This window comes from Emys orbicularis, chromosome 9 (genome assembly GCF_028017835.1).
Source record: "Emys orbicularis isolate rEmyOrb1 chromosome 9, rEmyOrb1.hap1, whole genome shotgun sequence".
Classification (NCBI taxonomy): Eukaryota; Metazoa; Chordata; order Testudines; family Emydidae; genus Emys; species Emys orbicularis.
In genome coordinates, this window is record NC_088691.1 from 93,643,559 (window position 1) to 94,796,991 (window position 1,153,433).

Here is a 1,153,433-nt window from a genome sequence, read left to right on the forward strand (position 1 = left end):
GGCCCTGCACACACATACAGTTAAATGATGCAGATTTTGTCTGCAATTTTGTCAAAATTGACTGGGAACAGAACTGACGCATTTTGTGGTGGGAGTCATCTGCTTGGGGCTTGTGAATGTTGGAAGTGTAAATTAAAGAGAGGTGGGTTTGTGGCGTGTGGCTTTTGGGAAGAATGGTGGCACAGATGTTATGTGCTCAGGGAAAGTTTTCAAGCTACAGATGAATCTATTTCAAAGCTAGGACAGACCACCATGAAGCAGTCAAGGAAGTTTTTGAAGTCTTAGATGAATAGATTGTAAAGCCTGAAGGGAATACAATACTGGGCTCATCTAATCTGATGCCTGTGCATCTGCACTCTAAAATGTGTATTGTGAAAGCAGTCAGTACAGGTGATTTGGGATCATTGTGAATTCTTATCTTTAATGCACAGGTCAATATAATGTTGTTGGTTTTTTCCCCCATGTTCCTTGCCATTGAAGTTTGAAATTGCCTTTAGTTTGACTGCTTTTTTTTCTGAAAATTTTTGTTTTAAGTAAAAAAACAAACAAACAAACAAAAACCCTAGTTATATTATGAAAGCAAATAAACCCTATTTTAAGGATTCAGCAATGTTAACACAATACCACTTTTATCCCTTTTCTCAAGTTAGGAGCTTTTTACTTGCATTTGAGCTGCTACGGCTCCCCTTTGTTTAAAGCAAGTAAAAAACCATCAAGATCATTGTTAGGTGCTTGATTTAGATTGTTAAGAGGTTAAATTTTGTCTCCATGCGGCAAATTAAATGGGAAATGTCCACTTAGGGAGTAATGAAATAAATAGAACACATACTTATATAATCAAGACTATAACATTCTTAACTGTAATTACAAGATTTGAGATTAGCATATGCCTGCTTTTAATTGTATAAGTTACAATTGAAACAAATTGTTTTGAGAATGACATTAATTGACAGATAGATAAATTATAAACAGAATCAATGACCTATTTAGAAAAGTGAGGCTGAAACCAGTTCGATCATTTTCCTAAATCATTTCAGGCTGTGTGTCATGCTGGAACATTGCCATTTCTTGAGACACTGAAGGTTTTTTGTCACTTGTAGCATCTCAGTAGTCAGAATGCAGCATAAAATTATCCTAGCATGATATTTGGCCTGGAGTTTCCAGCTGGAAATGGAGCAGGCTTGCTTTGCTAACTGTATGCATGAAATGGTTTGGCAGAAGATTTCTGTATACAAGAACTGTGCTCCTCACCTTTGATTGAAAAGCAGGCCCTTTGAGGGGGAGAATATTTTACTTCCAAAACAAAAGCTTCTTCAGGCAGTGCAATTTGCCTTTGTTACGATGATGTTCTTGGGTTCTTTTATTTTTTTACTTTTCAGAATGATCTCATTCACTACTTTCAGATGTTGGGGTGGTACGTGTTGATTTGGGAGAGATCCATTTTGACTTAGGACTGAGTCATCAAGCCTGGGGAACTGAGAATATCTAAGAAGAAATACAAAATGCTTCATCAAAAAGCTCTCCTTCAATCTTATCTTAGGCTTTTTCCCAGGCTCCTTTAAAGGATCAGTAAGATTTCCCTTCCTTCCCCTGTAAGATTTTGGGATAGCCCCTTCCTTTATTAAAATACTCCACAGTTGCAAATGCTAGAGTTAAGGTTGAGATGCACTTTGCATTCTTACCCTTTTTCAGATGCTTCTAACTTTCTCAAACTCCTTTGAGGATTGAAATTGTCCATGCTTGGTGTCAGCCCAAAGACTAATTATGGTACTTTAATGGAAATTTTCAAGAAAACATGTTTAGTTAGCTGTGAGTTTCAGTTTTTACTGTTTCCCCATATGTTCCAGTTGGAATTTTGAGCCCATAGAACTCAAAGATGAAGATAGAAACTTGATACTTGTCATCATAGGCCCCAGTAAAGAAAGAGACACTGTTCCAGGATCAGTGTGTGGCTAGCCACTGTGCGGATGTGCCAGTCACAATTCCAGTCATGTGATTTTACTATTGTCAACTTAAAAAAATGTCCTGTCACAATGCTGAGAAGAAGCCATGGCTCTTAAGCAGCTTGGCGGTGAGGGCAGCAGGGCACGTCCTGGGCAATTTAATGCAATTTCAATGTTAATAACTGATCCCTTGGTGTTTGTAAAAGTTAGGGGTTCAGCTAAACAGCTAAAATGCAGGGAGTCTCAATACTCTCCCAAACAACATCCCTTCAACAGTCCCCAATAGGCACCCTGCCTCCATGACCTGCAATTCTTTTCTTGCTAGGAAAGCCCACTGGTCCCCCATTTCTCCATACACCCCAGTAAATTTTGAGGAGGAACAATAGGCTATATCTGTCCTCTTTTATCTGCAAGGTATATCTCCTGCACACACTGTCCACTGGATGACCTAGAAGAGAGATTTAAAAGGGATTTGGGTGCCTAACTCCCCTAGAAATCCCATATGGGGTTCATGCTCCTAAATCCATTAGGCACTTTTGATACTCTGCCCCATGAATTTTAAAGCTGCAGATGGATTGTTAACATTACAGCACAACTAGTTAAAAATGACAACTCTTTAACGATACAGTTTTTCAAAAGGGGAACTTGCAAGTGTTTTTCTCCCTAACATTTAATGATTCACCTGAGCACATAAATATTTCAACTTTGCACTATACACAGCATCATCACATGTTGAGATTATTGATGCTTTTCTCTAATTTTGACCCAGAAGAATCAATAAACTGGTGCTGAGAGAATTAAAGATGCTCATGCACACACAGTGGGAAGTCCAATTACTGTATCAAAGTAGTAATAGCTTTCTTATTTGGTACCACTATATCTTCTACACACAGAGGCTAATGAAAGATGAGATTAACAACAAACAGGGTTAGGGAAGAACTAAAACAGGAAGCCACTCCCACATAATGAAGAGTAACTGATCATACAACCTGGAAAAAAATCAAGCAGGAACAAATACATTTAATTAGTGTTAAGGTTGTAATATAAATCTAGACAAAGTAAGAACAGTCAGTTCAGGATTAAAACTCCAATACCTAAACAAAATCATATGGGGATTGAACAAGCATTAGATCTCATCCTTTCGGTGGTGAGCAAACCTCCAAAGTTTGAAAGGCTCATTCAGATTAAATAAGAATTAAAAAGTTGTAATGTGTTTCTTGAACTACTGTGGCCAATTCTAAACTTATTTACTCTGGTGTCAATGCAGAATAAGTCTTTTGAGGTCCATGGAGTTACTCCAGAGTTACAGTGATGTTATAGAGAGGAATCTGACACCTAATTTGCAAAACTGGGCATGAAATCTGTTGAGAATAATGCTTGCTATGAATACTAAGAAAAATGACCTAATTTACAGTTCTGTGGATACCTTGGACAGAATACTCTCGGCCAAAATCAATAGAGTTACTCTAGATTTTTGTCAGTGTAAATGAGTAGAATTTTGACCTCCTGCCTTCTAACTTGGCCTTTCTCATTCATTATAACAATCTATTATTTCTGCAACCTTCCCCAAACAGCATAACAAGGTATATACAACTGTACCATTTTTGTTTTAATAAGATATACTTTTGTTATATGTAGGTTAATAAAAATCAAAACAGTGCTGATCTAGTTGGCCATGATGCCTACTGACTAGAAATAAACTTAGGATTGTGGGGTTAGTTCATCAACTTCTGATTTTGTAGACAGTTCTTTGACCACTTGTGACTGATGAAATGAGAATTTCTAGAGAAACCACTCCCTTGGTATCTGCATATTAAGTTGGTATGCCTTCCCATAATCCTGGTTTAGAAGCAAAATGGGACTGAAGCATGGTGGAGGATGGAACGCAAGAGAAGCATTGACCAAAATGTATTCTAATTTTAAAAATGCATAAAACATCATTTAAAATGTGCAAGATTCTCTTTTAGGGAATGTCTGCTGAGCTGTGATTGGGCTTTCAGAGGATGAAGAGGAGTTTGAAACAAAGACTCATCCTCATCTTGCTCTCTATATTCAGAAGTAGAGAAACAAGATAAAAGGAATGCTGCCAAAACACTTCAGGTGTTACTACTTGGGGCACTGTGCATATGGAGGTCTGAGTCAAGGAATAAACTTATTCATCTTTAAATCAGACAGAGGGAAGTACTCAAGAAGTATTAACAGAATTGATAACTACTGCAAGATCCATTTGCAAGGGCAAATTCTGTCTTCAGTTTCACCTGTGTGAGCCCTTTTAAGGCAATTAAGTGTACAGGAATAGTTTGTCCTGCAGAATTTTTATTACTGGTTGATATACAGGAAAGAAATAACCAAACTTAACATTCAGATCCTAGGCTGAGTTGGCATGGATGGAAGTTAGAAGAAACTTCTTCTTATTTGTAAACTGAGCTGGTTTGATCTGGAATTCACAGAAACACAATAATCGTGGAAACTCACTTTGTTACTGAGTCACCTTTTAGAATGGGACTTCACTGGAAGATAGTATTTGCTCTGTCAAAATTGGTTGGTTAAAATTTACAAATAAAATCTCAGGAGGCAAACTGGCAGAAATTTAATGACCATGTGGAATGATTATCAACACCACTCCTGTCAAAACTACAGAACCTAGTGGCCAGACTTCACCTAGTCTTCGTGCAGAGATCATTCTGCCCACGTTGGGCCCATAAGAGCCTCCCTCACCTTTCAGTTTTTATTCAGCTTTTGCATATGAAAATTAACTAAAAAAGTCAACACCCAGAATTGAGGAAATGCCAGCATTAAGTTGCCTATTCAACTTAAATATAGCCACTTTGCAGGTATGTATTTTAACCGCCTCACCCAATGTCACTTAGGTAGTGTGATGCTCAATTCAGCACCTTTAGGGAGAGTAAAAGAGGGTGGCAGAAGGAGTCTCTAAAAACTTCATATCCAACCAGAGAAGGAGACCACCAATGCATTAACTGTGGAAAACAGCCATAAGGTGGGCCTTGATGGGGCCCTTTGCAAGCCCCAGCACAGGGGCATGCTGTGGACAAGACTGGGAATGGGAGGAGCATGCCAGGTGTAGAGATTCTGGGCAGCCCGGGGCTGCTGCTATAACTTACATAGACCCTTGGAGCTGTCTAAAGTACTCCAGGGCCTCTGCAGCCCCCAGAGCAGCCTAGGAGTAGGAGGACCTAAAGATAGCTTAAAGGTATTGTAGCGAACGCACAGCACAGAATGTCAGTCAGGAAGTGTGTGGCTGAGCCAGAAATAGAACGTAGTCCAAAACAAGAGAATGCCCTTTCTTTTCTTATGACCTTCTGCTTCACTCATCATCTATCCTGTGCACTGAATGTGGCAGGGTTACTGGAGAACAAGTAATATGTCATCATGTAATTAAAGACTTTAACATATTGTATGCACATAAGAGGGAGGGTCCCTACATGGACCCGACATAGGCGGAACGCAAAGGTAGCTTAAAGCCATCTTAATGCTCCACGGTTTGCTCCTACACAAGTGCAGGAATGGAGGCCCAGATTCACAAAGGTACTTAGGTATCTAAACCCCACATTTCGGCATCACTGTGATCCCAGCTCAGCTGCCACCTAATCCTGTAGGTGCCTAAACTCACTGGGTGCCTAAATTTCTGCTGAAAAAGTTCCTTAGGTGCCTAATTTTTTGCCTCTGGGCATGTATGAGCACCTGTCTCAGGCCTAAGCCCTAGCACAATCCACAAAGCAGAGGTAGATAGGTGTTCCCCCACCCATGTTGCCTGTGGGACCTGAGATGGTGGGCGTGCCTGTTCACAATCAAGAAGGAGGAGGAGGTGGTGGTAGTGCAGCCTCCTTGATATCTGTTTGCCCAGTGGTTACAGAACTCACCTAGGATGTGGAAAAACTGAGTTCAGTTCCTCCTCTGCCTGATAGAAAGGATTTGAATAGGGTTCCCCAGAGGTGAAAGTAAGCCGGTACGGTGTACCGGACTGGACCAGCTTCCGCGGCGGTGATTTAAAGGGCCCAGGGCTCCAGCAGCTGGGCTTGGGAGGGGATTTAAACGGCCTGGTGCTCTGTGGCAGCCGGAGCCCCTGGCCCTTTAATTTGCCCCCGGGCTCCCAGCCGCCTCTGCAGCTGGAAGCTCCGGGGTGATTTAAAGGCCCTGGGGCTCCCAGCCACAGCCGGTGCCACAGGGCCTTTAAATCTCAAAAGGCCACGCCTCTTCCAGTTGAGGCCACGCCCCCACTCAGGACTCTGGCATACCAGCAAGTCCTTTAAGTTACTTTCACCCCTGGGGTTCCCCCACCACTTAGGACAGTTTCCTAACCACTGGGTTATGGGATATTCTGATGGGGGAGGGGTATAAATATTTAAATAGTTATTGTGCCAGAGAGAGTGAGTATGACTCTGTAGGCTGGTAGTTAGGACACCCACATGGGAGAAAGGAGACCCACAGTCCCATTCCCTAATGACTCTTTAATTATTGATCCAAAGCAGAACAGATTCAACAGCACAGAGGCTCGCGCACTCTCCTGAGACATGACACACTCCTGTTCAAATCCTTTTTCCCCCTCCGTCTGATAGAGGGGAATTCCACATCCCAGGTAAGTGTGCTAACCACAGGGATAAAAGTTATAATGGCAGCACCTCCTCCTCCTCTGTTTCTTGAAAGAAATGACTTAGGCCCTAAGCTACCTTAACTCTAGGAGAGGGGTTCCCTGCTGTGTGTTGCAAGCAGAGATAGGTGCCTTCCTGCAGTGGGATTTAGGTGCCTAACCGAGAGAGAGCTTAGGACACTCTTCTCTTATCAGTATCTCCCACTAGCTAGCTTAGGTGGCTCCCCTTCTTAGGCACCTATCTCTCCCCCATTCATTGTGTAGGGAGCCTGGACAACAGACTCAGGCTCTATGAAGCCCACTGTTGCTCTAGTCATTAAGTGTTGCATCACCTTGTGGATCCTGGCCAAATAACTGAGAATCAGGCTCTGAAGGGTTACCAAAAAAAAAAAAAAAAAAGAGTCCAACCTCCACATTCCTTCCTCTGTTATGCTTATTGACAGGATTTAGGGACAAGGCAGGAAAGAGTTAAGGGTGTGGGAGGTGGGTCAGCTGCATTATTTACCAAGCAGGAAATGAGGCCCAGCTGCATTATTTACCAAGCAGGAAGCAGAAATTAGAGAATGGTGTGGAAGATGACTGGTTTGGCCTGATTGTGTGTGAAGAAGTAGAAACAGCTGCAGTTCCTCCTCTTTCTCTAAATGAGAATTTGGTGTGTGTTTATAGCTGAGAGTTGCAGGATAATGTTAGTTTGTAGGAGGAGAGCCTGGGATAGATCCACCTTCTGAAAGGTGGGTGGAAATTACTTATTTGGATGTGCCTTAAAAAAAGAATTAACTTGGTCTTTTGTGTTCTGAACTATGGTGTCATGCTTCTTTGTATGAAAACTGGCTGGCTGATATGTTTACTGTTACCATCATCTGCCTTGTCTTCTTCTCTGTTAATCAAATAGATGGTAGAACCTCCAATGCTATTTTCTGATGTGCGGATAACATCACTGTGTGAAGAGCTGAGAGCTAGGTAATAAGTCTCTGCAAAAAAGTAATGGTTTTACTCAGTCCTTCCTTAAGGGTGTTCATGCTAGTAATTTATATATAATCTGAGGGACCACAAATACTTCCAGAGAGAGAGAGTTGGATCATTAACTTCTGATCACACAGGATATTGTTGGTAAGAACCGGATGCTTCAATGTGCTATGTATCTTCATCTCTTATTGAAATCAATTGGAGGTGAGGGTGCTCAGCTCTTTACAAGATCAGGTACCATTAGAGTTAATATCAGGACATGCAGTTGTCTAAACAAAAACACATTGGCATACTTTTCCTCCATAGAAAAATCCCGGAGTGTAGTATTCTTAATTCCCCCAAAAGAATATTCCTCCTGAGTGCAGAGGAAAGGCCATTAAGGAGATATACTCTGTATAATGAGCCCAGCTAAAAACTAATAACAAAAATATTGATTGGAAAGGACAATGTGAACCACCCAAATCAAATTTTGCCCACCAAAATCAACCAAGAATTTCTGTAACCAAGTGGTAAGTGTCTTTCACAGATAATGGAACAGTAGATTGATTATCAAAGCAGAGGGAAAGTAAGTGTGGTAGCTGTTGTTTTACTCCTGAGAAAAGAACAGGCATCCCAGGGTTATTCCAGCAGTTTAGATGGAGAATGGACAAATTACAAGTGATCCAAATGAGATCAACTGAGACTTAAAAACTACACTGAGAAATTACACTTCTCCGGGACCTCATTTAACTTGGAAGTAATTAAAACCGTCTTGCAGAATATTTCTTAACCTGAAATCTGCAGATCATGGATGTTTGAAGCAGGGAGAATACAACAAAAAGAAAGACAAACCACTGTTGCCTCATTACAGACAGGCAAAGCTGCTAGGCCAAATGGTTTTCAGATAGCTACATACACATGACATGCTGAAGATATAACCCCCACCCTACCCCCCCACAGAATCGACTTTAAAAAATCGAAGGTTTACTGCTTCCTGCCTCCTCGAATTTAGCTTCCATTCTCTGTGGGTCAGGAAATATGGACCAGTGGCTGGCACTAGTCTGGGACTTGAGAGGCTTCTGGTCAATTCCTTGTTCTTACACAGGAAATTGTGTGTGACCATGCACAAGTCACTTTGGTGTTGTGTTTCTGTTCCCCATCATTAAAATGGGCATAATAGTATTTCCCTTCTTCTCAGGGGTGCTGTGAAGATAAATTCTTTAAAGATTCAGGTGCTCATATATTGCCTCCAGTACCATAATATCGGTCCATAGAATTGCACCTGTGAACTCTGATGAGAAAATTCTAGCCAAAATTATTCCCACCCATACAGAAGCAAGCAACATAATTGGGCACTTACGTTATCTATTAGCAAAACATGAATGATACTTTTTTACAGTGACATGTCGTCTAGTAAGCATTAATTTAATACTGTTTTACCTTTTTTTTTTTCTGGATGTATATCCATTTCTGCCTGATATTGATATGCAGCTTTTGTGAAACCAAATAGTGTATATCAAAGAATGCTCTGGGTTGTTTTGGGGGTGATTTTTTTTTAAATAAGGTTTTCAGAAGTGTAGAAAATCCATTGCTCCAATTGAAGTCAATAGAAACTGCAGGTGCCTAGTACCTCTGATAAGTGGTGGTTGTTGTGAGGACTAGTAGGATGATTGTTGAAGAACTGTAGCAACTGAGCGGTAGTACTGTGGGCTTTCTGCCTGAGAAGGGGAGATGCAAGCAGAATGCCTCAAAGGATGTGAGGGGGGAAAGGTTGGGCATGACTGGACAGCTTTGAACATGATGCAGAAAGCTGTAGCATGCACTCTGGCTACACCAAACGCTGGGCAGTTAGCAGGTGATCAGCAGGCACAGGGCTATGGCAAAATCTTGATCCAGCTGGCAGTGTCAAGTTTACGTGGCCATGTTAACCACCCTTGTGGGTATGGAACACAAGTGGTTGCATTCAGACTCAGCCCTAGCTATAATATAGTCTTTAACTCAAATAGATAGCTACAGAGACATTGTGCCCAGTAGGTACCAACTGAATAGCATCACTCATTTAAAAACAAAATCTACATAGTCCATGCTTCCTTTTCATTTTAGAGTAGTAAAATGATCTTGGCACAGGGCATTTCCTTGGGATTAATGACAGCCTGGGGTTAATGGCCCTTGGCTGCGCTGTGAGCCATCGACTCCTCCCAGCTGGTCATTAATCCGCAGGAAATGCCCCGTGCCAAGATCATTATTGCTTTATTTGGGTTCTTTCAGAGCTGAATTCAGGAACCCACAGTGCTCTAATGTGTGAAAGCCTGCTGCTTTTGTAATATTTAGAGCCTTCTGTAGTTCATTTTTTCCTGAACTCATCTTAAGTTTCCAAATGTTTCACATAATGGAAAGGGCCTGTGGTGCTCTGGGTCCTTTTGAAATATTGTTTTTTGTCAAACAACCACTAAAAAGAATGCTAACATATTTTATGCAACACAAATAAAACCCCTCGAAACCAAGTTTTTTTTCTTTTTGTTTGAAGAGACCTCGGGGGTACGTAAACTGTACCACTCCAGGAGTAGCCTTGCATGGCGGAGTGACTCAGAGGACCACACCCCGAATCACAGTTCATCCTCAGCTTCCTCCCAGGAGGTAGTATTAGGTATTGAAGGCTTATACCTGCCCTATACTATCCCCTGCTCTGTCCAGTGGGTGGAGTTGGAGCAAAGACTACACTTATTCCCTGTCCTACTCCTGACCACCTGTCCTGAAGAGGGAACAAATGGATGACTAGCTTCGTATATTCCCATGTGCACAGACAGCACCTGCAGGGATGTAAAAGGGGGTTCTTAGTCCTCTTTACTCCCTTGTGTGTAATTCTCGGATAAGTTGTTGCTGCTGTTGTGCTTGTGTGGGTGTAGTCACGGTCTAGCCCTATTTGACTTTGTATCCAAATGAGACCCTGATCTTGCAATGAGCTTCCCTCATTGGAATGGCTTCAGCTTTAAATCATTGTGTGAAATATCTTTCAGGGCAGAATGTGAGGGGCTGTTATTTCTACACAAGATTTTGTAATCTAGAAACTACAGGATAGTGATGCAGGTCAGGTATGTGAGAGAACCTAACTTAATCTGGATGCTTTGCCACCATTTTAGTTGCAAATGTTATAGAATGTGCAAGGACAGCATGATTCTAGCCAGCTCTTGTGTGATTTCTGAGAGTGCGTTGTCTGAGACGTTTTTGGGGGAGAGTTCTAAGGTGGTTGGTGTTTGTTTGTTTGTTTTTTAATGCAAAAAAGAGGTGGTGGGGGGGATTTATATATGAATTAGCACCAAATTTTTCAGAAGCGCTCTGCTCTCACAACTGAGCCAGATTTTCTAAATAGCTCAGCTTGCATTTAGGTACCAAAATAGGTAGCCAGACTTGCAGAAGGGCTCAGTGTGCTGGCTGCCCATTGGGTGCCAAGCTCTTTTGCAAATCAGGCTATGAGCATCACACCAGGTGCTAAACGTACTGGAAAATCTGTTCTGTATTTTGGTGGCTAGGTAGCTGAACTATCAGCTCCCTCTGTACAATGTATCCTGGTGATAGAGTTCATTTCTTCCAAGTTATGCATTCTAAAGGTTCTAGAAAATATCAGTTAATAGTTTGTAGTGTGTGTATGTAAAGTTGTGAATTTTCTCCTTCATTTGTTCTTTTGTATCCTGCAGGCTGTTGACATTTTATTATATATATATATATATATATATGAGAGAGCTTTGAATTGATAATTCCTTAGGAAGAAAGAGCTAGCATAATTTATATATCCGTTAAAGTCAAAAGACTATTTGTGAGGTAATATCAATTCACTAATGGACTGGACAAGAAGATATAGAACCTTAAAGCAGAAGGCCTTAGACAAAAATAAAGCCATAGTATTAATTACTTTGTCTAGGTGCCTGACTTCACCAGCTTCATATTCCTACCTTTAAAAGAGGGAAATATTTACAGCATATTTCAACAAAAGAAATTCTGCCACGCTTTAGCTGGCTGCAAATATCTCCTTTAATTTGGAGCAACAAAATGGGAATGACTTAGAGGGAGCAGGTTTGGAAACTTCTGTTTATATTTTCACAGATGGTTTAGGGGACATCTTGCATCCTTTGAAGAAGAAATGCAATGGGGTTTTTGAGAATTGGAGAAAACCCCAGTTTTAAGAGCATTTTTCGTTCTCTCCTTTATGGATTCTTCTCTGTCTACATGTATGCCATGTTAATTATATGCCCACAGACCCCTGCTTTTTCTTTTTGTGTATATCTAACCTCCTTTTTTCACATTCTCTCTGGGGCCCCCACTGTTCTCTCGCTATATTTCCTTCTCTCACCAGTACCCAAACTGTATGTTCTTTCTCTCATGCACCCTCCCTCTTTCTACTCCTGAGTCCTAAAGTTATTCTTGTCTTCCTCCCTCATTTTGAAGCTCCATCTTTGTTTGGTTTATAAGGCCAGACTCTTATTTCTCCCTGTCCCAACCTTCCCTCACTTCTATCTATCGTACATCTCATCGTCTGACACTATAGTAGTTGTGCTTTACTCTGCTCAACCAATCTGGACAATGCTGTCTTTTACTCTTCCCACCTGTCACAGAGCTCCGCCTACCCACTACAATTTGACAGGCTGGTTTGGGTTGGAGGAAGGAAGAAATGAGTGAGTGAACTATCACTAAAACTTCTTCCCTGGCAGCCATGAATAGGGAAATATAAATGGAACATCAGTTTGGACAGGTCTGTTTCTCCTGGGTAGTCTCAAATTCACAATGTTCCGTTTGTTTCCAAATCCTCCAGCACATTTTTGTGTAGCTTTGTTGTGTACCGACGGTACATAATAAACAGCGTAAAACAGGTTTGTGACTTCCTCCTCTTTTTAAACTTTGGATGGGCCTGTTTACCTTCCCGGCCTGCACGTGGCAAGACTTGAATTGTGTCACACTTGGCTTCTTTGTTAGGACCATCTTAATTTTATCTTAATTTGAATTTGCCTTTTTACAATAGTGACAACCCTAATATAATAAAATATGGAGATATACCTATCTCATAGAACTGGAAGGGGCCCTGAAAGGTCATTGAGTCCAGCCCCATGCCTTCACTAGCAGGACCAAGTACTGATTTTGCCGCAGATCCCTAAGTGGCCCCCTCAAGGATTGAGCTCACAACCCTGGGTTTAGCAGGCCAAAGCTCAAACCACTGAGCTATCCTTCCCCTCCCCCCCCCCCCCCCCCTTGGTAGTTTCATTGGGACTACCTGTAGCATAAAGTACTACACAACCTGTCTAAGGGTGGTATAATCCGGCTTTATGTAAGGAAACACTTGATGTGAGGTAAGGAGGCATAGATTATTTTGCCTAATTCAAAGTCTGATCTAAAACTTCTTGTAATCAATGGAAACGACTTGTATTTGACTTCAGTGGCCTTTGGATCAGGCCCTGAGATTTTAAAGTTGAGGTATCCTGGTTTACAGGGCTACCCACAGAAATGGGAGTTGAGAACTCCATGGTATGAATCCCATCTCCCATACTGAAAAGCAGTGTGGCCTTATGCAAGTCACTAGAATTCTGTGTTTGTCTCTCTGTAAGAAATGTAGATGATGATGCCTGCTGCAGTATGGGATGTGAGGAGAGGGACCAGCATGTTTTCTTGTTCCGTTTTGAAGGGGGGAAATTGTCGGTCATGGCAAGTAGCAACTTTTCAATGTTGAGATACTCCAATGTTACTGTAGTTATCGCACATGTATTTAATGATTCTGAATTTTTTTTTTTTATTTTTTTTTTTTTTTTGATGAATATGACTTGGTGAAATGTTCACTTTTTTGGTGCTGCATGGTTTTTTTTTTTTTTATTTTATTTTATTTTTTTTTATGTTTTCTTTCTCTCTCTCTCTCTCTCGCTGATCCGGTCTTAGGTCTCTAATGTGCCCTGGTCTTTCCTTTGCTTTTACTCTGCTCTGTATAGATGGCAGTCTCTGCAGTATTGGCTTCTGTTTTCAAATCTGTCCTCTTGTGAGGCTTCTTTGGATCAATGAGAACCACACATAGCATGCACCTCTGCTCCTGGAAACGCTACAGAGAGTGTAAGATTTGAAGACCGCAGCCAGCTCAGCAGAGATTGTCAGGTTTGCAGAGTCCTCATGATGGAAATCCATAGCAGGATTTCAGCAAAAGACAGGGAAGACTTTTTTTAATGGGCGGAAGAGATCTTGGATCAGGTATGGATACAAATTGACCCAGATCTTTGGATCCAATGTGATTGTTTGACTGAAGCTGGGGATGATGATGATATTTTTACAAATCAATCCTCAAATCCCAGTGTTGGGGCCTATTCCTGTCATCCTTACTTAGACAAAACCTTCTTTTGAAGCCATTCTCTGGATCCAGTGAATAAAAGCTGCTAGACTGTCCCCCTAGAAATCTGTTCAGGAGAGGCCATCTCTTCAGCATGAGAATTACTAAGTTGATCTAAAAAATAAATACTGATATAACAGGCAAATTGAAGCTTATTGACACTTCTTAGATAAATAACAGCATTGTCACTACTAGGTTCAATTTCCTTCCTGAAAGAATGATAGCCTCTCCTAATAGCCTATAGCTGTGGGAAGAGAGGATGCTCCAAACTGCTCTATCTCCTGTCCTGCTGGTGACTTTCCATACCTATTTTTTTAAAATAATTCTGTCATTTACCAAAGATCCTCATTACAGAACTGATATTGAAGTCAGACATTAATTCAGAAGGGTTGAGGTTGGTTTTGATGCATTAGAGTATCCATCTGCTACAGTGTAAAAATAATGCTGTGGAGTGCAAGATAGTAGGAGGGATGACTGTGCTGACTTTCTACATATCTAAGGAGATACCAGTGGGGAAAAAAGCATCTTCCATTTGTAAAGAAACGGTGTCCTAATTAGCAGCAGGGTGAGAAGAGATCAAGTATTTATTCTTTCAGTTTAGTAAAGTAAAGTCATCCATTTGTAGACGTGTACTAAAGTAATGGAGTGCACACAACCACCTTTTGGGTAAGGAGCATCATTTTCCTTTGGAACTATTGTCCCTCCTCCTGCCCCCTGAAAGGCTGCTCTTTGGAGTTGGGGGTGACAAAAGATATTTTGGGGGGAGGAAGAGTGTAAGAACATCAGAAATAGGGTCTGAACATGCTTCGATTGAAGCCCGATTTGGAACTTGCCAAAACATTTGTGAATAATGTTGAAAGTACTTGGCTCTGCTCCTGACCTGCCTAGTGCTACCCAGTTAAAAGCATTCTTTACATTCCTAGGACCCCAATGCTACAGAATGTAGAGTCCACCTTAAGCCCACTCTGGACTTCAGTAAGAGTAGAGGACACTTAGATACTTGCTGCCACTTACTGAGCTTCACCTGCATTGCAACCTCCCTTTATGCAGTGGGTAAAATTCACTGCAGTGTGAAGGCCACGTGAGTTTAGGGCACATTTACATTGACTGGCAATTTGGAGTAAGGGGGTTTGAATAGCAGTGTGCACTAAAGTTCTGGACCATAACTCCCCCATGTGGACATTACAGGTGTGAACTTAGAGGTCTTGAGTTCACAGGTGGTGTATAATAATAGCAAACTTGGAAAAGTCTAAAATGTAACCTAAGGTTTAAAAAAATAAAACTGTAATTTTCTGTTCCTTAGATTTTATTTGTGTGTGGTCAGCCATTCTCCTCAAATATTTGCTTTGGCTTCACTGTTTTAGACATCAGACTTGGGTTCCAAGGCTATTTAATTATCTATCTCTTGCTGCTCCTAGGATCTTGGTCATTTTATTAAATCTGATTATTTTTTCACCTTTTTTGTCACCTATAAAAGATAACACAGCTGTTTTCATAAGTGTGGCTTGCAGCAGTATTGCATTTGAGGGGCGGTTTGTTGCTGTGCTTAATATGTTGTCAAAAAAGTTGACAGAAAATGTTGGCAGCCTTATTAAAGGTAGCTAGCAATAATTTCCTTTCGGCTGCAAATCATATATTTTTTTATTCAAATTTTACTTTAAACAAAGGGTTTGAAGTGTTCATTTTAGAGTTAGTGTTATTAAGGTCATATTCAAAATTGAGTTAGCTTGGGTTTTGTGATGGATATAATTCAAATATTATTTGTGATCACCTTGTATTGGATTCTAGCTGAAACACAGTGGCTATATCTTTTTTAGAGAAATGATGTGTTTCACTTAAGCATACACCACTTCCAACTCTTTTGATCTATATGGACCACTGTAGGCCCTTTAACTAAGAATATAGAGACTGAGGCCTGGTCCACACTAACCCCCCACTTCGAACTAAGGTACGCAAATTCAGCTACGTTAATAACGTAGCTGAATTCGAAGTACCTTAGTCCGAACTTACCGTGGGTCCAGACGCGGCAGGCAGGCTCCCCCGTCGATGCCACGTACTCCTCTCGCCGAGCTGGAGTACCGGCGTCGACGGCGAGCACTTCCGGGATCGATCCCAGAAGATCGATTGCCTGCCGCCGAACCAGGAAGTAAGTGTAGACCTGCCCTGACTCTATCACCATTGAAGTCAATGATGGGGACGGGACTCTCATTGAGTTAAGAGAGCAGGATCGTGTACTGATTTTTATATAATTTTCTACAATGATAGTACATTCAAAAGGAAGAAGGCTTTTTAGAAGAATGTAGCAGAATATTACTAAGCGTTTATTTAAGGATTTTAAAAAAATCTTAGATAATAAAGATATTTTTAAATTCTGCTCAATATTTGTCTTGGTTGTCAGTCACAACTACACCTTTTAACTTGTGATGTCAATAAAAAGATTGAGGCTACAACACTGATTTGAGTGGGGGTTCCAAGTAAATTAATGATGTTTTGACAGGCTTGTTAATCAGATACTGCCATGGGGTGTGTGTGTGTATATACGTGTATCTGTTGCTCAGTTTCATTGATTTCAGCAGAAAATGTATCATTCTCTTTGAACTGTGCAATATCGTAGGAAAAAAGAGACTCTTAGGATTTGCAGGCCCATGATACCTGGAGAACTCAGTTTGCAATCATAAAAAGAAGCAGCCATGCCCAGGAGACATCACTCCTGGACAAAGAAAAATGTTTGCCAGTAGGCAATATATAATGAAAAATATTTGTCCTCTTCCTGAAAGTGGGGCATTGGGATGCAAATAGGACAGCTGTATTCTTTAATTGCAGCTGGATTAATAAAACGTAATTTTTTTACAACCCATTTGCAATATACCACCGGGGAATACATTTTATTACCACTTTGGGTGTCTTTTAGTTAATCAATTCATGCATTTTGAGCATAAGTGTTTGGCTTCAAATCCCAGATACAAGTTTATTAAAAATTGTAATAGTTCTTGGAGACTATAAAATGAAATGAAGTGCACAAAATGTGCATATCTAGTGCTTGAGTTTAAAACCATTTTTACATGACTAATTTCAATATTTCTAACTTAAGTGTTGTATTGAAATAATTATTAAATATTTAACCAACCAGAGATCTAATATATTGTACATGAATTCAGAGGTGTTTTGGTAAAAAACCCTGTTTATATTTGTTAAAATAGGACCAAAATGACACTATAAAGAGAGTCCTATAATAATTATAAAAGCTTGAACAATGTTTATGCAAAGCTATGACATTACCAGAGAGTAAAACAAATTTAATTGATGTTAGAAGCAGAGATCCAAATTAGCCTGATAGGATTTGAGTGCAAAAATCACCCATCCCTGGTGAAAAATTGCTGAGAGACCCTCTAGGGAAAACTCAAATGTAGCCCACGAAAGCTTATGCTCAAATAAATTTGTTAGTCTCTAAGGGCTGGTCTACACTGGGGGGGGGGGGGGGGGGGGAAATCGATCCAAGATACGCAACTTCAGCTACGTGAATAGCGTAGCTGAAGTCGAAGTATCTTGGATCGAATTACCTGGGGTCCAGATGGCGCGGGATCGATGGCCGTGGCTCCCCCGTCAACTGCGCTACCACCGCTCGCTCTGGTGGAGTTCCGGAGTCGACGGTAAGCGCGTTCGGGGATCGATATACCGCGTCTTAACGAGACGCGATATATCGATCCCAGATAAATCGATTGCTACCCGCCGATATGGCAGGTAGTGAAGACGTACCATAAGGTGCCACAAGTACTCCTGTTCTTTTTGCGGATACAGATTGTCAGATGTTGCTGATGATTCAGAGGTAGACTCTTTCGTCAGAGCCAGAATTGAACCAACACCTTATTCTATTGGGAAGAGATGCCATTTTCCTTTCTGTGAGCAAGCTTATTGAGAAACAAAGAGAGAACCCTTTCAAAACATATCTGTCCACAGCCAGTATCAGGGGCAGTCAGGTTTCAGGGCAGGATACGGACAGAAACAACAATGATGGTGCTGATCCATGGCAAACATCCATGCTCATACTCTTGGATCTCTCCTCAACTATGGCATTGTGAAGTGGCTTGAATCCTTCCTTGAGTTCTGTGCTCTGATCCTAAAGATGGGCAACTGCAGTTCGTTCTTCCCTCGTTGCTCTCACCTATGCAATACCACTGGGTTTTATTCTTTCCCTTGTACTTCTGCAGTAGTTGTGTGCAATTGGTATGAGAAATGGAGACACTAAATTGTCTCCGATGCCACCAATATGTAGACAGGATGCTACTCTCTGTTCTTCAACATCTTGGCTAATGCTGCTTTCACCTAGCTACCCCAATGTCTGAGATCCTCATATAGATGAGGAAGATATGGCTGAAGTTAAAACTTGCAAGAGAGCTTTTGTTGCTAGGCAGAGAGAAACACTTAGCGCTTGTGTCCATAGTACTGTCTTTGTTAGAGATTAATTATCCACAAATCATATATGTATGCAGTTTAGTGGCTTCACTTTCTTCAGTTAACACTGGATTCTCAATTAACAGCTTTCTCAGGAAACACGTTCTCCCTCTTCTGATCCCATTTACTGAACACTATAAACTAGGCCATGATGAGCTTCTCTCTCCTTGGAAAGAATTCTGCTATTGGTCTATTCGGTCACTTCCTGATTAATTGTTGAAAGGCAAATTTACTGGGTTCTGCGAACTGGCCTTTTGGTGCCCTTTTTCTGGGTGCAGGGTATGTACGTACTTTTTCTTGTAGCAGAATCCCTACTTTGTGAAGAAAGATCTAGTTTAACTGCTGTAGCAATAATAAATCCAGAAAAGGTAACATCTCATTAGCTGTAGAGTCTATAAATGAAGTCCTAGTGACTATTATGTGGAAGAATGGGAACTTTTATTGAAATTTTCCTTGAGCCTCTTTAATCTTTCAGCTTGCAAGTCTGTTCTTCCCAGCTGAGTAAGAAGAAGCAGAGTTTAAACAAGAGTTGGCAGAAGAATTGATAGTTCTTATTCCGGTCACAGCTACAGACCAGCCATAAAAATATGGACATCTATGAGCAGATTGCACAGGGGATACAGGAGAAGGGGATCAGCAGCAGTGCCATGTGACAGTGAAGGAACTGCAGCAGGCATGTCAGAAGGCCAATGAGGTCAACAGGATCTGATGCTGAGCTGCAGACCTTTTACAAAGACCTGCATCTCATGCTTGGCAGAGACCCCACCAGTACCCTGCACACCACTGTGGATACCTCTGAGGAACCCAAGTCAAAGGCCTCTGGCAGGAACAGCAAGGGTGAGGAAGTGGAGGAGGATCTAAGGAGGGAGGCGGTCTAGTTATGCTGTGAGCCAATACCTGTTTGAGAAACCACAACAGTCTGCTCAGTCCTGGCAGTCGAGCAAATGTGAGCCCGATGCAGGGGAAGGAACCTTGGGTAAGCCTATAAATTTATTTCCCATTACAGTGCTGATGCCTCCAACTTAACAGGACTTAGCTATAGACTTATTGATTACTAAAAGAGGTAGTGGAACTACAAAGAGAGGTAGCATTATGTGCTGTTCATTCCCCTATAGAGTTAGGCAAGGAGGGGAGGGGAACATGTGGTGCAGTTTATGTACTCAGGGTTGTCCCTGGAATCCTCCTAAGAGATCTCTATGAAACTTTTATGGAGGTACTCTGCAATCCTCTCTCAAAGGTTTCTAGGGATGGCAGCCTTGTTTTTGTCTCTGTGGTAGGACGCTTTCCCATGCTAGTTGGCGATAACTTAGGCAGGCACCACTATAGGAAACAGGCTAGCAGCCTATGGGCCCAGATGGCTTTGGGACACCAATAGCAGCTGTGCTCTCGGTGCCTTTGTCACTATCAGGAGTGAGAGATCAGCTAAAATCACCACCACCTGTGGAAAATGGTCCCAGTGTTCAGTGCCATTTCCCTATATTCCTAGTTTCATGCAACTGAACAATTCCCTCCTCGTTTCCTTCACCCCCGGTGGGCCATAGTCACCTTGGCCAGTTGCTATGAGTGGCGCCGTGCACAAGCGCTCCAAAGTAGAAGTGTCAATGAGCATGTCTTGCTTAAAATTTTAGATGAGGAAGGGAATTCTGAATCTTAACTTCGACTCTCCATTGTGACTATACTGGCAATGGTACCTCTGTGTATTTATCTGCAGCTACTACTGTTGTGGCCTTTAGGGGAGGTTCTCTCTCAACACCCATAGAGCTCCTGAGCCAGATAAGGAGGAGAAAGGAGAGGACTTGGGATGACATGTACAATGAGATCTGGCCACCCAGTGAGGCATCAGACACTGGACAGAGTCTGGAGGATGAGTATTGTGGACTATATGGAGAAGGAAAGAGTGGATAGGAGACAGTCCCAGCAGGAAAAGGAAAAGGGGATGGAGCAGGGCATAATGGGGCTTTTCCAGCAACAAACGCTGGTGCTGTAAACTCTGGCCTAAATCGTCAACTGTCCTGGGCTTGCCTCATTTTGTGGTTCATGGAGAACTCCATTATAGTTCTTCCATACACTCCCCTCTCCCCCTCCAACATTCCTCGTAACATGTCTACCTTCCACACTGGGAGACATTAAGGACAACCACAGCTTCACAGACACTGAGAAGAGAGTCACATTTGATGTTTGTATAGCTAAAATTGACATTAATGTTTTTTCCTTTTTTAAGCCCTGTTTCATAAATTTATTAAGATTTTAATGTATTTGCTTTTAACTTGCATTGCATTTTTAATGTGTTTTTCATTACTCAATAAAACCCTGTTCTTTAGAAAATGATTCATCTTTATTCGTTCCCAACGTATGCTGCCAAATGCCTGGCGTTAGTGAAAGCACCGAGTTAGGTGTTGCTGTACACTGACACAACTCATAGGATCAGTGACAAACACAGTGTAATAATCGTAAGTATACAGCACTCACCACAAAATCAAAAGACATATTGTCAGTGTTGCATTCATAGATGTTCACCACATAATCCCTAACAGGCCCCTAAACTGCAAGGCCAGATAGAGCACAGTGCACCCGAATGGATTACTGTGGCTCTCTGTTGAACTGCTCTTTCAAAGCTTCTCTGAGTGTTGTATAGCATTGCGTTGAGCTCTTCTGATAACCCTCGTGTCTGGCTGGTCAAACTCAGCAGACAGTCACTCCACCTTCATCCCAGTGGCAACTTTCTCCTCTTTGTTTCACAGATATCATGCAGGACACAGAGGGCAGCTATAACAATGGGGATTTCTTTTTCACTGAGATCCAATCTTGTGAGGAAACAACACCAGTGTCCCTTCAGTCTACCAAAAGCACATTCAGCTGTCATTCTGCACCTGCTGAGCCGGTAGTTAAATCATTCCTTGGAGCTGTCAATGTGGCAGGTGCACAGCTTTGTGAGCCAGGGAGGTGAGGGGTAGGCTAGGACTCCCAGAATCACTATTGGCATTTCAACATTTCCAATGGTAATTTGCCAATTGGGAAAGCAAGTCCCTGCTTGTAGTTTTCTGAATAGTTCTATGTTCTTAAAGATGCGAGCGTCCTACACCTTCCCTGACTAGTGAACACTGAAGTCTATGAAGTGTCTCAGGTGAGTCATCAGCACTTGCATAACCATAGAAAAGTAGCTCTCTGTTGATGTACTCTGCCAACGTGGTCTGGTGCCAAAATAGGGATATGTGTGCCATCTATTGCTCTGCCGCAGTTTGGGAACCCTATTGCTGTAGGTCCATCCACTATGTCCTGTAAGTTGCCAAGAGTCAGTCCTGTGTAGCAGGAGATAATTAATGGCACTGCACGCTTGCATGACAGCTCTCCCCCCTTCCCCCAGTGGATTTTCCAACTCCAAAATGACTTCCCACTGACTGGTAGCAATTCAGCGTTGCAAGTTTTCAGTGTGATTGACACTCAGGTCTCTACTGTCAGTGTAGCTCTCAATCTGGTGTCCTCGGGCTGAAGGGCTGGGGTGAGATTGGCACACAGATCCAGGATGTGGCCTTGTGTATCTGAAAGTTCTGCAACCGTTGGCCATCATCCCAAGCTTGCATTCTGATGCAATCCCGTCAGTCAGTACTCATTTCTTAGGCCCAGAAGCAGTGCTCTACCCTTTGCAGCTGCTCTGTGAACTCCACCAACAATCTTGAATTGGTTCTCGCTATGTCCCAGTGTCGTCTGCCCTCCACAAAATTGTCTTATTCCTCCAGCTCTTTGTATGGTGCTGCAAATACTGGAGGATCGTGCGTCCTGTGCTTGCAATGTTCATGACAGTAGTGCAAAGCTGTACAGGCTCCATGCTTTTGTCACAGATGGTGGACAGCAACACATCCTAGGTGGGTGTGAGGTATTTTCAAAATAGGTGTGAAAATTATGGTATAAAGATGGCATTGTGGGATGGCGAAATTTATATGATAGGAACTTGACCCCGCAGTCTCAGTCACTCCGGCACGACTCGTTTCTGACCCACCATGCATTTCCAAAACTTCTGAAAAGACAGTGTGCTGAACAGTAGTGTGTTGCATACTTGGATACCTAACCATGGGGCACCAAAACTGTGCATCGAAACAAGCATTCCTGGTGAGTATGCACAGCACTGACGCAAGTAGCCAAGAATGCATGAGCACAAGCGCTATATTAACAGTGGCAGCTTTATACCAATGTAACTTGCGTTGGAAAATAGAGATGCCGTCTCTGCCTCATGCTATTCCCTGGGTGGGCTGATTGAATCAGGCTTTTCACTCTGTGGGTTCCCAAGGGAAGTCTTCTTTCATGCTCATCTGCTGGAAAAGAATGAAACGGGGAGGGAGTGACTGGCACTGATAACACACTTGTCACTTAGGATGATCACCATTTGAGCTTTTCCGTGACTTGGGAGGTTATTAATTAAGCATCTCCATAAGGGCTTTCTCAGCATAAATGTCAATAGGCTGTGACTTTTTCCAAATTGGTAGAAACTCTCCTAGGGTTGGGCTTAACTGCAATATAGGGGCATTTAAGCATAGCAGCTGACAACTTCTGGGAGATTGTCTTTTTTGGTTTATTCCACTTTTTTTCCAGTTAAGAAACTATGGGAAGTCAAAGGATAACAGCAAAAGAATGTCAGTTTAACTGATTAGAGTTAAGGCTGAGCAAATAATGAAAAACAAACAAACTCTGTGATTTTGTGTTCAAAACATTCAGTGAATTTGCTGTGACTCTGTCCACACTCCTTGTGTTCACGTTCTATGAATATTTTAGCAAATGAGTTTAATTATGGGTATGTTTCCTGAGGACCTGATCAAGACTCCATTGTTTTCATTGGGAGTCTTTCCATTGACTTAAAAGAGCTTTGGCTGGGGCCTTGAACTGGCAAATTTTAAACAAACATTGTGGAATAGTCACAGAAAGGGAACTTTAATTTCATATTTGCACTAGACACCTGATTCTAAATATCACACTCCTCCCATCGGGGGACAGAAAGTGTGTGTGTGAGGGAGGTACTCTACAAGCCCCAGAGCATGAAAAGTTAACCCAGCTCCCTGCCCCTCTCATGGGAGATGGGGAAGTGGCTGTGACAATCCCATATCTAGAGGGTAAAATGTGACTATCCCCCTCCCGGACGGCTGAGAAGCTGTGTAGTTTTCTGGCAATAGGGACCCACTGTTCTGAGGGCTATTCTGACTCTTTTGCTTATTTTCTGACTCTTTTTTGTTTATGAAGCAGTAAGGAAAAAAGAATGAAACTCAGCCACTGGCAAGAGCTTTTTTTCATAGTCCCCGGCTGGTAGTTCTACCCACCGGCCTACGCTATCCAGTCAAAACAGCATTAATTTTAAACTGTGCATATCAAAACAATGCAGTCTGCTGCTGATGATTAAGTCCCATAAGAAAAATTATTCGCAGCCATTATTTAACAGACCACTTTAAATTAGAAATTTGAGAATCTCTCTCTCTGAGGGCACTCAGCACCTCACCTGTGAAGAGTGCCCTTTGATGTCAGGCTGAGTTAGCATCAGGCAGGATTTAGGCCCATGTTGTGTAAGCATTCATGACAGAATATTGTCTGTTACCTGTGTTTCCCAAGTGTATCATAGCTGAGCTCCCCTTCAGGAAAAATAAAACCAATCATGCTCCCCCTGCAATCCCACCAAGTAGTGTTAAAGGCCTAATTAATACACATCTTAATTTATACATCAGCTGTGTCCAGCCACTCCCACTAGTTCTTTGCACCCCGCACTTCTGTAAGTGCTGCATTAACAATTAGCTGTAGCTGATTCCATTGCTTGCTATTTTAGATGAGGTTATACTTTAATATATTTCCTTTGTTAATTAATAGGATTGCTTCATTGAGGTGGTCACCTCATTTACAAGCATGTCCTGTGAGAATTGCAGGCAAAATTGCACAGTATCCATATAAGCTCATTAATATGTGATGTTGATGCAGAAGAAAACATTCTATAACTCCCAGATGGACAGTTTAATGCAGCAGCTCACTTCGTCAAAATATTGTGGAAAGGATTAATTTTTGCTTTAATGGTCTGAAGTCAGCTTTCTATTTTTTAATTGTAAATGAGTTAAAAGCTTATGAAATGGATGCACTAAACATTGGGATGAGCCAAACCTAGCTAGCTCACTATTCATCCAGTGCACCTCAGTCCTGACCTTCCTATTTCATCTTGTCTAGAGCAGAGACTTCCAGTAGTATAGAGATGTGGTTAGGCATACTGTAAATGTTAAGTGTTTAGAAGTAGTCTATTTTGGTATTATAAAGTTATTTCATCAGCTGGATTTCTGTAAATAAAGGTAACTACCAACCAGACTCATTAAGCTATATTTTGTGATAATTTAGGCAAAGCTTAGACAGCCAGGTTTGACACTGGGGATCCTCAGAACACAGTGTAGACCTCTTGGTCACAAATTGGAGTATCTGCCATGTGTTCCTGTGTTACTACAACTTTGCAGTGCAAGTCATGCATTGCATTGCTCAAAGTAATAAAAGGGATTGTAGAGAGACCAGGTGGGTGAGGTAATATCTTTTAATATCAGACCAACTTCTGTTGGTGAGAGAGACGAGCTCTGTGTAAGCTCAAAAGTTTGTCTCTCTAACCAACAGAAGATGGTCCAATGAAAGATATTGCCTCACCCATCTTGTCTCTTCAGTTGCCTTGGATCAACATGTCTACAACAGTACTACGTACATGCGATAGTGTCCTACTGAGAATATATTGCTTTATAATGACCATTAATTTGGTCAGTTGCTGCATGGACTAACCTGATAGCATTGTAGGAGAAGTTTTGAATGGGTTATAGAAACTATATATTGTACTAGGTTTATAATTCAAGTTTATTCCACTTATTCTTTTATATGAGAAGGCTGCAAGGGATTCTGGTTTGTCTGTATAGATAGCTAGGCAGAAACCATGAAGCTTTGTAGTGTTTCATGGGAATATGAGTGTGTTGTCTGTATCCTGTATGCAGTTTATCCAAGTTAAAGTTTATAGCATAGTTAGTATAGATCTTTCTTTCTTCATGATTGGGGAACTTCTCTCTGGCTCCAGGACTGTGCCCAGAGTCTTGGGATTGAAGAATTGCGTTTCCTGTTGGAGAAAGCTATGAGGCCCCTCTCTGATCTGGGCCAAAGAGACCCCCATTGTACATTGACCTCAGCTAACCAGCAGTGCCCCCTCCAAGCACGTGCCTTGGGATGGAGCCCCCAACACCTAAGCCAAAGGACACTTCTTCTAGGGCTCCACATGAGGGTAGAGAGCACTTTAATGGGCATAAGGACAGATCCCCGTCAAGGACTGTTCATAAGAGACTTGTTTTATCCCCAAGCCTGTGCGGGTGGGGTGGGTGAAATGTCATGCACAAAACCTAAGGAACCAGCACTGCTAAAGACCCCCAAACTGGCGGATAAAGCAAGTTTAAAAAAAAAAAAAAAAAAGAAAGAAAGAAAGAAAAGAAAGAAAGCTCTGCTGGTTCCACTGGTCACCTTGGTACTGAACTGTAAGGACAGATGTTCACCAGTTCCATCTACGGTAGACCCATTGTTTGTACCACCTCATTCATCTAAGGATTGTCTGGCTGATGCAGATGCACCAGGTCCTTCAGACTTGACTGCCGGAACCCCTTGGACACCAAGGTGTATGCAGACTTACGTAATACTGCTGGGTATATTCCTCCCTTGTCCACAGTCTCCATTTTTCTCTGCCCTGGCCCTCCTGAGGGATGTCCTGAGTCCAGAGGAGGAGTCTACATCCATGTCCCAGGAGCATCCCACTGCCAAGCATCTGGCAGGAGTGCCCTGGTATCAACAGCATTGCTTCTACCAAAAGAGGAATTCTTGGACTTGGATGAGTCAGAGGAGATAGCCATACTCTGCGGAGAGAGTTGAGGCCCTGTTGCCTGGAAATTTATGCTCCAATCCCCAGGAGGAAACACCAGAGACAGTCCTGTAGATTATGGCCACCTCTTGCTCATGCACCTTACTACCAGAGCCCATCCAAGCATCTGCACAACTGACAGAGGATTCAGAAGTCTGGTTTCTCAGCCCCCTCTACTGCCACAACCTCTACTCACTCTCAATCACTGGCCAAGGGCCATTTTTGACCTATTGGTCGAGATCCATGTACCACCGCTGATGCCACCTAACTCTTCACCTGCCACCTTGGGGGGGGGGCGGGGAAAGGGGGTGTGTGTGCATCTCACACTCTTTGCCCACAACTGGAGGAATATCTCTATGGACAGTTGGGTTCCAAAAATTGGCCATCCGGATATTCACAACTCCTTTGCAGAGAAACTATGCAGAAGCTTCTTGACAGACCACGAGTGGGAGTTTCACGACACAGTCCTAAGCCATATATTTACACAAAGGGATACTCTTCTGTGGGACCTATTTCCATCCCAAACGAACAAAAAGCTCCCCCTATATTGTTCCAGAAGAGCCATGGGTCACAACTTCCAGGGTGATGCCCTTCTTATGTCCTGGACAAACAACCTCAGACACGCCTTTCCTTCTGTTTCCCTAGTTCCACAGGTTATAGGGAAGAGCCAATATCCTAGACTTTCTCCTGTCCATGAAGACGTCAGGTCTCTCCATTAGCTTGTTGCGAGTACACCTCGCAGTGGTTAGTGCCTTCCTCCCTCTGGTGGAAGGACATTCATTCTTTACTCACCCAGCTATAGTACGGTTTATGATGGGCCTGATCAGGACTTTCCCATCAGTGCTCACCTACACCTACACCTCAGTGGGATCTTAATGTCGTTCTCTACACTTACAGGTCTGACTTTAGAACCTATGGCAACATATGCCATGATCCACCTGTCTGTTAACGTGGTGTTCTTAGTAGCTATCACTTACTATACCCCAAGTTTCTCCCGAGTTCAACATCAATCAAACTATACACTTACCTCTCTTTTTCCCTAAATCCCATACTTCTGCTGAAGACAAGAGACTCCACTTCCTTGATGTGTGGCATGTAAAAACATACATTAAAGTTCATCGGATGTCACAATAGCCTATGATAACCAATGTTGATTTGGAAAAAATATGAAAGGAAGACAGACTGAATGACTCCAAACAAAAATGCCTACTGATATAACTCATGGACTGTGTTAAGGTCATACTTGGTAAACAAGAAGAGTGTAGAACTAGAAATCAGTGAACCAAAACTGGTGTGTCAGAAACTAGGCTTAATTGGTGGACAAAATAATGAAAGGATGAGCTGTTCCTCCCACCACTCCCTTTCTGAGTTCTTAAAGAAAGACTTTGGGGAGAAAAATTAGCTACTGGAATGAGATACACCATCACGACTGCCACCTCCACCATCTCCTGGGACACCAGGCCTTCGTCATCCTGATATTGAGAGATGTCAGGACCAGACCAGACTAGAGAGAGGGACCCAGATCACATCACGACCTCCACTGGCTCCAGCTAAATCCCAATCACTGTCTGAAATGGAACGGGATGGGTCTTTAACAATAGCAAGAACAAAACAGCTCTGCTCATCTCTGCTAACTTTCTTCTCTTTTCCCCAAGAGAACTGTTATTACCCTCTTTGATACATCTCAGATACTGTTAGACAAGGGTTTCCCCCCCCCCCTTCTAAAAACTCTACAGCTGAAGGGAAAGGAACAAGGGATGTTGTTAAAATGAAATCCTTATTAAATATTTCACGTTCCAAATGCTTTAACTGTTCTTTTTTTCTTATTTTCTTCATCTTTAATAAAGGTTAAAAGGCTTTGGTATGCCATGGTTCTAAGCAGACTGAGATCATCTGTATACTAAACCCTGAACCATGCTTAACAGTGTTTAATGCTGGACAGTGATGGGGTTATATTAACACCTTTGGCTGATTTTATTCCATCCAAATTAATATAACAGTGGACACTGCAGTTACGTTCATCTGAATTAGGCATCTAGCACTCACGTACAATTAGTTATAACCTCTCATTAACATGGTATAGTTTCTAGTATAATACGAGCAGCACTACCTAGCATGATTTTGCAAGGTGGTGTAGCCATACCCTCTTAGCCATTATCTTGGGCATAAACACCCCTGCTTCCATCTGGGAATTTTTTTGCATTGATTTGAAAACTGTAATGGAGAGAGACTCCTCAGTAGATGCTATATATATATATATATATATATATATATATAATCTCAGACTACAACTAACAGCTTTCCTTTCACTTACTTCAAACAGACTTGTCCCAGGTAATGAGTCGTAGTTACTGCTACTGAAATACCTATAGCTATCAAGATGTAGGAAACATAACATCCCGACTGATGAAGGTCTCAGGGTTCAGTCTTTCTTGTGATGTGCAAACAGCCCGTGCATTTATTTGTACAGAAGGTTGTATTGATTTGTCACTTGGGTCTTTACAAAAGTCTACATGGATTGAATCACCATCTACCAGTTTCAATATGAGTGTGTCCTGCAATGTAAAAAGTGTGCCCAAACTTCTGATTATGAAGAGCAACTACTATCCCACTGCATTTTAAGTGAGCTGTGTGATCTCACTACATTAAATTCTAGTGTGAGATGTATGAAGACGGGCATTCACATTTTAAAGAACGCCCTCTCAGCAACTCTGTGAGAACAGTTGCCTTTTAGATTTGTTATAGCTGCTGTGTGTTGCCTAGTAACTGGAACCCATATGAAAAGGCAGGTAACAATGTAAATCTACATTATTATGAGTTAATGATTTCTTGCATCAGTTGCTAGGTACATATTCACTGTGACTGAAATTGGGCAGGTAGACTATGTACAATACATTTTAGAACAATAATGTTGTCTAAGTCACTCTTGAGGACTTACTTCTGTTGTGCTTCCTAAGAAGACTCTAGTTAACTTAAACTGACAGGGATTTTTCCTATGCTTCTCAGTCTTTCTTCTCTCTGCTGTCCTCTCAGCAGTCTACACCTCTGTGTGTTCCCTCTCCCGCACCCATATTCAATGGCTACAATTAATTTGCAGCAAGCGATAGAACAGTTGTGATAGAGAGAGAGATGTCTGTATCAAATCATGAACTCCATTTTGTGTGGTGGTGAACACATGTCTAACCTTGCCTGAGAACAGCGTACCGTACTGCATTCTAGATAGCTATCCTCCCTGGGAAAATTTCTGGACACCTCGCTGAAGGACTATCACAGGGAAGCCATCAAAATGGTAATCTGGGACCACTGACTGTCTCTGAACTACTGGCCCATCCCCCCAGAACAGTGAACTATCTACTGAAGGATGTACATGGAGGATGGAGCATGTCTGGTAGGAGGGAGGTTGGAACTTCCCAGTAGAGCACATGGTAAGAGACAGAGCTTCTATTTAAGAGCAGGGTGCTGCTCTGTTAATGGGGAAAGGGGCAACCATTGACATGCACAAGGACTTGCAGGAGAGAGGTGTAGGATGGACTCTGCCCAGCCTGAAATGCTGAAAAACCTCAGATGCACAGGAAGGGTGATGTTAGGCCAAGTGAGGACACTTGTTTGTTTTCCAACTCTTGAGTGCTTTAAGAGTAGTCTCTATGGTTAAGAAATTCCTTGGCTACGCCTGTGTTGTTTTCCTGCCACGTTGTCCCCAAAGGGCTAGCCTAGGCGGAGCCCTGGGAGACCATGTGTAAGAACATAAGAATGGTCATTCTGGGTCAGACCAATGGTCCGTCATAGCCCAGCATCCTGTCTTCCAACAGTGGCTGGTACCAGATCCTTCAGAAGGAATAAACAGAACAGGGCAATTTATTGAGTGATCCATCCCCTGTTGTCTAGCCCCACATTCTGGCAGTCAGAGGCTTACGGGCACCCAGAACATGGAGTTGCATCCCTGAACACCTTGGCTAATAGCTATTGATGCACCTATTCTCTACTTTTTTTTTTAACCCAGTTATACTTTTGGCCTTAACATCCCTTGGCAACGAGTTCCACAGATTAACTGTGCATTGTGTGAATAAATACTAACTTTTGTTTGTTTTCAGTCTGCTGCCATTTTAATTTCATTGAGTGACCCCTGATTCTTGTGTTATTTGAAGGGATAAATAGCACTTCCGTATTCAATTTCTCCACACTATTCATGATTTTATAGACCTCTATCATAGCCCCTTCTTAGTCATCTCTTTTCTAAGCTGAACAGTCTGTCTCCTCATATGGAAGCTGTTCCATACCTCTAATCATTTTTTTGCCCTTCTCTATAGCTTTTTCAATTCTAATATGTGTTTTTTGAGATACGGTGACCAGAACTGTACACAGCATTCATGGTGTGGGCATACTAGGTATTTATACAGTGACATTATAATATTTTTCTGTCTTATTTATTCCTTTCCTAATGGTCCCTAACATTCTGTTAGCTTTTTTGACTTTCGCTGCACATTGAGTGGATATTTTCAGAGAACTGTCCACGATGACTCCAAGATCTTTCCTGAGTGAACAGCTAATCTAGACCCCATCATTTTGTAAGTATAGTTGCGATTGTTTTCCAATGTGCATTACTTTTTATTTATGAGCATTGAATTTCATCTGCCATTTTGTTGCCCAGTCACCCAGTTTTGTGAGAGTCCTTTGTAACTCTCTGCGGTCAGCTTTGGACTTAAATATCTTGAGTAATTTTGCCAAACTTTGCCACCTTACTGTTTACCTCTTTTTTCCAGATCATTTATGAATATATTGAACAGCACTGGCCCAATAATATCCTTGGGGGACCCTTCTATTTTACCTTTCTCCACTGTGAAAACTGACCATTTATTCCTATCCCTTGTTTCCTATCTTTTAACCAGTTTCTGACCCAGGAGAGGACCTTCTCTCTTATCCCATGACTGCCTACTCTACTTAAGATCCTTTTGGTGAGGGTCAAAGGCTTTCTGAAAGTTCAAGTACACTATATCCACTGGATCACTCTTGTGCACGTTTGTTGATTCCCCACAAAAAATTCTAATAGATTTGTAAAGGGAAATCATACCTCAGCAAAGCTGTGTTGGCTCTTCCCCAACATACCATGTTCATCAATGTGTCTGATAATTCTAGTCCTTAGCATAGTTTTAACCAATTTGCCTGTTACTGAAGTTAGGCTTTACAGGCCAGTAATTGCCAGGATCACTTCTGGAGCCTTTTTTTAAATATGGGCATTTCTCTAACTATCTGCCAGTCACCTGGAGCAGAGGCTGATTGAAATGCTTGGTTACATAGCACAGTTAGTAGTTCTGCAGCTATGTATTTGCGTTCCTTCAGAACTCTTGGGTGAATACCATCTGGTGCTTGTGACTTCTTATGGTTTAATTTACCAATTTATTTCAAAACCTCCTCTATTGACACCTCGGTCTGGGATAGTTCCTCAGATTTGTCACCTAACAAGAATGGCTCCAGTGTTGGAATCTCCCTCCCATCCTCTGCAGTGAAGACCGACTCAAAGAATTCATTTAGCTTCTCCATAACAGTCTTATGGCCATATAAGTGATTTGGGGGCTCAGGAGGTCTCAGTGATTTGGGGGGTCTAGAGCAGCTGAGAAGTGGCCCCTCACATTCTGAGAAAGGACATCAGACAAGAAATATGGGCCTGAAAGTGTGCCCTGTACACCTTGATCTAGAAATGGTGAGTAGACTCTACCTGGATCTGGTTGGCTTAGAAACATATGGGACCCACTAGCAACAGACTGTTGACTGAACAGATTGGTACGGGGTAAATTGTAATACCAATTACTAAGGCAATTTATGTGTGCTGGAGCTTGATCTAAAGTCCGTTGAAGTTCATGGGTATTCGATCAGATTTTTGGAGGGAAATTGTTCAGAGGAATATTTATATTTTCGTGTAAAATATTTCTCCAATTTACCCCAGCCCCTCCTGATAATTTTATCTATGTCCATATCTGCATAGTTTATATTTGGTATAAGAATGTGTGCTTTATAAATAAAGCCTCCCTTGGCTGCATTCAAATGTTTTCTTGACTTTGAAAAATATTCCAACTTTATGAAAAAGTATTCTGCATTTTTGTTTGTATGGGAAGGATTGCTACTCCCTCCCCTATAATTCAACCACATTATAATGAGACTGTTATCCCTGCTTTTCACTAGAAAAGAATACCCCTTTGGTGAAAATTACAGCTACATCATGTCATACAAAATGTATGAATTATTATGGTAATCATAATTTTAGTTATGAACACAGCAAATCTAGTAGGAACAGTCAATAAAATGTATCTGGTGGGTTCTCACTGCTCATCATATGCTGTGGGCATATTGGATATTTTGGTACTGTTCAATATTTACAGAGCTAAAGGCAGATAAACATAACAAGTGAATTCTTACTGATGAAAGTAAAGAGAGCTAGTTACGAATTTCTTCAAGATAAGTCAAATAGTTTCCTCTTCATTCATTGACACTTTTTTGTTCTATAACCTTCACCCACAGGCTAGTAGCTTCAGTTGATTACAGCATTTCTGTGTTTATATGTTTTCCCTTATACACTTGCCAATGGTTCAACATTAAAAGTTATTGTTACAGCAATTTATTATGCGTGTGTTCGCTGCCAATTCTTGTTTTTCACATTAGTCCCCCTCTTTGTGAATCCTGGTGAGTGTCTTCGATCAGTACTATATCCACATTCTTTTGCAGGTTTTTCCTTCTGCATATACTATTTCGTGTGTGCAGTGGAGGTGAGGATGGAGGAGTGTGTATATTCAAACTGATCCCTGCCTGTGGGAAACCTGTTCTTTGCTTCAGAAGATGCCTAGTTTGATTCCCTGCTGGAACTATTGATATACAATGGAATTTATAAAAGCTGCAATGTGTCTACTATATATTACTCTGGTACTTCAGTCCTATTTCCTGTATATGTTATAGTGTAAGTCTTTTGCATAAGCAGCTGAGTTGTACAGGAATTGCTAAGGCGAGTGATTCTGCCACATTTGTGTCCACTCTGAACAAACTAAAATGTCACCCCAGAGCTGGCTGTGTTTCAGGGGTGAAATTAGCCCTATCCTGCTGCTTGTCTGAGTGGGGAACTCCCACTGAAGTGAACAAAAATCTATGCATGTGGTTTGAAAAAATCAGCCTGAAATGTTTGTAAAGTGTTTTGAATCCAACTGAACAAACTTTACTAGCGTAGGTTACGTTGCATTAGATTCTGAGCACGTTATACTACGTAGTAGAAAAATAATGAATTTGAACTTTGTCATCATGAAGGTACGAGGTCAGTTAAAAACAAGTCAAAACCACATGGGGAAATAGCCATTGTGATGGTCCTATCCCCAGCTTAAAACAAATAGGTTCAGGATTTCATAGCAAAGCTGGGGATTTAGCCACATATTTTAATGAGAGTTGTGCCCCTCAGTTAATAAACATACCACTTGATACAGGGATGTGGGTTCAGGCGGGGGGGGGGGGGGTATGAAGGGGTGGGGCAAACCACACAACAAAGGCAGAGAAATCATAAACAAACAGAGTCTTAATGATGTCTCGTGACAAATCCCATAACCCCTGTGCACTGCATGGATGGGAAGGATAAAGAATTAATCTAAACCTTGGTTAAAGAGGAAAGTCAGTGATCAAAAAGCCAAGAAAGGAGCAGTATAAATGACTATGATAAATATGACCAGTTACAGCAGTGTGTCAGGTATCTGAAGACTCACAGATTGCACATGCGTCTGACAAAGTGGGTATTCACCCACGAAAGCTTATGCTCCAATACATCTGTTAGTCTTAAAGGTGCCACAGGACTCTCTGTTGAAGATTGCACATAAGTTCTGTGGAAGAATATGCTGGATATATCTATTTATTTATTTATTTATTTATTTTTATTTTTAAGGGAGGCTTCTGCCCTAAACTCCATGTGAGCTTGAATTTGGTTGTCGGGGGTCAGTACTTTTCAGCTTAGTGGGTGCATCCCATTTTTCTTAGTTCATTAGATGTGAACCTCTTGACTGGGTTGCTTTATGCTAGGCTGTTCCACTGTAGACTGTGCACTTGTACAGCATGATTGACATTACCAGATATTTATAAAGCAAATTGTATTTTTCCCCCGTAAAGTCCATGGATCTGAGCTTGTAGACTCAAACTGAACAGGAAATAATGAATGTTCTGTTCCTTTGCTTTATAAAATGTTTGCTTTGAATTTAAACTCAGCAGAGTTATGGAAGTTGTATATTACCCCCCGCCATGCGAAAGGGGAAGTAACCTAACATTTTGTAACCCTGACCCATGTCACGTGAGATTAGCCTTTTACCAGCTACCCGTGTGCTACACCTTTTCAATGGCTAAAACAAGGTCTTCTGCCAAACATGTTGGCATATGACTACTTGATTTTTAATCAAGTGCAGTAGTACAGACATTTGTATGCTGTTTGTATCAAGTAAGATGTTAGTGGAGGAGCCCCTGTGGCTTAATATTTCCTGGTGGTTAATAGTTTGTGTGTGTGTGTGTGTGTGTGTGTGTAGTTTGTCACATTGATTCTACCACCTTGGGGGAGATTTTGAAAGATAGGCTCTTAACTTCCATTTGTGCCTTTTGAAAATATTCCCCCTTGTCTCCTACGGGAAAGAGCTGTTTTATACACACTCATATTAAGAATGTGTATATTGATTTAACTCAAATAGTTACCAAAATTTATTTCGTGTTTGGAGCCAGAATATTTTATAGCCTTTTCTACAAATTGGCTATGAGCATTACCTGACATATCACCTCTCTCTATGCATTTTTGCATGTTTCGAACATTCATTGCGATATAATGTTAACCTATTGTAAATACAAAGATGTCTACTGACCTTTTAATGCAGACTGCCAAATTTCATGTGGAGAAAGATTCCAAGATTGGGTTTAGATGAACCATTGTGAGTTAACCTCACCATTTTGGACATCTCCATAAGGTGCCGTTTTGTGACTTAAGTGTTTTTCTGGATTTAAGAAAAAATTGAAAAGTGAGTGCTTCTACAGACACTGGAGTGGGAGCTTTCCAAGCAGCTCAGTTGTGGGGCTGCTCTTTGACTCCTGCTAACCTGAGGTATGGCAAGAAAGGGAGGTGTGGCTGCATAATCCTTGCTGGTGAAACTTCCCATCTAATCAGGGCGAACACTTGATTTTTTTCCCCTCCCCCCACACCTGACTTCTAACAAATGGTCCAATTAGAGGGAAGGGTATAAAACTGAAGGTGCAAAACAAAGACTATACCATTTGTGTGAGCTGTTTCCATACGTGCTGGAACTCGGGGTGCTGCTGCACCTCCTGGCTTGAAGTTGTTTCTATCATATACCGGGTTTACAGTTTGGTTCAATGGCTCTCAGCGCCCGCACTATACAGATTGTTCCAGCACCCCTGGCTGTTTCATCGCAGCTTCTGTCTGAAAAGTCTGCAGCCCCATTCCATGCAGTGGGTGTCCATGGTAAGAGAACTGGAGGGATCAGAGGCGTTCGGGTAGTGTGAGGTGATAATCTGAGCAGGGCACAACAGAACTAGCAGTTTGGCAGCGTGTTCCAGATGACTAGGTCCCTAAGTGGGCCTAAAAGTTTCCTTCCACAAGGCACCATTAGCCCATTATCTAGAATTATCAGCGGGGAAGGGATTCAGTTTGAAGTGGAATCACTAAATTACTCCCTTATTGTGAAGGAAACCCTGGCCTGGTGGATGCCACAAAAGCAGCCATTATGTAAGTGGAGAAATGAGGAGTGAACTGGCGAAAAGTTGACTGTGAGGTTCTGTTTATTCCTCGTGTGATGAAATCTTCAAAGACACTATTTCTCTGCCTATATTTTCTTGCCACCTCTCACCACCTCGCCTTTTGCAGGAGAACTGGGTTCTCTTCCTGTCTGTCATTTCACACTCTAGTCATATCACCTTGCTGTGCCTCAGTTTCCTCATCTGCAAAATGTGGATAAATATAGGGCCCCCTCCCTGAAAATTGCTTTGAGATCTATGAATGAACAGTGCCTCTTTTTTTTTAATTAAGAGAATGAGGAATCCCTACAGAAGTTTTGTGTGTGTGTGTGTGTGTGTGTGTGTGAGAGAGAGAGAGAGAGAGAGCTTCTGCTAGAGTGGATGGGCTGTTTTACCCCTACTCCAGGTTCATGGAGTCATGGAATGTTGCAAGACTTTCTTTCTCAAAATGAAGTGACACTGTGCCCAGTCCTGATGATGATGCATAATCTTTATATTTTATTAGTAATGACAGTGGTCACCAACAGACATTAATTTCCAGTTCAAGGGAACTATGTTAAATCTTCCAGTGCAGAGGAGGAAGTTTGGGTTGATATTCTTGTTGTTTCCGAAGAGGTCTCTGGAACAGTTTCTTACAAGGAAAGGCACTTAAAAATGGGGTTTGATAGGTGTAACTGAGAGTAGAATTTAGCCCTAGAATGAGCACTGGGCTAAGTTCTGCTCTCCTTTATAAATCCAGTGTAAATTTGTAGCATATACTGGTATGACTTGGGAGCAGAATTTATCTGTTACTATACTTATACTATAAGTCTGATATTCTTTTGGAGTTGGGAATAAATCTTTTTCCTGGGATTGAAACATGTGGAGCTGCTGCTGATAATCACAGCTTCATGGTGTTTCACCTCAAGCAGCCCAGTGTGAAAGGGGAGAGGCTTCAGGGGATGGGCAGAACTAGTGGATTCATGATTACAGGGAACCACCAGCCTTTCTCTTCCCCCCTCCTTTCTACAGGGTGGGCTTATACCAACTGCAGAGGCTGCGTTACCTGCCAGAGTGAAGTCTGGAGACAGGTCTCAGAGCAACTCCCCCAGTATATGGCTCATTTACTCAGACTTTGACTTGTGCATATTTAGCCCATTGTAAATTATTTTGCAGCAATAACCATCAGACCCTGCCATCTCAGTAGGAGTGATTCTCTAAACACACAAGGGGCCATATGGGGATGTGTAGGCTCAGACTAGAGTAAATTTACTCTGTAATCATGAATGCTCCTCTACCAAGTTTGCCATATGCAGGTAGATAACAGAATTCTACATTTTCCTCATCAATATATTCATGTGTTTTTGTGTGTGTAGCTAATTGCTGGTTGTGGTCATGACTACTGCTGATAACTAAGTTTTTTGTTCAGCACTGGATCGTGTGCTACACGTTATCTTGGGCAGCTTATTTTTGAGGAAAATTTCAATCGATCTTAACAGTTTCATGCATTTTTTTTTTTAAATTATAAAGGGAAACCAAGGACCCAATGTTCTTTGGGGTAGGGAATTGAAATGTATATTTACATATAAATTTTTATTGATGAATGTCAATGTTAACACCATTTCCTGTATCTCAGTCTTACACAGTATGGGAACAAAAGTCCCATAACCTCCATCTAATGTTAATGATGTATTTTGCAGTAAGCATTAAATTCAGAGCAGGGAAATAAAATTCAGGAAACAATTTGGTTATAACGACATTAAGAGAAAAATATAATTCTGAGTATTAAATTTAATCTGACTCTTGTTTAAAGCACAAGTTGAAAGGAAATGGCAAACTACAGGAAGCATGAAATGCTGCTCAGCAGCAGCAGCAGCATTTAGCGACTCGCTAATACTGTATGTTATTTCTAATTACTCCTGTACTTTGTCATTGTTTAACACAATCAAATCTAATTGGCCAGAATTTTTTTTTGTTAGATTATAGTAGGCTATGGCTACATTCTTACTGATACTGTTCCACTTTCATTGTGAACATCCCAAACTTTTTTGCATCATTAAATCTTAAATTAGACTCTGATAATAAGCATATTTTATTAGAATTATCGAAAGATTTGATGGAATACACCCAGCAGAATGCATTGAATGGGAGTCTCCAGCATCTCTTTCTATTTCATGTTTAGCAATCCCTTGTGGGTCATCAGATAGAGTGAAGCTTTGCTTTTAATTAAATACTCCTTGTTTAAAAGGTATGACTAATAAATGTCAAGTGGGCATCTTTGTGTCTATTTTAGGATGAAAAATATGTAGGCTATTAGTGTTACAACTGTTGCAGAGCAGCTTTCAGTTCAAAATCCTAAAGCTGAAAAATTATTAGAACATTTGGTGGCCTCTTCTGTCACAAAGTGAAGTTAATGACATTTATTGTAATTAAGATGCCTACGAAACATTTCTTTTACTTAAATGCTAAGCCGACGTTCTGTCACTCTAAACCTCTTGTACATCTTGTTTCATGCTAAGTGAGGGCGGGTGTTAATTTATCCCATGAAGTGGGTGGGGATTTGGTGAAAAATGGTCTTTTTCAAATAGGCAAGTTACTAGAAGTTAGTCAGTAACAACCACCCCATGTGCACTTGACAAATTGATGTGCACAGATTGTTAATATTTAACCCTAGATTAGACACATCTGTTGCATATAATCACAAGTCAGTTAAAAAATTAACTGCATTATAGGATTGAAAAAAATCAGCAATCCACCAATATGCTAACTTTTTAACACATTGCAGATTCCACTGTAAATCAGGTAAGTGATTTTTGCATCTTACCTGATCAAAAATAATGCACATCAGACTTGCCAACATATATAATTTCAAAAGTATATTAATGAGGGTAACTCAAATAGTAACATTTAGGAGACTATCAAACCAGAATTGCATTTAGGTCTAAATCTTGAAATCCTTTGTTGACGTTTGGGCAAAAATCACCATTGTAGGTCATGAGTTGTGTGTGATTAGGGATTTAGTGAGGGCTGCAGGATTTGGCCCTTAATGATCATATGGTAAGTGATCGTTACTGTTCATATAACTTAAATGCAGTTGTACTGGTGTAAATATATAATGCAGAATGAGTAAGGAAGGACACACCAACAAACAAGTCTTCTGTATGATACTGTCTAAATGCTTATTCCATCCCCGTGGCAGTGGAGCCCCTTCCAATGATGCATTAAATGAAGTGACTAACATCTGTCACGTGTGACTCATTCTTCATTCCTCTCCTCAGGAGGAAAATCATGTGAGGCTTTTTATTTATGTACAATGTGCTTTTATTAGAAAAGGCCAAGTTGAAAATTGCACCACGTACTTGAAACTGAAAGTGACATGCGTGATACAATTATCATTTGACATAGTTACATCATGGTAATTGAAAACACATTTCTCATGATAGATGAAACTCTCAGCTATGAAGTACTGAACTCCGGATTGTATTCTGTTAATGCATGGGAAAACTTTTCTATCACACCATCCATTGAATGCAATGAACGTGACCTGGGTAAATGACTCTGGTTGATCAAAGAAGCCCCTGAATTTTTTGTGTATGATGGGTTTTTTAAAATACAGTATTTTAAATTGTGTTTAGGATAATTTAGCATAGGATTTTATGGAGTTTATATGTTTTGTTACATTTCAGTAAGGGCCTTCATATAGAATTTGAGTTTACCTATGTGAGGAGGATAATTTTACAGTGTTTTGGGCATATAAGAACTGTGACAGAATCTTGTAACCATCATGTGTCCCCTCCCTGCACAATGGATTGTGTGTGGGGATTGAACCTGCAAATTTTCACTTGAACTAAAAGGGTAACCAGGACTCCGTATTGCAGACAAAACTAAAGAGTCTCCCAGAATCTCATTCTGAGTAATAGTTCTTAGTGATAGGACTCTTATTACTCCCACTGTAAGATGAGAGGAGAAATTATCTACTGGCACAATTCCGCAGACTTCAACTCCATTGCACCCATCAGAGAATTTAGGCCTCAGAACCCCGTTTTGTCTTCAGCTGGGAAGGTTTAGAGCTACTGCTTTGGGTACAGCCTCCCGTGCCCCCACTAGGCACATATTACTCCAGGGGGAATTCTGCACCAGAATATAAAAAGTTCTGCACATAATATTTTAAAATTCTGCAAGTTTTATTTGTCAAAATAACACTATATAATCATGCCAGTTTCAATTATTTTGGTAATTTATTTCAAAATACCTGTCCGCAAGTATGTTGGGAACAATACGGACACACACACACACAAATTCCCTTAGGATTAGAGAGTTAAATAAACCCTATGACAACCCAGTTCCTGTTTCTCTGCCCTCTTCCCTCCCAGAGCCCAGACAGGGGGCCAGACACTCACAATTCCTCCCCCCCCCCAGCCCAGCTGCAGGGGCCCTCCTAGCCAATACACCCGAACTCCCTCCATCCCAGAGCCCAACCGTGGGCCTCCCCAGCCCGGATACCCACACCCCCCAAGAGCCCAGCCATGGGGCACCTCCCAGCCAATACACCTGTACCCCTCCCCACCCCGCAGAGCCCAGCCGCAGGAGGGCCGCCCGTTACCAGATACCTGCACGCACTCCTTCCCTCCCTCCCTCGGCTGGGCCCCCTCCCTCAGCCCAGACACTCGCCTCCTACCGCTCAGAGCCCAGGGATCGCGAGGGAGAAACAGCCTGATGCTCCAGGCTTGAGTGGAGTTTCCTGCATGCCGCCGTCTCCTTCACTCAGGGCGTGCTGGGAACTGCAGCTGTCAGGAACCCTCTAGCTCCCTGCCCCGGCAGTGTCTTCTATGTGTGAGCTGGTCTCTTCCGGGTCCAGCAGCCCCTAGTGGTGGCTGGCAGCACTGGAGCCCATTTCTGTGGGGGAAAGGAAATTCTGTGCAAAAAACATTAATTTCTGCAAAATTTTGCATTGCGCAGTGGCACAGAATTCTCCCAGGAGTAATAGATCCTGTCTTTTGTCCTTGAAGGATCTTCAGCAAAAAAGATTATTAGTACCAGATTTTTTCAAACATGAAGAACAAGCAGAAAAAAATTGAGGCTTTCCTATAAACCATAAAGTGTGTAAACCAATCAGTTATGTTTATACAATGTAGCTCACTTTTAAGTGTGAGGCCAAGGAGCTAAAATCAGGTATGGAAAATGAGAGCAAGCCAATAAAGGAGTTAGGAGGGGAGTATGAGTGGGTCAAAAGAAGAGGAAGAATCATATTTTGAAAGTATATACCAGTGCTGGTCCGGATCCTCAACTGAATAGCTCCATGAAGTTAATTTGCACCAACTAAGGTTCTGGCCCACTGCTTAATGCAGGGTGAAGGCATGTGGAAGGAGATATTACGAGGTGAAAGCTAATAATCTGACTGGCAGATGACCTCCCTTACTATTATTAGGTCTTCTATACCTGAGGTGAAGAATCTAGACCAGAGTTTTGGGTTTTTTTGTGATTGGATACCACTTGTGGAACTCTGTACTTTTAAAAAATGCTATATCTCTTGTGCTTGCAGACAGATTTAGAAGTGAAGAATCTGTCACTGCACTCACCTCATTTTGAACTGGATAATGGGCTGCCAATGTGCGTTAAGTGAGCTGCACCAATCCACATGATGACTGTGCAGTTTTGGACAGGTCATAGTGGATGCGTTGAATCCTTTCAATCAACTGAGCTCTCTGTTGTTCTTACACATTTTGTAGTCCTGTCTTCCAAGAGAGGGTTTTCTCTCAACAGGTGATTGGTACTGCATTTCTGCTTCTAGCTTCTCTTGCAGAGAATCCAGGACTGAAGGGCAGGAGTGAGACGTGAACTGTTTAAAAATCACCTTTTCTGATGTGACTTCTTATGATTGAGCGAAGACTAAAAGTACAGTGGCTGCCTTTTTAAAATGGAGGCTTATCATACCTCAGTATTTACCTTTACCATGGTGTATGGTACCCTCTTTTGGGGAGTGTAACAGGGTTGGCCATCAAGTGAGCACTCCCTTGTGGCCAGAGATCACTTTGTGGCACCCAGCCTCTGTTTCCCCTCTTGGTTCCTCAGTAAACATAAAAACACAACCCAAAACACTCCCTTTCTAGGGGTACATTTTATTCAGTCCTCTGGGCGCATGCTGGCCCTCCAGTTTAGTGTGTGTTTCTCTGTCTCACCCTTAGGTAGGGAATCCCTAGCCTTCCTTCCTGGAGCTAGGTCTTGTTTCAACTCTCAGTCCCAGGCTTTACCTGGCTGAAGTTCAGCCTCCAGTTTCTGACGTCTCAACTCCCTTGGTGTCAGGATCTTCCCTGAAGAAGCTCCCCCTGCCCCCCGCGCGCTTTCTCTCACTTCTTGAATTTTCTATCACAGCTTCCCCCAGCCCTTCACTGACGCTTCCTGCTGCTCTTTATAGGGGAATCGGCTGTCCTCCATCAGGCCCCATCAAGGCTATTAATGCGAACAGGTGTTTTGGAGCAGTTCCATCAGTAATCAGGGTTGGCTGGCCCCAGGCCTCCAGTCCTTAAGGATCAACCCACCCTGTTACAGGGAGTCTTCTCTTGGTCCAGTGTGGTGCTTACCCCAGATAGCTTACATTTTACTCCCTAGCACATGGATGCTACCAGTTACGTGTTCCGTAATACCCATTTCTTTATTCTACAGGAAGAAGACACAATGGTCAGATTAATTCTAGGTGTACCTGCACTAATGTTTATCTGGCCCAGTCACTTTGGAATTATGGTATGTTTAGGAGGAGTGGGCAGTACTAAAATTTATAGGACAACTCTATCTTGTAGGATATAGAAGCCACATCATTGAAGTAATTATCTGTGTGTCAATATGTTTAATTGTCTTCAACATTGCAAGGTGTCATGCGAACAGCTGGCATTAACCCTCAACTCCACTAAGAAGGTGGATGGTCAGCGTTACAGTAATACCATGCCCTTTATGTCTTGCTCAGAAGAAGCAGATGTCTGTGTTTTCAGAAGCAGAACTGATTCTCAGATCAGTCTCTCAGGATATCTTGTTGACAGCGCATTCTTGATTCTTGGTTTGTCTGGGATATAGAAGCATAATTTAAAAAAAAGAAACCCAAACTATATATAACACCGGCAACCCTATATCTAGAGTTGCAACTGGTTTTCCCCCCTTCCCCTCCCGCCCAGTTCCCAACTACTAGGTGATCAGTGTTAAAACAGAGTGAGAGAGTGTCTTCCTGGTGACCAGCACGCAACTACATGTTTTCAAGCAGAAACCAAAACTTTCCATTGAAGTTCAGATTGTTTTATTTTGTTCAGATTGGAATAATTTTGTATTAAAGGATTTCCAAAAATTATTTTAGGAGGATATAAAATACTGGAATCTACTGAGGTCTCACCTGCTCAATTCAACTTACATTGAGGTCAGTGGGAGTTTTGCCTGCTTAAGGACAGAAAGATCAGGTTTGTGTGGTCACAAGGATGACTTGAAGTATGACGCGTGAACTTTTAATGTAAAAATAATATTAATTATTCAGCAGATGTGGGACATAGTAGAAGTTAAATAATCATTATAGGAGGAGGATGGCATAAGAACAGATCACTCTGAAGTAACATTCTGCATTTATGTTAACACGGCTACTACTCTGAATTCTGCATTTAGTTAGCAGCTTTAGTGGAGAAGGCCAATAGACTCTGTCTCTCATCTTTTAAAATTGTTTCTTGCTGCATTCCTATTTCCTAGGCCATCCTTTAATTGCACTTATGTTTTCATGAATGACTCTTGACTAGTAAGACCATTTCTTCCAGTTATCTCCCACTTTACACCTAAAAGGAGAGACTGATTTTTAAAAGATTGAGTGGGTGATTAGCTGATTCAGGTCCTAAAGTAGATTGTAAGACAATGACCTGATAATTGCATTAGAAGGCGAATACCAATATTTTTTACAGAAATTGAGTGATATCTTTACAAAATATAAGCTGAAGTGTGTGTTTACTGCAAGATTTCTCTTTTTATATAAACAAAAATAAATTGATATGAAATAACAATTCAGTATGAAAATAGCTTAACTAGACTTATGTCTAGTTTTGCTAAAGTCAAGCTGCATTACACTGCTTTTACTTTTGGTCTTCCTATTGCCATCATGGCTTTTGGTATGTTTTTACACGTCGTTTTTTTACAGAGAATCTGGTTTATCCAGGAAAGGTGACTGGGTATTCCCAGTTGAAGGCCTTTGCTTTTGGAACAGTCCCAGAAAGCATGAAGGTGATTATCAAATCTCTCTTTCTGTGCTTCTGAACTTATTTGATACTTGTTCGTCCCCCCACCACACCTTTTGATATTTCAATGCAACTTTATTTACTTTGATTACACACAAATTACATTGAAAGATAGATTTGCAAAAGTCAAGCACTCAGAAGTTAGAAAATGCCAGAATTAAGATTGCTGCTGCAATCTTATAATTTGGCTCCTTTGTGTGCATGCATGACAATTTCGTCTTTAATCACATACTAATTTTGCCATATGACACCTAGCTCTCTCAATGGACAGTGTGAACAGTGCTCACTGATTGAGCAATGCTCAGTGTTTTGTTATCCTCACTGGTCAATGTATGATCTCATGCTGTATGAACTGCAAACCATTCAAATCTGGTTCTGAAGACAGAATTATTAATTTCCTCTTGGGTTCTATATCCCTCATCACTATGTCATCTGAGTGCTTCACAAAATTTAATTTATTTTCACAAGGCTCCTGGGAGATGAAGTGGTAATATTATCCACATTTTACAGATGGGGGAACTGTGGCATCATAATTTTGGATACCCAAAATTAAATGCATAGGACATGATTTTTCAGAGTACTTAGCATTATAGGACATTTTTTATGCCAAGAGGAGCTGTACTCTGAACTTCAGTTGCAGCTTTGAGAGCTCAGACCCCAGAATCTCAGATAGAAATCAGACCCCAGGTTGTCAAATTAGGCACCCAGAAAAAGTAACCATAGTTAAGCCAATTTTTCACAGGTAGTTATTAAGTCACTTGCCTAGTACCTCTGTGGTCGAGGCAGGTACCTCAGTTTTCCAGGGCAGCATTCAAATGCCTTAACCATGAGATCATTCTTTCTCCTTCTGCAATTGCCTGGTTAATTCACTACATACTTTGCAGCTTCCTCAACAAATGAGGCTGGAGTTCTTCTGACAGCATCTTTTTTCAGTAGACAACTCTGATTTATCTTCAGAGCATTGTCATACCCAGCACTGAATGAGCAAGGGATCCTTTGGGGAAAAAAATGCATATGATTGTGTAATTAGACAGGATCATAAATGCATGTGCACAAGGGGGCTGTATTAAGGTGGCATGTGCAACCTTAATTCTGGCATTTCCTAACTTTTGAGTATTTCACTTTGCAATCTTAATTATGTTCTTTTAACATAATTTTTGGTGTGTAGTTCCCTAGGCTTTTAAAGAAGCAAACTCAAACCCCAGAAATTCTATTATGTGGAATCATATTAACACCCACATAGTTCATCAATAGGGTTGGAATCTTTAGATTCACCACATTAGGCCTCTGCCACTTGATCTGACGGACTAATTGATAGCAATAGTAGGTTGCCATCCTTTACATGGGCCAGCACAACTGCGGGATGAGAGAGACACATTTTACTATTGGGTTCCACAGATATTTGCAAAGGAATGTTGAGAGTTTAGAATCTTGGAATCTACTCCAGGTTGTGGAGGGAAGTGTTGTCTAGTGGTCTGAAACTCCTCTGCCCATTTTTCACCAAGCTTGACCCATTTTCTCCTGTCTTCTCTAGCTGGTGCCTGTCTTGCCTCTTTCCTCCTCCCTGCCCCCCGCCATCTTCTTGTACCAGTCTCCATATGCTCCCTTTTTGGTGTCTTTGCCCCATCCCATCTTCATCACCTCCTTGACCAGCTAGACCCAGTCTCCTCCATATTTTCCCCAGGCTCCTTGTCCCATTCTGTTCCTGCTGCTGTTGGCTCTCCACCCAGAGATCTGGTTTTTGTCCCCTTTGCATTTGAGTCAACTGTTTCTTCCTCCACACTGCCTGGGTACCAGCAGAAGAGGATTTGAGAAGACAGGAAAGAGTCTTCCTGTTCTCAGTTCCTATGCCCAGCACCACAGTGGCATGCAGCAAGTGCAGGGAAAGTTCTGCTTAAGCCCTGCAGCCCTGGGCTGGAGCATGCTCATTGCAAATGATCTTTGGAGAATTTAGCTGCCAAGCTCTAATGTCTCTACTGAGCATGTGCAAGTTGAGATTTTTCAAAGGCATTATAACATGGATAAATTTGGACAGTCTTTCACAGGGATACAAAAGGTCTTTCCCTAACATAAAGGTGACTGCCTTGCTAACCTTGAAGCCCATGCTTCAAAACATGGAGATGCTAGAACTTCTCAAAGAAATTGTTGTAAGCATTTAACAATGGCAAAATAACATATTTCCCCTCATCTCATTTTCAGAAACAGCTGAACCATATTTGCTGAAACTTAAACAAACAAAACAAAAAACAAACAAATCAAAAGCTGGAGGCAGACACCCAGAATGGAAGAATCAAAATTTCAGCCTGAACAGTTAAAATTTGGCAAAATTATAAGCAACTGAAAAGGGGTCTCAAAATGGGAGATTCTGGGCAACCTTAAATATAGGTAGAGGTGGTAGCACCGCCTATTGAACTATAGGAAAACCAGTGACTCCTTTTTGCGTGTTAATATACTGTATGAACAATTCAATTACTTACCATGCTCAAAATTAGCATTGGTAGATGACCTTACTATTTTTGAGGGTTTGATGCTGAGCTTACGTTATTAATATTTAAATAAACACCTGCTTTAACCCCCCCCCCCCCCAAAAAATCTACTAGGCATTTCCTTCTGTACTGAATTAGTATGATAGATCATTTAACTTTACCTGAAAAAAAAATACAGGAATTATCTTTTTACGTATGACAATCAAAAAACTTTTAAGACCTGAAGAATTTGTTTAAATGTGTTGTTTTTAATATTTTTTTCTACATATTTTTTCCTTTTGTTCTTTAAAAAGAAGACAGAAACAGTTATCAGGTTCTCCTCTTCTCCTAAAGAATAAAAAGCAACCTCCCTATCAGAAATAAATAACCAATCACCAAAGCTGGAAACATGTCTTTTCCCAAATGGATGATTCTCAAATAATTAATTGGTTCAGTCATATGCAATGTAATCTAATTTTTAGATGTGTCCTGATTTTTGCCAGTGAGGTTTTTTTGCACATGATCCTTTAATCAAATTTCAAATATATAAATTTTTTGCAGCCACATTAATCAGTTTGGCATCAGTTCATTCTATGCTTGATGCTGAAAATGATCACTAGAAGCTGTTTGCCTGCCTAACATAAATAACACCATTCTGCAACATTTCTCTTACAAATCTGGCAAGAGATGCTTTTGTTAACCTGCACAATAAGGTGTCTATACATGCATGTCTGCTCATTTGCAAGAACCAGCTTCATTGTCGTATTTACAAGAAAAATCCCCACAAAAATGACTTGCCTTTAACAGTATTCTTGATTTTTAAAGTGTGTCAGGCATCTGGGTTTGTAATCTTGCGTTGCTTCTTTCTGAAGTAGACCGATACTGTTCTATGAATTTATTGTTTCACTAGCAGCCTAAAATCAATTAATCTGCTGCAGTTTTCATAAATAATAATAATTTACTCTTTGCACTGTGGTGGTGCCTTGCAGTCCCAATTTGGGGATCAGGGCTCCAGTGTGCTAGGCATTGTACATGTCGTCCTCTCCCCTCCCTCCAAAAAGACAGTCTGTGCCCCCCAAAGAGCTTACAATCTAAGTGTATGACAAGAGACAACAGATATAATAAACACAAAGGGGGAACGGAAGCTAACAGTGAGACAATTATGATTAGCATAATAAGCAGTAGACACAGCACACTGGCTCTCTTGCATTGTCAAGTGCTTTGTAGGCATTGTAGCAGAGGTTAATAGAGGCTAATGTGGCAGCTTTGCAGACTTGATGGGGAGCTCCTCCCCAGCAGAAGAGGCAGTATGGGAGAAGTCACAAGTTGAGGCTTAGAAGCATGTACCGTGTGTTTGGTGACCCTCTGAGATTAGCAAGTTTACACTCTTTTTTCAGTTTATAAGATGCTTGAGGCAGAATGTGATGAAAAGATGCTATTTGTGCCCTTCTCAAAAGGAAAAGGATAGTCCACCACCACTCTCCATCTCCTATCACTTCCTCAAGCAAATGCTTTGGCATTTCCTCCACGTTGTGAAAAGAGTTTTTGTTGTGTTTTGTTTTTAAGATATTCTGCAGGCTCAACTGATTCTGGGCCCCCCTTATGCCCACTGTGGGGTAGAGTTTGTCATCAAAGCTCAGAAAAGACATTATTAACAGCATTCAGCCTTACCACCATTTCCAACAGCTTATGAATAAGGCCTGGTCTACACTACGAGTTTAGGTCGACTTTAGCAGCGTTAAATCGAATTAAGCCTGGACACGTTCACACGACGAAGCCCTTTCTTTCGACTTAAAGGGCCCTTTAAACCGGTTTCTTTACTCCACCTCCGACGAGGGGATTAGCGATAAAATCGGCCTTAGCGGGTCGGAATTGGGGTAGCGTGGACGGAATTCGACGTTATTGGCCTCCGGGAGCTATCCCACAGTGCTTCATTGTGACCGCTCTGGACAGCACTCTCAACTCAGATGCACTGGCCAGGTAGACAGGAAAAGCCCCGCGAATGTTTGAATTTCATTTCCTGTTTGCTGAGCGTGGAGAGCACAGGTGACCATGCAGAGCTCATCAGCACAGGTAACCGTGATGGAGTCCCAGGATCGCAAAAGAGCTCCAGCATGGACAGAACGGGAGGTACGGGATCTGCTCGCCATATGGGGAGATGAATCAGTGCTAGCTGAACTCCGAAGCAGTAAACGAAATGGCAAAATATTAGAAAAGGTCTCCAAGGCCATGAAGGACAGAGGCCATAACAGGGACGCACAGCAGTGCCGCGTGAAAATTAAGGAGCTAAGGCAAGCCTACCACAATGCCAGACAAGCAAACGGAAGGTCCGGGGCAGAGCCGCAAACATGCCGCTTCTACGCGGAGCTGCATGCCATTCTAGGGGGTGCAGCCACAACTACCCCAACCGTGTGCTATGACTCCCTCACTGGAGAAACACACAGGGAAGCGGGTTCGGGGTACGAGGAAGATGAGGATGGAGATAATGTAGATAGCTCACAGCAGCAAGGTAGCGGAGAAACTGGTTTCCCCAACAGCCAGGATATGTTTATCACCCTGGACCTGGAACCAGTAACCCCCGAACTCACCCAAGGCGTGCTCCCAAACCCTGAGGGCACACAGGGGACCTCTGGTGAGTGTACCTTTGTAAATATTACACATGGTTTAAAAGCAAGCGTGTTTAATGATTAATGATTAATTTGCCCTGGCAATCGTGGCCAGTACAACTACTGTAAAAGTCTGTTAACGTGTATGGGGATGGAGCGGAAATCCTCCAGGGACATCTCCAGAAAGCTCTCCTTCATGTACTCCCAAAGCCTTTGCAAAAGGTTTCTGGGGAGGGCTGCCTTATCCCGTCCGCCATGGTAGGACACTTTACCACGCCAGGCCAGTAGCACGTAGTCTGGAATCATTGCATAACAAAGCATGGCAGCGTATGGTCCCGGTGTTTGCTGGCATGCAGACAACAGCCATTCCTTATCGCTCTTTGTTATCCTCAGGAGAGTGATATCATTCACGGTCACCTGGTTGAAATGGGGTGATTTTATTAAGGGGACATTCAGAGGTGCCCGTTCCTGCTCTGCTGAACAGAAATGTTCCCCGCTGTTAGCCACACGGTGGGGGGAGGGGTGAAGTGATCATCCCAGAGAATTGGGTGTGGGGGGGAGGGGGGTTAGTTGGGTTTGTGCTGCATGTTAACCCGGAAACCGCAGCCCCTCCTTTTACATTGCAAACCCATTTTAAATGGCCAACCCAATGGGTGCTTGATCTGGGAAATGAGGGCGCTGCTGTTTGAAACCATTCCCACATGTTATGAGGGTTAAAAAAGCCAAAAGACTGTGGCTTACCATGGCTGCCTGCAAGCCGAAATCTGTTGCCTGGCACTGCGTGAGTGATCTCTCACACCAAACCGGCAGGCCCTCAATATAAGAGGAAAAATGCGACCTTGTAACGAAAGCACATGTGCTGTGTAATGTGAACAGCAAAATGTAACGTGAAAGAGTGTACCCATTGTTCTCTAAAATATGTCTTTTTTTAACCACCTCTCCCTTCTCCTCCACCAGCTGCAAATGTTTCTCCTTCACAGAGGCTAGTGAAGATTAGAAAGAGAAAACGTAGGACGCGGGACGATATGTTCACGGAACTCCAGATGTCCTCCCACGCTGACAGAGCACAGCAGAATGCGTGGAGGCAGTCAATGTCAGACTACAGAAAAGCACAATATGAACGAGAGGAGAGGTGGCGGGCTGAATCGCGGGATGAACAGAGCAAGTTGCGGGCTGAAGATGATAGGTAGCGTCAGCTTGCAGACAGAAGGCAAGAGTCGATGCTCCGGCTGCTGGAGCATCAAACTGATATGCTCCAGCGTATGGTTGAGCTGCAGGAAAGGCAGCAGGAGCAGAGACCGCCGCTACAGCCCCTGTGTAACCAACAGCCCTCCTCCCCAAGTTCCATAGCCTCCTCACCCAGATGCCCAAGAACACGGTGGGGGGGCCTCCGGCCACCCAGTCACTCCACCCCAGATGATTGCCCGAGCATCAGAAGGCTGGCCTTCAATAAGAGTTAAAGTTTTAAACTGCAGTGTGTCCTTTTCCTTCCCTCCTCCCCCACCCATCCCGGGCTACCTTGGCAATTATCCCCCTAGTTGTGTGATGAATTAATAAAGAATGCATGAATGTGAAGTAACAATGACTTTATTGCCTCTGCAAGCGGTGCTCGAAGGGGGGAGGGGATGGTGGGGTGTTTGGTGTACAGGGAAGTAGAGTGAACCGGGTGGGGGGGGGCGGAGGGTTCATCAAGGAGAAACAAACAGAAGTTTCACACCGTAGCCTGGCCAGTCACCAAACTGGTTTTCAAAGCTTCTCTGATGCGCTCCGCGCCCTGCTGTGCTCCTCTAACCGCCCTGGTGTCTGGCTGCGCGTAATCAGCGGCCAGGCGATTTGCCTCAACCTCCCACCCCGCCATAAATGTCTCCCCCTTACTCTCACAGATATTGTGGAGCGCACAGCAAGCAGCAATAACAATGGGGATATTCTTTTCGCTGAGGTCTGAGCGAGTCAGTAAGCTGCGCCAGCGCGTTTTTAAACGTCCAAATGCACATTCCACCACCATTCGGCACTTGCTCAGCCTGTAGTTGAACAGGTCCTTACTCCTGTCCAGGCTGCCTGTGTACGGCTTCATGAGCCATGGCATTAAGGGGTAGGCTGGGTCCCCAAGGATCACGATAGGCATTTCAACATCCCCAATGGTTATTTTCTGGTCCGGGAAGAAAGTCCCTTCCTCCAGCTTTCGAAACAGAGCAGAGTGCCTGAAGACGTGAGCATCATGTACCTTTCCCAGCCATCCCACGTTGATGTTGGTGAAACGTCCCTTGTGATCCACCAGGGCTTGCAGCAGCATTGAAAAGTACCCCTTGCGGTTTATGTACTCGGTGGCTTGGTGCTCCGGTGCCAAGATAGGGATATGGGTTCCGTCTATGGCCCCACCACAGTTTGGGAATCCCATTGCAGCAAAGCCATCCAATATGGCCTGCACGTTTCCCAGAGTCACTACCCTTGATATCACCAGGTCTTTCATTGCCCTGGCAACTTGGATCACAGCAGCCCCCACAGTAGATTTGCCCACTCCAAATTGATTCCTGACTGACCGGTAGCTGTCTGGTGTTGCAAGCTTCCACAGGGCTATCACCACTCGCTTCTCAACTGTGAGGGCTGCTCTCATCCTGGTATTCTGGCGCTTCAGGGCAGGGGAAAGCAAGTCACCAAGTTCCATGAAAGTGCCCTTACGCATGCGAAAGTTTCGCAGCCACTGGGAGTCGTCCCACACCTGCAGCACGATGCGGTCCCACCAGTCTGTGCTTGTTTCCTGGGCCCAGAATAAGCGTTCCACGGCATGAACCTGCCCCAGTAACACCATGATTTCCACATTGCTGGGGCCTGTGCCTTGTGAGAGGTCTATGTCTATGTCCATTTCCTCATCACTCACATCGCCGCGCTGCAATCGCCTCCTCGGCTGGTCCTGGTTTTGCTTTGGCATGTTCTGGCTCTGCATATACTCCAGGACAATGCGCGTGGTGTTCATAGTGCTCATAATTGCCACGGTGATCTGAGCGGGCTCCATGATCCCAGTGCTAGCTATGGCGTCTGGTCTGAAAAAAGGCGCAAAACTAGTATCTGACGGACCAGGGGAAGGAGGGAGGGAGGGAGGGGCGAGTGACGACATGGCGTACAGGTACAGGGAATTAAAATCAACAAAGGTGGCTGTGCATCAGGGAGAATCACAAACAACTGTCACACAGAATGGCCCCCCCCAAAGATTGAACTCAAAAGCCTGGGTTTAGCAGGCCGTTGATTTGACGGCGGGAGGGGGAAGCAAATGAATACAGAACAAATCTATTTTTTACATCTTAAGACGACGGTGCAGCATGACTGATAGCCCTCGGCATCTTCTGGGTGCTTGGCAGCAAATACTGGGCGCTTGGCAGAAAATAGCATACTACGACTGATAGCCATCATTGTCAAGACAGTTCGATAGGACTGAGCATGTCTGCCCAGGTGCCCATGATTGACAGCCACTGCAGAACGATGACGACGGATACCAGTCGTAATAAACCATCTACTGCCAAAAGGCAAAAGGCAAGGGCTGGTGCAATGCAGCCCTACGGCTGCCAGCCCCACGGCTGCCAGCACCCAGATCGCCGATGAAGGCTACCAGTCATGCTGCACCGTCTACTGCCAAAAGGCAGTTAGCTGCTGCTGCTGTGTAGCAATGCAGTCCCACGTCTGCCGGCACCCGGATGACATATGGTGACGGTGAGCTGAGCTGAGCGGGCTCCATGCTTGCCGTGGTATGTTGTCTGCACAGGTAACCCAGGTAAAAAGGCGCGAATCTATTGTCTGCCATTGCTCTGACGGAGGGGGAGGGGCCTGACGACATGTACCCAGAACCCCCCGCGACACTGTTTTGCATCATTCGGGCATTGGGATCTCAACCCAGAATTCCAATGGGTGGCGGAGACTGCGGGAACTGTGGGATAGCTACCCATAGTGCAATGCTCTGGAAGTCGATGCTAGCCTCGGTACTGTGGACGCGGTCCGCCGACTAGAGCACTTAGAGCATTTTATGTGGGGACACACACAATCGGCTGTATACAACCGATTTCTATAAAACCGGCTTCTATTAATTCGACCTAATTTCGTAGTGTAGACATACCCTTAGTAGGGTGGTTATGTGTAATAGGGTTATTATTGAGTACTGTTAGAACACTGTATGTTCTTAGTAAAATCGTGTGCTAGAGCTATGTAAAACATAGGCTACAGCGGAGACCCACTTTTCTAGTAAGTGATAATTGCTCAAGATACATTTTTTATTGTTTTGGAAGGAAGATACATTAATTGGAAGCCTATACTAATCTTAAATCCACCCACTCCTTTACACCTTCCATTTTAGCCCTCATATAACTTTTCCAAATAGACTTTCCAAGCCCTCGTTCTCCCAAAATGTCGGAGTTCCCCTTCCTTAAAGTGGACCAGTTGTTCTGCTGGTGCATTCTAACACTGGGGATCCTCTTCAAGGGAAGCCTGCCTTCCTCTTTTGTCCTCTGGTATCTTTAGAGGGTCGGTCAGGAGTCCCCCTCCACAGCTGTAAATGGGGACAACAGCAGTGACCCACTGCCTCTACCCGCATTCAGTGGGAATTAGAAAGCTGAACGCTGGCTGCTGCTGAGCTGTGCCTTTATAACATCAAATTCTTTGTGGAGTTGATGCCTGAAAGTGCATTGCAAAAACATCTACATTTTGTAATATAAGCTCACTCCTCCCTCTACTGTTGTGAGATTAGAGTTTCTTGACTGCTCTGTGGGGCATACATTTCAGTGGCTTTTAAACCTTTAAGGGGAGATTCTCTGGAAAAATCAGCCAAGAAGCTAGTTCATCTCGTGCATTTTCAGCACGATGGGTCCTGAACACAGTGGAGAGTTGAATGTAATAAATCCTAATGGAACCGTAGAATTGGGAACATGTGTACAACATTGTCTGACTGCGCCTTTGGAATACACTATGTGAAGCAGCATATCGTGTGGGTTATATAGCTGGATTTATTATTCTTCAAATGGTGAAAAGTAGGTCTTTCTTCTTGGTCATATATGTAAAATAAAAATTAAATTGTAAAATGTATGTACAGTCAAATCCCAACACCATGATTTCCAGTGTTATATGAATATTGTGCCTCAGTTAAATATACTTTGAGCCACATGGAATGTGGATTAGAAGAGACCCCATTGTGGTTACATCTTCTGGTCCTTGACTTAAAGCAGATCTTCTCTGTTTAGAGGTACACCTCTACCTTGATATAACGCTGTTCTCGGGAGCCAAAAAATCTTACCATGTTATAGGTGAAACCGCATTATATCGAATTTGCTTTGATCCACCGGAGTGCGCAGCCCTGCCCCCCCGGAGCACTGCTTTACCGCGTTCTATCCAAATTGGTGTTATATCGAGGTAGTGGTGTATATACTAAATTGGTAAGCAGGTAGTTCAAAAAGTGCAGAAATCAAACCACTTAGAACCCCTTTAATCTGCCAGGTTGCTTTCTGACTTTGCAATTAAACTTTTGGTAACAAGTGAATTTTTGCAGTGGTAAGAGAGTAAAAAGCATTTTGTAACTTGCTTAAAGGTTACAGCTTCTTATGGCCTAACAAAATTTCCTGAAATTAACAGTTTTTGATTTTAGTCAGACTTGACATATCATGAGGTTTAAGGGATTTGAGAGAGATTTAAATGTCTGAATTTGCAGTCAGACTGTAATAGTCACAGATTTTTACTATTAGCTCTTTTATCTTTACCATATGTATTTCCAAGTGTTGGATTTGTTTAGTTCACGCTGGCCTGGTTTTTATAGTACAAGCTTGGAGCTGGTGAATGGGCTGTGAATAGTTGACACTGTTTCTTAATATGGCCATACAAATTTGCAAATGTTACACTACATATTCAGGGCACATTGCAGACACCAATGCTCTGTCCTGATCTGTTTCTTACTAAATGCATATTCAGCAATCAGAGGTTGTGAAAAGATAAGAATATACATTGCCAGCAGGAGCCCAGAGATGGCATACTGATAATGGCTGTGCCTGATTTTGATCCCAATTACACCAGCATAATTCTGTTATCAGTGTAGTTACTCTTGATTTGCACTAATGTAACTGAGGGTATGTCTATACTACAGTGACTCAGCTACAGCTCTTTTGCTGTACTCATAGAACCATAGAATATTAGGGTTAGAAGGGACCTCAGGAGGTCATCTAGTTCAACCCCCTGCTCAAAGCAGGACCAATCCCCAGACAGATTTTTACCCCAGTTTCCTAAAGGATTGAACTCACAACCCTGGGTTTAGCAGGCCAATGCTCAAACCACTGAGCTGTCCCCCCCCCCCCCCCAGTGTAGATGCTCTACAGCTTCTACTAATCCTCCTCGTCGAGAGGCAGAAGAATTTGTCCGTCGACCTTGGTGCTTCTACACCTTGGGTAGGTTGACCTAACTAGAGTGCTCAGGGCATGGAATTTTTTATAACCCTGAGTGACTTTGGGTACGTCTATACTTACCTCCGGGTCCGGCGGTAAGCAATCGATCTTCTGGGATCGATTTATCACGTCTTGTCTAGACGCGATAAAACGATCCCGGAAGTGCTCGCCGTCGACACCGGTACTCCTGCTCCGCGAGAGGAGTACGCGGAGTCAACGGGGGAGCCTGCCTGCTGCGTCTGGACCCGCGGTAAGTTCGAACTAAGATAGTTCGACTTCAGCTACGTATCTTAGTTCGAAGTGGGGGGTTAGTGTGGACCAGGCCTTAGCTAGGTTGATCTAATTCTTAAGTGTAGACCAGGCTGAAGAAGAGAATCCGACCCTTTGTTTCTCCTTCACTCTACAGAATGATTATGAGTCATTGCTCCATGACCTTTGAATAAGTCAAATTACATTCTTTGTCTTGTCAAATATGAATATTACTTTATACATTAATATGCACATAAGATTGTGTTCCAGCATGAATGTAGATGTCAGTCGTAGGTTGAGTAATGCTTGTTTCTTGCTCTCATGTATATTTCTGTTTTGTGGAACTGCCCTGGTACTGGTCCTTCTGTTTTATATACCGGGCCAAGCAGGTCTCTGTTATTCTGATGTCATCTTTGCTCCACCTACGAGAATATTGATTTTTACAGTGTACATGCTTAAAAATCAATGATTTATAATGGCACTTGCTAGTGAGCGTATAGTTAAGAGTGTCAGTAACTAATTACAAACATACATTGCTAAGGGGTTGACCAACACCCAGGCAAACAAGGTAATTCAGAGCAAAACAGCATACAAAATGTATACCTTGCTGCTGAATGCTTAGCTACTTTATGGGATGTAAGATCACCCATAATGTGGAGACCATTGCAATTCATACTCACTGGAGCAATGAAACCATTGTATCATACCTTTTGGAGTGCCTATTATTGGTGGATTAGCTGGATTTGGATTAGCCAAACCAATCATTAATAGTATCATGTATAAAAAGTAACTATTGTGGAAATCAATTAGTGGTTATAAGATTTCTGCATTAATGTTGGTGCTTATGAAAATCAGGGATTAATAGCACTAGCGAAAGCAAGGCAGCCACATAGACAGTGTGACCTTCCTCATACAGCTCTACTAATGCCCTTTAGGGCTGCCTGAATCAGCCCTTTGCTATTCCTGGTTGTTTTTTGTTTTTGTACCCTCTGTTGAGCAGAGTGTGTTAGCTATGCTGTCCTTGTATGCTACTTTTGTTTAATGTGGATAAATGACCATTACGGCAGGAAACCTTTTTTACACTTGTGCTATGGATGGAAGAATCACTGAATAAACTCTTAGATTTCCTTAACAAAATGGCTAGCATTTGACTCTATAGAAACTGTGGAGAAGTCGTTGCTGAAGCAGGGCAGACAAGGCATGTAAAGTCAATAGTCTCTCTTTTTTTTTTTTTTTTTTTAAACTCTAAGTTAAAAGCAACCTTTCACCTTGTATGTTAAGGTTCAGACTGGAATACATTTTTATTGATTTTATAAACCCCACAGAAAGAAGGAATTTAATCAAAATGCTGACACACCATTATCTATAGTTATGCCATTATAAACTCCATTTTGGAGATCTTTATAACTTAGCAATTACAAAATGCAACAAATTATTAGGAAAAATAGGTGAAAGCTGGAAATTGACTTTTTGGTAGGATTTTTATTTTTATATTATATTATATTATATATATATATACACACACACACACACGCGTGCGCATTCCATTAGAAAATAGATATGCAGAATGAATCTTGATGAGAATACAAGTTTTGAAAAATAAGTCATTTTAATTTTTAAGGGGACAGCACAATTTGAAAACAAATTAATTTTCATAGTCCTATGACTGAGAAACACAGTTTTGCACTCATACCCTTCTTTCCCATGTCTGGAGATATTTTGAGCATATGAGCCTTGGCTTTCCTCAAAGGAGTGAAACTTGAATGCAAAATGTGCCATACGTGCCGACTAAACCAAGGTAACTAAAAGATCGTTCTTGATATAATTTCACAGGAGATAAAGAACCTATTTCAAAGCCTGTTGAAGTCAATAGAAGTCCCATCAACTTCAAAGGGTTTTGGATCAGGCCCAAAGTGAACTTTATCATTGAGTATAACATCAACAAGTTATTTTCTGTTTTCTTTCAGAATATTACCTTATCTGTCTCCTTCGTAGTCCTATCCATACTAACCCTTATGCTACTCTTGCCTCTTTGAAATACTGAAATGTGCCTTATTCTCAGTTTGTGCTGCTCTATACCAGCAAATGCTGCTTTTATCTTGGTATCAAAGACTAGACTGTGGCTTTAAAATTGACAAGAAGCACTCTGAGACAGTGACTGGCCTTTTGAAATTGACAAGAAAGAAACCTTATGGGATTCCATTAGGAATAGAAAAGATAGGTAATACTTTCCCCTCCCCCCTGAGATACAATATTATTCCACTTCTTGATGTTAGACTTCTTTGTAACTAATAACAAGATTTTTCTTGACCTTCTGCTATCAAGTCAAGGCAGAGATATTTATCCTCTGATATAAGTGCTAGATATTACTTTTCTTTAGCTTTTTCCTGAACGTTTTTGAGCTAAATTGTTGGAGATCTTATCCTGAAGACAATATATATACTATAAGCATAGGGTACAACTTATCTCCCTGCTTAATATCTTATCCTGGGTCTTTCTTCCTGCAGTTCTTTGTTTGCGGGCTTTGAGATACACACAGTTGCTGAAACAATCAGCATTGCAAGAGTGAGCAGTGGCATTGCAATAGTTGGTTGATTCCAGTGTGCTACCTGGCAGTTGCTAGAACAGTACATCTATTCTATCACATTGCATGTTCTGCTGGGAGTTGAATTGCACTGCTTGATTCCAGCTATTGGGGTGTGTGTGTGTGTGTGTGTGTGTGTGTGTGTGTGTGTGCCTGCACACCTCTGCTAGTAATGGAACAAGTAGTATGATTCTTTCTTCTTGAAGATTTAGATTGAAAAAGATAGGGGATTTTTTTTTAGGGGTGATTCTCCTTCAATATCCTCGTCCTTCACCAAGCTCTTGTATTGTAGTACCCCTATCTCAGTCCAAGAAAGCCTTGAATCACAAGAGGCTGCATCCAGCTTGATTCACTTTCAATTTGCAAGATTTATTGAATCCTTACAATGCTGCTCTGAGCACTGGGAAGAAAGGAGGAGTCCCTTGAGGCACTCCCTCCCCCCGTCACTGAGTTACCTTTACTCAGTGATATGTTGAAGAAGACTTTTGGGGCATGGGCGAGCTCATTATTAAAATGCTGTCAGGAAGTTGAAGGGAAGTTCCAATGATTGCTCCTTCTCTGGTAGAGTTCATTCCCTTACTGGATATTGCCAAATTATGAATTTTCCCTGGGTATTGTAAAAATATATCTGAAAGGCAAATTGTATGCTTTTGAAATGAAGCTGAGTACATCAAATTGGCAGGTATTTACAAAAAAAAAAAAAATAATTCCCCAGTGGAAGGTGTCGCTAAGCTCCTGTACAAGGTTTTCCACCCAGGCCCCCTCGCATAGTACAAGTGGACCGCCAACCTACACCTTCAATGTGCACAGGTTATGGTTTTGCTAATAGAGCCTAAACAACTTCAGTTATGGGTAACTTCATACAACCAAATTTACCATTCAGTGTTGTTTCCTTTCTTGGTTATGAGAGTCATTTTGTATTAATATGAAAATAAACAGATTATCTGTGCCCTCATTCGCTCTCCCGGGAAGCACAGGCACGCTTGGTACATGGAATTTATCACCGACTAAGAGAAACACTTTGTGAAAGCCTCCAATTAAAATATTAGCAGCATTTTCTCGCCTATGCTGTGCTCTTTGTCCTCTTGTGTCTGTGTGGGTGAACCAAACTCACTTCCAGTCATTAACCCCACAATTTATAGAGATTATTTTTCAGGACATATTTCTTGTTTAGGAACACATCTTGTCATTATTTAGCATTTTATGTTGGTGGCTTTGTTAGTTTGCTGTACTCAGCACTGATATTTTTCATTCAACTCTCGTGCTTGGGAGGTGCTAATATTTGTTTTCTTGATTGGCCTTCTATTCTGTGAAACTTTTGGCATGTTCTGCCTTGGGGTTCATGTTTGGGTCTGTGACTGAAGCATTGACCTGTTGTCCATTTCCTGTTCCAAAGCAGTTTTTCCAACAGTTACTTCCATTAATCAAACCACCTGGATTAAATTTCATGCTACTTAATGGAGAAAATCAGCTGATTTAGACTGTCTGTTTTCATGGTTGGAGAGTGACTTTTGGGAGGGTTCAAACACTACTTTTTTTTAAATTGAGCTATGGCCAGTGACACACGCTGACGATGTGGAAATAGTTCCTGTCACAATCTGCATTATGGATTCATATTTTGCTTGGTTTTTGAGGGCCAACGGGGAAGAACCAGGTTCACTGCAGGTGGAGTGTTTCAATGCCTCTGTCAAGGGACATGCCCTCACTCTCTGGTGGAGAGGAGACTAATGAGCTCTTCTGGGCCTGTTCAGCACTAATAAGCTTCATCTGCCAGGTTTGTTCTGCCTGGAGGGAGGAGGAGCTTTAAAAAGGGAAATCTGCCACAGGAAACATGGGGCGAAGAGGAGGAGGAGCGTTGCTCCAACTCAGAAACTGCTGACACCAGAGACAGGTCAGCTGAGAAAGGGACAGTGACAAGCTGCACCGCTTCCAAAGCCACATGAACCAGTGGCAAAGCAGTTTGCCCCAAGAAGAGGGGCTAAACCTAGGCCCCAGTATGGGGCAGTAGACTCGGGTGGACCAAGCTCATAGACCTGGATCCTGAGAGACAGACCACTTCTGCATTTCTTTGTTTTCACTCAGGTTCCCATCTCTCATAAAGGAAAGAGAGGGGAGGTGACCTTTCTTTTGCCTGTTTGTTTGACTCAGAGAGCCCCTTCTGTGCCAAGAACTAGAGGGAGGAAAGACAGCATAAATGTTGGACAGCTGGGTCTGTAGGGGGGTTTAGAGAGCCCCTGTCCCCCACAGCCTCCCTTAGGGAGAGCAGGTTACTGGCTTCAGTGAAGGAAACCTCGGTGTGGACAAAATGAGTTCAGCTACTGCAGCTGTGAACAGATCACTTTCATTTTTTTTCGGTTGAGAAAAACCTCACAAATCTTAATATGCAGAGCAGATAGCAATTGTTAGGGAAAGCTGTGATGCATTTTTCTTCTTGTTCAGCAAGTTGGAAGCTCTATCTGTGGTTATATATTCTCTTCTGCTCACAACTTCTGGTTTTAGAGTTAACCCAAATGTCACAAGTGTGGTTATTGGCTTGGCCTCAATTTTTTTGATCAAAGGATTAGCTATTTGGATTCAAAAGTCAATGTTACACATTCAATCCTTCCCTTGAACCCCACATTTCTATGCAATAATACAATATTAATAAAATTAGTATAGATAATCACATAATATCTCTCTGCCACTGAGACAGACTTTAAAATAACTAAAAAGGAAGAAGTAGGTTTCATTGTTACATAGCATTTAGGTTGCATTTAATCATTCAGATTATTGTCCACGGATCTACAATAGAAGCAAAATATTAAGAGTAAATAAAAATACTTATGAAAAGTATTAAAAGGACTGTTAGGGTAAAGATATATCTTTAAATAAAAATCAAATTTCCTCAACTGTGTTAGACTTCACATTATTAAAGTGAAGGAATTTTATAAACCTGATTTACTTGTCACTGTGTTTACTTTCTTTCATTACTCAGCTTGAACAATGAAAATCACTTGAGCTTTGTTTAGAATCACCTTCACTCTCAGGCTCTCATTAACCAGCAGAAGGCTGCAGTGTTTAGATTGCGAACACTGATTTGCAAAGGTTGAACTGGGGGTTAGGGAAGCAGTGGTATTCTTCTAAGGGTATGTCTACACTACGAGAGTAGTTCGATTTTACTTAAATCGAATATGTGGAATCGATATTACAAAGTCGAACGTGTGTCCACACTAAGGACAGTAATTCGACTTTGTGAGTCCACACTAACGGGGCAAGCATCGACATTGGAAGTGGTGCACTGTGGGCAATTATCCCACAGTTCCCGCAGTCCCCGCTGCCCATTGGAATTCTGGGTCGAGCCCCCAATGCCTTCTGGGGAAAAAAATGTGTCAAGGGTGGTTTTGGGTAACTGTCGTCATCCAACCGTCACTCCCGCCCTCCCTCCCTGAAAGCGCCGGCGGGAAATCAGTTCGTGCACTTTTCTGGTCAGTGACAGCGCGGATGCCACAGCACTGCGAGCATGGAGCCCGCTGCGACCATCGCTGCAGTTATGGCCGTTGTCAACACCTCGCACCTTATCATCCACCTTTCCCAGAGGCAGATGCTGAGAAATCGGGCGAGGAGGCTACGGCAGCGCGGTGAGGACCTGAAGTCTGAGAGTGGCACAGACCTGTCACAAAGCACGGGACCCCGTGCCGAGGACATCATGGTGGCAATGGGTCATGTTGATGTTGTGGAACATAGTCTTTCTCTGTGAACAAGACCATGCACAGCACCTATCACATGCGCACTCAGGACAAGGTCGAATTTTCGGCCTTCGCATTCAGTGCCTGGGGTCTTGCAGTGCAGATCAGACAAGCGGGACAGGACAGCGGACTTTGGGTAACAGGCTGACATGGTAAGCCGTAGACTTGTGGCTGCTTAAAACTTTAATAATAGCACTGGCCTCCTTTCACTTTCACGTTCAAAGCAATGCCAGTCCCTGCTGCCAGCAATCCGGCAAGCATGAACTCTGCCCCTGTCCCACCCCCTCGCGGCTGTCCCAGGGAAAGATCCCTGTATGCTGCTCCTCTCCCACCTCCACCGCGTGGCTGTAAACCGCCGGTTACAGTTCTGTAAAGGAACAGGCAAGCAGTCCCAATACGAACATTCCCTTACCTAATTCAAAGCAGGTCACCATGAGCGACATCACTCTGATGAGGATTTCAGAGACGGAGAAAGAAAGGATGCTTCGGGAAAGCCTGCAAAGACCAGGGCCGTATGCCGCCATGCTCTGCAAGGCAATGATACCCGAGTACTTGATTGTCTCCTGGCGCGGAAACGTTTCCTACCACGGAGGACCCAATAAGGCCGCTCTCCCCAGGAACCTGATGCAAAGACTTTCCAATTACCTCCGGGAGAGCTTCGTGGAGATGTCCCAGGAGGATTTCTGCTCTATCCCCGGACATATAGACCGGATTTTACTGTAGCTGCACTGGCAGGGACTAAACAGTAGAGCGCCTAGGGCAAAACAATCATGCTAAACCGGACATTGTTAGATTTTTTTTCAGTAGTTGCACTGCCAAGGACTGAAACGTTAAGTGCCTAGGGCAAACTAATCATGAAAAACCCATTGTTAATATTGTTAATATTCCTGTTCTGTTAAAAATAAATGTTTACATGTTTAAAACACTTACTGACTGATCCTTCCCCTGATTCTGTGTCCGGGTTAATGCCTGGGGACGGTTGGTAGGGGATCTCTGTAAGGGTGATGAAGAGATCCTGGCTGTCGGGGAAATCAGCATTGTAAGCGCTGTCGACTGCCTCGTCCTCCTCATCTTCCCCGTCCGCTAACATGTCCGAGGAACCGGCCGTCGACAATATCCCATCCTCAGAGTCCACGGTCAGTGGTGGGGTAGTGGTGGCGGCCGCACCTAGGATGGAATGCAGTGCCTCGTAGAAACGGGATGTCTGGGGCTGGGGAGCGTCCGTTTGCCTCTTTGGTCTTCTGGTAGCCTTGTCTCAGCTCCTTGATTTTCACGCGGCACTGCGTTGCATCCCGGCTGTATCCTCTCTCTGCCATGGCTTTAGAGATCTTCTCGTAGATCTTTGCATTCCGTCTTTTCGATCGCAGCTCGGAAAGCACGGACTCATCGCCCCACACAGCGATCAGATCCAAGACTTCCCGATCAGTCCATGCTGGGGCCCTCTTTCTATTCTGAGATGGCATGGCCATCTCTGCTGGAGAGCTCTGCATCGTTGCCAGTGCTGCTGAGCTCGCCACGATGTCCAAACAGGAAATGAGATTCAAACTGCCCAGACAGGAAAAGGAATTAAAATTTTCCCGGGGCTTTTCCTGTGTGGCTGGTCAGAGCATCCGAGCTCGGACTGCTGTCCAGAGTGTCAACAGAGTGGTGCACTGTGGGATAGCTCCCGGAGCTATTACCGTCGATTTCCATCCACACCTAGCCTAATTCGACATGGCCATGTCGAATTCAGTGCTACTCCCCTCGTTGGGGAGGAGTCCAGAAGTCGAATTTAAGAGACCTCTATGTCGAACTAAATAGCTTCGTGGTGTGGACGGGTGCAGAGTTAATTCGATGTAACGGTGCTAAATTCGACATAAACTCTTAGTGTAGACCAGGCCTAAGCTGTGCCCAAAAACCAAGCACCACCCTCTTGAGATGCCAAAATGAAACACTATTCTCAGAGGGCTGAAGAGATTCCCTGACATGGCTCCCCTTTAGTGAGAGAGAGCACAGGGCCGGCTCCAGGGTTTTTGCCGCCCCAAGCAGCCCAACCAAAAAAAAAAAAAAAGCTGCGATCGCGATCGGCGGCAATTCGGCGGGAGGTCCTTCACTCCGAGCGGAAGTGAGGGACCCTCCGCCGAATTGACGCTGAATAGCTGGACGTACCGCCCCTCTCCGGACTGGCTGCCTCAAGCACCTGCTTGCTAAGCTGGTGCCTGGAGCCGGCCCTGAGAAAGCAAAATGTGCACTAAACATTACTTGGCCTATTCAAGTTTTACGCTATTCATGTTCCTACATTTCATTGCATTTCAAATTCGGAAAAGTGGGTGAAAGGAGGCAAGAGACACTGTCATCTTAAAAATATATTAAACCCATACTTCCTACATGTTTTTACTCATAACAACTTAGGCTATTAAAACAAAGGCTTCAAATGGAATTTAGATTTTTCTTTTGCTGTTTAACTCCTATTTCTCTTACCTTGGATATTGAAAATACTTATTAGTGTCACTTTGGTTTCTAGTCTGTTTTAGCTCCTGATTTTCAGGCACTACAAGGCTCAAAGCCCAACGATGTTTGAGTTGTACACCTCTACCTCGATATAACGCTGTCCTCGGGAGCCAAAAAATCTTACCGCATTATAGGTGAAACCGCGTTATATTGAACTTGCTTTGATCCACCGGAATGCGCAGCCCCGCCCCCCCGGAGCACTGCTTTACCACGTTCTATCTGAATTTGTGTTATATCGGGTGGCGTTATATCGAGGTAGTGGTGTATATGTTGTGTCTTTGGTTTTGTAAAGTTTGTTTCCATAAAAACTAAATTTTAGGCCAAATTTGATCTGCCAGTGTCCCATAAGAGGATAGTTTTGTTTCAAACTGTTGAAAATCCATTGTTGGCCAGTTGTGGTTCCGTTTGTTATTTTAGCCCACATTAAGTCCTGCATTAGGTCATATCAGTGGGAGAGTAGACAACTTTGATAATCAGCAAAGCCGTCCAATCCATTCAAATAACAGAATATTTTTGCTGTCTATCTCAGTCTTGCACCCTCACAGATTAGTCTGGTTTCAACAAGTCTCACTTGCAAACAGCAGAAAAGCCAAAGCAGGATTTGGTTTTAGCTTTTATAGTGTTAAATAAGATGGCTATCTTTTTTTGTGCCTGCAAGCAATTTGTTGGATACAGTTTAATGCAGTTTGCAAAAGATACTTTGAACAGATAATCATTGTCCTAAATAATGGTAACATAAGGGGTGGAGAAGAAGAAACATTGAAGCTTTCTCATTGTCAATCAATGTACTTCTATGATACATGATCGTTTTAATTTGGAAATGCTTTTATGCAAGGATTTCGGACAGCTGCACAGCTGGCTTGGGTTTATATTTTAGACGGTAAAAGGTGTTTTCTTGTTGAGGATGAAACTGCCAGAAATCATCTCTTTTATTTTATTCCCACCATGACACAACACCTGCCTATCCAAATGAACATGACTGCATAGTGCAGTCTGACTGGGCAAAGAGCAAAACTGAGGAGAGAGGCAAAGATCCCCACCAATGTTGTGTATGAACTATATGAGGAAAATTGCAATCACCACCATAAGAACATAAGAACATAAGAAAGGCCGTACTGGGTCAGACCAAAGGTCCATCTAGCCCAGTATCTGTCTACCGACAGTGGCCAATGCCAGGTGCCCCAGAGGGAGTGAACCTAACAGGCAATGATCAAGTGATCTCTCTCCTGCCATCCATCTCTATCCTCTGACGAACAGAGGCTAGGGACACCATTCTTACCCATCCTGGCTAATAGCCATTTATGGACTTAGCCACCATGAATTTATCCAGTCCCCTTTTAAACATTGTTATAGTCCTAGCCTTCACAACCTCCTCAGGTAAGGAGTTCCACAAGTTGACCGTGCGCTGCGTGAAGAAGAACTTCCTTTTATTTGTTTTAAACCTGCTGCCTATTAATTTCTTTTGGTGACCCCTAGTTCTTGTATTATGGGAATAAGTAAATAACTTTTCCTTATCCACTTTCTCAACATCACTCATGATTTTATATACCTCTATCATGTCCCCCCTTAGTCTTCTCTTTTCCAAACTGAAGAGTCCTAGCCTCTTTAATCTTTCCTCATATGGGACCCTCTCTAAACCCTTAATCATTTTAGTTGCTCTTTTCTGAACCTTTTCTAGTGCTAGAATATCTTTTTTGAGGTGAGGAGACCACATCTGTACACAGTATTCGAGATGTGGGCGAACCATGGATTTATATAAGGGCAATAATATATTCTCAGTCTTATTCTCTATCCCCTTTTTAATGATTCCTAACATCCTGTTTGCTTTTTTGACCGCCTCTGCACACTGCGTGGACATCTTTAGAGAACTATCCACGATGACGCCAAGATCTTTTTCCTGACTCGTTGTAGCTAAATTAGCCCCCATCATGTTGTATGTATAGTTGGGGTTATTTTTTCCAATGTGCATTACTTTACATTTATCCACATTAAATTTCATTTGCCATTTTGTTGCCCAATCACTTAGTTTTGTGAGATCTTTTTGAAGTTCTTCACAATCTGCTTTGGTCTTAACTATCTTGAGTAGTTTAGTATCATCTGCAAACTTTGCCACCTCACTGTTTACCCCTTTCTCCAGATCATTTATGAATAAATTGAATAGGATAGGTCCTAGGACTGACCCTTGGGGAACACCACTAGTTACCCCTCTCCATTCTGAGAATTTACCATTAATTCCTACCCTTTGTTCCCTGTCCTTTAACCAGTTCTCAATCCATGAAAGGACCTTCCCTTTTATCCCATGACAGCTTAATTTACGTAAGAGCCTTTGGTGAGGGACCTTGTCAAAGGCTTTCTGGAAATCTAAGTACACTATGTCCACCGGATCCCCCTTGTCCACATGTTTGTTGACCCCTTCAAAGAACTCTAATAGATTAGTAAGACACGATTTCCCTTTACAGAAACCATGTTGACTATTGCTCAAGAGTTTATGTTTTTCTATGTGTCTGACAATTTTGTTCTTTACTATTGTTTCAACTAATTTGCCCGGTACCGACGTTAGACTTACCGGTCTGTAATTGCCGGGATCACCCCTAGAGCCCTTTTTAAATATTGGCGTTACATTAGCTAACTTCCAGTCATTGGGTACCGAAGCCGATTTAAAGGACAGGTTACAAACCTTAGTTAATAGTTCCGCAACTTCACATTTGAGTTCTTTCAGAACTCTTGGGTGAATGCCATCTGGTCCCGGTGACTTGTTAATGTTGAGTTTATCAATTAATTCCAAAACCTCCTCTAGTGATACTTCAATCTGTGACAGTTCCTCAGATTTGTCACCTACAAAAGCCAGCTCAGGTTTGGGAATCTCCCTAACATCCTCAGCCGTGAAGACTGAAGCAAAGAATCCATTTAGTTTCTCCGCAATGACTTTATCATCTTTAAGCGCTCCTTTTGTATTTTCATCGTCAAGGGGCCCCACTGGTTGTTTAGCAGGCTTCCTGCTTCTGATGTACTTAAAAAACATTTTGTTATTACCTTTGGAGTTTTTGGCTAGCCGTTCTTCAAACTCCTCTTTGGCTTTTCTTATTACACTCTTGCACTTAAGTTGGCAGTGTTTGTGCTCCTTTCTATTTGCCTCACTAGGATTTGACTTCCACTTTTTAAAGGAAGTCTTTTTATCTCTCACTGCTTCTTTTACATGGTTGTTAAGCCACGGTGGCTCTTTTTTAGTTCTTTTACTGTTTTTCTTAATTTGGGGTATACATTGAAGTTGAGCCTCTATTATGGTGTCTTTAAAAAGGGCCCACGCAACTTGCAGGGATTTCACTTTAGTCACTGAACCTTTTAACTTTTGTCTAACTAACCCCCTCATTTTTGTATAGTTCCCCCTTTTGAAATTAAAGGCCACAGTGTTGGGCAGTTGAGGTGTTCTTCCCACCACAGGGATGTTGAATGCTATTGTATTATGGTCACTATTTCCAAGCGGTCCCGCTATAGTTACCTCTTGGACCAGCTCCTGCGCTCCACTCAGGATTAAATCTAGAGTCGCCTCTCCCCTTGTGGGTTCCCGTACTAGCTGCTACATGAAGCAGTCATTTAAAGTATCGAGAAATTTTATCTCTGCATTTCGTCCTGAAGTGAAATGTTCCCAGTCAATATGGGGATAATTGAAATCCCCCACTATTATTGGGTTCTTAATTTTGATAGCCTCTCTAATTTCCCTTAGCATTTCATCATCACTATTACTGTCCTGGTCAGGTGGTCGATAATAGATCCCTAATGTTATATTTTTACTAGAGCATGAAATTTCTATCCATAGAGACTCTATGGAACCTGTGGATTCGCTTAAGATTTTTACTTCATTTGAATCTACACTTTCTTTAACATATAGTGCCACTCCTCCCCCTGCACGGCCTGTTCTGTCCTTCCGATATATTTTGTACCCCGGAATGATTGTGTCCCATTGATTGCTCTCAGTCCACCAGGTTTCTGTGATGCCTATTATATCTATATCCTCCTTTATCACAAGGCACTCTAGTTCACCCATCTTATTATTTAGACTTCTGGCATTTGTGTACAAGCACTTTAAAAACTTGTCCCTGTTTATTAGCCTGTCTTTTTCTGATGTGCCAGATTCTTTTTTATGTGGCTGTTTATCATCTGATCCGGCCCTTACATTATACTTTTCAGTCCTCTGCTCCTGACTATAACCTGGAGATTCTCTATCATCAGACTCTCCCCTAAGGGAAGTCTGTGTCCGATCCACACGCTCCTCTGCAGCAGTCGGCTTTCCCCCATCTCCTAGTTTAAAAACTGCTCTACAACCTTTTTAATGTTTAGTGCCAGCAGTCTGGTTCCACTTTGGTTTAGGTGGAGCCCATCTCTCCTGTATAGGCTCCTCCCATCCCAGAAGTTTCCCCAGTTCCTAATGAACGTGAACCCCTCCTCTCTACACCATCGTCTCATCCACGCATTGAGACTCTGAAGCTCTGCCTGCCTACCTGGCCCTGCGCGTGGAACTGGGAGCATTTCTGAAAATGCCACCATAGAGGTCCTGGATTTCAGTCTCTTCCCTAGCAGCCTAAATTTGGCTTCCAGGACATCTCTCCTACCCTTCCCTATGTCATTGGTACCTACATGTACCACGACCACCGGCTCCTCCCCAGCACTACACATAAGTGTAGTGCACCAGCTTGAGCACCTCTCATACTCAAAACAAAGATCTGCAGGGGAACCGCTGTTGTAGGTGCACAGTATCCACCTGCATAATTGTGCAGATAGTGGCTGCCTTAAAACAGTGTCCTAACTACATTCTCCCTTAAAAATGTGGAGGAGCTGACAGTTGGAGCATATTAGAGAAGAAAGCCTTAAAGCCCATGGATAGACTACAGGAGAAACCCTTTGTTCCTGTCAGAAATGCATTCTGCCTAGGTCCTGGGCCAGTGAAATCTGTCTGCTGGACCTTGGGTCTGTGACATCTGTTTACAGGACATAGGGCCATATAACAAAGAGGGTGAGCGGCTCTGTACTTGTTCTGCTTTAGATTTGTGCGATTGCTGGTGTAACCAAAGGTGTGTGTTTGCAAGTTCATCTCTCCACAGGGTCAGAAATAAAAGGATTTTTAATACCTACAACTGTGTTGCTCAACTCCAGTGAACCTGGCCTCAGACATCTATGGACCCCTTGCCCATTGCACAGACCACAAAGGTTTCCAGAAGAATAGAGGTCTTCACCTATTTGTGCCTGGCAACCTCAGGTTCTTTTGTGGTTGGGCAAATGATGTCTTCCTGCGGACAATCTCCATCACTCCCAGCTAATGGTGAGATGTCTGTTCCACGGGAGGATATGTCTCCCATTTCTCTGCTGCAGTGCTGTTAAAAGATCATATAAACCCCTCATGCTCCAAGTACAGCCCTCAGAGGTGGCTATCTAGATCACCTACTGCCAGACCCACATGTGAGAGATTGTCTGAGGCCCTAAGCTTTGTTGGCATTCTCATTCTTTTAGCTACCAACCACTCTTCCAGCCATGACTGGAGATTTGAAGTTGAAGATACAAGAACCAGCATTTGAGAGATTGATGTCACTGGGACAAAACAGGACAGGAAGAGGTTGCTTCCGAAGATCTGTTCCCTGGTGGAATTATGTGAAACCTCCCAACAAAGCCTTGTCTAAAGACTCTATATGTAGATATAGATCCTCCTTCCTGACACTCAGACTATCCTGTGCTCACACTTGATAGTGTGATAATCTGCTTTTTGACATGGATGAAGAGGATGATGTCAAAGTACCGGGGGGAAAGAAAAAGTAGGGGTAAACATGGGGAGCAAGTGAATGGACTCCCTGTGAAACAATCATCTCTGCGATATTGGCTGTCTAAATTAGTCACATGACCACCAAGTTTTTGAGTCTAGTTTAAAATTCATAATGGTAAATCTGCTTGGGTTCAGTGCACCCTTCCACTTCCAGGGGCAGAACTGGGTTGAAATGTACCTGTTGTCTTGCCCCCCCACTAATTCCTTGCTTTCAGTAACCTCACTGTAGTTGGCAAACCATGCAGTGTGAGCTTCACTGGGATTTGGGGCCTATCCAGGACAGAAACCAGGGAACAGCTGCTTCATATTCCTCTTGAGAACTAGTGGTTTTTAAGGCTGCCCCCAAACAATAGTAATTCTCCTCTGGCATCCTCAGTTTTCCTCAGAGGAGTTAGCTTAGGCCCCACAGAAGCAGCCCCTTCACCCCCATGTTGATGTCTTGGGTTGTTTCTTCAACGCCCGCAGCGGAGGAGAGGATGGGAAGGGAGTTCTGTGAGGTGAACCTCAAAGTTTCCAAGAGGACAATTAGGCTTTTCGTTGTTAATTAATCTCCTGATATTGTGTGTGTGTGTGTGTGTGTGTGTGTACGCACATGAGTGTGTGTAATCACTCTCCTCCAATTAGTGTCTTTTGATTTCTGCTACCAGAAGTAGTGTACAGACAAGCTGCCATTTCAGCCAGGTTGATCTTTTTCAGATGTCATCGTAACTGAATGAAGCCACTCTCTCACACTGTTTTTTGCCATTTGTTCCTTGAGCTCAAAGCACCTAAATAGTTTTCATACAGCAACACTTTGCCTGTTCTCACTCACATGATTTCCAGGTGCATAGGCCCATGCCCAATTTCCTGTCATGCAGAAATAAGTCAGTTGATTACATTTCTGTTGCTTTTCTGAAACCTGTAATCTTCAGGCTTCAGTGATGTTTAATGAATAACAGGATAGGTTGCTTCTGTGTCTCTAAATGATTTAGATTGAAAATAAGTGTGCAATATTTGTCAAGAATAATTTACTACTTGTTAAGAGGGAAGAATACAATAGTAAACTATTACTATTGGAATTTTCATTGAAATTTCCTTTTGAATAGACTTTAAATTCAAACTGAGTAGAGAGGATGTCAATTAGTGTGCAGATGTTTAATTGTCTATAATAAAAAGCTAATTGGTATTTTGCTTAACGAGTGAATTTAAAAAAAAAAGTTGCTATAGAAACTTTGCATGTGAATCATAGAAATATAGGGCTGGGAAAGGCCTTGAGAGGTCATCAAGTCTGGTATACTGTGCTGAGGACTAAGTAAACCTAGACCATCCTTGCAAGTGTTTGTCCAACCTGTTCTTAAAAACCTCCAATGATGGGGATTCCACAACCTCCCTTGGAAGCCTGTTGCTGAATTTAATTACCCTTGCAGTTAGAAAGTTTTTCCTAATATCTAACCCAAATCTAAAACTGCAGATTAAGCCCGTTACTTTCTAGTCTACCTTCAGTAGCCATGGGAAACAGTTGATATTGCTGCTATAAGTAGCAGTGAATAAAGATTTAATCTAATAATCTTTCTGGTCTCCTATCAGCATAGTAGAGGGGAACAAAGTGTTTAAGATCAGTAAAACAAAAACGAAAGGCAGTGACTGGTTTGCTAATGTGATCTTTCAGGTGCTTATAACTTTGCCCATTTCATGGCATTAAACCCTCTGTAGGAATTTCTTGCGGATTATGTTCTATTTCTATTGATTATTAACAAGCTGTATGTTCAGCCAGTCCTCAAAAGGCCTAAACCTTCACAAATTCTGAATGCCTCCATTTTGAAACTGTAATCTGTCAGCCATGAAACATACTACTCTGAAAACTACAAATTCATAATTTGAGAAACTCTAATGGCGGATCATAAGTGACAGGGGATCTAATTGGTTATCTGCTCACATATTATCAGCCTCTGCATACTTCTCATGAAACATCTGGATTGTTAAAATGGTAACGTGCTTTTGGGATGTTTGTTCTCATTCATAACATTCCCTCTCCCACCAAAGTACCCAGCTCTTCAAGCATCAGGCTCTTCTGTAAGCCCACGCATATTACATGAGAGACTGGGCAATAGAAGTTTCTCTTTGTGCCAAAACCTGCGTGCTTTAATCGTTTCAGAGGAGTGATCCATATTCCTGGCAGACACAATGGAAAGCTAGGTGTGGGTGTGCCATGAATTCAATCTCCAAACTTAGGTAGCTTCTGAGTGCTCTTAAAGTCTAATGAAGAACTGTTTTACAAATATTTGAAATTTTGTGATCATAAAAAGGGACACCTATTTTTCATCAGTAAAATTTACCATTTTTCAGCCAGCTCTAATAACCAACTTCCCAGTTTTTGATCTCATTTACATCACTACAAATGAGGAAGGAGTAACTCCATTGAATTCAATGAAATTCTGCCAATATAACATTGCTGTGTAGTCAGAATGGGGCCCAGTAGTGTTTTAAAAATAAAATAGAGGGGTCAGAGTTTGACACAGTAAATATTTTGAATAGATATAGTGCCAAGCAAAGCCACTGCTTTTCCTGTGGCTTGTCAAACAGCCATCCTTTTGGGAGTATCCTGAGGGGCTGCTTATTATTATTATTTCTTGAACTAGTTGTCTCCTCTCTAGTCCTGACAAATCCTGCTGATTGGGGGAGTTAATGCCATTAAACTCTGTTAAACCCTGGGCACTTAAAAATAACCAAGTAGATTTAAAAAACACATTTATAATAGTTATTTGGAGACTTTGTTACCCAAGATTTACCTCATGGCATTTTTGTTTAACACACAATCAAAAACACTAAAAGTTTGGATGTGTAATAGTGAAGCTGCCATCTTTCTATAGTGGCTCCAACAACTTCACTGCAAGAAAACATTGCCCTGCAAAAATAGCAATCACAATGGCCTGATTTCTTTACCTACAGTGAAAATGCAGAAAGAGGAGTGGCATTAGCCTTCTCATGGGATCCAAATATGCAAGACACTGAATATAATATAGTTACTGGACTGGGTCCTTGCATCAATTGTATTGAGATTAGAGGATTCCAGGACAGGCTCTGTTCTGCTTGTCTTGAAGATGCATTGGGCCAGTATTAGAACAAATACCTGATTTTGTTGGGCTCCCTTTATGCTCACACTCTCCTCTGGCAGATTCCCCTCAGCACTGAGAGGATAGTCCAGTGGTTAGGGCACTAGCCTAGGCCTTGGGAGAACTAGAATCAAGTGCCTGCTCTGTCCCAGGCCTCTGTGTGATCTTGGACAAGTTACTAAGCCTCGCTGTGCCTCATTTCCCCATCTGTAAAACAGGAATAATAGTAATTCCCTACCTTACTGGGGTGTTGAGGATAAATACAGATACTATGGTAATAGGGGCCATATAACTATTGAAGATACAGTGACACAGGATGGGCGTACACCCCTTTACCAGTCCCTTAGGATAGTGCATATAGCCTGCTCTTCTGGGTGTTATGGGGGAGTGCATGGGATGGCAAACAGGGCCATACATTCAGGAGTGAAAGTAACATTAAGCACTTACCGGTACGGGGTCAGCCTCCACAAGCCAGCCCATCCGAGCTGCCTGGCCCGCGCCACCCGGGGCTCCAGTGGCAATTTAAAGGGCCCGGGGCTCCGGCCACTGCTGCCTCTTTTGCTGCCATGATAGCACTTTAATGTAGGCTGCGTATGGGCCGGTACCAGCAGCCACTTCTTACCAGTACGCCGTACCAGCTTACTTTCACCCCTGCATACGTTGTACCAGGAAGAGCAGTGCCTGTAGTTTCTCTAGGACCAAGGTTGTGATTATTCCTGAGCCTTGCTCTGGGAGCCTACTGGGAGGTGAATACCCTATCCATACACAAGGGTCAGGCACAGTCTAGACCCAAATATTAAACTCACGAGGAAGACAGAACTCATGCCAGGGCAGGCAAAGCTGTACCTGACATAGTTCTCTTTGAAGATTTGCTTACATTGTAGACGGAATTGATGAATCCTGCCCCAGTGAAGCCAACGGGAACTTGGCCATGGACTTCACTGAGTACAGGCTCAATCCCTACATTAGATGTATCAATATAATGTTCTCTTGTTCCTGGGTAAAAAGCTCGGAAGCCACATGGAAGGTGTTTTGGTTGGTATAACATGTCTCTCAGAACACCACTGAGAAGGCTGTTTACTGTGTTCACGCTGGTAAAGTACTAGACTAAAAACAGAGTTTTAGTGGCAAGTAAGTGATACAGAGAATAATGCATGCCCCTGACCGAGTTCAAGCTTATACTTCAGTGAAAGGTGTTTACCCCAGAAGAACTCAATTCAAGTGGTTAAGAAAGAACATTCTCTTTGACTGAAGTGCAATTTGATATTAAATATCAATATGTATAATACAGTTTTATTATGTAAGTGGATAAAATACATGTCTTTGAATTCCGTATGTATATCATACATAGTTTCATGAGTATGGGATTATTGAGTGTATATGTTATTGGATATATTACAAGATCAAGATATGCTCTTTATATTTGAAAAATATTACTTTTGTGTGTGACTGAATGCAGAATTCTACCAGGAGCCAATGGGATCAGATTAGAATTTGGTCCTTCAGAAATATCGAGGCATTAAAAGGCAAGAGGAGAGCAAAGTTGCAGTGAGCAAAGAATGAAATGCCATCCAGCTTCACCTTAACTGAAACAGAAATAATGTATTGATGTGTGCATATATAAAAAAGCACACTCAAAGGGGGATCCAGCCCTTAATTGCTTTTCTGAAGCTTAAAAAAGCCTAGGGCTAACTCCGAACATCAGCAAAACAGAAGTTCTCTACCAACCAGTCCCCGGTCAATCATCAGACCCAGCATGGAAGATCTACGTCGACAAAGAAGAACTAGGCAAAGTATTCTACATTTTCTATCTTGGCAGCCATCTCTCACAGAGGGTAGACATAGATGTCGAGATTCAACACACAATTTGCTGTGGCAGTCTTGACTTTGGCAGACTGTCTCGCCGGGTGTTCAACAGTCACAACATCAGAACACATACTAGACTTTTAGTTTATAAAGCAGTGGTAATACCAACTCTCCTCTATGGCTGTGAGACCTATAGAAAACACCTGAAAAACCTGGAATGCCAGCACGAGCACTCTCTTTGGAAGACCCTCAACATAAAATGGGAGGATCATCACACTAATGTCAGTGTCCAGCACCAGCTGAAGTGGAGTGGGCATTGTGTGCGCATGCCTGATGTACGCTTACCAAAACAACTGCTGTATGCCCAGCTCACCAAAGGAGAAAGGAAACGGGGAGGCCAAAAAGAAACGCTTTAAAGGCACCTTCAAGATAAACATCAAGAGATGTGGCATCAACACCACAAACTGGGAGACAGCAGCCCAGGATCGAGATAACCAGCGAAGACTTGTCAGAGAAGGAACGTCCACTTTTGAGGAAAATCGCCTTGCCCTGGTCGCAGAAAAACGCCAGAAAAGAAAGGAAAGACAATGGTTACACAGCAATCATGGCGCAACCTTGTCTTCCAGCACCACCTGCAGTGTCTGCCAATGAGCCTGTGGCTCAAGGATTGGACTCCTCAGCCACCCATGAAAAATAAAAGCTGTGAAAGAGATCATCCTCGATCTCAAGGGATCTCCAATGATGATATAAAAAAGTCAAATGCAACTCACATGTTTTTTTTAATGTTTAATGTTGTGGTTCCAAGTAATAGCTCTTTATAAACCACTTCTTAAAAAAGACTCCTTTAAAAGAAAACAGTTGATCTGACTGTGCAGTATACATAGAGCTAAATGAGAGAAGCTCCGTTCATCTGCACAGTCTCTTGTGAGCTCATAGACTTTAAGGGCGGTTAATATTGTTCCATACAGAATAAACCCTCCACCACATTAAAAGGAAATTATGCAGCATCGAGTTACTAGTTCCTTGCATCTCATAAACACCCCACAAATTTCTACAGTGCCCAGTTACATGGTGTTTGTGTGCAATGGTGTGTGCTAGTTAAGGAAAATGTGTGGTAAAGCCTCCGCTGTTTCATTTTACAAAGTGTGAAACTGAATGCAGTTTAAGTGGAACAAGTAAAACTTTATTAAACCCTATGGATTGTCTTCTGACTCCAGTTCTCCTGATCATGATGCAACCATTCCCCCATATACCTGTTGTCATCAATCAGTTTTTGTGCAGTCTTGCTTTCCTGTGTGCTGCACAGTAAAAGAGAACACGGGGAGTCCTTATTTAGCGAGATTTTAGATCTATATTGGATCCAGTAAAAATCCATAAGAACATGGATAACTGTAGTGTCTAACTAGTGGTTGGAGAATACTTGAAAAAGCTTTCATGACTATATACAGAAATCACTTGGGTTGTATGTGCTCTTCCTTTTTATTTGCTTTCCGTAAGAATTCTGGCAAATAAGTTTAAATGACAGGCATGATTGTGGCATAAGTGAATTTTAAGTAGAACTGGTTGAAAAGAAGGGGGGAATCAACAAAAAACTCGAGTAAGTTTTCATCCTACAGATTTTAAAAAGAAATGAGTTTTCATTGATTCAAAAATCTTTACAAATAATTTTATTGAAAATATTTCTTCTAATTTTTGTTCATTTTTTGTTTTCTTTCCCTAACACTTTCCCCCCCACACTTTTCCTTTCTCATTTCCTACAAAAACAAAAGAAAAATTCAATTTCCCTTTTGATGTAACAATAGAAATTTTTTTAAAAGTCTGAAAATTGAATTGAAAATGTTCAGATTTAAAAAAAAAAGTCAATTTTCACCACAATCTCTTTTGTTTCAAAAATTTTAACCAGCTCTAGTTTTTAGCCAATATTGCAAATTATTTAGTTGAAAGTATTTGCACTGGAAATATGATCCTAAAAGGCATGCTTATCCAATCAGGGGACAGATACATACCATGTGACCTATGTGCCTAGTCAAAACTGAAATCATTACAAATATTGATGAACTACTTGCTACTGACAAGATTATTCACGTGATAATTATATTTTGAATAATGGAAACATTTCAGAAAATTATGATCTGTTCATGGGAAATGCATAGATACATAAAGAGGTACTTAACTCATTGTGTATGAGTTACCCTTCTCCCTACTCCACATTTTAGAGTGGGCAGAGGAAGGAGCTGTTTCAAAGATTTTTGTTAAGCATCACTAGCGTTAGAGTGCAAAAATATTAATTTAAAAATATTTTAACACTCAAATGCACTAATTTTTGACCAAGTGCCAAATGACTTCTCTTCACCTATTTCCCTTTGGGTAAAGTGACAGGAGGTGCATACACATGTGGGTCATATTCCCTTGTAGATGTGTATATACATTTTTTTTTAAAGGACTCAGATACTTTTTGGGAAGCCTCAGGCTAGGATTAAGGACTGGAGTATCTTCTTTCAAATACATTCTTCTTTGAAGCACATTTGAACAGTCAAGGTGACTTTTTTTTTTCTATTTGGAATGCATTCGCTGTCTGCCATATTTTGGGAACTATTTGGTCACATGGTGTTGAGTGGAGATTCTTGGTATCTAAATGTTTTTGGGATTTTCACAGGAAAATTCAGTGAGTTTAAAAAGTGACCTTTACATGGCTAGAGAGCACAATCAGTGCTGACTTCGCAATGGTAGGACCATTGCCCTGGAGAGGGCAGAGCAGCTAACTATTGCCAAGGGGGTGAGGAGAGACGGCATAGATTTAAAGAGGCAGCCCCACTGCTGACATCCTGATGATAGGTTGTTTCTGAGACCTGGCCCGTTTATTTGGGGAAAGGCTCCTAGTGGTGACATATCAGACTCACTGTTTTGCGTGGAGTCAATCAGCTCATTTCGGCAGTATTTTGGCTGTTCATTAGGGATTTCCATATTGCCTATAAGAAGCTTCTTCAAGTGGCATTTTTCTGTGTCCTGTTGATAACTTGGCTATGTTTAAACAACAAACTGGCCTGCTTAGTGTGTTTAACTGCAGTTCATTGTCTCTTGAAGAACACGAGTAAGGGCAAGGTGTGAGGTTAACTGGACTCTTTCCAGATCTGTTGAGATCAGTGGAACAGGAGGAGGAGAGCAAATCTCAAAGATATTACTGGGTCCATGTTTCAGAGGTACTTGAATGAAATTCTAAGGCCTGTGTCATGTAGGAGTAGGGTTGGGCACTTGACTGGCCTGAAAATAATTGGTCAAATATTGTCAAAGTGTTTAAAAAAAAAAGTCAAATATTTTAAAGCAGTAATTTATTAGAACAGTAACAAAAAAGTGTCAGACTTTTTATGGTCTCTAAAAGGCTGAGCTTACTTACGCCTACTTACAAAATCCAAGTTTTTCTTAATCAAGTTATTTTAACTCAGAAAAACGTGAAACACAATGAAATGAAGTTTAAAAAAAATAATTACTACTTTTTTTAACAATGCTAGGTTAGCATTTAAATGTGAATGCTATTCGAGACCGAACAGTTACCAGAGGAAAGAAAAATGAAATTAAACAGAAATAAAACAAACACATTGCAACTATAAAGGGAAAAAAGTCATTTTTAAAGGCACTTATGTTGGGTAGGCAGCAGGCCAAATTTTTCAAGCATGTTGCTTTTCAGTATCATCTTTTTCTTTATCAGCTTTAAGTGCTTTACCTATGTCTTTGTTGCCATCATGAAATTCATCGGTATCTCCTTTTTCCTCTTCATCTGATGAAATACAGGCATATGCGGACAGGAACGATTTTAAGCAGTTTTATGAAGCCCTTAACACAGTGTATGGTCCACAGTCTTCTGGGAGCTTTCCCCTCCTGAACTCTGATGGTACTGTGCTCCTTACAGAGAAGACGCAGATTCTCCAGAGATGGGCTGAACACTTTGAAGCAATTCTCAATCGCCCCTCAGTCATCAATGATGAGACCATTGACAAGATGCCCCAAGTTGCAGTCAATGACTCCATGGATGCTTCACCAGAAGAGGATGAAGTGAAGAAAGCTATCAATCAGCTGTCAAGTGGCAAAGCCCCAGCGTCAGATGCCATACCAGCAGAGGTGTACAAAGTCGGTGGACCCGTACTACTACGGAAACTCACTGAGCTGTTTCAGTCCTTCTGGAGGCAGGGAACCATTCCACAGGAATTTAGAGACGCGTCCATCTTGCACCTCTATAAGAGGAAGGGCAATCGCCAGGTATGCGACAATCACCGTGGAATCTCGCTGCTTTCTACAGCGGGGAAAGTTCTTGCATGGGTTCTGTTGAACCGATTGATTACTCACCTGGAGAAGGGCTTACTGCCAGAATCACAGTGTGGCTTCCGCAAAGGTCGTGGGACTATTGACATGATCTTCGCTGTGCGTCAGCTACAGGAGAAATGTCAAGAGCAGAATCGTGAACTCTACACAACTTTTGTGGACCTCACGAAAGCATTTGACTCTGTCAGTCGCCAGGGCCTGTGGAGGATCATGTCGAAATTTGGCTGTCCAGACAGATTTATACGAATGATACGTCAATTTCATCACGGTATGATGGCTCGTGTCCTGGATGACGGTGAAACGTCTGAGGCCTTCCCAGTCACCAACGGCGTCAAGCAAGGGTGTGTTTTAGCACCCACTTAGTTCAGCATGATATTCTCTGCCACTCTGACTGATGCCTTTCAACACTGCACTGAAGGAGTAGGCCTGAAGTATAGAACTGATGGGAAATTATTCAATCTGAGGCGACTGCGTGCCATCACCAAGGTGAAGGAAACTGTACTTCGAGACTTTCTCTTTGCCGATGATTGTGCTCTGAATGCTAGTACTGAGCCAGAAATGCAAGCCAGTATGGACAAGTTTTCAACTGCATGCAATAACTTCGGTCTCACTATTAACATCAAGAAGACTGAGGTCATGCACCAGCCAGCTCCCCACGCTCCGTACTCAAAACCGTCCATCACTGTAAATGGACAGAGACTTCAGACAGTGGACCACTTCACGTACCTGGGCAGTACTCTTTCCCGAGCAGTGTCAATCGATGATGAAGTAAACTGCAGAATTGCTAAAGCCAGCTCTGCATTTGGCCGATTGCGTTTCAATGTTTGGGAACGTCGAGGGATCAGCCTATCAATGAAGCTGAAGGTCTACCGAGCAGTGGTGCTTCCAACTCTGCTGTACGCCTGCGAGACGTGGACTGTCTATCGGAGTCATGCACGAAGGCTCAATCACTTCCACATTTCCTGTCTGCGAAAGCTTCTAAAAATCAGATGGCAGGATAAAGTGCCCGATACTGATGTCCTTACTAGAGCCAGTCTGCCATCAGTTCACACATTGCTGATGAGAGCCCAGACCAGGTGGGCCGGACATGTTGTGAGAATGTCAGATGAACGCATTCCTAAACAGCTCTTCTACGGAGAACTCACTCAGGGAAAGCGCTCCCATGGAGGACAAAAGAAACGATTCAAGGACACGCTGAAGACCTCTTTGAAGTCCTTCGAGATCAACACCGCCACATGGGAAACCTTCGCACTGAACTGTTCAGCATGGCACAGCCTCATTCACACAGGCAGTAATACCTCTGAGGCGAGGCGTATTGCTGAGGCTGAAAAAAAGCGTGAGCTGCGCAAGTCCAGAGCTGCTTGTACATCATCGACAGTGCCATTACATGTTTGCCCGACGTGTGAAAGGATGTTCCACGCCCGAATCGGACTGATCAGTCATCTTGGGATGCACAAAGCCCGGTCATCGAAAGAATGAGTTGTTGAGGTCGATAACGATGGACGAACATCATCATCATGATGAATATTGAGTCCATTCTTCATCTGCCACTTTCTCATTTAATCTTAAATTGTGATACATGGTCACCAGTTTCCGAGCAGTGGAGTTAGAGGTCTTCAGTCTACTTCTGGTTTCTGAATGGATGATTCCCCAAACCGACCAGTTTTGTTCCATGCATGCAGTAGTACACAGAAGTGTTAAAAGAATTTCTGCCACTGTACCTGGAGTGCAAGGAGAACACAACCCTTTCCACCTTGACAAAGGAGCAAACTGATTTGATTCAACTGCTGGGATTGCATTCCACATTGTTTTACTACTGAATGGGCTGCTTCTTGCTTTATTTTATGTGTCATCTGTCAGAATTGTTTTTCTATATCCTTTAAAATTTGCAAGAGCCACTATAAGGTAACAAACTAATTTAATTCGTCATCAGAAATGTCTTGGCTTGGAAGCATGGATCAAGAAGGCAGGCAACAATATGTGCAGGAGTGATCTCTTGATTTCCTCCTCCCCCACTTCCCCCAATATTATTTTGTCAATTATCTTTTTCTCTTCAGCTTTTGTAAGTGGACTGCGTTCAGTAGACCCACAAATATGTTTTCCTTTACGTTGAGGAACTTGTTCTTGGCATCAGACCAGACAATACAGAACTATCATTTCCATATTCTGAAGGAACTGAGGTATGGGCTCAACAGTGAGACGAATTTTGACTTTTGAATCCAAAAGACATTGTCATCAAGAATATCCTTTTGGATCACTCAGGGGCAACATCTGGTCATCTCCTCTTCAACAGTAGCTGACTGATGAGCCTTCTTGCATATTTGAAGATCTTTGAGACATTTAATAGAAGAAGATGCACATTGACTACAACAAAGCTTACCCATTGTGGGTGAAATTAACTGCTGTACTAAAAGATGTTGAAAAATGATTGCTGGTACTTTCTTTGTTTGTTTGTTTGAAAAACTTGACAATGCTTTTCTCCTTTGACACATGTGAAGAGAAAGTTGTTTGACTTTCAACATCACCACAGAAAAACTGTTGTGGGCCTGCAACAGTTTGCTGCCTGAGCAAACCCATTATGTTTTTGTGCACTTCCTGCTGCTCCTCCTGGTCCTTTTCCCACTATGCAGAAGGTCAGGATAAGCTCAGCTCACAGACCAAGAAATGTGACATTGCACATCTAAAAGTTCTGCTATCCTTGCTTGTTGTCCCAAAGCTGCATTATGATGCAATCCCAACAGTCCATGCTCGTTTCTTGCATAGTGCGGTGCTGCTCCATGAATGCCAGCAGCAATCTGGCATTGTTTTTTCACTGTGCAGTTAGTGTGCTCAACAATCTCCACATCATCCTCATCACAATCTAACCATGTATAAGAGAGAGAGTGGTTCTGCAAGTTACTGCAAACCAGAGGTGAAAGTAAGCCGGTATGGTGCCGTATACCGGCAAGAGCCGGTGTGCCGGACTGGACCGGCTTCTCCGGTGGTGATTTAAAGGGCCCAGGGCTCCAGCCACTGCGGGGAGCCCGGGCCCTTTAAATCACCGCCGGAGATCCGGCAGCCGGGCTCGGGCGGGAATTTAAAGGGCCCGGAGCTCCAGCCACTGCAGGGAGCCCCGGGCCCTTTAAATCTTGAAATGCCCCACCTCTTCCAGTTGAGGCCACGCCCCTATTCAGGACTCGGGCATACCGGTAAGTCCTTTAAGTTACTTTCACCCCTGCTGCAAACAAGCCACTCACAGCCAGATCTGCACATTGCAAATATTTGTTTTGCAACAGAAGTACCTTAGTAGAGGCTTTGCATCTCTGATCGCACGTAGGGGCCTGCAGGAAATTGCCCGCTCCAACTGTTTGGTAATCAGTAATCTCACTGTGTGAAACAGCATGCAGAGATGCAAGAGAGAGCTGCCAGGGTGATAGGTGGGCAAGGCAGAGTTGCGTGCTTCTTGTGCATTGTGGCACATTATCTTTAGTACTTAAGCTTTACAAAACCAGTGAATATCAGAGACAGCTTTAGGGAATCCTTGGGGAATACAGTTCACAGCATCAGAACACATTCTGGCTCTGAATGCAACAGATTGCGTATATTAAAATAAAGCTTAATACTGGAGGATTCCCAAGGTCCTGCTACTAGACCCCTAGAGTGTTGTAAAATGTTATGCTTGCCAGAAGTCTTAACTTATCATCCTTCACCTTGCCGTTTATACTATGCTCATCACAGTACTTCTGGGTGAAGGATAAGGATCTCCAAGACCAAAAAAAAATTGCTCTAATAAGCTTAATGATTTTTATTAGTAGTTAAATTATCTTAATCGGAGGCAAAGCAGCCATTAGCTACCTGTGAAATCAGATGAAAAGGCAAACCCAGAGCGAATATTGTTGAATCACATTTGCACTGTTTAGAACTCTCAGGTCTGACATTTTCCCAAGTACAAAATTATATTATTATTTGTAGAACAGTAGCTTTGTATTGGTCCCAACCAACACTGGGGCCTCATGGTATTAGACATTGTTCCAACACACAGTAAGACAGCATCCCTGCCAAAAAAAGCAGATTTATTTTTCTCTGGCAAGATATTTTGAATTAAAAATCAGTTTCCTTGTAAATTGGTTTTCCAAGTGGCGGTTGGGAACCAAATATTCTTGTTTCAAAACTTCCTGCAGCAAACCTAAGGGTTTTTGTCAGAAAGGACATTTTCCTGTGACACATTTTGGTTTTGACAAAGCTATAGCTGTCATCAGGAAAACCTTAGGAATTAAAATTTTGATTCAGCTCTACTGTAGCGTGAATAGACAAGATAGAGAAAGGAGGGAAAACAGAAGCACAGAGATGAACTTGTCTCAGCCCAGTGCCCTATCCATTAGACCACGCAGCCTCAAACTACCTCCTCAATCTGTGAGGAGATTTAGTTTTATATTAATAACACATTAGCATCTTTCATTAAGGATCCCTTAAACTTCCATAAGATAGATTAAATATGTCTGAGGGACTTCTGAGGTTATGTAGAGCTGTCCACATTTTAAAAATGGAGAAACTTAAACAGATCAAGTGACTTACCCAAGTACAGAATGAGTCCATGGCACAACTGAAGTGAGAATAGAACCTTACCCTGTTTGCAGTCAAAGAGATTGTGGACTTTACAATTCACCTTCCATCCTGTTAATTCTTTTAGTTCAAATGTAAATCTTAGCTCCCTGGCACTTCAGGCACTTAAGCATATGAATATATTTACTGATACGACTATTTCTATTGACCTAAACAAGACTATTCACACAAGCAAAGTTACGCACATGGTTAAACCTTTGCAAAATGGGGGTTTAGTTTATTTTGATGTCTTTGTCGTAGGCTGCTTGGACCTAATTGTTTTTTATTTCTTCTAAGTGGATGTATTCAGGAAAATTATTTAGAACAGCAATTCTCAAACTGTGGGTTGGGACCCCAAAGTGGGTTGCAACCCTGCAGGGCTGGCTCCAGGGTTTTTGCCGCCCCAAGCAGCGAAAGGGGGAAAAAAAAAAAAAAAAAAAGCTGTGATCGCAATAGGCGGCAGCTCCACCGTGCCGCTTTCTTCTTCGGCGGCAATTTAGCGGCAGGTCCTTCTCTCCGAGAGGTACAGGGACCCTCCGCCGAATTGCGCTTTGGTTCTCCTTCCCCCTCCCCCCGCCCCAGTGGCGCGACTTGGGCGGGTTCAGGCTTCAGTCCTCCTTCCCAGGGTCATGAAGTGATTTTTGCTGTCAGAAGATAGTCGTGGTATAATGAAGTTTGAGAACCCTTGATTTAGAGCATACTCCTATTTAATAGTTGGTTAGTATTGGTTTTCTTACAAAAATATGTATCGTGACTGACTAGCCCCATAACTTAGTGGCTGTTCTCCTTTGATGCGTGTGTGTAAGCCCCATTACCATTAATACCTTTTTGGAATGCCTGTCTCAGATTTCTAATATCGACTATTAATGTCCAAACCTCTAACCTCTTATGAGATATTTATAATGTGGCTCTCTCTAGGGCTTAGCAGTAAGGTGGATTTAATCTTATAATTCATCTTTTAAGCAATAAAACTGTAAAACAGATAAACTGCTTTGCTAAAGTGAAGCTTTTATCTGAGCAAACATACCTATTGATGGCCCAGGGAAAGGGCCGTTTTTGTATCCGGCCCAATAAGTAATGAGTGTAATATGCACCACTACAGACATTATCATTTCAAAGTCTCTTATTTTTTAAGAAAAAAAAGTACAATATGTATCTGTGGCTGTCAAGGAATTATTTTCCCCCCAAATGAAATATCATTTGCTTCATCGTTTTAAACTTCTGCGGCTTTGATATTCATTGTCACCTTAATTATCTTTCTGTCTTACTTTGAAGGGCAAAATATGGCTTAACTATGGAGCTAATGCTGTTTCTTTCTCTTCTTTGAAGGCAGCAATGTTTTGTTTTATTGTCTGGCTTGCCAGGCTGAGTCCCTTGTAGTGAAGATGCACTGTGACTGATGGGCTGCTTGGCTTTCTGCTGCTGCACTTGACTACTTCATCTTCGGCTTTTTCAGTGCAAAGCAAATGATACACTAGCTAAGGGGAAAGGATGGATTATTGGTTAGGGGCCTGGGCTAGGACTCTAGCCCTGGGTTCAATTCCATGTTCCACTACAGACTTCCTGTGTGGTTTGGTTAAGTCGCTTAATTTCTCTGTGCCTCAGTTCTCCAGCTGTAAAATGCCCTACCTCACAAAGGGCTGTCCAGGGGGCTGCTAAACGTGGCACTAGGTGCTCCTATGAACCTTACAGCTTTGGTTCTTTTATTTAAAACCAGGTTCCCCTTTGACTTTTTGAATACAGTCCTAGCATATCTAGAGAGCCTCATCCTTTTCTGTTCTTTTTTTTTTTTTCTCCAATGGGCAGAATATTTGATTCTAGTGTGACTGCTAAACATAGTCATTATGTTCTATCAATACAGTTGTACAAATGGTACAATTTTCATGGGCCCACACTGCAGTCGTCCCGTTTTATTGCATTATTTATTTCTTTTGCTTGGTGATGTTTGAAGCCTTTGCAATTAAAATTGAGCATTTCTGATGGTTTTATGGATTCCCAATGTGAATTTCAATGGCAGACCTTGGAAGGAGGTGATACTGCCCTTCTTTCTAATACAGCCTTTTCATTACCAGCATGCTACTGTGTTTTCAGTGGATTATAATAAGCACCTCTCAGTTACTATTGATCCTTCTTTCTAATTTAATGCATATTACACTGCCAGTGATTGTGTAGCAGCAGCGGGATTACTTTATTATCTGTAGTATCTTTGTATTAGTTTACAGTTAGTACATAAGTACCAAGATCCTGCAGGACAAGTAGCAGCTCTGTTAAAGTTTGCACCAACCTGCCTTCTCGTTACTGAGTGAGACATTTTGCTTTTGTGTGTGATGTTTTTGAGAAACAATCAAATAAATGCTCTTATATTTCATACGGGGTGGAGAGGTTGTTTTTTTATTTCAATGCACTGGTTGTGACAAGGTTGGCCAACGGAGGAGTATGGAATCCCACATTCCAGAGAACTGGAATGTGGGGGGAGATTGGTGAGCTACAGATGACACTTTGCATTTATAATTAATTTTAAGTTTGAATGTGTGAAATATTAGTTAGAGAATAAATGTTTAGTACTCAGAGCTGGCTGTGGAATTGGAGTGAGAGTTGTATTGCTGACGTGCTAGATTATATAAGAAATGCTCTTTTTAGCAAAACACCACTTAATAATAAAGAAGTCATCCACCAAAAACAATTGCAAAGTTTTATACCCTGATAAATGGTCTGTGAAATAAATATAGACAGTTTGATCTGACGTGAGAACACCTGGATGTCCATACAGCTATTTTCCCTCTCTCATGTATTAAACAAGTCTCATCCTGCTTGTAGGGGAAAATGGGTTCTAAATTAGATTTTAGTGAACAAAATGTGGGTTGTTTGGTTTTTGGTGGGCAGGGAGGTCTTGATCCTACAAGTCCATATGTGATATGCAGCAGGGAATGCGAAGTTGTTGTGGTCCAGCACAAATGAAAGGGAATGCTATTAACCATGTCAGATTAAGTGCCAGGCATGACCTCTGCCGGGTGTGATAGGAAGTCTCAAGTGCCCAGTGCCCAAGTGCCCAGTGTAGGAAAATAAGTAGTTTTATCTTTATTTCATTGATGGCGTAAACAAGGCACCGAAAGATTGCCCAGCTTTCTTTAGCAGGTTAATAACAGAGCTAGGAGTGGAACCTACCTCTTTGCCTCTTAACCCAGGGTCCTATTTATTAGATCATGTGGATAGAAGGTTTTTGTTTGTTTGTTTTTGAATAAAAATTAGCTCTAAATTCTTCAGGTAGAGTGAAAACTCTTTGTTTAAATGCAAATCATTTGGAAAGTAGTAACAAAGCCTTCATAAATATATCTTGTGTGGGGTTTTGGATATCAAGGAAACAGCATCTTTTGTTTGTTTGTTTTTCTAAATACTACTGTATAATGGTAACTAGATTCATGGATTCCAAGACCATAGAACTTCCCTAAAATAATTCCTAGAGTAGATCTTTTTTAAAAAAATCCAAGCTTGATTTAAAAATTTCCATCTTGGAGAATCCACCACAACCCTTTGTAAAGTGTTTGAGTGGTGAATCCTCTTCAGTGTTAAAAATGTATGCCTTGTTTCGAGTCTGAATCTGTCTTGCTTCAACTTCCAGCCATGGGATCTTGTAATACCTTTTCTCTGATAGGTATAAGAGCCCATTATCAAATATTTGTTCTCCATATAGTTACTAATAGACTGTTATCAAGTCACCTCATAACCTTCTCTTTGTTAAGCTAAATACATTGAGCATGTTGTCATCAATATAAAGCAGGTTTTCTAATCCTTTTATCATTCCCAGGGGTGTTACCTGAACTGTCTCCAATTTCTTGGATTTCCTTATGAAATTTGTTGTGAAATGTAATAGAATGATTTCTTCCTTTTGCAGCGGATTAATCTAGAGATCTGCACTCAAGACTAGAAATATGCCTTCATGAAAAGGTGTCTTGCGGTGACCCTTGCTGTCTTGGCTTTAAGGTATGTGAAACAACTTGTTATACTGCATGTCGCTTCTAACTTTTTGTTTTATGGTAACTATTTACTTTCACTTTTTGGAGAGAGTTTTGCCATTGTGCTAAGGAGAAAAATGTATTTGAAAGACAGATCACTAGAACTGAATGAGAAGTTTGCATTATTAAGGCAGCAGAAGATAAATAATTTAAAACCATGTTGCAATTGCAATTCTCCCAAGCTTCTGAAATATAGAATAATAGAAATGTAGGACAGGAAGGGACCCTGATAAGTCATCTGGTCCATATCCTCTACAATGAGGCAGGACTAAGTATTATCTAGATCATCCCTGACAGGTGTTTGTCTAACCTGTTCTTAAAAACCTCCAGTGACAGGAATTCCACAACCTCGCTAGGGAATTTCTTCCAGTGCTTAACCACCCTGACAGTTAGGAAGTTTTTCCCTAATATCTAATCTAAATCTTCCTTGCTGCAATTTAAGCCTGTTACTACTTGACCTGTCATCAGTGGTTAGGGGAAAAAAAATATCACCCTCCTCTTTATAATGACCTTTTACGTACTTGAAGATTTTCATGGCCCCCCGCCCCCAGTCTTCTCTTCCTCCGACTAAAGAAACCCAATGTTTTCAATTTTTCCTTGTAAGTCGTTTTCTATATTCTTAATAATTTAGATTAAGGATTAGCCCTCCACTGGGCTTCTCCTATTTGTCCACATCTTTCCCAAAGCGAGGTGTCTAGAACTGGACACAATACTCCAGTTGAGGCCTTATCAGAGCTCAGTAGAATGGAAGAATTACTTTCCGTGTCCTGCTTACAACACTGAAACAGTGTTGCTATGTTCTTAAAAACGAAACAAACAAAACCACAACCACCCCAAACTGCTTTATCTTTTAAGAGTGGTAGCCGTGTTCATCTGTATCAGCAAAAACAACGAGGAGTCCTTGTGGCACCTTAGAGACTAACAGATTTATTTGGGCATAAGCTTTCGTGGGCTAAAACCCACTTCATCAGATGCATGGAGTGAAAAATACAGTAAGCAGTATATATATGAAAAGATGGGCTGTATTTCATATATATACTGCTTACTGTATTTTTCACTCCAGGCATCTGATGAAGTGGGTTTTAACCCACGAAAGCTTATGCCCAAATAAATTTGTTAGTCTCTAAGGTGCCACAAGGACTCCTCGTTGTTTTATCTTTTAAGTGTGTTTAAAACAAAGGAAGCTTTGTGTTTGTTTGTTTTTTATGGTGCAAAAAAGAGCAAAGTGTTAACAATAAGGGTAACAATTAAATATCTTAAGGGAATGCAGGCTCTATCATGTTGTACGTTTTATTGTTCATTTTTTCTGCCATTATTCACTCTCATTTCTCACATCTAGTACACTAGTCCTAAAACACTATACATTGAGTCAGCATCTTTGTATTCTGCCCCAATCCTCATAATTATTGCTTAGTTTACTATATGTTTTATGGCAAAGTGTGACAGGCCTATGCCAGTGGCCTATGTTAGTGCACAAGGGAAATCATCATGAAAATGTATCACGTAATAACTTTGCAAGCTCTTTCTTACTTAGCTATATTCTATAGGTAACTATTCTCAATGTTACATATACTGAGCACTGACCTTAAGCATAATTTAATTTGCTCTCTCGCGCTCTCTCTCTCTCTCTCTCTCTCTCTCTCTCTCTCTCTCTCTCTTTCAAATCATGCAAAATGAGTATTCTTCAATTAGTAAAGCCTTTGGATCTCAGTAGCGTGGCATGCATGGGAACTGAAGATTAGGGGAAGCAAGAATCCAGTTCTAATTTGCAAGTAAAATTTATTTAACCTTTCCCCAAACTTTAAACAGCTGAATATTAATATGTGGGCTGTTCTCCCTAATTCTCATTTACCTGTGGGCCCTATTCATCCCCTATTATTAACAGATATTGGATCGTGCCTCAGAACTGTGATCCAGATGACAGTTTGAATTTTGAACATCCCAGAAATTCAAAAGTGTTCAGCTGCCTGGTTTTGGTTCAGACCTGTCTCTTGATATTTAGAGCCAGATAGTTACTTAGAGCCTGATCAAGTCTAATAGAAGTTTTGGGTGAGTATGGAGACCCTGATCAGGTTTTTAATAATACTTCAAAATTAGTGAATTCTCCTCTTGCTGAGCGTACAAGGCTAACCTCAGCTCTTTAGGGTGGTACTGCAAAACAAATATCCTATCACCTGCCTTCTTCTATTGTAACTGATTTGTTCTTCCTCATGGTCATACCACTACGTAATGGGCTGACCTGTCCTTCCTTCAGCATTAATGGGAGTTGAGCACTCATCAAATGGGGACTATCCCTCAGAGACCATTACAAGAGTTTAAAAATTTACAGTTAATATGCAGAGGTTGGTACTTTAAAACACTGCAGTTAATGACAAATATAGTATCTGAGCTCTCTGGGACATACCACAGTTATTCATACATTACAGGTAGGTAACTGCTGGGGAAGTTGTTGTGAGCACTGTATTTACCTAAATTGCGGTCATTGGACAAAGGTGTATAAAAAGATAATTTTTAAAAAGCTTTAATAAATTGCTGATAAAGGGAGTTGGAAGGAACTTATAATGGTGAAATCATGTGACATTGGAACTTTCACTAAAATATATTAAGGGAATTATTGTGGTTGCCATTTAAATATTCATCATTTTCCAGCGGTTACCACATAGTAATAGCTGAGGGCTGGCCTACACTAGGTGTGTGTGTGTGGGGGGGGGGGATCGATCTAAGTTACGCAACTTCAGCTACGTAAATAACATAGCTGAAGTTGACGTACTTAGATCTACTTACTGCGGTAAGTGGACGGCCAACGCTCTCCTGTCGACTCCGCTAGGGTTACCATACGTCCGGATTTTCCCGGACATGTCTGGCTTTTTGGTGCTCAAATCCCCGTCCGGGGGGAATTGCCAAAAAGCCGAACATGTCCGGGAAAATGCCGGCATCCCTGCCCCCGTCCCCTGCTTACCTGAGCGGCTCCGGCAGGCTGCGAGCTGCAGGCAGATTCCCCGCTGCGGCGGCGGCTGCTGCTGCTCCCCCCAGACACCTAAGCTCTGTGTAGCTGAAGAGCGGAGCTGCCCGAGCGCTACCGGCTTCACTGTTTGCCGGGCAGCCTCCAGACCCTGCGCCCCGGGCCAGGCGCTTCCCCAGTGCAGCCGGAGCCCGGGAGGGGAAGCGCCTGGCTGGGGGCGCAGGGTCTGGAGGTCTGGTGGCTGCCCGGCAAACCGTGAAGCCGGTAGCACTCGGGCAGCCCTTTTCGCGTGGCTGGGAGGGAGGAGGAAGGGGAATGCGGGGCGCTCAGGGGAGGGGGCGGAGTTGGGGCGGGGACTTTTGGGGTTGGGGCGGGGCCGGGGCAGGGCTGGGGCGGAGTTGGGGTGGGGACTTTGGGGGCGGAGTTGGGACGGGGAAGGGGCGGGGCCAGGGCCCCGTGGAGTGTCCTCTTTTTAAAAACCTTTAATATGGTAACCCTAGACTCCGCCTGCACCTCTCGTCCTGGTGGAGTATCGGAGTCAACAGGAGAGCACTCGGCGGTCAATTTATCGTGTCTAGACTAGACGTGATAAATCAACCCCTGCTGGATCGATCGCTACCTGTCAATCCAGCGGGTAATGTAGACAAGTCCTGAGATGCAGCAGTTTCCCCTATGTACTTTAATGGGAAACAGCTGCAGTATCTCAGATTTAAGAGTATAGAAATTGTGACTAGTCATCCACTGTATGTGCCTCCGATTGTCTGATGTAACAAAATAAATGTAGATAAAATTGTACACATGAAATCCCTATTTCCATGCTGTAGGTTCTTAGTGGAAAAAATAACAAAAGTCCTATAACTGGATTCTGGAAATGACAAGAGAATCTCTACTTTGGCTTTTAAGTTCTCAGGGTTGGAATAGCAGGCAGGAACAGCCTTCCTGTTTCTTTTCCTTGGAATGTGGGCTCTTGGACCATCCACCCTTTGATGTTGACCCTGGTGTCACACACACTACACTCTGTAGCTTGTAAAGATGTTACTGTTGTTGCATGCACAGGCGTGAGCAGAAGCCAGTTTTATGACAAGGATAGCCATGTGCATGCCCACATCTGAAAGCAATAGGGTGACCAGACAGCAAATGTGAAAAATTGGGACAGGGGATGGGGGACAATAGGAGCCTATATAAGAAAAAGACCCTAAAATTCAGACTGTCCCTATAAAATAGGGACATCTGGTCACCCTAGAAAGCAAGCTGGAGTTGTGCATTGGCTAAGGTATATACAGTGATAAAATCGGATGTTTTTCATAGAAGTGGAGAAGTTCTCTTTTCATCTAGTTCCTCTTTCCAGTGTAGGGTTGTTTCCCTGCAATATATGTATCTTGCATCACCTGTTTTCTCCCCGTCCAGGACATCTTAAATTTTATGAAAGATATTGTAAAATACCCAGGAGCCCTATTTAAAGAAGCACAGTAAACTTCAAGCATGATGTGCCTGTACTGTGTTTTTTCCTAGCAATTCTTTACATAAAATGGAAGGGTTGTGTACACGTTTCTTTCTCCTGCAGCTGCTCTGTACAGAACTTGGAATAATTCAAATAATTGAATCTAATAACACATGCTTTAGAGATATTCTAAAGGATTGCTATTAACATTGACTTTTAACAGAGCCCCCTCTACAGCAATTATATGAATTGTGTGGTTTGACTGAGGAACTTTAGACATTAATATTCAAAATGATGATACTTTTGATCATAAAGAAAATAATCTTATTTTACATAATTGTTATCTTTGTTCTTTTTTTTAATTATTATTTTTTAAAGTAGGCATTATGGCTGTTACCATAAACCTAACCATATTATCACAGTTGCCTGGCAACTGGGGAAGATCTGTTGAAGGCCCCAAAGAATAAACAGAAGATTCAGCAACAGTTTGGGTCATCTCTAGAGCTGTTGAAGACTGACTTGTGCACTGGGATTTTAATATTTTAATGTGTAATGATAGATGAGTTAGATTCATATGTTGCCCATCTTTCTTTGCATGCTCTTCTGTAAAAGCAAGGGGAATGACAGAAAATCCAGTATTTATTTAAAGAAAGAGGCAGCATGTTGTGAACTCCCACTCTGTATTCCTTAAGGGTGTTTTGCTTTAAGGCTGATAAGCACATTCAGTAAGAGATGACATTGCTAGACCTGACATGGATTATCATTGGATTTTTGAGAATTCTGTGTATTTGGTGATGGGATGGTAAGGATCAGTATTACATAGCAAACTCAGGAAACATCTGGTTTTAGAAGTTAGTGAAGCATAGGGGTAAGCTTACTTTGAACTGTGATCTCTGTAGTAGCCTCTTCAAGGTGGAGTCATTACTGGCTTAGTCCAAGACCACTCTGGGAATTACCACCAATTAGCTAAATGCCTAATAGCGATAAATTGAGACTTCTGGATCTTAAATAGAATGAATTCTCTGGGACTCAAAACATGGTGCTGTAGGTAAAATATAATTTTTTAATCTACTTTTATTTCCCATGTTTTAGTCACACCATCTCAGGCTGTGAATTCATCCAGTCCCTGATCTTGTGGAACAAGGAATACAAGAGACTTGACTGGCGTAAGCTATCAGAGTTGCTCTTTCAGTGAGAATTGTTTTGAACCATGGGGGTTAGTATTAGCCCAAGAAGTGGCTTTCCCCTCTAGTTTTTTAATTGTGTGTGTTCTTTGGTTCATTAGGGAGATGTAATATGGTCTGTGGCTGTTGATGGCTGTTCTCTGGAAGATCTTTGTAGATAGAAGATACATTGGTGGCTAGCACTAGATTTGGCTCAGAGTGCCAAGCATGGGAGTTCAAGGGTGATTTCCAGGGATGGCCATAGACCAGATGGCACCCCAGGAGAGGAGTGTCTCTCCCCGGCGGCCGGAGCCGGAGCACCGCGCCGCCCCTCTCCAGATGCCGCCCCAAGCACAAGCTTGGTGGGCTGGTGCCTGGAGCCGGTCCTGCATCAGGAGACCAGTCCCAGGTGAAAAGATGGGCAGCTTGTGGGGAAATGTTTAAATGAAAATTATTAAAAAAGCAGTTAATGTTTCCAAGGTATCACTAAGTAATGACAGATTGCTGGATATTCTGGAAAAGACAGTTCTAACTTCATTTTATCTATGTTTAACAATACTTTCCCATTCATGTACAGTTATCACATATAAGAGCTAAAATACAAGGTCCAACATTTCCAGAAGTGTTTCCCAATTTTGCGTTGTCTATAAGCTGAAACTACTCTGAAAATTGGGTGCAAGGTGCATCTGTTTGGGCACATAAAATTAGTATACAGCCGGATTTTTCAGACATGTTTACTTTGTTAACATTAACATGACTGGTAGTGTTTAACTGTCTGAATTGCAATGCATACTTCATTAATATTGGTGATGTTTAGACATTTTGGTTTTGCTTGCTATATAAATGGCAGGAAGAGGTTCAGTGTTTGGATCCGAATTTAGGACCAAGACACTTGGATTGTATTTTTATAGTGCTTGTCCCAGCAGCGGATTCTACTGCAATACAAATAATAAATAGTAGTAATAAAGGTTGAATATTCTAAGGGATTTGGACATATTGGGTAAAATTTTCAAAAGTGCCTCAAGGTAGGTGCCCAACTCCCATTAACTTCAATGGGAGTTAGGCACCTCAGATTTCTTTGAGGATCAGGGTCTTAAGTATCAAGATCACTTTTGAAAATGGGACTTAGGCATCTAATCTCTTAAAGACTTTTGAAAATTTTACCCATCTTCCACTAAAAATCCAGTTAGATTATTGTTAGATAATCTCATCTTCTATTTATTTGTACTACTGTAGCACCCAGGGACCCAGTGCTAGACATTGTACCTGTACTAATAGATATGAATACAGTCTGTATCCCAAAGAGTTTACATTTTCATTTAAGACAAGATGCAGCAAGTATCCTCACAAGCAATAGGAGGCTGGTTAGAGAATGAGGCTAACCGTAATAAGATAAATTACATAGTCTAGCTGTGTGCATAATTAATCATCTGAATTAAAGAAAAAAAAACCAACATCTCCCTGACTGCCCCTCAGTCTAGTCATTATTATTTGGATGTACGGTTTGTGTTTGTGATGGGTCTCGAGGAGAGATTTGAAGGAGATGAAGGTAGCACCTTCATGAATCAATAGTAGTAATAAGAGAAATAAACTTACTCAATGTTCATGGGCATTTGGGCCCAAATTTTTGGTTTGAACCCACATTAGTAATTAGGATGCTTTATACCAACTGAATGCATTATACAGCACTACTTTTATCTGTATTGTAGCGAGACTCCCTGCAGTGCTAAACAATGTAAGATTTTCCTCACTGCATCACAAAGCATATTCTGTTCAAAAGCACTAAAAACCAGAGCGAGACTGTTTCCAAAGGAACATCAGTACAATTGTCCAGAGGATAACAACCTCCTGTGCAGAAATTCAGTTACTAATTATGTTTTTATACCTTGTAGCAAACTAGAAAGTTTGTCTGTTAGGTAACTGAAAACTATATAGCATTTTTAATGGGACTCTATGGTAATTGAACAAGAAACTGGCTGTTGTCAGCATTTCTTAATTCTAATTTTGTTGCTCAGGAATATAATAGAATGGTATTTCTCTAATGTATACAACCTAGTGGTTTCCTGTTATCAAAAATATTTGTGGAACTGGCATTGTATCCTCGGAAACTGCTATAACGCTTTCATTGGCTGTTCTTTTATGAAACTGAATGCGGCTATTTTGACTCAGTATTGTGTGAATGAGAGTCCTATCTTCATGACATATAAACACAGAAGGTGGAATTTTCAGAAGTGTTTAAGGGATTTAGGAGCATGGGACTTGTCCTCCTAAATCCTTTAGGCAATTTTGAAAATCTCCCTCAAGCATGTAGTAGAACTGGCTTGCGAGGTGCAATGCAGGAAACCCACATGATCCCAGAGTAACAGGTGTTTATGTGGGTATTTTCCATTGAGTTTGGGGGAGAAGCTCTGGGGAAGCAGCACTATTATGGTGCTGCTCCATCCCAGTGGGCTGGAATTGCCAACTGCTGTCTCTGTGCTAGGGATTCCCATTCACCAGGATTTGTGAAGCATCAACCCAGAGGCTCCGTTCCACTCTATATGCTTTTCTTACAACATCAGCATTTTGGGAGCCAACATGTTCATCATGCAGGAGTACAAAGGAGTGGCCCCTTCCAAAATGGTGTTACATTTCACCCATGTGGAACTCAGTTATGGGAGAGTGGAAAGTTAGGTTCTGGTGATTTTAAAAAATCCACTTTTATCCAGCAGTGGCTACAGGCTTCAGTGGGAGTTTAGACTGAGCAAGGAGGGCAGGATTTGACACATAGTGAAATTGACTGAGTAGTAGGGGCATGAAGATACAACTTTATGGTTAATGAGGCATATTTTACCTGTCCTGTTTTGGTATTTATTTGTATATCTTTTATGCTCTGTTGTAACATGTATAGGACATTAAGCCAGGCCACTCAAATGGATTTTTGGTGTTCTGAGGGTTGGGGTGGTGTTTGTTTGTTTGTTTTTGTGACTCAGGAATAAAATCTTTGAGCTCAGCAATTGGCAGTCTCAGGGCTGCTCTACCTTAAAACTGGGGTGACCAGATGTCCCAATTTTATAGGGACAGTCCCGATTTTGGGGTCTTTTTCTTATATAGGCTCCTATTACTCCCCCCACCCACACCCACACACACACACACACACCGCCTGTCCCAATTTTTCACATTTGCTGTCTGGTCACCCTACTTAAAACAACTACAAGTGATGGAAACAATGTCGGAGTTTGGTGTCAGCATGATGTAGCATATCCTGGCCATGCTGCTTTTCTCTAGCTATGCTGGCAGCTGGGAAAAAGGGTGGTGAGAGAGCTGATATGGTATCTCTACGCTATGGGAAGATCATACTTGTGTTGGGTGATCCTCCCTAGGATGGTTACAGCTGAGGTGTGGAACAAAGTAGCCATGCCACACCTGAGAATCTGACCCAGAGCAGTCAAAGGGTGTATCTGAGACTGCACAATGCAGCAGGAGCAAAACTAAAGGGGTTCCTAGCATCATGCTCAGTTCTAGGGTGACCAGATGTCCTGATTTTATAGGGACAGTCCCGATTTTGGGGGCTTTTTCTTATATGTACCTATTAGCCCCCCACCCCCATCACGATTTTTCACACTTGCTATCTGGTCACCCTACTCAGTTCACTAGATTGTGCTACTTCTCTATTATAGCACTACAGTACTACATTATGCTATAACAGCTATACAGAGAGACAGGAGTGAAAAATACACATACGAGACAAAGCCTTTTCTTTGGCATGTCTGGTAACTATCCAACTGATGTGGCAATTTCCTCGAGAAGTGTCTGCATATAACTAGTATGTTTTATTTGCAAGTCACAGCTGGCATGAAGTGGAATAACTATTCTTACTGCTAAATGCATATTTAAATTAGTTTCTTCATTCTGTAACATTCAGATATTCCTTTGCTGGGCTTTTACTTTTCCCCTGGGACTTTACAACATAGAGCACGTGCAAAGAGTGACCTAGGATGGCAAAACTTTGTATGTGCCTTAAGCAACATTTGGCGGCCTGGGAAGGATTCTGATTCCCTACCTTAATTATGAACACACAGCTAATGTCTCAGTGAAAAATGTTTTGTTTTGCATTTGGCCTCTGTGCTGTTTGCTTTGCCTTAGCTTCCACCTTATCAGATATATTAAGACAGTTTATTGATTAAGGCACATCAGACAAATGCATGGAGTATGAATGGCAGAAAGGGGCATGTGTGATGAATTTTAGATCTCCTTTCCAGTGTTGGTTTTGAATTAAAACATCTATAGAAATATGTTTAAACGCAGTAGTTATGTATTAAGTAAATACAGAGCAAATAGTTGTGAGATTCTAAAATACAGCATAGTGACTGGAAGTGAGCAAAGTAATGCCTTATTGCAAATTTCAGCAGCATGGGAGAGCTATACTAATCTAAAAGTCAGCTTTTCTCCAGTTGGAGATGATATGGGTTTGTGTCTTTACTTCCTCTAGAACATATATATTGATTAGTTTTAGGAATAATGCATGGATATAGTCTTTAATCCTAAAAGAGATGCATGAAAGGATAGTGTGAAATGATACTCCATAGCAGAAATGCTCTATGTAAGACATTCTAGTTGAGCTTTATATAGTGATTAAGAACACACACATTGTAGGAATAAGCTATATGGGATATGTTTGTTTTAAAAATGGGCATCCTATCCCTACCTTCAGGACTGCACATTTTAAATCCTTATAAATGTTTCTTAGCCAGGCTAAAAGGATTGAGTTCTGAAGATCTTTGTAATCTAACAGTTTTGCAATGGTAATTATTCTTTCAGCCAGGGGCTGCATTCATTTTTTAAAAAATCCCTTATGCAGTTGGGTCACATTAATTTAATAATGTATGCAGAAGTCAAGGCACAGATTCAGAAAAATCATGCCCTATATATAAGATTTTGCGCCAGTGAATCACAGGGGCCTAATTAAGTGTGGCACTCTGGTGACAGAATTAACATCTGTAGTTTACATAGGACATCAATTAGCCAGTGTGGTCTGACTCACAATTTTGTTGCTTTCCTTCAAAATGGCAGTAACGTGATAGATCAAAATAATGCTCTTCAGCCTCTCTCCCTTGCAGCTCAAATTCCTATCTCCGTCACATTTAACCTTTTGTTCCCCAAAATGTGGCATTTCTTTTAATCATAAGTGATGGGTAACCTGAATTGAAAAGCAATTGGGAAGGGGGAGATGATGAGTTACAAATGTAATGAAATGTGGCCTGGTATATAAATCAGTTATCAGCAGGGGTCAAACCTAGGACCTTCAGCAACAAAACCACAAACTTGTAACACTTGGGTTAAAGGAGACAATTCCTTCTGTTGTAAATAGCTGGCTATTATGGTTACAGGGGGTCTGCTGTTTATGGGCTTTCTCTTCCTCATCTTGTTCCATTTAATTCAATGGCAAAACTGATTGACTTCCACGTGTGCAAGTTCAGGGCCTATGGCAGTGCACTGTATAAACAATTGAATTAACCTCCTCGGATTCATTTGAGTTTGAGTGTGGCTCTCTTCTGACCTCCTCTCTGAGATCGTAGCAGTAGGCTCTTCCTTCTAGGGGAGGGATTTCCCCAACTTCTTTTGGGAAGGCTTAAGCTATGAAGTGGAGAAGATTGTTTAATGCAGAGTAGGAGTTGCCCGACACAAGGGTACTCTTGAGTATGGATGGTGATAAAGGAGCTAGTATAAACACTTGCTAACATTGCCCTCTAAAGGCTGAAAAAATAACTTCATGGTAGCACCATGGGTGAATCTGGCCCATTCTGTTTAAACTGTCACACTCCATGTGCATTCTAGTCAGGCTTACCAGGAACTCAGCAGGAACTCTCAGCTCCTACAATCCTGGAATCTGTGGGAGATGCAACACATCAAACAGTTTTGTTCCCGTGGCAACCTGATGTTTGTGTTTCCTTAATAAACTGGTTGGTGGGTGAGAGATGAGGCATAAGTATTACACGAAATGTTATTTATAAAAGTTCTCATTGCTGCCAACCCACAGTAACTTATACACTGTATACATTTTCAATTGCTTGTTTATAGCCTACCCCATTGGTAGGCACCACTACACCCTGCGGAATACACCACCTTGTTTTTCGATAAATCTGAACCTGCTACCTACAGTGAGCAAAAAAGAAATCGCAAATAACTTTGTGTTCGTTATGATCCTCCAAGTTCTGCAAAATTCACGTTTTTAACGTGATTTTTTCCCCACCATCATTGGGAAACTTGGACTCCAACAGTGGGCTATTTGGGAAAGGAAATAAGTGGAGACAGACCAAGGATGCTTTATATTGTATTTTAGATCGTAAACGTAGGGTATAACTCAAAATGTAGAGCTTTATAAATACGGATCCGTATATATATACCCGCCAGCTGGGTCTGCAACTGCTCCAGGACACAGTAGTGCAATCCCTGTCAGCATGCTGGGGCCAAAATATTCAGAACTGTCAACTAATTTTGGGTACCCTGAGTTTTGGGTGCCCAACCTGAGCTGCCAGAGGCCTGATTTATGCCAATGGAGATGCATAACATATGTGTAAATCAGTCCCTTGGAAAAGATTTACTTTTCACTTGCACTGGTGTAATTTCATCGACTGTACGCCATCGTAAGTGAGGGGAGGATGAGGCCCCGGGTGTGTCAGGCCGGGAACTCAAATTTAGTGCACACATGAAAATGTTGGCCTGAATCTTTAGTGCTCAGTTAAGATTCCTAGTGTCAGAACTATACTGTTTTGGGGAAAGGAAGTGCCTAAAGATTAGGTGCCCTGCAAGAGTACTTGGGAGAGCACACTCACCAGTGACCCTTCCTAAACCTTTAGAGAAGGTTTAGCTTGCAATTGACCGAGCACAGGCCACTGATGCATGCCATTGTGCTGGGATGGTAGTCCTACAGGCGTGACTCCAATCTGTCTACGCATACCCCTTTCCAGATTGTTCAGTGCTCCTGGCAGCACCTCCTCCCCTGCACTTGGAGAGTGCTTGCCTGTCTTCTCTTTGGGAAGATAAGGAGCCAGAAGGTGATCCCTGTGTCTATACCCCTTCTAGGGCATCTGCAGTGAAGTGGCCCCAATTTCATTCCTTAAGTTAACACTGTTAATCAAAACTGATCTCTGTGTGGGGACCAGGTGTCAGTCAAAACCATCTCCTAGGCTGGCACTGAAGTATCCTTCTTAGCCTGGGAACCATTTGCCAGCTTTTGTTGCTCCACAGGATACAGTCTGACTTGGTATGTTCAGAGAAACAGCTGCTGGTAGAAGTGCCCTGCTACCATCAAGAGAAATAATGTGTTGTGGAAGTAGAGCAAGACCTGACAAGGATTGGAAGGGGATTTCAATGCAAACCGTCTCTTCTGTGAGCAAGAGTCAGGCTAACTGTAACCCTAATAACGCGAGACTTGTAGAAGCGAGGATTGTGTGAGGCGAGTGGGAAAGAACTGTGTGAGAAGTTGTTGCGACCTTGTGTAGATAATATGGAATGTAGACTAGAGTCTAAATAAGTGAGAAAAATAAGATAGCAGGATGACCTATGTATAAACAAAATGCAGCTGTTGCTTATTATTGTATGTAACAAAAAGTATAAATGCTTGCTGTAATTGTTTACCTGTAGAGAGACCTGTATAGTTCTCTCCCTCCATGCAATTGCTAGAGATAATAAAATATCTGACTTTGCTGCACCCAACCAAAGAGTGAGAACTGTGTTTTTCTCTGACAGTGTTAATACAGTATCAATTGTCTAAATTCCTCATTTGCTACTACAGGGAAGGGTGGTCTGTAGTAGTTGTTAACTCTTTCCAATGGAAGGATTCTATCCACCTCATATATACTTTATGGGGTAGATTTCCAAAAGTTTCTAAAGGAATTAGGAGCACAAGTCCCATTGACTTGAAAAATCTCCCCTTATAATACACTTTCTGTGTTTTATACTCTGTATTTGCCACCGCAGCCTGGGCTCTTGCTAGGTCATAATTCCAGTGGTTGCACATTCTAGTGTTTTTAAGAAGCACACTCTGTAAGAGAGAAAAAGGGTATAGGGAATAAAGTGATAAAAATAGATTTTAAAAAGAGGAAAAGCCTTTGATTTCATTTCACCGAGGTTTTTACACTTCAACCTTCTCAATGTGGTTTTCAGAGTGGTAAGCTTTTCTTCTTAGTTGTGCAAGATAAAGTTCAGCATTAGTTGGCATTTATAAGCATTTTAGTTCTCTTGCCAACAAATATTAGAAAAGCACTTTTCAGTCCCTTGGGGTTTTTTTAAGCCTGCTTGCTTTCATCAGTCAGTTTATCCTTTGATTTCAAGCTTTTGAATATGACTACATGTTCACCAAGATGAGGGTTGGTGGAAATTAGTGGTGCAAAGATTTTAGAGTAAAAATATAATCTTGCAAAAAAATTAAATTCTTGCAATTCATCACCATTATAAATGATGGGGTGTATTGAAAGGCAGCAAAATCCCTTTTTTCATTTCCCGTTATACTAGATCTAAAGGGGTGTTTTCTGAGCCTTCAACTAAGAAAGTATCATCTCGCATACATTGGTCATTTAAACTTGTTGTACACAGATTTAATTTGTTTAATCCTCATACTTTGACTCAAGGCCAAATTAAAGTGGGGGAGTAAATATTTCTGTTTTCTCTCTTGTTATGGACTGAAAATGAGTTTGTTACTGCTCTGTTCATCACTTCACCTTCAATGCCAATGTCTTTGTTCAGCAACATAACTAAACTTGTGTTACTGAAGCTAGTATTATTATCCCTGTTTTCTGGACCAGGGAACTGGAATGTGGAGAGCAGAAAAAAGTAGGCACCGCTGGCTGGCTGGGGGCACAACATAAAAACATCAGAATGGCCGTACTGGGTCAGACCAAGGGTCCATCTAGCCCAGTATCCTGTCTACCGACAGTGGCCAATGCCAGGTGCCCCAGAGGGAGTGAACCTAACAGATAATGATCAAGTGATCTCTCTCCTGCCATCCAACTCCACCCTCTGACAAACAGAGGCTAGGGCCACTTCACCTTGAACTGTCCCTTAGAATATGTGCTAACTACTTATGCTAAAGTATCTGTTTGATCTTATATTTAGCTGTGACACTCTGTACCTTTCCCAGACTTGAAGAACTCTGTGTAGCTCGAAAGCATTTACAGTGACATTCAAACAATAGGGTTTATTAGCCAACTGGAACACAACATAGAAAGCACTGAGATTAGCATAGGGAACTGAAGGTTAAAGCATAGGCCATTCTGGTTAGCACAGAGTCCAGCCAGGCTGTAGTGAACCCCATTGTTCAAACTCTCTCTGTCTGATCTCCATGGTTAGACTCCTGGTGATAGAGCGCCAACTCATTCCAACTCTTATCCCCTCACCTCACAGATTCCCAGTCTCTTGTTCTTGAGCTGGAGGATGTTGCTTAGCTTCTCTGCTGAGAGATGGGGAACTCTATGTCCCTGTGGATCATTGGTCCCTACGTGTCAGTGTCCTGCTGACTGACTTGGCCATTGGCTTCACAAATTCTCTGTTGATACAGAGTCAGCTTCAACCAGTCTTTTTCCAATGACCTATTTAGTCTCAGACATGTAGGTGACATTCATTCCTATGCCTCCTAGCCTGCCCTGAGAGCAAACAGTCCTTTTCCACTCACTGGTAATAATGTGTCATATAAGGGAAATCAACGCACACATATAGGATTCATAAAAATATGACAGAATATTCCCACTTTGTCATACTACCACAATATAAATAGTGAATAAAAATATTGCTAATAACTACACACCATATTGCTAAAAATAACAACACTCGTACAGTATCTTTTATCCATATATTTCAACACGCTTCACAAAAAAATAGGTGAGCATTACAGTTAATCAGGAAATAGTTATTTTTCCCATGAAAAACATTGATAATATATATATATATTTTACAGAATTTTCAAGGTTTTGATAACCATCCTCCCCTTCTTTTGTTTTTGGCACCTGAAAGCTTAAAAAATTTAGCCAGTAGGGCCAAAAAAACCCCAAAACAACAACAAAAAATCCACCAGCTGAACTTTTTCAGTGTTTAGTTGCCAAAAAACAAAACATTTTCAAAAAGTTTTGGTTGCTGAAAACTGAAGTGTGTTTTTTTTTTTTTTTGTTTTTTTGAGGAAAAATGAAGTCATAGAAAATGGACATCTCCCGGGGAAACTTCCATTCAGATGAAAGGTTTGTTTTTCCATAGAAAATATCAAACCCCCCAAAATGATAATGAAACTGAGGTGGAGAGAAGGAGGTTAAAGGACTTGCTCATAGTCACAAATCCATTGGTGGCAGCTGTGTCAGAAGCAGAACCTTGGGCATAGACTCCCAATCCCCTACATCACAATTGCCTCTGGTGTGTCACGGCTCCTGGGCCACTTAATTCATTTTTCGGATACAATGAGTACCTATCTTCATAATCTTTATGTAACGAATTAGGCATAACAAGATGTAACACAGATTTTACAAGTGGATTACCAAAGACTCTTTTGAAAAAATCATGGAAGTTTTGAACTCCCCTTTTCTGCTCCAAACTGGTACACTCCATTGCGCATCCATTCCTCCCCCCAGCGGGGCCTTGAGAATCAGAATCAACTACATGTGGTAGATGTAGTAAATCACTTCATGCACTAATGGATGGTGCCCAGATACTACAGTGATGACAGTGGCATAAGAAACTATAGAGAACAGAATGGTTTGTATAAAATTGTACCTTAATTCCATTAAGAAAAGGTGTCCCATATTGCTACTCCCTACCAGCTACTTTTATACAGTGAGGAGGAATCCTAATTAAATGTGCTTTTGAGTTTACGCATTTGTTTAAAGAAAATTTTAAATCACTTGACACCTACATGGAGGAGAGGGGGAATGACAGTCGGAAGGCTGTTACTTTACAAAAGCACTGTAGAAATCTTTGACCCTTATTTCTTCTTTTCCACAAGTATCTAATGATTTTTTAAAAAATCATTTCCCTTTATTTTCTTCCTTGTACGTCTTTGCAGTTTGTTTTCATTGGTGGACCTAATTAAAATGTTCCATTTGAGAGATTTTCTTACTGACCTTAAGTCTTGTTAAGTGTCTGCCTCATCTCCACTTGTGAGTTCTCACATCGGTCAAAAGTGACAATGTTCCTGGAGGGGAAACATTTATATTGCTCAGAATATGAAAAAAACTATACAGTATTAGCTGTCTCTGAAATGAAGTTTTACGGAAATTTTTAGTGTACGTAGATAATTGTGTGGAAAATGTATTGCAAATGTCAGTTTGTATGCGAATGTATGAAACGTTAATGCTTTTCAGCACAGCATGTGCTGTTTTTCTCTGCATCAGAAAGAAGAAAATAAGGGAGCTTTTCTCAAGAACAGGCACGTTTTTCTTCCTTACAAATGTGAAGTGCTTTTCTGTACATTTAGAGAAACCATTTCAAAAATCCAAGCATCTGGTGTCCTTTTCATCAAGGATGAATTGAACACCAGAAGTAGTGTTTTATTTAAAAGAAATACTATATTAGTTCACTTATTTTTCTTTTATACCTAAAAGGTTTATAGTAAGATGTCCTACCTATGATGGTGTTTTGGTTTCTAAGCTAGACCTTGTGTGTCTTTCTTGGCCCTTTAATAGCCAAAGCAAGTGAGTTACTAATATTGCATTGGTTCAGAAACATGCTACTTTTAGGGGTGTATATTTCATGCAGTGCAATCCAAGTTCCCATGAATTAGTTGTGTGTGTACCGTAGGAAACAAATATACATGCTGAGCTCCATGTCTCCTGGAGTAGAAGGGTGGGGAAACAGAACCAAAGATCATATAGAATAAGTTAGTAATTTTGGGCAGGATCAGAGAGTTGATTATCAGGGCAGCTTTACATATAGTGGCATGATACTGGGTGCACAGAAACTGTGTAAGAGAAATAGTTTTGCAAACCCATCACAAAATGTCGGAGATGGCCCTGCTGATTGTTTTCTTTACTGCAAATGTGAGCCAAGTTCTGAGGGCACTATAGAGATGCTACTTAGAGAGGGCCTGATGAAAATGGAAACTATGTTTATGAAGGCAAGAGTGCACAACTCAGCCATAAACATAAGCATCAGGTGTAGAAAGAAACCAGGTTATAATTTTGAATTTAGATCCCACAATCAAGCTATAAACTATGTTTAGTTCTGTATAACATTTACAGGGGAGGAGTCTTGTCTAATGGTTGGAGTTGGGGGAAGTGGGGCTGGGACTGGGAATCAGTAATTGTGTTTATTTCCCACCACAGCTCTGTCAGGAACTCCGTGCAAATTCCCCTACCCTCTCCTTCATGGCAGGAGCTCTGTCCTCCTCCTCCCCACTCCCCCACTCCTTTCCCCTCTCCACTATAGCAGGGACCCTGTGCTCCCCTCTGTGTCTCTGCCCACGGCCTTCCTCTGCCTCTGATATGTTTGGGCAGCAGCAGGAGGTGACAGAGAGGTTCCTTTGCCTTCCCAGCTGGAAGTCTGGGGCCCCTGATTTTCCTCTGAATCAGACTTTTCTGATGATCATATTTGCTCCCAAATCAATAGGGTTCTGCCCCTGGATGCCCAGAATAGTCCCTGAAAATTTGGAGTTGATCATATGCAGCATTCCAAAGTCACCACGTTACAGATAGAGTAATGAGTTGAGTGTAGGACTTTGCTTTGGCCAGCTAGCATCAGATATGCTCGTTAACATCTGGTCTCAGCTAAGTACCAAACAAATGAGCCTCCACGCAGCTGGGATTAATTGGCACAACTGTCCTCAAATGCAGTTTTGAGGCTAAGGACTGGATGGGTATAGAGACTGAATTATTCTCTTGCCTTCAACAGCTGGTGCTTCCGCGACAGGTGTAAGCATACTGACAGTGCAGTATGGGGATGCTTGTAATGGTGCTGGCCCATCTTCTGCCTGGGTTGTGGATAAAAAGACTTCACTGTGTTATATTTAGCAGACACCGAGATAATCCTCATACATAAAGAGCTCATATTGTTCCCTGTCAGGTACAGTTTAGATGCTTCTTAGTTCTTGTACATATACAGAGAGAGACAGTTCTTGCCCCCCAAAGAATTAAAAAAAAAAAAATAGAAAACATTCTACGCTTCTATTTCTGGATTGTTTGATAACAGGAATTTGCAGACACCAACATGAAGCAGTTCGCTCTTTATTCTTGCTATTTCTCACCTACCCCTGTCCCTTTCAGAGTGAGCATGGATGGAAAGCTTAGGTTAAAGAGTGGAAAATAAATTTCTTTTGTGGGCAAAAAGAGCAGTTCTGCTTTACTGGCTTGAACTGAATCGCTTGCAGTTGATGATGCAGATTGTGCCAATGGAGAAGATTACTTTCAGAATTCTGGGAGGTGAGCCTAAATTTCACTTGCCATAAGATCTCTTCAAAGATGACACTTCATGTCTCATGCAGAAAGTTTACATAATATTATTTGAGGGCTAGCTACAAAATCCAGCCCTCTTTTCCCTCGTCCTAAATTTGGGTTCTATCACCAGATAACATGCTTTCTCTTTTTACACTGCTTGTGGTGTCAAACTTCTCTCTTTTTTCCATTTTTTGCAAAAGATCTGCTGTTTTATTATGTTTCTGGTGATCATGTTGTTCTAATTACCTTCCTTCAATCTCAAAGTTCCATCCATACCCTAAATAATCAAGCCTGAGGTAGCTAAATAGTTTTATGTGCAAGACAGTGATTGGGTGTTACTGTAGTACAAATAATAACAAAGGCTCCTGCTGAGATCAGGCCCCATTGTATTAGCTGTTGTACATAGATCTCAAGACCGTTATTGCTCAAAAGAGTTACAATCTAAATAGACAGGCCAGACAAAGGGTAGGGAAAAGAGGGAAATGTTTTCTTTTTACAGATGGGAAAACTGAGGCACTGTCAAACATCATGTCAGCAAAGAAGATGGAAATATGGGGAACATATGTTAAGAATGAAGCAAGAGCTTCTGCCATGATGGGCATGCCATTGGACTGTTGGGGGAACATGTAAAAGGGGCCACCATCACCAAAAAGGAAAATTTATGGGACTTAACAACACAGAGAACGTGCAAAGGGTGGCCCAGTATAGACAGGGTTGGTAGAGTCTTGTTCATGCCCTGAGCAACATCTGATGGCACAGGAAGAATTCAGATGTCAGTAGCAGATTTCTGATTCCCAGCTTCAACCAGTAACCCCATTACCTTCCTCCTTTTATAGTATTTCCATGGCACATGGATAACAGACTAGTCACTACTGTTGGGTAAATCTGGCCTAATGTTGTAGCCATTTAATTGGTGGTATTGGTTTCCTTACATTTCTTTGTGCTATAAAATAGTATCAATAAAGACAGCAATGAAAGCATATAAATTGCTTGCTATTGCTGATTAGTGTTAGCCAGTCATTGCTTCATTTGGGAGAATTTCTGTCTTTCTCTCACATATGTAGACAGCCCTAATTAATGGGTGTTGTGCAAGTGAATCATTCATGGACTGGATGGGAAGGAGGGTTGGAATTAAGTCAGAGAGGATGGGTTCGGGGTTAATGCATAGGAATAGGACTTGGAAAATCTGAGGCCCATTTCTGGCTCTACTTCAGGCTCTCTGAGACCTGAAACAAGTCACTTAATCCCGCTGTGCCTGTTTCCTTGTTTCTCAAATGAGGATAAAATGCTTAAGAACAATATGATGCTTAGTGCATTTGCGCAGTGCTCAGACGCTGAGGTGGTGATGAGTGCTATAATAAATAGGGCTGGCTGAAAAACAAAAATTATGTTTCATGAAAAATGTCAGGCTTTCAATTATCAGAGGTGTAGCCGTGTTAGTCTGTAGCCACAAAAACAATGAGGAGTCCGGTGGCACCTTAAAGAGTGACAGATTTATTTGGGCATAAGCTTTCGTGGGTAAAAAACCCACTTCTTCAGAGGCACTTTTTTCCGGCTTTCAATATTTTTCATTCCACATTGGAACGAAACCTACATCTTTTGAATTTTTTCTTGAAAAATGAGAGAGAACCACCTATCCCCAAATGGACTATTGGCTATTCTGGATCTCTCTTTCTGTCTCTCTCGAACCAGAAGTTCCATCCTAGACAGGAGAAACCTTCCCAACAAAAGTTTAGTCAAAACTATGTTTTTGCTAAAAGTTTTGACGTCTATAAATCCACACTTTGTGATTAAAAAAAATTGTGAAAAATCCCCCACTAGCTCTAATAATAATAATATACTTCAAAATAAAAGAAAATGATCTCTGTGGTCCAGAGACAGGATGCTGCTCAAACTCCGGAGCTGTGACTCGTGTGCATGCCTATCATGGTCAGTGGCTCCACCAAACTGCAGGCAAGCTGGCCAGTGATATATAGGGTGTTGGCCTGGGATGTGGAAGACTCATGATAAAGTGACTAGTCTCCCTGATTTCAAGTGATCTGGGATGAAACACTCAGCTGTGACTCATGCTTGCCTTCCCATGAGTTTTCATCCCAAAACAGACATTTTGAAAATTACATTTTCACAAAAACATTCCAAAGGTCTTGGGTGTTTTTTTCCCCAATGCAGAATTAAAACAAAATTTTAAACCTCAGAAGTTGCGCCAAACAAAATTGTCGCCTCCTGGCCACACTCTGGTGCCAGCCCACCCCCACCTGCCCCCTCCTTGTGCAGAAGTGAGATCTGCTAAAGGCAGGTAGGACAGCCATGGCTCTGCCACCTCCCCCCATCTCCCCTTGTGTGCTCTGCAGCTGTCAGCTGTGTCTGGCTCCTACTGCAGCACCTGTGTTGCTAGGTGAATTTCACTCGGAGAGGCTATTTTCTAGCTCTGCTGTTGAGCAAAGGGAGATTGATATTTGCTCAGGTCCCTTTCAGAATTAAATTAATTAAAACTGTCCTCTAATTTTGATGAAGGAAGGTAATTTCATGTCTAGATTCTATAAACTCCACTTCGCGGTAGCTCAGACTCACTTCCACAGACTCTCAGCCAGTGTGTGCTAATGTTCAGTCACCTCTTTGTTGATCTATCATTTGTACAGACATTGAAAGTATATCTTCCTGGGTTTCAAGACTATTTTTTCTTGCTTTATGCTTAGACAATTTTCACTGTAAAAACAGGTGTACACAAGGACAAACCTATTTTTCTCCTCTCCAGCTTTAATAGAGGTGGTAGGCTGAATGAGCTACTGGCTGTAATTTAGGAGACTAAAGAAAGGGGCTGTAATTCTATCCATAACACTCCTATGTTATGCATGAAATAAGATCTTCGTGTCCCTCTTTTCCTCTCCATCAAACAAACAAACAAACCTGCCATCACCATGTCTTCCCCTGTCTCCATGGGCATTTTTACCACTGCTGAAAGCTAGGTATTAATTATCTTAATGGATGTAATCCCTTAGCGGTGTCTTGACTGGCAGTTCAGTCACTACCAGCAGGCTTTGTGCAAGGGCTCTCCCTCTCACAGTACCTTTACTGTTAATCTAGTAGCATGTTTATAGGGTGACTGGCTCAGGAAGTGAATAGAGTTCATTGCATAAAAGACCTTCCTGTACTTCTGAATTTTCTGTTCCAAATCCTGGGAAGAAAATCAATTATATCACTGAAATTTCACATGTACTTAATACCCTCACTATTTACTTTTTATAATACTGAGATTGTGAGCTTGATGGGACAGGGACCTACTCTGTTGTATGTTTCTATAGTGCCTAGCACATTTGGGCTGTGATTAGTAGGTGTTACTGCATTACAAATTGTCATAACTATAAAGGGAAGGGTAACAGCCCTCCTGTGTACAGTACTATAAAATCCCTCCTGGCCAGAGACTCCAAAATCCTTTTACCTGTAAAGGGTTAAGAAGCTCAGGTAACCTGGCTGACACCTGACCCAAAGGACCAATAAGGGGACAAGATACTTTCAAATCTTGGTGGGGGGAAGGCTTTTGTTTGTGCTCTTTGTTTTGGGGGTTGTTCGCTCTTGGGACTGAGAGGGACCAGACATCAATCCAGGCTCTCCAAATCTTTCTGAACAAGTCTCTCATATTTCAAACTTGTAAGTAAACAGCCAGGCAAGGCGTGTTAGTTTTTATCTTTGTTTTCTCAACTTGTAAATGTACCTTTTTGCTAGAGTGTTTATCTCTGTTTGCTGTAACTTTGAACCTAAGGCTAGAGGGGATTCCTCTGGGCTCTTTAAGTTTGATTACCCTGTAAAGTTATTTTCCATCCTGATTTTACAGAGATGATTTTTACCTTTTTCTTTAATTAAAAGCCTTCTTTTTAAGAACCTGATTGATTTTTCCTTGTTTTTAGATCCAAGGGGGTTGGATCTTGATCCACCAGGAGTTGGTGGGAGAAAGGAGGGGGATGGTTAATTTCTCCTTGTTTTAAGATCCAAGGGGTTTGGATCTGTATTCACCAGGGAGTTGCTGAAGAGTCTCTCAAGGCTACCCAGGGAAGGGAATTAGCACTTTGGGAGTGGTGGCAGCGGACCAGATCTAAGCTGGTAGTTAAGCTTAGAAGTTTTCATGCAGGCCCCCACATTTGTACCCTAAAGTTCAGAGTGGGGAAGCAGCCTTGACATGGTGGCAGAGTGGTGGGATCATTTTAAACCAAAAGCCAGTAAGATATTTTTTTTCTCCTTTCTAGCTGCTTGGAAAGCAGAGCTGAAGGTAGATGCATATCTTATCTCTCCTTGCCTGAAGGCAGAGGTGTTAAGTTTTTTTCACAAGGGTCTTTGTTAAGAGACGGGTTCAAGCAATGAGCAAACAGCTGGCAAAAGGAATTTACAAGCTGAATTGTTTTTTTTTTCTTTCTACCTCTCGGGGATAGCTAGTTAGAAAGTCTCTGTTACCTGAGCAGCCTGAGCTGAGTGCATCCCAGTTTCAGTGAACTGCAGAGGGGGTGTGACCCAGCACAAGAAAACAGGAAAATGAGTACCAGTGACGTAGCTAACAAACTAGAACTGGCCAGACTAGAAGCAGAAGAAAATGAAAGGAAACATCAGAGACTGCTTCAATTAAAAAACTATGTTTATGAAGGCAAGAGTGCACAACTCAGCCATAAACATAAGCATCAAGTGTAGAAAGATCCAAGGGGTTTGGATCTGTATTCACCAGGGAATTGGTGAAGAGTCTCTTGACACAAATAATAAATAATAGTGACATGCCAGATTTTTATGGCACTTGGCCTATCACCGTGATCTGTCTATTCTTACCTATCCATCTACCTAGATTCTAATATGATCCCAATCAGCGTGTTATCTGAATACCTCTTCAAATTATCAAGTTTTCACATAAAGATGTTGGCCAGGATTTTCAGAAGTGACTAGTGATTTTTTTCGTGCTTCAAGTTTTGGTGCCCAACTTGAGGCACCTTTAGAGAGGCCTGGTTTTTCAGAGGCTCAGTACTTTCTCAAAATCAGACTCCTTTAAAGTGTCTAAAGTTGGGCACCCAAAATCGCTAATCATTTGCCCAATTCTCTGTCTCCCCTCCAACTGGAAGACCTGGGCTATTGTCTATTATTTTGAATTGGCATTAATATGGGCTGGCTATGTCAAAGAAGTGGGTTTTGCATTTTGTCCTCAAGTTTGTGTCATTTGTTAGCCTTATTTCTGGGAACAAGTTCCAGGTTGGAGGGCCTATTGCCAAGAAAGCTGTTATCTGCCCAGGTTTATTTCACTATTGAAAATGACCATTCCATTGTTCTAACGGTCAGTGGAAGTCATGAGCATATAGAGTGTAGTAGTCCCTAAGCAACTGGGAGCTGTTGTTTGGAGGTGTTGAAAGAGGAGGACTGAAATGTTGAACCTGACTCTGCAATCCCTACAAAACTAGCAAAGAGAGACAGAGCACTGGGGTGATGTATGCTTGGCGGTCTGTGTTGCTTAGTGAGTGGCTTGCTGTGTCTTGAATGAGCTACATGATGCCTTTTCAGGGTGCAATTCCATAGTGTATAATTAATTACAGTAATCAAGGGGTAAATGGAATTTGATTTGGGTCCATGAGCTTCCAGGATGGACCTTCAGAAACTCATTCATTTTATATGGATAGCAGGGGAAGGTTCTGATCTCAGCCTGAAAGAGGCGGAGGCCAGTCCAGGGATAAGTAGGGTGTTTCTTGTCTTCCCTTTAGCTCCATCCAGTCCTAAAATCAGGTTCAAAATATGACTATGCAGAAATTAATAAGTAGGGCCATTGCATCAGAGGTGTTCTCAGATGTTGGAAGTCTCCAAGGAAAACAAGACTTGAGAGCTTTATCACCATGTCAGACAGCATCTCAGGCAGCTCCTGTAGGAAACCTTTGCTTTTGGGATTAGTAGGCTGTTCATTTGGACTACTCTCTGGATCTGCAAAGCTTCTGGATACCCTCAAAGGATTTTGTGTCAAGGTGACCCCTCTTCCATAGACGGTTATACTGGAATACGATGGCTACTCCCCCTCTGTCCTTGCCTTGTAATGACCCTAGGTCTGTAGTGTATTTTGAGTAGGCTGGGTGACTTGATGTGCTAATACTGGGCCTGCAGTATCATCCAGCTAGGTTTGCGTAACACGAGCCAGATTGTGGGCTCCTTCTTATGTAAAGATTGTAGATGGTGAAAGGCCTCCTGATCAGTAGGGTGACCATACATCCTTGGTGGGACAGTCCCTTTTTTAAGCCGTGTCCTGGCCGTCCCGACTTTTTTGGCAAAAGAGGGCATTAGTCCTGTTTGCTCTTGCTCTTGATTAAGTTGGCAAAGTGGGGTGAGGAGGAACATGCGTGGAGGCAAACGGCAATGCCAGCCCCATACAGGGGAGGGGAGGAAGGCAGGGCTCGGGAGCGGGGCAGGCAGGGTTCGAGCGAGCAGCGATGCCAGCCCCAGTCTTGTGCAGGGGGTAGGCAGGGCTCCTGCGAGCAGCAACACCAGCCCTGCGCAGGGAGGGGGCCTCGGGTGAGCGGCCTTGGGCCAGCCCTGTGCAGAGAAGTGGAGGGAAGGCTCGGGCTTGCCCCACACAATGTCCCGTTTTCCCTTTGGGAAATATGGTCACCCTACAGATCAGTGACCTTGTGCAGATTATTAGAAGCTTGGGATCTTAGTGTATTAGGATCTTAGGAGTTTGGAACCTTGTATGCTTATGTGAACTGACTAGCCTACAGTTGTTTGACTGGTAAGTATCTAGTGATCAGCTTTCTGGGTGCTGGTTTTTGATTTCGTGGGGAGTGTTTCATCCAGATAAGACCTGGATATGCAGCAAGTGTTAACTATGGTGGCTGGGGAAGATATGTGGAGGTGTCAGATGCTCAGAGTCCAGCAAGTCTGCTTGACACACCTGTGTTATAAAAACTTCCCCAGGGTACTTGGGCACGTGCCAGTTTTCACATGTCATAGTAAGCTTAATTTCTATAGGTGGGGAGTACTCAACTTTCAGGAGCACCTGCTATATCTCTGATTTGTTGTTTTCATTGTTACACACGCATATTTTATCATGTATCTGCATACGGGTCAACATTTACCTTTTCTCCTTAATCAGAAGTATAATTGAAAACTAGTTTTACACCTTAGCAAACCATATTTCCCTTCATTCTTCATCAATTACCTCCTAAGACCCAAAAAACAACTAAAATTGCCTCGGTTGGCTTGTATTTTTCTATGCTTACAACAAAGGCAATTTTAGTGCTTTTTTGGGGGGTGGAAACGCCTATATTTTACGTTTGGGTCATGCTACAGATAAATTAGGTGAACTAGGATTGATTCTTTGGGAAACAGCCCATTTAAATTGCTACACATAATTGAGCACAATGAATAGTTTTAGGAGAACATAAAATGGAACTAACCACCTCTCCCACTAGAAGCAGTTGTTGAAAAGGGAGTGTGAAAACGATTGTATTCCAGTCCTTTTTGCACTGTTTCTAACTGTTGGTTTCTTTTAAAATAGAAGAAACCTTTTCAAAACTGTCATTCCCTTAACTCTCAGAAGCTTAAATATATTTTAAAAAATCAACAGAAGGTGATGTGATAAAACTTCGGAACCTGAAAAGCCACAGAACACTTTAGTAGGCGCTAAAAGCTTAAAATCAGAAAGAATCATGCTGCCAAATGCAGAATGTCAGCACTCAGCACCTGGAACGAACATTTCTCTTTGTTGCTTCAGACTTCTTTTTTCATTGCTGGAAAAAACTGAGTGCATAGTCTTCAATGGAAAAATACAACCTCTGCACAGTTGTAAAAGAACATACAAATCATTATAATTTCCTCTTTGTTTAGAAATGGTAATAGAATGGGACAGTTAGGTGCTTCCTTGCTCTCAGGGTGTGTGTGTGTGACAGAGAGAGAGAGAGAGACCAGTGTAGACATAATAATAACAAAATACTGCATACTTTGCAATAGAGAACCTAATTGGGATTCAGGAGTTACATTTTTTTTTTGCACTGACACTGTCTTTAATATTGAGCAAATCATGCTCCCCATGCATGGGAGTGGAGAGCCCTGAAGTAGTGAGGGCCTTCTCCACAAGGGGGCAGCATACGAATGAGGGGAGGTTTGTACCCTCTGTGTGCCATGGAGCAATCCAGTGCACAGGGGTTTTCAGGTTGCATAGAGGGTGGAGGGGTGCACAAAAACCACAGAGCAGCTCCACTAGCCCTCTGTCAATAGGGTGGGCTGGCCAGTCAGATGATTCTGCCGCATCCCAGCTAGGTTCGTTAACTGGCCTCAGGGCTGAGCCAGCTAGCCCCATAGTCAGCTGAGGGAACTCAGGCCCATTGTTCATGACAGGAGAATGCCATCCCTCCTACCTTGACAGTCCCAGTACAGGGTCTGGTAACCTGGGTGAAAGTAAGATTTAACCATAGATGCTTTTTGCATTGGACTTGACCCATTTTCCAGCCAAGGAGAGCTGGATACAGCTCTTCTTGTAGCCTATGTATACCACTCTTGAAGTACATTGGCTAGAGGGTTTACTCAGATAGACGTAAACCATTCCCTCCAGCTAAGAAATGAGCAAGCTCTAGCCCAGCCCGTTGGGCTGAACAAACAGAGGATTAAGCTCTAATTTGGACTCCGATTCCCCCACAGGGCATCAAAGAGTTTAATGTTTGTAAATGTGCAGTGCAGTTGGAAGTACTTGGCAGAGAAACATGGTATGAGAAGCAGGAATGGTGTATCCTCAGTAAAGCATCTTCCCGAAGCTAGGAGGCATAGTAGTTTCGCCTATGATGGAGACAAATCCTGGTATAGGTAATACGTTCAGGAAAGTGTGTGTAATGGGTTCATTTGGGCCTCGTTTCAGCTACATCATAAAACCACCACACCCTATACTTGAACTTAATGATATACTCTGCTCAAGGAAGGACCATGGCTTGGAATATTGTGCGTGTTGAAGATGAGGAATGAAGATTTTTTGTCACAGTTGTGCGGTGAAAGCGTATATGACTCCTGCTTCCTCTCTCTGCCTGCCTCAAGCTTTATGTATGAATGCTCCATGTTCTGGAGACTAAATATCCTTCTCCATTCATATTTTTTAAAGTATAGCACATTTCCTACACACTGTGCTTGTTTATCCCTCTATGAAAGAAGATCTCATTCCCTTACTTAATAAATGTGCAAATGAAAAATATTGCATTTATATCTGCCTTTAATCCAGAGGCAACACATGGGAGCAGCATATGGGTCATATCCCCCCCCAATTTTTTGGTTGCACGCCAAACCCAGACAGGCTGAGTGGCCTACTGAGGTGAGTGGGGGTGGAGGTGGCGTTCCCTCCCTGACCCCCACCGTCCGAGGGCTGGCCCAACCGAGCCCTGCCTGGCATCGCTGGCCCAAGCCGCCTGGCGTCACCACTCGTCCCTCCCCTCCCTCCCAACAATCTTCTGGGGGGGTGTGCCCCACAGTTTGAAAACCTCTGTGTGGCAGTCACATTCCCCCCAGAACCTTTAAATTGTGCCTCCGCTATCAACAGTTATGTGTCGCCTCTGCTTTAATCAAAGGTCTTGGTGCAGTTTCTAAACGACAATCCATTCAGCTTCTTTGCATTTGTGTAAGGTAGGTAGGTACGAGCCTTGCCCTTTTACATATTGTAAACCAAGGCACAGAGAGGTGAGTTCCCAAGATGTCACAGCGAGTTAGTGATAGAATCTGCAGTAGAACACAGCAGTCTTGGCATGCAGTCTGTGCTCTTTTTGCTAGGCTAGGCTGTGTCTCTTAAAATAGGGGGGTGGTTCATTGAGGATGGTTTAAAAAATACTTGTGTGTATAGATAAGAGAAATTGTCTAGTGTGTACGTAATAAAATGCCATTACGTTACTAGTGTATCAGAGGAAGCTGCTAGATAACACTGAAATCTTCATACTGCATGTTAAGCTCAGTTATTTCTTTATGCTTTTGTTCACACCCTGAAACCATTCTTCTCGTGCTCTGCTACAGCTAGAGGAAGAAAAACATTAAAAATCAACGTTAAAAAAAAAATGTTTTTTGTTTGTTTGTTTGGTTGGTTGGTTTTTGGGGGGGTAAGGAAAGGGATCCTGTCTCGCGTTACTGATCGGATTGTACTCATCGTGTATGTCTGCACTGCAATCATTGGGGGTGGTTGCAGCTTGTGTAGACATACCCAAGCTAGCTCTAATCTAGCTAGCGCAGGTGGCAGAGCAGTGAAGCGGCAGCCTGGGCCGCAGTGCAGGCCAGCCCAACGAGCAATTTCCCAACGCTCTGGGCAGCCTTGTACGGCCCGTGCTGAAACCCATGTTGTAACAGGTTCACTCTCCAGTACCTATGCTAGCTAGATTAAAGTTAGCTCGCGTATGTCCATACGCGCTACAATCACATCCCGTGATTGCAGCACAGACATACCCATAAGTGATGTAAACCCAGCTGAATATTGCTGTTGCTCCTTAATAGTATTTAATTCAGTTTCTTTCGTAGTTGTTCCCTCAGAGTAATGTTGTAGCGCCAGTTTATCAGCACTGTTTTATATTTTATAGATATGCATGTAAATGGCAAAATAAAATAAAATAAAATAAAATAAAGTAGTTAAAAAGCCAATGATGCTTGTTTGGTAAATTGGGCGTGAATATATGAAAATGCTGCTTGTTCGCCTCATGTAGGAGAACAGAGTAAATATTTCCTCAGACCACAAACTTGCCGCTTGGGTAGTATTATCTTAGCATTTGTGTCCTTGGGCTAGAGCGGGAAGGGTAGAGAAAGAAAATACTCTTTTGTTTTGTTTGTACTCCCCTTCCTTCTTCAATGATACAGTCAAAACAGTCTTGAAATTGCAGTGTTGAGGTAAATCATTTTTCTGGGAGATAATTTTTGTGAAAACACACAAAATTTGTCTGATGAGGATTTTGCCAATGCCACCCTATCTCAAATTTTCATCTTTCTCTGTGCTTAACAGTTGTGCCTGTAAAGTTCCTCTCCCACATAGACTAGCATGACAGTCAACATTTTATTTTTAGCTTCCCCTATGAAATGCAAATTCAGAGAATCTTTAAAATCAATTACTAACTTTCTAAAAGCTTCAGCGTTTTGACTATGACACTATCTGCTAATGATAAAAGTTGTTCAAACAGCTTTTTGCCTAAAGAAGTGAAAGTAAAAAATTAGTTGGGGGAAATGAACAGAAGAGTCCCAAGTGAGACAAAGCAATGTTTTCTGAAGCACATGTTAATACAGCATGAGAGATCAAAGGGTGTGATGTCACTTCATAGAGAAACAGGTCAGGCAAGCCCAGGTAACTCAGGAAGCAGGATACTAATTATTCACAGAAGAAAGTCAGGTATACGGTTACAGTGCTACAGTAGAAAGTTTGGAGGTCAAAACCTGCACAGTAACTGGCTCAACTTGAGACTGCTTGGCCGCTTGATAAAGAATTTTTAAAAAAAATATGGGAGAGAATGCAACAAGTTTAACTAATACATCCCTGCAAGGTAAGTACACACAATGTATGAAACAGTTTCGTTGCCTGAAAGAAAGGGTATTAGGTTAGTCACAGTGGATGTATGTTTCTGTTTTGCTTTAAGCAACAGCAACATGTGCTGCTTGACATACAGACGGTGACTTGTTTCTGCATGTGCAAGCATTTTGGGAGAAAGAAGGAAAGCCACATTTCGGGGCTTGCAGCCTGTTCTTTTTTGTGAAATGCTGCATTAATCCAGAGGAGTGTGGGAGTGTATGCCACAGTTGTGGTAGCATTTAGCAGTGTGTGTGGAAGTCTTCCATTGTTGACAGAAGCTCAGTGTTTAACCATAAGGTTACCTGTGGATTTTGTGGGTTGCTGTTTCTAATGAAGTTTAGTTATTTCCCAACCTTTTTAGTTAGGAAATCGGCATTGTAGTTTTTGTCTTGATACTACAGACGCATGCAACAGGTGTTCAGAGCTGGGCACAGCCAGGAATGAAAAATATACATAATTTTTTCCTTTTCAGTTCCCATTTTATTCATATTTTCTTTGTCATTTTGTGCTAACATAACATTGACTTGTGAATGCTAAGACTGCTCTTGTAAGCAGTATCAACACAAAGGGTAGCTGGTAGAAAAGAACTCTGTGATCTTTTCTGAGAACGCTGATCTTTTAGTAGAAGTCTGAGCGGGGCAGTTGGGAAGCTTGCATTGTCCTTGTTTATTGTGTCGTTAACATGAGGATTTCATTTTTTTTTTTTTTATTTAATGGAGATATCCTATCTCCTAGAACTGGAAGGGACCTTGAAAGGTCGAGTCCAGCCCCCTGCCTTCACTAGCAGGACCAAGTACTGATTTTGCCCCAGATCCCTAAGTGGCCCCCTCAAGGATTGCGCTCACAACCCTGGGTTTAGCAGGCCAATGCTCAAACCACTGAGCTATCCCTCCCCCCAGTCCAGCTTTGAATTCTCTGTACAGTGACACTTTCTTGACAGGCTATTCCATGACTTTCTAGATCTTTCCAGTTAGGATGTTTTCCCTGACATTCAGCCTAAATTTTCCCTTTGCTCAATTCATTCTTTCTTTAACCTTCCCCCAGTGTGTAACTGAGAAGTCCCCATTAATTCTGCATAGTGCCGATGGGTAAAACTCATGGAATTGGAGTCTCCAACTACTCTTTGGGTTGGCAAGGATCACAAAGCTACTTTCAGTTCACACATGTTTGTCCTACAACTGAAATCAGCAGGTGGCTTTCTAGCCAAAGGGAAGCCTATTCTATTGCTTTCCTCAAAAGGTAGGCTGGCACCAGTACTCCCACATATGGTGTGTGTGCGTGTAAACTTACCGTGCTTAGGGTCTGATTTTCCTCTCATTAATATAAATCAGGACTAATTCCATTATGATCAATGGAGTTAACTGCAGTGTAAAACTGTTGAGAGAGAGAGAGAAGAATCAGGCTTTTATTTTTTATTAGAATATTTTTTTCTCTCTCTGCTCCTTTTGTGTCAGTCTTTCTCTCTCTCTGGGCCTGATTCTGCAGCCACTTACTAACACAAACTGCACCATTGACTTGAGTATTATCCAGGGTTTTTGCTTCTGGGAGCAAAAAAAAGGTAACATGACCCTTTACTTCTAGCTTGTGAGTCTGAAACTCCTTTGCATGTCACAATGATGAGAGGAGGGTTTTATTTTATTTTATTTTATTTTATTTTCATTTTGAATTGTGGAAAAACATATGGCTGCATACTCTTCAGACATATCGGCTTTGATTCTGATTTCAGTTATGCTGGTGTAAATGAGGAATAACTTCATTGATACCTGTGGAATTATATCAGTGCAAAACTGGTGTAAAATGAGGGCTGGGTAATCCCGTTGTGTCTTATGTAACTCAATCAATGTACATGGCCCTGAACCTGACCTGATTTGTACCATTTTTATACCGGCTTATTTCCACTGACTTTAATGGCGTCACTCCTGACTTACACCAGTGTAACTGAGGTTGGAATTAGGACCATGGGGTGAAAGGGCTCTTTTCAGAAAAATAAGAAGTGTTCTATGATCCTTTGTATCTTACAAAACATCCTGTTCTTCTGCATTTCTGTCCTGAAAGTTAGTGTCTTTCTGGGTTTGTTTTGTTTTAGAAATGCTCCAAAATAATTAGAGATTTGATGTTGAAAATCAATAACGAAAGAGTTTGCACCAAAGACCTCTCAAAGTTATTGATGGCAAGGTGGCTGTATTTCTTCTTTATTTATGTATATATTTGTAGTGGATGTAGTGCTTGTGTGAATTGCTGAAGGTGCCAGACTGACCGTCCTGGAGGCTGGCCTCATTTATTAACAGAACAGGTACAGCATGAGCAGCAGGTGCACAAACGTCCTCGCTCTGTCCCTCAATATTCTGTTGTGGAGGAACCACTTGTAGAGTCCCAGGAGTCCAGTCCTGTTCATTCATTAACCTCTCAGCAACATCTGCTTGTAAGCGTGAAAATTAATGCCATTGATGGTCTTGAGATGAGGATACTTGTACACTAGTGACTGGTTGGGGGCTGCCACCTCATTTCACTGAATAGCATCAGATGATAAAGAAAGGTGTATTTCTGCTTCAGGCTTACATAAATCAGCCAGTTCCAGCCATCTGGTCAATCAGAAATACAAGGTCACTCTGCCACTGCAATTTTCTATTTCACTCCAACTAAAGTAACTTGAGAAATCTGTCCCTTAACTCTGTTGCTGCTATTATCACTTGATCTGCTCTGTAAATATTTTCAGACACTGATGTTGAAATGTTGTACACTTTCGTTTTCACTTGAATGTGCATTCAGAGGGCCGGGGTGCGGCTCTGGAATGGGTAAACATAGAACAATAGGCCTTTTGACTGTTGATTTTAAATTGATTCCTGATTCAGAATGATTCAACTGAGAGTATTTTAGAAAGGACTTGTCCATGGACACTTACTATGCTTTTACACTTGTAGAGAAGACTCTGTAATATTTTTTTACCATGCTTGTGCGTTTTGTTACAGTTTGAATCAAGACACATCCCTGCATGCAGTGCACTTTGCATGGCTTTCTTTAATCTTAATGTGCGATTTGGAGAATTTGGAAACAGTATGGGGGGGGCTAATAATGTTAGTAACTGTTTGCTTTCGAGAGGACATTGTTTTGTGTTGTAATTTATTGCATCCCATATTGCAATGAAAGATGACCAAAGAGAGTCCATTCTATCTGGTGAGAATGTATAATATGGTTCTCTCCGCAGCCCCTCCCCCACCTTCCCCGAATCTTATTCACAGCTTCGGACAAAGAGGTTTAGTGCTTTAGCTCAAGCTGTAGCAGCTCAAGCTTTTGGTGGTGAAGGCCTGGGAGGTCACTGTCACATATGAGGATTATTAAAATGTCAGCTAGAAATATTTTATTTTGCTCTTCGGACTTGTCTGTAGGATAAAAATTGCATTGGTATAATTAAATCACTTTTAAAATTGAATGTGGACATACGTTTAGATTAGTTTAGCTTAATAGTTAAGTAAGGTTTAAGTGGGTTGAGAAGCAGCAACTGGTTAAAGTCCTAATACAATACCCAATGAGGTCAGTAGGATTCTTTCATTGATGTAAACAGGTTTCAGATTGAGCCCAAAGTGTGTCTTCTTTAGGGCTTTGCGCTGGGACAACTTTATAGATTTTTACACTGATGTAGTTACCCTTGTGCAACTTTTTCTAATTCAGGCCAGGTCTGACTGAGAATCCTTTTTCCTCCTACACAAAGGGGTAAGAAGATGATTTCAGGAGCCCACATGAGGAATGTGCACCCACTGCATGGTACAGAGTAAAACTGGGGTAGGGAAGAGAGTGGTCCAGAAGATGTCTCTCCATGGATCCTCTAGATTCTCCCCCCTACCAGCCCTCCAGGATTGTCCTGGCATCTCCAGGAATTAAAGATTAATCTTTAATTAAAGATTATGTCATCTAATGAAATCTCCAGGAATTCGTCCAACCAAAGTTGGTAACCCTACCCTACACAGAGAACCCCAGGGCCCTGCTCCAGCCAGCTGCACTGTCGGGATGAGTAAGCCCCCCTGTGAGTTAACAAAGTGTAGTTGAGAAGTTAGGAGCACTCTGAATAATGCTCATTAGCAGTGCAATCAGTTGTACGTATTAATGGCGGATTTGTAGCAGGAGGTACGAATTCTGAAGGCCTATTGTAAAATGCTATTTTTTTTGCACATAATGACCCTAGTCCTTGGACATTTTAATGCCTGTTTGGTCTGTGGAAAAGTACTAGTGGAACATCACTGGACCCCTTTTGGCGCTTTGAATGATAATAGCGAGGTATTCTGTGGTCACATGTCTGACATAGATTGGCTCTATTCACCAACGAGGAACAATCACAATGGGTAGTTTAAAATAATTCATTTTATTGCTGCCTCCTGTAGATTCCCAACTTCCATTTCAAAGTGGCAAATGTAGAGAACTGAAGAAGTACGTACTGATCACTGTCCAGGTGCTATCAAAAGTATGCGATTCAAACAGTCCCACAGAGCCAGCAACACCTGGATCAGTGCAGAGCACTTTGCTTGACTTCAGCATAAACCATTATAACACTAGCCAAATGTTTTAACTCTTTCATCACAGATGTGATATTTATTGCTTTGCTTCCTCGCTTCTATTGCGGTTGAGAACAGCTGTTTGGATTTTAGTTTTGGCTTGACAGAAACAACCCCGCTCACTAAACAAGTAAAAATAATAATAATAAAACCTTACAATACTGATTTTTAAGGATGGATAAATTGAAGCACAATGGGGTTAGTTGTCTTACCCAAGGTGATCAACTGAGTCAGTTGCAGAGCTCGAAATAGAACCCTGGACTTCTGATGTTCAGTCCCTGCTCTCACCTACTCATTGCTTGTAAATTAGGATCCTTTCCCAATTTTCACAGGTGTGCTTGCATGCTTTGCTTCTTAATATAGCATGCCTGTTATTGAAACAGGAGCCCATTGCTAGGGAGATAGCAACATGTCGATGCAATAAGTGGGGCAGAGATTGAAGGAGTTAGTGGATTTTTGGTAGAAGGGGGGAAGATCTTTAGGAATAGTCAGAAAACTGTCATTTCTCTTGTTTTGATCATGAAGTTGAAGGAAGTCAAATCCTAAAATGCACTAGAACATGCTAGCAACCTTTTCGCAGCTGGGGAGTGTAGCAGACAGTAGATCCTGACTTACTACATGGAAAATTATTTTAGGATTTTTTTTCTTCCATATCATTTTTCTTACTGGATGACCTATATAAACCTCAAATGCTGATGAGCCCCATTTGTTTTTTTTCCCCAACATCCTTTAGCATCCTTCACCCATTTGAGAAATATATTCTGGAGAGCTGAAATCAACTAAGCTCAGGCCATGGCTACACTGCTGCTGTACAGCGCTGCAACTTGCTGCGCTCAGGGGTGTGAAAACGCCCCCCCCCCCCCCCGAGCACAGCGAGTACAGCGCTGTAAAGCGCCAGTGTAATCAGAGCCTGCAGCGCTGCATGCTCGCTCGCAGCGCTGCAAGCTATTCCCCTCGGAGAGGTGGAGTACATACAGCGCTGCAAGAGCTCTCTCGCAGTGCTGGCGGCGCAACTATACTCGCGCATCACAGCGCTGCCGTGGCAGCGCTGGGAAGTCCCGAGTGTAGCCAAGGCCTCAGTCAGTAGTCATCCCCATTTTCAAAGGTTCAGGCCATTTTCAATGACAGTGTGACTCCAGTGGGAGCTGCATGCACACCTGAGAATTTGACCCTGGAGTGTTTTACAAGCATGTATTTGGTGAGTTTTGTTTTGTTTTAGTTTCCCACTTCAAAGGGCAAAGAACATTTTGAAAGTTTTTTGACTGGCATATTTTTTTTTCTTTCAATCCCAATAGTCTAACAGCTGGAGTCTGCTGACCTTCCCCTATGCAAACTGGACATACTAGGATAAGTTACATAACGTAAGAACGGCCATACTGGGTCAGACCAATGGTCCATCTAGCCAGTATCCTGTCTTCTGACAGTGGCCAATGCCAGGTGCCCCAGAGAGAATGAACAGAACAGGCAATCATCAAGCGATCCATCCCGTCACCCATTCCCAGCTTCTGGCAAACAGGGCTAGGGACACAATTCCTGCCCATCCTGGCTAATAGGCATTGATGGACCTATTCTCCATGAATTTATCTAGTTCTTTTTTGAACCCTGTTATAGACTTGGCCTTCACAACATCCTCTGGCAAAGAGTTCCACAGGTTCACTGTGCGTTGTGTGAAGAAATACTTCCTTTTGTTTGTTTTAAACCCGCTGCCTATTAATTTCATTTGGTGACCCCTAGTTCCTGTGTTGTGAGAAGGAGTAAATAACACTTCCTTATTTACTTTCTTTACACCAGTCATGATTTTATAGACCTCTACCATATCTCCCCTTAGTCGTCTCTTTTCTAAGTTGAAAAGTCCCAGTCCTATTAATCTCTCCTCATATGTTCCTCATTTGTTCCAAACCCCTGATAATTTTTGTTGCCCTTTTCTGTACCTTTTCCAGTATCAATACATCTTTATTGAGATGGGGCGACCACATCTGCACTCAGTATTCAAGATGTGCGTGTACCAGGGATTTATATAGAAGCAATATGATATTGTCTGTCTTATTATCTAGCCCTTTCTTAATCATTCCCAACATTCTGTTCACTTTTTTGACTGCTGCTGCACATTGAGTGGATGTTTTCAGAGAACTATCCACAAAGTTTCTGACTCAACCATGCTTTTGAATTCTGATTTCCATATAAAAGTTATTTGTATTTTATGAGCTCTCTGTTCACATTTGGCTTCTGCCTCTGCAGGTCCAAGTGAATGTGTAAACTGATCGTATTTAGATAAAAGTGCAAACGATACAGATCCAATTTCACAAGCTAAAAAGACACAACGAAGGGCTCCTAAATATTTGGACTATGCATTCTCATTTTGCAGCAACTAGAATAAACCCATATATATTTTTATTTTTGCCTATGATTTCATGGGCTGCTGCCACTCAGATACTGTGAGAAGTTCAGATCTTACCCAAGATGTCTGCCATATACAGGTTAAACTTTAAAAAAAACCAACACAAACTCTTGAAATTTAAATATAAATCCTAGACCCTATGTATATCACCACAAAATATGTCTACCTAGGATGCAGAAACTGCCAGGAGGCCCTATATGCGTATTCCGTTTCTAAGCTACACATAATGCATATTTCTTATCAGCCTTACTACTAGAGTGTTGCAAATCTCTAGCAATGAAATTGAAACCAGGTGACACGTGCCTTGTTCAAACTTTGCTTTGAACCTGTAACTGCATCAGTTCCTCTAAGGCAGTGGTTCCCAAACTTGTTCTGCCGCTTGTGCAGGGAAAGCCCCTGGCGGGCCGGGCCGGTTTGTTTACCGGCCGCGTCCGCAGGTTTGGCCGATCGCGGCTCCCAGTGGCCGCGGTTGGCTGCTCCAGGCCAATGGGAGCTGCTGGAAGCGGCGGCCAGCGCATCCCTCGGCCCACAAGCGGCGGAACAAGTTTGGGAACCACTCCTCTAAGTGGAAACTACATAACTCTGGTGGCTCTGCACAGTTTACACCGCAGATCAGGGGTCAGCAACGTGTCCGTACACGGACACAAGTGTCCACAGTAAACATTTTGAGGTCCGTGGGGGGCACTCACGAGCGGCTCCCCGCAAGCGGCTCCCGGTCCCTGCTGTTGCTGGCGGAGGTGCGGCCATGCGGCTTTGACGCTGCCTCCATCCCCCCTCCCCGAGCGCTGACTCCGCGGCTCCCAGCCCATTGGCCAGGAATTGTGGCCAATGGGAGCTGCAGGGGGCGGCGCCTGCGGACGGGACAGTGCATAGAGTCTCCTGGTTGCGCCTCCGCGTAGGAGCCGGAGGGGGAAGTGGGACATGCCGCTGCTTCCGGGAGCAGCTTGAGGTAAGCACTGCACGAAGCCTGCCTCAGCCCTGATCCCCCTCCTGCCCTCCGAACCCCTTGGTACCAGCCTGGAGCACCCTCCTATACACCAAACCCCTCATCTCCAGCCCCACCCCAGAGCCTGCACCCCCAGCTGGAGCCTCCACGCCCCCAAACCTCCAGCCCGGAGCCCCCTCCCGCACTCTGAACCCTTCAGCCTCAGCCTAGAGCCCCCTCCTGCACCCCAGAGCCTGCACCCCCAGCTGAAGCCCTCACCCCCCCCCCCGCATCCCAACCCCATGCTCCAGCCCAGAGCCCCCTCCTGCACCCTGAACCCCTCATTTCTGGCCCCACCCTGGAACCTGCACCCCCAGCCCAGAGCCCATACCCCCTCCCACACCCCAGCCTCCTGCATCAGCCCGGAGCCCCTTCTGGATAATTTATGAGATCTTCCACTTTTGAGTTGCGCATGTGAATTTTTCTTGTACATTTTCCGTCTTTCCTGATCCCAGCAGTGGCTGTAGGGAGGAGGAACAAAATGGGGGCCAGGCAGAGGAGGCAGTTCTACCCCATCTCCTTTACTGTGTCCACAAGAAAGGAGCAGCTGGGTTCTCTCTTACCTCTCTGTGGCAGTTCCAGCAGGGGTTGGGGCCAGCTTTGGCAGTGGAAAGCATTTGAAGAGGGAGGGGAGAAATAGAGCCTTCAGGGAAGTAATGCTTTCCAATAAAAGGACTGAGTTGTCCAGGTAGAGGGGCCTGGTCAGCATTTCCTGACAGTGGCACCCCTGTTATCAGCCCTGTTTGTCAGCTAAATCAGGAGGATAATTTAGGAGTGGGGAGGAAGCAGCAACTGTGCTGAACAAGCAAAGAACATAAATTTGTGCATGTGTGGAAGGGGAAGAATATTTGGAATAATTGGGTGCAGATGCTCATGCTGCCTCTGGGCAGCTTTAGTTAAATGTGATGAGCATGTAGCAGTTGATGCCTGAAGGCACTGATACTGGAGGTATTACAGAGCTTGTGTTTTCCTGGATTGTGCAAATGTTTTGTGGCAGATCCCCAAAACCAGGCTCAGCTTTTTTGGAGTTGACTTCAAAACAGAATCCTCTGAGGTTTGTGTAAACATCTCACCCAAAGTTGAATTAACCAAGTGTGAGGCCCCTCCCCACCCCTTCTGCCTGTAGTCCAGCCCCCGTTCCATCCCTTCCGTCTGCAGCCCTGTCCACAGCCGCACCCCGTTCTGCCCCTTCCCCACCCCCGCAGCCCCACCCCATTCCACCCACGGTCTGCCCCATTCTGCCCCCCCCCCACTCTGGCCCCGCAAACTGTTTGTTCCTTTCTGCCCCCCCCACTGCGGCCCCAAGACCGAAGAAGCTCTGTTCCCCCTCCCGTCATGGCCCCAGGGCTGCGGCGAGGAGTGAGAGCTCCCCCAGCCCTGAGGCCGAGGCAGGAAGCTAGAGCTCCTCCAGTCCTGGGGCTGCATCCGGGGTCTGGGTGCTGGGGCGTCCCCCACCTAGCACTCCTGCCAGGGGTGGGGTTGTGATTGTTTGTTTCATCACAGTTATACAGTGCTGCATTATGATAGCACAACTTAGTAATTAAAACAAAATGCACAGAGTGGTGGGAGAACATCTGCTTTTCAGAAGTTGGATGTGGGTACTTACCAGAATTCATGGAGAATCCAACCAGGCTCTTCAATTTTCCCTCTATAATCATCACTTACTAAGCAATGCCTGGTGATCCCACCCACCTGTTATGTTCTTGGTGGCCTGCTACCCTCATCTATTGTGACTAGGGGTGAAAGGTCGGTCAATTCCTTTCTCTGGCATTGTCATGAGTCATATCTGGAGTGATTGGCTGGCATCCCTACAGCACACTCAGCAAATAGTACCTGAAGTTCCTTTGAGTTGTTGCCTGTACAAGTGTTTGCCGGGGCTCGACCCTCTCCGGGGCAGCGGGGAGCCACACCGACTCACTACCCACTGGGCTAGGGTACTCTGTCTGGCTGCAGGGTCTCCCCCGGCAGCCCTTGAAATCCTGAAAAGATACAGTCAGCCCGACCCTGGCTCAGGGCGGGCACCAACGTTCGGTCAGGGCTCAGACCCTCAGTCAGGGTTGAGCGACGGTAAACACAGTATCTATGCCCAGGCCCTAGGTCAGGGCGGGGCAACAAACGCTGGGGCAGGCACTCAGGCCCTCAGGCAGGGCTGAGTAACAATATAAAGTAAGCCTCAACAGGCCTGGGAGAGGGGGAGACTGCCACCCACGGGTTGGGTGGCAGGGGGGACGCAGGCCCTCCCACTCCACTGCGTCCCAGCCCGGGGCCCTAGCAGCGGCAGAAGGCCTGCTGCTTAGTCAGTGGGGATCCTGGCCGCAACACACTGACATAGGCTCTGGCAATGCTGCAGCCAGACTGGGGTCGGCTGCTCCCGGGCTACTTCCACACTCCCCCTCTGGGCCTACCTGAGGGCCGGCGTCGGCCTCGGGGGGATCCTGGACCATGGGTTCGTCCGGCCAGGCGTCGTTCAGTAGGTCTGGCAACTCCTCTGGGTAGTGGGCGCAGGGCAGGCCCGGCGGCTCCTCTGGGTAGCGGGCGCAGGGCAGGCCCGGCGGCTCCCGGCGGCTGCCCCGGGCTGCAGAGGTTTCCCAGCCCCGAGCTAGGCTGGAGACGTCTGGTCTCTTCGGCGGCTGGGGCCTCACTGGCTTTTGAGGGCCAGCCTTTATGCTTCCGGGTCGCCGCCTGACCCCGGGAGGGGCGGGCTCAGAGCTCCCTGGCCCCGCCCACTGCGGCCTCCGGAGGGGCTCTTCCCCCTCTGGGGCGCCGGGAGCCACACCGACTCACTACATTGCCAATGCACAAAGACTGAAACAAACGAAAATAGCCCGATTCGTATTTGTCATCTTTATGTGCAGTTTGGTCACTTTCTTTCAGTGATTTTGTTTCTTTTATGCAACTGAAGGAGTGGGTTCTAAGATTCCCTTTCATCTGTTTTGAAACAAAAGCCACACACTCCCTCTGGCCCCAATCCTGCAAAGACTTCACCCATGCTCTAAGTATAAGAGCACCACTGAAATTAATGCAAATACTCATGTGTAAGTTAGTTCTCTTAAATTCACATGCTTCCAGGTTAAAGTTTAGGTGATCATGAATGAAAGGAAAGTGGAATAAATCTACCTCCACACACCTACCTAAAATGACTTTTACAATTGATGTTTTGCCCATGCAGAGGAATTTTCCTCTTCACTGTTTCTATACTTACCAAATTACATATAAAAGCCATAAACTCCTTTATATTATCCATAAACATAATAAAAACGTTACACCACATAACTTTGACTTAGTCAGTAATTCTTGACTTAGCCTGAGGGGTTGAAAAGAAAATTATTCCTGTTACACATTTTAATTATGCCATAAACTTTGTGAAATAGCTATTGATCTTCAGCATCTGGCATCAGAAAAGTTGCTTGTTTGTTTATTACTTAGCCTGAGTAGTATTGCCTATAGGATAAAAATAAAAAATGTCTCAGGACTTGAAGATGCCCCATATGTAAAATAGTAATACTAAAAATAATTGTGGGGGGGTTCTATGCTAAAAATATTTTATTGCTGAAGAGTATTTTTACCAGATTTTTTTTTCCAGCCACTTCTGGAGAAATTTACATTCCAGACTCTGGAAATGCAAATTCGGATGCAAGAAAATATTAACTGCTATTCCAGAACAATTCAAGAATGGAAGCCTTGGGCCTCTTTGTTTATTTTTATATTTTAAACATCAGTAATGAGACAAATCTGCATTATAGGACTGTTTCCCTGAGGAAATGAGAACATCTCAGCTGAGAGCTCCACTCATATTGCCAATTCTAACATGTTGAAATTCACATAAGATTTGCTTCTTGCCATATGCAAACTGCATTTGAAACAACAGTTACTATTAAATTGGTATTTCAGTACTGTGGAAAAGTGACAATTCTAAGGGCCAAATGCCAGCAACTAGAAACCAGCTTCCATCCTTCCTGCTTTAAAACTGGGCTGACGGATCAAACACTCATGTCACCGTGTAAACATCAAGCATCTCGTTTAAATACAAAAGGTGAAATTTTGACCTCCTTGAAGGCAGTAACAAAACTCCCATTGAATTCAAGAGGGCTTGAATTTCATGACCACTAAAAAATGAAATCCGTATACTGTAGCGTTTCAGTTTGCTAAGCCGGTAGTAAAGTGTAATAGAAAGTGGGTTATGGAAATTTAGGTCCTCGTATTTTTTTCAGTGTCACAAGTTGTTACCATTTTAGGTGGACAGAGCAGGCTCAAAAACAAGGAGCTGAATTACAATTTTCACTTTCAGATACAGTTGTCAGACTACACGTGGAGAGAGGTGCTGCTTCCCTCATTGAGTTCAGTATTGTACTGAGCATACAGGGTGGAGCATTCTTTTAAAGGTGTTATCCAGCCAGCGGCGTTAAGTACTGCAAGTGACAGACTGGAGTGTGACCTGGGAGCTAAATGCTGACTTCCCTTCTGTGCCGGAGGAAGCCAGAATACTTCTGGTGATCGCTCACTGAGTGCAAGGTGCTGGGAATTCTTCTGCTGCCATTCAACCCCCCCTCCCATCTTTTCCACATGTGTTAAAGTAGCATGTGTTGCACCCTTTTTAAAAAGTGTCGTCGTGGGCTCGGGGTGCACTCCGCCCAGCAACCCTCAGGGCAAAGTGCCTGCCGACATCCTCCTCTTGAAACTGCTGCTGATGTGGCGCCCCGGATATGCTTAGGTTTTGTCTACACTGGCACTTTCGTCGCTACAACGTTTGTCGCTCAGGGGTGTGAAAAACACCCCTCACCCCCGAACAACTAAAGTTTTAAACGACAAAAAGCACGGGTGTGGACAGCGCTTCGTCTGCAGGAGCCGCGCTCCCAGTGATGAAGCTACCGCCCCTCATTGGAGGTGGTTTTATTTTGTCGCTGGGAGAGCTCTTCTGTCAATAAAGAGCGGCTACACAACGCACCTTACAACGGCGCGGCTGTAGCGGCGCCGTTGTAAAGTGCGCAGCATAGATGTAGCCTTAGGCCCCGTCTCCCTGCTTTAATTTATCTGATGCACTTAAACCCTGCCCCCTGTTCATGCAGATTTGGCTTCAAAAGCCACAGTACAGCTCACTGCATTTAAAAGTAGTATGAAATCATTCCCAGAGGAAACCCAAGGGAAATGGAGGTTAAATTGTAAGTCCTCTTCTCCCTGGTGGAATGGTGTCTCTGGTTCACCTGGCGTGCACACTTTCATCATGTAACTCCTACCCAGGAACTGCTTTAGCGTGGGTTCATGAGCTCAATTGAAGCCACAGAGATCACTGTGTCACAGCACCACTCAGGTTTGGCCCAGCCACCCCTCTATCATGACAAAGCCAAACCAAGCCTGAATAGTGCTGCAATCCCATGCAACAGGTCTCAATGCTTGGAGCAAAGAGCCTGGCCCAGCCCTGCAGGACTGGTGTCAGCATTGCAGGGTGGGTATGGAGCGGGCTTGCTCGCCACTCATCAAACAGCAGATTATCTGAACTAGGACATAGGTGATGACCAAAGTTGATTTCAGATGAGCCGCTTGTGATGGTAACTGCTAGCTCTTCTACAGGAAGTCCCTCCTCCCTAAGTGCAAGTACCTGATGCATCATCCCTTTCACTGACATATCTGTGCCTAACTAAAGTACCCGAGCAAAGGATGAGAGAACACCATGGTGCTTGCAGGTATCTGAGGTTGCCAAACTGACAGATTGCATTCCAGCAGGTACATGGTAAACCGATTAAGAACACACTGGGTGACAAAACATGTCATATCATATGAGGCATTTTGTTTGGCTGGCATGCTATGAAGAACAGCCCTGGGAGACCATCCTTAGCAGTCAGAGTGACAGTGGGTATATGGGACAGTAGGTTGTGTCTAGGCCTTTGCAAAGAGGGTCAACATTTGAAGGTAAATAGGCCAGACTGGCTGTTTCTCCTTTGCAAGTTAATTCCAGTTCAAGAATGGCAAAAGAAAATATATCTAACACATGTTGTTGGGTTTCTTTGGGTTTCTTTGCAAGAAATCTTTTCATATTCCCTGATTGGGTGGGATATAATGCACAGAGTGAGGAAGGTTTGTTCTTTACACTCAAGCAAGGATTTTTTATTTTTATTTTTTTAAAGCATATAATGAGAATCATGATATAGAACCAGGATCACAGAATACCAAACCCTTAACTCACAATTGGGGCCAGATCACCACAAGAACTCAGTTGTCCTTTAGGCACCTTAATAAGGGCCAAAGGAGGGGGTCACTGGAGAAGGTCAAGTAGAGCTCTCACTGAGAGCTCAGTGGAGGTGGCCCAAGGCTGGTAGGGTCTGGGCTGGAGGCTGAGGGATCCAGGCTACAGTCAGGCTGGGTTGGACAGAAAGAGTTAGAAAGCTACAAGCAGGAGATCTATTAGTTGAATGTAGAAGCAAGGGACAAGTGGGGAAACTATTAAAAATTAAATGCTAGTAAAACCAAGTAAGCTGCCAAGTGCCAAGTATCTGATGGGATGCCGATCTAAATGACTAAAGGTGAGGCATAGGGGATAAGGTACTATATGCTAAGCAGCTGTGGTAGATGCATTTAAAGATGTCAACAGCTGTGGTAGATGCATTTAAAGGAGAAACCCTTCCAGATAGGGTAACAACCGGATATCAGATTTTTTGATCAGAACCATATATTCCACCCCCGGTGAGGTACAACAGGTGCCAAAGGTTTGGACATGTGGCAAATGTATGTAAAGGGTAAATTAGATGCAGTAAATGTGGAAGGGACAGAATTCAAGTGTAGAGGAAAGCACTTGCAGCATATGGAGGTTGTATATCACCAAAACAAGCTAAAGAGATACAAAAAACAAAAGTTAAAAATAGGTGGAAGCTACTAGGAGACATCTAAGACCAAAAGAGGAAGAGGAAAGGAAACTTAGTAAGGATAAAGAGAGAAACACACAACAGAATAAATCAAAGGATACGATGGATGTTACATATGCATAGACAAATAGACATTAATAGCTTTTATGACTGAAGTAATGAACTGCATATCACAGAGAAAATGAAAATTCTAATTAAAGCAGCAGCAAAGTACCTATGTGTTAGCAACTTATTGGTAGAACAACGCCATGCTTTTTTTTTTTTAATGAACGAAATACTGAAGGATAAATAGAATAGTACTATTTACTGTTGGACTGCACATAGCCGAATAGCACATGGACAGGAGCAAATGTCTAATATCCTTGATAAGGCAACTAAACCTGATATCATTTGCATACAAGAAACATGGTGAATAGGAAAACTAGATTTCAGAATCCCAGGATATGGCATCTATGGCAAAATAAAGAAGTAGGAAGGAGTTTTTACATTCATTGAGGAAAACAAATTATATTTATTGTAGTTTCTTCACCTCAATTACAAGATAGAGTATAACGCTATGGTGAGTTCAATGAAAATTAATTCTCCATTTTTGAAAATATATAATGTTTACAACCCCTGTGAAAAACTGGAAATTCAGGATATAACAGAAATAATTGAAGTTGCAATAGACCCATATAATATATGAGGAGACCCAAGAATCCATAACTGAATATGGGGAAGTGGAAAAAAGGATAAGAATGGCAACTGTCTAGAGCCATTAATTGGTGAAAATAATCTAGTAATATTGAATGATGTTACACCCACAAGGTTTAATACAGCCAATAGAAATCTCTCCTGTCTAGACCTCAGAATTGCCAAGTAGTATAACAAACACATGTAGCTGGGAAGCCCATAAACAAGAGGGAATGAGAAGTGATCATTACTTACAGGATGCCAAGGTAATAGTGCTGTTGAGGATGGATGAAGGCCCATTACTTGGAATATTTAAAAAAAGCAAACTGAGAAGTATTTGAAGCAAATTCAATGAAAATATTAATGAACTGTGTATAAGTGATGACACTGAGGATGTTAGTAGCAGTATAACTAAGGGAATCATGATGGCAGCAAAGTTGGCTATACCTAAGATATCAAGTCACCCTAAGGTAGCAACTGTATACCATGGTGGACTGAGGAATGGAAAAAAAGAATTAAGGAAAGGAACAAGGCATATAAGAAAGCAAAAAATACAGTGAATAGTGAGGGAGGACTTACCGAAATGTAAAAGAAACAAGGCAATTGTGCAGAGGGCTATTAAAAAGTCAAAAAAAGAAAGCTGGAGATAGTATGGTGGCGAACATAAATAAATACTAAAACCTCAGACATATATGGGCAGATTAAGATAATAAATGGAATATGGAGAAGCAGTTCTGTACCAAGGCTAACTGTAGAAAGCCAAGGGATAAAAAGCTATAATAAAGAAAAAAAATAGAAACCCTAGAGAAATATTCCACACATTAGTAATGGTAAAAATCAGATTATAGTAATCCATATGAGGGGAAAAAATAATTAAAGAGACACATGAGAACGGGAAGAGGTGGGGGGAGGAAAAGAATACAATACTAAATGAAAACTTCTGTATGAAGGAACTTCAAAAAGCTATAAATAATAGCAAAAACTCTGCATCAGGGAATGATGGCATAGGTAACAAATTGCTAAAACACCTGGATGAAGGGAGTTAAAAACTGTACCACAGTATATGGGGAAAAGGTGAGCTACCAGTGGAGTGAAAGATGCTGTTGTAGCCCCAGTGTGGAAACCAAGTAAGCTGTGATACAAGATGTGTACAGGCCAATTGCCCTTATATCGTGTATGGGCAAAGCCATGAAAAGAATGGTGACTGAAATATTAACAACATATCTGGAGAGAAATGGACTGACAGACAACAGGCAAAGTGGGTTCAGAAGGGGAAGGAGTAAAGTTGATCATATAGTCAGAGTACAGATGGAAGCACAGAAGTATGAGAAACAATGAATATAGGATAGTAGTTTCCCTAGATACTCAAAAAGCATATGATGTGTTATGGAGACGGGGCTTATTGCATAAAATAGCCTCCATGGGCATAAAAGGAAAAGCATATAGATAAAGGATTTCTTAAGTAAAGGAACTATGCAGGTCCGATTAGGGAAATCCTATTCTAGTATATCTATAATCACAAATTGTACTCCACAGGTGAGTGTCATCAGCCCTACCGTATTCGATGTAATGATAAATAATCACCAAAAAAAGGATGAATTCAGGAATAGGCATTTCCTCGTTTGCAGATGACTGTGCCATATGGACTAAAAACAGAAAACAGGAAATAGCTGAGAAGCAAATACTGTAAATGAAACACTTAGGAGAAGTAAAGAATGGGGAAATATGGGGCTTTAAATTTTCAATTCTCAAAACTAAAGGAATAATGTGCACTAAAAGAAAATGAGAAAATGAGAAAAGACTGTAAACTGTCTGTATATGAACAACATACAGGTACAGTTAAAAGCTACGAATTCCTGGGTGTGACATTTGATAGCAAGCTAACATGGAAGGATCACATTACATTTATCTACATTATTTTCAAAGGTAAAATCAATCTACTTAAAAGTATGTTAAGAACCACCTGAAGCATGAGTAAGAAAGCAATGGTAATGCTTTATAAAGAATTAATAAGACTAATTATTGAAGGATGGATGCCAAGCATTTAGTTCAGCATCAAAAATTAATCTGAGGAAGCTAGACTCAATCCAAGTCCATTATGCATTGCATGTGGTGTGTTCATCATGACCCCTTTGCATGTAATGCTAATAGTTGCAGGTGAAATGCCTGTAGCATTGAGAATGAAATTTTTGGACTTAACCTTCTGGGCAGAAGTCATAAGAGACAGGGAAGCTGGCAACACTAAATAAATATATGAAGAATGCTGGGATTTCAGTGGACAAAATGGGCAGGACCAAAAATGCCTTTGTTAATAGGACTGAAGTACGGACAAAGCAACTAAGAGAAAAGAAAGACCTAAAAGATATTAGCATATACAGTCATGGGAAAATGCATTATGGGTGGAGAATCACTCCTCTCCCTGATATAAATGTGGAACTATATAAGGAAATTAAAATTGGAAAGGAGAACTAAATGTATTAAATATAGCAACTCAATATATATGTGATAAACAGGGCAAACATTGCCAAATATTTGCGGATGGATCTAAAGATGAGAAAATAGGGAGAGTGGAGGCAGCATTCTGTATCCCAACACTTGGAATAAAGAAATACAGTAGTCTATCAAATTTTGTTGCCATCATGATAGACAAACTAGCAGAGATAATGGTGGTGGTGTACTAGATCAGAGGTGGGCAAACTATGTGGCCCGCGGGACCGTCCTGCCCAGTCCCTGAGCTCCCGGCCAGGCAGGCTAGCCCCTGGTCCCTCCCCCACTGTTCCCCCTCCCCTGCAGCGCGCAGCGCCGCCAATGCTCTGGCCCGCCTCTCCTACCTGGCAGCGTGGATGGCTGGGCTGTGAGCTCCTGCTGCTCCAAGCAGCATGGTAAGGGTTCGGGGGAAGAGGGGGGTTGGATAAGGGGCAGGGGGTCCCGGGGGACAATCAGGGGACGGAGCAGGGGGCGGTTGGATGGGGCAGAGGTTCTGGGGGGGCCGGTCAGGGGATGGGGAATGGGAGGTCTGGATAGGTGTGGGAATCCTGGGGGGGGGGGCTGTCAGGGGGCGGGGGTGTGGATAGGGTAGGGTGATCAGAGGGCAAGTGTGAAAAATCAGGATGGGGCTGGGAGGTAATAGGTGTCTATATAAGAAAAAGCCCCCATAATCAGGACTGTCCCTATAAAATTGGGACATCTGGTCACCCTAGGATAGGGGTCGGGGAAGTCAGGGAACAGGGAGTGGGGGGGTTGGATGGGGGTGTGGTCCCGGGGGACAGTTAGGGGCAGGGGTGTGGATAGGGGGTCAGGGCAGTCAGGAGGCGGGGAGCAGGGGGGGGTTGGATGGGTCGGGGGTTCTGAGGGGGGCAGTCGGGGACGGGAGGTGGGAGGGGGCGGATAGGGGAGAGGGTCAGGCTGTTTGGGGAGGCACAGCCTTCCCTACCCAGCCCCCCATACAGTTTCACAACTCCTATGTGGCCCTCGGGCCAAAAAGTTTGCCCACCCCTGTACTAGATACTGGATGTAAGACCTACCTCCGTTGTCATCTTGTCAGATTCACTGTCAGGACTTCTGGCAATCAAAAATAGGAATTCAGATAGCAGAAATGATATAATTAATGTGAAATATTGTTACTAACAACAGAATTGGTGCAGATGGGAGTAAACAATTGAAATAGCATGGATCCCACAGCATGTTGGGACAGCAAAAAATGAGGGTGGCAGACAAAGTAGCAAAAAATGCTGTAAAAATTACAAAATGGCAGATTCCTTTAAATAGGAATTTAAAATTAAACTAATGAACTAAGAGGGGAGGATTTCATGACGATGCCCTAATCGGAAATGCTGACATACAGCAAGAACCTGAGCAAAAGAGTGAGGTAGCTTTATCTCAAATACTTATCAGATACTGTGGCTTAAACAGTAACTTGGTCTCAATAAACACATAGAAAAGGCAGTGTGAAATGTGCAAGGGGGATTCTAAGTGACAAAAGTTACCCTTAAATACCTAGTAAAAGCATCAGGAAAATTGGGAATCATTAAGAAAGCAATATTACAATTTTTTTAAATAGTGGGAAAAGAGAGAGATTTAACTATATATCCCGAAATCCAGCACCTAGCGGTTATAGACTCGGAGTGTGACTCTGTTGCACCTTAAAATACAAGAAGGAGGGTTGCAGGAAGAGAAAAGACAAATTTTGCACTGGTTGCTAGAGAGTAGAGGAAAGGCCTAGAGAGAGGTGGACATACAGCAAGCCCAGGGAGAGGCCCACACAGTCTTATTGTTTACAAGTTTTATCTGTTTTTAAAAAATGTAAAATATCACATGTACCTCTTGTGGATCAGTTACCTGTCCCTTATTTGTTTGCAAAGTCCTTGCACACCAACGACACATGTAAAATTATACATTCTAAAAATTCAGCATTCCATTCTAGGTCTGTAATGTCTGAAATTCTTTAATACATGAAGACTCTTTGACTGCATGCAGTGGTGTTGGAGGTCTCCTTGCAGGTCTAAGCAAACATCTTAAAATCAGCAACGTATCTTGGTATATTGCCTTGCATTGTATGGACGTAGAATGTAAACCATTTTCTTGTGTCTAAATGCAGTCCCCCTCCTTCCCCCCACCATCACATCAAGGCTGAGACAATTTGGCAGGGCAGTGTGAGGGAAGCTTATATTATTGCTAACCTTTCTGTACCTGTTCTGTGGCTAAACACAGCATCTCAGTTTTCAGGCCTTTCAATCTGGCATCTTTTGCTAGTACTACATTCAAATTAAAATAAACCCCACCACCCCTGCTGCTCTCCCCACCTTTTTATAACAACTGCTTGTGATTATACTTGAAACCCATGGAGCTGGCAGCATGTTCACCGAGAATAATCGGATTAGCCCTTCTGTTGTCCGCTTCCTTAACTGGGCATGGCATGGGGTGGAAGAGGCATGTCCTGTAGATTTAGCCAAAAGCAAGATGCAGAACAAGGGGGGGAAATTGTTTAAATCTAAAATCTGGAGCAGGCTCCATGACAGCACAAGTGTAGCCCAAGGTTACTTTTGTTTATTTTATTTATGTAATGAGAAGAGGTCATTTTAACTTTGTTCCTGTTTATTGCCTTCTCTGGAATGTAGACAGCAAAAGACATTATTACGCTCAACAAAATTGTTTATGTCCTAATTTTGCAGCTTGTACTATCATTACTTCCTAGAGTAAGGTCCAGCAGAGCCTGTCTTTGACTAAAGTGTGCTATTGAGCCAAGGAGAATTAGATCATTCATTCTGCAGCTTGATGTCAGCTCCAGATGATGTGAATTGATACCTTTTAATTTAAATTAAACAAAAAAAAACTTCATAATTCTAAAACGATTCTTTAATGAAATAAAATGTCCTTTTGCTGTGGTTACAGAAACAGATGTTTGTTTAAAGACATTTGATGAACTTGGGCTCAGACTTAATTCTTCACTTAATTTTGTACCAGTCTTCTGTAATTGAAACTGCCTCAGGACCAAGCTAATAAGAGTCTTCAGCGTGCCGTGGTCTGTGAACGGGCCTTCTTTTTTTTTTTTTTCAGGGAATTAAGTGTCCCAGGAAAAGCAACACAGTTGCTAGTGAAGCAAGCCCACGAATATTGATTATTTGCCATGCATTTCAATTATGCAGGAACTTAAATCTGAACTGGATACCTGCAGTTAATGATGGGCAATCCAGTTTGGACCAAATAGGGTCCGAAACTTTAAAATTTGTAGAGTTTCAAAAAATTTGGCCTGCCTCTTTTGTATCCCCTGCCATCCAATATTTTTCATGTTCACTGGTCTTCATTCTTTCTTGTTCAGATACAATGTATAGGTAAGTCCAAAGCTGACTGCAAAGAATTACAAACAGCTCTCACAAGGATCTGACCAGGCAACCAAATGGCAGATGAAATTCAATTATGATAAATGCAAACTAATGCACATAGGAAAACATAATCCCAATTATGCATACAAAATACACATAAAACAACGTAAGTAAAACTACGTAAAAACCCTACCCAATGCTTCCAATCTCCCTAAACCTCCGACTGCCTGAAGCTGAGACTAGATGACAGGGGATGGCTCACTCAAAATTGCCTTGTTCTGTTAATTCACTCTGAAGCATCTGGCAGTGGCCACTGTCAGAAGACAGGATACTGGGCTAGATGGACCATAGGTTTTGATCCAAGATGGCCTTTTTTTTTTTTTAATGTAGCTGGAAAGGTGGTTTTCTGTTGTATTTTTGACATGCTGATAAGTAGACAGATACATACAATCTTATGACAGAGTTTCTTTGCAGGAGATTTCCAATCCAATACACAAATGCCAGTGTTTGGATAAAATTTGGAACCAAAGCCAACTTCTTAAACTTTTACCTCACTGCAATCATACACATCGTAACAGGACCTTTTTACTGAGTCCATTTTTCCATTAGATTCAATCTGTTCTACCCGTCGTGGTTCCTTTCTATTATAAGAGTAAGTTCCATTACCCAGAGGATTTGGCTGAATTTCTCTTTTTGTCAAAGGGTATGGAGAAGGTTAAGTATGTTTTCCCCCCTTGCTGTTCAGTAAAACCATTTCATCTTGTGTGTGTATGTCAAACTCATTATTACTGTGCCTCTAAGGGCACCCAAGCGTGCGTGCACACACAAAAATGTTATTCAGACAAAAAGGACAAAATCTGTGTTTAAGAAAAAGAAGTATGACGAAGGGTACATAAAGCAAGGAGCCAGTAGCAAAAGTGCCACTGAAAGAGCTTTCCCAAATGAAATCCCTATTCGCTCTTAGATGTTTGCACAGGATCATGTGCACGGTTTTCTCTTCTTGGCTGCCATGAGTCAAAATCAACTAGTGAAAATGATACCGTGCGGTCTGCACAAGCTGCCTTTTGCTTTTAAGAAAAATTCCAGGTGAGAATGAAAAACATTAAAATTTGTGTATGGTCCCTGGAAAATATGTCTCTGCCTCAGCCCTAGGTTGCTCTAGCAGTGAGCTTTTTGTGTGTATGGTAGCAATCATTGTCCTTGCAATTATTTGTGCTGACTTCTGATCAGTCTTTGGGGCACCTGCTTCACTCCATGCTGAAAACATACTGTTTCCTTCTGTTCTTTTTCTACCCCTTAACTAGTTTTCAGTCCATTAAATAACATTACCTCTCAGTCCACGACTGTTTTCCGTAGCAGTTTAAATAATAAGTGAAGAGTATCCATGAAATATGTTGCTGTCAATGCTGTGATTTTTAGTTAGATGGGTCCAGAAAATTCTGTGATCCTTAAACAGCCATTGAGTTGCATGTAGATTTTGGGAGCTTCAAGCACACATGAAGTAGAGTAAGGTCATGATCCTTTACCACTGAAATCAATGGGAGCTTAGTCTTGACTTCAGTGGATGCAAAATTGGGCCATATATAGCCATATTGACTTGTCCTTGCAACAATATCTGTACATGGGAAATAATGTTTTGTGCTTTTTACATAGTAGAAGCATCTCCTATGTATCTGTGTGGAGCTGTCTTGAGTTATACTTTCAGTTATTGTTTGCCTGGAGTTATGTTCAGAGGCGTTTGTCTAAAGGAATCTATCCAGCAATTGAAGTTTAAGAAGAATTGTCAAATCTTGTTCAGGAAATCACATTTTAGTTAAGAATTCTCAATAGATCTTCATTAACATTCCTTAAAGAATAATAAATCTATACAGTTGTATTCCCTTTTTGCTTGATGAGCACTGCTTTTAGCCTATATTTTTTTCCTAGTGCAATTTCCTGACTTGTGCCGTTCATATTTTCTAGTGGCTAAAAGGTCAGCATTGGCTATGCTTCTCATTCTATATTAGTTTTTATTTTCCTTTCAATATCTGTTTTGGAAAGTTAGCATTTGATTCTTTGAATATGCACATCTGTTGTAAAGATACAAATCTGAGGGAGGAATACTGTAATAGGAGTGTTAAAACTGCATATCACAGTGCTAAGATATGTTTGAAAAGCATGGTGTTTAAAATGTTACTTTATCGTGCAGTCATTGTTTGTAAACCCTGCAGCTATTTCAACTATTCTAAATTACTAGTGTATAAATGTTTAAATTATGCCAAGTATAAAGATAAACATTTACATTATGCTGCAGAATTTGAAGATGATCAGTAACTTCCTATTCTTCATAAAGTTCAATTTCATGCAAGAGAAATTGATGTTTTCAGATGCACTCAGTGATGCTGTGGCTTCAGCAAAGCTCAGGTGGTAAGAGAGTATATCAAAGATGAATCGTTTTGAACAGTGTTTGGCTGATTTATTGAGTCAGTTGGGACAATGAATCTGTATACTGTGTTATTAAACTCAAGTGTTATCATATTATCCATTTTATATATCATCATAATTGTAAAATATGACTTACCTCTTGTATTTCACATACCAAGTTTGTGTCCCCAAAGCTTCTATCTTTTAATTTTTAGGTAGATTTTTAAATCCAAAGCAAAGAGGAACATGTGTCCATCTTCATGTAGACAGCACTTCTAAGTTTTGACTCAGGAGGTCTTAGTTTTCAGAAATCAAAACTAATTTAGGATTCTAGGTGGTTATAAAATTAACCAAGTAAGAGAACCAAACGGAAAATGTGATATAAACTGGTTTATCATTCCAAATTGAAGTCCACCTTAAAAAAATGAATGAACCATATTTTATAGCAAGCCTTACTTCTGGGTCTCTTACTGTGTTGTTTGGTTCCTGTATACGAACAGTTCACCTCTTGCTGATTAAATTTCCTTCTACAATTCCACTAAAGTGCCTGTCAGGAGCATCTATATTGCACTGTCACTGCTGACATGATATGGAAATTCACTGAAAATGACAGGCTCATTCAACATGAGACTTCATCTTTTGTCAGAGACACAATGACCGGTATCTTAAAATCTTAAAAAGTAAGACACAGTTACCCTACTATAATACAGGGCATTGCTCTTATCTGGCTAACCACCTGTGCTCTATTTGCATTAGTATGCTGTTCCTATGTTCCATTGTCTAGCAGTAACTAGCATAAATATGTAATTATATGGTTTGTTTTGCTAGTAATAGACTTTTTAAAAAGTCTATTATTACGTTGGTGTTGAATTGTGTTTACTGTATCAACCGAAAGATATAAATTGAGTCAAATTACTTGTGTGGTTAACTGCAAAATACAAGTTATTTCAGCAGTGGTTAGTTTTCAGAACGATTTATGGTAATCTAGTTCTTTGCTTGGTTTTGTTAAGAACTTGCTACTTATAAAACCTTGCCATTATTAGGCATAGTCACTGGGCAAAACTAATGTCCTCAGTGAAATCCTGTTCTCTGCATGTCTTTGTCACGCAGAGGTTCCCAAAGGGTTGTAAGTGTTTAAACAATGGCTTATACATAATAGAAAATTGAAGATGATAGCAAGGTTTAATGTTGGGATTCCTTTCATTGGAGGTTTAGGGCCCAGTCCTGCATTGTGGCCACAGTAATTCATTGTGGGGGGTGACACTTGGTGTTTCAAGTACATTTGGGAACAAATAATTTAAAAAAATTAAAACAAAACCAAAAAACCTTGCTCATCAGTCGAAGGGGATGTCTACGCAGCCCATGGCAGTGCATCTCCGAGCCCGGGTTGACAGGCTCAGGCTCGAGTGGTTCAGGGTTTTTTGTTAAAAATAGCAGGTAGATGTGGCTCTGAAGCCTGGGGACAGGGGTGAGCTGCTTCAGAATCCGAGGTCCAGCAAGAGCCACAAAGTCTACACAGCTATTTTTAGCATGGTAGCCCAAGCCCCGCAAGCCTGTGTCTGTTGACCCAGGTTCGGAGACTTGCTGCTACTTGTACCCTTAGGGTACATCTACACTGCAGTTAGACATCCAGAGCTGGTCTGGGTCAGCTGACTTGAGCTCGCGGGATCAGGCTAAGAGGCTGTTGAATTGCGGTGTAGATGTTAGGCTAGAACCTGAGCTCTGGGACCCTCAGGGGTCCAGCTTGAGCCCGAGTGTCTATACCACAATTAAACAGCCCCTTAGCCCAAGAACCCGAGTCAATTGACCCGGTCCAGGCATCGGTATCTAATTGCAGTGTAGACATACCCTGAATTGTAGAGTGCGAAAGAACTGAAGCTACTGTATTTTAGGGAAGGATTCTTGTTTAGCGGTTAGAACAAGGGACATGGGAGTCAAGACTCCTGGGTTCATTCTTGTTTCTGCCACTGACTCACTCTGTGGCCCCTGGGCATGTCACTTAACCTCTCTGTGCCTCAATTTATCTGTCTGTAAATCTGATGTTATATGTCAGAAGTATTTCTAAAGCCATATGTGACTGGGTGCCACTCACCACCGTGGTGCCTCCTGCTGGCTGTCCCGGGGATTAGCTTTGCTTGCCAGTGCCCTCTCTTCTGGTGATTCTTGCCATTGTCACTTCTGCTCCAGGATCCACATCACTCCAAGGCATGTGGCATCCTCTTCAGGACACAGCCCTCTGGCTGTGCCATACTCTGTGCTTCCCCCTTCTGGGGAACCTGCAGTCTGCTGTCCAGCCACTTCCTTCAGTGGCAACTGGAGCCCACTGTCTGGCCCACTTCCTCAGTGGCGAGGTGGGGGTGAGGGGAACTCAGGCCCAGCCACTACTCCAGGTCCCGGCCCAGGGACCCTGTAGAAGGCTGCTGCTTGCGGTGCTTGCTCCGACTCTTCAGTAGGTTTCCCTGGTGACTTCCTCCTGGCCCCCGCACCCTCTTTGCTCTTGAGAACCCAATGTGGGGCAGGGCGCCCCATCACACCTATAATAGTCTCAGGTACCATATAAATGCAAAAATAATTAATGATGTTAATCATATTATGGTACTTTTTGCAATTCTATTTAAATTGTTTAATTCAAAAAGATTTTTAGTTTGAAAATTGAACAGGAAGGAATTAGAAAATAAGAATTCAGAAATAACATTTGATTCCAGAGCTTAACAACCTTTATTTTCTTTTACCTTGCTTATCCATCTCAGCACTGGTTGGTGACCTAGCGAAGCAACATTGAATTGAGTTAGGGCTGCATTGGTACAGGGGCTGGATTATTATTTCACCGTTTCAGCAGCTCCCTGCAAGCAGATTGGCAGAGGCTTCCATTGGTGTTTCCACTCTACATTTTTCATGAATAAACAGCGCTCTGTCTTCAGCTTGTCATCATTTCACCAACATTAATTTCACTGGGAGATGGGGTGGGAGAGTAACAGAGAGGAAGGGAAATTCAGCCTGATCCATGAACATTTCTTTCCCTGTATTGGTTCATGGCAGATACCTGACATTTGAAGGTTCATTTAATTTACGATGTGGTGATGGTTTGTCTGTTTTAACTATACATTTGTGAAACTTCTCTACCGTGGCTTACTTTGCCATAAGTGGGTCAGAAATTAGGAAGTGGATTGCCATGGGCAGGCTTTGTTGTCTTTTAAGGAAGAGCCACAAACTTCATAAACTGATTACAATCAAAATCAGTTTATATGGTCCTTATGCATTAAGAAAACCATAAAGATAAAATGCTTGTCATTATGAACCTGGTTCCACTTGGGATACAACTCTTATCTTGCCCATGGTGCTTTGATGTAACAATGTAAGTGTAAGATTGTGGGTAGGTGCACACACACACAAAACCCAAGAACTGTTCTGTAGCCCTTATTTAAAAAAAAAAAAAAAAACGTTGCCTGTCTTGTCTGTGTAGGTTATAAGCTATCCTTGGCAAGGATTGTCTCTTACTATGTGTTTGTATAGTGACTAGCACAATAGGGGCTCAGTCTTTGGTTGGTGTCTTGTCTAGATGCTATTGTGGTACCAGTAATAATGTTGTGGAGCTACACTCAATGCCAGGTCTGCGCAGAGCTTTCTGAAGAGGGGCAAATACATGATGGAACACAAACTTTATTTACATTTTCTAAAACTTGGTCCTGAAGTAACATGATGTTGTCCTAATAGTGGTGAATGTAGCTATGAAATTGTGATGTCTATCTACTGCACATTTTAAATGTCATAGAACACTCCCTGTATACTAGGGTGCCCAGATAGTGTCGGGCGTAATAGGTGCCTATATAAGAAAAAGCCCCGAATATTGGAATGTCCCTATAAAATCGAGACATCTGGTCACCCTACTGTATAAAGTCCATTAACAAAACGGCTGCAAGCCTGTAACTCCCTCTCTCTAGGCCTGATCCAAAGCCCACTGAAGTCAATGGAAAGACTCCCATTGACTGTACTAGACTTTGTGTTAGACCCTCTGAAGGGGACTTCACTTTTGTTCTTTCTCGTTGGAGATTTCCTTAAATTGAAATGAAATGGAATTCCAGACTGAAAGGGCATGTTTTGTTCTTTGTGTATCTACTGTTGCAAATATCAGTGTCACTTGAACAATACAGTGATACATGAGGGCCATCATTTATGGTTAATTGAGTCTTCTGCTTGCTGATGTAAGAGGATAGCTGAAATTTCAACACCTCCACTCCCCCCGTGCAGAACTGCAGCAGTGACGGTTGTAAGTGCACTCTGGGAGTCTTTCTGCTTGTGAATCATGTCACTTCTGGGTACATGATATTGCACCAAGTCCTATCAGTATTGCCTGAATAACAAACCTGACATGTCATAATTGGGAGCAATTTGCTGGATGCTAGATATTATTTCCTGCTTTGCAGGTTATTCATTCTTAGGTGTAGAACTCAGTATTTTTTTTAATTTAAATGTTAATGATCCCTTTTTAGATGTAAAGAAACATGAATAACACACTTTCACAAAATGATGATTTATTTCATTCTCCCGGAAATTATATTAGTAATAACTTTTATGTTTTAAGAATTCTCATTGAATAATCTGTCCCACAATTTGGCAGTAAACTGTTTACTTAGAAGGTATATGGACAAGTTTTAAGGTGCTTGATCACACTTAAGACCAGATTTTCAGACAATCCAAGGTGTTTGGAAGGTGCCACTTACTTAGAGCTGTTTAGAACAACAACTACAACAACCAAAAAAAAAAAAAAAACAAACACACACACAAAACCCAACAGGATTTCTTTGAGTCTTCCACCTCATTTTCTTAAAAATTTTGATTTGTTAAAAATTTTTGACCAGTTCTACAGTGAGCTGAAAAACGCGAATATATATATATATGTGTGTGTGTGTGTGTGTGTGTATATATATATATATTTATTTATTCACGATATATATTTTCCCCCCCACCATCATTCCCTTGTCGTCAGGTCCTTGTAAGGGATAACAGAGGGGAAATGAAACATTTGTAATTTTAAAAATAACACTGAAAATACAGGTAGATCGATGCAAGAACTATGCTGCAAAACTCCTATCCCCAATATACATCCCAACCCCAACCACATACACTGATGATGGGGGGGGGAAATCCCATCCTACCCTTCCATGACTTTCCAGGTGACATTTGTGTCCTGCAAACCTACAGACAACACCAGAATAGCTCTGCCACAAGTCATACTCTGTTTGTGTTTGTCCCTCAGATGATAGTGCTATGTCTAACTGTGGTTTTTAAGATCATGTGATTTTTGACTCTCCTAATTCTAAATTAAACAAGAACATACTAATAAGCTAATGTTTAGTGTCATAAAGCAGAATACTACAAGAAATGTGTAAATGCTTATGTTGTGAAAAAAATGCCAAAATCCTGTCTTTAACACTGCAAAACTTTTGAAGCAGTGGTGGGCAACCTGCGACCCATCAGGGTAATCCACTGGCCGGCCACCAGACAGTTTGTTTACATTTGCACGGCCACTCACAGCTCCCAGTGGCCATGGTTCGCCGTTCCTGGCCAATGGGAGCTGCGGGAAGTGGCGCGGGCTGCAGGGAACTGTCTGGTGGCCTGCCAGCGGATTACCCTGATGGTCTACATGCAGGCCGCAGGGTGCCCACCACTGTTTTTGAAGTGTTCAAAACACAGACTGGGATTTGAATTTTGGGGCTTCTTCAGATCATCTCTAGTTAGAACCAATTTGAAAAGCCATTGTCAGATTAATTACTGGTACAACTATAGGAACACTAGGTTGATCTGCCAACATCTTAATTGCAATAAAACTTCAAAAGTTTGAATTGCACTTAGTACTGACGAATACCTAAAAAATTGTATTGCCTTTATGTGCTTCTGTGCTGACCAACTGTTTGTTTGAAAATTTAACTTCCTGTTCAATAAAAAGCAAAACTAAAAGATCCTTGCCCCAGTTATGTTTTCATTTATCCTGTTGTTTATGGCAAGATCAAGCTTTGGAAGGGTCTGTGATTTACAGAAAACCATGCTATATTCAAACAGGCACAGATACACCATATAGAGCAGTATGTGAAATTCAAGCATACTGTTTTTTACTGTTATGGACAAGTCACACAGTTGACAATATACAAGACATTTTCCAAATGAAACTTATTCACTAAGGCTCTGGTTCAGGAAAACACTTCAGCATATGCTTAACTTTAAACATACTTAAGCATATTTAAATCAAGGTTAAGCACATGCTCAAGTGCATCCCTACATAGGATAGTACTTAAGCATGTGGTTCAGTGCTTTCCTTAACCAGGGTCCTATGTTTGATCAACAGTCAATTGAAGTCTCCTCCCAGTGTTTTCAGTAGGCTTTGGATCAGTCCCTAGGGACAAATCTTCCTCCAACAGATATCAATGGGTGTTCCCCCTTCTACTGACTTAAGTAGAATCAGGATTTGACCCCAAATGCACTTTTAATCTAAAATAAATAAATAAAAAGGCAAACCAAAGAACATTCCTACTAGGACATCAAGGCAATGCAGTGATTAACATCCCATTGCTCTGTACAGTATATTGTATCTGAGGGAAAGGCATTAGACTCAACCATCTTCATTGTCCCAGGTAAACCAGAGTGGTCTCCGTTCTCAAGGGTGAAGATGTCATTCAGTGTAGAAGAGCCTTTGCGCCTTACCAATCAATTCCATTTAAAAACAGTTGTTTATGCTTTCAGATGTCATTAGTTGGGTCCAGAAATCAACTTTTTGGGCCAGAAGCCTTTAAGGTATTCGTTCCATCTTTTAGTAACTTCAGTCCCCTCCCCACCCCCCAATTCTCACTCTCTTCTGAGTAACAAAGCAGTTCATTAATCATCACGCAAACTCCAGTTACCTCCTTATATCAAAACACATGCGCACATGCACGCCTTACTGAAAGAATGCCAACATACAGTAGGTTCAGGTAAAATAAATTAAACCTACAAAGGAAAAGCTGTTGATAAATAAATGACTTTCAAACAGCCATTACAAAAAAAAAAAAAAAAAAGTCCAGGAGGTTGTATTTGTTACACTTGTCTTATTTGCATGTCTTCCCTGAAATGACTAGAACTAATACCAAAAATTACATGTGATATCAGTGCATTTGTGGGGTTTGTTTTTTAGAAAAGAGAGAGCTCTGCAGCTTAGAGATAAAATGCAGTGTGGCAGTTACTGAAATACTGCATCTTTTTGTGAATAGTGGAACAAATTAGGTGAGGAAAACATCTGTAAATTGTCAATACAGGAGTTAATGCTGCCCTGAGGCTACAGAAATTAACCACTTCAGAGCTGCTAGACAAGCCAGGAATGTGGGGAGAACTGGCTTCTAGTGCTGATCTGTTTGTCCAGTATATTATGTATGAAATACTGATATTCCAATATGATGTTAGCGCTTCAAAAAATGCTGCCATGTTAAAATCTGAGAACTGTTTCACCCTTGGACCAGTTGCCTTAAATAGTTTCTAGTCTGTGAAGAAAACAAAATAAAACGTCACCCACCTGGATCAATCGGTGAGGGAAATTGATGGGGCCAGTGGTGAAAGGGGGACAGTCCCCAGGAGCGCCGCCAGCTTTTTTGCCACCCTAGGTGGCGGAAGGTCCCGCCCTCGAAATGCCGCCCTCGACAGAGGCGGCGGAAGGTCCCGCCCCCGAAATGCCATCCCGGACAGAGGCGGCAGAAGTTCCCGCCCCCGACATACCGCCGACGACTGGGGCAGCCGAAGATCCGGCTGCCGCGGTTGCCGCCCCCCAAATGTTAGCGCCTTAGGCGACTGCCTAGGTCGCCTAATGGGTTGTGCCTGACAGTCCCAGTAACCAGGGAGTGAGACACTCGCCAGGCAACAATAGGTAGCTCCTTCCCTGGGAGGGTCTGACACCCATTGGCCAGCTGGGGGGAAAGGGTTGCTGATTGGCCAGCATTCCTCAGCTCCCAGAATTTAGACCCACCCAGGAGGCTCTTTCCACTCTGTTCCAGCAGCTCACCCTACCCACCAGAACAAAGAATTGGAACCCGGCCTCACAGATGCTGTGGGACTAGTTGATCACCTCTTTAGGGGGCAGGAAGGCATATTTTATTCTCCCATGGGCCAGTTGGCTGAGGACTAGGGCGATTTTTGCCTTCCTCGCAGCACCTGCAGGCCACAGTGGCTTAAGTAGGAATACGCATGGTACCTTACTGAGAGGATGGTGTTTACTTGTCACAAGTTGTAGCAGGTTTCCAGTGCGGTTAAGAGAATAAAATGAATGGTTCTGAGAGGTAAAAGACCTGGGATTTTGGTGTTGGGCTCATGTGACAGGGTGAGACCTTGTGGCCTTTGTGGGCTGAGGTCCCCATCCTGCTGCACACTCTACCCCCACCCCCAATGAGGGGGAGGGTGCTATTGTAACACTGACAGACCCTGGTTGTCGGTGGGTGGGATCGAACCTGGGGCCTCTGGAGCTTAGTGCATGAGCCTCTACCGCAAGGGTCGGCAACCTTTCAGAAATGGTGTGCTGAGTCTTCATTTATTCACTCTAATTTAAGGTTTCGCGTGCCAGTAATACATTTTAACGTTTTTAGAAGGTCTCTTTCTATAAGTCTATAATATATAACTAAACTATTGTTGTATGTAATGTAAATAAGGTTTTTAAAATGTTTAAGAAGCTTCATTTAAAATTAAATTAAAATGCAGAGCCCCCCAGACCGGTGGCCAGGACCCGGGCAGTGTGAGTGCCATTGAAAATCAGCTCGCATGCCGCCTTCGGCACGTGTGCCACAGGTTGCCTACCCCTGCTCTACCGGATGAGCTAAAAGCCAACTTTCTGTTAGCTAAGGCTATAGAGTAGACTCATTTTGTCTCTCTCTAAGTGGTCTTGGTGCCACTAGATGGGACAGAACACCACACCCAGGAGGTGTGTGGGTTACACTATGACTCAAAGAGAGGAGAGCCTACCATGGTTTGTGGGTTCTATGGTAAGGAGCCAAGTAATCCTGGCACCAGTTATGGGTTATATGGTAACGACCCCTGGAATCCCCACACTGGAACCAATTAAATGCCTAGTATAGGTGATGGGTGGATAGTGCCCCTCCTTTGTGTTGAAGTTTAATAAAAGTTGCGGCCTGCCACTCAATTCCATGCATGTGTCTGTCCTCATTTTGCTGCTGTGCCCACATCAATAAGCATCATTTTATTGGGTAACAACCCCTTGTAAATGCATTCAGCCATATACTTTGTTTGTGGGACTTGAGCCGAAAAGAAAGAGAGAGAGCTCTGAAAAATGATAGGAGATAAATTACATTAACAAATCTTAACTGGATTTTAAAGTTTTCTTTATTTTATATTTTCTAGTTAAGGTGCTATTATGATGTGTCTTTTGGGTTTTTGTGAGAGGCTGTTATCACAGCAGCAAAGGATTCTGCATCCCACCATGTAGTTTAAATATCCTTGTTGGATATACAAAGAATGGCCTACCCCTTTTAAGAGCCAAATACATCAGTGCTTCCCTCAACAGAACTTATAATTAAAGGTGTACAGGCTGAATCCTCAGCTAACATAAAGGGACGTAGCTCTAAGGATTTAGATGGAACTATGCTGATTAACACCAGTTGGGGGATCTGGCTCATTAAATGCAGATTGTGTTGGCTATGAGTGGAGGCAAGCGTCCAAAGTGTGGCTCATGCCAAGCAAGCTCCATCAAGGAAGAGTAAATCCCCCTTTAGGTCTTAGCATCAGGTTCATCCCCAACTTGCCACAGCGTGTCCTCTTCTTACAGTGCCAATCAGTTAATTCAATGTGCTAATTGACTGCCTCCTCACTGCTGCCCTAGCCCAGAAGCCTTCCAAATCTCTGCATTTAGAGCAAGCAAATGAGTGCAGGGAACGTCTGTCTAGCCTCCTTTTTTCCATTCAAATCTGTGGACACAGTCAGTGGGCCACAATATAAATATTAGATTATACACACACGGATACATTAAATGAACATTATTAAGCTTGCAGAGTCAACCATTGGAACGTTAGGTCTGTGCAACCTTAATTCGCCCCCCTTGCGTGTATGCATGATGATAAAGTTTTTGATTACATGATCATGTACTATTTTTTCCACAGGACCCTGTCTTATAATGGAAATGTTGAGACACCTTCATAATAAACAGTGCTACCAGCCCTGCCTATAGTAATAATAATGCACTCCATGACAATTTATGGTACCACGTGATATTATTAATTCTGCTTTTATGTTAGTTGGGCAGCAGCTAATTTCTGCTCTGGGTGGCTTTTGTAAAACAGAAATCCCAAATGAAGTTCTTTCTAAATGTTATATTTTAGAACCTGACTTAAGTAAAACCCCATGCTATATACTGTGCATAATAATGCATTGAGGTTGATAGTGCAGTTGTTTTTCATACAGTGTCCAGAAAAGGTTTTCTGTTCTATATCCTGAGACACATCAGGGAGTAAAAGAATATTATAGATTCTTGCTGGTAGCTGTATTTGTGCAGTATGAAGCATTCACACAAGTACCTCTTCAATTTGTTCTACTAGCAAATCTATGACTCTATTAATCAAATTCAGTTGACTAAAATAAGCCTAATTGATTTTTTTTTAAAAAGTGCAGCATCTTCAGTCTTGTTAGTTTGTGATTTCCAAGAGCTGTATTTGGAGGAAATATTTTTATTATTCTGATAGAGCTTTATTGTTGTGTTTGGAGCTTTACTCACATATAAAAAGCTGAGTTTCCTGCCACAAATCTAAACAGGTATAATACAGACAAAGGAGTGGGTAAGGGATGCAATGTAGAAAAGCAAAGTGATTTTCTTTGGTACCAGTCTTATTAGTGCCAAAGTCATTTAAAAAAAATCCCCCCGACATGTTTTTGCTACAATATGGGCTAATTACAATGTGTATGAAGCAAGAGGAAAGGCTGGTCTTGTGGTCAAGGAACTGACCTAGGACTTAAGAGGGATGGGTTAAACACCTTTGTGAATTTGAGCCAATCAGTCTATCTGCCTGTTCTCTCAATTCCCCATCTGTAAAATTGAATTAATACTTCCTTTCTCCCATGGTCCTCCACCTTATCTACTAGACAGTAATCTCTTCAGAGCAGAGTGTCTCTTACTATATGCTTGTACAGCACCTGGTATAATGGAGTTCTGAACTTGAGTGTGACCTTAGGACCTAATGTGCCACAAATAATAAGAACATGTAGCCGGACAATATGGTTGGAAGCCTACTTGAAAGAAATGAGTTTGTAGGAAAAACTTATAGAAGCTGAATGAGGCTGCTTAGACCCCTGGAATAGGGGATTGGCTCTAGGCATAGTGGTATGAAAAATGGCACAGAGCTATGAACTGAAGGAAATGAAGAAACTAGTAGGAGGAGCAGGTTCACCAGTGCAATTATCACTTTCTCTCTCCTAAAGGCATTATACACTATATTTATTTAATACTTATTGATTGAACTATGACTTATTGCAGTCTATTAAAGATGACTTCTTCTTTTGTAGTCTGTGCTTTCTTATTTGCAAAACTTTAATGAAAATTAAAAAGAGAAGCTAAAAATCAAAGATGGGGAAAAGCAATTAACAGTAACTTTTGCTCCTTAGAAGATATATTTTTCCTGTTTGTATTTAGATGCATCTAAAGGAAGACAAACAGACAAACAAAAAAATCTGGTAAAATCTACTTATCTAGCAAATAATACATATAGAAAATATAAACTTATATTCCCAGTTAATGATTCATCTTGTTAAATTAGCCTTTCCTCATAAAATTATCCTTCAATCCCAGGACTGAGATAGTAACAACTAGAAGATTTACTGCAGAAAATAACATTGTGGTGTTATTTTCTTAGAGTTGGTTGGAAAGTAGTATTGAAATTAGATATTTTTCCCCATTAGGCCTGTGTGTGCTTTGACATTGGGCAATAGTGCTACAGTGATCCACACAGGAAAGATGGAATTATAGATCAACCACGTATCTAAACATCGAAGTAGTCTGCTGCATAAGCGTCTCATAGAATTTATTTGCTGTGTGCTTTGAAATTAAATTTGAGACATGGCATTGAAAAGCATACATTTATCACCATTTGTGTCATCAGAGCATACAGTATACAACTGCGGAATAGAATTTCGGTGCAATTGAATTTCCGCAAAAGAGTCAAACCAAATCAAAGAAACTCAAATGTTTAGGTTTTAAAAACAAAATAATCTTTTGAACTCCTACCATATTAATACTACTGGGACAAATCTTGAAGTGAGTACTCAGAGAAAACTCTCATCAATCGACTTTTTCTCTGTGTGAAGAACGAGTCAGGATAATTATCCCAATAACAGTCATGATACCGACAATATCACTTACTTTTTGCCTTAAATCAAGGGATCCTCTTTTGGATGTGTGTAGTACTTTTGCCAACATAAATATGGTTCTCAATTTTTTTCATAGCATGGACGGCTTCTTAGTAGAAAGATTGCCCTGTGACCACTTCTCCTCCAATTCCTAATTACATGCACCACTCATCCTCCATTCACAGGTGCATAATATCCCTCTGTATGTGCAAAATTAATGTTAGCTGTCCTCATGAAGTTTTAATAGCTGGAAATAAGGAGGAGCCTGGGCCTTGTGACCAGAACATTCTCTATTCACCCCTCGCAAATGCTCTGCATGCTACTGGTGGTTCATGATACGCAGTTTGAAAGCCTCTTCAATATACGGTTTACAGTGTAAGAGTCTGATCTTCTTTTGGCAATGGTCTGAATATACTGTGATTTGTTATACTAGCACCTAATGGCCCCAGCAACCTCAGGGCTGTATTGTACTAGGTACAGTAAAAACACGCAGGTAGATCTGGTTCCAGTTTGGCAGAGCTTATGAATTAGAGACCAGATGCAGTAAAATGATATGATAAAACCAAAGTAAAGAAGGCGGAGGAAGAACGTAAGAACGGCCATACTGGAGTCAGACCAAAGGTCCATCTAGCCCAGTATACTATCTTCTGATAGTGGCCAGTGCCAGGTGTTTCAGAGGGAATAAACAGAACAGGTAATCATCAAGTGATCCATCCCCTGTTGCCCATTCCCAACTTCTGGGAATAGCTACTAAGGTTAGCTAGGGACAGCTTGATGATTCAAAATAATTTTATTGCCTTTTAAAATAAATAAAATCAATTATCTCTAATTCCACACAAGAAAAACATTACTTTCCTGTAATGTCCATCAAAGTTCTGGGTTGTTTGGCTGTACGGTTTTGGGTCAAGTTCTTTTCTGCTTGAAATATTTGTCTCTTATTTAAAAAGAAAATAAACTGAAGCGAACAATTTGTGCTCGTTGAAGCAGCAGTGTGAGTCTGTAGATACTATAGAATCACAAAGCTCTAGGGCAAGATTTTCACAAGTGACTAGTGATTTTGGGTGCCTCAGTTTCTTGGGGCCCAACTTGAGACTGTTTTCTTTTCCCAGAAGTACCAAAAGTCAGGCCTCTTTTGGGCAGCTGCATTTGAGGAACATTGAGTTTGTAAGAGGTTGGTATCGATGGAGTTACATCTGTTTAATGCATGGCTGAATTTGGCTCAGTTTGAATACTTACTGTTGGCTTGGAAGATAACGTAGGCTCAAATGACACATTAGCTAGTAGAATTTTATTATTCAACACAGCAGATAGTTGACATCTAATGGGCCACATTCTGCTTTTGGTAAGAGAGGAATGAATCTGGAGTAATCCCACTGAAGTTAGTGGAATTGCTTCACAGTTTCTCTGGCATAACTGAAAGCAGTATCTGGCCCACTGAGAACATCTCCGAGGGTAGCAGTTGTCTGTCAGGTGCAAAGATAAATGCAGAGGAAAAACTTTACATTTGGTAACATTTCAAAATAATTTACATTTCAGGAATCTCACAACTACTTCTTTGAGTTACTTCCTACATGTGGGGCATTTTAATAGCTGATCCCTTGAGTATTTAAAAAACCTGGATTATAATCTTGAAAAGTGCCCTTTGTTAATAAAATATGCCTTTTTCTGGATTACAAGCTATATAACTGATTATGTAGCTCAGTTTTAACAGCAGCTTGTTGAGTGTGCCATACTTTATCCAAGTATAATAAATAAATAAAAATTAATGGGAGAGAGCCAAACAGTGCAGAAACACACTTGATTTTGCAAACAAGGGAATGATGCACAGGTATAGCTAGAGAGTTTTCAGGAATGCTGTTTCCAAATGTAAGAACATCTTAAATTATTCTGTCATATCCTTTCCCAGAGGAAGAAATGGCTACTAAAATTAGGCAGGCAGTATCGTATGCAGGATTACTTGGTCTTTAAATATAAATTTTCCAGGATGAAAGAAAGTTCTCATGGATTCTGTATGTCAAGTGGTATTCATTGACCTTGTAGTCTCAAGAGCTGTCACATTTTGTGTTTTACTGTCTCTCCACCACTCTCATTCATTTCTTACTTATCCTCCAACATTGCTCTGCATTGGTTTTTGCAAGTGACTTGTGGTAACCATACAAATAGCTGAACAACTTCTGTTATACCCTTAGGCACAGGGATGGCAGTACAGTAAATGTAGGCTTTCTCATAGCTCTTGATGATAACCACTGCGGTTATTTTTGCTTAGTATAACAGGAGTACACTATAAAAACTGTTTTAAATTACTTTTTGCTAGTTATCCAAGTTCAGAAATCTCCTTCATCCCTCTCCTTTTAGCATGATGATTACTAGAATCACATGCTTCAGTGGCATTTCAAATCCAACTAATATATGGAGATTTATCTGTCTTGTAGAATTGGAAGGGACCCTGAAAGGTCATCATGTCCAGCCCCCCTTCCTTCACTAGCAGGACCAAGTACTGATTTTGCCCCAGATCCCTAAGTGGCCCCCTCAAGGATTGAGCTCACAACGCTGGGTTTAGCGGGCCAATGCTCAAACCACTGAGCTATCCGTCCCACCCCCCTTTGTGCTTGGATTGAAGTATGGGGCAGGATCCTTGAGGGCTGTATAAAAGTGAAAATTGTGTTCATCCAGGGATTGCTTGCTTCCCCTGCATCCACCTACAGGTTCTACTTCATCTGATTCACTACCTCGCTTACCCCGAAGCAAGTTAGCGATCAGAATTGCTTTTCAGACTGAGATTCAAGGTCATTTAAAAATAACAATGGTGTGTTATTTGTATGGGGCGTCATGCATCCCCATCAATTCTCATCCTCACCTCTTTATAAGTGAAAGGAGATGTTGACAACTATGTCACGGTTAAGAACAATTGGGCATTGTAGGGCATTGCATTCTAAATATGACTAAGGAAGAGACTCCAAATAATTTTTTTATAATCGTTTCAGCATCACCACATGCAATACACAAAACATTATAGTAAACTATTTTAAAGTATTCAATACAACAGGGAATGCACTGATCACACTTTGGTCAATGTCTCTCTCTTTTGTAAGTTTTCTCTGTGATTTAGAGAATGAATTTTTTCTCCAAGACCTCTGTGTTGCCCTCTCTTGAAAAACAAATTTGTAAGGACTTTATGATGGCCTTGTTGTGGACAGATTTGTGCTTTTTAGACCTCTGATTAAAAGGTTCTGTATTTTCAACCTTCCTTTTCCTGAGGTTTTTATTGCAAAGGGTTCCTTAGGTTCCTTCTGGAGAGTGCTTAATTATAATCCTATGGAACCTAAATCATTATACATTTCCAACAAGGTCTCTTGAGGAGATAAATCTGTCAGTTCATGGCAAATGTTGACAACCGCATAATTTCCATAGTCTTTCAGAAGAATAATGATTATTTTTCAAAAGAATTATTTCAAAGCCTTCTTGGAAAAGTGTCCATGTTATTGGACTCTAACAGGAAGATCCAGACTACTAATACCTGTCAATCTTAAATAAGTACCTTTGGAGCCTATCCAGCTAGATACAGTTTTGACTTATTAAACAGAAAGAATGATTTCATTATAGAAGGCTCTCCCACCATAGAGTGTAAAGCAGGGGTCGGCAACCTTTGGGAAGTGGTGTGCCAAGTTTTCATTAATTTATGGTTTCGCGTGCCAGTAAAAGGTTTCGTATGCCAGACCAGCAGCGCAGGCAGCAGACGGATCCCCAGACCGGCAGCGGGCTGAGCAGGTCAGCCCACTGCTGGTCTGGGGTTCTGTCTGCCGGCCCCTGCCAGCCAGGGTCCCAGCCGCCGGCCCCGCTCAACCCGCTGCCGGCCCAGGTTCCATCCATCCAGGCCGGGACCCCGGCTGGCAAGGGGCCGGCAGCTGGGACCCCAGCTGGCAAGGGGCCGGTGGCCAGAACCCCAGACCGGCAGCGGGCTAAGCGGCTCATCCCATTGCTGGTCTGCGGTTCCGTAATCCAGGCCGGCAGTGGGCTGATCAGGGCCGGCGGCCGGGACCCCGGCTGGCAGCAGCGTGCCACTAAAAATCAGCTCATGTGCCCGCCGGTTGCTGACCCCTGGTGTAAAGTTTGTCAGGAGAAACTAGTGGCAAAATTTCATCAAAAATAGGCCTCCAGATCCATGGTTCTATCTTACAAATAAGTGATTCAGTTGATCCTGCTTTGAGCAGGGGGTTGGACTAGATGACCTCCTGCAGTCACTTCCAACCCTAATCTTCTATAATTCTATGACTCGGTCAATGAGATACCAGTGGAAGAACTGCAGTTGTTGGTCAACCAATAATAAATGTTCTTAGGCATAGAAGACCTAAAAGAATCCTTCTAGAGAAAACCGTGCTACATCTACTAAGATGATGCTTCCTCTCTCTTTGGCATTGTGCAACTATTTATTGAATTGCAGAAATTATGGAAGGGTGACGAGTATCTTGCTTCTGCTCCCATTGAGCTTAATGGCAAAACTCCTATTTGACTTCAGTGATGCACTAACTCTCCTGTTCTCATTTTTTATTTAAACAGGCTCCCTTTTCTTTATCTTTCATCTGACAGGCCTTTCACTCTTTCCCATTGTCAGATAATATGTCCTCCAGGGGAGTGTGAAATTTTCAGGAACAAGTCTCACCCCCTAAAATATCCAAATCCCAGCCCCTCTTGAGGAAAGACTAAACTACTTTGCATTAGAATAGATAAACTGGTTCTAGCTATGCTTTAAAATGAGCTTTTTGTCCCCTTTCTGAGGTTTCTTCCTATCCAGAACGCCACTAAATTAACATGAACTAGGTACCTTTTAGTTTGGGCCTGCAGCATCTGCACTGGGAGTTACAGCAGAGCATGCTCTGTATTGCAATTCACATCCCCGTAGTCCGAACTGTGGAGCTGCATAGACAAGCACTACAACACTTCCAATGGCAGAAATGTACACATTTCAACAGAGGCCTCGAGAACCAGAGTTATCTGGGATCTCTTAAAAAAATTCCCTCCTTTCTTCCCAAAAGTGAAAGGAAGATACTGTATTGTACACATAAAACAATTAACAATATATCCCTGATAAATCCCCTTGTGCATTTTCACTCATCAATGATTCAAATTTTTAAATTTTCTACAACAATGAAACTCACTTCTGAACCTCAGAAAGCCTATTTATAAATTCTCATTTGGGAGAGAATGTAGTAGGGGTCATATATCATTCATATTATCAATTTATTTTAATTTGTGTAATCTAGTGATCTTGATCTATCCCTGTCTGTTCTTCTACCCTAATTTATTCCAAACTATTTATCTTTATCTTATCTATTTCCCTTTTTATACTGCCCACAACACCATGATATCTAAGCTGAATGCTATATCTTGGGTAGTGGGTATATGTAGAAGAAAACAGTGGCCCAAAATCTGTTGCAGGGAGGTAAACTGATCCAACATGGCAGGTGTCCTGCCCTCATCCCAATTTATGAAAACCTTTTTGTGTCCATGCTGGAAAGTCATGCCATTGTGGAAAACCCAGGGTAATTAACACTTCCAGTGCAAATTTCTGTGTGTTTCTTCCTTATGCTGTAAAAAACCTTTGGCAATCTGGACATAAGGCAGTCTGATCCCCTGTTGATGGGTGCCATATAAGAAGATGGGTGGATTGATAGAAATAAGGAGGAATTCAAGTCCTGAAGGAACTGTGCTGCCTTAAAGATAAGGTCAAGAATAAGGAGCAACAATGAGCAGGTGTCCTGTTATGTTGGTGAGCTATTCCTCCTGTCCATTTCTCAGGGAAGTACCCCCGCCCCACCAGGGCCGGCTCCAGCATTTCTGCCACCCCAAGCAAAAAAAAAAAAAAAAAAGCTGCGATCGCAATCGCGACCGGCGGCGGCAATTGGGGGGAAAAAAAAAAAAGCCGCGATCGGCGGCGGCAGTTCAGTGGCAGGTCCTTCGCTCCTAGAGGGAATGAGGGACCTGCCGCCCCCGAATTGCCGCAGGTGACGCCCCTCTCCCTTGGCCGCCCCATGCACCTGCTTGTTAAGCTGGTGCCTGGAGCCGGCCCTGCGCCCCACACACACACTACCACATAATACTTAGTGAGCCTGAGAACAGCTTTCACCTCCTGTGTATTTTTTCCATGATTGGCAGAACATAGCCCTTGAAAGTCCTCAAATTTACTTAGATTGGGCAGATTTTTTTTTTTTTTTTTTTTAGTGCAAGGTTTAAAAAAAATGTCAGAAGATGTATCAAATGCATGAAAAGTGTGGCAGCAAATGGGAACGGTATTAATTATAGGAGAATATCTAGGGTTAGCTAAGAATTTTGCTTAAGGACTTCAGTTAGAGTGAGTATGCTATCTATTTTTGGCATACTGGAGAAAGAGAGATGCATTCATTCATAAACTCTATGGCAAGAAAGGACTATTGTGATGACTTAGTCCGAGCTCCTGTATAACCCAGGCCATAGTGACAGTTTTTGTTGATTAAAAAATAGAACATAGCATTTGAATTTTGAGAAACAAATGCTGAAGAAAGCAATTTGTCTTTTTTGAAATTCCATAGCCCTAATTACATTTCTTACAGTTTCTACTGAGGTACAGAAGTATACCAGGGCTCTTATGAGTTTGACCAGTTTATTCATTTGATTGATAATGAGGATGGTTTAGAAGTAATGACTTAGTGTGTACCTCGTTATAGTGCTTGTTACTTTCCATTTGTTATATTACTGTCCTATAAGGATAATGTGGAAATAGATTTATTCTTGCTGTAAAAACAATGTCTAGAAATGCAATGTTGCATAACTGGCAGTTGTCATAATTAACTAACTGAAATCGGGGTGGGAGGGGAAAGTGATTTACAAAACAAGAGACTATTTGGGACCTAGATAGCTTAGCAGTTTTCCATTTTCACCAAGTGTTTGGTGTTTTTTTTTTTTACCCCTTTTGATAATAAGAAATTACATTTTCAAAATCAGGTTAAGCAACAGTGTACGGTTTGAGAGAAGTAGGGTTTGTTTTTGCTGAATATGAAGTATTGAGAAGGTGATGCACATGGGTTGAGTGCCTTGTAGTCTGTTAACAGCATATCAATATTAGCAGGCACATCTCCTTGGGTTTTCCCATCAAGGTGGAGTTCATGATTAGGCAATAAAGGGCATGAAGTGCTCAATTACTGCAGTAATGGGAGCAATAGATGAACCTAAATAGACAAAATAAAACAACATCGGAGCAAAATGTTGTCCAAGAATAAAGGGGCAAAGGAGGAAAATACAAAAGATTTAGCAGTCCTGACACACTGACTTGGCCAGTCTCACTTTACATCAGTGTGATTAGCAGAGGGAAAGAAAAATAGCCTCTTGAGATTTTTTTTCTGAATAACCAGACAGCTGATTAGCATAATTGGAATGGTTTGTCCTGTAGATTTCTAAGGGTTTGGAAACTGATAGAAGCCATTTTACATATTATATCCTGCAAACTTGGAAGCTAGGATTTAGACAGGACTCAACTGATCTGTGCTGTATAGGGCTGCAAGTCTGTTATACTATGACCATGTATCTGAGAGTTGTGATGCGGACATGAGATGTGGGAGGTTGAGATTAGAATTCAACTGATTTATTCTGCAGACCAAAAGGCTAACAGCTGAGATAATATAGATTGAAGGGCCATGAGTCTAGTGTATAATGGAACTTATACTGATTATAGTGTGGTCCTGAGCGTTTGTTTAAAATAACTCTCACCTCTGAGTCACTGGGCAGACAGACGCTAAATATAGAACAGAGTTGGGAGGTACAGTTTTTAAAATGATGGCGAACCAACTGTTTCATTTACAAGGGCCATAACTATCATACAATGACATTGGTGCCTTTTGTAGGAGGCAAGTACCAAGTTCAGAGAGCTTTCTGATTAGTAACAGGTACAAGTAGAGACATTACCAAAAAACTTGAGAAAATAGCTTCACGGTATATTTTAGGACAGTTACATGACTAATTAGAAAATATCATTTTCACTGTGGCTATATTCAATAAATACAACAGCAAATAAAAAAGCGCAGTGTGACGTTCTGTACCTCGAGGGAACACCCAACACCCCCATGTTCATCCTTATAATATGATTGTGTGGTATCTAATGCAAAGTTTGTTGTGTCAGGTGTGTTCGGAAGGCTCGTGATGCTCTGAGAATTGTTGTTATAGTGATGTTATAGTAATTGTAACAGACTAACACGGCTACCCCCTGATACTTGACATAGTAATTGTTGTTACAGTAATGTTGTAGGTTATAATTTCATGTATATAGTTATGCGGGTGAAAATGTATCCTTGTGGCTTAAAGCAAGCCCAGGCAAAAACTCAAAGCAGAGGGGCAGTTCACACTTCATCAGGGCATGTATGGGACAAACCCAGCCCAGCCTCACAGGAACAAAGGACGCTGGCCTAGGCAACAACAAAGGATCTGTTGAACTCTCAAGTGAGTCACCCCCTTTCCTTTGGTCAGTTAGGGACTGCGATGAGGTAATGCTCACCTGACTCTGAAGGGGAGTGGGGGCAAAGCCAAGAGGGAAGAAAGGACATGATAAAAGGGAGAGAGGTTTGCCATTCTCTTCTTCTCTCTTCCACCTCCATCTACAGACATCAAGCGACTGAAGCGCTGATCAAAGGGGAGAGCTGGCTGAAGAGCAGCCAGTCTGCCTGTGGTGAGAAGCATCTAAGTTTGTAAGGGCATTGAAAGCGTTAAGAGCAGCTTAGAATGCGTTTTGCTTTTATTTCATTTGACCAAATTTGACTTGTTATGCTTTGACTTATAATCACTTAAAATCTATCTTTATAGTTAATAAATTTGTTTCTTTGTTCTACCTGAAGCAGTGCGTTTGGTTTGAAGCATGTCAGAGACTCCCCTTGGGATACCAAGCCTGGTACATATCAGTGTCTTTGTTAAATTGATGAACTCATATAAGCTTGCAGCATCCAGTGGGCATAACTGGACACTGCAAGAGGGAGGTTCCTAGGGTTGTCTCTGGGACCGGAGATATTGGCTAGTATCATTCGATTGCACAATTCAAGGAGCAGCTTACAGGCTAGAGGCTGTGTGTGAACAGCCCAGGAGTGGGGGTTCTCACAGCAGAGCATGGATTGGAGTGACCTAGCAGATCACCGGTCCAGATCACACCAGAGGGGAACGTCACACACAGCTTTGCTGGAAGCTTAATATCATGACCAGTGTTAATATTTAAAAAAAAGTGGGGGGGACACCAACATCAGGATGTCTCTCACTGTAGAGAGTATGAAAATGCAGTATTAGGTCCACATTTTGATCTTGTTTACACTGATGTAAATCCCAAGAAATTCCATTGACTCTCAGTTATTTACAATTTACACCTGTGAAACTGAGGTCAGAGTCTGAGCCCTATGTTAATCTGCACTTTTGTTGTTGTTGTTGCTTGCATTACAGCACTCTTTTAGGATACTTTTTAGCAGCCTACAGCATACAGACACACAGCTCATTTCTAATCAAGCATACTCAGATGACAGGTGACTTACTGAAATGATTAATGAAATGCAGACGTTATTAGCCACAATGGAACACATAATTTGGCTATTGAAGGTAGAGCCATTGCTCACCTAAATCCTCACCTCTGGCCACAGTCCTGTAATCTGCTTGATCTATGAGAGTGCTTAAAGGGGATAATTGGCTGAAGCACAGAATGGTAACATCATGACTTACATGGTGGTGCATGTATCACAAAGAAGGTCAAGAGCATATTTTCTTTGTCACAGAGATTTCATATATTTTATGCTCTTTATATTGCAGTTATTTTGATCAGCTTACAGGCTAAAGCTAGCATCAAACAGCATTAGCATCCTGTGCTCTTGTGTGGAATAGCTTCGTGTTCAGAAAGCATCCTTCTTGCTGCACACAATTAAATATTAGTCAGGTTGAACCCAGCCACAGCAGAAGCGAATTTACAGGGCCTAGTGGAAAAGCAAAGTCTAAGATTGCTGTTTTATGCCTTTTCTTCTACAAAATTTATAGGAGTAATCTGAATATAACCTTTCTCTAAGAATAGCAATTCCTTCTTTAAATACTGATCAAGGTAAGGAATGTCTGTATTATACTATAACTTTCCCTTTTATTCCCTTGACAGTGCTAATGTCTTTCAAGGACAGATATAAGACAGAATGTGGCAATCATTGTTCATTATTCTCTTTAAACTTCTATTTTATTAATGAAAATAGACTTCACTAATAAACCTGGATGCGGTTTCCTTGAATTTTTTCCTGAATTTTGTGGTTTTTACTTCTAAATAATACATATTTCTTGGGTAGGGCACCTTATATTTACACATCTTTGTATAAGATAAGTAGGCAGGGTTTATCACAAACTTTCTGAACAAACCTCTATTCCTTCAATATTAATACTAGCAAGCCCAGCTGGCCACAGACTCTCCCACTTTTGGCACAAAGAAAAGGGGTCAGCTGTAGATTGAGTATTGAACTTTTTGTGTCACGCTATTTTAAAATGACTTACTAAAAAAGCAAATGTAATTTCTTCACTCCCTTCCTCAAGTGGTGTAGATCAGTTTTTAAGCATGTCTGTCTGTCTTTTATATATATATATATATATAAATGCTGGGCTCTATATTCAGAAGTTTTATTGGATTTGTTTGGTTACAGTAAAGTTGCCAGCTCTTGTAAAACTAGGGTGATGGTGGGGAACCAAACTTCCAGCAGCTGTTGATTACTAACATATACATACACCTCTACCCCGATATAATGCGACCCGATATAACACAAATTTGGATATAACGCGGTAAAGCAGTGCTCCGGGGCGGGAGGGCTGCGCACTCCGGCGGATCAAAGCAAGTTCGATATAACGCAGTTTCACCTATAACGCGGTAAGATTTTTTTGGCTCCCGAGGACAGTGTTATATAGGGGTAGAGATGTACTAGCATTCAAGGGAATAAAATAAATACTTCTTCCAGGGTTTGATATATAGGGAACTTGCTTTCCAGTTTCCTCTGGAACACTGAGTCAGGGATCATCTGTTAGGATCAAGTGGGTGTTCCCCAGACAATCAATTTCCTGTGACTGCAGGAGGGTGGGCATTGATGGACCTCTGTGGTCAGATACTCACTACTCCCGCTGCTGCCACTGTCGTCTGTCTGTCTGTCTTTTTTAGAAAGTTCATTTCAACCTCATTTATGTTACTACTTGTGCCGTTCCTTCTCCTGCTCAGGCTGACTTGGAACAATATGTTTTCATAGCAAAAGATCACCAGCTCAACTGCCATGTTCTCTTTATCAAATACGTAGCAATGTTAAATGTTTCCAGCAAAGTATATAATCTGGTGATTAATTAGTAAATCTAGGGAGAGGATGTTAAACAGAACATAGGCAAACTGGGTGATGGTATTATTTTAGAAAGCTCAGTCTCTAATATTACCAAGGGGTGATAATAGAGTAAATTAAAAATGAGCTAACAGTGCGGTATTCTTGCTAATAAAGGTATCAGTGTCTCTCTCCCCCCCCCCCCCCCCCGTGTGTGTGTAAGTAAAAAAATCACATCTAACACTATTAAGGTAATTGCCATATTGCATATCACAGCCCTAGTGTGACCATGCTTTAAATATTGTGTGCATCTCAGGTCTCTCTAGTTTAGGAAGGATGTAGAAAATATAACAAGGAGGACAAGAAATAGCTGACAGAACTATTACAGAACTTCAATGAATATAGTAAATGTGAAATCGGTTTATTAGATTGGGTTTTCTTTTGCAGAGAATTCATAATTATTTTGCAGATCAATATCATATGCTATCGGCAGTATGCATGTTCATGCTTCGTACTCTTCCTAGATTGGTATTATATGTAATAGTCTGTATAGTTGGTATTTGAAGGCTTTCATTACTTATTGGTTAACCATATCAGTAGATGAGGCTTTCTTCCAGGAAATCTGGGTTTGATTTTAGGGGATTACCTCTCTCCTTTACTTCTGCCAAATACATTAGTCTCCTGAATTTTTCACTGTGGTGTATACACTATACTGTTGTGCTACTGAAGATTTCCTAATATAAAAGCCAAGTCAGTGGTAGGTCATTTAAACTCTCAAATATTCCTGCTCAGAACTTCAGAGACTCAGCTAGCTTGGTATTCTTCTTAAACTGTTTGGTAGGCTGGAATGTATTTTCCTGCTTGTTGGTAGCAGGGATCAAACTTCATTCTTGTAAGAGCAGCTTGTTCTACAAAGTAACTTCTCAACATGATAGCTGTGAGTGTGCTAAAAAAAAGTAATATTCATCCATTTATGGGCCTGTTAACTGCAATGTATTACTGGTGTGGAGAAAGTGAATAAAGAAGTGTTATTCCCTCCTTAACATAACACAAGAACTAGAGGTCACCAAATGAAATTAATAAGCAGCAGGTTTAAAACAAATAAAAGGAAGTATTTCTTCACACAACACACAGTCAACCTATGGAACTCTTCGGCAGAGGATGTTGTGAAGGCCAAGACTATAACCGGGTTCAAAAAAGAACTGGATAAGTTCATGGAGGATAGGTCCATCAATGGCTATTAGCCAGGATGGGCAGGGATGATGTCCCTAGCCTCTATTTGCCAGAAGCTGGGAATGGGCGACAGGGGATGGATCACTTCATGATTACCTGTTCTGTTCATTCCCTCTGGTGCACCTGGCATTGGTCACTATCAGAAAACAGGTAAACTTCAGTGACTATACAGCCAAAGGTAATATTTTCAAGAAGAAGAAGGTTAATTGAATAAAATATTTAAACACTCTACTTGACCTCCTGATGTTGCTAGTTTAGATTTTCACAATGTGCTCTGTTTGTTGGTGATAGGCTGCATCCTTGCTACCAGAGTAGGTAGATCTGAGAGTTGGGAACTGTTAGAGAGTTAATTAAGAACTTAATGCTTGCAAATGAGAAGTGTTTCCCATATGAACTGGATATAGGCAAGTAATTCAAACATTATTTAACTATTTGACTAAGGTGGAGCTGAATCTTTTTAGCTACCTTTTCATTTAAACAGAAATATTCCTTTGTAACTAGAAGTTTAGGAAATAATCTTTGATATCCATTTTTTGGCAAGGATAAAAAATTTTTTATAAAGTATATTATATCAGCTATAACAAAGCCTCTCTGGAACTTCAGCCAGATCAATTGCTTTGTTAGCTGAATATTATTTTGCCATTCACCAATAATAATGAATCTTGCCATTATAACTCTTTTGGAGGAAAAAATATTTATTTATTTAAGAAATTGTAAGACATCATAGTATTACGCTGACTTGGTCCAAAGTGATTCGATGAGAATAAATGTCTTACAGAACATTTATAAGGAAAAATCACATGCTCTATAAAAATAATTCTACATTTATTTCCAAAGAATGCACAACAGGGCCACAGATACATGCCAGTAGTCCAGCGGAGGGTTCACAAAGTTGCATGTGATGTGCGGAGGTCCACTTGGGTGGAAAAAAATGGCTACATTCATCTAACGACACACAAGGGAAAACCTCCATCTTCATTCAGTTTGCTAACTTATCTCCCTATATAAGCAGCCCCTCTGTGTGCTGTTTTTATGATGCCCTAAGGTGCCTCGGGACCTGGTTTACTTTTCATTTTACTCTATCACATTCACCTGCTGTTTTTTCCATAATTGGGTTTCTCAAGAAAGTATTGTGTTCTTGAGGGAAGCCTTTGAAAGATGAAGGTCTATGAAAAGCAGATGTGCAGTATTCAGCAAAATAGTGCGCCTCTATATAGAAAAGACTCATCTCCAGTCTTTTAATGTGCAGATCACAGGAATTGGCAGGAACACATTACGTATACCACACCCTTTCTTTTTAGATTTCCTGGAGGCTAGATTTCTTGGTTACACTGGTCTACAATTTTTGAGAAGTCGACTGCTTCAGAGATAAAATGTGCTATTTATTATGTATTTTGATGTGCTGAATTCAAATATGACAATTAAAACAACTGACTGGCTACTGTTTCTAAGTTATTTAAGATTTTACATGTTATGTCTACGTATATTGTGTAGATAGTAGAGTTTTAATCATAAATTGTAAACCTAGGTCTTTTCATGTGTTTATGGTTGCTTTACATGATAATATTTCACCTGTCCTGTTTATGTAACACTTTAAAAATCAGCAAAAGGATTATATAAATAAAATTTATTATGAAACAAAAGGAAAAAAACTATTATGTACATAGTTTAGTCTTATTCAGTGTCTACTTGGCGCTTCTTGGCTTGTCTCTTGTATTCATTAAATGGAGCATCTCTTGTCACTGTCCAGCAATAATCTGCAAGCATTGATGGGCTCCATTTGCCCTGATAGCGTTTCTCCATTGTTGCAATGTCCTGGTGAAATCGCTCGCCGTGCTCGTCGCTCACTGCTCCGCAGTTCGGTGGAAAAAAATCTAGATGAGAGTGCAAAAAATGTATCTTTAGTGACATGTTGCAACCAAGGCTTTTGTATGCCTTGAGGAGGTTTTCCACCAACAACCTGTAGTTGTCTGCCTTGTTGTTTCCAAGAAAATTTATTGCCACTAACTGGAAGGCTTTCCATGACGTCTTTTCCTTGCCACGCAGTGCATGGTCAAATGCATCATCTCGAAGAAGTTCACGAATCTGAGGACCAACAAAGACACCTTCCTTTATCTTAGCTTCACTTAACCTTGGAAATTTTCCACGGAGGTACTTGAAAGCTGCTTATGTTTTGTCAATGGCCTTGACAAAGTTCTTCATCAGACCCAGCTTGATGTGTAAGGGTGGTAACAAAATCTTCCTTGATTCAACAAGTGGTGGATGCTGAACACTTTTCCTCCCAGGCTCCAATGACTGTCGGAGTGGCCAATCTTTCTTGATGTACTGGGAATCTCTTGCACGACTATCCCATTCACAGAGAAAACAGCAGTACTTTGTGTATCCAGTCTGCAGACCAAGCAAGAGAGCAACAACCTTCAAATCGCCACAAAGCTGCCACTGATGTTGGTCATAGTTTATGCACCTCAAAAGTTGTTTCATGTTGTCCTAGGTTTCCTTCATATGGACTGCATGACCAACTGGAATTGATGGCAAAACATTGCCATTATGCAGTAAAACAGCTTTAAGACTCGTCTTCGATGAATCAATGAACAGTCTCCACTCATCTGGATCGTGAACGATGTTGAGGGCTGCCATCACACCATCGATGTTGTTGCAGGCTACAAGATCACCTTCCATGAAAAAGAATGGGACAAGATCCTTTTGACGGTCACGGAACATGGAAACCCTAACATCACCTGCCAGGAGATTCCACTGCTGTAGTCTGGAGCCCAACAGCTCTGCCTTACTCTTGGGTAGTTCCAAATCCCTGACAAGGTCATTCAGTTCACCTTGTGTTATGAGATGTGGTTCAGAGGAGGAGGATGGGAGAAAATGTGGGTCCTGTGACATTGATGGTTCAGGACCAGAAGTTTCATCCTCTTCCTCTTCCTCGTCTGACTCAAGTGAGAATGATTCTGGTGCATCAGGAACCGGCAGTCCTTCTCCGTGGGGTACTGGGCGTATAGCTGATGGAATGTTTGGATAATGCACAGTCCACTTTTTCTTCTTTGACACACCTTTCCCAACTGGAGGCACCATGCAGAAGTAACAATTGCTGGTATGATCTGTTTGCTCTCTCCAAATCATTGGCACTGCAAAAGGCATAGATTTCCTTTTCCTGTTCAACCACTGGTGAAGATTTGTTGCACAAGTGTTGCAGCATATGTGTGGGGCCCACCTCTTGTCCTGATCTCCAATTTTGCAGCCAAAATAAAGGTGATAGGCTTTCTTAACCATAGTGGTTATACTGCGCTTTTGTGATGCAAAAGTCACTTCAACACAAACATAGCAGAAGTTATCTGCACTGTTCACACAAGTACGAGGCATCTCTGCTCACTTTGGCTAAACAGAAATGTGTCCCTTTGCAAAATCAAACACTGACAAATAAGAGAGCACGACACTGTATGATTTTTAGAGCTGATATAGGGCAATTTGTTCAGCAGAGTGATGTAAGCTTCGTTATGACTGCATCATCCATGACTTCTAGGAATAACATGATGCAATTCCTATCATGTATGACGCAATACCAGCTTCAGATTGCATCATTCATTGTTTTGCCTAAAAAGCAAGTACTGTCCAAACCCAGTCATAGATTTATTCATAGATCCAGTCAAAGATGTATTTTAGTCATTTTTGGTTTAAATTGAGATCCCTTCCCTTTATAACTCACTTATCCTCCACCATTCCCAAGGCAAGGGTCGTATATACTGACCCAATAGCATATCTTGAAAACTAGAGCCAATCAACAATTTTAAGCATCATTTTCGTTCTCAGTGACCCAGAATTAGTAAAGTTTGACTACATTTATTTCAGAAGCATTTTGGCTGTAGAGCAGTGTTATTCTTCCCTAGGACTCTTGTGAGCCCACTTATCTGTCTTCCTATCTAATACTACTTCCCGCATTAATGATAATAGTTTGCATGGTGACATCTCTGCTTTGTGGATTATGGATCTATTGTGTCTGTAGGACTGTAGAACACTCTCTGTGTTTATATATTTCAAATTGTTCGTTCCTTCCCCTCCCAATTCATGTTACCTGTATAACAGTGGTATTGCTGTAAAAGAAAAGGATTGAATTTAAATGTTGAAGAAAGGCAGCACTATATTAAGGCTAAGATTTTCAAAAATTGGTGACTAAAAGATGTACTCTTAAATCCATATTTAGGCACCTAAATAAAGTGACCAGATTTTTAAAACTGTTGACCGCCTAGCAGTTTCCATTGCTCAATGCTTTTGAAAATCAGGTCACTTTCTTTAGATACCTAAATATGGATTTAGGAGTATATCCTTTAGTCACCTGTTTTTGAAATCCTTGGGTTAACTATTTCAAGTGCAAAGATACCACAAACTCTTCAGGGTTTGCCTTGGTCCTAGACTTTGTGAGCAGCAGCGATCGGTGTCTTGAATGTGCCATAATTGGCTTCTGGATGTGAAAGCAAACTTTTTTTTTTTCATAGTGCTCTGTACAAACCACAGATATTTGGAGTTCTGTTGTTGGAGTTTACCAGTAGAGAACCCCATGCATTATCTCTCCTTTGTGTCAAAAAAGCTGTGGAGCAATCAGTGGGAATTTCCTAGGGATAGTTTCAAAAATACAAGGTAGGTGCCTCTTTTCTATTCACACACAGAAATAAGACCCAGTATGAACTTATTTCATGTCTCCTTGCAGCAAACTGTATTTTTCCCGAATTCCCTGTAATTATAGACAGAGGAGTAAAACAGAAAAGTGACCCAACTAACAGAGAAGGGCTTTACAATATTTTCTTGTTTGTACATAGCACTTCTTGCTGTGCAAGGTTCCAAATATATCAGAATTAGGACTCTCTTACATGTGCATTTTTTTTAAAGGAGCAAACACCAAGGGGATGCTGGTATCACAGAGACTCTCATCAAAGGACACTCATCTAAACTAGTTTCTCATATTTTGTCTTTATCTTTCATTACCACATTCCCCTGAGTATTGGCTAAGCTTGTGAAGGCCTTATGCTCAACAGCATTTCTCTGTTTGTCTGTCTGTAATGTGATAACTTCTGAACTCTGTGTTCAGAATCAGTCAATTCTAATATGTCAGGGATTGTTCTAGACAGCGATGGACGGAACCCTGTGCATTTTGGGGACGATTGGAAAACTGAAAGTGGGAAAACAGGGAACATATGATGCCTCGGCCAGTTCTTTAGCACAGTCACAGCTTCAAGCCCTTTTGCAATTGTCTATAGATCAAACTCTTTGATAGCACCCCTTAATTCCTTCCAGCATAATAGCAGCCCATCTCATCTCTGCTCATCCTCCCAATAGAGTTTAACTTGTTGACACCCTGAATGACTTATCACCCAGCCAGAAAGAAGAATGATGGTGGGGAAGGGAATGGGGGGGGAAGGAGGGAATATGACAAACAGAAGCCCTGGCCAGGGGAGATTGGGAAAACCTGGGGTGGGGAAGGGGGGGGGGACACAGAGCTCCTAGCAAGGAGGGAAAGCTAGTAATGTGGGCCAGACGGAGCATCTGATGTGGGTGAGGGCGGGAATGAGGGTTCACACAGAGCAGGCGGTCATGGGGAATGGGGTAGCCTGCCCCTTTAAGGGCCAAGAGGCCTATCTTGTTTAATTAGCACTGCCCTGCCACACCTATGCTGGAGTAGGATTTACAAAAGGAGAAAGCCCAGCATTTAGGAGCTGCTTGAGGAGGAGAGCAGTTGAGCTGGGTTGTAGCTGTAAAGTCAAGCCAAAGGAGGGGGAATGGAGGGAACACAGAACCCTGGCAGGGAGGCCGTGAGGAATTGCAGGAAGTTCCTGAAAAAGAGAGGGATGGGAGAGTGACACACAAGGAGCTTGTGTGGGGAATGGATGGATGCAAAGAGCCCCTGGTGTATGTAATAAGCTTGGCCTACTGAAACAAAGTATGCGCCCCCTAGTTATTCTGATCCTTCATACACTCTTTTTAGTAACCATCAGTGGAAATAGTGTAACTCCAAAGGTGGTGCATAATCCTCCTTCCTTTCCAGTGTCATTAGTGCAATGGTTTTCAACCTTTTTGCATTTACAGACCCCTACAAAATTTCAAATGGAGGTGCAGACCACTTTGGAAAGATTAGACATAGTCCGTGGACCCTCTGGGGTTCGTGGACCACAGGTTGAAAACCACTGTATTAGTGCAATGGTCTTAATTAATGGAGCAGATGTATTGATGTTACTCCTAAATCTAGACCACACTCACCCAATCTACTATTAGCAGAGCTATACCTATATTTAAAACACTTTCCACTCTTTGATGAAAATCCATGATAACAGCAGTAAGGTAAGCAGGTAGATGAAAGGATGTTGTGTAATATACTATCCGGCATAAACATGTTTTGTAAGATTAGAGTAATCTTACACACATGGATGCTTTCACAAATGTTTATCTTATATATGTAATAGTAGCAAATTATGTTTTCAGTCCCCTCAGCATCTGAGAGTGGGACCTTCCTTGCCTGCTCAATCAAGGCTAAAGGTACAAAGCAAAGGGGCTCTAGGTTCTGCAAGGCCATCTTAAGTGTGCATGGCTGTGTGAAAATTTCCCAGTGAGACTGAAACCAGATGAAATTTATATGGTTTCAGACCATCAGCAGAAGAACTTGAATGTATTAGCTCGAGGCGCTCTCGGTACCTTATTCCCAGAGTGAAAGAACCAATAGAAGTGGCAGAAACATGACTAAAGAAATCTTTCCAAGTCCTGCTACTGGAGAAAGGGGAAGGATAAGCCCTCACTGAAGATTTAGAAGTTGATAACAGGATTAAACATGTTTGGGTAGAGGCCATGAGGCCTCTTTCTTGTCTCCAGAGGATAACTTAAAGTAAGAGGTTTTAGGGATATACTCTGCAGCACAGCAAACTCCTCCAGCATTGAAACGGTTAATTATCTGTGTCTGTTACACATGAGTTAATTACAACACCACATGTGTGATACATTTCAACTAGCTGTAAGTGCCTGGGAACAGGAAAAATTTGGTATATTGTAATTACTAAAGTCCAAGTTTGCACCTGTCTAATTCCAGAGATGATGTGCTTCTGTTTTCACTTTTATTGCTTCTTGGAAGTCAGTTTCACTCTTAGTAAAGGTAAAATTATTTAACAAAAGGCTTTAAATGGCTGCTTTGTAATGCATCAGTTTACAACAGAGGTGGGGGCCTAAGCCTTTTGCAAACGTAATTCACCAGAGATTTGCTGAACCTCCTGCAAACCAAAACAGGTGAGGTTTGCACAACTTTGCTAGTGAGCTTGAAGAGTGTTCATACACCCCTTTGTATTGGAATGCGCTCATGCCTAACTGTCCCAGATGTACGGGTTACCCCAGGGGTCTGTTCTAGCCCCAACCTTGTTCAATCTATACATCAATGGCCTGCCACCAACCCAGTCATGGAAGTTTATCTATGCAGATGACATCTGCTGCGGGCTACAGGCTCCGACTTTCTCTGAGCTGGAGAAGACCCTGAGTGATGACGTTGCAAAGATGGCTGACTACTGCAAGACCTGGTGCCTTCGCGCTAGCCACCTGCAAGGCAGTCTTTAGCATATTCCACCCCCACCATGCCAAAGTTAAGAGGAAATTAAACATCATAATGAATAGCCAGAGGCTGAAGCATGAAGCATACCCAGTTTACTTAGGCAGGACCCTCAACCGAACACAGATGTACAAAAGCCATCTGAGCAAGACAGTAACAAACTGGCAGGTTCTTCATAGGGAGTGGATGCTCCAGCCCTAAGGACCTCAGCCCTTGCCACCTCATACTCAATAGCAGAGTACTGTACAACCAGTATGGAGCTAGTCAGCATACACCAAACTTGTTGATGTTAAACTCAACTCAACAATGCGCATCATCACGGAATTCTCTGACCGTCTCATTTTCCATGGCTTCCAATTCTGAGCCACATTGCTCCTCCTTACATCAGGAGGGAGATTGCAGCTGGCAAGTTGCTTGAGAAGGTACATGCCAACCCAAGCTTGCCCTTGTTCAACACCCTTTTTAGCTCACCAGCTACACCTCTTTCAAGGCTTTCACGCCAGGACATGTCAGCAGAGTCCCTGTGGCAGGAAGACTGGTAATTAAGCTCAACCACCAGTCAGTTCCTTGTCAGAGATCCTACTGCCCACCTGCCTGAATTTGACCTGCCACATCATCAGCAGGCCCTTCTTAACTGATTCCAGACTGGGCAAGGCCTCTATGCAGCCAACCAGCACCATTGGGGTCTTCAAGACACTCCAAGCTGCAGTGATGGTGCAGATCAAACAATGATACACATTGTTGAGGAGTGACCGCTAACCAAATTCAGCGGTGGGCTCAGAGAGCTTCACTTGACCACTAAGAACACTATTGCTTGGCTCTGAGAATATGCAAATGCTAAATAAAGAACTGCCCCCTAGATCAGTGACAGGGCCTTAAAGGCTAAGGCAGTCATGTGCAGGACCCTCCCTGACTGATGTGAGAATTCTGAGGCTGGTTCTTCCACTTCAAGAAAAGTTTCCCACTGATGACTTGTAAGGCTCCCCACCCTGCTGTTTAGCTACCAACTTTCTCTTTTAATCTACGCTGTCTCTGTGAATCACACATCCGAAAGAATGAATGTTCTTACCTCAAATGTGAGAGAAGTACAGAACTCAAACTTGTTTAAACCTGGTATATAATTTACAGCTTATAAATGAAACTTTCAAGTAGAAGCAAGTTTTTTCTCAGTCAGTAGTTTTCAGTTATTGCTGGCTGTTCCTGGACTTTTGATCCATATTTTAAAATAGAACCTTCATGGCTATTCATTTTAATACTGTGTCAGAAAAGTCTTATTTGACATATTAAAAATCAATATAGAACATATTAAATGGATTACCACTGGCTGCGTGATAGATCTCAAAAGGTAGTTGCTAATGGGAACTCTTCAACAAGGTGGGATCAGTAAAGTGCTGAAGGGATCAGTACTCAGCCCAATGCAGTTCAATATTTTTAGCAATGGTTTTGAGGAAAATTAAGTAATTACTGATAACATTGGCGATGATACACAGACTGGTGGACTGTAAATAGTAATGAGGACAGATCCGTTTTATATAGAGCCCTCTGTATCACTTTGTAAACTGGTCCTTTACACCAAATATTCCTAATATTTCTTAAAGAACTCTTGGTTAATTTCAAGAGATGGGTGACTTTATTTGAGGGAGGTAAGGAGAAGGGAAATTCATATTTTAACTAGTGATGTGTCCTAATCGAAATGCTGAATCCTCTTTGGATGGATGTCTGCCTCTGGATCCAAACTTGGCAGCTGTCTTCCTACTGCTATAATCCCAGATCTGAACACTGTTGAGCTTCTTGAAAATTTGGGTCTAATTTTGGAGTTGAACTTGTTGGCTCAGACATGTCCGTAAACTTAATAAAAATTCTTCATCTCAAGTTAAAGGGACCATTAACTTAAAAAGCACGTCATCTGGAAATTTTGTACCTACTGTTCTAAGTAGACCTGGGTGGCAAATGGATTTTTCACCCCAAAAAAAGTTTTGTACAAATTTTTTTGCCCGGCTGTAGTTATAAGTAAAGCCTAAGATTACTATAACTGAAAGGGATTTGATAAAATAATAAACCTGTTTCTGTTTCCAGTTTCCTTTGTGCTTTTGACAGCACTTTGTGTACACTTTCACTTCTCCCCTCGTTTGTTTCCCCGTTTGTGTTTCTCCCCTGCCTTTTCCCACAGAAATGGGAGAAAAACATTATATAAAAAATGTGATTGTCAAACTGTCACTGGTATACCATTCACTGGTGCGCTAGTGCCTCCTCCTGGGGTCACCCTGGGGATTATCTCTAGAGGCTGCCACCCCGGTCCATGGTTTGAATGCCCTCACTCCGACTCTCTCTCTTTCTCTGGTCTGCAGCGTCTCTAGCTCCAGGCCCTGCAATGTCCTCTTTGTGACTCAGCCCTCCATGTGGCCATACAGTGTTCCCCCCCCTTCTGGGGGGTAGCAAAGTCCCTTCTCCCTAGAAGTCCTAGGCAGTCTTCCCTCTCACTGCCCCATGGTGCTACTCCCTCAGTGGCTGATAGCGGAATCCGGGCCTACCCTCTACTCCAGGTTCCAGTCCAGGAACCCTCAGCTTAGCAATTCTGGGCTTTCCTTTCTCAGACCTCTACTCCTTCCCTGGATTGCTTCCTACCACACCTGGTTCCCCTTCTCACTCTGGGTGTACCAGCTCCAAAACCCTCCTCCCTCTTCATAGGGACTGACTGCTGCCTGCCTTCCTGCAGCCTTTCCCATCAATCTCTTTACTGCTCACTTCTCCTGGACTTTATACAAGCCCCTCCTGTTCCTGCACAGCTGAACCTGCTTCCAGTTAGCTCCCTGCTCCCTGGCTCTTGCTCCAGGTGCAGCCTGTGGAGTTAACTGACCTACCTGGTCACCTTAGCCCCTGTCAGTCCTGTGTTGGGTGGACATCCCATCACACAAACCACAGATCAGGTATAGTCCCTGAAACTATTTAAAGTGATTTAAAAACAGATGTGGGGGAAGGGGAGGAAACTCCCACAAACTACATTTGAAGTTGACCTTGTCCTTTTAAAATGTGTGGAAGTAGATTTTTATTATTTGTATTATTGTAGTGCCTACAAGCCCCAGTCATGGACCAGGACCCTATTGTGCTAGGCCCTGTACAAACACAGACTAAAAAAGACGGTCCATGCCTCAAGGAGCTTACAAAGTAAATTTAAGACAAAAGACAGATGGTGCAGACTGATAGATGGGGAAATACAAGGAAGTGATGAGACAATATTGGTCAGTGTGATAGGCGGTGGTTTCAGCATGCCAGCAACTACATATCAACTTGAGAAGATTTTCTTTAAAATGGGTGGCAGTGAATACCAATGTATCTAACTGGGAGTAATACTTCTAGATAATTGCACCACGCACATGTTCAGGAGCTAAGTGGTGTAAAAGCAGCAGAGCTACAGTTATTATCCAACTACAAAATGGAACATTACTACAGTATTAAGCTAATCATAGGGCTAAGTTTTAATGCAATTTTGAAGTAAATTAATTTCAGGTAACTATGTAGGTGGAGGAGACATAATCTATGCAGATATATGTAAATGGATGATTATAGTGAATTAGGAGGTAATATTGCTGAGTGGACTGCTTAGATTTTCATTAAATAAAAAAGACTGAAGAGCCGATTTACCAAGCAACAGCTCTTTTACTCAGTTTCAATTGTTCTAGGTTGTTAAGCTGGTCCAAGATGATCAACTTCTCATTAATCATAATAATTAGAGGTAGATTTACTGAGCATTAGTGCAATTTTCAATCATGCTAATAGTCGTGCAGTCCACTATTCATTAATATAAATGAGGTAAATTAAAACCTTGACATTATAAAGGAGGCAGAAGCTGCAGGAACTTTCCTGGATCCTCTCAAAATCCCGTTAATTTAATTGTGATAGTGTTTCTCAGGAGCATTTTTTTCTCACTTTCTCCATTTTCCAGCACTGGTGGTTCTGCAAGTTGTCTAGTAACCTTTAATTTAGGAACCTGCCCAGCTAACCAGGGACATACTGGCTTCTAACCGTTTGCAACCCTATTTAATTTGCATGGAGGCTGATAGTCATATTTTTGACCAAAATTCAAGCAAAGGAAAATACAAATTTATCCAAGGTATATTTTCACTCCTGAGACCATCTTCTTGATCTGATCTAATGCTCTTATCCTGTAATTGGCAGCACGTGATTGGACTGCTGCACCTGCATGGAGACCCATTAATATTGGTGAGCTTCTATATAGGTGTCCACTTGTGAGGATCCCAGCAGAGGATGGGGACCTAATAGGATAGTCCCATGTTGTAGTCCCCTCTGCTTTGTGAGTGGAAGAGAGTGATCTCCTGTGGATCTGCAGAGTTTACTGTATGAAATCCTACAGAGTCCCTTCTGTAGTTTCTGTAAAAGAGGAAAGGGAATGAATGGAGCGGAGGAGTCAGTCTTCCCTGCATACTTCCTTTGTGTCTGCTAAAGAACCACAGACACTGGGAGACCACAAACCACTTCTGCTCTCCACTCCAGATAAACACTCTTACCTAATGAACAATCAGACAGTGTGATCCTCACGGAATGTTCCACTCTGCTTCTCTCTCCCTTGAGTTTCTTGGGAATGAATAGTCTGGAATGTGATCTAAAGCCCGTTGAAGTCCGAGGGAGTCTTTTTCCATTGATTTCTCTGAACTTTGGATTAGGACGTTGGTTCTTTTGGGGAGTAGTACTTGGCTCTCTGTGACCTGAGGGGTGAAAACATTATCTACTTTGGTGAAAACTTCAGACTTCATTAGGATTCACACCAACTCTTGGTCCTAGTGTGTCAAAGTCTTCAGATTCCCTTAATGGCCTAGCTGGGCCTTGAAGTCCCAGGACTGAGCCTTTCTCCTCAAAATGGTGTTTCTGAAATTTGGAATAAAATAATGTACGCTAACATTTAACAATATTAACACATGGATGAAAACTTCAGGAAAGCAGAGATTTTGAATTTAAAGCTTCCTAAGCTAAAATTCTGCATGCCAAATGATAACATATTGCTATCTTTCAGAAAGACAAAGTAGAAAATCACGGTCTCTACCTGCTTTCAGATGTCACCAGTCAGATCTGCTAGGGTCTCACACACATCTCATTTCCTTCTGCATCAGAGCAAGAAGTTTGGCAAAGTTTTCCCAAAAAACTTTTGTGGCTCGAGTTTTTGACCAATTTAAATGTAAAGTGCTCTAGCCATCCAACGATGGACTAAAGCAAGGACAGAAGTGGTTTGTCTGTTGCACACACATTTTAAAGGGTTTGATTATTTTTTTTCTGTCTCAGACTGGTATGAAAAGTCAGAATTGCAAAAATATTAATGAACCAAAAATATTATTTTTTCATTTCAGATAAATCCAAGTGCTTCATTTTGAGTATGACCTTGTTTCTTTTAAATCTTTTTTTTTCAGTCTAATTAACTTTATGTAGACAGAAAAAGGAATTTCGAACCAGAAAACTGGAATTTTTCATTTTGTTTAATTATGACAATTTCAGAAAAAATTCCGACATTTTATTGAGACAGAATTTCGATCCTGACTGCATTTCATAAACAGCTTTGGTTTTGACAAATCTGCATTTTTTGTCCAAAAATAGTTGTTAAAAAGTTCATGACCAGCTCTCTCATGGACTTCATCATTCAATAATATTAAATATAAAAAGTCATATCCTAACATTTTTGTCAATTGCTATTTAAGTGTTGTACTCTGCCTTTTGGTACCCACAAGAGGAAGCCAACAGCCTTATGTATGCATTTACCCAGTATGTAAATTCTAGGCACCTCCAGATGCCAGGATGGCAGAAGAGCATGCTACTGGAAAGCAGTATTCCTCGGTGGATAATGCTCTAGAATGGGAGTCAGGAGACCTGGGTTCTGTTCTAGCCTCTGCCGCTCACCTGCTCTGTGTCCTTGGGCAAATCACCTTATACTTCTGTGCTTTGGTTTCCCTGCTTGTAAAATGGGGGTAATAATACCTACCTGTAAAGTGCTTTGAGATCTATGAACTATGAATTATTAAACTACAGGTCAAGGTTGCAATCAGGAGTGAGGGCCTCTTCTGGAAGATTCCTTTCCCCCTCCCCCCACCATCCGTTTCTTGAGTAGAGGCCTGCAATGGCTATTTTTTTTAAATTGACTGAAATCCTTCCTACTAATGGTCTTGGAGTTTAGTGATATTGCATTCACTGCAGCGATAAGTCCCAAGAACCTGGTGTGTCCTTCAGTTAACAGGTCAGATGGGGGGAGGGGGCAGAGATGGACAAAACACCAACATTCAGTTTATTATTAAGTTGCATTTTTTTCTGTGTAGTTTTTCACCTGAGCCATACACCGTTTTACATTTAACATGTATAGTATTCAGGTTTGCTTTGTGCAGCATTCAGGGGTTCCTGGGAAGCTTGGAAAGTTTGGGAATTAGTGACAATCATCTTTGGACTGTCAAATACATTGCCCAGGCCCTGTAGAGCTTCCCACTACGACAAGCAAAAATTGTTACTACAGACAATTAAACATCAATGCGATGCAGCAAATGCATGACGTTCGTACAGTGTATTGTATGTTCAAGTTGGTCAGTCCTCAAGCTATGAATGTTTTTAGGGAGAACTTTGCCAACCTGCTTGCTCTCCTGCAGAAGGAAGATAGCAGAGGCTAATGGCAGTTAAAAATGGGTAGGGAGAAACAGTGATTTCCTATTCTGCTGTCCTGGGAGACAGTAACAGAATTTCCCTTAACATGCATATATGCAAAATCTGAAACATCTGTTCAGGGCCGGCTCTAACTTTTTTGCTGCCCCAAGCAGCAAAAAAAAAGCACCGCCCCCCGAGCCCTCCCCATGCCGAGCGCCGCGCCACCTCCCCCCCTGAGCGCCGCGCCGCCGGAGCCCTTCCCCTCCGCCGAGCGCCGCCGGAAACCCCCCCCCCGAGCACCGCGCCCCGCGCCACCCCCCCCGCCGAGCGCCCCGCGCCACCCCCCCGCCGAGCGCCGCCGGAGCCCGCCCCCCCCCCCCCAGCCGAGCGCCGCCGGAACACCCCCCCCGAGCGCCGCGCCCCGCGCCGCCCCCCCCGCCGAGCGCCGCCGGAACCCCCCCCCAGCGCCGAGCCCCGCGCCGCCCCCGCGCTGAGCGCCGCCAGAACTCCCCCCCAGCGCCACGCCTGCGCCGCCCCCCCCGCCGAGCGCCGCGCCGCCGGAGCCCGTCCCCCCTGCCGAGCGCCGCGCCGCGCTCCCCCCGCTGCCCCTTACCAGGTGCCGCCCCAAGCATGTGCTTGGTTGCCTGGTGCCTGGAGCCGGCCCTGCATCTGTTTCTCAGAATTACCACTGATGATATTACGTTAAATATGAGGGCCAGATTTCATGATGTACAATAGGGTCTGTGATGTGAGGCTCCACTACAGCTCTATTTGGAAGGTCCCCAGTGAGCAGCTGACATGCCCCTTGGGTCAGTGACGTGTTTGGGGCAAGGCTTCCTTCCTTCCCTGCCTCCTTTGGGGATTTTCTTTCCAAGGGGCATAAGAAGGAACAAGGCTTATACTCACCTGAACTCGGAAGTTGCTGTTGTGCCTGGCTCTTGCACAGACCTCTCTTTGTCCCTCCTTCTCAGCAAACCCACATCACAGGTATACACACTCTGGCCCTTGGTGTACATATCTCAGATTCCAAGCACATATCCTATCAGAAGACCTCACAGCTTATTGTATGTTGGAATCTCAGAAATCATCATTTTGATTAGCAGATCTTCCTAAATGCAAAAGACTGGCTGTTACGAAGGAGACCATGTTGCCCTTATGTTACCTCAGGTTTTTAGAACCCCCAACAGGGGCAACGTAACTATTTCACTCCAGGTGGTGTCAGGAATAAATCAATAGGAACACAGCACTTCCGTCTGATAGAGCACGCTTACTTGCATGAATCTTATCTAAAACAGCAGTTTATTAGATTTAAGCACACAAATATAAGCAATAGGTTTAGAACATCCCAGATATTTACATGCGTCTGACGAAGTGGGCATTCACCCACAAAAACTTATGCTCCAATACATCTGTTAGTCTTTAAGTTGCCACAGGACTCTTTGTTGCTTTTTACAGATATTTACCGAACATCTAGAATGGTATTGAGTAATTAACAGCAGGTTTGCAGTGGCCAGTTGCTCACCCACCGAGGAAAAACATCTCTCATGATGTCTTCAGAGGACGGCTCCAAAGTACACTCTGTTAGCTAATCTTTTATAACTAACTTCTACAAAACACATAGGTCATAATGACCCCTACTAGATCATCACTTTTCTAACTTTCAATAAACTTTGTAATATCAGCGGCATCTAGACTCAAGATTTTCCAACTGCCAAGATGTTTAGTCTCAATTATTTACTTGTCTGTCCCTTTCTCCCATACTGATTAACAGAAACTGCCAGCTAGATATGACCTTGCTTCTAAAAGCCTGTCTCCAAATTAACCCTTAACTATGCGGTGTTCTATTTAATTAATTCTGGGTGGCTGAATACAGATAATATGGTTGTAATTAGCTTGGTCACGTTCTGGGGTATACACACCCCTCAAATCCAGAGCAACACTTAATCCATACTCCAAGTTATAAATCATCATGTGATAAAAATATCATTAAGAGAAAGCTAAGGTGTGACACATTCATCAGCCACTGTGCTTCTCCCACAGCAGCAGGCTGTGAAATAAGATCTACCTTCCATTGGAAGCTCCTCAAGAGAGACGGCATAGGCTTTGCCTTCCTTATTTTGGATAAGAAGCAGTCTGATCTTCACTCACTGCTGTACATTCTTTCAGACTGTGCCTTTACATGTAATCGTTGTGTACTTTTTCAACTGTCTTACGAAAAATGTAACTGGAGCAATTATTCAGCTGTGCTAGATTCAGAACATCTTGCTTTGATTTTCTGAGACTTTTCTTTCCCCCCGCTAGCTTTACACTCATTTATTACCTGTTTGATGTACCATCCGGTAGGCAAGGGTTTGGGTTTTTTTTTTTTTTTTTTTTTTTTTTAAGTATATTGGTATGATTGCAATTACTGGCTAGATTGGTGGGTCCAGAAATCAAACTGCAGTCTTGCAAGTTCAGTAGGTTACCTAAGCTCATCCAGTGCTTATTCAGAAACCCTGCCAGGCTTCAGATATTATTTAATCAATGGCAAACACCTTACAATCAATGAAGCAAATAGAGTCTTGCGGTAAGTGGGCACAACTCCAATGACAGTTTGTTTTAATGAGCAGGGTGCCTGTCTCTAACAAACAGAACCAACACTGCACCTTCCTCTCTCCCCCAACCCTTCTGAAAAATCATAGAACTAATGAGTCGTATGCATAGAAATAACAATTCATCACTTGCACCACTTCTGGGATGCCCCCATTCACTTTTTCTTTTTTGGCTGTAAAGTATCCATCACACTTTTGTTATTGTGCAAAGACACAATACTAAGTATCCTTTAAAGCCACAGAGGGTGGGAGTTTTGATCAGATCTGATGTACTTGAATCAGTTTGAAACTAAATAGCTTATATATATATATATATATATGTGGTTCAATCCTGCACTGTGCTGGGAACACTGGCTGTGATCCAGCAAAGCGCTTAATCACGTACTAAACCTTAAGCATGCAAGTGGTTATGTTTAAGTCAATGGGGCCACTTGCATGCATATGTACTTCGCTGGATGATCAGAATGATCAGCACAATGCAGGATGGATCTCATACACAGTACAGACGCTCCTAGTTTAAAACACACACATACTTGGTACTATTTCAGTCATCAGGTGCCAGACATGCACAGATTAATCAGCCCAGAATTGACCTATATCTATTTGTTTTAATGAACGTATATCAAGTGCAGGATACGTTTTTATTAGTATCTCTGCTGAAGGTTCCTTCTTTACATTATAGTTGAGATGCTTAAACAGAGTGTGAAAGAACTACATTGTACTTACTTGGCACTAAGTATATGAAGGGCTTATTTTTCAGGACTATACACTTTTATACAACTTTGAAAACAGAGTATTTCACAGTTAAAATTAAAATCTAGTTGTAAAATTCTGTATTTTTAACCCAGAGACATAAGTAAATTCTCCATCGTATTAACATTTACATGGAGAAGAATGATTTATATCAGACTACAGCTGTTAACTTGTAAAATATCCAAATGAATATATAAAGCCTAATTTATGTTGTGATTTGCTTTTATAACACTTTTGCCCAGGACTGTTTTATGGTAAATGTTGCTTTTGTATAGTTTCTCTAATCTACACTTGGCTCTATTTTAAAAGGTATTTCTTAGCCCCTTGGCTATCGTAGGGAAATAGCTGTGATTTAAGATGTCAACTTTGCCATTAACATCAAGTGGCTGCATAACAACGATTAATCTTTTTTTTTTTTTTTTTTATGGATGTGCTCTAACTAAGATCACAGTATTATTGGATGTGGATGGATGGGTAGAAATTTGAGAAAGTGACATAGGTAACAGATGGGCTTCAGGGACAGCTGAACAAAGTTATCACCTTCACCTCTTTCTCGCATTGGAAGTGGAAATGGATAAGCCCTAACAAAAATATTTGGAGTTGTTCAAGGTGGGTTGTAAAATGACGTGCAGCATCCTTTTCTAAAAGTACATGCAAATGAATGCTGCTTGCTGCCGCCAGAATCTTTAATGGTACAGAAGTGAGGGTGCACACTCAATGCCTAATGTACATAAGTAAATCAAGAATTTGAGTATGTGCATGTGTGTGCGTGCTATTTACTGACTTCACTGGGTGTGTGCATGTAAATAGTACCTCCTTTGCACACCACTATTGCAAATTTGGTCCTGCACGTGTTAGCTATATAAACATTTTTAATGGTATACATTTAACAAGTAAAACCAAAAACAAGTATACACGTTTAATCTTTCTATCACTTAAAATCCAGTTGTGCTTGAAAGAGTTGATTATATCAGAGTGACTTCACCACATGCTAAGTGGTGGGGGGCATTGTCTGGCTTGTGGGAAAAGGTGTGTGGCCCCTAAAAGGGCAAGAGAGCCAGACTGTGACTTACTATGGCTGCTTCATACCAGATCAGCATGGGGTCGCTAATCCATCTGCCCCCCACATGACCAGAAGGGCAATGGTGACTGTTTATGTTCACGCCAGTGCAGGAAAAGCCCATTTTCACCTGGACCAGGTGCAGCAGCACTCATCCTCCCACCCATGGAAGTAGTTAAATAACCAGGTTTTGTCATGAGCCGCTGTGGGCATTATGCTAGTTGCTCCTTTCTCAGGGGGCTGGGAAGGAATATTTCCCCTCACCACTGGATTGGCCAAGGCAAGGTGTGTGGGAGGGTTCACCTTCCTCAGAATGGGTTGGGGGCTTAGTTTGGGCAAAAAATGAAATGGGGGTTAGGTTATGAAGTTGCAATGCATTATGGGGCCAATGTGCAGTGCAGGTATCCTGTAGGGAAGGAATATGGTGATCAGATAACATGGATTGGTAAAGGATTTAAAGGATGTATTCTTTAAAGGAGCAGAAATGGGGGATTGGGGCTCCTATGACTATACGGAAGGGACTCAACCCCCCCCCCCCTTATAGCCCCCCTTTAACACTCGTTTGAGGGGTAGGGGACGTCCCAGCAGCAGGTTGGCTGCAGACCAGGGTGGGTAAAGGGGAAGGGCTGACAGCGGTCCCCCTCGGGTGTATTTAAATGATTATGAAATTACTAGCACTGTACAGTGTTATCTCCTGGTATTACCAGGCATTTAGAAATAAAGTTGCGGCCTAATTAAACAACATCCAGTGTCTTCTGTCCTCCTTCCAGCATAGCCAGACAGTGATTCTGAGGTGAATCTTATCTTATTCTCAGCTAGAACTTGCTTATCAAATTTGTGCTGTTTAACAATACCAGACAAGATTTTTCTAATTTGGAAGCTCAGCCTGATATCTGAAAATCATGCTGTGCTGGTAGTGTTCTCATGGATAAAAAGCATGGGATTCTGTTGTAATGAATTCAAAACTTTTAGGTAACGTGCTGGAAATAGGCAGGCAACTTACAATCGCTCTGGCTTTCTAACTCCCACGGATGACTAACATGGACAGCAATGTGTGTCAGCACATGAGATCTTCCTAAAGCCTGTGCTAAATTCTGCAGTCACGGAGTGATTTACTCACTGGGCTGCAGTGATCTGTTTTCAGATTTCTTTGTGATCTATCTTGGTTCTGCAGTAAGAACGTCTCCAATTTTCTCCCAGTTTTCTCTTTCTTGCAACATTGGCTCTGCAGCACTGATGGAAATAACAGCTTCTTGTTGCACAGTATAAATAAACTGAGCAGAATAGAAAAGATGCAAGAGTAACATGAATATGGAGAAAGGAGGACCTATTTGGATAGACACTTTAGATCAAATTTACCCATGTGGAGAGCCAGAAAAAAGTCTGTTCACCACTTTAAGTCCCACTTAACCCACTCAAAATAGAGCTTAAGTAGTGTATAGTCCTTGCATTGGCCCTTTACGCTGGGGTGAATTCCACCCTTTCTGACCAAAATTGCTGTCATTCAATTGTTCTTGTAAAGGAGCACGTTTCTTCTAGGGATTAAGTTCACGTTTTCTGCAGAGGAGCCCAGGGATAGAAGCAAATTCCCTCTTGGTGGAATCAGATCTATTATTAACCCAACAAGTGCAGTATAATACTCCCCCAAAATGAAGCTGGGTTTATAACTGCTTTTCCACATATTTTTTCACCATAATCAGTGTTTTAGGGTGACAGTTTACATCTTATCCTCCTCAGAGAATAAGACTTTTCTTTTAATGCCAATCTGAGCATTCATTGCCTCTAAGATTCCATTTTATTTGAAACACCTACATGTGTTAACTGCGTTGCTCAATTACAATAATAAATATTTGCCTTGTGGTAGTGCCTAGGGGGCCCAGTCATGCATTAGTGCCCCATTTATAGTCCAGTGTTTAAGATATTAGCTTAGAACTTGGGAGATCCAGGTTCAATTCCTTGCTTTGCCATGGACTTCCTGTATGATCCTGGGCAAATCACTTAGCCCTCTCTGTGCCTCAATTCCCAACCTGTAAAATGGATATTATAATAGTTCCTTACCTCACAGGAGAGTTGTGAGGATCAAACCCTTAGACTGGGAAGTGCCATGAGATCTACTGCTGAAAAGTACTAAATAAGAGCTAGTTATCATTTTGTTCAGTTCCTAGCACAATACACATAACAAACATACAGTCCCTGCCTGGATGAGATTACACCACCAAAATAAGAGAAGAGTTGATGATAGTTTGACATTAAATCCTAAACTGAAAAATAGCTATTTTGATCATCACCAACCATACTCAACTCCAGTATTAAACTTATACACAAACAAGCAAAACATCTCATCAAGACAATAAAACATTGCAAATAAATCATTTGAGGCTGAATACTGGAACACTGTCATGCAAGAGCACTGCAAGCTTTGCCCCCCAATCTTTAGTGAGTATTTAATAAAAAAAATGAGATAGTTAAGGATACAAAATGTAACTGTAGCAATATACATAGTGCTAGTGATTAGCGAGAAACACAAATGCCTATTTGAAGGGTGCAGTGGGGTTTATACCAAGCTACTGCTTTAGCATTCAAGCCTGTGTCAGTGAGCTTGTTTAACAGGATATTATGATATATGAAGTTGAAGGCTTTTGAGTAGTAAAAATTACTCCTGTCAATTCATCTTTGTATATGGCACTTGATAGATCATTCACAACTTTTAATTATATTGTCATGGTTGAGGGACTCAAGCAAAAGCCAGGCTAATAGTCACGGAATCTCTCATTAAGTAAAATATCTCAATTGCTGATGCTGGTCGGGAGGGAAAAAAACTGCAAGATTTGTATAAAATTCCATTCAAATGTATTGTTTCATACAAAGGAACAAGGTTAGCTCCCTTTCACAATACAGTCACACATCCGCAGATAAGAGATATTCATAAGGCATTTGCTAGCTGGGAACGCAGACTGCTCGTCTCAGACATATAAAGGCCTTCTCTACTGTCATCCAGTTAAAAAGAGAAAGAGGCGTGTCTCCTCTGTATAAATCCTAAAGAGTAAATTTTGGGGTGTTTTCTTAGTGCCAAAGACAAATGGACTCTTTTAAAACTGACTCCACCCCTAAAGGATATAAATCAGCTGCAAAATATTAGATTCTTACATTTTGCAAGAACACTGAACAAAGAAATACATTTATAATTAGGGCCATCATTTGTTATTTGGACAGCTGGTTCAGTGCCCACATCCAGAACAAGATGTGGCAGCAGTGGAGTGAGAGTTTCTAGTTTCCATCTCTACAGCAGTGAGAGAGAGTGGGTAGCTGGCCATCCTCCAGAAGACTTTTACTGTATTGAAGGAGCATGCTGTCCATCAGAGATGTAAGACGGGAGCCTGCAGAGCCTTAAAACACAGCCTGGTGCCCATTGATGTCAATAGACTCCCATTGACTTCAGTGGACATTGGGTTGGTCCCAGTGGTAAAGTGGTGAAGAGGTTAACTCAAGTATTATGCATTGGAGCAGGGCCAAATTAACACAGGTTTCTTAGGGGCTGCCGTCAGGAGCCTTGGATTTTTAAGGGTCCCCAAAATATGTAATTTACTGCACTCTTCTTCAATGGGTGGCTAAGGGCCAGATCTGTCCACAAGGCCCCCTGGAGTCAGCTATTCCCTCATGGCTCCTGGGAAGCTGCAACCAATCAGAGTTGCTCAGGAAACAGCAGCTCTCTCTCTCCCTTTAGCAGTCCAGCCTGTTGTTACAGGAGGGGAAGGGGAAAGAGTGGAGGAGCTGCCCCTGCTCACAGGAAGGGAAGAGGGAGCAAAAAAGCCCTGCAGCTCAAGGAGGCTCCCTTTACCCTCCCCCGCCGTAACACCCATCCTGTGAAGGGCATGGAGGGTGAAGAACCCCTGTACCTCCCCCCCAGGGAGAACCCTACTGCAGCTCTCCTCCCCCTCCCAGCCTGGGAGAGGGGGCTAAAGATCTACAGTAGGAGCATAGATGAGGCTGGGGGAGGGCACAGCTGATGGGGTGGGGAGGCTGGGTAGACGTGAGAGCTAGAGAAATGGGGGGCTAGAGGGCAGAACTGACAGGGACTGGAAGGGTTAAATTAACCAGGCAGATGCACTTGTTGTATTTCCCATTTTTTATCATCAGGCCATGTGTTTAATTCAGAAAGTTTTCATTTACATTTAAACACATTGGAGCTAGTCTGTGTTGATACACTTCAACTTAACAGTAGTACACTTTTAATCAGGCGCTTAATCAGATACTTATGCAACATAAAGCGATAAGTAATTAGTTAACTTGATTGAGTACTGCAAAGTACTTTTTTGGGGGTGGAGGAGGGAAGACGGCACAAGCGGAGTGTCAAAATTTCAGGCAATAAAAAAAGGGAAATAAGATGTCCGATCATTTCTCGTAAGTTTAGCTTCTAATTTTAATTTCATAGTTTTAGTACAATTAATATTAATATGCTGGTTTAATAGCGTTACAGTGTATTTGGATAACTGCAGAATTCTGTTGGACTGTTGCCTATTGGCATACTTAACCTTTTATTACAAGATTAATAAATACAATCTCGAAAGGCTGAGACCTCTGGCTGGTAACAGTCTCACAAAGAGCAAACACCGGAAGAATTCTTTGGCCCTAGAGCATGTCCTTTGGCCCTCCAAGATGAACAATTTTTCAAGGTATAGTAGTTGGAACTGAGCACTTAGTACATGTGATGATAATAAATGAAATGCTTATAATGGGCAAAAAGACTATTGAAAATACCAGATGCATTCATCTTATCTAAAATATAGCTTGTTGATACATGCCACTGTCCTCATTTATTGCAGGCCTTTCATATCCATTTCCCTCAGTTGACTGACCAGTGCATGGGTTTTCGTTTAAACTATATATTTTCACTAGGGCTGTGATTTCGGTACATAGATTGATGGGCCTATTGCATGGTGTCCTGGAGGTCAATGATTGAGGGCAGCGGAGGGGAAGACAACCTTATATGGTACACATACTGAATTTCAGGGTAGAGATACAAATATGTAAGGGGCAGTGATGGAGCCAAATGTTGTGTTTGTTGCTCTCCAGTTGTGTGAATTGGGGTGTATTTCTTGACAAGTTTCCCATCCCCCAAGCACCTGATGCACTGTACAAGTGGTTCTTCAGATGTCTGAGGAAGTGCACTTACCTATTGGTTTTGTGAACACTGGGCTAAATACTTGTTGGAACAGTGCCTGCACGTGTAAAAATGGCCATCTGCAGAAATTTGGGGTAGACTTTGGGGACTCTAACAGTGGTGACTTACAAATCATTATGGGGCTGCTGTGGGAGCTTGGGTGAGTGCAAGTATAGTAGAAGGTGGAGCTGCTTTGAGCCCTCTTCCTTCTGTTCACATACATTGGGTAAGGTAAATCTGATCCCGCACTTTAGTTATCTGCAACTTTAGTTTAGTACCAAACTTGACTCATGCATGCAGACTAGTGGGCCTTGAGCAAAAGCCTTGTAACAATTTTTTCTACACAGAATATTAAACTCTGTGGCATATGGGAATTCTGACCACCTGCCCGTAAGGTTTATACAAAATGGCCAGTTAAAATTAAAACCCCAACTCTGTAGATTCGTACCTTTAAGCAAGGCCACAATGCTCAATTATCCTTACATCAGAAAGATGAGCATAAGAATGTACTTCTCATTGCAAATTACCAGTATATAAATGGTACTTCAAATACTGATAAACATTTACAGTGTATACCAGCATGAATTGTGAGTGTTGCCATAAATCTTGGGAAGAGATATCTCCATATATTAAAATACACGATAAATCATCTTTAGAAGCGATGCTTGAGGAAAAACTTCACCATTCCTATCTTTTCTTAATACGAAATGATAAATTCTTCTTCAAATGAGGGTCCCTATTGTATTCCAATGAGGGTATACACATGCACACCGTGCATCCGGAGCTGGAGATTTTGAAAGGAGTAGTGTCCATTGGCCTGTGGATGCGCCCTTGGCTTGCCTTGCCTTGTGGTTTCATATAAGGTGATAAAGGGCAGGGTGGACTGACCATGTCTCCTGTTCCTTCTCATCACCCCATGGTCCAGGTTGGAACTATTAGTGTCCTCTTGTGTGTGACACACTTTAAAATATTCAATTGTATATAGTTAGTTTTTACAGTTTTTATTGTTTATATTGTAGTTTATAGTAGTTTGTTAGTTTTAGGAATAAGATTGGGGGTCTTTTTCTTGGGAATTTGGTTCCCTGTGATCCCTTCTCCCCCGCCCCCTCCACGGTTGGTACTGGACTATGCCAAAAACCCCAGGCTTTAAGATCTGTACCTCCTGCCCACGTTCCTTCTCAGTCAGCGACAAACATCCACTCTGCATCTACCGCTTGGGAGAAGCCCACATTTCAGAGGTGGACTCTTTAGTACAAAGAAGGGCAATATAGCAGGTCCCTCTGGACTATCAAGGCACTGGGTTCTATTCAGCCTACTTCCTGATACCCAAAAGGAAGGGTGGGTGGAAACCAATCCTGGATCTCTGGCGTTTTAATTGCTATATTCGCAAACCCAAGTTTTGTACTTAGCAGCCACTATCCTGTCATTGGAAGAAGACGTGGTTTACGGCTCTCAATACGCAGGACACTTATTTTCACACAGACATACATCTGGCTCATAGCCAGTCCCTGAGGTTTACAGTAGGTCCTCAGCATTTTCAACGCAGGGTCCTGCCATTCAGACTCACCACAGCTCCCTGGGTCTTCACCAAAGTTTTCTCCAATGTGACGGCCTACCTCAGGCTTTAGGGTGTCCTAGCAGTGTGATTCAGAGACAAAGCCTGGATGTCAACCTCCGTGTTGCTCAGACTCCTTTCTTCCCTTGGAGTCAGCATCAATGTTGAAAAATCAACTTTGGATCCCACACAGTCTCTACACTTCACAGTAGCCTCTATCAATTCAGTCACAGCACGAGGTTACCTACCAAGGGACAGATTACAGACTCTGAAAAAACTCCAAGCCACAGTAGTCAACAGTCCATCTGTCCCAGCCAGGACTTGCCTATCTCTCTTGGACCACAGGACCTCATGCACATACATTGCCACCTTTGCTCGTCTCCACCTTCACTGCCTCCAGATATGGCTCCAGAGAGTTTACTCACTCACGCACCATCCCATGGATCTTATGCTGAGAGTTCCCCCTGAGAACTCTCCTCCCTCCAGTGGTGGATGGATCTGCAACAGGTCTGTGTGGGGGTACCCTTTCTCCCATCATCCCCAGACAGGACAGACATCACCGACGCATCCCTTGTAGGATGGGAGCACGCATGGGACATCACATGACACAGGGAACATGAACCCCTCAGGAATCCAGGATGCACATCAACATTCTGGAACTCTAGGCTGTACAGAAGGCATGCCAAGCATTTCTCCTATCCCATCTCCACTCCCATAATGTTCTTATTATATTGGACAATACCACCATTGTTTACTACATCAGCAAACAGGGGGACACAAAGTCAATTGCCTTATGTGCGAAGGTGGTCAATCTCTGGAATTAGTGGATTGTCCACCAGATTCTGTTGTCTGCAACCTATGTTCTGGGGACTCAGAACGTGATTGAAGACTCCCTCAGCAGAAGACTCATCACTGATCACAAATGGAAACTTCATGATACTGTAGTGAATGATATCTTCAACCAATAGGGGACTCTGACCAGGTACCTCTTCGCCTCCCCTGCTAACAACAAACGCAGCACGTACTGCTCCAGGAGGGGGGGGTTATGGTCCCTACTGTCAAGGAAATGCTCTCATACTCCACTGGTTGGACCAGATAAACTACGCCTTCCCCACTCTGCCACTCCTGACACAAGTACGTCACAAGATCAAGTGGGAGAGAGCAACGGTCATCCTGATTGCCCCATCCCAGATCGTTCTGGTTCCCCAATCTTCTCTGCATGTCAGCCCGTCCCCAACTTCTCATCCCCACTTTTTCTGAGCTACTAATGCAACAGAATGACAGGATCAGACATCCCGATCTGCAGACACGTCACCTCATAGTGTGGTATTTGGATGGGCATCTTCTCTAGAATGAGCATGGTCATCAGAAGTTCAAAATATCCTCTTGAGCAGCAGGAAAGAGTCCACCGGGCACTCCTACCAGGCCAAGTGGAAATGCTTCTCCTCCTGGGCCCAACAGAAAGGACTTTCTCCAGAAGAGATGGAGATTCCCCTTCTTTTAGATGACCTCCTGCCCTTGAAAGCATCGGGTCTCACTCTCAATTCTTTCAAGGTCCTGCAGACAACAGTTAGCACCTTCCCCCCTTCTCCTCCCCCCACCCCCGTGGAAGGACACTCTGTATTTACACACCTGTTGACTTCTAGTTTTTGGAAAGGCCTCATCAGAACCTTCCCACCCATACAACCTATCATTCCCCAGTGGGATCTCAACCTAGTTCTAATTACACTAATGAAGCACCCTTTTGAGCCACAGGCTTTGTGTTCTATGCCCCTCCTTTCCATGAAAGCCACCATCGTTGTGGCTTACACTTTGGCAAGAAGGGTAGGTGAACTCGGGGCCATGATGGGGACGCTCCATTCACCACTTTCCATAAGGATAAAGTCTCCCTGTGCCTACATCCCATGTTTTTGCCAGAGGTCATATCCCAGTTTCACCTCAACCAACCCATCCACTTACCCGCTTTCTTCCTGAAGCCCTACGCCTCGGAAGATGAACGATGATTTCACTCCCTCAATGTCTGCTGGGCCTTGGTCTTCTACCTACAGAGGTTGAGGCTGACCAGGAAATCCCCTAGATGGTTTACTGCAATAGCTGAGAGGGTTAAGGGAATCTTCAAGTGGATTTCAGGGTGCATTACACTGTGGTATCAGTTGTCGGGCCTGCCTCCATCCCCTGGTGTGAAGGCCCATTCCACAAGAGCCCAGGCATCAACCAGGGCCACCCTCCACAATATGCTGCTTCAGGACATATAGAGAGCAGTCACGTGGAGTTCAGTACATACCTTCGCTATGCATTATGCCTTGGTGCAGGACTCTGTGATGGATGCCTCATTCGGTGCGGCTGTCCTCCGCTAAACCATTCCATCCTTATCCTCACACCCTCCTGTGACTTAGGTACTGCTTATTAGTCACCCTCAGTGGAATACAATAGGGACCATCACTCAAAGAAGAGGAAGTTACTTACCAGTAACTGGAGGTTCTTTGAGATGTGTTGTTCCTATCTGTATTCCACTTCTTGCCATCCTTCCCCTCTGCTGCGGATCTCTTGAATTCGTGGTGGAGAAGGAACGGGAGATGGATCAGTCTGTCCTGTCCTTTAACACCTCGGATGAAACCATGAGGCAAGCCAAGGGCACATGCGCAGACCAACATCCACTACTGCTTTCAAAATCTCTGATTCCCTCAGTGGAATACAGATAGGGACCACACATCTCGAAGAACCTCCAGTTACAGGTAAGTAACCTTCTCTTCCGTGTGCCCCAAGCTAGCAAAGCCATTTGTGGACATGGCACGGGCAGTCCCCACAGACCATCTTATGCCTGCAAACTGCATAAATCCCATGCAGCAGTGACCTAAGGAGGCTGATAACATGGGGAATCTAATGTATTCCTTATATAAACTTACTAGTAATTGACTGAATTATTTGGTACTTCTCAGAGATGGGAGATTTGTATAATGGCATTAGGAACCAAACTAGAACTATTAAAAAAGGAGCCAACCTTGCTATTCAAGGACAAGCAAGCTTTGTACATTTAGATGCACTGGTTGCATGTGAATATGTATGAAACCAGTAGATTAAGCAACAGGAATAAGTTGTTCTATCTGGATCTGGGTGAAAATTTTTGGACAAATAGTTTATTTACCAAAAAAATGCAGTTTCAGTGTACGCAAAACTATTTGTGAATTTGGCATGACAACGGTGGTGGTTGTGCTGCACACTTACTTTATAACGCTCAGCCCAGTGGTTATGTCACTCACCTGGAATATGAGGGTTGAATTTGCCCCCTGCCTGATGTGGAGAAGGGATTTGAAATGGTTCTCCCTCATTGTAGGTGATGGCCAGCACCCCTGGGCTACAGGGTAGACTGGGGTGAGTTTCTTCTGCTGAATGGTCAGGGACAGAACCTCATGCTCTAGGTGTCTCTAAATCTCTGACTGCCAGATGCTGGGACTGGATGATAGGGGATGGATCACTGGATAATTGTCCTGTTCTGTTCTTTCCCTCTGAAGCATCTGGAGCCTCCCACTGTCAGAAGACAGGATACTGGGCTAGATGGAACATATGTTAGACCCAGTATGGCCATTCTTATGTTCTTATGTTATAAACCTGTTCCACATTGTATAAAATACTTGAATAGTCATTGGGCCTGAGATAGTGAGAATGACAATAGCTTGGTGACTAGGGCTCTCACCTGGGGAGTGGGACACCCAGTTCAAGTCTCTGCTCCAGTGACTGTTCTGTTTTTTTGTAAATAGTAGAGCAGTTTCAACAGGAGACGCTGCAAAAGACTTAAACCAAAATATCCAATAACCCATTGGGTAGGGTGCACTCTTGCAATGTGAGTGCCCCAAGTTCAAATCCCTTTTCTACATCAGGCAAAGTGGAAATTGAACCTCGGTCTTCCACATCCCATGTGAATGCCATAACCACTGCATCAACACTTCCTCCTGTTCCTGTTTTGTGAATCTAGTTGTGTGTGTGTGTGTGTGTGTGTGTGTGTGTTTTGCTTTCATATTAAAAAGTGCCTGGAAAAAAGTGGAATGGTTCGTTTTGGGCCAAACAAACAAATAAATAGAGATATCCTATCTCCTAGAACTGGAAGGGACCTTGAAAGGTCATTGAGTCCAGCCCCCTGCCTTCACTAGCAGGACCAAGTACTGATTTTGCCCCAGATCCCTAGGTGGCCCCCTCAAGGACTGAACTCACATCCGTGGGTTTAGCAGGCCAATGCTCAAACCACTGAGCTATCCCTCCCCCCCATTTCATTCAATCTGAAACACATTTTTTGCTGACTTTTTCAATTTGCCAAAGTTTTGTGGAATTTTTCCAGCTCAGTTCAGGTCTAATCCATTCCCCCCACCCCTCCCAACACTTTCCCCCTCTCCCCCAACCTGACAGTGAACTGGAAATTTAGTTGTTTCCCCCTTCTCCAACCATCCACACACTAAACCCAACAACTGGAATTAGACCAAAGTATTACAGCCCTCAAGCACCTAACTATTGTGTGCCACAGGAAGAGATCAGGAGGGACCAAGGTGCACCAATTCTCAAGGTCCTGCAGTGACAGGGAAATGAGAGAGACCCAGATGATGCCATTCTTTTCCTTATAGACAAAGCTAAAGCACTAAATCAAATCAGTCTAGACTCTATATCAGGCCACACCAATTAAGTATCCAGGTCCTAGCTGAATCAAGTTGTTCTGCTTCTTCCACCAAATTAAAAATATATGAACGTAGCTGAGCAGGATAAAACTGTAGTTTTGACTCTAATTATCCAAAATAGATTTGTAGAAATGTGGAAAGAGTTTGTTTTAGCTAAGTAAAGCAAGTGCACCTCTACCTCGATATAACGCTGTCCTCGGGAGCCAAAAAATCTTACCACGTTATAGGTGAAACTGCGTTATATCGAACTTGCTTTGATCCACCGGAGTGCGCAGCCCCCCCCCCCCCCCAGAGCACTGCTTTACCGCGTTATATCCGAATTTGTGTTATATCGGATCGCGTTATATCGGGGTAGAGGTGTATATAATCTAGGTAAATACATACCTTACCATTCTGGAAGATCACTTGCTATGCTGCTATATTTCCAATCCATATAATAAAATGACAAGTTGCTACAAATTGCTACTACAGTATGCAGCACAGATATAGATGAGAGAATTTTCCTCCTCTTACAGAGTCTTCTGTCTGAGAGCACTTGTGAAAGCCCTCCACATGAGACCAATGTAATTACAGCCATTTCCTGGGGCGAGGGAGAGGGGAACCAAAGAAGGATTGGAAGACTCCATCACTCCAAGGGTACCAGAGAGACTTCAGTGTTTGATTTGGGGCTTATTCTCCATCACAGCCTCCTAGGAAAACAAAGTCTTATTGTCCTGTATCAAGCCACAGTTGAAATTAGTGTGGATATGCAAGTGGGTATATCCTTGGTATATAAGAAAAGGAGCTGAGGTTGAAATAGTATTTCTGTAAGTGCTCTGTGATTTTAGAATTCCCTTCTTACCTTGCTTGGAAATAAGTCAAATCTGTTGATCCTTACAGGGGCGGCTCTAGGCACCAGCAAAGCAAGCACGTGCTTGGGGCAGCCCATTTGCAGGGGCGGCAGGGATCCAGCATGGGAGCTGAGAACCAAGAGGGGGCCCTGGGAGCTGTAGTTCCTTGGTTAGCTCCCTGCCTATAGAGCCAGCCTTGGAGCAGGGAAAGAACTACATTTCCCAGCATTCCCTTGGCCACTACTAACAGGAAAGAGGGGGAGGGAGTGAGGTAGCTGAGACCTCATGCTGCAGCCTGCTTTGAATGTAGAGCTGCACTGTGAGTAGGGATTCCATATTTTAACATTCAAAAAATAGGACACTCCATGGGGAGGGAGGGTAGCCCCACCCTGCCACCATCCACTCCCTCCGACTTCCCCCCACGGAAACCCCAACCCATCCAACCCCCCTGCTCCCTGTCCCCTGATCATCCCCTCCCGGGACCCCTGCCCCTAACTGCCCCCCAGGACCCCACCCCCATCTAAGCCTCCCTTCTCCTTGTTCCCAACTGCCCCCTCCTGAGACCCCCCCCAACTTCCCCCCTAGGACCCCACCCCCTACCTGTCCCCTGACAAACCCCTGGGACTCCCATGCCTATCCAACTGCTGCCTGTCCCCTGACTGCCCCCCCAAACCCCTGACCCATCTAACCCCCCTTTCTCCTTGTCCCTTGACTGCCCCCCCAGAACCCCCTACCCCTTCTCCAACCCCCCAGCCCCCTTACCATGCCACTCAGACCAGCGTGTCTGGCTTCGCACAGCGCCAGACACGCTGCTGCATACATGCTGCCGTGCTCCCCTGCGGAGCCACAGCCCCCCCCCCCCCCCCCCCCGCACCTGCCTTCCAGATTTGAACACCTCAAAATTCAGGAGTGCTCAAGCTCAGTTTGGGCAGCTGTTACTTCATTTCTCCCAAATCAAATATACTGATCCACTGTAACTTGCTGTAGAAAAAGTAGGATAAAATTGAGCAAGAAATGCTTCCCAGTGGTTATTAGGACTGGAATTGCTATTTTCAACAGCCATTGCCTTTTGTTTGTTTGTTTGTTTGTTTCTTGCATTGGCAAATTCCCCATAAAAAGAAAGAGTGGAACAAAAGCATAATAAAGGCACCTCAACTTTTCCTCATTTATGTAGGACAGTCTTATAATATGCATCCAGATATCCTCCAATTACACAAGCTGAAAATTGTTCCACTTTACTGCAGTTCTGTAACCATATGGGAACCAATCCTGTCGGTGTTCTGTGCACATCCAAAATTCCTGCTGAATGACCGGCCCTGGGAGCGAGTTACCAGTGACCCAGGGCTGCGGCAGAAGGAGGGTGCAGGGCTGGGGGGGAGAGCCCAGGGCTGGGGTGGCAGGAGGTGTGGGGGGGATAGGGGGGAGCTCAGAGCTGGGGCGGCAGGGTGTGTGTGTGGGGGAGAGTCCAGGGCTGGGGCGGCAGGGGGGTGCGGGTGGGGGGGTGAGAGCCCAGGGCTGGGGCGGCAGGGGGGTGCGGGTCGGGGGGGGGGGAGAGCCCAGGGCGGGGGGTGCGAGTGGTGGGGGAGAGCCCAGGGTTGGGGCAGCAGGGGGGTGCAACGAGGAGCCCAGGACTGGGTCAGGGGGCAGCCAAAAATTGTTTTGCTTGGGGCGGCAAAAAACAGAGCCGGCCCTGGATCCTTAGGGCTAAGCCCACCATTTGGGTAAGTCTGAGTAGGAGTGGGTTTTGGAGTTTGCGATGGGGAATAGCTAGTTTTGTACAGAAAAAGGATGCTGGAGTTTTTATTGCTGTTTCTGTCTTTGGTTGATTACATTTTTCATGATCTGACAGTGTGTCTGTAGCCTGGGATAGATGTACTTTAGATGTCTGAAATTTTAAAAAATAAAATAAGACACTACTGGATATTGTTGACGTGGAATTGTCTAGTTTGGACTCAGAAAACAGCTCTGTAGATGGTGGGTGAGTTTTTCTGTGTTTGATTGAAACATAATAGCAGCAGTAAATGATGCTTTTTGCAAAAGAAGGAGGTGGACTCCAACCATGTGTACTAATGGTTGGCATAGTAATATGACTGTTCAAATAGAAAAAACATTTACTGGGCATGAAACCAGAAGCAACAGTTCACCTAACAGTTCATCTCTCCATGGAATTTTTAATCTGCCATTTTTGAAGGGATTTTCTAATAAAGTGCTTTGCCTGACTAACCTGCACTATTCTTCTGAAAAGGAAAGTAATCTGACTTGTTTATTTGACTGTAATAGGAGGCTGAGATATTTTCTTTTGTCTTGCTGTACATTTATTGCATTTTGCATATAATCAGACCTAGTTATGAGACACCTGATTATGATTTTATATTAGAAGATTAATTTCACTTTAACTTCTTTTTTCCAGGATATATTATTCCAGATGCTTCTTGACCAGTCTTTGATTAAGGTGTCTGGTGGCATACAGCACCGAGTAATACTCAATTCCACAGGTTTTGGTGTGAAAACCTGTGTTATCCAAAGCACAGTACATCCAATATGGCCCATTTTAACAAGATAAAGTCATGTTAATAGTGGCAAAAGCAAATCAGCTGTTTTCTTACAATAGGATGAGCTAATGACCATATTTATATAATGGATTATTTGTCCATTTTGGCAAGGACCTTACACCAAATTAAAGATGACAGAAAGAGGATTGAATAATGGGATTCACGGACTTCCATTTGGGTTTGAAATGTAGTCAGCAGAAAACATTTATTTGCCAGAACACAACAGTAGGGCAGAACATTCTATGGGAAATAGTTATTTTATGCCAACGTGAGACTGTACTGCCTGTGTGCAATGTGCCACTCTGAATTAGTAACTTCTCTCTGACACTGCGTGATTTCAGATAAATAACTTGCTGCTCAGCTAGTCGATAACATCCTTTGCAACAGGTTAACATCAAATCCATTAAGTGATGAGCTACATTTTATCAAATAGCTTGTCTGGGGCAAGTGTAAGCTTCCAAAAGCAAATGGCTGTGTAGTTGACTTATGCTCCTTTAACAACATCTCCAGCTGTTCTGTTTGTACACCTGTAATGTGTTCTGACATTTGCATTGTATGTGATACCACCATTTGCTGGCCCATAAAGACCCTACAGAAGCTCGTGTAGTATCATGTACAAGAAAATAAATTAAATGTCTCATTAGAAGGAATACATCTCTGCTTAGTCCTTTGCCGGGTTCCAGTCATTCTTTTGGTCTGAATCATTCTCTGTGAAGTGGCACAGCATGATATTGGTCTGAGAAAGGATAAGCCACGTTTTGCCCTTTTGGTCTAAGTTTCTAGTTGGAAGGTTGAAGTCTGAGCCCACCATGGGAAAATGGAGAAACTGTTTTGATTTCTTGCACAAATGGAGGCCATGATATCTGGAATTTGAAATGAAGGACAATCATAAGCCCTACCTTATATAATGTTTGGCCTAGGCTTCTAATTTCAAAGTATTTCATGGACATGTATTGCTGCAGTTCTTCTGTCTGAATGTGATGAGCTGGGAGCCATAGCAAATACTAGTCATATCACTGTACTGTCAAACATTTCAATGATATTTTGAGGAAAAAATTACTTGATAATCCATGTCAAGGTCAATGGTTTCCGACCTTTCTTAGATGGAGCCATGCCCATTTAATTGATTGGCGTACATCTCCATCTCATCTTTTTCCTATGTCTCTGCCTTCACTCTCCTTTTTCTCTCTTGCCTTTTTCTTTTTGGTAATTTCTATACTTTCTCCTCTTCATTTTTTTTATTTAACTTTCAACATTTTAAAATCTCCTTTCCTTTTCCTCCTCCCTTCTGGGTTCCCACTATCCACTAAACCACATGCTCCTTGAGATGGATAGGGGTCATTTATTGCAAGCATTTATATGGGAAAGAGAGAATTTGACCTTTAGAGATTAGATGCCTACGAGAGCTTCAAAAGTAGAATAATGTGGTGATTTGTCTAATCTTTGTGCCAGTTTTGTTCAATCAGATAATGAAAAACTATGCAGACATATGTCTTCTGGTTTGTTTCCTCTGCCCTGACCTAGTAGAATTAGCTTATGCTTTCAGATATTTCTACCAGTATTTGCCATTGTCTTATCTAATCAATAGGAAGAGAAACAGCTTTATGATTTGTTATGGACCAACTCATACATTAGGAATTTGGGTTATGCTCAACACATGACATGATAGTTTCCAATCAAGGCGTATAAGGGTCCGGTGCTTTGAAATTTAAACAAAATAAGGCTTTAATCAGCTATGTTAGGCTAGGTCTACACTACAGCGGGGGGTCGACCTAAGATACGCAACTTCAGCTACGTGAATAGCGTAGCTGAAGTGGCGTATTTTAAGTCGACTTACCTGGCGTTGAGGACGGCGGCAAGTCGACCGCTGCCGCGCCGCCGTCGACTCCGCTACCGCCTCTTGCCGCGGTGGATTTCCGGAGTTGACGGCAGAGCCATCAGGGATCGATTTTATCGCGTCTTCACTAGACGCAATAAGTCGATCCCCGATAGACCGATTGCTACCCGCCTATCCGGCGGGTAGTGAAGATGTGCCCTTAGACAGTGATTTTTTTTCAAATAAGAATTTGTAGGCGTTCATCTGAAGTCTTCCTAGTCCATACTCCGCCTTTTTTGCCATGAAGTGGGTCTTGCTAATTGGCAGGCACACCCAGCTATTGTGTTTGAATTCCAAGTAAATACAATGGTCACACTTCAGAAGTCTCTTCTATTTTGAGAGAGAGTATCAATTCCAGCATATTCCCATTCTAAGCAGTATGGGCAAAATGAAACTTTCCAACAAGAGCCATTGTAGGCATCTTTGACTTAATGCTCCCAAGACATCCTATGGCAGATTGTCCTATAGTCCTATAAAAAGGAAGAGAGGTTTTTCCCCAGTATCCACAGGACCCTGAATTTTTTCTTATGCAGCTTCCATGAAAGATCACCCAATCTTTATGAAAACAGATGATGTTCTCTCCTCTCCAGGTATTTATACCTCACTAACTACTATAATAATAACAATGCCTATCTCTTATAGCACTTTTCCTCAGTAGATCTCAAAGTGAGCTTACAAAGGAGGTTGATATTTTACAGATGGGGAAACTGTAGTGTCTGCTCACCTTCCAGTATTGCGGTAAGTGGTCTGTCTAACATCTGTCACGTGTTGTTTGTTCTCTCATCCTCTCCCCAGAGGGGAGAAGTGTGTGCAGTGGAATGTCTTGTTTGTTTTTTTGTTTTTAATATATATGCTGCTGTGTATATATGTTAGAGAAGGCAAAATCAAAGAAATGTATCTTATATTTGGAATGGTAGATGGTGAGGTTGTGGGAGAGTTCATTCTGCAGTCTTGTACTTGCTCCTGAGAAAGTTCTGTCTCCTGTACAGACAAACTTTATCCTTAATTTAAAGAGTTGCATTGTGCCAGAGGAGCAAAGTTGTCGAGCAAAGGCTTCATCCCAGAGCTTTAGGTGGTCATAACCTAGATTGCTTTATGAACCTTATGTACTAGTGCAGTGGTTCTCAAACTTTTTTTTCCCCGCAGACCACTTGAAAATTGCTGAGGGTCTCGGCGGACCACTCAATGATCTTTCCAAATGTTGTTTGTACCATTAGCTAACTATTGTAAAGCGCTTTGGATAAAAGCGCTATATTTAAAAAAAAAAACCCTTAATAATAATTGTCTTTTGTTCTACAAATAAAAGCACACAACTCATATTTTAATATCAGTAGTCTTACCTTTCCAATGTGACGGATGTGCCCTCTTTCCCCCGCCGCGGCAGCCCCCAAGCTGGGGCTCAGAAGGAGGGGGGTCTCTCCCCTGCCACATCAGCCACAGAGCTGAGGCTGGGAAGGAGGGCCGTCTTTCCCCGGCAGCCGCAGCCCTGGAGCTGGGGAAAGTCACCTCTTTCTCTGGCTGCCGCAGTCCTGCATGTCCCAAATTCCCCCCACCCCCTCTTCTCACCCCCCGCCCCCTCCCACCTACCTCTTATTCCCCCCAAGGCCACCAGCTCACCTTACATGTGCATCTTCTCCAGCGTCCAGGCACCTAATTAGTAGAGCCACGCCTGTGCGGCTTCACTAATTAGGTGGGTGGCCCTTCATTCTCTTGTGTGTGGCCGCCCAGGCGTGCACCTTAGAGGGAACTATCCACGGACCACCAGAATGAAGCTCGCGGACCACAGTTTGAGAAACACTGTCCTAGAGCAACATATTGAAACTATTAGTTGTGTGATCAGGAGTATTTTGGGATTGTTTTAGATGCTCATCTTATTATACTGATAATGTTGCAGCACATATTGCTTTGAGGTCTGTTCTGCATAGAAATTATAAGTTCAAGGTGAGTTAAGACCTCACAATGGCAAACTGAATTCTGAATGTTATTGTAAACCCTAATGTTCTGATGCAATTATTTTTTCATTGGCCATTGGAATATCATTAAGCAGCGGACTAGAACCAAAGAAAATGTTGCTCTTACCGTTCTCCTCCCATAAGTAGCCCTATCTTCCTGTTTGCTCCTGGGACTTCCATCTCCTCCCCTCTTCAGTTAGAACTCTCTCATCCCTCTAGTTCTTTCCCTTGCGTATCCTGATGAATGCTAGAAGAGATACTCTAACTTTGCCAACATCTCACCCTCTGCACAGAACTGCTTTGGGCACCATGGAAGATTCTGTCTAATCATCCACTCTCTCTCTCTTTTTGAGTGTCTACTGCCCCTGCTGCTTCCTAGCATGAGTGATGAAGGGACCCAGCAACTTGGGTTGGGGAAGCATATTTAGGATAGAGGCCTGCTTAAGGGGGTAAGTCGTGGCCAGGGGACGTCAGGACTTGCTCATCTCACGGGTCTTGATCTGCCCATTTTCTTAGTGTGTTAGTCCCTTCCTGCCTCAGTACACTACCATATCGTCTTCCATGTCCATAGAAAAGTAGCTAGTCTCAAGATGTAAATCACCTTTAGGAGGACACTAAATTTTGTTTTAATTTGCAAAAAAAAGTTAGATAGGACTGTTTCTCTAAAATGTCCTTCTAGTAGTAAAGATAATTAAGATTTTGTTTGATTTCACAGGCTGCCAGGGTAGGATTTTTAAAAAATTTCATTGGTTGACTGTGCTTTGTAAGTGATCAAGTTTGTTTACATGTTAATTTTATATGCTCTTTATATCTTGCTACAAATCCCTAAGATTAATGCAAGTAATCTACTTTGATGTCAGGAGTTTCTTGCTTCATTGCCATATACCAAAGGACTGAAAACTAGAAACTTTACAATAGATGAAACAAAATAGACGATTGAGTGCTTCAGGCAATTAAGAAATTCCAGGAATGGAGTCCAGAAACAAGGCTGGTGATGCTACCTACTTCATCTTCTTTACCTACAAATATTTAAGTGATATTTTTGGTTTAAAAGAATAATCAAGGTTTCTAATAACCTATGAAAATGCAAAGTATAAATAATCTGACCACAATTACACTGTCCAAATGCATGGGGGAGAAGAGAAACAAACAAACAAACAAAAACTAATGAAAATGCAACTTCTGTTGCTTGGTACCTTGAACAAGGTGTACTTTTTTCTTTAAAAATTCAGTTGCATAAATTATTGATGCAGGGAACAGACATAGCTGTGGGAGCTTTCATATGTATCAGTAATTTAACTTTGTACTTCAAGCATCTATCATGAACGTAATTGTTCTATAGGTAACAGTTATCAGTAACCACTGATACAACCTGTCTCAGTGGAGCAAAAGGTAGATAAAATGGAATATTTCTAGTTTATAAATGAGTTCAGGAATTAAAATGTACTAGTACATTAATACATATTGAATGCCTGGTTCTTGAATAAGTGACTCAGAATTGAATTAAGTAGATTGAAACATTATTGCATTTTATAGTTAAAGTGGATATTTGATTATTTTGATGATAAATTGTTTGTGTACTATAGTAAATGACTCAGTAGGAGTTCTTTTCTCAGTAAGGACTGAACTTCAGTCTGAAGCCCTAAATGTCAAAGAGGACATGAAAGATTTCTGTGGAAATATTAAGGGATCATGATCTATTGGCTTAAAGCACTGGGAATCTTGAGTGTTATTCCTGGATTTGCTGCTGTGTGTTATGTAGCATTATGCAAAGTCTGTTAAATATTTTCCTCACTTTGACTATCTGTTAAAGTGAGGTAATAATACTAATCTCTCAGGGGACTTGTGAGACTTACTTAATGTTTGTAACGTTTTTTCAGTTCCTTGAAAAAGAGAGAGTTGTGTGAGAGGTGGGTCACTTGTAAGTTACTCCACAGTAGTTTTGGAAGGTGTTTATATACATGCCTCACTTAAAGGGTAGTGTAACAATAATCACATGTATTTGAAAGGTTTTAGATTTTGTGTACTTAGTGTACTGAATAACATCATATCTTTAGCAATGATTACTAATAAATCCAGCAATTATTTAAAGAATAACCCCTTTATTAGTGGCATTGACTCTATTATCCTCTGTTATTACAACAGTATGGAAGCATTTTCATAATAACTAAGGATTTAATTGCTATGAAGATTTATTTGCAGAATAATAAACACGTTTGTAAGCAAGGCACTTGAATTGTATCTTACAAGCACCCAGAGTATTATCCACTAATTAGATATTGAAAGTGCATATGTAATGTTAGCTGAGGCTGTTCAACCTTGTGACACAGACATTTTTCAATATTTAAATTATTACAGCAACCATTATAAATTTGATGTAGCTTGTCTCTGGCGACACTTTATGTGAACAATTTCCAAAAATAACTTTCATGCAACTTATAGAAAGTAACATTTTCTTTTTAAAAAAATTTGGTTATATTTTATTAATGCCATTCTAACATTAAGCAATAGGTGAATTGCAAAGAAATTTCTTATATACTTCCAAAAACTCTGCTCACTTCTTCATAAGAAGTGAAAACCATGCATACATAGCAGAAAGCAAATGTGTCCCAACTATTACCAAGCAAAGGTTTTAGGTGATCAAGTATAGACAAGGATACATAGTCTGTTTTGGTCAGGTAAAGGAGGAGATAGGTTAGTGTGAGTTTACGTGTTTTGGGGGAGCTCCAGATAACTGACCTGCCATTGTGCTACACTCGTATAATGTTATTATCCTAAATCCATGACCATCAGCTTTGTTCTATCCTCTGCAGACTGAGATCGCCAAACTTTTGGGAAAATTCCTAAATCCCACTTACTGAGTGCTCAATTTTAAGTTATGTCTAGTGATCAACTGTAGTCTTTCTGAGAAAGTTGAAGAATCATCAATCTAAAAAATAAATAAATGGTAAGATGAAGCAGGGTCACATTCTTTGGTGAGTCATATCTCTAGAGTCCTTTTACTTCAATTCCTTATAACACTTTAGCCAGCTTCCCTCTAGCCCAAGACTTTTATTTCATTTCATGAGAGAAATGCCAGCCCAAACACTCATACAACCTTTAACAGCCTCTAACAGACCAAATAGTGCCAAAAAATAAAATAAAAATAAAGACATTTGATAGGTCAGTATGTTGCTATGGTTTCCCTTCTGGAGGGAAAGTTTATATTCTTAGTAAATTGACCATTTTATCACATAAATATGGTATTGAAATACATTCTTTTGTTAATGGTGCAGGAAAACCTTCACTAAGCAAAGAAGGGGGTAGTAATAGTTTCAGCACCAGTAGCCTTCATCTTTCTGATCTAGACCTTTCTGGCATGGCCTATTGTGTGGGGCTGCATTGAACCATATCACCAAGTTGTGCTGAAAGGTGAATTATTGGACTGGAGGGGAGGTTATTAGTGGAGTTCCTCAAGGATCAGTCTTGGGACCACTTGTATTCAATAATCACAACATTCTCCATTTCCCTAGCCATCACATCTTATAAGAGGAGACTGAAAGAGCTTGGCTTTTTAGTCTAGCAAAAGGAAGGCTGAGAGGGGATATGATTGTTCTCTATAAATATATCTGGGGCAGGGGGTGTGGTTTAAAACCAGGGAGGATGAAGAGCTATTTAAGCTAAACGACAATGTTGGAACAAGAACAAATGGCTATAAACTTATCATGAACAAATTCAGATTAGAAATTAGAAGAAGGTTTCTAACCATCAGAGGGTGAGGTTCTGGAACATCTTCCCAATAGGAGTTGTGGGGGAAAACATCTTAATTAGTTTTAAGAACTGGACAAATTATATGACTGTGATTGTGTGACAGGATTGCCTGTGATGGTAGGGGTCAGGGCTTAGCAGCCCTGGGACTCACTTCCTGTTTGTCTTATGTTTATAAAAGCTCATGATTCAGGGTTTCAGCCAGCCCCTGCAGGAGTCAGGAAGAGATTCCCTCCCTCCCACCAATGTATTCTTTTTTTTTTTTTAATCTTCATCTCAAGCATCAAGGACGGCCACGACAGGAGATGGGACCCTGGATCCAGTGGGCTATGGCTCTGAGTTGGCACCAAGCATTCTCTTTCTCAGGTGCTTGGCTGGTTGGTTCTTGCTTACGCACTGAGAGTGTAACTGATTGCCATATGTGGGGTCGGGAAGTAATTTTCTCCCAGGTCAGATTGGCAGTGACCTCAGGAGGGTTTTCCCTTTCCTCTGCAGCATGTGGGTTACTTGTCAGGATTATCTGGGTATATCTAATTATCTGGGTATATCTAATTTCATCATTTCCCTGCCTTTGTGTGGGCCTTGGGCACTGATACACCTCTGGCCCTCCAATTCTCCGCCTGTGGCACATTGTAGTCTAGTCTCCTGTGGGCTGTAATACTTTGATCTAATTTTGGTCGTCAGGTTAGTGTGCAGGTGGTGTTGGTTGCATGGGATAGATCAGACTAGATGTTCTCATGCTCCGTTCTGACCTTAAGTTCTGTGACAATAAGTAGGCATAGAAAAACCCCTGCATGACAGCAATTCTGCATTATCCTGACAACCATGTAAGCATGTGGGGGTGAAGGAAAAGGCTCCTGGCATCCTCTCTCACTCTGCTGATAGGTATATGGACTGAACAAAATCAAGCCCTGTGGAAGTTTAGGGTGATCGGCCCCTTGCAGAGCTGGTCTCATAATAGGAGGGTCATCTTTGTTCAATGCATCTGTGTCAGAAGTACCGGTACTTTCAATTCTGCACCTTCCAGTGGAAGGAAACAAGAGGCAGCATGAGTAAACTGGTTACTTTGGCTATTTATCTGCAAGACCGATTCATTTGTCAGAAAGAGTCAATTATCCTAGAAGGAAAGAGTCTTGGGATAATATATTTGCATGCATGGGTAATGAGGAGCACTAAGAGGGAGTATAATGCAGTATGTGGAGTGGCCTCCCTGTTAGGTGCTTCTTTTATGTACCACTTAATTAGTCTGTATATATTCCTAAAACTGCTCTAGGATTGTGAAGTGGAGCTGAGTGTTTCGAACTTTGAGTGCGCGTAGGAGACGCAGCTCAGGGGGGCTCAATTCTCATCTGGCTGCGGCTCTGGAAGCCAATTTCATTATGACCTTGCAAAGAGTGAAAGAAGCTAGAGAGCCTTTTTTTTTTTTTAACTGTGTTGTTCACTGAGGCAGAAATCCTTCCTGAACTGCATGTAGCACAAGTACCTGGGACTAGTGCAGGGTGCTTCTGGTGAGAGAGGAATCCTTTCCCATAGACTGCAAAATGCCAGGAGAGGGGCTGTGCTGCTCCCCTCTACACCCTGGGGATCAGTGGCTGGTGCAGAGATGTGCCGGGGATTTGCTCCCACTGTCACTCTGGCTGGGCTCGAGTGACAGACATGTCTCAATGCTAGTGCTAGTTCTTGAAACTCATTTTCTTATTCAAAACCTAAAAGCTAACTGTGCCCTCCGACGAATGCACTTCTTGAGTTAGAATTCTAGACCGGTTGTGTTCCTCAATACACTATTTTACCAATTTAAAAACATAATTCCTGATCTTGCTTACTGGTGTCAGTAGCTCTCACTTCTATAGGTTCCAATGCTGCAGAGGACATAGGGTTGCCAACTTTCTAATCACACAAAACTGAACACCCATGCCCCTCCCACTGCTCCGCCCATTCCCCGAGACCCTTCCCCTGCCCTGCCCCTTCTCTGAGGCCCCGCCCCCCACTTGTTCCATCCCCCCTCCCTCACTGTCCCCCACCCTCACTCACTTTCACCGGGCTGGGGCAGGAGGTCAGGGTGCGGGGTCTGGGGTGGGGCTGGGGATGAGGGGTTTGGGGCAGTGGCGTAGCCAGGTGGAGGGAACAGAGGGAGCGATTTAAAAAAAAAAAAGGCGCTACCCGCTGCGGAGCTTTTACTCACCCGGCGGCGCTCCAGGTCTTCAGCAGCGGGCCCGTCACTCGCTCCGGGTGTCTTCGGCGGCACTGAAGGACCCACCGCCGAAGTGCCGCCGAAGACCCGGAGCGCCGCCGGGTGAGTAAAATAAAAGCACCGCAGCGGGTGGCGCCTTTTTATTTATTGCTCCCCCGGGTGAGTACAAAGGTGCCAGGAAATTGACAAGGCGCCACTTGTGCTCAGTGGGGGAGCGGCCGCTGCCCCGCTCCCCCCTAGCTACGCTACTGGTTTGGGGTGCAGAAGCAGGATCTGGGCTGGGGCAGGGGGTTGGGGTGCGGGGGGTGTGAGGGCTCCTGCTAGGGGTGGGGGCTCTGGGGTGGGGTCGGGGATGAGGGGTTTGGGGTGCAGGAGCGGGCTCTGGGCTGGGGATGGGGTGGGGGTGCAGACTTTGGGAGAGAGTTTGGGTGGGAGAGGGGGTTCAGGGTGCAGGGTCCCAGCGGTGATTGCCGTGACTCCCAGGAAGCAACCGCCGGGTCCCTGCAGCCTCTAGACATATGGGCAGCCAGGGAAGCTCTGCTTGCTGCCCTTGTGCCCGCAGGCGCCACCCCCGTAGTTCTGATTGGTCGCAGTTCCCGGCCAACGGGAGCTGCGGAACTGGCACTCAGGGCGGGGGCAGCACGTGGAGCCTCCTTGGCCGCCTATGTGCCTAGGGGCCAAAGGGACCTGGCGGCTGCTTCCAGGAGCTGCACGGAGCCAGGGCAGGCAGGGAGCCTGCCTTAGCCCCAGGCCCCCGCTGTGCTGCTGACCGGACTTTTAATGGCCCGGTCGGCAGTGTTGACAGGAGCTGCCAGGGTCCCTTTTCGACCAGGCGTTCCAGTCGAAAACAGGACGCCTGGCAACCCTAAGCAGACACAGGGGTCAGCCTGTGCATAGCTTAATGCAAAATTGGGGCCATTGGCCTCAATGGAATACTTGCAAGAGTAAGGATTGCAGTTTGTCCTTAAAACATATCGTTGGTTGAAATCCTGCCTTTATTCAATTCAGTGGGAGTTTTGCCATTGACTTCAGTGGGGTGAGGATTTCACCCTTCCTGCATCAGATGGTGTCTGTTTTTACCTTGTGGCTAGATAAAGGATTTTTTTCCCTCCTCATACTGCACCTCCTGTTAGTCAGGATGAGTTTTGTGCATCAGGTGCCTATATGGTGGCTCTTTTAACAAGTACGCTGAAGGTAAATGATTGACAACGTGCCTTAACCAATATTGCTTGAAGGCTTCATTAAGGCTAGATCATTTAAGTATAACATTTCTCCTCTCTCCCCCCGCACATACTCTTCCACCAATTGGTGTGTCAACCTTTCAGGGGGTCGTGATGCAACTTGCATATCTAATGGGTACAATGAATATATCCAAGCATGGCATTCTTTCAAAGATGAAAGATGTTGAGTTGCAAAAGAGAAATGTTGACTGTTTTCTATAATATTTCTACAGCCAGATATCATCTTGTGAAATAATAGGTCTTTATTATAGATCTGTTTTGGTGATTTAAACCCATGCAGAGCATACCATCTAAAGAGTATTTGTTCCTCTTACTGTCCTCTAACTTCTTATACAAATTGATGGTTTTGTTTTATATAGAATGTTCAGGGAAAAAATAGCCGCTGCAATAAAGTGTATTTCTATGACACAGCCACTGCACTTGTTCATTTGAGGATTACACTAATTTTAGTAGCTCATTTCAAGGAAAACAAGATGGTAAAGCCTTTTACTGTTCTTGCTCACGAAACACTTATTCAATAATTAGAGTGTGCCCGACTAATTCAACTTATAAATGCAATGACCAAATAACATGCATTTCCTGCCATGGAAACATATAGTACTTCTAAAGGTCACCATTTAGTACAAAACCTTGGTTGTAAACATCTCGTTATTAGACTCTCTTGAATAAGGTTTTTAGAACAGAGAGCTCTGCAATACTTGATCAACTTAACCTTTGTTATTAGCTTGGCACCTGGTGATTTGTTTAGCAACTGAGAGTGCACACTGTTTTACAGGCATTCATGCCAGCTTTTAGTTAACCACTTTGTTTTTGTTTGTTGCATGTACAAGATAAGTGGTATCTATTCAAAATATCCTAAGAACTATGAAAGGCATTGTGACAGGCTGTATCAATCCCACACTGGCCCAGCTAGGGTTAACCACACTCTGTGGGCTGAAGAGGCCATGCCCCCTTGCCCTTGCTGGGTATGCTCGGACTAGAGGCAAGGCATAAAAGGGAGCAGCTCAGCTCAGGCTGGGCTGACTGAGGAGGAGAGCAGATATGTGTTGCAGGCTTCTGCCAGGAAGCTGCAGGAGCCCCAGGCTACAGGGGCCAACTGCGCTGAGGCCCCTGTATACACCTAGTCAACTGCCGAGGATGACAGAGAAGAGTTGACACTGGGAGACTACTGATGCTGGAAGTGAGGGTAGGATGTGACCCACGGAGGGGAACTGTTGCAGAGAGACCGAGCCTGAATGCAGGAGTATCAGTCCCTCAGGGCCCCAGGTCAGGACCTAGTGGAATAGGGTGGGCCTGAGTCCCTCTATCCTACTCCGCATCCACCACTGGGTGCAGTCACCGCCCCGAAGAGCACACTCTACTGCTCAAAGGCAGCCACATAGACTTTGGCCACTGGGGCCATGCTGCTTTGAATGCAAGGGCAGCTACACAGACTGTGGCCACTAGGCCGCACTGCTCGGAAGACGGGCAATTGTATTGAACCTGGAGACCCGGCCCTGTTACCCTAGGGACAAGAGACAGCCCAAGGAACTCTTGCCACTTGAGTCGTAACCCCTGTTCTTTGTCTTTCTCGATCCAACATCCTGCAGTGGGGTATATCCACCCCACAACAAGCATGTAGAGATTAAAGCAATAGGCCAGGAATAAAAGTTTCTCATATGCTAGCACAGGGGACGCATGTTGACTTCAGTATGGTTCCTGCATGAGTGGTCATCATGTTACTGTAATATTAATTTTTTTACACCCATGATATGAGATCAAATAGAAACATAACTCATAAAATATCTTTATCCATGGAAGGAATTAGCATTTGGATAAAAGTATCAAATTTGAGACGACACAAGAAGAAAAACTGATTCTTTTTCTGCCTTATTGCTTACGGCCATATTAGAAGGCCCGATTAAAAACAATGACCTTGAAAGGGAAGGGAAAGCTTACAAAAAATAAATACTTCGTACAGGAATATTTTCAAAAAACATCAAACTTAGAGCTTTTGATTTCATACCATACCAGGCATCTTTTATTATGCATTGTAAAGAGATGAGTATCTACTCTTAAATGGACCATAATTCTGCATGTATGATATGCTAAGGTACTTCAGAAGTTTTTTTTTTTCATCTTACTGGGTCCAGAACGAGTGTCTGGGGAAATGTATTGGTCCTGTAAGCATTTCTGGTGGTCCATTAAGGTCCTGGTAGCATTGACAGATTGTGGAATGTTAGACTTCAACATTGTGATTCTCATATTTGATTTATTAAAATAATGTTGCTATTTGATGATTGAATGTTAAATTTGCCAACGTTCTTAGTAGTTTCAGCAAGCTGAAATAAAAGGTAATGTGCAAGATCAGTAGTAATAATACTTATCTCTTATAGAGGCCTTTTCATAAGTAAAGTTCAAAGAGTGGTACAATCTTTATTGATCCTCAAAACTCCTCTGTGAGGTATTATCCCCTATAACAGATGGGGAGCTGAGGCACAGAGAGATTGAAGGACTTGCCCAGGGTCACACAAGAAGTCCTAGTTGTTGTAAATTTGGAGCCAATTTACAGTAACTGAGGATCTGGCTCAAAACTTATGGCTTGGCTGTGGTTCTTTCCCCCCACAAAGTCTGAGAGGTTGTTTGAGTCCATTAGTGCTTCTTGTGTATTAATTAAGTTCTTGTCTCCAAATTCAAGGAGTACAATGATCCAATGGTGTTAAGCACAGAAAATACCAGGGTAGGCTATTTTTTCTTCCAAGTTCATTACATTGCTACTCTTGGATGTGAAAACAGCAACTGTTTAATACAAATACACAGCAATCACAAGCCATCAGCCCCCTGTAGCCAAAGGGGTAAGTCTAAGGCTTTGTCTACATTTGGAGCTTGAGGTGCAATTCCCAGCTTAAGGAAACATATGCTAGCAATAATCAAGCTACTGCACTAAAATTAAAGTGTGTCTGAGGTGATGCAAGCGACAGGGGCTAGCCGTCCCGAGATGGTGTCTGTAGTCTTAGATGGATAAGTATGTGTACACGAGCTGGGATTCACACCCCCAGATCCAAGTGTAGACAGTTGATCCTTGCAGCTATTGCTCGTGAGCTCAAGCCACAAGCAAAGTTCTGCTTATCTAGCCAGGAGGATAAAAGGAGAAGCAAATGTTATAGTTGCATGTGTTTATTTCTGACTTTAAACAAGAATAATGTACATTTAATTTGCTTGTAAATTAGCTGCAACCTTTGGGCTCATGGCAATTTGCTCATATTGGTGCTTGGTACCACAATTATTGGTACCGCTCTTCCATTGGTGTTCTTCCTTCCTTCTTTTTAAAAACCTGTTTTATAATCTAAACTCATCTTTGAAAAAGAGTAGATAAATAAGCTCATCCAATTTGCCTGCCAGGGAGAAGGCAATTAAGATTAACGGACACCTATGAAACACAGACAAAAAATGAGGACAACAAAAAACAACAAATGGCATATAAGGTTAGTTGAAAAGGGTCCATCAGGAAAGACATAATTAAGGCATTAATCCAGCAAAGCATTTAAACGTGCATGATTTTAAGTATCTGACTAATCTCATTGAAGTATCTGGAAATACTGAAAGTTGTGAATGTCTTTGAATGCTTCGTTGGGCTGAGGTCTAAAATATCGTGACTGCAAATGGTCAAGAATTGATAATAAAGTATGTATGTGGGTATTCTCTTAAATCTGTATCAGGTATTCTGAATCTGATCCCAGTGAAGACACTATAAACTTCAATGTTCATAATATACATTGACAGATTTTTAATAAGCACATTTTCCCTTTAGTCTACCCCAAAACTGGTGAAATATTTCAGTTCCTAAAAGAGTGACAGATAAAAACAACAACTGACTAAACAACAAAATGAAGAAAACATTCAAGAAAGGAGATGACTTCATTCCCTTTTGTAACTTTCATGTCTCTACAACACATTGGCCAATTTTCCAGACAAATTCTTTCTTGACATAAGCAGAAGCCTATGAAATGTTCTGTGTGCTGGTTTCATTTTGATGAACATATGAGTCTGATGTCAGGCTTGCTTCAGCTTTCAGAATGGAGAGAGAATGGCTTTTTTCGTTAATAAGATTAAAGATCTGGGAACAAGTTTGGCTCTTAGGAGATGCTGGACTTTTAACAATCACTGTTATTCCAGAGAAGCAACTGGGGCATCAAGGTAACTGTTCTAGTGTTTTCTTGTTGAGAAAAGAAGAAAAAGTGTGGCCAAGAAGGAGGAGAAAAACACTAGTGTTGGTCCAATTAATGGAAATCCAGGTACAAGTAGGACGCTCAACTCATCTGTTTTTTCTCCTTTCTCCTCTTTTCCTTTTGCCGGTTGCTATTCCCTAGCTGTCGACCCCTGTTGGGTCTCTGTGCCACTTCCCCTTGGTCATCTCCTCCCCCCCCCCCATTTTACAGTTCCATTCACACTAGTAGAAGCAGTGTAACATCTGAGTCCATGAAACTTTCTGCGTGGGCATTTCGGGGATCATAATATTCATAGTTTTCACTTGGCTGCTACCAGAAAAGAAAGCAGGGAAGCATGGGAACCACACAGAAAATGGAGCAGGTTGAGGGGAGAGTCTTAAAGATTGTTGTCCTTCTCTGAACACAATGTAGTGGCACAGTCGTCATAACAAGCATCAAAAGCTATATCCGTATCTGTAGCAGTCGCACCATCGCATAGATGAAAAGCCTCCACGTTTATATTCAGGGATGTCAATCATTCTTAATATACTGACTTGCTTGTCAGCTAGTAGCAACATTCCCAGTTGTAGTGAAGAAGTACTGAAAGGGCTATTTCATGCTGGAAACTCTTGTCATTGTCAAATGTGGTACATAAAACATCCATCAACGTCACTAGTAGGGGGAAGTAGTACTGTTTGTTTCAAAGTCCTGTTCTTGGGGTTAGTGTTTTTTGTTTTTCCCTGAAAACTGATGACAAGGATTGGCTGTCTGATACTGCACTGGTTTCCACTGGCAAAACATGTAGCATCCTCCAAAGGTGGTGAAATCTGACTCTCACTTTCCATTAACTGTAACTGATTGGAAGTCAGAAAATCCACGCCTTTCCCTGAAAATCTCACATAGAACTTTTTGTCACTCTACAAGGCTTTATGAAGTAAAAAAAAAGTGAGTTGGCTCTGAGTTGCCAATTGCTATTTTAATTTTTTTATGGATATCTTATTCATCTATAGGAAACATACTAATCTTTGAGGAATGGCTAACTCAGGTACAGGTGTAGCAAATTCTCCACCAGAACCCAGTTTTGTTGTTCCTAAGCCAGTCACATCCCAGGAGCTCTGTCAGTGTACTAAGCATGGCACATGTATGAACATATGTTGAACTGTCCTGACAAAAAATGTTTCTGTTGTAATTGGTAAAAAACAAACTCGTGGAAAGTCTCTGGGTAAAAGCTGCCATATGTATTTGATCTTTTCTAGCATTTTAAAGACAAAGCGGTCTTTTTACTAAAGCCAGAGTTAAAGGGTTCTTTTTAAAAATCTTCTCCAGTAGCTAAAATCAGATGTCTTTGCACTCTCTTAGCTGCACACAACAGTTGAAAATATTTGCAGTTGCAAAATAATTAGAAAGTTGCAAAATGTTAATAATCGAAATCTGCTTTTACTCCGAGCATGTCCAATCTTTTACTTAGCACTCATAGAAAAGAGGCCTATTTCTGAGGGCAAAATTCTGCAAAACATTGCTTAGTGAAATTGGTTTATTTTTTGACTTTATAAAGAAATGTGAAACAGTTAACATTTCAGATAGCTTCATCTTCTGTTGCAAATACTTCACACATCTCTAGCTGTTAACGTGTCAACAGTATTTGTCTACTTCTTGGTTTTTATCTGAATAATCTGCTAATATTCTCTTCCTTCTATGAGGTTTAATTTTATGCAATTTTAGATTCAGTACTTCATTGGTGCTGCATTGTGTGCTTGAAAATATTTTGGAGACAGCAGTCAGATAACTTCTTGCACCATGTTCGAAACAAACAGCTGTCTTCATTTAGTTTTACTTGTGGTATAAAATTATTTAAGTTTTTTTCACAGATTGGTTCCTAGAAAGCTGGGGAAAAAATTCTCATCCTTCCCAATGATATTAAGAAAAAATCATCATCTGGAGGTTTAAAATCTGATCCTGGGTGGTGTTGAACTTCAGTGGGAATTACTGGTGCACAGCAGTGCTCAGGAATTGTCGCTTGCCATTATTTGGCAAAAGAATAATACCTCTTGCTATGGTTCTGGCCTTCTAAGGTTCTTAGAAGTCCCAATCGGGCTCTACACAAGCACAGGGTCCACCTGCTTCATTCTGTTTATAGACTGAGGCTTTTGTACTTAACCTAGTATGTATTGCTAGTCTCCAGCCTTTGGTCTGATTTTGTGCAAATTTTAACATCAAGAGGCCTCTTTAATACGGGGGAGGGGTTAAAGTCCTTTTTATAACAATATAAACTTTTTTAAAAGTTCTACACATTAACATTCTGACACGTTATAGGGGATCTGAGACATTTGCATCAGATAGTAAAAATCAGGCCAATGAATTTGCTGAGAAACATCTTGTGAGCAACATAGTAACCATGTTATGGTCTTTTTACCAATACTCAATATATTATAATTATTTACAGGAAAAATGTTGCTATAAAAGGTTGTAGCCCTGTAGCTACTTTTATAGGCCTCACAGTTTCCCAACTATTTGAAATTATTTTTTAAAAAGTACCAATAACTACTGCAGAATTTTCATTTTAATTGTTGTAACTTCTTGCTCGATGAGGTTTTCTTTAACATGCCTTTAACATCTGTTTTATTTTTGTATTTTGCTCCTCTAACTTAAAAATAAATCAGTTCATTACAAATGTCAGGGCTGAATTTGTCCTTTCCTGGACTATAACCTGGAAATCTAACAGTCTTGTCTGAGAAACAGTACTTTCTAGATACGAGGATATACAACTGGGAATCAGCACTGTGGGCAAGCCACCTTCCCTCTGTGCCTCAGTTTCTCCATTTGTAAAATGTAGAATCATAGAATATCAGGGTTGGAAGGGACCTCAGGAGCTCATCTAGTCCAACCCCCTGCTCAAAGCAGGACCAATCCCCCATTAGTGCCTCGTACATTGTTTTTGTCTGGCCCTGCATGGATATATAAGCATTCTGCTTCTACTGACTTCCTGCCACTCCCCCACAAGGGATCAGTAATAATCTCTGGAGTATAGGATGTGTAAAGGAGAGGATGGACATTGGGAGAGCACGTGCTGCATTTTGCAAAAAGATGGTGCTGTGTTCTAAGAGAATTCCAAGGCATTGTTCCTCTCGGGTATGGAAACTCTTAGGAACCGCTGTCAGCATGCAGCCTTTCATCACCCTCCAGTGAAAGCAGTGAGGTCCCTTCTGTCTTTTTGCATGCTCAAGGCAGCTTTCTTGGATCATGGGCAAGGCACAAATAGCACCTAAATAAAAGTTAGTGTGTGGGGCGGGGGGGACGGGGGTTGTTCTTTTTAGGAACCTCATTTCACACCATAACTCTTCCCTGTTGCCAAAGTATTCTACAGTGAGAATAAGGCATGTCTCCCCTGTACTATATCTGCAATATGGCATACGGAAGAACTGCAACAGATCCAAAGTAGTTTTGTTTTCATAGCTCATAAGGTTAAACAAGAAAAGGTTTAGGCAGATACTTATCAGTAATATGTCTCAGAACACTGGGCAGGCACTTATCTATGTTCCTGAGAAACTAATTGAATAGAATAATTTGGTTAGAAAACTGACCAAATAGGGACCTCAGTTATGAGTTTGCTGGTAATTTAATTTCAGTTTATTTATCATTTTGGGGTGGATGGTATTTTAATTGTATAAAGCAATTGTAGGAGATAACAGGGTCAGCCTCTGTATCTCAGATTCACTGGGTTTCAAATTCTGAGCCACATTCCACAAGACATAGCATTATACCAGTGGAAGTTTTGCATGAGTAACACTGGTTTTGGCTTTTATGATTTTAAAATATTTTGCTTTGTATATGAAAATAACTGATGAATGCTGAGAGTTTCTGAGGGATTTTGATGGATGTTTGTCTCTTTCTGATTTGTTTTCCTTTTCCATGGATTAAATGCTAATAATGACACTTTTTAAAAAATACTGCCAGTATCCAGTACAAGTGGGAGACGCTCAGAAATTTTGGTTCACCAGGGTTTGTGTAAACCGATTTGCTGTGTTTGCATCCCCTGAGATTGGTTTGGAGATTAGGATTTGACTGAATTTGAAAATTAAATTCAGATTAAAAAAAAACATCTGAAAGCACTGAGTTTTGCCAAGATCAAGTTCAAAATACCAGATGAAACTGGATTTTCTATCTTGTTTCCAATGAAAATCATAAGCTAGTGAGGTCTGTGCACAATTTATCTCAATTTTCCTGATAGGTGGCAAACATCAGAGAATCTGGCCAAAATTTCACACTAGATGGGTTTTGCACAGTTTAGAATTGAAGTAACCAAATAAGACTGCTAAAATGTTTGTAATTTGTAATTCTTTAATTAACTATGGCTTACTGCTACTACCAACAGAAAATAAATCCAAGCTTCACTTTCTAAATGGCTAACTAGGATTACACCAATGTTTGAAAATTAAAAGTGTAACCAGAGAAGAGCCAAAAAGTTAGGATGTAATAAAAAAAATCCCAAATTTGGGGCTTTTGTTCCTGGATTTTGGTTTTATCAGTGTTAGGGGTCAACTGCAAATAATAGATCCAGCTTCCCTTCCAAAAGTTGCGGGTAGATTAGATTGGGGCATTCAGGTATTTCTTTGTCTCCAAGTAACTGCTTTTAATAAAGCTGCTGAAAATGCTTTTGTTAGGTTTAGATTTTTTTAAAGTGAAAATATAAGAAAATTCACATAAATATTTGCAAATCCCCATCCCCGCCCCCCCCAGCTGGAAAAAAATGATGGTGATACTTTTGGGAAGTTCCAAGTGATATAGACCAGTTATCTCTACAAGAGACCAGGCCCTCCACAGATTGTGTCCTAATGCTTTAACCAGAAGTCTTGGTGATCAAAGCTGAAATGTCCTTCGTGGTGCACATACTCTTTTTGCAGCTTTTTCTTTTTCTTAACTTGGGAAACATAGTGTTTTATCTGTCATATTGAGGTGCGTATAAGCTCTGTTCATAATGAATGACTGCAGAGTATAACTCTGAACATCTGACCTTAAAAACTGTCAGACTCGAGTTCTGATGTTTCATTGTTCAGACACTAAGATTGCTCTATTACATCTTCATTAGAATATAAGCAGTTCCCTGTTGGGATTCCATACTTGTCACTTCGTGGAACTGTCCAAATATATGTCTTCCTGCACTCCGTGCCACGGTATTCATCCATTAAAATAACAGCAAATTTGCTATGACATTGTTTTTAAAGAATAGTGGCCTGATTTTCAAAAGCACTGCGCATCCACAAATCCAATGGGGGATTTCTGAGGCTCAGCACCTTTGAAAATCAGGCTTGGAATTCCTTGCAAGCAAATCAAAATGCAGACTGGGGCAGGAAGGGCCTTTAGCTAAGCCTGTTAATTTATCAGGACTGTAGGCAAGCTGCATAGAAAGTGGACTTGGAAGAGGAAAACATTAGAATTGAAACAGTTTTTGGAAATGTTACTATCCAGGAACACTAAAGCAGCCTCATAAAATTCTACTTGCCCACGGTGATCAATTCTTTTTGGCTCAGAGAATAAAATATCTTTATCGTCACCATTATCATCTTCATGACAATGGTGGGTGAGATTTTGTGCCTGGTCTGATATATTTTCATGAGCAAACTACATTCAACCAAGCTGGCTCCAGGTGGTGTAAACTGCACTCTGCTGCTTGCCCTCCCTCATGGTTTCTTCTGAGGGGAGGACAGCCTTAAATTGCAGCCAGCGCTCCATAGAAAGCATCACAAAGGTCATTTAGTGGGGTACAGGTCAAAGGATGAAGGTTCACCTTTGGACCCATCTCTAGTGTATATCACTAAGGTTCACATTTGAGGTACAACGTTTACATCTAATGAGAAAATGTTAAGTGATTAAGTGGACTGTTGGAAACTGCAAAACAGAAAAACAATGGTAACAGTAAAGCAGCGTTTAAAGCCTGCTCATTTAGGAGCTATCAAGGGCATTAAGAAAGAGCATACATACATTGTGTAATATATTAAACTGCATAGAGTGGATTATAGTTGGGGGGGGGGAGGAAGGTTCAAATATTCCATTTAATTTTAAAGACTTCACTGTTGTAGGATAAAGGATATTACTGTGCATGAAAAAGGGGTGAGACCTTGCTTATTCTCTGCGGTTTTGCTTTGTAATAAGCTGCCAACAGGTTGACTTGGCTGACAAAATTATATACACTACAGTGGCAAGTACCGGCTTTTGGTTGTCAGAGCAACCTGTGTATTCTGGAGCAGTGAGTAGTGGGATGGATCCTCTGAGATTTCTAAGTGATATACAACAATAAGAGAGATGAGAATCTCACTTGTATTGCCACCCACACTTGACATACAAATGAGATTTTATGTAAAATGTTTATTAAGCAGGAAGAAAGGTGAGGAAAATGAGGGTGTCTAAAATAATATGTTATCTTTTGCGATGATTTAAGTTAGAGAGCTTTAAAAGCGGCATTTCAAAAATTGCTTCAGGGCTTTCTTTAGATTTTTTTTCTTCAGCTGGTAATAAAGACTGTGTATAATTCCTTGTGTTTGAAGCCTTTTTTCTTATTTTTAAAAATTATTTGGAATACTTCTGGTAGTTAACTTTAGTCTCATGTGACAGGCTGTCTTTATTTTAAAACTGTTCTCTAAAAATGGCTTGTTTTTTTTTTTTTTTAAATTACCTGTGAATTTGGTGAACTTGAAAGTCCAGCGCCAATAGAGTTGAAAAGATCTTATGCTATGGAAATGTTCTGTTCCCCTCAAACACAAATTAAATTAACCACCCCCTCATTCCATTCCTGGGCTTCTCGTGAGTGGAGACTTCCAGTTTTGCAGGAATGGGATAAATTCTGAGCTGTGGTCTTATGATGGGGGGAAAAAAAACTTCCACTATGGACATTATTTTCATTTATGATATTTGAAGCTGAGACTCCAGAGGTGAAAGGTGAGTGTATTTAAGCTAGTGACCTGTCAGGGTTGATAGATCTTGTGGTTATGATATTGGATTATGACTCATGACATCTGGGTTCAGTTCCTTGCTCTGCCACATATTTCCAATGTGACCTTACACTAGTTAGATCCTGCAAGGTGCTGAGTAATCTGGCTCTGATCAGCAGAGTCCTTAAACACATGCTTAGCTTTGAGCATGTGAGAAGTATTGTTGCAGTTAATAGGATTTATTGTGCACTTTAAACACTTTCCTAGATTGAGGCCAGCATGTTCAACACCTTGCAGAATCAGGCCCGTAGCAGTATTAATTATCTGGGCATGGGTGATGATACCCCCAAACTAAAGAATTAAGGGGAAATAATTGCCTTTTTCCAGATAGGCAGAGTACAACTCACCATTACTGTTGTCCATCTCTGTTTAAGTGAATATCCATTCATATGGAATCAGTGAATGAGAATATTATCTTCATGCCAAAATGGCAGCTCTAGAAGGTGAAAAAATGTTTGAACATGTACAAGAATACCTGCTTTTGCAGCAAACGTTTAGAAATGAGACTACTCAACACAACTTAATGAAAGGCATAGGGAAGAAGCATTAATATATTGATTCTGGGAATATGACCAAATAAAGGAAAAATAGTATAACTAAGTTCATGGGGAATATGAACCTTGCCCTGCATAATAACTAATATGTCCCAACATAAATCCAGTCGCAAAAAACAAGAAACCACAGAGCAGGGAGCACCATAAGTGCAACCCTCTTTGACAATCCATAACAGAGGGAATTGACAGATGCTAGGAAAAATGATCTCGCTGAAAAAAGAAAAAATACAAATTCTCCAGCCCCTGAGTTTGGCAAGTGACCTGTACGTGTGGTCAGAAATTCATCCACAAGAGATGAAAATGTGAAAGCTGCAATTACATATCCCTGCCATGTGTTGGGTGATGCCAAAGGGACAGACTGATATTCTGAGATATTCTGCCTACTATTTGTTTGCTTAAAAAGGAAATCAGAGCTGAAAGCACAGCTGTAGATCACAAGATTTAGACATGGATGCTTGGAAAGGCTAACAAGATGATGAAAACTGTGAATTATATATAAATGTGATATTCAACACCAGATCATAATAGATGATTTTTAAAAGTAACATAACATAATTCATGAGGTTTAGTGCAACACTCTGCAGCAGGAACTAAATAGAAAACTGGTGGTGCATTTTGATGCTCAGATAAAGGAGCAAATAGTCTAGATCTGCTATGATATTTGCCATGAGAGCAGGGGACTGGACTAGATGACCTCTCAAGGTCCCTTTCAGTCCTATAATTCTATAAGGGCAGGTGTAGAGATTTAAATAAATTCCAATGAGCACTGACTTTTAAAGTTGGAATTGTTGGTAGAAAACCCACTATAACTTTTTATTACAGGTCCAGCTGTTTGCTCGAAAAGGACTGAGTAGCCACACACTAAATTATCTCAAATAAGCCCTCAGGAGCCTGTGTTAATATTGAAATACAGCTTTGCAAGCATGCAGTGTCCTGATACAGTCCTAGAGCCTTAAATTTCCACCTGCAGAAAGAAGAGACTTTTTACAAGCACTTAATGGTATTTAATGGACTTTGCCTATCAGGGCAGGATAAATTTAAGGCTCTAAGTCTGTATAGACATAAGGCCAGATTCTGCTACCCTTATTTCCTTATTAGACTTCTTGAAGAAGATGAATGACATGTTGAGTAGTACCTTACTCCCCTAATAGTCCTAGTGAAGAAAGTCATGGCTGCTCCTGGAACAAGTTATTACTCAACACAAAATGAGTGATGGGTTCTGTCCCATAAATGCCATATAAAGACATTTGTATGTATTTCCTTCCCTTTCTTTCACTCTCTCCTTACCCCATCCAGGAAATAGAGGACTGACATAAACAGCTTTATTATGGCTTTAATATAACATGTTTTGTTTGTACAGTTCAAAATTAACAAGGCACATAGGCATATGTATATAAATTATATCAAAAATTTCCAGCCAGGCAATCGATTGGTGTGAAGCCCCATTGGACGTCTTCAAAGTTTTAAAAATGTACAGTTGTGTTACAGAAGTCCTGTGTATTTTTATATCTACAGTTCTTTCACTCACACACCCTCGTAAATATTCTTATTGTACATTTATATTTAACCAAATACAGGTTTTTTTGGAAAATGCAGACCTAATCCAGTTTCTAAACCCAAACATTTCCTGTATGACTAGTGCTATTGTGTAAAATATAATGAATATTTTTCCCCCTATTTTTTTAAGTCCCAGAAAATTTCCTTCATGTTTTCCCTGTAATGTCTTCCAACTTGATTGATTCATTATTTTAGCTTTCCCACCACTCCCACTGACAATTTCACTGTGACATCCACTGCCTCCTTCTACCCCATGGAAAAATGTCTTGATTGCTCCTGCTCCTGACCCAGACTCAATGCTAGATTGGAAAACCAGTGGGAAGTAGGTGCCTAACTCCTTTGTGCCTTTGAAAATACCTCCCATAATTCTTAACTCTCAAGATGTGGGAAGTATAGCACTGGTAGCAACACAAGAGACTCCACAAGTGCTGGGCAAGACCATTGTCGCAGTGCTCTTGAGTCTCCACTCTGCAGTGTATCTATTTATTGCAAACATATGTGCTATCTAAATCACACACACACACCTGTGGAGCTCATGCTTGTCCAAAAACACAGGCTTTATTCTGCTTAACCCCAAGAATTTCCTGATAGAGGTCAGCCTCACTCATTCATACACACACAACCCTTACATCACCTAGAGCCCTTTTGGTCTTCTGCATAGCCGAGCAGAGCTGGGTCAACATGGGGTGGTATATATTGGCTTCTGTTAAACGGTATGAGAGAGTGACTGAGTGTGAGTGATCCCCCTGAGATCTAGGAGGCATTGTATTTGCCTCAGGCACAATTCTTCCTCTATCTGCCACTGACACATAGACCTTTCCTACCCCTCAGTGCGGGCAGTGCCTAAAACCCAGAATGTATCACTTGATGTGTTTCAGAATGTAGAAGAGAAAAGGAAGTTGCTGGGCCAATATTTAATGTGATTTTTGTGCTTTAAAAAAAGAAAAGGAATTGGTATTAAATTCTGGTGCTTTCCTTTCCAAAGGGTGATGGATTAGTGTAATCTATTTATCAAATGTAGATCATGAAGAATAAAATACATAGTGTACATAGAATTAGAACTATATAAGGGCCCATAATAAGAAATAAATGGAATTTCAGCATAGAGTTGGATGTTTTTCAGGTAAAGTGCCACTTTCATTTACCCAAGTCTACTTTAAAAAAAGGCAAATTGCCTGTATTTTTCTGCAAAGTGGAATCTTTCAGCATTTTTCTTCAGTTTGCCTCAGACAAACAATATTTGCCTCTTCATTTAAATAAGTGTAATGTATGCAGATTTATGTAGAATGTTAGTACTGGAGATACGTCTCATTGTTCCTACATAAAAATATAGCCCAGGTTCCCATCTGGAACGTGGGCAAAATTTCATTCAAAAACATAAAAATGCATGTCATTACCTTGTATTCATAGTCACTGTTACAAATGAATTTAAATAGGCCATTGTAATACAATAATGACAAAGATTTTAAAAAAGTCCTATGACAGTATTATAGCAATTATACTATATGATATTCTTATCACACTTGCTTCTGTTTTCATTTTCATGTGTGTACCATTTCAGTATAATGCAACCATAACCGGATACAGAAATATAGTGATAGTTTATTGAACTAATCTAATATAGCAGAATGTAACTTTTTTTTGCAGAAGGTTAAAAAAAAAAAAATCCAATCAGCAGCTTGAAAACAAATAAACAACCCCTCCCCCCAAACCCTGCTGCTTTGCCTGGTGTCTAAAGAATGGGACTGGGAGATAGAACTCTTACATTCTAACTTGCTGGGTAGCTTTCCGAAAGTCACATATAGTAATGTCTCTGTGTGAACTACCCCTCTAACAGCTTGGGGGAATTAAAGTGGTTCTTAAACCATCGGCGGGCCTTCCTGATCCTGGGCTGCACCAGAAGCTGGAATGCCCCTGTGTAACTTGGGCATCACTGAGGACCTATGGCCACCTCCCCAGGCTACCCTGAGCCATAGCGCTGCCCAGAATGCCACACATCCACCTTAGCAGATGGAAAACTTGATGGGACTGGCAGGGATTGGGACAGCCCAGTAGAAAGGGGCAGGAGAGCACTAGCTGGCGGGGACAGAAGGGTGATCACTCCCTCTCCAGAGGCTCTATCCACCCATTGGCCAGCCAGGGGAGGAAGGGTGATGATTCGTTCCTTGCTCTGTCCTTTCATTATTTTAAACCCTAATTCTGGCCATAAGGAGCCATAAGGAGCCTCTCTGCTCTATTTCAGTAGCTTCACCCCCTCTCTGTAACTGTAGTTTTGGAAACTGTGGGTCTTACCGATCGCCTGTTTTGGGGTGAGGAAGGAATTTTTTCTTCCTGCTGTGGCCAAATTGAATAGGTCTGGAGGGTTTTTTCTCCTTCCTCCTTGCATCCTGGTGGCATAGTTACAATAAATAGGAATAAGATTTAGCACCTACACTGCAATTAAACAGCCCCTTAGCCTGAGCCCCATGATCCTGAGTCAGCTGGTACAGGCCAGTTGTGGGTATCTAATTGCAGTGTAGACATACCCTAAATTGCTTAGGGCAGGTCTACACAAGAAATCTTTCCTGAACCTCCACTTCTGCCTTCAAACACCCCCCACCCCCCTTGCCTCTCCAATTTCATCATCAGAAGGAAGCTCCTCACAGACCAGGACACATGAAGTCAAAGTGGCACCAGCCCCTAACAGAACAGATGCAAAACCTGCAGACATATCTCCACTGCTACAATGATCAACACAACCCACAACACCCCTTTCACGATCCATGGGTCCTACACATCCCCCAATAACTATGGGGGTGAAACCCGATAACCGCTATGCTCTCGAGTGAACTCACAGGAAAATGATAAAAACACCCTATCTGGGTGAACACTTTTCACAAAGTGATTGCTCTGTCTGACCTATCAGTCCTCGTCCTCAAAGGAAACCTGCACAACACTTTCAAAAGATGAGCCTGGGAGCTTAAATTCATAACTCTGCTAGACACTCAAAATCATGGACTGAACAGAGACACCAGATTTATGACTTATCACAACAATCTGTAACCCACTAACCCCCTCTTTTTGTCCTATGACTACAGCGGAGTTAATGGGCCACTCTACCTTGAATGGTCCCTTAGAATATGTGTTAACTACTTATGCTAAACAATCTGTTCCACCTTGAATTTAGCTGTGGCACTTGGAGTACCTTTCCCAGAGCAGAAGAAGAGCTCTGTGTGGCTCGAAAGTGTGCCTCTCTCCCCAACAGAAGTTGGTCCAATAAACGATATTACCTTAACCACCTCGTCTCTCTAAATACAAAGTAAACAGACTGAAAAAACAGAAGGACAAATTATTTTTCCTCTAATCCCTTGCAGTTCTAGGAATCGTAGGTATTACCTGTAACAATAGCAGATAACAAAGGTTCCAACAGAACTACAATATTTAAATAGACCATGTCCCAGTGTGCTATGTTAATACTTAGGGCTTGTCTTCACATACCGTGCTGCAGCTGCACAGTTGTGCGACTGTAGTGCTTCAGTGAAGACACCACTATGCCAATGGGAAAGCTTCTCCCACTGGCGTACTTAATTCACCTCCCTGAGAGGCAGTAGCTATGTCGACAGGAGAAAGTCTCCCATCTACATAGCGCTGTCTATACCGGGGGACTAGGTCCCCTGAGCGATATAGTTCTACTGATATAAGTTTGTAGTGTAGACCTGGCTTTAGAGTTTTATGCCTGCTTTGGACATGTCTCATCTGGCTGTACCTTCTCTGATCATTAATGCAAATGCGGGGCAACCGGGAGTTAGTTTGGATTTAAACTGGTGTTACTCAAAGTGCCTCCAATTCACATTAACAATTGAAAGTGGGATAGTTAGGTGAGGTGCATCCAGAGCAGATAGAAAGCTTTAATGAGACAATATTCTTTTACCTGTGGCCATATCTGTGTCAGCTAATTTCTTTACTATAAAATTAAATGTCATCAATTCAGTAGTTAGTATGTTTGGATAAATTCTGAAAAGAGCGGATTTGCTAATAAATGGGAAAGCATATTTGCATGTCTATTTAAATTCAGTTCTTATTTTTTCTTTATAATTGCACTAAACTGTTCCAGGGCATGCATGATTACACTTTTTGCATAGTGGAAGGCATTCTGTCTTTTTAGTTTTGCCTCCTGGTGCACCTGAGGCATTACAATAAAAGACACCCCTTGTGCCTTTTTTGTTCAGAGGAAGTTCAAATAAATGCCAAGAGAATATTTTCCCCATCTATACGGCATTTGAAGGCAAAGAAAGATTTCCATGAGAAGGCACTCTCTGTCAGCAAAGTAAATATTTTTATATGCTACACTAAGTTAAGGCAATATTTATTTCATCAGTTGAGAGCTTGCAAAGAGGACATTATTCCCATTGTGAGTGTCAAAAAGCTTTCCTTAGCATCTTGCAACAGATACCCCAAACTCCTCCCTTTGATAAAGTACTTTTTGTCAGGAAATATATATGTTGGATATTAGCAGTTCCTTCACTAGTAAAACCTTGACATTGAATATAATTGAGGAGGTTAGTGTCGGCGTGTTCATAAGTATTACCTGTCATTTGAAATATGACGGTGCTGTAACTGCAAGACCTTGGGGACGTTAGTGCATTGGCATTGCCATCTGACTGCCTTAGAATCTGTGAGACAGCCTTCTTACTGACTTCAACCCTGAGATAATTAACAAGGCCCTGGAGGCTTCTGCCTTTTGCTTTTGCGCACTTGTTGTTTAATAAGATGTTTGTTGCTATGCTTGTTTCTGATTCAGCAATGTGTCTTTAGGGACAAAGGGTCCTTCAAGCTCCATCACTGTTAGCTGGTCTAGAAAATGCCTTCTGTGCATCCATTTCTTTAGTTTTCTAGCAAATTAAAATATTACAGTCCATTAGCTAGCTATCTTTTCTAGCTCATTTTATTTCAGTGAAGTCACACTTACTTACATTTTGCAGGAGAGCCGGGGAGGGGGAACATTTAAACTCTCACCCAATGTTGTGACACTTGAGTCACATAGTAATGTAGAGCAGTAAATGACATAATAGGAGCCAAAATAAAGTCAAGCTTAAAAAGCTTCAGGGCAGATTTGGATGGGATTTTTAGTTGCTCCTCTCCCAGAGGCATAGCCTAGAGTTAAAACATATCCGTTAGACTTGGTCTGAGATAAGTGCGTGCATTTATCATTTGTACTGGTTGGGGTCACAGTGGTTTAATTTACAGAATTCTTTTGTGGAGTGATGGTGAATTACTGACTGCAAATCAGCTTTTAGCAAGAAAGGAAAGAAATCATTGCTGAGAGGAGTGAGGTGTCTATATAATGATTAGCTGAGCACAGAAGCTCTATAGTGTTAGTTTATTTATTCCTTATGTAAATTGTTATGTACATTACAAAGGGTTGTGAGAAGCTTGGTTGTTTTGTTGCAAGAGTTTATGTTAATGTTTCTTTCCTTCCTTTTAAACCCACATGGATTCATGCTGGCCAATTTAACCCTGGAATAACTCAGGAACTTAAAGCAACAGTCCATGTAAACCCCCAACAACCACTTGGCTTCTCACAGAAACATAAATATATCAGCACATTCACACTCCCTGTACATCTTCCCCTTTTCTGCCGAATTCTAATTACAATCTCGGCGCTGCGGAGGTGGTGGAAGGAATTGAGGCAGCCGTGCCATGCCCCATTTTCCTAATCTTGCATTCAGAATGTTCAAGACCAGTGAGCTCAGGGCAACTGGGACTGCAAGAGCACCCCAAGTGGACAGTGTCACAAAATATTCCACCACCAAGATTGCTCCGTGAATGTGCAGAGTCCATCTCAAAGAACTCTGGTCCCTGCTGAGTAACCTATAGAGGATAAAAGGAAAGCAGAAAGACAAATCAATGGAGCTTGATATACCCATATGGCAGGAAACCCTCTAGTCCTATGCCTGCCCTTCAAGTTGGGGGTGTGATTCTCAGCTCGAGGAGACATACTCTCATTAGATCTGATCGAGCTAGTGTACTAAAAATAGAGCGTAGCCAAGCTGGCGTGAGTGGGTAGGCATCCTGAGTACGTATTCATCCAGGACCAGAGGCACATACTAGGGACAGTTAGCCTGTCCGACGGATCGCGCCACCATGTGTACTCTATTTTTAGCACACTAGCTTGACGAGAACTAGTGCAAATAGGTCATCTTGAGCTGGGAATCACACCCCCAGCTCAAAGGACAGACATACTTTAAATCTGTACTGCTTGCTGAGAACATTATGGCAATGGAAAATAACATTGAATGGTCATTTTGGTCATTTTAGAGATGATGTCTTAGCATAGCACCTTTGAAAATAATACAGAACAAAGCTGCAAACAAGACAGGCTAAGGTGCAAAACACAGTATGCCCACAGCATAAGGGAATAGGCTGACATGGTAATGTAGTGATATGATATTGCAGGTTACTAAACATATTGATTATTTCTACCATATTTGAATGATACTTAATGACCAAGAGAAATGCAATTATTCTGTTCTAAAATCCCACACTAGATTAAGCTGGAGTTGAAACCAAGATGAAAGAAATTTCCAACATACTGAAGGTTCAAAGCCCAGTTTGTTCCCCTTTTAACATAAAAATGATCTTATCCCACTCCTTCCAATAACACATTCCACCATTAGATGTAAAATTCTTGAATAGACTATTTATTGTACTCTTGCCATCTTAGATCATATTGATTGATAAATCTTGTATATCACCATTCGGCACCTTATCAAAACTAGCTCAGAAATGTGTTTGGAACAGTATCTAAGAAAATATTTAGCTCATGAAAGCATTTGGTTGGCAGTCAAGCTTGCTAAACTGTTGGCATGATTTTTTGAAAAAGTGGTCTACCAACAGATGTGCCCTCATCTTAAGATACTTGTAGCCTGCCTTGCTAAAAGTATGGAAAGGATTTTTCATTCCCAAGAAGTCCTTATCTGGATTTTTTTTTTAATAACTGTAAGGTATTGGTGTAACTTCCCTGAGATATTAAATTTGAAATAAAGTTTGTTTCTTTTCTTTTCTTTTTACTTGGCACCAAATAATGGTAAGACAAGCTCCATACCACTTCAAATTCATACAGTAAAATCATAAAGGAAGAAGCTGAAACTTCGACATTCTTCTCTCAGCATATTGCTCAGAGTCCCTCATATAATTGCTATAATTCAATTTTGCTTTAGGTAAACGATGACCATTGTAAAAGGTAACAGGAAGCGTGATTGCATATACAGGAAGTTCAGAAACAACAGCGAAAGATTTGTGAAAAATTACATTTGCAAAAGTTCCAAGTATGCCCCCCTCAATATCCATTGGTGGCGAGATGGAGCAGATATTATTTGGGTTAGACTTTGATACCAGTTTGTCATATAACACTGTTATATAGAAACATTATGTTCTCTGTGTAAAATGCAGGTTAGTCTGTGGTGCACTGAATCTGGCTCATGGGTAACCGATTCAGATCCTGTAAACGTTTACATGAGTAACTTTACTTACATGAATAGTCTCATTGATTTAATTTTGAATGCATGACTTTCAGAAAAACAAGATTGTATTGTGATAGATTATTTTTCTGCTAGGCGACAGCCCATGTTATCGGTACAGGTGTAATTTGTAAAATGTAAAAAAAGGCAAAAATGGCTGAGAACTTAAAAACTGGGCAGTGACAGACCACGAATCCCAGTGTGATTCCACCTGATGGTATTTTCAACAAAAAGAGCTCTCTGCCATTCTTGTAACTGTTTCCATCATTTCACTGACTAAACAGATATTCTAGGATTCGAACTGACAACCGTGGAATCTTCTTATATAGATGATGTTTGCATTGCTCGTTGAGGATGAAATCGTAGTTTGGTTATGAAGCTGACAAGCATCCCTGATGCTTGGGAGAAGAGTGATATAATGGCCAAGAACCCAAGTTGAAGAGAATCCATGTTCACTTCTCAGTGTTATACTGAAAATAAATTATCCATTGCCGTGAGTAGAGGTGGTTGAAAATCAGGAAAATAATTGTGCAAAAAATTCAAAGTTGTCTTCCTTTTGCAGGGTTCAAAATGAACCCATTTGGGGGTTATTTTGCATACTTTTCTATAACTCTTACAATTTTTATCAAAATATTTTTGATTGTTTTTATTTGCCAAAAATAATATTTTCTTAAAATTTCAAAAATGACTTTTCATTAAAATGTTGGTAAGAAATAGCTCAGAAATTTTTTGAAAAGTAGATTTCTATGAATAAGAATTTTTCACAAAAAAATTGAAAAAAGAACATTTTTCAATTGGAAAAAAAATTTATATGAGAAATTTTGAGCAGCTGTAACTATAACCAAATTATCACTTAATTTGGACTTCAGTCAGCACTGACTGAAGACTTACATGTTCAAAACCACATACCAACTCAACACTTACAGGGCCTGATCCAAAACCCATTGAAGTCAATTGGAGTCTTTCCTTTTATTTTGATTGTAGTTGTTAAAGTCTACTGTGGTTTCTGCTGCAGTCGTCACAGATTTTGACAGGACTTGATGAAATATACTTAGGATACCATGGGATCTCAGAAGACTTCTAGTGGTGGAAATAAATAAGCACACTGGGAAAATATATATACTTTATGTGTTAATTAAAATGGTCTGAAAACCATGATTTTCTTCCAGTTTTCACAATACACAATAGAAAAATGTTAGAAATTAGATAGAATTAAATGAGTAAAATTAACAGCAGAAAAGTTAAGGAAGCATGAAATTAAAATGTGATTGCAGTAATAAGGTACAGAAGTGTACTTCCAAAAAAGCACTACCCTGTTAATTTGGCAAAAACTATATCAGGCATAATTTGTTTATTAAAAAAAAGTATTTATATTACTAATAGCTGATCTGTAAGGTCTAAATCCCTTTACAGGAATTGTATATAATTTTTTCTAATTCTATAGTCCCTTCTTCCTGAGGATGTCAAAGCATTTTACAAATATTTATTAATTTAGCTTTATAACACCCTGGGTCAGTAGGTATCACTAGCTCCATTTTACAGGATGGTGACACAGAGCCACAGAGAAGAAATAGCCACAAGTGCCAAAGATGGCCCCTAGTTTTGGGTGCCCAACTTTAGACACCCTGCATTTTCAGAAGTGCTGAAGGCCCATAGCTTACGCTGAAGACCATAAAGTTAATGAAAGCTGAGGGTGCTCAGACAGCAATCCTGAAAATGAGACTGTAGATATAGAAAGTTGGGCACCCAAAATTAGAGACCATTTTTGAAAATAGAGGCCATTGATTTGCCCGTGGTCATAGTACAGTCTGTGGCAGAGATAGGAGTAGAACCAAAGTTTGTCCCAGGCCTGCTCTGCTCACAAGACCATCTTTCCTCCCCTCGGGAGTTTTCCTTTCACCTCCCTTAATTTCAGTTCCTGTGGGGAGGAGGAGTTTATGCCTATTGCCCTGATGTACATGAGATAGGGTGACCAGACGTCCCGATTTTATCGGGACTGTCCCAATATTTGCTTGTTTGTCCTGCGTCCCGACCAATGTTAGGTCGGGACACTGGACAAACAAGCAAGGCTCCCGCGCACAGGCGGAGCCCGGAAAGGCTCGTGCCCCCCCCCCCCGCCCCGACTCCGCCCCCTCACTGCCCCATTGGCTCCCTCCCCAAATCCCCGCCTCTTCCCAAGCATGCCATGCCCGGGAGACGCAGGGGAGCGTGGAGCCGGAGTGAGTGTGAGTCTGGCCTGGCCCCAAGCAGGCAGGACTCGGGCGCGGTACCTGGAGGGAGAGTATGGGAGCGGCCCGCAGGGCCAGGCGGCGGCTGTTCTCCCCACCTGGGCTGCGGGACTCGGGAGCAGCCGCTGCTGCAGCTCCCACTGCCGCGGGAGGAGGAAGCGGCCAAGCACGTGGTGCTCGGCAGCTGCGGCTCTGGTGCCCGGGCCCGAACCCCCCGAGCCCGGGCCTGCTGTGGGGACCCAGCAGCGCGCACGCTGCGCCCAGCCCCTGGCCAGTCACGTCTGGGCTGGCTGCCCAGCTGGTGCAATCCCGTGGGCGGCCCCAGGGCGGAGGCATCGGCAGCCCCGTTCGTTCCCCTGCAGGACCCGAGTGGGATGGGGGGGCTGGGTCCTGCTGCACCCACTCCGGGGCTGCCCATGGGATTGCACTAGCTGGGCAGCCAGCCCAGACGCAACTGGCCAGGGGCTGGGCGCGCGCAGCGTCCCCGCAGCAGGCCCGGGCCCGGGCTCGGGGGGTTCGCGGGCGTCAGAGCTGCAGCTGCTGAGCGCCACGTGCTTGGCCAGCGGCCGCTTCCTCCCCCCGCGGCAGTGGGAGCTGCAGCAGCGGCTGCTCCTGAGTCCCGCTGCCCAGGTGGAGAGAACAGCCACCGCCTGGCCCCGCGGGCCACCCCCCTACTCTCCCTCTAGGTACCGCGCCCGAGTCCTGCCTGCTCGGGGCCAGGCCGGACTCACACTCACCCCAGCCCCGTGCTCCCCTGCGTCTCCCGGGCCTCCCTCCAGCGCTTGCGGAGGGAGGAGGAATAGTGGGGGAGGGGTTGTTGTTGTTGTTGTTTTTGCTCTGCCACTGTTTTTTTCCCCTCTGCCCCCCTCCCCCCCCCCCGCGTCCCGATATTTGACCTGGGTGATCTGGTCACCCTAACATGAGAGGCTCTCACCACACTTGTGTGGAAATGGGGGTTCAGTCACCTCTGTGGCACTGTGGCAACCTCCTCCAAACCTTGCAGTGAGTGGTCTGAAGCAATGGGGGAGCTGCATGTGCAGGATGAGTGAGGACTGGGTGGGCCAAGAGATGACTGGGCATACCAGAGGAAAAGCACATCATCCTCCAACTACATAGATCCCCCAACATATGTAATCTAGCCTGGGGTTACCTTATCTTTTCCACAGAACCCACACTGTGGTAGGGACTGTCATTTAAGGGAGCGCATGAGGAAGCCATGGCCACTGGGTGTACATCTACACAGCAATTAAACACCTCTGGCTGACCCAGATCAGCTAACTCAGGCTCGGGCTGCAGGGCTGTAAAGTTGCTGTGTAGATGTTTGGGCTCAGTCTGGAGCTTGAGCTCTGGGACCTTGCAAGAGGGGAGGGGTCTACACAGCAGTTTTGAGCCCCGGACACCCAAAGCATCTGACCTGGACCAGCTGCGGCCAAACCACAGGTCTTTTATTCTAGCATAGATGTACCCTAGGAGTCTCTGGTAGCATTGTTCCCTGTGCTATCAGGGATAGGAAGGGTGGTTTGCTTGGAACACAGGACTGTCTCCACACAAATGGCCCTGGCTTCCCATGCGTCTCTGCAAGGTTTCTGAGTGGACCCCATGGTCTGTGTAGGGGTGGAGGGCAACCTATCTGGGACAGGATGATGAGAAGGGAGTCTGCAAGTGGATTCTGTCAAGAATTTCCTCCCTCTTTTTCCCCTCCGTGTGGGTTTCACCATGGGAATGGGTATTCCGACCCAGTGGGATTTTGGCCTCAGTAAGGACTTCAGGATACCAGAAAGGCCCTACGGGTGTGTCTATACTGCAATTAGATACCTCTCGCCCATTCTAGCTGACTAGGCTTGTGGGTCTTGAGCTTAAGGATCTGTTTAGTTGTGGTGTCTGTAGACATTCAGGCTTGGGCTCTCGCATCTCGCAGGGTTCTAGAGTCCCAGAGCTCAGGCTGCAGCCTGAGCCCAAATATCTACACTGCAATTAAACAGACCCTTAGCCTGAGCCCCATGATCCTGAGTCAGCTGATACAGGCCAGCTGTGGGTATCTAATTGCAGTGTAGACATACCCTAAATTGCTTAGGGCAGGTCTACACAAGAAATGTACATTGGCACAGCTAGCTGCACTGTAGTAGCGCGGCTGGTGAAGATGCTTTAAGCTGATGGGAGAGAGCTCTCCCATTGGCTTAATAACTCCACCTCCGCGAGAGACAATAGCTATTTCAGCGGGAGAAGCTCTACGCCAGCGCTTAGGCCAGAATAAGTACATCGCTCAGGGGTGTGACTATTCCACACGTAGTTATACTGAAGTAATTTTGTAGTGTAGTACAGGGCCCTGGTTCAGTTGATTTTGATATAAATCTACATATCTTCTGGCGGAGGTGAAGTGTCTTCTGTATACATACGTGACTAATAATATTTCACCACGCTAATATTTCTGCAAAACTGTTAAGATTATTTTCCCCAAATATCTTAATTAAAATGCAAATAGAAACAACCTACTAAGGTTAGATAAAGAAGGGAAACAAGGGAGTATCATTTTAATAAACTATTTACATGAAAACAGTGTTTTCAGGCTAAATTATAATTTGTGTTCCTTTGAGAATCTGCTTTCATAACACTCAAGCTTGTTTGATTTTTTGCTGTTTAAATTACTGTAACAAATATGAAAAGCTTGGTAAGTTAAGATTAAAATAATGAATGAGCTTTTAAATACATTTCCTAAGCCCTGATCCTGCACTGACCTCTGTGTGGGTGGAGCTTATTGCAAGGTCGGCATCCTTGTTTGCGTTGTTATTCATCGTGTTTGCTTCATGTCAGAACTTCATGTTTCATATCCAAAAATGTCAGTGCATTAAAACAGGGAGCTTTTCAGAACTGATCATTATTGTTTTCTTGGGTTTTGCCCTTTTAATAACCTTTAAATAGGATCCCATTCCCAGTTGGCATACTAGCTACTGTGCCATGAGGGTTTTAAAAGGGATAGAGAAAATATTGTTCCAGGCAGTAATGTATTTCTCATGTGTTGTTATCTGAGTCATAACAGCTCAGTGGCACATTAATGTGCTGTCATATTCTTTTGTTATGGAACAGTTCCCAGGAACTCACTTTAGTGATTTCTTATGTAACATTGCTAACTTTAGACTAATGTGCAGACTTTCACATTCAGAGCAAAGCAGGAAGGTACTTGGTGTTACATTTTACCAGTGTGTCCACTTCTTCATACACAAAACATTGGCAACACTTAAGAAGTGAATGTCGTGTTGCTTTTCCTGCATGCTGAAAGGAGGCAGTGACTCTAGAGCGAAAAGCTTTATGAAAACAAATTGATGGAAAAGGGTTCTGCCTATAACACAGAATTATAGAAGCCTAATGTTGAAGTTCAAGTCTGTCTGAAAGTTGCAAGCCAAATTCAGTGATCCCAGACACACATCAGGGGCAGAATTTTGGACTATGATGCCCACAGCGCGCGCGCAAAAAAAAAAAAAAAAAAAAAAAAAAAAGTGTGGTCTAGAGAGAAGGGTTTCTTTTGTTTGTTTTTGACAAATCTTATTCCACATGAGGAGGAAAAAGACCATGGCATTTTAAAAGAACAATCTTAAACTTCTATGTCTGATGTTCCCTATTCATATATTCACCATTGGGAAAGGCCTGGTTTTAAATAACACATTGTGTGTGTGACCTTTTAAGAAAATTACTAATGTCTCTGTTTAGAGTGCAGAGGGCATGGATCTCGTAGAGCATTTTTCGTTAAATGGAGTATATTGCTCTAATACCATTGCCATGTTGTCAAATAGTGGCACTTCATTAAGATAATGTGACCTTTAGAGTAATATTCTTCCAGCCTTTTACTGTGTCTTTGGTATTGTGAATTTGTCCTTTAATACTTGCTCTTTTCTGATAAACAGGAAATAAAAAGTAATTGAAAGTCTGTTTATTATTTCCCTTCAGCTATGTATATTGTGAATTGGAGAAAGCATTTGCAAATTTAAGGGCTGGGGGAGGGGGAGGGACCATGACATAACAATGGGCAATAACTATTTTTCAATTAGGTGAATTTTATGATGCATTCATCAGAAAACTAAACAGGCTGATAAAAATCCTATAGAAATTGTATTTGTGGAGGGCTGTCTGTCACAGTAACAAAAAGTCACTCTATTTTAAAAATAAACAGCGAAAATGGGCATGGGAGACTGGATCATTGCATCCCTTGGTAAAACTCACAGGATGGGGATAAGAGTAAGGACATTCAGCAAAGTCAGTGGGCAGTATTGACTTTTGTATGGAATCCCCTGGGACTGGCGAATGGACACCATACATCACTTTCCCATGCAAAGAGACCCCCAGGTCAATGAAGGAGTTTCTTTGGAGTCAGGAAGGACATTGCAAGGAGGTATTCCGCTCTTCATGGAGGAGGGGTGGCATTGGAGTTTTCACCCCCGTTGTGTAAGAGATGATTTGGGCCAATGTTTACCATAGCTCATATAAATCATTGGTTGCTTTCCTCAACCATTTAGACTGACTGGTCATTCAAAGATCCTTTCAAAGTTCTGTCAGATCCCACTTGGAACCTCTGCCATTATAGCAGAGTAAATCCTTAACCGGGTATCATATAGAAATATGAGTGGTAGCTGCACAGTATACCATTGCTTCTCTTAGCAGCACCTGTCACACTGTCACTACTATAATTAAGGGATTGCCAGGGTTTTCATAATAAACCCATTTTTCAAGAGGTTGAAAATTTAGCCATAGCAAATTTTTTCTGGGCTACAGATTGGCACATGCCTTATGCTCTGAAGAAATGTATTTATTCCTATATTTTTAATTTAAAATAATTTAAAATAAAACACACTCCAAACAAATCTTCTTAAGCTCAACCCCCCAAATTTCCAGTTTGGGGATGCTTTAGCTTTGAAGAACCTAAAGCACATAAAAAAAGAACTGACTACTAGAAATAGGAATCATAGACATAGTAGTGCTGCATTAATGCCTTTGTATTTCACTGTCCATCCTGATATATAATTCCAAATTGGGTAGAATGTAATGTAAATATAATAGCTAAGCACATCTGCTTAGCTATATTAATGAACACACTTCATTTGAGAGTAAATTACCTAAGGCATCACCAATCCTGTTGTGTTGTTAATTCTTTTGCACACTGATATAACTGACAAATGGGAAGTCTTTCCTGCTGTAGATTGTTGAAGTAGAATTGGAAGCGTGTTAGTATCTCTGAGTGTATGTCTACACTGCAGCATGCACAATTGCAGCACATGTAGACATACCTGAGCTAGCTTTGATTTAGCTAGTGCAACTACAAATAGCCGTGAAGCAATGGCAGCATGGGCTGTAAGAGCCCACCTGGGACTCTGCATATATACTCAGGTAGCTAGCTCACTCCGACATCCATACTGCCACCGCTTCATTGCTGCTATTATTCAAACTAGCTAGATCAAAGCTAACTCCAGTATGTTTACGCATGCTACAAGTGCACTTCTGACTGCAGTACAGACATAAGTCAGACGCAGAATTAACACCCACAAAACATATTGTTACAATAGAGCAGAAGCGTGCTGTTTTGGTCATTTTTAATTGCTATAATATTATAGCAGGCTTCCATCTAAATGCTATCCTAAATTGATATGGAGTTCCCATGTGAAGTCTCATCCCTGTTACTGCATTTCAGCAATTGTCATTCAATACTAGAACTACAATAGGAAACCGATAACAAACATGTTACTTCAGTTGAAAACTTTAACTGAAGCTGAATTTCATTTAAATTTCACTGAGGCTTACTGGGTTCTCAAGGTTTGGGAATGGGTTTTTTATGTGTATATGTTTTAATGGGGTCTGTAACAGTACCTGCTGGAGTCTTATGTTCAGAAGGTCAACATCTGTTAAGGTTCCTGAGCGAAAGGCTCTTAACTATAAAGTAGCCTGGAGACAAAAACAGAAGAAATATTACATGAAAGCTGTGCAGTTACCTGTAATGTGTCTGCTGTAATGTGTTCCTGACAAAGGAAAAACACCAGGCATGGCAAATGCAGGCTATAGAAGGCGACTCTACCTCAACAGGTCACTGTAGAAGCAAATGTTTGAAGAACAAAAGGTGGCCATGTGATCAGAAAGCTATTAAGATTCAGAGATATTGGAAATCTGTCATCTACTATCAAGACAGACTCCAGCCTGATGTCCATCCTAGGTGTTTTGCCTTCGACATCAATGGGATCAGAATATATTCTTGAACATATTGCATTAGGTTTCTGTTTGCTTTTCTTTGGGCTAACGGGCCAAGTCAAGTCAGTTGGAAGATTTTCATTGATCTCACTGGGTTTTGGATCAGGGCCAAAGACCACAAATACAGAGGCATTACATGATTTGATTTCAAATTGAGCAGCTCTCATATGCAACCTCAGGTTAAAATGTGACTGTGCTAGTGACAAACTTTTAGACTCTCTCATATCTGTATTAAAATCCATTGTATATAAATATTTGTCTGATGTATATTTTGCATGTCTTAAAAAAAAGTGGAGGATGGACATCAAAGCTTATTGTTAAATATATATGTATATGTAACCCCCCTTTCCTTCCTGGCAACATTCGCCGGGGCACCTGATGTTGTTGACGTTAAAGGAGATCCTAGGTATCCCAGTGGTGATGTTGGACCCCTCTGCTGCAGTCCCTTTACTCCTAAAGGAATTTACAATTGGCAGTGCCTCCATTTGGCTGGCCCCTGTACACACTCAATGGCGTGCCTTGGGAACCTCCAGGAATAAACCTATTGTAATAATAATTAATAATAATCTGTGGCATGGGTCTAACTCAAAAATCCCAATTATAAATAATATATGTCCAGTATAATTAAATTAGAGTTAACACACCTTTAATTAACAATTTAAAGAAACAGGGTATAACAGACTAATTTAACACTACTAATTTAAATCCACAGGGGGCAGTTGAATAAAATCACATTTCATTTATTACTGTGTAATATATTTAATTATTTAACTGGCATTTGCACTGCCACCATTCACCCCACCCCACAGTGTACATTCCTCTGGACGCACTGGAAGATCTGCAGCTGGAGACAGCACTCTGTTGGTTCTGTGTATCAGTCCAGCCAAGGCAAAAGGCTACACAACCCCGCTGACGATTGGAGCTGGCCCCACCAAAGGTCAGCAGCTCTGGGTCCTGCTTCGGTGGGAAGATCACTCTGCCTCTCCTCAGACTCAGTCTCTCTGCTGTGCCCCTTCCCTTGCAAGTACTTTCCCAAACCAGAGTGGGGGTTACTCACAGTTCCTTCATTGCAGGCCCACCTCAGTCAGCTCTAGGCACAGCAACAGTCTCTGCTCTGACTCCAGGGAAGCCACCAATAGCCTCTGAGGTTCCCTGCTCGATCAAAGCCCCTGCAGGCTCTCAGCAGCAGCTTCTGGCTTCCTAGCAGCAGCTCCTGCTATGGACAGAGCTCCACACCAGCAATCTGGCTCCTCTCCCCAAAATGGAGTTGTCCAGCTGCTCTGCCTGCACTGCCTCCAAGAGAAAGTCTCTCACTCTTTCCCCAAGTCATCATGGGAGTTATGGTCTCTAAGGCTTGATTGCCGCACACAGGATCTTCCCAACTGGAACACTCCCAATAAAGTTCAGAGGCCCCTCGAGCAAAGGGTGCCTACAGATATCTATATCTATATCTGATCATAGCTTCAGCTGTCTTCATAAAACATTTTCATATATATCTCTACAAATAATTTAAATGAAACATTATTAGACCATTGTAGGTACCAGGAATTTGTTAAAACTAGTATTTTAATTTAGTCAGTGAGCCCATTCAGTCCTTAAAGAGTCTCCCAGATTATAACGGAATCATTACAAATTCATTTTATAACCACTGGACCTGGCTTTGAAGTCTGTTGAACTGCAAAGGCTTTCTAATCATATAATATTTCTCTGAAGCGAGTCCAATGGCTTTTTCAGCATGTGGCCTACTTCTACCCATGAATGTACAATTTAATTGTTTTAACATATAGACTGTAAAACTAATCCTCTTGTAGAAACATTATGCTCTTCTGCATGTTTGTCTCATACCTCTTTGTGCAATGATAAAACAGTAAATCTCAGGAGATATACTGGTCAAGTAGGCCTCTTTTAAAATCCCAGTAAGCTTTAGGATTGTAGTCGCCATTTATGTCAGTTATTCGGCCATATTCATGCCTGGTATAGCTCCATTGAAGTAAAGGGAGTTATATCAGGAATGAATTTGGCCAGCTATGTTTTATACAATTCTGGATCTCTAGCCCGGGAAAGTGTGAGAAAGGAAGGGAAGACCGTGTTATAACTTTTTCTCTTTATATATACATTTTTGAGAGTCCCAAGTAATTTTTCCCCCAAAACCGTGTATTTTTATTACACATAAAGCAATGTTGTCAATCCCAAAGGTTCAAAAATCACAAGTCAGGCCTCCTGAAATTCATGAAATTGGCTTAAAAAATTTAAATGTTTAAAAAATACATTTTGGGTTCTTATTTTCTTTCTGGTTTATGAATCTTAAGGATTCATATTCTTAATATATTATCTACAACCAGCAGGGATAGTAACTTACTTTAAAAGACAAGATTCTCACATAATTAGATGAATCCAGGAGCTGAGGATTTAAGACAAAAACAATTATTGCAAGACTTGAGATAAAATCACAGGAGTTGGTAACTCTACAAAGTGACTTGATTAGGAAATGAGCAGATTGGGAAATTTATTTATTTTCTGCACACAAAAATTTAACTGAAAACATTTTTTTTTATTTTTCATTTTCATGAAAATTTGGGGAAAGGGAGGTTGTCAAAAAAATAAAAACCCACAAAAAAATTTTTCCAGATTTCAGCCAATTTAAGCCAAACATTTTTGAAGATAAGTGACATTTTCCATAGAAAAACACTTATTGGCCAACTGTACCTTTGAGGCTGAATCTCAGGACATGTACCTTTACTTACCAGGTTGTAACACAATCGCGGTATTTTTATTGTTTTACCATTAAAAGTATATATGCAAATATCAAAAGGAGAGACGTAGTCATGGCTGTTCAGTATTCTAATGAGATGGCTTTCTCAGGCTTAACAATGCTGTTCCATTATGCATGTATACATTCTGATGGTTACTGGAGAATCTGTTCAAAAAAGTTAGTCCAATGCTGCATGAATGTACTTGGGTTACTTTAGTTTAAACACAGCTTGGTTTCACTTGTAATGTTTGCGCAGAGTATCATAAAAACCTTGAAAGAGAGAGAAATTATTATAGTTCTGTAGTATTATCCACTCCATCAACTTACTGGTCACTGCCATCTTTTTTTCACACGGAGTGATTGACACTAGAATGATACACTCAATGTGGATATGTCCAATATTCCATTTGACAAAAGAATGTATTGCCAGATTATTGCAGGTAAGGAGAAGGTTGTGCAATAACTGAGCAGTTCTAAAAGCCTGAATGAGAGGGGGAGAGAGGAAATAGGAAATATGAATAGTATTTGACATCTCTTAAAGCTATGTGGGTGTATCACTATGGATTTAGTAATGGGATTTAGTTAGAATTTTAGGGCATGGGTTTCTTTCTTTAGAGCTAACATTACTATTTATCAGTCAGTAGACTGATGTAGGTTTAACATTGAATATTCATGTTTCTACTTACCACTACTCTGTACCATAATATAAAAACCTTTTGAACAATGAATTCCATCTGAAAAATGTCAATGGATAAACTGTTAGGGCACAAATTTTCATTTGCATTAGAGCTCTTCCCATCACAGCTGTGAGTAGGAGAGGAACAAAGTTGGCTCTAAGTGATACTTTGCCCTCTGCTGATCCTTGGGGTAGACAGGGTCAGTTTGGCCTCAGCCTAAGTTAGAGCGGCCTCAGGGATACTCTAACCTGCACTGGCTTGTAATAGATTCCCTAGATGCCATTACACCAGCATACATAGCTAGAGTTCAATGAACTCTGGCCACGCTCGTGTTGATAACTAAGATGACAAAGCCTTTGTGCAGTGCTTAGTAATAGCTTTATTCAGCCTACCAACTTGTGAACACTGTTACTTAGTCTTATGTGCTAGTAGCTGGCAGTATATACATTAACTGTCTACATATTCATATATATACAGATACCTCATTGATTTATCGCTCTTGTAACACCCCTATGTTGGGAGGGCCAGGAACAGGTGGATTTGAGCTGGCTGTATTGGCGCTGTGATAGCTGGGTGTTCCTTGATGCCAAGGGAGTCCTCGGATACCTGGTTAGAACAGAGGTAAGACTGGTTTGCAGCATTCTGATCACAAGGCATCTTCATCAGAGGTCAGGTTCTGGTCCAAGACAGAGAAACTTGGCACTTATTTAAAACAAATGTTTGCTCAAATAATGTATCCAGCATTACACAAATACTTGTATTTAAATATATTGCAGTAAATAAATAGTAGTATTGTCTCACAGTAGCACGACCATAATTAAGGTGGCATGAAAATGTTCTTTTTCACAGTCTGTACCTCAGTGGCACACCTTATTTTACAGACCCCTTTCTTGTAAACATGCCATTTGGAACTTGAACCAATTTTCAGCCACTAATGAATGTGTGTGGAGTGATCTCCAATGTGTACTTTGTGTTTGCGTATTATTGAATTTTTTAGGAAAGTTGGGAAACCAGAACACTGCTTTCTCCCTTTTCTCCCTCACCCCAAATATTTGCTGCCCCCTGCTGCTGCCTGAGCGGTAACATTGTGACTAGGGCTGTCAATTAATCGTAGTTAACTCACGTGATGAATTTAAAAAAATTAATCACGATTAAAAAAATTAATCGCAATTAATTGCAGTTTTAGTCACACTGTTAAACAATAGAATTCCAACTGAAATGTATTAAATATTTTTGGATGTTTTTCTACATTTTCAAATATATTGACTTTAATTACAACACAGAATAGAAAGTGTGGAGATGGTGTCCCTAGCCTCTGTTTCCAGAAGCTGGGAATGAGCGACAGGGAATGGATCATTTGATGATTGCCTGTTCTGTTCATTCCCTCTGGGGCACCTGGCATTGGCCACTGTTGGAAGACAGGATACTGGGCTAAATGGACCTTTGGTCTGACCCAGTATGGCCGTTCTTATGTTCTTAAGTACTGTAGTGCAATCTCTTGATTGTGAAAGTGCAATTTACAAATGTAGATTTTTTTTGTTACATAACTGCAGTCAAAACGGTAAAACTTTAGCACCTACAGATCAACTCAGTCCTACTTCTTGTTCAGCCAACTGCTAAGACAAACAAGTTTGTTTGCATTTACGGGAGATAATGCTGCACCTGAAAGTGAGAACACACGTTTGCATGGCACTTTTGTAGCTGGCATTGCAAGGTATTTACGTGCCAGATATGCTAAACATTCGTATGCTCCTTCATGCTTCGGCCACCATTCCAGAGGACGTTTCCATGCTGATGACGCTCGTTAAAAAAATAATGCGTTAATTAAATTAGTGACTGAACTCCTATGCCTCCTCCACTGTTTTACCTGCATTTTGCCATATATTTCACATTATAGCAGTCTCGGATGACTGAGCACATGTTCATTTTAAGAGCACTTTCACTGCAGATTTGACAAAACATAAAGAAGGTACCAATGTGAGATTTCTATGGATAGATACAGCACTCGACCCTAGGTTTATGAATTTGAAGTGCCTTCCACAATCTGAGAGGGACAGGGTGTGGAGCATGCTTTCAGATGTCTTAAAAGAGCAACAGTCCAATGCGGAAACTACAGAACCTGAACCACCAAAAAAGAAAATCAGTCTTCTGCTGGTGGCATCTGACTCAGATGATGAAAATAAACATGCATCGGTCTGCACTGTTATGGATTGTTATAGATTAAAACCTATCATCAGCCTGGACACGTTCTCTGGAATGGTGGTTGAAGCATGAAGGGACATATGACTCTTTAAAAAGCAACAAAGAGTCCTGTGGCACCTTAAAGACTAACAGATGTATTGGAGCATAAGCTTTTGTGGGTGAATGCCCACTTCGTCAGATGCATGGTCTGACGAAGTGGGCATTCACCCACGAAAGCTTATGTTCCAATACATCTGTTAGTCTTTAAGGTGCCACAGGACTCTTTGTTGCTTTTTACAGATCCAGACTAACACGGCTACCCCTCTGATATATGACTCTTTAGCGCATCTGGCATGTAAATATCGTGCAACACCAGCTATGACAGTGTCATGCGAATGCTTGTTCTCACTTTCAGGTCACATTGTAAATAAGAAGTGAGCAGCATTATCTCCTGCAAATGTAAACAAACTTGTTTGGGTGATTGGCTGAACAAGAAGTAGGACTGAGTTTACTTTTGGGCGCTATTGTTTTATTTTTGAATGTGGGGGGGTTGTAACTAATTCTATATATGTAAGTTCAACTTTCATGATAAAGAGATTGCACTACATTACTTGTAATGGGGGAATTGACAAATACAATTTCTTTTGCTTTTTTACAATGCAAATATTTGTAATCAAAAATAAATATAAGGTGAGCACTGTACATTTTGTATTCTGTGTTGTAGTTGAAATCAATATATTTGAAAATGTAGAAAACATCCAAAAATATTTAAATAAATTGTATTTTATTATTGTTTAACAGCGTGATTAATCGTGTGATTAATCGCGATTAATTTTTTTTTAATCGCTTGACAGCCCTAATTGTGACATCCGAGATAATCAGCCGCTCATCGCTCCCTCCCTCCAGTCATTTGCATGCTTAAGGAGAGTCACTAGGGCTCTGGTTGTCATGGCAGCAGCTGTCTTTGACAACTGAGTTACCTCAGACTCCCATAACATTATTACAAAGCAGAGTCCTCGGAGGAATTGTAATGAAAGCAGACTGGGATTGAATACGTTTCTGCCATGCTCCTTTTGGTTTGCATTGTGGTAAGTTACACTGTTACTTTTCAAAGGGTAATTATGTGTTGTTGCTGTTCTTCTTATGTGGCATCTCCATTACTGGAGGTTTGCAACCATGGTAGCTTATTCTGTATAGGCCTCTGCTAGACTCTTGTGGTTGGATAGTCCTTTGGATCCTCTCAGGATACAATATCATCCCTCCAAGATCTTTTTTTTTTTTCTGGCTCACATTCTTCTGCCATCGGCTTTTCCTTCCAGTGTCCATAAAGATGCATCACCCACTGAACCTCTTAAAATATGCATTGCAAATCAAATCTTTCTTTTCATAAGATCTCTGACTAGTGTTTGCTGAGTTCCAATCATCTCAAAATACTTCTTCATTGGTTACGTGGACTATCCATTATAGTTTTATAGTTCTTCTATAACGCCATAGCTTGAAGGATTCTAATTTCTTTATCGATTGGTCAAATGTCCATGTTTCACAGTTATAATTTAACACACACCAAATGTAAGGTTTTAAGAGTGGAATTTAGTCTTCAGATTTATGTCCTTTCTCAGCGGATATTTATTCTTCTAGAATGCCTGTTTTGCTCTTGCTATTCTGGTGCTAAGTTCAGTTTCTTACTTTCCTCAAAAAGGGGTACATGAAAATGAGTTACAGTATTCCAGCTCCTTTCCTTTTGGAAAAAAAAACCAGGAGATTATCATTATAAGTCCCTAGTAATTTAAAAGTTGCAGTAAAACTTAAGTTTCATTTTAAAAAAGTTGTTTTGTTTGAATACAGTTTCATTTAATTACTTTCAATATATTGGTCAACATGGCATTGAGTGGTGAAATATGGATCCTTGCAAAGATAGGAATGGCAATAAAATATACATTGAAGACAAAAAATGTGTAAGGGCTTTATTTAAATATCACATATATAGATGATTTTCTATTTAAAAAATGGAAATTCACAAACAAAAAACTTGGTTTAATATTAGTTAAGGTTCCTTTCATCAATACCTAAACTATACAAATTAGGAAATACAAAGTAAAGGATTTCAAAGTATAAAGGGTTACAAAGTCAAGCTCTCTCAAGTTAGGAAATGCCACTATTAATATTGCCCATGCAAACTTAACTTGACCCTTGTGCATATGCATTATGAAACAGGCTTTAATTACATGATCCCATATTTTTACTCAGAATCCCTGGTTCATTCTGTGCATAGGATAGATCTGCACTGAGGATGAATTGGGGTGGTGTATAGGGTTGCCAACCCTCCCGATTTTGCCAAGAGTCTCCTGGAATCAGACCGTATCTCCCGGAGGCTACTGATGCCAAACTGGGAGATTTTAGGTGCTAAAAGTCCGGTGGCGCAGCAGGGCTAAGGCAGGCCCCCTGCCTGCTCTGGCCCCACGCTGCTCCCAGAAGCATTTACCTACGGCCCCTGGAGGGGGGCAGGGGGTCTCCGTGCCCTGCCCCAGCCTCAAGCGCTGACTCCGCAGCTCCCGTTGGCCAGGAACTACAGCCAATGGGAGCTGGGGGGGAGGTGCCTGCAGGCAGGGGCATCGCACGGAGACCCCTGGCCCCCCCACTTAGGAGCCGCTGCTAGAGGGATGTGCCAGTCGCTTTCTCTCACCCAAACTCCCTCCCAGAGCCTGCACCCCCTCCTGCACCCCAATCCCCTGCCCCAGGCTCAGCCCAGAGCCCCCTCCCACATTCTGAATCCCTCAGCCCAACCCCCCAACCCAGAGTCTGCACCCCCTCCAGCAGCCCAACCCCCTGCCTCAGCCCAGAGCCTGCACACAAATTCTCTCCCGCTGCCTGACTCCTCACCACCTCCCGCACCCAAACTCCCTCCCAGAGCCTGACCCTATACCCTCTCTGGCACCCAAACTCCCTCCCAGAGCCTGCACCCCCTCCTACACCCAGCCCCCTCCAACACTGCAAACCCCTTGGCCCCACCCCCCAAACCCAGAGCCTGCACCGCCTCCCACACCCCAACCCCCCTGCCCCAGCCCAGTGAAAGTGAGTGAGGGTGGGGGGAGAGTGAGTGATGGAGGGAGGGGAGCTGGAGTGAGCGGGGGGGCGGGGCTCGGAGAAGGGCGTGGCCTTGGGGAAGGGGCAGGGCAGGCAGCGGGGCAATGGTGTTTGGGTTTGTGTGATTAGACAGTTGGCCACCGTGGTGGTGTAGTCAAGGAGGCTTTTGTCTGTAGGAACCCTGGTGACTTGTTGCAGAAGTTGGAAGGTTGCAGTGAATGAAGAGGTCTCATGGTTAAGGAAGTTGAATTCACCCTGGACATGTGGATACTATTCCTGCCTCTTCCATTGAGGGCGTGTCTACATTACTGCCTAAGTCAATATAACGTCACTCGGGTGTGAAAAAGCCCTGAGTGACATAAGCTATATCGACTTAGGGTATGTCTATACTACCCGCCGGATCAGCGGGTAGCAATCGATCCAGCAGGGGTCGATTTATCGCGTCTAGACTAGGCGCGATAAATTGACCCCCGAGCACTCTCCTGTCGACTCCGGTACTCCACCGCCGCAAGAGGCGCTGTCAAGGCTCCTTCCCCACTCTGAACTTTAGGGTACAGATGTGGGGTCCTGCATGAAAACTTCTAAGCTTAACTACCAGCTTAGATCTGGTCCGCTGCCACCACTCCCAATGGGCTAACTCTCTTCCCTGGGTAGCCTTGAGAGACTCTTCCACCAACTCCCTGGTGAACACTGATCCAAAACCCCTTGGATCTTAAAACAAGGAGGAATTAATCATTCCCCCCCCTTCCCATTTCCCCCCACCAATTCCTGGTGAGTCCAAATCAATCCCCTTGGATTTTAGAACAAGGAAAAATCAATCAGGTTTTTAAAAAGAAGGCTTTTAATTAAAGAAAAAGGTAAAAATCATCTCTGTAAAATCAAGATGGAAAATAACTTTACAGGGTAATCTAACTTAAAGAGCCCAGAGGAACCCCCTCTAGCCTTAGGTTCAAAGTTACAGCAAACAGAGGTAAACACCCTAGCAAAAGGTACATTTACAAGTTGAGAAAACAAAGATAAAACTAACACGCCTTGCCTGACTGTACTAACAAGTTTGAAATATGAGAGACTTGTTCAGAAAGATTTGGAGAGCATGGATTGATGTCTGGTCCCTCTTAGTCCCAAGAGCGAACTCACCCCAAAACAAAGAGCACAAACAAAAGCCTTCCCCCCACCAAGATTTGAAAGTATCTTTTCCCCTTATTGGTCCTTTGGGTCAGGTGTCAGCCAGGTTACCTGAGCTTCTTAACCCTTTACAGGTAAAAGGATTTTGGAGTCTCTGGCCAGGAGGGATTTTATAGTATTGTACACAGGAGCGCTGTTACCCTTCCCTTTATAGTTATGACAGGCACAGACAGAGTCGATGAGGGAGCGGCAGTAGTGGACTCACTGCAGTGAAGACACTGCCGTGAGTAGATCTAAGTACATAGACTTCAGCTACAGCTATGTTATTCACATAGCTGAAGTTGTGTAACTTACATGGACCTCCCCCTAGTGTAGACCAGGCCTTAGAGCAGTGTCTACACCATGCTATGTCGGCGTGAGACACTCTCCCCCCCAACATAACTTCCACCTCTTGTTGAGGTGGAGTAACTATGCCAACGGGAGAGCACTCAGTGCAGCTGTGCCAATGTAGCATGGTAATGTAGACTTGCCTTTCATTCCTGTGTGATGCTGGGCAAGTCACTGACACCAGACTTTTCAGTTAGTCACTTCTGCATGTAATTAAAGATTATATCATAATACACCTCTACCCCGATATAACGCGACCCGATATAACACGAATTCAGATATAACGTGGTAAAGCAGCGCTCTGGGGGGGACGGGGCTGTGCGCTCCAGCAGATCAAAGCAAGTTCGATATAACGCTGTTTCACCTATAACTCAGTAAGATTTTTTGGGCTCCCGAGGACAGCGTTATATCGGGGTAGAGGTGTACATGCTCACAAAGGGGACGAATTAAGGTTGCATGGGCAGTGTTCATTCTGGCATTTCTAACGTGAGAGTCCTTGATTTTGCAACCTTTTAATCCTATTTAATTCTTAACTTTCTATTTCCTATTTTTTTGTGATTTAATTTATTGATGAGAGCAACCTTCACTAACAGTAAGCAAAATTTTTTGTCTGTGAATAGTATTGACAACATGCAAGCATTTTATGTATGGTTCAATATTGTCATGCATTCCTATAAAAATCAGCATATGATGTTATATAATAGTACATTATGACCAATATGATGACTTTAACTAGATGTTGTGATTTCATATTTTGTCTTTTACCATTCAGGGTCGGCAGAATGGAAGGTAAATTGAAGATTCATCAACCTGCATTTAATGTAAAAACAAAAATCTGCTTATTTTGGAATGAAAAATGAACCAGTAGTCAGCAAACTAGTACATAATGTTTATTAATATCTGATCTGTCCTGCCTCTTCCAGTAATGAGCACAGCACAAAATATTTGTGGAAGTGTTTTTCTTAAGAGAATTCTTTTAATACATTTTCACTGTTTATTTAACATTTCAAGCTACAAATGCATAAACCAGTTTGGAAAAAGACTGGGGATTTTGATGTTTCTATGTCAAAGTGACCTTTTGTGATGCTTCTATTTAATGTTTTGCTAATACAAATACAACAAACTGTGAGAACACACACAATGAAATGAGAACAAAACTGTTGCAAATATTCCTCCCCTCCACTTTTTTTACCCTTTTATGTCTTTAGTATATTACTTGTTCTAACACTTCACTGTACAGTACTCAGAAAAAACCAAAAAACAAAACTAGAAAAATAGCTGTATTGCTAAGACAAAATGGCACTTTAATAAACTCTGCTGCTTTATTCTTCTCCTCTGTATCCCACATGGGAGTCATACACCCATCTGGAGCTTAAAGGACACATCACTAGAATTAACATGATGAATTTGGTTTATCTATAAAACAGAACATTATGAAAATACATTAATATGGTAAATTCTGCCCTCATCACAAAATCCATGGCAGAACTGTTAACATCCTAGGCACTCTTGGAGCCGGCTAGGAAATGGATGCATTCTAATTAGAGTGGGTCAAATAATATGAATTGAACACTTTATTCAATGAATGTTTGCATTTTAGTTGCTTAAGTCATGAGGCAAATACATTTTCACCTCAGTCAACCAGCTCTGTAAACTGTGGACAGTATTAGTCAAGTGATTTATTAGACAGTGATTTTGAACCAATTGTTCATAATATATAACCTATTACTAGGTGGAAGCCCATGTTGTCGTATGCATATAATCAGTAAAGTGTAAAAAACAAAACAAAAAACAAAAATGGCTGAGAACTTATGAATCTCAGTCATGATTCAACGTGGTGATATTTTAAACAAAAAGAGCTGTCAACCATGCTTGTAATTGTTTCCATTGTTTCACACTGACATACAGAGTGACAGTCCTTTAATCTTATTATATAGATGGTATATAATTTTTGATCAGCAATAAATTAAATGTAAAGAATCCCCATTAAATCCCTGTATCCATCTTCTCATTTAACAGGAAGACAAGGTTCTCTGGCAAACACAAGTCACCTCCCATCCCATATTTTACAGTGGAATTCCATCATTTAACATATTGCTGGGGCACAGAATGAGTCTTGTAACAACACCACTGTAACACACCTTTCGTTGCTTCTTAAAACAAGACATCTGTGTTGCTTTACCTCTCTATGATTTTGCTTTATCTTTCTTACCCATTTATTCTCATACTCATGGGATGCCCAGGATACATCTCTATGGGCCTGATCTGAAGCTCCTTGAAGTTAATGGAAAGATCTCCCACTGACTTTGATGGGCTGTTAATTAAACCCTATATGTTTTGGACTCCCCTCATTAGTTTCTTGAATCTCATGTTTCTACTCCATGTATCCAAAATAACACTTCCTTTTCTTATGCAGGGAGTACTACTTGCCAGTCACCAAAAGCTTCTCCAAATAGTCTTGATTTCTTCCCTTGAATTTTTGGTTGGGCATGTACTGTTTTAATGAGCTCAATTCAATTTAGAAATAATAATCATAAAAAAAAATCTTCCTTGTAATCATTTATATTGCTTGCTTTCCTTTCTCGTCCTCTTCACTTTGATCATTATGTCTGTCCAAAAAAACCAAAAAAAAGTATTAAGCCTAACACTTCCTTGATGCTTTCACATTTTACAGGGAAGATGATCTGTTTTGACTTAAGAGAGTCTATCATGTATACATCCTTCTGACCTCTTTGTGTCTGCAAAATATCTAATGCATCTTGTTCGGTTACTGAGTAAATATAGTTATTTTCCTGTCTTAAAGAAGATGTTGATATGCAATGGTTTTTTTAGTTTTGCATTTTTCCCTTTTATGTTTTTGCATAATTTTTTTTGCTAGAATGAAATATGATGGAAAATGCATTTGCTGTTAATTTACTGCTTTTAAGTATGTGAGAGGAGAGTGGGAAATCATTGCTCAATTCAAAAAAACCTAGGGATTTTCACTGCAATTAAAAAATCAAACTTGAAATGATTTTTTTTTGAAGGATAAATATTGTTTACTTATCTTTGGAACAATTTATTCATGCTGTAGGAGTTATTTAATTAAATTATTACCTGCTGTATCACCATCTGTGTACATGTTTTAGAAATATTTGTAACCTTCTTTTATGTGGGTTTTATGAATTGAAGAAAGTGTCAAAAAGGCAGTAAATATACTCAGCAGATGTACTGGGCAACTTCACCCTCCAGGCAGTGAGCCTTGATTGCTTTGGGTATAGTTAAGCATTTTTTCTAGATTTAATTATTGTTTCTCAAAAGATGGCAGTAAAGTATTTGTAATAACAAATTATTACTTCTGGAATGAAGATGTAAAGAAATGCATTATGTTTGTAGATAAATGGTACATATTTTCTACATATGCCTTAGGAGGTCATTATTATATAGTTTATTCTTTCAAAACAGTTGAATCATTGTTCTTAAGAACAAGACATTTCAGTTCTTTAGCTCTTCCCTACCCTGTGCAATAAACAAAGTTAAGAAGCTGAGCATTTAGTGTGGGAGTATATAGTGGGTCTACTAAACAGTAGACATTTAAGCTTTTGAGCCAGCAAAGCATTTAATGTGTGCTTAGCTTTAAGCATGAGAGTATCCCTCTGAGATCTGTGGGTGTTTTTGTGTCCTTAAAGTTAAGCACATGCCTGGGTCGCGGAAAGCCTGGCTCTATCAGTCGTCATATCCCCATAAAATGCAACTTCTCTGCAGAGCTGGTGGCAGACTCTCAGACAGAAACTCAAAATGTAATTTTATCCTATATAATTTTGACTTCAGATTGAGGGGAAAAAAACAAAATACACATATATCTCTGTGTAAGACAGAACACAGTGGGTGAAATCCTGGCTCCACTGAAGGTAATGGAAAAATTCCCACTTGCTTCGCTCGGGCCAGGATTTCATTCAGTGACTCCTTCTGTCACATTCTGTATCCTAAAAGAAGCAAAATGTCAGCTACCTTACAACTTCTTCTGCAGAAAGCAGGGGGAAGAGTCCTCTATATTATAAGACACAGTATACAGAAAACAAAATGACCCCCTTTCCTTTTGCTTCTGTGGGTCGATAACCCACAAACTATATGCCCATTTAGAACTTTGAAGACAAGATCCAGGATCTTGTTAACAGACCTGGTATTGGATTTCCAGGATGAGGTGTGGATTATTGGGATGACATGTTCAGATCAGCCTATAATACCTAGGAGATGGGCAACCATGAATTGAACAAATTGTAACTTTTACTGTCTCCCAAACACAGAACGTATTGTAATAGCCCAGTCTTGGGTTAAAAGTTCCACAACATATTATATTTGTCACCATTCCTATTCTTTAGATTGCATGTTAGATACAATAAATGGTAAAAGGTCTTAGTGATAATTACCAAAGTCTGAATTTATAGTGCCAAACCTAAACAATAGCAGCTTAATTGGTAAGATATTGAATTCTGATGTATGGTGGGAAATTATTGTTGGTTTGATCCTGCAAGAAGCTACTGAGTACCCCTATCTCCCATTGATGCTGATGAGAGTTAAGGAATCCTAGCACTTCACTGGAGATGCTCAGTCTTTTGTATGGTCAGACCTTATTTGAACAGAAAACGTGGGAAATCTGTCTCAAATACATATGGGGACTGTGTTTCATAGATATAACAATATGTTGCATAAACCTCTGGTTATAATACTGTTTGACCTTAGATCTAAAACCACAGGATTAAATCAAGATCTATCAATACATGTGAGTATATATAAAAAAAAAAGATGACAGATATTGCTTTTCATTCCAGTCTGATTTGGCTCCAAGGGCAGTGTGCACATATTGTAAAGGTCAGATGCTAAGATGTTTTTGCTCTGTATACTACCAATAATAGATAATATGGTCCTGATTCTCCTGTTCCTTGCACATCTTGTAATCATTTACACCTGGGCAAAATAAGTGTCAACTGCCCCCAAGTCCTTTTAGCTTCTTGTCCTCATTGCTTTTTTCAACATATCCCAGCTTAATACCCTTTGCATATTTCTTGCACTAAAATATTTGTCTTTTGACTGAATTACAGATTTTAGTCCTCTCACAGAATGCGTATTATGGAGGCCAAATTTTTCAAAGTTGATGCCTAAAGTTGGACATCTCAATTCATAGGGAGTCATCTAAATAAAAGTGACTTAGTGATTTTGCACAGAGATTGAGATCCCACAACTGTCACTGAAGTCAATAGGAGTTCCAGATGTTCTACATCTCTGAAAATCAGGTCACTTTTATATCATATGTAAGGGTTCGGTGGTATTATAATTAACCCTTCAGATTCATAGATCTCAAAGTGCTTTGCAAAGGAGGGTAAGTATCATTATCCCTAATGTACAGAAATGAAGTGATGTGCCCAAGATCAGCCAGCAGGCCAGTGAGCAGAAGGGCAGTCGAACCCAGTTCTCTTGAATCCCTCCAGTGCTATCCCCACTATGCCACACGCATCCTGTGGAACTTTACCCACTCATGGTTGAAGCTTTTGGTCAAAATGTCTACCTGTTTGACATTAGTGAATAAGAATATGCAGTGGAGATAAGTTTAATATGTGACTCCAGTAGTGGTGACATTCTAGGTCTAATAAATACCTTAATTATTCAAGCTATAATTTATTTACTTTCATGTCCCTTATGCTGGTTGCAATAGATAATTCAATCTATTGTGATTATTTTGGTTTAAATTTTAATAAAGGAGTAAAATAGAAAATTCCAGCTCAGATCTATAACGATGTACCGTATTTAATCAGGCAAACTATAATCTTTAACTATTCTCAAAGCCTATAAGTAAAGGTAAGGGTGAGTGGATTTTCAAGATAGCTAGATTTACAATCATAATGTATATCTTCTAACACAGCCCCATGATGGAATAGTCTCTTTTAACCTATTGCAGCTGTTTCTGCTTTTGAGGGAGTATTCTTTTGGCACGTCTTTTACTGCATTATATTAGCCTTCTTGGCAAGTATATGAAGACAAGTAATTAAGCTGTTTTCTTTGCCATGTACACTTTATGCTATCATACGCTATACAATATTTATTGTGCAGCTAAATCTGTACTAAAAGTGCTGTATACAAGCGTGTATAGTGCAGTTTTGAATCTGTACTAAGGACAGATCTTAGGTACAAATAGAAATAGGTTTGAAAAAATACTGTATTTATTTAATGGAACAATTACACTTGAAATTAGAGGCATATTTAGTCATTGTATTTACCTTATTGTAATAAACATGGTTGTTTCAGGCTGCATGTTGACAGTATAAAGATCCTGTGATAATGTTGTCTATATTTTATGACTTAATGAATATTACATTTTCATGCCAGTTGCCTGACATTTAATCTCATAACAGTGTTACTTTTATGTGCCATTGGAGATCTTTTATTTTTAATAATATCCCTATTCATAAATAAAATATATAAGCTGTGAGGAGTACTTAAAATAGTTCATGGTAGGCTTTGTAATAGTTTTAATTCATCTAAAAACTATAAATATACCCGAGTATGTAAAATACAGTGTATACTGTTGTTAAGCATGCTGTACAAAAGCAACAAATAAAATTTGTAATTCTTGAAACTACAGTAACCAAATGTACAAAATGCTCCCTAATATCACTTTCTTGATTCTACTTAATTATAAATTTAGTCATTTTGTTTTTAATATTTAACCAGCTCAGATAACTTTTTCACTCGAGACTTTGGGCCTGATTTTCCTCTCACTTACACTGTTGCAAATAAGGAGTCAACTGTCTCCACTGAAATAAAGGAGTCACTCCATTGTAAATCTGGTGTAGGTGAAGAAGTGGGTCTTATTTTAAATACTCAGGGCCTGTTCCTGTTCTCATTGAAGCCTATGGAAGCAGGATTGGGTCCCTTATGTCTTCAACAACTCCTGTTCATAAAAAAAGTTAAGTTTAGAAACACAACAAGTTAGCCATTCCAGCAAAGAGTGTGTTATACAGCAATTGCTGAGCCTTTTTCATGCCCTAAGTTACAGGTGACATGGCAAGAAGGATTTGGATTCAGAGTCAGAAGGTTTACATGTGGCAATCCTGAAATGATAGTCAAGATCTTGTGAATCTCCTGGAGAGAAAAGATGAACGCTTATGTTAGAAATATTAATAGAGCGATGCAGACCTTGATGTTGAAAATCAACAGACACAAACTTGTCTGTGCACAGCACATATAGAGATGTAAATGACCTAGAGAAAGTTATCATGGAAGGAATAGTGGAGGGTCATCATTGTAGGGGATGACTAGCGAGGAGCTGGATAGAGGGTGTGTGGCATATCACTGGACAGTCAGTCAGCTGTCGAGTGCTCGAAGTTAGCAAGGGATCGCCAAAGCTTTGGAAAATTCTGCAATGATATCCCCTGTATTCAGACATGAATAAATGGATTTACTTAATAATCCAGAAATGAAAGAAGATGGAGAGGGATACCTCTATTTAATATTGACTATCTATGGAGGTTTTATCACAGGAAATCATGAGAATTGTGTTTATAAACAGGGTTCTTTTTCCTGCAGATAAGCTTGTTTTAATATTGCATAGGAGGGAAATAACTGTTTTGGGAGACCTGTTTTGCTCAAACCTGGGCTTCCTTGTTTTATAGGCTGGCATAGGTTTGGTGAGTTTGAGGTAGAAGATCTCTGCAGACTGCAGTGAAGGACAGAACATTGCTATGGAAGATCTTTGAAATGACTGAGGAAATCAGATTAACTTTGACACCAAATATAGTGCTAGCTGATTGATTGTTTTCCTTTGCACTGAGATTAGCTGTTGCAACTGGTTTGATAACAAATACAAACTAAGACTTGAAAAGGGTAAGAAATAAAATTGCCTTTCTTTCGCAAATGTTTGCATTGCTAAATTCACAGGCTTCCTGTGACCTTGGGCATTATTTTAAGATGCTCATGGGTTTCTTGAAAAGGAGCTGTGAGTACAGAGTAGCCAGTGGACAAAAAAGATACAAAATGAACAATTGGGAATATATCTGAGTTAATTGGGAGTGGCCTCTTGTGATAGGTTGGAAAAGGGGGACAAGCTCAAAGTTCTAGGAGTCGGAGCGGATTGGTAGAGTAATGGGCTGCAATCCTGCAGTCCTTACTCAGGCAAAACTCCCATTGATTTCACTGATAGTGCGTAAATCAATGACAGTTTTGCCTGAGTAAATATCACAGTTATACTTATGCTGAGTTGTTGGAATTGATGATTGCTGGAGTTGCGGTTGGTATAAAGTACCCAATTAAAACTTGATCCTTTGAGCCTGTAATTTTAGGCCCATTTGGGTGGGTTAATGCCAGTATACAGTAATATTTAATGCTTTAAATGTTCAAATGATTGATCAATCATCAATCCTCACAACACCCCTAGGACGTTATTGGATACGTTTTTTATTATCCCCACTTTACAGATTGGGAGACTGAGACAATAAGGTAAAATGACTTGTCCAAGGTCACATAGTGAGTCAGTGACAGAGCCAGGATTAGACTTCAGGATCTTCTGGATCTTGATTCATTAGTTATTCTTCCATGTAACACTGCCCTCTATATAGTATATCTAGCATTCCTGGAAAATAAATACAAACTATGTTAGATCTCCATAAAGCCGTGTAATTTATAGTACTATTACTAAATCTTCCTAATGTAGTAAAAGTAATAAAGAACATGCAATTACATTAGATTGTCTAACAAAATAGAACATAGCCTTCCTTTGTTGAATATGGTATGTACTCTTTGTTGACAGAGGTCAGAGATGTCCAATGCATACCACTAAAGCACTTGCATTAGAAAAAGCAAACACAGTTCTGATTCCCAGTACTATTATGGAGAAACTCAACCAAGAACATTCTGACAATGTACAAACTTCACATTGATGCTACTAGCTTTCAATTGCCAATTTCAGAGAGGTATCCAGGCAAAGTTTAATGATCTATGTGAAATATTACAATTGTCAAATATTTTTCTGCGGTCCAAAATTATCTTGTTTGAATTACATTTCATTTGTATGTGTTTTACTGATTTAGTACAAACCATCAGCCTTCTTGTCTATATCTCAATGCATTACGCTTTTTCAAATGGCTATTGCTGAAATACCTCACAAAATCTAGGTTAACTATATATTAGAGGGTACAACAATTGATGGTCTGCTTTAACTCAGCTTACTAAGTACCCTGGTATAAATTCCTTTTTGCTCTCCTAGTTTTACTGCACAATTTCCCTCATCTTCAATTATGTACACAAATGTGTGCTTTAAAACAAAAGGAGGTACTCTCTAAAGCAGTGGTTCTCAACGAGGGGTACGTGTACCTTGTGGGTATGCAGAGGTCTTCCAGGGGGTACTCAACTCATGTAGATCAGTTACTCGCAACCTGGGGGTTGCAGCCCCCAGAGTTGCCATGGGATGGGTTTAGGGGGATCGCAAGTGCAAGGCTGGCATTAAGGGGTGGCAAACAGGGCAATTGCTTAGAGCCCCATGCCACAGAGGGCCCCGCGAAGCTAAGTTACATGCGTCAGTCCCACCACCTGGGGCTCAGGTTTCAGACAAGGCTCACAAGTGAAAAACAAGCTTAAGTATCACACTGAAATGTAAGTACAATATTTATATTCCAATCTATTTATTTTATAATTATACAGTAAAAATGAGAAAGTCAGCAATTTTTCAGTAATAGTGGGCTGTGACACTTTTATATTTTTATGTCTGATTTTGTAAGCAAGCAGTTTTAAAGTGAGGTGAAACTTGGGGTATGCAAGACAAACCAGATTCTTGAAAGGGGTACAATAGTTCAGAAGGGTTGAGAACGACTGATCTAAACAATAAGCAGTTTAAGCTTAAACAACTAACTTATTCACTTTAATTTTTTTTTAAATGTTGCCTAGTCTAAAAGGTAAAGAAGACCAATTGAAAAGTCTTGCTGTTAAAGGAGCTGAACTGTAAAATGCACGTGTAACTGATTGTTCAGTTTGTTGTGCCCCTTCTAGGGGCAGTTCTACATAGGATATTAGTCTACTAGAGCTAACAGTTAAGACGATAATCCTTTAACTCAATAGATACAGGCCAATGTTCTTAATGCTGGATGTTTGAGGTTCAATCTGGTAATAATCCAGGATAGTGGTGGCTATACATTCAGAAAATGAAACACACGCAGTGCTACATTGAAGTTGTTTTACTTGAAAGTCCATTAACAGCATTAGCGTTAACTTCCAATGAGTAAAAACATGGATTACTACAGAATGGAACAGTGGCATGATGGATAAATGATGGAGATGACCTTTTAGTGGTAGCTTTTCATATTCTATTTAGTATAATACCCCATCCTCATTCATCTCAGCAGATACATAGAAGAATGGCTGTGGATGTTTTATAAAGTGAGAATAAACAAACAGGGTCTATCAAATGAATTAGCAGTGCATCTTCACCTCCAGCCACATGCCCAAGGACAGAACATTTATCTGCTGTCCCAAGGTCAAGGTCACAATTGGATGGGTTGGATGAGCGTCAGTTCTAGCTACAACAATTTTTGTTTATGTGATGTAATACTAAGGATTGACTTCAAAATAAAGAGGAAAAACTCACTAAGAAATTATCAAAAGCAGATATGCAGCTGAGATATATAGCTTTAAATGTAGATTTACTCCATCATACGGGACCTAAGTGTGTTTGGAAAGTGAGTGCTGTTTTATGAATACAAACACTAGATTTTAGGTAAGATGCTTACAGAGAGACTGAACAGATTAGTATCTAGTATGGGGGCTGTGTATCCAGGGCACTGCAGTTCTATCAAGAAATGAGAAACAGAAAAGAGGGATACATTTATATTATACGTATAAATTCACTGACTATTTGAGTTGAGTTAATGTGTGTGAGCTTTTGTTTTTAAAGTGAAGCAATAAAGCTCAGTTCAGCATTTGTACATTAGGACATTCAGTTTCATTCAGGAGTCTGAATGTCACACAACGTTGGGTTTGTGTGAAATAACACATTGTGATGAATTCACAGGAATTGTACACCATGCAAAATTACACCTCTAGGCAGACCCAAATGATCAAACCTGGGCATTTCTGAGATTTGACAGCTTATTTCAGAAGAGACTCAGAAAAGAAGGTCAAAGGTTACTAGACAGATTACTACTACACTATTAGCCCATAGCTGTAGTAGCCCAAACTCTGCAATATGATATCTTATAGTGATTTTGGCCTTTGTATTGAGTTCCAAGAAGAAGTGGTTGTAGCTTGAAGGCTTTACTGACTGGTATTTGGAAACCATCTTGTTCTGTATATCATACATACAATGATTCTGCTTTCCCTCTGGTTTTTCTATGGGTTGGAATAGCCCAGTTGACTTAAATTAGCATATTCTTTGATTTTCTGAGAGCAGAATTTTGTCCAATATATGTGACAGGATAGATTAATTAGCAATAATTATGGTGTGTCAGTGCGTCTGTTCATGTGTATATATATGTCTCAGTAAATGTATGTTCATACACATACTGTATGCTTTGCTGCAGCAGTTGTCATGGCAACTTACTATACTTGAGCTTTAACATTTTGGAATTCACCCAGAAAATACACTTTGTACAAGGGTGAAATATACTTGCTTGTTCTCTGAATTCTTCAGATACAAATATTTAAAAAAAGCAGAAAATAATGTTAGTCTATTTTCTGTTATAAGCCATGCATAAAATGATTAAGGCAATCTATCAAAATATAGCAAAACACCAATATAGCCCAATTGTAAATCTTGCCTTCTTCAGCTCTATAATCTATTATTTCTAGAGGTCCCACATCAGGGTTGAAATTGATAAAACTCAATTAAATCCCACTCAGCAAACAATTGAGAATGAGATTTTATAGAACGTACATTATAAAAAAAACTCTGTAATTTTTCATTTTTTTAGTGTTGACTTATTTTTGCACAGGGACTCAGTAGACCCTGCAATGATAATAACATCTTATGTCTAAATATCTGAAAGCACTTTACAAATATTAGACAGTTTAAAAGTTTCGACTATAAAACATGGCTTTGTAAAAGAGCATTGTGGGGCTCCATATTCATTGTGCTTCACATTGATTTCCATATCAAATTTGCTCTATTTAGAAATAAATAGATTTTCCCCCCTAAGTACCAGCCCTGTTATCTCATCCGAAGCTCTGAGAATCAAGTCATTCTTCTCATCTTGTGCATCACTACCAGTTATAAAGGGTCTTTTGGCCAAATTTTGCCCTTAGCCGCACCTATGCAAATCCCACTGTCTTCAGAGTAGGTCCGAAGGGCCAGATTTTCAAAAGAACTCAGCACCCGCAAATGGGATTTGCCTCCCATTTTAGGCATGAAAATAAAAAGTGGCCAGATTGGGTGTCGAGCTGTTCTAGAACGTATAGCCATAGGTGTCACAATGGGAACTCTTGGGTGCTGGTTATGTTTGAAAATCTGGCCCTTTATAAAGATACGTATGTAGGAGTTGAGCTCTTAAATATCTGGCCTCAGTTGTGGGTGCTGAGGAATAGAAAATCTGGCCCTGAGCTTTTGGAATTTGAAGAAGGCCTAATTTTCTATTGCCTTATGCCCAGAGACGACCTATGCCTGCTGATAGTGGGAGGCACAACCGTGGAACAACTCAAATCACGCTCCCCCAGCTAAATCCCTCCTCCTGGAAAGCAGCACACACACCCCTTCCTGCAGCTCCCAACTGTTCTTCCTGCCTCTGGCTCTCTCTGCCTGATACTGCTTGTACCTTGCCAGCTCACCATGTGACTGAGCAATCTGGGGGGGGGATAGGACCCCGCATGCCTTCCCCCCCCACCCCCGGTGCATTACCTCTGCTTGTGCCTACCATTCTGATTTGAGGTAAAAATTTCAGCAATACCTAATTGATTTAAGAGATTAAGTCCCACTTTCAAAAGTGATTTAGGCACTTTGACTTTCTGTGAGACTTAGGCTATCTTAGGATCCTGTCATGGGACAGAGAGATTGCTGCACCCCCAGAAGAAGTAAAGGCATGAGGCTGAAGGGTTCCATTCAGAGAACTCAAGGACAGAGCTGCAGCTATCACACAATTCTCCCACCCTTAGCTTAGGCCCTGTGGATCCACCATGCTTACTAAACAAGTCCAGCTGGGTTCAACCCCTTGATACTTTCCTATGGGAGTTTGTGACCAGTGGTGAATATAGATAGTGACCAGCCAACCTTTTTAACCCACATTTTATTTATTTTCACAGTAGAACAAAGTATTTAAAGAGAGAGGATTTTAAAACAGACAAGCTTCATGGATGTCTGTCTTACGTAAAGGCTTACCATCCCCTGAAGGGCACCTAAGCAGGCCTAGTTTCCCCAGACACCCTAGTGGGAGCCTGTATCTGTCTGCTTTCCCCAAAAACCTCCCCAGTAACTACCACCCCTCTGGAAATAGTCTCTTTTTATTTAACTGGAGTTTTTGTTCTTGTCAGTTCTTGGGGGTTGGCTCTGTTTATTAAAAAGCAGTTCAGTAGGTTGGGCAGGACTCCTCAGAGCCAATAGCTCTGCCATTGTCCTGTAACAACCCTGAAGTGTTTGGTGAGGGTGGCTTATTTTGAGCTATTCTTCCTTCCTGCTTTTTTCCTTATTAGCCCACTGTTCAATTGAACCAATATATTCATATGGTAAAAATTCCAATAGCTAGGTCAACACACAGTATTCAAAAATTACCAGAGAGCAGCTCTGCTTCTATCACTGTGTCTACGTTACTTTTGAAAATGGCACCTAGGATCCTATGTCACTTAGGCACTTCTGAAAATTTTACCCTTGGCTTATTCCTGCTCCTGTTGAAATCATTAGCCGGCATCGCAAGATATTTACATGCCAGATGCGCTAAAGATTCATATGTCCCTTCATGCTTCAACCACCATTCGAGAGGACATGCGTCCATGCTGATGATGGGTTCTGCTCGATAAGAATCCGAAGCAGTGCAGACCGACACATGTTCATTTTCATCATCTCAGTCAGATGCCACCAGCAGACAGTTGATTTTCATTTTTGCTGGTTCAGGTTTTGTAGTTTCCGCATCAGAGTGTTCGTCTTTTTAGACTTCTGAAAGCATGCTCCATACCTTGTCCCTCACAGATTTTTGGAATTTGGAAGATTCTGATTCTTAAAACTTGGGTTCAGTGCTGTATCTTTAGAAATTTCACATTGGTAACTTCTTTGCGTTTTGTCAAATCTGCAGTGAAAGTGTTCTTGAAACAAACAACATGTGCTGGGTCATCTGAGTCTGCTATAACATGAAATATATGGCAGAATGTGGGTAAAACAGAGCAGGAGACATACAATTCTCCCCCAGGGAGTTCAGTCACAAATTTAATTAACACGTTAATTTTTTAATGGGCATCATCAACATAGAAGCATGTCCTCTGGAATGGTGGTCGATGCATGAAGGGGCATACCAATGTTCAGCATATCTGGCATGTAAGTATCTTGCGATGCCAGCTACAAAGGTTGCATGAGAACACCTGTTCTCACTTTCTGGTGACATTGTAAATAAGAAGGTGGCAGCATTATCTCATGTAAATATAAACACACTTGTTTTTGTAGTGATTGGCTGAACAAAAAGTAGGACAGAGAGGACTTGTAGGCACTGAAGTTTTACATTGTTTTGTTTTTGAGTGCAGTTATGTAACAAATACATTTGTAAGTTGCACTTTCATGATAAAGAGATTGCACTACAGTACTTGTATGAGGTGAATTGAAAAAAAACTATTTCTTTTATCATTTTTACAGTGCCAACATTTGTAATAAAAATAGTAATATGAAGTGAGCACTGTACACTTTGTATTCTTTGTTGTAACTGAAATCAATATATTTGAAAATGTAGAAAAAAATCCAAAAATATTTAATAAATTTCAATTGGTATTCTAGTTTTTACAGTGCAATTAAAGCTCTGAGAAATAGTGATTAATTTTAAGTTAATCACATGAGTTAACTGCGATTAATTGACAGCCCATATATATATGGTATATATATATAATAGTATATAATAGTGTGTGTGTCATATATCTATATCATATATCTATATCTATATCTATCTATAGGTAAGGACATAAGAATGGTCAGACCAGCGGTCCATCTAGCCCAGTATCCTGTCTTCTGACAGTGACTGGTGCCCAAATGCTTCAGAGGGAACAGAACAGGGCAATTATTGAGTGATCCATCTCAAGTCATCTAGCCCCTGCATCTCTAAACTGAACAGTCCCAGTCTTTTAAATCTCTCCTTATATGGAAATTGTTCCATGCCACTAATCATTTTTGTTGTTCTTCTCTACCTTTTCCAGTTCTAATGTATCTTTTTTTTGAGATGGGGTGACCAGAACTGCACACCATATTCAAGATGTGGGCAAACCATGGATTTATATAGTGTCGTCATGATATTTTCTGTCTTATTATCTATCCCTTTCCTAATGGTTCCAAACATTCTGTTAGTTTTTTTTTTGACTGTCACTGCACATTGAGCACATGTTTTCAGAGAACTGAGAGACTCCAAGATCTCTTTCCTGAGTGGTAACATCTAATTTAGAACCCGTCATTTTGTATGTAGTTGGGATTATGTTTTCCAATCTGAATTACTTTGCCTTTATCAGCCTTGAATTTCATCTGTTATTTTGTTGTCCAGTCACTCAGCATTATGAACCCTTTGTAACTCTTCACAGTCAGCTTTGGATTTAACTATCTTGAATAGCTTTGTGTCATCTGCAAACTTGCCATCTTGCTGCTTACCCCTTTTCCAGATCGTTTATGAATATGTTGAACAGCACAGGTCCCAGTACAGATGCTGGGGTGGACCGCACTATTTACCTCTCTCCACTGTGAAAACGGACCATTTATTCCTACCCTTTGTTTCCTGTCTTTTAACCAGATACCGATTCATAAGAGGACCTTCCCTCTTATCTCATGACTGTGTTCTTTGCTTAGAAGCCTTTGGTGTGGGATCTTGTCAAAGGCTTTCTGAAATATCTGTCTCAGGGATGTGAAACTGGTTGCACAGGGGGTGCATCAGGCTGGCCCATCCCATCTAATATTAGGCAATCCAGCGGTGCCAGGAACTGGGTGGAGTACCATGGGAGGAGGTCCATGCCTATGTGTGGATTTGTGTGTCATGTGACACTATGGCAAGTGCTAATAGGTTGGAATGAGGAGCCAGGCCTGGACCCAAGTGACAGGAGCTGCCGTGAGTGAGTGAGGGGTGGGCTCTATTTCTAATCCTGCCTCCCCCCAAAGGTCTCCCCTCCCCCTGCCCACATAACCCCGGCATGGCATCACCCAACCCTCCCAACCCTCCTGCATCACCCAACCCTCCTGCATCACCCAACACTGGTCCACCAAAGGGTTTTAGTGTATTTTGTGATCCTCTACTACCTTAAAGTTCCCATTCCTTGTGTGTGTGTGTGTGTAGTATTTTGATTTCAGGAATGAGGGCAGCTGTTTTCCCTTTAAACAGCTGACATTGTATTAGCTTTGTGGGGAGGCACTTTAACTTTCCATAACTGCGGCAATATTGAGCTAAAATCCCGTAAGGAGACTCGATATTATCTTCTCACCTATGATACAGTAGTCATAGGTACAAAATCATTATAAGGGCTTAAAACAAAAAACAATCTGGATAAAGAACAATGAGACAAACCACCAATGACATGCCAAAAACCAGGATGAAAAAACACTATTAAAAGTCATCTTTTCCACCCACCCACACTATTTCTTATGGTGAGTATAGAGGGAAACAGTGATGTGTGGTAATAGTTAGCAAAAGCTGATTTGTCAGTAGTGAACACTCTACATGACTTGTATCCTGACCATGCCTACACCATGGAGTAAATGCTAGACCTCACAACCCTTTCCTGCTGTGAGTGATCTGGCTATTGGTCTCAAAGCTATTCCTGTTGAGCAAATAGTAGGACTAAAAAGAAGTGTGGCATCCCATAAAGACAGTTAGTAGCATCAATCACAGTCTAGGAGATTTTGTCATATGTCTCACTGATGCAGAGACGAAAATGGCCAGTGATGAAGATGAAAAGAGGGGTTGTGGAAAGATCGGGGAATGTTTTGCAAATTATTCATAGGCCATGGTCAAAACTTAAGGATCTGATAAAGCAATCATGTGAGCGGGTTGTTGGTGTACCTAAAATAGGTGAGAGTCAAGTATGATATTTTCCTTGTAATCCTTATTGCATGTTTTTCTAGGGCTTCTTTCACAGGTATTAAAGCTGTAAATAGATCACACAGAACAGATCAGCACAAACATCTAACAGGACATGGGCCACAAACAAGAAATGCCACATTTTTAAGATTAAAGGACAGGTCAGTATCCTGAGAGAGGCACTTAAGGGCGCTGATGTCCTTAATTCTAGAGATGCCTTTGTTTTTATTCCCACAGTTAACTGGAGAGGCAAATAGTAGTAGCTATATGTCCATCTAATAGTCCTCTCCCTTCCTCATAATGAATTGGAGGTGCACAATTTTATACAAAGTTTAAGGTAGCCCCGGTTTCCCCAATTTAAGGAAATCCTCAGCTGTCCCTTTAGGGCACATTTAAAGTTCACTTTGTGCAGCTTCAGCCTTTTTGTCCTTGAGTCCTTCTGTATAAGGAGGCATATTTTCATCAGTGAAGGTAATTAACCATTGGAACCATTTACCTAGGACTGTGGTGGATTCTCCTTCTCTTGAAGAATTCAAATCAAGACTGGATGTATTTTATCAACTAGGTAGATGATCATAATGATCCTTTTTGGTCTTAAAGTTTATTAATCTCCCTACTGCCTAATTTTTACTATACCGATACATTTGTTCGATTTTCTTTTCTTTTTCTTTATTTGATCTTTGGTCTCATTCATAACCTCTGAAATCAATTTGTCTCCCCAAACCAGTTAGGAAATATGCTAATTGGTAATCTTACACTATTCACCTCATACTATATAGTATATCTTTGAAATTGAGAAAGGCCAGTTGTTGGTATCACTGTTGCTATAGGTGGACCTGCAATGGGGCCCTGATCTGAGCTGGGGGCTTTAGGCACTTCTGGAATACAGCTGGAATTGTTCCCATTTACTCTAACAGTGAATTTGGCATCAGGATCCTAGGGTGCGGGTTATTCTCTGTGTTTTCTTTAACAAAGTTACATGTATTGTCATGAAAACATTCTAAAATATGGTTCAATTTCAAATCTAAAACTGATTTGAACTTTGGATTGTAGTTAATCTAGTACAGGGATCGGCAACCTTTGGCACGCGGCCAGTCAGGGAAATCCGCTGGCGGGCCAGGACGGTTTGTTTACCTGTAGCGTCCGCAGGTTCAGCCGATCGCAGCTCCCACTGGCCGTGGTTCGCCGTTCCCAGGAGCTGCGGGAAGCGGCGTGGGCTGAGGGATGTGCTGGCAGCCGCTTCCCGCAGCCCCCATTGGCCTGCAAAGATCTTGTGGTTTGGCAGCTGTCCATAAGGGCTGACTGTTTTTAATTGCGACCATTGTATATTGATGATATGCAACCCAGTCCCATCCCTAACAAAAGAGCATGAGACTCAGTTAGGCTACTCATATGCATAAAATTAAATGTGCGTGTGAGTTTTTGCAGGATCAGGGCCTTCTTGGGATTCTGGATGTTGTTTTGCAAAGCACTGAAGCACATGCATAATTTTAAGCACATGCCTGCAAGTTTTGCTAGATGGAGGGTTCCGTGCTCAACACCTTGCAGAATCAAGCCCTTGTTTATCTAAGACCAATGGCAAGATTTTCAAGAACATCACTCCAGGTCATTGTTAAAATAAAACATCACAATGTTCCATCCCAGCAAAATCGAATGAGTTAAGACAGGCATGTTTATTTGAGCTCTGAATTGTGTCAATTTCTTTTAAAAAGTTAATTAAATGTAAGTTTTTTGTTTATATTCCTTTAAAATCAAACCAGACTTTCAAAGACTTATTTTTTCTGATCTAAAGTTGTTCCAGTCATTTAAGAAGTTCAGTGGGACTACATGCAAATGTAAAGCTAAGTCTATGAGTAAACCATGGTCCAAATGTTTGCAGTTAGATAACCCCTATATTTGCAATATTAAAGTTATTCCCTTGTAGTAACTAACTGAGTAGTACACTGGTAACTGAGAAATACAAGTGAATGATGCAGATACTGCAGTAGCATTAGGTAAAACTGGCAATGGACTTTCAGCCTTGAAAGTTGGGAAGACTGCTGATCCCTTTCAAGGATGGTCTTAAGCTGCTCTAAATGGCCGCTAATCTGACTGTAACATTGACCATCTAAAATGTTGTTTTGGGTCATATCTTAGCATCTGTATCTATTTCCCCTGAAGTCAGTGGGAGTTTTGTCTGAGTAGGGATGGAAGAATCGGGTGCAAAATGTATGTGGGAGCAGTGGTATAAAATATTGTAGTGTGTAGTATACCTTAAGTGGGTATCCTGTTAGCTGTTGTAAGCCTGTCTGCTGTGTCTGTTTTCAGGAAAGGGACATTGAAATGGCAGATGTTCTGTAGGGAAACAGGATTTGTAAATTAGGTACTGTATAGAGCAAGACAGTTTCTTTTTTTTAAAGTATGATAGGCTGTTTCAGTAGATCATTGTGTTTTGTAATCTTTTATTCTTTTCAAAGATTATTGCTAAACTCTTTTTCTATTTTGTCATATAAAGTGGGTTCATCCAGTATGCGACCTAGAAAATGCCATCTGGAAGCGAGGTCTAAGATCAAGAAAATGTATTAATGTGCAACAAGGAAGGTAGCAGTGTGGATGTCACTCAGATATCCATCATTGTGAGGAGTTAATATGTGTATCTGCATTTCATTCTAACTGATGAGTCTGTCTGAAGTTTGAAAAGCATTAAATTGCTGATGCTCATGTGATGGAATGTCTATTGTCAAAGTATGGATGAAAACTGAGCCTCATCACTGCAGTCAGTTTAAAAATGATTTGTAGAGAATTGACTTTGAATGTTTGTATTAGAGGTCAGAGTTCCACTTAGAAGGCTCACACAGCTGTAGAAATGTCTAGAATTGCTAGAGTTATGTTTTACTATTAAGTAAATGCTTTAGGTAAGAATCCCAACCTGGCAGTAATTTTGATTCATTAAAATGGAAAAACTAACTGGAGCAAAGCAGCTGGGACAATTTCTAAGTAAATTCATCAGTCATTCAGAAACTATGCATTTTAATACCTGTAAATAATAGAACAGTCTATCCAAATGGAAGCCTTTTATTGATGTGTAAGTAAAGTTGAGTATCACCCTCAAATTTCAAACTTTAATCCCACATTCCCTTGCCTTTGCAGTCAGATGAATAAAGCTATTTTATTTATATTTTCTTTAACTTTATTTTTATTTATTTGTTGTATTACCCATAAGGCCTACAAGTCCTAGACATGTTCCAGGACCCCATTGTGCTAGACACTGTATTTTACTTCAGCAGCATGATTGATTTATATGTCAAGCGAAATGAAATCTGTGTACAAAAATTGACATGAGCCATGTGCAATAGCTCCAAAAAGATGTTGAAGTGTATTGATAAATACTTGTTTTGGACATTTTGAAAATATAACATTTGTACTCACTGGATTAATGCTATATTAGAGAACTATAGAAATTAAAGATGCAGAAAAAACTACTAGGACAACTTGTATGTTCCCTTGTTAGTACTGGAATATTCCCTACATTCTCAATCTTTTCTTTAATACCAAATGGAGATGCTAATAGAAATACTGACAGTATAATGGCACTGAGAAGAAAATTAAAGAAGGTTATGCTTAGGAAGAATGCAACATTGTGGACTCAATTTTTTCCTTTAAATATAGACACACACATCCCTCTAAGTGTAGTGAGAGTCACACACTATTGCATATGATGACAGAACTGACACACGTGAATATTTAAATGCTTTCTATAGACAATAAAGCAAACACTGCTTTCTGTCATTTTTTAATAGGTAAAAAGATGGCTTATCGCAAAGTGAACGCAGACCAGAGAACACAGGGGCACTCTCAATACCTTGACAACGATGACCTCCAGGCCACCACATTGGAACTAGAATGGGACATGGAAAAAGAGCTGGAGGAGCCTGGTTTTGACCATTTCCAACTGGATGGCACAGTTGATCACCATTCGGGAAATTCACAAAACACCGACATTGATCTCGAGCCTATTCAGCCCTCGGCATCCCCTAAAGGAAGATTTCAGCGACTTCAGGAGGACCCGGACTATGTGTCACATTATACAAGACCAGCACCAAAGAGCAACCACTGCAACTTTTGTCGGATATTTAAACTATTTTGCACTGTTTTGACTTTATTTATTTTTGGAATTTTAATAGGATATTATGCACACAAAAAATGTCCTCCTTCCCCCACTCCTTCAGAACCAAGTGACCCTCATTTCTACCACGATATTCTCAAGGAAATCAAAGCTGAAAATATTCAGAAGATTTTCAGGTATGTACCTTTAAGATTTATTGTTAGCACTGGTAGTTAATGTTTCTGATAGTAACAGTTTGTTGTTTGCAAACATTAATTCTGCTGTTTGTGTTCAACTTTCTCATGATGTTTGTGACACTTGCATCAGATATACTTGTAAGGGACTTAGAATGATGTGAAAAAATGTGTAAGATTAATGCAGAACCTTGTTTAAAAAAAATACTTCCATAATGACCCAAATCTGGGCAGTGTTCCTATTGTAAAATGGGGGATTATTTTTATAGGGAACATTATTTTGTTAAACATTGAAATGATTTTGGATGTGCACAGATTGACAAATTCAGACCATTCAAAGAAAGTACTGAAGCTGGCAGTCTTTTTATAGGTTTATTATGTAAAAAAGGTCTTGGGCGGTAGCCATATTTATCAAACAGATCTCTAGATTCTGATGTAAAGGTTGTAATTATTTAAAAGCAAACAAGTGTGTATATGTACACAGACACCGTACAGATATTTGTGTTGATTCATGCAGGACTGTAGATAGGTTTACCATATTTTGAGTGTCCAAAAAGAGGACACTCCACGGGGCCCCGGCCCCGCCCCCAGCCCCGCCCATGCCCCCGCCCCAACTCCACCCTTCCCCAAAGTCCCCGCCCCAACTCCGCCCCCTCCCCTGCTTCCCGCGAACATTTGATTCGCGGGAAGCCTGAAGCAGGAAGCAGGCAGCAGGTAAGCTGGAGGGGTGGGGTGAGGAGGCGCGGCCCAGTCTGGTCCCCTCCGGCGGCCGGCCCCAGCCCCGGCGTCTCCAGCCTGGTTCGGCTCGGGCCCTGGGGTGCCGGCCCCGGGGTGGAATGGCATTAATTTAATTTTCCTAACTTACTTCTTGGCCCAGACTCAACAATGACAAAAGATTGTATTTACAATCCTGAATAAGATTTAGAAGGAAAACTGATATAGTTCATGATGGTTTAAATCTAATCATTAACAACATTTATATCACCTTCATGCATGGTGAGGGCCAGAGTAAGAACTTGCTGCACCCACCTAAAGCTTGAATCTTTGGACCTTATGGTGTCTAATAAAACATCTGTGGCTGGCCTGAGTCAGCTGACTCGGGGTTGCAAGGCTTGGGACATGGGGCTATAAAATTACAGTGTAGACTTCCGGGCTTGGGGCTGGAGCCCAGCTCTGGGACCCTTCCCCCCTTGTGGAGTCCAGAGCCTGAGCTCCAGCTCGAGCTCGGACATCTACACTGAATTTTATGGCCCCACAGCCCGAGTCCTGCAAGCCCAAGTCAGCTGACACGGGCCAGCTGCGGTTGTTTTGTTGCAGTGTAGATATACCTTGTGGACCTTTCCAGCACTCATTAAAGTTAATGGACAGACTTCTATTGATTTCATTGAGCTTTGGCTCAGATTCTATATGGGTGCAGTAAAACTCACCTGCCAAACACTGGGTTCGGGAGTAGGCCTCATGTGAGACAGAAGCTGTACTCTCTCTGCACAGGTTGTATGGGGTATAAGGCAACTAGATCCACTTAAGTATGAAATAGTGGTCCTGCTCTGACTGAGTCTGTCCTCACTAGACTGTACAGGACCAGTAAGGAGATCTTTTCTGAGGTGAAAGTGGGGTGCACAGACATCCCTGTGCAATGGCTCCATCTGTGATCTGTGAGATCAGCCACTATGCAGGGCTTCTGTGAATCTAATGTTGGCCTTCTGCCTCCTGGGTGGATACTACCCTAACCCACCAGACAGAATGCTAGAGATCTTCAGACAATAAAATACTGTTTTGGCTTTTATCCTCTGTGCTTTAGACCTTTTTTCCCATGGAACATACTCATTGTAAAATTTCAGTGCGATTTAGCACAGTTGTAATTATTGGCTTTGGTTAAATGTTCTAATTAGTGACACAGCCTAGGTAAGGATTATCTTCCTAAAGTATTTAAACCCCCCAGTAGGGAAATACTGAAAAACGTGCACAAGAATAAAAATCAGTCTAGTCCCTGTAAATGGTCCAATTTTTTAGCAGGACTAAGATCATCACAGATTCTGAAAGGCAAAAATGCTCACTGTAAAATAAACTGTTTTGTTCCACCTTCTCACTGCATTGTTCAGTGCCACAGAAACCATGACAAATTATACCGGTAGAACCTTCTAAGTTGTCTAAATATTAAATTGCTTAAATACATTTATATAAAAGAAACATATTATTAAATGCAGCCCTGATATAAACAGGCACAACTCCATTGACAACAATCAAATATTGTGACCCTAATGGAACTACACTGGATAATGGCTTAACTTGTCTTCATAATTTTCTTTGCGAGAGAGATCGAATAAAGTTATAGGGACAGACCGTACTGTATATAGCTGGAGAAGGCTGATCCAGTGGTTAGGGCAGCTGCAGATAGGCATCTAGTGGGATTTTCAAAAAAGCCACAGTAGGTACCTAACTTCCACTGAAATCTGTCCCGAAGGGAGGCAGTATTGCCTAGTGGATAGAGCACTGGAACTATGGAAACCTGTGTTCCTTTTTGACTCGGACACTGGCCTGCTGTGTGATCTGGGACAAGTGACCTCACCTCTGTGCCTTGGTTTCCCTATCTGTAAAATGGGGATAATGGTCCTTAGTAAAGCAATTTGAGATCTACTGATGAAACATGCTATATAAAGCTAGATGATATTATTAAATCACTTTTGAAAAGGGAACTTTGAAAAGTGTCCTAAATCACTTAAGCACTCTTGAAAATGTAACCCCTTAAATTTTCTCCACACTGTGCCTCTGTGGAGGTGAAATGGGGAAAAAAAACTTCCTCCATTCAGTGTGCACATGTCAGATGCAGTCTGGCCCAGCATCCCTCATTATACTCTGAGAATACTTTTAATTACCTGGTCATTATACCTTTTTGCAGAATGGTGTTTATAATGAGTAAACTGAACTTGCCAAACTAAGGAACAGCAGTATATCATTTGTACTGTACTGTAAAATGTCAGTTCTCTTTCCCTACATCTTCAGTATATTTTCCCCTTGCCCTATAATATTTTACAGGAAAACATAATGTAAGATACAACACAATGGGTGACTTTCTGGCTCCATTGACGTCAATGGGACTTTGGCATTGACTTCAATGGTGCAAGAATTTCACTCAATGTGTTTATTGTTAACATTGTGTATTGAGGAACCACAAAACATCAGCTTGGTTTCCTAACAAGTGATTTCAGTGGGAATATTTTTGAGTAAAGACTAAAGCAGGGGTCGGCAACCTTTCAGAAGTGGTGTGCCGAGTCTTCATTTATTCACTCTAATTTAAGGTTTCGTGTGCCAGTAATACATTTTAATGTTTTTAGAAGGTTTCTTTCTATAAGTCTATAATATATAACTAAACTATTGTTGTATGTAAAGTAAATAAGGTTTTTAAAATGTTTAAGAAGCTTCATTTAAAATGAAATTAAAATGCAGAGCTCTCCGGACCGGTGGCCAGGACCCGAGCAGTGCGAGTGCCACTGAAAATCAGCTCGCGTGCTGCCTTCAGCACGCATGCCATAGGTTGCCTATCCCTGGACTAAAGGATAGGGTTCAAAATGCTGATGTTTAATAATCAAAAAGAGAGAAAGAAAGAACAGTATTTCAAGGAATCATAGATCTTCAAGGCCATTCTTCTCAGCTTCCTGAAGGTGCTCTCCCTTTGTAGAGACAAGACTCCATAATTAATTAGACAGAGGTGCAATCCTAAACAGGAGTTGCAACAGCATATTGTCTCAATGTTCCCAAGCATCTCTAGCCAATAGGAATACAATACCATTCACTGGACTCCAATTTAACACATCTAAATAGATTTTAAATGTCATTTACCTTTTAGATGCTAGATTAATTCAGTCCAGATGCAAGTGCAGTCCTGAACTCTCGTAATCACCTCCTCCCTCTATAATTTCTTGTGAACAATAAATAATGAGACTAATAAAAGTTCATATGAATGTTTGTGGGAAAACAAATATATAAGGGTTGCAATTGTAAATACCATCAAAGTGAATTTGAGGTTTCTGTGCAAATGAACACTTACGAATATATTTTGCAGTATTTTATTCTCTGCAGTCATCTAAAAATACAGCCGGAGTGGCTGCACTTAAACCAAATTCCTGCCTAAATATAATGTATGCATTTATCCTTTAAATACTGAACTGATCCCTAAAGGCAGGAATTTTCCATAAACATAAATATGTAATGCTGACTCTTCTAATCAGGCATGTCATGAAGATTCATTTTTATGAGGTAGGATAGAGATAATTGAATTTCATGTGCATTTTAGACAGACGTGTGGGGGGAGGGGAAGGGCAGTAATGGAAAAAGATTTCCAGTTAGCAAATAACCTTTAGATTCGTTGGTTCAGTTTCACCATAGAAATGTGATAGTACAAGAATGAAAACAACTTGACAGTATAATTATAAACACAACTTTTGATACATAAGAAACATACACAGCCAAAATATCTGGAATAGTCTTAAACTTCAAAGAGTCTGAGTTTGATTGCTTGAGTTGAATGGTTCTACCTTTCTGTGCATTCTGCTATATACGTTACAGGAGCTTTTGCAATAATGTCAACGAGAATTAATTTTGAGTGTATTGCAAGATATTATTTTTAGTATATCATAAAGCATTTTATCCCTCGCCATCACTGTTGTTATTAACTTATTGTTTTAGTAAAGTAGTGCCTAGAGGCTCGTACCAAGATTGGTGCCCCATTGTGCTAGGCATAGAACATGCAGTTAGACAAGACAGTCAAAGGATGAAAGGAAACAAAAATATGTCTCTCTTCTTCAAAGTCCTTAATATATTTGAGTGAATGCTGGTGTACAATTGAATATAATTTCTGAAATTGAATAGTTTTCCTTTCTGTTGCATTATATTTTTGACAAACCAAATGCATTTGGATAGGAGAAATATAATATAGTAATTATATTGTTTGCTGTGACTAGTAGATGGGAATTTCAGCGTTAACGGATAGAAATGACTCAAGTACCAGAACGTTATTATGGAATATTACAGCAGTTTTAAAACTTGTATTTCTTTCCAGATCAGTTCATAAGACAACTGATTTTTTTTTGCAGATTGTGTTCTAGTGACAGAATTTGGCACATTTGTCTGTTTATTCTGCCAAGGAAAGCAAAAATAAGTTTCACAAACCAAATGAGTTATTTTCAGCGGTGATGGTTGAGAGATGCAGTTTTTTAACCTGAAGTCTGCGACTTCCTTGTCTTCCAAAGTTCTTGATAGGAGCAGAAACTATCAAGTTTGTCCTTAGCCTGAAATCCTGTTTCTGACAGTGGCGGGTAATTCATGCTTCAGAAACAAATGATTACATGTTCCATAGAAATCAGCTGTTCCATGTTCCATGCAAAATAGGCTTCATGGTAGAGTAAAACTGGGTATCTTTTCCTGCAACAGCAAAGGTTACCACCATCTCTTGAGCTAAAGGCAACTAGAGTAGTATTGAGGCTGAGCCTATGTCTACACGACAGCTTATGATGGCATAATTTATGTCGCTCATGGGTGTGAATAAGCCGTCCCTCTGAGCGACGTACGTTATACAGACATAAGTGCCGGTGTGGACAGCACTATGTCCGCAGGAGAGCTTCTCCCACCAACGTAGCTACTGCCACTCGTGGGGGCTGGAGTAGCTAAGATGACAGGAGAGCTCTCTCCTGTTGGCTGAGAGCGGCTACATGGAGAGCTTACAGCGGCGCAGCTCCATCGGAGCAGCGGTGCCACTGTAAACTCTCTAGTGTTGCTGTGCCCTTAGCTTAGCTGATTAGTTTATATTTAAATTTTCCTTTAAATATTTCCTTACCTGTCCTTTATCAGTGGTTAATTTGACTGTTCTCCTTTCTGTAACTCATTATGTCAACCTCTGTATTTTTCATGTTGAAGACAGATTTGACAAGGGAGTTTTAGCTCAGCTATCTCCGCTTTAATTTCATCCCCCACATAATTTATTATTGGTTCTACTTTCTCCCTAGTACTTTTTCACTTGATACACCTATGGAATCCCCTGGACTGCTTTGGCTAGCATTAACTTGTGTTTGCTGCCCTTCTGTTTCCCTGCAAGCTGTGCCTAGCTGAATATTTCTGCTTCCTCATTTTCCCTTTCCAATACAGGTTTTCATTTACCCTCATATATTTTTGCTTCCCCTCAGGGAGCTACACTGGACTTAGCCTATTTGCTGCTTTCTTCTTTTATCACAGAAACTGTAGTCTGTTATGCCTTAATTAGACTGCCTCTTAGGAATCCTTAACATTTTCCCACTCCGAAGGATGTTACTACTTCCTTCTGTTGTACCTTACTCATCAGATTTCTAAATTCTCCAAATTATGATTTCTTGAAATCCGATACCCTTGTACTTCTGCACTCTGTCATCCCATTCCATACTATATTGAATTCAAGTAGATCATGACTACAGGATCTCACTTACTCTATTAATATCACATTCAGCGAGTCTCACAATCAACTATTTTCCATCAACTTAAATACAGTTGCCACTGGCTTAGAGAACAGGAGTACTTGTGGCACCTTAGAGACTAACAAATTTATTTGAGCATAAGCTTTTGTGGGCTACAGCCCACTTCGTCAGATGTATAGAATGGAACATATAGTAAGTACCTTGGGAGATGGATTTTTTTTTCCTCTTGCTCTTCTCCCATTCTGTTTGGTGATAGCAGATTCCTACTAGCAATTATCCTTTGTTTCTCATTCCATATAGCCTTCATACCCAAAGAGTTACTTCACTACACTCTTCACTGTGAAACTATCGTTCCCTATAGCAACAGCTAGGGCTTTACAAGAGAAAGGTGTAGATCCCGTCATAATATGCATAGTTGTAACTCACTGTACTATAGGGGGCATTTCAGGGTCCTGCTCCCAGATGGTGATCTTCCCTGCAGAATCTCACAAATCCATCTCTGTTAAGATTTGATTTGTCACTGGTGTACAATGCAATCCGTAACTTAAGCTTAATGACTTAAAATGCTACAAGAAAAAAGAAACCAACAATTCTTCTGCTCCCACTTCTATCCAGTGCCCAACCCCCGCTCCCCAAACCAAGCCTGCTGTATAGTGAAAGATAATTGTGTGATCAGATACAGTCTTTCTGAAAAAGAAAACTTTCACCTTTTATGAGGAAAGCTTTAGTTCCCCATACAGAAGTCTCCTATTTCCTAGCCATTGACATAGTAAAAAAATCTTCAAACCCTTAAACCATTTCTTACACAAAGGCCTGTAAGAATATGTCTTGCAGCCTTCAATTAAAGGACAGTAAACTCTGGCTCAGTCATACCAATGGGGGTGAGTGTATATGGTGATATTGGTGGGTGTGTATGGTGGAATGCAGAGTCTGAAATAAGGATCACTTCCCCATTACTGTATTGCACCCTCCTCCTAGAATGCAAGTTTAAGTGTTCCTCCATAAGAAAAGTTCATGGCTTAAATACATTTAGACTGAAGTCTTCTTTATTAGCTGTTTGGAAACTGAAGTCAGCACCCTCCTTGGTAGCCACTAGCCAAGTGAATCTACAGATTTCCATTCCACAAACTATACGGTCAGTTGGGGGGTCATAGTATCTATTTATATGTTAATTAATAATATGCCTATCAAATATAGGTGCAAGTACAAAGACTTCTTTAAAAAAAAAAAGCCAAAATAATTGCATGAGGTATATTGCTCTCCACCGTATCCCAGTGCTCTCCATACCCATGCATAATAACATAGGAGAACATAGGAATATGTTTTTAAAAACTGGTAGTGAAGATATGGCCTATGGATCTCTCGGAAACCTCTGGAAATCCAGGACCCAGAAGGTTGCAAGAAAATCTACACTGAATTTTATGGATTATTAATATTCAAAGGAGGGATGTCTCTGGGTCTCTTGTGGATTTTTGTGTAAAGGAATCATCTACATTCTGATTCTCTTTGTATTAATATCTTATGGAGATCAGTGTGGCCCTTTTGTTTGTTTTCCTAATGTTGGGCGGGATTAATGTGAGACCTCCTTTTGACAGAGAAAGAGGAATGGATCACAGAACTAAAAATTAATGGTAGCTTAAATATCAGTGATCATATTTATAGTATGCAAACAGAACAAAGTCAGAACCAGTAAAATATATATATATATATATATATATATATATATATATATATATATATATATATATATATATATATATATATATATATATATATATATATATATATATATATTCAATACTTGGTGATTGAAAAGTGCCAGTCTCGCAAAGCTGTAAACCACTGTAGGTCAAATGAGCTAGGAGGAAGAATTTAATCAGAAAAATGTGAATGTTAATTGGGAATTGTTTAAGAACACTTTACTAGATGTTCAAAAAGCCACAATTTCACTATCAAGTCAGAAGGTCATACAGATTAAAAAAAAATGGCCTGGTTTAGAAAGGAAGTGAAGGTAGCTCTCACTCTCTAGGGCTACGTCTACACTACGGGGGGGATCGATTTCAGATACGCAAATTCAGCTATGGGAATAGCGTAGCTGAATTCGACGTATCTGATCCGACTTACCCCGCTGTGAGGATGGCGGCAAATTGACCGCCGCGGCTCACCCGTCGACGGTGCTTACTCCTACCTACGCGCGTCGATTCGGGGATCGATTATCGCGTCCCGACGAGACGCGATAAATCGATCCCCGAGAGATCGATTTCTACCCGCCGATCTGGGCGGGTAGTGAAGACAAGCCCTAGGTGTGTGGGTGTATGTGGGTGAGAGAGAGAAAGAAAAAGGAAATTGATAGTAATGAATATAAATCAAAAGCTAGGTATTATATAAAACTGATAAAGGAATCAAAGGGACACTATGGGAAACTTGTGGCCAGCAGAGTTAAGAACAATATGGAGCTTTTAAGTATATTAGGAATAAAAAGAATCCTAACAATGGTATTGGTCCATTACTACATAGAAATGGTAGAATTATCAATAATAATGCCGAAAATCTTCTTTTCATGAGATCAAAATTTTGATTGATAAAAGTAATAGTGTTGATGTAATATACTTAAAAGTCTGTAAGGTATTTGACTTGGTACTGCACAATATTTTGATTAAAAACTAGAAAGTATGTAAATTCAACATGGCATACATTAAATGGAGTAAAAGCTGGCTAACTGATAGGTCTCAAAATGTAACTGTAAACAGGGAATCACCATTCAGCAGGTGTACTTCTAGTGGGATCCCTCAGGGATTGGTTCTTGGGCTAATGCTATTTATCATTTTTATCAATGACCTGGAAGAAAAGATAAAATCCTTACTGATAAAGTTTGCAGATGACACAAACAATGGGGGGATGGTAAATAATGAAGGGACCAGGTCACTGATTCAGAGTGATCTGGATAGTTTGGTAAGCTCAGTGCAAGCAAACGACATGCATTCTAATATGGCTAAATGTAATTGTATGCAGCTAAGAACAAATAATGTAGGCCGTAGTTACAGGAAGGGAGACTCTGATAAATATTTGGGGGTCATGGTGGATAATCAGCTGAACATGGGCTCCCAGTGTGACACTGTGGCCAAAAGGGCTGATGTGATGGTTGGATGCATAAACAGGGGAATCTCAAGTAGAAGTAAAGAGGTTATTTTACCTCTGTATTTGGCACTGGTGTGACCATGCTGGAATACTGTGTCCAGTTCTGTTGCTCACAATTGAAGGATGTTGATAAATTGGAGAGGGTTCAGAGAAGAACCACAAGAAAATGATAAAAAGATTAAAAAACATGCCTTATAGTGATAGACTCAAGGAGCTCAATCTATTTATCTTAACAAAGAGAAGGTTAAGAGATGGCTTAATTTCAATCTGTAAGTATCTACATGGGGAACAAATATTTAATAATGGGCTCTTCAATCTAGCAGAGAAAGGAATAACATGATCCAATGGCCAGAAGTTCAAGCTAGACAAATTCAGACTAGAAATAAGGCATGCATGTTTTAATGGTGAGAGTAATTAACCCTTGGAACCATTTCCCAAGGGTTGTGGTGGATTCTCTGTCACTGACAATTTTAAAATCAAGATTGGATTGTTTTTCTAAACAATATGCTTTAGAAATTATTTTGGGGAAGTTCTATGGGCTGAGTTATACAGGTGTTCAGATTAAATGATCACAGCGATCCCTTCTGTTCTTGGAATCTATAAACTATTTTTGATTATAGTGAAATCTGAATATAAAGCAGGGAGTATACCCAGAGTCACAGACTTATCCTTAGGTGAAGGATAAATGAATAGTATTGGGAAAAATCAGTTCTGAGCATTGTTTTTGTTGCAACATGACAAACGGGTACACTACTAATACTTCTAATGCTAGTTATAGTCTATGATCAGGAAACTCCCACTGACTTTCAAAAAGGTCAGAATTTCATCCAAAATTTGTAGATTCAAGACTGTATTCAACATCACAAGCACACACATTTTGTATCTCAGGTCTGCAGTGTGGTTCTCAGAAGACATTTTTTCCCCACAGTTGATTATTTTTTTAATGATAACCTTTAAAAAAAATGAAGCTTAGATATTTGATTTGGGAAATCATTTTGTGTTCTAGATATGTCCTATATAAGTGAAGTGCATTCTATTGCTTAAAAATCATTTCCCTAAGCACTACACCAGTGTGATATAGTAATGAATTAAACCCAAATGAGTCTTGCATTCACATTGGCATAATAAGTAACTAGTCCCTTGTGAAATTTCCTTATTATCTAAGACAGCCCAGCCTAATGACTTTCTTCTTATAGCTTGCCTCTCGCTAATATTATGTAGTATTGTGCTAGAGAAAATAGAAAGAAAATCACAAATTCAGGACAAATTACCAGTTTATAAACTCTTTAAATCACTAAAAATGTCTTAACTGGTCTCTGAAATGTGCTGATCAAACGGTGATGGAATTGAAGACACAGGAGGCATTTCCCAGCCTTCTGAGTCCTTTGTTTCCAGTGAAGAAGAAAAGCATGCCTAACTTTGATATGCAGGAAGTGTTCTATATGAACACTACCGTTATGGTGCGTCAATAAAATTGATGATAATAAAACCAATCCAAAGGGACTAATTCTTAAAATCAGTGTGTAGAAGTCCTGTAGATACAGTATAAACTTAAGTGTGATCATTCAGAACACCATATTTGTTTTCTTGCTTAATTTAGAACGCTGCATGTAATCATCCCCCAGGAACAATATCTCCACACAACGTACATTTTCTCTGGTGACCTATGTTTTTTGGGTTGCACAGCTGTCATTTATTTTAAGTACAGTACAAGTAAAGCATAGGCACTGAGATCACCCTGCTGGTGTGCCTCAGCCTTGTTGTGTTAGAACTATTGTTAGGGCTTAGATGGCAGTCCAGTGTCCATGCCCATTGAGTACCTGCCCTGCTCTCATAGACAGCTAAAGCAGTGCAAGTTAGTCCCAAGTGGAATGGGGGCTTTTGTGACATACTACATTTCCCAGTAGGCACTAGAATGAGCTGAACGAGCATAAGAAGAGAAATAAACTGCTTGGTAAATGGCTGGCATAGATTAATTCCTCCCCTTTCCTGAATCAATAGGGGAGCCAGGGAGGGAATTGTGACTTTCTGAATCATATTTCCCTCCCTAGGCTGTTCTTGGGGCAGCACATCTAAGCACTGATCCTTACGCAGTCTGAGGCAGAGTCACCGACTTATTCTTAGGTGAAGGATAAATGAATAGTATTGGGAAAAATCAGTTCTGAGCATCGTTTTTGTTGCAACATGACAAATGGGTACAGGCTGTAGCCATCTATGAATCACAAAATATTAAGAACATAAGAATGGCCGTACTGGGTCAGAACAATGGTCCATCTAACCCAGTATCCTCTCTTCTGACAGTGGCTGGTGCCAGATGCTTCAGAGGGAATGAACAGAACAGGGCAACTGTTGAGTGATCAATCCCCTCTCATCCAGTCCCAACTTCTAGCAGTCAGAGGTGTAGGGACACCCAGAGATGGGGTTGCATCCCTGACCATCTTAGCTAATAGCCACTGATGGACCTATTCTCCATGAATTTATCTAATTCTTTTTTGAACCCAGTTATACTTTTGGCCTTCACAACATATCCTGGCATCTCTACAAGATGACTGTGTATTGTGGAAAGAAGTATTTCTTTAGGTTTGTTATAAACCTGTTTGCTATAAATTTCATTGGGTAGCTCCTGGTTCTTGTGTTACGTGACGGGGTAAATAACACTTCCCTGTTCACTTTCACATTGTATTAGCAGGAGTGTTATATAAGCAAGACACAAAAAGTAATTCTTCCACTCTACTCAAAGCTGATTAGGCCTTAACTGGAGTATTGTGTCCAGTTCTGGGTGCCACATTTCAGGAAAATAATGGACAAATTGGAGAAAGTCCAGAGAAGAACAACAATAATGATTAAAGGTCTAGAAAACACGAGGTATGAGGGAAGATTGAAAAAAATGTATTTGTTTAGTCTGGAGAAGCTAATATTGAGTGGGGTCATAACATATTTCAAGTACATAAAAAGTTATTACAAGGAGCAGGGAGGAAAAATTGTTCTTTTTAACCTCTGAAGATAGGACAAGAAGCAATGGGCTTATATTTGCAGCAAGGGCAGTTTAGTTTGGGCATTAGGAGAAAATTCCTAACTGTCATGGTAGTTAAGCACTGGAATAAATTGCCTAGGGAGGTTGTGAAATCTCTGTAATTAGAGATTTTTAAGAGCTGATTAGACAAACACCTGCCAGGGATGGTCTAGATAATACTTAATCCTGCTTTGAGTGCTGGGGACTGGACTAGAAAGCCTCTCAAGAGCCCTTCCAGTCTTACAATTCAATTAAGTTCTGTGATTCCATACATCTCATGGTTGTATAGTCCTCTAACATATTTCCCCACTTAGTCATCTCTTTTCTAACCTGAACAGTCCCAGTCTTTTTAATCTCCTCTCATGTGGAATCTGTTCCATACCCCTAATCATTTTTGTTGCCCTATACTTTTTCAGTACTAGTTTTTCATGGTTGTTTTATGTACTCTTCTCTTTCTTTTGGTCTCCCACTCTTTTAGGACTCTACATTAGACTATAACTAAAAATACTTTGCCAGGCATGTTTGAATATTCTGTTGTCTGCAGGAAAACCTCTCTGTAACTCTCTCACAAATTGACTAAGTGGCAGCATTTTGGGCCATGGGCCTATTTGCCATCTGTCTTCATAAACAGTGCCACCCCTGCCAGTCTCACAGCTGCAGCCACCTATTAGCTTCTTGAAGGAACCGAATCTGACAAAATCACACACACACTATACTCAGCAGGCAAGTTATTTACATTTTAGGCCATTTGCTTTCAGTAACAAAATGCAAAGGTATCCTGAAACCAGACAAGGCTGCTCTTTGCTATCCAATGTTAGTAACCTAAAACGAGGAGGAGAGTCAGCAATTTTGGTCGTAGGGGCATAGCTGGAGAGAGATTGAGAAGCAAACCTTTCAGAACAAAATCCCTTAGCAATTTAATTAGTTTTACTGAATCCACTGAATGTCAGCTAATTGCTTGAACAACTAGAAGGGTTTCGCTCCTACTGAGTTAACTCTATTAGCTCTCAGCATCTTTATCATACAATGCAATTAGGGTTTGACATTCATTTTCCCAAAAGTGAGGGATCCTGGTAGTGAGCATTGGGAAGGGGTTTCTTTTGAAAATGTCCCAAGGCCTTCCCTGGCACAGAATCTTCAAAGTGATCAAACTTCCTGGAAGTTAGGATGCACTTCCTGGAAAACATAAATCCATTGTGCTCTCCAGGTACAACGTTTAAGTGTAGTGTTTCAATTCCACAGCATACACTGAAACAATTAGCAGTTAGTACAGTATCCTGACCTGTGTACATAATCTCATGCCCCTGATGGCTTTTATTTGATTTTTTTCAGCCCTATTTGGTGTGGCTGGGATATCCAGGTTTCTGTAGTCAGCATCTATGACAGCCATTTACTTGAGGCCTGCTAATAAGGCAGACTGCCTCCAATCTCGCTGAGACCAGCAGGACTGCAATTTGTTGTGCAGTATTAAGCTATTGTTCATGGAGCACTCATAACTGAAGCGACAAGAATGAAGGCTGTTAAGGAGCATTGCTGGGAATCAATCAGGGATAATGAAATTGATATCGTCTGAATAGTAATCAATTTTAATAATTGTATGTTACAATAGCCTTTCAGTAAGAGGCTGCTATTCTCAGTTCAGTTCAGTTGGAAAGCTCATGTGCTTCCAAGGTACAGTAGTTGCCATACAGAAGCAAATATAAAATATATTAAAAGGAAGGGCTTTTTCCAGTAAAATTGTGACTTTACAGTATGACACGTCTCAAAACAGACCTAGTTCTTTTGATGAAATCACTTTTCTGTATATTTCTATAGGGTCCAAATCCCTGGACCCTGCAGCATATTCAAAAGCCTGCAGCATATTCAAGTGCACCTATTTGCCCGAGTAAAAGCCTACATCAGTGCATAAAAATGGACATTTGCACATAAGAAATGGGTAACAACATATGTGGACTGTAGTGTTTGCATACATTACTAGCAATAATTAAGAGATGATAGAAAATATTGCCCTACATTTTTCAGTTTAGATAGGACAGAATACCAAAGGCATAGGGTGCTGGGTTGTGACCTATTCACAGTCTTAGATGTGGAACTGTAAGAATTAAAGTCCGTTTGTAATGTAGATCACAGACTGAAAATTGTGTCATGGGGACAGGGATGAGGTAGTTGGGTGTGAGAAACGGTGCTCCCTCTTACCTAGTTAACCAACTCCCCTGGCCCACAATAAAGCATCCTTGTGACATTCTTCTTTCAGAATAAGATAAAACTGGAGAATATTACAGAAGAAAGCAGAGCAAGATAAAATAACTGAAAACAGTATTTATCCTTCTGTTGCCCCAGAATGTTTCTCTCAGTCTCACTCTTTATTTTTATTGTATTGCCTGCCCTGTCCACACATGCCAGCTCATTTTAAAAAGAAATATCATACCATTAGTGATTGTCATGCCGCATTTTGTGTTTCTTTTCCATTTCTTTAGTGTTCACTCCATCCATTTTTTTTTTTTTTTTTTTTTTTTTTACCAAGCTGATCAGTATGGTATTTGAGCATATCTTCTTCCCAGGTTGTGTTCTGAATTTTCTATGCTCTTGCCTTCTCTGACCCTCCTCTCCCACCCTTTTTATCATGTTGCTGGTGCCACTCCCCCTACTTAAGCATAGACTCCCCCCCCATCACTTCCTCTAGAGCTCCCTCCACCACTTGTCATCCTCCCCAGCCTCCAGCTTTCTATCCCTCCCCATTTCTCTCTCCATTCTCCCTTGTCCAGTCATCTTTTTTGCTTCCCTACAAGTTACCCAAAAAGGCAAGAATGACTCTCAGTATAGGAGTCAGGGTTCATGAGTGCTTTCGAGCTGCCTAGGTACTAAATCAGGGGTCGGCAACCTTTCAGAAGTGGTGTGCCGAGTCTTCATTTATTCACTCCAATTTAAGGTTTCGTGTGCCAGTCATACATTTTAATGTTTTTAGAAGGTCTCTTTCTATAAGTCTATAATATATAACTAAACTATTGTTGTAAGTGAAGTAAATAAGGTTTTTAAAATGTTTAAGAAGCTTCATTTAAGATTAAATTAAAACGCAGAGCCCCCCGGACCGATGGCCAGGACCTAGGCAGCATGGGTGCCACTGAAAATCAGCTCGCATGCCGCCTTCGGCATGTGTGCCATAGGTTGCCTACCCCTGTACTAAATAAAGCCCTGCCTAGACGGGTGGAAACACTTTTCACAACACCTCTTGGATGTTTTGAGCTACACCTGAATGTGGAAGCCACAACTTGGATGTGGCTAGTTAGAGAATTGCTGATGTGGGAGACTTGTTGTGGCATGGGTGGCATGTGAATGTTTCTCACTCTGCATGCCATATTAGGTGGCAGGGCTTTTCCTCTCAGCTGAATTGCAGGCAGCCAGTACTTCCTTAACCTTATTCGGAAAGTAAAACCCATGTTATGTTGAACAGTATTAGGAGAGATACTAATATACACAGAGGTACATATTTTTTTCTTTTCCACTCCAAAGCAATGTTACCAGCACCTTGAGTGCTGCTAGATTTTCACAGGAATTAAGAGGTTAGAATTTGCTGTGAAGGTGTCATCACATGAATCATTAGAAGCAGTAACTTGGGTTTGTGCAGTGAACACTTTTGCCTGTGGTAAGCCAGTCACAAAGATAATTCCAAGTACAGCTCCGGGGAAAGAGTTCAGGGAACACTGCTAGGCTGGGACACAAGGGGTCTGATTCTCCTCTTGCATCAGTGTCAACAAGAGTAATTCTTCCTAGACTGATGGAGTTAGAATGACATAAAACTGGTGTATGTGAGATTAGAATCCAGCCCTGTGACCATATTGAAAAAACAGCAGCCTCAAGAAAATGGAATTGTGCTGGTGATATAAACCCTCTGAAGTACTAAGTCTGCCACTTCCATGGGAACCTGCCCATTTCTCTGATGGCAGATTTTGTTCCTGTGTTTGGATAAAGATTGAATGTAAAGCCCTGGTCTGTCTATCCTTAGGCCTGGTCCACACTACCCCCCCACTTCGGACTAAGGTACGCAAATTCAGCTACGTTAATAACGTAGCTGAATTCGAAGTACCTTAGTCCGAACTTACCGCGGGTCCAGACGCTGCAGGCAGGCTCCCCCGTCGATGCCGCGTACTCCTCTCGCCGAGCTGGAGTACCGGCGTCGACGGCGAGCACTTCCGGGATCGATCCGGGATCGATTTATCGCGTCTAGACAAGACGCGATAAATCGATCCCAGAACATCAATTGCCTGCTGTCGGACCCGGAGGTAAGTGTAGACATACCCTAATATACACACACTCCTGTTTATGTCAATGGACTCAGTTATGTCAATTGACAGCCCTGTGTTGTGTGGTACAGAGGTGCCTCACTCCAGCAGAATCACTGGAATTATTTATCTCAAAGATGCACAGTGCTTATCAGAAGTCTTTCACACATGTCCTCTTTTAGGATGCTTGTATTCAAGGGCTGCTAACAGGAAGCAGTATCTGTCCTCAGGAGAGCTCAGGGACTGTCACTATAGCTGGCTAGTCTACTGGGACTGCAAGATGGTGACAGCTTCTTGCAGAATCCCACTGGGATCATCCAACCAGCCCCAATCTGGTCCAGTGAGACTGTTTGCAGGATTGAAGATTACAAGATTGGACTTTGTATATTTTTGCCTTTAGCATAACACAAGTCAACTTCCACCTACATGTTATAGGCCTTGATCCTGCATTGAGAACCATGTGGAGTCAAGGTTGCACCTTTGCATTTTTGAATGCAGGATCAAGGCTGTGTATGGTCTAAATCAGCGTTTCCCAAACTTGGGACACCGCTTGTGAAGGGAAAGCCCCTGGTGGGCCGGGCCAGTTTGTAAACAACCGGCCCAGCTCGCCAGGGCCTTTCCCTACACAAGCGGCGTCCCAAGTTTGGGAAACATTGTTCTAAATCAATGAAATCAAAATTGAATAGACTCCGTTATGTGATACCAATACATGGCTATGTGGATATTTTTCATAGGCACTTGTTTAAATTCAAGCCAGCTAAACTTCTGAAAAATGTGCAAGTCTGTTTATTGATTTTGAATGAAACGACTCTGAATAATCTTCTTTCAGGAAAGAATGTCACTACATATGTGATGCATCTAAAAAAGAATCCTTTAATTAAATTATAGGCATAATTTATTTTATTAAATATTCCAAGAAAATATATCTTTTTATTATTTTGCATGTTTGGTGTATAATCCGCCAGACTCTTACTCGGAGAACAACTTTATGTACATACACAGTTAATTCCCTGCATTAACATTCACAGTATCATGACCTTTATGCTTAACACTATTTCATACACAAAACCAACAAGCATTTTTGTGCATTTTTGTGATAAAATTTAAAAAGTCTCTTCCAAATAATCAAGATTATTTAAGGGGCATTTGAAAGCATTACATTTCCTTGTTATACATAAACATATCTCAGTGAATGTCCTTTCATTTTGCAGCCAGCAAGCTAAAATTTCAGAAAGTTTGTGTATATGTAATTTGCATAATTTATCTGAGTTCTCCTTCTTTTCTTCAGTTCCAGTAGATAATCAAAATATCAGATGTCCAATTTGTATGTCAATGCTTTCCTTTGAAAACATTTAATACAGATCTGATTTATATTAGTAGTCTGTTGGACTAGGAGAACAGTAAATATAGCTTATGGAGTATTATGGTGAAAACTTTGTATCAGTTTCACAGATCTGGTGAAAAAATATTTGCTGAAACATTTTTCCATCTAGATTGAAATGTGTCGTGGGAATGTGTCTATTTTGATGACATTTTTAAATTAGAAGCAGTTGAAACACTTAATTTGCAGTATGTTGCTTTAATTAATTCAATTTCAACTTTTATATTAAACTATGTATGCATATAACATAATAAAATTTGAAATGTCAGAATTTTCTACAAAACAAAATTCCCTTTCTTGATCAGCTCCTGTATCTTAATTTGTCTTTGTATATTAATTTAAATCATTTAAACACAGGGTTTTTCATCCATCTGCCTGCTGTGACAAGTTAGTCTTTTTTCCTCATACTCCCATAGAGACATTGTTGTAACCATGCAATTACAGTAGTATTATGAAAGTCTATTAGAAGTAAGAATCAGTGGGTCTTTTGTTTTCACTAACCAAAGTGTCAACCTTTGGTAGGGATTATTCTAACCTCTTAAAATAAGGTCTGACCATAAATTATTATTTATTATTTGTATTGCAGAAGCACATAGGAGCCCTCCTCATTGACCCTAATGCCAAATACTTAACAAAAAGATGGTTCCTGCCCCCAAAAGCCTAGATAGATTATTTACATATAGAACTTTTTTCCCCTCCCTATTTTTCTATTTACATCTAATTTATTTTAATTCTAGATTCCCAAATAAAATTGTTAACAAAAGCTTTACGGTTTAAAGTGTGTTTCGGTGTAATGTAGGTAACCCTCACCTCTGACCACTCAATAACAAATTATGCTTTCCTGACAAAAGTTCTACACAACTTTTAAAACACAAACACATTAAAATCCTAGAAAGGAGCAGCTAAGGGATCCAGCCAATTCCCTGTTACCATATAATCTTTTATCACTCACTATTATCTTTGCAAAAAAAAGTGTAATTTGTTTTTTAATGTTGACTGGACTCTACTGAAACACACCTTTCATCTGATGAAGTGGGTTTTAGCCCACGAAAGTTTATGCCCAAATAAATGTGTTAGCCTCTAAGGTGCCACAAGGACTCCTCGTTGTTTTTACACCTTTCATAGTAATTCTTTTGTCTTTTCTTTTTGTGTGTGTGGGAACTTTCTGTGGTTGGTGTTTGGATTTTTTTTATGAAGGCTAAAAGTTTACGTTAGGTTGGTAGAGAAGGCTCAAGTAAGGAGAGCTTTGCTTCTCCAGATTTTGAGGCCCACCAACACATGGCTACTCCAGCAAAGTTTAGCAAGTCCATAGGAAAGAGGTGTGCATGAATACAAGCATGTGAGAGTTATACTTCAGTGGGATATGGTGATAGAAGTCTATGGGTGAGACTAGAGAGGGCGGGGGGGTTTTTTCCCTTGGAAATTGTGGCTACCTTTTTAAAGACTTCTCAGGAGCTTCGTGTTGTTTTTAAAAGATGATAGTTTCACTTGAACACCCAGCATTTGGACTTTGCTATACAAGACCTCCCAGTTTAGTTCTGAGCACAATTCCAGAAGGTGGTGGTTGTGTAAAAATCCTTAAATGACAAAATTCAAGGAATTCCTCCCCTCTGCTCTGTCGTGACAGCTGGGAATAGTCAGAATGCTCTTGTATTGATAACCCTTACTGTTGAAATCCTAGTACAGGGGTCGGCAACGTTCGGCACGCGGCTCGCCAGGGTAAGCACCCTGGCGGGCCGGGCCAGTTTTATTTACCTGCTGACGCGGCAGGTTCGGCCGATCGCGGCCCCCACTGGCCGCGGTTCGCCGTCCCGGGCCAATGGGGGCGGCGAGAAGCGGCGCGGGCGAGCGATGTGCTGGCCGCTGCTTCTCGCCGCCCCCATTGGCCCGGGACGGCGAACCGCGGCCAGTGGGGGCCGCGATCGGCCGAACCTGCCGCGTCAGCAGGTAAATAAAACTGGCCCGGCCCGCCAGGGTGCTTACCCTGGCGAGCCGCGTGCCAAACGTTGCCGACCCCTGTCCTAGTAGAATAGGAAGAGATTTCTTAATAGTTTTGGAATTTGCTTCCAGCTGAAGTCCCCCCCTCCCCAAGGTCAAGTCTGATGTAGTTCAAGTCTCAAAATAATTCAATTTTTTGTCAATCTATAAATATTATGAATATTGTTCAGGAGCAAAAGGTGCCAATGCTGGGAAATGATTTGTGTTATGACCATTTGTTGGCAATAGTTATTGAATGCTTTCATTTTTAATAAATGCACCCCAGCGTTGGCACGATGGGGACAGTGACGTACACAATTAAATATACACAAGCTTAGGAAAAAAAGGCATACTGTTATGAATAAAGTTTCCATTTCCTATCACCGATGTAGGGATCGAGGCAAGAAACTGAATTATTCATGGTGTTCTCAGTGTAAGGCAAATGGAAGCTGCCACTGTGCTGCTAGCAATGCAAATAACTTACATAGTACAAATAATATTCTTCAGGATCACTAAGCTTATTTTTCAATGTTAACATTTCTGGAGACTATTTGTTTTATGAACACTTTATTCTATGAGAAGGAAAGAGTTAATTTTGTATGGTGGCTCAGAATCTCAGCCCTGTTCCTAAATTATTCAGCATACGTGCTAAGAAGATTGATAAGACATTGTGTTTGGGAAGGTAATATGGGTATGTCTTTTCTCCTAATGGAAAACCTAATCACCTTAGTTTTTTCACTTGAAATGAGTTCCATAAAGGCCATTTCCTATGATGTGACAGAAATAGTTAGATATGCCCATCTTTTAATTTATATTGGTGTTGTGTGTATGTACACCAGGGCCGGCTCTAACTTTTTTGCTGCCCCAAGGGAAAAAAAAGTGTCGCCCCACCGTAACAACCCCCCCGCGAGCGCCGCGCCGCCCGAAGTCCCGGCCCCCCAGGCGCCTCACAAGCCCCCGCCCCCCGAGCGCTGCTGAAGCCCCCCCAGCACCGCGCTGCCCGAAGTCCCGCCCCCCGAGCGCCGCGCCGCCCAAAGCCCCCGCCCTCCCGAGCACCGCGACGCCCAAGCCCCCCCCGAGCCCCGCGACGCCCAAGCCCCTGCCCCCCCGAGCGCCGCGCCGCCCAAAGCCCCCGCCCCCGCGAGCGCTGCACCGCGCCGCCCAAAGCCCCACCCCCCCGAGCACCGCACCGCCCAAGCCCCCGCCCCCCCCCCGAACACCGTGCCGCCCAAGCCCCCCCCTCCGAGCGCCGCCCGGCGGAAACAAAAACAAACAAAAAAAACACTCCAGCACTGCCCCGCCGAACCAAAACAAAAACAAAAACAAAAAAAACCCGAGTGCCGCCCCGCCCCAAGGTGCCGCCCCAAGCACGTGCTTGGTCGGCTGGTGCCTGGAGCCGGCCCTGATGTACACACACACATCTATTTTTTGGCTATGGCTGCACTTGCAGTGGCATGTAGAGTAGACACACTGCATGCTTCTACTGCCTGCCTCACCCGAGCACAAGTATGAATAGTGATGTTAGACAGTGAGGCACTGTTTAGGCGTGTAGAGTAAAGCCATGCCAGAATTCTAGGGTATGTGCCCTATTTGGCTCTCTACACATCCAAGCAGTGCCTCCCACATCTATACTGCTATTTTTAAGGCCAGAGCCTTTCCTAGATGCAGGAAAAGGCTCTGGCAGGGGGGAGGCAGTGGGAAAAGACTCCTGCAGTGTGGATGCAGCCTGCTTTTCACTGTGGTGTGTAGCTATGTCGACCGTACACGTCACTGCCAGTGTAGACAAGGCCATATATATTAGCTATAGATATACTGCCTATATTATATACCCTGTGTGTTCACTATTACTGCTCACCATGGTTAAGGTTCAAGCCTGATTTCTAATCTAATCTTACCTGCCTCTCCCTTTCTGTTACCCATACCTCCTGTCGACTTACTGGAGCTCAGACACCATGAAGATGATGAATGTGGTATAAATGCCTAGATAGATACTAAAGGCTTGATCCTACCAGTGCCCTCAATTCTCAGTGAAGTCAGATAGAGTAGAGGTCTCTCAGCACCTCACAAGGGGTATATGTTTAACGCATTTTGTCAAATGGTTCTGCATTTTGTCATAGGGGCACTTTTTATCACCACCTTATACAATGTGTATAAATGTGCATACAAGTCCTGTGCACATAACATTCATAGTGCCTTGTCTCGTTCTTGCTGAGATCACAGAATCATAGAAATGTAGGATAGGTGATCTAGTCCTGTCCCCTGGACTGAGGCAGGACTAAATGTTATCTTTCTAGACCATCCCTGAGAGGTGTTTGTCTAACCTGTCCTTAAAAACCTCCACTGATGGAGATTCCACAACCTCCCTAGGGAATTTGTTCCAGGGCTTAACTACAGTACTCTTGCAGTTAGGAACTTTTTCCTAATGCCTAACCTAAATCTCCCTTGCTGCAATTTAAGCCCATTACTTTTTTGTCCTGTCCTCAGTGGTTAAGGAGAACAATTTATCACCCTCGCTTTATAAAAACCTTTTACATACTTGAAGCCTTATTATGCCTCCTCAGTCTTCGTTTCCCCACATTAGACAAACCCGTTTTTTCAATCTTTCCTTGTAGGTCATGTTTTCTAGACCTTTAATCGTTATTGTTGCTCTCCTCATGACTTTCTCCAATTTGTCCATAGCTTTCCCAAAGTGTGGAGCCCAGAATTGGATGCAATATTCCAGCTAAGGCTTTATCATTGTTGAGTAGAGTGGAAGAATTGCTTCTCCTGTTTTACTTACAACTCTCCTGCTAATATATCCTAGAACGATGTTCACTTTTTTGCAACAGTATTGCAGGTATTTAGTTTGTGATCCACAATGACCCCCAGATCCTTTTCTGCAGTACTCCTTCCTAGGCACTCATTTCTTGTGCACTTGATTATTCATTCCTAAGTGTAATATTTGCATTTTTTAAAATTAATTTCATCCTATTTACTTCAGACCATTTCTCCAGTTTGTCAAGATCATTTTGAATTCTAATCCTGACCTCCAAAGCTCTTGCATAACTCATTGACTTCAATGGGAGCAATAATAGGCAGAGTCCTGGTCTGAATGCAAGATCTAAAATGCTTATGTTGTACTTATTTCAGCTACAGATCAGCACTTTATTTCCTGTGACATAATCTCCTGTTGTTCTGTGTTTGTTTTATAGTAGTAAATATTTCGGTAAGCCTAGTGTATAGGTGAAAGGGGTTTACTTTCTTGCCATTTTTCAAATGAAACAAAACATGGAGAAAATTATGTACGGTGAGAGACTAAGGCCTGGTCCCCACTAAGCCCCCACTTCGGACTAAGGTACGCAAATTCAGCTACGTTAATAACGTAGCTGAATTCGAAGTACCTTAGTCCGAACTTACCGCGGGTCCAGACGCGGCAGGCAGGCTCCCCCGTCGATGCCGCGTACTCCTCTCGCCGAGCTGGAGTACCGGCGTCGACGGCGAGCACTTCCGGGATCGATCCCAGAACATCGATTGCCTGCCGCCAGACCCTCCGGTAAGTGTAGACGTACCCTAAAAAGAGATCAATCTGTTTAGCTTATCAAAAAGAGGACTGAGAGGTGACTTGATTACAGTGTATAAGTACCTTCATGGGGAAAAATACTGGGCTCTATTGAGGTCTTTAATCTAGCAGATAAAAGTATAAAAAGAACCAGACAAGCTCAAATTAGAAATAGGGCACTTTTTTTTCTTTTTTAAACAGGGTAGTTAACCATTGAAACAAACTACCAAGGGAAGCAGTGGATTCTCCATGTCTTGATATCTCCCTGAAGGGTATACCCAATCTTGATTTGAAGATATAATTTAACCATACACAAAACAGGAGGCTCAACACAGGAGTAGCTGGGTGAAATTTAATGACTTGTGATTCACCCATCATCTTCTGAAGGATTTCACACACACATACACACACACACACACTCAAAAGTCTTGAGATCAAATCATTTGTATAAAAAAAGTGAATTTGATTTAAAAATGGCACTTCATGGGTATAGCAATTTATTATAAGCAGTTCTTATAAAATATTGTTCATGAGGAGAGAAATCAAAATCCATCACATACATTTACTTCTCTTGCACAGAAATTTCAGTGGTTCTGAAGCACAGTAATGAAAGCTGTTCTTCAGAAATACCCCAATGCTTTGAAATCTCTGATATCAATTTAGAAAAAAATGTTATGTGCAGGACAACCAATTTTAGCAGATTTCTGATTTCTAAAGATTCTGGACTGAATCCCAGCTTCTAGAGTAATGGGTTACAATGACCCTATGTTTGTGGATGTGAAAAGAAGTCATGACATTATGGTTTATCTAATTGTTTGTGAAAATAATGGAATTAATCAGCTCACTTTTTGAATGACTCTCCACAAGTCAGTATTCAAGGCTCAAATAAACATTGGGGAGGGCCCAACCTTCTGTAAACTAAACAGCAAAGCACCCCCACCCATACATACCACATCCCACCCTACACAGACCCCCCCAAATGCTCTTCCCACCCCACATATACGCTAGCAACCCTCCAACAGCTTTCACTTATTCTGATAGCCCCCACGCACCTCCCAACAGCCCTGACATACATCCCACTGACCTCAGCCTCCAAAATCCCAGCCCCCAACCCCACTGCCCCCAGCATCCCTCATTCCCTCCACAGCCCCCAAAACTCACACCCCCAACCAACATCCCCCATTTACCTCAACCACTAACCCGCAGCCCCCCAATTCTCCCCACTCCAGTAGCCCACCAGTCACTGCCAGTCCCTCACCCACCTCCCCCAGGACCTTCCTGACCATTCATCTGTGTCCAGGGACGGTGCAAGGATGTTTCGCGCCCTAGGTGAAACTTCCACCTTGCACCCTCTCCCCTCCCCGAGCCCTGAGGCGCCCCCCCCCGCCCTGAGGTGCCCCCCCCCCGCGGCAGCTCCCCACCCCACCTGCCCTGAGGCACCCCCCCTCGGCAGCTCCCCACCCCACCTGCCCTGAGGCACCCCCCCCCCCGCAGCAGCTCCCTACCCCCCCGTGCGGCAGCTCCCCACCCCAGCTCACCTCTGCTCCGCCCCCTCCCCGAGCCCTGGGGCAGCTCCCCACCCCTCCCCCCACCCTGAGGCACACACCCCCGGTTGCCGCCGAAGAAAATGCCGTCCCCCAAATGCTAGCGCCCTAGGCGACCACCTAGGTCGCCTAATAGGTTGCACCAGCCCTGTCTGTGTCCCCTCTTCCCCCAGCTGAGAGCTTCACTCCCATCCCAGGCTAGGTTGTCTCCTCCCAATCCCAGCTGTCCAGCTCCACTTGCTCCCATTGCCTGCCTCACACTCACATGGCCCCGCTGCTCATGTTTGGCATAGCCGCTCCTCCTTCGTCATGGAGGGGTGCCTGGGCCAGACTGAAGCGAGTGGCATTGTGATCTGGCACACAGGGTCTCAACACTGCTCAGTTTTTCCCCCCCCTAGTCAACAGGACCTCTTGAGTTGGGGGTTCTTGTAGAAGAGCAACAAGAGTACATTGATAAATCTGGTCCTCTAGAAATGGTTCTAAGAGTGAAAAACTTCTCCCATTACTTTCTATTTTCAAGGGAATCAGAAAGCCTATATTCAATCTTATTTTTAATTTGAGACTATTGAACCTGATAAGGAAGAGAGACAAATGCAGATAACTGACCTATCCATCTGTTTTTCTTCTGTAAATTGAGGAGATTTGAAGTCTGCCCATGATTTTAAGATGTTTTAAGAGAGTCTACTTTTGCATGCTGATTTATTCCTCTCACAGAAGACCTCTCTAGTTTCTAGTGTGGACTACCTGTTTACAAGGTAAGATTCTTTCTTTCACAGCCCAAGAAACCAGAATAAAATAAGCTTACTGTGTCCAGTACTGGTAGCTGTTGACTGGTACAAGTTGGGATTGAATATATTTACTAGCGCTGGTTGAAACACAAAATTTCCATTTCACAGGAAATTTTGATGTTTTGGAATTTTTTGTTCTGAATCAGACAGGAATATATTTTCAAAATTTCCCACATAACAATTTTCAATAAGAAAAAAGAAGTGTTGGAAATCTTTTTTCATTATTATTCCATAATGTGTCAGTAGTAATAGTGTATTTTATGTCATGAAGTAATGTAAAAATAATATTAAAAATGAAAAACATACAATTTGAAATGAAATTTCAGAATTCCCCCAAATGAATATTTTTCCAAATCAAAAAATTCCATTTAGATATATATTTTTTGTGGGGATTTTAATCAAAATCAACACATTTTTCTAAACATTTTGATTTTGATGTAAACAGTGTTTTTAACTGACAAAACATTTTGATGAAAAATTTCTGACTACCACAAATATTCACTGTATATATTAGGTGAAGTGTTGGCTTATTCATGTAGGAAGTTTGAGTTTTTTCAAACAGTGTGGTTGAATTCTACAACTGTTTTGAACTCACCCAGAAATGTCTTCCTTGATCCCTTCTCAGAGCTGTGTGTCACAAAGGTGGTCAGCCATAGCTAAGTAATGTGAATCTGATAACTCTTTTGCCTGACGTTCTTTGACTAATGCTTCATCTGACAGCACTATTTCCTGCCAAAAAAGGACATCTGACTTTTCATATACTGTGCATAATTTTCATAATGGCGCTACAGGATTTCCTTCCCTTCTAGCACTGTTTGGATCTGAATCTTATGTTTCAGTCATTTACTAGATCTTTCCCTTGAGCTTTGGCAGGATTTGATTTGCAATACTTATGGTTGCACAATCAGCAAGTTTCTTTTTGTTCCTCATTTTCTTCCCAATGTTGTGGCCTATTTCTGCCTAATCAGTCTGTTAACGTTATTAGTTTTGTTCTCTTTAAAGGCAGATTTTCTAAGGCAAAAAGGGCAGTTAAGCCCCAACTCTCATTTGTGCTTTTGAAAATCTCCCCCCTTATTATTTAGACTGCATAAACTCCATGTTTATATGTTGTTATAAATAGAATGTGGGTTATCTGCAAGCATTCTCATCATTTTGTAGCTACAGTTATGGAACAGGTGATGTCCAAACTAGGCCTCTCATAGGGCCAATCTTTCAAAGGTTTTGCCTCATATTTAGGCACCAAAATAAGGGCCAGTTTTTCAAGAGCTGTCAACAGCCAGCAGCTCCTATTGTGACACTGAAAACCAGATTTTAAAAAGAGCCCAGTACCCAATGTGCACTTATTTTGACTCCTATGTGGGAGATGAGCACTTTTGAAAATCTGTCCCCAATTATGAACACACTACTCTTTTGAAAAGATGTTACTAAATAGACAGTGAATTGCATTTCCCTAACTTAGCCTTGCTCTAGGACTTCCATCAAGAAGGAATGGTCTCTTTGATTTTAACTATAATATTCCTATTCATAAAACATGCCCTGCTTCTACCTTGCAGATCTCAATGTATATTCTTCAAACTATTATGGCTTAAGCTTGATGTCAGTGCTGACATTGACTTTGTGACATGGTGTTGTTAAATTTGTTTCAAAATCCACTATTATTATTATTCATGTACTCTATCTAGGTATACATTTATCATAGCCACAAACAACATAATTCAAATATTAGGGTAAAGCAAAACTATTCAATAGAAAGTGTTTTTGTGAGAAGAAATCTTAGGAACATTATTAAGATTAACATTATATTATCAATATTATAACCATAGGCCTTATCTACACTGGCGGCGGTGTGTAAGGTATGTGTAGCTGCATGCTGGAGTGAAAAGCAGGTTGTGTCCACAATGCGAAATGTAGCTCTACACAGCAGAGGAAGTCTCTGGTAAAGGGAAGGCACTGCCAGGGCCTTTCCCTGCTAGAACATTTCCTTGCTGCCAGAGCCTTTCCCCTTTGTCTCCCCTCCGCCAGAGCCTTTCACCACCATGTGAACCATGTGAAGCCACACAGAGCCATGTGTAGGTACATGCTTCAGTGTATATGCAGCCAGCTTTTCACTGTAGCGTGTAGCCACACATACCCTACACACCGTAGCCTGTGTAGACTAGTACTATGGTTATAGTTGGTTAAATATAGTTATAATTATATTTAATTATATATAGTTAAAATTTAGCACTACAGTGCTAAAAATAGCAGTGTAGATGTGGGAAGCAGTAGAGAGCTGTGTAGGGCAGTGGTTCTCAAACTAGGGCTACCACTTGTTCAGGGAAAGCCCCTGGTGGGCCAGGCCGGTTTGTTTACCTGCCGCGTCCGCAGGTTCGGCCAATCGCTCCAGGCCAATGGGGGCTGCAGGAAGGTGGTCTGTCTTCATATCCAAAATAATTGGAAATAACTCAACATTTTGAAAATAGAGAATATTATATTACCTATTGGTGCATGGCTTGAAATGTTGTGGCTGAGACATCTGATACAATTGCCTTAGACCAGGGGTTCTCAAACTTCATCGCGCCGTGACCCCCTTCTGACAACAAAGTTACTACATGACCTCGGGAAGGGGGGCAGAGACCAGACCCCACCACCTTGCGGGGGGGGGGAGGGCCACTGCCTGAGCCCCGCCACCCCGGGTGAGGGTGGAGCTCAGGCGTCAGCTTCAGCCCTGGATCCCAGCAAGTCTAATGCTGGCCCCACTTTGGGGTCCTGTCCCACAGTGTGAGAACCACTGCCCTAGACTTTTACAGAGATCATATAGTTTCCACATAACCATCACAATTTCAGTGAAATAATTATTTCCTTTGAAATTGCATTAGGTCCAGAGAAGACTGGGATCTTGTATGATTTCAGCGGGAGATATATACCTTTATTAAAAATAAAAATAAATCAATAAATCACACACAAAAATGAACAGCTGAGCCTGTGTTGTTGTAAGCTAAGCAGTGTTGGACTTGGTAATTACTTTGATGGAAAATAATTGAGCAAACCTGAAATGTATTTTGGTTTGTCGGTGAGTGGTATTCTTTTTCTTTCTGAGTCAGCACTCGACTAATATCCTAGAGAAATTAGTGTTGCTGAAGTGCTGGCTTTTAGATGAGACATAAAATCAGAACCTTGGCAACATTCTGTTTGTTGTTTGTTTGTGGGATTTTTTTGTTTGTTTTTGTTTTGTTTTTTGTCATCAAAGGTGCTACAGCATTCCTACCCTCTCCTCCTCCTTCCAAAGTAGGAATATTAGCTCTGCTTTCTTGATGAGATTTTAATATAGGTAATTGCATTATGCCTACCTAAACTCCACCTGCAGTTTAAATTGGATAGGATGTTCTTGCTAATTTCTTATCTTAAGCTTGATATACACATCTAATCTGTTGCCGTTGTCCAATCAGGAAATGACAATTTCAGTGATGGTGGAAATGAATTCCTTTTATCGTACAGTGTAGTTCAGGGGTCGGCAACCTTTCAGAAGTGGTGTGCCGAGCCTTCATTTATTCACTCTAATTTAAGGTTTCGCGTGCCAATAATACATTTGAATGTTTTTAGAAGGTCTCTTTCCAGAAGTCTATAATATATAACTAAACTATTGTTGTATGTAAAGTAAATAAGGTTTTAAAAATGTTTAAGAAGCTTCATTTAAAATTAAATTAAAATGCAGAGCCTCCCGGACCAGTGGCCAGGACCCAGGCAGTGTGAGTGCCACTGAAAATCAGCTCGCGTGCCGCCTTTGGCACGCGTGCCATAGGTTGCCTACCCCTGGTGTACTTTATAAAAGCCCTTTGGGGTGAAAGGCCAAATATGAATGTAAAATACTGTGATTTCTAGTAATTTAACATCCGACCAAACTACCAAAACAAAGAACAGCAGAGTACGTTAAAGATATAAAGGGCTAGATTCTGCCTCTTTTACTCACATTGGGTAGTACCTTCCTCTGTAAGTAGTCCCACTAATGTCAATTGGATTACTCCTGGAGAAAGGTGCTGCTCTAAGGAAGTGTCATAAGTCCGGGTCCAAACTGATTTGCTTTAGCTGCACATCTCCTAGTTTGTCTTTATCTCCTTTTAAAAGGTTTGTCCATATTTTGTCATTTGTGGTCAGATGTGGTCAAATTCTGCAGACCTTCATTGAGCAAAGCTCCTAAAGAAGTCAAAGAGAGTTTTGCCTGATTAAAGACTGTAGCATTTGACCTTTACAGCTTTAGTACTGTTGCATTTTGGAGTTTGTGTCTTCATTTTTCTTCATTATAACTAAGGTTAAGATTTTGTCACAGTTGTTTTTAGTAAAAGTCATGGACAGGTCGCGGTCAATAAACAAAAATTCACGGAAGCCCATGACCTGTCTGTGATTTTACTAAAAATAATGAAGGGGAGGCTGACGGGGGGATGACTGAAGCCCGAGCACATAGGGGGCATGAGAGCCCAAGCCCCTCTACGGCACCCACCACCCACAGAGGCTGATGGCTCCGGGGGGCCTGCCACCACGGAGGGGGCCGCTGCTGGCTGATAGCTCTGGCAGGGATGCTGGAACAATTTATATACTGGGGGTGCTGAGAGCCATTGAACCAAATTGTAAACTCTGTATATGATGGAAACCATGGTGTCTGATGGAGTTGATATTGATATTCAATTTTGTTTACTAATCCAAAATAAAACTGAGTATTTGATTCTTGGCAGTAATGAATGTCTAAGGCAAACCTAACTCGGTAATATTTTCTCTGGAATGTTCTCACATGCCCATTCCCACCAATAGGAGGAATTTAGGGCATTATCTTGGATTTGCAGCTCTGTAATGGCAAACATTTTTTTAAAGAGACTATTAAAAGAGACTGATTTTTTTAATATCATTTCAGAAATATAAAAATTCAATCCTGCCTGACTGCTATGGATTTGGAAATTGTTTTTCCATGCTTTCGTCACATCCCAACCGGATTAATCTAATTCCCTCTTTGCAGCTTTGCCAGTATCGCTATTGCAGAAATTGCAACATGGTCAGATTGTGGCAGCAACAATGATCTGTGGTTCCCTTAGGAAGAGCAAACTTCATAAATTTTATTTTCTCCTGATTTTGCAATGACTTGAAGCTCACAAAAAGAAAAAAAAGAAAAAAAACCCCACCTATGTTCTGAAAACACTGAAGATCTGACCGGATCGCATCCCTACAGCCAATAGAGTTAAGGCTGAAATTTAAGGCCATGTTGTCCCCTCCCATTGCAGCTGGCTCAGTTTTAGGAAATATCCATGAGGATCCTCTTTGAACTATTCCCCTCTATTATTCTATTCATGATGGAATGGTGTTTTGCCCTCCTGCTACATGGTTGGGTGATCAGATGTCCCGATTTTATAGGGACAGTCCTGATTTTTGGGGCTTTTTCTTATATAGGCTCCTATTACCCCCCACCCTCTGTCCCGATTTTTCACACTTGTTGTCTGGTCACTCTACTACATGGAAGAGATCATTTGGCTCACGTAGAAAAACTGTGGATCCTTTTTGATCCAATGGAGGCCAGCGCCATCTTCACAGAGGCCCCCATCTCTCCTCCTGTCTACTACAGCTGCTGCACCATGAGGGACTCTCAGTGGTTCCGTTAATTAGCAATTATTGTGCCTCCTGCTCTTAACACAACAATAATAGTATGAAAAAATCACGTGGGCATAGTGGGCAGGGTCCCAATATCCACATCTCCGAAGCCCAGTAACATATGCGCACTTGCTCCGGTTAGTTTCTGAAACCCAGAACACAGTAGCAGGTACCAGTAGAGGGCTCACAAAGTATTGAAAGAGATACTTACCCTATTCCTATACAGTACAGTAACTCTCACTATGTTGTGTCTAAGTGAACTGTTTAAGAAAAGTAGACTCAGAGACAAGCACCTACAAGATCTCTATCAAGCATTCTTAAAACTACAGTACCCACCTGCTCAAGTGAAAAAACAGATTGACAGAGCCAGAAGAGTACCCAGAAGTCACCTACTACAAGACAGGCCCAACAAAGAAAATAACAGAACACCACTAGCTGTCACCTTCAGCCCCCAACTAAAACCTCTCCAGCACATCATCAAAGATCTACAACCTATCCTGAAAGATGATCCCTCACTCTCACAGATCTTGGGAGACAGACCTGTCCTCGCTTACAGACAGCCCCCCAACCTGAAGGAAATACTCACCAGCAACCACACACCACTGAACAAAAACACTGACCCAGGAACCTATCCTTGTAACAAAGTCCGATGCCGATTCTGTCCACATATCTATTCAAGTGACATCATAGGACCTAATCACATCAGCCACGCCATCAGGGGCTCATTCACCTGCACATCTACCAATGTGATATATGCCATCATGTGCCAGCAATGCCCCTCTGCCATGTACATTGGCCAAACCGGACAGTCTCTAGACAAAAGAATAAATGGACACAAATCTGACATCAGGAATCATAACATTCAAAAACCAGTAGGAGAACACTTCAACATCTCTGGCCACTCAATAACAGACCTAAAGGTGGCAATTTTGAAACAGAAAAGCTTCAAAAACAGACTCCAACGAGAAACTGCTGAACTTGAATTAATATGCAAATTAGACACTATCAGCTTAGGCTTGAATAGAGACTGGGAATGGCTGAGCCATTACAAACATTGAATCTATTTCCCCATGTTAAGTATTCTCACACCTCTTGTCAAACTGTCTGTAATGGGCTATCTTGATTATCACTACAAAAGTTTTTTCTCTTAATTAATTAGCCTCTTAGAGTTGGTAGGACAACTCCCACCTTTTCATGTTGTCTGTATGTGTATATATATCTCCTCACTATATGTTCCATTCTATGCATCCGAAGAAGTGGGCTGTAGCCCACGAAAGCTTATGCTCAAATAAATTTGTTAGTCTCTAAGGTGCCACAAGTACTCCTGTTCTTTTTGTAGACTCAGAATGTGTGTGTTTTGTGTGGTTTCTCCTAATGCTCCTGTCATACGGTACAGGAATGTTTGGTCTTCTATGGCAGAGGTGAAAGTATTTTTTTTATAAAGGATTTAAGTTTAAATCTTTTGTTTTAACATTTGAAGTGCTAGATGGATAGAAGCCTAATCCATTAGGTCACTCACCCTACCACACTTCTCAATCTATGTACCGCCTCTCCTGCTTAGTTCTGAACCTATGACACTTTTGGCTCTGATTGCTTTTAAGGGATGAAACAGGAATTGCCTGTATTTTTGCTGCATTAGCCCTAACCCTTTGGAATACCATATTTTGTTACTAAAGAAGTGCTCTAAATTTAGCCCATTTTGAAAGTGGTCAAAAATTTTGCTCTGGATTCTGATGTCAATTAATTCTCCTGGAGTCATTGGAGTTTATCTGTATTCACAACAGTGTAACTGAGTTCAGAATCTACCCTTTATATATTTCTAAAGCGTATGGCACTATGATGTGATCTTGAATTATTCTAATATTTTCTGTTTGGTTGGTGAAGTGCCTTGAAAGCGTTGGCAGATCTGTGCTATATGAAATAACATGCTGGAGGGTATTTTTAGACCAAAAGAGAAAAAAATGCCATAAATGTATAGTTTTGAGACCAGCACTATATAGAGTAAATCATACAACTTGAGAGATACCACATTGTTATGCACCTGTTTGCTACAATAATTCAGAAGAAACTTTACTGTGCACCCCGACTGAAGTAACAAAGTCAACAATTTAATGGGTTGATTTTTAAAATCTGGCAACTCGTTTATATAGATTGTAAAATCTTTGAGGCAGGGAATGTATTTCATTTTATGCCTATACTGTACCCAGCACTTTGGGGTCCTTACCTCAGCTGGAGCTTCTAGGAGCTATTGAATTATTATTATTAAATAATAATGTTATTTTGCAAGAACAAGTGATTGCAGGTGTAGCTTATGTTGTTCAAATGCCAAACTGCCTGATATGCACACTCAGTGATAATTATATAAAATGACATCAATTGTAAGGACAAAGCCCAAGGCTGGGTGCAAGTGGAGCTGATAATCAAGTTCTACATACTTTAATTTTTCTCTCTACTTCAAGAGCCAGCTTTAATCCACAGAGTTTTGTTCGAGTTTGCAAAGTGCTTTTTGTTTTAAAATATCCCCAAATCTATTATTTCAGATGACAAGACACATCTAAAATCCAGTAAACCTCACCATTTTAATTATTATTATTATTTAGTTTTTCTATCATTTAAACTAGGGCTGTCAAGCGATGAAAAAGTAATCACAATTAATCGTGTTGTTAAACAATAATGGAATACTATTTATTTAAATATTTTGGAATATTTTCTACATTTTCAAATATATTGATTTCGATTACAACACAGAATACAAAGTGTATAGTGCTCACTTTATATTTATTTTTTATTACAAATATTTGCACTGTAAAAAACAAAAGAAATAGTATTTTTCAATTCACCTAATACAAGTACTGTAGTGCAGTCTCTTTATCATGAAAGTTGAACTTACAAATGTAGAATTATGTGCAAAAAATAAACTGCATTCAAAAATAAAACAATGTAAAACTTTAGAGCCTACAAGTCCACTCAGTCCTATTCCTTGTTCAGCCAATTGCTCAGACAAACAAACTTGGTTATAATTTGCAGGAGATATGCTGCCCGCTTCTTGTTTACAATGTCACCTGAAAGTGAGAACAGGTGTTTGCATGGCACTGTTGTAGCCGGCGTCACACGATATTTACATGCCAGATGCACTAAAGATTCATATGTCTCTTCATCTTCAACCACCATTCCATAGGACATGCGTCCATGCTGATGGTGGGTTCTGCTCGGTAACGATCCAAGGCAGAGCGGACCGATGCATGTTCAATTTCATCATCTGAGTCAGATGCCACCAGCAGAAGATTGATTTTCTCTTTTGGTGGTTTGGGTGCTGTAGTTTCCGCATCTGAGTGTTGCTCTTTTAAGACTTCTGAATGCATGCTCCATACCTTGTCCCTCTCAGATTTTGGAAGGCACTTCAGATTCTTAAACCTTAGGGCGAGTGCTGTAGCTATTTTTAGAAATCTCACATTGGTAACTTCTTTGCATTTTGTCAAATTTGCTGTGAAAGTGTTCTTAAAACAAACATGTGCTGGGTCATCATCCGAGTCTGCTATAACATGAAATATATGGCAGAATGCAGGTAAAACAGAGCCGAAGACATACAGTTCTCCCCCAAGGAGTTCACTCACAAATTTAATTAACGAATAATTTTTTAATGAGCATCATCAGCATGGAAGCATACGAATGTTTAGCATATCTGGCACATAAATACCTTGCATCGCCGGCTACAAAAGTGCCATGCGAACTCCTGTTCTCACTTTCAGGTGACATTGTAAATAAGAAGCATGCAGCAGCATCTCCTGTAAATGTAAACAAACTTGTTTGTCTTAGCGATTGGCTGAACAAGAAGGAGGACTGATTGTACTTGTAGGCTCTAAAGTTTTACATTGTTTTGTTTTTGAATGCAGTTATGTAACAAACAAAAACCTACATTTGTAAGTTGCACTTTCATGATAAAGAGATTGCACTACAGTACTTGTATGAGTGAATTGAAAAATAGTATTTATCATTTTTACAGTGCAAATATTTGTAATAAAAATAATAATATAAAGTGAGTACTGTACACTTTGTATTCTGTGTTGTAATAGAAATCAATATATTTGAAAATGTAGAAAAACATCCACAAATATTTAATAAATTTCAATTGGTATTCTGTTGTTTAACAGTGTGATTAATCACAATTAATTTTTTTAATTGCGATTAATTTTTTTAGTTAATCGCATGAGTTAGCTGTGATTAATTGACAGCCCTAATTTAAACATGTTTGGACACATTTTATTTAATTTGCTGGAACACCAAGACCTTGTAAACTATGTTTCTGCGTGGAGTAAATTCTTACAGCCAAGTTATACATCTATGAAAAAGTAGTGTATAATGGAAACATTGACAGATTTTACTATTGGAATGCTTGAGGGTGCTTCTAAAACAAGGCCGTTAGTGATTTGTTCCTTGATTATTTATCTGGAGTGCTAGGTTGATATAGACCCAGTATCCCTTTGAGATCAGTCACTAAATAATGGATGCAATCTTTGGCTAACAGACTTTCTGTAGTTTTGTGCTCTGGCTGCACAACACTCTGCCAGAATATATTAAATTTACTCTCCACTTGCCAGTTTTTCACATCTAGGTTATAAACAGGCTTTATTTTTTTCCTTTTTCATTTACAAACAAATTGTTACACAAAGACATGTTTATGTGAATTTTTCTAACCTCAGTTTGAAGGTTTGAGCTCTCTTTTATGAAATGTTTTGAGATGCTTACTATGAAAAGCCCTATATAAATAAAGTGATTGATGGATTAGTTCATTTGCTTTTTATTTCTTATACTAATGCCAGATAACTTCATTATTAAATATTACAGCTCAGTAATCTTGTATGTCTAAAATGCTAAAGGGCAAATGTTTGTAATCATGGCTCTCTTTAGCTACAATTAATTTGGCCCTCTATATATGCATACTCTTAAACCTGGATCACAAATTTTAGCTAAGATTTGGACTCCTTCCTTATTGAAGATAATTTGATTTCAAATTGCAACACTTTAGTAGTATATGTCAAGTCATATTCTCTATGAAATCTCTGCTACATGAAAACCTTTGCTATCATCTGCACGCAATGAGCTTGGTGTCAAGTTACAAGTATCTGTCTTAAGTCTGAATGGTTTATACATTTGATTATAATGTTTCAAAACTCTACTTCACATACCTGTTTTTTAAATAGCTAATGTGTCATTCAACTGTCAAATATTATGCCTCAATATTAAAGCATTTTCCTCCAAACCTTCATTAAGATGTGGTTAGTTGCCTTAACTTCAACATGCAGTTTATCAGAAATTTATAGTGACATTCATTTTTGTTCCTGCCAGTTTGCTATTAGTTAATTAATTAATTTATTTATATTCTGGTCTGAGATCAGTTAGCATTGCCCTGACATCAGCTTGCAGTATGATGGGAGAAATGTCAGTCTCAGTCAAACTCAAGTGGTTATGTTGAACCCCTGTGGACACAATGCATCATTTGCTGATGCTCTTTCCCTGTTCATGTAACTGGATTTGCATGGTATGGTGTTTCAAATTTTGGACTCCTGAAAACCACCTGCATCTGCTGAGGTATTCAGACAAAGAAGTATGGATGCTGGCCAGACTTGTGCTGTGCTCGTGCCCATTGCTTACGTGTTTGACAGGAACATCTGGTAACACAGATGCTGAATTCTGGAGAGCCATAATTATTTTGAGAGGAGGGAGAAGTTGTCACACACAGTTATTATCCTGCTACTATCGCAGGTATTAGAATCAAGGAGATCATTTTGTTCTTTGCTGACAGCATATGTTTCCTCAACTTTGGAGATGAGCTATCTGGATGTCATGTAATATGCAGATTAAAATTTATCTTATGTTTTTATGCAGTTTGAAAAAAGCACAGAGGATGTGAATGGAAAATATTTTGTTTTCTCGGAATACCAGCTTCAAGAGCTATTGTGGTTGCTGCCAAAATATGTAGGATAGTCTATTACATGTGAAAGCTGATGACAAGAGCCTCTGCTGGTTTTGCACTATGTCCTGGAGCCACTCATAAATAAGATTGTCGTATTTTATACCAACGAATGGAAAGTGCCTCAGCTCTGCTTATCTCAGCTGTAAAGTCCTCTTCTCGCCTTCCTGCTCACATCTTTCTTTCAGAGTGTTATTAGAAAAAATATGACAGGTGTGATTTTGTGTACTTGTGTGTTTACAGAGGTATTCTAAAACCAACATTTAGACTGCACTAAAACAATAATGTTGGGAATTTTAATTCAAGTAACAAGAATCTGCAACTAATTTATAAGGGAAGCCTTTCACTGAAAAATGAAATCTGACATTATTAGCTGCAGGATTCATTTCTAATACATATTGGATTTTTTTAAAAGCAAGCTCTATTTTTGGACATCTGCGGGAGTGGGAATAAATGTCCTAGTGTGAAATTCCTTGAGTCCAGTATGATGCCCAGTAATACACTAATGTTTTGCATTTTTATAGGGCAGTCATGTACAGCGGTATTAATAATTGAAATTTCTAAGATAACATAACAAGTCTCTAGCAGAGCCAGGAATGGAACGCAGATCCCCTAGTTACCTGAACTTGGCTTCACCGATTAGCTAAATCCCTCTCATCTCTAGACCTTTAAGGACCCAATCCTGCATTACTTTATTCATATGAGTAGTTTCTTTGCACTAGCCAGGGTAAATTTTGTTTTTCTGTGGGAATAAAAACAGTATTTGGCCCAATGAGATGGCTTAAATGACTAAAGGTTGCAAGAGCAGGCCCTAAAATATATAAGAATTCAGTGTCTTCTCTAGCTGATTCTAAATCTGAAGTCAGATTCATAACACTTCAGATTGTTCTGATTTATTTTAGCTTTCAGAGAGTAGGGTTTTTCTTGTTTTCATTCACCTACAAATTCAATTATGAATTACTGACAGAAGTTTCTATAGGATGCTCTGTTTTTTAACCATTTGTGTGGTTTCAAATTGTTTTATTTTATTCAGGTTCTTCTACTGCATCCATAACCATGGCATCCAGTTGTTGTGTCCCCACTTACTGGGTGCTGGGTGACTTAACTGATAACACTGATACCGGGTACTGAATAATTCTTGCAGTGTAGATTATTCGCAAACATTTTATTGAGAGTATTCCATATCTGAGCTACCTTGCTTGGTTTGTATTTGGGCAAAGGTCACATGTCATTGTTTCTGTTCTCTGATTGGCAGAACATGCCTCTGAGACTCAGACATCTGGGCAAATGCTCACATTTATCCACTAATATTGTCCAATATTCAGTATGCACTGACTGCAGACATTTCTGCCGTCAAAGTTCCTCACTAGAATATTCAAGAAATGCAAGTGCAACAGGCGCATTCATTTTTAAAAATGGGATGAATTTGTACAGCTCAGCCAAAGCAGCACAGATGTCAGGGCAGTTGAAAGGACATGGGAAACAAAAATCATTTATTTCAAAATAGATAACATACATACAGCTACCCCATCCATATGATTTTGTATACACTTGAAATAATGATCCAGCTATTGTGCCACTCCACTTAGATTTAGATGTTATTGAAAAAAAAAAAAGGGGGGGGGGGAAGCATTATGTACATGAATAATTGTATAACATGTAGGGTTGCCAACTTTCTGATTGCAGAAAACCGAACACCCTTGCTCCGCCCCCAGCTCACTCCATCCTCCCTCCCTCTGTTGCTCGCTCTCCCCCTCCATTCGCTCGTTTTCACCAGGCTGGGGCATGGGTTGGGGTGTGGGAGGGGGTGAGGGCTGTGGCTGGGGGTGCAGGCCCTGGAGTGGGGCCATGGATGAGGGGTTTGGGGTGTGGGTGCGGGCCCTGTGGTGGGGCCATGGATGAGTGGTTTTGGGTGCGGGAGGGGGCTTAGGGCTGGGGCAGGGGGTTGAGGGGCAGGGAGGTCAGGGCTCTGGCTGCGGGTTTGGGCTCTGGTGTGGGAACGGGGATGAGGGGTTTGGGGTGCAATAGGGGGCTCCAGGCTAGGGGATGGGATAGGGGGTTTGGAGTGTGGGAAGGGGCTCCGGGCTGGGGCAGGGGTGTTGGGAGGGGGTGAAGGCTCTGGCTGGGGGTGCGGGCTCTAGTGTGAGGCTGGGGATGAGGTGTTTGGGGTACAGGAGGGGGCTCTGAGCTGGGGCTGAGGAGCTCAGAATGCGGGGGGATGTGGGGTGTGGGTTCCGGGAGGGAGTTTGGGGGTGAAGCCTCAGGGCTCGGGCAGGGAGTTGGGTGTGCGAGGGCGTGTGGGATCTGGGAGGGAGTTTGGGTGCGGGAGGAGGCTCAGGGATGGGGCAGAGTTCGGGTGTGGGCTCTGGGAGGAGTTTGGATGCGGGAGGGGGCTCAGGGCTGGGGCAGGAGGTTGGGATGCAGGAGGGGGTTTGGGGTGTGGGCTTTGGCCAGCTGGCGCTTATCTCAGGTGGCTCCCGGAAGCGGCTGGCATGTCCGGCTCGTAGGTGGAGGGGCAGGGGGTTCTGCGTGGTGCCCATGCCTGCAGGTGCCACCCCTGCAGCTCCCATTGGCCACGTTTCCAGCCAATGGGAGCTGCGGAGCTGACGCTCAGGGCGGGGACAGCACGCGGAGCCTCCCTGGCTGCCCTTGTGCCTAGGGGCCACAAGGAAATGCTGCTGCTTCCGGGAGCCGCGCAGAGCCAGGGCAGGCATGGAGCCTGCCTTGGCCCTGCTGCACCACCGACTGGACTTTTAGCAGCTTGGTCAGCTATGTTGAATGGAGCTGCCACAGTCCCTTTTCTACAGGGCGTTTCAGTCGAAAACTGGATGTCTGGCAACCCTAATAACATGTAGAATAAAATGTTGGAAAGGAAAAAAAGAGGAAAAGTTGCATTTAATCCCCAGCTCTAGTGAACATGTCATGAGTAGGAGTTTGATTTGGAAAGAAGTTACCCTTCCACAATTCCTGTGCAGTGTGCCATGCGAGTGGGTTGCTGTTCACTCCAGGTATGGCTGCCTTTCATTAGTTCAGTAATATATACAATATATAAAGCTCTTTGAAATCTTTCATAGTGAAAAGTGCCATGTAAATATAAAATAGTATTGGATCTGCTTCTTTTCTTACACTGCTGTAATTTGGGATTAACTGATTGATTTATATTAGCAAAATGAGTTACTACAGTATAAACTTCCATTAACTTAGAGGAGAATATTTATATTGTTTGCTAAACTGTTGTCTTCCTATCTGTAACATTTATGCCTGGTTTTGTCACATGTATAAATTAATATTTGAGATTTAGTCCTTGTATAGGGGTGCATCCCACATAAACCCAGTCACATGGCTTTCAGAGAATGAGTGGACTTCAATATTATTTCAATAACCTCATCTACTTATTTTAACAGCAAACTGTAAAGTGGCATGGATTTGAAATCAGATTGTAATCCCTGCAGGATGCCCAGTTTCACAGGTTTTGTCTAGCAGAACTGTCTATATAAATATCTGCACTAGTTAGAAGACAAGGATAATGTGAATATGCTTGTGTGGGTGAACTCCATTATAAGTGGACAACATGTATTATTAGTATATATTGAATTATGTGTAATGTGATCAGTAATTAATTTTACTTATTATTCTCTATATTTGTTTTTTATTTGAACATTGAAATTCTACTTGTCACTGGTTTTGAAGGCTGTGAAAAAAGGAAGTCTAGCGTTGTAATGATAAAGGAATCCTAATTGTGAGAAGCCTGCAGACTTGTCTTTTTCTTTTTAGTTTGGTATTAACTTTTGTAGCAATAATGGTGGCAAAAAATTAGACTATTATGTAGTTTTGCTTAAAGAAATACAGCTAAATTGTAGGAAATTAACCGCCCCCCCCCCCCCCAACAGTAGAAAAACCTAAGACAACTGTTTAAAAGATAGCACATGCATAAAAATATTGCTCAAGTATTACTGCTTCGGATATTGTATTTAATCCGTGTGTTCTTCATTCTTTCTCTTGATGTTACTAAGATATGCATGGTTGTTTGCACAAAACTCGTTTAGTAAAGTGATGGTTATGTAGCAGCACTAGCTCATAGGGAACCCCTGGCCATCTAAACCTACCCAACTCAATTTTGTTAAGGGCTGTTATAAAGAGAATGGTGATCAATTTTTCTACTCATCCACTGAAGGTAGGACAAGAAGTAATGGGCTTTATCTGCAGCAAAGGAGATTTAGGAAAAACTTTCTAACTATAAGGCTAGTTAAGCTCTGGAATAGGCTTCCAAGGAAGGTTGTAGAATCCCTGTCACTGAAGGTTTTTAAAAACAGATTGGACAAACATCTGTCTGGGATGGTCTGTGTTTACTTGGTCCTACCTTAGAGCAGGGGGCTGGACTTAATGACTTCTAATGGTCCCTTCCAGCCCTACATTTCTATGATTCTATTATTTTTCTTCCTGAAAGCAGAAGGGGACTCCCAAGAAATATATATTGCAAACAATGGCCATGGTCTTCTGACTCTGTCTGATTGTGGGCTCGAATGGGTGACAGTGTTTCTTGTTGGAAGAGTAAGGGACTAGCATACTGTGCTGAACAAATATATGATATGGTCCTGTTGCTGCAGGGCAGAAGCAAGTTCAAAGTACACCTTGGGTAACGTCAGACTAGATATCGAATTATTGAAGGAGCAGGACAGCTTTCAGATGCAGGACAGGATGACCTCTTGCTAGCAAAAAGATGTGAGATGCAAGGAAAGAAGGCCTTTTGTCACAGGATTACTACTCATGCATAAACTCCTATCCACCCTCTTTAAAAAGCGACCAGTCCCTTATTCAAGAATTTAAACGTCAGATTCATTCGAGTTTTTCTTCCTTAAGTCTATGGAGAGTAATGTTTATGCTAAGAGAGACAATAGTCTCCTGGTGCTTTTTCTCTACATTGTATCAATTACTCTATACAGTGCCTTCTACTTTCTTTTCTGTAAAATAAAAATAACACAGTGGGCTAAATCTTGATCTTAGTTATCCTTGTGTAAATCTGGAGTACCCACACTGGTGATACTCTGAATTTACTCCAGTGTCACTGTGGAACAGAATTTAGTCCAGCATGTTTCTTTATCTGATTTGGGCTATGAATACTTATCACTGAACGGTATGTAATATACATTGTAAAAATGAGACCAATATAACTTAATATCTTTTATTTTCCCTTCAATATCCAGGCAACTGGATTTTCAAAAATTACTGTATGTACATTTTGAGTAGAGGGGTGCCGTTGTGTTTGCTTTGCTGCCTTTTTAACACAGTCTTGGGTGAATAACTAAGAGGCAGCTAATTTCACACAGGGGAAGGGAAATGTAATGAATCATGAATGTGCATACAATATTTTAGCTGGAAATGGTGAGGATTGCGTTTGTGCTTGAGAATTGTACAAAATACCAATACAAATGATGCAGACACTTTCTGTACCCTACTCTTTGCCGGAAAAGTAAAGTTTTGTTGAAGAACATAAGCAAACAAAAAGATAGCAGGATACCCATTCACTAAAAATAAGTGGGGAGTTAAAGCCATCTGTAGAGCTTGCCACATAAAGTGACATTTTGTACTTTGATGAGTGTAAATATATTGAATGCAGTTTGTCTGATTTAAAATAGGGATGGGTTTTTTTTGCTTTGTTTTTATTTTGTTTTGGTACGCTGTTTTACTTTAGCTTTTTGTGTGAATAAAGCAAAAGAAATTTTTCCATTTTTAAAGAAGAAAATGAGACTTTTTTTCAATTGAAAGTAATAAATTGCACTATAACTCCATGTGTTATGCGATTAATCCACATACACATTTGAAGATTCAGTGCAATTTATCCATTGTGTTGTGAAATTACTTCACTGAAGCCCTCTTTGAGTTGTACAAATATAATGGTGGTCTGAATCATGCAAATATTGGTTTGGTGCAGAAGATTTTTGCACTCCAGCACAAGTGTGAGTGGGGGCAAATAAAGTTAAGCTCTTGCTGGAGTCCTCTAGATTACACTGTCATGGGTCTTGTTGTCCTTGTGCATCTGGGGTCTGATCCTGAACTATTGAGGTGAATGGGAGTTTCTCTATTGATTTAATGGCACCAGGATCAGGTCTTTCATTGCTTTCTTGCAGGTTTGCAGTATAAAATAGGGGCCAGAGTGGAGAATGGGCATGTCTGCCCTCCACTGCCACCACGTGCCTCACAACAACCTCCAAACTTGCCGTCCACACACATACATCCACAACTGCTCTTAGGGCTGGTCTATACTGGGGGGGGGGGGGGGGGGGATCGATCTAAGATATGCAACTTCAGCTACGTGAATAGCGTAGCTGAAGTCGAAGTATCTTAGATCGATTTATCTGGGGTCCACACAGCGCGGGATCGACGGCCGCGGCTCCCCCGTCGACTCCGCTACCGCCGCTCGCTCCAGTGCAGTTCCGGAGTCGACGGGGAGTGCGTTCGGGGATCGATATATCGCGTCTTAATGAGACGCGATATATCGATCCCCGATAAATCCATCGCTACCCGCCGATACGGTGGGTAGTCTGGACGTACCCTTAGAGACAAGCAGCAGCAACTTCATAGATTCTAGGACTGGAAGGGACCTCGAGAGGTCATCGAGTCCAGTCCCCTGCCCTCATGGCAGGACCAAATACTGTCTAGACCATCCCTGATAGACATTTATCTAACCTACTCTTAAATATCTCCAGAGATGGAGATTCCACAACCTCCCTAGGCAGTTTATTCCAGTGTTTAACCACCCTGACAGTTAGGAACTTTTTCCTAATGTCCAACCTAAACCTCCCTTGCTGCAGTTTAAGCCCATTGCTTCTTGTTCTATCCTTAGAGGCTAAGGTGAACAAGTTTTCTCCCTCCTCCTTATGACACCCTTTTAGATACCTGAAAACTGCTATCATGTCCCCTCTCAGTCTTTTCTTTTCCAAACTAAACAAACCCAATTCTTTCAACCTTCCTTCATAGGTCATGTTCTCAAGACCTTTAATCATTCTTGTTGCTCTTCTCTGGACCCTCTCCAATTTCTCCACATCTTTCTTGAAATGCGGTGCCCAGAACTGGACACAATACTCCAGTTGAGGCCTAACCAGAGCAGAGTAGAGCGGAAGAATGACTTCTTGTCTCTTGCTCACAACACACCTGTTAATACATCCCAGAATCATGTTTGCTTTTTTTGCAACAGCATCACACTGTTGACTCATATTTAGCTTGTGGTCAACTATAACCCCTAGATCCCTTTCTGCCGTACTCCTTCCTAGACAGTCTCTTCCCATTCTGTATGTGTGAAACTGATTGATCCTTCCTAAGTGGAGCACTTTGCATTTGTCTTTGTTAAACTTCATCCTGTTTACCTCAGACCATTTCTCCAATTTGTCCAGATCATTTTGAATTATGACCCTGTCCTCCAAAGCAGTTGTAATCCCTCCCAGTTTGGTATCATCCGCAAACTTAATAAGCGTACTTTCTATGCCAATATCTAAGTCGTTAATGAAGATATTGAATGGGGCCGGTCCCAAAACAGACCCCTGCGGAACCCCACTTGTTATGCCTTTCCAGCAGGATTGGGAACCATTAATAACAACTCTCTGAGTATGGTTATCCAGCCAGTTATGCACCCACCTTATAGTAGCCCCATCTAAATTGTATTTGCCTAGTTTATCGATAAGAATATCATGCGAGACCGTATCAAATGCCTTACTAAAGTCTAGGTATACCACATCCACAGCTTCTCCCTTATCCACAAGACTCGTTATCCTATCAAAGAAAGCTATCAGATTGGTTTGACACGATTTGTTCTTTACAAATCCATGCTGGCTATTCCCTATAACCTTACCACCTTCCAAGTGTTTGCAGATGATTTCCTTAATTACTTGCTCCATTATCTTCCCTGGCACAGAAGTTAAACTAACTGGTCTGTAATTTCCTGGGTTGTTTTTATTTCCCTTTTTATAGATGGGCACTATATTTGCCCTTTTCCAGTCTTCTGGAATCTCTCCCGTCTCCCATGATTTTCCAAAGATAATAGCTAGAGGCTCAGATACCTCCTCTATTAGCTCCTTGAGTATTCTAGGATGCATTTCATCAGGCCCTGGTGACTTGCAGGCATCTAACTTTTCTAAGTGATTTTTAACTTGTTCTTTTTTTATTTTATCTGCTAAACCTACCCCTTTCCCATTAGCATTCACTATGTTAGGCATTCCTTCAGACTTCTCGTTGAAGACCGAAACAAAGAAGTCATTAAGCATCTCTGCCATTTCCAAGTTTCCTTTTACTGTTTCTCCCTCTTCACTGAGCAATGGCCCTACCCTGTCTTTGGTCTTCCTCTTGCTTCCAATGTATTGATAAAAAGTCTTCTTGTTTCCCTTTATTCCCGTAGCTAATTTGAGCTCATTTTGTGCCTTTGCCTTTCTCATATTGCCCCTGCATTCCTGTGTTGTTTGCCTATATTCATCCTTTGTAATCTGTCCTAGTTTCCATTTTTTATATGACTCCTTTTTATTTTTTAGATCATGCAAGATCTCGTGGTTAAGCCAAGATGGTCTTTTGCCACATTTTCTATCTTTCCTAACCAGCGGAATAGCTTGCTTTTGGGCCCTTAATAGTGTCCCTTGGAAAAACTGCCAACTCTCCTCAGTTGTTTTTCCCCTCAGTCTTGATTCCCATGGGACCTTACCTATCAGCTCTCTGAGCTTACCAAAATCCGCCTTCCTGAAATCCATTGTCTCTATTTTGAAGGTACTCCCTTCTACCCTTCCTTAGAATTTCAAACTCTATGATTTCATGATCACTTTCACCCAAGCTGCCTTCTACTTTCAAATTCTCAATGAGTTCCTCCCTATTTGTTAAAATCAAGTCTAGAACAGCTTCCCCCCAGTAGCTTTTTCAACCTTCTGAAATAAAACGTTGTCTGCAATGCAGTCCAAGAATTTGTTGGATAGTCTGTGCCCCGCTGTGTTATTTTCCCAACATATATTTGGATAGTTGAAGTCCCCCATCACTACCAAATCTTGGGCTTTGGATGATTTTGTTAGTTGTTTAAAAAAAGCCTCATCCACCTCTTCCACCCGGTTAGGTGGCCTGTAGTAGACTCCTAGCATGACATCACCCTTTTTTTTTTTTTAACCCCTTTTAGCCTAACCCAGAAACTCTCAACACTTCCGTCTCCTATGTCCATCTCCACCTCAGTCCAAGTGTGTACATTTTTAATATATAAGGCAACACCTCCTCCCTTTTTCCCCTGTCTATCCTTCCTGAGCAAGCTGTACCCATCCACACCAACATTCCAATCATGTGTATTATCCCACCAAGTTTCAGTGATGCCAACAATGTCATAGTTGTACTTATTTATTAGCACTTCCAGTTCTTCCTGCTTATTACCCATACTTCTCGCATTTGTATATAGGCATCTAAGATACTGGTTCGATCTTGCCTCCCAGTTTTGCCCTGACCCTCCTTTCTCTCTGCCATTATAGCCCACACTCCCTCTTGTTTCTCCCAGGTCTCCATGTTCCCCACTTACCTGTGGGCTTTGCTCACCTGTCCCCGTCGAACCTAGTTTAAAGCCCTCCTCACTAGGTTAGCCAGTCTGTGTCCAAATAGGGTCTTTCCCCTCCTCGAAAGGTGAACGCCATCTCTGCCTAGCAGTCCTTCCTCGAATAGCATCCCGTGGTCAAGGAAGCCAAAGCCCTCCTGGTGACACCATCTTCGCAGCCAGGCATTCACCTCCATGATGCATTTGTCTCTGCCCGGGCCCCTACCTTTGACAGGAAGAATCGAAGAGAATACCACCTGCACTCCAAACTCCTTCACTCGTACTCCCAGAGCCCTGTAGTCACTCTTGATCCGCTCAGTGTCACACCTCGCAGTATCATTTGTGCCCACATGGATGAGTAGCATGGGGTAGTGGTCAGAGGGCTGGATAATCCTCGACAATGCCTCCGTAACATTTCGGATACGGGCCCCCGGCAGGCAGCATACCTCCCGAGATGAAATGTCAGGGCGACAGATGGGCGCCTCCGTCCCCCTCAGCAGAGAGTCTCCGACCACCACTACCCTACGTTTCCTATTAGTTGAAGTCCCCCATCACTACCAAATCTTGGGCTTTGGATGATTTTGTTAGTTGTTTAAAAAAAGCCTCATCCACCTCTTCCACCCGGTTAGGTGGCCTGTAGTAGACTCCTAGCATGACATCACCCTTTTTTTTTTTTAACCCCTTTTAGCCTAACCCAGAAACTCTCAACACTTCCGTCTCCTATGTCCATCTCCACCTCAGTCCAAGTGTGTACATTTTTAATATATAAGGCAACACCTCCTCCCTTTTTCCCCTGTCTATCCTTCCTGAGCAAGCTGTACCCATCCACACCAACATTCCAATCATGTGTATTATCCCACCAAGTTTCAGTGATGCCAACAATGTCATAGTTGTATTTATTTATTAGCACTTCCAGTTCTTCCTGCTTATTACCCATACTTCTCGCATTTGTATATAGGCATCTAAGATACTGGTTCGATCTTGCCTCCCAGTTTTGCCCTGACCCTCCTTTCTCTCTGCCATTATAGCCCACACTCCCTCTTGTTTCTCCCAGGTCTCCATGTTCCCCACTTACCTGTGGGCTTTGCTCACCTGTCCCCGTCGAACCTAGTTTAAAGCCCTCCTCACTAGGTTAGCCAGTCTGTGTCCAAATAGGGTCTTTCCCCTCCTCGAAAGGTGAACGCCATCTCTGCCTAGCAGTCCTTCCTCGAATAGCATCCCGTGGTCAAGGAAGCCAAAGCCCTCCTGGTGACACCATCTTCGCAGCCAGGCATTCACCTCCATGATGCATTTGTCTCTGCCCGGGCCCCTACCTTTGACAGGAAGAATCGAAGAGAATACCACCTGCACTCCAAACTCCTTCACTCGTACTCCCAGAGCCCTGTAGTCACTCTTGATCCGCTCAGTGTCACACCTCGCAGTATCATTTGTGCCCACATGGATGAGTAGCATGGGGTAGTGGTCAGAGGGCTGGATAATCCTCGACAATGCCTCCGTAACATTTCGGATACGGGCCCCCGGCAGGCAGCATACCTCCCGAGATGAAATGTCAGGGCGACAGATGGGCGCCTCCGTCCCCCTCAGCAGAGAGTCTCCGACCACCACTACCCTACGTTTCCTATTCGCAGTGGTGGCAGCAGACCTCCTAGCCTTAGGGGTACGAAGCTTTTCCTCCTTTACTGTAGGGGGTGATTCCTTCTCTCCTGTATCAAGAAGAGCATAACGGTTACCTATTACCACGGCGGGAGGGATCGGAGCAGGGGTGGAGCACTGCCTGCTGCCAGAAGTAACCAGCAGGGTACCTTTGGCATCCTCCAGGATGAGTCCCCTATTCAGCTAGGGCCAGCCATCACTGGCTTTGCTGGCTCCTGTGCCTGAACTATACTGTTAAAAGGGCCCTTTATGCCTTCTCATTTTTCCAGCGTGGTGTCCCTACATTTTTACATTCTAGCTTTCTGCATTTCTCATATTATCATTCACTAGTTGTTTCATAAACTGCCAATGTAGAAGTTTCCCAAAGTGAGTCATTATGTAGGTTCGACTTGACTTTGATGTTTGCTGTTTTGTTGTTTTGTTATATGTTGAGTAGGAATGGATGCCATGAGACACATTTTGTAACTTTCTGTTATGGCTTGTTGATGCAGCAAGCTTAAGCAATTTAGCATTGTTTTCAGCTCTCTAGCTTTACAGGTGCTGAATGAAGACCATCAATTCAATTTTATTTCCTTACGTGTAGTGGTTTAGCACCTTGTTCGTGCTATGCTACTTACAGTAACACATTGGGCCAAATCCTAGCTTCAGATGCACCTGTGTAATTCTGGAGTGGTTAAATCAGTTTAACCAAGGACAGAATTTGGTTCACTGTTACTGTCAAACTGTCTGGAGTGGCTCACGAGTGTGAATACCAGCCTTTAGGGCAGACTGTGAAGAAGGGGTAAATATCAACAGAGGGAAAGTTACTTTTTGTAAGTGCTAACGAGGGTGGATTTGGCCCATTCTCACACCTTCTTGTCAACTGTTGGGTATAGGCTACATCCACCCTGTTTGAATTGGCCTCGTTAGCACTGACCCCACCCCCACCCCTTGGTATGGTAACTCCCATCTTTTCATGTGCTGTATATTTATACCTGCCTGCTGTATTTTTCACTCCATACATCTAATGAAGTGGGTTTTAGCCCACAAAAGCTTATGCCCAAATAAATTTGTTAGTCTCTAAGGTGCTACGAGGACTCCTTGTTGTTTTTATAGAGATAACAATTTATCTTGACAGGGATTTTCATTCCCTTTCCTCAGAGCTCAAGCTAATGGGATGAGCCTTTGTGCATGTCTCCTCTTCGTGGGGGGGGGGGGGGGGGGGGGGGAGGGAAAGGAGGGAGGAGGAGAGCCATCAACAAAGTCTTTTGTTCTCTGATGTCCCACAATGGTCTGTTTGATGTCTATAGGCCTTCTTTTGTTGGGCAGGAGACAAAACCTCTTGTAATAACTAGTATTTCACACTTGGTAATGCTTTTCTCCTGACTGGGGGATTTTCCAGTTTTGTAGCAACCACTTTTATAGTTACAGAGCAAATATGTAAAAATTACCTTATAACATAGGATATAGATATTATAAGTGAGATTAAGGCATGAAGCAATTTAAAAGCATATCATAAAGTCCAAACAAAAATATCGAAAACCTGGTCCAGATAATACTTAGTCCTACCATGAGTTCAGGGGACTGGACTAGATGACCTCTCAAGGTCCCTTGCAGTCCTGTGATTCTATTTTAACAATACTAGCACACAGGTGAGCCAGCCTGGTCTCTAGCTATGCATTTGTCAGTGTCCAGTGAGGCCTAGGGGCCTTGGCATGAGGTGGTAACTGCTCTGCCAGTGTCACAGTTGCATCTACTGTCTTGCATTTAGTTGACACATTCTGAGTTGATCACCTTACAACTGGATTTTAAACTGCATTCTTATGGCACATCCAACACACTGTCACTAGTCAGCCTGTGTTAGCGCTTCCATGATGCAATTCACTTGAGATGGCTCCCCAGTTCCTTCCTAGCATTCTCTTAGAACTTTTCCTGTCTGATACAGCAGTGTCTCCCCTATCACCCTCTTCCGCTCTCCCGCCCCCCCCATCAACATTTACTGAGTTTCCAAATGGAAATACAGCCATTATTTCTTGTTCCAAGTTTAGAGAAATATTGCAACATTTCAGACATACCACTGTGTAGTAACTGTGGGTAAATATACACTTTTAAAATCAATGAATACAGTCACAGTTGCAGTAATTTTGTGATGGTCACCTTTTAGGACGCTAAACTATTGTCAGTGACATGTGACTCCTTTAGCTATGGTTCCTTTTTATTCTATTGCAAATGTGCTTGCAATGGTAGGCTACAAATATGTCTTCCGGTGGTTCTTTTATCATGTACTCGTATGCTTTGGTCTTAATTTCTTAATGTGTATTTTGAAATGTTCTCTGTAGAACAGGCAGAGCGTTAGAACGAACCAATACAAATGACATCTTCCTAGTAAACTGAATGGACTCTGTTCATTGGACGTTCATCAGTCCTTTTTAATTTGACTGCAGTATTGACTATCTATTTCCCTGGTGTGTCAACAGGCCAACTACTATGAGCAGTCGCTCTGTGAAGCTGTTCTTCAGTTTGTTTAGAATGGAGTCTTTATTACATTGCTTTGATCTCTGCTTGTTTACTATAGCCAACAAATTATAGGCTTGGAATACTGTCAAGCATACTTTTTGTATTTGGGAGCCTCATGTGTTACTTATTTTTCCATCATTGGTGATCCTTGCTTTCCTGACCAACATCTGCACACCCACTTTAGGGTCTGGGCAACCTGGACCAGTTTTTTATTTTCAGGGTTAATTGGTTTTAAGATGGTACCTAATGTCTTACAAACATTTGTCAAATAAACATGAGTTGCCTGTTCATGATTTTTTTCCACGTTATCTGCATGCCAGATACTATTTGAGGGTTATTTTTAAAAGATTGGATTTTGCCAGCCCTACCACAGTGGAGGAGTTACTATTTTATCAGTTGGTCTTTCTCAGGGGCATAATTGTCAGATGCTTCCCAATGCTAATTAAACTGAAATCAACACCATTTCAAAGCCTAGGAAGATGGATCTTAGTGACACTACTTCAAACGTAGAAATTTCTATAGTGAGCTTAAAGAAATGTGATGGATGTAATATACTAAGCAGAGATCTTGAGTGCATCTTTTCCCTGTGAAATATGCAAAGACTAATATAGAAATTTCCATATGTTAAAAATATTTGGCAATTTATGTCACTTACATTGAGGCTGCATGCAAGATATTGTCCTTGCTGAAATTTGATTTTTAGATGTTCACTTGTACACATACATCAGCTACCTTTGTCATAAATACACCCACATAGGTGAAGTTTTGTATTAAAGAATGACGAGGTTCCCACCTAAATATGTTTAACTAATGTGTAGCTTCTAGTTACATACAGAAAATAGGTTCTGGGAGCAAGATATCAAAACAGACCATATTCCAGAAGCCAATCGCCTTCTCACGAGCAGTTTTCAAGCTGTTTTTATATTCAGTGCTCTGTCTCCAGGCAAAGAATTTGATTAGAATCCCAGGCAAAAAAAGAACACTATAAGATGTAGTTAAAGTTGAGAGTATGTCTGTAATTTTAAGGTTTTAAAAAAATAAAACCTTTTCCAAAAATGTTGTAGTAATCAAACAATAGAAATCGAGGACATTCAAAGCTGAGATTAAACTTAAAACCAAACATTTCAAAGTGTTGAAACATACTGGTAACGTACTATATGATTATCTTTTAAGATTTCAATGGGAGTTAGGCATCTAGGTGCTTTTGTCAAAAATCCTATTAAGTGCTTATCTGCATTTTTAGGATCCTAAATACCTAGAATCTAGCCCTTAGGGCCTTAAGTGCTGTTTATTTTCGATGAGAGTTAGGATACCAAGTCACTTTTGAAAATAGAACAGGAGTACTTGTGGCACCTTAGAGACTAACAAATTTTTTTGAGCATAAGCTTTCGTGGGCTACAGCCCACTTCATCGGATGCATAGAATGGAACATATAGTAAGGAGATATATATACACATACAGAGAACATGAAAAGGTGGGAGTTGTCCTACCAACTCTAAGAGGCTAATTAATTATGAGAAAAAAACCTTTTGTAGTGATAATCAAGAAAGCCCATTACATACACTTTGACAAGAGGTGTGAGAATACTTAACATGGGAAAATAGATTCAATGTGTGTAATGGTTCAGCCATTCCCAGTCTCTATTTAAGCGTAAATTGATGGTGTCTAATTTGCATATTAATTCAAGTTCAGCAGTTTCTCCTTGGAGTCTGTTTTTGAAGCTTTTCTGTTGCAAAATTGCCACCTTTAAATCTGTTAGTGAAACTTTTGAAAATGTGATTCTTGCTCCAAAGTCATGTAGGCACTTCTGAGCATTCTGCCCCATCTCTAAAAAAATAGTGCAGAAAAAGGAGTTTTGGGTAACAAAAAATGTTAAATGTACAGAAAGGCTTCCATATGAGAAGAGAGAGAAAAGATTGTGAATGTTTACTTTAGAGAGGATATGAGGGAACATGGTAAATGTATACCAATCTAATAAGAAATGCTATCAAAGAAGGTAATTTGGATTCTCATATGGCCCCTCTGTTCAAGTAGAAGAAAAGGGAGGCATTTAATGAAATTGAAAGGTGACCACTTTAAAAGTGGTTAAGTGCAGTGCATTTTTATACAATACCTAATTAATCTGTGGAACTTTCTGCCATAGAATATAAAGGGAGAGGTTGCAAGTGCTGTGCTGCACAGGTAGGGTCGGAGGGTAGAATTCAAAATGATCTTGAAATAAATTGGAGGAAATTCAATAAGGACAAATGCTACTACACTTAGGGTACGTCTACACTTACCGGAGGGTCCGGCGGCAGGCAATCGATGTTCTGGGATCGATTTATCGCGTCTGGTTTAGACGCGATAAATCGATCCCGGATCGATCCCGGAAGTGCTCGCCGTCGACGCCGGTACTCCAGCTCGGCGAGAGGAGTACGCGGCATCGACGGGGGAGCCTGCCTGCCGCGTCTGGACCTGCGGTAAATTCGGACTAAGGTACTTCGAATTCAGCTACGTTATTAATGTAGCTGAATTTGCGTACCTTAGTCTGAAGTGGGGGCTTAGTGGGGACCAGGCCTTAGGAAGTACTACTCTTAATAAGGAATAATCCATTAAACAAATACAAACTAGAAAATGACTGCATAGGAAGGAGTACTTCAAAAAAAAAATTGGGGGGGGTTATAGTGGATTACAAACTAAATATGAGTCAACAATGTAATATTTCTGCAAAAAAGTGAATATCATTCTGGGATTTATTAGCAGGACACGAGAAGAAATTATTCCACTCAGCACTGATAAAGCCTGAGCTGTAATACTGTGTCTAGTTCTGGGCACCATACTTTGGGAAAGGTGTGAACAAATTGGATAAAGTCTAGAGAAGCGCAACAAAAATTATTAAAAGTCTAGAAAACGTGACCTATGAGGAAAGATTGAAAAAAATGGATTTATTTTGTCTGGATAAGAGAAGACTGATAACAGTCTTCAGGTATGCAAAAGGTTGTTATAAAGAGGAGGGTGATAAATTGTTCGCCTTATCCACTGAGGACAATGGACTTGAATTGCGGCAAGGGAGATTTAGGTTAGACATCAGGAAAAACTTCTTAACTGTGAGGGTAGTTAAACACTGGAACAAATTACCTAGGGAGGTTATGGAATCTCTGTTATTGATGGTCTTTAAGAAAAGTTTAGACAAACACCTGTCAGGGATTGTCTAGATAAAATTTAGTCCTGCTTCAGTGCAGGTAATTGGACTAGATGACCTGTCAAGGTCCTATCCAGTCCTACATTTCTGTGATTTCTATAATGAAAGCCAAAAGCTGAGTAAGATTCAGAAGGGGTTAGACATTTTTATGGATGATTCCAATGGGAGTTAAGTGTCTAAGTACTTTGAAAAAATCTCAGTAGGTGCCTATATGCATCTGTAAGCATCCAAATACCTTAAAGTTTGGCTCTAAGTGCCTATTTCTTTTTGAAAATAAGCTCACTGAGTCACTTTGTGAAACTTTTGCCCAAGGTGACCAGAACTGAGCACAGTATTCTTGGTGAACATTTATTTGTATAATGGCTTTGTAATATATTCAGTATTATGCTCTATCCCATTTTGAATTCTCTGTAACACTTCGCTTGCTTTTTTCATTGCTTTGTCTATTGAGCAGAAGCTTTCATTGAGATGTCCACAGTGATACCAACCTTTTCCTTCCCCAACTGCAGAGTCCCAGAAAATAGGTTTCTTTCCCCTGATTTTTTCCCCTATTTTGTATGGCACCCACTGAACAAAGATCCCGAAGTCATTTCCCCTAGGAGATACCGTTCATGTGTAGGAAATACCATGTGTATAATAGGGACCTATGGCAGGGCGCTCCTGGGGAAGTCTTAATCAGCTCCTGCTACTCTGGCCCCAGTCAGGGGAAATGAATTGGGGCTGGGTAAATAGCCTAGGTTTGCATAATCACTGACTGACTGAGCACCTTCCAGCCTCATTAGGTAGGAGCTATAAGGCTGGGAGGAAGTGAGTGAAGAGGGGGGCAGAAACCAGGAGGGAAGAGAGGCTCAGGGAGAGGTAGGAGCCTGTTACTCTGTTGCTGACCAGGCCTGTGTTAGGCCAAGCCATTGTAAATAGCCTGTATATAGTAGGAAACTGGTGGTGGGAAACGGCCACAAATAAAGAGCACGGGTGTTGCACCAGCTTGGAGTGCCCCTGAGTCTGTGAGGATTGGGGCCAAGGGGCCGAGTATGCAGGGGCGCAACGGGCACCCCATTACAGGACGGTACACTACACTATGTATTGGGCCAATACCATGTGCTCAAGAAATGACTCTGTGAAATGTATTCTGAACCTTGCTAGAAATTAGACCAGAAAATCATGAGATGCTTGGAGTGGGGAAGAGGAATTAAAATCAAAGTAGCACCTAAACATCTTTAATCCAGCACTTTCCAGATTCTCAGAACTAATTCTTCTCATGTCCTGTTGTAAGCGTATCGATTTGCAAACAACTTGGTTACTCCACCCAAATGGCAGAGAGGGTAGAAAATAAGGATTTAGAATGGAAGTCTAGACTCACTTAACTATGGAGTTACACAACCGATGTGCCCATAATGCAGATGCAAATGGAAATAAACAAGTTTGCCCGTCCAATGACCCCAGGCATTGCTAGCCATTAGGAAGAAAAAAGACCCACTATGGTAATTAAGCCTTTTGAAACACTGCTGCAGAACTCATTTAACACTTTAGACATTGGCTTAACCCACTTGCAAAGCATATTTAGTACCTAGCCATTGATAAAGTGATTGATCACTCTGAGGAAAAGACTTGAATATAAACTGTTGTACTGGGCTTGCAAGGCCGTTCTTTGTGTTTGGGTGTCTCCAGAGGCTCCTTCTTTTGCTTGCTAGAACAAAGTGATAAGAGGTGAGTTCCTTCTGGAATTCTTCACCTTTAAATAACTTAATGCTACTGACAGATTTCTGGAAGATCTGATCCAGGCAACTCTCTCAAGTATTTCCCATTCTGAGCTAAGTTATTTTAGGCTTTGGGGCTTAATTAATACCATTATAGTATTTCCCTCACCTACTGTATGTAAATCTTGAAATACAGATCATGTATAATTACCTACATTAATCAAGCAAGCTTCTTTATCATTGCGCTGTACTCAGCTAAATTTCCTATTCCTTTAAACAGGTAGCTGTTTCCTTTTTCCTTTTTCATTACTGAATATTCTTTATTTAGTCTGATTTTAAAAAACAACATTTCTAATCATCTCATTTTTATTTCTGAAATGCAGTTTAAATTCAAATAGGTTTGTTAAAAGAACAGTGTAAATATTGGGTTTAAAAAAAAAAAAAGAATTCAGTCTCTCACACTATTCATTTGATTCTCTAACACAGGGGTGGCCAACCTTAGCCCGAGAAGGAGCCAGAATTTACCAATGTACATTGCCAAAGAGCCACAGTAATACGTCAGCAGCCCCGCATCAGCTTCCTCCCCCACTCCCAGCGCCTCCCACCCACCGGCAGCCCTGCCAGTCAGCGCCTTCCCCCTACCTCCCTGCACCTCCCGATCAGCTCTTTTGTGGCGTGCAGGAGGCTCTGAGGGGAGAGGAGGAGGAGCGAGGGCATGGCAGGATCAGGGGAGGGGGCAGGAAGGGGTGCAGTGGGGGCAGGGCCTGTGGCAGAGCCAGGGGTTGAGCAGTGAGCACCCCCCGGCACATTGGAAAGTTGGCGCCTATAGCTCCAGCCCCGGAGTCGGTGCCTAGACAAGGAGCCGCATATTAACTTCTGAAGAGCCACATGTGGCTACGGAGCCACAGGTTGGCCACCCCTGCTCTAACACTAGGCCAGGTCAGTGCTTAACATGGGTGTGTGTGGGGTGAGGGGAGGGGAGGGGGATGCAGATCTGCCCCTTCCCCCTCAAAAAAATCCAGCTCGGTCACTGAGGGGCATGCTTTACACACTGTTTTGCCAAAGTTGCTTCTCCCAGATTATGATAGGCTCTCCAGCTTTTTCAGACCACTTTAAAGACTGCCCCAGCTAACCACAAGTTCAAACCAAAGGTATGGAATAATGGAACTATATTTGTCCTTGACACCCAACAGTCCTTGTTTGTTTTCCATAGTTTGTTTTAAGATATGAGGACAACATGCAATCAATCAGCAGCTTCTAAAAGCTTGTCTGCACTGCCCCCCCAGTTTGGACTACCCAGCTGTGAATATCCGTACGCACCAACGTTCTGCGCTGTAATGTCTCCCGTGTGGTGCTGTGGGCTCAAACTAAAAGGTTCCTCGTTTGTATAAAATCCCCTTTAAATAGGATTACATTAATGTGAACTAGGAACTTTTTCGCTTGTGACAATAGCATCCGCATGGGGGAGTTACAGTGCGGCACTTTGGTGCGCACTGCTATTCAGCCTCTCCTAGTCTGAAATGTGGGGCATTGTAGACAGGCCCTTAGAATCAAGCTTGCTTCTGACTTACAGTCCAGTCCATCTCCTTGTCATGTGGAAATCCAAAATTAAAATTCCATTGACAAAAAAACCCATTAAGGTTATAGTATAGCATTATTTTAATAGTAGTCAGAACCTAATCTCTATGTATACACTCTCAGTAACCCAGATTTTGGGTATATTTCAATTGTTTTGATTGTGTTTATTGTAACACATTAAGCAGGCCATAGGTATTTATTTACAATCACTGATGTGAAACCACCAAAATGTAGTTGCTGTAACCACTAATCTGAAAAGGTATAGTTAACAGGCAATAAATTAATTAAAATATGTGTATTGATTTGAGTTAACCATAATTTTGCTGAAACACAAGTATACCTGATTTTAGTTCCAAAATGTATTGAATTTGGATTAGCTTTTACTGAACTCTTTTTGATTTAATACAACAAATACACAACAGTCAAGGTATTCTATTTTATAGAAAACTATGGTGAGGTTTCCCTGTAACAGGGTTACAAGATAGAATGTGTGTACCTGGTCACAGTAAATGTTTGATTTTTTATTCTTATTATTATTTAATTTAAAAATCAAACATGCAACAACTGGGTGGTAGATTCACTTTTTAAATGAAAATCTGACTCTCACTCTCCTGACCATTTTGTTTTATTACACTGGTCTACAATTTTTGAGAAGTCGTCTGCTTCAGAGATAAAATGTGCTATTTATTATGTATTTTGATGTCCTGAATTCAAATATGACAATTAAAACAACTGATTGGCTACTGTTTCTAAGATATTTAAGTTTTTACATTTTATGTCTATGTATATTGTGTAGATAGTAGAGTTTTAAGCATAAATTGTAAACCTAGGTCTTTTCATGTGTTTATGGTTGCTTTACATGATAATATTTCACCTGTCCTGTTTATGTAACACTTTAAAAATCAGCAAAAGGGTTATATAAATAAAATTTATTATGAAACAAAAGGCAAAAAACTATTATGTACATAGTTTAGTCCTATTCAGTGTCTACTCGGCGCTTCTTGGCTTGTCTCTTGTATTCATTAAATGGAGCATCTCTTGTCACTGTCCAGCAATAGTCTGCAAGCATTGATGGGCTCCATTTGCCCTGATAGCGTTTCTCTATTGTTGCAATGTCCTGGTGAAATTGCTCGCCGTGCTCATTGCTCACTGCTCCGCAGTTCGGTGGGAAAAAAATCTAGATGAGAGTGCAAAAAATGTATCTTTAGTGACATGTTGCAACCAAGGCTTTTGTATGCCTTGAGGAGGTTTTCCACCAACAACCTGTAGTTGTCTGCCTTGTTGTTTCTGAGAAAATTTATTGCCACTAACTGGGAGGCTTTCCATGCCATCTTTTCCTTGCCACGCAGTGCATGGTCAAATGCATCATCTCGAAGAAGTTCACGAATCTGAGGACCAACAAAGACACCTTCCTTTATCTTAGCTTCCCGGCTTGACAAAGCCCTGGCTGGGATGATTTAGTTGGGAATTGGTCCTGCTTTGAGCAGGGGGTTGGACTAGATGACCTCCTGAGGTCCCTTCCAACCCTGATATTCTATGATTCTATGATTCTATGATTCACTTAACCTTGGAAATTTTCCACGGAGGTACTTGAAAGCTGCTTGTGTTTTGTCAATGGCCTTGACAAAGTTCTTTATCAGACCCAGCTTGATGTGTAAGGGTGGTAACAAAAATCTTCCTTGATTCAACAAGTGGTGGATGCTGAACACTTTTTCTCCCAGGCTCCAATGACTGTCGGAGTGGCCAATCTTTCTTGATGTAGTGGGAATCTCTTGCATGACTATCCCATTCGCAGAGAAAACAGCAGTACTTTGTGTATCCAGTCTGCAGACCAAGCAAGAGAGCAGCAACCTTCAAATCGCCACAAAGCTGCCACTGATGTTGGGCATAGTTTATGCACCTCAAAAGTTGTTTCATGTTGTCATAGGTTTCCTTCATATGGACTGCATGACCAACTGGAATTGATGGCAAAACATTGCCATTATGCAGTAAAACAGCTTTAAGACTCGTCTTTGATGAATCAATGAACAGTCTCCACTCATCTGGATCGTGAACGATGTTGAAGGCTGCCATCACACCATCGATGTTGTTGCAGGCTACAAGATCACCTTCCATGAAGAAGAATGGGACAAGATCCTTTTGACGGTCACGGAACATGGAAACCCTAACATCACCTGCCAGGAGATTCCACTGCTGTAGTCTGGAGCCCAACAGCTCTGCCTTACTCTTGGGTAGTTCCAAATCCCTGACAAGGTCATTCAGTTCACCTTGTGTTATGAGGTGTGATTCAGAGGAGGAGGATGGGAGAAAATGTGGGTCCTGTGACATTGATGGTTCAGGACCAGAAGTTTCATCCTCTTCCCCTTCCTCGTCTGACTCAAGTGAGAATGATTCTGGTGCATCAGGAACCGGCAGTCCTTCTCTGTGGGGTACTGGGCGTATAGCTGATGGAATGTTTGGATAATGCACAGTCCACTTTTTCTTCTTTGACACACCTTTCCCAACTGGAGGCACCATGCAGAAGTAACAATTGCTGGTATGATCTGTTGGCTCTCTCCAAATCATTGGCACTGCAAAAGGCATAGATTTCCTTTCCTTGTTCAACCACTGGTGAAGATTTGTTGCACAAGTGTTGCAGCATATGTGTGGGGCCCACCTCTTGTCCTGATCTCCAATTTTGCAGCCAAAATAAAGGTGATAGGCTTTCTTAACCATAGTGGTTATACTGCGCTTTTGTGATGCAAAAGTCACTTCACCACAAACATAGCAGAAGTTATCTGCACTGTTCACACAAGTACGAGGCATCTCTGCTCACTTTGGCTAAACAGAAATGTGTCCCTTTGCAAAATCAAACACTGATAAATAAGAGTGCACGACACTGTCTGATTTGTAGAGCTGATATAGGGCAATTTGTTCAGCAGAGTGATGTAAGCTTCGTTATGATTGCATCATCCATGACTTCTAGGAATAACATGATGCAATTCATATCATGTATGACGCAATACCAGCTTCAGATTGCATCATTCATTGTTTTGCCTAAAAAGCAAGTACTGTCCAAACCCACTCATAGATTTATTCATAGATCCAGTCAAAGATGTATTTTAGTCATTTCTGGTTTAAATTGAGATCCCTTCCCTTTATAACTCACTTATCCTCCGCCATTCCCAAGTCAAGGGTCGTATATACTGACCCAATAGCATATCTTGAAAACTAGAGCCAATCAACAATTTTAAGCATCATTTTCGTTCTCAGTGACCCAGAATTAGTAAAGTTTGACTACATTTATTTCAGAAGCATTTTGGCTGTAGAGCAGTGTTATGGGCCAAATCCTCAGGTTCTTATTCATGTTTTGTTCAGTCCCCATTCATAGAGGATAGGTCCATCAACATGGTGGATAGGTCCATCAATGGCTATTAGACAGGATGGACAGGGATGGTGTCCCTATCATCTGTTTGCCAGAAGCTGGGAATGGGTGACAGGGGATGGAACACTTGATGATTACCTGTTCTGTTCATTCCCTCTGGGGCACCTGGCGTTGGCCACTGTTGGAAGACAGGATACTGGGCTAGATGGACCTTTGGTCTGACCCAGTATGGCTGATCTTATGTTCTGTAGAAAACTCTGATGGAGTCAATAAGGAGATGTAACTGGATTAGGTTTAGAGATTCATAGATTCTAAGGTGAGAAGGGACCATTTCTGATAATGTAGTCTGACCTCATGTTTAACAAAGGCCATAGAATTTCATCCAGTTTCTTCTATATTGAGCAGAACAGATCACATCAGAAATACGTCTAGCCTTGATCTGAAGACATCAAGAAATGGAGAATCCACCATTTCCCTTAGTAGTTTGTTCCAGTAGTTAATCACCTTCACTGCCGAAAATGTGTTTGCTCTATGTAAACAACTGAGTAAGGACTTTAGTATTTGTCCTTGCAGTGCAGAACTGATTAAAAACACTCCTCTTATTACTATCTTATTCCTCCCTCAGCTTCTAACCTATGAAGTTTAGGGGGTACAGTATATTAACTGCATTTAATTTGTCCTTATTCCCATAGGCAGCTCTTTGTTTGCATCATAAATCAAGAAATAAACTGTTTTCTTAGTTAATATTAGCTTGTGATCTATTGTAGAGCATCTCAAGGTCTTTGAACCCATATCATGCCCCCAATTACTAGATATCTAGAGTTCTTAATCTAGCACACTGTACAGCATAATTTAGCAGTGCATAATTTTAAATATTTGATTATTGCTGGGTGATATTTTTATGTTTGCATGACTGCAGATGTTGTTAATATAGGACTTACAGCACTAGTATATTAAAGTCATAATCATTATTGCCAGTATTCATTGTGATTTTGAAGTGTGACTTTATTCATGATACATTCTGCTGTTGTATTGCAGGCAATAGTTTCAGAAAGCTATGCAGCACAGTATGCAGGTCTCTGTTATAAAAAAGTGTGTCTGCAATAGACATAATAATATTTAGTTTTTTTATATCATGCTTTCTATCCATAGATCTCTGTGATAGGGTCTCCTGTGGTCGGGTGGCCTAGTGGCTAGATCACCGGTCTCAAGTGGCTTCGGTGGCTGGCAGGTTGCTGATCTGGCCCTTCGGGCAGGCAGACAGAGAGCTCCTGCCTCCTTGTCAGTTAGCCCCTAACTGAGCCAGGCTCCCTTCTTTTCTCTCCCCTCCAGGCCTGGCACTGGCTGCAGGTATAGCAAGGCGGGGCTAGCTGAACCCAAAAGTTTTCTTTAACTCCCCTTGTGCCGGATAGCTGTTTCTCTGCACCCTCACAGTCTCAAATATTATAAATTAGTGTAACTCCGTGCCCAAGGACTGGGAATACTCAGTGTAAAACAGGGACGTATTGGAAATGAATGAGTTTTACTAACTGGGCTGAATTCATTCCCCCATTTGTAAGCCCATTGATTTGAATGAACAATTAATTTAGCCCATTGTCTTTATCCGTGCAGATTTAAATTCTAGCAGTATACATATCTTTGGCCGTAGAAGTACCAGTATGAGGATCATTAACACTTCAGGGTGTTATAGGTCAAAGTGGAAACCTTATTACAAATCTAGGAAAACTGTCTCCAGTGACAGATTTTCTAATAGCCTAAAGAACATTGGAGGCATGGCTGCGTGCTGAGTATATACCCACCGAGGCAGGTTTGTACTCGGCAAGTCTCAGCCGTACGTCTACTGCCGATATGTGCGCTACTGTGGCTACGCAGCTCTTCATTTGAACTAGTGTGAGTGTATGTACGCAGGCAGGGAAATTACACCCCTAGCTCGTCGTGTAGATGTAACCTAAGGGCATGGCTACACTTGCGGGTGTAGAGCGCTGAGTTAAACCTGCCTTCGGAGAGCGCAGTAGGGAAAGCGCTGCAGTCTGTCCACACTGTCAGCTGCTTTCGCACTGGCGTGGCCACATTTGCGGCACGTGCAGCGGCATTGGGAGCGGTGCATTATGGGCAACTATCCCAGCATGCAAGTGACTGCAACGTGCTTTTCAAATGCGGGGTGGGGTGGGGTGGAGTGTGACAGGGAGTGTGTTGTGTGTATGTGAGGGGAGAGAGAGTGGTGTTTTGGGGGGCTGAGAGCATGTCAGCATGCTATCTTGTAAGTTCAGACAGCCTCAGACCTCCCTCTCCCCCGCCGCCTCTCTCTCACACATAGCATTCCCGGCTGTCAGAAACAGAGCTTTCAAACGGCATATCCGCATTCCCACAGTGATTCAAAACAATGACAAGAGTGGCCACTTGACTTAAGGGGATTATGAGACGTTTCTGGAGGCTGATCAGAGCACAGTAATGCAACACCTCATCGACACTGCCGCTGCGGCGCTCCAAGGGGCGCAGCAAACGTTATTCCACTCGCCGAGGTGGAGTACCAGCAGCGCTGTAGCCGCGGAGTCAGAGTGCTCTTCGTGCCTTGCCAGTGTGGACGGGGAGTGAGCTAGAGCGCCCGGGGCTCCTTTATTGCGCTGTAACTTGCAAGTGTAGCCAAGCCCTAAGATGACAGAGGAGAAGTGAAGTTACCAAGGAAACATAGTCTTGGGGGGGAAGATAGGTTTGTATTGTTAGCATTATTAAATAACAATCCACATGTCATTGCAAAATACACAGACAGTAAGACTATAATTACATCCTGAGCACCTGGCAATTCTAACAAAACCCTCCAACTTTGAGCTTACAGTTTGTGTCATCGCTGACATCCCCTGGGATGAATTATGTCTGGGTTGTCAAAGGGATGGGGTTAGGAGCCATCCAAGCCATAGTGTGCATGTAATATTATGTAAAAAACGTATATACCACTTCAAATTAAAAGGTGAATCTAATTAATGATGTATTCCCTGTTTGAAATATAATGCAATCTGGCTGGCTGTGGTTTTTGACGAGGTTACTATCTTTTGAAAAGGAATGTACTTTATAATAGCCATATCCATGAGAAATGGTTGTGCTCCTCTCAGCAGACAGAGATGAAAACTCTCTTGGGCCACAGCTGCTGTTTGAACATCCAGGAATCGTCCAAACTCTTGTAAGATTCCCCAAAATGTTAACCTATATGCCAAATCTTCATTTTTTCCCCCCTTAGCCTACCCAACGTGACCTCTGTTTTATCTCAGTTGGGCCTCAGAATTCCCTAGCCCTCATCGATTCCCCAAAATCTTGTTGTCATTGGTTCATTCATTCATTCAGCTGGGTCAAATGAGATGAAGACAAAGATGCTAGGTGCTGTTCCCAGACTGACGACTAGAGCTCTTCAAAATTTTGCAGGCAACTTTTTTTCACTTAAATGAAGATTTGGGTTGACTGAAATATTTTGTGAATCATGTAGTATTAATTAAATTCTGGAAAAGTTGAACCATTTGATTACATTTTTGAGATACAGGTCTGTTGCCTCTTACGCGCATTTAACATTTTTTGGCTTAGCGATGTTAAGGAAGGTCAGCGAATTAAGATTTTAAAAGTTTGTTCAAGCATGGGTGGAAATGCATTTTAGATTAATTTGAACACAAACACTGTTTTTATTGCTCTGTGCTGTTATATATGGCAGTGAGAGCTACTGTAACGGCAGAGTACTTGGCTTGGTTGCTATATTGGAATGGTATGCTGGTAGCATTAACCTTAGTAGGTTACAGTACAATTTCAAATTATAATGCATGGCATCACATCATACCTTTTTAAAAAACACATTAGTCAATTCCTATAGAGGAGGACAGTAATGACATTTATGGGGCTACTCGGGTGCCTTTTCTCAGGACTTATGTTCTCGTTTGAAAGTGGACCAAGGTGGTTACCATTATGGAAGTCATGAATTATGGGAAGGCTTGAATTTACTTAATCTGTCACAAAACAGCAATAGATAAGAAACAGAACTATGACCAATGTTTGAAGACAAGCTTAACATGGGATAAACAGAGTTTTGGCTCAATCCTGTATTCCTATGGCATTCAAACTCCCACTGAAATCAACAGGATTTCTGTCTGCATCAGAACTGCAGGACTGAGCCTTAAATTAGCCATCTCTTTATAGTGGACAATTAAGAAATATGCTTAGCCCAGTGGATCTCAGTTAATTTCCTCTTTCTACAGTAAGTTTATTCACAGCATTCAGAACACTTCTGTGTGAAAGTTCTGGGCCCCTCTCTACCCCCTCCCATTTCTTAAAGAACATTTCAATCCTGCACTAACAAGCACAGTTTAAAAGAATGAACCTTTTACCAATAACTCTCTGTTTGTAATCGTGAGAGGAGGTGGGGTAATTGCGTAACTGACTAACCCACCTTTTTATCCCAAGAACGATCTCAAATGAACCCTTTCGTTCCTCTTAAAAATAATAAGTCGGTGTCTAGTTCACTAGTAATCGTTTGTGAGGAACAGCCAACTAATTAGTTAAATGGTATGCCAAACAATTACTTCCGTTTAGCATGTGCAGTAACTTTAAACCATACCTTTTCCTTTGGAATTATCTAAAACCTATAAAACGGAACTGTGGTGTTCATTGTTCTTTTCCCAGAAAGTGTTGCAAGATGTGTACTCCATCTGGTGGCAAGATTACAAAAGAAGATGAAAGCATTAATAATATACTTACAGGAAAAAGTAAAAGCCTCTCTCTAGCTGTTGATTTAACAACGTAATGCCTCTGTAGTCAAAAATTCAATTGTTAGCCTTGGGTTTTTCCAGAGTAGGAGCTTTGTTTAGAATAGTTTTCTTTATTCTACAGCAAATGAGTGTTACTTAAACATATCAGTTTAAGTCCTTTCCCCTTCATCAGTAGAAATCAAAGTGGATTTTGTCTCAGCACTTCTATTATTCCTCCATCATTTTACAGAAACATAAACCCTGTAGTTTAGTTTATAACTTAGGCCAGGTCTACACTACCGCGGTAGTTCGATGGCTGGCAATCGAAGTTCCGGGTTCGATTTATCGCGTCTGGTCTGGACGCGATAAATCGATCCCGGAAGCGCTCACCGTCGACTGCGGTACTCCAGCTCGGCGAGAGGAGTACCGCGGAGTCAACGGGGAGCCTGCCTGCCGCGTGTGGACCGCGTCTGAACCGCGGTAAGTTCGAACTAAGGTATGTCGACTTCAGCTACGTTATTCACGTAGCTGAAGTTGCGTACCTTAGTTCGAATTTGGGGGTTAGTGTAGACCAGGCCTTAGTGATGATAGGACCAAGGGTTTTCTAGTTGCTAGGGCAAAGGACTCCTGTGTGCTGTTCCTGGCTTTGCTACTGACTCACTGTAGGACTGTGCAAGTCACTTAACCTTTCTGTGCCTCAGTTTTGCCACCTGTATAATTTTGTTTTATATGTAGGCAGTATTCCATCCCCCCCAAAATCAAGTGATTGGCTTAAAATAATGAGATTTCTAAAATGGGGGGATTTTATTTGCTTTCTTATTTTTGAGCCTTTAGGGTACATTTGGGTCACATTTTCAGCCTTTTCTTTGCAACTGTGAGTGATAGAGACTGACTTTTTTAAAGCTGAGATTCTCACACTATTCCACCATTCCAGGAGCTGAGACTTTTTAAAATCCCTCCACAAAATATTGCGAAACTCTTGATAAAATTGCAATATTGGTAACACTGCCAAAAATATTCATATATTGCTTCAGGCCCTTTTACAATTATTAAAACACATCACATCAAGAAAAAAAATGAGCATCATTAATGAACTGCATATGTAACTTCAAATCGACCACAATGATGATCACAATCATAATACAGATATACACGGTAGGCCAGATGTTCACAAAACTCCATTTCCCAGGTGGGCACCTAAATGAAGTGGCCAGAAGTAGTATGTGATCTTTTTGTCATCTCCATTCTTCCTCTCCCCTTTCACCCCATTTTGTCTATTTATGATCCTTGTTTACAATTTAGATTGTACATTTTTGGAACAATCACTGGGTCTACTTGTTTTTGTAAAGTGCCTCACATAGTTTTGGGCAGAATAATATTAATAATAATAATCATAACTACAAATTAATGAGAGAAGCTGGGTGAGATAATATCTTTTATTGGGGCAGCTTCTCTTGGTGAGTGAGACAAGCTTTTGAGCTTACACAGAGCTCTTCTTCCGGTCATTTTCTGATTTTTCTCCCCCAGCAAATATTTCCAAACTGATTTGAGAATGTAAAAAAGTAAACTCAATTTTTTATAGCCCAGATTGCCAAATAATTCTAGTCATAGTAGCATTGGAATCACTGTTAAAATTAAAGACTACGGTTGTCAACTGATGAATGTATAATAAATATGACATAAATCATAAAATGACCTGAAGAAGTGCTCTGTGTAAGTTTGAAAGCTGGTCTCTCTGACCTACAGAAGTTGGTCCAATAAAAAGATATTACTTCGCCCACCTTGTCTCTCTAATATCCTGGGATTGACACAACTACAACAACACTGCATATCATAATAACAACATATGTTTGTTCAGCATAGTCAACAAGGGTTCTACAATAAGCCTCTTAGATTCATAGATTTCAAGGCCAGAAGATACCACAGTGATCATCTCCTCTGGCTTCCCATAAAACACAGGTGGTAAAACTTCCCCAAACACAAACAGCAGAACTTTGGGGTTCAAAACAATGGTCATTCTTTCCTAGCTCTGACTGTCAAGAGATTGAAAAGATAATCACATTAAAATTCATGTGTTGCTCAGTCTACCACTGTCAAAAATAACTAATCACACATTTCCTTCTTATGACCATATGCAGTATGTCATATTCATTATACAGCCATCAGCTGACAACTGTAGTCTTTAGTTGTAATAGTAGTTCCAATGCTATGCTGACGAGGAATTATTTGGCAATCTGAGCTATAATAATTGCAGTTTACTTTTTTACATTCTCAATCAATTTGGAAATATTTGATGGGGAAAAAATCAGATCACAGTTCATCTCATATGTTGTTTTTATGTGTTTATAAGCTACCTGTCAACTTGCTATTTAAGTGCCTATTAAGCTTTCAGATTCATCACTTCCATATTTTTTTCAGTTACATGGGCAACTTATGTAGCACAATAGAATATTGGTACAATGAAAAGCTAAAGTAGTTCATTGCTATAGAAGGCTGTTACTAAAATAGAATACCTAATTGATTGTTGGTCTTAGTATAGTTCATATTAGACAAGGGCAGGGCCGGTGCAACCACTAGGCAAACTAGGCAGCCGCCTAGGGCGCCAAGATTTGGGGGCGCCGCTGCCGATCAAGACGCTGGCTGCAGATCGCAGGCTGTAGGGAGGGAGGACGTATATGATAAGAACCACGCTCCCAGTGAATTGCTCTCCTGCCATTTAGAAAGCCAGCAAAGACCTTGGATTGTGAATCGATACAGATAGGTACATTTACACGGTAATAGCTCCTTTGTCTTGTAGATTGCACAGCAGCCAGAATGAGAGTGGAGCAGCTTGCGGCGGGAAGTGTAAGACCCCTGCTGGGGCTGAGCTGTGCTGTCAGTGTGGTGCAGCAGCTGGGGCCAGCTTGCATGGCATGCTTGGAGAGCAGGCTGCAGGATTTGCAGGCAGAGGAGGCTCTGCTCCCTGGGGAGAGAAGGGAGGGATGCCGCGGCTGGCAGCTCTGAGGGTTCTCTCGCGTGGAGGGGCGGCTAAGCCGCTTTAACCCACCTCTCTGCGCCCCAGCTTTCTACCCTCCTGACCCTGCTTTGGCGTGAGGGCCGCGCACTCTCTGCCTCACAGTCCTGCCTGCCCCACGCCCCCCTGCTGGAGCGAGAGCCCAGCATTCAACTCCCCAGTCCGGGCGCAGGATGGACTCGTGAAGGCAAAGCAGGCGACATGCTCCCATTGCCCTGTTGCAATTGCACTTGGCCCGCTGCTGCATGCCAGGGACTGGAAAGGAGTGCGCCCATTTCACCTTGCGGCTCTTTGAATCCTACACCGCCCGCCGCCCCCTGGCCAAACCCAGATTGCGCCCTCTCCCCCCTCCACACCCAAACCCAGTCGACTTCCCTTCCCCTCCCCAGCCAAACCTGATCCTCCCAGTGACCGAACCTGGTCTGCTCCCCTTGCACTCCCCAGCCAAACCCGATCCTCCCAGACAGTGACCGAACCCTGTCTGCATCGTCTGCTCCCCTTGCACTCCCGAGCCAAACCTGAACCCCCACTGACTGAACCCGGTCTGCTTCCCTTCCCCTTCCCAGCCAAACCCAATCCTCCCTGTCTGCATCGTCTGCTCCCCTTGCACTCCCGAGCCAAACCTGAACCCCCACTGACTGAACCCAGTCTACTTCCTTCTCCTCCCGGCCAAACTCAAACCGTCACTGTCACTGACAGCATCCGGTCTGCTTCCCTTCCCCTCCCCAGCCAAACCCGATCCTCCCAAAAAGAACAGGAGTACTTGTGGCACCTTAGAGACTAACAAATTTATTAGAGCATAAGCTTTCGTGGGCTACATCCGAAGAAGTGGGTTGTAGCCCACGAAAGCTTATGCTCTAATAAATTTGTTAGTCTCTAAGGTGCCACAAGTACTCCTGTTCTTTTTGCGGATACAGACTAACACGGCTGCTACTCTGAAACCGATCCTCCCAGTGACCGAACCCTGTCTGCATCGTCTGCTCCCCTTGCACTCCCCAGTCAAACCCGATTCCCTCTCTGACCAAACTCAGTCTGCTTCCCTTCCCCACCTAACCCGATACCCCACTGACTCAACCTGGTCTGCTTCCCTTCCCCACCAAACCTGATCCCCCAGTATGACAGAGTATCCGCCATTCTAATTTTATAAAAACAACAAGGAGTCCGGTGGCACCTTAAAGACTAACAGATTTATTTGGGCATAAGCTTTTGTGGTAAAAAACCCACTTCTTCAGATGCATGGAGTGAAAGTTATAGATGCAGGCATTATATAATGACACATGAAGAGAAGAGAGTTACCTCACAAGTGGCAAAGCTGTTTCTGTAATGAGCCAGCCACTCTCAGTCCCTATTCAAGCCCAAATTAATGGTGTTAAATTTGCAAATGAATTTTAGTTCTGCTGTTTCTCTTGGAAGTCTGTTTTGGAAGTTTTTTTTGTTCAAGAACAGTGACTTTTAAATCTGTTATAGAATGTCCAGGGAGATTGAAGTGTTCACCTACTGGCTTTTGCATGTTACCATTCCTGATGTCCGATTTGTGTCCATTTATTCTTTTACGTAGGGACTGTCCGGTTTGGCCAATGTACATGGCAGAGAGGCATGGCTGGCACATGATGGCTTATATAACATTAGTAGACCTGCAGGTGAATGAGTCCTTGATGATGTGGCTGATGTGGTTGGGTCCTCTGATGGTGTCGCCAGAGTAGATATGGGGACAGAGAGAAGGCAACGAGGTTTGCTACAGGGATTGGTTCCTGGGTTAGTGTTTCTGTGGTGTGGTGTGTAGTTGCTGGCGGACTCCTTGTTGTTTTTGTGGCTACAGACTAACACGGCTACCCCCTGATACTTGACACCATGCAAGGCTCTAATTTTATAAATTTTATTAATAACAATAATTGGATATTATAAAGGTAGAATAAAATGTAGTAGACTTTGATATGAAAGAATGAAGGAAGGAAGTGACAGTGTATTGTGTATAATGTATGTGATTTATTTTAAGATTCATGCTATTTTGTGCAAAGTGAAAACAATAACAATGTCAACACTGTCAGGTTATTCATTTATTTTTATTAAATATGTAGACTAAATAATGAAATTAATAAATTTTCAAGCCGAACGTGTATTAATTCTAATGAACAATGCCACATTATGCAGTATTCATTTTTGAAAGTTTATAATAAGCGATGCTCCCGGGGGAGGGGACGGGGGAGTGGGGCGCAAGGTGGAAGATTCGCCTAGGGCGCAAAATATCCTTGCACCAGCCCTGGACAAGGGCCTCTATCACAGGACCATCACCATAATTGGGACGCAACATCTTTGTCAGTGTCGACAGAAAAGCCAAGGGTAGGCGAATGGAAAACAAACTACTCTCTCCTTGTTTGTTGTATGTTGTGGGGCAATGGAGGGAAATTTGCACTACTGCTTCCTGTGTTGCTTGCACCTATTCTGTGGATAGATGGAGGTGGAAGTCCTCTGGGGCTGTTAAGGCTGAACCTTTCACAAGCACTAACTCACAATTTTAATTAATACGTTTTATATTTAGTAAATGATAGACCTCGGTGCAGACTGCTTGAGAGCTCCACCCATTATTCTTAAAGATGTCAGTATTAAAAGACAAGAAGTATTATTGCTAAGACTGTCTGACTTTAATAACTAGTTTATATTAGCTCTAAAATTAACAGGTTGAATGAGATTGGTCTCACGGTGTCAGTTGCTATTTTTAGTAGATTTGTCATTTTCTTTCTTTTAGAAAGATGCTGACAAAAGCTTCAGACAAAAAGGAATCACAGTTTGAAGTTGTTGCCCATTCCATCCCCACCAAAAAGAGAAGCTCAGAATTGCTACCTCTAAGGCTAAGAACCACATTCTAAAAATGCCTGAAGGGGTTTGACAGAGGCATTTAGCTGCTGAAAATTACAGCAATCTGTCACATCCACATTTAATGGAAGGTGCATCTTTAAAAAAAAAAAAAAAAAAAAAAAAAAAGTGAGATGCCATAGCAACAAAGAGAAGTTACAAAGAAGCATCTACTTTTCTTTTCTTTTTTGCATATTTATTTTTAGATAATAAATCACAATTTCTAAGTAATTTTCAAGTCATAAAATCATAAAAATGATTGAAAATACTTTAAATCAAGTAGCGCCTTGGGGGTGATGAAAAGATTGCAGATTGCTAAGTTTATAAAATTAACGTTGTAAGAAAACGACCATGAACATGTACCTTGCCTCTGTGTTTTTACAAGAGATCTTCTGTCTGGAAAAATATCCCTTGATCGGTAGAATTATCTTGATTTGATCAGTTCATATGTGTGACTCAAGAGGCTCTTATTTTCTGCATTCGAAAACTCTTGAAGTGATGCTGTAAATAATGCTTTCCGTAAGTGCTGACCTCTGACATGTTTCTATAATTTATAACACAACTGCCTTTCAACTTGTCACATACTGATGGCGCTGAGTATTCTGAAAGAAGGAGGCGAGGAAAGCTACTACTTTTTAAAGATGTTCAGCAATGTGCATTAATTGTTGTTGATGCTGAATGTGTGGCACTGTGACCAATTTAGAGTTGCCAGGCATCCAGTTTTCAACTGGAATGTGGCCAATGGAAATTGTGGGGGCGATGCCTGCAGATATGCCGGCTGCTACCAGAAGCCACCTGAGATCAGTGCCGCCTGTCCAGATCCTACACCCCAAACCTCCACCCCTCACCCCAACCCTCTGCCCCAGCCCTGAGTCCCCTCCAGCACCCCATACACCCTCCTGGACCCTGCACCCAACCCCCCTGTCCCAGCCCTAAGCCCCCTCCCGTACCCTAACACTCTGCCCCAGCCCTGAGCCCCCTCCTGGACCCCAAACCCCTCGTCCCTGGCCCCACCCCAGAGCCCGCACCCATTCCTGCACCCCAACTCCCTGCCCCAGCCTGGAGCCCCCTGCTGCACTCCAGAGCCCACATCCCCCAGCTGGAGCCCGCACCCCATTCCACACCCTGAACCCCTCATTTCTGGCCCCACCCCAGAGTCCACAATGCCTCCTGCACTCCAACCCCCAGCCCCAGTTCGGTGAAAGTGAGTGAGGGGGAGATGGAGTGAGCGGGGGATGGGATCTCGGAGAAGGGGCGGGATAGGAGGTGGCAGGGCCTCAGGGAAGGGGCGGGGCAGGCACTAGGGCAAGTGTGTTCAGGTTTGTGAAATTAGAAATTTAGCATCCCTAGACCAATTAAGCCTGGTGTTTTACTCTTTGTGTGGTACCAAAACTTTCTGGGTTTGAGTGCAACAGCTTGGACTTGCTCTGAAATTAACCTAATTAGAAAGCCATAGTGCCATATGTATAGTACTGTTGTGATCTAGGGACTGATTTTCAAAGGTACTGTTCACGTGGGACTTCCTTTGACATCACTGGATTGTGAGTGTTCAATTGCCTGATTTTTCAAAGCTGCTGGACAGCCACAAATCTGAATTCAGTCAATGGGAATGGTAGTTGATCAGTACCTTGGAAAAATTAGCTCCTTCACGTCACTCAGGGGAAGAAACAAAGCATTAGAGCCCCAAGCCCTAACCCACTTTCATACTCACACACGCACTACCCCAAAGCTGGCCAGGCTTGGGTGTAACGTAAGAAGAAGAGGTGGGGGAAGGATGGATGGGAGTGCTGTCCTGGGCCCAGGGCGTCCGAGAATCTGCTCCAGCTCTCAGGAGGGTTTTAAGTCCTGGGCTCCTTTGGGGGTGTTCCATTCCGTGACCTCTGTTCCTGGTGCTTTTTGTGACAGTTCAAACCGGCTTTCTGTGGTCTCCTCGACTTTCCCCAAAACACACCTGCTAGACTCTGTTGTTCTCTTTGTTTTCCTCTGTGCTGGCCTTCGCTTGCCTCGCTTGTTATGGGCTAGCTCTGCCGGTCTTTGTCTGTTCTATTCCGGGCCCCCCTCGTTCTTGGCCGGCAGCCGAGAGTCAGATGTGTGCTGTGGCCTTGAGCGTTTTATCTTCGGGCCTAGCAGGAGCGTGTAGTTATCCCATTCTCTGCTTTTCTTCTTTCTCTCCCCACCTCTCTTGGCCTCTCATACCCTGTAAAGGAATCTTCCATTCCCCACTCACACACCTTTGACCCTCCCCAAAATGCTTTGTGATGCTTGCAACAGCGTTAGCCACATACAATGCAGATCTGCCTTCCCCGGGGAATCCCTGAGGGAGGGGGCTATTGGAGTGTGACATTAACATTCAAATTCCCAAGGAAAAATAATCCTCATTTCCTAGTTTGTAACAAAGTGTCCATTTTTCTCCCTTTCAGTGTTCATTCAGAGTTAAAGGGACTTTTTACAAAGAAACCCAGAGAAATAAGTGAATGTGTCCACCCAGCAGGACAGCCTAATGCATTTTTCCCCTCCTTCTTTAAACAGGAGCTAACAGAGGCTGAAAACTATTGCAAAGCTTTCTCCAAGGCTTTGTTGAATGACACTGAGTGCAGAATGCTTCCTAGATCAAGGAGCAACACCAATGTAGCTATGTCTCATAGGGTTCATGCTTCATCTAGCAGGAGACAAGTTGAACTGTAGCTAGACGTGTCCAAGGTAGAAAAAGCAGGTTGTGTTCCAAACATCTTGTTTGTTCGCCATCATCAGGAGTTGCACTGAGCTCTTGCAGTGTTTTCCTGTAATCAGACTTAGATTTGAAAATAACTGATGCAGATTATGCAGTTGTCGAGGCTCTTCTAGTCACTGATTATTCAATGTAGCAAATTCGTAACATATTTTTGGATTGACTTTTGAGCAGCGAAAATGCAGTTTGGAAAATTTGCTATAAAATTATGTGATTTTGAACTACATAGGAGGTCGTCTTCTGTCTATTTTTAAAGAGTGGAGCAGTATTAGTTAATTTAGCTATTTCTGTTTTTGTTGGTAATCATATATTATTAAAATCCAAACGAACAAAACAACCACCCCCCCAAAAAGAACCCCATAGCCCCAAACTACCACATTAACAAGCAGTATTTTGTGTGTCTAGGTTCTGGAAGGATGTAGTGTTAGAAACAATAAGAGGGAGATTTGCAAAGGCACAAAGGACAATTAGGCGTCCAACTCCCTATGAAGCTTAGTGGGAGATGGGAACCTAATTCCCATGTGTCCCTTTGAAAATTTCTACCTGAATGCAACTTTATATCATACAGTTAGATATAGTTGATTGTAGGGCTGTTGATTAATCTCAGTTAATTCACATGATTAACTCAAAAAATTAATTGTGATTAATCACACTGTTAAACAATAGAATACCAATTGAAATTTCTTAAATATTTTTGGACGTTTTTCTACATTTTCAAATATATTGATTTCAATTGCAATACAGAATACAAAGTGTACAGTGCTCACTTTATATTATTATTTTTGATTACATATATTTGCACTGTAAAAATGATAAACAAAATAAATAGTATTTTTCAATTTACTTCATACAAGTACTGTAGTGCAATTTCTTTATCGTGACACTGTAACTTACAAATGTAGATTTTTTTTTTGTTATATAACTGCACTCAAAAACAAAACAATGTAAAACTTTAGAGCCCACAAGTCCACTCAGTCCTACTTCTTAGTCAGCCAGTCACTAAAACAAGTTTGTGTACATTTATGGGAGATAATGCTGCCTGCTTCTTATTTACAATGTCACCTGAAAGTCAGAACAGGTGTTCGCATGGCACTTCTGTAGCTGGTGTTGCAAGGTATTTACATGCCAGATATGCTAAACATTTGTATGCCCCTTCATGCTTCGGCCACCATTCCAGAGGACATGCTTCCATGCTGATGATGCTTGTTAAAAAAATAATGCATTAATTAAATTTGTGACTGAACTCCTTGGGGGAGAATTGTGTGTCTCCTGTTCTGTTTTACCCACATTCTGCCATATATTTCATGTTATAGCAGTCTTGGATGATGACCCAGCACATGTTCATTTTAAGAATACTTTCACAGCAGATTTGACAAAACGCAAAGCAAGTACAAATGTGAGATTTCTAACAATAGCTACAGCACTCAACCCGAAGTTTAAGAAGTGCCGACCAAAATCTGACAGGGACGAGGTGTGGAGCATGCTTTCAGAAGTCTTAAAAGAGCAACACTCCGATGCGGAAACTACAGAACCCGAACCAACAAAAAAGAAAATCAACCTTCTGCTGGTGGCATCTGACTCAGATGATGAAAAGGAACGTGCGTCGGTCCGCTCTGCTTTGGATCATTATCGAGCAGAATCCGTCATCAGCATGGACGCATGTCCTCTGGAATGGTGGTTGAAGCATGAAGGGACATATGAATCCTTAGTGCATCTGGCATGTAAGTATCTTGCGATGTTGGCTACAACAGTGCCATGCAAACTCCTATTCTCACTTTCAGGTGACATAGTAAACAAGAAGCGGGCAGCATTATCTCCTGCAAATTGTAACCAAACCTGTTTGTTGAGCAATTGGCTGAACAAGAAGTAGGACTGAGTGGACTTGTAGGCTCTAAGGCTTTACATTGTTTTATTTTTGAATGCAGTTATTTCTTGTACATAATTCTACATTTGTCAGTTCAACTTTCATGATAAAGAGATTGTGCTACAGTACTTGTATTAGGTGAACTGAAAAATACTATTTATTTTGTTTTTTACAGTGCAAATATTTGTAATAAAAATAAATAAAAGTGAGGACTTTGTATTCTGTGTTGTAATTGAAATCAATATATTTGAAAATATAGAAAACAGCCAAAAATATTTTAAATGGTATTCTATTATTGTTTAGCACCACAATTAATTGTGCGATTAATCGTGATTAATTTTTTTAATTGTGCAATTAATCACGACTAATTTGTTTAATCGCGTGACAGCCCTAGTTGATTGCTGAGTGTGTTTTCTTTTTAATGTCAGGATTGTGCATATTTCATTCTTTCTAGACATTTTGGCTCATTTCAACACATTCTCTGTATAAGTACTGAATTACTTGGGGGTAGCAGGGGCTGATTGGTTATATCTGGTTAGTAATACACCTTTAAAGGTCCTTCTGATTATTACTGTTCTATGAAGTATTTTACTTTCAGAGATCAGAACAGTTGAGAATAGCCCACTTCCACATCAATTGAATTGGCTCGTTAGCACTGACCCCCCGCACTTGGTAAGGCAACTCCCATCTTTTCATATGCTGTGTATTAATACCTCCCAACTGGATTTTCCACTCCATGCAGCTGATGAAGTGGATTTTAGCCCACAAAAGCTTATGCCCAAATAAATTTGTTAGTCTCTAAGGTGCCAGAAGGATTCCTCATTGTTTATACTAAAAGAGTATTAGGAAGCTCATACTGTTAATGCAACTCTATGCACATCCTATGAAAGAAATATCCTCTCTCTGACCCCTCAACTTCCCTTGCTGAGTAAATAGAAGCCCCTTTGCTGTGTCCCATGAGACCTAGGAAGAAGGTGGGGGAGGGTGATTGGTCAATTACTTCTGAAAAGCCCTTTCCCCCTAGGAGATTGTCAGTCAGTTACTCATTACTTAGGCTTCTAAATAAGTGACCTGAGTTTCAACAGAGCATCCAGCAACTCCTGTTAAAGTCAGGTGACTTATTTACGTGCCTAAATATGGATTTAGGATCCTAACTTTAGGCACCCAGGCTTTTTTTTTTTTTTTAATTTGACCTTGGTCCAGGTTCAGTGTGAGGTTTTCTGATCATTTACATGTATAGCTAAGGTGGATAATTCTGACAGTTAAAAAACATAATTGGGCCACATAGTATATTAAATTACACAGCCATTATTTGTTGCAGACAGATGACAAATTAGGTGCCCCTATTATTATTAGCCAAAGTGAACGGATAATATGATAGAGGAAGTACAGCAAGATCATTTTAATTTCCTAATTCTCAAATCTCTCAAGGTTCATATCTGGATAATGACTTGTTATATGCAATCTTCTAATAATTAAATAAAAAATTCTTCAAAAGATGCTCTTTTGTTCAGAAAACATGGAGGTGGTGCATTAGTCATGCAGTACACAAGTACACTTTTTAATAAATCCTAGAAATTAAACTGTTCGGATGATCAAATATTTCACCTGCTTTAGAAGAAAGAGCTTGTCCCTGGAACAGAGCGTGAATGTGTGTCCAGTCTAATTCTACAGTATACAGAACCCTATGCCCCGTGCCATAATTCTGGGAAGTGACATCCACAATAGCTAAAATTCTTAAACCTTGGTGCCTAACTTTAGGCACCCAAGTTTGAAAACTTTAGTCTGTATATTCATTGTAGCTAATCTTTCATGTTTCTGTTGCTAGTGTTGATTTCTATGGTCTAATTAAGCATTGTGTTCATTCCTATAAAATGAAGAGAATATAAGCTAGATTCAAAAGAGATTTAGGTGCCTAACTGCCTCTTTAGACAGCTACATCCAACATGTAGGCACCACTGACATTCACAATGCTGCTACTGCTTCTTCACGTGCCTAAATCCCCATAGGTACCTAAGCTTATGCAGCTGGGCATGCGCAAAGTCAACCAAGTCCTGATGCCACCCCATAGCTAACAAACTGCTCAGACCTCTAGTTTGTGCCTAAGCCCCAGTGGGACTCTCAAAGTAGGCGTTCCCCCTTATCTTACCGGCAGGACCTGATCCAGTAGGCATTCTCAAAGCACACCTAACCCGACACAAAGCACAGCGGGGGGCAAGCAGATTGGGAATTTTGGGGGCAAGTTGGTTGGCTCTCTGTGTGTGTATGCACCGCCATCTGGTCTGTCAGTCAGATGCCTAAAACTCAGATTAATGATTCCCTTTTTTTGGTGCCAAACACTCCCCATATAATTCATGGGAAACATAGGTACCTAACTGAGAGGCTATGTATTCCAATGTGTGGCAGGGTGCCTAGGAGTTAGGTGTTGCAAAAGCCTAAGTCCACTTTTGGACTCTAACCCTATGGTCCCAATCCAGCAATGCACTTAAGCAAGTCCTTGCACTAGTAACCTTATAGAAGTCAGCACTTTGCAGATCAGTCCCCAAAGAGAGGTATGCTGGTCTTGTTTTGTAATATTACTAGTAGTTTGGACTAAGACTTTTAATCTGAATTTCTGAATGCTTTTCAAACCTTAAGATTCAAAACACTCCTGCAAGATAGGTATTGTAATACTGATGTTATCCATTTTAGAAACAAGGGAATTAAGGCACAAAGACTTGTCTCATCACACAGAATTGAACCCAGCATTGGATCCCTTCCTCCCTGTCCCATACTCTAATCCTACATTTAGTCTGAAAAGATTGGCTAGAGTGCACACTTACCTAGCTAGTCCTCATGTTACAAATAATAGGCTGTCCAACATATGTTTATTGCCATTATGAACTATTAAGAGAAAATAGTGGTTTCCTTGTGGAGTTTCCAGTGTTTAGTTTTAATTGTCCTGAATCCTAGATGGAGAAAGTAATGCTACTGGATTTCATGAAGAGCAAAATGGTAGGGGTTAACTGTCTTGGTTTAAAAAAAAAAAAGTGTTGAACTGCACTGTCAGTCATTCGTGTAGGAAATAGATAAACTTTTAAAGGGAACAACAGGTCTGCTACATTTAGATGCTAGTCCAATGTAGAATAGCACTCAATGCTTTTCAGATAACGTAACTGATATCCCCATATTCAATGTAGGCAGTGTTGTAGACGTGTTGGTCCCAGGATGTTAGCGAGACAAGGTGGGTGAGGTAATATCTTTTATTGGATCAACTTCTGTTGGTGAGAGAGACAAGTTTTCGAGCTACGCAGAGCTCTTTTTCTGGTCTGGGAAAGATACTTTGAGCATCACAGTTAAATACAAGGTGGAACATATTGTTTAGCATAAGTAGTTAGCACATATTCTAATGGCCATTCAAAATGTCCCGTTGACACTTCTTCAGTCATAGGACAAACAACTGGTGGGAGGGGGGAGAAATTGTAGGTTATAGATTGTTGTAATAAGCAATAAATCCAGAGTCTGGTCAGTCCATGATTTTTAGTGTTTAGCAAGGTTAGAAATTTAAGCTCCCATACTTGTCTCTTGAAAGTGTTGTGCAGGTTTCCTTTGAGGATGAGGACTGATAGGTCAGATATAGAGTGATCATCCACAGATGATATAGGGTGTTTTTGTCTTTTATTATTTTACTGTGTGAATTCATTCGAGAGCATAGTGATTGTCTGGTTTCACCCACATAGTTGTTATTGGGGCATTTAATACACTGGATGAGGTATACTACATGTTGTGATAGACATGTGTAGGACCCAGGCAACTTGAAATGCATGTTGTGGAGGGTGTTGATCATTGCAGCAGTGGAGATATGTCTGCAGATTTTGCATCTGTTTCTGGCATGGGCTGCTGCCACTTGCAGTCGGTGTGTCCTGGTCTGTGGGAGCTTGCTTCTGATGATCCGGGAACTCAAGAACGGAAAGGCTACAGGTATTAGCAACTTCCCAGCCGAATTGATGAATTTCGGAGGAGAAATAGTAATAGATGTACTCACCAAGATCTGCAACAAGATCTGGCAGAGTGGCCCTCCACGTGGCCACAGTCACTAATCATCACTCTACCAAAGAAAGGCAACCTGCAATTGTGTCAAAATTACCAGACCAAAAGCTTAATTAGCCATCCCAGCAAAGTGATGTTGAAAGTCATATTGAACAGATTGAAGCCACAAGCAGAGAATATCATCACTGAAGAACTGGCTGTCTTTTGTGCTGGAAAAAGTACCACAACAGATTTTCAACCTTCATGTTCTATGTGAGAAGTACTTACAACACCAGCAGGACATCTACCATGTCTTTGTTGACTTTAAGAGGGCGTTTGACAGAGTATGGCACGAAGCTCTCTTGGCAACCATGAAGAAGTACAATGTTGGTCGTAAGCTTATTCTTACCATTAAACAACTAAACCATTAAACAACTAAACAATTAAACAACCATTAAAGAGCCAAGGCCAGCAGTGCAGTTCTCGTCAATGGCACAATAGGAGAGTGGTTTTGCACTGCTGTTGGAGTCTGGCAAGGCTGCCTTCTTTCACCCACACTGTTCAACATCTACTTGGAGCGCATAATGACTGACGCCCTAGAAGATCACATATGCACAGTCAGCATTGGGGGGTGAACAATCTCAAATATTCGGTTCGCTGATGACATTGATGGTCTGGCAGGCAGCGAAGATGAACTTGCCAACCTTGTGAAATGATTGGATGAAACCTCCGCAAAATATGGCATGGAAATCAGTGCAGAGAAAACCAAACTGATGACAAACAAACGTGATGGCATCAGCTCACATATCACTGTCAGTGGACAAGAGCTGGAGACAGTGAAACAGTTCCAAGTATTTGGGGGCAATCATCACTGATGAAGGATCCAAGGCAGAAATTTGGGCAAGAACTGTGCAAACAACAGCAGCAGTGGCAAAGCTAAAGCCAATTTGGAGGAATAAGAACATCTCCCTGGAATCTAAACTGAAACTTCTGCACGCATTGGTCATCTCCATTTTTCTGTATGCGTGTGAGACACAGAACCTTATGGCAGAACTTGAATGGAAAATACAGGTGGTAGAGATGAGATACTTCTGTAAAATCCTGGGCATCTCCTACTTTGATCACATCACTAATGAAGAGGTCCGCAACATCATCACCCAATGCACTGGGTCATATGAAGACCTCCTGAAGACCGTGAAGAAGGGCAAGCTGAAGTGGTACGGCCATGTAACAAGGTCATCTGGCCTATCCAAGATCATCCTCCAAGGAACAGAACAGGGGAAGAGAAGAAGAGGTAGACGGAAGAAGAGATGGATTGACAACATAAAAGAGTAGACAGGAATGGACTTCGCAGAGACTCAAGCACTGACAAACAATCGTCGGGGTGGAAACAATTGGTTGATTGCTCATCAATGATGGTGCCCCAATGACCAATGCGGTTATGGGAGTGGTGGTGATGATGTGAGTTCTGATATGGGGCTGTAGGTGACAACTAGCAGTGTGCAGTAGGAGGGGATTATTTTCTGTATTGAAGCACATTCTTTTGGAGTATTTAGGTGGTCCATTCAATTATACGATCTATTTCTCTGGTGGAGTGTCCTTGTTTGGTGAAGGCAGTTTTGAGTGAGTTAAGGTGTATATCCTGGACTTTCTCCTCAGAGCATATTCTGTTGTATCTGAGTGTCTGGCTGTAGGTAACAGATTTCTTGGTGTGTTTGGGGTGGCTATGGGATCTGTGAAGGTAGGTGTAGTGGTCCAGGGGGTTCTTGTATATGGCTGTCTGTAGGGTTCCATTGTTGAAGCTGATCGTGGTGTCCAGAAAGTTGATGCTAGTGTGGGAATGTTCCAGAGAGAGTTTAAGGGCTGTTTTGTGGTTATTGAAGTTATGGTGCAAATCTGTGATGCAGTTTAAGTCTGGAACACTCCCACTCTAGCATCAACTTCCTGGACAACCACAATCAGCTTCCACAATGAAACCCTACAGACAACCATTCTCTCTCTGTTAGTCCAATAAAAATATTTCCTCACCCACCTTGTCTCTGGAATCCCCATATTCAAGACTGTTTTTTTTACTTCTAATTTTGTCACTCTAATGTTAATTTTCCTTGCTATAACTATGAATTCTAGACATTTGCTGAAAGTTTTAAACATATGGAGCCTTGGGTGTTTATTTTTTTTGCCACTGTGCTATAAAGGCCTGATTCAAAACTGATGTAAGGCAATGGGAGTCTTTCCTATTGGCTTCACTGGGTTTCTAATCAGGCCTTAAATGTTCAAATGTAACAGACTCAGATTGACTGGATCCAGGTGCAGTACAGATAACCTGCAATGTTGTTGTCAGAAGACAGGTCCAAATGGCAAAGGCAGAAGTTGCATTTCTTCAGCCAGAATGTAATAAGACGAAATGTTTTCTAGCAGCTAAAGGCTCCCTGTATTCTGCAGTAGGTCTACTCCCCTGGTCTGGACAAACACTGTGAGTAAATTACTGTCATAAGCACATTCTTTTTGGAATGTCTCCTGAAGCAGCATCTGTTCCAGTTTTGCCCAGGAGCATTCCCACCCTGAGTTGCCCGACAGTCGCTATGGGGAGACAGCTGTTGTCAGTTTCCATGCTCAAGTAGCTGGTATTAATGGTCTCCTCTCGGTTTGTAAGGCAGGTTAATTATTTGGGATTTTGTTTGTTTTTAATCCAGTGGTTTAATGGCATTATTTTATTATTGATTTATAGAGGCTCACCAGTGAGCTTATAAAATAAGCCGCTGAGTGCTCAGTGTTGAGTTTGAGTTGCCGCATGGACATGCATGAGGAGATGTGAGGTGAGATAAGGTGAGGTGGATTTGAGTTGATGGGGTCACCCAGGCAGCCCATATAAGGGGGAGCCATGAGGGACTTTGACAAACTAGGAAAAGGGAAGATGAACTGCTTCTGGGGTGTAAGGGAACCCAAGATAGCACAAAGTTACAAAAGACAGAGAGAGGAGTAAGGGGCGGGGTAGATAGAGTCAAAAGCAGCTAGTAGCCTCAGAAGGATGACAAAGCAAAGAGGAAAGCTCCCTTTTAAAAATTTAGTTTTCTATTATTTTATTTCTGGATTCAGATTGACTGACACAGAGATTTGTGTGCCTGAAGCTTTTTCTGTTCTGTCGATACAATGTACAGTACTGGCACCCTGGATTTTTGTGACATTAGTTATGATAGCTATGAAAATCCTGATATGTGAAACAATATATAGGGAGATTTTTTTCTAATACCTAAGGAATTTATGGGCACATGTCCTATTGACTTTCAGTGAGACTACTTTTCCTAAATTCCTTAGGCACTTTGGAAAGCTTCCGCCATAAAACTCACAGCTAAATCTAAGCATAAGCTTCAGCTAAACATGAATTGCAACAGTGCTACATTTTGGGAAGAACAGCAGGGCTTTATGCACAACTTGAATATATTGGATATTCTTCTTTTACATTAATGGACAAAGTACAAGTTTGATGCTAAAAGCAATTATTTATCAAAACCATTTATGTTCCAATAATCTCACATTAATTAGGTTATAATTTGAAATGTTGTTATGCAGCCCATTAACTATTTCTTATTGGTTGTAGTGCTAGTTTCTGGTTACTAGAGCAAGCTATTTGGCAAATATGATATATTTTACAGGCACAGTAGAAAAGTATATACCCTACTTGAAGATTGTGTTAGCACAGGGGATTACAGGTACCTTGAACTTTTGGGGATTGAATTTACCTACACAGCATACTTATTTTATTAGTTGATTGAACTGAATGAAAGCCACACACTTGTTTTTACTTAATACTTCAGGATCTTTAGGGGGAAAATTGTTGATGGGACCATGACTTTCTCCAACAGCAGGGCTCTTGGAGAAGCACTGGTTAAGGTATAATTACATTCATGTTTCAGACAACCTTTATAGACTTCTCCACTTGTGGCTAGGTTGGTAAAGTTCTGTTTTAAAAGATGCAAATTTGCCATAGATTGTCTTCCTCCATAAAATATATCAAGGACCACCCCCCAATCTTTTATTAGTTATGCCATTTTGATATTTATCCTTAGAATGCTAGTAAATGTGTCATAGAGTCTTGAGAACATGGGGATGACATGTTGTGATTATCTAGCCTTGTTCACACAGTTTACAGAATATAAATGGTATTAATGCTAATAACTGTTGGCACACTGTCTTCCAGAATCCCTCCACCCAATAAATAGCTACTAGATGACTTTTCAGCCTAAGGGTAGACATAAGAAGCAATAAAAGATGACCATGCCAATATTTTGTGCCTTCTGAAATTTAAAAATATGACTCTATTTTGAACCTATATTCTCACTGGAAATATGCATCACTCCAGTGCAGTTCTGAATGCTCTTGTTTGTTGTTTTGTTTTGTTTGTTTTTGTATGTGTGGTTTATTTAATATCACTGTAAGAACAAGCTGAGACTCAGAACCTCAATTTCTTTGTGGAGAGGAAGGTAAGAAAATAAACCTTTGACACGTAATGATTCTGCTTTAGTTTTCCAAAGATTTAATTGATATTGCAGTTTCTGCGTAGCTTACTTTCTTCTTTACTGCCTAGTAACAGCTACCTCCATCTGGCTTTCAGTATTAACATTCACATTCTACAATGGCCCATTTGTACTTTTGGTAAGCAATTCAGGTGATTGCACATTAAAGCACAGTTAATACTAGGGGGCATCTTGAAATCTTGATTCTAATTCCCAAACATCTGTACGTTGCAGTTGCTTAATTTCTCTTACTTGTATTTTAGTTGTTCAAATGTTGCCTTGAAGTTTTAGTTTTATGAACACAGGAAACACTGTAGATGACTTAGACCATTTTAATATTGTCATATGAACTGTGTTTTGGGATAAGAAGTGCATCCTTTTGGATCGGATTTTGGGGGTGGGGCAGACTGTCCATGCAATACGGGAGGGGAAGTTCCATTTTATTTAGTGCTCATTTTTGTTCTATGGCTGGATGGCTGTCAGACAGAAAAGTGCTAAAACTCTGGGAGAAAAAATAGAATGGACAAGCAAGCTTTTGTCTTAAATTTAGAGAACAGGCTCCTTATGTGGAGTCAGCTACACCATAGGAACTACGGTGAAAGGAATTCCTAATATTCTCACCAAGAAAAACTAGAAAAACTGACAACAAAGAAAGGAAAGATAAGAATCCTGACCTATAAGGAGAAGAGATTTTAGAAGAAGAATATACACCACTGCAGTTCTATGCACTTATTCTGCTACATTTTAATTCTTCTTTTGGGAAAGTAAATTGTTGAAGACATGGGCTATGGCACAGGGGAAATTAATTGGTTGGTTTATAGCATGTCTGCTTAGCTCAGTGCATCCAAAAAAATGAACAGCATCTCATTTCAGGTACTCAAGGAGCGGACACTGCATTATTGGGGTTCATCTTGCCAGTGTTTATGATTGTAGAAGGCTGTTGTAGAGCAACCTGCTGCTGGACCTGCCATCACACAAATGAACTTATTATAATCTCAAAGGGAATGGGCTTCTCTTTGTTGATTCACTAGTTGCTGGAAGGACTGTTATCAGTGCATGAAATCAGCGATGCTCTTAGGCCATGTCTACACTACCGGCTAAATCGGCACCACTGCAATCGATGCAGCAATGTCGATTTAGCAGGTCTGGTGAAGACACGCTAAGTCAATGGGAGAGCGCTCTCCTGTCAGCGTCTGTACTCCACCTCCCCGAGAGGCAGAAGCTATGTCGATGGGACAGCGTCTCCCATTTACATAGTGCGGTGTAGACACCGCTGTAAGTCGACCTGAGTTACGTCGACTTCAGTTACATAACTTACGTAACTGAACTAGTGTAACTTAGATGGACTTACAGTATTAGTGTAGACCAGCCCTTAGAAGTAGGCAAGTGAATTCTGGTATCAAGAGGAAAATGAAAAGGAATTTTCAGGAGGTAGGAAGTGAGTCTGCATACACTAAAATGGGCAGTATCATGGTGTCTCTCACCCTCCTTTTACATTCCATTGCAAAACAGGTTGAAGGGGAATAATGATTGTCTCAGAGGAAGTGTAACGGTGTTGCACAAATATCATTAGGAAGGTATAACTGGAAGAATATGGGGTTGCAAAAATGTAAGTACGAAAATAATTTGGCCTGCAGATTGCTTATTATTGGTGATAATGTTCAGGGAAGAAAGAACCCATCTTGACTCTTAGTTCCCAAGGTAAGTTTGTGGAGTTGTCAGTGACAACAAAATCTTTTTACTTGTAAAATTGGCAAAATTGAATCACTGAAATGCAATAAACATGGCACCTTAACATTCCATTTTATGGAGTTACTAGTTACAGTAGAACCACACTTTAAACTGACCTACTTTGTCTCTCGGACCCCCAACATGCTTCTGATAATCATTCAACTGTTGAGTTTATCTTGAACCTCAGTGTTGTGTATGTTTTATCTTTTTGGAGAGATTGGTCATGTTCATGAGAAACTTGTCTTGAAGGGGAATTGGGATTACTTCCTCCTACACCAGGATTTTTGTTGGTGGTCAGGAGTGGTATCTTCAGTCCCATGTCAGAGTTGGAAGGTCAACCTAAATAAAGATATTAGAGCTTTTTACTATGTGAAGGCATGGTGTGCATGCATGTGTGCATATAATATATGAAATTTTAAGTGAGATACAATTCCTAGAGAGTAGCTGGTGAGGTGAAATTTATTTGGTATATGCCTGTGTGATTAAATTCACATGAGGATTTTTGGCTATATAATTTTGTGTAAATGATGATGTGCCTTTTTCCTTTCTGTATTTGTTTGTATGTTTGTTACTGCAGTTTATGTAATGTCTGACAAAATGCTCTAAGCTCAAGCTCAATTTACAATAAAACATTTAACAAATTTTACACAATGTCAGCTGGAAATCTGCAATCCCAATTGCATTACACTGATAAATTAATGTACAGTGATAAGAAACATACAGTTGGCTTAAGAGAAAATGTGGAGACGTACCATTATTAATTTCATAATCGGACACAAGTGTGTCCTGTATATGGTTACTTGTTTCTAACCTTTTGAGCTAGAAACTTAGTTTATCTACCATGTTTATTTTATTTTCAAAGATGAAATGTTTATTTGGGGAATCATCTATCCTGTAAATCACTGTGATTTACATGAGTGGCATGGACCCTTTAACTAATAGGTAGTTTCCCTAATTATTACTCTATTTCTCTAGGACTTCAATTACCAGACCTTACTTATTAATTCCTTAGTGTTCATCAGGAACTAGACTCCTATTTAAAAGGAACTAAATCATACAGTTTAAACAAAAATGCCCATTAGCTATGACATACCGACTCGGTTATGCAATCTAATCACTTTCCAAGTTCACAGAGAAGACTAATGATTAATTTGAAAGGGACAAAACACCACCAGCTGGGCTAAAAGGTTCAAGATTTTATGATCAGTGGATTTTCTGTATAAAAAGCATTGGAAAAAGCTTCCACTGCTATTCAGATACATAGTCCTTTCTTGAGCTAAGCTAACGGAACTGCGTTGGGAAGTAAAAGAGGCCACTTGGACTTGATTATGTGGCTGGTCACATTTTACTGAGACATTGACATGTTCCCTATAGTTTGTGAAGAAAAGAAAATTATATCCTTGTCAAGTCTTGCTGGGTCAGTGTTTTAACTACAAAAAAGGGGTTATATGTGAGCACTTCCCTCCTGGGGCATTTTCCCCCCTTCTTCACTGCAGTGAGTCATTGGCACTGGTGTTTTAACCCATCTAAACCTTCATACTAGTGCTATCTGGAATTTAGAGGGCTTGATTCTTCACTCATAGTTGTATAAATGAGGAGTAACTCCACTTAAGTAGGGAGGTTTTACACCTGTATAAAACCAGTGTAAGAAAGAGACTAATCAGGCCCATAATTTTGAAAGAGGTGTCTATATCTGCAATGTGGCATCTAAAAGGGAGGCTAAGCAACTTTTTGTGAAAATGCTGCTGTCAGGGTTTCCCCCCACTCTGAACTCTGGGGTAGAGATGTGGGGACCCGCATGAAAGACCCCCTAAGCTTATACTCTACCAGCTTAGGTTAAAACTTTCCCAAGGCACAAATTCCTTTCCTTGTCCTTGGACAGTATTGCTGCCATTACAAAGTAATTTACACAAAAATTCAGGGAAGGGTCACTTGGAATCCCTATCCCCCCAAAATATCCCCCAAGCCTCTTCACCCCCTTTCCTGGGGAGGCTTGAGAATAAACTACCAACCAATTGCCTTAGCAATGTGAGCACAGACCAGACCCTTTGTTTTCAGGACACTGAAATCAATCAGGTTCTTAAAAGAAGAACTTTATTTATAAAGAAAAAAGTAAAAGAATCACATCTGCAAAATCAGGATGGAAGATAACTTTACAGGGTAATAAAAAGATTTAAAACACAGAGGATTCCCCTCTAGGCTCAGCTTCACAGTTACAAAAACAGGAATAAAACTACCTCAGTAGCATAGGAAAATTCACAAGCCAAAACAAAAGATAACCTAACACATTTCCTTGCCCTACTCACACTTTCTGTTGTTTTAGATGGATTATTCCAGGTATATTTTCAGGAGATGTTGTACCTGCTTGGCTTCTCCCTCCATCCGGAGAAGGAACCACACACAGAAAAAAAACCCAAATCCTTCCCCCCCAGATTTGAACGTATCTTCTTTCCTCATTGGTCCTTCTGGTCAGGTGCCAACTAGGTTATTTGAACTGTTTAACCCTGTACAGGTAAGGCAATCCAGTACAGCTGCCAAGGAGGGATTTTATGCTACTGCATACATAAAGGTTGCTACCCTTCTCCCTATATTCATGACAGCTGCTATCATAACTGCAAGAGCAATTATGTATAGGATGCCTGATTCTTCAGTCTGAGTGCACAGAATGGGTTTATTACACATGGAGTAGCCAGGATTGGGGCCTAACCATGTAATGTGATATTGTGTGCTTGGGATTGTATCATCATATGTAATATGCAGTGAAATTTGGCCTATGCTAAACTTTAGCAACTAAGGCAACTGATAAAAAAATGGGTGGTATTCTAGTGATGATTGATCAAACAAATTACTTGAGATTTATGGGAACACTTTGGGGTATCATTTTAAGATGGGAGGTTTCCTATTTAAAATGGCTTCTGTTGTATACAAAAGTTTTTAATAGTAGTAAATTCCTCTATTGACTACAATTTACTGTGTTTGAGAAAGGAACTGCATGTAGGATTAGTCCTTTTCTTTTAAGCATTTAAAGACTGAAAACTCTTTATCAGAAAGAGAGAGGTCTGTCTTGCTTTGCCAGCAAAAATGCAGCCTTTCGCCCAAATCTTTCATATGCAAAAACTGACAAAAGGTCTGTGACTTTAAGCTTTTCTTGTTTCCATGTGGATAATAAGAGGGATATCGCTTATCTCTTCCTTTGATAGCTTGGGTAAAAAGATCATTGGGCTACTGAAAAATAGAAGTAGACAATATTGGGGGTCTGGAACTGTTGTTATTATCTTCCGTAATAAGATTGTTGCAGTTCAGTAGCTATCCTGAATGTGGATAAATAGCAAAATATTTTTTTGACTATGTCTCCGGTCACCATGGGGGAGAAATACCAACTGACAGTCATTGTTGCATTGCACCACACCTGAGAATTAAGTAATCTGTGTGTCACTGAGAGGGTAAGTTAGATTGTAATTAGAATCATTTAAAAAAAAAGAAAAGACCCAGGGCTAAGGAGAATTTAAATGAGTGAGATGGTCTGATGACTAGCATGCACACTATAAATCAGGCAATCTGAGTTCTATTCCTAACTCTGCCATAGCCTGCCTGTTGGACCTCACACAAATTATTATGGTCCAATGTTTTCAAGTGTCCACTAATTTTGAGATTCCCAACTGTTGGGTGCTCAACTTCAGACAACCTGGGCCTGATGTTCAGAAATGTTTAAAATCACAGTATTCTGTCAGGAAAATTGGATTGTTTTAGGTAATTATTAAAGGTCTGTACCACTGTTATGCTATACAAAGCACACAGGATTTTTTATAGAGGAGAAGGCAAAAACACCGCATTTATTGAGAATACAGTAGTTAGCATATGCTTTTCAGTCATACACATACACACAGAGTCCTGCCAATTGATGTTTATAGTTACCAGTCCAGAGTCTTGATCAATCTAGTGGCCAGACAGATTGGTCGCAGAGGGGAGCTGGGCTCTGTCGGTCACGATCCGATGCTCCTGGAGTGTGGCAAGACGAACCCAAAGTCCCATGGCAAAGCACCCTGTTCTTATAGTCTTTTTTCTCTGTTGAAGTCTATGGATTTTGCTGTGTCAGTCTCTGTTATCTTCTGATGTAAACATTCCAATACACCTCCGAGAGGATCATTGTGTCCTGGTTTAGATTTAATCAATTGTCCTGTCCTTAGGAGTGCTAGCCTTCACTTCAGGGTCGTCAATCTGCCCTTCCTTCATTATGGATGCGCATTGATGGTTCTTCACTCCTTCCTCCTTGACCATCTGGCTATAACAATGGCCTTCACACCTTATCTTTTCCTGATGCATACATTCCTCATTCACACAAACAGTCTTTTACAGTTAAAGGTATACAGCAGTTTTTATGTTGAGCAAGAAAAGGCATTGTAAATTAAGCCTTCCTAAATCTTATAATCAAAACATTTACATTGGGGCCCAGGCCTTCAACGTTCCTCTAATCTCCTTAACATAGACACAATACAAGATCCTGTCTCTTACTTTCTAAACCTTAAAACAAAGAAACGTATATTTAACTAGAGTGCCTAATTTGTAATACATATAGGAAACCATAGTAGACATTGTAACTTATCCTAAAACAAAAGGGTGACCGTAATCAGTCATAAGGATTGTTCTGGTCTGTCATTCCTTTCTGCTATTCAAAAAGGGTGGCTGGCAGGATGAAATCAAACCATACATTAATTCTCATAGTACAATTATAAAATCCTGAAATAAAAATAAAAACTTAGTGGTGGTCTGTGGCAAGCTTGGCTTCTCATATTGTGCTAACTCTTTTTACTGGGCCACATCCCCAAGCAGGGCAAATTGGCATAGCTCCAGTGAAATGGAGGGTCTGGCTCTCTGCTTTCATGTGCTGAATGACATTACAAGGCAGTGGAAAATTTATTAAATGCTTTTCTTAATATTATGTTTTCATATAAGCAATTGCTGTTATTGCCACTATGTGATCACAAATGGGGTGGGAGAGGTGTTTTGCACTATCGTACGTGGGAGAGGAAAGCTGGGTATGTGAGACAACATCTCTGTTCAGGTATAGCCCGAAGTATGGAAAGGTCTGAGAACCTCTGTGGTAATAAATAGGAAAATTTGTTAATTTCATGTGGCATCAATGGGGGGTTTTGCTTAGCTGCCTTACAATAATTTTCTGTTGTCATTAGTTACTGCAAATGGCGAGAAATTATTATGTTAAACTGTAAGGGTTGAATTTCTGTTTCTCTCTCCAAGTACTATTGTGACCACCATCACCATATTATCTGAGCACCTCACAACCACTAATGAATTAATGTTCACAATACCCCCATATGATGAAGAAATATTACTAGCTCCATTACATAGCTAAGGAAATAACGGTATATCTACACTGCGAAGAAAACCCTGCAGCAGCAAGTCTCATAGACAGAACAAGGAGTAATGGTTTGACAGAACAAGGAGTAATGGTCTCAAGTTGCAGTGGGGGAGGTTTAGGTTGGGTATTAGGAAAAACTATTTCACTAGGAGGGTGGTGAAACACTGGAATGGGTTACCGAAGGAGGTGGTGGAATCTCCTTCCTTAGAGGTTTTTAAGGTCAGGCTTGTCAAAGCCCTGGCTGGGATGATTTAGTTGGGGATTGGTCCTGCTTTGAGCAGGGGGTTGGATTAGATGACCTCCTGAGGTCCCTTCCAACCCTGATATTCTCTGATTCTATGATAGCCAGGGTCAACTGACTCGGCCTTGCACTGTGTGGCTAAAAATAGCAGTGTAGACATTCGGGCTCAGACTGGAGTGCTGAGATCCTTGCCCCTCACCAGGTTTCAGAGCCTGAGCTCCAGCCTGAGCCTGAACATCCACACTGTCGTTTTTAGCTCCGGGGCACAAGGCTAAATCAGTTGGCCCGGGCTCTGAGACTCACTGCTGCAGGATTTTTCTCCACTGTTGCACAAAGAGGCACAAAGAGATTAAATTATTTAATCAGAATCAAACAATCTTGCCTGTGGCAGAGTCATGAACTGAACCTAGATTTTCTGAGTCACCGTGCATTTCCTTAGCCACAAGATCATTTGTGGGTGTATTTTCAAAAGAGTTTAAAATCCTCCCTTTCCCATCGGCAGTTGACACCTGAAACATTTATACTCACATTTTTGTATCTGTGAAATGAATTATTGGTGCATAATAGAGTATTTGTACCTCTAACTGCTGGATTTCCACCTGCAGTTGAGCAGTTAGATTTCCACATGAAATATAACTTCAAGGTGCAGAAATGTGGCACATAATTTTGCAGGTAAAAATTGCACCAGCAAAAGGAAGTTGTTGAAAATATGGCTCCTCTCAGATGATTCTTGTCAAATGTATAAGCCAAATTTCTAACTGTTCCAATACAGATGTCCCAGCAAATGATGCATATATAACTTACTGTTCCGTATGTTATATGCCCCGCTTCTAGTGGCTGGTCCACAAAGGATTTTTCTCTATTATAGATACCAGATAGAGGGTCGTACTCTTAGATCTGCAGTTCCTGGATTCAGCCCACAGTGAAATATCAGGACCAGGGGCGGCTTTATGTTTTTTGCCACCCCAAGTACGGCAGTCAGGCGGCCTTTGGCTGGTCACGCATATTCGGCGGCGTTTCTGTGAGTGATCTGCCGGTCCCGTGCCTTCAGGGTACCCGCCGCCGAATTGCCGCCAAAGCCGCGGGACCAGCGGACCTCCCGCAGGCTTGCCGCTGAAGGCTGCCTGACTCCCGCTCTCACGGTGACCGGCACGCTGCCCCCCGCGGCTTGCCGCCCCAGGCACGCGCTTGCTGCACTGGTGCCTGGAGCCGCCCCTGATCAGGACATACATGTCATAAAAGCAGGATTTACATGCACAGAATTTGCGGATGCAACTGAATCCTGAAATTCTACAGTTTAATTATATCGCCCATTATGCTAGATTGTCTTTTAAATTTGAAGAATGAAATATGTGCTTTGGAAATGATTTATATTTTTGGTCAGTATTGAAAATAAGAGTTTTCAGATTAAAAGGAGACATGAACAGGCATCATTTAAACAAGGCTAGAGTGTACTACACCCCTTGCAAATATAAAATGCATTTGTGCAGGATTGCTTGTTGATAGATATTTATCTTTTAAAACTGAAGCTGTGGATTAATTGAGGTGTTTTGTACAAACATCAGTTGCTGATTTTTTTGATGGATCTAGCCATGTACTGTTTGTGTTATAAGAGTTAAGATATTGCTTATCATCTGTCTTCTGTATCTGTCCCCTGAAAAAATGTAAGAGCCAGATTTTGTGAAAAGTCATGTTTTCTGCCACCACAGGGTCTTGACAAGATGGGAATGAATACAGAGTGTATTTACAATTTCACCCCATTTCTACATCTGTCATGGATGTCAACAAATATCTGCACAGCTCAGTTATCTTAAAATATACGTGAGTCCTTCTTAATTCTCATAGAACTAAACTTACAGGCTTGGTAACTGAAAATGTAACATAAATCTTGAATCTCACAGATATTAAAGAGAATGAATTTAAAACAACCACCAAACTGCAGAACTATTTCTCTCCTGTATGGTAGTTTTGTATAACATTTCAGCTCATAAGGCTTTTTTAGGCTAACAGTACCGTGGTGGGTTAAAAATGTTTTGAGCTATATTCTTTTTCTTCTTTAGTTGGGCTATAATTCATATGGATAAATGACCTATAATAACATGGAGGGGGGTCCTCTGAACCTTTAAAATATGTGCATAGGAGTTGAGTGGAATTAATAGTCTAAAAGAAAGATAACTTCTTCTAATCTCATTCATCAGGTAGATATCTCATTGATGTGGTTTTAAAAAATTTAGTTTTATATTAACACAGAAGGGAGAGATCATGTCAGTTTAAAACAATGTGAATTTGTATGGAGTTATTAAACATTTAAAACTAATATTGATTTAATCTGCAGAACAGATTTTTTTAATGTTGTTTAAATAGGTGATGTATTACAAGAGAATGTTCCAAATAAAATTGCTCTTTTTCACACATTAATATAGTTAAAAGGCCACTACATGGACTCTTGAAGTATATACAGTACTGCCACACACAAAATGCATGTTACCATCAGGAGTGGCGCCAGGGTTTTTGCCGCCCTAGGCGGCAGCGCTCCTCCACAGTAATCGGCGGCAGCTCCTCCTCTGAAGCTGCATTCTCGGCGGCGGGGTTCCTTCCGCTCCGGGTCTTTGGGGCACTTCGGCGGCGGGTCCCGGAGCAAGTGAAGGACCTGCTGTTGAATTTCCGCCAAAGACCCAGAGTGGAAGAAGCCCCTCGCTGCCAAAATTCCGCAGAGGGCGCCCCCCACATCCTGCCGCCCTAGGCGACCGCCGGCCCTGGTTACCATATTGTGTTTCTGTTCCTTATGCTGCTTCAAGTGGATATTCCATTGAAATCAGTAAAGCACTAGACTAGACAACTGCCATTTTACAGAAAAAGATGTGCACGGATGCCAAGTGTACCAGGAAAAGTTGTCACCTGAATCAACAAAACCAAAGCAATTCATATTTAAGACCAGGACTCTTTTTCAGATCATCTTACAGATGCCAACTTATTGCAGGAAAATATGGGGAGTGATCTCTAGGATTACAGTTAAATTGAGTTTTTCAAAGCTGCCTAAGGGATCTGGATGCCCTATTTCCATTTGAAGTCAAAACTCATTAGGCATCCAGATCTCTTAGGCACCTTAGGAAATCTTGGCCATAGTGTGTTTACTGACTTCTTAATATTTAGTGTACCTGAACACTAAATAGTCTGTTTTCCCATTGTTACAGAGGAGATTTACCTGTGCAAATTTCAGGAACACAAATGGTAATAAAGTAGAACCTCAGAGTTACAAACACCAGAATTACAAACTCATAGTAGGCAATCAGGCAGCAGCAGAGCCAAAAAAAAAAAAAAAAAAAAAAAGGCAAATACAGTACAGTTCTGTGTTAAATGTAAACTACTAAAAACTAACGAGAAAGTTAAATAACAATTTGACAAGATAAGGAAACTGCTTCTGTGCTTGTTTCATTTAAATTAAGGTGGTTAGAAGCAGTATTTTTCTTCTGCATAGTAAAGTTGCAAAGCTGTATTAAGTCAATGTTCAGCTGTAAACTTTGGAGTTACGAACATTTCAGATTTACAAACAACCTCCATTCCCGAGGTGTTCGTAACTCAAGTTCTACTGTATGACAGATTGTCCATTCCTAACACCCTGCACTGAGATGCAGAGCTTGCCTTCTGACTCACCTTGGCAGTCAGTTCAGGAGTGTCCTTTTAGTTCCAACCAAAAAGTATGAAAAAATGTGAATATCTGTTTGATGCTGTGGGAAACAGAAGTAAGCTTAGAGAGGCTTGCAGAGAAAAATATCTACAGCCAGCCTCAAAAGGAAGCTTAGGCAGAGGTTTATGACTGTTCTTTAATCCATCAACAAAGGAATTCCCAGGAAGATGGAAAATTTAGTCTGTGTCTATTGTGTATTATATCATGTTAATACTACCAGTTTACAGGCACTTGGTTCTGTCTCTGTTTAGTGTACAAATGAATGAATCAGCCACTGTGATGGTGCAAAAAAAATTGACATTCTCACTGAAAAAAATATTACCAGGCATGCACAATACATCCTTTTCTAAATGGAAGAGTCCAGTCTCTTGCAATATTTTCCTCAAAATTACCCAGCGGCACTTGTCCACACAATATACTGAAATCCTGGAAATAAATCGAAACCATTTTTCTGTTATAGGACTGTAAAAATGTCTGAAACCACAACATTCTATTTTTTTTTTCAATTTTATAAATCAAATTTATACGATACATATGGGAAATAAAACCCACCATAAATCATACTGTTTTATGTTAATAGCATCATCACTATACTGTAGGTACCACATTACAACATTCAGAGAGCAGATATATATATCAAGATTTGCAAATGCTCGTATAATATGTTACAATAGAGTGGAATATGCTTCTAATTTTCCCTTCTATTAGGACAAACAATACGTTCATCATTGTGATGAGCTACGCATGAATTGTTGTGGCGACAAGAGAAGAAAGGAAACAGAATGCCTGGTCTGTGGTAGCCAGAAAGCCAAAAAGCCCCCCAGGGACTTTTCCCTGAGGTTTTTATTCTTTCTACTTCCCTGCTTACAACACTTCTAACTGGTTAAATTCTTGTGCATAAAAGAAGCATACAGTGTACAACAACATAAGATAACAAACCCATATCTTGTGCACGTGAAAGCCAGCTGCGAGGGTGATGATCAAGTCAGCCAGTAAGTTTCCTAATCACAGACGCTGGGGTGAAGGCCACTCCTGCCTCGTAGCCACAGACACAGTGTGCCGCACCTGTGAGCTGACGATTCGGGAGCTATGCGTCCCTACAAATTGTTCCATCAGCCATGTCAGCCAGGACTGGATTGCAAGGGATACGGCTTGGAGAGTGAGCCACAGCGCTGAGATGGCACTTGCTAACCTTTGTCAGGAAAGTTACTCTTGGCTATTCCCAGGTGTTGGGACTGGCTTGCAGGTGGAACGGCACTGCCCATAAAGATGGTGCATGGCGGAAGCAGACCTCTCATAATAATCATCTGCACCATATTTAATTGCTGTACCATACTGAGTATCGGAAAATAATGTTTTGCGATTGTGATTTGCACTGTAGGCAGGCATTGTTTCACTTGTTTATGATTTCGGAAGCGTATCTAAATCTGATGAGACAAGTCACCATTATACTCAAATCTTTCTGTAAGGGAAGAGTATGCAGTACCATTAATGTAACGCCGACAGACCCCAGTCGTCAGCGGGCAGGATCGAACCTGTATGAGCCTGTGCCGCATGAACTCAAAGCCAGCTGGCTGTTAGCTCAGGTTGTAGAGCAAACTCACTAATTTCTCTCTCTGTGGTCTCGGTGCCACTAGATGGGACAGAGCACCGCACCCAGCAGGTGTGTGGGTTAACACATCCCATGCTGAATTCCTCTAATTTCCTGTAGCCCACAGCCATCACAAAATTAGCATGTGTCAATGCTGCCATCTTGCCTGTCCAATTTCCAGAATAAAGAAGCACTGGGCACAATACCATTTGCATTGACATATTTTAAATACAAAATTGGAAACAAATGTACAAAATTAGGGGGACTAGATGGGGGTTGGACTAGATGACCTCCTGAGGTCCCTTCCAACCCTGATATTCTATGATTGATTCTATGGCTGCATTGATAAAGGGGATCTGCAGGATTATCTTATTCCAGGCTCAGACCAAAAGATCAAGAGTCATAATCATAAAACAGCTCTTTGGTGCTCATAGTGAAATGGACTATTGGTGTTAGTCTACTTCTAAGTAGACCAATATCCACATCTCACACCAGGGCCGGCTCCAGGGTTTTTGCCGCCCCAAGCAGCAAAAAGATAAAGAAAAAAAGCCGCAATCGCGATCTGCTCTACCGACGCCACTTCAGTCTTCGGCGGCAATTCGGCGGCTGGTCCTTCGCTCCAAGAGGGAGCGAGGGACCCGCCGCGGAAGACCCAGACCTGCCGCCTGTCTCGGTTGGCCGCCCCAAGCACCTGCTTGCTGGGCTGGTGCCTGGAGCCGGCCCTGTCTCACACACAAACCCACATACACACACCCTGCATGATAATTTTCATCCTTGTTGACATACTCAGCAGAGACGCTAAAGATTGCATAATATTTCAGAGCACTTTGGTTCTAGACACACTAAAAAACAATATGTAGACAAGTATGTGGGTAGATAGAAATGTAGATCCTGCTTTCTGTGCTAGTGAGGAAGCAGAAAGAAAAATAATCTTATAAATAATGTGATGACCATCTTTTCTGCTTGATTGCTCCTAGGTTATTTTGGTCATGGATCTGAGTTTCTAAATTATTATGTGTACTGTAGCATGGTCTTTCCAAACAATCTCCATTTTGAATATATTACAGTATTTTATGGTAATAGTTTTAATCAGATGGACTGTGGGAATATTTACGCAGATTCTAACTTCTGATGCATGATGTGCATCACTCCTTGCCTTGAGCAAATTCATTGTGTACAAGTACAGGGGTGAGTGTTTGTTTGAGATATCTTTCATTACATCATTTTGGGACTGGGAACTCAAACAGTACAAAGTATCATTTTAAGGAGAGCAGAATTTGGTTTTGTCACAGGTTGGCATTGGTCCTTTAAGAGGGCGCAGGGCCAGTGTCAACTGTGACTCACCAATTGGGCTAAAAGAGGGCACCTGAGGCCTATAAAGAGAGAGATATGGTGAGCCTTAGAGCACAGAGTCAGTCTGGAAAAGGGGAAGCTATCTGGGTCAGTGAGGGAAAGGGCAGGTGCAAACTGCCTGGGAATTCACACTGGAGGAAGTCTCTGGGCCGTGCTGCAGAGAGCAGAAAGCCTTCCACTGACCTTCCCTGGAAACGGGGGATTATCAGGAAGCTGGAGGAACTAGCCTGCTGACCTTCCTGAGTCAGTGAGTCCTGGCCAAAGAAGACAGGAGAGAGCTGAAGGCTGAGAGCAGCAGAATGAGATGAATGCTGGTTCTGAGCCAGAGTCCTGAGGTCAGAGGGCCAGTAAGGCATGATGAGGGATGCTGGGGCATGGGGAAAGACGCCAGAGCTGTTCTGTTGCATGTATTGTTTAGACTATGTTGGGTAATTTTGGACTGTGGTTATGGGATTTTATGATGTGTGTGCAAGATCCTTGAAAAGCCTTTAAGGACTATTTCTGGGAACTAAGGGAAACTGAGGCAGACACACCTGGCACAGTGCTGCCTACCTCATGAGAGCACTCCAGCCAGGGCCATACTATGACATGTATCTTGTTAGTAATAAATCACAGTTGCTGTATATTGCTAAAGAACTGTTTATGCTTCATACAAAATACAGATATATTATACTTAGAAACAATCAGTTCTGATGGTTTTCTACGTTTATACCTCAGAATACTTTATCTTGTGCTTTAAATATTGTGCTACTTCTTTCCATTTAAAAAACAACTCTTTACATATATTTTCCATGTCACTTCTTCCATAATTTGAATGAGAGACATTTGCTTTGCAGAGGAGATTATATGAAGATGTCTTTTCTGCAAGTGGTGATGGTCTGGGCCAAAGTTCTTATGCTGTCTTGGAACTCAATTCCATATTAGAATCTGCTACTGTAGAAAGTCTGTGCAAAGTCCCATAAAAACCTGCAAGAAGGGACATGAGAATAAAATGCCTGTCTGCATGGAGAGATAACTCACAGCATCCAAGGACATGTGTCTCATTTCATGGCCTTGTATAAAAATTATGGCAGCCTGTGAAGTTAATACAGTCACAGATTTTTGGTCCCCAGGAACTACTGCAGCTGAGGGTGATTGCCTGGTAGCACAGCTGCATTGCTATGAGGGAGCGGGAGAAGGAAAATGTTGAGGTTGCTATTGTACAAAGTCTTTGAAAAAATGGCCCTGGCATCCCATGAATCCCCAGTGATCTGTCAGGTATGGAAGCAGCTTTTCTTTTGTGGTGGGGGCAAACTAGGGCAGATCAGCATTATCGGAGTACAGGTTTTCTTGGTCAAAACTGGCCTCCCCCCACCCTTACTTTTTTTGGAGAGAAACTGATTTTTAATTTTTTTTAAATGTGACATCATTCTTGAAATTCTTATCAAAATCACAGTTGGAGCAAATTCTTAGCAAAGGGGTGTTTGAAAGTTTTTTGTTAGTGAGTTTTCAAGAAGCAAAAAATTGTTGGTGGCTATTTTATTAACAGTTTTGGTGACTGTGATGACAAAATAATTTTTGATTAAAACGTTTTTGAAAAAAAAAAATAGGTCAGTTCCTAAACCCTGTAAAACGGAAACAACTTTGACAGTTGTATTTTTTAAAAACTGGTTCTTCAACCAGTTTTAGGGCAACCCCCTACTCCCAGGGAGACCGTGGATAGAGAATCTCAATTTGAAAATCCTTGCAGATATTTCCTCAAAGTCCCCATTAAAGATTTTTCACACATGAAGGGGAAAAAAATCTGTCTCTATAGTTTTGCTCTCAAAACTATAGAATTCTATCAGTCGTTTATTAAGAACCTTACTGTTTGTATCTATATCAAATAGGAATTTCTGATAAAGGGCTCTATATCTTAGTGATTATCATTATTATATCCATTAGACAAGGGCAATGTGGTGTTAATGGGGGAATTATTCCAAATTTAACTTCTGATTTAGGGGGCAAGAAATCTCAGTTTTTCAGCAATCACTTCATGTATTTCCAAGTCTTCTGATGTGCACATCTGGCCTATTATCTGATATGACTCGTTATCTCTTTTAGCAAGCAATGGTGAAAGAAGTGCTGCTAGAGCAAAGAAGTCTCCATTGCACTGCTTCAGCCGTACTCTCCCCACGGTCATCCGTTTTAAAATGAAATTCCTGTGTTGCGCATGTGTTCATTTCTCTTTATAGTCACCTGGTACAGCTTTGTGTTTTGATGTTGTCACTCTGCTGTGTTGGGATGGAAAGCCTAACATTATGACTGCTGCCTGTGCAGCCCATCATCTTGTAAACTATTTTATCATCTTTAGCACTTCCAGCCTTAAGCAATACTGGCCAACTTGTAATCTCTTGCAGTTAGACTCTGGGCCATTCTGCAAGTCAGGGACTATAAACTGTCTCCTGTCTTCGAGAAAAAGCCCAAGAATATGTCTTCCTCAAATTTTTCCTGATCTTTTCATCATTTCAAAGAAGGAAAACCAGTTAAGATTTGCATCTTGGCCTTAATGAAACATTGTGTCCTCTTTGCCTGTCTTGGTTCCTAGTTTGTTATTAAATGTTTGGGTCTAGTGCTGCCCTCACATTCAGCCTGTAAAACCTATTATCTCCATTATGGCTGCACAAGGTATACAGGAGTGAATTAAGTATTTAGGAACAGAGAACTGGGATGGAACTCCTGGGCTATCGAATCCAGTCCCCTGCTATCACAAGCACCTAGTCATAATCTCATTCATAAATTTATCAATCTCCATTTTAAAACTAGTTAGGTTTTGTTTTCCCCCCTGCTCCCTCACTGCTGTTAGACAGCTGTTCCAGCACCTTACCCCATCTCTGATGTTAGAAACCTCCTTCTCATTTCCATCCTAAATGTGTTCATAGCTAGTTTATACCCATTTGTTCTTGTGCCAAGTGTAACTGAATTCCAGTTTACATCCAAATGCAGCTTGACAGAAATCCCGGATAACAAAACACAATCTAGTAAATAAGAAATGTAGCCTCATTCACCACTTTCTAACATAAAAAGGGGAAAGTTAATAATGTGCATAAATATATGTTAAACTATATAATTTTGTATAAATAAATGTGTGTTGATATAGTGTACCCTCCTGCTTAGCAAGAAATACTACCAATTTTAGGTTGCAAATAAACATGTTTTAATGGTTATACCAACCAATGAGAGTAAACCTTTCTTTGGGAAAATAATTAAATAGTACACTTATTAGTAAAAAGTAAATCATTTTAAATCAAGGTTTTCTGCTTGTTAATGTAAACTCTGATTAAAATTAGTGGTTTTAATCAATCCACATTGCATAGGAGGACCAATACTGGTTACACAGACCAAGGAATGCAGATTTAATGACACCAGTATCAGATTTCTTTGCTCCTACTGGCTGTCTCAATGCTTCAGTTCAGCAGGTTTTCTAAATTTGATTATGTAATAGGTAACATTATACACTGCACCCAAGGTGCAATGGTAGCACCCAAAAGTGTACCAGGTGCGTAACAGACACAAGTAAAGGCATCCTCCCTGCCCTAATGAGTTTATCATTGAAATTCAGTCATGAAACCAGCAAGACATGGTCTGTACCAGAATGTTGTACCTGCAAAGCTTTCCTTATGGGGAAATGAAAGGCAAGTCAAGCATTATGGTAACAAGATCATGTGCTTATGCTGATAGTTAACCTTTTGTTTACTTTTTATTATTTACTTCTTATAGTCATCACAGAGAAATAGCCATGTGCTGTTTTTAGGACACGTGCAGCCAGTGGTTTATTTCGGTATTGCTTTGAAACTGTTGTGGCCACTGCCAGAGGCCAGTAAAGGAAAGGAGGAGGAAGGTAGGTCTGCTGCTAACTAGGAGGGGAAGAAAGAAGAATGAGGAGATTAGTTGTCTATAGACCCCATTAGCTTCAAGGACAGTGATGGGGGGAGGGGAGGACTGGCTCCCTCCTGAGCAGGCTGGTGGAGGAGAAAGTGGGGGTAGAGTTGGCCACTTTCAAACAACTCAGTTGGGGAAGCAGGGAGAAGCCCAAAGAGGCTGCTGACACAAGGAAAGGTCAACTGATTCCCCAGCTTCCTTCCACAGACAGAGAGGAGGGTGAGGAGCCAGATGCCCCCACAGAGGAAAGGAGGCGGCAGCCCCCACACCCCACATGGTCACTGCCTGGGGAGGGTAGAGATCAGATGGTCGCTGCGTGTAGGGAGATAGAGACAGGTAGGACAAGTGGCCATTGGCTCAGAGAGGTGGCGGCAAATAGGTGGTCGGCACACCCGTTCTGGGGGCTAGTCCTGCTGAGTTGAAGAAGCGTGCTTGTTGCCTTACTTCTTCTGCCTCCTATATCCCAGTGAGGCCCCATAGTGACATTCTGATGACTTTCTTCTACCTGAAGTACGAGGAGGATTAGGTCTTTTGTGTCTGCCTATTTCTGAGGGTGTTCTAAAGCTTAATTTGGGAAAAGCTTCTTGAAATCCTCAGATGAAAGCCACTATATTATTCTGCCTGTTGTTGTTATTCATGTAATGTACTTGTGCCAGATTCTAATACCCTTATGTACATGAAAATCATTAGCCAATGAAAGTCCACTGACTTCAATAGAGCTATGCAGAATTAGAGTAGCTGAAGATGTGGCCCCTAGAATAGTACCTTACTTGGCAGTATCACTATTGATTTCCACGGAACAACTTGCTGAATAGAGTATTACAAATTATAAAGCGAATAAGGGTATCAGAAACTGGCTCACCATTAAAGGCGGTAGTGTAAATGAAAATTGCCATAGAATTTCTATTGAAGCTTTAGATACTGAAAACATTCTCAGTAGCAGTTGCATGATGATGCAGACACTCTGTTCCTTTCTACAGCTCACACATGCTATCTTGTTACCAGCCTTAATATTCTGTAAATTTAAAAAAAAATAAGTAAATTAACTCACGTTAGTAGGATGCAGAAAGTGACTCTGCAATGTGTGAGGTATAATGTTGGTTTTTCTCATTAACTGATAAGGAAAAAAACCTTCTAGTACTTTCTGGGTTTCTGAATTTGGAGTACTGTTGGAAATACTATTCTTGTGGCATTGTTTCTGTTATCTAACCAGCTTGTCACAAACAATAATGGTCCAAATTAATCCCTGGTGTAAATCAATGAAATTAGTGGATTTACATCAGGGAGAAATTTGGCTCAATCTTTTTAATTAAACTGCCAAAAAGTGTTTGTGTTATTTTGTTCTCCATGAGACTTATCAAAGACACCTAATATCTGCTGAGTTGTTTAACACATGCGCCATGATTTGCAATTTGATTTTAATAGGCTGTAAAGAAATTTATGAAGTAAATAGTAAGTGTATTCATTTCTGTAATTCAGTCAAGTATATTGTCACAAAAGTTTCAAAGGCATGCTTCATTTAATTATAGAGTAAAAAGCATCTTTAGTTATTATTGAGGGAACAATTTGATAATTGTGTCCTTTTAAAAAATAATAATAATAAACTGCCTTTTATTGCAACAGAGTGCTGGCTGTTGAAATGTGCCATAACCTTATTTGTATGGGATGGGTTTCTTCCAATTATTTATTCTATTACTGTTTCTAACACCTGTGGGAAATGTGGATCTTGAAGTAGTGACTGTTAATAAAATGACTTTGTATGTTTCTGTACTGTCCAAGTTTGTCATTGCATTAAAGGGCATAGCAGATGAAATTGGAGACTTGTAATGTACTGCTGATTGGATTAACTTGTCCATTTTGTGCAGCCTGCTTGAAGACTTATTTTATATAAATTAAGAAGATTAAATCTGGAGAGTAACCTTTGACAATTATTCCTCCTGACTGGATCTCTGAAGTCTTTAACATAAGCCCAGCGTTCTTGTAAAGAAGTTGAACTCTGTACAGCAGGAACTCTGACTGTTGTACAGATTACATTCAGATATAATATATCTAGTCTCTTTCAGTAGAGGTTTTTCAAATATTTTGATCTGCATGTGCAATCAATAACATATGCTGCAACCTCTAATGTCCTGTAGGTGGCATTAGCCATTGAAGTGTACTATACCGTGGGGTGAAGTTGTAACATGTTCTCACTCAAGGTTGTTAATGCATCACCAATATGATATGGTATTTCCTTTTCACTTTTATAAGGTTGTGAGTGACATTGTGTGTATAGTAAATGTTCCTTAACTAATGGAGTTTTAAATTATAAGATAGTATTATTAAAAGGAGAGGTTTAAATACCCTTTTCCTGTTATGTTTTCCTGTTCCAAAGTCCACTGAAGTCAATGTAAGTCTTTCTATTGATTTCAATGGACTTTGGATGAGGCTCTTTGGGCCAAATTTTTAAAGGTATTTAGATGCAGATAGGCAACTAGTGAGATTTTCAAAGTTGTCCGGGTCCTTACTCCAATGGATTTCTGCCAGTGTTTTAACAATTGTTTATTGTTTTGTTCATCCACTGATTACCCTAGGAGTTAGGCCCCTGGTCACTTCTGAAAATCCCAATAGGTGCCTATCTTCATCTTTAGATGCCTAAATACCTTTAAAAATGTGGCCCTTTGAGCACAGAAAATCGAATGTCACAAGCTATTCTAAGGAGTACAAGTGAGGTCTAAGCTGAGGTGTCACTAACTGGTGGTTTGGGGTTATATCACTGAGTCTCAGTTGTATAATCATGTACTCTTCAGGCCTAACTGAAATGTTAATTCGGTTCACTATAAAATTCGTTAAGCCTGTTACTTTGTTTATAGATTCCTAGATTCCAAGGGCAGAAGGGACCACTGTCATCATCTAGTCTAACCTCCTATATAACACAGGCCACAGAACTTCCCCAAAATAATTCCTAGAGCAGATCTTTTTTATTAAAAAGTATCCAATCTTGATTTAAAAATTGTCAGTGATTGAGAATCCACCACAACCCGTGGTAAATTGTTCCAATAGCTAATTACTCTCACCTTTAAAAATGTATGCCTTATTTCTATTCAGAATTTATCTAGCTTCAACTTCCAGCCAAACTTTCTCTACTAAACTGAAGAGACCATTATTAAATATTTGTTCCCCGTGTAGATAGATATAGACTGTAATCAAGTCACCCCTTCTCTTCAGTAAGGTAAATAGATTGAGCTCTTTGAGTCTATCACTATAAGGTATTTTCTAATCCTTTAATTCATCCTTGTGGCTCTTCTCTAACCCTCTCCAATTCATAAACCTCCTTCTTGAATTGTGGGCACCAGAACTGGACACAGTTTTCCAGCAGTGGTCGCACCAGTGACAAATATAAAGGTAAAATAACCACCATACTCCTACTTGAGATTCTTCGGGGTGCCTCCCCGGATTGCTCTTTTGGTCACAGTGTCACACTGGGAGCTCATGTTCAGCTGATTATCCACCACAACCCATTTTTCAGAGTCACTGCTTCCCAGAATAGAGTCCCCCATCTTCTAAGTGTAGCCTACAGTCTTTGTTCCCGGATGTATACATTTACATTTAGCCATATTAAAATGCATCTTTTTTGCTTGGTAAGCTTGTGTCCAGCTTACCAAGCTATCCATAAGAACAGCCATACTGGGTCAGACCAAAGGTCCATCTAGCCCAGTATCCTGTCTTCCGACAGTGGCCAATGCCAGGTGCTTCAGATGGAATGAACAGAACAGGTAATTATCAAGTGATCCATCGCTTGTCACCCATTCCAAGCTTTTGGCAAATAGAGGCTACGGACACCATCTCTGCTCCTCCTGGCTCATAGCTAGGCTAACATCCTGGCTAATATCCAGATCACTCTGTATCAGTGACCTGTCCTCTTAATTATTTACCACTCCTGCAATGTTTGTGTCATCTGCAAACTTTATCAATGAGGATTTTGTTTTCTTCCATGTCATTGATAATAATGTTCAATAGCATATGGTCAGAAACTGATTCTCAGGGGATCCCACTGGAAACACACCCACTCAATGATGATTTCCCATTTAACATTACATTTTGCGACATTTTGTACAGCAGGCAGTTTACATATCCAAGCAAAGACCTCCTAGTACCCTTTCAGCATGCCAATGAGGCTACTACTCTTCAGAGCTCCCCGCAGTATGGTGAATGATTCTGAGTTTGGGGCTGGTGGGGTATGTTACACTGATTGATGTATTTTATCTCCCTTTCATTTTAGGCTTCCATTTTTCCACTAAAATTATCATTAAACGTCTCTCTGAAGCTGGTCAGACTAGATTCATTGTTTCCTTCAGTTCTTTCATCAATGCCACTCTGTGGATCATCCAGTACCAGGTGTTCAGCAGTGATATAAACTGTATTTGGCCCAGAAAAGCGAAAATCAACCTATTTGTGGTCTGTCAGCCTATTGAGCAGTATTGACAAAATCATTTCTAGGCTCAGGTTCTTTTGCATGACACTTCACAATGCTGCCCGGACAACCCTTTATTGTGGATATCAAGGCTGAGGAAAACTTTCTGTCAAATAATATATTATGATACTTAGTGAAGCTGCTCTTTTCAGCTTTGCAAATTGTTTTGCTCGGTGAATGTAGGCTAAATGTTTAATTGTAGCTAGTTTCCAGCATCATCCCCTCCCTCCAGCCCCCTACAAAATTACATCAAATGAACTCTCCTGTGTTGAATAGATTTGATTCAAACCAATCATTTTGTAAAGCTGAGACTTTTGGAAAAACAAAACAAAAAAACCTAGTGGGTGTCCAGTGAATATTAGGTATTTTTTCATTAAGTAAGGAGTTTTAAAAAAAATTGGGCTATTTCTTAAAAATCTAGTTGTGCCACTGAGTTCTGAGCTTCTTGGAAGTGGAGTTTCTGCTCTTTTGTTACACTGCGGATGGTCTTGTATTTCAACTAAACTGTAAACTCTTTGACTTTGTTGCCATTGTAAAGTACCGTACTATGGCACTGCTGGATGCTATAAAATAATAGTTATTATTATGGCAGTTGTTAGCAATGGTTAAAAATCATGTTAAAGATGCAGTTTTACAGCAAAGTACACCTCTACCCCGATATAACACGACCCGATATAACACGAATTCGAATATAACGCGGTAAAGCAGTGCTCCGAGGGGGCAGGCCTGCGCACTCCGGCAGATCAAAGCAAGTTCAATATAACGCAGTTTCACCTATAACGTGGTAAGATTTTTTTGGCTGCCGAGGACAGCGTTATATTGGGGGTAGAGGTGTATAACCCCTGTAACCATGCCTTAATTTTGTATGTCTTTGGCTGTCTTAAAATTCAACATAGATTATGCTACTGAGAAGTTCTAATCTCCTGATAATGGTCAATTGCCAACCGTTCCAAAGCTACTGATCATAGATTTTGTGAGTTTCCTTGTCAAAGGGTGGCTGGCCATTGCGAATGAAGCAGATCCAGCGCCTGTATGCCAGAGCAGGTGCTTCCATTTGGCCAATTAAGAGGGCGGAGTTGCACCTAAGGATTAGAAAAGGTCAGGGAGCAAGCCACTGAGGGGGAGTCCTGGAGAGAGTCAGTCAGGAAAAGTCAGAAGACAAGAGATCGTCTCTGGGGAAAGCTGCCGTGAGCAGAATGCTCATGATAGGCCTTCCCTAGGAAGAGGGAGGAATTGGTTGGGAGACTGTATGTTTGAGACCTGGGCAAAAGCTGAAGGTAGGACAGCAGCAAAAAGGGTTTGCTGGCCGATGTGCCCAAGTCACGGCCAGGGCTGAAAGCAACAGAAGCAGCAGTAGCAGAGGGAGTTGCCTCCTGACTCTGAGCTGGGGCCCAGGGCTGAAGAGCCTTGAAGGCAGGGAGCAGCGAAGGTGCTTAACTGCTGGAATCTCTGGAGCTGAAGAGCTGGACCCAGAGGAGTTGTGAGAGGCCCAGGGGAAGTGAGGAATGTTCCTTTGGCAAAGATGATCCCAGCATAGAGGCAACGAGGATTCCTGCTGGGAAGAGCTGGGTTGCACTCAAGTTGGAAGGGGTAGGGTGGTTATCCTGTTACAAGGACAGGAGAGGGCCACACTAGAGAGCTGGGATGTGGTGAGAGATGTTTAGGCATGGTGAGAGATGCCGTAACTCTATGCTGCACTGTTTGGACTATCATGGGGGAAATCTGGATGATTGTTATGGGACTTTTATTATGATTTATATGCCTGGGACTTTTGTAATAAATTAACCTCACTTGGGAAAACTCTGAAAAGGGTAACTGAGGTAGGTGTGCCAGTCATTTCTCAGCCTGCAGCAGGAGTGTGCTCCAGACAGCATCACCCTATCACACTCCTGTGCCATGTTTTAATTATGATCCACTACTTTGTGGAGATTGTAATACTACAGAATTTAGAAAGATTCTTTTAAACAGATGTAATATAAAATTAGCAGACTTAGTTTAAAAAAAAATCTGGACATAAATATTTAGAACTTGCTTTCACATTCATCAGTGGATCAAAATGTGGAGCCCTTCCCCATACTTCTTGAGATGCAGAGAGTGAAATCCTGACCCCTACTGAAGTCAATGGGAGCTTTGTCATTGACTTCGCTGAGGCCAGGATTCCAACCCTGATTTCTATTGCAAGCTCAGTCAGTTAATCACAATGTGATAATGGATAAGTTATTTACCCTCTCTGTGACTCAGTTTGCCCATCTGTAAAATGTACCTAATTTTTAAGGTTTTGTGAGGTGGAATTACTGTTTCTAATGTTTAAACTCATAAATGAAAGTTACTTTATAAATGTTAAATATCAAATTATCTTGTTTAGAATAGATCAGGTTTGAGGTTAAAAAATAAATATTTCCTCTGAACATAATTTTGTAGCCAGGCTAGCTATAGGGATAAAAGCCAGCACCCAGAAATTTAACAAGCAGATACTTCAGCGTGGAAGTGCAAATTCTACATGTAAATATTGAATGCTTTATAAATTATACTATGATTTGAAATCACTTCTGTAGGATTTTGGAATTCTAATAGGATATTTTTCTTAAAAGACAACAATTATTATTCTCCACAAAGAGTTTTATTTTTCTAATGACTGATAGGAATTACATGCAAAGAGAATGAAAGATGCTTTGTTGTATTGTATGGTAATCTATCATGAATTCCTTGCCTCACATTAATGAAATTGTGAACTGCTATATCTGTACAAGATGAATGTGTATTGGAAAAAATGTACTATTACTGTTTTTTTTTCCCTACCCCCAGAGATTTGATACAGTTGCCTAGGAAAGAAGAAGATACAGACATTGCAATGAAACTTCTGGTTCAATGGACGTCTTGTGGCCTTGAAGATGTTCAGCTAGTAAATTACTCTGTCTTGCTTGACCTGCCAGGCTCTTCTTCAAATACAGTAACTTTGAAAAATAGTGGTGAATGCTTTTATCCTAGTGGACAGAAGTGTTACAGGGAGACCAAAAAGCTTCACAGCCAAGACCTTCTGTACTCATACGCCGCTTACTCTGCCAAAGGAACTCTCGAGGTAATACAATCATTTGTCTTTGTCACTTACAGTGAAATAGAATTAGAAAACAGCTTCCATCTGTCTTTAACTGGCAAGTCATGGGAATAATGGTGAAAACCTCAGACTAGAGATGAGCAAACAGATTCAGGTAAATAAGATGTGGCCCACTCCTCCGCTCAGACCTTGAAATGATCTGTTATGTTGTATTTTTACAATTAAATGTCAACTGTCTCTCAACTGGTGGGCCTACACTTCCTGGTTTTAACTGGATATAAGAATCTGAGGGAGCTTTGTCTAGAACTTTGTCTTCTCCCTATGCTTGTGTGAAGGAACTGCTGAGCAAGCCCTGCCAACTAACACTTGAGAGAGGCACACAGAGAAGGGAAGATGAGTTTCTTTGCACTGAGATCTGGTTTAAGGACAGGATTAGGTGCCAGAAACTCATGAATTATAATCCTGGTTCTGACACATTCTCCATCTCTGGCCTTGGGCAACATTTAACATCCCTGCCTCAGTTTCCACATGGGGGTTATAATTCTTACTTACCTAGCCAACAGGGATGTTGTGAGGCTGCATAAATGTTTGTAAAGTGCTCTGAAGAAGGCAAACAATATAAATTCCACTGTTGATATTATTAGTGTCATCTTTCTCCTCACCACTACAGGATGCATCACACACAATGAAGCAGACCCTTTTTTTTCTTATTTTATTTCCCCATGCTTCAAAAATAAATTTAGTTTCTTGTCATGACTAAAATATTAATAGACCAAAGAAGTGTGGCTAGGAAGTTGAGTTTTGGGGGATTCCACCCCCAACCCCCCACTGCCGCCCCCAACCTTTATACTTTCTGAACATTGCCCATCACTATGAGCTTTATAGTATATTAGGGTATGTCTACACAACAAAGAAAAACCCAGCCTCTGCCAGCTGATTTGGCCTCGGGCTGTGGGGCTATTTCATTGCTGTGTAGACTTCCAGGCTTGGGCTGGAGACTGAACTCTGGGACCCTCCCACGTCGCAGGGTCAAGCCCCTTGAGCCCAAGTCAGCTGGCACGGGCCAGCCACAGGTGTCTAGTTGCTGTGGAGACATACCCGTAGTGACTTGGATACAAGCAGTACGATACAATTTTTGTACGTTTTGCTTGTATTGTCTTTGTGACCGTACTGAATTTTCAAAGTCCACATGACTTCTATTTCCTCTGGGTATTCCTATCTTTTGTTCAACAGCTGATTGATTAGACATCCCAAGCACAGTATATGCAGGTATTGATAGGATGTAATGCTCTGTGGGAGTCTTGTCAACTGGAAAAATTCAATATACAGTATCCCTTTGTTTTAATAAACCCATAACATTAATTGTAATGAGATAAACATACAGTTGTGGTCTCTGAGATTAATCCCACAAATGTAAAGCTGTCCTTAACCAATAAGGGGCCTGATAAATTGCAGGCTAAAAGAGAGCTAGCCTCTCTGGGGACCAAAAATGAAGACTCTTGCAAAATCAAAGACGTTTTTACCAATGTCAGCTCACCACACAGCAATTTAAGTTACATTTCAGAATAGTTCTTTATTTACTAGGCCTTCTGCATAATGAAGCAGGACCATATACACACAGACTACATAGACATTAGCGGTGATTGAACCCTGGATCTTGCAGCAGGAAAAGCAAAAGACGCACCTTATCACTTGAGACAAAGGAATAATTACTTTAGCTATATCAGGGTTTTAAGAACAGCAGCTAGAGATATGATCATTGGATTATATGGATGTTGTTTTAGAAAAGGCTAGACCCCAATGGATTATATGCATGTGCTCTTAGAAAAGGCTTTCCTCAGTGTCTATAGGTCCACAAAGTGCAAGTCCCATCGGTGGTAATGAACCATGACCACATATATATTTATCGAGACTACATTGTTATCAGCAGTGATCTAACCTTGGACTTGGAGTGCCTAAAGCACAAATCACTAACATTTGAGCTAAATGTGCAAGTATCTTAAACTGTGAGTACCAGGTTGTCATCGTTACTAAAATAAGCCAGTAGAGGGAGACATGATCACATGAAGTAAGCCAGCAAATTACATTTACTTTGGATGTCAAATAGCCTGGCAATGATTGAAACATCACAGGGGGGGGGGGGGTTCTCTTTTCTTTTAAAAGATACTTTGTAACAAACTTGCCATAATATGGATTATTTTAATTTTCAAAACCTAATGCAAATTCTTAGCAGGGGCTAGCTTGACATAGAATTTACGGGCCATAAATAAACATGAGTTTCTGATACCAATGATATTTGTTTGAACTTCTAGCAGATAGAGCAATTAAAGAATTCTTAAATTGTAGTAGCCAGGCTACCAAAACAGCTGCAGTCTTACTTTTGTTTTGACAGTTATTTGTAGACTAGCAATGCTCCTTTTCTTTGAAGACCTGTCATGTCCATTCATCATATGGCCATTTTATATGAGCTGTCCAATTTGTACTTTCCCTAACAGCCTAAATAGCATTTGTGATATCTGAAATCTACTTTGAAAGCCAACTTAATGCAATATGATTGATGGCATGCCTTGCTACTTCTCTGTAATTCACTGTGCACTGGAAAGGTGACACTGTTTACCCCATCATAACGAGAAGCAGGTCACAGTAGGGTTCTGAAGAGAGCTGCTGTGTCAGTTGTGAAATACATATCACAATGGTTATGTAAATAAATTAGCATAAACCAGGTCATCTTGAAGAAATAGACACTTTTGTAATATATTTTTATTAAAAGTTGAGTATCAACCACAATTTAATAGCCAGGTTAAACACTTTGCCTACTTTGTGAAAATAGGGGGGGAAATGTGGCTAACTACAGATTATATTAAAAGAGGAAATTATGTTGCATCTAAATTATGCATTTGGAGTTAAATTTACCCCTTTTCTGAGACATCCAGCACATAGCTAATACACCACCTAAGCCAAGTAGAGCTTAAATATGAATCAAGTGGTGCATAGATGCTTTAGTGGTTCTCTGAGCACAAGTGAATTTCACCCCAATTCTGATCCTTCAAAGTGCTGAAAAACTTGCAGCACCAGGTTCTTAATCCCCATGCTCGTTAAGGAGCCTTGACTAGAAACACAGGTTGGAGATAAATTATTTTAATGTAAGTAAAGACAATTTGGTTTATTGTTAATTGCCCAAAAACTTTCTTAATGCAGAATTAAGGTTGCGCAGTAGTGCTCATGCCTTTCCAGAATGTGAAAGTAGGACATAGAGAATGAAGGTAATGAAAACTTAAAGTGAAGGTACACACCACCCCAGCAATGCAACCTTAACGCTGCCCTGTTGAATTAGGAATGATTCAGTGAAGGGGGTTGGTGGTGGGATGCCATAAGTACACATGCAGAAGTTCTAAGAGAATATGCCATTATTTGTGTGGTGTTCCAGAGTTTTGAATGAACTCCAGCTGTGTTCACTGTATCAGGTGTAGCTGTATTGAATGCTTGAGGGATTAATTGGAGCAGGTTGGCAGAGCTTATAACTATGATATGAGGAGAGGATCAAGTATACCTCATTTAGAAACTGAATTTTGTAGGTTGCATCAGTAGAGGTGCACAAAGATGTCTTCTTGCCACGGGAATTGTCTGCAATCTGTTGGGATGTGTGTCAGTGATCTCCAGAGCTTAATGAGGCAATGTGTCAGAAGGAATGGCCAGAGTGAAGGGGTGATAACATGTAAAAGCCTGGGGTGGTTGTATGGAGTACCATTGATGTTTGGATGAAGGCCAGGTGTATATAGCTTTTGTTTGCTATGCCTAACCTAAACCTAAATTTTGATGTAGCAAAGGGAAGGTGTTAAACTTAATCCTACAGGACTCATGTACTCTGTAGCATCTGTAAAGGCAGAGGGCTAGTATGTATTGGGGCACAAACTTCAGTGTGGGTTAGCTGCCCCAGTACAAGCCCACCGGAAATCCCTGGCTACTTCCTCTGGTTGCTAGTCCACACTGAAGCTTGTGCCTCCACATCTTCATAACTATTGTCTGCCAGCTGTGCTAGCCAGACTAAAACGAGCATGGATATGCCTACCTGCAATCACACTGTTTGGGTGCAGCTCATGTTCAGTAACCACAGCAAATCCCCTTGAGCCGTCTAGTTAGTGTGCGAGAACGCTGGCTGCAAACCGTCTGGCTTGAACTGAGCCCTAGTCTTGCTGCATATGCACACTTCATTCTTTTATGCATTTTAGCATCTACTAACACGGAGTTACAAATTTTCCCCCAGTAACTTTTTCACTATTGCTTCTCCAGACAGACAGTGGGTGCCATGCACTAATTGAGATAAATCCCAAGTGACTGAGATTGGTTTGGGGAGCATTAGAGCTATAGTTTGAGTCCCAGGTGTACCCCCAAAAAATCAGCTGTTTTTTTGTAAACAGCTGACCTTCTGTTTGAGGGGGAATATATCTTGAGATCTCCTTGTTCAAATGATCCCATATTTGAAATATTAACTCTATCCTATACCCCCAAAAAGCACAGCAAATTTTAAGACTGTCTGAGAAAGCACGTGGATTTTAAAGGATAGCTGACCTTTAAACAGAACGCGATGCTCAACCCTAACTTTAGCAGAGCTCCCACTCTGCTATAATTATAGGCAGAAGGCTGTGTTATACAATTAAAATCATGATCAGGAAGTACAAAAGTTATCCTCACAATGACAGCCTTCACAAAGGCATGTTGCACATTTTGTTGTCTTTTATGGTATCTGTTTAAGGCATAACTATTCATATTTCAAACTACCCATTTCGCTAGTAAAAGAAAAGAGAACATTGTGTGCTGCAGCCAGAGCAAAGTTGCTGGTAGAAGTTTAACTATTGAGGGGTAGCTTTTTCAAAGGCACACATGGCAATTAGTAGAAAATATCATCCTTTATCTCCTGCTTTTTTGTATTTTTAACTGTGCTGTTGGAATGCTGCACTAACTTTCCCGCCCCCTAGCACTTATTAGGTATTCTTAAAGAATAAAAAAAGACAAAACATCTTCAACTATTCGGCTACAGCGTTTGCAATGTCCTTTAAAAAGAGCTATTGGGTTGGTGGACTTACAAATTCTGACTATGGATCTTGTAAGCTTGTTGGGCCAAGCAATGAACACTTACATAACTGTGCACTTAATCAGGCATGCGCTAAGAGCTCTGTGCTGCTTAGGAATGGATGAGAAAGAGCAGCGCTGATCCACTGGTGGGGACTGCTAAGCATGGTGCGTTCATAGTCCAGTGCTGTGAAGTAAATGGAAGGGTGAAGGCACTGCAGGTTGATGGAATGATGAGGACACTGCATCAAGTTCAAGGACTGGTCTACACTTAAAAGTTAGGTTGACATAGCAACAGCGCTCAGGGGTGTGAATTCACAGCAAGGTCAATGGAAGAATGCGTCCATCCAGCTATCATCATTCACTGAAGTGGAGTTTCTATGGCGATGGAAAAGCTCCTTCCATCGCTGCAGGAAACATCTAAGCTATCGCGCCGCAGGGCCATAGCTACAGCACTGTATCCTTCCAGCCTTGAACTCCGATGCTTCTTGTCAGTGCAGGCATAGAGCGTATACCAAACTATGTGAAAGCCTCTCTGAACCATGGCTGAACATGCCCTGCTTGCTCAGTGGTAACAAATTGGCTTCTTTCAGCAGCTTGTAGCTGTTTGAACCAAATGTGAGCACAGGGGTAACACATCTGTTTTAACTAGAGCTAGGCAAATAACTCATCTTTTTTTCAGTTTGGTAGTTCCAAATATATTTTTTCTGTTAGGATCAAATAAAATATGAATGATTTTGGATTTTTTTGGTGACACAAAAAAGTCCATTTCAGGTCTGTTCCAGAGTGTGAATTTAAACCTGTCTTTCTGACATCCCAGGTGAGTGCCCTAACTACTGGGCTAAAATTTATAAGTTAGGGTGGGCAGCATCAGCATCCCCTCCTCCTCCTTTGCCTGTGTGGTGAATGGCTGAAACTACTCATATCAAATTTGTGAATAGATTTGGGGTGACCAAAATTGCATTTTTAATTGAATAAACTATGAAAAAAAAATTGTCCGACTCTAGTTTAAAAGTACACGTGTAGGCTTAAGGAAATGTTCAAATGAGCATTCTAGTATGCAATTTTCTCATGTTATATTTGTGTTAAATAGCAGTTTCTCTCAAGCCATGCAAAGATGCTAGTCCTTACGAGTATTTTCAGGCCATATTTCACATTTCAAACCTCAGTTTATTCTTCCCCTCTGGTGCGACTTTTGTTGGTTTGTTTTAAAATGAAGTATAAAGTGGGTGGTTTTTTGTTGTTTGTTTGTTTTCTCCAGTCTCCGTATTCAGAAATGATTTGAAGGAAATTTGTTCAAACTTTAACAAAAAATGTCACCTCCAGACAGAGAGCCAATATGGAAACCGTCAGATCAAAAGGTGAAAGTTGTGACTGTGAAAACAGGGGCTTATAATAGAAACCATTTTGGAACTGTTGCTAAAGCTAGTGTTATCAGAACTGTATATAGTAAGAAATGCTGTATTTATACAACCCTGAATTCCTGTTACTCTAAGCAACTGCACAACTTGCAAACTAAAAATTAAATAACCTTTAGAATAAACAGCTATTTAATAGTCCCTTCAACACTGTGGTATTTATGGATGATTATAAAATACAATAAAGAATAAGCCATCACTTGCTTCTGTTCCTCAGAAAATAAGGACAGTAAGTGCTAAAAATTTAGGAACACTGTCAATATAAAGTCACTGTAGTTGGAGACAGATAACATATTATCTTGCCTGGACATCCTTGCTTATCTGATATTTAATCCCCTACCACAGGGAACAGTAAGGCTCTCATACTGTTTTATTGGCCATAATAATCTGATCCTTGCTCTACCAGCAATATGTCAGAGTACCATGAGATCTTGAAATAAACACACTATAAAAATAAACATTTTGGATCACTGCACTGAATATTAAGTTTAAGTGCTTGGTGGGCAGGAAAAAAGAAGTAAATGTAAATAACAGTGGAATGTGCTGTGAATTAGAGCTGGACACTCAAAAAGATAAGCAGTGGGATGTTTTATTCTTTGATGCAGCATGGTATATCATGTCAGAGGGAGCCTTTAACAATATGTCCTATCTTGCATGTTATTTAGACGTATTGTCATAGACTCTAAAAAAGAAATAGCTGTCCTGTACTATTGCAGTGGCATCAAATCCATGGATACTTTTCTACAAGATAGCTGTTCTTTATTTAGGAGAGCAAAAAAACCACTTTTTTATGATTTGAAATAATGGCAACATTGATAAAATCTGTAATTTCCAACCTACTAGGACAAGATGACAGTCAACAACATAAGTCGTCTTAGATCACCACTTGAGGACACTGCCAATCAGTTTTTATTAAGGGGAACATACACAAGAACATGTTTTAAGCTAAACAGATCAAGAAGAGAACTATTTTTATAGCTTCTTTAATAAAAGATATGATTAAAATATTTGATTCTTTCAAAGTATCGAGTGACAAATAGTTCAGAATAGTTCTGCTGAGGATGGATTTCACAGAACTTTCTAAAAGCTTGACTACATGTTTTTCTATAAGAAGGTGGGTGGTGGCCTGTGTACAGACTACATTCAGGAGTGGTATAACCATAGAAAGCCATAGGCTCAAAGCCATTATAGTAGCTAAGATGACCAAACTGGAATGTTTGAAACAAACAGCTAACACAGCCTCTCCTAGTGAAGCCTCTTTTTGGCAAATGTCTCTTGAAAATCTTTCAGAGAAAGATGAAGAAACCAGCAGAACGTAGTCTCGACATTGATACAGTTGCACCAAGATATACATAAACTGGACCAAATTCTAAAAAATAAAATAAAAAAACCCAGGTAGGCCAATGTTTGGCATCAAGGTGCAGTTTGGATAAGCAGGTGCTTATTTCAGCTGTCCAAATTCCTGAGTCTGCAAACCAGACTGGAAAAGTCATAAGAGGCACTGCCTCATGTTTTCCATCGCTCCTTCTGGTTGTGGCTAGATATACCTCAGAAACGCACTTCTTGCTGTGCCTCACAGTTCTGGTTGCAGTCCCAGAAGGATTCCACAAGTGAAAAATGTGTAAACAACTCTGAGCTTAAAAGTTTGGTTGGATTCTAGAGAGCTCCCCCACCACCACCGTCCTTACTTTTAACTATAAATAAATCTAAAGACGAAAGTGACTTGTGTCTGACTTTCATTATGAATATGCAGTACTCTCTTTCTCATTCATTAGGGGCCTTAATAAGTGAATTAGTAATGGGTAATATCAGTCTTAGTCCCATTTGTCATATGTCCCTGTACGTTGCAGTTTAAAGAGAAGGTGATTAAATACCATTATGGGGTGGTGTTGCAAGGTGCTTCCCAACCACCCCCTTCTCCTCCTCCCCTTGCACCACCCTGTGCAGAATTATGCCACCATTCAGAGATGAATCAAAATTGAACCCTCTGTCCTCTACAGACTGAGAGACTGCTTCACCCTAGCACTTTCTAGCAGAAGACCAGGTGGATGAGGGAGGAGGCTAGGCCATGCTCTCAAACCACTCCCCCTCCCCCCCCCCCCCCCGCTCCAGCCAACCAAGCTGACTGGGCCTGAAGGAGAGCGCATGCTGCATTGACATCTAGGAGGGAGGTTGCCACTTGATGCAAGCTAATGCCTCTCAGGCATGATCTGATCATAAAAGTATTTGTACAGGATTAAAATGGGATGAAAATCTAGAAATGAAATATCAGTAAATAAGAGTTTTAACTAAGACTTCAATTCCTTAGGTTTTTTTTTTTCTAAATATCCATGTTAGTGCTAGCATTTACCTCTAAAATTCACAGGCTTTTAAGCCCAGAAAGGCCCATTATAATCATCTCCTCTGATCTCCTGCATAACACAGGCCATATAATTTCATCCATTTACTCCTGTGGGGAGCCCAAAAAATGATGTGGATCATTTCAACTTAAATGTTTCACTGAATATATTGTGACTGATCAATGATCACCCTTTGAAAAACAAAAAATATGCAAAACTTTCCAGCTTTGTCTTAAATAGAAATGGTTACTGCAGTGTTCTCTACAATAAAGATATGCAGTGTACAGGGAAATCTGCAAACACTAAGGTGACCTCATCTAATATTTATCTAAGGCAAAATTGCTAAGTATTTTTAAGGATGGCCATGGTACAAAGTTTATGATATTTATCAAATTTACAATCCAATTTTGCACACAATGCAGAGACTAAGGGTAGGTCTACACTTACCCGGTAGTTCGGCGGCAAGCAAATCGAACTTCTGGGTTCGACTTATCGCATCTTGTCTGGACGCGATAAGTCGAACCCGGAAGTGCTCGCCGTCGACTGCGGTACTCCAGCTCGGCGAGAGGAGTACGCGAAGTCAACGGGGGAGCCTGCCTGCCGCATCTGGACTGAGGTAAGTTCGAACTAAGGTACTTCGAACTTACCTTAGTTCGAAGTACCTTAGTTCGAATTGGGGGGTTAGTGTAGACCTGCCCTAAGACAAATGATGTTTGTAGAATTTCAGGAATAGGACTTTTTGATGTTGAATGATAGATTATTAGGGAAATTTGTAGCTTAATCAGAATTTAGGTGAGTGCATATTAAGCTCTTTGCTTGTAGTGAGAGGGTTTTCTATTTCCTGACAGTTTTGCACTCATTTACTCTGGATTATTGATTGGTCAAGGTCATGTGGGTCATAAAAAGAGGGTCAAGAAGAACTTGGGTTAGGTTTTCTTCAGTGTATTCAGGAGACGACAGTTCTGTAATAATGTCCCTAATTATTCTAAGGGTGGCAGGTAATTATCTTACTATTAAATATTGCCTGTGTCTAAGTATGCATGTAGTAAGTCTGCTTCCTCAAAAATCTACCACAATTCCTGGAAACAATGTAATTTAATCACAATCACATCAGACCATGCACTTGGGGCAGACACGGGACCCTTCCCAATCAGATCTCCCTGTCTCACATGAAGGTGGACTAGCTACATCCTCTCTGTGCACAATATGTAGAAGAGCCTCATCAGGTCCTGTTTGTAAGAAGGAGAAGGTCTATGTCAGAACTGTAACACATTTGTCTTTCCTTTCCCCTCCGTCTTGTATCTGTGGCACCAGCAATAAATCCATCTAATACATACTCAGTCTACATTCACTTGTCCACAAAGTCCCTTGACTATTCTAATTCTCACACCATGCCCATCACTACGGTATCTGCGTGCTGTCTTTTGATTGGTGATCCCACCATCAGGGGCATCTTCCTCTGTGTTGGGGAACTGCCCCATGACACAGGATCCCAATAGCTGGGGAGCTTGGCAGGGACTGGAGGGTAAGCAGGATGTCCATAGCAGGTGCAGAGGAACAGGGTCTCTGAGCCTCTAGTGGATCATCAGATATTTATTGGCCCTGGGACCCATACACTCTCCCTCTCATTGATGGAGTGACTTGGGAAGAACATTTATGTACAGTTGTCTTCCCCAGGGCCATACTCCAGCATGTTTTTTCTGCCAGAGGTGGCCCTCTTTCTTCTACCCATTGGTATTTCCCATTAAAATATGCATTTGATAATTGTAAAAAATTAAACCAGGCAGTTTACTTAGGCTTATGCTAATCCTCAGGAGTTCAACAAAACCAATAAATGTAAATGGATTGCCACACACTTGTCTCCTTTAACTAACATATGTCGGGGAGACAATGCTGAATACCAGATGGCATGGGATTTAATGTAAACTCTTTTCAGGATTCAAATGTAGCTTTAGGGCAGGGGTGGGCAAACTTTTTGGCCCTAGGGCCATATCGGGTTCAGATATTGTATGGAGGGCCTGGTAGGGAAGGCTGGGGGAGGCTATGCCTCCCCAAACAGCGAGGCGTTGCATGAGTATCGTGGGGCCTTATCCACATAAGAGGTTGCATGGTGTCAGAGGGTCAGGCTAACCTATCCTGGCACCTAGTCATCCTGGCCTCAGTTTCCTCTGTGGCTCTTCAATAAATGCACACATTTCAAATAATGTCTGTCCTCCCCACACAACCTTTTGGGGTCTGGTTTAATGTGAGATAACAAGAAATAAACAGTTCACTAGGTACAAGCAGTTCCTATCCTAGTCACACTGTCCCTGAAAGCCCAAGTCCCACTAGCTGAGTGCAGGAACCTAGGTTCTTCCCCTGTTCCTCCCATGGCTCTCTCCAACCCTAGCACAGCTCTAGTCCAGAACTCCACTGTGTCTCCTGCTCCCTGCAGGTCTCAGTTGCTGTGCATGCTGCCCTTCTTATAGTAGGCCCTGCTTCCAGGCTTCTCTCACATGATCCTTGGTCACCTGACTCCGTCTCAGGCAAGAGCTGGGGCCTTAACACCTTATAGGCCCAGATGAGTTTAGCCTGGATAACTGTCCAAAACATTGACAGGCAATTTGGCACAATTTGGCACAATTCAAGATAGTCACTTCTGCTTAGGGGAGGCACGGGCCACAAACATATCAATGGTACAACTGAGCTTAACAGGGCAGAGCTATAAGGAGCATGTGGCAGAGTCTCATCCTGTGGCTCCCTCTATCCCCTACTATCAGTCATCAAAATAATGTACTCATAACGCAAATGTTTGCTATTTGAAGCACTCCAGCCATTCATTTGTTAAATCTGAAACCCTTTAGTAATCAATACAGAATACAGTACCGTAATTAATGACAGTGCTAAAAAATGAGTGTAGCTTTAAAACGGAATTGGAAAGCCAACATCAGAATATAGTTATAGAAAACCTGTATGATCTGACTTTTTGCCACTTCTGTATAATGAAGGTACTATCTGATTCTCTAGACCACCCTTTGTGTACATTTTGTAAGGGGACAAAGCTGCTTTCCAGAATTTTTAGTGTCTGAAAAATACAAATATCTACTTGATTAAACATCAAATAAAACTTTATTAGTCTCACATAAAAATCTTATTTGATTATTGATTTGGTTGATAATTTATATAATATTAAATGAATATTTGCATAAAATATCTGTAACAAAAACACTTGAATCCACTTTCAAACAAGTGTTTTCTGTTTTTCATCCAGTATTCATTTTAAAACATTGCCTTAGTGCTTTTTAAAACATTTTTGTAATGTTTTCACACACCCTTTTCCCTAAAGAAATGATTTAGTTCTATACTTTGTGTAATGATTTAAAGCAAATAAATTCACATTAAATGTGAAAGTTGTCATTTCAGTTGTCAGAACTACCCTTTTGCTCATCTAGATTGATTAAAGCTGCTTTAACTTGCAGATTTATGTTTGCAGTACTACATGTTCATGCATCTCTCTGCCTGATTATATTCACATGGATCATGTTTGGCCGGCCAATTCATGTATGCAGTTTTCTAAATAGGCTTGGCAGAATTTGATTTTTATTCTTTATAAATTTCAGTGGATAATATCAATGTTTATTTTTAAGTTCTTACATTTTTTATCTATTTAAATTTTCACAGTCGCAGGAAACTGTGAGGGTCAGACAATAATGTCTGTGGCAGTAGGGTTAGACAATAATTATTTGACAGTAGACACATTCAAAAAGGTAAAACTTTCCAACTATTAAAACACAAATTGTATATTTTGACATGCAATGTTGACAAAGTAAATATCCATAAATCAACTCTAATAAAAGTGGAAAACTAGGTAGAACTAATGGAAACTAGGTCAAATTACAGAGGATGAATATACAAACAACAACACAAGCGCTGAAGGATAAAAGTAGAAAGGCCAAGGCACAAAATTAGATTAAACTAGCTAGGGACATAAAGGGTAACAAGAAAACATTTTTGCAAATACATTAGAAGCAAGAGGAAGACCAAGAACAGGCAAGACCCATTACTCAATGAGGAGGGAAAGACAATAATAGAAAATGCAGCCATTGCCAAAGTGTTAAATGCGGTCTTTGCTTCAATTTTCACCAAAAAGGTTAGCAGTGATGAGATGACTAACACAACGAGCATCAGTCTACACGGTGTAGGATCTGAGGCTAAAATAGGAAAGGACAAATTAAGAATTACTTAGGTTTGTAGTGTAGACATAACTTAAGGCCTTGTCTACACTGCCACTTTACAGCGCTGCAACTTTCTTAGGCCTGGTCTTCACTGGGGCGGGGGTCGATCTAAGCTACGCAACTTCAGCTACAAGAATAGCGTAGCTGAAGTTGACGCATCTTAGATCGAATTAAAATTACTTAGTTCGCGGCGTGCCGCCGCTCCCCCGTCGATTTTGCTTCCGCCGCTCACCGAGCTGGAGTTCAGCAGTCGACGGGAGAGCGATCGGGGATCGATTTATCGCGTCTACGCTACACGCAATAAATCGATCCCCGATAGATAGATCGCTACCCGCTGATCCGGCGGGTAGTGTAGAAGTACCCTCACTCGGGGGGGTGAAAAAACACCCTTCTGAGCGCTGCAAGTTTCAGCACTGTAAAGTGGCAGTGTAGACAGTGCACCAGCACTGGGAGACACACTCCCAGCGCTGGTAGCTACTCCCCTCATGGGGGTGGGTTTTTTTACAGCACTAGGAGAGCTCTCTCCCAGCACTGGTACTGTGACTACACAGCGGCAGTGCTTTAACGTTGCTAATGAAGACATACCCTTAGTCGACCTTTATTAGGTCAGTAATTACTGAGGTGGTGCATGTCCACACTACCCTCCTTGAGTCAGTGGTGCATGTCCTCACCAGGAGTGCTTCCACCGACCTAAGAAGGGCAATGTGGGGAGCTGACAGCCTGGTCTCAGCTCTGCTGGCAGCTCCCTGCTCGGAGCCTGGCTGCCTCACAGGCTCACAGCCTTCCGCCAGGCTGCTCCCCGCCAGAAGTGGGGGGAAGCTGCCTGGGGCTTCTCTCCTACCCATTCCCCACCGAGAGCCAGGGGAAACCGCCCGAGCCTTCTCCCCTACCCATTCCCTGCCGGGAAAGAGGGGAATCTGCCCAGGGCTTCTCACCACTAGGGAGCAGGGTACACCCCACCCCTGCAATGCCCCTCTGCCATGTACATTGGCCAAACCGGACAGTCTCTACGTAGAAGAATGAATGGACACAAATCAGACATCAGGAATGGTAACATACAAAAGCCAGTAGGAGAACACTTCAATCTCCCTGGACATTCAATAACAGATTTAAAAGTAGCCATCCTGCAACAAAAAAACTTCAAAAACAGACTTCAAAGAGAAGCTGCAGAGCTACAGTAGGGACTGGGAGTGGCTGGCTCACTACAAAAGCAATTTTCCCTCTCTTGGTATTGACACCTCCTCATCAATTATTGGGAGTGGACCCACGTCCACCCTGATTGAATTGGCCTTGTCATCACTGGTTCTCCACTTGTAAGGTAACTCCCTTCTCTTCATGTGCCAGTATAAATATGCCTATATCTGTCATTTTCACTCCATGCATCTGAAGAAGTGTTTTTTTTACCATGAAAGCTTATGCCCAAATAAATCTGTTAGTCTTTAAGGTGCCACTGGACTCCTTGTTGTTTTCTTGAAATAGTAGATGATCTCATCCTTTATACATGTATGTGTAGCTATATCTTTATAGATGCATATTATCTTTCTATCTACACACATACTCACACATATATAACTATATATAATACAGTGTGGAGGTGGATGCATACACATACTTATACTTACGTATATATATATATGTGTGTGTGTGTGTGTGTGTATAGACTTGGTTGGAAAATGGAATGAAAGTTCTGAAATATTTAAATTGAGAAACATGTAAATGACCTTATGCTGAAATGTTCTGATAATATTGAAACATTGTAATATAATAGTAAATATTATATGTAAAGATAATACACCTCTACCCCGATATAACGCGACCCAATATAACATGAATTCGGATCTAACGCGGTAAAGCAGCGCTCCGGGGGGGCGGGGCTGCGCACTCCAGCGGGTCAAAGCAAGTTCGATATAACGCGGTTTCACCTATAACGCAGTAAGATTTTTTGGCTCCCGAGGACAGCTTTATATCGGGGTAGAGGTGTATATACAAATATAGAAGTAAAAATAAAATAGGAAAGTTGACACAAAATGCTATGAATAGTTTCAAAACTTTTCAGTCAAATTTAATTGAAATTGACAGTTGCCATGAAACATTTCAGTATTGCCGAAACATCATTTTCCCATGGAAAACTGCTTTGTTGAAATGTTTTCAACCAGCTTGAATTCACACTTATATAACTACATATAATATATTGTTTGAGGGTGGGGCGTATAATGTATTTATTTGTAAAGAAGTTGCAACACATTTTTCTTTTAAGTTTTTATTAGATGGACTTTTGTGGGTTTTTCCTTTTGTTTTGATTAATTTATAGTGGCCATAAGTTCTAGTTCAGCCTGTGTAATTGACGGCCTTTTGCATACTTATATGAATAATTATTCCCATATCAAGACAGGTGGTAACTTTAGGTTATTTCTGCTTAGGAAAGCATTATCACTGACAATATATCAGTCCAGTAAATTGTTATAAGGAGAGGGATGCAAATTACAATGGGCAAACATAACAAAAAATAATTAGAGAGGTTACAAGTTTATGTCAGACTAGTGAACTTTGGGAGATGGCTGATAATCAGACATTCCTGAACAGAGTTTAAAGACTTTAAAGTGAAAATTGCTGATGATGCTTTTAAGTCTGAAAAGTCCCCATATTCTGCAATGATTTGTAACAAAGGCAAAGTTGTTTGTTTGAGAGACCCATTTATGTGTAAAAATCAAAGGTAATTACCAGAATGTAAATTCATCAGAGGTAGAAATGTCTGGTTTTAGGTTACACAGAAAGCCACAGTTTGTATATCATATCTGTTTAGAAGAGATAGGGAGACTATGTTTTCCTCATTTTAAACTCAAGTGGATTTTGTGTGTTCAAAAGTTTGACACAAATATTATTAGGTTTGCCATCCGCTTAAGAAACTGTAGAAGAAAAGGAGCGGGGACGGAAGAGCAGAGAGAAAAGAATAATAAATAGGATGAAAATATGAAGCATACAACAGAAAAAATAGAAAACAGATATAGAAAGATTACCTGGGGGAGTGCTCACTTATGTAGGTTTAGATTTTGTGGCAGTCGTGTATCCCTAGTACATAGCACAGGTTCTTCCTCTTGGCTAGAAATATGTTTTAATTTTAACTCAGTAACCCTTGGAATAAAAAAAAAAGAAAAAGAAAACTAGTATAAATGTGAAAAATATTCACAATGTCATTCTAAAAATTGGGAACAAGGAAAAACCTTGAACTTCAGGAGATTTTCTCTCAGTAGAATGCTAAATGGAACATAGCTGACTAAAGACGTTTTCAAGGAGAGGAAGATATTATACAGATATGTAAGTTCAACCTACTGTGAAGGCCAAGTTTACTACCAAAACTTTCAGCTCCGGGAAATACAAAGTTGTTTTTGTCTTCGATAAAGCATTGAACTATCTGTGCCTGAGCAGATTAATTTTAGGTGGGATGCAATGCTGTGTGCAGTTTAATATCTAAAGCAAATATGGGTGTGAAAAATCCCTTTCTACTCTAAACAGACATGGGCCAGATTGTAATACTCTTAGTCACATTGAGTAGAACCTTTTTCTAGTCAAGGTCCATTGAAGTCAATGTGTAACCTGTGTAACCTGATCCTATAAATTTTTTGTAGGATGTGCAGTTATACACAGATAGGAATAACAAGTATTTTAATGAACTCACAGACTAGGGGACAAGTTACTTCATGAAGCAGGACCCCATATCTATTCATACCGGCTTGCAAAACATAAGTATGTATAAATAATTTGATGAAGACTATAATACAGAGTTTTCAGTGTGATAGAACCTAGGGCTGCCCTACTTGTTTCGTAGGGAACAATAAGATGTCATAGCTATGACTGCTGCAATACTACCACAAGAAGAGAGAAACCAGAACCCTGGGATCCAAATGCACCTAGACTTTATAGTTCCAGTCAATCTCCAAGACACGTAAAGAGGAATTGATAGAAAAGAGAGTCCTGGGTAGTTAGAAGTTGGAGGTTAAGTGGAGAGAGAGCAGCCATATCTGATCTGGAGGGTAGTGACATTTTTGCCTTAAAAAAAAAAAATCACCCTAACTCTGATCATTTTGCAGAACATGCTGAGACATTTTTATGGTTGTTGGATGTTCAACTACTGATTAGGGCTCCCAAGTCTATAATTTCCTGTAAATTTTCTAAAGGTTTCAGGACCTTTTTGCTACTAATCAAGTCTCATGCTGATTTTACATAAGTGCAACTCCACTGACACTAAGGTATCATGAAAGACAGTAATCATCATGGCATTGCCAAAAAAGGGTGATCTTACTCATTACACAAACTATAAAGGTATTGTACTGCTACCAGTCCTGGACAAAGTATTGGCTACCGTCATGCTTAATAGAATAAAGAAGGCAGTGGATAAAATGGTATTGGAAGAACAGGGTAGGTTCCTTCCAGGTAGATTATCTTGTCAACAAATATTCATTCTTTGACAGATCACCAAAAAAAATCTACTGATTGGCAAAAACTTTATTGACTTTAAGAAAGCATTTGATAGTACCCAGATAGAGAATCCATGAAATATTGCTAGAAGGTGTGAGGTAACAGATAAATTGATCATCACAATAAGGAGTTTATGTGATGGAAGAAGATGCACAGTGAGGTCAGATACAGGCCAGGGTGAACAGTTGAATATTGTGACTGGAGTTAAACCAGGTGTGTTATCAACAATCTTTGCATTAGCAATAGGCCGAGTGAAGGGGTAGATGATGTAAAATGGTTAGCAGAGAGTTATGTGACCTTGACTTTGCCAACAACATTGCTTTACTAAGTATGACGTGGAACAGAACAACTGGCCTTACTTCAGAGGTAGAACAGTAAGCAGCAAAAATTGGATTGAAAATAAATGCATAGAAAACAAAAAGAGGAAAGTGGACAAGAGATGCAAAAGTGTATGTGGATGGAAAAGAAACTAAACAGGTAGCGTTTGCCCCATCTGGGGAGTGTGATGAGATTTGAAGGTGTTTGTGATAAAGATATTCATACAAGATTAGGAAAAGCAAACTACTTTTGGGATGATGAACAACACCTGGTGAAAGAGGCCTCCATACCAAATTGAAGTTAAGATTATACTGTCTGATTGTACAGAGCACACTACTGTACAGAGCAGAGACTTGGCCGCTGAACGTGGCTAACAAAAAAATAAAATAAAATTGGAGGGTGCCTATCACAGATAGCAGAGGAAGATATCACACATTTCATGGAAAGACAGAATAACAAATATGAGAATAAGGGAGCTGATAGAGTAGGACATGATAGAAAATATCATCAAAGAAAGAAGGCTCAAATAGCTGAGACGTGCACCATATGAAAGGTGGGAGACATGCTAAACAAGCACTGAATTTGATACTGTGATGGGGAAAGGACAGATGGCTATAGAAAAGTAATGGGAGATAGATATATTAGCCCCAGGTTAAACAAATCCCTGGTACCAGGATAAGTAAATGGCAGCTGCTCCAGGTTGATTAAGACACCTGGGGCCAATTAAGATCTTTCCAGAAGGCAGTGGAGATTGCTAGGTTGATTGGGACACCTGAAGCCAATCAGGGGCTGGCTAAAACTAGTTAAAAAGCCTCCCAGTTAGTCAGGTGGGTGTGCATGTCAGGAGCTGTGAGAAGTTGTGCTATTGGAGAGACTGAGCTGTATACACCATACTAGGTACAGGGAAGGCGGCCCTGAGGTAAGGGTGAAGTGGAGCTTGAGGAAGTGGGGGCTGCTGTGGGGAAGTAGCCCAGGGAATTGTACGTGTCCTGTTCCTAAAAGGTCAGCTACCATAGCTGATACTATTAGGGTCCCCGGGCTGGAGCCTGGAGTAGAGGGTGGGCCTGGGCTCCCCCCCCCCCACTTTGCCCCTGATTAATCAGTGAGACTGGGAGACAACAGAGACGGTGCAAGGGAGGATAGCTTCTCCTCACCTCCCTTGCTGGCTTATGATGAAAATGGCTCAGTAGACTGTGACCCTTGCCTCTAGAGAGAGAAGGGTTAAGGGGAGGGTCATAGTGAGCCTCTGAGGCTAGCAAAATCTGTCAGGAAACGCAGGACCCATGGAGATAAGGACAGAGCTTTGTCACAATACCCAAAGGAGGAAAGCAAAAATAAGGAAGTCCAAGGAAGAACTGGCAGAAGACAGTGATAGAGGATATTGAATGTGCTGGCATCACCTGGGAAGAATTACCACAACTAGAGGGCAACTGTAATCAGTGCAGGAACTGGACTGCCCAATGTGTCAGCAGCACAGGAGGAACTAAGGTCGAAGTAACTCCATTATCTTCACTAGGGTGACGCCTCATTCATACCAGTGTAAGAGAGATCAGAATCAGGCCCAGGTTAGTATTAGTATTTACTAATACTAATTTATGTTCCCTTATAAATGAAACTGAAAACTTTGACCTTCATCCCTACACTTTAAACTGGGGGCTTTGATAAAGGGATCTCTCTTTGCAATGACCTGAAGTTTATTTGAAAGTGTATCGAGCCCTTCCAGATGACCCACGAATGAATGAAAGGATACCTATGAAAGATATCAGATGTAATACCTTATTATTTGCTGACTGGACACAGCATGTGAAATCATAGAGTTCCTATCATGAATTGCTTATGAACTAAATAGACAATGCAAAACTCCCCAGAAGACTCAGGAGGTAGTCTGTCTTGGAACATTTATAAGCATAGTGGGTTTGGGGGGTGCTAGTGTTTTTGTGCTTCGTGGGGGGAGGAAATCAGTTTAGAAGAACAACTTTTTTATTATTGTTTTTTAAATCAGGCGTGGATCAATGAAAATATGGTTGGGTTTATTTTCCAGCAGAAACAAGAAACAATAACCTATCTTTGGGGAAAAAAATCCTTCATCATCTGCCCTCTCCTTCTTCTCTCTGACACTGTTTGCATCATGTGTCTGTTTTTGCTGCAACTTAAAGAGAGAGACAGGAATCATGCCCACAACATCAAAAGACTCTTTAATTTCGTTTTTAGGACAAGGTAAAAGGCAGGACAAAAAGTTGGCAGGTAGATTTAGAATAGTTAAATCTCCTCAATAACAGATCTAGTGGTGTTTTATTCTCTATGGCCATAATTCTCCACTGTCTGAACTGTTCTTGGGCAGTGGATGGTGACAGCTGGAGCGTGTACAGTGGCAGCCATAGGCAGTCAGTTCCAGCTCTCTCATTCTCTGCCAACTGTCCTCAGCAGAAGTCAAAGCAGAAGCACTCTACTGCACCTTCTGCTGTTCTGTGCTTCATTTTGCAGCTGTAATCTTTTAATATAGTTTCTTGGATGTAATTGTTTGTTTACAATGCCTCAAATATCTTGTTGGGATTTCGAAAAATAATAAAATCTTCTTCTAAAAATGTTTGTTTTGTTACCTACCCTTACTTCATTTCATGCTTAGGGAGATACTGCTTCATTCCATACAGTGCATCAGAGTTTGTTTTTAAATAGTCATGCCTTTCAAACTGCATACCATGACATAATTCAAAGAGGAAGTACCCAATTCAAATGGATGAGACAACTCGTTGTTTAGTAGTTTCACAATTTTAGCATAAGAGGATTTACCTTTGCATATCTAAACCATGTACACAAGAGTTCTTTTTTGGCACCTAAAAGGATAATTTCTTCTTTCTTTTTAAATAGCATTATTCTACCAAAGAAGAGCAGTTTTTCAGTAGTTTGCCTCCAATGTTTGGGGTTTTTTTTCATATTCAGAATGTATAGTATCAGGATTATATCCTGTTGTAAGCATCTCTGAAAACACAAACAAAAAGGAAAAATCCAATCTTTGTATTCATTGAATTAGGATTTGTTATGTTGGGGATATATAGAAATTAAACATAGTTGCACAATGCATAAATTGCGTTTTATGACCTAGATTTCTGAATAGATTAGGTAACACGCTTTAGTAAAATACCTTAACAATATATTTCTATGGTTTTTGAGCTGGATGAATTTTTTTGGATTAAACTTTTTTTTTCTCAATCATGCAGATTCGGGTTGACAGAAACATTTTGTGAATTTATGTGAAATTCACCAAATTGTTTCAGTTGGGGCGGGGACTTCAAAAAAAGTTTAAAAAAATAAACTTTTGTTTTCACATTTTCAAACCAAGACATTTTGATTTTTCAATTCCAAATTACTTTTTATTTAATTTTTTTTTTTAAATTCATTTCAGTTTTATTTAAAAAAAACCCAAAAGTTTTTAAAAGCTCCAAAACTAATCAAAACATTTTGTTTTAGTTTGAACTTTTTTTGGCTGTTCAGTTTGCTGAATATTTTTTTTAAAAATGGTCAGGTTGACCTGATTATATATATATATATATATATATATATAAAAAATCAGGTCAACCTGACCATTTTTAAAAAAAATATTCAGCAAACTGAACAGCCAAAAAAAGTGTGTGTGTATATGTATATGTATATGTATATGTATGTATATGTATGTGTGTGTGTGTGTGTATATATATATATATATATATATATATATATATATATATATATATATTTATATTAATTTTTGGTTCAACAAGCAGTAGTTGTCTTTTTGTTGTATGGTTTTACATAACGTATGTTTCTTTTCAGCACTTGGTAACTTTAATACTAGATTTTAGGGCAGTGTTGTCATTTGCCCCACTGAGGTTTTGTTACACAAACTTTTAGCAATATCTTTTAAGGGCACCCGTTGACTACATATGACATCTTACTTTGGTACTCAGATTTGGTGGTTCAGGTTAGTAGACCAAGTGCATTTGGTTTATCCATATCCCCCAAAAGGTGAAATGAGCTATCGAAGAGAACTGAGAGCAAGAGAGCCAGTTCGAAGTTATAGAGAAATACAGGGGGAATGAGTATTCCTAGAATTAAGATACTGACCGAAGCCTTGGGTGATCCACTCACATAAGAAGGACCCTTAATATAATGAACTTTCACAGTTCCTTTAAGTGGAAGAAAAGTAATTAAATTACCTTTTATAATTAACCATTCCCATGCCTTAACATATATTATACTCAACAACTGTTCTTAAGTGAACTACACCCTTTATGCATGGAGGTTTTTCATGGGAATAGTTAATTAACTTGAGCTCTTGATCCTACCTTTAATTTACATTGTAAACTCCTTGAAGCAAAAAATCATGTATTCCTTAGTATTATGTACAGCAGCGAGCACCATCTTGGTACCTCGTAAATCATGTTTTTGTAAGACTTTTCAATCAATTAGTTCCTGCCGAGATCATGTATTGACTTAGAAAAGCACAATATATAGTGTCTTAGATCAAGATACAGCATTCACCAGGAAGTTAGCTCATAACTTGTGAAGCAGGAACTGTGCAAATAGCTAGCTGTGTACACTTATAGTTCTTTTATACAAAGGGAAGTGAGAGGTGGGAATGCCTAACTAGGAGTACTTAGTAGGAATGATACAAGCTGAGGCATCTTGAATAGAGGCATCTTAAACTAAAGAGAGTTAAGGCCCAGGCAGACTGCGAAGAGCTACAAAAGGATCTCTCAAAACTTGGTGACTGGGCAACAAAATGGCAGATGAAATTTAATGTTGATAAATGCAAAGTAATGCACATTGGAAAGCATAATCCCAACTATACATATAAAATGATGGGGTCTAAATTAGCTGCTACCACTCAAAGAAGAGATCTTGGCGTCATTGTGGATAGTTCTCTGAAAACATCCACTCAATGTGCAGTGGCAGTCAAAAAAGCAAACAGAATGCTGGGAATAATTAAGAAAGGGATAGATAATAGGACAAAAAATATCATGTTTCCTCTATATAAATCCATAGTACACCCACATCTTGAATACTGAATGCAGATGTGGTCGCCCCATCTCAAAAAAGATATATTAGAATTGGAAAAGGTTCAGAAAAGGGCAACAACAATGATTAGGGGTATGGAACAGCTTCTGTATGAGGAGAGATTAATAAAACTGGGACTTTTCAGCTTGGAAAAGAGACGGCTAAGGGGAGATATGATTGAGGACTATAAAATCATGACTGATGTAGAAAAAGTAGATAAGGAAGTATTGTTTACTACTTCTCATAACACAAGAACTAGGGGTCACCAAATGAAATTAATAGATAAAAGGAAGTATTTCTTCACCCAACGCACAGTCAACCTGTGGAACTCCTTGCCAGAGGATGTTGTGAAGGCCAAGGCCATAACAGAGTTCAAAAAAGAACTAGATAAATTCATGGAGGATAGGTCCATCAATGGCTATTAGCCAGGATGGGCAGGAATGGTGTCCCTAGCCTCTGTTTGCCAGAAGCTGTGAATGAGAGACAGGGGATGGATCACTTGATGATTACCTGTTCTGTTTATTCCCTCTTGGGCCCCTGGCCACTGTCGGAAGAAGGCTAGATGGACCTTTGGTCTGACCCAGTAGGGCCATTCTTATGAATATAAATGAGCACCTCATTTTCACAAAGGCACATTGTGGAAGCAAATGGATTGACAATTTACCCTATTATATCTTGGTAAATGGATTTGTGCCTGGGGAAAATCCAATGTGTTTTTTTCATCTGAGCGGTGAAAGCTATGATTTTCAGTTTGCTTGAGGATAAGTGGAAAAGGCACATTTCACAAAGGAGCTAGATCAGAGGCCTCCTCAGAATGCAGCATATATATTTTTATTATAACCTCTCAAACCATTCTGGCTTTTGAGACTCCAAGTAATTATTGTATATAGTATGTATTTTCTAAGGGCACTTTGTGAAAGAAAAATTGGGAGCTATAGAATGATGTAAAATTTTGTGTAAACTTCCATACAGTACATTAGTGAATTCTTTGTTCTCAGTTGTCAGGGGTGGTTTATGCTCATGTTCCTTCTGTGGGATTTTTCAGTTGGGATTATCTGTGTAGTGGAAAATATTTCATGTTTTTACCTATCTTTAAAACCTCATCAACTATGCTTTTGTCATCTCTCTCAAATAACATGTTCACAACACCAATAATGTACTTTACATTTTATCTGAACTATAGCTCCCATTTGTGTTTTCTTAGTAAGCAGTTCTCATACTCTCTAGATATTAGAAACAACACATTTTTAAAAATCAGCTGTGTAAACTATAAGATTTTCTGCCCTTGCATTTCAGTATTTGATTTTTAAAGGTAATGTCTTCCTGTTGCTGAAGCATTTTATTACATTGCATGACACGTCAAGATCATGGTTTTGGCAGCACTCACTATACATGGCATACTTAGGGCACGCGTCTACATTGGCAAAGTTACAGCGCCAGCAGTTACAGCGCCGCTCAGAGAGCACAGAAGGAAAACCACTGATGTGTGTTCACACTGACAGCTGCCTGCACAATAGCATGTTCACACTTGCAGCAGTATTTGGAGCGGTGCACTCTGGGCAGCTATCCCACAGAGCACCTCTTTCTCTTTTGCTGCTCAGACTTGTGGGAAGGTGGAGGGAGTCGTGGGGCATCCTTGGTCCAGTCCCGATGCCCCGTGATGCATTGCTTTGCATCCCAGCAATCCCTGTGCTTCAGTCTTAGAAAGAAACTTGTTACCTTGAAAATTTAGTGAAGAGTAAACTCAAGAAGAAAGGGGCTTCAAGATGTGGGTTTCTTACCAGTTCAACTCAGACTTTGAGATAGATTTCAGTCAAATTTTTCAGATGTAAGTGCCTAAAATTAGGCACCTAACTCCATATATATTTAGGCATCTAGCTAAATAGCCTGATTTTCAAAGGTGCTTTGCATCCACAATCCGCTTCTAAAAAGAAGTTTGTTTAGATGTCTACATTTGAAAAATTTGGCCTTTACATTTACCAAAGTTAAGGTTTTACAATTGCTCAAAATTTGCTTACTAAGGGGTAAGCCCTTTTTATACTGTACAGTTCCTCTATGGATCATTTGAATCTATCTTTGATAAATTCTTTTGATTTTATTCAGTTTCCCTGAGGGGTGTGTGGTGGTGGTTGTTAATTATTATTTTTTAAATTATTACACTGAAAGAATGTTCTTGTACCTGCACTGATTTGTTGCTGTTCATATGATTGATTTCTTGGTAAAGTATTTCTGTGTGGTGGTCACAGTGTACATTATATCCCTAGTCCTGACAACAACAATATTTGGACATTATTCCAAAATGACAACATAAGGCTGACATTCCTCCATGCTTCCTTTCTGCCCAAAGGTGAATTTTTGTGGAAACAATGAGCAAAATCTCTTTTGTCGTTTTTGAATTATGAGGGGAGGGAGAAAAGAAATCCTCCAGTATAAAAAAGAATTTGTGAGTTATTTTTCCACCTCTCCTAGTGCTTGGCTTTAATAATATTTTGACTTATATAGCCCTCTACAAACACTATTTAGTAAGGCCTCACAGTGTTCTTATGCAGTAGCTCAATAAGGAATTATAGACTCCACATGGGTTGGGTTACACATACATGGGAAGTCGCCAAAAAATTTTAAAGTCCATTTCTTAATGGCAGAATTTCAGAGGCGGTCATTCAAATACTACAGTGATAATCTCATCATAAATGCCTGGATGATGGATAGATAATTAGAAACAGGGTTTTTAATTCTATACACAGATAGCTCAAGAACCATATGAACCATATCTCCCAAGACAAATGTGGCAGACTGGGGGGAATTAGGGTATTGTCCTGCGTGACTAATATAACCATTTTTGCTTATCTGAAATATTATATGAATCTGTGATTTCACTTCAAAAATGAATTATGAGATTTCTCCATTCTGGTTGCATCTGCATAATTCTGTTGATTTTTGGATCCTACAGCTCCAGTGAGTGTAGAGCATGGAATGTTATATTTACATTAATGAACTTAGATTACAGGAATCATTGCCAAATCACTATCCTAGGTGAACATTGTTGGGCTCCTTAAATCACAGCCAATGATTGTGGTGGAAAACTGCTGAAAGAAGTGTATTTAACAGTCATGTTTAATTCTCAAACTCTTTGGAGTTTTTAAAGATGATTGGGAAATAGAGATAAGTTAATCATAGAACTTTGCTCAAGCACTTTGTTGCTTTACGGGTAATTTTGTTTCAGTGGCAAGAGCACACTGAATTCTTGTTTACACCGTGCGTCAGTTCTCACTAAAGGGATGTGAATTCTAGTGCACACTAACATGTTGCATGCTAAAAGTTCCCTAATGCGGGACAACATTGCTCTGCACTGTGGAACTTTTAGTGCACAGTAGCAGGGTCCACACGGACCAGTCAGTGCGCAACATGCTGATGTCCAGTAGAATTACTTCCCTCTTGTGCTGACTAATGCACCATGGATAAGCATTAATGGTAAATGGCTAAAATAGAGCCTTAATTACCTTTTCTCTTTACAGGCAGAAGTAATTGATGTGCAGTATGGGGCTGTAGAAGATTTAGTCCTGATTCAAGCCATGACAAATGTGACCAATAAAATCGCACTTCTGAAGCTAGGACAATCACCTTTACTCTATAAGGTTAGTTACATGTCTGATGTACTTTATCTGAGTAATTTCTTTTGTTGTTCATTTCCAGATACTAAAATGGGGCCTTGTGTTGCCATCTCTATTGCAGCAGGCCAGTATTTGTTGGCATTTAATAGACTCCTTAACTCTTTCCTGCAAGTGTCTGCGGTGTTTGCTTAGTTCCAGTTTTGATATGCCATCTGTTTTATTGAACTGTATAATGCAGTATCAGAGGTTGCCTGTTGAGAGTGCCATATTTTCCCTGGGTGGTGTAAACCTTACAGCGAGGGAAGGAATCTGTAGGAGAGAGAGGGAATGAATCCAAGAAAAGAAGCGGCTGAGAGCAGGGGTAGCTGGAGCCTTGTCTGTCTGAAATTTGCATGTCGTCTTAGACTGAAATCTCTGACTCAGACATCATATCTAGTACTTGGCCTGCTGGAGACTTAAACATGCCCTGAGGTGAAGCTGAGTGCAACCTGTGCCTGCTTAACTTCAGGCTTTTGAGGATCTTCCCAAGCCCGCTGGGCTGCCTTCAAAATCCAGAGCTGCTTAACTTGCTATGACTGTGCTCTACAGACACTGAAATTGTGAAGTGATCTTCAATAAAAATACAGCACAGGAGGAATAAACAGATGGGGCCTATCAGGCAGGCTGCAAATGAGACAGTTCTTGGTCTTCACTATTGTTTGCTTTATCTGGTTTAATTGTATATGCTATACATACCCAAGTTGGCCCCGTGGCAATGCTGCCATTGGCTCTGTAGCTTTCCTTCCCATTCTTACTACCTCCGAGGGAGGGAAGAACTGTAGAGAGGAAAACATCATTAACTTTTACGGCGTTTTCTGCCATCAAATGTGTGAGGGCATGCTGCCGAAAGCCTCTGTATTTTACTTTAGCTCTCCACTTCCACTGCAGGCCAGCCACATCCTCTGATATAGCTGACAACCAGAAAGACATTTTAAAGAGACATATAAAAGGCCGACTGCCCGCTCAGAATGAGCATATTGTGTAGTTTCTGTTCCCCTCCTTCCTTGCTCTCTGGCTGTGTGTGTGTGTGTGTGTGTGTGTGTGTGTGTGTGTGTGTGTTTGCTTCCTTCCATTTCTGATATTGGTGGAGAGCACAGAGATTAAACACGTTTGTTCATTTTCATCTGAGACTCGACTAAGATCCAAATATTATATAAACATTGAGTTATATTTTTGATGTTAAAAACTCTATTTTTTTTATTGTGAATATTTTATAAATAAGAATTACATTAGTTTGGTATTTCAAAAGACTCTGCTGGCTCAGTAAATAATTAAACAAGACACTTCATGCCCAATTCACAGAAGCAATTATAAAAGACCAGTATCTCCAGATTTTATAATTAAAAGAATCCAGAGCTGCTCCACTGGCCACAGAAATCACAATGAAGACCAGGACACCGGTTCATAAAATAGCTGCTTAATATTTTTTGAATAGAAACAATCTTTGTCTCAATGAAAATGCCATTTTCAACTGAATAATTTCAGTTATTTATCTAAATTTATTTAGAGCCAATCTCATTACATACATGAAAGGTATGAAAGGTCAGTAATCATTGTCAGAATTTGACATGTGCAGCAGCCTCGCGCGTAGATTTTATGCTGCATTTCATTGTTAAATGCCAGTAACAATGAAATCCTGGCCCGTTAAAATCCCTGGCAAAATTCCCATTGATTTCAGTAGAACCTGGATTTCACCCCTGAATTTTTTAAAACTGTTCTTCATTCTGTTTGTGTTTATGTACTTACTGAGTCTTCCGTTTCTGTTTCTCCAGACCCTCCCCTCCTCCTTGCCTTTTTTCCTTCTCTTTCTTCCACGTACTTTGTTTTACAGCATGTTAAAACAGAAAGTTGATTCCAAGCAGAGCTGGAATTATAATTTCTTATTTCCTGTTTTTCATCCTAAATTTTGTATGTAACTCACATTTTCGCTATTTAATGAACTTTAATCTCTCATGATTATATTAAAACTATTGTATTTATATTACAGTAGTGTCCAAAGGTCCCAATCAAGAGTGGAGTGCTACCATGGCAGGTATATGCAGAGACATCACCCTTGTCCTGTAGTTTACAATTATCCCCTTATTTTTCGATTTTCCCCCCCACCCCGCTTTACTTTGTCAATCTGTTTGTCTGTGTATCTCTTTACTGCAATCTCCTCTATCTTTTCATTGTCCTTCATATTCCCCTCCTCTCCCCCATATTGGTTTTTTTTTTTTTTTACCTCCTCTCTTTCTCTCCTTATTGAGTCCACTGGAGAAAGTCCAAAAGACAACAATACATTTTTATTACTAGCAAAGCTAGGCCTGAGTTCACAAGAAGCACATTTCCTTAGTTTTATAGATCATACTCAGCAAAAAAGCAGAAAACAGTTGTTCATTCAAATACGCACTGGGTGACAATTTATATAGAACTTGTAAAATATGGATATAGATCTGGATTTTTGAAGCCTTCAGTGTTCTGGGTCTTTGGATATGCAGTTTTTGTTCTGCCCATGGCACTGATTTGTGCAGTTCTGGCCAACCACAAAATTCAGCTCCAGATCCAGATTGATAATGTCACAAAAAATGCAAGTGTCACTCCTCTTCAGCGTTTGTGTGGTCCATTATAGAGATTTGGCAGACTGCAAAATTTGCATCTGGGAACAAATTCTAAACCCATTTTGGGATGTTTGGATAGAGTCTTTTGGTTTGATCCCATCTTAGTATTTTATATGGGTCTATTGAAGACAGTTTACGGGATGGGGAGCCAGCAGCAGAAGGAGAAAGGAAAGAACTATGAAACTAACCTTGGGCTGGATTCTGTAGATGTCCATTGACTTCATGAGTAAAGGCTACTCAGTGCGAGTAACATTTGCAGAATCTGGCCCTACATTTTGTTTAGATCCAGAATGGGGGATGCAGCTGGAGTAGTGGCTGTAGAGGAGCTGTGTTGTTGAACTTTGACCTTCCTGTTGAATCTACCCTCCATATCCCATAGATATAGAAATCCATAAGCTGGATCACTTGATCTTTATGTGAGGAAGGGTGATAAATTTCACTATAGAGGAAAGGTGATGAATTTCACTATAGGTGACCAGTAAACCATTTGGTGATTAAACGTACCTACTCAAGAGACAGCATTCAGACTCATCTATTCAGTTCAAAGATAGAAATTTCCTAATCTGATGCTATAAAATGCAGGATGACAAAAAGATAAATGCTTTAGGGCCAGTTTATGTTTTCACAATCTGCCCTAAGTAAGGGGCTGGCATAGCTGCCCTGCTCCTGGGAATGAATTGTGACTCGGAGTCACAGTTCATTTCCTGTTTGTTCCCTTACTGTAACAGTAGCAGATTACTTGCCCTCTGCACAAACTCACTGTGCCCTGTTGGGTGCATTTGGAGGTGGTGGGTGGGGAGAGATTCTGAGCACTGCATGTTGACCTAGACAGGAGGGTAGTAGCAGCCCTGCTCTCCCCACAGTGGTGTGAAGTTCAAGGTGCATGGCCCATGTAATTTATATACCCCCTGTTTCAACCGGAATGGACACAAGAAACAAGCAGCAATCTTGCCCTCTAGGTCAGGTGAGAATGAGACAGTAATCGCAACATGCAAACTTATTTCTGTGCTTCAGAAGCACTAAAGGCCTGATTCACTTTATCAGGAATCTCATAGATACCAATCATGATTTAATCATTTGGAATTGGGATTCAATATAAAGCGTAACTTCAGTCCTAAATTAACTTTTAATAGCCCCGAGGACCCAACCACTCTAGCTTAAAAATGTTCAGTTTAACATATTTTAAAAAATACATTACATGAAATGTTGTTTTATTGCAGAAATATCTATATTTATTTTAATAATTTACTGTCTTCATAAATAGTAACATAATTGCTTTTTAACTGTTATAAAGTTTTTGGAAATGTGCATTTATGCAAGGGTTATTGGCAGGCACTTATGAATTAGGTTTTGCTAGATAGTAAATATTAAAAATCCTTTGTGTTTTCAAAAAATGCCCATTTTTAATATTTACACTGGGAAATGTCTTAATTTTTAACTTCAATACATTATGTTAATATCCATTTTTTAAAAACATTATTTGTTTGTCTCTCCCTCCCCTCCTCACTTTTATGGTTAGCACAACGTAATTGAGGAAATAGCATTCTAAAATCTCGGAGTTAGGACACTAGATATTTTTCTACTTAGCTTGAATGGGAGTAAACACAGGAAATACCATTGAAAGCTGATAGGGGAGACATTTGAATGCGTTCTTGCCACTCCGGAGGAATTGGGTTGCCAGGTGTCTGGTTTTCAATCGGAACACCCGGTTGAAAGGGGACCCTGGCAGCTCTGGTCAGCACTGCTGACTGGCCCACTAAAAGTCCATTTGGCACAGGGCTGGCTGGCTTCCTATCCGGCTCCCGCATGGCTCCCAAGAAGCGGCGACATGTCTCTCGGGCTCCTAGGCATTGGGGCGGCCATGGGGGCCCCTTGCGCTGCCCCTGCCCTGAGCACCGGCTCTGTAGCTCCCATTGGCTGGGAACCAATGAGATTCTTGTGAAGGAACAAGTACAATATTTTGAAGGCTTGGTCTTGACAAAGTGCAGTTAATATCTGGCAGGAGTTGGAAATGGAATTGTAGAAAAAAATCATCGTAGAAACAACTCATCAATATTTGAAACCAAAATGTTAGTTTAATCAATAAAAATCTACTGTCATTTGCTGCTTACTTCCTCTTTGGTTTCAAAATCTGGTGGTTGTTTAAATGGAGGGAGAAACAAGTTATTAGAAGGGCAAAGGAGGGAATGAATAAGTTAATGAGCAAAAGAAGATACTGACCACTGTAGTTCTGATGCAACAGTTTTTCCCTGAATGTTTTGAAAACCTGGTACTGTTTTGCATGGATAGTTGGGCTCCAAACGGAAGGCCTGACCGAAATAGGTGCCTTTGGGTCTCTACTGAGTGCCTGGAATTTCTCTCTGCAGGACTGTACCCTGAGTTCTGAGTAAGCCATGCACCTGGGCAAATAGTTGGTTATTTTCAATAGCAGTCAGTATTTAATTTTCACTTAAGAAAATAGTTCTCTGTATTTGTATGCTCAATTAGTTGTTTAATTGCACATTAACTGTATGTACTAAATTTATCCTTTGAAAAATTAGTCCTGTTCATGTTAAGAATCACTATTTTCTTAAAGATGGGTGACGTCCTGCACCACCTCCTACAATGTATTATATCTGCTAAGGGCTACACTGAATAAAAATGTATGCGGCTTCTATTCAAAATTGGAGGATGCTTCAAATACTAAAACTTGATTTTGGAGGGTTCTGAGGCTTTGTGCAGATTTTCGAGGTTTTGGAGATTTTGAATCCAGACATAATTTTCTACTTACCAAGCTTTTAAAAAGGAAATGAGTAGTAAATGCAAGCATCCAATCTACTGTCTATGTGCCAACTCCTGATAAATGGAGCGAAGTCAAGCTGCTGTGAGGAAATTGCTTTGAAGTATAGCACAGCTGATGGAATAAATTCTTAGCCTCAATATATATGTAACCCAGGGCTTTAAAAACCATATAGCTGATCAGATATTGAATGATATTGGAAAGGAGTGAGATTCTACTCCTCTCCATCATGAAGTTTTGGTCCTTTTGCTCTTCATAAAAACCCACTAGCCACATTTTCAGCATGCCCACTGCATTCATCCTCATGGCAACAAGGCCTGCAAAGACAGATCCTCTGTGTCATGTTGCATAGTATGGAATACCTCACCACTGCATGGCCCACTAACAGAACAGGAACTTAGCATTTCTGCTGAGTGGCCTGATTTAAGAAATGCTGTTCAAGATAAAAGTTGACCTGGAAAGAACTTAGTGTTAAATTAGTAGGCTGTTGCTTCCTGGATTCAATAGAGAAGGGGTTATTGTATTAGAGTCCATTCTAATATTGGCTATAATACTCATCAGATTGGCAAATCTAGTTTGTTAAATTTCAGTTTTAAAATCTGACACCTTAGCAAATTTACGAAATCCACTCCTACAGTAATATCTTAAGGCCTACTGTAGCTGCATTTAATGAACAGCTTTCCTGGTGAGGCTAGCTACTTGTTCTTCAAAGTGATGTCACTAAATGTTTAATTCAGCATGGTTCTTTAGCATGTGACTATTTTAAACCATTTTAGTAGTCTTATTGACTTCAGTAGTCAATACTCAGTTGCTTAAATTGAGGCACGTGTTTAAGTATGTTGCTAAATCAGGGCCTGTAATTGGGGACGCTCATCTCCTGCCCTGGAGTTTCTTACAAACAGTCTTGGACATCTTTTGATTGTCAGCACCTCTGAGAGTTTTTATTTCTGTTACGACCATCACAATCCCCGTGCAACACTTCTACCCACAATGTCATTCAATCCCCAGCCCTTTCTCCAGGGAGAGGAAGCAGAAGCAATCTCACCAGCCAGAGACCTTGCTTCCCCTAGGCTCTACTAGCCCCTCTCTTCTGCACTTCCTTCCTGTGCTTTTTAACTACCTTCTCAGCTGATGGGATAATTAGCCCCTTAGCTCATTTGCCCATAGTCTGATTAGGTAATTAAGTTTTTGGTCCCTCAATCAGGGTTTCTCTGGGGCGAAACTTAGTGCCTAAGTGACCAGAGTGCTGGGTCAGCTGCTTGCTTTCAGCACTCTGTCACAAGGTCTAAATCCTGTGTTGGACAAGAAGAATTTGTAACTGGGAAATGTTGCTATATATGTAATAAGAATTGTCTCACAGGTTTTTGTATGTCCGATAACTCACTGGAGTTGACAAGATTTATGTACTATATTAACCACTGATTCCAAACATTCTAGATACACTGAAGTAGAATTAACCTACCCAAGTGTGCTCTAACCTTCCACTGATTTCAGTGGGATTTAAAATGAGTGCCAGCAGCACAGCAGGTACAGTAGTTAACTGTTGTTAGCAGTAACGATACAACAGTCATACAATAGCCTCGACTTGCTAGCACCCAAGGTTAATAAGTAATAATAATTAAATCCTCAGAAAAGTCTGGTGATGTTATTTCTTGTCCCTTGTAAAAAAATATATATATAGTTTTTAAATGTAATCATTTTTTCCCCATTTCTTTGCTATGTGTCTGATTTATTTTGGAAACATTGCTGAATAATGAGGAAGTGCCCTAATAGGGGTATAAGAGAAATTGGTTTTTCTGAGTCACAAGGAAATATGTTCAGGTTTAGGTTGCCCCCTCTGCACAAAAAACGTGTAAGGGTTAAGACAAGCAATAAATTTTCAGTGGCAAAGTTTCCTCCAAATAGTTGTATTGGGGATGGAATCTGCTTCCCCCATCCCGCAGCACAAGATACATGTGGATGTTAAGACACCTGTTGGAGACCAAGGTCATCCCTGAAGATGCATTTGTCTCCATACTTTCCCCAACCCCCACACTTCATGGCAACATGGCTCCTGAAGTGCTCATGTTTTCGTGGCCTTTTCACTTGAGGCTTACCCTGAGGGTGGGTTCTTAAATCAGGAGAGGAAACATACATACAACATTACCGATTAGTCAGTATTATTCTACACAGGTAATTCCCATTTTTCAGGGGAATTGATGCCATGCAGTTGTTGTCCTTTCATGGAGCCTCCACCAAGTGATTTTTGCATGGAGGAGCTTCTTTGGTCTCTGGGTCACAATGTGTGGGAGCAGGCTGCTTAAAGCGGTCTGCACCATTTTGCTGCCTTCCTTCCATTCCACACAATGGAGTATGGGGTGAAATCCTGGTCCCCCTAAAGTAGGAATTTCACCGTTGGCCTTTGGGGCCTACTTCTATTTCCACTGAAGTCAGTGCTTTAAAGTGATTTCAATACGAGCAGGATTGAGCCTACTGTGGGTAACAAATGTAATTGCTACAGCAGTGATAAATTGGAATGTCTCACTTCTTTGATTGGAGAAAGCAGTAAACTAAGTTTTTTGCACACACACAAATTCCTCTACGATTTGCATTTTCAGTAACTATAAAAGAATGTGTATTTCAGAAAAGAATTGAGGCATTTTATTACTTGTCACAAGATGTGAGTGAATAATTCACAGAGCACAACTTATCCAACAAATTTAGCCTTGCCTTTCTATTCATGGTATCTCTCTGTAAATAGATTGCAATTTTCTTGAATGGATTTGCTACTCTAATATATTCTGCACATTCTTTAAAATTATGTTTAAGCTTCTCTGAGTTGATCACGAGCAATTTGCTGTAAGCAACTGATTTTCCAAATTCGAAATTTAAGCTGTGATGATTAGCGGTGATTGGTCAGAAAAGTAACATGCTATTTTTTCCTGATTAGGTAAGAATGTGAACACTTTTGATACATAGTTTCACCCAAGGATACTTATACTAGAAAAGATCCGTCTCCTAATCTTCACTGAGAATCAATGCATAAAAACATCACACGAGAATCAATGCAAATTTAGGCTAATATTCATGGGGAATACCTTGAAGTAAAAGTCACTAGCCAGTATCTTTTCATGAGTATCTCCTGAATCCCCATGATCTTAAAAATGCAATCCCAAGAAATCTACATTTTAGGCCAAAGATTTTAAAAAATAAAGGCAGAGAAACATAATTCCTAATAATGATAATCCTGGCTTTGTAATTGAAAATAGCCATTAAGTGCAGTGGCTGAGATTTATCAGTACAGCGTGCAGCTAGCTACAGGTAGTGGTTTAGATTAGAGGAGAGAGAGTTTGCATTTTGTGAAGGTTATAGGAATGTCTGCACTGACAATTGAGTCTTTTATTTATGACATTCCACTACAGGTTATTATGCAGGCATTATAAGAACCTCCCCACACAGCCTCACAAATGATCTTAACATGACCTAGAAAGAGCACCCTTTCAGTGAGAGAGACATATTTGTCACTTCTAAATCAATCTTGAGTTTCCCCAGAGTAGAAACTGATTATGTTGCCTTTTATAGCAGTATTCAGTTATGGGATGTTTTTATGATATAAACTGTCCATTGGGGAATTGACCCAACAAACCAATTTCAGACTGGATTCCTACCAGGATCTCAAAGGAGAAAAGATAAACTTTAATCCACTTAACCACTTGACCTTGTCCTACTCCTGTTTATCATATAGTGAGATATGTGGGTTGCCAGGTGAGTCCAAATCTGCTGATTCAGGTGATGCTAGAATTCCAGTTTTAAGGAATCTTTATGACAGATCAGAGATTAATTAGCCTAGTGCATCTGACTACTGTAGGTCTTTCTCTCCTTTACTAACCATGTTTATCATTTTAATGTCAAATTAACTTCCAGCAACTTGGTTGATCACATAAACGTGTGATGCATTAGACCTGCTGCTTTTGACATCAGATAAATTTTGAAGTTTAGAGACTTTATTGGCTCTCATTGTGTACATGCTGGAATGGACAGACTGGGGCGGGAATGCAGAGGAGGGCGTCATTTTCCCTGGCTGGGAAGGGTGTGGGGAGGGGCAGCTGCAGGAGATGTGCAAAGCGCCTCCCGGGGTCATGGCGGAGTCGCCCCTTTTCAGCCTGTCCGAGTGGGCATGAGCAGAAGGCCTCATGTTCTCGTCATGGCGGTTGGGGTCCTTGGCACAGCGGTCCTGCTCGCTCCCGAGCGCTTTCAGCATGGGGTCCCCACCGCCATTGCAGTTGTTGAGCGAAGAGGTCTGCAGCAGATTCTTGGACTTTGGTTCTCCGCTGCCGGCCCCCTCGGCTAAGAATGGGACACTGAGACAGTGCCCAAGAACCTTAAAAAATGAAATACACGGAAGACATCTAGAATAAATGAAGAAAATTACATGCCCTACCTTAATGGACAAATGTGCTAAGAACCTACTTGTCGCAGTGATCACAGTGTATCTTTCTTCCTGTTTGTCATACCATACTTAAGAAATTGTATAAGTACCATTATTTTCACATTAGTATAAACTTTGCTGCAGAGGAAGAAGGCTTTTGAAGTACATGCTTTGCCTTGGCCAAGGAAAATGGCATTGCAAGGGTGACAGTGTAAGGCATCAAAGTCTGTGGATGCTGCTGCAGAAACTAATACCATAGTAAATAGGAGACAGATAAGCTGTACTTTGTTCCTTTTCTATGGCATGTGCATACATTGCAGATTAGATTAATTGGGAGAGATTGAGAGCTCAAAAATGTTGATATGTAAAATGTTTTTGAACCTGTAGTACCCATAAATCTGTAGTACCTGTGAAAACCTCCTCCTTTTCACACACGATTAATTCTTTTGTATGTGCAAATCTGTGTATTTTATTTTATTTTTCTATATTGGTTGCATTTGTATATTTTTGTACACACAAGTTTCCTGGAATGTTTGTCCCTTTGTCTCTTTAGCTAAGTATAAATCAGCTCTCACGATGACCTGTTTGCATGTTACCGCTCATAATCTCATTTTAAAAAATTGTATTGATTGTTTTTGGGTTTTTTTGCAAATGGCTGTATCTGGCATCCTCATGCGAAGGGCGGTTTATGTTGTATGTGTGAGTGGCAGCATGATTAAATGCTGCAGTGAGTAAATTTGGTGTCCCTACTCAGGGTCCTGAGCTTTATTTTCTTTGAAGATGAAGTTCTTTTAGGGACCTCCTTGGACATAAATTTCCTCCTCCTTTCCTTCTACTGGGTCTCATAAGACTCAGGCTTGGAGATGGGCAGGGGAAGAGGATCTTGCAAAGTGACGATAACATGCAGGCATGCAAGGTACTCATTTCTAAGTGAATTATTAGAATTAACCAGGCTGCTTTCTGTACTTTAATGGCACAGAGACTTCAAAGCCTGTAGTAGGTTGTGAACATCAAATATATGCTATTTATCTATCTGTTCATGTGTGCATTTTTGTATACATATAGTAGTGTTGCCAACTCTCACAATTTTATCACAAGTCTCACATCAATAGATATTTTTCTTTCAAGTCCCAGCTCCTGGAGACATATATGATGTGAGAATCTCAGATTTCCTTAAAAAAAAGTTTCTAGCCCCTATAATTGCAGAGAAAGCTTTGGAAACACGAATCCTACAGGATGGCAACTAAATAGAACCTGGCATCTATTATTTCTAAAAATCCCATAGTTTTCTAAGTCAATGTTATGATGTTTTTGAGGCCTGATGCATGATTTTTAAATGCTCAGAGTTAGCAATACTGTATTTGATATTTATAACTTCTGGTTTATTAATATTATAGATTTTCCCCAGCTTTCTCTCAGCCTAGCCATTGTTCACTGATTTCTATAGTTGTCACTGCAGAAGTGGGTCCTGGAAAAGCATTTGAAGGTGGAGGTGGGCAGCAGACTTGTGGGTCATTCTAAGGACAATGTTCAATATGTTAAGGGTGGCCTGGAAGAAAGCGTGAAGACGTTCATGGGATACGTGAACAAGTGCCCTGTTGTGGCTGAGGACATTGATGGAATGGAGGCAGAAGTGGGCAATGTGATAGCAACACAATCAGAGAAGGGTGAAGAACTTTGAGGGATCTTGAAGTTTAGGGCAAGAAACTTGAACTGGATACGCTGGTAGAAAGCGGAGTCAGTGAGTGAAAGATTCAAAAGGGAGGGTGATGAGGATTAACAAAATGATGTAGTTTTTTAGTTGGGACTTGATTAATCCACCCCAGTTCAGTTTTGATCTAGTACTCCCCCTTCCCCATCCAAATAAAGAAAACCAATGGTGTGCAGTGTTTGGTGGTGGCGGCTTAACACTATTTCCCCCACTATTATCCTGGGCTGGTCTAAAATGTAACAGCTGGAAAGTGGTAACAAACCCCAGCCCATCCAAAATCAGATGAACAAAAAACTGCTGTATACCTTAGGGGTCAGAAGTCAGGGGGGTTGAGTGACATCTAAGAGCCTAGTGTGGGCCAGCATCTAGGCCAAAACCTTGCTTAAATAATTCAGAGAACTGGCTGTCAAGTTTGTGTGCAGAGTGAAAATTTTCACATGTATTTCAAACCCTAAAAGTTTCCTTATTCTGTGTTGTAAGTAGGACATTTACATTTTTTGCTTATAGTGGAATTGTGTTTTATCACAGGATGTGGTAATTAAATACAAAGCAAGCTCAATTTTCCTTGTGGAATGAAGACCTATAATATGTTCTAGTTATAGGACTGCGGTATTGTATTGTATGCTGTTCGTCTATCCAGTCATAACAATCTGTTTGATAAATACCATTGGGCCAAACTCTGCACAGTTTTACTCACACAAACAGTCCATACTATGGGAATAGGCCCAGTGAAGTATATAGGACCATGCATCTGAGTAAAAACTATTTGCTGGAGCAATTAGGCTAAGGCTTAATAGTGTTAATATTAAATGAGCAAGTATAACATGAACTTTAAAACCTGAAATCAAATTCAATGGAGCTTTGTTTAAGAGTAATATTTAACAGAGATTACCTCTCAGTAGAGATTTAGGGCTCAGGCCTGCAAGGATCTCAGCATTCTGGCCCCAGTCTAGTAGAGCACTGAAACACACACAACTTTAAGTATGTGAGCAGTCTCAGTTGACTTCAGTGGATCTGCTTATTTGCCTAAGATTAAACACATGCTTAAGTATGTTGCTGGTTTAGGGCCAGAATATTCAGCACCTTAAATTAAATAAATGGAGATATCCTAGCTCCTAGAACTGGAAGGGACCTTGAAAGGTCATTGAGTCTAGCCCCCTGCCTTCATTAGGCAGGACCAAGTACTGATTTTGCCCCTGATCCCTAAGTGGCCCCCTCAAGGATTGAACTCACCACCTTGGGTTTAGCAGGCCAATGCTCAAACCACTGAGCTATCCCTCCCACCTTGAAAGAGCCAAACCTCCTTTAGTAAAGGAATCTTATCCCGCAGGAAAAAACTCTCTTGAAGTCCATTTAATACTGTAATTATTGAAATACTGATGTTATAAACTGTGGAGATATGAAACACATGCATAGTATCTCATCCAAAATGATGAGCTGCTTGCAGTGTTCCACAGCTGAGTTCCTATTGACTAGAGCAGTGGTTCTCAACCTGGGGTACACAGAGATTTTCTAGGGCAGGGGTTCGCAAACTTTTGTACTGGTGACGCCTTTCACATAGCAAGCCTCTGAGTGCGACCCTCCCTTATAAATTAAAACCACTTTTTAATATATATTTAACACCATTATAAATGCTGGATGCAAAGCGGGGTTTGGGTGGAGGTTGACAGCTCCTGACTCCCCGTTTAATAACCTCGTGACCCCCTGAAGGGTCCCAACCCCCAGTTTGAGAACCCCTAGGGGGTCCATCAACCCATCTAGATATTTGCCTAGTTTTACAACAGGCTACATAAAAAGCACTAGTGAGCTCAGTACAAACAAAAATTTCATACAGACAATGACTTGTTTATACTGTTCTATATACTATACACTGAACTGTAAGTACAATATTAATATTCCAATTGACTTTTTTTATAATTATATGGTAAAAATGAGAAAGTCAGCAATTTTTCAGTAATAGGGTGCTCTGACACTTGTATATTTATGTCTGATTTTTGTAAGAAGGTAGTTTTTAAGTGAGGTGAATCTTGGGGGTACACAAGACAAATCAGACTCCTGAAAGGGGTACAGTCATCTGGAAAGGTTGAGGGCTACTGGACTAAAGGAAGCACTGTCTGATACATGTTTTGCCTTGAACAGATTTCTTTCTTTGTTTAGATTTGTGTAAATGTTAAGGAAAGCACTTATCCAAAGCTCTATGCACCTTTGCCATATATTCCAAATACAAAAATAGATACAGCAGCCTCCCCCAAAAACTCAGGAAACAATATTTTTAAAACCCCACTCCAGCTGCAGACCCTAGTGCATAAATTCCAGCCCTCCCTCTCCAAGTGCCTGTGGAACACATGGGCTTTGTATCTTGACCTAAAGATCAAAAGGTATGGACTAATTAGAACCAGCAGAAGAGAGGAGTGATTTCTAAGTCTAATGCAAATATCCTGTCAGCAACTGTGTCAAGCTATAGTGCTATGTAGGGTGCAGTGTGGTAGCAGTTATAGTCTAATATGATAAAGGCATGGATCATATTGGCAAAGTCCACATTAGAGAAAATGGTAACAGACATATATCCTGGTCATTACTGTTACATGATTGTCTAACTGGGGATCCAACAGTACCCATTACTTGTGAACAAATTGCATAATAAATGGTGGCCACACACCCTCACTTAAAAGGGCAGCTATGCTTCTCACCATGTCTGCTGATGTTGGTTTCAGTCTCTTGGGGTGTTACCATTTTAACACTTCAGGCATTTTATTTTTAATTGGAACTCCTTCAGTTTGACTAAAAACACATGGAAATCTTTCTTGACTTAGTTTTTTCATCCCTTTTATTGAAGGGGGGGGCAAACTTGCGTATTATGCCCATGCCTCTTGTTCATTAACGTACTTCAATCTTCTAGCTCAAACCGTCTGGGCTTTTTATGCTGAGGGATATTACATGGTATTTGATTGCTTTGTGAATTTTACAGAGGGCAGGATGATCTGGAGTGATAATGTCAGTGGGAAAGGCATGATAAAATATGACTGAATTTTACAACAGTCTCTGAATATAATTCTTGTACATATTAGCAGATTTATGTATTATAAATAAAGTTGAACAATACAAGCTGCAGATAACCATATATTTTCTGTCTATGTAAACTAATCATTGAATAAATAAGCAATATCCCTGTGTTTTAGCAGTATGAAAGAGTATAAATTTACAGAAGGAAATACCAGTGGTAGCAGCTTTTATTTTTTTTAACAAAATAAGCAGTTCAAAAAGTTTTCTTCTTTGAGTATATGTCAGTGTGGATCCCATTGTAGTTGCACCTGTGCTGCAAGCATTGGAGATCAGATTGTTTTTATAGAAGTGTCCATCGGGGCTCTGAATGCATCCTATGCTTCCTTGTGCTCCTGTGTGAGGATATAAAGGGTGGAGCAACCATGACCCTCCCTCGGCGTCCTTTTACTGTCTATGGCAGCAGGATAGAATCTGGTAAGTGTTCAACCTGCTATTTTTTCCTTGAGCCTCAAACTCATTCTACGCTGTTTTTATTTGGAACAAATCCTTCTTCCCTTTCCTTATTTTATTAATTCTTTTAGTTTGGACATTCTCCCCACCCCAAATAAAAAGACGAGACAGAGCGAGACCCCCACTACATATCTCCAGTACAGTGGGGTTAGGTGCTCACGTCAACAGTATTGGAAGATTCCAAACCTTCACATTTTAAGTCTCATCTGAGCTGCAACAGATTCATCCCCTTTGTTGATGGGGATAGCTGAAACCTTTTCTGTTTGGGGAAGAGTCACATCCTCTGTGGTGTGAAAGTCCTTCTCGTTGAAGTCTCACACGTCAAGGGACATGAGGTTCAAGCTACATCTACTCAAGTAATCAGTGAGCATCACTGTAGAACCAAACATGATATTCCCCCTCCCAGGAACCCAAGGGTCATCCTCAGTGAGTGCCCCTCTCAGCAGATACCGCACTGCATGGGCCAGCAGCGAGAGGAAGGCAGAGAAGAAAACCTCATCAAAATCATTACAGATTTTTGGGGTTGCTGGGGTTGTCCATGCAGCCAATTCGGCAACTACGGCCAGGTCTACACTACCGCGGTAGTTCGACAGCTGGCAATCGAACTTCCGGGTTCGATTTATCGTGTCTGGTCTGGACGCGATAAATTGATCCCGGAAGCGCTCGCCGTCGACTGCGGTACTCCAGCTCGGCGAGAGGAGTACCGCGGAGTCGACGGGGAGCCTGCCTGCTGCGTGTGGACCGCGTCTGAACCGCGGTAAGTTCGAACTAAGGTATGTCGACTTCAGCTATGTTATTCACGTAGCTGAAGTTGCGTACCTTAGTTTGAATTTGGGGGTTAGTGTAGACCAGGCCTACCTCAGCAATGTAACCCTCTGCACTAGCTTTGGCACCAGTTCCCTAGGCACCGACAAAGTCCTCACTAGAGCTGACTCTTGGTACCCCAGCACATTGGTGAAGCCAGAAGAAAAGTCTGTCTTAGCAGACTTCCTGAGCAAGCAGTCACTGACCAAATACAAATGGTCTTTTCACACTCCATCACACAATCAATATTGCCTCTGTTCAGTTCCCCACCAAGAAAAATGTGAGAACTTTAGCTGTAGATGAGGCCTCAGTTCAGGGTTATTACCAGATGTCTTCTTCCTGTGGTGGGACAGAGACTTGCTGTATACTATCTCCTCAGTCCCAGGGTGATTTCAAACGTCATGAGAGACAAAGCCATGATCATTCTGGTGGCTCCATATTGGCCAGTCCTGGCTTACATATCTGCTGCAGATGTCTATTCAGCCTCCAATCCAGCTCCCTGCCCACCAAGGCCTGTTCTCCCAGCATCATGGTCAGATACTCCAGACCTAATGTCACTGCACTTGATGGCATGGCTGAGCATCAGAGATGGATACAGCTTTCTACAAGTCCAGGAAATACTGACACAAAACATAAAAGCATCTAGGACATAAGTCGAACTGTTTCTTGATATTAGGCAGTTGAAATGGCCTGGACTTAGCCCAGGCCTCAATACCAAAGATCCTTCACTGCCTACTTCACTTTAAACAGGCTAGTCTTTTGCTCGGTCATTTTGCCTGTGCAGTTGTGTTCAATCTTTTCTCACTCCACAGTGCTGAACTTTCTTAAGGGGCTATTACGTACTTAGGTCTAGTACATACTCACCCATTACACAACCCACTCTATGTTGTGGAGGATTTTGATATTTTGAAATTTGGTTTCATTCCAATTAAGAACAAAAAGCTCGATTTCACAATACTTACTGAGTGTATGGGGTGCTCCACTTGGAGTTCTGCAATTAGAATTGATTCTGTGAAACTGTACTCTTGTGTTTCCTCTCTTTGTGAAGAAGATTAGGCTTCAATGAAATAGTCAAAGAAGAAATTTCCTGATTCACTGTCTCATTAATTTCTCTCCCAATGGGGAACCAACCCACTAAATCCTAAATTTCATGGAGACCACTCGAGATCTGGGTGTATATAACTCACATTTCTAAAGAGTATATTCGTTCCTGGTGCCTCCCTTTTTAGGCATCCAGTTTGAGGTGTTTAGGGTTTTATTACCAGATGTGCTGAGCATTTGCAGCTTCTGTTGGAGCTACAGGTTTTTAGCACCTTTGAAAACCAGGCCCATCTTGTTCAGGCTGTTACCCAAAAATGAAGGAACCCAAGAATAGGGCCTAAATATTTCTCTCGTCATCTGCTTTTTGACCTTGTGACTATTTCACTTTACTTACAAAATAATATCCTCACAACATAGAAAACATTTCTGTGAGCCCTTGCAACGTGAAACTGCAAAGTTTCATACAGTTCTACTTGTTACCAAGAACATTTCACCTCTTATTGAGTATTGTTTTTTCATCAATTACTTGGGCTGCTCTGAAACATCTTGACCTTGGGCTGCATACAGTAGGCTGTTTTGTTTTATTGTGTCATTTTCAAACTTGTCTCTTTGAAAAATATCAAAATCAAAACTGTCTCCTTCTGGCAAGGAGACATTATTCCATCTGTCGTAGGTGGGTTACGGAATTCTACAGTCAGTGCTACCTTGTGTTGTGATTCTGTCGGGCCTCACCAGGTGGGTAGAGTAAGGCTAGGTCAGAAATGTGGCTGATTGTCAGACCTGTGAGACAGAGATAAGTATACAGAAGTGATGCTTTAGCAAGTTGCCCTCTTCCCCTAATAATTACTGGACCAATGCCTCAGTATGGTGCTAGGGATCATGCTGTGCCTGGGCCAGATTTTCCCTGGCCTTTATACGAGTACACAGTGTGGGGAGATACAGGGAGGTCAATTCTGCCTGAAACTCAGGGCTGCTCAATTTCTGCTAACCCTGGGTGGACACGGTGCACCCAAGGAGGCAGAGAGAAGCCATTGCCACACACCACCTTTGCACAGGCCTGCAGTGAAGCCTGGTGCAGCAGGGGAAGTAAGCTGCACCCTATGAAAGAGCTTAGCAGTACTTGTGTTCCCAGGGAGCTTGGTGAGGAATTCTGCTTTTCTGATCTTCCCCAGGGGTGACATGGCTCCAAACCAGATCAGTGCCTAAATGACACAATTGAGCTCTTTGTTGTGAGAGATGAGCCACAGTGCAGAGGCATATTTATGGATCTGAACTTTTCAAAAGATAATGGGAAGTGTTTGGATCTAAGATTCCCGGTTGGGCCTCTCGTCTCATCATAACCCTGATGGTGGTTCTTCTTCTAACACAGATTAATCATCCTATTTTATAGATCTAATTTTATTTTGCATCAAGGGCCTCATGAGCAGAGCCCGAATGATTACAAGAAACCAATAAGGAATAAAGCAGACTTTGGTTTATCCCTGTTACAGACTTGATTGGTATGCGTGCCTGTTACATGGGAGCCAATTCACTTTGAGTAAAAAAAAAAAATCTCTCTAGTGTTTTCGCGGTTGGTTGTTTTTGTCACTTGAAACCAAGGAGGCGGTCCAGTCCTTCTATAGATTTTCTCCCATTTAAGAATAAGTTCTTTGTCTTTCTCACCTTGCCTCAACTGTTCACCTTTCTTCATGAGGCTTGTAAACTGAAGTGTGAATTGAACAGATGGTTGGAGATCAGTTCGCAAATGTCCATCCCAATGGCTACCTTGTCAATGTCTTTTAACGACCAGGCTCCCCTGTTCTCAGCCCACAAGATACTCATTGACTTAGTGGAGTGGGAAATAATGCCTTCAGGAGCAATCATTTTCTAAGACTTACACACACACGTACATGTACATATACACATACATGTATGTATAAATATGTGTGTGTACACACACGCGCACACACACGTTCTTTATACATATATAAAATCCCGTGGCCTTATTGAGGTCTGCCTGGTAGACTTGGGAAAATTTGTTGTCTTGCATTCATTACCCTCCCAGGACTCAACTCTGCACAGCTTGTCACTTTCCATCAGCGAGGACACCCAGCCACTTGTCAGAGAAAGGGGAATGTTTTGTCATTTTTGTTTCTCTGATGAATGCATGACTGGCAGAGTGATCCCCATCCATGTGAGTGGATATTATGTCTGTTGCTGATTAAACTTCTTTAACAGCTATTTTAATCATATTCTTCATCAGTTACTGCCAAACTGGGTCATAGTTTGTCTGCCCTAGTATTTTTTTCATTATTCCTGCTGTTGATAGGAATTATGTTCTCCATACGTAAATCATTATGGGGTTGATTCTCCATTACACTACTTTTATGCCAGTGTAAATCCATTGAATTCAGTGACGTTACACTGGTGTAATGAGGTGGAGAATCAAGGCCATGATGTTTTATGTAATTGTTAATGGTTCCATTATATTTAAAATATTTATTTTTCTGTTACTAAGCTTTGAAAGAGTAATCTAGCCAGGTATCCTCAGACTGGCTTTCTTTTCACATTACATACTGCCTGCAAGCACTGGTAAGTGCAAAGATCTCTCATCAATCACAGCTGTCAACCGTGCTGTCACCAGAGAAAAGGAATTAGTGGGTGAGAAGAGAAATTTCTATTTACTCTTTACACTTCCTGCTATACTCACAAAGATGTTGCACAAGATCATGCCAGACTGAGTTCCTACTATTCTCTGTTCTATGTAGCTTCTTATACTGTGCTCATCACTGTGGTATCTGAATGCTTCCTTCATTTCATTGTCAGTCTTTTCATTCATTGTATGTGTGACACTGCACCCCATATTCTTCATAGTGATATTAGTATGATATAATTATATCAAAATTATAATGTGTTTTATGTGAGGTGAGTTGTCAGTGGAAAGGTTATGGTTTGCTGAATATGATTATCCTATTTGTATGCCTGAATCATTTTTGAATCCAAAGTTATGTATATTGACTATGTATCTATTTCACATGTAGCTATTCCTGTGCAATGCCCGCTCGGCAAAATGCTCTCAGTCTAGATTGCTGGCTGGGAAGGGCCCATTTAAGTTAATGAGCCATTAAGAAGAAACAATAGGCCTTAGGAGAAGTTTATCTACCACCTGGGCGATAAACAGCCAGTGGGAGATGGCTACTATGACTCTACGGGGATATGTGACCAGGTCACCTGGTGCTGGACTACATCTTGGGATGTCAGTATTTTTCTACTGACTGGCATGGGAGCCAAGCTTTGAAACAAAGGGTTCCCACCATATGCAAAAGCTATATAAGGCAGGGGAGTGACATCATCTTGGTTCTTCACTGACCACCCAGGAAGACTCCTGGAAACACCTGAGGAACAAAGGCTGAACTGGGAGAAGTGCTGGACCCAGGCTAAAGGGATTTTTAGCGTGTGAATGGAACACCTGGGGATTCCAAACTATAAGCAAGTGCAGCTTGCCCCTTAAGAATCTGCAGCCTGCTTGTATCATCACTTTGGTTATGAATAGCCGATTCTCACCGTATCGGTTTAGTATATTAAGCTGAGTTTGCGTTTTTTGTTTATTTGCTAGGTAATCTGCTTTTGATTTATTTGCTATCCCTTATAATCACTTAAAGTCTATCTTTTGTAGTTAATAAACTTATTTTTGCTCTAGCTAAACGGGTGTGTGGGAATCATAACTTGGGGCAAAAGGCTGTTGCGTATTCCTTTCCTCATTGAGGGAGGGGGCGAATTTGATGAGCTTACTCTGCACAGTTCCCTGTGTGGTGCATGACAGTATAATTTTGGGAGGAGCTGGAAGGTGCCTTAGGTGGAGTCTTCCCATGCAGGGGCTTACCAGAGAGCCTGCCTGCATGAAACTGCAGCTGGGTATGCCCCTAACTGTATGTATGCTGGTAAAAGTGCAGGCTAGAGAGGGTTTTGCAGCTTGTCACAGAAGTACAGTGTAAAAGGGAGCCCAGGCTGGTGGGTCGCGGGGGCTCAGTGGTACCTCAGTTTCAGGTGGCACTCTGGGGGGAACCTGTCACAGTATGGTGTTGCATTTTGATGGTGTTTTTGGACTACTGAAAGCTTTTACTAAAAGTTTTGTCTTTTAAAATAAAACTCGGGTGTAGCTGTAATTGATGTGTTACCAGCTTTACTGTGTTTCTTTCCCTATCATCTTCTAACTATACTATTGCATGTTTATGTTTCCTAGATGTCAGTTCAATGGACTCTTAGAAACTTAAAGTGGTGCTAAATCTTTTTCAGTGAACCTATGTTGGCAGAACTGCATTTGCTTCTAGCACATATAAGGTTCTGAAAGATATTTTCTTTCAACTCCCCCAAAGAATTGCTGGTGAAAGAAGGAAACTGACCTAGTGAATCACAAGAATGAGTTTAGTACTTTTGCTGCCCATTACCTGTTTTGGGGGTCATTGTTACTAACAGAGCTTTCTTAATATCCTCAGCATGTCCTTGCTCTGATACTGAATCCCTCCTTTCCTAATCACTGCATAGACCAACTTCATGGCAATACATCTGGCAGTTTTTTCTCATTTTCCACTCCTTCCTTGCAGACAAGGTTTGGGCATAACTGTGGATTAATGCTTCTGGGCCTAATAGCATACTGGTGTTATTGTGCGGAGGATGTTTTCTCACCGAGTGAATGAGTGACTCTGTAGTGCTCTGTGATTGCCAAACTAATACAACTGCCATCTCTGGTGTCATCAAGCACTTTAGCTCCAGACCTTCTCCAGGTAGCTCTTTCTACTATTTCATTTTAGTGAAACAAGATATTTAGAAGGTCAGACAGGGTGCCAAAGCCCTGATTTATCAGTGTGCTGAATGGAAACAATGAAAAAGTAAGCAATTTAGGAACTAAAACTAGCAATTGTTGACTTATTCATCTCTTTCCTGTTGACTTATTCATCTCTTTCCTGCAATTATACTTCACCCAAATTACACAGACGCTGCAGCTGTTCTGTGTCATATAAGTCACTAACACAAAATGTTCACTATGAATGTACACTGTATAGCACATGGAGTGAAAAGGCACTCTTGAGAACTCCCAGTGTAATGTTTCAGTCATGAAAACAGTGCAGGCTTAATATAGTTTGAATTTCTGGATTTCCAGGGGAACGTGGAAGTGGAGGATTAATGTTGATAGTTTATAAAGAACTTACACAACTAAGGTTTTTTAATAACATCTTTAATATTTATGGCTTTCAAAAGGATTTTCTCCACCGAGGCAACTTTTTATGTTCATTTCTTTTATCATTGCTGACTTGTGACTGTTTTTCTAATAAGTAAGATAAATAAGTTCATTTTCCTGTATTGATTTACTTAAAGGCATGCTAACCAAGTAGTGAAATATTCCTTGGCTCTTCTCTGTAAATGAAAGTAAAATATTAATCAACCAATTAATATTATGCAGTTCCCCGGATGATATATAGATGTGCCTGAGGTTTTATACAGTATATTCTGCATTATGTATTGCATTTAGAAACATAACATTAAACCAAATATAAATATCTAAATGCACAGTTGGTATCTACAATATATGGACTGTGTTGTTGCCTTCAAAGCGTTATTCTAAAAGCACCAAACCTTAGTGCCGTCTACTGCCCAATAGAACACAGTCAGCAGGAAGAGCAGTGAATGAGTTTGTTTTGCTTTTATAAGAAACAATAGCTTTTCATACAAGATTACTAGATAGTAGTTGTGAGAATAGTGAAATAAGAGATAACAGGAGTACTTGTGGCACCTTAGAGACTAACAAATTTATTAGAGCATAAGCTTTCGTGGGCTGCAACCCACTTCTTCGGATGCATATAGAGTGAAACATATATTGAGGAGATATATATACACACATACAGAGAGCATGAACAGGTGGGAGTTGTCTTACCAAGTCTGAGAGGCCAATTAAGTAAGAGAGAAAGGGGAAAAAAAAAAAAAAAAAAAAACGTTTGAAGTGATAATCAAGATAGCCCAGTACAGACAGTTTGATAAGAAGCAAGTGTGAGAATACTTACAAGGGGAGATAGATTCAATGTTTGTAATGGCTCAGCCATTCCCAATCCCTATTTAGCCCTGAGTTGATTGTGTCTAGTTTGCATATCAATTCCAGCTCAGCAGTCTCTCCTTGGAGTCTGTTTTTGAAGTTTTTCTGTTTTAAGATAGCCACCCTCAGGTCTGTCAAAGAATGGCCAGACAGGTTAAAGTGTTCTCCCACTGGTTTTTGAGTATTATGATTCCTGATGTCAGATTTGTGTCCATTAATTCTTTTGCATAGAGACTTTTTTTCTCTTACTTAATTGGCCTCTCAGACTTGGTAAGACAACTCCCACCTGTTCATGCTCTCTGTTTGTGTGTATATATATCTCCTCAATATATGTTTCACTCTATATGCATCCGAAGAAGTGGGTTGTAGCCCACGAAAGCTTATGCTCTAATAAATTTGTTAGTCTCTAAGGTTCCACAAGTACTCCTGTTCTTTTTGCGGATACAGACTAACACGGCTGCTACTCTGAAACCTGAAATAAGAGAGAGTTTGTTTCTCAGTACAATTGAAGACAGTTGCATTTAAAAACACCTGTTACAGAGCCTAAGCTCCAATTACCAATGCAGTACATTTGCCTTAAGTTATTATAAGACTAAGGTGAATTGTAATTTATGTGGCTTGGAAGAGCATATGCTAATACTGAGGTATAGGCTACAACATTGACACACATGGGGCTAGTAAAACCACAAGGTTTCTTTCATTTTGCAGGGAGTGGCACTAGGAAGGTGCATTGTATCTCCACATGATTATTTTGAGTTGCAGTGATTAAAAAATGCATGTAGGGAACGGATGGGGGAATATTGCAGAGTTTAAGTTATAATTTTACGTAAGGGGAGGAGAGGCTGTTGGGGGATGAAATATTGCAGGGTCACATTTGTCTGTGATGCCTCCATTGCTTCAGATCAATATTAGCATATCTGGTTGTTTACGAATATTTTAACACTTTTGAGATTATCAAAGTAGCCATATTAAAAACCAGCTTAAGTTTGTTCAAGGAAAAATATTCTCCAAAATAATTCTAAAGTGGGATAGTGTAATATCCTCTACTTGCAGAACTCTTCGGTGGCTTGGGACCATTACACGTACAGAGCCCTATTTATTTGGAGACAAGTTCAGGGAAAATGTTTGTAAACATTGGCAATTACGCAGCATTAATGTAGAAGCTAAGTGAATAATAAGAATGACATCCAAAATCCCAGGAGTAATTATAACGTACAACGGTTGATGGAAGTCAGAAGCACATGAAAATAAACACTTCTGACTGTCATATGAATTCAATAAATATTCCACTGCTGTTTATCATGTTTAGCAGTGCAGCATATGTATTTATTCTGCTATTTCTGTGCATGCCTGTCAGCTCTGGATCTGTATTCTTGTTAGTTCCTGTAGTGGTCTTACTTAGTTCCTGCCCTGAAGAGCTTACAAACGATCTGTTCTGTGCTTTTACAATGCACTACTCTAATATAAATAATAATGATAACATTGGAAATGCAGACGGTGGTCATATTTAAAATAAAATTGGTAGTTGGGATCATATCTGTAACATCTCACCTCTCAGAAATAAACCATTTGTGGACACAGTGCATCCACACATATCTGCACCAAGCTGAACAGTGTCCATGCAGATTGCAGTATGTGCATATTGTCTTATGCCATCCATATCAGAAATGGGACATATATTACATCTGCAACTGGTGCATTTTGTAAATACTCCGAATCCCCCTCACACTGGCACCAATGTCTGTCACAAATTCAGTGCCCAAAAGATGGAAGTCCAAGTTGTGAATTTCAGCAGTTTTAACTTAGTCTTTTTGTTTCTTTTTGCTGCCTTTAGAAGGGTACATTCAAACTTTGAGAAATGCTCTTGCTTGTAACACAACCCAGTCCCTGCAACATTTTATTTATTGTAATAAAAAGTACTTTACCCCACTCCTACTTTTCGCTAAAATATCCCATTGCAATTGACACCCACTTTATCAATTTGCACTGTGTGTAACCGAAAACTAAAGAACATTCAGTAGATGTAGCCTATGGGGAAAAAACAAGCTGGAGTGTATGCAGTGATGCATAAATATAAGTAGCGCTTCCTGAATACATTTAACATCTTGGTTTTTTTTAAATTACCTGTTAGGCCACTGCATTAAATTATCATCAGGAACATGGGCTAAAACGTAACAACAATTTTGACTTGTAAATATCAGACAGAGAATTATGGTAGTTTATTAAATCGGTGGTAACTATGCCCAAACACAGATTTAGCTAAATATCCACTCGGTGAGTTTTCAGTTAAATGTATCCCAAGCATATGAATAAAGAACACTAGTAAGCAAATAAAAGTATTAGCTCTGCTTTCATGTCCATTTAATCATTGACTTCTCCTCTCTGAGGTCCAGGAAGAGTGTCAATTATGCAGAGGGTGTTTTGGGTTGTAGACACCAATGCTCTGGGATCTGGGCTGAAATCCCAATTTATTTCAAATAGGTCACCAATTAGCCATCGTCTGGAAAGAGCGTTCAGTCAGTATCAGTCGGGAATGGATTTCATCCATTGCCCCTCACAGTTCATTTGAAAGCCCGAATAACCCATTACCAAGAGTGGGTCACCCACTCCCCTGTTTGATTAGCCTACTGTATATGATTAGACTAAAAATGGAACACATTGCCTAGGTTTTCCTCAAACTGTCTACTTCTTAAGAGTTAAGGGAGAAAATAAATCCAAATTGAAAAAACAAATGCAAAATAATGTGTTTGAATGACAGATACAATATCAAAGGGACAGATTAGTATTCAGAGATTCCAGGGGCAAAAGGATCCATTGTCAACATCTAGTCTGATATCCTCTGTAATACTGGCCATAGAACTTCCACAAAATATTTCCCACAACATATCTTTGAGAAAAACATCCAATCTTGATTTAAAAATTGTCAGTGATGGAGAATCCACTGCAACCTTGGTAAATTGTTCAAAAAGTTAATTACCCTCTCAGTTAAAAATCTATGCCCTTTTTTCCAATCTGAATGTGTCTAGAAAATAAGAACATAAGAATGGCCCTACTGGTCAGACCAAAGGTCCATCTAGCCCAGTATCCTGTCTTCCGACAGTGGCCAGTATCAGGTGCCCCAGAAGGAATGATCAGAACAGGTAATCATCAAGTGATCCATCCCCTGTCGCTCATTCACAGCTTCTGGCAAACAGAGGCTATGGACACCATTCCTGCCCATCCTGGCTAATGTCCATTGATGGACCTATCCTCCATGAATTTATCTAGTTCTTTTTTGAGCCCTGTTATGGTCTTGGCCTTCACAGTACCCTCTGGCAAGGAGTTCCACATGTTGACTGTGTGTTGTGTGAAGAAATACTTCCTTTTATTTGTTCTAAACCTGCTACCTATTAATTTCATTTGGTGACCCCTAGTTCGTGTGTTATGAGAAGTAGTAAACAACACTTCCTTATCTACTTTCTCTATACCAGTCATGATTTTATAGACCTCAATCATATCTCCCCTTAGCCATCTCTTTTCCAAGCTGAACAGTCCCAGTCCCAATTTTATTAATCTCTCCTCATACGGAAGCTGTTCCATACCCCTAATCATTTTTGTTGCTCTTGTTGTCTAGCTTCAACTTCCAGCTATTACATCATGTTACACTTTTCTCTGATAGATTGAAGAGCCCATTTTCAAATATTTGTACCCCATGTATGTACTTATAGACTTGTAATCAAGTCACTCCTTAACCTTCCCTTTTAAGCTAAATAGATTGAACTTCCTTGAGTCTATCATTATGAGACATATTTTCTAATCCTTTAATCACTCTAGTCGCTCTTCTCTGAACCCTCTCCAGTTTATCAACCTCCTTCATGAATTATGGGCACCAGACCTGGACACAGTATTCCAGCAGTGGTCACAGTAGTGTCAAATCCAGAGTTTAAAATAACCACTCTACTTCTATTCGAGGTTCCCCCGTTTAGGCATCCAAGGATATCATTAGCCCTTTCGGCCCTAGCATCATACTGGGAACTTAAGTTCAGTAGATCATCACCACTATCCCCAATCTTTTTTCAGAGTCACTACTTCCTAGCATAGTGCCCCCATCCCATAATATAGACTACATTCTTTGTTCCTAGAGGTATACCATCCACGTTTAGTCATATTAAAATACATATTTGCTTGTGCCCATCTTACCAAGCCATCTGTATCACCCTGTGTCAGTGACCTCCTCTTCACTATTTACCACTCTCCTCATTTTTGTGTCATCTGCAAACTTTATCAGTGATAATATTCTGTTTTCTTCCATGTCATTGATACATTTTTAAAATAGCATACGGCAAAGAGCCAATCCCTGCAGGATGCCCCTTAGAAAAACACCAGTTCAGTGATGATTCCTTGTTTACAATTATATTTTGAGACATATCAGTTAGCTAGTTTTAACCATTTAATATGGTCCATGTTAAGCTTCAGGGGGTAGTCATGTTAGTCTGTATCCACAAAAACAACAAGGAGTCTGGTGGCACCTTAAAGACTAACGGATTTATTTGGGCATAAGCTTTCGTGGGTAAAAAACCTCACTTCTTCAGATGCATGGAGTGAAAATTACAGATGTAGGCATTGCTTATGCCCAAATAAATCCGTTAGTCTTTAAGGTGCCACCGGACTCCTTGTTGTTCATGTTAAGCTGATCATTCTAGATTTTTTTTAAATCAAAATGTCAAATGTCTTACTGAAGTCTAAGTAATATTACATCGGTGCTATTACCTGTATCAACCAAATGTGTAGTCTCATCAAAAAAAGATATCAAATTAGTTTGACAGGATCTATTTTCCATAAACCCATGTTGACTGTCATTAATTTAGGATGCAGGATCCTAAACTACACATCAACATTTTGTTCTGTTAAACTTATATTTACTACTACTTATTTAAGTCCAGTTGTTGTCCCTTATGCACATTGACTAGTACCTTAGTCAACGGGACTACTCACAGAGTAAGATACTACTAAAACATGAGTGTGACAACTGTCATTGTGGCTGATACACTGGTGATTGAACTGGGGGCCTCTAGAGCTAAAAGTATGAGCTGTTACAACTTGAGCTAAAAAGCCAAATCTCTGTAGCAACTCATATCCTCAGTGGATTGGATAGAGCAAGGCCTGTAACACACACTGAACAGTGGGTTACATAAGTAAAGGTATTGCAATCTGGCCCTTATTTAACATGTACTGATGACTTCCCGTGACTTGCTGTTTCATTATTATTGATATGGTCGGTAGAAAACAAATTTTTGAAAAATTATCCCCAAACTGACACACACTGAAAAATCTTCCAAACATTTTCTTAAACCTAGAATAGGTGCCAGGGTGGTAACCTTCACGTGATACAAGCCATCAGCTTATTCAGAAGAAGCTATTGTTTGTATTTATGAGGTCCCTTTTGTGGCTCTGCTTTTTGTCTTAAATATTTTGATAGTGATCTCTGTAAGCATATACACGGATGCCGATATATCATGTCCAAACCCGTAAGGCCATGTACCACTCATGATCTGCAATGGAAATCTCATTCATATCAATAAGAGTTGTGTGCAAGGTTGGAGGGCATTTGTGGGCTAGAGATTACAGCTAGAAGGGTTTTTGACCTCTTTTAGCTTTCACATCTGAATCCACATTTCTGAAAGGTTTAACTAAAGCAGTTACTGACGGGAGCTGTTGACTTCCATTGAAGATTATGTGACGGGGAGTGTTCCTTGCCTTTGTGGCTCCCTATAGTAGGCCCTGCAGTTCTACTACACCCTTCCTAAGGAAGCAGTGAAGTGACAGGAAAGGAGCAGCAAAGGTGGGTCCTCCTAGAGAGGCGTCATGTAAGCAGCCAATCAGAACCCAACAGGCTGAGATAAAAGTAGCTGCTGGGGCTTAGCCAGTCAGTTCCTGGCTAGGACAAGAGGAGTGAAGAATGGGGGGAGGGTGTACTCTTCTGTGGCTGAGAGAGAAGAAACTGAGGATACTGACCCTGAGATAAGGCTGGAGATAAAAGTGACATAACTAAGTGAAATGGGATGAAGTTAAGAAAGGGAAAATATAGGGTAATTGTTAAAATCACTTCCTAAATATTAGAGCTGGGCAATTTTTTTCATCCAAAAAAAAATAAAAAATTTCAGGGCACCAAAACTATTCACAAATTCAGATGGAATTCAGCAAACAGTTTTGGCTGGAAAAGATGGTTTTTGTGTTAGTTTTTTGTTTTTTAAGTCATGACAGTTTGTTTCAACCATTTGAAAAGTCATTTCATTTCAAAATCGTATTTTGAGATATAGCTATCTTTTTTTAAAAAAAGGATAGAAAAAGCTATCCAAGACCAAAATCAAAGTAACCAGCTTTCTCCCTGCCACGCCTCCCCCCCCCATTAAAAAAAATCATTTTGGATCAAAACCACCTGTAGTTAAACAAAACAAAAATCCCAAAATGAAAGGTTTTTTTTTATCAATCCCAGTGTTGTTTTTTTCTCTCAATTTTTTTCTCCTTTGTTTTTGTGTTTTGGCAAGGAAAAACAAAGCAGCTTCAGTTCAAAACTAAAGAATATATTTTTTTTTTATTCGGCCCCCAAACAAACACCATGGAAAATGGTGGAAGACCTGTTTTTAGGACACTTGTATTGAGACACTACAGAGCCTTTGCAATGAATTTGGGTGCTCAGATACTGTGGTGATGAACATGGTATAAGAACCTATATAGATTAGAACAGAATCTGGAAATAAATGTTACCCCTCAGCGTTCTGGATCTGAAGTCCCTGTGCAGTTGTAGAACCATGTAGATGCACTGGAAATGTTTGTGTTCTCAACATTAAGCAACTGATCCCCTCTCTCCTGCTCACACCACCGCCACCAGCACACATAAAATGTATGTATCTTTTTTGGAAAATTCCATTTTTCCAACTACGATAAAATGATACATGGGTGTAACTCCTGTATTGATGTAACACTGTTGATAGCTTTACAAAATAGACTTCCCTTTAGCAATCTTTTGTATACTGTTCCAGTAGCAAAGCTAAAATTCATTGCCACTCACAGGGTGTGTGCTTGGCAGCTTCAAGATCAGAAGCTCCACTGCTGGAAACGTTGTCTGATTTGAGGCTAGGGACTTGGTCAGGCTGCAGTGAAGGGATCTAATCTACCCTCATGCCATTGCTCTTTAATTTAATTTAATTATTCCAGTTTGCTATGTTTCAAAACATTGCTGTATGCAAATACTGTACTTCAGAAGAGCCATAAAAGTCTTATTTAGAAGGGATTTTCCCTCACTCATATTTAGAGTTGCTTGAACAATAAGAATTTCCATGACAATTTTTGAAAGAAATGTTTTCAAAACTTTTCATGGAATTTTTGAGGGTTTTTATTGTTTTATTGAAAAACACAATTTTGTATATTGTTTCTAGCTTCTGAAAACTGAAAAAAAAATGATTAGGGTGCTTTTCAGTTTTTTTTAACTGAAACTTCTTTTAAAATAACCTGAAAATGTTCATTTTGAAAAAACGAACCATTTTTAATTGAAGAAATTTTTTCCAGTTCTATCATACCAATGTATCTTACACCGCTACCTCAATATAACGTGACCCGATATAACACGAATTGGGATATAACGCGGTAAAGCAGTACTCCGGGTGGGCGGGGCTGTGCACTCCGGTGGATCAAAGCAAGTTCAATATAACGCGGTTTCACCTATAACGCGGTAAGATTTTTTGGCTCCCAAGAACAGCGTTATATCGAGGTAGAGGTGTATTTACAGAAGGAATTTGCTTTGAATATAGGTCTCTTTATCATATTTGGAGCATACCATTACATAGTGAATTTCATCCTTCAACATACCAGGCTAGATTGTGAATGCACAAGGGGGGACAGAAAATGCATGAGAAGCCTTCCCCTTACATATCCTCTGTGCAGCAGGTAGCAACATTTCTTAGCCTTTGTCCTCGCTTAGTGCAAGAACTGGCAGGGTTAAAACCAGCAGCAGAGCTAGAAGCACCAAAGGAGACAGTGCTATTGCCCCCACCCTGGCTAGGGGAGAGGATCTGTGTCATCATGCCTCAGTGGGTCACAGCTGAGGATGCCAAATTCAGGACAAATTGCTGAGAAATTGGGCAGACTCATCCCAGACTGGTGGTTATTCTCTCATTAGATTATCCCAAGCCAGTGAAAGAAAACTTCTGTCTCAACACACTGGTTAACAAGAAGCCAAAAATGCAGTCTCCTTAGGCATTCCAGCCCTTGACTCACCACCCAGACACTATACTCAGTGATGAGTGGTTACTGAAAACCAATTTCATCAAATATCTTCTAATCCCAAGAGATCAGCCACTTAGCCAGGTCAATATATAACCCAGATCTTACCCAATAATCACACTGATGCCAATCCTTTGGTAACTAAAACTAATCAGATAATTGCAAAGTTCTTATATCAGGTTTATAGCAGTGATTAAATAGACTGCTGGTGTGCAAAGTCTCTCTGGTAACTTCCAAAAGATTGGACCGTCCTCAGTCCATAGTTCAAAATGCTTTTTATTGTAAATCCACAGTCCAGAGAATCAGGGCAAGAAAAAGGCAAAATGGAGATAACTCGGGTCTTTTATACCCTCCTGCCTGGAAATTTACTGTTCCAAACAAAGCTCAGAGCCTCTGTTTGTGGAAAGTTACTGGCCCAAGATGGAGTCCAAGGTCACATGAGCATATCACATGTTCTTACATGGTTTGATGGCTCACGGGCCAGCCATTCTCCATATTCTTGCTGAGGTGTCCACAGGAAGGCATACGGTGCGGGATCAGTTTTTGCTGTGGCCCATTGTGAGAGCTAAGTGTCCATAGCTGTCTGGCCTTAATGTAAATTCAACCTGCGGGGGTGTTACTCAGCAATACAGCACTATAAGATACAAGTCCATGGCCAATATTCATAACTTCTGTTACAAAGATGATACATGTATATAAACAGGATAAATCATACTTAGCAAATCAGAACTTTTCCATTGACCCCTTACATCACATGCTTTGTACAAGATTTGTTGCAATTGTATAACAGTGGTAGCAACAATGATTAAGAATGGTCATATTCAATCATACAGCATCACAATCTGTCATTGAGGTTTGTAGTGTGACAAACTTCATAACCAGTGCAGTTCATCATTGCAGGTCTTGAAGGCCTTGGGTAAAATTGGATGGTGTTGCCCTGATATCTTTCCTAACTTGTGTCCAGCTGCCCAAGGCCTCTTCAGGGCCATCATAGCAGCCGAGAGTAGTCAGAGTCTAGCAGTATTGAGGCCATGCCTCCATTCCCCCGAGAAAGCCCTCTGCATGTTCCCTGTGCCAGTGACTCTCACACGGCCCAGCACCTCCTGAAACTGCCATTAGGTGTGTTGGTACTACTTCCACTGTAAGTTATGGATTGATAGCCACAGTAGATGCTGTAAAACATAGATCAAGGCCTCTCCAGATTTTTTTTATATATATATATTTCACCAGAGTTATAAGTATCTCCTTATGTATCTTTTTTGTACATAATTGTTTGTCTGTTGTGTTGGTCACATTGTTTGGAGTGGCTCATGATAGTGAGTGCCTAACTGTCAAAAACTGGGCAGACACCCCAAACTGGTGGTGTGTTCTATGATTAGATTTCACCAAGCCAATAACAAATGTGAAATCCTGGATCATTATAACAGTCTTACCTGGAGTCACAGACAGTCTCCTTATACTGTCCTGTCTATCTTGCCACCCAGACAAACTGGACTTAGTGATAAATGGGCACTTGCACCAAAAATCACACACACAAAAATTAAGTTGCTTCTAGTCCCAAGAGACCAGTCCCTTATGCAAGATCAATTGGTACCCTAGATCTTACACCAAAGATATCACCTGTAGCCAATCCTGTAATAAACTATCTAAAGGTTTATTAACTAGGAAAGAGAAATAAGAGAGTTATTTGCATATTCAAGCAAGCAAACATATGACACAAATGAGTTATAATCTAATCCCAATAATGACAAAGTTGTAGTGAGTGATCTGTCAATTCAAAGTGTCTTTCAGAGCAGACGCAGGGGTTATCCCTGGGGATCTCTGTCTCAGTTTAGAGTCTCTGATTCCCATGCCTGGGTTCACAAGTTCAGAGAAAACATTTTCAAAGTTATAAAGCAAAACTTACATATTTTCTTATAGCATGAAATACCAATATTACAAGTGAGATTAATGCATGCAGCAATTTATAAACATTTCATAGAGTTTCTTATAAGACTAATACCTGTTCTGAGCAAAACGAATATACACGTGAACTGGTCTGATCTCCAGCTATGAGTTTGCCAGTTCTTAGCTAATGCCTGCAGCCTGGACCAGAGCTGGCATTTGGCCTGCCAGCGTTGAGTGCTCACTCAGTAGAGAGAGAAAATATTGGAAATAAATAGTCTAAAATGGAGTTATAAACATCAGATGGAATAACACATTCATTATTTACAAGGAAATGTTATCAGAGTTTTGGAATGTTTCTTTTGTATGCTTGTTGAAATGTTTAATGGCATTTATTACACGCACTGTGCTCCACTACATGGTGACTTAAAATATATAGTATTTCATGGAGAATGAGGAATGCAATAATAGTGTAAAAGATTTTGTGTCATATACTCATCAAATAATGTAAGCATTTTTTTTCTGGACTGTAAGCAATTCAATTATTTTGTTTGTGAAATAAATTAAGTAAAGCTTATTGAGTCCAACCAGCCCTTGTTTCTGGGGAATTGTAGTTCAATTTCAATTTTAATTAGAATTGAACATTGTGGATTTCTTAGCACTGGTAAGCAAGATCTGGCAATAAAATATGCACTCCGTTTGTATTAAAGCTTCCTGAAATCCAGTGCGGGGAACTGGCAGTATATCTGGTTTATATTTAAACATCCAAGTATTCTATTGTAAAAATTTCCATTTTTAAAAACTGCTGTTGTGTAACAAATTACTTTTATTTTATACAACTGCAATCATGACAAGAACAGACTAAAAATATGGGACAAAATATTTAATTCTGTATAAGCTTGGTATTGTGTCCTTGCGAGTGTGACCTTAGGAGTTTTGCCTGTATAAGGATTGCAGGAATGGGCCAAATTGTTTTTTGGTATCTAATGAGTTTAGAGATTGGGGGAGAGGGGAAACAAACAAACAAAACAAAAAGCCCTGCCAGGGTAAAACCAGGGGAGAAATATTATGCAAGGATCCCAGGGAAGAGCACCCAGGGGCAGGCCATGGACTGAATTGTGACTCCGAATCAGAGTTTGGTCCCTGGTATCCTCTTGCTTCACAGGGAAATAATCTGTGTCAGCCCTTTACCTGATCAGACTACTTCCTCCTCTGTGTTGGCTCAGTTGTCAAAACTCTGCTCACTCTCCACCCACCTTTGCTGGAGAGCGAGCAGCAGTACCATGCAGGCTGCTTTCCCATGCTTGATGCTGTGATAGATCCACAGTACTGCTAGTCTGCACACGAGCTCCCAGTGTAACTCTGTGGCCAAAAGGACTAATGTGACCATGGTGAATATATAAACAGGGGAACCTCAAGTAGGAGTAGAGGGGTTATATTATAGCAGGGATTGGCAACCTTTGGCACACGGCACTCCAGGGTAAGCACTCTGGCGGTCCGAGCCGGTTTGTTTACCTGCCGCGTCTGCTGGTTCGGCCGATCACGGCTCCCACTGGCCGCGGTTCGCCACTCCAGGCCAATGGGGGCTACGGGAAGCGGCGCGGGCCGAGGGATGTGCTGGCCGCCACTTCCTGCAGCCCCCATTGGCCTGGAGCGGCGAACCGCGGCCAGTGGGAGCCACAATCGGCCGAACCTGCGGACGCGGCAGGTAAACAAACCAGCCCAGCCCGCCAGGGTGCTTACCCTGGCGGGCCGCATGCCAAAGGTTGCCGATCCCTGTATTATATTAACTCCTCACTTAAAGTCATCCCGGTTAACGTTTCATTGTTACGTTGCTGATCAATTAGGGAACATGCTCGTTTAAAGTTGTGCAATGCTCCCTTCTAACGTCGTTTGGCAGATGCCTGCTTTGTCCACTGCTTGCAGGAAGAGCAGCCTGTTGCAGCTAGCTGGTGGGAGCTTGGAACCAGGGTGGACCGGCAGCCCCCCATCAGCTCCCCGCTCCCCTAAGTTCCCTGTGCTGCAGCCACCCAGCAGGCTAGCAATTGCAGCTGTCCCTCCCCCCACTGCCATGTGCTGCTCCTGCCTTCTGCCTTGGAGCTGCTCCCAGAGACTCCTGCTTGCTATGCAGGAGGGGAGGAGAGGGGGCTAATGTCAGGGTGTCCCCCTCCGCCCTGCTCCTGCACCCCACTTACCCCTTCTCCATATAGAGCAGGGAGGGGACTCAGATGGAGAGAGACAGAGAGAGCTTGGGGCAGCAGCCGCTGTCTCAACTTCCTGATCCACTTAAAAAGACAATGCACTTAAGAGTGGGTCAGCTTACTTAAAGGGGCAGTGTGCATCTCTCTCTCACACACACACACACACACACACAAGGTGTGTGTCTGTCTCTGTCTGCTATGCTGTCTCCCTTCCCTCGTGTTCGTGCAGCCTTTTGTGAGAGGCTACATCAACAACAATGTATTAACCCTTGAGGGCTCAGCCGAGTGCTAGTTCATCATTTAGCAGCAAGGCATTCGCTGGGAAATATCCCTCCCTCTTCCACCCTCTAACTTCACCACCTCAACCAAGCTTCACAATCATCATAGCTGTAAACAGTATTAAATTGTTTCTTTAAAACGTATACTGTGTGTATATCTATATAATATCGTTTTTTGTCTGGTGAAAAAAATTTCCCAGGAACCTAAGCCCCCCTATTTACATTAATTCTTATGGGGAAATTGGATTTGCTTAACATCATTTCGCTTAAAGTCGCATTTTTCAGGAACATAACTACAATGTTAGGCGAGGAGTTACTGTACTTCTGTATTTGGCACTGGTACAACCACTATTGGAATACCATCTAGTCTGGTGTCCACAGTTCAAGACAGAGTTTAAAAGATTGGAAAGCATGCCTTTTAGTGATATATTCTAGGAGCTCAGTCGGTTCATCTTAAAAAAACAGATGGTTAAGGGGTGACTTGATTATAGTCTATAAGTACCTACATGGGGAACAAAAAAAAATTGATAATGGGCTCTTCAGTCTAAAGGAGAAACGTATAGCATGAACTGTTAGCTGGAAGTTTAAGCTAGACAAATTCAGACAGAAAATAAGATGCAAATTCATAACAGTGAGGGTAATTTATCATTGGGGCAACTTAGCAAGGGTGATTGTGGGTTCTGTATTACTGGCAATTTTTAATAATGACTGGATGTTTTTTTTCTAAAAGATATACTGTAGTTCAAACAGGAATTGAGTCAGGGAAGTCCTATGGCCTATGCTATGCAGGAGGTCAGACTGGATAATTACACTGATCCCTTCTGGCGTTATCATCTATGAATTTATAAATTTTCGTTCTTATGACAATAAATTAATCAAAGGCTGAACATTTTGTCACGATGCTTTGGCGTAGTAAGTAGTACCAACAAATTTCTGACTGTGTTTTATTAAGTTTTATAGAACTGTTCAGAATTATGCCCAGAATAATTTTGTTTACTTCAAATTTAGTACATTTTCCACCTTGTTAACCTTTTGTGGGGAACAACCTGTCATTTATCAGATCAGTTATCCACATTTCCAGCTACTTGCAGTTTTAAACACCTGGGTCCTTTTCCCAGTCTTGTTTGTTCAATGTAGCTGTAGTGTCATTCATTAGACAAGGACAGTGTTTGAGCTGTATAGCAAAGAGGTATTGTTTTCATCATCCCAGAGCACTCAGGCATTAAACTGGATATGTCACCCGTCTACTATACTATCTTAACACAACACCTTGGGGTGGATCAGTAAATGTATAAGCCTCCTGGGATACTATTTAACCAAAAAATTCTCTTGAACTCTGCCCCTAGACATCTGTGATGGGAAATGTAGCAGCATGATTAAACATTTCATGTAGCGTTCAAAAATTAGATCAGAGCTAAAATGGACCTTTGCTACCTTATTTGTTAAAGATGTGGGCTAGAAGATTTATATAAAAATGTAGATGTGTGTACATCTTTTTCCCTCCAGTCTCAACTGTGATACTATAGCAGCTCACGAGTGCACTGTTTTATAGCAAATGAATAAGAGGGTGGTAGCATCCAATTAAATCTGCACTGTGCAAAGTTTTATTTTTCTCCTTGGGAAATTTGCTTTGGAAATTAAAAAGCAGGATATCCATGAGGTTCTTGAACAGCTGAAATGGTGTTATCCTCCCAATTGATAGTGTTAGGCATAGCCAATTAGTAAAATAGAAGGGAATTGCTTGCAAGGCCTTATTATATTAATTGGGACTTCAGCAGGAAAGAATAATTCACTAACAACTTGTAACCTGTCCGGCTAGTAAAGCAGGACCTCTGAGTCATTAATGAACAACTCCTATTGCCCATTGCACTATAAACTTACAAAACGCACCTGTTCAAACTGAGTCAGGTTATTTATTATGACCAACGCCACCTAGCCATGTTGCATAGAAGTGTAATTATAATACTAGGTCCTGATCAGTGAGACTTCAGTGAGACTATTTAACTATAAACTTATGGGCACAGGGGTTAAGTTCTTGTAGGATTGCTGTCCTAGTATTGTAATGGACAAGGAATGCTGTCTTTTTGTGTGGGTGGGTGGGTGGTGCACATACTACTGCTTTTCTCATTGAAAAACATAGAAGGGGCTCTTAGTCATAGGCGTGCGCAGCCCATTTCATTAGGGTGTGCACCCAGGGAGCCCCGCCCTAGCCCCACCCCTGCCCTAGTCCCGCCCCCATCCACTCCCTCCTACTTCCCGCCCCCTGACTTCCCCCCTCAGAACCCCCAATCCCCCCTGCTCCTTGTCCCCCCCTGACTACCCCCTCCTGGGACCCCTGTCCCTAACTGCCCCCCAGGACTCCACCCCCTACCTAAGCCTCCCTGCTCCTTGTCCCCTGACTGCCCTCCTAGGACCCTACCCCCTACCTGTCCCCTGACTGCCCCGACCCTTATCCACACCCCCGCCCCCAGACAGACCCCCGGACTCCCATGCCTATCCAACTGCTCCCACCCCGACAGGACCCCCAGAACTCCCGACCCATACAACCCCCCCGTTCCCTGTCTCCCCCATCCGCTCTCCACACCCCTGCCTCCTGACAGCCCCCCCAGAACTCCTGACTCATCCGAGACCCCCCACCCTAACTGCCCCCCCAGGACCCTCCTTGCTCCCTGTCCCCTGACTGCCCTGACCCCTATCCACCCCCCGCCCCCTGAGAGACCCCGGGACTCCCATGCCCCATCCAATTCCCCCTGCTCCCTGACTGCCCCCTCCAGAGACCCCCCCGTCCCTAACCCCCCCGGGATCCCACCCCCTATCCAACCGACCCTGTCCCCTGACTGCCCCCACCCCTTATCCAACCCCCCCTGACCCCGGACCCTTTACCATGAGATGAGGTTCCTAGCCTCCCCGCAGAGCCAAACACTGCCCCGCAGGAGCGCGCAGCCCTGGTCCCCAGAGCGCTGCATGCACGGCGGCATGGCTCCAGGGGAGGGGCGAAGGCGGGGGAGGGGCCGGCGGCTTGCTGCGTTCGGCCGGGTGCTCCGGCCCGCGAGCGCGGATCCCGCGGCTTGCTGCCCCGGGGAGTGGAGCCATTTGCCCACCCCTGCATTAGGGTGTGCCTGGGCACACCCGGCATACCCCGTGCACACACCTATGCTCTTAGTTCAACCTTTTGGAAGCAGCTTTTTGCTTTAACAATTTATCAAACATTATACAGAGATGACTCATTCCTACATAGTTAAGATGGAGGCAATGCTCCCTTGATATGGCCAATAAAAAACAAAACCCAATCTGTCAAAGGTAAATCCTATGATTGGGTGGAAGTTTTTTCACAAACTTTGAGAGAAATAAAAAAAAAAAACCCAAACCCCAAACAAACAAACCACAGAACAAAACAACCCAGAAAATCAATTTCAAGCTATTTGGATTTTTTAAAAAAATATATTTGAATATTGAATTTTATAGTATTTAAATTTGTATGAAATCCCAGTACATTTTTTTGGCCTACTTGATTTCATACATTCCTGTCTTTGGTGCTTTTTACCGTTGTTTTTTCCAGAAGTCTCTTATACCCGAAAAGTAATTCACCTCTGCTCTGAAACACACATAGAAAGCTGCATGACTCAGGTGCTTATATTTCCTCCAGTTGTTTTCTTTATTTATACATTATTCTGAAAGGTGTTATCTGTGATTCTCTGTATATTAATATGCTTTTACTGAATAAACTCCTAAATGTGTCATTGGTAAAAAGGGTACTCCAGTTCATGCACTTCTTACACATCACACGGTTTCCATGTAGGAGAAGATGTAGGTTGTCCCAAAGAACCACATCTGCATGGATCTTGGGGAGAAACTTTAGGCTATATCTGCCCACATTTTCTGGGCAGGGGAGAAAAATAAGGGGTGGCAGCAATATGCAGTTTCCTAGAATAGCTATCAGTGGAGAAGGTCTAAAAAATTCCTATTGTATAAATGCCTAGGCAATGATCAGGCCCTGCCACAGTAACTGTGAAGAACCAGCTGTAGCATAATGGATTCATGGTGCTCTTAGAATTGAGGCATTTGAATCCAGAAGTAGACAAAAGTTTTGGAGAACCTCAAGGTATGTCTACACTGCAATTAAACCCTCCCCCCCACACACCGCACCGCACCGCCTCTGGTCTAGGCTGTGCTAGCTGACTCAGGCTAGGTGCTGTTTAATTGTGGAGTAGATGTTTGAGCTCTGGGACCCTCCCACCTCGCAGGGTCCTAGAGCTCAGGCTCTAGCCCGAGCCAGAATGCCAAAGTGCAATTAAACAGCCCCTTAGGCCAAGCCCTGCGAGCCTGAGTCAGTTGGCATGGGCCAGCCAGGGGTGTCTAATTGCCGTATAGGCATATTCTAAGAGAGAGACTTGGGTCATGTGGTATGCTATTGATTTTGCCACATTCCCTGGATGCATTGCCTCGTGCATTTGGCTAGACAAGAAATGGCCTTATCCCGGTGACAAACCCTGATTCTCCATTGGCTGGTTCCCTGTGGTGTCATTGCAAATGCAATGTCAAATATTATGGTTTGGTAGTAGCCTGACACTCACTTGGTACAGATTCAAATGACTACATTAGGTGGAAAGGTGGAAACTTGGACCCACAAAGCCTGAAATGCCCCAAGGTGATTAAAAAGCCCCTCACTTAGGAGTTTTTTAATTGAGTTTAATTAAAAATAACTTGCTTTTATTTCATTTGCTAAATAAAATGACTTATCTCAGTATTAAGGTTACTTTACCAGTAATAGGCATATTTTTCCACACATTGATAATTGTTATACTTCTCCACTCACTTTTAGGCCTCATTACACTTGTCGAGTGGTGTAAAGGGGCCTTAATATAAATGAAAATCAGGACCTAAAGACACATAGGCACATTTTCTGCGTAAAAAGGGGTTGGATTTATATTAACTATACATTTTTGGTAATACAAAAAGTAGCATATGGCTAATATGAATGTTTAATGGAGACAGGGTCCTATATTTGAACGTAATTTCAGCATAAGATAGCATGCTGTGCTCAATGCCCTTTAGGAAATGTAAGCTGTTTTAAATGGCCCTGGCAGTATATTAATAATTAAAATATATAATAACCCAGATAAAATGAAAAAAAATTGAACACTAATCTGCTGCTAGAAAATGTACCCTAGTTATTTTATAGTCATTACATTGTGATCGCACACAGTGGGTTTGCATAATGTAACTGAGAGTGGAATATGACCCAATAAGAAAAAGAAAAATGTCACTTGATTTGTGTTGTAGCTGAGATTGAGTAGTAAAAGTGATCTCTTACTTGAATGGGTACCCTCTTATGTTTAGTAAAATTGTATTGCCGAGTGTCATGTCTTCCCTTATCCTACAGTGGGTCAGAGACTTAGGACCTGATTCTCCACTGCCCTGCACCTTGTGCAACATTGGAAGCATGTTCCACTCACTTTGCACTCACTCTGTGCCAGTGTACATGACTGCACAAGGTACAGGGCAATGGAAGGTCAGGGCCAGTGTATGGTAGGTTTCCACCTATTGAGAAGCAAGCAGGTAAAAATAGGTGGTCACTCATGAAGGAGATTAAGAGCCAACACTTAGCTTTGCCCCTGGCCTCATTGTTCCTTTCCCACTCTCCTAGAGGCAGCAAAGGAAAGAAGAGGGAAAAGGGAATAAAGATGACAGAAAAAGGATTAGAAGAAAGACAGACGAGAGTGTCAGATCAGATCTGAGAGCCAAGTCAAGACTCCTGTTGGGGGAGAACCTGATTCCATGCATCCTCTTCAGGTATCCTGGGGCAGACTTTGGCCACTCGTCCTTGGCTACTTCTTTACCTCCCCTCCATCTTCAGGCTGGAAGAGGGAAAGTTGCAGCTGCAGGAAGGAAGCTGGAAGTTGGTGTGAGAAAGTGTACATTAAATCAGAATAAGGAGTACTTAAATTTACACCCTTATTTCAACTCCTTGGTGTACAAGCTAAACCAACTTTGATCTCCATCACCCATTGATAGATCCGGTGTAACTGGGCCTTATTCAATCTGAGTTCAAGGGAGTCTAAGTTAGTGTGAAGGGTCTAATTTACATTACCTTAATCACCACTTCCGATTTTGGCCCCTAGTCTCTGATGTGTTGTAGGATTGGGGAAGAAAAGAAACGCTACAAGATAAAATAACTTACTGGTTATTATCTTTGTATCCTCTTCTTTGCTTTCCCAATCCTATCTCTACCCTCTCATGTTTCACAACACATGGTCTCCAGTGATGGACATTGTTTGTCATGTCCTTGCTTCATGATACATGGGCTTGTCTTCACTGCAGAGTTAAGTGTTGCTCCTAATTCAAGTTCCATTCGCATACACAAACACTTCATTTGAGTGTGGTGGTGCTTTTAACTTGAGTTGGCTTGCCTGTTAGGTGCTATTGGCTACAGATTGAATTGACAGAGCTTGTTGATTGCTAACACAACCTTTTGGTATAACTCGAGACTCATTTTGCAGTGAGGCCATTCTCCTTTGAGCTAGGCTATCTTGAGAGGAGTTACCTCATGTGAAGATAACTCACGTTAAGTCTGCTATGAAGACATACCCATTTTTACAGAATGTGACAAGTGGCGAGTGCAGCAGCATAAACTGCTTGGGGCAGGGATTTTTTTGTTTGTTTTGTTCTGTGTTGTGGAGCCCTGTTCCAGGACTGGAGTTTCTGGGCACTAGTGCAATACAAATAATAAATAAAATAATCTTACCTTCCTGTATATAAGCGTGCCCATACTCGTAATTGTATGTGGTGCGATTCTTTCTAGTACACCAGCAATACTGAGTACTACTAAAATAATTAAATAAGAAAGAGGTCTTGTTTTTTCTCAGAACAGCAGTCTGAATGATCACAGTGATGAAAGGCACTTCTCAGCATTTATAAACTGTGAAATGCACTTGAAAGTTAGTTTGTTGGTTTTTTTAAAATTAAATTAGTGTTTTGAGGTGTAATGTTTGTGCTAGTCATTTTCCAGAAGAATGCCATCTCCTGTGACACCAGAAATCTGCTATACAAGATTGTAAATCAATATGCAGTGCTTGAATATGTATCTTTGTTATGCTGTACAAAGCACACGGGATCTTTTATTGAGGAGAAGGCAAAAATGCCGCATTTATTGAGAATACAGCAGTTAGCACATGCTTTTCAGTCATACACATACACACACACAGAGTCCTGCCAGTTGATGTTTATAGTTACCAGTCCAGAGTCTGGATTAATCTAGTGGCCAGACAGATTGGTCGCAGAGGGGAGCCGGGCTCTGTCGGTCGTGATCCGATGCTCCTGGAGTGTGGCAAGCGAACCCAAACCCCATGGCAAAGCACCCTGTTCTTATGATCTTTTTTCTCTGTTGAAGTCTATGGATTTTGCTGTGTCAGTTTCTGACTGGTTACTTCTTATTTGGTGTAAACATTCCAATACATCTCCGAGAGGGTCATCCTGTCCTGGTTTAGATTTAATCAATTGTCCTTAGGGGTGCCAGTCTTCACCTCAGGGTTGTCAATCTGCCCTTTCTTCATTATGGATGCGCATTGATGGTGTTGTTAAGTCTCTTCACTCCTTCTTCCTTGACCATCTGGCTATAACAATGGCCTTCACACCTTATCTTTTCCTGATGCATACATTCCTCATTCACACAAACAGTCTTTTACAGTTAAAGGTATACAGCAGTTTTTATGTTGAGCAAGAAAAGGCATTGTAAATTAAGCCTTCCTAAATCTTATAATCAAAACAATTTACATTGGGGCCCGGGCCTTCAGTGTTCCTCTAATCTCCTTAACAGAGACACAAAACAAGATCCTTTCTAAACCTTAAAACAAAGAAATGTATATTTAACTAGAGTACCTAATTTGTAATACATATAGGAAACCATAGTAGAAATTATAACGTATCCTAAAACAAAAGGGTGACCATAATCAGTCATAAGGATTGTTCTGGTCTGTCATTCCTTTCTGCTATTCAAAAAGGGTGGCTGATAGGATAAAATCAAATCATACATTAATTCTCATAGTACAATTATAAAATCCTGCTCCGACATCTTGTGTACGGTATTACATGAAAAATTCTTCCATTGGAAATATGAAATATTTAACAATAACAACAGGGTTGCTTCTGATATTTATCCTGTAGAGCATCAGTTCTCAAACTGGGGTCTGTGGACACCTGGGTGTCTGCAAGGGTACTCCAGGGGGGTCCGCAAGTCATGTCTGGGGCCACCGGTCCCACTGATCAACTCCTCCCCCTCCCTCCCAGTGCCTCCTGCATGCTGCTTGAACAGCTGTTCTGCAGCGTGCAGGAGGCATTGGGAGGGCGGGGGAGGAGTGGGGATGGGACACGCTCGGGGGAGGGGGCGGAAAGAGACAGGAAGAGGAGAGGCAGGGGTGGAGCGGGGGCGGGAAGAGGTGGGGTGGCAGTGGGGCCTGGGGCTGAGTGAGGGTTGTGCACCCCCGGGGAAAATTAGAAGCTGGCTTGGGGGGTCCATGAAAAATTTTAAATCAAAATGGGGGTCCTCAGGTTGCTAAAGTTTGAGAACTGCTGCTGTAGATAGAAATAGCAGGGGAGATGGGAATCAAAAAATAAGGTGGTGAGGGGAGAAGGGGACAGGGAGGAGAATAGGCAAATGGGCTTTGATACTGCAACTGACTGTATGTACAGAGAGAGCCCTGCTAACTTCAAAGGGGATTCAGATGAACACAAAGACATGTTCATGAACAGTCTGTTGCAGATTTGGGGCTTGCATGAGTCTGGTCATACTTTATATTAAGGTTCGATTTATAATTAGGTTATTAAGAGTCAGTGATGATCAATAGCTCTTCTTATAAATGGTTTATCAATTGTTATAGTGCACAACAGGTCAAAACATGACATCTACTGATGTGCTCATGCATACTACTCTTGACTGTGACATGCTTATAACATATTAACCCTTTATAAATCCCTTACAGAGGGAATCTTAATATAACGTGTGATTTAGAGTGAACTAAAGTGACCAGAGGTCAGGTGCCCATTGTGGTTTTATTATTTAGTTCAGTTTATAACATGCCTGTGATGGGGTGTATAAATCCTGCACCAGTGAGAGAGGGGTTACAGAGCTGCTGTGGGCAAGGCTGGCCCTGCCCCTCTGACGCTGTCCATCATGTCAGGAGTGGAATAAGGATGTAAAAGCAGGCAGTTCCCAGCAGTTGCTGTGCATAGGGAAAGACCAGACATGAGACTACAGCTCCCAAGGGAGAATCTTGGAAGCTTTCAGGGGAACTGCCCTCAGGGAGGCCATTCACCAGCGCCCTCTCCCGCCCTGCCCCCCACCTACAAGGAGACAATAACCCTGGTATAGTTTGGCAAATTTCCCCTTCAAACACAAGTGGACTATTTGACTTAACTTGTATCACCAAGACCCCTATTTAGGCAAACGGGGCGGGGGAGAGAAAGGTTTTTTCAGTATCCATACAATCCATCAGCATCCTGAGAATTATGACAAAGCCACTGTACCACACACAAAAAGGTGTGCATCCGTTATCCTAGGCTCCTTTGACAAAATTTAGAGACAATTCCATTAAAACCCAGCAGTTATCCCACAATAAAACCCGCCCTAAACCCAACCAAATAAAGCTCCCCCACCAAACCAAAACTTTTCCCAACACTTCCCTGTTCATGGATCAGCTTTCTCATTCTCCAAAGGCCTTTGTAAAATGTTAGGCCTTTATTGCATCAACAGCCATTGATTCTCTTAACTGTGCGCTGTTGCCAACTTGCCAGTGAAAATCAGGGCTTGGGAGTAAGAACTCTTGGGTTTCATTCTGAATTCTGCCACTGATTCACTGTATGACTTGGGGCAAGACAATTAAGGCCTAAAAGTGAGATTTTTTTCAAGAGCTTTCAGTGTTAGCCCAACTGTGCTCCAGGCAGTTAGGGCAACAGTGAAAAATCCCAATGTAAAGGTCCATCTTTTCTGTGCTTCAGTTTGTTCATCTTTTTAAAAGAGTATAGTAATTTGAGCTGGTTAAAATGTTTTTGTCAGAAACTGTTAATTCATGAAAACAGGAACTGTTTGCAGGAGAGGGTTGGTTTCCATAATCTCCCAAACTGAAAAAAAAATTGAAAATGTTTTTGAAATTGTTGAAACATCTTGTTTTGACATTTTCGAAATGAAAAGTTTCATTTTCTGGTTCAAAAAGACTTCCCTCCGCCCCCATAATTTCACTTATACAACCTCCTTTTCTCTGTAACCATGGCAGCAGCAGCAGCTGTTGCATTGTGTGACTACGACCTATGCAGCCTTTCTTAATGAAATAGAAGAATTTAATATTGGAAAAATATATTTAAAATGTAAAGTTTTTAAAATACGTTTCAAATAAATGAAATGACTTTGTACATGTTTACTGCCTTTTCTATTTCTATTATTAATTATAATAAATGGAGAGATGAAGGAAAAGATGTAACTGGAGAAGGCTATGGGCACTGAGGAAAAGAGGCATTTGTAATTTTAAACACACTGTCAAACAACTTGGCTTTTAATGCTGCTTCTTTCTCTTCTCAATGATTGCCTACACCATTTATTATCTGGATGACTATCTGAAGATGGAAGTAAAAACAGGAGGCAGAACATTGCAATAGCTAACTGACATGCAACTTTCTATTATTGCTCATTCATGACATTTTAGGACTTTCACCCATATTAACCCTTTAAAAAACATCTATTGTACTCATTTAAAACCTGATTCTGCAAACTCTTATTCATATGAGTTGTCTTTATTTAAGCAGATAGTCCTACTGTCTTCCAGAGGTTACTTATTTGAGTAAGATTTGTAGGATGGACTATGATGTTACACAAAACTACAGTAGAGTTGCACCTTTTTACACAACATCTGAATTTGACCCATGGTTTGGAAACAAGGGCTAAGGACCATATATCATTGTAAGCTTAGTATTTGCAAAGAAGGCCATTAGAATACAGCAGTACGCTGTAGCTAAGAGTGCACACTGGATTTTCCTGTCTTTTAGGGTTACCATATTTCCACAATCAAAAAAGAGGACACTGGGAGGGGGGAGCCCCGCTCTAGCCCCACCCCCGCCCTGCCCCGCCCCCATCCACTCCCTCCCACTTCCCACACCCTGACTGCCCCCCTCAGAACTCCCAACCCCCCTGCTCCTTGTCCCCTGACTGCCCCCTCCTGAGACCCCTGCTCCTAACTGCCCTCCAGAACCCCACCCCCTACCTAAGCCTCCCTGTTCCTTGTCCCCTAACTGCCCCCTCCTGAGACCCCCCCCACCCTAACTGCCCCCCTAGTACCCTACCCCCTACCTGTACCCTGACTGCCCAAAACCTTATCCACACCCCCAGACAGACACCCCCCCCCCCGAACTCCCGACCCATCCAGCCCTGCTCCCTGTCTCTTGACTGCCGCCTCCAGAACCTCCCTGCCCCTTCTCCGACCCCCTGGCCCCCTTACCGTGCCGCTCAGAGTGCTGCGGAGCGGCGCGCTGGGCAGCGGGGAGGGTGAGCAGGGGGAGGAGCTCCAGAGTGCCGGAGGCCCGATGTGAACGGCCAGCCGGCGATCTGCGAATGCAGGGAGGGGGAGGGAGAGAGAGGAGGGGAGTGATTTCAAGCTGCAGGGGAGAGGAGGGGGAAGCGGAGGACGGGCTCTGGCTGCCAGAGCCCCGTGCGAGTGGCAGGATCCGGCCGGCTGCCCTGTCAGCCGCGCGCGCTCTGCATGGGGGAGAAGTCCGGACATTTACAAATTCCCCCCGGATGCTATTTTTAACTCAAAAAAGCCGGACATGTCCGGGAGAATCCGGACGAATGGTAACCCTATATCTTTACTTAAAAGCAAAGATAGATGTGAACTAGTTTTGAAGCTTGAGCCAAACACAGAGTGTAATACCACAGAAATAATAAAGCCACGCCACAAACAACTGTGCTAAAGTCCAACATTTAACAAAGCAAAAAGTAAAATAAATAAATGTACCCAGAGAGAAGTGAAAGGGGGAAAAAAAGAAAAGGCACAGGGAAACAGACAGTGAACCACAAGATGGAGAACAGTTACCATACTATAAGGTCTCAGTAAAACAGGATGTTGCAGTCCAGAAAGCTAATACACTTGCAATCACTCCTGACATCTTGTAATAGCCACTCAAAAGGCCATTGACAATGTGCAGTTAGAATGCAGGGCTGGCCTTAGAGGTGGGTAATCAGGGTAGTCACCAAATTGCTCAGCTGTTTTTTGTTTGTGTTGTGTTTTTACTCAGCCACTCAGTGGGCACTAAAAACATTTTCCACCCTGAGGCTAAAACACGAAGGGCCAGTGTGAGGTTCCTGGAACAGATGTTTTAGAAATAGATCCAAATTGTGCATATTGAGTAATAATTTTGAACATTTATCTATTGTATATATTTTTGTTAGTGGTGATATAAAATATATAATAAGAGAAATGGGGGCTGCACTTTTAAGAATGGGATGGGGGAACACTGAGTGAGCTAATTCAGCGTAGAGCGTTCAGTGTATCTGTTACTGCTGCAGGAGGAGGCTGGCCTGTAGCTGGGCACTGAGGAGGTCTCTGTCTGCAAGAAGGTCTTAGAGCAGAAGGTTTGAGTTCCCAGAATAAACAGTGTTCTCTTTAAAAAGCAGAGCCTTGTGATTAAGAGTGCAACACCAGCTTTGGTAACACACCTCTCAAATGCCGGAGTGGCCTCAGACATAGAACAGGTTGATCGGTCCATTGCTGATATACAGGGCTGTGTGGAGAAAGCTCATTCTGTTTCCTGGAGGAATTCAATATGTTGACATTTGTTTTTTATTCCAGTTCAGAACAAAACCCCAAAATTTCATAATTCTCTGCAGAAGGGAAAGCCTGAGGGTCTCCAGATCAGAGACCATCTGCATGGATGGCTGCCTTGAAGCTGCGGACTCTGAGAACCCTGGCATTCCTAGCCCCAGTATAGTTCACCTTGCTGGCTGACCCCAAGCTGTGGATCCTGTAAGCCCAGGCTCCTCAGCGGTGCAGCTGGTGAGCTGGCAGGAAAGAAGGCAGGTTTCCAAAGCTGTCTCATTTCCAGACAAATTTCACTGAAATTGAACCATCTCTACAGATTGTTTTGATTTCGACAAATTGGCAAATTCCAAAGACAATCTGTTTTGTCGATTTTTTTTTTTTTTTTTTTTTTTTTTTTTTTTTTTACGAGCTCTACTGATATGCTCCCATAACTTTTCCCAGGGTAGTCTCCTCTTTCCATCATTTGCCATTTCACCTGTCAGAAAAACAACCCAGTAAACCCCATGTCAATCTTCCTATTTGCAGAGCTGGTATTGGGATGGAGCTTGTAGCTGTGGTCCACTTCTGAGGCCTCCAGGGTGACCAAATAGCAAGTGTGAAAAATCGGGACAGAAGGTGGGAGGTAAAAGGCACCTATGTAAGAAAAAGCCCCAAATATCTGGACTGTCCCTATAAAATCGGGGCATCTGGTCACCCTAGAGGCCTCACACTGACCACCTGAGCCCATGCCCCTCACCCTCTTCAGGTTTCCACTTGGTGATGTTGCCAGAAGTCAGGTTGCCTTTCTTTTTCAAAAATCCAAGTAGGATCACTCCTCAACCAGCCACCTAATGCACCAAGAAGTTGGGAAATAGACGGTGTGCTGGATGTGCTGCTGATAGATGATGTGCTGGATTATAGAGGAGCTCCTTGTTACATTTTTAACAGCCCATTATTGAATCTCTAGAGTAAATTAATAGAGACCGTTTTAGTGGAGGCCTGATTTATCTGGGCAGAAACAAATCTGTTTACATTGTGATGCCTACATATTGGCCACTGGAAGACTTCCCCCCCCCCCCTTTAAATGAAAGGTTGAAATTTGCAGCATTTTGCATCATGCTACACTACTTTGGAGAGACTAAAAAAAGTAAGAGCAACATTTTTTTTTTCTGAACCAGCATTTCCCCCCCCAGTTTTCAATATTAACTGTCAGTTTATATATCAACTCCTAAGTGCACATAGTATAACCCTCTTAATATATAAGCAAAAATGAAGTCTAATTTTCAAAATGAAGGGATTATTTTTATCTACTCCAGTTATTTAAAATATGACATATAATTGACAAGGCCCCAGTTAAACTATGCGCATAAGCATTTGACTAACTTCTACATGACTGCTCATATGCTTAAGGTTAGCCATGTGCTTCCATACTTTGCTGAATCAGGGCCTAAGTGATGTAGTTACAACACAATACTTTGTCCATAATTTAAATGGACTTTAGGTTGATATTGTCAGATCAGTTCATTTCATGTGCTGTATAATTTATGTTTAAATGAGAGCTTATTTTTGCCATTATGCTTGGAGGTAAATGTGGGGAAACAGAGTTAAATCACTTTGTTTTTCTTTTCTTCTTTTTTTAATATAGAAGCTACTGTGTTGTGGTGTCAAAGCTTTTTGTTAATAGTCACCTTTGTTTCTCTGTTTCCTCAGCTTTCTCTGTTAGAAGAGGCGGGGTTTGGAGGCATCCTTCTTTATGTTGATCCTTGCGATTTACCAAAGACTCAAAATCTTAGTGATAAAGCATTCATGGTTTCCCTAAACAATGGAGGAGACCCATCGACACCTGGTTATCCCAGTATTGGTAAGTACTATTCTAGGTCTGTCCAATTAAATGGCATTTTAAATTTGATTGTAAATAATACATGAGCTGAAACAATAAGCCCAATCCTGACCTCAGGCACAAACCCTGAGTGAAAGGGCTTTGCACAGAGGAGCAATATGGTTGAAGGGATAGAATCCACTCTCATAACCTAGATGTAGGCTATAGAGTTGTGTAACTGGCATCCAAAGGCTACTGCAGACTCTTGGTAGGAGTAGGTGGACTACATACCTCCTTATGCTGGCTTTTGTCAGTACATTCACACTCTACCATTAACCCTTGTAGAGAGCCACTGTGCAACAATTCTCTTCACAGCTCAATGGTTTGTGTTGAATTGGGCTCTCCAGGATCTGTCCACCACTAATGAAGCAATTTCCATTACATACTGGACTTTGTGCTGGCATGTTGTGCGTGGTGGGGGCATTTGACTTTAGATGTAAGTGCAGTGTAATCAGAAAAGGTTATAGCAATGATCTCTTGTACAATCTTTGCCCATAACACTTTCATATGATATACGTTCTACTTGCCTAGTTTCAATTCTACCAGAACGGATCTGGTCATTTCAGCTAATGAACTTCTGCTTTGTTAAGTGATAGGAGGGCAAATGCATTTTTTTGAAATATCTGAAATAAAAAAAAAGATGTTAATTAAACATAAATGTTAGTGTGCCACAACAATGGTTTTGAAAATAATTTCTACCTGCAGCATATCAGACTATATGTTCTATTTAAAATCTTTGTTCTAGCAGTTCAGTGAACATGTGTTCTGCCTGTCTGCTATCTTTTCTGCTTTCCAACCTTCTTTAATATCTAGCTAGATGGAAAAAATATTAAGAATCATGCTATGAGTTTGTGACAAGGCTTCATCAAGAATATTTGGTCCAGTTACTAACACAGACATCTTAAGGCTGACTCGAATTGGCACTAAATCAACTGAGGCAATGCTGAGATGCTTCATGACTAGAATGGCAGAAAATAGAAATATTGGCCTAGTTGTCAGAGAAGGGTGTTAGCTATTCACATCATGAAATGCCTTGACAGCTCAATGGGAAAAGAATTGCACATTTTCTCAGTGTCTCACTATACCTGACCTAGAACTGCCGTGGGAACTACAGAAGTAAATGTAGCATTCTTTGAGCTTTATTCTTAATCATTTCGTGAAGAGTGGTCTGTTTATCAGTCTGGCTGACTGCATAACATTTCATTTACGCTACATGAAAAATAAAATTAATTACAACTGATACGCTGATAGTAGGATGCCGGGTTATTGTCTAAACCTTATTTGTTGTTTTGCTGACAGTTACACCAAATCCTCTTTTGGGTTGTGTAGATTCCAATCTCTAGTTTCAGGGGGGAAATACAAGAAAAAAAGCTGATAACCTTAACAGAGGAACAGAGAGAATTAAGTAGGTTGATGATTTGTGCTAGAACCTTAATGTATCTTGCACCTGTTTTTAAGTCTCTAAACAACATTCATCAGCAGCAATAGGCTATCATGTGTCTAAAGTATTTGTGATAATCTGGATGCAATGATAAACTGAAGGGATTCTGAGGAGAACTCTTGGGATCTTCTTGTTAAAAGCTGTGTCACCAAGTGGTAGAGCAAGTTGGAATGGTTTCTCTGTCTCTGATGGTTTTCACACTTCTCTGAAGACCAATAAATCACCCTGGCGAGAATTAACTTGTACCTGGGCTGTATACAAATAAGTCTGAAAAGTACATGTTTTACCTTTGTAATATCACATGTCCGGTATTTAAAATAAAATCTTGGGGACAAATACTCAGGGTTGTCCAGATGCTTATCCCTCTTCCCTGCAAGCACAGCACATACCCCCTGGTAAATTGAGTTTATCACAGACTACAGGCGGGGATTTTTATGGAAGCCCATGCTTAAAATATTGGCAGCACATCATTGTCTGGAGGATACCATCTGCACTTTATCCATTGCCAAGGGGAGAGTGTAAACTGTTACCATTACTGTCTTGGGATAAGTGTAATCTGTAACACACATGAGATAGATCAGAAAAGGAATGTTCTTTGGTGAAAACTTCAAAATCTGTAAAGGAAAAAGAGGATGGGGATTTTAATGTAATTTGTAACTGAAAACCGATGAATCTTACAGCACACTTTATCCCGTTTTAGTAGGAAACCTGTAGACGTATGAGTGATCCAAAGGTAATCATTGTTTAAGCAAATCTTTGCACGCTACACCCGTCACTGTACTAAATGACATGGGTGCAAAGTTAATAAATGTCCTAATAAGACCTACATAATATGTACAGTGTCCAGATCAGCCTCTTTCTGTTTATAGTGAATCTTCTTTTCTTACCCCCAAAATAAATTTCTCCATGGCCTCAGAATTAGAGCTGAATGAATGCTTGTGTTTTTTAAGTATTATTATTATTATTATTATTATTATTATTTAGAGGCTGAACTGAAAACAATGGTGGGTTTTAAATTGAAACTGAATTTTCTTGGTTTTTTTGTTTGTTTTTGTTTTTGTTTTTTTTGCCAAAAGGATCAAATGAAACATTCTGTTCGGTCCAAAAAATCATTTTTTTTTTCATTTCAGATCATTTTGGGGGGTTTCCCAACTCTCTCCCATTGTGTGTGTGTGTGGTTTTAAAAAATATTAGCTAAATTTCTAAATGAAATACTGTTTTGAAACAAAAATTTTGAAATATTTTGTTTTGAAATGGCGGAAAGTAATCCTTTTGCAGGGCCGGCTCCAGGCACCAGTTCAGCAAGCAGGTACTTGGGGCAGCCAAGGGGAAGGGGCGGCACGTCCGGGTCTTCGGCGGCAATTCGGCGGCGGGTCCCTCGGTCCCTCTTGGAGGGAAGGACCCGCCGCCGAAGTGCCGCCGAAGAAGAAAGCGGAGCGGTGGAGCTGCCGCCGAAGTGCCGCTGATCACGATTGCGGCTTTCCCCTCCCCGCCCCGGCCGCTTGGGCTGGCATAAACCCTGGAGCTGGCCCTGTCCTTTTGACCTGTTTATAAACCAAAACTGCTCACAAAATTTGGATCGAATTTGTGAAAAGTTTCAGTGTTCCAAAAGTACATTTTTGATGAGTTTACTATTTGTGGGGAAGAAAGTTGTCCCAGCTCTACCCAGAATATTACAGTGGTGACTTTCCCAGCATCATTTTTTTGAGGTCAATCACCACTTTTAATAGGATTTATGTAATTGATTATACTAGACTGCTGGGCTCTCAAAAAATTCCAACTCAAATCCGGCTCTTTTATGAAGATGGAGACAAAATGCAGAGCTTCAGTATGTGGATTACTTTAGGATGTACCAATAATGATATGCTGGGTGAGGGATGAATGTGCCTCATACCTGTAAGTGGCACAATCCCTTTATCTGCCTGTAAAGGGCAACCAACACAGCTTGGCAAGGAGTCGTCCAGGTGCTCCTCTATAAAGATAGCTACTGCCTTGTTTGCATCTTTTGGGCCCTTTACTAGGTCCTTGGCTTCTAATTTGACATTGTTAATCTTGGTTCTGCTGCTTCTCCACTATGACAGCCATGGGATAATCCTCTTGGCCTTTGTCAGCCTCTGTCCTCTCTGCCTGGTTTTGATTTTCAAGGACAGTCTCTTTCTCAGGAATCTTTCTTCGAGTCCACATTGTGTCACTCTTGAATTTGAGGGGTTCAATGCTCGGCACTCAGACTTAGGAATCGGGGGCTAAGGAGCCCTGCAGTGGAAGAAACATGAGATCTAGGGAGCTGTGAGGGCTCTGGGGACATCAATAGGCAGGAGGGGGACCATAGGAAAGTGCATTACAGAGAAGCATGATGAGTTTCCCTTCTCATTTTTTGCATTTTGACTTTTTGAATGCTGTACTTTCTCTTGCCCAGCTTGCTATGCCAGAGATATGTTTGGTTTTGCTATTGCTGTACTTCAGAGTCATTTCAAACCAAATCTGGCTTCAGACAGAAAAATGGTTCAGTAAACGAAGATACGGACAGAACCTATTTGTCAATCTTAGTATGTAAATAGTAAAGTGTCCTCGCTATGAGCAGGAAGAACCCTGTGCCTAAGATAAGGCACTCAGTAATAGAATTCCTGTCTATGCAGTGGGGGAATGGAAATTATATCATGAAGAATTCTTCAGAAAGCATGATAGAAACGGCTATCAGTTTTAAACGCTGAAATATAACAGTTCAATGGAAAAAATCCTACTATATTGAGAGGAGTATCCAGTGTAATGTTCTTTTCAAGAATTTCACAGAGAAATTATAGCACTAAAGAAAATAGATATAAACTGTTCAGAAGTGTTCTGTGCTTCATATCCCTGTGCACAGCTAGTCATGTGAGCCATAAAACAGGTGTGGGAGCGAAATCAGTTATAATAAAGCACAAGGCTTGTGTGCGTGTGTGTGTGTGTGTGTGTGTGTGTGTGCACGTGGGGCTAGATTGTGACGTGAACGACTCGTGCGCAGAGGTGTAAGGCGAATTAATACCTACCACCTCTTATATTCTGCATGGGCTACCTAGACCTTAGGTATGGGCACACAGGAGTAAGCAGATGGGAAAGGAGAGGGCAGGGAGGGTCTGTGAGTGACTGATGCATTGACTGAATTTCCCCCCACACCCAGTGAGCTGGTCAGTGCAGCTGAAATGGCACGGGGTGTGTGTGTGACATAATTTGCAGCTGGTATAGGGCAATGGCAAATAGCTCCCCCATGCGCCCACTCGCATAAGATCCCACTCTTCTCACATTAAGTAGTACATTACTCCTTGATTTCAATGAGATTGCATGCATAGTGATGTGTTACATAAAGTGATTAAGGGTGGTAGAATCCGTTCCATCATTTTCATGGAATATCCTGTCTGAGCATTCCCAGTTACTGATATCTTCTATCCACATTACTGGAACAACATGGTTTTCTATTCACAGAATAGGTACAATAGTCACCTTTGTTGTTCTCTTTCCTCACCTTTCTCTGATAGAAGAGCAGGGTTTTGAGATGTTCTTCTTTACCTTGATTCTTCCAATGTACTTCAACTATGGCCAGGAAGGGACCCATTTGAATTGAGAGAGCAGTTTAATTTCCATGTCTATTCAGTCTTTGACCTCTCTGGCCAGCTTTGTTCGTTAATAATCTCAGCAGACACTTGAACTCCTGTTCCATGGGTAACACCACATTTTTTTTTAAAATGTCGTTCCAAAATCAAATGAAACATGAAATTTTGAAATTCCCCACAGAACAGGAATTCCAAAACTTCATTTAGGAAAAGTCAAAATGACATTTCATTTTGACCTTTTTCTAAATATTTTTGAGGCTTCTTCTGATCTGTCCAGGGCCCCGGTAGCCTGCCATGTGGGAAACGGGGCAGCACAGGGAACCTAGGAGCCAGGAATTCTGAGGATCTGGGAGCTTTGGGAGCACTGGCTCTGGGACAATTTACCCGGCAGGCTGCTGAGAAGTTAGGAGCCGGGGCTTCCAGACTCTGGGCTTCTCATCAGCATACCAGGAGGGCTGCTAAGGAGCCAGGTTGGTGAGCTGACAGGATAATACCATGCATGGTTCCATCAGAAACCTGCCTGGTTTCTGTCAGAATATTGTAGAAATCAACACCTTCCTCAGAACATTTCAGTTTTGATGAATGAGCATTTTCTGACAGAGAAATGTTCTTCTGGAAAATTTCTGACCAGCTCTATTCAGAGAAGTGTCAATGTTGATGATGGTGGTTTTCCTGTTGTTATTTTGTAAATACATTCCGGACACTTATCATGTAGTAGGAATTGGGTAGTAGCACCCAAATCATTGTGAATGGAGAACTGAACAGCATGGTTTACAGAGATGTTTATTACTGAAATATAGCACAGTATATCTTCATTACTCACATTCTTTTAGTACCTGCCCTTTTACCATACAAGCAGCAAGGGAAAGTAATTAAATTTAACAGAGCAACATCTTCCAAATAAAGATATAAAGCAGGTGTTGTTTAAACATATGAGATCAAATCCTGTAGTCCTCAAACAGAACGTAGATAAAACGTTCACTGAATTCAAGGATTGCATCATTTGGGTCATGGAGAGGAAGGATGGTGTGAGCAGGTGACATCCACACCCTGCTCCAAACAGAGTTCACACAGCTTGTTGCCAGTCAACACTGGCCCATTCAGAAAAGGAACTCAAAATAAAACAATACAAAATCCAGCCCAAGGCTTATCCTCAATTCTGTATGCTTGCAGGCTTCCTCTGTGAGGATTATTCAGCTCGTAATTTAGGACTTCGCGATAGCCTCTCGTGCCCACCTCCCCCCTCTCCGCCTTACATCTGGGTTGGACAACAACCCATTTTAAATGGAGAATTGGCAAAATCCATTAAATATAATCTGGCAGAATAACAGGGTTGGGTTTTCAGGCAGATATTGTCAGACAAGTACAGATAGTGCTGTGGCTTGAGCACAGGACTTGGAATCAGTGTTTCTGGATTTCACCTGGCATTGGCCACTGTTGGAAGACAGGACACTGGGTTGGAAGGAGCATTGTTCTGATCCAGTATGGCCATTCTTATGTTCTTAATTGTTTCTCTGCCCCTGCCTGTGTGACCTTAAGAAGACACTTCTTTTTCTCAATCTGTAATAAAGGGAAAATGTGGGTCATAACAGAATTGTCATGCATAAAAACTTGCCAATTGTGTTTCAGATAGCTTCACCTCTGTGCTTGCAGTATTTTTAGAGAATATTGCAAGGTTAAGATGCTTTTGGTATGTAAGGGAGAGATTCTCTCTAATCTTTATATGGGTGCACAACTGGAAAGGAGGGAGTAAGGGGCCTCTATTCCTTATTGTCACCTACATAAATCAAGGACAGAATTCTGTCCTGAACGCTTCTAAGGGATCCCTCTGAGATGATCCTTCCCTTTTTATGTGTTACATTATATGCAATTTGCCCTCAGGTACATTTTTAAGCATTACTATTTATTTTACTACTTTGCCTCCCCGTGGTATTGCAAGACACTGTTCATTGATTTAAAAGCTCTTTGAGATTGTCAGGTGCTATGTAAGTGATAAATATGATTCATTATTAATAATAAATCCACTCTCTATTTTCTCCTTACACAGCTGTTATTTCAAAATGTACTGAAAGCTGCCTTAACTTGCTCTTACCATTACAATAAAAAGCCATTTTCCCAGAAAATTCCTCTACTCCAGCCCATAAGGCATCTTGGTACTATTCACAGGAGCCTCGTTCTCTAAAATACTGTGTAAGAACATAAGAATGGTCATACTGGGTCAGACCAATGGTCCATATAGTCCAGTATCCTGTCTTCTGACAGTGGCCAGTGCCAGATGCTTCAGAGGGCAAATGAACAGAACAGGGCAAATTATCAAGTGAGCCATCTCCTGTCATCTGGTCTCAGCTTCATGCAGTCAGAGGTTTAGTGACACCCAGAGCACGGGGTTTCATCCCTGACCATCGCGGCTAATAGCCATTGATGGACATATCCTCCATGAATTTGTTCAATTCTTTTTTGAATCCAGTTATATTTTGGCCTTCACAAAAACATCCCCTGGCAACAAGTTCCACAGGTTGATTGTGCGTTGTATGAAGAAATATTTCCCTACGTTTGTTTTCAACATGCTGCCTATTAATTTCATTGGGTGAAATGGTTCTTGTGTTATGTGAAGGGGTACTAACACTTCCTTATTCAATTTCTCCACACCATTCATAATTTTATAGACCTCTATCATATCCCCTCTTAGTCCTCTCTTTTTCAAGATGAACAATCCCACTTTTTTAATCTCTCCTCATATGGAAGGTGTTCTATACCCCTAATCATTTTCATTGACCTTCTGTGTACTTTTTCCAATTCTTATTTATCTTTTTTTGAGGTGGGGGGTAACCAGAACCACCTGCAGTATTCAAGGTGTGGGCACACCATGGATTTATATGGTGGCATTATGAAACTTTGTCTTATTATCTATCTCTTTCTTAATGCTTCCTAGCATTCTGTTAGCTTTTTGACTGCTGCTGCACATTGAGCAGATATTTTCAGAGAACTATCCATGATGACTCCAAGATCTTTCACATTCAGTGCCACTTTCCTCCTTCCCCCAAGCCTGACCTACTCTGTCATTCTTATATATTTTGTACCTTAGTATTACCATGTCCTATTGATTATCATCATTCCACCAAGTTTCTCTGATGCCTATTATATCAATATCCTCATTTAATGCCAGGCATTCAGGTTCGCCCATCTTAGTATTCAGGTGTTTAGCATTTGTATGCAAGCATTTATAAAATGTGTTAGTATTTAATTGTTTGCCTTAATCTTCTCCTCTTTAGTAGTATATAGAATTTCTCCTTTAATAAATCCTCCCACAAGGGATGTCTCTGTCTGAACTGTGGGCTCCCCCACAACTGTTGGCTTTTCCCCAGCCCTTAGTTTAAAAACTCCTCTGACCTTTCATAGCCCACTGTACTTTAGAGACACTATGTAGCCCTAGTGTACTTTAGAGACTAGCAATATACCTCTCACAACATTTCAAATCTAAAAACCCCAGTTGTTTCCCCCTTTTTAGTTGCTTTAAAAGTAAAAGTTGCCATTTGCTAGTGAGGAAGTTACTTTTCCCCCCTTTTGTTTATTGTTTAAATATTTTGTACCCCATTACTCCTAATGAGGTTGGAAACCTGAGGTTGCATTAGGGAGGAAAAAGTTCAGCTTTAATTGAATACGCACATTGCGTGTGAGCAATTTGTATTCAAATAAGGCCTGATTCAATGCTCACTGAACACAATAGATAGATTCCCATTCATTTCTATGGCAGTTGGATACAGACCTATGGGGAGAAGAATAAAAGTATTCATTATTTCAGGGCTCGGGACATTAGACTGATCTTCTCAGGTGCCTAGCACCCACAGATTGAAGACAATCCGAGCTGGAGGTGCTCAGTACCTCTGAGTATCTGAGGCATTAATTTTACAGTGTAGAAACAAAGAGAATTGTTATAAATCTTGATAATTTAGAAATCCACAGATGGGGTAGCCAGAGAAAGGCAGTCATTATCTCAGAGAATGACTCAGCGGTTCTAAAAGGCTTAAATATGAGAAAACACGTAGATACTCGTCTCATCTCTCACAACATGCAGATACCATGAGCTCTTTAATACGAGTGGTCAGAGGGAGATTGCAAAAGGAACGAGCTCTAGATTTTAATAAGTAGACAGTATTTTTGCCTGTCGTTTGTAAATGAATTTTCTTCCTCCATTACCAAAGCCTTTTAGTTAGTTTTTGCAATGAATTTCCTGTCTTACATATTGATTGTTCATGTTCCCTCTGTTGTCTTCTGGTTTTATAAATAATGTGGGTTTTTTTTAAAAGCTATACAGTGCCCTTTGACTGCACTGCTTGAGACTGAAGGCATGTTAGTGCAGTCATTGGCTATGGGCATATCTGTTAATCTTCAGTAGCCAAGACAGTATATTTAATTTGCAGCGCTGGTGTCCCTGTTTTTTAATTTTAAGGGTCTCAAGGAAATCTTTACCACTGTGGTATAAACTTGAGTATCCATTAACGGTTTAGGACTGTGTCATAAGGGCAAGGCTAGAACTGATGTGGGACTTAGATGAGCTAAGCAGGTTAATTAGGAAAAAAATATTCCAATGTATTTGCTTTCATTTTAAAAAGATGAACATTGCTTTAAAAAGGAGGAAAAATAAGCTGAACTTTAAATTTAAAAGCCATAGAGTGAATGCAAATGAGCTTCACCTACAATAATTGTCTCCTGTGCCATCCTGTTTATGCAGTAAAAGAAGCACAAAATAGATTGTGCTAATTGCTATAGAATAAAGCCCCATACTGTACATACTCCAGCTGGAATGTTCATCTTTTGTTTTCTTGTTCTTCTCCATCCTTGAAATTTTTTTTACCCATGTTCACCTTATTGTGGAACTGTAGCAACAGTTGTAGCAACAGTTGTGGAACACCCGGTGCACATCATAAAAAGCCCTTGACATTTTCAGCCTTAATAGGGTGGTATTGTTTAATTGAGCTCAGGCAATTATTCTGCAGTATTTACATAGGACCACTTGGAATGTGATGCATGCAATTATATGCCGGCTTTATTTGTAGTGAGTCCAATGATTCTGTAGGTTTAGAGACTTGCTGCTTTGTACCTAAGCTTGTCCTCACTGTCTTCTGCTTTGTGATATTTCAGTTATTTGAAGCAGCAAGTTGAGCAGAAATTAACTAGAAAGCAGCATTGTCTAACAATGTCTATCATGCACATGCAAGATTACCTGTTCTAAGGTGTTTTCTTGTAAACCGTTATGATTTGTACACAATCCCTATTGCTCTTACTTGTTTGTTCTTTCAAAGAAGTGTATTTCACAAACTCAGCTTTTAATATCAACATAATTTTTCTATCGCATATTTACCTTTTCTGCTGTGTGAATAGTTTGAAGTATTTTATACAAAATCTGTGTTTACAAGTCCCCTAATGACATCAGAGGAATGACATGAGGAAAGCCTCAATGTAAAATTACATTTGAGAAGTAAATTTCAGAACAAAAGCTTATAATTGATAGAGTAATTCTATTGATCTGAAAGAGCTATATGTCATTTCCAACTAGTAAAGGCAAAAAAGGTATTTCCAAAGATTTTTTTCCCTTTTTGGATAGTTTTTAAAATGTAATTAAGAAATGCTTTATAACAGAGAATCATACATTTTTCAGTATGAAAATGTAGATTCATATTTATTTTAAATGCTAGAAATAGATAAAGTGCTACGTACCCACTTGGTTGTATGATTATGCGATATTTGGATCTGTTCTCCCGCAAATGCATGAAAATATTTATGAATGAATTTTAACAGCACATGGGTCCTGATCCAGCCCCATTGTGTTTACTGGAAAGACTTACGTAAACTTCAATGGGTTTGGGTTCGGGTCTATACTGTGGAAAGAATTCTTAATTTTCCCTGTATACATGCTTTGCATGCAGCATAACAGAATATATTAACCTAATGATTCCGAGCAGTAATAGCAAATGCATTTGAACTTATGTCATCCATAAATTGTATAAATCCAGTGTTTGCCACCAGCTGCCACACCATTGGACCTGATATACCACTATTATTTCCTATTTTAAGTATATGAAGGTACTATGGTATCTCATACAATGTGGTAACTTTTAGGAAATATTGGCTTTTTAATAGTCATCACTGTAGGTAAGTGATTAATGGCCAATAGTTTTATATTAAATTATTGATCTGTAAAGCTAATACAGTCCCAAAGTGTATTAAGAACGATGGCCAGCATTTTCAAAGTTGGAGGCCTAAAATTGGGGACCTAAATCCACATTTCAGCTGCTAAATAAGTGGCCTGATTTTTTTTTTCTTGTTTTCAATGTGAGTTCAGACGTTCAGAACATCTGAAAATCAGACAATTAATTGGTGTGCCTAATTTTAGGTCCCCAGCTTTGAAAAGGTTTCCCCACATATAGTATACAGATATTACTGCATCTATCATTGCATCTGCTCTAGTTCTGGACTGAAACATGACATCTACTGAGCAGCACATAGTAAAATTACGCTATAGTTCGGCAATAGTATTATGCAGTTATATAGTATTTTTCATCAGTAGAGGGAGGGATGTTACAAAGGTGGGTAAGGATTATTATTCCCCTTTTACAAATGACACAAGGTGAGAAAAGTTAAGTGACTTGTCAAAGGTCATGCAATAGCTCATTGGCAAAATAAAGAAAAGCAGCTAGATCCCATGCTCAGCCACTAGATGACAACTTACCTCAGTTTAGAACAGAAAGTGAAGAAAAATGTATCCTGTTATGAAGCTGCACCAGAAATTTAGCTACACACCCAAGAATGTTTGTACCTCCAACAGCACAAGGCCTAGGGTTTCCAGACGTCTGGTTTTCAACTGGAAGGCCTTGTCGAAAAGGAACCCTGGCAGCTACGGTCCAGTTGGCGACGCAGCAGGGCTAAGGCCGGCTCCCAGAAGTGGCTGGCATTTCCCTCCAGCTCCTACGCGCAGGGCAAACATAAGTTATTTGCAATTTCCTGTTTTATTTCAGCTGGAGAATGTAGTTCTGTGTCTCTGTTTGGGGCTACGTGAAGCTATAAATGCGGTGCGCACCTAGGCTCACCGAAGCAATTCAAGATGGGACCTCTCAGCAGCATGCAGGCAGCAGTGGCTTCTTCAGTGCCTCTCAAGCCAAGAGGGATCTATAGTAGGAGGTGACTATCTCTTTAGATGGATACTTCCCTAAGGTATCTGAGACATTTAGTTCTATAAGGAGGGACTGGAGAATGGAGTGATGAAGACTAATTCTATAATGAGCACCCTACAACTGGTTCCTCCTGTCCTCTCTACTCTGTGTCTTTGTATGAGACTTCAGCAGTCGGCCAAAATTAGGGTACCCATTTAGGTTAACCCCATCACTGCTCTTCTCCCACCTTGGCCTTCTCTTCCTCAGCAGTGGATCACTGTGTTACAAGATTGCCCTCCTCTCCGTCAGACAACCAGGAGGAGAAATCAGCTGACCTATTCTGCATTCCTCAGCAATGATATTTGCCACCATTTTCAAAGCTCATGTCTCCCTAGTGAGACTAGGCAGAAGGGTTGCACTTGTACAAAAATGTGGTGTCAACAAGCTAAGACGATGGAATGACCTCTTTTCTTTGTTCTCGCCATTGGTGGACATTGCTTGAACACGCTGGGCCCAGTTCACCATTGCCTTGCACCTTGCAGCCATTTTACACAAGGGCAAAGTGAATGTAAAAGTTTACCTTTTTGATGGGGTAGTGTGTTACACTGACTTTGCACTGGTGTAAATGACAACTGGAGATGTAAAGCAATGGTGAAATGGGCCTGCTATGGCTATCAACCTAGCTGTATATGTGAACTTCAGTTACATGGATACATTTGCTCATACAGTTCAGTGAAGAGTTGAACTCTGCCAGATGTTCAGATGAAATTGTACAATGTTCTTGGACACAGGGTGCTAGGAGGCTGGGACTGTACAAAGTGTCTCTGAGGTGCAGCAAACTTAACGCCTGCAAGTGCACCTGCATTTGACTCGCAGGAAGCAATCGCTGGAAAGTCAGCTGGCTGATTGTTTAGGCAATTAAAGGTGTAATTAGATTTATAATTGAAAATTTGCCTTGTGTAGCCTGAATTGAGCAAAGTAGAATAAACCAACCAATCTTTAACTCAGCTTGATCTTTGTTCCAGCCCATTGCTAGCCATGCTCAGCAGCTATTTAAAAAAGATAATACTACACCGTTCCACTTACAGACAGACAGATACTCCCCACTACTAAAACAATTCATCTCTAGGTGGGGATATGAAAACTGCTTTTTTCATTACACAAATACCTACTATCATATTATATGCATAAAGTCACAGAGGGAAATTAGATAAAGGCAACATTTATCATAATATTCTTTTTTTCAATCTTCCCAACACAAAAGTATTTGTTCACTTTTCACACTTCATGTAGTGTCATGTTTCCCCTGTCTACCTCCTCCTCCACAACAAGTTTTATCCCATTGGGAATGAGAAGAGCAGGATGTAGTGAAGGGTGGGAAGCATTTTTTATTGGGCACAGCTCAAAATTCTGTTTCACTGGGGTGATGTGAGAAGCTGAAGAGACAAATTCACAGTCAACGATCTCCACACAATTCAACTCTGAAGCACATATAGCCGCGTGGTACTGCTCCCATTCAGTCGGACCAGGACAGTTCCCATCATCAGTACAAGCTTGCAAGAGTACTTAGTACAAGGGTTGGCATAAGTTTTGAGAGATGGAAACATGAACATTTGAGAAAAGAGTATGCTCCTCCTTCTGTCCCCTCAAATCACCTGGTGGTTGTTTTGTGCCATTGTAGAGCTTCCAGGTGGGGAACAGGGAATAAGGGGACAGTTAATAGGAGATAGCGGCGGAGTTGTTCATTGTGCACTTCAAGGGAACTTTTACAAGTATGGGGAAAAAACCCTGTTAGAATGAACCACAACAATGTGAGTTGGGCCTGAACCAAAAGAGAAAACGGAGTAGAGGAAATGACAGTTTAAAGAGTTTGATCTCTCAATGCCTTGGAAGGGATCCCTTATGAGATGATGCTGATCAGTGTTCGCCGTGTGATGTGCACAAAGCGAGGTTGGGAAATAATCGGTTTCTTGCAAAATGCTTTTGTTTCCTGACACGTTTTTCATGTGCAAAAACTAGGCCATGAGAATGGTTTGAATAAATTTTTGAATCTATGATAGCTGTTTCATTTTCAATTAGAACACGTATGAGCAGAAAATGTCTATAACTTCAAATACCTCTTATGTGTTACTTTTAGGTGGCTGACAGGTGGGTCTATTCAATGAGTAAAAAAGAACAAAGCCTCTTGGGTTATTTAAAATCCTTGTTGAAGTCATAGATGTTTTAGAATAATAACATAATGATTTGCATATTTATTTAAAATTGTATGCTATTGGGACTTCACTGTACAAAATATGTAATGAACAAATGCTTGTGCTGTCTATTTGGGAGGTAAAATTTATGTCTTATAACAGATGTCAGCTAAAGTTGTCATTTTGTGACAGTACATTCCTTTCTAATATAACATTCATGACAACGAGACCATTTTTAGAACAGCTGGGATCTACTTGTGTTTTAGAGCACCTCGAATCTTTATGGATTCCCAGAAGTCATGCATCTTTCAGCTTTTCCATTGCATAATTTCCACCAACAATTTATTTCAGGCCTACAAAGGATTTTCAATAATATTCTACCATTCAGACAGAACTGAACCAATATTGCCAAGCCATTTTTTTTTTTTTTTGGAGGGGGGAGTGGCAATCTCTAACTGTCATGTTTATGGTTAAAAGCTTTTAAGTAAGTCTCTAGCTCTAATGGTTCTGGTGAACAGCTTGAAAAAGTGATCTGAGTGCAGTCTTAAAAATCTCTCTGTTTCTCTCTCTTTCTATGTCTATAAACAGAATTCAGATAAACAACTTGAAATGTGGTTTTTTTTAAAACACCTCATGATTTTTAACCCAATTTTATGATTTTTTGGAGCCTGACTCGTTGTTTCTGACTGATTGGTGTTGGCAATACAACAAACTGAAGCACAGAAGGAAAGTATTCTTGGGGCATATGAAAGCAAGACCTGCACCTTTCCTAAACTGGCCAACATCATTGTCCTTTTGTTGGTGTTTAAGTCTCAGAAGTGCCATCTCATTCCCACCCCCAAACCCCAAAAGAGTATCAGAAGTATCAGTGAATGATCATTAAATAGGAGCAGAGATGATGCTTGGCTGAGAGAATAGGCACAAGCCCTGCACATCACTAAGCTGGAAACATATAAGTACATCACTTAAGCCCCATTCTAAGTCTGTGGACTGATTCAGCAGCGAGTGGGGAGAACAGTTGCTGTCACCAAGGTCTTTGCCTCAGGTGTTTGTGTAGAACAAGGAATTAGAATAATTTAGCATGATCAGAAAGGAAACAGAAAATACTCCTGTTTTGAGTCTCAGCCCAGTCTCTGAACCCTGCATGTGGTGCCTTCCCAAAGATCTTGGGCCGGGTCCTCAGCTCATATAAATCAGTGCAGTGCCAGTGAAGTCAGAGGATGATAACCTAGCGCCTTCTCTCTGTCCATTCAGAATTCTTTTCCTCTGTGCATCTGAAGAAAGGGAGGGGGAAGCTGAGCTATAATTAACCCTTTGTTCACTAGGGACCAAGCAGAGCCCCTGAACCCCGTCACACCCAAGTTAAAGGCTTAAGTGGGCCATAGAGCTTTGTGTTGGCCCTCCACATGGGGGGATTTCACCCACGTTGGCTATATAGACGTGCACTTCCCAGAGTGTGAGGATTTACCCTCTGACTCATTTAGCCAGCCAGTAAGTCTTAACCACAAAGCTTTGATTTGAAAATTATCTTAACATAGGATTTAGGTACAGCTTTCAGCTGCTTTCTAAGTCAGGGAGTCAATTTGCAAATCTGCAAAAAGATTTACAGATTACACCATATATGTTAACACAGTGATTTTGAACAGTACAAATCCTTACTTAACACTTGACATACACGTTACTTGTTCCTAAGTCAGGAGCTCTGTGATCACGGTAAGGCTTTCCTTTGCATTTTAATATCTGTCCTTTTCAGGTCAGGTTCTGTTTTTATGATTTTGTCCTGCAATGCTTACATTGTAGAAGTTACTTCTTCGAGCCTCCGTTTTTCATCACTTCCTCAGGACAAGAGGGTTCCGAATACTAACTCTATCCATTCACTCAAGTAGAGAGAGAAGGACGATGGAATTTATCCAATAAACGTACTGTTCAGGGCAGTATTTCTATTCTACTCCACTGCCCCCCTAACAAATACAAAGAGGGAGTTAAAGAGGAAATGAAGTGACAGATCACAACTGGGTGCTAAGCATAACACCTACTCCTGCAGTGTTTGGCCACAACCAGTCACTCACTGTTGCTTAAACAATTGTTTTGTAATTTTTTGGGTTTTTTTTACAAAACTAATGACAGCAGAATGACAGGCATCATTTATAGCACTTAAAGTGCTGTTGTGGGTCTTCTGCTGTCTTTTTATTTGGCAAGAAAGTAATACTAGTTATATTTTTGCATTTTGTTTTGAGGCTTTTGGTCCAATGAATCAACACTATAATTAGAGGATCCTCAGAATGGGAGTGGGTCAAATGCATGGAAGACATTAGAGAAATTATAGGCCATGGCCCCAGTAGTTCAATGTTTTTCACAATATATCTACAATAAAGTTTTAAAAATCTCTTAACCTCTATTTAAAACAAATAATAAATGGAAGGTGGTCTTGTGGCTAGGGAGGTGGACTAGGACTCAGCAGATCCCAGTACAACTTTCGGCTCTGCCACAGACTTCCATTGTGACCTTGGCAAAATCAATTAATCACTTTGTGTTTCAGCCCCCATTTGTTATGGCTTGTCTACATGAAGATGTGTTGCATGACCATGTGTGACTCTTCAGCTGCAAGGAACCTGCTACTGCGCACTAAAAATTCCGTAGTTCACTTTGACCTACTGCTGATTGAAACATCCTTTGTTAACTTTTCCTCGTTATAGATTTTAAAGTGTAAATAACTCGATGCTATTAGTGAAAAACATTTCCTGATATGCATATTATAATGTAGCGAAAGAACTGTGGTCACAAAAGTGCTGCCATGCAACCAAATTGTCATCTGATCATATGCTGGTTGCTCACTATTGCTATCTGCAAATGCATGCTATTCCATCTCTTGGATGATGATTGCGGGATGAGGGAAGATTTGGTCCTGAATTTCTTGACTGCCTTTCCTTCTGATTCACCTGCGTTTGTGTCTGTCATTTGCAAACCGGAGTGTGCAGCTAAGTTCAGAATAATTTCAATCTGACAACCAATTCTTGGTGGTACTGATAAAATTGAATATATGTGAACTATGTTAAGATGGAAAGAAAGTAGTCGGATGTTATACATGCCATAAGGCCCAAGAATCCTTCCAGTAGCCATCATGTAGAAAAGAGCTGGGCAAAGCTCAACACCTTCTGGAAAAGCAGAATTGGAAAAGAGAAAGATAAACAGAGTACTGTGGCAATTGTAAGAAGGCAGAAGCTCCATTGTATGTGTTGATGAACTATTTATATAAAGTCTTTTTCTAACCTTTTTATAGATTCTGCTTCTAAGCATTCCATCAACAAAATAAAGTATGAGAACAAATTATGATTTTGGCACAATTAAAATGTCAACTTTCCATATTAACTGGAGCCAATTCTCTTTTAAATTAAGTCAAGCATCACTCTATATTGTAGGTTTGGTCTGTTTTCCTTCACTCCTGTTCAGTGGTTTATTTTAACTCCCCCATTTTTTCCAAGAATAAAGAAGGAAAACTTCTTGTTAACTATAGAGAGCATACAACCACTTCACTACTTTGTCATTTAGAATGACAACAATGAAAGGAAAAGATGCTGTTGCATCTGCTACCAATGGCCTGCAAGAGAATGAGTAACTGATGCAATGCCTAAGCTGGAAACATATAAGTACAGTGCAATTCCAACACAATTATGAGTTGTCATTCGTGACCCAATCTAGGGAATAAAAATGGAAACAAAATTGTCTGAATTAGAAGCATCAGCTGAATTTTAATGTGGAAACTGTAAGTTTAAGTGGGGAATTAAATGGATGAAATACTGGGATATCATATTATTATCCTCAACTGCAAACATCAAAGAATACCCCTCTAACAACAATGGCTGCTGGGCAATGAGGTGGATGACAGGGATGTAATATTTTTATTAGATCTTATTTAAACACCCTTTGATACATGGTGGGGATTGTTTTTGTTCTGTTCTATTTTTTGATAAGTGGTTTGTGAAGTGAATGCTGGTTATGGGCCAGTCCTGCAACCCTTTATCACTTGGGTAGCTTCTCTGACTCTGTGTGGTTGAAGGTAGGCCTTGATGGCTTACTGTCATTTGTTGAGGACCTGTAGCAGGGCACATTCCTCTCCTGCCTTCTGGCACCACAGAACTTGCTCAGACTCCATTGGTTGGATAGCTACACCATGTGTTTACGTTCTTTCCACCAATGCCTCTACAGTTTTGTGCAGCAATACTATTTACAACATCTCTTGTATCCTCAGCTCTTTTCTCTGGGTCCTAGAGCAGAAGAGATTTCCCTTCCTGGAGATGTCTGACTCTGGGATCAAATAGCCCTACTCTCTCTTGCACTTCCTTCCTGTGCCCTTTTTATCAGTCTTCAGCTGATGGGCTAATTGATCTTTTAGCTCACCCAGCCTGCCAGGCATATTAGCTAATTAAATTCCACTCCCCAGTCAGACCTTCTGGGGAAGTTAATTAGTGCCAGAGTGATCAGAGTGCCGGTTCACCAGATACCTGTCTTCGTTCTGTCACATGACCTTAAAGGGGGCATGCAACTTGCTGAGTAGATCCATCTGACAGCTCAGCAACATAGTTGTTGGCAGAGAGAAAAAAACCTTATTAGGGTCACTAGAAAGGAATGGAGAAGGACACAACTTCCCTCCCCATTTTATTCACTTAGTCAGCAAAGTACTTTTTTTTTTTCCTAGATGGGGGAGGTATGATATTTATTGGAGCAATTCTAGTCTCTTGCCCTCTTTGTGACAGCTTTGTGTGGCTTCTATAACCCCAGGCTCATGGTAGCCTCAATGAATCATGTGTGGAGGAGTTGCAGGCCAGGATCCATGAAAGGCTGCTTGAAGGTATTGGAAGCTCATTTGAAAGTTCTGGCACATGTCGCCGGGTGGCACTGTTACATGAAGTCTTCCAAGTTCTTTTTCATAGTGTGTGAGCAAGTTTTTCGTTTTGGAAGAAATACTTGTATATTTCTGGGTAGAGAAAAGCAGTGTCAAGCTTCAGGAGAGTTTGTTCTCTGCCTTAATCTGTGTAGCTAGCGTACATTCTTGGTCTCAAAGTAGCTTCATGGGAAGTAGGCAATGGTATGTGGGCTGAGATTTACTGAAGAGAAGAATGCCTGAATTCTGTTTGTGATCATGTCTGGTCCAGAGCTGATGTATATGTGTAAATAAAGCAAGTTATGCTTAGAAAATTCCCAGACATTGTCACTGATTTCTCATTCACTGGGAAGCTGACCTGCAAGACTCCAGACATCTGATATTGCTCAGCAAAGGAGTGATATTGGTGTCAGGAGAATGAGCAACAATACCATCTCTAAGACTTTGACAGTGACCCAGTTGTAGAACCATTTTTTGCTCCCCCTTTTTCAGTGATCTGAATAACTTCAGGATTGGTCAGGCCAGTGTGGACTTCAGACATACAGGAATAGAGGTTAACATACTCTGTAGTCCCATATAAAACTCAGACCCTACTGGAGATGCAACAAGAGGAATATTAGAAGGTGTTATGTTTGAGAAAGAAGGATTGCTGATGCAGCCTATTAGTCACGTCAGATCTTTCCTGCAATATGAAGACTCTTCCTTTAAAAGGTAGCAGTGCAGTTGTATCTTTTTTCCAGCTCATTGAATTCATAGACTATTACTGCAATTAGTATATTTTCTCATACTTACTTTTGGACCGTAAAGTTCAACCATTTCAACCACTATAAAAAAAAATTAGGAAGCAATATATTAATGTTCAGGACTGTGGTAGGACTGCTGCCTGTTAAAATATTTTCAGCTCATGGCGGTACTTCAATCAATCATTCTTCGGTTTGTTCTCCTTAACTGACAGATCCATTTTTTTCCCTAGTGGAGAATCATCCTTTGAATGTTTTTATATCCTATCCTCACTATTTTTTATTCCACTTGGTTTATTTGATTAGCAGTATTTCATCTATACATAATTTGTTTTCTCTCTAATCTTTGGGAGAATGAGGAATATAACCTATATCAAGGTGTAGGTCATGGGGATCAGTTGAGAGGTGGTGACACATTTTGTGTCCAATGCAGTCAGTGCATGATGTACTGAGAAAATCTAGGTGCTTTCAAATCATTGAATTGTTTCCCCAAATATACATGACAGTGGAATTTTCTTGAGATTACCTCCTTTATGGCTTCATCTAAAGCCCCTCAAAGTCAATAAGAGTCTTTCCATTGAGTTTTATGGGCTTTGAATCAGGCCTGTTAGGGCTTGATTCTGCAAGATGTTGAGCACTCTTAGCTTCTGTGGAAGTTAATGGTGTACTCATCTCTCGGCCAGAGATGTTGCTTTGTGTTTCCTAAGAGTCCAAAGTACAGATTAGTGCCTATATGAAGTTGGGGGGGGCTCTGAAGGAGGAGGATACTTGGGGAAGGTTTTATTGCCATTTTGTGGGTTGTACTTGTTCTATGGCTAACTAGGAAACTCAGACATCTCACTTACACTTCATTACATTTTAACTATACCATAAAAAGGAACCGTGTGACATTAATTGAGTCCCTTATTACTATAAAATTCTTAACATCCAGCAGTTGAAATATTTCCATAAGAGAGATTTCTTTTAATAGAGAAAGAGATTAATAGGCTGTTTTGAGGGGTTAGTGAGCCATCTCTACCTCTTTTTCCTCCGTCCGTATAATTGGGTTAATTAAAGTTTATATGTTCAAAGAGTTGCACAAAGTTCTGCATAAGATCTGATTTCACATCACCATGATTTGCTTAGACAGAAGTAATTTACAAGAGTGCACATATAGTCCTTACATGTATTTTGAAAAAAAAATACTGTTTTAGTGATTGAGTGAAGGAGCATATCAGCTGCAGTTAGAAAGAAATGTTAAGAACCAGGAGCATGGGCAGAAATTTAACTTTGACCCATTTTGGGGGTGCACATTTTGTGCCCCCACCCCCACCCTGGGCAGAGCTCACTCTTCCCTCTCTTCCGCCCCCATCCCGGTTCTGGCAGGAGCTCGCTCTCTTCCCCACAGCCCTTGGGCTGAGAGGAGCTGGTTCTCCCCACCGCCTCATCCCTGGGCCGGAGGAATTCTGTGCCCCTGCCAATTATTGGGGGGGGCCCGTGTGCCTGCTTCCTCCCTCTCTCTCCCCCCCTCCAGTGCACACCTCTGCCAGGAACTAGAGTGAAATGGACAAGAAAAATATCAAGTATAAAAATTCAAAATTTGATTTACTCAACTATAGCATTAATATGATCTGGTGGAGAAGGTCCTTCAGGTTTCAAATATCTTCCACCATGACTTGAAGGGAAAAAAAGCTCAAACAATACCATTCATGCCTCATTATTTAAATTTATCTGCAAAGGTGTGTTTCTCCACTTCTGAATCAGCAGTAAATTGCATTGACATAATCCATTATTAGATGCACAGGAAGTATTAGAGGGGGAAAAAAATAACTTCAACTCCCATTTGAAACAAAGGAAAATTCAAAAGAGTAGCCTTTATTGAAGTTAGCACCTTTCAGGATTTGATTGATGGCTGATGAAGAAAGAAATCTTATTTCCAAATGTCTGATGGATAGTGATAAGCTTTTGGAGCAGGGAGTATCTTTTTATTTTGTGTTTATACAGCACCTAGCAATATAAATAAACAGCAGTAGTAGTATTTATTATTTGCGTTACTATAGCACCAATAAGCCATGGTCATGGACCAGGATCCCATTAGGCTAGTCACTGTACAAACACAGAAACAAAAGAAAGTTCCTGTCCCAAATAAATCAGCCTCAAACAAAAAGCCTAGGTCTGAATACCCGTCCTCTTTGGTGGATCTGGATAAGAACTTTTCAACTTATCCCTGACTCTTTTTTATAAAGCTGCGGAGAATAAAGAATTCTTGTTAATTTTATTTTAGTAAGGTGTTTGTTCAATGTTATTGATACAGTATTTCACACGTGTATCACTATTTTATAATAATACCGCAGCAAAAAGCATTATTTGCATGTTAAATGGACTTCACTCAACTCATAGCATGTAACATCAACATAGTATAAACAATAGTTTATATGAAAGTAGTATAAATAATCTAAATACTGCTTGCTAACTTCGTAACAGACAAATAGGGATTAAATACTGAAATTACTCTCTGGGCCACATTTTCAAAGGTGGCAAGACCAAAATTTGCATGCACACCTATTTAATGTGCAAAACCATTGTTTCTCTGTGCAAATGGGTACTTACATGTTTGTCCATTTTGTGTGTACAACATAGATGCCAGACATTCCAAATTTAGCTCCCTGAATCTGTGACAGACTCTGTGGGAGATTTGCTATAATTTTTTAAAATCTATATTGGCCCCAATCCAACTCCTATTGAAATTAATTGAAAGACTCCAGTTAGTCCTTTTGTTCCTGTACTATTTTAAATACAGAAATATAGCTTAATTTCATGGTACGGACCTATTCTTTGGCAAACTCAGACTGTAGATAGTTTGTTGGAGTAATGCAATTTGCAGTAATCTATACAGTTTTCATATAAACATTTTTTCAAGAAGAAGCTGTCTAAACTTGTTTGGTCATAATGACTGTTTTCATAAGAGTGAGCCAGCTCTTACATCAATCTGACTCTTTCCGCTAAGTGGATGCGGGAAAGAGAGCAAGTTATTGTTTTGCCAGAGAGCTAGCAGCCTGCCAAATTACTTCTCCATTATCCATGACTATTGTGATGGGGCAAGGCCAGATGGCTACAGTAAAATAGTGAGGAACAGGTATGTTAGCCCCAGGCTAAACAAATCCCTGGTACCATGGTAACCAAATGGCAGTTGCTCCAGGTTAATCAAGACACCTGGGGCCAATTAAGATCCTTCTAGAAGGCAGGAGAGACAGCTAGATTGATTGGGACACCTGAAGCCAATTAAGGACTGGCTGGAACTAGTTAAAAGCCTCTCAGTTAGTCAGTGGGGTGTGGGTGTCAGGAGCTATAGGAGGGAGCTGTGTTGTTGGAGGAACGAAGTAGTATGAAGCCATATCAGGTGTGAGGAAGGAGGCCCTGAGGTAATTGTGAAGATGATATTGAGTGGGGGCTGCTGTGGGGAAGTAGCCCAGGGAATTGTACATGCCCTATTTCCAAAAGTCAGCTTTCATAGCTGTTAAGTTTAGGGTCCCTGGGCTGGAGCCTGGAGTAGAGGGCGGGCCTGGGCTTCCCCCTCCCTTCCCTGATTAATCACGGATACTGGGAGACAACAGAGACTGTGTGAGGGAGGGTTGTTTCTCCTCACCTCCCTTGCTGGCTTATGATGAAAATGGCTCAGTAGACTGTGACCCTTGCCTCTAGAGAGAGAAGGGTTATGTGGAGGGTCACAGTGAGCCTCTGAGGCTAGCAAAAATCTGTCAGGAAACGCAGGACCCACGGAGTCAAGGCCAGAACTTTGTCACACTATAGATTATGGGTAAAAAGAAATCCCCAATAAAGCTGTTTTATCTTGGCTAGTACTTTACAAAGCAAAGCTACACGTAAGTTACTCCTAGTGAAATCTCCCTGTGAGAAAAATAACTCCTATGTCCAGTTAGCAATATGTTAAATGGATATCTGGAAATAGTCTGATAGTTCTATATACATTAGGTGAGATTTCCAGAAGTTCTCAGCATTAATTCTATCTCTTTGCCCATTTTAGTCATTAATGCTTTTGCAAATATCATCATTGGCATTTTTATTTGTTTGCCATGCAACACTAGAAAAACTGTTTATTGTCATTATTTATGCAGGTATGGTTTTATCTTTTCTTGGTTACTCCATGTTTCTGGCCGTGTGTGTTTGCATTCTGTTAATAAACACACACACACACACACACACACACACACACACACACACTGCAATCTAAAAGAGTTATGGGAGGTGGATGAATAATGTTTGTGGTTGGCAGTCAGTTTTAACAGTTCTGTGTAATTATTGATTACAGTGATGGTTTTAATTACTGGAAGGGCACTCAGAATATAGGATCCACATGTCTAGTATCTAGAATTTTAAAAAAGAATACTCAAAAAATTAAATTGAAAACAATTACATACAGAGGTCACCATTAAAGAATCAAAATTTAGCTAGAATTAGCCACACGATGGTCCTTAGAATAGTTAGAAAAATAACCTGGAACAGCTAACCTGACTTATGGGTTGATAGCTTGTTTTATGTATTATAATTTTTAATAGCAGAACATTTTTAACTGGATAAATGGTGAGTTTTCAATAGCAACCACTAGGAGAATGTTTCATTTTCGGCTGCCATCATATTTTTAAAATAATGATACTCAGTTCTCAGAATGCTTTACCAAAGAAGATAAGTATCATTACTATCCCCATTTTTTCAGTTAGGCAAAGAGGCAAAGAGTTGAAGTGACTTACTCGGGATTATAGAGTTGGTTAGTAGCAGATCTGGATATAGAATACTAGACTCCTAATCGTGATTCCATTGCTTCTCACTGGACCTTCCTGTTTGCTAAGTTAGTAAATGAACTGATCTGCTACATGAATTGAGGGATTATGACATTGAGAAAAGTTGACACACTAGTTCACAGTATTGATTTATTCCTTCACATTTTCTTTTTTTTGTAAATTACTAAATTATGTACTAGAACAGGGTAGTACAGCAGCGCTGTGCCTCAAAATGTAACAGAATATGTTATTTACAGGTCAGAATGCTGCTACAGTATCTCAAACTCAGTTCAAAGCAGCTGTTTGGTGTTGAAGAGTAAAAGCTGTTTCTCTAAAGACAACAATCATGTTAAAAATGTAACTTCATAAAATGTTCTTATATGTCGTTACCTTTGGGCTTTCTACATTTTGGGTCTCTCTTTTTGTCCTGAGGATTTAATTGTTGTAAGTTGTATACACTCACTTCTCATAAATATATGATTTGTTATATGTAGTGTCAGCTGAAGAAGGCATTCAGGGAACTGCCATTCTTAATTACTTTGTACTTCCCATTGCTGACCACTAGTTGTTGAAATCTAGGAACAAAGAATGTAGGTCCCATTTATAAGATGAGGGACTGTATCCTGGGAAGCAGTGACTCTGAAAAGGATTCAAGAGTCATGGTAGATAACCAGCTGCACATGCACTACCAGTCAATTGCTGTGGCTAGCTAAAAGGGCAGACACCATCTTTGGATGTATAAGGAGAAGAGTATCAAGTAGGAGAAGGGAAGTGTTATTTTATCTGCATACAACATTAGTGAGACCATTACTGGAATAGTGTGTCCAGTTCTGGAGCCCACCATAGAACCTCATGTAAAGAGTATTTGAAAAACTGAAAGTGGTTAATAAAAGAGCTAAAAGAGGTCTGGAAAACATGCCATATAGTGACAGACTAAGGACGGTCAATCTATTTTGTTTATCAAAGAGACAGCTAAAAGGTGACTTGATGACAGTCTACAAGCGCCTACATGGGGAAGATATTTCTGATGATAAACAGCTCTTTCATCTAGTAGAAAAAGGCATAACAAGATCCAGTGGTTGGAAGCTCAGGCTAGAGAAATTCAGCCTAGAAATAAGTTGCACAATTACCCATTGGAACCATTTACTCTGGGAATGTGGTAGTCTTTGAGTCCAGACTGATTGTCATTCTAAAAGAAACGCCATAGCCCAGAGAGGTTATGAGCTTAATAAACAAAATTACTGAGTGAAATTCTACAGGCTGTGTTATGTGGGAGGTCAGACAAAATGATCATAATTGTTTCTTCTGATTTCAAATTCTATTAATCCAAAAGAATTTGTTTAAAACAGTAATGGGGAGGTTACTTTTTTATAATTATGTCTCTCTTTTTTTTTTTTTAGAAATAAAAATTAATTAAAAGCAGTAACTGCCAGAGACTTAAAGCTATGGAAGCCTCTTCTAATCAGGGGTTCAACCAAAAAGTAAAACTTCCTACCAGTAGATGTAGAGACAGATAAAAACATGTAAATACAGTGCACTGTGTCTCTTATGATATTGTTATTTATGTTGCAGTACAGCTACAATGTGACACTTACCTTTCAAAACTAAGAGACACTGCCCCAGTGTCTTCTCTGCCATGAGGAGCTTACATTCAGAAAGGCAATAAAGGATGAAAGGTGGGTGAAAATGATGCAACAAATAGCAGAGTGACAGGTATACATATTGTAAGTTTCAGAAGTTTTTTTTTGTTTTTATTTTGTATGCTCTCCTACCTAGGGATATAAACTAGCTCATTTCTTGGAGGTGTTGCAGGAATGGATCTCAAGGTGTGTTTTGAATGATGAGATGATAGTGACCAGGAATGTCAGGCTTTCAAGGAATAGTGCACAACATGGAAGAGGGCAGTAGACACAGTTATGGAGATGTCATATAAATAATGCAGTAAGGCTGGAATGTTTTGCTAAATAGAAGATGCAAAAATGACTCTGTTTCACTTAATAGTTATCATGATTCTCCTTCTAGTAAGTAGAGCCAGGGCTTTCAGTGCTCCAAGGCTATTTGCTGCTGAGTCTGACTCCCAGGCCTGTTGGCTCTCCGGGAGTTTAGAAGCTCTGAGGTCCTAGGCCATGGTGCAGTCTGCATGGCTGAACTATTCTGGAGCTTGCAGTCCCCATGATACCCAGCAGCTGACCTGTTCCATGTCAGTTTCACCCATGCTAGTTGGTGGACATCAGTGAAACTGACATGAATCATGTCAATTTCACTGGGTAGCTGCAGGGGATTCCCAAGAGCATATTTCATTTTGAATGTTTCCAAAAATATTTTTTGTGGCATTTCTGGTTTGCAGGAAATTGAAAAAATAACATTTCCCGTGAACTGAAAATTATTAATTTTGGGTAGCTTTACTACTAAGGCAAAGTTTTTGGTGCAAACAAATCAGTGGTGCTTGCTAATTGAAAGGGGAAGTTATTGAGATAAATGGTTATTTCTTTACCTCTAGGTTGCTGGCTTGAATCTGGCCCCGGTTGGTAGTTACCAAGAGTGATTGCCATCTGATATCTGTCCAGTGGCCTATGAAAGCTGAGCTGGTGGACTGAATTTGGGCCTACATTACAAACAAACAGCTCCCCACCTCACGTCTCCTCTCCCCCTTTTCCACCACACAATTTCCATAATTGGCTGTTAGAAATAAGATGGTTTACTTATAAAGTAAAAGATCCTAATAACATTATGTTTTCATTAGATTTTGCACAGATGCAAACTCAGGAATTGCACAAGAATCCTTTTGCTTAGTTGCCCTTTTATTTCACCGAAAATAGTGTAATTCTTGAAGTGCAGAAGAACTTACAAGACTGAAACCAAATGCCAAGGCAATATTATCTACTCTGCTTGTATGGAAACTGATCCGTTAATGTATCACATTATATATGCAGATAGTGAGACTCGCTGGTGCCTATCAAATTAGCTGTGCAGTTCAAATCATTAGCATTGCAATTAAGGATGGTTGATCTGGTTTTGATAAAATAATATCTCTAAATCTCTGTTTCTTAGACTTGATTAGGGCCGGTTTTTAGGTTCTGTTTTGAAAGGATGAGGTAAATTTTTTTTTTTTCTGGGTGCACCTTGCTCGATTTCAGCTGGGACCAGAAGATACAAATAACATGAAAATAGCTTTTTGGTGCGTCACTGGCAGTATTGGAACATAAGTCTGTTCTCGTGACAATTCTAACTCAGTTTTGCAGACACAATAGGTTTGGTTAAAAAGCTGAGCATGAGAGGAAAGACTTTCAAAGGTATAAATGGAAATTAGGCACCCAACTCTTGTTGACTTTCAGTGGGAGTTTGGCACCTAACCACCAGGGCTGGCTCCAGGGTTTTTGCCGCCCCAAGCGGAGGGAAAAAAAAGAAAAGCCGCAATCGTGATCGGCGGCAGCTCCACCGCGCCGCTTTCTTCTTCGGCGGCAGGTCCTTTTCTCCACCCCCAAAGAGCCCGACATGCCGCCCCTTCCCCTTGGCCGCCCCAAGCACCTGCTTGCTGGGCTGGTGCCTGGAGCCAGCCCTGCTAACCACCCTTTGTGCCTTTGAATATGTCCCACTAAAATGTTGATTCCAACCGAGCTAACTTCCCAACTGCATTATTATTTGTAACTGTGTTTATTTTGAATATGAATACAGCAGGCTCACCCTGAAAGGGAAAAACATTTCCTTATATTTTGGCTTGTAGCATCATTTATGTTATGCAAACCTAAAGAGAGTGATCCTGCGCTGAGAACCATACAGTTAGACCCCTGTACCTACACAGATCCAATTTATTTTGATGAGGCACTGTATGCACATAGGAGTCCACCTGCATATTTCTCAGTGCAGGACTGGGGCTTTACTTTGTACTTTGGACCAAGATACTGGGCTGATTCTGCTCTCCCTTTCCCCAATGAAAGTCAAGAATGTATCCATCAAAATCAATGCATGGACCCTAGTGTACAGTTGATGCAATTTGGATGAGAATGAGGAGTTTGTTAGATATCCATTTTATATAATGTCTGTCCTATTTAGTATTTTACAGTATTCTGTACGGTGTTGTACAGAAAAGAGGAAGAAAGGATGGGCAATTTAACACAAGTGTAGTAAATGCCTCTGTGTAGTGCTATTTCATTAGGACCTTTTTCTTTTCCCTAAGGGATTTTTGACTATTTTAAGCGAAAAATGTAGTTGGTTTAGTTGTAGGTGAATTTAACTTGGTGTGTGAATGGTTACTCTCTAAATGGGTTGCTTATGAGACATACCTTTGTACGTTGTATAGATAATCTCAAAATTCAGGAGACTTACTTGCAGCATTTTAAGAAATGAAATACAACAGAATGCTAAAAAAAAACCCCACAACAACCCAACCCCGGCATCATTCCAATTGAATAGCCTCCCTTTCACTCATGGCTTTTGTGGCTCAGATTTTTTGCTTTAATTTTGAAGCATTTTTTTTTTTTTTTTAGCCAACAGGCTGTGTGATTCAGAAAGAGCCTGATTCAAAGCCACTGAAGTCAACAGGAATCTTTCCACTGACTTTAATGCAGCTGGTATCAGGCCCAGTTCTGCAAGGTGCTGAGCAATTTCAGCAAGATGCTAGGCACCAGGCAAGCTCAGGCCTAGAAACAGCTGATCTGTCATGAACAGTCAGAGATTAAAACTGCATGGTGTCTTAGGTTCAATACCTAACAAAGTTTATAGGAGAAACAAAAGTAGTTTGCTAGAGATTGGGATGTTGCCTCATGTCCCTGAATCTCAAATACAGGAATATTTCTGTTTTTAGTATCTGTATTAGCACCGGTAGTGTGCAGGGAGAGGACAGATAGATATTGGAAGCATGCTCTTGCTGTGGGGAAGAGAAGCCACCATTCTTTTAACTTCTTTAAAGCTCTTTGTGCCTTGTTAGTTCTCAAAGCTGCTGACCATATCCATACTGAACTGAGAGGGTCCTTTAAGAAATGTTAATCCCATTAAAACACAAAAAAGCCATCTTCAAATAACATTAAAGGTCTGAAATCCACAAAGGGAAAGAGATTCAGAGTTAAGGTAGAATCTCTGTTCCACCCCTTTGTACCTCAAAGAGGATTTTTTTTTCCTTCGGAATTTAAGGTCGAGAAACAAGAGTCATTCAAAATCCCTTCTCTGTCCTGTTTAGTTGAGAGGAAAAGGTGGACACCGTTTCTTAGAGAGGTTGGAGTGGGGCACCACTAAGTGAATAGAAGCTGTCAACAAAGGAGACTGACCGGAATCTATTTGCTACATGTCTGTTATTTGACCAGATTATTCAGTTTTGATGGGCTCCCTATGGTGCCCTAGTTTTCTTATTAACCCGCTGTCTACCATTTTGCTCTTCAGTCCTCCTCTTGAACTGACTGCTGTGTCTTGCCCTGTATTTGACACAGAATCTTAAGCACTCTCAGAAGAGACTTTTAATTTAGGATGTCAGGAGGAGGAAAGTGAAGAGGATTGAAAAGCTGCTATATTTTCCACCCTCCAGGATGAAAACATGTTTTGAAAAGAGCTGAAAATGGTCCAAGGGAAGGCTCATGGATAAAAATAATCCCTTCCCTGGGGTGTCCATCAGAAATGTTTTTATGAACCCCTCTGGGATGAAACTATTTCATTTCTCCTGTAGACTGAAATGTTTGAAGGGTAAACTTACGCCAGGTGGTCCAAAGCTAAAAAACCCAGTATATTGTCTCAAAGTATCTGATGTTCAAAATGGATTCTCTCACAAGCTCTGTCATTGCAGTAACTGTAAACTTGGGAAATACAACAAATGCTGGAAATGCCTGATCTCCTGTTTAGAACTGCTTCAGCATTTTGGCAGGGAGAGTTTCCCTTTTTTGTTCACTCATAGACAGCCAGAGAAGACTTGCTTATTGAGAGATGTGTTGCAAAAAAATCGTAACAAAAGCCAAGTTTCTGCTTCGCTTCTTCCAATGATGGGCTGGAATGTACTGCAGCATTCATAGCATGCACCTGAAGGTAGCCTCAGGCAGACAAACTCAAGGGCATTTTTAAAGCCAGGTACTGTCTTTTCCAGTCAAAAAATTAAATTGATGACTTTGAGAACTGTCTGAAAAAAAGAGAACAAAGAAACAGACTTTTGGGCCTGATCAAACTCTACTGTGGAAAATTCCACAGGAGAGGAAATGCATGGTTGGAAACTCTGCAGGGATCCTGGAAATTCTGCAGAGCTCAATTTTCCACAAGGAAACCAGGCTTCAAGTCCATAGTGCTACGGTTACTTTGTGGATTCCCTTGTATCCCCCATCCTCCCTGGGAGCATGACTATCACAGGAATGGCTCTTCCCCACCAATCTACATTCTAGCCTTTGCCCCACCAAACAACAGAGGGAGCCTCAAAATATAGTCATCAAAAGCATTGAGTTCAATTAGCACTATTGTGTGTTATTTCTGAGGGGTATTTGGACCATCACTGTTGTTTATGAAAATGTTTTCAAATTCAAAAGGTTCATCAGTATTCCCATGATTGATTCATCCACACATTTGTACTAGACCCATGTTTGCAGGTATCTATTCGTTAGTCTGCTGTTCAAAACATTTGTCATGCAGCCAAAGAGTAGAAACAATACCATGTGACTTAGATGATTAAACTCACACCATGGAAAAATGATTTACAAATCATCAAAGCAAACAGTTAATGAATAACCTAGGTTGGAAAATGATGTTTTTATTTCAAACTAAATAGAAAATAATGACTATATTAATGGAAAATCAGGGTTGCTTTGTGACTGATTTAGTAACCATAGCAGGGCTGAATTTGTGACCAATGCTATTCATAACACACATTATTCCTAAGGACTAATCTGACCAACTATAAATAATAATGTAAAACATATATAGTAACACAAATTAGAGAATTTGTGTGTGTGTAGTATATATTAAATTTTTCACAGTTCTGTTGAGTTCTTAATACATTAAAATGATTAGTGACAATTAATTTTAATGGAATATTTGTGGTTCTCTTTGTCCTATTAGAAATTTCAGATTTATTTTCTGGAAAGATAAAACTGTCTATTACTATCCTGTAGATGTAGCGTTATTTTAACATAATGCAGGTTCGATTATGTAGATAATCTGGGTGAACTTTAATTTTAGTTTAGGGTCAGGATATCCCTTTAATTGTGATGGGGTGCCTGTTTCTTATCTGTCTTTAAAAATGGGATTAGCTGACTTTATAATGATGATTTTGTATTGTCTAACTATGCAGATCAACGCAGTGGTTTATGTTGCTGCTGTACCAAATTGTTATTGAATCAGATAAACTGTTTAGTCTAAATCCATAATGGTGAAAACATCATGTTATGACTTATCACTGTCATATTAAATCTCCCCTATCATTCAGTTTACTTATACAATGAGCTTTCTTTCCAGATCCCATAGTACCTATTCTTCATCTCCTTCCATTTGTACCGCTAGTTAAAGGTCATGGGAATTCTGCATGTGTAAGAATAGAAGGAGCAGGTTATACTGTTATGACAGTGCTACTATCTTAATGAGGGTTACACACCAAACAACTGGAAAAGTTAAGATTTCTACATTGTTTTTGAAATTGTTTGACCTTAGGGAAAAAGATATAGATTGTTGCTCTGTGTAATTAATTAAAATAAATGACAAAATTATATGAGGCAGCTTAATAGTTAGATCTAAGCTCCTAATACTTGATATAAACAGAGAATGGGATGGAAAATTTCTTCCTAATATCATAGTTGTCATTATGGATTTGTTCAATTAGATTTCTTTTTATAGTTTGCTGAAAATATCTGTAGTTTCAAAGTGGAAAAAAATGTTTAACTGTTTAGTGATTATTACTATGGATGTTTTGCTTGATTTCAAACCCACTTGTACATGACGGTTTTGAAAGTTGGATTTAAACATTATTGGAAAGGAACAGAGAAGTAAAGAGAAATGAAAAACAAAATCAAGTTTATATACCGTGCTTAAGACACTTATTTGTGCCAGCCTAGGTTTTGAGATTTTCTTCTATCCCTAATATATAGCACTGGCTTCCCTTTAGCTAGAACTTGACTTTTTAAGTAGATATATTCTTTGGGAAGAGAGAGGGGTGAGGGAGGGACACGGATTTAAATTATAGTGTAAAAAAGGTTTGTATTTTTGTGTTTGAACTAGTTTTGCAAATCTAAAAGTTAGTTCAACAGTTTCGCAAAAAGTTATCCTGTATGATTTAAGGCTCAGAGGGCCACATTTTCCAATGGGTTGTCTCCGTTTGTGGTGAGTGCAATTTGTGCCCATCTGCTGGGCCTATAATCAAATGCAGTTGTGAATCTGAGTACTTGTGCCTCTCATGACTTGACTTTGGGGCCAAATTGGGTAGCTAGAGGCACAACTATTCAGCTAACAAAATTATCATATCTATTTAAGTAATGCAATTCAAACATCAGCACTTACACTCAGCAGTAAGATTCCCAATGTATCAAAAGATTATAAAGTAACCATTACACTGACTGAAGGACCTTTATAAAGCATGATTTATTTATACAAGTTGGCTTTCACTAAAACAAGAAACACCTATTTAGACTAAAATCCAAAAATGAGTATTGCATTGCCATGTAACTAGAAAAAATATGTAAAATATATTAAAACTTTAAAAATAGAAAAAATATAATAAAACCAGAATGCTGTAATTTTAAGAACTGGTAACTCTTAACATCAGCTTCTCCAACATCTTAGTTAAGTAGTATGATTTACCATGGAAGAGAGGTGGTATAAAGTAGCAGGTCAGAATCATGGAGTTTGAAATTGGCACTACCACAGAATCTGAGAGTCTTTGAAAACTAAATTCCACTCTGGGCCCATTGGAGAAACAGACTCAGTCTGTGGGATTTGGATTTGGATCTAGATATTGCCTTCCCCAAAGTCGGGGTGATGATCAGGGGGTTGGACTGAGTGTTAGTGATCAGACCCATCCCTAGTGTAAAGTTATGCCATTTGCTATTCCCCTTTTCATATATATATATATATATATATATATATATATATATATATATATATATATATAGTTTTTATGGAGGGGTCCATCTGAATCCACCACTTTCCATTATTCTTCTCCCAGAACGCCATCAAACTCCCCCATTTTTGTGTCGCATTGTCACATTTTCTTTGATATTACCTTGGTTGGCCTCAACATCTGAAGAGAAACCTCTCGTAAACTGAGAGTGTTAAGGCGGCCTGTATCCAGAGTTCTAAACATCTCCCTCATCGTTGGCTTCCCAACATAGCTAATGATATTTTAATAGTTATAGGTCCTATCCTGCAAAATGCTCATCACTCTTTAATTCCTGTTGATTTAATTAGATCTCTTTCTTAAGTGGTAACAGCTAATTTAGACCCCATCATTTTGTATGTTCATATCATTTATTTTCATACAGTTGAAGAAAACCATTCCTTGATGAGAAAGCACAGGTTCCCATAATTAAATGATGAGCCCGTCACACATTTTTTCTCTGATTTTTCTCATCTTCTCAGACTCCCTCGTTGGGTTCCTGACTGAGATCTGCTAGAGTTGTTTTCAGCTTAGTTTTTATATATTCTGTCATTTCTTTTAACTTTTTCATCAAAGATGACTTCCCTAAAAAACTGCAAGGGTGTAAGTGTCTGGGCGAAACGTGAGTTGATCACCCACAACACACTGTTTGTGTTTGAAGTAAATGTGTGACTTAAAGGTCAGTTTTATTTTTGTTTTTAATCAGATCCGAGTTCTTCATAGCTTCTTTTATAGATTTTCATGCTGTGGGAAACTTCAGCTTACTTTGCAGACACTGCGCTTCTCTTGGTCACCAGCATCTAGAGCTGTCTGAAAAGGGGGAATTTCTTTCTGTAAAATCTTTCTTGTTTTTAACAGAAAACGTTTTGTCCTGAAGCAGAATGAAATGTCAACAATACCAAAATTTTTGTGGAAAGTGGTTTAAAGACCAAATTCATTTCAGGAGAACTGAAATGGAATTTTTTAGCTTCTCAGCTGCCCTGCAGCTCAGCTTCCAGAGAAGCAAAAACCCTGGCTTCTCTACCTCTCTGCAGACTCCCAGATCCAGAAGCCAGAGAGGAGCTATCTGGCCCCTGGAGCTAGGGGTTTGGCAGCTAGTGCTCTACCTCTCTGCTCTTCCAGAGCTGGAGGGGAGGCAGAGAAGTAGAGCATTTAAACCTATACAAGAAAACCACTGAACCAGCTGACCTGGGAGTCTGAAAGGCCTGTGCATCCCAGTCCAGGGAACTCCCAATAGGGTGACCAGACAGCAAATGTGAAAAATCAGGACTGGAGGTGGGGGGGGGGGGGGTAATAGGAGCCTGTATAAGAAAAAGACCCCAAAATCAGGACTGTTCCTATAAAATCGAGTCATATGGTCACCCTAACTCCCAATGACAGGACTTCCCCAGAGCCACATACCCTGGGACTCTGTTTTGTTGGAAAATTCCCAGCCAGCTCTATTTATGAAGCTTAAGTAAGGTTTATAAAATGCTTTCAGATCTTGGCATGAAAAATGTTTATATAAGTGATGATAATTTATTTCTATTACAGATAGTTGGTACATGAAATGAAAAATAGTATTATTTTTATAGCCAGTTATATTCTAAACTGATTGATGACTAGCTAATGATTGCTTGAGCCCTGGCTTTTTGTCTGTGAAAAGATAAGCTTAAGGTACAGTCAAATCATTTTGACTGTTCTGGCAATGCATGATGGAATTTGCAGTAACTTTATCCTGTAAGTTTAAAAAGCTGTGTTAGTATTATGTATGCAGTGAAACACAAACATTGGCCTTGTCTTTTGGCACTAACTTAAGCCATATGTTTATACTCGACAGTTTTTGGTGTCTCAGTCCAAACCTGGACACTGTTGGAGAAGTAGCCTTTCTTTTTAATTTTGATGATTTAAGTTAGTTTGTGGCGCTAAATCTTGGTTTTGCTTTAATCTCTTTTTGTGTGAAATGAATCAACAGAGTATCAGCCTTCTGTATCTGTCAATACTGTGAGTCAGATTTTCAGCTGCCCTCCACAAGCTCCCCTGTAAAATGTAAAGATGAAACCATTTGAACATACAACCAGGCAAGCAAATAAATTGGTTAGTTAGCCACTTGGTTCCTGGATTTGTGTGTAAACGTGGGATTTTTGAGGCTAGTTTAAAAATGAACCCAGTTTTAAGAAATTTAGGAAGCAAAATCATGGTCTTGGCAAATCGTGGTTATTAAAGATTCTGTAGCACTTTTCACACGAATTAAAGACATAGCTCTCGTGTTCTGGCTAAGATCTAGTTTGAATAATTGTATTCTGCCTACATATAATGTAAACTGGAAATAGTGGGCCAAATTCACTGCTGATGTAACTCCATTGATTTCCGTTGAATTATAGCAGCAGAGAACATGTCCTCTTATGTTTTGCTTCCTCTCTTAAATTATTGTTGCTGTGCTATGTTATGGATCTTGTGGGCACCTTACAAACTTACAACACCCGTCCTGGCAGACCTTGCAGTATGGACTAACTCAGGATAGAATCTAGCCACCAGCCTGTAAAGCAGCATAGGTTCTTTCAGGGTGAAAGATACTGCATACTTGTGAGACAAGTCTTGATTCCAATGTAGACAGCTGCACATTTATAATCTAATCTGATATACTCATTTTGTATCAATCAATGGTATGTGACGAGGTCTAATTTGAAATGTTTACAAAACAATTGGGATCAATGTAAGATGGTGGCATTACAGTGATTGTGAGTTTATATCTGTGGAAGTACTAGACCTAAATTAGACTACATCTAATCTGGTAGTGTCCAAGGTCCTGCCTTAACTTCCTTTAATGGAAAACATCATAATTACAAAGAGGTTTTATACTTATTTACAATTCAGTCATAACAATGATAAAAGCTCGACTTGGGAGTAAGATCATTTTGATGACATTTCTGGCACCAAATCTGTGTTCTTAATTTAAGAATCAGTTTCACAGTGGGCTGACTAGACTCAGGAAGAATCTGAGTTTCCATTCATCTAAGAGTCATTTCATTTATTTAAAATTAGAGGACACTATCCCACCTCCCAGGGGCGGCTCTAGGCACCAGCAAAGCAAGCACGTGCTTGGGGCAGCCCATTTGCAGGGGCGGCAGGGATCCAGCATGGGAGCTGAGAACCAACAGGGGGCCCTGAGAGCTGTAGTTCCTTGGTTAGCTCCCTGCCTATAGAGCCAGCCCTGGAGCAGGGAAAGAACTACATTTCCCAGCATTCCCTTGGCCACTACCAACAGGAAAGAGGGGGAGGGAGTGAGGAAGCTGAGACCTCATGCTGTAGCCTGCTGTGAATGGAGAGCTGCGCTGTGAGTAGGGATTCCATATTTTAACATTCAAAAAATAGGACACGCCACGGAGAGGGAGGGTAGCCCCACCCTGCCCCCATCCACTCCCTCCGACTGCCCCCCACAGAAACCCCAACCCATCCAACCCCCCTGCTCCCTGTCCCCTGATCACCCCCTCCCGGGACCCCTGCCCCAACTGCCCCCAGGACCCCACCCCCTATCTAAGCCCCACTGGTCCTTGTCCCCAACTTCCCCCTTCCTGAGACCCCCCCAACTTCCCCTCTAGGACCCCACCCCCCTACCTGTCCCCTGACAAGCCCCTGGGACTCCCATGCCTATCCAACTGCTGCCTGTCCCCTAACTGCCCCCCCCAAACCCCTGACCCATTTAACCCCCCCTGCTCCCTGTCCCTTGACTGCCCCCCCCCGGAACCCACTACCCCTTCTCCAACCCCCCAGCCCCCTTACCGTGCCACTCAGACCAGCGTGTCTGGCTTCGTGCAGCGCCAGACACGCTGCTGCATACATGCTGCTGTGCTCCCCTGTGGAGCCACAGCCCCCCCCTCCCCAGAACCTGCCTTCCAGATTTGAACACCTCAAAATTCAGGAGTGCTCAAGCTCAGTTTGGGCAGCTGTTACTTCATTTCTCCCAAATCAAATATACTGATCCACTGTAACTTGCTGTAGAAAAAGTAGGATAAAATTGAGCAAGAAATACTTCCCAGTGGTTATTAGGACTGGAATTGCTATTTTCAACAGCCATTGCCTTTTGTTTGTTTGTTTGTTTGTTTGTTTAAAAGGAAGACAGTGATATTGCATTGGCAAATTCCCCATAGAAAGAAAGAGTGGAACAAAAGAATAATAAAGGCACCTCAACTTTTCCTCATTTATGTAGGACAGTCTTATAATATGCATCCAGATATCCTCCAATCACACAAACTGAAAATTGTTCCACTTTACTGCAGTTCTGTAACCATATGGGAACCAATCCTGTCTGTGTTCTGTGCACATCTAAAATTCCTGCTGAATGACCTGCCGTGGGAGCGAGTTAGCAGTGACCCAGGGCTGCGGCGGAAGGAGGGTGCAGGTGGGGGGGGGGTGAGCCCAGAGCTGGGGCGGCAGGGTGTGTGTGTGTGTGTGTGTGTGTGTGTGTGTGAGAGCCCAGGGCTGGGGCGGCAGGGGGGTGCGGGTGGGGGGGGGGGAGAGCCCAGGGCTGGGGAGGCAGGGGGGTGCGGCGAGGAGCCCAGGGCTGGGACGGGGGGCAGCCAAAATTTTTATTGCTTGGGGCGGCAAAAAACCTAGAGCCGGCCCTGCCACCTCCAAATAATTCCCAAGAAGTTTGATTTCCTTAGGTAACACTTTTTTGGTGTGAAATGTGCACTTTGAAAAGGGCTTGCATAGATTGTGACATCCAGTGACCAATTAGCATACTTGTTTTTCATATTTCTTCAATCCACAGTATGGAAAAGATTTATAATATCTATTCCCCATTTATTTCATTCCGATGGCCATTCTTTCTTCCATTTTCCCCCCATGTACAGAAACCTTTCACTATTCTGGTTTGTAACTCCAAAGACTCATTTATTTCATTTGCTCCAAGAACTAAACTAATAATATTTTAAAAAGTCAAAAGAACCTTCTGTGAATTTCCTGGTATGCCTTATCTTTTCTGGGTCTGGGTTTTAAATTACAATGTCTTCATTATTTGTGTTTTGTACAGCACCAAGAATATTGGGGGCACTTAAACAATAAATAATAAGGGCATCACTTGTGATGGTTTGGGGAAGAGGAGCTATTCTCCAGAAAGCAGAGGGACACCAACATTTATTTCATGTAGGGGTGATCCAGCATCCTTGAAGTCAATTGCTAAGTTCTAGAGCTGGTCAGAAAACAAGTGGGCTCCCTCTACCCCCTTTTGAAAACTGAACTAATTCGATTTGGAAATGTTACTAACATGCTTGTACATCTCCCATGATGCACCACAATCTCCATTCATGGTGAGGGGAAGAAGTTGCATCATGGGATACCCTACCCATGCTGTAGATCTGTAGTCTAGCTGCGGAACACAGGAGATGGGGACATAAGGAAACCTAACTACAACTCCCATGAGACACCATAGTGGGATATCCAAATCAAATTATTTTAGCTTGCGGATGAAATATTTCAGGTTTCAGGAAAATATTTCAGATTCAGGGCATTTGTTATTTAATCAAAATTTTCATTGGAAAGCAAGTACTTTCCTCTTTTGTTGTTGTTGAAAACCCAATTTTCTGTAGAAACACAATTTCAACAAAATATTTGACCAGCTCCACTAAGTTCCTGTTGACTTCAGTGGTGCAGGATCAAGGCGATAGTTCACTGAATAGATGCCAAGCACCTGAGTTTGATTTACACCAGATGACTAATGTATTCTTATTTCCTGAGCTGTGCAGACTTTTTTTTTTAAACAATTTGTCTTTTTAAAAATTCTTTATTGTTGGTTATATCCTCTTAAAAGCTTAAAAAATAACATGAATTTTGTCCTTTCCCATTTGGCAAACATTTTCGTAAAGCTCTTTGAAGATGAAAAGTGCCGTATAAATGCTTATTATTTTATTGACTTTCCCGTCTCTTTATTGAGTACAAACCAGCATGTGTCTGCACTGTTTACTTTGCTGATATTCATCAGCATCATTGATGATATCAGGATGTCAGCACCACTTGCTGCTGTGTTTGTACCCGAGGGATAATTGGAGAAGCCTTCTGAGTTATATGAGTTGGGGAATATTTAGAAAGCAGTAACACTTTACTGTCATAATACTGTGCATTACTCTGGAAATTCAGTTGACTATAAGATCTTTCTGCTGGCTGCCTGGTTTTGTAGCAGCAAAGTAAATCTATTCTAGGGTTACACCATGGTTGGTTTTTTTCATATTTTTGGTGAGATATAAATACTTATGACCCAGCTCTGTTGCCCTTGCTAACTTTGCAAGTAGTCCCATTGACTTAAGTCAGACTACTCACCAAATAAGGTACTCAGCTTGAGTAAAGAGGGCAGAACTGATGCATTATGACATGAGAACACCCTTTACCAGGTGGCAGACATTTTGAAATATAATAGGTCAGATCAGGACTGTTAATTTTATTTATTTATCTAGGGGAAGATTTTCCAATAAGACTAAAGGGCTTGGGATCACGAGCCCCATTGACTTACCTTGTGTTCTTAAGTCTGTTACGCTCTTTTGAAAATCTCCTCCTTAATATTAGTATTACAAGATGGCCCAGAGCCCCCACTAAAGATCATAGCCCTATTGTTATCGAGTCATAGAGTGGAAGGTCAGAAGGGACCACTAGATCATGCAGTCTGACCTGTACATCGCAGCCCACACCACCCAGCACCCATACACTAACCTAACAACTGAAATGAGAGCGAAGTAAATGATACCCATAGGAGACTAGACTATTATTGTGATAGGTTCTGCACAAATATATGTGATCACACAGTCCCTACCCTAAAGAGCTTATAATCGAAAAACTCTAAAGACCACATTTATTGTCAATAACAATCCTTGCCGCTGTATATTTTAAAGTCAGATAATGGGTTAAAGGGCCATCAATCAACTCAGATTAAAATGGAGAGTGAGATTTTCATTAACTAGCTGCAATACCTTTTTGTATAATAAAAGTTATGGAAAACAGACCAGCATGAGTGTGTCTACGTGAGCTGGGAATCGCACCCCAGAGCCAAGTGTAGTCAAAGCCATATTGCGGTCCTATAGAAGTCAAAGGGAGCTTTTTCCACTGACTTCACTGGGGTTAGGGTTTCACTCATTATTTTTCACCTTTTAGTTGCCGTAAATCCACGTCAATTGAGATCAAAAGTCACCACATCTGTGTAGTTTGTGCAAGTGTCTCTTCAGAAAATGTTCTGAAGTTGTGCTCATTAATTAATTCGGTTTGCCCGTGCATGTCCACATGTGCTTTTCTGCTGTCATTACCTTTGTTTAGATGTGTGTATAATCTCCATCATTGTATTTGGGCTGCACTCCCTGAGGCGCATACAGTTTCCTATTTTCATGGTAACTGATAGCATGTAATGTAACCCTACTCAGAAAGGTACAGGAAATTCACCATCTATACCTAGGACCAGCTTCTGATAAATGGAGCTGTCAACCTATTTCTTAATTTCCTTTTTTTTTTTTTCTTTGACTGAATACTTAAAATATTTTGTGTACCATCATCTCATGTGCTTTTTTTGTATAGACATAAATCACTGCCAGTACAGTAAGATATTTTAGGCTGTGTGCATCCATTATTGCTCTTCTCAAAGTAGCCAGTGATATTTCTACAGCCATGGATAGTAATCAATAAGAGTATTGATCTGGCTATACCCTTTGATCTTGTTAATTGCAAATTATTGCCCTCTGTTATTGGCCTCGGTTAAATTGGGTGGAATTGCTGCTGAATTGTTCTCTGATCACTTACATGACTAAAAGTTTCATTTTTAACTTTTTAAAATAGGCATTTTGAGGACAGTGACGGTAGCATAAGGCTCATTTTGAGGACAGAGACAACAATGAAAGTTGTTGTCATTTTAATGAGAGTTGGCATTTTGTCAATGTCACTGAATAGCAAACACATTTTAAATTGACTGGTATGCAGCAATACAACTTAAAGGTGGTAGTTACCATTTAGAAGCATAGACATATAGGGCGGAAGGGCCCATCCCCCTGTGCTGTAGGGGGACCATAGACCATCCCTGATAGATGTTTGTCTACCCTGTTCTTCAAAACCTCCAGTGATGGTGGTTCCACAATCTCCCTTGGAAGCCTGTTCCAATTCTTAACTATCCTTATAATTAGAAAGTTTTTCATATTATTTAACCTAAATCTCCCTTACTGCACATTAACCCAATTGCTTCTTGTCCTACCTTCAGTGGACATGGAGAACAAATGTTCACTGTCCTCTTTATAACAGTCCTTATTTGAAGAGTGTTATTAGGTCCCCCCTCATTTGTCTTTTTTCAAGTCTAAACATGGCCATTTTTAACCTTTCCTCATAAGACAGTGTACTCTGAGGTGAATTTTGTCAGGCCCCACCAATTTAAATACATCTATCTAAATATTCTTTAACCTGTTCTTTCCATATTCTGGCTTCTGTTCCTTTCCCCTTGTTGTTAATATTAATTGTGTTAAGCATCTGGTTACAATCAACCTTTTCACTGAAGATTGAAGCAAAACAGGCAGTAAACACCACAGCCATCTTGATGTGATCTGTTATTAGCTCTCTTTCCCTGCTAAGTAGTGGACTTACACTTTCCCTCATCTTTCTGTTGCTCCTAGTGTATTTATGGACCCTCTTCTTATTGCCTTATATGTCGCTGGCTAGGTGTAACTCATTCTGTGCCTTAACCTTTCTAATTTTTTCTCTACATGCTTCCACTATTCTTTTGTATTCATCCTTAGTGATTGTCCATTTTTCCACTTTCAATCCCTTCTCCCATGTGCACCATGTAACAAAATAAAGGACACATCTACCTCATGTAACTGTGCACTATCAAAGAAAGAGGAGTACTTACCAGATCTCCCATCATCTGCTTCAGACACTCCAGATCTGGACTGCTTGGATTGGTTAGACCCTTCTGGCATCAAAAAGAGGTCCTGGCTTGCTATGCCACCAGACGAGCATGTCGGCTCTCCCACATCCTCCTCCAACTCGACCTCCTCATCCACCACTTTATCCTTGGGGTGACTCCACTGGTTGCTGCCTCTAGGCCCCCCCAAAGTATCCATGGGGCTCTTGGCGGTGGAGATGGTGTCACTGCCAAGGACGGTGTGCAGCTCCTTGTAGAAGAGACATGTTTTTGGCACCACACCAGAACGAAGGTTGGCCTCCCTTGCTTTCTGGCACGCTTTCATCAGCTCCCTGATCATAGCATGTCACTGGTGGGTGTCCCTTTTGTGCCCCTTCTCATACATGCCACAAGCAATCTGCTCATAGGTGTCAACGTTCCTACGGCTGGATCAGAAGCTGCAACTCCACAACCTCCTCTCTCCACAGACCCAACAGATCCAGTAACTCCGGTGTACTCCACACGGCAGCCTGTTTACTGTGGAAAATCGGCATGGTCAGCTGGGAAGATGCAATGTGAGCTGTCCATGCCGAGCAAACAGCTATTGGAATTTCAAAAATTCCTGGTGCTTTAAAGGGGGAGGGGCGCATGCCTGTGTAACTGGCTGCAGGGCAGTGGAGTAAAAACTGCTTTCCAGAGTGGTCATGATGGGCAATGTGAGACACCTCCTGGAGGCCACTTAGGACAACATAAGCAAGTGCAGTATCTATGCTGACACTGCGTTGCTCTAACTTTGTTGCAAAAAGCTGTCGCTTGGTGAGGTGGTTTTATTATGTCGGTGTAGCAGGAGAGTTAAATCGGCGGGTGGACCATTGTTGTGTGTACACTGTGACAGACCCAGACCAGTGGGGTACAGGAGTCTGGTAGAGGGCAAATATACTGGTCACTGGATGAGTAGTTTTCTGTTCCCTCAGTGACCAGAGCAGGGGCTGCTCTAGAGTAATCAGGAACCTGCTAGAACCAGTTAAGGCAGGCAGGCTAATTAGGACACCTGGAGCCAATTAAGAAGAAGCTGCTAGAATCAATTAAGGTAGGCTAATCAGGGCACCTGGGTTTTAAAAAGGAGCTCACTTCAGTTTGTGGTGGGAGTGTGAGGAGCTGGGAGCAAGAGGCGCAAGGAGCTGAGAGTGAGAGGGTGTGCTGCTGGAGGACTGAGGAGCACAAGCGTTATCAGACACCAGGAGGAAGGTCCTGTGGTGAGAATAAGGAAGGTGTTTGGAGGAGGCCATGGGGAAGTAGCCCAGGGAGTTGTAGCTGTCATGCAGCTGTTACAGGAGGCACTATAGACAGCTGCAGTCCACAGGGCCCTGGGCTGGAACCCGGAGTAGAGGGCGAGCCCGGGTTCCCCCCAAACCTCCCATTGACCTGGACTGTGGGTTCTCCCAGAGGGGAAAGTCTCTGGGCTGTTCCCCAACCCACATGGTGAATCTCTGAGGCAAGAAAATCCGCCAATAAGCTCAGGACCCACCAAGATAGAGGAGGAACTTTGTCACAACACATGCACTGTTTTGTCGATGAAACCTGACTTTTGTCGACAAAACTGTATAGTGTAGACAAGGCCTAAATAGAAGTGAGACATTTTCTGCATCTGTAGCTTCTGCCATTAGTGCAATCAATCAATCAATCAATAATTCTTTTTGCATGAATAATGCTGATATTCAGTTCATGATGCTGGGGAAACAAATGTTGTGGCACAGATTCTGCTTATTTTGAGTATTTCTAATTGGACCAGAGGGACACTTTTGACATTCAAATTCCAAGATGAGTAAAATTAATCTAGATCTGCCAAAGAATTGCTAGTGCCGAAGGTAACAGAAGTCTAATACAAAGGTAGTGCCACTCAACATGATGACAGAGAGCTATGTCAGTTGCTTCATTTGTACTGATTAATGTGTGAGGTCTAAGAGTTTCTGGCTTGTGTTCATACCCTGTACTGCTAGTGCCATTGTACAAACTCAAGCATTTAGGGAAAGGCGTATATTCTTAATTTTGACCTAGTGTTATAGGTTGTTGAACACGCAGTGTTGTTCTATAGCATTGGAAAGATGGAGGAGAATTCTAAATTAAAGATAAAGATGTGGGACGATGAGCCATTATTTCATCATTACCTTGGAAAAGAATAAGGCCAGCATCAAGGGTGATAGGATTTATTTTAAAGCAGAACAGTGGGGAGGGGGGGAGGTTAATATAAAAGAGAACAAAAAGACATGTACATTATGCCTGACCTTTATGGGAAACTAATTTGTGCCAAATACACTGATAACTTGTCCAAGAATAGGTCACCCTTAAGTAAGATTACTCCAATTATGCCAGCAAAATCTGATCTGGACTGTTAGTCACTTTGATTATCTCACCAAAAACTTCATACATGACATCTGGTGTGGACACTTTAATGTGCACACTTTTCTTACACAACTTTTTATTTTGTATTCTACTTTTACTATTTTACTTTTTTTTTTGTAGTCTAGAATTGTTCTTTATTTTGTTTTTATATATATATAAAAACAAATGTGTATATATATACATACACACACACACACACAAATTGTTCTCCGGTGATGGTATAAAATACTGGAGTTTGCAGTAGAGTTACTATGGTGTTTTGTAACTTTATAGGAAATAGAGCAACGGTGATTTATTCCAGCTGAGGATCTGGTTCAGTATCTTAACCCCTCTTCTCACACATTTCAAATTACACAAGTTGAACACCTAGGCCCCAATACTGCTAAAATTTATGCACATGTTTATCTTTATGCACTCTTTGTAGTTCCATTGACTAGAGTCCAGAAAGTTAAACACATGCATAAGTCTTTTCAGGCTCTGGGCCTTAACTATACTGTGCACTGAGTATGATTTTGGGAACAAAGTCTAAACGTATTCAGTGGGCAGAATTTTTTGACTAAAAATGACTTTATTTTGAAAATAAAAGTTTTGACAGAAAATTTTCATTTTGGCCAAAGTTTTACGATTTTTTTCTGACAAGAACATAACTGTTTTTGAAATCAGAAGTGTTTTCAGTTTTTTTTCTTTTCCTCTTCTTTTCCCTACCTTTTATTAGTAGGAGGAGAGGAAAAGATGAAAAACAAAATATTAAAAATTTGGAAAAATCCACTAAATTTTTTTGGAAAAAAATTATTTCAGTTTTTTTCCACAGAATGACCCCATTTCGGCTAGCTCTAAAATCTAGAATATGCCTTGAATAGAAGCTTGTTTCCCGAGTGGCGTTGCCTCCCTCATTGGTTATAGTTATAATGAAGCAGTTTTGTTTCAATAGAGAAAAAGTTTCGATTTGACAGTACTTCACCCTTCCAACACATGAATACTTGCTTCAAAGGATTTAACCAAATGTTGAGCAGAAATGTTTATAGGTTTGCTTGTTAAATATTGGCAAAGTATCACTGAACTATTCTCACACCTTGTTACAGTGAACTCATCTTTTTTTTCCTTGAAAGAAATGCTGTATTTTAAAGATATTTATAAATATGTTTTTGCACCATTATTTTTTAAGGTTATTAAATAAGTTAGATTTAATCTTTTAATACGGGCATTTTTGTGTAAGTAATTAACGTGCTGTAGCAAACACCAGGAAGACTTCAAAGTCCTTTTAGCAAATTTGCCAGATTGATAAAATATTACTTCTTTTAATACAGCAATGAACATCTGATACAACGCCATGTTGCAGTAATGTCACTCAGTAAGGATTTAACTAATTTGGTTTGTAGAATTACTCGCTTGACGTTGATGTGGAGGATATTTGTATTAGTTTACTTTCACTGATGATGAGGAAGCCTTGAGGTATGTAGTGTTTGGTAAAAAGTTTCTTCTGCAATTTAAGGGGTGTGTGTGTTTGTGGAACTTTGAGTCCCTTTTTTATTACAGAGGTAATACATCACTAACCTTCTATTACCTCCCATTCTATGGGATAATACTTCTTCTGTATGAATTTCCACTGGGAACAGTAGTTATTAGAACAGGTAGATTGAACCAAGCATCACCAAATAGATTTTTTTTTTTCTTCTCCTCAAAATCCCAGAGCAAATGTTGTCATGCTCAGGAGCAGCTAGCAATTCAGAACTGTGATTAAATTTATTTGCTGCTTTTGAGGTCTTTGTCGCTTCTTTGACAGTAGTACTTTACGCCCACAAGCAACCGTATCATTTTAATATATTAATATGACTTTAATGTAACACAAGGTTTCTCCGAATCAGGTATTTTTGTTGGTTTGACTATGTAGAAAAATGAGGGCAAACATTTAGTTGAATCTAAAGGCAATGCTTCACATAAATGGGAAAGACCTTATGTTCTGCTGAGGTCTGCCTTGCTTCTGCTGCTATTTTTAGAGAAACAAAAAATCCTTGTTCAGGTTCTACAATCTGGGTCTCTATTTCTCTTCAGTGTTGCTACCGCACTAAGAGAATATTTGTCATAGCTGCAGTGTGAAGTCTGACTGGAATTACTGCATCTGTTTTGTTTTCAGTAATATCAGTGTATCAGGCAAGTGCAAGAAATGTAGTAGATATCAGGGCTGTTTTTAAAAAGAAGGGCACCAAATAGCTTCAGTTTTGTAGGTTTGCTATGACTTATGTATATTATTGAAAATAGTTTCTCCAAGCATATAAACTGACAGTATGAGACAAAGCTGTTTTATTGGGCCCTTTTCACATGAGGTGACCTCGTAACCTGTCCCTCCCAGCACTCTTACCTCCCTGTACGTTCTTCAGTCATTCTAGTTCTGCCTCTGCTCTCATCTTCTGTTCATATGCAACCTTCCTGTTGAATCTGTCTTTGGTGATGGGTGATAGTATAAAGCTCTTAAGCCTGGTCTACACTGAAGGGGGAGGGGGAGAATCGATCTAAGTTACGCAACTTCAGCTATGTGAATAATGTAGCTGAAGTCGACGTACTTAGATTGACTTACCTTGGTGTTTTCACTGCAGTGATTCAACTGCTGCCTCTCCCCCGTCGACTCTGTCTGCATCTCTCGTCAAGCTGGAGTACAGGAGTTGACGGGAGAGTGCTCGGGGATCAATTTATCACGTCTAGACTAGACACGATAAATCGATCCCTGCTGGATTGATCGCTGACTGCTGATCCAGCCAGTAGTGAAGACATACCTTTAGTATCTGAGCACTTTCCACGTAAAATCAATAGCAATAGTGGACTTCATGGAGTCTCTTGTACTTCTCCTTTTTGAGGTGAAATCTCCTCTTGGGAGTAAAGTGGGTTTTTGGGTTGGGGGTTGGGTTGTGGCACCTCTTCCCCTTCTCACTTCACCTTTCCCTGCCCCTACCCTGTATTATCACATTGCCTGGTTTCCTTGCCACTTCTCAGCCTCTTTTAGTGGTTGCCACTGTTACCAGCATGGTCTTATGCTCTTTCCACTCCCCTGCTCTTTCAGCATTGCAGCTGTACATTGATCAGTTTAGCATCAAACCCTCTGCATTGTAGAGGAATCCTTTGGGGACATGCTGGGCAAGTTTGTACACTGCACTGACCAGCAGGAACTGATAGTAGATTGAGAAGCAGATCTTTTGACTGACACTAGCCTATTGGCTCCTCCTTCACCTTTCCATAGGCCTTGCGGCAGCCTCCCTTGCCATGCAGCTGCTTATCACAGTGGCATTGGAGGAGGGCACAGCATGATAGCTAACTTGGTAGCTCTTCTGCGGCATCCATCATCTGCTGCAAGATGGGTAAGGGTGTACTGCCTGCAGCTGAAGACAAGCAGCTGCATGCAGCAGCATGATGACCAGGTGTGCAGGCCACGTGACAGCCAGCAGGAAGAGAAGGATGACAGCCCCTTGTGCAGTGTTTGATTCTCAGGGAAGACAACCACAGAGGGACAGGGAAGGCAGCTGCACTGTTATCTTTCTCCAGTGATATCCTCTGAGTTTTAAGTTTGTACAGTGGGGGGGAGAGGTTCTAAAAATATTTACTGGTATGGTTGATCATGCTTCCTGAGTAGCTGTGCCAGTGGTGTGAACTTGTCAGTCACATCAGTTGACCCAGAAAGAATGTAAACCATGCATTTACCCCCCAAATTTGTCAAGGAAATCCTAAGATACAGATTGCTCCCAGTTATTTCATCCGGATAGGTTCACTTTTTGGACATTGGGTATGATATATTTAACTAGAGATCCTATCTTGAGGATGACTGCTGGTGAGGCCATTGAAGGGATACCAGAAATCAAATCACTAACAGCTTCAAATGGTGGAATAGCAATTTTTAGAGATTAAATTCAGTCAGTTTGGACTATCATGGCAGTTGGTTGTCTTTCTCTGTGGTCAATTGTGGGATCTGTTGACAGAAAAGTAGAGGCTGCTGAGGATTGGGCTAATGACAGTTCTGATTCACTATATAGGAGTAGAGCATTTGTAGAGTTAGCGTTTTAAGTTAGCCAAAGATGGGAAGACTGGATTCTTGATAGTGTCTAGTGATCATTGTAAAATCATTGTACATCTTGCCTGTTCTGTCTGCTTTTAGAATACATTTTTGGCCTATGTGCGTCATCAGGGCCGGCTCCAGGCACCAGCCGACCAAGCACGTGCTTGGGGCGGCACCTTGGGGCAGGGCAGCGCTCGATTTTTTTTATTTTTATTTTTATTTTTTTTGGATTCGGCGGCGCTCGGAGGGGGGGCGGGGGCTTCGGGCGGCGCGGCGCTCGGAGGGGGGCGGGGGCTTCGGGCGGCACAGCGCTCGGAGGGGGGGCGGGGGCTGGCGCGGTGTGGTGCTCGGAGGGGGGACGGGGGCTTCGGGCGGCGCGGTGCTTGGAGGGGGCGGGGCTTCGGGTGGCGTGGTGCTGGGGGGGGCGGGGATTTCGGCGGGGGTGGGGGGGTACGGCAGGGCGGCGCTCTTCTTTTTTGCCTGGGGCAGCAAAAAAGTTAGAGCCGGCCCTGTGCGTCATTCACTTAGAATTGTGTTCCTTTCTCTTTTTAATGGCATGCTTGCAGCAAATTTCTTTTGTGTCATATATTTCTGAGCAGATCATATTTTATCAAGCAAAGAAAATGTTTTGTCATTTAAAACCATGCTTAGAATAACTTTCAAAAATATTAATATTTTAAATGCATTGTACATTTTTTTATAATTATAACAAAGTTCTTGAACTGTAGAACAAGGATATAATTTTTATATAATTGCTTATGTCTATAATTTACATCAGCACACTAAATGAAATTGTTCCACTATGTTGTCCAATCCTATAGCAACACTAGTATGTTCAGATATCTACCCTGAATTTCACCTCAAGGTATTTTAAGCATATCTTTATTAAAAGCATAAAATAATGTTCTTCTAGATTTTACAGGCAGCTTCAAGCCTTCCTTTGATCATTTTTAATGTGAATTCCTTCTTTCTTTGACCATTTCCTGTGCTTTAATAGATCTCTCCTTTTCTCTGAGTAGGGATTCATGCAACAGCCCCTCCACCATTCAGTAACATGAGTGATCATTAAGTGATAGTTTGCAAGCAAGTTTGAGAGAGTAAACTATTCATCTAGTGCACCTGTTTAATGAACTTTCATTTAACTAGGGGTATGTCTACACTACAGGATTAATCCGAATTTATATAATTCGAATTTAGGAAACCGATTTTATAAATTCGAATGTATTCGGCCACACTAGGCACCATTAATTCGGTGGTGTGCGTCCAAGCTACCGTAGTAGCATCGATTTCCAGAGCGTTGCATTGTGGGTAGCTTTCCCATAGCTATCCCATAGTTCCCGCAGTCTCCACCCCCCTTGGAATTCTGGGTTTAGACCCCAGTGCATGATGGGGCAAAAAACATTGTCGCAGGTGGTTCTGGGTACAGCCTCCCCCTCCTTCCATGAAAGCAACGGCAGACAACCATTTCGCGCCTTTTTTCCTGAGTGAACTCTGCAGACTCCATACCACAGCAAGCATGGATCCCGCTCAGCTCCAGAACGCAGTCATGAACATTGTAAACACCTCGCGCGTTCTCGTGGAGTTTATGCTTACCCAGGACCAGAAAAAAGAGGCGAGGAGGAGGAGGCGGCGATTGCAGCGCAGCGACAAGCGTGATGAGGACATGGACATGGACCGTGAATTCTCTCAGACCGCGGGCCCCGGTGCTTTGGAGATTATGATGTTAATGGGCCAGGTTATAGGCTTGGAACGCCGATTCTGGGCCCGGGAAACAAGCACAGACTGGTGGGACCGCGTAGTGTTGCAGGTGTGGGACGATTCCCAGTGGCTGAGAAACTTTCGCATGCGTAAGGGCACTTTCATGGAACTTTGTGACTTGCTTTCCCCTGCCCTGAAGCGCCAGAATACCAAGATGAGAGCAGCCCTCACAGTTGAGAAGCGAGTGGCGATAGCCCTGTGGAAGCTTGCAACGCCAGACAGCTACCGGTCAGTCGGGAATCAATTTGGAGTGGGCAAATCTACTGTGGGGGCTGCTGTGATGCAAGTAGCCAAAGCAATCACGGAGGTGCTGCTACGAAAGGTAGTGACTCTGGGAAATGTGCAGGTCATAGTGGATGGCTTTGCTGCAATGGGATTCCCTAACTGTGGTGGGGCGATAGATGGAACCCATATCCCTATCTTGGCACCGGAGCACCAGGGTACCCGGTACATAAACCGCAAGGGGTACTTTTCAATGGTGCTGCAAGCACTTGTGGATCACAAGGGACGTTTCACCAACATCCATGTGGGCTGGCCGGGAATGGTTCATGATGCTCGCGTCTTCAGGAACACCAATCTGTTTAAACGGCTGCAGCAAGGGACTTACTTTCCGGACCAGAAAATGACCGTTGGGGATGTTGAAATGCCAATTGTTGTTCTTGGGGACCCAGCCTACCCCTTAATGCCATGGCTCATGAAGCCATACACAGGCAGCCTGGACAGGAGTCAGGAGTTGTTCAACTACAGGCTGAGCAAGTGCAGAATGGTGGTAGAATATGCATTTGGCCGTTTAAAAGGTTGCTGGCGATCCTTACTGACTCGCTCAGACCTCGGCCAAACCAATATCCCCATTGTTATTACTGCTTTCTGTGTGCTTCACAATCTCTGTGAGAGCAAGGGGGAGACCTTTATGGCAGGGTGGGAGGCTGAGGCAAATCGCCTGGCTGCTGATTACGCGCAGCCAGACACCAGGGCGATTAGAAGAGCACACCAGGAAGCGCTGCGCATTAGGGAAGCTTTGAAAACCAGTTTCATGACTGGCCAGGCTACAGTGTGAAATTTCTGTTTGTTTATCCTTCATGAAAACCCGCCCCCTTTATTGACTCATTCTCTGTAAGGAACCCACCCTCCCCCTTCCCCCAGCTTGCTTTCAAAGGAAATAAAGTCACTATTGTTTAAAAATCATTTATTCTTTATTAATTGATTATAAAAAGAGGGAGAGAACCTGAATGGGGTTTGGGAGGAGGATCAGCGGGAAGGAAAAGCCCACTAAAAAAAGGTTAAAAAAATGGCAGCCTTTTGCTTGGGCTGTCCACTGGGGTGGAATGGGAGGGTGTACGGAGCCTCCCCCCCCCCCCCCCCGTGTTCTTACACGTCTGGGTGAGGAGGCTATGGAACATGGTGAGGAGGTAGGGGGGTTATACAGGGGCTGTAGCGGCACCCTGTTCTCCAGCAGCCGTTCCTGAAGCTCCACCAGACGCCGGAGCATGTCTGTTTGCTCACGCAGCAGCCCCAGCGTTGCATCCTGCCTCATCTTATCTTCCTGACGCCACCTCTCATCTCGAGCGTCCCTCATGTCCTCACGTTGGTCCCTCATGTCCTCACGTTGGTCCCTCCTGTCCTCACGTTCACTGGCTTCTTTCCTATACTTGCAAACCGTCTCCTTCCACTCATTCAGATGAGCTCCTTCACTCCTGGTGGATTGCATGATTTCTGCAAACATCTCGTCTCGCGTCTTCTTTTTACGACGCCTTATCTGGGATAGCCTTCGGGAAGGAGGAGGGAGGCTTGAAACATTTGCAGCTGCTGGAGGGAGTGAAAAAAGGAGTTTTTTTAAAAGATACATTTTTCAGAACAATGCTTATACTCTTTCACGGTGACAAATACTATTCACATTACATAGCACATGTGATTTCTGTGCAAGGTCGCATTTTGCCTCTTAATATTGAGTGCCTGTTGCTTTGCTGCTAGAGATCAGACGCAGGTCCGGGCAACAGAATTCAGCTTGCATGCTGCCATGGTAAGCCACTGTCTTTAGGCTTCTGCGCCCTGCTTTCTCACATACCAAGCAAAGCCCGTTGTGCTGCAGTTTTCCTGTTAACCTTCAGCAGCAGAAAACAAGCTAACACCCCCCCACCATCCAATTGTCTGGGATGAGTGCTTTATCCCTCCCCCCACCGCGTGGCTGGTATCAGGGAAGATCCCTGCAGGAACCAAACTAATCCCCCCCCCCCCCAACCCGCCATGAATTCTCTGGGATGAGTGCTTTATCCCTCCCCCCACCGCGTGGCTGGTATCAGGGAAGATCCCTGCAGGAACCAAACTAACCCCCCCCCCCCAACCCGCCATGTATTCTCTGGGATGAGTGCTTTATCCCTCCCCCCACCACATGGCTGGTATCAGGGAAGATCCCTGCTAGCAAAACACAAAAAGCTCTGGGCCAATCCTCCCCCCCCCCTTTGCACTTGGCTAAATGCAGGGAAGGATTTCTTTTCAGCCACAGGCAAACAGCCCAGTAGGAACGGCCACCTCTGTCCCCTTAATTAAATTCCCTTATTTCAACCAGGTTACCCTAAGCGATATCACTATCCTGAGGATTACACAGCAAGATAAAGAACGGATGTTGCTTGAATGCCAGCAAACACCGGGACCACACGCTGCCAGGCTTTGTCATGCAATGATACCAGATTACTTGCTACTAGCATGGCGTGGTCAAGTGTCCTACCATGGAGGACGGAATAAGGCTGCACTGCCCAGAAACCTTGTGGCAAGGCTTTTGGAGTACCTCCAGGAGAGCTTCATGGAGATGTCCCTGGAGGATTTCCGCTCCATCCCCAGACATGTTAACAGACTTTTCCAGTAGCTGTACTGGCTGCGAATGCATCCCAAGTGCTCAGGGCAAATTAATCATTAAAAATGCTTGCTTTTAAACCATGTTTTATATTTTAAAAGGTAAACTCACCTGAGGTCCCTTCCATGGGGTCATGGTCTTGGGTACTGGCTTGGGAGGCTTGGGAGGGTACTTCAGTCAGGGTGAGAAACAGATCCTGGCTGTTGGGGAGAACGGAGAGCTGGGTGCTCTCTGCCAGCTCGTCGTCCTCCTCCTCCTCTTCCCCTTCCGCGGAATCATCAGGTGTACCTGATGAGATTATCCCCATCTCGGAATCCACAGTCAGAGGTGGGGTAGTGGTGGCGGCCCCCCCTAGAAATGCATTTAGCTCGGCGTAGAAGCGGCATGTCCGCGGCTCTGACCCAGAGCGACCGTTTGCCTCCTTTGCTTTTTGATAGGCTTGTCTGAGCTCCTTGACTTTCACGCGGCACTGATCTGAGTCCCTATTGTGGCCTCTCTCCATCATGCCCTTGGAAATTTTTTCAAAAGTTTTGGCATTTCGTCTTTTCGAACGCAGTTCTGCTAGCACTGAATCCTCTCCCCATATAGCGATCAAATCCAGTACCTCCTGTACGGTCCATGCTGGTGCTCTTTTTCGATTATCAGCCTGCATGGTTACCTGTGCTGATGAGCTCTCTGTGGTCACCTGTGCTCTCCACGCTGTGCAAACAGGAAATGAAATTCAAATGTTCCCGGGGCTTTTCCTGTCCACCTGGCCAGCGCATCCGAGTTCAGATTGCTGTCCAGAGCGGTCACAATGGTGCACTGTGGGATAGCTCCTGGAGGCCAATAACATCGAATTGCAGCCACACTAACCTTAATTCGGATTAACAATACCAATTTTAACGCTACTCCTCTCGTCGAGGAGGAGTACAGAAATCGAATTAAAGGGCTCTTTAATTCGAATTAAATGGCTTCGTTGTGTGGACGGGTCAAGCGTTAATTCAAATTAAAGCAGCTAAATCCGAATTAAAGTCGTAGTGTAGACCAGGCCTAGATAGCAACCACCGTTCTTTCCTCTTAGTTCATTAGAACACATGCTATTTTTCTTCTTAAAGTGTTATACAATTAAAATAATAAGGCCCTATTTGATACCATGGTTTTTATTAAAACGACTATTGTGTAATTCATAAAATGGTTCTCTAATCTAATAATCTGATTTAAATGTATGGCAGTATTTTAGTACTGTCACTGCAGTAAACTTTTATGTATGATACGACCATCAATATTAAAAGAGGGAGGCCTACAATTAGCTGCAAGAAAAGGTATAAGTGGCAAATTCACCTCTGAATCAGTGCTCCATCATAGAGGCATGGATGCTAAAAAACTGACACTAAAGATCTTATGGCACGATGATAACATTCACAAAAGTAGGTAGTGTTGAACCTGGTGTCATGGACTGGTTCAGCTTTGGTAGCTGTTAGGGTACACAAAATGTGACACTTTCTCTAAATAATGGGCCTACTTTTGTGCAAAATGTTCATGCCTTTGCAAAATTTTCCTACAAAAATCAACCCATTTTCTATATTCAGCAAAACAGAAAACAAAATTACACGAGAGTACTGCCATTTTGATATACATATTTTGCATGCTTCTAGCAGCAACATTCTGCCTACCTAAATGCTTCACACTGTTTTAACTGGGTATGATGTACATCCATACTCCCCATTTTAAACTGATTTGTTGTGCTGCGGTGAACTGAGAAACAGTTGCCAGATTCCATCTCAGAGGTGATGGGTGAAGTGATTCCTGTGTATACATTGTTTTAAAGCACTTTAGAATGAGAGAGAAAATGTTAGGCTAAAGCCTGCAGTCCTTACTCAGAAAAAAACTGTTGTTATCAATGGGATTTTTCTCTGTATAGACCCAGCACGATTCACCCTGATAAAATCCAGTTTTTATATGCAGTGACTGGTAGGGTTACCATATTTCCACAATCAAAAAAGAGGACACGGGGGGGGGGGGAGCCCCGCTCTAGCCCCGCCCCCATCCACTCCCTCCCACTTCCCACCCCCTGACTGCCCCCCTCAGAACCCCCAACCCCCCCCCGATCCTTGTCCCCTGACTGCCCCCTCCTGGGACCCCTGCCACTAACTGCCCCCTAGGACCCCACCCCCTATCTAAGCCTCCCTGCTTCTTGTCCCCTGACTGCTCCCTCCTGAGAACCCCCCACCCTAACTGCCCCCCTAGGACCCTACCTGTCCCCTGGCTGCCCCGACCCTTATCCACACCCCTGCCCCATATTCACACCCGTGCCCCCAGACAGACTCCCGGGACTACCATGCCCTATCCAACCGCTCCCCGCCCCCTGACAGGACCCCCAGAACTCCCGACCCATCCAACCCCCTCTGCTCCCTGCCTGCCTCGACCCCTCTCCACTCCCCCGGCCCCTAACAGGCCCCCCCAGAACCCTCGACCCATCCAACCCTCCCCTACTCCCTGTCCCTTGACTGCCCCCTCCAGAAACCCCCTGCCCCTTCTCCAGCCCCCTGGGCCCCTTACCCTGCCGCTCAGAACAGGGTGTTGGGCTCCACACGGAGCCCGACACGCGGCTGCGCTCCCCAGAGCAACACACAACCTGGTCCCTGCCCCTGCACAGTGCTGCCGGAGCGGGGCGCTGGGCAGCAGGGGAGGGGGAGCAGGGGAGAAGGGGGGGGAGGAGGAGGAGCTGCCGAGGCCCGATGCAAACGACCCGGCCGTCGATCTGAGAATGCAGGGGGGCGGGGGATTAGCTCTACAGCTGCTGGAGTCCAGCCCGGCCAATGATTTGAATCTGCGGCGGAAGGGTTCTGGCTGCCGGAGCCCCATGCGAGTGGCTGAATTTCCTGCAGCCCTCCCAGCCGCACCTCGCTCTGCATGGGGGGAAATCCCGGACATTTTTAGTTAATTACAAATTTCCCCCCCAACGCTATTTTTAACACAAAAATCCGGACATGTCCGGGAAAATCCGGACAAATGGTAATCCTAGTGACTGGGAGCACCAATATGTAAGGAAAGGAATGTCATTTTCAGGTTTTAAGTGTTTTCTAAATATGAATTTACTGTACATGTACTTTGGAATTATGTTTTAGTGGGTAAATAATATAGTTTCCATTCTAACCTACAATATTCATGTGTTAACTAAACCGAATCATCTTTACACAGTGAATATTTGCTACATTGATTTTAATAAGGTATACATCTACTTAGAAATAGTGAAATAAGAAAACAAAATGGGAGTATGCAGCAATGACTGAATTTCCTTCTGACTCAAGAATCAGTGGGATCCTTGTATCACTAAGGATTGCAGGATTTGTCTCTCTTTATTAACATCCAGATTAGGTCATCCATTCAAGATTTTATAGCAGGATTTTGGGCTCAGAGATAATGCCAAGTCCATAGTTCAGAGTGAGGCAGGTGTGACACTGTTGAAGGTTTTTTGGTTTGGTTGGTTGAGGTGATACATTAATGTGAGATCCCTTCTCTCTATTTCTGGTTGTCAAAATGGAAGTTAGATTCCTGGGCATTTATAAAAAAATAAATAAGGGGGACTAGGTGGCTCAGAGGTCTAGTAACTGAATCGGATGACTTCATACCTATATCATCCATCAACTGAGGACCCGATCTTCATAATAGTTTGAAAGTTATCAGCTGGCTATTCATTGCCTCATGTCAGTGGTTATCAACTAGGGGTACATCAACTCATCTTGATATTTGCCCAGTTTTACAACAGGCTATGTAAAAAGCACTAGTGAAGTCAGAACAAATTAAAATTTCATGCAGAGAACAACTTGTTTATTCTGCTCTATATACTATACACTGAAATGTAAATATAATATTTATATTCCAATTGGTTTATTTTATAATTATATAGTAAAAATGAGAAAGTCGGGAATTGTTCAGTAATCGTGTGGCTGTGACACTTTTTTGTATTTTTATGTCTGATTTTGTAAGCAAGTAGTTTTTTAAGTGAGGTGAAACTTGAGGGTACACAAGACAAATCAGCCTCCTGAAAGGGAGGGAGCCACTAGCTTATGTGATTGGAGCTGGAAACTATCACAACTGGCACTAATTGTGGCCATCTCAGCAGAGAATCTGAGGAATCCTAGTGATGGACAGACTCGAGGGATTTTGCATGCTGCTGTCTGTACTGTGTCTGTTCTGTGGGTAAAAAGCACGTTATTCTTTCTGATTGTCAGACTGACAGCTTACACCTAGACTACATTTAGTAAAGGTTGAGAAATTAACCACAGAATACAAGCAGCGGGATAACGTAGGTACTGTAGAAAACATTGTTTCTTACAGAAAAAAAATTCTACTATTGAAATTTTTCTGATGCTAAACATATAATGATTGCTCAGTGTGCCTTCCAAGTCTCTGAACTACCAGTACTTTGAACTCATTATTTTGTAAAGCACTGTAAGACGCCTTCGGTATGGAAAGTGCTATATAAAACTAAATTCTATTTTTTTCTTGTCTTGTGTATTGCAGTAAAATTACTTTGGGAACAATGGGAAAAAAACACAGTAAAATGCTTGTAATATATCCTAATAATGAGGTAAATAAATGTAGGAAATAACATATTACAATTGTTGATTAACATTTGATTGTTTAAAGTCCTGCCTTAAGAACATGTATTGTATTTAATGTAGATTCCATCAGTGTACCACTGTGCAGAGCATTGTAAACATTAAACAAATGTCATTGATTCAATAAACATGTCTTTGCAGATAACAGAAAAGGGAGTTCCTCTTGCAAGGTACAAAAAAAGCACTCATCATTATAGAGCAGTTTTGGAATTAGCCTTATCAATTCTCTAGTGAAGTTTGTTCCCATGAGGTTATTGAAGCTAAAGATATTTAGCTTCAGACCAACTACTAATTTATGTAAGCCAAGATTTTTAAAAGTGACTAGTGATTGTGGGCTCCCAATCGGAGATACCATATATACTCAATCATAAGCTGGTTCGTTTATAAGCCAACCCCCCAAAGATGGATAAGTAAAAATGGAAAAATGTAATAACCCGTTCATAAGCCGACCCTATAATTCAGGGGTCAGGAAACTTTGGCTCCCGGGCCATCAGGATAAGCCGGTGGTGGTCCGAGATGGTTTGTTTACCTCGAGCGTCTGTAGGCACGGAGGTAAACTTAAGTGAACAAAGTGTCCTGGCACGGCAGCTGCTTACCCTGACGGGCCGGGACAGCAACTGGTGGGGAAATTTTTTGTGGGGGAGAAGCTGGGAGTCAGGGGAGTAACCCCTGTGACCACCTCCCACATGACCCCACCCTAGCCCAGGACCCCCACACTCTCCCCATCCCATCCCTTCCCACCTTATATGGGGAGGGCCAGGGGAGGATGTCTCTGACCTGGCTGGAGCTGCTCCGGTGCTAGGGTGACCAGACAGCAAGTGTGAAAAATCAGGACAGAGGGTGGGGGGTAATAGGAGCCTATATAAGAAAAAGACCCAAAAATCGGGACGGTCCCTATAAAATCGGGACATCTGGTCACCCTATCTGGCGCCCGGACAGCGTGGCCACAGCCTGCTCTGGGGGGTGGGACCGGCTGTAGCCTGCCAACCCCGGAGCTGCAGCTGCTTCAGAGGCTGGGGGGAGAGCAGCGTGGCCAGAAGCGGAGAGACTCTGGCCCTGCCTCTTCCCTTCTCTCTCTGCTGGCTGTGCTGCCTCTCCTTGCGCCCTCTGTTGGGGGGAGGGGCTGTGTCCCACCCCTCCCTCTCTATACCTGTTCATAAGCCGACCCCCTTCTCTGGTGCTTCCCTTTTTTACTAAAAAAATTCAGCTTATGAACGAGTATATACGGTACCTTAAAGAAGACTGAGTTTTCAATAAGTACTGAGAATCTGCCCTTTGAAAATCAAGCCCCTTTAGGGCATTTCAGATCAGGTACCCAACATCACTAGTCAATTTTGAAAGCATTGACCTTAGAATTTTAGCATATTTGGAAGTTTTATAGGTAGGCTTGGCAGAATTTTTTTTTTTTTTATATAATTTCAATGGATAGCAATGTTTAATTTTAAGCATTTTTTTTCCAATTTTTAATCTGTTTAAATTTTCCACAGTTGTAGGAAATTATGTGTATGTGGGGCAGCCAGACAATTATTATTTAATGACAATTGAGATTCAAAAAGTTAAAGCTTTATAACCATTGAAACACAAATTGTCAGCAACACATTTCAAAATTTACAAAATCAAATGCTAACAAGTTCTCAAGCATCATTTTTCTTTCTATACCTACCTGTAAATTTTGATTAGTATTGATGGACATTTTTTATTGGCTTTTGTGTGTATGGTGAAATCAACATCTGACATATACCATAATCCTTCCACGCCTATTTGTAGGGCAGATCCTCACATGGTGTAAATTAATTTCAATTTACCTCAGGTGAAGATCTCCACCTCTGATTATAAATCTGTATGGAAACTACTTCTTGTATAATGGTTAACACAAACTAGTCTGGATCAAATATTTACTATGGGCATTTATGTACAAATACAACTTTGCATGTGGAATGCCTTCTTCTGCCATGTAGCATTCCTTGTATGAGGTCTCACATAAAGTGTCAAAATGCTGTCATGTTGCTTGCAGTATGTCATGTTGGGTCACGTTACATCACCATGCAAATGTATATGCTGCTAGCTAGAAAGGAATGTTATTTCCAAAGACTAAATACATTAAGGGTTATTAAAATGTTTAAAACTTGAGTTAGAATTTTTTGTTCGCACAACCATGGTTACATTAATCTTTAAATTCACAATACACAGTGTGAGGTTTCAGCACCATGATTCTCATTAAAGTCAATGAGAAACACTGGGTTGGAAAACCTGAAGATTTTGGGAAATATACTCTTATGTGTTGTTTTTGTGGGAGAAGAAGAAAGACAGAAATGCTATCAGGAAGTAATTTAAGAAAGCTCTGCTTAAATGACTAAAACAACAATATAAATGCATGAGAGACAAGGTGGGTGAGATAATATCTTTTATCGGACCAACTTCTGTTGGTGAAAGAAAAAGCTTTCAAGCTTACACAGAGCTGTTCTTCAGGTCTGGGAAACTTACTCCGAGTGTCACTGCTAAATACAAGATGGAACACATTGTTTAACGTAAGTAGTTATCACATATTTCAAGGGACAATTCAAGATGAAGTGACCTGTTAACACCCCTTCAGTCATAAGGAGGAGAGGGAGGGAGGCGAAAAAAGCTGCTCAGTGCGGGTTGGGAAGGTTGTTAGTGGGTTATAGATTGTTGTGATTAGCCATAAATCCAATGTTTCTATTCAGTCCATGAATTTTAGGTCTGCAAAGTTATGAATTTAAGTGCCCAGGCTCATCTTTTGAAAGTGTTGTGCAGGCCTCCTTTGAGGATGAGGACTGATAGGTCAGATATGGAGTGATCACTTTATGAAAAGTATTCATCTGCAGGTGACAGGGTGGTGGTGGTGGGTTTTTTTTTAAATAATTTTCCTGTGTGAGTTCATTTGAGAGCATAGTGATTGTCTGGTTTCACCCACATAGTTGCTGTTGGGGCATTTAGTGCACTGGATGAGATACACCACATGTTGTGATAGGCCTGTGTAGGACCCCTGGATCTTGAAAGATGTGTTGTGGGTGGTGTTGATCATTGTAGCAATAGAGATATCTCTTCAGGCTTTGCATCTGTTGTTCTGGCAGGGTCTGGTGCTGCTTTGAGTCAGTGTGTCCTGGTCTATGGGAAGCTTGAAGAGGTTGAGGGATTGTTTGAAGGTCAGAAATGGGGGTTCAGGAAAGATTTCTTTAAGGATGGGGTTCCCATCAAGTATGGGTTGCAGTTGTTTGTTGATACCCTGTATGGGCTCCAGTGTGGAGTGGTAGGTGACAACTAGCAGTGTGCGGTTGGAGGGGATTTTATTTCTGTGTGGAAGCAGGTTCTCTCGGGGTATTTGTGTGGCCCATTCAATGATGCAATCTACTTCTTTGTTGTTTGGTGAAGGCGGTTTTGAGTGTATTACAGTGTCTATCCCTCACTTTCTTCTTGGAGCATTCTGTGGTATCTGAGTGCCTGGCTGTAGATAACAGATTTCTTGGTGTGTATTGGGCGATTACTGGATCTGTGAAGGTAGGTGTGGTGATCTGTGGGTTTCTTGTACATAGTTGTCTGAAGGATTCCATTGCTGAAGCTGATTGTGGTGTTTAGGAAGTAGATGCTGGTGTGGGAGTGTTCCAGAGACAGTTTAATGGACAGGTGGTGGTTGTTGAAGTTATGGTGGAAATCTATGTGGGAGTTTAATGTCTATAATATAAATATATGAGGGAGCTGATATAGTAATATAAATGCATGTTATCTGTTAAGGAGCAATGAGTATTGTAAGTAGCCTGAACACTACAGATGATTTAGTTATATAGATATATTGCTCTTTATCGTAGAAAATAGCACAAAAGGAGTTGCTAATATCATGTTATTTAAAGAGTAAATTTATTCCTTTGTGGAGTGAAATGAATTGAGAGCCTGCAGCACTTCACTTTTAAAATGTTGAATTTCTTCCCCCTGAATGTTTATATTTTTTAAAGCTTTATAACAGTTACCCTTCTGCTTTGCTCTGATTGGAATAAATTGCATTCAAGAGATTTCTTAAATTAGGGAAAGGCATAAATATGTGGAAAAATCTCCAGTTGGACCATTTTTTTGTATGAGACTACCTGTCACGTATTTAAACTAAATTCAAACTCCTATTTTTATGTCAGAGTTCATTTATTTGAATGTACACTGTAACAATAAACTTATGTCAATCACAGCTCCATCTTCAGGTCTGGAAAACATAAAAGATTTTTTAAGAGAAATAGATTTGTAATCCCTCTGTGCTTCGTGTGACAACTTTCCTCGAGTACCCAAATTCTATACAAGGGTATCCAAAGAACATCTACAGGCGCTTTCCAGAAGTTGTTTTGCAGCCGAGTGTGTGAGCTGCATGTTAATCCTGATATTTAATTTTAAATGTAGAGTTGTATTGAACTGAGCTCCATAGTTGCAGTGGTATTGATGGAAAAATTGCCAAAAGTCATTTGGGATTCTCTTTTTCCACTTGTATAGGTTTGTAATGTAGCCATAGCAGGAGGAAGGAGCAGAAGGCATGTAAATTGGGTTAAGTGCCAAGTTGCAGCTTGCAGACATGGCTTGTGATAGCATTGATCAGTCATACCTTCCTGATACGCTTTTAAAAATATTGTTTACTCACATGAATCATTCCGATTAATTTGTTGTTCAACGCTTATTTTGAGCCATTTCTCAGTGATATTTTCCTAATGCTATTTTGCTAATGATGACTGACTTTTTGTCTTTTTAGATTGTTTTATTTCATTTACTAAAATGAGATTAAAGTTGTTGTGGAATATGCAATGATTCGATTCCTTTAGCTGGAAGACTCTAATTTTCAGTTGCATCAGATGCAACATGTGAAATAAAGCTGATTTTGGGGTAAGAGGAAAAATACATACGAAGTATGTATCAAGTCAATTTTTTAAGTCTATGGGATCACTGAAGATGACAGGCATTATAATGAGATTATATTTGCAGTTCTGTAGTGCCTTCCATTTGAGGATCTCAAAGTCCTTTAAGGAGTAATGAATGACTGCAGTAACGAATAATGAAAACCACCTCTGTGAGAAATAGAAGTATAAATATACACCATTTTTCAGGAAATCTGAAAGCATAGGAAGTTTAGGCCTGCGCTGCACCATTGCAGTTAATAAGAATTTTGGTGTAGGATTGGATCCTAAGGCCCCAATCCAGCAAAGCACTTAAGCACATCAGTAATTTTAAGCATGTGAGTAGTCCTGGGGCCCTGATCCTGCAAATACACACATGATTAACTTTGCTACCAGAAGTAGTTCTGTGGCTTTCAATAGGACTATTCATGGTGGTAAAGTTAAGCATGTGTGTAAGCTTTTGCAGGATTGGTGTCTTATTGAAGTGCAAGTCTCTTGCCCAATATTTTTTCCGGAAAAAACAACATTTGCAGGAATTTGTTTTTATCGATTTACATTTTGGTATCTCTCTTGCCATCCTGATTAGCATATATAGTTCAAATATGTGATAGACATTGAGATGTAAGTTGGTAATCTTTACTGCTAGCACACACTAATCATCGTGGGCGATAATTATCAAGCATTAAAACAATTTAATTGTTATACAGATTTTAGCTGAACTATATAATTATTAGACGGATTAATCAGTTATTAACAAGCCCCCTGATAAGATAATTGGCATATTTGAGAAGAAACTTTTCAGTACCTTCACAAATGGCAGATCTTCGGTGCAGGAGGAATTTGTTACTGTTAACATACTTTGAGTGTGACTTAACACTTGTTTATCTAATGTTTCTCATTATACATAACTTTTTTTTAAAAGGAGTTATAAAGAACTGACTGAGAGGTTAGAGGAAGACTGAAAATTACAGTGAATAATTCAGAATGGAATCATTTATATAGGAATTAATATGTAACATTATCATTGTACAAGGCACTGGTAAGACTTCCTTTAGAATACTGGTCACCAATGTTAAAGATTAATTCAAACTGGAACAGCTACTAGGATGATGATCAGGGGAATGGAAGGCCTATCTTATGAGAGGAGACTGGAAGAGCTTGGCTTGTGTAGCCTATCAAAAAGCAGGCTGCGAGGGGATATGATTGCCATCTATAAATACACCAGAGGAATAAACACCAGGGAGCGTGACGAGCTGTTCAAATTCAAGGACAATGTTGGCAGAAGAACAAATTTGTATCAACTGGCCATGAGCAAATTCAGGCTGGAAATTAGAAGAAGGTTTCCAACCATCAGAGAGGTGAAGTTCTGGAACAGCCTCCCAACTGGAGTTGTGGGGGGAAACAACTCAATTAGTTTTAAGAGTGAGGTGGACAAATTTATGAGTGGGATTGTATAGTGGGGGCAGGGCAAGGCAGCCATGAAGGTCCCATCTGGTTTGTTTTATATTCCTAAAATCTCATGCCTCAGGGCTTCAACCAGTCACCTGCGGGGGAGGGGGTCAGGAAGGGATTTACCCATGTGGTGTTGTGGGTTTTGTAGGGTTTGTATTTTGTCTTTTTGTCTCCTTCCTCTGAAGCATCAGGTAAGGCCACAGTTGGAGATAGGACACTGGACAAGGTGGGTTAGTGATCTGAGACAGCACTGAATATTTTCTCAGTCACATGTTTTTCTGGCTGGTTCTTGCTCATATGCTCAGGGCCTAACTGATCACCATATGTGGGGTTAGGAAGGAATTTTTCCCCAAGTCAGATTGGCAGTGAGTTTGGTTGTTGTTGTTGTTGTTTTGCCTTCCCCTGCAGCATGTGGGTGCTAGTCACTGGCCAGGACTATCTGGGTATATTTCACTTAATCAGTTCCATGCCATTGCAGGGGCCTCAGACACTGGTTCACCTCAGTCCTGCCTATTTTCTGCTTGTGGCATGTAATAGATTAATTTCTTATAGGCTGAAATGCTTTGGTCTAATTTTGGTTGTTGGGTTTAGTGTGTGGATGTTCTTGGGGGGCCTGCAAAATACAGGTCAGACTAAATGAAGTTGGTTGTCTTTTCTGGCTGTAAATTCTATGACGCGCACAAATGCAGGGTGCTATATAAGAACGTGGTAGTGGTGATGGTATTCTCTCTTCCTGATATAGGTGGTAGATATATGAATTTTGAATAAAACTAGAGCTGTCAAGTGATTAAAAAAATTAATCGCGATTAATTGCATGTTTAATCATGCTGCTAAACAATAATAGAATACCATTTATATAAATGTTTTGGATGTTTTCCACATTTTCAAATATATTGATTTCAATTACAACACAGAATAGAAAGTGTACAGTGCTCACTTTATATTTATTTTTATTATAAACATTTGCACTGTAAAAATAAAAGAAATAGTATTTTTAAATTCACTTGATACAAGTACTATAGTGCAATCTCTTTATCATGAAAGTTGAACTTACAAATGTAGAATTATGTACAACAAATAACTGCATTCAAAAATAAAACAATGTAAAACTTTAGAGCCTACACGTCCACTCAGACTTACTTCTTGTTCAGCCAATCGCTCAGACAAACAAGTTTGATTACATTTGCAGGAGATAATGCTGCCCTCTTCTTGTTTACAATGTCAGCTGAAAGCGAGAACAGGAGTTCACATGGCACTGTTGTAGCTGGCGTTGCAAGATATTTACGTGCCAGATGCACTAAAGATTCATATGTCCCTTCATGCTTCAACCATCATTCCAGAGGATATTGCATCCATGCTGATAATGGGTTCTGCTTGATAATGATCCAAAGCAGTGCAGACTGACACATGTTCATTTTCATCATCTGAGTCAGGGCGTGTCTACACTTACCTCCAGAGCTATGTTATTCATGTAGCTGAAGTTGAGTAACTTAGATCGATCCCTCTCCTCCTCCCCCAGTGTAGACCAGGCCTCAGATGCCACCAGCACAGCCAGCAGAGACAGAAAGGAAGAGGCGGGGCCAGAGTCTCTCTGCTTCTGGCCATGCTGCTCTCCCCCCAGCCTCCGAAGCAGCTGCAGTTCCGGGTCTGGCAGGCTGCAGCCCAGCCGCTCGGCCCCGCAGGCTGTGGCCGCGCTGCCCGGCCCGCCGGAGCATGCAGCGGCTGTGCCGCCCGGCCCAGCCCGCTGGAACATGCTGTGGCCACGCCACCCGATCTGACCCGCCGGAGCAGGCTGCGGCCGTGCTGCCCAGCCTGCCGGAGCAGATCCAGCCAGGTCAGAGACATCCTCCCCTTGCCCTCCACAGATAAAGTGGGAAGGGATAGGATGGGGAGAGTGTGGGGGTCCCGAGCTAGGGGTGGGGTTATGTGGGGGGTGGTCACAGGGGTTACTCCCCTAGCCCCCAGCTTCTCCCCCTCAAAAAATGTCCCCACTAGTTGCTGTCCCAGCCCGTCAGGGAAAGCAGCTGTTGCACCAGGATACTTTGGGTATGTCTACACTACGGGATTAATCCGAATTTACAGAATTCGAATTTTGGAAACAAATTGTATAAAGTCGAATGTATGCGGCCACGTTAAGCACATTCATTCGGCGGTGTGCGTCCATGTACCAGTGCTAGCGTCGATTTCCGGAGCGTTGCACTGTGGGTAGTTATCCCATAGTTCCTGCAGTCTCCCCCGCCCATTGGAATTCTGGGTAGAGATCCCAGTGCCTGATGGGGCAAAAAACATTGTCGCAGGTGGTTCTGGGTACTTCCTCCCCCCTCCCTCCATGAAAGCAATGGCAGACAACCGTTTCGCGCCTTTTTTCCTGGGTGAACACTGCAGACTCCATACCACGGCAAGCATGGAGCCCGCTCAGCTCAAGACAGCAGTCATGAACATTGTAAACACCTTGCGCATTCTTGTGCAGTTTATGCTGAACCAGGACCAGAAAAACGAGGCGAGGAGGAGGCGGCGATGGCAGCGCAGCGACAAGAGTGATGAGGACATGGACATGGACACAGAATTCTGTCAAACCGCGGGCCCCGGTGCTTTGGAGATCATGTTAATGGGGCAGGTTCTATCCGTGGAACGCCGATTCTGGGCCCGGGAAACAAGCACAGACTGGTGGGACCACATAGTGTTGCAGGTGTGGGACGATTCCCAGTGGCTGCGAAACTTTTGCATGCGTAAGGGCACTTTCCTGGAACTTTGTGACTTGCTGTCCCCTGCCCTGAAGCGCCAGAATACCAAGATGAGAGCAGCCCTCACAGTTGAGAAGCGAGTGGCGATAGTCCTGTGGAAGCTTGCAACACCAGACAGCTACCGGTCAGTCGGGAATCAATTTGGAGTGGGCAAATCTACTGTGGGGGCTGCTGTGATGCAAGTAGCCAAAGCAATCATTGAGGTGCTGCTACGAAAGGTAGTGACTCTGGGAAATGTGCAGGTCATAGTGGATGGCTTTGCTGCAATGGGATTCCCTAACTGTGGTGGGGCGATAGATGGAACCCATATCCCTATCTTGGCACTGGAGCACCAGCGTACCCAGTACATAAACCACAAGGGGTACTTTTCAATGGTGCTGCAAGCACTGGTGGATCACAAGAGACGTTTCACCAACATCAACGTGGGCTGGCCGGGAAGGGTTCATGATGCTCGCGTCTTCAGGAACACTACTCTGTTTAAACGGCTGCAGCAAGGGACTTACTTCCCGGACCAGAAAATAACCGTTGGGGATGTTGAAATGCCAATAGTTATCCTTGGGGACCCAGCCTACCCCTTAATGCCATGGCTCATGAAGCCATAGACAGGCAGCCTGGACAGGAGTCAGGAGCTGTTCAACTACAGGCTGAGCAAGTGCAGAATGGTGGTAGAATGTGCATTTGGACGTTTAAAAGGTCGCTGGCGATCGTTACTGACTCGTTCAGACCTCAGCCAAACCAATATCCGCATTGTTATTGCTGCTTGCTGTGTGCTCCACAATCTCTGTGAAAGTAAGGGGGAGACCTTTATGGCGGGGTGGGAGGCCGAGGCAAATCGCCTGGTTGCTGATTACGCGCAGCCAGACACCGGGACGATTAGAAGAGCACACCAGGAACTGCTGCGCATCAGAGAAGCTTTGAAAACCAGTTTCATGACTGGCCAGGCTACAGTGTGAAATTTCTGTTTGTTTCTCCTTGATGAAAACCCGCCCCCTTTATTGACTCATTCTCTGTAAGGAACCCACCCTCCCCCTTTGATCACAGCTTGCTTTCAAAGGAAATAAAGTCACTATCATTTCAAAATCATGTATTCTTTATTAATTGATTATAAAAAGAGGGAGAGAACTGTGAAGGTAGCCTGGGTGGGGTTTGGGAGGAGGATCGGAGGGAAGGAAAAGGCCACTAAAAAAAGGTTAAAATAATGACAGCCCTTTGCTTGGGCTATCCACTGGGGTGGAATGGGAGGGTGCATGGAGCCTCCCTCCCGCGTTCTTACACGTCTGGGTGAGGAGGCTATGGAACATGGTGAGGGGGGAGGGTGGTTATAAAGGGTCTGCAGCGGCAGTCTGTGATCCTGCTGCCGTTCCTGAAGCTCCACCAGACGTCGGAGCATGTCTGTTTGCTCACGCAGCAGACCCAGCGTTGCATCCTGCCTCCTCTGATCTTCCTGCCGCCACCTCTCATCTTGAGCGTCCCTCATGTCCTCACGTTGGTCCCTCATGTCCTCACGTTCACTGGCATCTTTCCTATACTTTGAAACCATGTCCTTCCACTCATTCAGATGAGCTCTTTCACTGCGGGTGGATTCCATGATTTCCGCGAACATCTCGTCTCGCGTCCTCTTTTTCCGACCCCTTATCTGAGAGCCTTTGGGACGGAGGAGGGAGGCTTGAAAAATTTGCAGCTGCTGGAGGGAGGGGAAAAAAGGAGATAATTTTTTAAAAAGATACATTTTACAGAACAATGCTTATACTCTTTCATGGTGTACAACACTATTCACATTACATAACACATGTGATTTCTGTGCAAGGTCGCATTTTGCCTCTTAATATTGAGTGCCTGTGGCTTTGCTGCTAGAGATCACAGACGCAGGTCCGGGCAACAGAATTCGGCTTTCATGCAGCCATGGTAAGCCATTGTCTTTCGGCTTCTGCGCCCTCCTTTCCCACATACCAAGCAAAGCCCGTTGAGTGCTACGGTTTTCCTGTTAACCTTCAGCAGCAGAAAACAAACTAACCCCCCCCCCCATCCAATTCTCTGGATGATCACTTTATCCCTCCCCCCACCGCGTGGCTGGTATCAGGGAAGATCCCTGCAGGAACCAAACTAACACCCCTCCCCCCAGCCATGAATTCTCTGGGATGATCGCTTTACCCCTCCCCCCACCGTGTAGCTGGTATCAGGGAAGATCTCTGCTAGCCAAACGCGAAAAGCTCAGGGCCAATTCCCCCCCCCCCCCCCCGCGCTTGGCTAACTGCAGGAAAGGATTTCTTTTCAGCCACAGGCAAACAGCCCAGTAGGAACGGCCACCTCTGTCCCCTTAATTAAATTCCCGTATTTCAACCAGGTTACCATGAACGATATCACTCTCCTGAGGATTACACAGCGAGATAAAGAACGGATGTTGCTTGAATGCCAGCAAACACTGGGACCATACGCTGCCAGGTTTTGTCATGCAATGATACCAGATTACTTGCTACTAGCATGGCGTGGTCAAGTGTCCTACCGTGGAGGACGGAATAAGGCTGCACTGCCCAGAAACCTTGTGGCAAGGCTTTTGGAGTACCTCCAGGAGAGCTTCATGGAGATGTCCCTGGAGGATTTCCGCTCCATCCCCAGACACATTAACAGACTTTTCCAGTAGCTGTACTGGCCGCGAATGCATCCCAAGTCCTCAGGGCAAGTAATCATTAAAAAACGCTTGCTTTTAAAACAAGTTTTATATTTTAAAAGGTAAACTCACCTGAGGTTCCTTTCATGGGGTCATGGTCTTGGATACTGGCTTGGGAGGGTACTTCAGTCAGGCTGAGAAAAAGATCCTGGCCGTTGGGTAGAATGGAGTGCTGTGTGCTCTCCGCAAGCTCGTCCTCCTCCTCCTCCTCCTCTTCCCCGTCCGCAGAATCCTCAGGTGTGGCTGATGAGATTACCCCCGCCTCGGAATCCACGGTCAGAGGTGGGGTAGTGGTGGCGGCCCCCCCTAGAATTGCATGCAGCTCGGCGTAGAAGCGGCATGTCCGCGGCTCTGACCCGGAGCGACCGTTTGCCTCCTTTGTTTTTTGATAGGCTTGTCTGAGCTCCTTGACTTTCATGCGGCACTGATCTGAGTCCCTATTGTGGCCTCTCTCCATCATGCCCTTGGAGATTTTTTTCAAAAGTTTTGGCATTTCGTCTTTTCGAACGAAGTTCTGCTAGCACTGAATCCTCTCCCCATATAGCGATCAGATCCAGTACCCCTCGTATGGTCCATGCTGGTGCTCTTTTTCGATTATCGGCCTGCATGGTTACCTGTGCTTATGAGCTCTCTGTGGTCTCCTGTGCTGGGCAAACAGGAAATAAAATTCAAATGTTCGTGGGGCTTTTCCTGTCTACCTGGCCAGTGCATCCGAGTTCAGATTGCTGTCCAGAGCGGTCACAACGGTGCACTGTGGGATAGCTCCCGGAGGTCAATACCATCGAATTGCGGCCACACTAACCCTAATTCGAAATGGCAATATCGATTTTGGCGCTACTCTGCTCGTTGGGGAGGAGTACAGAAATCGATTTTAAGAGCCCTTTATTTCGAAATAAATGGTTTCGTTGTGTGGATGGGTGCAGGGTTAATTCGATTTAACACTGCTAAATTCGAATTAAACTCATAGTGTAGACCAGGCCTTTGTTTACTTAGGTTTACCTCCATGCTTGCGGACGCTCCAGGTAAACAAACCATCTTGGCCCACCAGCGGCTTATCCTGATGGCCCGGGAGCCAAAGTTTGCCAACACCTGCATTATAGGGTCGGCTTATGAACGGGTCATAAAATTTTTCCATTTTTACTTATCCATCTTGGGGGGGGGGGTCGGCTTATAAATAAACTGGTTTATGATCGAGAATATATGGTAAGTTGTTCCAATGTTTTGTGTGGTAAACGCATATCTACAGATTATCAACTGTAGATGTGTTCTATATAGAAGGGCTATCTAGAGGGTGAAAGTTAGGTCATGTAGTCCCTATCTTGACTTCGCCACTGAAGCCATCTGTTTGGTGCCTTTCTAAATAATATGCAGCTAAGAAGTACCGCTAGTGAAAGGGCTCAGAGTATAGTGCTTTAATGGTGGGATGAACTTTAATAAAGCTTGGTTTGAAGAAGTACCCAAAGGTTAAGATATTTATCTGAATTCTTTGAATCTTTCGATTATGCAAGGGGATGGTTAATAGGTTATAGAGCTTTTCACCTCTAGGCTGCTAGTTCAAATTCAGCTAGGTTGCTAGAAATTGAAATGTGTTGCCATTTGGTGGCTGGCCATTAAGTTGCTCTCAGTTCAGTTTACAGGTTATAGACACATGGCTGGGCTATTTTGGAGACACTTGCCTTTCATAAGCACTAAAATTGTATGTGCATGCACACACACACAGCAAAACATTGGACTGCCAGTCTCATGACCGTAAGAATCCTTATAAGATTTCCAATATTACTTGTTTCTTCTAGTGTGACTGGAAATAGCATGAGAAGAGTGGCGTCCTGATACTTATGGTTTAATGCATTAATTACAACTGAAGAACATTGAAACATACGCAGCAACATGCATTGTTAGGTTCCAATGTCACCTGTGTGGTTGGACATCTGCACCTGTGAAGAGCCCTTTGACTTGACTGGGACAGTATCTAGGTGATAGATTTGTCTAAATGATCATCAGTATTATCAGCACCTCATATGAATACATAATCCTGGTGGGTGTTCAGTTCATTGTTTTAAGTACAGTATAAGCATATTACAAACAAAGTGAATCTCCATAAAATATAGCCATATGAAATGTCTCTACTATGGCAGGTCAATTAATAGGTGTCTCTCTCTCTCTCTCTCTCTCTCTCTCTCTAGTAAATTAAAGAGAAAGCAAAAGTAGTTAAGGATACAGGCCTTGATTTATTCCCTGTGTCAATTACCCCAAAATATCACATTGGATGGGATGGAAAGGCCCCAGGACTAATTCTAACATGCAAAACAAGTTTTTCTTCCAAAAGATGGAAATTTGGAGATCAGCATAGATGGTTAGTGATCTTCCTCTGTTACACTGGTAGGTATCAAATGACTTAGTTGTATGATTGGCCCTAGGACATGCAAAGCTATTTATATCTAAGAGTGGACATTTTAAGACATATGCACTATCAGAGAAAGAGCCAGTGCAGTATTCTAAAAGCTGTAATATGATATGAGATTTTACTCACTGTTTGTACACTAATCTATCTGATGTATTTGAGACTGCTGGGGAGGGTACTCAAGGAACTTTTACTGTCTGTTTCATAACATATCTCCAAAGAGACTGGGGCTTTCTCTGTGCTGTGAGCTAAGTGGCAACAAATATTCAACTTTGTGTAGTCTGAGGGATGCTCAACATGGGCTTAGAGCTTCAAAGCCACACCACAGTACCAAAGACTTTTCAATTGAGTTGTTTGAAACAGAATAACAACATGCACGTTATTTCCTTGAGCTATTTGTATGGGACCATGGACGGGGATTACAGGGGAGCCAGTGCTTTATTGTGTTGACCAAAATAGTCTTCAGGTCTGATTTAAAAAGCACATATAACCAAAATAAATGAACAACTAAATGATGGTCAGAATGAAGGATCAGAGGAATTTCTACCAGATTCTTTCTCTCCCCCAAAACAGAAAGAGTCACTGTCTAAATAGTAAAAAACAAGAGAGGGTCCTGTGGCACCTTTAAGACTAACAGAGGTATTGGAGCATAAGCTTTCGTGGGTGAATGCCCACTTCCTCAGACGCAGACTAACATGGCTACCCCTCTGTCTAAATAGTGGTATCAAAGGATTGGTGAAAGCAAGTGGAGTGAGCTCATAAATCCTTTTCATAAACCTAATAGCCCCAGTCGATACAATTTTCAACAACATGCAGTTCCATCAAAGTAATAAAACAATTCAGGAGTCCTTGGGAGCTCAACAGTTCCAAGAATTTTTATTTTGATAATAAGGACCTTGCAAGAACAAGACAGTAAAATAGTTTCCTTTTCCAAATATATAGCTAGAGTACAAAGCAATAGATGGGGAATACACATGGCCAGCCTATCAGCAGGAAAAATATCCCAGTTTTCAGCAGATTTTGAATGGATTTATTTATTTAATGCACACTGCCAGCCCTTTTTTCCTCTAAGGATTTTAAGTAGAGATTAAAAAACAAACTACCTTAAGATAATTATTCACAAGCAAGAGACAGAAAATTGTTGAACAAATTTTGAAAGTGAACATAATTAGCCCAATTAATCTCAAGCAATGCCTTATCCTGTTCAATAATAGCCGGGGGTGGGGGTGGGAGGGCCAGGGTAGGGGGTGGAGGAAGAGGAGGGGAGGGGAGGGAATAATTATTTAAACATTCAGAGCTACATTTATAACTCAAAATATTATTGTGATCAGGGCATGTACATTCATAAATACATTATGTCTCATCAATTCTGGTTCTGTACCAGCCTACATATAAGAGAAATATACTTTTATTTATTGGTGTATTATTTATTGGTGTCTAGTAAACTCAAATTGAAATCCTACATAACTTCATGACTTCTTTCAGTTCTCCACTATATTTGAAGAAAACCTTATCGATTGCCTTTGATTTAGCTCTTTAGGGCCATTTTTTTTCAAATGAGCCTGGCTACTTTTCCAAGTGCTCAGCACCCATCATTGAGGCTAAACTTTTTAAAAGAGCTTTGGCTGAGAATCATTTTGCGCCTTTTTTCCGTGCAGACGCCATACCACGGCAAGCATGGAGCCCGCTCAGATCGCCGCGGCAGTTATGAGCACTGTAAACACCACACGCATTGTCCTGCAGTATATGCAGCACCAGAACCTGCAAAAGAGAGGCGAGGAGGCGACGGCAGAGCGGTGACGAGAGTGATGAGAACATGGACACAGACTTCTCTCAAAGCACAGGCCCTGGCAATTTGGACATCAGGGTGGTAACGGGGCAGGTTCATGCCGTGGAATGCCGATTCTGGGCCCGGGAAACAAGCACAGACTGGTGGGACCGCATAGTGTTGCAGGTCTGGGATGATTCCCAGTGGCTGCGAAAATTTTGCATGCGTAAGGGCACTTTCATGGAATTTTGTGACTTGCTTTCCCCTGCCCTGAAGTGCAAGAATACCAAGATGAGAGCAGCCCTCACAGTTCACAAGCGAGTGGCGATAGCCCTCTGGAAGCTTGCAATGCCAGACAGCTACTGGTCAGTCAGGAATCAATTTGGAGTGGGCAAATCTAGTGTGGGGGCTGCTGTGATCCAAGTAGCCAATGCGATCACTGAGCTGCTGCTATCAAGGGTAGTGACTCTGGGAAATGTGCAGGTCATAGTGGATGGCTTTGCTGCAATGGGATTCCCTAACTGTGGTGGGGCGATAGACGGAACGCATATCCCTATCTTGGGACCGGAGCACCAAGGCAGCCAGTACATAAATTGAAAGGGGTACTTTTCAATGGTGCTGCAAGCACTGGTGGATCACAAGGGATGTTTCACCAACATCAACGTGGGATGGCTGGGAAAGGTACATGATGCTTGCATCTTTAGGGATTCTGGTCTGTGTGAACGGCTGCAGCAAGAGACTTACTTTCCAGACCAGAAAATAACCGTTGGGGATGTTGAAATGCCTATAGTTATCCTTGGGGACCCAACCTAGTCCTTAATGCCATGGCTCATGAAGCCATACACAGGCATCCTGGACAGTAATCAGGAGCTGTTCAACTATAGGCTGAGCAAGTGCAGAATGGTGGTAGAATGTGCCTTTGGACGTTTAAAAGCGCGCTGGTGCAGTTTACTGACTCGGTTAGACCTCAGCGAAACCAATAACCATTGTTATTACTGCTTGCCAGGTGCTAAGGTGCTCCACAATATCTGTGAGAGTAAGGGGGAGACGTTTATGGCGGGGTGGGAGGTTGAGGCAAATCGCCTGGCCGCTGATTACGCGCAGCCAGACACCAGGGCGGTTAGAAGAGTGCAGCAGGGCATGCTGCGCATCAGAGAAGCTTTGAAATCCAGTTTCATGACTGGCCAGGCTACGGTGTGAAATTTCTGTTTGTTTATCCTTGATGAAAACCCGCCCCCTTGGTTCACTCTACTTCCCTGTAAGCCAACCGCCCTCCCCTCTCCCCTTTGATCACCGCTTGCAGAGGCAATAAAGTCATTGTTGTTTCAAATTCATGCATTCTTTATTACTTCATCACACAAATGGGGGGATAACTGCCAAGGTAGCCCAGGAGGGGTGGGGGAGGAGGGAAGCACCATGTGGGGTGGTGGAGGAAGGGAGGAGGGAAGGACAAGGCCACACTGCACTTCAAAACTTATTGAATGCCAGCCTTTTGTTGCTTGGGCAGTCCTTTGGGGTGGAGTGGTTGGGTGCCCGGAGGCCCCCCCACTGGGTTCTTGGGCGTCTGGGTGAAGAGTCTATGGAACTTGGGGAGGAGGGTGGTTCGTTACACAGGGGCTGCAGCGGCGGTCTGTGCTCATGCTGCCTTTTCTGCACCTCAACAATATGCCAGAGAATATCAGTTTGAGCTTCTAGTAGCCTCAGCATTGCATCCTGCTTCCTCTCATCACGCTGATGCCACCTATCACCTTGATCCCGCCACATGTCCTCGCGTTCATTTAATGCTTTCCTGCACTCTGACAGTGTCTGCCTCCATGCATTCTGCTGGGCTCTTTCAGTGTGGGAGGACTGCATGAGCTCAGAGAACATTTAATCGCGAGTGAGTTTTTTTTCGCCTTCTAATCTTCGCTAGCCTCTGGGATGCAGATGATATGGGGAGTGTTGAAACATTTGCTGCTGCGGGAGGAAAAAAAGGGAGAGTAGTATTTAAAAAGACACATTTTAGAGAACAATGGGTAGACTCTTTCACGGTGAACCAAGCTGTTAACATTACATGGTTTCAAACAGCAGCACCCTCATTTCCCATACCAAGCACCCGTTGAGTTGGCCATTTAAAATGGGTTGGCCATTTAAAAGGAGGGGCTGCGGTTTTTGGGTTAACGTGCAGCACAAACCCAACTAATCTCCCCCCTCCCTCCCCACACCCTATTCTCTGGGATTTTCGCTTCACCCCTCCCCCCACCGCGGGGCGCACAGCGGGGATGATTTCTGTTCAGCCACAGGCAAACAGCCCAGCAGGAATGGCCACCTCTGAATGTCCCCTTAATAAAATTCCCCTATTTCAACCAGGTGACCATGAATGATATCACTCTCCTGATGATAACACAGAGAGATAAAGAACGGATGTTGCTTGAATGCCAGCAAACACCGGGACCATACGCTGCCATGCTTTGTTATGCAATGATTCCAGACTACGTGCTACTGGCCTGGCGTGGTAAAGTGTCCTACCATGGAGGACAGAATAAGGCTGCCCTCCCCAGAAACCTTTTGCAAAGACTTTGGGAGTACATCCAGGAGAGCTTCATTGAGATGTCCCTGGAGGATTTACGCTCCATCCCCATACACGTTAACAGACTTTTCCAGCAGCTGTACTGGCTGCAAATGCATCCCAAGTCTTCAGGGCAAATTAATCATTAAACACGCTTGCTTTTAAACCATGTACAATATTTACAAAAGTACACTCACCAGAGGTCCCTTCTCTGCCTTCAAGGTCTGTGAGCCCGCCTTGGGTGGGATGGGAAGGTACTGGGTTCAGGGTGATAAACAGTTCCTGGCTATCGGGGAAAACGTTTTCTCCGCTTGCATGCTGTGCGCTAGCTTCAACGTCCTCCTCCTCATCTTCCTCATCCCCAAAATCTGCATCCCTATTGTGTGAGAATCCATTGACGGAGTCCACGCATGGGGTGGGGTAGTTGTAGGGGCACCCCCTAGAATGGCATGCAGCTCATCATAGAAGCGGCATGTCTGGGGCTCTGACCTGGAGCGGTCGTTTGCCTCTCTGGTTCTTTGGTAGGCTTGCCTGAGCTCCTTAAGTTTCACGTGGCACTGCTGCAGGTCCATGTTATAGCCTCTGTCCTTCATGCCCTTGGAGATTTTTTCAAATATTTGGGCATTTCATCGTTTGGAACGGAGTTCTAATAGCACGGATTCGTCTTCCCAAACAGCGATCAGATCCAGTACCTCCCGTTCGGTCCATGCTGGAGCTCTTTTGTGATTCTGGGACTGCATGGTCACCTGTGCTGATCAGCTCGTCACGCTGGCCAAACAGGAAATGAAATTCAAAAGTTCGCAGGGCTTTTCCTGTCTACCTGGTCAGTGCATCGGAGTTGAGAGTGCTGTCCAGAGTGGTCACAATGGAGCACTCTGAGGTAGCTCCCAGAGGCCAATACCGTTGAATTGCATCCACACTACCCCAAATTCGACCCAGCAAGGTCAATTTCAGCACTAATCCCCTTGTCGGGGAGGAGTACAGAAATCGATTTTAAGAGCCCTTTAAGTCGACAAAACAGGCTTGGTCGTGTGGATGGGTGCAGGGTTAAATTGATCTAACACTGCTAAATTCAACCTAAACTCGTAGTGTAGACCAGGGCTAAGTATGGTAATTTTGTCAAGTGTCCGTCGCGCAACATGGTGGTGCTGACTCCTGTTACCAAGGAGACCAGACATGTTTAACAATTGTAATCAGATTAAGGGACTGCTTTAGAAGGCCTTACTCATATTCACTATTACCTTCGTTTGTGAGAAGACCCACTCCATTGAGCCAAATTCTGCATTATGTCATATAGATCCAACTAAGGACAATTTGGTCCAGTTACATAGTAAGGAACTTCTCAATGTGAGTAGAATGGTAGAATTTTTTCAAACATATTAATTTAATAGTCCAAAATGCAGTAGTTTAAATATCAAATGGCTATTGTGGGCAAGATTTTAAAAAAGCAGTGCCTAAAGTTAGATTCATAGCCATCTATTTAGACTTCTAAAGAAAAGTAGTCTGATTTTAAGAAAAATGCTCAGTACCTAGCAACTCCCATTGAATTTAGTGTGCGTTACTGAGTACTCAGTCAATCTGGTCATTTTTATCTAAAAGGCTGAATATGGAATTAGCCTAACTTTAGGCTCCCACTTTTAAGATCCTGCCTTGTGTGTATTTTTAATTTTTTAAGAAAAACAAAATATTTCTCTGTACAATAAGATGCAAATATAATAGTTTGTGCATGTGCAGAAGGTGGATTTCTAGCCATTTCAGAGTTTAATAATTTGCACAAAATTATTGTCCTGATGTTAGTGGGAGAGCGGAATAACAGAGGTCAGATCTGTGTTGCAGATTAGAGAATAGAATTTTGCCTTCTCTTCAGTTATTGCTCTGAAAATATTAGGCTTGCTTCAGCAGTTCTGTTGCTGGCACTGAAATCAAGTTATGATTTTGTATCTGACATGAAGGCTGAAAAACACTTGATTTCTTCCTTTGTAATAAATGGTGATACAGAACTAAAATAAAAGTGTAATCCGTTATATCTGACATATACGGTGGGCTATCTCAAACCTTAGCATTACAAGAATTGAGATGTTGTTGGTAGTTGATGGGAAAACAGTTTCTGACACTCAAGTAGCAATAAATAATTATTTATTTGTCAGCAGAAAAAGATACTTGAAGACAAACTACAACTTTCTGATGATGCCAGTGGCAGGAAAAAGGGAGTTTATTATAAACTGCAACTGTTAGATTACACATTCATATAAAACTCAATACCTGGAACAATAAAAAAAAAGATGTTAGCTATTGTAAAGAGGCAATCACATAATATATCAAGTGTCATTTTAATGGTACGGTGTCAATGAAATTTACAAATGAGGCATCTATTTATTTCCATCCATATTGGAAAAGAGATGAAACACCGTGGAAGTGATGATTACTTGTGACACATTTCTATTATAAAAAGAACTGTTCTTTAACCCATGCTGTCATAATAGTCCAACTATACTTTTTATTTGTATTATTTGGCTACTTTCATTTTAACCATATTTTATCTCTGTGTGTGCATGCTTGTGTTTATCAATCTGATGGATTCAACTGCACTAGATAAAAGCATCTATCATTTTTACTTTTTGCGAAGTTTTGGTTACAGCTTACCAGCTTTGTTCAGCTGTAACTTCAGGTAAAAAATCCATTCAACTGAAACAGTGACTAGCATTTGACTAGAAGTAGTGCTGACAGTGCCAAAGATATTTAGGCACCTCAAGATGAAGTTAGGTGTCTAGCAGGATTTTCAAGAGTGCCTAACTCCCTAGATTTCAAAGGGAGTTAGGCACCTAACCTGCTTAGGCACATTTGAAAAACCCATTAGGCAGCTAACTTCATTTTAGGCACCTACATACCTTTAAAAATCTGCCCGCAACTCTCAGAATAGTGTACAAACATTGCATTTGTAGGCATATCCTGTGTGTTGCTTTGTGTCCTAAACATCCCAAATCAAATATTTTGTATCTGTTAAGTTTTCTAATTTAGTACTTGCTTAGTTGCTTATAGAATCACAGGGATTTACTGAAACACTGCATGTACCAACTCCAGCACACACAGGTAGGACTGAACTGCCTGCTAAACCCTGAGCCTCAGGTCAGATCCAACAACATACAAGACAACTAAGATAACGATACAGCACCATCTAGTAGTGGAAGTGGTGTCTGCACAGGTCATTACAACTTTCTTTGCCCCATCTAGTTAAATAAGAATTTAAAACAGTAATGCCTAGGAATCCAGCTAGTGTGCATCCACACAGGTTTTCAGGATGATCTACCTGCTCAAGTTCTGTATTCAGTTACTGTACTATATTCAGTTGGTTCTAAATTATCGGCTAGTTCAGGGTTCATGTCCTTTAGGTTAAGCCTATCTGTTTTGGACACACTGTTGAAGATTGAAGAGTACTGAGGTCCCATGGACATGGAATTCTGTGCCAAAAAATCCAAAATTCTGCATATTTTATTTGTCAAAATAATGCAATATAATCACACCAGTTTCACTTATTTTGGTAATTTATTTAAACTACCATACAGAAAAAAAAACCACAATAATTGTTCAGCATTTCCTAAACACATGAAAGTTAAGTTACAAATACTTGGTAACCAAGACCATACATTCCAGGTATAATCCTGGATTTTCATTTAAATGACATTACTTTTATTTTGGTGGTTGATGTTCTGTAAAGTAGACTGACACTTTAAATTGCTCAGACTTTCACACATGAAAGTCATACAGTTCTTCTAATAATTATCCTGCATTTTTTTTTAAATTGATAAGTAAAATAGATCCTGAGCTGTAATATAACCCCTTTGTGCCTCTCTGGAACAGGAAAAAAAGCTAGAAAGCACATATAGCTCTTCCTAGCTGAGGATTCTGTTATTGTCATTTACAATAAGGCACCTTTACACCACTCTGGCAAGATGGGATCTGCTCTCTGCTGGCGGCTGCTCCCAGCAGACGTGCCCTGGCTGCTGAAGAAGGGGCATATGTTCTCCACAGATTTCTTTGCTCCCCATTTTTCTGCGAGGGAGTCAAGTAATCTGCAGAAGATTTGAATTCTGCGTCCCCTGCAGGGTGCAGAATTCACCCAGGAGTAGGACACCTTGGGGATTCCTCTTCCACAAGTGGTCTCCCTCTACGAGCCACAGGAACTTGCTAGGGTACCTCCAAATCTTCCTCTGCATCCCTCTGGGATGATGGGTGAGCATCCTCAGTGTTTGTCCTCCCCTTTCTTTTAATGACACTGTGTGGACCAGTTCTGGATACTTACGGAGGTACAAGCTCTTGCTTTTTGTGTCAGCAAGAATAAGTTGCTTAGTTTTTAAATTACCATGTGAAGTCCCCTCAAAAAAGAAGTAGGTTTGGGATTTTTTTCCAGGCTACTTTTTCTAGTTGTGTAGCCCCACCTTCTCTCCTTCCTGGATGGGCACATATTCTGCTTCTTTCAGGCATCTTGTGCTTGGAATGCCTGCTTCTGTCTCATCATATTCCTCCACCTCTTGGAGTGTCCTCGGGTCACTGATATAAGACTCTGTCATGTCTTTCACCTGTGTAGGTGAAGGGGCCCTTGCCAGTTCCTGCTGCCTGAACATCAGGTCACAGGGAAGCACGGGTATGCAGAGTCCAAAAATAATCTCACAAGTAGAGTAATGGATAGCTTAGTGCTGGCCGGTGTTCTGTGAAAAGATGACAAAAGATATCTTCATATCCCAGTCTTGTTGGTCTTCACTGACTAGGGGCATGTTTATGCTGCCCTTCGGTTTGCACAAAGGGGGTGTGAATAGCAGCGTTCACCAAAGTGCTGCGCTGTAACTTCCCCATGTGGATGCTGAGTAGGACTATGTTAGTGCAAACTTTAAGTTCACACCTGCAGCATCCACACGGGGGGGTTGCAGCGCAGCACTTTTGTGCACATTGCTATTCAGACACCCTTAGAACTGTGGGGCAGTGTAGACATGCCCTAAGCCTATAAACCTGGAACCGTTGGTGCGGATTTCTCTCTTCACTGTCCCATTACTTGTATTGGCATCCTAACCGGTGGGGCGAGTAAGCCGGTACAGTCAGGTACACCGTACTATTAAGATATTTATTGCTGGTACGCCGTACCAGAAAGAAACATTTTCAATAATGAATTGTAGAGCGCTGCGCAGATAAAAATATATACCAGTGGATGCAGATATCCGTGGATAGAAATCGGTATCTGCTGAACCGCAGGGCTCTCCTGGGAACCACAGCAGCAAAAGGAGCAGAACGTGGGACCCAGGGGCGGCTCCAGGCACCAGCACAGGAAGCATGTGCCTGGGGCAGCAAGCTGCAGGGCTGGCGTGCCGGTTGCTGTGAGGGCGGCATGCCTGCGGGAGGTCTGCCGGTCCCGCGGCTTCGGCGGTAATTCGGCGGCGGGGATGCTGAAGGCGCGGCACCGGCGGATCTCCCGCAAGCATGCCACCGAATCCACGTGGCCAGTGGACGGCCCACAGGCATGCCGCCGAAAGCCGCCTGACTGCCGTGCTTGGGGTGGCAAAAACCATAGAGCCATCCCTGGTGGGGCTGACACTCCCAGGAGCCAGGGGAGGCGGGGAGGTTGGTACCATACCGGTAAGAGTTAAAATCTACTTACACCACTGATCCTAACCCCCTGTTAGGTACTGTGCTGCTTCCTCATCAGTCCACTCATTCACAGTGAGCAACAGCTCAAAGTCTGTGAAGTACTCTCAGACTCCCGTCTCATCTGCATGCCCAGGAAATTTCTTCTCAGGCAGAAGTGCTTTTGCCAGCGTGAAGCTGCTGCCATCATTTGTAATACTTGCTTATAAAATCACGGGGACTTATTGAACACTGCAAGTACCAGCTCCAGCATGCATAGGCAAGACTGAACTTCCTGCTAAAGCCCCCAGTGAGCTCTAACGACATAAATAACATACAAGACTACAACAACTTAACACTAAAATAAAGGTACAGCACCATGGAGGTGCTGTCTGCACTGGTCATTATACTATGCTTTTATAAAACTGTGATCAACAGTATGTAAACTGGTTTGATTATGCTTCCCCATCTGCCAGGAAAAAAGGGAGAACTATTATCAAATTTTGGATGGACGAATTTAGGTACCATGGTGGGGTGGTTTGGAATTCACCCTCTGAAGATGCCCAGGATTGGTTTTTTTTTTTTTTTTTTTTTTTTTTGGAGGGGTAGGGGGTAGGAGGGGGAAGGGTTGAAAGAGAGAGATCTCAACTCTGTGTTAAAGAGCTATATAACACTTTTCATCTGAGGATCTTAAAATGCTTTACAAATGGTCATTAAGCCTTACAACTAAGTGTGGCAGGGCTTGCAACAGAATTCCTGCCCTCAGAACCTACACGCTTCAGCAGTGTTTGGACCTGTGATTCCTAATCTGGATTCACAACCCAGGGAAAAGTTCATTTCTGCTTTTGAGCATGCGGGAGGGGCAGGAAATCACAAAATAAGTAAAAGCTGTTCTCATGGAATATCTCACACTTTGGAACAAATGCTTTTTCCAGTTTCAGGCTTGGAACGCAATGAGTCAACTGATATTTATTTTCTCCACCTTTTGTCAGTTTCATATCTGTGTAGACTGGGCGGTGGGTATCATAGGCTGGGGTAGGCTGAGCCTCGCCTAACAGCCTGGCGTGGCCCTGTCCATGCTCCACCCCCAGGAGTGCCTGAGAGTTTCTGCTCTTTCGTGGCCCAGGCTTGGGCCAGATGCCCTGCCCCCGGGACTTGGGGAGGCTAGGGGTGCTAAAGCAGTGCCACCCACCTGGTGCTCCGGGGCTGGGGTTGGGGGGGCTGAGGCCGTGCCGCCCACCGCGCACTCTGGGGTTGCGGGCGCTGCAGTCGCGCCACCCGCCTCGCACTCCAGGGTTGAGGTTGGGGGTGCTGCAGCAGTGGTGCCTGCCTCACACTCTGGGGCTGGGGTTGGGGTCACTGCGGCCGTGCCACCTGCCCCGTGCTTTGGGGTCGGGGGCGCTGCGGCTGCGCTGCCCGCCTCGCACTCTGGGGTTGGGCTGGGGATGGGGCTAGGCCACTGGCCTGGGGAGGGGGGCCAAGGGGGCAGTTGCCAAGCGGCCCGGGTGATTTAAAAGGGCCCACGGGCCACTGACCCTTTTCAATCGCCCGGGCAGGCTGCAGGGCTCCTAGGCATGTGCGTTGTGTGGTACCGGCAGCAGTGAAGGCAGCCGGGCAGACATGTGGAAGAACGTCCATTGACTGTTCTGCCCTGGGGTCTGGAATTGCTGTCTGTGGGCCTGGGCTGAGGGGCCTCGGGCAGAAGGGGGAGGGGGCTATCCTTCCCCAACTGCCGGCTCACCCGCCGCTCATGCTGAGAGGTTTAATTACTTACCACCGGTTGGAGCAGAGAATTGAAACCAAGAGTCCTGGATTACAGGACCATATGCTGATGACTAGATTACATTGCTTCCTTTCTAGGATAGGGTAAATTTAAGAATCATATAGAAAATTTTATATTAAGAAATAAGAGTCAAGAAATCAATAGAAAGATGGTTATACTTTTGCTGTTAAAGCAACGCTGAATGAACTTTAAATGATACTTGGAAGCATATAAATTTTATAAAACTAGCCACATAGAACCTTTCCTTTCTTGGCAGCCCCAACTTCACCAAAACAATGAACTTGAAATCTATTTAAAGAAACTCTTGTCCTTTTCTTTACAAGGAGAATGGTTCCAGAAAAGAATGCTAATGTGCACTATGGAGAGGAATTACATTCCCCAGTAAGTAATAACTTGTTGCCAGTGAAATTCTGGGCCAAATTCTCTTCTCCATTAAGAGCATGCATCATGATGGAGGAAATGTTAATGCAATTGCATACAAGACTATGAAGAGTCAGTGGAGTACTGTGAAGAATCAGAAACTTTTTTGTGATACAAGCCAGGAGTAGATGTAGCATTTGCTATAACTCAGCTTGTAATGAATATTACATTAAAAAAAAAAAAATTCTCAGTAGAACATGTGGACATTTTCAAAGCACTACTGAGAAACACTGTCTCAAACCCCTTTTGTAAATGGGGCTTGTGCTTCTATCCCCTATACAAGTGCTTGTTAGTAAAATGTAGCCTGTTTTGGTGTTACGTTCCCCTGGTGTTATCTGGACCGGTGATCTGCTAGGTCATGCCAATCCTTGACACTGGGAGCCAGCCTTACGCTGCTCCGCTGTGAGAACCCCCACTCCCAGGCTGTTCATGCACAGCCTCTAGCACAGGGGTCGGCAACGTTTGGCATGCGGCTCGCCAAGGTAAGCACTCTGGCGGGCCGGGCCAGTTTATTTACCTGCTGACGCGGCAGGTTCGGCCGATCGCGGCCCCCACTGGCCGCGGTTCGCCGTCCCAGGCCAATGGGGGCGGCGGGAAGCCACGGCCAGCACATCGCTCGCCCGCGCCGCTTCCCGCCACCCCCATTCGCCCGGGACGGTGAACCGCGGTGAGTGGGGGCCGCGATCGGCCGAACCTGCCGTGTCAGCAGGTAAATAAACTGGCCCGGCCCGCCAGGGTGCTTACCCTGGCGAGCCGCGTGCCAAACATTGCCGACCCCTGCTCTAGCACATAAGCTGCTCCCAGCTACGTGAGTGAGCACTTTTGGCCAGCCGCTGCTTGGATTGTGCAACTGAATGACACTAGCCAATATCGCTGGTCCCAGACACAACCGTAGGAACCTCTGTTTTGCAGTATCCAGTTATGCCCGCTGGACGCTGCAAGCTTGTATGAGTTCATCAATTTAACAAAGAAATATCTAGATGAGTTGATGAACCCCCTGGAAGACCTCTGGCTACCCCCACGGGTACATATACTCCTAACCAACGAGTGCCTCAATCATGGTCACTGTCTTTAGTACAAATGCTAACTACCATTTCTCATCTCCACCTCTCACCGGAGAATGGGGTAAGCAGATCACAATCCACTCTTAAAGGTAGAGTCTGACCAGTTATGAAGGAAAGGTTCAGTACTATTGTTATGGCTTCTGCATTGTTTAACAAACTCAGGATTTGAAGTCAGAAGATGAGTTCTACTCTTAGTTCTGCTCTTGACTTGAATGACCTTCAGAAAGGTCACTTTAAACTTGCAGCATCATAGGAAAGGAGCTGTTTCAATGCTATCCATGCCACCTGTATCCATCATCCCCAGAGCCAAGACTTTGGGAGGAAGGGGACATATCCCCAGCAACCTGCCCCTCAGGTGCAACAGATGGTGACACATTTACAATATCAGGACCTTGATAATGTCAGCAGTTCAGGACTATATGAGTTGTTTTTTTGGCTTGTGTGTGTGTGTGTGAGAGAGAGAGAGAGAAAGGGGGAATACCTAAGTAGAGGGGTTGGTGGTGGACAAACCTTTGCAGCATCTTCAGAGCCTCAGACCACTATGACATAAAGTATATGATTCATAACTGCCCAATCATAAAGTATATGATTCATTTCTGCCTTCTTGTACCTGAAACCTGTGGTGACACACCCTAGACAGCAGAGAGAGAAGAAAAAAAACATCAGGAAATAACAGGCCTTTCAGTCATACATGGGGCAGGCACATCAGGTTGAGGGGGACTTAGAAAGAGGGGGCAAGTTATCTGAAAGTGTTGTAAGGAGTCTTTGTATTTAAAAAGGACAATTGCAGTGCTTGGTACGTGGGTGATTGGGGACAGTCTGTATGGAAGTGGGAAAAACCAACATAAATCAAACAATATAAAATAATAAACTGTGAGCCTGAGCTCTGACCCTTGCTGACTGAGAGAACTTGGGCAATTCATGCAACTTCTGTGTATTTTTTTGTCCACCTTTAATATATTAACTCCCAGAAGGATATAATCAGGAGCTTGGAAACTTTGGGAACAATGGCCATAATTACTCAGATAAATACTTAGGGAAACTTAATTAATACATAGTGGAAACTTTATTAGAAAAGTGCTTTGAGGTAATTTGAGGAAAAGTTAATACAAGTGTTATTAAAAAATGTAATTATATATAGAACTGAGCAAAAGTTAGAATGTCTGCGTGGTGAAATTCCAATATTTCAAATTTTATTTTTGGCCTGAATTGGGATGCACCTGCAGCCATGTGACTTCTTTGCAGCACCACGTGGCTCAGTCAGAGGGGAGACTGTGGTGCATCATGGAAGAGGTAGTCTAGCCAAGGAGATGGGCCATTGGAGAAAATAGGAGCGTGAAGTACCCAGACTCCCATGAGGCACTGCAGCACCTTAGGCCGATGCAGTCTCACTGTAATAAAGTTAAGCATGGGTGTAATTGTTTGCAGGATAGGGGCCCTAGTTAGTTAATCAGTAAGGGGGTGGCATTGATTTTGTGTTTTTAATTGTATTTCTTTTCCCTGTGATTTTTCTTTGCTTGAACATTATATTTTTATTCCATCTTTCCTGATTGCTTTATTCTGTTGCCATGCATGGTCTTTTCAGATTATTATGAGTTCAGTTCATTTTTTTAATGTGCCTGAGATCACAAAACTGTACTCAGAGGCTACTGCCAGTGGACACATTAGCTTTTATCTACTCAGTAGAATGGAGTCAGAAGAATGGCATATGTAAATAAATAAATAATAATACTGACTGGAGGATAACTTTTCTTATTATTTAAAGGGAACTGCACAAAAACAAAGTTTTGCTTAAAAGAAAACCCTCTGACCTTTTTTCATTAGCTATAAAGGCATGAAACAGCTAATTTGCTGTAATTGCAAGTGACAAGGTATTGGAGATCAGAGTACAAACTGTTTTCTTCTTACGAATACTGCTGTGGGTTGGGTGGGAAAAGTATTCTACTGATAAGGGAAGCATTAGTCATCAGAGAATTACCATGATTCACAGAAGAAAAGCAGCAGCAAATTATCAGAGAGACTGAAATAAATCTTAATATGGGGGGTTGATTATCTTTGTTTCCAGCAATGATGCTTTACATTTCTACTGGACATAAAGAATAATTCAAACAGGGGAGACTTTTTTCCTTATTTCCTGTAAAAAAGTATAGATATAGATTAGATTAGTGTCCATAATTATTATTTAATGTACATAGTGAAGTAAGTTTGAGAAGTGGTTTACAGAAATATTACATGGAATAATTAGTTTTCACTACCAGTTGTAAAAGTGCTCCACAGTTGTAAATAGTACATCATTCTCCTGAAATTATAATAAGCACTACAGTTCTTCACGACTGCACAACAATAATCTTTTCTTTACAACTGAAAAAAGGTTAAACAATTCTCTTCAGTAAAATGGGGGCCCTGATTTAGCTGAATGCTGTAGAGAGGCACAGCACCCTCAGCTCTTGCTGAAAAAATCAGCAGCCAAGTTTTATTTAGCTGGGGCTTCAATACTCCTGTCTTTCTCAAACCAACACAGAAGTTGACCTGTAACACACAGCACCAGCATTACTTATTTCAGTGGAGAATAAAAGAAGATAGTTTAGGACAGTGGCTCTCAAATTTTTTTACTGGTGACCTCTTTCACATAGCAAGTCTTTGAGTGCGACCCCCCTTATAAATTAAAAACACTTCTTTATATATTTAACACCATTATAAATACTGGAGGCACAGCAGGGTTTGGGGTGGAGGTTGACAGCTCGCGACCCCCCATGTAATAACCTCGCGACCCCTGAGGGTTCCTGACCCCCAGTTTGAGAGCCCCTGGTTTAGGAGAACAAAGCAGATCTTTGCAACCCAGCCACTTCAGCTGCTTTGTAGGACTGAAAATAAACACACACAAAACCCCCAAGCCCTCCACTTGGTGTATTCTGGTGTGTAAAGAATGTGCATAATATCTGATCTAGGCCATGTCATGATGACTTAATGCTAATAGGAAAACTTTTGACTAGACATTTTAGCTACTTCAGTAGGGCGGTATATCAGTTTGGGAGTACATCTGTTTGTCTAAGCAACAGGCTTCATTTGGAATAATTAAGGGTAAACAGAAGGAAAATTACTTAACCACTCATTAAGCAAATTCTTCTAACTGAACCACAAAAATAGCAAAACTACAAATCACATACTTCTCTGGGGTGCTGACCTACTATCAAGAGAGTGTTCTCCCCACACAGTTGGTGTTCCACTTCTTGCAGGATTTGGCCTCAAAGGATTAAACGAATGGAGATTGTTTATACTCATTCTGTAAGCAAAGTACAAATACCAGCAATGTAGACAGACAAGTGTTTAATTAAAGGTAAACTTTGCAAAAGTGCCTCAATGGCATAGGACCTTAAGTCCCATTAATCATCAATAAGACAAAGGGCTTGTCTACTCAGTGTGTTAGTCTACGCCAGAGGGGTATAAATCCTAGCGTGCACTAGCATGTCATGCACTATCTGATCCATGTGAATGCTGCTTCTGCACACTAAAAGTTTCCTAGTGTGTATCAGTGTACAGTAACTCCTAACTTAAAGTCATCCCGGTTAACGTTGTTTCATTGTTATGTTGCTGATCAATTAGGGAACATGCTCGTTTAAAGTTGCGCAATGCTCCCGTATAACGTCGTTTGGAAGCCGCCTGCTTTGTCCACTGCTTGCAGAAAGAGCAGCCGGTTGGAGCTAGCTGATGGGGGCTTGGAACCAGGGTGGACTGGCAGCCCCCCACCAGTTCCCCGCTCCCCTAAGTTCCCTGTGCGGCAGCTGCCCAGCAGGCTATCAATTGCTGGCAGTTCAGCTGTCCCTCCCCCCACTGCTATGTGCTGCTCCTGCCCTCTGCCTTGGAGCTGCTCCCGGGAGTATCCTGCTTGCTGTGGAGGGGAGGGGAAGAGGGGGACTAATATCAGTGTGTCCCCTTCCCCCCTGCCACCTGCTTACCCCATCTCCATAGAGCAGGTGGGGGCACGACAGGGCTCAGGACGGAGGGAGCTTGCAGGCAGCAGCTGCTGTCTCAACTTCCTGATCTAAAAAGGCAATGTACTTAGAGTGGGGTCAGCGTACTTAAAGGGGCAATGTGCATCTCTCTCTCTCTCTCACACACACAGGGTGTGTGTCTGTCTCTGTCTGCCATGCTGTCTCCCCTCCCTCCATTCGTGCTGCCTTGTAGAGCGTGAGGCTACATTAACAACAATGTGTTAACCCTTGAGGGCTCAGCTGAGTTCTAGTTCATCATTTAGCAGTAAGGCATGCCCTGGGAAATATCCCACCCTCTTCCACCCTCTGACTTCACTACCTCAACCAAGCTTCACAATCATCAGTGCTGTGTACGGTATTAAATTGTTTGATTAAAACTTATACTTTGTATACATATATAATATAGTCTTTTGTCTGGTGAAAAAAATTTCCCTGGATCCTAACCCCCCCTATTTACATTAATTCTTATGGGGAAATTGGATTTGCTTAACATTGTTTCGCTTAAAGTCTCATTTTTCAGGAACATAACTACAACGTTAAGTGAGGAGTTACTGTAGTACTGTTTGAAATGGGACTATGTTAACATGCACTAGGGAACTTTTAGTGCACTCCAGCAGTATCCATGCAGGCCAGTTCGTATGCAACATGCTAGTGCACATTACAATTTACACGTTCTGGGCCAGACTAATGCATCATGTACACACACAAAACCCCCAAGCCCCCAGTTGTCTTAGGCTCTTGGGGGCAGATTTGTAAAGGTATTCAGGCACCTAAAGAGGCAGGTAGATACCTAGTGGAATTTTCTAAATCACCTAGGTGCCTAAATCCCATTCAAATAAATGGGAGCTAGTCAGTTAGGTACTTTTGAAAATCCCACTAGATGCCTATCTGCATCTTTATACAATCAAATTCCTTTGAAAATCTGGCCTTAAGTGATGGGTGTGGTGTATCCCAGAGGGAGAGATTAACACCAAGCAACTCAAATTTATGAATACTGTTTTCTGTGAGAGGTGATTCCCCCCCACCCCGTGTAACTGTTGTGAAGGTCATCCATGCACAGAGATTACATCACTTATGAATTGGGCCTAGAGAACATAATAATTGAAAATCACCGCCTTAAGGTTTTATTGACTTGTTCCAAGAATGAACATGTACTGCAGATGGGGGTTATATGATGATACCCACCCCTTTGTTCTGGGGGAAAATGTCATTTTTGCTTAATTTGCCATACTTTTACCTCCCTAACAATTGCAATCAAATTACTATTTGTACATGAGCCAAGCTTCTACATTAGATAAACAGCTGCACATCACAGTAATAGAATTTTTGCTTTTGAGACACTGAATGAAATAGTCATTCTCCAAAATGAAGGGGGTATGAAAGCTTACTATGAAAGCAGATCTTATAACACTATGATTACAGGGTGTTTTGATCAGGTAAGTCTTCTGTGTATTAAGACATGTGGTTTGCTATAATTTAGCATTAGCTAAAAGACCTTTAAAACAACGCATAAATATAGAGGGTTCACTTTATTTTAACCATCCTATCATTGCATGGGAATTTCATATTTATCGTAGTAATTCATTTGGTACTTGTTTGTCATATGCATTTGCATTGTCATATGCGTGTGTCCCATTTAATTTAAAATTAGTCCAGGAATCGTTCAAATATAGTGGTACCAATAGACACATTGTAACTGGATTAATCTTTATGTCAGTTAGAAATTACTTTTACTTTAACATCACACAGTGCTAAAATTAACACTGTAGCTTTCCTATAATTTATTTTTATGTTGCTGCAAACTGTGTAAAATCAAGACACACATTTTGGTTTATTTTATGAGTGAGAATGCTAAAGGGTAGATGGTAGAATTTTTTTTTTTAATTTTTATTTATTTATTATGCATGACCAGTGCTTAACTTGTGCCAGAGCTTGCCAGGGCTGAGTCCAGGAACCTCTAGGCTTGGAAGTTCATAGTCTCAGCACCTCTGGGCTTGCTGCATCCGTTATGAATAGATAAAAATTGCTTGAGCCTTAGTACCTAATAGCTTGAGCCCCGGCAGGTCTTTCGTTACAAACTAAGCGCTGTGCATTACTCATGGGGAAAAGCAAAACTCTGAGCGTATTTTGCATGATCATTCTCAAAAAAACAAATGGAAAAAAAGGTTAGTCTTTGACACTGCTTGTGCCATAGCAGCTATTCTGTTTTTAGTGCACTAGCTCTGACTGAGTTGGCATGTGTATGTCTCCTGAAACTGAAGATTACACCTCCAGCTCTAAGTGTAGACATACCCGTAGTCTTCCTCTTTTTGGTTGTATAGGGTCCACCATCAGCCTTACCGTAAAATCCATGCAGAGCCTCCCATATAGCTTATTTTAGTCTCCTGCAATAATTTCTAGTGGAGACTCTTATTTTTTCCAGAGGGAATTATTTTCATAAGGTTTGCAGATGATGACATATTTGCAATTCAGAGTTCCAATATGGAATGTTGTTGATTTCTCCGAGGAGACGCTTTAACAGATGGCAGTCAAAAGAGAAAGTAAGGGGATTGTCTTACTACTCTTTCACAAGTGCAATGATAAGTATCTGCCATTACACACAAAGGTATGATAAGATCAGAAACAAGCATGGGAACTGTAGAAAGAGCTAAGCAAAGTGACTGAGAGAAATAAGCAATCTGAGGCTGTCTCTACACCGTGGACACTATACTGGCATAGCTACGCCAGCATAATGCCATGGTGTAGAAACAGCCTATGCAGCAGAAGGGGTTTTTCTTTCTGTGTTGGAACACCAAATCCCTGAACAAAGTTAGCTACATCAACAGAAGCATTCTTCTGTTGACATAGCTGCGGCTGCACTGGGGGTTAGGTCTGCATGGCTATGTTGTTCAGGGATCTGGTTTTTGCACACCCGTGACCGACATAGCAGTGTAGACCACGCCTAAGCAAAAATGACTTGACATTTGTTACTATAGCAAAGAAACAAAGAGGAGGAGGAGGAATACAATGTCTGTGTCTTTCTGTACCTTATTGTACTGCAATAGAGCATGCCTCTTCTACAGATTTGTTACCTTATCAGCATATTAGATTATTACACAGGAGTGGTACATAATGTAATAATCACTTTTAAAAAAGTAAATTCTAAAAGGGAATTTTAGTACATATGAAATGCTCCGGATTGTAAACAGGGACTGAAATCCTTAAGGATGGTGTCCCTTGTTAATTCATGCAACAGCTATAAGACATAATTTTATTCCATAGGCAGAGGCAATGAAAGTTTTACTGACAAATTGCCCCAGCCCTGGCCTACAGTGACCACATCCAGGGGTAAGATAATAAATTAGTTTCCTTTTATTACTTCCATTTTACTGACAGCATGTGCCTGTTCTGGTGGTGGTGGTGTTTTTGTTTTTGTTTGTTTTGTGATATGGATATCCATTCTATAGGAACTGGACTGAAATTATTAACTCATTTCCCATAAGCCACGACACAGCTGTCACATAATTATGACTTTTGATCAGTTTTTCAAATAAGTACCAAATCCTTTATCCCTTATGTAGGAAGTTTGTCCTGTGTGAAGATCATAGAGTCAGTTCCTAAATATGAAAATGTAAGGGCACCTGGCACTTTCTCCCAAATCAAGATTTAACTAGCTTAGGTTAAAAGAGAGAAAAAAAGCTCAGGGAAAGTGAAGTACAGGGCAATGAATGACATCTGGAATGACATCCAAAGAAGGGCAAGGGCAAGACCAAGGCCCAAAATAAATCACCTCATGTCAGGGGCATGGGACTATCTAGCGAAGCGTAGCTTTGTGGTCTTCAAATTTCAAATGCATATTGTTTTATAGGTTACACATACCATACTACAGGTAGCACATACAACTTTATTTTGTGTTTTCTGCAACATATATACTGAACGTGAGAGATTCTGAATCACTGTGTGTTATAAACAAAATAATTGATATCCTAAAGCTATCACAATCAGTGTTTTCCTAAAGATTTTATATTTCCATTCCATTCCCTTATAGTGTGTTATAAGATTTTTATTATTTTTAATAAGAATAAATCTCATTATTATGGGTACATAATATTGCTTGCTTGTTCATAACAGAACACTCATTTAAGATGTCATGGGTGTTCCAAATGCAGATTCTGGCTGCTGTAAACTTACTAAACCATAAGCAGGGCAGTTATTTTGCCACCTATTGGCCTGATCGCCCTCTCCTGCAGGAAGGCGCTAAAAAGGAGAATATCTCTGTGAGGTTCTCCTCTTTCCCAGTTATTCCATTGATTCTTACACAGTGCCTATCTCCAGGGTATCTGAGCACTACTAGGAAAAGGCAGGATTTCTCCCTTCACCCAAGTGGCCAGAGGGCCTGCCCACCAACTTAATGGATACCCTAAGAGTCACTCAGCCCCGGGGGCTCAGCAAGAAATAAAGGTCATCCACATGGAGGCTCATGTCTTTGGTACCCCCTCATCTGAAACTGTAATCTCAAAGGACCCCAGCTGACAGGGCTCCTGCAGCTGGTGGCTACTCTGAGAACCATCCTTTATGGTTGATCCATGATGCAAAGGGGAGGGAAGCCTAGAGGCTGTGTTATCTTGCTCCAGTGAGCTCTGCAGGGCATGTGCAGATAATACAGGAGCTGCCTGCTCCTCTCCCACACATCTACTTCCCCTGTGTGGATCCCAGGACCTGTGGTGTGCCCTCCACAAAGCCTGAGGGAAGGCAATACAGGTAGTGATGCTGAGGAAGGGATAGCTCAGTGGTTTGAGCATTGGCCTGCTAAGCCCAGGATTGTAAATTCAGTCCTTGAGAGGGCCACTTAGGGATCTGGGGTAAAATCAGTACTTAGTCCTGCTAGTGAAGGCAGGGGACTGGACTTGATGACTTTTCAGGGTCCCTTCCAGCTCTATGAGATAGGTAGGTCTCCATATATATTATTATCTCAGTTACCCTATCTGTAAAATGGGGATAACAACACTTGCCCACCTTTGCAAAGCACTTTGAAATCAACAGTTGGAGCATTATTATCATTGTTATTTCATTCTGGTGTGCTGCAGCTAGATAAGGAGCAGGGAACAGTCACCCTAGTCAGAGCCACCCAAGCCAAGACTTGTGTGTGGAACAGGTAGCAGTATTAATTTACTGGGGAAGAGGGGTAGAGAAGAGGGCAGTTCTGTATATCTTACTGCATTCTAACATTGTTCACCCTCAGAAGGGCTTCATTCATAAATAACATCTCAACACTGAATAAAATAGTTACTACAGCTGATATGAAATATTCCCAGCCAGGAGTAAAACTTCCTCCAGAAATGAATGCATGGTCAGCAACTTGGGGGGTATGAGCGGGTAGACTAGACACATGTAGTGACTGTGCTGCTGTTGGTTTTTTGTTTGTTTGTTTTTTAAAAGCTCTTTACGGACATATCACCCTGGCTAATTTTTCCTCGCCTTATAAAAATGTAAAGTTACTGCTTTCCATAACAAGATACTGAACGAATCATCTCACACACACATGGCCTTCAGGATTAAAAGGGAGTATTATCAATAAAAAGCCAAGCAAGGAAACTTGCCCTGCTGAGAGCTGCCTCGCATTTAGCTTGTGAATATATAAAGGGCTACAGCTTGCAGATGGTCAATCATTCCAATTTTATGAGCACAGAATATCCTGGTAGGAATAAACTATAAAGTGAATGTTTTTTGTGTCTCTTATTTGGTTTCTTATTCTTATGGTGTCATTTTATGTTTTCAAAGTTCTCACATTCAAAGAATACTTAAGGGAACGACCCAGACTTATAGTAAAAGAGTGATAGATTCAGTGGGAATGGATGTGTTTCCATATCAGTACGATGGGCCAAATTAATCATGGACACAAACACTCACGTGGTGTTATGGTACGGAAGAATTGGCCCCAGTGCACACAAGCAGTCGAGAGACACCCAAATGGATCTTAGACCAAGAATGCTTTTTAATGAAGTTGAAGAAGAGCATTATAATCCACTTGGTACTTTCATTCAAAATGGCCTACGGTATTTCAATTTAAAAAGCGATAAAAAGTCAAACTTGGTAGGTAAATTTGATTTGTATTTTTGAAGGACATAGCACAGCTTAGGGGTCTGTGCTCTAGGGGCACAAAGGCAGCTACATCTGAGATGCATGCTTTGCAAACATACAATTCTTGAAGTGAACTAATCACTAGGCATTCTGGGAAAAAATAAGAAATGTTTAATAGATAAATATTTCATTCAAAACCATAATCCTGAGCATGAGCAATAACATTTCCAAACTGTTCTGAGCTAAACACCAATTAATTCCTACTGTAGTACATTTTAGGATGCCACGTCAGGTAGTATTTCCATCATGACAAAATTTGTGTTAGGAATATTTTATTATAAATATATATTTGTTCAACAGAAGGTGATTTGGGACAATAGGCAGCGTTAATGTTTTAAGTGAGAATTATGTAAGACTCGTATAACACGATCACAGTGTGTGTAATGTACTGTGGTCAACATTTTTTAAAGAGGCCACTGATTTTTGAGTGCCCCAGAGGAGACATCTTGGGCCTGATTATTTTTTTTCCAGGAGTGTTGCGCACCCACATTTCAGTGAAATTTGCAGATGCTCAGCATCTCTTGAAATCAGTCCCAAAGGGTCTCAAGTTGCACACCACAAATCAGCGGTCACATTTGGGAAATTTGGAAAAGTCCTTTGCATGTGAAGAGCAATTTGCAAAAATATGAAATTTTATAATTAATTTATATTACTAAAATCTTTAACTTTTTAAAGAAAGATAGGGTATAAGTAATTCCTTCATTAAACAACTGCTTAACTGATTACCCAGACCACCTTTCTTAGAGTTCTTTTAATTTTGATTGCTCAACTAAAGAAACAATTGAAATTAGTTTTGTAGAGTTTCTTAAATATCCTTAACAACAGCAATTAATAGTATAGAATTTAAGAAGGCAAAAGTGCTATTGGACTATGATTTGGCTAAAATTTTGTTTGTATTCCTCCTATTTTATTAAATATTCTACAGCGGGGGCAGGGGAAGGAATGCGGGGGGGAGAGAGCAGGCGCAGCAGCTGTAAGATACTTTTGCATCAACATGTGTCAGTGGTTTTGCCTTTGCAAAATAAATGTGTTTCTTTCAATTCCATTTAACTTAAAAAGAAACAAGACTGACAGTGTTTTTATAGTACATTAAGTGGGCATTAAGACCAAGTGATTTGTACTAAGAGACAGAGGAGTGGCGTTTTTCTTTTCTATGGTTGACCAGATTTGTTGGGGGCGGGGGATGAAATGACAGTGACCATCATGCAAGATTCTTTTCCCTCTAGAGACATGGGTTCCAATCTTGCAAAGTGCTCCTGTTTGGTGTTTTTGTTTGTTTGTTTTGTTTTTAAGAACAAAAGTAGCATTTGTTTAAAGGGACACTCTCAATTAGTGCAAACCAAGATGAATTCCACCCCCCCACCACAAAAAAAATCAAATCCGTGTGAAAGTATATAAACAAACACGCACAGTGTTGCCAACACAATTTTTTCAAGAGTCTGGTGATATTTTATGGTTAAAAAAAATATATATATATGGAGATATACCTATCTCATAGAGCTGGAAGGGACCCTGAAAGGTCATCGAGTCCAGCCCCCTGCCTTCACTAGCAAGACCAAGTACCAATTTTGCCCCAGATCCCTAAATGGCCCCCTCAAGTATTGAACTCACAACCCTGGGTTTAGGAGGCCAATGCTCGAACCACTGAGCTATCCCTCCCCCAATCCAAATCCCAATTCCTGTAGCCATGTGAATACACTAAATCCCTGCTTACAGAATCTCAGAGTTTTGGACCTTTTTTACAAAGACCAAAAAGTAGTGTTCTGCCTTCACTTACCAATAATGATAGTGGTAGGAAAACAAAATACTTCTGAGCTGACATACATTACTAGGCTCTTTATGTTGTGCCTTTTTCATTAGGAGATGAATGAAAATAGTAGGGGAGGTTGCTTGTGACCAGCTGTACTCCATTGTCGTCTGTTCCAGGGAGCGCTCCTTCCTAATGTTGTATTCTCCTATACCAGGGGCACATTTCCCCATGCATTCTCAACTACTTAATCTATACCTCCCAGGACACCTTCCGCCTTTATTTTCTCCTTCCACCACTGTAAGGTAGTCTTCAAGTATGCACTCCATTCAAGTATGCCCACAAAATGGCCTTCCTCCTCTGATATACCTCACGCCTTACATGCATACTGCACGACACCCACTTCCATGGAACTCTCCATATTTGAGACATGGGTGGGGGGACTGACATCCCCTCTGCTGGGCTATATCTGCCCAGGGAGAGAAACATGGATGGCCTCCACATCTCTGTTTGTGGAGAAGATACGTGGTTTTCATAGAGCTTCTCCTCTCTAAAGGTGCAGAAGGGGTCTAACAACCTTTCACACATTAATTGACCTCCTCTCCCACAACTGAACAGCGCAAGTTGTTTTCTTCCATCAGCATTAATACAGAGGGTGACAGGTTACTTCTTCATGTAGGCAGAATCACATCAATATTAGAAGTAGTGCTTGCTGTGACAGAAAGTAAATAGTCGTCACTGAGGGTTTGAGAACAGGTGTTGCAGAGCAGAATTATTATGATTTATATCATAATAAAGTCCTTGTTTCTCCGAGAGGCCCTAATCTGGGTTTGGGATCCCATTATGCTAAGCACTGTACATACCTAATAATGACAGTCCATTCCTTTCTCAGCATACAATTAGAAACAACAGATGAATACAATGAAGATTGGGAGGCAGGGTGGGAGAAAGTCAGGGTAACTGAAACAATCATGATTAATACAATAAGCAGCAGGGGTGGCACACCAGTTGTTGACTCAATCAGAAAAAAATGGGGTGAATTTCTGTTGAAAGAGCACTTCTGTAAGTGCCAGAGATTCTCACAGTACATTTTCATCAGGCTTAGTGCAAGATCAAGTGTTTGTCAGAGGGCGGTCAGATGCAATGCTAAGAATACACACATCTCTATCACCAAAGAAATGCACTAAACTAACTCTTCACTCAAGGGGATTAACGAGAGAGAACCTCTTACTCAACAAAACACACTTCATTCTGTCTTTTATGCCATAATTTAATTTTCGTAGTGTGCTGTAAAGTCCTGCTTGGGGTGTCTGTTCTCAACATAAAACTTTGTCAAATTTCCATTAAGCTTTAGGTGAAAATTTAATGAGGCATGCACTTCAGATATTTCAAAACGAATACCATTTTATTATTAATGCACCAAAAAGTCAAAGATGTGAGTATGTACAATTATGGCCCGGTGTTCAGTCACAGTTAATCTTTTTTCAAATATATTTTAGATCATTAAAATGGTATGTTAGGGCATAAAAGGGGAATTATTTTACTGAATTTTGTCAATAACAGAATACATTTTGGGCCACATTTGTTTATTGACTTTCTTTTGTTTTATCTGATCCTTGTAGAGGGTGACTTTAATAAACAGAAATGACAACATATAGTAATACTGTCCTCCCTTTTTCTGTGCACTGGATCTGGATCAAAACAAACAACACAAAATAATTCCTGCACCACACACTCCTTTGTATTTAAAAATAATCAGGAAATATTAAAGTAAGAAATTAGGAATAAAATAATATACTGTGGTTAGGAGGGTAAAAAAAGTCCATACAATTTCCCAGTCCCTCTTAGATTTTTTGCACTTCCCCCTCCCCGCATATGATTCTTTATTCCAAGTGTGCTGAAAAGCAGTAGGACAGTGTGAAAGATTATGCTTGCACCTGGATGCATAAAGAATTTAATGGAAGGTGCTGTAGAAATGTAATTATTAGATTCTCACAATGGCAACTTTCCAATGACGTTATAGCACTTTACAAACTCTAATGAATTAAATTGCTCAACACCCCTGGAAAATAGGGAAGAATTGTTATCCCCATTTGACAGATATGGAAACTGAGGTACAAGAATGCTGTTGTTTGTAAAAAGTGATACAGCAAGTCTAAACAACTAGGAAAAGAACCCACATTTGGATCATAATGGTGTAACAGGATGAAGTTCAATGGCCTGTGTTGTATGGAAGGTCAGACTAGATGATCTAATGATCTCTTCTGGCCTTAAAATCTTTACCTCTCATCAGGAATAAAGCAAATGATACAAATTATTGTTTGAGTTGATTTTTTTTTAGTCAAATTTTGATGTCAGTGGGAGTTTTCCTTGCCTAAAAGGCTTTAGGATTTGGATTCCCTAAGATTTAGGGTTGAGCTTGCAAACTTTACTCATACTCAACCAGTTAGCTCCACTAAAGCAAGTAGTTAGTATGCTAAATTCATGTGTGGACTGCAAATTGTTTTTAACACTGATTGGCTACATGGACTATATATTCTGCTCTCCGTTGCAACAGTATAAATTCATCACAACTTCATAGGTTTCACTGGAGTTACTCCATGGTTACTATGATTTGAGAGCAGAATATGGCCCAGCATCTGTAATCTTTGTCTTTAGTCATAGAATATCAGGGTTGGAAGGGACCTCAGGAGGTCATGTAGGCCAACCCCCTGCTCAGAGCAGGACCAATCCCCAGACAGATTTTTGCTCTAGATCCCTAAATGGTCCCTTTAAGGATTAAACTCACAACCGTGGGTTTGGCAGGCCAATACTCAAACCACTGAGCTATCCCTTCCCTCCCTATAGCTACAGTCCCATGAGAAGGGTGGGATTTTCAAAGGTTTTAAGGGATCTAACTATCCAATTCCCACTGAAAGCCCATGAGATTTGGGCACCCAACTGCATTAGGCTCCTTTTAAAATCCTAGCCTGAGTACCTAACTCTTTTAAGACTCTTTGTAAATCCCATGCAGTACATGAAATTTCAAATTGGGGTGTAGCATTTGAGATTAAAATTGTTTTCCTTTTCCTCTATTTTCAATAACTTCAGTGGTGTTCATTAGGTCTCATGAAGGGGCTTATAGATTAAGCACTATTAGCATAATTAGAATAATGTGCCAGGAATTTGCTATTGCCACATCATAATGAAGGGTGTTGTGAAAAGAAACTGGGTAGAACAGCATTTACAGATCCTTTCCTCAGTGTGCCTTTGTTGGCAAAGTAATTACAACGTTAGGATTGGGTGTCAATTTATAAAGTTTGTATTTCTAGTATGTTGGTTGTCCTTCAGTGAGTTCATTTATTCAAACATCCCTTTCCCTTGTTCTTCATCATTTATCAGATATGTCAGAATACTTCTGACATGAATATATTTAAACAGTTTATTCCCATTCAAGTCATATTTAATTTGTAATTAATTGTGAGGTAGTAGTCCTTTTTGTTATTGCATGTGCCTTTGTTTCAGTTGCTTACTACTTGTACATTTAAGTAAACATGGATATCCTCAAGGTGGCATTTCTGTCCCTCATTTTTATTCTTGACCACTAAGTCACTCATTGCCTCTAGGCACATAGATTTTAGGGCTAGAAGAAACCATTATGATCATCTAGTCTGACCTGTTGCATTGCACATGCCATAGAATTTCACACAGTGGTTCCTGCATCAAGTACATCACTTCTGGTAGCACATATCTTTTAGAGAAAACATCCAATCTTGATTTAAAGACTTCTGGTGGAGAATGTGTCACATCCTTAGTGGGTGAGGGAATATCTTTTATTGGACCAACTTCTGTTGGTTTTGATTTCCTGCATGAGCTCCAGGTAGATTTCCTGGGTTTTTTTTTCTTCCAGCGTGTGGGAGCATGAGATGATTTCTTGTCTGAGGTTGTTCCTTCTGGTATATGTGAGGTGCAAGACCCCAACGGCAAATCGGGTGCATAAGAGGACCTTGTAGTACTCTGTGGCTGTGAAGGCGGATGAGAGCTGCAGCAGGAGGGAGGTCCCTGGTTCTCTTGGATTCCCTTGCCATTGGGTCAGGATTTTCCTCCTCTCAAGTCTCGTGTGGTTACCGCCTAAGCACCTGTTTCCCCACATGAAAAGATTTCACGCGCTGGCCTCTGCCAAAGGGCTCACACCCATACAAAGCCCTGCAGCGATGGACGAGTGGTGGTGAAGACAGGCACAGTGATCTCTGGGAGTCTTCAGTCACAAATCTGCACAGAGGCAGCAGCCGTGTGATGGTCATCTTGTGCTTGGATGAAACAGAAGTGCATTTTGATAGCAGCAGCTGTGACAGACCAGGGCTTTTCAGGATCCCTTCTGCTCACCCCAAATGGGGAGGGGACTAAAAAAGGTGCCCCAAGGCTGTCTCACACTTTTCTGACTAGATGGCTGCAGTCAGTGGTATCACTCAACAGTGTGGCCAAAATAAGAGATATAAGACAATGAATTTCTCCACCTGGAATGTCTGCACCCTTATGGACTCTCAGCACAGTGAATGCCCAGAAAGAAGAACTGCCACAATTGCCAGAGAATTGGCAAGACTCAACATTCACATTGCAGCCCTTAGTGAGACCCGCCGGGCCGATGGGGGTGGCTACACCTTCTTTTGGAAAGGAAAGCCACCTGAAGAGAGATCCGTTCACGGGATTGGCTTTGCCATCAAAAATAAGATCGCCAGTCAGCTTTTGGAGCTTCCTGTGGGGATCAACGAGCGTCTCATAATTCTTCAGCTCAAGCTCAGCACACAACCAATATGCCACAGTCATCAGTGCATACGCCCCAACACTCAATGATGAAGAAGTCAACAAAGAGCAGTTTTACAACGCTCTTGATGTAGTCTTCACAGCCACACCTAAGGCAGAGAAACTCATCTTCCTGGGAGATTTCAATGCCAGAGTCGGATGGGACTCCCAACTCTGGAGCAGCACAATTGGCAAAGAAGGAGTGGGAAATGTAAACCTCAATGGTATTCTCCTCCTCAGCAAATGTGTGGAGCATGACCTGCTCATCACAAATATCATCTTTAGGCAGAGCAACAAATTTAAGACCACCTGGAAACATCCTCGGTCCAAACACTGGCACCTCCTTGACTATGTTATAATCAGAGCCTGAGATTACACCAATGGCCATATAACATGAGCCATGAGAGGTACAGATCACTGTTGGACAGACCACTGATTAGTAAGATCATTCATGTACCTGCCGCTTGCTCCACCACACTGCAAACACCCAAAGACTAAGCGAAAGTGGTACAACATCAAAGCACTTCAAGACCAAGCCAGCTGCGAGACTATCCAGCAACACTTGTCTGAGATCAAGTATCAGGGGGTAGCCGTGTTAGTCTGTATCTACAAAAACAACAAGGAGTCTGGTGGCACCTTAAAGACTAACAGATTTATTTGGGCATAAGCTTTCGTGAGTAAAAACCTCACTTCTTCGGATGCGTAGCCGAAGAAGTGCATCCGAAGAAGTGAGGTTTTTACTCACGAAAGCTTATGCCCAAATAAATCTGTTAATCTTTAAGGTGCCACTTGTCTGAGAAACTCTCTAACTTGCCTGACAATATAATTGACATTCAAGAGCACTGGGATCAACTTAAAAATGCTATTCACAGTGCATGTGCTGAAACTAGGACAGTGGTGGGCAACCTGCGGCCTGTCATGGGCCGCAGGTTGCCCACCACTTCCATACGATATTCCACTCATCGGCACCAAAACTGGTTTGATGAAAATAATGAGGAAGTCCTACCATTAATTCAACAGAAAAGAAATACATTCTGTACCTGGCAAAATGATTCCTCTAACCAATGAAAACATGAGGCTCATCACCTGCTCAAAGTCAAAGACTAAAGGAGGTTATGTGACATAAAAAAGAAGTGTTGGCAAGAGAAAGGCCTCTGAGATCCAGGGTTTCGTAGACCAGGATCACATGAGAAGCTTCTTTCAAGCAACAAAAGCTATATATGGGCCAAGTTCCAAAGGCCCAAACCCCTTACGCTCCACCCTCCTCAAGGACAATGCAGCCATTAAACAATGCAGGAAGGAGCACTTTGAGAGTCTACTAAACCACAGATCCACAGTCTCTGAAGACACCATCGAGTTCATTCCACAACGCTCAGCAATGGAACACCTTGCTGATCCCCCATCTTCTGAAGAAGTCTGGCATACCATCACCCAGACAAAAAATCACAAGGCACCAGGCCCAGACGGCATCCCTGCTGAGGTTTTTAAAGCTGGTGGAACAATGCTCCAGCACAAACTTTGCCAACTCGTTGACAAAATCTGGACCTGTGAAGAAATTCCACCTGAATTTAAGAACACCAACATTGTTACAATATTCAAGAAAGGTGACAAATCTTTGTGCAGAAACTATAGAGGTATTGCCCTCTTCTCCATCATAGGGAAGATCCTTGCCCAGATCCTATTAAACCGCCTCCTTCCCCTGGCCGAGGAACTTCTCCCCAAATCACAGTGTGGCTTCAGGCCATCCCGGGCACAACGGACATGATCTTCATGGCACGAGAGATTCAGGAGAAGTGCAGAGAGCAAAACCAGGAACTGTTCATGGCATTTATCGACCTAACCAAGGCCTTTGACTCTATCAATCATGATTCCTACGGAAAATGTTTTGTAGGTTTAGCTGTTCACAGAAATTAATTTCCATCATCAGACTACTCTATGATGGGATGACTACCACCATTCTGTGGAACAGCTCAGAGACCGAACCATTCATCATTCGCACTGGTGTCAAGCAGGGCTGTATCTCCAACACTCTTCTCCATTTACCTTGCTGTGATCCTGATCCTGATCCTCATCGGTAACCGCCTTCCTGACAGAATCGGGATTGAGTATTGTATGGATGGCCAACTCCTCAATCTCCGACGTCTCCAAACAAAATCTAAGTTCACAAGAATTGGCATCTCTGATCTTCAGTATGCAGATGACTGTGTCATCCTCGCACACACAGAGGCCGACCTGCAAAGCTCCCTAAATCTTTTTGCAAATGCCTATCACAGCCTGGGTCTCTCTCTCAACATCGGGAAAATCAAGGTACCAGCCCTCACCTGCACAAACTACTCTTTGTACTCTACTAATCACCATCAGTGGAAAACCCCTGGAAAATGTGGACCATTTTCCATACCTTGGCAGCCAACTCTCCCAAACAGCCAGCATTGACACAGATATCAAATACAGATCTGCTATGTCAGCACATCCTTTGGAAGACTACTCAGAGGAGTCTTCAGTGATAGGGATCTGCAAACAGGCACCAAGATCTTGGTTTACAAGGCAGCTGTTATCCCTACCCTTCTCTATGGGTGTGAGACCTGGATAACCTACAGCTCAAGCTTCTGGAGTGGTTCCAGCAGCGCTGCCTCAGGAGGATTCTCAGGATCATCTGGGAAGACCGACGTACTAACATCAGCATTCTCTCTGCAGCCAACATCAGCAGTGTAGAAGCACAGGTCATGAAACATCAACTCAACTGGGCTGGTCACTGTGTACGTGTGCCTGACACACGCCTCCTGAAGCAACTGCTCTTCTCTCAGTTAAGTCAGGGAAGAAGGGCTCATGGAGGGCAGCGGAAGCGCTTCAAGGACATACTTAAAAAACACCTTAAATAGGGAGGCATCAACCCAACAAACTGGGAGGACTCAGCATGGAACAGAACACAGTGGTGACACACTGTACACCAAGCCACAACCCACTTTGAGGAGAACAGATGTTGATGTTGCACTATTTGTAAAGGCAAATTATGAAACCTTGGAAAGCCTCTGGTATTTTCAGCACTGTCAGCAAAGTAAGGATACATGCAGATGTTTGTAGAATTTAATTCAATGCTAGTTCACTAACAGGATTTTTGTTAGTAAGTTTGTAGAATTTAATTAGAGTGCATGTTATTGATTCTTGATGGGTCCAACACCTTGTGACTGCATTATGGAGATCACAGGGAATAGCCAGGTGTCTTTTGGTGTTGTAAAGCACTGCACAACCGCCTCAACCACGCTGGATAAAACAGATACTTTTTTTTTATCACCGAGTTTATTTTTAATCTCATCCAATATCTACCCTTATTCTGGATTTCCAGACTAGAAATAATGTGGTATGGGCAGGGATACAGCATATTTTGCTGGCTTTTCTAGCTTGCTATAGAACCAATTTCAGTGCATGGGAGTTTGGAAATTGCATAACAGTGGATCCTAGTTGCTCTTAGAGGTGAGTTCCTTGCAGGATGTCTCCTGGTAATAGGCAAATCATTATCATTGAGCTGAAAGGCATTTTGGTGCATGGATTCTGAAAATTCTTCCAGGTTGTGGGGTTTAGCATATCTTAAGACCCCAATTAAACAAACATGATTTCACCTAGACTGTTTTTCAGGTCATCAGTCTTTTGTTCCAGGGCATGTTGAGAATCCTTTATTAAGTCAGGAGTTTTCCTCCTCAAGCATCTTGCATTTGTCCCCTTCACTCACTCAACCTTTTTAATGTTAAATATTTTTTGTTTGTTCTCATAACAGTCATTTCCTCCTTTACTGCATCTATCTTTTTAGAGATTTTTCCTTTCCCATTACTTTCTCAAATGGCTTGCATTGTGGCTTCAAACGAGAGAGCTCAGGTTCCATCTTGTCTCGTGAATCAGTTCACCGCAACTGTTCCCTCCCTTCTGCGCTTCCAACCTCACAAAGTGTATTAGCTTTTGCTGTCATTTTGGGGGAGACTTTGAAAGTTGGCTTGAGCCTTTTGATATGGCCAGGCTTGTGCTACTGCTTCCCCAGTTCTTTGTAGCTGTATTTGCAGGATTTTGCTTTTATGTAAGCTTCCCCCCCTTGACATCTGCTCAGCATGAGTCCATAAGAAATCAGTTAGAAATCCCACAGCTGAACCTTCACCCCTACATTACAAAAACATACTTGCATTTAGAGGATAAATCCTGTTCACTTTAGTCAAATGAAACTCCCATTTGCGTCAATGAAATGAGCAGGATTTGGTCTTTAAAGAGAAAAGAATATATTTCTTATTTTTGTGCTTGGAGATATATGCATGTTGGCTCTCCTCACATCAAGAAGTCAGGATCTCTGAGTAGAACACTTATGAGGCTATTGTTCTGGGCAGTTCGGTCTATTTTGTATGTTTTATTTTCAGAATTCTTGTGAAAGCCTTGCTCTGTATGGTAATGTAGGTCTTTTGCTCCTTGAATAACACCAGTGCTATATGCTTCTATTTTTTGTGTCATTTAAAAATCTGTGCAAAGTTAAACAATCCAGTCAGTTTGGAACTGTGCTTGCATTTATCTATGCATCTGTTTGCTCTGGAATCCAGCATTGTGTTTAATGTCTGTTTAGCCATCTGATGCTATTGTATCATCTCATTCATTCCTTACTGAACAAAGGTAACCATAGTATCCCAATACTTCTTTTCTTTTTTTATTCCTTTTACTACATGCCACCCTGGTTTCATATCTGTACCACACAGACAATTTAATATGTTCTACAGGAGATTTTTTTAGGTGATTTACTTCTTTAGAAATTACTCCCCCAAATCCTATATTGTGAATTTGTAGTATACTTCACTGAAGAGCTTTACAATTCTTTCATTAATGTAAGTGCAGAATAACGGCTGCTAATCTAAATCCAACTTTTCATTGTAGGGGTGAGTCTGCTATATCATAAACTGTATACTGGCTTTGTCTATTTTAAGACCTATGCAGACTCTGGAAATATTTTCCTTTTTAATTTTTCATTTACTAAATTGCTGTTTGCTCTCTCTTATTCATTTTCAGATGGAAACTACAGACAGAACCGATCGAACCTTACATCACTGTTAGTGCAACCCATATCTGCACTGCTAGTCAAAAGACTTGTTTCTTTACCTGAGGACAGAAGCAAAAGTGATGGGTGTATCCCTCTCAAACTGCCTGTGACAGGTGATGAAGATTTCTGTTCATTATGGAATGGTCCTTAAGCACTTCAAATACATTCTGGGTAATTGGGTATAATTGAGGCTTTGTCTGATTGCAGGTATGTTCTGCTAGCAGCCTTTTAAGAACAGGCTATGAAAAAGCCCATAAATTACATTCTAAAGATCTGCTAAGTCGAGGCTGAATGAAAACAAAATGCTGTGAAGTACTATAAAAGAGCCATTTTTAAAATAAGGCATTTTGTGCATTAGCTTCAGAAACCACATTCACATTGCTTCCAAGTTTCAGCTTCAGCAAACACTGCATCTGCCAAGATTCAGTTTATATAAGTCACATTTCAGGAGTATGAAGTCTCTTAGTACAAGGCATTAAACTCTAATTCCTGCTATTGACTAGAAAATCCCTCTGACTTTATGCATCATCACCCTGGAGATGTTGCTAGTGATGCAGTGCAGTTTGTTTGGCTTTGTTGGAGCATTTAAACTACCATATTAATGCGATGGGTTGTGTCTTATGTCTGCCTCCAGCACATACGTAGTATTTCTAAATGGTGATCCATCTTTCGTATTATTTAGTTTGTATCTGTTTGCTAGAAAATAAACATCAGTAATGTGTATTTGTGTCCATATCTATGGGGACCTTTTCCATATGTTTCACCTGGAGATGGCTGCATTCTGACATCAAAAACAGTAGAAAGCAATGTGTTGAGTAGGGCTGGGAGAAAAGGGAGAATGCATTCAGAATGCCTCTACAAAGACCATACCCATGCAGATTATTGCCTTAACAGACTGATAACTGATTTGAGAAAAATAGTAAATTATAGTCTGCCAAAAAAGATACTACATAGAGATTAAATGAAGGAATAAGCATAGAGAACCTTCCAGGAGAGCTGCATGTTTCAAACAGAAATACTCCCTTGATTTTTATTTTGTGTTTGCTTATCTTTTATAAGAGGAAAAATACAGTGGGGCCAATTGTATTGTCTCATCTATTTAACCCAGTCCATTCGCAGTATTGTTTGTATATTTAGGTGTTGTGGCCATTGTAAGTAATGGGTTCTATTAAAGTATTGGTTACTGAAACCTCAAATAGTAAATGCCAACCGAGTTGATTAAATCAAGTTGCCTGACCAAAGAAAACAACAGCACATTGAAGAGACGCAATTACTGACCCACTCTGGGGCCACAAGGCTACTACTGGGCCGAGGTGGTTCAAAGTGTACAGGTTTCTTATATTCCCCCCTTTATTTATTTCATTTTACAGTTTGTGGCTAAATATGTAACTTATTATTGTCCTATTACTATCAAATGACTACTTTGTGATTAATTGTCTAGACAGTTACATTTAACACACACCAATTTTCCAGTGTATAAAAGATCACAACAATTTTGGCCAACAGAGACAATAACATTTGTTAATTAATCACTTATTTTTCCCCTTTGCAGTTGGAACATTTTATGCTTTTGAAAGACTTACTCCTTTCTCATAGTTTTTCTTATACTCTTATAACTTGTTATTCGAGTAGTTAGCGCTGATTACAAGCATATATGTTTAAGTGACTGCAAAAATAAGTCATGAGCTTTAGATATATTTTTCACTCTATAAGCAATGTAAAATTTGCTTGCTATCATTTTTTATTATTTTTCTTAGCCTAATTTTGCAAATCTTCATGATAATTTTGATTAACAATTTTTTAACCTAACTTAGAGCTTTTAGGTCTATGTGTTAACACCATTCTTTAAAAAGGCGTTGCCAATTTCCTTTGTAAATAAATAACATTAACACAGTATTCCCTACACTATCTATAGGTGATAAAACAATTACTATAGTAAAAAGCAAATTTTAAATGCATTTTTAGGGGCAACCATTGTACAGTGTGTGTGTGTGGTTGTATCAGTTGTTTACCGCTTTTAGAAAGTTATTGTGGAATAAGGATATAATAAAGCAAGAACATAAAAAGGTTGGTTAAGTTTATGACCACTCTTAGCATTTGTAGTTATACGTACTAAGAATGAAGGCATTGAGACCTTATGCTTCTGGACATAAAGTGATTACTGCTGAGGTCAGGAAGGAATATTTTCCTCTATGCAGACTTGACTAGGTGGTTTTTATAGAAGGACTTCGTCTTCCCCAAAGGCATCGAGGGTGGGGGAAGTGCCAGAGGCAGTGTAACAAAATGTAAGGCAATGTGATCAGCAATTGGAGAAGTAGTTAAAGAACTTTCCCTTCGGAAGGGAGAAGTGCCTGTCCATCCCAGATGAGATGTGTGTGAGCTCTCTAGCATAGAGAGAACGCTAACAGCTGAGCTGCCTTCAGGAAGCAAGCAAGCCTTAAAAGTGTGTGTTTGGGCTGGGCAACCTTTGTTCTAGAGAGGGACAGGATCTTCCCTGCTTCCAGCTCTACAAGACCTCTGCTTGCAGGGTCCAGGGCAGAATCATCCTAAGGATAGGCACTCAGCTTTGTTTGCCTGGCAGCCTCCGGACTGGGTGGTTGATTGTTTATTTCAGTTTGTTTTATTTTACTGGGACACCAGGAGTTGCATGTTTTCTGGGAGTAAAGGGCTTGTCAGACTCTATGCCTAGGAAAAACCTGGCCATGGTTCATCTTAGCCTGGACTGGAAGGAACAGCTTATGTCTGATTCCAAATAGAAAATACCTTGACTAAAGTTATCAAGGTGGAGCATTCTTGGATTTTAAATAAGAGAGTCTGTAATAGCAACTTCACATAAAGCTAAAGAATGTGTCATGCTTTCATGTAGTGGACACACAGTCCTCAAGACCCTATGATCCTTGCTGAGGATTTGTTGGAATGGACCAAAGATTTGAGCTGGTATATATCTATGTACTATTTAACCTATTTTAAAATTTTGCCTGCTGAGCAGAATGATACATATTAGAAGGCTGATACTTCAGACTCCCAGTTGATCCTAAGAAAGCATAAGAAATATTTCACTTCTGATGTAGAACTCATCACTTAGATGTCAGAAGAGATGAATGAGCAATTCAGACAACTGGGTGGCTTAAAATTTGTTAGGATAAAATGCTCATCATTCTCTTGTCAGTATGTTTCAAAAAGCTGTAAAAATCAATAATGATTAAGCATTTATATAGAGTTTTCTTATGTTGCTTCCTTTTCCCCCCAGCCCAGCAGTTTTGTGATGTTATGTGACAAAGGGGTTCGGAGAATCAGGAAGGAAACATCTCAGGCATACTTAATAGTTACAACCTATGAAATAAACTGTAGGGATAAAAGTTTGCCCTATATTTTGTTTTGCTTTTTGTTTACTGCAGTACAACCTCATTAATCCAGACATTTTATAACCCCCCCCTCTCCGGAATAAAGTAAAAATAAAAATGTTGTGGTCTCTCCCTGCATCTTAGCAAAGATTTAAGAGCAGTGTGCTGTAGTGAGGTCTCAATACTATGGATCTTATTTTACAGAATATATTATGGCATATTTACTAGAATGTTATGAAGTATTATCATAAAACTAAAATACACGTATCAACATAAACAAAGTACATTTTGTGTTGCAGAAACCTTTCTTTGTTATTGTTCATTCACTTACTTACCAATTCATGAATTTCAGTCATTTAAATTGGATCTCTGAGTTATTAGTGCCTATTAGTGAGTTTCTGATGTACTTTTATCTGTGAAGGTATCTCGCATGTGAAATACTTCTGAATCTGAGCAATTCTGTATTTTACAGCTGTAGCTACAAGGAACATTCTAATCAATTAATAGCACTATTTTTTGGATGTTTAGTGATGAAGGTGGGTTAATAGTCAAGCCTTACAAGCATTTGAGACCTGTATTTAAAATTTTGCCTTGGGGCATAAGTGAAAATGAGATTTGTGGAGTTGTGTTAATGCAGAATGCTGGATGCACACCACAAAATTGCTATGTTAATTTGGCTCAGTTTGGTATATTTCACAGCCTCTGTTCAAGGCTATTTTAGGGAGATTGAATCAAGAATTTGACTTTTACAATGAAAGAACTATGTGGGGAGGTTTGCATTTAGCAGAACTTCACTTTGCTTGGTTACTGTTCTTTACCATAGTTCTTTACCATCCTGAGCATCAAATCCACAGATGTGGTAAGCTGCCTTTCTCACATGCTAAATGCATTTGGACTACTTTGATCTATTTAATGGCAGTCTGGATTTACTGCTAGAAAAATGCTTGTGTGGTTTGTTCTCATAAAAGATACAAATTGTTTAAAAGATTCATCTTCTTGCTTTTAGCAGCTACTGTACAGGTTCTGACTCTAGTAGTCACAGCCCTAACATTATATTACTGTAAGTAGGATGTAAGTCTTTTTTGGTTGTTGTTTCTAAAAATGTATTCATCACAGGTGTCTCTGGGCATGTGTACGGGTCTTAAAAGCAAGGCAAAATTCATTAATGTTACCTCAAAACACTCCAGCAAGAGGAAGAGAGATTTAATTTCTATCCTATGCCAACACTCCCCTATTCTTTGGTGAACTTCTTGATGTGTTTAATATGGAGAACATCAGCCCATACACCTTGTACTGTAGCTTTATTATGGACCCTTTTGCCACTGAAGTTATAAATAATGTTTAAATTGTGGATGCTTCCATCATTACCCCAAAACATGTGCTGCTTTTTTTTTTAATTTGATGGTAACTGGAGAAAATTTGCTCTGTTCTCCTGCAGAGCAGTAATAAATCCAGGATGTTATGACCATGTATCACCATATTTCCTCCAAGGCCTGCTCTACTGAGATTTTGTACCACTTTAACTTTGGTTAGAGGGATTGATTTTTTACTGAAATAGTTAAATTGGTACAGCCCCTATCTGGATGCAGTTATTCTGGCATTAAGGTGCCTTGTATCATTATAGCTTATTCCCCTAAATTTACTGGAATAAACTGTAATGGGATAAGCACTGTTATATCAGTATAACTCTGTCCACATGAAGAAGTGGGGAGTGAGGAGGGGTATATTTCTTAACTATACCAGAACAGTTAAAACTTCATGCTTTTTGTGTGTAGACAGAGCCTCAAGAATCTTTACATGCTTTACAAACATTGACTTAATAAACTTCATAACATCCCTTGCATCGAGGTAGACTTGTTTATATCCATTTTTACAGAATGGTAAGCAAAAGCACTGATAGATTAAGGAACTTGAACAAGACCAAATGGTGTGTTAATAAGAGAACCAAGAATAGAAAGACTTCTAGTACCGTGTTATAACCACTAACACATACTCAGGCCAAAATGTTTGTAGTCTGGGTAGAACCACTTCATGTTTTATAACCACTCTTATCTCTACAAAATGTAATTACTGATCATTACTGAATCTCCTTAATTACTGTAATACAAACTGTATGATAGTCTGCAAACAGATCACACCAACCGTTGGCAAAGTAGGGAGAGGTAAAACATACCTGTAACTGAAAATGACTGAATGCAACCAAAGAGGTTTTGTGGCATATTTTTAAAAGAAATTATTAAAAATATTTTTTTTTAAATTGAACCCTGTTTCATCTTAGCTTCACACAATTCCACATGCCAAATGGTCATTGTGTTGTGATTTACATTCAGACCTCATTTGTGAAATCTGAATCATGAATCACATAATCCTTTAGTCCCAGCATTATATGACATTGGTCCAAGGCAAACAACGTTCTCTGCCAGGCATTGCAGTAGTGCAAACCAAGCCTGTCTTCAATTCATTGGGAAAAAGGGCATAAAAAGATAAAGGTTATATCCTCTCAGTCAGCAGTAGAATGGAGCACTGTGATACTGTTGTATGTGTTTCTTCTTCAGAGCTTGCTGAAAGAACCTCATTTAATAATGTTGACCGTGCCATCAGTCAGTTATATCAATATGCAAACAACCTTGTCATTTCTTGACATAGTACATAATCATTATGTTATAAATCCAGAAGAACAAATGGAGGAAAATGCCACAAGGGAGCTCTGTGATGTATGTTACCACGTCTAGATGGCACAAGTATACTTATGAGTTGCTGCCCTGTGACTATTTGAAATGGAAGCCTTATTATTTCATAGAAATTTATAGAAAGAAGTAATCTTAAACTGTATGCTGCTAATACTCATTCTTAATCATCATATGTTACAGCATTTTCTTGTAGTATATCTTTATTTCTATTCTTTCTCAAAGATCACCCTTGAAGGCTTCGTAGTTATAAGAGACCAAGACATATTAGTTGTATTCTCTCCCCCCACTCCAAAAAAGCTTTCATTGTTGAGTTTTTATCCAAAAAGAGGAGAATACTTATTCTTCTGGGTAATTCTTAGAGGTTGATAGGTCACAAAACAGCAGTCTGGGCCTCTCAGAAAAAATAACATCTTTACTTCTGCCAAATAGAGTAGGATATGGCAAGATTTATCTATGTAATATGGATTGTTTTGAAGTTCACAGTTGTCTCAGATATTCAGTGTGACACATCTGCTCCATACCAGATCAGGTCTGCCCTCTTTAGAGCCAATTATAAGTACTGAGTTCCAGACATTCTTTACACTCAGAAACCTTTCGTATAAATAGTTTTATTGCTGATCTCTTTAGTCTAGGTCCACAGGCTTCAATCAAGTAGTGAAAAAATTAATTATGAAAGTCTTTAGACCAAGCCAGGTATTATGAATATACATGTTAATAGAAGAATGGTTTTGATATTGGACAATATTAGTTTGCTAATCAATCAAAGACTACTGCGAAAATAATTAGGGATGTTTCAGATTTGAAAAAGAGACTGAATTTAGATGATCAGTCACTTGCATGAGTAAAGAGTGAAAGGAAGCTTTTTATTGCAGGAACCTCAATTCATCTCTTCTTCTATGTCAAATATGTTTACAGTATACTTAGCATTTTGTACATACTGTAGCCCGTTTGGTCTCCTGTACCATGGTAGTGCATGAACTTCCTTAATGCAGTATTGTAAACTCTCATAACCTTAAGTCTTGCAATATTTGACATTTGTCTTAAAACCCCACCTCCAGGAGACATGTAATTTTGTGAGAATCTCAACTTTCATTTTTAAGCAAAAATAAATTTTTAGCCTTTGTGGCTGTGGAACTTGAAAATGTGAGCCCAAATGGCTCTGAAAGCTAAAGGCAAATTAAAAATGCCCTAAATGTATTCGCATTATATTTTGGAGCCGACGGGATTTTTGAATGCCTGGGGTTAGCAGTGTTGCAAATATAATGTGGGGCAAAATATCCTGATAGAACTCGGTGTTCTTTGAAATACCATAACATTACATACAGCATCATACTTGGCTTTATTTTTAAGTTTCATTTTAATTGTGATTTAAAATGGTCATCTTGTTATCATAGCATCATAGAATCATAATGTTAGAAGGGACCGCAAGGGTCATCTTATCTAACCCCCTGCCACGATGCAGTATTCATTGTGTCTCAACCATCCAAGACAGATGGCTATCCAGCACCTTTTGAAAAGTGAAGAAGCTTCCACAGCCTCCCGAGGCAGTCTGTTCCATTGTCCTACTGTTCTTACAGTTAGATTAAATCTCAGGAAAAACTTCCTAGATCTGCCATGCTATGAACCCATTGCCTCTTGTCCTGCTCTCTGTGGCAAAAGAGAACAACTTTTCTCCATCTTTTTTATGACAGCCTTTCAATTAGCTATAGACTGCTATCATATACCCCCTTAATCTCCTCTTTTCCAAACTAAACATACTGAGTTCCTTCAGCCTTTGCTCATATGGCTTGCATTCCTCCCTTTGATCATCTTTGTCGCTTGCCTCTGGATCCTTTCCAGTTTATGTACATCCTTTCTATACACTGGTGACCAAAACTGGACATAGAACTCCAGCTGAGGTCTAACCAGCCCCAAGTAGAGTGGTACTATCACCTCCCGTGACTTGCATGCTATGCCTCTGTTAATGCAACCTGAAATTGCATTTGCTTTTTTTGCAACAGCACTGCATTGCTAACTCATGTTGAGGTTGTGATGCACCACAACTCCCAGGTCCTTTTGAGCAGTGCTGCGTCCAAGCCAGTTTTCCCCCATTCTGTATTTGTGCATTTGGTTTTTCTTCCCTCAGTGTAGCACTTTGTTTGTCCTTGTTGAATTTCATTTTGTTGTCTATAGTCCAGTTCCCCAATTTATCAAGATCCCTCTGAAATTTAGCTCTATCCCCCAAAATATTGGTAACCTCCCCTGGCTTTGTGCCATCTGCAAACTTGATCAGTATGCTCGCTATACCTACATCCAGGTCATTAATAAAGACGTTAAACAATACCAGACCCAGAACAGATCCCTGTGGAACCCCACTTGAGACCTCCCTTCAGTCCAACATCATTCCATTAATAGTAACTCTTTGTGGTTGTTTAACCAATTATGTATCCACTTAATGGCAGGGGTGCTGGAACAATGTCAATAGTGGGGGTGCAGAGAGCCATTGAACCAAGCTGTATACCCATATATGATGAGAACCATTTCACACCCCCTGCACCACTAGTTCCAGCACCTATGCTTAATGGTAGTTCTGTTGAGCCTGCATTTCTCCAGCTTACTTATCAGAAAATCATGTGGGGCTGTGTCAAAAGCCTGTCTGAAATCCAGGTATAGTATATCCACTGCATTCCTCCTATCCACCAAATAAATTATCCTGTCAAAGAAGGAAATCACCAGTTTGGCATGATTTGTTCTTGATAAATCCATGTTGGCTGCTAGTGATTACCCCTTCATCTTCCAGGTATTCACAAATTGAATGTTTTATACATTGCTGTAGTTAGTAGCTTCCCAGGTATCGAAGTCAGGCAGACTGGTCTGGAGTTCCCCAGCTCCTCCTTTCCCCCCTTTTTAAAGATGGACACTGTTAGCCCTTCTCCAGCCTTCTAGGACTGTCATCTTGTCTTTCAAATTTCTGTGATTCAGGGAAAAATTCAGGCACAGCTCCCGTTGACTTCAGTAGGAGTAGTGTATTCATCAGAGACTGAATTACATCTTTAAACCCTGATTCTGCTAGTTATTCCACACGAGTGGACTCCTGCAACACAGCAGAGTAATCTGCAAAATTTTACAGTCTAAGGCTCCATTTCTGCATGTGCTCAACTTTACTCAGATCTTCATATGCCTAAACTTCAATGTGTGTGTTAACGGAGTCTTATTAGTGTATTTGGAGAAGAATTTTGCCAGAAGGAGCTCAATTTTCAAACCTTAATACCTTAAGAAAATTTCCAAATCCCACACTAAAACTGGTACCAGATTTTTAAAGGTATTTAGTCACATAGTGGTATTTTCAGAAGCATCTGGGTACCTAACTCCCATTGAAATCAATGAGTTTTAGGTGTCTAGGTGCATTTTAAAATCCCACTAAGTGCCTAAATGACAAATAAAACTGACATTTTTGTGCCTAAGTGGCAATTTGAGCATCTAATGATGCATTTAAAAATCCTATTTAATCAACATATTTGAAATTTGACCCAAATATTCTCAGTGTGAGCCTGGGGCAAGATTTTTTTTTAAATGTGAGCCTAATCATTATTTCAGCTTCTAAATAAGTGACTTTGCTCTTCAATAGTGCTGAGGACTGAACAGCTCCCATTACATTCAGTGGAAAACTGCTGAGCACTTTTGTCTTTGTGTGATGGGTAACCATGATTGGAACAAATGGTTATGTATATTAGCTAGGTAACAATTAGCAGGTTTCAAGTCAAGAGAACGTTAAAAGAAAAAAAAATAATCAAAAATATTAATGATATTGATAAATCACTTTCTTTTCTTTTACTTCTGAAGTAGTTTTATGGCTTAGATAAACTTAAAGTGTATTTCAAGCAGTATTAAGCTAAAATCTTCTTATAGCTTGCCAGAGAATTTAGGGGAAAGAGATAATGTTGTCAAGACCTTTAAAGTCTTTCATCAGACGTGTAGCATCAGGAACCGAGATTTGTTGTCAGAACTGTTTAAAGAAAATTAGATTTTACTTTTTTCTGTATATGCCATGGAAACCCCCTTGAGCCTTTTTGTCAGGTGTACTAAGCCTTTAAGCCTAAGCCACTTTAAACTGGAGTACTGTACAGTATGTCTATTCATTTTATTATCTGATTCCAGAACATATCACTTGCCAGAAAAAAAAATTGTGTTGCTTTGTTGTCAGTTCAAGTCTCAGTAGCCAGTGTTGATTAAGACACTGACTCAGAAAAGCATTTAAGCACATGGTTAAGTCTAGTTGTCTTGTGGGGCTTAGCATGTGTTTAAGCTTTGTTGAATTGGGGCCTAATAAAACATACCACTATTAAATGCTGTAGGATTAGAACAAAGAAGTCAAATCAGCTTTGGCTTGAAAATGCTTTAAAAAGAATGAGCAGTTCGGCTCTAGAATGGTTTTATATCCAAAATGGGTCTTGGGAATAATTTGTAGAGCATATACCAGAAAGTGTTTTCAAGTTGTATTTTATAAAAGCCAATGCTGGGAATTCTTTGGATTCATTATTGTGCAAAGCTAGAAATTCTAGTTGAAATTCCAGGTTACAATTTGAGGTTTTTACAAAGCATATAAAACAGCCAAGGCATTCTCCTTCAGGAGTGTCAGTGACACGTATGGCAATACATATCAGAAGGATAAGGTTAATCAGAACACTAACCTTAACATCGGTATGAGACAGGACTAACCATGGAAATTATCAGTGGTGATTATATACTAGTAGGATCTGAATTTTCTATTGAACTGCACTCATAACTTCCACTGACTTCACTGGGCATTTCCGTTGCACTCTGTGTGCAAAGTTCTTATTAAGTTCTTACTGAGTTCTTACACGACTGCATATCCATTGATGATACTGAACATTTTGCCTGCATAAGGCATTGAGTAATAATTTGAAGTTATGACCTGTCATCTATTTTTTTAAACTATTTTCCTAAAAGCAAAGGAAGAATCTCGGCATTATTGGATCTGCTTCGATCATTAACCGGCCATCCATGTCTGAGGTCTAGGAAATGAATGAAACTGAAATGATTTTACTCTGAATATAATTTTAAAATCAACTCATTACAAAAGTATCAGAGAATGAACCTGAACTTGCAAATCTTTCTGATAGACAGACACAAGTTAGTTTTATTTTACATATTCCAATACACTCATCATTTAAACACTCCAGACAGCTCAGGGAGCAAGACTTGAAAACAAACTTTTTAAGAAAATACAACACCGGAAGGATAATAGTCTGTGAGCTTAAGAACAAAACAATCTTTCCACAGAACATTTTATTTTGGTTCAGTCAGTTTTCAGAAAAGGATGTTGATACTGACTTTGGCTCAATTATGCCATTAAGATGTAACTCCAAACATCATGGTGCTGGGGAGCTCCTTAAGAGACTAGAATTGACAGCTCGTATAGGGATGTGACTTGGGTGTGTCCTCCTCTAGTGGTGACTGGGCCACATGCACAGGTTGATGAGGCTACTATAAGCTAAGTAACTAGAGCTGAGTCTTTCAGCTCAGTCAGTAGAGTCTCATGTGTTTGGAATCTAGAAGTCCCTTGTTCAATCCCCACCGTTGAGGTACCAACCAGGGTTGTAGTGTTACCTGAGTGTGGGAGATAGGATAGTTACCTTTTTTGGTCTGCAATCTGTGTAGTTTAGTAAGTGTAAAATATATTCTTCTCTTTCTGTGGGTAGAAAGAAAGAAGGGAAATTGATGGCCTACAGGATTCTGTGGCTTGATAAATGCTGATTTAAAATGTTCACATTTTTTGTTTTTATCTCAACAGAAAAGAGAATAATCAGTCTAAATGTTCAGACAGTCCCAACATACAAGACAATTTCTAATGTTATTGGGTATTTAAAGGGATCTACATTTCCCGGTAAGTAGACCTCTATGACTTCTATTATTACCTTTATTATTATTAATTATGTGTACAACAGTAATCCTAGGGACTGCAATAAAGTATCATGTTCCTGTTGTGCTATTCAAATATTCAATTAAAACGGCTATTATAGCTCCAAATACTTTGATTTATGCCAGGAAACAACAGGAGGATTAAATAGAGAATTGGTTAAAAAGCAAGGAGAGATGGTACCAGTACAACAAGCATGTTTTTGCACAATAAACAATAATTGTCTTTATAAACATTCATGATATTACTGTTTTGTCATTTATGTTAAGTAAATGTCTTAGGATTTCAAATTCTAGAAACTACTTTAGTGTTTGACTTGTTCTATTTAAGCAGTCTATCTGACCTTAGCAAAGGCTTAATTCTTCTTAAGGGTGGACTATTGTTACATTATATTTTTAATTATATATTGGCTAGTATTGCAGGAAGCAGGTGCAGTACATCAGTCAAAATAGTGGAAATCTACGGTTTTTCTTATGTTAGTGGCCAATCCATTTGCAAATTGAATGAATTATTTTTTTAAGAAGTAATTGAATGCAAGAATCTCACTGTGTGTGATTCGTATATGTAGCAGTGGATTGTACTGTGGCTCGATTGTGAATAGATTGCTAATAGAAAATAAGACCTAGAACAAGCTTTAGCCATGTAGTCCAGGACCTAGAACCTACCGAGTTTATAGTGGAGATGATGGACATGCAAACCTTTGCAGTTTTACCTTTGATAAAATTTAAGACCCAGTTCTGCAGCCTTCTTTATGTTAAGTAGTAGCCTATACCATGAGTATTCCCATAGATATCACTCTCGGAATCAGATACTATTCCACATGAATAAGGGTGGCAGAATCAGGCCTCAATAGCAACTGTGACATCAAAACACACTCAGCTCACAAAATTTCACTCAGCTCTAATACTAGTAGTAAAGCGTGCAATTGTGGAGACATCGTATGCACTTTGGTAATACAGAAAATAAATAAATAATAATAGTAATAGGAGGTCATCAAGATCAGCACGAGTAGAACATGAGTGGAATCTCCCCATGAGAACTCTTTGGCTGAAAGGAGGGAGGGCTACTTCAGCCAGTAGTGAAAGCTGCTGTTGTCTGATTGCTGTTTACCAGCATGTGGCAGTGCATTGGTGGTGTCAGTCCAATTCCTAATGGACAAATGGAATCATTCCCCAAACCATCATCAGAATTCCCCGGGTTAGCACTCTTGTTGGCAGTCTCTGTAGAGAGATTGCTGATTTAACTACTCTGTCACAAGAGGTTGTCCATTAAGGTCAGGTTTGAGGCACTGAGGTGGAGTAATAGGGAAAGCTTTCATTATCTTGTCTGTCAGTGAAATAATGGCTGCAGCTTGCAGCACTCTCAATTCAGCACCTTTCACCAGAACTAAGTCCATTTTATAAAAAAATGGAGAACAATTACTATTTGAGTATTTAATTTCAATTAGAGGCTTTATTCCACAAGAACTTGTAATTGATGTTCTCATTTGCTGCATATTTGCAAATGGCTGTCTTGGAAAAATAGCTAAGGTTGAACAGTAGAAAATGGAATTTTTAGAAAAAATCCGTCTACCGACTGAATTGCAAATTAGAAATAGGACAATAAATAAGAAACAAGCATGTATTCACCCCAAACATCAACTTCCTACAGTGCATCTTGTAATACTTTAATCAACTTCAATATTTTGCGTAACACATGAAACTTAATGATAATATATGTAGGTACTTAAGCACATCCTAATTTTAAGAACATGTAGTCACACTGAAATCAAAAACAGACTCCAACGAGAGACTGCTGAGCTGGAATTGATATGCAAACTAGATACAATCAACTTAGGATTGAATAAGGACTGGGAATGGCTGAGCCATTACAAACATTGAATCTATCTCCCCTTGTAAGTATTCTCACACTTCTTATCAAACTGTCTGTACTGGGCTATCTTGATTATCACTTCAAAAGTTTTTTTTCTCTTACTTAATTGGCCTCTCAGAGTTGGTAAGACAACTCCCACCTGTTCATGCTCTCTGTATGTGTGTATATATATCTCCTCAGTATATGTTCCATTCTATATGCATCCGAAGAAGTGGGCTGTAGCCCACGAAAGCTTATGCTCTAATAAATTTGTTAGTCTCTAAGGTGCCACAAGTACTCCTGTTCTTTTTACTGAAATCAATGGGACTCCTAGCTGGTATTGTAGCTGTATCCCTCCCTACTTGATGTTTTCCTGGCACATTTGTTACTTTGGCATTTTGATGTGGTTCTTTTTAGTTTTATGTGTACACGCTATTCTCCCTGGTGCTCCTATGAGTAAAGAGGGAAAGCCAAATTGATCCCTGGTGTAATTACACTGAAGACCAAGGAGCTGCATCAGGGATGGATTTTACTCCATAAAGGCTTCCAATTCTCAAGCCATCTGTTTCGATTTTTAGTTTGAGAAGTATTATAGACAGAGTTAAAAACTCTCCCAGAGCATTTGAAATCCAGCCATAATGTTAAAGGAATAAGGGAAAGCATAAATGTGTAGTTTATTTGCAGGCACGGTGGGGAATTTAAAAAAAGTAATCAAATGTATGTGGGTTTTATAGACTGCAAACAGCAAATGGTCTGCCACTGTACAAAAGGGAGGTGTAACTGACATAGGAAAACACTGTACGAAGTCACCTGTATTTCACCTTTTCTGCGCTGCCCAGTCCTTGCCTATCCTGCCTAAATCCTAACTCTCCACAATACTTGGTGGTTCTTCCTACTCCACTCGGGACCCACAGTTCTTATTTCTCTTTCCTCTCGTCATGCTCTCTCAGTTTCCTTGCCTACTCCAGCAGGTGATTGGCAAGAGAAGCTGCTGCTGCTGCCTATCTGCTACTCTGATGTATGGGTGACTGCTATCCCTCATGTGCTGCTCCTGCAGCCAGCTGCCTCTGGGGGCTTCTGTGCATGTTCAGGTGCGAGGGGTGTGGGCAGGTAAGGAGCTTCAAAAGAGCCATCTGCTGCTGTCCATGCTCCTCTCCATCAGCAGGAACTTCCTGGAGTGACGATGGCATTTGGCAGCTTTCTCAACCACCTACTGATTCTCTGCCATCTCCTGTGAGGTCTCTTTCTATCTTTCTGCCATCCCTTCCTTCCATAGACCATTCAGAGAGGGTGTGAAAGGTAGTCTTTGCATCCCGACTAATCCCTCTGTTATAGCTAGGGTGACCAGACAGCAAATGTGAAAAATCAGGACGGGGCTGGGGGGTAATAGGAGCCTATATAAGAAAAAGACCCAAAAATCGGGACTGTCCCTATAAAATCAGGACATCTGGTCACCTTAGTTATAGAAGTGGTTCCTGCAGGCCCTTGTGGGTCCCTAAGGAATACAGAAGGTGACATTTACATCCATGAAAGCCCTGTCTCCACTTGAGGGATGTTATCCTCATGCTGGTTTAAAGTGTTAGGTCTTCCCAGTGCTATTGCATTATATTAATAATTTTTTTCCTGACACAGGATACAGAAATCTAATTACATTCGTTATATTTCTCATTATATTCAATTATGTATGCTTAGATTTAATTTTTGCTGACAAGCTGTACAGTTTTGTTTTAATGATTCTGTGTCAGTACCACCCAGTGAAATTGTAATCTAAGAAATAGTTGCCTTTACAAATAGATTTTCATTTTTATATTTGTTTAAAAACACATGCAAACAGCCAGGCAATGTGATTAAAAAGTGCTTATGTTGCAGATACATTGCAGCAACCTCTCCAGTAAAACATGATACAGCATTATTGTACTCTACTTAAACAACGTCCCTGGGTATTACATTGACCAAAACTCTGGTAAAAAACCCACTTTGATGGAGAGGAGTTTTATAATTAGAGAGCGCATGTCAAATTCAAAAGTGTTTGTAGGTAGTAATCACAGAAAATATCCCCAAGGAATGTGTAGTATTTAATTTCATAGGCAATTTAACGCGTGGACAGTTTACATATATCCTGTTGCACTTCAGCAAATTGACAAAAAGAATGGATGAATCAGTTTGGATAAAATAAAGGATTCAAAAAACTCCAAGCCCCTTTTGCTCTCTAGAACCAACCTGACACCCAGTGTTTTTTAGGATTCTGTTGCAATCTAAACAGTAGACATGACTCAAGAAGTGAAGATCGGGAAAAGGAATTAAAGTACAAGGGTCATAACTGATGGGTCTGTTTATTTATTAGCATCTAGAGCTGGCCAAAACTCAGAATTTCATAGGAAATCCTGACATTTTGAAATGCCCTTTCTGTCCAACTCAGAACAAAAAGCAAAAATTTCTAAATTTCCTGTAAGACAAAATTAAAAAAAAAAAGAATTCAGAAATATTGAAATGACTTTGTCAAAATGCTTCATTTCAGTAAGGTTGAAGTGCTTAATTTTGATAAAGTCAAAGTTCTTCATTTTTACTATTATCATACAGTCAAAATAATAACATTGATATGGAGTGCTTTCATAATTTTTCATAGAAAATGTTGATGAAATCAATATGTTCCCATGAAACATTTCAGTTTAACCGAATCAGCATTTTCCAATGAAAAACTGTTTTGTCATAAAGTTTTAAATTAACTCCATTAGAGTTGTTTTAAAAGATTGTCAAGTATGTCCAGAGCATTGGATGGATACTCTTCATTGTACTTTTGTATAAATCCAAATAAATAATATCACAGGTTTCTCATTTAAAGCATGTGAACATCTTGATTTGCTTTCTGTATTGGACCACATGTACTTATATTAGGATGGTGTAGGTAAAGTAGAGAGAGTTGTATATATCTTGCACAAATCTTGGTAAGATCATGCAAGCTTATGTTGACATTACTTAAATATCTGTATTAGTAACACCATCAAGTATGGGCATAATACATCCTTTATTTTTGGAATTATTTTACTGTTAAAGTCTAACTGAAACAAATGTTTTGATGGTGTTGTTTTTCTTTTCAGATAGATATGTCATAGTTGGTAGCCACCACAACTGTGTATATGGTTACAGTGGACAAGAATGGGCCAGTAGCACTGCTGTCATCACAGCATTTATACAAGCCTTGATGCTAAAAGTTAAGAGAGGCTGGAGGCCTGATCGGACCATTGTTTTCTGCTCATGGGGAGGAACATCATTTGGCAACATTGGCTCATATGAATGGGCAGAGGTAAAAACTATAAACAGAAAGGAGAGAAAGAGAGAATGTCATTAATGAAAACATTTGATGATGTAGCTATGGAAACTGTGAAAAGCAGACACTACAATATGGCTATATGTGGAAGCCGCAGCTCTATTAAAAACTATTACTTAAGTGGGATAACAGTCTAAACTACCTGTCAGGGTTGTTCCTGTGCAGAACTCAACTGGCACCAATGGCCCGGGTGGACTATAAGCCTGACATTGAGCATGGAGGCCATGCCTGTTCTACACCTCAGGCCTGCCCAGGGACCTTGACTGGAAACCAAGGTTCCAAACTGTTCCCCTCCTCCATGCTGGAGGTTGGAGAGGGGAGCTGCATGATGCATGAGAACCATGGAAACATAATGCCCCACTATGCAGTGCTGTACTCATGTCAGTGTCCATCCAGCCTACTGAGTTACATGGACCTCAATTTGGACCCTTTGAACTCATTATCCTATTGGAACCACGACAGATGCTTCTGGTTGAGATTTTTCCTCCCTCTCTCTCCTAGCGCCATCGAAGTTGCACCCTGGTTAGCTAGCGAGATGACATTTGTTTACTGTGGAAAATGATTAGGAGAATTATATTTTTAGTGGGGAAAAAAAAGACTACTGATAGGGCATTTAACTAATTGCATAAATACTCATAGATCAGACAGCTTCAAAAACACATTGATTAGAGCTGATAGAAAAACAGGAGGATAAGAGGGGAATTTACGATTTTTGTGGGGGAATGATTCTCCACAGGGTGTTTGAAGGCCTGTGGATGTCTCTGTATATCAGTCACATTACCATGCTGTAGTCCAAAATGTCACTTTCAATGCTATTCTTTCCAAAAATGAGCAACATCAAAATAAGGTGATCTTGGGATAAATGACTGATATATTGTGACTGTGATTGGGGAGGTTTGAATAGTAGGAAATAAAAAGGGATCTGAACCTTCATCCAAAATTAAAGCTGAAACCAAATAAGATATAAAGAATCGTTTTATTAATTTAAAATATAAATGTCTATTTCATGTCTGTATATCTGCTGTGTGTGTGTGTATGTGTTTAATTCAGCAGCCATGAACATCTCTATGGGCTTCTCCTTTTTAATCAATCAACTGAAATCCATTGGAATCTTATTTAAGCTGGATAACATTGTTTGATAAGTTATCTTCATCAAGTTGATTTGCCATTCCGTTGAACCTAACAGCCCAAGGAATTGTGTGTGTCAGATTGAATCTAACTTTTAAACACAAATGGGTTGAAAGAGCTACTAACTATGGGGACACTAAAATGTGTATGTGATTAATAGCTTGTACGTATGGAAACTACCAGTGCTCTCACATCCCTCATCCAACTGTCTCCTGGGTGCTCTTTCTCTGAACAAAGCCTGGAGTTGGAGTTATAGTGAGAGAGTGTGTGTGTGTATATATATATATATATATATATATATATATATATATATATATATATATATAATATTCTGCACTTCCATCCAGAAGTAGATCTGGAAGTGGTAAAAATAGCTCAAGAATGTCTTTTTAGAAACAGAAATTACTGTGGGTTTTGTGAAGAGAGCCTATGCTTGAGAAATTTCCATCCCAGTTTTTCAGATTTAGAGGGTTCACCTACGTTTTACATATCTGAGCCCATTTAGAGTTTCCCATTATATCTTACTATTAATCACAATAATCTGTGGCCACATACCATCCATATACTATAGTAATCACTATGACAGACACTCTGGTCATTGGCTAATTGCATATTATCTGTCAATGGGAATAGAACTCATCGGGGCGGTGCTAGAGGAGGACTTGGAGGGGGCTATAGCCACTCCAAAATTTCCCTGAGCCCCTGTAGTCACCCCTTAGCAACTGCCACTCTCCAGCCACTCAGCACTAAAGGCAGAGTGGACAGAGTGGTAGCTGCTGGCCAGGCACCCAGCTCTAGCAGCAGCGGAAAAGTAAGCCCAGGTGAGGGGCTGAGCAGCCCAAGAGTAGGCCCCAGCCCTTGTCCCAGCCTGCTGGAGTGCGCTGCCCAGGGCAGTGGAGGGTCTGAGGCTCCCCACAGTGGCCCAGACTGACCTGCTCTGGCCTGGGCTTCTGGGCCCCTCCCCCCATGGTCACTGGTTCCCCAGGGCTCTGCCAGCCCTAGAGCTGGGTCCCTCTGCCCAGGTTGCTCTTACCAGCTGTGAGCCACCAGGCCTATGATTGGCCTATGAACAATGGGCATGGCAATGGGGCGGGGCCTCAGAGGGGGGCAGGGCTTCATGGCAAGGCGGGGTGCAGCCCTCCCCCCCCCAATTTTCTGTCTAGCTCACCTAAACACCCCCACTGGGAAGAGGCTGGCACCACCCCCATGGAACTCATAACCTTGGGCTCCCGAAATGTGGCTGTGAACAAAAGGAAGTTTAATAGGCAGAAGGCCAAGACTATAGCAGGGTTCAAAAAAGAACTAGATAAATTCATGGAGGACAGGTCCATCAGTGGCTCTTAGCCAGGATGGGCAGGGATGGTGTCCCTAGCCTCTGTTTTCCAGAAGCTGGGAATGGGCAACAGGGGATGGATCACTTGATGATTACCTGTTCTGTTCATTCCCTCTGGGGCAGCTGGCATTGGCCTCTGTTGGAAGACAGGATAGTGGGCTAGATGGACCTTTGGTTTGACCCAGTATGGCTGTTCTTATGTTCTGAACAGAGCAGCTGTGTTAGCTTCCCAACCAGTTGATGGAACTGGTAGAAACCTGATCGGGTCTGATGTATATTTCATCCTTTATTATTATTAAGCTTGATTTTTATATATAATTTTGATGGATAATATCAGTGTTTATTTTTAAGCATTATTTCAATTTTTATCTATTTAAATGTTCAACTATGGGCCTTAAGCATTGTATTTATTTTTTGTATTGATTTGAATGTTCACAGTTGCAGGAAATTATGAGGGGTCAGACAATGGGTAGGGGCTCAGACAATAACTATTTAACAGCGCGAATGTTGAGAGTCAAAAATTAAAGCTTTATTGCCATTAAAACACAAATTGTCAATATCATATATCAAAATATACAAAGTAAATAAACTTTCATGAAACTTTAAATTCTCAAGCAGCATTTTTCATACTTTGCCTATCTGTAAATTTTGATTATCAATGGAGATATTTTTTGTTGGTTTGTGTGCATATGGTGAAATCAACATTTATTTATAAAAATCTAATTTATCCAAGCCTATTTATTATGTATTGCTTGTTAAGCCATAAGTGGTGCTTGGAATTATATCTAAAAGATGACATTGTCTAAATGGAAAGACAACACAAGAAGCACTGTGAGACCAAGAGGGTGGTGATAGCTTAGGGGGCTTTTTCCCCCTCATCAATGTTTAATATTTGTGAGCATCATAGGTCATCTTCTTGTTCTGCATCTGCCACTTGTAGAGTTTGTTCTGTTGATTGTTCTCTCTGAGGAACAAACTGTAGATGTCAACGGTTTCTGTTGAACTCTCCACTGTCAGTCTCAGCCACATATGAGCTGAGTGCTGAATTCCTTTTCTTTATGACAGCTGAGGTTGTCCATTCCTTTTCTCCATCCAGTTTGACATGAACACAGTCACAAGGTTCTTAACTGACAGTTCTCTAACTGATTGACATCTGTTGTAAAAACGTTTACCTTTTTTTTACCCCATTTGGCTACTCTCTTCATGTCTGGCCACTTTGGAGATAGATTCTTTTCCAAAGTTGGAACAGTAGTTCTGAGTTGTTATCCCATCAGGAGTTGTGTTGGACTATATCCAGTAACAGTTTTGATGTTGATCTGTAACTCAGAAGGGCAAGGAATGGATCTTCCTGTTGTAAGATTTCCTTTTCTGGCTTTACAGCTCTATCAGCCTCTCCATTTGCTTTTGGGTAATGTGGGCTTCTAGTAATATGATCAAAATCATATTTCATTCAGAATGAGTTAAATTCAGCAGCAGTGAATTTTGGTCCTTTGACCGTCACTGAGATGAGCAAAAGTGCACTTCAGTTTCTTGATCACACTGCAACGTGTTACATCTTTCAAATATGTTATTCCTATATACATGGGGGAAAAGTCCACAATGACCAGGTGATCATTGTGGAATTCTCATCATTTAGAGAATGATGTTCTCTAAATTCACATAAATCTTCCGCTACTCTTTTCCAAGGTCTGTCTGGTTGAGGTGGTGTTATTAAAGTTTTTGTTTGGTGTGTTGGTCTGTCAGTTCTGCAGTGTTCAGATGCAGATACTTTATTTTTTACATCATTGCTGATGCTTGGCCACCACACTGACTGGTTGGCCCATTTATGGCATTTAGTGAATCCTTGATGTCCTTCATGGGGATGAGATTTAGGATTTCTCCTCTCATTTCATTTGGAATTATGATGCAATTGCCTTTAATCATGAGACCATTTGACTTTCTTAATTGTCCAGGCAACGCAAAGCAGTCTCCGGTCACTTCACATACTGGGCTAGCCACCCCTAATGTAATTTAGAACTTCCTGATGTTGCGTGTCTGTCAAGGTTGCTTTTTGTAGCTGGTATATTCTCTTTTCTGACACTGGTCTGTAAGTATCAACATAGGCTTTTATGTTGTCTTTGAGCTCACAGGTAGTTGAGTGCAATGCAGGGCTCCATGACAGAATGCCTGCTACTATCAGATTTTTCCCAGGAACATATGTAGCCACAGGCGCCGACTTCCCCTCTGCCTCGTGGGTGCTCGACCCGCCCTGTCCCGGCCCCTGTCACACCGCTTCTCACCCCTGCACTGCCCTCGCCCTGCCCCCATTCCACCTCTTCCTCCAAGTCCCCGTCCCCTTCCCGCCCCCATTCCACCCCCTTCCCCCAAGTCCCCGCCCCTTCTCTGCCATCTCCCGTGAGCACGCTGCATCCCTGCTCCTCCCCCTCCTTCCGGGAAAGTCCTAAGCAGCGCCAAACAGCTGTTAGGTGGCGAGGGGGATGGGAAGTGCTGGGAGGGAGGGAGAGGAGAGGGGAGGGGGCAGGAGGTGGGGGGTGGCTTGGGTGCCGAGCACCCGCTAATTTTTCCCCATGGGTGCTCCAGCCCCGGAGTACCCACAGAGTCGGCACCTATGTAGCAATTGGGTTAAATCATATTAATCTTAGCAGTAGATGTTGGCATCTCAGCAGTGCTTGATGCAGGGCTCACAGAAGGCCACCCCAGCTGTATATGGCATTAACTGCACTATACACTTTTATCTGCTGGGTATTCCCTGACATTTAGAAATAAAGTTGCAGACTAAGTAAACCACATCCAGTGTCTCCTGTCCTCCTTCTGGTGTAGCCGAACAATGAGAGAAGGAAGTTTCCATACATACAAGCCATTAATCGCGTACATGTTTTGGAGTCCCCATGACTAATAGTTATTTTAGTTATCACCCAGGTGTGTTTAAAAGTTAGATTCAATTTGACATGCACAATTCCTGGGCTGTTAGCTTCAACAGAATAGTAAATCAGCAGCAACTCAATGAAAATAACTTATCAGACATGCTATCCAGCTTAAATAAGATTCCAATGGATTTCCGTTGATCAATTGAAAAGAAGAAGCCTGCAGTGAAGTTCCTGGCTGCTGAATTAGAATAATAGATAAATAAAGGGTTAATTGCTTATCATTTGTTGGAAGCAGTTAGCACTTATCAAAACCTCATCCTTCCAAACTGATTATTCTTCAAAAACAAGAGGGGAGAAAAAAATCAAGTCGAAAGAATCCATGTGACTGAGTGGGAGCAAAATTTGTTTAGTTCCACTTCAAGTCAGCTTTACATCAGATGTAATGGTGCTACCCCCCTTCTGTTCAATATAAAGAGCCACTTCATGCAAAGAGCAGCTCATTATTGAGAAAGCAAAGAGGATCTTTTAAAAAAAATAATTGAAGTGGTTCATACATACTACTTCCCTTGTTTAAAATGTAATCAAATGACAACACTGGATAAATTATGCAATTCAAATCTGAATTTGGGCTCCTGGTCTGAAAATTCAAGTGCATTTAACTGTTTGATAATGATTACTTTTGAAGTTTGGCTTCTGTCAGGCGCAAGTTTAAAAGCCCTTCTTGTTGTTTCACAGTGTGTAATGTTTTCACTCTCGGCTTTGCAGCTATAGTCATTCTTAATTCCTCCAGGGTCTGTTTGCATTTTGTTCAGATGATGTGTGAAATGGAATTATAACTTTTGCTACAGAGAAATAAAACTCAAATATCCTTTGAAGTTTTTAAAATGATATTATAGGAAAATGAAGTTAAGTAATACTTAGGGAATCGTAGTGGAGGAAAAACATAGGGTATATTTTTTCCCTTAAAGGAACTAAAGTAAGAAAACAAGCCTTAATTATAATCATGCATATTAATAACCATTGCTGTGCTTGTGTTGTAGGATCTCAAGAAAGTTCTCCAGAGAAACGTTGTGGCTTATGTTAGCCTCCATAACCCAGTAAGAGGCAACTCAAGTTTGCATCCTGTAGCATCGCCTTCCCTTCAGCAACTGGCAACAGAGGTTAGAGATATGATATTCTCCTTACAGCTCAGCTTCTCCGATGATACAATTCTTCCATTTATGTTGGTTGCTTTTACTTAATTTCACAATGAGATCCTTCTGAGTGAATACTGACAAATAGAGTTTAAGGCCAGAGGGACCACTACACCATCTAGTCTGACCTCCTGTGTATCAGAAGCCAACACCACCACCCACACAACCAAAATTAGACCCAAGTCTTACAGCCCACAGGCAACTAGACTATTATGTGCCACAGAAAGAAAACATCTTCACTGTAACCTTTTTGATATTCAGTGGCTGTTTTCAATCAAGTAAACACACTAACCAGACTTAAATATACTTACCATACAGATTAAACAGTGGGCAGAAAGGATAACCTACATTTCTATACTAGCTCTACGGAAAGCCCTCAAGAGTTCATTATACTAAGTCTCACTACACTTGCATGCCCTTCAGCTTTTCCACTTCTTGGCAGCTTTAAAGTAACATATTTCCTATTCATTAGCACAATTCACATTTTCCTCTTCCTTTTATGATCTTTAAAAGCTGTTTATCAAATGACATTTAAACTTGTAAATTTACCAGCGGTAACATTTTGCACAAAGAGAAACAATTACTGCTCCTATAATCAGCAGTGTGTAAAGTCAATAGGTCAGATTCTGAACTCTATTACAGCACTGTAGCTAGCAAAAAGTCATTGGAGTTATTCCACAGTTACCCTGGTGTAACAGAGCTCAGAAATTGGTCTAATAACCTTTCTATAATTTCTCAAAGGGTTACAGAATTCAATATCATTTTAAATGAAATGGAAGTATTTTGAAGAATGTTGAATGAAAACCCTACTAGAGCTGTGCAAATTTTTCATGCAAATAGATTTTTGGTTAAAAATGTGCATTTGGTGAATGGTTTTGGTAAATAAATAAATTTAAAAAATTGGAAATGCTGAAATGGTTTGTTTCAGCATTTCCAAAACAAACTATTTAAAATGTCTAAAACACCCTCCCCCTCAATGGAAATAAAACATTTTGTTTCCGCAAGAAATTAAAACAATAATTGTCATATGCAAAACAAAATTTCTTTTCAATATTCTTGGTTCAGCCACCAAACTGAAAAATCACTCTTTCACCCAGCTCTACATCTTGCATTTTAGTTGTTTTTCCCAGGACATATTTCAGACTGAATAGATTAATGGGAATACATAGAATTTGCCACCCATATTTCTACCTGTTCTCAGCTGGTACCTTATTCTTTTTTCCCATTATCCTGATTTATTGTTATATAAGAGAATCAGAAGCTGCAGATTGACTGAAGCAGTGGCATCATATCTGGGAACACTGCGTTCTAGTACTTATGAGAATGATATTAAAACATGGTATCTTTTGTCACTTCATAGGAGTTGAGCATAGGCTGGACATTTTGAAGGTAACCAAGCCACCCATGTATTTCAGTGCCAATTTTTCTGTTTTCCATACTCATGTATGGGAAAGAACTAAGGAAGGAACTCTGATAGTCAATTACTTGTTTATTCCTATCGTAAACAGTGTGTCAAATTTCTGTAGCCAAACACAGTTCAATGCTGAAGGAATAAGATGCTATTATCAGTGAAAGGTGAACCAGTTAATCTAAGGGTGTTTCTATGCTTTAACCTCAGGGTTAACCCCAGGGTGTGATTCCTAGCTCAAGGAGACTTAAATGCATAGAATGTAGCTGCCACATCACAAATGGCAGGAGGGGCTAGCCATCCCCATTATTTACCTGTCTGAGACCCTAAGTACATAATCAGGTTGGATAGCCCAGCCTGCTGGTCATGCTGCCACAGCTGCACTCTATTATTAGCACACTAGCTCAATGAGAGGTAGCGTAGTGTGAGTATGTCTCATCAAGCTGGGAGTCACACCACCAGGTCAAAGGGTAACATACCGGCTAATAAGAAGGGACCCGAGTCTGACTCACAAGTTGGATTAATTTAGCTTTCCTGGGCACCTTCTACTTGTGGATCCCAGCCTACATCAGAAGCAAAAATTCTGGAACAGAACAAAGAAAGATATTCTCTTGTCCGGGGCTTGTGGGTTCCAGGCAGGACTGACTGATTACTGACATCTAAGATGACTCTTCCCCCACCTCAGGAAAAAAGGGGGCCTTTTGGGGCTGAACATGGTATACAGAACCATCGGTATGATTACAAGCGTTACTGGGACCTATCAAGGGTCATTTTGTTATAAAGGTTTAAAGAGATGTTTAAAAAAAATAATGAGTGGTGCCATGTTGATAGACTGCAAATCTCACTATGGAGAATTTGCAATCTTGTTTCGGTGAAAACGATCCAGCTCCTCTCAGAAAGTTTGCAGTTTTAAATCATATATTTAAGGCATTAAGTCCATGAGGCATTCTGTTTTTCTGATAAACACTGTTTGTTTTGTTACTTTGTTTTCCTACCCTACCCCATCCTGATTATCTGTCTGTTTTGTCCACCTGTTTTACCTCATCTAATGCCTAAGTGGTAAGCTCTCTGAGGCAGGGACTGCCTTCTTTGTTACTTGCTTGTATAGTGCCCAGCATAACAGGGCCCTTATCCTTGACTGGGGTCCTAGGTGCAATTGTGATATAGATAATAATAGTAGAAATAAAATGCTGCCCTGTGCTGGAAGGCAAATGAAAGCTCTCTCTCTCTTCTCCCACTCTGCCCCAAACACCAGCATATTCTTGGAAATATTGGAGGTCAATCCTCAGTCCCGTACAATGATGTCTATGGTAGCAGTAGGTGCATTATATAGGACTTTTCCCCCAGCCTTTCTCATCATTCATGTAGCTAAGGAATCCTGAGCAAGGCTAGATCATCATCACTCTTTCCTACCAGGAGCCAGCTTTTTCTCACCCAATGTGCCTTTTTATAGCAAGGGCAATATTTTGTCTAAACAATGCAGTTATGGGTTTCTGCATTCTTCTCTGACACACAAAAATGTTGAAGAAACAAGACAATGTTAAAACACCACAAAGGGAACCTGTATTTTTTGTACAGTGATATCATTTTTAATGAACACAAATGCCATACTGGTTGTGACATTTAAAAAAAATGATGTGAAGTACTGCTTCCAAACACTAGCCAGAATTGTTAGTTCATGTCAAGTATATCCTGAAGGATGGAAAAGCCAGACACAGATCTTTCGTCTGTTCCCAAGGGTGCTCTCAATTTGCCATCTGCTTAGGACACTTCCATGCTACTCCCTTTAAAGAGAAGAATGATCCTCTTATAAAGAATATTAATATCGCTTCCAGTAGTTGCTGAAAAGGCCAGATATTTATGGGATTATCTCAAAGGTACATCAGCTTAAATGGAGTGAGTTCTGTTTTTTTTGGAAATTGCCTCCTCTTGCAGAAATTGTCAATTCATTCATATTAGATTCTTGCTAACAGAGGCAGGTTGTAAAAAGTGCTTAAAAACTCCAGCAAGAGCCAAAGATAATTGTAAATACTGTAGTTTATGTTTAACAGTTCATCAGAAACAGGGTCCTTTGAGAACAGCCTTGTTAGAAACTGGAGCTGAAATCTGTAATTCAGGGTTTATAAACCTGTTTTTAAAAGGGAACGGAGAAATGGCTATTCTGGTTTTGCCATATAGAAATGTGAAATATTGTGGACCCATGGCAGGTATCCATGGCATGAAAGCACCTCTTCAGCTTCTCAACACAGCAGCACAACTTGTGTCACTTTTCTACTCCTAAACAGGACTTTCCATGCTAGCTTTGCCAGAGGGTCTCAGAGACCACCAGCAATATTTTGTTAAATACTCAAAACACACACACACACACACACACACACACTAAATAAATAAATAAATAAATAAATAAATAATGCAAGAACATCACTGTTCTGAGGACCTAAAATGCTTGTTTTCGGTGTTTGCTGCAGGTTAAACACTGGGGATCCTTGGAAACTAGGAAGGGGAGGGAAACAGAATGGGAGGATGAAAGCAGAGCTAGTTAAAAAACAAAAAAAAGTAAAGGAGGGGGGCAAATTTTTAACAAAACTCTTGCAAAAAATGTGTCTCCTTCCCTTACACCCCTGAGACTAGAGGCCAATTTCCCTGACATGCTGCCTGCCTAAAAGGATTGCTTGTTTTCCTGTGGATAGATGATTGGTACCTATGTAGAATAGCTGGTACAGATGAAAACTAGCTGGCACAGAAATCCTGGAGTTTTAGTGTGTAGCTTTCTTTAAAGATTTTTTTCCTCTCCAGTTTTAATAAATACCATTTTTAATTTAACCATTTAACCAGTTCTACTACAGTACATCCATAAGGGAAAACAATAATTTGTTTTGTTCTGTGAGAGGATGTTGGGAAGAAAAATATACTTCTCCCAGAGCACTCAGCTATGGCAACTTGCTAAGAAATGCCACCAAAACACTGACTGCAGTCAGCAGTGACATAGGGAAAGCTGATTTGAGTGCAAAGAGTGTGGCAAGGATAGGGCACCAAATGTTATACCCCACATGCAATGAATACAGGGCATTTCTCATTTGTTTCTGAGCATCTCTAAAGCAGACCTAACATTTTCATCAGTCTATCTCCTAGAACAAGCTCTCTTCTCTCTTTCTAGCAAGGAGAGGCCACAGAGAAAGGCATCAAAATTGGATCTTCAGATCTCTCAAGAACAAACTATTTCTATGAGGTTTCAGGCACTTTGTGGTTTTGACTGAGTTCAGAATCTCTCTCTCTCATATTAGAGGTTAATAAACATTTTTAATCTGCTAAAAGGTTCATTTCAGCTTCTCAGCCCAAGAGATGGGCAGTAGTTTGGAGAGGTTCATATTATATCTTTTGTCCATCTCTAGACGTTTACTCAATGAGAAGCTAACAGGATGGCATACCCCAAGACCCTGAATAGAGTCCCACGCAGGATTTTTCTGCTGACCCACACTAGCCTTACGTGCCAACACCATGCATTAACATTCAGGGTAATTACTGCTGAATCATGCTGTCTGGTGGGTCCATTCGTCCCAATAAAAGAGTTGGGAGTGTCTCTTTGGGGAGAGGCAAGTAGGGACCTAAGGCAGAGGAGGTCCTGCAGGGAAACTCTAGGAACAGCCAGCGTCAGAAAGGAACTTCAAACTGAGATTTCGTCAGTATTATTATTATTGAGTTACCAATAACACCAAGTCCAGGGAGGTGGTGAGTTGGGTACTAACTTGGGATCTGTGAGTTCTGTGGAAGGACAGAGTAAGGACTTGGTCTGTTCAGAGGAATATTTTTTTAGAATAGTTTGTTATATAGAAGGTCACATCTTCATTTAATTAGCAGATTCAGAGGGGGTGTTATTTCTTGATACAGAAACAATCTGCAAGTACTAATTTCATGTGCCTGTCAGTTGGAATGTTCAGTGGGATTCTGTCTGAGAAACTGAATTAAGCAAGAAGGCTAATTTAAATATTTGGATTATTTAACCAAAGAGGAATTCAAACAATTCTGAGACCTTGACACGTTTAGTGTGAACTCTTTTTATTCAGCCATGCTAATTACTGTCCACATTAATGAAAGAGAGATACTGCCAAGTAACATTTGTGCCTCTGACTATTTTTTAAGGAAAGTTATAATTTACTCACTTGCTGTGTTAATGAATCACCATTTGCTGGCAGATTGTCATTGGCAATTCAGGATTGTTTGGTGCTGGCAATCTGTCCCCCTAAATAAGACTATTAGTGGATTTGTCTAGAATTAACATTTCACAAGTATAAAAGTTACTGTGACTGACAAATTAATTGTCATTTTCTTTTCAGCCTGATGCTATGGTCAGTGCTGATAACATTCTAGAGCAATTATTTTTACTGAATCCAAAAAACCCTGCTGATTCTTTCTTTCTTTCTGAGAAAAACAGCTACTGAAAACCTCCACTAAATCCCTCCAAAAAGCCATGAGGATTTTATGAGATGAAACACAAAGCACATATACTATGCCATTCACCTCATAATTATATTCACCGCCTTGCACTTTAAGCAATGGGGAGGTCGGAGGGGGTGTCATTACCAGATGCCCTGTGCACCTTCTGGAAGTACCTCGAGTCTACCAAACCAAGCTCCCTGCTCCCATTTCTCTCTTTACAGTCACAGTGATACCACCAATCCTCCTTTCTCTTCTGGGCTGTTTCATAGTAAGTATAGTTTTTTATTAAAAAGTCAACAAAATGGCCTGAAAAGGCTAACGTTGTTTTTTTTGCCGCCCCCCAACATTTTTCATGTGTTGTTTTGGTTATTGTTTTTTCTCCCATCTTCCTCTTTTTTTTTCTTTTTCCCCAGAACTCCTTTTTTCTTTTTGCCATTTGTCATTGGAAAAGGTATGCGGGGAAGGGGAAGGGAAAGAAAAGAGGGAAGAAAACAAAACCCAAACAATTGAAAAAACAAACATTTATCAAAGTTATAAAAACATATATAGTCAGCAAATTTCTAATTGTTTTATAAACAATGTTTTAAAATGTGATGTTTTTCAAATTTTCCATGAAATACACCATTTTTCTATCAGCTCTGCTAGTAAGCCTAAGACATGTAAAAAGAACCTTGAAGATCTCATCACTTCCCTCTTCGCTTTTTAAAATAGTGAACTTTGATTCACAGATTGAAGGTGGAGCCAAACAGTTCTAGTATCAAAGTACTCTCAGGTATGTCATATAAATATGTTATATGTCAAATATGCCATATAAATACTTGACAGGGACACACAAGTTCAAAAAATAAAACTCCAAAGCCTTGAGATTTTTGTATTGAGTGCATTTTATAAATGCACATTATCATTTATTAATTATATTGTTGCCTTTTCTATTTTAAGATGAACTTTTAACAGAAAGTATCTTACTTCAATAGATGTAGCCTCTGATAGACAACCTTATGCATGGTTGTGTTGTAAATCTTTAATTTATTTTAAGTCAAGCCATTGATCATTTGGCCTTCAAAAGATTATCATCTTTTAGCAGAGTTTGAACTTTTCTCAGGGTGCTTCCACATGAGAGACCAGTGAACAATAGGACCTAGCCAGTCCAATTTTCAAATATTTCAGGAGGGCTTGGGGGTAAATATTGGAGTCTTTCCATCAGTTTAGACAAAAAATATCCAAAGAGCCCACATTTTAATTTTTTCAACAAAAAATGCTTTATAAGCAAAATAAAACATTTGACAGAAAATTTTCATTTTGGTTTAATGTTATGGTTTTTCACTGAAAAAAACTAAACATTATTGTGGGGTGAAAATCCTGCAAAAAATAACTGGAATTTTTCAACAACCCCTATTGAAAACGTATGTGCTGCAGATAATGTGTGACTTTCACATTCATTTTGGTTTTCAGAAATTAAAGTTATCTTAGTTTGACCTCAGATAAAAATATGTCTTAAGTAGCTCCTAACTTCTTTGTATTTTAGAAATTATAGATGGAGAAAGATCTATTAGGCTTCCTACTCTGTTCTTCAACCAATGCAGGATCTTTCCTTCTAGAGGAATGCTTTGTCCAGGCTAGTTCAAAATGACTCATGCAATAAGGTATATTATTTACAAGAACAGTTTTCTCCTTTAAAAGATGGTTATTCATTCTAATAAAATACATTATTTGAAATGTCTCCTGCTATGCTGTCTAAATACGCCATAGCTCAATTTCGTGTTATTACTTCTCATTATTTCCCTTTGAAATTGTCTTCTTCATGACAATAAAAAGTCTTTCAGGTAGATAGTTGAAACTGAACTTCTAGTGCTCATGAAAGATGCCAGACTCACAGCCCTGCAGATTTTAAATCCTCTGGTTCACCAGAGATCGGGTACAACTTCACTGAAAACTGTTCTGCCACTGTTCTGCCACTGTGCATTAATTTGAACAGTAATGATCATTAACTGCTAGAATGTCTCTAGCAGTTGGAAAGTAGTTCAGTCTTCATGGCCTGCCTATCACTTTCCTTTACTGCTGGATCTCTCAATAACGATAGCAATTGTGGTGGTGTAAGAATCATCCAATAGGATATGAACTGATATTACCAGCACATTTCACATAGGCCACTGAACAGCCATAAAATAACTTTCTGAGACAACTCACTAGAGCTGTCTTCAAATATCTAGTCACCTAGATTCGAAAAGCTCCCTGTCCTGTTACCAATTCCCTAAGCCATCCAGTCCTTCAGTAAAATAGTCTTAGTCAGTGATATGCTGGAAGAGGCATTCAGGAACCCCATTTTGTCATCAAATTGAACAGATGATTACGATAATTTCCCAAGTCTTGTATGGAATCTACCCTTCCTTTGGATAACACTAATTCCAGAGCTGACTTACTGCTGGAGGGCATAAAATACTTCGGAAGAGCACAGTTATGCCATTGACGTAGACCAAATTGAACCAAATATTTCACAACTTTAAAAAAGCTGTCTGAAGAAGGATGCTCCCAGACTCCGCTACAAGGACATCACCTCTCTGTCTCCCATTCCAATTAAACAAGTTGAACACTGTGCTGTAACATCTATTATATAAAGAGTTTTCAGGAACAAAAAATTCCAGCCAACTACATGTAATATAAGTTTGTTTGCTGAGCTATCTTACCTCCTTCCTATCAGAAATATATTTGTTTAATTGATCACCCAAATATATTGTCCTATGAGTACACACACTTTTGGGATTTGGGGTTGATCATGTGTAAAGAGGAAAATTTTTGTGGCTTCTTAAAATATTAGTAGCGTATCTCTGCAGTTTTCCCAAGGTTTCTAGAAAAAAAATATTTCAGTACTTCAAACAGGTCAGATCCTTCAAACCTCTGTTTCTTGAAACATAGCCACAAAGATGACCGCAAAATCTGTTTTGGAGATTTCTATTTTAAGATGTAAATGCTTAGGTACTCCATGTCTTTGTACTGTCTCTTCCTCTTGGTGGTGGATATTTTATTGTATAATTACTTGGAGAAGGTTAAACTTTTAGACTTCAATGGGGAATTTGGCATTAGAAGAGTTGAAACATTCTCTTCTGAGGAACTTTAACCAGAAACATTAGCTTTCACATCTCAGTGTCAACACAGAGTTTAAGCAATCATTAGATTGTGAGGTTTCTAAGGTCATAATGAACTTGGGTACAGTGAATCTTTCCAATTATTCAGGAAGCTGGTTAAATCCCAAAGTGTCTGGGTGGTTGTTTTTCAGTATTAAATCCAAAATTTCTAAACGTCTTTTGACGGATGCAGTCTTGAAAATCTATTAGCCTTAAACATGTAACAGTTACAGCTCTGAAGGACTTTCTATCAGCCAAGACCTCAATAAAATTAAAAAAAACAGGTGTTTCTGATCAAAAAAAGGAAACTGCACATAGGTCAAAAACAATTACACCTTTTATAACAGGAATTATATTTTCAGAGAATCAGTACATCTACATAGACGTTAGTGGGAAGTTTAGTATTTGAAATGGACTAATACAGTTGTAAGCATGTGATTGTGCTTCATTAACTTCAGTTTTGCAGAAGATTATCACGTCAGGCACATGACTCTCTAGGTAATATTTTAACTGACTTAAAATGGCACAAAAATGTATGTAAGGTAGAAGATGCTGTGTGAGTGACCATATCAGAACAGAAACATGTATGTTGCTTTAATTTACAGTATGCTTGTATTGCTGTAAATAAAAACAAATTTCTGATTCATTATCAAATAACAATTATTGAGTGCAAAGCAGGGCATTTGTAATGGAGAATTCTAAATATGTCTTGCTGAACTGAAGTAGCCAACTAGCTAATGAACCTGGAATTAAAGGTCCTGTGTTAAAACACAGCTTGATTAAGCTTGGAAGAGTCTCCCACTCTCTATCATCCAAGCTTTTTTCTTCTCCTCCAAATTCCTTCTTCAAACTCACTTTCATTTCTCACCAGTGATCTATTCTTTGAGCTATTGTCCCATGGTTTTTCTTGTGTTTGAATATAAACATTTCAGGGCAGGGGCATGTCTCACTTTGTTCGTAAAGTGCCATCTATTGTAATGTTATGGTGCAATTATTATTATTATTATTATTTTATTTATTATTATCATTGACCTAGTGAGGTTAAAGATTTAATTCCTATCTCACTACTAACACTGTTGAAAAACAGGTGTAACTCAGCTGATTTAAGTATAATTACTCCTGGTTTATACTGTGGTAAGGGAGAGGAGAATTGGGTTCTGGGTTATTTCCCTGTAAGAATGACAGACAGGGTTCTGCCCCAACTCTGTTTCAGAAAAGTGTCCCTTGCATTCTCTGGGAAGAGAGAATTATGTCCGGGTTGGAATAGAACTACAGAACTACAGAATGCATCTGTGACTGGGTGCCTGGATGGGCCACACTGAGGATGCTATACTCAGGGCAGACTACAAGGAATAGGGCAGAGAATCTTAAAAAACTGGTTTATTCTATATTTAGATTCACCAAACCAGTAACAAAACAGCTTCTGTAATACCATACTAGTTTCCAAGAAACCAAATAAAGTCCCCTTTAAGCATCCCAGCCCTTGATTCCCATATAGACAGCCAAGTCTAATATAGTGAGTGGTTACTGAAAACCAGATTCAACATATATTAGGTCCACCCATCCCAAAGGACCGGACACTGATCCCCAGGTTAATATGAGTTTCACATCTTACCCAATAATCACACAGATGCCAATCCTTTAGTAACTAAAACTATAGGTTTTAATAATAAAAGGAAAAAAGAAGGAAGAGAGTTGCAGTGGTTAAGAGATCAGTATACATACAGATATGTGAAAAGTCCTTAGGTCAGTTTCATAGTAGAGATGGGCAGGCTGCTGATGTATAAAAGTCTTTCTAGAATCAATTTAAAAGCTTATAGTCCAATAGGCAGCCTAGGGGAAGAGTTTGTTCAAATTCTTCCATGAGAATTCCAGGGTAAATTCAGAGTAAACCTGGAGACCTCCAGAGACCTTAACCTCAGGGTTAATGATTGCTGGTCTAGGACATCTCTTTGAAATTCACATACAAGTAGATTGTTTTGATTACATTTGAGTGCCTCTTGTTAAGCTGTTATGGGTCACACCCCAGTTGATCAGTCAGTCAGTGTCACAGCATCTGATCCTGTACATCAGAGACTGGTTGTCAATGGCATCAACTAATCAGAGGTAGGCAGATGACATTAGGCAACTTCTGAATGATGCAAGGAATCAGTTTGCTTCATGAAAAGAAAACTAACGTGAATGTTGTCTATTCTTATTTTTGTTAAATACAATACTGATCATCTTGCTTTTGACCCTGTATGCAGTATATCTAGTCACTATTTAAAATACCTATAAAGGAAGGTACTACAGAATTTTCTTCTCCAGAGGTACAATTCATCCTCCTACTCATGACCTAACAAAGTTGAAAGCCAGCTGTTATATTTATGCACAGATATAAACGAACATGTGTGGGTATCTGTGTGAGATAGATAGAGGACAACTACCATGGTGGAAAAAAAGTATAATAGTACTTATTTCCTTACATCCAAACCTTAAAACAGTCGAGCAGAATACAGCCATAGTTAGAGATGAATACAGCCTTAGGGTAGAGACGAGCAGTATACAACTTCTCACCACCTATAAAGGACAAACTGGGCTTCTGTGAGAGACACATGGGAATTCCACATTTTATTTTCTTTAATATGTGCTTTTAAAAAGACACATGGGGGATTAGATAGCTCAAGGGATTGGTGCCAGAACATGGCATGTTTTGGGTCTGCGTCACCAGTTCCAATCCAATCCAGGATTTCGTCATTAGTAGTTTGCTAACCTATGGAAATGGTGGCAGTTTCACAGCAATTCCTAATAGGCAGGTATCGCCATTCCAAAAATACTGTCTGCACTGATGTTAATTGACATCTTCAGCAGAGGTACCAGGCAGTAATATGAATGGTGTGGAGACCTGGCTATTCAATCTCCCACTAGAGGGAGTCCATTCAGGTCATGATATGAGACTAGAGCTGGTTGGGATTTTTTCAGCAACATGCTTTTTTTTTTTTTTTTTTTTGGTCGAAACCAAAACATTTTGCGGGAATGTATTAGTTTCAGTGAAACACTCGGGGAATGTTGTTCATGTCTAGAATGGAATTTCTGATCAAAACATGACTGTGAGTGAGTTCCCACCCTCCAACAGTCAAGTGGTTAGAGCATTTACCTAGGATGTGGGAGAGCAAAGGTCAGGTTGTTGCTTCAACCCAGACAGAAAGCCAGGATTTGAACCTGGATCTCCCATGTAACAGGTGGTGACTTGAGATCAGGGCCGATGGGGGTGGGGTGGGGGTGGGAAGCCAGTACAAATTACCGGGTCCCAGTGGTCTGGAAGGGGGCCTGGGGCCCGGCTTCCCCCCCCCCTCGTCGGCCCCGTTTAGCTGGTCCGCCCTTGCTGGGGGGCCCGAAAAAATTCTGGGCCTGGCTTCCCCGGCTTTCCCCCCCTCTCATTGGCCCTGTTTAGCCGGTCCGCCCTTGCTGGGGAGCCTGAAAAAAAATGTTCACGAGGGCCCAAACCCGCTCTTGGCGTCCTTGCTTGAGATCCCTGATCACTATGCTATTGGGTATGTCTCTCTTGCTCCGGTTTTACTGAAAAAACACAATCCCTCAAAGTTCTTAGATTGGCAGGGCAATGAGGGAAAGCTTGTGCTGCCACTGTTTGTGCATTGTCTGCTGCAAATATAAACAGGCTGAGTGCACAGGAAAGAGTCACAAGCACTAAATTCACTGACATTTAAAATGTTTCCTTCCACTTCTTTGCACTCTCAGCTTAATGGCTGGATTGAGCCTTTAGACTCGCTCCTGTGTAAGGAGTGGTGCATGCTGTGAGCTACATGATGAATGTAACTCACAGCCCCCCTGGCTCTAGGGGAAAGTAATCTGTTCCTGCTTTCCCCATACTAGCTCAGCAGTGCTGGCCGGTTAATTGATGGGGGCAGAGCCAAGGTTTCACCCAACTCCCTGCCTCTCTGTGCCCATTTCTTGCCCACCAGCACCAGATGCACAATCCCTGCTATTGCCAGGTATCTGCAGCGAAGGTACAGGGAGGCTGTGCTGAAGAGCCGTGTGTGTGTTGGGGGAAGGGGTCAAGGGGTCACACGGCTTGACGTTAACACTCGGCCACAATCTGGCCCTTACAGTTTTAGAGACAAAATAAAAAAGAGAGAGCAGGGGGAGGCATGTTTGTGTTTTTCAGGAACGCGTGTTCATTTCCAGCTGATGTTAAATGAGGCATAAAGAGCAAAAGACTGAGATCAGTTCTGCCCTCAGTTACACCAGTATGACTCCATTGACATGAATGAGGTTACATAGGTGTCAGGACAGAACTTGTCCCTACAACTTTATTTGCCTGTGGGATAACTAGAAGAATTGAGTATGGGCTCTTCACCACTTCATTAAAATTGGATGAAGGGTGTGCATCACGTGGACCTTGGTCCAAAATGTAGTGACTTGAGACATTAGCTAGTCCAAGTAGGATCCTACATCCCTCTTGCTCCTCTGATCATTCTGGAACAACATACTATCTATATGTTCCCCTCTCCCTGTCTTTCTGCCGTCCACAAGTAAAGCAGCGAGGAGTACTGTACAACATTTGCCCTGCAATTAGAGCTTCAAGAGTCATCTGCAGCATGGCTGCTTAACAAGCTCAGTGACTCAAGGCAAAATATTTTGATGATTTCACTTACAACCTACCTATGACCTTTTAAGAAAAGAAATATGACAATATCTGAAAGGAGGAGAGTTAGGCTATGACCTTTACTGGGGCAATGTGGTCATGTTCCAGAGAGAACACAAACTGCCTTGGGCTCAAACATAGATGTTTTGGGCCTGATTCTGATCTCATGTCGGTGTAAAGCATTGAAGCTAGTGCAGTTACATGGATGTAAAACTGGGGCATGGTAAGTGAGATCAGAATCAGGCTCTTTCGGTCTATATAGAGCTAAAGGATTGATTTGCAACTAGCTAGATTTTTTTTCCAAATCCTCCTTTAAGTAGCAGTCAAGTTCATGAAGCAGAGTTTCCCCTTATATTTAAAGGAATAGTGCTGAGCCTTCTTTAGTAACTAGCTACTGATTTAGCCTATTTGCTCTCTATTGTTACCCTCTTATGGCTCCAATCTTACTGCTGAAGCACAAAGCAAAAGAGAAGAATAGTTAATACTCCTTTTACATCCAAACCTTAAAACAGTCGAGCAGAATACAGCCATAGTGCACCAGTATGTTCTGGGAGCTGTACAAATCTATTATGGTGGAAAAATCTGCAATATCCACATGTGTCAGTCCCGCACTGGAAGAGAATGGTGTTCCAGTATCTAACGAGCTAGCCTGATATTGTCAAGTGCTGCTTTTATCAAGTGTTAGCTTGCAGCAATTGGCCAGGGCATTTTTATCCTGATGAGAAGAGCAGCACCATTCTCCACACGTCATCCAAACACACTTTGCCAACTATCTGAGATGTCGTGCCCAGGATGTGTCTTTCCAGACACAGAGCCAGCTACATGAGCTGAACCTGTATGATTGCTTGGCTATAACAGAGTGTGGCCCTTAAAATAACATTTCTTACCCTAATTGGGGTTGGTATGGGTTTTGTTATTATTATTATTATTTTGTTTTCTTAAGGGTGACATGTGTTCCTTCCCGTCTAGGTTTGGTTTATTGTCTGTAGATGGTTTGTGAGCAATTTGGTGTACAGTTTTTAATATGCAAAGTTTTACCTGTTGGCTAATTTGAGCTGAACATATAGTACACATGGTGTTTTTTTCTTCTTTTCTCTGATTGGATTTGGGCAACCCTTATAATCAGGTTTCTGGTGTCAATTCTCATGTTTACAAATTCAAAATGAGCTTTCCCCAAATAGTCACTAATATTTGCTGTTGTAAATTCCTGCTTGGCAGGTTTGTCTGGTCCAAAATTCTTTCAAACTCCAGGGCCTTGTCTATGTTTGAATTAACAATCATGTTTTAACACCATTTAATGGTTCAAAATTCTAAGGTAAGCAAAGTCACAATTCTTTTAGCTGATTGTGGTTAACCCTACATGACCCTTAGGATTAACCACAGGCAGTTAAAAGGATTGTCTCCTTGTCTGTTCTTCAGTTTTCAGAGTTGATAGTTAACAGATGTTACATCCAATTGATAATTCAGGTGTAGACATGCCCCAAATTTAAATCGGGGTGAGCTGCTTGTTCTTAGTAACTCTAAAAATCAGGTGGTAGTTGCCTCACTTTAAACACTGAAGTTTGAAAAATGTGGTGCTGATGACTCTATTAGGTTGTTTTGATCCCTTAACTTTTATGATCTATAGAATTTGTCTAATCTGGGAACATAATTTTGCAGTTTGAGACATGCAAAAGGATATGTTCAAGCTTGCTGGAAGATTATAGAATATATAGAGGATTTTCAGTGGTACAATATCAGTTTTCAAAACTTGTTTTAATATGTATCTCTGGTAAACAAGTTCAAAGAATTCCTGACATAAAAATTCCTTTAATGCTTTCAGATGGAATGTATCTTAATGTAGAATAATACTGTTTATTTCTTTGTGTTGAATTCTAGAAGCGTTTTCCCCCCCCCGTAACTCCTTTTAGTTAGCATGACTGGCTCCAATTGCAGCATATTCTCCAGTGTTTTGAGAAGTCAATCAGATTGCACTCCTGTGTGTTAGATAAACCCCTTGAAGTAGAATTTGCAGCTCCGGGAACTCATTTTTGATCACTACCTTTAAAGAGCCTTAGAAGTGACAGATTTTGAGACATAAATTACTAAAAATTCAGCATAGGTATGTCATGCAATGCCATTCAACAAGAAGGTGAATGTTACTGTAATAGACAATAATTATTAGTGTTTCCTTGTGGTGCCAATATGCAGAAGCTTAGATGAGTTTCCTAATGCATGTTCCTTGCTGCTTGTATGCTATTAGTTTGAAGGGGAAGGCAAATTTATGGATTATGAAAAGGATGTGTGGAAATCTTACGCGACTTTTCACTTACACAGGTTTGTCATACAATGTGGTCCTTTTATATTCTCCATAACAACTTTCTGTGTCCCTTTTCTTCTCTACTAAGTACAGGTCTGGATCTTATTGTCACTTGAAGTCGACATGACTTTTACTGTTGATTTCAAAAGGAGCAGGATTGGGGTCAAAGCTGTGTCTTGAATATCTAATTCAATTTTTCAAAGTACTACTTCTAATAATAATGAATGATTCTAGTAAACTTTCCCACATACATAGTCAAACTGATTGAAAATAAGGCCAAGTTTTTTTAATCTAAGTTGCTGAAACTCTTTAGCACCCATTGACTTTAGTGGAATTTGTGGGTACTCACCAGATCAAGCCATAATTAGAGAATCAAGGGTGTGGGCTGAATAATGGTGAGGAAGGCACTCTAGAACAGCCAAGGCTAGCAGAAGTTTGAGCTGGACTTATTGCTAAACCCATGAGAGGGGTGAGGTTAGACCCTACATAGCGTATGGACTGGATTAATAGAGTTGGTTGGGAAAGATTTTTCAGGCTGAGTCATGGAAGAAATGGTGTGAGTAAATGAAGGACATTCCTTGAAACAGTACTTTCCATTCTGAAGACTGAAATGCAATGAAACAGAGCGGTTGTCTTCCAAGTATAAAAGCAAATATAGAGAGTTATCGTTTAACTTTTTCTTTCATCATATTTAAGTTTGTATAGTGTGAAATTCATCACAGTGCAGAAGGAATGTACAAAGTCCTAGGAACCACTTAACTGCTCCTTAAACCAATCATTACATGGCACATAGATAAAGGGAAGGGTGACAGCTCTCCTGTGTAGAGTGCTATGGAATCCCTCCTAGCCAGAGACTCCAAATCCTTTTACCTGTAAAGGGTTAAGAAGCTCGGGTAACCTGGCTGACACCTGACCCCAAGGACCAATAAGGGGACAAGATACTTTCAAATCTTGGGGGGGGAAAGGCTTTTGTGTGTGTCCTTTGTTTAAGGGGTTGTTCGCTCTTGGGACTGAGAGGGACCAAACATCAATCCAGGTTCTCCCCATCTTTCTAAACAAGTCTCTCTTATTTTCAAAATTGTAAGTAAAAGCCAGGCAAGGTGTCTTAGATTTACTTTGTTTTCTCAACTTGTAAATGTACCTTTTACCAGAGTGTTTATTTTTGTTTGCTGTACTTTGAACCTAAGACAGAAGAGGGGGGTCCTCTGAGCTCTTTAAGTTTGATTACCCTGTAAAGTTATTTTCCATACTGATTTTACAGAGATGATTTTTACCTTTTTCTTTAATTAAAAGCCTTCTTTTTTAGAACCAGATTGATTTCTCCTTGTTTTAAGATCCAAAGGGGGTTTGGATCTGTATTCACCAAGAGTTGGTGAAAGGAAGGAGGGGGGAAGGGTCAATTTCTCCTTGTTTTAAGATCCAAAGGGGGTTTGGATCTGTATTCACCAGGAGTTGGTGAAAGGAAGGAGGGGGGAAGGGTCAATTTCTCCTTATTTAAGATCCAAGGAGTTTGGATCTGTATTCACCAGGGAATTGGTGAAGGTCTCTCAAGGCTACCCAGGAAAGGGAATTAGCTTTGGGATGGTGGCAGCGGACCAGAACTAAGCTGGTAGTTAAGCTTAGAAGTCTTCATGCAGGCCCCTACATTTGTACCCTAAAGTTCAAAGTAGGGATACAGCCTTGACATAGGCTTTATGCAAGCCCTCTGTATTGAGTTAAATTAGCCCTGTAGGTTGATAGTTCAATTTGTCTTGTTATTTATGTCATGTTAATGAATCTGGCAGGTGAGTGCCTGAAAAATGTGTTCAAGACAGTAAGCCAGAAAATGGAAAGGTTTTTGGTATGTGCCTCTCCATAAGCAAATCTCAAAGGTTTTTTTTTTCTCTCATCCACCACACTCTTCTTACTTTTCTGCTGACATATAGATGTTAAGACTTTAATATACTCCTGGCATCACAAGGCTCTGGCTGGAAAAGCTGAATTGTTTATAATCTAATATTGGCTCTAACCTTAGCTGATTTTTGTTTTCTGGCAAATAAAATAATGCAGTGAACTCATGACATTGAAAAAAAACAAGCAGTGAGTCAGCTTTACCTGATAGATTTTACTAGTATAGGAGGAATCTGATTGATTAAACTCTGTGAACAACTGAATGATCCATTGAACTTTATAAACTTACAACAATATTACTTTTAATGAATGCTCTCCTTTGAGTCACTCATAATAGAACCTAATACCACAGAAAAATTGTAGATTAGAACTCATATGGTTAGTTCAACATTGAAAGTACAGATGGGCTAACTGCTTAGAATAAAATAAGAATACTCCCTCTATGTCACTTGTACCTACCAAACCTTCACCCAAAAGACAGACAACCTCATCCAGTTTTTTAAATAGTTTGGTTAATATATTTTTTTTTTAAAATCACTGTTTTTCACTTGTGTGCATGCCTGCAGTTCCATGTTACAGTTGGACCCTGTTGTGGAATGCAGAGATGCTGATGGTGTGGCCAATTATGAGGTGTTTCTGGAATCAGAAATAACATAAAACCTGGGACTTCCAAATTAATTCTGCAGAAAAGTATCCAAACTATTGTAGTCAGAACCTGTGTGGGCCTGTGGATAGACTATGATATTGGGAGTCAATCAAGAGGCTTTTGTTCAATTCCCAGCTCTGCCACTGATGTGCTTGGTGACCTTAGGCTGGTCACTTCTCAACCCTGTGCCTTCATAAAAGCAGTATCATTGTTGATGGATGCTGCTGAGAACCCAAAAAACCCATGAGTCAATGAGAGACTCAGATGCTCATCAGCTTTGAAAATCAGGTGCCTTTATTTAGCTTCCTGAATATGGATTTAGGAGGCTAATTCTGAAGGTTGAAAAATTTGGCCTGCATCTCCAATCAAAACAGCTGGAATTCTGAATATCAAATAGTTGCACCTGGGCTACAGAACCAGAAGTATTTGCAGTGATTTTTTTAGCAAGTACTTTTCAATAATGGATGAACTGGAGAAAATCATGATCAGTTCACAGACAGTTCAAAAACAAGAGTGGAAATGGCAAAATGTGTTGAATACATTATTCATTGTGAATTAAATGCAGATTAAAATGATCACCGTCCACCTTTTTTGAATGAAAGTTTCACTGCAGTTTGATCTTTTTTGTTAGACAATCTTCAGAGGGACTAATTTCTAAAACATGTATGAAGACTTGGTTTTGTTTCTGTTTATATGTCTCTTAGTTATGTATTGGTAATATGGTCGGTGTTTAAAAAGCCTAGAAATCCAGTCATTTACTAAATTATTCCTTTGTGTACACAGCCATCTAACAATTTAAATGTAATTCTGTACAATCTAGAAGACAGAGATGGATATTGGGTTATGTTCTGTCTGAAAGTTCTGCCTCAAAACGTGTTTTTAAATATGGAGTTGGTTCCTTACAGGGTTCACAGGAGTGCATCTTTGAGTTATACTGAAGTGAGCTAAGATTAATACCAAGTTGGCTTGATACCACTCTTTTTAGCAACATTTAGTACATTTTTTCTTGTAGAAATATTGGAGGAGAGTTAGAGATGCAATATGAATTAACAGCTAATGAGCTGATTTTTTTTATATAGCTCTTTTAAGACACGTGCAGATGAAAGCCAGAAACAAAGGGCACTTGATTTTATTTGGCATTAACTGTGATGAGAGTAGTGTTTTATATGTTTTCTTAATTTGCCTCTATAACTGAAATGAAGAGCCCAGATTAATGTTGTTCTAAAATCCACAGACTCATAAGTTAGAAAAGGAAAAGATATACTAGGTCATCTGGTTCATCTTCAGAAATGCCTACCCCAAAAGTTCAAAAGTTATGTCAGACCCCAAAAAATCATTAGATTTTTAAAAGTAATAAATTTGGTGGATTTTTTATTTGCCTCTACCTTGTAAGATTTTAAGGTGTTACATTTTCAATCTTTTCTCCACAACCATGAGGGCTGGAAATGTTTTTAAAATAAAAATTGAGATACTCACGTTATCATATGATTCAGGAGCTATGGTTTTAAGAAGAACACTAGCTATCTCAAGACTTGTGAGCACATACATCTTTGCTGCCACCAATGCAGTTGCTCTTTTGGTGGTGGTATTAATTTTGAAAAGTCAGATTAGGTCTGTGACTTCACTAGGAAACTAATGTTTCCAGCGCACAGTCTAGAGAGGTGGAACGTAATGTACTAAAGCATGATACCAATACAGGATCAGAAAGCTATAGGAGACATCCCTGATGGGCATCCTTGTTGTATGTAGCGAATAGCTACCAAGTGGGAAGCTAAAGATATCAGAGAGAAACCTCTAACTGTCAGTTAGGACAATAAGAAGTAGTTTATTAGAAATAAAAGAAGTCCCAACAGTGTAATAGGCCCATAACTAGATGGAGATGATACATTGTTAATAATGATGCAGAAAAACAGAAATGTTCAGTAAATATTTCAGTTCAATAATTGGAAACAAGCAGGATGTTGTACTCAAATCAAATGAGGAAGATGAAGTACTTTCCAGTGCTTTTGTAAATAGGGAGGGTGTTAAACAGCATCTACTAGGGATAAAGATTTTAAAATCAGCAGTCCCAGAACACTTGCACCAGAGTCCCAAAAGAGTTGTCTGAGGAGATCCTTGGCCTGCTGATGTTAATTTTTAATAAATTTTGGAATACCAGGGAAATTCCAGAAGACTGCTAATATTGTGCCAATATTTCAAAAAAGGCAAGTGGGATGACCCAGGTAATTATAGGCCAGTTAGCATGGTATCAAACAGAATAATGGAACAGCTGATTCAGAATTCAATTAATAAAAAAATTAAAGGATGGGATTATAATTAGTGCTAGTCAACATTGTTTTATGGAAAATAGGACTTGTTAAACAAACCTGATTTCATTTTTTGATGAGACACATGATTGATTGATAAAGGTAACTGTGTCGATGTAATATATTTAGACATTTGTTAGGCATTTGACTTGGTATTGCACAATGTTCAGATTGAAATACTAGCACTATACAATTCCAACAACGTGCATGTTAGATGGATAAAGGACTGGCTAACTGACATATCTAAACAGGGCCGCCCAGAGGATTCAGGGGGCCTGGGGCAAAGTGGGGGAGCTGCGGCACTTGTACTCACCCGGCAGCGTTCCGCGTCTTCGGCGGCATTTCGGCGGCGGCGGGTCCTTCAGTGCTGCTGAAGACCCAGAGTGACTGAAGGGCCCCCCCGCCGCCGAAATGCCGCTGAAGACCCAGACCGCCGCCGGGCCAGGGCTCGCGGGGCCCCTGCGGCGCCCGAGGCAAATTGCCCCATTTGCCCCCCCCTCTGGGCGCCCTGTATCTAAAAAAATAGTTGTCAGTGTGGAATCATCATCGAATGGGGATGTTTTCTAGTGGGGTTCTGCAGGAGTCAATGCTAGACCTGATGCTATTCAACATTTTAGTAATGATCTGGAAATAAATATAAAATCACTGCTGCTCATAAAATTTGTGGATTTAGTGGAGAAAGGCATAGATGGACACTGAAGCCAGACAAATTCAAATTAGAGATAAGGCATAAAGGTTTTACTGTAAGGGTGATTAACCATAGTAGTAAACTACCGAAGGAAGTGGTGGATTCTCCATCTCTTATGGCCTATGACATACAGAAGGTGATACTAGATGATCTAATGGTCTCTTCTGGCCTTACAATCTGTGAATCTATGAATTGTAAGTGAAGAGAGAATCTCAAAAATGCTCTTATTTTCTGAAAAGAAAGCACTGAGATTATTATTATTTGCTAAGTCCCAATGATCTTCTTAATACTGTACAAGACAGAATGAAGATAGCAATGTCCTGAAGATGTTAAAATCAAATGTCTGGATGTTGCAAACACTCTCACTCATGCTTAGCTTATGCATATAGTAATTCTCATTGAATTTAGTGGGCCTGCTCATGTATAAAGTTACTTGTGTGTATAAGTTTCTGCAGCATCAAGATGGAAGAAACAAAATGCAGAAGATGTGGTGCTCCGAGGAAGATTTAACTTTGAGTTAAAAAAAGAAGAAGAAGAAGAAAGGAGCTTTCTTATGTAGCTGGAACAACAGCTTTATTCTATTAAGAAGTTTGAGGACAGTGGAGTAAATCTTATTCCATAATGGTGTCCACAATCTGCATCTTTCAAAGTAGATATAAACCCTCCAGGGCTCTCAGTATCTTCCACAGAAATGTGCATATACAGATTTTACTGCTCTTTGCTATCTGAAAAGGGTAGGCAGATATAGATTGCACTTTACCAGATCTGCCAATTTATCTTTTGCAATGTGTGCCATGTAAACACTTCTGTCTTTTATACACCATGCATGCATCATTCTTGAAAGTTCAGCTTTATTGCTGCAAAAGTAATTTTTGAAGGTCACCTTCTAAAGAATAAAAACCTGAAAGATAATGTAATATATGTTCATCTTAAATTATATTGTGCAACATTTAGAAACTATCAGCTTTCACTCCTTAAAGGTCTGATCTAATAAATTCTGAGATAAAGCACATTATCAGCCTTTGTGGGATTTGCCTGTTTGTTATGGTGGGGTGGGGGGGAAAGCCTCATCAAATAACTCTTGAAACCTGTAAATAGTAAACCCCACTTTTTCCTTAACAGATTTTAAATTTGACATCAGTCCTACAGCACTCGATGTCAAATAGGAAAGAGAACACTACAGCAAGTGTCTTGGAAGCATACAACTAAGAGCTTACTCTGATCTCTCAGTGGTGGTAAAAACAGACTGGGTGCCTAAGCTGTTATGTATGTATTCGCCAGGCTCCATTCCTGTACATTTTAGTGAAATAACACATCAAGTTCACTTTAAGAAAATAATTGGATCTCTCTGCATTTTACCAGTCAGTGCAAGTAGGCTATGAGAAACAACAAGCTTTCCCAAATCTAAACAATAGTCCATAGATCTTGGAAGCCTGAGGAGAAGTATCCTCCCATAGCTAATGGGAAAGCTTAAGACCAGTACTTGCTCCAGTTGTCTCTGCTCCTTTCCCTCATGCCAGCTAGCACCACAGTCCCTTTCTACTCTTCCACCCCTGCTCCTCTTCTAAAGAGCCTGCTCCTGCCCTGCACACAGAAGAAATACAGATCTCCTTCTCCATTCTATGAGTAGAGGAGAAGGGGGATTGCTCAGATATAGGTGGGGTTGGAAGAGTCTAATAGGGGAAAGAGGTCCAACAACCCTGCCTCAGCCCCCAGGAAAAATCTGCAATTAAAGGAAAGATTAATTATATAGATTTAAAAATACTGAGGTTTTATTTGTTTGTTTTTTCTTTTACTTTTTTCAGACTAGGATTCTTACAATTAAATGGTAGTGATATAAAACAAGCTATTGCCAAAATTTGATGTTTTTATAGTGCAGCATATAACAAAGAGAAAATGCTTATTGGTTAAATGGAAGACTGAGGATTAGCACTTGACCATTGACTTGCAATGTGACCACTAGCAACTCACTTAAAATCTTTGGCCAGAATTTTTAAAAGTGACCTCTCCTTTTGGTTGCTTCCATTTTTGGGTTCCCAATTTCGAGACACGTTGAGCCTGATGTACAGAAGCTTTGATGGCACATGGTTCCCATTGATCTCAGTTGGAGTAGTGAGCGGTCAACACATCTGAAAATCATGTTGGGCAAGCAAAATTTGAGGTACCAGAAACCAGTGAGAGCCTTGAAAATGTTGACTTTTGTGCCTTCGCTCCTCCTCCTCCCATTTGTTTAATCAAAATGATTTAAGGCCTACTAAAGAAGGGCATTGTGAGTCTCAAAAAGTGTGTTAAATACTTTGAGATCTTTGGATGAAAGGCAGGAGTATGTACAAATACTACAATATTGAAATCATCCTGTGTTATAGGCTGATGAAGTGTTGAAGAAAATTTGTCTTCCGGTTTGGTGTTTCAGAGAAAACACAAGAGGTCTGAATTAGTAGTTTCTGCCAGTAAACTGTGTATGATACTACCATGCAATGATTCATACTGTAGAAAATATAATCACGTGGTATCTCTTAGGTCATTTGATTCATCCATCTGTATTGTTGTCTGCAGGACAAGGCTCATAGTGCCCTCAACTCTGCTTTAATAAGTCTGCTCCAAGCTGATCTTTCTGAAAAATGAAGTTGGTACAGATAGCATGATGAATGTGAATGGCCATATAGTGCTATTATTCCATTTTCACAGGTCCCATTGAAGTCAGTGGGAGTTTTGCATGTAGCATGTAGCTTTTCATGTTCTATATCAGGGATTCTCAACCTTTTTCTTTCTGAGGCCCTGCCCAACATGCTATAGAAATTCCACGGCCCACCAGTGCCACAACGCTGTTTTTCTGCATATAAAAGCCAGGGCCAGCATTAGGGGGTAGCAAGCAGGGCAACTGCCCAGGGCCACACACCACAGGGGTCCCCAAAAAGCTAAATTGCTCAGGTTTTGACTTCAGCCCCAGGTGGCAGGGCTCAGAGCCCTGGGGCTTCAGCCCCACACAGAGAGGCTTCAGCTTTCTGCTGTCAGCCCCAGCAAGTCTAAAACTGGCCCTGCTTGGTGGCCCCCCTGAAACCTGCTCACTGCCCCCTCCCGGGGGGGGGGGGGGGGCTCCAGACCCCTGGTTGAGAACCAATGGTTCTATAAGATGTTTGGAAGCAACTTACTATTTCAAGGGTTGACTAGGGAAGGAGTGACTTGTTCATGCATGGATGCAATCAGGGGACTTAAATGTCAGACCATGGTTTCAGTGCAAGTTAAAAGCTTTGCCAACTGTAAATTACATTGGCTATTTTCCAGGGTTAAACTTGTGCCTTTGGAAAGAATTATAATTTACCATTGGGGCCAGAATGTTCCTTTTGTTTTTCCATGATAGTCATCTGTGATGTTCTCAACCTGTTCCAAAACGTTTGCACACTCTGTATATGGTCAAACTTACCCTTCCTGGGGATTGGCTTTAATAGTAACTCTAGTTCTAATCGCAAAACATAAACCTCAGCCTAAGATTTCCCCCCAGGCCTGACAGTTCCTTGGGTTTCCTGCAGGACCTTCCTGTCTCATTCCCTACTCTTTGACCAGAGGGATTGTGCCCACCTCTCCTTTCCTGGTAGATTTAACAAGGAGTCTATGCCACAACAGGACAGTGTGAACTTAATCAGCAGCTTTATCCTGATTCTAATTTATGATAACAGAGTGAGACTACAAAAGACCCCTGCATCCCTGTGTGTGGTTGCAAATTTTACTGCCTTGCTGAACTTTTGTGTGTGTGTGTGTGCATCTCCACCCTCTTATTTGGCTAGTCCCTACAGGCCATGTCCTGCCCCATTATGCAGAGGACCTTGACTACAATATAGGTCCACAGCACAAAGTATCAATTGGGCAGAATTTGGGGAAACCCCATGCAGTGTTCCTTGATCACTGCCCAGGAAGGAACAAAGCTCTCTCAGTCCTGGAATAGAGGGTGGGTGTGCGATAGAAAAGGAGTGGGGGGGGGGGAAACTACTGGGTCGATGACTATGTAGTCCATGCATATGTTCATGTGCTGAGTAGCATGATTAAATGATCCTTAAGCAGTTATTGTACTCTGAACATTTAAAGACAAAGGAAAGTAAGTGCAACTAACTCTTCAAAATGTGGGGTGCACTGTGAAGAAAGGAATCTCACAATAGTGAAAGAGTTCTGGCAGTTTCTATAAGATATTTCTGCTGTCCTTAAAATAGAAAATACAAAAAACAACAACAACGGAGAGCATGTTATTCAGAAGAGACCGAGCATAAAATCCAAACCAGCAAGAAAGGAGCAGGGACAGATCCTCAGCTGGAATAAATTAATACAGCTCCACTGAAGTCAATGCAGCGATGCTGATATATAACAACTGAGGACTTTGTCCCAAAATATTATTGAAACAATTTGTTCAAAAAACAACAACACGGGGGAACATTTTCCAACTATATTTTTAAGCATCTCAGTATGCGGAATAAATGCCGGCTTGACTCTTCCTAGGCAGGTTTTATGCTTCTGAGAGTAATCCCTTTTGTTGTTTTAAACAATATCCGAAATGTCATTGCTTGTAATTCTGATTTTATTGGGTCCAGTAAAAAGAGCACAATAATATTCTATTGTTGTCACTTAGTGTTTAGTGGAGAGGTAATTGGCTGTAAATTCTTAAATAAGGGAATCCGTATGACGTAGTAGGATAACCACAACTAAAAAGACTGTCTTAGAGCATAAGGCTAGATCACTCTTTAAAAATACTTTGCTTTATATTACTTTATTTTAGAGTAAAAATTTAAGGGTGCAGTAAAGTACACATAAGACAATTTGCAATATCATAGAATAAATATTTTGGTAATATGTTTGAAAATAGTTAATGCTAGACTGAGCAATTAAGTATTCCTTTACTTTAAAAAAATGTTATGTGAAACATACAGGACACAGTGTGAAGCAGGAGCACATTGAGCAGGAGAGAGAGGGAAGATATTTTTAACATTAATTGTTCCTAGGAATATCAGTTAGATTGGGGTGAACACACCAAGCAGGAGATGTCTAGATCTCAGCATGGTAAGCCAATCCATTGGGAGGATGAAAGGGTAATAGATTGACTTTCTACTGGAGCTCTGCACATCAGTCTTTTTGAATCAGCTTTCTGATGAGACTTGGTAGGATGTCTTTGGTGAGCAGATTTACACTCGCTCTGACAGGGGTTCTTTTGGGCAGTAGTGGCAAAGAACTTTTCAACTAGAAGCCTGCAGTCCAGTGTCTCTTCTCTAGTGTAAAAAGAAGGAAAGTGGCATACTGGTACTAATGGATTTGGGAAAGAGAAATTAGGCTGGATATATAATTTCTTGGTATCCACAGTACAGTACTTAACGGTTTGCCTAATGCTTCTTTTAACATTACCCATAGCAATGATGGAAATGGAATTTCAGTATTGTAAGACATAGGTTGACCAGTATTCGATTGTCAATTGCTATTATGTTTGGAATAGAATGATGAGATAATTCAAGCAATTTGATTGTCTAATGTACAAGGCATGACTTCTGTCAATACATCTTGAGCATACTAATTGAGCAGACATGACTCATTTAAAATAATCCACATGCTTATTTTTATAGCTTTGTTTCTGTTTGTTTTTCATTTTCAGTCTAAAGCAGCAACAGGGCATATCCTGCAAATTAAAGATCAGCTGATGCCCAGCTGATATTATGTTTGTATCCTCTCTTGTCTGATTTGTATCTGTTCTCTGGATTGTAAACTCTCTGGGAGCAGAGACCCATATATTACTGCATGTTCCTATAGCACTCAGCCTGATTGTGACCAGGAGCGCTGCCAGCTTTTCCGCTGCCCCGAAATGCCGCCCTCCCATAGAGGCGGTGGAAGGTCCCGCCGTGGAAATACCGCCGCGGTCGCCGCCCCCCAAATCGCAGAGCCCTAGACGACCGCCTAGGTCGCCTAATGGGTTGTGCCGGCCCTGATTGTGACACTATCCTGATTGGGGCATCTGGGAAGTTCTACAATAGAAATAGATTGTAATAATGGGGGAGACTCAGAAAGTCATATCTGCATTCCCAAAAGGAAGTAGTGGCAGCAAATACAGGAGTCAGGGATTCTTCCTTCTCTCTCCTTTTGTCCTCTCCTCTACCAGTTTGCTCAGAGGTGGGAGGAGAGGCTATAGCCTAGTGGCATGCATTATTTAATACCTATCTGGGCAGTGATAATTGCTGAATTCCAACAGGAGTAGCCCAGTGGAACCTGATTATAATGGAGTAAAATTCCATTGAAATGCATTGAAGTAAGTTCACTACATTTCCATTTCTATATACAGTAGAATGAGAATGCCTCAAGCCCTTTACAATGATCTACAACCCACATCCATTTTCCCATGGAATATAAAATCAGCCACTTTGAGAAGGAGGTCATACTTGTCAAATCCGAATTCTGGACCTACTTAACTAATGTTTTTATATCAGCAACAAATGTTAGTACAGCAGAAAACATTAGGAGATTCATGCATTTTTTAGCAAGTCCCCATTTATCAAAAGGTTTTGTACTAAAACTCTGATTCATTTGCATTTAGCACAGCTGTGTTTTACAACAGTTCTGTATGTATACGACAGCTAGGACTGACCTTTATTTGTGTACTGCTAAGTACTTGGAAGAAAAGATCTGGCACTATTCAGTCAAGCAGAGTACTCTAAATGTTTTAAGTAATCAAAAAAAATATATATAATGAATGTGTGCATTGCCTATAAACACCACTGCCTTCCTGCATCAGAGTAGTAAGCCATTTAAAACAAATAGATTCAAAATATAAATTGCGCTAGTCCAATGCATCCTACGATTTTTTTGTATCCCTTATAATAAATTTTGAGTTCCTAGTTATTTCTTTGGAAATTCTCTGCTTTGGGGATTGGATTTTTACACACTGTGATTTTGAGTTTGTTTTCTGGATTACCTCATAAATAACAGAAGAGCATTAAACATGCAAACTGAGCCTCAGGTCATGGCAAATAAGTCACTGGAGTTACTTTGCTTCTGGTACTGAAGATCCCGGGTTTGATCCATGTTGATGATGTGGGGTAGGAGGTCTTTGATTTTTCTTGGCTGATATGTGTAGGTACCACCTAGAAGCTGGGAAGAGGTGACATTCTGAGAGTACTGGGGTTACATAGTCACTTGCTTCATGATCTTAATGATTTTTGTTGCATTTTTTCTGAATTCCCTCTTTGTGTATATGTTTAGGGTGCTCAGAACTGTTGATAGTATTCAAGGTGTAGTCTCACCACATCTTTTTATTTGGCTATGTAATTGTTTCTTTAAATATATGCTTAAATTGGAATGAATTTATTAGATGGAATGTACATATTTTTATTTCTTCCCTAAAGCCTGGTTTCCATTACAGACAATTGTTGACAATGGGTGTTAGCAACAGGTATATTTGAAGCAGTTCAGGACATGATTTAGATACAAGTGTAGACAAGCAGAAAGTCATTTCAGCACTATTTCAGAAATTGTGGTTAAAGGCTGCAGAACTCAGGGAACTCAGTCAACAGCTTTAAATGCTGCATTTACAGAATGAAGAAACATTTACCTTTAGCTCTTATTTTCCTTAGATCCCATTTATAATATATCTGCCTAGCACAAACTTCACATCTCAAATGTGGTTCATTTTTCTTTGTTTCCCTTTTCCATACTTTGTGAAGACGGCCTGCTTTAATGGTCACATTTTTCCTTTTTTTAAACTCAATAGATGATTTGAGTGTAAGAAAATATTCTGGACTAAAAATAAGGAAATTCTGACCAAATTAGGCAGATCTACACTTGCCTGTCTCTTCACAATAGGAAATTAGATCATGGGTAATATTTATCTCTTACATCATATAGTATGCAATGCTTTATTAAAACAATTCAAGTCAAGGTTATGTGTGTCTCCTCTTTAACTATTTTTTTTAAATGGTGGTTTGACAGTTCTTAAATTTATGCTAGATAGTGAAATCAGTATTAAAAAAAAGCGCAACTAAGTTGATTAAACTTTTCTTTTTAACCTAAAAATGGAATTTCTGATTTCCAGTTTGCATTCTTTACATCAACTACATTTCCATAGGCTTCAATGGAGATTTGATATGCTAGGAAATTAGGAGTGGGCCCTTGATTAATATGGCTTTGACATGAGTCGCTCAAAGTAACATTCTTCTTCCCTGAAGGCTGGAAAACTGAATTTTCCCTGCACCTCAAAATGAAATATTTTTGGCCCCAAGAAGCCTGTCCGGGGAAATACTGATAGGTAAATGGTGAGTCCCTGGCGGCCCTTTTGACAGTGAACTTCATGAAAATCAGCTGTAGTTAATAGATAACATAGCACTTTAGGCCAATTCTAAATTCCCGAGGGGAGGTTCTTGTCCTAATTTCTTTAAAGCCTACATTACTAGGCCTTGTAGGATTTGTTTTCCTTTTGGTCAAATTTCCATATTTTAGTGAAAAATCAACATTTTTACTATGAAGAATGTGAAGAAGCAAACCCAGTGAATTTTCTGAGAGTTAAATTCATCTGCTTTGTGACGGATGTTATATTCTTGCAACACTACAGAATAGTTTCATTAAGACAGACTCCAGGCTCCCCTTAAAAGTAACCAAAGCAGTATTAATATTCCAGGTTTTTTTTAGAAAACTGTATGTATCGCATGTGTGAGTTCCAATATTCATGAGCTGGAATTAGAAGAGACAACATTTTATTCTTGCTTACTAGTGAGTTCTTTCATTCTATAGATAAACTTAATTAAAAGCAAGTATTTAATCATTCTACTATAGAAAATCTGAACGTATATATTTTAATCTTGTCTACTTATCCTATTCTATGTGAATATTAGAAAGGTAGGGGACAGAGGGTTCTCTACTAACTCCTGGGATGCCTCCTTGTGGCTGTGTCTGCAAAATAGCTCTGCCCGGTCTGACACCCCTCTCCCGTCTCATTTCTCTCTCTGGACTCAGGTGACTCTCTCTTCATGACTCGGCCCTCCGGCTGCATCACTATAGTCCTCCCATTCCGGAGGAACAAAGTCCCACTGGGTGAATTGTCTCAGGGAGTCTTCTGATCTACTGCCCTGTCTGTGTCACTCTCCCAGTGGCTGGTGTGTGAGTCCAGGTCCACCCACTACTCCAAGTTCCAGCCCAGGTGCACTATGCCCAGCAACCGCTGTCTGCTTAAGTCTGACCATGTTAGTGTTTCTCTGGACTTTTCATACCTTTCTTCCCTATCATCTGGACCACATCTGAGTTGCCTCTGGAGCTTCCTCCACTCCCCATGGCTACTTCATTCTCTTGGATTTTTACCTGAATCTGTAGTCCAAGGAGGATTCAGGTCCTGTTCTCCCTCCAGAGAACTCCTCCTCCTACCTAGCCAGCTCCCTCCTCACTAAAGAGTGACTGGATAGCACCTCCCTGCAGGCCTCTCTTTCCACCAACGTTGTCTCTTTATAAGCCTGTTCCAGCTATTTTCCCAGCTAGGCTTCATCAGCCATTAGGTCTTATCAGTCCTTGGCTCCTCTCCAGATTGCAGCCTATTGGTTAATTGGCCTGTTGTACCTGATCAGGCCTTGTGTGGGTTGGACACCCCATCACAGTGGTTAAAAGAATATTTTTTTCAGTGACCATATTTTACTTGTGCTGAACAATTGTTGTCTTAAAATATGCTGAAGAGTAGAATGAATATCATCAGATAGGACCGTTTGGTTAGATTTTTTACATTTTATATAAAAGCAACTCAAGGCTCATTGTGAAAGCTGTACTGTAAATTCTTTCTGAACTCTGCAAACAGTTGACAGAATAGATATAGAAGCATAGAAATGACCACACTTTACAATATTACTCTCTGAAGTGGATAATTACAGTCTACCCTTGTTTTTTTATGTGCCTAAAACAGGTGGTGATGATGATCTCATGATTGCATTTTGTGTGCAGAAAGTCAAGTACATCAGAGAGGGCAATGCATACTTGCAGTTTACGTAGCATATACCAGGGCCACCCAGAGGGGGGGCAAGTTGGGCAATTTGCCCCAGGCCCCCATGAGTATGTCGGAGGCTCCCCCCACCTCCGTCTTTTCCCATCCCCCGATGTGTCAGCTGGTAAGGGGGCGGGGCTGCGAGCTGCGGCTGAGCGGTGGGAGCTCAGGCCCCGCTGGAAACACCACGCCGCTGAAGCGCTGGACGTGGCACGCTGAGGCTCCAGGAGAGGGGATAAGGGGCCGGGGCCGGGCACCCCCCCCGACCCCATCCCCCATAGCCCTGACCCCCAGCTCCGAGCCCAGCTCCACTGAGCTGGGCACCCCCCGACCCCATCCCCCCCACAGCCCAAACCCCCAGCTCCAAGCCCAGCCCCTCTGAGCCGGGCACCCCCCCGACCCCATCCCCCATAGCCCTGACCCCCAGCTCCGAGCCCAGCCCCTCTGAGCTGGGCACCCCCCGACCCCATCCCCCCCACAGCCCAGACCCCCAGCTCCGAGCCCAGCCCCTCTGAGCCGGACACCCCCCGACTTCATTACCCCCACAGCCCTGACCCCCAGCTCCAAGCCCAGCCCGTCTGAGCCGGGCACCCCCCAACCCAGAGTCCAGCTCCGCACCCAGCCCTGGGCAACAGCAGCACCACCCCCAGGCAGCGACAGCCCATTGGCACCAACCATCACCATCACCCAGCAACAGCCCATTATGTAATTGCAAATGTATACATACCATTAAAGCATTTAATGTTTTTAAATAATGTATTTAGTGTATTTTCAAATTATTACAAATTAATTTTTGAATGTATTTCACTAGTTATTTTTTACATTTCCAAATACGTTACTATAGTATTGCAACTTTTTTTTATGAAAGGGGCCCCTGAAATTGCTTTGCCCCAGGCCCCCTGAATCCTCTGGGTGGCCCTGGCATATACTGTATCATACTCTGATATAGCATATATATTCACATTACACATTTAGGGCTAGTCTACACTTACCCGGTAGTTCGACGGCTGCGGATCGAAGTTCCGAGTTCGATTTATCGCGTCTGGTGTGGACGCGATAAATCGAACCAGGAAGTGATCCCCGTCGACTGCGGTACTCCAGCTCGGCGAGAGGAGTACCGCGAAGTCGACGGGGGAGCCTGCCTGCCGCGTGTGGACCGCGGTAAGTTCGAAGTAAGGTATGTCGAATTCAGCTACGTTATTCACGTAGCTGAATTTGCGTACCTTACTTCGACTTGGGGGGTAAGTGTAGACCAGGCCTTAGATTTTCTATCTCTCTGCATGTGAAAAATAAAGAATGAATGTAATTTTGAATGATATCTTACAAGGTACCATCATGTCAACTTGATCTGGATCATAAGGCACCAGACTGGGAGGGTCCTGGGTTTGATTTCCAGTTATGCCACTGATTTGCTGTGTGACCTTGGGCAAAGCTCTAAACCACTCTGGGCCCTGGTTATGGAGCTGAGCAAAATATTTCAGACAAATACTTTATTTGCCAAAAAATGAAGTTACAGATCAACTGAAACTATTCATGATTTCACATGAATTTGCCAAATAATTTTGGCCACAAATATTTGGGGGGGGGGGAAGGAGTGTAGATTCAAAAGGGGACTTAGGGTAGGGCTGAGGGAATAGCAGATCCTGGTACTGGGGAATAAAATAAACCCCAAGGGAAAAAGACTGGCTGAGCCGCAAACATGCCGTTGCACTGAAGTAAGCCACTTGATTGGTCATCTGCAGACTGCATTGTCCGCTTTCCTTCCCTCAGTTAGCCCATAAAGAGAAACGTATTGCCACAGCTGTGAAGAGCAGCTTGTGCGACATCCAGTAGATGCCTATTTCTGATCTAGACAAGTCAGGACTGTGTGTTTCTCTTTAAGGCCAATCAGATGAAGATGTGTAGTCAGCCTGCCTCTCAAACAAGGGAATAGTTATTACAGAATATGCTGCTGATAATTTTTAAAAGCTTTTTAATTTTTACTTGGTTACATAAAAGTAGCATTTAAGGATCATTAAGTAGGAACTGACTGCAACTGGTAAAGTAATTCCTAGAAATTAAACTTTTTTTTTAAACTGGGAACTCACAGATTGTTTTTCATATGTAAAAGAAGGGCTCTTGGGGATTGTCGGTATTAAAAATGAAACAAACTATAAAGTCTATCCCTCTTAAAATTGCTAGAGAGATTTTTGTAAATGACACAGCTTTAAACTGAAATATGAAGTGTGTGTTATGTGTCAGTGGAACAAGAAGTGGTGTCAGATGGTCATGCCAGGATGATTGACTGATGATATGATGTCACTGCAGGACATCAAGAAATGCCATGACTTCAGTGAAGTTATTCCACATTTAGAGTGATGTTACTGAGCTCAGAATATGATCTAGTTGAGTTGAACAGGGTGTAAAAGTATACAATATTTCTGCTGCTCTTGTAGATGGCTGCACCCTATGCAGCACAAGTGGCACAGCGAAGCAACCTGTTTAGGCCTCTAAGTATCCCTTGAACTGTATCCTAAAGTAACCATCACCCATTAAATTTTACTCTTGAAAGAAACAATCTTCTCTGAAACAAATTTCCCTTCATATGGTGGCCATGCTCAGTGAGTCTGTAATGACACTGACATCCTCTATGAACATGAAAGGAGAGAGAACAGATGCACTGTGGAGGCTGCATGCTCATTCTTACAAAGAGGAACAAAGAAAAGCTTCCCTATGCCAGCGATGGGTAGGTCCTCTGGAAGTGCTGTAAGGAAAGGTCTCAGACATCTGAAATGTTACCTAACCTGTCTTAATGCTTCATGTTAGTTTATTCCTGTGCAGGGGATCCAGATTTTGATTCTCATTCAGAGCTGGGAATGTTAAGAGAAAGGGCTGGTTGAAACGAAGGTGCCTGCAATATAGGGATTTCAGCCTGGGAAGGTCCTCGATGCTGTGACAGAAACCTTTAGGACAGCTTTTTTGGGGAAGGAGGAGGAAACAACAAAACCAAGAAATGAAAGTTTTAAGTCTGAATGCCTTTCCAATCTCAAACCCGTGTTACACTTGCAACTTTGCATGTGTGAATATTTGCAGTAACTGTTTTGCTACCCAGTTATTTACAGGTGCACTTTAGATGTCTATCTGCTTAACTTATTGCCCCTACGTAGCAGTAGGTAGACGGCAAAGTGATGTTACTTGTACCTGCCAAAAACAACGAGGACAAAATTTTACCCTAGATACTATTGTTTTAAGGGTAGCACTCTGTTTGTTTGTGTTTTTCCCCCAGTAGAGCATATACCTACTTCATGATGATCTCACATTGCATTCAACATTTGCCTTGCCAGCAGCATCGTATTGTATCAAATCACCAGCACTGCATGTTGCAGTTTGATGATACATCTAAATGTCACCAAGTTGAATCAAAGGGTCATGGTGGTGTACTGCAGCATTGCTACAGGGTTAATGGTCCATGGACCACGTTACTTTTGGACATGGGGGTGCGTATAAGGAGTGGTTTGGCTGAAAATTGCCAACCAGAGCCTCTGCTGGTCTACAAAGGAAGGACTAGGAAGCCCTTTCATCTGAGAGCCAGCCAGAAAAGAACATGCTCCTCCTTCCAGTCTCCTACCGCCATCCCTGTGCCTCCACCTGCCGCAAAGCAGCTTCTCATCACCCCAACCTTGCTGCCTTTAGGCTGTTTAAAAGGAGAAAGTGCTATTGCTCCCAAACAGTTTCCTTGCACCCTGCACGGGGGCACTCTGGAAAAGGGAGGGTGGATACACATGCCTCTGCTGAATCTCTTGGCTCACCTCCTCTTCTCTGCACACCCTACCCTATTGTGACCTCTCCACCCCCAAACTTCTTTGTCTGCTGGCCTCTTTTTTTTCAATAGTTCCCTGATTTTGTGGCCCCTCAAAGCCTTCCCCCACCCAAGCAGTATAAGTAGGAATGTTCCAAGAAAAAATGCAAATGATGGCAATCCTAATGGCCTTCCTCACTATTCCTGTATGGGTAGTAAGTTTGATGTGCTGTGTATAGTGGGCGGTTATTCTATATGTCTTTCCCACTGATTAGGATTTGTTTGCAAATTTGTCTTCACGGATAAGATATTCTTTACTGCAAAAAATGATTATTCTTTTAAAATAGCCCTTGCATTTTGGGAAATTTTCTTTTATTTAATAAATATAAAACACCTTCCATGAACTTTACTGTTCTTTCAGAATGCTTAAAGCACTGGTGCCCAAACTCTTTCTCCCCGTGCCCTCCCTTACTGGTAAGGGAATATATCCACACCCGCAGACCAGAAGCGGAGCAGAGCTGGGGCCGGGGGCCGAGAGTGGAGCAGAGCTAGGTGGCACTCCCTCTCTGTGGGGGCTGGCCTGGGCCCTGTTCCCCCCTCCCCACTCCTGCACATTCCTTCATTCCCTTCTAGGGGGGCATGCCCCAAATTTTGGGGACCACTGGCTTAAAGAATACTGATGGTTTGGAATCTGCTTCATAATGAAGATACACTGGGAAAAGCAGTGTGGTGCATGTAAAACATTCCCCCTATATATTAGTGTTAAATATTTATTGGTGAACTTATTCTTATAGTGTTAATTGGCCTCACAGGTTCATGTTTTAAAGGGTGTTTTACATTCTGGTGCTTGTTAGTAAACTAAAATTTGAACCAAGCAGTTAAACATTAAGTTACTAGAACTATTGATCTTGTACATTGGTGTCACAAATATATCGCTATTGGACCATGAAGGATAATGATATTTTAAAACATCAAATCTCATTATTTAATTACATTATCGAGTAATTACATAGATTTATTACTTCATCTTTGTTCCACTTGAGCAAAAAAACAGATTGGGGCTTATTTCTGAAGGTGTAGGATGAAATGAGAGGGCCCAGTCCTGCTAGCTCTTAGATGCATAGTACTTACAGACGTTCTCTTGTGTACAAGTAAGCACTGAGTAAAAAAAAAAAAGATGTATTCTTTCCAGATTTTATTTTAATTGGATAACTCACATGAGTAAGGATTGTTCATGTGAACAAGAATTGTCCGGATGCTGCCATAGGTATATAAAAGGTAAAGAAAGAGAATAGGTAGATAGTATTAGACCCAGGGCCGGCTCTAGGCACCAGCCGACCAAGCACGTGCTTGGGGCGGCACCTCAGAAGGGGCGGCCAATGTTTGGGTGGCAGGGGTCGCTCGAGGGTTTTTTTTTTTTTTTTTTTGTTTCGGCTGGGCAGCGCGGGGGTGTTTCGGCGGCGCGGCGCTGGGGGGGCGGGGGCTTCGGTGGCGTGGTGGGGGTGGGGGGGGTTGGCCAGCCCGGCCCGGTATGGTGCTTCGCTCCGGGGGGGGACGGGGGGACGGGGGTTTCGCTGGCGTGGCGCGGCGCTGGGGGGGGGGCGTGGGTTTTGCCGGCGCGGCCCGGCGTGGCGCTGGGGGGGAGGGGTTTCGGCGGCCCAGCGTGGCACTGGGGGGGGGGTCAACGGCGCGGCACTGGGGGGGGTGTTACGGCGGGGTGGCGCTCTTCTTTTTTGCCTAGGGTGGCAAAAAAGTTAGAGCCGGCCCTGATTAGACCCCGGCCCATTAGGTATTTGGAGTTTGATCCTATGCTCTTTCAGTTCAATGGCAAAACGCCCATTGATTTGAATGGTGCAGAATTGGGCCTTTATGCACATACTTAACTTTACTCACATGAACAATCCCAGTGATTTCATTGTGATTAATCAAGTGCATAAAGATAAACACATGCCTAAATGCTGATAGGACCAGGGTCTATATTAACAAAAGTATCATGTGCATGGACAGTAATGGAAAATGAAGATATTTTAATAACATTCCATTTTTTTCTCTGTTAGTTGGCCAAATATGTTTTCTCCATAGAATTAAAAACTTGAGAAAGTTATTCTACCATGTAATGAAAAGCTAAAGGAAACCAATTTTGCTTTGCAGTCATAGTTTTAGCAGAACTTGTAGACCTCAAACTTACAAAGTCTTTAGTCTGTGTAATTTTCATGCACATGAATAGTTCCATTGAAGTCACTAGAACTGCTCACATGCTTGAAATTAAGCATGTGCATAGGTGTTTCCGGGATTTTGTGCCGTGTGTGTGAAAGGGAACAAGAGTCTGAAAACATACCTCCGACAGGTAGTCTAGAGCAAGCTCACCCATAGCGGTAGCTTTTGTCCCACAGGGCTGGGCCTGGCTCCTTGCTCGAGACATTGTGACGTGGTGCACAGGGTCACAGCACCGCTCAGGTTTGGGTCAACTGTCCTTCTGTCATGACGGCGGAGGGGCAGTTGGGCCACATTTGAATGAGTGATGCTGCCGGTGGCGAGGTCACAGCACCCGGGGTGGGGAGCTGGTCCCATCCCTGAGAGGAGCTGCAGGAGCCACTGCTGCAGGGTGAGTTTTTTGTTTTGTCATTTTAACCTTTCTTCCTTTGTTTCAGTTTGTGTTGTTTTGCATTTGCGAAAACATGGGGCTCTGTGCATCCAGCAAGTGAGAAGCTGAATGCAGCTTACGTTGAGCAAGTGGAACTTTATTTAACCCTGTGAATTGCTCTGTCCATGTGGTGGAGTTGCTTCCAGTCTAACTCTCTGCATTCCCTGCTCCCTCAATAACAGATTCTCCAGTGAACCTGGGTCCTCTGTCTCCAGTTCCACTGATCGTGATACATTTCCCTATTTTACAAACATTTTAATATAAAACATTAACAACAAATAATTGACACCTAGATTCCCCAACCTATGTCCCTTTGGCCAGAAGTTGCTAGCACGTAGCCAACTTGAAGTCCCATCTTTACCACAAGCTCAGTCAGTTACGTAGTCTGAGATAGTTTGGTTTCCTCAACAGACGATCACCCAGGGAGTGACCTATTTTTGTGTCCTATTCACCTGTCTTCAAGTCTAGTACAATGTGTTTCTCTGGAGTCTCCTCCCTATGTGGGATTGGCCTCCGGATGGTTCTCTGTCTCTGTGTTCTGTGATAATCTCAGTATCTCTGTAGTAGGGATGTAAATACCATTTTAAAAGTTAACCGTTTAAATGATTAAAAATACTTTGTTTAAATGGTTAACCGATTGAAGGCCGGCCGGCGCAGCTGAGGCTGAACCGGCTGCCGCTGCTGAGGCCGATCCGGCTGGCGGGGCTGGGGTTGGGGCTGGGGCTGCTCCAGCCAGGCAGTACTGCTCCACCTGCTCTGGCCAGGTGGCATAGCTGGGGCCGCTCCAGCTGGTGTGGGGCAGCTGGGGCCAGCCAGCTGGCTGGCTCGGGATTAACAGTTAAGGCGGGTTAACCAATAAGACTGTTTACCGGTTAACCAGTTAACATTTTAATGCGTTACCTAGGGAGGTGGTGGAGTCTCCTTCCTTGGAGGTTTTTAAGGCCTGGCTTGACAAAGCCCTGGCTGGGATGATTTAGTTGGGAATTGGTCCTGCTTTGAGCAGGGGGTTGGACTAGATGACCTCCTGAGGTCCCTTCCAACCCTGATATTCTATGATTCTATGATTCTATGATTTTACATCCCTACTCTGTAGGATCTCTCTGGATGTTGTGTCTGCTGGCTCAGATCACTCATCCCTCTTGTGTAGTCACCTCGTATCTGGGTGCCACTGCACGCCTCACAACTCCTTTAGTCCACTCCTGGTGTCTCTATAGTGGCAGGAACCTCACAAGTCCCCCAAATTGCAAGTAGCCGCCAGTGTGTGTAAGACTGTAACATAGGGCTCTATCTCCTCCTCTTTAGATTGGTCACTAGTGAAAAACTCGTATCACTCTACAGTTTGGGGAGCAATAGGGATGCTATGCTGAGGCTTGAGGCAGTGGTGATCTTCAGAGTGCTGCAGACCTCTCTGCCTTGTTCTCCAATAAGTTAAAGTAACCGTTTTACTTTCCTGCTGTTGTCATCCCCCTGCATGACCAGGTCAGTGTGCAGCTTGTCCTCTTCCTTCCACCTGGTCCATCACTAGGCTAAGTTTGCATCTGCAAAATCCATGGGGCTCTGGGGACTTCAAACCAAGTCCCATGACTCCAGCTGCTGCACTGCAGAGAACACACAGCTCAAACGCTGCCACCATGTTTCATTCATAAAGCGTGAAGCTGAATGAAGTTTCAGTTGAACACAGGCCTTCTGACTCCAGATTGGGATACACTCTGCACACTCACATCCTAGCTTGCTACACACTCGGTCTCCACGTAGACAAACCCTAAGGCTAACGGCATTTTGGGCTGTATAAGTAGGGGCATTGCCAGCAGATCGAGGGACATGATCATTCCCCTCTATTCGACATTGGTGAGGCCTCATCTGGAGTACTGTGTCCAGTTTTGGGCCCCACACTACAAGAAGGATATGGAAAAATTGGAAAGAGTCCAGCGGAGGGCAACAAAAATGATTAGGGGGCTGGAGCACATGACTTATGAGGAGAGGCTGAGGGAACTGGGATTGTTTAGTCTGCAGAAGAGAAGAATGAGGGGGGATTTGATAGCTGCTTTCAACCACCTGAAAGGGGGTTCCGAAGAGGATGGATCTAGACTGTTCTCAGTGGTACCTGATGACAGAACAAGGAGTAATGGTCTCAAGTTGCAGTTGGGGAGGTTTAGGTTGGATATTAGGAAAAACTTTTTCACTAGTAGGGTGGTGAAGCAGTGGAATGGGTTACCTAGGGAGGTGGTGGAATCTCCTTCCTTAGAGGTTTTTAAGGTCAGGCTTGTCAAATCCCTGGCTGGGATGATTTAGTTGGGAATTGGTCCTGCTTTGAGCAGGGGGTTGGACTAGATGACCTCCTGAGGTCCCTTCCAACCCTGATATTCTATGATTCTATGATTCTAAGCATTGTGGGTGTGCCACATTCTTATATACATGTAGTTTTAAAGAATGTTGTATCAAAATGCACTGTCATGACTACACGTATATCTGCCCCATCATTTGAATACTAGTGCTCTTTGTTATGTACAATAACTTCATGTTATTTCATTCTCCCCTTCCAGTTTGCTTGCTTCATCCACCTGTTGTGTCTTATCATAACCTTGATGGAGAGCTCTCTGGGGCAGCAACTGTTTACTGTGCCTAGCAGAGTGCAGTCCAGCCATCCTCCGTTGGTGCCATTATCTAAGGCTGTAATAAAAATAATTAATAATAAGGAATCTTATTCTTGCTTTTATTTATTCCATATTGCTAGAGTGTCACAATGCTCTCACTTTTTCAGAAAGATCACCAGCAGTCGACTCAGAAATGCCAATATTCTTTTCCACTGCATTTCACAATTCATTCACAGTGAGAAGTGGTTCTTTGATTCAGTACACCTCTACCTCGATATAACGCTGTCCTCGGGAGCCAAAAAATCTTACCGCGTTATAGGTGAAACCGCATTGTATTGAACTTGCTTTGATCCAACAGAGTGCGCAGCCCCGCCCCCCCGGAGCACTGCTTTACCGCGTTATATCCGAATTCGTGTTATATCGGGTCGCGTTATATCGAGGTAGCGGTGTACTTGCAGAGTGATGAACGGAGTGAAATTGATATAGTTTGAAGTGAACGCATGTATTTGTGTTGTGATATCTTCTTGTCTTGAAGCTTTTCATTTTAAGAATCCTGTTGATCAGGATTAAAAAGTGGCGGTTTCTAAAGGGAAAAATAAATTAATCGAAACCAAATTAATTAATTCTGAATAAAAGCATCCATGTGGGGGTTATTGAGGTTTAACTTATCCAGTTTAAATTCACACCTGTAGTTAATTCAGATTAACTTGTCCCCATGTAGACAAGCCCAAGTTTATTATGTGTTGTTGCGAAAAGCATGAAGTATTATGTGATAGTCAGTGAGCATTCACTCTGAAACAGTCACAAAACGTCAGACTTTATTAGACTGTCATAATAAAAAGTCTTCCCTTATGTTGTTCTATATAGAGCAACGAGGAATTGTTTTTTAAGGAACAAGTGTTTCAGAGAGACCAAATTGTACAATCAGTTTTCAACAACCAAAGAGCCACTTTTTGTTGAATGAAGTCTGATGAGCCACAAAATATTCTGCAGATAAGGCAAAATCTTGAGGTGCAGGGCATCTGCAACATTCAGTGGGCCAGTCCTGAATCTTTAATTCAGCTTTTTTTTAAAAAAAACTCAGATCTTATTTACCATGTCTGTGTAAGGACTGAGTAAGGAACTCTGGATTTGGTCCATTGACCTAAATGAGTCAGAAGTTCACAAGGGGCTTGAAACCCCTATTCCACTGGGGGTCCTGCAGCTGGCAAGCCTTGACCCCCAGAGTGGGGAGAGCTGGCCAGGAAGGGGGCATAGCAGGTGAGCTAAGGACTGCAGTGATGCAGCCAAGGGATGTACAGATGCAGCCCATCTGCTGGGCTTCTCCTGCTGCTTCTGTGGAACCTTGATTGCACTTTTAAAGCAGCCCTCCTTTGTGGGATGACTAAAAAGATCTTTGTTTACACTGCTGATGCTAAACAAGTAGGTTTTGGAGCACAGATGAGAGATGTCACAATGATGGATATTATATAACTTGATCTTGACAGTCCGGCTGACCAGAAAACCTGTTCACGTCTCATGTATCAGATTGAAAGTTTCTGAAGGTCTGCATCTTCATCTTGTGAAATATTGTCTTCCTTTTTAACTTTCCCCTGGCATCTTGTGTCCTGTCAAACATGTGACTTGCCCATTACTGCCTCACAAGAGTCTAAATCAGTCTCTAGCAGTTCCTGAGAGGTCTTCTAGGAGGCACTAAGCCATCGTAGGGCCTGATCCAGTTGACTCTCATTGACTTCAGTGGCCTTTGGATCAGAGCTTCAGTTACTTATTTTGAGTTAGCTCTGATTTTAGACATAGTCAAAACCTATATGTGAAAAAATATTGTAAAGATATAATGAATGACCAACCTCAGAATCTAGAGCAGAGGTGGGCAAACTACAGCCTGCGGGCCACATAATATATATGGAGATATACCTAGCTCATAGAGCTGGAAGGGACCCTGAAATGTCATTGAGTCCAGCTCCCTGCCTTCACTAGGAGGACCAAGTACTGATTTTGCCCCAGATCCCTAAGTGGCCCCCTCAAGGATTGAACTCACAACTCTGTGTTTAGCAGGCCAATGCCCAAACCACCGAGCTATCCCTCCCCCCACAGGACCATCCTGCCTGGCCCTTGAGCTCCCGGCCCCTCCTCCACTGTCCCCCTTCTCCCACAGCCACGCTGCCGCACGCACAGCACTCTGGGCGGCGGGGTTGTGCACTCCTGCCGAGCAGCGCGGCAGTGTGTCTGGCTCTGGCCGGGCAGTGCGGCTGGCAGACATGCTGCTCTGAGCAGCATGGTAAGGGGGCCGGGGCTGGGGGGTTGGATAAGGGACGGGGATCCCGGGGGCAGTCAGGGGACAGGGAGCAGGGGGCGGTTGGATGGGGTGGAGGTTCTGGGGGGCAGTCAGGCGACGGGGAATGTGTGTGTGTGTGGGGGGGGTTAGATAAGCATGGGAGTCTCAGGGGGCAGGGGTGTGGATAGGGTTCAGGGAACAGGGAAGGGGGTGTTCGATAGGCGTGGGGTGGCAGGGGGCCTTTCAGGGGGTGGGGGTGTGAATAGGGGTCGGGGCACTCAGGAGACTGGGAACAGGAGGTTTGGATGGGGATGGGGTCCCGGGAGGGGGCAGTTAGGGGACAAGGAGTGAGGGGGGTTGGATGGGTCTGGGGTTCTGAGGGGGGCAGTCAGGGGGCCAGAAGTGGGAAGGGTTGGACAGGGAGCAGGGGCCAGGCTGTTTGGGGAAGCACAGCCTTCACTACCCGGCCCTCTATACAGTTTTGCAACCCCAATGTGGCCCTCGGGCCAAAAGGTTTGCCCACCCCTGATCTAGAGTCACCCTGCTGATACACATAGGGGAAAAAATAGATTATTGACACAGTTCTTCAGTTTGAGATAGCATGGCTTCCATTGCATTTTAATCACATTAACAGAGTAAATCTGAAACCGACCAGGTCATTTGCAGAAGATAAAAAGGGAAATACAACCCATAATATCTAATGTAAACAAAATGCCCAGAAATCCAATAAGAGACTATCACAGGGTCTGCTACTCACTGCTTGGCAGTGCCTCCTTGTGGCTCATCTGGGGAATCAGCTCGCCACTGTCAGCATCCTCTCCAGCGGTCGCTCAGCCCATTACCTCAGTCACTCACTCTGTGGCTCCTCTCTCACTGGTCTGGAGCTTCAGTGCTTCTCCTTTATGGCTTAGCCCTCTGGCCAGGTCACCATTATCCTCTCCTTCTGAGGTAGTCTCAGTGTCTCCTTCCTCAAAGTCTCAGGCAGTCTCCATCTCTACCATGCTGACTTCACTACTCCCATAGTAGCTGTTAGGGGAACTCAAGCATGCCCTCTACACCGGGTTCCAATCCAGGGATGCTCAAACCAGCAGTTCAGGTTCATCCCTCTCACACCCTTCCTGCTCCATCCCTGGACTGCGCCTACCCTGCCTTTCTCAGGCTCCACCTTTCCCTCTTGTGACTGCAGGCTCCCCTCCCTGCAGTCTCCTTGCCCCCAATCTACTGCCAACTTCTTCTCATTATAAACCATGTCTAGCTCCGCTCCTTCCCCAGCTGGACTTCATCAGCAATTAGGCCTTAGCACTCCCTGGCTTTCCCTGAGGTGCAGCCTATAGTTTAATTGGTCTCTCTTGCCACCTTAACCCAATCCGTGCTGGTGTGGGGTGAATGCCCCATCACACGGAGGTTTTTCCTCAGACTGAACCCTTTAAAAGTTCATTTACACCATATAGCAAATAGATTTCATATGGTGTGCCTGGTAAAATCTGGCAGTATTATAACTTGAGGCTGCTGAACAGCAAAAACTAGCAGAAATCATGGTTTGAAAAGCAAGATAAATGCACTGACAAATTAATTAATGCTAACAATCCATGCTGTCTCCTCCTGCAGTTGGAAATTAATGGATATTTTTTAATGTGGTATCCTTCGATGGCAAAGCACTGCTGGTACCAAGATGTTAACCAGCATATTGTGCAAAATCTCAGATCAGTGGAAAATATCAGTGTGTATGTTGTAATACTTAGGCACAATACCCTCTCATTTTGGGTGCCTGGTGTCCTATAACACAATCTTTCTTTTCAGAGGTATTGAGCACCCATAGGTTCTATTACAGATGCTTGGAGCTTTGAAAATCAGAGTGTGAGTGAAGAAAAATAGTTTTATATTAGCATGTAAAATGTAATGAATGACAATTAGAGCCCTCTGAAATATTCTCAATTAAATTAATAAATCTCTGCATTTGAGGTTTTCACATTTCATTCTGTTTTCACAAAAATGTTCTGACTTGGCAAAATGCTGGAAATTTTCGTGAAACACTATAGATATTCAAAAGCTCAAACTCTGAATTTTCAATAGCAGTAAGATCCATTTTTACATGGAGATACAAGCAAATCTGCAAATGTTAATGGTTTATTGCAGGGATTGGCAACTTTTGGCACACAGCCCGTCAGGGAAAGCTGCTGGTGGGCCGGAACGGTTTGTTTACCTGTAGCGTCCACAGGTTCGGCCAATCGCAACTCCCACTGGCCACGGTTCACCGTTCCAGGCCAATGGGGGTTGCGGGAAGCGGCATGGGCTGGGCCACCTCTTCCCGCAGCCTCCATTGGCCTGGGACGGTGAACCGTGGCAAGTGGGAGCTGTGATTGGCCGAACCTGTGGACGCTGCAAGTAAACAAACCGTCCCGGCTCGCCAGCGGCTTTCCCTGATGGGCTGCGTGCCAAAGGTTGTCGATCCTTGGTTTATTGTGAACATCCCATTTTGCACAATTTTGTGATATACATTTCCAGACTTTATTTACCAATTTGCATAATCCTGATAGTAGTCAGATTACTCTAATACAACATACAGAGGGATGGTGTCTCTGTAACATTGTCATGTAGGAAACAAAAAGGTACTCAACATTGAAACCATGTACTAGTACTGTACATCAGATGTGTGTTTCTCTGCTGTGGGGGCAGAGGGCAATGGAATTACCGAAGGCCACTAATTTCACAAGCTAAAAAATATGCTACTAGACTGGTATTTCTTAGGCGACCCCTGAAAATGTCTAGCTCATAAAAGATATATAAAAAAGTTATTTTGGACTTAACCATCCATTTTAACCTATAGTGTACACATTTTCACTACATGATTTGTCTTTGACTAAGCAGTTGTGTTTGCTGCATTGTTTCCACAAACAGAAACTCTTAAATGGTGTGTGTATGTGTGTGTTTAATATTATGGATGTGTATTTGTATGTGGACACGTAAGTCATATTGCATTTTTGATGTGGATCATATATGTTAAAGTAAGAAAGTCAGGTATAGTTAGTTATTTTTAAACATCTCTTTATTGAACTGAGTATATAAGAAGCATCAGACAAGTTTCTGCAGCTTCTAATGTGACTTCAGTTTTATTAAATAAAGCCATTGACTTCAATCAGACTATTTATGTCAGTAAGTACTGCTCGGCATGAGTGAGGATTACAGAATCAGGCCTGTAAGGAAGGCCAGTGAAAGATACTCTCCAGTATACCACTCTTTCTAGACAAGGATTCCAACATTTCTGAAAAGTGAAGGTTGCCTTTTCTTTCCTTTTGATCACATAAGAGAGCTAAACATATTAATCTATAGACAACCTTTCCCAGTACGTAGAGTACAGGATCTGGCTGGTTTCATAACAGTACTGAGTGGGTGGATTTTTCACTTTAAACAGTCACACATTGTGAAATTGTTAAATGTCTGCCTAATGTGTTTGAAAACTACTATTTAAAGAATGGGTGGGAGGTTAAGTGAGACACCAGGAATGAAAGGACTCCATCAACTTAAAAATCAAACTTCTGTCTGAAATGTTTTAACAATTATGATTACAAGGAGCACATACGATTAATTTTTAATTTTCATATATGTTTTTGTTTATGTTCTTTCTATACTTTAAAGAGCAAGAATTTTGGCTGGTGTAAATTGTTCTAGCTCCATTTATGTCAATGGAGCTACACTAATTTACTTTAGCTGAGAAGCTGGCCCTTTGTTTAGAGACAGATCCATTTTTTTCTTCTAGCTAGATAGTCAGCCAGATTCCCTTGATACTTGGATGGGTCTTCACACAGCAGTAGGAGAGAAACAAATACTCAAGAATAAATGAAAATGAGAGTGCACAACCACAAAATAATTGACAATTGGAGTCAGAGTCGGAATATCACCTCAAAGTACTTTAAATAAATTTGGGGCCAGATTCCAATGCTCTTATTCATGTTGAATTATGCCTTCCTCCAGCACAATCTGACTGAAGGAGATGGCACTACTTGTGGTGTAGTACATGCTCTATTCTGTATGAGGAAGAAAGAGGGACCTGGCTCTTTATTTGTAATTGACTAGTCTCATGTATTTATTTTTTTAAATGTTAAAGGATGAACAAACCGCTTATGAAACATGCTATTAAATTACAAAGAGGGCACTAAGGAGTTGTAATATACTATACAGACTGTCATCCAAATAGTGTGGACTACTTTAACCTCTTACTATTCTTAAGAAAAGCTAGGCAGCTTATTTTCTATAATAGATATTGAAAGCCTTTTTGCCTATTTATAATTACCTAATGCATTTGAAAGCTACATTAGTACATGATGCTAGTACTCAGTCTTGGGTTTATTTTCTAGCTTTCAGCTTTCATTTACTGCACTTTCCTTGCTAAGATTTTGCCATTAAGTACTCCTGTGGAACAAGGATTATGAAGATATTATTGCACAGAATTTTTTAAATCAATAGCACAGAAAATTTGTACTATGTAGTTTCAATCTTTTCATTGCATTTCACTCCTTAACCCCTGTCTGTGAGCCACTGCAGCACAGTCCTTTAAATTGCCAACATTTCATGGAACATTGGCATTTCAAGTGAGATGACCAGATATCTACTGCATCACTCTGATGTTAAAATAACAGGAGTACTTGTGGCACCTTAGAGACTAACAAATTTATTAGAGCATAAGCTTTCGTGGGCTACAACTCCCCACTTTGAACTTTAGGGTACAAATGTAGGGGCCTGCATGAAAACTTCTAAGCTTATCTACCAGCTTAGCTCTGGTCCGCTGCCACCATCTCAAGAATTCCCTCCCTGGGAAGCCTTGAGAAACCTTTCACCAATTCCCTGGTGAATACAGATCCAAACTCCTTGGATCTTAAACAAGGAGAAATTGACCCTTCCCCCCTTCACCAATTCCCTGGTGAATACAGATCCAAACTCCTTGGATCTTAAACAAGGAGAAATTGACCCTTCCCCCCTCCTTCCTTTCACCAACTCCTGGTGAATACAGATCCAAACCCCCTTTGGATCTTAAAACAAGGAGAAATCAATCAGGTTCTTAAAAAGAAGGCTTTTAATTAAAGAAAAAGATAAAAATCATCTCTGTAAAATCAGTATGGAAAATAACTTTACAGGGTAATCAAACTTAAAGAGCTCAGAGGAACCCCCTCTGATAAACCCCTTATGCTCTAATAAAGTTGTTAGTCTCTAAGGTGCCACAAGTACTCCTGTTATTTTTGCGGATACGGACTAACACGGCTGCTACTCTGAACTCTGATGTTAGGGAGCTGTGACACTGAGCCAGAAAGGGTTAAGCAATTTGAAGGCTAAATGACCCAAATTCGACCTTTAAAGACATATTAGGAAAGTATGTAAATGGTAATTAGGGCCATTTCTTATAAATAGCTAACATAGCCATGTTAGATTACAGCTTTGAAATGTAGACTTGTATTGTTAGAGAATTGGAAGAAGATAGTGACTGTAGTAGTCTATGTTTACCTATATCTTGTTAGAGGTTAACGATGTAACCAGAGGGTTCCGGTCTGTCACTGTGTTCTATCGATTCAAAGATCAAAATGGAATATTAACATTTAGATGAACTGTGAATGTGGTAATATCATTGTCTTCATTTCTCTTTGTAGTATGTAATAAACTATATGCAAATGGTGGGAGATAGGTAGTTACCTTATGCTAATCCATGTAGCTAATTATCAGTGATGCTTAGGAAATGCTTCACCTATTATTCACCTACTGTCAAGAGAATAGACTGCCAGGAAACTATAAAAAGAACTCTTGGGCCCTGATCCTGTATCTCAGATCTGCTAAGGCTTCATGAGGGGAAGTTTGAGTCACAAGACTGAGGTCCCCAGCTCCAGACTGGGTCACCCTAATATTGGACATTGGACTATAACCTATGGAACTAATTCTGAAAGAACTCTTTGCAACTCTAAAGCTCACCATCTCTACTATGAAACTGACCTAAGAATTTTATTCATGCCTGTAGGCATAATGATCCTTTAACCTATACTCTTTCTCTTTTCTTTTGTAATACATTTTAGTTTAGTTAATAAGAATTGGCTGTAAGCTTATATTTGGGTAAGATCTGAAATAGTCCTTAACCTGTTGGGTAATTTGTCCCATCCTTTGGGATTGGTAGGACTTTTTATATGATGAACAAGATTTTCAGTAATCCTCATCATATTTGACTTGGCAGTCTGGGTGGGAGCCCAAGGCTGGCTTGCTTTAAAGGAACTGTGTTTTGGGTTCTGCGTAACCAGGAAGGTGTTGTAGAAGCTGTTTTTTTGCTGGCTTGGTGAATCTAAGTATTAGAAATAACCACCAGTTTGAGGGATCATCTGCCCCATTCTTTGCAGTTTGCCCCAATTGGGCAATCTCAGAGTGCCGCCTCCCCCCCCCCCCCCCCCGATAGGATCCCGGTCACAGGAACATTGTGCTAATCAAATAAAAACTTGATCCCATCATGGTCATTAAAGATCCCATGGCACTCTTTGTAAGAGTAGGCTGCTAACCCCCCAAATCATGGCCAATTTGGGTAATTGCATCTGCCTGCCTAAATTCCCCCACCACTCTTTCATTTGAATATGATATTCACCGTCACTTCCTACTCTGAAATAATCAGCCATGGTGCTGTGCACGCTTAAACATTCCACCACAGAGGTTGCTGCCTTTAAATGGTGGATGAAGTTATTCCTGTCTATATATGTAGCCAGGTCCTTAGCTGGTGTGAATTGATGCATGCTGATTTGCATGCGGAAGATCTGGCCTGTGTTTTTAAATTACTTTAGAGTCCTTCAGGCTGAAATGCTGAATAAATATCAGATATCATTGTGAGTCATTATAGGTCAGTTGCAAATAATTAAATAACTAGAACTCTTGATTTGTTTTTTTGTTTTTTTTCAGAGACAGAGCCTCACATGTCTGGGGAAAATGAAGTGCCCAGGATCCAATGTGAGTTCTGTGCAGATGCAGGGTGATTCTGATTATTTCATCAACCATCTTGGGGTTCCCACTGTGCAGTTTTCTTATGAAGACATCAAAACATTAGAGGTAATTGTGAATGGAAACAGACAACACAATAAAAAAATGCAGAATCTGGTTTTACTCAGTGTGATATTCCATGCCAAGTAGGTTGCAGCAGAAAGCTATCTCATTTTAATGAATTATTTTAGATGTTTGGAAGTTTCTATAGTACTTAGAAACGTCAGTTCTTTGCAGTGGTGTAGCGTTCTATTTAAAAAGATTTATACTGTCTTTTGCATTTTGATAGAGCAGATCACAACAATCAAATTGCAATAGTAAGATTAATATCAAAATATAATTGTAGTCTTCAGCATTCACAGTAACCCTATGATATCTGAAGTGTTTTTTCTTATTTCTTGCTTTTGAGGGACATGTTTAAGGCTCCATGTCATCTAAGAAATTACACGGTATGGATTAGCCAACCCAACTTGACAGACAGCCTGCTACTAGAAAAAAATGAATATCTGTGTGTTTCTGTTGTTCTGTCTGGCAAGGAAAGAAAAACCTCAAAATGCATTTTACATCTGTCTCCAAACTATGGGCAAAATTCTGTTCTACAATCTACAAGTGGCTGTTAACTTCCATCTACTGGGTTAGATTCTCCAATCCACTAAGATCACTTTCCATGGCATAAACCCTGGCTTCTCCCCCTATCCTGGTGTATCTGGAGTGTATGCTGACATTTTTCTGTGGTGGAGTTTTAGTGGGATAGGGATCACTGTGGTGGAGGGGAGCACCAACTCCTGATTCTACCTTGCTCTGGCACAGCTCTAATTTGTCCCAAGCTTAGGTGGCTGAGGATTATAAAGACACAATTGGTTCCCTGTACTACTCACCCTGAACTGCACCGAAGCAGAGTGGAGAATCTGCCCCACTGTTCTGGCCTCTGCTGGCCCTGTGCACGAGGGTGAGTTTCACTCCGTATGTGCAATATTAATTGCAGAGTTAAACCGTGTTGCCATTTCCATAGCATAGAGGAGGAACTGGTAACTCCAGCATTCTGGGCATGTAGGGTGAAACCACCAGGCACTGCAATATTCTGCTCTCTTTAGATGAACAGAACTCCCACTATTCTCCTTCTAGATGTCTTCTCTCCCTATGCACATAAGCTATTAGTCTTCATTCCTTCCAGAGTCATTGTACAATGGCAGCATACTTTAGCAGTGCATTTTTTGTCAACAAAAGGGGAAGTTTGGGGGTTGATAGAATTAATTACAAATATTTTGTGCCAACAAAACCTTCTTGTTGTTTTCTTTCAAGAATCAAACATTTTTCAAGCTGCTTTTATTATTATTATTTACTTTAAAAATAAATCAAGACAATTCTCATTTCAAGTAATATACTGCAGTCAGCAAATGTTCCTATCTAGGTAACTCCTTCTGGGGAAATTTGGATCAATTTTTCTGTCCATTGTATGAAAGAGAGACTGGGATTTAACAAAACAAGCATTTGGTTTACTGAACATCTATCACAATATCAACAGAGATATTTCCCTGAAGTCAAAAATGGCTGACTTTAACTTTATTTTTGGAGACAACTTCAAAATGGGAGTATTATCAGCAAGTGTGATTATAAACAACGAATAGTGACTATTTCCTTTATGGTGAGTGAAATAAATACGGTACACAATGCTTATGGAGAAGTAAATTCTAATGAGTCTTTTTCATTTCTATATTTTCACCTGGGTTCAAAAGGGAAAGAAAATAAAGACCAACATTTTAAAAATATTCTGTGATTAGTTAGAATGTCATTTTATTATTTCTCACACCATGCAAAGGTCAGGACTGTGTCTTATTTACTGTTCTTTATAGCACCAAGCACATGGCTGTAGTCATCAAATAAAATGAGACTTATTATTAACTGATTATTTTTCTTTAATGCGGGGTGAAAGTCACCCAGGGTGTAGGGAGGCCTGCACAAGGCCCTATGCACCACTTGATTACAACTTAAGATATGGAATTTCACTCCTCATGTGTAACCTGTGTGTTAAGCTTTAGAAAGACAGAGCTTCTGTGTGGTCGGATAAGTATACTGTTTCTCTGTTCAAATGTTGTTGTTTCTATATAACTGATTTGGGAAGCCATTCAGGGTAACATGAAACTCTTCTGAGCAGAGTCTGAGTATTCTGTATATGGATTCTTTATGTGGCTAACAAGAAGATCTAGCATTCTATTTGATGCTAACAAAAATTTGTGGAAGATCCATAAAAATTTAGGATCACAGAGACTGTCATATTGGATTAGACTGAGTGTCTAGTCCAGTGTCCTGTCTCCAACAGTGGCCAAACCCAGACACTTCTGATGAATGTGTAGGAAGAAGGCAGATGTGGAGTAATCTAGCCTCCACATTTATGTCTCCTCCTAATCTCAAACAGCTAGAGATAGTCTTACGCCTATAAACATAACATAAACATAACGGTCGGGAATGGGCCACATCCACCCTGATTGAATTGGCCTCGTTAGCACTGACCCCCCACTTGGTAAGGCAACTTCCTTCTTTTCATGTGCTGTATATTTATACCTGCCTACTGTATTTTTCACTACATGCATCTGATGAAGTGGGTTATAGCCCACGAAAGCTTATGCCTAAATAAATTTGTTAGTCTCTAAGGTTCCACAAGGACTCCTCATTGTTTTTGCTGATACAGACTAACACGGCTACCCCTCTGAAGCCTTTAAACATGAGGTTTAATATCTCTTCCACAAATGTGTTTGTTATAATTAATTATGGTAATTCTACATATTCTTGTTATCCATATAAATATCCAATCCCTTTTTGAATCTTGCTAAATTCTTGGCCTCAGCAACTTCATGTGGCAATGAATTCCACAGTTTAATCACAGCTTGTGTGAAAATTATATTTCCTTTCATCAGTTTGAATTTCTCATCTTTTATTTTCATTGAATGTCCCCTTGTTCTTTTGTCCCCTTGTTCTTTTATTAGGAGACAGGAAGAATAGAAGTTTGTGAGCTATTTTCTCTAGATCATTCATTATATTACATACTTTTATCATGTCTCCTTTCAAGTAATAGCCTACATTTTCAAAAGTGAACTTTTGACTGTCTAACTTGAGACATCTTATAGGGTCCTGATATTCAGGAATTCTGAGCACTTGCCTTCTGAAAATATATTCCTTTTAAGGTGTCTCAAATTAGACATCCAATACCTCTAAACACCTTTGAAAATTGGTGCCAATGTTTGTGAAAATCTACCATGTAGATAGAAGAGGACATGAAAATGGTGTCTGTTTCCTTATTTCTAACCATGAAAACATTTTAACATCATATTTCCCTCATTGTCATGTTAAGCACTTTCTGTGCCTACACATGTTCCCTTAGCAGTTTAGATACAAAAATTAAACTGAGTAACAGGGCTGGATCTCTTTTCATCCTTAGCTTTGCTTGGCATCTGCACTGCTAATTTGCTAATGATTCAATTTCACAAATGCAGTGCAACCTATGGATGTGCCAAATGTTGGAGTGATCCTCCTTAGAAGATATTGTGGTGTTAATTGAAATGTCTGTAGTCACAAGCTTTAGTTTAATAAGAAGGTTTTCAATTTGTATACACTGTTGCACCTATTAGGAGAATCATTCTGTTTCAGATTAAATACAATGCAGAGGTTGGTTTAAAGGAAATGAAAAAGCAGATGCTCTCAGATTAAGAGGCAACGTTTATGACAGGCTTGTGGTCCAATACACACTTAACAGCTGCTGCATGTAGTTTCTGTTCCAGATCTGGGTATTCACTATTTATAGGGCATGTGAAAGAATCTGCAAACTCCATTGTATCAAAACCATAATTCTTTCCCCAGCAACATTTATGGTATTAACACTGAAGTTCCCATAAATATTGCTTATTTTACTTCTATAGAAAGTTTCATTTTCCATCTTCAGGTTATTTTTACAACTATTAATTATCATTTTGTTTTGAAAATAATGAAGCAATATAGCTAAACTTGTAGAAGAAAATATTTGTGCATTTGATTAAATGTCACACAATGAATTTGAACTTTTAAGGCACCGCATTCTGTTGAAAATCCAGTTACTTTATCTCTCATATTGTAAATTAATACCTGAAAGTAAATTATGTGATAGATATTATCTCCAGTCTTGAAGCTGATGTACCGCACCTTTCAGACCTTAATGTGTTTTGCCCTGAACCTCATGATATCTGCTTTATGTGAGAAATGAAACACTTAGCAAAATATGCAAATTTATGTAGGCAAGTGGATGGGTTTTTAGTACAAGCAAAGTTACTCAGCATGATTAAATTTGGATTCTCTTGATTATTTATTGTATTGGTTATGTGAGCAGTTAATCTTCCATCATTTACATGCCACTTCATTGATTTATTAACATTTCCTTATGAAACTGGTTCAGTGGCTCTCATAGTATGCTATATACTACCAGACATGAGCAGTTCAGGAGAGATTTAAGGATGCTAAATCTATTTTCTGGAGGAGGCTGGGAGTATCAAAAAATGATAGCACCATTCTGAGAGAGGCACAAATTATGCTGATCTTGCATCCATTCTATTATATATTGCAGGAGGCTCCAATGCACAGCTTAGTAACTTTTGGCAGATACAGTAGTTGTTTGTTTCGTACACCTGTCAAACAGCATATGGTATCATGTAAAACCAATGCAACTCATCTAAGAACTGGTCCATTCAAAGTACCTCTCTCTGGCAAAAGGGTCAAAGAGTCCTCCCCCTAATGTCATATACAGAGCAACAGTTACAGATCAGCTACGGAAACGTATTTCTTGCATAGTGTGTGCAATGCTGATCCTCAGAGAGAAGGTTATAAAAACTGTACATTGGCAGGAGCCTGAGAAGTAAATAGGAGGAATTAAAAATGTAAGAGGAAATGCTCAGACCAGAAGAGTGAGCAAAAAATATCTTTTTTTGAAATTAGCTAATCTACTGAAGTAATGTTTCAGGGAGGTGAGATTTCGATGGCAAACATCTTTGGTTAGAACTGAGCAAGCAGACTACATACTAAGTGCCCAACCACCGGGATAAAAATGTACTAAGTGAAAGGTAGTTCATCTATTTACTAACAGAAATACACAGATTTTAGTCTCCTGGTAAGAAATAAAGTCGGAAGAGTTTTCAAGCAGGAAAACGACAGTATTAATCTCTCCTTTTTCTAAGGGTCCTGCTGTTATTGCTTTGGGGGATCCTCTGTCTCCATAGCCTCTGGGGCATTAGCTTATGACTTGGTGACCTGGATTCAGTTCCAAGCTCCACCACATACTTCTTGTGTGACCTCGGTCAAATCACTTAGCCTCTCTGTGCCTCAGTTCCCCACTGTAACATGAGGATAATAGCCCTGCTCTCCCTTGCAATAATGTTGCAAGGAAAAATACATTAAAGATTGTGAGGGTGCTTAGATATTATGTGGTGGGGCCCATATAAGTATCTAAGATATGTAGACAATAACTGAAGGTCCATAACTATGTCTTCCTTTTCTCAATGACACTATATAATGGTACTATTACAGAAACAATCTTACTCAAATCTTACTCAGAGCCGCACAAGTGAAGACATTCTAAAGCACTGTCGTTTGGTCCATCATTGTAACTCTCCATGTTGTGTAATATCTACATTGGTGGTGCAAAATCATAGACTCGACAGAAATTCCCATGGAAAGGGTAAATTTCAAGTGCTATTTTTTTCATTCCATTTTTTTACAGTGCATTTCTATATTCTTGAATGTACTAAATTTGTATTTTCACAATGGTGTGGCTTCATATCAGTAAATAGAGCATTGGATATAAAAGATGAATGTGCTCCATGATGCTGGAAAGTACATGTGCACAATTGCCAAACCACAGTATTTGACATCTCATTGGCCACTTCCTTTATATTCCTTACCTATGGTCTGAGGGGGTTGTAACGAACAATACAAGTCTGATACTGCTCTCAGCTTCATTTCTGAACATCAGAAACAACCATTGAAGTCAATGGCGTTACAGTAGTATGAGATCAGAATCAGTTTCTGTGTGGGAATTCAGTTTCCTATTTGGTTGTTCCTGGTTCCAGTTCTGTGCATAGATTGTATGTGGTTGCATGCCTGGTATAATGGAGACTATCCTTTCATCACTTAATTATTTCCCCTCTTCCTCTGCCCTTGCGTATTGCTTTCTTTCTTCCTCTCAGTTTCTATTCTGTCTTTTTTTAAAAATCTCACTAATACAGTAGTTTTATATGTCTGTTTACTTCAGATGAATAATAGATAGCTGTGTTCTTCCATATGAAGTAACAACCACCTTACGTTGAACTCTGCTCTTGTAAATGCCCTTCATAATCTAAGTATATCTGATTGAAGTCATTGAAACTATGTTTCACAGCATAGCAGATGGGTAAACAGATTTGTAGTTAACAAATGTACTACCTGCTAGTGTACCCATGTGCCAAATAGGGAGAGATCTCTCTGACATCTAGAGCAAAGGTGGAAAGAGGAATGAATTGTGTCTGGGTCACCATTGCTAGGCAAATGCACAATTAGCATGCCATGCCCAGAAATTTCTGGAATTGGGTTAGGTAGTTTTCTGCATGTTCAGTAGACTCCCTGTAGCTGGACTAATAAACTCCACTGGGGGCAAGTAGTCAGGTCAGCTGTTTTACAAAAGGACATCTGACCTGTGTGGGTTGGGAGAAGCACAGCTATAGGAGGAAAAAATAGCCTATTTCCCCCTAACTCTGAAGCATTTTGCAGCAGGTTAGTGCTATTGTTAACTTTCCAACACAAGGAAGCACTAGCAGTATTAGTTAGAAATAGAAAGAGGAAATTCTGAGGGAAAACTAAGTTCTTTCATTTTAATTGTATACCTCTCATGTTGTTTGATTTTAGCCAAACTCTTTCAGTTAAATTGTTTTAAACCAGTATAATTCACCAACTCTTTTCTTATTTAAATGTGATGGTGGGGAAAGAGTTATTGGTATTTTGCTAGTCTCAGTTTTGTATTTTTCTTGTAACAGGATTTTTCATTTATATACTTAAACACAGATTGGTTGGTTAATTAGTTAGCTGACTAGCTAATTGAGACACTTCACTATCCAGCAGGAGAAAGAGTCTGTGTGGGTTTCAGTGAATCAGTTGGAGATTTCTGCAAGCAAGAGGAGGGAAGGTATTATTGTAGTGCTTTTGACTTAGCAGACTATGTAGAGTTGACGAACAAAGACTGAAAGTCAGGTCAACTCACCCTAATCTTTTGGAACTCTGAGTTACTTTTCACTGGGCTTCTGTGGGATTGACCTGTTTAGATTTAAATTGTGTGTTTTATTTATATTTATGTATAACTGTGAAGATAATATATGTGGATTCTGAAGTAGCCTTGTTATATAGTAAAAATTAAGCTATTAACATTGTTTCTTTATCATAAGATTTTATTAAGTTGGTACTTAATTCTTAAGTTCATTACACTTGTTCTTTTGGGACTTGATTGTGGGCAGGTTCACAGTCCTTGCTGAAAATGCTCATTGACTGAATTCTGGGTCTCTGTGCTTTTCTATAGGAATTAATTTAAGTACTAGCAGGGGGGTAATGAAGTAAACTCTAGCCCTCCCAAAGGTTATCCTACCATAAAATGGTCTTTGTTTTACTGTGCACATTCGTTAATTATTGTGTGATTTTTCTGTAAGAACTCTAGATATGTCTGGAGAAGACTTATGAATGGGAAAAGAAAGAAGTGATGAGAAGTGGAGAGAAGGAAGCAATTAAAGAACTCTGGATTAGCTTGGTTAGCACAGTGTTGTGCATTGTTTTGTGCAAATAAATGTTTGAGAAGGTGGAGTTATAGCTTATATCCAAGCAGAAGAATGGGACTGTCACTTAGGCAAAAACTTTCAAAAAAGTGGCCACTGATTTTAGTTGTCTCTTATATTTTAGGCTGCCCAATTTTAGGCATTTTGGGTCAGATTTACAGAAAGGCTGAGCACCCCTAATTCTGTTTGATGTCAGTGGGATCTGTGTAGGTGGTCAATATATCTGAAAATCAGTCCCAAGATGAGTCCTGTTGGGACACCCAAACTTAGTAGACTTTTTGAAAATGTTTGTCTTAATTTCTCTGTGCCTGTAAAATAGGATTAGTTATTAATCATCTCTTAACGGTAGCTAGCCAAGTTTGTAAAGTGCTCTGAATATGAAAAGTGCTATAGCCACTAGGCATTGTGGCCTAGGGGTAGAGTACTAGAGAGGGACCCAGAAAGCCTGAGTTCTGTTCTCAGGTATGTTACTGGCCTCCTGGGTGACCTTGGGCATGTCACCTTACCTCTCTGTGCCTCAGTTTCGCCATCTGTAAAGTAGGTATAATGATACTTACCTCTATAAAGCACTTTGAGATTTACTCATAAACTACGTAAGAGCTATGTATTATTTATTAATATGTGTTTATTAATAAATGCATAAAATTTTAACTTTTGCAGCACTTTCAGTGCCATTTTATCTGTGAACCGTTTGGAAGAGTGGTTGGCCTTCTTTTTTTAGGAGGGTAACTCACATAATGGTATTACTGGGAAACTAGTACTAGAATCCTGGCTTTTCCCTACACCTTAAATTAGCTAAAATAGAGAGGCAGAATAAATTGTCCCCAGTACTTTCTAACAGCAAGAGAAGCGTCACCATTCATGGAAGAATTTTAAATCTACCATGGTTATTGGTGAGAGTGATTGCAGAAGTGATTTGCTGGCATCATTGATGTACTGGGGAAGGTATTTGGGAAGGCGGGATCCCCCTGCTGCCTGTCATTATTTGAAGGCTAGATGTCTCCTTCTAAAGTCCAATCTCTTTTGAAAGAAGCGGGAGCCTCTCGGAGGATAACGTGAGGCTGTGAATTGGAGAAAGTAAATGTGGCTGCTGACACATGTTTGTTACCTACACTGTGGGGATATTGCTAATCTTGCCCTGTTGATGGTGAAGGACAGGAGAAGACTGTGATTCTGGCTTGAAAAGGATGGATGTTTTCTGTTCGAGCTGAATGATGGCACCGCTTCACCACCTTTAGTACTCCGGCCTCTCATTGCTGCTGAATCTCAGGTTCATGTGTCAGATTTCAGAGTAGAAGCCGTTAGTCTGTATCCGCAAAAAGAACAGGAGTACTTGTGGCACCTTAGAGACTAACACATTTATTTGAGCATAAGCTTTTGTGGGCTACAGCCTACTTCATCGGATGCATGTAGTGGAAAATACAGTAGGAAGATTATATTTATATAATATATACAGAGAACATGAAACAATGGGTGTTACTATACACACTATAAGGAGAGTGCCACGTACATTGGCCAAACCTGACAGTCTCTACGTAAAAGAGTAAATGGACACAAATCAGACGTCAAGAATTAGAACATTCAAAAACCAGTTGGAAAACACTTCAATCTCCCTGGCCACTCGATTACAGGCCTAAAAGTCGCAATATTACAACAAAAAAACTTCAAAAACAGACTCCAAGGAGAGACTGCTGAATTGGAATTAATTTGCAAATTGGACACCATTAAATTAGGTTGAACAAAGACTGGAAGTGGATGGGCCATTACACAAAGTAAAACTATTTCCCCATGCTTATTTCCCCCCCCCCCACACACACACACAATCTCCTTGTCAATTGCTGGAAATGGGCCATTTTCATTACCACTACAAACAGTTTTTTTTTCTCCTGCTGATAAAAGCTCAACTTAACTGATCACTCTCCTTAGAGTGTGTATAGTAACACCCATTGTTTCATGTTCTCTGTGTGTGCGTGTGTGTGTGTGTATATATATATATATATATATATATATATATATATATATATATATATATATATCTTCCTACTGTATTTTCCACTACATGCATCCGATGAAGTAGGCTGTAGCCCACGAAAGCTTATGCTCAAATAAATGTGTTAGTCTCTAAGGTGCCACAAGTACTCCTGTTCTTTTTGAGGTTCATGTGTAGTATTTGGTTTCTCAAGAGACAACTTAAATCAAATTAATGATTCCCGAATATTTGTGTTGGCCTGTTTGAAACAGTTTAATGTTGACTTTATTTTTTAAAATGTATCACCAGGGAAGGGGCAAAAGAGGCAATTTCCCCTTTATTGACAGTGGTGATTCTGGCCTTCTCTAGACACCGGCTAAGCACTTGTCTTCCATTTCACTTCTTTATCGACCTCACTGAATAATAGGGTTGCCAACCCTCCTGGTTTCGCCAGGAGTCTCCCGGAATCGGGCTCCATCTCCCAGAGGCTACTGAAGCCAAACTGGGAGATTTTAGGCGCCAAAAGTCCAGCAACGCAGCAGGGCTAAGGCGGGCTCCCTGCCTGCCCTTGCCCCATGCTACTCCTGGAAGCAGCCGGCACATCCTTGCGGCCTCTGGGGGTGGGCAGAGGGTCTCCGTGCACTGCCACTGCCCCGAGCACCGAGTCTGCAGCTCCAATTGGCTGGGAAGTGCGGTCAGTGGGAGCTGGGGGGGCGCAGGGGCAGCGTGTGGACCTCCTTTTCCCCCTAGGGGCCACAGGAACATGCTGGCCACTTCCAGAGAGGCGCAGGGCCAGAGCAGGCAGGGAGCCTGCCTTAGCCCCACTGCCCGGCCTGAGCCTGCACCCTTCACAACCTCCTGCACCCTAACCCCCTGCCTCAGCCTGGAGCCTCCTCCTGCACGCAAGCTCCCTCCCAGAGCTTGCACCCCTCACCCCCTCCTGCACCCTAATCCCCTGCCTCAGGCTCAGTCTGGAGCCCCCTCCCACACTCTGAGCCCCTTGGCCCCAGTCCAGAGCCTGCCCCACCTCCTGCACCCCCCCTAACTCCCTGCCCCAGTCCAGTGAAAATGAGTGAGGTGGAGGAGAGCGAGCAATGGAGGGAGGGGGGATGGAGTGAGTGGGGTGGGGCAGGGCAGGGGAAGGGACTCGGGGAAGGGGCGGAGCAAGGGTGTTTGGGTTTGTGTAATTAGACCAGAGGTGGGCAAACTATGGCCCGTGGGCCGGATGTGGCCTGCGGGACCCTCCTGCCCGGCCCCTGAGCTCCTGCCCTGGGAGGCTAGCCTCCAGCCCTTCCCCCGCTGTTCCCCTCCCCTGCAGCCTTAGCTCACTGCTCCGCTGGCGCAATGCTCTGGGCAGCAGGGCTGCGAGCTCCTGGGGCAGCGCAGCTGCAGAGCCCGGCCTGACTCGGTGCTCTGTGCTGCATGGTGGCGCAGCTGCCTGTCTTGCTGCTAGCCGTGCCACCAGCCACCGGTGCTCCAGGCAGCGTGGTAAGGGGGCAGGGAGCGGGGGGGGTTGGATAGAGGGCAGGGGAGTTCGGGGTGGTAGTGGTCACGGGGCGGGGTGGTGGATAGGGGTCGGGATGGTCAACGGAGGTTGAATGGGGGTAGGGGGGGCAGTCGGAGGGGGGGTTGGATGGGTGGCGGGGGACAGTCAGGGGCAGGGGTTCTGGAGGCAGTCAGGGGACAGGGAGAAGGGGTGGTTGGATGGGGCAGAGGTTCCAGGGGGGCAGTCAGGAATGAGAGGAGGGGTTGGATGGGGTGGCGGGGGACAGTCGGGCGGGGGTTCAAGAGGCAATCAGGGGACAGGGAACAGGGGGCTGGATGGGGCAGGGATCCCGGGAGGGCCGTTGGGGTGAAAAGCAGGGGGAGTAAGATATGGGGTGGGGGCTGGGCCATGCCTGGACAGCGCTGCCCAGAGGATTCAGGGGGCCTGGGGCAAAGCAATTTCGGGGGCCCCTTCCTTAAAAAAAAAAGTTGCAATACTATAGAATACTATATTATTGTGGAGGCCCCTGCGGGGCCTGGGACAAATTGCCCCACTTGCCCCCCCCCCCCCCCCCCGCCCCTGGGCGGCCCTGTGTCTGGCTCTTTGGGGAGGCACAGCCTCCCCTAACCGGCCCTCCATACAATTTCGGAAACCCGATGCGGCCCTCAGGCCAAAAAGTTTGTCCGCCCCTGGATTAGACAGTTGGCAACCCTACTGCATAATTATAATACCAAAAGCAACAGGGTGGGCTGGAGGCTGCTGTGCTGTCTCTTTCTCCTTGCACCAGGCCAGGTTCCAGATACAATTTCGCCCTGATGGCTTTTACTAGAAAAGGGAATTTACTGTGTTCCTACTGATTTACTACACTTATCATTACATAGCATAGCTGGGATGAATATTTCATGGATAAAGACATTGAGATGATAAAAATATGGCTTCGTTTAAAAGTGCTAGCAGATCAGTTTAAAACTTAAAAGTAAACTATGGGATATTTGGTAAGTGTTTTAGTTATATGAGTTAATAAACGTTGAAAGCTCTCTGAGGCTAAATTTATAGTGCAATACATTAGACAGAAAACCTGGAAAAGCTGTTTGACAATTACAAATAAAAGCCATCAGTGCTTACATTCAAGTGCAATGAGAGTCGATTTCAAAAAGCCCAGCCTTTTTGCATTTTCTGAAAGGAGATCGCACCTGTGTTGTGCATGGCTGTGGTGCCTCTCAGAGGGAACACTGCTGATGAGAGAGCCTAAAAAAGGTGAAGTCAGGTTTGCAAAACATGGAATTCCAATTGCATTTCACCTGAGTGAAGCCCCCTCTGTGTGGAATACTGGGATCGGTGAGGTCGGTGCAAACTCAATTGCAGAAGCTTTAGGCTGACTCTCAATATCTGGCATTCTCCTTTCCAGACATTGCAAATTCAGAATCCACATATATATGAATACATTTGACAGGGACTGAAATGAATTAGGTGATTATATAATGCCTGGTACAATGGGACCACAATCTGATTGAGGCCCTTAGTTGCAACTGTGGTGTAGATGGTTTATAATAAAGCATTCCCTTTTAACCCTTTTCTTGCCTTTTTTATAAGCCTCCAGAGGCTTGGTTTCTGCATGCTTTCTCATAGGTGAGGTATACTAGCCACAGGTAGCATTCCCTCAAGAAATTGTAGTTTAACATAGCTTGCAGTCAGCTATAACAAGGTTACTTTGATTTACTCTAATTGGAAATTGTGTGTAGTGCTTCTTTCCCTGGCTCATTTTGACCCCAAAAAGTCCAAATGGGGCCATACACAAAACGAGTAGAGTTTGGACAATCTGTGTTTAAAATCAGCCAATTAGTGCTCACAGAGAGTCCGGCAACTTTTCAGGATTGGTACCGTTTAAGGGCTCAGTATTCAAACTGTACCAGAGAGACAGGAACAGATTAGTCTACAGATTCTTCTTCAGAACTTCTGCAAAAGTGCCTTTTCCAGAAAGACATGTATTGTTGGCTTTTTAAGCTAGCAAGTGTAAGAATATGCAGGAGCGAGGCTAATGGGTGTCAGACTGTCTTATGAAAGGTTTCAGAGTAGCAGAAAGTCTTTGTATGTTGTTTCAGGCCAAGAGGAAACAATAAATCCTAGGAGTACTTGTGGCACCTTAGAGACTAACAAATTTATTAGAGCATAAGCTTTCGTGGGCTACAACCCACTTCTTCGGATGCATATATATGGTTCACTCTATATGCATCCGAAGAAGTGGGTTGTAGCCCACGAAAGCTTATGCTCTAATAAATTTGTTAGTCTCTAAGGTGCCACAAGTACTCCTGTTATTTTTGCGGATACAGACTAACACGGCTGCTACTCTGAAATAAATCCTAGACACCCTTCAGCAAGGTCATGGGAATTCACAGGAAATAAGATAGGAAAAAACTAAAACCATGGCTATTATGTTTAGGAGGACACTATTTGTCACTCTTTATTCTACTAATCATGGGTTTACAAATGCAGAGATCCTAATTTGCTTGTAGCCCTGCAATGGTTTAAGTGTCTCCAAACATGAGACTTCACTAACCTTTCAACAGAGCTGTTGGTATTTTGTTTTCTGCCCCATTGGTTACACATAGGTGCAAAATAAGAATAGGTTCTGTAAGAAGCATTTTGGACTTCTGGAAATGGGTGTGTTGGGTGTGTGCCTAAGGAGAAAGAATGCATGTGGAAAAAGTAGAAATTACTATTATGTGAAACAAGGAATTTTGGCTTAATCTTGGTCAGGAATATAATGAAATATGGTAGTAAGCCTAAGGGAGAAGAAGTTATATTGGAAGAAAATTCTGACTTCCACTTTTAGATCCAGCAGGTTGGGATTTCCCCAAATCGTTTGAGTTTTGGCCAAAAAACTCTTAGCTACCCAACCTTTAATTATAAAGAAAGCTGATATTTTATTTTTAGAACATGAAAGCAATGAAATTCAAAGTTACTTTATATTCTTCACATAGTTTTCATGGAATTTTTGTTGTTTGCTATTATCAAAGTAGAACGGAATCTTACATGAAATCATGTTTGTTTTCTTCTACTTAACAAATGTCAAAGACTCTGGCCTGGTCTACACTACGACTTTAATTCGGATTTAGCTGCTTTAATTCGAATTAACGCTTGACCCGTCCACACAACGAAGCCATTTAATTCGAATTAAAGAGCCCTTTAATTCGATTTCTGTACTCCTCCTCGACGAGAGGAGTAGCGTCAAAATCGGTATTGTTAATCCGAATTAAGGTTAGTGTGGCCGCAATTCGAAGTTATTGGCAATTCAATGTTATTGGCTACCCACAATGCAACGCTCTGGAAATCGATGCTACTACGGTAGCTTGGACGCACACCACCGAATTAATGGTGCCTAGTGTGGCCGAATACATTCGAATTTATAAAATCGGTTTCCTAAATTCGAATTATATAAATTCGGATTAATCCTGTAGTGTAGACATACCCTCTGTGTAGCAGAATTTCAGCGTTTTAGCTACAACTCCCATTTTGTGTTTAATCTTCTTTCAGTTTCTCCAATTCCTCCTCCTCCTTTTCTTCAGTTCTCCTACCTTTCTTGCATTTCTCTTTCCCTCCTTTGATATTATTGATATACCTCTCCTGGATTTTTTTTTCCTAGCTGGTGGGCCACAATACAAGTATCATTGCTGGTGGATGGATCAAAGATTTTAAACTGAAATACTTACATTTATCTTAAAGTGGAGGGAAGGAGTAAAAGAGCTTTGTTGGAAGTGTCCTAGTGCATTCCCTACCTAGCCTCCCCTGTTAATATCAAGGGAATAAACCAGTAGTTGCAAGCTGCTACTCCTTAGGTATTTTTCCTCAATATTCATGCTTTACTTATGTTCTTACTCCTATGGTCAACTAATCAATAAGCTTTAAAAACTTTGTCTTGGCTTCTTCATTACGGCACAGGGTAGAAAATAAAACCTTGATTTGCTGTGGTTCCAGTTAGTGATTTGTTTGTGTTTAGATTTAATCATGCTCATTATAAACTAACTAAAGTTACATTGTTCAGCATTTTAAATAACTTTCATGTCATTTGCAATCATAGCCGTGTGCAGGGTGGGAGTGTCTTCATCCTTGGTAGAGACTGAAATAGACTATTCCCATTATGACATTTTCTGTAGTGTACCATTCTACAGTTTCACAAAGAAACAAATTCTTAAAATTACAGCTAGTCGGTTTTGAATGTTATCTACTTACTATTCATCCTTTTCAGCAGTTATATAATGGTTCTTCTCTCATAACAAAAGCTTATATTCCCCCTCCAATAACATGGCAGGGTACATCAAGATTACTGCTAGCATTATCAGTTTGTTTTGAGAAAATAATTTAGTGTAAATTAAAAAAAAAAAAAAAACCTACCTCGAATTTATTATTATTTATTGTGGAACATAAATTTAGCACGAAATATTTTATGCTAGCTGTCCAAGCTCTGGCTATGTAAGGCTTACAGAACATTTACTTTTACCACCTATGCCATAAAAGTTGTTTTCCGTATCTTCAGTCAAACTTAAGTACAGGCAAAAAGAAGTGTACAAATTATCTGTCACGTTATTCACAGGCTGGACCAAAAGACTGCAATACCATGGCCCACTAAACTAATTTAGAAGAAAAATGAAAAAAAGGTTTCTTTACAAGGGCCATTGATATGTAATATATGTAGAAGAGTTTAGAATTTTGACAGCTGGAGATTGTATCCTCTTTAGAGAGAATGCATAATGATTTTTATTTCTGTTGAAATATGCATAACTTTTTGAAGGTAACTTTCAGCTTTCATTAGAACCCTCAAGAGTGAGTATTCCACCATCAGTGTAAAAACAAAGGCTACCAAATCTTAACTCTTAAGAGAGTGAATGTAAGTCTACGCCTCTCCCCCCCGTTACTCTTTTTCTTTCTTTTCACAATTTTTTAGAGAAATTTACTGCTGCTTCTTGATTTGATTATTTAGATGCTTAGGCTTCCACACCATATGCTGTTTCGGAGAAAATAAAAAACAAAATTCCATTGTTAACATGAAAGGAAAACAGAAGCTGTCCTTGACAGGGAGAATTTAGGGTCTAGTGTATGGGAAATAACTTTCATGTTATGTTTCTATTTTTTTTTCTATCTTTGCTTTTTTATTTGTGTGTATTAAGATGTGGGGAGAGCTCCAATATATATTGTCCTTGTGTGTTTCAAAGTAGTGAATGGGATTCTGCAGCATGAACCCATTTAGGTCAATGAGAAATATGCAGTTGAATCTCTCTGAGACATTTTGTATGACTTGTTTTGTTTTTGTGATCTGCCTGTGAACTCTAGTGACTTGCACAGTTTTAAACTGAGCATACAAACTTATGCCACCTCCATTTCTCTAATATCTGAGGAGCTCCAGGCTCTAACGTCTATTCACTGTGGGCCAGATTGTGGCCTGTCTCACGTGGAAGCACAAGCATATTCCTTTGTGCTGGCTACTCGTACCACTGGTAGCAGTGTTGGGGTGGGGGGCTGAGAGCAGCGTCCATGGGGCTTCTATATATCCCCAAAGAGTAACAAAGAATATATGTCCTAGGCCAGCTATATGCCTAGTGTATGATACTTCCCCTGCAGAGCAAGTGGAAACTGAGTCACAATCTGCCTTCCTTTTTCCTTCAGGGGAGCACAGTAACGTTTTGCTTGTGGCAAAGCCATGATTGAAGCCTGTGTGACCTCGGACAAGTTACTGAAATTCAGTTTATTAAAATGGGTGTAATAAGTACCTCATAGGAGTTCTGTGTTTTTAATTGTCTGTAAAGTGTTGCTTTGAGATCCTTTGCTGAGTATTCTTATTTTTAGCTGAGGGCTTATTATGAGCCTCAGTATAATCAACAAATCATGTGCCAGTTTTGGTTATTCTGCATGTCCTTCCTTTGCCCCAACTGCTATAGACTGTTTATGGGATGGTTTGTTGTTGTTCGTTTGGGTTTTTGTGAACCTTTCTGCCTCCTTCATGCAGAGCTGAGTTTTTATTCTTGGCTCACCGTAACTGTAAGAAAATCACGTTCCATTGATTTCAGCCAAGTTGAAGAAGGTGAAATGATGAAATCAACAGAAAACTCCACTTGCACTCCCCATCTATGGCTTGGCTAAAGACTCACATATGCTGGAAAGTAGCGTGAGGTAAATAATTACCTTCCTTGTAATCAGTCCAAATAACCTATTGGTCATCCGTGCACCAGTTAAACCAAGAAGCTCAGTTTTGACCTCTCTTGTTCATGGACTTTTGATTGAAGGATAGACTGTATCAGCAAGAAGAGAGAAGTTTAGGTAAGGGGAAATATCTATCTCGGCCTTTATTGTTTTAGCCTTTGTCTCTGATTTTCACTTATCTTTGGGTAAACAAATAATCTTTGTTTTGAAGAAGTTGTCTTTGAGTCTCTTTAATCAGGTGCTGTCACAGGCACAAACATAGCTGGGCCTGTCAGGTTAATGCTATTGATGAACAGGGGATCTGCAGCCCAGAGATCCAGTCTTGAAGGTATGTCTATATTGCAGCTGGGAGTGTGAGTGGCAGCTCCTGTAGGAAAACCCATGCTAGTTGTACACTAGCTATCTCGCTAAATACAGCGGTGAGGACACTACAATGTGGGCTTCAGCTATACAAGCCTGCCTGACCCTCCCTCGTATGTACTTGCGCTGTGGCATCCTTGCTGCTGTTTTTAGGGCACAGTTAGCACATGTATATCTACACAAGCTGCCATTCACACCCCAGTTGCAAAGTACACATCCCCCTACTGGGGTTGGACTGTGTGATTACGCCCAGAGAGGGTGATAGCAAAATCTGTCCCCCAAGGGGCGCACTCGAGAGACTAAAAGGTGTCTAAAGAGCAGCTTGCCTGTAACTGTGACACAAACATAAACACTTTATTATAAGGATAGTGGCTGTTCATTATTCACTATATATAGGCTGTTTAAATTTACACTCTCTAGCAGATATTTGTTCAGGATTTTATTCAAAAGGGCAGTAAAAAAGAAAACCCACCGTTTCCCAGATTTCACAGTACAAGTACAAAATGGAAATAAAGAAAAGTGCTACCTACCACCCAGCTGTCACCATCCTTTGGGCTGACTGTGCTGCCCCACTGCTATTGCCTTGTTTAAAAAAACAACAACGTTTTCCTCCATTGATTCAAGGTGGACTGAATATGCCCACAGAACTTAAAACAGCCAGTAAACAATGTGAAGCCTTACAAGAGAGACAGATATTCCCCAGGGGCAGTCACAAAGTCTGTCTTCACTGCTGCAACATCTGAGCTGCAATTTACCTGAGAATGTAACATGTATTTTAATGGGAAGCAGCTGGAGGTATTGCAAACAAACACTGATTCTGCCACTGTAAATTCCTGACCGGAGTTTTCTTCCCTCCCCTCCAGCAGCGCTCTTGTGAAGCATTCTTGTATATACAGTATATCAAGATGACACTATGGAAGACAACACAGCCAGTGGTCTAGCTATCTTGGCAAACCATCTGATGTGTAAGGCAAAGAACTCTATCTCACAGTGTAAATATTTCAACCCTGGTTTGTCCCATGACCTATAATCTGATCTATTGACAAATCACACAGTAGCATCAATGGGATTTGCAGTTCAAATTACAGTATTTAAAAACAAATTAAAAGTCTGTGGAGTCTGCCTAAAAAGATTCAATATTATAATAATCTGTATTATCGCAGTGCCTAGCAGCCATGGTTATGGATCAGGACTCCATTGTGTTAGGCACTGTACATCCTTGTCCCAACTACAATACTTACTGCACTAAAAGCTTTGCACCACATGCCTTAGCAAACAAAGAATTGGTATCGCAGTAAATCAAGTCGACACAGTCACAGCTGTTGTGCTACTAACCCAAAATGCTGGTAGTTCACTCCTGCCTGTGATACCATGTCTGTCTGTCTATAGTATCACAATTACTCTTACTGCTCCTGTCTGTTAGGTCTATGATGAAGGACAAAACATAGGGGCCCCTAAGGCTTACTAAACCCCTACCACAATGGACCTTGGCCTTCTTTTACTTCTAACTACTTGATCAGTCTCCATTGTAAGTATTTCTGAGGTGTCTGTCACCTTTGTATCATGCGCCATAGGTATTTATTAAGCATTTCAGCACTTTGCCACTTGATCTTATCTTTACCCCAATTCTAGATTACCCCCTCTCTCCATTCTCGCCTCTATTTGCACAGTTCTCTTCCTATCTCTCAGCACTATGACCAACATTGTATAACCTTTAGTGAAAGGTAGATCTAGCATATTGTTCTGAATGTCTGGCGTAGGGCTTAGTTAAATACCCTCTGGCAAGGCATTCCCCAGGGTCCCAGCTTTGAGATCATTCTCTATATCTAACACTTGAGAGTCTGAACCTAGCTTCTCCCATGGCATTAGTCCTGCAGAGTGCAGCTGTTTTGAAAGATCATATAAAGGGAAACAGCCTCTGAGAGAGACCAGTCCAAAAATATTCAGGGTCTGATAGAAGAGTCACTAGGACTTTGAATTCAGTCTGGAAGTGAACAGGGAGTGTGTGGACAAAGAAGTGATTTGCTCTCTTCAGCCTCAGTTGCTTAAGAAGTTGCTACTTTTTGTCACTTGGCTTCTGCCTTCATTGTCTCAAGAGAGAATGAGCTCCAGTAGTTTGACTATCAAGTCTTGGAGACCTGGCCCACAGTGGCAGGTCCTTGTCTGAGTGGATGTGTCAGAAGATAGTCTTTCCCACTGTTCTGCTCTCTGTCCAGAGCAATGAAGAGTTCAGCAGGACTCAAAGAAGTGTGCTACCCTGAGGAACTGCAGCTACGTGACCTTCAGTGGTGGGGATGTCACTGCTTTGACAAACATTTCCAAGTAGTTTCCTCTTCCCTTTTATCATTTCTTTTCTCCCAGGATTTTTGGACCAGCAGCTTTTCTTCCATTGGTTTATTTCTTCCAGGCTTTGGGAGACCTTGGAAACAATGGAGGCTGTGTTGTTTGAGGAGAAGTATAGCTGAGTGTCCTCTGTACAAAGGTGATGTGCGAGTCGTGGGAGCTATCTCATGCATATGTTGAAGGGGATGATTGAAAGTGCTGGTGCTTGTTGGACTCCACAAATTGAGGGTTCGTTGTGAGGAGGAACAGATGCTCAGAATGACTTCCTGGGTTCTCTCAGAAGTGATGGAGTTGGTTGATGTTTAGTGTTGCTCAGTTTCTCTTCTAGGTCTCATACACATGGCATCCGCACTCAGTGGTTAATGAGATGAAAGAATGCTGAGAGATCTAGCAGCGTGTGCATATAGGTTTGATTTCCCACCCCCCAAGACAAGGAGGCCAGACTCCAAAATGAGCTGGCCCAAATACACCCCTGCAAGTAGTCAGCCACTTGACTGCTTCCTACTTTTCTAACTCACTGCCACTAGAGCTACCTTTAACCTATGAGCCTGAATCACAGATATCTATGCATCCTGCCTTACTCCCTCCTTGACTACAGTGCCCCTCTAACTGGCATGCATTCATTTTGTGCACTCCGTTTTTCTTTGCCTGTCCAAAGGGGCTGCCGTTTTTGACTGTCTTTACCATACTTTAGTGCTTTCTAAACCCTTTGCAGTGCATTCAAGAGATGCTCAGTTAAATAGAAGCCATTAATGCATTGCTCTATGTGAAGTGGGCTCTTAAATATTCCCCTAGACATTTTACTTGATTTTGCTAGTAAGAACATACTGCCATTGTTAAGGTTAATGACTCAATGTTTTATAAGACAACACGCTGATTGTATGAATTGTCTTATTGGACAATGTGAATAACTATGAATATAGTGTTGCTTAATATCATGAAAGAACAATTTAGTAGAATAACAAATGGTGTTGCAGTGTTCTGTTAACATCCTCTTTGTACTTGGTACCAATCAACTAATTATAGATTCAGCCCTTTCCAAATGGCATTGTCTCAAAATTTACATAATCCTGAAGGTTTTTCTCTATGAACACCCCAACATATAAACTACCATGCAAGAACAGACCAAGGGTCATCTAGTCTGGTATTATGTCTAAGTCTAGATGGCTAGACTAGATGTTTCAGAAAAAGCTAGGGGTGGAGGAGAACAAATGTACTTGGCCACCTGCACAATATTATTCTGGAGGTATGGAGGATGTTTTTCTTCATGCCACCTGTGGATTATATCATGCCCTGAAGCATGAAGTTTGATATCCCTTGTGATTGTTATCAGAGCTAGTATGACTGAAGGTGATCTTCATCTATGTGCCTAATCCTCTAATTGTGTGGAGGAAAGAGTTCAATGCGATACAAGGGTGAAGTGATGGAGACATTGTTTTACAGATAACTTAATCACTGAGCAGGTGAAGGTGCAGGGTTGCAGCCTAAGGAATAAATGTTACAATTAGTGAAACAGATATTAATAAATAGCTACGAGGATGATAGAGCTTGAATCTGTATACTTTAGATGTATGGGCAGTGCATAGAAATTTATTTATTTATTTTCATTCCTTAAACCACTATCATGACCTGAAGTGTGTTTGTTCTGAGAACAGGGACTATTTATGGTCAGTGCAAACTTCTAGAATTCATTCTGCAGTGAATTAGCATTTAGCAATCCATTTGCAACTTCATGCACAAAAATGCAGGTGGGGCCTGGCTAAATATGGTAAGAAAATTACTAAAGGCCAAATTCTGCCACTGTTATGTTGAGTAGTCCCCTACTCTACAAGTAGCTCTATAGATGTAACATGGGAGTGCTCATGGAGTAAGGTACTATTCATCACGAATAAGTCAGAGAGACTATGGTCCTAATCTTTCATAAAATATGAACCTATAGAATTTTCGGTATAAAGAGTGGAAGTTGCTTTGCTTTTCCTCATTATTTAAAAACATAGGAAATTAGGGACAATGGATTTATATTGTTCCAATACTGGTTAAACAGAACAGACTAAATATAAGGAAGATACCGAGATTCAAACTATTATTGCTTGATGAAACTATTTCCCATTGAAAAATGCCAGTTAATCAAAACTGAAATGTTTTGTGGAAACACATCTGTTTAGATAAAAACTTAATCAGGGAGGTGGCTCAGGTCTAGGATGCAAGTGAGTGAGAATGAGAAACTCCAGAATAGCCCAGAGATTAGGGCTTTCACTTGGGATGTGGGAAACACAGGAACTTGAACATCCCGGGAAGTGCGCTAACCACCAGGCTATTGGTTATTCTGAGATTTTGTTCCCTCTCTATCAGCCCCCAAAAAATCATTTTTCATTGTGTATCAGAACAAAAACAAATTTCAAAACCACATTTTTTGTTTTTATTTTTTTGCAAAATGGAATTGTTTTCTGGCTAGTCCTGCTACTTAACTCGAGAAAATGTAGAAGATTTTTCAATTATGCAGTGAACAAAGGGTACTTCTGAGATCCAAATTTATCCCATTGTTTTTGGGCTGTGTGACCGGGTGACTCACCTCACATGAGCGCCACTGCCGGCCGGGTGTGCCCGCACCTGCACGCTCTCTGTCTTGCACTGCTTGCAGCGATCCCTGCTGGCAGCGAACTTCTCAGATGGATTTTCAGTGATTCGGCCTTTCGTCCATATGTGAACACACACAAAACAGACCCCTTCCGGGGTACATGGTCCAACAGGATCTATCTCAGTGCCCTCAGTACAGTCTTTGTTTGCAGCCCTATCTCTAGGCTCAGTCCTAGTCCAACAGGGCCTATCACAGTACCCTCGTTGGCAGTGTTTTCATCTGCAGTCCTATTCCCTGGGCCTGTTTAAGCTTCCCTTCTCAGGGCTTAAGCCACTTCCCTGTGGCTGGTGGGGGGACCAACTATTACGGGTCCCAACCCAGGGACCCTACAAACAGCAACAACCTGCTGCATCCCTTTGCTAATTGCTGCTGCATTTCCATGGGACACTTCCCTTCTCAGCCCCGGTACCTTTCTTGCCCACCTGGCTCCGGCCAGCAGCTAATCTGTCCAGCCCTGCAGCTCCTGCTGGCTCCAGCCAGCAAACTACATCTGCTCAGGCCCTGCAGCTCCTTTTAATGAGCCTGCTGGGCTCTGATTGACTGCTCCCTGCAGCCTCTGTGGCAGCCAGGAAGCTTCACCTGTGGTAGGGCTGCAAGGCCTCCAGCAGGGGGCTTCGGGGCCTAGTACACCCTGTCACAGGCCGCCTATGACCTCTTTTTGTGGCCTGATCCAAAATTCACTCAAGTCAGTGGAAAGACTCTGATTGGCTTGTGGATCAAGCCATTTTACAGCAGATATATGGTGCAAATATATATATTTTAAATGTTCTTTCCACCTAAAAAAGCTCAGATTCTTCTAATCACTATATGAAAATTTCTCAATTCCACCGATGGAACAAGAGCAGAATATCATTTACCATGTGAATCCAGAGAATACCATTCATGGAGAGAGTAGTATATCATACAAGACTGGAGATGAGAATTTTTCCCGAAATCTGATTATCTTAATTATTCCTTGTAATATTCTTTGTCTATCTTCAAGCACATTACATGGTTTGTAGACCTTTCCGATACATCATACTAAATACAACACTACAAGAAATGCTGAAAAAACTGACCTTTCCATTCTGTGCAGTGTAGTTTTGAGTTTCTTTGCTCATGTGCTAGCGTACTTTATGATATTAAGCCAAATCCATTAGGATGAAAACTTGATGTTCAGTACAAGATTGATTAAAGCCACAAGAGTCTCTCTATCATGGAAATATAAGACATTTAGCGAAAGCTAATGAGGGTGAGATTTCTCTTCCTGACACTAAAAGGATTCCATAGAAGATGACATGCAAGATCTATCGGAATTTCATTTCCCAAATGCTTGCTTTGAAATTTGATTTCTCCCTGAGCAATTTGTTTTGGTGCATTGGTAATATGAGATGGTGCTATTTTATTGTAAAATATAGTGATGAGGTTCCTTGATTCTGTAAGGCACTGAAAATTCATATCAATTTCATTATGTTTGCGATTGATAAAATTATACATTTTAGAAAGTAATAATTGAATAAACTGCTAATACTGCAGCCTAGGTTGGAGCAGAAAGTTGACAGCATAACATCAAATAATGGTTCCCCCATCATAGAGACACTGAAAGTGGAAGTTAAAAGAGATGATTGTACACACCGCCCATTCATGCAATAGCAGAGTCCAAGGCAAGTGGTTGGAGCATCTAGTACATCCAGAACTGATGACCTATCAAAGGTGAATATTTGGGAGGGATGAAACTGTGGCATGTCCCTACTGCATACCCAGAAATCTGTGCTGTTGAAAGAGAGAATGCTGGAAAGGAGCACATCTCCCCTACCACCTCCTGGATTCAGTTTTCCAATTGGATTGTACACTTTCTTCCCTTTCCTAGCGTTAGTCATTTTCCTAAGAAGCACGATTCGGACCAGCTGTAGGTATTTATTTTCTCCCTTTAAATTATATGGCGAGTTTGCAATTGTCTTCACTTTTCCTTCAGTTTTTATTAAACTTCCTCATATTTACTCATTATCAAGTATACAACCATTCAGAGTGTAGTTGATTGGTTTTTGTTGTTGTCGTTTTTTAAAGATGTGGATTGAGCATCAGCACTTCTTTGTCTATTTGACATTTAAAATGTGAGGATGCTCGCTAGTTGTGCTTTGTCATATTATTCTGATGGTATTGTTCCTGCTCCCTGACTAGAGGAGTTTGAATGTACTTCTGATGTGAATATTGTTCGAAGCAAATTTAACATTCACTTTCCACTTGTGTGTGATTTTGAAATTTGCTTCTTATGCCAGTAAAACCACTGCAAAAATGTTTGTGACAGCAAACACAGTGAGAGCTAGTGTGAAATGGATGTAACTAAAATTCAATAAACTCTGTACAGAAAATGGTATGGCATTTGCTCAGCTCTGCGGTTGACCAGTGTTGTGGGGGGGAAAATCAGCAAGTCACACTCGTGGTAAAGGCAAGGATCTTTTTGTTGTATCATCTGTGCTAGAATGCTGACTTCCTGATGTGAGTTAAAGAAATTTCTTTTGCAATTCATTTGTCACTCATTTTATACTTACTTTTTGGGTTGTTTTTTTTAAAAAGGCGGGGGCAAATGAATTGTTCTAATTAATGGAGCAGTGATGGCGGTTATTGGACACAGTGAGTATATGTATAAGACAGAGATATGGCAATGATCATCTGTGCTGCAACTTTTGTGGCTGCTTTGGGAAAATGCAGAATCTAAACTGTCTAACTGGGCTCATTTCAGTCAGTATTTTATAGCTATTAATCATAAGACCACTCAATTTGCAACATTAAAAAGTCCTTAAAGTTCCTGTATGAGATCTTAAAAAAAATCTGCACTTGCCTCAGTGGGTACCTGGCTGTAAAATGGCAGTGATTGTATGCTTAATGAAACTTCAGTTAGAATTGAGGCCAAGTCTCAGAAGGAATCCCTGGCTTATATAAACAGAGATCTTTGAGTCCTCTGACTCCACTTTTACAAAGAATGTACAGTGGATTTTTGCTCATTTATAATCCCACAAATAGCCCAAATAAAACCCTACCCAATGCTTTGAGTCTTATTTCTTGGAAATCTTTTTGCAGAGTAAGGCTCTGATCCAGCAAAGCATCTAGGCTAGTACCTCACTCCCAACTCCCACTGGATTTCAGTGGGACTTTGGCACCTAACTCTTATGGTCTTTTGAAAAATCCCAACCTTACTTACTGCACCTGCATAAATTTAATTCTTATCATGCTTGGTGGGCTTATTTTTAAAGAGCTCTTTTTCAGAATCTCTCTTTAAGCCCATTTATTTTGCTTTAATCTCTGGAAATGTGCATCTTGTGTCTTCCTTCTGTTTGGCCCAGTGTAAATTCTGGAGTTTTCCTAAACAGAGATGACCTGTGATGACATCCCAAACTGTTTCTTTTTATGCAGTTTGTGCTTGAAATTGAGTCCGTAATTTAGGGCCTGATCACCAATCCAGTGTAGTTGATAAGAGTCTTCCCATTAACTTTAATGGATGATTGATTGGACCCTTAGAGAGCTGAATGCCTTTCCTCCTCTCATCTCTTGGCTTTGTTTTTCCAGCAAGAATTCTGGTGCTGAAGCAAAAATGCTTCTGAAGAAGAATGGATACATTGGACTTAATTGCAGTTTAGACTGCATAGGTGCAAATCCCACTGCATTTAGCATAACCATGAAACAAATGGAAAACACAAATCAGAAATATAGGTGTAGAACTAAATATTAGCAAACATACATGAATTAAACAATGTAGGAGATGGAAGTATATTTGGGGATGTGCAGAAGATTGTTCCTTTTTGGCTTCCCAGTTCCAGCTCAAAACTCCCTCCTTCTCTGTGACCTATTGTAAATTGCCAGTTACCACCCCTCTTATTCTGATGATTCCAAGGGGCATCCCTTCTCTGTCAGAGCTTATGCAGCTGTGAGCCAATTCCTGACACTTCTCAATTCAGACTCTGGCTCTCAATGGTTGTCTTTTGGGGGATTACTCCAGAATGTACCGTACTATTGTTTTACAAGTTCCTACCAACACTGCATTGGATCTCATCTCCGGGTCACAGATAGGAGCCTTCTCTATTCCTTATTTTCCTGTTGTATGAATATTATTAGCAAGGAGTCAGTGAGATCATTAAGCAGGTAGCATGTAAAGAGAGAGAGAGTGAGATAGTAGACCGAAAGGTAAGATGTTAGTGAAGAGGCCCAAAGAACCCAAGATCATCCTTGAAACCCAACTCGGTAGCATCCCTAAAATCCAGTCCTTCTGCTAATCTGAGTAGAAACCTCAGTCTCAGAGATGAGGATTCTTTCATAGCCCTCACTGTAATGCAGTGGTCCCCAACCTTTTTCATCTGGCGGGCACCAGACAACGAGCCACGGAGAACCGTGGCGGCGGACAAAAATCGGCGGCATTTCGGCGGATGCTCGTCCGCCAGCCAGTTCGCGGGCACACTTAGACGCCCCGGCGGGCGCCATGGCGCCCACGGGCACCGGGTTGGGGACCCCTGCTGTAATGGAAGAAGGATCACGATACTCACTTTCCAGGCAAAAGGACAAATGGATCCCTCCAATAAAATTAGACCAGAGGTGAATTTGACCCAACGTATTTTGCAAAATTGACAGATGCCAGTGGGTCTGAGTATATTCCATGTTAAACGCCATCAGATCATTGTATGCAACCATAGGCTTTGTATTAAGATGTTTCCTTTTCCAGCATGTTCTGTATGTTAAAAACATCCCCAGCAACAGCCAGGAATGGTAATATTAGAAGAACGATGAAAGATTGTTTATTCGCAGCTTTACCTCATCAGCATACCCATCATCTTCCAAATATTTGTACAGAGCATTTTGTTCTCTACTTAGGTTATTAAAGGCTAATCTAAATATCACAGGAATACGTAAACTTCCATATGCCAGTCAAATTTATTTAGATTCATTGGAACTAAATGCAGAACTCGCTAACATTTGTGCAGATCTGAAAAGATTTTTGTGTGGAACTATGCGTTTAAATGCCAAAATCTATTAAACACATTGCTTGTTAGAAGTAAACTATAAAGAGAGGTTTTATTTTCAGCTACAAAATTTTGGTTAAAATATATATATATTTTTTAAACTTTTGTTTTGATAAGTTGATTAAATCTGTAGCTTCATGTGTATAAGACCTCTAGTGAATTTTGGGCAAGTTAAAAGTTCATAATATACTTACAAGAGAAGAACTGGAATTTCACATATTTAACATTTCCCTCCTTCCTCCCCACTTTAAAAAGCCAAGAAATGGTTGACACAAGGAATAAATCATCCTCTCACCCACACAGATATTTATTGTTCTTAGCAAAAACTGAAGCCAGTTGGTATTGCAGCATGGTGACAGTCCCACCCACACACTATCTGGCTTATGGATAAAAGGAGGATCTCATTCTGCAGTGCAGTGAATTCAATACCTTACACTAAGTGCTAAAGATAAAAACTGGAAGTCTTATACATCAACTCATGAAATAAAAGCATTCTGCTTCCTAACACATGTATCTGTCAACTGCATTGCTGCCAGGATTCAGTACATATAGCCACAAGTGCTAACTTTTGTTTTTGCCAGTGGGTGCTTTCCACCTTCCGGTTTCACTGTGCGCCATGTGCATGCTCCTACCACCTACTGGCGGCTTGTGGGTGCTTGAGTCCCAGAGAACCCACAAAGTTGGTGCCTATTGTGACAAAGTTCTGTCCTTGACTCTGTGGGTCCTGCGTTTCCTGATGGATTTTGCTAGCCTCAGAGGCTCACTGTGACCCTCCACATAGCCCTTCTCTCTCTAGAGGCAAGGGTCACAGTCTACTGAGCCATTTTCATCATAAGCCAGCAAGAGAGGTGAGGAGAAGCAACCCTCCCTCGCACAGTCTCTGTTGTCTCCCAGTATCAGTGATTAATCAGGGAAGGGAGGGGGGAGCCCGGGCCCACCCTCTACTCCAGGCTCCAGCCCAGGGACCCTAAAATTAGCAGCTATGGAAGCTGACTTTTTGGAAATAGGACATGTACAATTTGGGCCACTTCCCCACAGCAGCCCTCACTCAATATCTATCTTCTTCACAATTACCTCAGGGCCTCCTTCCTTGCACCTAGGGTGACCAGATGACAGGAAGAAAATATCGGGACACAAGGGGGGGGGTCACCAGCGGAGCAAAAAAAACCAAAAACCGAGTGCTGCCGGTGTAACGACACAAACAGCTCCCTCTCCCAATTCCCTACTGTGGCCCACTGCTGCCAGCAGTCGGGGGGAGAGGGGAGGGAAAGCCGAGAACAGTCGAGTGCTGCGGGCAGTCAGAGGAGATTATGCACCCTCCCTTAGCTATGCATACCTTCAGCCTCTGGTTTTCAGGAGGGGGGGGGGAAACCAACCGAGAACAGCTGAGTGCTGCTGGCAGTCAGAGGAGAGGGGGGGAGGAAAAAAAAAAAAAAAAGCCGAGAACAGCCGAGTGCTGCCGGCGGAGGGGGAAAAAAACAACAACAACAAACATCTAAATATCGGGACGGTCCCGATTTTATCGGGCTTCAGGTGTCCCAATCAATCTAGCTGTCTCTCCTGCCTTCTAGAAGGATCTCAATTGGCCCCAGGTGTCTTGATTAACCTGGATCAACTGCCATTTGGTTACCATGGTACCAAGGATTTGTTTAGCCTGGGGCTAACATACCTGTTCCTCACTGTACTTACTGTAGCCATCTGGCCTTGCCCCATCACACTATGGATATATCTAAGTATGATCCTGCAGGCACGTCACAATTTCTGCATGAGCATTATTTTAATGTTCACAAATATTTGAGTTCCTTGGGTTTGCTAATAGCAAGTCTGAATAACATATAAATGTATAAAATACCACACAAAGGTACAAATCAGATGGGTAATGAGAGCTATAGATCTGTCATGGGTTTAAATGTACATACAGGATATGTATATAGGATATGTATATGTAAAGTGCTCATGCTTAAAAGCTTGCCAATTGCCTCAGATAACAAAGTATTCCCAATATTAAGTATGAGTGCAAATACTGAGGTAAAACTATTTATTTATCTAAGACTGACCGTGGTAAATAGCCATTGCCCACAACGTATCAATGCATTTTGGTATGCTTAGATGCCACTGAGCAAGAATATACCCAACTACATTATTAAAAACTGCCATACTGGGTAAGATCAATGGTTCATTTAGCCCAGTATCCTGTCTCTGACAATGGCCAATACCAGTGCTTCAGGGGTGTTTACAAAACAGGGCAAATTTAGAGAGATCCACCCCATCTTCCTCTCTTGGCTGCTGGCAGTCAGAGATTTAGGTTTGCCTCATGGGATTGCATCCCTGACCATCTTAGTTAATAGCCATTGATGGACCTATCCTCCATGAACTTATCTAGTTCTTGTTTGAATCCAGTTATAATTTTGGCTATCACAACATCCTATGGCAATGAGTTCCACAGGTTAATAGTGCATTGTATGGAAAAGTACTTTTTCTTGTTTGTATTATCCCTGCTGCCTATTAATTTCATTGTGTGACCCCTTGTTTTTGTATTGTGGGAAAGGGTAAATAACACTTTTTTTCTAGACGGTTCATGATTTTATAGACGTTTATCACATTTTCTTCACCACTATCATGTGATAGCTCTGAGTTGGAACATTGATTCCTAAGCTCCAGGGACTTTGGAGACGTTTCAGTCTGGTTGCAAACTTCAGGCTTGGGGCCATCACTACCACTTATTATACCCACTGTACCCTCAGTGTTGCAGTCAAGTAGCAGGGAGTAAAATAAGGTAGCAAGGTCCTTGACAGGAACAAAGCTAGGCAGGCATCCTACTAGCTCAAAAACCACATTCTGTGTCTGGCAGTCTCTGAATTTATGGTTCTGTCAGCGATCATTTCAGTTTGCGTCTAACTGCGAAGAAGAAAAAATTAAAGAAAACAAATGTAGACTGCTTGCATTCTTCTGTTCTCTGATGATTGTTGGTTTGAGCTTGTCTGGCTACATTTCAGCTTAACAGTAAACCAAATTGCACAGCAGTGACTTCAGTTCTGTGCCTTGTATTCTCTGTCTGTTCTGAGTGGGCAGGCATTATTAATGTCTTCCATCGTGTGCAGTTGCTTTTGGTGATTTCATGAGGTCAGTGCATATCCTTAACACAAAGTTAACAAGCAATAGATTTGTTTTTGTTGTTTACTGGAAGTTCTTTAGTGCCGAACAAAATAGGGAAATTATAAAAGAAACGCCTCTTGGCTGAAGTTCCGTCTCTGGCTGTGTTCATTCTCTCACAGAAGGCAAAACTGCTTGCAATGATATTTTTGGCTCCTTTGCACTGTGTTATGTCACAGCCAATGACAAAACTTTGCTTTTTTTGTTGTTAAATAATTTTTGTGCTGGCAGCTTCCATATGCTAAGCAACATTTACTTCACTTTACACATTTCCTTTTGAATATGTTCTACGTAAACATACTAGATGTCACAGTCCATTTACTGGATTGGGAGAAATCAGCTGTGGTCTGCTGTCAAAAAAACAGGTTCTAACTTTCCCTAAATCCATTGTGTAACTAGAATGTATGTAACTTCTGCTGGTGAGGGTGCCCAAATCCTTTCCTTAGGAACTTCTGCCCTTGGATACCTGCATGTCATACATTCATTGATATTGAGGGAATTACACTACACGTTAACTTGGCCCAAGCATTTGAGAACAGGATTTGGTCCTTGGTATAATTAGTGTTGCATGCTCCACTTTTTTATAGATGTAGTTGGAAAGCTTCCCAGATCATATACCCTTTCATTTAAAAAAAAAAAATGGCCAGAAGGTTGATAAATGAACTAAAAGTATTAGCTTATGAGCTGCTTTCTCTGAAGCTTCTCCAAGCGAGTCCTTTCCCTCCTCCCCCTCACCCCCGAAAAAAAAAGAAAGAAAGAAAGACTGAAAAAGCTGGCACTCTTGCTGATAGGAGATGAAACACCTATTTGACAGAAGCATACAATTGTATGTTTGCTGCCAAAGCACCATGTGCCAGTTGCTTGACTTGGGATAAGTGGGAAGAAGGAATTAGTGAGAGAGCCTGCAGTGCAGATTTCAGAAGTATTTTTGTTCTGTTCACTGCTCTCCCTTTATCTTTTCTTCTTATGTGTCTTTCTCCTTCATGCTATGACAGACTTTGGCATTGGTCCTGAATACAGATGAAGCCAATCAGTTGTCAGCATCTGCTATTGGGTAATAAGTTTTGGGCACTGGCACAACTTTGTGCTTCATACTGTACAGGTGGATTCAATTGCCCAATTACACATTTTCTGTTTTGAGAGATCATGGGAATTTTTGCTTGCTTAATTTCAATGTCCAGAAATTGTGTGTGTGTATTCCCCCAGCTTGATGCAACTCTAAACTCCTTGCTATCGTATTACAAAAAGGCCAACCGGACAAAACAGACAGATTCTTTGTATGAACAGACAACAGATTAGTTCTTGGTCCCAGCATAGCAACTGCCTCCACAAAGGTCTGACACCCTTTCTCTGGTTTGTGTTGGTGAAAAGAGCATAGATATGATCCCATCTTTACCTGTCCCTCGCTATTTGTTTTGGAGAACTTAGCACTGATGGAAGCACTAGACTAGTGCTTCCATCTGCACCACTCAGTCTAATTGTATCTGGATAAGGGTGTGTGTGGCTGGGGGGTGTTCCTCTCTCCAGACTTCCTTGCAGAGCCTGCCAAAATGGGTACATTTGTACTGGAAAGTAAGGCTGGATCTGTGAGACCTGTAGACCCGTTGAGTGTTCATATTGCATTGCTATGTGAGCATCACACCCAGCAACAGTGCATCCATGCTGCATTATGCAGTTATGAGTGGCTGGAGGGGGGTGGGGGGCAGGGGCATGCACAAGAGGGGGGCAAGCAGCATCATGGCCCCCCCAGTAATTGACAGGGGCAGAGAACTCCTCTGGCCCTGGGGCCATGGCAGGAGCTGACAGTTCCTCTGGCCACAGGGGGAGAACAAGCTCCTCTGGCCCTGGGGCCATGCTGGGTGGGGAGAGCTTCCCCAGTTGTGGGGTGGGATGAGGTGAGAGCGTGCCTCTCCAAAAGCAGTCAAATTTTATTCCTGGACACACCCCTGGGGAGTGGCATATCCTAGGCTCCTTAGTGCCCTTGCTAGCTGTATTGCTCTAGGGCTTGGTTCAGGGTATATTGTGGGAGAATGTTTCTGTCCATCCCAAAGCACTTGAGCAGAAGTGCTCTTAGCCCACCAAGACATCCAGTGGGTCTGCGCACTCCCTGCATGTGGAGCCTGCAACCTGGATCCAGTGCCGATGGAAGAACAGCTTGCCCTTTTGCTGCTGTTTTAAGATGCAGGCAGATCATCTCTGAGATATTGGTGGACATTTCGACATCAGTATTTGTCCTACAAAGGCACTTCTCAGGGGGAAGGAGGAGGGTACAGACAAGGCATCTGTGAACAGGCTGATGTTCCTCTGTCCATTGTCATAACTGCAGACACCCCATATGTAGACTGTCCCTTCTGGAGTAGGCCCACAAGCACTGACTGGTGGGATCATATTGTCATGTGGACCTGAAATGACCAGAAGTGGCTCCAGAACCTTCACATGAAGAAGTAGCTGTTCTGTGTGATCAGCTTGCCCCAACCCTACAGCATCAGGACACACACACGAGGGAGTCCAAGCTAGTCCAGAAGTGGGTTGCTATAGCCATCTGGAAGCTGGCTATGCCAGACCACTATGGGTTCACGGCTAACAAATGTGGTGTTGGCAAGTCAGCTGAGGGGGTTGTGTCAGTGAAGGTTTGTGAGGCAACCAGGACTGTGGTTTATCCAAAGGTAGTGGGCATAAAAAACAACAAATGACTAGCAACCTAGGACTAAATGCATCCCCTGCTACCAGGTGGGCTCATAATATAGGCACCACAGACTGAATACTGCTTGGACTCACAATACTAAATACATCCTCTATACCATTTGGGCTGACAATACAGATAGCTCAGAAGAGTTCAGCTTTCCAGCATGACTGATTTCTAGGCAGCACAGTACTAGCAGGGAAAGAAATGTAAGGTTCACAAATAGAATACCCACCAACCCATCATTCTAACAACTAGCAAGTATCTAGTAAACATTTCATGCTTGTTTAACTCTCTCTCCCATTCTCAGTATCCATTTTGAACCCCACGTGGTGCTGGGGAAGAGAAAGGGGGGTTTGCTAGAGAAATCGCATGGCTTCTGAGCTCAACAGAAGCACACTACAGCCCATAGCTTGTAACAATACTTTAATTGGACATAACCTGGAAATCCCTCCCATTCGTACTATTAGTAACTGAAAATATGGCAGACCAAACATACCAGGCTCCAAAACGACTACTTCTGCTGGTTCAGCTGTGGGCTGTCCGCTCAGCCCTTCCTGTGATCCTAAGAGTGGTCCAGTGCCAGATGGCAATGGGCTCTTTGGTATGTAACAGTAAAACTCAGCTGGACTGACCAGCTCAATATACCTCACATAGGGTGACCAGATGTCCCGATTTTATAGGGACAGTCCCGATTTTGGGGTCTTTTTCTTATATAAGCTCCTGTTACCCTCTCACCCCCTATCCCGATTTTTCACACTTGCTGTCTGGTCACCCTAACCTCACACTCTGTTGTTAAGATATTTATTTAAAAGGTGTCCTGTAATATATCATTTGAAAAGGAACAACACACTGGTCATTAATGTCACTGTGAAATGTACATCACAATGCTTTAGATGAAATGATGGATACTCTCTGATATTATGATTTGAGACTATAAACAGACAAGGGAGGCAAAGCAGGTTTATCCAGACAAGGGGAAAGGCAAACAACTCTTCCAGCTCAATTGCAAACTGAGCCAGCTGTGACCATGGAGTGAGACAATGGGCTACTCATTTGCACTGGAGATTGTTGGAAGATCATTGCATTGTAAACCACAGGAGACTGAAAATTAACATATCAGCTCCATGCTGGACACAGAAATGCTGAGCCCCCAGGAGGGCGTCCGGACTTTGAAAACAAAGATGAACTTTGGAGATATAAGGAACTGCTGAAAGACTTTAGTGTATCCATCTTCTGAGGGAACAAAAGAACCAGCAATTTGATTCTGTGGGGGTTGGCGAATGCTAACAAGTTGGCATGAGTAAGAAATTGATCTTGCTAGAATTTAGTTTTAGACACTAGAAAGCATGTTGTTTTGCTTTTGTGGGTAACGCTTTCATATCTCTTTCATTCTTGCTTGAAATCACTTAAATTTGTGTTCTCTGTTACTAAATGTATTCTTAGTTTTACTACAAACCCTCTCAGTGATGTTATATTGGAGTAGGTCCAGGGGTGAAAGTAACTTACAGGACTTACTGGTACTGCCGGAGTCCTGAGGGGACATGGCCTCAACCGGAAGAGGCTGGCCCAGCAGCCGGGCTCGGGCGTGGATTTAAAGGGCCCGGAGCTCTCGTGGTTGCGGGGAGCCCCAAGCCTTGCCGGGCTGGGGCCGGGATTCAAAGGGTCTGTGCTTCCCGCTGTGGCGGGGAGCTCTGAGCCCTTTAAATCCCCGCCGCGAAAGCCGGTGCGGTCCGGCACGGCGTACTGGCTCTTGCTGGTAGGCCGTACCGGACCATACCGGCTTACTTTCACCTCTGAGTAGGTCTGAGTCTTTAACAAACAGAACAGGGTTATGTATGCACCGTCTGTTTTTGGAGGCAGCGAACTTGATAACTTCTGTCAGCTTCCAGCAAGAGGGATGAGACCCTGCAGGGCAGATGGTTTTGGGGAGATTTAGGACCAGAAGAGTTGTTGGGGGCAACCGTGCAGGGAGTAACCGGGCTGCTGGAAGCCAGAGTGAGATCATTGTGCTGTGAGCAGGCTGCTGTTGTCAGGTCTCTGAGCCAATGCTGCACAGTACAGAGGCACGCAGGGCTACAGGGCAGGCACTGACAAAATTCCTGACTGGTCTGGGTCAATTCCCAAAGCGTTACAATCCCCAAACAGGTCCTCTGAATATGAATCCAGGAGGTGCTGTAGCTGCTTTGGTGGCATAGCCTGATCTGGGACTGGAGTCAGCACCAGGGTTACTTCATCCACTTGATCCAGCGGTTGCAGGCTCTCCTCTGGCGGTGCCTCTGATGGTGGGGTTCTAAGTGTGCCATCCCTGAGCAGCAGATTGTCATGCAGCACTGTGGGTTCTGTGCTTTGTGCCGTTCCTGGCACCCGATCAAATTTATGGTAGAAAAGGCAGAGGAAGGGGAGTTCCCTGAGGTTTGGTTGTCATCGCTGGCTTTGCAGTAGTCAGTCTTAAGCTGCTTGACTCACTCCTGGCATTGAATTGAGGTCTGCTGGATCCCCAGCACCACCAGCCTCGCCGAGATTCTTTTGGACACCAACTTATTTCTTGTACTCTCACTGAAGTCAAATATCTTTCTCTGCTCACTCCAGTTTTACCAGAATCCAGTTGTGTTCCTCTGGCCAGTTTAGTAGCACAACTGATGTTTTTCTTAATGCTGGCCACAGCTAACACACAATAGGGTTAGCTGTGGCTACGGTTACACTACAGAGCTTACAGCAGCACAGTTGCACTAATGCAGCTGGTCACTGTAGCGCTGCTAGTGCAGATGCTCTAAGCCAACAGGAGAAGCTCTCCCGCCGATATAGTGGTGTCCACACTGGTGCTTAGATCAGTGTAGCTTATGTCGCTTGGGGGGGTGACTTATTCACACCCTCAAGCGACATAACTTATACTGACATAAGCTGTAGTGTGGACATAGCCTGTGTTTCCAGTTGAGGAGTCCCCGTGGAAATGAAGGGTTAAATGCTGCACAGCTGTATTTGAACCAGGAGGTTGCTTCCGGTTCCTGTGAATCCAGTGGAAAGATTGGAGATGGAAGGGCTGGGACGCACAGGCCTATGGGATTGTGGGATAGCATTGGTCAACAAAAGTTCAGCCAATGCAATTAGCGTGTTTATGCGTGCGTGTGTGTGTATTTATATACACATGATGACACACACACACACACACACACACACACACTCGCTAATGATATCCTGCAAAGATGCACAGAGGAAGGAGGTTACATGATGTCTCCCCGTCCCCGTTCTTGGGGTCCTGCAAATACATCTATAAAAATATGCACTGTTGTCACTTGGAAATAGTAAAGTTATGGGACTGTATGGTTTAGGAGATTAGTAATTTGGACCCAGGAACATTCACCTCTAAATCCCTTGTTGAATACAGCCTGGCTTGGCAGAGACTGAAAGTCATTTCTAGGTATTCGCTGTGTAGTTGCTGATGTGAAATAAGGTCTTATTTGAATTTTTGGTGGCTAAGTGTCCATATCACGCCAAAACCAAAACTCGAGAAAATTGCAGTAGCTGGCACCTTTGTTGGCAATATTAACAAAGGCTAAAGATTGAGTGGGCATGGAAACTCAAACCGTGAGACTGTCCCTGTGGCAGTACAATGAGCTATCTTGCAGGGGCATCTTCATTCAGATCCTGAACTCTCTGGTACACGGATTGGAAGCACTGTGAAGACACCATATTTAGCTTTTTGGAAAGGACACAAGTGCTTTGTGTTTCTCTCTGTCTCCCTCTGGCACTAGCTACTGTAGTGACATTCTTTGTCTCGAGAGAGGGAGAGCTCCATCAAATGGGTCAGTTCCATGATTTGGGGAATGATGTGATCAGGAAAAAGTTGTGGGAGTGCACAATTGGAGGTGGTAGAATAAAGAATGGCCCAACTCCTGTTTAGAGTTCTTTAACAAAATGATTGATAGTTTCTAAGGAGCATTAGTGAAGAAAACCGGAATCTAGCTAATTCTTAGATGCCAGCACTCTCCATGCTGATCACTGTCAGCAGACAGGATACTGGGCTAGATGGACCTTTGGTCTGACCAGGTATGGCCATTCTTATGTTCAAAAGCAATCCATGAAAATCCATTGGTGGTTGTTTTTTTTTACGTTCTTATGTTCTTAATTTCTAACAGGCATAAAGAAAATTATTTGATGAAGATACCGCAGCTATTTTCTATTCTACAGGGCCAGCCCACAACGTTTTGGCACCTGAGACGGGGAGCTCAAATGATGTCCCCATACCCCTTTGCTTGGGCCAAAACTTTGAAAGGTCTCAATTCTGTCTTCTTCCTATTCTACTCCTCTCCTGGTACTGCTCTGCTACCTACCCCAATAAAGGAGAACTAACAACTTAAAATGTCTTGTTCAAAAATTTTAAGTAACACTTACATTTGCTGTTCAGGCATTTGAAAGTTAACTTTTCTTGTCTGCATAGTAAACACTGGCATTTTTATCTGTTTGAATAATCAAAGTGGTGCTTTCTGTGCCTTCTTGGTTGCAAAGATTTGAACTGCTTCCTGAAGGTCCACAGTCGGGGCCAGCTCATGCTCTATTGAGATGGTTGCAAGACCAACCAGCCTCTCCTGTGTCATTGTGGAGCGTAGATGTGTTTTTATTAACTTCAGCTTGGAGAAGCTGTGTTCTCCACTGGCAACTGTTACAGGAAGTGTTAGAAGTATGCGCAGAGCAACAAAAGCATTTGGAAAGAGGGTGGTCATCTTACTTGTGCACATATATTCCAGAGCAGCCTTTGGAGTTGAACCTGCTGAAATGTATCTTGAAAGGGCTTTCAGTTCATCACCTAAATCACTCGCATCAATATTGCGCATGTCATCGTGTGTCAGCACTGTCTCTAGTGCCCTGCATTGCTGGTGTAGGTCTTCTTCAGGTATAGTGAGGAGTTTTGGAATATCATACAATATCCCAAATATACTCCTGTGTTCCTTGAGCTGCATGAAACGTTCTTCAACTGATTGTATTGCACAATCTAGCACCTGGTTAAATAATTCAACTTTGAATTGTTGTTTGGGGTCTCTTATGGGATTATCCCGTGCCTCGTAATCAAAATGTCGTCTTCTTCTTCAGTGACTCTTGTATTCTTGAATGGGTGGGAAAATAGCTTCAGTATGAAGTTCCTCTGCCAACTTCTGTGCACTCTTCAGAACGTTTTGAAATCCCTCATCTGACCAGTAAGACTGTAGGTATGACTTTGCTTTGTCCAGTTGTTCCATTGCTCCAGAAATATCAAGGTCAACACCTTGGAGTCTCTTGCTTACAACATTTATTTCAAATAGTATGTCATGCCACAACACTAAGCCACACAGAAATTTGAAGTTATGTATGTTTCTGGTGATTCCATTTCCCTCTGCCACAGTTCTCCCACGAACAGTTCCTGTCATAGCATTATCCTCCATAATGGCAACTATGGCATCATCTATCTTCCCAATTTGGTGTTTGATAGGCTTTATCGCCTTCACATGACGTTCCCATCGTGTGGTACTCAGTGGTTTCAGTGTCAGAGAGGATGTTCCCAGATGTTGCTTCAAAATTTGCCATCGATGAGTTGATGCAGAGAAAAATACATAGATGCTTTGAATTACATTAAAAAATTCAGCAGCCTCACTAGAAGCTGATGCTGCATCACTGACCACCAAATTCAATGAATGAGAACTGCACGGGACAAAAAAAGCTCGAGGGTTTAACTCTCGGATCCGTCTCTGCACTCCTCTGTTCTTTCCTCTCATGTTGGCACCCATTATCATAGCCCTGACTTCTCATGTCAGCTATTGCAATTCCCGTATCTTCCAGCTTTTTAAGAAGCACATTTGTCATACCAGCTCCTGTACTATCATCAATGTCAATAAATTCTAGAAAATGCTCTCTGACAGTCACCATTGCAGGGACATTTTCACTAGGTTCTGTTGTTGTTACAAAACGCACCATTAAAGTGATTTGTTCCATATGGCTGATGTCAGGTGTGCAGTCCAGAATAACAGAGTAATATCTTGCTGACTTCAGATCTGCCACAATCGTCTGTTTGACTTTTGTTGCCAGTAACTGTATGATCTCATTTTGAATTGTTTTCCAAAGGTAGTGGTGTGTGTACATTTCTTGGGTGGTGACTCTTCTTAGATGCTCCTGGAATACAGCATCAAACTCAGCCATCAGCTCCACAATTGTAAGAAAGTTTCCATTGTTTGGCACATACAGCTGATCTGAAGTGCCACGCAGTGCTAGGTTTTGGGTAGCACGCATTCTCACAATGGCAATGAGCCTTTTCAGAACATTTTGCCAGTAAAGAGACTCTGATGCAAGCTTCTCTTGATGCTGATCATCTATGTAATTTAACCTTCGTCTCATCTCAAGCTCTTTCCACCTATGGAATGCTCTCTAGTGATTTGCTGCCTTCTCATGGCATGCCAGATTTCTAGCCAGATTTTTCCAGTCCTTTCTTCCTGTAGAACCCAATGTGGCTGAAACATTAGACTGGGAGAGTTTGCAACAAAAACAGTATGCAGCATTCTGGGTTTTTGAGTGCATAGCGATGGCCTCTCCACTTAGTCACTATTGGGGATTTCACGCCAGTAATGTGTTGGATGGAAACTTCTATTTTCATTGTCTTTGGGGAACATGAAGTTTTGTACTTGCTGTGGCCCATGCAGTACAAGGAAGTCCCTCAGGCTACTGCTCAAGTGGGTCCTCAGTCCTGGATCATCTTAAGGAACTAAACTCAGCAGCAGCTGTTTCTTGTGCCTCCACCACACTCTTCTCTGATCTACACTTTTCTTCAGGAATGTGCATGGTTACATCCATTTGAGATGGAGATATGGATGCTGCAGTAGCTGCCAGGTCACCTGCACTCTGACTAAGTGGAATATCAGGCATCTCCTCACCACTCACATCCTCACTGGGGCTGGAAGGTTCACCGTGAACATTTGTGTCTATGTATCTCAGGAGAGCTCCTTCCTGCTTAGATAGAAAAGCTTCCTTTGCTTGCTTTCTTTTTCTGAATGCTGCCCCAGAGGGGCGTTTTCTTCTTTCACTCATGACTGCTGTTCTGTGCCAGCTATAGTGGCTCTCAACACTCAATTGAAGGGGACAAATAAGCAGGCTGGTAGCAGGGCCTGAGTGAGGGAAGATATCAGCGTCTTAAGGGCCTAACTAGCTCTTACTACTTCAGTTGACTCCCTGTTCTCCTCAAGTGGGTTCAGGGAAGCAGCAGGAAACAGGAAGCTCCCTGAGAAGCTGGTGTTAATCAGTCCAGGCTCCTGTGGGTGCTAGAGAGGTACATAAGAGGCTCCTCCTCCTCAGGGCTGGTGCAACCTATTAGGCAATCTAGGCGGTCGCCTAGGGCGCTACAATTTGGGGAGCAGCGGCCGCGGCGGTATTTCAGCGGCGGGACCTTCCGCTGCCTCTGTGGGGGGCGGCATTTCGGGGCGGGACCTTCCGCCACCTAGGGCGGCAGAAAAGCTGGTTGCTCTACTGCTCCTCCTGTCTCTCCCTGCAGCTCGTGCTGCTTTCTGTTATTCCCTCTCACCTTTTCTCCTGCCTGCCTGTTAAGTCTCTTGTGCCCTCCTTTCTCCAGCACAGCACTCCACCATCTCTGTGCATCTAGAGCAGAGAGAATACATAGGCACCAGCAGCAGACACAATTTTCTACACTCTGGGTCGTAGTGGCCACACACACACACACACACACACACACACACACACACACACACACACACACACACACACACACACACACACACACACACACACACACACAGAGGCACCTGAGGCGGCCGCCTCAGTTCGCCTCATGGTAAGGCCAGCCCTGCTATTCTAAGTAGAGGGGAAATGCACTGTGTGGTAAATGCTGATTTTTAATGGCAACAACTGTGGCTCTCTAAAACATGGAATGATACTTGCCCCATTTTAAACTCAATACCCAAAGATGCTGTGAGGTTTAATTAATGTTTAAAGTGTGTTGGATGAAAGGTTCAATCTAAATAGAAAGAGCAGTGTAACTAAGTACACAAGGGATTGCAAATGTAGTGCCCAGAAAATGAAAGGGAACCATTCTGTATAGCTTATTAATTGGGAAAGGATGGGATTAGTCAAGAAAATGAGCCTAGTAAACAAAGAGTAGCTTGCAATGCATATATCCCTCATAAATAAATGAAAGGAAGCAAGGTGTTTTTTTTGCATTTCCCATCCCCATTTAATTGATTCATAAATCAATTAATTACTGTCAAGAGACCTGAGGGCAGCAGGAAATTGGGTCCAAATTAAAAAGAAAAGGAGGCAATTTGTTTCAAGATTGAAAGTTGAATGTTCAATCGAAGTTTAATCTGAAGTGACCCATTGTTTGAAAAGTGGAACATCAATGTCTTTCTAATTTTACAGAATGCTTCATTAAATGAGTACTCGGAATATAAGGATAACTGATAATTCTGAAAGGAAGGTGAGGGGAAAAGGATGCTCTCTGGAGCTAAGTTCAAAATAAAGGTGTTTTTTGCTGGTCAGTTTTTCCTTTCAAGAAGACCGATTCAAAGAGGAGCAAAAGGCATTACACGGGGACTTTGGGGATTATTTGTAGTACTTTTATATATGTTATGAAAACTGTATTATGAGAACTCTAAACCACTGTCAGAGCATCAAAAGTATTTAATCCACTCAGGTTCACATATTAATACTTGGGTAATCAGCTAGATCTTAGCAGAGGGTCACAAAGGGCATATATATGAGGGATATATGCATTGTAGGCACCCAGGGGGAGATTTTCAACAGGCACAAATGGGAGTTAGGTGCTAAACTTTCAAGGGGAGCTGGGTGTCTATCTGCCCATGATTTTGAAAATCACTCCACAGTTACATATGGCATTATGAAACAAATTCCTTGGTTTCGTGGTTATATTAGGGGATTCTGTTCAGGGGTCGGGGTGAATTTCTAGCCTGCTGCTGGGAGGAAGGGCAAGAGAACAGGGTCTCTGAAGGAGCAATTACCATTATGTTTGCCCCTTGTTATTTACCACTTCCATCATACCTGATGCGACCTGCTTCCTCCTGCTGACAATTTCTTACCCACTTCGTCAAGGTGCCGAGCAAATCGGCAGGGCAGAGACCAGTCACAGTGGGGAAGGACTGGACTGGCGTGGGGCCAGAAGTAGTGACTGATCAGAAGGGCATATGTAGTTATCTGCTTTGTGTCCTAGCACGTGACTGGGGGGGGGGGGGGGGATTAACGGAAGGTACATTGATGTGATGAGTCTTGCTTTTTTCATGGAGAAAGCAGGATCTGAAAGGATGCTGGAACTCCTGTTGTGTGGGGGAGAGGTATAAAGGATGGATAGACTCCTGTGCTGTAAGGTTAGCATCTCTTTCCCTTATTGCGTGTTTACCAAAGCAGTGAACATCTTTGCTTAGCAAATTGCTGCAAAAAAATCCCACATGCATTTGTGAGCCTTCTGAAGGACTAAATGGGAACACTTCATTCATCCTTTCACTGCTGGAAAGCATTGCCCTGGCTATTAAATGCTGAGTGGTGTTCCTGAAACATCCTGTGGGATGAAATCTTTGCCTGTACTCTTTGGGATAAAGAGTGGGCTTCAGTTCTTGTGGAAATTCATTTTGCTTCCTATGGTGAATGCAATATGTGAAAGACAATAATACTTGACCTTATTTTTATGTAAGGATAGAGCCAGACTATGCCTGGGTTTCTAGTAGTTCTATACAATACAGTTAATTACAAACTAACCTTTCCCAACACATACCTGTTATTACAGATGGAAATATTTCAGATGCCAGTGAGGTATTTCAGATAGCATCCTTTTTGGTACGATTGGCAAATGATATTTTTTTAATGGCAACCACTAGATTTCCTAATGTTACACTGCATGTAACATTAGGAAGGTTTGGAATTGTCAGCCTTTCTCTATGGCAGAGATGCACAGCATTTTCCCACATGCTAAAGTGCTCCAACCCAGTAAAAACACAGTGATTGTGTAAGATTTCTTTTTAAAGCCTCACCAAGCAGATCAGAGTAAAGACGCATACCTGTGTGATCCTAAAGACATGGCTACACACAAGGATTTGCCATTCATTTATATTTTTCAAATGTTGGAGTCTAATACATCCCGCCCTGTAGGTCGTTGGAGAGGAGCAAGGCCAGGGTAATAATCTGAGTAATAATTAATGTACTGTGTTGCCATCTCTGCCCTCACATCACTTATTTTAACTTTTCACCTTAGAAATATTGCAAAAGCTAGCTGTTCTGCTTCCAGTGCTGTGACATATGTCAATGATTTTTTTTTTGAAGCCCTTACATCAATCATAAAGTCATATGGTGTTCTGCATCAGCTGTAATGTGACAGAAAATTATATTTGTGTAATTCCATTTGAAAGAAGAAGAGCTCTGATTGATGGCTGCTGATCAAAGTTCTCGTGGCATCAAACAGGAATGTGCACTGATTCTCTTTCCTTGTTGGCTAATGATGATGATCACCATATGCCAGGTGCCATTTTGTGCACCTTCAGAGTACTTCTGGTGTGTATTGTGCAGCACCTTTTGCTTAAAGTTCTAGCAATGCAGAATAACCAGTGGGAGGATTAACAAGTCAACCCTACAGTAATTAAAATAGTTTAGAATGTAGTACTGGGATGCTGCACACAGCTCTTTTATTTATGACATAAATTGATTCTTTATATATATAAAAACTGTTGTGGGTTAAAAGGGCATTTCTGCTCAAAATAGATTTTAGCATAAAAGCTTTGGACAAGATTTTTTTAAAACTAGGAGCCTAAAATTGGCTATCTGTCGGCACCTAGACAAGTGGCCTGATTTTCAAAACTGCTGACTACAAAGAAGCTCCAATTAACTTCAGTGAGTGCTATTGAGTGCTCGGCACTTCAGGAAATCAAGCCGCTTACGTAGGTGTCTTAGGAGCCAGAATCTAGGATTCTATTTTTGACAATCTTGGTCTATTTGGTAATAGATATTTGCAGATTCTTTCAGAGGCTGCTTTGTTATATACACAAAGAAGGTATCTTCTCTTTCAGAGCATTCTCCACACTTTTGCAGCGGCGCAGAGTAAAATGTGGATTTTCTGGAGTATAAATGCTGAACTGAGCAATTCACAAATTGATGTTTGCAGAAATGTAAGGCAAGAATGAGATTAAGAAATAAACCTTGTGATTCATGGAGTTAGCTGTTTGCCTGCAGAAGTTGGAAGGAATTTTCCTCCTACATATATCTTAGGTCTAATCGATACATTCATTGGGATAATGGGCATTGTGTCTTCCTGGGAACAGACATTCAGCCAATTCAAGTACAGGTAACAACTGGAACATGTTTATGAATGTATAAGTCCCACTGCCTAGCTTATGGTGGTCTGAAAGGAAGTGCCTGTATACAGGAAAGGGGGATACATAGGAAGTTCATACGGAGGTCAGTGTCTAAAAGAGAAAGACATCCCAAACAGCATACACAAATACAACTTCACTACAGAGGGATATATGTGTGTGTCTGCTACATATGATGCATCAAGTCTCAAGTCTAGAGGTAGAGTACAGGACTAGGTGGACCAATTGTCATATCTAGTATGGCAAATCTAATGTTGTAATTGTTTCCTTCGGTTACTTTTAATAAGCTACATAAGAATAAGGAAAAATAATGTAATTGTTTCTAAGTTATTTATTGATTGATTGCAGTTGTGTGGATAATAATTAAGTGCATTAGTGCTGCTGCGTTAGACAGACTACCCGCCATAACTGAAGTGGTCTTGCTCTGTGAGCCAATTCCTGTATAAACATTTAAAATAAAGATGAATAGGTGTTATGAATCAGTCCTGATGTCTGTATTGTATCTTTATAATAAATGACTTCATGTGTATTCTTGTCTGAGGTCTTACAAAAAAAAGTGATATTTCTCTGAGGGGAAGAATAACGTCAAGCAACGTATTACATCATTTATTATTCCGATACTTCTATGACAAATTATACAATGTCCAAATCTTTGTGTTAATCTGTGTGCTAATTCCATCATATTATTTTTAAGGAAGTTTTGGGACTAGTGGGAAACCATCAGAAACAGTCACCCCAGGATGAAAGGGGAACATTGACTGATACCTTTGTATGTCTATATATCGATATATCTGTTTTTCCTCCAAACTTCAAAGTGTTATAGAATTACAAATGATGGGACAAATTTTACCTGCCCACCCCCTGCTCCCATTGACTTTCCATGTCTCAATATGTATATTACAGAGATACCACGGTACCCACCAGTGGATGCATAATTAATATATCTTTTATGGGCTGTTTGCTTTTTAACTTGGAAGGATGAGACTTCATTGGAATTAAAACCAACTAAAGCTTTTGCCAAAATAGCGTTTCTGCTTGTCCTTCATAAAACCTAAAACCCATTGTATGAAAGAGGCAGGCTCAGCCATGGGTATAAATTGTTCATGAGCTAAAACAAAGCCTCTAGTTTCTCTCCCTTCAGCTCACTTCCCGAGAATGTTCCTAGGTATCAGAAGCAAGTGGAAAAGGTTGGAGGGTGCGTTACAGGCGTTACACATCAGTCCAGTTAAAGTGCACAAAATAGTTAAAGTTCAGAGCAGTGTTAACATTTTTTTTAACCAAAGCTTTATTTCACCACTTCACAGCATGCAATCTCTAACTGGAAATAATGTTCTGGCTACATGATTAAACGTGGTTGCCAGATTTACAGTTCCCAAAGGCACAACTTTAATATATGTGCATACTAGGTAGGAGTCTTTTCTGACAGATATGGGCAGAGACTATTGGACGTCAATAAACGTCTGGATGGAGAAACTTCAAAGATCTTAGTCTGACAGGCATAGGTATCCATCAGTTCATCATCTGGTAGAAAGGAAATGCCTCTAAGAACGTTCTGTAATATCTGTCGGTATTGCCCACAAGTCTGTTTTAGGGCTGGTCCACACTAAGCCCCCAGTACGAACTAAGATACGCAACTTCAGCTACGTGAATAACATAGCTGAAGTCTAAGTATCTTAGTTCGAACTTAAAGGTACTTACCGCGGGTCCACACGCGGCAGGCAGGCTCCCCCGTCGACTCCGCCTACTCCTCTCGCAGAGCAGGATTACCGGCGTCGACGGTGAGCACTTCCGGGATTGATTTATCGCGTCTAGACAAGACGGGATAAATTGATCCCAGAAGATCGATTGCTTGCCGCCGAACCAGCGGGTAAGTATAGACGTACCCTTAGAGTAATCAGCTGGGAAAGAAAAGCCAGAATAGATAAGACAGTCAACTCAAATTCAGGATTTCTTCAGCCATATCATAGTCTGCACTCGATCCTCCTTGCAACTTAATCCCAAAAGAATTTAGACATGCACCACTGTTAATTTTATAGCGATGTAAACACAGTACTGCAGAGTGATTTAGGCATTTCTGATCCTAGGGTGCAAACTCAGCTTACTTGATGGTAGTATTATTTGTATTGTAATAGCACTCTGAGGACCCAATGAGGATCGGGGCCACATTTTACTAGGTGCTGTGCAAAACCCTATGAAGACACAGTTCTTGCCCCAAGATGCCATTATTTGCACCTTAAATATAAATTAATTTCACTAATAATACATTCTCTACTTAGCCCCGCTTGACGAGTGGCTGTTAATGTCTGAGCACTGTGTGTCCTTCACAGAGAAAGATGGGTGGCCTCTGAAAGAAGACAGACAGCTGCTCTGAGATTGCCCTGCCTTAATTGGAAACTGGATTCTAGAAATTCTGGGAGGTTTGTCAGATAAAGGATTATAGGATAACAGTCATTCTGCAGAGAATTCATAAGAAACCCTTCAAATTACACAGAGTCCAATGAGACGGTACAAATAATAAGATTAACAGCTCTCTTCCTTTCTCTCCCTGCACACACTATGCTCACTGTAAACATAAAACAGTGGTGCAGATTTCTTTTCCTAACTATTTTGTGCACTTATTTCACATGCTTGTTTTTAGAAAGTTTTTTTTTTTTTTCTGAGCGTTCATATTTATGCATTGAACTCTCTTAATCCAGGTCCCCAGCCAGTTTAGAATCAGGCTTGGCTTCATAAAATTCTAAGTCCAACCAGATCCTGATCAGTTTTTGTAAAAAATTAAATCAAACTTCTCCTGAGAGAGTAAGTTTCGTATGGTGTTCAGATTCCATGTGGAGTACATTACAGTATGGACTGAGTGGCCACATAAATATCAATTCTTGCTTGTGACAACAAAGGGGCTGTGATGGGGTGTACCCAGCATTTGTTATCCCTTGCCAGAGGCTCCACTGCCTTCGTGCACCCTGCCTTAGTGCATCCCACCCTAAGAAGGTATCCTGCTGCAAGGGAAGAAGAGCAAGTTTACCTCTCCAGGGGTGGCTTAGAGGGGCCTGCCATGATGAGCTGCTGGCAGAACCAGCAAGAGTTGGACCTCTGGCACCTAGATGGGCAGGAGCAGGTGGAGGCCAACCAAGGCCCAGCAGGCCAGATAAAAAGAGATGTCTGTTTCTGCTAGGGGACACATTTGGGTAAAGCCAGGAGAGGGAGGGAGGAAAGGAAGGATCTATCTCTCTGCTCTAAGCCAAATAACCTGGCCAGTCAGGACCCCATACCTTGATTAGTATTTGCTGTGGACCTCTGTGAATGAATATTGTTTATGTTAAGGAGTTTAACATGTAGGTGGCTATCTTGAGTTCAGCATTAATTTGTTTTCTGTAAGTCTGAGGCAAATCCACTCCATAAGGCGCTAGGCTCGTGTGAGCCTTTGACAGGGGCAATCTGACCTCCTCCTTGCTTATTGTACAAAAAGAAGTGCACATCACATAAAAATTAATGATCTGTGTGTATGTGTATGGAATTACTTATCTATCTATCTATCCCTTATTATCATATGTGTATATCTTCTGAACACTAAACATAATTGATCACCTCAGATATCAAATTGCTAGCTAGCTTACAATGAAATCAGTGTGGATCTTCTACTTCTAGGTAGAAGACTCAACTGTATTGGGAAATATAATTATGAAGACAACCATCCTTCCAGAAACAGTTATAAAACTAGGCTCTTAGTGTCTGTTTCAGCAGCTTGGAATGAGTCATTTAGATCAGTAAGATGAACTCTAATAATCAGCACAAACTTTAAAACAATGTGCAGTCCTTTGAATCTTGAAACGAAATCCAATAAGCGTCTGATGAAGGAAATCGTTTGGAGTCCTAAGAGGTTTCTCTTCCCTTTTCCACAGAGTCCAAGCTTTCTCTTTGAAGCTCTCTTTCCTGCACATAACACAGTAACTGAAGAGCTGGATCCCTTGTTCAACCTGCATGAGACCATTGCTAAGGTAAGGAAAATTGAGACGCCTTACCTGAGTCACAAATGCTTTATTTCATGTTGGCAAATTGTGCTTGTTAGTCAGACAAGCTGTTTTCAAAGATGAAATGTCTTCTTCCTAGGGGTCTGTTTATTTCATAGCTAAAAGTAACATGTCTTTCAGTCAAATTAGTATTGTTATGTGCACTACTGGGGATACTGGTGAGATTGCAGGAGCCAAGAAAACTTGTAAACCTATATAAGCTGTATTTTATGTAACTTTCTGTCTCGTGGTCAGTGACATGTTGCACAGTTGAATTGGTACCATTGGTGCAGTAGATTGACTCCCACTGGATGGCAGAGTGTTGCACTTCCATCACCATCCTTTTTGTGGGAAATCTACTACAAGTGAATGGCTAAGTTATGGGATGGGACACCACAGGAATTCTTCCTGGATCCTCCCCAAGAGTGGCGCTGAATCAGTGTATCTTCCAGGTAAGGTGGCCAACTCACTTTCTGAGCTACGCTGGCTGGCGCCAGCCTCCCCAGTAGAGAAGAGGTTACTGGAGGTTGTGTGACATTTTGGTTTTGGATGGCCCCTAGGTTGGGTTCTGCCAGTGGAAGAGATATAGTATTATTGTATTGCCTGCTAGCTTCTGATGAATGGCCAACCTGATAAGGCAAAGGTCAAATGCTTATCTAAAACATCTGAAGGTTTTCTGACTCTTCTCTCAGCCTTCTAATATGACCTGAGTATCCCTCCAAACAACCTGCTAGTATATCCTAGCAACCTCTCCCTGATCCTCCAAGATGCTCTCATTTCCTCTTTCCTCCTCACATCCTTCCTGTGATGGGGTGTCTACCCCATACAAAACCTGAACAGGTGAAATAGGCCAATTAACCTTACAGGCTGCATCTGCAGGAGAGCCAAGGACTGATAAGGCCTAATGACTGATGAAGCCTAGCTGGGGGAGGAGCTGGAATAGGCTTATAAAGAGAGAAAGTTGGTGGTAGGAAAAGAGCCGTAGGGAGGAGCTCGGCAGTCACTCTCTAGAGAGGAGGGGCATTGGCTAGGCAGAGAGTAAGCCCTGGGATCCTGCTTTGGACTACACATCCTGGCCAGAAACTGGGAAAGGAAAGTAGCCATGGGGAGCAGGGGAAGCTCCAGTGATAAACCCAGAGGTGAGCCAGAAGAGAGGTAGGAAAGAGCCCAGGGAAGCAGCAACAGGGTCGGAGCTTGAGCAAACCACAGTTGCTGGGCCTAGGGTCCCTCCACTGGGTTCCACAGTGGAGCCTGGAATAGTAGCCAGGCCTAACTTCCTCTGGGAAAGTGTCAGTCTTGAATGGGAAGAATGCCTGGAATGGCACCCAGACAGCTGATCAGGTGAGACTTTGGTACCCTTGAAGGGGAAAACTGTATAACGACCTGGCCAGAGGGCCACGCCATTAAGAGGAAGCACTGCAACTATGAGAGAGCTAATCCCCAGCTGCGGGCACTAGTAGACCCCCTCCGCCCTCCCTCCCCCCTCCAAGCTATGAATAAACCCTGCTATAGCTCCAATAAGCCTTGGCTCTAACAAGATGTAAGACTGCAAACAAATTGAACTTAATGCAATCAGATCCTTGCACCCCTCCCTCCCTCCTCCTGACAGCACATGCACAGCTGCACAGGTGCTGACTTTCCAAAGTGCTGGGGGGCTAAGGGGTGCGTGCATGAGTGAGAGAGAGAGAGAGATGTGCATTGCCCCTTTAAGTACACTGACCCCACGTATGTTGCCCTTTTAAGCAGATCAGACAGGAAGCAACAGCTTCCAGCAAACTCCCTCTTTTCTGTCCCTGAGCCCTGTCCCCCTCCTCCGCTTTGTGGAGAGGGGGTACGGAGCGGGGGGGGGGAGGCAGGGGGACATCCTGATATCAGCACCCCTCTCCCCTCCCTCCTCCCCCCCCCCCTCAGCAAGCAGGAAGCTCCCGGGAGCAGCTCCAAGGCAGAGGGCAGGGCAGGAGCGGCATGGCAGTGGGGGGAGGGACAGCTGAACTGCTGCTGGGCAGCTGCCGAGCCACATACCTTACAGGGGATTTAGGGGAGCTGATGGGGGGAGGGGCTGCCGGCCCCCCATAGTTCTAATCTCCACAAGGAGGGGCTGCTCTTCCAGAGAATTTTGCAAGCTGTGGACAAAGCAGGCAGCTGCCAAACGACATTATAAGGGATCATTGTGCAACTTTAAACAAGCTTGTTCCCTAATAGATTAGCAACAAAACAACGTTAACCGGGACAACGTTAAGTGAGGAGTTACTGTATGCTAGAGCTTTATTTTCTCAGTGTGTTTCTTGCTATAACCCAAAATACTTTTATGGAGATAAATATAACATAGAGTCATGGGGCCAGATCCTCAGCTTGTGTAAATTGGTGTAGCTCCATTGATGTCAATGGAGCTAAATCAGATTATTCCATCTGAGGATATGGCCCATGAAATTAAAGTTTTCTCTCTCGCACTCTCACATTCTGTATGGTGGAGAAATGCAACATGGCTGTACTGGATAGCAAGAGCTGTCAGCCATAAATGGATGAACATTTAGAAGGCCAATGATGCACACCCTAGGCTCCTTCTGATTTGAGTACCTCTAACTGCCTCAGGGGTGATCTGAAGACCATTGAAGTCAGTGGATTCCCATTCAGTGGACTTTGGATCTGTCACCAATAACCTACTAATTACAGCCTGTTATGGCTTGTTGTTGTAACAATCCGGCTCCTTTAACTTATCTTTGTAAGTCGTGTTATTAATTGTAAAGCCTGAATTGTTCATTGTATTCTAGTGTCCGTGCCTGAGGTATCATGTCATTTCTATTTTTCCTTGGCAAGCTTGTTTTCTGTCAACCCTACATTTGCTACTGGTGGCTGCCTGTCCATGCCAAAGAGTTTCAGGATATGTAATCAGGGTTCAGACAAGTTGTCAAGGCTGTATCCCCACTTTGAACTTTAGGGTACAAATGTAGGGGCCTGCATGAGGACTTCTAAGCTAACTACCAGCTTAGTTCTGGTCCGCTGCCACCATTCCCTACCCTGGGAAGCTTTTAGAAAACCTTTCACCAATTCCCTGGTGAATACAGATCCAAACTCCTTGGATCTTAAACAAGGAGAAATTGACCCTTCCCCCCTCCTTCCTTTCACCAACTCCTGGTGAATACAGATCCAAACCCCCTTGGATCTTCAAACAAGGAGAAATCAATCAGGTTCTTAAAAAGAAGGCTTTTAATTAAAGAAAAAGGTAAAAATCATCTCTGTAAAATCAGTATGGAAAATAACTTTACAGGGTAATCAAACTTAAAGAGCTCAAAGGACCCCCCCTCTGTCTTAGGTTCAAAGTATAGCAAACAAAGATAAACACTCTAGTAAAAGGTACATTTACAAGTTGATAAAACAAAGTAAATCTAAGACGCCTTGCCTGGCTTTTACTTACAATTTTGAAATAAGAGAGACTTGTTTAGAAAGATGGGGAGAACCTGGATTGATGTCTGGTCCCTCTCAGTCCCAAGAGTGAACAACCCCTTCAAACTAAGAGCACACACAAAAAACTTCCCCCCCCCCCAAGATTTGAAAGTATCTTGTCCCCTTATTGGCCCTTTGGGTCAGGTGTCAGCCAGGTTACCCGAGCTTCTTAACCCTTTACAGGTAAAAGGATTTTGGAGTCTCTGGCCAGGAGGGATTTTAGTACTGTACACAGGAGAGCTGTTACTCTTCCCTTTATAGTTATGACACAAGTCTTTTGATTAGAAACTATTTCACTGGTCTTTTTACCTGACACTGATTTCCATGCTATGGGTTCCAACATGACAGATCATTTTTTACATTATTAGTGGTACCTGCTCTTATTCTTTCAAAGTACAGGTATGTACTTGGAGAAATTTAGGTAAAGGGATAAAAGAAAGAGGCTTAAATTATTCTGGCCATATGTGGTAGCATAAATGTACTGCAAAACATTTTGGCTCAACTGCCATTTTACTGTGTACGTTCAGTGATGTTCATGCTTAGAATGTACAATATGGATATGGGCATGTTTTTATATACAATATATGTGTAGTGAAATAGCAAGAATAAAGTATACAGTTATATCAGAAGTCTGAATGTCAGGAGTTGGACTCCAGAGGAGATGATACAGAGCAGATACTACAGGGTGGATTGCCTACCAAGTACTTAATATTTTATTTATTCACATGAACCCACTCTCAAATGCAAAAATTAATATCAGATAGTCAAAGTTCTATAAGAAAAGATCCAATTCCTAAGAGTCTTGCAGAGCAGCAATGTAGATGATGAATGCTTGCAGTTTTGCTGTAGCACTAACAGACTGTGTAACTTTGAAAGTTTGAGTGTTGCAGTTCTGACAACTCCTGTGATTTTATAGCATGTCTCACTTTATTTGTTGTTTTCTTAAGGCTCCAACTCCTGGATTTGTGAGAATCTTAGCTTTCATTAGCCCTCCTGGTTGCAGAGAAAAGCTGGAAAACATGACCTGAGCACAACTTAGTCTCTAAAATCCAGAGGGCAAAGAAAGCTTAAAATGTACTGGCTTAAAATCATATATATTTTTTTTTAATAATCTTGTGATTTTTTTGAGGGCCTGATACATGATTTCTGAATGCTGGGGCCTGGGAATACTGTTGACTTCAGAGTCACACATCGTCTTTTCTCATGTGCCTTTGCACTAGAACATCACTAGTCAGTGGGACGGTTAAAGAGATCAGGGCAGAGCACAGTCAGCTTGTATTCCGAGGACACCACTCCCCTGAGTGTACTCCAACTGTGGGTATGTCTACACAGTATCTTGAAGGTATAATTTCCAGTTTGAGGAGACATACCTGTTCTAGCTCTCATCAAGCTAGTGTGCTAAAAATAGAATTATAGCTATCGTGGCTGAAGGGACTAGCCACTCAAGTACGTACTTAGGATCTTGGACAGGATCTCACTCAGGTGTAGCTTGTCCTGCTGCTCACGCCACTGTGCTAATGCTTCTATTTGTAGTTCACTGTCTCAATCAGAGCTAGTGCAGTTCTGTCTTCTCAAGCTGGCGGTCACACCTCTAGCTCCAGGGGAGACATATCCAGTAGATTGGGTGCCTGCAATCTATTGAGAGTGCCAAAGCCTGTATATTTTCATGTAGCTTGGGCCTGTATAAAAATCAAAGGGTACTGGGATCAAAGAATAGTGCTGATAGGTTCTCTATTGTCTTAACCCTCGTCTGCTGATGGCACTACTGATCTGCAGTTAAAACCTTTGAGGACAGGGAGATAATTCAGAAAATCTCAAGTGTATCAGGCAGCAGAGGTGGGCCCAGATGTCCACACTCCTATCCCTGTTTGACGTGGATAACATCATTCATTCATATTGTTGTTCAGAAAATAGCAAACTGGACTTGCAGGGATTTCTGGACTTGCTTTCACACAAATATATCATGGTCACCGCGCACATCACTGAGGTCTTTAAATACAAATTTTAATTGACTTTGCTTGACAGAATCTATATGTTTGAGGCCTACTTCTGCAGTCCTGACTCAGAAGTGAACTTCCTTTGCTATCCAAAGGGAAGGATGGACGGGAAAAAGACAGGAAAGGAGGAGGGAGAAATTGAAGGGGAGCAGGGATTTTTTTTTTTTTTTTTTTAAATTGGGATGTCAGGAGAGAACACAACACAGACAAAGGCATAAGGGGAAAGAAGTGAGATGTAATGACAGAGAGAACAGTTTCTGGACATAGAAAAATAAAACTGAGGGAAATCGAGGAAGAAAAAGAGAATTCAGAAACAAGAGCGAGAAAAAAAATGCAAACACAAGGGAGATATAGTAAGATTTTTTTTGTAATTATTACACAGCAGAAAGCTTAATTCTGTAATAAATAACCCAGTAGAATAGTTTAAAAAAGGATGGGTTAGAATCATTGCACACATTGAAGTTCATCTAGGGCAACAGCATTCAAGAATCAGTCCTACTTCTTCTCTTGCCTTCATGGTCAGACTTCTTTAAATGTTTTCTTGATCTCAGTCCTCTTTAGTATCAAAAGCTACCTGGCAAAACTCTTTCAAACAGAGTCAGTTTTTAGGTTCTATATCGCTACGCTCTATTTTGCTGTGGCTTTGTTCAGTTTCTGAAGTTACTTAGCTAGCTATTAATTATAGTGAGAGAAAAGGGAAAAAAGAGAGAGTGGTTGAAAAGGAATAATTGTATTATCTGTTCAGCTGTTAGAACTCATGGGTTTCACATTACTAGTAGGGAACAAAATCTGACAGTGTATATATACATCTGCATGTTCCCAACTCTAAAAATATTTTCTGTATACTGTATGCGTATTGATTTTCAATGTGATCCCCCTGAGGGGGAAAAGGCTCGATAAAGTTTTATTTCTTTTAAAAAGAAAAAAAACACATTTCACTTCACTCTTAATGGAAATGTCTGATCTAGTAAAAGAGAGGAAATTTCAGTTACATGGTGATATAGATCATTTAAACTGTGCCTATTCTACCCATTCTATTTTTGATCATTTATCCATGGTCACTGTATGAATAGTAGTAGAAGTCAGCCTATTGTACTTCACTCTTATGAATGATACATGAGACTTGGTGCTTTTGTTTTTTCTTTTTTTCCCTGTTTTAAAGCAAACCATTAGAATATTTTTGAGTTTACTAGTTATTGTATGCCTGCTGGTTTTTCTTGGAATATTGCAGCCTGAAAATAAAGATCTGCATTGTTATTCTAGTGAAAGTAAGACAGAGGTGGTGGATAGGAATGCAGAAACATATCTCTTAAGATCTTGTAACTTTGAAAATAAAGTTCTGTAGCCTTTTATGAATTAAACAGAGAAAGACAAAATATCCTTCTTTTATTTGGTCTTTTGATTTTCAAAGCCAAGTTGTATTAATGATGTCAATAGAATTTTGGATGCGATTCTGTAGACACCTAGGAAACCTTGGTGTATCTTGGCAGGTTGAATGATCAGGCCTTTGTCAGAGTCTCTTAAGTGGAAATATCATTTAGATTTAAGAAGTAAAGAAAGATAGTTAATTAAATAAATTCATAAGCATTTTTAATACTGTTGCTTAATCTGAAAGGATACTTTACATTTTCCGTGTGGTACTCTGAAGCTATGTGCTCAAATTATGCCTTTTTAAAAAAACACTCCAGGCTCTCTATTTTTATATCAAATTATTGTTATTCCATGCAGAGTATCTCCATGGAGAGATGCACTATATGTTTTCTGACATATTAAATAAGTGAAAAAAAATATACTAGTGCATATACCTGTAAAATGTGGAGAGTGAATGTTGTTTCTAATAAAGAATCAAACTGCCATAAACTGGATCTAGGTTTTTAAAGCACCCCTCTTTCCCATGAGGGAAATATCAGACATGTCTTGCCTTTCTTCAATCACAAATGTATAGTTAAATTCAAACAAAGATTTCATTTGCTGAAATTGGAGTTTATACTGACTACATATTTTCCATCATAGAGAGGTTTATTATATTGTTTTTCATTATATTACTTGAAATATTATAGCTTATGCAGTTAGTTGCTTTTACTACTTATAAGCACATTGTTCCTTAAAATGAGGCTGTCAACAATTGATTCCTTTTTTAAACTGAAGCTAATCATTACATTGTCCTTTCACCAAATAATGTAGCATGTTAAAGGAATTTTGTCTTTTCAAAATTAAGGGAGTAAATGGCTAGCATTTCACCAAATATACTGTACTGATAGGCACACTGGTTATGATTTAAAAATGGACATATTCCTACTGCATGTGACTCCTGCTTTCCTGAATTGTATTGACTAGAGCTGACCCTAGAAGTTCTGGCACAATGCAATTCAAATTTGATTGAGATCCCTGACAGTGCTGTCAGAATTCAAGGCAGCATGCAGTTTGGTCCACGGATAGTGTTGGTTATCATATTTAATCTGACTCTGCTTCCTGCATATTCATAAAATGATGAGAAGAAATTGTCTTGCACACTAAAATGCATGAACCTGAATAATGCATACAGAATACCAATTGATGGGCCTACTCCCACTTACCCCTGTATAACTAATATAATTATTATAGTACTGGGCCAGTTCTTCACCTGGTGTAACGGATTTACCCTATCTGAGAATCTAGCACCTAGTGTCTGATTTTTGGTAACTGTGAATAGATACTTACAAAGTGCTTTGCATTCTGCGAGTTTTAAGGTATGTCTACACTGCAATAAAACACCTGCAGCATGGCCATGGCTGACCTAGGTCAGCTGACTTGGGCTGCACGGCTAAAAATTGCAGTGTGGATCTTTGGACCCACACTGGAGCCTGGGCTCTGAATGTGATGGGGGGAGAGTCTCAAAGCCGAACGTCTAGACTGCAATTTTTAGTTCTGCAGCTTGAGCCCCATGAGCCTGGGTCAATTGACCTGAGCTCTGAGAGTTGGTGTGAGGGTTTTTTTATTGCAGTGTGGATGTACCCACAGTTGTATGAAAAGCTTATCTCATGCACTCGGGGTATTTTTGCTGCTAAATTATATACCTCGGACATAGAGGCTTTTTTTTTTTTTTTTTTTTTTTTTTTATATAAAGACTCCCTCCTCACCAACCTGACTTCCATTCTTGAAGCTGTTCTGTCCCCAACTTAAACACAGAAGACAGAATCCTGCTGACTTGTGACATGAAATCAAACAAACAAATGGAAAAGACAATATCCGTGCACTTGCCAAAATTGCATGTATCACTTAGAAATGGATACATCCCTTCCAGCTTTTCCGGCTGTGGTACCATCCCATCTTCAAATGGGAGTTTTTCTGAAACTCTGTGCACTTTACACTCAGAAAATAATACATCATACATGTTTTAAATGTATTACCCAATTAATAGACTGCCCTTATGAATGTAACAGTGAAAATGACGCCCCCATTAGCAATAAGCCATCTGCATATCCGCCACATGTCTTTTCAGTCAACCTGTCTTTTCTACAAATCTCTGAGCGAAGAAACAAAGTTTTTACAAGTTGTGCTCTAAACAGCTGATTTAGACTGTAAATACTATATATATTAGTATTGTACCACTGCTGTCTAGGGGATGTAAAAATAAATATCAGGTATTTGATTCTTTTGTAAAGCGGAGCTAGCAAAATTATGCTTCTTATCTCAAGAGGTAGAGAGACCTGTGGTGGTGATGGCTTGTTTTGGTTTTTTGGAGCTGTAGGTCATGAATCTGTTCCCAATGTTTTATGTGTGTGGTAAAATGATGATTAAATCTGAATGTAGGTAGACTCAGAGAATTGTGGGCTACCCCAGCACTTTATACATGATGCTCTGTGACACTTGGTCCATGCTAAGGCCTAAAAAGCAGGCAATAGTATATTGTAATCATGTGTGTAATGCTCCAAATCCTGGTGTTTCCTAATTTGAATCGTGTCCATCAGCTGCTAGTGCAAATTAATATTTTAACAGTAATATATGCCTCTATACATAATCTTCAATTTTCCTTTAGCAAATTGTAATGCCCAAAGAAAAATCTCCCTAGAAAGCATCAAAGTCTGAGTGCCATGCCATTATAACATTGCCCTTTCTCAGCTGCTTATGTGAGAGAAAATGCATTTTAAATTACAGTCATGACTCTCTTAGTGACCAGCTTGGGCTTGATTTGAATGATGCTATGTGCCTTGGAAGATCTACCCATAATTGGTATTTTAGGACAGTTAGTATATATATATATGCATTGAAGCAAGAGTAGCTTTATCATATCAAATTGAGATTTAGAAGCTGAGAAAATGTTAAAATCACAGCATTAAGAGATTCATATGCTGGATAGTGATTATTATAAAAGCAATATTATTTATTAAATCAGGATTTATTTATTCTGATCCAGCTGTGAAGATGCTGTACAATTGAAAGATATGCACAAAGTAAATGTTAAAACAGTATTCTCAAATGCCAAACTGCATGTAAATTAGATCTGGGTGGCTTCTGAAATACTTGACTCATCCTGGGTGCTGTCCACACAGAGAGCCAAAATGGTTGTGGGTAAACTAGGTCACCAAAACTGTCTGTTTCCAGAATAAGTGTGTGTTGTCTACTGGCTTCTAGGTAGCCTGCTGGCACAGTGGTCTTAATCTAGTTCCTAGCTATTTACAGCACAGGACCACTACCACATTTGGCATTTCAGTGTCAGTCTAAAAAAAGAGGCCACAGATCATGGAGACTGAGACAGTCTTTCACCCATAGCAGCAGACGCACACTGGCCAGATCAGTGTGGGAGAAGCTTAAACTGCAACTGCCTATGTTGCACTTGTTCTGTGCATAAAAGACTTGATCCTGCGCCCAGTGGAGTCACTGGGAAAGCGCCCATTGGCTGCATTCTCAAAGAGAGGTACCGTGGAACCTTCATGAAATCTAATGTGTGAATTATCTGGTACTAGAATCTATGAAAAGTTTAAAATATAAATACCTGGGGTTATGTTTAAGAGTAAAGGATTAGCTAATTAGGGTTAATTGTCAGCCTGTGGTGGCTGATTAGCATAACTAATCTAACCCAATGAATACCCTTAAGGTAAAGGTATTCCTGGATTCACCAGGTGAAATGAATGGTGAATGAGTGTCTAATTAAGAGGCAAACAGGGTATAATCAGAGCATGCAGGTGCTCCAATGGCTCAGAATAGCTGTCAGATCAACATATGTTAGAGCCTAGTAGTTTGAAGGCAAATATGGGGTTGTTTGCTGGAAGGCCTGGGACGGGTTAAGAGATTTTGTGCAATGGGGGAAATATATGGACTGCCTGATGGTAGAAGAAGTGGTGTTATAATGGCAAGGTAGCCAAAGTGTAAACAAGCATTGGCCCGTCTTCATTGTTGGAGCAAGTTGCAGAACAACAGTCAGTGATCTGTCAGCTGGAGCCTCAAGGCACTGTTACAGCTGGACATCGAATGTACCTAACCATAGGAATAGGCAATATGTGAATTAGTGCAAACAACTTGGACCTGAGTCTCTTCGCACACTGGAGTAAATCTGGTGATACTCCATTAACGTATATTAACTTGTTTCAGTAAGACCCATCAATACAATTCTGCAACTCTCTCACAGAGTTTCATAACAACTAGTTGTGATTATGTGAGTTAACAATACTGGCTTTAAAATATTTTTGTGTCACTGTTAATATGGCAACATGCGTTGCTTAGGAACTGCACGTTGCTGAGAGCTTTAATGGCAGTGCTTGAGAGAACGCCAATGGGGCCATTCACCAGCACTTGGATTCTCAGCAATGAAACCTTTGCATTGATTCTACTTTGGCAGGGACCAAACTGACAAAAGGCATGCTAGAAATGTCATAATTGGCTCTATGATGAGTTCTGGCTTCTGACCACTAGCTCTTGAGAAAGTTATCAGTGATGCTGATTACACTAAACTTCAATGAGGGAGTTGTATAATCTAGAATCTTTATGCCTTTATGCCTTAATAACTGGTGTGTTTCAAATGTCCCGCAATAAATCCCCCCTTCTGTCCCCCCCCCCCCCTTCTGTTTCTGGGAGAAATACCCTTTGTTTCTTCTTGAGTTAAAATATCTCAGTCCCATTCAGGTTATAGACATACAAAAGATATATTACACTCCAACTCTTCTCTTTGGGTGAGGCTACAAATGAACACTTTTATTGAAATTGAACTGAATGACTGCAAGTCTGTGGCTATATGAAGTTTACTCTTGACCCAGAAACCAGGTGTAGCACAAGAATTGGCAATGCACAAAGTGCCCACAAATGCATTTCAGTCCTTCTTTCCTTTTGAGGCCGAAGGAGGCATTTAAGTATCCGTGCCTATTGAATCACTGGCTTCTCTGCTGAGAGTGAGAGCAAGGGAGCTAAACTTTATAGGAAGCTGTACCAGGAATAAAGCAGTATCTCTCTCTCTGACATTTCCTTTGTAATTAATCCACTTCGATCACAAACATCTTATTTGTTACGTACTATATAAATATTAAATATTTGTGTATGTACCAATTCCTGTTTTCTCTACACTTCAGGGTATCTTTGTATTTTTCTTTCTATATTACAAAAACAAACATAACTAACCTATATGAAAATATATAACTTATAAGGCCTGGTCTACACGGGGGGGGGGCGGGATCGATCTAAGTTACGCAACTTCAGCTACTTAGATCTACTCACCGCAGACACTGCGGTGAGTCAACCGCTGCCGCTCTCCTGTCGACTCTACCTGTGCCTCTCGCGGCGGTGGAGTACAGGAGGGCGTTCGGGGGTTGATTTATCGCATCTAGACTAGACACGATAAATCAACCACCGCTGGCTCGATTGCTGCCTGCTGATCCGGCGGATAGTATAGATATACCCTATGAGTGTCTCATAAGTAGCATATGTTTTACATATTGAACCGATGCACGATCAGATACTAAAGCATGTATGAACTAATATGAAAATGGCAAACCGTCCACAATGAGAAAGGTCAGGAATGTATGTTTTGAAATGTGAAAATCATGGAATCCCTTTATCCTAGGATACCTTTTACAAGTTTAGCCTTAGTGACCATGATTTCTGACTACTTCTGCATATGTTTGTATGTTTCGCTTTGAGTGGTGCACACCATTTCATCCCCCTTCATTCAAATCCTGTGGTGTATGATGAAAACCATAACATGGAGTTTACTGGTCTTTCTTACGTTTTTCCATATGCATCGGCTGCCCCCACTCAAGCGATGCCCTCTAATATCCTCCTATCACTGCTTGCATCATCTGACACCAGCTGCACCTCTTCTCTTAGTTCATGCAAACAGTTTACAAGTGATTCCGTGTGGAAAGATAGGTTTCTTTTCTTCCATACCTACAGATGTTAGATCCTATTTGTGAGTGAGCTGTAATATTTGAAGGACCATTTTTATAGTTGACATTTGAGATCATATAGATTGACATAAAATAAGCTCCCTATAGCATTTGCAAACAAGTTATATGTACATTTTAGTTCCAGATGGGACATGAAAGCTATAATGAAAAACAGTATAACAGCTGTACCTTATATGAACTATACCACAGGTGCATTATAATAGGCTATACTTACTTAAAGATCAAATGCTGTTTGGAAATAAGTAGAGCAGGAAGGACAAGCACATCACAAACAAGAAATGTAAAAGTAAAAAGAGAGGGAAATGTTCCCTTCTCCAGCTTGAATACTGGCAGTCACTGCAGAGCATAAGTAACAGCTACCACTGAAAGGAGCATCGGTGTTGATGTGGTCCATGTACTGCTGAGAGCTGGGACTTGGGGGGAGGAGGAGCCCTGGAGCCTGCCACTGGCTGCAGCTGCAGCAACATCCCGTATATTTGTTTGTTTTTGTTTTTTCTTAAACAGCTTTTTAAAATGGTCTTAAAACAATGTTTGCATTCACTGCTAAAATAGAGAGAGAAGCGGGGCCAGTAGGAAAAAGAAACAAATGGGTAACAGGTGCCATTGCATTTGTATTTAAATGAGGCACTAGCTGGTTATGTGACAACACAGACAGAAGATACATTGAGCTAGAAAATAAGATGTTTCAATCTGTACTAGGTAGCAGCTGCCTTTAATGTTTTCTCAAACACTAAATAAAATAATCTAAAAATAGAATAGGACTTTTCAATGATTATATTGTATTATGACATGTCATATGTACTGATACTACTGACATCATGAAATATTGTAAAACATTAATATACATTTTTGAAAACTGAAAGAAACAATTTTATTTTTTTCTAAGTTGTTTTCATTTCAGAAAAAAATGTTTTTGTGGGAATTTTTTTCAGAATTGATACACTTTAATGAAAAAATTCAGGTTAGGTGAAATGGCTTTTTTCCAACTCTTTTGAGTATTTAGCTTGTAGGGAAGCATAAGATTAGAGGAGGCCAAGGCTGTTTGTGTTTTACTCCAACTACTAAATAAAAATATTTTTTGTTTGAAAAAGCCTGTTGGCCAATATCGCTGGTCACAAGTTCCAAAACAGAAGAAATGCAAGTGCCTGACACACAGCTGGTACTGCAGGGGGATAAGCGGTTGGTATACATAGGGTATGTACCAGTCTAAGGGTGGAAGAATTGTGAGATGCCAACCAGAGACAGGTCAGAGCAGGAGGCCCAGACTTGAGATGGGCGCACTTACTCCAGAAAGGTGTAGCTAGCCCCTTAGCAATTATAGGCATGTTCAACAGAGCAAGAGTGTGTAGCCTCAGAGATACAAAGAGATGGTATTTAACTGGACAAACAGGGCTGCTTACTGTAATTCTTTCTCCTTGTATTTGAAAGAACACCAACACCATGATATTTGTGTATTTGTAGGAGAAAAACCACTGCTTTAATAATAAGTGCATGTGTACTTTGGATGAATGTATGTCTACGGTCTGGAAAAATCCCACTGGTGTTTCACTATAGGAGTTTCTTCATCTTATAATTTGGGTCTTGCAGCACTGCTATTAGACTATGCAGTGTTATGTCCCAATCATACTACATAATTTCATTCTCACCTTGCTGATTGTTCTGTATTTTCTTCCATTAATCTGTCATAGTAACTCCCTGAATGCAGTCAGACTTGCGCAGAAACTTGCATTCCTGAGATTCAAAAGCACAACATATTCTGCAACTGTTCATTCAGGAAGAATAATGGGAGACTATATTATTATTAAAGATAGCTGGAAGAAAAGGGAGAAAAAATCACGTGTTGTGATTTGTTTAATCAAATTTTGAAATTTCAAAATTTAAAACGTCTACATATGAAATTCCATCAAGTTTGAAACTGAAAACATTTCAATGCATCCTATAGTTGGTTGAAAACTGGTGGGGGAGGTGGGGAGGGAGGAGAGAATGTGCAAAAACATTGCCACAATTTATCCCAGGATGGTTTTTATTTCCCCTCCTGCTTTCTTTCTTTAACTGAGAACTTCCGTGACAGTTGTGATGTTGAAACTATGAGAAAAAAGATCAGGGAACAAAAACTTTAGTATTTTTCCCCTTAGCTTACACACATTTATTTTATTTAATTACTGTTGAAGCAACTGAAAGGTTGAACAATACTGTGTAGGAGTAGAACAATACAACTCAAACACTGTTTCTAGCCACAGTCCTGGTTTAAAAACAAAGCAAGTGGTTCATTATAGTCAACCAGCTGGACAGCTCTTCACCATTGTCCAAACTCCTGCTCCCTTTCAGTCAAGCCTCTTGACCTTTCTAGCACTCTCTTGTACTTCGGCAGGCCTTGTACTTACTACCTGGCCTCAGATTTCTACACTGCCCTGCTGTTCAGACTACGGGGTTGTGAATATCAGTGCGTACCAAAGTGCAGCGCTATAACTCCCCCATGTAAATGCTGCCGGCTTGAACTAAAAGATTCCTAGTTTGCACTAATGTAATCATTGTCAAACAGGATTACCTTAATGTGAACTAGGAAACTTTTAGTTCACCCCTGCAGTGTCCACACGGGTGAATTACAGTGCAGCAATTTGGTGCATCCTGCTTTAGTGTAAACTATGGGAAGTGTAGACATAGCCCGAGTCTCAGTTTTAGTAGTGGAAACACTTTCCCAAGATGTTAATTCTGTTTGCCAGACAATCTCATCCTTAGTTAAGGCACCAGCCTTTCCCTTGATTTACGAGCCTCCCTTACACTGAGTCTATGCTGTCCATCTCTAGTACACCTCTACCCCGATATAACGCGGCCCGATATAACACGAATTTGGATATAACGCAGTAAAGCAGCGCTCCGGGGTAATGCGGTAAGATTTTTTGGCTCCCGAGGACAGCGTTATATCGGGGTAGAGGTGTAGTTTACAGCTCAGTCTAGTGAAGCTCAGAATATGCACTGTAGAAATACGCTCTGCAGCGACAATCTGGATCAGCTGGTGCAAAGACAGAACTTGTTTTTCTGCAAAGATGCGTAGTCATGTTTCATTGGAATGGCTGAAGTTAGCACATATTCTCTGAAGTGTACAGGTGAAGTGGTTTATTTTCCAACCCATCCTTCCTCCATGAAAGAGGGCATAATCCAGTTCAAGCAGTGGGTAAATAAGATGCTCTGCACAAGGGTCCATTCTGGAAATGTGTCCTTTGTTGCTGACAATTGCTATGGAATAATGCAACCAAGAGGCAGACCTGGCAACGTGAACCAGCACTGAATCTTCACCTCATCTAGCATTCTGTCTGAACTGTGATGAACAGGGCAATAACAGGATTCAAAAGGAAAAATCATGTCTAGGGGTTTTTTCAATGCCACATGTAAAGGAGGCCTCTTTTTCTAGTAAAGAAAATAAGAGCTCTGGCACACAATCAACCTGCCTTTGGTCAGATACTGTATACTAAACTACTGAATATTGTAACTTCTCCTAGGATTAGAATTTTCCAGGAGCCCACATGTTCTTTGTTAATAAAAGCCAATTTCTTCAAGGAATTCTGCACCTTATATTTGAACTCTAATAGCTGGGGGGGGGAGGGGACTAAAAGTACCGGTAATAAAAATCAGTTAAAGTTGCAGAGTTGTTGATCAAGATATTTATTTTGGACCCGATTTTCTGACCTGTTCCATTTTGTTTGCATTGCTCACATGGTGCTACTCTACTTCCATGCATCCTCGGCTGGAGCTGGAATGGCCAGAAAACACTCTGCTCCAACACAGTCTCTTGGGCAGCTGGTGGATTTAGAGTGCTCAAGTCTGCCAGAGCCGTGACCATCATAAAACTGTGCAGGTAAACAGGGAGTCATGGCCAGTTCCCCATTGAAGCTGGCGGCATCAGAGTATCTGGGCCATTGTTAGACGGCACCCAGTTTTATGCGGGCATAGCTCATGGTTCACATATATACACTTCTAACCATTCCATTCTTTGGGTGCCAGGAAAGGATTAAATCCTGATTTTCTAAAGTCAGATCAAGGCACAGCACACTCACAATGTTCCAAGTCCCAGCTTTTTAAGAGTTACGTCCATTCTCTCTACAGTGTTCAGGCAAATACAGTCCTAAAAAAAAATTCCCATTGACTTCAATGAGAGATCTTTTCAATTAAGGATCACAGGAATTCAGGCCATTGTTTTTTGTCTAGAATCTTACAAATCCTGAATCCCCCAGTTCCTCTCAGGCTGAAACCCCTACTAGTTTTACTCGGGGGGTGCATCTGTTAATGAACAAGTTTTATCTGGCCTCTTTAAGACACAACAAGCAACATATTTTTGATAAGTCACTTTTTAAAGTAGAGCTGCAATTTAAGGAAAAAAACATCAGGATATATAGCAACTCAGCTAATTTGTACTAAGCACAATATAATCATGTAAAAGTTATGGGTGCCTGGGGTATAGAAGGAGAAGTAGTTCTCTGAAAGACAGGAGAGCTGCACTCTTTGAGTGGTTCTTTCATTGATCCTCACTTCACACCCAGCTCTCACCTGTGGTTCCAAATAGCTGCTACTATGCCGCAGTGGTGGTGGCAGTGGCCACACCACAGGTCACTGCTTTGATTGACAGGTTAAACCAGGTAGAGAATAGTCATGAGGGGAAACTCCTATCCCCAGCATATTAAATCTCCTTTGGCAGACCAGGCAGAGGAGACATGTTGGTCCAATGGCTGGAAAGGCAATGCAACAATGCATTGTGGAATATGTAAGGCTTGACAATGCACAAAAGACGTCAATCGCTGCAGCTAATGAAGTTCTCAGTCATCATGACCTGTGGGGTCGTAGGTCTTTGACTTTAGCAGCTGAGAGAGTGAGATTGCCCCTGTGCATTTGTCTTCATGCATGAGGTTTTTTATGTGATGACATTCACTCATTGTTAAGAAAGAGAGAATTCTGTGGCAATAGGTGAATGTTGAAGGGTCACATGTAGATGAACACTGGGAATCATAACCACAAACCTGCATGCAGGCCTGGGATTCTGGTCATCAGCCTTGAATCCTGGGCAACAAGGATGTTCTACATCATCCCAGGTGACTGAGCAATCCTTTCGCAGGACAGCGCTGCTCACCCTACTCAGGGAAGGGTCTGGAAAAGCCCTTAAACATTGCCTGCCCAAGTTTAATCTGCCCAAGTGACTGGTGGATCATCCACACAGGGGATCTGGTCCAATTACAGCTATCTGTCTCCAGCCACTAGTATAACTGCAAACCCTTAGTGTATAGATAAGCAAAGTGTCTATTTTGTAATAGTGAAGCTTAGGCCTGGTCTACACTATGACTTTAATTCGGATTTAGCAGCGTTAAATTGAATTAACCTTGCACCCGTCCACACAACGAAGCCATTTATTTCGAAATAAAGGGCTCTTAAAATCGATTTCTGTACTCCTCCCCGACGAGCGGAGTAGCGCCAAAATCGATATTGTCATTTCGAATTAGGGTTAGTGTGGCCGCAATTCGATGGTATTGGCCTCCGGGAGCTGTCCCAGAGTGCACCATTGTGACTGCTCTGGACAGCAATCTGAACTCGCATGCACTGGCCAGGTAGACAGGAAAAGCCCCACGAACATTTGAATTTCATTTCCTGTTTGCCCAGCGTGGAGAGCACAGGTGACCACAGATAGCTCAGCTCATCAGCACAGGTAACCATGCAGGCCGATAATCGAAAAAGAGCACCAGCATGGACCGTACGGGAGGTACTGGATCTAATCGCTATATGGGGAGAGGATTCAGTGCTAGCAGAACTTCGTTCGAAAAGACAAAATGCCAAAACTTTTGAAAAAATCTCCAAGGGCATGATGGAGAGAGGCCACAATAGGGACTCAGATCAGTACCGCGTGAAAGTCAAGGAGCTCAGACAAGCCTATCAAAAAACAAAGGAGGCAAACGGTCGCTCCGGGTCAGAGCCGCGGACATGCTGCTTCTACGCCGAGCTGCATGCAATTCTAGGGGGGGCCGCCACCACTACCCCACCTGTGACCGTGGATTCCCAGGCGGGGATAATCTCATCAGCTACACCTGAGGATTCTGCAGATGGGGAAGAGGAGGAGGAGGAGGAGGAGGACGAGCTTGCGGAGAGCACCCAGCACTCCGTTCTCCCCAACAGCCAGGATCTTTTTCTCAGCCTGACTGAAGTACCCTCCCAACCCTCCCAAGCCAGTATCCAAGACCATGACCCCATGGAAGGGACCTCAGGTGAGTTTACCTTTTAAAATATAAAACTTGTTTTAAAAGCAAGCGTTTTTTAATGATTACTTTGCCCTGAGGACTTGGGATGCATTCGCAGCCAGTACAGCTACTGGAAAAGTCTGTTAATGTGTCTGGGGATGGAGCGGAAATCCTCCAGGGACATCTCCATGAAGCTCTCCTGGAGGTACTCCAAAAGCCTTGCCACAAGGTTTCTGGGCAGTGCAGCCTTATTCCGTCCTCCATGGTAGGACACTTGACCACGCCATGCTTGCAGCAAGTAATCTGGTATCATTGCCTGACAAAGCCTGGCAGCATATGGTCCCGGTGTTTGCTGGCATTCAAGCAACATCCGTTCTTTATCTCGCTGTGTAATCCTCAGGAGAGTGATATCGCTCATGGTAACCTGGTTGAAATACGGGAATTTAATTAAGGGGACAGAGGTGGCCGTTCCTACTGGGCTGTTTGCCTGTGGCTGAAAAGAAATCCTTCCCGGCAGTTAGCCAAGCGCAGGGTGGGGGGAATTGGCCCTGAGCTTTTCGCGTTTGGCTAGCAGGGATCTTCCCTGTTACCAACCATGCGGTGGGGGAGGGGTACAGTGATCATCCCAGATAATTCATGGCGGGAGGGGGGGGCGGGGGGGTTAGTTTGGTTTCTGCAGGGATCTTCCCTGATACCTGCCACGCGGTGGGGGGAGGGATAAAGCGATCATCCCAGAGAATTGGATGGGGGGTGGGGTTCGTTTGTTTTCTGCTGCTGAAGGTTAACAGGAAAACCGCAGCAGTCAACGGGCTTTGCTTGGTATGTGGGAAAGGAGGGTGCAGAAGCCGAAAGACCATGGCTTACCATGGCTGCATGCAAGCTGAATTCTGTTGCCTGGACCTGCGTCTGTGATCTCTAACACCAAAGCCACAGGCACTCAATATTAAGATGGAAAATGCGACCTTGTACCGAAATCACATGTGCTGTGTAATGTCAATAGTGTTGTTCACCGTGAAAGAGTATAAGCATTGTTCTGTAAAATGTATCATTTTAAAAACTTCTCTCCTTTTTTTCAACCCTCCCTCCAGCAGCTGCAAATTTTTCAAGTCTCCCTCCTCCGTCCCGAAGGCTATCTCAGATAAGGCATCGGAAAAAGAAGACGCGAGACGATATGTTCGCAGAAATCATGGAATGCACCCGCAATGAAAGAGCTCATTTGAATGAGTGGAAGGACACGGTATCTAAATTTAGGAAAGATGCCAGTGAACGTGAGGTCATGAGGGACGCTCGAGATGAGAGGTGGCAGGCTGCAACGCTGGGGCTGCTGCGTGATCAAAAGGACATGCTCCGGCGTCTGGTGGAGCTTCAGGAACGGCAGCAGGATAACAGACTGCCGCTGCAGCTGCTGTATAACCTCCCTCCCCCTCACCATGTTCCATATCCTCCTCACCCAGACGTGTAAGAACGCGGGGGGGGGGGGGGGGAGGATCCGTGCACCCTCCCACTCCACCCCAGTGGACAGCCCAACCAAAAGGCTGTCATTATATTGAATTTTTTCAGTGGCCTTTTACTTCCCTCCTATCCTCCTCCCAAACCTCACCCAGATTACCTTGTTGGTTCTCTCCCTATGTTTATAATCAGTTAATAAAGAATACATGATTTTTAAACGATAGTGACTTTATTTCCTTTGAAAGCAAGCTGGGGGAACGGGGAGGGTGGGTTCCTTACAGAGAATGAGTCAATAAAGGGGACGGGTTTTCATGAAGGAGAAACAAACAGAAATTTCACACTGTAGCCTGGCCAGTCATGAAACTGGTTTTCAAAGCTTCTCTGATGCACAGCGCTTCCTGGTGTGCTCTTCTAATCGCCCTGGTGTCTGGCTGTGCATAATCAGCAGCCAGGCGATTTGCCTCAGCTCCCACCCTGCCATAAAGGTCTCCCCCTTACTTTCACAGAGATTGTGGAGCACACAGCAAGCAGAAATAACAATGGGGAGATTGGTTTGGCTGAGGTCTGAACGAGTCAGTAACGATCGCCAGCGACCTTTTAAACGGCCAAATGCACATTCTACCACCATTCTGCACTTGCTCAGCCTGTAGTTGAACAGCTCCTGACTCCTGTCCAGGCTGCCTGTGTATGGCTTCATGAGCCATGGCATTAAGGGGTAGGCTGGGTCCCCAAGAATAACTATTGGCATTTCAACATCCCCAACCGTTATTTTCTGGTCCAGGAAGTAAGTCCCTTGCTGCAGCCCTTTAAACAGAGTAGTGTTCCTGAAGACGCGAGCATCATGAACCCTTCCCGGCCAGCCCACGTTGATGTTGGTGAAACGTCCCTTGTGATCCACAAGTGCTTGCAGCACCATTGAAAAGTAACCCTTGCGGTTTATGTACTGGGTACCCTGGTGCTCCGGTGCCAAGATAGGGATGTGGGTTCCATCTATCGCCCCACCACAGTTAGGGAATCCCATTGCAGCAAAGCCATCCACTATGACCTGCACATCTCCCAGAGTCACTACCTTTCGTAGCAGCACCTCAGTGATTGCTTTGGCTACTTGCATCACAGCAGCCCCCACAGTAGATTTGCCCACTCCAAATTGATTCCCGACTGACCGATAGCTGTCTGGCGTTGCAAGCTTCCACAGGGCTATCGCCACTCGCTTTTCAACTGTGAGGGCTGCTCTCATCTTGGTATTCTGGCGCTTCAGGGCAGTGGAAAGCAAGTCACAAAGTTCCAAGAAAGTGCCCTTACGCATGCGAAAGTTTCGCAGCCACTGGGAATTGTCCCACACCTGCAACACTATGCGGTCCCACCAGTCTGTGCTTGTTTCCCGGGCCCAGAATCGGCGTTCCACGGCTATAACCTGCCCCATTAACAGCATGATCTCCAAAGCACCGGGTCCCGCGGTTCGATAGAATTCCATGTCAATATCCTCATCACTCTCGCTGCCGCGCTGCCGTAGCCTACTCCTCGCCGCCTGGTTTTGCAGGTTCTGGTTCAGCATAAACTGCACAATAAGGCACGAGGTATTTACAATGTTCATGACTGCTGTCTTCAGCTGAGCGGGCTCCATGCTTGCCGTGGTATGGCGTCTGCACTGTTCACCCAGGAAAAAGGCACGAAACGGTTGTCTGCCGTTGCTTCCCTGGAGAGGGGGGAGGATATACCCAGAACCACCCGCGACAATGTTTTTGGCCCCATCAGGCATTGGGATCTCAACCCAGAATTCCAATGGGCGGAGGAGACTGCGGGAACTATGGGATAGCTATGGGATAGCTACCCACAGTGCAATGCTCCGGAAATTGAAGCTAGCCCCGGTACATGGACGCACACACCACCAAATTAATGTGCTTAGTGTGGCCGCATACATTCGACTTTATACAATCTGTTTCCAAAATTCGAATTATATAAATTCGGATTAATCCCGTAGTGTAGACATACCCTTACTCCTGCTTGAAAGGAGGGTATACTGACCAGGGGAATATCCTGGTTTATGTGGCTTACCCTGTCTGTTAGGGATTGTAATGCTGCAGCTACACCACTAGCTGGCCACTGTGAAAGTAGAATGAATTATATTGTAAAAATAGAATGGATTAAAGAAATGCTGTATGTACCTTTAAGCAGAAATAAGGAATGCTGAAATACAGGTGTCAGGAAAAGGAACATTAAGACATAAACAATGAGTCCGCTTAAGCTAATGGTGAAACATCAGCCGGAGATCTGTAAAAGTTAGTAAGAAAATTGAATATGTATGTCTAGCCTTGGGTAAACTTGTCAGTTCTGCTTTCTTTGCTCTCTTGTTAAGTTCGCGCCCTTTTTATCTGTATAAAATAAGGTAGTGTGGGTCTTGGAGGGTGCTCACGTTATCTGGGTGTTATTAGCAGAGCGCTGTGCTAATAAAACAGAGTGGTCTGACAAACTGAGACTCCTGAGTCTAACTTTGACACCACTGATGGCTGTAGTGGAGGAAGTCCCTCCTGACATCTGTCTCTTTCTGCTGAACATTGTTACTCACTGTTGCAATACAAAGAAGCCACGAGTATATTTTCCTGAAAGTCAATGTTATCATGGACTCTAAAGGTGTGTTTTGTTTGTTGTGGGTTGTTTGGCCACAAAATGCCACCATACTGAATGATGAAAATATTTTGCGTCTACTATTTCTGTTAATTGTATTTTTGAATATGTAAGCGCCATTGATGCCCATCCTAGGGTGACCAGATGTCCCGATTTTATAGGGACAGTCCCAATTTTGGGGGCTTTTTCTTAAATAGTCACCTATTACCCCCCATCCCCTGTCCTGATTTTTCACACTTGCTATCTGGTCACCCTAGCCCATCCCAAATTAGTTTCCATAGAGCAGCTGGCAGTTATTTCAAATGCGATATAGTTGGACTTCTTACACATTTTGAAGACACAACAGCCCGAATCCTTGCCCATCTAACCTGAAATCCAGTAATTGAAAGAACAAACCTGACACTTGCTGTCCTGGAAGGACTGAAGAACATGCCTGGAGTTATTCAAGTCCTCCCCACATTTCCAGTTGTCTCATTCTGCACCAGTTGTACATGTTCAATCAGTGAATCAAACTTCATAAAAGTAGCATTGCAATGACCCATTCTTCAATGTCAACACTGCTAAGAGAACACATTATTGGCTATCAAGGTAATTCAGTTGCCAAAGGCCCAATCCTCATTGTTGGCATGTGCTTATTAAGATAGGTGTCTACACAAAGAAAGAAAAAACAGAACCCCCCCCAGATATTTCAGAATTTTTTGTATTGCTTTAATGGTGTTTTTCCTAATTCATTGGCTGCTCAAAAACTGCATTAACTTCCAGTTCTCTTTCTTTCCTAAGTGAGATCAGTGATGCTTTCAATTTACACTGTGGAATTTATTTAATTAATTTTATATTGAGGTAGCATATCGAGTCCTAATTAGGGATCAGCCCTCCCTGCATGCCCCCCCCAACCTAGGCACTGTACAAACAATTCCAGCAAAGACAGTCCATTTCCTAGTCTGCCTCTTGTGGTTAGTAGAACGCTCTCCTTACAACTGAGTTTCTCTTAAGAACATAGTATGTGGAGATGATGCAGTACTCTAGTGCCTTCATTATGGGATTTTATTGAAAGATCTTTCATTTGACCAATTGAGCTGTTACCAATCTCTTTACTAGCACAGCAATTACATCAATATCTCTGTTCTGAAAGTTTTTCAGTTTTCTAATGCAACATGTTAAAACACTTATGTTTCAGGGGCTTGATCCTGCAATATTCAACTCAGTAGAGTTTTTTACATTGACTTCAATGGGAGCAGGATTCATCCCCAGATGAGTACCATGAACTCCAGATCTAACAACTCTTATCTGTTACATACTGTATTATTGGCCTCAATCCTAGCATGGAATTTCCATTCATGGCAAACCGTCCACAATGACAAGTATTGGCCCTAAGTGATGAAAGATGTCAGTGAAAGGATCATATTCATTTTGAAATGCCAACCAGTGTAGCAATTACTATGAAACCCTAAAGTACCATTGTAGTCTCTTCTTGCACCTTCCCTCAAAAGTATGTGAATTGGAATTCAGAGAAGGGACTATGTTTAATGCATTGTTACAGACCTGTAGAAACCTGTGTAATTTCAGAGCACTTTAAACTTTACAGAATGTGGTATAAATGTCATTTATGATGTCTGGAATATGTCACAATCTAAAGCAATGTGAATAATAATTCCAGTTAATGATTCAAACTGTTAAGCTGAGTGGTTAGTTTTCATAGCAGTAGTTCAAAAGATAACAACGAACTACAGCCGTATGTAAAACTACCCTCTCATTAGCATCAAGAAATAGGTGAAGAATCAAACTAAAATTCTGGTATTCTGTTTTCTATTTCAATATCTTAGGTTCTTCACAGTAAACAAATGGTGCAGTTTTAAATGTACATTCCCCTCTTGCTGTTAAGCTTCAGTTCAGTCATTATTTTTGCATTATGCAAATTTCTTCATTACCCAGAGAGTAAAATAATTCCTACAATACACTGTATATTCTTTCCCAACAAACAGAGAATTCAGTACAGGGGAAGGACCCTCTTGTACTGTATTCTCTGTTTGTTGGGAAAGAATATATAGTGATATTGTAGAAATCGCCTCTGCTTGTTGAAAGAAAATGTGTAACACCGACAGACCCTGGTCGTCAGTGGGCGGGATTGAACCTGGGACCTCTGGAGCTAAATGCATGAGCCTCTCTCTACTGCATGAGCTAAAAGCCACATCTCTTCGCTAAGGCTGTAGCAAATTCATTAATCGCTAAGTGGTCTCTCTGCCACTAGAAGGGCCAGAGCACCACTCCCAGGAGGTGTGTGGGTTACAAATGCACCAGCCACTTCAGAAAATCACTGAAATGTTCCACAGCCAGAGACGGTTTCCCATTCATTCCTAATGTTTTCTTACTGTGCTTTAGGGTTTAAATACCTTGGGACTTTTCTTCTACATCAGTGAGTTAGTTAATCAGATTTACATTAGTGTAAGACAGGTGAGATAGGGCCCCAACAGTGTTCCCGCTAATTTTTTACCACACGTATGCAGAATGAATTTGACACATCACCTCCATATTGGTGCACATAACAAAATTCATGTGGTAGGGGTGGGGACGAGCGCCGTGGAAAGTTGGCACCTATGTCTGCAATATTCCCCATCTAGCAAAATTCCACTGGGAATCACAGTGGCTACATCACATAAGCAGTGTGTGACATGATGGCAGATTTCTGGATCCAGTTTGGGGATGCAGGGCTTTTCTGTGCCATCAACTTGATGTCAGGGAGTTGTGTTTTTGCTGAGCCACTCTAAGGTTAGATCAGGTATATCTAATTATCTCCAATCTAGTACCATAAGATAGGTTGGATTGTCTCTCACATAAGTCATCAGGGACAGTGAGCTCCTGCAGTGAAGACCCTACCAACGGTCAAGTTGACCAGAGATCTATGTTCTGTTCATGTGAATTACTGATAAGGCCAGCTTCAAGGAAAGAGGTAAAGTTTGGACTTTATAGCCTGGTCTACACTACATTGTTTTGCTGGAATAACTATGTCAGCCAGAAGTGTTTGTTGCTGGTAAAAATGCTAATGTAAACAGTTATACCAACAAAAGAGTCCTTCTGCCAGTGTAGTTTGTCATTTGGGGAGGTGATTTAGCTATGCCACCAAAAGAACTCCTTTTGTTGTTGTGAGCTGCATATCCACTAGGGGGCTTAGCCAGCAGAGGTATACCCATATAGCTAAGCCAACAAAGTATTGGTAATGTAGACAAGCCCATAGTGTGTACAGTCTGTTCAGAGAGGGTGGACTTTGCTTGGGTATGTGGTATTCTAGCATATCGAGCGGCTTTGCCTACAACCAAAGGAAGTCAGTGGTCTCCTATGATTGTTTTATAAATGCGTTAGGGGAAAGTTCTATACTCTGATGGAATAAAGCAAGTTGCAACTCCAATGGGAAGGATATGGTGCTATTGTATATCAGGGATCAGAACACTTTCTAATCTGTAATTTAATATCAAGTTAAAAAAAAAAACTATCCTGACGTCAAACAGAAATGTATGAGGTCAAAGTAATACTGGTGTCCTGGACAAAATGGCAATGTGTGAGTAACTATATTCTGCCTATCTTGATTGTCCCTGCAGTTTCATTTGAAATTGGTGTCCATTGTGTCCTCAGTTGTAGGGTGGTGTGGGTACGTACAGTTAAGTAGTTGTCAAAATCCTTCTGCATTGGAGCCATGTTGCTAGGGCATCTTGCACTGTCTGCAGCTTTCAGGAACGGTCCACTTTGTTCATAGAATCACAGAATATCAGGGTTGGAAGGGACCTCAGGAGGTCATCTAGTCCAACCCCCTGCTCAAAGCAGGACCAATCCCCAGACAGATTTTTGCCCCAGATCCCTATAATGGCCCCCTCAAGGATTGAATTTACAATCCTGGGTTTAGCAGGCCAATGCTCAAACCACTGAGCTATCCCTCCCAGAGAGGGGACACGAAAAAAAATGCTGAACAAATATTTGGGTGTGAATAGGGGGGGGCATGTTCATTTTCCCCTTATTCCCACTCACCTTTCCATGGAGGCCTGGACCATGAGGGCTACGGTATGGGGCCCAGGCCACGGGGAATGGCGCTGTGTAAGGGATTGACTCTCTACCCATGCGGCAGAGATGACATTCATTTCCAGAGAGTACTCTCTTAGTTAAGCGCTGTGATTCACCAAAGTACTTAACCATGTGCTTAAGCCAATTCCTATTCAACAAAACACTTATGGACAGATACTTGAAAGAGCTCTGCATTTTTGAGTGTGTATTGAGTACTGAGCACACTTTTTCAAACCTGGGCCTGAGTTTTTGTTTGTTTGTTTCTTAAATGTGGCCCTAAGTCATATACTTAAGTGCTCTGCTGAATTGGGGCCTAAGTGGAGCTGGAGGGAACAATCTCCCCACCAATTTTTTTTATCTCTTTTCCTGCTTTCTCAACTTTTCTCCCTGTTTCAGAGAATGGCAATAGTAGGAGACAATCAGCTACCTGCTCTTTCTTATTTTATAAAGCAGTATTTGCTTAATGTTTTTGGAATGTATTAAGTCCATTCTACTTGGGAACCTGCGCTGGTAATTTTCATAGACAGCAGTGACATCTGTTGATAGAAACATGACTGATAAACTCATTTTAATTATTGCTGAAGCTGGGCATAAGCGTCTCTAGTTCAGCAGATGGATATGTTTCAGGTTTTATTTTTCCCTTTCCTCTTTGTTAGAATATTTCCCATATACTTGAGCTTAGTATTTTACACTTAAAACAGATAATGCTCAAAATGTTGTTGTTCTGTGATGTGGTTTCTGCCATGCAGGGAGCTAATATTTGCGTTTACAACGTGGTGAAATCTTATCCTTTTTGTTTTGTTTTTCTGATGGGAATTCATTTCATCATTCAGTGCAGGTTGGTAAAAAGGGTGATCAATGAATAACCCCTAATTTTCAAAAAACAAACTGGCTCATAGGTAGAATTTTAAATACACAGGAATTTTGACTACAGTGAATTTGCTTTTGTAATATACAAATGAATACACTTTTGAAAATATAACCAGACAGCACATTTCTTTACAACAGCTGTTCAAACTCAATCCAACTAATTGGCAAGCAGCATTCATTTTCTATATCCTGACTGTCAAGGCAGCTTTATTTTATGCACATATTTTTTTTATTCTTACCTACAATAAAATGTCATTGCTATTTCATAATCAGAGGTCATGTATTAGAATGCTTTTTTTATAGCTGATTACAAAGACACAAAAACAATGTTACAGATAATGGCCAAGATTTTCACAAATGGTGCCTTAAAATTAAGCATCTAAATAAGTGACCTGATTTTCAGAGACGCTGAGAACTAAGCCGCTGTTGAGATCAATGGAATTACTCCAGACTTGTAACAGAGTAGAGAATTTGGTCCTAAGAAACTTTTAATGAAAGATGTAAAGTTCTCAAAGACTTCTTGAAGGGGGGGGGGGGATCATAATCATTATCATCACTGTTGTTTGTTGAAAATCTTAATAAAAATGACTGAAATTATTGTTGGCATAAACTTGCACTGATTATTAGATTTGGAAAAAAGTCCAGGTTCATTGAACCATGATATTCATAAAATTTGCCTTACAGAAAGAGTACTAGTAATTGTGGAGTTAAATTCTGTTACATGCCAGTGCCCTCAGCATGTGCTCTTGGCTTCACTACCTCTAGAAACTACACAATTTATATTGTGCAGGAAGTAAAGGGAAGTTGCAATAATCAAATCTATTGTTATATAGTATGACCTAAACTTCTCTCAAAGTGCCCTCCATGAAAAAAGAATGTTCACCATTACTTCATCAGATCTCTCAAGTCTCTCAGAGTACTTGTGGATCTTAATTTCTTTTCAGCAGGTGACAATGTAAACCATTATCTCTCTGCTTATCATAAATATCTGAACAGGTGAATTTCTAGCAGTATTAGCACAGATTTAGTCATAAAAACATATACTCTAATTGAAAATGATGGTACTTCTGTGAAATGTTTATAGACACTTGTGGCAATGTTCAAATTCTTGTCAGTTTACAATGTGAGAATCAGAAATTCAAGCAAATGACTACAAATAGTCCAACAGTAATTTCTTCTTGGCAGTAGGTGTAATGGTATGTGATTTATCAAGGTGCACATGCTTATTCTGAAAAAGAATGAAGCACTGACTTGAACACGTAATCTAGAAAGCCAAAATGTTTTTAATTATAGTCACTTCCAATATCACCAAAGGAATGACAATGTTGCTGGATCTTGAAGATGTGGCTTGCTTTAAGACTCTTGTTTTAAATTTTGTGATTCTCCATACATTTTGCCTCATCAGATTTGATGTAAGATTTTTGTGAGTTATCCTTCACAAATTTATTATGACACTGAAAAATTTTCTCCTTTCACTTTGATGGCCCTCTTAACTTATGCTTTCATCACCTGGGTAATGCAACTGACAAGTGTGTATATGAAAACTGACACAACTCATCAATATATATTGTAGTCTAGGAGAGTAATGTACCCAAAGATCATAGCTTGGCCAGCCATTAATCTCTCACCTGCCTGGACAGACAGAACAGCATGGCTTATCCATCAAAATTTCATGATGAAAGCTCTGTGAAATTTTGAAACGTACAGTAAGAAAACGAGAGCTGTGTAATCAAGATAGGATGAAAGGTGACATGCAGTAAAGCTGATATAAGTCAGCCTTTCTCAGGTTGAATGCTTATCTCTAATTTTAGATTAGACATGGTGCAAATCTTTTAAACTCATATCCCAAGAGATTAGAAAATGTTTCAAGTTGATTTTTTGTTTATTTTATAGTGGAGATGACACCCTATCACATCATCAGAGCCCCCTTTTTCAGTCAAAAAAGTTTTTACATCTACCCATCATTTCTGAATTTATAATGGGCCAACCTCAAAAGTTTAAATTCATTTTGGAAAACCATCCAAAAATGTTGATGCTTATCCCAAACTATGCAACTCTGGAAAAAAAAAAATTGTACTGGGCATATGTCACCGACTCCGGGTGTGGTCCTTTGGAAGGTCGCTGCTGCCCTTGCCGGGAACCCCTTAGTTTGCTCCTGATCAGGGTGTTTCTTTGACTCTGACTGAATCTGGAAGCATACCTCAGTCTCTAGCTGTGCTTGGAAAGGCAGTCTGGAGCAGGAATGTTGCCCCTTTGCTGTCCCAGGCCTCTCTGCCTCCTCCTCCCTCTCTGCACTCTCTCCTTTATAGTAGGTCTTGTTTCCTCAGTTGGGCGCAGCTGTGAGTACTTGCCTTTAGGGTTGGCAGCTGCGTGTGGGTGTGGTCAAGCTGCTTGTCTCCCCGCCTTCCCCTACTGCCTAAGCTCAGTATGGGGTTTTTTGTAGACACCATTACAACATCTCAAGGAAACAGGCTTTCCTAATTGATTATCAGCCCTTTTGCTTCAAAAACAGAACAGAGTAAAGCGTTTTGACTGGTATTTCATCACTTACTGTCCTGGTACTTGAGAGACACTGGAAATGAAGGATCACCTATGTAAATATTTCAGAAACTCAAAACAAAAAATTCTTCTGACAATGGTCAGTATTGGGACAGGTGAGAAGGATTCTTATTTTATCTGAAATTATTTCCTTGTCCTTCCATGTGATCACACATGATTATCTCTACACCATCAATACTACACTGTCTGTATTACTCTCCTTAACCGTAAGGAATTATACCATTATTTCAGTGACAAAAGTAAAATGATTTTCATAAATTTATTAAAAGCATTTGATTAGTTAAAATCATACTTTTATTGGCTAAGCTAAAGGGGCATCCACTGTAAACAGTTGCAGCCCCAATGGCCCCTCAGAGAAGTAAGACGCTGCAGAAAAGGTTATGATCTTTCATGTCTTTGAAGTGAGGTATTGTGGGAACCATTGTTTTAGGCAAGGAAATGTTTTCGAATTATTATTATATATTGTTTGTGTTACAGTAGAGGTCACATTCAGGGATAGAGGCCCCATTGTGCTTACTACCGTTCAAACATGTATTAAAAAACTAAATTTGGTTGTAACTGCCAATTATTTTTCATGGAAAATTCAGGGGAATATTTTTTAACTTTCTGTGAAAAATTTGTTTTTTCTGAATCATAAACATTATTATGGGGGGGGGGGAATCAAGTTGGAAAAAAACATTGAAAAACTGGAAAATTTCTACCAAAATACATTTTTGCATGAAAATGTTTTGATACAAAAGTTATTTTTATAATAATAAGAATAAAGTGTTAATTAAAAAAATCAACCAGATATAAAAAAGAGACTTCCTGCTCCAAACTATTTATAATCTTACAAAATACTGCCAGTCTGTGGGCACATTTAAAGCTTTTCAAAGCATCCAATGGAACAAAAGCAACCAGATTGCAGTGATTTCAGCTCACGTTGAAATGATCATTACTGTTCCTGGAGGTAGAGTTTCTAATAAGTCTTTTTACTCATTTTCATTACTTAACATGAATTTTAAAAAAGAAAGTGGCAAAATACTGTAAGCATTGTTTTCTCTTCAAGTTGTAACCGTGGGTATATGGTTCTGGGGAATCTGATTTAAATAACAAGATTTGATGTTGCATCTGTTTAGTCACATCTGTACAAGTGTCTAACCTTTATTAATCACTCACATTTCCCTCTGTTAAAATGCATTGCTAGTGACCCATTTCAGACCAAATGGATGTGGCATAAACATATAGGCCTGATTCTGATTTCACGTACACCGGTCTGACACTACTCACTTCAGTGGAGTTACTCACCGTTTACACTGATGTAAGTGTGTTCAGAATCAAGCCTTACATGTTTTCATAGTGTGCATATAAAAAAAAAATTGGACAGCTTTAAGCAGCTCAGAAGCCAGACTTTGATTCTGGGCCCATAAGCACAGATGCACACTCTTATTTGCAGGTGCAAAATCAGAGGCAGCAGCTGCTGCAAATGTGATTCATTGTGACTCAGAATAAAAACTGCTTTTTTTTCCTGCTTTATAAATACTGCACCATTTTGGGAATTAAATAATAACCCATATTCTGCTCCTCTACAAACAGCGCACATCCAGTCTGATGCCAGATTTACATTGCCGTAGCTGAGATAAGTATAGCTCAAAAACGGAAAAAGATTTTGAAGACTAAGAACCAAATACTTCTTTCAGTTTCACCACTGTAAATCGATGTAGCTCGGTTGAATAAGTGCTCTCCTATGCAAGTGCTAAGTATTATTATGAAAAGGTAAATCAGCCGCATCAGCATAATAGGAGACAACATCCTTTCTTGACTTCTTTATTTTCAGTAAATAATAAGTACCACTCTTTTGTCTCTGCAGTACTATTTTGCAGAACATTGTGTGACCTCTGATTTTTAGATTATGTACTATGACAAGGAGAGGAATTGGCAGCCTGGTTTTTGAGCAGAGTCTTTAAATTGCAAAATATCCTTAAAGCATATTTTATGTAGCTATTTGAGAGAGATCTGTATTTATTTTAGTAAGTATTGTACTCAGCTATAAATCTTGGGGGTTTTATTATGAGATTTCATTTGCGGTGTTATTTGTGTAATAGCCTGAAGAATACTATTATAACTTGTCTTTATGTTTCCAGTTCTATTTTTGTTGTTCCTTTAGCAATTTAAATACTTCACATATCTAGAGCAGTGTAACAGAACCAGGTGTCCCAGGATCAAGATGAAAATGCATGGAGATATAAATTCTCAGAATTTCTGTGGTTTCAGGTGTGACATTTGTTTCTTGCTTCAATGACCACAAGACCAGCAGCTCTTAAAATTCATTCAGAGCAAACACCCAAGGGTGCACAGAAAAAAATTTGCAAGTGATTTGTGCTAGTCTTGGTTATGTTTGTTTCTTTTCACACCAATATTTTAATGGATTTTCTGTTGGTTCTGTTGGATTACTGTCTACTGTAGGAATAATAGATTGCTCTGGAACAGATCTTTCAGAAGTATCACTGACAGTAATGTCAGGAAGATTTGTCCACATGCTGCAGTCATCAACTTCCCCTTTGACACACAACCACTGTAGTATTGGCAGAGTTCCTTGACTGAGATTGCTTACAGCTAGAGGCCAAGAAGATTGACTGATGGTAATGAGGGATGGTCAGACTGATGTACCTTACTACGGAAACTCCAGCAGATTCTGTGCCTTATGGTATCTGATAACAGCTGTTCTATTTTTAAATGTTAAAGGTGAAGTACAGAGCAAAAGTGAAAAACTGAGTTAAGCTCAAACATGCTTGATGAACATCTCTGCTAAAGTGGCTGTGGGGCACACTCAGCATAGAAATATATTTTAACTTCTCTCAGTACTTCCTAGTTCGCTGACAGTATCGCAGAATGTGACAAATTTTGTACCAGAAGTCTCATTGCCATTGATGGATTTGTGATATCAAACAATGATGCATTCTGGGATATTTCAGTGAACAGGAAGACACCAAGACAGTCTCCACAGTGTTCATCTTCTGGAGAAGCTTGATCCCTGTGTAGGGAAGATTGAGGACATTATTATTTTTCTTGCACTTTTGGCACAGGTAGGGAAAGTAAATGTCATGGACAGGAAAGACTTTCAGTTTGTTAAGATGAGGAATTTGAATTTGAATTCCTAGTTTCCCATCACACAACCCTTAACAGCAACCAACTACCCCACAGCCTGCTGTCTTGAAACCATGAAACAATGGTGGATAAACCTGTATCCTGGCTCCGTTGAAGTCAGTGGAAGTTTTGTCATTGACTTCAGTGGGGATGGAATTTCACCCAGCATTATTTTCTTGAAAATAAGGACCAGAAACATATTTGAAGATTTAGGTTCCAGAGAACAACTATGTGGCAAATTCCATGGAATATGCAGGCGCTGAGCTATATTGTGTAAGGTGAGAAAGGAGAAGCAGCATTTAATAATAGTCCAAAAGCCTCTTGCACTTTTCAGCTTATTTTAAATTAGTAATTGTTTTCTTTGGAAAACAGGCTAGCAAGGTATATTTCCTTACTCGTGTGTTAGGTATGACATGCTGCTTCCTAACATTACCACACTTGAAATAATGTTACAAATAAGAAATAGCATTTGTTACACAATTCAAAGAAATATTCTTGTAAGTCAAATAGTAATTTCCAGGTCACCTTGTATAATTATACCTTGTATAATTACAGTACAATTTTGTCCACCTCTGATGTGTAGTTGATGCTTCATTTAATGTAGCTTGTTAATATGTTGTGAGCCATAAGTGACCCTGGTTTGAAAAAAAAAATGGGGGGGGGGAATAAACATTCATTTTCACTCTTTTTTCATAAACAAAAGTCTTATGGATGGAGACAATAAAATTCAGTGTACCGGTTACAAAGCACAAATCAAACTGCTTCCCTTTTTAGACAGAAATATCTTCTGAATAAATTTTATTGTTTGTAGGATGCTGATAATTTCAGGAATTAGGGCCCCATATTGCTAGGCAAAGTACATGTGATAAAAAGATCATACCTGCCCCAGAGAGTTTCCAGTCTAAATGGTAATAATAATATAAACATTGTAGTTACCAAAAGTGTCACTTTTAACTGGAGGACTGATACATTTTCAGTGTCCTGTGCTCCAAGACATTCCTGATTTGCCTGGACAAAGGCTGGGTAACGTACAGAAATCTTCAAATTTGGTTTTCTGAATGAATATAGTAAAAGATTCTATGGGTTTTAAAAAAAAAATATTTCACCCTCTCAAAATCTTTCTACAACAAGAAAATCACTTTGTGGAAGGTACCGGGTTGACAGCCATAGTGGCTGAAGCTCTGTACTTATACAGGGATTAACAAACATTAGCAATATACACTTACACACATTACCCTGCAAACATGCTTTAACCCTAACTTGAAGGGAAGATTTCTCAGAGTGAAAGAGTAATCCACTTTCCATGCTCAGACAGGCACCAATTGAGCAAAGCTCTTAAACACCTATTTAAGTCGATCCCTAAACACTTACAGTTAAACATGTGCTTATGTGCTTTGCTGAGTCAGGGCTTTGGTCTATGGTCTCTCGACTAAGCTTACCAACAATGCTGTCAGTTAGTAATATTTGTGGTAGTGGCTTTTGTGATGTAAGAACAGGATGTAGACATCCACAATTGAAGAAGGACGTTTATAAGTTAGTGAGGGTTCAGAGAAGAGCCATAAGAATGATTAAAGGATTAGAAAACCTGCTTTAAAGTGATAAACTCAAGGAGCTTAAAGTATTTAACTTAACAAAGAGACGGTTAAGGGGTGATTGATTAGTATGTAACTACCTACATGGGGAGCAAATATTTGATAATAGGCTCTTCAATCTAACAGAGAAAAGTATAACATGATCCAATGGCTGGAAGTTGAAGCTAGACAAATTCAAACGGGAAAGAAGGCATCAATTGGAACAATCCAACTGTGGTGGATCCTCCATCACTGACCATTTTAAAATCAAGATATGATGTTTTTCTAAAATATACGTTCAAGGAATTATTTGGGGGAAGTTCTATGGCCTGTGTTATATAGGAAGTCAGATTAAATTATCACAATAGTCCCTTCTGGCCTTGGAATTTATTAACCTTGTTGCAAGGCTATATTAGGGAGGTTGGGTGACACAATTAATGAGCGGTCTTTCTAGGCACCATCTTACTGTCAATTCACCACAGCTACCTTGTGGAGCCCCATGGTAGATTTTCTCTACAGTATTTAAACTAGAATAAAATAATTTCCTTTATCTCAGATTTATGCCTATTTAGTCCCAATCCACCAAGCTGCTGTATGCAGGGAAACCACTGAGCCCCTACAGAGCCCCATGGCCTTTAGTAGGGCTCCATGTGGAGCTGCTTGTAGGACTGCGGTCTTGGATTGTAATTTCCTCAAGGCAGGGAATATCTATCTTAGTCTGTGTCTTTATGTACAGGATTGAGCATATTGTTGACATTTTAATAATAATAGAGAAATAAGACATGTTCTCTACCTCCTACTAGCCAGGTAGTTACACTCATTCCTCTTGGGCTACGTCTTCACTACCCACCTGAATCGGCGGGTAGAAATTGATCTCTCGGGGATCGAATTATCGCGTCTCGTCGGGACGCGACAATCGATCCCCGAATCGACGCTTGTACTCCACCAGCGGAGGTAGGAGTAAGCGCCGTCGACGGGGGAGCCGCGGAGGTCAATTTACCGCCATCCTCACAGCGGGGTAAGTCGGCTCGGATACGTCGAATTCAGCTACGCTATTTGCGTAGCTGAATTTGCGTATCTTAAATCTCCCCCCCCCCCCATAGTGAGGACGTAGCCTTGTAGAAGGATCAGGCAGCCACAGTCTATATGTTCATCACCGCAAGATGGATTACTCTGCTTCACTCCATCTAGGGCTGTAGGTCAAGGTTCATCAAAACTACCAGCGGGAACAACACATAGCAGTCCATTTCCTGAGAAGGACTAGACACTGTGAGCATATCACACCAGTTCTCTATATCGTCACCGGCTCTCTATTTATTCTCAGATCCAAGTCAGCATCTTGGCTCTGCATTTGTTGTACTGGAAAAGGCAACCTTAATGACTGGTTCTCCATCTATGACCCACCAAGATAACTGTAAAAAGAACAGGAGTACTTGTGGCACCTTAGAGACTAACAAATTTATTAGAGCATAAGCTTTCGTGGGCCACAGCCCACTTCTTCTGTATGCATCCGAAGAAGTGGGCTGTAGCCCACGAAAGCTTATGCTCAAATAAATGTGTTAGTCTCTAAGGTGCCACAAGTACTCCTGTTCTTTTTGCGGATACAGACTAACACGGCTGCTACTCTGTAACCAAGATAACTGTATTCACTGCAGACATGGAAACTAGACGGGCCTAGGGTGAAACATTTGGGAGCAAAAGGCAAGCCATTCGTATAACTGGGTTTAGAGTGTGGAACAGCGTACTGGAAGAGATCAGAAAAAGACATATTCTGACCACATCCAGGACTCCTTGCACAAGTCTACCTGTACTAATGAGGGAGAAAATCAAGTGTAAGCAGTCAAACCATAGACTGGCAAGAGTGCAAAGTCCTTTTTTGGCTTTAATGCTTACCTTAAAACTCTATAGTGCTCTTACATGCTACAATGACTGGCACCCTAGAAATATCTAAAACAGATTAATCACTAATTCAGCAATGTAGATGATGGTTTTCAGTTTTGATTGATTTAAAATCTCTTTAAAACCTCATTTTACTTTATGAAGTGAAATCAACCCTTTTCATAGTGCATTTTTCTGTTTTATTTAAAGCATTTGCTTAATTTCTTTGGCTCAGAGTCAATAAAACCTGTCTAATTCTCATACAGCAAAAATCCTGATCAGGGCCCTGCTAATGTCTAACAACTGGGGGAAACTTATATGGAATGTGCTTGTATCACAGCACAGTATGGAGATTTTAACGACTTCACCTATAAATCAACAAGAGGATATTCACATCTTGCCACAAACACAGAGCTAATGCTAATAACTGATAGCAGGCCTCAATGCTTCTTCTACCTGGGGCACTGTTCACAGATTCGTCAGGAATGTAAAGCCCTGTCATTGTGATCAGGTTTCTGAGTTTAAATACTGTGAGTGCTGAACAGGTTTCAGAACAGTATGTCGCATCAGATATGTGCTGCAGTAGTGAGGATTGCCATGATCTGCTCTTGAGAAATTTCCCTGGCACTTATTAGCTGGAGGACTATGCCTACTAGCCAGGGTGAAAAACACCTGTGATGCCAAGTCCCGTAAAGACATACCTCCTGCATCCTTGTACAACTTACTGGATTCTGCATTTAACTACAATATAATGTCTATCAATATTCTGTTTGAATACATTTTTTTTTTCAAATGTAACATACTAAATTTCTCTTGCTGCTGTTATATCTGTTTTCCATCCTGGCTTCACTCAATTTTCTCTTACTTTTCCTATCACAAATCATGGTGGATCTTTTTTCCCTTTTGTCTTCAGTGTCTCCTTTCTGTCTTTCTCCACCCATTTATTTCTTTCTCTTTCCCTACGTTGCGTACACTCTGGTTCCACCTCTGTATTTATCCCCCCACCTCCAATCACTTTCATTCCACCATTCTTCTCTCCTCTATCTCACCACTCTGTCCATCTCTGCCACATACAGAGCCCCTCACAAGTAGAGTCAAATTTTCAAATGCTCAGCACCCTCAATTGAGACTAGATTTTCAAAAGAGTTCATATTCCATTCAGGCACCTAAATAAGGGGCAGATTTTCAAAAGAACTCAGCACCCAGCACCTCCCATTGTCACACTTAAGTCAGATACAACACAGTGTAAGTTAGCATGTCAAAATCTAGTCCTTAGAAAGCTTAATTACAAAATTAAGAAATACAAAAACTAAATATATAGGTAAAAAAATTCCCCTCCCACTGAGTGTTGTGGTCCTTGGCCTGTGCACAGTGCAAAAAGCTGACTGTGTAAAGTACGGCTACCCAAACACCCCTTTTTAATTAAAAAAGAGTCTTCTATTATCACTTTTAAAAATACATATTGTTATTGCTATAAAATTATACAAAACCTCATGGCTAAAAGTGACAAAATGCAACAAATTGTCACATTGCAACATAGCCAGGATGCCTTGTGGGTGCAGTGTGCTTCATGTTGAGCGTTGGAGGAAGACAGGTAACAAATTGCATAACCTTTTATGGAGCTCATTACTACCTCTGAACTTTAAGGAAATAGCGGCAGAAAACCTGATCAGAATTTATAAAGCCAACCTTAGAGCTAATGTGTTAAAGTTGGGTTTGTAATCTGATCCTAATAGCACAGTTCCAAAATCCTTGTATCCTTGCAATGCATAGTCAGAGTTTTGTAAATCAATTCAAATTTATTGGCAAGTTTTGTATATCTGTTGTAGGACTTTGAAATCTGTTGCAGGGTAGGATCTGTAAATCAATTTGAGAGATGTTTGCTATAAATCTGCTAAGGCCTTTTTATTCTTTGACTCTTAATGAAATGCATATTTTAGATAAACCCGTAAACATTATTTCAATTTTTTTCATGAGTTAATGAAAGGCAGGCTCTGAGAAACGTAGATTTACGATCCCAGCTTGTATCACGTGTTCATTTTGGTTCTTCACCATTTTTCTGGAAAATTATGGTTTTCATGATGCAACTGTAGGACTAGCTCAGTTCTGCCTTTCATCTGAAATGACTTTATACATCCAGAACCGGCTCTACCATTTTTGCCACCCCAAGCAAAAAAAAAAAAAAAAGCCGCTCGGACTGCTGCCGAAGCGCAAAAAAAAAAAAAAAAAAAAAAAAAGCCACCCGGACTGTGCCGCCCCAAGAATGGCTAGAATGCCTCCCTTTAGCATGTGCCACCCCAGGCACGTGCTTCCTCTGCTGGTGCCTGGAGCCGGCCCTGTATACATCCATCCTTTCAGATAAGTCAGTGGACAAAGGAAGAGCCATCTGCATTAACTAGGGCTGAATTTTTCAAATGTCTGCTTAAGTGTAAATAGCCACTTGAGTGCCCAGAAAGAGGCGTAAGTGGTAGTTGGGCACGTAGGAGGCTTTTGAAGCTGTGTTTGGGTGTGCCCCAGTCAGCTGGACCCCCTAAGAACTGTGTATTCCAAAGGAACAGGTTTGGGGCCTGGTCTGGCACTGAAGTGCTAACTTTCTAAATGCCAAGAGGTGCATAGGGGCTACTCAGAACTTAGTTCGCTTAGTGGTACAGCTAAGCCAAGAATGCAAGCAAAGGTGTGAAGGGACCACTTGGAGTTTCTTGCGGCCTATGTACTCCTATACAATACACCAGGGGTTCTCAACCTTTTTCTTGCTGAGGGTCACCCTCAACATGCCATAAAAACACCACGGGGGTAGGGGGAGCACAGGGCTCTGGACCGAAATGGAGAATCCTTGGGCATAGGCATAGTTTAACTTCAGTTTTTGGGGTCAAGGTCTGGTGGGACTCAAGCCAGCTCCGCACGGCAGGGTCCAGGGAGGGAGCGCCTCCTCCATCCCCTGACTCACTCAGGAGGCCACCCAGCCTGTCTGTGCTGTGGGGGGATGCAACCAAAAAAATATAACTCAAAGCGGGGACTCAGTTCAAAAAGCTCCCGGCTTCAGCACCCCGCTGCCCCTGGCTTGTGGGGGGGAGGTTTGCCGGATTCAGCCCCGTGCCGCTCCCGGCTGGGGCAGGGGGGCCACCAGCTTCAGCCCTGCGCTGCTCCCGGCTTCAGTGCTGGGGCTCGGGGCACCAGGTTTCAGCTGTGGGGCTCCGCAGCCCCCCTGAAAGGGGACCGCAGACCCCTGGTTGAGAACCGCTGCAATACACCATACAGGCACACACACAGACCAACGGCTGTAACGCCAGAGGGCATTAGCTCAGCTTACTCTGAAGCTAGATTGAAACTTGCCCCAAGGTTGGGGATGTATATTGCAAACAGGTATTTGTATCTATATTGTGAGAGAGGGGTGGAAGGAGGAGTGCAAACAAAAAGGACCAATGATCCTGTCTACAGTGCCAGTTGAGGGTGATGGTTCAGGTGGCTGGACACTTTACCATTTGATTTTTGGGCAATGGTATCAAAGCAGCCTTAAGAACTGGTAGTTTGTGTTGTCTGCTATAGTGTGGGCAACTGGTATTTGCAGACAGTGAACATCTATTGGCTTTACCCGGGACTAATTGCAGGGCGGTGCAATCCGGACCAGTGAGGGATTGTTTCACCACTTGCCCAATGACCCTGGATGCCTTACCTCAGCCTGGGGTGCTCACAGTCTGTCTAGAGCCCCACCCTGGCTTCCACCAGCCTTGGTTACAAGCAGCAAGATTACCCCAATGCGCTCCCAGTCCCAAACTTCTCCAAAACCACGTGCCCTTAGGTGTCCAGCCCTCTTCTGGACAGCTCAAAACATAATAATGGCTTTCTGTCCTTGCTTATATCTCCCAAAGTTCAATGACTTTGCGTCAGGAGGCAGGAAGCCCTCCTGGCTGCTCAGCTTGCTGGGTCCACCAGGAAGATGACCTCCTGCTGTTCTTTCCCTTCCCTTTCCCATCCCCCTGTACATAAATTGGGCTTTTGTTGTTTTGATTCTCCCATGGTTAATTTACATAGGAGACAGCAGGTAAATAGCTGCCCCCTGCTGTCTGGGTGGGGACTGTTCCTTCCTTTGTTCGGCCTGGCTCTTAAAAACATATCAATGAGTATTCATAATTCTTCCTATAGTCCTAATAATATTAATTTTACAATGCTATTAATCATCAGCATGTTACAAGCATTCATAAAAGACTTTATATGATACACTAATTTTGTATTCAATCCGTTGATTCAATTGCTTATTATTTGAGGTTTAGACTGCTCTGTCTCTATAGCTCAGGTAAAATATTTCTTCTCTCCTGGGTGTAGCCAATGCGTTCTCATTGTATTTCAAAGTACTTGGGAAATTACTGCCAGATGGAGAAACCACATTCCTTTGTTTAGGCTGGGGTAACTCCTGTTTGACTGGCAAACACATTTTAAGAATTATAATTTCAGTTTATGTTCATAACTTTGCATCAGTTGTTTGCACCTACATTACACAGTGATATTAATAACCAGTGAGTTATGAGCTTTCCAATAACATATTACATAACACCTTTTACATACAGATTGTAACCAAAAACAAGGTGGGTACACTGGGCTGGGCAGGCCAGCTGAAACTCAGTGCTAGATATCAAGGTGTCCCTTTTTTATTTGAGCATAAGCTTTTGTGGGCTACATCCCACTTCTTCGGATGCATAGAATGGAACATATATTGAGGAGATATATATACACACACAACATCCCACTTCTTCGGATGCATAGAATGGAACATATATTGAGGAGATATATATACACACACAACATCCCACTTCTTCGGATGCATAGAATGGAACATATATTGAGGAGATATATATACACACACATACAGATGTGTGTGTGTGTGTATATATATCTCCTCAATATATGTTCCATTCTATGCATCCGAAGAAGTGGGATGTAGCCCACGAAAGCTTATGCTCAAATAAATTTGTTAGTCTCTAAGGTGCCACAAGTACTCCTGTTCTTTTTGCGGATACAGACTAACACGGCTGCTATTCTGAAAGATGTCCCTTGCCCTCTCCACTTGGGCTGTTCTTAACACATTGGCCCTTGTGACATTTTCAGCAAGGCTAGTATGACAGGATCTGGCTATGCACAGACACTTTCAAATCTCTTTCAGAGCATCTCACCCTATGGAATCATATGCCTGTGAATTTACATAGATCAGCATATGTTAACAATTTCCTCATGGGTGTTTCCATGCAGCCCAGAGCACCCAGTGTATTGCACAAGAGTTTCGAAATTTCAGTGGGAGGTGTTTACTCAAGCTTCTGCATAACCCTTGCCCCCTCTTCCCCCCCCCCCAACACACTCCAACCTCAAGGTGGAGACTAAGGCCTGGTCCACACTAACCCCCCACTTCGGACTAAGGTATGCAAATTCAGCTACGTTAATAACGTAGCTGAATTCGAAGTACCTTAGTTCGAACTTACTGCGGGTCCAGACGCTGCAGGCAGGCTCCCCCGTCGATGCCGCGTACTCCTCTCGCTGAGCTGGAGTACCGGCGTCGACGGGAAGCACTTCCGGGATCGATCTGGGATCGATTTATCGCGTCTAGACAAGACGCGATAAATCGATCCCAGAAGATCGATCGCTTACATCCGGACCAGGAAGTAAGTATAGACGTACCCTTTGTGCTCAAGTCTTTCTGTGCTGCCCTGGTGGGAGTCCAGATCATACACTGGCTAAGCTGGCATCGAGGAACAAACAAACAAACAAATGGGGTGGTTCCCGCATGGAATACAGTCAGTTTCAAAGAGATATGCTGCTGCTAATAGCAGTTGAGCAGAAGCATGTTTTACAGTTAACAAGGCTCCTTTAAGGTTTATAGCTTGGGTGGTGATCCAACCCCTATCAGAAGCCTGTCTTACTTATAGCCAGTTAATAGGACCAACGTTCCTTTAGTCAAATGGAGTTAGATTATTCTGGTGCCTTGTCTCAATCTGAACATGACTGACATACAGGGAAGGTTATATCCGTTTATTTACTTATCTGAGATTAAAGATGATCATTTGTAGCATAGTAATAGTAATAATTTCATGAGGTATTAAGAATTATATCAGCATAACAGGAATGTTTTATTATTGCTTAAATTCATTTGAAAAATGTTCATCAGTAAAATGTGCATGGGTATTGTGTCCGTTCAACTTCCATTCATGTGGGAGGCAGGTATTTAAATGTTTCAAATGAAAGAATCATTCATTAGGTAAAATAGGGCACCATACTCTGTACACATCACAATACTTAAATGTGCTTTCCTTTACTGAGTAGTGTTTTTCTAAATAAGGACAAAGCTCTGAACATTAAGCAGACAGTTTGGGAACTGGGTTTCTGACTGCCGGATCAACAAAGCATATAATCTTTGTATCTCCAGAGATGGATATTGTTGTTTGAAACATGTATAGATAGTAGAATATATTATTCATCCTTGAACATGCACTTGAGGTGTAGTAACTTTTCAAGGAGTGCTAAAGAAGCTAACTTTAGTGCAGCCAGTTTAATCCAACAGGGAATCTTGCTAATAGTGGGGCAAAACAAGAGGAGGGATGGCCTTGTGGCTAAAGCACTGCTCTTCGACTTAAGAGAGCTGGCTTCAATTCATGACTCTGATTTTCTGTGACCTTAAATCAATTGACTGCAAATATCAAAATCACTTGGACTGCATTACAGATATCTGTCTGTTCACATGTTCTTCCATGAGATGCCAGTTACTTGAAATAAAATGCAATTTGTGTCTTTAAAAGAGGTTTACGCAAATAGCTTCACCTTGACATCTCACATTGTGTCTGAAAGTGAGGATTCTTGAGGGGCGGGGGGGAGAGAGGTGTGTGTGGCAGATTTGGGTCTAAACACTCACTTGCAACGTGGTGTGTTTTGATTTGGATGAGCTGCAATGGCTGCTGTCTGTCATGTGGGGTGTTGGTGGGGTATTGGGAGAGCACAACCGTGTTTGGGGTTTTTTTAACACAATATAGTTCTTTTTCAAAACAAAAAAACTTCCATGGCAATTTTTTGTTTCTTTCAAATTTTCTGGGTTTTCAACAACAAAAAACAAAAACATTTTCTGCACATTTTTGGGGGGGCGGGGAAGGGAGTCATTTCTTTTGAATTTTTTTTTCACAGAAAATACTGTTTTCCAAACACCTCTAATGGTGGGATAAACAAAAAGGACTTTTCTATTGTAGCCAATTTTAATTATATAGCCAGTGGTAATGGTGCCATGTGGCTGAGGAAAGGTATTCGGTTTTTTGTGTGCAAAGTATGGTTTAGTACTGTACTTCTGAGCTCAATGTTCACCGGAATTCCACTGTAGAATAAAATTCATTTTCAATGCATTCCAAAAGTTAAATCGTAAAAAGACATTTCGGAAGTGTACACTCCCTGTTTTGTTACAGCGTTCAGTGAGGTAGTGCTTACTCCAGTGAGAGAAAAATAGCAATGTAAATTTAGCATCTATTTTTTTTTTTTTTTTTTTTTTTTTTTTACAAATTCACCATCCTCTGGAAAAATAAACTAATGGGGCGAGTTACACTTGGGCAAGTCCCTTTAATTCTCTGAGGTTCAGTTTCCCCATCTGTAAAGCAGGGTTAACCGGTATCTCCCAGGGATGTTCTGAAGATAATATCTTTAGATTACCAGGTGTTCAGATACTACAATAAAGCATACCATAGTAAAGGCTAGATAAAGTAGATATGTCAATGAATACACATAAGGAGCAGGTTGTTGGGCAAGTAGATGCTGCTTGTACATGGTCACTTTTAAGAGTAGAATGATGCTCTAAATTTGAATTTATAAATTTAATGTGTCTCCATTCATCTCATCAGGGTCTCTCACTCTCTGTCATTCTGATTCACTTCAAGCACTGGCAAAAAGAAGAATAAATGATATGACGCTGGCCCACTGGATGATTTTCATGTCTTGACAGGGTCTTATGCATCCTATACAAAAATAATCATAATTTAATAGTGGAATCTAGTAAATAAATGAACACAAGCCAAATGACTAGGTAAAAGTGATTCTAATACAAAGCTACATACTCAGGGCCAGATTTTCCAGTTTAAATTGCACTGCCAGCAGAATGGCCCCTTAAAGCTAGTGTAACTGGTGCAGGAAGGATCACCCCAAATAGAGATTCTTAAGCCGTTTCTTCTTGTTGCTGATGGCACAGCAAGGAAAGAAGGCTGAAGACAGAGGCCTGGTCTACACTAGGAGTTTATGTCGAATTTAGCGCCGTTACATCGAATGAACTCTGCACCCGTCCACACCACGAAGCTATTTAGTTCGACATAGAGGTCTCTTAAATTCGACTTCTGTACTCCTCCCCAACGAGGGGAGTAGCGCTAAATTGGACATGGCCATGTCGAATTAGGCTAGGTGTGGATGGAAATCGACGCTAATAGCTCCGGGAGCTATCCCACAGTGCACCACTCTGTTGATGCTCTGGACAGCAGTCCGAGCTCGGATGCTCTGACCAGCCACACAGGAAAAGCCCCGGCAAAATTTGAATTCCTCTTCCTGTCTGGGCAGTTTGAATCTCATTTCCTGTTTGGACATCGTGGCGAGCTCAGCAGCACTGGCAACGATGCAGAGCTCTCCAGCAGAGATGGCCATGCCATCTCAGAATAGAAAGAGGGCCCCAGCATGGACTGATCGGGAAGTCTTGGATCTGATCGCTGTGTGGGGCGATGAGTCCGTGCTTTCCGAGCTGCGATCGAAAAGACGGAACGCAAAGATCTACGAGAAGATCTCTAAAGCCATGGCAGAGAGAGGATACAGCCGGGATGCAACGCAGTGCCGCGTGAAAATCAAGGAGCTGAGACAAGGCTACCAGAAGACCAAAGAGGCAAACGGACGCTCCAGATCCCAGCCCCAGACATCCCGTTTCTACGAGGCACTGCATTCCATCCTAGGTGCGGCCGCCACCACCTCCCCACCACTGACCGTGGACTCTGAGGATGGGATATTGTCGACGGCCGCTTCCTCAGACATGTTAGCGGACGGGGAAGATGAGGAAGGAGATGAGGAGGACGAGGCAGTCGACAGCGCTTACAACGCTGATTTCCCCGACAGCCAGGATCTCTTCATCACCCTTACAGATATCCCCTACCAACCGTCCCCAGCCGTTAACCCGGACACAGAATCAGGGGAAGGATCAGCCAGTAAGTGTTTTAAACATGTAAACATTTATTTTTAACAGAACAGGAATACTAACAATATTAACAATGGGTTTTGCATGATTACTTTGCCCTAGGCCCTTAACGGTTCAGTCCCTGGCAGTGCAACTACTGAAAAAAATCTAACAATGTCCGGTTTAGCATGATTGTTCTGCCCAAGCCGCTCTACCGTTTAGTCCCTGCCAGTGCAGCTACAGTAAAATCCGGTCTATATGTCCGGGGATAGAGCTGAAATCCTCCATGGACATCTCCACGAAGCTCTCCTGGAGGTAATTGGAAAGCCTTTGCATCAGGTTCCTGGGGAGAGCGGCCTTATTGGGTCCTCCGTAGTAGCAAACATTTCTGCGCCAGGAGACAAGCAAGTACTCCGGGATCATTGCCCTGCAGAGCATGGCGGCATACGGCCCTGGTCTTTGCAGGCTTTCCCGAAGCATCCTTTCTTTTTCCGTCTCTGAAATCCTCATCAGAGTGATGTCGCTCATGGTGACCTGCTTTGAATTAGGTAGGGGAATGTTAGTATTGGCACTGCTTGCCTGTTCCTTTACAGAACTGTAATCGGCGGTTTACAGCCACACGGTGGAGGCGGGAGAGGGGCAGCATACAGGGATCTTTCCCTGGGACAGCCGCGAGGGGGTGGGACAGGGGCAGAGCTCATGCTTGCCGGATTGCTGGCAGCAGGGACTGGCATTGCTTTCAATGTGAAAGGAGGCCAGTGCTACAATTAAAGTTTTAAGCAGCCACAAGTCTACGGCTTACCATGTCGGCCTGCTACACAAATTCCGCTGTCCTGCCCCGCTTCTCTGATCTGCACTGCAAGACCCCAGGCACTGAATGCGAAGGCCAAAAATTCGACCTTGTCCTGAGTGCGCATGTGATAGGTGCTGTGCATGGTCTTGTTCACAGAGAAAGACTATGTTCTTTGTTCACAACTAAATTTATCTTTCTGAGGAATTCACTCCCTTTTTCCCATTCCCACAGCTGCGACTGTCTCCCAACCTAGCCTGGCATCACACTCCCAGAGGCTAGTGCAGATTAGGCGTAGGAAGAAGAGGACACGGGAGGACATGTTCTCGGAACTTATAGGCTGCTCCCGAGCCCAGGCAGCCCAGCAGACCCAGTGGAGGGAGAACTTGTCCCAAATGCACCGATCACACATGGAACGGGAGGAGAGGTGGCGGCAGGAAGACCAGCAGGCGACTCAAACGCTGCTTGGACTAATGAAGGAGCAAACGGACACGCTCCGGCGCCTTGTGGATGTTCTGCAGGACCGGAGGCAGGAGGACAGAGCCCCGCTGCAGTCTATCTCTAACCGCCCTCCCCCGCCACCAAGTCCCATACCACCCTCACCCAAAGTCCAAAGAAGGAGGGGCGGCAGAGTCCGTGAAAACTCTCACTCCACCCCTGCAGACTGCTCTACTACTAGAAGGCTCTCATTCCCCAAAATTTGACAAGTCCTTTCCTTCCCGCCTCACCCAAGCCCCCGTCCAAGTTTCACCCCCCAGTTTCATGTGTAGTTGCTAATAAAAAATACGTTTCTGTTAATTACTGTTTCCATCATGTTCTTTTAGAGGAGAGTCTGTCTGAAGGGGGGGAAGGGGGTTGGTAATTGGACAGGACAATCACCTTTACCAGGGTACAGAGGCGGGGGCAGGTTCAGCAGCAGGGCACACACACATTGCAGTCACTAGTTACCCTGGTCAGTCTGGGAGGTGGTTTTATTGTTCTGTGGGGGGGGGGGGCTCTGTGACTTTGTGGCGGGGGAGGGCAGTTAGAGATCTTATGCAGCGGTCCTTATCCTGGATCACAGAGCCACGCAGCAGGGGATCTGTAACCGTCCTCCCCCTGCCACAAAGTCACATAGCCCCCCCACACACAGAGTCCCGAACAGGAGGGGTGGCAGGCTCCGTTGAAACCACCAGACCACCACTGCGGAGCCTGTCATTCCTGGAGTTTAGAAGCGTCATTTGCATCACTACACTACACCCGCTCCCCACCACAGTCTGCGTCCCAGGTTCAACACTTTCCCGCGAAAACAGTAATAAAGAAAACGGTGTTCATTAACAAAATTCAAGTGATTTTATTTTTAAACGTGTGTTGGAAGGGGGGGAACGGGGTATGTCACTGGAGAGGATACTGAAAATTTAGTGGGTAAAGAAACGGGGGCAGGTTCAGCTTCTCTGTACACAAACTTAAAAGTCACAGGTTACCCTGCTCACTCAGGAACCTAGCTTTCAAAGCCTCCCGGATGCACAGCGCGTCCCGCTGGGCTCTTCTAATCGCCCGGCTGTCTGGCTGGGCGTAATCAGCAGCCAGGCTATTTGCCTCAACCTCCCACCCCGCCATAAAGGTCTCCCCCTTGCTCTCACACAGATTGTGGAGCACACAGCAAGCTGCAATAACAATGGGGATATTGGTTTCGCTGAGATCACAGCGAGTCAGTAAGGTTCTCCATCTCCCCTTGAGACGGCCAAAAGCACACTCCACCACCATTCTGCACTTGCTCAGCCGGTAGTTGAAGAGTTCTTTTTCAGTGTCCAGGGCGCCAGTATAGGGCTTCATGAGCCAGGGCATTAGTGGGTAGGCTGGGTCCCCGAGGATGACTATAGGCATCTCCACATCCCCAAGAGTTATTTTGTGGTCCGGGAAGTAAATACCTTCCTGCAGCCGTCTAAACAGACCTGAGTTCCTGAAAACACGAGCGTCATGAACCTTGCCCGGCCATCCGACGTTGATGTTTGTAAAACGTCCCCTATGGTCCACCAGTGCTTGCAGCACCATTGAAAAGTAGCCCTTTCGGTTGATGTACTGGCTGGCCTGGTGGTCCGGTCCCAGGATAGGGATGTGAGTTCCATCTATAGCCCCACCGCAGATTGGGAATCCCATCGCGGCGAATCCATCTATGATGACCTGCGCGTTTCCCAGGGTCACTACCTTTGAGAGCAGTACCTCAACGATTGCCTTGGCTACTTGCATCACAACAACCCCCACGGTAGATTTGCCCACGCCAAAGTGGTTCGCGACTGACCGGTAGCTGTCTGGCGTTGCAAGCTTCCAGAGGGCTATGGCTACTCGCTTCTGGACTGTCAGGGCTGCTCGCATCCGGGTGTCATTGCGCTTCAGGGCAGGGGACAGCAACTCACAAAGTTCCATGAAAGTCCCCTTCCGCATGCGAAAGTTTCGCAGCCACTGTGATTCATCCCAGACCTGCAGCACTATGCGGTCCCACCAGTCCGTGCTTGTTTCGCGGGCCCAGAATTGCCGTTTCACAACATCAACATGACCCATTGCCACCGTGATGTCCTCGGCGCTGGGTCCCGTGCTTTCTGACAGGTCTGTGCCACTCTCAGACTTCAGGTCCTCACCGCGGTGCCGTAGCCTCCTCGCCTGATTTCTCTGCATCTGCCTCTGGGAAAGGTGGATGATAAGCTGCGAGGTGTTGACAACGGCCATAACTGCAGCGATGGTCGCAGCGGGCTCCATGCTCACAGTGCTGTGGCGTCCGCGCTGTCACTGACCAGAAAAGTGCGCGAACTGATTTCCCGCCGGCGCTTTCAGGGAGGGAGGGCGGTAGTGACGGGCGGATGACGACAGTTACCCCAAAGCACCCTCAACACATTTTTTTATCCAGAAGGCATTGGCGGCTCGACCCAGAATTCCAATGGGCAGCGGGGACTGCGGGAACTGTGCGATAGCTGCCCACAGTGCACCGCTTCCAATGTCAACGCTTTCCCCGTTGGTGTGGACTCATAAAGTCGAATTACTGTCCTTAGTGTGGACACACACGTTCGATTTTGTAATATCGATTCCACATATTCGATTTAAGTAAAATCGAACTACTCTCGTAGTGTAGACATACCCAGAAAGCCCAGGCATTTTGTTCAAATCTTCTGCTGTGGTTTCAGCTTTTTGGTCGCTTATGCTGCTCTAACCTGGCAGAGTAGACTAAGCCACACGTAGAGGCAGCACCAGACCTGGGTGAGTACAAAGGTGAGTTTTAAACCACCTTTACACGCACACTTTTGAACTACACTCTGGGCAGATCAGCAGCACCCCAGGATAAACCTGACAATGACAGACTAGAATTTTGCATGCTTGTAATACCAATATTAACCAGCTTGTAAAGCATGGAGACCTAAGCTCTTCACAAGATCATGAAACATACCAAATATAATTTATGCAGGTATTAGATCACTAGCTTTTATTTAAAATGACAGCAACGCTCAGTGCAATGTGAGCTGACTGCCCAGTATTTTATTAACATCATGTTGATTGCTGTGAGGTGTTATTTCAGTCCCTACAGTCACAGGACTTGTGGTTTGAAACCTCTATGACAGGACTTCATGTTTCTATTTGTCTGGTAGATGCCAGATGCCTGCTTGCTGGAGGCAACAATACCACTAGAGCAGTATTCTGATCTCAAGTGGTTGATAGTCTTACTTTGATGTTTTAAAAAAGTTCTTACAACTTCAGATACTAAAAGTTACAGTTATTAACTAATATGATGTAATTTTAAAAAGAGATAAATATAATACTGAATAGAAGACAGATGACACTATTAAAATGATGAGAGTAATTTAAACAGACATATCTCTTGAGTCCAAAGCCCCAGTAGAATACATGATGCTTATGATAAAAACACATTTGCTTAAAGGGAGAGAAAGGAGAATTGGGATTTATTTTATAGCTTTGCTACTCGAATGGAAAAGAAAGTGATGGACTAAAAAATAAACTCATTTATCATGGGAAAAGAATCTTAGATCCACCAGAGGAATTTTAACATTTTCCATAGCACTACTGAGCACTGATTTTGCACTTTTCATCTACAGAGCCCACAAATATGTGTAAGTATCATTATCCTTCTTTTAAAGATGGGTAAAATGAGGCACAGAGAAGTGAGGAACGGGGAGTAGACTAGCTACTGCCTGGGGTGGTGGAATAGCCATAGACTTTGTAGTAGCCAGAGGATAATGTTAAGTATTAGATATTGTACTATATTGTATTAGTGGATCGCACATTTTGTTGCTTATGCGAGCTCTCTGGGGCAGGGACTGTCTTTCTGTACTGTGTTTGTATAGCACCTAGAACAACAGGGTCCTGCTCCATGACTGGGGCTCTTAGGCACGATGGTAATACAAATACAATCAATAATAATAATAATTAATAATAGGTCAAGTTGTACTTCCAGCTGGATCACTTGCCACCCCTTTTCTGGTCAGAACCTTATTGATTTCGATGAAACACTTAATTTTTGGTAAAATCAGGCTTTTCCAGTTTACCAATTTTCAGCCAAATCAATAGGGTTCTGACTAGGATGACCAGATTGCAAGTGTGAAAAATTGGGACAGGAGGTGGTGGGTAATGGGTGCCTATATAAGAAAAAGCCCCAAAAATCGGGACTGTCCCTACCCTATAAAATCGGGACATCTGGTCACCCTAGTTCTGACCAAAGTGTATGTGGGGAGGGGTGAGGGAGGGATGGCAGGACTATCACTGGAGTCAGGAAAAGAGGCCTGGCTGGGGAGGCCGATCAGAGTTGAGTGGTGGGGCCTGGCTGGAGTGAGCTGAGGGGTCCACTAACCCTCAGCTTAAACCTTAACCCTGAGGTCTGACTCTGCTTCCTGTCACAGGCCTCTGGGAGGTCACTGACTCACCCCTACATACTCTTTGGTGATCTGAATCGAAATCAGTGTTTTCTCATCACCCAAATCAATTGGGTTCTGTCTATAGATGCTGAGAACACTTTCTGATGTTTTCTGATTGATTGGATGCAGCCTTCAAAAGTTACAGGCCAACTTTGGACAGTTAAGACACACAAACAGAGAAATGCCATTGAGTTGAGTGCAGGGCCTCACTTCACTCAGCTAATTAATATTTTAAACTAATTTTCTTTTAAAATAGAAAATAAGGAAAAATGCACATTGGAATTGTGACGGGTTGAATCACAGAAACCCCCTTGGGAACTGCCATCCGATGGGCAAAGACTACCCCTGCTTCTGTTTTCCCTGCCAGCTCAGGACCCCAGCACCCTGTCTTGCTTTTGTTCCAGCTCAGGTGATAGCTAGGGGATTCTTCATGATGGCTCCTCCCTCCTCTCTCCTCTGTTTCACCCCTTTATATATCTTTTGCATAAGGCGGGAACCCTTTGTCCCTCTGGGTTTCCACCCCCCCCCCCCACTGGAAAAGCACCAGGTTAAAGATGGATTCCAGTTCAGGTGACATGATCACATGTCACTGCAAGACTTCATTACTCACTTGCCAGCACACACATATACAGGAAGACTAACAGGTAAACACAACCATCTGCAGACAATGGTCCTGGTTAATGGGAGTCATCAAGATTCCAAACCATCATTAATGGCCCACACTTTACATAATTACAATAGGCCCTCAGAGTTATATTTTACATTTCTAGTTTTAGATACAATAGTGGTACATTTATACAAATAGGATGATCACACTCAGTAGATTACAAAGCTCATAATGATACCTTACAAGAGACCTTTTGCATGAAGCATATCCCAGTTACGTTATATTCACTTATCATGTTTTTATAAAACCATATAGACTGCACAACGTCACAGGAATCATGGCCTGAATATCTGTAGAGATCTTAATATAGTCTGGAGCTAATTTGCAGGTTAGGGAGGGGCCTTCACATAAATATCCGTCTGCACAGAAGTGGGGAAGGGAGAGGACAGAGAGATTCTCCTTACCAACATGAATTCATTCATTCTGAGTTTGATCATTTCAGCCAGAGTGGTACACATCTTAGCACAGCATTAAGCTTTCTTGCTTCCTTTTTCTTTAAATGTAAGCCAAACAAAACTTGCTGCATAACAGGAGCTTCACATGAGATCCTAATGAGGCAATGAGAAAGGGTCATATTCCTTTTTAATGCTTAAGTACTGAAACCACCATCTTATAGTATCCTGGCATACAATACAATTGAACCACAAAAGCTTAACCTGATGGTCACTCAATACCTGCATAATGCAGAGCTCTGAATACTGATCATGTGGGGAATCTTAGTTAATGTTTCATCTTGTTCCCCCCTTCCAATGCTCCTCTAGTTTGAAATCTTTCATTTGCATTCTGTTTTTCCAGCACAACAGCTAATCTGTGCTCAAACTGAAATCCCATAGGACAGTGTTTCCCAAACTTGGGACGCCGCTTGTGAAGGGAAAGCCCCTGGTGGGCCGGGCCGGTTTGTTTACCTGCCGCATCCGCAGGTCCGGCCGATCGCGGCTCCCAGTGGCCGTGGTTCACTGCTCCAGGCCAATGGGAGCTGCAGGAAGTGGCGCGGACCGAGGGACATGCTGGCCGCTGCTTCCCGCAGCTCTCATTGGCCTAGAGCAGCGAACCGCGGCCAGTGGGAGCCGTGATCAGCCGAACCTGCGGATGCGGCAGGTACACAAACCGGCCAGGCCCACCAGGGGCTTTCCCTACACAAGTGGCGTCCCGAGTTTGGGAAACATTGCCATAGGACATAAGCAAACAGGAGCTTGTCATGTGGAACTTTTATTCTAAAATCTTTCCATATAAAATATGTTCTTCTTTAAGGTGCCACAAGACTTCTCGTTGTTTTTGCTGAAACAGACTAACACGGCTACCCCTCTGAAACTTGTCGACATGCATACAGGCATTTATTCAGCCTTTCTTCTAACACTGCTCAAAATTCAAGGGACCAAATTCTGATCTCAGCTACACCAGTATGGAGTCAGAGTAACTCCTCTGAAGTCAATGTCATTACAATCCCATGGGTTTAGACCAGCGGTGGACAAACTTTTTGGCCCAAGAGTCTCATCTGGGTGTGGAAATTGTATGGCAGACCATGAATGCTCATGAAATTGGGCGTTGAGGGCTGCAGCTGTGGGTGCAGGCTCTGGGGTGGGGCCAGAAATGTGGAGTTCAGGGTGCAGGAGGGAGCTCTGGGCTGGCGCAGAGGGTTGGGATGTGGGGAGGGGGGCACTAAAGTTGGGGGTGCGAACTCTGGGGTGGGGCTGGGGATGAGGGGTTTGGTGTGCAGGAGGGTGCTCCGGGCTGGGATGGAGGGGTTTGGAGGGCAGGAGGGGGTCAGGAGTGCAGGCTCCAGGTAGCGCTTACCTCAAGCAGCTCCTGGAAGGAGCGGCATGTCCCCCCTCCAGCTCCTATGTGTAGGTACGGCCAGGCGCCTCTGCATAGGAGCTGGAGGGGGGACATGCTACTGCTTCTGGGAGCCATATGGAGCCATGGCACATGTGGAGTGGGGCAAGCCCCCGACCCCACTCCCCGGCTGGAGTGCTGGCACAGGGCAAGCCCCGGATCCCGCTCCCCAGTGGAAGGTCGAGGGCCGGATTAAAACATCTCAAGGGCTGGATGCAGCCCCCCGGGCCATAGTTTGCCCACCCCTGGTTTAGACTGTTGTAAATGAAAGTAGAATCTAACCCTGTATTGGTAAATTCTTCTTTACTAAGCCAATTAGCATTCCCCTAACAACCAAAAACAGAAGAGAAAAATTCCACAGACTTCTAAACATTAGAAATAAAATATATTAAGAAACCCAAGGCAGCTAAAATCAAGACAACTTTACCACTTGCTTACTGATTAAAAGATACCTTCAAATATAAGGCCTGCAAAGCTCCTTGGGCATTGCTTTATTGCACAGATTACAAGCTACTATGTAATTGAATTCTAATTACAGTGTAGGAATAGCCAATGTAAATACATGGGGCTGTTCTCTGACAGAGGTTTATTTAAAAGTTAATGTCAGCAATGATAACATAGGGCCTATTGGAAAATCTTAAATCAATTCTCCCTTCTCTTCTGCATTGGCAATATGAGAACTGAAAACTGCACTTTATGCAATAACAGTTATATTGTATTACTGTATTACCATGTGATATTTACTCAGCAGTTACAGTATTTCCATAGTCGTTTATACCTTTAAAAAATAGACCTGTCTGGAGCCCCGTATAAATATCAAATCCTGGTGCATAAGAATCTATATCATAAAAAAAGTTTCCATCACTATAGTTTCTCCAGCATTAACAAGATTATCCTCACAACACCCTGTGAGGTGGGAGCTGAGGTACAAATTAAGACTCTGATCCAAAGACCATTCAAGTCAACGAGTCCTTCCAATGACTTCAGTCGGCTTTGGATAAGGCAGGCAGTGACTTGTTCAAAGTCACCCAGAAGATTTGTATAAGAGCCAGGAACTGAACCCAGCTCTCCTGAGTCTGAAGCTAGTACCTTAATGACCAGGCCAGTCTCCTTCTCTGCAGTGGAGTATGATACAGAATTTATGTTTTTATAGATTAACACTAATACTGGAAAATTTTTGGCAGCCACTGCAGAATCCAGAAACACTGATGCAATGTACATCTGGTGTGGAATACCACTCAGCATGCAGATGGTACATTCTCCACTAGCTTCAGTTTCTGTGTGGTTGAAGGTGCAGCCTCACATACAGAAATGATTTCATTCTGCTTAACAACAGCAGATTAAAACAGTATTTTTGGCCACAACTGGTAGATTAAGAAGCAGATTGGGATTTAAAAACGCACTTAATTTGCATACTTACATAACAATTGGTGCTCAAATATCCTCAGTAAGGGTGCTGATATCTGTCCCATCTGCTTCTCCCGTCCCATCAACATGTCAGTCTTGTCTGGATTAATTTGTGCCAGCTAGTCCTCATGCAAGCTTCAAATTCATGCAGGGAGTGGGTTTCTCATTCCACTACTCCAGTCAGATCAGCTGTGATGGAAATGTAGACCTTGAGGTTATCAGCATACAAAATACATCATAGCCATGTTTCCTCATTAATCATTTCAGCAACTTTATGTACACATTGAACAGGAGGGGAAACAGTATAGAACCTCCTCAGGGAGGTCTTTATGGGAAATCGGTAGTACTCTCCGAGAGAGACCCGTCAGCAAAGAGGAAGAAATGCCCACAACTATCCTCTGAATCCTCCCAGATATGAACAGAGTCACGCAAAAGCTATTCCTTTTACCCTCGTTGGGTCTGTGGGTCAACAAAATCTCATGATCAGCCATATCAAAAACTGTTGTTGGATCTAGAAGGATCAGTCAGAAACCTTATCTTCTGCTATTGCTGGGGGAGATCATCAACTTTGAAAATATTGTACCAAACACAGAGTTCCATCAGGGACAAATTTGGCCCATGAGTGTATTCTATGATTTAAAATATACTGGCTCTTTGGGTGGTGTTTTATTTTAATTTTTTTTTGTTACTTTGCCACCTGAAATAGTGTGAGATAGCTCATTATGTGATATTAAAATACCAAGGTTGATTTTAAAACAGTGACTACTTAAATAATGTTATGACTAACATTGGTAGTTATACCTGTGATGGTAGTTAAATGTTATGAGTCAGGGCATACAATGATCATTGCAGGAGTCAGGAAGAAATACTTCTGCATGTATGCAGCATTGCACAGTTGGTTTGGTGTATTTCTGGAGGATTGGTCATTAGTAGGGATGACCTTTGGATGTGAGAAGTTCGCAGCTGTGCCCCTGCTGATTTTTTTACCCTATCAGTGACTAATATAATCTCAATTTAATTTTTAAGAGTTTGGGAAATGGAAGCCAGAGCTAGTCATTGTGATATATTTTATTAGGTAGAGGCCAGACCAATTAATGTCTATGGGAGAGAGGAGGCCCCTAAACTGGTATTAAATCCACCACAAATTCCCTTCCATTTGCCAGCTAACTGCCTGCAGCTGAGTTGTTTGTTCCTCTACTGAGTAGCTAATGTACCCTCTTATCATGGCAACTCAATAGTATGAGGCAGAATGGTTAAGTGAACTAAGGACCTATAAACCTCAAGAGGTGTTGAGCAGCCCTACTCAACTACCATTGACTTCAGCTGTGGATGTTCGGTTCATCTCACATCAAGGGACACAGGCTGGCTGTGTGGCCTTTGCTACATCACTTAACCTACGTCACAGTGATGATGTGACTATTAGTTAATATTTTCAGCGCACTATTGAAAGTGTCCTATTGATTTCAGTGAGCTTTGGATGAAGCCCTACACCAGTGCTAAGTAGTCGTATTGGAGGAGAATGAGGAAGGACTTTGAAAGCCTTCCATTGGACTGATTTTCCTGTTAAAATTAAGGGTCACCGTTCACTATTGTTAATAACCAGAGATTCACAGAGGAATAGCTCCATGCAGAAATGTGATGGGGGCTTACTGTACCATATCAGAAATAAGTCACAAAGAGAAGTATTTGGAAGCAGCTTTATAAGAACAGTGACAGAGACAACTGGAAGGAAGAGAAGAACATTGTAAGGTGGTTTATTAAATCTTTTTAACTGATCTCAGGGGGAAAAAATCTAACCATCAACGCTTCAGCACTGTGTCTAATAAGCTACCAAGATATAGATTGTATGGTTTCCCACTGAGCTGTAGTTTCGTTTTATTCTGAAGCCATCCCTTTCACAATCAAAAGGGGTCAATAACATTCACCAGGTTAAAATTTTGATATCAAAACGTCCATCACAAATATAGACATTTCTCCACAGGACTTAAAAAAGCAAGACATATCCCATGAAGTGCAGATCATTAGCAGCACATTCGAGGGCCATGTGGCCACAGCAGTGAAAAAAAGAAGACAAAATAATAGCGTGAAGGCAAAATAAAGTAGACTTATGGAGTCCCTGTAAGTGTTTTATTTTAGTACTGTATATTGTTATATTAGCCACTGTCCACAGGACTAAGTACCTTCCTACGATATATCCGATTACAGCCTGGCTTGCAGTGATGGAATTTTTCTCACAAACCCTTTAGTAATGAACAGATCAGAGGAATTGCCTTTGAAAATAAAGAATTAGCTAGATCTTAAAAATATCTAGCTATCATTTAGTTCAGGCAAGAAATTCTTTTCAACTGAGAGGTTGTGTTTGCTGGGGAAGGACAAGAAAGATAGTCTAGAGCCTTTTGCTTCAGTGAAGAGAAAGTAAGCAAAAAAAAAATAAAAAAATCCGAGCACATAAATATGCAGGTTAATGTCCCAAAATACAACAAAAAGAACAGGAGTACTTGTGGCACCTTAGAGACTAACAAATTTATTAGAGCATAAGCTTTCGTGGGCTACAACCCACTTCTTCGGATGCATATCCGAAGAAGTGGGTTGTAGCCCACGAAAGCTTATGCTCTAATAAATTTGTTAGTCTCTAAGGTGCCACAAGTACTCCTGTTCTTTTTGCGGATACAGACTAACACGGCTGCTACTCTGAAACCAAAATACAACAGGCACTTTTGTCCTATGATGCTATTCTAGTTGTCAAAGAACGACTCAGTGTCTATTAAAAATACTTTGTAGATTAATTGTATGTATAATTTTTCTCCCTCCCACACACACTCCTCACATTGTGGGAAAGTGTATGATTCCTAATAACGTGTGTGGCAGATGTCATTTAGCCAGAGTTGGCCCACTGTTGAAAGACACCAGGCCCAATTCTAACCTCAGGTAGAGGGTCTCAACTCCCCTGGTGATTGTAACCTTGAGTCTGAGAATAGAACTGGGTCCCCGTTGCCAATATGTAGAGCTACCTTCAGACCTTGACAGTCTTTCAAATTCTGATCTCTTGTAGACGACTGTGTTGCTAGTGTGTAACAATGAATAGGGTTTATTTGATTTTTCTTACCCCAACTGGATGCTGGATGTGTAGGTTCTTCACATGTTTGCAGCATTGGAAAGAAACTGGACAAAACCTTGTTGATATTAAACCATTAGTCAGGCTACTGGTTGCCTGTCTTATTTTAAGAACATCAGCTATTCCAGTAGCAATATTTCCAGAGAAAATAAAATAAATGCTCATTGTTCGTGGTGATTGCAGCAGCAGATTTGGAGCTACGATAATTTTTGCTTGATATTGCATTTTATGAAGATTATCAACATTTGTGGGTTTTCCCTTAATTATTCCATTTTAACACCTGATGATTCATCTAATAGTTCAGACATTCCAAAATTAGATTAAAAAGACAAAACAAAGGACATGAACATGTGCACATCTCAGGAATGTGTGAGAAATGCAAAAATGAACAAATAATTTTTTTGCTCAATTTATTTTAAAAAGACTTTTCCTAGTCACAGTTCAGTTTCTATGCTTTCATTTTGCTAAAGTATTTTGAGGGGATAAAAAAACCCAAAAATCAAAGTCATGACAATACATTCCATATATTCTTAAACTTAATTGGGAATTCAATTATATTGATTCTACCAGGGATTCTCTGTCCAATAGTTCAATTCAAGTTTAGGGATAATCTTTCTACACAGTAAAATATTGGTTGATAAAACTATTAACCATGTTATGAGATGGTTTGTTTTCAGATGCTGTTTACATTCATTGAAGAGGCATTAATTAGCAGAAATATGTTTTTCTACACAATATTTAGCATAAGATGTACAAAAAGACATACATATGTGTTTCCATTAATTGGAAATCCCTCTTATGTACCTAGACTGTCACACCTACTAAACATGGTACAATTAATATATTTGTATTTGTTGCTTGTACAGTCTTTATCTGAGTGATGAGTAAATCTCTCATGGATGTGTGAGATAGCTATGGATTAAATTAAAGCTGTTCATTAACTTGTTCTTGTTGTAATGCAAAGTATATATGGAGCTCTGTACAGAATGAAGAAAACTTATGATGTAGACTACAGAAGTATGCCAGATTTCAGTAAAACTCTTTCAAGTTTACTAGCTCACAGTTTGAATTGGATCATTGATGTGGAACACAGAAAAGTAGCAAGTCTTCTGAGAATGTTATAACAATAAAAATAAAAGCCCTTTCCCCCTAAAATGCACTTTTCACTTGTCATGTATTCCCGCCATCCCATTTTCAGCAATCATTATGCCATTGTTGTTGACTTTGTGTGTGTGTGTGTGTTTGTGTGTATTTGAGAAAACAGAATTCGTGTGTGTGTGTGTGTGTGTGTATATATGTATGTATTTGTGAAAACAGAATACTAGTGAGCCTTTTTGGAGCTTTTGAAAGATAGTAAGGATAGTATTGCCCAAAGACACACTATCATGTTTCTCACAGCTATGATCCAGCACTCTGTTATCCCAGGCAATGGTCATTCCCTGGACACAGACTTGAAGAACTTGAAAGACAATTGTGGTTTATGCATGGACTAGACTGAAATCACTACAGGCATTACATGTAACCAAAGTAAAGCTTGAACCTAGGTCTCCAGGGATACATTATGCTTGAGATGTCTAACAACACTGACAGTCAGGTTATAAAAACATGAAGAACTTATCCCTTTAATATATTTATATACAGACTTGCAGCACTGATTATAAATCATTCAGACAGTGACAACATATTTTTAATGACAGTGCTTAAGTAAGGCTCTTTAGAAGCTCTTAGCAATGCTTTATAAGCTGAACACGCTTGTAATCAAGAAGCTGTTAACAAGCAATTTCCATATCCTCACCTACTTTTGGGGGGATCTGCTGGAATTGTGTGAATTACTCTTAAACAGAGCTTAAAATATACAGTGTCTTGCATAATTGTGTGTTTCTCTTCATTAGCATGTACTATATTTGCAATGTTTGTAGTCAGAATCTTTCTGTGGAACATCACTACTGTGCAGTAATTTTAAATAGCAACTTTCTCTTCTGGACATATATATCCCATCAGAACACTGACTTTCATATCCATGTTGAGAAGCTAGCTCAGGAACTGTATTTTTCAGCATCTGTTACAGAGGCGGTTTTAGTGATTTCATTTCTTAGCTAATTGCATAGGATACCATATGTTTAAATTTGCATTAGGTTTTGACATATATAAAGTCCAACATGCCTTAGGCTATGGCTATCTGAGAGACATAGCTCAACTACATTTACTGCAGACACTCAATCTGGGTCCCCACTGGATTAAAAGAGTGGGAATTGATAGGAGGAGGTTCCCCCCTGAAAGGCCCTTAGCTTTGCATTCATTCCCCCTCCTTGGTCTGAAATAGTCCAGATCTATTGACTTGTGGTATTAATGGTTATATTAATTCAGATGGAATAAAATGAGCCCAAAGAGTCAAAGGTGTTAATCTGACCCTGAAACTGTCCTACATCAAAACAGTTTTAAACAAAGTTTGGTATACAGAGACCTCAGCCTGCTTAGTACTATGGAAAACACACCATTAAAAATCTTTTAACCTTTTTCATTAAAAATACAGAAAAGAAAGAAAGTTAAAGTATTTGAAATGCAAAGTATTAAATAAGACGTTTATTGTAATGGTATTTGTTTGCTTTCCCTTTACCTGTAGAGTCTTAGGAAGGAAAAACCCTCTTGTTTGAAGCAACAAAGAGTCCTGTGGCACCTTATAGACTAACAGATGTATTGGAGCATAAGCTTTCGTGGGTGAATACCCACTTCGTCAGACGCATGTAATGGAAATTTCCAGAGGCAGGTATAAATATGTAGGCAAGAATCAGTCTGGAGATAACAAGGTTAGTTCAATCAGGGAGGGTGAGGCCCTCTTCTAGCAATTAAGGTGTGAACACCAAGGGAGGAGAAACTGCTTTTGTAGTTGGCTAGCCATTCACAGTCTTTGTTTAATCCTGAGCTGATAGTGTCAAATTTGCAAATGAACTGAAGCTCAGCAGTTTCTCTTTGAAGTCTGGTCCTGAAGTTTTTTTGCTATGGGATGGCCACCTTAAAATGAACTAACCTCGTTATCTCCAGACTGATTCTTGCCTACATATTTATACCTGCCTCTGGAAATTTCCATTACATGCATCTGACAAAGTGGGTATTCACCCACAAAAGCTTATGCTCCAATACATCTGTTAGTCTATAAGGTGCCACAGGAATCTTCGTTGCTTTTTACAGATCCAAGACCCCTCTGCCTCTTGTTTGACAGTCTCTTAGATCAGGGGTTCTCAAATGTCATTGCACTGCAACCCCAGAGGGAGGGCCGAAGCCTGAGCCCACTTGAACCCTGCTGCCCCAGGTAAGGGGGGCCAAAGCCAAAGCCTGAGCCCTACCACCCCGGGCTGGGGGGGAGGAGGCAAAGACAAAGCCCAAGGGCTTCAGCTCCAACAGGGGGCCTGCAACCTGAGCCCCGCCACCCATGGCTGAAGCCCTCGGGCTATAGCTTCAGCCAAGGGCAGTTGGGCTTGGGCTATGGATTTGGCCCCAGGCCCAGCAAGTCTAAGCCAGTCCATTAAAACAGGGTCACAACCCACTTTGGAATCCCGACCCAGAGTCTGAGAATAGCTGTCTTAGATGGTAATAACTAGGCTTGGAAGGAATGGATTTGTATCTGTAAATGTTGATTTCACTGCACACACAAACCGACAAAAAGTATTTCCACTGATATTTGAAATTTACCAATATGCAACGTAAGAAAAATGCTGACTGAGAACTTATTAGAGTTTGATTTTAAGGGTATTTACTTTGTGTATTTTTGACATATGATGTTGACAGTTTTTCCCAATTCAAGCTTTAATTTCTTTCATTTTAATGTCTACTGTCATTAAAAAACTATTGTCCGACTCCCCAATAGTTTCCCGTAACTGTGAAAATGTAAATGGATAAAAATAAAAAAAAGCTTAAAATAAACATCTATATCCTTTGAAATGATAAAAACGTACGAATAGAATTCTGCCAAGATTAGTAATAGGTTTCATTTTGGAGAAAGAGAGAAGAGGTTAGCTGGGATGGGATGGAGCTGCCGATTCCATTTCCGAAAAGACAAAACAAGACAAAAGACACACAAGCCATGAGAGAGAAGAATGGCAAAGATAGGAAATCCAGCTTCTGTCTCTGGTGCTGTCTCTCACTTGCAATCTTACTGCTGGAAAAACACAGGTATGGCACATCGTCTTATTAGCCACTCCAAAATCTAGCAAACCAGCATCGGGTTGTTTAGGGCATTGCTTTTATCTGCCTCTCTGGTCACAGGCTCTCAGCAGGGTTGCAGAATATACAGTCTTTGCCAGCTATGCCAGACTTTTATTCGACAGAAGGGGAAAAGAGAGAGATAGGAAAGAGAACAAATAACATCTGGAAAGAAAAGGACATATGGGAGACTGGGAGGCAGGAGACAGTCTCACATCCCAGAGGGTGTGTGGGATTTAGGTGGAGCAGATGGAGATGGCAATGTCATCTGGGTTGCTCCCTTTGGCATGGTTTGGGCAGAACATCTCTCCGGATCAGGATGACAAAGGCCCACTGGTAGAACTCAGAATCTCAAGATATGGTGGGAGTGGTGACAGCCCAGATGGTGAAGCTTGCGTTTTCCCCTTTTTTCGGTCAGCAATTGCTGCATTCCCCTTCTGATGATTTTTTCCCCCAAAGTCTCTTTGTGTTTGTCTTATCTGTCAGTGGCAGCTTGCTTGTAGAAATGGACAGGATTAAGTTGTGGAGTGCTTGCTGCTTTAGCAGGGTGTATAGGGCAGTGGGTGCTCACTCCAGAGTCTCTTATATCTTTCTATTTCCATGAAATTATAGTAAAACACATCTTACAAGCTTTTAGATTCAAGTTGGTTGCTGTCACTCATTCAGTGGCTCCACACCTTCTTGGGTAGTCCTTGGGAGCCTTTTTATCTTATGAATGTGGCGTTTATTAATTAATATGCAGTATTTCTTTAATTGCTTTTGTGCTTCCTGTGGCAGGGAAGCATCAGATAACTTTCAAAGCTCATAATATTTCTTTTTTTATTCACTCCATATTATTTACATTTTATTAGAATTTGACAGGAAATGAAATTCTCTTTTCAAAAGGTCCAAATACTCCTGTTTTTTATATAAATAGTTTAGTTCTCAAAACAGTCTTTTAAAATTCAATAACTTTTAGAAAGTCTTTAGCTTAAGTTGTTGACTGTACGTGACAGTTTTTGGAACTGTGATTTTTCTTGGCTTTCCGAGCTGGGTGAGGGTTTGTTTGCACACTGCCAGTAATTAATTAATTCTCCATTAATGTAAATATTCTATCATTAAATGGCTTCTTACACTAATTTAGCAAGAACATTAGATTCCGTATTGGTGTATAAAGTATATTACCATTTACTTAGCTATATTAGGAGCATTGCATTTAGCTAATATATTTGCAAGTATGAATTTCACAAATGTTTTTGCCATTTCAACATTTAAGAAATAAACTAAATTTAAAACATTTCCAACTACACGTTTTCCTTTAAAGTTTAAAACACAAGCAGGATTTCATGCACGACGGTGAGGGTTGGTACACCTACTTTACCTAGTTTTATTGCTCCGATCACACACCCTGCATTCCTTTCAGAGTCAGACCTTTTGCTAAAAACGTGAATGTTCTACACGGTTCGTCATCTTGATGTTTTCTTGTCCTTGGAAGATAAAAGCAGAAGCCTTCTGGAATTTATTTGATTAGGTTTAACATTTTGTTACTTAACTGGCAAGAGCATGGTTATATTTTAAGCATACTGGCTATAACATACATGTAGCTATATCTTAACATCCAATAAAGGCGCAAACAAGTTTGTAACAACTGAATAAAAAATTACAATAATTGTATTAATATGAAGTTTACATCGATATTGAGGTCTCTCCCCTACAGCAGTAAATAAAGCATGGGGCCTGAAACTGAACAATGAGGAAAAAAACCAAAATATTGAATAGTTGTGTATGAAGTGAGCAGTGTCCCTTCAGTGCACTGAATGAGGTAGGGAATCTGTGGAATAAGTAACTAAAGACTGTACCATAATGCATATGCACATGGGGCCGAATAAAGTTGCATCCAATCTCAGTGTTCTGCCCACAAACAAATGGCTCCCAGTCATCTTCCTGTTTGTCATTCAGCTCCCTGTCTCTCCTTCTTGGCTCCAATTCCCAGTATAACCTCCCCGCCCTGGGGCTCCCAGGCCCAGTCTCCTTGTCCAGACAGTCACTGTTTAAGTTTCTCTCTCTCCTTCCCTTTCCAGTCCCAGTCTCACTAGATTCCTTGTCCTAATCTACTTCTTTCACTTACCCTGCTCCAGCTTCTGTCTCCACTGCATTCAAATCAGATGATTTCATCCTCCAGGCTGAATGGGTGGTGGAAGGGAGTCATTGAGAGCCCGGAAGAGGTGGGCTCTTTGCTCTCAATTCCAGAGACAGCTCCTACTCCAGCCAAGAGTTGCCGTTACAGGGAAAGTCCGGCTTCTCCTGTGTAGCCCCGAGGTGGAACTTAGTTGCTTTGTGGGGGTGACAGACACAGAGTCTGGTCAGATATAGGAACTGCGAGAGGCTTGAGCATGATCAGTGAGGATGGAATATTCAGAGATTTTAACTGCTACAATCAAAGAAATCTCTAGTGAGCATGTGTGAACTGTGACTTTTAAAATTCTTATAACTTGGCCAAATTTGGGTGGATTTTCACGGAGATGGCAAAAGGTACATCCCTGACACAAAGGCCACCCTCCTAAATTTCAAATCCCTTCTCGAAAGTGTGGTCGTCCTGGAGGTGTTCAAAGAAAAGGTCCCCAGATTTTTTTTAACATGAACAAAACAACATATTTTCCCCTAGCCTTGTTCTTGGAAATTGCTGAATCATTTTGGCTGAATTTTTCCAAAATGATTCAACCTGGGACAGACACCAGCATGGAAAATTTCAGCCTGGATGGTTAAAGTTTGGCAAACATGCAAGCAACTGAAAACGTGGTCTTATAATGAGAAATGTCAGGCTACCTAAATAATAGGCAGTTATACCAGCCCTGCTTATAATAAAAGCTATATAATGTAAAGTTAGTATTGTTTTTAACGTTTGAGTGCCCAATCTTGCAGACTTTTTTAATGCAGAACTCCTGCCAGGACTGTAATAGCTGCCAATATTTTCCATGCAATAGAACAGAGCATAGGTGCTGAGCAGCGCAGACTAAGGTAGTTTTCCACCACCTCTTCTGCCCAAGAAATAGTTAAGCATTTCTGCTTAACGTCATCCATCAAACTTCCCTGTACCTGACTTTTAATAAACTTTCCTTCTCACACTATAGTCCTAGTCAGATTTTAAAGAGGATTAAATTATGACATTGTAAGTGAAAACTTAATAGAAACCTCAGGAATGGAAATACAAAGTATTATTTTTTCCAATATCCCTAGCTTTCAAAATGATGCAGAACTAGAAATGTTGCTACTTTGGCAGGTCATGTGGGGAGCATTTTTGCTGAGCTTTGGTCCCATGATTAACCGAAGTCAGTGTAATTTGGATCAGGCTTTTGTTGATTGATTCTCATACTGCTCCTGTGAGGTAGGTAATTACTATTATCCTTGTTTTACAGAGGAGGAAATTCAGCCCAAAGACATGAGAGAGTACCAGAGCTGAGATTAGAACTAAGGAATTCCTGGTGCCCACTTGTATCCTCAAACCATTAAATGCTTTTGAAAAATTTACTTATAGCCTAAAACATTTTCAGAAGTGACTTAGGGTCATCACTAGCTTTGATACTTTTTAAATTTTTTACCTCCTGGCTCTTTCTAAAGTCAGGCTACACAGTCTTATAACAGTAAGCCTCAAAATGAGAGAATCTTGTGTTTTGAGAGAAGAGTCTTTTGGTTATTTCCATTTAATATCAGAGCTCTGCTGGTCTTTCCTTATCACAGAAGTTGAATACAATATTTGTTCCAACACATTTATATCGTTATGTTGATTGGAGCTTTATAGTTACTACTTTATATTTTTGTTTGCATTAATTTAGAGACACACTGCCACCTCTTACTCATTTGTATGTAATATATCCCAATTAACTTAGGTTTTTCCCTATAAAATCATGGAATGGAAATAAAATGTCATGGGTAAGATTCTGGGATCCATTATGATAACTCTTGGGAAACTGTTAGATTTTAGGATGACTGGGTTACCCAATATCCTAGACATTTTGAGATAAAAATCTAGATCATTTATTGGAGAGAGAGAGAGAGATTGGATTCTGCTTTAAGTGTCCTAAGTGAAGGGGGCTTCCACCAGTTTACTTGGGACACTATTCCACAATCTAAGTGCTTTCCTAAATCAAGGCCCATATGACCCCCAATTCTGTATAGACCATCATTAGCCCATGGGCCATAGTTTGAGATCCTAGGCATGCGAATGCTTCAAGACATATTGAGTGTCAGCATTACAGCTTCAAACATTATGGTTATTGTCCATTTGTGACAACATTTAAATGATATCCAAATGTATTTTTAATCTGCCTTGTACCCTCTTCTATTATAAATAATAATGTGCATTTACCTAGTATTTCATTCAAGGATCTCAAAGTGCCCCTTTAATGCACAGCCAGTCCTGTTTTGAGGCAGGGCCCCTTTAAGAGCAGGTGTTTGGGCCTGGTGAAGGGGATTATCTGATCCAGCTGGGAAGGGGTCAGGTGATTATAAAAACAAGGAAAAAACTCTATGGGGGGGTGAGAGCTGCCAGGAACAGGGAAGCTCTGGCAGGAAAAGTGTTGGCTCCCATTGTAGGCAGTGGAGCAGGGTGTGTCTGTGGCAAGTAGTTGGTAGAGTGGGAAGCTGTGGAAAAGAGAGAGGCCCCTTTGGAGGACCCTTGTTCAGGGTAAGAGTCTAGGTCTATATGTTGGATTTCTGCTGAACTTGCTTATTCTGTGGTTAGCTAAAGGTTGTTGGTGCATCCAACAAATGGTGCCCTGAGGAAAGGGCCTTAATAGACTCTGGGTGTTTTGTTAATCCTTCCTAGGCTGGGGAACTGGCCAGTAGCCTACAGTGCTTTATGTACAGTAAAGGCTTATAATTAAACCTGTGTCTCAATGCCTGAGTTATGGCCTCTGTACAGAGCAACAGTGTTGGGGTTGGAGGCAAAGAAACCTCTCCACCAAATTGTGGAGCACCAACACCGCTGAGCCTACCATTATCATAATGTGTGTTGCCCCTAGAAGTGAGGTTTTAGTGTTTGGAATCCCACAGTTGCAGATTCACTGGGCATAGCCTACCATCTCCTTGACCCCAAATTACTGCCTACTCCCTCACTCTAAACCACTAAAACATTCTGTCTTAAATGCAAAAGCAATAAGCAGTGTATTTATTCACAAGAGCATAATGTATAAATGGGGAGGGGGAATGTTTCCAGTCTTTTAGGGTCAAATTTTCAAGAGTTCAGTGCTCAGTTTTTGGAGCAGGTTTTCAAAGGGGTTCATTTCCTTTTTAGGCATGTTGGCTGCTGTGCTATTTTGAACATCTGGACATAAGTGACATAATGAAAACTACTGGGTGCTAAGCACGTCTGAAAATCTGGCCCTTTCATTTAGGTGCCTAAATGGAGACTGTGGTCTTTGCTAAATCTGGCCTCAGTTGTGGGTGCTGAACCCTTGAAAATCTTGCTCTTAGGACTTAATCCAAAAGCCACTGAAGTCTGTGACCATCTTTCCACTGACTCAATGTTCTTAGTTATAAGCATTAGTAAATGCTTTTTATAACATATATAATTATGCCAACAGATAAACCACCTGCTGATTATTGTAGCTGTCCTGGCCATATGCATCATTAGCTTACGTTCTAAAAGAGAGATGGTATTGTGGCATACCTAAGAAACAGGAACAACTCCTGTACAGCTTTTCAGTTTGATTATAAAAGAGCAGCTTTAAAAAAAAAAAAAAAAAAAGTGGTTTGTATTTCTCAGATTTGTAATGTAGAAGTGAAAAAGATTGATGAGAAATTTCACTCTGTCATGGAAAGCCTTTTGAAGATAGCCTCAGATGAATTAGTCTAGACGAAAGCTTTTCAGAGTGCCTCAGAGTTTGTAGGTTGTCTTTCCACAGAGGGGGAAAAAAAAGGGGGAATTCTTAGTCTGGTAAAAGAAGGAACATTTCAGTCTGTAACCAGCCGTCTGTCTTGTACACACAGTATGTTTTAGAGACCTCTTCTGCTCCCTGATTTGTGCATGCACGCCCCTTTGAATGGCTGCTGTGGACTCTCCTGTTAATTTGTTCACTATTTATCAATGACCATATTACATTCTGCAGTACTTATTGTCTTATGAACTGAAAAACAATTTAGTTGAGGATCATGCAGGGATTGGGGGAATTGCACTGACAAACTACTTACACTGGACATAATTAACAAGTTGATAGTTACCCCATTACTACAGTGTTCTAGGAGATTCTGTAGTATTTCCCTATAACTTTTTTCATTTTTTACTTTATCATATTTCTAATATCCTTCCTTTCCTCCTGTCCTAATGGCCAAATCACTTATCCAAATCCTAAACTTTTCACATTTTAACTACTACTCACCTCACCTCCCACCAGTCTATCCATAATGCCACTGCTGACCTTTTAATCCAGGTCACCCCCACTTCACGATGGTCCCCAAGCATCCTATTGTGCTCTACATCAAATTCAAACTTTGTCCTTGCTTTCATGCTTCTATATCACTGATCTTCTGCCTCAATCTCAAACCTGGTCTCTTCTGCTGTTTCCCCCTCTCCCACATCATCTTCAGTATCTTTTTCATCATCTCTCACTAAAGTCTGCATGCTTTCCTCCATGCTGTCCCTTATGCCTGGAATGCCTATGCTGAACTTGTCCACTAGACATGTCCCTCACCACATTGAAATCTCTCCTAAAAACTCGCTTCTGCCATGAAGCTGACCTGAAGTCAGGGGGGGAAATAGATATTCAACTAAATGAAAAACAAAGGAAGGGAACACCAGCCAAAAAAGGGACTTAACCAGCAAGATGAGTATATGCCTTCATCCCTGATTCTGCAAGGTGCTCTGTGCAACAGGACCCCTAGGGTAACCTCGTGACCTTCTTGTCACCTGCGTCTTTCATCATCTCCCTTCTTCCCCCTTCTCTGTTTGACATTAGATTTCTGTGTCCTGTTTGGTATAGTCTGTATGCTCTTCAAGGTAGGGAACATGTCTTTACTTGTTTTATGAGGCACATAGTGTGTCTTTGGTATTTGAAAACTAATGATAATTATTAACAACAATAAGATACTTAGAACAGGAAATAGAGCTACCATGGTGTGGTAACTGTGGGTAAATATTGGGCTTTTTTATACTAAGTGCCATCATTTGACGGAGCAATATCATATTTTTTTTCAGTAGTTTATGGTTATATCTCTATTTAATCTATGTGACTGGAGTAGTTTGCTATAATGTGTTGCTGCCTTTATTGTTTTAACAGAGAGTCTACATTAGTATATCACTATGTAAGGAATAAACCACATGTGGGAAGATAGCACAATGGAATGAAATCTCCATCACAATTTGAATAACTTTTATAACGAGTCAGTTATTAGGAAGCCAAACATGGGCATAAATCTCGCTTCTGCTTTCAGATCCTTTTGCAGTTTTATTGGGTCTCAGGATTCATATGGGACTGTAACAATCTATAGCACAATATATTTCTCCAAGTCTCCTCTCTTGCTAGTCATATAAATAGACTGAAATGAGAAATGTTGCTGCTTAGTTCTTTCTTCTTTGTTATTCGGGGATGGATTTGAAAGATGAGGAATGTTTTTTGTTTTTGTTTTTTCAGGTAAATCAGTAACCTTGGGAGCATGCAGACTAACTATAAAATACTTCAGCAGGTACATCAAAGTGGCCGGAGATTTCCTAACACTTAAAGAGTCTGTCAGCCCAAGCATTGTCACAAAGCCTTAGGGGAGCTCACTCAATCCCAAACATATGCATCCTTAATGTTTTCTTTAAAAAAAACAAAACAAAAAACATGCAAGGTGCATGGTTTAATTAAGGGAAAGTGGTATGAGTGGGAGGGTGTTTTCTCCTCTCCATTTCCCAAAGGTATTAATCAGTCTTGATATCAGTCTAGGACTTGCCTCTTATTCTAAGTGTCATGCTCTGTATAAATAGTTATAGTTACACAAAATTGAATTGACATACTTCTTAAAAAATGTAGCTGGAACAAGTGCACAGAAATTGTGTTTTTGAATTAGACCATGAGCAACAAGCGTATACACCTAATTTAGCCCTAATTAAAAGAGCTGTCTAATAGGATATTAAAACTGAGCCTCCTTGGAAAGTCTGCAATGAGCTCTGTGTTGTATAGCCCTCCATTTTGACTATGATTTTATGAAGTATCAGTTTGGTGTCTGATCTGTCTTAAGGTGTCCCTGAAGAGGGATGGACTTGAGGAATGTTTCCTTAGCAGTCTTTTCCATCTCTAGTGACTACAATCCTACATACTTGCAGCTTCCTGTGGTTCCCTGGTAGTGCAGTAGGCCAGTCTCTGTCCCTCCAAGCTAATGTGTTGTTTTTAGTCAGCTGACGATGTTATGGTTACCATCCGTCCGTATTTCCCGGACATATCCGGCTTTTGCGTCTCTAAATAGCCGTCCGGGAGGAATTGGTAACAAGGTTACAATGTCCCGGGTTTTTTTCTCCCTCGCCTCCCTCCCTCCCTTCCATGCAGAGTGCGGCTGCTGATTGGGCGGCTTGGCCAATTGACCCGCTCCCATTGGCCTCCAGCAGCCAGAGCCCTCCCCTGCTCCCCCTCCCTCTGTCTGCAGCCCTGTGTAACACACAAACCGACCCACCGGGCAGTGTGTTTTGCAAACACGTGGAGCCAGAATGGCTCTAGGCACCAGCAAAGCAAGCAGGCGCTTGGGGCAGCAAATTTGCAGGGGCACAAGAATCCAGCATGAGAGCTGAGAACCAACAGGGAGCCCTGGGAGCTGTAGTTCCTTGATTAGCTCCCTGCCTATAGAGCCAGCCCTGGAGCAGGGAAAGAACTACATTTCCCAGCATTCCCTCGGCCGCAATTAACAGGAGAGGGAGGGGGAAGGAGTGTGGAACTGAAACCTCATGCTGCAGCTTGCTGTAAATGGTAGGGACAGAGCCAGCTCTAGGTTTTTTGCCGCCCTCCACCCCAGCCCTGGGCTCCCCCTGCACCCCTGTGTTGCCCCAGCCCTGGACTCTCCCCCACCCACACCCCCTGCTGCCCCAGCTCTGGCCCCCACCTGCACCCCCCCCTGCTGCCCCAGTCCTGGGCTCTCCCCCCACCCGCACCCCCTGCCGCCCCAGCCCTGGCCTCTCCCCCCACCCGCATCTCCTGCCACCCCAGCCCTGGGCTCTTCTCCCCCCCCCTGCACCCGCACTCCCTGCTGCCCCAGCTCTGGCCCCCACCTGCACCTCCTGCCGCCCCAGCCTGGGCTCTTCCCCCCCGCACCCGCACCTCCTGCCGCCCCAGCCCTGGGCTCTCCCCCAAAGAAAGAATTGGGTGGACTAAATGGACATTGCACCTCTCTATCTGAAGCCTAGCAAGGCAGGTACATGGATCCCACTAGAATTTAAAATGAAAAGTAAGGGAGGGGAGGCTCTACTAGACTGGGCAGCTTTAGATACAGTACCAGGCACGTAGGAGGATTTACACTTCTGAGCCATGGAAGCAGAAATTGACTTTTCTTTTCCAGATTTAGCTAATATTCAGAAAGGGAATCCAGCACCTGCCTTCCAGATTTGAACACCCTCAAAATTCAGGAGTGCTCAAGCTCAATTTGGGCAGCTGTTACTTCATTTCTCCCAAATCAAATATACTGATCCACTGTAACTTGCTGTAGAAAAAGTAGAATAAATTGAGCAAGAAATGCTTCCCAGTGGTTATTAGGACTGGAATTGCTATTTTCAACAGCCATTGCTTTTTTTAATTATTATTATTATTTTTTTTAAGTTTTAGTTTTATTTGTTTAAAAGGAAGACAGTGATATTGCAATGGCAAATTTCCCATAGAAACAAAGAATGGAACAAAAGAATAATAAAGGCACCTCAACTTTTCCTCATTTATGTCGGACAGTCTGATAATATGCATCCAGATAGCCTTCAGTCACACAAGCTGAAAATTGTTCCACTTTACTGCAGTTCTGTAACCATATGGGAACCAATCCTGTCTGTGTTCTGTGCACATCCAAAATTCCTGCTGAATGACCCGCACTGGGAGCGAGTTACCAGTGACCCAGGGCTGGGGCGGCAGGAGGGTGCAGTCGGGGGGGGGCAGCCAAAATTTTTTTTGCTTGGGGCAGCAAAAAACCTAGAGCCAGCCCTGCCCCCCCCCCAGCCTGCCTGCCTGCCTGCCTCTCCCTTGCCTGCTTGTACTGCCAGAGCCAGAGGCAACTACTGTCTGCTGCCCCCGGGCCCTAGCGTCCCCCATCCACTAATGGGAAGACAGGCTGCCCTTACCCTGCCCTTCTACCCTAGCCCCGAGCCTCTCCAATGCCCCAAACCCCTCAGCCCCAGCCCTCATCCCCCCGCACCCTAATCCTCTGCCCAGCCCTGAGCCCCCTCCTGCATCATGAACCCCTCATCCTCCGCCCCAACCCTCATCCCCCCGCACCCTAATCCTCTGCCCCAGCCCTGAGCCCCCTCCTGCATCATGAACCCCTCATCCTCCGCCCCAACCTTCATCCCCCCGCACCCTAATCCTCTGCCCAGCCCTGAGCCCCCTCCTGCATCATGAACCCCTCATCCTCCGCCCCAGCCCTCATCCCCCCGCACCCTAATCCTCTGCCCCAGCCCTGAGCCCCCTCCTGCATCATGAACCCCTCATCCTCCGCCCCAACCCTCATCCCCCCGCACCCTAATCCTCTGCCCAGCCCTGAGCCCCCTCCTGCATCATGAACCCCTCATCCTCCGCCCCAGCCCTCATCCCCCCGCACCCTAATCCTCTGCCCAGCCCTGAGCCCCCTCCTGCATCATGAACCCCTCATCCTCAGACCCACAGCCCTCACCCCTGCATCCCCTCTCCCCAAACTCCCTCCCAAATCCCCTCCCCCCTTCCCACACACCCCCTCCTGCCCTCAAACTCCCTCCCAAAGCCTGCACCCCCTCCCTTTGCACTGCCTCCCACCCCCAAACTCCATCCCAGAGCCTGCACCCCTCACCCCCTCCTGCACACCCACCCCCTGCCCCAGCCCGGAGCCTGCACCCAGCACCCCTCCTGCACCCTAATCCCCAGCCCAGGACCTGCACCCCAGACCTCCTCCCCCCACCCAACACCCCCCTCCCAGAGCCTTAGGCAGGTGGGGGGCGTGGGTTCTGGCACCACCAAAATTTCTACAACCCTGCCACCCATGCGAGTGGATAAGGGTCGGGGCAGTCAGGGGACAGGTAGGGTCCTGGGGGGGCAGTTAGGGTGGGGGGTTCTCAGCAGGGGGCAGTCGGGACAAGAAGCAGGGGGGGTTGGGGTTCTGAGGGGGGCAGTCAGGGGGTGGGAAGTGGGAGGGAGTGGATGGGGGCGGGGCTAGGGCGGGGCTTCTCCCCCTCCCCCCCTAGTGTCCTCTTTTTTGATTGTGGAAATATGGTAACCCTAGACGATGTGCCAGTCCTCACTGATTAGGGTGACCAAAGTGCAAAAATGCACACAACTGTGCATTGGGAGATGGGGAATGTTTTTCAGACTAAACTATTAACCTTACACACAGTAAGGTGTGTTGGGAGGGAGAGACAAAAGACAACTCTGACCTTTTTCATAAATACTGAATCTAAGCAGTGTAGACAGAATTTGTGATACATTTCTATGGCCCTGGTCCCCAAAATCCCACTGCCTTATCCCTTCCCTGCAGCTGCTTCTCTGCTCCCCCAGCCCAGAGATTCATACTCTTCCTTTCTTTCCTACTGCCCCTCACTCTCTTCAAATCTGACTCCTTTAGTTCCAGGACTGACTTCTTCCTGGCTCCCAGGCTCTCCTGGGACTCTGGATGTTCATCAGAAGTCAAAGGTCAGTGAGGATCACAGCCAGGCAGGACACAGACTGCCTGTTCCGGAAGGCTCTGAGCTGCAGAAAACAGGGACAGCATCTCCTCGTCAGCCCCCTCCTTGCTAACCTTCACGCTGAGTCAGGCCCCGTGTAGCTGCATATTTTGAAGGTCATAATTATGCACTGAGGCTTGAAGGGTTATGCATCTCACTGCCATAGTAGCAAAGGCATTTCCTGTTGCTGACATTATGATCATCACACTGAAGAGTCTATAAATGGAAGCAGTGTACAGAAAGGGAAAAAAGAACAAATCCTTTTAAAAAATTGATGGAAGGAAAAGAATTACGATAGAATAATCAGAAGGAAAAAGACTATGAGATACCGAAGCAGATTATATGCATTATTTTAATTAAGAGTGCTTGGTAATACATATGGCTTCTTTTTGAATAATAAGTGTGTGCTGATGAGGTATGATTAGAGATGCTCTTTTTTATAAGTTCAATTAAATCAAATACATTTCTGTAAATGGCAAGTGATTAGAAGGATGTTATCAGGCCCTATACTGTAAGCTATGGTTCAAGCTTCCTATTACAGAATTCTCTGTTATTGCTACCCTCTGGTGACTATCCTCTAGCTTTTACAATGCCAGAAGTTTTAGTCTGATTGATTGACTCTTACAGATTCAGCATAAGAATTGTCTTTACTGATGAAATGGCACTTTGGCAAGCTCTTTGTTGTCCTTGGATGGAAGATCCTGTGTAGGCCCCAGTTCAACAAGATACTTAGTTTAGGTGTGTAACTTTAAGCATGTGAGCAGTTCCTTGACTAATCAGGGCCTTAAAGCAAAGTAGTATTTGCTGTGCAAATGATTTTTGTCAAGCTGGAGCTGCTGCTGCTGCAGGACTTCTGAACATCCCTATGACAGCATATACAATTAAAGCTATATTTTTACCACCACTCCTTTTGGGTGCGAACCGTGATTGCTTGATTCCTGTTGCCTGTGTAGAATGGCATACATCCACTAAGAAAATGATCATTGGTGTAATTCAGCTTTCTGAAGTCATGCCACTTTGTGCTGTGACCCTGTCAGTTCTTATAACTATGTAGGATTGATCTGAATCAGGACTCAGATAGGAGCCCCCTAATAAACACTTAGGTGCTTCAGGAAGTGATGTTGACTGCTTTGTAGGTGGCACTCACTTACCAAGACCACAAATAATATTGGAGGGCACAGTGCTTCTGGTGGTGTTATTTTTGGATATCCCAGCTTCTGACCACATGCCATCTTTAACATTGTGTGGTGTTTTTCATAACAGTACATAGAATCATAGAATATCAGGGTTGGAAGGGACCTCAGGAGGTCATCTAGTCCAACCCCCTGCTCAAAGCAGGACCAATCCCCAGACAGATTTTTGCCCCAGATTCCTAAATGGCCCCCTCAAGGATTGAACTCACTGAGCTATCCCTCCCTACATAATAGGAGGTAACTCCATTGTCCTAGGGAAATTCCGTCTTGGTAATTGTACTTTTCCTACCTAATAGTTTAAACTGGAAAAGGTATTCTTCACTTCCTAGCCTAAACTGTGCTGTTGTGTGGCTGTGCACTGTTAAACAGTTGCTGTATTTTACCCCAAATGTGACTTTGTTTCAGTGGTGGATGAAGAGAAACTGGTCTGTAATTCATATATCAGTTTTGACAGTCACCTATTATATGATCCTTCAAGATGGAAGGTGCTATGTAAATGTATGATTGTCATCAAATTATGCTTAAAACAATTAATGGGAACTATATCTTCTGATATATGCAAACATATTGTGCACCATTGTCCATCTCTCATGCACCCCTATGCAGTTAATCTACCTTCCCTGAGACTTCTACTAACCAGCTTCTGTCACCATTGTTTATTTTAATAAGGATCCAACATAATTTCTCCCCCTTCTTTTCCCTGTTCCAAAGGTGGGTCAAAGAAATTCAGAAATTTACAAGGTCATTTTGCCCTACAGTTGTGACATCCTGATTTATGGGGGAGTTATTATGCAAAATTGTTGGGATTTAAAAACAATCTTCTATATTTGTTTCATTCAGGCCTGCACATGGTAACCAAGGCAACCTGGCTTTACAGTTGAAGGGATACATAAAATTAATACACATACAAACTCTTAAAATGCTTTAAAAAAAAAAAGCTTTTCCCTCAGATGTAGTAGAAAAACACACAGTTTATAATGCTAAAGATTTTATTGGCATGAGCTATGGATACAGAATGATGGCATAAAGTCAAGTGTATTTTACTGTACCCCTTCCTCAATGCATGTTTGTAACACTTGACTTAGCCCACATTCCTCAGAAAAAAACTAACTGGGAATGATTGTAATAGCAGGAGGTTTTAGAGGAGGGGTCCCTTCTATCTGTTGGTTTATTTTTACATTTTGGGCACACCTAAAGATTAGAGTTTTAACAGATATAAATATATATAAACATGAACCCTTATTGGTAGTAATGCGAGTTACATGCATGCCCCAAAGACTCTCCATGCTGTTTCTGCTCTTCCTTCATCCACCAGTACAGAACAAGAATAAAATACTTACGTCTAGATTGTCCCTTTGCATCCACCTTTGTGTAACGGGTTATCCAGGAGCAACTCATGGAAGGAACTGTGCCTCAGAAAGCCATGACCATTAGCAGATTACTAATTCCTGTGGCAATTTAGCTATGCTGGCCAGTGTGCTGGGGGAAGGACCTAAGGCTCTGCCCATTTCTACCCGCATCCCCAGCCACCTACAAATGCAGGAACACACCTTCACACCCCCTCAGCAGGACCTGCAGTGGTAATGCAGGTAGGCCATATAGGTGAATGGAGATAATACTTCTGGGGGAATTCTGCACCAAAAAACTGAAAATTCTGTGCACAATATTATAAAATTCTGAAAAATGCTGCATATTTTATTTGTCAAAATAACACAATCATGCCAGTTTCAATTATTTTGGTAATTTATTTCAAAATACCTGTCAGCAAGTATGTCTGTACTAATATAGACACAAAAAAAAGATTCAGGAAATGTTTTTTTGACAAATAGATTCCTTATTAGGCATATTAATACAGAACTTTGAGTAATAATTCATTTAAACTACAATACAGAAACGTAATTCCTGCATCCCTCAGAAGCAGTGCAAAGGCTTGGAGGAGTCAGGGGGGTAACAGAGGAGCTGAGGGAGAGGGAACTAATTACTGGGAAGGAGCCTGGGAGTGAACCTGGAGGGTTGTTGGGTGCGGGTGGGAGAAGTATAGAACAGGGTTGTTGTTTTTTGGGGTGGGGAGGATTGTTGGGGAGCCTCCCCCATACAGACCGTGGCTGACCCCTAGCCTCTCCTGTCCCCATGTGTCCCTGCACCCCCTCTCCCATTCAGCCCCTGGCTCAATGCTGTCCCCCCATTAGCTCTTCTGAACCCCACTCTGTGACCCCCCCCCCAGGAGCCCCATGTGCCCCGCTCTGTCCATCCCCCTCATATCCTGTGTCTCCTCACCTGGTCCCGCGGGCAGGGTGCTGTGAGGAAGGCAGCCACTGCCTCCTCCCTCTCTGCTGCTGGCTGCCCTGGCCCTGAAATGACTGGCCTGTCTTCTGGTGCCACAGCAGCCCCTGGTGGGCAAAAGGTGTAATTGCAGCACCTCCCCAGCAGAATCTATTTTGATAGAATCTATTTTCTGTGGGGGGGGCAGAGGAGAGAATCTGGGGGGGGGTATGAATTCTGCATGTGAGTAGTGGCACAGAATTCCCCCTGGAGCAAGATAAGCAGGATCTGTCTTACCCTTATGCCTGTCCTGTGCAGTCTTATAGGCTGGGCTATGGTCTGCCATTAGAAATTGAGAACATTTAAATTATATATAATACATAAAATACACACAACTGTGTTAAAGAACATTATTAAGGTTGCTTATTTTCTAGATGCCTGACTTGAGAACTTGGGTCTGATTTGCAGAAGTGTTGAGCACTCGCAGCTGCAACTGATATCAATGGAGCTGTGCTTTGAACATATAAATAGTTGTATAATGCTAAATTACTCTGTAAAGTTAGGTGCCAAGCATCAAATTGGGCTCCCAAAATCAGTGGATGTTTGCCTTAGTCTCTGTGCCTCAATTACCCACTGGTAAATGGGGAATAATAATACCCCCTTGTCTCACACTATAGTGAAAAATGCCATAGAAAAGTCCATAAGGAAACAAACAGTGCTGTCTTCAGGCAGGGTTTGAATAAAATGTTGTAAATAAGGCATGAGACCACACACCGAACAAGAAGGAGAAAATAAAATGTATAGTTGCTTATTAAGTGAGCACTGTCCATCACAAGCATTGAATGAGGCAGGGATACTATAGGAAAAATAGTATGTGAGTATGTAATTAAAGACTGTATCATAATGCATACACACCAGGGGGTGTCTTAAGGTTGCACAGGCAATCTTGATTCTAGCATTTTCTAACTTCTGAGTGCTTGACTTTGCAGCCTTAGTGTTTTTTTAATGTAGTTGTGTGTGTGTGTGTGTATTTGTGTATGTAGAGACACACAGAGAGAATTTTTTGTCCATTAACTCGTTTACTTCCTGATCAATATTTCCTGAACTGCGAATAAATTGATATTAGGTGAAATGTTTTCCTTTTGGAGTAATGCATTTAATATTTATAACACGTCATAGTATGATGAATACTTTCCCTTGTTCAGAAACAGCTATCTGTTGTGAATGGTTATTCTCTGGTTCATCTATTGTAGCCTTAGAGTCACTGTATGCTTCTCTCGGAGAGCCCTCTGCTGACCTGAAATGCAAGCTGCCAGATAACTTGTGTTGAACTGAGTGTTAAAAATATACAAATATATCTGTCCCTGATTTTCAGTACATGACCTAGTCCTGAGGCAGCTTTAAACTGTAAGAACAAATAATACTTATGTCGCGCCATAAGTGCTGATAAAAATGTTTCAAGGGTAATTTAACAGCCTTTGTTTTAAAAATAAATAAATAAAAGTTTAAACAAAATATATATATATATAAATCTCCTGTTTCTTAATCTGCCCACCAAAACTACACTTAGTTACAGCCAAAGCTTGTTAACATAGAAACGCAGGACTAGAAAGGACCTCGAGAAGTCAAGTCCAGCCTGCTGCGGTGTGGCAGGTCCAAGTAAACCTAGACCATCCCTGATGGGTGTTTGTCGAACCTGTTCTTAAAAACATCCAGACATAGGGATTCCATAATCTCCCTTGGAAGGCTATTCCAGAGTTTAACTACCCTTAGTTAGAAAGTTTTCCCCACTATCTAACCTAAATCTCTGTTGCTGCAGATTAAGCCTATTACTTATCTTATCCTACTTCAGTGTACATGGAGAACAATTGATCACCATCCTCTTTATAACCATCCTTAACATATATTTGAAATCTGTTACCAGGTCCTGCGTCTGTTTTTTCTCAGGACTAAACGTGTATAATTGTTTTAACCTTTTCTCATAGGTCAGGTTTTCTAAACCTTTTATAATTTTTGTTGCTCTCCTCTGGACTCTTTCCAATTTGTCCACATCTTTCCTAAAGTGTGGCACTTAGAATTGAACACAGTACTTCACCCGCGGCCTCATCACTGCCAAGAAGAGCAGGACAGTTACTGTGTATTACATGACACTACTGTTGATGCACCCCAGAATGATATTGGCCTTTTTTTGCAGCTGCATCACATTGTTGACTCCTATTCAATTTGTGATCCGCTCTAACACTCACACCCTTTTTAGCAGTACTACCACCTAGCTTGTTGTTCCCCATTTGTAGGTGTGCATTTGATTTTCTTTTCTTTTCTAAATGAAGTACTTTGCACTTGTCTTTATTGAATTTCATCTTGTTGAATTCAGACCAATTCTCCTATTTGTCAAGGTTGTTCTGATTTCTCACCCTGTCCTCCACAGTGCTTGCAACCTGTCCCAGCTTGGTGTCATCTGCAAATTTTATAAGCATACTCTCCACTTCATTATCCATGTCTTTAATAAAAATATCAAATAGTACAGGACCTAGAACTGACCCCTGCGGGACACCATTAGATTCACCCTCCCAGTTTGACAGCAAACCATTGATAACTACACTTTGTATACGGTCTTTCAACCCCCTCATAGTAATTTCATCTAGACCACATTTCCACATGACTAGGTAGGCAAAGCTTAATTGATTATTTTTACTAGTTGTACTTTTTAAGGAGATGTTTCTCCCCTCTCCCCTCCAAAACACACACACACAGAAGATCTTGTAAGTAAAGCAGAAGTCTGGGAGGTCAGAGAAATTGGGTCTTGTTCCTGCCTCAGCCTTGTCTTTTCTTGTATGATCTTGAGGAAAGTCACTTCACTTCTTTTGTGCCATAGTTTCCCCCATCTATAAATGGGTGCAATAATAGGTTTAGTGATGCTTGATTGTATAAGCAGTGCTTATAGAGCACATTCAGATTCCAGTGTTGTCAACTCTTTTGATTTTTATAATGAAGCTCATGATTTTTCATGTTTTTCTTACAGTCCTGGCTGCAGGAATCATGCTATTGCATGAGAATCTCTGCTTTTATTTAAAAAAAAAAAAAAAACCTCACCATCCTTCATGCAGACAAAAACTTGAAAATGTGAAGCAAGTGCACTTTGAAAAACCAAAAGGCAAATAAAAAAAACCCCACATTTATTATTCTTAAAAAAAATTCGTGACTTTTGGAGTCATTCATGATTTTTGAATATTTGAGGTTGTCAAATGCTAAGATTCTCTTATGAAAGTCAATAAATATATGCAGAATATTATGATTTATTAAGGTCAGGACACTCCTACTATTGATACTTGTGTTGTGGTGGTTCCCAAAGACCCCAAGCGAGATCTCCATTGTGCTAGTCACTGTACATATACCTGGGAAGAGGGAAGATGTCCCTGCCATGAAGAGCTAATAATTAGGACAATTAAGCAAGACAGAAAATAATGGCCACGCAACATAAAAGCATCATTTCAAATTTGTCTTGTGATTTACTTTTTAAAACTAAATTACCTGAATCACTCTTCCCCCCCCCCCCATATTCTAAGTAACTCAGCCAACATGTTATCTTTCTGTGCCCACTCTCAACTGCCCACCCATGGGTATAGATGCAGGAGAAAAAACATGACCAATCAGATGCTGCCTATTTTAGAGGCCAGAAAACTGAGCCCCAGCATTTAAATTCATCATCCAAGCAGATCTTAATTTGTGGTGGGGCTCTTATCATTCTGGGGGCAGAGCCCTGGTACCTCTTCTGTCAGTGGCATGCAAGGCATGACCTCCTACATATGGTGAGTACCAGGTTACTCTGTGCGGAGGAGGCCATCATTATTGCTTGGGTCCCCTCACCTCTTCTGTCACAAATCAAGCATTGCATCCAAGGTCACTCAATGAATCGATGTAGGGTTGCCACCCCCGAGGCTCAAAAAAACAAACAAACAAAAAAGGGACATCCCTTAGCAAGGGAAGAGGAGCACAGAAGGGAGGGGAATAGGAGATGGCTCCGGGGAGTGCGAACAGGGCCATGCTGAGCAGGAACAGCTGCCACCGTGATGCGAAGCAGGGTGCTGTGGGGCTGCTGCCTTAAGCTCTTTTCACTGCTCTCAGCAGCTTGTTGGTCAGGTGGGAAGCTGCAGCTTCTTAACAGTTCTTAACAGCTGCTGGGGAGCCTTGGAGCAGCTGGGAGAGAGGAGGAAGATAAGTCACCTCTCTAGCTGCTGCTAGGAGGGGGACTCAGCTGAGAAAAACCAAGACTTTTAAAGTCCTGAGAAGACTTATCAATTTCCCAGGACAGTTACCTCAAAAAAGGAATGATCCTGGGAAAATCTGAACCCTAATTGGGAATACAACCCAGGTCTCTTAAATCCCAACCACAGACCCAGTCGCCTGTACCACAGCTATTGTAAATTTCTTCTCTGCCTTTATTTATTCTAAAGTGTATCACCATGTATCTAGTAAAACCAGCTTCTGGGCATGTACTGATTTTCTCCAATACATGCAGATCAGAAGGTCATTTTCTTAATGCACAGCCCAATACAATGTAATGGCTAACACAGAACAAAATGATTATGTACAGGAGAGGATAGGAAGTCCAGTATAGTAATACACTGACATATAAAGGAGGAGCTGGTGCTCAATTCAAACTTCAAGTACCTGTTTCTAATTCGCTGTAGCAGATAGAATTGGAGTGAATCCAGTGTTGAAGAGCAGTGTTCACAAAAGGATAAATATAGCAGTTTACCTGCCTTTTTAAGTTATTTTGTTTGTAACTTGGCACATAAACAGTTCTGAGATGTCTGTTTGGCATTCTACACTTGGTGTAGCTAAAAATGTCCAAAGGTATTACAAATACAAGCTCAACACTTGCACCCGCTGAGATTTGCATAGCATGTAGCTAGTCTTCGGGCACAGTTCTGACAAAAAGGAATAACTCCTAAGATGTGGGATAGCTCTGTGCTAAAACAGCAATACCACGCAGACCGTATCCTGATGTGTATTTTGGCACATCTATCTATATTTGAAAGGCTCTTAAGCAAAGTGAACAGTCATGGCATAAGAGGGAACTTTCTCTCATGGATTGGTAACTGGTTAAAACAGGGATCAGCAACCTTTGGCACGTGGCCCGCCAGGGTGTTTACCCTGGTGGGCTGTGCCGGTTTGTTTACCTGCCGCGTCTGCAGGTCTGGCCAATGGGGGCTGTGGAAAGGGGCGTGGGCCTGGCGGGCCAAAGGTTGCCAATCCCTGGGTTAAAAGATAGGAAACGAAGGGTAGGAATAAATGGTCAGTTTTCAGAATAGAGAGAGGTAAATAGTGGTGTCTCCCAGGGGTCTGTACTGGGACCAGTCCTATTCAGCATATTCATAAATGATCTGGAGAAAGGGGTAAACAGTGAGGTGGTAAAATTTGCAGATGATACAAAACTACTCAAGATAGTTAAGTCCCACGCAGACTGCGAAGAGCTACAAAAGAATCTCTCAGAACTGGGAGACTGGGCAACAAAATGGCTGATGAAATTCAATGTTGATAAATACAAAGTAATGAACACTGGAAAACATAATCCCAACTATACATTTAAAATGATGGGGTCTAAATTAGCTGTTACCACTCAAGAAAAAGATCTTGGCGTCATTGTGGACAGTTCTCTGAAAACATCCACTCAATGTGCAGCGGCAGTCAAAAAGGTGAACAGAATGTTGGGAATCGTTAAGATAATAAGATAAGACAGAAAATATCATATTGCCTCTATATAAATCCATGGTATGCCCACTTCTTGAATACTGCATGCAGATGTGGACTCCCCATCTCAAAAAAGATATATTGGAATTGGAAAAGGTTCAGAAAAGGGCAACAAAAATGATTAGGGGTATGGAATGGCTGCCGTATGAAGAAAGATTAATAAGACTGGGACTTTTCAGCTTGGAAATGAGACGACTAAGGGGGGTTATGATAGAGGTCTATAAAATCATGACAGGTGTGGAGAAAGTGAATAAGGAAGTGTTATTTACTCCTTCTCATAACACAAGAACTAGGGGCCACCAAATGAAAGGAATGGGTTACAGGGGATGGATCACTTGACGATTACCTGTTCTGTTCGCATTGGTCACTGTCGGAAGACAGAATACTGGACTAGATGAACCTTTGGTCTGACCCAGTATGGCCGTTCTTATGTGTATATTTCACTGTGGGCAGGGTTTTCATATCACAGTGTCTGCTAAATATGATCACTGCGTTCACCATAGTTTGCATGTGGAGGTGAGGGCTGTCTATTGTGGCCCCTCGTTTTTCTGTCCTGTCCAGGTCAGGTTTCCAAGCTGTTTCTCTACCAGACATTGCATATACCAATGCATGTCCCAGTCCTGCAACTGACTTTGAACAAGAAACCCCGGCACCTTACTGAGTTTAGTATTATGTCATGAATACAAAACCGTTTTCTGAAAGTGCAAGTAAACAATAGCTCAGATAGCATACATGTGAGCGAAAAACAAATGCTTCTATTCCTCCTACCGTATATGTGACTTCCATGATCACCATTTCCTAAATATGACTGCCGCAATTACATATTTAATATATGTCAGAATAACTCACGTTTAATTCATAACCTATGACAAAATTTTGTAAGATTGATATTAGGAATTAGTAAATATCTTTGCTTTGTAGACAAAACAGAAATCAAGTAACAAGAAAAACATTTTTTGGGATAGTAAAAAGAAAAATAAATCGAAATGTATAAAACATCTCACATTTAGAATACGAATTTCCAAAAATAATTGATTTGCTCAAAATAAAACAAGAATAATCAGTGAAGTCTTATCCGATGTCCATTATAGTCAATTGAGGGCCTCCCCGGCCTACATTGCAATAGGCTTTGGGTCAGGCCCTAAATAAATACTGGATTACTGACAATTGTGTAAGAGTCTAATTTGTTGGCGTAAAATCAGCACCGTTCTCAAGATTAACAGAGCTATCTTCCCTCTCCTTAATTTGTAGGGCTAAAATGTTTTTCCTTTCATCAGGGACAAAACTGAGTGGTAGGACATTGTGTGTGGTCCACAAATCTGGAATTTGCTAATCACACTGGTTTGTTAGATTCCAAATTTGTTGCTGCATCTCAAGGTTTTGTGTTGGGAGTTGGGTGGTGGGTTGGCTTGGGATCTGAGATATTCAGATGAGGTAATCATTTTGGTGGTTGATTATATATTTTTTTAGTCAGGATTACCTACTCTTGGCTATGGCAAGTTTGTATTTTTTTCTAGATTGTACGTGCTGGGGAAAGTACTTAGAGGTGTTAGGATGAACACTGCATTTGTAGAAACAGTCAACAAGTTGCAGTTACTGCTGCAGCATTTTGTGGCAAGTGGCCTGCATATTAGGTAAGGTAAAGGCATATTACATGCTATTTTGGGGGTTGTGGTCTACCGCAAGGGCTGTGATTGCCTCAGTGGCCATAATAAGAGTGTGACATGCTGTTCACTTCACTACAGTCACCCTGCTCCTCTTTTTAAAAGCAATTTCCATTTGCTTGGATTTCCTCAGATATTGTGGAAGTTAAAGTGCAGAATATTTCCAATTTAGAATAGTAGAAAGTACACTTGGAGAAAGTGGTGAAGAATTAAATGAGGAATATTACCAATATTGCATCTGTCACAGGTGAAAAACTACATATATAGATGAGTGTAATCCATTCATTGTTTATAGCCTTGCAGTCCTCCAAGTAATGTCACAAATCCACATGATGTCCCTGAGTGCTGGCTTTTATAGTGCATTTAGATCCGTGAGCTGGATGAAACTTGGGTAAAACTGCAAGCAAGTATAGCTCCCTGATGAGCAGATGTCGATGATTGGATGGAGGGAAAATACATCCAAATATACAGCTATCCTAAAAAAGTGTCATGTGATGCTGAATCCCCTCTTAAGAGAGGCTTTCTCAAACTTCAGGGCCTGGCCCCATTGGAGTGGGCTAGTGGTGGGTGGCCTGAAATTCTCCCACTGAAAATAAGAAAATGTGATTGGCCATCGCATGGGGATTTTCTTTTATGCTTTTCCCACCGTAAACTGAATTCTCTCTCAGCCATACAGCAGGGCTGCAGGAAGTGAGAAGGGTTTCTCCAGCAGTGCCTCCCTTGTGATCCCTGTGACACTGTCACTGAGGGCAGAGAGCGTCTCTTTTCTTCCACTCTGTGCTCTCCCTGCTTATGTCTAGCCAGCTGGGGAGCAGGGAGGAGAAGCTGCTTTAGGGCTTTCCTGTCGGGGAGTTGAGAGAGACAGAATGGAGGAACCAGGTGCAAAGGAGTAAGCGGGGTCAAGGGAGGAGACAGGCCAAAGTGGGAAGAGTCTTCACATGCAAGCTACAGGCTTAAGGGGTAGGTGGACAGATTAGGGGAATCGACTCCAGGAGGGACAGATGGGCGTGGATGTGTGTGCATGGGAAGCCAGAAGGAAGAGAGCAGAGCCAGGGAAAGAAACCTTAAATTTAGAAAACAGTTTTTATTATTGACTATAACATTCCCAGGTATCCTCAATTCAGAAACCAAACTACATTTGTCAGACCAAAATTATCATAATTATTATTTTCTATACTTTGAATTTGAAGTTGAGGCAAATATGGCTGGGACAAAAGAGCCTTTTCCCATAACTTGTGCCTATTGGGTTCGTTTTCATGGTATTTTGTGCTTTCAGCTATGTGATTGTGCATGGATACTTTGTAAGCATAACTTAGATACTTAGTGTCTGATGCTGCAAATATTACAGGTCTAGTCTCTAAACCGGTGCTTCCCATTATTTAAGTCCAGGGGGTACATATGCCAAGAAGAACTGTGCCTAGTAATAGGTGTTTGCTAGATGAGGCATTCAGTTCATCCCTGGGAATTTCTTAGTTACTCATCCATCGAGCTTTGTAAGGAGATTTCTTCCTTTGCTTAGGATCTCGTGTCTGCTGTCAATGGATCACCTGCAGCAGTTCTTACTATGTTTTAGCTGGACGGCGAAACAGCATGAAAAACATGATTATGTACAGCAAAGGTCAAATATATTTTGAATATTCAAATTTTTTTTGATGGAAGCAGCAGTTCAAAGAAATAATCGTATGCTACTCCCTTTCAGTCCTTTTGTAACATACCCAGTAGCACTCTGCTATTATCAGAATCTTTTATACTAGCATTTCTCTTGAAAATAATTGGATCTGCACTATAAAGGTTACAGATTATTTAAGGAAACAATTTCTCAACAGATACCCAAAGCTTTAGTGAAATAGAAATATAATTCAGTGTTTTTATTTCCATACTAAATCACAGAATATAAACAGCTCACAATCAGTTGGTATACTAACTATAATATTGTTCTTCAGACTGGATAATTGCATGTATGTTACATCAGTTATTGTGTATTATGATTGTTGTGTGAGGAGCTGTCATTAATAATTATAACTGGTAATGTGTGGTGGTGGAATCAATTATTATTTTTCTTTTTTTAGTATATCAGTTTGTGAAAAGAATGTTGTCTTTACCTTTCCCTAATGTAGCCTTCTATTTAATAATTTAGTAGTCAGTCTGAACCATGTTTTGAAGGGGGGAGAAACACATCTTTATTTTGCATGTGTATTCTCTGGGGATAGAATATCCAAAAGTAAGACTATAAATAAGAAATCAGTGGCCTTTTCTGTCTTGTTGCATTACGTGGGCTTGATGTATGTTTCTGCAGCATTATTACTCACTCGGCTCAAATCAATGCTCTGAGCTTTCCTCTCAGTGATTTGATTTCTTCAGGTTAACTTACCATGTACGTGATTTAATAAACACTACAATTACTTCATTAACAAACATACAAAAGTGTCCATGGCAATATGTAAAACTGTTACTGTGAGATTTGCAAATTGCTTCAGTCATAACTTTTTTTTTCTTGGTATTGCCTAATCTAATGGATAGCACAATAGGGTGTTCATCTTTTGTAGCTGAGAAGCAAAACAAATTTGCTTTCCAGAAACACGTAAGAGGAGGAATTTAGCATAATCAAAACTGATGCTGTTAGGGATGAAGGTGAAAGGGGGAGCGGCTTCCTGGGATGCTTCTGTTCCATGGCACGTCTGATATATCACAAAAGAAGCATTTTCCAGTGCTTTTCAAGGCTCAAACGTTTCTGTATCAGACTATGCATTGAACAGAACCTGCAACAGTCTCATAGCATTCATAGCCCAAAGATATGTGGAGGCTGAGAGAAATGTATGTAATCATGAATCAAAATTTAGTGAAGGTTTGTATTGATCAAATTAAGAGCCGATAAAGATTTTAAGTGTAAATATTTTGGACAGTAAACCAATACTTAGGACTTACATAAATATATATATATATATATATATATATTTATGTATCTTTGAAATCCTAGAATATCAGTGTTGGATGGGACCTCAGGAGGTTATCTAGTCCAACCCCCCCAGACAGATTTTTACCCAGTTCCCTAAATGGCCCCCTCAAGGATTGAATTTACAACCCTGGGTTTAGCAGGCCAATGCTCAAACCATTCAGCTATCCCTCCTCCCCACAGTTCATTCTCATTTAGTCGGATAGTTGTTCTAGAGACATGTTGTTCCCTAACAACTTATACATGTTGACGTGTGATTAGGGTAAAGGGCACCTGAGTCCATTTCACATGTGGTATTAGCACAAGGAAGGATTTGCAGGCTTTGGCCATTTGGGATCAGAGTTTAGGGGTGAACTTTCAAGTGCTCAGCACCCGTAATGGAAGCCTGATTTCTGTAGATTTCTGCTGCATCTGGGAATTTCCTCTTTTGTTATACTTCTCTTCCATAGAACCTCCATGATATTTCACAAAAAGCAGCATTTCCCAATGCTTTTTACTCAAAACCTTTCCTATCTGAATATATGCATTGAATTGTTTTTTTCAATGGCCTCCAAGCATTGATATGCTATGGACAGAAGTGTCCTAATTTTGAGTCAAAATATCAATGCAGCAGCTAGAACGCCATATCTTTTAACACTGACGTTCTCCCCCCCCAGGATTACCATATTTCAATACTGCAAAAAGAGGACACGCCACGGGGCCCTGGCCCCGCCCCAACTCCACCCCTTCCCCGCCCCAACTCCGCCCCTTCCCCAAAGTCCCCGCTCCAACGCCACCCCCTCCCCTGAGCACCCCGCATTCCCCCTCCTCCCTCCCGCCCCCCGGCTGCTGCTGTGCTGGGGAAGTTGCTCCGGCCCCCGCTGCGGTGGAGAGCGGCGGAAGCCGGGAAAGTTGGAGCCCGGGGAGGAGGCAGTCCCCTTACCATGCCTCCCTATTTTCCCGGACATGTCCGGCATTTTGGAAATTCCTCCCGGACGGGGATTTGAGGACCAAAAAGCCAGACATGTCCGGGAAAATCCGGACGTATGGTAACCCTACCCCAGAGCTGCCTCCTGCCCGCCCGCCGGACCCCCCAGGCCTCACCTCAGAGCCGCTTCCTCCCATCCGTCGGAACCCCCCCAGGCCTCACCCCAGAGCCGCCTCCTGCCCGCCTGCCGGACCCCCCAGAGCCGCCTTCCAGCCACCCACCGGACCCCCCAGGCCTCACCCCAGAGCCACCCGCTCTCCACAGGGCCCATCCTCAGCCTTCTCCTGCCTCAGTGCCCCCTCTCCTGACAGCCTGCCCTCCGCAGCCCCCCCACTCTCCACAGCCCCTGCCTCAGAGCCCCCCACCCCCTACCATAGCCCCCACCTTCCATAGCGCCTTCCACAGCACCCCCACCTCAGTCCTCCCCTTCACCTCCCTCCATAACCCCTACCCTTCATTTCCCCACCTCCTCCCATAGCCCACCCCCTCCACAGCCCCCCACTCTCCACAGCCCCTGCCTCAGAGCCCCCCACCCCCTCCCATAGTCCCCTACCCTCAGAATCCCCCCCACCTCAGAGTCCCCCACCCTTCACCTCCCTCAGGGGAGCCTCCACCCCGCTCCCAGCCAGACCCGGCAAGGCTGCGGCAGCTCAGGCTGTGGGAGACGCTGCAGCACGGGCCCTTCCCGGGTGGGGGAGCTCGGGCTCCCGGGAGCCGCCGCGCGCCGAGAAACTTCCTCTGCGCCGGGACCCGCCCCCGGGCAGCAGCTCCGCCGGGGGGAGGCAGCCCCGGCTGCACGGACCGCTGGCGGGGGGGGGGGGGGGGCTCCTTGCATGGCCGGGACGGAGGGAGGAGACTGAGGCTCTGCCAGAGCCGCGGGGGATGCTCGGAGGAGGGAGAAGGGGCCGCGGGTCCCCCGCACCAGCAGCTGGCTGCAGAGACGCCACTGCTCCTAGCCGTGGGGCGCAGGGTTGCAGCAGCACGGGGGGGTTGCAATGCGCAGGCTGAGCGAGCTGACACCCCAAGAGGAGGGGGGCAGCGGGTAGGGTTACCATACGTCCGTATTTTCCGGACGTTTTTATATATTTAAAAAATCCTCCCGGACGGCAATTAACAACTAAAAAGCTGGACATGTCCGGGGAAATATGGACGTATGGTAACCCTATCCCCCCCGCCCCCTTTACAGTTCTGCCTCTGTTCTCCAGTTTCCCTGCTGAAGTCCTGGGATATCATCTATTTTTCCCATTGTTCTTCCTCAATATATGGTAGTTGTCTTTTTCTGTGCCTTTTGCAGTATTATTTCTTTAGGTGTAAATCTTAATAGCTTCACAATAGGTCTCTGCTTGGATGTGAGTTTCAGGCTGATGTACAATGTGCTCCTTCTATCTCCGTGCTGAAATCAGTCAGTGGGCAGGTCAAATACAATATTTCTTTTAGTGCTTTTTTTAGAGAGGTTGCTGGGGTTCCATTTATCTTCTCTTCCCATAAAGACTTTTTTTTTGGGGGGGGAGTATGTTGCTTCATCTTCGTCTGTTCTTGGGGGTGAGTGTGGCAGAGAATGATGTTTTCTTTTCAATTCCTCCAATATTGTTTCACAGTTAGCACTGTTGTCTTTCCCAGCCTCTTTGTATTGCAAAGTTGGAATGCTACTTTCAGCCTCTAGCCTTCTGGCAGATTTTTGGAAGGTACATTTTATTATATCAGTGCCTTCTGATGCCTTTTAAAGTATTGTACAATATGATTCCATTCAATCCACATTTTTCTCATCATTGCCCCCGTTACCTGTAGTCTTCCCTCCATCTTGGAGCATAGCCCTGCAGCTTTCTTTGCAATGCCAAGTGATGAAGGAGATGAGTGAGTGTTCCCCCGCCCCCCCAGGTTTTTGTCAGTGTATTTTTATAGTGCTCCTGAATGGTGATGGGCTTGAAGGCCCTGGAGACTGAAATCCTGTTTAATCACAGGGTAGGTACAGCACAGCAGCAAAGCAAGTTTCCACACACTGCCCTGGTATTGTCTTGAGCCTGAGAGACTACCTCCTGTAGATGAGAGGCGTTCTCCTCCAAAGCCCGTTCAGTCCTTGGCCTCACCTCTGAAATTGCCAACAAAAGTGCCATTTGTAGTAATGAAATTTGTGACATGGGCTACTGTCCACCTGGAGCTGGACTGAGACCTCCATATCACAGGGTCGGGGTGTTTGATCTGTAAGTTATTGGGGTTTTTCAACAGATGTGGGGTCAGAACACCTTCTTTAAGCTGTTATTCATGTCAAGCCATCGCATACTCCCTAGACGTTGTGAGTTCTTTGTATTCATCTGATTCAGTGCAAAGAGCTTGCTCCAAAGCCTGCTAAAGTCTGTGGAAAAAATTCCCTTTGACCTCATTGGGTTTTGGATCCCGCCCTTAGTGTCTTAGCAGTTCACCTGTCTGCTGTAAAAAATTTAAAAAAAGAAACATTTTAAATTTGCTTCCTACTTTTAGAAAAACAAGAAGATATTTTAAAAAAAAACAACTCTCCAATAGTATCCTATGCCATAGGAAAGCACTGAGCAGACGTGGTCATAAATTATAATCTCACTATACATTTTTGTACTAGAATTATTTTGTTAATAGCAGGTCTTGTGTGTGTGTTTTCAGTTTGTCCTTAAGGAGCTGTGTGTTTTATTCAGCTTCCCTGGCAGACCAATATAATGAAGTTATATGGTATTCCAAATGAAATGCTGAGTATTAAACGTGTTAGAAATTATTTAATCTCTCTTGATTTCTTTCAGCTAACGGGAGAGGTGACTTTGCAAATTGCCAGTGAACCGGTTCTGCCCTTTAATGCCCTGGACATCGCATTAGAAGTTCAGAACAGCCTTAAAGGTAATTTTATTCAAGCAAGACTAATCTCAGCTAACATAAAAAAAGGTTCAACTACATTTCGATCCTGAGATTCTCTGTTTCAGTGTAAACAAAACCTGCTTATTGTATTACTCAAACAGTGTCTTTCTATGATGTTGACTGAAACATAATTTTAGTTTAACATAGGATAAATTGTTTACATTTCTTCTGATCTTACTAAAACAGTTTAATCAATAATTAGCATTAAAATCTCATAATTACTGTCAAAGATAAACAACCTCCGTGACTGAGCTGCAAGAGTTTGTTTCCATTTAATGCTACATTCAGTACAAGCAGGAAGGGGACTCTGAACTTCACAGCCATTTAGGCTCTGTAACTTTTACCATTTGACAAGTGGCCAGCTTGCTTGTTTATTTATTACTCTAGTTCACATTGGCAGCAGATCACTCCAACTTGCCTCTGTTTTCACAGGATAATGTTCTGTTGAATAATTTGTTTGAGTTGATTTATCAGTTAGATCCTGAAAGCGCTGTGTTTGAAACTGAATGACCTTGGTCTCTGTGTTTGGATCACAGGCTGAGGGAAGGGAAAAGACAATTCCTGTACGGGGAAAGTAGAGATTTCCCTTATCACTTGCTGCATCATGGCCCACACATACAGGGGAATTATCACCCATAGAGAGGCAGACATGTCTCCAGTTGAGGTGGGGAGAGGAGAGGATATGTTCCCGGTACTAGTGAATGCATCCCAACAGAGGGCTGCAAAGGCAAAAGTGTGGTGGGATGGTTTCCTGGAGCATTCACAAAGGATTGAACTGGAGTGCATGGTCCTGGAAAGGGACATATGTTAGAGGCAAACAGTTGTGACGCAGCACCTTTTGTTACAAAGGGCAAGCTCTGCACCCCAACCACGCACTGTCCTGCATACTAGTGGGGCCACTGTTTCAATCCATCTAACTGCAGGTCTGTCCCACAACCATTAACCCCCCCTAAGACATGGAGAATGAGAATTCTTTGCAGCGCATCAACTACAGGAGTTTGTGAGCCCTCCTTAGTTTGGCAGTGCCAAAGTTTAATTGGTCATAAGTTTGCACTACATTCTTGGTTAAATTTTTGTTAGACAAGAAGAAATGTGTTACCTGGGTTATTTATGAACTCAATAACTTTATTTTGGAACAGCTCAGCTGAAAATTTTCACCGAGGAATGGCTCATGACATGACATACCCCCTATTAATTCCTAATAACATTTCAGACATTTCCCACAACTACTCCTTCACTTCAAAGTACAAGCACAATGTATGCCTGTCCCTCTCACTCCTCAGATAGTTTTTGGAGGCACCCTCTCTGGCTGCCATAATTTTCAGAAAGTCTTGACACAGGCCTGCCGACAGCAATTCCGGGCCCCAGGGCAGAACAGTCCATGGGCCTCCTAGAAAGCTCCGCCTGACATTTGGGCAGTGCTGCGCCTGTGCTGGCTTGTGCCCGGTGAGCTGCCAGTTGCGCTCTTCCGGTATTCCCAGGGCTTCCACATGCCCGCCCGGCTGCCTTCGCCGCTGCCAGTACCACCCTGCACATGCCTAGGAGCCCTGCGGCCCACCCGGGCGATTTAAAAGGGCCCGGGGCTCCCGGCCACTGCCACCTTGTCCCCTCTCATTTTTCCCACCCATGTGCAGAATTTATTTTATGATGTGCATCAATATGGAGGTGATGTGTGACAGACACAGCACCTCCATATTGGTGTACATCACAAAATTCATGTGGTGGGGGTGGGGCTGAGGCATTTGGCGTGTGGGAGGGGGTTCAGGGCTGGGGAAGAAGGTTGGGGTGCAGGGGTGTGAAGGCTCCGGCTGGGGGTGCGGGCTCTGAGGTGGGGCCGGAGATGAGGGGTTTGGGTGCAGGAGGGTGCTCTGGGGCTACGGTGGGGAGAGAGGACTCCTCCCAACTCTCTCTCCCCACAGCAGCACCTGGGTTGGGGGAGAGAGGCCCTTCTCCCTGCCGTGGCAGCTCCAGGGATGGGGCTGCAGAATAGGCACCCCTCCCTCCGGCCCCAGCAGGTCTGGGCTGGGGCTGGCCATGCCTGAGTCTGGGCTGGGCTGCCCCGGCTGCACCTGGGTCCGGGTGCCCCGGCCTCAGCAGGTCCGGGCCGCAGCAGAGTTGGGGCTGGGGGAGGGGTGCCCTGGCTGCGGCAGGTCCGGGCTGCCGCAGCAGGTTGGGGGTTGGGCCCTGAGCGCCTGCGTGGCACTAAATAGGCTTCTCTGCGGCCACACAGCTTACAGGGAACTTTTCCCCGGGCCCTTTTAAATCCTACGGGCCCCTAGGCAATTGCCACCTTTGCCCACCCTCGTCAGTGGGCCTATCTTTACACCTTTACACCTCCAGCTCCCCTTCCCTGTCACCTTCCTTTGTGCTCATAGATGTGCAAAATATGGCAAGCACTTGCCACACGAGGCATGGTCGTAATACTGAGAAACATCCATCCTTGCCGTGAGTCGTCACCACCTTCCCTTAAGCCTTCCAAAGACACAATCTGCTGACATTCTGCAATTAGTAAGGGTATTGTAGCAGAATGACAGTTCTGGTATAGTTAAGGTTAAAACCAGCTTTCTGTTTAAAGACGGACTGTTCTAATTGCCGTAAAATCCACATAGTTAATCATATTGCCTTAAAATGTGATGTGCATCATGGGGGTACAGGGTTGTTAGTGATCCAGATTTGGGGCCATTTCACCAAGTGGTTCCCAAGATATAGCTATCTGGAAAACTACCTCTATATTGCATGACCTGGGTGATTGAGGGTATGTTATGGTCATTGAATCTGAGCATGAATCCACCCCGTGAGTTGAAATTCAACCCAGGGCAGAAATCTGAAGTAAAAAAAGCAGGCATAGTTCCAATGCCTCTATGAAAGGGGCATTTTTGTTTGGGGGAAATGTAATCTGAGTACAGCAGTATATTCAGAAGGTGCTGAAACTATTTTTGAAAGGAAAGTAACACATGGGAATGCGCACTGGGAGGGGAGAGGGGAGTAGGGCTAGGAGTACAGGGGAGGGAGGTAAATGCAGATGGGTGGTAAGGGAGGGAAGAGGGGTCAGGAAAAGAGGTAGGGATTAGAGGCAGTGAAAGGAGAGAGGACGGGAGGGGTTGGAGAATGTGAGGGGTCGCAGAGGAAATTGGGGAGTTAGGAGTGCATAAGTCAGCCCTGATTTCTCCCTTATGTCTGTGCTGGGATCTGACATTGTCCTACCTCTCTGCAGTCCCTCTCCCTGCCTACTGTGTGTTGTGGGATGTGGGAAACCCTGCTCCTCTTGGAGAGTCTGAGCTCCTGTCCCTGTCCTTCCATGCAAGCTGGGATCTGGGATGGGGGGAAAGAAGGTAACAAAAAGTTAAACATCTGAAATCCAGATGATGAATAGTTAAGATACCTATCACCGGTGTGTGAGGGGATGGCGGAGAGAGCTGGCCAGTGTTTGTGGGAGGAGATGGACTGAGTAGACCTGAGCCGTGGCTGGAGAAGCCTGGGGCAAACAGCAGCAAATGGAGGTGAGTAGTGGGAGTGAGAGGCCCAGCTCAGTGTGAAGCTTGGGCTATATAACCAAGGTAGCATGTGGCGCTCTGGTAAACTGCTGCCTGTGGTATGTGTACGCAGGAGCATAGGGCAGGAGACAGCAAGGAACAACTTCTTACGTGTTGATGGTGTCTGTAGTACCAGATAACGGCTTAATGGGATGAGAATGGAAAGGGGAGCTGGAAGTGGTGGGGGGCTACATGTTGCAGGGTGGAGAAGGAGAGACAGACACAGGTCTTCTTTCACACTTTGTTACTACAGCAGGCATGTAATAAAACTGTTAAGGTTTTGGGACATAGAGCAGGGACGAGATTTCTCTCACCAGCCCTGTTAGCAACCACACATTGTAAACATTTCAAGCAGGACCATTATCCCCATTCCATTGTAACAAAATGTACAGGAAGGAGCAGGGGCACTGAGGAATCACATAGCAACCATGTGATCTAGTGGAAAGACCACTGGACTGGGACTACTAGCTCTGCCACTGGCCTGCTGGGTGACATTGGGCAAGTCACTTCACCTCTGTGCCTCAAGTTTCCATCTGTAAAATGGGGATAATGTAAAGTTCTTTGAGGTTTACTGATGTCTATATAAAAGCATTTAAAAGATTTATATTTAGAAGATTTATAGAGATGCTTTTAGAAGATTTTCTAAATGTGCAAAATCTTCTAAACATGAAGATAGTAATGTACCCTAACTGGTCCTGCAGACTCTAGCCATTCACAGAACAAATCAGTTGTTTCTCACAAACATCCATGTCGAGAGGTCTTTTCTAATTGGTTGATTTGCTTGTGACCAGTGATGCTCTTCCAAGTGGTCGTGAGGAAATATATTACTGTCAGTGGGCAGAAATGTAATTTTTAAATACTTAAGCCTTCACCCGTACCTTTTTTATAAGAGCAATTGGTTACAAGAGAAACATTATTGCACTCAATCCATCTGTCTAGAATAAATATCTATCCATTGTAGCCTGTCTTTGAATAAAATCCATATACAGCATGTGTAATGAAAGTCAGCTGTATAATTCAGTGATCAACAGAATGCAGGCTCCCGAGTCCCTTTCTGGTGCCTGCATTTTTATTTATTTAACAACTTTAAATAACTAGCTAGATGATTCATTATGATTCATACTGGATTGTGCAGCACAAAGAATAGAAAATGTAGAATAATAAAGTGCCCTTGTTTTCCCTTAAGTGAAATAACACTTGTAATTTTTTTTTCTTTTCTCTAGAGTGGCGTCACAAGCTGTTTAAAATGATATTAGTTAACACATCCTTTTCTTCTGAATCATCTGCCCTTCCAGTTTGAGCCTCTGTGTTTATACATCACACTTTGTCCCATCAGTGAAGTCCACGTGATTTCTCATGCCCTTATAATTCCCTATGAGTTCAATATCTATAAATACTCAAGGTTTTATGAGAGACTATTAAAGAAATTATTTATTTCATATAATGAGTTCAGTTTTAGTGTGTGATGCGCACAGTATACAATAGCTCATCATTTTATATGAAATGTAGTGGATTTGAGGGCAAAATACATATCGCATTGTTTTAAAACAAAAAATTCCAATGTAAGCATTCACTTGTTTTTAATGTTAAAAAGGGCGGTCTACATGGCCTCATTTCCAGATATAGAATGATGAACTATTCCCCTAAGCTCACACTCACTGTTGGAGTGGCTTGATTGATATGCACAATCATTTGTATTATATTAAGAATGACAATTCTAAATATTGCATGCTGCTTGGTATATAAACACTGCTGATTAAACTAAATAGATGTTCCTAATGCAGTGAATTTTAACCTTTCCATGCTGGCAAGAATGCAAGGATCATGCATGCATAGTCCTTCTATTATGCATAGAATATGTAAGGATATCCTTAGCTAGACATGATGCTTGCATTGGATTGTTCGATAACTTTCATTACTCGTATATGATCCTTGCACTTTTGCTGATATGGGTGGGGGATTTCGCTTATGTTTTTACTGCTCCTCCTGGGTGCTCTAAAAGGAGACATGAAGATGGAGAGGCCATGGCTACCAGTGCTGGCCAAGGATGGAGAGCTGAACATGGTGTAACATCTGCGTTACCCTGCTTGGAGCTCAAGAAGGGATTTTTGCCAGAATTCCCCCTAAAGTGGCTTTAAATGACATAACCTAGGCCTTATCATATGAACTCTGCAGAGACCTAAATATTTCAAAATTAAAAGGAACAAATTCAACCATAAATTTGCCTTGTCTTTCATTTTGTTGCTCTCAGTAGATATTTTAAAACTGTCAGGTGGATTTTGCAGGGTACAGTTTTATACTTACACACTATAACTGGGCCCTAATGAGATTGTTGGGCTGATTCAAGCATATGTTTATCCACACCAAAAATGGAGTTAGTTTATTGATATCCAAAAAAACCCCAAACTTGATGTTCAGATCCAAGGGGGAAAAAATAAGATATTTTACTGGATGTGTGAAAAGAGAGGACTAACACAGTGATTCTGTTAAGCTGTTTCAACAAGCCACTAAAAGCCAAATGCAGCAAATTGTCTCACGTCTTTTGCATTCAAAACAGCAGGAGATAGCGTCATGTAAATCTAGGTCAAAGCATAAATTTCTTTCCTTTTTCATTATCACACCAATAAGTTCTAGTTGGCTGCTGATTGCTTATTAGCGGAAAGAGAAGAGTTCTGAGTAAAGTAAAAGATTTTACAAAGGAAAATAGTAGCATAAAGATTAAACTTCTGTTATTTTATACATTTTGTGATTAGATTATTGCTTCTCTTCCATTAAACTTCACAGTTTTATGAAAAGACTGCACTGTCATTTGATTCTTTAGGATGGTTAATACAGTCTAACATACTTTGAGACATATGAAGTGTGCCTCTATGGCAAACCGTTTAGAATCAGCCAAAATCTAGCACCTAACCTAAAACCTGTGCTGTTGGGACCCAACACAAATAGAAGATAAGCTTGGATAGATAAGAGCATTAATTTTTTATGTCATATTTTTCCAAAAATTTTCTGCTTTTTATGATTAAATTTTATACCTTCAAATAATATTTGATTGAATTGTCAACCAATATAACTAAACTTCACAGTTCTAATCCATAACTATGTCAATACAGTGGTACAGGATCACTGCCTATCATCCATCCTCATTAAGGAATAGCAAACAGGTTAAAAAAAGTTAGAAACAGCCCAACCTCTCCTTCCTCTATGCCCCAAAGAAATCTTATCCCAAAACCGAATCTGACTCTAACCCACCCTCTCTCACTTTTTCCCGTCAAAGTGACTTCTGCCTGTGCTGAAATTCATATTGATACTTCAGCAAATGTGGCAACCTCTGCTACACCACCTGCTGTCTTCTCCACCATGATGATGCATTTTGGATCACTCCAGAGTGCACCATATTTGAATGCAGCGGACAGAAGAGTGTGTGGGAGATCTGTAAGTTCCCCTCCCCCTTTGTAAAATATAATCAATAGCAAGTACTCTGTTCAGGGCAAGGAGACAGTGGGAAGTTCAGGGGGATCCTTCAGCCTCATAATGTTATTTCTATCATGGTTACACACCCTTCCCACCGAAGTCCACCCATCCATGTACGCAAAGAGGTTTTGGTGGCAGTTCTGATATCTGTTTATATTTATTAACCAAGCAACTTTGGTACCTTTAACTTGTAATCTTGGAATTGTGTATTCTTCTCTTGCTGTTAATTATACATACTCATGAGCTAAAATCTTAGATCCAAAAATATTTGAAGATTGTACTTTCAGCTACTGATGGGTAAACTTCTAAAGTCCTGGAAGTTCTGTTTGGATCAAATTTAGCATTTAAAATTTTTGAGGTTTATTTGAATTGCTGGTTTCATTTCCCATCATTAATAGGCCAGGTAGATCTTGCGCTTACCAGAACATTGTTGATTCTGTGAACCTTACTGGGATCTGTGCATGCACTGAGAGGAGAGCATACCCTTCACCAGCACTGCAGGTGGGAATACACTACACAAGCCAGAAGACTCTCCAATTCATGCATCTCATTTTTTCCCCCTTCTCTGTAAATCAGGAAGAATCTCAACTGAATCTGTGCTGTTCATTTGTATAAGCTCTCATTTGTTCAATTTCTCCGTTGGTGGCAAATATCAGGCCAGGTTAACTCTCACTGTGTTGTTAATAATTTTGAAAACACTGAGCTCATTGGAGTATAACACTTAAATGTCCATTAAAGTGTTAAACTGTAAGTAAATGCAGACTCTGTTAACTGGTACAGTTTTAACTTAGAGGAATCATTTCAAACTCCTTCTACAAATGTAATTAACCTTTAAGAAGTTGTAGCCCAATCTATAGATTATTAAATATATTTATATTTATCGATTACTTTAGAATCCTCAGTTACCACTTTGAGGGTTGACAGGTTCTTGTCCCAAGATCAGGCCCAGTATTATTAAAATTAGTATATATTTGGGAACCCCGATGTGAACAGCTGCAACACTCACATTATAGGAAACCTTCTATATTTAGAATAATTTATTAATACATTTAGCGAAGTCACAAACAGTCTAGCTCTGTAGATAGAGATAATACAGAAGGTACATCTGAACATCCACACTCACACCATCCCCTGCAGAACAACCCCAAATGTTAGCCATTATCTTCCTCATCATCACCACCAGTGGCCATCATTCCGGCATGTCTCAAGGGCCACATCTCTCTTTCTCCCCTACTACACACAGGCTGAGACACAGCTTTCATAATATGTGATGCTGACATCACCATGTCTAGTGCCAATAGGGGTTTCTCTCCTCTTCCTTATTTGTATTTCCTCACCCTACTAATGTTGGCATGTCCTTCTATAGGTTAGTATATTAATGATCTCAGCTTATTATCAAATACGTCAATTCATTACCATGGCACTCTTGTGGTCAGATGTTCTTTCCAAAAGCTGATGTTAGCTCATGTGTCCGTCGTTGGCTGGTGTCACTAGGGACAAAACTCCCCCTCACTGTTACTTAAGAAGAGAGAGATTATTCTGTTCCCCAAACTTAGGGGTTAATGTTGGGCTGTTTATCTGTGCCAAAGTTTATAGGCCTCAAGCATTATGATAACTGCTGAAGCTAATGTCTTATAAGATACAGGCCTATAGGTTCCTTGCATGACTGCTGAATATAATAAAGGCAAAATAACCTTATGGACTACAAAGTTTAAGTACCCTTAGTATTCTAAGATGACAGATGGAATTCAAGTAAATTCTTGCTCTGGTGTGTATGCTTTTATGCTTTTTATGAGGGAGGAAAGGGTGAAAGGGCAGGAGCTGGTGCTTATATACTATAGGGACAGGTTTTCAGATGCAGTAGACTAACACATACAGAATCTGTGGCATGAGAAGCAGTATCTAACAGCACTGGATCAGTATTGTCTCAGAAAGAAGAGTTCCAGCTACCAATATTTAACCATCACTTCTTGCAGAACTAAGTTTCCTTTGGGGGGTTCCCATGCAAATACTGGCCAGGTCTGACTCTTCTTAGCTTGTAAGATTTTAAGAGATCACTGCACAAGTTGGTACTGCTGCAAAAATTATTGTACATGTGAAATAGATTATAGGCTCCATTGATCCATGGTTTTAACTCCACCAGAGATGCCTTTGTTCCAGCCTAAGACAACGTGGCCATTTTAAAAAAGTATAGGTTATTTTATTGACAGCAATAAATTATTGCCTTTTGAATCATTTACAGAGCTGTATCTTTCTGTTATCATTACTAGGTGACCAACTAGACACCCGTCAGTTGCTGGCAATGGCTTCAAGACTGAGGGACAGTGCAGAGTTGTTCCAGTCAGATGAGATGCGTCCAGCTAATGATCCCAAGGAGAGAGCTCCTATCCGAGTGAGAATGCTTAATGATGTTCTCCAAGGTCTGGAGAAAAACTTCTTAGTTCAACAAGTTCCTCCAGGGTTTTACAGGTAGGATGTTCAGTATGTTCTCCATTCGTTTATTCCAACTAAAATAATCATCTCACATTGCTTAGCTTTCAAAACTGTCATGCCTCTTTTAAAAGTCTCAGTGAGAATCCAAGATAAAAGGTAAATTTAAAAAAATCATCCTTACAGGAAAAAATTTAAATTCATACCAGTGCAGGAGGTGATTAGAGTGCATCTTTGTAACATTTCTGTCATGACATCACTGCTAACAAGATGTTCTGTGCTATAGGAACTCAAGCAGCAGGACAGATACTTATGTTAGATGGTACAGCAAGCTTTCAAAAGAAAAAATATTTTGAAATCTAATGGTATTTGACATGCTTCTCAATGTTTTATTAAAAACTTAACAAAAAATTTTTAAACAACACTGAGTTACAGAAGATCCAGCATAGTGTTATATAAAATCTGCACGTAGGTGCTAATCTATCTTTCCCTGTCTAGGTACTTTCAATGGGATAAAGAGTACCTTGGTCTGAATGGTAGGGCTTTAGTCAGCCATCTTCCATAACTTCCCCCTCTTAGAAACTAGAGTTTTAGAGCTTTGGGGGCAATTAGTTCATCTCCCCCTTACCTAAATTGTTCCCTATTGAATATTCAAGTGCTTTGTCCAGACTAGTTTTAAATGGCTCAAACAGTCCACCTTTCATCTTCTGGAGAAGGAAGAATGAGCCTTCCTCACTTCAGCTTCTAGAGTTGACTCGGTAGTTGGAGAAATTTGTACTCCTTTTTAGTTTAAAAAAATATGTTTGGTTAAAGGCAACCATTTGACTGTTCCAAACATACTGTTTTAAAATAGTTCTAAGCAACTTTCCAGACCCAAATGTTTAGGCTTTAAGTCTTGCTCAGTAGTGATCATGTTGTTTTATGGTTTTCTCAAAATGAAATAGATGGAAAATGTTTTTCTTTTTCTGTCTTCCTCCCTTTAATTGCTCCAAGATGAGCATTGGTTTGTGTCCTCCAGGGAGGATTTGGAGGAGAGTCGAAAGTTTGGTACTTAATAAGAGGAAGATTATTCCAAGCATTGAGGATGGTATTAAACAGGTGTAACCATATAAGAAAAGTAAATTGTGGAGGAGCCTAGAATGGAAATGAATCAGTCCTATAGCTATAATGAAGGGGATATTAACAGAAGAGTAAAATTTGCGGTGGGACCAATCAATGTCATTCTCACAGTAGTTGAGCTTGTGGCATGAAAGAAGATGTTCACCAAAGAAAGACTGATAGACCATATTTTGTAGGCATTTGATTTTTTTCTACCTAAGTGTAGTACTTTGTACTTGTCTCTATTGAATTTCATTTTGTTGATTTCAGACCAATTCTCCAATTTGTCAAGATTGTTTTGAATTCTAATCCTGTCCTCTAAAGTGCTTGCAACTCCTCCCAGCTTCATGTCATCTGCAGATTTTATAAGCATAATCTCTACTCCATTATCCAGATCATTGATGGAAATGTTGAATAGTACTGGACCCAGGACAGACCCCCATTTGATACACCTTCACAGTTTGACAGGAAACCATTGATAACTACTCTTAGCGTACGATTGTCAACCAGCTGTGCACCCACCTTTTAGTAATTTTATCTAGAGTACCTAGGGTTATGAGAATGTCATGTGGGACTGTCTCAAAAGCCTTACTAAAATGAAAATTCTGTAACTTTTCTCTTTCTGGTTTCAGTAAGTTAGACTTACGATTTAAAAAGTGGACCATGATCATGCTTTGTTTTGTGGCAACACTTTGGATGTGACTTCCTTCTTCCATGCTTTGTCAGAGTGTTGCTTTGCTCTGAAGTGTTCTGCCTAACATATACAGTAGTGTACTACAGAAGTAAATGATTCACACCTTTTATAACACTATTTATACATACGCTTTAAAAGAGTGACTTTAACCCTTCCCCTCTTCTGTAGCGCTCATTTTCTGCACTATGAGAATGGACGATAGGTAGTTTGGACCTGCTTGTGTGACTCTTACACACATTGGAGAGCACGCAGTCATATAAATGAGACGGGAAGGACCAAGTTTAATTCTCAGATCCCCAAATGAGTGAAGTGTATTGGGAGGCCCTTGGAAACTAAGGGTAGGTCCACACTACCCGCCCGATTCGGCGGGTAGAGATCGATCTTCTGGGATCGATTTATCGCGTCTCATCTGGACGCGATAAATCGATCCCAGAAGCGCTCCCCCGTCGACTGCGGAACTCCTGCTCGCCGAGAGGAGGAAGCGCTGCCGACGGGGGAGCTTGCCTGCGCCGCGTGGACCCGCAGTAAGTAAACTTAGTTCGATCTAGGAAACATCGACTTCAGCTACGCTATTCTCGTAGCTGAAGTTGCGTTTCCTAGATCAATCCCCCGCCCCAGTGTGGACCAGCCCTAAGCAAATGGGATCCAGAGCCACTAAGAAATAATAACATGGAATCCAAAAATGCCATTTGACTAAGACTCTTGTCAAACCATTTTAAAGGAAGGTGCCTTACACAACAGGCCTGATTCCCATTCACACTAAGTAAATGGTAAATTGCATTTATGTGCCCTTTAAAGCCCCTGTACATAGCCGGGGCAGTGTAAAAGAGACTTATGCCTATACTGCAGCTTTAAGTGTAATTTCCAGCTTAGCTAGACATACACGAGCTAGTTTTGATTGAGATAGCGAGCTAAAAGTAGCAGTGTAACTACAGTGGTGCAGAATAGCCACCCATGTACAATCCCATCTGATAACATAGGTATACACTCGGGCAGCCAGCCTGCACCCCTGTGGCTGCACTATTTGTAGCACACTAGCACTATCAAAGCTAGCATGTACGTGCATTTTAAATTGATCCTCCAGCTTTAGATATACCCTTAGTGTAAATGAGACTCAGGTCCTACAACTAAAAATCTGATTTCCTTGTTTTTTTGTTTGTTTTAAGAACAACAAGATGCACCATAGCTTCCCTTTGGGAGGGAAATGTTAACCCACTGATGCAACTTTATTTGCAGTATTTTTAACGATTTCTGGGGAGAATTCCTTATTTAAAGAATGAAACGCTGGTGTAATTATGTATAAATAGCCTGCAAAATGTGTCTTAAAACTGAAGCTGTAGTTGGGTTATACAATAGGAACACTAAGAAGTATTTGAAACAAGTGACCTTTATTTTATTGCTCTCATAGCTTTAAAACTTACCAGATGAATTTCTTTTTGTAATTTGGTAAAGAAAACAACAACAACAGCAAAAATCAATCCCACAGCTGAGACCTTGTGTGCTGTGTTTCATCCCAGTGCGAAGATTGATGGGCAAGTTATAAACCTCTGAAATAGTGGTTTATAATGGCAACGCTGGCAGACCTTTAACTATAGCAGCACAAGCAGTGCCACAATAAATACCGTACTTCATCTGTAAACAGAAATTTAGGATGCAGTTTGCAGCTTTGACCTTCAAGCTCCAACTGTGTTTAGATCATTAAGATTCCATAAATACTGTAATTTACAGTCTTTTGAAGGAAGAATGTGTGTGCACAATAAAGCACATATTCTTCATGAAAAAATTATTTCTCCCTGTATATTCATTTGGACTCATATTCTCAAGCTCAATCAAAGTACTTGACAAAATTCACTGAAGTTCAGGCATCACTTCTCAGTCACTATTGGCAGGCTGGTGTTTATCCTTAATCCTTAGGTCTTTGAACCGATATTATATTTTTCTTTTCTAGAATCTAAGCTGAAAAGGAAGGATGGCTTTTGTGGCTAAGGCACTAGACTGGGACTCAAGACAGTTAGGCTGTGCTTTGCCACAGGCTTCCTGGGCAAACTTGGGCAAGTTACTTAACTTCCTTGTGTCCCAGTTTTCCATCTGTAAAATGGGGATAGTGATCCTTCCTTTGTCTGTCTTGTCTACATGGATTGTAAACTGTCTGGCACAGCAAGTGTTTCTTACTACCTGTCTGTATGTGCTTAGCACAATAGGACCCTGATGTCAGTTGGACCTATTGTAATGCAATTAAATAATTATTAATAATGACTGTATAACTCTAGTAAACTGATGGAATTCAAGTTCCTTTGATTTTTGATCATTTTCATACATAATTATGTCCTTATAATAAACTTACTGTGATGAGCAAACCTTAAAAGCCTGTTCAGTCTAGTTTAGGAAAGCACCAGCATTTGAATGATTATCTATATTATCTGGCAACATTGATTGAAAAATCTCACAATAACATGCTCTCTCTCAAGTTTTCCTGGTCCCAGCCATACTAGAAATACACAAGAGCAGCTTCCACCAGGAAATTTTAGGGCTTTCTACTTGTAGTCTTAACCAGAAACCTGGACAAAGATGAATGATAATGGGGTGAGGAAGTTTTTCCTGCCTCACAAAAGGTTATTTTCAAGTTTGATTTGAGTTTTGGATGAAAACTCATTTTTAATTTTTTTTTATATGAATCCGTTCTCTGTTCCCTAATCCTAAACCTCATATTTTCCCTTCCTCTTCCACGGTGATATTATCATCAAGAAGGGCAAGGTTTGAAAGCTACTGGATATTTTCCATCCATCTTCCTGTTCTTATAATTGAATCTGCCCTTATATTGTAAATTGATGGTTATTTGAATGGTTTTTTGATTCTCTTGAAGGCATGATGTGTACATATCCTGTGTTTCCTTCTTTCTTTCTTTCAGCTAGCCATTTTCTTTCTTCCAGGTTACTTTTTATCGCAGTTTTTGCTGTGCAGTTCTGCCTTCTTAATTTTCTTATTTTTGAGTCATTATTTTATTATTAATAATATTGAATTGAATAGCAGCATGGAGTCTGAGACATGGATCAGGACCCCATTGTGCTATGCACTATTAAAACACATATTAAAAAAGGTTATCTCTGCCCCAAAGCTTACAATCTAAGTATAAGACAAGAGACAACAAGGGGATGAAGAGAAGGGGAGCACAAGGAAACAATGAAATGGTACTGGTCAGCATGATAGGCAGTGATCTCTGAACACCTGTTGCCTAACTGTTAAGCTTTTAGGCATCATTACAAATGAGAATTTGAAGGAGGGGTTGGAAGGAGGACAATGAGGTGGCTTTGCAGAAGTTCATAATAGTGACCAGGTCTTTGTATTTTCTCAGTATCAGGGGAGTCATTTCCAACCTTACTTAGTTTGTTCTTTTTCCTATCAGACTCTGCAATTTGAAAACATTCCATTCATGTGCCTTTTTGATCTATTATACCACGTGTGCCTGATAAGCCATAATTTCCCAGCTGATGGGTTTTGAGCCCAACCCCCTCAGATCAGGAGCCAGTATTGAGAGAAGGCATTTGAAAGACAGATTGGGGGTAGGGACTTGTTAGCAGAAGTCCAAAGTGATTCTGTTCTGAGGGGAGGCTTGGCAGGGGGCATAAAATAGAAGGAACATAAGGCTATTGGCTTGCTGTGGTGAGAGGGTAGTGAAGGGATTGAGTCAGAGGTGGGAGGGAAAGGGAGCTCCACAGAATAGGAAAAGGAGCAGAGTCAGGACTCCAAGCTCTTAGAACCTAATACATTGAACCTGATGTTTTGTCTTTTCTTTTGATGACTGTGCCAGTATTGTTATCATCTTCAGTCTGTGTAAACTGAGCCTGTTAGTCTGATGGTTACTGATTTGTTTGTCTCTGCTACTCTCTTGTATCAAGTGGGGATGATTTCCATTGCTTGCTCTAAGACGCTGTTGCTGATATTTGCTTTTGTTATTAGGTTTAATGAATTCTCTGTCATGATATACATATTCTTTTGTTTAGAGTCATAGAGCTTAAGGCCAAAAAGGATCACCTGATCATCTAGTCTGACCTCTTGTGTATCACAGGTCAACACCACCCAGCGCCTACACACTGAGTCCAACAATGGAACTGAGACCAAAGTATTACATCCCACAGGAGACTAAATTGTTATGTGCCACAGACAGAGAATAGGAGGGAATGAGGTGTCCCAGTGTCTGAGGTCTTCACAATGGCAGAGAAATGGTGAAGTGAGATATATACCCAGATAATCCTGGCAAGTGACCCACACCCAGATGCTGCAGAGGAAGGAGAAAAAAAAACCCATGATCATTGTCAATGTGACCTGAGGGAAAATTCCTTCCTGACCTCACATGTGGCGGTTGTTTAACCTTGAAAACAAGATGTACACTAATGGCCCAGAATTTAACATTTTCACCACTGTATTTAAAGACCACAGCTTCCAAGAATTCTTGGCCACATTCCCTAATATTTCACTTAATTGCACAAAGAGCATCTCACTATAGTTTTGAAGATTATTTTTTAGCTTAGAGAAAAGATGGCAAGGAGTTATGGAAAAGAGGATCAGACAAAATAAAAACCATCCCAAATCTTGGTCCAAACCTGAACTAAACCTTTCATTGAAGTTACAATAAAATGTGTGTGCATTTAAACAAAAACCCAGAAATCACAGAATGATAGAACTGGAAGGGACCTCGAGAGGTCATCTAGTCCAGTCCCCTGCACTCATGGCAGGACTAATTATGTGGACCATCCCTGACAGGTGTTTGTCTAGCCTGCTCTTAAAAATCTCCAATGATGGAGATTCCACAACCTCCCTAGGCAATTTATTCCAGTGCTTAACCACCCCGTGAGTCTGTAAACAAAGCAGAGGGGAAATATTGTTCCAAATTGAATACAAGTCCTCAACCAAATGACTCAGGTTTCTGTGAAGTTTTACAAACTATGAATATTCCGGTGAATATATAACTTCTCACGGACAGTTTTTATGCCCCCAGTTCTTTACACTTCCACAATGATCAAGTGTAGTCCCCCTCCTCCTCCACAAGATGTAGCTCAAGTCTTCTCCCTGGTGCTTGCTACTTGCTGTGGCTTCTCCCCTTTCCTTGAATGGGCTGGCTTCTTTTTAGTGATGCCTGGTGACTCCTCACTTAGCCTGACACATTAGGGGTGCTGTCCCTTGGGAAAACGAATAATGCTACCACTGCTGGATAGGAGCATAGAACCCAGTACACAAGAAACAATGAAGTACATCAACACAAACCCCAGCAAACAATTGACACCCCCCAAAATAACAGTATAACAAGGGAACTTTATTGGGAACAGGAATATATTATTCGGGGAAGGAAAGTGTTAGGGTTAATAAGTACTAACACATCAACAAATTCTCCAACCTCCAATATACACAACTTATCTCAACCCCCAGATCCCTCCCTGGCACCTTCCAATGTGGACAGTATGCTGAGGATGAGTCTGGAGACCAGTGTTGTGAATACTGGCTGGCTTGAACAGAAAGGAGTCCCCTTACTTTGTCTTTTCCCCAGATCAGGGCAGGATCCTCTCCTTGCCTGTGGAGATCTTGGCTGGCTCTCAGTAACTAGCGCCGGGTCAGATCTCAGCCATTCTGGATTATGTACTCTGCAGGGCTGGAACTGCTCCTCCCATGTATTAGATCCCACAGCAGTTAAAAGGCTCCCTTTGTGGGGCGGAGGAGTAAATCAGAGACTCCCTGGGTTGTTGTGCTTCTCTCTCAGCTCCCGAACTCAAAGCTCAAAACTGAAACGAAACTTGGGCTCTGCCTCTGAGTCAGGCTGCATCCTCCCACTGAGGGGCTGAGCAGCCCTGGCTCATCTTTGGCTCAGCAAACCATTTGTCCATATCACACCATGCAGAAGCCTCCCTCTTGGCTTCACCAAGAGTTTCTAGTCCATTCTGTCCCCACCCCTGACTCCAAGCATGCTGGGAAATGGTGTCAGAGGGCTCTGACTGTTGTTGTAGTAGTAGAGTTCTGAGTTCCAGGAGCTGGTAGATTCAAAGCAGAGGTTACATAGTATTGCAGCTTTTCTGTTTTTATGTCTCTTTCAGTTTGACTGTCTGTATTATAGTTGACCTAACTTAACAAACGAGTGCAAAGGCAAAAAATAGATAATCCCTTTACCATATACATATATTTAAAGCCCACTGAGGTCAATATTTCGATTACCTTCAGTGGACTTTGGACAGGGGCCTAGATCATCAAATTGATGGCAAATAGGTGATGTTTGTAAACATGAGTTTATCACTGCCACTAATAGAATTCTCTTCCATCTCATCCTCTCAGTCTGGTGGTCAGTATCAGCAGTAATAAAAACTGGTTCTATAGATGCTGATAAGTCAAAACGTCTTAACCCCATCAACACCCACTACACAGGTATACCTGGATGCCAAGGAGAGGAGAAGATATTTCCCTTTCTAAAAAAATGCAGAAACCTGGAGCAAATTGCCAGCAATGGAAATGTTAGCTGACACCTTACAGTGATACTAATTAACCAACTCTCCACATGGGGGAATAAAAGCTCCATTGGTTCATTGCGACAAGATGACAAAATTAATTTCTGTATATTAGCGTTGATTTGTTAGATAATCAGACAAATGCATCCATGCTGAGTGGTGTATGTGCATCTACTGTATCTCCTCTTCATCAGCTTCTGCCCTGCAGTCTCTTATCCTTGAAACTCCTTTCAAAAACCTTCTGCCATCATTTCATGAAAATCTCACCTGAAAGCCCATTTTTGCACCATCACCTAGCTGAATGTGTTTATGCTTTAAAAAATGTTGAACTATCAAGACTTTTCTATGACTAGATGAGGTATTCAATAATATTCCAAACACAACAGTGAAACTGAGAGAACTTCATACAGTATTTTCATAACACACATACTATGCAAACAGGATTGGTTTCCTTTCTTGGTGTATGTTTCATTCCTTTTGGTTCATTTTAACAACTCAACCACATCTTGAGATTACTTGTTATTTACATTAGAGATACTCTCTTTCACTGCAGACGCTTCTGAAATTTCCTTTGATGTTCCCACCATACTTTTCTTAGCTGAAGGAGACACTAAAAACAAACAAACAAAAAAACTACTAGTCTCTTCAGTCTTAAAAAAGCAGAGAGCAAAGACTACATGCAAGGCATTAGCCTGTCACTTCTGCTCCAATTAGCTATTTTTTATTCTTCCTATTATGCTGCCACTTCAAGCACAGGTATCTCCGCACTGACACATGTTTGTAGTGACTCTACAAAAGCTCTTCCCTAACTCAGTTTTGCATAAAACCCATTGCTGAGGTCCACCTACTGCACCTTACCAATTTTGCCCAGTCAATTAAAGCTATATCTATCAGTCACCATTTTTGCATAAAATCATGCCTGAGTTGTTGTGACTACTTTGGTGGACATCATAAATGATTTACATATAGCTCTGGAGAAGTAAGCTTGTCATCAGCTACCTTTTTCAAGAAGGACTTCCAGCAATGGATGTTGTTACTCATTTTTCTAATACAAGACTGCTTCTAAGCTCTTGTTCCCTGGATGATGCATTTTTTGAATAATATTTTTCAGTGACTGCATTTTTTTAATGTCTTGAAGTAATCGATCTGACATGAAAAAACAATTTGTGCTACACTAATACTCCTGTCACAGAGGAGTTGTGCCCAGCCTCATCTGTGATGAATCAACTACTGATCAGTTAATGATCAAGTGATTATGAAAGCCAGCAAATGGCTCAGTTGGAGGTGGCGACTTACAGGAAGTAGGCTGGCTCCTGTGGTGGGTCCTGGAGTGAGGTGCCTCCCAGGCAGCCGGCCTGCAGGAGGACTAGTGGAGTGCTACAGGAGACTAGCCAGCTCCTGCAGGAAATCGTAGGGAAGCCAGGGCCAGCTCCAGGCACCAGCCTGGCAAGCAAGTGCTTGGGGCGGCCGCTCCGGAGAGGGGCGGCACGTCCAGCTATTCGGCGGCAATTCGGCGGACGGTCCCTCACTGCCGCTCGGAGCGAAGGATCTCCCGCCGAACTGCCGCCGCAGATCGCGATCGCGGCTTTTTTTGGGGGGGGGGACTGCTTGGGGCGGCCAAAACCCTGGAGCCGGCCCTGAGGGAAGGAATGATTGATGTACTGAATTTGGATTGTTTGGAAGAAATAAAGCTAAAGCCCTGAGACAAGAGGCTTGAAGCAGATTCAGACATGGCACTGGTTACATCCTGGGCTGAGGAGACAGGTCAGCAAGTCTACAACATCATTATAATGTAAAATAGTACAGTATAGGAAATAAAGGATCTAGAACAGTTGTAGTCAATAGGCAGACCGTGGGCCAAATCTGGACTGCAAGAGATTTTGAACAGACCGCGAAATATTTTTATTTATTATTACCATTATTGTTATTGCTGTGTGAAAAATGTTTCTCTGCAGTCTGAACCTTAACCAAGAAATTTGTACCTTGACAAAAAATAATTGACTACTTTGGTCTAAAAATTTAAATTCGCTATAATGATATTGAGGCACTGTGAAAAGACACTTTTAGCACTACACGATGATATACTTTGCATTACTGCTAATCTCATGCCACTCAAGTGTTTGTTGTTCAGTAGAACAAATGTTTTTCTTTCAGATTGAGTTTTGTCTTTCCCTGTTGCATTCACTCCTGATATATGTACAAAGTCCACTTGATACATTCCTGTTTAACTGATAAGCTACAGCAGGTTCTTGGGTGACAAAATTCACATGCCCCAGGATTCAGTCTTCAAAAGATATGTTTATTAAGAAAATTAAAGTCCCTTTTAAAATCTCTGTGTGCAAACAAACTTCTCATTGTTTTTTACGGAGGACAAGCTTTACTGATACAAATATTTCCAGAAGACCTACTAATCCTATATTGTGACATGGCTACACATGTAATGCAATGTCATTTAAAAAAAAAAAAAAAAAACCTCAGCAAAAAGAACTGTTGAATTACCGTAATTCTTTTGTCACAAACACTTTGCAAGTTTTGCATTGTATTTTGAGCTCATCATTTTTTGGTTTTGCATCATGTAACTTAATGTTTAAACAAACTTTGTTATAATATTTCTGTCAGTTTGAATCTATGAAGATTTTTGACTGTAGACCTGAACCAAACATGTTCAGTGGTCTTTCTGATCCTTAGAATGGGAAATACCACAAAGACCATGCTAAATTAACTGTGGTGGGTGAAAAGTATCCACTTTATCATAAAACCTGCTATGATATTTATAAATGTAACACTGTGTTATGCTGGAGGGTGGGGAGGAAATTGTAAGTTTTTCAGAATTAAAGATGGTCTCTTATCATTTTCTTGCCACCCTGTAAGGATAAGCAAATTCTCTCCTCTTCCCCCTCCATGCTGATGACTTGTGAATCAGATTTTACCATCTCTAGTGTCTTCAAGTCTGTCCAAACTTGCAATTCCTTTTATTTCATAGATAGCTCTTGCTGTGTGTTCCGCTGCCATCTCAAAACTCAATTTTTCCAAAATAGACTACCTATCCATCTTCCTTTGCCCTTCTCCTATATGTCAGTTCTCTATCACTGTTGACAACTCCATTATGTTCAGACTCTCAACTCCAGAGACATCTTTGAGTCCTGTTACCCACATATTCCGACTGAAAGTCTTGTTATGTTGTCTTTTGTACCACCAAAAAATCCTTTCTAGTCAATCCTCACTGCTAAAATCCTTCTCTACATTTTAGTCATTTCTTGCCCTGTACACTATAATCTTCTCTTCAGCCTCCCTGCCTCTTCATCTGCTTTTCCTACCTTGCTTTTCTCAACAAGAACCTCTCCCCGGTCTTGTTTACTTTAAACCTCTTCCACTACCAGACAATCCAATTGTAGTTTGTGTTGGTTTAAATCAAAGATAATGCAATCAAATATTAGGGATTGAAAAAGCAACACACAATGCCACTAAGGCTGTGTCTACACTACATAGCTTTTAGCGACAAAGCTGTGTTGTTACAGCCGTGCCACTAAAAATTGTGCAGTGTAGCCGCTGTTTGTCAGCTCTCCTGCCGACAAAAAACTTCCACCCCCAATGAGCAGTGTTTGCATTGTCGTCTGGAGAGCGCTCCTGCCGACAACGCACTTTTCACACTTGTCACAGCAAAACGTTTATCTTTCGGGGTGGGGGAGGGTTTTAACACCTTTGAAAGCCAAAAGTTTGTCGTTCAATTGCTAGTGTAGACATAACCTAAGATTTCCAGTTCTTGAACTACTAAAGCAGAAATAATTCACAGGAGATAAAGCAAAGATATTCAATGTGCTGAAAGTATGAGAAGACAACTAGTATTTTCAAGAGACTTGAAAACTAACCATCATCTATCAGTATAGTATCCAAGATAATATACTTTATTTGATAAAACTGAGGTTTGCTTGATAAAAATGGGATATGGGCTTTCTTGGCAGGCAATTTGCTCCAAGTCTGTGCTATCAGATACCACAAAAGGATTAGAGCCTGGGTTTGTGAGCTCTTCAGGTGAGAATATGTGTATTAGTCCATGTCTTGTAAATTGCTTGGCTAGTAAAGACTAGTGACAATAAATTCACTATAAGTCAGGTATTCAACACTTTCACAACATAGTTAAAAGTGGTTTGGACCATAAAACTAAGTATACAGAAAATCTTTTGTGCAAGTTCTTTCCATTTTAAAAATAAATGATAAAAGCATTATAGCAATTCTTAATTGCCGATTTACCTTCTAAAGAAATAAGAGACATTACCGTTGCAATTAATGGCATGAGAAACAATTATGGGATCTGAACTATACTGAGAACACCCACACCTCACTAAATATATATAGTGCAAACCATACAAAGTAATAATTATACTATTTTCAATTAAATCCTGAACATTCTAATAGCACTTATATAACTAATTCTAACTTTTTAAAAATTGAAATAACGTTTGCTACATTCATTTTAGTTAATTCCATAGTTTGAGCCAGATTCATGTGTTGGTTTCACCAGTGGAATCTAGAGTAACTCTCTTGGAATGATAATGTCTTTGTTGCTTTCTTCTTTCTAGATTGTACCAGCCCTTACACAGGTGGGGAGAGGGAGAAAGGAGCCTTCCTCCCCCTTGAGTGGCCAGCAGAAGAGACAGCCATAATTATAGTCACTTCCTATTCTCCTGAGTGGTGCAAAATACCTGAAAAGGGATTAGGAGGGTCAGGGAGGAGATAAGACCATAGCCCTGCCCTCCTCTGGGCTAGCCTGCTGAGAAGGACCAGTGCAGCAGAAAGAATAAGCTATACTCTTGAATGGCACAAGAAGCTTTCCTAAACACACTGCATGCATGGCCTATGCAAGCCCTTGGGATAGTCACAGCCATGCATTCGAGGAAGCACAAGCACCGCGTCCTTCCTGAGCCCTTGGAGGTGTAAATTGCCCTGAAGGAGAGGAAAAGGGGTTGGACAAAGCAAGGCCTTGCCCCCTCCACACCATCTTGCAGAATGGGCAGGGTGCACCATGGGAGCAGTCTGCCCTCTCCTAAAGCATAGTGTGCAGTGTGTGCGCATATGTCTCCCATGCATTGGGAGTATTGTGCTTCAATCTTCCTCCATTACTCATGGCTGGGCCTAATATTCAGCTGTTTTTGGAGCAATACATTTATCATAATGTACACCAGTACTAATCACTAATCTGATGATGCTCTTACAAACTCCTGTTGTGGTTATAGTCTTTTCTCATTATTGCTAATCATGCCCAATCATGCTGTTTCTTAATACTTATAGGAGGCAATACTTTCAGCATAACCCATGCTCTAAATGTCTGATCCTTTTGCGCCTCTCAGAGTGCAAGGTATTGAGCATAAATTTTGGATAAATGCCATAATATAACACTATGATCCTTCACAGTGTGCCATATTGTTGTGGCAACACAAATGGATTCTATCTGCAAACCACAAATATGTGACTAAACACAGCGTGAAGTAGAATGTTCATGTCTTACTCTAACCATGACTTTGGCTTGTCTTGCAATTTTCTTCACATTTTAAAGTGAAATTGCCACTTAATCAATGCTGAATATTAGATAATTCAACCATTTAATTATGGTTGACTTGAAAAGATTTTAATGCTCCCTGTTTAACTGATTTTTAAATACTTCTGCAAGAATTAGATACTCTCTGAAAATTTTGGATTATCCAGTAGTTTCTGTTGAGTTTCCCCAAATTATTCATTTTATCCTGAAATGTAGTCTTTTGGAAAGTGTTAGCATGAAAAGATGGGTGACATTTCCATGCTGTTAGATATTTTCATGCAGGGAAAAATATGAAAATTGTATTGGTGATAACTTTGTCTTATATAAATTAATTTACCTTGTAAAATGCTCAAAAACATAAAATGAAAACATTTAGATATTTTTCCCGCTTGAATTTTTTTAACCTCTCCACAAAGTTGCAAATTTGTGATGGTTTGTTTTCAGCATACAGGATGATAGAAGATGATTGTAAAGAATGTTTACAAATAGCAAGTAATTGACAATAGACATATATAATGTATTAGCTTTGACTTTCAGCTATGCCTTTAACTGTGTTATGATTTATTTTATTATATGCATTATAGTAGTGCCTATGGCCTCTTCCAAGATAGGGACCTAATTGTGCTATGTGCTGTGTCAGACCCATACTAACAGACAGTTCCCATTCTGAAGAGCTTAGAGCCTGAATAGACGAGACAGACAAAGAAGGAAGAAAGAGGTATGATATAGAAGCAGAAGATTGAGAACGGGGGGGGACAGTGAGACGAAGGCCTAGCTGACAGGCCTAGCTGACTTAGGCGCCTGTTGACTTTCAATGAGAGTTCAGCTTCTAAGTGGAAATGGGATTTAGGCTCCTAAACTACATATGTGCTTTTGAAAATCTTACCCTAAGTGAGTTGCTAAGGTCACGAAGAAGAGATGTAGTAGAGCTAGGAAGTGAATCACTCTCTCCCTAAGCAACAAAACCCTATAATGCCAGATGGGCAGAAAAAGCAGGCAGTCAAAAGTGCAGCTTATTCTGAGTTGTGAAAATCTCCACAGGTGACTTTTGCACCTGCAGAAAGCTTTTTGAATATAAAGAAAAATAAATAGACATGAAGTTTTACAATGATTTTCAAGTAGAGATTGTGATGGGGTCCCTGCAGTGCAACCTGGACTGTGGTATCACTGAGCCCTCTGGCCCACCAACGTGGAGTATCTCCCTCACACTGTGATGCTGTGTCAAGCCACAAACCTCTGGCACAGGTACTGCACTTGCACAGACATCTACAGGCAGGGACACACCCAACTGAGTTACAAGAATGATCTCCCAGACACTCATGAACCATCAATAGGAAGGCTCCAGCCAGTTCCCCCAGGCTCCTCAGCCTTGCACCCCAAACTATACCATCCTACACTGGTCAGAAGTCTGGCCAGCATAAGTTCATTACCCAGTCTGCCACACCCTCAATGTGGAGAGGACAAATACTAGCCTTTGTGAACTGAGCTGAGATTTCCTAAGCACTTCAACCAAAACACACTGTTTTAGGTAAAATACAAAATAGGTTTATTAACTACCAAAAGAGAGATTTTAAGTGGCTATAAGTAGCAGGCATAGCATTCAAAGTTAAGAAATAAAAATGAATTCGCTGTCTGAGTTCTACAAACTAAACAGGATTTGAATCAAGCAGTGTCTCACCCTGACAGATGGTACAAACAGGTCATTGATCCTCAGTACACAGGCTGGGACTCTTTTCCAGCCTGGGACCACCCTTCCCCAGTTCAAAGTCTTTGTCCTCCAGACATTTCTTCCAGGTGTTGATTGGGGGGGGGAGAGAGAGGAAGCCTAGTGATGACGTCACTTCCCCTCTTCTATATTTTCTTCCAGCTTGCTGAAAAGATCTTTGCTGTGACATCTGTTAGCCTGCCCCTATGGCATACGTGCCTCATCTGAGAAGTCTCCAAGATAGTGTTCTTGATGGGTGTTGATGAGCCATTAATCGCTGTCTGGCTATTCCATTGTTGTACCTGAAAGGCTAGTTGTGGGTGTTCCCAACCTCACAACATATTTCAGTAATACACAGCAAGACTTGAAAACTTCACATCCAATGATAGCACATACAATCCAACAGGATATTAATGTTCAACAGATCAAGACTTTCAAAATGATACCTCACAAGGCGTACTTTGTACAAAACATATAATTATATGACAGTGGTGAATATGGGGGTTCCAGGGTGCTGCTTTGAGGTAGTGTCACAGAGACATCTTAATTATCAGACCCATTTTTTCTCTGTTACAAAAGTGAAACTCTGTTGACTTTAGTGAGGTGGCAGGAATGCAGCATAGGCCTGTAGAATGAAAAATTTGTGCTTGATAATGTGTCCACAGCTAAAGTATAGCTCAGTGGAGGAAGAATTTTTAAAGGAAAAAAATACTCCATGAAACCTGTTCTTTAAGCAAGCTCTCCATCCCTGGTTTATATCTGCTCCTGTTTGAGTCCTACAGTGTAGCTTGAACCCATTGACATCTGAGACAAAACTCCCATTGATTTCAATGGTGTGGTTGAGCCCTGAGTGCTTCACCAACATGTAATCTTAAGATCAATACTAGCTTTTTTTCTAGTTTGCTTAGATTGACGTTTGATAGCAGTGTGACTGAATGCAGTTTTGGATTACCTCTTTATGTGTAGTGGCTTTAGTTTCTTTTGTCATATTCAGACTTACTATAGCAGAGTAATACTAAAGAATTCTCGGCTTTGAAAATAATTTTGAAAGGTCTATTAAAATATGAGCCCAACCCTTACTTTGTGTTAATCTGCATACCTCCATTGATATCAGTGGAATTACATTGATTTATACAAGATGAGGACCTGGCCTATAATTTTTATGCAAAGGCTCAGCTGTGCCCAAAGGAAAAGTGCCTTCTGCCACCATTGAGCATCAGCACTAGGGCCAGAGCAATTGCAGCAGGAGCAAAGGGAGTGTTCGAGCCCACGGGCCACTGGGGCACACATTGCCTTAGCAGTGGCAAGTGAAGATTTGGAGCCATGGCCCGGCCCCTAACTCTGCACAGGAAGAAGAAAGTTACTAAAGGCTGGTGCAGCTTGTGCAACACCCATGCTTGTAGGGTAGCCTGAGGCAAAGCTTCTCCTCAAGCTCCTCCTTTTGAATGTGGCTCTGCACTGTCTCCCAATACAGGGATATGCCTTGATGATATGATAAACGTAGACTAGCCTGACATTCTGTGTTTCCCATAAAAACACTCACCATCTTGTCTCTTCCTAGCATGACTCTTTGCAGTGGTATTATAGCTGTGCTGGCACCAGAACATGAGACAGACACACAACGTGGGTGAGGTAATATCTTTTGTAATATTTAGGATCGCTTTGTGCACTGGATGAGGTTCACCTCAAATGCTCCAACAACAACTATGTGGGTGAAACCAGAAAATCACTACACTCTCAAATGAACTCACACAGAAAAATGAAAGAAGACAAAAACATCATATTACCCGGGGGGAAAACCCTTTTCACAAAATGATCCCTTCATATCTGACCTCTGTCCCTATCCTCAAAGGAAACCTGCACAACAGCTTCAAAAGACAAGCACAGGAACTTAAATTCATAACTGCTAGATACTGAAAATCATGGTCTCAAAAGAGAAACTGGTTTATGGCTCATGCCAACGAATTGTAACATACTAACCCTCCTTTGTCCTATGACTGCAGAGGTGTCAATTGCTTGTGATGGGATGTTGAAACCCCACACTGGAGAACAGTGATAATGAGCAGCTCTGGGCCCAGGCCACCGCACCGCAAGCCTGTACGTGCTGGAGGTGTAGCTTAAAAGGGGAAGCAGAGAGGCTCAAAAGGGGGAAAGCAGTGGAAGGGAACAAGCCTGAACAATGGGGAAATAACAGCTGAGGAGCCCTTGTTGCCTGAGACCTGATCACACCTACTTGACCAAGCCTGGAGAGCCTGGTAATTGTTTGGGAAGGTCAGAAACTTCATTTTCAGTTCAGTTCTTTAATTTACCCTGCAGGGGGGAAAGAGGCGGCACTCGGGTGTAGGAAGAGTTTCAGGGAGGCAGTTGTTTAGCACCCCAAGGTGCAGAATATAGCTGCCCACCATTTGGCCCTGGATCGAAGCCCAGTGGAGTGGGTGGGCCCAGGCTCCCCTACCAACACCTGAAGGTGGGACAATAATAGGAGTCCCCTTGGCAGAGAATCCAGCTGGGGAAAACCCTGAATACACAAGGGTCCAGACGGAAGTCCCAGAGATAAGGAGAAAGTCCTGAAGCCCTCCTGGGCACCAAAAGCCGTCTCCATTATTGGACTTTCCTTTATGTTTACCCTGAAAGGGGTGGACTAGAATGTGTGACCCGGCCGAACAGCTGAGCCCAAAAGAAGTGACGGAACCCACAGGATGGTATTGTAGAAGAAAGGAGGACCACCAACCACAGCCCTGCCTGACCACTAGGTGGCACTGCCAGTGAAGGTCATCTTCCGCAATTGCCCACTTCATTTTACGTTGATTCTTGCAACGTGTTAACCCCTTAGGCTTAACAGTCTGTCCGACATTGTCTTTAGTTGTGACACTCTGGTTACCTTTTCCAGAGCTGAAGAAGAGCTCTGTGATGCCTGACAGCTTCTCTTCCACAAACAGAAGTTGGTCCAATAAAAGATATTACCTCACCCACCTTGTCTGTTGTATTATTCTAGCATATTCAGCAAACGTTTGCTTGTATATTCTTATCTGCTCTGCACTTCTGGATTTGATTTGTTTTATTAAGTATGGTAAGCTAAATAGAGAATTAATTTAGCTGTAAGAACATGTTTGAACTTTAGACAAATATAGCTACAATTATGGTAACAGCAGAGTGCATACTATTATTGTATCTCCCTTTGACAGATTCAGATTTCAATGTCAAGTGGTTGACAATGGGATCTCGTAATTTGCAATGTATTAATGTAGATTATCATTAGTACATGGCTGAATATTGTAAGAAAAATGGAAAGAAACTAACTAAGTGGCTTTTAAATTGGAGTGGAACAGTGGGGGTGAACTGCAGCGGATGCGCCATGTTTTCTTTCCTGTCTGAAGCTAGAAGGGACTTCCTGTGCTTGAAGTGCAAGTTTGGTGGCAGTGCTGGAGAAGATTCTTGGATTGGAAGAAAAAGTAGAGATGCTCCTGAGGAGCAGAGAAGCTGAGGAATTCCTGGGCATCCAGGTTGAGAAATCACCAGTATCTCTGGTTCAAAGAAGAAAGAAGCTCAAGAATTTGGAAAAAGAAGAATTCAGAGAGGAGACCTAGCGGTGCGTAACCGCTAAAGGCAAGAGGTTATGGTGGCATTCTGCCTGGCTGGAGATAGATGAGGGGCAGGCTTTGGCCACCAGAAAGAAGAGGACCAGGGGGAATTCCACACAGCTAGAAGTTTCCAGTCAATACCAGGTCCTCTATGTGGAAACTGTGGAAGATACCTACCAAGTCTCAGCTGGTCCAAGGGAATGGAGATATATAGGGGACACATCTGTGAATGGCAGACCTGTATGAAAATCACGCTTCTCCACAAACGATTCTCCAAATGTCCAAGGAAGATAGATGATCCTTTTTGGGGATTTAGTACTCAGTAGAATCAAAACAACATTCTGCAAGGGATAGATGGACAACCGGGCAATGTGCTGCCTTCCTGGAGCCAACACATGAGACGTCACTCGGATTGAATAGGCTTTTGAAATCAACAGGAAAGGCTCCGTTGGTGATGATTCATATTAGCACTAATGACACTGCATTGCCAGATATCTCCCAGATAGTAGATTACTTCAGGGAACTCTGAAGCGTGCTGAGGAAGAAGTATATCCAAGCGATCTCTTCTGAGATCCTTCCTGTCCCACAAGTAAAGGAAGACAGAAGGCAGAAGATTCTGGACATGCAGCACTGGCTAGGTAAGTGATGTAGGGTGGAAGGTTTTGGTTTTGTGAAACACTGGTCCACCTTCTATGGGGAGAGATGGCTGTGTAGGTTGGATGGCTTCCATCTTCGTAGAAGGGGGACTAATTGTCTTGGGGGCAGGCTGGCTAGAGTAGGCAGGAGGGTGATACACTAATAACAAAAGGGGAGGTAAAAAGAGGGAAGATATGAGTACACCATTAGCATAAAATTGAGCTGTTGAGAACAAAATTAATCAAGGAACCAAAGGACACAAAGAGAAGAAATTCTTTAATTGCCTATACACCAATGCTAGGAGCCTGGGTAACAAACAATAAATTGGAATTGCTCATTTATGAGCATAAATTTCATCTAGTTGGCATTACTTAAACCTGGTGGGGTGTTTCTCATTATTGGAAAGTTAAAACCAATGGATATAGATCAAGTGGGCAAAATGGGAAGAGGATTAGCACTCTATGCTAAAAATGGCATTACCTGTTTCCGAGTCACTGATAACTCCTAAGAAAATGATTGTGAATGCTTATGGTTCAATGTCCTAACAGATAACGCACAAGATGGGCTATTAGTTGCTGTCTGCTACAGACCACCAAATCACACTAGGGAACAAGATGACCAATTCTTTATGCACCTATCTATAATGTGAAGGAAAACAGCTGTGTGATCATGGGAAAATTCAATCTGAGTGACAAATGCTTGAGTTCTCATGCTGCCAATACTAATACATGCCTGGAATTACTAAGTATTATAGATGACAATTTCCTAACTCAAAAAGTGTTGCATCCCAACATGGGGGACTCCTATATTAGACTATGTCTTGACAGATGAAGCGCAATGAGGAACTGACTATAGAACTAAAAATTAATGGTAACTTAGGTTACCATGATCATGACTTGATCACATTTAAATGTGAAAACAGATTAAAGTCTAGACCAGTGATATATATAATTGCTGCTTTAAAAGGGCCAGTTGCACAAAACTAAAAACAATTATGAGCCAGATTTGCTGGGAGGAAGAATTTCATTAGAAACATGTGAATGATAATTGGGAGTTATTTAGGAAAACTTTACTGGATGTCCAAAAAGACATAATCCCACAGTTGAGGAAGAAGCTCATATTGGTTAACAACTGACCTGGTTTAAAGGGGAGATGAAGGCAGCTATAAAAATTAGTATACAACAAATGGAAGAAAAGGGAAGTTGATAGTAATGAATATAAATCAGAAGCTAGAAATTTTAGAAGATTGATAAGGGAAGCAAAGGGACTCAAGGAGAAATCTATGGCCAGCAAAGTTAAGGACAATAAGAAATAAGTATATTGGAAACAAAAAGAATCTTAATAGTATTGGTCCATTACTAGTTGAAAATGGTAGAATTATCACTACCAATGCAGAAAAGGTAGAAGTGTTCAGTGGAAGAGCTGGAAATAGAACCCAGGACACCTGACTCCCGGGGTGTACTACTTTTAACTACTGGATGCTGCCTCCTACTTTTTGAGTTAGAATTTTTTCCCCACTGGGAATCACCATTTGTCTTACCTGTTTTCCTAAATTCCTGCAGCAGCTGCTGAACATAAGGTGGGAACCATTCGGAAAACATTCAGAGCTCACCCACACTCAGTTTCTTCAACTGGTAGCACAACAATTTTGAATCAATATCCCAGGCTGAGACATCCTTGTAACAAAAAAAAGTCTTCATATTGTTCAACATTAACATATGCTGCTCTCATGTGTAATGTAATAGCATAACATAAATCTACCAACGAGGAACGTACTCAGATTAATTCTACTGGTGGAGGTGATTAGAGCTGTATTTTAAATATCATTCAACAAATAACAGAAAGCATATTTGACACCATTGACCCACATGTTTCCAGCAAATAGCATATTTTAAGATACAGTTGTTAGTTTTAATTTTTTAACAATATGCCTTAATCACTCTCAAAGGTACAAATCCACTGTCCAAGCACCTATGGAAAAATCCTATAGAATTTTTTAAGCAACCTATACATTTCTGTATCACTTTCTATTCAGTTCCAGAAGATGGCTTTAAAATTCTTTAGAAAAGATGTGATACTTTGTATGGGTTTTTACACTCATTTCTAGAGAAACCTATTTAATTAATTTCTATAAAGCCCTACAAGGAATCATGCCTTATACATTACATAGGACTGTTCTTTAACAGTGAAAAGCATCCATTTGTGACTCCTGAAGACCATTTGCCTTCCTGATACTTCCCTTTAGGCTCTGATTCTGCTGTACTGAACCAGGACCTGAATCTGCCCTCCTGAATTCTGTGGGCCTCATTCTGATTTCCTTTACCCCACAGTAAATCAGGAACAACCCTATTGAGTTCAGTGGAAAAACTATGGGAGTGAGATCAAAATGAGGTGATACAGGAGTTACTTTGATAAGAGCAGAACTGAATTCTAAAGAACACATTGGAGTATTGTATAAAAATGTAGGTGTTTTTTCTATACCAGGTGTGCACCAATCTGTGTCTCACCTGATATTCAGGGATTGCTGTGAGGATTATTTATCTGTAATTAAATTTAAAAAAATGGGATTTAATGTTACTCCCCTTATGAAAGCTTAAAAATGCTGCAGCTCTCAGAAAAGTTGTTGGCATTTCAATATTTATGGAAAAACAGTACAATCTTAGATCCCAATACATCATTTTGTTCCATGTCGGTGGACCCCTATCCCTACATAGAGCTCCAGTGAAGTCCTGTGCAGTACAAGGTGCAGAATTGGGGATGCAGATATTAATACAATTCATTGAATGTCCATCAGGGAGAACATTTCCTGCTAGTTGATGCCAGCCTGGCTTGAAGAGGTACATCTTACTGGGCCCATAACTGAATCAGTGATTAACTGTCAGGAAATGCTGGAGGCCATTTTTGCTGTTATAAACCATGAAAATATAAAAATGTCAAAGAAAAAAGCAATTACTATTTTATGTGCTGAAAGTTAAACTGTGTGGCTGCATGTTGTTATGGATACAGTCTTCTGTTTGAAATCTTTTCTAAGGAATTACAGATCAGTGTCTTATTAACAGAAAATCAAGACTTACATTCTGTTAGTTTTATGATGATAATTGTGCTAGCTTTGTCTATGCACAAGGCTAGAATGATTTGTTATATACTTTAAAACATGTGAATGCTGGTATTTTGTCATTAACAATTAAAGAAAGAATCATATGTCCAGCTTCCTTTTCTTTGATAAATATAAGTAAAGCTGGCCAAACTTTTTTGGTCAAATAATAAAATTCACCCAAAAATGAAGTTTTAGGATGACTGAAAATATTCACTAGTTGAATTGAATTAGGCAAATAATTCATTCCCCCCACCCCCAAAATGAAACAGATTTTTTTTTCCTCAAAAAAACTGAACTGGTTCATTTTGACATTGCCTAAATGAATCATTTTGACATTTAATTTCAAAAGGTTTTTCAATGAAATGTCAGTTCAAATTGACCTGAACAAAATTGGTTAGGGGAGTGTTTGTTTCAGTAAGAATAACCAGAAAAATTCAGGTTCTGTTCAAAATGAATGATTTTTTTTCTGGATATTCTGGTTTGGCCACCAAACTGAAAAAATCAGTTATTTGCTCAGCTCTAACCTGAAGGTCCAAATCCTCAACTCTGCTGAGTAGTCAAGATTTGACTTTTTATCTTGAGCGAACCACAATGGATCTTATCCTGCTTTCTCTTTGACTAGGTTTACCACTGACATCAGTGTAGTTTGGCCTAATTACACTGGTGTACATAAATGGAGAATTTGGCCTTGCAAGTCAAATTCTGCCCTCATTTACATTCTTGCAATCCACTTAGTAGAATTTTGTGAGTGAAATCTGACCCTACAACTTTTTATAATGGGGATAATGATACTTACCTCCTTTGTAAAGCATGTTGAGATCTGTTTATGGAAAGCACTATGTAAGAGAAAGGTATTATTATTTATGCATAGAAGTGCTTATTAGTTATACTTGAATACAGTGTGACTTTCCAGAGAGTATGGAGTATAGAGTATGTGATTAGTTTGTAAATGGACACATTTCATCCACTAAGAATGCAGTATGCAAATGAATTGGCGAACAGGACAAGAAGAGACAGGGAGGAAGTAAGAAAGGGGGGAAGGGCCTCTTACCTTTAATCAGCCTTGCAAATATTTCATGACAGTTTACCAGCCCAGGAATAAAAACTTACTCATCCATCTTGATGATGATGATGAGAAAGCTAATGATATTTTTACTGATCAACAAAAATTATACACCCTGGAGCAGAATTTTGCAATGTGCTTCTCTTTTGTCGTCATCATCATACCATTCGACAATACCATAGTCATACCACTTCAGAATAAACTATTTGTAGGGCAAAAGGAAGAAAAGAAGAAAGAGGCGGCAAAGGACAGAGGTAGGAAAGATAAGTGGGTGTGTAGAAAAGGAAGAGGGGGAACCTTCATCTCCACCAACCTTATAAAGTTTTCATAGGTACAGCTAGTATAACACATTTTTTAAATCTCATGCAAATCTAGTACTAGTGAATATATAGTGCTCTAGATCCTGTAATAAATTCAGACCCCGTGAATCTAAAAATCTCAGCATGTGAATATTTATTATAATAATTTATTTGTTTACGTAACACAGCAATGTTTTGCAAACATGAAAGTGGACAAGCTCCCTGCCTTTAAGGAAGGTGTATTCAGAACTGAAAATTTTCATGATGATGAGAGGGGAAATAAAAAAGAATGTCAGAAATCACTTGTTGGTTTTTATTTTTCCAGAGCATAAGTACAAATCATTCAGAGATACATAAAATGAATTTGTGAGAGTATTGAAACAGCTGTAGTCACCGCACATTTGATTATAAGTAGAACAGACAGAGATACTCATTGCACTTTCCCATAAGTGATTTTAGTGTGATCCCATTGAGACAATGCGAACTCAACTCATGTGGGACCTTTTGCTTTCTATCACATGCCAATGATTTAGTAATTACTTTTGGTCTGCAAAATCCAAACCTGAACCCTTAGGATAGAAGATATATGTGAACGGCACAATAATTCACCTCATGTGTTTGTATGTTACTTATGTAAATGCTTGTCTCCCAAATAAAATAATCTCTTTCAGTGACAAGGTAAATACAATAATCTACTTTTAACAGTTCCATTGCTTCAGTATAACTTCTAAAATAGTTTGGGGGTATATATTGGTCCCTATTTTATGGTATAGTATACACAGCTTAATCTGTTTTGAAAGACATGACTTATTATCAAGTGTGATTTATCACTGAGAAATTTCCTGGCATGAAGTATAATGCCTGTTAATTTCAGTTGTGTAAGGAGTGGCATTCCATGCCCAGTTGTGATAATGAAAATCAACATTAGAATACAAAGTTATTACTTCCATCAGCGACAGGCATGCTTGCAGACGTGGAAATGACTCATTGTAAGGACTATAGATTCCTTTCTTTTAAAATTCATTTTATATGCCCCTTTGCCTTAGTTTATGAAGACTGATTTGTCAGTTATATGAAGATGCTTTATCTCTTTCAGTAGTACTGTCTGGAGTTATTAATTAGGTGTCCTAGTTTGGTGCTGTACTTTTCAGGTCACTGTGATGTGTCATTGAAACAGACCCATTAAGATGAGTGATGTGTGTTGTAATTTCATTAGTGTCATCAATAATGTATTACACTTTCCTTTTAGTAGTCTCTCTGTGTTTTGTGTGGGTCAGGCTGACTATATGAATTATATTTTTAAGATCAAAATAATTAAAGATGAAGGAAGATATTTAAACGATTAGGCAAGAGGGTGGAATTAATGTTGTTTTAAAAGTGTAGGCTACTAAAACGATTTCAGTTACAGAATGTTTTAGTGATTGAATTACATAGAGTAAATGTAGGTGTCTTGGGTATGGGTCTATGTATAGCAATTGTATATCAATATTAATGCATGCAAGTGAAATGGCGAGGTATTTTTCAAAGCAGTTGTAATTTTTAATTAAAACACTTTTTACTGACTGGAAAATACATGAAAATACAAAAACTGAGTAACATTATAGCCATTTTTTTCATTTGATGAAACTTGGAGATACGAAAATGAAATACTATTCGCTGACTCTTTGTAAGGATTCATAAAGAGAGAATTCGTTATATGCAGCAAAAAAAAGGTGGTATGGTTTGCAATGCAGAGATAAGTAATTGGAAAAATAAGATCCTGGTGAGAATCCATAGAAGAATTTTTTTTAAAAGATACTTCTAATGTTGCTTCTTATGCTTTAAAGTATTGTCATACATCACAAAAAGCTTCCACCATACTGTGCAATAGATCAACTGTTCCTAAATTATATTATTATTGCAGAAGTTAAGATCTTCTTTTACATGATGATGAAAGCTCTCCTGTCTCTTACATTCACCAGACAACTAAATATGCCTCATTATATGTTGATTTGTACTCCGGTCAGTTAAGAGTATTTGTCTTAAATATAGGGCTGTAAAGCAATTAAAAAATTAATCGTGCTTAATTGCACGGTCAAACAATAATAGAATACCATTTATTTAAATATTTTTTGATGTTTTCTACATTTTCAAATATATTGATTTCAATTACAACACAGAATACAAAGTGTATAGTGCTCACTTTATATTTATGTTTTATTACAAATATTTGCACTGTAAAAAACAAAAGAAAGAGTATATTTCAATTCACCTAATACAAATACTGTAGTGCAATCTCTTTATCATGAAAGTTGAACTTACAAATGTAGAATTAGGTACAAAAAATTACTTTATTCAAAAATAAAACAATGTAAAATGTTAGAACCTACTCAGTCCTATTTCTGCCAATTGCTCAGACAAACAAGTTTGGTTACAATTTGCAGGAGATAATGCTGCACACATCTTGTTTACAGTGTCACCTAAAGTGAGAACAGGCATTTGCATGGCATTGTTGTAGCTTGCGTCACAAGATATTTACGTGCCAGATGCGCTAAAGAGTCATATGTCCCTTCATGCTTCAACAACCATTCCAAAGGACATGCGTCCATGCTGATGACGGATTCTGCTCAATAACAATCCAAAGCAGAGCGGACCGACACATGTTCATTTTCATTCTCTGAGTCAGATGCCACCAGCAGAAGGTTGATTTTCTTTTTTGGTGGTTTGGGTTCTGTAGTTTCCGCATCAGAGTGTTGCTCCTTTAAGACATCTGAAAGCATGCTCCACACCTCGTCCCTCTCAGATTTTGGAAGGTACTTCAGATTCTTAAATCTTGGGTGGAGTGCTGTATCTATACTTAGAAATCTCACATTGGTACCTTCTTTGCATTTTGTCAAATCTGCTGTGAAAATGTTCTTAAAATGAACATGTGCTGGGTCATCATCAGAGAGTGCTATAACATGGGGGAGCAATAGCTCAGTGGTTTGAGCATTGCCCTGCTAAACCCAGGGTTGTGAGTTCAATCCTTGAGGAGGCCATTTAGGGATCGGGGCAAATATCTGTCTGAGGATTAGTCCTGCTTTGAGCAGGGGGTTGGACTAGATGATCTCCTGAGGTCCCTTCCAACCCTGATATTCTATGATTCTATGAAACGTATGGCAGAATGTGGGTAGAACAGAACAGAAGACATACAAGTCTCCCCCAAGGAGTTCAATCACAAATTTAATTAATGCATTATTTTTTTTAACAAGCATCATCAGCATGGAAGCATGAAGGGGCATATGAATGTTTAGTATATCTGGCACGTAAATACTTTGCAACGCTGCTACAAAAGTGCCAGGCGAACGCCTGTTCTCACTTTCAGGTGACACTGTAAATAGGAAGCAGGCAGCAGTATCTCCCATAAATGTAAACAAACTTATTTGTCTTAGCAATTGGCTGAATAAGAAGTAGGACTGAGTGGACTTATAGGCTCTAAAGTTTTGCATTGTTTTGTTTATGAATGCAGTTATGTAACAAAAAAAAATCTACATTTGTAAGTTACACTTTCACGATAAAGAGGTTGCTCTACAGTACTTGTATGAGGTGAATTGAAAAATACTGTTTCTTTTGTTTATAATTTTTGTAGTAGAAATATTTGTAATCAAAAATAATAATATAAAGTGAGCACTGTACACTTTGTATTCTGTGTTGTAATAGAAATCCATATATTTGAAAATGTAGAAGAACATCTAAAATATTTAATTAATTTCAATTGGTATTTTATTATTTAACAGTGTGATTAATCGCAATTAATTTTTTTAATCACAGTTCATTTTTTTGTATTATTCGCGTGAGTTAACGGCGATTAATCAACAGCCCTACTTAAATAGTAGCCTGTAACCAACCTGCCATTGGAATCACTGCAGCAGAGTGAAAATATGTTAAGATCCCAGTAGATGTTCATAAAGATAAACAATCTGTTTTATACATGTGGCTTGTTTACAGTAAATTTTAATCCTCAAGGTGGATGTGGTAGAGAGAGGTCCCTATACACCTCTAAAATGCACTTTCTAATTGACCTCAAAATCTTGCCATCTTTAGGTTGCCATCTCTTCTCTAGGGGCAAGATCTGTGGCTGATGTAAATTGTCATAGCTCCATTGATTTCAGCTGACATATAAAGATTTACACAAGTTGAAGATCTGGCCCTATAGCTTTATCTAGGTACCTAAATCCAGACTACAGTGCCAAAGCATTTAGGTACTTAGGATGAACTTCTGGCTCTACCAAAGTCAATGAGAACTCCCACTGACTTCAACAGTTTACAATTTATCCCTTAATGCCATGGTTATGTTTCATTGCTTGGCATAATTTAGCCTTAAAAAAAAAGCCATTGTTGAAATAATTTTAAATTATCAATGTTATTTTCCTCTATTTCATGTAAAGGATGCTTTAGTGGGGAGAGAGCATACAATGAGCTGCTTCTTCCCACCTCCCCCCAGTGCCAGACAGGACTGCAACATACCTGTCAAGAAGGAAGGTGACTAGCTTCTGTGCTGGCCACTGCCCACAAGGTTGTGTGGCTTGATGGTTTGAGAGTATGACCAGGCATCCAGTCTCCCCAGCATGTATGTTGTAGTATGTCATGAACACTACATAAGGGGGGCATGCACATATCCTCTGAAAGAACTTGATCCTACTCCCTTTGAAGTCAATGTGGAAGCCTGGACTTCAGAGCAAGTAGGATCCAGCCCTCAAGGAGCAGTATGGTATGCCACATAACTCATTCACCCATAATTTCCCTGAGGGCATGACTGCTCTGGGACCCAGTGCAAGGGTGGCAGTGCTCCCTCAACTCACCTTAAAAAAACCTCTCTGGCTATCAGCATGCACCGATTTCAGTCCTGTGACTACAGGCAGCATAATCCAGTCACCTTTGAATTTATGGTACATCATGTTAACGTGTAACAGAATCATGTTAAACAGATCTTTGAAGTGGGCACTGCCCTGTTTTACTCATGCAGTTCCCCCCCCCAAACACACACATGTTGATAATGATTATTTTTTTGGTGTAGCACTCAAAATATGCTAGGTGCTCTCCTGTTGGAGGATACAAAGATTTTCATTCCTACAGCACCATGCTAATTATTGTTTGGGTATTTAATACTCCCTGTAAGAGCAAACGAATTAGAAATAGGTAAGGCTAGTAAGAAATCCATTTTTAAAGATCTGAGCTGTTTCATATACTTGGAAAATGTCGCTCTTTATTCATAGCATTTTGTTACACGTTGCTATACACAAAACACTACTGAGCATAAGTCGCTGTTCTGAGTTGCCATTTATCCTGCCACTTCATTACCACTCCCTCTTGTAGACTGGTAATTAGAAGACTCTGATAGTAATCTGCAACAGATACTCTTTTGTAGTCTTCTATCTTCCAGGTGAATATCCCTGGCAGTTTTATTACTAATTTGGAGTTGCCACTGGGCCTGTCTTGTAATTAAGTTACTAATGTAGTGTCTCAGCTGTCCTGCTTTCTTTGTTACTGTTTTTGTGTTCGTGCTATGGAATTTCTTCCTCCCTGTGTTTTTCTGGATAAAGTCCTGCACAAGAATCACTTGTGGCCTTTTTAACTGAAACTTCACACACTTCGGTTTGCAATCAAAGGCGCCCCTAGGGTAGAGTTTTATGATATTTACATGATTATCTAATTGGTATAATGATTACTGCATTTACTACCGCATTTAGATTACTGCTTTTGAAGACCTACAGAAGTCTCATGAAAACCATTGAATAGCTTTAATTTCAATCCTGCAACACCTTACACAGACAAAGTTCCCAAAGAATCTGGTAGTAGGTTTTCCTGCAATATCAACTTCAGGATTGGGTCCTATATAAATAATTCTGCTCATATCTTATGTTGTCTGTATTTCTCTTTGGTTATTTTTTGTTAATTCCTAAGGATGTTGCCTGAAAACACAAGTCTTTGTTTTGTAAGAGTTTTGCTATTCCTTTAGTGCAGGAATCGGCAACCTTTGGCACGCGGCCCGTTAGGGAAATCCACTGACAGGCCGTGACGGTTTGTTTACCTGGAGCGTCCGCAGGTTCGGCCGTTCCAGGCCAGAGGGGGCTGCGGGAAGCGGCAGCCAGCACATCCCTCGGCCCATGCCGCTTCCCGCGTGCCAAAGGTTGCTGATCCCTGCTTTAGTGTATTCTCTGACTTTAGTCTGCAATATTAAAGATGGTTGCACTGGTGATGATGTCACAGAGGACTATGGGTGAAATAATGTTCCTGCTGAAGTTAGTGAGAGCTTTGCATTGTCTTCAGTGTGACCAGGATTTCTCCCTACTATGACATTAAAGTGGGAAATAAGCAACAGGAGCAGAGAGGACAGAAAATATTTCTTTCATATATAGGCTCCCCAGTAATAACTAAAATCTTTTAAAAGGGGGAATAAAAGCAATCCCGCTGAGAACATGAGATACTTCAAGAGGGGTATTATGGGCCTAAGTGTGTGAGTTCAATTGAATCTCTGAATGACTGAGTGGGCAAGGAAGAGTCTGGGTGTTCTTGCATAGGCTTTGTAAATGTTTTTCGTGTACACGCACCTAGAGCGATGGACAGGTGCACTTTCGAAAACCAGAATAAATATGTACACATCTTTTCAGTGTGCTGCAGGCTAGGTTTGCTATAGATAATATGTATCATTTGTAAAGCGTAGCTGGTACTTGGAGGGATCCTTGATGATTTGTGATGAAGTAATTGTTTTCATCTGTTTGAGTAAAGCGTTTACCATTTTCCATTGTTCTCTTTTAGAAACATTCTTTACAGGCTGGATGAAAAGATGAGCCAATTTTCAGTACTACTAGAGGCACTGGAGCACTGCAAGCTACATCAGTCAAATGAGACCCTTCAAGCAGCCTTGTCAAAGGTGCTGAACAGCATCAATTCAGCTCAGGTTTACTTCAAAGCAGGACTTGATGTGTTTGAGACTGCCTTTGCTGGAAAGAAATGAGAAAACTCTCAGCATTCTAAGAAGTTTGTTTACAATTCACTAAGCAAAAGTTCGAGTCGGACCAGCATTTCTTTGAGATTGAAAGTTTTTTCAACTTTTTTTTTTTTTCAATCGGTGTTTAAAGGTACTACAGTGTGTGTTCTAATAACTATAAAACAGTCTTTTGCACTGTTCACGGTAAATCCCAGATGTCTCTTTTAGAATGTGTAAAAACATATTCAGAGGGGAATAACACTCAAGATTTGATTTTTAGAAGGAAATCTGCTGTATTTTTATATGTAAAATATATTTTTATGACTAAGGGCTCAATCTTGCAAAGTGCTGAACACTTGCTGCAAAATGCTAAGGGCCTGCTTTTCAGAGGTGAGGAACACCCACGGTTGTAAGTATCTCGGAGCTGTGAATGCTCAGCACCTCAGCAAATCACGACTGCAGTACCCTAAAATTCATTGGTTCACCCTTAAGTCCTCCAATACCCAGATTTGCTACACCTCCACAACAAACTCATCTTTGTTCTTTCCCCTTTATGTCTGGGGAGAGGAAGTTGAAGGATGTGGGTTTATTCTATTGGTGTTCAGGGCATGCAGGACTAAGGAGGAGGCACTTGATATCTTGCAGGTAGAGTCCAACATTCTGAGACCATCCTTACTCCTGTGGATGATGCATATAGTATGAACGTTGCTTAGGTTCTGGGAGAGTTAAGAACCTTTGATTATCCTGTTTCTGCACCAGAAAAGGAGAATTTTAATTTCAATGAAAAGCGTTTGGGGTTTTTGTTTTTGTTTTTAACAATTCAGATGATTCAGAAAGATTTGAATTAGTTGACGGAGTTGACCAAAAACATTTTGAATGTTTATATTTATGAAATGAAGTGCCTAATCTTATGGAACTAGTAGTACTACCCTGGTTAACAAAACTGTCAACCTTTATAATGGCATCCACTATATGGGCCCCCTTCACTCCCAGAATGGTATAAGGGGACCTTAGTGTAAATGAGAATCAAAACCTAAAAATCCTAGGGAACTTCTTAAGATATAGGGCTTGATTGTTTCATTGGCAGGACCCAGGCTGTGGACTCACAGCAGTGCAATCATAGTAGTGCAAGCCACCTACAGTTCCCACCCCACCAGAGAACCTAGCACAACCCAAATAGATTAAGCAGGTCTCTTGTCTGAAACATAAAGCAGTATTCCCCTAATGGAATCTGTCTGAGGGAAACAGTAATACCTCTACCACTGCATAGCATGGAATTATTGATGGGTGGAGCAGGTACAGTTGTACCTCCCTGCGCTGCTGGGGTGAATGTGAGTGCACACAGGACAACTGGAATGCTAGTCATTTAATTTTGCAAAACAGGTGACTGATGGGGCCAAAGTTTACTGGGATTTAGGGCTTTAAATCCATAGATTATTATAACTCCATACAATAAAATTTAGAGCATATAGAGAAACACAATTTTAAGAATGATGAGTGTGGAATTAGAGCTGCAAGAAAAAATGATCAGACGTCACTGGGACTTCCAGACTGAAAAAGTAGTTGCTGTCTGGGATCCTAAATAGTTTATTGTTGCCTCAAATTTGCCTGTGAAAATAAAAAGGAGGCACTTCAATTTATAATGAAAACAACCACATTTCTGTTTGAATGTAGAAAAATTTCACCTGGGGAAAATTGCAAATTTGTCCAAAGGGTGCAACTTTGTGTCAGTACTGTTTAACAAGAGCATGTTCCCAAAGTGAAAACAGGGAGTTTTATCACAACTCTGAGTCTTTATTTCCCCACATATTGTTCTTCAAAAATATACTTCTATAGCTGCAATGATTTGATATAGAGTGCATGCAACTTTGCTTTTGTCACATTTCATCATACATTAACAACACAGGAAAGGGTTTACTCTCTACCTTTCAGCTAACACTAGGTGCTTCTAATATGGAGGGATCTGTCTGCTGGAGGGCAGGTGAGCAATTTGACTTTCCACACTGACTCTAAAGAGATGGCATGGCACCATTTTCTTCTGCCATAGCACATCTTCTCTATCATTGGGTTTCCAATAGCACCCATCACCGTGGTTTCTAACCAGTTGGAAATGCTTCATATGAACTGTGTGTTCTGTATTTTCCAACAATATTTAACAATTTATTGTATGCACTAGATTTGTATTGTATTTCTTGAGGAGGAGCAATCTCCCAGCTGTAAGGTTAGCGCGAATTCTTTCTTGGGTTACTGATCCCCACAAGCCTGCTCCTGCTCCCATTGAAGTCAATGGTAAAGCACTTATTGACTTCAGTGGTACAGAATCAGGCTCCAATAAAGGGGCCTAAAATATAGACCAACACCTCCTTCTTCCAGAAGGGACTAGTAGCCTCTTCTGGGTCTAAAATGTAAAATCTCCCAATCTCCCATTAATCTAATCTGGGTAATTTCCAATATTGTATAAATTGAGATTTTTTGAGAAGACTGTCGTTTGTTACAACTGCATCATTCCTGACTAACTTTCCTTTCCCCCTTCCTCCAGTGATGTTAGACCATAACCAGTTTTAAAGTCACGGACCTTGAAGTATTCTACTGCAAATAACACCGTTATAGTATATGTCTACCTAGGGCTGATCCCCTGCACCTGCAGGGGCATAGGTTTGATGGGTTACTAGACACTAACTTGTCTGATTTTAGAGGTGTAAGTGAGCGCTCACAGGTAATTTTTGCACCAGTTTACCTTTGAAAAGGTACTGCGGGCCATCTCCTGCCAATGTTTTTTACATGTAGTCTGGTAGATTCAGGGAATTGATAGCAAGATAAAGCCTTAAATATTTAGTGAATTTCTAATATAGAATCTTTCTCTCAGCCTCTTGTTCCACATCAGGTAAGAAAAGGTGTTTGTAATAGTTTACTCAAACTAAATTCCTTCTGGTATTGTGTTGAAATAAATGCAATGCCCTTTTTAAAAATGCAGTATGTTTGCAAACTCCTTGAAGGATACTAAAAAAAATCTGTTACCTTTTCATGAGCATCGATTGCCAAACCCAGCATAACAAATACATTGATTGCTAGAGAACCTACTCACCAGGACCAGAAATCCTAAGGCTTGCAATAGTTGTAAAGCAGTGTGGTAAAGCAGTCGATAATAAAAGGCTAACATGATTTTATTAGTGCATATTTTAGTGAGTCCATAAAGAACTAAAATATAATCAAATCAGATAAATAACAAGGACATCGACGCTGGAATTTCAGCACTAACTTCACAGTGGGCAGTGAATTGCTTTTATCACCCAAGAAAAACAAGCCCTTTTTGCTGTATAGTATACACAAATAAACATATGGCTTGTATAGTGCCTTTATTTTTCAATTATTGTGCATATACTAATTTCTATACATGGTATCATCCCCACCCACATAGATGGAGATGATACCCATGTGATAAATTCCAGAATGAATTTACCATACACTTGACTGCTTCACCTGCCCTCTGCCCATTATCACAGCTTCTAGGACTTGTTCAAATCTAAGGAGCTGTAAGAAGGGCACTGCAGCAATGCATGGGGAACAAATCAGTCTCTCAGTTAACTACATTTTTTCCCCTAGGAGTAGTTCTTCCATATGTTTTTTTACCCACTTTAATCATTATATTTCATGCATTTGAAGAATGCCCATTATTATAATATTAATTTATCATTCATTTTACAGGGAATTTGGTGTGAAAAATCTCAGCCTAATTGTCTGGGATTCCAAAGCCATTATTTATTGGACAAAGAAATATGACTTGCAAGCCCATTAGCTCAAGCTGTAAAGACTCATGTTTTTATCTCTGGAGATCCCCTTTTCAATCCCTGCCCATAAGCACGAAGGTGGTCATCACACATACTGTCTAAGAGACGGATACAGAGAAAGCAGGATGCACTAGGAAATCTAGAGAAGGGTGTAAACTTATAGGGAAAAATACATGGAGATAGTTAAATATTATAAACTACATATTTTCCTTCCAACAGTCAGAGTTTGATGAAATTCTATGACCTGTGTTATGCAGGAGGTCAGACTAGATGACCATAATATGGTACCTTCTGGTCTTAAAAATCTGTGACTCATTTTAGAGAGAGAGAGAGAGCACTAAGTTTGGGCTTAGACACATTTTCAAGGGAACAATTATAAGAGATGGGCCCATGCTCAAAGCCTTGTATTGTGGGCTATCATCCTTTGAGCTAAGGATAACTGGAAGTGACTACCTCTAAAATATGTTAATGTCGCTCTTTCAAGGTCCAGTTATGTGAGGTGGAAGAAGTTAAGTTCCTTTAACTCTCAGTGGGACTTCAGGGTTCCCAGGATCAGACCTTAACTTGGATAGGTGGTTGCCTGAGTGGCATTCCCTTTGCTCTGAAGGCACATTCTTTCTAGCACTGCACTACTAGTTCCTGCCAGTTTAGGAGTGGAAAGCAAAGTCCAATTTCAGAGGTCTGGGGTCTGATTTTGCAGCATACTTAGCATATATCACTTTGTATGTTTAAAGCATGGCTTCATTGACTTCTGTTGCTTCTGTAAGTGCTCAACACTTCTGCAAGACAGACCCCGGGGTCTCAAGTCAGGCACCCAGAAAATTAGTTAGTGGCCACCTGTGAAAAGTTTGGTTGAAATGATTTGCCCAGCACCACAAAGGAACTTTGTGTCAGAGGCAGGGATAAAATCTAGTTGTCCAGGACAGTATCCAACTGCTTTAACCATGAGACCATCCTTTTTCTCCTCACAATCCCCTGTCTTATTCACTATACACCTTCCAAAACTAATGAAGTGTAGGGTTCCTACAGACAGCAGCCTCCTTCACTACACAGCCCTGGTTCATCCCCAGAGCTTGTTCATTCTGTGCACTGAATAAGGCAGGAGTACTGTGGAAAAACAGTGTGAGATTATGTAATTAAACACTGTTACATCATGCATGTGCACAAGGGGTAACAAGTTTGTGTAGGAAACTTTAAATCTGGCATTTCCTAAATTGGAGTGATTGACTTTGCAGCCTTAATGTTCTTTTAACATCGTACTTTTGTGTATGTTATTTCCTACGTCTTTCAAATAGCAAAGCAAAAAAGCAAATTCCATCATGTTGCATCATAATGATACACATCTGTCTCCCCTTCTCCCCACCTCCTTCCCTCTGCCTCACTGGATTTGAGTTCATCTTCTTCCTTCACCAGTCCTAGTCTCTCCACATGCTCCTTGTCTGTTCCCAGTATCTAGCCCCAGGCTATTGGTACCAATCTACTCCTTGTGCCCCTCCCCAGGTTTGGGTCTATTCCCCTCTGCATTCAAATTGGGCAGATTCCTCCTCTACACTGCCTGGGGCCAGCAGAGAGGGCATTGAGAGCACAGGGTCCCTCCTCTCAGATGAGGGTCTCAGTCCCAACATGATCAGGGCAGCCCAGAGCTGTCTGCAATTGCAGGGAAAATCGGTGAGGTTTTTAATCTGTTAAAATGTTGGCCGTCTCTTCTGAGCATGTGCAAACTGCGATTTTTTTTAAAGGCTTATAACTTGGCCAAATTTGGACAAATTTTCATGGGGATGGCAAAAGGCCCATCTCTGACGCAAAGGCCACTCCTCGGCAAAATTTCAGCTCCCTGAGGGTGCTAGATCTTCTCAATTACACATTGTGAAAATGTTGTGAAAATAGGCAAAATAATGTATTTTTCCCTAGCCTTATTCTCAGAAACGATTGAACCATTTTCACTGAAAATTTCCAATAGTAGTAATACTAACAATAATTAATAATACTCAGACTGAGGAAAACACCCAGCCTGGAAATTTTCAGTCCAATGGTAAAAATTTGGCAAAGTTATAAGCAGTTGAAAACAGGGTCTTCTAATAGGAAGCGTTGTGAACACAATAATAGGTGGTGCTACCAGCTGCACCTATAACAATTATTTTGGTGCTCATGCAGGGTTACAAGATGTCATCACGTCATCAGCGTAATAGGTTATTTCTATGTGTCTCATTAAGTATTCTCCATATGGGAATAAATCATATTGAAGGCTCCCATAGTTTAGTCCACAAAGTGGGTGGACATAATCAAGTGTAAATACTTATTAGTAATTTTGACAGAAGCTGGCTTAATGATAACGTTTTCTAAAACATTTTGTAAGGAGTATTAGTTATTTATATTCTGCTTAATTCCTTGTGTCCGTCGGCATATGATAATAAAAGGTAGAACCTTTATTATCATGAATGGCTAGCCAACTACAGAAGCAGTTTCTCCTCCCTTGGGGTTCACACCTCAACTGCTAGCAGAGCACCTCACCCTCCCTGATTGAACTAACCTCGTTATCTCCATACTGATTTATACCTGCCTCTGGAGATTTCCATTACTTGCATCTGAAGAAGTGAGGTTCTTACCCACGAAAGCTTATGCTCCCAATACTTCTGTTAGTCTTAAAGGTGCCACAGGACCCTCTGTTGCTTTTTACAGATTCAGACTAACACGGCTACCCCTCTGATAAAGGTAGGACCAACTTTTTTAAAGTTTGCAGGAACCTTTCAGGTTCTTTGGACAGTACTACATAAAGCACAGGACAGAGTATAAGTGTATATAGTGTATGTATATGTGCTATACTGTAATTCGGTACAATCATGATGCTTATTAAAAATGTTGGAATGTATTAATGTAAATCCTTTATTCTTGGAAATACACAGGCCTGGAATTAGAACAGAGGCTTAATTTAAGAAATATAGTTAGAACACAGGTATTGAACAGAATTTTTTTTTCATGTGTAAGTACAGTTTCATGCTTATTCAGCTATCTATTCATTTGGTAAAAAAAAGAATTTTGTTTAAGCTACTTTTCTCTGTTGTTTTTCCCCAACAAGGCTTTTAAAAATGAAATAAGCGCCTGTTCTTTGTTGTTGTTTTTTTAAGTGTTTGCTGCCTTTAATATTTTTAAATGATGTTACACAGTGGTTGGGAAGCTTATCTTGTTTTAGAATGGTGTTAAGGCCTCTTTATCTGTCATTATCGTGCATTGTTTGATAGGCAAAACTCAGGGCTGATCTTCACTACGGATCGATGCTGCTGCAATTGATGCAGCAGGGATTGATTTAGTGGGTCTAGTGAAGCCCCACTATATCGATGGCAGAGCACTCTGAGGTCAACCCCGGTACTCCACCTTTCCAAGAAGAGCAAGGGAAGTTGACAGGAGAGCATCTCCCATCAACGCAGCACAGTGAAGACACTGGCGTAAGTCGACCTAAACTACGTCGACTCCGGCTATGTTATTTACGTAGCTGGAGTAGCATAACTTAGGTTGACTTACCCCCGTAATGAAGACAAGCCCTCAGAGTTAAAGTGGTATTGTTTTGAAACAGTCTCTTGGGAAGGAGGTTCTTTACAGATTCACTAGTGTATTTAATGTAACGCACTTAGGTGGCTTTTACTGTGTCTTTATTATGGAGTCACTATAGGTATCCAAGATGATGTTCTGAGGCACTAACCTGAGAGAGCTGAATATGATGGTGTAATCAGATTCCAAAGACCTAGTCAATCTGCTACATTTGGAGTGAGCTGTGGGAAGGACTGCTAGTTGAGCAGTTGGTTCAGCTTTTATTCTGGATTCTTTAAGAGCACCTCCTCATTGCAACTTTCAAAATATTAGCACTGGGAACATAATCTATTTACTGGTGCAAAAAGCTCCCTGACTGTTGATTGTAAGATTTTTGTTGTTGTTGTCCCCCTAGCATTGATTAAAAAAATAAAAAAGATAGCTCTGGAGACTAGAGACAATCATAAGGTTCCTCTGCCAGGGATTGTGGAGATGTTTTCTTTCCTATGTTTATTTCTGCCTACAATTTATGTTTGTACTACATTTTCAGTTTGTGATGCATTCTTAGTTAGAATTTTTATCCATCTAATTCAACTAATGCCATATGAAAAGCTTATACAGTGCTACACTTCACAAAGCAGTATTATTTGACAGGAAATCAGGCATGACTGGCACGTTGACAGACATTGGGCCAAATTCTCAGCTACAGTATTTAGAAAGTTGGTTTAATTGTCCAGCTGGGAATTCTGCCAGTGTGCATAGGGGTTTAGAGATTGCATAGAGAACTCCTGTGACTTCCCTCTTCTCCAGGCCCCTTGTATCCATGTCACATTGGCGGGATGGTTCAGAGCTCCCAATGTGCTCCTGTGATTCCCAGTTAGCATAACCTGGTAGCCCTGATCAGCTGATATAGGAAAGAGCAGTTTTGTGGCTGCTTTGCAGCCCCACCCGGAAAATTAAGGCACTAATGGTTTCCAGTACTTACTAGAATGTTCTGCCTTGTGGCAATCTGGTATTGTGCACTATTTGTGGCTTTTCATACATTCACCTGGATCTTTTTTCCCCCTATCTGCCCTCATTTCCCGGCCTCAGCATCTACATTTTTTTACATTCTATGACTTCACTAGAGGGGAATTAAGGAGATGCTTAATATTTCACATTTAAATCAGATGAGATAAAGACAAAAGCTCTTTGTTTTCCATCTGCAGTCTATGGAAGTTCGTGGGCAACAAACTCTTATCATGTATATTATGATTTGGTATGCTAAGAGAAATGGAAAATGAATGTAATTCCTCATCCAATGAAAGCAGAAAGAATTCAGGGAACACTTTACACTCAAATATTTTAACCATTTGTGCACAACGAGGGAGAACAAGAATGAAGTGAAGAAGTATGAGCAGATATTTTCTTATGGAAAATTCTGTTGTTTTGCTTCAGTAAAGGATTTTAATATTGTACTCATACCTATGCATTCTATACCTCTGAGCCCTCGTACCACTGCCGTGTCTCGTGGGGATTAATCCTAGTGCTGTCATTAGTGCTAATGTTCAAAACACTGGTTCATACTGAGACTGTGTCCCATAACTTCTTATGGGATTTATGTGATCCGATGCAATATGCAAATATTTCCACATTTTATAAAATGCTATAAAAAGCATCTATTAAATTGCATCATCAATGAACAACTTTGACTCAGAATATGAGAAACACAGTGAATGTATGCCTCTCTCATTCTGTCTCCTTCTAACTTTTCAAATAGTAAAATAGAGTTAACATACAAAATATGCTCACCTATAGTAAATGATAGCTAGTCAATTCAGAAGAAGATTAAGTAACCAGGATTTTGACCATGCAGTAATATAGACTTGATATAGTGATTCCAGGGAACCAATAAATCTCATACTGTGTGATAATGTGCAATGAAAGGTTGATTTTTAGAATACATTAAAGGGCACACAGTGGAGGTATAACAGCTTCTTTCTGGAAAATAGTTTCTATTGTATGAATTTGTACTTTTATAACATAGTATAATAAAAAAGATAAAATTGACTATTAATGTAAGTAGATTCTACATACTTGGACTAAGAAGCACATATTACCTGTTGTATACCATTGCTATAATTTTTACATCATATATCAGTGTTGATAAAGAAAGGCACTGAAATGCAATGCAGTAACAGACATGACGTGAAAGTGGTTGTAATTGTGAATTAGTCTTTATTTTTCCTGAATTATATTTTTTTAGAGATTAAACTGGAATATGAAGATATGAATCTAAGATACATTGCACTGAATTATATGGAATTCTTTTCATTTGCTTTGATTTTTTTATTGGCTTTGTCAATGAATTGTACCATATGCCTCTCAAACTGCTGGTTCAGTAACTTGGATCCCAGGGCCCTAAAATATGGTAGAACCTGGGAGAATATAAAAAAAAAACCTGGGATGCAATGGATAATGTCACTCGGGACATTAATAGACATTCAAAACCATTTTAAAATGTTAATTACAATTTACAGACAGGTACATCCCAATTATCCAAATGTTCCAGGAATTGATGGGCAGAGATCCAACACATCTGATAATTGGAATTTCAGATAAAATTGTCTTCTATGTGGATTTCATACTCAGGGTGGCCAAGATTTCCAAAATAGCTAATGATTTTGGGTGCCCGATTTGAAACACTTAGAGGGAGCCTAATTTACAGAAAATGCTGAACATCTACTCTGAAAACTCTTTTCAGCATGACTCAAGTAGTCACACATTCCGTTTGAAAATCTTGACCATGGTATCTAAATTTCAGAGCATCTGAAATCCCACTAATTTGGGTTTGCCTGTATTACAAATGTCCTAAAATTACAAAGAAGTGCTTACTCTCTCAGGAAAATAGGAGTTGCCTATTCTGCCTCTAAGATTTATGGAATGTTTGGATGAAGCTGTGGAGTTTTCCCACACTCACGAAGCACTCGAGAGGTGTAATGAATTGTTCTCGTTGTAAAATGAATGTGTATTTCCAAATTTGTTTTTTCCATACTATGTTGTTTTATTCCCAAACTGCTTTCCTTTTCTCCAGATTAAAAATAATAACAACAATTATATGTGGTTATTTTTGAATGATGGGCCGAATGTGGAGAGAAATAACTCACTGGTTTGGTACAAAGAAGAGCTCTGCCAAGGATGACGGCCAAGGCTATAACAGGGTTCAAAAAAAGAACTAAATCAGTCCATGGAAGACAGGTCCATCAATGGCTATTAGTCAGGATGGGCAGTGATGCAAAACCATGCTCTGAAATGTCCTTATCCTCTGTTTTCCAGAAGCTGGGAAAGGGCAACAGGGGATGCATCACTTGATCATTACCTGTTCTGGTCATTCCCTCAGAATCCTCAAATCCAATATTTTAAAGGGTTTTCCTTTCTCTTTTAAGATGTAAATCTAACTGATGAGGGTAAGTAATGAAAAGATAGATCCCTAAATTACAATAATTAACCAGAATTCCTAAAATTCTCATCCGGCTTATGTTGACCAAGGAATGGTTGCATTAGTCTACTTCTAGACAGGATAAATTAACATTTCATTGCCTCTTCAGTTTCTCTTATGTCCTTAAAAAGCCATCTGGGAACACTCTGGTGAATAATACAAGGTTACCTTTGGCACTGAACCTCTGATAGACTCTACTTAAAAATATTCCCTACCCAAGTAGAGCAATGGAACTCAGCAAATAAAATGGAGACAATATCCAAAATAGCCCTTTTGCTCCTAATTATCAAACTTTTCTCTCAAGGTAGCGGCTCAAATTATATGATGCATAAGCATTTGTTTTTGGCCACAAGTTTAAGCTTGAACCAATGACACATTTCCTGTGAAAAGTTATCTTTAAATAGTATTGTGTCGTGAACACAAAAGTCAGTTGCACATCAAGGAGTTGATACAAATATCTGAAGTCCTGATCCTGCAGTCATCTCTGTGTGCAGTTGGTAACTGGAGCTGTGTGAATATCTGATTTTTTAGTTTAGTGATCAAACCAAAAAATTGAAAGAAAAAAAAAGGTGTTTTGGGTCTATCTGAAACAATTTTTTTCAAAATTTTCAGCAAACCATGAATGTTGAAAAAAAATGGTTTCAGATTACATGAAATGTTTTGTTCCATTTTTGAAGGGTTTTACCTCTTTTTTTAAAAGAAAAAATAGAATTGATATTCAGAGGAAAGAAGTTATTTTGAATTGAAAAGGTGAAATGCTTGGTTTAGAAAATGTTGAACCATGTTTGCATGTTTTTAAATTTTTTTTATTCCTCGACTGAAGTAATTTGGCAAACATAAATTTATGAAAAGTTTCAGTTGACACAAATCTGCAATTTTTGGCAAAAAAATTTCACTCAGCTCTATTGGTAACATAAACTTTTAAACACATTCAGCTTTTTATCGCTGTCCTAAATCTTTAGCTGGTTTTAGGTAACCAATTCAAGCTGAGTATGTGAAATTTTTTAGTTATCAATTTAAAGTGCTGTTTCACTTTGGCATCCACATTATGAAACTGATGTCTTCTTCCATTGGAACTAGCTTTTTTCGGAGTATGAGGTCTAATAAAGCTCTCACGGTACTTTCCAGCATATATATGCATTTTTAAATGTAAAGGGCCTGGTAGCTTGTATAAATGGTGAATGATTATGAATATAAGAAAAAAAAATATCTTGGGTAAATCTTCCACTCTGGCAAGTCCAAGTAATACAGGGCCATATACTCAGTGGGTAGATATAGCTCCATTGGTTCAATTATTATATTTATTTTGCAGCGGTGCTTAGGTATGCCAATCATGGGTTAGGGCCACGTTGTGCTAAGTACCATAAAAGCATATAATAAAGACCCTACCTCAAATTCCTCAGTGGAACTATGTACGTTGATACCAGCTGGCCCATAAACTCAGTTATCCAATTTAAACTAGCAATGGCAACTCACTTCTGCATTGATCTCTTTTAGCTGGAGATATAGATTTAAAAAAAAAAAAACTGTGTAAAATAGTAGCTTGTGGGACCTCTAGAAATACCATCTAATCCTCTGCCCTTGAAAAAAGAATTCAACTGCTTTGTCGAGTTAGCCTCAGTATCCTATCGGGAGTGAATATAAAAGTAGCTATGAGTAGTCCTGGGAGCTGAATCAATTCTGTGGTACTTAAGGGCAACAATTGGCTCATCACCTTCCCAGTAATGGGAAAGAAATAGAATGGGAAGTCCAAGGTGCTCGCCAAGATATATCTTTAAATAGTGTCAGAGTTTATAAACCCTTACAAGTTTTCTTGAAGCAGACATACAAAGACACTAAAGCAAAGATTTCTTTCATGGTGCTGTCTGTGATAGGCAGCATGTGGGGGTCTAACTCAGTTTCAGAACCTGCCCCCCCCCCCGACCCTTTCAAAGGTCTTTCTGGGTTTTAGTAAGTCTTTGTGGGCAGCGGAGGCTTGTCAACTGTTTCCCTCTCCACTACTCTGTAACTAGTCAGCTCCTTCCAAGGGGCAGCAGCTTTCCTTCTGCTGGTTGCCATCCTGTCCTGGGACCAGCTCTCCTTTTTAAGCTTGCTTCCTCCAGCTGGAGCAGGTTCTGCAGGTGTGTCTGGTAAGGATTGAGCCCAGAAGAGCTCGTTAACCTTCTCCTGATTCAGATGGCGGGGGGATGCCCCATCACACTGTTCTTCAACTCTTTTTTTTCACCTTACTTGTGTCTCTTTATACTTGAAGTCTTCACCTCTCAGGTCCAAAAACTCTGGGCTACACTCTCAACTTACCCCAGCTGGGGATCTGACCCTTTTGTAGCTCAGCCTCAAACACATTAAAGCTCTTTTCTGATATAGCTTCACCATATGATTTCAGGAGCTATCCAGGAGGGTTTGGAGCCAATGGGCCAGATTCATCCCTGGTGTAATTCAGATAAACAGCATTGTGCCCGGGATTAATTTGATCCACTATGTCTAGGGTTACTTTGCCAGCCCAATAAGGAATACACTTAAAAACTAAAAGCCAACCTGTTATTTATTTCCCTTTAATAATCAGTTGGATAGCAACTATTGTACTGGAAATTGACCCTCTCTCTTAAAGAGAATGTTACCTGTCAGTCCTTAAGTATCTGCTATTTGTTCCACTATACAATACAATCTCAGTTCATATAGTGTCCTTCAGTATCACTGAACGCTGTTTGGAGAGGAAAATGAGAGAGAAAATGCTGCACAGAAGTGTTGTTAATTACTCTTGTATGGGTAGAAAGGGGAAAATGCTGCACAGAGATGAACTATCATGAAGAAGAGTTGAAATGTAACCGTGGTGATGTAATTTGGGAGGAAAGTTTAAGGGGTTGGCGGGGAACGGGGTCTACACTGAAGTGAACGGGAGGGTTGTATGGAAGGGCTGGAAGAGAGAAAGTGACTCGAGCCTTCTATATTGATGGGGCAGTCCAAGTGTGAAGAGCTGCTTGGGGAATATAGAGACATTAGCAGTGAGGGACCTGATCCCATTCCCAGTTCAATTCGTTTAGGTGAGGTGTAACACCACACAGTTGATGGAGTTACACTGGGGTAAGAGCAGTAGGAGAGCAGAATCAAGTCCTACATTTTTGAGAAATACCTACTACCCATAAAAAAGGGGACTTCTGATAGCCAAAACTGGAATGCAGCAACCATAGAAGAGGAAGAAGAAAACAGTCTATCCATCCACCACTGCAACTAATACCCTGTTAACTCCATAAAATACAAGACATTTTAAGCATCCTTTTGCTCTTTTTCCCTCTGAATACTAATAGAGCTCAAAATCAGAATCCCTGAAGGTTGCACACTTGGATTGGTGCCTTGACCAGGTGACAAGCAGATGTTTATCTGTGCAGGACTCTATATGAAAGGTGGCAAAATGCAGAGTAAATTTCCACTATGTGGTGTGTCACTGCATTTTCCAAAGAGAAAGGACATGATATTAACCTACAACGAAGATCCAGAACTATAAGGACACAAGAGATGGAGATATTAACATGCCGTAAGTATGGAAAAATTAACATGCCTGCTCTCATAAAGTTCATATAGCAAATTCCAGTGGGATGCCCCTGCAATGAATACAGAACTGGACTTTGCCATTTATAAAGTGCTCAAGTCACACCCTCCTAGCCTGACATAAGCGGAGCACCATGAGTGAGTAATTGCCTTCTATCCATACAAGGTAATTTATTATTCTATAAGTAAACGATAACTTCATTACCACGTGCTATTCTAAAACAGCAAGGGGAGCCACAATTGAAATAAAAAGGCAGATTTTTATAAAGCATGACGTGCCAACAGAGAAATACTAAATGTAACATCGTAATTAATACATGAAGCATTTAGCTTGATATTCCATGGCATACTTTACTGATGCTTTGTCAGGAGGGGTGACAGAAGCAGATTTATAATAACTGGTAGTAGCATATGTTTCATCAAACTGGCCGCACACCTGCTACTGTAGATATTCAAAAATACAGATTCCCACATAATTGTTTCGCAAAAGATCTATGGACCAGATTATCAGCTGGCACAGTCAGTGTTGCTCTGTAAGCTGAGTGAGTTGTTTGGTTCTGCTCACACTATATAGTATGAACTATTTGCTGAACTTGGTTTCCTTGGGAATGTTTTGGTCTCTTAGGGGCATCAGTATGTAGATGCAATAAAGAAATATGCCTTCAACTGCTACCAGCCACACTGCTTTTTTTCGTGTTGAAATGAGCTGCCTTTTGCAATAACCATTCCACTTAACATCTTTTTCTAACATCTACAGAAATGCTCAAGATTAACCCATTTTAAGTGGCATTTATTTATTTTTAAATGGATAGCTGATGCCCATGTTTCTTGGTAACTGCATGATGAGTTTTATAAAAACCCCATTCAGTCAGAATCTTGAACCTGATGTGTAGCTCATTAGGGAGCCAGTGAAAGAAATCAGCAAGAGGCATGAGCATTTGGGGGGGTCACGGATGAACTGGCAAGGTGAACATCCAGAAGGCCTGCTGATAGAGATGAGAAAGGAAGATCTTGAGAGCAAGCCAGAGAGTGAGGAGGATAGTGGGGAGCTGTATGGGACACGTTGAGACCATCCCCAATCTCCTTTCTTCACAATTCTTTCCCTTAGCCATTGATACTGTACTTTGAATACATCTTTATATGCAGTAATAGTCAAAAACCTAAGCAATATCATATTTGAACTGCCCAGGACTAAATCACTTATTCATGACATACCATTCATAACGTGATCCATCGATTTGTCTTTAGACAAAACAAGATCAGTAGAAAAAAATGATAAAGCTTTTTGCCCTCAGGAGAAAGAAGCTTAAACAACAAATTCATCTTCACATCTGACCTCATGAAATTCAAAGTAGAAAGGATTGTAAAAGCAGAAATAGACTTCAGAGCTCTCAATGATGCTGGTGTAAATCCAAAGTAATTCCATTGACTTCAAAATAAATAGATGAAGACAATGGCATTACTCTGGAGTTGCAGCTCGGAGCAGAACTTGACCATTAAGGAGAAGACTTGCATTGAATGTATACAACGTTGAATTACAAGATTCTAATATTTCACAAGATCCCATATGATGGGATCAAATTCTGCACTCAGTGACACCAATGTGAATTTGGTGAAATGCCAGAGATTTCCCAGCCAGAACCTTCCCTCAAACTGAACCAAATCAATAGCTTCCTTGAGTTTCAGCACTAGTTCAGGTAATTCTACCCCGCATTCTCACCTGTTTTACTGGCAGGATTTCATATTAGTTGTGCTCCTCTTTCTGGGAATGTCCATGATCGTGGCTTCGCCAGAATGCACAAACAGTTTGACACAACAGTACCAGAGAAATCCGAGAGTTTTCAGTAGGGCAGCAGGAATCCTAGCACTCCCACCTATTGATGCTGAGAGGTTCTGCACACGCCCGTTGATGGACTCATGGCCGATGCTTCCCCAGAAAGTGCAGTTTCTGGCTATCCACCACCTGCTGACAAAGGGAAGTCCTAGGAGGAAATTCATCAAAATTCTTAGATAGGCTGATGTCACGGTCACTGGGTAAACTGCTCTTTCTGTAGGACCCTCAGTCAGTCCTCCTAGTACACCCTTTTCAAGTGACAGGCCCATGTCTCCACTTTTCTGTGTGGGTGGGACTCCATGATCCAACCACTCTCTGATTGAGGCTCCAAGTTACACCCCCTGGTTGCCAATTCTGATATTTGCACCTGCAAAAATTTTCTTTCAGGAGCCTGTGGACAGTAACAGTATGCAATGACACTGAAGCAGCTTCTCCAAACCAAAGTATGATTTATTTACCGAGTACACAGCACTCTGGAAAAAAATGGAGCTAAAATAGCAAAAGACCTATACACAAACTGCCTTACCTATACTTGGCATTCCCCTCAAGTCCCTAAGAAGATAGAATTTACCTTTGAAGCCTCTTCTTCTCTTTGGTACCAAGTTACAGCCTGCTTGCTACAGACCCTAACTGTCCATTCACCTGCCACAGCTGACCTCCCACTCCTGCAGGGCAGATCTTTTTACTGATCAGTATCTTTTGATTTCCAGGGTATCAACCTTGGCAGAACAGCTATGTAATGAGGGCTGAGGAGTTGCTTCTTCACCAGCTATTAACTGGGCTTCTGGGTTTGTTGGGATGCTCCATAGATTCCAAGACCAGAAGGGGCCACTGTGATCATCTAGGGTACGTCTATACTTACCTCCGGGTCCGGCGGTAAGCAATCGATCTTCTGGGATCGATTTATCGTGTCTTGTCTAGATGCGATAAATCGATCCCGGATCGATCCCGGAAGTGCTCGCCGTCGACGCCGGTACTCCTGCTCCGTGAGAGGAGTACGCGGAGTCGACGGGGGAGCCTGCCTGCCGCGTCTGGACCCGCGGTAAGTTCGAACTAAGGTACTTCGACTTCAGCTATGTTATTAACGTAGCTGAAGTTGCGTATCTTAGTTCGAAGTGGGGGGTTAGTGTGGACCAGGCCCTAGTCTGCTCTCCTATATAACATAGGCTATAGAACTCCTCCCAAAATAACTTGGACAGCATGTCTTTTAGCAAAACATCCCATTGGCATTGATGGAGAATCCACCACAACCCTTCATAAATTGTGCCAATGATTAATCACCGTCACTGTCAAAAGGTTATGCCATATTTCTAGTTATGCCTCAATCTAGCTAGCCATTGGATTATGTCTTTCTCTGCTAGATTGAAGAGCTCATTATTAAATATTTATTTCCCATGTGTAGATGCTTATAAACTTAATCAAGCCACCCTTAACCTTCTCTTTGTTAAACTAACTAGATTGGGCTCGTTGAGTCTATCATAACAACGCATGGTTTCCAATCCTTTAATCTTGTCTGAGCCCTCCCAAATTTAGCAACATCCTTCTTGAATTGTGGGCACCAGAACTCACACAGTATTCTAGCAGTGGGTGCACCAGTGCAAAATACAGAGGTAAAAATAACCTTTCTATTCCTACTCAATATTTCCCTGTTTATGTATCCAAGGAGCGCTTTAGGTCTTTTGGCCCCACAATCACGCTGGGAACGCATGTTCAGCTGATTATCCACCATGATCCCCACCCAAATCTTTTTCAAAGTCACTGCTTCCCAGGATAGAGTCCCCCACCCTGTAAGTATAATCTACATTCTTTGTTCCTATACGTATATATTTTCATTTAGCCATATTAAAATTCATATTGTTTGCTTGCTCCCAGTTAACCAAGAAATCCAGATCACTCTGTAGCAGTGATTTGTCCTCTTCATTATTTACAACTCCCCCAGTGTTTGTGTCATCTGCACACTTCGTTATGAGGGTCAATAGGCCATTGTTGCTGTTCTTGCTTGATTCCCCTTTTTTATCTAACCCCATAACAACTTACCCATCATAACCACACAGATATTTCCCATGTCTCCAGATCCCCAATTCATCAAAGAACTAAACATAAGTGTATCTTTATGCACATGAGTTGCTCATGAAGCTATCAGTGCGACTGATCATGGTTTTAAAGTCACACTTGTGCTTATGTGCCTGGCTGGATCAGAACCTTAGTTCATCTATGATTCAGATAAGCTTCTGTACATGTAAGAGAGGCTTGCTTCAGTTTAGAGCATCAAAGACTTTAGATGTGGGCCCTATTTTTGGGTTGTAGCCCAGCTAAATTTAAGGCCCAGTGCTGAGCATTACTGAGTGCCCTTATGACACAGTAAAGGTAAGGCTGCTCAGCACCATACGCATAGGGCCCTTTGTAATCGGAGCACAATGTTTAATGCTACTAAAAAGCTGTTGAAATGCTGACTTAATGAAACTTGGTGTAACTGGGTGAAATCAGTTGCACATGTTGATAGTGGGGCTTGGAGATCACATAAAATACCAAGACAGTTTTTTTAAGTGTGTGTGGGGAGGAAACAGACTTAAACAAGTATTTTAATATTTTATAATACAAGCCATCGTATGAAACACTAGACTACCACGCCACACGCCACCATTTTAAGCGTGAGCTTGAGGGTCCTTGAATACAGTGAATTTCCCCTGCATTTCATTCTAGCATCTGTGCTAAATAACTTGGTGCTGATTTCACATTTCCAGTGTTCAATAGCCTTTAAAATTTCTCAATTATTTGGTCTGTGATTGTGCTTTAGGCAGGAGAGTAAAACGTAGAAATTTACTGGTTCAAAGGCTTTTAATGGTCTTTTCTTATATCACAATACTCGCAAAGTGAACCACCTGTGCTTTTTTTTAGCTTAGCAGTATATATTTACTTATTTTTACAGAATTTTTAGCACATTTAAAAGAGAAGCAAAGTAAATTTCATCTAAGCCCCTAACATAAGCATAGCATCACACACACAAAATTGAACCACAAAGATAGCCTTATAACAAAGTCCAAGTTTGAGAGTTCCTTTTTTATTTGCTTTTGTACTCTTACAACAAAAAGTTTTTAAAGTAATTAACAACACAGGTAATAAAGCAGGGACACTCATGACATGCCCAAAGCCAGAGGAATAACACACATTTTCTTTAACAATTTAAAATATATTACCTTTCAACTTTTTCTTTCCCCCAATCTAATGGAATGGGCCTTGGGTGTGTCTAATATGATTTATTTCATCCCATACAATCACAAGAAATATGAGATTCTTCCGTAACGTGGTAACCCATTACAAAAAAAAACATATTCATCTAAGAGGTGCCCATCTGTGTTCCCCAAGCTCTCAATCATCTCAGTTCAAGAGTTTACAAAAATATATTTTCTTTAGTTCCGGGAAAAAAAAGGTTGGCTAAAGTCAAGCATTGTAGGGTCAAATGCTATCCACATCTCCCCAACAGGCTTTGTTCAATGCACCTCAGTCCTGACTTGCAACGTCCAAACAATTCCAAGCAAAGGTCACCAAGTATGGTCAGCTCTGTAGTGGTTTGTGAAAAATAACAGAGGAGCATGACTGGCCCATCAACAATACCACATGCCAGTTCAGAGCTCTGCACTTGAAAGGCAAGTAGCATGCCATGGCCCCTTCCTCCTGAATTCTAGGAAAATATCCAAAGGATTTTCCAGAGCAGGTAAATCCATTAGTCTGTCTAGTCCCGTCTCCAGCCAAAGCCATTCTCTAATGTTTCAAAGGGAAGTGGCAAGAACACGCAGTGTACCTATCCAACTATACACTAGATTAGATTTGACTACCCTACCTTATCTCATCCTGCATAACTATACATGGGATTATTGTTCATAAAGTTATCCTTAAAAATAAGGATCCATTGTATTTGTCCTGAAGGCTGCTCTATTTTCAAATGACTGGGAGGTCAAGTTAATAATTTATTAATAACTAGCATGTTTATTTCTATGCTTCTTGTCTTCACTAAGTCGTTCTGCATAGATTTCTATTCTCATGCCATTTAAATTCTTGCTGTAGATCCCTACCTGGTTTCAAGGATGCTCTGGTTTGACACTTCTATTGACACCCTTTTGTTACTGCTGTTCTACTTCTCACCCATTTAAATGAAGTGTTACATTGATAATGTTAAGTAGTCTCAGTCAAATTCTTTCCTGATGTAATTCCACTTTAATCTAGTATTTTTTTGTGGTACTTTACTGTTGTCCTATAATTCATTTCCCTGGCATATAGTGTTCTCAGTGCAGCTCGGCAAATTTTGCAGACAAAACTTTTTTTCACCGAAAAATGCAGATTTGGGTCAACCAAAACATTTTACAAGTTCTTGTGTTTAAAAAAAAAATCCAAAGAAGTCCAAACATTTAGTTCCAATATTTTCTAAAAGAAATGTTTCAACTGTTCAAGTCAAAATGACTTTTCATTTTGAATTTTACTTTAATTTTATTATTTGTAATTTTATTCAGCCACCAGACTGAAAACATTGATTATGAACACAACTCTAGTTCTCAGCCCTTTCCTTAACAGGAGTGTTTTTGCCAATGCTTGAGAATTTCTTGGGGTCCTGCTTCTGTATTCCTTTGGCAAACTTCTCTTTGTATTCAAAAGCACTTATTCATGTTAGTATCCTACTATGTATCCCCTTTCTACTCTGCATAAGCATCACGTCATTCTATACAAAAACCTCTCCTAATTAATTCACAATATTTGGCAACCTTGTAGATTTCTGGTTCATAGCACTCTCTACTCAGATTTGGAGATATGTGCATGTCCTGAAAAATCACCAATGTGGTACTAAGCTGTTCATTTAATATTTTTTTTTTCTTAGCAATCTGAATTTGGTCAGATAAATTTTAACCTAGCGTAATTTTAAAAAACTCCGATTAAATCAAACAAATCCATGTATTTGATTACCTGACTTCAGAAATGTACCACAATTACTTTTCAGTTTACTTATTGTATTTGAGCCACTGATAAACATAAGTGTTAAAGATCAAACATTTTATATTGATTTTTAAACATTCTCAATACCAAGCAGAGTCATTCACTGTTAAAAGGAAAGGGATAACATATTAAACACCCTTATCTATGCCTTAAATTCTTGAGTGAGTAGAAGCATGGTGCAAAGGTAGGAATATATCATTCAGCATGACTGGCTAGATTTCCCCTGATTGCTGTTAAGTACAGAAAATATTAATACCAAGCCATGGTGCTCAATATAGAAGGTCAAACTTATTCTGCAACAACAACCATATTAATGTTAATGGGTGTTCTGTGCATGGCAAGAGGGGAAAATATCACCCCATTAATATAAATCCAAAAGTCAACAACTATCTTTCTCCAGGTAATTCTAATGTGTGTTCAGTTTTAAAGGCTGCAAAATCCTTTGATTTTTTTTCTAACTGAAGGACAGCAAAGCCATTTAGAAACAAAGATAGTTTGTGCATCTATAATTGACACTAAATACTTGAAAGCATGAAACCATTGGAAAAGATTAGTGTCCAGGCAAAGAAAAAGGAGGGCAGAGGCAATATTCTCTCACATTTACAGAAAGTGATTGACTAATATCAGACTAGGAAGTTAAAGACCAACGTGCCATGATCAGCAAAAAGTGGGTGTACAGGGTGCAAGAGACCTGGATGCATAGTCAAGCTCGCCCTCCCTCCTTCTGCCTTCTCCCTCCGCCCCCCAGGATGGAAAACAGGTTGCCAAGTTGGCCAGGTCTGGACTTCCCCAACAGAACCTACTCTTTCCAGTGAATGAGTAAATCTCCCAACAAAACAAGTTGTTAGTGACCTTTTACCCTTCCTACTGAATATGCAGATTCTGCAGTGGGAGTATCCCCTATTGATCACCAAGGTGGAAATTTATCCAGAGACAAAAGATGAAATCTTAGCTCCATTGAAGTCAATGGTAAAACTCGCACTGACTTCAATAGGGCCTGGATTTCATTCTGAGTCCACACAAAACTGTATATACTGTAGCAGGGGAGAAGTTTCTCATTAAAGGGAGAGGAAATGGCCAGACTCACTTTGTTAGGTGAAAGGTAACCTGTGGTACAGCCAAGCAGAACTCCAAAAATTAACATAACAAACACATGGGCAATGCTGAAAAACTCATCATTATAAATTATTCAGAGTATAAAAATGCCTATAAATTCTAGCTGTGATCAGACGCCTATTGTGTTAGGTGCTGTACAAACACATTGCAAGAGACAGTCTCTACTCCAAATTGCTTACAGTCTAAATAGCAAGACAGCCAAAGAATGGGAGGAGAAACAGAGGCACAGAGAGATTAAATGACTTGCCCCACAAAAGAAAAAAACGGTGTCATGCCAAATGTCAAAACCATCTGTTTCCCTAGTTTATTTCTTTGCCTTTCTGCATGGGTTAATATGTTTTTGAATAATATGTATTACAATATAATATGCATCTGTTTATTCAATAAGACACCTATTGTTTTGATCTTATCACTGGCAATATTTTGAAAGACAAGGTGGGTGAGGTAATATCTTTTATTGGACCAGCTTTGGCTGGAACAACACTGCAAACAATATTTTGAAATGCAGTATCGTTGGATCTTCCTGCTAATAGGGAAATGATTAAATGTTTGTTTCACATCTGGTCATATTAAGAATATGGTGACAACAAATATGACAAAGTGGTAATTAGGAAATTAAATGGTCTTTAGTTGAGTGCAGCTCAGTTATTATATGTCTGAGAGCCAACCTTTTTTTTAATCAATTTGAAAGCTGATGTAGCAAAAACATTGTAGCAAACCCCACTAGGTTTAGTGTTGGGTATAAAGTCTGCTGCCAGAAAAACAGAAAGGATGTTCTAAAAATAGTAGGGAAAGGGTCAGTGACAGATTATTGATAGCCTCTGGAACTCCTGCATACCCCTTTCTACATATCTGAGCTAGAGTAAAAATTTCCTATGTGATTTAAGGGGTTTAAGGCTTGTCTAGACTGTGAGTTAATGTGCAGCAAGCTGGGCTGGGAATCTACAGCACACTAATGTGCTGCGCATCAACTGTCTCTGTGGACGCTGCTACGGTGCACTAAAAGTTCTGTATTGAGCTTTGATGTGCTCCGCTTTGAAACGGGAGGAGGTCAATGTGCACTGGGGATCTGTAAGTGCATGGCGGCAGGGTCCACATGGCCGGTTACTGTGCAGCAGGCTAATGCACTGTAGATTTACACCTCAGCTTGCTGCACATTAACTCTCAGTCTAGACAAGCTCTTAGTCTCATTTTCAAAGGTGATTTAGGCCTCAAGTCTCAGGCCTGGTCTACACTACAACTTTAATTCGGATTTAGCTGCTTTAATTCGAATTAACGCTTGACCCGTCCACACAACGAAGCCATTTAATTCGAATTAAAGAGCCCTTTAATTCGATTTCTGTACTCCTCCTCGACGAGAGGAGTAGCGTCAAAATCGGTATTGTTAATCCGAATTAAGGTTAGTGTGGCCGCAATTCGATGTTATTGGCAATTCGATGTTATTGGCTACCCACAATGCAACGCTCTGGAAATCGATGCTACTACGGTAGCTTGGACGCACACCACCGAATTAATGGTGCCTAGTGTGGCCGAATACATTCGAATTTATAAAATCGGTTTCCTAAATTCGAATTATATAAATTCGGATTAATCCTGTAGTGTAGACATACCCTCATTCACAATCAATGCACCCTCGGCTCCTACGTGCCTATGGTTACACCTACACTGCAGCACTTACAACGGCGCAGCTGCACCGCTGTAGTGGAGATGCTCTAAGCCAATGGGAGAGAGCGCTCCTATAGGCGTAATAACTCCTGCGTCCATGAGAGGCAGTAGCTATGTCAGCAGGAGAAGCTCTCATGCCAACATAGCACTGTCTACACAGGCATTTAGGTCGGTGTAACTTATGTTGCTTAGGGGTATGGATAGTTCATACCCCTGAGCGAAGTAAGTTATACCAAAGTAACCGGTAGTGTAGATAAGGTCTAAGTTTTCTTTCAAAATGACATGTAGGCTTGTAAGTCAGTTAAATGCTTTAAAAACATTTACTCTGTCTTTTTTTTTTTCTACTCCAAGCCTTTCATTCGTCCAACTCTGCCAGCCTTGATGACCGTTTGTCTGCTTCTCCCAAAGTGTTTCGGTCCCTTTCTCCACAGCATCCCATATGAATGGAATGTCCTTCCTAATTGTATTTTGCCAGGTCAGTTCTCTCACTCCAGGCTTACTTTTTTCATAATGTCTGTAAGAAATGAATAATAATAATTATTTATTAAAAGCAACAACAACTTAGGGGTTCTGTTAAAGAGATAGGCCTACACTAAGTAACCACATGATCTCATTGCTGAAATGCACCTTTCTCCTCATTGCATCTCCTATTATTTGCTCCTATTATTTAGATACTTCTCACATCATGTCTAAAATGGGATGGGACACTCATTGGGAAAAGGACTGTCTCCTTTCTTTCTCTCTTTCTCTCTGTAAAGTTCCTTTTATAATTTTGGTCACTAAAACAATTAATGATAACTAAGATTAAAACTACTGGGAATGTTTCCAATCCTATGATCCATGCTGATTTAAAACGTTTCAGGAAAACAAGAGCCCTATAAACAAAAACATGAATAAATACAAGCAAATGGGAACATTTAAACTCTTATGATGTGAATCATTCTGAATGGCTATAATGGCCTGTGTCCCACAGATACATGTCTGAGATGTTACCAAGATGCATGGATCTATCTTTTTTATTATGTAATCATAATACCTAGCTCTTATGTAGTGTTTATGCATCAGTAGATCTCCAAGTGCTTTACAAACAAGGTGAGTATCATTATCCCCATTTTACAGACGAGGAGACTGAGGCACAGAGAGATGAAGTGACTTGCCCAAAGTCACTCAGCAGGCCAATGGCAGAGTCAGGAATAGTGCCAGTCCAGTGTGCTGTGCACTAGGACACACCGCCTCCCTATATAGCGCTATGCATGTGCATGGAGCTTACAGCCCAAGAGCTTGATCTCACCTTGAAGCCAGATGGAGCTACTTGTGCACCTAAGGCATGCCCATGTGAGAAAAACATGCAGAAGTGTGCCATAGACACGGGGGCTCCGTGGGTCCCTGGGGTGCAGGATTCTGCCCACATGCCTCCTTTTGTAGAATTGGGGCCTAAGTTAAGACAAGGCATGAGATGTTAGAAAACAGCAGGAGTATGTGGGGGGAGGAAGAAGAGCAAGAATGGGGTAAGGCTGCATTTGTTGAGTGCTTGATGTATAGATCTAGGGGACCATCCCCAGCTGGTGTACAATGTCATACTTCCACTGACTTCCCTGGAGCTCTGACAGTCTACACCAGCTGAAGATCTTCCCTGTGGAGCCTACAATGAATTGGGCTATTTGAGTAGCAAGTGTAAATACTTTACTTTTTTTTCTATTTAGGTTCTCATACCATGCCCATCACTGTGATATCTGAGCATCTATACACACATGATTTTTAAGGTTGACTATTATATTTAAAAAAAATATTTGTAGGTGCCAAGACTATCTGGTTTTTTTTTTAACCTTTTCCTGGTTTGCTGTAGATTTTGATATACAATTCATCAATCAGACGGTAAAGATTATATCACATATTCTTGCATGCTGAAAATGGCAAGATTTAGTGCTTTCCGTGTTGTCTGTCTTCATTAAGACACAATATTTTTCCTCCTCTCTTCTCCAAAATTATGAATACAGCTATTTCCGTGATACGTTTAGACCAAATATACAAGAACAAAGTCTTCCGCGTCTAATTTAGAGTTTGTATTTTATACTTGCTGTTAGTGTTCCCTACGGTGTGTTCAATAAAACGAACAACGCAACCATCTGCTTTTTTAAAGAAATGTTCCTTTAGGTAGCACAAATAGCTACCTCAAAACCCTTGTGTGTGGAGACAGCAAGAGGAATAGCAAGTAGACAGCTGAAACCCCTGTAAATATTTTGTATTAAATCCACAGGCTTTTATTTTTTGAGGGGGGGGGTGGAAGAAGGAGAGAAAAAGAAAAACAAAAGTTATTTAAACCATTCTCCTGAAAAGCTATCAGTCTTAAAGTCACTTTAAATGTACTTTTCATTACCCTGGCATTATCCATAGACGATTCATTCTGTAGTTGATAAGGATTCTCTAATCCTTAATGTGACAGCCTGTAGGTAAGGATCCTTTCCACTCCATGTTCAGAATGTGTGGTAACGTTGACATCAAATTATGACACATTTTGGGTTACTAAGATAAACAAAAGGGAAATTAACTGCTCAATTAATTCACAAATCATTTTGCATACATTAAAAAAAGAATCATTACTGCATTCTCCTGCATTTAATTTCATTGTAATAAATAACTACATCAGACACTGAAAAAGAAAAATGTTGGGATTATGCTGCATCAAATTAAAGTATGTACTAAACTCATCAGAAGGTTGATGAGACAGAAAATGTCAGGGGTGCAATGGAGGTTGATGGGAATTGAAATTCCCAGCTGCCTAGGTAACATTTAGGCATTACCAATTTCCAGGAGGATAATGGCGCATGATCTGCAGCCAAACCACCTTCTGCTGTGATCCTGTTATACCTTGCAAGCTTATGCCTGGGCAATGGTTAAATGGGAGACCTCCAGAAAAATCTAGGTGCTCCAAAAAAGTGGTGCTGGTAAGTACTGAACGAATATGCCAGCATGATGCTAAGCTGGCATCATGTTTCTGGAGGTGACATCTTTCTACTGAGCTATAAAACTAAGGTCCTTTTCATGTATGGTCATTCAATTTTTCCTAACATGAGGAGTGTTGCCCCAATTTCTTTTTACAATTTCAGTTGGGTATATGATACCCTTCTGGTTGTAGAATGTTGTGCACTGTTAAACCATATTGTATTTGCTGTATTCCATTGATGGATGAAGAAATAGTTCATACATCATTTTAAGTTTATGAAGTCCTTGAGCTCTTTTGGGATGAAAGGCACTATCCTATGTAAATGCACGATATTATTGTTTTGTTTATTAGCTGGATTTGCCTTATTAGCATTCAGCTCTAGTGGCTTATAACACAAAGACAGACAAATAAAGAAAAGGAGAGCAGTGAGAAAAGTGCTTTTATATCTGTTCTGTATTCAGTTTGTCTCTTGCTTCAATACTTTCAGTGTAACCTTTTCCATTTAACTAGCATGTAGCTTATTCTTAGATTTGGAAGGATAAGATTGTTATTGGTGAATGTCAGTAAAGTCAATTTCACAGTCCTCCCACAAACAGACAAAAATATTTCCATCGATGATGATCTAATTTTTATAGAGAGGCAAAATAAAACAATGCTGCTTGAGAACTTATTAGACTTTGATTAAAGGATATTTGCATTGTACATTTTGACATGCGATGTTGACATTTTGTGTATTAACCATTTAAAAGCTTTAACTTTGAAAGTTTTGAATCTCAGCACCTACTGTCATTAAATAATTTTCTTATGCCCCCTGTTGTCTGACACCCTCCCCCATAATTTTTGCAAACTTAAACATTTTATACTGGTTACAAAAATTAAAATGCTTAAATAAACATTGATATTAGCCATCAAAGTTATAAAAAATAAAAATTGAATTCTGCGAAGCCTACTTACTCTGCAGATCAGTCAGTATAGTCACAAAGAGAACCTGTATAAATCTACCAAATGTGATTTGTTTCATGACAAACCTGAAACATGCTGCAGCATTGTGCAAAGATTCAGCACATACATGAAACTTTTGAGCACATCCCTTCCTGCCCATGCTTTTTTAGGAATAAGTTCTGGAGTGAAACTGAACCAATTTGTGCTGTGTTTAATTTACATTTTTAGGTTTGCTCAAAGCAAAATACAAGGAAAATATGAACTCCCATGAAATGGAACCAAATGCAAAATGTTATTTAATGAATTGCAAACTTCAGATCCCTGTAGTGACGTTGTCAAATGAAAGTGTACAATCTTCCTTTTACAATGACTATAGTTCTTAACTTTTATATTTACTTTGTGTCCAAGGGACATACAAGACTTTGATCCCAATGGCACTACAACCCTTTATGCTCGTGGTGTATTTTGGGCTCTGTCTTTAATTTTCTTTTGACTTACTTACTTTGTAATAATGGCTTTTCTGTTGCAATGTGCAGCTGTGTATTGTACCTTTTAAGTGACTTTCCCTCACATTTTTAAATGAAATTGCTGCCCAGCGTGTCTAGACATAATCTTCCAAACCATTAAAAATAATTACTTGGGTTTTCTGGGGAAAAAAAAAATCAAGAAAAAATACAGTTAAAAGCTTTGGGGAAAGGCTCCAGACTGAATTTCTCCTCTACAACCAGTCCAGATGGGATGATTAGATAATATTTGCATAGTGTTTACAAAGCTACATAAGTGCATTACATAAAGTGAAATAGGTCAGTCTAGCCACCACATTGGTGGCTGGCTGGCTGTTGTATGGGCAATAAAAACATTTGATATCCAGGGAAACTTCATATACTAAGGCTAAGAATTTCAAAGCTGCCTAAGGGATTAATGGGAATCAGGTATCCAAATTCCCTATGCAGGTATAATAATCCCAGGCTAAGCATTTAGAAGCACTCAGTTTTCCAAAGAGTTCCAACTGTCTTTGGCCTACAATATAATTGAAAAGCATGCATGCCACATCTCGTGTTGTACAAGGGGAAAAGAATAAAGCAGCACCAGCAATGTGTGGGAAGCAAGCCCACTCATTTGCTTTCTTTCCACGTGGTAACAAATAGCTGCACAGTAATGTTAGCAGAACATCACTGAAACTAATGTTCAGTAATGTGACTCCTTAATGTTACAAATGCACAAAACCCATTAAGTAAAGTTGAGTGAAATTTTAAAAAGCCACTTACAACTCGCACATCAGGTAGTTCATCATCAGGGCACTTTCTTTGTGAATGAAAAGCAACAGGGCAGATGCAGGATGGCAGAACCCTTACATGTGGTCAAATTCTTTTCTCAGGTATTCTGCACTCTGTACGTACGTGCTGGTCCTAGCAGTGGTGCTGGGGATGCTGCCGCACTCCATGCCTTGAAGGAGTCATAACAAACATCAAATTCATGGTTTCCATCAGCAGCACCCCTAATATAAATATTGTTCCAGCTTCTTTAACTACTAGTGGATAAACTCCTAATTGAAGAAATTTCTTCTTAACCCAGTGGCAACAATGACACTTGTTAAGGGGAGCATCATGTGTCTAGCGAGATCAGAAAACTGGTCCCCAAAGAAGTGCGGATGTAGGAGGAAAATACCTTTTATATATAATCAAGAAAATATTGTCATAACAATGGAACACCTAAACAGTGATAGGAAGGAAGGAAGCTGTGTGAACTAAAGCCATCATCCTGCAAGGACATACAAAGATGTGCTTAACATTATGAGTGAGTAGTTCCATTGAAGTCAATGGAACTATTCACATATATAAAGTTAAACATGTATATAAATCTTTGCAGGATTTGAACTTAACTTTCGGGGGAACCCTGAATATTTATCCATCCATAAAGCCAACATGAACCTTTTAAGAGAGATGGACTCAAGTGTTAACAATTTTGAACCCTCTATAAATCCGGAGTGGCTGCGGCACTGGTTTACCCCATTAGCCAAGCTAAAACTGCAGCTCCAGACTTTGGCTGTGAACACACACAGAGAGTCTGTCTTTAATGGTGCAGCGTCATGGCTGAGCTGTGCTAGATAAACATACACAATCACAAACTAGACCTATGGGACCTAGTACATAATAAATACAAGCAAAGATGAGACAGAGAATATGGGCCAAATGAAATACTAAAAGGATGACTCACTTATTCCATTAAGATTTTGATATTTTTATAGGGCTAAATTGGGGCTGCGTCTGTATGGGGGAGCACAGGGAAAAAAGAGCATAAGGGACCTTTGCTTCCCTTTTTACCCTGGATAAGGGTCAGGCAGTATTTTCCTTGAGAGCCGAGGTATTTGTCCCAATGAGCACCTTCATCCAGAATTCCTCCAAGGGCTTCTTCCTCCAAGAACCAGCCGATGGCATGATTCAACTCCACTGATGTCAGTTCCAGCGAGTTCAATGGGAGTTATATCAGCCTCACATAATCACAATGTGGCCTTTAGCATTGGAAAGAAATCCTTTTGAAGTCACGTACCCAAAAAGCATTAAAAGCAGCAAATACCCAATTAAAAGCAGCAAATATATCTGGCTTCCTGGGCTGCAAAGTAGTAAAGAGAAATTAATAATCAAAGCTGAGTAATGACCAGAATGGCAATTTACTTATGGAAGATGCATTTTCATCTCGAGCAAGGGAGGACGAAATGCCTCCTGAGGATATAAATAGGGAAAATCAAATACCTTGAAATGTATGTGAGGAAACTTTGTCTTTTAGTGATGAGCATGATAATGATTCCATTACTAATACTGATAACAATAACAATGACAGTGTGTGATCTTAGCAGCATCAAATGGTTTGTATCTGGCAGGAGAATATGTGTAAGTTCTTAATATAAAAATAAAAAAAGAAATGAGAAGTTAAGGATAGAGCAGTAGAGGCACAGGGCAGCAGAGGAGTAATAATAAATGAAATGGGGGCGTTGAATACAGAATTTGTTATTTTGATTTATGCAAACTGGAAATGAAATTGGTGAGATTAGGAAATTCATTAGTAACATGAATTCAAACCTGTGCCACCAAACTCAGATGTGGAATGCAGTAGCAAACTGTCAGTCTTGTTTAATGAAAAAATTGCTAATGTCTTTATCACTTGATGCTTTTTAAAAATTCTGCTGAAAGTGCACCTAAGGCTGAGAACTCCCCACCTTCCCTGGTTAAAAATTAGTAAAACAATTGTCTGTATTTGGCCCTGAGTTACAACCAGGGAACACCAGTTATGGAAATTCAGGCCTGATCCAAGATCCATTGATGTCAAGGTTTTGGATAAGGATCCACATGTTGAAGAAAGCTGATAATGACTATGAACTAATTATGGTAGCTATTTATCGTCCACACTACCTTAGACAGTTTTATAAGTTACAGCTTTCCCTGCCAAATCTAGCCTTGGGTGAAGGTTATAGAGATTCAACACAAGCAGCTATGTAGATGTAGGGAATATTATCATCTGCTGACATTTACTTTCCATCCCTTTATCTAAAGATGTAGCTCTATTAATTCATAATCTATGTTATGTAAAATATACATGCAAGGAATAAGTTATGTACTTTAAAAAGGCTGGTATTGTAATTTACAGCTAGATTAATCAAAGCCACAGTTTTAATGAACTAAAAGTTTCCACTCCGTGCGCCGCAGGGGGGGAAGCAGTCCACTGGCTTAGTGATAGTGCTTAGCACTGCTAAATGGGATACCATGATCTGTGCATTGCTTCCAATCTGTCACTTTCCAGTGGGAATTCTGAGCTGCATATGGGCTGCATTTTCAGTCCTGGAGCAAGGGCATGCATCATAGCATTCAGCAAAGATTACTTTCACTGATTAAAGAATGTTTGATTCTGACACTCTTACTCATTTTGAGTAGTACCTGATGACTGCACAAATGGCCTTATTGACTTTAATGGGACCATGGACTTCCATGAGGTTACTCGTGGAGTAACATACTATTTGTTGTAAGAATCTGGCCAAAATTAGCATCACAATACTGAGCTATAAGAATAGAAGATCAAAGAGGATGGAATAAGGAGGATTCGTGATGGTTCCCATTAAGATATGGAGGCCAAGTGTTATCATTAGGGATTGGTGAACTGGTCTGGCTAAAATTTGACTCGGACCAGAACTTTGCCCCATATTCAAACAATCCCTGATCCAAGGTTTCCTTAACTTTGAAAAATGTTCACGTAACTTTTCCTCGTTCCAACTGAGGCTGAAATCAGAGATGACAAAATATTGAAATGTCTGGGAGAACTGATGAAGAATTGACTTTTTCTTTGAGCTGAATTTTCCAGCTGATGTCACTCTATGGTGTACAATTACATGTATGCAGCGAAATGCTATCTAAACCTCATATAACTTACATGTTCTTTCCCCTGAATGGCAATATATCTTAATAGAGCCCTGCCATTTTAGTAGTTGTTGATATACCAGTTGTTACAGGATGATTAACTCTGCTATTGGTTTTCTTTTGCAAGACTGAACTCATTGTTTTCTTAAGAAAGGAAGGTCGAGGGAGAATTTACCATATTATCTGGAAAGGGAAAATCTGACGTTTCTCGCAAAGATGATGCAGTCTCATTTCCTGGTCTTTATTCTGCAAAGTTTGTTGCAGCCTTTAACTACAAGGCACTGACAAACCCCCTGTTGCATCATTTTTCTGGAATTGTTCCAAATTACCCCTTTTCAAGCTCTTTGTGGGTGGGAAGAGGCAGATTTGCAGATGTAAGTGCGCTGCCAAAAAATGTATTCGTGCTCTGTAATCCTCTTGCTGCTCCCTATGCCTAATGGCATCCTTCTTTTCACTGTAGATTTCCTGGCCTATGCTAACTACCAGTTCCATATTGCCCTACATCTGTGTTTACTTAACGCTATCAGAACTGATGTGATTTGCACTGACATGCACTAACATGACTCTGGATGAAATCCCGATTCACTGAAATCAATGGGAGTTCTGTTGTTGACTTCAATTGGACCAGGATTTCACTCATTATTTTTATTGTGATTCTTGAGAACCATTTCCCTTTGCCTGCCTTCCCATTCCACATAGGTCTACTGTATCTGTAACTGCAAGCTATCCAGGGCAGGAATTTGTCTCTTTTCTCCTAAAGGGCCCCTCTGGCTAGTCAGTTTCACAAGCTATGGCAAACTATTTTGCTTTGTTCTGCCTGAAATATGGCAGCACTTCTGCTTGTAGGGACAAAGCAAGGACCTCAGCCAGTTTAAGTTATTGTAGCTTTATTGACTACAATGATTTACAGTAACTGAGGATCTGGCTATAGTTGCAAAGTTCTTTGCATTATAATTTAAATTTGTATTATAACTATATTATTGTTACAAAATTATATTAGACAAGTTGGGACAAAATGCTCTGTTACACCTACCCAACATTCATATGGTATTGGATATTTAGATGGATTATAATATCCACAGTTATATTACACAGGGAAAAAATAACTTTGGAAGAGATGTGAACCTTCCATAGGGAGGGATAGCTCAGTAGTTTGAGCATTGGCCTGCTAAACCCATGGTTGTGAGTTCAGTCCTTAAGGGGGACACTTAGGGACCTGGGGCAAAATCAGTACTTGGTCCTGCTAGTGAAGGCAGGGGGCTGGACTCGATGACCTTTCAGGGTCCCTTCCAGCTCTATGAGATAGGTATATCTCTATATATTATTAACCTTAATGCTTCAGGACATAGACTAACTACTAGCCGAGAGGTTCATGAAAGAGTTTCTTATGGGCAGATTACTCCATAATTGTTAACTTTGGGGTCCTTGCACCTTCCTGTGAATTATCTAGCACCGGAAACAAGGTACTGGAATAGATGGCTCACTGTGAATGAAAATCTCGATGTTCCTGTTGAAGCAAACAAGATGCTGATAGCAGTTAGTACAGAAAAAATGTATTTAAGTCATCTAGACTATCCCCAACATAAAATTGCACCTAATGTCTTTATTTTATTGTGTACATGCAGTGGAAACTTTTTGTAGGAACAAGGCCATAGAGAAGGATGGTATGTCCTGTCCATATATGCATTACTATGCTTGTAATGCACCAGTTCCACCAAACTGATGAATAAGGCCTTCTATGCTGTAATAAAAATGACAATGAAATAAGCTATGGAATAGGCTTCCCAGGGAAGTTGTGGAGTCCCCATCATTGGGAACTTTAAAAACAAGTTGGATAAACACACCTGTGAGGGGTTGTCTAGGTACACTTCATCCTGCCACAGCACAGGGGGGATGGACTTGATGACTTCTTGAGGTCCCTTCCAACCCTACATTCTATGAGTCTATAATCTGTTTGAAATATTTTCTGTAATGAAGAAAACATGGCTTGAAAAACTATTAATTTTGTATAAAACAGGATTGATATGCCTGGAAAATATTAGGTAAGTTCTAAATAAAGAATTTGTCAGTATCACTATGCTATAGCAAAAACTCCGTTATTTACTACCATTTCTATCAAGGTATATCTTTATCAACGATATCATATGCATGCTAAATGTTAGTTCTTGCAACAGGCTCCAAGCACTGTTTTAAACATCCTTTCTTAACATCAAACATAGAGCAGAACATTTTTAAAAGAAAATATATTGTTCTTCATTGAAAGATACAGGCCAATCCATATCTGCTTTGCATGGTTCTCTATCACACCATATTATTTTAGCAAGCACTTTAATTATGAGTAATTTGTATAAACAGGTGGGACTATGCCATGGCTTTAGCCAAAATGGACCCTATCCTGCAGTTTATTGTGGATGACTCTCTCATTAAGTCCATGCTACTATAAGAATGTATCCGAGGATGAAATGTAACAAATCAAAAGCACCTGGTAACTCCATGCCTACACAGTGAGTCTGTTTTAATCAAAGCTCTGGAGAATGAATAGGTTTGATGAAAAGGATTGTTAATAAACTGGCCAGAGTTTATGTTGAATTATTGGTGGTGTCCTTATTTCAGCAGCATCTATTGTCCATTGTGGAGTGTTAGCAGCAGGCTGTCAGCAGAAGCTAGTGAATAAATGGCAGAGTTTCTGTAATGAGAACAGCATTCCTGTGTTTCCAAATGATTCCTTAGTAACAACTGTGGCAGAAACAACATAAGTTAATATATGTGACTGAATGGATAGCAGACATGTGAATGCTTTCTGAATTTTCTGATCAGAGGTCTAGACTTATGAGGTTTTCCTCCAAGCTCCACTTAGCAAACACAAGCAGCAGACCAGGAAAAACATCAGAAACTTTTAGAGTCGTCTTCCCCACTGGCCAGTCAGCATCTCTGATCCAAACCTTTCATTGTGACTGCAATTTTGCTTGAATGGGGACAGCTTTCTTGGGCCCAAATTTAGCAAACAGCTGGCCAAATCCTGCAGGACTTGTCATCCTATACAACCCTAGTTCCTCAGCTGGGTTGCATAAGTCAGGGCAGATTTGTCCCGTTATTTTGTAATAAAGTTTAATGGCCAGCATTGCATTTTTATAAAAGCAAACCATGCATTCTGCAGTGGAATTATTTATACTTCAGTAGAATTTTTGAAAAAAAAAAAGGGCTAAACCCAGCAAAGCACTTAAGTTCCTGCATAACTTGGAGCACGTAAGTTGTCCCATTGCCATCTGTGAAACTGCTCAAATGCTCAAAGTTACTCATGTGCCTAAGTTTTTGCTGGGCTGGGGCGTTCTTCGGAGGGCCTGACTTAGGGTGAGACCCTGGCCCCATTGAAGAGAATGTCAAAACTCACATTGACTTCAGTGGGCCAAGTATTTCGCCCTTACTATTGGACGTAGAGTTTATGACACCACAGTACAAATAAGCGATGGCCACATTAACACCACCCTATACCAAAAACCCACTGACCGCTATGCCTACCTTCATGCCTCCAGCTTCCACCCCGGACACACCACACGATCCATCGTCTACAGCCAAGCACTGAGGTACAACCGCATCTGCTCCAACCCCTCAGACAGAGACCAACACCTACAAGATCTTCACCAAGCATTTTCAAAACTACGATACCCACACAAGGAAATAAAGAAACCAATCAACAGAGCCAGACGTGTACCCAGAAGCCTCCTGCTACAAGACAGGCCCATAAAAGAAACCAACAGAACTCCACTGGCCATCACCTACAGTCCTCAGCTTAAACCTCTCCAACGCATCATCAGTGATCTACAACCCATCCTGGACAATGATCCCTCACTTTCACAGACCTTGGGAGGCAGGCCAGTCCTCCCCCACAGACAACCCGCCAACCTTAAGCATATTCTCACCAGCAACCACGCACCGCACCGTAACAACTCTAACTCAGGAACCAACCCATGCAACAAACCTCGATGCCAACTCTGCCCACATATCTACACCAGCAACACCATCACAGGACCTAACCAGATCAGCTACAATATCACCGGCTCATTCACCTGCACGTCCACCAATGTTATATATGCCATCATGTGCCAGCAATGCCCCTCTGCTATGTACATTGGCCAAACTGGACAGTCACTACGCAAGAGGATAAATGGACACAAGTCAGATATCAGGAATGGCAATATACAAAAACCTGTAGGAGAACACTTCAACCTCCCTGGCCACACAATAGCAGATGTAAAGGTCGCCATCTTACAGCAAAAAAACTTCAGGACCAGACTCCAAAGAGAAACTGCTGAGCTCCAGTTCATTTGCAAATTTGACACCATCAGATCAGGATTAAACAAAGACTGTGAATGGCTATCCAACTACAGAAGCAGTTTCTCCTCCTTTGGTGTTCACACCTCAACTGCTAGCAGAGCACCTCACCCTCCCTGATTGAACTAACCTCGTTATCTCCATACTGATTTATACCTGCCTCTGGAGATTTCCATTACTTGCATCTGAAGAAGTGAGGTTCTTACCCATGAAAGCTTATGCTCCCAATACTTCTGTTAGTCTTAAAGGTGCCACAGGACCCTCTGTTGCTTTTTACAGATTCAGACTAACACGGCTACCCCTCTGATATTTACTATGTAGTATCAACTTAAATGACAGTTAAACAAAATAAATCAAGTACATGTTGGGATGCATTTTTCCTGCTTTTTTAGTGTTAGATCACATAGGGTTAAATGCTTCCCTGTGTCCAAGGCCTATGTGCCAACTGAGTCTTATTTTGAGAGCTTAACCACTTTATAAGGCCTTGTTCAGGGCCTTTGCACTGGAAAAAATTCTCCATATTCAGTATTTTGCAACTGATCTCTCACAATCATTGCTTATTAATGGGATTCTACTATATTAAGATAACTTTAATATTGATGTGCAAGGCAACAAAGAAAAGAAATTCAAGATTCCATATAGAAAGCTCTAGGCTCCGTGGGAATTAATTAAATGTATAGTCACATAACAATGACCAACCATCACCAGTAAATAATCATATACAGGTAAGAAGATAATTAATTGACTTACGGAGCCAACAGTATTAAATACTCGTATGGAAGTAACAAATTCAATGTAGATTGCTGTTTAAAATGCAAACTGCCTTTTTTCAAGATTTGTTGAAAAAATAATCTTTTGTGAAAAGTTACCAGAGTCCAAATGGCTCTGTTGGAAACATCCCAACCAGGGTTTAAAATAAATGTGTGTGTATATATATATATATATACACACACACACAGAGGCATTTTCTGAAGTCTAGTCTCACTCTCCAAATCATAATCACACAGAAAAGGCATAATATTTACGCAGTAGCCTGGGATGGCTCTTACTTATTTGCTGTGATGAAGAGTCAATCCTGTACTTCCTACTCTGACAAAATGTTCACTGAGGAGTGTAGGATTGAGCCCTGAAACATTTTCTTTGGGGAGAATGTACTGCACATGTGCCCATTGCTTTAACTCTCATAAGCCTGGTTCTATCAACTCACTAGATATGGAATTCCTACTGATAACAGCAGAAAGGCGGTTCCACATACTGAGACCAAAAATTATCATAATTATTATTGTTTGTTATTTGCTGAGACAGTGGCTTGTCCCTATACAGAACATTGCAGAGAAAGGATGGTCTTTGCACCACGAAGGGTTAAAAGTATAAGGCTATATCTACACTACGAGGTAGGGATGTGATTCCCCTATTCAAGTTCACATACCCACACTAGCTCTCAGCAAGCTAGTGTGAGTGTGAATAGCAACGTTACTATGATAGCACTGGTAGCAACAGCAGAGGCAGGGCCGAGCCATGCCAAGTACATACCCACCAGTTTCAGGTGGATTCATACTTGGCATAGCTCAGCCAAGCTACACAGCTATTTGTACTTACATTAGCTCAATGACAGCTAATGCAAGTATGTGCACACGAGTAGGGGAATCACACCCCTAGCTCGTCGTGTAGGCATAGCCAAAGGGTTCAATCCTTCAAGGACTCAGTGTACTTGGCAGAGAGTTTAACTATCAGGTGGAGTCCCATGGAGATCCCATAACGAGTTTCTGCCTGGTCATAAACTCTACGTCCAATAGTAAGGGCGAAATACTTGGCCCACTGAAGTCAATGTGAGTTTTGACATTCTCTTCAATGGGGCCAGGGTCTCACCCTAAGTCAGGCCCTCCGAAGAACGCCCCAGCCCAGCAAAAACTTAGGCACATGAGTAACTTTGAGCATTTGAGCAGTTTCACAGATGGCAACGGGACAACTTCACCTACAGTCCTCAGCTTAAACCTCTCCAACGCATCATCAGTGATCTACAACCCATCCTGGACAATGATCCCTCACTTTCACAGACCTTGGGAGGCAGGCCAGTCCTCCCCCACAGACAACCCGCCAACCTTAAGCATATTCTCACCAGCAACCACGCACCGCACCGTAACAACTCTAACTCAGGAACCAACCCATGCAACAAACCTAGATGCCAACTCTGCCCACATATCTACACCAGCAACACCATCACAGGACCTAACCAGATCAGCTACAATATCACCGGCTCATTCACCTGCACGTCCACCAATGTTATATATGCCATCATGTGCCAGCTATGCCCCTCTGCTATGTACATTGGCCAAACTGGACAGTCACTACGCAAGAGGATAAATGGACACAAGTCAGATATCAGGAATGGCAATATACAAAAACCTGTAGGAGAACACTTCAACCTCCCTGGCCACACAATAGCAGATGTAAAGGTCGCCATCTTACAGCAAAAAAAACTTCAGGACCAGACTCCAAAGAGAAACTGCTGAGCTCCAGTTCATTTGCAAATTTGACACCATCAGATCAGGATTAAACAAAGACTGTGAATGGCTATCCAACTACAGAAGCAGTTTCTCCTCCCTTGGTGTTCACACCTCAACTGCTAGCAGAGCACCTCACCCTCCCTGATTGAACTAACCTCGTTATCTCCATACTGATTTATACCTGCCTCTGGAGATTTCCATTACTTGCATCTGAAGAAGTGAGGTTCTTACCCACGAAAGCTTATGCTCCCAATGCTTCTGTTAGTCTTAAAGGTGCCACAGGACCCTCTGTTGCTTTTTACATAGTAAATGTACTTTATTATATGTTGTGAAAATAATGACATTTGGTAAGGCGTGACCTTAAGAAATCACCTACTTTTAAATCTCTGTGAAGAGCTAGGGAACATAGCGGTTCTGGGTGTGTTCATGCTGACTGGGTGATTTTGTATGCTTGTTGTTTAGCTAAGTGTGGATTGGTGAGGTTCTACTATATGAGCCAGAAGTGCTCATTTTTCTGAAGTGCTCAGTTCCACTTATGACCAGAAGTGCAGAGATTCTTTTGAAAGCTGGTTGTACAAGTGTATCTATAATATTTTTAAAGCCTGTATCATATTAATGGAGAATGTTCTGTGTACCCAGAATAGTAGGTGTAATTAAAATATAATCAAAAGCTTAATACTCAGTAGTGACTCTATTCTGACTTTTTTCTCTTTTACTATTATGGCCCAAGGGTTATGATTATCATATTACATAGACCACCTTCTGTTAATTCTTATTGCATAATTAATGCCTGGTTTTATTTATCCATTAGTTACATTTCCCTTCTATACAGCTGTACGCTGAAAACTCACTTTCATAATTTGAGTTGCTAGTTCCTGATGGATCATTATTAACAAAGGGTTGCTCTGTAGTCCATATACTGGTAAATTTCCCATTGAATTCAATCTGAAATGTACAGGTTTCTGGTCTGTGGATTGGACTCTAACTCCTGATCCCACTGAAGTCAATGGAAAAACTTCCACTGAATTCCAAAAGACCGTGTGTTGCACCTAAATAATGTAAGCTGCTTTTGAGATATAGATGTTTAAGCATTGTAAGTCACTGGAAGGGCAATTCTTAAAGACACTAATGGGAGTTAGGTTCTAAACTGCTAGATTTTCAGTCGGAGTGCATGCCTATCACTCATTTGTGTCTTTCAAGATTTCCACCTGTAGTTCTGTTTTTCATATATTCATGGCTCTTGCGTGTGGAAGTAATTAAGAGAGATGCTGAGAATTCACAGACAAAAATGTTCTGGATCAATTTTCAAAAAACCCGAATTGAATAAATGTGAACATAATTAGAGCAAATTATAATTTTATTTATCAAAAACAATGCAGTTTGGGGGAAACTGAAACTATTTGTGAATTTGGACAAATTTGGCGAATAGTTTTGACCAAAATAATGATATTTTTTAAATGTTGAAACAATACATTTTGACTTTTCATTTTGAAAGGACATTTCATTTAATAATTTATCTAGATTTATTTTTAAAAGGGTAAAAACACCTGAAAACTAAATGAAAAATCAGGAAAAATTGTTTTAGTGAACAAAACTAAAATTTGCAGTTTTTTCAGTGAGAAAAAAACAAAAAATTTCCACTTTGGCTTGACCTGAAATGAACCCTTTGGGGATGTTTTAGATTTGGCTACAGAACCAGAAAAATCAATTATTTGCTCAGCTCTATGTGTAGTGACTATGGGGTTGGGGATATCTGGGATTTTGCATATGTTCCAGAACAATTATTAAATTTGGAAACTTATACATTTACAGCCTGTTCCAAAGCTCATTAAAGTAATTGTAACTCTTTCTATTGGCTTCAATGGGCTTTGGACCAGGCCCTAAACCTTACACATTTCTGGTAGTCCAGAGTAAAAATTTTACAACCGAGTTATTTAAGTCTCTAAATATACCAAAGACATTTTAATGCAAGCGCTGACACTACTCTTTCTAGGGGTATGTCTGTACTACCCGCCGGATCGGTGGGCAGTGATCGATCGAGCGGGGGTCGATTTATCGCGTCTAGTTTAGACGCGATAAATTGACCCGAGTGCTCTCCCGTCAACTCCTGTACTCCACCGCCGCGAGAGGTGCAGGTAGAGTCGATGGGGGAGTGGCAGCAGTCGACTCACTGCAGTGAAGACACCGCGGTGAGTTATTCACGTAGCTGAAGTTGCATAACTTAGATCGATCCCCTTTCTCCCTCCCCCTCCCATTGTAGACCAGGCTTAGGGTTATTGAACAGCATCAATATGAACCTGTAGAATAAGGCTATGTCCATAAAATGTGTTTTTATGTAGAAGAATTTGGTAGAGAATTATAATTGGGAATCCCTAATTTCAATTTATAATGATGGTCCAAGTTTGATTATTGTAGCCCTTTAGAATTTTATTATCCAATAAGAATACTGTATTCCCATCATCAGTTGATATTTAAAATACATATAAAATACTAGCAGCTTAAGACCATTTAAGTAGCACTAAAAATTGGAAACATACACTCTAAGAAGTATAACCATCATTTGAGCTTGGTGGGATTGCCTGAACGTAAAGATTATTTTCTCCACCTCCTATACCTTAACAAGATTAAAATAGAATGCATCTCTTAATCCATATATTTTATCTTTATCTTGCATTTCCAGTGTATAAACCATTCCGATGGCTGCCATTGCCTTAATACCATGCTGTTTACAAAAGAGAGACCTGTCCTCATTGTAGAGAATTGCAGCCACATGCAGTCCAGATAAATATCCTCTATATTATTGAAACTCATTTGCATGATAAACATTTTACTTTCTATTTACCTTTTGGAATCTCTTATCTCAGCCTTTCATTTGCAGTATAAGCAGGCAAGTGCATATATGGGTTTCTTTTTTCTCCTGTAGAACCTGGTTTTATCTGAGAGCATTAAAGATCAAAGTGCTAATGTTTTATTAATTTCCTCTTGCTGATGTTCATGATTATGTACAATATGTGGTTAAAAAGAAGCGCACATAGATATATTATTTTATAAAGGTGAGATAGAAAGGACCAGTTTTTGATCCAGTTCTCATCTCCTTTGAGATTTTTGCAGTTTTATAAACATGTGTAAAGGGTTCAATCCTGTGAGGTGCTGAGTAACTCCTGGAAGGGCTGACAACCTCAACTACTGTTGATTTTGATGGAACTACACATTTACTTAAGTTAAGCCTGTGCTTCAGTGCTTTGCTAAACTGGGGCTTCAAACCTTTCAGGAGTTGCTTATCTCCTTGCAGGATTGAGCCCAAAATGTCTAATTCTTGGAAAATGGGAGGAAATATACATTGTGTATGTACAGACAAGTTTCACTTGCATTTAGAAGACAGTGTCAGCCGTATGCTATTATAAATCTTGCTATTGTTATAAATTGTATTTGTATTGTGGTAGTGCCCAAGTAGATTGAAGGTCTCCTTGTGTTCAGTGCAGTACATACACATCATGAGAGTCTGTCCCTGTCCAAAGAGCTTACACTCTAAATAGAAATGACAGACTGTCATAACGTGCATGGTCCCTTTAAAAGGGCATGTGCCAACACATATGCCTAGTGACTGGCTCTTCAGAGGAGCCAATTGATCCCAGAGGGGTGCACCTGTGGCTGATTAATGAGCTGGGGTGGAGGCTGAGAGGGAATATAAGACAAGGAGTGCTACCAGAGAGTAGGGGGTTGACTGGTTCTCCTTGGAGCTAGTACTGCCTGGAGCAGGGGCTCAGGCAGGGTTGGGCTTTAGAAGTTAATCTTTGGATGGCAAAGATTCTGTAAAGATTTATTTTGATAAGATGACATCAGGAAGCAAAGGACCTGAGGGTGTCCTGCTGTTCAGCAATAAGCAGACTACAAGTCTGTGGAATGGCTGGGACAGACAATGGGTGGAAAAGAATCACATCAGCCTGGTCCACGTTGTTCCTTAGGGACATTCTGTTGAACTATGGGCAGTGTGAAGAGATGCCCTGTGACCCAATGAAAGAGCCCTGATGTCCTTTGTATTTGAGTTGGAAGAAAAGTTTAAGTGGTAACTGGTGGGACCTGCATGGGTGCACAACAGATGCTAGAGAGTGCTCTGGTAGGGACGAACAGCCACACAGACAAATGGTGAAAGAAAGGAAATGCTGTGGTTATTTGCATTTCACAGCTGGGGAACTGAGCTTCAGAGGACCTGATGCAAAGCCCATACAAATCAATGGAAAGACTCCCATTGATTTCAGTGGGCTTTGCATCAGGCCCAGAGAGATCGAAGGTCCTGATTCAACAGAGTGCTTAGACATGTGCTTGAATACATGCTTTGCTGAATAAAGGCCTTTGCGACTTGCCCATGGTCACACAGGAAGTGTGGAATGCAGCCAGGGATTGAAGGCATATCTCTAGTTTTCATAGAATACCTTAACCTCAGTTCCATCCTTCCTCTCATTTTACCCAGCAATACATTTGACCTGGCAGCACTGGCTCATTGGCATAGTCCCATTTTGTCATTAGACAATCCTTTATATAGAGAAGAAAAACCCAGTCTATTTCAGTCAGGGATTAAAGTCTGATCCAGAGCCCATTGAAGTCTGTGTAAGTCTTTCCATTGACTTCAATGGACTTTGAATAAGACCCTAGGTGAGATTTAATCAATACAAGAGTTTCAAAGAGATCTGTTTTTTAAAAAGCATTTCCCCCCTTTGTAGGACAAAATATTGTTTCAGTGAATTTTTATCAGCCTCTGAAATACTTTACTCATTCTCTGTGAGTAACACACGTTAAAGTAGGCCATAACCCAGAACATCTGAAATGCCAGTTATGATGAATCACACATGCACCAAGCCAAGGGCAAATTTCTCCCTGATGATCTACACTGCAAATCTCTACTGCATATTCTATGCTCTGACTCTCCATAGATGTCCGTGGGAACTCCACCTGGGATGCAGACAAGAAAAGGAGAATTTGGCAGTGAAGACAATTTAAAGGGATGCTACCCCATTGCCATATGCTACCAAACCAGATTCAGAATTCCATGTGAGCTGACTCCTCATTTGTCAAAATGTAGGGAGAAGAGCAAACAAATTCAAAAGCCCAATGCTTTGTTGGAACCAAGGAGTTTGCAAATTCTCCCGCTAGTATGTCAGACAAGGATGGGGCTGTCCCTGGAAGCTGAGAAATCAAACACCCAGCCCCACAGATGCAAGAAAAGGAGAACATATCCTTTATCCATACCCTCATCTGCCCCATCGAATTTCCCCTCTGTCATTAAGGGGGAGCATGAGAATCTTTTTGGTTGTGGATTTCTCAGGCGTTTGATTGTACAACATGGGTTGAGGGGACTCAGAATTCAGAGTCTTGGCCTGTCCCTCAAAATCCAGGTGTTCTGGGAGCTGTATACTATTCAGTAAACAAACTGATTTAATAAAAGCTCCCCAATAAAGTTACTCTGAAGGTTTAACTACTCATGCAAGGTAGGAAATTGAAAAAGGTAGGATTGTAACTCAGTTTTTAATATGTTGTGCTGTATTACAAGTGATACCAAACCTAATGAGTGAGCTGAAGCTCTAGATGCTGCAGGATGTAAGCAGAACTGATTGCATTAAAGATGGAGTCCCAGCCATAATTTTGAATGTTCTTGCTTTGCTGATTTAAGTTCAGTCCTTACCATCATTATATAAATAAAAATCATCATCAGTGTCAGAAAACAAATGTTGCCTAATTGAGTGAAGATTTACTCTTCAAAATACAACACTTAATGTGATTTGTAGGATGTAAGCAGTAACGCCACCAAAGCACCTCTGGCGTCAAGTAATGGCATTGCAGGAGTCCTTTGCCTCTAGCACCCCCTATTCCCTCCATTCTAGTTATGCTGCAGTCTGTGTCTTCCATATCCTAGCCCTCTGGCCTGGGCACCTTTCAGTTCAGTCCCCTTTTTGGGTCACCAAATAAGTCCAAATGAAAACCTGAAGTCTTGGTGACCACATAGCAGGCCTTCAGCTCCGGTCTGGGATCAATAGTCTTTGCCCCCTTCCTGAGGCTCACACCACCCTCTCGTTTGGGTTCCAGCCCAAGGCCCTTGGGCTAAGCAGCTAAGGTCTGTTTCTTATGATCCCTCAATGGCTCTCGTAGTCTCTCTGGCAGCTGCCTAGAACCCCTTCACTTTTGCTGCTCTCTCCTTTCAGGCCTAATCCCAGGGTATAATCTCTCTACCCCAGCCCTCTAATTTCTTTCTTTCTAAGAAGACTTGACTGGATAGTCTATAGCCAATTATAATTCCTAAATACTTAGCGGCTTATGTTCTCTCACCCTGCCATGTGTCCCTCAGGTAATGTAACAACACCTTTCTAATAGGACCCCACTTCCCCAATATTTTTACTAAATAACATGTAGTAATTTTTGTTGCCTTAAGATGTTTTAATTCCTCAGAAAGCTTTTCCCGGTCTTTATCCAAGCCTTTAGATACCTATAAAAGGTGATGCACTGCTTCTTCCACTTTAAAAAGCACATATCGTCCATCTTTATGTCTATTTATTCAAAAAAAAAGATTTATTTTTGAGCCACAATGGTCAGTTAGTTCTCTAAAGAAAATCACTTCATTTTTCCTATCTAGGCCCTGACGTATGTCATTATCCTCAGCTCTAGGGCACAATTCAAAAAATCTTCTTCCTCTCTCTTCATTAATCCAACCTTTTTGCCATTCCTCTTTTACATTTTTCTGTACAAGACTTTTGAATTCCTCTGTACTCAAGGGCATTTCTAGGTCAATCTTTCCATTTCTTATAGTGTTTTTAGCTCATTTGTCCACCATTTTGTTTCCTGTTATCCTAATATGTGTTGGGATCTAAGCTAATGCTACAGGTATCCCCTTCTGTACTAGCTCTGTTAGTAATATAATTTCATTGATTAGATCACTTCTGTGTACTGAGAAACACTTAATTGTCATAAGGCCTGAGATTGAATCTGAAAAAGTAACCACCACTGCTGGATGTATATCCAGATCCAATTTAGTGCTAGAATAATTGCTACTAGTTTGGCTGTCGTGACAACTACAAAATTGGATATTCTTGTGGATGTACTAATCTCCCTCATTGGCCCTGCAGTCCTTCCTTTATTCCCCAGTCTAGTTCTCCTCAGCCGGTCTGCTCCTTAATTACGTGTCTCCTCCAGGTGCCATGGAATGGACTAATTGGGCCCTTAGTCTCCTGTTAACCCTTTATTTGCCAGCGAGGGACATACACTCCATTACGCACAGCCTCCAGGGGTAAAGTACAGTAGTGTTTTCTGTTTATGAAAAATATGGACTTTCGCTGTTGGGGACTGTCATAACTATAAAGGGAAGGGTAACAGCTCTCCTGTGTACAGTACTAAAATCCCTCCTGGCCAGAGACTCCAAAATCCTTTTACCTGTAAAGGGTTAAGAAGCTCGGGTAACCTGGCTGACACCTGACCCAAAGGACCAATAAGGGGACAAGATACTTTCAAATCTTGGGGGGGGGGAAGGCTTTTGTGTGTGCTCTTTGTTTTTAAGGGGTTGTTCGCTCTTGGGACTGAGAGGGACCAGACATCAATCCAGGTTCTCCCCATCTTTCTAAACAAGTCTCTCTTATTTCAAAATTGTAAATAAAAGCCAGGCAAGGCGTCCTAGATTTACTTTGTTTTCTCAACTTGTAAATGTACCTTTTACTAGAGTGTTTATCTTTGTTTGCTATACTTTGAACCTAAGACAGAGGGGAGTCCTCTGAGTTCTTTAAGTTTGATTACCCTGTAAAGTTATTTTCCATACTGATTTTACAGAGATGATTTTTACCTTTTTCTTTAATTAAAAGCCTTCTTTTTAAGAACCTGATTGATTTCTCCTTGTTTTAAGATCCAAGGGGGTTTGGATCTGTATTCACCAGGAGTTGGTGAAAGGAAGGAGGGGGGAAGGATCAATTTCTCCTTGTTTAAGATCCAAGGAGTTTGGATCTGTATTCACCAGGGAATTGGTGAGAGGTTTTCTAAAAGCTTCCCAGGGTAGGGAATGGTGGCAGCGGACCAGAACTAAGCTGGTAGTTAAGCTTAGAAGTCCTCATGCAGGCCCCTACATTTGTACCCTAAAGTTCAAAGTGGGGATACAGCCTTGACATGGTGGCAGAGCGGTGGAGATCGTTTTAAACCCAAAAGCCAGTAAGAGATTTTTTTTTCCTTCTAGCTGCTTGGAAAGCAGAGCTGAAGGTAGATGCATATCTTATCTCTCCTTGCCTGAAGGCAGAGGTGTTAAGTTTTTTTTAACGAGGGCCTTTGTTAAGAGAAGGGTTCAAAGCGAGCAAACTTTGACTGGTAAAGGCAATTTACAAGCTGAATTGTTTTTTTTCTTTTTACATCCTCGGGAGTAGCTTGTTAAAAAGTCTCTGTTAACTCAGCAGCAGCCAGAGCTAAGTACATCCCAGTTTCAGTCATCTGCAGAGGGGTGTGACCCAGCACAAGAAAACAGGAAAATGACTACCAAAGAAGTAGCTAACAAAATAGAACTGGCCAAACTAGAAGCAGAAGAAAATGAAAGAAAACATCAGAGACTGCTTCAAATTAAAAAACTTGAAATGGAGGCCCATGAAAGAGAAGAAAAAGCCAAAGAGGAGGCCCACAAGAGAGAAGAGAAAGCCAAAGAGGAGGCCCATGAAAGAGAAGAAAAAGCCAAAGAGGAGGCCCATGAAAGAGAAGAAAAAGCCAAAGAGGAGGCCCACAAGAGAGAGATGGAGCTGGAAAAAGCCAAAGAGGAGGCCCACAAGAGAGAGATGGAGCTGGAAAAAGCCAAAGAGGAGGCGAGAGAAAAAGAAAGGAAGCATGAACTGGAAGCAGCAAGAGCTAAGCAGGATGCATCAGACCATCCTAGCAACTCCTCTCCAGGTACCACTTCCCATCCCAGAAAATTCCCCACCTACAAGGCAGGCGATGATACTGAGGCCTTCTTAGAAAATTTTAAAAGGGCCTGCCTTGGATACAGCATCGCTGCAGACCAGTACATGGTAGAGCTGAGGCCGCAGCTCAGTGGACCCTTAGCAGAGGTGGCGGCTGAAATACCTAAGGAACACATGAACAGTTATGAACTTTTTAAAAACAAGGCCAGACTCAGAATGGGGCTAACACCCGAGCATGCCCGTCGGCGGTTCAGAGCCCTAAGGTGGAAACCAGATGTGTCATTTACCCGGCATGCCTACCACATTGACAAAAATTGTGATGCCTGGGTATCAGGAGCAAATGTTAAATCTCTGGAAGATCTGCTTTCCCTAGTAAAAATGGAGCAGTTTTTAGAGGGTGTTCCTGAGGAAATAGAAAGGTACATCCTAAATAGGAAGCCCAAAACTGTAACCGAGGCGGGGGAGATTGGAGCCAAATGGGTGGAGGTGACAGAAAAGAAAAAAGCTAGTAGCAGTTGGAGCGAATATCAGAAGGGGCAAGCCGAATCAAAACCTTATCACCGGGGACAACCCAAGGCCCCACCCACATCCCAAGGGAAACCCCAGACGCCTTCTTACCCCACCCCACCAGTCTCCACCAACCAACATCGCCCCGGTGATACCTTAGCAGGGCGATGTTTTAAATGTAATGAACTGGGGCATATAAAGGCTCACTGCCCCAAGAACCCCAACCGATTACAGTTCATTACACCCCAATCACACCAAAGATCCCCAGACCCAGATGCCTCTCTCATACCCTCGGAGCGAAGGGAAACCTTGAGAGTGGGCGGAAAGAAGGTTATCGCTTGGAGGGACACTGGGGCACAAGTGTCAACTATCCACCAATCCCTAGTGGACCCCAAACTCATCAACCCGGAGGCTACAGTGACAATTCAACCCTTTGTGTCACAGTCTGTAACCTTGCCTACAGCCAAGTTGCATGTCCAGTACAAGGGCTGGTCAGGAATGTGGACTTTTGCAGTCTATGACAATTATCCCATTCCCATGCTGCTGGGGGAAGACTTGGCCAACCATGTGAAGCTAGCCAAGAGGGTGGGAATAGTCACCCGCAGCCAGGCTAAGCAAGCTTTCACCCCCATCCCTGTTCCTGAGCCGTCCACCAGGGCCCCGTCTGTGTTACCAGAGACCCAAACAAAGGTGGTGGAACCGGATCCCCTGCCAACGACTGCAACAGCCGTAGTGGATCCAATCCCAGAGACCCAGCCAAAGCCAGTCCCGGAACCGGAACTGGCAACGCAACCAGCACCAGAACCATTGCCAGCACTGAGTCCAGCGCTTGCAAACCGTCTACAACTCCAATGCCAGAGGGCACCAGCGAGCCTGAACTGGCGGAAGTGGCAGATAACCCTACCCAAGAGGCTCAGCCAGAGCCTGAAATACCACATAGTGCACCAGCGGACAGCGGTTCACAGTCAATGGAAACAGGCCCAGCACCTGCATCGCTTCCAGAGGGACCAAGCCCCAGTCCACAGTCCAAGGAGGAACTGATGTCTCCAGCATCAAGGGAACAGTTCCAGGCCGAGCAGGAAGCAAATGACAGCCTTCAAAAAGCTTGGGCGGCGGCACGGAGCACCCCACCGCCTCTCAGCTCTTCTAACCGATCCCGGTTTGTTGTAGAAAAAGGACTTTTATACAAGGAGACTCTTTCTGGTGGGCACCAGGAAGACTGGCATCCTCAAAGACAGTTGGTAGTTCCCACTAAGTATCGGGTAAAGCTCTTGAGCTTAGCCCATGATCATCCCAGTGGCCATTCTGGGGTGAACAGAACCAAAGACCGGTTGGGGAAGTCCTTCCACTGGGAGGGAATGGGCAAGGACGTTGCTAATTATGTCCGGTCTTGTGAGGTGTGCCAACGAGTGGGAAAGCCCCAAGTCCAGGTTAAAGCCCCTCTCCAGCCACTACCCATAATTGAGGTCCCATTTCAGCGAGTAGCTGTGGATATTCTGGGTCCTTTCCCAAAGAAGACACCCAGAGGAAAGCAGTACGTACTGACTTTCATGGATTTTGCTACCCGATGGCCGGAAGCTGTACCCTTAAGCAACACCAGGACTGACAGTGTGTGCCAGGCATTAGCAGACATTTTTGCCAGGGTAGGGTGGCCCTCCGACATCCTTACAGATTCGGGAACTAATTTCCTGGCAGGGAACATGAAAAACCTGTGGGAAGCTCATGGGGTGAATCACTTGGTTGCCACCCCTCATCACCATCAAACCAATGGTCTGGTGGAGAGGTTTAATGGAACTTTGGGGGCCATGATACGTAAATTCGTAAATGAACACTCCAATGATTGGGACCTAGTGTTGCAGCAGTTGCTTTTTGCCTACAGGGCTGTACCACATCCCAGTTTAGGGTTTTCACCATTTGAACTTGTGTATGGCCGCGAGGTTAAGGGGCCATTACAGTTGGTGAAGCAACAATGGGAGGGGTTTACGCCTTCTCCAGGAACTAACATTCTAGACTTTGTAAGCAACCTACAAAGCACCCTCCGACACTCTTTAGCCCTTGCTAAAGAAAACCTAAAGGATGCTCAGGAAGAGCAAAAGGCCTGGTATGATAAACATTCCAGAGAACGGTCCTTCAAAGTAGGAGACCAAGTCATGGTCTTAAAGGCGCTCCAGGCCCATAAAATGGAAGCGTCGTGGGAAGGACCATTCACGGTCCAGGAGCGCCTAGGAGCTTTAACTATCTCATAGCCTCCCCCACCTCCAACATAAAGCCTAAGGTATACCATGTTAATTCTCTTAAGCCCTTTTATTCCAGAGAATTAAACGTTTGCCAGTTTACAGCCCAGGAAACAGATGACGCGGAGTGGCCTGCAGGTGTCTACTATGAAGGAAAAAGGAATGGTGGTGTGGAAGAGGTGAACCTCTCCACGACCCTGGGACGTCTGCAGCGACAGCAGATCAAGGAGCTGTGCACAAGCTTTGCACCGATTTTCTCAGCCACTCCAGGACAGACCGAACGGGCATACCACTCCATTGACACAGGTAATGCTCACCCAATTAGAACCCCACCCTACCGGGAGTCACCTCATGCCCAAGCTGCTATACAAAGGGAGATCCAGGACATGCTACAGATGGGTATAATCTGCCCCTCTAGCAGTGCATGGGCATCTCCAGTGGTTCTAGTTCCCAAACCAGATGGGGAAATACGCTTTTGCGTGGACTACCGTAAGCTAAATGCTGTAACTCGTCCTGACAACTATCCAATGCCACGCACAGATGAGCTATTGGAGAAATTGGGACATGCCCAATTCATCTCTACTTTAGACTTAACCAAGGGGTACTGGCAAGTACCACTAGATGAACCCGCTAAGGAAAGGTCCGCCTTCGTCACCCAGGCAGGGGTGTATGAATTCAATGTACTCCCTTTCGGGTTGCGAAATGCACCCACCACCTTCCAAAGACTTGTAGATGGTCTCCTAGCGGGATTGGGAGAATCTGCAGTTGCCTACCTCGATGATGTGGCCATTTTTTCTGATTCATGGACAGAACACCTGGAGCACCTGGAAAAAGTCTTCGAGCGCATCCGGCAGGCAGGACTAACTGTTAAGGCTAAAAAGTGTCAAATAGGCCAAAACAGAGTGACGTACCTGGGGCACCAGGTGGGTCAAGGAACTATAAATCCCCTACAGGCCAAAGTGGATGCTATCCAAAAGTGGCCGGTTCCAAAGTCAAAGAAACAGGTCCAATCCTTCTTAGGCTTGGCCGGATATTATAGGCGATTTGTACCACACTACAGCCAAATCGCCGCCCCGCTGACAGACCTAACCAGAAAGAAACAGCCAAATGCAGTTCAGTGGACTGATGAGTGTCAAAAGGCCTTTAACCAGCTTAAGGCAACACTCATGTCTGACCCTGTGCTAAGGGCCCCAGACTTTGACAAACTGTTCCTAGTAACCACAGATGCGTCCGAGCGAGGCGTGGGAGCAGTTTTAATGCAGGAAGGACCGGATCAAGAATTCCATCCTGTCGTGTTTCTCAGCAAGAAACTGTCTGAGAGGGAAAGCCACTGGTCAATCAGCGAAAAGGAATGCTACGCCATTGTGTACGCGCTGGAAAAGCTACGCCCATATGTTTGGGGACGGCGTTTCCAACTACAAACAGACCATGCTACGCTACAGTGGCTTCATACCGCCAAGGGAAATAACAAAAAACTTCTTCGGTGGAGTTTAGCTCTCCAAGATTTTGATTTTGAAATACAACACATTTCGGGAGCTTCTAACAAAGTGGCTGATGCACTCTCCCGGGAAAGTTTCCCAGAGTTAACTGGTTAACAATTGTTCTTGGAATGAAACATATTGTTAGTTTTTATATAATCAGTAGTATGTCTAAAGGTACATGTGTCTTATTAACTCTGTTTTCTCCTAGAACTCCAGGAAGAAATCACAGCCAGTGTGGAACCGAACGTCCAACACTATCTGATTTGGGGGGCGTGTCATAACTATAAAGGGAAGGGTAACAGCTCTCCTGTGTACAGTACTAAAATCCCTCCTGGCCAGAGACTCCAAAATCCTTTTACCTGTAAAGGGTTAAGAAGCTCAGGTAACCTGGCTGACACCTGACCCAAAGGACCAATAAGGGGACAAGATACTTTCAAATCTTGGGGGAGGGGGAAAAGGCTTTTGTGTGTGCTCTTTGTTTTTGAGGGGTTGTTCGCTCTTGGGACTGAGAGGGACCAGACATCAATCCAGGTTCTCCCCATCTTTCTAAACAAGTCTCTCTTATTTCAAAATTGTACGTAAAAGCCAGGCAAGGCGTCCTAGATTTACTTTGTTTTCTCAACTTGTAAATGTACCTTTTACTAGAGTGTTTATCTTTGTTTGCTATACTTTGAACCGAAGACAGAGGGGAGTCCTCTGAGTTCTTTAAGTTTGATTACCCTGTAAAGTTATTTTCCATACTGATTTTACAGAGATGATTTTTACCTTTTTCTTTAATTAAAAGCCTTCTTTTTAAGAACCTGATTGATTTCTCCTTGTTTTAAGATCCAAGGGGGTTTGGATCTGTATTCACCAGGAGTTGGTGAAAGGAAGGAGGGGGGAAGGATCAATTTCTCCTTGTTTAAGATCCAAGGAGTTTGGATCTGTATTCACCAGGGAATTGGTGAGAGGTTTTCTAAAAGCTTCCCAGGGTAGGGAATGGTGGCAGCGGACCAGAACTAAGCTGGTAGTTAAGCTTAGAAGTCCTCATGCAGGCCCCTACATTTGTACCCTAAAGTTCAAAGTGGGGATACAGCCTTGACAGGGACATATCACTTAGCTGGTGGAGGAAAGCTGCATCTTTGATTTTAAAACAAATGTGTGGAAGGATTTTTAATGCATCGATAGTGAAAGTAACATGGTGCCCACTTATTAATTTTTATACATTGGAGTTTTGTCCTACTTTATGCAAGGCCTTTCTACAAATGAAGCTGTTTCTGGTTAGTTGAAGCAACAATCCAAATACCTGCCCATCAGAGGTTTCATTACCTTGGTGTCACAGGGTTGGGACTCACCACCGCAGCGTCTCCTGCTGGTTGTCTCTGGGAATTAGCTCAGTCCAGTGAAGCACCCTCTCCTGGTGGTGTCCCACCCATTGTCTCACCCTTTGTTGAGGTCTGTGCCCACGTCGCTCTCCAGATCGTGGCGCCCTCTTCCGGACCACTGCCCTCCGGCAGTACCCCTTTGTCCATCCACACCCCCTTCCAGGAGGGGGGGTGATCCGCAGTCTTTCTACACCCCAGCCACCATGTCCAACCACACCCTCAAAGTCTAATCCCTCCTGTCAGGGATCTGGCATAGTCTGTGATGGCCGCTCCCCACAGCCAATGGCTGGGTGTACTGCAAGGGGGGAAGGGGAGGACCCAGGCCCGCCCTCTACTCTGGGTCCTGGCCCAGGGACCCTCTGGCGACAGCCTAGCTGTCCTCCTTCTCTCCCCTCATCTGTCCACTTCCCTGGGCCGCTTCCCCTATGGTCCTTTGCACCCGCTAGGCCCTTCCCTTCAGGGCCTGCAGACTACAGGCTGAAGCTCCCTTCTGCTCCCCAAGCCTGGCCAGCATTGCTAGTCTCCCAGCTCTGGAGACAGACCTTCCCCTGTCAAAGGTCTGAGACAGACTGCCTGCTCCTTTCCTGGGCAGCCTTTATATAGGATCAAGCTGAGCCCTGATTGGCTGTCTCCAATCTTGGCTCTGATTGCCCCCCAGTAAGCACCTTTCTTATTGGCTGTCGGTCTGCGCAGGCACTCTGGTCTACTCTAGCCCCCTCTAGCATGGGGGTGGGGCAGATGCCCCACCACACTTGGTTTTTGGTAAGTCTATTTGCATCTTTGTCTAGGTCGGGCTTGGCTGGTCCTTCTGCTACCTATCTGCAGATGACTTAGGACCATTTCTAAAAAAATCTTCTTTCCCCTTAATCGCCAATACTAGACAATCCTCTTAAACATTTCCATTTGCTGGCACAACTGTCCACCTCCCTTCCTTATTAGCTACCAATACAGCATTTAAAATCCTGTTCACTCCCCTCTCACCCCAGCTCAGATAAAGATTCCAAAATTCCCTTGGCCAGATCCCAGTCCCATTTCCTTTCCCCAATTTTAGTTAATCCTCCTAAAACATGCTATAATGGACAATAGCAAAGATCTACCCCTTGTTCCTTGACCACTAGGGAGTGTTCTGGAGCTGTGTGCCACAATCCACAAGCCACTTTGTAGACCCTCCCAGCAACCCAGAGGGAACCAGGCTCAACCCTCTTCCTTCAATGTTTGTACAATGCGTAGGGTGGTTGATCTGCAAATCTAACTGCAACATTTGGGCACTATTACAATTGCCCACCAAAAAAGAAAAAACTCTCAGGGTAATGGCTTAAAAACTCTTTTATGCCATTCACACTAGAGATTTCAAAGAAACAGAAAATAGGATCCATGTTGCTCAGCTATCATAGGAATTTTCAGAGACTTAGCCATGTGTTGTGTATTTAATCCTATGGGTTTATCCTACTTAACACCCAAAGAAGAGGCCACATTCAGTTCTGGGGTAAGCAGTCCATGGAGGTCTCTCCTTGGGTTGAATTTCACTCAGCATGGTGAAAATCTGTATGGGGAAAAAAGTCATCCCCAGATAATTTGAAGAATTCATGTGGATTATTGTAGTCACCAGAGCTCATAGTCTTTCTGAAGAACCTATCCAAGTTTTTAAGATGTTCTTGGTTGTTGTTTCCCCCCCCCCCCCACTGTGATCAGGATATGACTAAAGCAGCATTGTGTTCTGGGGTGGACCTGGTAGAATTTTCCTCATTACACACACACTCCTTTCCACACACACACAGCTGTATGTGTATATATGTACAGCAGATGCAAAGCCTAAAGGGAAACAATTACAGCAGAACAGATATTTTGGTGTGTTTGTCAGGGACTGTCATGATTCATCTTGCATGAGCATCTGCAAATATGCATCTGCCAAATCTATTTTAATAATTGCTTGTTTTCAGCCAAACACATTCTCACCCCCAGAGTATAGCACTCTGACATGCAGGGAAGGATTAATGAATACTTTAATAACTCCAGAAATTTGCACCTTTCCGTTTTCCTCCTCCACAATCGACACAGCCATTGCATCTTTGGAGAAATGACTTTTGCACCTTTTCAGTCCATCATCTATTGTGTGAATACGTGCATATGGAATAAACTGTGCCTTATAGGATTTAGGCTAACAGTCATCCTTAGTGGTCAGTCTTGCCCCAATATTCTTCTAAATTTCTAATTCCTATTTCCACTGAATTTGATTCAGATCAGCACTGATTACTAGTCTCAATCAATGACTTGATCTCATGACAACTGATGACCATATCCTTAGCCTCACTCTGCCAGGAGAAGGTGGGGCCAGGCCAAACTACCCAAGACTCTCTAATAGTTGTTAATGTCCCTCATACACTGTGCTTACTCTGTGTGAGACTTCATTATCAATTGTTGCTCTCATAGGCACATGACAAGGTTTCATTTTATATTCTTATAGTGCAACTGTAACTCAATATTTTAACGAGCGGAATGTTTAAATATTACACTACCCTGTGCAATTCTGATTGATTAATATACTTCCCAATTATATTATACCTTGCAATTGTATGGCACTTTCCATTCAAGACGCTCAAAACTTTTTTATAAACAATGGATTAAGCCTCTAAAGAGCTTTGTGACATAGGGAAGTCTGTAATAGATTTAGGTGGATAAACTGAGGCATGAGGAGTCCAGTCTTTCAATATGTGGAGTGCTCACAACTCCTGTTGAAATCCTTGGACACTGAGACTACCATCGAGGTGCTTAGGGAGGATAAGTGATTTGTTCAGGGTCACACACAGTCAGTGTCAGAATCAGGACTAGAACTTAGGTATCTTAACATCCTGTCCTGCCCTCTAACCACTAGACCACGCTCCTGCCAATACTGAACACCCTCTGCAACTCTTTATGAACACACCCTTCATCTTACAATTAAATACAGGAAACATCACGTTGTCATTCACTCTCAGCACTCTTCTGGGCCCTGTAAATAATAAATGGTCATAATAGAATTTTAAACTCAAGTTACCTTTCCAGTATAAGTTTGAGCCCAATGAAAACAAAACAGCTTCGTTTTCACAATATTGTCTGAGTCTATGTCTATTGTCTTAGTTGAAGAATGCAGCAAATTAACAACATCTTCTTACTTAACTGAAACAAACCCACCTGTGTGTTCCTTCCCTCGCTCAGCGTTGTCAGCAGGGAGTTTTGCCAGGCTAAAGACTGCAGGATTAGCCTCACCATATTTAATTTTGTTTTCGCTTCAAGCTGTTTCCTTTGATTTCCTTTTTAAAAGGAAATGCAAATCAGCAAAGTAAGGCAGGGATGATTTTCATTATGGTTTTCTTTTTTATTGCTCAAACACCTATATTGTGCGCTTGGTGTATTGTTAATAAGATTCATGTAAAGATACATTCAGAGTCAGATAATTATTTGGACTACACAGTCACACAAGGGCCTTGTCTTCACTAGGGTAAAAAATGTGTTCTTACCTCATGTTAGCTAATACGTGGTAATTAACATGAGGTAAAAGCCTTGTAAGAGCAAGGCAGTCAGTAGTTTTTACATCTCTTTTGCAGGTCTAGGGGGAAGCCCAGAGTTTACCTTGATCTGCTAATACATGGTAAACTATGGGGTCCTTCCTAGATCTGCTAAGATGTGAAAACTACAAACTGCCTTGTCCTCACTAGGTTTTCCCCTCATGTTAGTTACACAATATCAGGAGGTAAGACCATACCTCCTTTCCTAGTGTGGAGGCACCCTAAAGTGCATCTGCTTATTTTCACGCTGGAGCAGATGTGTGGAGTGGAGCCTTCGTTCTATCCCACCTAAGATGACCAGATGTCCCAATATTATCGGGACTCTCCTGATATTAGGGGCTTTGTCTTATATTGGCACCCATTACCATCCCTGCCCCTCCATCACGATTTTTCACACTTGCCATCTGGTCACCCTAATCTCACCTCCTTGCTGGCCCATGTACCTGAGCAGATCTGAGTGGCTGTGTAATTTGCTGCTGGTATAAGCCAGCAGGAAGTTACTCCACATCAGAAGCAAAGAGGAAGCAGGAGAAAAATCCTTAGGCAGTGCAACTTACAGATTACCCTTGCTCAGGGCTGGGCCCAAATCCACACACTAGCCCATAAAATGCAAACACAAAAAGATGAAACCTATTTTTAAAACAGTTTGTTTGCGATTTAATTAGAATAAGAAACAAAACCGGAAAAAAAAGAAAAAGAAAAACCAACCCTGTGTTTCGTTTTCTAATGTGTGGTGAATTTAGGAATTCATTTTCTGGAGCTGCTAATGGCTCACGCCTTCCCCATTCTGATGTGAGCCCTTCTGGGGTGCACATTAGCGAGATGGCCTCCTGCATATACAAAATAATTAAGTTAATAAAAAATATAGTACATAAGAGGCCAGAGTAAATGGGGCATAACATTTTTTTCACAAACTGGTCCCTTAAGTTTTGTCTGCAAAAGCTTTGTGTTTTTCTATACATTTATAAAAATATAAAGTCGTGAACTGATGCTTAATACACAACCTACTTAACAGTTTTCAGCATCATAGTATTTTCTCTGTCAGAAAATCCAATAGCTACTACCTACAATTCATAAAAGATAGAATAATGACACTTCACTCTTATACGATACTGTAATAATGCAAGCTTTGCTCAAGAAATTGCTCATCTTCAAAATAAGATCTTTCTATTTGCCAGCATTCAAGTAAATGTATTTGCAAATTAACCATTAAGGTCAGAAGAGTGGGCTCAACATGTACCAGTTATTTAAGCAAAACATTTTACGAAAATACACTTTATTAATAGAGATGGGTGAATATTAGACTTTGAAATGCTACCCAGCTAGTAGTAAAAAAAATATGTAGCAGTTACATAGTGCTTTTAGTCTATAGATCGCTAAAGCTTGCTACAAAGATGGCTAAGTGTAATTGCCCTCATCTTATGTCTAGAGAAACTGAAGAACAGAGAAGTTAACTTCTTAAGGTTATGCAGGAAACCAGAGAGACAGAACTGGAATTAGAATCCACACCTCCTGACTTTCAGTTCTATGGCCTATTTAGTGAAGTACACCCTCTTATCCTACAGGGATAAATGAACCATAAACTGCCAGATTTTAAGGACTGACTCATTTCAAAGAGCTGCTTTCCTGCCCTAGTGGTGTGCAGCTGAATAACTTGTGTATTAAGGTTGACATTATCACATAAGAAAGAAGTAGATGGTGATCTCTCAGTCTTATTGATTCCATTTCTGCTGAGATCATGGCCAACTTTGTTTGACAGACAAGTTAAGAGAGTCATAGAACAGTTGAATTTGTCTCCTCACTACTACTGGTGCCTGGAAAACAACCAATTCTGTTTTGCCAACATTTTTGAGGTTTTTGGAATTTGTTTTTGTTCCGAAGTGGAATGAAATGAAGACCTTCCAAATGCTTCACGAAAATCCAAGGAGTCTCCCATATCCCAGGTTAGTGTTCTAGCCACTGAGCTATTGGCTACTCTGAGGAGGTTGGTTTCTTTCTCTCTCTCAGGCTCTTTCTCTTTGAGAAACTCCACCCCAGACCGAAGAAACCTTCCAATGGTCAACCTTCCCAATGGCACATTTAGACAAATGGCATTTTCTGAAGGAACGAAACTTTCAGCCAGCTGTACCCACCACTGTCTTTGAGTAGTATTGAAATGCTCCAAGGACATATCCAGGTATGTCCCACTGAATTTGAATTTGCTTCACCACTATTATAACATAATGCTCAGGAATGTTCCACTGAAATGTCCAGGTGATATCCTAAACACCAGCCAGCATGCTTTCAAAAACCTGTACATGAAAACAGATACACTCTACATTTTTCAAAGTAGACAGCATATAGTTTCCTACATTGCCAAAAGCTCCATGACAACTGCTTTTATACTTCATGCCACATAATATATAGCTTTACTTTAAAAAATAATCCCCGTAACTAACGAAAAAGAACACCTTCTTAAAAATGTAAATGAATCTAGAACAGAGTTTCAGCAAAAAATTAAGCACTAAATAAAGATTAGGGGACATTAGGACAGTAAGGATGACAATATTTATAGCTTGTTGCGATCATGAAATCTCATTCTCCATTTCTCCATCACTCTCACCATTTCAAATCTCTCTCTAATTGATACTGATGCAGGGTTTCAGTCGATAGCTATAAAAAGGAATGAAGAGCATGAAATGACTCTTTGGCATTTAATGAGTAAATAATAGCACACGGAGCTTTGTACATTCTGCTAATCAATCTTGTTTTAACTTTAACTTTGTAAGTGGATGAGGGAGATAACAGACTTTGAACTTGTCAGAGCACTGTAACTAAAGCAATATAAGAGGTAATGAAATATGCTGTCCAATGTACTTCAAACAGCACTAAAAACATTAAAATGCATTCTATATGTTACTGCATATGCACATTTTTGAAGATACAGTTACAGCTTTCTTTGGTTAGTGTAAGACCAAAGGGGATACTCACAATTGTGCTGATGGTGCATTATCATATGCAATTTGGTGCAAATGTGGGTCTCTAATTTTCCCAGTAATATATATGATTCATTTCACAAGGCCAAATCCTGCTTACTGTGCATATCTCTACTGAGGTTTAGTGAGCAGAAGCAGGGCTAGCAGAGTGGAGCCTGCCATGTTTAATGGATTGTGAGCTGTTCAGCTGGTGTACACTATGCCCATTTAACTGATAGCTGGTTTTTTATACTAATAATGTTAGGGTAAGCACCAGAGATAGTAAACCTTGAGAGATGAAGCTCTTTTCTCTCTCTATGGGAGGGTAGGGATAGCTCAGTGGTTTGAGCATTGGCCTGCTAACCCCAGGCTTGTGAGTTCAATCCTTGAGGGAGCCACTTAGGGATCTGGGGCAAAATCAGTACTTGGTCCTGCTAGTAAAGGCAGGGGGCTGGACTCGATGACCTTTCAAGGTCCCTTCCAGTTCTAGGAGATAGGATATCTTATTTAATGTATGTGCAGAAAATACATGAGAAGTTATGTGTATCTGTTTGAAATTATATTCTTTAGGGCTTTGTAGTTAAAGGCAGGTCACTCCAAGGTAATGTATCTTGAAACAAACTTTTCCAGACAGGAGGTGGGAGACACTTATCTCCCTGGTGGACTATTGTGTATTTTATTTCTTACAATGGAAGTCTATTTGGGTACCGAATCAAATGTTAATGCAGAGCTTGCAGAAACTTCGGAAGGAAATTAACAGGAAGAGGTAAACAGTGTGGCAGCGGAGCTAGGAATTGGGGGATATATGCCCTATTTTCAGGTGAATATCAAAGATCTAGTCTGATGTAGCTAAGGGTGCAGAAAGACACCTTGGCATCCTTAAATCTGTGAGGACATGCTGCTAGCAGGCTTGTTCTTACGAAAAGGGGTGCTCAGTCAACCAGGTTGAAAATGCAGGGAAAAGGACTTGGGGTAAGCTCTCTTGTAGGAGATAGGAGAATGCCTTGTGAATTAAGTTTAGGATCTAGAAAGTGTGCTATGATTTTGTTTTATATGTAACCATTTGTTTCCAATATTCTTGTTGCTATCATTTGAATCTCTTTTCTTTGACAGGAAATCTATCCTTGTTTTCACTATAAATACATCTAAGTGCTGTGTATTAAATAGGAGTGGAATCTTGCAAGCTGGTGTGTACTATTCCTCTGGGAGTAGAGGATCTGTGAGATCTGGGGTGTTCACCGGAACAGCGGCTGGACACTGCAGAGGGATGCTTGGAGGATTCACGGGTTGGAGTGTGCCTATCGCTAACCAGTACAGAGAGCTAGGCCTGTGGAGGCCTGGAAAGTAGTGCTTATGTTTCCAGAGGGCGGGTAAGAGTCAGAGGGCTGATGCACACCAGGCACAGCCAAGACTCTCTCATGCTAAGGCCGGGTGGTAGCGAAGTGCATCTGCAAAGAGTCACACTGGTTTTCCATCTGCCTTTCAGCCATTTTCTGTCTTTTCTCAATATAAAAGATACCTTGTGTTCCATGTTCCGAAGGGACTCTGCATGTTTCGGAGTGGGGAGAAACCTTCCTGCAAAGATGAGTAGAGAGATTTTATTTACATTTTTCATAGCCAGAAATAAGAGTACAGCTCTGGGTGGGGGCTTGAGCCATAATTGTATTTATTTTAGTAAAGGACTCCTAGACAGACTGAACCCAACCCTTTTTGCTGCCTTTGGCTCCTTCCAGAAAGAGTGCATTCGAAATATTTTAAAAGGTGAATAAAGAGGCACTTCTCATGTGATTATTAGCAAGGGATAAAACAGTGGTGATGGGGACAAAGGTACACGTTCAAGGTCTGATTCTGCAGTCTTTACTTAAGACATACTTCTGTAAGACTCGGTGGGAGATTGGGCTGAATAAGGGCTGCAAGACTCGGCCCTGTGGAAGTTAACAACATTCAAAGGGCTTGTCTAGATGAACTGTTAATCTACAGTGCTCCAGCATGCCATGCACTAACTGTCGTGTGAACCCTGTTATTGCACGCTACAAGGGCCCTAGTGCAGTTCTTCTCCTGCCCATCTTTGCTCCCTATCAATAGCAGCATCACTTGGTTCCCTTCTTCCAAAGAGCCTTCTCTGCATCAAATCATGTCCCTATCCCTTCCTTCCATTGTATCTAGAGCTGGGCATATATTTTCAGTAAATAGTAATTTCACTGAAAAAACATTTTTCAGGGCTCTGAAGCTATTTGCAAATTGAGGTTAAATTCAGCTAATAGTTTGGGCCAATATATCTATATAATCAATACAGTTTGTTTTGGCCATTTTGGAACTAAAGATTTTGACTTTTCATTTTGAAATGAAGTTTCGTTTTGGAATTTAGCTATAATTATTAAACAGCTAAAAACATCCCAAAACGACACTAAAATGAACTCCCCCCCCCCCCCGCAAAAAAAACCCATTTTAGGTAGAACAAAATGTTTTATTCAACCTGAAGAATTTATTTTCAATTTTTCTTCATGGTGAGGGGAAAAAATGGGGAAAAAAATCAATTTTGGTTCAAACTCATCCAATTTTTTTTCCCGGATTTTTTTGGGGTTAGCCCCCAAACTGAAAAAAATCAGTTATTTGGTTGGCTCTGTCTGTGCCTTGTCTTTCTGTGTTTATCTTCTGGATTGTAAGCTCTCTGAATCCAGAGCCCTCTTGATATCTGTATCTCCTACAAGCCAAGCTTGTTGATGCTAAATAAGTAACAGTAGAGCAAGCTGTGAACAGTCACTGTATGAAAGCTGAACAGTGTACACAAGTGCAGATACTGCTTCTTCTGCAGCATACAGTGTCCATAAAACCTATCCAGTAGCTAAACTGTTGTTGTTTTGGTGTGCATCAAAGGGTTGCAGCAATGAGTAAACATCAGAAATGTTTACTTTCCATTACCCTGCTAACCTCCAGCACATATAGCCGCTTGATGCATTGTAAATTCCTTTTAAGCTGCCTTTTGAGAAGGATTAAATCTGCATGGAGCACTAACAAACGGAAGCACAGTGGATTTATTCATTTAAGAGAATTATTAATTTAATTTTCACCATTTAGTATTTATATTCATTTATTCTCTTCATTTTTATTCATTTATTCATTTATCAAATATTCATTTTAATGGGTTTCATTATAACTACAGTAACTGTAAGGACAGATTTGCAATAATTTTATTCTTTAAATAGGTTTATTCTTAGAAAATCCATAGAGCAGGGAGAGGCCACTTTTTTTTCTGCCTGGTTTGTCCCCTTTTACTTTCCTCAGAGCCGTTTGTCTCATTACTCCACATACGTTTCTCTAAAAGTCTCATTAGATTTCCTTTCAATTCATTCATTTGTCTTGTTTCACCAGCTCAGTTTAGCACTATTGTGCTAGAGCTTCAGCTCATGTACGTCTGCAATGCTTCACTGAAGTCGATGCACCGTAGTCAATGGAACTACAATAACTTACACAAGCAGTGGCTCTGAGCCCATATGTTTCTTTCTCTCTATGTGGTAGTTCATAAGCAAATTAGGGGAATAGGGTCTACTTGAAATTACTACCAGGTAGATGCATAATTGGTTGAAAGATCATACTCAAAGAATAGTTTTCAATGGTTTGCTGTCAAACTGGGAGGCCATATCTAGTGGGGTCCTGCAGGGGTCTGTGCTGGGTTTGGTACACCTCTACCCCGATATAGCGCGACCTGATATAACACGAATTCGGATATAACACAGTAAAGCAGTGCTCCGGGGGGGGCGGGGCTGTGCACTCCTGTGGATCAAAGCAAGTTCGATATAACGCGGTTTCACCTATAACGCAGTAAGATTATTTGGCTCCCGAGGACAGCGTTATATCGGGGTAAAGGTGTACTAGTCAATATTTTCACTAATGACTTGGATAATGGATTGGAGAGTATGCTTTTAAAATTTGTAGATGACACCAAACTGGAAGGGGTTGCTAGCACTTTGGAGGACAGGATTAGAATTCAAAACGGCCTTGATAAATTGGAGCATTGGTCTGAAATCAACAAGATGAAATTCAATTAAAACAAGTGTAAAGTACTTTACTTAGGAAGGAAAAATCAAATGCACAACTGCAAAATGGGGAATAACAGGCTAAGCGGTATTACTATTGAAAAGGTTGTGGGGGCTATAGTGGATCACAAATGGTATGAGAGTCAACAATGGGATGCAATTGCAAAAAAGGCTAATATCATTCTGGATTGTATTAACGGGAGTGTTGTGTGTAAGACACAGGAGGTAATTGTCCCGCTTTACTTGGCACTGGTGAGGCCTCAGCTGGAGTACTGTGTGCAGTTTTGGGTGCCACACTTTAGGAAAGATGTGGATAAATTGCAGACAGTCCACAGGAAAGCACCAAAAATGAGAAAAGTTTTAGAAAACCTGATCTATGAGGAAAGATTAAAAAAAGGGGCATGTTTCATCTTCAGAATAAGACTGATGCAGAACCTGATAACAGTCTTCAGATATGTTAAGGGCTGTTAAAAAGAGCATGGTGATCGATTGTTTTCCATGTCCACTGATGATAGGAGAAGTAGTTATGGACTTAATTTGCAGCAAAGGAGATTTAGGAAAAACTTTCCAACTATACAAGTACTGTAGTTAAGTTCTGGAAAAGGCTTCCCAAGGAGGTTGCGGAATCCCCATCACTCGCGGTTTCTAAGAACAGGTTTGACAAACCTGTCCTGACGCAGCTCAGGGGGCTGGTCTCGATGACCTTTTGAGGTCCCTTCCAGCCCTACATTTTTATGATTCTTTGCCTACACACATCTTGTTCCCCTTTTATATTGGCCCTCCAGAGTAACCTTTTCCTTAAATAAAATAAATTAATGGAGATATCCTATGTCCTAGAACTGGAAGGGACCTTGAAAGGTCATTGAGTCCAGCCCCCTGCCTTCACTAGCAGGACCAAGTACTGATTTTGCCCCAGATCCCTAAGTGGCCCCCTCAAGGATTGAACTCACAACCATGGGTTTAGCAGGCCAATGCTCAAACCACTGATCTATCCCTCCCCCCTTTTCAAGTGTAAAGAGTTTTACTTGGATTCATCTGAAGGATTTCCCATTTTCTCCGTAGATCTCTGTTGCGTATAAACTTGGGGCCCATATCCTATAAGGTGCTGAATGTTCTGAACTAGGACAGGTCCACAGTTTCCAAATTTCAATTTCTGGACCAAAAAAAGGGGATGACAGTTCTGAAATTCAGCTCTACTCACGGATTTCACTAGAAGCAGAGTGAATTTACCTCTTTGCACATTCAGGGCCTTATAGGAAAATGCTTCCTTATGTTGTATGGAAGCACAGGGTGAATCTTCCCATTTATTTCAATGGGCTTTATATCAGGTCCTGGGTGAGGAGTGGAGAAAAAGCACATGATGCCCTTTCAACCTACAGCTGGGCTGGATTTCTACCTCTTCAGCTTTAGGCTTGGGGATGATAAGAACAGCAGCTCCAGACGGGCATGGTCTGACATCTTGAAGGCATGTTTAGGGGTCCATGTCCCCTATGAACCGCCTGGGTTTGACAACAAGTACTGTGGGGAGCTCATGCTGCTTCTTGTTAAAGGAGAAATAAGATTTGCCCTATGTCTGTCTGTCTAATCTGTCTCGATTTCTAATTCACCTCTCACAGTGCTATCCAAGTTTCTCTCCACTCTGCAAGTTTACTATGTTAAGAGCAATATTTTACCCTCACCAATCTTGATTTCAGTATCATTAGCCAAGTCATCTAAAGAATTGAAACCATTAACTGATCCCTACTCAGAGGTCCATAATCGCTTTATAGCTATAATCCACAAACCATCCCTATTTTTTATCCCATCACTCCAAATCCCAGAGACCCATCATTCAGAGTTCTCTATTCTTTTTTCAACCAAAAACAAGCCACCCTAACACCCAATAATTTGTTGGAATTTTTAAACTGATCTTGCCAAATGTGGCATTTATAAATACAGACAGATTTGATCATTTCACATTTATGACATATAGCAAAAGAGCATAATGTATACATCTTTATTGAACGCATCAGGAATTAGTTATTCCCCACTGCTGCATATTCAATAAACCCAATTGCTTCAGCTATTTATTTTCAGAAGGTTATCTTCACATCCAGATGAGCTAAAAGTAAATTTCCTTTAAAATGAAAGCTTAGAATCTGTAGAAAACGTTGGGACCCTGCAGAAAGCAGCTGCATGGCCCACTTTGAAACCGTATCCCCAGGGCTGAGAACAGCTGCATTGAACACTTTTTAGCATCTCTAAAAAATATCTTAGCAATATTAATTTCCAGCTGCATAATAAATGGTCATTCTAAATACCCAAATTCTCCCTTGGGTATCAAAAGGCTTTGGATCAGGCCCTTATTCCATAACTCCTCTTAGGCCTGGTCCACACTAACCCCCCACTTCGAACTAAGGTACGCAAATTCAGCTACGTTAATAACGTAGCTGAATTCGAAGTACCTTAGTTCGAACTTACCGCGGGTCCAGACGCTGCAGGCAGGCTCCCCCGTCGATGCCGCGTACTCCTCTCGCCGAGCTGGAGTACCGGCGTCGACGGCGAGCACTTCCGGGATCGATTTATTGCCTCTAGACAAGACGCGATAAATCGATCCCAGAAGATCGATCGCTTACATCCGGACCAGGAAGTAAGTATAGACGTACCCTCATTGAGTGTTTGCTCATATAGTTAACCCAGGCACCCCATACAAAATGCGCTAGATTCAGAGGTGGTGTTAACTCCTTCACACTAGCACAGGGCCTGATCCAACTCCTGCTGAAGTCTGGAAAGACTCCCATTAACTTCAATGGGAGTTATATCAAGCCCTTGGATTCCCTTATGCCTTCTTACTACTATGCTACTGATGTGGGTGAGACTTATTTGCAAGAAGATGTGAGTTAAAGTAAGATGGAGGCTAATATAGCTCACACCTTCTTTTGTCTCCTTGGCATGTAAATTACACCAACCTAGAGTTCTTTATACATTGGTAGGGTGGGAATAATTAGATCTGAAGGAGTCCATGTGAAGAAAAGACCTCCCTCTGGGGTGTGTGTGTGTGTGTGTGTGTGTGTGTGTGTGTGTGTAGTCCGTCAGTTCGACAATGACGTTTTCATGCTCTCTCTTTCTGTGGATTCTGGAGTGACTCTGAAGTCCAAAGCATGACGCGCATGCTCGTGAGCAGATTGGGCAGACAAAGTCATTGGTGAGCGTCTTGGTAGCTATGGCAGTAGTATGACACTTTCCCCTTGCAGCTAACAATCAATTAGTTCTGGCCTTTTCAAAGGCTTGAAAACCTCTGAGTGTTGTGTGTTGCCATGCTGATCTATTTAATGCAGCCTTCTCAAGATCGTCTGGTTTTATTGCATCAAGGTGTATGTTGATCTTGATGCTGTCCTTGTAGTGCTTTCCGGGGCGACCTTGATTTCAATTCTCCATAGAAAATTTTTCTGGGGAGTCGATATTCAGGCATCCTAATGATGTGCCCAACCCAGCATAGTTGGGCTTTTATCAGCATGGCCTTTATACTTATGGCATTTGACTTTTGGAGAACCTCCAGGTTGGTAATTTTGTCCTGCCAGCGGATCCCATAATGGCATGCAGAGACCGCATATGGAAGGTCTCTAGCTGTTTGATATGCCATTTGTGACATCCCTTATGTCACATTGTCAGACAATGAAGTAATCTATTAGATGCCATTGTTTGGATCTGGGGTGCATCCAGGTAGTTTTATATTTGTCTGCCTGTCTGAAGATGGTATTTGTAATTGTCAGGCTATATTCTGCACACTTGCTTAGGAGTAGTAGACCATTTTCGTTCATTTTTCCAATGCCATTTTTCCCAATGACACCTTGCCAGTTGTTCTTATCTTTACCTAATCTTGCATTGAAATCTCCTAGGATGATGAGTTTGTCACTTTGTGGTGTTGACTTGATGAGAAAGTCAAGATCAGAATAGAACCATTCCTTAGCACAGTCAGGGCTTGTTAAGGTGAGCGCATATGCACTGATGACGGTAGCAAATCACGACCTATTAAGTGGTAACTGGAGTTTCATGAGTCTTTCGTTAATGCCTATTGGAAAGTCTTCAAGACATTACAAGAGTTTGGTCTTGATGGCAATTCCCACTCCATGGAGTCTATTTTCGTGTGGTTCTTTTCCCTTCCAAAAGAAGGTGTAACCCCCAGCCGGTTCTGTAATAATGCCCTCATCTGCCAATCTAGTTTCACTGAGTGCTGCAATGTCAATGTCATACCGGGCTAGCTCTTTTGAAAGGAGAGCGGTTCTTCTTTCAAATCAAGAGGTATCATCTTTGTCTATCATAGTCCTGATGTTCCAAGCAGCAATCTTTAGTGCTTTTTAGTTATCTTTGGTTTTCAACCGCGCTGAGGATGATCCACCAGCTGAGTTAAGCTGGCTGGATTTAATTTGGGCAGGCAATGTTTGAGGCATCTTTTCTAGCCCCTTCCCTTACAAAGGGAGAGCAGTGCAATCCTAAAAAGGGATGCTATGTCACCTGGGTGTTGCCAGAGTGTATGGGAGAGGTAGTACCTTTGAGTGATGCTGCACTCCTTGAGTGGTTCTTTTCCTCTCTGGTCCTCGCTGTACAGCAGGTCTCACCTGGTATATGTATAACTTTCATTAACATTAACCAGGTGATGTGAAGGCGATGTCTTCTGAAAAATCTAAGTGCACTTTTTATTTCCAGTGTCCCAACTCTAGTCCCTCTCACAAACATTGAAGGGACCTCATTTAATTTTGCAGCTATATTAAGTTTCCTCAAATATCCTGCTGTGGTCCAATGTCTTCCCTTGTCAGCTTATTCCACTTTATATATCAGAAGACGATTTTATGGTTTTTATTTACTTACTCTGCAATCTTTTTTCATTGCCATTGTTGACTTCCTACTTCTTTTACACTCATCTTTCTATAGTTTCATTCCTTTTTATTCCCTTTACAGTACATTGTGTTTCTCATGCACGTAATGCACGTTCCTTCATTTCTTCTTATTGCTTTAATTCAAATTGGCCAAGAAATACCGAAGAACCATTTTCCTGATATTATTACTGAGCAGTATAATCACACGCTGAGGTTTATGTATGGCAACAGGTAAGAGAGTCTTTTATTGAAGGGGAGAGAAGAAAGTAATCTTTCAGATTTCACCTGTTTCATTGTAAAAGTTTTCTATGGTCCTAGCTGTAGTTCTTGGATTTACCATTTGACAATTGCTATGAAATATGTTACGCACTAACTATGGTGGGAGTAAACTCTGGGCTTGTACACAACCCAAGTCAACAACTGCAAGGTGCAATATGGGAAGTGCGGTTTTTGGTACCCAGATTTATTGTTATAGTTAGGAGAAAGGGAGCAAATCACATCAACTGGTTTTGTTCAGTGCCTTTTATTTTTCCTTCTAGTTTGCCTGGGTTTCATTTTTATACAATAGCCAATACCAGCTCAGACACTTTGGCTCCTCAGAAGTGAAAAATGTTAGAGAGGGAACATCGAAAGAATAAAATCAATATAAATGCACAACCTGCGTTATGTTATATCATCCTATTTTGTGAAATTCAGGGTAAGATTGATCAGTTCTTACCCTAGAAATACGTGAGCATTTTGCACAAAAAGCAAAGATACGGTATTCTGTTTTGATACCAAGATACTACAGGGGTTGTGTGCCCCTGTAGTGCGCCTTAGAAATGCATATCACAATCTCTAATACCCTTGAAATTTGACTGCCATTAGTGAAGAAACATTGGGAAAACAAACTCATTTTCCCAATTTACCAGTTTTCCATCAGCAAAAATCACAGTTTACAATGAACTACTTTTCAGTTACAGGGAACTACCCTGTGATCAGATCAGCATGGGTGGATCCTCTGGTCCATGCAGAGCCCCATTAAAACCAACGAGGAGGCTCCATATGAGTGTAAGGATCTGACAATATGTATCTCATTGCAGGACTGGGTCCTTTGAGGAACAGTGCTCTGGAATCAAGTGAATGGAACATGGGAATGGTAGCTAGGAACTCCTGGGTTCTAATCCTGGTTCTGATTCCATCAGTTGCCTCCGTTTCTCTACTTTCATGTCTGCTTAAAGGTACCTAACTTTTATTAAACAAATAAAAGGTTGAGAAGAAAAAATGAGATTTTCCATCAGACTTTGCCACTTGCTGTCCACAGAGTTACAGTTTCATCAGGATTTTTTAAGGCTTTGAAAAATTGTATTTAAAATATTTTAAATAAATTCAAAACATTTTGAATGAGTTTGAGGAGGCCGTTGTTGATTACTCTGATTTGGATCCTGTAAAATGCTCCATGCACTAATGTATCCTTAGTGAGATTGTGCAGCAGTTTAGAGGATCAGAGGCTATGTTCGGAAGAGTTTGCTTCCTTTGAGTCTTCAAAACCTGGAGTTGTCTGCCCAAGGGGAGGAGTACTTGATGGAGAGAAGAAAGGAACAACAATCATTTAGAGAGATGAGAAATGATTTCAAATAAAGATCTGTCTTAAACCATCACATTAGGGAGCAACAAAAATCGGTTTATTAATTGAAGATGATCTTTAACTTAAGTCAAACAAACCTGTCCTGGAAAATATTTTAAAGTGGTCATATAAGACAGTAGTTCTCAACCAGGGGTCCAGAGCCCCCTGGGGGAGGGGGGTGCAAGCAGGTTTCAGGGGGGCCGCCAAAATAAACCAGAAAGCAGGGCCAGCCTTAGACTCGCTGGGGCCCAGGGCAGAAAACCAACCCGCCGCTTAGGCTAAAGCCGAAGCCTGAGCAACTTAGCTTTGCAGGGCCACCTATGGCATCGGGCCATGAGCCATTTCCCGGCTTGCTACCCCCTAATGCCAGCCCTGGCTTTTAATCTACTGGATATGGCGAAAAACAGTTGTTGTGGCACAGGTGGGCTGGGGAATTTTTATAGCATTTTGGGGGGGGCCTCAGAAAGATAAAGGTTGAGAACCCCTGATATAAGACACCAGGATCCCTGTTGGAAGTGCTCTCAATAGCTAGCTGTGCATTTTTAGGGTGTGGAGGTTACAATTCTGGAATTGGAAAATCCTGCAGAAAGGCAATGGCTTTTTTAACAGTGCCCCATTGTTGCTCAGTGGAATTCACCCCAAAAAAACAGGAACCATCTCTGGTGGGATTTTAAGGCTGCGGGGCTGTCTATATATTGGATTACATCCAAAAGGAACCATGCAGCTAAACAGTCTTTTTCCAGGTACAGGACCACCGTCGGGGCTCTTGACATTTCTGAACTTTTATGCATGGTTGGGTTGTTTTAAGCCTCAGCAACTGTTTGTCGGTGTAAATAGGGAACCCCAAGTTTCCCAGCTCAGCAGCGATTGCATGGCACTGTTTGTGTGCTCCCTGGGCGGAGCTTTTCCCTTCATTTGTTTCTACGGCACAGTACTCATGTCACAAAACTGCTAAACCACAAAGAAACAGGGAAAGCGAAATCTATAGTTTTGTTGCTATTTTTTTTGTTGGTTGGAAATGTAAGCGCCCTGGGCATGGATTTTCTCTTCATGGCTCCTACAACATCTTACATTGAACTGAAAGCTAAGCCAAGGATAAAATGAACATGGGGGGCCTAATTTTCCTACTCACTTACTGTTTTTACACCAGTGTAACTTCATTGACTTCAGTGGAGATATTTCTTATTTACACTGGTGTAAGTAAAGGAGGGATTGGGGTGTAGTGTTCAAGAGAATCTGCACTAACAGCTATTGAATAAGGAAAAGAATAGAGAGCTGTAATTTTTGTTATCCAGTAAAGATGAAGACAAAGGTGTGTTGTTGTTTGGACTGTTTATTGCCAGTTTCTACATTTCAGTTTGTAAAGGAGACATGGCACTCTAGAGATAAAGTAATGGGTTTAAACTGACAGCAAATCAGTGGTAAAGGCAGGACTGTAATCTCTGACTCCTGACATCCACTCCCATGTTCTGACTACTAGAATACTGTTCTCCTTTGGAATATACACTCCAGATAGCAAGCACACTCAGTCAAATTCTGCAGTGACCTAAACAGTGGGGGTAGGTGGTCAGAAAATGGGCATAATCCACACATAAAATAAACAACGGTTTTGAAAATGTGGCTGAAAGTCTTAAATAACTTGTACTGATTGGTCATTCAGTGAGTGTGCAGATTGAGTATAATTCATATGCTGAGATGACAAAATGAAAATGTCTAGCAGGAAAAACTATTGACAGGAGCATGAGAGATAGAGGATGCCTTTGCTCCTGTTATACCTACCCATTTCCTCCTCTTTGTGTGGAAATTACCCTCATAGTATACTCTCATTGGATGACAAGTTGGTGAAAACTACAGTACTTTACTGCTTACACCCAATGTGCAATTGACACCAGTGTTCATGTTGCTGCCCTAGAGTATCCAATGGGAGTTACACTCATTTATTCCTAGATTGTAAATCTAGGGCTTGTGTTTGCCCAAAATGTAGCAATTATTAAGGAAAAAATTCTTCAGCCACTCGACACACAGAACTCCAATTGACTTTTACATTAATTCTAAGTAACTACGGGATGAGGTACCACTGGCTGTTAGAACTCCTCACAGTCAGCTAGACCAGATGCCCAGTGCCCATGTGCACAATTACCATCACTTCATTTTCAAAGTGATTTCAGTGGTACAGCCACTCTTACATTTTGCTGTAGGGCGTGTAGATAATTTCAGGTATAAATTACTTTGTTGTAATAATGTGTGTAATTATATTTTTATAATCTTGGCCACTTCATTAAAACTACGCTGCATCATACCTGCTACCTTTATCTCTGTATAATGTATCCAAACTCTCATACATTTTTATTTCCTGAAATGCTGATCTTTTCATAAAACTCAAGGTTTTACAGACAGTTTTCTCCCTGATTATTTTATTCTTTCTGATATCTAACTCCATTTACCTCGCTATTGGAAAGCCTTTGAGACTCAAATAATTGAAGCTATTACCGCCTGTATGGAAGTGCATTTTAGTTGCTCTTGGAAAATACGTAATTTCTCATTTAAAGGCTAACTGCATTCTCTTTTTTTTAACCTTAAGTAAAAGCCAGATGTTAGGATTCATGAAATGCTTTTTCTAACACAGGCTGAAGATAGGATCAGAAGAAAGAAGGTATATTCATTTTTGTTCCAAAATGTAAAAAGTTCCAATTCAAAAGGAAAATAGAGAGAAGATCTCTTTATAGAGCCCAACTTTAGACATTATGTGAATATGTGAAAGGCTCTAGCATTTAGATAGGAACAATACAAGCAACAGACATGGTGCAGTTCGGAGATTGTATTATTAACTATACAACATGACTAACTATACAACATTGCAGCATTGTAGTCTTGCGAGATGAGTATGGTAAAAGTGTGGGGGGAGGCTCTCCAATTTTACATGATAAAGGTGACTTGTGAAGCAAAATGTTTTCCTTGTGCCCTTTGTTGAGCATGTCTGATGTACAATAAAGAACTCATAAAATTTTATTTAAAAAAGGGGTGTCTCTGCTTCCCTTTTATTAGGACTGCATTAAACAGTATTAAATATTGCAAAAAACTTTCTATGAATATTAACAAATTCACTTCATGTAATGCTCACACCTCTTTGTGTTTGCAACTTTGGAAAGAGCAAATTTGAAACTTACATGTGTGAATACATATGCAAATTCACAAGTGTGATATTATGAGAGTTTTATATGTAAATATTAATATAAATAATGCCACCTTTTGGGACATAAAATATGTATTGTTGTGTCATCAGATTGTAGGATAAATAAAGTTATCTGCTGCAAATGGCTTCTCGATTGCACAGCTCTTAGCATGAGTTTGTGTGTGCATATTAATTCAGAATAGGAACAATTGCATGTGACTTATCTGACCAATCAAAACTAACCAGCAAACAAATAGCAAAAGTGAATATCAAATGCTCACAGAGAACAGTGTGATCAATCTATAGAGTGAAACAAAGATGCGTAAAAGAGGAATACAGTTCAGAAACTAACCTCCTCAGGGATATTCCTTGAGCAGAAAAAAAGGCTAAATGATTAATTGATACTCTTTTGCTCATCTCTAATTTTAATATTGGAAGTTTTGATGGAGAGGTGGTGATGAATCTTAGGCCGTGTCTACACTAGGAGCACTTTAACAGTACGTTATACAGCTTACCAGTTCCTAGTGTGAACACAGTTTATACTGTCAAAATTTTACTTATCCTGGTAAACGTTTTTTGTGTGTCTGTGTGCCAGTATAATTGTGTCTACCAGGGGCGTTTGCTGGCACAGCTACGTCAGTCACAAACCACACCTCATCATACTTCTGACCAACATAGCTATTCTGGCTATACTGCTCCACAGGGAAGCAGTCTGGAGTAGTAGAGCACTGTGGTAGGACTCTGGAGACCCAAGGCCTACTCCTGGTTCTGCCACTGGCCTGCTGGTTGACCTTAGGTAAGTCACTTCACCTCTATGACTTTCACCATGTTGAAAATGGGCATAATGATACTGATCTCCTTTGTCGAGCATCTTGAAATGTATGGATGAAAAGCACTACATGAGAACTGTTCCTAAGCCGCCAATAATAGAGTTAATATATACTATTTTTCCCATATGTATATGAGTGTGTATATGGAAAATAGTATTTGATCAATTATTTAAAGACTGTACCAGAATGCAAACACACAAGGGGCATGAATTAAGGTATGCAGGGCCACCTGAACATTTCCTAACTTCTGAGTGTTTGACTTTGCAAATGTTGTTAATATTCTTTTAGTGTCGTTTTTAGTTTGTAATTTCCTAGCATTTTTAAAAAGGCAAATTAACCCTCCCCAGAAATTCCATCATGTGATATCATATTGACTCCCTCATGCTTACAATCAATTTTACAAGCACCTAGAGCAATGCTTCTCAACCTACTTACCATTGTGGGCCGCCTATGCAGCTCTCTCTGTGTTATGTAGGCTGCAGCCACAAAATATATATACTACCTGTATGGCCCTAAGGATGTCACATGGGCCACAGCTGTGTGCTGATTGGGTTGCAAGTGGCCCGTGTGCCATGGGTTGAGAACCACTGACCTAGAGGATAATAGTGGGACAAGATATGGCCAACATGGATTTGTCAAGAACAAATAATAAAAAAACAACCTAATTTCTTCTTTGACAGGGTTATTGGTCTAGTTGATAGGGGACAAGCAGTCAAGGTGATATTTACATCGGCAGGTCCAGGTAACTTGCATCCAAGAGTTTTAAAAGAGCTGGTTGAAGAGCTCACTGGCCTGTTGTTGTTGCTTTTCAATAAGTCTAGGAGCATTGGGAAAGTTCCAGAAGACTGGAAGAATGGTAATGTTGTGCCACTATTTAAAAAGGGTAAAGGGGATGGTCCTGATAATTATAAGCCTGTCAGCCTGGCATTGATCCCTGGCAAGCTAATGAAGCAGCTGATACCGGACTCTATTAATAAAGAACCAAAGGAGGATAAGGTCATTAATGCAAATGAACATGGGTTTATTGAAAATAGATCCTGTCAAACTAACTTGATATCATTTTATGATGAGATTGCAAGTTTGGTTGATAAAGATAATAATGTTGACATAACAGGCTTAGACTTCTGTAAGGCGTTTGACTTGGTACCACACGATGTTTTAATTGAAAAACTAGAACAAAATGCAATTAATGTGCCACGCATTAAATGGATTAAAATCTGGCTATCTGATAGGTCTCAAAATGTAACTGTAAATGGAGAACTCTCATCAAGGGAGTCTGTTTCCAGTGCCATCCCACCGGGATTGGTTCTTGGCCCTATTCTATTTTAAAATTGTTATCAATGACCTGGAAGCAGAGACGACCCATGCCTGCTGATAAGGGGGGAGGAGGAGGGGGCAGAGTGAGGGCAGCTGGCTTCTTGCAGTGTTACGGAGCATGCTTAGTACAAGCCAAGCAGCAAATCTGGGGGAGCACGTGACCCCACATGCCCCTCCCCCCGCCAACGGGTCTCTTCTCCTGGAAGAAAATATAAAATAATCATTCATAACGTTTACAGATGACACAACAATTGGGGGAGTGGTAGATAATGAAGAGGAAAGGTCACTGATTCAGAGCAAGCTGGGTTGGTTGATAAACTGGGCGCGAGCAAACATATACATTTTAATATGGCTAAATGTAAATGTGTACATCTAGGGACAAAGAATGTAGACCATACTTACAGAATGGGGCACTCTATCCTGGGAAGCAGCAACTCTGAAAAAGATTGGGGGTTGTGCTGGATAATCAGCTGAACATGAGCTCCGGTTGTGGTGCTGTAGCCAAAAGAGAGAATGTGATCCTGGGATGCATAAATAAGGGAATCTTGAGTAGGAGTAGAGAGGTTATTTTATCTCTGTATTTGGCATTGTGTGACCACTGCTGGACTTCCGTGTCCAGTTCTGGTGCCCACAATTCAGGAAGGATGTTGATAAATTGGAGTGTGTTCAGAAAAGAGCAACGAGAATGATTAAAGTATTAAAAGATATGCCTTACAACGTTAGACTCAAGGAGCTCACTCTATTAATTTAACAAAGAAGAGATTAAGAGGTGACTTGATTACCATCTGTAAGTGTCTACATGGGGAACAAATATTTAATAATGGGCTCTTCAGAGAAAGATGTCACAATTCTCATAGGCAAATGTGGTCTAGATTAAATCATTTTAAGGTGGGTACACAGCTAGTTGAAAAAAAACATATTATCAAAAAGGGAGGCCATATCTAGTGGGGTTGCACAGGGGTCTGTGCTGGGTCCAGTAGGATTCAACATTTTCATTAATGACTGGGATAACAGCGTGGAACATGTGCTTATAAAAATGTTTAAATAACATAAAGTTTGGGAGGGTTTGCAAGCACTTTGGAGGATAGGATTAGAATTGAAAATGAATTGGAGAATTGGCTTTGAAATCAACAAGGTGAAATATAATGAAGATGGGTGCAAAGTGCTAGACTTAGGAAGGAGAAATCAAATGCACAAATACAAAATGGTAAATAACTGGCTAGGGTGGTAATGCTGCAGAAAAGGAACTGGGGGTTATAGTGGACCACAAATTGAATATGAGTCAACAATGTGATGCAGTTACACTCCGGAATGATATATGCCATTTTTGTATTATGTGGAGGTAATTCTTCTGCTGTGCTTGGCATTGGTAAGGCTCAGCTAGAGTACTGGGTCCAGTTTGGGCAGCACATTTAAGAAACATGTGAACAAAGTGTAGAGAGTCCAGATGAGAGCAACACAAATAAGAAAAGGTTTAGAACACCTGACCTATGAGGAAGGGTTAAAAAAAACTGGGAATGTTTAGTCTTGAGAAAAGAAGACTGACGGGGGGAAGCTGATACATGTTTTCAAATATGTACAGGGCTGTTATAAAGAGGATCAATTGTTCCACATTATCTCCACTGAAGATAGGAGAAGAAGCAATCATTGTAAGCTGCAGCAAGATTAGATAAAATTTTCTATCGATAAAGATAACTAAGTCCTGGAATAGGTTACCAGGGGAAGTTATGGAATCCCCATAACTGGAGGTTTTTAAGAACAGTTGGACAAACACCTGTCAGGAATGGTCTACATTTATTTGGTCCTGACTCAGTGCAAGGGAAGTACCAAATGACCTCTCGAGATCCTTCCAGCCCTATCTTTGTATGGTTAATGAGCACAGTTGGAACCTTTAGCTCCCCAGCACAGACCTCTGCCACTTGAGTTAATGGAATAACTGACAGAAGTAGTAAGTTATTATCTTCAGTGTGGACTGGAACTAGAGAGAGAGGAGACACTTTGCCAGTAGGTTTCACAAGTATTTGCTGACTGCAGAGGAATGATGAGACTCAGGAATCTTGGGTTCCATTCCAGCTTCTGGAGAACAATGTTCATAATGGTTACAGACTGTTTTTTGCCGTTCTCTCCAAGCCTGACTCCTTTTGCCCCTGTTCCCTCCAGCCTGTCCCAGTCCTCTCTCTTTCCCCTCTCCCATCTGATTGTCCCTGTCTCAGCCTCACTGTCTCTGTCTGCCGGTGTCCTCACCTAGCCAATCCTGGGCTTCTCATCCCAGACTCTATCTCCTTTCCCAGTTTCTTTCTCAGGACTCTACATCTGAGTCCCAGTCCTCACCCCCACCTTGCTACTTGCCCCAGACTCATTGACCAGCATTTTTACTCTCACAGTTACTCTCCCAGACTCCCTTCCCATTGGGTCCCAGTCTCTTTGCTCAGCCAGTTCCAGGCCCAGACTACCTCCCACCAACAACTTCTAGTCCTAGTCTCCCCATGCCTTCCCCAGGCAGCTTATACTAATCTACGCCTTTGGCCAACGCCAGGTCTGGTTCTTGTGCCCTCTACATTCGAGTCAATCTCCTTCCTCCTCCATGCTGCTGAGGTACCATGTCAGATGGTTTAGAACAATTAAACTGGGAGTAATTGTAAATCATATTCATTATCTGAGATTATGACCTCAGAAGTATCACTGCAGGATTTACAGTGCAGCCTAAGGCTGTTTTTATAACTCCAGGATTTATATTATTTCATCTATGCCCCCCCCATTGTAAATAAATGATCTAGCATTTTTAATATACACTCCAATCCTACAACCTTTAGCCACATGAGTAACCCTTACTCAAGCAAGTAGCCCTGTTGAATTCAATAGGGTTGTTCATGTGAGTCAAGACCTAAGCCCTTAGGGAGTGATAAGAAACTGGATATTTTGAAAGCTAATACCAAGTACATTGGTAACCCAAATTCCATTTCAATAGATTACAAGACCCCTTGGGAAGTTTTAATATATGTTCTATTAAGTTCTCCCTTGAACCTTGCCAGCTGATTTAATTTCTGATACTCCGGCTAAGAGGTTATTATTACCTGTGATGAATACTGTGTACAACTTGAAATATTTCTGCTGGCTGGTTATTTCACACATTAGCTGCTGTAATTGATTTGGTATTAGTCTTGCACACTTGATTTTGCTTAATAGGTTATGCTGAGCAGTGAGCGTTATGAGTATGTACAGGTGGCTTACAACAGGCAGATCTATTCCTTCTTTTAAATGCACACTTGAGCAGCCTCTGGATGAAAGATTCTTATTTCATCCTTTGCTATCTTGTTTTCTTGGAATGTGCTGAATCTTTTTATTATTTTGGGGGTCTCCGTTTCAGTTCCCCACAAATAGTTTTATATATGTTTTTATTCCCTTGAACTAAAGACACTTTCATTCTATCATGCCTTCAGATAAGGGTATATTCCAGCCATATTTCACCACAGTATCTTTCACTAGCAATAATGGCCCCAATCCTGCTTCCATTCATGAGGTTCTAACTCTGGTGAAATCAATGGAATTCAACTGACGTAAAACTGGTGTGAGACCAGAATCAGGCCCAAGACCAATCTCCTCAGAGGGTGAAACTCATCTATATATTGAGAGCTTTGCAGTAGGGATCTGTAGGGGCCATCCATTGTAGGTGGAATGACTGTGTGGGAGAACTCTGTATCCTCTGCATGAGGGTGGTGGGCTCCATGCCAGGTCAAAAGAGGCCGGTGTACAGGGGAGTTTTGGGAAGTCGATCCAGTGCCTGGTTACGCTAACATAATGCGTGGCCACTATTTCAGCTTATAGCATGAAGCATTGCATAGGGACAGATTGTGCTGCATTACCATGTGGCTAGCCTAGTTGTCTCAACAATTCCTGGTGGACTAGTAGTTTCCTAGAATTTATGAGTAGATCTTGCATTTCTCTGAGATTTTGGGGTTTCTGTAGTGTCATTACAAGGTATTTCTGCCTCCTTTCCAGGGCAATGCAGCAATAAACAGATAACCAGGGCCATCTATATAAGTGAGGTGAGGTGCTGGGCAAACCTCTAAAGGTTAAAAGGTTTAATCATTGCTACTGAGTCGACTTCCTGGCACTGAGGCTTGAAATGGCCAGCAGCAGACCAAAGCACTGCATAAAGTCACTGAGGGAACTGGGCAGATTCAACAGGAAGGCCTTGTAGGGAGACACCACTGCATTTCTCCAGCCCCAGGAATCCTCAGACAAGGGAGATGGAGAGGAGGCGGCCGTTCTGGCACAAACCTGCAGGAGGTAAAGAAAGGGTAAAGGCTTCAATAAATAAATAAAGGTCTGAAGCAAAATAACAAAACTCACTTGGCTGACTTGAATGCCAGAGCTCAGTCTGCAGAAGACAGACTTGGTAATGAGGGCTGCACAATCGCAGGAAGAGCTGCTTGCGAATTTTTCAATAACATATTTTTTTCGAAAAATGCCAATTTATCAAAACTGAAACTTTACAAGGGACCTCATTCGTTTTCTCTAAACTTTCATTAGGAAGGTTTCTCAGGTCCAGGATGGAATGTCTCAAAGAGAGGGGGAGAGACTTATATCCCTCTCCCTCCTCTTTCCCCCGCTAGTAGTCCAATAGTTACAGAGCTCATCTGCACTGTGCCAGGCACAGGTTCAAGTCTCTGTTCGGCCAAACTGGATTTTGTTCTGTCTTTTACTTTTACCTTGGAACTGCACTAGGAATTAGTTTTTTTTTTTTTTTTTAATATTTTATTTGTTCATTGTGGTTTCATGCTGCCAGTCAAAACAGACACTGGCATTTGGTCAGAGTAGTTCATTAGCTGAATGCCACTATCTTTTCTTGTCGTTACCTAAAGCCCAATAATTAATTACGGCATAGACCCATGCTGAACAGTATATGCTTTATCAGCTGGTAGCACAATTCTTTGACAATCCTTTTCTAGCTTTTACAGTGAAGCCACTCAGGGCTTTGCTTACAGTGTTGAGGTGAGAGACCAGCTATGAATGTAGTCCAAGATTTGAGGCTGTTGCTAGCATGTATTAGATCAGGGGTTGGCAACGTTTGGCACGCAGCTTGCCAGGGTAAGGACCCTGGCGGGCCGGGCCAGTTTATTTACCTGCTGACGCGGCAGGTTCGGCCGATCGCGGCCCCCACTGGCCGCGGTTCGCCATCCCCGGCCAATGGGGGCGGCAAGAAGCGGTGCGGGCGAGGGATGTGCTGGCCGCGGCTTCCCGCCGCCCCCATTGGCCCGGGACGGCGAACCGCAGCGAGTGGGGGCTGCGATCGGCCGAACCTGCTGCGTCAGCAGGTAAATAAACTGGCCCGGCCTGCCAGGGTGCTTACCCTGGCGAGCCGCGTGCCAAACGTTGCCGACCCCTGTATTAGATCATCCTCCACAAAGTTCACTGGGCTAGATAGTGAGGCAGCTATGTACAGTGATTTCATTCTAAAGCTATCCTCTTCCCCGAGAAACACTGGTTTGGGTCATTACACGATAAGGATATTGTTACAAAATTCTGTGGGCCAGATTCTAGGCTGGTATAAATCTGCAGAAGTAAAAGAGCTATGTCAGTTTACACAACCTGAGGAGCCAGCCCTATATTTTAAAAATACTGCTTTGCTTACTCTTGCAATTTTAGTGTTAGTTTCACAATATTAAAGCCCCAGTTGTTGGAATCAAGTTATTACCGCAGAATCTAAATTTTCATTTAAAAGAAAAAACAGTTTCTATTCCTCATGGCTGTGGAGAAAAGCTTCAAAACATGAATCTTAATATGTTTAATGACAGAAGGCAAATAAAAAGAACCCTAAAAGCTCTTGATTTTAAGTCAATCTTGTGATTTTTTTGTTTGTTTGGAATTGTCTCATGTCTTTTGAATTCTTGGGGCTAGCAATATTAAAAATACAAACCCAAACAATAGTGAGACAAATAATACAGAAAAATGTTTTCTGCAGTGGCTACCAGCTCACTGGTCCTCAGAAGAAATGCCTCCAAAATGCAAAGACCCCTTTTTTGTTTTGTTTCTCTTTTGGTGTTTTTGTTCTTCCAGTGTGCTATATTGAGTGACAGGCAGCCCTACTGATACACCTTACCTCTAGGAAAATGAATCAAAATGGCTTCCAATCATATGGGTTACACTCAGCCAATCAGAGAATGAGAACCAAAACCACGTGCCTAATCACAACCATCCAACTATCCTACTTAAAAAAGCAATGTTTAAAATGTTTCAGAAAATTTTCACTGCTATTCTAAGAGAGGGGGGAAAGTTTGCATGATATATTGTCAGTACATTTCATAAAGAATTCTCCAATTTCACTAAACATTTTTGAACATGAAAACAGATAAATTTTGATTCAAAAACATTTCACCGAAATGTTCTTCATAGATCTTTAAGAATGGTTTTCGTAAAAAGATTAATTATTGTCCCAACAGGACTATAATTTCTCCTTGGACCCATCACTATTTTCTAGGTACCTCTTTCTAGTTTTTTTCTTCTGATCACTGACATGACTAATAAAGTAGCTCTGCAACAGTAATATTAATATTTTGCCTTTCATATGGTATCTTGCAGCTAAGTTCTTTACACACATAATGAAATCTCACAACTTGCCTATGACGCTAGTCAGTATTACTTGTTCCATTTCAGAGATAGGGAAACCAAGGCATAGATCAGTCAAGTGATTTGCCAAGGTCACACAGCAAGGTCAAGACAGAACCAGGAATACAAACTTAAGGGTCTGATTCCATAAATACTTATGAGTGTGAGTAACTGTACTTTTAGGAGTACATCCATTGATGCCAAGAGGGACATCTCAGGGCAGTAAGCAGTACATCTGGCCATGAGTGGTTGCAGGCCCAGGCCCCAAGTGTACTGAATTACAGTTCCTGGTCTGTCACATGGCTGGCGACTTTTTATAACCATATTCTCCTATAAATTGTCTTCTGTGTAGGTTTTTTTTAAAAGTAGTGACTTTAAAGCATTGACCTGCTGTAGAGTCATTTCATTCTCTTAAATACATTTTTAGTGACTTTTGAAAAATCATTTTAGTGACCCAATAGCATGTAGGATTGTTAAAATCTATTTATATGTTTAGTGATGTTTAAAAAAATGCAGGTTATTGACTTAATTATTGATGCAAAGGAGCCATTACAGCCTATTGGGTAATTAAATACCTTTTCATAAACAGCCCATTTACTGTATGCAACCTAAATTTATGGACACAATGAAAGTTAATGACTCCTCTGGAACCATTACATCAACTCAGGACACGCTTTGGGAGTACTGTTATTTTTTATTTCCATTTCCATATTAGTATTAATGAGAAAACTGAGGTTTTCAGAAAAATACAAATTGTGCATGTATGCGTATGTGCATGAAAAAAAGCTTAATGAGCAAGCTACCTGGTCCTTTTTCCTTTTTATGCCTAACAAAGCTAAACCAGCTCCGTGAAAACAGATGGCCACGCTTTGAGAGGTTTTGTAAATACAGAATGTAGCAGGTTAAAATTTATAATTTTTATTTTCACTTCTGCAACTGATTTATGAACTGTGCTAGCCACATTTTATACCTCTCCTCTGTAGCCATAATTCTACCCAGGTCAGCCTGACATATATTTTGTAAATAATGAAGGGTTTTGGATGTATCCAGGTACAATATGGCATTGAATCTGGAAATCATTCTGGCGTCCTCAGTGGAGACTCTTTGTAATTCAGTGATGACTTCAGCATCCAACCAACCCTATCTCATCACACTAGATTCTTCCCCCCTGGCATCTGGATGTATTTGAAGAATCTTGTATTAGATAATTTTTTTAAAAATTTTGCTTTAGAATATCAAAGGGAATTATTCAGTTATTGAATATTAGATCCCAAGGATGAGATTTTCAAAAGTGCTCAGTACCCAGAATTAATGCCAGTTCCAAAAGTGCTCAGTTCCCGATAGACGCCTATATGAAGTGGCCAAAACCTAATGGGACCTGAGACCTTTTGAAAATACGGTCACTTTCTTTAGGCCTCTAAATGGAAGATGATGGGTGATGAGCCCATATGAAAAATCAGGTCCTAGATCATTCAGGGAATTAGTAATTGGTATGCAGAAACTCTCATTTCTAGCTTGCCAGTTCAAATCTTCCCCGAATCTATTGTAATCAAAAGTTATCATCTTATGGTTGTTTAGTAGCCTATGCCAAACAAGTGAATTGTTTCCTTATGTCCACACTACAAAATTGCCAGAATGTTTTGGTGATAACTATCTGCTTTGTTCATAATCTCATCAGAAAGGCCAAAAACTAAATGGCAGTGGAGAGGAAACTATCCTTTCTCCTAGTTTGGCAATGGACTATATGCCAGGAAGATCACATTGCTGCTGCACGTGCTGGACCTGTTCTGTGGATAAACAGAGGAATTTAGTGCCCAAGACTGTCAATCCAGCACGAAAATTCATAGAAGCTTAAAAATAGATAGATACATCACAAACACGCGTACCTGCCATGCAGTGCCTGCTTTAGGACAGAGCCATCACACACAAAGCCTGGAAGTCAGTGGCAAAACTCCCGTTAACTTCCATGAGTCCAGGATTTCACTTTTGGTTCCTCTGAACAGGAGAAGTCCAGCATTGTCTTGGTTTTTTCGAGCCTTTTGAAGGTTTCCTCATTATACCCCCATATCCCATAAAGACATGCTCAAAGTTAGGCATGAGTGTAAATCTTTGCAAGATCAGGGTCTCTATTCATAAAGAAGGCATTCACCGCACAGAGCCAGTGCTTTATAAGGTCCCAGTTCAGGAGAGCATCCCTACTCAAGACAGCACTGAAGCACATGCTTAATTTTAAGCAAATATTTTTTGTAAATGCGTAAAGTTAATCACATGCTTAAGGGCTGTCCTGAATCAAGCCCTAAATAAGGAAAATATCATTCTGGTGTCTTCCTTGGATTATAGCAAGAGTTAAAGCAATGACAATCTTATTAATAGATTGTAAATTCGGTTCCTCTTTATTATTGTTGTGCAAAAGCTTTATTTGCCAAGTCTGGAAGATTTAGGACCCTTAAAATAGTTGGTTCCACTCTTTCACTTGAATGATTTTCAGCCTTTTTTGTTCAGCACCTACCACAGTGGGGTCCTGGAACTATGGTATTTAATCATGATGTACCATGATAATAAAATAAACCCTTTGGCATCCATTTTTAAGTGGTCTCCGCTAGTCACATAACTAAATCCCGAACGGGCCCCACATTGAAATCCAGCTTTGTTAGCCATTGTAATGGGCTCCATAAATGGCAAGTATTTTTAGGACCTGATTCTGCTCCCACTGAAGTCAATGACAGAACTCCCATTGATTTCAGTGAGAGTGCTCTGCTACAGGGTATTGTTCCATTTTTTTGACTATAGTCAGTCACATAGCTGACTACAAACAGAGAATGCCTGATGGTCCTGTCTTAATCTTATGACAGGACAGCACTTTGAAGTTCAGCCAAGACAGCTAGCCTATAACTTTCCTTTTTTACTGTTTTAAGCACAGTCCTGGCACAAAGGCTCTTTTTCCATCTGGGTGACTTCATCTGCTACTCCCTGAGACCTCATCCTTTAGGAGCTCCGTGATGGATTCACTGCACCAAATTTGGTTTCGGTATTTAGGATTTTAGTGAGTTTGGGGAGTTCTTTATTGTTACCCATTTCCTGCTCTTCTAGGGTGTCTAAATTGTGTGTCTTCCTGGGAGAGTAGATTTCCCCCTGACGGTTTCTGAGTACCCCAGTCTTTCTTCCTGTTTTCTATAGAGTACTCGGGCAAGTTTGCTCCATGTAGCCTAGGACTACAATTAAACAAAGATAGGAGTGAGCAGCAAAATCTGGACCTGGATCGACATCCATACCTCTTCCAACCATAACAGGTGATTGGAGCTGGGGTCCCAGTTCAGGTTTATTGCTCTACTTAACTGAAGATGGCTCCATATATTCAACTGAATACTTGCACCTCTAGAGTCAATTCTGCTCTTTCATTCCCGTATCCAACACCTGCATCATCTGACACCTCTCTGTGGTACAAAGACAGTATCACAAACTTTACTCCAATGTAAACAACACTGCTATACTACAAAGTCAGGTCTGTGTGATACATTAAAAAGTAGAGTCTTCTTTATCAGAGGTTAATAAAAGTCACCAATAAAAAAGGACTGCAGGTTCTGATGGCAAGAAAACACTAATGAATGAGGATTAATGGAAAATTAGGGTGTAAAAGACAGAGGAGAGCTGAAGAAAAATCAATGGCTATACCAATAAGTGTGAACTGATGATAAATCAACAGCAACAGCAGCAAGTACCGTACTTAGGGATACATCAGGTTAAATTTATCAGGGAAGTAAACAGTGGTGTAAGCTGAACGTCAACTGTAAGTAAATTGATCAGAAAGGAGTGCAGGTGCCAAACAATTCCATGTTGCACCACTCTGGAATGCAGCAGCTGTGCAAAGGGAGTCTAATACCTGGTCACTCCAGATCGGGGAGGGTGGCAGCTGAACAAGGGGGTGTAACTGGCTAAGAAAAATAGCATTCCACAGGCATCCTACGGGGAAAGTCTCACTAAGGCAATGCAGCAACAGTTTAATCAGTTGAAAAGTGCTTAACAGCGGAGGTGAGGTTAAAGCAGGCTCCAGTATATCCGCTAAGCCTACACTGGCACTGTGGCAGACATCCTCCGCACCCCTGAGCGCACGCGCGCGCACACACACACATTCTCTTTCATTATTCACCCAGAAGTGAATGGTGGGGCCCAATCCTGTCAGTACTCAAAGGCCCCCACCCCCATCAGACTGTCTGACAGAGCCATAGCGAGACTCAAAACCCTCCATCCTCCCCACTCAGCCTCCACTCTGCTGCTTCACTGGACCTTCATATCTTCCCTCCCACCAAAATACAGCGTGGAAAGTGCAAAATAGCTAACGTTACATTTCGAAACGTGCCCACTGGTAAGTCACCTGAGAAGAAAAGGCGAGCCATGTTTCTATTCTGTGTTGGCATAGCTGACGATAAAAATATTAATTCTAATTTCAGTACTGGCGTGCTGCTCATTAGGCATTTGTAAAGCTTGAAAGGCAGAACAGCAGCAGCGAGACATTCTGCACAATGCTCCTTCACCGATTCTCTTCTCCCCAGTGATGATGAATACTCACTATGGAGAGATTAGATCATCTGCTTCACTCAGGTAATAAAATGTTCTGTGCCTCTTCCTTTTAGTCATCTTGCTGATTCTAAGCAAATTTGACATGGCTTATATTGGGATTCAGTTAATGTGCTACTGAAAATATTTAACCAGAAATTGACTGTGAACGGCATTCAAGCCCGTTGGAATAATCATCATTAGACTATTATATGCGCTTAGATTTATTGCTGTTAATTGTGATAAACTACACAAACAAAAGTCTGCACCTGAATTTGAATGTGTGGCACTATTTAATTTTCCCTCATGGTTTCCAAAAGAAAAGCCTCAGTCCTTTCACCAGCAACTATTACCGTCTTTATATAACCTGCCACTGTGAATCAAGGCCCTGGATAGCACATAGTACACCATCCCTACAGCACTCATAAACACACTGCTGGGAGGTCTGTGAAACACAGAATTCCAAATTGGGTGAAACAATGAAAGTTACCCTCTCCTAGTGGGGCAATGTGGCCTAATAGTTAGATCAGGAGTCTGGGAGTCAGGCCACCTGGGTTCTAGTCTTTCGTTTGTTTCCGATTCACTATGGGCCAATCGAAAGACCACTGAAGTCAATGGAAACACTCCTTTTGACTTTGCTGGGATTTGGCTCAGGTCCTGGGTGACTCTGGGAGTGTCAAGGAATCGTTCTGTGCTTCAGTTTACCCCTCTGTGTGACCTTGGGAAAGCCAAGGACCCTTTCTGTACTTCAGTTTAATATTTGTATAAAAATACTTGCTTACCAAACATACTTGCCTATTACTGACAGATCCTGAGGCTTAGCTTGGTTTGGTTTTATTTTCTGCGTGTTTCCCCCCTTAAATCCTAGACATTTGCTGTCTGGTGAAGACAGCTGCCATGTCGTGCTTGGTTCAGATGTAGCTTTTCATGGAAGACACACACTGTGGCTCTAAAATAAGTCATCTAGTCCACAAATATATGGTTGCCCTTTGTATATGTCAATGCAACATACAGAATGATGCAGCATAACCACGATTAAACAACACTGTCAATAAAGTTGAATAAGCCATTAGGTTTGGAAGTGCCTGTTTGTGACTCAGCAAAGGTGACGCATCTCCTCCAAGCTAACTACTGTATTGTGTCTTCTTTTTAAGAGCTGTCAGCTTATTCATAGCTAAAATATGCCAGATTTTGTTGACCAACATCCTTGTTGCACTAATACATAACACTTCCATTACTGGGCTGAGTCCTAGAGATGATCATATGATCAATAGCAATCAAACACGCGGACTAAGTAAGTCTGCAATCAGGGGGCGAAGGGGAAGTTCCAATCAAATCAATAATTCAGTTGCGTCCATGTATTTTAATATACTGGTGGTGGGGACCTCCAGCTGCACCATAATAATAATAATAATAATAATAAAGTCAATATAATATTTTTCAGAAAGGTGTTATTAATGTGCAAAGTGCCAGATGTTGTCCTTTCATGAAGAGATACATTTGTCCTTCTTCTGAACTATGCCTCGCAAGACTGTTGGGTTTAAAAAAGTCCACACTTATCTGCCTATTCTCCTTATAAAATAGAACTGCTAATGCCTTTCCTGTTTTAAGATTGAGGGAGTGTTTCTAGACTGACGAGGCCTGACAGCATGACATGACTAGGACAGGGATGCACACATGGCTAGCAACATCAATTGCCATTTTAGTAGGAAGTGGGCTGAAAAGACTAAAATTTAGAGATGAGAAACTTGCCTTGCAAGACTGTAGTTTGGGAAATACATAACAATAAAGGCATGTTTACTTTGTGCAGAATTCATGGCATGATGAGGATAATAAGACCCTCCAAGGCAATAATTGTTCACTGTAGGGTGCTTCTGCATCTCAAATTGCTCAGCATCTGGGCTTTAAATCATTTGTGCTCCTGGTGGGTAGTACTGCCAGCTAAACAGGCAGGCAGACAAGTAGGGTTTTTAAACTTACACAGCATGATCATAGTGTGTGTGCAGTTAGGGCTCAGCTTATTATCATCAGGAATTGTTATCCAAACCATGGAGGCAAATATCAAAATAGCTCCTACGTGACAATGCTTTAAAAACATTCATGTATCTTCATTCATAAGAACAACACTTGGTCTGTGGTTACTGATATGGCATTGGTTCGGCGTCTTCTTTTTGGCATGTTGTAAATAAGAAAGCAACTGTATAGGGTAGTTTAGAAAACATCTCACTTTATTTGAAAATCTGGTTGAACTTGACCATGTGGGTATTTCTAATTTAGTTTTACACTAAATGGAGAGAGATTTTTGCTGAGTTTCAAAAGGAATGTGATGCTGGCATTTTATAAAGCAGAAATAAGTCTGTGCTACAGCCCGGTAAACCTTCTAATTGTTGCTTCAAGGTTTGTCCGAACTTGATGGCTGTTTAGGAGGGCTTCGTAGTCTATCATCGATCAATCTTGGGCATGTATATGACACCCCCTTCTCCCCCCCACCCCCCGGTTCCTATCTGAGCACCTCACAGTATTGATAGTATTTATCCTCACAACACCCATTAGGTAGGAATTTACTGTTATCCCCATTTTACAGATGGGAAAGTGAGAGACTAAGGCCCATTCTTTTTTAAAGGTGTTTAGGTATTGTACCACTCAGCATTGCAACACTTGACCCCTAGGGGTATGTCTACACTGCAATTATACTCCCATGGTTGGCCCATGCCAGCTGACTCAGGCTCGCAAGGGGCTGTTTAATTGTGGTGTAAACATTTGGGCTCGGACTGCAACCTGAGCTCTGGGTCCCTTTTCCCTGGCAGGGACTGAGAGCCTCTGGCTCCAGCCTGAGCCCAAACATCTACATCACAGTTAAATAGCCCTGCAAGCCCGAGTCAGCTGGCATGAGCCAGCTGTGGGTTTTTAATTGCAGTGTGGTCATACACTAGGTGTCCTGCTACCTAGTGGAATCCCTGGCCCAGAGCTAGATGCCCAGGCTCCCCACAGTGGGTGAGTTAGAGCCATAAGAAAGCGATACTCAGATGCCAACAAGCTAAGCAGGGAGCTGCCTAAGTTAGCCAGGAATGAAATGCTGGACAGGGAGCTGGGGAGACGAGGAGGGCTTAAGTACCTAAGTGTTTGTGCGGCTGCACCTGGCTGACAGGCCATAGATAATACCTCCTTCCACTTGGGATCCTGGAGTTAGGCACCGAAATCAGTTCACCCACTTAGGTAGCCCATGTCCTAGTAGCCAGGGTTAGACAGCAGCTGAGCAGCAGTTTTGAAAATGTCAGTGGTGCCTAAATGGTGGACCTGGCTACCTACAGAAACAGACAGACAGCTAAATACCTTTGAGGAGCTGGGCCTAAGTGCCAAAGTCACTTTTGAAAATAGTTGGCTTTGCGATGTAGACATTCCCAAAGTCAGAAAAAGGCTGTGGTGGAGCAATCAGTTGAACCTGGTTCTCATGTCGTGGCTAGTGCCCTAAGTACGGATCAGTGCATCAGGTTGTCATGCTACTTGGTTTAGGAAACAGAGAGAAATGGTCATGGAATAAAATCATTGTGAATAATTTATCAGAGGAACATACAGTAACTCTTCTTTCATCTTGAGAGTATCAGTTTACAGGGTGAGATTTTACTACTAATGGGCCTGAACCTGGGTGTAGTCATGCTCAGTTGCATTTGCTAGTTTCAATGGTAACCAATAATAATGTATAGCTAGTTCCGGATACCATCACTCACATTCTGATACCCTCACTCACTGCTTACATAGTCCCACTGAAGTAAACAGTGGAGTAAGAAAGTAATCAGCATGGGTAAAGATATCAGCTCATCCATAGTACAGCAGGGTGTATAGTAAAAAGCCCATCTACACAGATGATTTAAGGACTCATTCAAGTGAATGTGCATAAGCAAGATAAGTGATGGCAAATATCAGTGAATGGGCTCTGGGAGTTCATTTACAAGAATATTGGCAAAGGTTTTTTCTGTATTCTCTCAGTGCCACTGTACAGCTGTAGACAGGTTCTTCCTTTTTCAGTTGAATTGCAGAATATTGATAACAACAGCCCTTAAATGACATTTCTTTCTTTCTTTCTAGGTGATCCTTGAGCCTGTAAACATGTTCTGCAAGAGAAGTAGGCATTGGATGCTGCAACTTCATTATACTCTATTAAACAGTGCTATCAGATGGCACTTCCTGTGACTACCTACTTGGTCTGGACCTGAATAGGTGAAAGATCCTGTGTCCTATTACCCATACTCCAAACATCCATATTAGCAGTCTATAGGGCTGTTGTAGAAACAGATCATAGAAAGGCCTATTAAGTAGGGCTATGCAGTCCCTGCAGGGTTAGATGCTTGTGTGCAGGGCCGGCTCTGGCTTTTTTGCCGCCCCAGGCAAAAAAGCCTCCGGCCGCCTTCCCCCCCCCCCCCCCCCCCCCCCCCCCCCGCGGGGGGGGGGGAGGGGAAGGGCGGCCGGAGCCCCGGGGGAGGGCGGCGAGCCCCGGCGGGGGCTCTGCTCTCCCCCCGGCGGCCGGGGGGAGGGCGCCGGGGGGGAGGGCGGCCAGAGCGCCGGGGGGAGGGCGGCAAGCCCGGCCGTGGCCCCGCTCTCCCCGGCGGCCGGAGCGCTGCGCCTCCCCCCTCCAGGTGCCGCCCCAAGCACAAGCTTGGTGGGCTGGTGCCTGGAGCCGGCCCTGCTTGTGTGCCATATGAACTGAATCCTGCAAGGTACTTTCTCAGGGGATGGCACCATACCAACCCTTACATTTTTCTCGAAGCGTTGCAGGTTCAAGAAGAAACCCTGGCTTTTCCCCTAGGACTTGTCATACACTAAACATCCTCTCCTTCCAATCCTGGGACACTGCATTTTTTTTAAAGTGGGATCTTCTTTTTTGGCTCCACTCTTCTGGTGCCAAGTTGGGCATACTGAGCTTCAGGGGCATCAGGTGACACTTCTTCCAAATATAACATATGGAGAGGATGCCTGGTAGAAGCTACTGCCTCCTTCAGTTCGCTCAGGGCCTTTGGGGTGAGAAGGACAAATTAGTTTTTCTGCTTGTCCCTGACTTGGTAGCCAGAGTGAGGAAATGCTTCTACTTCAGATGGCTGTCTAGGGAGCAGAGATGCCCCATAATTCTCTGCTCAATTATTAGGAAACCACTTGGTTTCATAGCAACTCCATGGTTTCTAGGATGCTCCAGTGTGGTTGTTAGGGAACTCCTAATGTTTCTAGTTGTGCTAGTAATTAGGAGCTGTATCTACAGCCAGCTTAGCAGCAACCAGGCTGGCAGCAACAGTAAAATTATTGTTCAGCTCCTGCTGCGCTATTGAGGAGGGAGGAAGCAGACCGCTTCCCCCATGCCAAAGCACCTGAATGGATTGGGGAAGGCTGTGGTCCCTATCCTCGAAGTGCAATGGTGGAGTATCCTCCCAGGAGAAACAAAGGAGGGTTTCTCTGCCTCAGTGATTGAGTCATGGCCCGAAGCCCTCCTGGAAACATCAGCAGTAATCTTGGGATCCAGGCTGAAGGGTTAGGGTGCTGCAGATATCTATGAGGAGCTTTTGGGGACCAGGCAGGGATTTCCCCAACACCCCCCCCCCCCCAGTTTTATGAACTAGTTACATGCAGTGTTGCCAATTTAGTGATTGTTTGGAAATTTGAATTGAAACTGAAACCTTAGTACACACTTTAAAAGCATATAAAGTGTATGATAAAATACGTGTATCTGAAAAAGTATAATAGATTTGAAAAGTATGAACATAGACTAGCTTCCTTATACAGCTTTTGTTTTTATGACAATGTCAGTGCATTCATTTCGGTGATGTTGGCTAACTTAATAATTTCAAATGATGATTTGTAAGCAAAGTCTAAATGAGCTCTCCCTGACAGCTAGTGATGAGCTGGGAGTCTGGGGGAAAGGCTTCAGGACCAGATTGTATTTACATTCACACCTTATCTACCTAGGTATCCAGCAAACAGAGCTGTGTTGCCCAAGTGATAGATTTTGGCTGGGGTTGGGTTACAAATCACTTGAATAGCCTTGTTAGTCTGTATCCACAAAAATAAAAGGGAGTCCGGTGGCACCTTAAAGACTCTCAGATTTATTTGAGCATAAGCTTTCGTGGGTAAAACCCCACTTCTTCAGATGCATGGAATGGAATTTTCACTCCATGCATCTGAAGAAGTGGGTTTTTTAAACACAAAAGCATATGCCCAAATAAATCTGTTAGTCTTTAAGGTGCCACCTGTAGCCTGATTTGGGGTGTGTTAGTAGTGTTGATTTAATGTATCAACTTAATTTAATTTTATTTAATTAATTTTCAATTAATTAATAATAATAATTATTATTGTGGATATTAATTAGTATGGGTTTCGGCTCGCCAATTTGTTTGATCAGAAGATAAAGTTCGTCCTGAATCAGGCTTCGCAGATTTTATAAAAGGACCTTCGGGGGTATGATAGGAAGCTTACACTGAAACAGATATAGTCATAAAGACCTTTTATTAAAATCAGTGAAATAGTAAGCAAATGGTAAAACAGTTAGAATTACAGAGTTACACTTGTATTACTGTTATTCAAGAGATACATATGATAATACAATATTATAAGCTGCAAACGTGGTTAATACTCACACTCTGTTTTAATAACCTGGTGTTGGAAGATACGAGACCATGCCTGTGGCAGTACCGTTTTCACACCTCTGGCAGAGGAAGCTAAATGCAGAGCTGTTAAAGTTTCTTACTCTTTAACTTAGCTTTATAAATCTTAAACTGAAATAAACGCAAGCTTAGCCTAGTTACCTTAAACTTATAGTTTGAAAAGAAATAAAGTACGGCCTATTAATAGTTAATAGCCATCGTAGATGGGTAGCATCGATACGTTGTGAAGGTGGAGGACAGAATGAAGAGTAGACAGAAGTAGATAGGTGGGTAGATTGCCTGCCTAATGGCGAGCTGCCTCGCCTTTTTATAGGGCATTAGTTGGAAATCCTTCCTTTTATGCCCAAATTTCATCCTTCCCGCACAGAAATGTTAGGGTACACTTACCCCATACGCTAATATGTATGTGCGTATGGAAGACAGGTAAGTACGCATTTGTGGTGTACTTGTTACATTTGTCACACCACTTTGAAAAATCCCCCTTGCCATCTTCCATTGTTCATTGGTTTAGGCAAAAGGTCTCCAGACATCTGTGTGGGTGTTTTGTCTATTATTACCTTTCTGGGTAAGGGTCCCAAAATGTGCTAACTTTGGCTTAGCTTAACATACAGGGTTTTGGCCTGTAGGTCTCTTGCATTACAGCCAAACTTATTTTTAATATAAATCTATAAGCCTATTACATCAAATACTCAAATTTATAAGAAAGATATATTTATACAGACCAGCAGATTAATCCTTAGGGCTACACACCGGACTTCCTGTTGTTTTAATCACTTGAATACACATGGGGGGGGGGGGTAATGAAATGTTGTTGTTCTTATTGTATGAGTAAGGGGCAGTAGAACTGTACTTAGCGTGTGCTGATTGAGGGCATCAGGAGAGAGGGTGGGGACAGGTGTTTTGCTTGATGGTCTGCCTGAGTCACAAGTATTATTTGACCTGCCCCTCTCCACTGTTTAAAGACAGGGCTGATTAGGCTCCATAGATAGTCTTTTGTTTTGTTAAGTGACTACTACAGCTGAAATCACTGATAATCAGGTCTAAGTGCTTAGACCAGCTGTGGGACAGTGTTTCTGTGGAAGAGACGGCCCAGTCTGCACTAGCAGTGAGGTTCCCCCACTTAGAGCTAAACTCACTGAGAGCTGGGTGGAACCTCAAGAGACTAACTCACAGCGGTCACAGTGGCAGGTGGCAGCAGAAGGTGACTGCACAGGGCCATTGGAACAAAGCGATGGAGTGAACGATGGCACAATGAACAACAGTGGCCAGAGCAAACAGTGAGCAGCTGGAGGAATGAGCAAGGTGCCTTCTTGCCCCCCACCTGGGAGGTGAACTCATGTGAAAGCACCTCTGAACTCTGAGTCTCCACTGACCAAGGACAACACCGGTGAGTGTTAATGAGGCTGTTAAGAATGCTGGAGACACAACACAGTTCATGTGAACAAACATGGCTGTGGCATCATACTTTCTATTTAAGCAAGAGATACCACACACTACAAACTGGAGGCCAATGTTAAGTGCATTGTCACTTGTTCATCCTGAAGTTGAACACTGGTTCTGAACAAGACCAGCAAATGCTCATTATCTTTCTGCAAGAAACTCAACTGACTGGCTAAAAGCATGTGGTGTGACAGTGAAAGACTCAACAGTTGAAAAAGTGAAGAACTCTCTCACCACATTCAAAAAATTTGCATACATGGCTGATGAAATGGGCATCCAGTATTAAGTCATTGTGTAAGTTATCTTGATGTCAGTGGTAGATGCATTTCTAGATGTTCAAGTTATAGAAGACACATTGGTTGCATCTAGTGTGACCAGACAGCAAGTGTGAAAAATCGGGACGGGGGTGGGGAGTAATAGGAGCGTATATAAGAAAAAGACCCAAAAATCGGGACTGTCCCTATAAAATCGGGACATCTGGTCACCCTGGCTGCATCTGTGACAACCCACATCTTAGAAGAGTTAAATGCTTGTCAGTTGGACCCCAAACAGATGGCTGCTTGTGCATTTGATGGAGCTGCAAACTCCTCTGGAAGACGTGGTGGAGTACAAGCTTTGCTCAGAGAAAAGTGTAACCCTAATCTCTCCTATACACACTGCAGAGGCCATCTACTCCAACTAGCGCTAGTACAAGCTGCAGACTCATCAAAAGACATTTAAAAAGCTATAAATGTAATGTCTTCATTATATTCTTTTTTTCAGCAAGAGTCCAAAAAGACTGAATACTTGGAAAATATAGAAGATACGCTGGGACTGAAGTTCAAATTAGTCCAACCTGGGAAAACCCTCTGGCTTTCTCATGAGCAATCCTTGGCTGTTGTCTTAAGATTACTCCAGCCATTATTACTGACTTTGGAAAGTATCTACAAAGATGGGATGGATCTAAGTAGTGAGGCTGGTGGATTACTTTTGCTACTACGTTCAGAGAAGATTATTGCCATTCTCTTTCTTGTAAGTCTACTGTTGAAACCACTTGGGTCATTAAACAATGCCATCCTGGCATCTGCTACAACAGTAGTAGATCTTTGTCCAGCAATAGAAGAATACATTTGGATCAATCAGAGAGCTATCCATTGAAAAAGTACTGGAAGAAGCAAAGACTTCAGTCCAGAAGTTGACTAATGAAGACATTTATATTGAATCCTTAAGTGAAGAGGACAAGAAGTGTTTCTTAAGACAACTGAAAAAGTACACAGACTTGATTCTTAAAAATCTACAACAGCGACTTCTAGATTCTACTCAACCTCTACGTAGCTTTTACAGATCCCTGTCCTATAAAACACCAACAGTTGAGTGGAGTGAGGCACTACCAGCAATGGGGATGCCATGTGCCCAGGACAGAATAGAGAATTTGAACACAGAGTGGAATATCATATGACGAATGAATGAAGATTTGACTTCAACTTCTTTTTTATCATCACTAGTGGCTCGACCCAATCTTTATGCTATGTTTCCTGGGATGAAAGATATAGGAATTCATCTCTTGCTACTCCCAGTCACAACAGCTACGACTGAGTGTTCTTTTTCATCATTGAATAGAATTTTCTGTTCTGAAAGAAGTCGTTTTCTGCCTGATCATGTGAATGAACTAATGAGCATATCAATTGAAGGAATGGAAGTACCAGACACACGAGAAGCCACCAAAGATGAACGCATTGCATTCAAGAAGTTAATTAACAGAGTTGTGCAAAATTATAACAAGAAACGAAGAAGGATGTAGATATAGTACTTCGTAGAAGGCTTGAGTAGCCAACTTTAATTTGTGTGATGATTTAAAAACATGAGTTAAATCTAATAAAATGGTCAGGAAACATTTTTCAGTTTTTACTATGGTGCCATACAACCCCCCTTCATCCTTACAGTCTCACCCCTCATCCGCCCTGATCTCCCCCCCCCCCCCCCCCCCCCGTAAATTTGACACTGGGGAAAACACTGGGACCAGGGGCTGGGAAATAAGGCTGTGCAAAGAGAATCTGTTCACAAAACTAGAACTGAAGCATGCAGATTTCAAAAGAACTTATGTTCTTTGTGGTTGGGTGCTGGGTTCTCTGTAGTTTTTGCACATAGGTACAATTAGATCATGCTGGCAAGGGACAACTAATTTAGGAGTGTTCCCAACAATCTGTTTCCTAGTTTTTGTCCAGTCTAGTTTTAAATTTCTCAGGGAATCGGACTTCCATCACTTGGGAGACTACTCTACTATCCAATACCATACATATCTCTGTCAATAAGATTTTCTTGATATTTCTCATCTTTATCCTGGTCTTAGCAGAGGCCAAATGAGCATGCTCAAAAGTTATTTTAAAATTGCTCATAAAGCTTTTATTTGCAAAGAAATTCTCACAGCCCTTAGCTAGCAGACTCTGTAAGGCTGGCCATATGCCAACTTTGAGATGTTTTCCCCTATCCATTTCTGTGTTATTGGCAAATAGAAACTTTTTTTCCCCAAATGTTTCTCCTCCCCTCCCCCAATAGCTCAAAAATGACTGAGGGATTTTCCTCAAACCTTCCAAAAATAAAAATAAATAAAAATCAGCTCTGGGCTGACATCATGCCTGGTAAGTTTCAGCTTCAAAACAAGACCTTTTGAGAAATATACAAGAAACAGGACGTTAGAATGGAACTTTGAACCTGTTAACTGTAGATAGCACAAAAGGTGTAGTACACTCCCTGTGGACCTGATTCTCCACAGGCTTGCACCTTCGATCAGCATTTAATCCAGTGCACAGTGAGTGCACAATAAGATCTTTCTGAGCTGGTAGACATTGTTCACCCATTTGGCACATGCTTTCCACAGGTGTAAATGATGTCACATGATACCAGGGGAACCAAGCCCCAGATGTATGTATACAGTCTACTAAAACACTGCTTTGCGGAAACTCCAGCATGGTTAGAGTTATATGGAGGATGCTATTTCTGTGATAATAAGAGGTTATGAGGAGGGTGGTGGTGATTTGCTAATTGTGAAAAACAGATTCATTCACACTAAATGCTTGTTATAATTAATTCTCTGGCCCAGATCCTGGGCGCCAACTGAGCTGCACCCAACCCTGATTAGAAGTGGAGAGCACAAAGGTAGATTTAAGGCTTTGAAGATGGTCAGTCCTGGGACATGTTCTGCAACAGGCCAAATCCCAATGTAAAGTAGCATAGATGCTGCCTGCCAATGGTGGCCTTGGATGGCTGGGGCATAGTTATGTCTTAGCAATACCCCTTTCTCTCCAGATATTTTCCCCTTCACCAGGAAGCCAAGAGCATGTGGCTCTTATAATGGCTCTTTGTCACCAAAGGGTTCCCATAGGCAAAGAGGATCTGCACCTAGCCAGCCCCACTGGGTTAGAGGTTGCTTTGGGCCATTGGAGGACACTTGAGAATCTGCCCTTAATGCTTACATAAGACCTTTGAAAAGTAACCTACCTTAAGTGTGAGCCAAGAGTCCTACCTTTGAAGTGACTTTTTCTCTGCTTTTATCGGTATGGGTCTAAGCAATTAATCAATAAGCAAGGACACAGGATGAAAACATATGGGCTTTGATATTTAATAAATGGATTAACAGAGACCACCACTTAATATTCAGCTTCTGCCTTAGGAGTATAAAGTAATAAGCATTAGGTCCTTTTTAATGAGGAATTTCCTTTATCAAAAAGAGCCCTGGCAGAATGTCAAAGACATTTTCTGACCTTCTAGTATTCTGGCCTGCATGAATTTTTAACAAGATGCTATATATCTGGAAGGTCTATTAGAATTCGTCTGCATGAAATCTATCCCCTTATATCCTCCACCCCTTTTTTTTTAAATCAGACTACTGAAGCAGAGAAAGGAAAAGAATCTATAATAGCAAGGGAATATTTAATTTATGTAAATGAAGTTTAAAAAAAGTCCTTATTCAAGTTAATAAAACCTCACACATTGCTCTTAAATATTAATAGTGGCTGGCAAAGATCCTTTATTTATTGTGACATTTTCATTTATATTCATTTTTGAATAGTATCAACAAAGTAAAGTGTTCCAAGGAGCTGCTGGAAAATGCATATTTTAAAGAGCATAACATGCATAACTTATCATTAAATGCATACGGTTATTACTTCATTTCTGTAAAACATCCTCTTTTTTTTCTATATTCGAGAAAACTTTTTTGATTTGTAACCTTTTTGAAAAAATAAATGTAATTGACCCAAAGCAGGTTATTTCAATGCTATAGTATTTAGCAGAGTGTAATGCAGAACGTTTTTCCATTTCCTCTCCCTGTTTTTATTTTTAGGGTCATTTTATGACATTTTACAAATTTGGAATAGCTGAAAAAAATACTGTGGTTATTTTTCCAACCTTCCATTGATAATACCGCCACTTCCCACCTCACTTCAAATAATACTATTCACGAGTGACATGAAAAATGTTTTACTGCCTCCTGAAATGCATACTGGCCACTGCTGGAGACAGGATACTGGATTAGTAGGATAGTTGCTCTGATCCACTATAGCAATTCTTATGTCCTAAATACTTTGTGGTCAATGCAGAACATAAAAAAAAAAAAAAACCCTCATGGAACAAAAAATGGTTTGATCACATCCTTGTTGAGTCAGTTTGATAAAGGACATGGAGAAGCATCTCTAGGTTTCCTTTGATGTGATCAGTATGCTCCTTATTCATTGCTAATATCAATGCCTATGTACAGCAAGAAGGTGGCAAGCTTTACAGTTCAGTAAACAGATTATTAGGAAATGGTTGGCCTTAGCCTGAGGATCAATAATGACTAAGGATACGATTTGGTCACTGATTCCATGACTTTAACAGATCTCAGTGACTTCTTCGGTTTCAGCTTCAGCCCCGGACAGCAGGCCTCAGGCTGTTGCCCCCAGATTGGGTGACCAGCTAGCAAGTGTGAAAAATCAGGTTAGCGGGTCGGGTGTAATAGGCACCTATATAAGACAAAGCCCCAAATATCAGGACTGTCCCTATGAAATCGGGGCATCTGGTCACCCTAGCCCCAGATGGTGGGGCTCAGGATGCATGATGGGGTACCAGCTTCAGCCCCACCAAGACCACACCCTGATTTTGTACATTTTTCCCCTGACAGTTCTGTGAATTTTGCTTAATTTTACGTGACAACATCGTATTCATAATAAATGCCACTAAGAGGATTTTTCTGTCACTGGTTGTTTTTTTGCTTGTTTCACAGGCACTTTCCCTCTTTGTTAATCTTAATGAGCCAAATTCATCCCGGGCAGGGCTGGCCTTACCATGAGGCAAACTGAGGCGGCCTCCTCAGGTGCCAGACTGTGTGTGGGGGGGGGTGCCACTAGGACCGAGTGTGTAGAAAATTGTGTCTGCTGCTGGTGCATATGTATTCTCTCTGCTCTAGATGCACAGAGATGGTGGAGTGCTATGCTGGAGAAAGGAGGGCACAAGAGTCATAACAGGCAGGCAGGAGAAAAGGTGAGAGGGAATAACAGAAAGCAGCAGGAGCTGCAGGGAGAGAGAGGAGGAGGAGGAGCCTCTTATGTACCTCTCTAGCACCCCCAGGAGCCTGGACTGATTAACACCAGCTTCTCAGGGAGCTTCCTGTTTCCTGCTGCTTCCCTGAACCCACTTGAGGAGAACAGGGAGTCAACTGAAGTAGTAGGAGCTAGTTAGGTCCTTAAGACGCGGATATCTTCCCTCACTCAGGCCCTGCTACCAGACTGCTTATTTGTCCCCTTCAATTGAGTGTTGAGAGCCACTATAGCTGGCACAGAACAGCAGTCATGAGTGAAAGAAGAAAATGCCCCTCTGGGGCAGCATTCAGAAAAAGAAAGAAAGCACAGGAAGCTTTTCTATCTAAGCAGGAAGGAGCTCTCCTGAGATACATAGACACAAATGTTCACGGTGAGCCTTCCAGCCCCAGTGAGGATGTGAGTGGTGAGGAGATGCCTGATCTTCCAGTTAGTCAGAGTGCAGGTGACCTGGCAGCTACTGCAGCATCCATATCTCCATCTCAAATGGATGTAACCCTGCACATTCCTGAAGAAAAGTGTAGATCAGAGAAGAATGTGGTGGAGGCGCAAGAAACAGCTACTGCTGAATTTAGTTCTTTAAGTCTAGATGATCCAGGACTGTGGACCGACTTGAGCAGTAGCCTGAGGGACTTCCTTGTACTGCATGGGCCACAGCAAGTGAAAAACTTCATGTTCCCCAAAGACAATGAAAATAGAAGTTTCCATCCAACACATTACTGGCGTGAAATCCCCAATGGTGACAAAGTGGAGAGGCCATGGCTTATGTACTCAAAAACCCAGAATGCTGCATACTGTTTTTGTTGCAAACTCTTCCAGTCTAATGTTTCAGCCACATTGGGTTCTACAGGAACAAAGGACTGTGAGAAGGCAGCAAATCACCAGAGAGCATTCCATAGGTGGAAAGAGCTTGAGATGAGACTAAGGTTAAAGGCCACCATAGATGATCAGCATCAAGAGAAGATTGCATCAGATTTGCATTACTGGCAAAATGTTCTGAAAAGGCTCATTGCCATTGTGAGAATTCTTGCTACCCAAAACCTAGTATTGCGTGGCACTTCAGATCAGCTGTATGTGCCAAACAATGAAAACTCCTTAAAATTGTGGAGCTGATGGCTGAGTTTGATGCTGTACTCCAGGAGCATCTAAGAGTCACCACCCAGGAAATGTACACACACCACTACCTTGGAAAAACAATTCAAAATGAGATCAGACAGTTACTGGCAACAAAAGTCAAACAGAAGATTGTGGCAGATCTGAAGTCAGCAAGATATTACTCTGTTATTCTGGACGGCACACCTGACAAATGGTGCATTTTGTAACAACAACAGAACCTAGTGAAAATGTCCCTGCAATGGTGACTGTCAGAGAGCATTTTCTAGAATTTATTGACATTGATGATACTATAGGAGCTGGTATGACAAAAATGCTTCTTAAAAAGCTGGAAGATACGGGAATTGTGATAGCTGACATGAGAGGTCAGGGCTACGATAATGGTGCCAACATGAGAGGAAAGAACAGAGGAGTGCAGACACGGATCCGAGAGTTAAACCCTCAAGCTTTTTTTGTCCCATGCAGTTCTCATTCATTGAACTTGGTGGTCAGTGATGCAGCATCAGCTTCTAGTGAGGCTGCTGAATTTTTTAATGTAATTCAAAGCATCTATGTATTTTTCTCTGCATCAACTCATCGATGGCAAATTTTGAAGCAACATCTGGGAACATCCTCTCTGACACTGAAACCACTGAGTGCCAGACGATGGGAAAGTCAAGTGGAGGCGATAAAGCCTATCAAACACCAACTCGGGAAGTTAGATGATGCCATAGTTGCCATTATGGAGGATAATTCTACGACAGGAACTGTTCGTGGGAGAACAGTGGCAGAGGGAAATGGAATCACCAGAAACATACATAACATCAAATTTCTGTGTGTTGTGGCATGACTTACTGTTTGAAATAAATCTTGTAAGCAGGAGACTCCAAGGTGTTGACCTTGATATTTCTGGAGCAATGGAACAACTGGACAAAGCAAAGTCATACCTACAGTCTTACTGGTCAGATAAGGGATTTCAAAATGTTCTGAAGAGTGCACAGAAGTTGACAGAGGAACTTCACACTAAAGCTATTTTCCCACCCATTCAAGAATACAAGAGTCACCGAAGAAGATGACATTTTGATTACGAGGCACGGGATAATCCCATAAGAGACCCAAACATCAATTCAAAGTTGAATTCTTTAACCAGGTGCTAGATTGTGCAATACAGTCAGTTGAAGAATGTTTCATGCAGCTCAAGGAACACAACAGTATATTTGGGATGTTGTATAATATTCCAAAACTCCTCACTATACCTGAAGAAGACCTACACCAGCAATGCAGGGCACTAGAGACAGTGTTGACACATGATGGCATGCGCAATATCGATGCGAGTGATTTAGGTGATGAACTGAAAGCCCTTTCAAGATACATTTCAGCAGGATCAACTCCAAAGGCTGCTCTGGAATATATGTGCACAAGTAAGAGGACCACCCTCTTTCCAAATGCTTTTGTTGCTCTGCGCATACTTCTAACACTTCCTGTAACAGTTGCCAGTGGAGAATGCAGCTTCTCCAAGCTGAAGTTAATAAAAACACATCTACGCTCCACAATGACACAGGAGAGGCTGGTTGGTCTTGCAACCATCTCAAAAGAGCATGAGCTGGCCCAGACTGTGGAGCTTCAGGAAGCAGTTCAATTCTTTGCAACTAAGAAGGCACTGAAAGCACCGCTTTGATTATTCAAACAGATAAAAATGCCAGTGTTTACTATGCAGAGAAGAAAAGTTACATTTGCTGTTCAGGCGTTTGAAAGTTAAGTGTTACTTAAAATTTTTGAACAAGGCATTTTAAGTTGTTAGTTCTCCTTTATTGGAGTAGGTAGCAGAGCAATACCATGAGAGAAGTAGAACAGGAAGAAGGCAGAATTGAGACCTTTCAAAGTTTTGGCCCAAGCGAAGAGGCATGGGGGCGTCATTTGAGCTCCCCGCCTCAGGTGCCAAAATGTTGTGGGCCGGCCCTGATCCCGGGGTAATTCCACCGGCGTCACTGGAGTCTGTGTAGTTGCACCTAGGAGGAATTTGACCCAGTGTGATTGATGGGTGAGAAATACAGGGAGTTCCTCACACATTGAAACACTAACTGGTCTTTTCCAATTTGAGTTCATTGCTGTTTGCTGCTCAGGATCTTGATGGACAACAGACCCATCTGAGCAATAGAGACTGATTTCTTTAGCTGAGACTTTTAGGGTCAAACAGGTTTATACATGAGGGACTGATGTTATTTTATCAGAGTAGCTTTCTTTGGATTTACTCCATTGCAGCTAACTTTTCAAATAGGCAGGTTTATTGCAATGTTGTGTTTCTTTGTTCTTTGGTGGTAGGGCTGCAGTTTTAAGGGTGCCCTGAACTAAGGGGTCAGAGTCAGAAATCTTTCAGTGAAGTGGGTTTGTTTTGTTTTGTTTTTGCCAGGAAAGGTTTCTCAGATCAAGGATGGAACTTCTGGTCAAAACCAGAGCCAGAATTCCACCCAACATAGCCAATAGCCCAGTGGTCAAGGCACTCACCTGGGAAGTGGGAGACCCTGGTTTAGGTTCCTGCTCTGAATTGAGCAGAGGACTTAGCTGGGATATGGGAGATCCAGGTATAAGTGCCCTAACCACTTGTCCATTCTGCGGTGAGGATGGCCCAGTAGTGGGAAACCTGCGGCCTGCGGGCCGCCAAACAGTTTGTTTACATTTGCATGGCTGCCTGCAGCTCCCAGTGGCTGCGGTTTGCTGTTCCCGGCCAATGAAAGCTGCGGGAAGCAGCGCAGGTGACCTGGCAGTTCCCATTTCACCTGACAGAGTAGATGGTGTCTGTGCCTGTGGAAATAACTGGGCAACAGGAAGAGTCCATTTAACCTGACCCAGATGAAGAATGCACAGTGCAGTAGGCACAGAGAGAGAAATGGAATTACCAGAGGAGTGAATGGGAGGTGGGACCATCCCAGAGAAAAGACATGGAGAAGCTGGAGAGGGCAGAAGTGCATCCCAGTATGGGGAGGAGGAGCTGGTGAAGAACTCAGGGGATGGAATAAAATGAATGAGACACCTTTGCCTCTGCCCTTCCCTAGCTAAGTCTGTGGTTTTTGATATTCAAATATATGGCTCTAAATATGCCTGAGACAGCTATCACTGCCATTGTGAATTTCTGTTCTATATAAAATTAAAGTGCTTTTGGCACAGACTCCCTGTGTGGGCAGATCAATATGATTAATGCTTTCACCCCAGGGCCTAGTTCAATGCATTATGCATAACGCCACTCCTATTATGCTGCCCAGATTGAATGGGTAAGCAGCTCAATGAAAAACCGATGCAAGGACTGGTATATGCCCCAGTCTGCAGGGGGCACCAATAGGAGTGTGAACAAACAAAGAACAAGCTGCTTGATAAGCAAAGGAGAAGAGACCGAAGGTTTGAGACCTGAACTTTTTTTATTTAATTCACAAAATGACTTACTGGAGTTACACTATGCACTATCTCATCAACATTCAGTGCCACTGCCAAGACTTGTCATCAGCATGAAGAAGATAAAAAAACCCACAGAAACATAAGGACGGGCAATAAAAGGAAAGCAGTGAGGTGAAAAAAAAATCTTTCTCACTGGAGAGTCCTGTACTGGAACCACAGCTAATCAAGCAACTAGTATATGGCAAAGGCTGCAAAATCATTAGTAGCGGCACACATATTGGTAGTTCTGCATATTTGACATCTGCATGTTTATATTTATTTACTATTATTGTAGTGCCCAGAGACCACAACTGAGAGCGGTAGGGTTCTGGTGTGCTAGGTGCTGTACAAACATATATGGGAAAACAGCACCTGCTTCAAAGAGCTTACAGTCCAGATAGACAAGAGGGACACAGAATGAGACACAGACAAGCACAAAGCAGCTGAACAGTAGATTTGGGACTAGAACTCGGGTTTTCTCACCGCTCGTTCAGTACCCTGTCCACTTGACCACACTGTCTTATACAAAAGTTGCGAGAGCTGGGCTTGTTCATGTAGTGTGGACAGTAATTACTGCGGTGACTGTAATTTGACCTAATATAGGTTGACTTACATTTCTAGTGTAGACATACCCTGAGTGACCCCCCATCTAGACAAGCCCAGAGACAACAATCTACTCCTTGTGGCTAGAAGGCCTGGTCCTGCACTAGTGATGTGAATATGTGCTTTATTGTTGACTTAATTGAGCGCAGCCTGAAGCCTACCAAAGGCAATTGTAGGATCTTTTATACTGAGAATATTTACTGACCCTTATGCAAGTGTTAGGAAGAGCTAGAGCAGTGGTCCCCAAACAGTGCCCCCCCCAAAGGGGTGTGGAGGAATGTTTGGGGGGGGTGCAGTGGGGCCCAGGCTTGCCACCAGTCCTGCTCTGCCCCCAGCTGTGCTGGCTCTGACCATAGGTCCACTCCCTGCTCCACCAACAAGCCGCACCCCCAGCTTTTGCCCCCAGTTGTGGCTGTGGCCTGGCCTCAGCCTCAACCCTCTTACCCCTGTCTGTGTCCCCCGCTCCCGACCACGGCTCTGGGGGGAGGGGTGCTGACAGGCGTAAAGGGGGGATCATGACATGGAAAGTTTGGAGACCACTGAGCTAGAAGGAGAGATGATAATGATGATGTGAAGTATCAGAGGGGTAGCCGTGTTAGTCTGAATCTGTAAAAAGCAACAGAGGGGTCTGTGGCAGCTTTAAGACTAACAGAAGTATTGGGAGCATAAGCTTTCGTGGGTATATGAGAATGTCATTGCAATGATATAGTATAACTGCATCTGAGGGATGGGTCAAACTAGATTTTCAAAGCTCTACAACATTTGTGCACTTGCAAACACTAATGTGCCTATATAAAACAGGGAGAAACTAGGTATTCAGATACTATGGTGGTGCTGTAAGAACACGGATGGATGAGAGACATGTTTCCATTTTCATGCACAAATGTGAATTACACGAGCAAGCGCCTGTTTGTACATGAGCAGCACAGCCTAGTGGAACGAACATGGAACTGAGGAGTCATGAACAGCTACATTTTAATTCTAGCTTTTCCTCTGTCCTACTGTGTGACCTTGGGTAAGTCACTAGGCCAACATTTTGGTGGTCTAGATAATACTTAGTCCTGACTTGAGTGCAGAGGACTGGACTAGATGACCTCTCAAGGCCCCTTCCACTTCTATGATTCTATGATTTTCTCATAATGTCAGGTACCTAAAGCCATAGTTGAACCACTATTTTGGGTGTGTACAAAAGTGAGGTTTTTTTTGGATCTCAGACTCCAGGTGAGTACCCTAACCATAGGGCTAAAGGTTATAAGGGGGAAGGGGCAGAACCACCACCACTTTCTCCCCCTCCTCAGGCCATTTTGCAAATAGCCAAAATTATTCATGGCAAATTTGTGAACTGGGTCAACCAAAACTGCATATTTTGTCAAATAAAAACTATTCACTGGAAAATTTTGTCCAGCTGTATTTATGACCTTGCTCTCCTCCAAACCGTGAAAATAGCCAGGTGTACAGACAGACAGACAGATTGCATGCAAGCTTTGGGTGGAATTATGCCAGAATCAATTTCAGGCACAATGCTTCCCTGCCCTCTCAACCCCCGTCCCCACAATGTAGGCCTGAGCCTTTAAAGACACAGTCCAATCCAATCCAATCAATGTGTTCTGAAGCTGCATGTTGTAGTTGTGTTTTGCATGGCTGGGACACGCTATAGAATCTCTTACATGTAAATATGTCAATAGGCATTGTCCATAACGGAGAAGATCAGGATATTTGTGATCTTGATAGAACTGGCAAAGGTTCAACAGTTTAATGTGCCCAGTTAGAACAAGTGAACGACGATGGGACTGTATATAGCTGAGATGCAGCTCGGCATTTTATGTGTACCTATACGCATGTGTAGCTTTTTTTATTCCTTGGCATATTGTACGCCATAGGCTGATATTTTTCTGTTTATATCAGTGTATGATGTTTCTCCTGTGGGTCTTGTATACAATTTGACAGATGCATACACGACATGACCTGAATTAAGCATATTGGAATTATTTTGGTGTGGGGTAGGCATTGGTGCAGACAAAAGCGCTTCAAATATGGTGATTTCCTTACTTTTCAAGAGATACAACATAGGCTAACCCTAACTGTGAGCAAATGTATTTGTATTTTAGAGATGTAATATTAATGACAAGCAATATGACTGTGTCTGAAAATTTGTGCCTATCTGCAGAGAATTGTTTAGTCTATATACAAATAACACTATAGTAACTGCATGGAAAAATAATACAAGAATAACTGGGTGTCTATCATCCTCAGTAGAGAGAAACTTTCCTTAGTGGTTTCAGCAAGAGGACTGGAAATAAGGATTTTTGGAGTTCTAATCCTGACTCTGACATGTCTCTGCCCTGTGCCCGATGCATGTCACTTAAATACTCTGTCTTGGATTCTCCATCTTTAAAGTACCAGAATATTGTTGTCTTTTGCTGAATATGTGATATTTTCCCTGTAAATATTAGTTTGAATTTTCAAAATAACTTACTTTGAGAGTGCTTTCATCTCCTTTGTGTTTGCTTGCTGCACATATTATACTGGATTAGTTTGCTGGCAGGAAATTTCACAGAAGCAGCAAATTTTAAATGGTTATTAGAAAATATTCATGGAGGGTGAATTTTAAATTGGTATATACAAGTATTCACACATGAAACTTGCTTCTAAGAGTCACGCTCTTCCAATAAGAGACCAGAAATTTACAGTGCAACCTAGGTGGCTAATCCAAACTAACCATAACTCAGATTTTAAATGCTGGCCATAAATTGTTTGTCAATGACCAAGAATTATTTGCAGAAATTATTTGGGGACTAATGAACAAAGCTGTGAAAATTGTAACTGTTGACCATTGTTTGAGATAATTTGTGAGCAAAATAAAAAGCAAATTTTATCCAATTAATTATTCACTGCAAATTATTCACCCATCTCTAATAGCTACCTACTGAACCTCACTGAGGCTTAATTAGATTTTGTGTATAAACCTCTCTATAAGTGCTAAAGCATTATTATTAGTTTCACATTAGAGTGACAATGAATATGCTATTTTTTATAACTTCAGTTCCACTAGTCAGCTGGGCATAAGGAACACTAAATTTTCTTTGAAAAATGTAACTGCTTTTTGGTATACAGTAACAGAGTGGCTCTGTGCAAACAAAACAAATGCATAAATTCACTTGTGGATGGCTGCAGAAGCTATTTCATTTATACTTATTGGCATACGATCATCTAAATCATTGGGAGTTGTGAAAAATCTCGTCTAATTCTCAAAAAGAAAAAAAATCTTATCTTTTCTATCTGCAAGTTCATATATCTTTAGGGATGAGCCTCATAAATCACAGACATATTTTCTGAAAGCTCAGCTCACTTTTAGTTTGACTGCTGCTTGTAAAACTGCCGTGATGACATCTTGAGCAGGAAGAATGCAGTTTTAGGTAGGCTTTACTCAAATGAGTAATCCTTACCTGGTCCCATTGATGTCATGAAGGACTACTCACATAGTCTAAGGATTACTCACATGAGCAAGGGTTGCTGGGTCAGGTTCTATCCCAGTTTCTTGCAGCTCAAGAACATTACATGACTGGAAGACAGGAGAACTAAGTTTTGTTCTTGCTTCTGCCTCAGATTTCCTATGTCCCTGCTCAAGTCCCCCGTTCAACAAGGGACTTGAGCACATGCTTTAATTTAAGCATGTGCTTAAATTCCTTTACTGAATTGGGGGTTCACTCTCTCCATGCTTCAGTTTCCTCATCTGCAAAATGGTGGTGATAATGCTCACTGGGGTGTTGTGGGTCTAAATTAAGGCTAAGATTTAGTCACGGGTATTTTTAGTAAAAGTCATAGACAGGTCACGGGCAATAAACAAAAATCCAAATCCATGGCCCGTGACCTGTCCATAACTTTTACTATAGGTAACCCTGACTGAGGCCTGGTCTACACTTGGCGGGGGATAGGTCTAAGTTACGCAACTTCAGCTACGTGAATGAAGTCGACGTACTTAGATCTACTTACCGTGGTGTCTTCACTGCGGTAAGTCGACGGCTGATGCTCTCCCGTCAACTCCGCCTGCGCCTCTTGCTCCGGTGGAGTACCAGAATCGACGGGAGAGTGCTCGGCGATCGATTTATCGTGTCTAGACTAGACGCGATAAATCGACCCCAGCTGGATCGATCTCTGCCCATCGATCCAGCGGATAATGTAGACAAGCCCTAAATCTAAGTTGTCCTGAGGCTGTCGGGTGCAGCTGCTCTGGGGAGCCCTGAGGCGCTGCTGCTGCTCGGGGGGGGAGGGGGATGCAGCCCAGGGCATTGCTGCTGCTTGGCCCTTGGGGCCAGCCATGGCGGCTGCTGATCCTGTGGCCCCCGGAGCCAGCTGCACTGGCGGCTGCTCTAGCCTCAGAGCCAACTGCCTGGGGCTGCCCCGACAGCAGCGAGTCCCAAGCCCCCCAGCAGCCACCCGTGCAGCTGGCCTTGGGGCCACCCCATGTGCTCGGGTGTCCCTGGGGTCAGCTGCACTGTCCACTGCAGCTGCGAAAGTCATGGAGGTCCTGGAAAGTCACAGAATCCGTGACAGACTTGCAGCCTTAGTCTAAATCAATGTTTGTAAAGTGCTTGGAGATCCTCTGATGCTAGAAGCCATAGAAGGACAAACTGTTGTGTTACTGATCCAATTCTAACTGTTATTTTGTTGGAAGCGTTGCCCCTTTGGCTCAGGCGGTTACCCTGGGAGGAGTGTTTTGGTTAGGAGGAGAAGTGGTAGGAAGCAAGTATATTCTTTGGTATAATCCTGTTTATTTGCAAAGCATTTATGCAAAGTCTTGTTTCTCTGAACACAGCAGAAACTAACAGCTGGCAATGTCCTTGCTCACTATTTCCAAGTCTGCCTCTCCTGTCAAACCTGTTCCCCAAGGATCTCTGTCTCTGCTACCTCTTAGGGCCATGCTCATGACTGCTTCTCTCACTGTCTGCTGGCTTTCTCTCTTTACTGCAAACACACAGAGATTGCCAAACAGTTGTCGAGCCCCTGCTGGTGTTTCCAGATATCTCACCCCATAAAAGAGTTTAATTGGTCCTTCCATTGAGCCTGAAAGAAAGTTGCACAGCACACCTTTCAGCTTTAACCAAGTCTGTAATTATCTATAGATCAAAGACCTGCTTGTTGGCATCTTCCACCATAATAGATGTGATTGCTAATTGTGTTCAAAATAAAACAGAGAGAAAACATCCTGGCCAATGTATATAGCTGACGTTAAATACACTTCTATTTTATATAACATAATTTCTCTATAAATTATGGGTCAGATCCTCAGCTGATGTGAACTGAACAATAACATAATAAATAATAATAGTAATAATTAATGACACCTCCTATATAGCACTTTTTATCAGTTTATCTCAAAAGACTTCACAGAGGAGATCAAATCTATGCCAGCTTAAACCAAGGTACTTTATGTCCCTTATCAGTGGTAAAACAAGAATTCTCATATTATGAGAGCAATAGCAAACAGTAGTGTGACTGTAATATGACTGACTCACAAGACATAAACATAAAAACAACCAAATAAAGACTCATAAGATATGACAAAGAGAAGATACCATTCCAATTCCACCTATTAAAAAAATTATCTCAAAGACAAAAATTTGTGAATTTTCTTGAGCATTTTCCTTTTGGTTCTTCTATTTTTCCTCTTCCATTCAGAAAAACTTTGGTGCTTAGATGTTTCCTTATATTTCTTTTCACAATATGTTTTGTAAAATCCCTGAACATTAAAATATTTGCTCATAATTAAACAATTTAGTCGGAGCCAAACCAAATAATACACCCAATGCTGTTTTGCATTTATTTTTTCTTCTTCCTAGATTTTCCTTTGTTAGGCTAACTTCTGCAGCAGCTATGTATGTAGCCTCAAGACAGTATCAATATATGTTAAGATAATCCTTTTTCTCAAAGTGAGATAATTGCACCTTTAGAATTAGCAAAGCTTTATCAAATTGCCTTTTCCCCCCTCTAGACATGCTTTGTCTAAGCACTCCATATTAACTCAGCTTTAGGTTTTCTACTAGTTCATCTTTAGTCCTATAAGAATATAATGGATATAGAGCTGCTTCAAATGAAAAATGTAAACCATTTTTTTTCAACCCACAATGATCTTTTTCCTCAGCTGAATATTTTCGTGAAGAGCTTTCCCCTTTTTGAAGTTTTCTGGGTTTTCATCAAACCTAAACCCCTCAAAATATTGATTCATTGTTTTGTTTTCCCTCCCTTTTGCCGTCATTCCTTTCTGTCACTTAGTGCACTAGAATGAATGATGTCCAGGGCATTTTAACCATTTTTTCTCTTTTTATATTTTTATTTTTGTCATTCCATAACTCTTCCAAACTGCCTCAAGCTTTTGAAAAGTTACAGCTCAGCAAAAGGAAAAATGTAAAAGAGGGGGGGGAAGTACGTGTGTGTGTGTGTGTGTGTGTGTGTGTGTGTGTGTGTGTGTGTGTGTAGGACTGACCATCATTCATTTTATTGCATTGGGGGAGGGAGGTAGTAGCAAACCCCCCCCCCAAAATTCAAAACATTTGAATTTTTTCCCAAAAAAATTGGGGGGGAGGGGAGAGCACAAAAGAAATCCTTTTGAACTCAGCAAAATGGAAAGAAATATTTTTTTACACAATTGTTTTTCCATTTTTTCAATCAGCTCTAATTGGACCTGACCTTGCATTTGTTGTACATCCAAAACCTACCACTGAAGTCAACAGGAGTTTTGCGTCTCCAAGGCTTGAAGAACTGAGTCAACTGTGAGTCAACTGATATGTAGAACAGCAGGCATTATGCAATATGTGGTCATAACAGAAATATTGGACTAAAGCCTCAACTGGTATAAATCAGTGTAGTTCCAGTGAGGTCAATGAAGATAACCTAATTTACACCAACAGAGAATCTGGCCCATTCACGCTTAGTGGGCCAGGTCTTCCAACACTGACGCACGTGAGTATCCCCATTGAAATAAATGGCAATTCTCATCTAAGTAAGGATTGCTCCTATTGGTGAAGCTTGTGGGATTTTACCTTCGGCTAGATTAAACACATGACAACAAGAACCTGTATGTCTGTTGCAGAACTGATCTGCTCCTTCACTGCACCCTTGGGAGCTTCACTGATTTCGATGGGAGCAGCTTTGAGCCTTGCCTCAAGATTTTGAACTTTCATCAAAACATTCAAATTTCTTGACTTAAATGGCACAGGGCTATGTGATCCTTAGATCACATTAGCGTTACCAAGCTAATGTTTTGGCACTCAGTGTTTTAATTCATGTGTATATAGGGGATTTACTGAGCGCAACCCAATTAATTTCTAAAGATGTTACATTTAAGGAAAATAGCCGATATTAATGTAGACAGCCTAAATGATAGTCTGAAAGAAGAAACTCATTGGGCTAGATTCATCCATGGTGTAACTCCACTGACTTCAGTTATTCCAAAGATCAACTTGTCCCACATTTTATAGACCTATGCCTTTGATCAAAAAATCCGATCTTCAAGTTGCTGCAGAAGCTTAAACCATGATTTTCAAAGTAGTTTCATCCAATTAACAAGCACTTAGGGCATTAAAGGGACATGCATTAGGGATAATTGCAGTGCATCTGTTACACAGAACTGTAACAATATTACTACTGTAGCAAAAACAGAGTTGGTATGAAACAGTTTAAATTTGGTGATGCAGCTTTTAATGGAGTTTGACCATAGAGTATTAAAACAGCATCAAACAAAGTCATTGGCTCTCTAGACAGCCCAGTGCAGTCTAATATTCCTCTGGAAGAGAGGTGGCTGGAAAATGGCTTTTCCACTCTAGGAAAGAGTCTTATATGTTGGAAAAAAAATTCCTATCCTGAATCAGGGTAAAAAAAATTGAAATCTCAAAAATGCTTGTGAAACTGCAAAACTGGAAAAAAAAAATGATTCAGGTCAATAGAAGCATTTTGTTTCAATAATTTCAAAACGTTTCAATCATTTTTATTATAATTTGATCAAATTTAAAAATGAAAAGTTGTTTCAAACTGGGAAACCAGAAGTTTTCATTTAGAAAGTGTCTCCTCACTGATACAGTCTCACTCCTCAGGTTTCTCATCCCAGTCCCAATCTCCTTGCCCAGCCATTCCTAGTTCTCCCACCAAACTCCTTGTCTCCAGTCTCTTTGCCCAGCAAGATTCAATTCCCCACCCACGTTCCTCATCTAATCTGTTTGCCTCCCCCATCTTGGCCTCTAGTCACTCCCATTGCCCATGTTCTCCACCTCAACTGGCTCCCAGTTCCAGTCTCCCACCCTGGGGTTCTTATCCAATCTTAGTGTTTCTTCAGGCTCTTTGTTTGTCTCTTTGCCCAGCCAATCCTAATACTCTCCCACTGCAGTCTGGCTCCTGGTCAGGGCTCTCTCCCCTCCCCCGACACTTCCTGCACCGCTGGTTCTTAGTACCAATCTCCTTGTCTAGCCACTCCCAGTGTCCCCACCACCACAGCTGCTCATCTGATCTCATCTATTGGTTCCTAGTCTCCTTTCCCATTTCCCTTCCCGCCTACTAGTCCCAGTTTCTCCCCAGCTCCCAGACTCCTTGCCTAGCTCACCCCAGTCTCCATCCCCAGCTCCTGTTCTTTCCCAGCCAATCCCAGGCTACTTCTTAACCCAGCTCCGTCCCACTTTCTGTCTCCCTCCCCTGCCAGTCTCCAGTCCCAGTCTCCCCATCTACTCCAGGCTCTTTTCCCCAATCTGTCCTCCCCACATACATTCCTCCTAGGTCCAGCATTTGTTCCCTCTGCTTTCAATCAGGCAATGTTCTCTGTCATGCTGACTGGACCAAGTGGAGGGTTTGAGGGGTGTGAATGAGAGCAAATGCAAGATAATCTCTCTGGCCTCAGTTCAAGTGCCTGGACCAAAGCACAGCCCAAAGGTTCCAACCGCAGAGGAAGTCCTACTCAGCCCTGCATGGGAGCATGCCACGTGCAGATAAAATCTTCAGGGAATGTAACTGCTAAAAATCTAAGGAGTCTCTCCTGAGCATGTCTGAACTGCAGTTTTTCAAAGGCTTATAATGAACAAATTTAAGCCGATTTTCATGGGGATGGCAAAAGGCACATCCCCGATATAAAGCCCACCACCCTGTTAAATGTCAAGACCTGGCCCAACAAGTATGGGGGCACTAGAAAGAAACAGTCACCGGAATTTGTTAACATGGACAAAATAATGTATTTTCCCCTTGCTTTGTTCTCAGAAATGGCTGAAATTTTCCAAAAAAGAATTCAGCTTGAGACAGATGCCTTGCATGGAAAATTTCAAATGGTAAACCTTGACCAAGTTATAAGCAATTAAAAGCAGTGTCAGGCAGCTTTAATAATCAGTGGTACTACTACTGCATATATAAAATAATAGGTGGTGCTATTATTAGTGAAGTTGTGGACGTGTAGATATGAAATGAAGATATAAAGGCCGTTTAGGGGAAATTACAGTGGGAACCTTGGTAGCCATGTGGTTCATGTGAACCACAAACCTCGAAGAATATACAGTTTTAAAAAAATTAAATAATGGATCCTTTAAGGTTCCTAGCCTCAACATGATATAAATGCTGAAGATTCACAGGGTGATAATAAAATGCTTCTAGTCATTAAGGGCCAGACCCTGAAACCCTTATTCAAACTGTTCAGCTACTCAAAGGCATAGTCCCATTGAAGCTGAGGAGACTACTCACAGAAGTAGGTGTTAAGTAGCATGAGAAAGGGATTAACAGTGAAACCTAAATGGATGCCACTGAAGATCTGTTGATAAGGCAAAGATAACTTGTAATACATGAGCCTCAGTGATGACGCTAAATAATTGTCAAAGTGAATGAACACAGTATATTGCCTTTTCCATATAACTAGTAATATGCACAGTATCTTTAAAGAACAAGGACACTTTTTCTAATATCTGTAATTAATGAGGTTTTTTTCATGTAGCTTCTTGAACTGTGAGTCTCATCACCCTATGAAAGAGGTCTATGAACAGACTGAACATGACAAGATTAGGCTCACTTGAATGGCTTGGCAGTCTCTTGCTGAATCACTGACAGCTTTGCTTTTGTACCCATTGTAAACTGGCTACGGAATTATGGGGTATACAAAAGACTTATTGTCTGAGAGGATTTTGAGCCTGTGGTTATGTGCAAATCAATGACACATTGGTCAACATGAGTCTATCATATAGTTTACCATGCTGGGCAATCCCTGAGCATTCCCGTCACGTCAGTGCTATTTGGAAAACATAGCACACCTAGCTCATGAATTTAGACACAGGCTGGGATGCAGGAGACACATTATCAACATATAGGAAATGGGTAAAATATTATAAAAATATAGTCTAAAGAAACACCAAGTCCCCAACAGGCCCCACACTCAATATTGCACTGCCAGTCTGTCACCAATTTGCTCAAAAAACTACCTTAATAAAAATGGGGGGATGCTCAGGGCTGGAAAAGAAGCAGCACACTACTTTTGCATCCTTACTCTTCCTGTAGAACAGTGGTTCTCAAACCCCCTTGTGACAACAAAAATTACTACACGATCCCAGGAGGGGGGACCGAAGACCGAGCCCACCCGAGCCCCCGCTCCCCCCCATGCCCGGGGGAGGGCGGAAGCTGAAGCCCAAGGGGGCTTGTAACCTTAGCCCTGGGTGGTGGAGCTTGGGCTTGAGACTTGCTGGGGCCCAGGCCCAACATCAGCGTTGGGCCCCACTTTGGGGTCCCGACCCACAGTTTGAGAACCCCTGCTGTAGAAGAAAGACAAGGATTTCTTTGGTGCCTGCATCTGCAATCAGCCTTGCTAAAGAGAAATGGAAAGGATAAATTGTATAAAGTGGTGGTTAGCTGCTATCTTTCTGAGGTTGTATTTCAGCACCAGACTCCTAATGCAAGAGAAGATGAAAGAAAAGTGGAGGAGACAGAGATGTGCAATCAACAAGTTTTATGGTTTTCCACCTAAGGGATGCCAAATGTCTCCCTTAAAGAGCTAGACTTAAAGGAAATTCTGAGAGCTAACTTTCCTTTGTCTTATCCTATAGCCTGTGGAATCACTCCTTAGCTTGGCTAAGTTCCTGGAATCTAAAAAATCACTTGCACAGACAATTTCTGTCAAGGACATGCTTAATCAGCTGCACTCAGATAGGAGGCATCAGCAGTGTTCTCCTGGGCTTTGTAGTGAATCTTCATGTAGACAAGCAACACATTCCACTAGCTGCTTAAAAGTGTCTATTCTGTTTGAAGCAAACTCCACGGACTCCAACCTATATTCGGAGTTCCTTTGATAAATGCACTGCTTAAATATTCTCAGCACAGAAAAGTTTTTAAAGCTCTGGTGAACCACCTCCTCCAAGCATGTGAGAACTCAATGTCATTTGCCTTTTCCTTCATGTACCTAAGCTTTAAAAATAAAAGAAAAAAGCCCATTAGACTCAAAGAAGGGTCTCATTTTGATCCCTTTTATGTTGTCTCCCTTAAACATGGCTGTTAGTTATATGATAACGTATTGTAAATCTGAGAGAGAGTCTCCTTTTTTCCCCTCAGTGGCATGATGCTTTGAAGCACTGGAATCTTATCATTTTCGTTTTTAATGCACTTCCATTTACCTCTAGTCGCTTAATATTGCCTGCTTTGCAAGATTCCCAGGAAGACATGCTGCATCTGTTTTTGCTAATTGTCATCTTCCCCACTGGCTTTAAGTTTAACTTTGATTTAAGAAGGACTGTGCTCTCCCATGGGATGAAGAACCTGTAGTTTTTGTTAATGTCTTCTATTGAGAGTCCATTCTTTGGTTTTATTGTATTTTGCATCTACTGTTGAACTTTTCCTTGAAAATGAAGAACTAGAATATAGGCAGTAGAGAACAACTCTGTTAGCCTAACAACCTTATACAATGGTTATCCTTATACAAAGGTGAACGTGTTCACAGAGCTATCTGAGATAGTGGCTTCTTTTTATTTCCTCTAGCGTGCACTTAGAATAGGAAATAATATATCTCTGAATGGTAATTGTGGATAAATATTGACTTTTTAATGGCACGATGGGCCTTTTTCAGACTCTAATTTCCATTATTCCATTATTAGAGTTTCATTTTTGGTTTGGATTATTTCAGCTGGTTTAATTTGGTACTGATCTACCTAGCAGTGCTATCAGCTTATTACTAGTGCATCAATCACTATGGTATTCAGATGATAACAATAAAAATTAACAGTTCTGTTGTTGTCCTCTGAGGCCAGCATCTCTGATCCATCCCCAGTGGATTCTATTAGTCTGCAGGAAGAGACATCTAGAGAAGGATGAAAATGTATTGGTCAGTATGTCATCGGTTTTGTTGAGGAGACTGTTAGGTAAAAAGCAAGTCCTTACTCACCTCTCCAGCACCCGAGTTCGTGCGGAGTTGGTATGGGCTCACAATCTGTCAGAGACCAGACACCAATTCGTTGATCAACGGGCTCACACTATCCTTAGCTTAAAAGGCTTCAGAGTAATGTGGCAAGTTTATTAGGGGTGAGCATCAATATTTATACACAGAAGTAAACAAAGTGATTAACAGATCATAATGGTCATGCATAATCAATCAAGATTCTACAGGATAAAACAGGTTAAAATGTAGATTCAAAAAGACAAAAGGGGAGATGGCTACTTAAGGGGAAGGGGGTGTCATGAGTAGTTCGCAGGTCAGAGCTTTGATTAAAAGTTCAGACAGAGACATCAAGTCTGGGTTAAGTTTAAGCTCATCAAAAGTTCAGACTCAACAAGACAGCTTGTGGAAAAGGTTTCTTGCATTGTGCTCTAAGAGGCAGGACTTGAACAAGGAACTTCCAAGGCCAGGCCATTGAATGAGGATCAGGGAATTGAACTAGATCCAGTAATAACTGGAAAGCCAGCGCACTGCATGGAAACCAATATGATATGCTTTCACCTATTGTTGAATAGATATAGACCACTTTGTGATGGACCAGCTGCACTTTGCATGTAGCATCCATGATCAGTTCAGTAGCTTGGTATTTGCAGAAGTCTGGCCCACAAATAAGAATCACCATAACAGGGTCCAAGAGGATTGGGACTTCTTGTCAAATGGAGCTAGGGAAAAATATTTCTGACTAATGGTACAACCCGGGTGTCCACGTGAAGTTCTGAGTATAGTAGCATTCCCACATTGTGCACATCCCACTTGGATGAACATCATTGATAGAGGGAGTGGTCATGATTTTTCCTAGATCTTTTAAATGCTCCCTCCCTCCACCCCACCCCCGTCCCGCAGTGTCCCCTCTGTCTTATTTGGTTTAATTCTGTTTTTTATCCAGGTGCTTATTTTTTCCAGACACTTGGGTAGCTGAAAGCACTGTCTACTCCAGATGAAGAGGATACATCCAGCTGCATGCCCTGTTGACCTTTGAGTGCACAGTGCCTCACTGTGTCCATGGTGGCTTGTCATAGATCTTTAAAAAAGAGCAGGAAAAAGATTGATCCTTCAAGGAAGACAGAGCAGTGAGAAAAAGCAGCTCCAATTTCAGCTTTGAGATATGTTTGAGACTGAGTAACAGGTACAGCTATATCTCTGCAGTTCTATTGACCCCTCCTAAACTGGGCAGATGGGCTAAGAACGCTTCATTGTCCCTACGTAAAAGGATAAATGGACACAAGTCAGATATTAAGAATGGCAATATACAAAAACCTATAGGAGAACACTTCAACCTCCCTGGCCACACAATAGCAGATGTAAAGGTAGCCATCTTACAGCAAATAAACTTCAGGACCAGACTTCAAAGAGAAACGGCTGAGCTTCAGTTCATTTGCAAATTTGACACCATCAGCTCAGGATTAAACAAAGACTGTGAATGGCTAGCCAACTACAAAAGCAGTTTCTCCTCCCTTGGTGTTCACACCTCAACTGCTAGAAGAGGGCCTCATCCCAGGGCCACCCAGAGGATTCAGGGGGCCTGGGGCAAAGCGGGGGAGCGGACATATTCACCGGGTGGTACTCCAAGTCTGCGGCGGCGGGTCCTTCAGTCGCTCCGCGTCTTCGGCAGCACTGAAGGACCCACCACCAAAATGCCGCTGAAGACCCGGACCACCGCCAGGTGAGGAAAGGGATTCTCGGCCAGGGCTCGTGGGGCCCCTGCAGGGCCCAGGGCAAATTGCCCCACTTGCCCCCCCCCCCTCTGGGTGGCTCTGCCTCATCCTCCCTGATTGAACTAACCTCGTTCTCTAGACTGATTCTTGCCTGCATATTTATACCTGCCTCTGGAAATTTCCATTACATGCATCTGATGAAGTGGGTATTCACCCACGAAAGCTTATGCTCCAATACATCTGTTAGTCTATAAGGTGCCACAGGACTCTTTGTTGTTCATTGTCAACTGTGTCAAAAGCATCTGATAGCTCTAAAGAAGAATCAGCATGCTCTCCCTATGCAGACAATTTAGCTACACCTATTTACACCAGCCTATGTTTGGGTATCTTTGTTTATTATGTATATTTTATTATCTCATGCAGCATGTTTGGAGTTTATGACAGTGACTGTGTTCTGACTCTAGGAGGGCTCAGGTTTTTGCTTTCAGTGATCTCTCCAAATTCTCTAGAAGAATCTGCCTTTCTGATTCACAGCTGCAAAGTGATGCTCAGATAACTTGCCACTAGAGCAGTAGTGCAAGTAGAGTGGTACTCTCCAGTATGTAGTACCAGCAAGAGATTTTTAGCAGGTACCAGGTACTGGGAAAACTTGGGGATAGCCCTTCCCCCCTTCAAAAAAGGGGGGGTTGCTCTCTGCTCCTCAAAGGAGCAGAATGCAGCTAGGGAGGGCATTCATTCTTTATCTGGCTTTAACAAGACAATACATATGCTAACAAAAAGGCTTTGTTTAAGTTTGTTAGCATATGTATTGTGCTGTTAAGTTGGTCAGGAGTCCTCAAGGGGGGAGGGGTGGATAGAAGGTGTTTAAACAGTATTTTTTATTCTGTTTCTCCCCATTGGTCTGAATTATCCATGACATCTATACTGCATCACATCAAGTCCAAATCATTAGAGGAATGCCTCTGCTTGCACTGACCAGAGGATGTTTGTATTCTGATGTCAGCCCAGTTCTGCAGCCTGACAGGAATCAGGTGTAGTCCCCAGTGTACACAGAATTCTTTGCAGCCAAACTAGTCTAACATGCATTTTGTTAAGTGGAACTGGAAGAGCAAAACAAAGAAATCAAATGCCTCATTTTGCAGCTTTGTGGGTGAGAGAACTATAAGTGAAGATTATAATGCCGGACATTGACAGCCTTAAACCAGCTGCCTCAGGAATCTGCCAAGAACTTTGCTGAAAATATGTTCCTCATCTTAGGCCTTGGCTACACTGGCAATTCACAGCGCTGCACTTGCTGCGCTCAGGGGTGTGAAAAAACACCCCCCCTGAGCGCAGCGAGTGCAGCACTGTAAAGCGCCAGTGTAATCAGCGCCTGCAGCGCTCCCTCGCAGCGCTGCAAGCTACTCCCCTCGGAGAGGTGGAGTACTTGCAGCGCTGCGAGAGAGCTCTCCCAGCGCTGGCGGCGCGACTACACTCGCGGCAGCGCTGTGAATCCGCGAGTGTAGCCAAGGCCTTAGCAACAGAGCTAAGACTTATCACACATCTGCCCACCTTTATTCGAATGAAGCTCCTTCTGATCTGACAGCTCAGGCATTGTCAGTTTCATCCAGAACAATTTACAAACTTGGAACCTAATCCTGTAAACCCTTAATCATTTGACCAATCTCACTGAAGACAATAGGGCTATTTGCATGTGTATGGACCACTTTTGTGGTAAGAGTTTCAGGAGTCTGTTCTGTTCCTATAAAGGAAGTTGAATCTCCCATTTAAATGCAATGTTTGGGTACAATATCATAATGCAGTTTAGGATACAGTTCTACTTAAAATGTGTCTTTTAATAAGTCACACATATGCTGAAATGGCTCCTCACCCAACTCCCATATTCCATATAAACAGACTGAAATACTACATATTTGGGGGGAAAGTGAGTAGTTAAACATGTTGATGTTTGTATATACAAACACCCTTTTCATCACTGTACTGGAAAATATAGCTGAACTTAATTTTCTATGGAATTTGGAGAAAGTTTAACAGCCCCAATTGTTTTCTGTGATAATCAGTGTCTACCTGAAAAAACTACATGCTTTTAAGAGAAAAGAATCAGTCCACACTTAATAATAAAAAAAAATTCCTTCCAACTGGTATTCAGAAGAGTGCCACAAGACACATACAGAACCTCATGAGCAGAGGGTGGAGAGGATACCCTCCCACGTTATGACCAGCAAATAAATAAATAATAAAGAGGCAGAGGTTCACAGATTTGCAAACTTAAAAAACCTGTGTTATGCTTTAAACCACCTCAGAACATACCAGGTTTATTAATATTAAAAAATTATCTGCAAAGGAACACTGAAGCCCATTAACCTGAATGTGTGCCAGCCAGTATGCCCTCACTGACTAAAGGTTCAGTCACACCTGAACAGCTAAAAATTAACCTTGCCATTTTAGGATAAACAGAGTCATGTCACTGGCTCCATCTCTGTTGTTACATAACAGATAAAACTCCAGTGGGGCATGGTGCTGGCAATTAGGGTCTCAGGTACATGGTGTGATTTTTTCAGAATCTCTTTTAGGAATAGTCATGTAGGTGAAATAGTTGGTATTTATGATTATGTTACTTCTATGCATGTATATTCATCTTGGTATCTGAAGTTATGAATATTAGCTATGTTTACTACATGTTTGCTCCTGTGGTAACGATCACAAGGTATTTAGCCAGCACATGAAGGGACAAGTCAAGTTGAATGGCCAATTAAGGAACACTTAGCTCACAATAGACCCTGGAAAACGCCTGTCTACACTTAATGGACTTTTTGTGAACATTCTAACTAGAATATGGGTGGAGGAGATGGATATGTAACTTGCCCATGTGACTCCAAACACCATCTTTCACAGTAAGAACGGATTTCCCTTTACTTGGAACTTGGCAGAAGCTAAAAGGCCCTGGCCTGGAAACATCTCCGTTTTAACTCTTTCCTGCTCCGGCCTCTTTCCTGCTCCAGCCTCTGGACTATGACCATATACTAATGGGAGCATTCTAACCAAGGGACTGAGGACTTTAAGGTAATCTGGAGCCTTCATATTTCCTTCATCCTTTGCAGAAGGACTTATGAGTTGGATAAGGTACAGAGACTGTTCTAGCCTCACTGATTGCTGATTTCTTCCTTGCAATGGACAAAGATCTCAAATGTCGGCTGACTTTCTCACATGAGTCAGCAGCCTTTGATACCTGTGGTATAAGCAACATAGCCCTTGCTTGAATGGTTTTGTTCTTTCCTCTCCAAATGTCGAAGCCTGTTCCCATTGAACTCAATAGCAAAACTCCTTTTGATTTCAATGGGAACAGGATTTGACAGGTTTAACAGAAGCAGTTGTAAAATTTTAGACAGGTAAGGGGGGTGTTGGAAGGGACAGGGAGAACGTGGGAGCCCCGGGCTGGGGGCGGGGCAGGGAGTAGTCACATGGAGGGTCACATGGGGGGAGGGTCACGTGTCCTCCCTAGTGTCCCTCCCATGAATGCAGTACTGGCAAGAAATGATTTCTACTTGCACCACTGCACCAGAGGGAAATAACTGCAATCCAAAAAGTCTCCCCCACCTTCCTTTTCTGCTCTCCTATTATTTAAATCCATTTTGTACAGTTTATCAGGTCATTGTGAATATAGCAATCCAGCAGTATTCAAGATTCAGCATTTTCACTGGTTTGTCCGATAGCCTTCTGGCTGACTGCAAGCACATAGAAGAATCCCTCAGGGGTCCCTAGAGTCCAGTTCTCTTGCACATACATATATATTTCCTCTGCGTACTGTATTTTGCAACAGTGAGCTCAGTTGTTAACCTTATGCTACTGGTAGCCAGGTATATTTATCAGCTGGTTGTGGCTTATTCAGTACTAAGCTGTTTCAAGTCCAGTAAAGCACCTACCAATGTTTGATGCCTGCTAACATCTGATGCTTCTCTCAAATAAAATGGAATTTATTTTCTTTAGCCTGCAGGGCTTTTTCCATTTGGTGGAAAAATAAGTTGACTTTTCCCATCAGCCCATTAACTTATTGTCATATTTGACCCCGAGCTTCCCCTTTGATACTCTTGTCAGCTCTGTGAGAAGAGTTGTTCATCCTTTCATATTAGAAGGTAGCAACAGTCACTCATTAGGGAACAATAATATCAGTTCATCCTTTTTATAAAGTCCCAGCTATGCTGCTGTAGTTCTGTAAAGCAACCAAAAGGTACCCCACACCAGTTTCTGCATAGAGAAAGGACGGCTGCCAGGATACTCATGAAAATCAAAATGATTCATCATGCCACACAACTACTGCACCTATTACTGTACTGCCATCCTGAGTGGTACTGAATATTTTAAAATGATCTCTGCTTGTAAAGATTTCATGCCTTACCTAATTTTTATACCACCCTATTCAGATGTGAATAGCCATAAACACCCAATCATTTGGGATTAGATATACATTTCCTTTGCCATAATGCTGCCTCTTTGGGGACTTAGATCTGTGCATTTATGATTCACTTTAGTTTGGCTTTTGTAAATGAGTCTGTTGAGCATGAAGGGAAGTAAGTACAAATGTGAATTGTTTACTTGCTTTTAGAGATTTATTGCTCTTTCTAGGGCAGCCATCAGTATTGCCGCTCAGCCCCTCGACACATACGATTTCAATGAGCAAACAACAAATTTCAGTTTGAAGTCCTATGTCCTTCCCAGTGATGGAAGCTAATTGGTAGGCAGGATCGGATTTAGGGGCAGGCAACTGCCTGGGATGCCATGCTGGGGGGGGGGAGAAGAGGGGGTGACACTGGGCTTGGGGTGCTGTTTTTGTCATTAGCGACAAAAGGGAAAATAGAATGTTTGAAGTAACATGTTTCAGGTATTCTGTACGTGGATTCATTTTTCACTAACCTCCTAGAATGTTCTGGACCTTTGTAGAATCTGTGCTTCGGTTTGCGAAGGCAAAGGCGAGAAAAGCGACATTTTGAACTAAAGGACTAGGGTTAACATTCTAAGGCTGTCGCCTACTCTAACACTATTTAATAGTGGTCCGCCCATTGTTGGCGCACAGTTAAATTTCTTAATGTTAGTACATTTCAGTTATTTTAAAATTAAAAAGTTTCCATAAGCTTAGAGAAAACAATTGATTTGCTTTTATATGGCATGAATAAATACAGACATAGATCCTAGCGTGCAAATTTACCGTTTATAATTTATAGACAAGGATAATCATGCATGCAAAGCATGCATCAAAGTCATGAAATGGGCTACAAATGCAATAAGAAATAAGATATTCAAAGATTTAACAGATGGATGGAGGCGCTGAAGATGCTCCTCATCTGAGGCGCCATTTCGTCTAGGGCTGGCCCTGTGAGTAGATGAGCTGCAAATATGCATCTCACATTCAGTGCTATAGTGTGGCTTCATTGTGTCTGTGGATTCTGGCATTATGTAGGGTGTTATTTTAATCAATTAAAATATATGATGGACTCGGGAATTATTTTTAATTATTTCACTTCCTTCCTCTTCATAGGTTACTTTGTCTGCATTGACTTTTTGAGAGAGAAACTAGCTGAGTGTACCTTAAAGATTAACCAAGCAGTTATAAAACACACGAGTTTAAGCAAAATATATCATTAGCTAATTTAACTATAGCTTTCCTAACCTAATTTACAATAATACAATGCAACAGTCAAATCAAGGTTATGACTGAAATATAAATCAACGGTTTAATTTATCTGGCTTGCCAATTACTACAATAAGTAATTAACTCAATTCATAATGACCATGGTAAGGAAAAGGATTCTCTTAATATTTCAAAGGAAGGGTTGGAGGAGACGCTGTTCCCTTGTAGTCATTTAGCTAAATGTCTGTTAAAGGCAAAGGCTATTCTTTGCTTTCATTTTAAGGAAATATAGCTTTTAAAATGATTTTCTGGTAACTTCCTCCTTTGGCTTCTCTGCCCTGTTAAGCTTCTCTGTTCACAGAAATCAGATCAAGCTTTCATCTGTCTAGTTTATTTCCCCTTCACTCTTTAGCTCCACATCTTTATTTTTCTGGCAGTCTTGCACAGATACAAAATGATTTCTAGGATCCCACACTTGTAGCAGCTTTGGAATGACACTCATTTAACCCAAAGGTCTCTTCATGTTAGTGTCTATTTGGGAAACAATGACACAAAAAGAGAGAACACACGCACACACACAAGATTCAAACATCCTCAACTGGTTCTACAGAAGGATTTTCACACCTTCTTCTCAAAGTCTTTAGCTCCCGTGATTGGTCTTAGTTTGGAACTAAGTTGATATTTACTGGTATGTCGATGATAAAATGAACTTAAAGTTTTTTGTATGCAGGGTGGAAGCTTGGTCTCCTCTCTCTCTCAGTTGTAGACTTCAAGCTTATATTAGCTGTTAGAGTCCTTCACCTTTCCTTCTTTGGATGGCTGGTTCAGAGAAGAGCGCAAGATACAATTTCAGGTGTTGCCATCAGTGCAAGAGAGATCCCCCCGCTTCCTTCCACATGGTTACAGTCTTTTGTAGAGATTAGTGTCCCCTTGCTCCACCTCAGGGACCATCCTGATTATCTTCAAAGCACAATTAGATTACAGCCTGATAGATGGCCTGGCTTCTTGATCGTGAAGACACATTGAAGATTCCAGGTTAATATGTACATGTCTTGCAACTATTAGCTGATGTCTCTTGAAGACAGGACACAAGAAAGTGCCATATGATAAGGAGCGGGTAGAGAAACTTCTGCTTAGGCCCAAGACCTAAATGTTTTACTTATTTAAATAAAAGTAATGACTTGTCAGCTTTGCATGTCAGTCATCCCCACATCCTTGTGACAGTGACTTAATTATGACACTGGGAAAGTAAGTCTAAGAGGTGGGAGCAGTCTGGGGCAAGTGGATGACTTTACCCAATATTGCCAAGCAGCATGATTTTATGATGACTCGGATGTTTTTACTTGTCTCATTAAAACAAATTTTCCCTTATTCAAATGGCCACCATTTCACTATAGTGTCTCTGCATGTGAAAGTGAGGCTGTTCTTAATAAAGTTGGCTATCTCCCATTGTTTTCAGTGAGATTGAAGCCATGCACACAGGCAAAATACTATGATTCAGGGGGCTGGACAGGACACAGGGACTGTGAGGAGCAGCATAGACACGGCAAAAGATGAATGGGGAGCAGGGCAGTAGAGGTTGCAGGGTGATGTAGGGAAGGAGGGAAGCTGAGGGGGTTGCAGAGGACAGTAAGAAGGGGATAGAATGACTCATTTAAGTGTTTGCTAACTTTTGACAATTTAAAATATGCCCATTTTCCACTATGAACCATTTTTGTAGAAGCATCCAGCTGATGTATTTTATGCACCATAGCTGGACTCATTTGAAGACTATTTCACAGCAATAAGATTAATTAAAGATGCAAATAACGGAATGTCAAATATTTGAGGAGATGGGAAGATCGCTTGATGGAGAGGTGGTGAGAGTTCTTAAGGAAGTAGGAAGAAGATTTTAATTTAAAGACAGGGCCAGTAAAAATAAGTTGATTCTATTTAAAATGACTCAGAGATATATAACGCAACAACAATTATATCGTAAGCTCTCCAGAGCAGGGACTGTCCTGTAGTTGGTGTTAGTACATTGGCTGGCACAATGGGCCCTTACCCTGATTAAAGCCTCTGGGAGTACTGCAATAAAAATAAATATTAAACACCTATGAGGCTGAGTCTTTTGAAACCATACTTTTGTGAGCAGTGCAACTGACCTCAATGCCACTAATCACTTGAGTACTAGCTAGTCATACGAACAAGGGTTTGCAAGACCGTAGCCAAAGTGATAGCAATTTGTTTGGTGGCCTCATTTTTGGGGTATTCTACTTGAGACATATTAAAGGGACCTGATATGTTTTAGAAGTACTAGTAGCCACCCTCTGAGAATCAGCCCCCTTTTAGGTATCCCAATAATCAAGCCTTATTAATTTAGACACCCAATCACTAGTCACATCCAGGGGCGTGCACAGGAATTTATAATGTGACTGTTTTTGGAAGGGCACATTCTGTGCCCCCACTGCAGCCCCATGGCCGGAGGAGTTCTGTGCCCCGCACTGATTATGTGGGGCGCATGCAGCTCTGATTGCTCCCCCTTGTGCACGCCCACATCTGAACATTTAAGTCTTGGAGTTTCCGTATAGGTTAAGTGAACTTACTCTTGAACAAATCCTGAAGGTTTTGCAAAATAGTTGCTACAGTAGGAGAATAGTAAGAGCGAATGTTCCTAAGTGTTTTGCAAAAATTCCATCACTTTTTTATTCGCAGGTGTGTTCCAACAATTAGTTGTTCATTCCAACAGAGAAAGAATGCAGCATCCACTCTTGGGTTATCTATCTCAATAATCCTTCTGAAATTAAGGCGGGGGGAGTTATGTCTGTTTATAGAGATATTATATAGTGATATTTATGTTTAAATATCACTTGATTTACTATGCCTTAGCCACCAAGAAGACTATTTGGCAAGTGACTTAATATTTACTCACCATAAGGTGATGAAAAGAATATTACTGGTGGAATATGTAGTCACTGACACTTGGATTAGTCTAGGCATATTGTACACACCTCTGGAGTATGGATAATTAAGAGTAGATAGGATACAGAATTACTTATGCTGTCATTGAACATCATTATTAAGACAAGCCTAACCATCACCCTGTACTGTTCATTATTGCTTCACAACCCCAACGATCCTCATTATAGTAGCTATATCTACAATTAAACTAACAGCTTGGGAGTTTGGCTTGTACACCATTTTCTTTAAAAAACTTGGATCAAACTACATATTTCTGAAGTGAACTAGAGAAAAACAAAAACCCTGCCCACAATGAAACTGCCTCCATGGTACCAATGGTCATAATGTGTTTTGTGGCATGCTACTTGGATTTTTGGTTGGCAAATCACGATATCCTGAAATACAAAAGATTGATCTTGCTGATTGGTTTTATTTTAGACCAGTTTCCTTCATCCCAGGGCCTGTTTCATATCCAAATATCATTTATAAAGGAACCATTCTATTCTTTTTATTTTTACCTTTTTCCCAAATAAAAGCCAAAAATACCATCTGAAAAATTTCGGAGTTAACAGCTCAACAGGCCTTGCTATGATTATATGCAACTGTAATCACTCGCAAGGACTAGCTGAAGGGTAAATATTTTTTTAGCAGTGTAAGGTACTTTGCTTTCCTATTGAAATGGCCATCATTACCTCTACAACAAGCCAGCTGCAGTGATAGGAAAGGAAAGGGGCGGATTTTATTAATCAGTCTGGAGCTTTAGGTCCCTCGTGCAATTAAATAACATTACCACGGAATGTATGGTATTACCTAAGCTTCTATGTGCTTAATCTATGAATTCGGAGGTAACATTATAGTTACTGCATACAAATGCAGTGGTTTTGCGAGTGCCCACAGTAACATTGTTACCCAGAAGATAGGTTGGGATCAGATCTACAAGGGCCGTTCTCCATTCTGGGCTCAGTAAAACTCCAAGTCAATGTTATTAGTTTAGAGTAAAGTCTCCCTGCTGAATTGGTGGAAGCCACATAGTCTTTGAACAGCTGCAGTGCACAAAATTTTAGAAAATATAGGGCACAATCTTGCATTGGCCAAACTGATGGACTACATTACCTAAAGCCTTTCTAGCTCTAGTTTCTAATATTCCTTAATCTAAATCAAGAATGTAATTTAGATATGTCAGTAACTTAGATCTCGAAGGTATTTCACAAGGACCATTGCCAACTGCAACAATCTTGCAATCGATTGCATTGGAAACATAAGTATTCTTTAGAAAATAATTATTTTCTATTATACTTCAAGTACTGTATAGATTAGATATGTCTATATTGAAGTCAAAATGGAACTTGATCACTAGCCTATATATCTGTGCTAGTTGGCAACTTAATATTTGATTTGCCCATTCCCAGGAGTTAAAGCTTTTTGCGTTCAGCCGCCAGCTAGTTATATTAGTATATGTAGTCTGGTAGAGTCCACAATGTACCCTGTGCTGTCCTCACACATTGATTGATTGTGAACTCTTTAGGGCAGGGACTCTGTCTCTCTAAGGTCCTAGTCTCACACTGGGCTCTGAGAGCATGGAATCAAGGAAGCAGGAGATCCATGCTAACAGTTCCCAGTGTAGGACTCAGGCCTAAAATGGTAGCGACCAAGACCATTCCAACAAGGCATAAGCAATCTAAGAAAAAAAAAAGATTTGATCCCAATCAACCTTTTGGGAGGTTCAAAAGAGTTCACTTAATTTGTTTCCATGGTTTTTCAATTATCAAGCTCTTCATCAACGTAGGTATACAGTGCATACTATTTAGCCAGAAATAGGGTGTATTAAAACTACCATGAAAGAGCTGGTACACCTGAGATTTAGAGGCTCAATTTGGATTCAATTTTAATTTGGGGGAATGCAGTCTTACATGATTAAGAGATTTTGTTGAATACATGGCATAAGTTTAGAGTGCATCTACTTATAATCCACGTCACAACTTAGTAGTATTTTATGAGAACTTCAAACTTTCAGAAAACCATTGCAAAACTATCTTTGTATGAAAACTTTATACAGGGCTATTTACTGTATATGGGCAGATTAAACCAGTGGGATGGAAATAGCTTTTTGAGCTTTTTGACTTTTCCAGACAGTTGAGTTTGTTAATATTGATTTCTTCACCTCTCGCTATTGTAGGTGTCGTTTCATGACATTACAGGCACAAAGGGTCTGATTCTGTGAGGTGCTGAGTACCCTCAATTCCTGCTGTAGTAAAAGATGCTCAGCCGCTCATTGCTTCAGGCCCTAATAGTGGTAACAATGAAATGGTTTTGCAGTACTTTAACTATAACTTAACTGAGTTTAATTTCTTGAGTGACTGAGTAGAGAGTGACTGTAGATACAGATTTCAGACAAAGCAAGAGTAGTCAAAATATCTGTAAATTCCTCTGTGTCAATCACCATTTAATCTGTTATATGTTGCTCTTTTCATTTTGTGGAGATTGCAAGCTTGGTTTCGTTTGTAATGTGCCATTATGATATGTATGCTTTACTTGAGGTTTTATGCTGCTAGAAATAAATTAAAACTAAAGTAAGTTGAAGTTTATAAAATGATTATACTTCTATATCTTCCTGACATTTACAAGCATTTCAATACAGATTAAAATCTCTGAGGAGAATCTCAGGCAGCCAAACCACCACTTCAAAATGAATTAACCTTCTTGAGCCCAGTTCAGCTTTAGTGCACTGTAGATCACAATTTTGCCTTCCTGTAATTTTCTGTTTATGGACACACTTTTAATGCAGTACCAGATTCTACTTTAACTATCCTGAAAGCCAAATTCTTCCACTTACTCTGTGTGTATGGCTCCCCGACTTCCATAAACATGAATCATACACTATTCAAAACCCGCCATTGTGCATGAGTGTCACCAAATGGGATAAAATGCTCAGAAAGGCAAAACAATAGCTTGAAAAAAGTCACCTCCAAGAAAAAATTGCTCCCACTGTTATTACATGTGAGGGGAGGGCCCAGGTTGCATTAATGAGCTTAGTCAGATGTAAGCAGAGTCAGAACTGGTTCTACCCTGACATCTGGTGGTGAGCTGTGGAAAAGGACTTCAGGGGCTGATCTCGTTTGCATGGGCACACCCATCCTGCCTAGCATGATGGGACTGCTGGCCCAAATGGTCACTTTGGCTGCTGTGGGATCCCCAGTCTCTTCATTATTGGGGCAGGAGTAGTAAAGTGTTGTTATCTTGGTTATGTGAATCAAGGACAGTAGAACTGTACTTGGCATTTTATGACGGAGGGACTTGCCCTCAACTAAGTAGCACTTGCTAGGCAATGGACATGGGTTCCAAAACCCAGTGAATTGAGAGAGGCTTGGGACAGGTATTTGTACTTCATAGCGGAGTCCCCAAACACCACTTTGACGCCTCTCTTCACTGTTACATACTGCAGAGCTGAAATCACAATACCCAGGTCTAAGCATTAGACCTACTTTGGGCTAGTGGTGCACCAGCACTGAGGCTCTGCTACTACCAGCTAAAATCACTAAAGAGCTAAAGTTACTAAGAGCTGAAATCACTGAGAGGTGTGTTAAGTAGTGGGGGAGCCTGAAGATATATTGGTGAGCGGCTAGCAGGACAGCTGGCGGAGAGGAGCAGCTCGCAGTGAAGACTGCAGCAGAACACCCTGGAGAGGCATGGCAATCGGATATCAACAGGAGCAGTGGAGCACATACCTCCCCCCCACTTACGCCTATGCTGGGGGTAGACTATGCAGTGGAACTTCTGAACTTTGGGGGGGCTGCATCGACTAAGGGCAGAAACTGTGGGAGGGGTGACTTTAGGTTGCTAGACTCAAGAACCACTCTGGGGCTGCACTGACCAGGGACAGAAACGGTGGGAGGGGTGACTTTAGGTTATTGGACTCAAGAACCAAAGGGAAGGGATACGGTCCAAGCCGCTTGAGGGTGGGTCTTCGGGTTCATGGTTTGTGTTTATGAACCCTAGTGATGGTGTTTTCCCAATTTAATGCTGTGTTGTTTATCTCATGTTATTAAAGATTTGTGCTACACCGAGACTCTGTGCTTGTGAGAGGGGAAGTATTGCCTCTTTGAGGCGCCCAGGGGTGTCTGTGTAATTTTCCCAGGTCACTGAGTGGAGGCTCGAGCCAGTTTTGCATTGTATTGTTGAAAGGGAACCCCTATGTGCTGAACCCGGCCCTTGCTGCTGTCAACTCGGCCTGGCAGAAGGGTTACACAACTATCAAGACAGCTTACTTCACAATTTCATCTCAAAGCCACATTAAAAATGCTAGTTAAAGTCAAGATGCCCATTTTCTGAAGTAGTTGAGCTTATCAGACAGTATGTCAGACATGCTCTTACTAAGGAACAGTGGCAACAGGTGCTGTGGGATTATATTGTGGATCGATGGTGCATTTCTTGGCAGATAGACAACTCAGATCTGCCTCCCCTAGTTTAGCTGGATCAACTCTTGCCTGCCCCTCAGAACAACCATATGAACTGAAAGATCCTTCTTCGTTATAACAGGAAATGTTGTGGTCAAGAGCAGTTTAACTCACATCTTTACTGTTGGGGCTTCCTGAGATCCCTGCCTTGCTAGGGTGGAACTGAGTAACAAATCGTATGCAAGCTGGTTAAGGACTGCCTTATCATTTTAATGGTAGATGGATGCACTTGATGCCTCCTGATGATGTAACCACTGTACTTACCCAACATACAATTCATTCTTTGTGCCATCAGAAGCCATACACCAAAAGAAGTAAACTCTCCAACGTGGCCAACAGACAATGCTAAGCCATTAGTTGGGAAGATCTTCCCTTGGGGCTCCAGCTAAGTTACAAAACATGTTTTGCTTGCAGAGTCAATGCAGGGAGCCAGCAGATGAAAAGGACTATAAACAGGAAAAAAGTCTCCTGTTCCAGAGCAAAAGTTGTTGTTGGACAGCTGTCTATGGGAACACACAGAGACACCTGCAGGAGCATCTGAAGAAGTTAAGTCTTTCTAGGCTTCCATCAGGAGATGGTAAGTCTCTAGGTAAAATAGACATGCAGGTAGGCTGTTTGTTGTTTTAAAATGTGTTATGCTTTATTCCTACTGTTAAGATTAGACAATACTTTGGTTTAAGAAGGGTGGCTGATCTATAGTGATCACTGCTGGTCACAGACTTCTGAAGGGAAGACCTGCAGGTGCCACACCCAGTCATATCTCCTTGATAAGCACAGTGGATTCACATGGTACTGCAGCCCAAGATCCAGTATATGAGTCAGAGAATAGTGTGATTCCACCCCAGGAGAGGTAAAGGCACGAGGCCTGACACCTGAGGGGGTGCACTCTGAGCAACTAGAATGGGGACAGAGATGCAGTTAGCCCTAGCACCCTCAGAAAGCTATTAGAAATCCGGGGCAAAGGTACTTAAGTGCCTATTGATTCCAATAGGAGTTAGGTGCCTAAATACTTTGCAGCATCTGGAACTCAGTTAGTAGTCCCTCTGTGAAAAGAATCACAAAAAAGCTTTATAACCTAAGATGGTATGGCCCAGGAGAGAAAATGGGATTCAGCTACAAAATGGGGATAATGGTAGTTACACATCTTTGAGTAGTGCTTTGAGATCTAGGAATCACAGGTGTTATTTAAGAGCGCCTGTGCGTTTTGAGTTCAACTGCAATGCAACTGCTAGAGAGGAACAGAAATTTCTTGTGTGTCTTAGACTTCAAACATATGTAAACATAGGTGCAATCCTCCAATTCCTATCAAGTTGCCATTTTGGTATCACAAAGCATAGTTGCCCATGTAAATAAGGGAATTGGGGGTTGGATTTACCTTAACAATTATTAACTAGAAACCTTTGAAATATTTTGCTCCTCTGTATATAATCATGCTTATAATACCAACAATAAATATTGAAAAACCCCTGCCGGTCACTGAATTACTCTGCCATGATTCCAAACTAGGTCATCCGTGCAAAGGAAGCACAATCTAAAATTGTAATAGAATGAAAAATCCCCTCCAAAAAACCATTCATTTTTCCCTAGTTTATGCAGCACTAGCAGCCAAAACAAAATCAGGTTAAATGGCAAATAGCCATGTATGTGTGTGCACGTGCTGGAAAATACTTTTCATTTCTGGACTGTCCAATTTATTTAATTATTAATTCATAATAATTGAAGTGGGTTCAATTCACACAGATGTGACTATTCATTTTTCTTTTCCTGTGAAGGTCTTTAAGTCAACAATCTCAAAGAATGTTAGGGAGTGAGTTTCACATGTAAATGTTGGCATTTCAGTGATAAGAAGTTCAGTTTTCAATATGAAAAATAGAACCTCACCAATACAGTTGTACCACATCTTCTCCTCTCTCTTTTTGTTCTTGTTTTTTGTTAGACACTTGCATCTAGAAGTGCTATTTTATGCTCTTCGGTATTTGCATATATGAAGCACAATAAGCCGGAACAGATTGACAGATCTTCCTGTCCTTTCAGCTGAGAAGCGAATGCTTGATGCAGCTCCCCTCAAGGAAATAATAAATAGATTTGCAAAACAACACAAGGCACCAACTTTTACTGCCAGTCCCCAAATTACAATATTAAATTATGTGCTAAAAAGGTATTAGGAGCAGAAGCTTTGGGAAGAATCATGCATACATCCAGTTTGAATTAGCATATAGATGAGCAGAAATCTCAGATGAAGAAGAGCCAGCATGCTGACTTGTCAACAAATTCCATCAAAGTATTGGCCTGTGCATGGAGACTAACCTTCTTTTTCTGAAGTTTGGAGGGTGAGGGGGGAAATGGGCAAAGTTTAGCTACACATATGAAAATATGCATTCAGTCAAAAGCTTTAAATTCCCCTGACCTGTGCCTTAGAGGGTCAAATATGCCAAGAGCCCCAAACTACCTTCCAGGCAAGCCAAGAAACTCACATTCCCCTGCCAGCTTGTGTCCACGGCAGAGAAGGATCCGGCCACTGAGAGAAAGAACAGATTAACCATGAGGCACATAACCCTGTGCCTATGGTCCCTAACTTGGAGATCATCTGATGTACATGAAAACCTGACCTGCCATTGCTGCCACTCCTTTGCATAGGCAGGGGAAAGGGAGTCCTGATCTCTTACACTGCTTCCCCTTCTCAGGCATGTTGCCCTTATACCAATCACTCCAAGCAGTCATCTCATATGAGGATATTGCTAAGGGTCAGTTGCCTTGGTCCATCCCTACTAGGGCAGACATCACTTGTAGCCAACTTTATTTAAACAGGGTTTTGAGTCCCATTACCCCATCCCCACCCGCCCCTCTTTCATGCTGGGGGAAGGAAGAGAAAAGACTCTGGAGTGCAAGGCCTCCGCTTCTAACTGTATTATATTTTGTTTCATGGTAAGAGTTGGCTACTATTCCGCTCTGATGAAGAATGAGGCTGAATACTGATTTCTTGAAAAACCCTTAGGAAAAAACACCATGAATTTGGGACTGGATATGAATAAGAAAAAACAGGGCCAGTCACATGGCATTTATCGTTTTTCCCACGTTGCTACACTCACTCCTTGTATGCCACATTAAATCTTGGCACAGAGATAAACCATCCTTAAAATGCACTGTCATGAGTTCAAGCTAAAGGTCATTATCAATGATTTGGCATCTCAGAGCTTTGTGTGTGCATTTTAATAGTGCTGAACGATAAATAATTGTATTTTAACTTTCATTGTTGTCCCTCAAAACTCGCCTGACACTCCTTTTTTGTGGTGCCTATAAAAAACATGACAATGGCTGGGCCACTGCTGTGCTAAAACCACCGCCTCGCATGCTTACCAATTCAGTCTCATGGTTTACTTGTATTCCCCCATCGTTCTGTATCCATTGGTTGTTGGTTGTATTACACTTAGATTGTAAACTCGTTGGCAGCAGGGACCATCTTTTTGTTGCTCGTGCCGCACTTTGCATCCTGATCCATGACTAAGGCTCCAAGTGCTACACTAATACAAATATATAATAATTATTATAATAAAGGCATTTTGTTTGGGGGATAGTCAGGATGTGAAATACCTGCTACCTTTTTCTTACCGTAAATGAACATGCTGGGAAGCTGCAGCTCCCTTTGACTTCAGCTGAGGGTTGTGGATGCTTATTATGACTGGAAAAATCAGGCTTGAGTTACCTTTCCCACAGCATGCCTCTGGTCCCGAAACTGTGCAGGGAAGACCCACAATTTGGGGCACTAAAACTCATGCATTCCCATCCCTGCCAACCATCTGGCCTTGGGGAAAGAAACTGCAGGGAGGAGCCAGACAAAGATAGAGCAGGCAGAGCAGCTGCAGAAGCAGCAAATGCAGGGACCAACCAACACAGACAATATTTCTGCTGTTTTGACTGGACTTTCTCTGCCCTGTGCTGACTGGCTGTTTCCCCAACCTTCTCCCATCCCCTTTTCTTATGGTCTCTTCATCCCAGTCTCACTTTGCACCTGCCCCTCCCACCCTTCTCCACTCCATCTTCTTGCCTGCTATGCAGGGTCGGCTCCAGGCACCAGCGCAGCAAGCAGGTGCTTGGGGCGGCCAACGGAAAGGCTCTTTGGCGGCAGGTCCCTCAGTCCCTCTCGGGGGGAAGGACCTGCCGCCGAAGAATGAAGGGGCGGTGGTAGAGCTGCTGCCGAAGTGTCGCTGATCGCGGCCATTTCCCCCCCCCCCCACACCTCTTGGGGCGGCAAAAACACTGGAGCCGGCCCTGCTGCTATGTTTCCCGCCCGTCTCTTGTCTTTCCATTTAGCTCTCTCCAAACTAACCGCTATCCCCTAACAACCAAATGAAACCATCACTGGCATGGAACTAATGTGATGATTGCTGCCATTGCTCTCTGCTTGTATGTTCTATCCCTTTCCCCTCCCCTTTGTCTGTCTTGTCTATTTAGATTGTAAGCTCTTTGGCAGGGATTGAATAGACAGTGTGTTTGTACAGCACCTAGCACCACGGGGCCCTAGTCTTGGTTGGTCACTAGCCAGTACTGTAATAAACATGATTAATAATAATCACAATTTTCCCCTAGCAGCAGCATACACAATACCTCCTGCATTAAACCATTCCGCCTTTAAAAAGGCAATTGTATAACAGCAGATTAAACAAACTGTGCTTCTGAGAATTAGCTGGTCTTGAATTGTCATTAGGGTTATATCAGACAATTTAGTTGGTTGTTTACAGAATAATTTAAACTAAAGGGGAAAAAGAAAAAATTGGGAAAGGCTTGAATTACACTTATTGAAACATTCAAATAACAATATATCACCACACTGCTTCCTTTCCGTAGATTAAGTATACTAACTACCACATTAATTATGCTCCCCCCCCACAAAAAATTATGTAGAGATTCTTATAGGACATATATAACCCTAACCCTTAGACCTTGTTGCAATAAAACTCACCTGCTGAAATAAAATCAGGAATCAAATCATGAGACCATGTCTTCATTGCAGAGAGAAAATAAACGTTTAAAAAGCCACCCTTGGGAAGTGCTGTGATGATTTAGAAATTAGATTGAATTTGAACTATAATACCCTCAGAATTAGCGGAATCCCTGAAGCCTGGGAAGGTAATGACATAGCTGTCGTTTTACAAAGGATACTCGAATCTTCTGTTCAGACACTCACAAAACAGAAGTAGAGTCCTCAAAGAAACGGTAACAGTGTTAAGAGAGTCTCTGCCCCTCACTCTTACGTTACTCATATTCGATTACAAAGTTGTTACTATGAAAGGTGCAGGGGGAAAAAATCCCGCCCCCCACCCTAAAAAACTAGCTTCATATACCTCTGTGTGTTACTGTGGCAGGAGCTTTACAGAGCTTTTGATTGAGCTGATAACATGAATGGAAAACTCAAAATGTTATAAAAAACAATCCTGTTGCCCTACACAAAGAACAGGCAAACAGCATTGTTCATCAGCTGGAGATGTAAGCAGCATACCTGAAAAAGAGCTGGGCATTTGCAGCAGTACATCTCTCTAGCCTTTATAGCTGCCTACCTGCTTGGTAACTATCCCCCTGAAAGGCAGAGAAATAAAGCTCCTCCCAAATTCTCCATCCATTTCTAGCTGTCTTAACAGTGTGGTCCTGAGATGTGCTGGGCACCAGTAGCTAGTGAATGGGAGTTGCTTGTTTTCAGCACCCCTCTAAGCTTAGGCTAGGAAAGCCTGATTTTCAGCTCATGGTCTTCACTTTTCTGTGCTTGTGCACATGTAACACGCTTGTCAGCGTGTTACGTGTCCCCCTCTGTGCTTGGTCCACAGAGGCTGCGGGTGTGTTACACCTGTCGGGGTCAATGCTTTTCGCGCTAGAGATCCCTGGTGTTGGTCCAGAGGGTGGCTGTCACACACACATATGTACCCCCACTTTGCAAGTACAAACACTTGTGTACACAATGAACAGTGGCAGCACATGTGAGTGTGGGAATGCGCACTCACAGAACTCATTCGTTCCAATGGGTTTTGGGAGTGCAAAGAGCAATTCTTCCACATGTGCAGAGGGTGTGTGTGTGTGAGAGAGAGAGAGACTCAGAAAAGCCTGCTGTTAGCAGATTACTATGTGCTCCCTTCCAGACCAATATTAAAACACTATTAAAACAACGGTATGGATACATGCCATCCAGAAGACAGAGCTCAGGTAGAAATAATATAGGTCAGGCTGTTCAATTCTAAAACATACGAAGGGCATTTGAAGGGGAACGAGGAAAAGAAAACCTTAACATGCTGAAAACGGACTCTAACAGTACTGCTGTAGCCATGTTGGGCCTAAGAGAGGCGAGCGACAAGGTAAGTGAGGTAGTATCTTTTATTAGACCGACTTCTGTTGGTGGAAGGTACAAGCGTTCAGCCTACACGGAGCTCTTCTTCAGGTCTTCTCCCACAGAAGTTGGTCCTGTAAAAGATATTACCTCACCTGCCTTGTGTCAACTTTCTAGGTACTAGGCCTAGTAGATTTGGGAGGTGCTGTAATCCTCTGCAACCACCACCTCAAAACTCTCCTCTGCCATGATGCCTACAACAGCTTGACAATGGGCAGGCTACTGCTGTACCGTGAGAACTGCCTACCATGCTGAACAATATTGTCTCATTGGTTCCTCGTGCGCTCTAATCTGTCTGGCTTTTGGCTCTTGTTTTATACTTATACTCTTGCGGGCTGGAACCCTCATTTTGGTCTGTGTTTGTACAGCACCTAGCACAATGGGGATCCTGTTCCACAACTAGGGCTGCTAAGCACTCTGGTAATAATACTTGGTGAGTCTCAGTAGCTCAAAAAAAAAAAAAAAAAAAACCCTGACAAGATGCTGGACCCTACAGAAGACTTTCCTTCCTATTTTATATAGCATCCTTCTCCCAGAGGCTTTTGGCATGCATTACAAATGTATTTACAAAACAAGGAGCTGAATTCAGAATGTGCATTTCTCCTTGAGTGCTCCCATTGGAATCCGAAGTATTAATTTTCACCCCTAAAGCTGCAAATGGCTTGAGACCATCCTGCTTGAGAGACCCTCTCCCCCCATGTCATCCTGCCATCACTATGACCAGCAACAGATCTGCCTCATTATAAATGGGAGGAGATTGCTGGCAGGGGGTTACATTAACAAAGGGGACTTAGGCATTGCAATGCCTGACTTTTAGGTGCCTAGCCACCATGTGGAGGCCCCAAATACTGAGTTTGTCACCCAGAAATGGGATTCACAATTGCCAGGACTCTGAGTGGGAGCCACCAAAGCTAGCCAAGAGCAGGTGCCAAGGAGAGGGATGTGCTCTAAATCCCTCCTCTAGAATGGACTTAGATACCTAAGTATGGATTGGTGAGAGGTGCCTATCTCTGCTTTGGATTCACATCTGTGAATGTCCAGTGGAACAGCTTCAACAGGAAAGGGTGAGAGAACCCTACATCTAAATAGTGCATAACCCCATCATTAGGGTAGTCCCTGTGAGGTAGGAGACCCATGTTCAAATCCCATCTACTCATCCAGCAGAGGGGGAAATGAATGGGAGGGGCCTGGGTAAGTACACTAACCACTGGGCTAAAGGTTAGAAGATCAGGTGCTGCCACCTCCCCCTGCCTGCTCCCACCCCCTGCCTATTCAGTGTTGAGTTAGTTGTGGTCAATGCATGCCTACCAGATTGGGCCCAGCAGGCAAGATAGGTAAGGCAATGCCTAATCTGAGAATCCCTCTAGGACTTGGATGAGAGAGAGAGGCAGTCAGGAGCTACCTAAGGCAACAGTGCACATGCCCAGCAATACAAACTTAGACGACTTTTACAGCAAAGATTGAGACACGTAAGGAACTGAGGTGCCACTAGAGTTAGATGCAGCTGAACGGGGGTTTTGTGAATGCCAGTGTTGTCTAAATGTTGGACTTAGGTAACTAAGGTGATATTCACAAAGGTTTTTTTTAGGAACCCAACTCCCAAGTTAAGTCCCTCTGTGAAGCTGGGCCGGAGTGTTTTCTATAAGAGACTTTTTCATTTTGGGAATGCTCTGACTCCACAAGGTTGAAAATTTCTGGAACTGGTTAACCTTCCAGGAGTACTGTAAAACTCAGCATGGTGGGAGGAAGGAGAGGTCCTGCTGCAATTTCTGTTTTCTATTTCCTATACTGTTGTGTTTTTAAATGTATATCAAAGAGCTTGTCCTCACTGCAGTGTGAGCTCAAGGTAACTTGAATGTTGCCCCTAACCCAGTTCCCATCCACACAGTAAAAGCTGTAGCGAGAGTTAAGTGGAGCTGTACATTTGAGCTAGCTGGCCCATCAGGGGATATAGGCTGAAGCTTGAGCTAGTAATATGTCTCTCCTGCTAATCCTATCACTGTGCCGCTCGAGTGTTGTTCTGCAGTGTGACCCTCTCACTAGGCTAACTCAAGTAAATTTAAGTGTAGATAATGTGAGCTAACACCATAGTGAAGACCAGCCCAAAGGCAACCAGAGCTTTGGATGGACCCCCGTTGATGCAGAGCTTCTTAAAGACCAATATCTAAATCCATATTAAACACAAAGGACTGGGTGCAGAGACACCGCTGATGGTTTAAAGTATTGCAAAAAAACCCTCCATGAAGCACAGTCCAAACAAACATTTTCAAGGATATCTCCTAATTAAACAAGTAGCTCAGAGCAACACATCTTGGGGTGCAATGCTTAGAATAAACCTACTTTGACAAGACAAGGCATAAGTGTAAAGTCTAATGGGAAGGTTAGAAATCAGGTCTGATCATTGCCCACAAACACTGACAAGACGCAAACCCATTTTGCATGCTCCCAGCGAGACAGCGATTGCCTATTAAGATTCTCTGAACGTTATAATAGTTTTCCATTGCTGTTATAATTGTGTATGTCCGAATCCTATTATGTAAGTGCAAACCTAACCCAAGCCTTTGATAAATTAAACTCCCTTAAGATTACTGGGAGGAAAAAAAGCACAACAAAAATGGAATTAAAAACTACTGTTAATACAATGGATTCTTTTTTAAATGACTGAGTGGCCCCAGGCTAGCCCCTAGGCATACCATGTTGACATATTTTATCATCTGGGCTGCTGAAACATGGCATGCTATTTTGCACATTATGCCAGATTGGCCTGTAGATGTGGGAAGGTGTTTGTTCCCTGAAGAAACAATGGCAGCCAGAAGTGGAAAATATCGCCAGCTCATGAAATGCCCTTGAATGATACTGGAAGCTAATGCCTGCCAACACGCTAGGTTGCTATTGTTAAATCTTTTTACAGGTCACTTTATTCTATCCAAACTCTTAAAAGACCCACTGTATTTCAATCGGAGAGCTTTGTCGTTTGAGGAGCAGAAGAAATCTACACTCAGAGCGGTGAATTCAACCAGGGTGAAGCTGTATTCAGAACTCAGTACCACAGAGCCTCAAGACAGGGAGCCTCAGCACTGGCTCAGTGCTATCTGAATGTACCTGCAGCCTCAACCATCTTCCCCGGGGCTGCCCTGATTACTGCAGGGGGGGAGGGGAGCATAAGCTGTTCCCATGACATCTCCAAAGGAAGGAGGACTTGTCCCCAGGACCAGACTTGGCCAACAGCCTGCTGTCATTAGACTTACCTTGTTGCTTGGTGAGTATCTAACCCTATGGGGAACATAGAGATGTGAGTAACACAAAGGATTGAGTGAGCTTTAGGCTCTGTTATCCCTTATAACCAGGACACTAACCTCTCCACTCCTCATGCAATATTTGTTTTATTTTGTTAGTAGCAGGGAAAAAAAACCCCACTCATATCAGTAGAGAGAGAAAGGTCTGAAACATAACTCAGCATCTAGCAATGGGCTGAGGAGAAGCTGCCACCAGAATTTAGTCCTCTGTGACACAAATGAACTTATCTCATCAAAGAGGCACATGCTATCTCTTCTTTATTATCTAGCATCATTTATTAATGTACAGTACTCACAAGTGTACGTGACAGACTCACATAGAAGACAGGCTCCTGCCACAAAGAACTCCCATCTAGCGGTGAGATCCACTAGCCTGGACCCTTGTGCCCATGCAGAGACCTTTCAAAGTCAATGGGATTCCACCCGGGTACTGGGGGGCTCTGAGTGACATTGCAGACAAATGAGCATCTAAGCAAGACCAGGAAGGGGAGGGTCAAGGAATGACTTGGATTACAGATATAAGATTATGGAGATATAATGTTTCTTTTTTATTGTAAAGTTACTTACCTTTGGGCCAGCTATGCTAGATGTGGCCCAACATTTTGACTTCATTATAAATACACCAAAATAAAAACAAAGATGTATAAAGGGGAATCATGAGCATTTGAACAATAGAAAAGGGCATGTCAAAAAAAAGTTTGGGATCACGTGCACTGGAACATGTTTAGCTCTTGGGCATTTTTTTATGTGGCATTTCATGAGTTTATAACTATTTTAAAAGTTAAGTAAAACAACTGTAGAGCTAATATACGTGTTAGAGAATAAATGACTGCATAGTTATGTAAAACTAAAGATACCCTTTAAATAATTTAAAAAAACCTTATTTGCCAAGGTTAAGGGTTAAATATGGCTTTTTTACACTGTGTACAGGAGAAATAGTGTTGTCCAAAGGCTAATTCCCATTGTGCTATGCAGTGTATAAACATAGAATAAGAGATAGTCCCTGCTCCAAACAGTTTACAAACTAAACAGACAAGACAAGCAGAGGGTAGGAGAAAGGATAGAACATGCCCTGGTCGTAAACTTTGGTGGCAGCAAACATCATGTTAGGTCTCTGGGGGGGTTTGTTTGTTTGTTTTGTTTTTGTTATTTATATCCTTTCAGTGGTGTTATGTTAGGAGGGGACTAGCTAGATGGAAGGAAAAAGGAAGGGAGGAGGACCAAGGGGTTGTGGCATCAGCTTTGGTTGGTCCCTGCTTGAATGGCTTCTGCAGTTGTCTCTTGCTGGCTCCTCCAGGCAGTTTCTTTCCCAAAGCTCTCCTGGCTATTGGGGGCAGAGGGACACCACATGGCTCCTAGTGGCCCAGGAATGGAGATGTCTCTGCACAGTTCTGCATCTGAGGATTGCTGAAGGGGAGGTTGGCCCCAACTGGGTCCCATTTGCAAAACACTTCTCTGGCTCAGCGCTTGTTGAAAATGAGGCATTTTGACCATTTTGTGAAGAGGTGGTGATGTAATTGTCATCAATCAGACCTCAGTGTCTTTATGGACCACAAAAGAAATACGTACAAGAACATGATGACGATATGAGTGGCTCACAAATATTATTGGTTCATGTACCACCTTAATAAATTGTTGTGAATGGATGGAACATAAATTATGCGTCCCACCAGAGGTACATGCACCATAGTTTGGGAACCCTTGTGATAGGCATTTAGTTCAGTAATTGTGGGTAGTCACCTTGAAAATGCCTGAAAGTTCACTTAGCTATGGTGAAGTGATTAAATGCATATGACACGATAGAAACTAATATACTTAAGCACAAGTCGAATCTACTCTCAAGTAATGTCACAAGGTGCCAAACCTTAAACTTGTTATTGGCCAAGTACTGAATCGTACTTGTCCAGGGCACAAGACCAGTGAATGGGTGGGGCGAAAAGGGGAGGATAATCCAGCATTTTGGGGAAAAGGAAACATCTTGAACTAGGTTTCCCCCCCACACTATTTTTGAAGTCTTTCAGAGGGTTGATGGAAATGGCACCCCACTTTGAGCTGGAGATAGAAAGAGGAGACACCAGAAACCACAAAGAATGGCCCTAAAGATCTTCAGACATTTTTGGGGCCAGATTCTGAGCAGGCATAAATTGGCCACTGGGTTTACACCAGCTCTGGCTCCCTGTAATAACATTTGATTGGCTGGTGTGTGTGTGTGTGTGTGTGTGGTTTACACACTGTGCTTTACACTAAGTTTCATACTGGGCAGGGTGAAGGAGGACACTTTGGACTGTAGAACAGGCCAGAACCTACAATCTTGTTTGTCTTTGGGCAAAGATAAGCAGGCAGGAAAACTGTGAGATGGAGGTGTTCACTTGATAATTGTGTGAGGTGTTCAGAAACGATATTGGTGGGCTCCACACAGGAACTTACACAAACATAAATAGGTTTGACAAAAGTTATGCTAATGAAGTTTCTCTGTCTCTCCCCCTCCTAAAACAACCAAGTAAAGCAGTATTTATAATATTAAAAGTATCCTCAACAACATATTTTGGAGGGTACAACTACCAATTAAAGGCAATATACTGCTGTTGGATGGATGCATGTCTGAAGCACCTATCAAGTTCAACAGGAAATTCTTTTTATATTTTAAAGAGAGGCTATCAACAGCCAACATGTGAAAGGCCACATTCAGAACTTGAATGGAGGGACACAGAGGCCGCCGTAGGGCAGAGAAACAGGTGGAAAAATCGTGTGGAATGATTTGCCCACCACATGGTCTCCACCATCCGAGGCTCAAACAGCAGCCTTATTAGTAAAATGAAATCCCATTGGCGTCTACCCTTCTTAGCACTGAGCTATGACTGCCTGCCTGTATGATGGAGAAGAAAGGACAGCTGAACCAATTAGAGAAATAGTTGCATTTTAGGAACATCTGTTTGAGAGAATCTCATTTTCTTTGCTGTGTAGCCCAGCGATGCCTTCCTATTGACATCAGTGGGCGCTGTGCATCTGAGATTAGAATGCAGCTAAGGACGTTGGGTGACTGAAAAAATATGCTTCACCACAAAAACTCCACATCTAGCCTGGGCAAAGAATGAAATCTTTTGTTAGCTTAATGAGAAGAGTGTGTGGAAAGAGTCACAGTCAAATTCTTTCAGTATCAAACCACAGTATATAATGTGCCACCTGTATATTTGGAAGTTGTGATAGAATCAGTTTAATTTTCCCACTCACCTAACAAGGAGAGCGACAGACACTGAAATTTGCTCACCTAAATTTTCTGAGCAGCATTGCCTGCAATGCTCCTGCAAATAGAGGGAGAGAGGAATGCAATAAATCTAAGCCAAGAGGAGTTATTTTATTACAAGCTGTAGCTGGGAATGGGAGCAGCGTTTCTTGCAAAAAATCAAAGGAAAATAAGTATTTTGTTCTAGCAGCACCTCCAGCTAAAATCATAAGCAGAGAAATTAAATTCTCCCCTGTGTGCTATTGCAGAATGAAGACTCATAAGATATTTAATTTTGTGCAAAATATTAGTGATTAAACATGCCCCAATTATCTTATTGCTAATGCTGATATTGGTGCATAGTAGGGAAAATTCAAGCCTATGCCAATCCTTGGATATGTGGGACATTTAGAGTTAGCTGCATCAGCAAATGGCAGGTTCACCAGAAGTAATGCAAATAACCTTGATCAAATGACAGTGTGGTGAGGCTAGAAAATTGTGTGGGAGGCAGGGATGACACCCTGGGGCTTTGGCAATGAGTAGGAGAGTGGATAAGAGGCAGGGTTCTATAGGCAACAGCGAAAGAGAGACTGGGGCAGGGAAGCACATAGAATCTGGACTGTGGGAAGAAGAGGTCTTCTGACAGCAAGAGTCTCACCAAAGGGCAGTGCCAAGGGGAGTGCCTTCCAGCCCTGGACACTGGAAGTTTCAGGTTTTGCTCATTTAATTTTTTTCTCCTTCTATAATTTTAAACAAAATAATCTGCTTTAAACTGTAATTAAAAATCAGCCCCCCCTGCATGCCAAACCCTTTTCCTACCCCAGCCCTCCTATTTAAAGGAGGCAGGAAGAGTGGACCAGGGAGGGGCTCTCCAGATGCAGAAGAGTGAATCCCACTCTAAATCTCCTCTCTGCTGATGGAAAGCACGTGCTGCATTCCCAGCTTGTCTCGCTTTCCATTATAACCCTCACCAGGGGGACAGAGAGCAGCTTGGATCACTACAGCATCGGGAACAGTAATGGAACCTACTGGGAGCAGGAAAGAGAGCAAAGGAATTAGCCCTGGGGAAGGGCTGGATTGTGGCACTTTGTAAGGGGAGGGTCCAGCAGGGCTTGAGAGGGGCTCCCATCTTTTGTGGGGGAAGGAGGGAATCAGAAAATTGTAGGGATAGGAGCTGAGAGGGTTAAGAAGTCTTGAATCAGAATGCCGGTTGATTAAACCTATCTTGCATGCACAGAAATTTGGACTAGTACCCTCCACAAGTAAGAAATCTTTTAAGAGCTATTGTACACAATTAATTTTCAGAATGGAACTAAATATATTTTCCACCTGTGTTCCTGGCATTGTGATACCTTTAGGACATTCACTGCTGCAGTTTCTCTAAGTCCCACACATCAATGTGGAGTCCATGAACATTGAGAGCAATAAAAAGAAAACAATTAGTCTTAGAATTTCATAAAGGCTTCGCTTTTCCTGTCCACAATCGAGTCTGTGCTACTTTGTTTTTCTCTGTGTGTTTGCCTGTGCTTATACTTATAATCAGATCATTTTTAAAAGGGGTGAAATGGGTTTTCCAAGGCTAGGATAAATACCAGCAGGACAAGGGCCTGATCCTGACCCCAGTGACTTCAATGGGCTATAGATCAGGCCCTAAATGAGTAGGTGAGGCAATGTGATTGCAAATAAACCTCCCTCCCAAGCTAAGGTTGTGTACCTTATGTAAAGGAACAGTAATATTACTCCATATGCAGTTATTGGTTCTCTGTTGCATTGGAAAACTGAGTGAGGGTATGTGAAGTGTTAACTAGAATTGTATAGCTGGCATATTGAAATAATACAGAAAATCCAAGGAAAATTTAATATTAACATTAGAAAGAGTACTCATTGAAATTCAACTCTAACTGCCCAATCCTGCAAACACTTAATGCACATCACAGGGACTATTCATATGTTCAGGGGGTTGTAGGATTAGATCCATAGACATATTGGGATTTGATTTTCATAATCTCCACCAAGTATGTAGAAGAACCGAGTCAAGAGCTGGAGTTCTACTCTTTACTCTGCCCAACTTGATGTGTGACCTTGGGCAAGTCACTTAACCTTTGTGCACCTCTTTCTCCCAGCTGTAAAATGGGGATAATAACGCTTGCCTGACCTAATAAGGTGATTTGATATCTATGAATGAAAAGTGCTGTGTAAATTCTAAGTATTATTAATTGAATAGACATCTGAGTTTAAGCAAGTGTCTATGTTTATTTTAATTATCAATCAAAGAAAAACATAAAAGAGGCTCCTAATATCAATGATGTTCTCTATAAATGATGTCCAGATAAAGATCTCTTATAAGACAATTATACAGTTGTCTGCAGTAATGGTCCAAAACATTAGAGTTTAGTATTATTCCTGTGTTCTGGCCCATAACTATAGGATATTATATTTTCAAAATATATAGATTGTATCTCTGAGTTTAAGAGGCTGTATGTCTAGATATCTAAGGGTGTGACTGCACTAGAAAAATTGGTAGCCATATTAACCATAAATATGGCTCCAACAGTGCTAGGAATGGTGGATGCTATAATGTAGACAGCATAAAGACAACATTGTCAAATTTCCTCTCTATTGCTGCAGGAAGGGAGCAATAGAGAATTAGCAGTTGCTGTATCTAGTTTAGCAGGAATCCACAGAAGCTCTCAAAAATATCTAACAAAACCCTAGAGTTCACTTCCACCAGTGTAAAGCAGGAGTAACTCTGTTGAAATCAGTGAAGATACACCAATTGTAAAGCTTTGTAACAGGAGAATCAAGCCCCTGGAGTTCACTTCTAAAAAGAATGTATTTACAACATGCCTCCCAACAGCACTGCATGGATGGTGGAACAATTTTAAAAGACTATCTGTGAAGGAAATAAACCTATTAATTGAACAGAATTATTGTGCACCAAGGCTACATGTTTAAGAGGTCTCAACTGTATTCAGAATTATTACTGAACCATTTGGCACATCTCTAATATAAACCGTTATCCACTAGCCCCACTGGTGCATGCCTAGGCAAATTAACTCTTTTATATGCAGATCAAAAGAAAATGGTGTGTTATAATTAAATGATTCTTTTGGGGGCAGTAAACCTCTCTTCAAACAGCTTGAATATTAGTGCTGTCGTTCTTCTTTCAGCCCTACTAATCACAGCAAATTTAGCTTGCAGAGCCAGCGTCAGGGTGCAAGGTACTGGTGAATCTGCAGTACTGATGGGCAAATCCCAAAAGTGCTGGAGATTTGGTTCACAAAGATCTTATCTGAAGCTATTCTAGATGTATCTGGATCCCTCACTGTTCATGAAATCAGGTTGGAAATCTTAAGACGACATGATTACTGGTACATCTCTACCCTGATATAACGCTGTCCTCGGGAGCCAAAAAATCTTACCGCGTTATAGATGAAACCGCGTTATATTGAACTTGCTTTGATCCACTGCAGTGCGCAGCCCTCCCCCCCCGGAGCGCTGCTTTACCGCGTTATATCTGAATTCGTGTTACATCGGGTCGCGTTATATCGGGGTAGAGGTGTAATTACAAGTTGGTGTAAGGTCAGAAAGAGTGATAGCAGTCCTTTTTTGGGGGGGGGGCATGTTGCTCTCTCTTTAACAGGAGGTCCTGGCAGTGTATGGAAATTAATTTGTTGTAAAAAGTTAGTGTCTTTGTTCAGATCTCAGAAAGATAAAGTTTAATCAAGTCCTAGGGGCTTAAATGTTGAAGAGTTCCGTCTGCAGGAAGGAAGCAACACCTGGCCCAGATCAGAAGGATCCATGGATTCCTAAAAGCACATCTAGGTCATCTAGGTCAATATTTGCTAAAGGGGTTAACTTTAGTTGCTGACGTCTTAAAAAGGCCTAATTTTCAGAAGGTGCTGACACCCATCCTCTGACAATCAGGACCTAGGAACATGATCATTGCTGATTTTTTGCTGAGAAGCTCACTGCATTATATTTTAATAAGGTAACCTCCAGAGACTTCAGTGGAAGGCTTTCAAAGGTAAAAATATGTAAGGTCTGTAGGTTGTGAGCAGCAATTGATAAATTACTTAGAGACCTTCAAAAAGTTAGCCTTTGATCTGCACAGATATTCGCATACTCTTTAATTAGCAGATTGAAAGACCCATAAGAATAGTATCTTTTTCTCCATCTCTCTAATCAACTGAGTACCTTCTTATATAACAGAGCATGTAGAGTCATTCAAATAAATCCCTGTAAGATACTTTGGAGCATGAGAGATGTCGGGAATAACCTGTGGGAAAACACTTCAGTAAAGATGGACACATCAGTTTTGACACCACAATATGCAAACTGGATTGCTGCTGTAGATTATACACTCCAGGATATAAAAGGAACAGCAATTTGTCTCTAAGGACCATGAGCTGCCTTCGATCTGCACATGTAGCTTGACGTCAGTGGGAGTCCCAATGCAGGCTGAGGGCAGAATATAGCCTAATTCTAACAAACCTCTTAGGAAAATGTTTAAAATGAAGAATCGAGCCATTCCATATTTCTCAGCATTACTTTAAATTGGAAACAAGCACACTTACAACAATAAAAAAAACAACAAGAAAACACTTTTACAGCACAAGTCCACTGCAATGAATATAATATACACATTTTATGTTATTGACATTCCCAATTTACTTTTTGTAAATAGCCAGACAATCACAACGTCAGACCATTTACACCTGTCTAGCCCTCTAGGGTTGTAGAAGGTATTTCACTGTTTAAAATATAGGTACATATTTCTCCCCAGTTTCAAGGATTCTCTGAATGCTCCTATTTAAGGCTAGTGCACCAGAATTCCCAGCTTCACTGAGGAGCAAAACAGAACCATTATAGTTACACTCTTCTGCTCAGAGCCAAATTCAAGGGTGAGTCTAAGAGAGCATGACTAAGTAAAGTCAATAGAGTTATGATGATTTACACAAGCTGTGGATCTGCTCCTAAACTGGTGTAACTTACACCTCCTTTCAAGTCTCCTTAATATGTACCTCTCTCCAACTTCTTCTATACATTTGCACTTCCTGTTTTTAACTGGAATTGGAAGTGCCAAAACCATGAGCGACACATTCTCATAAGATTTCCAGTCCAAGGCCCCAAACCTGCAAACAGATTCAAAAGTAATTCTATGCAATGAGTTTATAAAGTTTGATAAGAGTTTGCAGGATCGGGACTCAACTTTACAGATTTAGGAGGTTAAGATAAATTCAGATAAATTTGAGAAAGGCATGCTCATCATTACTGGCACTCATCTAAACTGAACCTTCACACCTTCTGAGTTTCACACATAAATACCTATTTAATCTGGGAGTTGGTTTTGCCACTTGTTTCTTCACAGTAAAACAAAATCCTGTAGGTGAAAAATTATCCATTTTTGGATTGTTGAAGAGAGAGGTTTTGAGAAGCATCATTATCAGTCAGTAATTGATCCATTTCTGTGTTCTGTATGATTGCCTGGGTCATCAGTTCACTTCCTGTGAAGCACCGCTTATCTAAAGCTGTAATTCATAACCATTGCTTTCATTTCTTTAGCGTCAGCAGATTGTTTAACCTTGAGGTTAGCGTCTGTGGATGTGCTGGTGTTTAATGCATAAAGGCACTATTTTGTCATTCAGAGGTTGTGCCTGAAATGTCCTACCCTACAGATTAGATTAAGTTTCCTATAAGTTGAACTATTATTTTCCATGTCTCTCCCGAGGCATACACAGCTTATTGAATTCTTTAAAGAACTGTATTGTCTGCCTACTAATCTCTTGCTAATGCCAGATACTGATGAATGTACATACTGTAACATAACAAAAGGAAAAAATGTTTCAGCATTACATGAAAATAATTGTTATTCTACTTGGCTTCAGCTCCTTTGAGGACACCAAAACACTCCATGGGAGTGAGTTGATTTTGACAAAAAACTTTCGATGGAAACCAGACATATTTTAAGGAGCTGGGCGCCTGGAAGCCCCAGCTTCCAAACTCCCCTGATCCTCCACAGCTCACTATGCAGGCTGCTGAGACTCAGGGAGCCAGGGTACTCGGGAGATGGGATCAGAAATTTTTGAAGAATGCCTTGTCGGTTCTTTCAAAATGGTATTTTTTTAAAAATGTCTCTCCTGTGGAAAATGTTGCCTATCTATTTTTTTTTTCCGGTAATGCTAAATTTTCTCCAGGAAAGAAATTCTGATTTCTGTACAGCTCTTGTTATAACTTTGTACAGTAATTAACAAGACAGCTTCAGTGACTTTCCAGAACCTTTCCCTATTACCTCCTCCCTGTCGGTGTCTTTCCCTGTGGCAGGGAAAGGCTTTGTCAGCACTGCTAAATATAGCATCGTAGACAAGGGGCAGGAGACTGCTTGGGCATGTAGAAAGTTGTGTAGGGCATGTACCTAGAGTTCTGGCATGTCTTTTTTCTACTCACCTAAGCAGTGCCTCACCGTCTACACTGCTAACCCCTGTTGTCATGGAGCATGCAGTGTATGTACTCCACACTCCACTGTAAGGAATGTGCAGTGTAGACATACCCTCAAAGCAGTCCTGTCGTTAGAGCTGGGGACTGGGACTCAGGACCCCTGAATGCTAATCCTAGCTCAGCCACTGACTCACCGTGTAGCCTTGGATAACCACTTAGGCCTGCATTTTCAAACGTACATGCCTAGAGGCCTTATCTAGGCAGAAAAATAAGTGATCTGAGCACCTCTGAAAAACAAGCCACTTTGCACAAATATGGATTAAGGCCCTGATCTCGCAAACATCTATACATGTGTGCTTAACTTTCCACATGTCATTATTGCCATTTACTTACATATAGGCATAAGTGTTTGCAAAGGCTGGGGCCTGCGTACCTAACTTTTGGTACCCAAGTTTGAAAGTGTTGCCTCAATCTCTCAGCTCCTCAATTTATTCGTCTGTAAAACTCACGGTAAACATTTGTTCCCTACGTTGGAGAATGAGGATCCCTGACTCCATAGGGATCAGTTTTGCTATGACCTTTGAGATGGTGCCAAGACATCTGCAGGGGCTGCTTACACCAAACTTGTCCTGTCCTCTCCTCTCCTGCTCCCCAACTTGCAGATTGATCTTGGTGACTGAGTCAGCCTTTCGGTGAGCTAGAGAAATGATGGAGCCACAAAAGTCAAGAATAAAAATTAAGCTATTGAAAGAGGAAGGGATTTTTAAACAGACAGTTAAAAATTTGTCTTTTCTTTGTTAACATTGGTTTAACTTTAACAATGAATTAACCTTTTGGAGAAAGGACACATTTGTTAAAGTTTCAACTCACCACCTATTCAATTAAGTTACAAGCAATAATGATATACATCCACTAAGGCCTCCAAAAAGTTCTCCAGCAGAGCAAGGATAGACCAGGATTGGCATTCCTGATACCTAAGGAACAGAAATCAATCCAAAAAAGAGCAAAACCCCATTAAAAAAAAAAAAGAAATCACGTAGGTGACCTTTAATTGCAACCTAAATCTAAATGAAGCACTAGAACAAAACAACAGTGTCAAGTATGAGAGACAAGGTAACTATCTGAAGCAAAGGTTTGTAACACAGATACTGGCTAACATCCTTTGCTTGAGAAACTTATTTCATACATTATGCACCATGGGATCAGATCAGCTTTGGCTGCAAATTACATTACCCCCCAGGTTCCCTTGATTAGTTTTCAAGAACAGCTCCAAATTTTCCAAGCATAAGTAAGGAATTAATCTACACTTTGAAAATGATCAGAACTCCCATTTTTAAAAAAGAGATGACTTGATTTTACAGTGTTTTGGAGTAATTTAAGTGTGGGCTCCCACATGTTTTAAGATGATGACCCTTTCTTTTAAATTGCTCATGATGGTTAATCAGCAAATCAAGACAGACTTCAACTTTAATTAAAGCTCAGCAAAAAATGCAAAAGGGTAATAGATGTAGGCCAGGCAATCATCTGAAAATTAAAAAGATGTACATTACAGGAAAATGTTTACTGCACATTTGCATTTTCAGAGGGCAGATACACTGGTTTCTGCTGCATCACTTATCATGAGCTTTAATAATTAGCTCCAACATAATTAACTGTTACATCAAAAAAAGTATACCCTGATTTGCTTGATAAGAGGTTTCAATATTTCTGCATTTTCAGTATGAAATGGATATATATCTATATCTATATCTATATATAGATACACACACACACACACACATACACACCCCAAGAGAGCTTATTAACATGAGGAAATTTTATAACCCTAAATGTTACTTCCTTGTGGCCTGTTCACATAGTCTCATTCAAAATTCATTACATTTTTTTTTTTTGCCTGCATAAAAACCTACAAGGTTAGATCTTTAGTCTACATCGCTCCCGAACTTCTGATGGGTCTGTCTTGTTAAAGTCATGCATTTTGTACTACTAATGATACTGCTCACTTTTATAGTCCTTTTCTCCTGAGGATCTCAAAGCACTGTGACAAAATTAATTAAATAAGCCTCACAGTCCCTGTCAGGTGGCTGAGTATTGTACTATTTTCATAGGTGGTGGGACAAGGGTGACAGAGATTCTGATTTGCCAAGGGTTATGCAGAAAATCAGTGGCAGCCCTGAGTACAGAACCCTGAAATTACTGCCGCTACTACTGAGCGCTAATCACTAGATGACACTTCCTCTCTCATGTACCGCTTGTGATACAGCACCTAATTGAATATAGCCGATATAAATGGAGGTATGGGCTAGCTGTTTATTGTAACAAACCTGTAGCATTTATACCAGTGTGGTGGATGAAAGGTTTTGGGCTAGGTTCTCAGCTGGTATAAATTGGTGTAGCTTCTTCAAAGTCAGCAGAGCTAACTGATTTATACTATCTGACATTCTGGTTCACTGTGTAGAAAGGCAAAAGAATCACACACATACACCTCTACCCCGATATAACGCGACCCGATATAACACAAATTCGGATATAATGCAGTAAAGCAGTGCTCTGGGGGGACGGGGCTGCACACTCCGGCGGATCAAAGCAAGTTCGATATAACGCGGTTTCACCTATAACGTGGTAAGATTTTTTGGCTCCCGAGGACAGCGTTATATTGAGGTAGAGGTGTATAAAAGGATAGTATTATTCTCACCATAAGCACCACCATTACCAAGGGTCCAATGGGACAAATGTGGTTTGTTAGGACAACCAAGGCCCTATTTTATAAATGAGACTTGAAGTGGGAGTGCCAATGACAACTATGTATTGAACTGCAACTTCAAGTATAACTCCTTTTTAATTGCTCATAATTTTTTTATAACCAGAGCTAAAATTCAGCCAGAGCCATCTGGAGCGGAGCTCCAGTAAATATTTTCAAACCCATGGGAGCCCTGGCACAAGCCCTGAGTCCCATACTTCCTCCAGGGCTGAAGCCTCAAGTCCCAGGCAATATTCTGTGAGAATTTAAGCCCTGCTCATACCATTTGCTTTTGCACCAAGATTGGCAGTGCTTTGTCTCTGCTCAAAGGCATTTTTTTCTGTGGAAAGTTTCTGCCAAATCCAGTTGGCATGTGAAGAACCAAAACAAAACTAAATAAATCACTTATTCTGTTATGTTCCAATCAGAAATTTTGCATGCATAATAACAACTGCTGAATGAATTTTGCTTTAGAATCAGTCTTACTGGGATCTAAGAAACAAGCCAAGTTTGAAGAGTATCAGGCTATAGTTTGGAAGTTACTACTTTGCATACGTGAAAATAATAGATGCTTGTATTATTGCTGTTATTCTGTGTTTCTTTGAATTCTACATTAGGACTCTGGTGTTCTGTGTGTACAATGGGTTACCTCTGCTCAGGAGAAACCAAGAACATAACTAACAAGTTAAAAGAGATCAGGGCTGAGGTGTGAAGAAACCTTGCATAAAGTCTACAAACACAAGATCGGGCTCCATCTAATGCTACACTGCCCTCAGTGCAATTAATATTAAAGGTATACTTTATTTTAGAAAAAAATATGACCTTGAGGTTACTTCCTTGACTTATGATCTGCTTTTCCAAGAGCCCCTTCTGACAGGCGTTTGTATATGAACTAGTACTGTTACCCAGGATTTCTCAGATCCCAAAGCAGTGGTAACTTAACTGTTTCACTCCAGGTGATGCCAGGAGTAAATCAGAGGGAATACAGTGCTTCCGTCTGATAAATAATTGATACAAGCAAGCATGCTTTTATCTAAAACTACTATTTATTAGATTTCAATCACACAAACACATATGCAATAGGCTTAGGATATCCCAGATATAGTTACCTATAGTCAGAGATGGTTTCAAGTGATCAGCTTCCAGGGGCCCTCTTTCTGTACAGCTGATGGGAAGTTTAGGTGTCAGCTTCTTGCCCAAAGAAAAGCTCTCTTGTGCTGCTCTGAGGTATTTACTTTTACCTAATCTTTTATAGCTAACTCTAATAAAACACACAACCTATAGTGACTCGTAGTGTGTCAGCATAATAAACTCTAATAGGTTACCAATTCTCCTAATTTCAACAAACTACTCCTTATCTCTAAACATTTCTAATATTTCTAGTCAATAACAATATGTCAGGGTCACCTAAAACCAAGGTCACTATTCGCTCACTCTCTTCCATAACTTTCTGTTCCATCCTCCCATTCTGATTAACAAACTGCAAGTACGCAGCTGTCTGACCTTGACTCACAAAGACCTAAGATTTTCCTAGCCACGTGATGTTTGGTTTTCAGTTGGCAGGTGCTGAACATACAAAACGGCTGACAGCAGTACCGTCAAGTTTTGGGGTACACACAGGAATGTCAAGTTCTGGAGTAAAAATATACCCCACTTAAAATTCAAACATGTCTCCAACACCCCTAGAACACCAATCATAGGATCATAAAAATTTAGGCTGGAAGGGACCTTAATAGCTCATCTAGTCTAATCCCCTGCACTGAGGCTGGACTAAGTAGTATCTAGGCCATCCCTGACAGGTGTTTGTTGAACCTGTTCTTAAAAACTCCAATGATGGAGATTCCACAACCCCCCTATATAAATTGTTCCAGTGCTTAGCAACCCTTACAATTAACAAGTTTTTCCTAATGTCTAACCTAAATCTCCCTTGCTGCAATTTAAGCCCATTACTTTATGTCTTGTCCTCAGTGGATAAGGAGAACAATTTTCACCCTCTTCCTTGTAACAACCTTCTACATACTTGAAACCTGTTATCACGTCCCCCCCACCAGTCTTCTCCAGACTAAACAAAATCAATTTTTTAATCTTATCACATAGGTCATGATTTCTAGGTCTCCTCTCATCTTTCTCCAATTTGTCCACATCTTTCCCAAATTGTGGTGCCGAGAACTGGACAGTTGAAGCCTTATCAGTGCTGAGCAGGGCAGAAGAATTACTTCTCATGTCTTGCTTACAAACTCTCCTGCTAATACATCCCAGGATGATGATCACTTTTTTTGCAATCGTGTTACACTGTTGACTCATATTTAGTTTGTGATCTACAATAACCCCCAGATCCTTTTCTGCAGTACTCCTTCCTATGCAGTCGTTTCCCATTTTGTATGTGTGCAACTGATTATTCCTTCCTAGGTGCAGTACTTTACATTTTTCCTTATTGAATTACATACTATTTACTTCAGACCATTTCTCCAGTTTATCAAGATTGTTTTGAAATTCTAATCCTGTCCTCTAAAGCACTTGCAACCCCTCCCAGCTTGGTATCATTCACAAACTTTATGCAAATAATTTATGAAAATATTGAATAGAACCGGCCCCAGGATAGATCCCTGCAGACCCCTACTTGACATGCCTTTCCAGCTTGACTGTGAACCATTGATAACCACTCTCTGAGTTGTGAACCCAATTTATAGTAGGTTCCTCTAGGCTATATTATCCTAGTTTGTTTATGAGATGGTCATGTGAGACAGTATCAAAAGCCTTACTATAGTTGAGATATATCACATCTACTGCTTTCTCCCATTCACAAGGCTTGTTACCCTGTCAAGGCAGGATAATAGATTGGTGTGACATGATTTGTTCTTGACCAATCCATGTTGACTCTTTCTTATCACCTTATTATCTTCTAGTTGCTTAGAAATTGATTGTTTATTTGTTCCGTTATTTTTCTGGCTACCGAAGTTAAGCTGACTGGTCTATAATTCCCTGGGTTATCATTATTTCCCTTTTTTATAGATAGGCACTATATTTGCCCTTTTCCAGTTCTCTGGGATCACTCCAGTTCACCATGAGTTCTCAAAGATAATAGCTAATGGCTCAGAGATCTCTTCAGCCGGTTCCTTATGTGTTCTAGAATGTATTTGGTCAGGCCCCAGGGCCGGCCTTATGGGTGGGTGACATGGCTGACCACCCAGGATGCCGTGGCGGTGGTGCCATGGTCAAGAGGCAAGGAGTGGGGTGGGCCTGGGTTGCAAGGCCATGGAAGGAGCTCACGGCTATAGGGGGCAGGGAAGGCAGTGGGCACAGGGGTGAGAGAGAGGTGGGGAGCCCAGGGATGCAGCAGGGGCCATTGGGATGGGTGGGGAGTCGGGAGAGGCAGTGGGGGGCCAGAGGTGATGGAAGAATAGATGGGAAGGCAAGGATGCCAAAATACAAGTTTGCCCAGGGTGTCATTTCCCCTAAGGCCAGCCCTGTCAGGCCCTGCCAAGGCGAAGACATTGTGACAAAGTTCCTCCTCTATCTTGGTGGGTCCTGCGCTTATTGGCGGATTTTCTTGCCTCAGAGATTCACCATGTGGGTTGGGGAACAGCCCAGAGACCTTCCCCTCTGGAAGAACCCACAGTCCAGGTCAATTGGGAGGTTTGGGGGGAACCCGGGCCTGCCCTCTACTCCGGGTTCCAGCCCAGGGCCCTGTGGACTGCAGCTGTCTATAGTGCCTCCTGTAACAGCTGCATGACAGCTACAACTCCCTGGGCTACTTCCCCATGGCCTCCTCCAAACACCTTCCTTATTCTCACCACAGACCTTCCTCCTGGTGTCTGATAATGCTTGTGCTCCTCAGTCCTCCAGCAGCACACACTCTTCACTCTCAGCTCCTTGCACCTCTTGCTCCCAGCTCCTCACACTCACACCACAAACTGAAGTGAGCTCCTTTTAAAACCCAGGTGCCCTGATTAGCCTGCCTTAATTGATTCTAGCAGCTTCTTCTTAATTGGCTCCAGGTGTCCTAATTAGCCTGCCTGCCTTAACTGGTTCTAGCAGGTTCCTGATTACTCTAGTGCAGCCCCTGCTCTGGTCACTGAGGGAACAGAAAACTACTCATTCAGTGACCAGTATATTTGCCCTCTACCAGACTCCTGTACCCCACTGGTCTGGGTCTGTCACAACATCTAAATTGTCTAAGGATATGTCTACACTGCGCACCTTACAACGGCACGGCTGTGCTGCCGCTACCCCCATGCCATTGTAAGGCATGCAGTGTAGTCACGCTTTGTTGCCAGAAGAGAGCTCTCCCAATGACAAAATAAAACCACCACCATGGAAGGGTGGTAGCTTCGTCGGCAGGAGATGCTCTACTGCCGATGAAGTGCTGTCCACATCAACGTTTTTCATCGTTAAAACTTTTGTCATTCAGGGGGGTGTTTTTTCATACCCCTGAGCGACAAAAGTTTCAACAACGAAAGTGCAGTGTAAACAAAGCCTAATTCTTAACTTGTTCTATCCCTATTTTAGCCTTAGATCCTACCTCATTTACACTGATGTTGAAAGCTGCTTGTGTTTTGTCAATGGCCTTGACAAAGTTCTTCATCAGACCCAGCTTGATGTGTAAGGGTGGTAACAACATCTTCCTTGATTCAACAAGTGGTGGATGCTGAACACTTTTCCTCCCAGGCTCCAATGACTGTCAGAGTGGCCAATCTTTCTTGATGTAGTGGGAATCTCTTGCACGACTATCCCATTGGCAGAGAAAACAGCAGTACTTTGTGTATCCAGTCTGCAGACCAAGCAAGAGAGCAACAACCTTCAAATCGCCACAAAGCTGCCACTGATGTTGGTCATAGTTTATGCACCTCAAAAGTTGTTTCATGTTGTCATAGGTTTCCTTCATATGGACTGCATGACCAACTGGAACTGATGGCAAAACATTGCCATTATGCAGTAAAATAGCTTTAAGACTCGTCTTCGATGAATCAGTGAACAGTCTCCACTCATCTGGATCGTGAACGATGTTGAGGGCTGCCATCACACCATCGATATTGTTGCAGGCTACAAGATCACCTTCCATGAAGAAGAATGGGACAAGACCCTTTTGACGGTCACGGAACATGGAAACCCTAACATCACCTGCCAGGAGATTCCACTGCTGTAGTCTGGAGCCCAACAGCTCTGCCTTACTTTTGAGTAGTTCCAAATTCCTGACAAGGTCATTCAGTTCACCTTGTGTTATGAGGTGTGGTTCAGAGGAGGAGAATGGGAGAAAATGTGGGTCCTGTGACATTGATGGTTCAGGACCAGAAGTTTCATCCTCTTCCTCTTCCTCGTTTGACTCAAGTGAGAATGATTCTGGTGCATCAGGAACCGGCAGTCCTTCTCCGTGGGGTACTGGGCGTATAGCTGATGGAATGTTTGAATAATGCACAGTCCACTTTTTCTTCTTCGACACACCTTTCCCAACTGGAGGCACCATGCAGAAGTAACAATTGCTGGTATGATCTGTTGGCTCTCTCCAAATCATTGGCACTGCAAAAGGCATAGATTTCCTTTTCCTGTTCAACCACTGGCGAAGATTTGTTGCACAAGTGTTGCAGCATGTGTGGGGCCCACCTCTTGTCCTGATCTCCAATTTTGCAGCCAAAATAAAGGTGATAGGCTTTCTTAACCATAGTGGTTATACTGCGCTTTTGTGATGCAAAAGTCACTTCACCACAAACATAGCAGAAGTTATCTGCACTGTTCACACAAGTCCGAGGCATCTCTGCTCACTTTGGCTAAACAGAAATGTGTCCCTTTGCAAAATCAAACACTGACAAATAAGAGAGCACGACACTGTATGATTTCTAGAGCTGATATAGGGCAATTTGTTCAGCAGAGTGATGTAAGCTTCGTTATGATTGCATCATCCATGACTTCTAGGAATAACATGATGCAATTAAATTAATGGAGATATCCTATCTCCTAGAACTGGAAGGGACCTTGAAAGGTCATCGAGTCCAGCCCCCTGCCTTCACTAGCAGGACCAAGTACTGATTTTTGCCCCAGATCCCTAAGTGGCCCCCTCAAGGATTGAACTCACAACCCTGGGTTTAGCAGGCCAATGCTCAAACCACTGAGCTATCCCTCCCCCCATTCATATCATCTGTGACGCAATACCAGTTTCAGATTGCATCATTCATTGTTTTGCCTAAAAAGCAAGTACTGTCCAAACCCAGTCATAGATTTATTCATAGATCCAGTCAAAGATGTAGTTTAGTCATTTCTGGTTTAAATTGAGATCCCTTCCCTTTATAACTCACTTATCCTTCGCCATTCCCAAGTCAAGGGTCATATATACTGACCCAATAGCATATCTTGAAAACTAGAGCCAATCAACAATTTTAAGCATCATTTTCGTTCTCAGTGACCCAGAATTAGTAAAGTTTGACTACATTTATTTCAGAAGCATTTTGGCTGTAGAGCAGTGTTATCAGTCTCTGGGGAACAATCTTGCAGCAGTTCAGTCTGTCCTAAAGTGTGATCTAAAATGTGATCTTAATTTGATTTATATTCATAGTCCACTTGTTTAGGACAAGTAGAAGATTAATACACTTTACCCTCCTTGTTATCTAGCCTAAATACAAAGCATCTGGAAATATATATGAAATTGGCTAACACATTGGAAAAATCAAAATCACTGTAAGCAACAGGTGCCTGTATGGAAGAGTTGGAATTAGAGGCTGTAGTAGAGAACAACAAGTATCAGATGCTTTCCCCCTGCTGTAACCTTGATGTGGTGTTCTTGGCCACACTTGGCCTGAACTAAAAACTTCTTTTCACAAAGTTTCTTTTCTCCTTCCTCTGCTGCAAGGACTCCCTATTAGAATTGGTTGGAAAATGGGGATAGGTGGGGGGTTCCATGGAAAATTTTGATTTTGTCAGTGGAAATTCAAATCCTAGTGTTTTTTTTTTTTTTTAACCCAAATCCAAAATATTTTGATTTAGAAATGCTGACACATTGCCTTATGGGAGTTGTAGTTTGGGTGCTTCTTGCTCCCATTACCCTGTGATGATGAGCTCTCTGATCAGATTACATATCTTATAATGCACCACGGTGTCCACATTTCAGAGGGGAGGCAGTGTGTTGTGGGTCTCCCTTGCCAAAGTGCTTCATGGGGGATATAGTTCAGCCTGGGAGCCTGGTCCATAAAGGAGAGTGGAGATATGAGGCAATTAACCAAGGGCCATGGTGGATTCTCCATCAGTGACAACTTTTAAATCAAGGTTTGATATTTTTTTTCTAAAAGACATTCCCTAGGAATTGTTTTGGGGAAGTTCTATGACGTGAATTGTACAGGAGGTCAGACTAGATGATCACATAGATTCCAAGGCCAGAAGGGAACCAATGAACTACAGCTCCCATGAGGCATCATGCCAGCATATCCAAATCAAGATTTTTTGGTGTTTGGACTAAATCTTCCGGCTTTGGATAGCTCAGTGGTTTGAGCATTAAGCTGCTAAACCCAGGGTTGTGAGCTCAATCCTTGAGGGGGCCACTTAGGGATCTGGGGCAAAATCAGTACTTGGTCCTGCTAGTGAAGGCAGGGGGCTGGACTTGATGACCTTTCAGGGTTCCTTCCAGTTCTATGAGATAGGTATATCTCCATATTAAAAAACTAAAATGGAAAGTAGACACTTTTTTGTGTTTGTTTGTTTATTTATTGCAAAATAGGTTAGTAGAAAACACAATTTTCCATCACAAAAGTTTCAACAGAAAATTTTCATCTAGCCCTACTCCCTGTATAATTGCCCAACAGGGCATGTTTATGCTGCAGCTTGAAGTGTCATTTAGACATACACATGATAATTTTGATTGAGTTATAAAAAAAGCAGTGTAGCTGTGGCGGTGCGGGCAGTAGTATGAGCTAGCCACCCAATACAATCCGGCTTGTGACCCTAGATAAGTATTCCTAGAAAATTACACCTCCAGCTGTGGTGTAGACATACCCACAGATGTTTCGCTAGCCCTCTGTAACCCAGAAGTTGATTGAGTACTGTGGGAAGGCCGTGTTCTCTGTATAGGGGTGAATTTCACACCAAATTAATATTTTTTTTTGTATTTTACCTACTGCGTCAACTACCAAATAATTAAAATCTTCTGTCTCATGAACCTGGGAAAGCAACAAAACCAAATAATAGGGAAGATATTATCCAGTGAGTGAGTCCATGTACACATCATACAGCTCTGACACACCAGTGCAATGTTAACTTCGATTTAATTAACACATACAAATGCTTGCATCTGTCTCAGGAAACCTTGGAGAATATCACTGGTGTTCTAAAAATAGACACAGGTTCAGAACACTATTATTCTGAAGAATTTAATTAATCTAACCTGTGAAGTACCAAAAAATGTCATTCTAAAATAAGTATAAGAATGAAAGGTTCTCTTTCCAAATGTAATTATAGATATTTATGGGTGTAGCAAAGGGTTGTGAAGATAACACCTGTAATATCACTATATGAGTATATGGTAGTTATCAAACTTAAAATGAATGAACTTGATAAATACTTACTGAAACGGAAATGCACCTTACAAATTTTGCTAGGAGAGCTGAAAGTTCTTATTACACATCCTTAATAAACACGTAAATAAAGGTACCCTCACAGTTTAGCTTAGAGCCTGTTTCTGCAAATACTGGGGCAAAGCCTCATACTTACCAAAGCACTGCTCAGCACAGCTGAGATGGGTGGTTCAAAGGTAGCTTTAAGCCATTTTTACACTCCACCGCATCCCAGATCCCAGGAGCAATTTGGGCCAATTCTTGCCCCTGCTGTAAAGCAGAAGAGCCTCAGGGCTACTACACATTGTACCAGGTGCCCTCAAGGACCATTCCACCAACCAGAGATTGCCAGGGAATAAGGATGACTCAGACACATCCCGCCGGTGGGGGGAGGAGCTGGAAGTGGAACAGGAACCACATCAGCCGCCTTAGAACAGCAGAAGGGATCCCCTAGGCAGAGAGAAACCTGCTCTAGCCACTTGAAACCTATTAAAAGTTGTTTTGCTCTCCCAACGTGATGCAAAACAGCCTTAATGGGGCCGATCAGCCAACTGAATGTCTTCCGTGTGTTCCCTCCCAGCAGTAAGCATTACACCCTTTGTAGGATCCATTCCTGAGAGAAGTTACTCGTAGTTTTTTCCCCCCAAAAAACCTTTTGTAAGGCAATTCAATGCTCATGAAAGAAACAGTAGTGGAAGGTCAAATGGGATGTATAAGCAGGGGACTATTGAGTGGGAGTAGGAAGTGGGTTTTCCTGGTACAAACTGGAAAAGGTTCAGGAAGAGCTACAGAATGGTTCAAGGTCTGGAAAAGCTGCCTTACAGTGACAGACTAATGAAGCTCAATCTATTTAGTTTGAGGTGACTTGGTAACAGTCCAGAAGTATCTGCCTGGGGGAGAAGCTTTCTGATAGGTGAAGACTCTTTAATGTAGCAAACAAGGCATAATAAGATCCAGTGGATGAAAGCTGAAGTTTGACAAATTCAGACTAAAAATGAGGCACACATTTTTAGTGAGGGTAGTTAACCATTGGAACATCTTACTTAGACATGTGGGTGAGTCTCTGTCATGTGAAGTCTTTATTTAAAGATTGGATGCTTTTCTAAAAGTGAGGCTTTAGCTCAGCCAGAAGTTGTGGGCATGATGCAAGAACCACTTGGTGAAATTTCTGTGGTCTGTGTTATATGGGAAGTCAGACTAGGGGGTTGTAATGACCCCTTCTGGTTTTTAAATCCATTAAATCCTTTATGAACACAACAGGTATAGCATGTGTAGCACCAGTGCAATCTACCCTAAGCTGCCCTAAGCTCTCCTGAGAATGCCAGTATGGATTCTACTGAGTACCTGTTTCAATGATAGTATTTGTGATGCAGGCAGTTATCCACTAAGCCCACCAAGTCCTTTAACAAAGGTCACCACCACTCAGACATAATGGTGATCAGGTGGTGCTACCATCTTGTTTTACTGATGTAACCTGTGACCGATAATAGAGACATGAAACACTGTAGGGGAGGGTGGGAGAGGGAAGAAATAGAAAAGGAGCAGAAACAGATGCACCAGGCCAAATTTTGCTCTCACTGTAAATCCAGACTCCATTGACTTGGGGAAAAGTTATTTGGATTTACGCCAGTGTTACAGAAGCAGAATTTACAGAGAACAGGGCCTGTACCTGTCTGTGAATTAAAAGCACTCATGTTTTCCTAGATGACCATGATCATTATGGGACTTAGCAGCCAACACTATTTCCATAACCTGCAAGTGGAGGATAAAATAAAAAAGAATCCTTTTTAAAGGTTTTGAAATTCCCCAGGGCCTTCTGGCTTGTTGGTGATTTGATTTATTAAAAATTTTATGCACCATTTAAGTGGAATGTTCACATTTCTTACTTGTAAAACTGCACAGTACAGCTCTGGCGCAAGTTTGAGGTCAAGCAGCTGTGTGAGAGATTTGGACTCATGAACCAGTCTTCCAAGTTGCCAGTCTTTAGCTGTGTAGCACTGTCTTTTGCCCAGTGGGTTTGACATCAATGATGTGTGAGAAAACAATGTCACTCCAGTTTTCAAATGTCTCCAAGTCTGCAGCAGTAGCCAACTGAGGGGCTGATAACTACAAGTTAGTATGTGAGATCATTAACGTCATGATTTCATTCTGAAAGTAACTTGTTTGTATTGGTGTGCGTGCAGTGGCACTGGAACATTTTTGGCAGCTGAGGCTGAACAGGGGTAAGGGAGCTGAGGCTGTGGCCACAGCTAGGGGCGGGTGTGGGGCCGGGAGCGGAGCCCTGGGCAGGGGCCAGCAGCTGGACCCCACATTAGGGGCCCGGAGCAGAGCCCCATCTGTGGGGCCTGGCACGGGGCCCCGGGAGCGGGGGGCCACGAGCGGAGGCCTGGGAGCAGGGGGTGGGGCTGGGTGCATTGCCCCGAGCACGGGGCCAGCAGTCGGGGCCCCAGGAGCAAAGCCATGGGCGTGGGCCCCAGGCACAGGGCCAGCGGCTGGGGAGTGGGGCTGGCGGCTGGGACCTGAGCCAGGGAGTGGAGCCCCAGGCGTGGAGCCAGTGGCCCTGCATAAAACCTGCTGCAGCACCCCCTGCACCCCTACTTCCCACGCCTATGTGTGCGTGTGACACAAATAATGGATATTAGCACAACTAAAGTGTCGAGTTTCACCGTGATGCAGGCATGCAAATCCCAGGCGTGCATCTCTTACCCCCCGGGAAACCAGAGGCAGCACTGAATGCACTGAGTGGACCAGAATGTCAGCAAATGTATGGTGGGGAGAGAATGGCAACTTGCACTAAGTACCATAAGAGCACTTCAAAGTGCTGCTTTTCCCAAAAGCATCCAAGAGGCTTAGAGGAAAGGTGTGTGTGTGGGGGGGGGGTTGCGTGAGAATGGGCACTGAGGGGTCGTCTGTTTACAGCACAAACTTAGCAATCATAAAAAATTGATCGTTTCATCAGTCTGACTTCATCATATGCAAACTTCAAAAATTGAAGTACTTAATCATTTTCTCTGTTGTCACTGCTCAGGCTACCAGACAAAGTAGAGCATGCCAGGTGGATTTTCCCCTACATTTACTTTTCAAATGCATTCTCGTGTGCAAATAATAGAGGAGGGATTGGCACCACTGTCTTAGAATGGTGCTAGAACAAGCGGGGGGAGTAACAAAGCATTACATGAAGGTGAAATACAAGACTGAGACACTGGTGGTTCTTTTTACAAGAGTTAACTATAATGATCTTGACTGATTGTAATCAGGGCCGGCTCTAGGCACCAGCAAAACAAGCTGGTGCTTGGGGCAGCACATTTTTAGGGGCGGCATGGCCGGCGCCAGAATGCCGCCCCTAAAAATGTGCCCCGGCCGCCCTAGCTCACCTCCGCTGCTGCTGCTGCTGCTGCTCGCGCGCCACGGCGCACGAAACAGCTGATTCGCGCGCCGCTACTCGCCCTCCCTCCCAGGCTCTCAAGCCTGGGAGGGAGGGAGAGCAGCGGCGCGCGAATCAGCTGTTTTGCGCGCCGTGGCTGCTCGGGGTCTCCCCCTCCCTCCCAGGCTCTCAAACCTGTTTTTTTTTTTTTTTTTAACCCAAATCCAAAATATTTTGATTTAGAAATGCTGACACATTGCCTTATGGGAGTTGTAGTTTGGGTGCTTCTTGCTCCCATTACCCTGTGATGATGAGCTCTCTGATCAGATTACATATCTTATAATGCACCACGGTGTCCACATTTCAGAGGGGAGGCAGTGTGTTGTGGGTCTCCCTTGCCAAAGTGCTTCATGGGGGATATAGTTCAGCCTGGGAGCCTGGTCCATAAAGGAGAGTGGAGATATGAGGCAATTAACCAAGGGCCATGGTGGATTCTCCATCAGTGACAACTTTTAAATCAAGGTTTGATATTTTTTTTCTAAAAGACATTCCCTAGGAATTGTTTTGGGGAAGTTCTATGACGTGAATTGTACAGGAGGTCAGACTAGATGATCACATAGATTCCAAGGCCAGAAGGGAACCAATGAACTACAGCTCCCATGAGGCATCATGCCAGCATATCCAAATCAAGATTTTTTGGTGTTTGGACTAAATCTTCCGGCTTTGGATAGCTCAGTGGTTTGAGCATTAAGCTGCTAAACCCAGGGTTGTGAGCTCAATCCTTGAGGGGGCCACTTAGGGATCTGGGGCAAAATCAGTACTTGGTCCTGCTAGTGAAGGCAGGGGGCTGGACTTGATGACCTTTCAGGGTTCCTTCCAGTTCTATGAGATAGGTATATCTCCATATTAAAAAACTAAAATGGAAAGTAGACACTTTTTTGTGTTTGTTTGTTTATTTATTGCAAAATAGGTTAGTAGAAAACACAATTTTCCATCACAAAAGTTTCAACAGAAAATTTTCATCTAGCCCTACTCCCTGTATAATTGCCCAACAGGGCATGTTTATGCTGCAGCTTGAAGTGTCATTTAGACATACACATGATAATTTTGATTGAGTTATAAAAAAAGCAGTGTAGCTGTGGCGGTGCGGGCAGTAGTATGAGCTAGCCACCCAATACAATCCGGCTTGTGACCCTAGATAAGTATTCCTAGAAAATTACACCTCCAGCTGTGGTGTAGACATACCCACAGATGTTTCGCTAGCCCTCTGTAACCCAGAAGTTGATTGAGTACTGTGGGAAGGCCGTGTTCTCTGTATAGGGGTGAATTTCACACCAAATTAATATTTTTTTTTGTATTTTACCTACTGCGTCAACTACCAAATAATTAAAATCTTCTGTCTCATGAACCTGGGAAAGCAACAAAACCAAATAATAGGGAAGATATTATCCAGTGAGTGAGTCCATGTACACATCATACAGCTCTGACACACCAGTGCAATGTTAACTTCGATTTAATTAACACATACAAATGCTTGCATCTGTCTCAGGAAACCTTGGAGAATATCACTGGTGTTCTAAAAATAGACACAGGTTCAGAACACTATTATTCTGAAGAATTTAATTAATCTAACCTGTGAAGTACCAAAAAATGTCATTCTAAAATAAGTATAAGAATGAAAGGTTCTCTTTCCAAATGTAATTATAGATATTTATGGGTGTAGCAAAGGGTTGTGAAGATAACACCTGTAATATCACTATATGAGTATATGGTAGTTATCAAACTTAAAATGAATGAACTTGATAAATACTTACTGAAACGGAAATGCACCTTACAAATTTTGCTAGGAGAGCTGAAAGTTCTTATTACACATCCTTAATAAACACGTAAATAAAGGTACCCTCACAGTTTAGCTTAGAGCCTGTTTCTGCAAATACTGGGGCAAAGCCTCATACTTACCAAAGCACTGCTCAGCACAGCTGAGATGGGTGGTTCAAAGGTAGCTTTAAGCCATTTTTACACTCCACCGCATCCCAGATCCCAGGAGCAATTTGGGCCAATTCTTGCCCCTGCTGTAAAGCAGAAGAGCCTCAGGGCTACTACACATTGTACCAGGTGCCCTCAAGGACCATTCCACCAACCAGAGATTGCCAGGGAATAAGGATGACTCAGACACATCCCGCCGGTGGGGGGAGGAGCTGGAAGTGGAACAGGAACCACATCAGCCGCCTTAGAACAGCAGAAGGGATCCCCTAGGCAGAGAGAAACCTGCTCTAGCCACTTGAAACCTATTAAAAGTTGTTTTGCTCTCCCAACGTGATGCAAAACAGCCTTAATGGGGCCGATCAGCCAACTGAATGTCTTCCGTGTGTTCCCTCCCAGCAGTAAGCATTACACCCTTTGTAGGATCCATTCCTGAGAGAAGTTACTCGTAGTTTTTTCCCCCCAAAAAACCTTTTGTAAGGCAATTCAATGCTCATGAAAGAAACAGTAGTGGAAGGTCAAATGGGATGTATAAGCAGGGGACTATTGAGTGGGAGTAGGAAGTGGGTTTTCCTGGTACAAACTGGAAAAGGTTCAGGAAGAGCTACAGAATGGTTCAAGGTCTGGAAAAGCTGCCTTACAGTGACAGACTAATGAAGCTCAATCTATTTAGTTTGAGGTGACTTGGTAACAGTCCAGAAGTATCTGCCTGGGGGAGAAGCTTTCTGATAGGTGAAGACTCTTTAATGTAGCAAACAAGGCATAATAAGATCCAGTGGATGAAAGCTGAAGTTTGACAAATTCAGACTAAAAATGAGGCACACATTTTTAGTGAGGGTAGTTAACCATTGGAACATCTTACTTAGACATGTGGGTGAGTCTCTGTCATGTGAAGTCTTTATTTAAAGATTGGATGCTTTTCTAAAAGTGAGGCTTTAGCTCAGCCAGAAGTTGTGGGCATGATGCAAGAACCACTTGGTGAAATTTCTGTGGTCTGTGTTATATGGGAAGTCAGACTAGGGGGTTGTAATGACCCCTTCTGGTTTTTAAATCCATTAAATCCTTTATGAACACAACAGGTATAGCATGTGTAGCACCAGTGCAATCTACCCTAAGCTGCCCTAAGCTCTCCTGAGAATGCCAGTATGGATTCTACTGAGTACCTGTTTCAATGATAGTATTTGTGATGCAGGCAGTTATCCACTAAGCCCACCAAGTCCTTTAACAAAGGTCACCACCACTCAGACATAATGGTGATCAGGTGGTGCTACCATCTTGTTTTACTGATGTAACCTGTGACCGATAATAGAGACATGAAACACTGTAGGGGAGGGTGGGAGAGGGAAGAAATAGAAAAGGAGCAGAAACAGATGCACCAGGCCAAATTTTGCTCTCACTGTAAATCCAGACTCCATTGACTTGGGGAAAAGTTATTTGGATTTACGCCAGTGTTACAGAAGCAGAATTTACAGAGAACAGGGCCTGTACCTGTCTGTGAATTAAAAGCACTCATGTTTTCCTAGATGACCATGATCATTATGGGACTTAGCAGCCAACACTATTTCCATAACCTGCAAGTGGAGGATAAAATAAAAAAGAATCCTTTTTAAAGGTTTTGAAATTCCCCAGGGCCTTCTGGCTTGTTGGTGATTTGATTTATTAAAAATTTTATGCACCATTTAAGTGGAATGTTCACATTTCTTACTTGTAAAACTGCACAGTACAGCTCTGGCGCAAGTTTGAGGTCAAGCAGCTGTGTGAGAGATTTGGACTCATGAACCAGTCTTCCAAGTTGCCAGTCTTTAGCTGTGTAGCACTGTCTTTTGCCCAGTGGGTTTGACATCAATGATGTGTGAGAAAACAATGTCACTCCAGTTTTCAAATGTCTCCAAGTCTGCAGCAGTAGCCAACTGAGGGGCTGATAACTACAAGTTAGTATGTGAGATCATTAACGTCATGATTTCATTCTGAAAGTAACTTGTTTGTATTGGTGTGCGTGCAGTGGCACTGGAACATTTTTGGCAGCTGAGGCTGAACAGGGGTAAGGGAGCTGAGGCTGTGGCCACAGCTAGGGGCGGGTGTGGGGCCAGGAGCGGAGCCCTGGGCAGGGGCCAGCAGCTGGACCCCACATTAGGGGCCCGGAGCAGAGCCCCATCTGTGGGGCCTGGCACGGGGCCCCGGGAGCGGGGGGCCACGAGCGGAGGCCTGGGAGCAGGGGGTGGGGCTGGGTGCATTGCCCCGAGCACGGGGCCAGCAGTCGGGGCCCCAGGAGCAAAGCCATGGGCGTGGGCCCCAGGCACAGGGCCAGCGGCTGGGGAGTGGGGCTGGCGGCTGGGACCTGAGCCAGGGAGTGGAGCCCCAGGCGTGGAGCCAGTGGCCCTGCATAAAACCTGCTGCAGCACCCCCTGCACCCCTACTTCCCACGCCTATGTGTGCGTGTGACACAAATAATGGATATTAGCACAACTAAAGTGTCGAGTTTCACCGTGATGCAGGCATGCAAATCCCAGGCGTGCATCTCTTACCCCCCGGGAAACCAGAGGCAGCACTGAATGCACTGAGTGGACCAGAATGTCAGCAAATGTATGGTGGGGAGAGAATGGCAACTTGCACTAAGTACCATAAGAGCACTTCAAAGTGCTGCTTTTCCCAAAAGCATCCAAGAGGCTTAGAGGAAAGGTGTGTGTGTGGGGGGGGGGTTGCGTGAGAATGGGCACTGAGGGGTCGTCTGTTTACAGCACAAACTTAGCAATCATAAAAAATTGATCGTTTCATCAGTCTGACTTCATCATATGCAAACTTCAAAAATTGAAGTACTTAATCATTTTCTCTGTTGTCACTGCTCAGGCTACCAGACAAAGTAGAGCATGCCAGGTGGATTTTCCCCTACATTTACTTTTCAAATGCATTCTCGTGTGCAAATAATAGAGGAGGGATTGGCACCACTGTCTTAGAATGGTGCTAGAACAAGCGGGGGGAGTAACAAAGCATTACATGAAGGTGAAATACAAGACTGAGACACTGGTGGTTCTTTTTACAAGAGTTAACTATAATGATCTTGACTGATTGTAATCAGGGCCGGCTCTAGGCACCAGCAAAACAAGCTGGTGCTTGGGGCAGCACATTTTTAGGGGCGGCATGGCCGGCGCCAGAATGCCGCCCCTAAAAATGTGCCCCGGCCGCCCTAGCTCACCTCCGCTGCTGCTGCTGCTGCTGCTCGCGCGCCACGGCGCACGAAACAGCTGATTCGCGCGCCGCTACTCGCCCTCCCTCCCAGGCTCTCAAGCCTGGGAGGGAGGGAGAGCAGCGGCGCGCGAATCAGCTGTTTTGCGCGCCGTGGCTGCTCGGGGTCTCCCCCTCCCTCCCAGGCTCTCAAACCTGGGAGGGAGGGGGAGATCCTGAGCGGCCGCGGCGCGCGAAACAGCCGTTTCGCACGCCGCTTCTCCCCCTCCCTCCTAGGCTTGAGAGCTTGGGGGGAGGAAGCAGGTCTGGGGATTTGGGGAAGGGGTGGAGTTGAGGCGGGGCCGGGGGTGGGGTAATTAAAAAACGGGGGGGGGGGGGCGGCCAAAATTGTTTTTGCTTTGGGCGGCAAAAATCCTAGAGCCGGCCCTGATTGTAATTCAGGTAATAACAAGAGCCGCGCAAACCTTTCATTAAGAAAATAAAAGCATGCGACACTCAGCTCATCTGTGGTTCCCAATGTTTGGTTCATTTTAAAACCCTTTAATGTTTAAAGGAAACATTTTTCTGTATCCTGATTAAAGATGGAGTTTCCCAATAACCTGAGGAGTGAGTCCATCAGTTCTGCTCACCAAAACCTATGCAAACCCACATTGGCAATGTTCTCACAGCTGCTGTAATTGCATTCTGCCCTTCTAAATTGCACCTCCATTTTTTATTGAGTATGATATCGTCTTTGTTTCCTGCCCTACCATGCTTTGTAACTGCCATTTTACACCCCAGAGGTGACTCTATATAAGGCCCTATTATTATTTATTAAAACCACTGTTGAATAATTTAGTTCAACTGGATCTACAAGAGCAAATGTCAACCATTATACAGCACATTTTGCTGCACAATTTTTCAGCTGTAGCTGTACTACAAATCTTGGGGCTGTAATATGGTGTTTCTGATAAATATTCCTGGAAGCAAGTCATAAAAGATTGCTGTGTAGTTCCTTGCACCACATGTTACTACCAAGTTAATAAAAACAGATGTCATTCTGACAATGAGCTGGCTAAACATGAGATACTGTAGCTCATTATCCCGTGGAAGTCTTCTGTCATATTTGATGACATTTTGTACATACCTCGAAGGTGTCTGGATAATGATCTGTGGCACAACAATGGTGGTGTGCTTTACAGGGGACAGTCAAGGACCCAAGTAAAGCACCAAGATGAACTTGCTTTGATGTGTTGTCAGGGTAGATGAAACTAAGACCACATCTGGGGTAATGAAAAATGTGCAATTATCCTAGGGGATTTTACTCAGCATTGTTGGGAAGACATGTAATTACATTTTTTGCTATGCCTGGTTACACTTCTGGAACTCTTCAATTTAGGTTTGATTATCTGATGATTACTAAAATTTCAAATTTCACTTCTTATTTTCTTGCATTTTTAGCTGGCACATTTGCCAAGACTGTCAAAAGACCCTGTGCTTTCCCCCAATGAGGGAAGGGAACCCACAGGTACAAACAAGCAATGCCTTTGGCAGGTGTCATGGAAAGCAGGGGTCAAAATGTTGTCAGAAAGGATTATAATCATTATGATTCACAATCACATATATAGTATTGTATTGTCAACTGGCAGGGCCAGAGTCTCTGGGACACCACGGTAGCTTTGATCAGGACAGTGTAGGATTCCCCATCTGCTGAAGTGGGTTTTAGCCCACGAAAGCTTATGCCCAAATAAATTTGTTAGTCTCTAAGGTTCCACAAGGACTCCTCGTTGTTTTTGCTGATACAGACTAACACGGTTACCACTCTGAAACCACTACATATGGTGATCCCTGGGCAGTACAGAGCTGCCAGTGGCTTCTCTACCGCATGTGTACACCCTGCCCCCCAACATAGCATCATATTCAAGGGAAAGGGGAGGGGTGTGTGTGTTCAGAAAACCCATGCTCCCTGATGATCCTTGGCTATAGGATTAGCCCTGGGGGCCATTGGTGTTGTTTACAGCTGCTTTCATGGTGTTCTAACCCCGGGGTGGGCAAACTTTTTGGCCCAAGGGCCACATCTGGGAATAGAAATTGTATGGCGGGCCATGAATGCTCACAACATTAGGGTTCGGATGGGGGAGGGGGGGAGGGCTCTGGTTTGGGGTGGGGGCTCCGGGGTGGGGTCAGAAATGAGGAGTTCAGGGTGCAGGAGGGGACTCCGGACTGGGGCAGGGGGCTGGGGCGTGGGGAGAGGCTCAGGGGTGCAGGCTCCAGGCGGCGCTTACCTCAAGCGGCTCCTGGAAGCAGCAGCATGTCCTTTCTCCAGCTCCTGCATGGCCAGGCAGTTCTGCACGCTGCCCCATCCGCAGGCACCACCCCTGCAGCTCTCATTGGAGCACCGGAGGGGGCCGCTGGAGTGGGGCCATTGGAGCGTGTAGGAGCTGGAGAGGGGCCATGCGGCTGCTTCTGGGAGCCGTGTGGAGCGGCTCCCAACCCTGCTCCCCGGCTGGAGTGCCGGAGCAGGGCAAGCCCCAGACCCCATTCCCCAGCAGGAGCTCAAGGGCTGGCTTAAAACAGCTGGCGGGCCGGATCCGGCCTGTGGGCCGTAGTTTGCCCATCCCTGTTCTAACCTGTGCCAGGAGACTATACCAGTGCTAAGATAGCTTAGTATTGGAAGCCTGCAGAGATATCTTAAACCCACCTTTGACTTTTGTCCTGTGTCAAGCTCAGTTCCACAAAGACAGTCAAGACAAAAGGAAACAAGATATGGAGCAAGTGTTCAGGTACGGAAAGATGTATGGGCTACTGGAGAGAAGATGGCGGGAAAGGATTCAGTGAGTGTTCAGGAGAGATTTGAAGAGAAGGCGGTTGGCAGACAAAACGCAGGGGCAGAATGAATAAAGAAGCGAAGCCACAGGTCAGAAGAGAGGAATGAGATGAGTGTAAGGAATAAATAGTGAAAGCAAAGATGTAGATGGAACCAAGATCATGTAAGGCCTTGAAACTGAGGACAAGGGCTTGAATTTGATGCATTAAGAGGCAGGGTGATTACTGGCCATTTAGATGGGCTAAATAGGGAGAGGCAGGAAGGCTGGAGGGGGGGTGTTGCTGAATTCATTTATTTTTCAATTACTGCACATGGTCAGTGTGGGGGGCAAGGCACATCCTTACCACCAGAGGAGAAACCAATACACAAGACGAAATGTAAATCAGCAACATGGCTGGTCCCATCTTTGTAAAGCCGAGCGTTCAATAGAACAGCGAGTGTGTGGTTCCTCCTACAGCTCCTTATTTTGGCAAAATGACTGAACACATTTGCAAAACTGGGTAAGACTGTGGCCCCCCCAGCTGGGCTGTGCAAGGTGGGGAGAGCACAGGAGTCAGGCACAATGTGGTCCTGGCAGTCTCCTGAGTGCAAGGACTATAAGCAAAGTGCATTAAAGTGAATGGGAATCTTTCAGGCCTCAAATAAGGTGCGTGCCAGGCAGCTCTAGTCTGTTCAGTCAGCAGAGAGTCAGAGAAGAGGCTAGGCCCAGAGGGAAGTGGATGCTGCATCCGTGCCATAGCAGCTGAAATCTCCCTGCACCCACTTGTGCTCTTTTAAGTACAGCCTGAGGCGCAATGTCACCCAGGGCTCCCATACAACATCCAAAGTGTGGCCCTAAAAGGCACAACGCCCCTGTCTGCCACCTTAGTATTGCAATGTTCCAAAATAGGCTGGACTTTTCCTCCCCCACCTCCACTGTAATGTGACTTATTCAAATTGACTTCTGAGGAAAGATGAAGAGAGTTAAATATGGAGCGTCTGGCTAAGCAACAGTTAAGTGAGGGCTTGATACGTCTGAATGCTTGAATGGCTGGAGAGGAATTACTGTATTTAGCGTGGAAAAAGAACCTATAACTTAGAGCAAAGGGATGCATTTTAAAAAGGGACATTTACAGGATAAACTTCCTGACATTAAGATCTATTAGACCTGGGGCATGAATCTCAGCAGGCCTCCAAAGCTTTAAGATGTGCATCTTAGATTTGTTCTTTATGTTAAGCTTCCTTTCTCCCGTGAGAAGGATGAAGTAAGATTGGATATATTTGCTATTGTCTGTGTGTGTTTAATACCATGCCCATCATCATGGTATCTGAGTGCCTCATATTGTGTAACAGCCTAAATCATCTTCCAAGCAGCCAGCCTGGGTGCGGGACAGGTCAAGGGGAGAGGAGGAGTCCACTGCAGGTCAAAGAACAGGAGTGCCTCAGCTCAGATATGGAGGTGTTGCCTCTGAGAGTGAGATAACAGTTCCTCTTCCATGACCTATTTGTCTTATCCACTGAGGCTGCTAATAAGGGCACTAGTTAATGCCAACTGCTATGCTTTTTTTTCAGAATCAAGTACTTGACCATGATGGACTATTAATACTATCAAACTCATTTAACAGAGGATACGGAACAAATATCAGTTTACAAAGCCTTTCAGCTGCTACTAATGTGGGCTGGATTTGAGTGAGCAACGGAGATATCATTACTTTTAATGATTCTTATTTGGTTTTTTTTCATATGTAGTACCGTAGGGGATGCATGGCAAATAACTGGCACCTATAAGTGGCACAAGGTTCTCTTACCCCATTACTAATCTCCTGAGCCATTACTCCCCCATTTAATTTTTAAATGCAATGGGTATGAAAGCATTGTGACTGTCTTTCTCTTTGCACAGGGACTAACTGAATTGAAAGAAGCATGCAAACAGCTAACAGATAATTTTCTCACTTCACCCAATGTCAAACAGTTTGCAAAGGAATACACAGATGATACAAGCATCTAGCACAGAGGTGGGCAAACTACGACGCGGGACCGTCCTGCCCAGTCCCTGAACTCCCGGCTGGGGAGGCTAGCCCGCGGCAGGGGAGGCTAGCGTGTGGGCAGCGCTCTGGACGGCAGGGTTGCGCGCTCCTGCCGAGCAGCACGGCAGTGTGTCTGGCTCCGGCTGGGCGGTGCGGCTGCCAGACATGCTGCTCTGAGCGGAATGGTAAGGGGGCCAGGGCAGGGGGGTTGGATAAAGGGCGGAGGTTTGGGGGGGCAGTCAGGGGATGGGGAACGGGGGGTGGGGATTGGATAAGCGTGGGAGTCCCGGATGGCCTGTCAGGGGGCGGGGGTGTGGATAGAGGTCGGGGGGCAGTCAGGGGACAGGGAGCAGGGGGGTTGGATAGGGGGTGGCATCCTGGGGGGCGGTTAGGGGCGGGGGGTCCTGGGAGGGGGCGGTTAGGGGACCAGGAGCTGGGGGGGTTGGATGGGTCAGGGGTTCTGAGGGGGACAGCCAGGGGGCAGGAAGTGGGAGGGGGCGGATAGGGGGCAGATAGGGGGTGGGGGCCAGGCTGTTTGGGGAGGCACAGCCTTTGCTACCCGGTCCTCTATACAGTTTTGCAACCCCAATGTGGCCCTCAGGCCAAAAAGTTTGCCCACCCCTGCTCTAGCAGCACCTCAGAACAGCAATATAACATAAGCCTTACAAAGTGCTGCTTCCTTCTGAAGGCTTGTGCTCATTATGTTGTGCCTTCTGTGTCCAAATGCAGAAACTGAAACAGCTACTTAACATGTAAAACAGTTGTTTTTTTTTAAAAGGCAAAAGGACTGCAGTTCTCTGTGTAAAGATGCAAAGTGCCTCATTTGCCATCAAAGTTAAAGAGGATGTCAGTGAGGTTCAGCTCCCAGAGGTCACTGTGGAGTCTGCCAAAAAAAAAAAAAAGAAAGAAAGAAAGAAGAAGAAACTATGAATAGTAATGAGCATCTCTCCGTGAGGTAAAACAAAGAGGACGGTATAAGACACATAGCTCAGCTACATGCAGAATAATGACATTGTGAGCAGTGCCTCTTGCGTACTACACAACTGAATGAAGGTGTGCACTGTGTGGGCTGAGAAAGCTTTGAAGCAATCACCAAGGATGAATTGTACTTTTAGGTGCAGATCGGGCTGGGGCTGTGCCAGACTACTCCTGGGGTGCGGTTCCCAAATGCTTTGTGGACCACTTCAGCGTACAGTGAGAGCTCATCTGCTACAGCACCCCTTTAGGGACTGTAGAATACACTCCATTTCTAGTTAGCTTCCTCCTAGTGCTCCCTAGATTCCTCCTACTCCTCCCTGCCTGCTTTGGTTCATCATGGGAGTGCAGGTGTAACGCTGACAGACCCCGGTCGTCATCAAACCGGGGACCTCTGGAGCTTATTGCATGAGCTTCTACCGCATGAGCTAAAAGCCAAATAGCTGGTAGCTAAGGCTGTAGAGCAGACTCATTTAACTCTCTCTCTCTCAGTGGTCTTGGTGCCACTAAATGGGACAGAGCACCACACCCAGAAGGTGTGAGGGTTACACAAGTAAAGCAGTCTTTGTTGTCCCATGAGTGCAGGGACTGCACAGATCTGGGCGACGGCGCGGGGGACAGACATTCTAACATGCATGTAATGGTATTCCTGGGCCATTGCAGAAGTGTAGAATTGCAGAGTTTAATAACACTTTGCTTGTTCCATCTCCTGACACACCCTTGGTGTGGCTCAGAATACCCCCTGTGTAGCATTCCTACAAGATGTGACGAGGGTTGCAGAACTTTCTACAGAAGGCCTGTTCCCCAGAGGTTCGGCACCACAGTGAATTCTCCAATCGTCACTCTCTGGAAGGTATGGGCTCAAAGCCAGTAGCTAATTGTTCTAATCTGTCAAAAAGCAATGGGTGGCAGTACAATGTAACTGGCCACCAATGCCTTATCTTTTCCTATACAATCTTTTATTATAAATGGGTACGTGGATAAACAGATAACTGGTTGTAGAACTAACATGTCAGTCAATCAATCGTGGCATTTTGGTTAAGTAAACAGAAAGTACCAATTATCTCATGAGAAATTCTATTGTCACCAGAGACTAATTCCACTCCTTACTGGGACAAATTTCCTGCACTGGGCCCAAGATTCCCAACCGTATTTTACTAATGCAAGAGGGTTGTATGAGATTCAGAGAGCTTCAAAACCATTGGATGATTACCCACTCTGAACTAGTTAATCCACCTCTGTTTCAAGCATAGTAATAAGCAGTTCAATTTACTGGATTGCCTGCTTCACAATACAAATGCAATGCAAAACCCTTACATTAATAGTGTTGCCCCTGTGCCATTCATGAGACAACACTATTATCGTTATTAACATATGCTGCGCTATGCGTATTAGTATTCAGGAGTGAAGTGCATGTGAATAAGAGACAGAATATTTTCAACAGCTAGCCCACCAGTCTGGAACTAATCCTGTTAGATGCCAGTATGACTGTAAATCTCAGCACTTTTAGATCACAATGCAAAAAATAGCTTCTTGGACCTAGTTTTACCTCAGGCCCTACACATTTAGGACTCAACTCTGCAAGCAATTATGGGTGTGATTAATGAGACTATTCACGTGGATAAAGTTAAGCATGTGCCTGAGGGTGTGTCTGTAGGAACAGTCAGTGCATAGGAAGCTGGGATGTAACTATCTCAGTAGCCTGCCATGTGTTCTTTGTCCATGCAGACCTTGCTGGTGTGTACTGAAAGTTCCCTAATGTGCTTGGATCTACCCCGCTTTAAGTGCACACCAGGCTAGTGAGAAGTAGATTTACACCCCAGCTTGCCATACACTGTTTGTGTAGATAAACAGAGGTGATGGGTGGCCATGGTTCAGCCCCTTCATATCTATCTCCACCTCAGGGGTGTAGGCACGACTTGGCTGGATCACACAGGGCCCACCCAAATCTGAGCAGCAGGCACAGTGTTTAAAATGGAGGGAGGTTATGTGTGTGTGTTGGGGGATGGGGAGAGGTGGCTTGCAGCCCGGGGGGAGGTGGGTTGCAACCCCAGGGGAGGAATTGATGTAGCCAGGTCACTAAAGGGCTTAGTCTTTTGTAAAGCTGCTGCTGCCTCATACTGCACCACTTCCCCATCAATACTGCCCGCAATTCCACCCCACAATACCCAGCTCCACTTAGTGAGTGACAGAGAGGTGGTTGGGCCAAAGAGTAGTGTGGTGACCCAGTTCACAGGCTCCTACTCTCAATCCCAGGCTCTGCGCTGTTCAACATTGGCACAGGCTCTGGCTCCATCCCATTCCACCCAGCTCTGGTTATTTCCTCCCCATTGGCAGAGATATGTTCTGCCTCTGCCCACTGCTGGGGAAGGGGCCTGGCTAAAACCTGATTGGCTGATTGTTTGGAACCTGACAACCAATGGGGAGGCACTAACTGGAGCTAGACAGAATGGGATTGAGTCGGATCCAATACTGATGGGGAAGCAGAGCTGACCAGAGTGGTATGAGGCAGCAGTAGCTTTACCAAAAGACTGAGCTCCTCCGAGACCTGGCTCAATCTTAAACAAACAAACATTCTGGGGCTGTGACCCCCTGCAACCTCTCTCACTTTAAGCACTGTGCTTGGTGCTCAGATTTGGGTAGATCTGCATGGTTATTGGGTAGGCCACGGCCCACCTTGGTCCACCTCTGGCTACAACCTTGCTCAAACCAGCCCACCCCCAAGAGTATTGCCATCAGTTGCGTCTGTAGGCAAGCCGTAAGTGTTTTCTGGTGCTTAAAACAAAAGAAGAAGAAAATCAAAACAAAACACACGTACAAGGAAAGAAAAATAAATTGCTATGCAAAATAAACAAATCCCATTCCCTGATGAATGGCTGGAAGAGTGAGAATAGGGCTTTGCACCATTTTTACACTCGCTTTTCGTAGGTGCAAACGACTACACAAGGTGCAAGGCAATGGAAAATCAAGTCCATGATCTTTAAATTGACTGTGTCCCTTTGAAATACTCATTCTCCTTCTTTGCATGTTTTTCATTAATAGCTGATAAGGCCAGAGGGGATCACTATGGTCATCTAGTCTGATCTCCAGTATAATATAGGCAATAGGACTTCCCTGAATTAACTTCTGTTTGAACTAAAGCATATATTTTAGAAGAACATCCAATCTTGATTTTAAAATTGCCAGTAGTGGAGAATCCAACACAACCCTTGTTAAGTTGTTTCAAAAGTTAATATTGTATGTTTCTTTTACTGCAGTGCGAACAATTTGGGTTTTTTTCTCCTCCATTTTATACTATCCCTCTCAGGTCTGAAATTCAGAAGGAAACAATGTGGGCAATGGATTAATGATTTTACATATCTATAGTTCTTTCATGCTATAAGTATGTCCTACTTTATACTGAAAATGTATAACGATCTATAATGGGGAGAATTTTAATGAATTGGGTTCATCATATTTGCTATCTTGCTGCTAGATTCTTAGTCAATCAAATAAAGGAATAGCCAACAGCCAATTCTGATATTCTTTAAGCAGGTCAGTCATAAGCCAATTAGCTCTACCTACTTCGTCTCCAAGGTCTGAATAAAATATAGCCTATTTTGATTAGAAGCACAGCTCCAAAATGCATGTCTTAAAATAGACTAAGAAAATACACAAAATCTCATGGAGTCATTAAAAAAGTCTTGATCATACTGAAGTCAATTACTGTAATACAGTTTCCCCTGACTTCTCACAGAATACAACTTCTAGATTCAGACTGTGTCATTCCAGTTTTATTAGATGAATGATGCAAGCACATTCTGCATTCATCCTGTCCTTTCAGTTCAGAATATGTCTTCTCTGGGCATTTGACAAATTAATTTGTATGAGATCCATCCTGCACTCCTTACTCAGGCAAAAGTCCTGTTGAACTAACTTCAGCAAGAGTATAAATGGGTGCAATCCCAAGTGAGGTCATACATGCACCAGAGATTTATTTGCCCAACCTTAACAGCTTTTCAATCATGAAATATATATATATGGGAAATACTTGTAATCAGAACTAGTTGAATAACAATAATCAAATCATTTGATTCAATGACTTTCATGATAACTTAAAAATAAATTACTCAAAGATCTTTTGTTTAATACCCAGCTTGTGTAAATAGAGCTGACTGAAAAAAATCACTAAAATGTGTGAATTAAAAAAAAAAAGTCTAATATTCACAATCTTTTTTCATTATTTGCCAGCCTCTATTAATAGTAAGTCTACATGGTCTTCTTTGCAAGTAGTAGTTAGTAATAAGAGCTGTGTGAATAACAGATTTTTTGCTTTGTTGGGAATTACAAAAAGTAAACAAAAATGCTTTTGGAATCAGACTGACAACAAATAACTTTTAAATTTTCAGCAAATCAAAAAGTCAAAAAAGTTTCATTTATTGGCAAACGAGACCTTTAGTTTTGACAAAATCAAAATATTTTGGTACTGAACATTTTTTGCCATTTTTAAAAATTTTAAAAATAGAATAAAATTAAAGGACATTTTGAAACAAAATGTCATTTCAAACTAAAAGGTTGAAATATTTAATTTAGAAAATATCAAAATGAAACACTTCAACTTTTAATTTTTTTTAAACAAACAATTTGACAAAACCAACATGAATCCATAAATATTTCAGTGTTGCCTATGGTGCCTTTTTTGGCCCCCCCAAAAAAAGTTTGGGTCAATTTTTTTTTCCAGTTCTAATAATGACGAAAAATAGCACAGATGTCAGGCAATGCTCATTACGGAGGTCACAGACATCTCTTACACAAATATTCCTTTTGTTAATTGAAATGTCCATGAGCACCTGGCACAGGTAGATATGTTGCAATGGAAGCCAGGATCTGACCCATGGTCATAGACCCTAATCTGGCTTGCACATAGTATATGCTTTAACTTGACTTCAGTGGGGAAATTCAGGGATGCATCAAGGCCTTAGAATGGAAATGCTTAGACACTTTAGCTATACTATATTGGCTTGAGAGTGTCTGGTAGGAGGAGCTGAGGCTGCAAAATAATAATAGCTAGACCTTAGCATTTTTCATCCCTAGATAGCAAAGCGTTTTACAAAGTAGGTCAGTATCACTGTCACAGTTTTACAGATGGGGAAACTGAGGCACAGGAAGGTGAAGTGACTTGACCAAGGTTACCCAGTAAACCAGTTGCAGAGCTTAGAATTGAGGCCAAGTCTCTTGAGTCTCAGTTTAGAGCCTTATTCATTAGGCCACACTGCCTCATGATCAAAGTACCTTACCAAACTTCTAGACATGGCAGGCCTTGAAACAGCCCCATTAATGGTGATGTAATAGTACGGGGTCTCTATAGACTACCTAACTAAGACGAGGTAGATGAGGCTTTTTTTTAAAAAACTAACAAAATCATCCAAAGCACAGGAGTTGGTGGTGATAGGGGACTTCAGCTACCCAGACTTCTGTTGGGAAAATAATACAGCAGGGCACAGATTATATGAACTCTTTGTTTGTACTGATTTATCCTTGATTCATAAACTGATTGAGCCAAGTTATCTGACGTCTTGATAATCTACACAGAGTATACAGCCTTTTGGTCAGTTCTTTTTGTGGTGTCAATTGATATTGATTCATTGAAGTCATTGGCGATACATTGATTTACACCAGCTATATTTTGGCCCTGTATTTTAAAAAAAGATATAGGAATACTCTTCATTCTAGCCTCTACATTTGCAACTTCAGATGTCACTGTGATGGGTGCCATCTTGGCCAACACATTGGGGATTGAACTGGGGACCTTCAGAGATAAAAGTATGACCTGTTACAGTTTGATTTGAAGAACAAAGTCTCTATTAGTTGGGACTGTAACAGACTCATATATGACAGTTCCACCAAAAGTAATAGAATTAAATATTTTAATTATTACTTAATTACTGAAACATCATTTCAATTTCGTTTGTTTTTTGGCAGATATAACACACCACCCTCAAAATATGATTATATTGATTCAAACTTACATCTAAGTCCTCTTGAAGTTCCATCAGTAGAGCTGGGTCAAACAATTTCCCCATCCAGTTACAGTTTTTGAGATTGTGACATTTTTCCCCATCCTGAATAGGAATGAAGATTTGAAATCTCAAAATTTTTCGCAAATTGATGAGCCAAAAAAATAAATAAAAAGCATATGGATCAGGTAATTTTGAAATGGTTTGTTTCAATTTTGAGCTTAAAAAAAAAACATACAAAAAACCCCAAAACAAAACAAAAAAACCCAACAACCTTTTCTTTAGTATAAATTAACTAAAATTTTGAATCAAATATCTTTTTGAACCAATACCTTTTCATTTTGAAAATATTAAAATGGGACATTTAATCAATTTCAAAAAAATTTCTAATTAGGAGATTCATCAAAACTGTCCTTTTCTGAGAAACAGTTACAGTTTTGACAAATCGACATTTTCCAATGAAAAAATATTTTGTCTGAAAAATACTTCTATTCACTAGTAGGTGAATCCTCACGTAATCCACAACCCTAATCCTAGTTTACTAAACTCTTGTTTTTCCAAATAAATATTGAAAAAATGATAAACTTTTTAGTTTCTATTTTATAACTCAGGAAGTTATGCTTCTGTCTCTTGTCTGAGAAGCTGTCATATGCTATCTGAAAGACTGCTAGATCTAATTGCTGTAGGCATGCATTTTAAATTTGAGCTATCTTTCTTGCACCTGTAAACAGGTTCCTATTAGCAGTATTATGCTGAACTAATGCAATAAATTCTCGGTTATTTAATGGAGAATAACCATTCATTACTTTGGTAAATGGAAATGCAAGTATAAAAGTTTATGGCAGAACTCAGAACTGAATCGGGCTCTCTTGAGTGACTCAAATACCTTCCTTCTCTTAAATTACTAATACAATTACCATTATTATTTATGAGCATAAACCAATATAGCACTGATTCAAATAACCTTTCAACTAGAGTTGCTCAAAAATGTTCCATCTAAACTATTTTCAATGGAAAAATGGGTTTTCGACAAACAAGATTTGTCATGTAAATTGTATACTTCCCACAGAAAATTTTGACTTGTTGAAAAACTGACCACCCTAAAACCAAAATGTTTTGATTTGGAAATGCTGCTGTGGTGTCTCATGGGAGTTTCAGCTTGGGTGCCTCAGGCCCCCATTCTCTTCTATGGTCTGGGTCCAGCTGGACTGCATCTCCCAAGATGCACCATGTCCAGGGACACCCCCCCCCCATGATGCACCACAGTGGACTAGCTAGAGGAGATACTGTGGTGCATCATGGGAAATGTAGGAAGATCAGGAAGACCAGCCAATAAAGAAGACTAGAAGCATAACCACAACTCCCATGAGACACTAGTGGCCCTTTTAGAATGGAAATTTTCAGTTTTCAGCCAAAAGTGTTCGCAATTTTTGATTTTTTGAGAAAAACAACAACAACAAAATTTTCCATGGAACAATAAACCCATTTTCTGACCAGAGCTACATATTAGGGGTTTGATACAGCTTTATTTGAAGGACAGAATCTCACTCAAATCCTTGCTAGCAATGTTGTTATTCCTATTTTGGACTTGTCTGTTTTACCATCATAAGGAAAGAGCTGTGCTGGCTTGCTCACTCACTCCTAAAGTTCATCTATTATTCCTTATCAACTGTTGCAAGGATAGTGAGCCTTACATGGGTTTTGCAGAATCAGTCTTGGAAAACATCAGCCAGCAGCAGTCAAGCAATCAAATATGCTGCACATGAGACCTCAGCAGAGGCCTGGCATAATCTGTGTGGAGTTACAGGCACTGATTGCTATTCCCCCCTTCCCCCACCCCCAAAGATAAATAATTTAGCAGCCACCACATGCCCTTATTCTACAGTTAAGTGCAAAGGGGAAAAGAAAGAAAAAAATCATCATTAGTTTAAATCAAGCCAGTGATCCAGTATCCTGGAGTGAAATTGATTACTGAGGTGAAAGAAGAGTTGATGTCCATTTAGCAAATGTTCCTGAATCTTGAATTATCTAATTCCAAGCCATTGACCTCAGAGGCTAGAAGGGAATGGAGTGTATGTAAGGGAACTAAAAATGTTGTGCATCAATCAGAATAATAGAACTACAATAATAAAGGACTAGCCAATTGTTACCATTTTGGAGATTGCATGTGCTTGTGGTTTGGAGGAAGGGGAGGTGATTTCAGAGAGGCCTCAGAAATGGCTTCAGTTCTTCACTCAGCTTCAGCCCCAGGATCTGGCAGCAGCATCTATAGATCTGAATTGTCTATAGCATTACTTCTACTTGTGCACAGCAATGAATATTCTGAATAACTGTGAGTACTTCACTCAGAATAGTGTCTCCAGAACCACATTTGCATTCAATTAGTTGGGGTGAAATCCATAATTTTATAAAGAGACACATGAAAGTCGAGTAGCAAAAAAAAATTACATCGACTCAGGATAGCACAATGATATAGGGGCTGAATACAATTCAGAGAAAGGTTTTTTTAAAAAACCCTGGTACTCTTTCACCCTCTTTTAGCTCTTTGATGAATCGTGTTTTAAGACTGAAGTTCACCTCTTGAGCAGACAAAGCTCAGAGATTTTCCAAATCGGGAACTAACTTGAGATGCAGAATTCCCCTTCTCTACTCTAGATTCTCCACCTTTTGTCCACAGTGCCAGTTGCACCAGTCTTTACCTATCCTGCATTGCAAAGATGACTGGTTTTATTTTGCATAATACAATTAATTCCTTGCACATGTATTCCTCCTTTTAGAAACTGTTATGTATCAAGCTCCAACAGTTTGCTTCACAATTTACACACATATGGCATACAAAGATACAATAAGTGCCCAAAGACATTTACAATCTAGTACAGACACTAAAGTTACAATGGTGTAACTTTGCAATTAATCCATTAAAATAAATGGAATTACTGTGGTACAGAGTCTATTGATCTGATTTACATTGGCCTAAAAGAAATGAAAATAAGACCCAAATTCTGTGCTGGTATACACCATGTGCAAACCCACAGGCCAGATTCTGACATGTTACATTAGTGTGAAATCAGAGTAAATTAGAATCAGTGACGTTTCACCTGTGTATAACAACAGAAAGGGAGATGAGAATTAGACCCATTGACTTCAATGTAGCTATATGTTATGTAAGTCATTACAGAGGTTGGGCCATTGTAATGGTCCTCCCTTGGGGTCTGGTAAGGGAGCGTTGCCTAGTGTTCACGGCTGCAACCCTTGACTGCCACAGGGGGTTGTGGGGAGGGAAGCTTGGGCCCTCCCACTCCACTGGGTTCTGACCCAGGGCCCTTTGGTCTACCAGTGGTCTGGCAACCCAGGCTGCTTAAGGCTGTCTTCCCTAGGCCTCTTCCTCCTGTCTCCCGTCCCCCCACTCCCCGGTCAGCTTAGTCCAAGGCTTTTCCCTGTTGGGGAAATCCTAACCAAAATAAGTAATAGGAGGTTACCAATGTCCAGGGTCTACAGGCAGGGGAAGAGAGGGATACGTCCCTCTCTGATTGTTTCTGGGGTGGGTCCTCCCTTCCCTCGGGGAGAGCCCCTTTAGGCAGCTGTGTCAGAGCCTTTAGACTTCACTCTGCGCTGCTGGAGCTGTGGGCTGCAAGTCTGCTCACCTCCAGCTCTGCCACTCAAAGAAGCTAATTCCTTGACTTTTAATTCCTCCAGCAGATGGAGCATTTGCTGCAGATGTGGCAGGGTGGGGCTGGATGAGCCCAAAACAATCCCTTAACCCCTTGTTGCCCAGTGTGGGGTTTGTACACCCCATCACAGCCACATAGAACATTACATATTTTATACGGATATATAACTTTCATGTTATAGCACAGTGAATAAGGGCATGGGTGTCCTCAGACATGTTGACATGCAGAGACATCTTTGGAGAAGGGCTCACTAAAGGAGTCTATGTTCAGTGATTTAACAAGAAAAGGTTTCACATGACCTAGGTTATCTAGAGATAGGCAAGGCTGGGCCAAGGCAGACACTATTGCAGCCATTAGTGAATGTTTTGAGCTGCCACTGAACTGCTGTTACTTCTGTGCTTAAGAAGCAGTCTGCTGAAACTTCCAACCAATCTGGCAGTGTAGCCAGCCAGGCAGCCTACTACAGGCCAGCTGCACTTGTAAGGTTGCTCAGAGACTGGCTCTGTTGCAGTCCTTGATTTCTGACACAGGGAAATAAAAGGGCAGTGGCAAGATATTGTGGTTAGAGAAGGGCCAGGGCCAGCTTTCATCGCACCTATTGCCTAGTGTTTTGGGTAGATTGTGTGTGATAGGCACAGACTACAGTAAGGGGCTGAGGTGCACTGGACTCCCCAGCATGCAAGAAATATGAAACTATACATTCCATATTCTTTGGCAGAACACAATAGCTATAATTTACAGGCAAGTAAAGATGAGCAAAACCCAAACTGTGTATTAGAGGGAATGACCAGCACCACATTAATTGCCTGACTTGTTGAGGCTACGAGTTCTTATTCACAAGACAAACTTCACCCACCTAAAACCTCACTCAAAAATCCAAACAGACTCAGTGCTTATTAAATGAGTGTCAACGGGTGGCTCTCCTTCACCTATTAGCCAGTCCAGCACAACTTCCATGGCTAGGTCCTGTTCAGACCTGTAGCTTCCAGTTCTGTGAAGTCAGCTCCACCAACCCAGCTGCTGCCCAGTCTGGACTCACAAATTTATCTCTGTCACTACCACTCTTGTCCCGGTAGGTCAGTCCTACAATCACCTGTCTGATCTGGTCATCACCAGCAGCAGTCTGGCTTACGCCATGCTTGTCCAATCCTACAGTCATTCCTATAGAGGCTTCAGAAACTCTGGATGAGAAACCAAAAGCAAAGTAGAACCCCATGGACAGAGCTCCTAGTTTCTTCCCTAGATAGACCTTCAGATCCTCTTGCTGAATTTGAATTCCCTACCCAACCAGACCGTAATACTTTAAAACTGTGGGTGACCTACTTTCCCCAGGCCATACCTTTCACTATTTCTTCCCACTTCTATAAATACCTTTACATGTACCATTTCCAAAAGCAGAACACAAACTCAATCCAAATAATGCAAAACAAAATGCTCAATGGGACTGTTGGGAGGCAAAATTTTAAATTATGTAAATGAAGCCTGTCAGCAGCTAGACTTTCCCATTTCTCCTATTGAGGGAAGCAGAGAGTTGCATTCCTTAAAGCCTGCTAGCTCTGGGGCTGACATGCCATTGTACTGGCAATATGACCCAGCCACTGTAGGCAATGGTCTTGTAGATTAAATAAAGAACCCACAAAGTCACTTATACAGCCACTTTTCTTATTATAATGGCACTTTGAAGTGGGAAAGTTTAGAGCCACATTATTCAGCTAAGGAGAAATAAAATCCTTTTTTGCAAGTAGATTATACTGATTCATCTCCACTCCCAATATCCTGATGAACGTCAATAATTTTTTTCCAAGCAATCGCTAATTAATCTCAAACTGTGAAATTAAGTTGTTTGAACCAGGAATTAAAAATTTCCAACAATTAAAAACAAAAGGAACAAACTAAACCAGCCAACAGGACTTAAAAAATAATTAAACACAACAACAATTGAGACATCAAAATTAGTTGTCTAAATGCTAAAGGTTTTCAGAACTATTATGCTGAGTTTAAAGCTATTAAATGATATTTAAACGGTGTTATTATTTATAAATAGCAACTTTTGTAATTTGATCCACTGAGTGAGTGGCTCACACAGTATGAGGCTAGAGTACAGCTGGACTAATCATTGTCATTTTCACTGTACAAGAAGCAATTTTAGAAAATGATTCCTTAAACTGTGAGATTCAAACTGAAATAAAAACTTCTGCAGCTGGGGAACTTTGTTCTTTTTAATGATTAAAAAATGCCGTGCTTTTTAATTCACTGCCCTTGTGGAAGTTGCATCAGAGCCTTCATAATATCTGAGAGTCCTGTGGCACCTTATAGGCTAACAGACGTATAGGAGCTCATGCTCCTATACGTCTGTTAGCCTATAAGGTGCCACAGGACTCTTTGCTACTTTTACAGATCCAGACTAACATGGCTACCCCTTTGATACTTCATAATATCTGATCATTTGTTTTAAATATGCAAACTCATATTCATGTCTAGGTCACTGATTCATCAAGTCACCAGTGACTTGTTACCCTATGAAAGCTGATCAGTGGTCCATGTGAAAGTCAGTTCTACTTTCAGTGCATATGTGTCCACGTGAAGAAAAAGCATCACTCTTGTTGGCAGTTTCAGCAGAATGGTCTAAGATTGTCCAGGGTGAGTCAGACCAGCTGAGATTGAAGCACGTGATCTAGGTCAGCAGATCCTGAATGCAGACTTCAAAGCCTGCTGTTCTGTCTCCCCCTGATTATAGTGACCCAACCAACTTCCCCAAGGCAGGCTAGTACTACCACTGCCCTCCAATGAGTTGTACAAAAGGCTCTGGTACTACACAGCTCAGTGATGTGGGGTTCCTGAGTAAGTTGGGATTTCCACAGGACCATAACTTCTGCCAGACCTCTAGGTGGTACATCAGGTGAAGGGATTTTACTATCTGGAGTTCATTCAGATAACGGAGGTTTGATTGTATGCTTTTCAATAACTGTGATTTGACCCATTTAAAGGAAATTCTGTCTCAATTCCTTTTATTGCCAAGCCATCTTTTGTTGCAGATAACGCTCCGTGTTCTTACATTTGATACTAGAACACAAAGGGGGAAATTCATCACCTAAATCCTACTTAATCTCTGCACTAGCACTCTGCCTAGGGTGAATTTCATCCATAATCATGTAGCTTTATTTCCTTAATCATTTTTAGAATTTCGTGTCTTTTAACAAGGTCCTTTTCATGTCTTCTATCAATGATGTCAAAACAGCGATGCTGTAGAGTGGGCTTGTGTTTGGCCCTTATTATAAAGTGGTACATACAGTTAGGAAACATTGGGCATGCTTCTCTACTCCAGTTTGACTCTGGTTTAACTCCACTGCAATCAGTGGCATCATGCTGGTGTAAAGTCAGAGTAACGCAGAAGAGATTCAGGCCTGATCAGTCGAACATTTTGAATGAAAAGGCCCTTGGAACCTCAGATCTTTTCGTAACACGAACCTGCATCTTTTTTTGGAGAGTGTGGGGGGATGACCAGAAATGTGCTGTGTATCCAAATGCAACCTCCAAGTCTGCCAAAATACTTTCCTTTGAATTTCAGTCAATACCCCTAGTTACGCAGATGAGAGCTTTATTTTACTGTTGTTACACACGTTGCTGAAGGTTTTAGAGTGTTATCCACCATAACTTCCCAATCCTTCTGCTCAATGTTTTGCAGCATATTACAGTCATAAAGAGTATATTCCATTTTCATGTGTTTTGCCTCAGCCTCATTACCTTACATTTTCCCTATATTGAATTACATAAACCATTCATCGGGATGCTCCTAGTTCATCCAAATCATCCTGAATGCTATTGCCCTCCTCTTTTCTATTGACTTAACTTTCCACCCTCATCTTTGCATAAGCAGAAAATGTCACCTCCTGGGTGGGCTGGGCACACATTGCTTCTTCCAGTTCACTGAGAATGCAATTGAAATATGTGCTAGTACTAAGGGCCTGATTCTCCCCTGCCCGTACTTTGTGTCAGCATTTGCATGTCTGCAAAGCGGGTGTAGAATGTTACTCATTTTTATTTGGTAGCATTTCATACCCACTTTGCACAGATGTGGATGACTGCACAAAGTACAAGCCAGTGAAAATCAGGCCCATAGCATGCTGCCTCAACCTGGACTCTGATGGCCAGAACAAAATGATATTGTTAAATGATTTATTCACAGGACATTCCTCTGAGATTGTCGGCATCAAAGACTTTCACTCTTGCTCTCAGTCTGTGGCTTTTCTCTCTCTAAACTAACAGGCATCCAGAGACTACAGAAAATTTATCCTGCTATTGAGCTTCAGGACTTAACTTCTTTTTTCATCTTTCAGCTGGTCCTCAACATTCATTTAAAATGAACATTACTACTATTAGCAGTGGGTGTGAGAAGCTGACTGATGCCATTAGATCATTCATTCTGCAAGCCATATCACTCAGGATTTATACACCCAACAGGTGGGAGACTGAGCAAATATTGCATACGGACCCAAAACTGAAACAGGGCAAATGTGTGTGGAAGAAGAGCTTGACTAAGCAGGAAGGATCAAACAACTGCTGGAGTTGCTAGAGGGGAAAGTTTAATGACAAGTTACTGAGTCATTTATGGCCAGACTGATTATGAAGACTGAATAAATCTATGGTATATTTCAAGAGTTCTACTGTACCACCATCTGATACAGGGGTTGCCATGGTAAGTACAGATTTTCTATTAACTAGGAAGGTGAATAGACTCATAAACCCCATGAAACTTATTAGTGAATAAATTACATGTGAGATATGCCTCTATTGACCCCTTTGGATATTTAATATTTTCAAAAAATTCTATAAAATCTCCTCCTAGGTTATTTTATATGAACAATATACAGTAATGTCAAAATCTATCAAAATGTACCATTTCTGAGATTCCCCATGTCTTGGATGATAGCTTAGACAGATTGGAAAATCATCACTGTGCTCAAAATACTGATGTGGAGGCAGTAGTGTAAGGAAGTTAGAGTTACTGAATCTAATTCAATAGGATTTGCTACTCAGATTCTAAAACCTCTATAAGGTCTAGACCTCTGACTTTACACTTGCAGAATTTTAAAACAAATTAAATAACTCCAGTTTATTACTTGGCTGTATAATTCGTGACAAAGATTTAAAATTAGACTAGTAATACTAGTACAAAAATAGAAATTAATATTGTTAATGCAAAGCTTAAGTTAAGAAATCGGGTTAATAAAAGTCACCCAGTTCCAAGAGTTAAATGCTAACTCAGACATATTGCATACCCTGTATACTTTGTGAGATCTATTTAATAACAGAACAAAATGCTGCCCTTATATACACTTATGAAACCCTACTGAAGTTGTGCATGGATGTGAAAGTCAAGTTGCCAAGGTGCCAAGCACTGGCCGCTCCTAGGACCAGATCCAGATATGCAGCCAAAGAGCGTTTGGCTGGAGGTAGGAGGCTCATCTTCAATGCACCTCTGCACAAGCCTGATCCTCAGTCTATCTGGGTGCTGGGCAGAGATGCTTAAGTTGGAGTAGTTTGAAGGCTGCTTTACCCTATACCAGCTGTCGAAAGCCCTAGCAGTCATTCCTGCAGCCAGGGATCACCAGGGCACAGACTCCTTGACTGTGTCCCCTGCAGCAGAGGTTAGTAGCAAGGTAGCATAGTAGCCATCTTTGTCTACTTCTACACTTGGAGTTAGGGATGAGATTCCCAGTTTGCACAGACATCTTTGGGCAGTCACAAGTGGTGGCACGGGCTAGCCGCCCGGAGTACAAACCCACCTGAACCCCCTGGGTATGTACTTGGGGCGGCTAGCCCATGCTGCAACTCACCACTGCTTATGCTACCATGGCAACACTATTATTTTCAGTACACTAGCTCAATGAGAGATAGTGCGAGTATGTCTACCTGAGCTGGGAATCACACTCTTATATCCAAGTGTAGACATAGCCATTGTATCTCTAGAACACTCAAGGATCTCCCTCTGCAGCGGTAAACCTCCAATGGCTGGCATTAGGGATCAGTGGTGCCATGCAAGGCAACCTTACCATATCAATGAATTGGCCCTCCAATGTCTACAATGGGAGTTGCAGGTACCCAGCACCTTTCAAGCTCAACTCCGTAAGCAGAAATATTTGAAGTAGAGCTGAGTGATATTTGGAATTTTTGTCCAGTGGGAAAAATTCCAGCATATCACTATTTGTCCCAAATTGGAATGAAAAGTTTAAATGTTGAAAATCTCCACAGAATGGAAATTCTAAAAAAAAAATTGATATGGAAATGGCAAAATGTTTCATTTTGACATTTTCGACCAAAGCGAAACAACTATTTCATTTTGAGTCATTTACACGTTAAACTGCAGTTTCCCATTGTGACACATTGTCTTATGGGAATTGTAGCTTGGCAACCTGATGCCCTCATTCTCCCCTATGAGCCAGGCTCACTTGTTGGACTACTTCTCCCATGATGCACTCAGAGTGATGTGACTCCCGTGATACGACTCCCATGATGCATCAGTTCCTCATTTCCTGTCCTAAACTGTTGTGTTGTGTTCCTGAGTGCTGTTAAATAGCTGTTGCATTGCATGAGGTTGGGGGAGGGAACAGGAAGTGGTCTATAATGTGATTTCTATCTCTAGCTATAGCAGATATGTATCCATAGATAGAGTGTAAAGCACATTGGAACCCTCATGGTAATTTATAAATATAAGGTATTTATAATATTATAACTATATTTTAAATGCAGCTGTCTATGCCTGAATATTTGTCACAGTGCTACTTTTACAGTAGCTTTGGAAAAGTTACATATTTTCTTGTATGTGCTTTTGTTGGGTGGAATCATTTAGAGAAGACTACTTTAGAAATCATAATAAGTAAAGTGTTTATTGAACATTACGTTTTATTTCCATACTGAATATATTATGAACTGTTGAATTTCAAGGACTCCTAAAATACTGTACACTGAACTAATTAAAATTATTTTCCTGAACATTTGAATTGAAACTAGAAAAATAACCTGTTTTTGCAGTGGGTGCTCATTTCCCCAAGAAATCAGTTTATCATAAATGAAGCCTAGTTGGCAAATTATTTACAACAGGTGTGAGCATTCTTCATCTTTCCTTCTTAATTATTTAGCCATCTCTAGCTCTGTAGACAGGTGCTTTGGGGAAATTAACAATATTGCATTCTTCGAGCACAGGCATATTCCTCTGTCACTCATTCACTTATTTCTGAGTTAGCACAAAATTAAAAGTGTATTTTGCAGGAAAAACTCAATTACTGGAATCCCTAAAGGGAACAAGTAGCAGTAAATATGGGGCAAGTATATGGTTATACTTTTTAAAAATAACAACTGCAGTGTAAATGTACAAAAAATGATTATTTTGCCACAATTGAGATTCAAAAGCATTACATTACCCTCCTCCCTTCCTCTCCCCGACCTTAATTAAATGTTAGCACTGGATTCTCATGTCCACCAATTGTCACTTAAATAGCATGAGTGCTGACTTTTGGTTTCCAGGTTAGTCTTTTGCAAACTATATTGCCTGTTTGGATATAATGCATTGACAGTGGGATTTTCAAAAGCACCTATATTAATTATGGGCACAAATCTCATTGAAAATCATTGGCTTTTTGAAGTCAATTGGAACTTGAGAACTTAGCTCATTTGAGGCACTTTAGAAAATCCCAACCTCAGGGCGTGTGCATATATGCACATGCACTAATAAATATTATCCTGTTATGCTGAAGGACTGGATGTATTTCTCAATACGTAGGTAAGGTTTCCAGGAAGACCTATTTTGTGCAGAAAGATTTTATAACTTTTTCAAGGGGATGCTTTCCAGGAGCTGAGGTTGTATCAATTGATGGCTCTCTTTGCAGAATCAATCTTTTGTTCCTTATGCATCTTTAATGAAACAAATCCGTGGACTTTGGCTAACTTTGATGATGCACCAGAGAAGAATCCCTTTTTATTTTTATCTATTTATTAATTTTGCCCAGAAAGAGACCAATATAATGTTCGCTGCAGATATTCATGTGTCATATGTGGGGAAGAGAGTGGGTCACATGGTGGCAAACTAAGGGTAGGTCTACACTTACCCGGTAGTTCGGCGGCGAGCGATCGAACTTCTGGGTTCGACTTATCGCGTCTTGTCTGGACGCAATAAGTCGAACCCGGAAGTGCTCGCCGTCGACTGCGGTACTCCTGCTTGGCGAGAGGAGTACCGCGGGGTCGACGGAGGAGCCTGCCTGCCGCGTGTGGACCGAGGTAAGTTCGAACTAAGGTACTTCGAACTTCAGCTACGTTATTCACGTAGCTGAAGTTGCGTACCTTAGTTCGAATTGGGGGGTTAGTGTAGACCTGCCCTAAGAGTGCCTGATGACATGTCTGGCAGATTTTGAACACACCCAGAGGTCCATACATGTCTTTGTATCCATTCCTTGTGCTATTTTCCATTATTTTCATGGAACTGAGTTCTGAGAAATTCTAAATCCATCTCAATATTTTAATTTGCTTGAAGCAGTAAATAAATCAGTGTAGCTCATCACTGTCTGCTTCACAGGCTGAAGTCCTCTCAGGAGCTGTCAACAGAGCAGATGGTTAAGACAGCACAGTCTGTCAGCTTTGAGACTATCCCACACAAGACAAAGACAGGTAACACTTCAATCTTACTGCAGATTGAGCAGTTTAGAGAGGATTTACAAATGGCTTAACACCTCAAACAAAAGTCTCTGGGAGGAATTAAGACAACCTGTTTTAACTTGGGAAGATTCCTTATCCATATGCAGCTAAAATAACTCATAGATAAACTGAGGTCCTCTAAAAACTATTGCAGCTGGTCTCTGCTTTTCACATCACAAGGAGCTAGACAAATGGATCTTCTTAGGAAACCAGACCACAAAAGCCTTTGGCCTTATTACTTTTCTTATATGAACTACCTTGTGTAGGAGTGCACAGAATTCTTACAGACAAACGTAAGCCTGGAGGTAGCCCAAAGGCCTGCTCTAGCAGAGCTATAAAATATTTAGACCATGCCTATAAACCAAGAGAAATGAAAGCAACCAAGTCACCTTTTCCTCCAGATTTTAGCATCAAACTTGCTTTTTTAAAAAAAAGGCTAGTAAGTTCTGGAGAAAATATACGAAAAAGCCTGTTTAGCAAAAAGCAATGCTGTGCCCACCAAGTCGAGAATCATTTGGAAAGGGAAATGATTAGCAGATAAATTTCTTTCCCAAACTGTGTATTGCCCTTCTCATCAGCAACTTTAATGTCTGTTGTGTGTGCTGCATTTTTTCTGCACACTGGATCATGTGTCTGCTGTAGCTTCAGTCTCTTATGACTTTCTGTGTACAAAGAACGAGGAGTCCTTGTGGCATCTTAGAGACTAAAAAATTTATTTGAGCATAAGCTTTTGTGGGCTAAAACCCACTTCATCAGATGCATGAAGTGGCAAATACAGTAGGAAGATATATATACACAGAGAACATGAAAAAATGGGTGTTGCCATACCAACTGTAATGAGAGAAATCAATTAAGGTGAGCTATTAAGTGAGCTATTATCAGCAGGAGAAAAAAAACACGTTTGTAGTGAAAATCAGGATGGCCCATTTCCAACAAGAAGGTGTGAGTAACAGTGGGGGGGGGGGAATTAGCATGGGGAAATAGTTTGTACTTTGTGTAATGACCCATCCACTCCCGACCTTTATTCAAGCCTAGTTTAATGGTGTCTAGTTTGCAAATTAATTCCAATTCTGAAGTTTCTCATTGGAGTCTGTTTTTGAAGTTTTTTTGTTGGAGTATTGCGACTTTCAGGTCTGTAATTGAGTGACCAGGAAGGTTGAAGTGTTCTCCGACTGGTTTTTGAATGTTATAATTCTTGACGTCTGATTTGTGTCCATTTATTCTTTTGCGTAGAGACTGTCCGGTTTGGCCAATGTACACGGCAGAGGGGCATTGCTGGCACATGTTGGCATATATCACATTGGTAGATGTGCAGGTGAACGAGCCTCTGATAGTGTGGCTGATGTGATTAGGTCCTATGATGGTGTCCCCTGAATAGATATGTGGACAGAGTTGGCAACAGGCTTTTTTTTTGCAAGGATAGGTTCCTGGGTTAGTGTTTTTGTTGTGTGGTTGCTGGTGAGTATTTGCTTCAGGGTGGGGTGCTGTCTGTAAGCGAGGACTGGCCTGTCTCCCATGATCTGTGAGAGTGAGGGATCGTCCTTCAGCATAGGTTGAAGATCCTTGATGATGCGCTGGAGAGGTTTTAGTTGGGGGCTGAAGGTGACGGCGAGTGGCATTCTGTTACTTTCTTTGTTGGGCCTGTCCTGTAGTAGGTGACTTCTGGGTACTCTTCTGGCTCTGTCAATCTGTTTCTTCACTTCAGCAGGTGGGTACTGTAGTTGTAAGAATGCTTGATAGAGATCTTGTAGGTGTTTGTCTCTGTCTGAGGGGTTGGAGCAAATGCGGTTGTATCTTAGAGCTTGGCTGTAGACAATGGATCGTGTGGTGTGGTCTGGATGAAAGCTGGAGGCATGTAGGTAAGTATAGCAGTCAGTAGGTTTCTGGTATAGGGTGGTGTTTATGTGACCATTGCTTATTAGCACTGTAGTGTCCAGGAAGTGGACTACTTTCTGTGTACAGCAGCTTTAAATGGAGAGAAACCCCCCTCACCACAACAGTGGCAGATGCCATTGTGTATTCAGATGCAGCCTACTACAGAGGTTGAACCCATACTGTGCTCTCTCCTGGAGACATTACTTTCATTCCATTCTTCTTTTGTTATTCTCTTCATATAAAATTAAGGTCATTCTGATTGCAAATTAATGGTTGCTCTTTGTGGCTAGCAAAACACAAGAACTTCCATTGCTGTTATTTCCCCTTTGTCTTTAACAGCTCAGCAGAGGTTTCTGGCTATTTAAAGACCACTTTAATGATTTCTGAATAAACAACAGGGTTTTTATTTATTTTGGCTTGAAAGGCAATATATAAAGTGGTCCTAGGTCAGGAGTATGGGAGACTTTAACTTCCCAGATATAGATTGGAGGACAAGTGCTACAAATAATAGTAGGGCCTACACTTCCCGGATGCGATAGCTAATAGATTTCTTCACCAAATAGTCATTGAACCTACAAGAGGTGATGCCATGTTATATTTGGTATTGGTGAGTAGTGAGGATCTCATAGAAGAACTGGTTGTAACGGAGCAACCTTGGTGTGAGTGATCATAAGCTAGTTTAGTTTAAACTAAATGGAAGGATAAACAAAAATAGATCTGCAATGTGGGTCCTTGATTTCAAAAGGCCAAACTTTAAAAAATTAAGGGAATTAGTTAGGGAAGCGGACTGTACTGAAGAACTCAAGGATCTGAATGTGGAGAAGGCTTGGGATTACTTTGAGTCAAGGATGGAGAAATTATCTGAAGCTTGCATCCCAAGCAAGGGGAAAAATTCATAGAGAAGGGTTGCAGACCAAACTGGATGAACAAGCATCTCAAACAGGTGTTTAGAGGATGCAGAAAGCCTACAAGGAATGGAAGATGGGATGGATCAGCAAGGAATGCTCCCTCTTGGAGGTCAGAAAGTGTAAAGGAAAGAGTGTGAACTGTCAAAAGCAAAGCAAAGTTGGACCTCGCAAAGGAAATTAAAACCCCTAGTAACAGGTTCTATAGCCATTTAAATAAAAAGAAAACAAGGAAAGAAGAAGTGACGACTATGAGCTGCCAATGTGATGCGGCTATGAAAAAGGCTAATGCAATCTTAGGATGCATGATGCACCAGGCAAGGTATTTCCAGTAGAGATAGGGAAGAGTTAGTACCATTATACAAGGCACTGGTGAGACGTCATCTGAAATATTGTGTCCAGTTCTGATCTCTAATGTACAAGAAAGATGAATTCAAACTGGAACAGGTGCAGAGAAGGGATACTAGGATGATCAGAGGAATGTAAAACCTGCCTTAGGAGAGGAGTCTCAAAGAACTTGGCTTGTTTAGCCTACCCGAACAAAGGGAGATATGATAGCTCTCTATAAATACATCAGAGGGATAAATACCTGGGAGGGAAAAGACTTATTTAAGTTAAACAACAATGTGGACACAAGAACAAATGGATATAAACTGGCCATCAACAAGTTTAGGCTTGAAATTACACTAAGGTATCTAACCATCAGAGGAGTGAAGTTCTGGAACAGCCTTTAAAGGGGAGAAGTGGAGGCAAAATCCTAACTGGCTTCAAGACTGAATTTGATAAGTTTATGGAGGGGATGGTATGAAGAAACTACCTACAACGGCATTTACCTGATCTGTGACTGCTAGTTGCAAATATTCCCCCATTGCCTGTGATGGAACACTAGATGGGGAGGTCTCTGAGTTACTACAGAGAATTCTTTCCCAGGTGTCTGGCTGGTGGGTCTTGCCAAAATGGATCAGGGTCCAACTGATCACCATATTTAGGGTCAGGAAGAAATTTTCCTCTGGGTCAGATTGGCAGAGGCCTTCGGTTTTTTTCACCTTCCTCTGCAGCATGGCGCATTGGTCACTTAAAGGTTTAAACTAGTTTAAATGGTGGATTCTCTGTAACTTGAGTCAGTGGTTTTCAACCTGTGGTCTGAGGACAACTGGGGGTCCACAGACTATGTCTAAGATTTCCAAAGGGGTCCGCACCTCCATTTGCAATTTTTTAGGGGTCCACAAATGAAAACAGGCTGAAAACCACAGCTTTAAGTCATTATTTGAGGACTTCAGTAACTCAGCCAGAGATTATGGGTCTGGGTGGACAGGGTTCTGTTGCCTGAAACGTGCAGGAGGTCAGACTAGATAATCATGATGGTTCCTTCTGGTCTTAAAGTCTACAAGGACTGAGCAGAGTTTGTGTGCATGTGTGTATTATTTCATAAACCCTACAATCTATTGTTACTAAATGATGTTGATTTTCTGTTAGTTGCAAAGTTATTCAGCTATGTTCAGGAATACCACCTGCTTCCTCTGATAGGATCTCCAGATTTAGCCAACCCTGATCCAAAGCCTCTTAATGGCAATACGAGTATTTCCATTAACTTCAGTGGAGTTTGGAAGGTTTAAGTGCTGGCTTCATTTCTTAACTGTGGTCACTTGAATTCCTCTCAAGTCTCTGTGGTTTGTACAAGTGCCTTCGTGTTGTACCAACTTGAAACCTGTAGTTCTTCATTCATGCTCAGATCAGTCTGTTCTCTATGGGATTTGTCTATTCCATAGTGGTTTACCTGCATAATATTACTATTTATTTGTATTACCACATTGTTTAGGAGCCCGAGGCAAGGACCAGGACCCCATATGCGCTAGGTGCTGTATAAACCAAACAAAAAGGTGGCTCCTGTCTCTCTGTCCCCAAAAGCTAACAATCTAAGTTAAAACAATAAGACTGACAGGGGAGTACAAGTAAACCACAAAACAATATTGGTCAGCATGATAGCCACTGCCTTCAGCACACCAGCAGCCTAACGGGGCTGTCTGTTGAAAACAGTGTTAATGATCTCTTTGGACACTGATTCCCTTTTGGCTGGTACATGATGAGCCTTATACAGCCCACAGGAGAAGGTTGTTACACAGCTCTTCTAGTATGGTGTCCCTATATGGTTATTAGAGCCTGGAAAATGCAAAGTAGTTGCTGGGATGTTCTGGGCAGCTAGGAGATGTGCTAAGTCAATACATCCCCACTGCATCATCCACTGTGAGTGGAGCCCCCAGCCAGGGCCGGCTCCAGGCACCAGCTTACCAAGCAGGTGCTTGGGGCGGCCGCTCCAGAGAGGGGCGGCACGTCCAGGTATTCGGCGGCAATTCGGCGGACGGTCCCTCACTCCCGCTCGGAGCGAAGGATCTCCCGCCGAATTGCCGCCGCAGATCGCGATCGTGGGTTTTTGGTTTTTTTTTTTTGGTTTGGCTGCTTGGGGCGGCCAAAACCTGGAGCCGGCCCTGCCCCCAGCATGAACAAAAGCTGTGTGTTCCTATCTGAACCCTCAAGGAGAGGGCAAAGGGGGAAATCATCAATTACCCTCCTGAGTGGTCAGTTCCCCCACGGGTTCAGCAGTTATTTTTGGTACAAACAGGGCCGGCTCTAGGCACCAGCAAACCAAGCACGTGCTTGGGGCGGCACAATTTCAGGGGCGGCATTTGCGCTCCCGGAGGGTATTTTTTGGCTTGGGGTGGCAAAAAATCTAGAGCTGGCCCTGGGTACAAAGAGTAGTTCTCATTGAACTGTAAAGCAATCTTAACAAGAAACCTATCTGAAGGATAAAGGACAAAAGAAAACTGGAGATGGCTGAGATGGACACTTCAGGCAAATTCAGAAACTCCCCAGAAGAACAAATATCTCATTGGTTGGCATGGAACTAAAGCAGGCGTACATTTATGCCTTTATTAGAGGGTGTTGCAAGTAACCTTTCTGCTCTTCCATCCCTTTCCCTCAAAAGAACAAACAGTGCCAGATCCCATGGTAAACAGAGCATTTTAATTCTGCTCCTTCAACAGAGAACTTGATACATTATAATTTAGAACAAACAGGCTTAATAGGACTGCTATTCCGATCCAAATCTGTTTGCGTAATCCTAAATTTGTTTGATGCCTGGCAAGGAAAGTATTTCAGGGCCAAGATTACAAAAAATACAGTGTGATGTGGATTAAGAATATGTTAATTTCATCCTCTTTCATGCCCAGTGTATTAAGTGTAAGCAGAGTCTCTATTAAGCTACACACCAGTCAGGCTCTGTCAACTCATATTAGCACAATGTAACTCCCTCTCTCAAGGCTTTGAATAGTACTCACCACTGTCATAGCTAAGGGCTTCTTATCTACATGCCTTTACAATGGGCTTATCATCATCATTCAGAAGTCACTGGAGTCAATGAGCCTCGGTAAAAAATCAAGACAGTTATCTAGATGCATAAATATGGATTTTGGTGCTTAACCTTCAGCAACCACGTTTGAAGAATGTTGGTCTAAACTTTCTATCCCTCCCTTGTTACAGCCACTGTCCTGAGTGGACTCAATTAACTGGGATTCACAAAATAGCTTCATATCGGTGGTAAACATAACTGAAGTTATATGGAATCTCCTTAAAAACAAACCTTCAAAAATATTCCTGAAACACAATGGACAGAGAACATCCAATTTCTTTCGCACCTTCTGACAAACAAGCCTAAAAAAATTCACTTACAACATGAAGTAACTAAACTAGAATATTTACATGAAAGAAACAGTTCTTCTCAACTTTACAAGGAAGCAATTAATTAATGCTAGAGGCAACAGCTTTTGCTAATCGAAAGAACAGAGCATAACTTGTGTCTGCTTAAGCAATCCTATTATAAGAAAGGAGGAAAGCAGACACATTATTGGCCTATCAATTAAAATGAAAACATGCAATGGAACACAATTAATTCTATTAAAAGCAATCACTTACTTTGCACTGAAGATAGAGTTGTTGAGTTTGATATGTTATATTAAGATGTATATGTTCCCTCAGTCTGCCAGCTCTGATATGCTAGGTGAATGACTTTTTAAATTCAGTCTTTCAAGTCTGTCTATTTCTGTATGAATAAATAATCATCATCTAAATTCTGCATAGATTCTTGTTACTATATTTTCTGCACATCCTATCTCACTTGGTAATTTCCTCTATCTAGTGGATTTTCAACAGATAGTCTGTTTAATTTTTTGTTTGTTTTTTTTGTTTTGTTTTTCCAGTCATGGTGAACCTTAAATGGTACCTTTAGGGAAAAGAATCTTTTTTAATAGATCATTGGATCTGAATGAAGAAACGGACTCTTCTCCAAAGACCTACAGGCTTTGGCTCCACTCTGCATGACAGAATGGAAAATTGCTAAAAAATATTAAGAGAGCTAAGTCAAGGTAATGTACCGGTAGGAGCTTTGAAGTCGCTGCACTATAAACTCTCTTGACACATATGCTTCAATAAATATTGCAGAAGGTGTCCAATCATAGCAGCCCAGCTTTCCTTGTTATACAGGACAAACCTTCCGCTAGTTATAATCACTTTTAGACAGGAAGGACTGGGACTGAGGGCTTGTCTCTACTGGTGGATTGAATCATAGAATCATAGAATCATAGAATATCAGGGTTGGAAGGGACCTCAGGAGGTCATCTAGTCCAACCCCCTGCTCAAAGCAGGACCAATTCCCAACTAAATCATCCCAGCTAGGGCTTTGTCAAGCCTGGCCTTAAAAACTTCCAAAGAAGGAGACTCCACCACCTCCCTAGGTAACGCATTCCAGTGCTTCACCACCCTCCTAGTGAAACTGGATTGACACTGTGGCAATCGATCCACCTGGGGTCGATTTAGCGGGTCTAATGAAGATCCGCTAAATCAACCGCAGATCACTTTCCCGTTGATTCCAGTACTCCACCGGACACTCTCCCGTCGACATAGCGTAGTGTGGACCCCGCGGTAAGTAGATCTAAACTACGTTGCCTTGAGTTACACTACTAATTGTGTAACTTAGATAGATTTTCCCCCATAGTAGACCTGCCCTCTGACTTCAATTCTTGTCTCTGCCACAGACTCCCTGTGTGATACTCAGCAAGTTGCTTTAGTCTCTATATGCCTCAGCTCGCCATCTATAAAATGGGTATAATACTATTTCCTATCTCCCACACTTTGTCTTGTCTTGATTGTAAGCTCTTAGAGGCAAAAATAATCTCTTATGATATGTCTATACAGCGCAGGATAATAGAGCCACAATCTTAATTGGGGCCTCAAGGTGCTACTGAAATACAAATTTTACATTATTCTCAGAAGTGCCAAATCCTGGAACTGAGCTTATAAATATATTTTTTTAAACGGATCACATATCATTCTACTTTTCCTGGATTCTTATTTTCCATATGTCTCATTTTGGCTTTGTTGAATCCTGGGATCCTAGTAAATTAGTATACATGCTTAGAACTCATTGGAATGTTTCATATGGTATGTTCACTGGTAAGAACCCTCCATCAAGTAGATAAGCAGGCTATCTAAAGGCAAATACAGTCCAAAGTCTTTATGTTCTTTATAAAGGGGAAAGATTCGTCATTTCAAGCACTCTTAAATGGCGGTTTCCTGTATTTTCAGTGCCCATTTCAGATATTGATTAGATTACATATAGATCTTTTTCTCTTCTCTACTTTTGTATTATTTTACCAGAACTGATGTATCCACCTCCCAGTTTATAAAAATGTCCATTAAATCTTGGGCATATTCGTTCACTCTGTTTTCTACCAGTTAATAAGTTCTTGTAGCTCTCTCTCTCTCTCTTTCCCCCCCTTGAGCTTCCTTTCAAAAGGACAAAAGGAACTGTCCAGCTTTCCTCCCACTGTGAATGACAAAAACTCAAGATAGTGTTATGCTGACACCGAGTGCACTGCTTTGCCGATCTCTGAAATGTCATTGCCTGGGCAGCCTGCTGGGCTCAGCTCAGAGTCACGGTGCCAAGACTGCTAATAAAAAAAGAATAAAGGTTAATGAAAGCATTGGGTTATTTATTATCTGGAATAAAATATGCTGGTTTTTATCTGTATCATTTGTTCAAGGCAGAAGGTCTTGACTTTGATTTTTAACATTTTATTTTTTCCTTTGCAGTATGTTGTGTTTGGTTTCTTGGCTACGGCACAGTCTTGCAATACTTATTAGATGTAGTGGGCCTGATGGCGATATTCGTAATCACACCGAGTAATGTCTTGCTCCATAAGTAGTCCCATTGTCTTCAGTGGTACTTTGCAGGGTGAAAGGTACTACCGAACATGAGTAAATGTATCACAGTCCAGCCCATTGGGATTAAAGGGCAAAACCTCTGTGCTGGAGGGCCCTGGTGCAAGGGGCAGGATTTGGAGAGGCCATGCATGCATGGAGCTCAGCTATACCTGTTTGTGGATCCACTTGCTGTGCCCCTAGTGTAGGGTGTTACAAGGGTTAAAGTGCAAGTTCCTGTGCAGTAACACCAAGCCACTGTACGTGTTAGGATGCATTACTTGATGAAGTGGGGTCATTTCATAGCACAGTGACTCCAACACAGATTGTGTATGAGACTTGAACCATTGTGGAGGAGTGTGTGGGCCTCAGCGGTTGAGGTGGAAAAAAAGCTAGGATCAGCCAGCAGCAACATCTTTTATGTCCTATGTTGTCAGCTCAATGGGTTCATCGTGTCTTGTCTGTCCATCTGCGGGTAGTAGTTCTAAGCTGTGGCACTCCCAGGGCCTGGGAACGTTGCACCAGCTCATCATCACATAAGCCCTTTATTCCCAGGCCCCATCCCAACCCCCACCCTTGTGTGAATAGTCTAGACCCAGACAACATTCAAATTATACAGTGCATGATACTATATGATTATGCTGTGGTTAGTTCCTACTTCCTGTTTTTGTTCCTGTTGTGCTAACAATCCAGTCCCTTAATTAGGAGCCCATGTGCTACAGGCCTGCCTCAGCTTGCCACTTGAATTTGCATTTGCCATGCCCCTTGCCTACAGACTATGTTGTCACCACACAACAGATGCACACACCAATGCATTTGTATGCCATGTTCAGTTTTGGGGTAGCACTGGTACAACCAACACCATTTTTTAATTGCAACGAGGCATTGGCTGCTATGGGAATGGAAGGGGCTAAGTGCCTCCTAGGACTGGACTCTATTAGGATGATGAAAGCAACTTTTCTTGCAAGAGCAATGACCTGTCTTACCTCCTGTCCAATCTTCCTTTAGTGGCCCTGTGAAAAGCACAGTAGGTGACTAAAAGTAAAATTCTCAGTGGTAGAAAATAGCTCCCAGGTTGAAGTCTGATAGTTCAGACTATGTTCTTAGCTGTAAATCATACTTTTATTCAGGGCAGAAGATCTGTAAAAGGTCTGATATTCTTTAAAATAAGGGATATTTTTCTGCTCCTCCTGTGGGTGTTTTTATATATATATATATATAAACTGCAAAAGGCACAAATTATAAAAAGCTGGCCACAAAAATGACTGGTTGTGAGTCTGTTTACTGCATTTTTTTTATATTGCAAACTATTTTAGCTTCAATAAAGCAAAAAATTCCAGTAAGCAAGTGAAAAAAGAAAGTAGCACCATCTTAATTAGTTTGAGATTAAGATAAAATTTCTAATACATCTAACAGATCTTGCGGCAGGTCATAATCTAGCAAGACGTTGCTTCTATGGGAAATATTTACTTGTGTTCATGGTAATGTGTATTATTCCTGTCACATTAACTCATGACAAGAATTAAATTATCCCTGTAACTAATTATTCAGTTGTGTAGGTGGGTGAGGAAATATATCTTTTATTGGACCAACTTCTGTTGGTGAGAGAGACAAACTTTCGAGATTACACAGAGCTCTTCTTCTGGTCTGGAAAATGCACTGTGTAATCTCAATAACTTGTCTCTCTCACCAACAAAAGTTGGTCCAATAAAAGATAGTACCTCACCCATCTTGTATCTCTAATATCCTAACACAGCTACAACAACACTACATACATATTCAGAGTTGTAACACAGGTAACAGACAGATTAATCTGGTCAGACCAATATCTCCTTGCTATACAAGCACATGTAAATCTGGCATAGGATACTGAATAATAATAGAAATAATAATAACGCTAAACCTTGCAAACGTGAATACCAGTTGCCCCCAAAGAACCAGAAAAGACCCCAAACATGCAGCTGACATTTTGCACAGGCCACTAAGACTAGATGCCTGTCTTGAAAATTTGTTTTAGTCAGCCACAAGTTATTGGTCTCAATTCAGAAGTAACTAGATCAAATTCTATATCAGACTAGATGATCTAGTGCTCCTTCTTCTGGCTTTAAAATCTACGAAACTATCAAACTAGGACGTCTGGGCTTGTGTGGAGCCATACTGATGTTAGCAGGGTTCTGAACAGGTATCACCATCTGCCTGTGCATTGTAGACAGCAGGACTGGGGGCATATCAAATAAAGATCTTCCATTTGTGGTTTAAAAGACAAAAGCTTCCTTGGTGAAATTTCCTGTTGCACTTTTAGCCTCAAACAAAAACTCATGATTTAAAAGTACAAACCCTGCCAGCTGATTCATGCAGGTGGGCCTTTATGTCCACAGAGTCCCACTGAAACCACTGGGGCTCAGCGGAAATAGGGGCCTGCTGGCACAGATCAGACTGCAAGGCCAGGACCATGTATAGTGAATTAGTTTCATGTACCATTGGACAAATCCTGCATTCCTTAGGCAAAACTCTCTTTGAAGTGACTGGGAATTTTTTCCTCTGTTAAGACAGAAAGATAGGTCAACCTTAGCATCTTGACTGACACACCAGGGACTGAACCAGATCCCCCCGGAGCTAAAACCATAAGCTACTAGAACTTGAGTAAAAAAGCCTCGGTAGCTGGTGTTGTAACAGAATCTTATCCTTTGCAGATTGGGCACAGAGGGGGACCCATAACACAGGCTATGCCTACAGACATAGGCGCCGACTCTGTGGGTGCTCCGGGGCTGGAGCATCCACAGGGAAAAATTAGCGGGTGCTTCACACCCATCGGCAGCCAAGCTCCCTCCTCCTTGCCTCCTTCTCCCACTTCTGAGCGCGCCACATCCCCGCTCCTCCCCCTCCCTCCTGGAAAGTCCTAAGTGCTGCCAAACAGCTGTTAGGCGGTGGGAAGCGCTGGGAGGGAGGGAGAGGAGCGGGGATGCAGCGCGCCCAGGGAAGGAGGCAGAGAAGAGGCAGGGCAAGGGTGGGGACTTGGGGAAAGGAGTGGAATGGGGGCAGGTAGGGGGCAGGGCTGGGGTGGGAAAAGGGCTGGGGTGGGGTGGGGCAGGGACCTTGGGGAAGGGGAGGAATGGAGGTTGGGTTGAGGGCGGTGCAGGGGCAGGAAGAGGCGGGGCAGAGGCGGGGCCAGGGGGGGGTCAAGCACCCACTGCTGGGCAGAGAGGAAGTCAGTGCCTATGCCTACACAGGCCTGCAATTCAGACTACAGAGTTGTCACTACCGGGCATATGGATGCTGCTGGCATGAAATAAAAAGGACCTAGTTTGCATTAACTTAGTCCTGTTTGAAAGAAATCTACGTTAATGTGAACTAAGTACCTTTTAGTTTGCACCAGCAGCATACACATGGAAGAGTTACAGTGCAGCATGCTTGTGTGTGCTGCAGTTCACAACCCAGCAGTCCAAACTGCAGGGCCATATAGACAAGCCTATATACTTACTGGTGGGTTACAAAAACATGTATATGCTGCTTTTTAAATACACACACACACACACACACATTATACTTTTATATATATAATTTCCTGTTGTCGTTCCCATGCTCCCACCACCACAAAAATAAAGTTAAAGAAAGAAATCAAATCATGTATTTGAGAGCAGTTTTTGTGGGTAAACAATGGCAGAGAGAAATATCCTACCCAAAACCCATGTCCAACAATAAGGATGCTATCCAACTTCCACTGAAGTCAATAGGAGTCTTTTCATTAGAACCTGGATGAGACCCTACGCACATTTCTGTATGACACTCTAGCTACAGGAGATGAGGCAGAATACAAAATACAGAGGAACAATGTAAACTATAAGGATATAACTGTATCCGATAAGATGATTTCATAGAGAGTCAAATGATACAGTAAACTTTTTAAAAGGTATGACAGTAAAATATGGCTGGGAATAGTCAGGAAAGATAATGTAGAAAACAGGGAGCTAATCCAATATCAAAATGCGGTAAAAGTAATAAAGGCCAGGCTCCATTAAGGAGAAAATAGAATATGAGATTCAGGAGGATGGTAGAAGGACAAGGATTTAGCTGAAAATCGTCCAACACAGACATCTGCATTTTCCCTTTAAAAGGCAAACATTCAGAGCCTACTTTGAAAAGTTACATCCATTCTGAGACTAGCACAGGGTGTAACATTGCAATCTAAGAGCATGATGCAGAGCCCCTTGCAGTCAACCCAGGTATGTCTACACTGCAATAAAACACCTGGGGCTGGCCCAGGGTCAGCTGACTTGGACTCATGGGGCTCGGGCTACGGGGAATATAAAATTGTTGGGGCTTTGTCTGGAATCTCATATCCCAGGCTCCAGACCGAGCCCGAACAGCTATGCTGCAGTTTTATAGCCCTTCAGCCCAAGTCTGAGTCAGCAGGCCAGAGCCAGCTATGGGCGTTTTATTTCAGTGTAGACATATAACAAGAAGGTATATCCATGGATTTAAAGGGCTTTGCAACAAACTATATAGTCTTTGTTCTCTGTAACTTTTATATACCTCTTTTCACATTCTACTCAAAAAGGTGATGTTCCCACACATATAATTTTAAATCGCCACCCACAGTCACAATGTCCAGACCGAGCCCGAACAGCTATGCTGCAGTTTTATAGCCCTTCAGCCCAAGTCTGAGTCAGCAGGCCAGAGCCAGCTATGGGCGTTTTATTTCAGTGTAGACATATAACAAGAAGGTATATCCATGGATTTAAAGGGCTTTGCAACAAACTATATAGTCTTTGTTCTCTGTAACTTTTATATACCTCTTTTCACATTCTACTCCAAAAGGTGATGTTCCCACACATATAATTTTAAATCGCCACCCACAGTCACAATGACTAATTCAGCTGTAACTGTTGGTTACCGACAGAGAACAGTTACTAAATTTGAATGAATGGTTGCTCAGATATGCACTGATAAGAAATTCCCTATAGAGATCCTGTATCCTGTATCCAGACCAAACATTTAACTGGCTTGATTGTGCTTTTATAGAGATGTAACAATCGATTCTATAATCATCCCCTGCTTTTACAGGAATGCCACCTGTTTACCTGTATCGGAGCTAGATTCTGACAGCCATGGGTGTGTAAATTGTGATACAAAATATAGGACAAAACCTTTCTCCCCCATTAGCATAGCTATATAGGAAGTAGTCAGAATAGTGGTGCTTATGCTCTTTGGGGGTAAAGGATCAATAGCATGACCAGGGCCACTGAATAGCCAAAAGGGGCAAGGGTGTAGCCCAGGCTACTGCTCCCATTCATTTCAGTTTTGAATCTAACCCTGTGTTGGTTAGATTCCCATTGACTTCAACAGGCTTTGGATCAGGCCCATTAATGAGAGTCCTGGGAGCAAACTCAGTTTAGGCAACACTAGCTAACAAATTCTGCTCCCTTCATTAACATCATTCACAAAACAAGGAGAAAAATGTACTTGTTTTGATGTTCGGTGTCTGAGATGATAATCATGTGCTGGCATTGAGTTTGTACATATGATTAAATGTGTTTACTTGCTTGTTAGGTCATCTATTGTTAATGAACTTTACTTAAAATTTACTTTTTGTATAAAGGACATCCTAGATTAAAATAATTTTATCCTTCTATTTAGGGGAAAGAATGTCTTACAGTTTGGTTTTTTTTTCTCCTTTTGGTTTTTATTGAAATTTAAATTAATTAGACACCTCAGGCTAAATTCATCCCTGATGTAAATCCACTGACTTCAGTGATGAATGCATTCATTCAAGTCCCTCATCTTTTATGAGCACTAGATTAAAGATACTGGTTTTCTTTAAAGGATGAGACAATATTGAGAGTAGTCATGAATTTGTACATTTTTAATGGCGAGAGTCTGTAACCACTGGAACAATTTACTGAGAGTCGTGGCGGATACTCCATCACTGGTGACTTTTTAATCAAAATTGGTTGTTTTTCTAAAAGATATGCTCTACGAATTATTTTGGAGAAGTTCTAAGTTCTGGAGTTCAGACTAAATGATCACAATGGTCTTTTCTGGCCTTGGAATCCGGAGATCTTTTCTGGACTACAGAAGCTGCTAGATCAATCTTCAGAGGGGTAGCCGTGTTAGTCTGGATCTGTAAAAGCAGCAAGGAGTCCTGTGGCACCTTATAGACTAACACACGTATTGGAGCATGAGCTTTCGTGGGTGAATACCCACTTCGTATTCACCCACGAAAGCTTATGCTCCAATATGTCTGTTAGTCTATAAGGTGCCACAGGATTCTTTGCTGCTTTTATAGATCAATCTTGAAAATTATGAACTGTATAATTTGTATCCATATTACTAGACTTGTTTTCTTCTAATCCTTTTGTATGTTTCTTTAATTTCTGTTATTACACATAACATAAAAATAAACTTATGCTACATGCCCAAAGTATTTCATATTCAGTGGTAGCTGCACCATCTTTTCTCATATGGTAGGGGCTGGACACTAACTGCAGCTGACAAATTCCTATATAACATTCTGATGTACCCTTCTTTTTATTATATTGATAACATAATTGAGAAGATTAATGGGTTTCAGATATTTAATAGGCAGGAGGGAAAGAAAAATCAGTTTCACAACACACTTGCCATTTTTGGGCCAGGTTGCAATGATACCCAATTAGCAAACCAGCCTCACCACTGCAAAGTTGCAGCAAACCAGTGCCAACATAACAAAACTATACATGAATCTTGTGATGGAGCAACTTGAAATGTTTCAGAGTTCTCTGTAGAAATGCCTCCGGTTGCTTTCTTCCAGCTATGGCTCTTCCACACCTCCTCCGGACTTCCATTTATTACAAGGATCAGAGCATTGGCAGGGGCAATGATGGAGGCTTTGATTACTAGTAATTGTTAGTTCCCATTACAGATGTCTGTACATGGGATGGTTGGGGGGGTCTGTCTGTACCACTTCTGAACAGTGGATGATTTTATGGAATTGTATCATGAAATTTCTGTGTCGGGAAAGCTTGTATGTATGTGGCTCTACCACAAATCAGTAGGGTTGTACCACATCTTGATCAGGCCAGAGACAATGACATGGGATCAGCACTCAGGAATTGTCAATTCAAAGTAAAACATCTTGGGAGAATGTGTTTGCTCTTGTTGTTAGAAGACATTTCCTCCTCCTGTCTAATGGGAGTAGGGTTTAGGAGCAGTGGAAATTTACCAAAAGATGGAACAAAAAAGTAGGTGACCCCAGTATGAGTCTATAAAGGGATTCCCAGAGGGAGAGAGCCATTTTACACCAGATTAAGATGAGGGAGGCTATTACAGAGGCAGGGCAGGCCTGTGGGGGTAGCAGCGGCCCCTTCTGAGGCTGAGGCCCCCCCCCGCCCAAGCTCGCTACAATGTAGCCGGGGCGGCTGGGCTGCGCTGCGGACCTGGCGGGTTGTGCTGGAGCCGGACAGACCCTGGCTTATGCCTCCCTATTTCCCCGGACATGTCCGGCTTTTTGAAAATTCCCCCCGGACGGGGATTTGAGGACCAAAAAGCCGGACATGTCTGGGGAAATCCGGACGTATGGTAACCCTATGCAACAGTGTCTTTAAAAAGCTTCACATACAACTTAGATACCATGGATGCAACTATTCTGGGATAGATCCTAGTGACCTCCTGGCCACACATTAGGACTGCTGTCAGGGGAATCCAAGCCTCTCTGCTCTGGATCCTTTGGATGTTTCAATCCCTAGAGCCTCAGCAGGCTGCATCACTGGTTCCTCCCTTGGCTTATCTGGCATATTCCCTGGGCACTGACTCTCAATCAGTTACTCCTTTTCCCTAGACCCAAGAACTAGTGCTGACCCCCAAGATATCCCAGTTACTTAAACACACTCCTCTCCAAGAACTCCATCCACAAGGTATGAAGCTCCTGGTTTACAGTTTCTCTCTCTCAGGGGGACCTGGCAGTCAACACACACACACACTTTGCACAGAGTCTAACACCTTCATGCTATTTTATCCTTAATCTTATAAAGCCCGAGAGAGTACAGAGCATACAAAAGAAACATCTGAAACCATCATGTCCCTCACTTCATAGCTCACCCTTTCCTTGTGAGTCTTTGGGGAAGCATCTGGATCCCAAATCTATACCAACATCTCCCTCTAACCCCCTGCTATATATGGGAGACAGGATGCAGAAAGGGCTCACAATAAAAGATTAGAATTTTGAATGAGAGAAAAACAAGATTGGGGCTAGAAAACAGCATGAGGCAAAGCAGAACATGCACAGATTACATTCTTGCCAGGCTGGATTAAATCAATAAAAGCTCTGATGAAACCGGAATTCTGTAACAGACTTGGATAACAAATTTGATCAAATCTTGGACACTGTTGAAAGCCAGGCGGTTAAAAGTAAAGCTGAGCATAACAAAATGTAAGGCAACTCAAAGGAAACATTCAAAACTTTTCAGCCATCTAAAGGAAATCAAGTAATTGGGAGCAAAAGGGAGATCATGGAGAATCAAGTCCGCCTCAGATTCTGGACACTTTGGGGATTCATGAATGGGGAGGAAGGAAGTGACATGATTACCTTTTGGAGGGGGGGGCAGGTTGGGGGAATGGCTACTCAGAATTATTTCACTGAATATAAAGAGCAAACCAAATTCATAGTGAAAGACCATAGTATGCTCTGGAGAGGAAAGCTAACTAGGAGCTGATCCAAACTAAAATGACCATATTTCAAGTCTCCACTTACAGTGACAATATGCTGGTCTTACAGCAGGAGAAGACAAAAAACAAACAGTGTATGAAAGAGAGAAAATGGAAACTTCCTTATACTTACCACGGGGGAATTCATGGTACTCAGTAGGGTTCGATAAAGAGTGCATGTTGGTTCCCACTGGATAAAAAGGTACTTCCCTTCATTCCAAACAGGAAGAATGTGGGCTAAGATTATAAGATAACTTTTATTATCATTAGTATTATTGTACATATTTAATGTTGCCCTAAAAAGGAACAACTGGTTGTTACTGAATGTTCAAGCTTTTCAAGAAAACCCTTAATAATTTAAAGTGAGAAGTATACGCGAGAAGAATCGCATTTTTCATTTAAAAAAAATCCATTTGTTATTCAAGCTTTCTATGGAATTTGACTTACTCTATTATTAGGTTAGCACAATTATCCTGAAACCACTTGAGAGACATCACTGAAAAATAAGTATGATTGTGAGAAGGCACTCAACACTTCTGAAGGGTTTGCTTCAGCATTTATCGGGCAACTGACGTTATACAATACAAAGACATCATCTCCCAGGCTATCCAAAATTAGCCAAGTAATTATTTCTTGAACTCTAGCGCTCTATAAATATTTAGTGATTTTGTAGTTCAGTTTCCACATGTTCTATTTGTAGTGAAGTGTGCCTTGGTCATCAATGCTCAACGATAGCTGAACTACCACAGGCCTGAATTAAAGTCCATTAAGCTGTGACGCTTTGGGGGTTCAACCTCCAGGAAGGGGTTGTGACACTGCTTGCCCTGTAACTCTGGGTGCCTTAGATGCTATGCAGCTGTGGCTCACTGCCCTGTCACCAACAGCCAGCATACAAGCATGCAGGTCACACACTAGCCTCTACCAGCCAGTTATTTTTTTTGCAGGGTGACCCCAACCTCCCAGTCCTGAATTTCCCACAAACCATCTGCATCTGCCCTGTTGCCTCCAGCCCTCTCGCTGAACAGTTGCACAGGTTACGTGTGCTGGTCCCTTAAAGAGACAGTAACCAGCGGCTTATTACCTTACCTGGGGTTAACAGAGCTCGGACGTCTCAGTCCCTTTGTCTCCTCAGGTGAAGAGTCCAGGCCAGAGTCTGGTCAGTCTTGCTGGAAAAGAGACTTGGCGAGAAACTCTGCTTAGAACAAGAGACTCTAGATTGCTAAATCAGGCTTTAACCTTAGAAGCATATTTTTACTTTGGTTTGCTTGTAACCCTTTCTATCTTTATGCCTTATACTTGGTCTCACTTAAACACACGACTTTTTGTTTAATACACTTGTTTTACTTTCACTAGAAACCAGTTCAGTGTTTTGATTAAAACATAGTGTTTGAGGAAATTTGAGCAGACAGTTTAGGGGAAATGTGGGACTGGGAGGGTGTGGGGGTCACCCTGCAAACAGTAAGTGGGTGGTGAAAGCCAGGGTGTGACCTGCATGCTTGTATGCTGGCTGTTGGTGTCAGGGCTGTGAGCCACAGCAGCATAGCATTTAAGCAGAGTTGTAGGTCAGGTAGTGACACAACCCCTTCCTTGTCTGTGTTGAATCCCAAAGCCTCACAGACTTCAATGGGCTTCAGCTCAGGCCCTGTGGACCATATTCTGAAAGAGTATTTGCCCAAATAACACAGCACATCTTTCAGAAAGACATTGCATTGCCATAATCAATCTCCAAATGATGAGTTTATCCCTGCCAAGGTAAACTGTTGCAAAAGATAATTATCCTCATTGTTACAATATTTCATCTGATTTCCAATCTGAATGCATCTAACTTCAATCTCCTGCCATTGGAGCTTTACCCCATACTAAAGTTTGAATCTTTAAAATATAGGACTAGGGGTTTGGCCCTTGACTTTTGCACAATTATAAGCAAAACCTTAACAAGGCATTAACATACAGTAGGGAATTTTTGCACCTCACATCACAATTATGGAAATTCTTGTGAGAAATATTATTTTATATGGAAATTATGAGAACTCTTGTTAAGATCTTAGGACATCAAAATCAATTATTTTATGTCCAAACTCCTAAAAAATCCATCTAACATTGCTGCATTCACTTTATTGTATAGTTTGCACATTGCTGAAGCTGATGTGAATGTTAAAGGTATGATCAGTTTGGTTTCCAGCAGTGAAAGATCAGTCACTATTATACTCTGGCAGGAAATTGCATATAATAATTATTATTAAATGTATTGTTCTGAACACTTTCATAACAGTGGCTAAAATATAGTGAATCTCCCAATAACAACTATTCAAAGAATGTTCAGAACTCTTTTATTCTCACTTCTTGCTATTAAATAGTGAGACAATGTTTTGACAATTTAGTTCAGATAACTCCCTAACCTGATCCAAAGCTTAACTAAACCTTTTCATATCTCCCTTTTCTCTTTCTGTGTGTTCCGTTATTCTCTCTCCCCCTGCCCCATAACCAGGTTTTTCTCCCTGTCCCTCACAATTCCCAAATCCCTTTCTTCTATTCTAAGCTACACAATGTACGATAATAATCATATTCAATGGGATTATCCGTGTGCTTAAAAGTTAAGCTGCGTATAAGTCTTTGCAGGATCGGTGTCTGAAACACTGACTACCTAGCTCTTTGCAAGGGGATTACTTATGGAACTCATTGCACGATGACAGCTGGATGGGCTCCATGCAGACACAGGGGCCTGCTTTCACAGATGTCACAGATGTAGTTGCACGATTGGGGTTCAGTAGAAAGCCAAGGTTAGGTAGTAAGTGTTTGCAAAACTGGACCATTAAAGTGAGGAGCAAAGCTTTGTATTGAAAGTAAAGTATGATTGTAGAAACTACTTTTCCAAGTGAAATCTGCCATTTTAATGTTATCTTTTCAAAAGAAGAAAACCAGTCTCCAGTATATTTAATTTAATTCCATGTCACCTCATTTTATTATTCCCAAATCAGTTTTTGTTTAATTATAAAGAAAATTAAAGCACATTAAACTACACCTCTACCTCAATATAACGCTGTCCTCGGGAGCCAAAAAAATCTTACCGCGTTATATCGAACTTGCTTTGATCCACCGGAGTGCGCAGCCCCCCCCCCGGAGCACTGCTTTACCGCGTTATATCCGAATTCGTGTTATATCGGGTTGCGTTATATCGGGGTAGAGGTGCATTCAGCTTTTAAAAAAAATTCTGTACAACTGAATATATGACTGTATCAAAACCTTGCAGTCTGCTCCATTTCCCACGGAAGTCAGTGGAAGTCTTTCCATAGATTTCAATGGGCATTGGATTAGGTATTTTGTATTTAAAAAAACCTAAAACCAAACCAAACAATCCAAAAACTGCCTCCTCACACACACAATTTAGAAAAAAAATATTTTAGTTATTCCCTTCTGGAATCTCAGTGTATATCATCTTCCTTTGTATGTCTTTTTGGGAGCGATCCTGTAAACGTTAGCAAGAAAAATGCACTATGATACTAAATGTTTGCAGATTCAGGCACTAAAAGTGAGTGTGCTTTGGGTCAGGGACTGCCTTTATCTATTCTATTGAGAAATTATATGTTATAACTATGGCCCTACCAAATTCATGGCCGTGAAAAACGCATCACAGACCATGAAATCTGATCTCCCCCAGGAAATCTGGCTATTGTATGGAATGGGAGCTCCTACCTTGCTGGGGAGGGATTGGATTTCCTCTTTCCCTACAGGGGCTACTGCTGGAGCTGGATCAGACCCACTTCTGAAGGCAGCACATCCGTGGAGCTTTCTGCAGCCAGGGAGGTTCTCGGAGGGTGGGTCTGACCCAGCCTCTGGAGTGGCCTATGCAGGGGAAGAGGAAGTCCCATCCCTCTCCAGCCCCATCGGAACTAGCAGTTGGAGCCTGGCGCACAGTAGAAGCCCCCGCCTGTGGTGCCCCCAGCCCTGCCCATCCCTGGGCCCAGTGCTTGGGGGTTAAAGAGGCCTTGGGTTGGCTGTGCGGGAGAGGGGGGGACCATGGCCTGACCATGGGTTCCTGGGTGGTTGCCCACCCATAAGGCTGGGCCCACCTCCCCAAAAGGGACAACACCCTCAAATCCTGTGACCTTCACTTGTGTGCTGCAGCTGGTGGCAGCGCTGGCTTCAGAGCTGGGTGCCAGGCCATTAGCTGCTGCTCTCCAGCCACTCAGCTCTGAAAGCAGCACCCCCGCCAACAGCAGCGCAGAAGTAAGGGTGGCAATCCCACGACCCCCTTCTGGGTCAGAATCCCCATGGTTACAACACTGTGAAATTTCAGATGTAAACATCAGAAACCATGAAATTACTGTATATACTCGTTCATAAGCTGAATATTTTTGGTAAAAAAGTGACGCATCAAAGAGCAGGGGTCAGCTTATAAACGGGTCTACACCAAAATTTGATGATTTTAAACTCTATGGAATCATTGAATTGAATATCTAATACATTGTCATTTTGTTTACCTGGAGCGTCTGCAGGCATGGAGCCCCTCAGCTCCCTGTGACCACAGTTCGCCGTTCCCAGCCAATAGGAGCTGCCGGAAGTGGCCACTTCCCGCAGTTCCTATTGGCTGGGAATGGCGAACTGCGGCCACAGGGAGCTGAGGGGCTCCATGCCTGCAGACGCTCCAGGTAAACAAAACGTCCCGACCCACCAGCGGCTTACCCTGATGGCCAGGAGCCAAAGTTTGCCAACCTCTGAAATATAGGGTCAGTTTATGAAAGGGTCATACAGTTTTTGCTATTTTTACCTAACCATCTTGGGGGGTTGGCTTATAAACGAACGGGCTAATGAAAGAGTATATACGGTAACTATTATAACAATCCTATGACTGTGAAATTGACCAAAATGGACTATGAATTTGTTAGGTTCCTAGTTATAAAAATATCTACAGCTACCCCACACAGTTTAGCTAATGGGCCTCAGCAGTGATCTACTGGTTCCACTGGAAGAGGTAGAAGTGTAGTTTAATCCACATGTTCATTCATTTCTGAGCCTCTCTGCCAAGACCACACCGAGTTTAGTGGATTAGGGACCAACACAACATAATCTACATACCTTTGGTCACCATCAGCCTGAGCTACATTCAAACTGGCTAGCTACAACCGGAAGACTCCATAATACTAATCTCTGAGTCAACCAGTCCCTGAATCAATTCTTGATTACAAACAAATTAAATAATTCACCCTAGTCCTGTATAACGAACTCTAGTCTGAATAAATGTTTCTAGGCAAATTTATAAACTACTGAAAAACAGGAAGTACAGCTATATCTTAGGGTATAATGCTGCTGCTGGCTCCTGCTGCTGTAATAAATTGCATAGCCCTCATCCCAGCCTTTTGGATTAAGTAATAAAAGAAAATGAGTAAGAGTGCAATTCAATCATTTTTCCTTTATTGAATAAAACATCTTTTTTTTGGTTCACTAACGTAGACAGTCATGAAAATGAATGGTTTGGCTTCACCCAAAATGATGGATAATCTTCCTAGAAGAGTGTGACAATGATGGACAGACATCTTCTGTGTGAAGAGGTAACAGAAAGGCTGACACTTTGATAGACACCATGATGAATAAGCCCTCAAGGGGTTGCAAGTGAATAGGTTAATACAAGAGTTCTCACACTCTGACCTCTTTCACCCTCCCCATCAATGCAGTTCTATGTTCGTATGAGAATAGAATATATATTTTTTTCTGGATTTATGTTCCCTGTGGCATATTTCTTAACATTGTTCTAAAATACTGGATGATAATATTTGCTTTACTTAAGTGGTATAAAGTGAATGCTCCTCTACTCTCTGAAGTTCCCAGGTATCTTCCCTAAACTTGGCTTTCCCTCCTACCCAATCATTTTTGCAGATGCCACTTGTACCTGATATCATACCATACGGACATTTGAACATAACAATTGTAATCACCTGTGATTTGTTTTGTCATATGTGTGTATGGAAGTTAATTGTGGACCAAATTCTGATTGAATTTACACCAGTGTCATTGCAAAGCAACCTAATTTACTTCAAATGATTTACCCTGGTGTAAGTATATTAGAATTCAGACCTGTTTCTCCTAAACTACATCTCCATCTATCCCTGTTTTAAAGTCTAAGGCCTGGTCTACACTGAGGAATTTTGTTTGCATAGCTATGTCAGTTAGGGATGGGATTTTATTATTTCACGTAGGTAACCTATAGAAGCTATACCAACAAAAGTATAAACTATGTCCAAACTCAGAGGATTCGCTGGTATAACTATATTGGCAAATCTTTTAACTATAGACAAAGCCTCATATGGTTTAAGTTTGGGAAGTGTTAATTAATCCAAATAATGTGACTGGATAGGTTTCTGAGGAGGACAGGACAGCTGAGAAACAAAAATGGGTTGAGGTTTCGTTAAAACAAATAGTAAACCATCTGGAATTCAGAACAAGGTAAATTTCTCCAGAGAGAGAAATTTGTAAATTGGAGGGAAAGATTACACTTTATGAGGCACCAATTTATAGCAACACGTCACTTTGTTGCCAGGGTGTTTAAAAGTACCAAAAAGGCTATCAGAAAAAGAACAACATAGGAAGATGCAGAAGACACCCTTCTCTCCATGTGTCATTATATAATGCCTGCATCTGTAACTTTCACTCCATGCACCTGAAGAAGTGAGGTTTTTTATCCACGAAAGCTTATGCCCAAATAAATCTGTTAGTCTTTAAGGTGCCACCAGATTCCTTGTTGTTTTTGTGAATACAGACTAACACTGCTACCCCCTGATATTGTCTCCCAGGGTCAGGCATGGAAGACATGGGCCTAAAACATTAAACTAGTGGATAGGGCACTGGACTGGGACTCTGGAGATGTGGGTGTTATTCCAGGCTCTACCACTGGCCTGCTGTGTGACCCTGGGAAGACACAGCACTTCTTTCTGCCTCTGTTTTCCCTCCTACCATTGTCTTTCTTGTCTGCTTAGACTGTAAACTCTTCAGGGAAAGGATGGTCTCTCACTAGGTGTTTGTAAAGTGCCTAGCTTAATAGGACCCCAGTTGGGCACTACTTTGCTAGCCATAATAGCCACATCTTTATTACAATAATCTTAATACTAATGAAATGTGGGTTTATGGATTCCTTTAATTTTTTTCAGAGTAATCCTTCTGCTTATAAATTTATAGGATACAATATAGTGCTGCAAACAAGTTGATTCAGTGTGAATTTGTCATCATTCCTTCTAAAAATCTTTGTTTCTTATTAATCCTGTCAGGATTCTGAAAACGTTGCAGTCTTGAGCCGGCAATCAAGTTGACATAACATCTATCATTTAATATTCTCTTATGTTGTTGGAATTTCTGGAACTGAACTAGCTTTATATTATCCATTTTCCTCAAACAACAACTGCAACTGCCGAAGGAGTCATTTTTGATGGGAGGAGAGTTTCAATGGGTTTTGAATTAATGGTGATTGAACTGTGTTATAAAAGAAGAAAATAAACTGAGGATTTATGCTGTCAGTAAAGTATGTTCTGCCACTAAGAGAAAACAAACTCTCAAAGTTCAGATCAGAAGAATATTAAATTACACTTGAATGGAGTATTATCACTAAGAGTAGAGTTATAAGTAATAACTATTTGAGAATATAGGTTGTTATTACCCAGAAAAATACAACAAATAGGACACTGGACTGGGACTCTGGACATCTGGGTTCAATTCCCAGATCTACCACCAACCTGCTGTGTGATGTTAGTTAAATCACTTCCCGTCTCTGTACTTCTGTTTTCCCTCCCACCCTCTTCCCCCCCGCCCTGTCCATTTGGGCTGTACACTCTTCAGGACAGGGATTGTCAGTTACTCTGTGTGTACAATGCCTAGCATAATGGGGCCTTGATTTCAACCTCCTGTAGTACAAATTAGAAATTATATCAGTATTATAGTGATAGATATATAGCCTAGCCCCAGGAAATAATCAAATCCAGATAGCGTAGAAGTGTATAAGAATGCTACCAAACATTTTTGAATCTCAGAAATGACTCATTACAGTTTCGGACAAAGGTGTAGGCCAGTTATTTCTTTCTATACTTTGATTAGTTTGCCCTTTTAAGTAAATTCTTAAGCATGATGTCAATCCTGCAGTCCCTTTGAATACAAGAATCCCATTGGACTTCAGTTTACTATGGTGATGAGAAGCAAAGAAAAAAGTCTACCTACAAACAGGGTCGGCTCTAGGCACCAGCTTGGCAAGCAGGTGCTTGGGGCGGCCTCTCCGGAGAGGGGCGGCAGGTCCAGCTATTCGGCGGCAATTCGGCGGATGGTCCCTCACTCCCGTTCGGAGCGAAGGACCTCCCGCCGAATTGCCGCCGCAGATCGCGATCATGGCTTGTTTTTTTTATTTATTGTTTTGGCTGCTTGGGGCGGCCAAAACCCTGGAGCCGGCCCTGCCTACAAAGAAAGTGAGTTTTGTCTGAGTTAGGACCGCAGTATTTGGCCAGCAATGTTTCTTTTAGTGTGCTAGGTTATGGGTACCAGGCACATAAATGGTTTTGGGGCACCACATAAAACATTCAGGTGTTTTACTTCCATACATCTCTTGGTTAAGAATCACCTTTCTACCAAATTGTCGTGCCACCTTTGCTTAAGTAAGATAGCAAAAGTACTATCAATATACTATTAAAACATATATGCTTCACATTTAGTCAATAAGTATATTAACTTTCTGAGAAGTGAACTCTGTTAGGTTGGGGGCAGCAGAACATTTGTGGCGTAGTCCAGTAAAATGCAATGCCACTTTAGTTTGACATTGAACGTCCAGGTAACTGCACGAGTCACAACAAAAGAGTGCTAATAATTTCAACTCCACTTTTAATATAAATATTACTTATCTTTCCAGCCATCAATTTGCTGTATGTATTTCCTTATGACTAACATGCCAGAGATAATGAAGGAATATTATTGCAGCTGCCTTAAATTTTTCTCCTGTAGATTGGTTATATTTCTAAAATAATATACAAGGTGCCTTTTATTTATTTATTTTCATTTTGACAAGCAGCACATAACTAACATACTGCTAATCGAGAAGCACAACACAATAATGAGTATGGACTGTGGTGGGCAGCTCTGCTCTTCAGGAACAAGGAAATTTTCTACCATAAGGGTAAATCTCATCTGTGCAGAAGACGGAATTTTCTTGAGGGCCAGTTCAAGACCTTCGAATAAACTCCCACAGCAAATAAGGACCATCCCAAATGTTACCTGGCTCTCTAAGAACAAGGTGCACTTTTTCAACCTGCCTTCTCTAACAAACAAAAGAGCAGTGCATATATAAAAAACAAAACCCTACCAAAATAAAACACTACACTGAACATGCAGTTATCCCCCGGGGAGAGGATATGAGAGGGAACAAATGGTGACAAATGGTAGCTATGTTACTTAATGTACCGCCAGACGGCGCTCAGCTACTCTGGTAATGGGGGAGGTATAAAAATCTATACAGAATAGAATAGTTTAGTCTATCTTTTTACCCTATTTGCATCTTATTTCTTGTCACAGAATATTACATATTTATTTCAAACTGTAAACTTTCTTCTGGAATGACTTATTATTAAAAACAAAGTGCCACTGGAAGGTACGATACTTTTTAGATATAGAGGAAGACGGGTCCTAATCCAAGGACCTTACAACCTACGTCAAATAGAATACCAAGAATACAATAGAGTAATATGTACCAGTACAAAGAAGATCCAAACTTCAAGCAGTACAATGCCTGCCTGCCCAGCCACTTAGCAATGAACTGGGTACTTTATATGTGTACCCCTGCTGTGTCTTGGATATCAATGGACAGAACATGGACATCAAGAACAGCTTGATATCAATGGAGCTACACCAGTTTACTCCAGCTGAGGCCCTGGCCCATTACAGTAGATTGTTATTCTTCCTTAAGCCAAACTCTTCACCTTTTGTGTTTCAGGCTCCTCAGCTGCAAAATGAGGATAACGGTACCCTTTTTTTAAAAAAAAGTGCTTTGAGATCTAGAGAGGAGAGCTAGGTATTATTTGTTATTAGTCCTTCAGTCAGTTTCCAGTTGATTCTTACCTAAGCCACTTATTTTAAGTAAGGTTTAGCGACAGTTTCAAATACTTTAGTAAAATTCAAATATATTGCACATATTACATACATTACATGTGCGTTTATTTTTTCTGAACCTGTTCATTTGTCCTGAAAGTCTTCACCATAAATTAATTATCTTAGCAGGCAAAAATAGCCCATTTATAGCCAATATACTGCATTTATTCACTAATCTCTGCCCACCCGGAGCCTGCACTTCAGGAACCAGTCTCTAAAAGCCAAATCCTGGGAAACACAGTAGAACAAACAGGCCATGTGCTTGGGGGGGGGGGGGGGGGGAAACAATGTGCTCAAAAGGTACAGGAGTCAAGGGAGACATTTTTTACTTCCAACCTGCACTAACTGGTAAGCAGTGGAACTATAGTTGCTTGTGTGGTATATAGGAAATTAAGGGAGTTGTGGCTGCAGCCTGCTGGTTTCCCCCGTGGGCCCATACAATGCACTCACATATCTCAACCACACCTCCAGCATGTTCATTCCAGTCCTTCCTCCATGAGTATAGGGATGGAGATGGGAAAGGTGTGCCTCTGTGAGTGATCTCCACTCTCTATGACCACCAACCCATGCAGCAGAAATGAAGAACTTCTGTTGTACTTTGGTCTGCACATAATTTGCCCGAAACTTGCATAGATGATACTTTAGATCAGGGGTGGGCAAACCACGGTCCGTGAGCCGTTTTAAGCCAGCCCGCTAGTTTCTGCTGGGGAGCCGGGTCTGGGGCTTGCCCTGCTCCAGCCGGGGTGCCGGGTCGGGGGCCGCACCATGTGTAGGAGCCGGAGAAGGGACATGCCACGGCTTCCAGGAGTCGCTTGAGGCAAGCGCTGCTCGGAGCCTGCACCCGTGAGCCTCTCCCCATGCCCCAACACCCTACCCCAGCCCCACTCTCCAAACCCTCGGTCCCAGCCCAGAGCACCCTCCTACACCCCAAACTCCTCATCCCTAGCCCCACCCAAGAGCCCAGTGGCGTAGCTGGGGGGGAAGCAGGGGGAGCGGCCACTCCCCCTGAGCACATTCCCCAAAAGTGACACCTTTTTAACTCACTCACAAAAAAAACACGCCACCCACTGTGGCGCGGTCTTTGGCGGCGGGGCTTCAGCGGCATTTTGGTGGTGGGTCCTTCAGTGCCGCCGAAGACACCTGGAGCTAGTGAAGGGCCCGCCGCCGAAGACCCAGAGCGCCGCCCTGCCAGTAAAAGCGCCGCTGGGTGAGTAAAAGCGCCGCAGCGGGTGGTGCCTTTTTAACTCACTCACAAAAAAAGGTGCCACCCACTGTGGTGCTTTTACTCACCCGGCGGCGCTCCGGGTCTTCGGCGGCGGGCCCTTCACTAGCTCCGGGTGTCTTTGGTGGCACTGAAGGACCCGCCCCCAAAATGCCACCGAAGTCCCGCGGAGCAAGTGAAGGTCCCGCCGCCTAGGTGCCACCGAAGACCCGGGTGAGTACAAGCGCCTCAGCGGCTGGCGCCTTTTTTCTGATCACTCCCCCTGTTCCCTCCATCTGGCTACGCCACTGCCAGAGCCCGCACCGCCAACCAGAGTCCTCACCCCCTCCCGCACCCCAACCCCAATTTTGTGAGCATTCATAGCCTGTCATACAATTTGTATTCCCCGATGTGGCCCTCAGGCCAAAAAGTTTGCCCATCCCTGCCTTAGATTGTGGGTTCTTTACAGTAAGGATCATCTTTTTGTTCTTTGTTTGCCTATAGGGTGACCAGACAGCAAGTGTGAAAAATCAGGACGGGGGTGTGGGGTAATAGGACCCTATATAAGAGAAAGACCCCAAAATCGGGACTGTCCCTATAAAATCGGGACATCTGGTCACCCTATTTGCCTACCACGATGGGGTCCTGTCTATGACTGGGCTGCTAGGCATGCCCACAATACAAATAATAAATAATAATACTATTAAGAGGTTTAAAAGAAAAAACTGTCTGGGTACTTCATTTTTACAGCATCTCAATGGTAGTTTATGATTTATGACATATATGCAGCACAGTGAAAACATTTAACAGTAGAAAACCAAAAGGGTTAAAAAATGTTAAGCTATACCCTAGCCCCAACACTATTCTTAAACAACAATGAAGGGTTCTATTTTATTCTTTAAATATGGCCACAAGGCCAATCATTATGATGATGATTTTATTGCTCTTTCCAACAGAAAGAGGTATTTCTTATTACTCTAGCTTCTAAACCAAACAACAGAGAGTGATGTGAATGCTAAATATACATGTATGCTAACTGCTAGACAGATACCTCAAACATACCAGAGGATTTTGTCATTTAAGTATGAAAATTAATTCATAAATCTTTATATATTTACAACAGTCCTGACACAGCTTATCAAAAATGAGTTGCCTTATGGAACTATCAATGGATAAAAAAAGTCTGATCTAATATTCAGGACACAGGAGATAAATGTAAATGGCCAGGCAACTTCATCTTTTTATTGTTAGAGAAATGTTGTTTTTTCATAACTTTTCCTTGTAGGATTTGTTTTCTCATTTCATAACTGCTCTAACAAAAGAACTGTGCCATCAATTTTACTATACTGAATTATTCATGTAAAAGTATACACACCAAATTCAGTCCACAAAAGGAGAGAAATACAAAAGAGCAAGCTCTCATTATTGGTATAAAACCAAGAAAGCCTTCATATTCACATGCTGTCTTGATAAATGTCTGACCCACTACTGTCCCTTAACTCTATAGTTCATAGTGTCCAAACGTGTCCTACTGCCAACACCGCATCCATCCACCCACTTATTCAAAGGGAGCCTCGGTATTCCATTAATCATTCTACCCATCTTTCTCGCTTGATTTTTCTCTTTGCCCCAATCTACTACTGATTAAATAAATAGCAAACTCTTTGGGACAGGGACCACCTATTCATTCTGTGTTTGTACAGTCCCTACCACAGTAGAGTGCTGGTCTGGGACTGGGGCTCATAGGTGCTCCACCATACAAACTATCACCCTTCAGTTCTGAGCTGCCAGCTCTAAAGACAGGTACCGGTTTACTAGTATGGGAGTGAATGTTCAAATAAAATAATGTAACGTTACTATGCTAACACTTTTGCTGAGTTTCTGAGCAGGCTCAGTGTAAACTAAATGTTTCCAGGAGTCTAAGCAGACTCTAAAATAGTGGGGTATTTGTGAGGTTAACGTGAGTGGTGCTTCCATTCTATAAAAAAATATATATATATGGAGATATACCTCTCTCATAGAACTGGAAAGGACCCTGAAAGGTCATCGAGTCCAGCCCCCTGCCTACACTAGCAGGACCAAGTACTGATTTTGCCCCAGATCCCTAAGTGGCTCCCTCAAGGATTGAACTCACAACCCTGGGTTTAGCAGGCTAATGCTCAAACCACTGTCAGAGCTTATTACAAATTATGGGCCAGATCCTCAGCTCGGGTAAATTGGAATAGATTCAATGAAGTCAGGCAGATTTATTATCTGAGGATCTGTACTGAAATCAGCCTCCTTACCAAGAATTAATATTGTTTTTACACTATAGTGGAAATAGCTAGGCTATCATTTTGGCAATGCTAAGCCTTCCCAATTACAAATAACCTAAAATGGTCACTGTTAAAATCAGGGCCGGCTCTGGCTTTTTTGCCGCCCCAGGCAAAAAAGCCTCCCGCCGCCCCCCGCCCCCCGGCGGGGAGCGTGGCAGGGGAGGGCGCCGAGCCCGGCCGCGGCCCCGCTCTCCCCGGCTGGCCGGCGCGCCGGGGGAGGGCGGCCCCGCTCTCCCCGACCGGCCGGAGCGCCGGGGAGGAGGGCGGCGAGCCCGCCGCGGCTCTGCTCTCCCCGGGTGAGTGCCGCCCCCCTCCAGGTGCCGCCCCAAGCACATGCTTGGAGGGCTGGTGCCTGGAGCCGGCCCTGGTTAAAATACTGACATCTCCCATTTGAAAGTAGTTAGCACACTTCAATTCTCTATCCTTACTTCCTAATTGAGTATTATACTAAAGACAAATTGCTTTCAAACCGTAAATGTCAACTGTTTCCTAGCAACCAGGAGTATCCGAGAGCTTTCCTTTCGCCCTATGTGCCATCATGATGGTATTCTATGGACGGGGTCATATTTCCTGTTGGGTCCTGGGGCTGAACTTTCCAGGCTCGGCAGCAGAGCATTTTCAGCAAAGTATGCCCAACTTTGGAATGCACTCCTGCTGGTGATAGGCCAGAATCAGAGTTTGGAGAGCCAGCATATCGCCTATTATTTCTGTCAAATGTCTAACTTACTGTTGGATTCATTTTGGCAGTAGGTTATGAGGGTGGAGGGTTTTTACAAAGGTCTTCATAATAAATGAATTTTTTGTTGGCTAACATCTTTGATTGCATGCCCAGAAGCTGCAGAAGTGGGTGCCATTGCAAAAAGTAATTCCATTAGTCAGAAACCCAATAAGGCCTAGTTATTGCAATATGATTAACCACAGGCAACCTACAAAATCAAACCACCATCTCTTTTAAATTATATCTATAAACAGGGCAGAACTATTCCACTCAATGCCATTGGTACTATTCAGATGACACAAAGGAAGCAGGGACTAGCTGCATCTTCTTAGCTGGAGAGTCCCCCTGGTGTGATGGTGTAGCCAGCTGTTACACTACTCAGCCCGCCGTGCTCAGGTACAGGGAGCTCATCGGGGGGTGGTAAGTTGGAGAGGAGTAGGCACATGTTGCATTCTGGCTATGTGCAACTGCTGGACAGTCCCTTGGATGCACCCTTTTATGTCAGCAACGGTGGCAGATTTCACTGACCATGCTCCCTGCTGCAGGAAGTAGGTGGCATACAGAGTTCTTTCAGGGACTGGCCACTACGTGAAGGATTTGGTCCCAGGTCTGTAGATATCACAGTAATTGAATCATTACATATATAGAAGAAACCAGTCAGGTGCGGTAGCTTTAAGTTGCCTTCTCTTGATATTATTGATAAAATTAATGTTTTAAGGTATACAGTTACTACATGTGAAATGGTTCTCAGCTCCTACTGGTTGAACTTCTGCAAGCTGGTCCTTCTAATGCTTTAGAAAAATGTTAAGGGCCTTTAGAGGCCAATGTAATGTGGAAAATGGCCTTAAGGGGTTTGCTGATATGGTTTCACTTTATTTTTTCCCTTCCTAATGTCAGAGTAGAGAGAGAATGTCTATGTACAAATCAGAATAGAGAGAGTGAAAATTTTATTCACAACCATTAGCACGTGAGCAGGATTTCAGCTCAGATTGATTTAGGAATGTGAAATTTAGTATGCCCACTAGGGAAAACTGTCATTTGTTTCCCCAGAAAAGACTGATTACAAAATCCTCAGGTTGCCATGCAAACAAATACAATAAATCAGTATTTCAGTATTTTAATACTGTAACGGCATAAAAATTCAAATGACATATAGAGTTGCTGTTTCTTCAAGGAAGCACTAGCTTTCTCCAAAGAACCATACGAACAACAAGAGGCAGTTGCCTAAGGGGCTGGCATGGTGATTATGGTTTTTATTGAATACTTTAAGAAATGAAGGAATTAAACCTACACACAGTAACCTGACATTGCCTAGGCTGCTGCTGGCTTTTCAGCTACACCTTTTTTTCTGCACTCGTCTTTCTGAAAACAATTATATTACCTTAAAATGAAAATGTATATTTCAGACAGTAACTCAGGTGTTGCTAGGCATTCTATTCCCCAACTTTAACTGCTTCCAGCTGTTCTGATATCTTGTAGGAATCTAAGCTGCACCCACAAAATCTCCCAGACACATAACTGGGAGGGTACGGCATGTGAGTATGCAAGCAAAATAGGTGACTGATGACAGCAAATTGCAGTGATGAAGAAATCCATTTTGAATTTTGGTTTGGGTCTGGATACAGTACCATCCTTGGACTCACTTCATCCATCCAATGTTGGGGAGATCTCAGACTGGCCCAATTCTGCTTTCAGTTAAACCTATTCCATCACAGGATCTGGACTAGGCCACTGGGCAACAAATTATTTGCTCATTGATCCACCTGCCTGTGTGGGGGTGATTGAAAAATGAAGTTGGAACAGGGTCAAAATTTTGTGAATGGTTCCATCTTTATATTAGGAAGATGAACTGAAATTCCCCCAGCTGCTTCAGAAATGTGAGTTGTTTGACATCCAGATTTGGATTTTGCAAATGGAACCCATACCCTGCTCCGACTATGCAAATCATTTAGTAATTTGTGGGCTGCTCAAAAAGCTTGCCCTGTTTGCTGCTTTTGTCTGCCCTCTAGGCTAGTACACTATCACTGTAGTGCAGACCCGCTCTCTTTGCTTTGGGGGAGGGATAGCTCAGTGGTTTGAGCATTGGCCTGCTAAACCCAGGGTTGTGAGTTCAATCCTTAAGGGGGCCATTTAGGGACCTGGGGCAAAATCAGTACTTGGTCCTGCTAGTGAAGGCAGGGGGCTGGACTTGATGACCTTTCAAGGTCCCTTCTAGTTCTAGGAGATAGGATATCTCCATTAATTTAAAATTTAATTTTCCCCTTATTACATCTGCTAACACACAATGGGTGAAATCCTGGCCTCACTTGAGTCATTGGCAGAACTCCCATGGATGTCAGTGGGGCTAGGATTCCACCCCAGATTTGGATGTATAAACAGGGGAGTTGGGAGAAGGAGGGAGGTGATTTTACTGCTGTGTAGGGTATTGGTGACACGGATCCAGGAATACAGTTCGGGTGTCTACATTTTAAAAAGAAGGTTGAAAAATTGCAGAGGCTGAAGAGCCACAAAAATGATTCAAGGGCTGGAGAAAATGCTGGGCGGTGGGACACTTAGACAGCGCAATCTGTTTAATAAGATTGAAGGGTGACTTGATTACAGTGTCTTAGTACCTTCATGGAGAGAAAATAAAGGTACCCAGGGGCAACCCGAATTTACTAGGAAGGGATCCAAGTCAAGTGTTTCTACGTGCTACTGGGCTCTGCAGCAGACGTACCAGCTCCTCTGGTCCCATGCTCACTTCAACCCCCATGCAGGAGTGGAAACATAGATCAGGCCCTCACGATTTTCCACAATGGGGCTTCTAGCCCCCACCAGTTCTACTGCCCCTGAAAGGGACAGGCCCTTGGCGCATCCAAGCCCAGCATAGTACAGGGAACAAGAGTATGGGCAGGGTGCCTCCCCTAGAGCTACAGCCTGGCTGCAGCAATCGTGGGGCCTCCCAGCCCCACAGCTGCCCAGCTCCAGGAGTCACGGCCCCATGGCTTACCCTCCTTTGGAGGTATCGAAAGTGGGGCTCTGGCTGGCTCCCCCTACCCTGTGCAACTCAGGAGCTTCTGGGGAGGGGAAGTCCTGGGGCCATGATTCCTGGAGCTGGGCAGTTGGGCCCTGGCTGCCCTAGTGGGGTGGGGGTTGGCAGGCCCCACAGCAACTGCATATGGACTTGGGGCCCCGGCAAGAGCCCTTACCCCATACCCAGGCAGCCAGGCCTGCTCCCTGCACATAGGCTCAGACATACTGAGGGGTGGTCACTTCCAGTGGCTGCCTGCTGCACCTCCAGCAGCTACCCCTACCCCTCCACCCCCGCCCCCATAAGAACCAACAGCTGAATTCAAATTAGAAATAAGGCACACATTTTTAACAGTGAGTGATTAAACCTTGGAACAAACAGCCACGGGAAGTGGTGGAGTCCCTGTTTCTTGATTTCTTTAAATAAAAGCTGGATGCCTTTCTGGAAGATATGCTTTAGCCAAATAAGTTATTGGGCTCAATAGAGGGGTAACTGAGTGAAATTTAAGGGCCTTACCAAGAGTAGGTCAGAGTAGATGATTTAATGATCCCTTCTGGCTTTAAACTCTATGATTTCTTTTACACTATTGGCATACAGCATTGGCATATGTATCAAGCTGGCTTTCTTTCCGGGTTGGAAGAAAGTTTTCATTCCTTGCCAGGTAGCATCACTAAAGAATGCAGAGCAACTCTCTTTACTGCTTACTGAATTGTCACGTAACTATATTTGCACAAATCTATCCAAATGTGTGATTTCCATCTGATGATTAGTACCAGGAACACAGTCAAGGATGACAGAGCAGCATCCAATTGTGTTTCTCTCTACTACACTTATCACTGGAATCTGAGCGTCAATAGCTGTATAAATTCCATCCTAAAATGAAAATTCTCTCCCCTGAGCAAAGACCAAGTAAACAGACTATGGAAAGGAGATTTCTGATGGAAAATGGGTGATGGGGGACTGAGGAGAGAGGCCGTTGGAGCAGCACCCCGAATTATTGCCTGCATACCCCTGCACCGTCTCAGAGCTACAGTCTCCCTGAAGTTGCTTTGTTCATGCTGCCCGTCAAAGGGTCAGAGTTCATCAGAACGATCCACCTGACAATCGCAGCTTCAACGGTCCCACCCCCAAAGCTCATCTGTACACTGGCTTTCAAAGACCCTGAGTAGATCTATGATTGAGAGCCTCCATACTCCTCATGCGAGACCACTTGTCATGCAGCCAAACTACACCAGATCTGCTTCATCCAGAGCATTTCACAGGCATTAGTGGTGGGGTATTAACTGCCTAGTCAACTGAGTCTAAAACACATGGCAAGAGGACTTGAATGAGAAGTTTATGTCACACTAGAAGTATCAATGCACAGTTGCCAAACAGAATTGACATAACAACGTGCATTAGAGCTTCTATTATATCAGCCTTGTGCTAATCCCCATTCTTCCTTGGTATCGCTTACAGTATTTATCTTCTTCAGTTCTTACTACCAGTATTGTTTTTGGCTCCAGTTCTGTGTCTCATTTGCTCTTTCCCACATGTTTTGCTTCACTCTCTCTCTCTCATTTCGTATTTATCTTATTTCCATTTCTTATTGCTGGCAATTTTTTCCTCCCAAAAGACATCTTTGTTCAGTTTTTTATCTTATTCCCTGTTCTGAAATTTCTCAAGTTTTAGCATTTATCAGCCCCTCGGGGAAATAATAAGCAGTGCAGTAAATCCTGTAATAAATTACTGAGTCTGCAGTTTGATCTGTACAGTAAGTTATCATGGCATTTTTGTGCAAACTATGCTGTCACTACAGCCTTTTTCTTATTAAACCAAACAAGTAAACCAGTACCAAACAGGTCATTCCTGATTCAGTTGTCATGACTGGCTTAGCTTTCCAGACTAGAGCATATGCAGAATGCAGCTGCCTGGCTTCTCCCATGCACCAGCCTCATCTTCAAATACCTCCCCCATGACCCTTGTTCATTTCAGGATCCTATTTAAAACTGTCCTTGCAGATTCCATCTCTACCAGCAGGAGCAGGTGAAAGCTGCCCCATTGGGTGAGAGGCAGCACTACCATTATGCTTTCTTCTAGCAGGGAGAAATTTTAAATGAATCAGCACATGTGCCAGCCTGATCTCATCCCTCCCAGGCTAACTCCCCTGCCCCCTTTTGTGGGCATACTAACTAAGCTTGGAGACCTCAGGTGCAGTGTGGAGGTCAGGGATGGTCTACATCACTATGTCAATGAAAGCCTGGATGCTCATGGAGGCCAGGGGAGGGAGGAGTGTAATTGTTTTTAAAAAATTCTCTATGGATTTGTTCTAATCCAAACTTATGGATCTCGTCTTCCATTACAGACCTACCTTGAGCCTTCTCTGCCAAACCGACAGCCCTGTCCCACAATATAGCCATTGTTAGTTCAAGAGTCTTCTCCATTACAGCTCCTGTTATCTGGAACAACCTTCTTGTCAGTTTTAGTAGTTCTCTTGCTCTTTTCACAACTTATCTGAAAACTTCACTCCAACCATTGCTTATGCCAACATTGCTAGAAATAGATGAAGGCCAAAATTTTCAGAAGTGGCCAGTAATTTTGGATGCCTCAAATTTTAGGGGCCCTACCTGAGTAAGTACTCTGATTCTGGGGACAAGGGTGCTGGGCCTCTGCTATTTCCACTGATACCAACTGGCGGTATCAGGTACTCAGCATTTTGAATATCGCGTCCAAGGTGTCTGAAGTCTGGCACCCAAATTCATAGGCCACTTTCAAAAAACAAAACAAGATCCTTGCCTTAACATTTAATGTTGGAAACTGCAACAGTAACAAATATTATACTCCAGCAGTACTTCTGGGATCAAAAGGCAGTAGACATCAGAGATGAAATCTTGGCCTCATGGAAGATAATAGGAATTTTGACTTCAATGGGACCAGAATTTCACCTCAGAAGTGCTGGCTAGTGCTATTCACAATTCCTCATTGAGAAGTCTACATCAAATCAGCCCCATTCAAAAAAATGTGACAAACTTGCCAACACATGTTGATGTTATGCAAAGCGCTGAAATACATTCATTTTGCAAAGCTGCAGTCTAAGAGCACTAATTATGGTATTATGTTTGCAAGTACAACATAATCATCACAGAGTTATAATGATAATCTTTCTTAAACTAAAGATGCGCTATGAGAAGCAGAATTAAATAAGTTCATCCCAGTGATGTGACTTGCTCTTGTCTCAACAACTTACCTTAAAATATTTCTGACTATTAGTTCAAGCTGGACGGTAACTAACACAATGAGTGAAGTGATGTTAAGTGTAATTTCTGATGCAGTCTAGCTCTACAGTGACTGCACTGCTCAAATTAATTAATACCAAATCATTATCTTTAGATGACAGGCAGATGTTGAGGTTATGGTGTTTGTGAACCCTGAGCACTTGTTCTTTGCAGATCAAGAGCTGTTGCTTTCTAAATTGAGGAGCTAAGGTCTAGGCCTGCTGGCAGTGAATTGGTTTTGTAATTATCTTAGTAATAAGTCCCAATTATTATTCAGCAAAGGTCTTCTTTCCTCTGCTAATGGGTCATGGCACCCCCCAAGGGATCCATATATTGTCCAGTTCTAATTTTTCTCTTGTAAATGACTTTCCATCTGTGTCATTCAAGTTCAGCTACTGCAGTTCTGAAGATACTGATAAATTAATATCAAAGTGGCAGGTTCTGCCAAGACTATAAAATGGTTTTAGGGCATTTTTGTTTTGTTTTTAGAGATGGGTTTGTGTTTCCTAAAATAAATCTAGTATCTTTGATAATAAAATTAAGTTGGTAAAACTTTATGTACTTTTTCTATAAATATTCTAGATCTGAGTACATGGGAAAATTCAGAATTAGTTGTAGGTGGATTGGATCATTTGGGTTCTGCCTTCTCACTTTTACCATGTACACGTAATCTAATTCATGGAAATTATTATACTTAGAATACTTATCAGATGTATTCCTCCATGTGACATTGATTGCAAATCCTTAATAGTCAGGATAATTAACCATTTGAATAGGTTACCAATGTATGTAGTAAAATTCTACATCACTCAGAGCCTTTAAATCAGTTTCTTTTAGTCTCTGTAATTTTAAATAAAATGATTGAGGGTGGACTGTCCACCTTCTGTGTTTTTACTGTTTGTGTGCATTTTGTTGGGTCCTCGTGTATACATTTTCCCCATATGGTTCAGTCATCAGTAGGGTTTAAATCCAGAATCTTCAATGTTAAAAGCATGAGTCTCTACTGTTTCAACTAAAGGAGTAGCTCATTAGCCATCATCTGTAGTAGACAATTAGCTTATGTGGGCCGGCCTCTACAGCAGGACAAAGACCCAGACTGTGTACACTTTAGTGGACAGGTATTACTTTGGGTTTCCTTGTAAGGAGTACTGAAGTCTGCTGTCATAGTGTAAAGAGTGATTTCCCAAGCAGAGAATCCTTCCTGTCTCTTCTGGGACAGCCCCAATTGGTGTCTAGCCAATCCATGTCACCTGCATAAAGCCAAGGGAATTCTATAAAGAAGATGGCGCCTTACCCAAAAACAAGTGGATGGAAACTCCAGGAGGTGGTATACAGCAGGTGTCTGCTTTTTATAGAATCACAGAATCAGAACTGGAAGGGACCTTGAGAGGTCATCTAGTCCAGTCCCCGGCTCTCAAGGCAGGACTAACTATTATCTAGACCATCCCTGACAGGTGTTTGTCCAACCTGCTCTTAAAAATCTGCAATGATGGAGATTCCACAACCTCCCTTGGCAATTTATTCCAGTGCTTAACCACCCTGACAGTTAGGAAGTTTTTCCTAATGTCCAACCTAAACTGCCCTTGTTGCAGTTTAAGCCCATTGCTTCTTGTCCTATCCTCAGAGGTTAAGGAGGACAATTTTTCTCCCTCCTCCTTGTAACAACCTTTTATGTACTGGAAAACTGTTATGTCCTCTCTCAGTCTTCTCTGCCTCCCTTGCATATCCGTACTGCCATTGAAATATGAGAGTGTGCTGGTATACAGGAAACACAGGAATTGGCCTGAGGCCGTTCACATAACACCATGGAAGTCAATTTGAGTTTTGCTGTCGACCCACCCAAACAAAATGAAGAGCTGAAAGTGGTTATTCACTCACTGTCTTCTTTACATTCAATAGGCTGGAAGCAATTGGTGAAAAATCTTGACATGACATTTCACACACTTGGGATCCCTCCTTTAGAACCAGTGCCAGGTTCTGCAGTGAGTTCTTTGCTCCCAAAGTCCCAGAAATTTAGAGGTAGGGAGCCAAGCTAAAGCCCTAAAGCACCAGCAACTACAAGGAGGGTGGAGGCTGCCAGATCATACAAATGAACGTCATCTCCAATTGCTTTGGGACTGTTCTCCCTCAGCATCATGAGACACAGAAGGACTGTGAGCGGCCTCTGGATGACCAGGAACTCTGGCTAATCAGCAAGAGAGGCAGGCCCATTCCTACAGCCAAAGACCTGTGTATTGCCCTATTACCAATCTGCCCTTGGAAGCTGGTTCTCCTCTCTACCCACTCCAGTCCATGGGAATAGAAGCAGCTGCCAAGATGGGAACCAGTGTATTAGGCATGTGACTTTAAACTGGAATTCCGGACAGGTAGGTTTGAGGCTGACAACATGGTGATGACTGTGGTTATGGCTTGGGTGCAGATAAGCAAGGCTGTCCCCACCACCTGGACCTCAAAACATTTCTGTCTCTTTAGTGACCTCTGAACTGTGACTGCATGGGGAATAAAATTAAACATGCGTAAACCCCAGCATTAAAATAAACTGTATGTAAAAATGTGCTGCAAACTATCCTCTACATAGCCCAAATATTATATATCTACACATGGTGAGACCTGAGTTTGTGTGCTTATCCAAACTAGCTTATCCTGCTACTCTCCCTCCTCCTCCCACCCCCACCCCCCGACACTTTCAGGAGATGGACCTGGCTCCATCCTGTGCTTGAGGAATGATTTCCATTGCTCCCCAACCCTGATCATCCCCCCAAATACTGTATGATTATCTGTGGGATAAGTAGTAAAACCCCTAAGCGCAGTAATAGAGAATAGCAGAGAACCTCTTCTCTCCTGCTTTATTCCTTTCGTGGCATTGTTTACTATGCACACTAAACGAATACTGGGTAAAACTGAAAAGCTAACAAAACGAATAGTCATCATTTGTTCTCTCTTGTAGTAGTCATGCTGTAATTGGTGCTGTTGCCTATAAAATTACCATGTAAATTATGCCATGAAATCTGCAACAGACACAGCAATGGTACTTCACAATAAATGCCAAGTCACTGTTAATAATTGATATCCTAATAAACAAACCATTATAATCTACTCTTATTATTCATTATTAATAACATTTCTTATTTCATATTCACTGCAGAAGGATCAGCTATGATTAACTTTTCTAAAATGAATGGACTATACAAACCTACATGATTTCCTGGACCTTTTCCATTCAATGCCTGCATCGTTGGAATACTCTGCCTGTTCAACATGTTATGTTAGGGGACTGGAGAGCTCCCATACAGGCTGCACCCTTAGACACTCCTGTGTCCCTGGGGTTAGGCACCTTTGCCCTTCTTGTGTTACTGTTGATCTTCTTACCATGTGTTTCACATTTTAGGGCACTAGGGGGAGCTGTAGTTGGGCAAGTCTGGATATGCTGTATATGTACGCGTGACCATCGCATACGTTACTTAGGATATATAGGGCTGTGTTAAGAGCTTCTCTGTGTGCCTTAGTGGTGACCGACTCTGGCCAGAGAGGAAGGTTCGTCAGCCCACAACTGGCATGCCTCACTGGACTATCTAGCAGGGAGTGAAATTGTAGTTTCCAATAAATAGTTAAAATCCACCTGGTCTCTCTCAAACATAACAGAATTACTTTTTGGGGAAGAGTTTGTAACAAACAGGAAGAAATAAATTATTAAACTAGAACAGACAAGTGGTCCCTCTACTCCAGTGTCCTAGCTCTGACAGAGGCCTGCACCAGTTGTTTCAAGGAAAGATGCAAGAAGCCTAGTAATAGGTAATTAAGGAAGAAACTGCCTGTTAGGGGGCTTATTCCTTCACCCTCTCACTTCCCTGGTCCTTCTCGCATGAACAGAGAGCAACAATACCCGAAGTCCAAAGGCGCAAACAATTCGATGTTTATTGGGGTGAACTTCCAGCAAGCATGATTCCAGTTTCCTTCCGCAGTGTCCCCCTTCCCAGCTCTGACACCAGAGAGCCGTCTCTGTTCCCATTCCCTGTTCCCATTCCCCCCTTAGCAAAACATGATTCCAATTCCCCCCCCTTACTTCTTGATTGACTGCAGACTATATAGTAAAACTTGAGTTCTGCTTAGCTATACCTTAACCAATCATTTTACTGAAATTTAACTAACCAATCCTAACATACTGTAACATGGTTATTTCACCTATTATATCCCACCACCTTAATTGGTTTATACCCAACAAAATTAATTATACAGCAGACAAACAATCACAGAACCAGACAGATTATACAGACAAACAATAGGGAAGTGGAGACTACAGTGATAGAACAATACAGAAATGAGGATTTCACATCCCAGCTATTGATAAGTGAGTTCTTGCCAGACAGGATGCTATTAAACTAAGTTTCCTTTTACATCTTCTAGGCTCTTCCCTTTCTCTGGAGGTGATAGGAATATCAGGACAGGATTGTATTCCTAACAGCCCAATAGCACCTTATTTCAATGTGACTAGTTTGGAATGTGAGGAGGTGACCATACACTTCCCAGTTTATGGCTGGCCTCTGCTGCTTAGCCGAAGGCCTTAGCCTAAGAACCAGGCCTCAGACTGTCACAGTAAAAGAAGGCCCTTACACAGACAGTGTTTTTGATTCTTCTTTTATACCTCTATAACTAGCTAAGTGATAAGAATACACCTAAATTCTTAAAGACAGGCCTGAATATCTATATCCTAACACTGCCTCTTGTGGCAACTGCTTGCTAACTCACATTAGTTAGTGGTTGCCTTATGACCTGAAGCATGTAGATGTATATGATTTTTTTAAGTTATCCATCTTAACTGTGGATGCTCTCTATATTCACATAAAGATCTGATCCATTTACTCTCTTAGCCTCAATGATATTTTGTTTCACTGGTTAATTATTCATAGTGTAAAAATGTATTTCTTTCTGTCTCTCTTAGGAGCCTGATCTAAAGCCCACTGAAAGATAATAAAAGAACACCTATTGACTTCAGGCCCTAAATTTGTTGTCTTTCAGTTTTATTGCCTAGTTCTTGTATTATGAGAGAGGGTAAATAGGACCATCTGGCTTACCTTCTCTGTGCCGTTCATTAATTTGTAAACCTTTATCATTTGCCCTCTTTTTCATTTTCTCTTTAAACTAACCAATCTTTTTTAATCTCTCTTCATACAAAAGCCTTGTTTGCTTCTAATCACTTGTCACCTGCCTCTGGAAAACCTCTACTTCCAGTAGAGATTTTTTCAATAAAATAAGACCAGATACAAACACAATATTCCAGCTGAGGGCATACCATGGACTGATACAATGATATTATAAAAGTTTCAATATTATTGTTTATCTTATTTTTATACCTCCTCACCACATCTATGGCATCCTTCAGGACAGGCCTCAAGCCTTTTCTCTTTCCTTTTTAGACTACCTTGTTTACTATTGGGTTGTCTACACATGCCAAGGAGAGTACTTAGGTCTGTTTTGCTCCGGATCTCATCTTTAAGTAGGCATATTTCCCCTTTTGTGATAATTTCCCTTTCTGTGATAATGCTTTTAGCTGCATATGTTTTAAAGAACCAACAGCTCCTTGGGTATGGGTACTTGGACACCCCCATATTCATTATATAGAATATACTGAAGTTCACTATTATAATCTTACAATAAATGCTGTGATAATAATGGGCTAAAGTGAGGCTCTTCAGTCACTGCCCACAGAAGGGAGGGATATGAGTTGCAACACCCAGAGGCAGTGGTCCTGATTCATAATGGTTTCATGAGCAATGGGAGAGATCAGGCCAGAGTGGCCTTCGCAACACCATGCACAGGCGCACCACCAGCCCAGTTCCACCAGACAGCGTATCTGCCCGTCTGTATGTATTTTTGCATACAGACTTTTGTTTGATGGGTTTCTCCATTGTTGTCTCTAGTGCTCATTTCAGTAGTTTAAATTTCTTATTTGCTTTTGTGTTTTTCTGTGATGTGACAGTTTTCACCAGCTGTGGTTTTCCAAACACAAGGATGCAGTGGTAAAGCAGCCAATAGACTTGTGAAAAGATGCTAGTTTTCCTTGTGCCAGAGAGAATTTAGCATGATGATTCCAACTGAAAAAAATAAAGCATCACTTCAAAGGAGAGAAGAAATCCGAAATGGATTCAAATACAACGGATTCCAACGTGACATTTTTTTCAAATAGTGACATACTGTACAGCATATACAGCATCTGGGACATAATCATCTGTTCTTCTTCTTCTTGACAACATAGGACCCAGCTCTTCCCTGAGATGTATGCATGGGGCTTCAACTAAAGAGAGTTGTGATATAGTACAGCAAGTTTTAGTCAATAAAGAACAATATAAAACTATTTAAGGCCCAATTCTGGCTTGAGTTACACCAGGGTAAATCTGAAGTAACACCACTAAAGTAATCTAAATAAGAGGAGAATTTCGCCTTTTGTATTCGCTTAATATTCTCCTTCTTCAAAGCATTCTACAAACATTAACTAGCTGGTCCACACAACCATGTGAGCTAGTTAATACTGGTATCAAGCTCATTTTACAGACAGGAAAACAGACACAGAGGGAAGCTTTTCACTGGCTTCAGTGGCCTTTGGATCAAATCCTAAAATAAATGTTATGTCAGGTGTCACTGTTACATATAGTCTTCAAGTTCTTTGTCTTTGTCTTTGTATGTAGGCAAATGTTCGGGAAGACACAGTTTATGTTGTTAGTTTTGCTATGCAAGCTTCTGGGTACAGAATAGTGTGAATAGTAGGAGATTTTTTGCTCTTGGCCTTGGTCTCTGATTATAGTCAATTCTTGAAGCAAAGTTGCTCGTTGGGAACTGGGAATTGCTGCAGGCTGGGATTCCTGAAAGAAAGGATTGACCTGCATGGTGTTTAACCATCTCTGTTCTAGGACTGATAAATAAGGCTAATAAAAAGTTCCAATTAGTATATACCCAGACTCCATGTCACAGATTTCTTCTCCACTGGGAACCCAACCTGCAAGGGCCCAGACATCTACTACTGCTTAGCAGATGGGCAACTGTAATAATAATTAGCACTCATAGAATGTTAGTGCTTTTCATATTTAAAGCACTTTAAAGCCATTATCTAAATAATCCTCACAACAACTCTATGCAGTAGGGCTGGATAAGTATTATCCAGAGTTTACCAATGGGGAAACTGAGGCAATGTTAGCAGTATTCAGAGCAAGCTTTGAAGCAGTTAAGCAGCTGAGTCCATCTTGCAGAAGTTAATAGTAAAATGTACACACCAGCCAGTCCATTACAGTATATAGTTCTCCAGATATTAATTTTAGCAAGAAGTCTTATTAAAGAACAGCTCTGTGCTAGACACACAAAGGCAAAACAATGGAGGAGTTCAATCCCAAATTAAATACAGTCTACACTGTACTGTGAAATGTTACAAACAGCATGAAGCCAACAGAAGACACTGTAAAATGTCTATCTTTCAGAATCGAGGTAATGAAAAGGATCATCATGGATCATAAGCTGCAATGAAAACAAATGATTCAATAAATGTTGTTAATTGTTTTCAGTTTCTCATTCTTCTCATTTAAAAAGAGGACATATTTCAACTGATTTCATGGAACCTTAAAACATGGAAATATAAAAACATCAAGAAGGGAAAGCTACAACAATCAAGAAGTGGAAAGTTTTTCTCCTGCTGGGACAATAGCAGGAGCTTGCCTGTATGTTTTCAGTTGAACAGGATTTGCTTTATTTGTCTTCTTACTATGGGAGGGTGGCCAACTATTTCCTAAACACATTTTTAAGTCTCATTGAAGTCAATTTCCAAATTAAACATAAATGCTTTGCTGAATAGAGATTATCTACTGTATCAGGGCCTTAATTGCCTGATGCTTAAGTAAATTCATATATATGCTCCTTGGCTGAAATCCTGGCCCCATTGACTTCAATGGCAAAACTCCCATTGACTTCAATGGGGTCAGGATTTCACCCCTTGTTTTTATTTGTATGGGACTAGTATCTCACTGATCCTGACCAAATAATCCTTTATACCTCTCTCTCCTGCCCTGTTCCACAATTTCTTCTGTGTATTTCACAGTGGCTGTTCAATCCCCCTGTAATAATTTTGCATTTAAATAGTGCCTTTCGTCTCAAATTATCTCAAAACAATTTACAACATATACTGGAATCATTTCACCCACCACTGAAATACAATTTACAACTACATCTTGAATGTAGGATGGCAGCCAGGCAAATAACCAAAGATCTAATCTAGTCATAAGAACATAAAAACATAAGAACGGGCATACTGGGTCAGACCAAAGGTCCACGTAGCCCAGTATCCTGTCTTCCGACAGTGGCCAATGCCAGGTGCCCCAGAGGGAATGAACAGTACAGGTAATCATTAAGTCATCCATCCCCTGTCGCCCATTCCCAAGAGTCAGAAGAGAACAGAAACAATATCCCACAGCGATTATCATCCACACTTGTGGTAATATACTGTGGCAGATGTTTAGGTACTTGACTACTAGTTAATTCTAACATGTTTAATTACTTGGCAATTAAATGACTAGTTGTTCGGTGTGTGCATGCTTATTTGCCAAATTAAACTAATACTTAAATGAATCTTGGTAGCACAGAAATTGTAGTGAGATTTTCTTTGAATTAAATTTTCCTTCTAAAGATTTCATTTGAGCAGATTTTGAAAAGCAGAACTGTATAAAATGAGAACGCCTCATCAAAATAACCATACTAAGGAAATTATATTTTAGACATTTACTAGCTCAATAACCAGGTCAGATTCCTGAAAGGACTAAAACTTAATTCATGCACATGAATGACAAACCAATAAGCTTTTAAAGCATTACTACAGCAAGTAAGGAAACAAATTAAAGGCAATTCTCTCTGTTGGGAATTATATTTCTATGATGTCATGCTTGTGAGATCTGAAGCCTTCTTGAAGAAGAATAGTTCAAACACAGGTCTTTGTTTTATTTTAATTTTTTTTTAATGCAAATGTATGCAAGTTTGGTACATCACATTGTTATTGTGTTCGATTCAAAGATATTTCTGTAAATGTATTAGCCTATGTTCCTTTACTAGTTTTGCTATAATAGCAATCTAAGAAGGTCATTACCCAGAACTGAAATATAGTTATTGTGTATATTATGCCTTTCATTATTGAATGCATTTCAATTAGATTTTACAAGGGATTATATTTATCAAGACCATGTTTTTTTTTCTTCATTATCACGGATTCCTTTTTATCCACATTATGACAGATTATGCGATTATCAATTGTTCTCTGCCTGCCTTCTGCAGGTGCTCCCTTTCAGAAGTTTTGCCCTGAAAACAAAGCTTCTGGTTTAAGAGCCAATATTTCAAACTACTCTAAAATCCATGGGCATACTCTGATCCCTTGCCGGGGTAGAGTTAGTGGTGCAAATCTGGGATAATTTGATCCACGGGTTCCTCCAATACAGCCCCCACAATAAGGAGTTGCTTTTAATATGAAATTACCTTTTCATTTCTTACTTTAGCTCTTGTAGCTCTAAAGTTTTATATTTATCTATCTGTCTATCTATCCATTGACACACACAGAGAGTAGCACCAGATGCCAGGTGAGACTTTTAGCAAATATAGGACATACCGATTGCATTCATTCCCCTTATTTTATTTTTGGATGAAATTTTGAGTTCATACAAGTAAAGAACTATACCTCTACCCCGATATAACGCGATCCGATATAATACGAATTCGGATATAATGCGGTAAAGCAGTGCTCCGGGCTGCGCACTCCGGTGGATCAAAGCAAGTTCGATATAACGCGGTTTCACCTATAACATGGTAAGATTTTTTGGCTCCCGAGGACAGAGTTATATTGGGGTAGAGGTGTATCAGCAATTCCTTGATACAGCTGAAATGATCCTTTGCAGGCATCTCCGTACATCTACCTTCTAACATAGAACATCCCTGCTACTGTAGTCCAGAAATAGCCATCTCTTCAGTGGAAACTGCCCATTATGCTGAAATAAATCCATTTGTGAAATGGTTTCTTAATGGCTTTGTGATTAAGCCAAATGGCTGTTTACTAGACAAGGAGTGTCAAGTTACACTAGACACTATAGAGGCAATATAGGTTGGGGCTAAATTAAAAACATACATTTTGTTTTATTTGGACATATGCCAGACCTGTACTCAGGTGTCCAGAGGGAATAAGTTCTTTAACTCCAGAAAGGAGATGAACTCTTTACATTCCCACTGAAGTCAACACCATTATATTTATTACCCAGCAACTTCTCTAAGTAAGTGATGCAGAAAAGGGTGTAAATAATCCTCATTCAGCATTTTAAAAATAAATCCCTTGGAAGGATAAAACTTTCTGACTCTAGGGGAGAGGAAAAACATATTTGCATTGAGTCTAATGAGCACCACTATGCAAATAATCTTTCCAAGACTTTTGTGTATTCTGATTGCTCTCAGTGTTTCTTCTGTCCCAATTAATTAGAATCATAGAATCATAGAATATCAGGGTTGGAAGGGACCTCAGGAGGTCATCTAGTCCAACCCCCTGCTCAAAGCAGGACCAACCCCCAACTAAATCATCCCAGCCAGGGCTTTGTTAAGCCTGACCGTAAAAACCTCTAAGGAAGGAGATTCCACCACCTCCCTAGGTAACCCATTCCAGTGCTTCACCACCCTCCTAGTGAAATAATGTTTCCTAATATCCAACCTAACCCTCCCCTGCTGCAACTTGAGACCATTGCTCCTTGTTCTGTCATCCGATACCACTGAGAACAGTCTAGATCCATCCTCTTTGGAACCCCTTTTCAGGTAGTTGAAAGCAGCTATCAAATCCCCCTCTTTCTTCTCTTCTGCAGACTAAACAATCCCAGTTCCCTCAGCCTCTCCTCATAAGTCGTGTTCCAGCCCCCTAATAATTTTTGTTGCTCTCTGATGGATTCTTTCCAATTTTTCCACATTTCCAATTGCAGCTGGGGAAAAGGTCCCCACTTCAAAAAATATTCCCACTTACCATATCTGCAGGTAGAAAGATAAGAGTCATACCACACATAGTGGTACCCAAAAATGAGCTACAATCCACTAAAGGAGGGTCACATTGACCCATACGTTCATGTATGCTTTGAAAAATTATGGCTACATCACTTGTCATGATCACAGGACCATGACTAAACACTTCAAATGACACTTCAAAACCTACTTTCTCAGGCTTTTGTCCTGTTCTTAGGGGATGTTTGAGTGGGATTGGGTACATGTGTGAAAGGGAATTGGAATGTGTTTTATACTGAATATTTATTCAATTTGAATATTTCTATTTATTTTTTCAGGACAATTTGTCTTTGGACACACCTGGAATACTGTGGGTGCTGAATTAATACAGAGTCATTATAAAAGAATAAATTCTCCATGCACCTAGAGCTCTGGATAGCTACATTTTTTTAAATGGACAAATATAATAAATAATTAAGTCTGACGTTTATCCACTCACTTTCCACTGCCAGGTGGGAGCTTTTCATCGTTACAGTGACAAAGGCACAGAGACTGTCATTCATTAAAAAAAAATTCTCTCTTTAGCAGTAAAAAATACTCAGTAAAAATGACACACCTCATTTGATGGACGCAGGCAAAGATCACACTGTCACCATCAGGTTTTGGCTGCTTAAATTGATTTGTCTTGATGCAGCATTGGAGGCAAAGCTGATAAATGTGTTGCAGTGGGGATTCAGACCACTTTTAAGTGGCCATAGTTGAACCTGTCCCTGTCCCCTGCTGGAGATCTGCTGCTTCCCAGGTGAAACAGGGAGAAGGATCCAGCAGGAGGGAAGCTGGAGAAACTGCAAAGAGAAGGAGAGGGGTTCTGGGCCCGGGGAAAGGCAGGCCAGATTGGCTTTGGCAGCATGAGTCAGTGAATAGAGCAAGGGACTATGAGTGAGGAGATTGAATTCATTTTCAAACAGTTATTCTCCCCCTCACAGTGACCATGATCTGTGTATGGCCCTTGCACTGCACAGTCCTTTTGGGGAAACAGATATGCAGAACATTCAGCACTCTGAGTGATATGGCTGATTGAACATTCGTTCTTTGGTACTTTGTAATACTGACAAATGACACCAGGGATTCAGTTAAAAACAACTCACAGGGTTTTATCCAAAACACCAGATGAGAATAGATGGTTTTAATGTACACTTTCCAAGACTGCATGGCAAGTCACCTTTTGGAATTTTAATTTTAAATAGAGGCTAAATCCAAATTTGGATACACAATTTTTTTTTAAGCCTCCCACTCAGAAAGCATTATCCAAAACCATGTTTGGTATTGCATGTACTCTGGCACCTAAATGCATGCAGTTTCTCTCTACAGTGCTGCCTTAAGGTACCTTAGCACCTAAAGCGGGGGGATGCATACCCAAAACCATGCACAATAACCAGTTGTGCTGAAGTAGACAAATTGTCCTCAGCTGATTTTGTTTTGACTTACTAGCATAATGATTTGTGAATAGGAACATAAACAGATTTCAATGTCCATCCTCTTCCCCCACCAAGCCCACAGAATTACCTTCCTAATAATGGCATCCAAGTCACCTTGATATGAATTCAAACTTTGATAGCATCATTACATAGTAAATGGACCTCCACAATGTTTGTAGAAAACACAGTAATTCCTGGCACCTAGCGTCTTGGCTTCATGGGACGATAAGACTTGCCATATCACTCCAAACCATTGGCCATACAGACCAGCTATGTTATGCAGACAAAATTCAGACAAAACATTCAGGACAAATGAAACTTAATTATACCTTTTTCAAAAAAAAAAACAAAAAAAACCCCACCTTCCTGGGTTAGAAAAGCAGTAGTTTGACATTTATTTATTGTTTAAAAAACATGGTTCTATGCAGATGATGAAGCTGACCCATACTTGACTCATTCACCAAAAGAACATCTAAATCTAAATATCTAAATCTGTAATGAATCAATATTTTGGTGGGGTTATTGTAAATGTGCCTATTATCACTGAACATTAATGTACATTCACTGTGCTAGCGCTGTGGGCATCTTAGAGCAGAGGCTGGCACATTTTAACATTCTGCATCCTATTAAATTGATTTTGAAGTTTCATCCCCACCCTTCCTTTTCTATATTTTTACTACATCCAAAAGACAATATAAATAAAGTATATTTGAAGGCAGAATTTGGCCTCCATTCCTCTACTGAGACCTTTGAAAAACCCATGTTATTGACTTCATTGAAAGTTGTCCATGAGAATCCAAAAGCAGAATTTGGCCATTAATATATTGCAGCATTTAAAACATACATTAAAAACATGCAAAGGACCACACGATTTAAATTCTGCCTTAAAACACTCTTCTCCCATGAAGTTCTACAACATCAGTGAGCTAAGAAGTATGTGTGCATATGTATATATGTAAGAATTATATACAATATGTCCTGCCTTGAGATTAGACCATCTTTGGTAACCAAATTTATTGTGTGTTTAAAAGACATTGTCTAATTAGACTGTATGCCCTTTTGGGAAGAAACTTTAATGTTTTCTACATGACTGAGTACACTAACAGGATTCATCAAATGATATATATTTCACAGGATGAAGTCAATGCCCCTTATAATTACATCATTTGGCAGCTGTTGGCTACTTGTAATAGAGGTGGTCAAAAATGTGAAAAAATTCTTCAAACTTTTTTTTTTCTTTATGCTGTTGAAATGTCAGTGAAAACTTGTGTTGAAATTAGAAAAAGTTCAGTTTGTTGGCACACTGGTATTTCCAGGCTGCTGTTAGCTACAGATACTAGCAGACTTGACAGTTGATTGTCACAGTCATCTTTTAGCCAGATCGTATTTACTGGAAAGGGAAAGACTGTGGGTTTACTAATAAAACTTATACATAAGTAAACTATTCTCAAGAGGTTGTTGGCCAGGAAGCTATCCTGTAGTTTTCTTCTTCAGAACTTACTGTAGCATAGATTATACTGATAGGATTGTGTGTTCTGATGTTGCATTGTTACAGGGAAAATCCAAAAAGCTTATGGCACTTTAAAAAAAAAATTCAAATGAAGATAAAAGAAAATCTTAACTTTGTGTGTGGTTTGTGTTTGCATTTTTATCTAATCAACCAAACCATTTTAATTAATTCAGACACTTGCCTCTGTTTTCTGTGCCCGTTAGGAGCTCTTTCATTAGGGATGCAAATGTGCTCCTAAAATAATGAGAGTGTTATTATCACCCTTTAGTCATTTAGGTGGTCATGAAGAGAACAAAAAAATCATTTAGTGGGAAAGTATTCTTTGAATATACAGTGATAACATTAACGTCAGTATTTCTGCAGATCATTAGTCTGATTATTCTCCCATGTAAGCTCCCTCATGTTTAGTTTGCTGGCATAGAGCGCAGGGTAAATAGGCAGGCACATATGTGAGCAGAGCATCCCTAAAAGCCTTTGTCTCATCACCCACGCTTTGATCCTGCAAGGGTCTCAGCTCTCTGGGGCAATCCAGCAAAGCACTTCCTTAACTTCAAGATTATGAGTAGCTCCACTGATCCTGCACCTTGCAGGACAAGCCTATGAAAAACAAGGAAATCACTTAGGCCTGGTCTACACTGGGGGGAAGGGGGGAATCGATCAAAGTTACGTAACTTCACGTAGCTGAAGTCGACGTACTTAGATCTACTTACTGTGGTGTCTTCAGTACTGTAAGTCAACTGCTGCCGCTCCCCTGTCGACTCTGCCTGTGCCTCTCGCTGAGCTGGAGTACAGGAGTTGATGGGAGAGTGCTCGGGGGTTGATTTATCGCGTCTAAACTAGGTGCGATAAATCGACCCTCGCTGGATCGATCGCTGCCCACTGATCCGGCCGGTAGCGAAGACATACGCTGTGATTGTGTCTTAAATGCAGAAACTTATATTTGGGGTGGAGAAGAGGGACTGTGCTGTCATAGCCAGAACCCCAGAATCCCTGGTTTCGTAGGGAGTGCACAGTGCAGTAACACTTCTGCTTCACTTTAAATGGGTGTACAGTGTGTGCCAGCTTACTACCGCAGGATGTGGCGCCATGGGTCTACCCTTCCTTGCTATTCAATGTTCAAGCAAACAAAGTGAGCCAAGAAAGTGCAACAGTCAGGCTTTATACCTTCCTCCACATATACACCTCTACCTCGATATAACGCTGTCCTCGGGAGCCAAAAAATCTTACCGTGTTATAGGTGAAACCGCGTTATATCGAACTTGCTTTGATCCGCCGGAGAGCGCAGCCCCACCCCCCCAGAGCACTGCTTTACCGCGTTATATCCGAATTCGTGTTATATCGGGTCACGTTATATCGGGGTAGAGGTGTACTGTCCTCTCTCATCTAGCACTTCCTGAAAGCAGAGCTGTCTAAGTTCCTATACATAATAATCACATGATAACTCCTGCTACTGGAAAGTTATTTATCACTATGCTTGCCCCTTTGTGGAGTACAAAAGTGACAATACTGATGATCAGACACTCTAATCTCGTAACTGCATTGTGACTGCCCACTCTGCCCACCTGCTACTTATGCCTCCACACAAAGACAGCCATAAACATATCAAGAAGAATTAACAAAGTCCTCTTTGCATACCACAATAAATTAGTAGTCCAGAAAAAAAGGCATCAGTGGCATGATTTTGAAACTAATAGGGTGCCCACTAGCAAACCATATTTCTGTGGGCAATTTTGCTTGGCTATGTGGGTTGTAATGTGTTAACATGTTACCCTAATTAATCATTTGCATATTCAATTATCTCATTTGGCTGTATACACAAGTTACAAACAAAAACATTGAACTGCAACAGCATTTTGAGTACAGCTGGTTTGGAATTTCCTGTCAAAATGATTTTTTGATAGAAAATGCAGCTTCCGCAAAAAATCAAAATGTTCTGCTGAAAAGTTTTGATTTCACACAAAATATTTGTTTCAGATCAGTTTGACCCAAACTGAAATATTTCAGGTTTGTCGAACTGATCTGGAATATTTTGTTTCAAGTCATTTTAATATTAAACTGCATTTTCTGATTGTGGTGTATTGCCTCATAATTACTGTAGTTCCAGGTGCTTCATTCTTCCCTATGGGCCAGGCGGCTCTGTGGCTAGATTGCACCTCCTGTCATGTACCCATAACCTCCATCTGAATGACCCTACTGATGCATCATGGGAGTCTTGTGGCTGCAGAGCATCATCAGAGAGAGAGAGTCTGGCCAGAGAGCCAGGCCCATATGACACACTCAGAACGACAGTTCCTATGAGGCAGTGTGGCACTATAAGGAAATGCAGTTTAATGTTCAAACCGTAATGAAACATTTCATTTTAAGAAGTGTCAAAATGTTTTGTTTCAATCACAAATGTCAAAACAAAATATTTAGAGAATTTGGAATTGAGATTGCTCAGAACTGGAAAATTTCAATATTTCAGGTTTTACACTAAATTTGTGATAAAAAAAGTCTTAATATCAGAATTTCCTGTTTGACAGAAATTCTGGTTTTCACTCAGCTCTAATTTTGAGCTCAGTCTTTCACCCATTACAATTGCAAAATTCCTATTGACTTCAGTAATACAGGACTAATACAACTGTGCACATAGCAGTGCACCTAAATTGTTTAAACATCAGGGCCTGTGAATCGTTTGTGTGTCTAGTCATTACATATATTTTGACACCCTCTATATATTCTTAGATTTTAAAGCCAGAAGGGACCATTCTGATCATCTAATCTGACCTCTTCCATTACACAAGCCATAGAATTTCACCCTGCAGTTCCTGCATCAAGACAATCAGCTGCTGACTCAGCTAGAGCATATCTTTTGGAAAGGCATCTAATCTTGATTTAAAAGACTTCAAGTGATGGAGAATCCACCACATACCCAAGTAAATTGTTCCAGTGCTTAATTACCCACACTTTCAGAAATGTGTGCCTTATTTCTAGTCTAAATTTGTCTAGATTTCGCATCCAGACATTGGATTTTGCTAGGCCTTTGTCTGCTACATGTAATTACCATAAAACCTTCTGCCATTCTTTGAAAGCTTTAGGAGGCTTGTATGCAAAATATCAGCATTCCTATTGACAATTATGCCAATGCCCCCACAGATTAAAAGGTTGGTAGACAGACACTAACATCATAGACGAATGAATAACTCCTACTGTAATGGCTTCAACGAGTCCCTGAGAAACTTGCCTGGATAGCACTGCTATAGATTACAGCTTTGTTAACGAGACAAAACCGAATAGGTTTAGACATCCCCCAACAAAACCTTAATTCTGATATTCCACTACCCTTGTGTTTTGTGACCAAAAAGGACCCTTAAAGGTTACTTTCATTCAGGTTTGAGGATTTTTTGGTCAATTAACAGACAATATTTGTTCTTTAACTAGGGTTACTCTTTAATCTTAGATGCTATATGAATTTAAAGAGAAGTAATAAATATTTGCTGAAAATAGCTTGGCTGTTGTCCATTGGTGCTAATAGGATTAGGGATGTGATGAATTACCCACAAGAGGTTTTGATACCTCTGAACATAAGAGATCCTGATATTCTACATGCAATACTAGCATCATCAGTCCCCATCTGTAGCCGTTTCCACTGCAAAATGGTTTGGATGATAACAAAATGTAATCCAAATGTTGTTTATATTTTCTCCTTCCTGTCTTCATAGGCAGGTTATTATTTGGGGGATGGGAGTTCACTTATTTCATAGCCACACAACCTAAAAGAACATTTTTCGTGAAAGAAGCACAGTAATTTGTACTGCTTCATGCTTGTTTTTGCTTACTACACATTTATAAGTATGCAGAGACAGAAAGGATATTTATATTTTGTACTTATCCAACAATCTCCAAGTGATGTAAGTAATTATGATTAGAGCTGTTCTGGAACTTTTTGACTACATTTTTTTTGGTCAGAAAATGCCAGTTTTATTAAAACCAGAACAGGTTGCATGAAAAGTGTGGTTTGACCAATTATTCTTACTTCACATTTCTTTTTGAATTTTTTTTTCAAAATTCTCAATAAATTTCATGTTGACATTTTTTAAATGAAAAATTCTGATTTTCTGTTTTGAAATGACTTTTCATTTGGAAATTTAAGCTAATTGGAGTAAAGTAATATTTTAAAAATAAAAAAAATGGTCAAAATCAAAATGAAGGAGTTTGAAATGATCAAAACAAAATATTTCAGTTGAGCCAGGACCATTTTCCCCCCCAGATTTTAGTTTGGCGAACATTTTCAATATTGACTTTTTGTTCCAACTCCAGACAGGATGATTTTCAAAATCTCAAAATTTTTCACAGGATGGGGAAACCATTTTCTGACTAGCTCTAATTATGATCCCATATTACAGAGGAGGAAACTTAGGCACAGATAGATCAAGTGACTTGCTCAGGTGTGTATGGAAAATCTGCGGCAGAGTAGAATATAGAATTTGGGTCTTCTAGTACTCGGTCCTGTCCTCTAAGGTCATTCTCCACAAGGAGAAAGAGGGAAAATGGAGGTGTAGAAAAAGAGCGTCTAAATCTCTATAGTCATGCACTTTACGCGTTTATGTACACCAGTGTAAAGTGCTACCACTGATTTTAGCGTGTGGAAAATTCTGATCTGGCAGCATTTTATATCCACTTTGCACAAGTGTAAATGACTAAACAAAGTGCAAGGAAGGGGAGAATCAGGCTCAGACTGAACATGGGAGGAAACAGTCAAGGGCCAGGTTCTACCCTTATGAGAATGCACGCAGTTCTGCAAGCAGACAGTGGGATTTTCATAAGTGTGCAGTTCTGGCCTAACTCTGGCCCACTGATGTCAAAGGGAGCTTTACCATTGACTTCAATGGGAGCAATAAGACCTGTGCAGAGTGCTTTTGAAAATGCCAGCCAAAATGTCTACCCGAATTATGCATTATACATATTGCTTGTGGAAACATCGTATTGAAGGATTCACTTACTATGGTCCCAAACCATTACATCACTTAATTTTAAACACTGTAGTAGTTCCCCCAGAGTCAGTGGGACTATTCAGATGCTTAAAGTTAAACACATGTTGAAGTGCTGGATCAGAGTCTATGTATTTAATTCAATAAAAATACTCCATTAGGTTCCTGACCATATTAGGCTAAGATTATTTTGTGGGTTTTATGCTGCAAAGAAGCCAAGCAGAATTTTACCTGAATTCTGTTCTGCTTAATTTGCTAACATTCAGAAAGTATCCACACCAATAACAGTGAAGAATGTTCTTCACTGAAAGTGAAGAATACAAAAAAAGGAATTCAACAGGTGGTCAGGTTAGATCAGTGTATTGTTAAAATATCCTGCTACCATTTGAAAAGAACTGTTATTGCTTGCTGGCTTATCACTGCTGTAAATCCCATTGAAATCACATCACGCTAAAGGGAGTTTCTTTTCTAGTATGAGGTCACAGAGAATGCATTCTTAATAAATACCAAATGGGGAAGGAACACCAAATATTAATGAAAAATATCATTTTCATCAACATTTTCTATAGAAGTTTCTAATCTTTTGGTGAAAAACTTGGAAACCAAAAATTTCACTTCAGAAATGCTGTTGTGGTGCCTCATGGGAGTTGTAATTCAAATGCCTTATGCTCCTATTCTCAATGGACTGGTCTTCCTAGCTGGACTACATCTGCCATGATGCATCCCTGTTGCTGAGCCATTGTAGTGCATCATAGGAATCCCAATCTATATTGTGGGAGACGCAGTCCCTCTGGGGAATCTGGCCCATAGAGAAGAACTGAGGCATGAGGCACCCCTGCTACATTTCTCATGAGCCAGCATTTCAAAATAAATTTTGTTTGTTTGTGTCCAAAACTTTTTTGGTTTTAGGGCATTTGATTTTTTTTTTTTAAGTAAACATTGGATTTCTCCCCTGGAAGTAGACAACTTTAATGAAAAATCTGTTGAGTCAAAAGCCCAATTTTTCATCAATATGCAATATCAACAGAACACTCTCAACCAACCCTAATTTTCACTTTACAGATTCATCAGTGTTCCTCCAACCTGACTGGGCTGGAAACCCCTCTATAGATAAGAGATCTTTTTCAGCTCAGTCTTTGGCCTCTCTACTGGCTCTGCAACACTGGAAACAAGACTGAAGCCAGAAAACTCATTTCACATAAACCACCAAGCAGCCATTCTACCTTTGCATGACAATCTTTAGCTGACAAAAACAACAAAGAGTCCGGTGGCACCTTAAAGACAAACAGATTTATTTGGGCATAAACTTTCTGCATCTGAAGAAGTGGGTTTTTTAACCCACAAAAGCTTATGCCCAAATAAATGTTAGTCTTTAAGGTGCCACCATCTTTAGCTGGTGTAAATTCGTAGAGCTCCACTGACGTAAATAGACTTACAGTGATTTAGATCAATAGAGGGTCCGGCCTCTAGATTTCTATGGGGTTGGGATCCATTCACGTAGAGGTGAAAAGCTCTGTATCCTATTATCTATTCAGGTCCATCATTCTACCTATCTATGTTTATGCTAAAGTAATTTTAAAGATGCGTCTATTTTAAGACCAGAAAAGATCATTATAATGTTTTATGTTAATAATTAAAGTATGTTGATCCTTTTAGTAGGGCAGTAGACAAAAAAGAACCAGCAATCACCCTGCCAGCTGAAGTAAGGGGAGAGTTTAAAAAGATACACTGCCAAACTGCCACTCATGCATAGTACCTGGAAGAGAAACATCAGCAGAAGTGGCAAGTACATCACTGATTTTATCCCTTTCATTTCAGCCTTTCTTATTGTTTTCAATAGAACATTAAATTACTGTAGTGCAATGTATCACATCAGGACATAGTCTCATGCATTCTTAATTGAAATCTAATATATATTTCAGTATCTGCATTTAAGCCAATGCACTAGCCATAATATCAGCTTTTGAAAACTCATAATCGCTCTTTTACAGATACCATCTGTCAGTTTAATCTCCCCCTCCCAGAATTCAAGGAAGGGGGTCCCCTAAGGGAAAGAGGGAGAAAGAAATAGTGCTGTCATGAAGGCTCAGTAAATTGAGATAAGGATGTTGAGTTGAAATCTCAGCTTGATTAGATAAGACATATTACTTATTAATTATTTAAGTAGGGAAATAATTGAGAATTATTATTATTAGGCTACTGCCATTCCCATTCCCTTAGAATGTTCATTCTGCAAGATTTACTGACACACGAGGGAGAAGGAAAGTAAAAATATGTATTAAGCAGACTAGCACAATGAGCACCCTTTTGAAGTTAGGTTAATTCTTTCACTAACAAAGAACGACCATGTACCCTCCAATTTACAGTGAACAACAACAGAACAAGTCACAATAGTGGATGGACTGGGGCTTGATTCACCTCTCCCTTATGGTAGTTTCACACTGTTATAACTTCATTGATTTCTGTGAAATCTTACTCCTTATTTACACCAGCATAGGTGAGAAGAGATTCAGCTTCACCATTTAATCCAATTTAGTTACACTATTAAAAGGCTTAAGAAGCTATCAGTTAATGCAAACAAAACACACCATCATTTACTCTCATCTCATGGCTGAAAAGAGCATTTTGCCTAAAAACCACATGGAGTCGCCCACTTTTCTTCAAACATATAGATGGGCTTTTATTGCCTCAGTATGGGCCAGAACCTGGCATCAAGTTCCAATTTTCCATCTGGGACTGGTGGAGCTTTCCTTAAGTAATATTGCAGATAATGTCAGGATCAGAGTCTACTTCTATAACCTAAATCCTTGCATAGTGACTGACATTTTTCTTTGGAATGTATGTTTTAATCTCCCATACCCTGTTTTTTATCAGTTTCCAGCTAACCATGTTATGTGAAGAACCTGGTCCAATATTTTTTCTTCCTTGGAACAATCTGCCATTCCTCTAATACCTTGTATTTTCAGAGGTAAAAATTCTTAGAAAAACTCATACAATAAAAATCTTCAAACAACCTGTAAGGCAGACAAATAATCTGAAAAGAGAAAGAAGAAGAAAAAGAAAAAGGCAGCCTGTAAGGTGTGTTTTGTGCTGAAGTCAGAGAAAATACCAAAAGAGAGCATACCTGTCTTAGACTATTTAAAATTCCTGCAAAGCTAAAGTGCCTGCATTCCAATTTCTATCTTATCAAAAAAGAGAGAGTCTGAACTTCAGAAAATCACCACATGCTACCAAATTCTTTAACACGCTCCATTTACTACATCACCCTAAAGAAACTGAAAAGTGATTGTTCTCTCAGAATGTTGCTATTACTCTAGTTTCAAGATTATATAAGTGCATCAGATTGTAATAATAATAATCTTAACAGTCGTGCTTAGAGGTTTCAGCTGAGATTATACAGTGGGACCACAAACACATAATAGGAGACAACCCCTGCCCCAAAGAGGCAAGAGAGAAAAGACAGACAAATAAAAGGGAAAGAAAGGAATAGAAAGTCACACAGTTGGTCAGTGGCAGAGAGGAAAATACACCTGTCAAGGAATAGTCAGGCCTCCTGACTCCTAGTCCAATGACCTGTCAGCTATGCCATACTACCTCTCTACTTTAAATATAGACAAAATTATGCATTAATACATATAATATCACCTCAGACATTTTTAGATAATTGATCTCCAATTTGACCCATAGTTGACCTTCAGCTCAATATAATTTCATTTGGAAGCATGTTATATTTGTTTATTAGAGTGAATATAGCCTTTTTAAAAATTATACATAATTCACCAGGTTACTATAAGCAATAATTAAGTTACTTGATTCATCATTTTTGAGGCGTTTGTTAAGTTACTGAAAAAAAACAAACAACTATTTTCCAAAAAGACATATTTAAGACAGCAAGGTCATCAGGGGATGTGAAAGGAAATGCCATTCCTTCTCTGGGGAGACACAAGCCATCCCTCAGAGAGACATATGGAGGTCACTGTTGGTATGTCAACACTGGGATATAAAACCCCTGGCACCAAATCTCAGAACCTGATTTGGGTTTGTGGGACTCGGGCATTGGGGATAAAAATAGCAATCTAGATGTTCAGGCTTAGGCTGATTCGGGCTCGCGGGGTCTCAGAGCCCAGGCTCCAGCGTGAGCCCAAACATCTACACTATAATTTTATAGCACCTCAACCTGAAATCTGTGAGCCCAAATCAGCTGACCCTGTCTCTGAGACTTGGTGCTGTGGGTTTTTTTAAGGGCAGATTAAACGTACCCTGTAGGTATATAGACAGGAGCCTCGAACAGCCATCATTGGTTGGGTTCCCTTTACAGCTGCTAACTAGGCAGCAGATGAGTGCAGGAAAAGGTACATCAGATCCCAGGTCTCCCTGTGTACATAGATCAACATGAAACAACCCTATGCTTATTCTCCCAACTGCCTAAAGTTAAACATGTGCTTAAGTGTTTTGCAGAATAAGGATGGGCTGTTGAATTGGGGGCCTATGTAACTATATGCTATTGCATTGTGTGGATCTTTTTTGTCAGCAGGGAGTTGCACTGAAATCAGTGGGGTGCTACACAGACCAAGATCTGTCTGCACAGAGTCACAGGCTCAGGGCCTAGAACATAGTTTTACACCAATATATTACAAGTCCTTTCTTCTTTGTATGTTATTTAAACTCTTCCCCCTCTCCTGCTTTTGTGTTTTAATTCCCTGATTTTACTTCTCTCATGTATGATCAGGAGGAATATTGTGTTTCTGATTGTAAATGAGGTTCGCTCATGCAAGTGGTCCAATTGAGCTTGTATGAATAAGGGCTCCCAGACTTGGGACCTCAGGTTTCTGTTTTATTCGTTATGTGGGACTAGAAAAAAAAGACTGAATTTCTGTTACTGGCTTTGAAAGATACTAAGAAATCAGCAAGTACTCCTATCTGTCGTCTCACTTTCTCTTTTCTGTATCTAGTCAATCATAAGTGCTTTCCTAATTAAAAAAAGAAAAAAATATATTGCTACACATCTTCCCTAATAAGTAGTTTTGGAGCTCAAATAGTTTACCCAAGTTCTGTTTCTTAAAATATGGTACAGCCTGAAGTACACACAGAGACAAAGCTTCATTCATTTAGCAGTGACAGGTTAACAAGACTTTCTACACAAAGAATACGAAACATTGTTCAATCAATGTCATCCTCATCCTCCTCCTTTTTGCTTGGCCCATTACATATTGTCTTAATGAGGAATTAAACTCCTGCACCACATTACAGTCAAGAGTCATTCTGATGGGAAAGAAATCCCATAATTTATCCTCCAAGGGTGAAATTCAGCCCTGTATAGAGGGCCAGCATGAGGCATATGCAACACTTACGTTCCATGTAAGCCTATTGAAGGCTTAAATTATGCATAGGCCTTATGCTGGTCCTTTGCACAAGAGTGAATTTCACTCCAAGACATCACATCACCACCTTTCCAGCGAAATTAATTGTGTTTATACCAAAAGCCAAAGTAATTTCACTGTCAGCTTGCAAATCAAAGTTGGGTCAATGAGGACCATCATACCACTTCACATAGTAAAATCCCTTATATGCTTAGGAATAATTTCCCCACCCTAACAAAGCATTGTTCTGGGGAAATGAAAAATTATCATCAGAGAATGGCAGCTCCACGTATTTCATGCAATCCCCATGTTGATCACATACATAAGCATTGGTGCTGGATCCCTATGGCTTCTTCTACTTTGAAAACTCTGGTACGAAAATAGTACCCTTATTTTTCTGTGGCATTGACATCTTTCTACCAGGGAGACCTTCTAACCTGAACTTTAAGGATACAGGAAATCATTTAGCACTTACTTATTGAAACGTGCATAAACCTTAAAAACATCAGACAGTTTCAGCATAAACATCTGTCACTCCAACAGATATCACCATGTCAAAATGCCCCTGAGCAGAATCTCTTCTTCCAGTTCAAAGCAGCAGCAAACCTATGGTAGTTAGACAGCAAGTACTTTTGGAAAGATGACAGCTGGATTGTCAGACATTAATGCTGAATTAAACTATGTTTGTATGTTACAGCAATAATGTAAAAGCAATTACTCCTTTGTAACTGTACATAGAGCCACAAAATTACTGTCTGAAGATAGCAGGGAAAATAAAATGGTTCTGTGCCACTTCCATTCATGCTACTATGTTTTCATTGAATGTTAATTTGATGTGGTTTCTATTTTTGCTCTCATCATGTGAAGTATCAGTGCAAACATCTGTCACTGGAAGAGATATCACCCAGAAATATTCCCTGGGCAGAATTATCCCCAGCAAGTAAAAAGCAGGAGAGGTAGTTACAGTAAGTGTTGCTGATGAGATGTCAGCTTGACTATAAGAAGATTTACCAACTGAAGTAAAATTGCATTTACTTAATTTCCACTACTGGAATCATTCATCAACAAACCGGGATATCTTACTCAGATTTCATTTTCATACAGTGCTTGACAAAAAAACACTAGTCACCAAAGCAACCCACAAGTGTCTGGACAGGTGTATTTATTTAGACTTTTTCTGTGTTTCTCTCATATTGTAAGTGCATCACAAGTTTGTTTAAAAAATACAGGGCAAGAATCTGGTTTAAATTGGCATGGAACTATTGGATTCAACTGAGGTATGCCAATTTGTCCTGGCTGAGGATCTGACCCAATAATTTTCAACAAATAGATTAAATTTATCTTTTAAAAAATCCTTCAGGAAACCTTTCCACCACCCTAGCATATCATCCATTGCAATCTCCATTCAGAATATTTTCTTGGTCTCCTCTTAATCACCATTCAACCCCACGTCAGTCCTACCCATATAACAGCCGAGGCTAGTAGGAACAGGTCATCAGACAAGGTTCTGGTTAACCAAGGCAGGAAGTGAGTTTCATAGCCAAGGACCCATTACCCAAAACCACACTGCTGATAGCCCCCTTTCATTTATAGTTCTAGCACCTTGAATATCTATTAGGATACCACAGGAAGAAATTAAGTAGTCACTCGGGTAGACAGGATGAAAAAAATTGACAGATTTATAGGTTTAAAAAAAACCACGGTATCTAGAGCAGTGTTTCTCAACAACCAGTCCGTGGACTGGTGCTGGTCCCTGAGATCTCCCTGACACAGTTTAGGAAGGCAACAAACCAGTCCCTGGTTTCAAAAAGGTTGAGATACACTGATGGAAAGTACCTGCAAAGCAAGTTGGTAAGTTTACTTCTCACTTGTTCAAACCCATCCTCAGAATTGCTGCTCATCAACATAAATGTTAATACAGTCACAATTTAAATTGCCATCAAAAGTCCACAGAAGTCAATGGGAGTCTGAAAGAACAAGGCTTTGATTCTCATCTACAATAAAGGACACAACTCAAGAGGGGGCTTTAAAGGCACCTTTGTGCTCCCTAGTCCTGAGCCACTTTTGCCATAGTTCCGCTCACCTGGATTAATTTAGAATAACCTGATGGCTACTCTAACTTACACTAAAAGGGACCAATATAGCAGTGAGGCATCAATAGGGTGCACTAATCCCCTGACCATGCCTCTTTTTCACAGCCACACCTCACAAGCTATCAGCAGGAAGGAAGGTGGTACAGGAGCAGTTACGCTAGCAGTGTGCCTCTGGAGGATCCACCTACATGGAGATTTCATTTTTTCCATAGATTCCTAGATTAGAAGGCCAGACGGGTCTACTGTGAGAATATATATTCTGACCTGGTATACAGCACTAGCCATAAAACTTCCCCAGAGTAATTCCTAGAGCAGAGGTGGGCAAACTGCAGCCTGCGGGCCACTTCCAGCCCACGGGACCCTCCTGCTGTCCGGCCCCTCCCCTGCTGTCCCCTCTCCCCCACAGCCTCAGCTCGCCATGCCGCTAGCGCTGTGGGCGGCAGGGTGGTGACCTCCTGCCGGGCAGCGCGGCTGCAAGAGCCACTGGCCTGCCCCGGTACTCTAGACTGCACGGCGGCATGGCTGGCTCCAGCCGGGGGGCATGGCTGCCAGTCCTGGTGCTCTGAGTGACATGGTAAGGGGATCCTGGGGGGCAGTCAGGGAACAGGGGGTGGTTGGATGGGGCAGAGGTTCTGGGGGGGCGGTCAGGGGATGGGGAACAGTGGGGATTAGATAGGCATGGGAGTACCAGGGAACCTGTCAGGGGGCGGGGAGTGGATAGGGGGCGGGGTCAGGGGACAGGGAGCAGGGGGCAGTTGGATGGGGTGGAGGGTCTTGGGGGGAGAGGGGGACGGTCAGGGGGCGGGAAGTGGGAGGGCCCACTATACAGTTTTGGAACCCCGATGTGGCCCTCAGGCCAAAAAGTTTGCCTGCCCCTGTCCTAGAGTATAAATTTTAGGAAAACATCCGATCTTGATTTAAAAATTGTCAATGATGGAGAATCTACCACGACCTGTGGCAAATTGTTTCAATGGTTAATTATTCTCACTGTTAAAACATTTATGTCTTATTTCCAGTCTGAATTTGTCTCGCATCAACTTCAAGCCATCACATCATGTTATTCATTTCTTTGCAAGCTGAAGAGCTCATTATCAAATATTTGCACCCCATTTAGGTACTTACAGACTGTAATTAAAATCACCCCTTAATTTTCTCTTTGTTAAGCTAAATAGCTTGAGAGCCTTGAGTCTATCAGTATAAAACATGTTTTCTAATCCTATAATCATTCTTGTGGCTCTTCTCTGAACCGTCTCCAATTTATCAACATCCTTCTTGAATTGTGGACACCAGAACTGGACACAGTCTTCCAAATGATCCTCCCATGACTGGCTACATGGGCACTTTACTTCAGAGATGGTACTATAAATGTGCCCCAATGCAGCCAAGAATCAGAGTCTAAAATCAAATTTCAATAATCCATATACTTCGATGCTCACTCATTTGCAAGTACATAATTCCCCATTTATGACTATACCATTGGTAACCACATGCAAATGCCCATTTACAAGCACAAATGTAGATTCCTTTGTGTGCAAAGGAAATGCATGGAAACACAGTACAGTGTGTCTAATGTAGGAGGCCTCTGGTGGCAATTGGCCACTGAAAATTTGCTTTCGGAGCATTAGAATAATTCCTTTGATAGCAATTAATAGAAAATTCATGCCTTGACAAACATGTGGAGAAAATGTCTTATTCTGATGGCACAAAATGTAACATTAAGAGTTTATGGGTCAAACTCACATCTGGTGTAACTCCAGTGAAGTCAGTCACCATTTTTTTTTAATCAGCATCTGCAAATGTTGTCTTTGGCGACAGCCACATAAAAATTTATAAAGACAAATTAATCCCTAATGCAAGCCAGAAAAGCAATTTAAAAAGTTGCATATGAGATTGTGGCAGGATTTGAGGTCCCCTGTAATATTTTATGAATACTGAATGTTGACTTGGTTTTTGGAAAGTTTGCTGTATGATTATATGTTTTAATTTAATAGGGTGCTGTAAGGAAAAACAAGCAGGAAGAAAAGGAATGGCTCAAGATAAACTATTTCTCAGCAAACACTTGAGAGTTAAGAAACAAAGGCAGAACAAGAAAAGCCCATGCACACAAGAGATCAAGACTGTGGCAGGTTTCAAAAAGAACTCTCTCTCAACCAGGACCACATTGGGCGTGGCTGAAGAAGTTAGAACTGCCGAGGTTACTGTGACGTTGTGCAGTCTACATGGTTTTATAAAAACATGATAATAAGTGAATATAATGTAACTGGGATAGTTTTATAAAAAATTTGATAATAAGTGACTATAATGCAAATGGGATATGCTTTGTGCAAAAGGTCTCTTGTAAGGTATCATTACAAAGCTCATAATCTACTGAGTGTGATCATCCTATTTGTAGAAATGTACCACTCTTGTATCTAAAACTAGAAATATAAAATGTAACTCTGAGGGCCTATTGTAATTATGTAAAGTGTGGGCCATTAATGATGGTTTGGAATCTTGATGACTCCCATTGTCTGCAGATGGCTGTTTACCTGTGAGTCTCCCTGTATATGTGTGTGCTGGCAAGTGAGTAATGAAGTCTTGCAGTGACATGTGATCATGTCACCTGAACTGGAATCCATTTTTAACCTGGTGCTTTTCCAGTGAGAGGAGGGGGTGGAAACCCAGAGAGACAAAGGGTTCCCGCCTTATGCAAAAGATATATAAAGGGGTGGAAGAGAACAGAGGGAGAGAGGAGCCATCATGGAGAATCCCCTAGATAACACCTAAGCTGGAACAAAAGCTGTACCAGGGGAAGGAATTGTGCCCAGGCCTGGAAGGTGTCCAGTCTGAGAAAAACTTACTGAAGCATCTCTGAGGGTGAGATTATCTGTATTTAGTTTGATTAGGCATAGATTTGCGCATTTTATTTTATTTTGCTTGTGACTTACTTTGTTCTGTCTGTTACTACTTTGAACCACTTAAATCCTACTGTCTGTATTTAATAAAATCACTTTTTATTTAGTAATTTACTCAGAGTATGTATTAATACCTGGGGGAGCAAACAACTGTGCATATCTCTCTATCAGTGTTATAGAGGGCGAACAATTTATGAGTTTGCCCTGCATAAACTTTATGCATGAACTTTATGCAGGGTAAAACGGATTTATCTGGGTTTAGACCCCATTGGGAGTTGGGCATCTGAGTGCTAAAGACAAGCACACTCCTGTGAGCTGGTTTTCAGGTAAACTTGCAGCTTTGGGACAAGTGATTCAGACCCTGAGTCTTTGTTAGAGCAGACTGGAGTGTCTGGCTCAGCAAGACAGGGTGCTGGAATCCTGAGCTGGCAGGGAAAACAGAAGCAGGGGTAGTCTTCGCACATTGGGTGGCAGCTCCCAAGGGGGTTTCTGTGATCCAACCCGTCACAGAAACCCCCTTGGGAGCTGCCACCCAATGTGCAAAGACTACCCCTGCTTCTGTTTTCCCTGCCAGCTCAGGATTCCAGCACCCTGTCTTGCTGAGCCAGACACTCCAGTCTGCTCTAACAAAGACTCAGGGTCTGAATCACTTGTCCCAAAGCTGCAAGTTTACCTGAAAACCAGCTCACAGGAGTGTGCTTGTCTTTAGCACTCAGATGCCCAACTCCCAATGGGGTCTAAACCCAGATAAATCCGTTTTACCCTGCATAAAGTTCATGCATAAAGTTTATGCAGGGCAAACTCATAAATTGTTCGCCCTCTATAACACTGATAGAGAGATATGCACAGTTGTTTGCTCCCCCAGGTATTAATACATACTCTGAGTAAATTACTAAATAAAAAGTGATTTTATTAAATACAGACAGTAGGATTTAAGTGGTTCAAAGTAGTAACAGACAGAACAAAGTAAGTCACAAGCAAAATAAAATAAAATGCGCAAATCTATGCCTAATCAAACTAAATACAGATAATCTCACCCTCAGAGATGCTTCAGTAAGTTTTTCTCAGACTGGACACCTTCCAGGCCTGGGCACAATTCTTTCCCCTGGTACAGCTTTTGTTCCAGCTTAGGTGTTATCTAGGGGATTCTCCATGATGACTCCTCTCTCCCTCTGTTCTCTTCCACCCCTTTATATATCTTTTGCATAAGGCGGGAACCCTTTGTCTCTCTGGGTTTCCACCCCCTCCCCTCACTGGAAAAGCACCAGGTTAAAGATGGATTCCAGTTCAGGTGACATGATCACATGTCACTGCAAGACTTCATTACTCACTTGCCAGCACACACATATACAGGGAGACTCACAGGTAAACAGCCATCTGCAGACAATGGGAGTCATCAAGATTCCAAACCATCATTAATGGCCCACACTTTACATAATTACAATAGGCCCTCAGAGTTACATTTTATATTTCTAGTTTTAGATACAAGAGTGGTACATTTCTACAAATAGGATGATCACACTCAGTAGATTATGAGCTTTGTAATGATACCTTACAAGAGACCTTTTGCACAAAGCATATCCCATTTGCATTATAGTCACTTATTATCAAATTTTTTATAAAACTATCCCAGTTACATTATATTCACTTATTATCATGTTTTTATAAAACCATGTAGACTGCACAACGTCACAGTTACTATCGGAGGATGGTAACCCTTTAGATAAAATAGATATGGGTGTAGATTGTTGTTTTAAAATCGTTTTTCTCTAAGGTCTAGATTTTAAAAATGATTTAGGCATTTCTGTGCACAGTGCTCCAATCAGGGGTGAAAGTAAGCAGGTACAGACCGGTACAGCGTACTGGTAAAAAGTGGCCGCCGGTACCGGCCCATACCCAGCTGACTTTTAAAGCGCTGCCGTGGCAAAGAACCCTGCTTAAAGCACTTTAACATCCTTGCCACCCCCCAGCTGCCGAAGGGGGGCAAAGGGGAGCTACCCCGGGGCCAGCGATTTAAAAGGGCCTGGGGCTCCAGCCGCCGTTGCCACTCTCGCCCTGCCCCTTCTGCCTGAGGACCCACCCCTTCTGCCCGCGGCGCTGGCCCCCGTACTGGTAAGTCCTGTCTTTTACTTTCATCCCTGGCTCCAATCCCTAACTGATGTAGGAGCCTAAGTCATTTTCAAAACCTATATCATCAACGGTTGATGGATTTTAGACACCTAAATGCCTACATCTCTTTTTTGAAAATGAGATTTAGAGTCCTAAATCAAATAGGCATTGCAAATCTGAGATCAGGAACACCTAAATGCCTTTAAAAATCTAGGCCTAAATGCTTGTTCCGACTGCAAAATAACAATACTTTGGTTTAAGAAGGCTGTCTGGTCATTGCATTCACCACTGGTCACGGATGCCTGAAGGGAAGAACCACAGGTGTCCAAAATCCATCAGACCATCAGGGTCAGAACTGTTGACAGGCGGGCTCCTGTAGGCCAAGAGTCTAAGAGTGGGAGTACAGTGGAATTCCAGGCTGAGATAGGGAGAGGCTCAAGGCCCAACATCTGAGGCAGTGTGCTCTGAGACACCACAAAAGGGGACAGAACGGCAGCTAGCCTGTAACCATGGCAATGATAATGAAAACTGTAAATGAACTGAGACCTACTTACTTCCAAATCTCTAAATATGAAAGGGAAGAAAGAATCACCATTAATAGGACAACAAACATGTAACACCAGTTACCACAAAGTGGTATTGTGATATATCTTAGGCCTTGTCTTCTCTGGCAGCAGCGCATGCCGTAGTGAAAAGCAGGCTGTGTCCACACTGTGGTGTGTAGCTACATGCAGGAGGGAAAGGCTCCAGAAGGGGGAGGCAGCAGGAAAAGGCTCCGGCAGTCCCTGCTGTGGGGAAAAGCTCTGCAAGGGGGGAATGCAGCAAGACACAACACTGCTAAAAATAGCAGTATAGACAAGGGAGGTACTGATTGGGCACAGAGAGCCATGTAGGGACCTACCCTAAGGCCCTGGCATGTCTTTCCTCTACTTGCCTGAGCAGTGCCTCACCATCTACACTGCTATTCATACCCATGCAAGGGGGACTTGCAATGTATATACCAGGGGTGGCCAAACTGTGGCTTGTGAGCCAGCTGTGGCTCTTTTACAGTTAAAGTGCATCTCACGGAGTCCTCCACTTCCCTTCCACCCATTCTCCACCTACCAGACTCGGGGGCAGGAGCTCGGGACCTTGCAGCAGGGTGGTGGGGTCGAGGCTTCTGCCCAGCAGGAAAGGGTGTCTTGGGGCTTCAGCAGGAGGGAGGCTGAAGCCCTGAGCCCCAGCAGGTGACTCTCGCCCCGGCTCTTGAACTTTTGAAGACCGTTGTATGCGGCTCGAAGGGTCAGAAAGTTTGGCCACCCCGGTGTATTCCATACTCTACATCCTGCCATAAGTGTAGACATAGCTTTAGTTACCTCCTATTCTAAGAATAAGGTAAAAGAGTTATAGAGTCTGATCCAAAGTCAAATGAAGTCTTTGGAATGACACTCATGGAATTAACCAGGCCCTTGTTTAAAAGCAATACTCTAGCAGGAACAAACTGGAGAGCAGGGTCCAACATTAAGAGAAAGAAGATCAATGAGAAGACAGATACTAACCCAAGAGTTCCGGGGCTTCTTAACAGTGCTAAACACTAATGAACTTTATGCACCAGAAAACTGGAAAAGATGAAAACACAGTCTCCTGCAGTTAGAAATCGGTCCTGTCTCTTGTCATTCATTGTTGCTGTGTGCCATGCTCAGAAAATCTGTTTCACTTATTTTCCTCACTCCAGTGCTATCTTGCTATTTGTGGCATAATCACCTGAGGGTAATAAATCTATAAGTGAGGAATTATACAACATTTCCCCCTGAGATTGGCAGCAGCAATTTCTGTAATTCTTATATAGTCTGCTGTCCCCTTTTCAGTCTTGTAGACTTGGAGCGAAACAAGTCAGATTGTGGTGGGGGCAGAAATGCAATTTAAAACAAAGGCTATATGTGAGATCTGTTGTTTAGAACTAGACCAGTGATGGCAACTTTCCCCTACAGAAAAAGTAATCAGACAGGTGGTGAGTGACTCTGCTGCCTACAGATTTGGTCTTATGTCCTTCCTCTTTTGTTGACAGAGGGAGACTTAAAACTTGAAGCTGAAACTTCTGTCCTAATGAATCATCAGTTATTCTCATGAAAGTCTCTTCTGGGGATTTATGCTTCCATCTCATTCTCCAAGTCTCAGACTTATTAAGAGACAGTGAGCTTGGGATATTACAATGTCAATTATGTGTTTCTTTTACTATTTCCATCCCTTTCAAGATAGGTAGAGAACACCACAAATCATCATTTTGTTGTTATCTTCCAAAATGAAAACCTGTTCCTGTATGTTAATAATTAGACAGATGTTTGTCATTTTGAGGACACCTAAAAAGACATTTAGCATTATCATTAGCTAAATAATCTCCTATCTACAAAGTTAAAGGGATCCTCCTGTTCAGTTATGAAACCTGAACATAAAAAAGGAAATCCTCTCATAGCTTCACTTCTGAAGAGCAGATGGTGTTTTCTTACCCATTAGTAGCACAGCTAATTTCTAGCTACCTACAGCAGGACCAGAGGATGCGGCCACTTTTGACTAGCAGTGCTTCAGGACTTGAATTACAGTATTCAACAGCACTGATAGACTAATGTGGTGATAGCCTTCTTAGAAGTTCTGCATAACTGGGAATTATGACAATATTTGGTGTCCCATCAATCTTATATAAGTTTGGAGAAAGAGGAGTCACAGTGAACCATCAGTATGAGAACCAAAGAATGTAGAGATGGAAAAGATCTAGCTCACTGGCTCCATCTCCCTGCCAGTGCATTTCCTCACAGCACATTTTATAGTGTTTTGTCCAGTCTAGTTTTAAACGTCCCCTGTGATGCAGATTTCCCCAATTCATCTTGCGTACATCTACACTGCAGAAAACAGCAGCGAGTCTCAGAGCTCAGGTCAACTGACTCAGGCTCACACTACAGGGCTAAAAATAGCCACGTAGACCTTCCCTCTCAGGCTAGAGCCTGGGCACTGAGACGCACACCCTTACTGGGTTTCAGAGCCTGAGCTTCAGTCTGAGTGGGAATGTCTACACAGATATTTTTAGCCCATAGCACAAGCCCGAGAGCCCCAGTAAGCTGACCTGGGCTCTGAGAATCACTGCCATGGAGAGTTTCGTTGGGTTGTTTGTTTGTTTTTTTGCTGTGTAGATGTACCCTTGGACACTATCCTATAATGTGATGATTTTTTATTTTATTTATTTCAAGCAATTATTCTTACTTACACAAATAATTCTTCCTCATCCTTATTGTTTATGCTTGTCAGATATCTGTAGGCTGCTACATCTACCCTAAGCAATCTCTTTCCAAGCCAAGCCTAAATAGCTTTCTTTTTTATTTCCTCTCATAAGTCAAGTTCTTCCAGGCCCTGGTCATTTTTGTTGAAATGTAGGGAGTCCAAAGGAGTGCAACAATCTCTCTCTAGGAATGCAGTATCCAAACTCAAATATTTCAGCAGGGACTTTTACTGCACCCTCCTAATCTTCAATGAAACATCTATTGGGTATGCAGCCTATGATGGCATCTGCCTTTCAGTTGACCTGCCACATGGCAAATTCATGTCTTATTATGGTCTCACCATTACATTGTGCTTACTCACTGGCTAATATATCCACCTGTCACCCCTCACTATAGACCGTCATCTGTGCAGGGCAATGATTGGCTTTTTGTTACATGTGGATACAACGCCTAGCACAAGGGGCCTGATCCCGGATTGTGGCCCCTAGGCACCGGTGCAATGCAAATAAGAATAATCAGGTTCTGTGCACTATTACCTGTAGGGCTCTGTCAGTGTTATTTTTTTACAGGTTTCTTCTTCCCATTGAATATCCGATTATTTCTGTAGTTCAGATTATTTCCCACCTGACCACAGGACCATGATTGTTTTTAATATTACAGTGACATGAAACACTTTATCATTAACAATTAGGGGAACCCTTTGACCTGGAATCTTCCCTACTTAATTTCTTTAGCTTTACATCTGGACCATTTATTTCCCGTAGGTACAGTTACAAAGGAAAATAATGATGATGATTCAGGATTTGTAATAGAAGATGGGTTAAATGTGGCACAGACTTCTTCCTTTTATTCCCTTTTCAGCCTTAAGAGGGGGAAAGCCTTGCCCTCTCTGAACGATACTGCCATGCTCTTGGCAGCGCTTTTAATTGTTCTGCGATTTCTTTGCTTAGTAGCTATCTCAGGCTGGCTGTACATTTATGAGCAATTTCTGTGGATGAAATCCTTCCAGGAGAGTTATAAATATTAGAGATGGACAGTGTTTTCAGATTTTCACATTGTTAGCAAAATATCATTGCAAATTCAATTTCTGATGGAAAATACCTAATTTCTGTGATGAAAACGTCTAGGTTTTGACCCTCCTTTCCAGCTGATTGGAAGTTTCTGATGATCAAAACATGTTGTTCAAATTTTAAAATTTCAACATTTTTTGAAATTAAAATAAAAGTAAAAATAATTCCTGCAATTTTTTTCAACTTTTTTGTTTGTTTGTTTGACCAATGCTAATAAATGCTGAAGCACTGATGTCCCCTCTGGGTATGTTTTCAGTAAATGCATCCAAATAAATATCAATATGATTTTTCCACCTAAGAGGATGTATAAGAGATACTAGAAAATCCTGATATAAGCCTGCTTAATTTCTACACAGTTAAGGGTGCAGATCTCTGGGCACTGCCACAACTCCAGTCAGCTAAAGGTGTGCAAAGCTGATGTAATGTACTGCCCCGACCCTGGTGATGCTCAGTATGTGCCTTCTACCAGCCACTGCGTTAAAACCGTCCGAGGGCTGTTGTAAATTACAATAGACTTTAGTGACTGCAAAGAGGCCAAAGATCCAGAGCTGGCTTTTGACATTGAGATCACACCTCTCCCTTCACTGCTACACCAACAGCAAGAAAGGGGTGTGGCATATGAACTTCTGTGTTGCCTGTATGCCATATCAAGATCACCCTTATACAGGGGCTATCCAGACCACTGGCTCAGCTTTGGCAGAATGCAGGGCAACACAGGCAAAAATCTGTACCAATGTTTGTAAAATATCTTCTGAGTTTTATGCTCAGAGGAAGTAGTCATGGTTTTTAGATCTAAATGGTTGTCTACCTTGACAGTTGTCCAGTACTGATGTTCTTTCATACTGATCCAGTCTTTGTAAATGTGTTTTATACATAGACAGGAAGTATGGGCCAGTGATAGGTTCTAGCCTAGGACTTGGGTGACCTGGGTTCAAATTCTTGCTCTACTACAGACTTCCTGTGTGACCTTGGGCAAGTCACTTAGCCTCTCTGTGCTTCAATTCCTGATGTATAAAACAGAGATAATGGCACTTCACTACCTCATAGAAGTGCTATTAGGAAAAATACATTAAAGATTATGAGGCACTCAGATGCCACAGAACCATAGATAGATATTTGAAAGCAGCTTGTTTGATGACATATAAGCTGCTACATGTCTGTGTTCTCCTTAGATAACACCCATATACCAAGTCATCTGAGACTAAAGCTCACACGCCCGCCTTTCCTACAACACGTATCTTGAGCAGTAGCAATTGTTAATTTGAGATATATAGACAAACACAAATGCATGAAATCTTGAAGGTTCTTTCTTTGCATGGACAACTGCAAGGGACCACTGAAGATGGTGGTCCCCTTGCCCCGAATTCTAATAGCGTCAGATCAGTTCAGACTCAAAGAACTTCTTTTAGAGTAACCTGAGCCAATCATAACACCAGTAATGGTGAATGACAGGTGTGATTGGTGGGGGAGGAGGGAGGGCAGGCATCATGCTCCTAGATTGGTATGTGTCCTGCTGGGCATGGGGCAAAGGGGCATAAGGGTAGTCAAAATGGGAATAATATAGGTGTTGGCAATGCACATATCCCATTTGGCCTGCCAATGTGTCTCAACCCTGACCTGAGGAGACCACATCCAACAGTGACAGATAATCCAATCTCTATGCCAATGCAGAGGCCAGGCCAATCTCAACGCATATTCAGTCTTTAGCTTCTTTACTGACACTGTCAGCCAATATGGCCAATTGTGGGGTTACTTCGTGTGATATGGAAAATTCCACAGTGAGACAGACCTTTTCAGAGAAGCTACCCCACAGCTTGTCAGACACGATAATGATAAACTTTAGATTATGAAAGATATAGGCCCAAATTCATCCCAGGTATGGCACTATGTTCAAAATTCATCCGCTGCAACATGTTCAAAGAGCCAGTGTACCTTGACAGTTGCAAAAGCACCGTTGACCAAAGCATTTATTAGGAAATGATTATTTTCTTTGCATTATAAATAATGCAATATTAACCACATATTTCAGTTAAGAAATTATGACTCCCTCTTTGATGTTAGCAATCAAATATCCATTACCTTGATTATTCAAATAATGAGGCACTTTATCAGTTTCCTTGAAAAGCTCAGAAATAAAAAGACAAAGCACTGGAAGGGGCATTCAATATTTAGTTGACTGTCAGTAGAAGAGCCATTAAGCTGTAGGATCAATGTAATAGGGTGACAGGGGAATGTGTGCTTGTTGAAATAGACCTCAGGTTTCCAGAGTGAGTTCACTGAGAATCTTCACAACACTGTAGTTACCTCCTGCTAAATATTTAAGAGCCAGATCCTCCACTGATGATAATCAGCATAGTTTCACTGAATTTAATGAATTCAATATACCTGGTATGAATCAGCAAAGATCTGACCTTCTGGTGAAATGCATTCCATAGCTCAAGGGATCTATACAAGTCTCTATTCACATTTCTCTTAAGTGATGCACAGCGCCACATGGATAATGCTGCAAAGTTCTCTGAATTTCACCCCGAAGAAAGGATGAATATACTTCCATTTTAAATAGATTTATAGATCATTTAAGATTAAATCTAATGAATTAAATTCTTCATTTTCTTTAAAAAAAAAAAAAAGCACCCATCACCTATGAAACCACATCAGTAATAATTTAGCAATTCTTTAAAATGAAAAGTAACTGACAGACTCTGCATTACATTTAATTATTTCAAGCTTCTACAATAATGTGTGGATGTTGAGGACAATTAATTCTTAGAATACAATCAATTCTTAGTTCATGCATGATGTGCTGGAAATTTTTGTTGTTATAATCCCTATCCTTTCAGATTAATTGTAAATCAGTAGAGAATGCAGGCTTGGTGCTGTCTTCATAAGGATACATATAAATACAGTAACAATATACATATATATATATATACACACACACACACACACACACACACAAACACACACACTGGATGTACTAAATACAATCATCACTTCTAAAAGATTGTTCCTGGGAGATAATCAGCATCTATGTGATACAGAAATGTATATGTTTATAACGAATGCTAATGGTGTTCAGAACTAACCTACAAACACTCTTCTATCAATATTTTATGTTATGGAGTAGTATGTTATGGTATAGTGCTCTGTACTTCAGACATCAAACAGCCATGTGGAAGAATATTCTCAAAGTAAGATCAAATATGAAAGGCTTGGTTGAAACATAGATATTTCTTGTTTTTTACATATTCAGTCATAACAAGTAGTGCCACAAAGAATCAGGTAACATTAAATACTAACATAATAAGTGAAGGAGGAAAGCAAAATATAGGTAGCATTTCTATATCTGTAACTACACAACAGGGTTTTAGACCAGGGATGGATGAAATTGTCAGACAAAAATCTATCTTAGTTATTTCAGTTAGGTATAGCATGTACCTATCAGCACTAAGTATGTATAAGGATTTCAGCATTGCCAACAAGTGTTCAAAAATCATGAGCAAGGTACCAAAACATCATGAGATTTAAAAAAATACATTTGGTGTTTTTTTGTTTGTTTTTGCTTTCCCCACCTTTCTGGGTTTTGGACCTTCAGGACACAGTGAGATCTCACTCACAAGCTTTTCTCTGTAACCATGAGGTTTACCTTTTTTAAAAATGAAAACAGATTCTCAGTCACATGAATCCAGGAGGTAGGGCTTTAAGTAGAACACCAAATATCACAAGACATGATAAAAATTGAGAGTTGATAACACTGGAAATGATCCAAACTTTAGATCAAAGCTCAAACCAATTCTTCATTTTGAAGTTTAAAACAAACAAAAAAAATTGACTGAATTCTTTTGAATTATAGCTTGTCGTTGTTACTCACTTCCTGTTCCTTTATATTCAAGATGCAGAAGTGACAAAATTGTGTAATGTAACCATGGCTATCTTTGTAGTATTCCTGGCCTCATCAAAAGCCTGACGTACCTGAATGCACACTTCAGTTCTGTACTTGTGAGATTTCATTCCCAGTTTTGCAGCCTCATAATTCAGATGAAGTCTGAGTGTGTATCCAAACTAAACTTATGAGTGTGTATCCAAACTACACCCTATGAGGGGAGGGATACTCAGTGGTTTGAGCATTGGCCTACTAAATCCAAGATTATGAGTTCAATCCTTGAGGGGGCACCTAGGGATCTGGTGCAAAATCAGAACTTGGTCCTGCTAGTGAAGGCAGGGGGCTGGACTTGATGACCTTTCAAAGTCCCTTCCAGTTCTAGGAGATAGGCTATCTCCATTAATTTATTTATAATGTAAAGCTACTTGAAAAAAAAGGGATTTTTTAAAAATTGTGAACCTGAAAATAGGCAGCTGTGAAAAAAATGTCATTAACATGTGAATTTTAACTCGAAACTTGTAGACACTGAAATGTCTTTGCAACCCCTTCCCTAAGCCCAATACATCTGCTAACTCTATGAAATGTTTTCACTGCATTCGTCTAGGAGGCTGGAAAGAATCCACTCCTCTGAAGTCTCTGGGTAATACCACTTAATATATCAGACCACAAATACTCCAGGCAGGGATGCTGGAACAATTTTTATAGTGTGGGTGCTGAGAACCATTGAACCAAACTGTAAACCCAGTATATGATGGAAACCACTTCAAGCCAGGGGGTACGGCAGCACCCCTAGTTCCAGCATCTATGACTCCAGTATCTAGCCCTGTCCAGTAAAAAGCATGCTGTTGCAATATCAAATTGTAAAAAGAGTTTAAAACACTACTGCTTGTAAAACAAATGAAGAGAGATACTTTTACAACCACGTAAATATATAAATAATGTAAGAAGGAAAATAGGTGCTTACCGTACATCCATATTCAAGCTTTGCCTTTTCTAGACGGCTTTTTCATAAGTGAATCTGAAATAAAAAGATTGTAGTGTTACAAAGAAGTCAAGGAGAGAGAGGACAATTGAGAGCATTAAAAGCAAGCAAGTGTTTTTATTTTCGTTTAGTTTCTGCTACCCTTCCAAGTCAGACACGACCTCACTGTGTTCTTTCCTTCAACAATGAATTTCCATTCATATTGAGAGCATCTAGTATTTCTATTAAGCCTAAACAAAATGCTAATACAATTCTGTAAGCAGTACGTTAAAAAAATAATTATCTTGTGAAGGCCAAATAAGTTTGCGTGCCAAAAGAAGAATGCACAGGATCTCACTTATGGTTGTCATCATTGTTGACTAGTTTGGGTTGTGCACAGATGATATTTATTGACAACAAAATACAAGAAGTGACTGGATGGTATTGAGTGTTATTAAACTGTGCCCTGGGGTAGTGAGGCAGCCATCTCTGATCTTGAAGAGTAGAAGAACTTCACTGGATTTATTAATTTAAGGAAAATATTCGTTAAAACAAAGAGCCACCTTATAAAGTGTGCTCACTTGCACCAAATTAAGAGTCAATTTACCAAACAATGAGCTGGCATCTCAGCTGGTGTAAATCCACATAGCTTCAGTTAAGGCAAAGGAGCTATGCTAATTTACAGCAACTGAGGATCTGGCCCATTATTTGAAGATGTTTATAGCTCTGTTATAAAAATCTGATCATTAGGGATGAAATTTGTCCATGGAGCAGAGGGCTACTGAAAAGACCTCAACACCTTGCACAGGGACTGCATGAGGGGTTTTGCTGGTGGAATGGACACAGAGAGGTACCATAGAACTCCATACAAACTGCGGGAAAAGTCTCCTTGCCAGTCCCACATAGGTCATATGTGACACCACAATGGGGGCTGACCAAGGTAGGCCAAAGGAGGGTCTATAAATCCTCTCTCCCAGCCCACATACTGAAGCAGCATTTGCAGAAGGGAAGAGGAGACAGGGGTGTGTGCAACACTCCTGCATTGTGGTCCAGGGCTAGGAGCTGAAACTGACCTCTTCGGCTACTCTGCAGTCTGCCCAGAGAGCATGATTTTGTGGGTAAAGGGGGAAATTCACTCTAGGTGAAATCTGACACAAGGCCAAAGACAGTGGTGGGCAACCTGATGCAGTCCATCAGTGTAATCCGCTGGCGGGCCGCGAGACAGTTTGTTTACATCGACCGTCCGCAGACACGGCTGCCCACAGCTCCCAGTGGCCGTGGTTTGCTGTTCCCAGCCAATGGGAGCTGCGGGAAGCAGCAGCCAGCCTGCGCCACTTCCTGGCCGGGAACAGCAAACCACAGTCACTGGGAGCTGCGGACGGTCGATGTAAACAAACTGTCTCATGGCCCGCCAGTGGATTACCTTGACAGGCCGTGTGCAGCCCACCGCTGGCTTAATATGACAATCAAGATTTGCAACTTCCAAGTGATTTTTAGAGCTATTTTTGCTCAGAAGTACAATATAAAGTGATCCCAGTGAGGTTGCTCAGGTGAAAGTCTGAGCAGAATTAGGCCCAGTCTTCCAAGGGAGCCTTAGAGCATATATCATTGCGTTCCAGGGGCAAATTTTAATGATTACAAAGAAATGAACAAAAGACATACATTCAGATGCTACTAAAGGCCCAAATCCCATATCATCCACTTCCACTTATAAAACCCACACAAGGGGAAAAATGTCATTTAATAAATCCACATGATTTTCTGACCCACACATCATTCCCTCTGCATGCAACAAAAAGTATTGAAGAGCACACTGGCCAACCTGGGCACAAAACAGCAAAAGCTGTGAAACAGCAAAAGCATAACAAGGACACCAAGCCATAGCAGTGCAAAACTTAGCTGCTATGCTTTGCTGGAATTCTTACAAATATGTTTGATGGTTTACTCTTGCAGAGGTTTGAATTCCCGAGATATGCTTTGAAATTCCACTTCAAAGTTCACAAAGCAATGCCCAGTTGAAACATGGCATTTCACACAGTTTTATGTTGGAAGTCATCTGAAATGATGAACTTTGTATGATTTCAATGCTAAATCTTAAATTAGCCTGGGCTTCCTCAAAATCCAGCCCAGGTTCGCAAAACTTGGTAAAATGTTCCACCAGCATATGAATTTTGAGTCTGTAACCAAATCTAAAATCAGGTAAGCTTTGTTTAGGATTCCATTGCACACATTTTGTTCACCACTGTTTGCTTATTGGTTTGGGGGTCATATGTCTTATGTGAATCCATGCAGAGTTTAAGGCCCCAATCCCGCAAACTCTTAGGCACATGATAAAGGAGCCTAATGGGACTACTTCCGTGTTGGCAGGACTAAGGCCTTAAGATGACAATCACGCAGAGGTGATAGCATGATGTACTATGGCAGGTCATTATTTCACATTGTTTCCCTCAATGTTCTAAAACAGTTTTGAGATTTTTTCCTGATAAATTAGGTACAGATCATTCCTCTCTTGTAAAGTTTACTACACCAATAAGCACTTATCATGGCACAGTCTGAAAATACTGCTGAAAGCTATTATCTGTCCATGAACCCTGTCATTAAACTGTTGGATCAGTATCACCATGCAACTAATGCTACTTTACCCATAGCAGGTATGATGACAAAAGAATTCTGCTCTACTACAGATGCTTTCTTCTGAATACAAATAATATGCATTTAGGTGTGAATTGCCACTTGTATTTCTATGAAGTATGAGCAATAGAAAAATTGCATCATAGTCTGCTGGTTCACACACACACAATTGTAGTGTGTGCTGCCAATTACATTGATTAGATGAGGGGAGGGGAAATCAGAGCTTCATACTTCTTGGAAGCAAAGCAGCAGCAAAATTCAAGGTAGAATTTAATTTTATGACAACTTTCCAGGCTAAGAATAATTTACATTCAAGAGAAGGAGTGAGTGTTTTGTGCAAGATCTACTTGGATCACATCTAAGTGAATGAAAACACAATATAATGGTGGTTACCAATGCAGTGAGACCAATGTAGTGTAAATGAATCCTCTCTGTAGAAATAAAAGGGTTCCAAGTAATTTATCTGAACCAAAACAGCTTTCTGAAATATGCTTTTAAGAGTAAGACTACCTCCCAACTTCTGGGGTGAAGTCCCATTGACTTCACAGAAGGCAGGATTTCACTCCTTGAGTCTCTTTCCTCTCCTCTTGGACTCTCTCACCCTAGAATTTCTCCCCTGGGATCTTTCTTCCACCTTTGGAATGTCCCCTATTGGTTTGACCCATATCTCCCTCTATTTCCAGTCTCTCTTCCTCACCATCCAATTGCCTATTTAGAGTCTCTTTCTCCTCACTGGGTTTTCAGTCTCTTCCCATGTCATAAGAGGATCTTGTCATGGTCTTCATCCCTTCTCCCCCAATATCACCAGTGCTTTAAAAGGGGGTGCTGGTGGGGGTAGTGGTGTGATGTCTGCTGCTGCCAGCGGTGGTGCAGAAGCGGGTTATTGTCTTATCTCTATGATCTGAATCACACATAGAGAGAAGGGATATAGGAGCTGATGGTGAGAAAGGCAGGTAGAAGTCAGCTGTGTGATGCATAGAAAGACGGCAGCACTGCACCCCTTGCTGGTGAGAGACCGAGGAGCCAGTTCTGCCTTCTCAGTGCTGACAGCTCAAGTTTGCAACACGGAGGCGGCAGCCAATGAATGGGGAGGGAGCAACTCCCAGCTCCTTCCACTAGAAATATGACTTTTATGGTCCTTTGGCTATCAATATGGGACCAATACTGTACCCTCCACTGTAAACAAAAGAGGCTAAGCCCTTGCTAAGAACTCCACCAGACTCTACAGACTTTTGGAGGTCCTACACAATGGAATATTCCACAAGGATTTGTAGACTTTGCAAAGCCTTACTGCAGAGAAGGCTTTTTAGCTTTCTCCCCATTTCTTTCCCTCCAAGTGCATGTGATTTGCATGCAATTCTATTTCCTTACTCAAACCCTAGCCTTGACCCCCAGAAACACTTTACAATTTGGGGGTTGCACTGCTGAGTATCCGCATGAAACAGAACAATAGAAATATTCTGCAGGCGAACAGCCAATTGAGCATGTAACCCTTTTCCATGGGGATAAGTGAGTATATAAAACCCAAAGTGGAAATCCTGTAAGATTTTTGTATTATTTCATTTAAGAAAATGTAACTTTTATTGTTTCATGAGAGTTTAAAAGGCTGGGTGCATAGTTCTAGAACAGAACTTGTCCTAGAAAAGCTGCTGAGCACTCCTTTTAATATTTTTGTATTAGGGCAATTTATTTACTGTGAAATGTCCATATTATTGGATCCTATTTTCCCCGTAGCTGTTCATACAGTAAAAAGCAAAACATCCAGCTTAAATAAATAAAATACCATTGGCTTGGTAAGTCAGAAGCTAGACTATTCCGTATAATGGAAATGCAAATACGTTATTTCATGGATAGATGGAATTTATGGAACTGTTGTGCAATTCCCCCCCCCCCTCTTTTGTTCATATAATGGTTAGGTCACACAATAATCTAGCCTCAGCTTGCCATATACCACACATTTTATAGCACTGTTTTTATGGGAAGATGGAATTTAAAGAGTAGTTATGCACATTTCTTTTCTAATCTAGCAGTTTGGTGGGCAGAGGTTAAGGTGTTAAATTCCCAAAGGTCTTTCAAAGTTATTTCTTAGCCATATCAACTTAGTTGAAGATTATTTGGGAATAATAGCTGTTTTCCTGTGATTCTCCTGTTCATGCCTCACAATGAATAAAATGCAGCATACTTCTGTGGTCAGCTCTCTGCACTCAACATGTGGGAAAGTGTTTTGCTGAAGAATGAACTGGCCACAGTGTGCTCCCTCCAGTCTCTCTTTGGATTTCTTTGAAGGTTCAGATATGAAAGCAATTTCAGATTAAGGATGGATGAGATAGCTTGAAGAACCCAAGACCAAATCTTGCCCGGCCCTACTAAGCAAGTCTTTTTTGTTGTTGAGAAAAGATAGAAGCTTTTTTAAAAATCATCACTTTCCCATTTTCACATGCCTCATCCTTCAGTGGTTCCACTCAGGATCAGAAGCAGAAATGCTAAAATAAGGATAATTATTTATTAGGGTAGGATCTAGGAACCCGAAACAAGGATCAAAACCCCATTGTGCTAGACGCTGTACACACATGTACCAAAAACGACAAGAAGTTGCTCTGGGGGTGTTTCCAGCCTATCCAGAAACAATAAGTACGAGGAACAAACCTATTTCTGTGACATTTTCAGCCCAGTTTTACGTAACAGAAAAGCTTTGAACAAGCCTCCAAGCTTCTGTGTGCCTATCTAGAAGTAGCTGAAGCTATAAAACTTTTGAGACTCACTCTCTTCTACAAAAGATCTGCTTTCTCCAGGAACCAAAAATTCTCACTTCATTTTCACTTGAGATAAGCATTGACTTCAAGAAATTTCACTGATTGAGAGGACACACAGAGAGATTGCCCCAGGCTAATACTACAGTGCTTATGTAGACTAAAAAGAAAACTGTAAGACATTATTTTATGGAGCATAAATCATATTCACATAGAGGGAGTCAATTTTCAAACAAGAGACTTTAGTAGAACACACAGCATACCTATATCATCTCTTAAAAATGTAAATACTTTTATTAAGCTTGCCTACATGCCTCTATCAGCATCCAAAGACAAGGTTAGGAGGTTCTATTAAGGCCAAAATATTTGAGAACTTGGTTCACGAATTCCATTAAAAACAACATCAAATGTTGAAATGAAATGGCTAAAATGAAAAAACTAAAGAGGAGATTCAAAAATAATCCTTAACCCTGGCATTTTGTGCTTTTGTTCTGAGTGGGTTTGCTTCTTAATTTCACTTTGGTCTGAAGTTAGGACCTGATGCAAATCCTACTGAAATCTGTGTATGCAACTCCTGCTGATAACTAATGGGAGCTCTATATATGGTCCAAGAGCAGCACCTTAATCCAGAGAAGATCATAGCTGTGGTTTTGGTACGTTGATTCATGTATTTATGTTTAATTGTTTTCTTTTAATGAGATTTTCTATACAGATGCATAGGTGTTTTTCTAATAAAGAGTCATAGATCAGACCACTGACAAATGACCTGCGAGTCTTTTTCCTCTCTAGAGACTATGAATCATTCTATGACACCTCCTATTCTCTTGATACACATTCTGTAGTTATTAAACTAACAAGAAGAAATGTCACCTTTGTTCTTGAAAAGTACTTTATTTCTGGGTAGACTGCATCACATTTCATTTTTCTCCCTCCCTCCCAAGCTATGATAAAACTAAAGGTCAAGGTACTTTAGCACATGCCTAATTGTAGGCAGATGAGCAGCCAGTGAACTTCTCACCAGCTTCAAGGTAGGCACATGCCTGCGCATATGTTGAATCAGGGCCAAGTCGCCTACCCTAAACATTAAGTCAAAGGGGAAAGGTGTGTTTGAAAGTTCTATGCTTCTTATTCGCATTTCATTTTCCCTGTTTCACATCAAGCAAACCTGACAACGTTCACGACCACAAGGAGAAGTTATCAACACAAACATGGCGCTATACAATCTTATTTCTCTCCCTGTAAGAGAGCTACATGTGTCAGTGAATTTTAATCTCCTCAGATCCCTGGGGCAGGTTCCTGGCTCACAGCACAATACAATGAAAAAAGAGTTACAAAACTCAGACTCACCAACAAAATGAAAGAAAGAAGGTGAATGGCCACGGCCACTATTTCAAGTAAGAGCCGGCTATTTCTTGTGTTTGGTGAAACTCTCTGCATTCATATTAAGGTCTGAGCAGTCGATATGAAGGGCTGCATCCCCAGGTGGTGTAATCAGCAAAAGTAAATGGAGTCATGCCAATTTACGCCAGCTCAGGCTCTTGTCGATAGTCGGTGCTTTTGCTAACGATTTAGATAAACACTTACAGCCCCTCACACTGTCGTATCTGAGCGTGACACAATCTTTAATGCGAGGATAAATACAACACCCTTGTGAGGTAGGGAAGTATGTTTTACTGGTGGGGAACAGAGGCACAGAGAGATTAAATGACTTACTCAAAGTCATGCAGAATGCCTGAGGCAGAGCGGGGAATTGAACTTAGGTCTTCTAAACCCAGGGCTGGCACCCTATCACTAGAGCATCATTCCTGTATATACTGGACAAGTTGGTTTGGCCAAATACTCTCTAGCCTTCCACAAACCGAGTTAACTGTAAAATAGGAATGATAGCAGCACAGTGATCGGGGGAGGGGAACGGGGACTGAATACTTCATTTCCCCTCTTCTTTTGCCTGTGCAGGAGAATTAGCTTAGAGAATACATTTTCTAGTGCTTTGTCCAATTCACTGCAGTTTTAAACATCTCAAGCGATAGGGCATATTTTCTCACTACTTACTGGAAAGCTAAAGTGTGTCAGTTTAAACTAATAAATATCTGGTCTGAGCGTGACATTTACAAGTTACCTGTTCTTCTGTGCTCAGTGCTCCAGTTAACAGCTCACCATCTAAAGGCAGTTTCTTAATTGTCTTGTTTCCCCAAAAAAGATTTGTCAGGAAGCTTTCTGATGATAGCCGAGGCAGACGTGCCACAGCAGCAGAGCTACTGGCTTGACTTTGAAAAGCTTTCTGGGTTACTGAAGGCTCTTAAAATGAGCAATGACTCAGCAGCTGTTTCGATATCCCCTCCCCCCCCCCAAAAAAGATCTGACATTTGTTTCCTTATGGTGGTATTCAGTTTCTCATCACATGTTCAGGAGAAAAGGGGGGGGGAACTTCCCTTAAACCTTTTTTGTATTATTGAAGGCAGCTCTGGAAAGTAATTGGTATTAGGAAAAGCTAGAAAATGAATTAACAGACAAAGGGCCAAAAGAGGGGAAATATTGCTTCAGCTGCAGCCTTTTTTCATTATGAAACATCCAAAACATTCTCACTTATTTAAATCTCTTGGGAAACTTTTATTTGCTAATTGATTGCGGCATTTAAAAGTGGGGGAAAAAACACTAGAAAATATAGTGTTTTCCTGTATCAAAATGTACAAGCTTGCATTAACAGGGAGATCCACTAAATGAATGTAATAAATATGTGCAGGACTTTTCTAATGTGGCCAAATTTGGGACAGGGAATTTTTGTTGTTGTTATTCTGTGTTTGCACAGCACAGGGGGGTCCTGCTCCATGGCAAGGGCCTTTATGCAATACTGCAATACAAACATAATAAATAACGCACACAATATTTAGTGTGCTTTTCTGAAGACCCAGTTCCTGGAGTCATGTGATTATAGGAGAATCCTAGCTTTAATTAAATAATTAAAAAGTAGAGTCCTAGCCCCCATGGTTTGGAGAAAGGCTCATACCCACAAACCAGTGCTTAATTTGTACTGAAAGAGGTGCTAGGGCTCAAGCAAGTTTTTTACTTTCATAATTGAAAGAGGTGCTGGGGCTATCAACTAACACACCTGGCAAGCCCTAGCACAAATTAAGCACAACAACCAGAAAGCAAATATCATGATATTCTTAAAATTGAGTTTTTTAAAGCAATATCATAATTTTGGGGGCCTGACTCCTGATGTTTGAATGCTTGGGATTGCCAATACTGCTTTTCCATCTCTACGTCATATGATGCTTCACTATTGTGACAGAAGCAGCTCAGTTCCTTAGATAAGGATGGTTCATCATTGGCGCTCTAATACTGTAGTGGCTTTCGGGAACAAGGGGAGCAGTTGATGCACCAGACTCAGCATTTTATCCAAATCCTAAAGATGAAGGGCCAGTAAATCAGATTTCATAGAAGGATCTTGGCCTAAATCCTATCAGTCTTAGTATTGATGCAAAACTTTGGTTAATTTCAACAAAAGTTTTGCCCGAGTAAGGACTGCTGGTCCTAATTTGGCAGAAACACTACAATCTATTCCTAAAATATGGTTAGAGATTCATCATATATTCTGAAAATCCTTTGAGTCTCCACTGATAAATCTGCATGGTTCCATGGTCTTCAATGGAACTACACCAATTTATACCAACTGAGGCTATGGCCTACATCTCTAAATTAAATGCACTGAGTTCGCTTTCAAAAAGAATAATATTTTCCTGCTTAAAATAAAATCCTGTCTAGTAAAACAAAAACCACACAGTTTGGCTATTTTATTATCTGTACCAAAAAGCAGTGGCTGTTTCCCTTGCATATCATTTCCCCTGGAATAAACATGTTTTTATTTCCATAAGAGCTCCTATTATGACTATTTGGTGCTTTGGTATTTAATATTATCACTTAGAGAAATAAATTAGTAGTGTCATTCTGATTTAAACATAATTCACATAGTACCCAGGCAATATTACATTAGATCTTTCTCTTTTTCCCCCCAATTTAACTTCTGGATCTTATCTTCAAACCACTGAAAAACTTTACTTTGTAAGACAGAATAAGCAAATGTGTGACATAACTAGATACACCAATTAATTCATACTTGAATGATATGTTAGAATGTCAATGCTGATGTGGGATTTCTTAAGATACCCAGGGTTTTCTTCAGTGTCATTTCATCTCAAAATATGCTTATGATTATTTTTGTCTGTGTTTATAAGCCAAATGCAAGTACTTTAAATAGAAGGCTTGGTGGGAAAGAAGTTGGTAGTTTTTTGATCTGAAAACAATTCTAGGTGTCTCTGTGTGAGAGCATGTGTAATCTAAAGGCATATACTGACATGCTTGGGTTGTATACACTACCAGAGTAAGGTATATGTCCTTCCTCTTCTGTGAAAGGAGAAAGCTTATATCTACAACTCACTGTATTTCAGCATGCAGAAAATATGTTTAATATTTTACTGTCATGTGACTAGGGCATAAAGGGCACAGGCCTAGTGTATTATCTACTCAGAGCCTACGGGTAGATGGGAATATCTGTCTTCTGCCCCACAGATATCTGCATTCGCTAATTTAATTCTTCCAGCCCTCCCAAATAGCACAGCTGGCTAACCATTGGCACTTATTCCACTACTATGGCTTTGCTCTGCTTCCCCTCTGAGGTGCAGTTAATGCTACCAAGTGTAACAATTTGCTGCCAGAATGATGGCAGTTTGATATAGAAGGAAGCCTACTAAATGCTCCCTCTTCCCCTTCATAAATTTTGTCACAATGGAGAGACTTATTAGCAGTCACGTGGTGATGGTGATGGTGATGCCAGCCAACACCTGGGCCTGTTCCAAATGATACCATCTCCCACCTCTCTCTCTCTCTCTTTCTCTCTCTCTTCCATGGCATGATGGGGAGAGGAGCAAATTTGGGATTATAGTCTCATGGTAATACTTTGCACATGTTAATTATAACTTCCTCCCCCACTACTGATGTTGATGGAACTGAATAAGCAATTAAAATATAGTTTTAAAAGATACAAAACAGATACAATCAAATATTAAAAATCCAAAATGTGTCTTCAGCTGAGGAGCTCAAAACACTTTCCAAAAAAACAAACTAAGCCTCATCATACTTGTGTGAGGGAGGTCTGTGGTAGCCCCATTTTGTGGACGGGTAAACTGAGAAGTTGCTACTTGTTCATATTTACACAATCAGCTGGTGACAGACTCTAATCATGACTCTGTCATGACAAGGGCTTGGGTTGTCAGACCTTTTGGTCTGAGCCAGATACAGTCAGGAGTCGAGCCAAGGATCAGAGTCGGAACCAAAATCAGTGAGCAGGGACCGGGATCAGGAGCAAAGCAGGAACCAGGGACATGGCAGCAAGAAAGCAGGGTCCAAAATAGCAGCCAGACAGGACATCTCCCCTTTGCTCAGACAAATTCCTGTGCCGCCTTCTGGCTTAAATAGCACACCTGGGCCAATCGGTGATTCACCCAATCAGGACAACCAAGGGCGGTGCCTCTGGTGGGGCTAGGGTTCCATTAGTCACTCAGCCCACTAGTTATTAGCAAGCTGCCAGGTGGCAGTCAGTATACAAAGCCTGTCTGGAGACCAAGGTTCAAAACCCACACTAGTTCCTCTACCCAGTTCCCACTATTATACAACAATTAGGGCTGACAGCCCGGAACAAAAACATTCCATGATTTGAAAATCTCTCATTTCTGTTATCCTCAGGTTCAAAAGGTGCAACTGGGACCAGTAACCTTAGGCTCACGCCTTTCAAATAATGCTGAGGAAGGGTCAGATATTTGCAGAGGACAAAGCGATCTGTGAGGAGGGAAGTATAATAGAACTATTCGTTATTTTATATTACAATGATGTCTAAAGGCCCCAACTGAGACTGGATCCCTATAGTGTTAGACACTGTACAAACACTTAAGAGACAGACCCTGCCCCAAAGAGACTGCAGCCTGTAAAGGGTTTAAATTGTTTAGAATTCAGTAATATAGGCTTTTTTTTTCAAATTAAGGTGGGATAAAAATGTCCTCCGGTGCTTGTTGAAAACTTGTATTTTTGGACCAGTTTTAGTTCTAAAGACAGAATAGCACTTGAAACACACTCAACTAAGAGAAACCCTGCAGACAGAGAGACAAGAAAGCTAACGAATAGAGTTGCCATTAATCATACATTATTTTCTACTTCAAATGCCTACACAATTATCTGCATTATTCAATAGGTTTGACATTTGCCATAACAATCAAATAAAGTCTATTTTTCTTCTTCTTTCAAGAGTCAGTCTACAAAGCCACTTTCTTTATTGCCAAGGACAAGACATAAGGTATTACTGACATCCTATAATACGAGCACCCAGCCTACTTCATTGACAAGAGCTACATGATTCAGTCTATTCAATCTTACACCTCTGACAAAGGTTATAAGATGGGATTTCTTAAAGGGCCTGAGAGAGTTTGCTGCTGAAATCCCATTGAATTTTATTAGCCGTGATGAGATGCTGATTGTACTGGCATTTATTTTAAGGCTGGAATTTTCAAAGTGGCCTAAAGGATTTAGGCACCTATGGGAAGATTTTCAAAGATGCTTAGAGCAACATTTTCAAGTTTTTTGTTTTCCAAAATCCATGTTGTGGCACCAAAATGTAGGATTTTCAAAAGTGCGTAAGTGACTTTCTGGGTGGCACCTTAACCACCAAAATTAAACAAAACAGAGTCAACTTCACCAACCTCCTTTAAATTCACCAAAGATTTTAAAAGGCCTTTTTTTGTTTCGTACTATACTGAAGATGTGATGCAGCCACATGAATAGGGGGTTAACAAAATAAGTGCTTGTCCATTCAGAAAATATTGATAAAATATAAGCATTGTAACCTATTTAAACCCTTGGCAACCGGAAGTGGGGTTATCCCATCACAAAGCGCCTTGCAAGTAGAGTGGGTTGAAGTTCAAGGCTGGATGCCTTTCTCAAAGATATATTGTAGCACAGTCACAAGCTGAGGTCGGGAGTCACTGAGTGAAGTTCTGTGGCCTGTGATATGTGGGGGTCAGACAAAATGATCACCAGGGACCCTTCTGGCGTTAAATACTGCAAAATAGCTTTTGTGATCATTTGTCCAGGTTCAGAAATGCTATTTGGTTCAGACAAGTTCATCATGCCCCTTGTTAATTGCCCTTTACAAGAATTTGGGGGCATCACACAAACACATATCTTTGTTTTTGAATGTCAGCTAAATCTGCAGTATTATTTGCAACGAAGAATTTGCCCCGCTCTAGCTGCGAGAACCTGGCCTGTTGTTGGTTATAAAACAAAAAAAGAAGACAGACGAGAGAAGCCTTCCCCCAGGGAAAGGAAAAATGATAAGGGAAGAGAGAAGGCTAAGGAATAGCTTTGGCTATGATCATAGGTTTTAGTCTGGGGAAATAAAACAGTAAGATGCTATGGGGAAAGGTCACAGAATGAATCACTAAATAGCAAGTGAGAGCACCAGCAGAGTATACATTTGTCATTTGAAATATACCCGCTCTCTTTTTCTGCTCAGGAAAAGGCTGTAGCTTTACCAGAAACTAAACTATCATCATTTATATCCTGCTTGTATCAAGAGAGGTCCAAGTAGTATTTATGTAGTACATGTTAGTGTTTTATGCTGTGTGTGTTATATCAGTGTTACAAGCTCACAACTGGGCACTTGCAGAGACAGTAAAATATGAGCTATTTAGTATATTATCTGGGAACCTGTGGTCCCTTCTCAGATTAATGGTTCATGTGATATTCAGGAGTCTGATGCCTTTATTTGGTGAGGACTGAAGAGTAGGATAGGTGCCAAGTGGTTAGGAGTCAGAGTTGGCAAATCACAAAAGGAGTCGCTGTACAATTTGGACGTGTATGAAAATCTTCTCCATAGTCCTTGGGGATGCAAACTGTGATGGGAATCCTTAAAGAACAGGCTTTGTTGGGTGTTTCCTACCTACTGTGTGTGTGTTCTCCTTCCTCCCCTTCCCTCCTGCTCCCAAAGCTCTTTCCAATCCTTTTGCCTCACTGGTCCCCTCCTGGGATAACAGAACTTTAAGAGAGAGACTTCAGTTACACTTGAAACAATGTGTAATTATTTATCATTAACAGCTGACAAAAACATCTATCACCAACAAGAGACTTGTCAGTAAAAGTGGTAGGTTATTTAGATGGTAAGCAACCACCTTGAAAGGGTCTGATCTGGCAAATTGTTGTTTTCTGGAGTAGCCCTGATGGAGTAAGGAAGGGATAAATATCTATTTCCAAAGGGGAGGACTACTGGAGTTACTGAAGTCACGAGAAAACCTTACGTGAATAAGGATTACTCATCATATAGGCGAACAATCAGAACCCTGGGTCGTAAGCTCCTTTGAGGTAGGGTTGTGTCTTCCTGTATGGTTGGTATAATGCAGAGCACACAGTTGGCAGTCATCAAGTAATAAAAAAGGAATACTGTGTATGATGTTGTTTCCATACATCTTTTTGGGTACTTATATGGCCACCAACATTCCAATCATAGAATCGTAGAATATCAGGGTTGGAAAGGAGGTCATCTAGTCCAACCCCCTGCTCAAAGCAGGATCAAAATACAATCAAAACTTTTTTTGGTGGGAGTGTATGGCCCCCCAGTCCCATAATATCTGAGCACCTAAAAGTTATTAAAATATTAAAAATTAAAACAATCATTTTTCCTGTCTTCCCAGCGAGAACATTTTATAGTACAGCTCGTTGGAACACAAGGTGTCTTTCCCACCCTCTACCCCTGAAAATTTTGACAAAACACATTTTAAAAAAAATTGTAGTGATTTTTTGGCAACAATTAATTTAAAAACCCAATTTTCCATCAAAAATAGTTTCAACAGAAAATTTTGAACTGGCCCTATGATTTGCTTGCTGTATGAGTGAGTGGGGGTCTTGTATCTCTGTGTGTATGAGAAGAAATCATTGAGGGAAAGCGAAGAAATGCGTTTTGCATTTAGTTCCGAATGCAGGGAGGCCCAAGGTCATTCTAACCTCATGAGCTCAATAGGCTCAGCATATGTGAAAGTTCTCGCATCCTGCATTCTTAATTCTCCCCATTTTGGTCCCCAGTTTCATCTCCTGGTGGAATGTAGATGTTGAGAGAGATCAATATGTAGAAATGCATTCTCCTCCTGTAGCTTTGCCCATAGAAAATATGTGGCTCAGTTCTGCTCAATGATTCTAATTAAGTCAGAACCTTGGTAAAGGAAAATGAAGCCAAAGAACTGAAAACTATGAGGTTTCCACTCTATCAAGTGCAAAATACAGTTAAATCAGGGAAAGCAACTATGCAACCACTGTGGCATAGATATTTACCATTATACAACCCCCACAGCCATAAAACTTCACGGTGTATGTACAAAAACAACCACTGCACAATATGGAAGGCAAGGGAATTAGGCTATTTATTGACCACACTTCACCCTTAGTACAGGCAATGAAATTGTATTTATACCTAAAGCATAAGGAATGATATTAGCTTTAATGCATGCTCACTCGGTTGTGAATGAAGAGTTCTCAAAATCCACCTCTTGAAACTGCTGCCCCACTGTTTCCACTACTGCAAAGGGTAGTGTGGAAGGATGAAGTAAAGACTGTGTTGGGATTAAGGCACTAGACAGGGATACGGGAGATCTGGGTTCAGTTTTCAACTCTACCGCAGACTCCTTTCGGGATCTTGGATAAGTCTTGTCGACCCTGAGCAAGGTACTTCAGCACATGTATAACTTTAAGCACATGACCTCTGACTGCAAATTAAGTAAGTATTTCCATGGGCCCCTGTTCCTAATCTTCTGCTTGTATGTACCATCCCTTTCTCCTACCCTTTGTCTATCTTGTCTATTTAGACCAGGGGTCAGCAACCTCGCCAGGGTAAGCCCCTGGCGGGCCGGGCCAGTTTGTTTACCTGCCGCGTCGGCAGGTTTGGCTGATCGCAGCTCCCACTGGCTGCGGTTCGCCGTCCCAGGCCAATGGGGGTGGCGGGAAGCCACGGCCAGCACATCCCTCGCCCGCGCCGCTTCCCGCCGCCCCCATTGGCCTGGGATGGCGAACTGCGGCCAGTGGGAGCTATGCGTGCCAGAGGTTGCCGACCCCTGATTTAGACTATAAGTTCTTCAGGGAAGCTACTATCGCTGTGTGAGCTGTATTGATCCCAAGACCAATCAAATGATGTGTGGAAGATAGGAAGAGATGTGTGGAAGGTAACTTTTAACAAACTGAAATATCCTTTGTTCCTTGCACTGAGATTCCGTTTACATTTAACACTGTGTTCCAAGCCAACTTTGGAAAAAGAGAGAGAAATGTCCGTATCCACCTTGTTTGGGAGACGGCACTACATTCAGTTTATCAATAATATATTCAGATTAATACAGAGAAAATCAACGCATTCACCATGAAAATATTCCTCCTCCTTATGCAAGTTCAAAAAAACTGCATAATTCAAAAAAAGTGACATTACAGCTAAAATTTAAGGCATTAAATTACATGATTTTCTCTCTACCCGAGACAGAACCTGAAGATAAATAAATAAAAAGCTCAACAGAAAGCCTAATACACGTTTGCTACTTTTCGCCACATTAACTCAACTAAATCGCTCCTTATGCTTCAATCAGCTTTGGAAGCAGACTCGGGAGGATTTGTCTCTAACTTAAAGATCTAAAGAGGATCATCTACAGAGCTGAAAATGTTAGGAAACAAATTTCCCCTCCTCTTTGGGTTGCACAGGAACAAGACTAGAGCAGTAAGCAATGAATGTAGTGCACTCATGGCTACAAGTATAGCATAGCTATGGTGTCCTCCACTTACATATTTAGTCTGAGCCCCAGGGGGTTCCTGTTTAATTAAAACCCCTAAGTCTCTATATGGACGCCCAATATGGTATGAGCAAAGGTCAATCAGAATAGGAAGAACCAAATCACAACCTCAGAGGCCATCAGTTCCTGGCAACCTCCCCCCACCCTGACCGCGTCTCTCAGGCTGACGAAGCACAGCATAGCCTCCTAAGCATGACACCAGCCCCAGTCATAGGTAAAGATTTCCTAACTGATGGGAGCAGCAACAGTATTGTATAGTGAGGCACAGCTAGGAACCCCAGCCCCCATAGATCTAGACTCCAGAAGGGAAATCTCCCATCTCCATGTGGCAGAAAACACCAGACTTCACAGACCCTATCTCCCCAGCCACATGGAAGCAGATCAGGATCTCTTAGGGGTGGAGCCAGGCCCCAGGAGTAGTAGGGACTTCCCACAGCAGAAGTTGGAAGCAGCAGTAGCAAGGCTGGGAGGGGCCCAGTTGGGACGTTCTCATCCCTTCACAGTGGTAGCAGAATGCTTGTCACAATTTGAAGATTGGACACTTTTCTGTCTGGTTGTTCGTACCAACTTCCTTCCTCTGCTACCAGCCACACTCTTTCCCCTTGTGCCATCCTTGTGACCCCCTCTCCATCCTTCCTCCTCTCCCTCTTCGCTCCTATTTCCATTCCCTTTCTGTCCCTCCCTCTCAGTGTCTCCCTTCCCCTTGGCTCCTATTCACTCACCCTCTCTTGCCATTCCCTCACCCTTCTCTCCATAATTAATAAAAAGAAGTGGTGCTGATGAGATGTGCACCCATCATTGCCCAGGTCGCTTTGCTTGTATTTTGTACCCTCTTTGCTAATTGCCTTGTTAGATCATAAACTCCTTGGGGAATGGACCATATCTCCCTACAACAGCTCACACCATGGGGACCAGATTCAGATTGGGGCCTTTGAGAGTTACTGCAAGTCAACTAATCAAGAGGCAGCATGGTTCACTGAGGCACTGGACTGGGACTAAGGAGAATTGGGTTCTATTCCCAGCTCTGTCACTGCCCTAGTGGGTGACCTTGCCCAAGTCTCTTCACCTCCATGTTTCCTCTCTCACTCTTTCTCTGTCTTGTTCATATTTCCTGTAAGCTCTTTGGTGGCAGGGACTGTCCTTTACTATTTGTTTGTACAGTGCATGGCACAATGTGGCCCTGGTCTTACTTGTGGCCTCTAGATGCTACTGTAGTACAAATAATAAATAAGAAGAGTCAGACAGGTAGAGGGGCAAAAGATGAATGCTGAAATCATTCTCTGAAGCACAGTTGCTCAATACTCATTACTCTCGATTTATCCCTAACCATTTCTTTCATTAAACCACAGCCAAAATTACCTTTTATTGTACCTTACAGAAATCTGAGCAACTATCCATTTGGCCCAGGAAAGTGGCTGGTATAAACAAAGAAAAGATGTATATTAAAGACCAGGAACCAAATTCAATGTATTTGTCATTTATAATGAGCACAACAACATGCTTCGGGCCTCAGGGATTATTTACTCTCTGAAATACTTTTTCAGAGAGTGTGTTAGTGGTCTATTCACAGACGACCTCAGATAAGGACATAGATTTGGAACTTGTTCAAAATAATTTAATCAATCTTCTACAACAACAACAACAAAAATGCAACAGTCAACCATTATGGACTAAGTCAATACTAACCTGATTTTCCAAAACTCATTTCAGGTAATGACTTCCAGGAAACTACAGGTAGCTCAAAAAAACTCAGAAGTTTAACTCTAAATTTAATTTTCTTTAAGGATTGTAATTGAGCTTGCTTTTGTCTTTTTCTTTTTAACTGCTATTTCCCTTAAATAATATACTGTGTATTGGGTGACACTTTGTTGGGTTTCTGCTAAATCCTCATTTTTAAAAATGTGAATAAATATATTTTGCAAGGTTGTAACTACCTCATAGTAACTAGAAATATAAACAAAACTCATATTGTTATAAGGAAAATAAACACATGGCATACATTTAGTCTGATTGCTTGCCTGTCAGATGGAGAAGAGAACAGGGCCAAGTTATTGGGAGACTAACTATTTAGTCGCATCAGCTTGTCTTTGTTGTATATATAAATTCAAGCACACTCTTGCACTTATTTTTTTAGAAACTAACCTGGCTCATTGTGTAGTACTTTTATTCCACAAGTACTCCCATTTAAATCAATGGGACTATTTGCAGAGGAAGGTACTATTCAAAATAGTAGAGGGTGGAAGAATTTGGCCCTTATTCTGGGCTAGGTTTTGACTGTAGGCATGGCCATGAGTAAGGGGTTGTACATAAAGAGTCGCCTCAGAAGGCAATGTACATCTACACTGCAATAAAAATCCTGTGGCACCGAGACTCAGAAGCTCTGAGACCTGCTCCCCTCGTGGGATTTCAGAGCCTGGGCTGCAGGCTGAGCCTGAACGTCGACTCTGCCATTTTAGCTCCACAAGCCCTTGACTTGGGCCAGCTGCAGTTGTGCCATGCATCTTTTATTGCAGTGTAGACATACCCTAAGAGACATGCCACTCCCTTGTTGCTTCTGTATAGGTTCTCCTTATCCACATAGTGCCCCCCTTAAAGCCCCCAAAACTTGGATTCAGGCTCAGGATGAAGACTGGAAGACCAGAGAAGAAAGGGGAAGAGGTGGTGTTATACAACAAAGGGAAAAAAAACATTCTATAGCTCTTTTGTATCATCAGAGGTGGCTGCATTATTTTGGGGCAGGTTTGCAAAACTGTATTTTGCTACCTTCCTCGCCCCAAACGTAATAAATTCCTATCCACTATCACTCTGAACAGGCACAGAGCCAGTCTGGAGATTTAGAATGACCTGGCTTTCCAGTGCTTTTTGAGGGGATGATGAAGGTGGGGAGAAGTGGAGGGCAAAACTTCAATGATCTTTGAGGGTTTTACCACTTATGCTAAAATATGTATTTATGAACTCCATAATTAAGTTTGTGCCTGGAGGTTTTTTTGATAAAGCTGTCAATGAGAAAATGTCTCATGGAAGTACTCATATAAACATAATAAATAGAAATAAGGTGCACATTTTTAAGCATCAGGGTAACTACTGAAACAACTTACCTAGGGATGAGGTGGATTCTCCATACCTTGAAATCTTTAAATCAAGACTGAATATCTTTCTAAAAGCTAAGCTATAGCTGAAGTTTGGGGCTTGATGGTTGAAGTTATTGGGCCTGTGTTATGCGGGAGGTCTGACTAGATGGTTGTCCCTTCTGGATTTAAAATCTATGAACCTACAAATCATGGTAATTATATCTCTGTCAATTAGATTATTTAAAATATATCTTGCATGACAATTTGTTATTTGCCCTTGGCTTGCTATCTGTAGAACTGTACCATAGTTTCTTCAAACCTATGTCGAAGTCTTAAAGTCTATAACTCAAATAAATTAAATTCTGGATTCTACCTTCACTAAATCAATGGAGACCAAACTGATGGCTATCTTAAATTCTTCCAATAACAGAGGGCAGTCAGGTTAAGAACTACAAGGGTGGAAAATGTTGGTGTGTGTAAAGAAGGGGGAAATCAAATACGGATGGGTTGGTAGAAACATGAGTCTTTGTTCTACTCCATCTTACTGGAGTCTATATAGGTCTTAAAGTCCAGATAATCCCACAAGGAGTTTAGAAGGTATGCTAAAACAGTTGCATGGATTATGAGCACCTCAGAAGTCTGTATGGTAATTAAAAACTGTGCAAAAGTGAATGCATTAGCACAGATTTGTATTCACATGTGTGGGAAGGGTGGACTGTTGATGGGCTCTGCGTTCGTGTGAGTTAGCAGTTGTGTGTCTGCAGATGCCTGCATGAGGGTTTAGGAAGAGTCATTATTTTGTCTGGAGAGAGTCCAGCACAATGCAAATGTCCTCCACACCATTTCAGAAGTTTCCAAACTCTGTCCAAAAGGTACACTTTATAACTCTATAAGTCTAATTTCTCAGATATAGCCCTGGGCTCTAAATCTTTCAACCAATTATTGATTGATCCAACTCTGAGCTCTCTTCACTATGCCAATTTGGAGCTATAAGAAAAGAAAAAGAAAAAAGAATTTGCCAATCATGATATACATGTAGTTTTTCTAGATCCCATCTCTCAGAAATGCCATGTCCAGTTCATGATAAATTTTGGCACAAAAAAGGTCTCTACATGTACTACTAAAAAACGGTCTGTACGTGTACTACTAAAGCAAAATGTGAAGCAGAAAGTTTTGGTTATGTTTTGCTTTTAGGATATTAGAGCGGGAAACAAACAAAAAAAAAAACCCACCACAACAAGAAAAAGTCAGACTTATAATGGAAAGCTGGTTACAACCTTAATTATGAAAGGGTGTCTCCTCTCCATAATACATTCACTTTCCAATACTTGTGAGGGGGTGCACTGGTCCTTTGTGTGTCAGCTGTTGAAGTATATTGGACCAACACCACCATGACTCATGCTGATCCCTACTATGAAAACCTACTATGCACATGTATCTACTGTGGATCTTTATCCAGGACAAAAAAGGGTTAATCAACTGTTGCTTGGCATGTAGCCCTTGTTACTCTGCCAGTTAACTCAGCAGAAGGTACAGAGCCTCCCGATCTTCTCTGGGGAGGAGCCCCTAAAAGATCACAGTGATAAGCAGAGAGCCTGTAGTAAGGACTTTGATCCAGATAGATAGGAAGAGGTTTGCATGCGGTTTGGATTCTGTGTGCTGGTGTCAATCATCTTGATTCTACTGAAGTCAGTGGAGCGCTGCCGATTTACACCAGCTAAGGATCTGGAATTGTTTCCTCTTGTTCACTTAATACAGTTTAGTGATGTGGGGTGTGGAGGAGGCACATGAGCTGGGACTTAAGGTAGCAACGTCTTTGGTGTGTCTTGTGTTTTGTTCAGGTAAATAATTCCAACAGCCCAGGAAAGGGGGAAGACTTTGTTATTAATCACCGGCTCTCTGTTATGGCAGGAAGCACAGGCTCCTGTACAATGAATGCTAATATGCTGCTTTTCATCTTCAAAGTGCTTTACAAACATTCACTAATTAATTAATCCTAGCAACAACACTCAGTTATTTTCTGTTACTGGAGTGTATGTTTACCAAGTTAGCTCCACTTGCACACAGCACGTTGATGCTGTTGACAGCAGTCATGAGTATAAATTGATCTACAGCCACATGCTGTACTCTGCTGCAAATTTTGCTTCAAACAGGGCAAAGGCTTCCTCCTGCACAACTACCGAGGCAACTCCAGTAAAGTGGCCAGACTTGAACATGGTACTGATGCCCAGTACCTTCCCAGATAGACTGACACAGCATGAAATGTTTGCTTCTGCTGACTTGGTTCCACTGGAACATATGTCAGCAGAAGGAACAATCATGACAGTATTGAGAAAATTATAACAGAATTTGTCACATCACACTGCTGTTTCCAACGGAGTATGGGAATGACACAGATTCTGCAAACTTCTAATGAAATACATGGAAAGATTAATGAGGTTGCCACCACAAAAAGTTTTGTCATCACTGTTATTATAGCCAGTGTTGGTAGCACCACTATTAAGGGTGTCAAACCCTTCCCATTATAAGCCCCTGTTTTCAGTTGCTGGTTGAAATTTTTTTCAGTGAAACAAGTTTCTGTTGGGAAATGCCGATTCAATGGAATTGACACATCCCACTGGAAAGTGTTGTCTCAAAACTTTTTGCAGGTAAACAGGATGACTGGCCACCCTGTCTGCCTGATTTCCTGCCAGATTTCCCACCTCTCTTGGAACCAATGCTCTTAACAAAACTGAGTCAGGTTCAATGAATTTCCCAACTTGAAAAAATGTCTAGAAAAAAAGCTTTCAAATTGTGAATATGTTTTATTTTTACACTTTTAAAAAGAAAAATTCTGGTTTTCTGTTCAAAACAACTTTTTGTTTCAAAATTTAAGCTATAGACAGAAAAAAGGTCTAAATCAAAATGAAACATTTCAATTGACCTAGAATGAAAAAAGAAAGTCAATTTTTCAATTCATGAAAAAGGAACCCAGTCCAAGATGGGGAAAAAGTGTTGCTCTCGAAAATATACATGGAATGGGAAAACAGTTTCCCAGTCTAGCTTGCTTGCAATGACATCCTGTGTCAGTGAGTTAAGAAGATAAGATGGCCATATTGGCTCAGACCTATCTAGCCCAGTATCCTGTCTTCCAACAGTGGCCAATGTCAGATGCTTCAAAGGGAATGAACAGAACAGAGCAATTATGAAGTCATCCATCCACTGTCATCCAGTCCCAGCTTCTGGCACACAGAGGCTTAGGGACACCCAGAGCATTAGATTGTATTCCTGATCATCTTACTAATAGCCATTGATGGACATATCTTTCATGAACTTATCTAATTCTTTTTTGAACCCAGTTATAATTTTGGCCTTCACAACATCCCTTGGCAATAAGTCCCACATGCTGACAGTGCAAGGTGTGAAGAAGTATTTCCTTTTGTTTGATTTAAACCTGCTGCCTATTAATTTCATTGGGTGACCCCTAGTTCTTGTGTTATGAGAAGGAGTAAATAACACTTCCATATTCACCTTCTCCACACCATTCATGGTTTTATACACCTCTATTACATCACTCCTTAGTCGTCTCTTTTCCAAGCAGAACAGTCCCAGTCTTTTTAATCTCTCCTCATAGGGAAGCTGTTCCATACCCTTAAACATTGTTGTCATCCTTCTCCATACTTTTTCCAATTCTAATATATAGTTTTGGGGTGGGGTGATCAGAATTGCATACAGTATTCAAGATGTGGGCATACTATGGGTTTATATAAATGACATTAGGATATTTACTATATTATTATCTATTCCTTTCTTAATGGCTCCTAACATTCTATTAGATTTTTTACTTCTGCTGCACATTAAGCAGATGTTTTCAGAGAACTATCCACAATGACTACAAGAACTTTTTCTTGAGTGGTAACAGCTAGTTTAGACTTCATCATTTTCTATGTATAGTTGGGATTATGTTTTCCAACATGCATTACTTTGCATTTATCAACACTGAATTTAATCTGCCACTTTCTTGCCCAGACACCCAGTTTTGTGAGATCCCTTTATTACTCTTTGTAGACTACTTTTGTATCAGCTTCAAAACTTTGTCAACTCACTGTTTACCCCTTTTTCCAGATTATTTATGAATATGATGAACAGCACTAGTCCCAGTACTGATCCCTGCGGGGCACCACTATTTACCTCTCTCCAGCCTGAAAACTGAGTATTTATTCCTACCCTTTGTCTCCTGTCTTAACTAGTTACTGATCCATGAGATGACCTCCTTTCTTATCCAATGACTGTTTAAAGCCTGTTCCACAGGTTAATGAGGCATATGTGAGAAAGGCATTTCCTTTCATTAGTTTTTAACTTGCCACCTTTCAAATTCATTGAATCTCACCTTGTTCTTGCAGTATGCAGAAGGATAAATATGAACACCCAATTTACCCCCCTCTATCCTTTTCATTATTTAGTGCACCACTGTCATGTCTCATCTTACTGAGGCACTCAAAATTAGTGGAGACTTTTTAAAAAAATGTAGGCCTATGATTTGCTCATACCAGAAAAAAAGAATGGGCAAGTTTCTTTTATTTTTAAGTAATACACTGTAGGAACCAAGAGAGAATTAGCACTTGCCTCATATGAATTCACAGGAGAATAGAGCAGGAAAGTGGAAAATATCAAACATGTTCTCTCTTGCATCTCAGAATGAGGGCAGCCGATGTGTTTGCAACATAGCTGATCGAAGCTGATTGGCACCAAGCCCTGACAAGCTCCTTTCTTTATTAAAATGTGCTTCCCTCAATACCAAAAGTCTTGTCAGTGTAACTTGCTTGAATCATTTAAAATTTGAAACATGTTAAACACACCAAACACTAATATTTGAACAGGATCACGTCACTGCCTCCTAATCAAAGCCTCATTCAGTGTCATTATTTGTGCGGTTTTACATGTCTTCAGCTTGCGCAAATGAAAATATCTGGTATCCGAAATTGTCACAACGCTCTTGAAGAAGCTAAGCAAGTGGTTGTGCTGCATTTGGCAATTCCCAAGCATAATGGGGGTTTTGTGCAAGTCTGCAGTGTTTGCTAGGTTGTAAATTATTGATTTATTTCAGTGATTTAGGTTGTAGCAAATTGAAGCTATCGTCAAACTAAATACAGCTTCACTTAAGCTAATTATGTTGATGGGGCTATAAATACTGAGAGAGAGAGATAATTATATTTCTTTGACAAGTACAACATAAGCCCAATCCACCCCTAAATCATCTGAGACTGATATAACTTAAATCCATATTATTTCATGAATAGTTTTTATGCTATTGGCTATGATAAGGTCTTTCAGCTATATTTGTCTAAAGCACTAACCATAGTGATTGATAGTTGATTAAGTCTGGATCATCCCCCTGGAAGCCATGTATGGAGAGGGCACCCACCATTCAAGGATCTCCCTGTACCTCGGCTAGGATTTGATGCGGTCTGAGACTTAAAAATAGGAATCAGAAGACTAGCCATTTCTGGCAGCAATAGCCAGTTGACTCCCTGGATTTTCCCATGTCTATGTTAAACTTCCTCTGAATTATTTTCCTTCTTCCTTGTTTGTGAGGGACAGAAAGATACCCAACCCTTAGAAAGATGGCTCCTAAGAAGCTGTGCTGATAGGTAGTAGGTATGTAAAAGTGGCCGAGCAGAGCAGCACGAAGACAAGTACAATCCAAAGAGATCACTCCAGTCTCCATAAAACTTGGATTCAACAGTGCTTGGAGGTTTCACTCACTACAGGCAAGGTTCACCTCATGGAGTTTTCTGGCTTCCTTATCATGGGGTTCACTGAGATAAGAATATGTCTTTTGGTATATATTTTCTATATGCATATCTATGAGAGAGATGGTCTCATAGTTGGGGCATGGATGCAGAAGATTTGAGTTTAGTTCCCACCTCTACCACATCCTTCTTAAGTGACCTTGGGCAAGTTGCTTAAGGCCAGATTTTTCAAGGGTATTTAGGCACCTCAGGATGGGAATAGACACCTGGTGGGATTTTCAAAAGCGACTACACATATTAGCTGCCTCCTTCCCATTGAAATCAATAGGAATTTAGGCACCTAACAAGCTTTTCTACATATTTTTGTGCCAAAATACCTTTGAAAATCTGGCCCTTAATCTCTTTCTGCCTCAGTTCTCATCTATAAAATGGGGGTTATACTACTGCCAGACCCACAACTACCTTATAGCAGGTAAGGATAATTTTATCATTCTTTGTGAGGAACTCAGACACTATGGTGATGCTGACTGTTATTAATAGACCTTTGAATATCTTACCTTTGAAATTTAGAGGTGTCATCTTGAATTTGGCCAAATCTAACATATTCTACATACAAACATATATATACTTTACATGGAAGATGCAGGAGGTCCAAATCAATCTTTACACATATAAAGTGAAATTGCTCTATTGCAATTTCTGGTACAAGAGGCAGCTAGAGACAAAATAAATTGATTTACAATACATCTAAGGCAATTATCTTTCTTGATGCCTTAGAATGGATCCATGAAAGAGATAAAATGGATATAATTTTTGTTTTGCCAGGTACATTTCCTTCCTAAACATTATGCATCACTTTTAGAACATATGGGGGTCAGGATGAAATCCATTAAGAATGCTTCAGGACAACTCCCAAAAATAAAAATAAGACCAAAATAAATAACTCAACCCTGTAAAAATGATTGTCTGGCTTCTCATTGACTTCCATGGGCATTGGATTAGCCCCTTACATATAGGCTCAAACTCATCTCTTCTGTAACTCCATTGTCTTTCAGTGTGTTGCTGCATACGAAAACAAGGCTAAATCAATATAACAAATTATGAGCAATGAATTGATTGCTTATTTATGGTGGGGAGGAGGTGAGATTTAAGTATGAATTAACATCCAACCATTAACCACAAATATTAGTCTTGATCTAAAGCTCATTGAAGTCAGATGGTGAAGTCCTGGCTCTACTGAAGACAATGACAAAACTCCCAGGATTTCACACAGAATCTTAGTTTCAACAGGCCAATTCTGAGCTTCTCATCAACAACATGAATTTAGGGATGAATGGATTTATTTCCCAGATTATATTTTGTACCCTCCAAGTCCAGAGACTTCATTTAGAAAATAAATATTGCACATAGTACTGAGTCAGAAGATCACTTGTTTCCTGTTCCATTGTGGCAAATTACAATAAAGCTGAATCAGTACATATTTAGAGGCTTTGCTGGATTCCCTTTGTACAGTATATTCAAAGCACCAAGCAAGATTGTTGAAAAATGTAGGTCTAAATCCCCGGATTCCATGGCACTTCATTAAATTTAGACTCTTGCATTTGTTTAGTTAACTAAGAATGAAAATGAATAAAAATCAAAAATAAAAGATATTTACACTTTTTTGTTTGTTTTACTAAAAAAGCATAATTTCATTGTAGAAGCTTTCAAAGGGAAGAGTTGTCTTGGCAGCCGGGTTGAGGACACCTGGGACTTTTGTCATCTAGGGAGAATTGTTGAGATTGTGGGATATGCAGAGAAACTGTATGTATCTACTAGAATGATTGTTAGTAAGTTGTTAAAAATCTGAATCTTCAACTTGATAATATTTAAATTTCAGCATTTACATTCCATTGAAATGAAAGACAGTATGCTCCAGTAAGAGGGCTGTTGTTTCACATAGACAACACTGCATCGGTTTGCATTTGAGACACATTTTCAAGGTTATGTTCACAACCATGACGGGGAGGGGGAGAGGGAGGGTGACCAGACGTCCCGATTTTATCGGGACTGTCCCAATATTTCCTTGTTTGTCCCGCGTCCCGACCAATGTTAGGTCGGGACACTGGACAAACAAGCAAATACTCCGGATCCCGGAAGTGCTCGTGCCCCCCCCTCCCCGACTCCGCCCCCTTCTTCCCCCATTGGCTCCCTCCCCGAATCCCCACCTCTTCCCCAGGCTCACCATTCCTCCTTCCTCCACAAGCTCTGGAGGGAGGCCCCGGAGACGCAGGGGGAGCGCGGGGCCGGGTTGAGTGAGAGTCCGGCCTGGCCCCGAGCAGGCAGGACTCAGTCGGGTGGTAGGGAGAGTAGGGGGGCAGCCCGCGGGGCCAGGCGGCGGCTGTTCTCCCCCCCGGGCAGTGGGACTCGGGAGCAGCCGCTGCTGCCGCTCCCGCTGCCGCGGGGGGAGGAAGCGGCCAATGGCCAAGCTCGGCGGCTGCGGCTCTGGCGCCCCCGAACCCCCCGAGCCTGGGCCTGCTGCGGGGACCCAGCAGCGCGCACGCTGCGCCCAGCCCCTGGCCAGTCGCGTCTGGGCTGCTGCTCAGCTGGTGCTATCCCGCGGCGGCCCTGGGGCAGAGGCATCGGCAGCCCAGCCCTGTTCGTTCCCCTGCGGGACCCGAGCGGGACGGGGGGGCTGGGGCCTGCTGCCCCCACTCCGGGGCCGCCGCGGGATAGCACCAGCTGGGCAGCAGCCCAGACGCGACTGGCCAGGGGCTGGGCGTAGCGTGCGCGCTGCTGGGTCCCCGCAGCAGGCCCAGGCTCCAGAGCCGCCGAGCTTGGCCATTGGCCGCTTCCTCCCCCCGCGGCAGCAGCGGCTGCTCCCGAGTCAAGCTGCCCAGAGGGGGAGAACAGCCGCCGCCTGGCCCCGCGGGCCGCCCCCCTACTCTCCCTACCGCCCGACTGAGTCCTGCCTGCACTCGGGGCCAGGCCGGACTCTCACTCACCCCGGCCCCGCGCTCCCCCTGCGTCTCCGGGGCCTCCCTCCAGCGCTTGTGGAGGAAGGGGGGGGGGGGGGGTTGTTTTTTGTTGCCCTGCCCCCTGCCGCCACGCACCTCCTCCCCCCCCGCGTCCCGATATTTGACTTGGGTGATCTGGTCACCCTAGGCAGGGGAGATAGATGTTTGAAGCATAAAACAGACTCTGGAGCACAATTCTGCATCAAAGGATGGGGAAGGTCTGGATCCTCACTAATTTTGTGAGGCTATTTGAGGTCATCAGTACATTGCAAAGCGCAAATTGAATGTGTCTGTCATGCTGTCTCAAGTAATTTTTCTTTCACTATTAGGCGAATGGATTTGCTTAAGGGATTTGGATATCCAACTCCCATTAATTTTTTTTCACTTGGCATCCAAATCCCTTAGATATCAATGAAAAACCTTAACCTTAATGTATGCAGTAAAAATTGCCCACAATAGTTACAATGAAGAAATGGTTTCTTGGTACTAAACAAAACAATGAATATGTCAGGCAAATTGTATCTGGTACAAAATATAGGAGAAAGTATAAACACATTAAGATAGGCTATCAGTAGCATCTTTCAAAAGATATACAATGTAAGCCATATACTCTTAAATAGCTCAAGGGACTTACAGTCAATAAATTTAACAGGCTGCAACCAAAAAATCAAAGCTGAAGTACAGTATGTAAATAGAAGCTAGAGTGCAGTCTTCTTTCCAACCTTAGGACAGAGTTAATAGAGGGGAAATGACAAAATACATAAAAAGGAATATATAGGATTTGACAGAGTATGTTTTTTTCTTTTAACTTCAAGGCAAACTACCAGACTATTTTCGCTTAGAGAGATAAATCAGACTAAGAACTTTAATCAGTTTGTATAAAAATCTTATTTGCAACATTGGGAAGCTTAAGTATTGGAGCCTTGTTGGTGCATAGGGGGTGGAGAGGGGATGCTACAGGTTCAGTGTAAATAAATGACCCTCTCTAAAAGAGATTATCTTAAATGAATTCAAGACAAGACAGAGTTATGCTTTCCACACTCTTGGTTTAAAATATTCATTGCCAATTTCTATAAACTGGCAAAGTTCAAGTATATCCAGGGTATCAGTAGCAGCAACAGGTGGATGGACCCTTTGCTGCCTACTGACATTATTCATTCAACATGATGCTTAGAGTCTGGGGAGCCAGATCCTCAGACCTGCTAGATTTGTTTTCACTGATCCAGTGTTTGAGAAAAATATTTCTACATTTCCCAGATCTGAAGAAGAGCTCTGTGTAAGCTTGCCTCCCTCACCAATAGAAATTGGTCCAATAAAAGATATTACTGGTACCTCACCCACCTTGTTGTTTATGGTGAGTGGAAGAAAGCCTCCGGTTTTCTACTGCCCAAATCTTTTTCACAAACTTTCTTCAATATATTTGTGGGTTTGTTGGATCAGATTCCCTGATTTTATTGAGAATTTGCTGAGGCATTTATAATTGTAGCAGGAATTTGGAAATACAAGCTTAAAACTACAGACTCGGCCAATACTAAACACTTTTGAAAATCCCATTAATAAAGAGCAGGAACTTTTGAAGAACTATAATTTTTATTATTTAATTCTACTTGCTTTAAGAACCAAAAGTGTTTATCTGTAAAATGGGGGTGATACTTACCTCCTCTGTAAAATGCTTTGATTTCTATAGATGAAGAGTGATATTATATAAAAACTAGGTATTAGCGGTAATATTACAAAGATAGTTGCTTGGAAAAAACTTCCACTGAACCCGTTTCCCTGTCAGAAAATGCAGTTCTGTTGAAATCAACGCACTTTGCCAACTCACATCAATTTCACAGAACGGGCAAAACTGGAATTGGAAAAAAAGATTCAACAATGTCGAAACATCCCATTTTTCAGAAGTTTGGTTTTGAAACAGTGGTTTTTTTCAAGGCTTTCTTTAAATTTTATGTTGATATAAAATGTCAAAGTCTAAATGAAACATTTCAGTTATACCAAAACTAAAGTTTTTCTGGATTTTTTTTCCTAGATAATTCTTTTTTTTGCTAATTTTTAAAATTTTGGGGTTTGATTCCAATTTGGAATAAAGACAAATTTCACCACCTTGCAGTCCTTTATGAAATGGAATTGTCATCCTCCAGCCAGCTCTAGAAATTACTATTACTGTAATGAAATTATCTGACAACCTCTGAACTCAATGGAGTTCTCTTTGCATTTGTCTCATTTTCAAATACCTGAACTAAGTATGAATTATTGAACTGAATTACTAAAATGGTTAACATTCAATTTGCCAGCAAACTACACTTCAGACACAATGTTATCATAAAGAACGAACAAGGTCACATGGAAATTACACAAAATATTAAATGAAAGGAAGAAACATTTCTGTCTAGCAGTACAGCTGGGTGAAGTAATCCTAGCAAATGATTTGTTCAATGAGTTTAGCCGCTTTTCTGTTTCTGAATTATCAGCAAAAGGCAGAATTTTCAAAAGCCCTCATTGAAGTCAATAGTACAACTCCCAATATCTTCAACAGCAGCACAGTTTGGTAAACAAGGAGCTTTCAGGAATTCCATCTGATTTTTTAAAATTATTCTAAGTTGTACAAACATTTCATTTGCACACATTTCAGCCTATGGATTCTGACCCGTTCACTTTGATTATGACCATGATTATTTACTGTTCTTAATTCATTATTTTTGTTGTGTCACCGGCCACATAAGTTACATTGTATTGTTTCAGCTTCCTAGTTGGATTGGATGTCTGGGTTTTTTTTTTAAATAAACACACAGAGAATAATAGATTTTAAGACATTACTTACAAGCCATATTCAGCATACTTTCACTTTCCGTGAACATTCTTGTGAATTAGATAAATCACTTGTACAAATGCTCATAGGAAAGACATATAATAAAAACAGTAATAAAAAGAGCTGTGAATCAAAGTATATTTATGGTTTTTATTGAATTACTACTTGTGAACACCTGTTTTGTGATAGTTGCCAGAGTAACGAGAAACGACCAACATCCTAATTATAAAACTTGGGGTTGAAAACAACCATCTCAGCCACTTATTCCTTATGTTCATTACGCTATATGGGAGGCAGTGTTTCCTAGTGGAGAGAGTACTGGACTGGGACTCAGGGGAGCTGGGTTATAACCTGCAAAGGACTTGCTGGGTGACCTAGAGCAAATCACATCATCACTCCGTGCCTCAGTTTCCCCATCTGTTACATGAGGACAATGGTACCCTTTCGTAAAGCACTCTGAGATCTACTGATGAAAAGAACTATACAAGAGCAAGGTACTATTATTATAATTATTTTTAAAGTAGATGGCAAGTGTTTGCATTGCTCTAGGGTTGAGTTATCATCCCTTCCATCATAAGTTCTTAAACTGAACGGGCTGTAAGACAGTGTCTATAAAAATATATTCATCTCTAGAAGGCTCTTTCCATCAAGTTACATTATGTAAGGTGTTGCAGGTCAACTTTTGATTGTAAATTACTTCAGAGTCCCTTTTGGATTACAATACATCTCAATATCATCATCAAATTCAATCTCTCTCACACACACGCGCTCTCTCTCTAACTCAAAAAAAAAAAAAGGCTGTCTTTTGTCTTCAGGCGCAGGAAGTTAACATTACAGGGAACATGAAATTATGCAGCCGTTTAGATCATTTAATATATATATTTAGCCAGACTGTGGTAATGCTAGCTAGGATTCCGCTGATTTCATAATTACTGGGAAAACCGTAAAATAAAATAATGTTTGGGAGGAACAGGAAATTTGATGTGGTTATAATCAAAAGCATTGTTCACTGTGACGTATTTGAATTTTTAAAATTTCTCAATAGCTTTACATTACCATTGCAAAGTAGTTTTCATACAGCTTATTTTAGTTGTGACAGGAACTAATGAATTTTTCAGACTTGTGTCTGGTTTTTATGATACTCCTCCAAAATCTATTTATGTATTTACTACCAAAGAGTGGGCTGAGGATGCCCTTTGGTTCCCTTTGAATCTTTTTTACAACTTTATAATTTAAATTTTTACTTCCCTTTGTCCGATATGAATTGCTTAACTCGGAGTCTAGCCCTCGTTCTCTCTCTATAGGTCACTGGGATTGTTATATATGGTACAGTAGCATGGAGAGCTCCACCAGTTTGGGCTTGTATTGTGCTAGGCACTGTACAAACACAGCAAGAGACAATCCCTGTCCCAAAGAGTGTACAGACAAGATGGAGAAGTTTGGAAAGGGAAACAGGTGACAGGTGGGAAAAACCTGATTTCTGCATGAATGCCTCCTGCTGGTTAATCCCCAAAATAGCACTGATGGTCCTTATCTTTATCATGATTCCTCCTTACACCAGAGATGAGTGCTGCTATCAGAGCACCAAATTCAACAGGCTCGAGTAGGAAATGGTTTCCCTCTTCATCCTGATTTTTGAGATATGTAAAAAGATGGTTTGGGGGGAAAAAATTGAGATTCCAAACAGAAAAAAAAAATCAGTTCAGCTCTATCAAAACATTTTGGTTTTGATCTTCCTCTTCCCCCCCCCCCCCCCCCACCACCACTTTTTTTTTTTTTTTTTAAGTATACAGTAAGTTAAACTTCTAAACAAAAAGTCATTTCCAACTGAAAACCCACAACTCTTCATTCTGAAAATGTCAGATGGGATGTGCTGAAAATGAAAAGAAACCAAATTTGTCGGGAAATTTGTCAAAACTGACCCTTTCCCACGAACAGTTTCAGTTTTGACGAATCTGTATTTTTTTGGCAAAAAACAAAAAAAATCATTTAACCCAAAAAATTCCTGTCCAGCTTTAGCATTGGATTCTGGTGGAACATGACAGGTTTATGTCATGGAGTGTTGTGTCCAGTGTTTAGAAAAAGGGACAGGAACTCCTGAGACTTAGGTTCTATTCTCTGCCACTGACTTGGTGTGTTATCATGGGCAGGTTACTTCACAGCCCTTGCCTCAATTTCCCCATCTACAAAATAGGGCCAACAACAATTACCCACCTAGGCAACATGATCTGAGATCCCCGAGTAGAATATGTTATAGAAGTGAGAGGCACAATTGTGACTCTGGCAAACCAGGTGCCAATTCTTCCCAACACGGTAGACCTCAGCCGAGCACTGACAAATTCATTGCTGGAAACCAGTCTGTTTCCCCCCCATGTGTTAGTATGTTAAGATAGGTATTGAACTTACAACAATGTGTTTAGACTTTATGAATTGCTTATAAATAGCTGTGTGAACTAATCTCACTTATCTTTATCATATGCTATAAGGTAAATATTTAAGTTTTTCCATTACAACTGTAAAAAAAGTTTGCTCTAGAACCTTGAACCTGTCTGGAGGGATCATCTGCTCATCAAGAAACTCCTTCTATCAAAACTAAATGGGCCATTATGGGACATCAGAGTTCAAAGATTTTATTGTGTGTCCCTTCACACCCATGAAAAGGCTAGGTGCAAAAGAGCTCATCCCATCTTGAATTCTGGAAGAAGGAAATAAAGATAGCTGACAAGAAAATTTTTCATCTGTTTTGCTGTTTGGGCTCTCACAAAGCTGGAGCTACAAAACAGAAGCAGAGATCCCGAGGGTCAACCTGGGTTAGCCCTAAAAGACATTCAGTGCTAACAAATTGCTACAATGCGGTCACCTTTTGGAACCATAGACTGTAACTCATTTGTGTTTATGTGTTGACTGCTTTAACCTGTAAATAACATTTCTTCTTCTAGTTAATAAATCCTTAGTTACTGTAGGATTGGCTACAAGCATTGTCTTTGGTTTGAGATCTGAGGTACAAATTCACCTGAGATAAGTGACTGGTCTCTTAGTACTGGATGCAACCTGAATCTTTTTTGATCATTGGCGTACAGCAACCAACTATCAGTAAGTCCAGCTTCCCTGGGTGGCAAGATTGTCGTGCTCATGGGGACTGTCTGTGACTCCATGGTAAGACTGTTATAGTGCTTCAGAAGTTCACATTTGTTACTGGGTTGGTAAAATCAAATTATAGAACATACAACCAGTTTGGGGTGTCTGCCCTGCTTTTTGACAGTCTGCACCGAGGCTGGCACTCATGGTCATGAACCACTCCAGACAGCATGACAGTTGGGGGAATCTTGGCAGGAGTCACATGCCACAGGTCAACTGGGCTGTTAAAAGTTTAAATTTGATATTGAGAGTTAAAGGTTAAAGATTAGCCCCAATGAGTGAATCACTCAGAGGAAGGTCTTAACACCTTGAAACATTATATAAAGATAGGGGAATATCCCATAAAAGAAAGCCTCAGATCAGGCACTGAGAGTTTTGCTTATAAGCTTTGCCCAGGATCAATGGCCTTTCTGTCCCAGACACTGCAATGCAACTGACCCGATTGGAGTACCTGAGAGCCCGAGAAGAACGTGAGTGTGACAGAATGAGGCATCCCACACAGCAGTCAAAGCCAAAGAAGAAGCTGAAAAGAGAGCCCACCAAAGACACATGGAACGTATGGCAGCCGTCAAATTCAACGCTGAAACTGATGAAGAAGCCCACCAGAGAGGTATCAAACAGCTAGAAATGAAGGAGAGCGCTCACACATTGCAGATGAAAGTACTGAGTATCCTCAGTCAGTGAGCACACTCCACCCCCTAGCACCAAGAAGTGGGAGAAAGTCTGCATAATTTATAAAAGAGACTGACAGTGTAGAAGACTTCCTGTCCACCTTTAAGAGACTGTGTGGGATCCCAAAGATCCCAGAGGATAAGTAAATGCCTATCCTCTTGACCAGATTAACTAGCTATGCAAGACAAAGTTTTTAGTGATATGGAAAAGGGTGATGCTAAGGTGTATAAGAAATTCAAAGAAAATGTATTGAAAAGGTTAAGAATACACCTGAGTCCTATTGATTGAAGTAAAGAAATCTTAAAGAAGCATACCCCACACTTTGGGAAAGTGTTGCCTTGGAACTTATGAGCAGAAAGATTATTTCCACTCTGTCTATTGCTGCTTTTCTCCAACCAGCTACACCCTAGACTAGAAGGAGGAGATCAAGAGCACAAGGAGCAGCAAATTTAGCTTTAAAGACCTAGCTTTCTATATAATAGAAATGGGTTTTTTAAGGTAGTGTGACTATATGTCACACGGCTTCATTTTTTACACAGTAAACTAACGGGGGGAAAACAGTTAGTATGTGAATTTTCTCAGAACATGTCTTTTTTGTGTGACCAATCAGAACCCACTCTGAACTCCTTTTACAACTGGTGACAGAGACTGCCATCTGTTTTAAAAAAGAATCAAGTAAAACAAATGCATTTATCCTGTGTCTCTTCTTTATAGGAGATGTAGAACCACAGTCTTGCATGCTTGTGGTTAACAATCCCAGGGCTTATCGATGCTTAAAATGCTAGAGTGGCACCGCTGAGCTTCTGCAGCAGCGCTGCTGTAGCGCTTCAAGTGTAGGACAATGGGAGGGATTCTCCTGTTGGCATAGTTATCCACCTACCTGAGAGGCGGTAGCTAAGTCGGTGGAAGAATTCTTCCATTGACCTAGTGCTGTCTACAGCAGGACTTAAATTGGATTAATTACGCTGCTCAGGGGGTGTGGATTTTTCACATCCTTGGGTATGTCTTCACTACCCGCAGGATCGGCGGGTAGCGATCGATCTAGACGCGATAAATCAATCCCCGAACGCGCTCCCCGTCGACTCCGGAACTCCACCAGAGCGAGAGGTGGTAGCGGAGTCGACGGGGGAGCCGCAGCCGTCGATCCCACGCCGTGAGGACCCGAGGTAAAACGATCTAAGATACGTTGACTTCAGCTACGCTATTCACGTAGCTGAAGTTGCGTATCTTAGATCAACCCCCCCCCCCCCGAGTGTAGACCAGCCCCCGACTTACATAGTTAAAACGACCTAATTTTCTAGCATACACCAGGCCTAAAGGCTTGGCACTGCTCCCAGTGAAGTTAACAATAGACTTGTTTCTGTCTTCAGTAGGTTCAGGGTGCGAGCCTGGGGCCCGGCCTACACTAGGTTGCTCAGGCTGTAACTATATCGCTCAGGGGTGTGAAAAATCCAGTTAAACACAGTTAAACAGACGTAACACACAGCGTAGACTGCACTGAAACCTCCCTCCCATAGGCATAGGTAGTATATTCACTGAAGAGCTATACCAGCACTGCTGAAGCGTTCTAAGGGCAGACAAGTCCTGAGGCAGTTAGACCTAATGTTTGGGCCAGATGCCAGCTTGGGTAATTGTATTTGCCTTCCCTAAAATTCTCCCTGCAATTTCCACTGGATAATTATCTAATTCACTTCCATTTCTGTAGTGTTGCTATACACCATTAAATAGATGTCACACCCTAACCCAGAAGATGCTACATTTCAATAGTAGTGCATATCTGCACTAGTGTTGAATAAATGATTAATAGAAAACAGTAATTACATGGATTTAGTCTCTAGCCGCTTGTGGAAAAAACACAAGCACCTGATGACTTTTTGAAATGTATTTATAATTTGAAGTTATTCAAATTCTGTCGCAACTTTTAGAAAAACTCTGAATTGATGACAAACATCTATGAATACTCATTATTTACTATTGGAGCAACGTTAGTTAGCTGTGATGGGCCGGAAAAGTAACATGGTTACTGATGAGCACTCAAACACTTCCAAGTACTAATATCCACCTGCGACACTTTTTAAAGCCTTGCTCCTACAAAGATTTACACACAGGCTTAATTTTACATACTGTGATCAGTGCCACTGACTTCAGTGCTCTATGCATAGCATATAACCAACTTCAGTGGCACTACACACATTGTATAAAGTTAAGTCTTTGTAGGATATGAGTCCTAATTTGTTTGTTCAAGAGTTCATGAAAGCTTGAAATGCTCACTCTCTCTGAGTAGATGGAGAGATTCGCTTGATTGCTCTGATGTTCTCAGAAAGCAAGAAGTGTTTGAACATGGCTGCAGCAAATTAATTTAGGACCAGATTGGGAATTCCTGAATCCCAATGGTGAGCAGCGACTTGCAGGACTCATCCCAATAATAAAGCCAATAGTACTATTCATACAAGTCTCTGCTCACCAATAAGATAAGGGGATAACAATTTGGCCTTTAAACATTACAGAGGATATTCACAGAAGTTTTTTCTTCTCCTGCTGAAGGGCTCTATACCCATTAGAGCACACAGCACAACTCTACGCACGTTTCATAGGGCTCTGTGCTGCAGCCCTTACTAAGCCAAAATTCCTGCTGATTTAAGAGTCTGAAAAGCTAGTTAACATGACAGTTCAGACTGTATTGCAGGCCATGATCCATTTCAGATGCTATAATATGGTTACTGTGTATACACTTTGGGGCTATATTTCAAACTGTTTTACCGACAAAGATAACATGACTTTTAATAGTTTACCCCAAATATACTCTCCATTCATTAACTGCTGAAGTATCAGGGGGTAGCCGTGTTAGTCTGTATCCACAAAAACAACAAGGAGTCCAGTGGCACCTCAAAGACTAACAGATTTATTTGGGCATAAGCTTTCCTGGGTAAAAAACCTCACATCTTCAGATGCATCTGAAGATGCATGCTGAAGTTCAGATTCAATACTAGCAAACTAAACATGTTCTTTTATCATTCCGGTTCCAGAGATCATTTGATTTTTCTGACACTTAGCATGCTTAATTTGACAGTAACACTCCTTTGTTTTTTAAACACCCTGGCTTCCAGAACACTGGGAATGATCATTTAGATATGTCCAGAAAGCTGTAGTTTCAATCAAAAAGAGTAAGTCTTATGATTAGCAACAACTCAAACAATTCAGAAACAAGGAATGGAATGGCAAACAGTTCTGGAACACTCCAGTTCATTCATACTGGGTTCTGGTGTGTTGTACCAGACTAATATGGCCCCTGAGGATACAGGTGAATACTGTAGTAGATCACCATTGCCATCTTCTGGTAAATAAACCACATAACTGCATTCTGAAGCCTTTTCTAAACAGCCAAATAGTGCACAAATATAGAGAGATTACCCCAGAAAAAGGCAATAAAGGATTTAGGTATTTGTTGTGAGACCATCGTTGCATTTTAATTCTTTGCTCACATAAGACCTTTATAAAAATACATTACAGTGGATACATAGTGGCATGTGTTCCAATGTGCGCTTTATGCCGAGCAGAAATACTGTTTATTATGATTTCTTAAATTAAGGTGATATGATGGACATTCTTGTGATTGAAACAAATACCAGGGCTGTTTCATAAAAAGGAAACCCAGGGAGATGGTATTAGTTTGCAATGTGTTATGATAAGAGAGAGACAGAGACAGGGATGGGCTACTGTAGTCAGCGAAGATAATGACAGGTGGCTGTGAGCCACATAATGAAGCTGATGGCACGGATAACAGCAACAATAATCCATCTTTGAAGTATCTGGTATTTTTGAGAATGATGAATAATATTAACAAAGTCCTTTGTGCTTTCTTAGCATATTGCCATCTTTCCCCTTCCTCCACCCCATTTTCTAATCTTTCCTTTTTTCTTCCTCCCCTTTCCTCTCTCACCATCTTTACTCCCATTGTCTTTCTGCAGCTTTCTGAGAGCTTTTGATTAATGCATTCCGCGTCTTCCTGGGAGGGTCAAATGATCTGGCTGATTCTGAAGTTGTTATAAAGGGTCTCTCTGAGCAGCCAGGGGAGCTGTCTCTGCGTGAGATGTCAAAGGCTGCAAAGGCTCACCTCATCTGATGATCTCTCATGGTCACATGAGAAAGGAAAGTGAGATGTGGGTACAACTCATTACCCTCTAGACCAGAGTGCAGAATTCAATGTGGTGGTGAGCCTTGATAAATTACCCTTTCAATCAAATCAGTATACAGAGAGGAATGCTATCTAACTTGCAATAATTCCCACAGAAGTTCAGCCAGTAGTGACAGATTAGACTAACAAACTATGCAGCTAACATTTTACTTTGTGTATTACTTTGCATTGCTTCTTTCTATAGCCAAAAAAAAAAAAAAGTCTTACTATTTGCAGTTACTCATCTACTACCGTATCATCAGCGCAGATGTCAGGTTAGTACTGTAAGGAAGTGATCCCTTAACAGTTTTTCTGGTTTTGCACTGGGGAAGAAGGAAAGAATTCTGGAAGGAATGTGGGCTTAAGGTTTTCAAACAACACTGCACCTTTGGAAGTTAGAATTCCATTAGGGAAGCCATCTCCCAAACAGTGGTGTTGGTGACAGTGACAATTCAATTCCTTTCCTCCCTTTCACCACCCAGCTAGCCCAATTGTAGTAGACAGGTTCAATCATGGCCTTGGAAGAGGAGGTGAAGGATAAGTATGGGTAAGTGTCAGTGGAACGGAGCGTTATCATAGTGAGCTGATAGTATCAAAATTGGTAGAGACAGCAGAGCTAATGCCGAGTGAAGCTGAAGCGCATAGGGGCCTGGGAGGAAAGGAACGGCATGGCATGAAATGCGAGAACAAGGTCTTGAAGCGTTGCCAACAATAATGAAAAATGTCACAAGAGGCTCTGTTGAGAATATGTGGCTCCTTCACAGCAATGCAGCACCCCACCCACATCCCAAAGACTAGGAATTTCAAATACAAGAAGCTATACAAACTCAGACTGGAAATAAAGTGCAAATTTTAATTGCTGGGATAACCACTGAACAGTTTGCCAAGGCATGTGCTGGATTCACCATCACTATACAAAGCCTTTTAGACACACTTTGAATCTTGATTGAAAGATGCCTCATAACTCAACAAGAATTTATGGGCCTGATGCAGAAGTTACTAAGTAAAATTTGATGGTCTGTATTATGCAGTAGGTCAGATCTTATGATCACAATAGTCCCTTTTGGCCTTAAAAGCCAGGAAGAGCAGCAGATGTAACTATCAGGGCTTGTCTACACTACAAAATTAGCTTGACTTAATTCAGGTCAATCTACAGTCAACGCAGTAATTCAATCGGCTGTTAGTGTCCACACTACCCTCCTTCTGCTGCTGGAGCACGGTCCTCACCAGGAGCCCTTGCACTGACTGAAGTGGGACAGTGTGGGGCACTGACAGCCGAGGGTAGGGCACTGATAGCCACGTGGGGATCACAGTTGAAGCCCTCCATCCACAGGCCTTATTGCAGTTGTAGTGTCCCACAGAGCCTTTGGCCCACAAATCAGAACTCCATAGTTAGAAAGGAATTTACAACAGCCAACCAGATAGCAGCATTGTACATGCTGGGGGAAGAAGTGCTAGCACAGGATAGCAAACTGCACTGGAGTTCCCAAGCTTTCTGAAAAGTATTACAGAAGACAGTAAAGCAGAACCTCCATCTGGACAGCCATTGGATTGGAAGGGGGGGGCAATCAGGGGTGGGGATGCAGCAGGAGAAATGCGGAAAACCTGAGATCTTTAATGGGGGAGGACATAGAAAAATCCTTCAACACTAGCAACTAGCTTATATTTTCAAGGCTATCTATTCATTAAAAAGAGATGGAAACTTGCTGAGCTTTTTAAATGGACATTCATAAGCTTTAAAATACCAGGGATGGGCACCACCCCAAAGCCAGCTCTGAGCACAATTCAGGCAAGTTCTGTAGGATTTGAGCCCTCATATTGCATAAGTGATTGTGCTGAAACATTAGAGCCGAGGTGGAAACCAAATTTTCTGTTTTGCAGGAAATTTCATGATTTTTAAACTTTTTATTCCATTCCAAAATTATTAAACAATCAGTTTGTAAGCACCAGGAGGACAATAGAGTTATAAGGAATAGTCAGCATGGATTTCTCAAAAACAAATAACACCAAGCCATTTTTTAATAGGATTACTGACCTAGTGGACAGGAAGGAAGTAGACATGATATACCTTGTTTTTAGTAAGGGTTTTGACACAGTTCTGCATGACATTGTCATAAGAAAACTAGGGAGATGTGGTCTAGATGAAATTACTAGAAGGTGGGTGGACAACTGCTTGAAAGACAGTACTCAAAGTGTAGTTATCAATGGTTTGATGTCAAATTGGGAAGGTGTAACTAGTGTAGTCACACGGGGGTCATTCCTAGGTCTGGTAATATTCAATATTTTCATTAATGCCTTGGATAATGAAGTAGAGGGCATGCTTATAAAATTTGCAGATGACTCCAAACTGGGAGGGGTTGCAAGCACTTTGCAGGACAGATTTAAAATTCAAAATGACCTTGACAAATTGGAGAATTGGTCTAAATTCAATAAGATTAAATTCAATAACGATAAGTACACAGTATTTCACATAGAAAGGGGGGTGAAATCAAATGCACACCTACAAAATGGGGAATAACTGTCTAGGTGAAAAGGATCTGGGGTTATAGTGGACCACCAACTGAATGAGTCGTCAATGTGATGGAGATGTAAAAAAGGCTAATATGATTCTCAGGTGTATTTACATCTGGAGTACTGTTTGCAGTTCTGGGAACCACAATTTAGGAACGATGTGGACAAATTGGAAGAGTCCAGAAGAGAGCAACAAAAATGATAGGTGAAGTTTCCTAAACCTTCTATGAGGAAAAAAACTGGGCATGTTTAGTTCTGAGAAAAAAAAGATGGAGGTGGGACCTGATGATAACAGTCGTTTTATAACAGGCTCTTATAAAGAGGATGGTGATCAATTGTTCTCCATGTCCACTGATAGGACGACAAGAAGTAAAGTACTTAATCTCCAGCAAGGGAGATTTAGGTTAGACCAGGGGTCGGCAACCTGCAGGAAGTGGCACAGGCCGCACTTCCTGAAGCTCCCATTGGCCGGGAATGGTGAACCACAGCCACTGGGAGCTGCAGGGGGCCATGCCTGTGGACAGTCAATGTAAACAAAATGTCTCGCGGCCCGCCAGTGAATTACCCTGATGGGCCGCATGCCGAAGGTTGCCGACCCCTGGGTTAGAGGTTAGGAAAAACTTTCTAACTTGTAAGGGTAGTTAAGCTCTGGAATAGGTTTCCAAGGGAGGTCACAGAGTATCCATCACTGGAAGCTTTTAAAAACAAGTTGGGCAAACAGCTATCAGGGATGGTCTGGGTTTACTTGGTCCTGCCACAGTGCAGGGGCTGGGACTTGATGACTTCTCAAGGTCTCTTCCGGTCCTACATTTCTATGAAACCCGAAAATTTCCCACAAAATGACGCCACACACACACGCACACACACACACACACACACACACACACACACACACACTCTCCAAAAAAAAAAAGTGGTTCAACCAAAATGAAACATTTTGATGGACTCTAAACTAATTTTCATTTGGATTTTTCATTGTGTTGACATTTCAACATCAAAATGCTCAGTCCCCTCCTACCCCAAGGAAATTTTGTCAAAGATGAAACATTTTTCCAAACCATTTCACTTTCATTTAAAATGGTATCTTTCATCAAAAACTATGTTTCAACAAAAAAATTTTCACACCAGCTCTATTGAAGATGTGTTTTTACAAACAAACAAGACAGGAAGGTCAAAATCTTAATGAAACTCCAGCCATCTTTGACTTGCCCCTCCATCCTCCCATTCTATATGCCTGAGGACTGAGAATTTACCATTACAAACTCCATATTTTGCGATGAATATCTCATCTTATAGATGGGCAGACAGAGCTCTGAACCTTTAAATTCCAAAAGGAGGACATTTTAATACAGCCACTGGGACAAGTAAGTCACGGGTGCATTCGGCAAATGTAGAAAAATGTGTCTTAGTAGAATTGACTGTACTATCTAACAAGACCTATATAGCAGGATTATACTCTATGGTTTACAAGAGTATTGATCTGTGTGTACTCCTCGGTGGTGCTACATTCGTTTTAACATTGATCTCTGTTTCATTACACCATTGTATCATACACTCCCAGTGTCATCTCTGTGTCCCTCTGTGAAACCTAAGCGCCTTCTGTTGCTGCTGAGATATACAGATGCTTTGTGTATCTTGCAATTCAAAACAAATCCATTTCAAAAGTATATTTAGTCACACATGCACAAAAACACTCTTAAAATAATGCTAAGGGTCTACAATGTCTGAAACCCTGAAAAGCAAGCTAAATTTAGAGTAAAAAGGCCACTGGCAAGTGCTTTTTTAATTTTATTTTTAAGATTTTTTTTCCCCTCTGCATTGTTTGTTACACCTTTCAAAGAAGCTTGAAAATACCATTTCTTTCCCTGATGGCTTTGCTCTTTTCCATTTGGAAAACATTGATTTCAGTTTCCCCTGTGATTCTTATGCAGCAGAAGTAAACGGGGCTCTGTTTAATATATATCCAGGTCAGTGTAATGCCATCAAACTCACTACAGCTCTGAAGAGTTGGTCTCTGCTAGCTCCTAGCACTGCTGCAGCACAATACACCATATTTGGGTCCTTCATAGCAGATTGGCTATTGGTTTGGGTTCTAACCTTAGCTGTAACATCAACTTGCTGTTTTTTTATTATTTGTATTGTGATAGTGTCTTGGAGCCCCCTACATGGATCAGGAGGACCCCATTATGCTAGCACTGTACAAACAACAAAAACATGGTCTCTGCCCTCAAAGGGCTCACAAACTAAGTTGTGTGGTCTTGGGCATATCCCATAGACTTTAAGGTCAGAAGGGACCATCATGATCATCTTGTCTGACCTCCTGCACATTGCAGGCCACACAACCTCCCATCCCCACTACCATAATAGACCCCTAACCTCTGGTTGAGTTACTGAAGTCCTCAAATCATAGCTTAAAGACTTCAAGTTACAGAGAATCCACCATTTACACTAGTTTAAACCTGCAAGGGGCCCATTCCCCATGCTGCAGAGGAAGGCAAATAATGTCCATGGGCTCTGCCAATCTGACCTGGGGGGAAATTCCTTCCCAACCCCAAATATGGCAATCAGTTAGACCCTGAGCATGTGGGCAAGACCCACCAGCCAGACACCTGGGAAAGAATTCTCAGTGGTAACTCAGAGCCCTCTCTATCTAGTGCCCCATAACTTCCTTGGTCTATGTTTTGTTCCTAATTACATTGGTACAATTTGGAGAGTGTCACATTATGAATGTCTCACCTTTCCGATGTTTGACATGAGGATACTCCTATCTTGCAGAAGTACTAATGTGTACGCAGTGCTTTGAAAATGCTACATATTAGTGCTACGTATTATTACATGGATATTTTGAGCAGAGGTGTGTTGAATTAACCTGGAGGGCATGTTTCTTTATCCTTTTCCACCACTCCATCTTTTAGCCTTCTGAGTTGCCTTCCATTCACTTCCATACGTCGCTTGCCCTTCCCATCATTCTTTCCACCATCAGCCTCTCCCATTTTCCACCACTTTCTTCCTTTTAAAAGTAGCAAAGTCATACTGAATTGTTGCCACTCCAAGCCTCAGAACTTCAGCTAATGAAGGGTGTATTATGGACATGACCCAATGTCTTCTGACGTAAATGGGAATCTTTCCATTAACTTCAATAAACAGTGAATAAGACACTATATGCATCTGGATGTTTCACATGTCCCTATGACAGACTCTAGCTCTTTAAGTGTTTCCCCAGCCTGAGCATTACATACCAACCTTATGGTATGTCTTATGACTAAACACCAGAGTGCCACAAGGTGATTTGATGAGTCACGGCAGTCAGTTATTCCATACAATGCTTTAGTTAATTAACATGTTATTTTACTTTCCAGGGCTATTTGACTGAAGTAACTAATTAGGCCAATTAGTAAATGTGGCCTAGTAATTAGTAAATCTCCCATGAAAATTCTTACAAAGAAGTATCCCAGAGTGCTTGCAGGTTTTTTGTCCTTCCATTTATTTGGTTCTGTTTTTCTATATGCAGCTGTCTGTCAGCTTCAATTGTATGCAATCAGCAAGACCTGATTGTTACAGGAGTTACAACTATAACTTTATGTGTGCGTGAATATATGTGGATGGCTTTCTTTGTATAAACTATCTACGAGGATGTAGGCATATATAACAATGCTCATGAGTTCTGGAACCACTAAAAATTTGCAAAATTTCCTGATTACACACTTTTATGAAGATGTAACCATCCCTAGTTCCATACATTCAGAAAAACTACAGCCATCAGCTAACCACACACAGTACGTGCCGCGTGTGGAACAGAATGCCTAGCCTCTTGCTCCAAAAACACAGGTCTCTAAACACAAGGGCAAAGGAGAGGGCAAAGATTTTCCTACTTATTTTAAAAATAATTTAAGTAGATATGTGCAAGAATCCCTGAGCATCTTTATTCCACCACATTTGGATTTGGGACCTGTCATATTTGGGCTATTTAGCATTCAGGTAGGGAGCTACTTCATGCCAATGCCATTTCTGGGTCCTTGAGTCCCTATTGACTGGTGGGCCATTCTTTCTTTTTCCTTCACTCCATAATAATCATGTGCTAGAAGAGGAGGTGGAAAGTCTTCTTCCACAGGGAATCAGATGTAATGTAATACCCACAATTTTACCTCCAAAATGACAAACACCAGAAAATATATCTCACTGACATTACCATTCACTGCAGAGATGCCTTGTTGAACGACTGGTGGGTGTGTTTTTCCATAGACAAAGAACGTAGAATTTAAAGGCTTGATTCAATGTATCACTCCTGTTTCATGCCAAGGTAACCACACTGAAGTCTTAATCTCAGAGTCTATATGCAAAAACACTTTTACTTAAACTTGCATGGAGGGAAAAGGTATAAATGTATGACGTTCAAACTTTGTCAGGCACAACTCAATGCCTTTACAAAACAAAAATATGAAGAAACCACATGGGCACAACAGGGTTCCAAATAACTACGTTTATTAAATATACACAACCATGCAAGGCCCAGTTATATTTGTACTGCTGAGCTGGCTGGTTTTGGTGGCTCCTACAACATAGAACGCAGTGAGCACCACGAGAGGGCTCACAGACTATAGGGATATTACTTGTTTCTAACATGCTACAGACTTCAGTGGGGATTTTACCTCAGTAAAGAGCATAACATTTGGCCATAAACATTAAATATGACTGTTGCAATAATTTCACATGGAACAGGGCAAAGCTCTTCTACTAAATTCCAACTTAAAGATTCCTTACTACTGAGACATTCTAAGGATGATTCAGAAAATACACAACATAAAGGACCAGTTAGTTGCTTATATCAACACAACTGGTCTGCTTACACAAGTATAACCAGTGTATGTTTAAATATAGAGTGTGAAAGAGTTGTTTAATGCCTATTCAAAGTTGGTAACTTCTTTTAATAATCTATTTAGATTTCATTAATTAGGACTTCATTAACCCTATTTATAGATGGCTTTTAGAGATTCTTAAATTGTCTCTCTTACATGAGTTAATTACCATCAAAAAAAGAATCTAGATATTTAATGAACAGAGGTTTCAGTAAAAATTGTTACACTATGTAACAAACGAAATAAAATAATTCATATTTTTGTTCCTCATGTATTCAGGGGCTGACGGCTGGTAGGTTTATTATTCTCTGTGTTTCACTTTGTCACCTTTCTTTTCTCTGCTTCTAAAGGATTTGTAACTTTAAAACATTTTGGTGTCCATCAAAATCGTCAACAGAAAAATCTCACTGACCAAACTTTTGATATCACTGCTACCTATTCTGTCATTCTTGGAGTGTGTTCAACCTCAAATTTAGGATTTCTCAGTGGGAGAAGAAGATGGGTCTTTGGTTGCGTATCTTAGTTCGAAGTGGGGGGTAGTGTCAAAAGCAGCACTAGACTTCTGACAGGTGATGGAGGATTATGACCTATCCCACCACCACAACGGCCAGCAGAGCGCTGTTGTACAGGTTTGAGAGCACACACGGCACCCTGGAATGATGCTGTGCTCTAGCTCCCTGCAGCTCTAGAAGGAAAAGTGCCCTGCTCAGGCACACATACATCATCTCTACCTCCCACTAAGGTGATGCACCTCTGTGATGCCCCTCAACATAGGGCTGTGTCCAAACAGCCCCAACTGAGCCCAGATTAAGTGCTGTTTGCAGGCTGCCGCAGCCAGCCTTCACAAGCTATTTTTTGTACATGTGACTGCCAGGGACAAATGGATTTTTTGTTTTGGACAATGATGTCTAATAGCTAGAACAAGGATCTGTGAACCAGGACTCCTGCCTTTCTCTTCCTTATTCCGTCACTGACTCCGGCCCCACTCCTCCATCTGGATCTGCTAGCACTGCCCATGCAAAAATCAATAGGACTCTGCACAGGCAGAGGGTCTGTTTTAACAGAGACCAATGCAGGATTGGGTCTTCAGATGCTCGGGTACTCCTATGCCTTCCCTGTGCAGTCATTTATAGAATGGATTGATAACATAACACTGTCCTTATGATGTTTTGAGAATCAGTTAATGAATACTTAGGGGTCTGTGCATGAAAATTGCTGTGTAAATGCAAAGTATCATTACACTAATAATGTTTTGAAGACTCCTCATTTAAAAACAGCAAAACTTGGAAGGCATAAGAAGAGGTGGGAACCATGTTGTAATTATGTAGATCACCAAACAGAACACAAATGGCGAAAACTTTGATCATTAGTTACCTGGATTTATATAAATATCAAGTGACCTCCTAGGAGTAGAAAAGTCTGTATCCCATTTATTACCAATCCTTGGAGCCCATGTTCTTCACAATGTCTGCCTTTTACCTTCTGAATACGCTCTTTGCTGTGTGCTATTGCATATAGGAGATCAAATTCTAGTCTAAGTTACTTACAGTAATTTCATTTCCTGCTATTGAATTATTCCAGATTTACACCAGCGTAAGCGAGGTTAGAATGTTCTAGCTTTCTTTGATATGAAAACAGCACCTCTGCCATTTAAAAATCTTTGTAATGTGCAGGATAATAGCAATAATGGGAAAAATATAAATCTTAACTCCAGAAGTAAAGTGCTTGAGTGACTGTTACATAGTTGGGAGGCAGTGTGGACTAGCAGGTAGGTAACTGGTCAGGAGACCTGGCTGCTATTCCCAGCTTGGTCACAGACCATGTTACATGACCTGGGGCAGGTCAGATCACCTCTTTGTAGAACTGGGGAAATAACTGATTTTTCAAGTTCAGTAGGAGTTCAGAAAAAAAATTGGTTCAGGTCAAACCGAATCGGAAAAGTTCGAGAATCTCTGAATGGAAAAAAAGTCTGTTCTGTGTCTGTTCCAGAGTGGGAATTTGAACCTGGGTCTCTCAAGTCCCAGCTGAGTGTCCTAACTACTGGGCTAAAAGTTATAAAAGGGCAGAAGGAAGCAGCAGTAGCAGCTCCACTTCCAACTCCTGCAGCTGTTTTGTGAATGGCTGAAATAATCAAGCCAAGTCTGTGAATAGTTTCTGGTCAACAGAAACTGCATTTATTGTCAAACAAACTATTCACCTGAAAAATCTGTCCAGTTTTACCTTTCTGTACCTGTTTCCCTTCCCATCCTTTGTCTTGGCTACTTAGACTATAATTAATCTCTTGGCGTCAAAGACCAGCTCTCACTATGTGTTTGTACAGCACCTAACACACTGGGCTCTCAGTAAAGGCCTCTAGGCACTGCTGAAATACAAGTAATAATACTTCTCTGGGCTCATAGTCACATTGCAGTCAAAATGAAAGTGACCAGATTGAAGACCAGGGCCAGTTGGATGTTTACAGTGTAAAGAGGTGCATAAATAGATAAGGGAGTTTTCCTTTTCCTGCTCGCTTCCAGAGCGACACCATAACGATCCTTTTGATGTAGTTTAATGCCATGAAGATTAAAGCATAACTGAAATGCTGATATTAAAAAAATAAACTTTAAAAAAAGAAGCAGGGTAAGAAAAATAAAGACAGTTACAGTCTGGCAAATACATATAACTTGTTTTGAAGCTTCGGAGAAGAGGAGTGTTCTCTCTCAAATGAGCTTAATTTTATTCTGATCATAAATAGAAATAAAAAAACCCCAGCAACCTAGGATCATAACAGTTTATAAATGGCTATGGACAAATGTAAGGGAGGTGCTAGCTTGCGCAAGGATTGTGGTAAAGTGGTGAGACAAACAGTGGATTTATTTGCTTATTTCCCCTTCCCCTGAAGACACTCCTCGTACAACTGACCGGGAAACAGACTTTGTGAGGACAGAAAGCAAACTGCACACTGACCAGTTTAAATGGCTTGCACAGAAACACAGATTTTCAAGATGGAAAGGTTTATTACATTTTGTCCAGCCTATCCCCCTTCACGATATTCTCAAAGGGCCAAATTATTGATTCAATAGCACAACACCAGGTTATATCATTGGGTTAGGAGCGGGATACAGGTGTCTGTGGGATATGAGAAATCACTCCAACAACTAGCTTTCTGTCACTTTCTTTGGGATAGACTTTCTCAGCCCAATGGTCTCAGCATTCCTTTGTCCATTAGCCACTTGACCTCTGCATTCCTGGATCCTTTAGGTAAAGTGCACCTGCTGTGGCCCTGAATATGGTAGCACAGCAGAGGTAGTGGAGAATAGCAGTGAATGGGTTAAAAATTGTCCATCTCCTATTCTTGGAAACTTTGGATCCTTTAAGCGAACTTCATCAAGTCAAACAATCCACATTCTCACAGCTCTTAAAACCAACCAACCAACCAACAACAATAATCCAAGCACAATTTCTGTTGAGTTTAACAGAAGTTATGTGCGGGATGCAGAAATTCCTGGATAAGGCCCGTGTTACACAGGAGGTCAGAGAGTGATCATAATGATTTCTTCTAACCTGACAAAAAAACCTCTCTGAATTGTCAAGTGTAGAACATATTCTAGGTTTCAGAACAGAATACCCTAATTTTTGAGGTTCAGATTCCATTTACCACAGACAAAACATGAGTTCAAGGCTATTTGGTCCCATCTGGGTTTTGATCTAATTCTTTCCATTATTCTAGCATGTAAGAATTGTGGGGGAGGGGGGTTTCAAAAAAGGAAGCCTTATCGTGCCAAACTAAGTGGGAAAATTATGGCATAAAGCATGAAGGCGAAAGTGGGGGAGAGAGTAAAAAGAAGCAATTGAAAGATAGAACAGGTATAGAAAAAGTATTTCAAGTAGGCTAGATTCACTGGGGCTCTCACAGAAAAGCCTGGATCACTGTCTTTCAAGGAGCCATAGCCTATGAAAACAGGAAGGACAGTCTAATACAAAATCACCTCTTAGCTGAAGCACTTACAGGATTATAGTTACCCATCTGTAATGAAAATGAAATGCTTGTGCTCACAAAGAATGAATGGTGTCTAGAGTCCACATTAAAAAAAAAAAAAAAAAAAAAAAAAGCCCATGAAAATTTATTCAGAAATGCCATTGTCCAACTTACCTTGCCAAGGGTTCTGGCTATTTATGCCTTTGACTACATGGCTTTTCACTAAAACTTAAAAAATATTTCCATGGCAACCACTGCATCACATTACAAAGACATATATACTCGACTTATATCTTTAAGGAGGCAGGGAATGGGGGAGAAATTACATCCTCATTTATCTTTACAAAACTGGATTTCATTTCTTATTATTAATCAATGGGGGGGTTGATTTTAGAAATAATAATTTTACTTTTTAAATTACATGCATGCATCTTCCAGGGAATGAATAGTTAATTGAAAGGCAACTCTTACCAAACTATGAGGTATTACTGTACAACAAAACAGTTCTGTCATGAAACAGTTCTCCTCGTGGAAGACATTCCAATAATCAGTCAGATAAGAGCAAGGAGCTGTAGAACAGGAAGAATGGGAAGTGGATGACTGTATTATTGAATTCTATCTTCCTTGTTTCTCCATTAGAGGGTATCTACTTTTTCTCATTATATCACAGTAAAACAGTGATCAATAAAATCACATTACTCATGCAAAGCATACACTACACCGCATTCTTTAAAATAAAATCAGTTACATTTCCGCCCCACTGCATATATTCACCCTTGAGCTATCACTCGTCCTCCTAAGCCCTGAATCTACATTGTGATCCATGCAGGTGGACCTCAGCGCAGGATCAGGGTCTTGGAATGCAAGATCCCTCCATCAGAGACTTTGTTGACTTACCTGATGGTACCAATAGTACCCCCAGTCCTTGTTAGAGTCACACAATGCTGCTGTGATATCAATAGTAAATCATAATGACATTGTGTAACGCAAACTGGAGCGGTGTTGAAAGATGCGGGGGTTCTGTGCTGAATAGTACAGGGGATTTATCCACTGAATCGCTGTTACTTAGGATCAGCCCAAATGACAAAGGGAGTACCAGATCTGAAGGTTGGAAGTGTTTGGATCTGGCATTTTGGCTGTATCGATAATAAAGATGAAGAAGGATGCTCAAGTGGTTAAGGCAGTAGCCTACAGCTTTAGAAATTTGGGTTCAATTCCCTGCTCCACCATAGAGTATTTTATTTAAGTCACTTTGCTGCTGAAGGCCCATTTGTAAAATGGGGATAATACGACTTTCCTACTTCAAAGGGGTGTTGTGAGGATCAATATATTAAAGATTGTGAGGCGCTCAGATACTCCAGTGATGAGGGCCTGTAATAAGACTGGTTTCCTAATGAGCCTCAAATATTATCAGCCACACCAATATAGTCTTTAACCCTTGGTTCTGGACTCTGTTTATCATCTAAATGTCCACAGATTCACAACAGGAAAAACAAAACCTCCAGCTGGGGCTTTCTACAAAGCCACAACTCCGAGGGTTTCCCACCTGAAGTCAATCCTCAGGGACCCACAGCAGGAAACTCTCCCTTCTCACAACTTGACTCTTCACTCCACACTCAACTGAGACATGTGTTGGCTTTTTTTCAGCTGGCTCTGATAATTAACAGGGTTGGCTTGCCCCAGGCCTTTAAAGGGGCAGGTCATCCCATTACAGGGCCATATAAGCATCAGAGATAAACCAACATGCAAATTCTGAATTCAGGTGCTTCACTGATTTCAGTGGGATGGCTCTACTTGGTGTGAGTCAGAAGATCACGATCTGGCTCCTAACCTCCTCCTGTATTATACAAGTTCACTGGTCAAATAACCCATATTGCTTTAGAATAGAACTGGGCAAAACTTTTTCAGTGAATAAACTATTTGACAAAAATTGCAATTTGGGGTCAACTAAGCTGCTGGGGAATATGGGGCAAATATGGCAAATAATTTTGGCCAAAAATATATATATTTTCCAAAACTAAAATGTTTCATTTTGACATTTTCTAAATGAAACATTTTGACTTTTTGTTTTGAAATGACATTTTGCTTTGAAATTTAGCTGGATTAAACTGAAAACTACCAACAGTTTTCATTTCTGGTCAAAATGAAAAGTTTCAATCAACTTACAATGACATTTGGGGTAGAAGGGGTGCAGTTTGGTTCAGCCACCAAATCAAAAGCCCAGCACTACTTTAGAATTATTTCCCTATTGGAATAAATAGCCTGTGACTGCATCCCCCTGAACTGTGGGAGCCCTTCACTTTTCAGTAAACAGCCTTGCTTGCCAAAATTCAGCCCACAGCAAATTTTTATGATTGAGTTATAAATCGTTGAAAGTATGAGTATATTACGAAAATGCTGACACAACATTAAAATACCAGTAGTTGTGGGCACTATTAGAATGACATTCTTTACTATGGTTTTAATTTTAAGCACTAGCCCACCTCCCTGCAGTACGTAAGATAAAAGATGTTCTTAATGCCGGACTCACTCAACACAACATACATGTGCACAGCTTGCGATACCCTGGTTGGATTGATTCAATGTGTACGCTCACTCTGAAACAGCATTGTTACAGCATTCCAATAGTTGCATCAGAGGCAGCAAAACATGGTGCTGACATTTTTCACATTGGACTTGATGCTGCTCTTGCTCAGACTGGTTTTATACCACTGTAGCAGTAATAATTAATACCTCACTCTTATCTAGTACTTTCCATCAGTAGTTCTCAAGGCACTTTACAACGAGGGCTGGTGTCATTATCTCCTTTCCTTTAGAGTTACTCCTTGTTTACACCCATAGGAAAGAAGACCACTGTCTCCATGGAGACATGGCAAACTGCTAAACACTACACATCTTAGTCTGCCACTTCACCTCCATTTTCTGTTGTCCCTTCCTCTTGCAACAGAGCTTCACACACAGTCCATCCTCTCCACCCTACCAATCTTAGTTTTTTCTGCCTCTGGAGCTCAAAAGCTTTACTCCACCTCCTGTTGGCACTGCTGAGATATAGGGGAGCACAGTCGACACCTCAATCCAGTGTTCAAGCCCCAGGCCCTATACAGAGGAGTGGCCATCTACTTCCTCTCTTCTATCCGTCCTGCACCTGTTTGCTACCTGACTTTTTAGGTTCACAGACTTTTCCCATTTCTTGCACTGCTTAAGCCCAATAGTTGTTTTGGCTCCCCCGGGCGACTGCTTTTCCCCAAATGTTAGCTGCCCAGCTGCAAGGTGCCATGGAGAGACCATACCCCGGTCTACCTTCCTCGGTGGAAAAGAATAGTCAGCCCCTCTTATATCAGGGGCCTCATCCAGATTTCTGTCACTTGTCTTTTGGTCACCTGATTGAAGCACAGGTCAGAATGGAGGCTTACAGGCCCAGCTCACCTTCTGACAGTGATGTTGACTGCTTAACTCTCCATAACACTGCGTATGATCTGAGACACAATTGACTAAGAGCTCCATATAAAGAACTACTGACAAGAAGCCATTCACAGTGCCAAGTGGGTTTTTGTAGGGCCAAAACCAGGAAGAATGCTGCATATTTTTGAACACCATTTACTGGCACCTCATCTATTAACTATTTCCATATGCAGACATCTCTTTCATAGACCACTGTCACAACAATAAATCAATGTTAAGAGAAGATGGAAAATTGAACTTGGCACTGCACTTACAGAAGATAACTAGGTAGGAAATTATCTGAGGAGCTGCACTTCCATAAGAATTTTCTATTCCCCAAATATAACACCAAATCCTGGGGCCTTTACACAGTCCTTACTTTGGGGGTGGGGAGGAAATCAAATAGAGTCAATGGGACTTTGACTAAGTAAGGACTGTTGGAGTTGGCTCCTATATTTGGAGGGTTATCACTGAAAAGCTTCCTAGAGGAAGTAAAAAGTATCATTCCCTCATACATTGTCCACACCAGAAATCCTCTAAGAGCAGAGGATCTAAAAGCGGAGGTCTCTCTCTCTCTCTCTCTCTCAACAGTAAATGTTACCTATGTGATATAAACCAGATATAACTTGCAGAACAGTGTTACACTTAATGTTATGAATGTTTATTGCTTTGACTCCAATTCTCATTTCTCTTGTATATCTAAAATCCTCCTTTTTTATTGCTTAAATGAGAAAATAATTTGTACCATCAATATTCTGTTTCTCTTCACTAAAATATTAGCAATTAAACAGCAACTTCAATAGTATACCTTCCCAAAGATATACTAAGAGAAAAATAAAATACCCAACTATAACAAATGCTACCAGAATGTGGAAGCTGTAAGAGTCATTTTCCACAGAAAACAACATTTCAATGGAAACAGTTTTGACCAGTGGTATTTTGGGTAAGTTTTGTTTCCATATTTGTACTTTGACGATTAAACATATGAACCTTCTGATGCGTGCTCCCAGTCACATTACTTGGGCTTTCTCTGAGCTTAGCTATTTTTTCTCCTTGTATTCTGTTTCTTTACTGTTTGTTTATTTTTTAAGCTTTTCTTTCCTCAAGTCACTCAACATCACATTTCCCTAATTTCTCTCTTCCCAGCTGCTAGACTCTAGGGGAAGTCCTATTAGAAACTTCATGCATAACAGCTTTATTATGCAGCCAACTGCTCCATGTATATGATACTTTGCTTAGTAAATGATACATGTTATTTTCTTGTTAAACACTCCTTTTCATAAGATAATTCAGTAGGAACTGTAAGACAATCATCAAGATCTCTCTTATATTTGAAGAATTTCTAGGGAGATTCATGGATGATTTTTTGTTTTTGTTTATTTGTTACTGTTTTTGCAGTAAACATGAAGCCATCTGTTCCTCTGAAGATGTGCCAAATTAATTGAAAATAATTCATTCAGGTAGTCAGTGAACCACAAATCTGCAGGTTTAAGGATGCTGGGAAGTGTCAACTGTGAACACTACATGTACCAGATACGTGGATTAGATTTGATCCAAACAGTGGACCCTGAAGAGTTCAAGTGTCAAAGTTCCCCACATACACACACACAGCCCGCCCCCATCCCGCACAATAGTGTTAACCGACAAAAACTCACACTGCATGTGAACAGGCCAATTCAGACAAGTTAGAAAACAATTACAACTGATGTTAATGATTTTTGTATATGTAGCAGGGTTGGCCTCTACAGCACCCCTTCTCACCAACCATGACACTTACCCTGCTTCAGTTTCCCTCAAAGTCTTCAACCATCTCCAACATGGTCTACTGCTGAAGTGACTAAGCCCTCTGGTTAAATCACACCAAGGTTCTACACCTTCTGGAGTATCAAAGTTCCAAAACAAATATAACAAAATCAAAAAGGAGTCTGATCCATCCCAATC

The 1,153,433-nt window shown here is 41.6% G+C and overlaps 1 protein-coding gene across 1 annotated transcript; it reads left to right on the forward strand.

The window, feature by feature from the left end:
• The first annotated feature begins 272,229 nt into the window (after positions 1-272,229).
• On the forward strand, positions 272,230-822,822 carry NAALADL2 (N-acetylated alpha-linked acidic dipeptidase like 2). The gene is made up of 13 exons (XM_065411094.1): positions 272,230-272,726; positions 382,766-383,039; positions 409,400-409,519; positions 459,572-459,722; positions 567,089-567,232; positions 578,948-579,040; positions 584,023-584,228; positions 590,621-590,740; positions 640,406-640,552; positions 689,363-689,458; positions 782,104-782,197; positions 791,490-791,688; positions 822,624-822,822. The coding sequence occupies exons 1-13, from the start codon at positions 272,233-272,235 to the stop codon at positions 822,820-822,822; spliced, it is 2,337 nt and encodes a 778-aa protein (XP_065267166.1). The 5' UTR covers positions 272,230-272,232.
• The last annotated feature ends 330,611 nt before the right edge of the window (positions 822,823-1,153,433 follow it).

Excerpts from the sequence above, each read along its gene's own strand:
- NAALADL2 (XM_065411094.1), top strand. The coding sequence starts at position 272,233 with ATGGCTTATCGCAAAGTGAACGCAGACCAGAGAACACAGGGGCACTCT. Across the intron at positions 590,741-640,405 it reads TTCAGCAACTGGCAACAGAG|AGACAGAGCCTCACATGTCT; the intron begins GTTAGAGATATG and ends GTTTTTTTTCAG. Across the intron at positions 791,689-822,623 it reads GTTCCTCCAGGGTTTTACAG|AAACATTCTTTACAGGCTGG; the intron begins GTAGGATGTTCA and ends GTTCTCTTTTAG.